General features: G+C 40.8%; 7 protein-coding genes across 20 annotated transcripts in view; 5 read left to right on the top strand and 2 right to left on the bottom strand.

The window, feature by feature from the left end:
* Nucleotides 1–475,352: 475,352 nt before the first annotated feature.
* katnbl1 (katanin p80 subunit B-like 1) lies at nt 475,353–514,548 on the top strand. 2 transcript variants are annotated; one of them, XM_072569077.1, is made up of 11 exons: nt 475,353–475,576; nt 493,651–493,754; nt 493,847–493,983; nt 499,751–499,794; nt 501,064–501,340; nt 505,650–505,765; nt 505,987–506,037; nt 506,120–506,209; nt 510,634–510,738; nt 511,384–511,477; nt 513,880–514,548. In XM_072569077.1, exons 3-11 carry the CDS (start codon nt 493,861–493,863, stop codon nt 513,910–513,912), a joined length of 933 nt encoding a protein of 310 aa, XP_072425178.1. In that variant the 5' UTR covers nt 475,353–475,576; nt 493,651–493,754; nt 493,847–493,860; the 3' UTR covers nt 513,913–514,548. The 2 variants fall into 2 exon arrangements, with proteins under 2 accessions (XP_072425178.1, XP_072425177.1); XM_072569076.1 differs by lacking the exon at nt 493,651–493,754 and having other exon boundaries at nt 475,354–475,576.
* Nucleotides 514,549–521,169: 6,621 nt separating this feature from the next.
* emc7b (ER membrane protein complex subunit 7b) lies at nt 521,170–530,493 on the top strand. Of its 2 annotated transcripts, XM_072569078.1 has the most exons (6): nt 521,170–521,420; nt 524,383–524,502; nt 526,247–526,303; nt 527,645–527,783; nt 528,729–528,809; nt 529,878–530,493. In XM_072569078.1, the coding sequence occupies exons 1-6, from the start codon at nt 521,215–521,217 to the stop codon at nt 530,022–530,024; spliced, it is 750 nt and encodes a 249-aa protein (XP_072425179.1). In that variant the 5' UTR covers nt 521,170–521,214; the 3' UTR covers nt 530,025–530,493. The 2 variants fall into 2 exon arrangements, with proteins under 2 accessions (XP_072425179.1, XP_072425180.1); XM_072569079.1 differs by lacking the exon at nt 526,247–526,303 and having other exon boundaries at nt 521,173–521,420.
* An 11,774-nt stretch (nt 530,494–542,267) lies between these two features.
* LOC140476444 (fibrinogen-like protein 1-like protein) lies at nt 542,268–544,887 on the top strand. Its single transcript, XM_072569063.1, has 3 exons — nt 542,268–542,336; nt 543,063–543,249; nt 544,164–544,887. Exons 2-3 carry the CDS (start codon nt 543,099–543,101, stop codon nt 544,856–544,858), a joined length of 846 nt encoding a protein of 281 aa, XP_072425164.1. The 5' UTR covers nt 542,268–542,336; nt 543,063–543,098; the 3' UTR covers nt 544,859–544,887.
* Nucleotides 544,888–557,724: 12,837 nt separating this feature from the next.
* On the bottom strand, nt 557,725–624,589 carry chrm5b (cholinergic receptor, muscarinic 5b). 2 transcript variants are annotated; one of them, XM_072569074.1, is made up of 2 exons: nt 624,098–624,589; nt 557,725–560,024 (listed from the first exon to the last, which is right to left on the bottom strand). In XM_072569074.1, exon 2 carries the CDS (start codon nt 559,860–559,862, stop codon nt 558,297–558,299), a length of 1,566 nt encoding a protein of 521 aa, XP_072425175.1. In that variant the 5' UTR covers nt 559,863–560,024; nt 624,098–624,589; the 3' UTR covers nt 557,725–558,296. The 2 variants fall into 2 exon arrangements, with proteins under 2 accessions (XP_072425175.1, XP_072425176.1); XM_072569075.1 differs by having other exon boundaries at nt 557,725–560,021.
* aven (apoptosis, caspase activation inhibitor) lies at nt 609,619–697,184 on the top strand. The gene is made up of 6 exons (XM_072569080.1): nt 609,619–609,911; nt 612,498–612,663; nt 683,537–683,607; nt 694,194–694,289; nt 695,860–696,208; nt 696,829–697,184. The coding sequence occupies exons 1-6, from the start codon at nt 609,714–609,716 to the stop codon at nt 696,939–696,941; spliced, it is 993 nt and encodes a 330-aa protein (XP_072425181.1). The 5' UTR covers nt 609,619–609,713; the 3' UTR covers nt 696,942–697,184.
* Nucleotides 697,185–697,396: 212 nt separating this feature from the next.
* Nucleotides 697,397–1,080,216, bottom strand: ryr3 (ryanodine receptor 3). Of its 9 annotated transcripts, XM_072569064.1 has the most exons (106): nt 1,080,057–1,080,216; nt 1,017,568–1,017,687; nt 1,003,141–1,003,248; nt 996,544–996,594; nt 994,769–994,783; nt 987,203–987,277; nt 985,556–985,634; nt 985,083–985,195; nt 984,552–984,651; nt 984,159–984,255; nt 980,266–980,340; nt 978,558–978,714; nt 976,025–976,189; nt 972,063–972,184; nt 969,915–970,089; nt 965,666–965,801; nt 964,045–964,140; nt 956,770–956,888; nt 946,360–946,493; nt 945,196–945,437; nt 940,271–940,463; nt 938,446–938,662; nt 936,903–937,007; nt 930,946–931,049; nt 930,744–930,827; nt 928,331–928,490; nt 920,378–920,525; nt 912,700–912,905; nt 910,120–910,294; nt 907,311–907,519; nt 904,889–905,094; nt 901,630–901,699; nt 898,466–898,626; nt 896,713–896,878; nt 892,668–892,754; nt 890,899–891,125; nt 887,630–888,437; nt 881,488–881,688; nt 874,539–874,641; nt 870,878–871,015; nt 867,058–867,331; nt 864,583–864,697; nt 861,591–861,723; nt 860,696–860,799; nt 858,056–858,191; nt 853,714–853,894; nt 850,497–850,599; nt 850,141–850,261; nt 844,243–844,412; nt 843,245–843,465; nt 840,253–840,343; nt 838,502–838,642; nt 835,725–835,888; nt 832,373–832,451; nt 826,174–826,263; nt 823,818–823,955; nt 822,509–822,574; nt 818,049–818,124; nt 817,108–817,231; nt 813,411–813,526; nt 810,755–810,822; nt 809,080–809,201; nt 807,703–807,752; nt 803,277–803,337; nt 802,927–803,165; nt 799,910–799,991; nt 792,961–793,091; nt 789,120–789,434; nt 787,870–788,110; nt 786,712–786,799; nt 784,916–785,008; nt 782,881–782,904; nt 779,856–780,026; nt 777,646–777,705; nt 773,874–774,005; nt 771,609–771,721; nt 769,818–769,914; nt 766,150–766,256; nt 765,075–765,126; nt 763,247–763,297; nt 761,876–761,975; nt 761,532–761,611; nt 761,134–761,210; nt 759,285–759,358; nt 758,442–758,459; nt 757,639–757,719; nt 750,114–750,202; nt 749,110–749,238; nt 745,650–745,754; nt 740,908–740,989; nt 738,884–740,193; nt 738,731–738,780; nt 738,466–738,634; nt 734,899–734,985; nt 732,783–732,959; nt 731,085–731,215; nt 729,560–729,602; nt 727,980–728,107; nt 725,433–725,493; nt 720,090–720,236; nt 716,430–716,564; nt 713,926–714,082; nt 712,656–712,720; nt 712,147–712,247; nt 702,155–702,206; nt 697,397–698,150 (listed from the first exon to the last, which is right to left on the bottom strand). In XM_072569064.1, exons 1-106 carry the CDS (start codon nt 1,080,102–1,080,104, stop codon nt 698,055–698,057), a joined length of 14,679 nt encoding a protein of 4,892 aa, XP_072425165.1. In that variant the 5' UTR covers nt 1,080,105–1,080,216; the 3' UTR covers nt 697,397–698,054. The 9 variants fall into 9 exon arrangements, with proteins under 9 accessions (XP_072425165.1, XP_072425166.1, XP_072425167.1 ...); XM_072569065.1 differs by lacking the exons at nt 769,818–769,914; nt 782,881–782,904 and adding an exon at nt 770,761–770,860; XM_072569066.1 differs by lacking the exon at nt 782,881–782,904 and having other exon boundaries at nt 1,080,057–1,080,215.
* Nucleotides 1,080,217–1,121,903: 41,687 nt separating this feature from the next.
* Nucleotides 1,121,904–1,153,433, top strand: part of fmn1 (formin 1) — a 373,616-nt gene continuing 342,086 nt past the window's right edge. Inside the window, exons 1-3 of one of the 3 annotated variants that reach the window (XM_072569057.1) lie at nt 1,121,904–1,122,019; nt 1,138,668–1,140,754; nt 1,148,204–1,148,370. In XM_072569057.1, the coding sequence (XP_072425158.1) occupies nt 1,138,789–1,140,754; nt 1,148,204–1,148,370 (2,133 nt within the window). In that variant the 5' untranslated portion in view covers nt 1,121,904–1,122,019; nt 1,138,668–1,138,788. Of the gene's footprint in view, nt 1,122,073–1,138,667; nt 1,140,755–1,148,203; nt 1,148,371–1,153,433 lie in introns of all 3 variants that reach the window. The other 2 variants (XM_072569058.1, XM_072569056.1) reach the window with 2 other exon arrangements.

Genomic DNA, 1,153,433 nt, shown 5'->3' with positions numbered 1-1,153,433 from the left:
AAACTTCTGAAATATTTAGATTAGATTAGATTCCCTACAGTGTGGAAACAGGCCCTTCGGCCCAACCAGTCCACACCAACCCTCCGAAGAGTAACCCACCCAGACCCATTTCACTCTGACTAATGCATCTAACACTATGAGCAATTTAGCATGGCCAATTCACCTGACCTGCAAATCTTTGGGCTGAGGGAGGAAACCGGAGCACCCAGAGGAAACCCACGCAGACACAGGGAGAATCTGCAAACTCCACACAGACAGTCACTCAAGGCTGGAATTGAACCTGGGACCCTGCTGCTGTGAGGCAGCAATGCTAACCACTAAGCTACCGTTGTTGGATATCCATTCATCCAGTCATGAAGAGAATCCCATCACGTTCCTGAATTAGTGGATTATGAATCTGTGGATTGGGATGTTGAGCTAATCTGTCACAGATTGCGTGCCAGATCTGCTGCTGTAGCCTCAGTAATCATGTGGCTGGCCAAGTTACCTGCTGGAAGTTTATAGTGGAAGATTCAATGTTGATCATGGCATCAAGTATCAAGAGGAGATATTTAGATGCCACCAGCCGCAACATGACCTCCCAACTCCTGTACTCAATACTCTGACCAGTAAAGGAAAGCATACCAAACACCTTCTTCACTATCCTATCTACCTGCAACTCCACTTTCAAGGAGCTGTGAACCTGCACTCCAAGGTCTCTTTGTTCAGCAACACTCCCTAGGACCTTACCAATAAGTGTATAAGTCCTGCAAAGATTTGCTTTCCCAAAATGTAGCACCTCACATTTTATCTAAATTAAACTCCATCTGCCACTCCTCAGCCCATTGGCCCAACTGATCAAGATCCCGTTGTAATCTAAGGTAACCTTCTTCGCTGTCCACTACACCTCCAATTTTGGTGTCATCTGCAAACTTACTAACTCTGCCTCTTATGCCCATATCCAAATCATTTATATAAATAATGAAAAGTAGTGGACCCAGCACCGATCCTTGTGGCACTCCACTGGTCACAGGCCTCCAGTCTGAGAAACAACCCTCCACCACCACCCTCTGTCTTCTATCTTTGAGCCAGTTCTGTATCCAAATGGCTAATTCTCACTGTATTCCATGAGATCTAACCTTGCTAACCAATCTTCCATGGGGAACCTTGTCAAATGCCTTACTGAAGTCCATATAAATCATGTCAATCGCTCTGTCCTCATCAATCCTCTTTGTTACTTCTTCAAAAAACTTAATCAAGTTTGTGAGACGTGATTTCCCATGCACAAAGCCGTGTTGACTATCCCTAATCAGTCCTTGCCTTTCGAAATACATGTATATCCTGTCCCTCAGGTTTCCCTCCAACAACTTGCCATCACTGACGTCAGACTCACTGGTCTATAGTTCCCTGGCTTGTCCTTGCCACCCTTCTTAAACAGTGGCACCATGTTAGTCATCCTCCAGTCTTCCGGCACCTCACTGCAACTATCGATGATACAAATATCTCAGCAAGGGGCCCAGCAATCCCTTCCCTAGCTGCCCACAGAGTTCTGGGCTACACCTGATCAGATCCTTTCGGCCACTTCTGGAATATTGCGTGCAATTCTGGTCTCCTTCCTATCAGAGGATGTTGTGAAACATGAAAGGATTCAGAAAAGATTTACAAGGATGTTGCCAGCGTTGGAGAATTTGAGCTACAGGGAGAGACTGAATAGGCTGGGACTGTTTTCCCTGGAGAATTGGAGGCTGAGGGGTGATGTTATAGAGGTTTATAAAATCATGAAGGACATGGATAGGATAAATAGACAAAGTCTTTTCCCTGGGGTGGGGGAGTCCAGAACTAGAGGGCATAGGTTTAGGGCGAGAGGGGAAAGATAGAAAAGAGACCTAACAAGCAACTTTTTCGCCCAGAAGGTGATGCAGGAATTGGTGGAGGCTAGTACAATTGCAACACTTAAAAGGCATCTGGATGGGTAAATGAATAGGAAGGGTTTGGAGGGATATGGATTGGGTGCTGGTTGGTTGGAGTAGATTGGGTTGGGATATCTGGTCGGCATGGATGAATTGAACCTAAGGGTCTGTTTCTGTGCTGTACCTCACTCTGACTCTATGACTATGACCTGGAGATGCTAATTATCTGGCACTTCTGTGATGTGAACATGAATTGCCATTTGTCAGCTCCAGCTTGAATATTTCTGAATATAAATGGAGTTTTAATTGTTCAGACAAAATTTAATCCAAAGGATTTAATGAAATATGTCAAATGCATATCTTTGTTTTAATAGAGTTAGAATACCGTAAACTTGGTTTTAATCCAAATTACCATCAGCTTAATGGAACTCAATGTTTAATCTTTTCTGACATTGGCACATGCTTCCCAGGTAATCTATGCAAAGTGACAGTTTATTGCCAAGATAAAATAGAAGACTAATAGGTCGTGCACCAATGCAAAATGTGAGAAACCTGCTCTCATGCATCTCAATTCATGGATATACCACATAGCAGCACCAGTATCATATGTAGTGGCTTTTAGTAACATGTTCCAAGGCTGTTCACAGAATTATGTTAAACAAAGTTTGACATTGAAATACAGAATGAGGCATATGGGTAGATGAGCAAATGTTGGATTAAAGAGGTATAAACACTGTAAACATGCAGAGAAAGATAGAAATGCTCAGGAAGGGAATTCCAGAGCTCAGGGACCAGACACATAAAGGCATGACCGACAATGGTGGAGAAACTACATGTGAAATTTGCAAGAGGCCAGAATTGGAAGAGCACAGAAATTTCAGAAGGCTGCTGGATCAGAAACAATACAAATCAGTACTGACAAGGACTATGGGTGAATGGGACTTGGATTAAATTAGGATATAGGCAACAGTGTGCTCAGCAAGTTCAAGATTATTGAAGGTGGAAGATGTGAGTATAAGCAAGAGAGAAGTAGAACAGTGAATTCAGAGGTAACATAGGCATGGATCATCACAGGCATCTTCCAGACAGTGTCAAAAATGATTTAAGTACATCCTGTCCTCAAAGCCAGGACAAATCTATTCATCAGTCTGCGAACTGATGCAAAATATTATTGACATCAATCATTGCTACCTGGTGCATTTACTCAACAATGTTGAGTTTGGGTTTTGCCCAGTGTCTTGGCTCCTGACCTCATTACAACCTTGATGCAAAAAAGGATAAAGTAGCTGAACTTCAAAAGTGAGGTTTGAGTTATTGGTCTTCAAATCAAGGCAGTCTTTGATTGAATAAAGCACCATGAAGTTCTAGAAAAACTGAAGGCAGTGGGAGTTGGGGAAAATTCTCTTCTCGGTAAAAACAATGACTGCAGATGCTGGAAACCAGATTCTGGATTAGAGTGGTGCTGGAAAAGCACAGCAGTTCAGGCAGCCTCCTCTCCAGCTTCACTCTAATCCAGAAAATTCTCTTCTGATTTAAGACATAGCTAGGAAGGTTTATGAATATGATGTTGGAGTCCAATCATTATGGTATGAGTTTCTCAGAGTAATATCCTCAGCACATCCATCTGTACGTGCACCATCAATGATCTACCCTCCCCAAGATAAACTCAAACAAGTGAATCTTTATTGACTATTACTGCATTTGTACCATTTGCGACACCTCAGATACTGACACAATCCTCATCCATATGCAATAAACCTGGCTAACATTTCAGCTTCAGATGATGAGTCCTATAACATTTGCACCAACAATTATGAGACAATGATTATCTCCAATAAGACAAAACCTGAGCATTTCCCCTTGAAGTTCAATATGGTATTGCTATTGCTGAATCCCTACTCTCAACATGTGCGGCTTGCCATTGATTCGAAATGAACTAGATGCATATTGTGGCAGCAACAACGGGTAAGTGTTTGGAAATTCTGCAGTGAGTAATTCACCTCTGACTCCTGAAACCTGTCCACTGTTAATAAGGCATAGGTCAGGAGTAACTTCTATGCCTGCACTCTAGGACTTTTCTGCTCGCCAGCCCCAATTAATCTGATTCTCCACATTATATTTGATCTCCCTATTATTCCTATTGAAATTTACTGAAATATTCTTCACTTGCCTGGATGAGTACTCCTCCAACAATTCTCAAGCAGCATGACACAATTCTAGACGCGATTTGCAAACCTCCACCATTGATGTGAGTGCCGTGTATGCTGTCTACAAAATATCTCTGCAGCAACTGGCCAAGGCTCCTTTGACAGCACCTGGACCAGCTTGGCTGGAGACCTGGCCTGTTCTGAAGTACACATCCTCATTAGTTTTGACACCAGGATTTCGTCAAGGCCCACATTCTTAACTGAGCTATAGATACTGACTCTCCTGTTTCTTTTCTTTCCAGTGTCAGATTTTTCATTTAAAAAAGTATTCTACCAAACAGCAACAAGATAAAAATGCATAATATTTATTGTATTTTTTTTCCTGCTCTCTGGTTGATTTTTTCATCAGTACAAATATTGTTAATTCTATGGAATTAATGACATAACTTAAAGTCCCATATGGGGCCTGTTTCATGAATTACCAAACCAGGAAATAAAATGTAAAACTAGTCATTGACCTGAGTGGGGCCACCATTCAAAACCACAACCTTCCTTAAACTCCTTCCCATGTTTTTGGTTTATCCTGGAGGTACAATTCGAGCTTTCTGAAGCATCTGAAAGAAATTCAAAGCTTCATATTTATGCCAAATGGGGCTAGGGAGCACTCTCCTACATATGTTTACATTAAGATAATTTTACTCTGATTAAAATTCCTACCATCAATTGTTCCAGGCAATATCTGATGCGAGGGATTTGACTAAAGGTGCCTAATTGATGCAAATGCTTTAATACTTTAAGAAAATGTTAAATTGGATTTTGATCTGAGTTATTGCTGATACACAGGAGCCTGAGTTAATTCTTTTCATGTTGGCTTTTACATGATGCTTTATCTGTATGTACAAGAGAGCACAGTGGAAGCACGCCAACTGCCTGAACTTGCTATTGATAGATCCTGTCTTCGTGTTCTTGTGCCACATAGATATGCAGAAATGATAAAGCAATTTCTACATCTGCATGGTTATTTACTATGCTTATAAAATGTACACCCTCATACATTTTGTAGCTGCTCCAATCCAATTTCAATCTCCCTCTGATTCTCAGTTTCTAAGTGACCACTATACTCAGGCTTAACTGGGCATGTACAGTGAGCACCCATAACCAAGCAACTGAACATTACAAGTGTGATAATGTAAAGTGGTTGGTAGCGAGTTGACATCCAGCTTTACGACTCTCCAGACTTCCATTTCCAAAGATGCAAATGAGATATTAAATGGACAGCTGACTCCGTATTGCACAATGAGTAAAGGAGTGGCACGCTGTCTCAATGGTTAGCGCTGCTACCTCACAAAGCCAGGGACCTGGGTTTGATTCCATCTTCGGGCGATTGTCTGTCTGTGTGGAGTTTGCACGTCGTCCATGTGTAGGTTTCCTCTGACAATCCTTAGGTTTGCAGATTAGATGAATTGGCCACACTAAATAATGCATAGTGTACAGGGAGATGCAGGCTAGGTAGAATAGCCATGGGAAAGGCAGGGTTGTAGGGTAGGGTGTGGTTCTGCATGGAATACTCTTTGGAGGGTCAATGTGGAATCAATTGGCCAAATGGCCTGCTTCCATACTATAGGGATTCTATGATCCACTCCAGATGTATCAGTGGGCTCCCATTTTCACTGCCAGGTGTTTTTATTCCACTGCTTTAAGAGGGGTTTGTCCCACTTCCTGAAGGAATTCATTGTGCAATTTGTGGCAAACAAATGTGTGTTGCACATTTGCTAAAACTGAATGACATACATCCTTCCTCTCCAATAGGACTATGCACTAAATACAATCATTAAGAATTTTTAATTTTTGACTTGCATACGATTCTTTTTCAATTTTATTAAGTCATGAAATGTGAGCTTTATGCTAACATAAATTAGAAGATTATTGAATCATTCATTAATGTAAGTTGAATAAAACTAGCCCTTGTGCATCTCAATATGTTTAGGTACCACACAACAGCAATAAGGTCTGCAATAAAATATATTTGTGATATGTTAATGAACAAAATATGACATCAAGCTACATCACAATATAATTGCACAAATGACCATATGCCTTGTCCACAAGATAGGCTTTAAAGAATGTCTTAAGGAGGAACACCAAAATACAAGGAATAGGAATAGCTTTGGATTATATAGTCCATCAAACCTGCTCTTTCATTCAATATAATCATTGGCTGATCATGAGCTTCAAACTAGCTTCGCTCCCCTTCACTCTTTATATCCATTCAGCCCCTGAGGAAACAAAGTTTTTCTCAGCCTTCCTATGTTCAATGATGGAACAGTCATAATCCTCACATTCTATCTATAGATTTACACCAAATTAAGTGAAATAAATTCTCCTCATCTCAGTCCTCAATACTTGGCTCCTAAAACTGTGCATCCATGTTTTAGACTTTTTAATCAACTGCAACATTCCCTTTGCTTCTGCCTTATCCAGACCATTCAAAATATTCTGTTTTCATGAGAATGTCTTTCATTGTCCTTCAGAGAATATAGGGCCCATTTACGTAACTTCTCCAGACCCACAGCTTGATGCGCAACTGCCCTCTAAAATGGCCTATCAAGCTATTCAGCTGTGTAAATCTGCTACGAAGCCGAAAAAAAAGCAATGAGTCCAGACAGACTTCTAAAGATTGAGCTAGACACCAGAAATAACAAAAGTGAACCCTACTCTGTCGATCCTGCAAAGACTACCTTACTAACATCTGGGCCCTCGGGCAAAGATTGGGAGAACTGACCCACAGACTAGTCAGACACATCCTGACATAGTTGTATTAATACCTTACACGCAACGCCACACATAGTACCGTCAACAGCCCTAGTTGTATTCTGTCCCATCATCAGGAAACTCACATGTGGCAACTCAGATGTATACAGTCATGAGGGATTGCCCTGGGAGTCCGCAATATTAACTACTGAACCTAATAAGTCTCACAGCATCAGGTCAATCATGGCAGAGTAATCCTCCTTCTGATTACTATTTGCCATGGTCCCTCCTTGCCTCTGCTGGTGAATCCTCTACATTGTTTATTGATTGGAGGAGGCAATGAGGATACCAAAGGCATAGAATGTACTCTGGGTAGGCAACGTCAAATTGATCACCAAGAATAACTTGGTAGCACCTTTACTGATTGAGCCAGCCAAGTTCTAACTACCAAGGCTGCTGGACTGGATGTTGGGCACATAATGAAGGAACAACAAGACAGAGAAACAACGGTTCAGTAGAGAGTGCAGGAGGCCATTTCAGGAGCAGCATCAAGCGTACCTAAAAATGAGGTGTCAGCTTGGTGGAACTAAAGAATGGAACTACATAACAAACAGTGAAAGAAGCATATAATAAGGCTGTGATCCCACCACCTCAACCAAGTGTTGCAGACTGGCACATTCCAAGCTCTAGGACTGAGGAACACACTGAAGCTTGGGCAGCTGCTGCCAAGATGCAGTGGGGGAAAAGACCACCATCTGAGGTGTTTCTGCCCAAGTTAAATGGGGGTCCATTCAGTTATCAGACACCCTGGTGCCTCAACTGCATATAAATATAGTCTTGTACAAGTTAGAAATGCCTTTGGTTTGTTTGCTGGATACAGTCAAACTCCAATGTTTGTTTGTTCCTTCATATGCTACTGTACAGAACTGAACTGCTTTAGTGACTATGTATGTATAAAAATATTTTTATAAATATAGTATATTTTTGAAATTTAAAAAATCCTGCCATCAATGATCAGATTTTAGCTCCGCAATTCTGCCCCATCTGGTCAAGACTGAATGGTAGATACTTAACTAATTTCACAATGTTTTAAAAATATCCTGGTTTTTCGATTCTTGTGACTGACATGAATAACCTCATGTTTCTCAATCCATTTTCTATCATATTTCCTACTCAGGAAATAACCTGTTTTTCTATCTATACAGAGTCTCTGTGTCCTCACTGCAGTTTAGCTTTCCTCCTAGGTTTTATATCATCAGCAACTACAGATAGAGTACTCTACTACTGTCTCTTCATTCAAAGGGTAAGAGTGTCAGGAAGCTGTGGAGGATAAGGCAGGGCAGATATTCTGGATCTCTTAGACTAAACTAACTGACACCCCACCTCCCTCCCCTCCACCAATATGGTTCAGTATCAGACAGTCATTAGGAAGCGCAATGGAGTTAGTTGTTGGGGAATAATGTTCGTGAGAGGGATTGACCTTGGCTCAGTAGCAAGTTCCTTTACTTTGCTTGCTGCAAGTCTTCTTTGAGTGCCAAAATGATATTCACATTGCACATGAGAGCAGGGTAATACAATGGCTCATACTGTTTGCAGTCTTTAAACCAGAAGAGAGGCTGGAATGAGAGGCATGTAGGGAATAATGTTGGGGACAAGGCTGCTAATGCCTTTGGTTTGAGATCCAATGCTGACTCGAGCCACAGCAATGACCCTTCCCATATCATCAGGCACCATTTTCTTCATGGCAGGGGGTAGATGCGCCTCACTCACTCTGATTATGTTTCTCCTCCCTCCCCCTGCTACGTGCCACCTTCCCTTCAAAGAGAGAAGGAAAGATAAAGTGAACGTTTGGTTGATGTGGTTGTTATGGTTGAAATACTGGCAGTACATTGAAGCTGTGAGGTGTTAGAACAATACAGCACAGGAACCGGCCATCCAAGCCTGCCCCACCACATTTTGCCTTTCCATACTAAAACTGTCTTCACTTACAGGATCCCTCTATTCCCTTCTTATTCATGTATTTGTCAAGGACCTTCCTGAATGCTGCTATCGTGTCTGCTTCCACTTGACCGTGTGTTCCAGACACTCACCACCCTTTGTGTGAAAAACATGCTTCGCACATCTCTTTTAAACTTCCCCCATCACACCTTGAACCTGTGTCCCCTAGTAATTGACCCCTTCACCCAGGGAAAAAAGCCTCATACTTTCCACTCAATCCATGTCATTCAGAATCTTATAAACTTCTATTAGGTCATCCGTAAACCTCCTGAGTTCCAGTTAAAACCAATCCAGTCTTCATAGCTGAAAACCCCAAACCAAGCAACATTCTGGTAAACATTTTCTGTACCCTCTCCAAAGAATCTACATCCTTCTGGGAGCATGGTGACCAGAACTAAATGCAATATTCCAATTGTGGCCTAACTAAAGTTCTATAAAGTTGCAGCATAACTCGCTATCCTTATACTCAATGCCCCTTCCAATGAAGGCAAGCGTTTTTTAATACTATATCGACCTGCCACCTTCAATGATCTGTAGACGTGCACACCCAGATTGCTCTGCATATCCATACTCCGAAGGGTTATGCCATTCACTGTACTTGACCTTCCAAAATACATCTTTTCACATTAGTCCAAATTAAACTCAATCTGTCATTTTTCTGCCTAAGCTTCCAATTGATCTACATCCTGATGTATCCTCTGACAATCCTCCTCACTATTTGCAACTCCACCAGTCTTTGTTTCATCTGTAAACTGACTAATTAGACCGGCTATGTTTTCTTCCAAATCATTTATGTCAACCACAAACAGCAGAGATCCCAGCGCTATGATCTCTGAGGAACACCACTAGTAACTACCCTCCATTCTAAAAAAAATCCTTCTACCGTTACTCTCTGCCTCCTATGACTAAAACAGTTATGTATGCATTTTGCTAGCTCACCCCGATACCATGTGACTTCACCTTTCGTACCAGTCTGCCATGAAGGATTTCAACAACATCAATTGTTTTCCCCCCATCAATCATCTTTATCACCTCCTCACAAAACTCAATCAAGTTAGTGAGACACAATCTCCCCTGTACAAAACCATGCTGCCTATCACTAATATTTCTATTTACTTCTAAATGCATATATTGTAGATTTTCCAATAATTTCCCTACCACCAACATGAGACTCAAAGGCCTGTGATTTTCAGGATTATCCCTGCTACCCTTCTTAAACAATGGGACAACATGGACTATTCTCCAATCGTCTGGAACCTCACTTTTGGCCAAAGAGGATGCAAAGATATCTGTCAATACTCCAGCAATTTGTTCTCTTGACTCCTTCAATATTCTGGGATAGTTCCCAAAGGACCCAGGGACTTATCTACCTTAATGAGGGGTGTGCTGAGAATTATGAATGGTGAGCATAAGTCCTGGTTGATGGAAATTATTGGTTTGTGATAATGGGATATGGTCAAAATTGAGCACAATCTGAGCCTTGTGGGCAGTATTGTAAGATATGACATTTGAAGATGCCTACACTGACCTTGACCATTTGAACCAAGTTCTTGAACTTCTTCTAACACCGCATCCAGGTCATAGAGTCATAGAGATGTATAGCATGGAAACAGACCCTTCGGTCCAACCCGTCCATGTGGACATTTATCCCAACCCAATCTAGTCCCACCTGCCAGCATCTGGCCCATATCTCTCCAAACCTTCCTATTCATATACCCACCCAAATGCCTCTTAAATGTTGCAATTGTACCAGCCTCCACCACTTCCTCTGGCAGCTCATTCCATATACGTACCATCCTCTGTGTGAAAACGTTGTCCCTTAGGTCTCTTTTATATCTTTCCCCTCTCACCTTAAACCTATGCCCTCTTGTTCTGGACTCCCTGACCTCATGGAAAAGCCTTTGTCTATTTTTCCTATCCATGCCCCTCATGATTTTGTAAACCTCTATAAGGTCATGCCAACACCTGTTTGTTCCATTCTGGTCCGTGTAACCTTAGCCACAGAATCAATTGCAACACCTACTCTTCCCACTCTCTCAGCCTCCGACGCTCCAGGGAAAACAGCCCCAGCCTGTTCAGCCTCTTCCTATAGCTCAGATCCTCCCGTCCTGGCAACATCCTTGTAACTCTTTTCTGAACCCTTTCAAGTTTCACAACATCTCTCCGATAGGAAGGAGACCAGAATTGCACGCAATATTCCAACAGTGGCATTGACTACCATGTCATCTGCACTCACTGTCGGTTTATTGTGTGATTGTAGGACCTCTGCCTCCAACAGATAAAGGATGTTTATCTTTCTTTCAACTTCTGCAAAGAGTTCCAGTATAGTATCCAAAAACATTTTATAGTCCATCTCTGTCTCTTTCCACTGCCAGCATCTGGTTGTTGACTGCTTAATTCCCAAAGATCTCAGGGCTTCCAGCATTCTCAACGCAAAAGCTTGAATGAATCCTAGCAAGGAAATACATTGGGTCCCTTGTTAATGTGTGTGACCAATGAGCAGCATCGTTAATTGAAATCTCTACAATAGACAGGCAGCTCAAAGCTGAATCATAGCTAGCCTTCCAATTAACCCACAGATAATTATCATAATCTGCCTGGCGGTCTTTTCAGAGGCAATCCAATTTTAGCCTTTAGTGGTGTCAGTCTTCCCAATATTAGAAAATTGTCAATCCAGGACTGAACATCAAACAAGCAGATGATAGATCAGAGGCAGTAGAGGGGTCTAGACGGGCAAATATAGGTGTTGCCAGTGGACATGTGGAAACCAATGTACTTTCCAATAATGTTGCCAAAGGAGGAAAAATATATGTGGAATAGAAAGGGTTCAAGGATCATTCTTTTGGAATACCCAGAATGGGAAGAGAAGGTGTTGCAATTGATTCCATGGCTAAGGTTACACGGACCAGAATGGAACAAACAGGTGTTGGCATGACCAGTTGGAAGATGGATCATGGGTATAGGAGGAAGATACAATGATCAAACATACCAAAAGCTGAAGACTACTTGAAAAGTTGACAAGTTTACCCTTGCTAAATAGGCTTTACCTGCTTAATCTGGCAACCTCCAGACTGGCCCTTTGCCAGACCAGAGAATATGATGTACCATAAAAGGTCGTGTGTCAGGGTCAGCACAGGAGCTTTAAACAGTTTTAAACCTGTCTCTTTCCTCCATTACAGACATTTACATCATACGCTGCATCCGGAAGGCTGAGAGCATTGTGGAAGACCCCACACATCCCTCTCTCAAACTCTTCTCCCTCTTGCCATCTGGCAGAAGATACCGGAACATTCAGTCTCTCATGGCCAGGCTGTGCAACATTTTCTTCCCCCAGCCCATCAGGCTCCTTCACGTTGTATGATCGGACTGTATTCCATCTGAAACTCTTTGCATGACTTTGAGTTGCTGCTAGAACAATGTTTTATTAATTACCATTCTTTCATTACACTGTAATTTGTGCCTATTTTCTTGACATGTCAGGGACTACTGTGCTGTCTTGTGTGTTTTGTACTTCTTATGCACTATATGCCACCCTGTGTATGATCGTCTAGTTTGTTCTGTCCATGTGCCAATGTAGTCTTGGAGGAATGCTGTCTCGTTTTTACTGTATCAGTTGTATATGGTAAAATGACTATTACAGCTACTCTTGACTTTCAAAAGCACCGTGCAATATAGGAGCAGCACGGTAACTCAGTGGTTAGCACTGCTGCCTCACTGTGCCAGGGACCCAGATTTGATTCCAGCCTCGGGCGACTGTCTGTGTGGAGTTTGCTCATTCTCCCTATGTCTGCGTGGCTTTCATCTGGGTGCTCTGGTTTCCTCTCACAGTCCAAAGATGTGCAGGTTTGGTGAATTGACCAAGCTAAATTGCCCATTGTGATCAGGGATGTATAGGTTGGGTGCATTAGTTAGGGGTAAATGTAGAGGTTTGGGTGGGATACTCTTTGTAGGGTAGGTATGGACTTGTTGGGCTGAAGGGCCTGGTTCCATACTGTAAGGATTTTGTTCTATAAAATTAGGTGAAAATCAATTATTTTCGAGAATGTAGATCATCTCTTTACCTGCAGATCCTGCTGTTTTTTAATCAATGTTTTCATGGTTCTTCCATTATTTGTAAGTGCAGACTGGATGAAAGTACTGATGGTGCCAGATGAGAGAGGTACAACTGTACTCACATAGGGTCATAGAGATGTACAGCATGGAAACAGACCCTTCGGTCCAACTCGTCCATGCCGACTGGATTTCCTAACCTAATCTCCTCCCAACTCCTATACTCATGCACTGACCAATAAAGGAAAGCATACCAAACATCTCCTTCACTATCCTTTTGACCTGCAACTCCACTTTGAAGGAACGATGAATCTGACTCTAAGGTCTCTTTGTTCAGCAACACAACCTAGGATCTTATCAGTAAGTGTATAATTCCTGCTCTGATTTGCTTTTCCAAAATGCAGCACCTCACATTTATCTAAATTAAACTCCATGCCACGCCTTGAACCCATTGGCCCATCTGATCAAGATCCCATTGTACTCTGAGGTAACCTTCTTCACTATCAACTACACCAATAATATTGGTGTCATCTGTAAACTTACTAACGATACCTCCTATGTTCACAACCAAATCATTTATATAGATGACAGAAAGCAAGTAGGATGCGATTTTTGACTTTGATGAGACTTACTTTGGAGCCAAGGCGGGGCAGATATCTGATTGGAGGTTTCAAGCATGATATTCTGGAAAAGACAGGTATGGGTTTAAGAAGTAACATCAGACTCAAGAACTTTATAGAAGAAAGGAAAATGCTATTTTGATTTTCCAACTTAACAATGAAGCTTGAAAGAAGGAGTTTAGTTGGGGTGAAGCTTTCTCAGTTATAAACAAGAATGGCTGTCATTGTGCAGTGTGTATGGTTAGTCTATGCCTACATTTTGGAGGGTAGTACTGGTGCACCCTATTATCACATACAAAACCTCAGTGCAATGTGAGAAATGGTATAAGGATGTCTGGTGTTGAAAGATTTATTTCTTCTTTTAAAATGCTGGAAGGTATTTAACTTCTATTTAAGAATGTTTTCATATTACTAATTTGCTGAACCAAGCAGTTGATGCCCAGTTTGCACAAGGAGACAAACAAATATTTGCATTTTTATAGCTCATTTCATGCCTTTGGAATCCCCCTTAGCAGTTTAAAGCCAATGAGGTGCTTTAGTCACTGTGGTATATAGAAATGCAGCAGCTAAGGACCCAGAAATTTCAAAGTTGTAACAACCATAAAATCTAATTTGTGGATGTTGTTTAAGGGATAATCATTGGTCAGGAAATCTAGGTGAGGCCTGCTCCAGTTCAAAATGGCACCATCTTTTAGGTTCCCCTGAGAAGGCTGATGCCTCAGTTTAATATCTTATCCAAATAGTAATCGAGATTTTGTGTTCAGGTCATTCAATTGGGATTTCATCTCACAACAGTTTCACACTCAGGCTACCAACTCAGCAATAACTGACTGACAGGAGCCAAATATGCATCCTTTAAACTACACGTGAATGACATTCCACAGTGGGCTGGTCATTCTTGCAGACTTTCGGTCTCTATTTGTATACATGTGCAGTTTCCTCTAGGCTCCTCCAGCTGCCATGTACTCATAGAATCTTTGTTCACCTTACAGCCGACAAGTCAATGTTGTTGAGAGTGAGAGAGGTTTTAATAGGCAACTGAAAGAAACATTGTGAACAAATGTATGTATTATCTCCAAAAGTGCATACAATTATTTTGCATGACACTGACTTAACTTCCTCCAGCCTTTCATAAACCGGGCCTTAACCAGACTGGGGGAATCAAATAAAACTCGATAAATAAACATCGCTGCTCTGGTAGAGAGAAAAACTAGTTTATTATCTCCCTGCAGATAAGGATTGTTTTACTTTGCCTTCGTAAGTTCAGGAGTGACCTTTTAAAATAAATCAAGTCTGCAAAACATAATTAATTTTAATAGTGCTGTTGTTTTGTGCATGGTAGTGGATAGATAAGGTTCAGTGTAAAACATATTGTTATTCTTTGTGGAGTTGTCAGTGTCACTGTCATGAATACCTCAGACACACATTATTCCCTCACAGTTTACCACAGCCCTTTCAGGAGGTGAAGCTAATAGTTGCAAGCTGCTATGTTTGTGAAGTTAAATCGCAATGTATTATGCTTTTGCAAAAAAAACTAAGAATTTTGAAAAGGATATTATTCTTTAAGCTTCAGATGCATTTGTTTTTAATTTGTTGAGACAGTTAGCTGGATAGCATCCAAAGGCTATGGCAGACTGACCTCAGGAAGTATTTGAGATAATTGAGGACCAGGCTACAATTTACAATCTCTATATTCTGTTTTCCATTTAAAGATAAACTACTTCAAAATGAACCTGATGTATTCAAGAAGATTTCACAAAGTTTTTAAAATGCCCAGTTCTGATATATTGTAAAGGTTTCAGGCAGTCTATGTTGTAGTGCCAAGCAATTTTACTGAGATTTTTATTCTTCTGTCTTTCACAAAACCATGATAGTAATAAAATATGAAACCAAAATACTGAGCATTCTGGAAATCCAAATTATAAAGAAAATAAGCGCAATTCAGAGAGGATTTGTAGAGAACAGCTAATCTACAGGGTTTAACTGCCCAAATGATGAAAAAATTTGGGGATGGGTGAGGCTAGTAAAATAGAGGGCAAACATGGAAACTCAACATCCTTCCACTGTCAGATAACTTGGTATGGGTTGGCAGTGGGTTTGAAAATGTGCAGAATGGTGGCACGAAGATTGTTAAGCAACCAAATAGTTTTGAAATAGTTTGTAAATATCCCCCTCAAAGTGCACAGCTTCCACAGTGTCTCAGCAGCTCACCTGCTCAAAGCAGCCAAATGCTCTGCAGCAGCTGACTGGTGTTTGGAAGCGGGAACTGATGAATACAGTGAAACGCCAGGCTGAGGATCAGTTCAACAAAGGATTGAATCGTTCAAAGGATTCCAGTGATAGACTGTATTGGAAGGGTGTCTCCCAAGACCAATTTCCCATAGTGCAACTAAACGATGTTAGGAGGTTGATTTTCCATCCCCAGCATTGTGCCATTAGAATGTCTGCTGCAAGTGATCACTCTGACTTGTAGGCTTTGAGTGTGAATCAATTCTGTATCTAACTTTGGACACTGATAATACATGATGATTTGCTGTGTTACTATGGCATGAAGAACTGCATGCTTGCTCCAGCATATACTAAGTCATTGAAATATATTGCACAGTACACCCAAGTCTGCATGACTATTCAATGGCTGCTGATCTGCTCACTCAACTTGAACCATTGCACCTTCAGAAGTCTTGTTGAGGTCCATCTCCCATTAACTTGACAGAGCATTTTTTTCATTACCTCATCGGCCACAGACGCATCTGCAGAGAGGCATCACTAAATATTGAGTAACTCACCCAATGATTCCAGTCATCCCTGCAAAGCCTTCTGTATTCAACATCCTTTTCCAAAACTGTCTCTATGAACAGGCTGTGTGAAGGCTGCTGAGTGACATTCCTTCTTTAGCTGAAGTGCAGAAATGAAAAAAACAAATATTGACAACATGCATGTGTTTTTTTTTGACAGGAAAGTACCACTGTAATAACCTCTCCTGCATCTTATAGGGGTAAGAAATTGAGAAACATTTATATTTTGATCTTGGTTTGTATTTATATTCAACGTTGTTAAACATTTGAGTCAACAATTGCTTTCTACATCAAAGATTTGAATAACTTGGCATTACATTGAAAAGTACTTGGACAGATAGGTCTTTAATACAGGATAACAGTCTGTTTGCATATGGTAACTTTATAAGCTATTTGGAGCATTTTTCTGTTTTGGCATTGGTATGGAATAGTTTACATTTTCTGACTATAAGTATCCAGGTCTTGGCTACTGAGCTGCAAATGCAAAATTGAGCAGCTCTTGGACATTGTTCTGCCATAGTCATATTGTTGGCCAGACTGCCAGATTGATTACAGTTCCCATAATTCAATCACAGTGGGAAAGATAAGATTTACCTACGTTGGCTTTAACATTTGGCAAATAAATATAATTTAATGGGTTCAATGCACAAGTCTATGAAGCTAGTGTTTCAATAAGGGTTTTGAGGAAACTTCAATAAGCTTAGAAATTCACTTCAGTATGTTTCCTCAAGAAATCTTAGATTTCTACTGCTGCTTTCTGCATCTAAATCCTGTCTACATGATGGGTTCTCAGTCTTTTCCAAGGCTTCTGCCCTTTTAAGTGGACTGGAAATTGGTAAAGCAAGGTTGGTGTAAACTCTTTTACGTCATGCAGATTTCAGTAGAACAGTCTGCCCTGGATAACCTGTCCTCGAGCTGTTGTTTGCCCGGTCAGAATCACATGTTGTCATTGTATACCTGATGAACAAAGTCAATCTCCAGACTTGGAAAAGTCACTTCATCTGGAAAAGATCAGGCTTGCGTGCAGGCAATTTCTCCATTTCTCATGGGATCCAGTACAAATAGCTGGAGCATGCTATTCTTGTTAGTTTTAGATATATGTTTCTACCTTCATAATGAGCAAACCAGGAGTGCAAATGCTTTGCAAACCTTCTGATTTCAGTTTAAGGTTTAACCATTAATTGAAGTAACTGTGAAATCTATTCTATGAAACTGCTCAATCTTAGGCCCCCAGAATGAGATTCCATGTATCTTCTCCATTGTTAAGGCCTCCTATACCACTCCCAAAACATTGTTTAATTCTACCTCTTCCTCAGCTTATTTGCTGTTGAAACACTCATTTGGTACCTCTGAGTTTGACTGTTCGAATACAATTGGCTAGCTCCTCATTTCTAACTTTCATAAACCTTAGGGTCATCCAAACCTCTGCCACCTTTTGTTGGATAAGGTAACGGTTCTGAATTGTTTAAGGTTACAGACAGTCTTACATTCCACCCAATCTGATGTCATATAGACTTGGGTGGGGAAAAGGTAGAGCAGCTTTTTGAGTGAAGACCTATATCTATATACCTATATACCTATATAGTGGTAGATACAGTACAGTTACAACATTTAAAATATATTTGGATAGGTACGTGAATACAAAAGGTTTGGAGGGATATGGACTAAACATAGGCATATAGGAGTATTTTAGTATGGGAACATAGTCAACCTGGACGAGTTGGACGAAAGGGTCAGTTTCTATGCTGTATGACTCTGCGACTCTCTGAGCTGGTAGTGGTTAGCATCACAGCACATATAATATCAATGTCCAAGATCGCACCAAATCCTGTTCACCCATCATTTCTGTACCTGCTGACCTACATTGACTTCTGGTTAAATGTCTCAACTTTAAAATTCATATCTTTGTTTTCAAGTCTCTCCATTGCCTCACCCCTCCCTTATTCTGTAATGTCCTCCAGTCCCATAACTCTCTGAGATATGAACAATCTTTCAGTTCTAGCCTCTTGAACATCTCTGAGTTTAATCTCTTCACCATTGGTGGCTGTGTCTTCAGCTGCCTAAACCCACAACATTCCTTTCCTAAACCTCTCTGAGACTCTACCTCATTTCTCTCTATTGAGTGTGTTACTTAAACCTTACATGTACAATCCTTTTGATTTTCAGCCCAATATCTCCTTTTGTGGCCAAGTGTGAAATCTAATTTCATAGCAATCCTAGAGTTGCTGTATTACATTAAAGAAGCCACATAAATACAATTGATTTGGTTGATTTTGAATTAGTTTGCATATTTTCTGTGCAATATTGCGACTGAAATAGCTTTTTGTCTTTAGGACTATGTTGGTCAAACCTTACTGAAGTTCATTAAGGCTTTTGCATCATTGACATTATTCAATCAAAATATAATGGTGGAACCTTGAATTCAATTTTGCTTTTCCTTGACATATCAGGCCTCGCTAGTTAAGGCAAGGTAAGAGATTGCAACCAACTTCATTTTCTGAATGAAGAATATTCTTAGAAGAAATGTGAACTGAGAACTGCATGTTGAGTCTTTGCATTTAATAATCTTCAAAGTACTCCTGGTTATTTCAATGATTCCTTTGTGCACATGTTAATAAATGACTTCATAATTCAAATATAGTAAATTTGGTGAAAGAGGGGAGATGTAGGTGATGGCCTAGCGGTATTATTACTGGGCTGCAAATCCAAAGACCCAGGGGTCTGTGTTCAAATCCTATCATCACAGATGGTGGAATTTGAATTAAATAAAAATCTGGAATTAAAAGTCTAAAGATGGTCATGAATCCATGTCAATTGTTCACTGATGTCCTTTAGAGAGGGAAACTGCCATCCTCACCTGGCAGACCCTACATGCCACTCCATACCCACAGCAATGTGGTGGACTCTGATACTGTCTAGTTAACAATGTCCTCATTCCAAGAATGAATAAAACAAAATCAGTCATTTCTATAAAACTGAAATGAAATGCAAACTCATAAGCACAATTTTAGCGACAAAACCTTGATCCAAGACCTCTTTTCTGCCAAATGTCTCTAACTTATCTTCATGTTACTCTCAGAAATTGAAGTTAAAAATCACACAACACCAGGTTATAGTCCAGCGGGTTTATTTGGAAACACTAGCTTTCGGAGCGCCGGTGGTTGTGAACTCCACAATCACTTGATGAACGAGCAGCGCTCTGAAAACTAGTGCTTCCAAATAAACCTGTTGGACTATAACCTGGTGTTGTGTGATTTTTAACTTTGTACACCCAGTCCACCTTTGGTGCCTCCACATCAGCAATTGAAGACAGTAACCCACTGCCTTGCATTTATCCCTCATTCCATTCATACCCCTGGTTATTGAATGGCTTTAGGAGATGTGGTCTGTCTTTTGTTTCTTTACCCACTTCCATCTTGTTTCCATTGTCCCATTTGTCCCTTAAACTCTTTCAGAGACTTCACTATTTGTTGTTCTCTCCTTCCCTGGGCAAGGTTCTCTCGTGCAATAGGTACCATCCCTGGCTCTCAGTCAGCTGTTCCGGATTTCCCATGACTCTAAAACTTAATGACAGACAAAGGAGGGTCCATAATACAGTGAAACAGGGTGATTATCGACCTATAAATTCCAACAAGCCTATGGCAGGCAGTAAGATCAAGAGAATCTTAATCCTGTGCCGACCCTCAGGCTTTAGTCTCTTGCATCAGATTAATGACCTGTTCCAGGAGAAACAAGCTCAGTCACAGCACAGATGAGGCCTTTGTATTTGGAAAGGCAAGGACTGATTTGGGATAGTCAACATGGTTTTGTGCGTGGGAAATCATGTCTCACAAACTTGATTGAGTTTTTTGAAGAAGTAACAAAGAAGATTGATGAGGGCAGAGCAGTAGACGTGATAGACATGGACTTCAGTAAGGCATTCGACAAAGTTTCCCATGGGATACTGATTAGCAAGGTTAGATCTCATGGAATAAAGGGAGAGCTAGCCATTTGGATACAGAATGGGCTCAAAGGTAGAAGACAGAGGGTGGTGGTGGAGGGTTGTTTTTCAGACTGGAGGCCTGTGACAAGTGGTGTGCCACAAGGATCGGTGCTGGGCCCTCTACCTTTTGTCATTTACATAAATGATTTGAATGCGAGCATAAGAGGTACAGTTAGTAAGTTTGCAGATGACACCAAAATTGGAGGTGTAGTGGACAGCGAAGAGGGTTACCTCAGATTACAACCAGATGGGCCAATGGGCTGAGAAATGGCAGATGGAGTTTAATTCAGATAAATGCGAGGTGCTGCATTTTGGGAAAGCAAATCTCAGCAGGACTTATATACTTAATGGTAAGGTCCTAGGGAGTGTTGCTGAACAAAGAGACCATTGAATGCATGTTCATAGCTCCTTGAAAGTGGATTCACAGGTAGATAGGATAGTGAAGAAGGTGTTTGGTATGCTTTCCTTTATTGGTTAGAGTATTGAGTACAGGAGTTGGGAGGTCATGTTGCAGCTGTACAGGACATTGGTTAGGCCACTGTTGGAATATTGCGTGCAATTCTGGTCTCCTTCCTATCGGAAAGATGTTGTGAAACTTGAATGGGTTCAGAAAAGCTTTACAAGGATATTGCCAGGGTTGGAGGATCTGAGCTACAGGGAGTGGCTGAACAGGCTGGGGCTGTTTTCCCTGGAGCGTCAGAGGCTGAGGGGTGACCTTGTAGTTTTACAAAATTATGAGGGGCATGGATAGGATAAATAGACAAAGTCTTTTCCCTGGGGTCGGGGAGCCCAGAACTAGAGGGCATAGGTTTAAGGTGAGAGGGAAAAGATATAAAAGAGACCTAAGGGGCAACGTTTTCATGCAGAGCGTGGTATGTGTATGGAATGAGCTGCCAGAGGATGTGGTGGAGGCTTTAAGAGGCATTTGGGTGGGTTTATAAATAGGAAGGGTTTGGAGGGATATGGGCCGAGTGCTGGCAGGTGGGACTGGATTGGGTTGGGATATCTGGTCGGCGTGGACGGGTTGAACTGAAGGGTCTGTTTCCATGCTGTACGTCACTATGACTCTATGACTCTATATCTATATTGTGTCTCTAAAGGAAAAATGCATCCAGCATCAAAGGAACAATTCATCCAGTATCACTCCTTTACTTTCTCCCCACTGCTCTGCATATTTATCCCTTCCACTAATAATCCAACTTCATACAGAATACCTTGACTGAAGCTCCCTCTTCCATTTTTCCAGGCTGAGTGAAAATGATTTTTTCCATGTCACCATTTTTTTTGCCAATTGCTTTAAACCTGTGCCGTCTTGTTCTTAATCCTACCCCCCAGTGGGAACAGCATTTTTTAATTCAGCTTTCCATCAGATGCACTGCTTTGCTTTTCAACTTATAGTGTTCACCTGTTTTTTTTCTCGAGCTTGTCTGAGTCATTGAACGTTTTGCAAAATTCTTTTGCATGATCCAATTTTCAATGATTCACTGCTGCTATGACTATTAGAAAGCAATGCTAATACCAGAACCAGACACTGAGGTATTACACAAGCATGGGAAACATTGCAGGTTTTCTTTAGGCTACACTCAGAAAATAGGTAGGGTGATATGGATGGGTTATGGAATAGGCAAAAACTTGGCAAATGGAATATAATATGGGAAAATATGAGACTATGTACTTTGACACAAGGAAGAGTGAAACTGAATATTATTTGAATAGGGAAAGACTGCAAAAAGTTACAGAGCAGAGGGAAATTGCAAAAAGGCTACCATACAACTTCAGGTAATAGGGAAGGCAAATGGAATGCTGGCCTTTTTTTCAAAGAGAATGCAATATTAAAATAGGGAGGATGTGCTAAAACTATACAACTCTCGTCAGACCACAACTGAAATAGTGTGAATGCTTTTGGTCTCCTTACCTAAGAAAAGATATTCCGGCATTAGATGTAGTTCAGAGAAGTTTCTCTAGGTTGTTTGTGGATGTGGAGGGATTGTCTTACGACGAGAGGCTAAGTAGATTGGACCCTTTGCCCACTTAAGTTTAGAAGAATAAGAAGTGATCTTATTGAGGATTTGACAAGGTTGATGTGGCAACGTTGTTTCACTTATGAGAGAATCTAGGATCAGAGCACACAATCTCAGAGTAAGGGGATGCTCATTGAAAACAGAGGTGAGGTGGAATAACTTCTCTCAGAGGGTAATGAATCAGTGGAATTCTACTGCAGAGGCTGGGATACTATGTGTATTCAAAACTGAGACAGAGACTTTTAGTCAGTAAGGGAATTAGGACTAATGTGGAAAGGAGTAAAGTGGAGTTGAGTTTATCAGGTCAGTCATGATCTGTGAATGGCAGAGCTGACTCAATGGGCCAAATGGCCTACTTCTGTTCCTATAGCTTATAGCCTTATGGAAATAATTAGAAGAACAGACAGGGATTAAAAACAAAATGCCTGTATTTGGACAATGTGAACTCCCCATCAGTGTGCAAATGCTTCCAAGCATTAACATATGCTGACATGTGGACTCAGACATTGAAATGTAGGGGTACATAATTGCTATATTCCCTTACCATTAAGCTCAAAAGGTTATGGATGATTCTTAAGCAATCAATGATAATAATACAGAAATAACAATACTGCAGTGTTCATGCAATGTAATTTATATTTTTCTGTTTCAACAGGTTGAAGCAATATCTGCCAAAATGAAGGAAGAAGGATCTTGCTGCAGTTGAGCCTTTCGAAAGTACTGAATCAGTGCCAATTGTTGTAACAGACCCCTCATGTGAGGCACAGCTTTGACAACTGTATGCAAAGAGCACATCTTGGATTCTAGAGTTCAGAGCTAACCACTAGCCTATTTAGCAGCAATATTGTAGACTGAAAGCTATTTAATATTATCAACAACTTCCATCGGCCTGTAAAGTAGAAAATATAAGGTATTAGACAGATTTTGATCCTGTACAGGGTATAAATGCACATTACAAATGCATTCAAAGTTTATTGCTAGATGTATTGCAAACCAATACACATAACACAGCAATCCAACAGTACATCTTCCAGTTTGATTAGTTTCTTTTTAAAAAGTAGATAATCCATTAAATCCATTTGAACCAAGAGATCTCAAGGGCATTGATTATTTAAAGATATTATTTAAGGCTCAAATGCTTGCAGTGTTCAATGTACCCTAAATATTAGCATCACCTCTTGCTTTGTATCCTTGATTTTTGGGGAATTGCCGAACCACAGATGAGTGGAGTCACAAGTAGATAGGAAGTGAAGAAGGTGTTTGGTGTGCTTGCTTTATTGGTCAGAGTTTAGGAGTTGGGATGTCATGTTATGTCTGTACAGGATATTGGTTAGACCACCTTTGGAATGTTGTGTGCAATTCTGGTCTGCATGCTATAGAAAGGATGTTGTGGAATTTGAAAAGGTTCAGAAGAGATTTAAAAGGATGTTGCCAAAGTTGGATGGTTTGAGCTATAGGGCGAGACTGAATAGGCTGGGGCTGTTTTCCCTGGAATGTCAGAGGCTGAGGGGTGACATTATAGAGGTTTCTAAAACCAAGAGGGGATTGAATAGGGCAAATAGACAAGGTCTTTTCCACAGCATGGGGGAGTCCAAAACTAGAGGGCATAGGTTTAAGGTGAGAGGGGAAAGATTTAAAAGGGATCAAAGGGGCAACATTTACACACAGAGGGTGGTGAGTGTATGGAGTGAGCTGCCAGAGGAAGTGGTGGAAGCTGGTACAATTCCAACATTTAAAAGGCATCTGGATGCATTTATGAATAGGAAGGGTTTAGAGGGTTATGGATCAAAATGCTGGTAAATGGGACTGGATTAATTTAGAATATCTGATTGGTATGGATGAGTTGGACTGCAGGCTGTTTCAGTGCTGTACCTCTCTATGACTCTATGTCATAAAACAGGGACAGGGTAAGGACATCCCAAGAAGGGAGACTAAACCACTGCTGTTGGCAAACTTATGACCCAAGGCTTAACTACTTAGCCAAGTGAACTAACCAGACACCGTCCTTCACCCTCTCAACACCACTAAGTGAGTGTTAAATTTAGCAGTCAAACTGTGAGCCTTTGTACACTGTACCTTTACTGTATTCTTGAAAGAGGTATGACATTTAGATCTAAAACAATATTGCAGGGTTCTTCAGCTTACCAAAGTTTTAGTAACTCTTTGCTGCTGAGTCTATCTAAAAGCTGATACCAGATCTAGATACTAAGTTCTTACACAGAGTGAAAAATGTGAACAGGCAGCTGGCAGCGCTGTTTTTGTTGGTCAAATCCCCTCCTGTGGGGTGTGCACTGCTAGATACTTCCATAATGGTCCATACATTTCACATTCGTGAGTCAGGTATTCACATTGACAACATCTTGAGAAGGGCACCTGGCATGGACGTCCTCTGCAAGCAGCAGAAACATATCACTATTCCAATCATGACACAGTCTAAGCATCTCATGTGTCTGAGTTAACAAATTTGGATACTCTGGTCCATTCAATGGGATTGTATGTTCCTCACAAAACAGCAATCTTGTTCAGTTGCAAATTACATCCTATGCAAGCATTACTTAAAAGGCTTGGCATCTTTAAATCAATGTAAAGCCAGTACTGTTCCTGTAAAGCATCTGAAAGTACTCCAGAGTGCTTTTGCAGATATTTGATTTTCCTGGATTTTGCAGGAAGCATTGCTGCATTCTCAGCGCTGGGATTTTAGAGATTTATGCTCATAAAGATGATAGCAGATATGGGGTCTGCAATTATTGCACCTCTAATGCAACTTCAGAAACTCTGTGCCATGCAGTTTGGAGTCACACAGATTGGAGTCATGTCACTTTTCATTTAATGTTTTAACCTTCCATTCTGAGGATTTTAATTCTCACCCTTGTCTTTGGAGACAAGATTTTAGATTAAGGTTAACCATGTTACCATAGATATTTTACAGCAATATGAAAGAAGAACTTGCATTTATATAGAGGTTTTCACAACCTGGTTGCCTAAGTGTTTTAGGACCCTGTGATAATGTCAAAGAATTGCTCATCACTGGCTATAAATAGCACAATTGAGGTGGAGTGAAAGGAGAGAGAGGCAGATAAACCCATGTCTAGAAGCTGATTAGTATTAAGTGGTAAATTTAATGGTATAATAATGTAGCAGAAAAGTTAGAAGTTTGTGAGAAGATTTGTAGCTCGGGTGCTCGTTGTTGTGGTTCTGTTCGCCGAGCTGGGAATTTGTGTTGCAGACGTTTCGTCCCCTGTCTAGGTGACATCCTCAGTGCTTGGGAGCCTCCTGTGAAGCGCTTCTGTGATGTTTCCTCCGGCATTTATAGTGATTTCTATTTGCCGCTTCCGGTTGTCAGTTCCAGCTGTCCGCTGCAGTGGCCGGTATATTGGGTTCAGGTCGATGTGCTTATTGATTGAATCTGTGAATGAATGCCATGCCTCTCGGAATTCCCTGGCTGTTCTCTGTTTGGCTTGTCCTATAATAGTAGTGTTGTCCCAGTTGAACTCATGTTGCTTATCATCTGAGTGTGTGGCTACTAAGGATAGCTGGTCATGTCATTTCGTGGCTAGTTGGTGTTCATGGATGCGGATCGTTAGCTGTCTTCCTATTTGTCCTATGTAGTGTTTTGTGCAGGTCTTGCATGGGATTTTGTACACTACATTGGTTTTGCTCACCAGTACAAAAGACCTGATACCCAGCATGAGCTTACACAATGGTGATAACTAGACAATATGTTGAAGGTGTTAGCCCCCTGTGTTCTCTGTCTATGACCTGATGTTAACAGCTAACCCGAGAATGCAACTTTAAAAAAAGGGTTTTGTGATTTACACATGAAAGAAGTGAAACTATTACTGTATTCTAACAGATGAAAGGCTAAACAGACAATCAATTCCTCAATGTATAATTTCAGTTACATCACACTGCAAATTTCTGCTCTAAATTCTGTGTTACGATCGAGCCCTCCACTATCACCTGATGAAGGAGCGTCGCTCCGAAAGCTAGTGTGCTTCCAATTAAACCTGTTGGACTATAACCTAATGTTGTGTGATTTTTAACTTTGTACACCCCAGTCCAACACTGGCATCTCTGAATCTTAATCATCTTGATTTGTCTTCAGCACAATTTTGATTAGAAATCATCAATAGCATATAATGGTCTGTAGAGGTACTGGGGAGAGAAAGTAAGGACTGCAGATACTGGAGATCAGAGTCAAAAAGTGTGGCGCTGGAAAAGCACAGCCAGTCTGCAGCATCTGAGGAGCAGGAGAGGTTATGTTTCGAGCATAAATTCCTCATCAGGAATGTTGGAGGGTTGAGGGGGAGGTGGGGAGTGCAAGAGGGCTGAGAGATAAATGGGAGGGGGATGGGGCTGGAGGGAAGGTAGCTGGGAATGCAATAGGTGAATGAAGGTGGAGGGGTGATGGTGATGGGTCAGAGTGGAGGCAGGAGCAGAGAAGGAAGATGGACAGGTTGTGTAGGCAGGCACTGAGGAAGGAGATGTGGCTGTGGTAGTGAGTTGCTTCAGGACGTGGCTGAAGAGCTTCAGGTCAGAGGAGATGGGGGGGGGTGCAGTGAGCAAGACACTCACTGAGATCCTTTCAGAGGGAGGAGGAAAACTTCTTCAAAGAGGGCATCCTCGCTCTTCTAGGATCTCAGTGAGTCCCTCCCTCACAGCATCCCCCAGGTCATCTCCTTTGTCCTGAAGCTCTTCAGCCACATCCTGAAGCAGACCAGCTACTACAGCCACATCTCCTTCCTCAGTGCCTGCCTATGCAACCTATCCATCTCCCTTCCCACCTATCTGCTCCACCCTCCACTCCGACCTATCACCATCACCCCCCCCACCTTCATCTACCTATCGCATTCCCACCTACCTTCCCCCAAGCCTCGCCCCTCCCATTTATCTCTCAGCCCCCTTGGACACCTCCCAACATTCCTGATGAAGAACTTATGCTCGAAATGTCGACTCTCCTGCTCTTTGGATGCTGCCTGTGCTTTTCTAGTGCCACAAATTTTGACTATAATGGTCTCTACTTCAGCTCTAACATTATATTTTCATTCATGACAGTCATAAACTGTTTTAAAGTGCCCTTATATATGAGGCAATAATAAGGTAACTCATTGTACTATATTTTTGCTGAGTCAGGTAATTTGATTACTGATAAAATATGTCAGTTCTTTGAAGAATTTATCAGAACTTAACAAACAAATAGCAAGAAAAAGAATGCCAAATACTTGGCATTTTAAGTTTTTGGAAATGTTGTTGGAATAACTTATCCTGCAGTCAGTAAAATGTATTTAAAGGAATTACTTTAACAGCATTGTGAAAGTATGTGCACATTTTATTGAGTGTGAATGAATGTAGAGTGAAAAGCCAAATCCAGTAGCAAAGGCAACAGATTCAAAAAAGTTGTTCTGCTTCCAATTAGCATGTTTCTACAGTCATCATGGCCAAACAAACAGTACCATTTCTTTCTCAAATTGTTTTGATCATAAACTGTAACAAGTTATTCTGCTCACAAATCGTTCTTAGAATACTGAATAGGATATGAACATCCCTGACTTTAAGGTGGGAAACTGCAAAGTAATGTGGACAATCCTTTAGGGAAATAAATCTGCCATAAATCTGTATAGGCTGGTGTACATATGTCTCCAGATGCACGGCAACGTGTTTGACATGTAACTGCCTTCTGAAATAGTCTAGCAAGTAATTTAATTTTCGAGCAATTAGGGACAGGCAACCAATGTTTCAATACTACTTACATCCCATCTCTAGACTTTAGTTTAGTTTTAATCATGGTATTATCAAATTGATACTGTGAGAATACAGAGGAACCAGTCTGACCCAATCCAGCCCATGTCTGGAAATGAACATCAAGAGAGGTGGTTAATCTTAAGCTAGGTCAAATCTAAACTAATTTGAAGACCTCCCAATTATGAAGGGCATTGCTTCAGATAATTGGGAGAAGTGGTGACTAGTGGAAGGATGGGGAGGAGGAGGAATGTGCTGAAGTCTTCCAGATAAGTTCAAAGCAGGCACTGATGGTGCTTTTACATTTTCTGTTTTTAAATCCAGGTAGAGTCGGCAGCTAAAGCATATGTCAGCCTCTTTCAGATAAAGGCCAACATTGCATTTTTTAAAATTTGGTTTCAGACTTCTGCAGTAGCTTTTTAATAATTTGTCAATTTAGCTATCAAAATCCCTTTGCTCCTCTACAATTTGCAGCCTGCTCCAGGGAGACATGGTTTAATCAGAATCCTTTGTCTATCCCAGCATTGTCATTCTCACTTCCTTTGGGTTAGGCAGCCAAACACCAGATCCTCTGTCTTTTGCAGATGGAAAAGTACTTCTGCAAGCTAGAGAATGTCAGCTGAATGGTGATTGTTGATGCTAACAGGTATGGACATTGCTCCTATTATGCACTGTTTTACATAGTGTCAAATGAGCAAGGTCTCTTTCCAGTGTTAAGTGTAAATTCATAGATGAGAATTTAATGACTGCTATTTGTTTTACATTTGAGTCATAGAGCTGGCTGTGGCAATGGAGACTGAGATTGAACTGATCACTCAGGTTTCCTGAGTTAATTAGAACCAGAGTTAGTGCAAAGTTCGGAATTCTTTCCACGGTGGAACCAAGTAGAGACTGCCAAAACTCATTCACTCAGCTCTTCCTGAGTGTAATTCAAATGCTGGATTCTCCTGCAAACACTTTAATTGCTAGAGGCTTTGAATAGAGGTACTGCACAGATCTGAGGTAACTAGGATATTGTTCAGAAATCTAAGAGAGAAGAATTTAAATCATTGAAAAATGCTGGGCGGTCACCTTTCAATGGATTCAGGCGAGAAGGCAAAAGACACCAGATTACTAAATTACATCAGTGTTCTGAGATCTTCTGTTTGCTCCCTTTTCCTCTATTTGGATGATTGCCTTTAACTTTCCTAAGCTATGGAAGTAGAATGCTGACTTTGCTCCTAAAGGGAGTGAAATGTAAAACTGGTTGTAGATGGTCCCTTCACATTTTGTGCAAGCCCCAATATGAGAATCAGCTCCAAAGTCGACTTTGAAGTCAGCTGCAGCACACCATCTCCCACAAATATACTGAATGATCCTAAACTTATACCTGTGGCTGGTGTCAAGAGTATGCGCAAAAAAAAAGGAAATTCTTCTTTCAAATTTACCAGACTTGGCAAGGGTCCATTGCCAGGGATCATCATTATCCTGCCACCTTAATTATAACAACTGTTAAATAGTGTGTTCAGTGAACAGTTCACTTGAAATCTGTGATCTAAATTGCCTACCAATGACTGCATCGCAATCTCATTATCTGTGGGCCTTTATAATTGTGGAAATGTGTAAATCCACACTTTCCACACTATAATAAGTGTTTGTGACTATCAGTTCAAACTCTTCATGACAATCCTACAATTATTGCAGGATCCAGAATGCCTACAGTTTTTATAACAGCCCTGAAATTAAATCTTTACTGCTGAGGCAGAAACATCTAAAGTCACACAACCCTTGAAAAGAAAAATAAAATCCATTCATTTCAGTCCTAAAAGTTGAGCCCTAATTTTAAAACATTGTTTCTACCTACTTCCTTAAATAAAGAAACCACAACTGCAGATTTGAGATGTGGTCTCAACAATGCCTTAATTATCGCATAACATCCTTACTTTTATGTCGAATTCCTCTGATAATAAAGGCTAGCATGCCATTAGACTGCTTAATCACTTGCTGTACCACCAGACTGACATTTTGCACGTCATGCAGACAAGCAAGTACAACACTATGTATGTCAGGATTCTGGAGTTATTCACTGGTTAAACAGTGCTCTGTTCATGTTGGCAGGAAGGATTAAAAAATAAGCAATTTTGCATATTCCAAATCATACGTCATCCAAAAGATGTTTGCCCACTCACTTAACTTATCTATATCAGTCTGTATCCTAGTTACATTACCGTTTGAACATACTTCCTTACTTATTTTTACTTACTTCCAAGATTAAAAATTGACCTAAGAAAATAAGAAACTTGTGGTAAATTGAAACAGAGTGATGCTTGGAAAATCAGAAGAGGTTGTACAAAACATTGTAGATCAAGTAAAATCCACAAATTTAGAAAACAGCCAAAAGAAAGAATCAATGGTAGTTGTAAGGGATAACTTAAAAGAAATTAAAGTGATGATGAAAAAGGATTGTGTTACTCTGGAACAAGTAGCTAAATTTGTTCTGTTTGAAATATTTAATAGATGTGATTTGTACAGTATAAGGATAGAGATAATAGAATACTAATATACAATCGTGGAAATGATTTTGCAACAATGAAGGATGCTTCAATGACAAAACCCCAACTTGTAACAAGGAGAAAGCTACTAGGATGCAAATAGAACATAGAACATTACAGTGTAGTACAGGCCCTTTGGTCTTTGATGTTGCGCCGTCCTGTGGAGCCGATCTGAAGCCCATCTATCTTACACTGTTCAATTTTCATTCATATGTTTATCCAATGACCATTTAAGTACGCTTAAAGTTGGTGAGTCTACTATAGATGCAGGCAGTGTGTTCCATGCCCCTACTACTCCCTGAGTAAAGAAATTACCTCTGACCTGTCCTATATCTACCACCATCCACTTCGCTGACTATCTCAAAAACTTGGACAGTAAATAAAGGTCTGTGGAAGGAAATAAAGGCTTTTCAAAAGTGGATGCTAAGACATATATTACAAGTACAAGTACAAACCACAAGACAAATGAAAAGGTGCTTGAAATTGCAAGAAAACAAAGAAATCTACATATGTGACAACCAGAGGGAAAAAAGAATGATGCCAATGTTTCAGTCATTTGTTCAGAGTTTTAAGAAGAAGTTAGAGATCTTCACTAAAGGACAAAATGAAGAACAGCAGAAAGAATGGTCAATCTCGGTGTAGCTGGATGACAGATGTCACGGCATGGTAGTAGATGAGTTACAAAGGATGTGTGAGGATGATACTAGACAGCCAATCATGATAGCAAGTCTCCTTCCTGAAGCAGTTACAAGCCACAGCAGCATTCTGAGAAGTGTAAAATAGTTTATTGATAGATGTTCCAAGGTTAAGACTTGGTTTAGATTTGTGTGCGCACATTTTCTAATGAGGTTTCTGATGAAAGCCATATACTAGGAGTCAAATTACACATCTTCATTTGATTCGCACTGGACTATCGTGTCCTTGAAACATATGTTACAGACCAGACCAAACCAAATCCCATCCGAATATTAAGAAGTTAGTCTGGACTCTAACCTTTTCTTATTTTAATTGTAAGTGTAAGGCTTTGTGTTCCAGATGCAATTCAATTGGTCAAACAAGCTTTAAGCAAAACATACTTTTTTCACACAATATAATGTAAATAAAGACAAAATAAAAATAAAAGAATCGGCTTAACTGCAACTCTACTGAAATGCTTAACAAAATTATATATATATATATATATATATTAACTACCATATATACTCTAGTAATAGTCGATTTTTTGACTACTTTTTAAGGTTAAATTTATGGGATCAACTATTATATGGATACTACTTTTGAGGGGCTGAAATTCATGCCAGTCAAAATTCATACCATACCATTAGCAGAAGTCCAACTGATCTCAAAATGAATAAAGAAAACAAAAATGAATTATGGTAATTCTGAAAACCCAGAGCAGAATGCAACAGCCAGCAGACTGGAAGACCGGGAGTGGAGTGGAAAAACTGGCACACTGGAAAGCTGGAGCATGACGTGATGGTGGCACATTGATTCATAAATGTTGATCTGTTATCTGTAAAGAACTAGGGTCGACTTTGATATGAGATATTTGGAAAATTCCAGGTTATTTGGCCAAAAATAAGGGGTTGACTTTTACATGAGATTGACTACTACTTGAGTATACATGGTACTATTAATCAACTGTTCCAATATAGTAACATCCTTTGAACACAGCCTTGGCAAAGGCAAGTTCAGGAAAATTGATGGTCTTACAGTCAATTCTAGCAGCAGGAAGAGAATCCCAGCTTTTAGCTGTAACAGAGAGGAATAACAGCTTCCACATCCAGCTTAAAAATTCCAGCACTGAAAGCTGAAACTTAAAAAAAATCTTGGTTCTGTCGTTACTTAACCCCACCCTTTCAGGCTGCTTCTTTTGTTCTAATTTAAAAAAAACTTAAGGCCTTACATTGCTGTTTACTTTATTGGCTTTGAGCAGACCACTCATTAACTCTGTTTCAATCTTTCTTTGTGAAGAAGAAAGGACAAAATGCACCTCTTAAAGCTTTATAATCACATATACAAGATTCTTGAGGGATTTGAAACTGTAGATGCACAAAGGTTGATTCTCCTTGTGAAAGAGTTTAGGACCAGGGAGCATAATCTCAGAATATGGGATTGCATTTATGACAGAGATGAAAAGAAATTTCTTCTCTAAGAGAGTAGTCAATCTGTGGAATTAATTCCTGCAGAAAGCTTTTGAGGCTGGGTCATTAAGTATATTCAGTGCTGATATTCAGGCATATTTTTAATTCATAAAATAATTGAGGGTTATAGGGAAAAGACAGGAATGTGGAATTGAGGATTATCAGGTCAACCGTAATCACATTGAATGGCTGAGCAGACACAATGGGCTGAATGGCCTATTTCTGTTCTAATATCTTATGGTCATATCTTACCTGGTTACATTAGATCCACTTTGATCATAAATGTAGAGGGTGACATTACACATTCTGGGACTGATCATGGTTACTGTTAGCACCTGTATTTATTGATCAAAAAATACATATTGTAGTTATAATTAATGCTTTTGGAATACTGTATGTACTTCGGCCTCGATTCTTGACACTTTGCTACATAGCATGATGCATTTTTGTTTCCCTGATTTTCGATGAGGGTGCTTAACAAATCATATGTTTTAATATGAAGACTGATCCTTCCACTTTCACATTGCATTTGAACTGCAGAAAGTTAAAAAGAACCTCAAACCTATTGTTAAATGAGGTTCATTCATTTATTTTGCATGGCACAAGCTGACCAAAGTCGGTTGAAATAATTGAGTGTATGCACAGGATATTATTTTAAATAATCTGATGGGCTGCTTTACATGCTGGTTGTTTTGATGAATTCTTTCATCCCAAAACTGTCCAGCACCTCGCCTTCACAATTTCACAACCCGAAAATTATCAGGACTAAGCATGGTTTGTGCAGCAGCAATTGTCATTTTCCAGCCAAAGAACACACATTGTGGACTGAAGCTTACAAACCAAAACATCAAGTAGTTTGTCTTTTTCGCACGTGAAGAGTTTTCTTTTTAAAAAGTTGCTGATTTCAGGAATGTATGTTGTACCTAACTTATTAATTGAATGAATAAAATGCAACCTATCAAACTGTTTTCTTCAGATATATTGTTGTAGCAGATAAATCTTTCCTTTGAACAAATGTAGCATATTTAAAGAAAGGGTCACATGGTTGTGAAAGGGAGCAACCACAGTTCTATTGTAATCAACTGAGTCAGTATGTTGAGGTTTTGGGCAATTTGGAGTCGATTTTGCTTAAAGAGCAATCAACTGTTCAGGACCTCCTTGAAGAAGAAAATAATATTTGGGAGTTACCAATCAAATGCGGTTTTCTTTAATAACATATAGTTTAAACTGAATAATTTTCCTTGTCGAGGTTGCTGAGACAACAGAAATTATTTTTTTAATTCACTCATGGGATATGGGCATCATTGGCTGGCCAGCCTTTCTTGCCTGACTCTATCTACCCTCGAACTGTATAGCTTGCTAGGCCATTTCAGAGGGTAGGTGAGTGTCAACCACATTGCTGTATGTTCAGAGTCACATGGAGGCCACACCAGATGAGGATGACAAATGTCCATCCCTGAAGGACATTAGTAAGCTAGATGGGTTTTTATGAGAATGAGCAATGGCTTCATGGTCATCAGTGGATGCTTAATTCAGATTTTTTTGTTTCATTGAATTCAAATTCCATTACCTGCCTCGGTGAGAATCAAACTCAGGGCCCCAGAACATTAATTGAGTCTCTAGATTAATAGCTGAAAATGTGTTGCTGGAAAAGCGCAGCAGGTCAGGCAGCATCCAAGGAGCAGGAGAATCGGCGTTTCGGGCATAAGCCCTTCTTCAGGAATGAGGAAAGTGTGTCCAGCAGGCTAAGATAAAAGGTAGGGAGGAGGGACTTGGGGGAGGGGCGTTCGAAATGCGATAGGTGGAAGGAGGTCAAGGTGAGGGTGATAGGCCGGAGTGGGGTGGGGGCGGAGAGGTCAGGAAGAAGATTGCAGGTTAGGAAGGCGGTGCTGAGTTCGAGGGATTTGACTGAGACAAGGTGGAGGGAGGGGAAATGAGGAAACTGGAGAAATCTGAGTTCATCCCTTGTGGTTAGAGGGTTCCTAGGCGGAAGATGAGGTGCTCTTCCTCCAACCGTCGTGTTGCTATGGTCTGGAGATGGAGGAGTCCAAGGACCTGCATGTCCTTGGTGGAGTGGGAGGGTGAGTTGAAGTGTTGAGCCACGGGGTGGTTGCGTTGGTTGGTCCCGGTGTCCCAGAGGTGTTCTCTGAAACGTTCCACAAGTAGGCGGCCTGTCTCCCCAATATAGAGGAGGCCACATCGGGTGCAGCAGATGCAATAGATGATGTGTGTGGAGGTGCAGGTGAATTTGTGGCGGATATGGAAGGATCCCTTGGGGCCTTGGAGGGAAGTAAGGGGGGAGGTGTGGGCGCAAGTTTTGCATTTCTTGCGGTTGCAGGGGAAGGTGAGTGGAGGTTGGGTTAGTGGGGGGTGTGGACCTGATGAGGGAGTCATGGAGGGAGTGGTTGTTTCGGAATGCTGATAAGGGAGGGAAGGGAAATATATCCCTGGTGGTGGTGTCCGTTTGGAGGTGACGGAAATGACGGCGGATGATGTCTGTACATGGAGGTTGGTGGGGTGGTAGGTGAGGACCAGTGGGGTTCTGTCCTGGTGGCAGTTGGAGGGACGGGGCTCAAGGGCGGAGGAGCGGGAAGTGGAAGAGATGCGGTGGAGGGCATTGTCGACCACGTCTGGGGGGAAATTGTGGTCCTTGAAGAAGGAGGCCATCTGGGTTGTACGGTTTTGGAACTGGTCCTCCTGGGAGCAGATGCGGCGGAGACGAAGGAATTGGGAATATGGGATGGCGTTTTTACAGGGGGCAGGGTGGGAGGAGGTATAGTCTAGGTAGCTGCGGGAGTCGGTCGGTTTATAGTTCTCCTCTCTAGATTAATAGTCTAGTGAAAGCATGTTTTCATTTTGTGTTCTTTCCATAGAATCCCTACAGTGTGGAAACAGGCCATTTGGCCCAATGAGTACACACTGACCCTCTGAAGAACATCCCACCCCAATCCATCCCTCTACTCTATTCCTATAACAGTGTGTTTCCTATGGCTAACTCACCTAACCTACATATCCCTGAACATTATGGACAATTTAGCATGGCCAATCCACCTAATTTGCACATCTTTGGAATGAGGGAGGAAACCGGAGCACCGAGAGGAAACCCGTGCAGATTGGGAGAACACGGAAACTCCATAGAGGCGATTGCTTCCCAGGCCCCAGGTGCTGTGAGGCAACAGTGCTAACCACTGAGCTACTGTGTTGCCCATTTTATTTTCACTATCAACTCTGCTTAATTTTCCTGATTCAAGTTTACCCAGTTTGCAGTTTGGTCTTGCCTTACTCCCTCAAAGGCTTTTATTTCCATAATCCAAGCATCTTCTCGTATGTCACCAAGTTGTCATTTTTGATTCATAGGCCTGCAGTGCTGGCAGGCATCTGAAATAGAGGGATTTGGACCACCTTAACTCTATGGATCAAACAGATTTCCCAGGAGCGATTATTAATTCTGACTAGAAGTAAGTCATATACCTGGCTATATTTTGACTTCTATTTCCTAACCAAGCATGATGGTATAATTCATAATTCTCCACCTGGGACTTGACTTGACTGAGGTCATCCATCCAAGAACAGTTTGGAAGTAACTCTGGCATTTAGTGTACCAATGAATTAGTTTTAGTTTAGATAACAGATTACCCAAAATTTGTGAAACTTCTCAATCACCTCCTGGAATTCTAGCCAAATAGTATCCTCAGTGAAGGCTGATGGAGTGTCAGGAAATAGAAACAGCAGGCCTGTTGTTCCTGAGTAACTGAGAAGTGCATACAACTATCATGGGACCGAACAAGAAACAATGTGGGAAGTTTTGCAAGTTTCAGAATCAGGTTGGATTAAAGCAAGGATCAATATTGAACTTTTCCACTCCCTGAATGTCAGGGACGTTTTTAACTGAGTAAGTGAGACAGGAAGTGCCATTGTCAATGACTTTTACAGATTACATTGATCTATGTGGCAGGGGTTGAACATGAGTGAGTACCTGGAGGACTGATGAAAAACCCTGAAGACAGGGATTATGTAGCTCAGTATATCACATATCAAGAAATGGAACTGCAGTTTGAGCAAAGAGAAGTGGATAAGAGTGAAAGTAAAATGATCATGGATGAATGCTTGGAGAAAGTGTGTTACTTCAAGTACTTGGGGTAACTGGTAGAAGAAGATGGAAGCATCAAAATGAAAATGAAACAACAGATTAGCTCTGGATGGAGTAACTGGTGGAGTATTAAGTGATAAAAATGTTTTGCTGAAATTGAAAGGAAGAATTGATAAGACAGTTGTGAGACTGGACTTGCTAAAGAGGGATAATATTTGGATACTAGTGGGACACTGATGCTGAAACGGAAGTTTGGCGCTCTGGCAGAGAACAAAATCAGGAACTGTCACTACAGGTGATCAGTGAAGATTGTGGGAGCATTGAATAAAGTAGCCGAGAAGAGATAGAGTTGGTCGGGCCATTTGTTGCGAGGGAGAGGAAATGTGATGAAGCAACTGATAGAGATGGGATTGAGAAGACAAAAGGGAAAAGGAAGACCCAAGACCAATGGAAAGATGCAGTAGCGAGAGACTGAACTGCAGTGGGATTGGAACAGGAATTGATGACTGACAGGAGGAGATGGAGAACGATGATCAACCAGGCAGCCCAACATACATGTCAAATATACTTCTCAATTTGTATTGCTACCTTCAAAGATTTCTGTCGTAACCCACAGTGTCTATATTGCTGGATCCCTTTTATTAACAGTTAGACAAATGAGGAAATTGCACAATATATTCACTTACCTCAGAAAGAGAATACTTTATATTAAGTTCAATCAACCATGTTAGCTTAACTCAAAGGGCTTGGAAACCAATAAACTTTGTAGCTGAAGGTTAAATATTGGTCAAAATCCTGGGAGGACTTCCATGCTCATTCTGCAAACGTCAATGTATTTCCAACATTGACCTGAAAATACATGGGCTCTCTTTTATGATACCATACAAAAGACAGCATGTTAGAAATGCAGCAGTCCTCTGATACTGAAATGTTGAGATCGATAGTGTGCCTGAATATCTGATTGGGATTAAACCCCAAGGTTTCTGAGTTCGCGTGAAGTGTGACCATTCAATTAAGGTGATTATTTTTCCACTCTGTAAGAAGGGATAAACCCTTTAAATATCATTTTAGTTATACATTTGTAAGTAACTCTGAGGCCATCTTGAGAATGTCTTCTTCAACTCAACAGCTGGTTTCCAAATTGTCACACTGCATTTAGTTTTTATCTGTTCATGGTTTGGAGTGTTGCTTGAAACAACAGCAATTATTGCACATCCCTAATTGCTCAGAGGGCGTTGCTATGGACCTGAAATCATGTATAGGACCAGGTTAGGCTGCCAGATTTCCTTTCTAAAATGTATTAGTAAACTAAAGTGATTTTTACAACAATCAACATTGGTTACACCGTCATCATCAGGCTTGGCTTTTTAAAATTCCATATGTTTTAAAAATTGAATTCAAGTTTCATAATCAGCCATTGAAGGATTTGAACCCAATGGCCTGATAATGTTAGATTCAGTTTCTGGATTATTACCACTGCATCACCACTTAAAAATAGGATTGATGCCTGATTCATTATAATACACTATTTGATACATGGGTTGGTGTAATAAAGTCCTCAAATTAATGTGAATAAAAACATTTTAAAGAAACTCTTTGAACTGATTTTGAAGCTATTTTTATGCTAATTCTATTAATGCATCAGCTGACATATACTACAAAGTCTGGTAAATATCAAAGCGATTTTACAGTTCCGACTTAAATCAGAAGAAAAATCTTAAAGGTGCTTAAGGATTTCTTAGTGGTGATAACTAGGAAAATTTTGGTTGACTGAACTAATTAGAAGATTAAACATCAGACTTTATGATCTGTAAAACCTATAGTACTTTCATGTGACAGTAACATGACTGTTCATTTACAGCAACATTCGTTCTTTGTCCCGAAGCTCAACAGCAGTATCTTGAATTTATTTATTACCTGTTTTCTGGCAAAAATGCACAGCTTTTTTCCTTCATAATGGAGGATTTAGGCACAAGGCAGTTAGTGGAGGGTCAAGCAAGCTGACCAGAGGGATGGTCAAAGAGGAATGTTTGCGATGGTTTTTAACCTGAAGTAGGGACTTAATGCTGCCTTAATGACTTTATTCCTTCTGCCACTAATGGTCAGCTGGTGGTAGATGGGGGAATTGCCGTATGGGAAGCTGAGAATTTAAAGGCACTCTGTAGCTGATCTAGGAACCTGGTACCCGGAAGGCAAGGAGGGTAGTACCTATTTAAATCCTGGAAGGTTTTTGTCAGTCACACATCCGATGCACTTCCTTCAACCCCTGCTGGTTTTATTCCAGCATAATGTATTTTTTTGTGTCAAAGATCATTCTCAGTATGAGTGCCGAGTCTTTCCTTTCTCTGAGGGTTTTTCTATTATCTGAACCCAAGTAACATACACCACCAAGTCTGGGCTTTTGTTAAGATAGATATCTTGAAGTTTATTGACAACACTAACTATCTATGTTGTTATAAGATCTTAGACTCGCGTATAGTCTGGGTCCTGATGTCATAGCTGCATTACTGGAACACTACATATGACTGACTGAAATGAATATACTGTACGCTGATTCCATTGCACCTAACTGGTGTGAAAGTGAGGCAAAGACCTTTAAACAGTGATGTCACATGTCTTGATGTTATGTTACTGCCTTCAAGATACATTCTCTTTCTTGAATCTATGTAATTATACAATAAACCTACAAACCACAAACATTTTTCTTTAAACAATGGGCAAACTTTTCTGATGAACATGTACAAAGATGCACACAGATACATTTTCTCCATGCACTAAGATAACATATTGGCAGATGTATCACATGACCAAATCTAGTCCCAACACAGTTATCATGACTTGACTGTGTATATCTGACATCACAGATGGATATGTATCATTTGTGGTGGTTGCGTGGTTATTGTCTATTATGATATTATAGACAATAATATCATTCAAGTTGTCATCCTGTGTGGCAGGTGGTTGATCGTATACAGTTCCGATATGTTCACAACATTTGTCTCCTGCTCATTACAGTGTCATTTGATCCAGGCTGACTGCAGCAACTTGCTGTCTTTTCACAAGACCACATGTTTAGATGAAAATCTCAAGCTCATATTCTTCAACCTGATACTTCTTGGGATAACTGTCTGCACGCTCATTGATCATGCTAGTACCATTTTCTCCCTTGTTTCTAACAATGCATTGTGCACATGTGGTTGGTGGTGAGACCGTGGGAGGGAAGCACTCATGTCTCCCAAACATGAGAATGGCAGGGAAGAGTACATTGTTGCCTTCAAGAGGAATGTGTAGATTTAATGTAGCTATAGGAAATCTTGGCAAATCACTTAAAACTTCACCATCTTAGATTTCACAGTGTGGACAGTGCCTTCTGTGACACTGTTATTCTGATGGGTGAGAAAGAAAGAGATCATGTGTTAAACACTCATTTTCTGTGTGTTAGAAGGGTGAACTACTGTATTGTACACTGTTTTTGGACACAATTTATTGAGGAACACTGAACGTATAGTTAATCTGTCAACATCCATTCCACTATTGCTTGCTTTGATTTGTCTTATAAAAAGGAATTTATTAAATAGACACCAAATGCAATCATGTCCTTGGATATGGAGGAATATTGTTTGCCAACATAGCTAGTTTCTCTCAGGGGCAGGGCACCATAGATTGCACAGACATTGCATTGTTATATTATAAAGCAACTGATGTCATTAATAGAAAAGGGTTCCATCCTTTCAATGTGCAAGTCATTTGGGCCACATTTTAGAAATTTGTGTCAGATACCCTGGAAGCTGCCATGATACTACATCCTTGAGAACTCCCATGTTCCTGTTTCATTTCAGGAACAGATGATAGGTCTCCTGAATATCAGGTTCCAATCTGGATTAGTCTTGGAGGCATGGTCTAATACAGTCCAGATGAACTGTGCTGCATAACCCTAGCACACTGTGACCTGCACAGTTGGAGCAGGCAAAGAAGGAGATATGATGAATACTACTCAACATGGGAGAGCAGCAGCATCTTCTGAGGAGGAAGGTGAGAACACTGAGCAGGAGCCTTTTCCATGATAGAGCTGTCCACAAAATGTCAGACAGAACTTAATTGACAGCAGTAGCCTCCGTATCTTGATTCTTGCAACTGCAACGACAATGACAATGACTCAGGTGATGATGCAAAGTGGCAATATATTTACGAATGTGGGGTTCTATTTCCAATGAAGTGTTACCCGTGCCACCGATGTATAGTTGAAAGATTTTAGTTATGTTTCCCTCACACTACATGCATTGCACATGCATATGTTTGACCTGGTGCACTCCTAGTCTTTAGTATCGGCAGTGGAAATCCTGAGGAGTCTCAGTAGTGGTGAGTACTTTCTTGGGTTGAATGCCACTGCTAGTGTGATATGAGCAGAGTGTTTTGCTCTGTGTGAGATCAGGTAGCATTTACCACAAAGGTTGGATTCATGCTGATGCGTTGAAGTTTATTAACAACACTAACTAGTTACACTGTTAAAAAACCTCAGGCTTGCACATAGCATGGGTTCCCTGCTGACTATTATTGCAGCTACATTACATGATTGGCACAGGGCACATCTCTATATGCAATGAATATATCTGCACTGACTCTATTGTGTCATAATGCTCATGAAAGTGAGGCAAAGATGAGTTCAGACACAACTTGGGGCAGATCAGAGGAAGCAAGAGACAGGTGAATGGTGAGCCCCTAGCAGGCTAGAACGCCAACCATCAATTACTGAGCCATTGGCTCAATTCTACCGAGAAATGGCAGGCCCTAAACCCTCACCCTTTATTGCCACCCTTGCCCCTCCCTTCCTACTTGTCCTCCATGACCCTATGACCTCTATGCCTGCACATGCTCTCCATACCATCTCTACCTCCGTCCCCATCATACATCAAAACCACACCCACACCTTGCCCACTATGACTTTAAAATTCTTAAAACTACTGCAAGTCCTCAAATCTCCATCTTTTCCCCCAATCCTTTAAATATTAAACTAAATGTCCTCTTTTTTTTGGCTTGGTGTTTACTCTTTTAATAATGCCTTCTTCAATGTTTCAGGACTTTGTCAAAGATGCTACATAAATGTGTCCATTGCTGCCACTGAAATGGTTTAACTTAGTATGTGAAAAAATTGCCTAAGTATCAAGGAACATAACATTTTGTAGTTCAACAGACAACATTGTGCACTACTTGTGTAAACTCCATTTCAGTACCTGATTATTGTTCAACATTTATCTCAGGTAACCTCTTCTACTGTTAAACGTTTAGATTACTCTGCGTGGTTATGTATTGACTGCTTGATTTTAAAAAGAAATCTGTTACGTAAAGTAAAATGAGAAAATTCTCCTTGTTTGATTTGAGAAGAATGAATTCTGGTTAAGGTAAATGTTTCCAGGTGGCACAGCTGACCACGCTGGAGCACTACATAGATTCATAGAGATGTACAATACAGAAACAGATTTTTCAATCCTTGCTGATCTAGTCCCATTTGCCAGCACTTGGTCCATATACTTTCAAACCCTTCCTATTCATATACCCATCCAGATGCCTTTTAAATGTTGTAATTGTACCAGCCTACACCACTTTCTCTCTCAGCTCATTCCATACACACACCACCTTCTGCGTGTAAAGGTCGCTCTTGAGTCCCTTTTAAATCTTTCCCCTCCCACCTTAAAGCTATGCCCTCTAATTTTTGACTCCCCTGCCCTGGGAAAAAAAAACTTGCCTATTCACCCTATCTATGCCCCTCATAATTTTATAAACCTCCCAGTCTCTGACGCTCCAGGGGAAAGAGCCCCAGCCTATTCAGGCTCTCCCTATTGCTCAAACACCCCAGTCCTGGCAACATCCTTGTAAATCTTTTCTGAACTCTTTCAAGTTTCACAACATCTTTCCTATAGCAGCAAGACCAGAATTTCACAATGTATTCCAGAAGTGGCCCAACCAGGTTCCTATACAGCTGCAACATGACCTTCCAACTCCTATACTCAATGCACTGACCAATAAAGGCAAGCATACCAAACACTTCTTCACGATCCTTCACTTCACTTATCTATTCTATTGAAGTTAGAGCTGTAAAAACATGACATAAACTCCTGTATCAACATCTAAGTTGGAGGTTTTAGGATTTGTAAGTTTGAGTTTGTTTACATATGGGTGATTGAATTCTTATGTTTTTGTGTGTGTTTTCTTTTCGTGTGTAGATAAATATATTTAAAATACTGTATTGGAAACATTGAATCCAAATTAAGATGATCTCAGTTAAGGTAAAATATGCTAACTTCCAACAGTTCTAATTTTTAAAAAACTCATTCATAGGTTGTAGATGCACTGGCTAGGCCACCATCCATCCCTAATTGCCCAAAGGACAGTTAAGACACAATCACATTGATGTGGGTTTGGAGTGATTTTGTGGACCAGCCCAAGTAAATATTGTAGTTTCCTTCCCTGAATTAGTGAAACAGATGTTTTATTTCAATAATGGCTTTGTGGCCATCAGTAGACTGATAATTCCAGATCTTTAGGGAATTTAAATTCCACTATACACCTTGGTAGGATTTGAACCAGGTCGAAAACTTTACCTGCATCCCCAGATTCCTAATCTAGGCCATCATCCCCTCTTTAAATATCTATCTTTAGTGTACTTGTAATCTTTAGGTTCAGTTTGCTAATCTTTCTCAAGATCTCCAGAGGGTTCATCCATGATTTATTTCCATGTGGCAAATACCTCAGGTCATGTTTAAAAGCGTTTATGTTAACAATTTTCTGATTTGGCAACAGTCACTGTTCTGCATGTTAGATGGAGAAACCCAAGTGTCTGATCTATTTTATTGCAGGTTTATCTGTATTCCAAGGTGGGATAAAGATCCAGAAGGAAAGAAAAACATTCACTTGTAAATGTGCACAACCTGTCTTTTGGATGAGTGTATCATGTAAATGTTGATACATGAAGCTTCCTTTTATAAGTGTTGGGACAGGGGAAGAGTGAAGTGCCCATGCTGGACAAAGCCCCATGTGTAATGACATCAAAACCATTGGGTAAGTGTGCCCACTATATTAGTGTTGATAGGTGATCTGTCCCACCTGTACTTTCAATACAAGTGATTCTCATTGATAGCTCAGAGTGAAGTCCAGCCCATCTCGATCCTCCTGGCTCAGAGGAGTTCAGCTGAAACATGTTTGAATTAGCTGATTCCTGATATGATGGCATCTTGAGACCAGCGACAGATAAGGCCACCTGTCTCTGTAAGCAGGGCACATTTGTTTTTAATATCTTCCCTCTCCCCCATTTTTCTTGTTCATGCTCTACTCCTCCCCTTCCTCCCTGTCCATCTAATATGTCACCACCTTTAAGATGCACACTTCTCTGAAGCTCCACATGATGGAGAGTGCAGCAGATCATCATGATGATTGAAAACATTGCAGGAGAGTGCTGTAGGACACCAATTGACTGGTCCAAGTACCAGCATTGGGTCTTCAGAAGTCTAATGGCCAACTCGATGGATATCATCATGAGCAGGTGGCTTTGGGTATCACATCTCTCTGCAGTGCCTCTTCAAACAGTCAGTGTCTATCTTCAAGAAATATCCCTTATCCCTGAAAACCCGTGGGAGTGATGGTTGTTGAGGTTTAAGGAATGACAAGCTGAAGTACCTGTCAAGCAGTGGATGAAGGAGTCATGGAAGCTGGCCAAAAAGCAAGGGCAACACATGCAGGAAGGCCTTGTTGTGATCTCAGACCAACTGAATGTTGAGAAAGTAAAAACTCTTCTTGTTGTCACTGGCCACTAATTGAGGGACTTGACCATGTAAATGCAATTAAATAAGATGCCAAACTTGGAGATTCCAAGGTTGGAGGTGAAATCCTCTAACTCTGTGAGATTCCCCACCCCCCTCATCTGATGTTGAATATAAGAGCATCACAAAGAGAGCATCAGTGATCTGTATAGTGCAGTGATGTGTGGCTGTCTGTGAGACATTGGAAGGAACAATTGGTGAGGAATTTCAATGTCACTATCTTTGGCAGCCAACAGCAACACTAGTTTCCAACTAGCGAGCTCCATTCTTGGTCATCAATCTTATGCGGATTGTTTGGCGTCCAATGTTTGCCTGTCTCTCATCCCTCCATACCGCCCCTCCGAGGGAAGATGTCATTAGCACTGGACTCAAAGTCTGAGAGCTGTGCTTGCATTAGAAATTGTTGGCTGCCTTGTGCTCAGGTGAAAACCCCCACCCTCCAAAATGTATTTGGCAGCCTTAGCCCCTCTTCTTATTGGATACCATTCACTGCACCTCCTGAGCACTCACAGACCACATACCTTGCCGATTTGGTGGTATATCCAAGTGGCAATAACTGAATTCCCAATGTACCATTCACTCTTTCTGAGGCTTGGCTCATTACCTGAGACAACCAGTACTGACATCCTGCTGCAAATCCACTGTCAGACCCCAGATTTGACCATGGCCCATCGTATGTTCACATCAAATCCTGAACATTCCCCTCAATGAGGAAGCACCTGTCATAGTTGTTAAAGCCCTCTATTGATATTTGAGTTAACATTTATCAACTTTGTGAGTTTAGAATTGCAGTGATGCCAGATTCAATTAATGCAAAATTTAGATTTAGCACTGTTTAAGCACCGTAATAATACTGAACTTTTGACAATTCATTTCTTTATTTGCCTCTTTTCAAATTCTGGTTACTATATTTCCACTGACAAACAAGATTTTTTTGTTTTTTTCTCTCTCTCCTCCTTTCACTTGCTCTCTTTCTTTCACACTCTGAACTTTCTCTGAATGTTTCACTGCATCATTATTATCCAGCAACCTACAGCTGGAGAGCTTCCTGACACGGCTTAAACATCAGTCAAGTCTTTGATGTGAACACACGCCCCTGTGATTGAGTATCCAATACTCCAACACTTGCTTTTTGATTGCCAAGAATTACAATTTCAGTTTGATTAGCTTGAGTTTACTGAAAAGGAGAGTAATAGGCTTCGTGATATTGGTGACAGATACATTGACAATAACATTTTTTTCAACTGGAATAGCTTTGTTATAAGTGTGGAAAAGTCGGTGGGTATAATTTGGTTTGCAAAGGGGCCAAATGCGGTCAGTTTTCTGGATTCCAACTACATAGGAAAGCAGTGACTTCTCAAAACAGCTTTTAAAATGATCTGTTCTCTCCCATGAGAATGTCAGCGATCAGATGCCCAACATGTTTTGTTAAGTATTATCATTGTCCCTACTGCTCCAACCAGAAATGGAAGCTGCTCATCTAGATAAAGGAAAGGGAACTATTAAATTATTGGTGGATTATATAGAACATACAACAATACAGTGTAGAACAGGCCCTTCAGCCCTCAATGTTGTGCCAACCTGTGAGCTAATCTAAGCCAATCTCCCTACACTATCCCATCGTCATCCATGTGCTTATCCAAGGCTTGTTTAAATCTCCCTAATGTGACTGAGTTGAATACATTAGCAAGTAGTGCATTCCGCATCCTTACCACTCTCTGTGTAAAGAACCTGCCTCTGACATCTGTCTTAAATCTATCACCCCTTACTTAGTAGTTACACCCCCTCGTACAAGCTGATGTCATCATCCTAGGAAAAAGATTTTCACTGTCCACCCTATCTAATCCTCTGATCATCTTGTATGTCTCTATCAAATCCCCCCTTAGCCTTCTTCTCTCCAATGAGAACAGACCCAAGTCTCTCCGCCTTTCCTCCTAAGACCTTCCTTCCAGACCTGGCAACAATCCTGGTAAATCTCCTCTGCACCTTTTCCAATGCTTCCACATCTTTCCTGTAATTGGGCAACCAGAACTGTACACAGTATTCCAAGTGCAGCTGCACTAGCGTTTTGTATAGTTGCAGCATGATATTATGGCTCCGGAACTCAATCCCTCTACCAATAAAACTGAACACACTGTATGCCTTCTTAAAAGCACTATCAATCTGAGTGGCAACTTTCAGGGATCTATGTTCATGGGCTCCAAGATTCCTCTACTCATCCACTACCAAGAATCTTTCCATTGACCCAGTACTCTGCCTTCCTGTTGTTCTTCCCAAAGTGAATCACCTCACATTTATCTTTATTGAACTCCACCTCTCAGCCCAGTTCTGCAGTTTATCCAATTCCCCAGCAACCTGCAACATTCTTCCACACTGTCCACTACTCCACTGACTTTAGTGTCATTTGCAAACTTACTAATCCAGCTACCTATGCCTACGTCCAAGTCATTTATAAAAATGGCAAACAGCAGTGGTCCCAAAACAGATCTGTGTGACACAGATCAATTAAGAACCCATTTGGATCAGGAATATTTCATATGGATATTTACATTATAAGCCTGTCAAAATCCAGCAACCAGACTCCAGGCTGAATATTTTCCATCAACCATTACTCGCTGCCGTCTTACAGAAAGCCAGTTTCTAATCCAAACTGTTAAATCACCCTCAATCCCATGCCTCTGCATTTTCTTCAACAGCCTACCATGTGGAACCTTATCAAAGGCTTTACTGAAGTCCATTTACACCACGTCAACTGCCTTACCCTCATCCACATGCTTTGTCACCTTCTCAAAAAACTCAATGAAGATTGTGAGACATGACCTGCTCTTGACGAAACCATGTTGAGTATCTGCAGTCATTGCTTTATGCTACTATTGCTTTTTCGCACATAGGTCAATCCATACGACTGGACTTTTGTCAATATAAGTTTTCTCTTTTGTGAATTAAATACAATTATTCTGTTTGAGCCACTTGTTTAGAAAACAGTTTTGTATGTCTTTTACTTACCACATACAGAAATATATCTTGACATGGAATATATACCTCACATAGACATCCTCCATGTCAAATTGTAAAGCAGAATCCATGTAAATTTACTTCATAATACATTTGCCTAGCACCGACTATGACATGCACACTGATACTATTATCCAAGACATTACATATTTCATTTTAGATGTCCTCCCAAATTTTTATGCATGTTCTTCGTTCATTATAATATTCAAATTGGGTTCTGTATAGTTTTCAGCTTTAGCTCAGATCTGGAGATTCTTGGGGACGTCCATGGGGTCTCAGCACATATCTTGGGTTGTACATTGGAGAAACCAGACAGTCTTGGCCAAAACCTTGGGGGAAAAAAAAGCAAGCGTTGTGTGAGATGTTGTGACTCTAGTTTATTGGCAGTACAAAACACATTCCTGCGTGATCATCAGGTATGAGGTCAAGCACAATTCTTGTCTCAAGAAGTATGAAGCTGTGGTTAGCCGCAAGTATGAATGTCCTAGAATAAAGGGGAACTGTTTGGGATGTACTACTGAATTCCTTCACCCTGAAACACACAGACCTCTGCCAACTTATTTCGTTTCATTTTTTTTTTGTACTCTGGCTTTCTTTCAAGCTAGAACAAACCACTTCAAACCTTTAGTCCTCCTGTGAAAAAAGGACTGGTGAACAAACATCATGGATAAGTGCTCTATTCTGTGCCTAATATAAATTTTGAACAGCTTGCTGCCAAAGCCAAACCTCTCTGTAGGTTTTCATGCTTTAAAATACAGAAATATAAACAGGAATTCTGCATTTTAATGGCCTGTGCATGACTCCCTCATTCCAAAGACCGTTGATTACTGATACACAGGAAATGTAGCTCCTGTGCAGTAGTATAAGATAACAAACTGAGCATATCTTCCAAACTCTCAGAGGTTGGTTTGATTTGATTTGATTTAGTTTATTATTGTCACATGTACTTAGGTGTAGAGAAAAGTTTTGGTTTGTGTGCAGTCCAGGCAGATCATACCATACAAAGATTATAAGGTGATAGAACAGAGTGCGGAATATAAACTAATGGCTGCAAAGAAGGTGCACAAAAGCCGAGATCAATGTCAGGTTTGAAATTTGAGAGGTCCACTTACAAGTCCAATAATGGCAGGGAAGAAGCTGTTCTTGAACCTGTTGGTACGTGTGTTTCTGCTTTTGTATCTTCTGCCCGATGGAAGAGATTATAACTGGGATGGGATGGGTCTTTGTGATGTTGGCTGCCTTTCTGAGGCAGTGAGAAGTGGAGATGGAGTCGATAAAGTGTGGCGCTGGAGAAAACACAGCAGGTCAGGCAGCATCCGAGGAGCAGGAGAGTCGACATTTCAGGAAGGACCCTTCATCAGGACCTGATTGCGGTATGTGGGTCAGTACGTTGGCGATCCAGATGGGGAGCAGAGCCCTAGGTGGAGTGGACGTAGCTCTCATGGTGCATCAATGAACGCTAAATTCATCTTTTCCACATCCAAATGAGTGAACAGATCCATACACCACAGGTTAAATCATGTTTCAGACAGATAATGAAAAGCATGAAAAGTCTGAATCTTTACAGTTCCTTTCAGCATCTGATCTCCTGGACATCATCCAGTTGTTATTGCTTTTGCTGTGTATAGGTGCTTTATTTAATTGTATGGCCTCTGAAAACATCTAGGTTTGTGTTGAAAAATGGTTAAGTAATAATCATACCACACAAGTGCCAGGCAGAGGCCATCACCAACAAGAGAAAATCATCCCCTCCTTGACATTCAACGGTATCACCATCACTGAAACCTCCGTTATCAACACCCTGGGGCTTACCTTTGAACAGAACCAGCCATACTGTGGCTACAAGGCCAGGTCAGAGATTACGAATTCTGCAGCAATTAACTTAGAAGTGTGATGGAATACTCTGCACTTGTCTGGATATGTGCAGCTGCTAATATCATCCTGTTTGACTGGCATCTGACTCAGTACCTTCAACTTCCACTCCCTTCATCACCTGCACACAGTAGCAGCAGTGTTCACCATTTACAAGCTGGACAGCAGTAATTCACCAAGATGCCTTAGACAGCATCTTCCAAACATGTGACCTCTATCACCTAGGACAGCGCATGCATAGAAGCACCACCACCTGGAAGTAACCCACCAAAGTGTTCACCAGCCTGACTTTGATTACAATCACCACTCCTTTAGAATCACCTGGTTAAAATCCTGCAATTCCTTTCCTAAAAGCATTTTGGGTGTCCCTTAACCCTCATGGTGATAGTGGTTCAAAATAGTGGCTTAATCACCTTGTCTAGGATATTGATATGCTTTCCTTTATTGGTCAGAGCGTTAAGTATAGGAATTGGGATGTTATGCTGTGATTGTACAGGACATTGGTTAGTCCATTTTTGGAATATTGTGTACAATCCTGGTTTTCTTCCTGCAGGAAGGATGTTGTGAAACTTGAAAGGGTTCAGAAAAGACTCACAAGGATGTTGCCAGGGTTGGAGAGTTTGAGCTATAGGGAGAGGCTGAACAGGCTGGGGCTGTTTTCCCTGGAGCGTTGAAAGCTGAGGGGTGACCTTATAGAGGTTTATAAAATCATGAGGGGCCTGGATAGGATAAATTGACAAAGTCTTTTCCTTGGAATAGAGGAGTCCAGAACTAGAGGGCATAGATTTAGGGTGAGAGGGGAAAATTTAAAAGGAACCTAATGGGCAACTTTTTTTACACAGAGAGTGTTATGTGTATGGAATGAACTGCCTGAGGAAGTGGTGGAGGCTGGTACCACTATAACACTTAGTAGGTATCTGGATGGGTATATGAATAGCAAGGGTTTGGAGGCATATGGGCCAGGTGTTGGCAAATGTGTGTGGATTGGTTGGAATATCTGTTCGGCATAGATGAGTTGGACCAATGGTTCTGTTTCTGTGCTGTACATTTCTGTGATTCTATGACTCTAATACATACTGATCCTGCTAGTGGCTACCACATAACATGGATGAATAAAACCAGAAGGAAAAACTGAGTGTGGTATTGGTGCAAAGTGTACACTAGGTCAGGGATTTCAAAATCCACAATCAAACTGTTCCAGTACAGCTATAACACTGGCATCTAAACAGCAATTTTAAAAATTGCCCAGGTATGTTCTGCACACAAAATAAAGGACAAATTCAGTTACGACCGCATTGGTCTGCTTTTAATCATCAGTAAAGAGATGGAAGGTGTCATCTCTCTTCATCTGCTCAGCAACAACGTGGTCAGTGACCCCCGGTCTGGGTTCCACCAGGACCACTCATTACAGCCTTAGGTCAAACATGGACAAACAAAATGATTTTCAGAGTTGAGCTGAGAGTGACAAGACTGTATTTGACTAAGCATGGCACCAAAAAGCCCGAGCAAAGTTGGAGTCAATGGGAATTGCAAATGCCTAGCATATAGGAAGATGGCTGTGGTATTGGAGGTCAGTCATCTCAGCTGCAGGATGTTGCTGCAGGAGTTTCTCAGTATGGTGACCTAGGTCAAACTACCTTTAGCTGCTTCATCAAGGACCTCCTCTCCATCAAAGGTCAGGTATGGGTATGTTCACCGATGATTGCACAATGTCCAGTACCATTTGGAATCCTCAACAGTCTATGTCCAAATGTAACAAGACTTAGAAAATATCCAGGTTTGTGTTGAAAAGTGACAAATAACATTCACGGCACACACATTCCAGGTAATTACCATCTCTAATAAGAGACATTCTAGCCATCACATCTTGACATTTCAATGGTGATACCAACACCAAATGCCCCACTATCAAGATCCTGGTGGTTACTGGATTAGACATTATATGTACAATAGCATAGAGCAGGTCAGAAGCTAGGAATACTGCAATGAGTAACTCACCTCCTAATTCCCCAGAACCTGTCCATTATCAACATGGCACAAGTCTGGTGTGTGGTGGAATACTCTCCACTTCCCTGGACGAATGCAGCTCCAACAACAATCAAGAAGCTTGACACAATCCAGGAAAACGCAACCTGTTTGATTGGCGCCATATCCACAAATATCTATTTCCTCTGTAACCAACACTCAGCGGCAGCAGTGTACAGTGTACACCAGCATCTACAGGGTGTACCACAGCAATCTCCTTCAGCAGCACCTTCCAAAACCCCAACCTATTGCACCTCAACAGACAAGGACAACAGATACAGCAGATGTTCCCAACACATGAGAACATCACCACTTGCAAGATCCCCTCCAAGCCATTCACCAGCCTGACTTGGAAATACATCGTTGTCCCTTCACTGGATCAAATTCCTGGAATTCCCTCTCTAATGCATTGTGGTTCAACCTACAGGATATAGACTGCAGCAGATTGAGAAGGCAGCTCAGCACCACCTTCTCAAGGGCAGCTCAAAACAGGCACTAAATGCTGGCCCAACCAGTGATGCCCATTCACACTGAGTGAATTAAAAAGACATATTTTTACAACATTCATACCGATGGTGATTCAAAGGTACTGACTTATGCACTAAGACCTTCAGCTTGTTGCCCAGTCTCGCTTCCTCACAGTTTAGGAAAACATGAACAGTTTACAGGGAGTTGTTAAGTTGGCAAAATATTCACCAATTGAATATAGTAAGGGAAGATATGACATTGTTCATGTTGGAAGCAAGAACAAAAAAACAGTATTGTTTAAATGGAGAAAAACTGCAGAACACTGCAACACAAAAAGACTTGAGGGGACTTGCACATGAAATGTAGAACACAGGTGCAGCAGATAATCTAAAAGTCTAATGGAATGTTGGCCCATACTTCAAGTATAAGAGTAGGGAAGTCTTACTGCAATTATACAGGTACTGGTATGATCACATCTGGAGTACAGTGGGCAATTTTGTTTCCTTTATTTACAAGCAAAGATTAAACAGGTTTGGAGTCTAGTCACTTGAGTTTAGAAGAATAAGAGGTGATTTGATTGAAACATTTTGGATTCTTAAGGGGTTTGGCAGGGTAAATGCTGAGAGGATGTTTCCCCACATGAGAGAGACTAGATGCAGAAGTCTCAGAATAATGGGGCACAAATTTAAAGCTGAAATGAGGAGAAATTTCTTCTCTCCCTTTAGAACCCCTTGCTACACTGTGGTGTAGAAGCAAAGTCCTTGATTAATTTCAAAGCTGCAACGAATTCTTGTACAGTAAGGGAATCAAGGGTTATGTGGAAAGGGCAGGAAAGTGGACTTGAGGAATGTCAGATCATTCTATTGAATGATATTATCCTATTGAATGGCAGAACAGGCACAAAGAGCTGTACAGCCTACTCCTGTGGCTATTTCTTATGGTCTTATGGGTTAATATATTGACATGTTTGTGAAAGTTAATGCTGTTGATGTTATTTCATCATAAGGTAGTAGATAGACAAAGAAAACAAGAAGAAGAAAGTTCAATACCATTCATTTTTTTTTAAAATTAGAAAGCTTTTCTGAAGTATTTTTATAATTAGTTTTATTGTTGCTCTATTCTGCAGATATCAAGTAAAAACATGCAAGACTAATTCATTTAGTATAGCCCATTGTAACAGATAGCTAAAAATTCAATGATTAATAGATTCTTTTTTGTGGTTTAGTGTACGGTTGGTCCCTGGCATCTGGATTTCACCATGAAGTGGAACTGAGGGAGGCAGATTTATTCATGTTATGTTACCACATTTCAGTGACGCAACAGAGTTTCTTAAATTTTCACTTCCCTGTTTCCCATTTTAGAAACAGCTATGACTCTGTCACTGCTCAGCTGTTGCATTGAGATTGAGATTAGTGATGGTTTCTCTTCATGTCCGTAACCAATGCTTTTCTGATAGAGTTTGCCCAAACTGAGAAGTCTGTGGTAACTATGTAAACAGTCCTTTGAGATTTGTTAATGTTTATTGTGTAAGCTGTCAAGAGCCCCATAATTGTCTTTGAGCAGTTCACACAATTTGCTGTGTGGAGTCTCACATGATAAGACTCAATTGGCAGTGGGGTAAATCTCGAGTCATGAGTTGGCACCATAGCGGGAAGGGTCGATTGCAAAAATGCCGATTAGAGGGAGAACTCCTGGCTCCACATGCTTTCTGAATTTAAAACAATAACATTAGTGGCCACAGGAGTTAAGTAAGAATTTCTGTTACATTTTCTTGTTCTGTTAAGTTAGAAATAGCCATGCTTTAGACTCCAAATGCCAGACCTTCACTGAGATTATTTCTTGCTGTTCTCCATGTGGCCAAACTGATACATTGTTACCCAATGGATGACTTCAGTGCAGCAATGAACATGGATATATTCACATTACAATTAATTCCTACTTCTTTACAAATGAGAACAATATATCCTTTCCTATCCAGTGCCCATATATCGATATGGAGAAAGTGAAGACTGCAGATGCTGTAGCTCAGAGTCGAGAGTGTGGTGCTGGAAAAGCACAGCCAGTCAGGCAGCATCCAAGGAGCAGGAGAGTTGACGTTTCGGGCATAAGCCCTTCATCAGGAATGAGGCTTGTGGGTCAGGGCTGGGAGATAAATGGGAGGAGGTGGGGTTTGGGGGGAAGGTGAGGGAGAGGTGATAGGTCAGACGGAGGAGTGATGGATAAAGCATGGCTATGAACACTTCAACTCTCCCTCACACTCTGTCAAGGACATGTAGGTCCTGGGTCTCCTCCACTGCTAAACCGTTACCACCAACGCTTGGAGGAGGAATGCCTCATATTCCGCCTTGGGACCCTGCAACCACATGGGATAAATGTGGATTTCAACATCTTCCTCATTAGCCCATCCCCCACATTATCCCTGTGCCAAGCCTCCGATTCGGCACAGCCCTCCAGGGCCATCCATCACTCCCCCCTCTGACCGATCACTTTCTCCCTCACCTTCAACCACCTATCGCTTTCTCAGCTACCTTCCCCCCAACCCCACCCCTCCTCCCATTTATCTCTCAGCCCAGACCCACAAGCCTCATTCTTGATGAGGGGCTTATGCCCAAAATGTCAACGCTCCTGCCTGACCTGCTGTGCTTTTCCAGCACTACATTCTTGACTATATTCAATATAACTGTTTTAATTATTGATTTTTTTCCACTCGAAGGACAATTGACAATTGATGTTTATATGTAAACTTAACACTGTTAGAGTCCTTTATAGCTTGTTGTCTTTTCTCAAAATATTGTTTTTAGTTTTAATTTGGTGATAGAATGTGACCCTGCGTTTTTGGTATGTTGTGCAGGCAATGTGCTGCTCCTGCGACAGAAGGCATCATGCTTGAGGTTGCTCGTGTTATACTCCCTACGGTCATATTGATGTTGTATTCTTGTTGGTGATGAGATTGATGTGGTCCCACTGGTTAGTAATCTTGCTGTTGCTGTGGTTGATTGTTTCTGCATTTTTGGCTCGTGTGAAGGTTGAATGTGCTCCTCCTCAACTGCTTTCCAGTCTCAGTGTCAATCATGTGCACTTTGGGAGTCTCAACTTTCCCAATAATGTATGCTGGGTTCCAGGTTTCCATGATTCAATGATGTGCATGTGCAGTTTGTCCTTTCAATTGTAGCTGAATCGAGATTTATCAGATCAGCCATGAGCTCCTTGAATGGTGGATAGGCTGAAAGGTCTACTTCTGCTCCTATGTCTTATGTACCAATTTGACATGCTTTTTGAAGTGTTGATCTCCTAACTGCATATCAGTGAATCACAATCTTACTCCGTACAAGTAACCCAGAGGATGTGCGTTCCTCGGCAGAGTTTTCTAGTACTTTCTTTCTATCCAATAAATATGCAGGTAATTCCATGTCAACCTTGAGAAATATAGATTACAGTGACAATAAGGCAAGGTTTGGGACTTCCTTTCCTCTCTTGACTTTTTCTGAGGGTGCTCGTGACAAGCTGGTCATATGTTTCATTAAACCCTGACCCTTAAGTAAGGTGCTGATGTGGTGATGAGATAATGGTGTGGAACCTATACTCTTCAATGAGTTCCTTAAATCCTCTGGAGGTGAACTAGGTTCCATTATGTCTGCTGTTAGAATGGGAGAAATGTAGAAATACGCACTGTGCCACTACAGGATGATTGGATCTGCATTGCAAGATCCTGATCCCATCCCTGTTGATCAGCAGCAGCACCAGATGCTTTCTAATGCTGGAAGGGATGAAATGAAAAGGAGATCGTGTGACTTAAGGATAGAATTTGCAACAGTTTGAAATAGATTTTTTACCATTCCTTTCATGAATCAAGTGTTAAAGTAATCTAAAGCAAGGAGAATGATGACTTACAATGGCATATGTGTGATATGAGTATGTCACAGTTTGAAAGTGTTAATACTGAGGAATGCATTAAGCATCACCCAAAATGGTGATGTGATATGGATTTAGGTGAAGATACAGTTTTGGACGTCAAAGGACCAAAGCCTAATATTGAGGTCTCCCTTGTTTTCTTATAAAATCCCTATAGTGTGGAGGAAGGCCATTCGACCCATTGAATGCATACCAATGCTCTGAAGAGCATTTCACCTTGACGCAGCACCCCACCCAACCTTACATTTCCCATGGCCAATCCACCTAACCTGCACATCTTTGGACTATGGGAAACTGGAGCATCTGGTGGAAACCCACACAGACACGTGGAGAATGTGCAAACTCCACACAGACAGTCACCCGAGACTGGAACTGAAACTGGGTCACCGACACTGTGAGGCAGCAATGCTAACCACTGAGCCACTGTGCTGCCCCAGTAGCACATTTTCTGAGGAGATGTAAATTGCCACTTGTCCTTTTGTTTTAATGATTTGTTATAGAAATAGTGTATTTTTAACCAATAAGCAAGGCAGTGTTGGGACAATAATACTAGTTTTGGTTTGTTAAAGTACTGGAGACCATTAACGAGGTCCAATTATCTTTGGTCCAAGGATCATTAATCAACTGATATGTGGCCGAACAAACGCAGAAAGACCAGGTTCTCAGCATTTTTTCAGATGTTTTCCAACCCCAGGTTGCAATATAATAATCGTTTATAACGTTAAGATATCTGCGTTTGCTTAATCTTGACCCTCCACTGAAGTGATCGTTTAAGACCGTTGTGACTTGGTACTTTCAGAATGTAGTGAAGAAAGTTTCTTTTAAATACTAAAGAACTATTCAATTTAGAAGTATATCAAAGAATTCTAACTTTCTATTCAATGGACTGTCAAAGAATTTTAGGAAATGCAGTAGACACACTCTTCCTGAAAATTCCGAATGATTTGACATTCAGACAGATAATAAAGTGGTACCTGAAGTAATATCAGTAAGACTACATAAGCCAGACAGTTATGGCAATGAATCACATGCTTCTGAGTCATTAGTGTTGAATGTTGTCTGTTCAGCATCCTTTTGAACCTGTACAGTCCTGTTTCCCTATCTATAGCAATAATTAATTTTCTGGCCATTTTAGAATGCATGACTCAACTGATATTTACCAATAAGTGAAAAGAAATTGATGAAGAACTGAAGGGTGTTAGCATTTGGAGCTTTGCCAGTAAATAAGCTTTTGGATTAGCAAGATCATGCTTTGCTTGCTTGGACATGAAAAGAAAGAATAGAAGATCATTTATTTCCAAACATTAAGCCATTTTCAATTGACTAATTCAGGTTCTGGATGTTAAGAAGCGCTGGTGTTAAAGGAATCAAAGTGTGTGTATCTGTGTATGGGGTGGGGGAAGGAAAGCGGGGAGCACAAGGAGGTGGTGGTTTTTATGCACACATGAGATGATAGAGGTTAATGGACGTTTAACAGCATGGAATGTGCAGCAGTGTTTTATTTCAACATTATCATTACCATTTGGAGTTTTGTATAAATAAGGACATTGTTGTAACCAATGCCAAGACAAGGTTCACTAACTTGCTGTGGTTCCAAACAAGGAAGGAGTGAAGAATTGGCTCCCATTCTTGATTCACTTACTCCTTGCTCCACTGATATCAATTGTTTGCAAGAAGGTTAATTTCAAAAGAATCCCAACTCTTGTGGATACCTTTCTACAAAGGAATTAATTTAGGTTTAGAAGGAATCATTTTAAACAGGTTTTCTTGAGTTAAGGAAAGAATAAGTCGATTAGTTGTGCTGTTTTCCCTGGAGTGATGGAGGCTGAGGGGTGACCTTATATAGGTTTATAAAATCACGAGGGGCATGAATAGGTAAATAGACAAGATTTTTTTTCCCTGGGGTGGGGGAGTCTAGAACTAGAGAGCAAAGGTTAGGGTGAGAAGAGAAAGATTTAAAAGGGACCTAAGGGGCAAATTTTTTACACAAATGGTGGTGCATGTATAGGATGAGCTACCAGAGGAAGTGGTGGAGGCTGGCATAATTACAACATTTAATAGATATCTGGATGGGTATATGAATAGGAAGGGTTTAGAGGGATTTGGGTCAAGTGCTGGCAAATGGGACTAGATTAGGTTGGTGTATCTGCTCAGCATGGACAGGTTGGGCTGAAAGGAGCATTTCCGTGCTGTACATCTCTATGAGACTATGACATACACAAAATTAAAAATAACAAGTGAATTCAAAAAATCTTTTATAAAATTACATATTGAGGTCTAAATCATTCATGAAAAGTTATTTTACAGATGTTACATGGCACCAGTAATGCTGAGGTCAGTAGCTATTGCTCTAATTCGTTTGATGGTGACCAGCTAGCAGCATTCAGAGTGCAAGGTTATTTCCCTTACTTTACCTACAGTGCAGAAGTGTTTAATAGCTTTTCTCAAGCCTTGAACTTCACAGCACATGAGTCAGGACACCAGTATTTCAGTTCACTAATACACACTGACCAGGTGTTGCAATCAGTTTTTAACTGCCTTTTTTACATCAATGGAAGGGTAAAACACAAAAGGCCCAAAGGAGGTAGATTCCTGCGAAGGGAGTTAGTTGGATAGCCAGCCTCTCATTCACTCTTCCTTTTTACGCCATGGGTCCACAGGGCACTCTGTCTAACTGTTAATAAATCTACATTTGCAATCATCTTTCATGCATTCAAATTAAAAGTTCAATGTATCCACAAGTGCTTCAAAGCTTTTTCATCCTAATAGTTCCCCTACAGAATAAATAAATTGAGATTCGATCTTTTCATTATAAAACGTGAAAAAAATTAAATGCATGTAAAACAACAGATGCACTAACATTTTCATTCTCTTAGCTTGGTTAATATCATCTGTTTAGTCCTAACTGGGTTTCTTTAAGTTCTGGACAAGGCATCTGCCATTTGATTTCCTGGCAATATGGGTGATTTTTATGTGGTGCAGGTGTAGGAGCAACTTTCTTCTGAATAACTTAAGGTTCTGAGTCTTAAACCTTGCCACAAAAGTTAATGGATTGTTTTCAGTAAAGACTGCACCTTTACGTACCATTTTCAGACATCTTACCTCCACGTAGTGAAGACAAACTGAAGCTTGCATCTCTGATGCTTATAGAAAGTTTTGTGGAGGTGTTCCGACTTGGCCTATCTCTAATCCAGATTCTCCTGAAGGTGGCAGCCCTTACCCTAAGGTCACTTGCATCAATATCGACTTTAAATGTTTGGTTAAAATTTGAAGTTGCAAGGACAGGCTTGCTTCCTAAATAGCCTTCAGCTTTTCAAAAGCTCCCTGGCATTTCTTAGACAATACTCCCTTTGCATTTTTTCTGTCATAGGTCTGTTAGTTTTCTTTTAACTACTGTGCTGACGAACTTTTGATAGTTTACACACATTCTCGAAACCCTCATGATTTCTTGCTTTGTTGTGGGAATGGGAAACTATATTACTGTGTGTACCTATGCAGTGATGGGCAGTAATCACCCTTGACCCAGAATAGGTCACGCGGATCTTAGTGAACTTGCTCTTTGTGAGATTGACTTCAAGAGCAGCTGACTATGTTTTTTAAAGAGGGTTTCCAGTTACTCTAACAGTGGTTCTCATATCGCACTGTGGAACGGGTAAACAGTCAATCTCTATCTCTTCCTTTTTGGGTCTTTCTGTTTGAAGTTTCCCTGACTTTATACAGCTGTGACTTTCCGTAGGTCTCAGTTAATACATATGCTTCCTTAACCACTTTGTTAACCTCTCTTGCTATCATCAAGGATATACACACCAAGGTCACTCTGACCTTCAATACTTTCTAGGATCCTACTGTTTACAGTGGAATTCCTTTCCTTGTTATCCCTCTTAAAGTTCATCAGCTCACACTTTTCTGGGTTGAATTCCATTTGCCAATGCTCTGTCTGACCAGTCCCTGAGTAAGAAAACCTTCAAATACAATGAGTAGGAAAGACACTGGATACCAGTAGTCATTGTCAGTTCTGTAGAACAAGGAAATCTCGTATACACAAGCAGAGCTGAGATATTACTAAAGAACGCTTTAGCTAAGATACAACGGGTCACTTTCACAAAGCGTACTGAAGCTGGACATGGTCACAGAGTGGCAAGAAGGCAAATGGTTACTTACACAAAGATGTTTAACAACATCTTTCCTATAGGAGAGAGATCAGAATTAAATGCAGTATTCTAAAGGTAGCCTAACCAATATCCTGTACGGCCGCAACATGACCTCCGAAATCTTGTACTCAACGCACTGATGAATAAAGGCAAGTATACCAAATGCCTTCTTCACCATCCTGTCTACCTGTGCTTTCACCTGCAAGGCATAATTAATCTGTATCCCAAGGTCTCTTTGTTTGGCAACACTCACCTTCGTAAAATGCTGTACTTCACATTGGTCTATTGGCCCATCTGATCAAGGTCATGTTGTACTCTGAGATAACCTTCTTCACTGTCCACTATACCACCCATTTTGGTGTAATCTGCAAACTTACTAACCATTCCTCCCATTTTCACATCCAAATCATTTATGTAAAAGTCAAAAAGGCAGTGGACCCAGCACCGATCCTTGAAGCACACCGCTGGTCAAAGGTCTCCAGTCTGAAAAGCTACCCTCTAACCCCACCCTACATCTCCTACCTTCAAGCCATGGAACAACTAATGACAACTTGTAGATGATTTTGTCGGGCTCATTGGATTTTTGGTGAAACCTAAAGCAAGCTAGAATTCATCAAGATTAGAAATGTTGCTACAGGAGCCTGGAACACACTGCCAGGGGAGGTGATAACAGCAGATATCATAGTGACATTTAACAGACATTTAAACAGATTCCTGAACAGGCAGGGAATGGAGGGATGTGGACAATATACAGGCAGATATGATTACTTTAGAATAGCAACCACAGACATTGTGGGCTGAGGGGCCTGTGCTGTACTGTTCTATGTCCTATGTTTAAATTTGTCTCATACTGTCAGCAAGATAGTAAACAGTGACTCAAATGGGTTGATGAAATTTTTATCATTGTTGTTATTACTAAAGAGTGTTTATATTGTATATGTCAACAAGATTTTCAATAACACAAACACTTGGGTAGCCATTTGAGCTCATTGATGAATCTTCAATTGAGCTGACACAGAGTGCTACACAGGTTGGTGACCGAAAAGCAATGACAGATTTGAGTCTGATACTAGATACTGAGGAGGTACGAGTTCGACAGAACATCTTACTTTATTCTCCCGGGAAAAATCCTCAGGACCAATGACCAGCAAGAAGCAATGCTCAAGTGGTATGATTGAGGGAGTGAACAAGTTGACTTCATCAATACACCAATCACTGAGAGCAACCAACTTCAGCACAAACTTACCAGGATGTGGAGAATAAAGATCTGCTGACACAAGTTGGAGATGAGATGCATACACGTCAATGGAAGCCACCAATAAGAAGATTGACCAATGTCCAGATATATGGCATATTATGAAGAACAAGTTGCCTAGTTCAGAGACGCATGATCCAGGACATTGCAAAAACTTAATTGGCTGTATGAACAGGACAGTCATCCTCCACATAGTAAATATGAGAGATTAAATGTTCTTGCAATAGAGCAATTGTATGTTTCAACAGGAAAGATATCCTCCACAAAGAAAATCTAATAGATAAGTGGTCCTCCCACTGAAAGGGACTTTCAAATCCGTCACTGTCGGGCCCAGAGACAAAGTCAATTTCAATTCAGGGACGTACCAATCTTCCAAGAAAATGCATTCTGGGAGAATAGTGAAACCTCCAGAGCATTTGAATTTCTGAACTCAGCAACTTTAGGGGAGATGGGGTTAGGGTAAAAATAATTATATACACAAATGTATAAACATTAATATTGGAAGAAGAGCTTGGGTTGGGGGTAGATGTTGTATAAGTGTCTTAAAGTTTTAATAATAAGGATTTCCCGAAGGGCCTCCCACTACTATGTGATAATGATTTGGAAAGAGGTGCTGAGGATTTTGAAGGAGAGAGACCTACCATCTGGATCTTCATTATAGTATCTGACAATGTGTATATAATTTAGTGTAACATAGTTTACACAGTTCTTCTCATGTAATAAACTGCATCTTGTTTAAGACATGAGTCTCTTCTCATTAGACTATCAAGTAGTTTTCTTCAGCTGCACTGGACCTAGTAGTCACTGTAGTTCCCTCTCAAGAAAGAAGATTGTGGCAGCACGTCTACCATGAAGCTCATACAACATTGTGAGCAATGGCAAGGATTCATCTTCAAAAGGCTCACATCCCATCAAAGATTTTTTAAAACTCTATATCTCTTAAGCAAGCAATGAGAATGAAATATATTATTTACTGGACTGGAATCAGTGGAAGTTTTCTTTGCATGATCAGTCCACGTACTTTTTTGATGACATTGGATACAATCTGTTTTATGAACTTGATCTCTAATTAACTATTCTATATGATAAGCCAATTAAAATTTCTTGTTTTAGATTTCAAAATATCATCAAAAGTGAACAAGTAAGAACAGATATGCATTAACTTGGTCAGGACTACCTTTTAGTATTAAATGAGCACGTTGCAGTTTGCCAGTGATAATTATTTTTACACAACTTGCCCCCTAACCATAAGACATTTGCCTTTTTAACTTGTGCAACTTTGTTTGTTTGTAGAAAAACCTAGAGTTAATGGAGAGTCATGCTCATATCTGACACGTTTCCCGATAAGATTGATTTTGCCGTTCAAATGGTGTACACTACAGTTTATAGTAACTAAATAATTTAAAGCAAAATTCATTAATAGGAAACATAATAGACTCAAAGATGCCAACATTCCTGAGAACTAAATGAATCATTGCCAGTAAAAGTTAATTAATGACGTGCTTTCATTATGGAAAAGTTGAATTTCTATTGTTCATGCTTATGGCTGCACTGGGGCAAGAGAAAACTGTGTTAAAGTGGTTTAAACAGTGCCACTCAACTCTATAGAAACAGTAACATGGATACAGAATTGGATACAGAAGACTGCTTTAAGTAATACATTTTTAAACACGTTTTTGGACTCTTCACACGTTGTGGCTGCACTGCAGATAAATCACTGAAGTTAAAATGCAGAAGCATTGAAAATAATCTCTCTCTGACCAAAACTATTTTATATCAGTAGTAAAGAAGACAACTGGTTTAAATATTTTTCTATATCTACTCAGTGTAAAGTGTCTATTCATTTCGAATGTCATAAACAATTTTCAACATTTTGCCTTCAATGGACATCAGGAGACCAGAAACCTCCAAGAATGTTGGAGATTTTTTTTTAAGAATATTTCTCGCTCTATCTTTGCACGAGTGAATAACAAAGTTACCTGCAAAACCATTTTTGGATGTATTCATAGAATATAGCATGAACCATATGACTGCATCCTATCTACTACCACTGCCCATGACCCCATCCCCATGTTATAGCAGTTCTCTTCTTGTGTGCGCAGGTTATTTATTCAATATTCTCCACCTATTTATCCTTCGTCATAACAATCTTGTTGACACACTCTTTATATAGACTCACCCTGTCAGTGAATATTAGGGCTACCTGTTCACAATTTGAGATTGCGCTTAACTCTAAATACTCCTGAAAGCAGATTTCATTTTGTCTTTTCTCAAGAACCTGCCTCTTTATGCTAGTTGTTCATCTGTTACCTCAGTAGGGCATCCCAGGGATGGCTTTGATATGAAGTCATGCGAACCAAGAATTCCAAAGTTTAACAATCCATCTGGATGTTGCTAAATCATCAGTTTGTTTTCCTTCACCCCTTACTCTCTCTAAAACTGTAATGATATTAATTGTTACAACCATGTTTTCTTAGCTGAACTGGATTTTAAATTGCAGCATCCTGTATTCTTTCACCTCCGTTAATGCACTCCCAGAAGAAATGAAATAAAGTTTGACAGCAAACCACCTGAGAAGATATTGGGAAAGGTGAAGAAAACTTGCTTCTTTCTTTAAAAGTAAAAGTAGGTTTTCAGGAGCATCTTCAAGGAGCAAGGAGGAATAGAGAGACAATGAAGCTTAAGGGAAGAATTCCAGAGCTTAAGGCCTTAGTTTAGGTTCAGTTATATGGCCTGGAATCATGGCATGAAACTACTATTTTGTTTTTACCTTATCCCCATTTGGGGAGAAAATTATTTGTTCCAAATGTTTAGAACTATCCCCACATGCAAACAGTGGTGTTTGTTCTAATAGACTGCTATTATACCATTAAACTAGAGGTGGGAGAAAGTGAGGACTGCAGATGCTGGAGATCAGGATCGAGAGTGTGGTGCTGGAAAAGCACAGCAGGTCCGGCAGCATTTGAGGAGCAGGAGAATCGACGTTTCGGGCATAAGCCCTTCATCAGCTCTTAAGCTAATGCTGAACTTTGCTCGACCTGCAAATCACCACTGTTGTTTTCATAATGCACCCTTCTCATATCAGTTAGCCAAGTGACATATTTTACTTTCCAAGGAGATGTAAATATACAAGACTGATATGATTACAAATTGGTTTGATGCCATTACAATGATTTATGCAGTTTCTCAGTGACCCAAAGTCATTTATAGCACCATGTACTGTCCTCAGAATTACTCTTCTTTCATGGAATGGAAAATTGACATCTTTATAGCCAATACTGAGTGACACAGCGAATAGGAGTCATTTTTGGAAATTACTATATTGCCAAGTCTGTCTACTTAAAATATAAAGAGTAGTGCCAGGAATGTGTTTGTACTCCTTTTGAGCATTTCAAAAAAGTAATCTTTTTACGAAGGACTTTGTTTGAAGATTGCAAGCAACAGTGTTACAAAATGTGTTGTGACTCACTGCTTTTGGCGTTGAATTTGACACTCTGGCTGCTCTAAGTTCTAAGCCTAAATGCCATTTTTCATCTGTTCAAACTCCACCTGATTAAATAACCAATGATTTTCCTCCTGGATCTTCAAGCCTTCTACAGTGTTGCAAAATTACAATGAGGAAAAATGGTTATATGAATCCAATGCCAGACCCTTTGGATGCCAGGTTCTTTGCATGGAAGAGTGAAAGGGTTCTTTGCCATCTGCTGTCAACATGGGGTGAGTTAGTGAGAAATTGGTTTGAAATTACATTTGCTGACACTCTGACCCTTCCACTGAAGTTGAGATTTCCCAACACAGTGCTTACCTCAATCTAATCTGGAGCTGTGCTTATAGAAGATAATCTTCACAAGAATTATTTCTTCGAATCATCATTTGGAAGTAAGACAGGTAAATACATCAATTCAAAAGTACATTCCATTGCATAATTCTTTGGTAACATGTGTCGAATAAAATATGAATGTTTGCACAGATGTTTCAAACAATTTACAGATATATAATATAGATATAATATAAAAATATACATATTATGGTAGTGCATCAAGTTCATAGTTTAGGTTAACTGGGATTCCACAAGTTTAGCTCTCCACTTAGGTGTAAAAAGGCTGACTTTGAAACCAGTGGTTGGATCGGACTTCACCTATGTAATGGGCTTCTGGGTTGGATATTTTCTGACAGGACTTTTTGTTAGCTTTATTTGCAAAACAGCTACTTGAACAGAAAATATGCAGCTATGATATTGTGCCCTGAAATTGGCCAATGAAGCTTTTGCTGATGATTATCGGCAAATTTGCAGTTTAAAGATAGTAAGTTCACCATATTGATTTGCGGTCTCAACAGCTAGACACAAACATCCCAGTGCTGCCGGGGAATATGCATAAATTCTGTGGTGCACTACTGGGAAGAGCTGATATTCATCAGAGCACGTTCTGGACCTTGATGTCACCTGATTCCTCAACCTATCCTGTCTGCTGCCAATCCATCCTCAGTCGATATCTGAATGTCATGATGTGTTTGTGATCAATAGGATATACAGAGTAAGCAGCAATCCAGCTCTCCACATACAGCATTAGAGAAGTGACAGACTCTTACTCCCCCATCCATCATTTTATTACCATAAATTCTATCCTCCTTCTGAAGCAAGACCACATGAGGTCTTGGACTCTCAAGTTTTGGACTCTCTGTCAATCCAGAAAGCTGACATGGAAATGGTAAGGAAGCCTTGAAATTCACTGTTTGTAGATTTCTCTTTCGCTAAGAGTGGAGAAGACTGGTCATTGAACATATGCAAGGTTATGTTAGTAGGATATTTTACTGATGAGAGTTAAAACAAGAACTCTTTATGACTGTATGGAATTGGGGCTACAATCTGATCAGCCATGATCTTACTGAATGGTCAAGGGATTGAATGGTCTATACCTGCACCTATTTAATATGGTATTGTTTTCACTCATTACTAAATTCTTCGCCAGACATGGGAGTCTAGTCTATTTTACATGCAAGTTAATGTGTAGATTTAACTATCCCTACAATTGTCCCCTGAAGTCAAATCTAGGGAGGAACTGACATTATTTAATTTGCCATAATGTGCCGAGGTAATTAATTTGTCATGTCTAACATCAATAAAAATACTGTTTAAGTTTTATAAAGACTTGATTTAGAATTAAGATTAATCTGACTCAATTTCCTGCTTCCTCCTGTACTATGCCCTGTAAATTTAAAACTTGCTGCCTTAGGGTGGCTTTTCTTTTGCTTTCTACAATTCTTGAGAATTTATTATTACTGTTTGTATTTTAGTGCAGTGTGAACCAGCTCAGTTCTTCCTACATAGCGGTCCTAAATTATTGCAAATTATATCAGTCCACACACATCATTGTATGATTCAAGTTACTTTTCAAGTCATTGTCGTGCAGTTTATAATTAGTAGAAATATTCTTCCTGAATGTGTACAATGCAAAAACACCAAGACTGCTTTCCTCTATAAGATACACCTTGACTTGTTGCAGGTTTGCTGGAAGCTACAGTAAAGTCCCAGTGATTGTACTTCCCTGGGCAATGTATTTTCTGTGATAATAACCACATCGCTCCTGGTTTAGGTGGAAGTAGGAAACATCCTGTTGGAAGACCCTTGGTGAATGAGTCATCCTGTTGACAGTCAGAATGGGTGCTGAGGAATTCAATTCTGTGACCATAGAATCTTAAAACATTGACCCTATTCCCATTCTTTGAAGGAGATACTCATGAATACCATGCTTTCGTATTTTTCACATAACTCCACAAATTAATCCTCTTCATAGAGTCACAGAACCATAGAGATATACAGCATGGAAACAAACCGTTCAGTCCAACTCATCCATGCCGACCAGATATCCCACATTAATCTAGTCCCATTTGCCAGCACTCAGACCGTGAACAAATCCAATTTCTGATTCAACCACATGATCTGATTGCATGCTCCAGATTTCATTTGCTCTCACTCTCATCTCTGAGATGTGATTTTCACAATCTACAGTCTTAAGTGTCAATTGATAATCTAATGCTAAATTCTTGCAGTAATCAATACTTGCTCTGATTATCTTTACATTGACATTTGTAGTAAAATGATACATTATCTTGTGAAATTATCTAGTACTATTTAGAGTCTTGCTAGCATAATGCAGGTTGCAACTTTATAAAACCTTTGCTGTGTTTAAGGTTGTAAGTCTGTTGTGAACTGATCACTTTATAGAGTCACAGAGTCATAGAGATGTACAGCTCGGAAACAGACCCTTTGGTCCAACCTGTCCATGCCGACCAGATATCCCAACCCAACCTAGTCCCACCTGCCAGCACCTGGTCCATATCCCTCCAAACCCTTCCTATTCATATATCCATCCAAATGCCTCTTAAATGTTGCAATTGTACCAGCCTCCACCACATCCTCTGGCAGCTCATTCCACACACGTACCACCCTCTGCGTGAAAAAGTTGCCCCTTAGGTCTCTTTTATATCTTTCCCCTCTCATCCTAAACTTACGCCGCCTTGTTCTGGACTTCCCCACCCCAAGAGAATAAATCTTTGTCTGTTTATCCTATCCATGCCCCTCATAATTTTGTAAACCTCTATAAAGTCACCCCTCAGCCTCTGATGCTCCAGGGAAAACATTCCCAGCCTGTTCAGCCTCTCCCTGTAGCTCAAATCCTCCAACCCTGGCAACATCCTTGTAAATATTTTCTGAACCCTTTCAAGTTTCACAACATCTTTCTGATAGGAAGGAGACCAGAATTGCACGCAATATTCCAAAAGTGGCCTAACCAATGTCCTGTACAGCTGCAACATGTAGTTATGCACCATTTTTAAACCTCTGACAGGGTCTGTTTTGTACATGATTATTGGTTGTTTTCTGTGTTTAATTGAAATTCAGTCAGAATCCAATCACATTCACATACATGGGTTGGCGTGGGGTAGGGGGCTAGCGAGGGGGAGCTGCAATATTATTTCTGTTTTCATAACAAGTTTGAAAGACTATCCTCCTAAGGAATGCAACAAGAGAATATGTTTGTTATTATACAATTACAAATTGCATTGAATCAAAATAAAAATTGTGATGGATTTATTCATAGATTTCAGCTGTAGGCTTGGTTGTATAATTGGCATAAACAATTTCAAGAGAGTACATTTTTTTGCACTAAAGAGCTTCAAACTAAATTTATCCATGTTCTATAAACTGTTTCAAAACATATCTTTTCCAAAATATTCCTGGTATTCTTTGCTTCTGTGTTTAAATAGACATTTTAAAGTTACTGACTGCTGCTATCTTTGTTGGAAGCTTTCAAAAAAAAATTGTAAAGGAAGTTATGGATACATGGTCATCATTTGTATGAAGATTTCCATGATTTGTAGTTTCTGAATCCAATACAAAATATCCTTGGATTAACAGCGTTTTATATTAAATCATGAAGCCTGAAGACAGAACTAGGGAGTTTATTTTATGCAACACAGAAGTAGATTCTGTTTGATGTAATTGGCTGTAATTTGCCCACAGCATTCCAGCTGTTTTGAATAAATATGCTTGAGTCATGACCCGCTGCCCATTTAATTATTTTTGAGATTTCTTTTCTTCTTGTTTTGGTGGAATAATTTAGCAAAACTTGTTAGTTACAGAGCATCTTGTTGGAATGCAGTCTCTTGGCTGGATTTAGTTGTTGCTGGTGATAAAACAATGTCTTACATTAAGTAATATACAAAGCAACTTTCCTTCCACTGAATGCTCTTGGGGCAAATCAGGGTTTACCAGTAGCAAGTAACAACAAGTGGATTGCATTACTCCTTCAGAACTCTTTCAGCTAAGCATTGCCACCAAATAGCAGAAGCAATGTTGGTCATTAGCTGCTGAAAGATTTTATTTCATACTTTTTGCCCAATTCTTCCATTGCTGTGTTATTTGGTGTGTGCTCTTTTTCTATAGTGGGTCAATGGGTGTCCATTTCACAGGCATTATAATGTCTAATGGGGGACAAAAATTCCCTGGTACATTCCCCAAAGCATATTCTTAACCATTCAGTTAACTTATCAACAAACCAGCTCCCTTTTTTTTCATGCAGTTTTAAATTATTATTCCTTTTAGAATTTGGCATTCTTGCATCTGAGTAGACAAGTGTAAGATGAAAAGCTTCAAAAGCATGTCTTTTTGTTTATCAGCAATGCTTAATTTCTACATTACCAAGTGACTATTTCTTGGAAATATTGACAGGGTGGACACTGAGAAGATATTTCATGTTGTGGACTAATCTCAAACTAAGGAGTTGAGTTTAAAAGTAAGGTGTCTCCCATTTAAGACAGAGATGAGCAGGGATTTATATTCTTAAAAGGCCATTAATCTTTGGAATAATTTGGTGGAGAGAGCAGTGGAATCTGAGTCATTGGGTATATACAAAGCATAGACAAGGGAATCATTGATTATGGGCACAAGCAGGAGTGTGAAGTTAAGGCCACAATCATTTCAGTCATGATCTTATAGAATGATGGGGGAAGGTTCAATGGGCAGACTGTTGATCCCTAATATCCACGATCTCACAATCTGCTGCTCTAATAGGAATTCCCCTTGGATATGGCAGGATTTGTAAAACAAGCAGAGCCTACTTAGAATCAAAGCAAACAAACTCTGGCATTATCTGTGAAGAGAGAGCAGTGAATACTTGGAGTCCAGTGACGCTACTTCAGAATTAACTTAGTATTATACCTGTTTCTAGATGAGGCAGGAGGAGGAGTGACCACCACCAGAAGACCATTTCCTCCTGTGGAGATTAGTGAGCAATTCTCCAACACAAACACCTGCAAAGAACAGTGTGTCAGATCTCTGTGTTGTATTAAGAACATTCTCACAGAAATCTGCAAGCTCTTGCAACCAGACCTGCAATCTCAGAGCAGGGCAAAGCTGACCATGTCCTTGAATATTGATGCAGCATGCACTTACCAGACAAATGCAAACAAAGTTTGCAGTATATCTCAGTTTACCATCTATTACTATTGCAAAAGGGAGGTTGGGAACATTTCACTGCCTCTTAGCAGAAAGCAGACCAAATACTGCAGGCTTAGCCATGATGTAAAACCCCATCAGATACATGCCAATAGCTTTGAAAGAAGTACCTGTTGACTCTGAGATGAACTGAAAGAGAAATGGCTTCCACTGCTCTGATATCTAGTTTGTATGACCATTCATAAAGAATTGTACCATCAATGCCCAGTTTTATGCCCACGATGCATTCATTTTGTGATGGTCTGCTTTGCACATTTCATATGAGTCACAATTGCAATCCAGAGTTTGGCCATTGTGAGCCAAGGGCTATCACCTGAACACAAGGCTGATAAATCTGCGAGAATTCTTTGAGGAAGTAACGAAGAGGTTAGACCAAGGTGAGCCAATGAATATTATCTACCTGAACTTCAAGAAGGCCTTTGACAAGGTGCTGCACAGGAGGCTATTGAGTAGGATAGGGGCCCATAGTGTCAGAGGCAAGGTGCTAGCATGGATAGAAGCTGACTGTCTAGCAGAAAGCAGAGAGTGGGGATAAATGGGGCATTCTCAGGATGGCAGCCAGTGACAAGTGGTGTTCTACAAAGCTGAGTGTTGGGACCATAACTTTACACTTTATACATTAACAATCTGGATGAAGGAACTGAGAACATTCTGGCTAAGTTTTCAGATGATACAAAGATAGGTAGAGGGACATGTAGCATTGCAGAAGCAGGGAGGCTGCAGAAGGATTTGGACAGGTTAGGAGAGTGAGCAAAAAAGTGGCAGATAGAGAACAATGTGGGAAAGTGTGAGGTCATATACTTTGGTAGGAAGAACAGAGGCATGGACTATTTTCTAAATGGTGAGAAAATACAGAAGTCTGAAGTGCAAAGAGACTTGGGAGTTCTAGTCCAGGATTCTGTCAAGGTAAACTTGCAGGCTAAGTCAATAGTTCGGAAGGCACATGCAATGGTAGCATTTACTTCGACAGGACTTGAATATAAAAACAGGGATGTACTTCTGAGTCTTGTGCACAGTGTTGGCCCCCACATCTCAAAAAGGATGTATTGGCACTGGAGCACGCTCTGAGGAGGTTCATGAGAATTGTCCCAGGAATGAAAAGCTTAACATATGAGGAATGTTTAAGGATGCTGGGTCTATATGGACTTTAGAAGGAAAAGGGGTGATCTAATTGAAACAGAATACTGAATGACCTGGAGAGAGTAGATGTTGGGAGGATGTTTCCGTTAGTAGGATCGACTCGGACCCAAGAGCACAGCCTTAGAGTAAAGGGAAGACCTTTTAGAATGGGGTTAAGGAGAAACTTCTTCAGCCAGAGGGTGGTGAATCTGTTGAATTCACTGCCACAGAAGGCTGTGGAGGCCAGGTCATTTTATATATTTAAGACTGAAATAGATAGATTCTTGATTGTGAAGGGGATTAGGGGTTACGGGGAGAAAGCCACAATTGAATGGCAGGAGAGACAAAAAGTCTGCAGTTGCTAGAATCCAAGGTCGGCCAGCAGGAGGCAGCATCAGGAGATAGAGAAGTTAATATTTCAGGTGCAACCCTTCTTAAGAACTGTTGACTTCTTCACCTCCTGATGCTGCCCATGACTGAACGGCAGAGCAGACTTGATGGGCTGATTGGCCTAATTTCTGTTCCTATGTCTTATGTTCTTATGATCTTACATCTCCTGCATGGCTCCTGTTTCTCACTTCCATTGTGAAAATCTGTCCCGAGGTATCTGCACCTGCTTAATGGTGGAATGAAGTGTCTACATATTTTTCACAGTGGATGACTGGGATTGAGTCTGTCTTGCATACAAGCTCACTGGGTTTCTCGTTAAGTGCAGCCTTAATTTTTTTCCATATAGTGAATGAAGGGTTTGCTGTGGACTTTATTGAATTAGTTAGAATTGATGAACTGGCTAAATGTCAAAGCCAGATCCACTCAACGTAATTATATTTCAGGTCACAGAAGAGATTTTAAACTTTGCTTTCAAAAATTCAGTTTACGGCCAAAGCAGAATTGAATGCAAACGTGAACAAATGTGCACTTACAAACTGTGCAAATGCTCAGAAAGCCATTCACTCTGCCTTGCCACCACCCACTCGACTGGCAGACATTCAGTGAAACTGAACTGTTTGCATGCACTCTCGTGTATATGTCTGTTGACATAAAGTTTGCTGACTTCTTTGTGCAATTGGTGACCTTAATTTCCTGATGAGACTGCAGGAAGAACTCGACTGAAGTCCTCTCATGAAAAAATAAGAAAAAATGTCTTGAGGGTTTTTTCAATCAAAAGACTAAGAGGTCATCAATGGAAAATAAGACAGTACTGAGTCTTCCATCAACTTCACACATCAAACATGTGCCTGTCCTTTTATGGTTGGAAGAGGTTTAAATATTTGGATGTATTGCCCTGTTGTCAGGACAACATTAGTATTCAACTAAAGTCTGGATGCCTTGATTTACATCAGGATGGTTGTGCAGTATGGCCTGCTGTAATTGTTTTGTATTTTATACCCCTGTAGAGTGTAGAAACTACAGAAAGCAGAGAATAAGATGCTGAAATCCATCTGGTCATTTCCAAAGCTTAATCCCTGCAATTAACATTTTCTAGATTATCTATCCAAATCTCCCTTTAAGTGTTTCCAAATTCAGTGCCCCATCAGTGACAGCCCAGTCCAATATGTTGGAGACATAGAGCATAGAGTAGTTAAATCCAAACTGCGCAATTTCCATCTTCTGAGCTTCAGCCCTTGACTCTAGTTCCAGTGTTTGTGTAGTTCATTGTGCTTTTCAACACTGCCTCAATTCTAGCCATACAATGGTGAACGAAATTATAACATGTTCAGCAGGTTTGCTGTTCCAATGCCTTGTGCCAGTATGAACTCAGTTCTGGGCATTTGTATCCCCATTCCCTTGACAATACATCCCAAAGACTAACTTGTTTTCCTTATGCTGACAGCACAGTGCATTACTAATTTCACGGACTACAACAAACCCAGATCCTTTTAAAAACAAAAAGAGCTTTGGATGCTGTAAATAAGAAACAAAAAGAGAAACGGCTGGAAAAGCTCAGCAGGTCTAGCAGCACCTGGGCAGAGAAATCAGAGTTAACGTTTCAGGTTGGGTGACCCTTCCTCAGAACTTCAATTCAATGCAACTTTTTAAAGAAAGGTTTTGTGATTTACACACAAAAGAAGTGAAACTATCACGGCATTCTAACAGATGAAAGGCTCAACAGACAATCAATTTTTCAATGTATAATTTCAGTTACATCACACTGTAAATTTTTGCTATAAATTCTGTGTTAGGATTGAGCCCTCCACTACCACCTGATGAAGGAGCTAAGCTTCAAAAGCTAGTGTGCTTCCAATTAAACCTGTTGGACTATAACCTGGTGTTGTGTGATTTTTAACTTTGTTATTCTTACTTTTTTAAATCTCACTTCTTCAGTTTCAAACTTAACTTTTTAAATTCATATATGAACATTCAAGACCACACTGTGGATAAGATAAGCATTTACAAGGCCTGACAATCTCCTCTAACAGTTATTCTAACTTGTCTTTTGGTTACCCATGCCATTGGAGCATTCTTCATTTCCCCCGAGTGTCTTTAATTTGTTCTGAGTTCTAAACACAGTACACATTCATGGAAGTTGAAATCAAGTTCCACACTATCCAGTGATGGAAGCAACTGACTATCAGCTTTCATGAATAGTCACTGGATATATAACTCAGACCAAAAATAAGGAAGATTGAAAGAGTAGAAATGTGCTGCGATGCTGTCGGTCATGTGATGGAAGCAGCCAATCTCACGGCGAGGAGAATTAGTTACATTCCTAGAGATTAGATTCTTGGAATCGAGTAACAAGTGAATTGCAAGATTGTCCGTCAGCTTTATCTACCATTTTCCTGGTAGTTGCTTGTTGCACCAATAATAGTGATAATTGCAGCAATCAATTACTAACAATTAGTCTGCAATAACCTTGAATACAAGAGACAAGAAGGAGCTGGAGCATGCCATTTGGCACTATGAAGCTGCTCTGTCTTTTGATAAATTCATGACTGATCTGTCTGTACCTCTAAAGCACTTCCCTTAAGCCCATTTTCGACCTGAAAAAAGTTTGCATTTAAATGGATCTGCACCTTCTGCTGCCATTTCTGGTGAAAGACTGGGGATTGAAACTGGCTTTCCCATCAAGTTCTCATCAATTCCTTTAGAAAAAGTACTTGCAGCTTTGCCATATGTATTTGTTAAATTCATAAAGCAATGGGGGTGGCACAGTGGTTAGCACTGCTGCCTCACAGTGCTAGAGACCCCGGTTCAATTCCCGCCTCAGGCGACTCTGTGTGGAGTTTGCACATTCTCTGCGTGGGTTTCCTTCTGGTTTCCTCCTAACAGTCCAAAAATGTGCAGGTTAGGTGAATTGGCCATGCTAAATTGCCCGTAGCGTTAGGGGGTGGGTTGTGGGTCGGTGTGGACTTGTTGGGCTGAAGAGCCTGTTTCCACACTGTAAGTAATCTAATCTTAACAATCTCATTTATTGGTGCTAAATAAGAGTTTGGATACTATGTTATGAATGTTTGTGAGCACCAAATAAGACATATTCTGAAATAACTGTTTCTTTTGAGGTTGTTGATATTTATAAATGTACAAATAATGTACTTTAACCTTACAATTCATTAAATTGTAGAAAGGTGCATAAAAGCTGTAAATTCTCATTGCCGCAGTGGTACTTTATTCTGGTGTTCTCTAATAGATCATCCAGAATCTCGACACACTGATGTGATGAAGAGCAAAGAAGCAGAAGCCAATTCTTGTTATTCTTTTGATGTGGTGTTATTGTGGGTGAAAGATAGGCACTTTTAGCTTAATGTTGTGGTTCTGTTCGCCGAGCTGGGAATTTGTCTTGCAAACGTTTCGTCCCCTGTCTAGGTGACATCCTCAGTGCTTGGGAGCCTCCTGTGAAGCGCTTCTGTGATGTTTCCTCCGGCATTTATAGTGGCCTGTCTCTGCCGCTTCCGGTTGTCAGTTCAAGCTGTCCACTGTAGCGGCCGGTATATTGGGTCCAGGTCGATGTGTTTGTTGATAGAGTCTGTGGATGAGTGCCATGCCTCTAGGAATTCCCTGGCTGTTCTCTGTTTGGCTTGTCCTATAATGGTAGTGTTGTCGGAGGAATAAATGCCAGAGGAAACAGCACAGAAGCGCTTCACAGGAGGCTCCCAAGCACTGAGGATGTCACCTGGACAGGGGATGAAACGTTTGCAAGACAAATTCCCAGCTCGGCGAACAGAACCACAACAACGAGCACCCGAGCCACAAATCTTCTACTAAACTTTGAACTTTTAGCTTAAGACTAGCTACAAGCCACACTAGGTACTTGTATTTTCCGCAAACTTTGCAACATTTGTTAGGGCTATATCAAGTATATGGTATTTAACTACTGGCAGTGCTAAACAGTTGATTCATCATGAAACATCAACCCTCAAACTCCAACTCACTGTGACATTTGTTCTGAATTCACATTGAATGAATTCCGTCTTCCTTCCTTCTTGATGTGTGCTGGTTCCAAGAGGTATCTTTGTTTCAAATCTTTCAGGGTGCCAGTGCCTTCCCCCTCATGACCATATGACGACTCCAGGGCTGACATGATTAGTTAGACTAAAATTAATGAATCTAGTCTGACTGATTTAATCTATTACAATCTTTTGACTTTATGACCTACAGCTTTGCTAGCCACATTATTACATTCTGACAAGATTTAGCACTAACAGTTTGTTTGCTGAATTAACAATCAGATGTCGCTTTTTGGCATTTCATCACTTATTCTGAATATTTAGCTAACATTCAGCTGAACCTACTAACCATGCTTTGCAAACAGTGTTACATATAGAATGCAATGTTATTAGATAGACTTTAATTTTTGGCAACTTGACTTCTCTGACAGTACTCTAACTTTAAGAAGAATTTCTAATCTCACAACATTCTTGCCTTGAGGATGAAGGAACCTGATCCCTCGTAATTAAGATTGGAAATATTATAATTTTTACCATGACAATACGCTACAACCTTTTATCATCATTTACATTCAATCTCAGTACCTCTCATACTCTCAGCAGTAATTTCTCATTTTGGTATCGTTCACAGCTGTTCCCTATTTAAACTCACATATGTGCATATCCCTCTTTAACTTCCCATGTCTAGATAGAAACCTCTCAATGTGCAGTATGAGGTGCATGATTTGAGGTGGTTCTCTCCATCACCTGAGGCCTTTGTACTCTGGGACCCCTCAGGCATCCAGTAAAATTTGAAGGTTTCTCTAGTCCCTTTCTTCCTGGTGTCACTATTGATGTATCTTCCAGGATGAAGACATTGCTGTCATTGTTTCAGTCAAATTTGTTTTGGCTGGCTCCAGGCCTGGATGCATCAGGGTCCCCCTGCAACCACCCCAAACTCTTGTTTGTAATCACAGGTAAAATAGAACACTGACCTCATTCCTGATGAAGGGCTTAGGCCAGAAACATCAATTCTCCTGCTCCTTGGATGCTGCCTGACCTGCTATGCTTTTCCAGCACTACACTCTTGACTCTGATCTCCCGCAGCTGCAGTCCTCACTTCCTCCTAGAACACTGGCTTACCCTTATAACAAAAGTACATCAAGTTTAACATTTGTTCTTTACAGATTTTAACTGATTATTGTGGAACCATATCATCTTTAGTGCTTGCTTATACCCAAAAGGAACCTTTAATAGGTAAATGGCCAAATTCAATTTGTCACAATTGTTTATGGTCCTCTCTACTTCACATCATGCTTTGGGGGTACAGTCTTGCAACATTGTATGATATATTGTATGCAGATGGGTTAATATTTAGCCAGATTATGGCTTCATTTGATTTTGTGACGTGTTCATTTTTCTCACTGCCAATTTGTTTACTTCTGTTATGATCTCAACTGCTGAGCAAGTCAAAGCCGAGAATTAAAATTGACATGAAAGTTAATATTTTTTGAAAAATGTTAATTAACGTGGTGGTTAGTTACTGAAACACAGTTGCAAAGGCTGCAGGCTTCTTTATCAACAGAAATGAAGTTTAGGGCGGCACGGTGGCACGGTGGCACAGTGGTTAGCACTGCTGCCTCACAGCGCCAGAGACCCGGGTTCAATTCCCGTCTCAGGCGACTGACTGTGTGGAGTTTGCACGTTCTCCCCGTGTCTGCGTGGGTTTCCTCCGGGTGCTCCGGTTTCCTCCCACAGTCCAAAGATGTGCAGGTCAGGTGAATTGGCCATGCTAAATTGCCCGTAGTGTTAGGTAAGGGATAAATGTAGATGTAGGGGTATGGGTGGGTTACGCTTCGGCGGGGCGGTGTGGACTTGTTGGGCCGAAGGGCCTGTTTCCACACTGTAAGTAATCTAAAAAAAATCTAAAAAAATCTAAATTACACAGAATATGCAAATAAAAAGCAAACAGAATATCTCAGTATAGAACACAGTTAGAAAATCCTTAAAACACCCAGCAAAACAAAGCTTTGAACGATTTCCCAACACCATCACTAACTCAAATTCAGAAAAAAAATAATATCTCCGCATTAAAATTTTGAATTCAACTTTTATCTTGTGAAATGTAATTTTGTCTTACATGAATAGTCATAAAACTCAGAGCTTCGATGTTTTCTGCTTCTAATAACCTGAAGATTTCTAACCAAGCACTCATGGTCTGGAAGTTGCATATTCTAAAATTTTTTTTACTGAAGTTAGTCATTCCCTTACCACTATGAAAAAGACCTTTATACTAGGAGAAAGAATATATCTGCTTCTGGCCCCCCTCAAGTCCCTTCCAAATGCTCCTAAAAAACATTCAATCTCTGGAATGCCCAAGTTAATATCAATCCTTAGCTATTTAATACTGAAAACAAGCTAATAGACTTCACTATTCACCCTACCTTTCATAATCCTCCACAATGCAGTCAATTATCTATCAACACTCAATGGGTTCCCTGCTCCTGACACATGTGGATAGGTCACTGTTCTGGAAGGACTGTCTGACCTACTTTTTTTTAAAATCGCATCACCAAAGCAACCAACAAACAAATGTCAGTATTTTACTATCCAAATCCAATGTAAGAATTATTATGATATAATTTCCCAGCCTCCTAATTATAGACTTGCACTGTGCATGATCTGCCTCTCAGTGGGGTCACGCTTGTAGCTCCCTAAGAGCGACTGACAGTCTTGTAACTTCTGAGAAACTTGGGAAGTCTGCTGTGTGAGAGTACACCTCAGCCTGTGTGACATGAAGAGCCTCCGTTACACAATGCAGACACTAGTTAATAATATACCACTTCAAGCTGCATTGATTGCAGCTTGACCTGTGCTTTTAAAAATCAACCTGTTCACAATTTTATTGCACACCTCCGAACAGGTGAGACTTAAATTCAGGTCTCCTAGCTCAGTGGTACTCCACACTACCACTGTATCACTGCTTTATCTGTCCTGTTTGAACTATCCTGTGTTTCACCTGGAACTGTGTCACTTGCTCATTGTGCTGCACATCATGATACAGCATTTGTAATTAAATTTAAAGCCCTGTCACTTTTCCAATGTTTAACCAGGTCCTGCATCTGATTAAACTATCCAATTTCTTTAAATGGAATGCATTTATGCTTCAGTATGCACTTTTGAATCAGGGAATACTATATGCATAACATTGGGTGCTTAACTTGCCCCTATGTGTTTTTCCCAGAGACCTTTCTTAAAGCCCCACATAGCTTGTACTTTCAAGAGTGGGTATATAATCTGCTACCATTCAGAAGGAGCTCATAGCCAGCTAAATAAATTCTTACTTATGTAGCTTGCTTCAGCATACTTAATTTGAGTACTAGGCAGGGTCGTGAGCTTTCAACATCAGCTGTAATATCTATGATCATGTGTTTACTTTCTTTTAACTTGTAAGACTTAGGTCAATTACAATCAGATCTGGAGAACTGATCAAAAGAGACTTCTAATTCAGCCTAACTACAAACAATATTGGGTGATTGTGTACTTACAAAGATTTACAAAATTTATTAAGGCTATCACAAGTCCATAAATATAACGCTTAACAAATGGCAGTAGTAAGCATTCACATTTGATACACATTGTGATTTTCTGCATGTTAGTCTGTATAAAATATGGCTCTTGTTGAGACAGATGTCGTGAGGTTTATTAATAACACTAACTATTTACACAGCTACAATATCACAGACTTGCACACTTAGTCTGGGTTCTGTGCTTATTGATTTTACATCACATTACATTGCTGAATGGCTGAAAACATGACATGGATTTTATAACACAGATAGTACCTCTTTACCAGAATGTCACATATTGTGATGTTATGCAATTGTCTTAAAGGTATTGTATCTGTGTGGTCTGGAATCTATACCATAATACAGCATTCTCCCTTCCCCTTTAAAGAATGGAAACTCTTTTTCAATAATGAGTACAAAAATGCACATAGATTTATAATCCCTACACATTCAGATAATGTTGTGTTATCTGATCCTTATGTAGTTATCACACCTTGGCAAGATAGTTTCAGTCTGTAGTGTACTGTATTCCATTATGAATTAATGTATATCATTTGTTTTGGATGTGTGATTGTTGTTAATGTTTTCCAAGTATTCAAGTTATCATCCTATATGAGGGACAGTTGATGATGTGCAGATTAATATTTTGATTATGTCTCTTTCTCTTTGCACAACTTGGTCATTATTCATTACAACATCATATGACCTAGGCTGGATGCAACAACATAGTTTTTTCTCCATGAATCCACGTGTTTGTATAGATCTCTGAAACCTGCATGCTTTGTCCTGGTTGAAACTGGGATAACTGTCTGCATGCTCAATGATTATACTCCTGTACCATTATACTCCTGCACCATGCAGATATGGTTGGGTGGTGAGGGTGTGGGAGGGAAAAATGTGTGTGGATGCCAACATGAGACTAAACTGTTGCCTAGAGGAGTAGCACATAACTTTAAATAGCTATTGGAGAATCTTGGCAAGTCACATTACCTTTAATTATCATGGAGTTTATAATACTTACAATGTTTTGGGAGACCATTTCACTGAGGGTAGTGAGGGGAAGAGATAATACATTAAACACCCTTTTTCCTGCATATATCTTGGAAGGGTGTATTAGTGTACTGCAGACCATCGTTGGACAGGTTTTGTTGAGGTACACCATACATGCTGATGAAGGGATTATGGCTGAAACATTGACTGTCCTGTTCCTTGGATGCTGCCTGACCTGATGTGCTTTTCCAGCACCAAAATGTTTGACTCTGACTCTCCGGCATCTGCCATCCTCACTTCCTCCTAGTTGTTGAAAACCTCACTGTGAAACCTCTTCCAAGGATGCTCACCCTGAAGACGTTCTCCTCCTTCCTCAAAATTCCTGATGGAGGGCTTATGCCTGAAATGTTAACTCTCCTGCTGCTCGTATGCTGCCTGACCTGCTGTACTTTTCCAGCACCATGCTTTTCAGCACTGAGTATGTGTCAAGTATGGGGGCGGGACGGTGGCACAGTGGTTAGCACTGTTGCCTCACAGCACCAGGGCCCCGGGTTCAATTCCAGCCTTGGGTGACCGTCTGTGAGGTGTTTGCGCATTCTCCCTGTGTCTGCGTGGGTTTCTCTGGGTGCTCTGGTTTCCTCCCACAGTCCAAAGATGTGCAGGTTAGGTGAATTGGCCATGCTAAATTGCCCGTAGTGTTAGGTGCATTAGTCAGGGGTGAATGTGGGGGAATGGGTCTGGGTGGGTTTCTCTTCGGAGAGTCGGTGGACTTGTTTCCACACTGTAGGGAATCTAATCTATATGGTCAATGCTTCAAAAGCTGGTGATTCATTACGAAAAAGGGAATTTGGTAAAATAACCAATCACTCTAATATTGTTGGCCATGGAAAATATCAGCATAGAGCTTGCACCATAAAGTGGAAGGAATCCCATGGGGAAGGAAAAGTTCTCTCAATTGTTGATGTTGATTGAATTGATATGTTTCACATGACTTGATGAAATGATATATGCCCTTATTAATGCTGACCATACATATGCATTCTCAAGCCAATCTCTTGGTCTTCTTCTGAGCTTGTAACTGTGGTCCAGCATGCCTTGATGGAGAGCTTGTAGAGTTATGACTTATTTGCCCTTGAAGAGCCCTAGTTCATTTCTGACTGACCAAAAAGATTGTAAAGGTAAAGTTGTTATAGTCTTACCAGACAATAGGGCTGCTCTCTCATTAGAGGGAGAGAGAGAGAGAGAGAGAGAGAGAGAGAGAGAGAGAGAAAGAGAGACGGCTGGTTGTGGTTTAACCTCACTGTGCCTCATGTGAGGAGAAAGGTTGAAAAAGGGATTGCTAATGACCTCAGCCAATGAAGGAATTTCACCCATCCTGTTGGCATCACTTTGTATTGCAAACCAGTCATCCAGCCAATTGCACTAAATCGAGCCCCTGAAAAAAGATGTTCTACCTCAGGGACCTGAAGGATTCATTCAGGTCACCCATTTGAGTCCTGCCGTTGGTCAACATCTAATGTAGCTTCCTAAATCAGCTTTGTTTCACCGTGATCAAAGTCTTTGAGCCTGAGTCTGGTGATTTCTCACCTTGTGAATGATGATTACATAAAGATCTGTGCAAACTGACAGACCAATAATAGTTAGTCTGTTTGTTTTGATGATGAAAATGTTTTCAGGTGCTTCTGTCTGTTACGACATGGGATAAACCCCTCTGCTAATTTAACCCCGACACACAGAGAAGCTCACCTCATGCTTTAATGTGTTAAATTTTGAGAGGCAAATAACCATCCCAGAGGTCACTATTTAAAGTAAAGGTTAACAATTTTATTCTTTAAGTTTAACAGAGAACATTAAAACAACAGCTTTTTACAACTTCCTTCTCTTACACCTATCTTTTACGTGCCATTCTACAATACTAGTCTGATAAATCCTGATTAAGATTCACAAAAAAGACTTATTTCAAAACCCAGTCAGCTTTGTCGATTCTCCTTTGTAGATTTGCCTCTGTGGAATCTCTCTAGATCAGCCTCGATGTTCTGCTGTACAAACTTGTTATAGCCAGGTACCTTTCAGAGAGCTCTTCAGCTAGCAGTCTATATACGTGGATGTCCTTGGCAGTTGTCCCTCGAACTGTTCAAAATGTCCAGTTTAATACCCCAAAACATCAGATTGTTTCATTGGTTTTACTATTGTCAAAGTACTAAATTCAAATTTGATTGGATCTTGGTATCTTGGGGCATAATTTAAATTGATTGGCCAAATTTGAATTTGTTTTTGTTTCATGGCAACACATCTGCAGCTATTTGTTTTGACCAAGTGTTATATTTTTACTTTGTTCAGGACTCTCTGTGCTTTGTCAGTCCTTGCTCGCTTTTCAACTCTCTTAAAGGTACAGTACACCTCTACACCTTTATTACATATCATTCTGTCACTTGGGCAGAACTTTTAACTAAAACACAAGTAAACTTATCTCGTGCTTTGAAAGTTATGTTACATGCAGAATGAAATGTTAATAGATAGACTTCAATTGATGACAATTGGGTCTAACAATCCTACTTTCATAATATGAAAATTTAACTGAACAATTTCTGTACCGTTCAACCCATAAAGCTGTTCCCTGGCCAACATCTATGTTTCAGCTTGCTGCAATGCTGCAGCAAAGCTCAGCGTAAACTGGAAAAAAGCACCCCATTTTCTGTTTGGGAACTCTGCAAACTTCAGGATTCAATATTGAGTTCAATAATTTTAATGTTTTATGTTAACCCTCACATATCAGACCTTGTCATCATATGTGCTGCTACCACAAACAATGGTCCTCATTAGCAGCTATTCATTCTCCCAGGTTGACCTTTATCCATTCTTTTGTCTGCCTAACTGTTCCTCTCTCCAACTATTGTTTACCCTTTCCCCCACTCCAACTTCAACCAAAGCATCAACCTTTTTCTTACTAAAATCAATTCAGAAAAAGGGCCACTGGATCCAAAAGATTAACTCTGCTTTCTCTGGCAGATATTGCCAGACTTGCTGAGTTTCTCCAGCAATTTCTGGGTTTCCTTTCTGATTTCCAGTTCTTTGGGGTTTTTTTCCTCACACCTTTCAATGTGCATCCTTGGACAAGAAAAGTTGTTTGTCTTTCATTACTTAGTGGCTTTAATACCATAGAATATCCCAAGACTCTTCACAAGGCCAATATCAAACAAAGTTTGACATTAAATCACATAAGGAGATAATAAAACAAATTACCAAAATCATGGTCTCCGGTACAGGCTTAATTATCTGGCATACAGTTGAAGCTTCAAAGGTTTATAGAGGCAATTCCAGAGCTTGAGGCCTATGCATAACTACCAATGGTGGAGAAGTTAAAATTGGGAATGGGCAAAATGCCAGAATTTGGGACCACTAAAGGGCTGGAGGATGTTTCAGGCTGATAGGGGGTGGGGCAAGGACATGGATAGATATGTAACAAGTTGAAGCATTGCTGAACTGGGAGACAATGTAGATCAGAGAGCACAGGTGAAATGAATGAATAGGACATGGCGTGAGTTGAGTTAAGAGCTGCAGAGTTTTCAGTGATTTGAAATTATGTAGAGAAGAAGTTGGAGGTTGTTGAAAATTTTCCTATTGTCAGCTAAGTACTAAAACTGTTAATTATTAGAATTAATTTTCTATGGTGAGTTCAATGGGCAATTAATGCACAAATACAACAACTGCATGAAACTCACTGGGAGGTTAATGGCAAGATATGACTTTTGCAGAATTTATTGCAGAGCAATACAAATCATCCAGCAACTTGTAAGCATTCCTGTTTAATTACTTCACAATTGGCAGCCATGTATTCATTGCCACAACTCATATCTTTTGAACTCCCTCCCTAAATAACTCCAATGCCTTACCATTTAAATATACTTATACTTGGAACAGTATTTTTCAAACAGTAAAACAATCTCCACCATTTATTATTTGCAGACTTAGTAGTTCTGTGTTTATTTGGAAGTAATTTTTGTCTGACAGCTATGCATTCCCCAAAGAGAAATCAGACAGTACAGGCTGTAGGTTTGAATTAAGCCCATTTTGTTATCAGCATCTCAAGTGCAACACCATATTTCAGCAAATTAATTCTTTTGTCTTTTATTACAATTTACGATGGGTTTTGTTTATGTGTTCTTGAAAGGCACCAATGCTTATGTTACAGAATCTTTCCACTTCTTATATGTGAGGCAATAAACCCTCACCCTTTGAAATGTAAGCAGATACTGTGGATAACGCTCCTCTTGGCCAACAATGGACTTAGAAAGGCAACTTCTGTTGATTCAGCCTATAGCATTTCTACACCACTCAACCCATAGCCTCTGTCAGTGAGGATCCGAATCAGCAGCTTAATTGTGGTCAGTTTTGTGCTGTCATAACCACTAGAATTAAATCAGAATCTTTAAATATGCCGCATATGGAATCAACAGCATCTACCTACAAAAACAAAAAGACATCTAACCCAATCGTGTGAGCTAGCGTCATGTCTGTTCGTAGGTGTGCTTTAACCTTTCATGATATCAAATCCAAAGTACTTTTCCAATTAAACTTTAAACTTTAAATAGCTCCACACCCATGACATTCAGACTCTCAACAATTGTAACTGGAAGGAAAAGACCACCAATGGAATGTATGTTGAATGGACTGCATTAGCATATTGTGACTGTAAGATTGAGATTGAAAAGTCGTGTATGCAAGCAGGAACTAGTTATTATCCTGTTAGTTTTTTCAACATGACTGTGTTTGAGGTTGCCTGCTAGATAACAGCCTCAAATTGTACAATAACTATTACACTCACAATACCATATGCTCATACATAACCTAAATCCTGAAATTTTCCCTTGTTCTTTTACTTTACATAAAGGTATAATGTTAAATTTAGTCTTGAAAACGTCTAGTTTTTTTATTAGTATGATTTAGCATCCAAATTTTAATTTTAGGAGTTGAGAGTGTAAGCTGTCAGATAAATGAAAAATCTTGATTGAGGAACTGTAATAAATTTGAAGGGAAAGTCATTCAAATAAACCAGGAATTAATTACATTTAAAAGCTATCCTAGAGGGAGAGGTGTAAGCACTTGAATAATGTCTGCCCACTTATGGATGGTCCATCCAGAGCAAAAAGGTGTTAAATGCCTACTCCATTTCATCTATCCTTCCTCCTAAGCCATGGCCCTCAAAAGTCTAGTGATGCAGGCTGCACCCATATCAAATCAAATTGTGGATGATGCAACAGGCTACCACGAAACTGGGCACGTGCTCTGCTGCGTACTGCACTGCTTTATGGACCTAATTTGCTCAGTGAAGGAACTTGGGGAAGTTAAAATCCTCCTGGCAATTTCAAACTGTGAAATGTAATTGAAAGGAGGAGAAAATTGACCACATTGCAGAAAATGAAGCAAATTACAATGAAATATGTATATTGGAAATGTTGGCTCATTTTGATTTTATCAAATAATGTAAGGTAGATGATACCACATCATAACATCTTTCATTCTTGGTCAACAGGAATAAAAATCAGGAGAGGTAAAGAAGAGTTAACATTTTGAGTCCAGTGACTCTACTACAGTCACTGGGCTTGGAACATTTACTCTATTTCACCTCCATAGATGCTGCCAGAACTGTTGAGTTTCTCCAGCAATCTCTGTTTTTAATCATTTCAGACCTTCAGCATCCACAGTTCTTTGTTTTATTGTATAATAGAAGACACTGGTGGCTCAGTATCGTTTATTTTATAGTACTCAAACAAAATCATCTCCTTTAAAAAAAAGTTACTTCAGCGGATGAAACCTGTGGTTGTTGGGGACTTGAGTGAGCATGTATAAAGGAGTATAAAAGATTCTGACTCTAACTTGAATCAGCTGATTAAAACTATAATATGCAAGAGAGAGTCATGTGTGAACAATGCTTATCCCAGCTGCTCAAGGCCACAGTTATTAGTGACAGTATCGCCTACAGAATAAACATCCACCTAATCCAGATAATTACACCTAACAAACAGTTCAGTGGGTTTGCTGCAGGTAAATTGGTTGCACATGCTTGGCTGAGTGCTCAAACAGCTGGAGTTTGTTGGTTTGTGGCTGTGATCTCGTGGGTTATTGTAACAGAGACAGTGCAGAATGCTCCCTGCTGGGTACAAGTGACATTCATTTAATTGAGAGACTACGGGGACGTTCTAATAGGATATTCCTTTTCTGAAAGTGTTTTATCAATTGTTCACAGTTATGACTGAAATTGTAAATAAAGCAATCTTTTGCTTCGTCTCCGTCCTCATGCAATGATAAAAGAATTTTTATGTGCTTTTTCAGGAAGACAGGATTTTACATCATCCCCACCCACATTCTGATTCATTGTCAGTGAGTCTGGGATCCAGGGAGAATCTGCTACTGATACTGCAGACTCCTCTTGCAGTGCTAGATCCTCAAGATTTAAAATGCATCAAGGATAGATTTGGCCACATCAGTTATCCTCTTTGAAATCTACACTGAGTGAACAACATTTGATTAAACAGAAGTACTGCACTAGCTGGATACTTAAAATTTAAAAAAACTGTAGACATTCAGCAGCTCTGGCCAAATATAGAGAGAGAGGAAAACAAAGTTAACATTTTGAGTTCAATATGACTCTCCTAAAGCATAAATCAGACTTTGCCTCCCACAAGGTATTTTTAAAGGCACTAAATTAGGCCAGGCATTAGTTTACACAAATCCAGCCACACTCTCCCCACACCAGAAGTAAGGTCTGGACAGGAAGGCACAGGGTCAACCTTCCCAACTTCCCAGGGTACTTGTGGATCACTTCAGGGCCTCAACCAAAATTAATCTCCATCCATGATTGAAAAGCCGCTGAATGGCTGCCAGAATTTAGTGACCATGCCTTGTTGCCCTTGAGAAAGTATTGGTGTCTGCTTTAGAGTCAGAGAATCATAGAGATGTACAGCTCGGAAACAGACCCTTTGGTCCAACTCATCCATGCTGACCAGATATCCCAACCCAGTCCCACCTGCCAGCACCTAGCCCAAATCCCTCCAAACCCTTCCTATTCATATACCCATCCAGATGTCTTTTAAATGTTGCAGTTGTACCAGCCTCAACCACTACCTCTGGCAGCCCATTCCATACACGTTACACCCTCTGTGCAAAAACGTTGTCCCTTAGGTTTCTTCTATATCTTTCCTCTCTCACCTTAAACCTATGCCCTCTAGTTCAGGACTCCACAACCCCAGGGAAAATATCTTGTCTATTTACCCTATCCATGCCCCTCATGATTTTATAAACCTCTACAAGGTCACCCCTCAGGCTCCGATGCTCTGGGGAAAACACCCCTAGCCTATTCAACCTCTCCCTATAGCTCAAAATCTTCCAACCCTGGCAACATTCTTGTAAATCTTTTCTGAACCCTTTCAAGTTTCACAACATCCTTCCAATAGAAAGGAGACCAGAATTGCACACAATATTCCAAAAGTGATCTAGCCAATGTTCTGACCAGTCACAACATGACCTCCCAACTCCTGTACTCAATACTCTGACCAATAAAGGAAAGCATACCAAAAGCCTTCTTCACTATCCTATCTACCTGTCACTTCACTTTCGAGGAGCTATGAACCTACACACTAAGGTCTCTGTTCAGCAACACTTGTCAGGACCTTACCATTGAGTGTATAAGTCCTGTAATGATTTACTTTCCCAAAATGCATAACCTTGCATTTATCGATATTAAACTCCATCTGCCACTCCTCAGCCCATTGACTCATCTGATTAAGATCCCGTTGTAATCCGAGGTAACCTTCTTCGCTGCCCACTACACCTCCAATTTTGGTGTCATCTGCAAACTTACTAATTATACCTCTTATGCTCACGTCCAAATCATTTATATAAATGATGAAAAGTAGTGGACCCAGCACCGATCCTTGTAGCACTCCATTGGTCACAGGCCTCCACTGTAAAAAACAACCTTCCACTACCACCTTCTGTCTTCTACCTTTGTGCCAGTTCTGTATCTAAAGGACTAGTTCTCCCTGTATTCCATGATATCTAACCTCTTGAACTGCTGCAGTGCATGTGCAGTATGAGGGAGTTTGAGCCAATGACATTGAAGGCATAGCAATATATTTTTAAGCCAGGATGTTGCGTGACGTGGAGGGTAATTTTCAGATGGTGGTTGTGGTGACTGTAACAAGGTCAGCCAGGTGGACCTCATAAGATATTAGTTTGCTGATTGGGGCTGTTTGTCTGGTCCAATCAGGGAGTCCTGGCTGACAGACAGAGGTCAGACATCCTGTTCATTCGGAGAGCTGGCTCTGTGGAGCTGGATCAGTGTCAAGGTCTCCTGTTTGAGGCTGTAATGAGGTCAGGAGCTGAGTGGCCTGGCGGAACCCAAACTGGGTGTTACTGAGCAGGTGCTGCTTGATAGCACTGTTGATGACACCTTCCATAAGTTTACTAATAATAGATTGATGGAGCGATAATTGGCTGGGTTGGATTGGTCCTTCTTTTTGTGTGCATGGCATACCTGGGCAATTTTGCAAATTGTTGGGTAAATGCCAGTGTCTTGGAACAGCTTGGTTAGGGGCATGGTAAGCTTTGGAGCACAGGTCTTCAATAATATTGCAGGATCCTTAGTCTTTGTTGTATTCAGTGCTTCCAACTGTTTTTTGATATCACAGGGAGTGAATTAAATCTGAAGAAGTTTTGCATCTGTGACTGGTGACTTAGGATGAGGCCAAGATAGATCATCCAATTGGTAGTTGTGGTTGAAGATTGCTGGGAATGCTTCAGCATTATCTTTTCTGCTGATGTGTTGGGCTCTTCTATCATTGTGGATAGAGATATTTGTTGAGTTGCCTCCTCCAGTGAGTTGGTTAGTTTTCTACAACCATTCACGACTGGATGTGGCAGGCCTACATATCAGTTGGTTTTGGGATTACCTAGCTCTGTCTATTACTTGAAGCTTATGCTGTTTGACATGCAATTGGGTCTGTTTTACAGCTTCATCAAGTTGACAACTCCTTTTCATGTTTGCCTAGTGCTGTTCCTGGCAAGCCCTGTGTTGAACTAGGATTGATCCCCTCCCCGACTTGGTGGTAATGGTAGAGAACAAGATATGTTGGGCCATGAGGTTACAGATTGTGCTGGAGTAAAATTCTGCTGCTGTTGATGGCCCAAAGCACCTCATGGATGCCCAGTTTTGCTAGATCTGTTTGAAGTTTGTCCATTTAGCATGGTGGTAGTGCCACACAACACGATGGAGGGTATTCTCAATGTAAAGTCAGGACTTCATCTCCCAAGGTCTGTGCAATGATCACTGTTAGCGATACTAAGTGAAAGTGAGGACTGCAGATACTGGAGATTAGAGTCGAGTATGTGGTGTTGAAAAAGCACATCAGGGCTTCCTGATGAAAAGCCTTTGCCTAAAATGTTGATTTTCCTGCTCCTCGGATGCTGCCTGACTTGCTGTGCTTTTCCAGCACCACACTCTCAACTCTTACTGATACTGTTATGGACAGGTGTATCCACAGCAGGCAGATAGATGTGGATGAGGTCAAATATGTTTCCGTCTTGTTTGTTCCCTCACCATCTGCAGCAGACCCAGTCTATCAGCAATGTCCTTTAGGACTCGACCACTTTGATCAGTGGTGTTGCTGCCAAGCTACTCTTGCTGGTGGGCATTGAAATCCCCCAGTCAGAGTACATTCTGCATTCTTGCTATCTTCAGTGTTGTTTAACAAGGAGGACCATAACGCTATTAGCTGAGAGAGAATAATACATGGTAATCAGCTAGTAATCTACCTTTACTATCAGTCCCTGGGATCAACCCTGGATCATTGAAGAGTGCAGGAGGGCACGCCAGGAGAAGCATCAGACATGCATCAAAACGAATGATCAATTTGGTGAAGCTTTCAAACAGGATAACTTGCATGTTTGATCAGGTGCTACAATGCTTCATTGATTCTGGAGTCAATGTTGAGGAGTCCCAGTGAAACTGCCTCCTGACTGTGCTGCCACCTCTACTGGGTATGTCCTGCTGGTGGTAACAGGACACATCCAGCAGGACATATTCAGGGATGGTGATGCTGGTGTCTGGGAAATTGTCAGCTATCATTCTGCATGTTGCTTTACTAGTTTGTGAGGCAGCTCTCCCAGTTTGGCCAATAACTCCAGATGTTAGTAAGGGTGACTTTACAGGGTCAACAGGGCTGTTTCTTACATTGTCGTTTCTGGTGCCTAAGTCGATTTGTGGTCGTCCATTTGGTTTCTTGTTTTTTAAGACTTTCCAGTAATTGTTAAGTGGCTTTTTGAGCCATTTCAGAGGGCAGTTGAGAGTCAGTCACAATGCTGTGGGACTGATGTCTCGCATAGGCCAGAGCAGGTAAGGACAGCAGTCTCCTTCCCTAAAGTGCATTCATGAATCAGATTCCAACAATTCACAATAGTTTCATTGTCATCATCAGACTCTTAATTCCGCTATTTTATTGAATTGAAATTCCTTCTAACGTTGATTCAAATTTGGGTCCCCAGATCACCACCTGCATCTCCAGAATAATAGTTTAGTGATAATGCCACTAAGCCATTGCATTGCTAATATGGGACATTGGAAGAATGCCCCATGAACAGAATGTTATCAATTCAATCTCTTTGTCCAGATACACTGGTGACTTGTGGCTGACTGATGTTAAAAACAAAACATAACACTGATCTGATGTCATAATTGGCCTCTTCCAGTCCTCTCTCCAACCTAGTCTTTGTATCATTTCCACCACAACATTGAGCAAAGGAACACTGCTGCATATTTTGATTTTCCAACAATAAATATGTTTCTGTCCAATAATTATAATAACCTCACAATGAATGAAACCATTCAGTACTTTGAGTACTTTCAAAAGCATTTGCCTCAAAGGAAAAGTAAAAACTGCAGGTATTTAACCAACGCTGGAGCAGAATATGAGCCAAAATATTCCAAATACTCATCCTTTTGCTCTATTCAGTATTTCCTTTAGTCGAATAAATATTTTTGTTTAAAAGGGCTTATTTTTTTCTGAAATGTTCAGAGAAAATCTGATTCAGTAATGGAAAGATATAAGAAAAACAACCTAACTAAAATCAATTTTACAGTAAGAGCAGCCTTGTATAAAATGTGCTTTTTTTCTTATCAAGTTTCATGCATTTGGGTCATGAATAGGAAATCTTTCGTACTTAATAAAAGAGGAATTCAAAAGTTTTTCCTTTAGCTGACACATTGGGTAACTGAGGGGTATGGAGATGAAACAAGGAAGTAGACTTGAGGGCAGCATTGGCACATTCACCTATTTCTTATCTTCTAGCATTGTGTAAAATTATCCAGAAGATAAAAATGTCCTTATCAAAATTATAGTCAATTCTTATATACTTGGGAAGAATTGATTGTACTGATGAGTTGCTATCATATTCCCTGATCTGCCACCACAATTACAGAACATTTTAAAGCATGTAAATCTGCTGCACACTTAGAAACTTGTGAAATTATAAACTTTCCCAATTTCTTTTTTATTAACATTCAACAACGTAATTTTTTATAAAAAACCTGTGTATGGAAGCAGGACAGAACAAAACCAGATGTTTTGTACCTGCTGATACATTCTCTGGAGATTTTGTGTGCAGACACGATTTATTTTCTATCTTTCAGTCCGCATTGCTCTGGGATGTGTAAAATTTTCAAAAATATATAGACTCTCAACAATTAGATCTCTCAGTGGATGCCAGAAAACTGATGATAATGCCGAACTGACCTATGATGAACATTTGCAGTATCTACTGCGTTAAGATGGTTGAAAGCAAAACACAATCGGGGAACATTTTCAAAATACATGGAATCATTTTCAAAGTCTCTATTGATTGAAACTCTTCCTTGACATCACTCAGCACTGTGCTGAAGTTATACCTTTGGCTTTTCACAACTAGTCTTCCCATCCTAATCCTGACTCTTAACATTAGCAATATTCCTACTCCAATGTTTTGCACCAGGATGAAGCTGCCCTTAGTGATTTGTTACAACTGCTAACAGCCATTTTAATTTTTCGTTCATCCTCCATACCTTCTCTGCATGCCAGCAGAAAACATTACGAGATGTTTATGAGATGGGATGGAAGTGAACTTTCTCACTGGTCCTCCTGGACCTAGAATTAACGTGGGCTGGGCTTTGAGGTTCTCACATCCTCCGAGTGATCCAGTCTTGCAGGAGTGACAATTTCTGCTTTGAGGAGAATATGACCCTAACATCATGAATACCATGTATCCACTAAGATGGGAATGGAATTCTGGTCACTAGCAGGCAAACATCCCTCAAAAAACCTTCAAACCATTCCCTCCCTGAAAGAAAAATCTAGTCTCAGAGTTGCATTGAGTTCTCTGGACTGTCAAACAGATCAGCACTTCTTAATTCAGGGCCACAACATTTATTCCTGAACCGCTCGCAAAGATGGGAAGAAGGCTGAGAACACTTACTCAGTTGTCATATTGTCCAGGCTGCCCTGCATTGAGTTGAAGCTGCCCATTTATTGCTCTCCCAGCTATTTTCCAAAACAGAAAACGTGTGATTGAAACTCTGATAACATACTTGTCACTGTTTCTGTCAAGTTCAACTGGCAACATAGTCTCATTGAGTCAGACAGCATAGAAACAGACACTTCGGACCAGGTAATCCATGTCAATCAGATATCCTAACGTAATCGAGTCCCATTTGCCAGCATTTGGCCCATATTCCTCTAAACCCTTCCTATTCATATACTCATCCAGATGCCTTTTAAATGTTATAATTATACCACCCTCCACCACTCCTGCTAGCAGCTCATTCCATACATGCACCACCCTCTGTTTGAAAAAGTAGCCCCTTAAGTCCATTTTATAGCTGGCACCCTCCTCCCCTTAAAACTAAGCCCTCTACTTCTGGACTCATCTACCCTGGGGGAAAGCCCTCGGCTACTCACTGTATCCATGCCTCTTTTGGTTTACAAACATCTATAAGGTCACCCCTCAGTCTCCAATGCTCCAGGGAAAACAGCCCCAGCCTAGTCAGCCTTGCCCTGTAGCTCAAACCCGCCAATCCTGGCAACATCCTTGTAAATCTTTTCTAAACCCTTTCAAGTTTCACAACATCCTTCCTATAGCAGGGAGACCAGAATTGCACACAATATTCCAAAAGTGGCCTAATCAATGCCCTGTACGGCTGCAACATGACCTCTCAGCTCCTATACTCAATCCTCTGACCAATAAAGGAAAACATACCAAATGCCTTCTTCACTATCCTATCTACCCATGACTCCACTGTCAATGAAATATGAACCTGCACTCCAAGGTTTCTTTGTTCAGCAACACTCCCCAGCTTCTTACCGTTAAGTGCATAAGTCCTGCTCTGATTTGCCTTTCCAAAATGCAGAACCTCGCATTTATCTAAGTCAAACTCCATCTGCCACTCCTCAGCCCATCAGCCCATCTGATCAAGATCCCATTGTAACCTGAAGCAATGTTCTTCACTGTCCAATATTGGTGTCATTTGCAAACTTACTAACTATACCTCCTATGTTCACATCCAAATCATTTACATAAATAATGAATAGCAGGGGACCCAGCACAAATCCTTGTGGCACTCCACTGGTCACAGGCCTCCAGTCTGAAAAGCAACCCTCTACCACCACCCTCTGTCTTCTGCCTTCGAGCCAGTTCTGTATCTAAATGCTCTCCCTGTATTCTGTGTGATCTAACCTTGCTAACTAGTGTACCATGAGGAACCTTGTCAAATGCCATTCTGAAGTCCACATAGATCACATCCACCACTCTGGCCTCATCAATCCTTTTTGTCACTTCTTCAAAAAACTCAAGCAAGTTCATGACACATGACTTCCCATGCACAAAGCCATGTTGACTGCCCCAATCGGTCCTTGCCTTTCCAAATACATATAAATCATGTCCCTCAGGATCCCCTCCAACAACTGTCCCTCTACCGATGTCAGGCTCACCAGTCTACAGTTTCCTCGCTTTTCCTTATCACCTTTCTGAAATAGCGGCACCACTTTAGCCAAACTCTAGTCTTCCGGCACCTCACCTATAGCTATCGTTGATACAAATATGTTAGCAAGGGGCCCTGCAATCACTTCCCTAGCTTCCCATGAAATTCTAGGGTACACCTGATCAGGTGCTGGGGATTTAACCACATTTATGCTTTTTAAGACGTCTAGCATCTGTAATATGGACATTTTTCTAGAGGTTGCTATTTATTTCCTGAAGTGCTCTAGTTTTCATATTCCTCTCCACAGTGAGCACTGATGCAAAATACTCGCACATCTGTGGCCTTGCTGATCTTTAAGGGGCCCTAGTCCTTCCCAGGTAGTCTTTAGTCCTTAAATATTTGTAGAATCCCTTTGGATTCTCCTTAACTCCATTTGCCAAAGGTATCTCATGCCCCCTTTTTGCCCTCCTAATTTCCATCTTAAGTATATGCCTATTATCTTTATACTCTTCTAGGGATTCACTCAAGCTCTTTGGTCTATACCTGACATATATTTCCTTCTTTCTCTTGAACAAAACCTCAACTTCTCTAGTCATCGTGCATTCCCTACATCAACCAGCTTTGCCCTTTACCCTTAAAGCAACATACGGTCTCTGGACTTTTGTTACCTCCTTTTTGAAGGCTTCCCATTTTCCAGCCATTCTTTTACTTATGAAAGTCTGCCCCCCAATTAACTTTTGAAAGATCTTACCAAATACTGTCAAAAATTGGCCTTTCTCAAATTTAGAACTTTAACTTTTAGATCCGGTCTATCCTTTCCCATCATTAATTTAAACTAATAGAATTATGTTTGCTTGTCCCAAAGTGCTTCTCCACTGACACCAGTCATGTGCCCTGCCTTATTTGCCAAGAGTAAGTCCAGTTTTGCTCCTTCTGTAGTAGTTACATTGATTGATTGGTTGCTTGATATTTTTTGTCACGTGTACCATTGTACAGGGAAAAGCTTCATTTATGAGCAGTATAAGCACATCATAGTAAGCAAGGATGGACAGATCACAAAGACTTAGACAGAGACATACAGGTTACATTGCACAAGATGTGCCCTGGGTGAGATCAGCGTTCGCAAGATCAGCATTATTTGAGGCTAGAGAGTCCATTTATCTGTCTATTACTGGCAGGGAAGAAGCTGTTTCTGAAGCTGCTGGTGCACGTGTCCAGATGGCTGTATCTTCTGTGTGATGGAAGAGGTTGTACGAGATGATTACTGGGGTACGATGGATCTTTGATGATGTTAGCAGCCTTGCCCAGCAGCGAACTGTGTAAATGGCACACATTAATGGAAGGTTGGCTTCTGTAATAGTCTGGGCTGTGCACATGACCTTCTGCAGTTTCTTACGGTCCTGAACAGAGCAGTTGCTGCACCAGGCCCTTATGTTCCCAGACAGTATGTCTCAATGGTGGATCTGTAGGAGTTGGTGAGGGTCCTTACAGACATGCCAAATTTCCTGATTTGCCTGAGGAAGAAGAGGCATTGTTGTATCTTCTTGACTGACACATCTAGTTAGCAAGTCCAGGATAGATTGTTGATTCTGAGGAGCCACTCTGAGAAGCTAAACGCTCTCCACCCTCTCACCCTCAGTTCTGTTAATGTAAATGGGGGTGTGTTCTTCTTTCTTTCTGAAGTCAATAATCAGTTCTTTCATTTTGCCGACGTTGAGAGAGAGGTTGTTCTCATTGCACCACATCACCAAGCCCTCTATCTCCCTTCTGTATTTTGACTCGTCATTGTTAGATATCCATCCCACTGCAGTGACCTTCAGCGAACTTGTAGATAGCATTCGTTTGGAATTTGGCAACGGAGTCGTGGGTGTGCAGGGAGAACAGTAGGGGGCTGAGCATACATCCTTTGGGGGGGCTCCAGTGTTGAGTGTTATTGTGGAGGAGGTGCAGTTATCTATCTTCACTGATTGCAGTCCATTGGTCAGAAAGTTGAGGATCCAGTTGCAGAGGGCGGAGCCAAGACCAAGGTAATGGAGTTTTGAGATCCATCTGGAGGCGATTATGGTGTTGAAGATGGAGCTGTAGTCAACGAACAGGAGTCTGATGTAGGTGTCCTTTTGTTGTTCAGATGTTCCAGGGATGAGTGTAGGACTAGGGATGTGGCATCTGCTATGGACCTGTTCCATGGGTAAGCAAATTGTCAGGAATCGAGGCAGGCTGGGAGGCTAGAGTTGATGTGGGGCATAACCAGCCTCTCAAAGCATGTCATGATGATCGAGGTCAGAGTCATTAGGCTGTAGACATTAAGACATATTGCATGTGCTTTCTTAGCTATGGGGATGATGTTGGTCTTCTTGAAGCACTTAGGAACTACGGCTTGTAGGTGGGAGAAATTGAAAATGCTGATGAATACCTCCACCAGCTGGTCTACATTGGATCTGAGTGCTCGGCCAGAGACACTGTCCAGGCCCATTACTTTCCTTGGATTGACTCTCAGGAAGAACGATCTGACATCTGCAACGGAGACCAAGGGAACAAGTGTGTCCTGGGCTGTTGGGATAGGGGTCACCTCGCTGCTGGCATTCTGCTCAAACATAGCATCAAAAGCATTCAGCACATCAGGGAGGGATGTGTCTTTGTCCGCTATCTTGCTCTGCTTCATTTTGTATCCCGTTATGTTGTTCAGGTCTTGCCATAGTTGGTGGGAGTGTGTTTGGTAGGTATGGACCTCTAACTTGGTCGGGTACTGCCTTTTGGCATCCCTTCTGGCTTTGCGGAGATCATATCGGAATTTTATTATTGGTCTGGGTCATCCTGCTTGAATGGTGCCCATCTAGTCTTCAGCAGGGAGTGAATTTCCAGGTTCATCCAAGGTATAAAGTTGTGGAACACTCGGATTTACTTCTTTGGTACATAGACCTCCATGCCTTTGCTCATGAAGTACATGATGGTAATGGCGTACTCATCTCAGTTTTCCACTGAGTACTTGAACATGGTTCAGTCCACCAATTCCCAGCAGTTCCAGAGACTGTCTTGGACCAGCATTTTACTTCCTTTTTTGAAGTATCCTTCCGTTTCAGGCTCTGCTTGTAAGCCGGGAGGAAAAATACAGCACTCTGATCAGATTTGCTGATGTGTGGGTGCGGGATGGAGCAGACGGCATCTGTAATGGCTGTATAACAGCAGTCCAGGATGTTCAGTCCTCTGGTGGAGCAGGGGATGCGTTGGTGTTCCTTCAGCAGTGCTCTCTTGAAGTTGGCCTAGTTGAAGAATGAAACAGAAAATTTTCTTGTACACATTTAATTGATTATGCTGCACATTTTTTCTTTCCTCCTCCTCACTGACATAGCATCTACCATGTTCACTCACCCCAACCTCACTCTGGCTTTAATTGGTTGTGAAATTAGTTGATGTTGGGATTTCTGTCGATATCTGCCTCTAACATTTCAGCAGGCACATGCCCTCAAGCTTAGGCCAAGTTGTTGGAGGCTGCATTTTGAAGTCTCAACATCTCGGCTCATAATCTAAAAAATGTTCAAGATATTCAAGATATTGGTGGATTTCCACCATCCATTAAGCTGAAATTTCATAAACAAGAAAAATAAACAAGAAAAGTAAACAAGAGAAGAAAAGGAAATTAAAATGATAGTATTGACCTCACAAGTGCTGAACATTATGTACTAGGTCCTATCTCAGCATTCTGAATATATGTTAATGTTATCTGTTCAGTTGGACTCCACATTGGATGGAATACTATTGGTTTTAATTTGCAAACCATCCACAGGGAAACAGACTGCAAAGTATAATGCTTCAAACCTTGGGCTGAAATAACTCAGTCAAAGAAAGGATATTATAACCAGGAATTTCTCATTCTAAAGCCAAGTGGAAAATAAGGACACATGTTCCTCATAAAATAATACATATTAGAGCAATGGGTGTAACAGTTCAGGTCTGAGGAATTTCAATATATGAAAAGATTACCCCTCACCTTTATTCATTGCAAGGAGAGCTTTGGATGGTGCAGGAAAATGAGATGGTAAGGTGTTTAAGTATTGTAGAGCAAATATGATTAAATCACCAACGTATATTTCTCAACCCAATTTATAAGGTATGTGTTACAGGGTATTAAAATTACAAAGGTACACCACTGAAGCCAAACGCCAACTCGAGGACACCTCTTCCTACTGCTCCCTCGACCATGACCCCACCCCCCATCACCAAACCATCATCTCCCAGACCATACAGAACCTCATCACCTCAGGAGATCTCCCACCCACAGCTTCCAACCTCATAGTCCGGGAACCCCGCACTGCCCGGTTCTACCTCCTTCCCAAGATCCACAAGCCTGACCACCCTGGCCGACACATTGTCTCAGCATGCTCCTGCCCCACTGAACTCATCTCTACCTACCTTGACACTGTCCTATCCCCCCTAGTCCAGGAACTCCCCACATACGTTCGAGACACCACCCACGCCCTCCACCTCCTCCAAGACTTCCGTTTCCCTGGCCCCCAACGCCTTATCTTTACCATGGATATCCAATCCCTCTACACCTCCATTCGCCATGACCAGGGCCTCCAAGCCCTCCGTTTTTTCCTCTCCAGACGTCCCCAACAGTACCCTTCCACTGACACTCTCATTCGTTTGGCCGAACTGGTCCTCACCCTTAACAATTTCTCCTTTGAATCCTCCCACTTCCTCCAGACCAAAGGTGTAGCCATGGGCACACGTATGGGCCCCAGCTATGCCTGTCTCTTTGTTGGCTATGTAGAACAGTTGATCTTCCGTAACTACACCGGCACCACTCCCCACCTCTTCCTCCGCTACATTGATGACTGCATTGGCGCCACCTCGTGCTCCCGTGAGGAGGTTGAGCAATTCATCAACTTCACCAACACATTCCACCCTGACCTTAAATTTACCTGGACTATCTCTGACACCTCGCTCCCCTTCTTGGACCTCTCCATCTCCATTAGTGACGACCGACTTGACACTGACATTTTTTACAAACCCACTGACTCCCATAGCTACCTGGATTACACCTCTTCCCACCCTATCTCTTGCAAAAATGCCATCCCGTATTCCCAATTTCTCCGCCTCCGCCGTATCTGCTCCCAGGAGGACAAGTTCCACCATAGGACACACCAGATGGCCTCCTTCTTTAGAGACCGCAATTTCCCTTCCCACATGGTTAAAGATGCCCTCCAACGCATCTCGTCCACATCCCGCACCTCCGCCCTCAGACCCCACCCCTCCAACCGTAACAAGGACAGAACGCCCCTGGTGCTCACCTTCCACCCTACCAACCTTCGCATCAACCAAATCATCCGTCGGCATTTCCACCACCTCCAAAAAGACCCCACCACCAGGGATATATTTCCCTCCCCACCCCTTTCCGCCTTCCGCAAAGACCGTTCCCTCCGTGACTACCTGGTCAGGTCCACACCCCCCTACGACCCACCCTCCCATTCTGGCACTTTCCCCTGCCACCGCAGGAACTGTAAAACCTGTGCCCACACCTCCTCCCTCACCTCTATCCAAGGCCCTAAAGGAGCCTTCCACATCCATCAAAGTTTCACCTGCACATCCACCAATATCATTTATCGTATCCGTTGCTCCCGATGTGGTCTCCTCTACATTGGGGAGACTGGGCGCCTCCTAGCAGAGCGCTTTAGGGAACATCTCCGAGATACCCGCACCAATCAACCAAACCGCCCCGTGGCCCAACATTTCAACTCCCCCTCCCACTCTGCCGAGGACATGGAGGTCCTGGGCCTCCTTCACCGCCGCTCCCTCACCACCAGACGCCTGGAGGAAGAACGCCTCATCTTCCGCCTCGGAACACTTCAACCCCAGGGCATCAATGTGGACTTCAACAGCTTCCTCATTTCCCCTTCCCCCACCTCATCCTAGTTTCAAACTTGCAGCTCAGTTATTGTCTCCTTGACTTGTCCGACCTGCCTATCTTCTTTTCCACCTATTCACTCCACCCTCTCCTCCTTGACCTATCACCTTCATCTCCTCCCCCACTCACCCATTGTACTCTGTGCTACTCTCTCCCCACCCCCACCTTCCTCTAGCTTATCTCTCCATGCTTCAGACTCACTTCCTTTATTCCTGATGAAGGGCTTTTGCCCGAAACGTTGATTTCGCTGCTCGTTGGATGCTGCCTGAACTGCTGTGCTCTTCCAGCACCACTAATCCAGTATTAAAATTACAAAGCCAGGAAGCGCGTACAATTGGAATGTTTTCAGTCAGCGTCCAGCAGTGGTCAATAACAGGGAAATACTGGATGCCAAAAGACCCACATATTGCAATTCTCAGGTGGACTTTTTAATGGATGTCCATTAGTCCAGTCTGAAACAGGCTTCTTGAATATACATTTCAAACCAAAAGATCAGGGTTCAATGCAGATTGTAGGACCATACCTGCAATATGCAAACAGAAAGAATAATCACAACAGGAGTTGAACAGCTAAGCAGCTGTCCTTAACTGGACCTTTGAAGGCCGTGCCTTAAATAGGCCATAACTCGAACATAGGGGTTTTAGGAGTAAGCGTGCTGGATTTCCTACCTTTGATTCTAAACTGCCTTATCCAGTGGTAATCTAAAGCTGGGCAGCTTACCAACTGTGTTCTGTCCTGGCACTGGATTCATCAGATGTTTGCTGTTCACTGACATTGCTTCTTTATAGGGCAAACGTTTAAGGTCACTGCTTTATCTCTTTCTGTGGTGACAAACTGAAGTAGTGGAATCTCTTAAAAGTCAAAGTGCTTCATTGTAACTGTATCTAAATCATGGACAAATGCCATTGGAAGCATTCAATTTTTTCACCTATTTTGCATATTTGTAGTCTGCTCTCTCTCCAAGGGTAAGGAGGTTATGATGGAACTGCATAAGTCATTAGGCCACAGGTGGAGTACTTTGTGTAGTACAGGTCACCTTATTATAAGAATGATGAAATTGCACTGGAAAGGGTGCAGAGGAGATTAGCCAGGATGTGGCCCAGTTTGGAGTGTTTCAGCTATGATGGGAGATCACTGAGATTGGACCTAACTGAAGTCTACCAAATTATGAAGCACATAGATAGGTTAGATAGGAAGAAATGTTCTCCTTAGGAGAGGGAACAATAACCAGGGGCCACAGGTTTATGCTGAAGGCAAGAAGGTACGAGGGGATTGAAGGAAGATTTTTTTTTCCATACAAAGAACAGGGGTTGATTGGAACTCACTGCCTGAAAGAGTAGTAGAGGTGGGAACCATCACAAAATTTAAGAAGATTTTAGATGAATGATATATGCTGTAGCATATATGGCTTTGAGCCAAATGCTGAAACATGTGACTCAAGTAGATTGGTGTTTGATAACTGGCATGGATATAATGGGCCTCTTTACATGCTGTACAACTCTTTGATTAACCTTTTTTTGGGCATTTGAACAGTGATATCTATCTGTGGAGGGTAGAAACAAGAGAGATTTTGCCATTCAAGTTGATCATAATTGATTTTCTATCTGATCTTGGGACAGATGCAACTTATGTCATCACTGCTTGAGTAAGTCTAAAGTTGGTTACATAATAAATGTTGGTGACAGTGATGAAGCTGTGAATTGTGGGACTAGATTGGGTTGGGATATCTGGTTGGCATGGACAGGTTGGACCGAAGGGTCTATTTCCATGCTGTACATCTCTATGACTCTATAATACTTTGTAGGCCAGAACCATTTCTGGTTCAAATGAATCAAAAAATTGATCCCAATGAATTAGTCAGAAACTTTATTTTCTTGTAATCTAACTTCAGCTCTAAGAAATTTCCAAAGTGGAAAAGCGCACCATGCTTTTCTTGATTTGCAGCTATGCATAAAATATTGTTTTGGTGCCCATAACCACATCAGAACCTCCAATGTGGTTGGCTGTTGTAGAGAGGTTATGATGTTTCTCCAAGCCACATCCCTGCCCAATGACTCATCAATATGTGTGTAAATTGTGTTGCATGCCATAATTCAAATTGTTCCTTGTTGTTTGTGTGAAGTGGCTTTACACAGTAATTCAAAGCATCAACACCATCTTGGTTTTAGTGGGCTTTGGACATGTGCTGGTTGCATGCGAAATAGTTTTTGGATTAGAGATTCCTGAACAATTGCTTAATAACTTCTTACAAATGTTGACAAATTCACTGAATTAACATGAATATTACCATGGTTGCTCTGCACATTGGCTCACTGCCAATAAACAATCATCTATCAGCTTTCTTCCTTCATAAGTTGGGCATGGAATTGACTTTCTGAAAGCCGCAAACACATTGAGCATGACATTCAAAATAACAACTACTTCTCCATGAGTGTGTTTCCTCCAGAATCTGGGGGTGTACAGTGCTTATCCCATTAATAATCGTTCATTATTTAGGAAATCTTTCTCATATTGAGAATCTTCTTTTCACTTTTTGAACGACTTTTCTAAGAGTGCTGCATGCAATGCATATTCGCAGTCATGCCAACATGTAACTCCTTTAAATTCTAAAAACTTGCAGTTCTTTGCACCTGGCACCAGCCTCTTTATGGTGTGAACTTAGACCTATTGACATGACACACAGGGGCTGAGAATGCAGCTCATGTGAGAGAATGAAAAGTACTGGGGACCCTTAGCACCTCTCTTGATAGTCAATTCAGTTTCAAACTCTTAATGATCAAATATAATGTCTGCAAGTTTATATATGATATGCCACTCTTTTAAGATATTTTCTTTGTTAATAATAGATATTAATGAGGCTCTACTCGGTCTTGAAACCAACAAGTATATTTAAAGCTAATTGATAGTCGCTGGTTTACATTAAATGGTTTGAAGAAGTACTTTATCATCAGGAGGTCCTCTGTTGGGAAGTTCAGAAACATAATTAGTTCTGTGTCAGAGGTGGTTGCTTGTCAAATATGTCTGACACTCAGCTGGCACTTGTGGCCTCAGTGTGCAGAAAGGAAATGGGAACAGACAGAATTTCATTATCTTTAGTCTACAAATATTAGGAGCCTGTTGTTGCTACTGAAACAGGATAAAGTAGATATTCTTTACATTTTTCATTAAAATGGCCATTTTTTAACCCTCTCTACAATAAAGTACCTTCAATATTGATTTAAGCAGAATTCTTATGCTGCTATGTAACTTTGAAGGTCAAGTCCATCAGTCATCGAGCCTAACCTCTATTTGGAAAAGTACTGTATCCTAATTCCACTCCCAATCACATCTTCATTCGGTTAGCTAATACCTTTAAATCTGGATGACAAAAGGCTGAGTTCACAGACATTTTAAAAATATTAATGTTTGACACTTATTTTGGATATAGTTATATGCTTGTAGTTACATATCATTCATTTTGAAAAGATATTGGTGTTCTCCTGTGCAACTGTACTTGATAAATATTACAACTTAGGTAAAGCAGCTTTTATACTGTCCTTTCAAACCTCTGATCATAGCTGTTGGTATCAATCCAAGCAGGCAATAATCCAGTTCCATTACCAGTCTGAAATGTTGCTCGAAAACAAGCACATGGATTAAACTCATACATATAACACTCCCAGTTGCTAAAGTGTCGATGTTTATGGAAAGTAGGTGTCAATATCTTCACTGTCAGAACATTTGAGTTAATCCAGGTAAATGAAAAATGTTTTAAAAGGTTCACATTGCACTCAATGAAGTGTTGTATTCAAGCTGTGTGTAACAGCCTCCTTCTGCACATCACATATTATTTAATTCCATGATTAGACCCTGATATGATATTATAAAGGCATTACAAAGCAGAACTTGTAGTGTATACACAGTCATGGGTAACAGAATAATTTGTTTCAATTGAAGATGATATCTGTTCTAATGATGGCTATGTAGATTATTGATAGGAAATTACCGAGTTGCATTACATTTCCACTTCAGGTCCCACATAACTTTTATTACTTTTAAAAGCAAATTTCAACCAAAACAAGCAAAAATGATGGACAGGGAAAGACCATCTGGTTTCAGGCCTACCCCCACATGCTGTTAATGCCTAAAGTATTATTATTGCATATGCAATACACCCCATCACATATGTGGGGAGGCAAAAGAAACCCTGTGTAAAAACCCAAGATGAATTAGGGAATCAAAACTGGAAATAGATTTCTCACTACTTTCGATGATCACATTTAATCCTGCTGTTTTTTTCTATGGAATACACAGTTCTGTTAAAACACTGGCCTGTTAGGATATGCAGCTGGCATTTATCTCACCCCATTAGAAATCCAAGTCTCTACACTGATTGTCAATTGAAGATGCCAGTAAACTTATGAGTGTTAGGTGCTCAACATACGCATATTCATTATGAATCCTTGCAGACATTTTACTCATCATTTCATTCTGGCATTTAGCAGCACTTTTTATAAAAAAATCCATCTTCAATTTTGCAAATTTTATAAAATTGTACTGTGACTGAATAGAAAAGAATCTCTGTGTTTATTTACTGAAAATCTAAAAACACTTTGGAGAGAGAGGCTGATTCTACCACAACTGAAGAAAAACTGCACTGCCTCCAGTTTTCACACTAATGGGTATAGGTCTATACAATGTTAATGTATGTGAATGTGTGCCTTCCCACATTGTTTAACATTTCCAAGTCTCCTCTTTACCTTAATAGAATTCCCACAGAGACCAAGGATATTAAGCAAAAGGTTGAATTCCCAGTGATTGACTGCAAGGACCACACAGCAAGGTTTCAACTTTTAAGACTTCTATTCTAACAAATGACTTAAAAGCAATATTGTCTGAATATTATTTAGTATGCAACTAATACCACTAAACAGCAGAAAAGATATTTGCCTTTTAACTATGAATGTGACCAAAAACCACATGCACAATTCATATTTTACATCCTACTCACAGCTGATTAACAGTTTTCACAGGAACCGTTCTAACTTCACTCTCAACTTCTAATGGGCTCACTGCTTCAACAAGTTGGAACATTGAGTGGGACATTTTCGGAGAAGCTTTGACCTAAACCCAACAAAAAGGCTCACCGAGGCCATTCTTCCCTTTACCAACCCCTCCCACGCTCCATTCCCACCACCCCACCCAACCCACCCACCTTGGCCACACCAAAACATACCTTCCAGGTTCCTCAGATTGTCACATGATGCATTCTTCAAGCAGAGTCCATTCTCTCTCTCACCTCTTTTTTTCTGTAGTTTGGAGAAAATGCCTCTGCTCTTTGCTGACCATACTAGCTCTTGATCGTTGTCCCTGTTAGTGTCTTCTGTTGAAGATGTCTATCCACAGTCAACACAGCTGCTCTGCCTTTGCTCTTCGATGTGAACATTTGATACAGAGTCATAGAGTCACAGAGATGTACAACACAAAAACAGACTCTTTGGTCCAACTTGTCCATGCCGACCAATATCCTGAACTAATCAAGTCCCATTTGTCAGCACTTGGTCCATATCCGTCTAAACCCTTTCTATTCATATACTCATCCTGATGTCGTTTAAACGTTATAATTGTACCAGCCTCCTTGCATGTCATGCCATCCTTGCTCCAAGGCAGTCTCAATCTGGTCCTTCCTTTGCCAATAGTAACCAAGCCACAAAGCTTACTATGGGGAGAACTCATTACGGATCCCTCTTCACTCCTCATTTTACTTTAGTATAAGGAAATAGATTAAAAGGTAGCAATCTTATAAAACTTCATGCTCATCACAACCTCCATTAAAGCCCATGAAGCTGGTATCAGAAGCTTGTTATCCTTCTGTACTTTCCTGTATTAAGTTAGTCTTTTTAAAGGATGTTCCTGATAACAATATGTAAATTTATCATTAATCCGCTGCATGACAGTATTAAGAGCTGAGTATGCTAATGAGCCAAGGATTCCCTTTATTCTAATTTTTCAAGTGGTTGCCAGGCGAAACTTTAGCTGTAGAAGGCCTACAGAAGCATTTTGAAACTTCTAATAGTGATTTTAAACAAATAATTAACGAAGATTTTTTTGAAAACAAACGAAGAAACATTGCATGACTGTAGTAAATGCATGACATTCTCCATTAAGTATAATTTGCATCCATCCGACAAAAGGAAATGCATTGTTTCGATGGCCAGGATACACTCAGTTAATGAAGATGTGGAAAACCTTCGTGACAACAACCTGACAGCGTACAAAAGACCAACACCCATACAAGGCAAGAACAAATAAGTTTGAAGTCCAGATTTTCACAAGATTATATCATCATAAGATGCAGAAGGATCGGCAAAACCCCTATTTATTGTGTATACACTTAGGCTCTTAAACTGGGACATCTTACAAAACTACTTACACAGTAAGAAGAATTGTAACTAACTAACGCACACACATTTTCATTCCTTGCATATGTAATTTTATGTTGGTTAAAAAAAAAGGATGTTGTGTTATTGCTTCAAGACCTGAGTATGCTAATAAGCCAAGGACCAGGGTCACATCACATGAGCAGCATGCTTGACTGAGGATATCCAAACAAGTTGTACTGCAAGTTATCCATTTATCTGTTAAGTAAGCCTGTTTGGGATTTTCAAGTAAATCAACTCTCTAATCCATTATGAGAGGAGTAATCCTGTGTGAAGGAGCACAGCACAAAGCACAAAAAATGTTCGGTTCAAAAGAAGAAAAGGTTCAATCTCACACTCAAAAAATTCCTTTGCAAAAATTCTTAAGATACTCAGACGTTTCCTCTAAGGAATTAAGATTTTGTTTTATGCGGTCCTAAATCAATCAAGTTTACTTTTGACATTTATAACCATGGCAAAGTTTTATGGCCAATTTGTCCAAAGCATCATTATGAATCTTCGTCTGACTTCCAGTTGTGATGTAGATGGCTGAGTGGAGCAGCAGCCAACCCTTGTCACTGCTATTCACAAATAGTTCAGGATGCAATCAAACATCTCCAGGCATTTTACTAATCTGTACTGGGATCTCCTGTGGCAATATGAGGTAGCTGGTGTGATGTCATGTATAAGGAAGAAACTAGTTTATTAAGTTATTTTAACATAATAACTATAACTTTTAATTTCATGTACCATAAACTCACTCTAACCTACTTCAATAGCTTCTTTTGCTCCCAAACGTACTTCTACCCGCGGAAGACTTTTAATTATTTTTCTAAAAAACTTAGTTGATGACTTAAGTTTAGGGAATTTCACTCAATTCCAAATGCTTACAATGTTATTTAAGCCTTGTAAAATTTTACACATTGTAGTTCACAAGTTTATAAAATCAAGGACAAGTTATATTAATTTTCTATCCTGGTTAAAAGTCTTTCCTGTAATGTTACTCAACAGGTCTGTTCCCTTCCTTCTGGGTGTTTCCCTTGATGTCCCCCAATTGTAAACAGAATTCTCATTTTGTCTTCACTTACAGTGTTGGCATGTTGGTTCAATGGTTAGCTCTGCTGCCTCTTAGTGCCAGGGACCTGGGTTCGATTCTAGCCTCTGACAACTGTTTATGTGGAGTTTGCATGTTCTCTCGGTCTCTGGGTGCTCTGGTTAATTCTGCATGTTAAGTGGATTGATCATACTTCATTGTTCTGTAGTGTCCAAGGATTTGTAAGCTAGGTGAATTAGCCATAGTAATTGTGGGGTTGTAGAATATGGGGATTGCTATGGGTGAGATGTTCTTCAGAGAGTTAGGGCTGACTTGATGGGCCGAATGGCCTCATTCCGCACTATAGGGATTCTATATGGTTCATAGAATTTACTGTTCATGAGATTAAGTCCCCTGGATGTTGGTAATTTGTCAGACTTATTCTCAAAGCAACTCCAAGGTAGGCAACTCATGGGAGACCCTGGCTTGTGATTGAGCAAAACAGAGAAGGCAATTCAGATAAATGCCACAATAGAATTAAATTGACCTGCAAGGTGGAACTTCCAAATCTAAATGCATCCCTGATCCCCATCCATTCACTATTACCCAGCACCATAAGAGCCAATTGGCTACAACATACATGGAGTATAGTGCCATTGTTCCCTTAATAGGTTTGCCCAGCTAAATCATTGTCAGAGAAATTTAGTTTCCTCTGCTAGAGGGCATGATTCATAAATCAATTCAACATGAGCATGGGTGCCTCATCAGACAATCAAATGGGCTATCTGTCTTTCATTAGATCATGAAATTGCTCTCCATTTCTAATTTATCACCTTCTCGCAGGTAAGGGGGAGAAGTTTTCTGCAGTTATGAGTTAATGGGTCATGGGTGATGTGACACTCAGAGCCAACGCTGGAGAAATGTTCCCAGATTTGTCTGATTAGAGATATCGGGAAATACAGAGGGAACCTGAAGAGAAATTAAATTTATGTACCCCTTAGAACATAGCAAATATGTTTGAGTTTATCCATGTGAATTCAGAATTCTGGCACAATTTGCGAGTGCAGAGGAGTTTGGAAGATGTAAGTTGTCTCAAAAGACGTCTAGTTCAGTGGAATTATACAAATCTTGACTATCATTTTCCATACTAAATAGCTACTGCACTGTCTATGGTGTATTAACCCACCCTAATGCAACCAGCCTTGAGAATGTATTTGCAAGAATCCAGCAGAATTTCCATTTTCAAATGTCTTCCAGCCCTTTTACAAATTCAATATTACTACAAACGCCTTTCACAGATAAAAACAAAAAACAAATGAAGGTGGAATTGCTATTTTAGGTATTTTAAGTGTTTAATAAATTTTTCACTCACCAAAACTAAATTATACATTTTGACAGTATTCTACCCAAGACACTTTGAAATCTGGTGGCAATATTACAATGAAATACAATCACCTCATCTACCTATTTGCATTCATTTTGTAAATAGTTCAACATGGAATAGAATGGCTTTCCAGATAATATATCTGTTCATTACAAAAAAAACTGTACAATTGCATTTTTAGAAAAATGATGCAATATTGATTTCCAATACTAACATCTGAAATGGAGCAATTTTTTAAAAATCGTACAAAGCATTTTATTTTCTTTTTTGGGTGTCTGTGTTACATAGTGTAACACGATGTTATCCAGTATAACCTGAAAAGCTCCAAATTCTTCTTTAATATTCTCGCATTTTTGTCTACTATTACATTTGCCAGGACATGAGTTGTATCCATTCAGAATGTAAAATCCATGGTACCCAATAAATAAATATATACAAAATCATTTTATTCATATTTAAAGGGTAAGTATGGATTAAATAAACAATTACTAAGAGTTCATCCCAGTCAGTTAATGCTCACATTGAAAAATAAATCAGTAACTTGCATTGATGTAAAGTGAGTTTCATGACTTCAGGATATCATGAAGAATTTCCCGGTTACTTAAACATGTTTGAAATGTAATTACTGTTGCAATGTAGGCAAATAGAGCAGTCAGTTTTTTTTTTCACATCAAACTCTCTTAAACAGCAAAAAGGAAAAAGAACCAAATAATTGATATTTGGTCAAGAGATAAGTCAAAATCCCAGGTGAAATTCCTTATGCTTCCTGGAACTGTGCAGATGGGATCCTTTATATCTGTCGAAGAGGAAAGATTAGGCCTTATTTGTATATTGCATTGAAAAATAAACCAATGCAACAAATTTACAGAGCAACATGAAAACATTTTCTTCATGGGACAGTTGGGAATAGAATCTGCTGGAACTTGTTTGACATTAGTTGATGTTAGTTATAACATCCCCCTGTTCAGCAAAACTGAAAAATATTTGTGTATTGATGGGAGGAGAGAAGAGAATGCACCATCAGTGCAACAGACAGCAGTTCGATAATATGTGTTTGGCTCAGCATGTAGGAAAGACTGTGTAGAGTGAAAGTTCCCTGGTTGCATATACATTCTGTGCGCCTCTCGAATCATTAAAGGTGGCGCCTGAGGTTGGAAATTCGTGACCTAGATTTCTTGGAACGATATGACAATTTATCACATCTATGACAACATTTAAAATAGTTTATTTTTGTTTAGAGTTCTTTTGACAAATTGCAAACCAAATTGCATAGTGTGTTACTGAGCAAAATCCTTTGCAGCTTTTACCAGAAGCAAAACACATTTAGATATATTGATTTTTTTGTGTCATGCCTATTAAAGATAAATGGGTGCTGACAAAATACCTTGGAGGTTATTTGAACTTTGGGCTAATATGAATTGAGTGTCCAGTAGGTTCCTATCTGAATTTTCCCATCAGTTGACTTTAATGGTGAAATATATCAAGTGTGGTGTATAATAGTCTGGCTAATTGGAACTGTTCTTTCTTTTCTATCACTCAAAGTTCAGCTTGTACTTTATAATTGCTATTTGAGACAAGAATTAAGGAAAATAACCAAAAGCTATGCATGCACTGGTGCAACTTGAACTTTACATCGTCTCGTAGAATAGAATAGGTAAAAACAATGACTGTAGATGCTGGAAACCAGATTCTGGACTAGTGGTGCTGGAAGAGCACAGCAGTTCAGGCAGCATCCAAGTAGCTTCGAAATCGACGTTTCGGGCAAAAGCCCTTCATCAGGAATAAAGGCAGAGAGCCTGAAGCATGGAGAGATAAGCTAGAGGAGGGTGGGGGTGAGGAGAAAGTAGCATAGAATACAACAGGTGAGTGGGGGAGGGGATGAAGGTGATAGGTCAGGGAGGAGTTGGGGAATGGATAGGTGGAAAAGGAGATAGGCTGGTAGGACAAGTCCGGACAAGTAAAGGGGACAGTGCTGAGCTGGCAGTTTGGAACTATGGTGAGGTGGGGGAAGGAGAAATGAGGAAACTGTTGAAGTCCACATTGATGCCCTGGGGTTGAAGTGTTCCGAGGCAGAAGATGAGGCATGCTTCCTCCAGGCGTCTGGTGGTGAGGGAGCGGTGGTGAAGGAGGCCCAGGACCTCCATGTCCTCGGCAGAGTGGGAGGAGGAGTTGAAATGTTGGGCCACGGTGCAGTGTGGTTGATTGGTGTGGGTGCCCCGGAGATGTTCCCTAAAGCGCTCTGCTAGGAGGCGCCCAGTCTCCCCAATGTAGAGGAGACTGCATCGGGAGCAACGGATACAATAAATGATATTAGTGGATGTGCAGGTAAAACTTTGATGGATGTGGAAGGCTCCTTTAGGGCCTTGGATACAGGTGAGGGAGGAGGTGTGGGCGCAGGTTTTACAGTTCCTGCGGTGGCAGGGGAAGGTGCCAGGATGGGAGGGTGGGTTGTAGGGGGGCGTGGACCTGACCAGGTAGTCACGGAGGGAACGGTCTTTGCGGAAGGCGGAAAGAGGTGGGGAGGGAAATATATCCCTGGTGGTGGGTTCTTTTTACAGGTGGCGGAAATGTCGGCAGATGATTTGGTTTATGCGAAGGTTGGTAGGGTAGAAGGTGAGCACCACGGGCGTTCTGTCCTTGTTACAGTTGGAGGGGTCGGGTCTGAGGGCGGGGGTGCGGGATGTGGACGAGATGCGTTGGAGGGCATCTTTAACCACGTGGGAAGGGAAATTGTGGTCTCTAAAGAAGGAGGCCATCTGGTGTGTTCTGTGGTGGAACTGGTCCTCCTGGGAGCAGATACAGTGGAGGCAGAGGAATTGGGAATACGGGATGGCATTTTTGCAAGAGGTAGGGTGGGAAGAGGTGTAATCCAGGTAGCTGTGGGAGTCGGTGGGTTTGTAAAAAATGTCAGTGTCAAGTCGGTCATCATTAATGGAGATGGAGAGGTCCAGGAAGGGGAGGGAGGTGTCAGAGATGGTCCAGGTAAATTTAAGGTCAGGGTGGAATGTGTTGGTGAAGTTGATGAATTGCTCTACCTCCTCGCGGGGGCACAAGGTGGCGCCAATGCCGTCATCAATGTAGTGGAGGAAGAGGTGGGGAGTGGTGCTGGTGTAATTACGGAAGATCAACTGTTCTACATAGTCAACAAAGAGACAGGCACAGCTGGGACCCGTACGTGTGCCCATGGCTACCCCTTTGGTCTGGAGGAAGTGGGACGATTTGAAGGAGATCTCCGGGACACCCGCACCCATCAACCACACCGCCCCGTGGCCCAACATTTCAACTCCCCCTCCCACTCTGCCGCAGACATGGAGGTCCTGGGCTTCCTTCACCGCTGCTCCCTCACCACCAGACGCCTGGAGGAAGAATGCCTCATCTTCTGCCTTGGAATACTTCAACCCCAGGGCATCAATGTGGACTTCAACAGTTTCCTCATTTCCCCTGCCCCCACCTCACCCTAATTCCAAACTTCCAGCTCAGCACTGTCCCCATGACTTGTCCGGACTTGTCCGACCTGCCGATCTCCTTTTCCACCTATCCACTCCACCCTCGCCTCCCTGACTTATCACCTTCATCCCCTCCCCCACTCACCTATTGTACTCTATGCTACTTTCTCCCACTCCCACCCTCCTCTAGCTTATCTCTCCATGCTTCAGGCTCTCTGCCTTTATTCCTGATGAAGGGCTTTTGCCCGAAACACCGATTTCGCTGCTTCTTGGATGCTGCCTGAACTGCTGTGCTCTTCCAGCACCACTAGTCCAGAATCTGGTTTCCAGCATCTGCAGTCTTTATTTTTACCTTGTTGATTTTAATCCTACTGCCTGCCTTGAAGAAGTTTTCCTCCTCTCTCTACAAGAATCTCAGGGAGTCCCTCTCCCACTGCAACTCCCAGGTCATTTCCTCTGCCCTGAAGCTCTTCCACCATGTTGTGAAACAAACTCGGTCCCACAGCCACATTTGCTTTCTCAGTGCATGCCTCCGTTACCAACTCATCCCACACGGACTCTGGACCACCTTTAAACCAGCAGAGTTCGGACCCAAACAGGACAAACAGTACAGACTACAGATTCAAAAACACCAGCAACAGTTCTCCTTCAAGATCCTCCGCTCCACGCTTGCAGCAATGCGCCAGCACCTAACCTCTCTCCAGTCAGCCCTGCCTCAGCTGAGGGCCACACTCTCTCAGAATTGTAAAGGACCCACTCTGTACTATATCCTCAGGAGAATTCATACTCTCAACAAACAGTATTTCAATTTCATCTCAAACATCAAAAACTGTAAGTACAACAAACTTTTATCTACCCACCTCCATAACCAGCGCTCCTCAAACATTCCAGAAGATTCCCCTGGCCTCGGAACCTATTCCGCCATTAGCCATGTGGCTGATGCAGCTGCCACCCCCATGCTGATTGATGATGTCACTTCTGCCCCCATCGTGGCCACTCCCACAATCACTTCCACCCCTTACAATTCCTCATGCCTCACAACATCACTTCCGCCCCTCACATCATCGCTGTCGCCACATGCTCAGTGACTTCCGGCACCCCTACTGCTGTGGTCACCACCACTTCCACCCCCACCAGCGCCACTCAACTGCATTCTGCTGACACACCCTCCACAGACCCCACTGTCACTATCCCCACCCCCCAGAACCCCGAGAGGAACACTACCCCTGCTCATGACTCCACCCCCATTCCCCCCACCACCACACCCACTGCAGTTACAGGTTCCGACCCCACTCCCAGCTCTACACCCACACCAGATCCCAGCTCCCAGCCCTGCCGAGTTTTCACCATCCCCCCAGACCTCCCCCTCACTGAGGACAAACGATCAGTCCTCAGTAAAGGACTCACCTTCATCCCCCTCCGTCCACGTATCAATGAATTTAATACACGCCGTGACGTTGAACAATTCTTCCGTCGCCTCCGCCTCTGAGCTTACTTTCACAATCAGGATTCCTGCCCACCTTCCGAGGACCCCTTCGCCCACCTCCAACATACTGCATCCACCTGGACACCCCGTGCTGACCTATTACCTGCCCTCGACCTCTTCATTTCCAACTGCCGCCGGGACATTAACCGCCTCAACCTGTCTACTCCCCTCCCCCACTCCAACCTCTCACCCTCACAATGCGTAGCCCTCCAATCCCTCTGCTCCAATCCCAACCTCACCATCAAGCCAGCAGATAAAGGGGGGGCACTGGTAGTCTGCGCACTGACCTCTATACCGCTGAAGTCGAACGCCAACTCGAGGACACCTCTTCCTACTGCCCCCTTGACCATGACCCCACCCCCCATCACCAAACCATCATCTCCCAGACTACACAGAACCTCATCACCTCAGGAGATCTCCCACCCACAGCTTCCAACCTCATAGTCCGGGAACCCTGCACTGCCCGGTTCTACCTCCTTCCCAAGATCCACAAGCCTGACCACCCTGGCTGACCCATTGTCTCAGCATGCTCCTGCCCCACTGAACTCATCTCTACCTACCTTGACACTGTCCTATCCCCTCTAGTCCAGGAACTCCCCACATATGTTCGAGACACCACCCACACCCTCCACCTCCTCCAAGACTTCCGTTTCCCCGGCCCCCAACGCCTCATCTTCACCATGGATATCCAAACCCTCTACACCTCCACCTGCCATGACCAGGGCCTCTAAGCCCTCCGTTTTTTCCTCTCCAGATTTCTCCAACAGTACCCTTCCACCGACACTCTCATTCGTTTGGCCGAACTGGTCCTCACCCTTAACAATTTCTCCTTCATATCCTCCCACTTCCTCAAGACCAAAAGGGTAGCCATGGGCACACGTATGGGCACCAGCTATGCCTGTCTCTTTGTTGGCTATGTAGAACAGTTGATCTTCCGTAATTACACCGGCACCACTCCCCACCTCTTCCTCTGCTACATTGATGACTGCATTGGCGCCACCTCGTGCTCCCGGGATGAGGTTGAGCAATTCATCAACTTCACCAACACAGTCTACCCTGATCTTAAATTTACCTGGACCATCTCTGACACCTCCCTCCCCTTCCTGAACCTCTCCATCTCCATTAATGATGACCGACTTGACACTGACATTTTTTACAAACCCAACGACTCCCACAGCTACCTGGATTACACCTCCTCCCACCCTACCTCTTGCAAAAATGCCATCCCATATTCCCAATTCCTCCGCCTCCGCCCTATCTGCTCCCAGGAGGACCAGTTCCACCATAGAACACACCAGATGGCCTCCTTCTTTAGAGACCGCAATTTCCCTTCCCTCGTGATTAAAGATGCCCTCCAACTCATCTCGTCCACATCCCGCACCTCCGCCCTCAGACCCCACCCCTCCAACCGTAACAAGGACAGAACGTCCCTGGTGCTCACCTTCCACCCTACCAACCTTCGCATAAACCAAATCATCCGCCACCTCCAAAAAGACGCCACCACCAGGGATATATTTCCCTCCCCACCTCTTTCCACCTTCCGCAAAGACCGTTCCCTCCGTGACTACCTGGTCAGGTCCACGCCCCCCTACAACCCACCCTCGCATCCTGGCACCTTCCCCTGCCACCGCAGGAACTGTAAAATCTGCGCCCACACCTCCTCCCTCACCTCTATCCAAGGCCCTAAAGGAGCCTTCCACATCCATCAAAGTTTTACCTGCACATCCACTAATATCATTTATTGTATCCGTTGCTCCCGATGCAGTCTCCTCTACATTGGGGAGACTGGGCGCCTCCTAGCAGAGCGCTTTAGGGAACATCTCCGGGACACCCACACCAATCAACCACACTACCCCGTGGCCCAACATTTCAACTCCCCCTCCCACTCTGCCGAGGACATGGAGGTCCTGGGCCTCCTTCACCGCCGCTCCCTCACCACCAGACGCCTGGAAGAAGAGCGCCTCATCTTTCGCCTCGGAACACTTCAACCCCAGGGCATCAATGTGGAATTCAACAGCTTCCTCATTTCCCCTTCCCCCACCTCACCCTAGTTCCAAACTTCCAGCTCAGCACTGTCCCCTTGACTTGTCCGGACTTGCCCTACCTGCCTATCTCCTTTTCCACCTATCCACTCCACCCTCTCCTCCCAGACCTATCACCTTCATCCCCTCCCCCACTCACCTATTGTACTCTATGTTACTTTCTCCCACCCCCCACCCTCCTCTAGCTTATCTCTCCACGCTTCAGGCTCACTGCCTTTATTCCTGATGAAGGGCTTTTGCCCGAAACGTCGATTTCGCTGCTCCTTGGATGCTGCCTGAACTGCTGTGCTCTTCCAGCACCACTAATCCAGAATCATAGAATAGAATCCCGACAGTGTGGAAACAGACCATTCAGTTCATCCAACCCACACCAACCCTCTGAAGACCATCCCAGCCAGACCCATCCATCTATCCTCTCTTGCATTTCCCATGGCTACCCCACCCAATCTCCACGTCCCTATGGGCAATTTACCATGGCCAATCCACCTAAGCTGCACATCTTTGGACGGTGGGAGGAAACTGGAGGAAACCCATGTAGACACGAGGAGAAAGTGCAAACTCCACACAGACAATCACCCGAGGCTGGAATCAAACCCAGGTCCCTGGCACCGTGAGGCAGCAGTGATGACTACTGAGCCACCATGCCACCAATGTATTTCATACTGGGGTTCTCTACCCAGGACGCTGTTTTGAGCATCCATCCTCACATACATCCCTGTGCTTAACATTTAGAATGTTGTGGTAGATTGTATTAGCAAGATCAAGGATACAAAGATGAAGAGCATGAATTGGTTAATTAGCTTGAGAACACATAATGAAAGACAGGCAGAACACTGGGGGTTGTTTAAGAAAGAAGTAAATATATGTAATGTGCATTCTGTACATAAACCTAGATGCAAGTACAAAGAAGCTCAGTTTCTGACTTCCCCATCTATTTTTGGATCTACTTAACAGATTGACTTTGTGCACGTGCTATACTCCACATAGTGTCAAGCCCTGATGTGTGTCACTTCTAAAGATTCCACACTATTTCCCTCCCAAGTCAGACGAGGACTGAATTTGAGTAACTGCCTTGTAATGGAACTATAGCTGCAGCACCAATGAGTTGTTAGATATAAGAAGAAATCACATATAAAGGTATAACATGTTAGTGTAGGGGTTACTGCCAATGATAGCATTGGTGCTCCGGTTTCCTACCACAATCCAAAGATGTGCAGGTTAGGTAAACGGGCCATGCTAAATTGTCCATAGTATTTGTGGATGTGTAGGTTAGATATAAAGGATAATAGGGGACAGGAATGGGTCTGGGTGGGTTACTCTTCAGAGGGTTGGTGTGGACTTGTTGGGCCAAAGGGCCTGCTTCCACACTGTGGGGATTCTGTAATTCTATGACTAATTTGAATGTATCTGTGCATCATTTCTATGTTCACTATTTTAACTGAGATTTCCACAACTTATTAAGCTAGAGTAAGTTTTAAGTATTCTCAACTGAGGTTACCAAAATAAGAAATTGCTTATATTTATGTCCACATCCTCAAATTCCAAAACACTTTACAACCAAATAATCACTTTTGAGTGTAGTCATAATGTTTTAGGAGGTCATTGTGGAAGTTAATTTACACAGTGCAATCTTCCCAATATGGAACCAAGGACTAAATCAGGTGTTTTTCAAACATGCCAGGACAATTGCCTACTTTTGTCAAATAATGCAATTAGAATTTTTATTTCCAACAGATCAGACAAAGGATTTAAGTTTCTCGTTTTATCTAAAATACAGCACCTTTTAAAAATGCAGCAGTCCTTCAGTTTTGTACTGAAGTATCAAGTTATAAGAGCTCATCAAATCCACTGCATAGTAAATTATATTTGACTGGTCTACATCTTAAATCCACAATGGAGAAAGACATGAAGACTTGAGAACTTGGGCAAGTCAGTGATGATATCTTGGGGACAGCCCATATTACAGTAGAGGAGGTGTTAGATGTATTACAATGTGTGAAGGTGGATAATTCTCCTGGTCCTGACCAGATATACCCAAGAGCACTGCAAGAGGCTAGAAAAGAAATTGCAGGGGCCCTGGCTGATATTTTTGCATTATCGTTAGCCACAGGTGAGGTCCCAGAAGACTGGAGGGTGGCAAATGTTCTACCATGATTCAAGAAGGGCCACATAGAAAAACCTGGGAACTATAGATCAGTCAGCTTAATATCTGTCATGGGTAAGGTACTTGAGAAGATTCTGAGCGATAAGTTATACGTGCGTTTGGAAAGACAGGGTTTGATTAAGAGTAGTCAGCATAGCTTTATGAGTGGGAGATCATACGTCACAAAGGTCTTTGATGAAGTGACCAATAAGGTTGACGAGGGCAGGGCAGTAGACGTAGTCTATATGGATTTCAATAAGGCCTTTGGTAATGTTCCATATGGTAGGCTGCTCTGGAAGGTTAGATCATATGGAATCCAGGGTAAGCTGGCAAATTGGGTACAAAATAGGCTTGATGATAGGAAGCAGAGGGTAATAATGGAAGTATGCTTGTCAGACTGGAGGCCTGTGACTAGTAGAGTGCCTCAGGGGTCAGTGCTAGGCCCATTGCTGTTTGTACTCTATATCAATGATTTGGATGAGAATGTGCAAGGCATGATTAGTAAGGATTGTGAAGGTTTGTAGCTCAGGTTGAGGTTTAGGGTGTAGCTCAGGTTTGAGGTTTAGAGCTATTTAAATCATGCAGGGAAATGTGGTTAGTGTGGATGGACATTTTGGTTGGCATGAAACATTTTGGGCCAAAGGGCCTGTCATTGTGCTGTAGGACTTTATGACTTACTATTCTTTGCTCCACATTCCTTGATATTGTTATGAAGATGTGGTTGTATCGGCAGCAGAATTACTGGACACAGCACCAAGTGTTCTTAGTAAGGCAACTATGTATGTAACACATGTGTAAATCATTGAACAACTCGAGTAGTTCGTTGCCTGGAGACAAAAACAAATTTGAATTTGGCCAATCAATTTAATTTATACCCTGATAAAAATGCCAATTTCCTATAAAGCTTGAATTGAGTATATTGACAATCTTAAAAGCCAATGGCATGATCCGATGCTTTGGGGGTATAAGACCGGGGAAAATTGAACAGTTAAGAGGAAAACGGCAAAACCTAGCATGTGCCAGACTACTTGAAAAAACATCTCTTTTCCATCTGTAACCTGTATCTCATAAATTCCTAATAAGGAGAAAAGAAGACAGAGGAAGATCAGAAGACAGGAACCTACAGCCGCCTGGTTTTGAGATAAGAAGTGTTGTTTTGTAAATCTTAATTGGGAGTTTTATTGGGCAAGTATTATAGAAGGGAAGGTAAAAGATAGGTTAGAGAAAGAAATTGTAAATAGTGGTTAGCTAATTATTCTCTGTTTTACTTTAAGAAATAAAGCTGTTAATTTTTACTTTAAAGAGTTCTTGGCCACTTGATTTTTACACATTACTGCATGGGATAAATCTTTTCTGCGTTGCTGGTTTTAAATTAAGTAGGAGGGTTTACCCAATGTTGTAACAATATTCTTACTCAACAAATATTTATTAGTTTTCGCACCGAAGGCTACACTTTTCATAACGTGCACAGTGTTATGGGGAAAGAGTTCCAAATTTCAATTATCCTTAGTGTAAGAAAGAGTTCCTGCTTTAACTTCTGAATAGATTAATTAAACATAGTGTCTGCTTGTTTTTAATCTATCTCAATAGAATCACCTGTCAGTAATACAAACTCAAAATCAATACAGACCAAGTTCTTATGAGCTATCTGCTTTCTCTTCTGTTTTGCATAAGAATATAAGAATGCAAGAACCAGGAACAGGAGGAGGGTTTTGAAGCTGCTCAACCATTTAACACAATCATGGCTGACTTTATGTCATCCTCAACTCTACTTTCCTGCCCACTCTCCCTAATTCTTCAACCTGTTACTAATTTAAAAACCTGTCTGTCTTCTCTTTAAATTTACAATGTCCCAGCCTTGACAATATTCTGGAGAAGTGAATTCCACAGGTTCATGATCCTTGGACAGAAGTAAATTTTCTTTATCCCTGTTTTAATCTGCCACTCCTTATCCTAAAAAGTATGATTTCTCATTTTAGATGGCACCACATGAAGAAATGTCCTTTCTGCATCGACTTTGTCAATTCCCCCTTAACATCTTATATAACTTAAGTAGATCTCTTCTCATTCTCTGAAACTCCAGTAGGTAAATGCCTAACCTGCTCAATCTCTTTTCAAAACCCTCACCTCTAGAATTAATCAACTAAATTTCTGCTGAATTACAGCTATATTGCGTCCTCAAATAATGGGTTGAAGACTTTAAGCTGCTGACTGCAGGTTGAGTTACCTCCAGAGTATCTCAGCCTGTAGGCTTCTGTGTGTGAACTATCCCTGAGGCTTCTTCCTCCATTCTCTAAGTAAAGCTCTTCAACTTCTTTTGTGCTTTAACACTCCTTTATTTACTTCTGTACATTGTAGATTATCAAATATTCATTGCCACAGAAGGCTGTGGAGGCCAGGTCATTGAGTGCATTTAAGATTGAGATCGTTAGGTTCTTGAATATCAAGGGAATCAAGAATTACGGCAGGAAATCGGGAGAATATGATTGAGAAACTTATCAGTCATGATTGAATGGTGGAGCAGACCCGATGGGCTGAAGGGCCTAATTTCTGCTCCAAGGTCTAATGGTCTTATGTAGCTCTCTAGCCCAGAGTCTAAGACCTTTCTCTTTGCACATTCATTCCAGACTTTTGACTTCTCTTACTGATGTCAAACGTATGTAATCAGACTTACATTATCATGACTTACATAAATCTCAATATATTACACAGTCATCAATGCCCTGATATTAACGTAGATCATCTTTTGAAGTGAAATAGCAATCATTAATTGAAAAAGAGTTATTTATTCAGTCAAGCTAATCACTAATACAAAATGGGTCAAATTAGGTGTCACAAAGCTTCAACCAGCATGTAGAATTGGTTTTGACGAAGGGTCACTGAACATGAAACATTAACTCTGTTTCTGTCTCCACAGATGCTGCCAGACTTGCTGAGTTTCTTCACCGCTTTGTGTTCTTGTTACATAGCTCCAACATCTGTAGTTCTTTTATAGAGTTATATTACCCTGACATATATTACCCTACCCATATTTACAATGAACAGTTGTTGTTCTTCCAGTACCAGTTTTGTATCAGTAAGTATGAAAAAGAGTTCTGTAACATTTAATCAGTGGTACATGTTGTCCAAAACTAATCACATTTCTCGCAAATCATTGCTAAATCCTTGAGTCATATAAATGAAGTAAAATGGAAATGATTTGCATTTTTGAGGGTAGTGATTACTCATGTATCATTGGTGTTGAACACAATAAGATGTTTCTTCCTATGATACGGCTGTAATAAATCAGACGAACTAATTAAGACTTTTGTTCTATTGCGTCAAAACCATTAATCCATTCCACCTGTTGGTTGTATGTAACAGCTGATGAGAAAGAATGCTGGGAGAGCGCGATGACACTAACTGGGTTCAAGCCAAAAAAGCTTTTAATTGAGGATATCTCAAAATTTTTTACCATAACGGTTCCTCGTTCAAAAATGATGATTTTATTTCCGTGAGAAATTTGTAAAGAATGCAGTAGTACTGCATAATTATTTCATTTATGTTTCTGTTTAGATTTAAATCTTTAAACAAAAGGATAACCAACAGAATGTTGACCAAAGCCTTTTGCTCCCCGTGAAAGGTTCCAAAATTTCACATATCTAACTACAAATTTTGTATTGAAAGAAAGCCACAGGAATGCTTTAGATAACATTCTGTTGCCATGTTGAGAATTTTAAGTATACTCGTTTACAGCAGGAAGTTTAGCTTTAGCTAGCCTATAGCAACTCAATGAGACTTAGCTTGTTGTTTTGTTTACTCTGGTATTATTCTGTTGTTTGTCTTAAGCTATGTGCCCGGCTTCAGTCAGGCTCAGCACACTTGACACATTACTTTGAGCAAGTCATGATTTCGAGGTGCCAGTGTTGGACCGGAGGTGTACAAAGTTAAAAATCGCACAACACCAGCTTATAGTCCAAGAAGTTTATTTGGAAGCACTAGCTTTCAGAGCACTGCTGAACCACCACCTGATGAAAGAACAGAGCTCCAAAAGCTAGTGCTTCCAAATAAACCTGTTGGACTGTAACCTGGTGCTGTGTGATTTTTAACTTTGAGCAAGTTCTTAACGTTCATCAGAAGTGACGTCTTTCAGATACAACGGTAAATGTAAAACAAATTGCTTTTTCCAAGGAAGAGGAAATGATACTTCCAGTTTGTGATCAATATTTGTCTCTTAACCTACATCACAAAAGAAATCAGCATTTATTTGATGTTTGTAGGACCTTGCTTGTGCAAATCATTTTAAAAAACATTCTTTTATTGGATGTGAGCACTATCAAATGCATGCATATTGGCTGCTATGTCTGTTAGCTGTGAGATATTTTGGACTATCCTGAGTACATGAATGATGCCATATCAAAACAAGTTCTTTAATTTGATTTGTTTCCTGAATTGATCCTGTGAAGTGCCTTGGATCGCTTTATTAACTTAAAAGCACAATAGAAATCATGTTGTTGTTTGTCATTAAATGCCTAAATAAATTCCATATTGTCACATAAATGAATAGTGAACGTAGGAACAATATGTTATGGCATACTGGTTCCAAGAACTTCAGGCGAAGAGATTTCGAATCAGGAGATGGAAAGTTCAGGTTATTTCTATTTTTAACTCTCAACTGCTAATTTAATTTTATAGTTTGGATATTTATTTCTTATTTGATCGAACACAATACAGAAACTGGAAGGCTCATGGGAAACAGTTTTGCGTTGACATTAACATTGTCATGAAGATGCGCTTACATTGAATATCAACTTTTAATTCATCAGTTGAAACAGGAATTAAGCTTTTAACAAAGCTGTTGAAACAGAAAATTCAACTCACAGCTCAAAGTGGTTGGATTCTAACTTATAGTACTGTTGGTTTTACATTCCAACCCTACTGAAACTAAGACAGCAAGTCAACAAAATTCCTGCAAGATACCTTAAAGATATTTTAAGTTGATCTATTAATAATACAGCTGTGAGAAAATATTTGGAGTATTCATACATTGAAGATTCACCATTAAATATTAATTGCTTGGACAATGACACCTATGGGTAAGATGAGGAAACTCCCAAATCAGACTTATTCCTATTACAGTCAGAACATGCAATCATTCTTGGATCACTGGATTTTGTAAAGTAAGATGCCATAACAAACCAATGTCTGTTGTGTCTTTTAGGCCTATCAAGTCCTCTGAAGAGCAGTCCACCCAAACCCACTCCCTACCATATCGCCACAACTCTGCATTTCCCATAGCTAAGCACAATATGAGGCAGTTCACCCAACCTGCACAGTTTGGACTGTGGGAGGAAACTACAGCACCTGGAAGAAACCCATACAGAATGGAATGTTCATGTGAACATAAGAATTAGGAGCAGACACAAACCACTCAACTTCTGAAGCCTGTTTCACATTTCAATAGGATTGTGGCTAATCTGGTGAGTCCAAACAAAAACCTAGCCTCCCTCCCCCATCATTTTTCAGATCCTGCTCATGAGGAATCAGTCGAACACTGTTTTAAAAATATTTACACCCCCTCTTTTTAAAAGAGATTTCCAAAGACTCATGTCCATCTGTGACAAAGCATTTCTCTTCATCTTTATTTTAAACAAAGTGGTTCCATATTTTTAAACAAGTGTCCCCTTATTTTTAAAACGTGAACTCTATTTCAGATTTGGCCACAGGAAGAAACATCCTCTCCACTTCCATCCCACTCAGACCCCTTACGATCTTATATGTTTCAATCAAGCCAACTTCTGAACTCCAGAGCATACAAATCCAGTCTGTCCAAATTTTCTTCAGAATACAATCCATACATTCCAGGTTTGTAAACATTCTCTGAACTGTTTCCAATGTGTTTAGATCCTTTCTGAAAAGATGGCCACCAATACTGCAATGTGGTTTCACCAATTCCCTTCATCTCTTCGTTACCTTTAACTTAACCTCTACACATAATAATTGACAACATTCTTTTAGCTTTCCTGTCTACTTGCTATACCTGCAAACTGACCTTTTGTGCTTTATGCACTGGGACACCTACGACCTTCTGCATCCCAGAGATCCACAATTTATTTTATTCTTCCTGCTAAACCAGACAACTATACTTCATTTGTCAGATCTTGGTGCACTTATTTAACCTAGTTATATCCCTTCATAGTTTCCTATGTCATCTCCACAACTTGCTTTCTTTACTGTTTGTGTGTCATCAGTAAACTTGGCAACGATTCCTTCAAGTACTTCAGATGAATTGTGAACAGTCAGGGCTCCAGCACTGATCAATGTGGCACACCACATGCTACATCTTTCCAACCAGAATATTACCATTTATGGTTACTCCCTGTTTCCTGTTAACTAGCCAAGCTTCTATCTATGCCAACATGTTATCCCCTACAGCATGAGCTTTTATTATCCACAATAACCTTTGATGTGGCACTTTATCAAATGCATTCCTCAAGCCTAAGCGCAGTTCATCCACCATTTCTCCTGTATCTACATTCAATGTTACTTCCTCAAAGAAATCAAACACCTTAATTCAAACTGATTTCCCCTTCTCAGAACCATGGATGGCCCTGTGTAATAATCTTAAAATTTTCTCTAAGTGCCCTTCTATAACAACTTAAATAATAGCTTCCAACACTTTCACCATGACAGATGTTAAGCCAACAGTTTCTACTTATTGCCTTCTTTTTTTTTGAGTGCAGGGGTTATCATTTGCCCTTTATAATCTAATGGAAGCTTCCACATATCGAGAGAATATTGTAAAATTAAAACCAATGTAACTATTATTTCACTGCCACTTCTTTTATGAACTAAGGCTCAAGTCCATCAGGTCTCAATGAACTGAAAACCTGCACCTCCAACCATGCAGTCAGTATCATTTCTCTGGTGCTTCTTGAGTTCCTCCAATCATGCCACCTCCTGATTTATCCTCACATGGTGAAGATTGTACAAATTATTTCAATGTTCAAATTATCTGCTATCATTTTCCATTATGAACTCCTCAGATTTACTCTTTATAGAATTAACATTCACTTTGTTAACTCATTTTCTTTTAAAATGTCCATAGGAGTTCTTACTACTCTGTTTTTATATTCTAAGCTCATTTTCTCTCATACTCTAAATTTCCCCTCCTTATTAATCTTGTAGTGATTTTCTGTGTTTTTTTTATATTTTGTCCACTGTTCTGACCTGCCATGAATTTTGCACAACTGTATGCTTTTTCATTACCTCCATTTTTTATATTCTTTGATTAACTACAGATAGTGCATCCTCCTCCTTGATATGTTTTTATTGGAATGCATCTACTCTGTGTGTTTTGAAAAAGACCCTTAGTTATCTACCACTGTGTCTTTACTGATCTGTCCCTTAACCTAATTTGCCACATGCTTTAGCTGGCTCTGTTTTCACTCCTCCTTATTGTCCTTATATAAATTTATTTTTCTCGCCCCTGATCCACTCCTCTCTCCCTCAAATTGCTTATAAAATTCACTTCTGTGATGTTCATTGCTATCTAGGGACAAATTCACTATGAGATTATTAATTAATGATATCTCATTGTGCAAAATGAGGTCTAGTGTAGCGTGCTGTCTGGTTAGCTCCAAACTTTTTCTGTTATAAGAAGTCAGCCAGGTTTCATGATGGGGTCTGACTTATCCAGGATTATCATCAGCTGGTGTACAACAAAGAAGACAACTAAATTCAGCATCTAAATCTTTAAAGTGGAAATTTCAAGACCATTGATTTCGAATTGAAGCCAGTTGACTCAGCCAAACTATGAACTGTATGATCTGTGTGTGTGTGTGTGTGTGAGAGAGAGAGAGGGGGGAGTGTTGGGGGGCAGGTGGTGAGGAGGGATTCGGTTAAATATAATTAACTGCTTTATTATTGTGTTACACTCAAGAAAACCTGAGCAATTGGTTGTTTAAAGCTCGCAGTGCACAAACAGTTAATTCATCACTGAATTAGCAAAACTTTTTTTTAGGAATAAAGCAAAGTGTGTTGCTGTTAAATAAAAGGGAAAAGAGAGGACCCATTTGATCCTCCTCACCTGATCATAATAACATAAAGCTGACTTAATAATATTCCCATTAAATTGAGGGTAATCATCAAACATGCTAAGTAAAAGGTAAAAACTCCCAACAGAACAGCTAACTCAATGATTTGAGTTTGCATTGCCTACAATGTAAGTGAGGTTAAGAATAAGTTGGTATCTTGTCAGCACACTCTTTTTCATAAAGGTTAGCTATCTACAGGATTGTCATTTTGCCAAGTTCAGTGCAGCATATTTTGTTGTGCACTTGCCAGACAGGGTTACACTGCTAAACATGTATCACAATCTGCTACCAGTTGATGACCCTAAGTTGTCTGAATTCCTACCTCTATAACAAAGATATGAGCTGCTTGTTGAGACACTCAAAATACATGTAAACATTACAGATAATGCATGTTTGCCAAGTTCAAGTTTATAACAAATTCACACTGGGGCTCCCTGAAACTGCCAAGGACAGATTGACCCCTGGTTGTCCAGCCATCATTAGGCTGATGCCAAATTCACCACACTGCGTGGTGTCTCACTTAACCATAAAGCTTCTGGAAAGATTTGAGTTTTTGTTCATTCTTAGTCAGGCAGTAATTGCTGCCCCAATCTACTTAGTTCAGTTTTGCAATGCCCTTTTCCTTTCCATGCTCCTCTGTTATTTCTGAAGTAGGTATATCCTGTTTCTACATCAGTACGTATAGGTATGGCAATTATGTATTTCCAATATGATTAACATTATTTGGACCCCTTTACAGTGTTATAGAGCAATGTAAGGTAACTTTTGTTACATCATCCTAATGTAATAAGCAATTATTTTTCATAAAGTAAATGCCTCATTATAGTCATATATGAGTCAGAGAGTCATAGACATGTACAGCATGGAAACAGACCCTTTGGTCCAACTTGCCCATGCTGACCAGGTATCCCAACCCAATCTAGCCCCGCCTGCCAGTACATGGCTCATATCCCTCCAAACCCTTGATATTCATATACTCATCAAAGTGCCTTTTAAATGTCACAATTGTACCAGCCTCCATCACTTCCTCCAGCAGCTCATCCCATACATGTACCACCCTCTATGTGGAAAAGTTGTCCCATCAACAATCATTCTGGAGCTTGCTATTGATAAGAGTAAAAGATAAGTAATTGGGCAAAAATTATAACTGACGAGCATGATTGTTATAAGTTGCTGGATAATAATTATCCGTGAGAAAGCAAAACACTTGATTAAATTGAGGAAACTCCAAGGCATCAAAGAAAGCATTGTTGAAGCAGGTATACAGACCAAATATAATCAGTTACAGTTGTGTTCTTGTTGTGATATGGATCAAACCAGAAGCTATTTAAGAGTCACTGATTACATCTTAATGCAGCACACAAGAGTATTTGATAGATCAACAAAATGAATTTGCAACTGGACAGTGTTTCTGTGATCATTGTGCATGCAAGGTTGAGATTGAAAACTTTTCAACATTTTACAAGATCAGGCTATGACATTGCAAACATCTCAGAGACAATTGAGCTGCAAAGCTAGAAAGGAGGGGTAAGTGAGAGAGGCAACATGGCTGCAAAGAAATAGGAAATCCAATAAATTATTTCCAATGACATGTTTTTGTTAAAGACCAGACAGCTCCTCCGAGGAATAAATTAGTGGAAATGTTGGTGAGCTTCAGGAAATAGCAGATATGCTATTTCTGTCAGACTGTAACAAGTTCCAGCTCCAGTCAGATTGGCCCAAGGATCATTTAACATTTGTACAGGTTAATAAATCACATATTGGGAAGAAACAGCAGCTCTTCACCATCTTAGAATTCCACATGAAATGGGATGGGCTTTGGGCCATATTTTTCAGAACTCAAATGAATCCGGAGCTACACTTTTTTTTGCTGATCATTCATGGGATGTTGGCAACATTGACTAGGGCAGCATTTTATTGCTCACATGGAATTGCCCTTGAGAGCAATTAGATTATTGAAAGGAAACAGTCGGGAAGGCAAATAATATATTGATCTTCATTGCAACAAAGTTCGAATACAGATGCAAAAAAGTTCTTATTGAGCTGTGCAGAGGCTTGGTGAAACCACGTTTGGAGTATTGCAAGCAATTTTGGTTTCCTTCTCTAAGAAAATATATACTTGTCATGGAGAGAGTTCACCGGGTTGACTCCTGGTTTGGTGGATGAGGAGCGATTGGTTCAACAGGGCCTGTTTTCACCAAGTTTATAAGAATGAGAAGGAGTCTCACTGAAATGTTTCAAATTCTGATAGGGTTGTACAGACTGGATGCAGAAATGATGTTTCCCATAGCTGCGGGGCCATCTGTGGATATGCTGTTGACCATTTTGGCTGAGATGGGAAGACATTTCTACATTCAGAGTGTGCTGGACCTTTTAGAGTTTTCTATCACAGATCACTGTGGAGCCAAAGATGCAGAATATATGTTAAAAAAAAATTCTAAAAGCTAAAGGTATCAAAGGGTAAGGGGAGGTGGGGTGGGGGGATAAGGGGAGGGTCAAGTGTGAGTTAGACAGCTCTTGTAATGTCTCTCAATGATCTGCTCAACCAATGTTACTTTCCAATTGGTAGATTTTGACCACTGATGGATTTTTTTTCTTATCATCAGCAAGCACCCCTTATGTCTCTTCCAGTGTCAAGATGCTGAAAAACGGGAGACTGAACTCGTAATGTTTTCAGATTTCAGGTGTCAGCGGAAACAGGGGCAAAAGTGCAGAAAAGATGAAGGATGGATTTAACTGCAAATCCTATATATTCCAGTCGCTCTTTGTAACAAAGGCATCTGGTTCTGAAAGGTTCTACAGCTGCTTTAGGTACAGCAACAACTCTTTAAGAAACCCAGTCACATTCTTAAGTAAATATTTATGCAACTACTTTGAAAAGGAAACCATTATATGTTTCTTGTTCTGTCAGGTAGGGTGCCTTCCTAACTTTTAATTTAATAACCATATTACCCTGCAGTGATTAGACATCTCCTGAGATCCCCACAATCATAAATAGTATACTGCAGCCAATGCAATTCACTCTATTTATAGCAAGAAACGACTGAATGCAATACCTACAGCAAAGGATATGGACACAGGCAATATCCCAGTTGAAATTTGGAATAATTGTGTTCCAGCACCAGCTACAAGCAGTTCCAAGTCAGCTATAACATTGGCATTTACCCAACAAAACAAAAAAGCAGTGTAACGTAAGTTGTAATTGTAGGAACAAAACATTTTTTGAAATTAATTCACAGGATGCAAGTTTCACTTGCTAGGCCAGCATTTAATACCCATTCCTAATTGCCCAGAAGTCAGTTAGGGGTAAACCACTTTGTATGAGCCTGGAGTCATAATACAGGTGTGACCAGGTAAGGAAGTCAGTATTCTTCCTTAAATGGCATTAGTGAATGAGTTTTGTTCCAACAATTGACAATGGTATTATTGCCAATGGACTCTTATTTCCAGATTTCGATTGACTTCAAGTTCCACCATTTACTCCTTCTATTGCAGCTGCTCCTGCTGCTTGTAGTTACTCCAGCTGGGAGACCTGCTGTCATAGTACACCATCCTGGCACACCCACAGTCCATTTTCTGCAAACAGTCTGTGCTTTCCTCATCCAACTTCATGTTGGTTGACATATCCCTCTAAGGTAACATTGAGGGCCGAAGGGCCTGTTCTGTGCTGTATGGTTCTATGTTCTATGTACTAAGGCTTGTCCTCTATAAGAGATTTGATAGAGCGTTGACCAGGAGAAACTGATTCATCTCGTGTCAGAATCCAGAACGAGAGGGTATCATGATAAAGTTAGAGCCAAGTTCCTGTGGGTGCTGACATAAAATACTCCCTCAGAAAAATTGCAGTGAAAATTTGGAACTCTTTCAAAAATGGTGCTCAAGCTGAGGGGCAATTGAAAATTTCCAAATGAAAGTGATACATTTTTGCTAAGGAAAAGCAGAAGAGAACTGAAAATCGAGTAAAGAGGGAGAAGATGAAATATGAAAACAAGTTAGCTAGTAATATAAAAGAAGATTGCAAGAGTTTCTTTAGATATCTGAAAGGAAAGAGAAAGACAAGAATGGACATTGGACAACTGAAAAATGAGGCTGGAGAATGGGGAACAAGGAAATGACAGACTTTGCATTAGTTTCCACAGTGGAAGATACCAGCAGTATACCAGAACTTCAAGAGAAGGGCAGAGGTGAATGCAAGTGGCCATTGCTAAGGAGAAGGTGCTGGGGATGCTGAAAGGTCTGAAGGTGGATAAACCACCCCAACCAGATAGACTACACCAGAGTTCTGAAGGAGAAGCTGACAAGATTGTAGAGATATTGGTGGTGAACTTTTAGGAGTCACTGGAGTCAAGGAGGATGTCTGAAGACTGGAAAATGTAACAGCCCTGTTGAGGAGGGAGTGAGGCAGAAGACCTGATCTTGGTTGCTGATAAGACCTTGCAGTCTATTATTAAGGATGACCTTGCAGAATAGTTGGAAATGCGTGGTAAAATAGGGTTGAGTCAGCATAGCTTCGTCAAGAGGATGTCATGTCTGACAAATCTTTTAGAATTCTTTGAGGAGGTAGGATATACTTAAGAGGGAAATCAGAAGGGCAAAAAGGGGACATGAGATAACTTTGGCAAATAAGGTTAAGGCGACTCCAGAGAAACTCTATAAATACACGAAGGAGAAAGGGGTAAACAGGGAGAGAATAGGGCCCCTCAAAGATCAGCAAGTCAGCCTTTGTGTGGAACTGCAGGAGATGGAGAAGATACTAAACAAATATTTTGCAACAATGTGGGGAAATAGATGGTGACATCTTCAAAAATGTCCATATGACAGAGGAGCAAGTGCTGGATGTCTTAAAACAAGTGGTGGGCAAGTTGTTGGAGGGAATCATGAGAGACAGGATCTACATGTATTTGGAAAGGCAAGGTTTATTGAAGAAGTAACGAAGAGGATTGATGAGGGCAGAGTGATGGGTGTGATCTATATGGACTTCAAGTAAGGCATTTGACAAGGTTCCTCATGGTAGACTGGTTAGCAAGGTTTGATCACATGGAGTACAGGGAGAACTAACCATTTGAGTAGAAGAACTGGCTTGAAGGTAGAAGACAAAAGGTGATGGTGGAGAGTTGCCTTTCAGACTGGAGAACTGTAACCAGTGGTGTGACGAAAGGATCAATGCTGGGTCCACAGTATTTCTGCATTTATATAAATGATTTGGTTGTGAACATAGAAGGTATAGTTAGTAAGTTTTCAGATGACACCAAAATTGGAGGTGTAGTGGACAGCAAAGAAGGTTACCTCAAAGTACAACAGGATCTTGATCAGATGGGTCAATGGGCTGAGGAGTGGCAGGTGGAGTTTAATTTAGATAAATGCAAGGTGCTGCACTTTGGAAAGGCAACTCAAAGCAGGACTTATACACTTAATAGTAAGGTCTTGGGGAGTGTTACTGAACAAAGAGACCTTGGAGTCTTCGGTAGATAGGATAGTGAAGAAGGCACTTAGTATTCTTTCCTTTATTGGTCAGAGCATTGAGTATAGGAGTTGGGAGATCACGTTGTGACTGTATAGGACATTGGTTTGGTCACTTTTGGAATATTGTATGCAATTCTGGTCTCCTTCCTATTGGAAGGATGTTGTGAAATTTGAAAAGGTTCAGAAAAGTTTCAAAAAGATGATGCTAGTGTTGGAGGATTTAACCTATAGGAGAGGCTGAATAGGCTGGGACTGTTTTCCCTGGAGTGTCAGAGTCTGAGGGGTGACCTTACAGTGGTTTATAAAATCATGAGGGGCACAGATAGGATAAATAAGCAAGGTCTGTTCCCTGTTGTGGGAGAGTCAAAAACTAAAGGGCATAGGTTTAGCATGAGAGGGGAAAAGTTTAAAAGGGACCTAACGGGAAACCTTTTCACACAGAGGGTGGTGTGTATTGAATGAGCTGCCAGAGGAAGTGGTGGAGGCTGGTACAATTACAACATTTAAAAGGCACCTGGATGGGTAGATAAATAGGAAGGGTTGAGAGGGATATGGGCCAAGTGCTGACAAATGGGACTAGATTAAGTTAGAATAACTGATCGGCATGGATAATTTGGATTGAAGGATCTGTTTCCATGCTGTACATCTCTTTGACTCTGTAACTCTAGATAACAGTGTCGAAAGCGTGGTGCTGGAAAAGCACAGCAGGTCAGGCAGTATTCGAGGAACAGGAAAATTGACATTACGGGCAAAAGCCCTTCATCAGGGATTCCCTGCTCCTCGGATGTTGCCTGACCTGCTGTACATTTCCAGCACCACACTCTCGATTCTGATCAGCAGCATCTGCAGTCCTCACTTTTGTCTAGTTGATTCTAGGTAACAAGCAACTTAGACAAAGCAGAGCCTGTAGACATGATCTATTTGGATTTACAGAAGGCCTTTGACAAGGTTCCACACAGGAAACTGTGAAATAAAATAAGAGCTCATGGTATTGCGGGTAAGTTACTGGCATGGATAGAGAATTGGCTGACCAGCAGACATCCAAGAATGGGTTAAAGGGGTCTTTTCAGCATGGCGGCCGGTGACTAGTGGACTTCCACAGGGGTCTGTCTTGGGACCGTGACTATTCACATTATACAATAACGATCTGCATGAAGGAATTGAGGGCATTATTGCCAAGTTTCAGAAGGCACAAGGATAGGTGGAGGGACAATTAGTGTTGAGAAAATGAGGAGGGTGCAGTAGGACTTGGACAGGCTAAAAGACAGAGCAAAGAAGTGGCAAATGGAATGCAATGTGAGAACGAATGAGGTAATGCACATTGATAGGAAGAATAGAAATCTGAAGCTCAAAAGGACTTGGGAGTGAATCAGGATTCACTTAAAATTAATATGCAGGTTCGGTTGGCAGTTAGGAAGGTAAATGCAATGTTAGCATTCATTTCAAGAGGGCTATAATGCAAGTGCAGGGAAGCATTGCTAAGGCTGTATAAGGCCCTGGTCAGACTGCATTTGGAATGTTGAGAGCAGTTTCTGGTCTCGTATCTAGGGAAGAATGTGCTAGCGTAGGAGGAAGCCCAGAAGAGATTTAGAAGAATGATCCTGGGATGAAGGGCTTATCATACGAGCAGCTGTTGAAAACACTGGATCCATATTTGATGGAGTTTAGGAGGGGAATCTCATTGAAACTTACAGGATACTGAGAGGTCCAGATAGAGCGGACATAGGAAAAATGTTTCCACTAGGAGGAAAGACTAAAGTTCAAGGGCACAGCCTTAGAATGAAGGCATGACCTTTCAGAACTTAGATGAGAAAGAATTTTCTCAGCCACAGAACGGTGACTCTGTGGAACTCATTGAATGTACTTAAGACAGAGATAGATAGATTCTTGATTGTTAAAGGGATCAAGGATTACACAGATACGGCAGGAGAATGGAGTTGAGAAACAAATCGGCCATGAGCAAATGACAGAGCAGGCTTGACTGGCCATATAGCCTAATTCTGCTCCACAATCTAATAGTCTTATGTATCTACTGTCCATGACCTTCGAGATGGTAGTGCCATGGGTTTGGAAAGTGCTGTCCAAGGAGTCTTGGTGAATTACTCCTATTGCATTTCTGCAACTTCTGCGTCTTCTAGATATTACACACTGCTGCTGCTGAGTCTCGGTGGTGGAGAGATTGGACATTTGAGAATCCAACAACTTGCCCACCACTTGTTTTAAGACATCCAGCACTTGCTCCTCTGTCATATGGACATTTTTGAAGATGTCACCATCTATTTCCCCACATTGATGCAAAATATTTGTTTAGTATCTTCTCCATCTCCTGCAGTTCCACACAAAGACTGACTTGCTGATCTTTGAGGGGCCCTATTCTCTCCCTGTTTACCCCTTTCTCCTTCGTGTATTTATAGAGTTTCTCTGGAGTCGCCTTAACCTTATTTGAAGCCGGCTGCTTTATTCTGGATGGTGTCAAGCATCTTGAGTGTCGTTGGAGCTGCACCCATCCAGGCAAGTACACAACAAAGGATAATGATTACAGCTGCCTCCAAGCAATGCTGACACATACTGTTTAGAGGTTCCAACTGTTCCTGTCTCAGTCCAAAATAATGCTAACACAACATGAGAGATGAAGCTTCACACTTTGTGTCATATTCATGGAATTCTCTTATTAGATAACATCATTACCTTAGTCTATCTTTCTTCTGTGCACAAGTCCAAATGGAAAGTTATCCACTGAAAAAGAAACAGGATTCTAAGCATGAAGTTATCAGAAATCTGTAACTGGCCTGTACGTATCTCAAAATATTTCTGCATTCCCTTGTGAAAATTACATCCAGCTGATCACCTGAAATAAAAAGGGAAAGATCAACTCAAAACACAGTGAAATTCTAGATTTGTCAGGGAAACATTATAAAAAGAAACCCTCGTGGACTAGAAGGCTTGAATTTAAAAGCTGACATGGTTCATTTGCTGAGGCCTGAAACTTAATTTGACACTTTAGAAATCAAAATTTTTCTGGTTCTAATCAAAATTTTTGAGAGGGCTCTTGCACCTGAAGGTAAGGACCTGGATTCAAGATAATTATTTTTTCTCTCTTAATAAAGTACGGTAAGCTTAATTAAACTGATCCTTACCATTTATAAATGAAATAAACATCCAGTCTATCCTTACCTCTCTCTTAGTTTTCTTGTACTTTTGGGATGGTCAATGAGTTGTCCTATTCGATAATCACAGGAATATTAATTCTATATCTCCTTGATTTCTTCTGTCAACTACAAGCACACATTCTTCAGTAAATATTTAATGCTGTTTGGTGCAATGTGACCAGAACATGATAGCTTCTGTTCACATGAGAAGGTTGTCATTGTTCCACCTTCTGACCTTGTGCTGTTTCACATTTCTGAACCAGCAGCTGGATTTCATTTGTCTTATCTTTAGGAGCGGATATTGTCGACTATTGGCCTCCATGAAAGAACTTACTGATATGCAAACATGATGCCAGCTTACATAGACCCTATAGTTAGTGGATTTCCATGAAAAATGCACACAAGAGCACACATATAGAAGCATTAGGTGCAGTGTTTGTAGAGGACCAGACGCACACAGAATAAGCATATAGACCCTTCTAGGATACGATAGCCAAGTAAAGTGTGTTCATAGAACAGGTAAATAGGACGATTATCAATTTGAAAAATCTTTCCAAAATATACCAAAGGGTAGGTGGTAAGAGTGGAGAGTTCCTTGGTCAGCCATGTAATTAATATAAACTTGAGCTGCTCTAATCACAATCCAGGCCACAATAGGCAAGTTTAAGTACATATTGTGCTCATCCCCATCCTTGGAACTGTGTTGGCTGGACACCAGTGTGAAGCAGTTTGGTGCTTTTAGTTCCAGATTTTTATTGAAGTCAAATTTCTCCATCTGCCATGAGCCATGAGGGATTCTGGATGGTTAGTCTAGTGACATGACCACTATGCCACATTCTCTCCTGTGATCAAGTGATCATTTTTTAAGGTCAGTGCATTTCCTTTCTAAAACCATTTCAAGTTAATCAGATGAAGGAAATCAAAAATTGACATTTCCTACTTTACCACAATCATGATAGTTTTCTTAAGCATTTAATGTTTAGTATGAATAGCTAAAGAGAGGAGAATACAGTATAAGAGGTAAAAGGGGAATGCAATTGGAGTGGTTGAATTATTCCAGAGATACTTAACAAATATTTAGCACAAATGATGCTGGAAATGTGAATATATTGTTGGGAAACATGTGAGCCTTCTTCAGAGAATGCAGAAGAGATTTGCTAGAGCAGTTCCAGAAACAGGGAAATTGTTGCTGCAAGATTAGGTTGGAGAAGCTGGTTTTACTCTCCTTTGAGAAATGGTGATTAAGGAAAGCTGGGATAGACACTCATGAGAAGCTGACGGGTTTGGTTAAGGTAGCTAAGAGAAAAACTAACTGATAGTACAAAGGCTAGGGGACACAGATGGAAGATTTTGGACAAGAGATCCAGAGGAGGAATGTGAGGAAGAACTTTTCTCTTAGGCAGAGAGTGGAAATGATCAGGAACTTAACCACCTATGAGATGGTCAAAGACAATCAATTATTTTGAAAGTTTGTCAGATAGGCTTTTGGACAGAATGAAGAGGGAATCCTTTGAAGCAGCAGGAGAGAAAGAATTGATTTGTATAAAAGAGTGATCATAAACCGACAAAGATAACTCAGCAGGCAATAGTCCTTAAATTGTTGGACAAGGTCAGAGAGAATTTCTGATCATTTAATCATTTTTTAGACCAGCAAAGAATTCCAAATTGTGACAGAAACTGTTATGAAACAAAGCTTCATTGATGTTACTTCACGCCACTGGCAATTCACTTGTGAAGAGAGACAGGATTCAATAAGTAGTTTTATCAATTCAATTTTGACAATTAAAAAGCAAATAAACTGCTAGTCACAGCAAAAGGTTCACAGTATGTCCAGGCTTGTGTGACAGGGAGATTCCTTTCTGAAAACACAACTTGGACTAAAGTCATCATCAGGATAACAACATGTAATGCGGTTGCAGCCCCACCTTAGGAAAAATTTGACAAGCGTCTCACTTGAATGAAAGCTCTTCATTAAGTAATTACATATGATTGGTCTATTTTTGTGAGCTTGTTAGGATTGTTAGAGCACTGAAAAAGGAAAGAAGAGCTGACTATATGTTTACATATCAGTGGAAACATTTTGGAAATATCTCTTAAGCTCATGAAGGCTGCTGAATAAACTAACATGCTGGCATGTTACTTAAAAGACCTCACTTTATGTTTTCTCTCTCTGATATTGATGCACATACATGGGATAACAGGAGAACAAAGGCTGCCTCATCTCTTCCCAAACTGAAGTGTACAGATACCAATTCTGTTCTTAGATTTTAGACAGTCCTCAATAATTCAGGATCAGATTACATAAGGAAACAGGGTTTGCAAAACTTTGAACAACTTCCTATTTGGTCACATTCAGAAAGCTTTTGTTAACTCATAACCTGGGTGTTCTAATTTCACTCACTTTTTCAGTCTGAACCTAACCTGCTCTCCAATCACAACGTCAGTGCAGCAATTTAGAACGAGGGACATCTTGACTTCTCATCCAGAAGCAAATATACCCTGTCCCATGAACCATGATTCCTAATGTTGGCACAGACCAAAGAAAGATACCCATGAGACTCTCCTGTTTATGGTTCAGTTACTCATTGAATAACTTTGATTGTTAATAACTAAGCATGGGTAGAGATTGGGGCTGGGTAAACTGAAGAAAATGAAACAAGGTAAAAATAATGACTGCAGATGAAAGTAGACTCAATTTATCTACTTCCTGGTTAAAAATGAGGTTAAGTTGGTTACATGGATGTAAAATGCTCCCTAGACAATCGGAATAATTAGCACTGATGGGTGAACAGGTACCATATCATTTTAATCAATAATCTTACAGAACTGATAAAACCAAATATTCGTGCATGTAGACAACACTATCACTCCTAACAGATTTTGTAAATCACGTTACAATCAATTCAGCACTTTTATGAAGTATATTTTCTTTTGCAATGTAGAAAAAGTGGCAGCATAGGAAGATCCCATAAACAATAGTACCTAGATAGATTGCGTTAATGACATTGATTTTTGGCCAATATTGGTCAAGGCATTATGGATAACTCTCTTGCTTTTTTTTTTCAAATAGTGTTGTCATATTTATCTTTGATAACTCTCTTTGCACTGGACTGTCAGTCTTGTATTCAAGTCCTGAAGTTGGACTTGAATCATAATCCTTGTAACTCAGAGGAGGGTTTCAATTCTTTTTAATATTTCTTTTGAATTTCACACCTTCAGCACAAGTCTTAGGAATATCACCAATGAAAAGGATGTGACACAATTCACAAGGAGTTTTAACTTTCAGATTGGTTAGTCTCAGTGAAGGTTCTTACATTTACTATTTAGGTTTACACCAGCAAATGTATAACAGAGTCTCTTTAATAACATTAATGATGTTTTATGTAGAAGTTTGGAAGCTTTCAAAGGGTCACCAACAGGATTGGAAGCCAATAGAGAATAATGATACCATATTGGAAGAGGAAGATACTCCCACCCATTGCAGAGACAACATGCAGCAAAGCGTAAGAGACAAGACAAATAGAAGAACCATGATCACAGGAGGAATTACACAATTGGCAACAGACGCCTAGATGAGAACCTGCTTCCTGCCATTGCCAGTGGCCAGACAACATCAATTGCAATAGAAGTTGCAATAACACTTGCTCCTTTCATGATGTTATCCAAGAAATATCAAGGGTTTCTCAATCAGTTCCACATAAGTATATAAGGTAAATAATTGATAGATTATTTCATCCAGAGCTGCCACTTGCTTCATGGCACCTTGACAACCCAATGTTTCTTTTCCCTTCACAATCTTGCCAGCCTTTCTGTAGTTATTAATGGGGTGGGAATGTTCTCAACATTATCTCAAGGTATTCCCACCCTGTTAAAGCATAATAATGTCAATGTAAATTGCATCTCCACATGTCTTCATCACATTGCAGTAGGGTCACTATGTTTTCCTTCAATGATGCCTTCATTGAGGAGACAATGAGGTGTTGATAGCAAACAAGCCATCCCTTCCAGCATGAATTGTGATATTATTGCTGGGAACTTTCAATGTCTGTTCCTAGCCATTGTCAAGCATAAAGCAACAAAGCAATCCAGATGACACTTTGAATTCAATTACGTTTAGTAAAGTGTACTGTTGTATGTCAATAACACTGTTAAACCAACTTACAAAAAGGTCTATGGAGCAGTGGGTAGTATCCCTGTCTCTGAGCCAGATACTTAGGATTTGAGTGCCACCACAGGATCTGATGGCATGAAAGGTGAGTTCATAATGTGGTCGAACAGATTGAGTATCAATCTGCAAATATTCCCAACCCAATCAATAACAGCAGGAGACATTCCTGGTCAGTCATGTAATGAAAGGAACATTGGTCATTATTCAAAACTCTAGACTACGTGCTGCAGCAGTTCAGACTCTCTAGGTGAGCTGGAACAATCTCGTGAGTTTATGTTTTGATAATTCAAACGCATAAAGAAAATTAATCATCAGCAGGCACCCTGTCTCCTTATTGTTAATACCTACGATTACCATGGCTCAGTCTTGAGTGATTGAAATTAGCGTATTATCTTACCCAGCAGTAAACTAACCATTATGCGCATAATTTCTTTTAATGATTAGATGAAAATGAGTGCATGCTTTTCTTCACTTCTGTTTTTATAAAAGCAAGGCAATGAAATTGGTGAGCTCAAGGTTTTCTTAATCAACAGTTCAATCTAATGTAAATCTTACTTGACACATTCCTGAAATAGGTGTGCAATTAGGAGAAAAGTAAACTTGCTGTGAAACTTTACAATATTGGCAACACATCTAAGTGAGGTTTCTGAGGGCTCTATTGCTTTGTGTAATGTCATAATTTAAATCTGGACTGAAATTATTAACAAATAAATTATTTGCCAAATTCCATTTCAGACTTTCATCTGTTATTGATGGGAGGAGGATTCTGATTGGGAATCTCTCACTGTCATATTCTGACCACCTTTCTTTGTCCTAGGCTTGTGTTTACTACGATTCTGCTTAACTTTGCACAACGTTTGCAGTACAAAAATAGAGGCTGTGAGCATTTTACTGATGATTAAAAGTGGATTAGTTACGCTTTTCTGCCACTCAAGGAAGTTGAGGCTGTAGATTTAAACAAAAATAGCATTTTAGCCCTCTGTGGTCTCCACTGGGACAAATATTTCTTTGTAGCTCTGTTACCTCCCTGAATAAATGCTCGTAAATCCTTTGCATTCCAGCGAGTGCTGACACAAGTTACTTCTGATGGTTACCTACCTTGAAACCATTTAACCATGTCCAGACAGATGATGTCATCTCCTCTGGTCTATTTTGTTTCAATGATGGGCTTAGGTGATACTGGCCAGCAGCTGGGATTGCCATATATGGTTTCTGCCACTGATTCACGCAAATCATATCAATTCAAAGGGGAATGGAATGTATGGAATCAAAATTGCACAGGTCTCAGAAGGTCTCATTTTCTTAATGGCCATGCCTTGGAATTTCCTGTTGATCCAGCAGGGATCATGTCACAGCAATAATGTTTCACTCTCATTTCCCATCTGCTTTGTCTATCTTTTATTCATCACAAAGGTATCTTTATCTTTCTCTCTAGCTTGTTTCTTTTTTTAATTCATGCCAGCAATTCAGGATGAGTTAATGCTGCCCATCCCCATTCCAACAAAGTTTTTCAGGGATGGTGCTGTCCTTTCAGAATACTGAGTGAAGTTAGCCACATGATGGTAGGAAGGATGTACAAGAGGCTGAAGTATAAAAGCACAAAATCTCTTGGAGAGTCTGGCGGGAGGAAGTCACAGAGATAGGAAGGGACAAGAACCCGGGGTGATTGAAATTTAAAGCACCCCTGATTCTCATTGTCAATGTTCAAAACATGCATCCCTTTACACTTGTGCTATTCTTGGATCTAGATCAATAAACCATCTCCAAGATCTCAGCAAATATCACCTCAATTCCACCATACTTTTCAAATAAACAGTGAAAGCACAAGTGTTGTTTGGTTATGTGTTGGTAACTCATTATTTCAGCTTAGCTTAAACAGGACTGTTGGATAATAAGAAGAATGTGAGGACGGCAGATGCTGGAGATCAGAGTTGAGAGTGTGGTGCAGGAAAAATACAGCAGGTCAGGCAGCATCCGAGGAGCAGGAGAATACACGTTTCAGGCATAAGCCCTTCATCGGGAATATTAAATCACACATTGACAAGTGACAAGTTGTTGTGTGTCACCTGAATGACAAACTCTGCTCTTTTAATGAAAGATAGATGGAGAGGCTGTTAAAGCTACGCTTAAAATTTGAAGCAGGAGTGAATTGGGCAAAATTGTATTGAACTGAAAGCAAAAGCCCTGACTCTAGCATAACTCTTTTTAATGGGGGCAGGGTGATCCATGAGAACTAGAACATTTTCCTTAAGTATAATAATGGTGAACTATGAGTATCTTATTTTCTGTTGTTGAAATTACAGTCGTACAAGTAAAGTTGAGAGTGTGGTATACGATTTATAGAGGATGTGGGATTTTGGTTTTCCTGTCTAACTACAGACAGTTTAAAAAAAGCTCCAAGCAGGGTCAAGGGTCAATGTCATTAAAATAATCTACTGGAGATTGTCACTTGGAATTACTTTGCTCCATTCAGGAAGTTTGTCACAAAAATTTAAGAACGTTTCTCGCCTTCCTTATAGAGGTTTGTAACATCATGAAGGATATGGATAGGGCACATAGACAAGATCTTTTCCCTGGGGTGGGGGAGTCCAGAACTAGAGGGGATAGGTTTAGGGTGAGACAGGAAAAATTTAAAAGGGACCCAAGAGGCAACTTTTTCACACAGAGGGTGATGTGTGTAGGGAATGAGCTGCCAGAGGAGGTGGTGGAGGCTGGTACAATTACAACATTTAAAAGGCATCTTGTTGGGTATATGAGTAGGAAGGGTTTAGAGCGATATGGACCTGCGCTGGCAAATGGGACTAGATCAGGTTAGGATATTTGGTCGATATGGACGAGTTGGACCAAAGGGTCTGTTTCCGTGCTGTGTTTCTCTATGACTCTCTGAATTTATAACTGAAAAAGCAAAATTGTTTCTTTCCTCCCAACTGGATTTGAAACAAAGCACAAAATTATGTTATTGCACTAATCTAAATTTGTGATGATTCTATTGGTATATTAATCAAAATAATCCTGGAGTACAACCCAGGTGGTTCTACGTATATATCCAAAGTGCTACAGCACTCATCACCTCACTATAATCAGAGGACCAAAGCACTATAATGATCCAGCCCACAGGGGATCAGAAAATTTACACTTGATGTAAACTTCCAATAGTTGCGTCTAAGTGTGTGATTACTTTGAACTGCCAGCACCACTGGCCCTTAAAAGTAACCATGTATTGACAACATGTAACTTTGGAAGCTCGAAATGTTTTATCAGCTCACCAAATGCAGGTTGTACTTTGCAATATTTTTATAAGGAAATTCCTTGAACTTGATTTCATATTTTTACATGTGAGGCATCCGAAAATATTTCAAACAGAACTTCTCTAAATTGGCAAAATAGTTGGTAAAATTATTCTGATACTGTTAAGAAGCTTACAACAGAGAAAAATAAGGCATGTAATAACTGAAACAATTCTTAAATCACAGTGACTCCACTTTAATTTCTAAATTAGTGAATCAGCCTTACTTATGAGGAGGTTTATCAAAGCTCTCTCAGAACAGTCACTATCTATGGTGCCTTGTCAGCAACAACAACTATCTTTGCTATAATAAAACAACCCAAGGTAATTTGCAGGGAATGGACCAATCAGAATTTGACACTATATGGAACTCCCCAACCCTGTACAATATGGGCAGTGGGCAGTCAGTTGTTAAAATATGATGAAATCAGAAGAATGAGCTTTTTGATGGTGAACAAAAGTCTGAATTTCCACCAAACGTTTTAACAGCAAGATGAGAATCTCACTAGTGAATGATGAGAGAAATCTTTGCATACATTAACATCTCATAAATACCCTGCCTTGCTTCAGTTAAAGGCGGTTTGCTATTTTACAAGTTAAAAATCGCACAACATCAGGTTATAGCCCAACAAGTTTAATTGAAAGCATTGCTATATTACCAGGCAGTGGAAAGGAACAAGATGGACACAATTCCTAGCAAAGATTTCAGAGCAGGTTGCTGATGGTGCAAGTACATCACTTGTCCATCCAGACCTCCATCTTGGATAGCACTCCCCAATATCTCAGGTTAGAAACCACGGACAGCAACTGCCTCCTTCCTTCATCCACGGAGGATGACACCAGAAACATACTAGCCTCAACATGCTATCATGGCGCATCTCTGATTCATGGTACAGTTCTCCATTTCAGTGCTGCACTTTGGAGTGTCCTGATCACCAGGATTGTAACGCTGCTGCCAGGTCACTTTGCAAGCAGGCGCAAGCACATAGCCTCATTTCAAGCCCTTAGAAGTGTGACTGCTGGGATATAAGGGCTACCGTCAGTGATTACAGCTGATGACTCCAATATGCAACCCCATGGCTGAAGATGAGTACAGGTACAATCCAGACCATTCTTTCATCAGGACCATGGCCATAGATCTCCTGAAGATGAGGTCCCAGTGCTTATAGCAGTCAGGAAAGACCATGAAGTACAGACCAGACAGGATGTGCTGCATAATCCGTGCATGCAGTGCTCTGCACAATTGTAGCAGAAAAGGAGGAGATGTGATGGATACTGAAAAGCTTAGAGAGTGGCACCAGTACTCTGAAGAAGGAGATAAAGGCATTGCACACATTTGTTTCCCTCCAAATACATCAGTGAAGGCTGGTAACATCCCACCTGGTGCGCAGCTGGACTTTCGGTATGGCACCATTGGCATAACCACAGAAGATCAGGGCAGCAGCAAGTACTTCCATTGGGGGTGGGTGTAGCACCACTCAGCACAGGAGGGGAACGGTATATCCACAGTTCACTGAACAGTGGAGAATTGCTTGAGATCATTCTTAAAATTCTCACGGAAAATGTATGGAGAGAAATCTTCCGTGAAACTTTCCAAAATTGACATTTAGCTATTTTTTGGCCAAATTCATCTCAATTTATGAGACGATATTAAGGCAGCTGACCAATACCTTAACCAAAGAGTTAAGTCTCAAGGAGTGTTTTAATTGAGGAGAGGGAAGGCAAAACATATGGAAAAGGATTTTCAGAGATTCAGGACTAAGGACCTGAAACAATAACTACTCGTAACGAAGTGACTAAGAACTGGAAGAATGCAGAATTTTGAAAAGTTTGTTGGGCTGGAGGAAGGTGAAAGGACAGGAAGGGGTGGGACACCTTCCATGGAATAGAAAACGAGGATGCAAATATTCGTGGATCAAATTAAGAGTTAGGACATGGGCAGCTGAACTTCTGATAAATTCAAGTTTATAGAGGATGGGAAGCAAATACTGGAATAATAAAGTCAAGAGGTATTAATAGATTCATAGATTAATAATTAAATGGTAAGGATTGAGTGGAAATTGATCATTCACACCTTGCAATGTTAGATTATGTATGGCATAGTAGATGTGGTGATTGAGCATGTATGACATTGTGGTAGTATCCCTACCTCTGGACCAGTACATCTGGGTTCAACTCCAAGCTACTCGAGAGGTGTGTTACATCTCTGAATGAGTTAATTAGGCAAAATATCTAGAAGTATTTGAAGCAAATGCAAGAGTTCATTTAGTCCAGTTGATGTTTACATTATAATGATAACATTGAAATTAGAGCTACTCATGGTTATTATTTCATTCTAGTTTGCCATATGCTAAAATAGGGGCAATTAAAAGGATATAATTCATTGGAGAGTTACTGAGGAAATCTCTTCTTCAAGTTAAAGGAGTCAATCATAGAATCCCTACAGTATGGAAGCAGGCCACATGTTCTATACTAGTAGAAAGTGAGGACTGCAGATGCTGGAGGTCAGAATCGAGAGTGGGGTGCTGGAAAAGCACAGCAGGTCATGCAGCATCCGAGGAGCAGGAGAATCGATGTATTGACGTTGCCTAACCTGCTGTGCCTTTCCAGCATCCCACTCTCGACACATGTTCTACACTGCCTCTCCAAAGAGGATTAAATCCAGCCCACTGTTCCAACCGATCTCTATAACACTACATTTTCTATGTCTAATCCACCTAGTCTGCAAATCCCTAGGCACTACGGACACGTTAGCATGGTAAATTCACCGACCCTGCACATCTTTGGACTGTGGGAGAGAACCCACACAGACATGGGAGAATATACAAACACCACACAGGCAGTCACCTGAGGGGGAATTGAATCCTGGTGCTATGAGGCAGTGATGTTAACCACTGAGCCATGGTGCCACCCCATAGGCATAGAGTACCAATGACCTTGAAGGGTATGAGTAATCGATTCTGGTCCCAAAGATTGTATGTTGATAATTGTTGCAGTGATATAAAATGTTCTGAAATCTACCTTTGCACTAGTATGGGACACTATTTTAACAAAAATTTATAACTTTTTTTAAAAAGTATTTATTTTATGACTATGACGTTACGATATTAAATATTGAGTGTCTTATGTCTCTGTTTGTTGCCCCTTGAAACATACTGAATAAATGACTGATATATAAAGCATTCTACAGCATGAATTAATAAAAGAAAACAAATGTGTAACTGTTTTGCTTTTGCACAAATTATTTAGTTATAAATAAATTTACTGCAGAACTAGCTGGCTGCATTTTAATGCATGTTATTCCAAAATCATTCAATAAATGTTTCCTATGGAACCAACCCATAACATATGTGTAATAGCGTTAAAAGGTGGCCAGTAAGGATTGTAAAATATTGACTTATTTTAATTCTTTCACGGGTTGTCGGTATCTCTGGCTACGCCAGCAATTGATGGCAACCCTTAATTGACCTTGAACTAAATGGCTTGTTCAATCATTTCAGAGAGCAATTTCAAGTGAACCACATTGCTATGGGTCTGGGGTCACATGAGGTAAAGATGGTAGACTTGGCCTCCTAAAGGACATCAGTGAACTGAATGAGTCTTTATACCAATCAGCAATAGTTTAATGGCCACTCTTAGACTATCTTTTAATCCCAGGTTTATTATTTGAATTCTAATTTCACCTAGGATGTGATGGGGGGCATTGTAAACTCACCCTGAGTCTTGGGTTTACTAAGCCAGTGATATTGGCACAACACCACAGTCCCTCTTTGCTGTCCACTATGCCTCCAATTTTTGGTGTCATCTGCAAACTTACTAACTGTACCTCTTATGCTCGCATCCAAATCATTTATGTAAGTGACAAAAAGTAGAGGACCCAGCACCGATCCTTGTGGCACTCCACTGGTCACAGGCCTCCAGGCTGAAAAACAACCCTCCACCACCACACTCTGTCTTCTACCTTTGAGCCAGTTCCGTATCCAAATGGCTAGTTCTCCCTGTATTCCGTGAGATCTAACTTTGCTAATCAGTCTCCCGTGGGGAACCATGTCGAACGCCTTACTAACGTCCATATAGATCACATCTACCACTCTGCCCTCATCAATCCTCTTTGTTACTTCTTCAAAAAATTCAATCATGTTTGCAAGTCATGATTTCCCACGCACAAAGCCATGCTGACTATCCCTAATCAGTCCTTGCCTTTCCAAATACATATAAATCCTGTCCCTCAGGATTCCGTCCAACAACTTGCCCCCACCAACATCAGGCTCACCGGTCTATAGCTCCCTGGCTTGTCTTTACCGCCCTTCTCAAACAGTGGCATCACATTAGTCATCCTCCAGTCTTCCGGCACCTCACCTGTGACGATCGATGATACAAATGTCTCAGCAAGGGGCCCAGCAATCCCTTCTCTAGCTTCCCACAGAGTTCTCGGGTACACTTGATCAGATCCTGGGGATTTATCCACCTTTATGCATTCCAAGAGATCCAGCACTTCCTCCTCTGTAATATGGACATTTTGCAAGGTGTCACCATCTATTTCCCTACAGTCTATATCTTCCATATCCTTCTCCGTAGTAAATAATGATGCAAAATACTCATTTAGTACCTTCCCCATTTTCTGTGGCTCTACACAAAGGCCGCCTTGCTGATCTTTGAGGGGCCCTATTCTCCCCCTAGTTACCCTTTTGTCCTTGATGTATTTGTAAAAACCCTTTGGATTCTCCTTAATTCTATTTGCCAAAGCTATCTCATGTTCCCTTTTTGCCCTCCTGATTTCCCTCTTCTACTGCCTTTAAAATCTTCCAAGGATTCACTTGAACCTAACCTTACATATGCTTCCTTCGCTTTCTTAACCACACCCTCAATTTCTTTCATCATCCAACATTCCCTATACCTACCAGCCTTGCCTTTCACCCTGACAGGAATATACTTTCTCTGGATTCTCACCATCTCATTTCTGAGGGCTTCCCATTTTCCAGTCGTCCCTTTACGTGCGAATATCTGCCCCCTAGATGCTTTCGAAAGTTCTTGCCTAATATCATCAAAATTTGCCTTTCTCCAATTTAGAACTTCAAATTTCAGATCTGATCTATCCTTTTCCATCACTATTTTAAATCTAATAGAATTATGGTCGCTGGCCCCAAAGTGCTCCCCCACTGACACCTCAGTCACCTGCCCTGCCTTATTTCCCAAGAGTAGGTCAAGTTTTGCACCTTCTCTAGTAAGTCCATCCACATACTGAATCAGAAAATTTTCTTGTACACGCTTAACAAATTCCTCTCCATCTAAACCCTTAACACTATGGCAGTCCCAGTCTATGCTTGGAAAGTTAAAATCCCCTACCATAACTACCCTATTATTGTTACAGATAACTGAGATCTCCTTCCAAGTTTGTTTCTCAATTTCCTCTAACTATTAGGAAGCCTATAATACAATCCCAATAAGGTGATCATCCCTTTCTTATTTCTCAGTTCCACCCGAATAACTTCCCTGGATGTATTTCAAGGAATATCCTCCCTCAGCACAGCTGTAATGCTATCCCTTATCAAGAACACCACTCTCCCTCCTCTCTTGCCTCCCTTTCTATCCTTCCTGTAGAATTTGTATCTTGGAACATTAAGCTGCCAATCCTGCCATCCCTGAGCCATGGTTCTGTAATTGCTATGATATCCCAGTCCCATGTTTCTAATCATGCCCTGAGTTCATCTCCCTTTCCCGTTAGGCCCCTTGCATTGAAATAAATGCAGTTTAATTTATTAGTCCTACCTTGTCCCTGCCTGCCCTGACTGTTTGACTTGCTTCTGTTCTCAACTGCACCAGTCTCAGATTGACCTCTTACCTCACCATCTCCCTGGGTCTGCAACCCCCCCCCCTCCCCCCCCACCCCCCCACCCCCCACCACCTTACTAGTTTAAATCCTCCCCCACCACCTTACTAGTTTAAATCCTCCCGAGCAGCTCCAGCAAATTTCCCTGCCAGTATATTAGTCCTCTTCCAATTTAGGTGCAATCCGCCCGTCTTGTACAGGTCACTTCTACCCCAAAAGAGAATCCAATGATCCAAAAATGTGAATGTTTCTCCCATACACCAGCTCCTCAGCCATGCATTCATCTGCTCTATCCTCATATTCCTGCCCTCCCTCGCTCACTCGTAGCACCAGATATTACTACTCTCAAGGACCTCCTTTTTCAATTCCTGCCTAACTCTCAGTATTTTTCCTTCATAATCTCAACCTTTTCTCTTCCTATGACATTGGTTCCAATGACCTCTTGCTGGCCTCTCTTCCCATGAGCGAAATCTGTTAATGACGAAAGGTAGCACCAGCTCAGTCAAAAATCTGAAAACTGTGCATTGATCAACAATCATGCTTAAATAAATGCAAAATAATAGAGCTTTTTGGCAAAGTCACACTTTTTAAATGGTTACATTCACAAACCCCTGTTTTTCTTCTTTGTGTGTGAACATGAGGGTAATTGCATTCATCGTTTGGCATGTTTCAGAAAACCTGCAGAATTTATGACTGACTAATCTTTCAGTGTCACATTTTTCATTAGATCAATGTTTTAATGATTAGATTGAAGTTGAGCATTAAAGGACTCTGCAATTATATAGTAATACAAAAGAACAGCTCCCAGAGGAAATCTTGCATTTGTTGAGAGATTATTTTTGTCATATTAAAGTATGCTGTTGCTTTGCCTGTAACTTAGGTGGAACAGAAAGATTTCTCAATGTTATTGAGCTGTTTTACATAGCATACTTTGCATGCGTCATAAACTTGCAGATTTCAATTCAATTCTGACTTTACTTACAGGAACAAGATGAAGTAAAAGAAGGTCTATTGAAGTTTCTTGCCAAAGTATTACAATTAGGAATTCTTTTGTCTATTTTTACATACAAAAGACAACATTTCAGTGGCAAGCTTAATTTGGAAATTATTTTGACGTCTTTTAGCCAAACATTTCCCAATCATTGCTTTGGGTGGAGCATAAATCTTCATATTAATTCAATAAAAATGTGAATTATGTCCAGATTTTCTCAGTTTCCACTCAAATGTGCACCACCGGGAAATGTTTCCCTCAACTTGACAATTTTTCATGGTCACCAAGGCAGGAAAGTCAACGTTGTAGGAATTAATCTCTTATAGCAGCCATTATGAAGCCCCTTCTGATGTCTGCTATTCATTCTCGATCCTGGAAATAGGATCATTGGGTATACTAGTACTGCAGTTGTCTATCCCAAAGCTGACATCCCTATGCTCTTTGTAAGACTGCTAACTTGATACCAATCAGAGCTCAATTATGGTAATATGGCTCATGTCGGAAAGGATGAGAGCTGTTATAACATTTATTGTTCTTCAGAGATTACATTGAGAAATTACTAACAAACAATGTTTTGAAATTAAAGCTGGAAAGTGATGGAGAAACTCAGCAAGTCAGGCAGCATCTGTGGAAAGTGAAACAGAGTTAACATTTTGAGCCATACCAGAATTGAAACTTTAACTCTGCTTCTTTCTTCACAGATGCACCGAGACCGGCTGAGCTCTGCTAGACGTTTGGTGGAGAAGCTCAGAAGGTCTGGCAGCATCTGTGACAGCAGTCGATGTTTCAGGTCCAAAACAATTGCCCTTGCTTATTAAGCCTCTGGCTATAGCTCAAACCCTCCAATCCCAGCATCATCCTTGTTAATCGTTTCTGAACCCTCTCAAGTTTCTTATATCTTTCTTATAACAGGGAGGCCAGAACTGAACTCGTATTCTAAAATGTCTTGTACAGCTGCAACATGACCTCCCAAATCCTATGGTAAATGTGCTGACCAATAAAGGCAAGCACCTTGTCTACCTGTGGCTCCACGTTCAAAGAACTATGCACCTCCAGCCCTAGGTCCCTTTGTTTGGCAACACTTCCCAGAACCCTACCATTAACTGCATAAATCCTGCCTGATTTACCTTACCAAAATGCATCACCTCACTTTTACCTAAATTAACTCCATCTACCACTCCTTGCCCCATTGGCCATCTGATCAAGGTCCAGTTGTACTCTGACATAACCTTTTTCACTCTCCACTGCATCACCAATTTTGGTTTCATCTGCAAACTTACCTCCTATGTTCACATCCAAATCATTTATATAAATGATGAAAAGCAATGGGCCCAGCACAGACCCTTGAGGCCCATGACTGGTCACAGGCGTCCAGTCCAAATGGCAACCCTCCACAACCACCCTCCGTCTCCTGCCTTCAAGTCAATTTTGCATCCAACTGGCGAGTTCCCCCTGATTCCATGTGATCTAACTTTGCTAACCAGCCAAATGCCTTGTTGAAGTCCATGTAGACAATGTCTATCACTCTGTCTACATCAATCTTCTTTGTCACCTCTTCAAAAAACTCAATTAGGTCAGTTTGACATGATTTCCCATGCACAAACTCATGTCTGATCCTAATGGTTTAATTGATTGCTCAGTAAGTCCGATACCAGCAAACCTATGTGGGGATTAGTCAGGTGATTTCACCGATATAAGCATTCACCATAGGTTCACTACTTTTCATCATTTATAGTAATGATTTGGATGTAAGCATAAGAGGTATAGTTAGTAAGTTTGCAGATGTCACCAAATTGGAGGTGAAGTGGACAGCGAAGAACATTACCTCAGATGACAACAAAACTTGATCAGATGAGCCAATGGGCTGAGGTATGGTAGATGGAGTTTAATTTAAATAAATGTGAGGTGCTGCATTTTGGGAAAGCAAATCTTAGTTGGACTTATACACTTAATGGTAAGGTCCTCGGGTGTTCTGCTGAACAAAGAGACCTTGGGGTGTAGGTTCATAGCTCCTTGAAAGTAGAGTCATAGGTGGATAGGATAGTGAAGAAAAAAATTGGTATGCTTTCCTTTATTAGTCTGAGTATTGAGTACAGGAGTTGGGAGGTCATATTGCGGCTGTACAGAACATTGGTTAGGCCACTTATGAAATATTGTGCGCAATTCTGGTCTCCTTTCTATCAGAAAGATGTTGTGAAACTTGAAAGGGTTCTGAAAAGATTTACAAGGATATTGCAGGGTTAGAGGATTTGTGCTACAGGGAGAGGTTGAATAGGCTGGGGCGGTTTTCCCTGGAGCGTTGGAGGCTGAGAGGTGACCTTATAGAGGTTTATAAAATCATGAGGGGCATGGATAGGATAAATAGACATGGTCTTTTCCCTGGGAGGGGGAGGGGGGTTTCAGAACTAGAGGGCACAGGTTTCAGGGTGAGAGGGGAAAGATATAAAAGAGACCTAAGGGGCAACTTTCTCATGCAGAGGGTGGTTGCATGGAATGAGCTGCCAGAGGAAGTGGTGGAGGCTGGTACAATTGCAACATTTAAAAGGCATTTGGATGGGTATATGAATAGGAAGGGTTTGGGGGGATATGGGCCAGGTGCTGGCAAGTGGGACTAGATTAGGTTGTGGTATCTAGTCGGCATGGGCGAGTTGGACCGAAGGGTCTGTTTCCATGGTGTACATCTCTATGACTCTATGACCTTTTGCCAGAAATCTGGTCAAGGGATAAGCGATCTTGCTTCATGGTAACTAAGTCAACAAGATTAAAGCAACATTGAGCGGGAAAAGACAATTCAGCTGACAAAGCTATTCTTTCCATAGATCATAAACTCATGTTGCAGAAACTAGTAAAAGAAAGCCAGCCAAGTTTGTCTTAAACATGATTTCATTTCTTTTCAGTGGTACTCTGCCAGATTGGAATCTGGAAACTTTAGGTAGCCTTTCTGGAATGAGGCAGAAAACCAGAGGGCTTATGGAGGCTCAAGAATTCTACTTGTTTCCTTCTTTCCTTGGAACACACTTATTTCCTGAAATCTGGTAGCATTGAAGCATGAGATTCCCGTTATTTGGAATATAGGTTCCATTTGAAATTACTATCTGCCAGACTAAATCTTTCAGTAGGAAGATTCATCCAGCAGAAGAATACATTGCAATTTTTAACCAAATCCATCCTTTTTAATTCAGTGGTAAGTACATGGAGAAACATTCTGAAGTGCAATGGTTGAAAATTGTGTATGATGTGGAGGTGCTGGTTTTGGACTGGAGTGGGCAAAGCCAGAAGTCACATAACACCAGGTTATAGTCCAATAGGTTTATTTGAAATCACAAGCTTTCGGAGCAGAGGCCCTTAGGTAAAGTGAGAGTGAAGGTCATAAAAACTGTGTGAGTGGACTGTTGGATAATAAGTCTCCGCAGGTGATCAAAAGTGTCAGATGGTGTGAGTAAAGTGTCAACAGCTAAATAACATATGAAGGGATGACATGTAATTGGATTAAATGAAGCAGAGAGATAACTATAAAGGAATTGTAAAGCGTCTTGGTTTCATATTATGCTACATTTGACCCCACCACATTGTTCTGTGTCTATAAAATCTTGCTTACTGTCCTGTTTTTACACCATCACCTTGATGAGTTGTTATGATCTCTCTACCTTAATTAGTTTGTACAGTTTGAGATTACTTATTACTTTGGTTAGACCCTCAGCATGCAACTGTTATACCAATCATGTTATTCCAGTCATTCGGTCTTTAAATTTTTTAAATTTTTAAGTCTCTGCCTCAATTAGTCAGATTATAGGTAATTTGTTCTCTTGTTATTTAGCTGTTGACACTTTACTTCCACCATCTTTTGATCACCTGCAGAGCCTTATTATTTGACAGTCCACTCACACAGTTTGAATGATCTTTTGATCTCTCTGGCCTTGATCTCCCTGCCAATAAATACTGTGTCTGTGTGCTTTACTCTCACTTCATCCAACTAAGGGGCTGTGCTCTGAAAGCTTGTGATTTCAAATAAATCTGTTGGACTATAACCTGGTGTCTTGCAAAATTATATAATTTTATAACTATTTGCCTGGGATTAGATGGGTGTTTCTTACTGTATGGTAAACATTTCCGAGAATTATGTCTTTTTTTCTGTCTGAATATTAATGTAATCTGGCCCATAAATCATTAGTTCCTAAAAGTCTCTTTCCTTATGGGTTAGACCATCAGATGTAGGAGCAAAAGCAGGCCATTCAGCCCATCAAGCCTGCTCTGCTATTCAATGAGATTGCTGTGATCTGATCATCCTTAACTTCATTTGCATGCCTTATTATGATAACCCTTGATTCCCTTACTGACTAAAAATCTATCTCAGTCTCGAATATACTTAACAGCCAAGTATTTTGAGCATCTCTTATAGCCCATTTGGAGTGACCCAATAGAGGTTTATAAAATCATGAGGGAGATAGATAAGATGAATACTAAAGGTCTTTCCTGTAGGGTAGGAGAGTTCAAAACTAGAGGGCCTATTTTTACGGTGAAAGAAGAAAGATTCAAAAGGGACCTTAAGGACAACTTTTACACACAGAGGGTGATTCTTGTGTGAAATGAACTTCAAGAGGAAGTGGTGGTTGCAGGTACATTTACAGTGTGGAAAAGTCATTCCAATACGTACGTGAATAAGAAATGTTTGGAGGGATATGGGCCAAGTGCAGGCAGGTGAGACGAGTTTGGTTAAGGATTATGGTCAGCATGGACTGGTTGGACCAAAGTGTATGATTATGTGTCTCTATGACTTGATGATCAAACCCCAATTGCCCTCAGCGTGAAAGAAATCTGAAGTGTCAATACACCACGAGAAGATATTCATCTTCCTCTCCGTCTTAAACCATTTATTCTGACGGGCATTTTATATAGTTTTTGCAGAAGGTTTTCACTCTTATACTCCATTCCTTTTGCAATGAAGGCCACAGACCATATGTATCCCCTATTACTGGCTGAACTTTGTTGCTAGCTTTTTGTTATTCATGTACGTGGACCATCAAATCCCTAAATGCTATTGCTTCTGGTAGTCCTTTCCCATTAAATGATATTCAGCTCTGGAGACTGGTTAGCAATGTTAGATTTCCTGGAATTGGAATTTGGAAACAAAACCGGCTCAAAGGTAGAAGACAGAGGGTGGTGGTAGAGGGTTGTTTTACACTCTGGAGGCTTGTAACCAGTGGAGTGCCACAAGGATCGGTGCTGGGTCCACTAAGTTTTGTCATTTATATAAATGATTTGGATGTGAACATAAGAGGTACAGTTAGTACATTTGCATTGACACCAAAATTGGAGGTGTAGTGGACAGCGAAGAGGGTTACCACAGATTATAACGAGATCTTGATCAGATGGGCCATCAGATGAGTGGCAGATAGAATTTAATTTAGGTAAATGCGAAGTGCTGCATTTTGGGAAAGCAAATCTTATCAGGACTTATACATTTAATGGTAAGGTCTTAGGGAGTGTTGCTGAACAAAGAGACCTTGGAGTGCAGGCTCGTAGCTCTTTGAAAGTAGAGTCACGGGTAAATAAGGTAGTGAAGAAGGTGTTTGGTATGCTTTCCTTCATTGGTCAGAGTATGGAGTACAGGAGTTGGGAGGTCATGGTGCGGCTGTACAGGACATTGGTTAGGCCACTTTTGGAATATTGCATGCAGTTCTGGTCTCTTTCCTATTGGAAAGATGTTCTGAGACTTGAAAGGATTTACAAGGATGTGCCAGGGTTGGTGAATTTGAGCTATAGGGAGAGGCTGAACAGGCTGGGGATGTTTTCCCTTGAGGGTCAGAGGCTGAGAGGTGACCTTATCGTGGTTTGTAAAATCATGAGGGATGTGGATAGATTAAATAGACAAAGTCTTTTCCCTGGGATGGGAGAGTCCAGAACTAGAGGGCACAGATTAGATTCCCGACAGTATGGAAACAGCCCTTCAGCCCAACAAGTCCACACTGACCCTCTGAAGAGTAACGCACTCAGACCCATTCCTCACATTTAACCCTGACTAATGCACCGAACACCATGGACAATTTAGTATGGCCAATTCACTTGACCTGCGCATCTTTGGATTGTGCGAGGAATCCCACACAGACACGAGGAGAACATGCAAACTCCACACAGACAGTCCCCCAAGGTTGGAATCGTACCCGGGTCCCTGGCACTGTGAGGCAGCAGTGCTAACCACTTAGTCACATGCCACCTCACGGCTTAGGGAGAGAGGAGAAAGATATAAAAGAGACCTAAGGGGCAACTTTTTCACGCAGAAGTTGGTGGGTGAATGGAATGGGCTGCCAGAGGATGAGGTGAGGCTAGTACAATTGCAAAATTTAAGAGACATTTGGATGGGTATATGAATAGCAAGAGTTTGGAGGGATATGGGTCAGGTTCTGGCAGGTGGGACTAGATTGGGTTGGGATATCTGGTCGGCATGGATGAGTTGGACCGAAGTGTCTGTTTCTGTGCTGTACATCTCCATAACTCTATGACTATTCTTGCTGCCAAAGTGCATAACCTCACATTTCCCCACATTATATTCTATCTGCTAAGATTTTGTCCAATCAATTAATCAGTCTACATCGCCCTGTTCAATCCTTTTGCTGAATCTTGTATTTTTCATCCAGTACAAGTAGAATTGAGTTTTTTGGAGAGTTTGCCACCACAAGGCCAAGCAAGTTGTCTGAGTAAGTCTGCTTCATTAATCATCAGTCATACCCAATAATATTTCTTATGTGCATTGTCCGCCCCATCTCACTGAATGCCATTTCCAGATCAACTTGCCACTCAGCAGATATCACACTATTCACTGAGATCCATTCCACCCAGACCCTCTTTAAAAACCTGTTGTACACCAGGACAATAGAGGGTGAGTTCATTCAGTGGCTAGATGGCTAGTTGCAATGCAGCATGACACCAAGGACGTGGGTTCAATTCCTGCACTGGCTGAGGATACCATGAAGAAGTCTCCTTCTCAACCTCTTCCCCTCGCCTGACATACGGTGACTCTCAGGTTAGGCCATCGTCAGTTGGCTTCCTTTAACGAGAGAGCAGCCCTATGATCTGGTAAGACTAAGGCGACTTGACCTTACCTGGACGAGCACTGTCAGGCTGGAGCTGCTTGGCACGGTTCCTGTTCTATGCTGCTGGCATAGCAGAGAAAGGCAAGTGGCACCTTGTGTTGAAGTCAGGGACTGGGAAGTCATGGCGGGCATAGCGTTGCAGTGGTGGCAGATTTCTTCCTCCAGGACCAGCAGAGGAAGCCACGATACCAGACCTTGTCATCCAGGTCAGTGCAATCTTAGCATCTAGAGGCATGACCAATATTACATGAAGAAGCTCAATGACCTTCTCCACTGCACCAGCGCAAGTGCCTTTATCTTCTGCCCAATCCCTCACACACACTCTATCCCTGCTCCTATACCCACCTTAAACTGAGGCTCATGCTCCACTGCTATGATTATTGCTGCAACGTCTTCCTTCACTCCCTATCACTCACCCTGACCTCTGACATCATGAGCGCCACATGATCTCTTCACTGCACACTCACTTCATTGGTCCACCTCCTGCCCTGCACAGACACTAATACAGTTGGTTCTGCTATAATGCAGTAGTTCTGTTCTCATGCAATGCCGTGTTAGAAGAAAATCACATAATAACATCACTATTTAAACTAATGGGGCTGGAATCATGTTATAACCAATACACACTTTAAAAGCTTGTGATTTACAAAGTGTCCCCAATTCGTCAATCATGTTATAGTGAATTTGTATTAACGAAATGCTCATTATAACAGAACGACCTGTAGCTGAAACAGCCACTCCTTTCATCTCCTGTGATACCTGCTCCCTCTCATTCTCATTTCATAAGGACAACCGCCTACAATAGAATCAAGTGGTGGGTTGCCCAACATTCGGCTCCTTATATGGACAGGATCCTGTCTCTGAGCAGGGGCTGACTCAATTTGAAGACTGTCCTTGACATCCTGTGTTAGAAACCCTGAGTGAAACTTGTCCCCATATCTGAGGCCTGCAGCAATATGAGCCTGCTATCTCTGGCTGAGACAGCTAAGTGCAAAAGGCCAAGACAATGCAAGGCAAGGTGCTGTGAGGATCCATGTCGGCTTAAAGTCAGTGAGCACTATGTCAGTAAGTGAAGAATCCAGAGATGCAGCCTGGTTCAGTCCATGAACTGGGTGTGTGTCCCAGAGCGCATAGTGTCCTTGCTGTAGCGTTACGATGAGAGTTGCTGCTGCAGCATTGAAGTATAGAAGCATCCTTTACATTGATCAGAGAGGGGTCCCGAAGATTCTTCATGGTTAGCACATGTAAAATTCTAAAGTCCGTGGGTGCAAGGTGCTTGTGGCTGGTGCTCATGGAGTGTGCCCCGAGGTATTAGCACCTGGTTTCCAACATGGAGCTTGCTTGAAGTGAACCATGAGCAGAATCCACCAGGTGCTTGCTCGGGTTTCCTTGAAGAGGTTTCCCATCACAAGTTTGTTTGGTGAAACTGGTTAGGACGGAGACTGGAATACCACATGATAAGGTGAACTGGGTTGTTAACAAGTCATCTTAACAAGCAATAATGACCGTCATGTGACAGCTCACTGCTGGATCGTTAGGATCTTGCCTTGTGGCTTGTGAAAAGGTAAAGTGAGATGACCTCCGTATCAAGATGGGCCTCACCACACATATGCCTGATTCAGCCTCACATCCTGCACTGGCTCCAATCCCCATAGCTCACATTGTTCATACCCTGATCGGATTCCAACCGTTATAGTTGCCTCACCACTTGCCTTCCCATGTAACCAATTATACAGGCTCAGCCCATCACACAGATCTGATTAGTGTGTGTCATGTTGTTTTCTATGTGATGATTTGAGCATTTCATGGCATGCAGCCAATGAGCAGGTGGGGGGGGGGGGGTTGGGCGGGGAGCGGGGGTGCCCATTTTCTATTTGTGAACCTAGCCAATGAACATTTGGAAGGTAAACAACCTGTTCAACATCGGCACTTTTTAATAGAAATCAGGGATAAGAAGTCTGGGGATGCTTTTCCTTCCCTAGTCCGTGGGCTCAGAAGTATATTATACATCATCAACCTCTACGTAGGCAGAAACTTAAATCCTACTTAAAGGTTCAATCTACAGCCTTTGCTCTGTCCTTATCAGTGGGCAGCCAACAGGCCAAAAGGAAGCCTGCCCTAAAGTGATAGACTGTACGTCCTACACCACTCAGTGGGAGCAAGACCCACCCTCTGAACTTGCCCACCAATCAGATTGGCTGTCAACTCCAGCCATCCCTGCTCAAGAGTTCCAAGGTAGACCATCCTGAAGAAGAGTCGGCCTCTCCACCCCCTGATGCTGCCTGGCTTGCTGTGTTCTTCCAGCCTCTTGCTTGTCTACCTTGAATTCCAGCATCTGCAGATTTTTTTGTCTCCAACCAAGTGTTCAGTAGTGGGCATTGCCAGAACTGCAACCAGTCTGAAGAAAGAAATCCCAGTGCACCCCACAGTGAGGTAAGTGGGGGGTAATGGATAGGGCAATTTGACTAATGAGTGTGTGTCCTGGAGCACATAGTGTCCTTGCTGTAGTATTCTGATGAGAGTTGCTGCTGCAGCATGAAGTATAGAAGCGTTCTTTACGTTGATCAGAGATGGGTCCCGAAGATTCTTCATGGTTGGCACATGACTCCAGGGAATGTCTGGATTTGTGTTTTGGAGGGCAAATGGAAAGATGGGGGTACTAGCCTTACGAAGAGGGATGGACGGGTGTGTTGTATATAATGTAGAAAGTTAGTATCCACCTTTCCTTCCCATACTTTTAAAAATATTTTTTTAAAGAAATAGTCTACCTCCGCCATCCACACTATGGCATGGGCAGTATATTCTCAGGGGCCAGCTGTTTGGTAACAAGTTCATTTTACCCTTATATGTGATCTAACTATGATAGTTAGATTGCTGATTTTTGGCACCTACCCATTGAGTATGTTATGAAGGTGAGGCTTGCGGTGGGTGGCAAGATGATGCAGTGAACAGTCATCTTACTTTATATGCTGACCTGTTGAAACCCGAGCCAGTAGAGGTATGTAAAACCCAACTTGTGACAAACAGATATTCCAAGGAAAAACGAATTAGTTTTTGTTGAAAATAGGAATCTGGATCCTGTTTTTTCTTTAAGAAAAGGATCCATTAAGTTTGGAAAATAGAGGGAATTGATTTTTTTTTCTCAAATAGTGGGTTGTTTTATCTAATATGCCATTCATTGTTTTGGATCCTGGTTTCTGGCTAGTTTCTTCTGCTGCTGCTGTGGATTTGTCAAAGCTGTTGAAACGTGAGCAGAATTTTAAATACAAGTTGTTGGATGTGGATTTGTCTATAGTCTCATGAATGACGTTCTTTTTCTCAGCTTTGTAAATACAGAGTATCAGTTAGCTGGGGAATTATTGATTTAACACAGTGTGGCAAACATATGTCACCTACTGAGTGCCCTCTTCACTTGTTTCAAGAGTATTCACCATCAAGGGAAAGTAAAGTTACAATTACAAAGTAAATATAAAACCACAATTCAACTCAGGTCTAGAATTGTCCAAAAGTTAAGGAGGCCTGTAGAAAATATTTCCATTTAGTTATAAATGCCTTGTAGTGAATTAACTTGAAATTTGGAAGGTAATGAGTCAAGCATACATATAGGCTATACTTATAATTTCTTCTACCTTAAAACTACACAAGCATTTCTAGGTGGATAGTTTAGTGCAGGAAAAAAACCCTTCAGGATAATTTCTTTTGCCAGTGCTGTGTGACTTGGAGATTCATAGAGCAGGAGTATCTGTCAAGAATTCAGGATATGCAATGTCCCTGTCCTCAATGATCTACCAAACTTTTAATGCGTGCAAAACCAGGTGGAACATATGCTCAGGTTCCAGTATGTATTCCTGGTGCACTTTGAAAAGCCAGGGTAGACAAATCACCAACATACCTTTACTTAAGGGACTAAGCTTAACATGTGACCCTTACTAAACACCTTTGCTTAATTCTGGTAAAGTCTTTGGAAAATGTGATCAAAAAGTTTCCTTCACAGATGTCTTCCACTTTTCAATATCCAGTTCTTGTAAAAATGCTATGCATCCATTTTTCTGATTCATTTTTATCCTTCAGAGTTGTGCAAATATAAGCTTGTTTTCATCTATTACATCATAAAGTATGTACAAAATTTTTTTTATTTTATATGTGCTTGTGTAACACATAATTGCTGACTATTTCTAAGTTTACCGAAATAGAAAACAATAATTTAGGTTTTAATGTTTGGTCCAGTAATGAAACTATATTTATCAAAGGATTAAATCTGTCCAACAATGCTATTTTTAGCATGATTATTACAGAGGAAATACTGACATGATGTGGGAATGCCATAATTAAAAATTGGATAAATAAACATGAGTTTGGAAACAGATTTAAAGTAGCCATTAAAAAATAGCTGATAATTCTGATATCTGCTGAGTGAATAAACAACAACACAGGCAGAACTTTCATTTGGCTAGTACCTTCAATAACTTCAGAATGCCTCACCACATTTAACAGCCAATGAAATGCAATGGGGGCAAATGTAACAAGCAATTTGGTCACAGTTGACTCAAGCAGCAATGAAAGGTATAACCCAATAACCTGTTTACTATAGGCAGAATCCCTTGATCTTCTTAGAACAGTGCCATAGAATCCTTTATATCTGCAGTCATATGCTTTGGCCTAACTGTGTTATACAATAATGAAACACAATCTACATTATTGTAGTAAATGATACAATGTAATGTCACATAATCCTGCAGCCTTGTGGTAAAATGAAGCCAATATAAATTATTCCTAAAATAAAGTAACTATTTTCCTTAGCTCAACAGACTCGAAATATTCTCTAGCAACGTAAAATGAAAACTACTATAATATCAACTTCAGAGGACTTGAGAGATTTAATATATCTCATTCATAAACATAGCCCTTCTGACAGTGTAGTAGTTTCTTACTGTTGCACTGATATGTCAACCTCAATTATATTCTCAGCTCTGGGCCACAGTTACCATCTTATACCTGTGTGGATTTCTGCAAGACAGTTTTCCACATTGTCTTCATAGAGATTAAGCTTCACATCCTGGAGACTCCCAGGCCAATCCTACAGGATTGACAACCCTAATTGGGGAGCATGAGCCTATGATATTCTGAGTCAAGACACAAGAGTGCTCCCAATGAATCATTGCTGACACCTAAGGTTGAGTCACTGTCTCTGCAACAATTTCACAATCTAGATCAATGACAAATGTAATCTATCATTTTGCAAACTTGTGCTTCTTTAAGGTCTACAGCTAAATCAAAACCGTCTCTTCGAATATAATGAAATGCTCTTGTCGTTATATCTAAAGTACAAGTGACTGTGCCATGCAGTTTTGCGCAGCCATAGATGAACATTGATTGAATCTTTCACATCTGCATTCCTTAGGGAGATAAGCTGCAGGTAATTTCTTGAGCAGTGTTTTTAAGGCCTGCAGCTGTTGTGAGGTCAGAGTCTCCTGTACTTTTCCCAGTTCACTAATCTCACAGGAGAACAAACAGGCGAGACCATTCCATGATGAAGAACTGCTCACTTTCTTTTCTGGACTTTAATGTTGCATTAATTAAGCCAGAAAAACAAGCTGGTTTCAGAATGTATGATTACATTTGATTGGAAAGTCACAAATTCTCCCCTTTTATATTTAGGTGTCCCAGTATGTTTAAAAACAAAAGCTAAATTCACTTCGGTATGCTTGCAATCTGTTTTGTTTTTCATTAAGTCTTGCTGTCAAACAATCGTCTGACCTTGACTATTATGAATTCAGCTCACGTTCAGAACCAGCTCAAGTTACTCCTGGTCTGGAATGGATACAATGTTAATGATAACGATCTTTAACATGAAGTTCTCCTGTATTATTATGTCTTGTGTCCTGGGAGCTGTTTGTCCACTGAAGTGAGAAACCCTTACACAAAGCAAAATATTTGGTAAAATATGCCAGGCAGAATAAGAACGGGGAAAGCCCATGTGTTGGGTTACAAGCAATTATGTGCCCAATGGTTGCAAATACAACATTCTTTTCTCACAAGTGCTGGTTAAATGAAGGATATGTGATCAAGGTTAGATTTATTTTGACCTGCGGTCCACAGCTTACTGAACTCAGAAAAATTCCTGGGGTCGGACTCTCCTGTCCAAATTGCAGTAAACCTGTAAGCATATTCACATTTTTGTCACTGACCCACTTACTAACCATGGCAGAAGTGAGCACTGCAGATGCTGGAGATTCGAGTCAAGATTAGAGTGGTGCTGGAAAAGTACAGCAGGTCAGGCAGCATCCGAGGAGCAGGAAAATCGATGTTGCGGGCAAAAGCCCTTCATTAGGAATGAGGAATCCCCACTTACTAACCATGTCAACGTTTTAGCAACCATTGAAACAGAATGGGTAAACGCCCATTAGACATTCAGTCAAACAGTCCTTGTTTTTTGGAATGGGACATCTATTTACTAATAAACAGGTAGGCAAAGGTATTGTTCATCAAGTTGTTCGGACATGTGCCTTCTGGTCCAGAGATCAGGACATTACCATTGCACCACAAGAATGCCAGAAGAGGAGGGCAAATGCTGATTTCTTGAGCATCTAACATGGGCTTTCGACACTCTGCGTGAGTGAAAGATTTATTTAGGTGCACACTAAAAATAAAACTTACCATTTAGGGCAGCACGGTGTTTAGCACTGGTTTACAGGTTTACTGTTATTTGGATAGGAGAGTCCGACCCCAGGAATTTTTCTGAGTGCAGTAAGCAGTGGTTAGCACTGCTGCCTCACAGCACCAGGGACCTGGGTTCAATTCCAGTCTGGGGCAACTGTGTGGAGTTTGCAAGTTCTCCCTGTGTCTGCATGGGTTTCCTCCAGTGCTCTGGTTTCCTCTCAAAGTCTAACAATGTGCAGGTTAGGTGAGCTGGCTATGCTAAATTGCCCATACTGTTCAGGGATGTGTAGGTTAGGTGCATTAGTCTGGGAAAATGTAGGGGAATAGGTCTGGGTGGGATAGTCTTTGGAGGGTCGGTGTGGACTTGTTGAGCTGAAAGGCCTGTTTCCACACTGTAAGGATTTTATATGTAGCATATGACTCCCAAACCTAGGTAGTTGCTAACCTTAGCTCCCTACTGGTGTTCATACAGGGTGCCAGGACCATCCCTGTGATTGACAGTGAAGCAGAGACAACTGTGAACCTCTCGACCCTACAGCTTGCGATGTGATGCCCATCCTCAGGCTGCCTGAGTTCTAACGGACCCTGTCGTGCTCATGAGGTTCTCATGGATACTCAAGGTTCTGCTATCGCTGGGGCAAAGGCAATTTCCCAGAGTGCTACCCCTGATTTTGAAATGTAAAGTTACCTTAGAACAGTGCAGAGTTGATGCTACTCTAGAAACTAGGTGTGCAACAGGTTTAATGGCATGATTTTTACATTTCTCTGCAATTAAAAAATGTCTGCTCTCCTCCCAGCTTCAGCTTCCAGAGGTTCCAGTGGTATCTTTGCTCTGAATCCACCACAATCATGCAAGGCTGACTATAGGTCAGTGATCTGAGAGGCATAATCAAGCAAAGAAAAACTGGATCATGGAACACAGCCCCTTTTAAAGCTGGTGAATCTGAGAACCAGACTTGAGAAGGACAAAGAACTGATGAAAACTCCAGGCATATCATGTCTCTTTTGCACTATGGCTGCATTAAGCTCATAGTTAAGATGATGATGTGCAGGTCTACACAGATTCCCAACCTCCATTGATTAGTTTGTTGGATTGGTCTCTCTGTTAGTGTTGCCAAAGAAATGTGAAGGACATTGGAAGAAAGATAGAAAATGGTTTTTAAAGAAAATATGAATACAACAGACCAGAATTAAAATGTTTAAAGAACAAATAGGACCAGGTGAATTATGCCATTGGAAGTTAGTTTGACGAAAACATGTTTGTAATGTATGTTACTTTCTAAAGATGCTTACAAGTGCATTGTGAAGGCCTTGAACATTGACTAATAGCACTGGAAATTAGCTGGGGAGAGAGAGAGAGAAAGAGAGGGAAAGAGCAAACAGAGTTAACTTTCCATGTCTAATATGACTTGCCTTCAGAACTTCTTAGAAGAGTTCAGAGTTCTGAAGAAGAGTCATACAGGACTCAAGACATGAATTCTTCATTCTCCCTCCACACATGCTGAGTTTTGTTCAGCATTCTTTGCGTTTGTTTCAGATTTCCAGTATCCACAGTATTTTGATTTTATTCATTAGAATGTTGACACTGCATCCTGCAAGATGCATAGAAGCCTAGCATGGATAAGTTATTCCGGCCATATGAAATTCCCAATACGTGCTTCTGCTGTTGGCATATCTACCTTTTGTTTTATTTAGCTGTGGGATATGAGTTTTATCCAATATAGCAAGTGGTACACTTCCAGAAAGATATTGACATTCTTGTTCTTCCTGACTGGCTTTGGGAGAGCTAGATAGGCTTGTTAATACGTGCTGCACAGTTATATGTCTATGGTAATGATAAAAGTGTGGGCAATAGAAAAAAGACATATGTGTAAATAACAGACAGTAAAAGAAAAATAAAGTGAGATAAGGAAAGAGATTGGAGGTTGTATTAAACCATGATGCCTCTCTTCATGAAGGAACTTAGGTTGTGTCTGATATTATTGGCAATGTCTGATGTAATGTTTGGTAAATTATTCAGTTTAATATGTTTCAAGCAACTCCATCGCTGATATCTTGCATTCTCCTGGAAGGGCACTGCTTTTACACAGCCATGGTCTTGCTCCTGTTCACTTTCAGATTTGCCAAAAATAAAGTAGTTAAACATTAATATTTGAACAATTCGAGCAGAGGTCTTGGAGGTACCTGACATCTGGTCAATATCACAGATGATAAGTTGTTGGAAAGAGAGGCACGCTGCCAAAGCTTTTCATCTTGCACTCAACATGGCAAAAGCAAGAATGCAAAGTTTCAAGCAATCAAAACAATTTGTATTACAGCAGGAAGGCCAAAGTGCTGCTATGGAGAAAGCAATGTGGAATTATAGGCTCCACAAGCTCCAAGGTAATGACTCAAGACTCAAATATATCTCTTATTTACACACAGCGTATCCGGAGTATGGATCTATGTTGCTCCTCGAAAGCCTAAATGAGCCACATGATGGTCTTGCCTGATTATCTGAAAATGACATGTGACAATTCATTTGAAGATGACTGGAGATCTGAGACCAAAGAGGGAAGTAAACACATTGGTGAGGATTCTAAATTACAGCATGGTGTTTCAGTGGTTAGTACTGCTGCCTCATAGTGCAGGGACTTGGGTTCAATTCCAGCCTTGGGCATCTGTCTGTGTGGAGTTTACACATTCTCCCTGTGTCTGCATGGTTTCCTCTGGGTGCTCTTTTTTCCACCCACAGTCCAAAGATGTGCAGCTTAGGTGAATTAGTCATGTTAAATTGCTAGTGTTCAGGGATGTGTAGGTTTGATACATTGGTCAGGATAAATGTAGAGTAATAGGGGAGGGGAATGGGTCTGGATGGGTTACTCTTCGAAAGATTGGTATGGACTTGTTGGGCCAAATGGCCTGTTTCCATTTGTTGAGATTCTATGAAAGAACCAACAGAGATCAGCAAGAGTAGTAAAGTTAGGAGTCTGCAGGGATTGCTGCAGAATCGATACAAAAACAGCAGAGATTTGGATGTGATAAAATTTATAGAGAATGATAGGCCTATCTGCTGCAGAACAAATGTTTGAGATATAATGCTGCCCCCAATGCTCCTTTCTTTATGGGTCCAATGACCTATTTGGTTAACTGGGGTAGAGAGTGAATCATTACTGATTCTTAACAAGAAAAGGTAGCTGTCTTAGCAAGATATAGTTTACTCTATAATAGCACAGGTAGAAGTTAAATTTGCTGGTCAGACATAATATCTAAGCCCTCTCGGCAGACAATGATAGAATTTCTGTCTCTTTCGGGATCTCAAGCTAAACTCCATTCTTCCCCACCCATTTCTGTAAGTGGTGCCAGTGAATTAAAAAATAATGATTAACAGAAGGAAAACTGACATTAATGGTACATTAATTCATATGAATCTGTCGGCAGTTTAATGGATCTGGTCAGCTTTAAAATCAAAAGCATGGATGAAAGATTAAGTGATTGATTTCAGTTGTGCTGATATTAACCCTCCCAACAGCCAGCTGTCTTTTGCCTTGCTGACATAATAGTGATCAGATGTTGTTTATGATTTATATAGGTTCAGGTTAAGGCTAGTATTAGGGTTAAGTTTCAGGCTAAAGAGGGGCTCTTGTAATGCAGTGGTAGTGTCCATACTGTTGGCCTAAGAGACCTGCTTCTAAACAGTGGTGAGAGGAGGATGGAGGTGGAAGATAAATCAGACATTCCTGATTGGAGGAGCATTTCAATTTGTATGGTGCCTGAAAACACAAATTGTATAATGTGGAGGTCAGACAATTAGTTAGACATCAGACCAGACACTTTGACTGTAGTTTGGTTCAGTCTGAAATGGTGGGTTGAAATGGTTGCATCTAGAGTCATTTCCATTTATATAATTTCTGCAACTTGCTTATTGAATCATGAAATCAACTGTCATGCTGTTCCCCAATCATGTATACCAGTTTTGTTGTCCATGTGCCCTATTTATTGGGTAAAAATATCTATATATCTTTTACATTCCAGTTGTACTTTTGTAGAGGTGCCAATATTTCAATAATTCATGGTAAGACTATGGGTGCCTGGAAACCAAGTTGTACTAGTTAGAGTGAGCCAGTAGTTGCAAAGATAAGTTACACAAGACTAGATTTGGATGACAAATATCAGGAGATTGTACTTTTCTTTCCAGAATCAACTTGAGGTTCAAGGGCTGGTTACTAATTGCCTGAATTATTTCAAACAAGATTTAGACCTATTTGTAATAGTTTCTTTTATTCTACCATTAGACTGTGACATCAAAGCAAATGTTTGTTGGTCATCTCTAATTACCTTTGAGAAGGCGGAAGTGAGCTTCTAACTTGAACTGTATCTGTCCATGTGATGGAAGTGCACCCACTATACGGTTGGTAAGGGAATTGCAGTGTGTATAAAAGATATCAGACCTAGAGTAGCTTCCTGGTGAGTTTGATTCTTTAAAGCATCAGAAAGGATTTTCCCAAAATCTTTTTCAAACTGATTTGGGTGTTAGCTGGTTTTATTGCCTTGCCCAAAAGATCAGATGATCTGATTTTGTTTTGGGCAGGGAATCTCTACATTGTGACATGCAATAGAGTGTGGGACACAGCTAAAAGAACCAGAGGGTCTTTTCTAGTCTTCCACTGTTGGTAAAGTTATAGGCAGTTGGCAGTGCTGTATCCTCATGATTCATGCATTTATCATCAGGGCCAAACATAATGGTCAGCAGCCAACACAGATGCATCAGTTTCAAAAAGATTTCACACAGAAGAATGTGCTCTGCCATCCAGGGTTTTGCAATGATTCCAATCAGAGCATTGCTGCTATAGAGTATCACCTTTTTTGCATTCCAGAAATTTAAGAGAGTACAATGCAATTCACAGACTTTTGTACAATAGAGGGTGAGGTTTCACAGAAAAAAAATCTTCAAGCGGTCACCAAGGGACCTGTCCCAGTTTGCAGCTACACAAGAATCAACTGTTTGACATGAGGTCAGGCTGAAGATAGATTGCTAAATGTTACATTCTGTGGAATCTACGTTGAAAATTATACTCCCAACAGTTAGAATGATCCCATTTAAAGGGCTCATGGACAGCATCAGTCCATGAGATTGAAATGAAACCATTAAACAGATGTAGAATTGGAATCTTTGACTGAACAATTCCAAAACCTTTTGTCCATTGGTTTTTTTTTTCATAAATTTTATATATGTTGTGTTTTATTGTACATATTTGTGTGTAAAATTAGGAACTCAAATCACTAGAGTGTTGGAAACATGACATATGTTTCCATATCTTGCATTCTCAGGTGCAGCACATTCAACGACTATATTTCTGGTCTGATACCATTCTAATGTCTCTACATGTCAATGTCAGTCAGTTTTCTTCCTTCTTTCCAATTCACATTATCTCACCTTGTTTTCTCATGTTCTTGGTCCCCTAAGTCTAAGGGCACATTACAGTGACAAGGTGAGATAATGTGAATTGGAAAGAAGGAAGAAAACTGGAGAACATTGATGAATAAATAAAGAGAACTTGCCCCTAAACAGAGACCCTCATAGTCCTCAGAATGCTTCAAAGTGCTCTGTAGCCACACATCTCAATGTAAGGTTTGCAGAGCTCCAAGGCAATGTGGCAGCCAATTTGTATACAGTGAGATCACACTAACAACAATGAGATAACTGACCACATAATCTGTATTGCTGATGTTGGCTAAGGGATAATTGTCGATGAGGATATCAGAAGATCTCCCCTTTTTTCTTCAAATCGCAACCATGTCTCTTACATCCACCCGAGAGGCCAGTTAGAGCATCGGTTCAATATGTCATTTAAAAGATAGGGTTTTGGTTTGAAATGGAGATCTATCAGGATGGTATGGTTAAGTCTTACAATGGACTTGATTCCACAAATTTCTAACTCAGGCTAGAATGCCAGCAGTGTGTCAAAAGTGGTCCCTAAAATCGATGTCCTTCTCCCTTGAAGAGCTGCAATCGCTGAAGGGAAATCTTCTGTATTGGTCAGATATTTCCCAGGGCTTTTTTATCCACTGTATAAGGTTGAGTTGCTCCCTTACACAAGCACTTGATTACATATAAATAACTCCATTATGTAAAAGCTATGAAGTGTTGTGTAGCTCTTCATGCTCTGGAAGATGGTTACTACCTGGTTAAAGGTCTAGCACAACAGCTTGTCAGCTCAATATATCAATCAATTATTGTGTCTGTTGCTGGAAATTTTTAAACAGCCAAGTTCAAATAAAAGGAAAAGTCCCAGTAAGTTTGATGACAGCTCATCTTTGGTGGTTACTGTAATGTTCAAATATTCTGTGTTTGATTATGTAAATCTGTTTACTTTTGATTAGGTGAAAGTAAGTACTGCAGATGCTGGAGATCAGAGTGGTGCTGAAAAAGCACAGTGTGTCAGGCAACTTCCGAGGTGCAGGAAAATTGACGTTTTGGGCAAAAGCACTTCATCGATTTTCCTGCTCCTCGGGTGCTACCTGTCCTGCTGTGCTTTTCCAGCACCACTCTAACCTTGACTCTGTTTACTTTTAATGCTCACTATACTTGATTGGTTAAGCCTAGATGTTGACTCGGAAAAGCTTTTTAAAAAACAATCTGTAGAAAAAGCTGGATGTCAGAAATGACACACAGAGTTGACATTAGCAAATGAAACCTGTTCCACGCAGGTATGTCTCAACGTACATCTGAGATGCATATAATACATAACACTTATCCCAGAAACAGAATAAAGTGAGTGGAGTTTGCAGTGTGAGCTGACATCAGCACCTGATGCATCAACTAGAAAGCAGGGAACACCATTATATTTTCACTTATATTTTAGTTTTGGATGCCAATGTCTAGGACTGACATACTTTCTAATCACAGCACTCCGAGTTAGCATCAGGCTGTTTCTGGGGTAATATCACGGGCTCAAAAAAAAGGGCTCTATTAATTGGTCATACCAGGGTAATTCAATTCTAACCTCCCAATAATATGCACATGAGCTACATTTCAGTTAATGATGCCGGCGATTTCATTACTTCACTCAGCAGGAGTTGTTAAGATGGAGTTGGTAGCATAGAAGATTACTTTATGGCAGTCTCTAATGCAGACAAATATCTAGTGAAGATATAATTAAAACTCAACAAAGTCACTTCATGAAAAGCAGACTTTCATCTTGTTATTTCAGTTAAAAACCTAATTCGAGACAGGGATGGGTAAAGCACAAATGGATTATGCTATGGACTGGAATGCTGAACTTAATACAGTTGTGTTGGGGGAGAGGGTGTCTGGATCCGCGGACCCTGACATAACATTTATGCGAACTTGTCTACATTTGGCTGCCGCATCCCACAGTGGGGTGGGGTGGGGTTGGGGGGGCGGGGGGGTTGGTGGTGCGCTGTTAATTGGCTTGAGCTAGGTCATCTGGCCCATCTGAGGGTACATCTTACCTCCAAGAGTTGTGAACCAATCAAATGCTTGAAACAATGGTGGGACAAAGGTCAACACTGGGAAGGAGGGAAAGCCTCTGATAGCTACAGGGTACCTGTACTCTACACCATTGCCTCCTTCCCCTGGCACCCAACCTGGCCATAATGTTGCCAGGCTTCACCTGGTAGCTTGAACAACTGGTACCCTCCCACATTCAATGCTCCGATTTAATTCCAACATCAGGGTTGGGCAGGCAGAAGGGCATGAGCTTACTGCAAATTAACATCCTGCTAACCCCTTTACCCTGTCCTTGGTTTGGGGAGGATGCTGGTGTCAGAGCATAAAGTTCAATCCATCATGTGGCAACCTTTACTCTTTGGAGACCAGGGATGACTCATTTTTGTGGTGCTTATTTCCCAGAGTCACTAATGGACAGATTCTTTTAGAGAGGGAAAGCACCCACTGTCAGACTCAAAGAAAGTCACCAGTTGTTTGACTTTGTTACATTAGCGGCATGATCACACATGATATTTCATAAGATTTGGTTATTTCATGACCAAATTACAAAGCATTAGGTGACAGATTGCAAACAGATCTGTGGTGTGTCAGAGGTAATGGTAAGCCCAGATACCAAAAATAAAACATAGCATTATTAAGATAGAGAAAAATTCCTGATGAAGGGCTTACGTCCGAAATGTTGATTCTCCAGCTCCTCAGATGCTGCCTGACCTGCTGAGCTTTTCCAGCACCACACTCTCAACTCTGATCTCCAGCATCTGCAGTCCTCACGATTTTTTCCTAGAGAAACCTTAATGTAGAGTAAGGGAGTCTTTTCAAGTTTAAAAGGAAACCCAGCAAAGCTGAAGCATTAGAAAAACTGAAATAAAAGACCGAACAAATATTGACATTAAATACTTCATGGGAAGTTTATTAATGTCACTAAAACTATCCAAGGATTCTCAGCAGTAATGTTTTTTAAAAATTTTACAAAATGGGAAATTGGTGGTTTAGAATTCTCCTGAAAGCAACAAAAAAATTCAGATACAAGAACCAAGTAATTTGTATGAAATGCTGTTGGAATTGTCAAAAGTCTCTTGCTTCCTAGAAATAATGTTAAAATAAATATAGGCAAATGATTTGTGCTTCAAATTAAACAGGTTATAATTTGATTTCAGTGATTTATAAGTTATTTGCAGATTCTACATATTGGGTTGCCAATCTATGCTGAGGTGCTCCTCCTGCAGCTTGGTGAGAAAATAAATGGGAGTTTATCTGAGATCTTAGAACATAAGAAATCAAAGTAGCAGTGGGTCCCAGTCGTTAATGCATTTGTTATTCAAAAGAACATGACTAGAAAGTGAGCTAGAAATATCAAAACAAACACCAAGAATAACTGTAGCTATTTAAAAAGGAAAGGAGTTAATAAAGTGAGAATTAGTCCTACAGAGAGTGAGTCTGGGAAATTAGTAATTCAGAAAGAAAAAATGAAAGATGAACTGAACAAATGTTTTGCATCAGTCTTCACTAGAGATGGTATTAGTAACTTCCCAGAAATAGTGGTAAATCAGGATATTGAGGAGACTGGGGATCTCAAGAAAATTACAATGACCAGCCAAGTAGTACTGAGAAAATTGTTGGAGCTCCAGACTGACAAGTCCCTAGATCCTGATAAGCTTCATCCTCGGCTTTTAAAAGAAGTGACGAATAGAAAATTGGTGTATTATTTTCAATCTTGCAAAACTCTCTAAATTTGGTCAAGATTCCAATAGACTGAAAGTGGAAAATGTAACTCTTATGTTCAACAGAGAGGGAGATTTGAAGTACAGGAAGCTACAGGCTTGTTGTATAACAAATGTTATGTGAATATTTTAGAAGCTATTATTTAAAGGAAGGGCATGACAAAATTTCATGGTAATCAGGCAGAGCCAACATGTTTCATGACAAGAAAGTCATATTTCTCTAATTCTGTTAAATTCTTTTCGGAAATAATATGTACTTCAGATAAAGAGGAGTGTGTAGTTCGGTTACCAGAAGACATTTAATAAGGTGTTCTACCAAAGGTTATCATGAAAAATAAAACTTCTTGTTGCAGTTTGTAACATACTGGTGTGGCTAGAAGATTGATCATCTCACAGGAAATGGAGAGTAGGTATAAATGGGTCTGATCAGCAAGATGAAATAAATGTTGTAGCAAAGGGATCTGTACTGGATCCTCAACCATTTATAAATTATGTAAGTGACGTGCATGAAAAGTATAGTTATTAAATTGTTACGAAAACAGAAATTCCTGGAAGAGCTCAGAAGGTCTGGCAGCACTTGTGAAGAGAAATCAAAGTTATTGTTTCAGCTCCAGTGACCCTTCCTCAGAACTGTTTTAAGGAACGGGCAGTGGACCCAAATGCTTACTCTGATTTCCCTTCACAGTTGCTGCCAGACCTGCAGAGCTTTGCCAACAATTTCTGTTCTTGTTTCTGATTTACAGCATCCACGATTCTTTCAGTTTTTAGTTACTAAATTGTTGGTTACCCAAAGATAGGTAGGAAAATAAATGGTGAAGAAGACATAAAGGCATCTCATTAGATCCAGTGACTGGGCAAAGATATGACAGAGTATAATGTGAGAAAATGTGTGAAGTTGCCAGTTATGGCAGTAAGAATAAAAGAAAAGAAGCATTCTATCAAATTGTGAGTGATTGTAGAGTTCTGACGGGCAGTGGTATCTGTATGTTCAACTGTGTGAATCACAAATAATTAGCAGAAAATTAAAAGTGATGGAATGTTATATTAAATTTAATTTGCAATAAATTATAAAAGTAAAGTGTTTATGTTTCAGTTATCCAGAGCTTTGCTGAGACCACATTTGTGTACAGTATTGGTTTCCTTATTTATAGAAGGATGGAAATATATTGGACGCAGATCCGAGAAGGTTTACTCAACAAATATTCGGCATGGGTGTGTTGGCTTCTGGGGACGGGTTGGACGTGTTGGGTTTGTACCTGCTGAGCTTAGAATGCATTTTTACATTTGTCCTGATCAGTGCAAGATGAGAGAGAAGATATAATGGCCAATGATTAGAAGTGTGTGCAATGAATGACACTGACAGCAGGGGGTTAATGTGAGAGTTACCATAGAATGAAAAGTGATGCTACTCAGTTGAAGGGACTTGATCATCTTAGCACCATCACAGCAGTGGCCCTGGACCTTTCCTGTAAGACCCAAGTTTCTCTGCTTGTAATGGCTGGCACTAATGTCAGGCACTCCTTAAATCATCTGGTCCTATTCTGGTAAAAACAATGACTGCAGATGCTGGAAACCAGATTCTGGATTAGTGGTGCTGGAAGAGCACAGCAGTTCAGGCAGCATCCAAGTAGCTTCTTGGATGCTGCCTGAACTGCTGTGCTCTTCCAGCACCACTAATCCAGAATCTGGTCCTATTCTGCCCTATTATTGGCTGTTTTCTCCTGGAATGAGAGAAAGGAAGGGATTGAGTGAGCTGACACATGTGGCATGACTGACAGTGTTGGTGCAAGAGGGAGAACAGTGGTGGGAGGGTGTGAACTGGCAGTGTAGAGGCCATACAGGATTAATGGTTTGGTGGGGCAGGTGACAGTGAGTCAGGAAAGATGTTGCAGGCAATAGTGAGAGTGCCAGAGAATGAACTTTGGTGGGAGGTGGGTACTGAAGCAATGTGAGGCAGTAGAGAAGAGTGCGCCATTTAACCTTACAGCCAGAGAAGGAGGTTAATCTTGTGGCACTGTTGGCCATTTCTCTATGTTATGGAGATTGCACTGACTTGGGTGGTGGATTTGGACCAGGGTTTCAGGCATGACATCCTCTGCTGGTCTCCCAGAAAGAGGACACCTTTCCTTTGCACAACCCACTTGATTAGGACCTCCAGGTCCCTGTCGGAGAATTGCAATCCCATCTTCCTCTTTCCTGCCTTGTTCAGATTCAGTTTGTCAATGAGCAGGATGGCTTTGGAATGACATTGCTTCTCAGGGTGTACTGCAGCATTTTAAATATGGCAGGCGCTGTTGTTGCTGAGCAACAGGAATCCGTAGGGCCATTACAATCCATTTTGAACAGCCTAACTCCGCGGTGTGGGTGCCATGATTTTATAGAGGTGGCGTAAACACAATTAATGTGCAAGTTCTTGCCTCGTATCACTGCTGATTAATAGATCTAACAACCTCTGATTTGCTGGCTACTCTTCCAGCCCTGAAGTCCTTGACCCCTGAGAAGGCCAGCCAGCGGCCGAGTGGCATTTTATTTGGCAGGTCTTCTGGCCGGTTCCTGTCAGTTGTCCCACTGCGGGGAGTGCGTCCCTGCCATTTGCATTAAATCTAGCACAACACCTCTGGCTCCACAATTTCTGTAATTGCTGTGGAAAGGGGATAAGGAAAGCTTTCTGAAGAGAACATTTGTTTATTTGTGACTTTTCACCTTGCCAAGTTCAAACAATGAAGAACGTGTAAAATAGATCTCCCTTTGTGACTGTAATGGAAGGTGAATTCAAACCAGGCTACGATTATTTTGAAGAAGGGTCACTGGACCTGAAATGTAAACTCCGCCTTCTCTCCACAGCTGGCTGAGTTTTTTTTCCACCAATTTCACTTTTTGTTTTTGACTTCCAATAGTTCTTTGTTTTTTTTCCTATTACTATTGGCATTTGTAAAGAGGTTCATGATACATTTGCTGAACTTTAAGAGTCATTGGCATTTCCACTCCTCTTTGTGTGAAAACGTGTCTCCTGATTTCCATCCTCCGTGACCTGGCTGCAATTTTAAGGTTTTTGTTCACTTGTTCTGGATTCTTCCCTCTCCCAGAGAAAGTAGTTTCTTCATATCTTCCATAATTAGTTCTGTTGCCATTTTGAATGCCTCATTTGGATCACTTTACAACTTGCTAAATTCCAGTAAATACAAGTCACATTATGCAACCCGCCCTCATTTAATTTTCTAAGTCCTCATATAATTCTGGAAATCCGTGTTGAACCGGCTCCAAAGCCAGTCTGAAGTGCAGCATCCAAAACTAAAGGCAATTTCCCAGATCAGCTCCTGGAAAAGAGTTACACAACTGAAGCATCAGTTCCTTACTGTTCTTCTGCTGCCTCCTTGCAATGAAGTCCAACATTCCACTCATCATTTTAAATTGATTTTTGTCCCTGTGCTTTCAATAATTTGGGGCCCAGGTTCCTAGATTCCTGTGCCCTTTCAGGGCTCATAGGATTTTGGGATTGTCAGTACAGAAGGAGACCATTAAAGCCTGTTGTGGTCATACAAGCTGTCAAAAGAAAATCTCATTCAGACTCCTATCCCCTCCTTATTCCTGTAGCCAGGCAAAAACTTGCTATTCAGATAATAAGCACTGAAAATGTGTTGCTGGAAAAGCGCAGCAGGTCAGGCAGCATCCAAAGAGTAGGAGAGTCGACGTTTTGGGCATGAGCCCTTCTTCAGGAACCTTAAAATCGACGTTTCAGGCATGAGCCCTTCCTTGGACTCCTCCATCGAAATGTGGGTCAACACTTCAACTCCCCCTCCCACTCCACCAAGGACATGCAGGTCCTTGGACTCCTCCATCAAAACTTCCTCCCTATTCAGATAATAATCCAATACTCTTGTGCCATGCTTGAAAATACCTCCACCACTCTCCGACAGCACATTCCGAATCCTAACCACATGTTGTGTCAAAAAAGTTTTTGTCTTGCGTAATTTTTTAGTCATTGTAAAAATATTCCAATTATTCTTCCTCAAATCCAAAGCAAATGATTTGACGTCTGCCATTGTTTTGCTTACTCACTTAGTTTAACTATGTCCCTTTTTCATTTCCACCTACACAACTTTCTCAAAATCTTAGCTTAGTATTATCTACAAATTTGGACATACAGCTTTCAATTCCTTCATCTAAGTAATGTTTGCTCATTTTCCCAAGTCCCTTGGAATCAAGGATGACTTACTTTCACTTGGATTCAATGGATTTTGAGATGACTGCATGGCTTTCAGACCAAGTGCAATATGTGATGTGTAGAGCCTGCCTCAACGCAGGAGGGGGGCTTTGAGGGTCTAGATTAAGTGGTTGTTTGAATGTTTATGCATTCTCTCCACAGCTCAAATCTACCTCTACATATACCCAACAGCCATTTGGTTCTTTCCCAAATGAGCCTTCTCCATATTGATTGGTTATCTCCATGACTTGGCGGATATGGGTGTCTTCTTCAGGGATTCTTTGAGGACATTGGTGAAGCGTTTCTGCTGTACTTCTTGAAGTCTCTTATCATGACCGCATTCCAAGTTGCTTCGGGAGCCCGGTGCCTGGCATATGAATGACACATCCTGACTGGTGGAGTTGGTTTTGAGTGTTTAATGCCTCAATGATGCTGATGGACTGTCTTTCTTTCCACTCAAAAGCATGGAGTTTGTATGCAGTGAAATGATGAAGTCCAGTATTGGTCCCTGAGATTCACATGTCAAATTCTGACAATCAGAGCACAATCCCTTTATTACCTGCTTCCTGTCTCTTTTCTCACAAACAATTACCATACAATTTTAATAACCTTGGAAGATCTGCTAACAAAGCGAGTCCAATTTTTTTAAAAATACGCTACCATTCTTCAGGTGTGGCAATGAAATGTTGGAATTTCAAGCATTCTGTGAATGTTTTTTTTTACATAGCAGATATAGATTGATTATAAAATATTAATATATAAAGATTTGTGTGTTTTAAATCATGCAAATTTGAAATATTTCCTACTTCTGTGCACTTTATATTGTTTAGGAATAAAAATGCTTTGAAAATATTTTATTTCCAGGTGCTTACTGAGAGAACATACCAACACCTTTACAATAAAGAGAAGACAGAACTAGAAAACAAGGAATAACTTTGATATTTACTTGTTATTGAACAAATCAAACATTTAATGGGTTTTAATAAAAAACATCAGTAATGTGAATATTTTGAAAGTGATTCTGCCCAGTTCCTTATCCAGTGCAGCTGTGTATTTATGGAAGGTTGACACCTGAATAGGGTTGATTATCTTTTTGAAATTGCTGTAGGGATTGGCTTACAGCTACTAGAACATTCAGTTCTGCTGAAATAATTCTTACTCATCTTTCCAATATGATTGAAAGGATGAGCCTTTTCGAGAGGTAGCACCAATTTAAGCTTTTCTTTCCTTTGGCTGAAGTTCATGATAAGGGACTGCTATTTCATGTAGCTCTTAAACTGGAAAGCCAAACTCGTTCCTTTCTGAGTTACTGTCATTTATTACTCACTGATGAGACAGGATGATTGCTGCTGTACTTTGCCTATTGTGTCAGCATTGGTCCCTTTGAGCCAGAAGGTCATAGGTTGAAACTCCACTCCAGAATGAGAACTTTTTCCATGCTCTTCGAAGTTCAGGTGAAATTTTAAACCAACTGCCCAACTGCCCTCTCACTGAGTCAGAAAAGAGCAAGGGCACTGTCCTCATGGTCCTGGCCAATATTTGTGTAACATCATTAGAATCTATCTTGTCATAAATCTAATTGCAGTTTTCAGGGGTATTTCGGTGTGCAAATTGCCAACTGCATTTCCTTGCTTTACAGCAGAGACTACACTTCTGAAATATTAAGTGGGCTGCAAAGTGCATTAGGTTGCCCTGCAAATGTGAAATGTTCCATCATAATGTATGCTCTTACTTTTGTGAAACGTTTTAATGGACTTACTCATGTTACTGTGCCAGTTTTAATGCTGGATCAACCTAGCATTCAAGTAGCTGACCCACAGTTAAGTTCAAAGGAAAGCAGTTATTATACTTTTTCATGGCCTGGAGTTTTAAAATGCTTTCATTTGTTGGCTCAGGAACAGCAATGCTGGAGAATTCAGGTCCTGAGCAGGGTGCATGAGATTTGATTTATTTCCTGACTCAACTTTCCTCATTGAATAAAATATTTCTCCAGTCTCGACCCATTTGGGGCAGAGGAGAAGTTCACTGATGGTGTTAGTGTTGTTGAGGAGGAGGCTTCCTCTTCTGCAGACACTTGTTGAACTCCCAGTCACTAATGCTTTACGTGAAGCTATCAATGTCCATACTTCACCCTTATTTTTATGGTTGATTTATTATGGTTAGATGCTGGATAAAAATCAAACACAGAGCTTATGTTTTTTATGTCAAAATTTGAAGAGCACTTGAAGTTGTAATGAGTTGATTTTTTTTGATGAGTCACATTGTCTGAATTACACTTGTAGGAACAGAGGCCTGGAAATTATCTGTTGATTCATTTCACAAAGTCCGTGCTCTTCTTACATTCTGCATTTTGTTGAGATGATTCTTCATGGGGAGACAAACATGACAAGGATTATTGTTCTCGCACTCAATATGGTATTGATAAAACCCCGATAAACGTAGTTATACTAACACTTAAATCAAGCAACATGCTTATCCAATATCATAAGCGAATTAAAGATCTTTAAGCAAATGGTTTCTAAAATGTAGGAGGTTCAATTCAGAAATGAGCAAAACTGGTTAAAGCTCTCACAACCTGAGGTTTGTGAATTTCAAGGAAGGTTCAATGATAATGATACCTGCAGGACTTTCCCAATACTCACCTTTTATCCAATGGATTATTTTACAGAATTTTGTTACAACTTCCTTCTTTAAGGCAACTTTGACAGTTTTTGCTTCTCTAGCTAATTCCCCGTTTAATGTCTCAATGACACCATTATTCTCCCAATAGGAGATCTTCTGTTAGGATCCTTAAGCAACTCCATTTTTTCTGGAGTTCCTTTCTTTTACCATGTATCTATCTCAAAGAACCTTTGGGTTGCTCTTCCTTCATATCTTCAAAACACAACTAAAGTAAAGGTATGTAAAGGAAATGTAAAACAATAGTAGAACATATTCAATAGTAGAACATTTCTTTTTCAATAGGAATCAGCTCACTGTTAAAATAGCAAGCTGACAACAAGTTGATAAAAATATTTTTCAAAAATGAAACTCTTTTCAACTGCTGTTAAAATGATTTATTATTTTCACCACATACACTGTAGAATCTTTACAGCACTTTATTTCTGCATTATTTTTATAAATATACAAAGAATATAATACTATATTAAACCAACTACATGGTGTGTGTTTTCCCTCCAACTGGGACTACACACTTTTGCTTAGGCATTTCCTTTCTTATATATTGAAAGAAGCTCTTACTGTCCTTCTTAATATTACTTGCACCATTACCCTCAAAGTTTATTTTTCCCTCTTTATTATTATTTGATCATCTTCTGGTTTTTAAAACTTTTCTCAAAGTTCTGCAATTCTGGCATGTTGTATGTTTTTCTTCCAATTTTCTTTCAATTAAGGATGTTATTCTGAGTTTCTTGGCTAACTATGTTTAGAATTTGACCTTCCTAAAATCCTCCTCCGTAGGGATGTATCTTAGAATGGTAGGAACTAGGGGAAGAAGTGGGCTTGGTATCATCCAAAGAACTGCCCTGCAATGCTGCCATTTCATTTTTGCTTCGTAGACCTACATTTCCATTTTTCCAACACTGCCCCCGACCCTGGCCCCAAAATATTTTAAAGCCCTCTCACATTTCTAGTTATTCATCTCAACAGGATAGCGGTCCCAGCACAGTTCAAGTGAAGGGAAAAACATACTTGAAGTCATCCTCACCAATCTACCTACCACAGACCTTTCTGTCTGTGTCAGTATAGGTAGCAGTGACCACTGCATACAGATGAAGTCCCATCTTCACATTGAGGATCTATTTCATAATGTTATATGGCAATACCAACGTGTTAAAAAAAAGATTTTAAACAGATGCAGCTATGCTAGTCCAGTCATCCTTGAGGCACTGTGAGCCACCAGCAGAAGCACAACTGTATTCAAGCTCAATTTGCAACCCCATGGTCTGGTATGTTCTCAACTTTACAATTACCATTTAAGCTACAGGATCAGGCTTGGTTGAATGAGGATTGCAGGAGTGCATGCCAGGAATAAAAATGAGATGTTGACCTGGTAAAATTATAGACTCCGCTGCTTGTGTGTCAAACAGCCCTATGTAGCAAGTTATAGACAGAGGTGAGTGATTTCACGACTAAGTTATCAGATCTAAGTGCTGTGTACTTACTACATCCAATATTGAGTGGTGGTGGAAGTGAAAATGATTGGGGAAGCCTAGCATGTTCGTATAAAGGAGCATTTATACCATCTTCAGCCAGAGGTGATAAGCTGATGATCCATTTCAGCCTCCTCCAGTGGTCCCCACCATCATAGATGGTAGTCGTCAGCCAACTCCATTTGCTCCATAGTATATCAAGAAGTGGCTGGAGACACTGGATACCGCAAAGATTATGGGCCCTGACAACATTCTGGCAATAAACTTGCTCAAGTTTGTCCTGTACACAAATAGCATGGCAAATTTAACCTGGCAAAATTACAACCCTGCCAGTCTGGTTTCAATCCTTTGTAAGGTGGTGGAAAGGGTTCGTGAAATCCTGTTCCCTGACTCATTTTGGAGTCTGCCAGGGTATCCCAGATTGAGAATTCAATGTTGCCATGGTTCAAACATGGAGAAAAGATCTGAATTCCAGAGCTGAGATGAGAGTGACTACACTTGATATCCAGCCTGCATTTGACGTCTGAATGTGACATTAAGAAGCTCAGCAAAACTGGAGTCAATGTCAATCAGGGAAAACTCTCTGCTGGTTGGAAAAATACCTGGCAAAAAGGAAAATGGTTGTGGTTGTGGGAAATCAGTCATCTCAGTCCCAAGACATCTTTGCAGGAGTTCCTCAGGCTCAATCACCTTCAGCTACTTCATCAATGACCTTCCCTCCACCATAAGGTCAGAAGTGGTGATGTGCAATCATCAGCAGACAATGTTCAGCATCATTTACGTTTCTTCAGATGTTGAAGCAATTTGTGTCCAAATGCCTGGGCGATATCCAAGCTGAACGGATAAGTGGCAAATAGCATACAAATGCTATGCAATGGCAATCTCTGATAGGACAGTAACTTGAACATACTATCATATTCCTGTCACTGAATTCCTCCTGCCATCAATATCCTGGGATTGCCATTGCTGGGAAACTGAATGGGAATTGCCAAATAAATACTATAGGAGAAAGTGAGGACTGCAGATGCTGGAGATCAGAGCTGAAAATGTGTTGCTGGAAAAGCGCAACAGGTCAGGCAGCATCCAAGGAGCAGGGGAATTAACGTTTCAGGTGTGAGCCGTTCCTGAAGAAGGGCTCGTGCTCAAAACATCAATTCTCCTGCTCCTTGAATGCTGCCTGACCCGCTGCGCTTTTCCAGCAACACATTTTCAGCAAATAAATACTATAGTCAATGAATAAAAAAAGTCAGCAATGACAGGAGGCGAATTGTGTTTCATTAACCTAATTGGATTATTAAATTAAATAATGGAGAGTGCTTTAAGGATAACATGGTTAGTGTACATGAAGACTCTCAAAATGTTTAGCATCATATTAGTGACATTAAAGATCGTGAGACTAGAAGGGTAGTAGCAGCATGAATAAAACATTGACTAAGTAGAGTCATAGAGTCACAGATATACAGCATAGAAACAGACCCTTTGGTCCAACTCGTCCACACCGACCAGATATCCTAAATTAATCTAGTCCCATTTGCCAGCAGTTGGCCCATATCTCTCTAAAACCTTCCTATTCATATACCCATCCAGATGCCTTTTAAATGTTGTAATTGTACCAGCCTCCACCACTTCCCCGAGCAGCTCATTCCCTACATGCACCCCACTCTTTGCGTGAAGATGTTGCTTCTTAGCTCCCTTTTAAATCTTTCCCCTCTCCCCTTAAACCTATCTAGTTTTGAACTTTGCTACCCTGGGGAAAAGACTGGATCTATTTACCCTATCCATGCCCCTCAAGATTTTATAGACCTCTTTCAGGTTCCCCCCTCAGTTTGTGATGCTCCGGGGAAAACAGCCCCAGCCTATTCAGCCTGGCCCTATAGCTCCAACCGTGGCAACATCCTTGTCATTCTTTTCTGAACCCTTTCAAGTTTAACATCTTTCCAATAGCAGTGAGACCAGAATTGCACGCACTATTCCAAAACTAGCCCAATCAATGTCCTGCACAGCCATGACATGACCTCCCAATTCCTACACTCAAGGCTGTGACCTTTAAAGATAAGCATACCAAACACCTTCTTTACTATCCTACCTACGTGCAATTTTGCTTTCAAAGAATTATGAACCGGTACTCCAAGGTCTCTTTGTTCAGCAACGCTCCTCAGGACCTTGCCATCAAGTGTATAAGTCCTGCTCTGATTTGCCTTTCAAAATGCAGCACCTCACATTTATCTATATTAAACTCCATCTGCCACTCCTCAGCCCATTGGCCCATCTGATCAAGATCCCATTATACTGTATGGTAACCTTTTTCATTGTCCGCTTCACCTCCAATTTTAGTGTCATCTGCAAGCTTACTAATGATACCTCCTATGTTCACATCCAAATCATTCATATAAACAGAATAACAGTGGGTGAAACTTTTTCAGCTGGAGAGAGATGTACAGTGTCCCAATGGAACAACTTTTGATATATGTTAGTGACCTACTCTTAGGAAACAGGACATAACTTCAAATTTTTCAGATTAAACAAGTCTTAGAAAAAGGTAAACAATAAGATGATTGAGAAGGTGTTTGGCACACTTGCCTTCATAGCTCAGACCTTTTGAGAATAGGAGTTGGGATGTTATGCTGAGGTTGTGCCTCACGTTGGTGAGGCATCTTCTGGAGTACTGTGTCCAGTTCTGGTCTCCCAGTTATAGGAAGAATTAAGCTGGAGAGGGTTCAGAGTGATGTACCAGGATGTTGCCAGGAATGGAGAATTTGAGTTATAAGGAGAGGATGGATAGGCTGGTACGTTATTCACTTGACTGTCGAAGGTTGAGGGGTGATCTAATGAGGTTTTATAAAATCATGAGAGGTATAGATAAGGTGAATGGCAGGTGGCTTTTCCTCAGGGTTGGGCATTCAACACTAGGGGGCATATTTTTAAGGTGAGAGGAGAAAGATTTTTAAAAAGATACAGGGGTAACTTTTTTACACAGAGGTTTGTGTGTGAATGAAACTCCACAAGAAACGGTGGATGTGGGTATCGTTATAATGTTTAAAGGATACTTAGATAGGTACATGAATAAGAAAAAGTTGGAAGGACGAGGGGCAAATTATGGTAGGACTAGTTTAGTTTCAGATTATGGTCAACATGGACAAATTGGAGCGAAGGAGCTGTATGAATCTCTATGATCCTTGTAAAACACTTTAGCTTAGTGAACTGAGTAGACACGTAAATGATGGAATTTGATGAAGGTGAGTTTGAAGAACTGCACTTTAGTAGGAAAATTGAGGAGGGATATTATATGGATTAAATGGTACAATTTTTAAATGTGCGCATTAAATTAAAGACAGCATCCAAACTATCATCGGATAAAAATTGAATTCATAATGTATGATTCTGTGAATAAATTATAGGACATGAAGAGCTTATGCCTTCTGAATTTTACTTTGTATGGCTTAACTTATTAGTGACTCAGCCTCTGGTTTCAGTGCAGACTTTGGCAAACTCTGCAGTCCAATTATTGTCCTATTCTCAGTGCTCAATGGGACAACAAAATGAATAGGGGCAACCTAAGTTTATATGAAGCCCCATCTTCTATTGAGATGAAAGTTTAATTAAGAAAACCCTTTTCATTTTATGATGGAAAGATTTCAAAATGAAAAGCTAGTGTACACTTAGAATTAATGGAGGCCCTATAAAATGATGAATATAGTGCTGCTTAATTCCTGGTGTTGTTTGATTGAGATCAAACCATTAAGTGACGATGAAGTGGAGGTCAGGAAACTCCGCAGTCATCTTGGCTATTTATCTTGGCATTAAATCAGACAGATCCTCTTTGCAGCAGTCACATTACTGAATTTCTCTCGAGTGTCCCCTGCAAGCCTCTCAGCTCATTAGCAGCCTGGAGAAAACATTAACTGCCTTTGAGCCTGCCCAAAGGTTTATTCAGAAATTGCAGTTGTAGCATAAATTTTGCAGTGCTGAACGCAAAGGAAAACTTCTGGTTATTTATTTTCAGACAGCAGTGCAAACCTTCCTGTTCCCACACTGGGAGCCTGCAAGGATTTGCACATGCCTACTTCTTATCTTGATGCCGTCACTCAATGCCTTTGTTCAAAATCATGTCAGCCTTACCATTTAGACCTGGGTTTAACCATGGTTTTGATTAACAGATGGGACATGACATCAAGCTCAATATTCTGAGATATAGTTTCTTCAGGTGAGAAGGGGGTGAGGGGATGCAAAAGGGGAATTGGTGGTCACAATATTAATCAAGAAGTCAATTACTGTAATAAGGATGAATGGTAACTTGGAAGGTGCCTCAAATGAGGCCATATCAGTAGAATTTAAAAACAAAACAGAAGCAATAATTATTTTTGTGGATGAACTACAGACTCTGAATACACAGGGAGTAATAGAAAGACTGATATGTAGGCAAATCTCCAAAGTGCAAACATAATACGTTGCTAATAAGAGGGTATTTCAACTACCTCAATTTTAACTGTGATAGAGAAAGTGTGAAAGGCTTAGAGAGGGCAGATTCTGAAAATGTGTCCAGGAGAGCTTTTTAATCCAGTATGTAGAAAGCCTTATGGAGAGGGGGCAGTGCAGACCTAATTTTAGGCAACAAAGGCAGTTAATGTTTTCTCCAGGCTGCTAATGAGCTGAGAGGCTTGCAGGGGACACTCAAGAGAAATTCAGTAATGTGACTGCTGCAAAGAGGATCTGTCTGATTTAATGCCAAGATAGGCAGGTGGTAATGTGTCAGTGGGGGAGCATTTTGGTAATAGTGACCATAATTCAATAAGATTTAAGGTAATTATTGATTGAGGACAAAGATGGATTGGAACTAAAGGATCTAAATTGGGGGAGGTCAATTTTAAGAAGTTGAGACAGAATCTGACCAAAGTGGGCTGCGAGTGGCTACATGTGGGAAAACCTACAACAGAGCAGTGGGAGACATTCAAAAAGATAATAGTGAGACTGCAGGGCTAACATGTCCCTGTAAAAGTGAAGAATGGGATGAACACTGGATGGCAGGGGAGGTACAAGACTGGATAAGGGGGGGAGAAAGGAAGTTTATGATAGATATTGAGGGGTAAGCCAGAAAAATACAGGTCAGTGAGCCTAATGTCAGTGGTCGGGAAATCATTGGAAAAAGGTTTGAAGGACAGAATTAATCTTTGCTTGGAGAGGCAAGGATTAATCAAGAATATTTATAATTGTGTTATCGGGCAGATCTTGTATTCAAATTTGATTAAACTTTTCAAGGAGGTAACCGAGTGTGTTGATGAGAGTCATACAATTGATGCAGTCTGTATGGACTTCAGTAAGACTTTTGGCAAGGTGTCACATGGCAGAATGGTTAAAGAGCCATCTCATGGGATATGACCTGCAAAGACAATAGGAGACTGTTGACTCCCAGGACCTCTGCTCAATGATACCTCTTTGGCTCCTAATGTTGGCCTGTTCTGGAGACTCTACAACTATTTATGGATTTCCAACCTTAGTTGCAATTTCTTGGCTTCATCTGCTTGGCATTAGAGGCTGCACTGAATTGGGACAAATTGGATTCAAAATTAGTTTAGTGGCAGGAAGCAGACAGTGGTGGGTATTTTTGTGACTGGAAACCTGTGTCCAGTCATATACAATAGGGTTTAGTGTGATACGTGGTGAGGATAAAAAGGCAGAATGATTGGCTCAGTGATTACCACTGCTGCCTCACAGAGCCATGGACCCAGGTTCAATTCTAGCCTTGGGCGACTGTGTGTGAATTTTGCATGTTCTCCCTGTGTCTGATTGGGTTTCCTCCCCCACTCCAAAGATGTGTTAGATGGATTTGCCATTCTGAAATTGTATGTAGTGATCGGGGATGAGAAGATTAGGTAGATTTACCAGGGTAGAAATGGGGTTACAGGATACGGTGGGGAGCCTGGTCTCTGTGGGATGCTCACTGGAGGGTGGGTGTGGACTTGGGCCAAATGGCCTCCTTCCACACTGTAGGGATTCTAAAACTCAGAGTTCTTAGATTACAGGACAATATACACAGGCTGGTCAGGTGGGCTGAACAACAGTAAATGGAATTTAATCCTGAAATCTGTGACATTATATTTTGGGGGACTGACAAGGCAAGGGACCTAGGAGATACAGAGGATCAGAGGAACCTTGATGTGAATGTTCAAGGACAGCAGGACAGATGGATGAGATAGTTAAGTTGCACATGGCATACTTGTCTTTATTAGGCAAGGCATTGAATATGAGAACATAAGAACTAGGAGCAGGAGTAGGCTGTTCAGCCCTTCGAGCCTGCTCCGCCACTCAATAAGATCGTGGCTGAACTTTTTGGGGACTCGGCTTCACTTTCCCATGTTTTCACCATATCCCTTAATTCCTTTATTTTTCAAAGAGTAACAACCTTAACTTTAAAAGCGATTACTGAAATGACATCAACTACTTCCTTGGGCAAGGAATTCCACAGATTAATAACCCTCTGGGTGAAGAAGTTCCTTCTCAGTTCACTTCTAAACCTGCTTCCTCTAATCTTGAGGCCATGCCCTCTTGTCCTAGTCTCACCCACCAGTGGAAACATCCTATCTATTTCTATTTTATAGATTCCCTTCATCATTTTATATGTTTCTATAAGATCCCCTCTCATTCTTCTGAATTCCAATGAATATAATCTCAGTCTACTCAGTCTCTCCTCATAAGCCAACCCTTACAACTTTGGAATCAAACTAGTGAACCTCCTCTGCACCCCCTCCAGTGCCTGAACATCTTTTCTTAAGAAAGGAGACCAAAACTACACACTGTACTCCAGGTGTAGCCTCACCAGCTATAACATGCAGCTGTAACATTATCTCCCTGCTTTTAAACACAACCCCTTTAGCAATGAAGGACACAATTCCATTTGTCTTCTTAATTACTTGTACCTACAGGCCAACCTTCTGTGAATCATTCACAAAGACACCCAGCACCCTCTACACATTACCGCCAGTTCACCTGTTATTTCTCCCATCACCTCTTTTAGTACCCTGGGATGCATTCCATCAGGGCCAGAAGACTTATCTATCCTTAGTTCCATTAGCTTACCCAACACTAACTCTTCTGTAATAATAATTCTTTCCAGGTCCACACTTACCTTCACCTCTTCGTCACTCACTGGCATGTTATTAGTGTCCTCCACTGTGAAGACCGATGCAAAAGTACCTGTTCAATGCCTCAGTCATTTCATCCTATCCCATAACTAACTGTCCCTTCTCATCCGCTAAAGGACAAACATTTAATTTAGCCACTCTTCGTTGTTTTATATACTTATCGAAACATTTGCTATCTGTCTTTATATTCCGTGTTAGTTTTTTTCTCATACTCTATCTACTTTTCTTTATAGCTCTTTTTGTGGTTTTCTGTTGACCTTTAAAGATTTCCCAATCTTCTAGATTTCTGCTGTTTTTGGCCACTTTGTATGCCTTTTCTTCCACATTGATAGCCTGCCTTATTTCCTTAGACACCCAGGGCAGGTTACCCCTCCTCTTACAGTCCTTCCTTCTCACTGGAATATACTTTTGCTGAGCACTTTGAAACATTTCTTTGAAGGTCCTCCGCTGCACCATAAAGTGTCTGTTTCCAGTCTACTTTAGCTCAGTCCTCCCTCATTTTATCATAAGAGCAAAGAAATTATGAGAGAGCTCATTTGTCATTTATATAAATTATTTGGATATGAACATAAGAGGTATAGTTAGTAAGTTTGCAGATCAATCTAAAATTAGAGGTGTAGTGGACAGCAAAGAAGGTTACCTCTGAGTATGATAGGATCTTGATCAGGTGGGCTAATGGCAGATGTAGTTTAATTTAGATAAATGAGAGGTGCTGCATTTTGAAAAGGCAAATCAGGGAAGGACTTATACACTTAATGATAATGTCCTGGGGAGTGTTGCTGAACAAAGAGACTTTGGAGAGCAGGTTCATAGTTCCTTAAAAGTGGAGTAGCAGGTAGACATATAGTGAAGGAGGCATTTTGCATGCTTCCCTTTATTGGTTGGCGCATTGAGCATAGGAGTTGTGAGATCATGTTGCAGCTGTACGGGACATTGGTTCAGCTACTTTTGAAATACTGCATTCAGTTCTGGTTTCCCTGTGGTAGGAAAGGTTTGAAAGATGTTCAGAAAAGATTTTTAAGGATGTTGCCAAGGTTGGAGGGTTTCAGCTACAGAGATCAGCTGAGGCTGGTTTTCCCTGGAGCATTGGAGGCAGAGGGGTGACCTTATAGAGGTTTATAAAATCATGAGGGGCATGGATAGAGTAAATAGATGAGGTCTTTTCACCAGGGTGGGGGACTCCAAAACTAGAGGTCATAGATTTGAGGGGAAAGATTTAAAACAACTTTTTCACGCAGAGGATGGTGCGTGTATGGAATGAGCTGCCAGAAGAGTTGGTGGAGGCTGTTTTTTTTTAAAGGCATCTGTATAGGTTTGTGAATAGGAAGGGTTTAGAGGGATACGGGCCAAATGCCAGCAAATGGGACTAGGTTAATTTAGAATATCTGGTAAGCATAGACGGGTTGGACCAAAAGGTCTGTTTCCATCCTGTATACCTCTATCTCTATGATTCTATGAGCTACATATAACAATTAGTTAGGCAAGCATTGGTGCAATGTGTGCAGTTCTGAGCACTGCACTATAGGAAGGATGTGGTTGCACTACCAAAGGTGCGAAGGGGAAGTGAGGAAAAGTTTTCTCACTTAGAGTATAGTAGGTATCCGGAGCTCACTGCCTAAAAGTGTGATTGATGCAGGAACCCTCAAGACATTTAAGAAATATTTATATGAGCGCATGAAATGTCATGGCATACAAGCTTTAGGTCAAGTGCTGGTAAATAGGATGAGGGTAAGTAGATCTTCACCCTCCTACACTGTTCCATAGTCACCAACTATGTCCACTTTCTGAGACTGAGCTAGATAGTGTTTGTAAACTGTTAAGTGTTCTTTGAACCTGTATTGAGTTCCTGACTCTATTGTTGTAGTATTGGCCATGTTATACACTGCATGAAACTTGAAAGAACTGTGAATTAGAAACAAAACAGAAGTTGCTGGAAAAACTCAGCAGGTCTGGCAGCATCTGTGAAGAGATATTAAGGATTCTGAGGAAGGGTCACCGGACCCGAAACGTTAACTCTGATTTCTCTTTACAGATGTTGCCAGACCTGCTGAGCTCTTTGAGCAACTCCTGTTTTTGTTATACACTGCAGGGGCTCACTTGCTGCTGAAAATACCATCCATGCTTTTGTCAATCCTTTGACTTTGTCATTGCTATCTTTTCTGACCTCATCTTCCACCCATAACCTAACTTTATACCAGGTCCAACTCACCCCTGTACTCACTGACCCTCTAGATTAGATTAGATTCTCTACAGCATGGAAACAGGCCCTTCGGCCCAACCAGTCCACACCGAACTTCCGAAGAGTAACCCACCCTGACCCATTTCCCTCCGACTAATGCACCTAACACTATGGGCAATTTAACATGGTCAATTCACCTGAATTGCACATCTTTGGACTGTGGGAGGAAACCGGAGCATCCGGAAACCCCACGCAGACACGGGGAGAATGTGCAAACTCCACACAGACAGTCACCCGAGGCTGGAATCAAATCTGGGACCTTGGTGCTGTGAGGCAGCAGTGCTAACCACTGAGCCACCTTCACATGTTCTTGGCTTAGAAACACCTTTTGCTATAAAATTCTTATCTTTGTTTTCAAATCTCTCATTGACCTCACCGTATCTCTATAACCTCTTTCACTCCTAAATCTCTGACATATTTGTGCTCTTCCAATTCATGAAAACTCCAATTTACTGCACTCAATCATTGGTGGCAATGCCTTTAATGGTTTTGGCCCTAAGGTCTATAATTCCTTCTCCCAATCTTTTCTGTACCTCCACCTCTCCCTTCTTTTTTTAACATATTCCTTAAAATCTAGTTTTGAAACTAAGCTTTTGGTCACCTAACAAGTTCTAACATCTGCTATATGTGAAATTTTACTAGATAACATTGCTGTGAAGTGCTTAAAGATGTTTTGCTACTTTAAAGCTGCTAAATAAGTGCAAATTACTGTTATTGTACTTCATAGCTATGATAAATCTTCTTTTCATTCTATTTCAGTCAACAAAATGCCAAAAATGTTTAATTTGAAGGATTTTACTATATCTTTGTTTACTAATGATTTGGAGGTGCCAGTGTTGGACTGGGGTGTACAAAGCTAAAAAGCACAGAACATCAGGTATTGTCCCACCGGTTTATTTGGAAGCACTAGCTTTCAGAACGCTGCTCCTTCATCAGGTGGCTGTCAACCTGATGAAGGAGCAGTGTTCTGAAAGCTAGTGCTTCTAAATAAACCTGTTGGACTATAATGTGGTGTTGTGTGATTTTTAACCCTGTTTACTAAGCATTACAACTCTACGTCCAGCAGTTTTTAGCAGAGGACTATTTTCACAAAACAACTGTTCTAAATTGCCACAAAAACAGAAATTGCTGGAGAAATATTGCAGCATATGCAGGGAGAAACAATTAACATTTTGAGTCTAGTGATTCTTTGTCTGAACTGTTTTTGTTTTAGGTCTCCAGCATCCGCATTTGTTTGTTTTATGTTTGTTCCAAATGGACAGTTCTGTCACAAGTAGTAGCACAGATATCATGGGATGTAGTCAGCACAAGAAACACTCTGGGCTTTGCATGTTTAGGGGAATCTAGTGTTGTGCATCATTTGTACCGATATATATCTGATAGTAAATACTGTAATGCTACGTAATTCAAACTCTGGGGAAGAAAATCATACACATTTCCTCAAAGGTTGACAAAGTGATGACTTGATAAGATGAAGACAGGTTAAATATGCAACATGAAACTGATGTATTTCCCAGCAGGTGAACGTGCAATACTAAAATTCGTAACCTCAGTTATTAAAATTACTCTTTGTGTAATAATACAATATTCCTTCTGGATAGCATGTATTTCTAACTTTCAAGATCAGAATCAAAATTAAGTTGGACTTTTTGAAATTGACTTTAAAATGTGGATAATGTTGCAAAGATGGACACCAAAGCATCAGGGGACCTTCTGTGATTTCTGCACAAAGGATCAATTCATATCAGAGCTTTCTTCTGAAGAAGAAATGACCGTGCAGGGAGTGCCCTCTTTCTGAATAGGCATGCTGGGAACCAAACCATTTTTGGAATGTCTGTTCACCAAAGTTCAAGATCAGTGGCTTGATCCCTAACAAAGAGAGGAGCAGTGAAATCAATTTAATACAAGTAGGTGTGAACAGCCAACCTTATTGTGTCACGATGCTTTTAATTTCAATTCATTTTGTGTGATCAATAGAAACATTGAAGAACTGATTACACAATTTGATAATCTAGCTGCATGCTTTGTTCTCTAGAAGCAATCATTACTTGTGTTAATGTGTCTGTGAGGAAATGAGCCTGTGCCTTTTTTTGACTTACCCAAGTATCTCTGCTTCTGGTTAAAGCCAGCCCGAAAGCCCGCACTGAGTCTTATTAAAAGTCACAACACCCACAAAGGGCTTTTAACAACACTCCCTCTAAACCACACTTTGTGGAGACCAACCGAGTGATGAGGACAAAGAAGAAAACTTCTCCCACCTCTACCTCTCCCCGTCTGTAACATGCCAAATAATGAACATGCAATGCTTGCTCTGGAATCCAATCCTTTTGAATATCTTCAAAATGTTCATGACGACATTTGAGTACAGTCATTGTGAAAACAGTTGCAATGTTTCACGAAGCCTCTGGCATTCTGTTGTTTCTTACGAAAAATCTAATGATTGGGTTTTGTAGTTCACCACTGGGAGCTGGCAGGAAGTTCAGATAACACTGGCAATGAAAGAGGTGTGTCCTCTGGGATAGTCCGCCTCCGGTTCCACCTACTCTATCAGACAGAATTAAGAAACTTTAAGTAAGGAGCTGATGTCATTATTTGGTCAATGTCCAACGCAGCTGTAACAACGAGAGAGGACATTTGTCCAGCACAGTGTTTTCTGGCACAGACCTTAAACAGAAATTTGGAGGAATTCTCACAAATCATAACGAAGCAACATAGTGATACCTTGCAATATCGCATGATATACTGAGTTTGCAATATCATTGGCTCAAATGTGTCTGCTTCTTCTTTCAATAGCCAACATTTGAGAGATCCATTCTATGCACAGATTAAAATTTTCATAATTTTGGGTAGGTCAAATTCTGCGCATTCCGCTGCTCACAATGAGGTCTCCAGTACTTTGGGATGACCGAGCACACCACGTGCCCATCTGCAGGCATGACCCTGGTCATTTGGTTTCTTTTCATTTGAACTCTTCATCTTGTTTACATGCTGACCACTCAGTCCATGGCCTACTGCAGTGTTCTGATGAAGCTCAATGCAAGCCCAAGGAAAACACCTTATCTTTCAATTCATCATTCTACAGCCTTCTGCACTCGACATTGACAACAGCCTTACATCATAAATTTTGCCTCCATCTTATTCTACGTGTTTTTGTTCCTTTCCCTTTCTTTTGTTGGATTGTTCATCATTTTGTTTCTTACTTCAGCCTTTATGTCTCTTTCAGATGGTTTGATGTAGCTATCTTAGCTTCTTTTGACAGAACCCTCATTTTTTTTTGCTGTATTCAGATGGCCAGGAAAACAACCCTTTAAGCAATGGGTCATCCTGACTTAACATTGCCATTCTTCACTATTGCTGGTTAAGTGTTGGAATTCTCTTCCTAGCAGCACTGTGGGTGTACTTACATGGCAGGCCCTCCTGAAGGTAGCTCACTGATGCTCTTTCAAGTGTTATTAGGGGAGGCTAACAAATTCTGGCCTGGATTAAATTCCTTACAGTGTGGAAACATGCCCTTCAGCCCAACCAGTCCACACCGACCCTCTGAAGAGTAACCCACCCAGACCCATTTCCCCTCTGACTAATGCACCTCACACTATGGGCAATTTAGCACGGCCAATTCACATGACCTGCACATCTTTGGACTGTGGGAGGAAACCAGAGCAGCCAGAGGAAACCCACACAGACAGTCGCCCGTGGCTGGAATCAAACCTGGGACCCTGCTGCTGTGAGGCAGCAGTGCTAACCACTGAACCACCGTGCCACCTAGCATTGAATCCATGAGACAATAAATATGAATATGAACAAACTTTGTTTGACATTCAGTTGTCAAGTGTAATTCACATTTGACAACTTTGTTCTAAATTCTGTAACTGAGGATTGTAACTAGGTACTCTGTATCTAAGATGTTGCCAGGTGTTGGTAACATTGTTACACAGTAGCTTTTCTTTATTTAAAAAATATACTTTATTCATAAATTTCTTTATGTATACTTGTCACAAACGTAGTTCAGTTTGTACAGTAGCATATCAAGTAAACAAACAAACATTTAAGTTTGACTCTATCCCAACAAACCAAAGGCATCACTTACCATTTCAAAACTATGTTTAAATGGATCGAGACACAGGGAGGGTCCAATAACTCTTATAACTGAAGAAGCTATACCTAGGTACCTTTTTGTACCTAAGATGGCTCCTTAAGTGGCGACTTAAACTTTTCACTATACTCATTAGAGTACATGTGACAATAAAGCTAATTTTAATTCTAGTAGTTTTTTTTTGGAAAAGCTCTTCTGACTTCAGTGCTTCCCACTTTATTCAACAATCTGCACAGAAACTAACTACTCGTTTCACCAAAAATATTCCCCCTTTAGGTTGCTAATTAATCCAGTAACATGGTAACTCTGTGAGGACTGTCTTAAAATGGCACATTTTTTTCAACATGTCCATATTCCTAGAGATTGAAGCATTAAGCCAAATAGATAACCTATTTAACATTATTGGGGTCAGAAGGTTTCAAGTGACAAAAATTGAATTTTAAATGATGAATTAATCGATGAAAATCCACCAAATGACTAATAAATTAAAAAAATCTTATAGATGATGTAAGGAGACGTTTATTTCCTTCAAGACATTAATATGGAATGACTCACGTACATATGCAAGGCACAGATAAGGCAGCTGGAAGTCAAGATTAGAATCAATTGTGTTGTAATACAGCAGGCATTTTGATCATTTTGTCTAAATTTTTAAAATGGCAAAAAGAAATGAGCTGAACCCAGCCATTATTAGACCTTATAATTCGGTGTTATTTCCAGAGGTACATAAATCTAAATGGCTAGTTGTTTGCAAGCGGACAGTTAGAATGAGAAATTGTGGGCTCGAAGGGTGGGCAGGAGTGCAGATTCATCTGTCATCTTCTTGAATGGCAGAGTAGGCTTGAGGGGTCAAATAGTCCTTGTTTGTCTGTAAGGACTGGGACAGATACCATCAAGATAAGATTGGTGAAAGTAATCAGTTTGTATAATTAAAGCTAAATGATTTGGATATAAACCAGAACATACTTTTCTCCAAAAAAGGACAATGAAAAGTCAGAATCTGCTTCTCCAAGACTTCGGATACTGAGGCAATTGAGATTGTCAAGTCTTAGGTCAAAGGATTTTATCTTAGATCGAAGTATTAATGGATGTGAAGCAGAACTGAGGTGCAGATCTATCATGATCCACTGAATAGCCTACGAAGCTGACTGACATACTTTCGCTGTTAAGTTTTATAATGTACAAGAATCAATATTCTTTAACTATCAAGTTTCATTTATACTGAGTTCATAAAAGCATGTGTTATGCTGATTCTCCACTACAGCTTGTCACTGCCAATCAGTCTGACTTCCTTTAATATTTCAGTTTAACTACGCAAAATGAGTGGAATGAAATGCAGCACTATTGTCTGTGAAAGGAAACCAAGAAAATTTAAAAACGGACCAATTTTAACAGTGATGGGGACATGACTAGATGTTGGTGATAACATCGGCATTACTTCCAGAAGGGAATTAAAAGGGCAGCGGTCACTCCTGGAATAATGCAAGTGGATTGAGCAAATGAAACCAGGAAATAAGCTATCATAATGCAATGTTCATGTGTGTCAGTATTCACCTGCTTCACCAAAGCAGAGGTAATAAATGCTGCTGTGCAATGATTGAAGATTGGTTCCTAAATTTCAATCGCGCTGTGTAGAACTCTGAATTTATACATGTATTTAAAAACAATCTCAAGCCATTAGACTAACTCTTTCTACAGACCAACATTTCATCACACCCACTTCAAAACTGTAGCTGTACAGACCTTTGGGATATCCTGAGATTGCAAATGACCCTTTATTAATATATGTCTTTCCTTGTAAATAAAGGGTGCCCCATTATTATACCATAAGGGGTTACAGCTGAACTTGTATGAGACACTTGTTTGACCTCAGTTGGAGTATTGTGTGCAGTTCTAGGCACCACACCAAAGGAAGAATGTGAAAGCATTGGAGGCAGTGCAGAAGTGATCTATAAGAATGGTTCCAGCAATGAGAAACTTTAGTTATGAGGATAGACTGGAGGGATTGGGATTCTCTGCCTTAGAGAGAAGAAGCTGACGGGGATGTCTGAAAGATTTCAAAATTATGGTGCTGTTGGATAGAGTAGATAAGGAGAGAAACTTTTCCCACTCATAAAAGGATCAAGAAACATACAGCAGAGAATTCAAGTGAATTGAAAAGGAAGAAAATGTGATGTGAGGAAAAAAAATGTTCACACAATGGTGGTTTGGATCTGGAACATACCAATGGGGGTGTGTGGTGGAGGCAGGTTTAATTGAGGCATTCAAGAGGGCATTGGATGATTATTAAAGTAGAAACATTATACAAGGGGATGGAGAAAGGCAGGAGAAGGGCACAAACTGTGAGAATTATTTGGAGTGCTAGTGCAGACTTGATGGTCCAAATGGCCTCCTTCTGTGCTGTTGTGCTTTTGCAATTCTGTGGTTCTGTCTGTCTAACATGCTAATGAGAAACAGTCACAGTCTTCCACATACAAGAGGGTAATAAAATACTTTATCCCAAAAAAATACCATTGTCAAATGGGTTACTTTCAATATGTATACCCAGTGACGAGGGGAATTATTCTCAATTTTATCAATGGTCTCTTACAGTTTGTGAGAACAGTGATAGGGCAGTTTGAAAGATGACGTGACAAGGAACACAATTGCTGTTAGAGTCATAGAAATGAATAGCATGGAAACAGACCCTTCGGTCCAACCCGTCCATGCCAAAGAGATAATCTAAGTTAATCTAGTTTCATTTGCCATGATTTGGCCCATATCCCTCTAAACCCATCCTAATCATGTACCCATCCCAATACCTCTCAAATGTTGTAATTGTACCAGCTTCCATCACTTCCTCTGGCAGCTCATTCCATATATGCACCACCATTTGCATGGAAAAGTTGCCCGTTAGGTCCCTTTTAAATTGTTCCCCTCTCACCTTAAACCTATGCCCTCTAGTTTTGCACTCTGCTACCCTGGGGAAAAGAACTTGGCTCTTCACCCTATCTATGCCCCTCCATGATTTTATAAACTTCTATAAGCTCACCCTTCAGCCTCCAACACTCCGGAGAATGTAGCCCGATGAAACAATAACTGACCACCAGCAGTTGAGGACAACATTAACAAAGGCAATTCAACTGAGCAAGCAAGCTGAGGCCAGGAAGCAGATTACAACGGGAGCTTGATCAGATGGGCCAATGGGCTGAGAAGTGGTAGTTGGAGTTTAATTTAGATAAATGTGAGGTGCTGCATTTTGGGAAAGCAAATCATAGCAGGACTTATACACTTAATGGTAAGGTGCTATGAAGTGTTGCTGAACAAAGACTCCTTGGAGTGCAAATTCATAGCTCCTTGAACATGCAGTCGAAGGTAGATAGGATAGTGAAGAAGGCATTTGATATGCTTTCCTTTATTGGTCAGAATATTGAGTACAGGCCTTGGGAGGTCATATTGCAGCTGTACAGGACATTGGTTAGGCCACTGATAGAATATTGCATGCAATTCTGGTCTCCTTCCTTTCAGACAGATGTTGTTGAAACTTGAAAGGGTTCAGAAAAGATTTACAAGGATGTTGCCAGGGTTGGAGGGTTTGAGCTATTGGGAGAGATTGAAAAGGCTGGGGCTGTTTTCCCTGGAGCATCAGAAGCTGAGGGGTGACCTTATAGAGGTTTATAAAATCATGAGGGGCATGGATAGGATAAATAGACAAAGTATTTTCCCTGGGTGGGAATCCAGAATTAGAGGGCATAGGTTTAGGGTGAGAGGGGAAAGATATAAAAGAGACCTAAGGGGCAACCTTTTCAGGCAGAAGGTGGTACGTGTATGAAATGACCTGCCAGCGGAAGTGGTGGAGGCTAGTACAATTGCAACATTTAAAAGGCATCTGGATGGGTATATGAATAGGAAGGGTTTGGAGGGATACGGGCCGGGTGCTGGCAGGTGGGACTAGATTGGGTTGGGATAGCTGGTCGGCATGGATGGGTTGGACCGAAGGGTCTGTTTCCATGCTGTACATCTCTATGACTCTATGACCCTATGTGGGATGCAGGGCGACTCAGTGGAGTATGTTCTTCTAAAGGGAGAAAGGTAAAAAAACAGAGGAGGCAGAACGAATGTGTGTCTGCTGCCCTGGTTCACTCCTTTTCAATATGGTGGGAATAAAACACAGGTGCAAAAGTTTCCCCCCAATGAGGCCAAATGCAAGAGAAAGGATCATTTCCAAGCCATGCATTGCAACAACAAGCTTATATAGAATAAGGCAAAAGAGAAACTTCAAAAGCTAGAAGGATTCATGAAATGGAAGATATCAATGATGTGAAGATACCTTTCCTTAGCAAAATTCAGAAGCCAAGTGGAAAATAATTCTGTTAGTATAGGGAAGAAAGGCATGTATTAAATTAGATCCAAGTTGGGAAGTTTTAGTCTCCCGTGATACTGGATAATGGTTGGGAGAAGAGTATTCTTCAGCCATCATGAACACAATGACTTGGCCCAGCAGGTTCAGAATTCATAGGAAAGTGAAATGCAACCATTCAATATAGAGAGAAAGATCACTGATCTTTTATATGATCGTAAACAAAAGTTGTTCACTCTTGAGCAGCAAAGTCTAAACAATATTTAGTTGGCCATTCCAGTTCAGTTTCTTGTTCATGATGATTACCAAGATGTTAATGAGGAGGTGGTGGTGGTGACGGGCGGTGGGAGGGAGCGGTGAGATAATGGTGATGTCATTGACTGTCATGGGACAATGGTTACATTCTCTCTTGTTGGTGATGATCATAGCTTGGCACTTGTGTGATATGAGTCTTGCTTGTCAATACTTAATACAATTCTAAATATTGTCCCTATCTTACTATATGTGAATGCAGATTTCTTGAGTATCTGAGGAGTTCCAAAGGTCAGTCCTCGTGTTGTTCATAGGAGATTGGGTCTGCTGTTTGCGCAGCATCAAAAATTTAGGTGAAAATCCCTAAGTGACAATGGTTGTTACTGGCTTAGGAATTCAACATTAGAAGTGAGTTTCCAAACCAGAGAAAGTCCCTTCAAATATCACGAAACTAAGTCATACAACCACAAGAATAAAACAACATCAAGGGTTAATTACATTTTTGAAACATTTCATTCTCAGGCCGTGACTCGATTCCGGAAAGGAGTCAAACCTCCCACATTCCAGGAAGGAAATATTCCTGGAGGATTGGAACAGGTGCTTCTCTAATGATTTTAGCCAAAGTTGATGAGAGGTCAATAATCAGCCCTCGACACAGTCCCACCTCTGGATTTTCACCCCTCCAATCATCAGTGAATACATCCATCAGAAAACCGAGTCAGCAATGAAATATTAGCAAGATTTTGCACATTTTTCCGGAAATACTGAATCTTTATTTCATTTTCCGTGAAACCCTTTCCATCTTGAGAACTAATGAATTATCACTGATGACAAATATACCATTTCATATTTCTTCTGCATTGCTTCCAACTTCTGTTGCTGATCTTGGTTTGTCAGCGATCCCTCAGCATGCCAGTATCTTTTGGCAGATGCTTTACAAGGGTCTGAAACTTCAACTGTTCCAGCTTTGACACACGTGAGGGAGGGATGAAGAAAACAGACATCTGCTGGAAAGGCGTGGCAATCCCTCATTCCTGAATTGACAGCAGCTACTTTGGCACTGCCAGATCCAAGGGTAAGACTTATTCTCCTTCCTCTTAAAGAGGAGACTTCAGAGAATATTTTTTGTAAAGTAAAAAGCAATCATTATCAAAATAAAGTTAAAGTTAATTATTTCCATATGTGTGGTGATCTGTTTCCCTTTTTCAAACAAGTACTTCATGATTTAGGAAGTTCTCTCTCCAGATCTTATCAAATCTAGGCCCAAATCATCTGTTCTATGGATCTTTAGAAACCTCCATGGGAATTGCCCAGGAAGTTCCAATAGACAACCCTCCTGCTTCTCCCAGCTAGCCCTGTGATACTTAACTGATTGATTGTTTGTTCGTGAAGTGTTTGATGGAGCAATCTGAGTCTAACTGTACAACTGACCGCCCGATCACTCATATTGAATGCTGCGTCCTCCCTCCAGTCTTCTTTTTTGGCCCCTGGACTGCACTGTCCCTGATTCGCTAACTATCAGACTGACCCCCTGACTTCCCCCAATTTTTTTACTGCTTTCCTGTCCCAATCTGACCAACCCTTCTGAATACATTACCCTGCCACCAATCTGACTTGATTCACACCAGGACCATGTATTGACTTATGTCCTCCATCTGTCTCATCCATCTCACCCTCTTCTCCCATTCCCCATACTTCTTTCTACAACATCAGTCACCTTAAATGCACAGTAATTACTGACCCAGCCTACACATTCATTAACATTCACCCATTCATCGACTTCCCTTATAACAGGTAATGCATTGAAATGGTGTATTTTTGACTGTTTACTCTGTGGGTGCAGAAGCCAGGCCATAAGCAGATAGCAGTGTTGAGAAAGTCACTGCTTGAGAGACATGTCAGAATATTGAAGACTGTGCTTTAGACAATCCAGGCTCATGTAGAATGAAATAATGATGTATCAACACGACTGAGGCTGAATGTGTATTGAAAAACTGCTCCCCGATCTCCTTGTTGAGCAACAAATTATGAACGAGATATACAGGCATCATGTTGTAGACTCCTACAAGCTTTATATTGTAATTCACTTCAGAGTTTATAAGAATAGGTGGAATTGTTATTCACTTAACTTTAGTTCCCAGATTCTCATTTGCATCACAGTGCAAATTTACAACTAATCTAATTCAACTACTCCATTCTTTAAAAAAACCTAAATCTTGCTCACTTAAGAATGCTTTAATATTGCACACCGTGTACAATATGTGCCAAATATTCCAAATATTGTACTTAATCCAATATTCCAAGGGTTAATTCACTTGAACACAGTTTCAGGATGGCTAAATATTTGTTTGGTTACATTTTCACAAAATAGGTTGCCTTGTTTTTCTCAAACAGACATCATGAATGGTCTTAAGCTAACTGCTTTCATGAGAAAGCCCCCAGAAAAATGGTAACCCTTCAGACAAAATCAGACCATAGAGTTCCCTAAAGTGATGAATAATGCATTCACATTAGCTGATCCATGGCCAAGATGCTAATGTGAAACTGTTCCTGAGAAGAATTAGAGCCAATACATGAGTCATGACACATGTTTGGGTGGGCAGTTACTACCTTAATGCTGATGTCACCGGAAGTATCTGCACAAACATGGTGTGTCCTTGTTTCCTGTTCCAGAATACCCTTCCATTCTACAAGTGTCTCTCAAAGAAAGCGGAGTCTCTCGCGGGATAATTTGCAGTATTCCCCTTTAACCTACCATTGCTTTCGCTGCTTTCGGATATACAGACGGAGTGTCACTGCCGAGCCATTTCTGAGTCAGGGAGAGGAATGCCTTTGCACCTTGTGTGACCAGAACTTGTCACAGTGGAAACGTGGCCCCTGGTTCTGCTAGGGAAGTGGCCAGTGGAAATTTTGTTATGTTTCAGAGCAAGTCAAAGAAATAGCCCCCTCACAATGCAAATGATGGTGATAGGACACAACCTTAACTAGCACTTCCATTCCTGATTGCCTTTGTGATTGTGAGACACTACTTAAAAAGTCATTTGGCCCTCAGTGTCCTTACCCCTCAGCTGGAAGGCCCACGTTCAAGTCCTACCTACTCCAGAGGTGGGTAATAACATCTCTGAACAGATTGAGTTTTCCAATTTCAAATAATCTCTCTTCCCATCCCCTAACTCCCTTCCCAGCCCCTCTCCCTCCCTTCCACTCCTCCCTGCCACCAACCGGATTCATTCCTCCCATTGATCAACCGCTCCCTATCTTCACCTATTTTCACTTCACCACTCTGGCTCCACCACCCCTTTTATCTGCAGTTCCCCCTACACTCACTCCCAGTCCTGAAGAAGGGTTATACCCAAGATGTTGACTTCTCCACCTTCTGATGTTGCCTGGTTTGCTGTGTTCTTCCAGCCTCCTGCTTGTCTACTTTAGAATCCAGCACCATCATCTGTGGGATGCTGCACAAAGCACTTCTGTTGATAATGGACACAATACTTCAGTGCTCTCTTTTGTACTGCTGTGCTGGAATTGCCCATGCTGGAAGATAAGGATATTTGTGACACCTCCACTTGCTGTTAGTTGTTCATTGTTCACCACCATTCACAACTAGATGTGACAGTATTGCAGAACCTAAATCTGATGCAGAGGCTGTAGAATCACTTAGCTCTGTCTATTGCATTCTGCTTTTGTTGCTTGGATAACAACCCTGTTGTCACTTAAAAACGTGAAGTAGACTCCTAGACAGCACAGGGGGCTTTATTTTAAGGCCTCATCAGAAAAGCCCATTATCCCATTGTCATCCTGCATCCTATGTTCAATATTAGAGTGTGACATCAATTGCGGAGGCAAGACTAACAGCTAAGTGTCAAATAAAACAATGTCAAAGGTCACGGCAAAACCCTTGGAGAACATTCCATGTGAAAGGTGCTAATTACTTCCAGATTTTAGGACTCTGAAGCACAAATTCAGACTCTAAAATGTTTACCTTTGGTGCAGAATCTAGACAGAGAAACATCCTGTCAAAGAGATTAAAATGTGGATACAGATATATATATGTATGTATGTATGTAAAGTTTTCCGAATTGTAGTACTTTTTATAGAAACTATGTCTGCAACATTCACTTGGTATCCCTGTACAAATAGTACATTTCCATGGAAAACTGTTCTCCCTCGTTTGGAATGCCCTGGCTATAGTCATTATTTAGGTTTAGACTTTTCTACACAGCAGGTTGCTGAAAGTACTGTAAATTCTGGGCCAGTCTTAACGTACTTTCAAAACTGCTCTGCTGTAACCAAATGAAATGCTACTGTGAATCTATGAATTTTAATATTGCGCTTCCAATTTACATTTTTTTAAAAATCAGCGTCGTGGTGATGGTGAACAGCAGTGATTGAAGCACCATTTTCTACAAAACACAGCTTAGCCCCTTCAGAAACAGTATGGGCAATTTTGCATGGCCAATGCCTGACCTGCACATCTTTGGACTGTGGGAGGAAACCTACACAGACACAATGTGCAAACTCCATTCAGACAGTTTCCCGAGGCTGGAATTGAATCTGGGACCCTGTTGCTGTGCAGCAGCAGTGCTAACCATTGAGCCACTATGCCACCCTCCTGGTTCTGCTGCGTATCTCCTGATTCCACCTACTCTGACCTTAGTCCTACAATTATTATTATGTTTCAACACAATGCCTGATCTGAAAGCTTTTGAAAGTATACATATATTATAATCACTGCATTGTCCTCTTTTCAACTTTCTTGGTTAACCACAACAGATATCTAATGATCTATTTGGCAAGCATTGTTTGTTTAGATAAAAAGTGGTTCCGATGTGGAATGAACTTCCTGAAGAAGTGGTGGATGCAGGTACAATTACAATGTTTAAGAGATATTTGGATAACTACATAAATAAGAATTGTTTGGAGAGATATAGGCCAGGCACGGGCGGCTGGGACTGGTTCGGTTTGGGATTATGGTTTGGTTCGGTCTGGAATGGTTGGACCAAAGGGTCTGTTTCTGTGCGCCTGACTCTATGAAGCGCCAATTAAAATTCAGTTAAGTAGTTCACTAGAAACAATTAAGGTATCAATTGCAAGGATTACTTGAGTGAAAATAAGAGCAATTTTATTACTTGCTAAACCTGATAGAAATAATGAAGACATGGCAAGAAACACACATTCAAACACAGGCACTAAGTGTCCATTCCAAAAATTGGAACATTAATTTAAAGTCCTAAGGGCACTCTTGAGGTATTACGTTTTAATCTGATACCACGATTGGTTAGGAATGTGTTAGAACAATAGCATCCATGAACATTGCAGATTTCTTTGAGCCGTCCAGTTATAATTACAAGTCCATTTCATTATCCTGCCAAAAACAAACAGCTCACTGAAACACAGCTGGTTTGTATATTCCAATATTTGAGGTCCTTGTTTCCAAGCTGGTTAATCCCAGGTGATTTATTTTTCCCCCTGTCTCCAACATGTGAACTTTGTAACAACTTGTAAATCAAAGAGAGGGGGATATCAGTTTGTTTGATGGACTTCAGTCCTTTGATAACATGTTAATTTCGCTTCAGACTGAGTTTTGTTTATTCATTTTTTCAAGAAATTTGGATCAAGCTGTGGTCAGGTGATCATTGCAGCTATTTCTAAGTTAGTTTCTTTTTCCTTCTCAAAACTATTTTAATCCATGGTTTCAGATGATAAAATCAGATGATACAAGTCAAAAACCGATAGTCCACATTTTGCCACTGTGTTTATACATTGTGCTATTCTTGAACTGGTGCACTGAGATATATATTCAGCGTGTGAGTACACAGGAAGGCATAACTTGTTTCAGAGTAGACATAATGCCAAATAGCCAAATTCATTCAGCCATAATGCCTATGTTTATGCCACTGCCTATCTTTCCAGACTTGTTGTCTCCTGGGCAAGAAGGAGAGGTGTGAGCAGAGGTGGCTTCACTGAAACAGTGCTGAGCATGTGCAAATGGAGAATTGGATTCTAGTTGTTGAGGATTTTATGTGATCAGGCAGGTGCTTTTTGTTAAACTAGAGCAAATTCCATTGAGTCATGCAATCACGTCAACAGCGCTTTAGGAGGGATTTCAGTTCTTAACCAACCTGACAGCTTGATCTTTCTAACTAACCCTGCAGCTTAGATTGCAACGTGTATCTCTGGATAACATTTCCCCTTTAAAAGCTGATGAATGCAGGAGAAATTACAGCCTTACCTTCTCCCCCTTTTGTGATAGAGGCATGCGAGTGCATCTTAATATTCTCAACTGGATCGTCTCCTTATTTCTCCATACGACAGGAGAAAGAGATGATGTTATTTTACTCAAAGCCTGAGGTCACTTAGGAAATACTTAACCTTTCTTTTCATATCACGGGTCATACATTTTTTGGCTGGCCATTATGTCATGGAATGCATACATTGCAATGTGCAAAATCAGAACCATAAGTTTCCCTGCAGCTGCCAACAGTTTGTAGGATTTATAAGTGTGTGACTGCCCCAGTGGGTCTTGTCTCATTTTGTCTATAAGCATCTATACACTCTGATAGATTAGTGCTTATGTTATTATTCCAAGGTAGCAGTTTGAATTATTGGCCTGAGTTTGCATTAGGGCCTCACTATTGTCAAATAATTTTGTAATGGCTTCCATCTGCACTCCAATGGCTCTTATAATCGGATTTTTTTTAATGACGGTTTTAGATTTATTGGCAGAAGGCTGGACTATTGAAAAAGCTTTTTTTTCAGAGAATATTCACATTTGTACCACATTTTCCACTGCTTCAACTTAGTTTGAACTGCATTGAGTGTTAATGGGTTTGTGCTCAGTCAGTGCAGTCAAGATGTCATTGTTAAAGGAGCCTGGTCTCCGTCCACTTATTTCTGGCTGGCAAGTAATGCCTCTAATCAATAGGTGTCACATTTGACTTATCATCAGAACTGGAGGATGTTACAGATGAACAGCTTACTAAGAAAACCCAGAGTTGCAGAGTAAAGGCAACAGAGTTAAGCTAGAGGGTGGAGGATAAAAGATGATTTTTTTAAAAAGATGGACTTTTAGGAAAGTAGATCTCGCTATAAAGTCAACATTTATTGTCCATCCTGGTTATCCTAGAGGACTTGCTATTGAGCTTCTTCTTAAACCATTGCATTTCAGATCATGAAGGTACTCCCACAGTACTGGTCAGGTAGGCGGTTCCAAGACTTTGACTCAGGGACAATAGAGAAACAATAAGATATGTTCCAGTCAAATGGCTTCTGAATTGGTTGAGAACATACAGGTGAGAATTCCCTCATCAGCCTATAGTTCTTGACCTTATAAATGATAGCAATCAATAAGTGGAGGAGATGGGGAACCCAAAATAATTTTGGAAGTTTAGAGAAGGAATGAGGATAGAGGTGTGGAAAATGGGATGGTCACAGATGAGTATTCTTGCCAGCATACTAGTAGGGATTCCTCAACTAAAGAAAATGAGAGATCATTTGGAAGCTCTGTCATGGAAGCTACCATCATCAAAGGGAATGTGATGGAAGTAGAGAGATAAAAGGAAGTGGAATGGGAAGAATTATAATGAAGGTAGCTTTTGATACCAATGGCATCATTCCAATGAAAATTCAGATAGATTTGAATGCATGACAGGAATAACTGAACATAACTGAAGCTTCACCAAACAGTCAGAGACCAGAGGATGTGGTCAAAAATGGCTATTCCATAAAACAAGAATAAGGAAAGTCTGCATGGAGGAAATCCTTCTGGCCAAATAAGTCGACACAATGCAGCCAGTGGATGATTTCTTTGCTTGGAATGATGTCTGAGAGCTGTTGCAAAAATGTCAGTAGCATTCTTTCCTTTTATAGTTTCCTGGAAGGTTACGGAGCATTCATTGCTTACAACACTGACTCACTCTGCAACTGTGGGATAGAAATGATTTCAAGATTGGGGAACCTTTTTAAAGTGCAACTGGTTGCAGAAATAAAGAGTGATGCATGATCATGGTCGCAAGTGTTTAAAGTTATCACAGCTAGTTGCTTAAAAAATGTTGCAGGGTAAATTAGCTGTATAAATAGAGGCATAGAGTATAATAGAGAAGTCAGCTTAGTTGGCTGGGCAGATAGTCTGCATTGTAGAATGCTGCAAACAGCTTGGGTTCAATTCCCACTCCAGCCACGGTTACTATGAAGGACTTGTCTTCTCAAGCTCTCCCCTCATCTGAGACCTGGTGGTCCTCAGGTTACGCCACCACCAGTTCTCTCTTTCCAAGGAGCCCTACGGTCTGCTGGACTATAGCAACGTCACCTTCTTAGCATATAATAGGGAATAATTTATGCTAAACTATATTGACTGTTATAAAGGATTTTGATAAAGAAATAATTAAAAGTGTCAGGAACCAAGGGAATCAGATTTAATATCATTGGCAAAAGAGCTAGAAGGCCAATGAGGAGCAATTTATTTAGGAAGCAAGTTGTTCTGGAGTGGAATGCATTGATTGAAAGAGTGAGATGTCATGACATCTTTTAAATGAGAATTGCATATGGATCAGAAAAGATAAAAATACTCAACAATGGGGAAAGAAGGACAGAGAATGATTAAGTATCTCCCTAAAGTGATGGACTAAATGGCCTACTTTATTGCAAGATTCTAGAATGCTATAAATTTCAGTTTTTTAATAGAGACAAACTCAAACTCCTAATTTTAAAAGGTTTCATTTTTGCTGTACTTTATTTGTGAATACAGTATATAATGTGTGTAATACATTTTACTTAAAATCTCATCATCATCATGTTTGGCAGTCCCTTGTAGACAAGGATGGTTCTCTTCCACTCTCAGCGTGAGCCTGAAAGCTGTATGGACCAGTGTGGTGAATGGCGGGCTCTGTTACACTTGGGCATGGCAAGGGGTTGGTTGGGCATGGGTGTGGCAGAGTGTTCCTTTTGCCTTCCTTCAAATCGAAGATACATATCGATTGGCCAGACTGTGTTGCTAAATTTTCGTTTTTTTTATGTAACTCTTGACATTCATAATAAGTGTTACATGATCTATATAACCCAACAATTTTACAATTTGCTTAAATTTTCAACAAGTTCAGCTAGAATTTAACATTTTTTTCTAACATTTTAGGATAAAGCATTTTTTCAAAACTTATCGCAACTCCTCATACCGACTTAAAACTATGTGGAATTTGTCAAATATGTACTCACTTATAGTTTCAAACCAGAGAACAGCTTACTAGGACATTATGCAGACCCACAGTACCTAATGTTATTCCTATTTACATTGATGGGCACGCTGGTTTTGGGTTGCAGAGAGAAAGTTGGATTTATGAGTACTTTTGTTCTCCGTCGGGATTGTTGTGGTTTAGCATTATCTGCTGAAACAGTCAAATGAGGTCAAATGCCAAACGGCCCTTCACCATTCATTTCAACAAGTCTGGTGTTTCTTGAACTTTGGCCTGAAAATATTTTCAGGGCCAGTTTGTTCAGTAAAGGTTAGACATTACTTGCTCTGGCCCATCTACTCCAGTAACAACTTCCCGGATCCCAAATATATAGATACCCCATCGATAGCTGGTTGCTAGGAGGTGTGTGTTAGAATTCTGTTCAAATCGTAAGTTCTATCTCCTGCTCCCCGGCTCATCAGTTTTTTGTCCTTTGATATAGACCAGCTTGACATGAATGAAGATAGTAAGAAATAGGAGATCAAATTGCAGGCTCCATCATATCAAAAATATTTACAGCAACCTGAGTGCTGCTTACAATTTGGCCACTTGTCGCATCTGTTTCACTTACCAGCAGGTGTGGGAAAGTTTTGATTTCATGTAGCCCAGGAATACATCAAAGTGGAGGGAATATGATTTGAGCTGTTCCAGAGTTGAGTGAAAACCATTCTTCATTCCACTTTAATGTTCTGCAGCATTTTTGTGGGAGAATTGGCCTGCTGAGCACACAGGAAATTTGAATTCTCATGAACTATAAATTGTTATGTTTGTTTGGAGTTTGGTACTTGTGCATTTATTCTGATGAATGTAAGAAAATATTTAGCAACAGGTCTCGCTTCAGCAGTGTTCAACTTCAATATTATAATTCAGACATTCAGAGAGTGGATAGGGCACACATTACGACACAAAATAATGTTTCAGGGCTGTCTATAAAAGATTATCATTAACTATAATTGTTAACCTATGTGAGCTGTGGGCATCAAATTATTCACAGGATACACAGCAGCTGAGGCCGCAGCAACACAAGTTTACACAATCGTTAGAGTCATCAAGTTCTTGCTTTATCTGCCTTACTGGGAAAATGACTTCTCCATTCAGTTGCTAAATACTTAGCAAAAGAGATAAATATTTATTTTAAATAACCGACAGGAAAACTGATGGCTGGAAGGGCAGATTTAGCAAAACACTCAAAAAAAGAATTTTTGTAAACTTCACCCAAACAAAGTACTGCCTTCCCACAGCACTGCCCACGTAATGATCTCACACAAATATCCACCAATCATTGCTAGTTGGTCAATCTGAGGAAATATGATATCTGAGTGTAGGAATCTGTTGTCAATTCTTCTTGAATACTGTCTCATACAGTGAGGACTGACCTCCCTCTAATGTATCATGTTCTTGGCTTAAAAATTGTAGGTTGCAAAGCAGAAATCATCAGAATATAGCTGCTGACAAATTACACACTTTAAACTTATTTTGTAAAAGAGTTTGAACTGTGTCCTGCCCATTTTACCAATCTGCACATTGTAAAAAACAATCACATAACAGGATTAAAGAACTCTCTTCTGCAAAAAGAAGGAAATGCTTTTTGGTGGTTGGAGGATTTCCAGGATTTTATATCAGTAACAATGAAGTAACAACAATAGATTTCCAAACAGGCTACTGTGTGTCTTGGGAGTGAGCATGTTCCTGTTCCCCTAAGAACTTTGATTCTCAAGATGGTAGAGACTGTGGATGAGAAGATCTTGGTGAGTTGCCACAGTGTGTCTTGTAGATGGCAAAAACTGCTGCAAGTTGGTTGTCAGTTCTTAACATTATAGTTAGGGTGCAAATTCAGTCGGCAGCCTTTTCCCGGATAGTGTCAAATGTTATTGGATTTTACATCCAATCAAGTGAGTATTCCATCATTCTCCTAAGGGGTTTTGCAGTTGGTACAAGAATTTGGGGAGTTAAGAAATAAACTACTGCTCTGCATTGACCTGTGCTGTAGTCACATTGTTTGTGTGGCTTGTCCAGTTAAGTTTCAAGTCCTCAGAATATTGATAATGGTAGATCCAGTGATGGTAATTCCATTGAATGTCAAGGAGAGCTAATTGGTTGGAGATGATCATTTCAAGCATTTGTTTTATGTGGTGTGAAAGTTACTAACCACTTTTCAGCTCAGGCTGAATGTTATCCGGTCTTGCTGTATATGCACAGGGAATGCTTCACTATCTGAGGTGGTGTACCCCAGAACTCTGTGGGAAGCTAGGGACGTGATTGCTGTGCCATTTGCTGAGATATTTGAATTATCAATTACCATAGGTGAGGTGTCAGAAGAATGGTGCTATTATTTAAGAAAGGTGGTAAGGAAAAGCTAGGGAACTATAGACTGGTGAGCCTGACATTGCTGGTGGGCAAGTTGTTGGAGGGTATCCTAAGGGACAGGATGTACATGCACTTGGAAAAGCAAGGACTGATTAGGGATAGTCAACATGGCTTTATACATGGGACATCATGTCTCACTAACTTGATTGAGTTCTTTGAAGAAGTAACGAAGAGAATTGATGATGGAAGATGATAGACATGATCTATATGGACTTCAGTAAGACTTTTAACAAAGTTCCTCCTGGTAGACTGATTAGCAATGTTAGATCACATGGAATACAGGGAGAACTAGCTACTTGGATACAGAACTGGCTCGAAGATAGAAGACGGCGGGTGTTGGTGGAGGGCTGTTTTTCAGACTGGAGACGTGTAACCAGTGGTGTACCACAAGGGTTGGTGCTGGGTCCACTGCTTTTTGTCATTTATATAAATGATTTGGATGTGAACATATGGTTAGTAAGTTTGCCGATGACACCAAAATTGGAGATGTAATAGACAGCGAAGAAGGTTACCTCAGCTTACAACAGGATCTTGATCAGATAGACCAATGGGCAGGTGGAGTTTAATTTAGATAAATTTGAGGTACTGCATTTTTGAAAGGCAAGTCAGGGCAGGACTTACACACTCAATGGCAAGGTCCTAAGGAGTGTTTTTGAACAAAGAGAACTTGGAGTGCAGGTTCATATTTCCTTGAAAGTGGAGTCTCAGGTAAGTACTGATGATGGCACTGTCAATGACACCTTACTCCACTTTGTTGTTGATTGATGGTAGACTGATCAGGTGGGAAGTTGCCAGATTGGTTTGGTCCTACTTTTCATAGATTGGATATATTTGGGCAATTTCACTTTTTTGGGTAAATGCCAATTTGGTGTTGCACTGGAACAGCTGGGATAGGGGTGCTGTGGATGCTGCAAGCACATCTTTTGTAGCCAAGATGTTTCCATGGTCCACAGTCTTTGCAATTTCCAGTGCTTTCAGACATTTTAATATTTCATCGAGTGAGTTGAATTGGGTGAAGAATTGCCAGCTTGATGCTGGGAAATGGAAGGCCAATGTGAATTGACCACTTAGCACTTTGGGCTGAAGGTGATTGAAATTGCTTCAGTCTTGTTTTTTGCTGACAAGCTGTCTTCTAGCACTTCGACCTACAAGGCAGTGGTGACCTTCAGTACACTTGAACCCAGGCTAGTACACGTTGATGGGTTGGATTCTCCCTTCATTGTAGATGAGGATGTTCAAGGAGCCAACATCTCCCATCAGTTGTTTAATCTTCTTTATCACAATTCATGACTGGGAAGAACGTCGAGCTTAGATGTAATCTACTGAGTGTGGGATCGCTTTGTTTTCCAGGTGCTGCTTATTCTATTTGGCATGCATGTGGTCTTGTGTGAAGGCTTCAACAGTTGCACCTCAGGTTTTCGAATGCCTCCTGCTGCCTTGCCACGCCCTCCTACATTCCTAATTGAATCGGGATTGATCCATTTCCTTTATGGTCATGGTGAAAATGTTTAATTTGTGAACAAGGATTCCTCTCTTGAGTATGCCTTTCTTCTGCACCAAAGTGAATTTACGTTTCCAAAGGAAACCGATTTAAGCAGGCTTTCTTGAGTTAATGGAACGGTGAGTCAATAAGACAGCACAGAGAGAATAGAAATAAAAGTGAGTCCAAAAAAAATACCAGTTAAAAGATGTATGTATTTATGGCCATTTGTAAAGAATAGATAGTGGTACAATGCAAGTTGAGGAATCGTTTCTGGAAGCCTCGGTGCTTCATGTTTATTGAAATGCTTTTGTCCTATTGTCTTTTGACTCATTTGCTGACGAGATGGCTTCTAGCAATGAGAGTGAGAGCGACTTTGTAGTGGTGTCTTTCAGTTCACTAACACTTGAACCCAGACTAGTACGGATGAGTGTCTCCATTCACTAGCACACCTTCTTCAACTCGCACACCAAAGCAAAGTTGAATTGGCTTTTAAATCCTGTTCTTATGAATTTTCACAAGAGGAAGACAGAATAATCACGCTTCCAGACTGCCGTCATTTCTCCCGCATGGTCACGATCTGAAGTGACTCCAAGGTGGTTGCCATTCAGTTTGTTTCCCATTTACGTCTATTCTTTTGAAACTTTCTTGACACCTCAATGGTAAGGTCCTAGGGAGTGTTGCTGAACAAAGAGACCTTGGAGTGCAGGTTCATAGTTCCTTGAAAGTAGAGTCACAGGTTGATAAGATAGTGAAGAAGGCACTTGGTATGCTTTCCTTTATTGGTCAGAGTATTGAGTACAGGAGTTGAGGGGTTACGTTGCGGCTGTATAGGACATTGGTTAGGCCACTTTCGGAATATTGTGTGCAATTCTGGTCTCCTTCCTATCAGAAGGATGTTGTGAAACTTGAAAGGTTCAGAAAAGATTTACAAGGATGTTTCCAGGGTTGGAGGATTTGAGCTATGGGGGAGGCTGAACAGGCTGGGGATGTTTTCCCTGGAGCATTGAAGGCTGAGGGGTGACCTTATAGAGGTTTATAAAAACATGAAGGGCATGGATAGGATATTTAGATAAAGTCTTTTCTCTGGGGTGGGGAGTCCAAAACTAGAGGGCAGAGGTTTAGGGTGAGAGGGGATGGATATAAAAGAGACTAAAGGGCAAGAGGGCAGAACACGTATGGATTGAGCTGCCAGAGGAAGTGGTAGAGGCTGATACAACTACAGCATTTAAAAGGCATCTGGTTGGGTATATGAATAGGAAGGGTTTATAGAGATATGGGTCAAGTGCTGGCAAATGGGACTAGATTAGGTTAGGATATCTGGTCGGCATGGACGAGTTGGACCAAAGAGTCTGTTTCCATGGAGTACACTTCTATGACTCTATGTTATATTACAGGATATCTCTCTCTCTGTCTCTCTCTCTCTGTCTCTCTCTCTCTCTAAACAGCTACTGAATTTACATCCCCAGTCAGTTGTTTGGCTGTAGCAGTCCTCTTTCTTTAAAAAAAAACGTATGTTGGAATTAAGGCTTCAATATGCCCATAGGTGGTCTGGGGTTATGATTCAAGCTCATGACAACAGATTTACTTCCTTTGAAGGACATTTGTGAGTCAAATAGTTTTTTTTATGACAATCTGTTTCATGATCTTCATTATGGAAAGTAGCTTTATTTCCAAACTTTATTATTATTGAGTTGATTTTAAATTTCCCAGCATACATGTTGATCATGTGAACACATGTTTCTATCTCAATTGTCCAGTATCAGAAGTACTGGTCCAGTGGGATGACCACTATGTCATCGTACCTGCTCACAGGATATTAGGAGAGAATGGGTAAGGAGATGTTAAAGTTCAAGCTGGCGTTTGTCTGTTGGCAAAGGAAGAAGGAGAGAGTCTGGGTACCTGTCCTGTAGCAGGAGGTGCAGGCAGCACCTGGTGAGAAGGCAGCAGTGGAAGATTGACTCATCCTGTTTAAATATATTGTGTACATTCAATATAACATTTACAGTGTAATATGTGATATATCCGATGTATGCTCAGAAGCAATGATCAAAGAAGTATTTGAAAACACTATATTTGGCATCTAGATTTTTAGCATGAAGCTTGATGATATTTCTCACTGTATCTTACCAAACATGCCTCTTTGACTACATATCCCATTCCAACACATCCCTCACTTCCAGTTCTAACCCCATCTTACCAGGATGACTCAGGTCATATGTCATATCAGTTTGAAGATGGGCTCTGATGAATGCAATGGTATGGTTGAGGTGTCTTGGGCTAGGAAGGGGGTTGGAGCACAGTGTGCATTACTTTTTGGAAGCAACTTGTTGGTCACTCATCTGCTGTAGCATCTTCAAGTTGGAGTGTGCTGAAGATAGCAACCCTTGACCCTGCCCTAGCCCCAGGACAGTTCTCTACTGCCAAGCGTGAGAGTCTGTGTGTCTGCTCAAATGACCAGTACTGCAGTATTGATAGCCTTTGACTCTAACAGATGTACCAACATGATAACAGACATGGTACTTCATGGCAAGACTAAGCGAACCTGTGGATTCCAGAGATTGTGCTTCCTTGACATCTTCCCAAGTGTCCACAACTGACCAAGGAGTAGGAGATCAAAAATTGTAAGTGCAACAAACTTTTATCTACCCACCTCTATAACCAGCGCTCCTCAAACATTCCAGAAGATTCCCCTGGCCTCAGAAACTACTCAAACGCCATTAGCCATGCAGCTGATCCAGCTGCCACCCCCACACTGATTGATGATGTCACTTCCGCCCCCATTACGGCCACTCCCACAGCCAATTCCGCCCCTCACAATTCCTCATGCATCACACTTGATGGTAATTAAGTCCCGCTTCCTATCAAACTAAAGTAATCATTGTAAATCCTGGTACTAAGGAATGCATTATAAGAATTGTCTCTTATTTTACCATAAGTGTTTACCTATATGCAGTATACATTGTCAAAATTTAATAGTAAAGTAATAATGGACTCCTACAAACCTGCTGTAGAATATTGTAACTCTAAGTTATGTTTGGTACAGTCTGGGATAGATGAAGCATAAGAAACGCGCCTTGCCCCCATCTGATGTATTCACTGAGCTATTATATTAACTCATGTAACATGAACACTGGGACAGAACATTCACTGAGAGTATCAGAGGTTTTTATTTTCTCAGAGCAACTAAATACATTGCGAATCTATCACGGATACCTATATGATCTGTGTTCTATCACTTAACAGGCTGGTTGACTAACAGACTTTCTTGATGCATTACAAATTACAACACGGATTGTATATGATTGGTCTGATGTCTTTGCACAAGAATATCATGTTGCATGTTGTCACACCAATGTCATTACTTAACTCTATTAAATGTTCACTTTTGCATGATTGTAGAAGTAATCAATATCACATTTACCCTTTTCCTTAAAGAAAATAGGATTTCTCCCATGAGAAGCACATACAAAGATACACAACAAATATAATGTTAAATTTTTTTAACTTTGTACACCCAGTCCAACACCAGCATCTCCAAACCATGACAACAAATATAATTGAGACTTGTTTCCACACATTATCTTTACACATTGAGATAACATTTTGATGAATGTATAATGTGACTGGATTCAGGTTTTGCAGAGATTTCAGGGTGTGATTGTGTTATTTTGCACCATTGTATGTTATCTACGACTGTAGATTGGTGTGAAATGTTCACTCTGAGGGTTTGCTGTTTGGTGTTAACACAATACTTCCAATATCTGCAAGATTATCTTGGCTTACTTGTGGATTGTCATACACAATTTGAATGTGTATTCTGTTTTTTCTAAGAATGTCATCTAAAATGTCACTAATAGGTGCAGAAAATAATTGAGAAGGCCAGTAGAATGCTGGCCTTTATAACTAGAGGACTAGAGTACAAGGATGCAGATATTATGCTGCAGTTATGTAAAATCTTGGTTAAACCTGACACTGTGAACAGATAAGGGCACCACACCTTAGGAAGGATATATTGCCTTGGAGGGAACATAAGTTTACAAGAATGATACCTGAACTTCAGGGGTAATGTTATGATTGCGAGATTATAAAATTAGGTCTGTTTTCACCTCTCCTCTGGAATTCATTATCCATATTTGAACCAAGGCTGTAATGAGGATAGGAGGTGAGTGGCCCTGGCAGAACCAAACTGGGCACTACTGAGCAGGTTATTACAGAACAGGTGCTGCTTGATAGCACTATTAATGACACCTTTCATCTCTTTACTGATGATCAAGAATAGACTGATGGGGTGGTAATTGGCTGGGTTAAATTTGTCCTGCTTAATGTGTGCAGAACATAGTGGGAAATCTTCCATATTGTCGGGTACATGCCAATGTTGGAAGACCTTGGCTGAGGGAGTGACAAGTTCGGGAGCACAAGTCTTCAGGGAGCACTATTGCATGGCATAAATACAATTCTAACAAGGTGCTGTGTAGTTTACATGCCCTGACCAAATTAGCCTTAAATTTTCCACCAGTGTAGGTTTTCACTTGTACAATGGTTACAACTTGACTGAGGCACTGGGAATTTTGCTGATGCTTGTAGACACATAGCCAAGCATGAGTCAATACCTTCAGGAAAGGATGGAGATGGCTTTGTGAATTTGGTTTCCTCCCTTTAACACACCCAAATGTCTTAATCTGGAGGTGTCCCTAATTTACTTCTGGTATGGTGTTATTACTCATTTTTTTGCTGTAGCCAACCTTCTTTGCTCAGGCAATTCTACATTAAGCCATTGATCTTAGGCTGGTGGCCAACAGCACTAACATTGTTATGAGCCTTTCATTACTTTTCCAACGCTGTCGGAACAAGTACTAGATTGTTTGTTCACTTTAGCTATATTGGATAAGTTTAGGCTTTCTATGGTTATAAAATTTTGTGAGCCACAACGTATTCTCCAAACTAATATCCTTGATTCCCCCTCCAAGCACCAAATAATTTGTTGAGCTGGCCTATTCTCAATCTTCAACCTCATCAGTATCATTTGTTGCATTTCACTCCCTCTTTCACTGCATTATCTTCCATTATAATGTGTTTTTATTATGTTGTAAATCATGTCACATTTCATTGACTTGTTTTCGCTCATATCCTGATAGACTGCATTTTTTTTAAAATTTGACCTCATGTGTGATTTTTCTTTGGTTTGTTTTTGTTAAAGTTCTGTCTGTACATTCTTTCCATCTCCTTTCCAATTTAAAGACCAATTGTGCATTTCTGTTATGTACCAGCCATCTGTCTTATCTTAAACTATTTGCTTTCATCATTGAACCAGTGGAACTCACAAACAAGAGCTCTTCTGCAGCAGTTACATGTGGGTCACAATGTCATGTGGTCAAAAAGCATGTTCTTGGAATGTTTATCCCCAGGGTTATACACCAAGAAAAAATAAACTACTGTCGGACTTCTGGGAAAGACTTTCATAGACATTCTGCTATGTAGGAAGAAACCCAATGCCCACAAGCTTTTGAAGTATGGAGAAATATTTATATGCATGTCTAGTCTCACAATCCCTTCAATGTAAGAGTTGTTCTTATAAACTGAGCCCTTCGTGAGACAGGTTCATTTATTACTGATGTGCTTCTGTTGCTTTTATGTAAAATATTCAGGTACATGTTTGAACCAGTTTTAAGTTGAACAGGAACTTCTGTGTGGTGAATAGCAATTTGCATGTCAAATACTGACATTTGGCAAATTTCATATTCTGCCCACTATCCTCATCTGTTCAACAGTGTTTGGAGAGTTTGGACTGTATCTCTGGGTACAATGTGTACACATTAGATTCTGTTTTGCAAGTTTATCAGGTCATCAGACTTGGAAAAATCATCCGTATGAAGGAAAACTCCAGTCAGTAGTCTTAGGTGAAGTAATGGTTGTATCACATTGATGACTGCAGGATGGGTCATCTTACTGACTAAGATGATACAGAACAGTTTTATATTTGTGCACTGGCTGTTGGTGTTGCTGGCTGGGCCAGCATTTATTGCCCAACCCTACTACCCATTGGTGGATGATGTTGAGCCGCCTTCTTGAACTGCTGCACCCACATTGCTGACATGCAGCAAGTACCAGGATTTTAATCTAGCAACAGTGAATGAACAATGATCGGCTCCAGGTCAGGATAGTGTGTTTAGAGGGGAGCTTGTGGGGAGTGCCATTTATATTCATCTGCTGCCTTTGTCACTTTAAGTGGTGTAGGTCACAGGTTTAGAAGGTGCTTTGGGAGGAATGCTGATATTTTTGTGTTTTTACACGCTTGTTGAGAAATGTAAAGTAATGAAAGAATTTGTAGAATGTAACAACAACAGTCTGTCAAATTGCAACATGGTTAGCTCAGTTGGCTGGATGGCTGGTTTGCAACACAGAGTAATGTCTACAGCATGGGTTACATTACTACATTCTTTCTCAACCTCTCCTTTGTCTGAGGCATGATGACCCTCATTTTTAAACCACCACCAGTAACTTACTCTAATGAGAGAGCAGCCCACTGATTTGGTGGGACTATGGTAAGTTTACCTTTATCCTTTGCATATGACTGCTTTTATGCTGATAGGGTGGATAGTCCAATATGATGGGAGGTTTCTGTGGACTCCCTCAATTTATACAATGAAGACAGGGTCATTGACACTCACTGGATGTGAATTACCTGCTGGATGACAACGCAGTATCCCAACTCAACATGCCAGCATTGTATCTAATGGGACCCAGCTCCCGAATCAGTACGGCTTGTTTGATTAGATTAGATGCCCTACAGTGTGGAAACAGGCCTTTCGGCCCAACAAGTCCACACCGACCCTCTGAAGAGTACCCACCCAGACCCATTCCCTCTGACTAGTGCACTTAATACAATGGGCAATTTAGCATGGCCAATTCACCTGACCCACACATCTTTGGATTGTGGGAGGAAACCAGAACACCCGGAGGGATCCACGCAGACATGAGGAGAATGTGCAAACTCCACACAGACAGCCACCGAGGGAGGAATTGAACCTGGGTTCTTCGTGCTGTGAGGCAGCAGTGCTAACCACTGAGCCACCATGCCGCCCACTGAGGTAAATACATCTACAAGAAAATTTTTAAACTATATGCTATTAACATTTAACATTATAAAACATTGATCTAAATGGAATGTTTCACAGTAAATTCAAGGGAAATGTCACAATAAGAGTAAAATTAGGACAACAAAAGGAATTCTAACATAATCTTTGTAGCCTTTGGACACTTTCACCTTTACAAATAAGCTCTTGTCATCACTTACTACTTCAGATGTTTCCTGACTGTGAACATAATCCATATCCAAATTATTTTTCTCCAACGCAAAGGTTAACCTTGATGAAAACTACTTGAAACTGTCTATTTCTGAAATATTTTGTTCTCCAAGCACTAACATTACTGACTGAATCAGCAACAAATTGCTCAGTACTCACACTGTTCGCTGTGCGGCTCACTGTTTGGCTGGGGCTCGGAAACTGATTGGATTCTGGACGAGAATCAAAGTTTTCCATTTTGTTCCTATCATGTGTCTTCCAGATTATGTTTCTGAAAAATATACTTGACTACCAGCACAAAATCTGATGCCAGGTGGTTCATTTATCCTGTTGGGTTCCTTTACTTTTACCCATATGACTGAGCCAAGGGGTACTGCAGATTTGAATTACTCCCCTATTTGAATGGCAAAATTGTAACTCCTAGTCTTGATCCCCAGAAGTCAAGATGAAGGAAGGTGTAGCATGTGGCATAATGACACTTAAACTTCCAGCGCGATTATGTTACCCTTCCAACTGAAACCAATAGAATTCAACCTTTGTTTTTGCATGAAGAGAAATTTGGCATATATAAAGAATAAAAACAAGAAAATGGGAAGCAAATGGTGGAATGGAACAGCAAAGGTATTGATAGATACTGAGGTGACCCATGTCAGAAAGGGATAACTTGAAGGATGATGCACACCAAGGAAAAGCAGTGAACTTCAAACAGGAAGAGGATATATTTGTGAGGCACATTTGTGCACTAAAACAGTGAGCATTAAATGTGTTCTATGGTTTACAGATGGGGAATTTGACCACCATTACCGTCCAAACAGGAATACAGAGCATAAACAGGTAGTCAACCTGAGGTGAGCAGTGCCAACAACACCAGAACACAATCGTGGCTACTCCTGGGACTGCAAGGAGTCCTGAGAAGGAGGGAGTAGGATATCACATGTCAATGTTGTCTGGGAATTTTTGTTGGGGAAGGGAGCCTTGTAATGAAGGACGAGGTGCAGGCTTCAGGTTTTTGGGGCACAGACACCTCAAATCTCTTTAAAATTATACCATTTATTTTATATTGCTTCTGCTCTTCTTCCTACCCAAAATTGTCCTGAGTTACATTTCATCTTTGTGTTCGTATATTTAACAAATCTAAGTCTTCCTGAAGTCTATTATGCTCGTTGTTCACTGTGTTTTGTTAAATTCTATGTCATCCTTTGTAAGTTTATTTAGATTTTGTGTGAAAGGAAATTTATGAAGAAACAAACCACAAACATAATAAAATGCTTCATAAACAACCAGTTGCTTTCTTGTGCAGGCACATAGGCAAATTGAGCAGCCATGTTGCACAGAAGCTCCCCACAAATGACGATGAAATGAATAATCAATAGACTTGCTTTTGGCAAGGAAGGAATTTAGCCAGAAGAGTAGTTGCACTTACTGTTCCTCTTTGAGTCATGGCATTTAATGTTCGTTTGAAGAGGCATCCAGCAAAACTTATTGCGACACTTGCTTACTGAAAATATTAAGGTGGTCACCTTACACTCTGAGCTTGAATATGGAAATAGAAAAGAAAAACACACTTGCAATTTACAAATTGAAAAATAAATATTCCATACAATATATCTCATTCCACAGCAGAATGCTGAGGGTGGAGATTGCTCACTTTCACAGATTGAAGTGCAAATTCTTTTTGGAATTTTTATCTGATGATTGCTTCCAGACCATTAAACTGAGGAATTTGTGATTTACAGACATTGGAGACATGATTTTTCTAACCTTTTATTGTGACTAACAGTATTTTTAAAATGTACATGTTAAATTTGGCCATGGCTTTTATTTGGAATTAGTCTGCAGCTGTGAAACTGTCTGGATGTTGGAATAACAGCCATACATATGTCCAACTTAATGATGAATGGTCTTTCCATGATAAAAGGAAAGATCTTTTGTGTTGCTTAATTACATGCAAATATAACCATTCTTTGTTTTTATGTTAAAGGAGATTTCAAATACAGATGCCAACCACCACATGTACTTAGAGACAACCTCCAGGTAATTACTAGGATTCTACATCATTGGAAAAACAGGAGGGGGAGTATTATGGATAAGTGGGATTAGACGGGCCAAAGGTTTTATTCTAACTGACCCCATTATGATGTTATTACTTAATTGATATGACAAAGTAAATAAACTTTGCCTTTGTAGTTCCTGAACTCTCTATCTTTTATTTTGGAATGCTGCTTTAAATGAGTTAAAATAACATAAATAAATAAAACAGCATGGGTAGACAAAGAATTAGTCATATTCCCATGGCTCAATTATATTTTGTGTATGTGTAAAATGTTCAGGAAGAATTGTCATAAATGCTCTCTCTATCTTGCTCTCTGTCAGGTCAATCCCTGGCTTTGAGAAAAGACAAGCTAGCTGCTTAACATCTGCCAACCTCCTTTCTAACTCAGCGACTGACAAATGTGGAAAAAGCCAGTGGTGACTCAAGCACTACGTTTTCTTTGCTAATTCCAGAGGTACATTCTTGCTCCTTGAGTTATCAGCTAAGGTCAAAGGTTCACCATGCATAAAATCCTGGGTGTAGGCTTTTGTCTTAATATTTTATATGAATTGCATTTGAAACACTTTTGCCTCAGCTAAACTGGACAGAATTGAAAGAAACAGCATTAAAAAAACTCTCAAAATTTTGAACATGAATTGATTCCATAGTTACTTCATGCCCTAGACTCTGCGAATTTTTATGTTTGTTCAAATGTCCATTTCCCTCAAAGCAGTTCCTGCCCATAAAACTAGCCAGAGGCAAAGAAACTGCAGATGCTGGAGTCCAAAGCAGACAGGCAGGAGGCTGGAAGAACACAGCAAGCCAGGCAGCATCAGGAGGTGCAGAAGTCGATGTTTCGGGTGTAAACTTTTTCAGAACTGAAGGAGGGTTACACCCGAAATGCTGACTTCTCCACTTCCTGATGCTGCCTGGTTTGTTGTGTTCTTCTATAAAACTAGCCAGGCTTTGGTTTGAACTCATGAATTTCTAACTGTTGTGGTTTGTTTGCCACAGCATGGCCAGAAAACTGGGTGCACATATATTTGTTGTGAAATGTCCTGATGGAAAATGAAATGTTTGTAAAAAAGATATTTTTTCTCAGCAATGTTCAACATCTGTATTATTAAGTGACTATTTAATTACCAGGAAGAAGTCATTTGTCTGAAACTTTTGTCAGGCTTTTGTCTGAAACGTCGATTTTCCCGGTCCTTGGATGCTGCCTGACCTGCTGTGCTTTTCCAACACCACTCTATTTACTTACCTGTACCAGTTATGACCAGCTACAGTCAGTTGGAACCTGGGCCTGTAGTGTCTCTGCTGCTGCCAATGTGTGGGCATGATCAAAAAGGATAGCATTGGTATCCTACCCTTAATTACAGTGGAAGTGGTGGCGGTATTATCCAAAGAACTTTGGTGAGTTGTTGCAATGCATCTTTTATACAGTACAGACGGCTATAATGGTACCCATCTGCGGTGGAGGGAGTGAGCGATTATGTTGGTAGATGAGGTGGTAATCTAGTGGATAAAGAGTGGCACTGGAGAACACACAGGCTGCATCTGAGGAGGGGTGTAGGACCATTTGGCACGGCCACTTTGGCGTGAGCGATTTGGCGTGGCCGATTTGGTGCGACCCATTTTAGCGCAGCTCTTATTTGTTCCTTTTCAGGCTTACTTACAAACATTAATGAAAACAATAAAAAGAAAAATAATGTTTATCCTCTTCAGTAAAAATGTTAAAAAGAAAATAAAAATGAAAGAAATAAGGAAAATACAAAATTGTTGATGGCATTTTAACGGGTTTTATTTTATTGTAATAATTTGTATATTGATATGTTTTATTTTAATATATTTTATTTTAATAATAATAGTTTAATAACTACGATTGAATAACTACAAATCAGTTCTGCACCAAATGGGTCTGCACCAAAATATATTTTATTTTAATATAGTTTAATAATTTAAATAATTTTAATAATTTAATAATTTTAATAATAGTAATTTAATAACTACTTCTGAATAATTGCAAAACAAGTCTGCGCCGAAATGGATCTGCGCCAAAATGGGTCGTACCAAACCGGCCGCGCCAAATCGCTTGTACCAAAGTGGCTGTGCCGAATTGTCCCACTCCGTCTGAGGAGCAAGAGAATCGACGTTTTGGACATAACCCTTCATCAGGGCCTGTCCATCAGGACAGTGAGAGAAGCATTCCATCACACCCCTGATACGTGCTTTGAGGCAGGTGGGCAGGCTTTGGAGAGTCAGGAAGTGAAATACCTGCCTCAGACTCTCACCTATTCTTGTAGCCACAGTATTTATGTGGATATTTCAGTTCAGCTGCTGGTGAATAGAAATTTCCAGCAAGTTGATAGTGAGCGATTGAGCGATTGTAATATCAGTGACTGATTCATAGAATTTCTCGTTAGTTACCTGGATTTATTCAGTATGAATGTCACTTACTATATTAGCAGATATTCAAAATTCCACATGTGAAAATGTTTGTAGAGTAGAGTGTTGACTTGGTCATCATGCTGTTCACAAATTATTGACATTCATTAATTAGATATGCAGATGACGAACCTTTGTGTAGAAAGGATGGTGTTAGATGTCCAGAGAATTTTAGCTCAACAGATAAATGGTAATGTGCAGAAAATCAATTGTATTTTTAAAAGCCTCTTGGCAATAATTTACGGAAATCTGAATGAATATATTTAATAACCTTCCACTCAAAATGAAACAGTGATTACATCAAGAATAAATCTACATTGATTTATTAAAAGTAATTTAACAAGAATCCTTTAGTACATTGCCAAGCTATTTACCACACGATCTTACAATGTTGTCAGGTTGGTAGGTGCAGGGGTAAGATGAGAATATCAGGTTCAAAGATATCGTTGATATTGTTTGATTTCTATTTGCTGTCATCAAAGCTTTCACCTGTGTTTGAAGCCGTTGCCGATTCTTGACTAGAATTGTTTGATTGTAACATTTAATAAATTAAAGAGAAGGAAATAATTGGCAGTAAGGTACAAAGCTGTGATTAAATAAACCCCTTTAGTGAAACTTGAGAACTTCACGAGCGTCAGCAAGACTTGGACACTGAATCACTGCCTTATGCTGTTTGACATTATTTCAGACCTTATTAATGTGTAGTCTGTATTTTTTTTATGTTTACCTTTAACTTTTGGGACCGAAAATGTGTTGCCGGAAAAGCGCAGCAGGTCAGGCAGCATCCAAGGAGTAGGAGAATCGATGTTTCGGGCATGAGCCCTTCTTCAGGAATAATTTTCGGCTCTGATCTCTAGCATCTGCAGTCCTCACTTTCTCCTTTAACATTTGTGGTCTATTTCATCAGTGTATAAAGCTTGAGGAGAAAATGTCTTTTCGTAAATCGTTAGTATAAACCCTACAGTTTAGCAATTACATTTCCACAGAATTACGCCCTGATACTTTGGTCTTGAGGACACTAACTGTGACAGTTGATAGAAGGTAAGAAAATAAGAATACAAGAGCTGAATGTCTATGATTATAATTTAAAAGATGCCTCCAGATCAAAATTTAGTGTTAACAGGAAAAGTGCTCCAAGGTTTAATTTTGCTGCAGATGTTATATGAAGTTTGATCATACTGTTTCCAAACATAGTTAAATCAGATAAAAGCAGCAAGACTGAATTATATAATAAACAGCCATTGTATTATACAATTGGAATGGCAATATTTGATTACCAAGAAAAGCAATGATACGAAGGAAGAAGTTTGCCATAGAAAAGATGCTGCTGAGAGCCTGGTGCACGCAATGTTTGTTCTCTGACTGAAAACCACAGAATGCTGGATGAGTGGCAATTACACAAGTGTTTCTTACTGGTGAAATCCACAATGTGTCACAGTTCTGTTCATATGAATAATTAGCAGAAGCTATTTTTATGTAACCGTAAAGGACAAAATGAATTAACAGAAGATTTATACTGTGGTTACACGCAGCATAGTGGATGCTCGATATGGTTAAGTCTGTTGGCTGGAATTCCCAGTGGGGGTGAGGAGGATGTGTGTGGATATGTGTGTGGGTTGCATTGATCGGGTGTGAGAATGTTAAGTAACTGTTTTGTTTGCTTTTCAATAGTCCATTGCAGGACTGTGTCAGGATCTCTGAGGAATGTCATTAAAGTGTAAAAACAAAGCTCTTTGATTGTTATTTTTATTGGCTATATTTAAATGAGAATGCAATTATTTGCAGAAATTTAAGTCAACCTTTCCTTTAATTCGAGAGGAAATTTCTTGACAGCCACTCATGGCTCTTAATTGGTATTTTTCAGGCTCGCATGAGTGGGGACCATAACGTGGAAGGTGAGGGAGCAATAACATTGGGGCAGCACGATGATTCAGTGGTTAGTACTGCTGCCTCATAGTCCCAGGGATCTGCATTTGATTCCCACCTGGGGCGACTGTCTGTGTGGAGTTTGCACATTCTCCCTGTTCCTCCAGGAGCTCCGGTTTCCTCCCACAATCCAAAGATGTGCAGGTTAGGTGAATTGGCCATGCTAAATTGCCCACAGTGCTAGGTGCATTAGCCAGGGGTAAATGTAGAGTAGAAGAATGGATCTGGATGGGTTAATCTTCAGAGGGTCAGTGCGGACTTGTTGGTCCAGAAGGCCTGATTCCATACTATAGGGAATCTAATCTAAACATGAAGAAGTGGGGGTGAGGAGGGTGTGTGTGGATATGTGTGTGGGTTGCATTGATCGGGTGTGAGAATGTTAAGTAACTGTTTTGTTTGCTTTCCAATAGTCCATTACAGGACCGTGTCAGGGTCTCTGAGGAATGTTATTAAAGTGTGAAAACAAAACTCTTTGATCGTTATTTATTATTGGATATATTTAAATGAGAATGCAATTATTTGCAGAAATTTAAGTCAACCTTTCCTTTAATTCGAGAGGAAATTTCTTGACAGCCACTCATGGCTCTTACTGGTAGCGTCTGTAATTGGTATTTCTCAGGCTCGCATGAGTGGGGACCATAACGTGAAAGGTGAGGGAGAATAACATTGGGGCAGCACGATGACTCAGTGGTTAGTATTGCTGCCTCATAGTCCCAGGGACCTGCATTTGATTCCCACCTGGGGCGACTGTCTGTGTGGAGTTTGCACATTCTCCCTATGTCCTCCAGGTGCTCTGGTTTCCTCCCCCAATCCAAAGATGTGCAGGTTAGGTGAATTGGCCATGCTAAATTGCCCACAGTGCAAGGTGCATTAGTCAGGGGTAAATGTAGAGTAGGAGAATGGATCTGGATGGGTTAATCTTCAGAGGGTCAGTGTGGACTTGTTGGTCCAGAAGGCCTGTTTCCATACTATAGGGAATCTAATCTAAACATGAAGAAGGGCTGTGGTATTTTGGCTCTCTGACAGTGTCTCATTCTCAGGGGACTTTACTGACAATGGGACCAGCCTCAGAAAGCCTTCCTGGCGTGAGAAAACGAAAACAAGTTTAACTGTTCCAAATAACCAGTTGATTGCCATTTTACCAGGCTGATTGACACTGTGATCTGGGTGAATCAAGCTGAATACTGATGGCAGCTCTAGGGTGGAAGAACTGTGTTATTTTATTCAAGGAGGTGGATGCAGACCAAGAAGGTATTACCCATGGCTCCAGAGATCACCTCAGAAGGGTTTCACCACCATCAGTTGCATTTTGATAATTTTAAAACGTTTCTTCCTGCTGTCAGCTGCAACAATCTACACTTTCGCAGTAGATGAGCACTCTTCTTGGATGGCGCTGTTGAGCTATAGACCGTCTGGTTGGGACAGCAGCTCTAGAGATGGACGGTGGGTTGCACAAGGCAGGAGCTCCAAGCACCTTCTCCATGGGCTGTCTCCTGTAAAACCACTGATCAGCCCAAGCCACCAACACGCATGTCATCCAGTCATTGTCAGGACTCTGACGTTTTTGGAAAGATTCAGATCCCACCTGAAAAGGCAAGGCCAGTATATGCATGGGAACACTGGCACCATCTGCAAGTTCCCCTCAAAGTCACAAACCATCCTAATTATATCACTATTCCTTTACTGCCAATGACCAAACTCCTGGAGCTCGCTCCTGTATGGCACTGTGGCTGTACTTATACCCTGAAGACTGCAGTTGTTCAAGAATATCAAATATCGCTTACCTGCTCAAGAGTAATACAGAGTGGAAACCAGTACTGGCTAGCTAGTGATGTTTACATGAAAGAAATAAGTAAAAAAGGTCCTCAATCTTTCTTGCCGTGTGGTAGTGTGAAGCATAGAACATAGAACTGTACAGCACAAGAACAGACCCTTCGCTCCATTAAGTTGTGCTGTCCATGACACCAAAGTACACTAATCCCTTCTGCCTGCCCATGGACCATATCCCTCCATTCCTTGCTTATTCATGTGCTTATCTAAAAGCCCCTTAAACACCCCTATTGTATTTGCCTCCACCACTACCCCTACAGTGTGTTCCACTCTCTGTGTAAAAAACTTGCCTCTCATGTCTCCTTTGCACTTTTCCTTTCTTATCTTAAATGTATGATGTCTAGTATTATATATTTCAACTCTGGGAAAAAAAAGATTCTGACTGTCAACCCTATCCATGGCTCTCATAGTTTTATAAACTTCTATCAGGTCTCCCCTCAGCTGCTCCAGAGAAAACAACTCTAGTTTGCCCAGCCTCTCCTTATACCTGCTAATCCAGGCAGCATCCTGGCAAACCACTTCTGCACCCTCTCCAAAGCCTCCACATCCTTCCTGGAATGTGGTGACTAGAATTGAATGCAGTACTCTAAGTGCAGGCTAATCAAAGTTTTATAAAGCCTCAACACCACTTCCAGGTTCTTGTGCTCAATGCCTCTACAATAAAGCAAGCACGCCACAGTCCTCTTTTACCATCCTATCTATTAATGTAACCACTTTCAGGGAGCAAAGGGTTAATCAAGTGGAGCTGCTACTGATCTCTCTTTTATATCAATATACCTGCGATTAGTAATTTCTGAGTTGGGACTGATCTCACTTGTATTTCAATTGTACCTATCATATTGTCAGATGCTGTAACAAGACTATGTTTCATTGTGGAGAAAGTGAGGACTGCAAATGCTGGAGGTCAGAGTCGAAGAGTGTGGTGCTGGAAAAGCACAGCAGGTCAGGTAGCATCTAATGAGAAGGAGAATCAATGTTTCAGGCATAAGTCCTTCATCAGGAAGGAGGCTTGTGGGCCAAGGGGTCGAAGAGATAAATGGGAGGGGGTGGGGCTGGGGGGAAGATAGCCAGGAATGCGATAGGTAGATAGAGTTGGGAGTGAAAGTGATAGGTCGGAGAGGAGGGTGGAGCGGATGGGGGAAAGGAAGATGGACATGCAGGACAGTTCAACAGAGCGATGCCAAGTTGGAAGGTTGGAACTAGGATAAGGTGGGGGGAGGGGAAATTAGGAAACTGGAGATGTCCACATTAATCCTGTGTGGTTGGACGATTCCAAGGCGGAAGATGAGGCATTCTCCCTCCAGGCGTTGGGTAGTTAGGGATTGGCAATGGAGGAGGCCCAAGATCTGCCTGTCTTTGGCGGAGTGAGAGGGGGCGTTAAAGTGTTCGGCCACCGGGCGGTGAGATTGTTTGGTGTGGGTGTTCCAGACATGCACTCTGAAACATTCCACAAGTTGGTGTCCTGTTTTGCCAATATAAAGGAGACCACGTCAGGAGCAACGGAGGTAGTAGATGATGTTTGTGGAAGTACAGGTAAATCTCTGTCGGACATGGAAGGATCCTTTGGGGCCTTGGATGGAGGTGAGAGGGCAGGTGTGGGCAGAGGTTTTGCACTTCTTGCAGTGCCAGAACTGGAGGGTGGGTTGGTGGGGGGGGCGTGAACCTAACAAAGGAATCGCAGAGGGATAGTCTCTCCAGAGCGCACATAGGGGTGGGGAGATAAATATATCCCTGTTGGTGGGGTCCAATTGTTGATGGCAGAAATGGCAGAGGTTGATGCGATGTATCTAGAGGTTGGTGTTGTTTCATTGTGGGTGATTTGAGCAGAATCTCATTCTATGAAATACTTAACTTTCAACTTCACAGCAACATGGCATCCACAACAAATTCAGGATGATGAAGTGCCTGCAAAGGTTAAGAGGTTGGCATTGATACATACACAGCTGTCTGCAAAAGATCACTATGGAAGGTGACATCGACTGAAAGCATTCAGGCCGAGGGGGATGGAAATTGAATCCATTCACAAGAATGTTACAAAGTTTTTGATAGTTGTGTAACTGTCTTTATTCAAAGCATTGAATTCACAGATCCATCAGGATGCATTACACTTTGACAGAGAACATAAAATGAACAGTAAGTTGAACAGAAAACCAAAGCGAAGTATTAAAAGGCTAGCAAATCAGTTACTGACCTAAAGTATTCACTCTATTTCTCTCTGAAGATGCCTCCTGTCTTACTGAGTATTTCCAGTGGACAAAATCTTCCCGGCCCCGGAATGATGTGAGCATTGGTCAGAAAATTGTGAAAATTGTGAAAATTGAGAGATTACAGTGAGAACTTTTTTGGCGATGAAAGAAAGAAGTCCAATTTTCCAATCAAGTGTTGAGTGGCAATTGAAGAATTCTCACTGGTGGGCAGCCAGACCTGTTTGCATGCATTAGCATCTCATTATTGGCTAATTTCACCTCAGGTATGTGCAATAATTAATGACAGAGGCACATAATTCCCAACGGTTCCCTGGTGATTCCAGTTGATGCTTGCTTCTCCAGACATCTAATTTAGACTCCAGGCACCAATACCTCAGGATACGCTCCATGGGGAGTGATCCCTGATGCCAGGATACTTTGCGTACTATGACAGGCACCCACCTCATGGACTGAATTAAAATTATAATCCCTACAGTGTGGAAACAGGCCCTTTGGCCCAACAAGTCCACACCAACCCTCCAAAGTGTATCCCACCCCAACCCTGTATTTACCCCTGACTAATCCCTGAATACTATAGGCAATTTAGCATGGCCAATTCACCTAACTTGCACATCTTTGGATTGTGGGAGGAAACCGGAGCACCTGGAGGAAACCCAGGTTTTTGCCGGAGCACCTGGAAGAAACCCATGCAGACACGGGGAGAACATGCAAACCCCACACAGACAGTTACCTGAGGCTGGAATCGAACCCAGGTCCCTGGTATTGTGATGCAGCAGTGCTAACCACTGAGCCACCGTGCTGCCCTACTGGAGTAGGGTTGCTCACTTTTGTATTGCTCAATCCCTTTGTGTCAACTTTGATGCCCACAGCATCCCTGCCTCACCCTGCCTTGTCTTTTTGCTGGAGCTTAAAGACCTGCAGTACTGTTTTGACTTGCCTTTTAGCACAGATACAAAGCCAAGCAGCTTGTACTAGTTGTCAGCAGTAATCAGTTAATGGTGTAGATTTGTAGCTGCGGTGACTGTGCCACTGCGCTATGCCAGTCCTGGGGTGGATTAAATAAAAGTCAAGAGGGTTTGTCGGGAGCCTCTGCCGCATGAGAGAAGCTGGGGTTATATATACTGCAGTTTGCGTGCTGGGATGCAGAGGAGCTAATCACTGAGTGGGCATGATGGCACAATAGTTAACACTGTTGACTCACAGCACCAGGGACCTGGGTTCGATCCCAGCCTCGGGCGACTGTCTGTGTGGTGTTTGCACATTCTTCCCTTGTCTGTGTGGGTTTCCTCTGGGTCCTCCAGTTACCTCCCACAGTCCAAAGTTGTGTGGGTTGGGTGGATGCGCCATGTTAAATTGTTCGGACTGTTCAGCGATGTGCAGGCTGGGTGGGTTAGCCATGGGAATTGCAGGGTTATGGGGATTGGGTAGGGGTCTGGATACAATATTCTTTGGAGGGTCAGTGAGACTGGCCTATATCTGCGCTGTTGGGATTTTATAATAACAGATGTGAAGGCAGCAACTCCATATGTAAAGTCAGGAGGTAGTAGAATTTGAAGGAGAAAGGGGTAATGCCAAAAAGGTTTTCATCACAGCAACATTCTGGCCTCCATTGAGGAACAGCAGATTACAATATCTGGCATGTTGACTTGATATACCTGGGGCTGCCGAGGTAAACTAGGGAGATAAAGATTTAGACAGACAGGTTGCATGGCATTGAAGGGGACGGCAACCAAGTGCATACGTTTGGACGGCTCACCAATAGTAAGAGGCTGAACCTGAGATTCATGGTGTGAGGAGCAACTGATGTTTCCTTCCATTGTGCAGTAAGTAATAAGTGCACAATGGAGCTGAAAGTGGCTGTGGGCATACCCGGAGTGGGCAGAGCAAGTGCCTCCCTCAAACAGAAGGTTTGTTTTCCTGGGCCAGATAGGATATATCCTAGGTTGCTGCAGGAAGTGAGGGGAGACATTGCTGCGCTTTGGCGATGATTTTTGTGTCCTCACTGTCCACTGGAGTAGTGTCAGATGATTGGAGGGTGGCAAATTGTTATTCCCTTGTTCAAGATAGGAAATAGGGATAACCCTAGGAATTACAGACTAGTCAGTCTTACATCTGTGGTGGACAAATTATTGGAAAAGATTCTGAGAAGCAGGAAAACCATGGCTTGATTAGAGATAGTCAGCATGGCTTTGTGAGGGGCAGGTCATGCCTCACAAGCCTTAATGAATTCTATGAGGATTTGACAAAACATATTGATGAAGGTAGAGTGGTCAAAGTGGTGTACATTGATTTTAGCAAGGTGTTTGATAAGGTTCCCCATGGTAAGATCATTCAGAAAGTAAGAAGGCATGGGATACATGGAGGTTTGGCTGTCTGGATATAAAATTGGCTGGCCCATAGAAGACAGAGGGTGGTGGTGGATAGACAGTATTCAGCCAGGACCTCAGTGACCAATGGTGTTCAGCAGGGTTCGGTTCTGGGACCTCTGCACTTTGTGATTTTTATAAATGACTTGGATGAGGAAGCAGAAGGGTGGGTTAGTAAGTTTACTGATAACACAAAGGTTGGTGGAGTTGTGCATGGTGTGGGTGGCTGTTGTAGGTTGCAACGGGACATTGACAGGATGCAGAGCAGGGCTGAGAAGTGGCAGATGGAGTTCAAACTTGAAAAGTGTGAAATGATTCACCTTGGAAGGTCGAATTTGAATGCAGAGAAAAGGGTTCAAGGCAGAATTCTTGGCAGTGTGGAGAAACAGAGGGATCTCAGGGTCCATGTCAATAGATCCCTCAAAGTTGTCACACAAGTTGATAGGTTTGTTAAGACATATGGTGTGTTAGCTTTCATTAGAAGGGGGATTGAGTTTAAGAGCCATGAGGTTATGCTGCAGCTCTTTAGGACATTTGGAATGTTATATTCAGTTCTGGTCACCGCATTTTAGGAAGAATGTGGAAGCTTTAGAGAGGGTGCAGAGGAGATTTACCAGGATGCTGCCCGGACTGGAGGGCATGTCTTATGGAGAAAGGTTGAGGGAGCTAGGGCTTTTCTCATTGGAGTGAGGAAGGGTGAGAAGTGACTTCATAGAGCTGTACAAGATGATGAGAGGCACAGATAGAGTGGATAGCCAGAGACATTTGCCCAGGGCAGAAATGGCTATCACAAGGGGGCCTAATTTTAAGGTGCTTAGAGGAAGGTTTAAGGGACATGTTAGAGGTAAGTTATTTACACAGAGTGGTGGGTGCGTGGTATGTATTGCCAGCGGTGGTGGTAGAGTCAGATACATTAGGGACATCTAAGTGATGAAAATGTGTTGCTGGAAAAGCGCAGCAGGTCAGGCAGCATCCAAGGAACAGGAGAATCAACATTTCGGGCATAAGCCCTTCTTCAGGAAGGCTTATGCCCAAAACGATGATTCTCCTGCTCCTTGGATGCTGCCTGACCTGCTGCATTTTTCTAGCAACACATTTTCAACTCTGATCTCCAGCATCTGCAGTCCTCACTTTCTCCTCGGACATCTAAGTGACTCTTGGATGGGCACATGGATGGTAGTAAATTGAGATATGTCGGTTAGTTTGATCTTAGAGTAGGATAAAAGGATGGCACAACATCAAGGGCCAAAGGGCCTCTACTGTGCTGTACTGTTCTATGTTCTATGATTTTTCCCTGTGGTGAGCCACGGAGACGAGCTCACCCACTGATGACCCCTATTCTAATCAAGCTAAAATACCTACCGAGGATGGATAGAGAATTGGCTGGCTGGTAGAAGGCAGAGAAGGGAATAAAGGGGTCTTTTTCAGGATGTAAGCATGTGATTAGTGAAGTTCCCCAGGGGTCAGTCTTGGGACCGTAATTATTCATGTTATCATTAACGATCTGGATGAAGGAACTGAAGATATTGTTGCTAAGTTTGGAGATGACGCAAAGATAGGTGGAGAGACAGGTAGTGTTGAGGAAGTGGTGAGACTGCAGAAGGACAGGCTAGAAGAAGGGGCAAGGAGTGGCCGATAGAATACAATGTGGGAAATTGTAAGGTTATGAACTTCAGCAGGAAGAATGGATAATAATTTCTCATGTGGGAAAGGCTTCAGAAGTCTGAAGCACAAAGGGACTTAGAAGTTCTCGTTCAGAATTTTTTAAAGGTTAACATGAAGGTTCATTTGTCATATGCAATGTTAACATTTATTTCAAGAGGGCTAGAATACAAGAGCTGAGGTTGTATAAGGGTCTGGTGCTACCACACATGGAATATTGTGAGCAGTTATGGACATCGTTGGAGGGGGTCCAAAGGAGGTTTATAGGAATGGTCCTGGGGATGAAGGGATTGTCAGATGAGGAGCACTTGAGGACACTGGGTCTGTTGTGGATGGAATTTAGGAGGCAGAGGGGAATCTCATTGAAACTTACGGAATACTGAGAGGGCTGGAACGAGTGGATGTGGAGAAGATGTTTCCATTAGTAAGAGATACTAGGACCTGAAGGCATAGCCTCAGAGTGAAGGGACAACCCTTCAGAACTGAGATGAGCAGGAATTTCTTCTGCCAGAGTGTAGTTAATCTGTGGAATGCATTGCCTCAGAGGGCTATGGAGGTCAAGTTATTGAGTGCGTTTAAGACAGAGGTTCTTGATTAGGAATGTGATCGAGGCTTATAGGGGTTGAAAGGCTGAATTCTACTCCTTTATCATATGGTATTATGATTTCATTGTACTTGCAGGATGCAACATGGCCAAGGTGCATATGTTTGGACATGTAGACAACACATCCAGCGTGGAGGGAAAGGGAGAGTAGCATAGCAATGGATGATACTTCTTACTGGATTTCTAGGGCATTGGAGATTTCAGCATCTCCACAGGAATGATCCCAGTCTTCACCTACCACAGCCAGGATCTTCCCTTCATAGGGGATAAGGAGCCAAATGTTGGGTAGTCTACTATCCTGTATTGACTATCTTTGTCCTGATATGGTTGTTCCTGGATTGAGAGAAAAGGAGACATTGAGTGAGATGAAAGAGGGTGGCAAAGCTGTTAATACTGGTAGGGGAAAGATGATGAAGTGTCCTGAGTGAATGAGTAAGTGTGTAGGGAGTGCAGAGGTCATGCAGGGTCAACGGAGTGGGGTATTGAGAGGTTGGGAAGTGGGATAGAGTGAGGGAAGATGTTGCATGTAATATAGAGAGAATGGTAGACTATGAGCATTGTGGTTAGGTAGGTACAGTAGTTGAACTACACTGAGCATGGGGTTAGACAGAAAAGATGTGGCACTTCCCCTGACAGAGTAGAAAAGGTCCTTGACTTTCTTCATATGCTGCTGGGCATTTTTCCAGACCATGGAGACAGCACTCACCCAGGGGGCAATCTCAGACCAGGCTGGCATGATTTTTGGCCTTCTCTGTCAGCCACAGAAAGAAAAGGCAGCCCAACTCAGCACCACCCTATCCACCAGTAACTCCACCTCCATGCTCGCAAAGCAGAGTGCATATTTCCCCTTATCTGCCATGTCCAGGGAAGTTAAAGCAACCATACAGGACAGATTATAGTCTGACAGCACTTGACCCAGTTATTAAACATAATCAGAGTTACTGGAAAAACTCAGCAGGTCTGTCAGCATTTCTGGACAGAAAGCAGAGTTAATGTTTTGGGTCCACTGTCCCATCAACAGCCTGCATCCAGTAATCAGTTACATTCAAAAAATCACGGTGGTGGAGATTTGAAGGGATTTTGAAAACATTCGTAGAGGTTTGCGTTTCCTTGCCATTGTAGGTGAACCTCTGGTTTATGTTACTCAGTAACTCACTCTGAGCCCTATTGGTCAATTTGTTTCCAACAGATAAGACTAGAGAATGCCTCATTGAACTATATAAGCAATTCACTGTGTGGGTCATAAGTCAACACTCATAGAGTCATAGACCCCTTATTTAATAAAACTAATTTAGAAAGGTTTCTGTGGCTCCGTGGTAGTAGTTCTGCCTCTGAGCCAGGAGGTCTGGTTGAAGTCCCAGCTGCTCCAGAGAAGTGTAATAACACCTCTGAACAGGGTTGACTACAAAGTATCTAAAATTCCTTCAGTTTCTTAATTTGGATTTTCTTCAGTACAATCTTTCGCAGTTTGGTTTTATGTACAAGTGCCTGTGTTGTGGTGAGCATGGTAGGTGCAGTAAGCAAGATCAATACTGGATTTGTTACAGAATATTTATTTCATATGATGAAACATAATGATGGTCATTATTGGCAGGTTAATTATATTGTTCAAATATAGAGGTAAAGTTCATTGTTTAACAAAGATTCAGCAAAATCTATAAAGAGTCACTGCCGAATACACTGCCCATGGTGTCCATCCACATCCTTGAAGGCTTTAAAGAGAGTTGGGCACTGTCAGATGCCAGACTGCATTATCTTACCCTCCAAAACCATTTAGATTTAACCTCTTGCTCTTTCCCTGTCTTTATTTTTTTGCTGTTGTTGCACTTCCCCTGGTGGACACTGCAGGGCTGGAGTGCACTATCAACTCCCAAAATGAAATTTTAATTTAATTTGTTAACCTTCCTTTAAAATTGTGATCTTTGTATTAGTGCTTCTTTAAGGGACTGCCACTTGTTTATTTGGTTTCATTTGGTGTTATCGTGTTTTCAAAAGAGGTTAGCCGGGACACTGGAGTGGTAGGTAGAATATAGACATAAATATATCTGCATTGTATAAATTGAATCTATCAAGTAAACAATGCACCTTGTTTCCTACTTCACCATCTGGCTTGGGATCCAATGAATGCAGGGTTAAACTTATTAAAGACTGGCTTGCTAAATTTGTTGGCTTTTCAGTTATGGCTATTCATTATTACATTTTATTTTGCAAACCAGTATTTTTCTTGTTATAGTGAGCTTGATTGATGCAGTTAGGTTGCTGATAGCATTTTGTATGTTGTGATGAATGTGGTCAACAGTGTATCTTGGCGTGGTTTAGTTCATAACGAAGTTTCTATTTGATATTGCAGTGTGGTGAGTGTGCACGCAGGAACAGGTCTTGTTTTCACAAGAAAGTACTAAGCCTCCAGCATGATGAGCTTGGTGTGTGTGGCGAGTGTGGTAAGCCTCTCCTTCCAATGGGGAAGGATGCAGTTTGGAAGAATGCAGTGAGTTAGAGCTTGCCGCAAACCAAAAAATTGAAAACATGGATTTATGAGCAGATAAATAAAAAAAGTTTCACAACAAATGCATTCCACAACATGAAATCACAAGGGTGAAGGATAGAGCTCAAGTCACACAATCCCATTCTTGCCATTACAAGCCCATTTGAACTCTATAAAATGGAAAAGAACCCTGTCAGCACATTGAGTATCTGTGATTGTGTAAAGTTAAAAATCACACAATGCCAGGTTATAGTCCAACAGGTTTATTTGGAAGCTGGAACCTGCTGTACTATAACCTGGTGTTGTGTGATTATTAATTTTGTCCACCCAGTCCAACACCAGCGCCTCCAAATTATGGTTGTATAAAGGTTGTTAGTGCTATTTTGCTGTGACCTGCCTGCTGAATTGATCTGATCTGAATTCCTTTCTGGTGAAGCAGAGTATTATGTATACTTCTTTCAATTTAGTCCTCTGTATTCGCTGCTCACAATGCAGTTCCTTCTACATGGTGGAAACCAAACACAATTTGGGAGAGCTCTTTGTGGAACATCTCCATTCAGTCCACAAGCATGACCCCAAGCTTTAGATGGCCTGTTATTTGAATTCTCCATTTTGCTCTAATGTTGATATCTTGATTGTTGGACTATTCTGCTGTCCTGGTTAAGCTCAATTTAAATTTGAGGAACAGTACCTCATCTTTCAATTAAACAGTTTAGTCTTTTCCAGGCTGAAAGTTAAGTTCAATAAGTTCAGATTGTAAACTCCACCCATCCTCCATTTGGATAACATGGGCCAAGGAATTCCTTCACCTGTCTGCTCTACCTTCTCACCAGCTCTCTCCTCACCAAACACACTCTTTCTTTGCCAGCGCAAGTCTGTTCAGCTGCCCTTCCACTTCCATCATCATCATCATCACATGCTGCTAGAGGTCTGGTTATACATGGGATGTGAGTATTGCTGGCTGGGTCAGCCTTTATTACCTGGCCCTAGATACCTGTGAGAAGATGATGGTGAGCTGCCTTCATGAACTGCTGCAAATCATTTGGGACCTACGATAATGCTGGGGAAGAAGCTCCCAGATTTTAACCCAGCCACACTGAAGAAACAGTGATATATTAGCAGTCAGGATGGAGAGTGGGTTGGAGGAAAAATTACAAGCAGCGGTATTCCAATGTATCCACTGCCCTTGTCCTTCTAGGTGATAGATGCCAAGTTTCTGGAAGATGCTGTCGAAGGAGCCTTGATGAATTTCTGCAGAGCATCTTGTAGATGGTACATTTTGTTGCTCCTGAGTGTCAGTGGTGGAGGGAGTGGATGTTTGTGCATGTGCTGGCAATCAAATGGGCTGCTTTGTCCTGGAAGGTTGTCAAGATTCTTTAGTGTTGTTGGAGCCATATTCATCCAGACAAGAGGGTAGTATTCCATCACACTCCTGACTTGTGCCTTGTGGACAGGATTTGGGGAGTCAGGAGGTGAGTTACTCGTATTCCTAGCCTCTGATCTGCTCTTGTGACCATAGTATTTCTAAGGATAGTCCAGTTGACTCTGAGGATGTTGATAGTGGAGGATATAGTATTGGCGATGCCAGGGGCAGTAATTCGATTCTCTCTTGTTAGAGATGATCATTACAGGTACTTGTGCAGTGGAAATGCTACTTATCACTTCCAACCAAAGCCTGGATGTTGTCCAGGTCTTGCTGCATTTGAACATGGACTACTTTAGTATCTAACAAGTCACAAATGATGCAGAACTTTGTGCAATCATCGCCGAACATCAACACTTCCAACCTTATAATGAAGAGAAGGTTATTGATGAAACAGATGGAGATGGTTGGGCCTAGAACACCACCCTGAGGAATACTTGCAGAGCTGACCTGGAGCTGAGATGACTGAGCTCCAACAACAACAACCATCTTCCTATGTGTCAGGTGTGACTCCAATCAGTGGAGAGGTTTCCTCCAATATCCATTGAATCTAGTTTTGCTTGGGCTCCTTGATGCCACACCCAGCTGAATGCGACACTGTTGTCACACTCACCTCACCTCCGAAGTTCAACTTTTTTTCCACATTTGATCCAAGTACAGAAGCTGATTGACACAGGCAGAACCAAACTGGCTGTCAGTGAGCAGGTTGTTGCTCAGCAAGTGCTGCTTGATAGCACTGTTGATGACAATTTCCTGATTTTTAAGAATGGGTTGGTGAGGCAGTAATTGACTGGGTTGGACTTGTGCTGATTTTTGCTCACATACTTCGGCAATTTTCTTTATGTTGCAACTATACAGTAACAGCTTAGTGAAGGGCACGGGCTAGGGATCTTTATCCTAACTATCCTTTGCTCAAAACTTATTACATCTCTAATTTTTACTAATTCTGATGAAAGGTCATTGACTTAAAATGCTAGCTTTGTTTCAAAATCCACAGATGCTCACTCACCTGCTGAATATCTCCACCATTTTCTGCTTTCATTTCAGATTTCCTCACTGCATTTTTCAGTGTTTGATATGAACATAGATTCCTTGGTGCTTATTGTGCACATTGAAATATATCTTTTAAAGGTAGAATCAGTAGAATTAGATAAAAAATGAGATGTACACAGATTATATTATAAACAGGGGAGATTCTCATCCATGAGTAAGTTATAGCAGTGAAGAGGAGCTGATATGGGAACAAGACAGATAATGCTGATCAGCAAATCATTGAAAGCAGGATATTTTACCTTAAGTAATGTAACATATTATTTAATACTGCCAAAGTATTCCAAGCGATATAGTGGAGAAATAACAGCAGTTTACATTCCTAATGATATTTGATTAACTAACATATTTTGGAATCATTTTCCACTCTGCTAAAATTCCAAATGCTTAGCATTATTTTCTGATACCTAGCATTATATCATATTGTGTTTAGTTCCACAGGACCTCAGTTATCTTTGTGCTGCATTGTACTCCCTAGTAGAGAGGTTCAGATAAATTATCTGAAGTCTTTCCAAAGTCCCTCATGTCATTGCTAGGGGGCACTAGTGGACAGCTTGCGATGACTTGATCCATAGTTCTTGTTTCTTTGTATCACTATCTCTCAAAACACATTCAATCATGATAAATAAAATGGAGATTCAAAGTTTAAATAGTTCTCCTCTGCTAAAGTGAAACTGCTACTAATGATCTGTAAGAAAATCACAGATTGCTGCGTGAAATGAATTGAAGACAATCATAATCTTGTACAATGTGCTACATACTAGAGGCTTATCTTTGATGAGTGGCACTAGTTGCTTCACTAGTGATCTGCTTCAGCTTAATTGGCCAGGATATGCATGATGCCTTGGCCATAAGCCACTAATTCATAACATTATTCCATATGGGCATCATTCACATTGGTTGTGGTATCGCCCTGCTTAGTGAGAAGTTGCAGAATGATTTAAAATTGCCAGGAAGCTTAGTCTGAAATCAGTTCAAAATGTAAACATTAATTACCTAAACTGTGTTTTATAAGCTATCATATATAGGACAAGTGACACTAATTAATCCACTCTAACCCTTTCAGTGCAAACTTCAGTTTATGTCAAGCATATTATAGTGACTGAGTGTATTATGTGTAAACTAGTACTCAGTTACTGCGTGTTGTGAACTCTACCTTCACCTGCTGGTGGCTTGCAGAGTAGCAGATGGATTATTTCGGTCAGTCCAAAATTTTCTGGAGTTGTCTACTACTGAGTATCACAGATTGGCACATTCCAATGTCCAGGATTAAGTACTGAAGGCTGCATTAAATCTTGGGTCAGCAATTACATTTGCCATCTGAAGCCTGTCAGACATAGTACAGGAAGACCTGGAAAAAGTAAGATAAGATGTTAGTCCTGGCTGTGAGATATGCTGCTGAGAAACAATATATATCATCATAGGAGGTGATGTAATGTCACATGTTCTTGCTTACTCCTGTAGCTTCATAGCAAGAAGAAGCCACAGTAACATGTCTCTGCAATAAAAGTAATGTTTTCCCCATCTCAGCAGACTCCGGCAAGTTTCTTCAGCAGCACACCCAAAGGCAAAAAGCTTTTAAAATCTGTATCTGTGAAATCATGAATTGTGAATTAACCTGTCCACGCCAAACAAAATGCAATATTTCTGACCAAAACTCACATATATATTTTTTTTACCTATCTTTGACTTACTTATAGCTCCGCACACTCAAATTTCATCATTTGCAGGAGTTCTCAGGGATGGAGCCCTCGCAAATACGGAGGAATGATTGGACAGTAATACTTGGAAAGTATCATACTTAGGTGCCATTTTAAGGTTTACAAGTCAGATCAATACGCATCATTCACAAGTTTTACTGTTTTATCCTTCTGGGCACTGGGGTGAACATTATTATAGAAATGGACCAAAACACCTCAAACCCTAAGTAATGACATTGCAAATATCATTTGTCATTGTAAGTGTTGTCAGTAATATATATATATATGTATATATAGGTATGTGTGTGTGTGTGTGTGTGTGTGTGTAACATTTCTGAAAAAATTAATGTGGAAAATGAATTAGTTCCACCCAGGCTCATAATGCCACACACTCTCTAGCTGGAGAAAAGTTAGATTTGTTTGAGTTTGCAATGGCATTGCCATGACATACCTGGCTCCTGGTATTTGAAATTGTGCCCAAATAGTCAATGTGTTGCTGGAAAAGCTTCCAGCAACACATTTTCAGCTCTGACCTCCAGCATCTGCAGTCTTCACTTTCTCCCCAAATAGTCAATGTTAACTATACCTATTGCATTCATGCAATCAGCTATGCCCTGTTATGCAAGACAAGCACCTCTTCTTGTGATGAACTATATTGCATTGATGGTATACAGGTCCTTAGATTAGCAGAAAGGAGAAATGGTTGTAGTGATCTATCGCAATCACTAACCATCAGTGTTTGGTAACCAGAAGATACAAATGTCATGGAACAGGAAGGAGTCAAATCCCACTTGAAACTGAAGAAAAGACAAGTGACATTATCACTTTAAGAACATGCTACTTTAGGAAGAAACAGTCAATCAGCAACTGAAATGTGAAAACCAATAAGCAGTCAGCAGCAGCCATGTGTGTAGCAGCAAAGCTCCAGAAGAAGACCTTTTCCTCAGAGTTGGTAAGAGGAACAGGGAAATCTATCAGGGTTGGAAAAGAGTCAGGGCAATCTACATTCAGAGAAAGCAGAGAGAAGAAAGCTCTACAAGGAGCAATTGAAGGATCTATAAGTAAAGTTAGAGATCCCTGAGGGAAAAGGAAAACGCTTTAACAAAAATAAAGACCAGGTAGAGAAGGAAAGCAAGTAAAAAGAGATTTTTTTTCCTCAATATGAGCATTGCTTCCAGGGTGAATAGGCTTCACCATACGCAGCTGCAAAGGAAAAAGTCAGGGTCTGAAAAACCATTTATGTCAGAGGCTGCATATGTTAGTTTTGGTCACAAAAAGGAAAGTTTAGCTGAATGGATGAGAGAGTCTAAGATAACAATTTTAAGATACTTAGAGAATCAGTTCACTGATTTTGGCAGAAAGACTTATTAAGCTACAGACAGAATTTTAGTTTAAATGTTGTGCAGGGTGTCTGCTTTGTGTGTTAGGTCATGAAAGACTAAAAAGCGATGGTTTTACCTGGGAAGATGCGGGAAAGCCTCCATTTTGGCTACAAAACATAGGAAAGCCATCCTGAAGGTGGAAACCACTATTTTGCCATTTTTAGAAAAAGCAGGAAAGTCACTACCAAACAGTAGAGAGCTATAGTTATGCCATTTTATATCTTTTGTAACTTGAAAGAAGTAATATAACAAATGATTGCTAATTAACAGAATTTAAAGCTATCGGAGAATTACATACTGTATTGCTAAAAATTTGAATGCACTTTATGATAACAGACTTGATTTAATGCGAGAATATAAACCGGAAGCTTAACATTAAGGTACTGCAGATTTAAAAAAGCTTTAGGGCAATAAGCGTAAATAATCACTTGAAGAAGAAATGGAAGCAGAAATGATCATTACTTGGTTCTATTACCAGCGCTCCCACCTGTATTTGTTGATCGTCCAGTTCTGGGAAGAAGTGGACTCTGAATTGAATAATTTCATATCACCATCCCATTATAGATGGTGAGCCCCTGCCTGAGGTCACAGAAAGCACTACCAGCAGTCTCACTAGCAGAGATGGATGCTGCATTTTAGCTGGGGTCTACAAGAATCCCTCTGTCCTGAGATAACTGTGTCCACAACTGCCAGGTCACCATATGGAGGGAGAAGTCCTATGGATCCAATGGGAGAGTTGAGAATAGGAAGCCTTTTGGATGGTATCATGTTCAAAGTCACCCTATGTTCACTAAACTGAAGAATATGTTCTTTTTGAATTAATTTACAACAAAGAAGGAACCAAAGTGCGCAATGGAAAAGGATCAAATCGGATATGCATTTTGCTGGATGAGTTATCCTGTGTGTCTTTGAAAGACACTAAGGTGTGAAAGTTTATTCACCTGGCTTAAAATGCTGTGCTGTGCAAATTGCCCTGATTCTCCATGGTCAGCATCACCATTGTATACACGACCCATAGCATTGTCTACTCCGAGATAATCAATGTTGTTTGTATTGTTCTGCTTGAAGAGGCACTGATAAACAAATATCTCACTCCTTCATCCTGGGGCAGCATGAAATGAATTGATCCATTTGCATGTCATTGAATAGCACATATTCTTCTTACTTCACATTTTTGTTCAAGATTGGACTTGTGATGTGATGCTGTGTAAGCAGATCTGACATCATCCAAAACTATCCAATCAAAGACACTATAACATAAATGATACAAATGCAATTAGTATGTATGAAAAAGCTTCTTTAAAAGTCTTCAGGTACAAGTTATTGAAGCTCAGGTGAATAAATAATTGCTTTAAGATTGTTAATTCCAGCAACATTGACGATGTAGCCTCAGAAATTCCATGAATATCTGCAGATATATTTTCCATAGACAGTTAAGTTGGTCACATGTACAATGCTCCGTGATATTGTATTTATTGATGTGGTGCTGTTTCTTGACTAGACCCTTCAAATGAAACTTTTGAAAGTCTTCGTGATTGGTGTCAATGAGGAAAAGGAATAAAAATGGGTAGGTTTAAAGAGGCGATTTTAGAATATCGTAAATCATGAATAGCTCACCCCTACCTTCCCCAACTCCACAAAACTACCATCTTCTTCCATCCACTACCAATAAAATTACCAGTACCATGACTTCCTCTCCCAAAGGCAGTCAAACTCGAGTTCGAAGTTAATGTGCAAGACTCAAATTGATCTGTTAGTAGCAGATCAAAGGATATAAGCAAGACTAAATAAAGTGGCATGTGGATTAGTTTTCCTAACTTTTCATCCTGACAAAATTAGGTAAAGTATATGAATCTAGTTTGCACTACTTACTTCCTGAATGCACACAAAGCTCAAGTGTTAACTATGAAGAGAGATTGGACTAACTTAGTTTGTTTTCACTTGAATGTCGGAAGCTGAAGAGTGACCTGATAGAAGTTTACAAAATTATGAGAGATATGAATAGGATGGATAGTTGGGATCTTTTTCCCAGTAAATATCAATTACTAGGGAAACATAAGTTTAAGGTAAAAGGGAGAAAGTTTAAAGGAGATGTGAGATGCAATTTCTTTTACATAGAGAGGGTGCCTGGAATGCACTGCCACAGAAGGTGGTAGAAGCATTTGAGATAGTAGTGTATAACAGGCTCCTTGACAGATATATGAATAGACAGGGAAGAGAGTGATATGGACTATGTAGAGGCAAAAGGTTTATAGTTTAGAAAGGCATCATGTGTCAGTGCAGTCTTGGTGGGGCAAAGGGCCTGTTCCTGCGCTATACTAATTTTGTTCTTTGCAAACAATCTCAGATGCTTTATGAGGAGTGTTAGAATGGAAGTGTATAAGATCCTGAATGATTTTGACCAGGTGGGTGTGGAAGGGATGTTTCCTCATGTGTGTCCAGAACTTTGTGACCCTGTTTTAAAATTAGGGCCTTCTCTTTTAGGTCAGAGACAAAGAGGTTTCTCAGAGCGCTGTGTGACATTGGAACTCTCTGCTTCAGAAGGCAGAGGAGATGAGGTCATTGAATACTTTTAAGACAGAGAATGAGAGGTTATCAGGGATAGATGGGAATGTGAAATTTGGAACAAAACCAGATCAGCCATGATCCTATTGAATGGCTTGAAGGGCCAAATGTCTTATGTCTGTACCAGAATTTGTATGTTCATGTTTGTAAAATGACCTTAACAATTTACACGTGATGCTTGCTCTCTCGTGTTTCAAGGTCATCCCAATGAAAGCCACTTGAGTAAGAAGGGGCACCTGATAAAGTCACAATATTGTTGCTAAAATAACAAGGCTTTCCACATGTTTCCAATTACACTGCTGTTTATTCAGATATTGGACACAGTCTTGAAACTAAGAAACTTTGGCAAACTCAGTATGGGAGTAACAGACCAAACTGATTATCTGTGTTAGACCTTAAACTTGTAACAGTTAAGTTAGGAATTGCTTTTCTTGGTGAAATGGTGACAAAAACATATAAAATTCAGAACAACCTTGATAGTTATACAAGGAGAAGTTAGAATATCGACAGACGGCAGTTGAAGTGTGGCACTTTCTGCCATAAACCATTCTGACAGTGCCATATGATCAGGACATACTTCTGTATGTGAGAGGCCTTTCGATTCACCTTAGTCTGTCCACCCAGAAAAAAACCCTGAATATCCTCCCCACTTGTTTTCTAAATGTTTTCTAGATTTTCATTTCCATTCCTTTATCTAGGTCGTTATGTCATGTCTTAAAGACTCTTTGAATGAGCCAAGGAGACAGACATAAAAGATCAATGACCAGAGTAAATATTGATTGGAAAAGAATGTTTGTCATATCAGAAAAAGCAGTAAAAGCGGAAAACAAAATAAAAGAGATGAAACATAGTCTTTGGAAAGTAAATTCTGAAATTAAACATTATTCAATAAGAAAACACAGATTTTATACCATTACACTTTTTAATATAACATGCTTTCTTTTCAGCCAAGTTTACAAAATTATGCTACCAAAGTTGTTGGAATTTGCTTTGATTTTCCAAATGATCCCAACATCTCTATTGGACTGAACTGAACAATTTCAAACTGATAAGCCCTCATGATATTTTTTCCAAAGACTTAATTATAGTCAAATGTAGAGCAGATCTCATGAAAATGTCACACCGGCCTAATGATTTACCAAATCACTGGTGCTATAAATCATACTGGAGACTTTTTAAAAAATCCATTTTATCTACAAATTTTGTGCAACAGGGAGTTATTTATCCTGCAGTGTGTTCTTTAGGTTCATTAGTATTCCTTCCTTTGGCCAATATTTTGGTGCAGACACAAAGGTACATCAATTAAACTTGCTTTTGGGGTCAGAGCCAATGCTTAAATGCCTTTCAGGACATGTCCCGAGGTGGGAAAACTGGAGACTTCAACATAATTTTGGCTGGACTTGAAATTATCATTGGCTCTGGGACCAAAGAGGCGGCTGTGGAATTGGCTGTTATCCACACAATTGACTCTATGGGCCAAACTGAAGCTCAATTTTGAGTTAAGGCTACTTTATAAGTTCATATGTCCCATTCGCATGGCAATCTGTAATCCACTAAAGTGGTGTTTAGGAGTCAGTCTCAGTATCAGTTGGAGTTCCTGGTGTTGAAGGGAGTGATAATCTTTAGACACGAGAAGGAAAGCAGTACAGAATCAAAGAAAAATCATAATGAAGTGGTTGTAAACTACATTTAATTGGCTTGGGTAAAATGCCTCCTATCCTTATTTTTTTATCTCAGAAACAAACTAAATAGACATTTGGTCTCTTGAGCTTGCTCTGCCATTCAATGAGATCATGGTTGATCTGTTCGAGTTTCAAACTCAACATTTCCATTTCGCCCTCAAGTCTTTCCTCCGTTGTCTTAAAAATACTCAATGAAACCTCCTCCGCCTTCTGAGGCAGAGAATTCTGAAGTCACACAGCCCTCTGGGAAAAAAAAATTCTTCCCATCTCAGCCATAAGTTTATTTTGAGTTATTTATGGTTGTGGTGAGTATGGTTTGCTTTTCTCCTGATCACCCTTTTTGCTGTGAATGACTCATATTCTTGGGAGATGTTTAGAACATATCCGTTATGTCAGCGAATGCTCTCCTTTTTCAGTCATTAAGCCATAGACTCAAGGTCCCAATCCGAGATCTAATGTAGACCAACACTCCTGTGCAGCAGTGAGGGAGTGCCTCATGTTTGTAGCTGTTACCTTTTGGATTGGGCATTAAACAGAGGTGCTTCCAGGTAAAAGTAAAGTATTCCAAGGCACAATTTGAAGAGATATGATTAATTTTCCTTGTGCCCTGGTTATCGTTTCTCTCTCAACCAACATCACTAAGACATGTGCTTGTTGTGGCACATACTGATGCTTTGTTCGGTTTGACTGCTGTGTTTCCCTGCACTACTGTGGTGATGACATTGCTGAAGTAATTAATTGGTTGTAAAACATTTAGCACATCCTAGAGGTCAAAATTATTCACTTAGTGGTGCTTCTTGCAGTGCTATAAGGCCTAATTGCGGATGTGTACTGTAGTGCATAAGGTAGCACCAGATGCTTATTACATCACCCACATGTCGCATTGAAATGTTCCATGTCTCATCATGTGATTCTGGTGACCGATCTATGCTCACTCGTGCTTGTTTGGTTGAGCCTGGATGTGGACTCAGAGTTAAGTTGTCAGACTCTGAAGCAACTTAAACCTGAGCTGTAAACATGAGTGCAGACATTTTGTGATTACAGAAATATTTAAAATCTCTTGGAAATAAGCCTGCTGCAGACTTAAAAACTAGTGTCATCTTTGCATTACTCAGAGAGATATAGCACCACACAGTGGAGTCAACTGGAGTGATGGATGTAGACACATCTCCTGTATGTGCTGAAATTTGTTGGAACATATGGCATTATGTTGTCAACAGTCGTTGCCACAACTGGGTAATAACATTATCTAACAGTTCTGCAGTTAAAGCCTCCGTTTATCATTCCCAAAACATTTAAGAATGTTTCATAGAAGGAGCATTAAGAAGCAATTTGGACCCTTTTCTAAGGTTATTTGAAATACAAGTTCAAGTTGTCCCAGTCTGACCAATGGATACAAGAGAGGAGGTAAGCAGTTGAGCAAGAGTTATTCACTGATTAAATAATGTGCCACCATTTGCAACAAGGTACCAAAGATTCCTACAACAATACAATGGCTTCCCAGCATAAACCACATCTTCAGCAAATATAAGGAGAAAGCTGAAACATTAATATTTTCAAATCAATAAGATTCTCCAAAAGCTCTGAGACCTATCGAAATAATTGAACAAAATCTACCGCAGAAGTCAATGTGGCATTATAGTTGCCAATACATTTATTTCATCCTTAAAGTAATCTTGTTTTCTCTCAATTTATTTTGCTTCAACGAAAACAAATCCCATAAATTTGCCAAAGAAGGAGGAAACTCGAGCAGCATCGAATGCAATTTGTCACTTAAAATTCCACAATTGCTTATGCCAATTGCACTAATATCAAGTTTCACCAAGAAACCCAATCTGGCACAGTGGTATCTCCAGATCAACCATTTTAATGGGATTGTTTGGCCCACCAGTTGTGAGTAACATCATGTTAAATAGCTAAAATTAACTTAATGAAGAAATGCGATACAGCGCCATTTGCCAATTGTATTGGTGTACCACAGCCAGTTTGTTTGTTAAGCAAAGAGGAAAGATTATAAAAGTTTAAAATGAGCCTTTTTGTTTCCTTGGATGTGAAAAATTGGCTCAATGTTCAGGGCCCCTGCTAAGGCAAAGGAATAGGGGGGTTTGTTGACAGGGTTAGAAGATGGAGTCAAAGACTGTGGTGCTGGAAAAGCACAGTCAATCAGGCAGCATCTGAGGAGCAGGAGAGTTGACATTTCCAGCATAAGCTCTTCATCAGGAATGGTTAGAAGGTGGCAGATGGGAGAAGTTTTGAGGAGTGTATAAGAATGGCCCAGAAACCTCTAAATGATAGGGACACAGCCAGATTTGTGAGTGGGCTTTCTTCCTGTCCAGTGTTTTACAATTCAAAACAGATCGTCATTTTCCCAATACAAAAGATTATGGAAACTCAAGTGCGAGCAAATGTAATTTATGGCTAAAATCTTGCAATATTTTGCACATGGTTGGACAGGTTTCAGACAAATTCTGCCAAAAAGAAATGAAAGTACAACCTCAGGGATACTCAAGCTGGACTGTTTGAAGCTTAGCAATTCCCTACAATAATGCATAGCCATTGAAGCAAACTTGAAAGGAAGCAGCCTGTGAATTTCCAATAGCTGTTTACGTGTAGGCTAGTTTGGTAAAAGGAGGTGATAAATACCCAGTCCTAGCTCAAGTATGTTACAAATAGCAATATGGTAGCCAAGTAAGATCTTGAGGTTTCTCTGAGTCTAGCTAGAAGGAATTAGGTTTGCCTGTTTCTCAAAATGTTATACAAGTTGGGCAGTTACTGAGTTTTTCTCTCTTCTGATACTGGAAAAATAAACCAAACTCTAGAGGAACGAAGTCTTCTCCCCATCTTTGACTTTTGGATCATCGTCAGCTGCAGGTAGCTAAGAGCTGAACTGTAGATCTCCAAGAAGGTCCAACAATCAGAGTTCCAGGGAAGTTTCCTGCAGGGGAGTGAGAAACCTCAACAAGAAAGTATGGACAGTGAGAGTTAGCACAAACTAGCAGATTCTATTAGGCCAGAGTGTAAGCCAACTGCCAGCGCTGAAGTTGGTGGTAAAGAGGCAAGGTGCAGTGCTCAACACAGATGTAACCTCCTTGAACAAGGAAAGAGACCTTCTGATGTAAAAAACTGCTCTAGCCAGTGGCAGGGTGAGGTCATGTAAATGACAGCTGGAATAAATGAGAACACTTAGTCATTGGGTTTTTTGAACAATCTGGAAAAAATGCAAACGTTTTGATACAATGCCTGTTCTGAAAAGCTACAGATGGTGCACCAGCGAAGAAGAAATGAGATATAGGTGTGGGCGGGCAGGCGGTACAAGGCAAAAATCAACAGTTATCAAATAAATGACCATTTTTACCAAGAAACATTCATCAACGTTTACTGAAATTAAATTCCTCTTTGACTTCTATTATTCTGACGCAGTTTGCCTTTATTTAACTTTTCATGAACACCTCCTGGAGAAATAAATGAAGGCATTTTTTTTAACAGTAATTTTCTTGTGCCTGTCTCATTCTATGGCAGTCTATGACATTATAAGTAGAAAGGGGAGGACTCAATGGTGCAGTTTGATTTTATCATTTTTGTGAGATCTGAGCATCGCTGGCAGAGTCAGCAACAGTGCCCATTTCTGATTGCTCTTGAATTGCTGAGCCATTTCTGAATCAATCACAATGCCGTGGATCGGGAGTCATATGTAGGTCTAATCAGGTGAAGACAGCAGACTTCCTTCCTTAAATGCCGTAAGTGAACAAGATAGCTTTCTATAATAATTTATGGTAGTTGTCATAGTCACCATTACTGAGACCAGATTTCACTTCCGATATTTATTAATTGAATCTAAATTCCACAAGAGGCTGAGATAAGTTTTTAACCTCATGACTCCAACGCATTAGCCCATGTCTCTGAATTAGTAAGCCCAGTGACATTACTACTGTATCACCGTCTTCCCAATGTAGAAGCTCATATTCAGGATTTGGGTTGTCTGGTACTACAGCTGGTATCTTGATTTCAGGTAACCAAATGGAGAATACACCCTCAAAACTTAAAAATGTTACGATATGGACGTCAAGCAAACATTATGGGCACCTCATTTTGTGTCATTTGGGAAGGGGTTGCTTTTATTGTTCACAATCAGAAAGCATAAAGATTCCATAGTTTCTGGAGAAATGTTCCATTAATGCCTGGTGAGTGCTTAAGAATGACAGGTTCTGTTTTTAAAGTGGTGAGAGTGTACAAAGCTCTACTTTTAAAGTGAAGCAGTACTTCATTCTGAAAGTGCTGGCCAGTGTGATAGGACTTGCTGTGGCTGGAAAAAAGATAGTTTGGAGGACTCACGAGAAATGAATTTTAACAGGATCCAGGCCATCATTACAAAGCGTACAAATGTCAAATTACTACCTCCAAGTGAAAAAAAATGTAATTTACATGGAAAATTTAATTAATTCTTTAAACACAAGGACTTTCCCCAACAAAACAAAGCCTTAAAGTCTTGACGGTATTTATTAATAAATTTCACATTTCCTGTTCTTTGAAATCCAGACCAAGTTTTAATCATCAGGATAAGAATTGTACTTCATCATATCCTTTTATTGGAATCATTAACTTGGATAATTACTGTGACGTGACCACAGATGGGCTGCACTAAATGATGAAGAGAAAATGGAGTTTGTTATCTGGACTATGTCAGAGTAATTACTTTTCCATTTGGTGCGTCATTGACCAAACTGACCCGGATGATAAATATTAAAGTGGGAGTAGTTTACCATCATTCCTTGCTGAATTCCATGATGCCAAATTGTGCTTGGCATGGTTAATTAATAAAGTTAAGTACTGGGTAATTATTTAGCAGGCGCCTGGTGATACACAGGGGGAATACAGTAAGTGCAATAGTCTGAAAGTTTTGAAAATAACTGGGCAAGTAGGAAATGCAATTAAAGTAAATTGCAGACAATTGGATATAACCTCCTCATGAAAACCACAATTAAAATAAGTGAATTTGCGAAGTGAATACTGCAGTCTAGTCATTAAGTGCGTAGCATTATTGTTCTAAGGTTTGTTCAGGCGTTCTTTTTGTTCCTTTCTAATTCTTCTGAAGTTGTTTGATGGTTTTCATTTTCCATACTGAGTGTTAGTGACATTGAAAGTTCTCATTCATTCAAGTGGTAAGAGATTACCTCAGGTGGCACAATGATTAGCATACTGCTTCACAAAGCTAGGCACCTGAGTTCGATTCCTGCTGTCCAAAGATGTGCAGGTTAGGTTGGCCACAGTAAATTGTCTTGTGTCCAGGGAGGTGTATGCTAAATTAGCCATGGTTATTGCAGGGTGTAGGGGATAAGGTGGGTTGCTGTTCAGAGTGTCACTGCAGACTTGATTAGCTAGAGACACTGTAGTGATTCTTCATCACAATGTTCTATAGTACAATGTACGTAAAGACACCCTTGGAAATATCAGGATTCAATCTTTAAAGCTCAGTGACAATGTATTCCAAACTACCACATATTTAATGAAGCCAGGCCATTTCATATAAGGCGGGACTAACAACTTTCGATAGTCAGGCAGCATTTGTGGAGAGAGTAGATAAATTTACATTTTGGAAAGGGCCCTTTTTTCAATGCAAGCACTGTGAGAGATTGGACCACACTGCAGAAATAAAAAATAAATTATGAACCCTTTATAACATGGCTGAGAAATCTGGGAGAAGTCAGGCAAGTTCCATCTGGAGGATGTTAGGCCCAACTCATTTAAACAAATTTCTAAGCTTCGAGAATGGGATTCTCACTAGATGTCTCCTGACAGAGATTGCTGCTGGTTGTCAGCCTCATTAGCTGCACATCTTTCCTCATTAATATATGGTTTCTTATCACTTGCTGCAAGGAAAGTAGACTTCGACAGTTCCTGACATGAAAGTCAGAGTTAGTACCTGGTAACTCTGGCTCATTGCCCACCCTTCTGGAGTGCCACCTTGGAAACCCAGCAACAATATCTCAGGACATGGTTCAGGGTATCTGCTGCACTCAACCCATCCATGGGCATTGGCACCTGGCTGCCTATCAGGACAATGATGGGACCTTTCTGATTCACTTCTCGGATATTGCTGCAGTTTACAGCTGCAGCTCTAGGCACACCTAACATTTAACATTGAAGTGCAAATGCAGGGACACTTTGCTTGCAAAGGTGGGCATCCAACTCACAGAAAGGACCAAGCTGTACCTCAGGACCGTTTGCTTGTTCCCTGAGCACTCATTCCCTATGAGCCTACTTGGATGCTTACAGGGTCACTGCCCTGCCTTGCCTTTTTACTGGGCGACATTTGGCTCTTTACCCCCCACGGGGTGACAACCCCGACCCTGACCACCCTGAGTGGCCGACTGACTGTGCCCAAGCCTTTGGTCTCATATTGGAGGCTGCTGTTGGCTTGGCATTTTCCACCCTCCATCAACCAGGGGATCCAGGCTCTTCCATCTTGCCTTGCCATTCAGCACAGATACCAAGCTAGGAAACTTACCATGCTTGTCAGCACACCCCAGACAAATCAAGGGACACAGTCTTCAACCAGGGTATCTCAGCACATCAACTCAACAGCAAAATAGGATACCAGACTAAAGGCTTGGGCACAGTCAGTTGGCCACTTAGGGTGTTCAAGGTCAGGATTCTCTCCTCAAAGGAGTCAAGAGCCAACACATCTGTCTTGACTCTTTCTTTCCTATTGTGAGCTGTTACCTCTGCGAATTAGAAAAAGGGAGGGATTGAGCGAGCTGAAGATGGGTGACACAGCTCATCCCCTCCCCCACTCACCTATTGTACTCTATGCTACTTTCTCCCCACCCCCACCCTCCTCTAGCTTATCTCTCCACCCTTCGGGCTCTCTGCCTTTATTCCTGATGGAGGGCTTTTGCCCGAAACGTCGATTTTACTGCTCCTTGGATGCTGCCTGAACTGCTGTGCTCTTCCAGCACCACTAATCCAGAATCTGGTTTCCAGCATTTGCAGTCATTGTTTTTACCATGGGGAAAAAGATGGTACATTGTTCGAAGTGAATGAGTAGGCAGTGCAGAGGGCATGCTTGGTTAAGAGTATGGGGCTGTTTGGGTGCGTGACAAGGTGGGGGAAGATGTTGTGATGGCGAGAGTGGTAGAGAATAAGCCTTAGTGGGAGGTGAGTGACATTTACATTGGCCAAGCAGAAAAGGTCATTGACCTTCTTCCTTCACTGCTGGGCATTTCTCTCTGAGACTGCAATAATCCAGGTGATAACCGTACCAGGCTGGCAGGGTTTGATGGAGTGACATCCTCTGCTGGGTCCTGGGGCAAATAATCAGCCTGATCTGCACCACCCTATCCACAGAGCCACTAGGTGCCTGACCACAAAGAGAGGTGCCAAGTTCCCCATATCTGCCGAGACTAGGGCGAATGCTATGAGTTGTGCAGGGCGGCTCCAGTCTAACAGTCCTTTGCCACAGCTTTTAAAGATGATGCAGGTGCCAGAGATGCCAGTCTATTCTGCAACATCCCAGCAGTAGCGAGTTCCTTGGATATGGAGAGTGGTGGGATCTAGGTAGCAGCAGGTCTGTAGTGATAGCATAGGTAGCTGTTAAAGCGAGACTGGGACAACTGTGCAAGAAAATGTGCTAGGTCTCACAAAGAGAAACTCTCCATAAAAAACAATGAAACTCACACTTAGCTGAAGTCAGAAATAGATAGGTTCTTGACTAGTAAGGTGATCAAAGATTATGGGGTGAATACAGGAGAATCAGGTTGAGAAACATATCAGCCATGGTCAAATGGCAGATCAGACTCAGTGGGCCAAATGGCCTAATTCTACTCCTATATCTTATGGTCTTCTGGTTTAACATACTATGAAAAATATGGTCTTGCTTACTTCTTGGTATTTATCAGAGATTTCTCTTTGGTTAAGTATCCCCTACCTTGTTCCTACTCTAGGTCTAAAACCGGACTGTTTCACCACATTTGCTGCAAATATGCTGTTTCTTCCTATTATGATTTTCAACATAGTTTTAGTGAGGTGACTCATTTAAATTTTAGTTCTAGAATGACTGAACTACAGTGTTTTAAGTTTCTTAGATAATTCAACAAATAATAAATGTCTCAATTTACTTGGAATGTTTCCTGTGTCTTCTGCATTTGATCATAAATTTATGTTGTCACTGCTAATGCTATTTCTCCAAGGGATTTTAGATGTTCTTTTGTTATGTCAGCTGTGCTTGGAGCTTTTCCTGTATTCATCAATTCCAAAGAATTCTGCACCTCTGATATCATAATATTTAGTCTGAATCTTGACCTCTGAATGTTAGCCTCTGAATCTTGAGTTCTTCCTTGATTTGAGCCATTGTGTATATAAATCATCTATATATTCTATCCACTATTAGATACTGCATCAAACAATATTACTTCTACAAACACTATGATACTACTTCAAACAATATTTCACTACCTTTGTCCTTTACTCAACCACAATTTGTTGATATCGCTTTCTTTAGATTTACGAAAATGTTTATTTTCATTACATGGGTCATCTACACACTTGCATCTTTGCCATAATTTTCCTCTACCACCAACTACACACATCATTACATTTCCTAATCCTGCTTCTGAAGACAATAAGCTCAAAATTATTTCAAAGACATATTTATTCCCAGGTGCATTGCAATCCTGCACATGTATTTGCAGTTGGCTTACAAGTCTAGATATTTAATAAGATAAAGGCCTATAAACCAAATAATCAAGACTACTATAGAATGATAACTGAAATCATTTTGCTTTAACTTCTATGAAAACAGTTGCAGGGATTTTAACAGTATTTTATGAATAACACCTTATTTTCTTTTTCCACCATAACTAGTTCCATTGTTTTATGATATCTGAACGAGTCAAATTTCATTTTTATCACCTTAGATCAAATAATTTTTACCTGTTCTTTGGGAATTCCATTCTATCTGTCCATAACCATTACAAATCAGTGATCTGGCCAATTATCAATTACACATGTAATTGCTCAGCAAGTTTCTAAAGATCCAATCTTAGGGGTGGCCAAAATGATTTATATAATTTTCTGGGTGCAGTTTTATAATTTTTGTGTTCACAAACACATGAGCATTGGTTGAAAACTTGAAGCAAAACTGCAATCCAATCTGGAAATAGCTTGCTCTTATGAAAGCTGCTGTTAGCTGTTATAGTCTGTACATAGTTGTCTTTTCACATTATTCTGTATTAGAACGATGGCAAAGGATTCTCTAAGGTTCATTGTGTTTGTTACATGTAATCCAATCTAAAACAAAAGTAAAACCTAAACGACTGTGAACAACTTTAAATGAGACAGTATTATTTTTGGATGTGTTCATGCATAATGCACAATATCATTCACATATCCCAGGAATCTAGAAGTGTGGCATGTATAATGTAATGTATAAATATATAATATTGATTTGATATTTACAACAAATCCTCCAAAAACTGGGATGTGAATTCAGCATACTTTTGTTAAGTACATGCTTTCTTTCTACCAAAGATGTACAGTGAAGGATGTGAAAACATTAGAGAGGGTGCAACAAAAATCCATAAGAATAGTTCCAGAGTTGAGGAAATTCAGTTGCATTAGAACATAACAAATAGATCTTTGTTATATCTTTACCCTTTTGCTTGCTGCTGCGCCATAAAATATTTTCCATTGGACTTTTAGTCTCATGGACTTCAATACAATTTTCTATTCAGTAAAATAGAGCTCTGCAACCAGTTGATTTCAGAATTGTATGTGTTATTTCAAGCAAGCAGGTCTGATCTGCACTGATCATTAATGTCCTGGTGCAACATTCAAGTCGTGCACTCTTTTGATTCCTCTGCAGTTCTATCTTTTATTCCTGCCATTTTATATTCTGAAGCGTGCATGTTCGGGCTTACATAGTGAATGTGTTGGTGGTTTAATGAGTTGCTGAGAGTCTGCAGCTGGGATTAATTTCTATGACTTGTGTCATAACTCCCAGTAAATACATTTGCAGTCGTAATAACATGCTATGCATAGTGCCGTCAATAATGTTCTTCAGTGATGTTTCCAAATAGTTTGCGGTCAAGTGGTTGATGAACCTACATTATTATAGAATTTTCTTTCACAATAACCAACATCTGTGCATAAGTTATGTATAATTCTCCTGCACTTTAGTTATTTTATAGGAAGTTAGTTTTGTCATTCAGCCTTTCAACCTTGTTCTATTATTCAAATAAATCATGACTGATGCGTATCTCAATTCCATTTGCCTGGCCTTGTTCTGATAGCCTTACCTAAGCCAAATGTAGCCTTGAAATTCTAATGGGTCCAGCATACCAATCCTTTTCAGGAATTAGGGTTTCATATTTCCACCATCCTTTGTATGTCAATGTCCTCTCTTGTTTCCTTTGCAGTGGGATAGTGGTGTGTAGTAATGTCACTAGATTAATAATCCAAGGGCCCTCACAAATGCTAACTCCATGACAAATGGAATTTGAAAACTTGCTGTATATAGCTAGTTTCAACAATAGTCAACCATGGAAACTAGCATTTTCGTTACACAAATCCATATAATTCATTAATATCTTTTAGAGAAGGAAATCTGCCATCGTTGTGATTAAAAAAAAATGGTCAAGGAGAAAATTCAGTCAAAAACAAAGGCATGGAAAGTGATGAAAACTAGTAGTAGGCCACCGGATTGCAGCATTTTATGAAATGAGAAGGGAAGGCTGAAACACTAATAAAAGGGGAGAAAACTGGTGCTGAAAATAAATTGACAAGAAATACGAACACAGTGTATGAAAAGAAACAAAGTAGTAAAAGTAAGTGCAGGACCCTTTGAGTCTGAGCTTGAGACTGAAGAATTAATAGCAAGCAAAAGGGGAAATGGCAGATAATTTAACCCAAAACTTTGCACCAGTCTTTATGGTGGAGGACATGATAAACATCCCAAAGATAACAGATAATTAAGAGATAATTAATAGGAGAAAATGTTTGTAATAGTCCCTACCAAGAGGGACTAAGTACTTGACAAAGAAATGGGAGTGAAGACAGACAAGCTTCAGGATGCGATAAGCTGCATCAAATGGTTTTAAAGGAAATGACTATGGCATAATGGAGGCATCGGTTGAAATATTCCAGAGTTCACTGGATTTCGGGAAGGTTCTAGTGTATTGGAAAATCAATAATGTGACACCCCTGTTCAAGAAGGGAAGGAGAGAGAAAACAGGTAGCTCAGAATAGCTTAACACAACCAACCAGAGTCAACATCATTTTGTGAGAGGGAAACCATGTCTGGAAAATTCGTTAGAGTTCTTCAAGGATATAACAAGCAGAGTTGATAAAAGGAAACCAGTAGATGTAGTGTATTTCAATTTCCAGAATTTGTTCAACAAGCTGTCATGTAAATGATTTTGGCACAAGGTCGGGGCTCATAGCATTAGGGTAAGGTATTGGCATTGACTGAGGATTGGTTAACAAACAGAAGGCAGAGTCAGGATGAATAGGTCTTTCTCAGGTTGAAAAAGCATAGCGAGAAGAGTGCTATAAGGATCAGTCCTTTGGCCTTGATCATTAACCATCTATATTAGTGACTTAGAGGTGGGAGCAGAGTGTAATGTATCTAAATTTGCAAATACAACAAATACTTGGGAGGACAAGATGTGCTGAGGATACAAGGAATCTGCAAGGGTATATAGATTGGTTGAGTGAATGGCAAAATGATAGCATTTAGATTTTAACATAGGTAAGTATGAGGTCATGCATATTTATAGAAAAAAAAGGCAGACTTTTATTTATTTAAATGGAGAGATTCCAAAAGTGCAACATATAGAAATTTGAGTGTATGCAGTTATGGGAAGTTACTTTGACCTTTTATTATTCAGGTGTTGGAGTTTAAAAATAGGGAAACCTTGTTATAATGTTACATGATGTGGGTGAGACCAAATCTGGAGTACTGTGTACAGTTTTGGCTCCTGCATTTAGGAAAAGATATATTAACATTAAAAGATGCTCACAAGCCTGGATCCTGGGATGAAGGGGGTTGACATATCAAGAATGGCTAAAGAGGTTAGGTCTTTATTCAGATAAAAGTAAAATACTGCAGATTCTGGGAAGGTGAAATAAATACAGGATGTGCTGGAAACAAATCAGCAGGTCTGGTAGCATCTGTAGAGGGAGAAATAGATTTATTATTTCGAATCCAGTATGATTTTTCTCTGGACCTTTGAAGAAGAGTCAAATTGCCCTCGAAATGTTATCTCTGTTTCTCTCTCTAGAGATGTGGATTATGGTGCAGAGCTCAGCAAAGCAGACCTGTTAGATTGTCACCATCTTGAATCTCCCCTTGCAGCCCTTCTTGAATAATGGCACAACATTTGCAACCCTCCAGTCCTCCAAGACCTCAGCCGTGGCTAATGAAGACGCAATAATATCTGTTAGGGCCCCCACAATTTCTTCTGTCACCTCTTGCAGTGTTCTGGTCAGAACTAGATTTATCCACCTTATATATTGTAATGCATCCAACGTCTCCTCTACTGTGATATGGACTGTCCCCAAGATATCACCACTAAATTCCCCAAGTTCCCAAGTCTCCATGTCTTTCACCCATCTCTTGCTGTTCTACACATACATGTCCACTTCGGTCATTGAGGACCCTATTCTCTCTCTAGTTTTTTTTTTACCTTTAATGTGCTTATAGTACCTCTTTGGATTCATCATAATCTTCTCAGCCAAGGCTATCTCATGCCCCCTTTCCACCTTCCTGTTTTCCTTCTTCAGTAAACTCCGTATTCCCTGTATACCTCCAGGGATTCCCTTGATCCCAGCTGCCTATACCTGGGCCATGCCTCCTTCCTTTTTTCTGGTCAAAGCCTCAATATCGCTTTGTCATCCAGGGTTCACTATTCCTGTCAACTTTGCCTTTCAGCCTCACAGGAACATACAGATCTTGAACACTAGCTATGTCACTTTTAAAGGCCTCCCACTTGCCAGAGGTCCCTTTGCCTGTAAACAAACTAATCCAACCAACCCCAAACAAGCTCCTGTCAAATTCCATCAAATTTCACCTTGCCCCAGTTTAGAACTTGAAGCCGTGAACTAGCTTTCTCCCTCTCCATAACTATTTTAAAATTCACAGAACTATGGTCACTGGTTATAAAGTGCTCTCCCACTGTCACCTCCATCACCAGTCCTGCCCTATTTCCCAAGAGTAGGTTGAGTTTAGTCCCTTCCTGAGTAGGAACCTTTATATACTGCTTGAGGAAACTTTCCTGAATGAACTTGGCAAGTTCCACCCCATCTAAGTCCTTAACACTCTGACAGTCCCAGTCTATGTTCAGAAAATGAAAATCCCCTACTATGACAACTCTATTGCTTCTGCAAGTCTCCCCAGTCTCCCTGCATATTTGTTTCTCTAATTCCCATTGACTATTTAGGGGCCTCAACAACAATCCCAATAATGTCGCCACTCTTATTTCTTAGCTCTACCCACAAAGCCTCACTGGATGATCCTTCAGTTATTTCATCTCTGACTACTGCTGTGATATTCACTTTAATCAAAAATGCAACACCCCGTTCTCTCCTTCCACCATCTTTATCCTACCTAAAGCACCTGTACCCTGGCATATTAAGCTGCCAGTCCTGTCACCCCCTTAGCCATGTTTCTGTAATGGCTCTAATATCCCAGTCCCACGTACCTATCCACACCCTGAGTTCAGTGGCCTTACGTGTCAGCCTCCTTGCATTGACATAGGTGCAATTTAATCCAAAAGGCATTCTTTGTTCTGTGCCGTGTTCCAGCCTGACCTGTCCCTCAGTGGATAGTGAATGTCTGTGAAGGATAGATCTCTGAAAGTAGTTAAAGTGGAAGTAAAAAGATCATTGAAGTATCACAGAGTTGAAAGTTGTGAGGAGTTGGTACACAAGAGGAATTGAGGCTTGAGGCACATCAACCATGATGTTATAGAATGATGGGGTGGGTTCTAGGAGCAGAATGGGCTATTCCTGCTCCTTTTTCTTCCATTCTTACCTGAACTGGCCTACCTATGACTCCAGATCCATAGCAATGTGGCAGAATCTTAATTGCCCTCTGAAATGGCCTAGCAAAGATTGGAGATGGCCAACAAATGTTGGCCCATGTCCTGTTCGCAGACATGGATAAAATGGCCCCTTTCCTTATATCCTGGAGTCTCTCACAGGAGAAAATAGTGTCTTACTCGACTGAAATCTGTTACCATATAAAGAGTTTGACACCTGCTGAACTTGTTTCAACAAGTAAACACTGATACTCTGGTTAACACTCTAATTTCTGCATGTTTCCAATCTTGAAGCTAAGCTTGCTATGACTCGATTGAGTGACACAACTTCAGAAAGCTGCCCTCCTCCCTTTTACTGTGGTGGCACAGGGATGTTAACAATTCAACATCTGAGTGAAAGACTAGGACAAGTGTTAGCATTTTGTGTCATGGCAGAAAGAACAGAGAGAAATAAATATGTGCAAAAAGCAACTGCCGTTTGTCATTCAGAGTCTATAGTGCAACATAGGAGTGAGAAACGGAAAATAAGGAAAGCTGTGAAGAGATCCTAAGTCATATGGTACTTTGAAAACTCTGCTGACATTGATAACTATCTTTTTGGATGTTATAACCATGTTCTGGGAATGAAGCTCCTTATAATAACCTCAGTTATTTCTTCCCATTGGCAACTCAGATGCTACTGAGAGAGCAGGGATGTCCCTCATCTTGTACACCATCAGAATTAGGACCTCTGAAGTTCCATCAGGGAAGCTGAGAGCCCAAACAACAGATCTTATAGGCTTTGGTCTAATAGGACAGAACAGGACCACACACCGCAAAAAAACGGCACTAAAAGAAAAAATGGCCAAACTAACGCACAACAGAAAGGACACCACAACACATACCTGCGTTAGAAACCTCCCCCACAGACAGCTCACAGACACGGAAGGAATAATACTGGCCAAGGGACTTAACTATAACCACAGGGACGCCAAGAGAGCAGACTTCCTAGCAGCACTAGAATGCACACTCAGAAACAATGGACTGACAGAAGAGACATAACAGTGAGACAAAGGAAAAGACAAACACACAACCTCAACACCAAGGAGAGAGAAGCACTAAAATCATTAAGAAATGATAAGAACATAATCATACTACCAGCAGACAAAGGCAGAATGACGGTCATCCTGGACAAAGTAGAGTACATCCAGAAAGTGCAACAACTACTTGCAGATACCAATACCTACCAAAAGAGGGAGTTTGACCCCACCCCACAGCTCACCAACAGGATAAACAACACACTGAGGAACCTGCAAAAAAATGGACAGATAACCAGGTTTGACCTACAGAGAATGAAACCTGAAAGCAACACCACCCTCAGATTCTATGGACTACCTAAAGTGCACAAACCAGACATCCCACTCAGACCCATCGTATCGCTACCAGGGACACCATCACACAAACTGGCTAAAGAACTACAACAGAAACTGAAACACCTGATCAGCCGATCCAGACAATCTATACTGTCAACACAGGAATTCTTGGACATCATCAGAAATACACATATAGACAAGGAAGAAACTATGGTCTCATTCGATGTAACGGCACTATTCACCTCTATCGACAAAACCCGAGCCAGAGAAACAACAGCCAACCTGCTGGACATACAGAACAGACAACAAGACAGGGAACCTATCAACAAAGACTGCATACTCAAACTACTGGACCTGTGCCTCACAACATACTTCACATTCAACAACCAAATATACGAACAAATCAATGGCACACCCATGGGCTCACCCATCTCTAGACTCATAGCAGAAGCGGTAATGCAAAGATTAGAACAAACAGTCTTACCACAAATTCAACCCAAACTCTGGGTCAGATATGTGGATGACACTTTTGTAATCATTAAAAACACAGAAATAGAAAACATACACTGGATCATCAACGCCACACTCACAGGAATCAGATTCACTAGAGAGGAAGAAAAGGACAACCAACTCCCATTCCTAGACGTGATGGTACAGAGAACACCGAACGGAGAATTCACCACAAAGGTATACAGGAAAGCCACACACACAGACCAAGTGCTGAACTACGAAAGCAACCACCCCAACACACACAAAAGAAGTTGCATCAAGACACTGTTCAAAAGGGCCACAACACACTGTAACACACCAGAACTACAAAAAGAGGAAGAAGAACACCTGTACAATGTATTCACCAAAAACGGATACCCGCGCAATTTCATCAACAGATGCCTAAGGGAAAGACAACGGAATGAGGACATGTCACAACCCAAAGGACTAGCCACACTACCATACATCAAGAACATTTCTGAACTGACAGCCAGACTACTGTGACCACTAGGACTCATAACAGCACACATCCAACAGCCACTCTCAGACAACAACTCACTAGGACAAAGGACCCAATACCCAGCATGAGCAAAACCAACGTAGTGTACAAAATCCCATGCAAAGACTGCACAAAACACTACATAAGACAAACAGGAAGACAGATAACGATCCGCATCCATGAACACCAAATAGCCACAAAGCGACATGACCAGCCATCCTTAGTAGCCACACACGTGGATGACAAGCAGCATGAGTTCGACTGGGACAACACTACTATTATAGGACAAGCCAACAGAGAACATCCAGGGAATTCCTAGAGGCATGGCATTCATCCACAGATTCTATCAACAAACACATCGACCTGGACCCAATATACCGGCCACTGCAGCGGACAGCTGGAACTGACAACCGGAAGCGGCAGAGACAAACCACTATAAATGCCGGAGGAAACATCACAGAAGCGCTTCAGAGGAGGCTCCCAAGCACTGAGGTTGTCACCTAGACAGAGGACGAAACGTCTGCAACACAAATTTCTAGCTCAGCGAACAGAACCACAACAGGCTTTGGTCTGTTCACAAGCAATTCTTTTTGCCTGCACCTACAGTGCATCTCCCATTAAAGGGTGTTGCCTACATATATATGTATACACATAAGTAGTATAAAACATCAGAAGCTTCCAATTTCTCTTATTTCCAAAAACAGCTTGCCCCATGGTAATGAGCTGTAACATAACAAACAAGTACAGCTTGCATTGTCACCTCTGTATATCCATTTTTTTGGCTCAGTCAAGTTTCTAGGCCACAGAGTCACAACTTTAATCCACAACTTGGTTCAATTAATAAGAATTACTTCATAAAATGATAGAAATTAAAAAGCATGCCATGCCTCCTGATATTAGGAAAACATATTTATTTACTTCAAAAAGAATGTGACAAACTGACCTCCAGAATTCTAATTATTTTTTCCTCACAGTTCTCCCTTTAATTAACTTTACTTCCTCACAGTCTTTCTGCTGCTTCACCGCACTATATAGTTTTCCCTTCACACATAGATAGAAGAATTTTGTGATATTGAGTGTGAAATATTCTCTGTTACAGAAGATAACAAATTGCTTAACATTTAGCCCTTGGAACAAAAACAAAAATCTCTGGACACTTTTATATTCGGCTTACGGGAATAGATTTCATGAGAAAGGTGAAATGATGTCTATAGTGGTCAACTTTTCTGTGTTTGAATATGTGAGTCTGTTTACTATTGAGGCTCACTGTATTTGACGGGTTGAACCTGGCTGTGGAGGTCAGTAAATAACTGAAAGAGCTGGAAACCACAGCTGAAGCAGAAATTTGACATTTTAAAACATATTGAATACATAGGTTATATAAGTGTCATCTCTGCATTGATCCATGATATATCAAACATAAAACATAACCCTCCTTTTAAAATTCTCTCTTCCCCAACCCTGACTGTCTCTTATGCACAATTCTCATCTGATTTATTCTAGTTTCATAGCTTTAACTTTGTGAACTTTTGGAACTGAGAACTTCTACTAGTTAAGAAATGGGGTATGGTGCAGTAAGTGTTCCTTCCAGGACATAAGCCAACTCTCAGCTAAAATATTGTGTTCAGTATTGATCACATATTGTGGATGATATTGTACAGGAGGGTCATTAGACTTATTGTCAGTATAAAGTATCTGGTTATCAAAAAAAAGCTGCAAGATTTTGAGCTGTTCGCTTGAGTGTTGTGATATGATAATCTGAATGAAGTTTATAAGAGGAAGAATAAACTAGATTATGTTCTGGGTCACAGCTTGTTTCAGTTAAATAGGTTAATAAGGACCAGGACCACCATGTTAATTTGCATAATTCTAGTGTAAGGGTAGATGTTAGGAGACAATTCGATTGCCAACGAATATTGGTCCTCAGGAAACAGGCTTCCTTAGTGATTGCCGATTTGCTGAATTCTTTCAATAATATCCAGAGGGAAGAAACATTGATGAATGAGGCATATTGGTCCAACTCAGTCTTGTATTCTTCAAAATGGAAATCCAGTAAAAATGGCATGCTCATTTTCAAGTAATTTTGTACCTTTTTCTTCACTTTTTCCTCCTCTGGACCTGGTCTTGGTCAGAGCTGAAATTATTTTTTTACAAAAGTTAGTTATCAAAGGGTGAGTGTGATGTTGTCAAGATCCAATAAGGCTGGAATGACAAAAACAAACTTTTCATATTCTTTCCACCAAATTGTTTTGGATTTTTATCTGAATTTCCAATCCCAGATTTTCTCAGGATAGTAGGTGATTTTTGGATTCACTGAGGACATGTATAAATCATGAAACACAAGTCACCACAATTGTATGGGTTGGGCTGATAAGATTTTTCCTGTCTGTTTATACGTTCTCACTGCCTGCTGTGCTTTGTACCCCAGAAATATGCAGAGAGGATATATAGCACAACAGAAGTGTCATTTACAATGCTTCTAAAATTGCTTCAATAGTTAAAAATCATACAACACCAGGATATAGCCCAACAGGTTTAATTGGAAACGCTAGCTTAAATAGCGCTGCTCCTTCATCAGGTGGTTGTGGAGTACATGATTGTAAGACACAGAATTTATTTTGCTATAAGTTCTGTGTCTTAGAATCATGTACTCCACAACCACCTGATGAAGGGGCAGCGCTCCAAAAGCTAGTGCTTTCAATTAAACCTGTTGGACTATAACCTGGTCTTGTGTGATGTTTAACTTTCTATACCCCAGTCCAACACTGGCATCTCCAAATCTTTGCTTCAATAGACTTCTTTCTCAGTCACTGCATCTGGACTTGGCTAACAGCACATTGAACAGAGAAGAAGAACAGAGATGTACAATCAAACCCATTCGTTGTGATAGGTTGGGAAGGTTCACAATGTCTCCTCTTTCACAGCAGTGATTTGCCATGTTGTCACTCTTCAGAAAGTCAGGCTCATTGTGTTTAGGTGATCTGAATATCATGATTGAAGAGTTGGCCTCATGTACAAGCTGTATATATAAATGTGGAACCTGCATGTGAGGGTGAGATCGAGCTGTGAATGTTAGACATGAATCATAATTGATAACAATTGTTGAATGCAAGGATGTTATGAACTAAACAGTGTCTGAAGCTAATGGTGGAGTTACTGAAAGATGGCATTGATGATCATTCCACTTATATTGACAACAGAGAAGAATCAATAGACACATACAAACAAACACCAAACAATACCACACACACAAAGTTGTATAATATTAAACATAACTTCAAATAATCAGTGAAAGTTAGGCCAGCATTTAATATAGATTATATAATGTAATGACATGTTGACAAACACAAATATATTAAGAGTTGAAAAGATTTTCAAAATTCTGAAAACAACACAAGAATGACAACTGTACACCCAGAGGAATTGTGCTGGCAAATCTTTGATCTTCCTGCTTCACTGAAACTCTTTAATTTACAACATTTACCACATCCCTGTGGCTATTTAGTGTGTTTATAGAGTCATAGGGTATTACAGCATGGAACAAAGCTCATTGGCCCATCGTATCCCTGCCAGTGTCTACCTAATGCCATATTCTAGCAGTTTGCCCATAGTCTTGTATACTACGGTGTTTTGAGTAGTCAGCTAAATAGTTCTCACTCTCAGGCTGCGAGTTCCAGATATCCACCATTCTCCAGGTAAAAAAAACAAGGAACAAAGAAAATTACAGCACAGGAACAGAACCTTTGGCCCTCCAAGCCTGCACCAATCCAGATCCTCTATCTAAACCTATCATCTATTTGCTAAGGGTCGGTATCCCTTTGCTCCCTGCCCATTCATGTATCTCTCTAGATAAATGTTAAGTGACACTATCACACTCGCCTCTACCAAGTCGGCTGGCATTGCATTCCAGCCACCCACCACCCTTTGCGTAAAGAACTTTCCACTCATATCTCCCCTAAACTTTTCCCGTCTCACCTTGAACTTGTGACGCCTAGTAATTGAGTCCCTCACTCTGGGGAAAAGCCTCTTACTATCCACCCTGTTTATACGTATCATGATTGTTTTCCCAATGTCAAAACGGTTTGCTAGCACTCTTCACGGGGGTTTAAACTAATTTGGCAGGGGGATGGGATCCGGACTTGTAGTCCAGCAAGTCGGCTAGCTATTTGTCAGGATGTCCAAGAATGTAGGGAGGCTGTGGAGAAGGTAGCACTGACAGGGAGTACTTGCAGACACAGAGATGGGTTCAAGTGGGTATACTTCAACGCAAGGAGTATCAGAAATAAGGTGGGTGAACTTAAGGCGTGGATCGGTACCTTGGGCTACGATGTTGTGGCCATCACGGAAACGTGGATTGAAGAGGGACAGGAATGATTGTTGGAGGTTCCTGGTTATAGATGTTTCAGTAAGGTTAGGGAGGGTGGTAAAAAAAGGAGGGGGGGGGGGTGGCGTTGCTAATTAGAAATGGTATAACGGCTGCAGAAAGGCAGTTCGAGGGGGATCTGCCTTTGGAGGTAGTATGGGCTGAAGTCAGAAATAGGAAAGGTGCAGTCACCTAGTTGGGTGTTTACTATAGGCCCCCCAATAGCAGCAGAGATGTGGAGAAACAGATTGGGAAACAGATTTTGGAAAGGTGCAGAAGCCACAGGCTAGTAGTCATGGGTGATTTCAACTTCCCAAATATTGATTGGAAGCTCTTTAGATCAAGTAGATTGGACCGGGCGGTGTTTGCGCAGTGTGTCCAGGAAGCTTTTCTAACGTAGTATGTAGATTGCCCGACCAGAGGGGAGGCCATATTGGATTTGGTACTTGGTAACAAACCGGGACAAGTGATGGGCTTGTTAGTGGGTGAACATTTTGGTGATGGTGACCACAATTCTGTGACTTTCACCTTGGTTATGGAGAGAGATAGGTGCGTGCAACAGGGTAGGTTTTACAATTGGGGGAAGGGTAAATATGATGCTGTATGACAGGATCTGAGGAGCATAAGTTGGGGGCATAGGCTGTCAGGGAAGGATGTCGTGGAAATGTGGAATTTTTTCAAGGAACAGATACGACGTGCCCTTGATATGCATGTACCTGTCAGGCAGGAAAGAGGTGGTCATGTGAGGGAACCTTGCTTGACAAGGGAGGTTGAATGTCTTGTAAAGAGGAAGAAGGGGGCTTACATAAGGTTGAGGAAACAAGGTTCAGACAGAGCATTGGAGGGATACAGGATTGCCAGAAGGGAGCTGAAGAAAGGGATTAGGAGAGCGAAGAGAGGGCATGAAAAATCTTTGGCAGATAGGATCAAGGATAACCCCAAGGCATTTTATGCGTATGTGAGAAACATGAGAATGACTAGAACGAGGGTAGGTCCGATCAAGGACAGTAGTGGGAGACAGTGTATTGACTCGGAAGAGGTAGGAGAGGTCTTGAATGAATACTTTTCTTCAGTATTTACAAACTAGAGGGACCGTATTGTTGAAGAGGATAGTGTGAAATGGACTGGTAAGCTAGAGGAGATACTTGTTAGGAAGGAAGATGTGTTGGACATTTTGAATAACTTGAGGATAGACAAGTCCCCCGGCACTGATGGGATATATCCTAGGAATATGTGGGAAGCAAGAGTGGAAATTGCAGAGCCGTTGGAAATGATCTTTTCGTCTTCACTGTCAACAGGGGTGGTACCAGGGGACTGGAGAGTGGTGAATGTTGTGCCCCTGTTCAAAAAAGGGAATAGGGATAATCCCGGGAATTACAGGCCAGTTAGTCTTACTTCAGTGGTAGGCAAAGTAATGGAAAGGGTACTGAGGGATAGGATTTATGAGTATCTGGAAAGACACTGCTTGATTAGGGACAGCCAGCATGGATTTGTGAGGGGTAGGTCTTGCCTTACAAGTCTTATTGAATTCTTTGAGGAGGTGACCAAGCATGTGGATGAGGGTAGAGCAGTGGATGTAGTATACATGGATTTTAGTAAGGCATTTGATAAGTTTCCCCATGGTAGGCTTATGCGGAAAGTCAGGAGGCATGGGATAGAGGGAAATTTGGCCAGTTGGATAGAAAACTGGCTAACCGGTCGAAGTCAGAGAGTGGTGGTAGATGGTAAATATTCAGCCTGGAGCCCAGTTACAAGTGGAGTTCCGCAGGGATCAGTTCTGGGTCCTCTGCTGTTTGTAACTTTTATTAATACTTGAAAGAGGGAGTCAAAGGGTGGGTCAGTAAATTTGCAGATGATACGAAGATTGGTGGAGTTGTGGATAGTGAGGAGGGCTGTTGTTGGCTGCAAAGGGACTTAGATATGATGCAGAGCTGGGCTGAGGAGTGGCAGATGGAGTTCAACCCTGCCAAGTGTGAGGTTGTCCATTTGGAAGGACAAATAAGAATGCGGAATACAGGGTTAACGGTAGGGTTCTTAGTAAGGTGGAGGAGCAGAGGGATCTTGGGGTCTATGTTCATAGATCTTTGAAAGTTGCCACTCAGGTGGCTTGTAAGAAGGCCTATGGTGTTCTAGCGTTCATTAGCAGAGGGATTGAATTCAAAAGTCGTGAAGTGATGTTACAGCTGTACAGGACTTTGGTTAGGCCACATTTGGAGTATTGTGTGCAGTTCTGGTCGCCTCACTTTAGGAAAGATGTGGAAGCTTTAGAAAGGGTGCAGAGAAGATTTACCAGGATGTTGCCTGGAATGGAGAATAGGTCATATGAGGATAGGTTGAGAGTGCTAGGCCTTTTCTCATTGGAACGGAGAAGGATGAGGGGTGACTTGATAGAGGTTTATAAGATGATCAGAGGAATAGATAGAGTAGACAGTCAGAAACTTTTTCCCTGGGTACAGCAGTGTGTTACAAGGGGACATAAATTTAAGGTGAAAGGTGGAAGGTATAGGGGAGATGTCAGGGGTAGGTTCTTTACCCAGAGAGTGGTGGGGGCATGGAATGTGCTGCCCGTGGGAGTGGCAGAGTCAGAATCATTGGCGAACTTTAAGTGGCAATTGGATAGGTGCATGGATGGGTGCTTAAGCTAGGACAAATGTTCGGCACAACATCGTGGGCCGAAGGGCCTGTTCTGTGCTGTATTGTTCTTTGTTCTATGTTCTAAAACTCAAGAACATAAATGTGGAGTTTCAGCCATGCTGATAAGATCAGGACAGAATTCGGATGCAAATAACTTTCAGCTGGAGATTAGAGCCATATCAAGGGAAAGTGTGTGAGTAACTGATTGCATCGAACGGCAGTGATGTGTGCAGAAGTTCATTTGTTACTTCCTCAATGATTCAATCTTTCGCCAAGCTAAATTGGACAGTCCCCAAAAACAGCCACATAGATCTTGATGCAGAATTCATTGCTCGTTGCTGTCGATCACTAATTTTCCTGGTTGTCTACACCCCTCAGCTGAGTGGTTGAGGGGGAGTGGAGGCTCCTGTCCATCAGGCCAGCAGTACGTAAAGCTACCGTGCATCAGTTAGAGTCAATCTGCACCTCTTACATGTGTGGTTCCTTCTGATTGTAAGTGGTCATAGAGTTGTATTAATGTCAAAGGAGACCAGGCACCCCTTTGAATCCATGGGACTGTTTGTGGAAGGGAACATGAGATTATAGTCTAAGTTCTCTTCAATAGCTATTAACTGCAGCAAACATTCCAGAATGTCTGATTTAATGGATATTTCAGAGAGTTCCAGGCAAAGGGAACTCTCATTGCCCATTGAAAACTTCAACTTCCAAGTGGAAAACTCAACTTCCCTCAGATTCTATTCCATCAAAGATTCGACCCTGCACCAACCAATCTCTCTCTGCCCATCTACACTGCAGAAACTACTGTCTGGCCATTGTAAAATCCATGCCATGATATCACACTTTCATCTCTCTGGCTGGACAAAGTACCGCAGCATGGAGGCAGCAGCGGCTAACCGGTGGAGACTGTGTGTTCAGCTGTGTGTTGCAAACCATTGAGCAAGCAAACCTGTGGGAGATGAAGTGTAAAGTGCAAAAATGATCCATTTTACATTTTAATGAGAAGAGGCAGAAAATTATTTGAATGGAAAGACATTGCAAAGTGCAGTAGTGCAGAGGGATCTGTCATCCTTGGATGTAAATTACAGCATCAGCCTATCAGCATATTTTTGCCGGATGTTCCCTGTGCATGTCAGCACCCTCACCAAAGTCGTCTCCAGCATGGCTCACACCAGCAGCACCCAGGTGCCGTAAATGCCATTTTGAAGGTATAATAAGATATTGAAAGAAAAGTTGCAAAGGAAATAGGTTATACAGCTCTAGGTCATTGAACAGCACTATGAGATGGTCGAAGCCAAGGTGTGTAGTTCAGGTAACTCTCACAAAAAGACAAAAGCCATAATACTAAACAATACTTCATCTGAACGCTTGACATGTGTCTAATAGTAAATTCTACTCAGTCTTGAAATACACTGTATTTGTATACCTCCCCACTGTGTCGGAGACTCATGCTTAATGAATAATCTCAACAGAAATTTGTTCTTACTAGCCTCCTTCAGAATGGCAAGTTGCCAATCAAAACTAGTTTGCTGATTGTTTCATTGAACAGGGAAGGATTTTGATATTTAACAAGCTGACGGAAGCCATGATTCAATACGTCAGGTCTCAAATGCGTCTGCCACAGAGTAGGACGGTTTTAAATGTTAACCAGTCAGTGTCTGTATGGCCTGAGAGATTGTTATGATTTAAAGAAACTAAAACAGAACCTCTAAAACTAAACGAAACAAAAATAAATGTCATGTATCTATCTTCACAATCACATCAGTTATGAGATTATCTGGAAATATGCAAAATTATTCGATTCAGGAATCTTGCTGTGTTCATGAACCACATGATACAGATCTGAAACTCTAGGCAAAGGTTTAGTGTCTGAATGACGTGGGTTATGGTGAGATTTGTTGTAGAATGAGGCTAGATAACTCGCCATGATAATCTCAATGTTGGGAGCAGCTCACTTCATCCTTTATGCTTTTGCTGAGTGCCAGACAAGGTAGATATCAAGAAATCTTGACTTGAGAATCAGAGAATCTGCAACTTCAACTAACTATTTGTACCATGTTGGACACTGAGCACCAACATCTCTGGGCACGACCACATGAGCCCATACTAAAGCATCTGTGTCTAATAGTTTTCTGCAAAAGTGATCTGTTTTTTGAGTCTGGTAATTGTAGTACAGCCTGGCATTCATGGAGCCACTTCTATGATAAGTGCAAAATGTTACTGTTCAGAAGTTTCAGACTTCTTCGTCAATGTTCATGTGGGTGTGTCTATATACCGACAAGGAAAGGCAAGTCAGTGACCTCTGGCAAAAGCAATAAACTCAGTAACAGTATAGGCACACAATGCAAAATCTTCTTTGATTTCTGGCTGATCTGTAGCAGAAATTAAAGTGTTTTGTGCCCCTGCCTTGTTATAAACTCTGAGTGATACATTTAATGTCTAGAGAGAAGGAGACAGAGGTAAGTGAAAAGCTAAAGCTAACCCTACCTCAAAGCCAAGTGAATGAAATTCCAAAGCATTAAGTACATTTTCTAACCTTTGCTCATTACCCTGGCTGAATTTACCATCTCAAAGTTCCATGATACCAGCATTGGAATGATATGCTACATAGAATATTTCAAAATTAATTTTTATGTTTCTGTCATTAACATCCACATGGCTCCTAGGTAAATAACACCTTGATATTAAAATCCTCATTCTTGTTTTGAAAACTGCTCCATAGTCTTGTTCCCCTCCATAATTTTCTCCAGTGTCATGGCCCTCCAAGGTGTCTGTATGCCTGGACTGCTGGTCCCTTCCCAGCTTTTTCATATCCTTTAACATATGGAAGATGATGGCCATGCAACAATCAATTCAGTCATGGTGTCTTCATTCTGTGCAGCTTTGCTGATGGCTGTAGAGGCTGATCCTTCACAGAAGGTGTTGTCATTTATTTTTTTATGTCAGCAGCTAGTGATCCCAGGGGTATTAATAAGCTATGGTCTCTATGGCATTCCTGGATTTAATCACTCCACTGTTCCTAACCATGCTTTCAGCTGCCTGCATCCTAAATCCAGGAAGTTTTCCCCCCTTCCCCACCTCCCTCCTCCCTATCTCTCAGTCCATCCATCTTCTTGCCATTCTTCTCTCCCTAGAAAAGCTTCTTAAAACCTGTCACGTTAACTGAGGCTTTTTTTTTGTCATCTTGCCCTAGTATGAGGCCATCACTTTGTCTTTCAATGTACAGTGAAGTGTCTTGAGACATTTCATTCTGTTAAAGGTGCTATATAAATACAAGCTGTGATTGTTGTTTTAAAAATTTTCAGTCACGTTATTTACCTAACGGGGAGGGCAGATGAACTCAAGGCATGGTTAGGAATGTAGGATTGAGATATCATAGCAATTTAGGAGGCATGGCTCAGGGATGGACAGGACTGGCAGCTTAATGTTCCAGGATAAAAATGCTACAGGAAAGATAGAAAGGTAGGGAGGGGGGGGGGGGGGGGTGGTGGTGGTAAGAGAGGAGGGGGAGTGGTGTTTTTGATAAAGCATAGTATTATGGCTGTACTTAGGAAGGATATTCCTGGGAATACATCTAGGGAACTTGTTTGGGTGGAACTGAGAAATAAAAAAGGGATGATCACCTTATCGGGATTGTATTGTAGAGCCCCCCAATAGTCAGCTGGAAATTAAGAAACAAATTTGTAAGGAGATGTCAGTTATCTGGAAGAATAATAAGGTAGTTATGGTTGGAGATTTTAACTTTCCAAACATAGACTGGGACTGCCATAGTGTTATGGGTTTATCTGGAGAGGAATTTGTTAAGAGTGTACAAGACAATTTTCTGATTCAGTATGTGGATGTACCTACTAGAGAAGATGCAAATCTTGACCTACTCTTGAGAAATAAGGCAGAGCAGGTGACTGAGGTGTCAGTGGGGGAGCACTTTGGGACCAGCGACCATAATTCTATTCGTTTTAATATCGTGAAGTTCTAAATTGGAGAAAGGCCAATTTTGATGGTATTAGGCAAGTACTTTCAAAAGTTGATTATAGGCAGAAGTTTGCAGGTAAAGGAAAGGCTAAAAAATGGAAAACCATCAAAAATGAGATAACAAGACTCCAGAGAAAGTATGTTCTTGTGATAGGCAAGGCTGGTAGGTATAGGGAATGCTGGATGACAAGAGAAATTGAGGTTTTGATTAAGAAAAAGAAGGAAGCATATGTCACGTATAGACAGGAGTGATTGAATGAATCCTTACAAGAGTATAAAGGCAGTAGGAATATATTTAAGAGGGAAATCAGGAGGGCAAAACAGGGACATGAGATAGCTTTGGCAATATTGTTAAGGAGAATCCAGAGGGATTCTATATATATATATATTAAGGATAAAAGGATAATGAGGGAGAGAATAGGGCCCCTCAAAGATGAGCAAGGCAACCTATGTGTGTAACTGCATGAGATGGGGAAGATACGAAATGAGTCTTTTGCATCATGGAAGATATAGGAGAGGAAATAGATGGTGACATCTTGAGAAATGTCCATATTACAGAGGAGGAGTTGCTGGATGTCTTAAAATGCATAAAGATAGATAAATCCCCCGGATCTGATCAGGTGTACCATGGAACTCTATGGGAAGATAGGGATATGATTGCTGGGCCTCTTGTTGAGATACTTGTATCATCAATAGTCACAGGTGAGGTGCCAAAAAGAGGTTGGCTAACGTGGTGCCAAAGGTGGTAAGGACAACTGTAGACCGGTGAGCCTGATATTGGTGGAGGGCAAGTTGTTGAAGGGAATCCTGAGGGACAGGATTTGCATGCATTGGAAAGGCAAGGACTGATTAGGAATACTCAACATGGCTTTATATGTGGAAAATCATATCTCACGAGCTTGATTGAGTTTTTTGAAGAAGTATTGAAGAGGATTGATGAGGGCAGAGCAGTGGACATGATCTTAACAGACTTCAGTCAGGCATTCGACAAAGCTCCCTATGGGAGATTGGTTAGCAAGGTTATAGCTCATGGAATACAGAGAGAACTAGCCATTTGGATACAGAACTATCTCAAAGGTAGAAGATAGAGGGTTGTGGTGGAAGGTTGCCTTTCAGACTGGAGGCCTGTGACCAGTGGTGTGCCACAAGGATCGGTGCTGGGTCGATTGCTTTTTGTCATTTATAATGATTTAGATATGAACATAAGAGGTATTGTTAGTAACTTGGCAGATGACACCAAAATTGGAGGTGTAGTGGACAGTGAAGAAGGTTATCTCAGATTACAACGGAATCTTGATCAGATGGGCCAATGGGCTGAGGAGTGGCAGATAGTTAGTTAAGCGTGAGGTACTGTATTTTGGAAAGGAAAATCTTTGTAGGATTTATACACTTAATGGTAAGGTCCTGGGGAGTGTTGCTGAACAAAGAGACCTCGGAGAGCAGGTTCATAGTTCCTTGAAAGTGGAGTCGCAGGTAGATAGGATAGTGAAGGAGGCATTTGGTATGCTTTCCTTTATTGGGCAAAGCATTGAGTACAGGAGTTGGGAGGACATGTTGTGGCTGTACAGGACAATGACTAGTCCACTTTTGGAATATTATGTGCAATTCTGGTCTCCCTCATATTGGAAGTTTGCTGTGAAACTTGAAAGGGTTCAGAAAAGATTTACAAGTATGTTGCTATGGTTGGAGGATTTGAGCTTTATGGCAAGGCTGAATAGGCTAGGACTGTATTCCTTGGAGTGTCAGAGGCTGAGGAGAGACCTTATCGAGGTTTATAAAATCATGAGGGGCATGGATAGGGTAAATAGACACCCTTTTCCCTGGTTTGGGGGAATATAGAATGAGATGACATAGGTTTAGGGTAAAAGGGGAAAAATTTAATAGGGACCTAAGGGCCAACTTTATTCACACAGAGCGTGGTACTTGTATGAAATGAGCTGCCAGAGGAAGTGGTGGAGGTTGGTACAATTGCAACATTTAAAAGGCATCTGAATGGGAATATGAATAGGAAGGGTTTAAAAGAATGTGGGCCAAGTGCTGGCAAATGAGACTTGACTAGGTTAGGATATCTGGTCAGCATGGACAAATTGGACCGAAGGATCTGTTTCCGTGCTGTACATTACTATGATTCCATGACCGGATATATCTCCATCTCTGGCTTTAGTTGCTTTTAATTTTGTTTTTCTCACATCTCCACCAATCTGGAGGAATACTTTATTCTTGTTTGAGCTTCTTAATTTTCACTTCCTGCTGTCAGATTTCAGACACTCTGGCAAATCTATTCCCTGATTCTCAACTGTATTGTGTTCAAACCCAGGTCCTGACCCTGTTCCTTCTCCATCCACGTTCCTTGTAACTCTCACGAACATAACAATGTTGAAGAAAAGCAAAAAAATGTGCTGGAAGTTCCTAACATTTCCCAAAGATGATTACTTGATTAATTGAGAACAGAACAGATCCAGAAGGCAGGTCACAACCAATGTTGCAAAGCAGAACTTGTAAAAGAAGGAAAAAGAGGTACTATTCAAGGTTATAGTCAACTTACGATTAATGTTGACTGAAGTGTGCCTAAATTTAATCAACTTTTGAATCCTTGAGAAAGAGGCCATTCAGCCTATTGTGTCTACACCAACCCTCTAAACAGCATTCCACCCAGACCCACTCCCCCAGCCTATCCGCATAATCCTGCACTTTGCATGGTCAATCGATCTAGCCTGCACATCCCTAGATACTACAGGGCAATTTAGCATGGCCAATCCACCTAACATGCGCATCTTTGGACAGTGGGAGAAAACTGGAGTACCCAGTTGAAACTCACATAGACATCAGAAGAACATACAAACTCCACACAGACAGTCATCAAAGTCTGGAATTGAATCTAGGTCCTGGCCACTGCAAGACAGCAAAACTGACCACTGAGCCGACTGTGTCCGCCTGTGTTTTTGACAGTTACACATGAACACAATAAATAGAATTTTAAACAATGTCAAAGTTAGATTCTTGCTGGAAATTTTAGTTTAATGCAAAATATAGTAGCTAAGAGGTTAAAAATTATGTTTCAATCTATTGGCATTTACAGTCCATGTGTGTTCTCACAGGAGCTGTGGTAAGACATAACCACAATGTATCATCTCCATATGTCTGATCAGACCCCTGTGATTCTCCCACCCTGTGGGAAAAAAAGTCCATCCAGAATGTTTGAAAACAGCTCCAGTTACAAGAATGTCAATCCAAACGTTATTTTCTTGAAATACAAATTTGTAGCCAGAAAAAGTAATCAGAGCCTGTGAAATGCAAGACTTCACCCAGTAATGGCTACTAATTGATCATCAGTCAGGTCTTTTTGTGCAACTCTGTAGATATCCCATGCGTTTGAACAGCATCCTGTATTTATTCCACTATACAACCTGATCACAAACAGTATTCTGTTATAAAGCAGTAACACTTGGTTGTGTTATTGCAGTGTCCACAACAACTCTGCCATTTTTTTTTAATTAAAGAGCAGCAGATGATACTCTCCCATGTAAGGATACATCACTCTCTCGGCGGAGCAGGTAACTCTCTCGGCGGAGCAGGTAAGATTCTCTCGGCGGAGCAGGTAAGACTCTCTCGGCGGAGCAGGTAACTCTCTCGGCTGAGCAGGTAAGACTCCCTCGGCGGAGCAGGTAACTCTCTCGGCGGAGCAGGTAACGGCTGTCTGATGGTGTTTATTTTTTAACGGTTAAAATTTAAAGTTTTTTTTTTAAGCGCCTAGCGGACCCAGAAGCTGGTGTCGCGCTAGCTTACCTGGGAAGGTTTTTTTTTCTCTATAAAAGCGTGCAGCTCCAAGCCTTCAGCCTCACTCTCTCGGCGGAGCAGGTAACAACTGTCTGGTGGTGTTTATTTTTTAACGGTTAAAATTTAAAGATTTTTTTTAAGCGCCTAGCGGACCCGGAAGCTGGTGTCACGCTAGCTTACCTGGGAAGGTCTTTTTCTCTATAAAAGCGTGCAGGCGAGGAACCCGTGGCACTACAAGGGTATAGCCTCCCACCCGCCCTCCTCCTCTAACCTAATAATAAGACCCGTCGTGGTAAGCAGGTAAGTACTGCATTTTGCTTGTTTGTTTCTTTAGATCCGGTTTTCTTTTTAAAGTTTACCTTTTAGAGGGATAGCAGCGAAGGCAGTGCAATGTTCCTCTTGCAAGATGTTTGAGGTGAGGGAAGCCATTAGCGTCTCTGCTGATTACACTTGCGGGAAGTGCACCCATCTCCAGCTCCTCCAAGACCGTGTTAGGGAACTGGAGCTGGAGTTGGATGAACTACGGATCATTCGGGAGGCAGAGGTGGTCATAGATCAGAGCTTTAGGGAAGTAGTTACTCCAAAAGTTATAGACAGATGGGTGACAGTGAGGGGGAGTGGGAGGAAGCAGCCAGCGCAGGCACCCCCTGCGGTCTTTCCCCTCAATAACAAGTATACCGTTTTGGATACTTGTGGGGGGGACGACTTACCAGGGGTAAGCAATGAGATTCAGGCCTCTGGCACGGAGCCTGTCCCTGCTGCTCAGAAGGGAAGGGCGGAGAAAGGTAGAGCGATAGTTATTGGGGACTCAATAGTGAAGGGCACAGATAGGCGGTTTTGCGGGGGCGACAGAGACTCACGTTTGGTATGTTGCCTCCCAGGTGCAATGGTACGTGATGTCTCTGATCGTGTTTTCTGGGTCTTTAAGGGGGAGGGGGAGAAGCCCCAGGTCGTGGTCCACGTTGGCACCAACGACATAGGTAGGAAGAGGAGTGAGGATGTTAGGCAGGCTTTCAGGGAGCTAGGTTGGAAGCTCAGAGCTAGAACGAACAGAGTTGTTGTCTCTGGTCTGTTACCCGTGCCACGTGATAAAGAGTCGAGGAATAGGGAGAGAGAACAGTTAAATGCGTGGCTACAGGGATGGTGCAGGAGGGAGGGATTCCGGTTTCTGGACAACTGGGGTTCTTTCTGGGGAAGGTGGGACCTCTATAAACAGGATGGTCTCCACCTGAACCTGAGGGGCACCAGCATCCTTGGGAGGAGGTTTGCTAGTGCTCTTTGGGAGGGTTTAAACTAGCTCTGCAGGGGCATGGGAACCTGGACTGTAGCTTTAGGATACAGGACCTTGAGTGTAGGGAGGTTAGGAACAAGGCATCGATCTCGAAGGAGGGTGCCTGTAAACAGGAAGGTGGCTTGAAGTGTGTATACTTCAATGCCAGAAGTATAAGAAATAAGGTAGGTGAACTTGCAGCGTGGGTTGGTACCTGGGACTTCGATGTTGTGGCCATTACAGAGACGTGGGTAGAACAGGGACAGGAATGGCTATTGCAGGTTCCAGGGTTTAAATGTTTTAGTAGGGTCAGAGGTGGGGGTAAAAGAGGGGGAGGTGTGGCGTTGCTTGTCAAGGATAGTATTACAGTGCTGGAAAGGACGATGGAGAAAGACTTGCCAACTGAGGTAGTTTGGGCTGAGGTTAGAAATAGGAAAGGTAAGGTCACCCTGTTAGGAGTTTTCTACAGGCCTCCTAATAGTCCGAGAGATGTAGAGGAAAGTATTGCAAGGATGATTCAGGAAAAGAGTGAAAGTAGTAGGGTGGTTGTTATGGGGGACTTTAACTTCCCAGATATTGACTGGGAAAACTATAGCTCGAGTTCGTTAGATGGGTCGGTGTTTGTCCAATGTGTGCATATTCCTGACACAATATGTAGACAGGCCAACAAGAGGTGAGGCCATACTAGATTTGGTTCTGGGTAATGAACCAGGCCAGGTGTTAGACTTGGAGGTAGGTGAGCACTTCGGGGACAGTGACCACAATTCGGTGACTTTTACTCTAGTGATGGAGAGGGATAAGTGTGCACTGCAGGGCAGGAGTTATAGCTGGGGGCAGGGAAATTATGATGCAGTGAGGCATGACTTAGGATGTGTGGATTGGAAAAATAGGCTTCAAGGGAAGGACACAAATGATACGTGGAGCTTGTTCAAGGAGCGGCTATTGGGTGTCCTTGATAAGTATGTACCAGTCAGGCAGGGAGGAAAGGGTCTTGTGAGGGAGCTGTGGTTTAATAAGGAATTGGAATCCCTTGTAAAAGGGAAGAGGGTGGCCTATGTAAAGATGAGGCGTGAAGGTTCAGTTGGGGCGATTGAGAGTTATAATGTAGCCAGGAAGGATCTAAAGAGAGAGCTAAGAGCAGCAAGAAGGGGACATGAAAAGTCCTTGGTTGGTAGGATTAGGGAAAACCCTAAGGCTTTCTATAGGTATGTCAGGAATAAAAGGATGACGAGGGTAGGTATCGGTCCAGTCAAGGATAGTAGTGGGAAGTTGTGCGTGGAGGCAGAGGAGATCGGTGAGACACTAAATCAATACTTTTCGTCAGTATTTACTCAGGAACAAGACGTTGTTGCTGATGTGAATATTGAGTCACAAGTGATTAGAATGGATGGCTTTGAGGTATGTAGGGAAGAGGTCCGGGGAATACTGGAAAGGGTGAAAATAGATAAGTCCCCTGGGCCTGATGGCATTTATCCTAGGATCCTCTGGGAAGCTAGGGAGGAGATAGCAGAGCCATTGGCCTTGATTTTTATGTTGTCGTTGTCTACAGGAATAGTGCCAGAGGACTGGAGGATAACGAATGTGGTCCCCTTGTTCAAGAAGGGGAGTAGGGACAGCCCTAGTAACTATAGGCCAGTGAGTCTCACTTCTGTTGTGGGCAAAGTCTTAGAGAGAATTGTAAGGGATAAGATTTATGAACATCTGGATAGGAATAATGTGATCAAGGTTAGTCAGCATGGTTTTGTGAAGGGCAGGTCGTGCCTCACAAACCTTATTGAGTTCTTCGAGAAGGTGACCAAGGAAGTGGACGAGGGTAAAGCAGTAGATGTGGTGTATATGGATTTTAGCAAGGCATTCGATAAGGTACCCCATGGTAGGCTACTGCAAAAATTACGGAGGTATGGCATTGAGGGTGCATTAGAGGTTTGGATTAGGAATTGGCTGGCTGGAAGGAGACAGAGGGTAGTAGTTGATGGTAAAGGTTCATCTTGGAGTGCAGTTACTAGCGGTGTTCCACAAGGATCTGTTTTGGGACCATTGCTGTTTGTCATTTTTATAAATGACCTGGAGGAGGGGCTTGAAGGCTGGGTGAGCAAGTTTGCGGATGATACGAAAGTCGGTGGAGTGGTGGACAGCGAAGAAGGATGTGGCAGGTTACAGCGGGATATAGATAAGTTGCAGAGCTGGGCAGAAAGGTGGCAAATGGAGTTCAATGTAGCTAAGTGTGAAGTCATTCACTTTGGTAGGAGTAATAAGAAGATGGATTACTGGGCTAATGGTAGGCTACTTGGTAGTGTCGATGAGCAGAGGGATCTTGGTGTCCATGTACACAGATCTCTGAAAGTTGCCACCCAGGTAAATAGTGCTGTGAAGGAGGCATATGGCGTACTGGGCTTTATTGGTAGAGGAATTGAGTTCCGGAGTCCTGAGGTCATGTTGCAGTTGTATAAGACTCTGGTGCGGCCTTATCTGGAGTATTGTGTACAGTTCTGGTTGCCATACTATAGGAAGGATGTGGAGGCACTGGAACAGGTGCAGAGGAGGTTTACCAGGATGTTGCCTGGCATGGTAGGAAGATCGTATGAGGAAAGGCTGAGGCACTTGGGGCTGTTCTCATTGGAGAAAAGAAGGTTTAGGGGAGATTTGATAGAGGTGTACAAGATGATTAGGGGTTTAGATAGGGTTGACAGTGAGAACCTTTTTCCGCGTATGGAGTCAGCTGTTACTAGGGGACACAGCTTTAAATTAAGGGGAGGTTGGTATAGGACAGATGTTAGGGGTAGATTCTTCTCTCAGCGGGTTGTGAGTTCATGGAATGCCCTGCCAGTATCAGTGGTGGACTCTCCCTCTTTATGGTCATTCAAGCGGGCATTGGATAAGCATATGGAGGTTCTTGGGCTAGTGTAGGTTAGGTAGGCTTCAGTCGGCACAACATCGAGGGCCGAAGGGCCTGTACTGCGCTGTATTTTTCTATCTATCTATATTCCAGTGTCTTTTCCTAACAAGAATGATTTTCTATGCAAACATCTCACTTGGAGAAAATGTAAGACCATTGATTGATTCAGCAAATGAATGATATATCTGCCACTTCAGTTCCAAAAACATGTGGTAAAAGAGTTCCCAATGTAAAAAAAGTGCCCCAAACATGCACTCCCCACAACAGAGCATGTTGGAAACTCCAAAGTCTCAAAAGAGTTTTGTCAATGACTTTTTGACCAATCCAACAACATTTTTGCTTGACTTCTGGGTTTCCCACTATATTGGGATCAAGCCACTGTGGTCAATTTCAAAATACAAAGAACAAAGAAAATTTACAGCCTAGGAACAAGCCGTTCGGCCCTCCAAACCTGTGCCGATCCAAATCCACTATCTAAACCTATCACACAATTCCTAAGGATCTGAAACCCTCTGCTCCCCACCTACCACCCTCTGTGTAAAGTACTTTCTATGTAATTACAACTCAATTATTTAATTGATTTAAATGATTGATTCAATTATTAGTTAAATAGGAACTGTGTGAGAATCAGAATTGAAGTGCAATAGAGTTTGTCAGTTGCTGAAAAGTAAAATAAATCTTACACTTATCAGGACAAATGCGAGAATGCCATATTTCAAATGATCACAACATTTCAGCTGTACTGCAAATTACAATCCTTTGAAATTTGGAATTCTTCCATTTGTTTTGATGAGCGTAAGATAAAAAGTGTTGCAACATGCTCCTCTTTTCAGCAGTTTTCAAATTCCATACTATCAGACTTCTTAAAGATTTAAGAGTTTTGAGACTGACCCGAGGTTGCAGAAATGGAAGCTCAATTTTAAGTCAGCATCACACATCAGTGATGCTACAGACAGTAAGTACTATCAGGAAGATTCTGATCCCTGTGGATGGGAGTCAGTGGGTTGCCCCTGTTCAGCAGTAGGTGTCTCAGTCACAGATATAATGCCACCCACCACATGATTGGCAGGACACCGATCCAGAAATGAGTGAAGAACTATAATTCATGCATCCTACTTGAGAGTAATGATTAGCTGTCTTGTGAACTCATTTGTACAATTGAATTCTTTGCCCTTCATTGATAACTTGTTCTTGAAATTTGCCACAATGTTTCACTATGAAACATTGCCGCCAGACTTTCCATTTCATTTGTGACATCCTACGTTTAAATTTTGACCTTTGGTTTTGAAATTCTTTAACACGCCAAGCCTTAAAGTTTATATGTGCAATCCCGTTAAACATACCTTAGTTCGACAGGGATCCTTGCCAGTGGATCATTTACAATTCAATCTCATTCCTTCACAAGTTAAGGAAAAATAAATTTAAAGCAGGCAGCAGTCCAATAATAAAACTATTAAACATTTTCATTATAATTCTGAGGTTAAATGTATGAATCATAATTTGTCTGTCACGCATCCAAGCCTGGCACCTTTGCCAGAAGTTGACCTTTATAGAAATAAAAGCTGAATTTGGTTGTATTGTGCCATCTTACTTTGGAAGAACATTAATATGTATCACCTTATTGTCCAGCTCCAGGTGGAAATTTCACCTTCAGCCAAGGGCTGCTTTCGTTCCCTCAGTAGAACCAGCAGAAGAGGTACTGTCATATAAGGTCAGCTTGCTGTCAAGACAGCTCCCCTCATGGTTGATAACCACCTTGGAAAATGAACTTGCACAAATGGTGTCACAGCTGTCCAATAAGCTGTGCTCCAAAAAATTACAAGGAATGCTGGAGTGTTGAAAGGGGTAGGGGGAATGGCACTGGCTCCATAGAACATGAGCCTAACATCCTCCTATTGAAAGGCAGCACTTGTCCACCCACCACCGTCACTTCATCAGTATAGTTATTACTATCAGGGGAACTCAGACGGCAATGTTTCCATGTTGATCTTTGATACATAAGGAGAGGGGTGTTCAAGTGCAGGGAGCTGCACTAGAGGGAACCCAGATAAAGTGGAGAGATAAATGGAAAGGAAAAAAGTCTTTGAAATTTTAAATAAGCAGGCCATGAGTTTTGTAAGAAATAATCCATGATTCAAAATGACTGATGATAAATATATATTAATTGATCATTATTATATTGTTAACTTCCTAAGTGTGGTAATCCTAAAAGTGGATATCAGTGGATAAGTGAAAGCAGGGATTGAAAGATGGATGACGGGCTTCAGGCGTGAGGTCAGTGCCATCAATGGGGAGTTTCTGAAAGTCAAATTCAAGGAGCTAGGTGATGGAGGAAACATTGACAGTCAAAGGAGGCCATCAGTAATGTAATCAGTAGGAAGACAAAGGAAAGGGAATTATAGCTTTGCTCCAAGAATAGCTACTGACCATGTTTGAAAGTAGACATGCCATAGTAATGTCAAATCACATGGAACTAGAGCCTGGGTTTGTAGAGCTCCAAGGAATTTGTCCTCTCTTACTATCTTCTATGTATATAGTCAAGAAACATATATTCAATAAAACTTGTTACTGTACACTCACTAGAGTGTAGGTCTCTGATAATACTGTAGGATGGGGTGTTTGAATGTATCATGGGTTACAGGAACAAACAAAACATGGAAAAGGATCAGGACCAGAATAGACATTGGGATTGTTATGGGTGTAGACCCAGGAGGGAAATGGCATGTAATAGGACTCTGAGTAATAGAGGGAGGTTCATGGTTAACAGAGCTCAGGAAGAGGAAATATTATGTTGGGACAATGGTAAAGGAAGTTGTGCCATGAAGAGGATTTGACCAAAGAGACAGCGACCTCATCCTCCTTCTTGCAATGTAGAGATCTTCTCTGAGTTCCTTTGTTTATATGATTTTTAAAATTCATTGTTGGGATGTGGGCATCACTGGCAAAATCAGCATATATTGTACCCATCCCTAATTGTCCTGGAGCAGGTAATGGTGAGCCATCTTCTTGAACTGCTGTAGTTTTTGGTGTGTAGGTACATCCACAGTGCTCACAGGAAGAAAATTTCAGGAGTTTGACCACATGACCATGAAGGTGTGGTACTATAGTTCCAAGTCAGGATGGTGTGTGGCTTGGAGGGGAGCTTGCTGATGATATTGTTACCATAGATCTGCTGCCCTTGCCCTTTCCAATTAGTAGAGGCCATGGGTTTGGAAAGTTCATTTGAAAGTTCCTGAGAGATCTGCTGCAGTACATCTTATAGATGGAAACACATCTTTCGCTGTGTGTTGGTGGTAAAGGGAGTGAATGTCGAGGGTGATGGATGGGGTGCCAGTCAGTGTGGGTAGCTTTGTCCTGGGTGGTGTCAGAGTTCTTCATCGCTATTGGAGCTGCACCATCCAGTTTTGTATTACAATCCTGTCTTGAGCTTTATAGGCAGTGGATAGCTTCAATGTGTCAGGTGATGAGTTACTTGCCACAGAATTCTCAGTCCCTGATGTATCCTTTAGCCACAGTATTTATATATATGGACCAGTCCAGGTTCTAGTCAATGATAGTCCCCAGGGTATTGATAATAAGGATTAGGCGAAGCTCATTTCATTGAAAATCAATCGGCAATCGCTAGGTTCTTGTTGGAGATGGCCATTGTCTGGCACATATGTGGCATAATTTTTTATTTATTTCACTCATGAGATTTGGACATTGCTGTTTGGGCCAGCGTTCATTGCCCTTTCTTAGTTGCCCTTGAAGAAGGTGGCGGTGAGCTGCCTTTTGATGTACGTGCACCCATCGTGGTGTAGGGAGGGAGTTCTGGAATTTTGACCCAGTGTTGCTGAAGAAATGGCAATATGTTTCCAAAGTAAAAACAATGACTGCAGATGCTGGAAACCAGATTCTGGATTAGAGTGGTGCTGGATAAGCACAGCAGTTCAGAGAGCATCTGAGGAGCAGTAAAGTCAACGTTTCGGGCAAAAGCCCTTCATCAGGAATACAGGCAGAGAGCCTGAAGGATGGAGAGATAAGTGAGAGGAGGGTGGGGGTGGGGAGAAAGTGGCATAGAGTACAATAGGTGAGTGGGGGAGGGGAGAGTTTCCAAGTGTGGATGATAAGTGGCCTGGAGAAGGGCTTGCAGGGTTGCCAGTTGTCAGCCCAACGCTGGGTAGTGTCCGAATCTGGTTGCATTTGGATATGGACTGCTTCAATGTCTGAGCAGTTGTGATTCTACAACAAACATCCCCACTTCTGACCTAATGATAAAGAGAAGGTGAATACTGATGAACATTGGGTGTGACTCGTAGACTAGTCTATGTGATATCATTAAGGCAACTAATATTAACATTAATATAATTAACAACACAGAGGTTTATTTAAAATTTTCTGCCAGGTCTATCATCTTTTTCTGCTTTGCAAGAAAGGGAATCCAGAAAAAAGGTGATAAAATCAGTATTATCAGTGGTTTTGATTTCTTTGTTTCATTGAAGTTTGAGTTATTCTCAACTGCTGTGGGCATCCAGAAGGTCAGATCAAGACATTCCAGAAGACCTGAATATATTTCATCCAATTACATGTTTGAAATTAATGAGTTCCTAAAATCTAACTGGCACATTATTAAACTCAACCAAACTATAGTTCCTTACAGATATGCAGAACTGTAATGCTTCACATTTCAGGCGTGAACTCCCAAAGTGCGGGCAAATTAAAATAAAAGAAGCTCTGTGCCCCTTTTGCTCGTAAAATGCATGAAAACAGTATTTTTTTTAAAAAAGTCTCTTCTGTTTAAAAAAATGCTTCTTTGGAATTAACTCAGAGATGTGTTCTTGCCTTTCCTGTGTAAGCTGTCACTCTCCTGCATGCCAGTTGTACAAACAGAACCTTGCACATTCCACAATTTATGGAATGGAGGTGACAAAAGCCACAGAACAAGTTTCATTCAGTGCGTTCAATCTTAAATGTCCCATGTGAGGACAAACAGCAGACTGCCATTACCCTTAACCAATCATATATTTACTTTGACATTTTGTTTCTTCAGCTAATGATCTATATCTATCTGCTATTTACTTCACTGCAGGTTATAGTGATACATTTATCATTCCTGATATACATTGCTAAATAGTTTTGCTTTGCATGTGCTGGCTTATTCCAGCCAGTGCCAGGCCAGACTGGTGCACCCAGAGACCCATGCTGCTGCACTGATATGTCATGTCTCAAAAACTTTTGATTCCCTCTGTTGGACAGATAGTGGATGCACACATGCAAACAAAATAAAATCAATCAGAACCAATACTTTCAGCACTTGTGAAATGCAGATCTGGAACAATGTATTAAGGATCAATTAATATACAGTTATCACCAGCCATTTTGAATCATGGGCCATTTCTTACAAAATGTCCCTGCCTGCTTATTTAATATTTAAAGGACTTTTACTTTTACACTTGTCTCTTCCCTTTCTCTGGGATCTAATTTTTTTTGTCTGTAGACTTAATTGTAAGTGCCATATTAAAACACTTTCTCCCAAGTATTTTTCCAAAGGCAAGTTACGCAGGAAAAAAAGGTCAAATTCAACATCAGAAAAAAATTAAGCATAGCAAATGTGAAATGGAAAGTGAAACATTTGAAAAGGAGAAATTTGCCCAAAGTGTGAGCAAAGAGCAGAGTAGCAGGACCACGCTGACAGCTCCTTCAAAGAGCTGGTACAGGTGCAATGGTCTTCTCTGGTCTTGTACGATTTGATAAACTGCTCACTGAAATACAGACCAACTCAACCGCTGTCCTCTGAAGTGACTTTCTAGATGCATTCCTCAGCACACACCAGTCAGGGTCTAATTGTGACTTGCTGTGCTCCAAACAACTTTGTATAGCAGTGAGTTTTAGGTTAGCAGGAGGGACAAGACACAGAGGGCAGCTCATCCATAAATGGTTCAGGTAAGAAGTACAAGGAAGAAAGAAAAAGCTGATGAAGTCACTGAAGCGTTACTGGAATGATGAGCGTTCAAATCCAGGACGCAGTAGGCATCCGATATCAGAAATGCAGCACTACTAACCCCTCCTCCACTCTCCCAGCATCCAATGGCATGGATAGAAAACTCTACTTTTATAAAGCAACCATCCATTGCACATCATCTAATAGTCCCCATCAATTCATGGCTTCCCAAGTAAGTTAAAATGCAACTTGCAATGAGGATAGGCGAGATAGGAAACCAGTGAAATCTAATAAGGTTTTTGTAATTCTACAGAAAAACTGAAACATCACTTCAGAATATTTATGTCTGTGCATGTAAAAACTGCAAAGCTATTCCCTTCCTTTTCCAGCCATTCCCACAGAGTGTTCCCACTCGAGATAGAGGCAGGCTGCTGAGTTCCTTGCTGGAATGCTTTTGAGCAACACTTTGAGTTTTGCAACACTGGAGCCGAAGACTATGCTGAGCCAGGGTCATCATAGTCAGAGAGTCATATAGCATGGAAACAGACTCTTTGGCCCAACCAGTCCATGCTGACCATTTCCCAAACTAAACTAGTCCCACTTGCCTGTGCTTGGCCCATATCCCTCCAAACATTTCTTGTTTGTGTAATTGTCTGAATGTCTTCTAAACATTGTAATCATAGCCACATCCACCACTTCCTCTGGAAGTACATTCAACACATGAACCACTTTCTCCATAAAAAAAATTTGCCCCTTGTGTTTTTTTTAATCTTTAACCTCTCACCTTAAAACTATGATGCCCCCCAGTCTTGTAATCTCCCACTCTCGGGAAAAGACACCTGTCATTCACCTTATCTATACCCCTCATGATTTTATAAACCTCTATAAGGTCACCCCTCAACCTCTCACGTTTCAGTGAACAAAGTCCCAGCCTATCCATCCCCTCGTTGTAATTCAAACCATTTCCAGCAACATCCTGGTAAATCTCTTCTGAAACCTAATGAGCCGAATAATATTCTTCCTAACGCAGGGCGACCAGAACTCAGTACTCCAGAAGAGGCCTCACTGATACTCTGTACAACCTCAACATTACTTCCCAACTCTTATACACCGTACTCAAAGTCTGAGCAATGAAGGCATTACGACATGTGACAGCCACATCGACTATTGGCTTTGGAGGACAGTGGATAGTGCTCAAAGAGTGAGAGGTAGAAACACTTTTACAGAGTCCCAAAACCTATATCTTCAAGTTCCATCACGATTCTCATAGTTCAACCGTACTTCCAGCTGCCATTCTTCTATAGAGCACTATGGTACATTGAAGCATTTAAGGCCAAAGTTAAACTACCTGTCAAGGTATCCTATTATAGACGCTAGTCATATTGGCACCATGTGTGCAAGGTCAAGGCCTCACAGACTCATTTAATTGACATATTCCAAGTTCGCAGAATTGGCCACATTAATAATGTTGCACTTCATTGCAATACAGAAAGATTAATTGGTTTATTAAAAAACTTAGAAGGTGCCAAATCGTAATTATGTTACAAGTGAAACAAGCAATTACATTGCTTACATAATTACACCAAATATTAAAATAAAAGTACAGTATAAAATAATAACAGGACGGAGCAATTATCAGCATTATAATCCACTAATAATTGCTACTCATTGCAAAATGCAAGTCTCCTTAATTGATAGAATAGAAACAGGAAGTCTATGGCATTGTTCATTGTAATGGCATCCATTATATCACATATTGCCAGATTGAGCAACTTAAACTCTTAATCATTTGCATTTTATTTATGAATATTATAAAGTAGGGAATGAGGCTGTCTTATAGTCTTTTCATTGTATAATTTGTTCACGACAAGTTATCTTTTCTCTTTAATTCCACTACACCGTTATATTGTATGGCTGTGGTGAGAGAAAGTAACAAGCAGAGGTGGGATTGCAACATTTTCTGGTGAAGTCCTGACAGAGTGTTTCTGTCTTTCAGAAAGGAAGCACATACTTGTGTCAGAGTAGTTCATGCTTTAACTTGGACCAGTTTCAGTGCTGGACTCTGAACACTTTTGAGCTTGTTCACATACTATTTGATAAGTCAACAGTATCACCATGCTCGTACTTGAGTTGATTTCCTCCATTCTGTCTGCAGTTTGGCCAGTTGCTTTGAAGATCTGTTATTGCATCTGTTATTTGCTGTTCCTCAATGATTCTTCTATTAATCAGTGGCTGTAGGGTACAATATCTGTGTCCAACTGAGACGAGCTTAGTGTTGTACAGAACATTACAACATTTGAGCGACCTTGCAATGATGTAATGGAGATGCAAATTATTGTGAATAAATATCATAGAGTGAACGGAGTTAGAACACTGAAAGAGCACCAGAACACTAGACTACACTTGAACTCTCTTCTCTCTTGACAGCACTTTGGGAGTAAACAGACATGAACATCCAAAGAAGGCAGATTAATCCTTACTGTTACGAAGGTATAGGTGTGTACTGTACCATTAAGAGAGATTGGAAGCTGGCATGGACCTCGAGATGCACAGACCTAGAGAGGCATAGACTGTGCTGAAAATTTAAAAATGTAACATTTGGTTATGAAACAAATAGCTGGAGCTGCATTGCAATGATACACAACAAATTTGAATTTGGTCAATCAATTTAAATTATGCCCCAAGATACCAAAATCAAATCAAATTTGAATTTGGTCATGTTTAGGTGACATCAAACCAATGAGACGGTCCGATGTTTTGGAGTACATAAAATCGGACATTTTGAACAGTTAGTGAGAGTGGCAAAGAACACCAACCAATGAAGATATGGCCTGCAAAGCCTCCCCCTGAAAGGTACCTTTTCATACAAAAGTGGTGAAGCAGAAGACTGAAAAAACGACACAGAAAAGTATAGACAAAGATACCAGGGGAACAGCGACAACTGGCTGGTTTTGAAACTTTTTTTTGTAAATCTTAACTGGGGTTTTTATCAGACCAGTATTGTAGAGTGGAAGATAAAAGTAGCTTAAGAGAAATGAGTTGTAAATAGTTGTTGTCTAATGTTGTCATTTGGACTTAAAGAATAAAATTATTAAATTTTTCTTTAAATAGTAATATTTGGGATAGTTCTTTGCCTCTCAAAATTTAATAGATTACGAGGCCAAGGTGAGTTTTTCTGTGTGTCTGGTTTAAGTTAGAGGGGCTTACCTTGTGTCATACCAGTTTGGGGGCTCGTCCAGGATCTGAACCTGGGACCTCTTGCAATTTTAAGAGCCATTTCTCTCACTTTTAATTTAACCAACCACAAGTAACCAAAATTAACTGTCTCACCTAAGTTTTATTTAAAGATCTAGGACCCTAACCAGCAAGGATTTTAATCTACTGGGCTTTTTTCATACTCCAATCTATTGAGATTTGACCAAATATCAGCCTGGATCTGTCTAAACCCATTCAAATCTCAGGTGAGAGGCCCCAAACTGTTATGACACAGGTTAAACCCTCTGCTAAGGAACTATAGGCTACAATCTTCTCGTATTTTGGCAAAGAGTCATTTCATCCAGATTCAAAAATTACAGCATTTAAAAGGCATCTGGATGGCTATATGAATAGGAAGGGTTTAGACAGACATGGGCTAAATGCTGGCAAATGGGGTTAGATTAGTCTAGGATATCTGGTGTAGTGAGCTTACTCACGCAATTGTCCCAAATACGTCTCCTTCAATACCTACCTCATCCCTCTGGTGCCCATCATGTCCAATGCTAACCCAATTCTCCCACTAATTGTAGCTGGAAGTACTCACCACAGTCAGGAGATCCTAGCATACAGCAGTATCCCTGGCATTAGCACCATATTTAAAAGGATGAAGTACACTCTGTCAAGCACTGGAATTCCCCAGCTGCCCTGCAATGCCTGCAAGAAGTTTCTTAAATACAACGGCACAGAAGGTTACATTGGCACCCCACTTAACAGACAAGAACCTAGAGGTCCTGGTGGACAAGGTGGTAAAGAGGAGGGCTGTTCTCTTTTCTGAGGAGGTTGTGCCAGCCCAGACCAACGTCACCACCTGGATTAGTGCAGACTTCACAGTTCAGAGGAATGTCCAGTAATGCCACCATGTTCTCTCTGCTACCTCACACTCACGTTATCTCAGTTAACATACTCAGCTCTCACCATGGTTCATGTTCTACCACTCGCAATATTGAATGAGGAGATGCAGAGACATCCATGTCCTGGAAACCTATGAACAAGTATTATTTATTGTTGTGTAACTCTGCCATTCCCTGTAATGTGAATGTGTCCCTAACCTGCCACTACTTCTCCTCCACCACACTACACACAAACACACTCTCTGTCTCTCTCATTCACACACAAAAACTCTCTTTCACACACACATTCTTTCTCACACACACACGAGCACACACTCTGTCTCTCTCTCTCTCTCTCTCACTCACACACACACCTCCCTATTTCTCACTCTCACACACGAGCACACACACTCTCAAATGCAAACACACCCATACACTCACACTATCTCTCTCTCTCTAACACACACACATAGACTCTCTCTCACACACACACAAATACACACACACACACAATTATTTCATACAAAATTCTTCTCTGTCAAAAAAGTAAAATCAGACCTCAGCTTAAAATATGGTTTCGTTGCGAGGTGTCATGCTTAAAGTGCATTATCTAACCTAAAATGTCACCTCTTCTACATTGATAAAACCTTTAATTATCTAGGGACAAAGACTTGAAAGGAATCTGGATTTTGCATTTTAATCAGCAATCTATCTCCTAACTGACTAAAGGATTCAACAAGGGCAGCCAGCTTTAAAGTTATAGAGTCATAGAGTCAAAGAGATGTACAGCATGGAAACAGACACTTCGGTCCAACTCATCCACACCGACCAGATATCCCAATCCAATCTAGCCCCACCTACCAGCACCTGGCACATATCCCTCCAAACCCTTCCTATTCATATACCATCCAAATGCCTCTTAAATGTTGCAATTGCATCAACCTCAACCACATCCTCTGACAGCTCATTCCATACACGTACCTCCCTCTGCGTGAAAAGGTTGCCCCTTATGTCTCTTTTATACTTTTCCCCTCTCACCCTAAACCTATGCCCTCTAGCTCTGGACTCCCCAATCCCAGGGAAAAGACTTTGCCTATTTACTCGATCCATGACCCCCATAATTTTGTAAACCTCTATAAGGTCACCCCTCAGCCTTCGATGCTCCAGGGAAAACAGCCCCAACCTGTTCAGCCTCTCCCCATAGCTCAAATCCTCCAACCCTCGAAACATCCTTGTAAATCTTTTCTGAACTCTTTCAAGTTACACACCATCTTTCCGATAGGAAGGAGACCAGAATTGCATGCAATATTCCAACAGTGGCCTAACCAATGTCCTGTACAGCCGCAACATGACCTCTCAACTCCTGTACTCAATCGTCTGACCAATAAAAGAAAGCATACCAAACGCCTTCTTCACTATCCTATTTACCTGCGACTCCACTTTCAAGGAGCTATGAACCTGCACTCCAAGGTCTCTTTGCTCAGCAACACTCCCTAGGACCTTACCATTAAGTGTGTAAGTCCTGCTAAGATTTGCTTTCCCAAAATGCAGCAACTAGCTTTTATCTGAATTAAACTCCATCTGCCACTTCTCAGCCCATTGGCCCATCTGGTCCAGATCCTGTTGTAATCTGAGGTAACCCTCTTCACTGTCCACTACACCTCCAATTTTGGTATTATCTGCAAACTTACTAACTGTACCTCTTATGCTCACATCCAAATCATTTATGTAAATGACAAAATGACAAGGGCCCAGCACCGATCCTTGTGGCACTCCACTGGTCTGAAAAACAACCCTCCACCACCACCCTCTGTCTTTTACCTTTGAGCCAGTTCTGTATCCAATTGGCTAGTTCTCCCTGTATTCCGTGAGATCTAACCTTGCTAATCAGTCTCCCATGGGGAACCTTGTCGAACGCCTTACTGAAGTCCAAATAGATCACATCTACTGCTCTGTCCTCATCAATCTTCTTTGTTACTTCTTCAAAAAACTCAATCAAGTTTGTGAGACATGATTTCCCACACACAAAGCCATGTTGACTATCCCGAATCAGTCCTTGTCTTTCCAAATACATGTACGTCCTGTCCCTCAGGATTCCCTCCTACAACTTACCCACCACCAAGGTCAGGCTCACTGGTCTATAGTTCCCTGGCTTGTCTTTACCACCCTTCTTAAACAGTGGCACCACGTTAGCCAACCTCCAGTCTTCCGGCACCTCACCTGTGACTATTGATGATATAAATATCTGAGCAAGAGGCCCAGCAATCACTTCTCTAGCTTCCCACAGAGTTCTAGGGTACACCTGATCAGGTCCTGGGGATTTATCCACCTTTAACCGTTTCAAGACATCCAGCACTTCCTCCTCTGTAATCTGGACATTTTGCAAGATGTCACCATCTATTTCCCACAAGCTATACCTGCCATATCCTTTTCCACAGTAAATACTGATGCAAAATATTCATTTAGTATCTCCCCTATTTTCTGTGGCTCCACACATAGGCCGCCTTGCTGATCTTATTCTCTCCCTAGTTACCATTTTGTCCTTAATATATTTGTAAGAACCCTTTGGATTCTCCTTAATTCTATTTGCCAACGCTATATCATGTCATCATGTCCCCTTTTGCCCTGCTGATTTCCCTCTTAAGTATACTCCTACTTTCTTTATACCCTAAGGATTCACTCAATCTATCCTGTCTATACCTGACATATGCTTCCTTTGTTTTCTTAACCAAACCCTCAATTCCTTTAGTCATCAGCATTCCCTATACCTACCAGCCTTCCCTTTCACCCCTGACAGGAATATACTTTCTCTGGATTTTCGTTATCTCATTTCTGAAGACTTCCCATTTTCCAGCCGTGCCTTTACCTGCGATCATCTGCCTCCAATCAGCTTTTGAAAGCTCTTGCCTAATGCCTTCAAAATTGGCCTTTCTCCAATTTAGAACTTCAACTTTTGGATCTGGTCTATCCTTTTCCATCGCAATTTTAAAACAAATAGAATTATGGTCGCTGGCCCCAAAATGCTCCCCCACTGACACCTCAGTCACCTGCCCTTCCTTATTTCCCAAGAGTAGGTCAAGGTTTGCACCTTCTCTCGTAGGTACATCCACATACTGAATCAGAAAATTGTCTTGTACGCACTTAAGAAATTCCTTTCCATCTAGACCCTTAACACTGTGGCAATCCCAGTCAATGTTTGGAAAGTTAAAATCCCCTACCATAACTACCCTATTATTCTTACAGATGGCTGAGATCTCCTTACAAATTTGTTTCTCAATTTCCTTCTGACTATTGGGGGGGTCTATAATACAATCCCAATAAGGTGATCATCCCTTTCTTATTTCTCAGTTCCACCCAAATAACTTCCCTGGATGTATTTCCGGGAATATCCTCCCTCAGCACAGCTGTAATGCTATCCCTTATCAAAAATGCCACTCCCTCTACTCTCTTGCTTCCCTTTCTATCCTTCCTGGAGCATTTGTATCCTAGAACATTAAGCTGCCAGTCCTGCCCATCCCTGAGCCATGTTTCTGTAATTGCTATGATATCCCAATCCCACGTTCCTAACCATGCCAAGAGTTCATCTGCCTTCCCTGTTAGGCCCCTTGCATTGAAATAAATGCAGTTTAATTTATAAGTCTTACCTTGTCCCTGCCTGCCCTGACTGTTTGACTCACTTCTGTTCTCAACTGTACCAGTCTCCGATTGATCTCTTTCCTCACTATCTTCCTGGGTCCCACCCCCCCCACCTTACTAGTTTAAATCCTCCCAAGCAGTTCTAGCAAATTTCCCTGCCAGTATATTCATCCCCTTCCAATTTAGGTGCAATCCATCCTTCTTGTACAGGTCATTTCTACCCTAAAAGAGATTCCAATGATCCAAAAATGTGAATCCTTCTCCCATACACCAGCTCCTCAGCCATGCATTCATCTGCTCTATCCTCCTATTCCTGCCCTCACTAGCTCGTAACACTGGGAGTAATCCAGATATTGCTACCCTTGAGGACCTCCTTTTTAAATTTTTGCCTAACTCTCTGTAATCTCCATTCAGAGTCTCAACCTTTTCCCTTCCTATATATCCCTTCCAATGTGGATAATTACCTCCTGCTGGCCCCTCTCCCCCGTGAGAACATTCTGCACCCTCTCTGAGACATCCTTGATCCAGCACCAGGGAAACAATACACTATTCTGCTTTTTCTCTGCTGGCCACAGAAACATTTGTCTGTACCTTGGACTACAGAATCCCATAACACAATTGCTCTCTTGGAAGCCGATGTACCCCTCATTGCATTTGAGCCAGTCTCAATACCAGAAACTTGGCTGTTCACGCTACATTCCCCTGAGAATCCATCACACCCTACATTTTCCAAAACAGCATACCTGTTTGAAATGGATATATCCACAAAAGACTCCTGCCCTAGGTGCCAACCTCTCTTACCCTTCCTGGAGTTAACCCATCTATGTGACGTATCTGAGACATTCCCCCCTTTCTATAACTGCCATCCATCACATACTGTTGCTGTTGCAAATTCTTCATTGCTTCTATCTGTTTCTCCAACCGATCCACTTGATCTGATAAGATTCGCATCCAACAGCATTTATGGCAGATATAATCCGCAGTAACCTTAAACTCTCTTTAAACTCCCACATCTGACGAGAAGTACATCTCACTGCAAAGGCCATTTTTGCTCCTTCACAATCTACAGACCCAGAAAATAACACCATCTTATTCCTCAACAAACACTGCCCCAGGTTAAATTAATAGCTATGGCTTATATTATAAGTTTAATCAAGAGACTTATCTCCAAAATCATATAATCAAGAAAGAACCCACTGTACTCACTAGTACAGCCTTTCTCTTGGACAGATTTAAAACAACAATTAACTTATCTGATTCTGTGTTGTGAACTTTGCCCAAACCAGTTCCTCCAAGATTAGTTGTGAAATTCACTGTTTGTTAATTTTCCCAGATACACTCCGATGTCCAGCGACACATGAATTCAAAAACAGCAAAGGCAGTAACTGTGTAGGTTCTCTCTCTCTCTCCCTCTCTCTCTCCTGCACTGTCCTCACCATGTGCTTCCTTTGTCTGCTCTTCTCCCTTTTAAACTGCTGTTGTTTTAACTTTTTTTTCCAAAGTTCCAAAACAATGCAACAGCATATCAAACAGTAATCGCTGCTCCTGGAATTTGAGGAAATCACCTCCAGCACCTTAAATACCTCAAAAAAAGGAGCAGCTCTTACAGCCAGAAAGTTTTCCTGTCCTCCATCTTGGATTACCCAGAATCAACCCAGTTGTTAGCTTTTTATTTATAAATACTTTGTCTTATACCTCCCCATCATACCACACCTGAGGAAGGAGCAAGCTCCAAAAGTTTGCAATTTCAAATAAACCTGTTGGACTAGAAACTGGTGTTGTTTGATTTCTGACCTTCACCACCCCAGTCCAACTCTGGCATCTCTGTTTTGTGTCTGGGCGTTACAAGCAGCATGCCAACTGGTGCTCTGAAAGATACCCACTCCACCACCTCGGAGGGTGAGAGCACTGATGCCTCCGAGGAAGCACTGACAAGGCTATCCCAGCCAGCTTAGATTCTGGGCATTTTATCTCAATTAAAGGTGGGAAGACATGCTGGGGAGCACATCACTGCCACATCTCTGCAGCTGGTCAAGGAAGAAATGCTACCAGGTCACTGGCACTGGGAGGATTGCTGCAGACAGGTCATTGGCTCAGCCCCAGGAGAGCATGATGTAGGCAATTAATAGTTCCATATAAATGCACCAGCAAATATAGGAGCTGCAGGCAAGTTTGTCATGAACACTGGGCTTGCACAATGTTATTGGGTCCTGTTGCCTCAGGCATGCCTCCACAAGCTGGCAGATTTCCTGAAGGGGCAGGTCCAGCACTCTCTGAGTCTCCACGTCATAGAGACGTACAGCACAGAAACAAGCACTTCGGCCAAACTCCTCCATGCCGACCAATCTGAGGTAACATTCTTCACTGTCCACTATATGTCCAATTTTGGTGTCATCTGCAAACTTACGAACTGTACCTCCTCTGCTCACATACAAATCATTTATATAAATGACAAAAAGCAGTGGACCCAGCATCGATCCTTGTGGCACTCCACTGGTCACAGGCCTCCAGTCTGAAAAGCAACCCTGCACCATCACTCTCTGTCTACTACCTTCCAATCTGCTGAATATGTGAATGACCCTGCACTCAACAGCAGTAACAGCAAGGCAACAGGTGGGCAAAGAACCAGGTAAAGTGCTGTACTCCAATCATCCTATTTCTCCTTCAGTTTACATCATTATCTAAATAAAAACAATGTCTAACTGGGTATTGACACTTAATCAGTTACCTGCGCCAAACTGTTTACAGCTCCCTGTCTTCAGATTGAGAATTTCAGATACTTTCAAATAATATATTCAGATATATTATGAAAAACCTCCAGAGCAGGTGATACTTGAACTTGGATCTCCTGGCTCAGATGTAGGGACCATTGCACCACAAAAATGCTTGTTGAAAATTCCATTCCCACTTTCCGTATCCCATAATCTAGCTCCTCACAGAGCTAGCGGGCCATTACATGGAGACATAGAATTTCATGATTCCTTATAACACACCTTCACTTTGAAAATTGCAGGGTGTCTGAAAGGCATTGGGATTCCGAGATTTCCAAAGTGTGATTTTTAAACTAGGTTCACACTCATTCTTGGCTCCATCAGCAATTGAAGTGCAGGCCTTGTGCTTAACCCTCTGTCATCCCTGCCCCCATCAATTGTTCTTTCTCACTTGGGAAGTCTGAATCACTTATTGAAAACACAACCATCTCTCACATTGTCTTTAGTAAAGTATCTGGTGTATAAATGTGAATCTTGTGACGAATCAGCTCTACCAAAGATTTATTACCCTGGAGATTCTTGGCCAACTGCTTGTGTATAGCCTGGGAGAGAACTAAGAAATAAATGGGTTCTGGCAAAATAAAAGTCATAGAATCATATATATATATATATGATTCAAATATACATCCAGTTCTCTTTTGAAACCCATAGATTCCATCTCCACCACTCTCCCAGGCAGCACACTCCAAATCCTAACAACTGAGTGAAGAAGTTTCTCCTCATCTCAGTCCTAGCTCTTTTGCTGACAGTTTTGAAATTGTGACCCCTAGTTACTGCCATTTCAACTAGCAGAAACAAACTAGCTTGTTGCACCCTGTCAAAATTGTTCATAACTTTGAACACCTCACAAAAGTCACCTCTTAATCTTCTCTGCTCCAAGGAGAATACATCCAATTTCTCCAATCTTTCCTTGTATCTAAAACCCCTCATTCCAGATATCATTCCAGTAAATCTATCCAGGGCTTTAATGTCATTCTTTTAAAAAGGTGGCCAGAACTAAATGCAATAGTCTAAATATGGTCTGACTAACAATTTGTAGACTTCCTTACTTTTATACTGTATGTCTCTTTATAATCCTAAGGATCCTATAAGCCTTCTGAACAACTGTTTCAACTTGCCTGGCCACCTTCAGAGAATTTTGTATTTGAACACCCCAGTCCATCTGCTGCTGTCCTCCCTCAAAGTGGTACTGTTGAGCCTGTATCTTCTTTTTCTTCTACCAAAATACATTACTTCACATTTCTCTGCACTAAACTTCATCTGCCAGGTCTGCACATTTGTCCAACTTGTCAATATCTTTTTGAAGTTGATCAGCATCATCCTTACAATTCACTGTTCTCCCTGGCTAAGTAGCATTTGGAAATGTAGAGATTTTGCCCTCAATGTCCATCTCCAAATTGTTTATGTAGGTCAGAAAAAGCAAGAGTCCCAACACCGACCCCTGGGTAACATTACTTTCAACTCGTCTCCAGTCTGATAAATGTCCATTTATACCTCTCCTTTGTTTCCTATCTTTTAGCCAGCTCCTAATCTATGCTGCTAAGGACCCACCAAATCCAAACATTTCCATCTTGCTAACCAACCTGCCATGTAGTACCATATCAAATACTTTCTGAAGGTATGAATGGTGCCTACTGATTGTAAAAAGAATGGTCCATTCATAGAGTCACAGAATAACAGTCATACAGCACAGAAACAGACCCTTCGGTCCAACTCATCCATGCCAACCAAGTTTATCAAATGAAACTAATCCCATATGCCTGCATTTGGCCTATATCCCTCTAAACCATTCCTATTCATGTACCTATCCAAATGTCTTTTAAATACTGTACCTGTACTTGTATTTGTTTGAAAGAGTTTTCACTTAGGTCTCTTTTAAATCTTTCTCCTCTTACAACTTAAAAAATGCCCCCTAATTTTAAACTCATTTACCCTAAGGAGATCAGCTCTACATGAAAGTGTGAGATGTGGGTCACTGATAATTGACCCTGTCAACTGATAGCTGGATTACCTCCTGTCGTCTCGATGGTGGCTCAGTAGTTAGCATTGCTGCCTTACAGTGCCAAGGGCCCAGGTTCAATTCCGCCCTCAGGTGACTGTCTGTGTGGAGTCTGCACATTCTCCCCTCTGGGTGCTCTGGTTTCCTCCCACAATCCACCTGATGGTAAATTAGGTGGAATGGCCACTTTAAATTGCCCATAGTGTTCAGAGATGTGCAGGCCAGGTGAATTAGCCATGGGAAATGCAGGATTACAGGGATAGGGTATGTGTGGGTGGGATGCTCTTCAGATGGTCAGTGTAGACTCAATGGGCCCAAAGGCCTGGTTCCGCACTATGGGGTTTCTATGATTCTAGGAGATTTCTTCCTCCCCTTGTTAAGGATAGTTAACTCTTTGGGCTCCTCATGACAGGCAGCAGTTCCTCAAGGCAAGCATCACTGACGTGGTCCCAGATTTCCAGCGGATGATGCAGTATTGTTCTGATTTTCTATTCAATGCAAGTCCCATTGTAAAAGTCCACAGAAAGTCTGAAAGCAAGGAAAGTGGAATGAACAACTGGTACTATTCACTCCACAGTGACCACAAAACCCAGGCCGTTTTTTTTAAAAATGTTGCCTCCAAATTAAATTGGAGCTTTATTAAAGCTTGCTGGGAAACCATACAATCAAAAGCAACAAACAGGCTTCTGTTGATGATGTACGTGTGCCTGTTCTGGGAGCTTGACCTTTCATCAACTTTGTCTCTTGTGCAACTGCTGATTAAAATGAAACTGCTGAGTAACAATGTCACAGCAGTGCAACTAACACACTGCGTAACGCCAAATATTTCAAGCTCAGCAACGTCTCATCAATGAATCTGAATCAAGAACTTCATCATAAATATGCAAGAATTCCTCTGCCTACTCTCAGGCAAACCACCCATTGTTCAGTGGTCAAGTTTCATTATGTTTTTGCCTGGATGCAGCACTGTCCTTTATTCCACCTCCCTTTCTGCTTTTCGAAAATTTCACCAGTTACTCCAACTGAATGACACCTCTGACTATTTAATGGGTTTTTTTTGTTGAAATAGGAGTTCATTTTTTCCTTAACAAAAATAGTGTGTGTCTCCGTTAGCGATCAGCAGGAGACTATACTTACATTCTGTCAGAATGGGAAAATTACCTCACTGCCAAGGGTCTCTCAGGTCTTTGCGGAGGCCTGGAAAATATACATTTCTGAATGTGTAGACATTGCTGTATATAGGTGAAATTCTTTCAGGATGTTTATAGTAGAAATTAAACAAAAACACAAATATGGGTTTTAATCATTTCTAATCTGTACAGTAAAGGCTTCATGTACCAAAGGTAAATGAGTCAAATCCATCTCCTGGAGCTGAAAGGAATCTTGGCAGCCCTCAGCAAGACACATTTGAAATTGTTGTTTTGTGAAGGGAGAGAGTGATCCCTCAACATTTCCTTTTCTGCACAAGTGGATCCAGTCTTGACGTTGTGTAGCCCCTGGACCTCCCACATGATGGCAACTTCATAAAACGAAGTAATCTTTGGAAGGGATGTTGGTTGGGCTCTAACATCGAGAAAGGAAATGTTTTGTTTGCAGTTTTATATATGCCGCTGCCGTCACTTTCTCCTCAGAGTCCAAAGACAATTTAAATTGTGGCTTCACCTCACACCAATGGCAGCCTACATTAACCAACCTTGCCTCACTAAAATACAATCACTGCATTTATTACTATCCCTTTCGGAGTATTCACTTTGCATTAATAATCTCTTAAAGTCAAACATTAAGTTTTTTTTTCTGAACTAGCTGAGCAGCTTGGGATCTCACAGAAGTAGGTTCTAAGTTGCAACATGTAATGAATTACATTGTTTTAAGACAAGAACTTCTTCGTCTTGCACTACTAACTTTTCCACTGCATTATTTGTTCAAATAGACTCAGTAGATCTTTACCTTGGTGGCAGCAAATCTTCCCCACAGTGAGCAGTAATATAGTCAGCCTCCCACAACATGATGGTCAGCGATTGCTCATGCAATGCATACAAGAGGGAGAAACTGGAAACAAGGACATTTAAGATGTTGAGAGCAAATTGTTGCGAATATGGGAGCATTGAATGAAAATTCCAAATTCTTCAGTCATCATAGTTTTTTAACCATCTACAGTGTGATATATCAATTAGAAAAATGGAGACTGAAATGATCAATTGTTCAAGTTTTTCAATGTAACATTGCACAACTTGAACGGCAGAGGAACTGCTTTAAGTTAGAGACTGCTTAGTACTCATAGGTGCAGGGATTTATTTTTGGGGATTTTTCCTCTGAATTAGAGTTAGTCTCAGTTTGGAGTTGGGGAGAGGTTAACCAGTGTGATTAAATGCTTCCATATTATTTATGTGACTTATACCGCTGCAGATTTATAATTCAAAGCGACACAATTCTATCACTTGTAATGACAGAGTTTGGTGCTGTGTTCTGGTTTGACTGAAGCTGTTAATGGGGTTAATGGCAAATGGGACAGTTTGGAAATGTGTAAAAACAAGGAAAGCAACAAATCTGGTTTAAGGAAAGGAGATTTGTAAACCCGGGATTGAGGAAAAAGATGGAAGAGATTAGACAATGGTAGTGCAACTTTCTGTCTGCAGACAGCCAAAGATGGGAAAAGGCAGGAATTAATCTGTAGGGGAGGGTGATGGGGGGAGTATGAATTAAACTAGAAAATGCTACAAGAAATTAAGAAAACAAAGTATATGAAGATGTATCTGTTATTGTAAGAAATGGAGAGACTGAGAAATCAGAATCAGGTATCCTTACGAACAATATGGAGTCTGGGACGTGAAAATGACAGCCATTCCTGTTGGCCCCCTGACCTCAGTGAAAAGTTAGTAACTCTGGAACATTACTGTTGATTCCACCTAATCATTTTACACTTACAACTTCCATCAGCTCCACAAGCATTTTCATTCTTTTATTTTTCATAGTTTTTTTTCTCCTTTAGTGAGATAACCTCATTACCAGCTTTAGATATCTTTCTCTCTCTTGCACTGACAAATTCTAATCTTCAACTGTAGACCGTCAGGTCAATAAATGGAAATGTTAATTTTGCTAAATTGACGTGCGACTGTTGGAATCCGAATTCTTAGACTGCAAGTTTGTCATGGTCTTGCCTGCTTTTGCAGTGAAGTCAGGAGGGGTTTGCGCCAGTTAGCAATGTGACAGTGCCAGTAATATTTAAAACTGCAGTCTTGTTCTGTTGGCTAATTACACTGAGCTTCTCTAGTGGAACATCACACATTGGGTTCCACTTGCAATCAGTTTTATGGGCTTACAAACACTAGCAAGGCCCCATGTTATGTTCATTACTCATCAGGAAGGACCTTTGCCTGAAATGTCAATTTTCCTGGTCCTTGGATGCTGCCTGGCCTGCTGTACTTTTCCAGCACCTCTGTAATCTTGGCTCTAGTAACATTACCACTATGCTACCATGTTCCAAAATATTTCAATCCTGTTTTTTAACTATTCTGCTTAAACTAATTAGTGGGGATGAGTGCCAGAGTATAGGAGGTTGCGATGATTCAGAGGATGAGAAAAGAAATGACAAACAAAAGAGTTAATGTGCAAAGTCATAAACAGACAACAGCAAGAAGGTCAGAGAACATGGATCTATGAGCAAATCAGCACAGAAGATAGAGGTTACAACAATAATAAAAGAAGAAAAACTTGAAGTATTGTATTTGAATGCATGTAGTGTTTGAAATAAAGCAGACTAACTAATGGGACAAATTGAGATAAGTAAGTACAGTCTAGTGGCAATGGCTGAGACATGGCTGCAAGATGATCCAGATTGGGATCTGAATATTGAAGGTATTGCGAAGGAAGCAAGGAAAGTACAGAGGAGAGGTTCTGTTAATTAAAGTTATTTACACAATAAAGAGGGAATGACCAGGGTTTAGAAGCAGTCTAGCTAGAGATGTGGAATGATAAAGGCAAGGCGTCACTTGTGGGACCTGTGTGCAGGCCCCCTAACAGCAATCATATGGCAATACAGGCTTTCAAGGAAGAAATAATGGGAACTTGTCAAAGAGATGATTTTAATCTACATATTACCTGGAAAGGTCAAATGGGGAAAAGTGGTCTTGATGATGAATTCATTGAATGTTTTTGAGAAATTTTTGGAACAACACATAATGACATCAACCAACCAGGAGGTTGTCCTAGACCTAGTTTTGTCCAATGGATTAATAGGATTAATTACTGACCACATGGTGAAAATGCCCTGGTCAATAGTGACCATAATATGATCACATTTTACCTGTTGTTTCTGGGAGAAAAGTATGGATCCAAGACTGGTATTCTGAATTTAAACAAGATGGCACTTGCTGACACTGGTGCACGTGTGTGCTAGGAGCATGCACAGAGTTTGGGGGTCATGACCAGTGGAATGGGGAGATTGGGACAGGGAAGGTGAGATGAGGAAGGAGGGGAGAAGCTTAGGTCAAGAAGAAGGGGAAGAGATCTAGACGGGAGATGTGGGGAGATTAGGAGGGGGAGAAATTGTGACTGGGACTGGTGGGGTTACCCAGGAAGTGAGAGGGAAGAAGAAGGGGTTCAGGGCCCAGCAGAGAACTGGGCAGGAGTTGGGTGCAACTCCAAATTTAAGCTAACCCTAATTCAGAGGAAAGATCCCCAAAAAGAAATCTCTGTGATCGAGCCAGGGAGATCATGGAAGAACAGAGACAGATGGGCAAGAGGACCTTCAGGCTCCTGGGCCCTCCTTGTGTACCACTCCACCCCTCAGGAACTAGGCCCTCTTCCATTCTCACTTCTGTCTGGCATCCCCAGTCCCTACCACTGAACCCCAGGTCAAAGTTGCATGCTTCCTTGTAGGTGCACATTGCTGCATTTTATTCATTATGCTATTCATAACATGGTGACGTGTCTACGTGGTGACATTAGTGTTTAGAACCAGGCATATGCACATTCTTAAATTAGTGCACATGATCGTTATCCACAATTGCTGGTGTTAGCAAAGATTATCTTTAAGCAAGAGCAACTTTGAAGGTACGAGACCGGAGCTAGCAAAAGGCAACTGGCTATTTAGGCAAACGTTTAAATCAATAGGGGTGCTCAGGCAAACATTTAAGGGAATATTCTGAAAGTGCAGAATAGATACATTGCAATAAGGAAGAAAACATCTGAAGGACGGACCTGCAATCGATAGTTAACGAAAAGAAGTCAAGCAGGTATCAAACTCAAATGAAAGGCAAAAATAGTGCAAAGATTTGTGGCAGGGCCAAAGATTCGATAAAATAAATGAAAAACAAAGAATTACTAAAAGATTAACAAGGAGGGAAAACTCAGAGTACGGGAGAAAGTTAACCAAAAGTATAAAACAAATAGTTTCTTCAGATATTTAAAAAAAAAGAAAAAGAAATTGCTTGTCTAACAAAAAAAATTAATCTGGGGAATAAATAATGGAGAATTAAATGATGGAGGATGAATTGCATCAGTCTTCATTAGAAAGGATATAAGTAACATCCCAGAAATAGCTGTAAATCAGAAACTGAAACAAAGAGAGAAACTCAACAAAATCATAACTACCAGGGAGATACTACTGAGTCAATTGTTGGAACTGTGATTTGACAAGTAGCTGGCTCCTGATAGATTTCATCTTTGGATCTTAAAAGAAGTAGCTAGTGAGAAAGTTGATGAGTCAGTTTAAATTTTCCAAAACGCATTAGATTTGGGAAAGTTCCTTTAGGTTAAAAAAATAGCTAATGTAACTCCCATATTCAAAAAGGGATGGAGACATAAAACTGGAAACTACAGGTCAGATAGCTCAACATCTGTAATAGGGAAAATGTTAGAGACCATTATTAAAGATGTTATAACAGAGCACTTAGACAAATTCAAGGTAATCAGGCAGAGCCAACATGATTTTGTCAAAGGCAAATCACATTTAGCTAATTTATTGGAGTTTTTTGAAGAAGTAATTTGTATTGTGGATAAAAGGGAATGGGTGAATATACTGCAATTAGCATTCCTAAAGGCATATGTTAAGTTGCCACCTCCAAAAGTTATTGTTGAAATTCAAAACACATGGTGTGGTGGGGGGCGTGGGGGGGCGTGGGAGGGCGTGGGGAGGCGTGGGGGGGCGTGGGGGGGCGTGGGGGGGCGGTGGTGGTGGTGGGTGGGTAACATATTGGCAGGGATAGAAGATTAACAGGAAGCAGAGGGTGGGAATACATGGCTATTTTTCAGGTTGGCAAGATGTCATGAGTGATGTGGCACGGGGATTGTGCTGGACCTTCAACTCTTCACAATGTACATAAATGATTTGAATGAAGGGATCAAAGGTATGGTAGCTAAATTTGCTGATGACATTAAAAATGATGTAAGTGAGTAGTGAAGAGAACACAAGCAATCTATAAAGAGATATGGCTCTGTTAAATGGAGTATAATATGGGAAAATGTGAAAATGTCCTTTTTAAGAATGCAGAAAGAATTTTAAAAATGCATGCTATCCAAATGTTGAGAAATTGAGAGGCTTTGAGATGCAGAGAGATCTGGGTACCCTTGTGCAAGAATTGCAGAAGGTGAGTATGCAGCTACAGTAAGTAATCAGCAAAGCTGACAGAATGTTATGGTTTACTGTGAGGGGAATTGAATGCAAGAGTAGGGAGGTTATGCTTCAGTTATACAAAACACTAGTGAGACCGCATATGGAATACTGTGTACGGCACTGGTCACCATACATATGTAATGCTGTTAATGCACTGGAAGCAGATCAGAGAAAGTTTACTAGACCAGTTTGTGGAATGAATGATAGGCCCACATTTTCTGAAGTTTGAAAGAGTCAGACTTAACTTCAGTTTTACATGTAAAGTCATGAGGGAACTCGACTAAGTGAATGTCAAAATGATGTTTCCTCTTATGAGAGAATCTAGAACTAAGAATCATAGTTTAAAATAAGACATTGCCCATTTAAGACAAGGATGAGAAGAATAATGTCTCTCAGACGCTTATGGATCTTTGGAAATCCCTTCCTCAAAACACAGTGGATGGAGAATTTTTAAAATATTTTTAAGACAGAGGTGGAGAGATTCTTGATTATGAAGGGGATGAAACATTATCAGGGACATATTGGAATGTAGAGTTGATGTTGAAATTAGATCAGCCATGATCTTATTGAATGCTGGAGCAAATTCCAAGGGCAGAGTGGCCTCTCCCACTGCAACTCCCAGGTCATTTCCTCTGCCCTGAAGCTCTTCAACCATGCCGTGAAACAAACTCGGTATCACAGCCACATTTGCTTCCTCAGTGCCTGCCTCCGTAACCAACTCATCCCACACAGACTCCGGACCACCTTTAAACCAGCAGAGTTTGGACCCGAACAGGACAAACAGTACAGACTACAGATTCAAAAACACCAGCAACAGTTCTCCTTCAAGATCCTCCGCTCCACGCTTGAAACAATGCGCCGGCACCTAACCTCTCGACAGTCAACCCTGCCTCAGTTAAGGGACACACTCTCTCAGAATTGTAAAGGACCCACTCTGTACTACATCCTCAGGAGAATTCATACTCTCAACAAACAGTATCTCAATTCCATCTCAAACATCAAAAAACTGTAAGTACAACAAACTTTTATCCACCCACCTCCATAACCAGCGCTCCTCAAACATTCCAGAAGATTCCCCTGGCCTCGGAAATGCCATTAGCCATGCGGCTGACACAGCTATCACCCCCACGCTGAGTGATGATGTCACTTCCACCCCCATCATGGCCATGCCCACAGCCACTTCCGGCCCTCACATCATCACTGATGCCACACGCTCAGTGACTCCCGCCACCCCTACTGCCATGATCACCACCACTTCCGCCCCCACCAGCGCCACTCACCTGCATTCTGCTGACACGCCCCAAAGACCCCACTGTCACTATCCCCACACCCCAGAACCCCGAGGGGAACACTACCCCTGCTCATGCCTCCACCCTCATTCCCCCCACCATCACACCCACTCCAGTACTGGCTCCGATCCCACTCCCAGCTCCACACCCACACCAGATCCCAGCTCCCGGCCCTGCCGAGTTTTCACCGTCCCTCCAGACCTCCCACTCACTGAGGACGAACGATCAGTCCTCAGCAAAGAACTCACCTTCATCCCCCTCCGTCCACGCATCAATGAATTTAATACACGCCGTGACATCGAACACTTCTTCCGTCGCCTCCGCCTCCGAGCTTACTTTCAGAATCAAGACTCCTGCCCACCTTCCGAGGACCCCTTCACCCACCTCCAATACACTGCATCCACCTGGACACCCCGTGCTGGCCTATTACCTGCCCTCGACCTCTTCCTTTCCAATTGCCGCCGGGACATTAGCCGCCTCAACCTGTCGACCCCCCTCCCCCACTCCAACCTCTCACCCTCACAGCGCGTAGCCCTCCAATCCCTCTACTCTAATCCCAATCTCACCATTAAGCCAGCGGATAAAGGGGGCGCAATGGTAGTCTGGCGCACTGACCTCTACACCGCTGAAGCCAAATGCCAACGCGAGGACACCTCTTCCTACTGCCCCCTCGACCATGACCCCACCCCCCATCACCAAACCATCATCTCCCAGACCATACAGAACCTCATCACCTCAGGAGATCTCCCACCCACAGCTTCCAACCTCATAGTCTGGGAACCCCGCACTGCCCGGTTCTACCTCCTTCCCAAGATCCACAAGCCTGACCACCCCCGCCGACCCATTGTCTCAGCATGTTCCTGCCCCACTGAACTCATCTCTACCTACCTTGACACTGTCCTATCCCCCCTAGTCCAGAAACTCCCCACATATGTTCGAGACACCACCCACGCCCTCCACCTCCTCCAAGACTTCCGTTTCACCGGCCCCCAATGTGTCATCTTCACCATGGATATCCAATCACTCTACACCTCCATCCGCCATGACCAGGGCCTCCGAGCCCTCCATTTTTTCCTCTCCAGACGTCCCGAACAGTACCCTTCCACTGACACTCTCATTCGTTTGGCCAAACTGGTCCTCACCCTTAACAATTTCTCCTTTGAATCCTCCCACTTCCTTCAGACCAAAGTGGTAGTCATGGGCACACGTATGGGCCCCAGCTATGCCTGTCTCTTTGTTGGCTACGTAGAACAGTTGTTCTTCCGTAATTACACCAGCACCACTCCCCACCTCTTCCTCTGTTACATTGACGACTGCATTGGCGCCACCTCATGCTCCCGCGAGGTGGTTGAGCAATTCATCAACTTCACCAACACATTCCACCCTGACCTTAAATTTACCTGGACTATCTCTGACACCTCCCTCCCCTTCCTGGACCTCTCCATCTCCATTAGTGATGACCGACTTGACACTGACATTTTTTACAAACCCACCGACTCCCACAGCTACCTGGATTACACCTCTTCCCATCCTATCTCTTGCAAAAATGCCATCCCGTATTCCTAATTTCTCCGCCTCCGCCGTATCTGCTCCCAGGAGGACCAGTTCCACCACAGAACACACCTGATGGCCTCCTTCTTTCGAGACCGCAATTTCCCTTCCCACATGGTTAAAGATGCCCTCCAACGCATCTCGTCCACATCCCGCATCTCCGCCCTCAGACCCCACCCCTCCAACCGTAACAAGGACAGAACGCCCCTGGTGCTCACCTTCCACCCTATAAATCTTCACATAAACCAAATCATCCGCCGACATTTCCGCCACCTCCAAACAGACCCCACCACCAGGGATATATTTCCCTCCCCAACCCTTTCCGCCTTCCGCAAAGACCGTTCCCTCCGTGACTACCTCGTCAGGTCCATGCACCCCCCTACAACCCACCCTCCCATTCTGGCACTTTCCCCTGCCACCGCAGGAACTGTAAAACCTGTGCCCACACCTCCTCCCTCACCTCTATCCAAGGCCCTAAAGGAGCCTTCCACATCCATCAAAGTTTCACCTGCACATCCACCAATATCATTTATTGTATCCGTTGCTCCCGATGTGGTCTCCTCTACATTGAGGAGACTGGGCGCCTCCTAGCAGAGCGCTTTAGGGAACATCTCTGAGACACCCACACCAATCAACCAAACCGCCTCATGGCCCAACATTTCAACTCCCCCTCCCACTCTGCCGAGGACATGGAGGTCCTGGGCCTCCTTCACCGCTGCTCCCTCACCCCCAGATGCCTGGAGGAAGAATGCGTCATCTTCTGCCTCAGAACACTTCAACCCCAGGGCATCAATGTGGACTTCAACAGCTTCCTCATTTCCCCTTCCCCCACCTCATCCTAGTTTCAAATTTCCAGCTCAGCACTGCCCCCTTGACTTGTCCGGACCTGTCCGACCTGCCTAGCTCCTTTTCCACCTATCCACTCCACCCTCCCCTCCTTGACCTATCACCTTCATCTCCTCCCCCACTCACCCATTGTACTCTATGCTACTCTCTCCCCACCCCCACCCTCCTCTAGCTTATCTCTCCACGCTTCAGGCTCACTGCCTTTATTCCTGATGAAGGGCTTTTGCCTGAAACGTTGATTTCGCTGCTCGTTGGATGCTGCCTGAACTGCTGTGCTATTCCAGCACTACTAATCCAGAATACTCCTGTTCTCTATCCATATGTCTGTATATTTCCACTACAATACCTTATTCATCCCTATTGGTTAGTTCCATTTGTTTAGACTTCTTTACTTTACAGCCAGCCTTATATGTGGATGTAGATTTGCTGGCTGAGCTGGAAGGTTCATTTTCAGAAATTTCGTCACCATTCTCAGTAACATCTTCTGTGAGCCTCCGAATGAAGCACTAGTAGTGTAGCCCGCTTTCTATTTATATTTTTGAGTTTCCTTGGGTTGGTGATGTCATTTCCATTGGTGACATCATTTCCTATGGTGATGTCATTTCCTGTTTTTTTCCTCAGGGGTGGTAAATGGGATCCAAGTTGATAGAGTTCAACAAGCATTCTATGCTTCAAGGAATTTGCAGATGTGTCTATTTGGCTTGTCCTAGAATGGATGTGTTGTCCCAGTCAATTGTTGTCGTACAAGCATGGCATTCCAACTGGAACTCTATCAATAAACACCTTGACTTGGATCCCATTTACCATCCTCTGAGAAAAAGAACAAGAAATTGCACCACCACAGGAAATGATGTCACCACTGGAAATGACAACATCAACCCAAGGAAACTTGAAACATATAAATAGAAAGCAGGCTACACCACCAGTGCTTCATTCGGAGGCTCACTGAAGATACTACCTAGTATGGTGATGAAACATCTGAAACGAACCTTCCAGCTCAGGCAGCAAACCTACATCCAGAACCTCAACCTGAGCTGCAAATCTTCTCAAAACCCACTAGCCTTACATGTTCTTGAGCTGAAAAAGTCGTAGAGTCATTGAGGTGTATGGCATGGCAACATGCCTTTCAGCCGACTTGTCCATGTATCCAGTTTTCACAGTTAATCTAGTCTGCATTTGTCTGCATTTGGTCCATATCCCTCCATACCTGCCCCATCCATGTACCTGTCCCAACATTTCTCAAATGTCAAAATTGTACTTTCCTCCACTACTACATCTGGCAGTCCATTCCAAACACTCACCACTCTCTGTGTGAAAGAAATTGCCCCTCTGCACCCTTTTGCATCTCTCCCCTCTCACTTTAAATCTATGCCCTCTAGATTTAGACTCCACTACCATGGAGAAAAGTTGTTGGCGATCCACCTCATCCATGCCTCTCATGGATCTCTATAAATTCACCCCTCAGTCTCCTATGCTCCAGGAAAAAAGGTCCCAGCCTATTCAGCCTTCCCTTTCAAAATCGGGTATCTACATCCTCACAGCATGGAGCAATTCATGTTCAAAGGAAATTGCAAAACCAAACTTAATCTTCATTCTATTTAAGCTGGAACTGTTGACTTGCATCAAGGTTATTCATTTTGCTAATATCTCCTTATCAAATCGATCACAGTAGAAGTAATGCTATGTTTTCAGTGGGTTTGCTTGATGTCTTTATTAGGTCTTCTTAAGTCACGATTTTGGTTCACAAATTTCCACATAATTTTGGCTTCAAACGCAAATAAGTTCCTCAACTCAAGAAATATATTATAAATTAAAGGATGCAATTTAGGTAAATATTGCATGTATATTCATTTCTATTTGCCGAAAGGTAATCTCTTTTCTCCCTTTTCTGGGATTTAAAAGTTCCATTCCCCTTAAGTCTTCTCCTTGTTTATTTGGCCCTTGTCCGAATGGCTGCTCACTTCTCCTCCATACTAGTTAACGCCAAGAGGAAAAGATTTGCGGTTTGATTCAGGAACTAGTGATAAGGATCCAACTGGGAAATTATGAGTATATGCCTGCCAAACATGTTTGCTTTTAATAAGAGAGTGAATAGGAGTTTATTAATTTGCAACAGAGTCATTTACACATGTGAATGTTTAATGTCCCTATTGGGGCAAATGTCATTGAGGAGCAATATTCTGAATCTATTAGACAAAAGAGAAGTAATGGCATCTCTTTCAGTCTGTTACTTCATTCCAAAAATGACAGTAATATTAGGTTTCAGACTAGAAAATTAGGTTGTTTTCTTGTTAATGAAATCAAGTATTGTAAAAAGTAAACTCTATGTACATGATCCAAAATAAATACACATCATGGTACTTCAGTTCTGATCATTCATATTATTGTAGAAGCTAATGGTTCTGAAAAGGTGAATTTTGGAGACTCTGATAAGCTTGAAAATATATACGGGACAATGCACAACATTTCAGGATCTCATGGAGTACAGACCTATACTAACAGGCCTCCTCCTTGTCTTAGTAACAGTGTCGAACAAATTAATATCCTTTGAATCTATCTGTTAGTATGCAATAAGCTATATTGTGATTAAGCTGAAAGCCTCTTCTTGTACACACATTATTTTTCTTCTACCACTGTTTAGTAATTGGCCCTTTGACCCAGTCAAGGGGAATGATAGCAGCATCTGTTTACCCACAAATACCACATGTACAGTATCTTGCACTACTCCAATCTCTCATGAATAAAGTGTGAGAGTTTTCACTGTTTCCACTGAGCATTGCGTATTCAGTATTGGTGTAGTATTAAATACATTAAGTTATGACAGGAAAAGTCTTTAAACCTTGCTAATTCTTTAGCCGAGGTGGCTTCCTTTAGGAAATACTTGGCCACCACATTGGGAATCCCCCTGAGCCATAACTGAAATAATAAATGAGAGGAAAATACAGCCCTCCCAGAACACCACATTTTAACAAATCTGTCAAGGAGCTAGTTTAAATTACCCAACCTGACGCTCCTCGACATTATAAATATTACAAGGTGCAAGAATGTTTCAACATTGCAGCCTTCTCCTCAGTCCACCAGAGAGATTAATGTGCTCCCCTCTGGAGTCACACTTTCAGAGTGCTGAATGGTGAACTGAATTAAGAATGTATTCTCAGTGCCAATAGTGGTGCCATTCATTTGGCTTTGGATCAGCTGTCTGGGTTTTGACAGTACAGTCAATAACTTCACCAGACACCAAGCAGTCAGGGTGTTTGTTTTTCAAATGAAACTGTTTTTTTCAATCCTTCTGTGTCTCATGATGTAAAAATGTTAGTTATTTAGGTTTTTGATTCATTTTAATCAGCAGCAAAAAACAAAGTTATGCCTCAAGTCTATAATTCAGCTCCGCCATAACGTTAGCCCATTCCTTTTGCAATTACCAGGAACATCATTGTGTAAGATCATGAAATCCTTAAAAGTGCACATTTGCAAATTCATTGTGGTTGCCATGTTTATGCTAGAAGGGACTGACTCCTAGATTGCCACAAAACCCTGTGCCAAATTAGAGCCAGAGTCATCTTGATAACGACAACAAGCTCTGTGCTTTGGCTTCCCAATGCACAAACATGTCCATCAGCATCTTCCTTGCTGGCAGTGTGACTGTATTCATTTGAAAAAATGTATTGCCCAAACATAGCCTTTAGCTATTAATGTCCTCAAATCATCCTGAAAGAGGTCAAACATCCCTGTGACTATCCAAAATAGGTTCATTGAGGAGGACGCCAAACACACATTGGTGGGAACACAAGAGATGTCAAGGTGTCAAAGAGAGCACAAACCTCCCAATAACTCAGCTATGTGAACTTCCAAGCACCACCTGTCCCACACGTAACAGAGTCTGTAAATTGGACCTGCTAACCATCTCAGAACCCATTGACCTGCAGTGAAAGCAAGTCATCCTCAATTCTGAGGGTCTGCCTACGAAGCAATGGTATCACCTAAATAAGCAATTACAAAACATTGAGAAGAGGATGGCTTATATTTAAAAAAGCACCTTTTCAGTCAATTAAGTACTTTTTAATGTGTTTAATGGGGAAATATGACAGTCAATTTGCACAACCAACTCCCACAAACGTGATTCTCTATCTGTTAAGAAACATATACAACAAAGATTTGGTTTCTTGTTGAGACAGATTTCTGAAAGTTTATTAACAATGAACCATGTCAAGTAAAACTGTTATCACTGCTGCCTCACAGCGCCAGAGACCCGGGTTCAATTCCCGCCTCAGGCGACTGACTGTGTGGAGTTTGCACATTCTCCCCATGTCTGCGTGGGTTTCCTCCGGGTGCTCCGGTTTCCTCCCACAGTCCAAAGATGTGCAGGAAAGGTGAATTGGCCATGCTAAATTGCCTGTAGTGTTAGTTAAGGGGTAAATGTAGGGATATGGGTGGGTTGCCCTTCGGCGGGTCGGTGTGGACTTGTTGGGCCGAAGGACCTGTTTCCACACTGTAATGTAATCTAAAATCACATCTCAGACTTATATATGGTTTTGGTTCTATGATTACTGATATAGAATCCAAAGGGTATTTACAAATACATTAAGGACAAAAGGGTAACTAGGGAGAAAATAGGGCCCCTCAAAGTTCAGCAAGGTGGCCTTTGTGTGGAGCCACAGAAAATGGGGGAGATACTAAATGAGTATTTTGCATCAGTATATACTGTGGAAAAGGATATGGAAGATATAGAATGTAGCAAAATAGATGGTGACACCTTGCAAAATGTCCATGATACAGAGGTGGAAGTGCTGGATGTCTTGAAATGTATAAAGGTGATTAAATCCCCAGGACCTGATCTGGTGTACCCAAGAACTCTGTGGGAAGCTAGAGAAGTGATTGCTGGGCCTCTCGCTGAGATATTTGTATCATCGATCATCACAGGTGAGGTGCCGGAGACTGGAGGTTGGCTAACGTGGTGCCACTGTTTAAGGAGGGTGGTAAGGACAAGCCAGGGAACTATAGACCAGTGAGCCTGACCTCGGTGGTGGGCAAGTTGTTGGAGGGAATCCTAAGGGACAGGCTGTACATGTATTTGGAAAGGCAAGGACTGATTCGAGATAGTCAACATGGCTTTGTGTGTGGGAAATCATGTCTCACAAATTTGACTGAGTTTTTTGAAGAATTAACAAAGAGGATTGATGAGGGCAGAGCAGTAGATGTGATTTATCTGGACTTCAGTAAGGCATTCGACAAGGTTCCCCATGGGAGACTGGTTAGCAAGGTTAGATCTCATGGAATAAAGAGAGAACTAGCCATTTGGATACAGAACTGGCTCAAAGGTAAAAGACAGAGGGTAGTGGTAGAGGGTTGTTTTTCAGACTCGAGGCCTGTGACCAGTGGAGTGCCACAAGGATCGGTGCTGGGTCCTCTACTTTTTGTCGTTTACATAAATGATTTGGATGCAAGCATAAGAGGTACAGTTAGTAAGTTTGCAGATGACACCAAAATTGGAGGTGTATTGGACAGCGAAGAAGGTTAACTCAGATTACAACAGGATCTTGATCAGATGGGCCAATGGGCTGAGAAGTGGCAGATGGAGTTTAAATCAGATAAATGCGAGGTGCTGCATTTTGGGAAAGCAAATCTTAGCAGGACTTATATACTTAATGATAAGGTCTTAGAGAGTGTTGCTGAACAAAGAGACCTTGGAATGCAGGTTCATAGCTCCTTGAAAGTGGAGTCGCAGGTAGATAGGATATTGAAGAAGGTGTTTGGTATGCTTTCTTTTATTGGTCAGAGTATTGATTACAGAAGTTGGGAGGTCATGTTGCGGCTGTACAGGACATTGGTTAGGACACTGTTGGAATATTGTGTGCAATTCTGGTCTCCTTTCTGTCGGAAAGATGTTGTGAAACTTGAAAGGGTTCAGAAAAGATTTACAAGGATGTTGCCAGGGTTGGAGGATTTGAGCTATGGGGAGAAGCTGAACAGAATGGGGCTGTTTTCCCTGGAGCGTCGGAGGCTGAGGGGTGACTTTTTAGCAGTTTACAAAATTATGAGGGGCATGGATAGGATGAATAGACAAAGTCTTTTCCCTGGGTGGGGGAGTCCAGAACTAGAGGGCATAGGTTTAGGGTGAGAGGGGAAAGATATAAAAGAGACCTAAGGGACAGCTTTTTCACACAGTGGGTGGTACATGTATGGAATAAACTGCCAGAGGAAGTGGTGAAGGCTGGTACAATTGCAACATTTAAGAGGCATTTGGATGGGTATATAAATAGGAAGAGTTTGGAGTGATATGGGCCGGGTGCTGGCAGGTGGGACTAGAATGGGTTGGGATATCTGGTCAGCATGGATGTGTTGGACTGAAAGGTCTGTTTCCATGCTGTACATCTCTATGACTCTATTACATGTTATATATGTAGTCGACTGACCAACTGCATTCTTACCTGACTGACCAACTATACAGAGTAAGATGGAGATATTTTAAACTAGAGCATCATATGTCATGATGTCATCTATCCATCTTTAAGATATCTTGTTCAGAGCCGTACAATAATACAACAATGACAATGACCAGATAATCTGATTTTGAGTTGCTGATTGGCAAAGACACAATGAATAACTTACCTTCCCATTACTATGCTATGGGATCTTTTACTTTCACCTACATAGGCCGATATGCTGTTGGTTTATCATCTCATCCTAAAGACAACATTTCTAACAGGACAGTACGTTCTCAGTACTACTTTGGAATGTCAGCCCTGATATTTCTACTTAAGCCCTGGAGTGGAATTTGACATTGGATCCCTGTGACTCAAAGCTGAAAACAGACTTTATACTCCAGTATATCCTGTTTTAATAATTACACTTCTAATAATATATTGTTTTGTCTCTAGGCTTGTCAGTTAAATGTGAATCATAAAGCTTTCACCTCTTTTCAGATGCTTAATGTTCAGAACCCGGTAAGAAATTCCTCGCAGAGTGAAATATAGCACTGGCGTATTCATCGGTAATTATTAATGATAATAACTGAGATTGTGGTCCAACTTCACATGTTAGTTCACAGAAATCTTTACATCCCAGAAATATTGTGACACTTTGTCCTTTTAGCTTTGATTCAAAATGTCTGTAATGGTAGAGTAGGTCTGTACTGCATGGCATATACAAGCTTGACTGAATCATGGAAGTTTCACATTAGAATTATGAAAGCACAGAATTGTTACAGCACAGGAGGCCTTTCAGCCCATCATGCCTCCCTTTGAATTTCTATGATTTCAGCCTGAAGACTTCAGCAGGTCCTATGAGTATTTTCTACATTGCCAAGCTGGTTACATAACCTTCACTCATCGACCTGCAAATGAAGTGTTGTAAGGTGAAAAGGTGGGTAAATATAACCTGACTAACATTGACCAGTTTGCAGTAAGCCTTCTTAACTCAGATACATTACGCAGTGAGATAGACAAAAGGGCCAAGAGTCAGATGAAGGTCCAACACAATTTGTTGAACACTTTAACAAAAAAAAGTAATATTTATCATACTGTCCTATTGTACTTTCATTATACTTTATCAAACTCTATCAATCCCTTCACAGGATTCCAGTAAATAGTCTTAAATCTCTAAGTAAGCAGTCTGAAATCTACACGAACTATCTACTTCTAACATGTACTTGTGAGGATTTGTTACACCCTATCCATTGTTCCCTATCACTGTATTTGAACTCTTTGACTGAAAAGACTGATACGACTCATTCAATGGGACAGAGTGTTCCTTAGTCTTTGAGTGTTGGCTAATGTTTCAGGATCTGCAGTCTGCGATTGTGGCTTTCCCTGTTGTGTGGGGGCTGGTTCTGGTCTATGGGTTGTCTCACTGAGGTGGTCTTTCTGGAGATGATGTTGATGAGGGCACAAAATGGAGAGAGAGCTCAGGCTCAAAATTGCACTTTTATTCAGCTTCGCACCCTTCTCAAAGATTCTGTGGCCTGTGTCCATCGGGGCAAGGGCAGAAAAATCCAATAAGGTGACTACATCGGAAAATGGTTTTGAACCTTGAACTGTCAAATGCTGTCCTGTCATGCTTTGCCTCTGACCTCCCACTGAGCTCAGTGCCACCAAGTCTGTGTAACATTCTTCTAACAAGGCAAGTTCACTGGAGGTGAAACAACAGGTCATTCTGAAACAAATGTGGCCGTTAGCGCATAGCCAGGCAGTCCGAAGCCTGTCTGGTTTCAAAGGCAAGTTGTTTGTCCAGGGTCTAGCTGCATGAATGCTGTCTGTTCCAATTCTGCAGTTTGCAAATTGCAGAGTCCGGCTAGGTCTAAACTTGGCTTCCACTTTTCAAAATTTTATCCATGCTCATGAAAAAAAAACTCAATGTTTCTACAACAATCCTGGATGTCATGGGTAACCAGACCACAGCAGGAAAGAGACTCCCACCCATTAGTCCCAGGGTAAATATTTAAAAGAGCTATTCAATTTCTCTTTTCCCAGATCTCTGAATCTTTTTTTCCTTTTTACGTTTAAGTCCAATTTGGGATTCTCTTAGCACACTGGGCACTAGGCTCTGCTTCTGAGCCAGAAGCTCTGGGCTCAAGTCATACTCCTTAAGCAACACACCCCCCCACCAACCTCACAAAGGATAGTATGTCCATCATGTGGTTTCAATCTGTAAATCCTTCCAACACACACTAATGTCAAATGGGAAGAGCCTGAGAATTCCTGTTCAGCCATGAAATGAGACAAAAACGACCTTATATCATTATGATCTATATTTATATATATTAGATCTAAGCCACAATATACTGGAAGTGTATGTTGCTACAGTAACGTGAACTCGTTTGGGGGTTGTGGGGTGGTGATTGAGCCTGTTGGATGGACAACTGAGGTGCAATCCTATTTCAGCTAAGATGATTTTGGGACCAGTCTCCTCACCCTCTTCAAGGTGGAGATCACTGTGTTGTAGGTTGGACCTGTCTTTGGGCAGAGAACTCAAGAAAAAGATGAAGATTCAATTTTCACTTCAAAGTACTTGGAGAGAATAGGAAAAACCCACCTGGTTCACTAAAGTCCTTCGGGGAAGAAATCTGCTGTATTTACCTGCTCTGGCCAACATGTGACTCCAGATTCCCAACAATATGTTTGACTCTTCAATATCCTCTGAACTGATCTAGCAAACTTCTGGGTTATACCAAACCATTGGACTCCTACTATTGAATCATATTATAATATAATATAATTGTAATTGCACAATTATGTTCTGGAATCTTTTGTTTTATGTGGAATATCAAAATTTAATGACAACTTGCTGTGTTTCTTTTATTGAGAATTCTTGATGGGGGGGTGGGGGGAGGGGGGGGGCAAAGTTCACAATGCAGAATATCACCAAGGTTGTAAAATAAGAGAAATTGAGGTATAGCTGAGAGCAGTGATGGGATGGTGCAAAGCTTAGATTTTACAACACCAGTGTCCTTTTCACTTCAGAAGGTGATGATTTGCTTTATTGTGTGCTTCAGGCTAATACTGCAACTCATGTAGTTAGGCACCCTCCTCTCATATCCCTGGGTTATGGCTGTCAACACACACACATAGAGTCAGAGAGTGATAGAGTCTTCAGTGCAACCAGTTCATGCCGAGCATAATTCCAAACTAAACTAGTCCCACCTGCCCACTCTTGGCCCATGTCACTCCAAACATTTCCTATTCAAGTACTTATCCAAATGTCTTTAAAGGGCTGTTGCCAGGATTGGAGGGTTTGAGCTATCAGGAGAAGCTGAATAGACCGGGGCTGTTTTCCCTGGAGCGCTAGAGGTCGAGGGGTGACCTTCTAGAGGTTTTTAAAATCATGAGGGGCATGGATAGGATAAAGAGACAAGGTTTTTCTCCCTGGGGTGAGGGAGTCCAGACATAGAGGGCATAGGTTTAGGGTGAGGCAAAAAAATTTAAAAGGGACCTAAGGGGCAACCTTTTCATGCAAAGGGTGGTGCATGTATGGAATGAGCTGCCGGAGGAGGTGATAGAGTTGGGTACAATTACAACAATTAAAAGGCATCTGGATGGGTATATGAACAAGAAGGATTTAGAGAGATATGGGCCAAATACTGGCAAATGTGTCTAGATTAATGTAGAATACCTGGTCGGCATGGATGAGTTAAACTGAAGAGTCTGTTTCTGTGCTGTACATCTCTACAACTCTGTGTTGTAACTGTACCACCCTAAACAGTGTATCATTATAACTCAAACCTGAGTTCCTGGCAGCATGTACTAAATCTTTTCTGAACCCTCTCCAGCTTAATATCCTTCCTACAACAGAGCAACCAGAACTGCACACAATACTCCAGAAGAGGCCTCACCAATGTCCTGTATAACCTCAACAGGACATCCCAACTCCTACATTCAAAAGTCTGACATCGGCTGATAAAGACAAGCATGATAAATGCTTTCTTAACTATCTTGTCTACGTGTGACGCAAACTTGAAAGAATTATGTACCCCCCACATCTCTCTTCTGCAACACTACCCAAGGCCTTAATTTAAATTGTATAAGACCTGCCCTTGTTTCTTTTACCAAAATGCAATACCTCACATTTATTCAAATTAAAGTCCATCAATCATTCCTCACCCATTTACCCAATTGATCACAATCTCTTTGTAATCTTAGATAACCTTCTTCACCATCCAACTATAGCACCAATTTTGGTGCTATCCTCAAACTTACTAACCATGCCTTCTGTATTCTCATCTAAATCATTTATACAAATGACAAACAAAAGTGGACCCAACACAAGCAATAGGCCTCCAGTCCAAAAAAACAATCCTCCACCATCATTCTCTGTCTCCGTCGATAATCCCATTTTGTATCCAATTGGCAAACTCACCCTGAATCCCATGTGATCTAACTTTACTAACTAGTCTACCACGCAGAATCTTGTAAAAGGCTTTACTAAAGTCCAAATCAACAATGTCCACTGCTCTGCTCTCATCAATATTCTTGGTCACTTCCTCAAAAACCTCTATCGAGTTTGCGAGACACAATTTCCCCTGCACAACACCATGCTGACTATCTCTAATCATACCTCTCCAATTGCATCTAAATCCTATCTTTCAGAATCACCTCCAACAGCTTACCCACCACCAAGGTCAGACTCACAGATCTGTTGTTCCCAAGCTTCTCCTGACACCCCTTCTTCAACAAAGTCACATCATTAGCCACCCTTCAGTGCTCAGGTGCCTCATGCATAATACAAATATTTCTGTAAGGGTCCTGCAATTTCCTCCCTAACATCCCACAATATCCTGGGAATCACTAGATCAGGTCCCAGAGATTTATCTACCTTCATACTTTCTAAGACCTCCAGCATTTCCTCTTCTGTAATGTGAACTGGTTTTAAAACAACAGTATTTATTTGCCTGAGTTCTCTAGCCTCCAGTTCTTTCTCCATAGTAAAAACTGATGTGAAATAATTATTTGCTATCTCTCCCATCCCCTGAGGTTCAACACTAAGCTGACCTCTTTGATCTGTAAGGGGCCCTACTCTCTCTAGGTGCTCTCCTGCTCTTAATGTACTTGTAGAGTCTCTTTGGATTATTTTTAACCTTATCTGCCAAGCCTATCTCATGTACCCTCTTTGCCATCCTGATCTCCTCCTAAGAATGACCCTACCCTCTTTATACTATTCAAGACATTCATTTGAATCAGTTGTCTATATCTAATATATGATTCTTTTTTATTCTTGACTAAAACCTCAATATAGGAGAAAGTGAGGACTGTGGATGCTGGAGGTCTGAGTCAAAGAGTGTGGTGCTGGAAAAGCACAGCCAGTCAGGCAGCATCCGAGGAGCAGGAGAGTCCTGATGAAGAGCTTATGCTCGAAACGTCAACTGTCCTGGTCCTCAGATGCTGCCTGACCGGCTGTGCTTTACCAGCACCACACATTCGACTAGAACATCAATATCTTTATTCATCTATTGTTCCTAATATTGCCAGCTTTACCTTTCACTCTGATGGGATCAGAATGGCTCTAAGCTCTTGTTATCACACTTTTGAAAGCCTCCCACTTGTCAGACGTCCTTTTACCTGTGAACAGTCTACTCCAATCAGCTTTTGAAAGCTCTTGTGTTGTACCATTAAAATTTGCCTTACTTCTTTTATGGAACTTTAACTTTTATGGAAGGCTTATCCTTTTCCCATAACTATTTTAAAACTAATAGAATTATGATCACTAGACCAAAAGTATTCCACTACTATCACTTCAGTAACTTGCCCTGCCTTATCACCCAAGAGAAGGTCAAGTTTTGCTCCTTCTCTAGTCGGAACATTTCATCATGTTAAAAAGAATTTTCTTGAACAGATTTAACAAAATCTGCATTATCCAAACTTCCAACACTATGGCAGTCCCAGTAAATGTTTGGAAAAGTAAAATCACCTACAATTACAACCTTATTACTTTTTCATATATCTGAGATCTCTCTACATATTTGTTCCTTGATTTCCCTCTGACTATTGGGATGCCTATAGTACAATCCTATCAAAATCCCATCACAATCCCTTTCTTATTTCTAATTTCAACCCATAATTTTTCAGAAATATCTTGTCTAGTTACAATAGCAAAGTTTTCCTCAATCAAACACACCACATCCCTCCTCTTTTGCCTCCCTTTCTATCGTCTGAGACTTTGAGTGGGACAGTCATAGAGATGTACAGCATGGAAAGAGACACTTTGGTCCAACTCATCCATGCCGGCCAGATTTCCCAAACCAATCTAGTCCCACCTGCCAGTATTTGGCTCAAATCCCTCTAAACCTTTCCTTTTCATATACCCATCCAGATGCCTTTTAAATATTGTAAGAGTACCAGCCTCCACCACTTCCTCTGGCAGCTCTTTCCACACATGCACCACCCTCTGCATGAAAAGGTGGCCCCTTAGCTCACTTTTAAATCTTTCCCCTCTCACCCTAAACCTATGTCCTCTCATTCTGGATTCTCTCTACCCAGGGAAAGTACCTTGTCTATATACCCTATCCATGCCCCTCATGATTTTCTAAACCTCTATAAGGTCACCCCTCAGCCTTCAACGCTCCAGGGAAAACAGCCCCAGCCTATTCAGCCTCTCCTGATAGCTCAAACCCTCCAACCCTGGCAACATCATTGTAAATCTTTTCTGAACCCTTTTATGTTTTGTTAGCTCTTTATTCTTTAGTGAGTCCCTTCCACTTCCGAAACACTGGAGCACTCATTAAATTGCAGGTCACTAAATACGGATCTCTGATGCCATGTCAAAGTCCTTTCTCTTTACAAGCTGCTTCTAGTCCAATGTCATCTCTCTTATTGATGTCAGAACCACAACATCGGTTACATTGTTCTAATTTACATATTCTGTTATATCACGTGATTCAGCAATTTAGAGACGATGGTGTGACGTAACCAGCAGAAGCTTTCTTTGCCCGTTTTTGACTTGAGATTTAATGGTCTCCAGAGTCAGTATTGAGGACTCACAGGGCAACTTGGTCCCGGGGCAAAGCTAACCCTGCTAGTGGGACCGAAATACCCAGGGATGTTAATTGTGATGGCTGGAACTTTGTCTGTAGGGTATGATTCCTTGAGAATGACTATGTCCAGGCTGTTGGTTGGCTTGTCTGTGGAGCATATCTTCTAATGTTGGTATGAGGTTCCTGACGTTATGAAAGGAGGACTTTACAGGGTTAGCAGGGCTGGGTTTCCATTGTCATTTCTGGTGCCTGAGGTTAATGCTGGTCGGCCTGTGAGATTTCAGACCTTTCTCTATGCGCTTGCTACAGCTGAATAGCTTGCTGGACCAGTTCAGAAAAGTCAAACATGTTGTTGTGGAACTGGAGTCACATGTAGGCCAGACTGGGCAAAAACAGCAGACTTCTTCCCCTGAAGGACATTAGTGAACTGGATGGGTTTTTACATCAGCCCGACAGTTTCATGATCACTATTACTGACAGATTAATTTAGTTCAGGTTGGTCAATAATCTCCCAGAATCCCTATTGGAATTTCAATGCATGGGCAGGATTTTTCAGAAGGTGTGTTTTTTATTTTAAAAAGTTCTTTAATAGGTTAAGGGCATCACAGGCAAGGCTGACATATTTAACTCATCAGTAACGGCCCTTGAACATCCCTGACCATTGCAGACAGCAGTTGATCATCAGCTACATGTCTATGGACCTGTTGGCCAGACCAAGAAGAGCAGATTTTCTTCCCTAAAGGAAGAAAATTTGTGATACAGATGTGTTTTTCTGACAATTGAAGGTAATTTGAAGCTGACCATTGCCAAGGTTAGCTTTCAATTCCATCATTATAAATTGCAAATCAAATTTCAACCTCAGCATCTCTGTGAACTACCCCCACAATATACCTCCAACCTGTAAAATTTCAGTCAGGCCAGTGCTGAGTGGGTAGGTGGAGTGAAGGGCACAGTACAACTTTTATTGACTGCAAAACCTGACTGGAAAACTGTCGGCTGAAGGATAAAAATGTATTGTCATATGGTTTTATTTTCTCCATGTCATTACCACATTCCTGTAATCGACAATCAATGATAGAAACTTTTACAAAATACACTTAGTTCAGTAAAATTGGTCTGCAGTCGCAAGCAAGTCACATGTTGTATCGGTCAATAAAACCAGCCAGCAACCAAAACGTTACGCTGCAGTAGGAAAAGAAATAATGCTTTAATCAAACAATCATTTTGTGGCTGCGCCTCCTTCAGCACCATAGTGATTGAGCTTCATCTCGGCCACGCTTTAGTGACATAGATTGTGTTTGTAGAATTGAAGCTGGGCAGGCCAATCCAGCAGGGTTTTGGGTAAAATCCATATGGGTGGTTACTTTACTTTCAACCATCAGTAAGTGGCAACTTTACCTTTTGTTTTCCTTATGATCCTAAAGCAAGTTTCAGGCAAGAAGATATTTAACAGCGCCTCTACTTAGTACAATTAATGCTGAAAAACAGATTTCTGACATTACTGATTTGAAGTGCAGACTGAAAAATCTACAGAATATTTATTTTAAAGAAATTATTGACTCCTTATAATTTTCCTCCTTATATTTCCCTTCAGCATTTGTGATGACCACAATCCACTTCAATGACATTTAATCAACACTCTCAAGTGCTATTTGGAAACATACGCCAACCATTTCAAAGATAAGTACCATTTGGAGACAAATATGCATAAGAAATCATAAAAGCCATTCCCTGAGGAGAAAGGGATTATAGAAGCTGTTGGCCAAACATCTGGTGAATATAAAGATGCAGAGAATTTGGAACCAAATGTAAGTTGAGGCTTGGAAATGCTTTGTAATGTTAAATTTGAGATAGCAGATCACAATGTTATAAAAACAAATAATTAATTTAGAACTATTGGCATAAGTACTGTGAAACTCATACCATCTTTTTCTCAAGCTCTGCATGTCAGGAAAAGATTCTTTTTCAGTTTATTGGTGTTGTCTGAAGGGAAGAGATTGGGCTAGAAAACCAACTTTAAAAATATGAGAAAGAGTTTCTATGCTCAGGCACAAAATCAAACAGTATCATAATCCCTATTCCTCTGCTTTTATTCCTTTATCTCCTTTAAAAGCCTCAGAGACTTGGACTACTGAGACAATTCCCCAGAGCCCACCAAAGGCCAAGTTGGGAGTGGAATGCACTTCAGTTGCCTAGATGTGCGGCACCAACTAGAAGCTCAATGGAATCTAGGACAAGGGAGCCCAGTTGGTCAGCACTCCATCCATTAACTTAAACAATGGGTTTCTCGAAGATCAGCATATAGTCACATAACAGTGTGAGCTGTCTACAGGGTGCACTACAACTTAACAAGCCTCCGCCAATTACCTCAATGAGCTACAAGAACAAAGGCAGTAGGTGCATGGAAATATGACCTCTCCAAGGTACATGTCTTGGAATTATATCTCTTTTCCTTCACTGTCACTAGGTCAAAATCCTAGAATTCCCTCCACAGCAGTGCTGTGGGTGTGAGAACACCATTTGGACTGCACCAGTCAAAATGCAGCTCAGCACCAACTTCTCACGGGCAATTAGGGATGGGCAATAAATGCAAATGTGGTCAACAACACCTACATCACATGGAGGAATGAGGTGTTCACTACACTTGACAATGGTGGGATGCGGGAGACATGTTCTGTGCATTTATCCTTGGTTAAGAAATGGCCATCTCCAAAATGACGTATTGAATCAATAATCAGATCTTTACAAATAGTTAAAAGCTCAACCATTTCAATTTTTCTTATCTAATGAAGCCAATGTTTATAACCAAGTCTTTGCCAAAAGTTGCATCTGACTTGATCCTGGGAGATGGTATTCTGTTCATCAGAAGCCAGGCCAAAGAACAGCAGAAAATATAACTGTACATCTTGTAGAAATCAGATCAATAATTAACACACAGATTCTTAGTTAGGATTCCCTTACACAAGAGATTTGAAAATGAAACTGGAAACATTGTAAAGTTCCTGAGGAGCTTTGTTCTCTACCCAAGTTGGACAAGACTATTCACTCACCAACCCGTTGCAAACAGTAAGCTCGTTCTGAAACATCATTTACTTGTCAGGAATAATTTTGTGTTGCATCCTCATGTTGCTGAGTGGTTTCAGTTCAGCTAAGATTGGTATAGGATTCACTTCTGAAATATATGAACTGGAAGAAGCATCTAGGTTGTATTTACCTTGCATGACCAATCTTGAAAACATTATGTCAATTTCTTAGGTTTGTCAAACTGACAGTTAAGGTGAATTACCTCAATTCACATACATCACCATGTTCATTCCATATACCCAGACTGCTGATTGAAAGACAGCAACTTCTACCAAATTAGGTGAAATATTGTAAAGATAAAGATGCCCACACTGTAACTGTAGCTGCATTTGGCACTCAAAAAACAGTAACTTAACTATGGAGCGAGCAAACACAATGCTGTTTTTGCCACAACAAGAAGACACTCAGCCACTTTTCTGACTCCCAGCGGATATTGCCATTTCTAATATCAGCTCCTAAATAATGTAACACTTCCTGCATGTGCCTCCTGCTGGTGGTAAGTAACAGTCATTTTCAAAATGGATTTGCAGCAAGTAGTTCAGTTTAATTTAACTTTTCATTGAGCAATAAGAGATATTGACTAGTTCTGAAGAGGATAGAAAATGATGCAAACTAAATTGCAAAGCACCAACTTAAAAGTTATTAAAATTGAATACTTAATTCCTAACTTTCATATGGCTAAATTACTTTCTTATGTATTATCTTTTTATCATTGTCTGAGTATACTTATTGAGATTAATAGTAAACAAGTGAGGAGGTTGAGCAGTTCATCAACTTCACCAACACATTCCACCCTGACCTTAAATTTACCTGGACCATCTCTGACACCTCCCTCCCCTTCCTGGACCTCTCCATTTCCATTAATGATGACCGACTCCCACAGCTACCTGGATTACACCTCTTCCCACCCTACCTCTTGCAAAAGTGCCATCCCATATTCCCAATTCCTCCGCCTCCACCATATCTGCTCCCGGGAGGACCAGTTCCACCACAGAACACACCAAATGGCCTCCTTCTTTAGAGACCACAATTTTCATTCCCACGTGGTTGAAGATGCCCTCCAACGCATCTCATCCACATCCCGCACCTCCGCCCTCTGACCCCACCCCTCCAACCATAACAAGGACAGAACGCCCCTGGTGCTCACCTTCCACCCTACCAACCTTCGCATAAACCAAATCATCCGCTGACAATTCTGCCACCTCCAAACGGACCCCACCAACAGGGACATATTTCCCTCCCCACCCTCTCCACCTTCCACAAAGACCATTCCCTCCGTGACTATCTGGTCAGGTCCATGCCCCCCCTACAACACACCCTCCCATTCTGGCACCCTCCCCTGCCACCGCAGGAATTGCAAAACCTGCGCCCACACCTCCTCCCTCACCTCCATCAAAGTTTCACCTGCACATCCAAAAATATCATTTACTGTATCCATTGCTCCCGATGCGATCTCCTCTACACTGGGGAGACTGGACGCCTCCTAGCAGAGCGCTTTAGAGAACATCTCCGGGACACCCGCACCAATCAACCACACAGGCCTGTGGCCAAACATTTCAACTCCTCCTACCACTCTGCCAAGGACATGCAGGTCCTAGGCCTCCTCCACTGCCACTCCCTCACTACCAAATGCCTGGAGGAAGAACGCCTTATCTTCCACCTCGGAAAACTTCAACCCCAGGACATCAATGTGAACTTCACCAGTTTCCTCATTTCCCCTCCCCCCACCTTACCCCAGTTCCAACCTTCCAGCTGAGCACCATCCTCATGACCTGTCCTACCTGCCAATCTCCCTTCCCACGTATCCACTCCACCCTCCTCTCCCATCTATCACCTACATCCCCACCTCCATCCACCCATTTCACTCTTTGCTACCTTCCCCCACCCTCCTCTCTGACCTAACACCTCTATCCCCACCCCCATTCACCTATTGTACTCTTTGCTACCTTCTCCCCAGCACCACCTCCCCCACCACCCCCCCCCCCTTCCAACACCCCATTTATCTCTCCATCCTGGAGGCTTCCTGCCTCCATTCCTGATAAAGGGCTTTTGTCCGAAACTTTAATTTTCCTATTCCTCAGATGCTGTCTGACCTGCTGTGCTTTTCCAGCACCACTCTAATCTAAACCTAATTCTGAAGAAGGGTTACTGGACCCAAAATGTTAACTCTGCTTTCTCTCTGCCAGATCTGTTGAATTTTCTCCAGCAATCTCAGTTTTTGTTTCACATTTCCAGCATCCACAGTTTTATTAAATTCATATCACCTCAGAGTGCTCCAAACTCTCTAAATTCGAAGGTGTGTGTTTGAAGTGTGGCCATCAGCATAATGTTGGAAATACAGAGGTTACATCATTCCACAAACAAAAATAGTGAACATCTGAACCGAAAAATATAATCCCCGTCAGTACAACTCTCCCTTAGGACAACACTGAAAGCAGCCTAGATTCTATGCTGAGATCTCTGGCATGCCACATTCTTCTGACTCGGGATGAGCCATAACTGACATCAAAACATAACTTCGTATTCTTTGCATGTGTTGTTTCTCTGTAGTGATTTTATTATTTCTCATCACTTGTTTGTTTTCTTATTTCTCCATCAACTGATGAGATAAACATGCCAATACCACAGAATTCTCCAGACCTTATACCCTTTATCAACTCAAAACCTGATTTTAGGAAGAAAGCTATTCCCTATTTTGGAATATTTTAGTCTCAGCAGTGTCACTGGGAGGTGTGTTGAATGAGGTTACTTATTGTGCAGTTTTGGGTCTTCATTGCTGCTGGTACAGTCGTGCTTACCTGTGGCTCAGGAAATGGCATTAATGTGTTTCTCAGGGGTCAATGTAACATGGAGAGAATTTTTTTTTTAAATGTCACATCAAGTGAACAGTAATGTCTACAGATTGACATGATCATCATCCTTGTATTAACATAAGTATTTCGGAGTGTTTAGGAATACAGAACCTGTACTGTGCGAAGAAAGGGGAAAATTACATCAGATCATCATTACTTGAGGTGGACACTCCATAAATAAATAGTTTCAGTGTCAATGACAGCATTATATACAAAGTACTTTAACATAATATTGTATTTAGACATTACTTATGTCGGACACCCTGCCAAATCTCACACAATGCATTTCTCTGTATTTTAGGACTTACAAAGGACCTGTATTTAAAAACTGTCAGGTTTCATCTTCATTGGGACACCAGTAGATTTCTGAAATCCTTGTTGACAAAAAATAGATTTGATGGACAGAATGATGGAACTGTCACATAGTTTTCTGGATTTTACTTGACACCTTGGTAATTGACGTCCAGCTGGAAGAGCTTTTATTAATTGAGGCCAGTTGATGTAATCTTTTTGCAAAATCAAATACAATGCTCTGCCAGTCTTCCAAGACTTGATATTACAAGATGATGTATTTATGACCTGAAGGGGACAAATTGTGAAGGATCCTAAACGTGGATATGAGGATACGTGGATACAGGGTCAACCCATGCCTGTGCCTTTTAATGTACACAACGTGTTAACTTTGTGCTACCTGTTCATTTGAATGGTATCCCAATGCTAGCTGTGCATCTCAGTAGGAGCCCATCTTTGTGCAGAGCCTGTACTCCTTAAGGCCAACCTGTGTTTCTTAAAGGGAAGGTGCATAATTACTGCTGCAGGCACTGAAGGTGGTTTGCAAAGACAGTCTGACTTTCTCAGGAGAGAAAGTAATGGTGCAACTGGAGAGAGTATGAGCTGCACTAGATGTCTTGCTGCAGGAGATGAAGAGAAACAAAGATGTCCTCTTTCCACAGTGCTTAAGCAAGCAGTCAGTGCCAGCAGTCTAACTCTGAAAACCTGCCTGCAGTGCCTTAAGAAGCTCAAAGACTTAGCATAAGTAATCAAGAGCAAAGAATACATCTTTGAATGCCATATTCTAAGAGGTGAACCAAGATCATCAATTTGCAGTATCAATTCTGATTCTGTCTACACATCCTTCCTGACCTGCTGGGTACTTCCAGAACAACTTGGTTTCATTCAGACTTACAGCATCTGCAGTACACAGGAACCTCGATTATCCAAATGACACGGGCGGGGAGTAATTTGTTCGGATAATCAAATGCCGGATAACACAGTTTAGCCAAGTATCGGGACCTTGCGATCTTGTTCAGATAATTTGAAATTCAGATAATTGACATTTGTATAATCGAGGTTCCTCTGTATTTGCGTTTGCACCAATCTTCTACCCTGCTCAATTCATCACATCCCCATCCCTCATCTTCTAATAGCCTCGATCACTTTAAATTGTAATCCATCTTGAACACCAATAGCTTCACCTCTTGCAACTGGCACTGTTGTAAGGCCCACAATCACACCTCACAGCTTACATGCACTGCCATGATTCAATCATGATAGCTGTGTTACCCAAATAGTTTGCAAGATACTGACTGTCACAATAGCCTCTTTTCTGCAGGGTGCATAACCAGAGGAAGCAACATTAACTGCCAGGGAACAGGCATGACTACACATAGCTCAGCCCAATGGAGGTGATGGTTGTCATTACCAAAACAATCATGACTGAAGCTTTGGTCAATGGCAGACCTGAAACAGTTGAAGATAACAATATCTTCCCATCTGTCATTCCCCCCTAATTACAAAATCACTTACAACTTACAAAGTGCATATAGTGTGAACATGCACCTCATAACTTCTGACTCACAAGACTTACCTTGGTGCCTTCTTCCTTCTAGAGATCCAAGGATTGCAATCTGACCAGGTACTGGCAAGAGATAGAAGACAAAAAAGACATTGATGAGCATCACTCCTCCTCAAGCTCACAATCTCCGGTTTAGAGAATCATGCTTTCTATTCCTTAGAGGGTAGCTTAGAGACAGGATTTTCACACCATATGCCAGGCACTTGTGGCCTGCAAACAGGCCAAGGGAAGGGTTAGCACATCAATTCTGTTACAGACCACTTAGATAAGGACTTTGAAGAAACAGAGTACAGAAAAAGGCTGTAGGGTGTACATAGTGACGAGCTTGGTGTACTGGCAGGCAGGCCTTCCCAAAAGTCACTGTCAAGGAGCATGGAGGAAACAGGCATCAGCTTTCACCGAGTCTTGGAAACTACCCCTTCGTTATGGAAATGGAAATCAACTTCATGATTTTACCTGTATATGCAGTGTCTGGTCAACTTCTACGTGTCTATGGCAGCACAAACAGAAATTATCTGATGTTTGATGTTACACAAGAATGCCTTGATGCCTTGTGGGCTGTAGCTGAAGATACAAGAATTCACTCAAGAGTGTCACAGCAAGCCAGCAATCTCCCACACATCTCCAAACTGCTGAGATGACGTCCTGAGAAAGTGGCAGTAACATTGGGTAGCACATTGACCTCTTTCAATGTACAGAATTATGTCTCTTACTATTGTCACTCCAACAGTGCCATTGTTCTGAAATTAGGACAGAATTAGCACAGACTGCTGACATCCTGTGAGATGGTGCAGACTAAAGCAGGGTCTCAAAGGACCAGAGCTGCTATAGAGAGGCCTGTAAGGTCATTTGCAATCTTCCTGGGTAAAAGTCAGCAGCCTTCCGTTAACCAAGCTACAATTACTGAGACAGCACTGTGTAGTAGCCCTCGGACAGGCAAAGGCCTATCATATGGAAGACAGGAACAAAAGAAAGAGGGTAATCTGTTCACATTTGAATTGATTACTGATTGAATTGTTTCAATGGTTTCAATTCTGTCATTGATCAATACTTTGATTTATAAATTTGGTTTACTTTTTTTTTACTTTGTGACTAAGAGGACACTGTGAAAATCACAAAAGTGGGAATGTGTGATGCAGGACAATTGGTGAGTGGAAAATTGGGTACCATAATTAGTTGAGTCAATCACAGAGAGTCCAGACAGAAAAGGACTCTATTGGTTGAGATATTAGTTAGTTCTCTCTTTTTCTTCTTTTCCTTATCCCTCTCCTCCTCAGATGGTCATTGAGTTGCTGGTGGCAAGTGTTATACCCTTGTGATAGGGAGATTGCAGAGTGCAATAGACTACTCTAAAGCATGATGCACAATCTGTAGACTGCTGCAAGGATCATTCAGAACTGTCAAAGGAACTGAATCATTGTTTCAGCACCCTACTTGATTGCAATTCTTGTGGTAGCGTGGCTTCAATTATATATATGCTGGCCATACATAATACATGGAGTGCACAACTGAGATCAAGAGCCATGTGGTAACTGGACAGCTCTCATTATCCAGTAACTACTCTCTCATTTAGAGAGAAAAGAGAGCTGGCACAGTGAACTGCCACAGAGACCAAGACATTGTGGTTGTGGCCAGAATATTGGGCACAAGAATGACATGCTACTCTTGAACATACTATGGTGTGGTTCAAGGGACATTTTAATATTGAAACGTGGCTTCTACAAAATGACATTTGTTTAGTCAGTAGCACCCAACACCATGAAACATCCAGCAATCTTCATATGGATATGTGTTGGCCCACCTGGCCAAAGAGAATGAAATGCATTCAACTGTCTTGGAATAGAGACCATCATTCATATCCCTGAGGGAATAGTAGATGGCCAAATGCTCTAGTCCGGAAGGAACCAGATGTATAAACGTTCATGATCGTGGCTACCTTTGTAGTCACTTATGAATGCAGCAGTTGGCAGATTTCTGTGCGGACACCTTTAGTAAAGTGGAGATATTTGACACATTCTCAATCCAGTGCTTTGCCTTTTTGAAGAATATGATCTCCCAATGAAAGGTCTTCCCTCCTTCTCCTCCACCCTCAGTGTGACCTGCTGTGGTCATTCTCCTGCCATGTTGTGCACCTTGAGAGTTTCAAGGAGCAAATGTTTTGTGCACGATCATTAAGGGCAGTACAAAACGTCAGCACCTTCCAAACCACTCTGCAACATTAAAGCTCAGTACAAAACACCAAACACTTCTATAAATTCTGAAATCAATCAGTTGATAGAAATCAATCAGTAACGCACCTGGAGTTAGTTGGAGATCCCTTTAAATAGTATTGGTGGAAGTGGGGAGAAGCAGAACTATTCCCTTTATGCGTGTTTAAAAGAGGCCATGAGCTCCAAAGGGATTCCTTGGTGCACAATCAGTGTTACACAGTAACATACATCATAATCCTACTGATAGGTTTATTTCTGGCCACACTCCCTGTTATTATGCTTGCATCCTTCTCAAAGCAACAGCTGACACTGTCTGCATGAGAAATGTGCCTGTGCAGAATGGATACTATTCGGGAACTAAACCAACAACCATAGTGTCCAAATATCAGGTGCAGAGCGTTCTTGTAGCACATTGGTAATATCCCTACCTCAAGCCAGCAGACCTGGGTTCAAGTCCAACCTTCTCTAGAGGTGTGTGTTTTTTATCTCTGATCAGGTTGGTTAGGAAATGTCTGAGCAGAGCTGTATTTTACTGCCAAGAACCTGGTGAATTATCACAGTCTTTGTGTGATTTCACAATGAATTAATAGTTAAGGCAACAATTACACCATCATCTGTAACTACAGTCTTGAAATCACAAAATTACCTATCTTTCTAGAGTTTTGTCACAAAGTCAACAAATTCCTTTTTTTAGTTAATGGTGGCTATTATAGAAGACATCAAACCACTAATATAATTATTAATTTTGATACAAGTAGATTATCACATTAGATTGTATCAGTTGTTATATAATCAATGGAGTTTTATTGGATTATTCATTCATAGTTAATTAACCTGAAGGTTATATAACCAATAGAGTTTTATTGGATTATTCATTCATAGTTGATTAACCTGTTAGTTAGTAAAGGGTTGGAAAGATTCTACAAATCCAGAAACCCCTGGGTTAAACAAACAGATTGCAAGACACTTGGTTTGGAGAAATTTCAAAATAAATATTGTCCATTGTAACTTGCAAGCTTAGAAATGTTTCTTCAAAGAGAAATGTTTCCACATGAGCAACAATAAATTAGTTTCAGGTCAAGATTCAATGTTTCACTACAATTTTCCTGAAAGCAATATATATCTTCCATCCATCACCTTTTATAGCAGTTTTAAATGGCCATATATTCGACAAGATACAGATGAGTTTTGTGTCCAATCTGAATTACTGCATGCCATTCATCCTGACATGTTCTGTAGATAGGACTTTAATCTAAATATACAACAGCATTCGTTCGTGGCAAATTGCCTTTTGAGTTTAAAAAAAACAAGTTCTGCCAAGGAAGAGTAATACACAGGTTTGGGACAAAACAACAACCAAAAACATCTATATTAATAAATTGATAAATAAATTCACCAATTTGCAAGCTCCAGAGCTGCGTAAGGGGAGAAGAAGTATCAAGTTCGATCAACGTTTCATTCATGAATGAATTGAAGATTTGACTAATTTTAGCCTTGCTACTGCTTACCTCCGAACTATTCAAATGCTTCTCTGTGGAAATTACTTTCATAAGCTTTTGTCTGAAAAGAAAACCAGCCGCAACCTGTGTAATGATTTCTGGCAGTTTGCAAAACCAATGAAATTGAGTGAGGGATCCCTAACCAGAAGCACATGTGCTGAATCAAAAAGAATCCAGAGTTTGCTACATGATCATTGGGCAGGTACCAGCAAGGCATGACGTCCTTTTCAGCAAATGGTAGGTCCTTGTATGTTTGTCTCAATCTCATGTCCACAAAACTCAGGCTGTCAATATGTCCCTACTGTGCTGTGACTATACATGTACCTTTAAGGGTATGTACCTTAAACTGTTTGTCACTACCCCAATGAGACATAATATAATGCACAATCCCATGACTCTAGATTAGAGTGGTGCTGGAAAAGTACAGCAGATCAGGCAGTCTCCGAGGAGCAGGCCTCGGATGCTGCCTGACCTGCTGTGCTTTTCCAGCACCACTCTAATCTAGACTCTGATTTCCAGCATCTGCAGTCCTCACTTTTGCCTAATCCCATGACTCTGCTGACAGAAAAAATCAGCAGTCCTACCAATATCTACAATCCTCCCAAAAATCATGATCCGTTTGTAGTCTTATCTTCAAATGAAGGACCCACACAACTGTTTTACCAATCTTTTGCAACAAATAGAAGTATGAAGCATCCCCTACAGATGACTGAAATAAAATTTGAAAGTTCCTGCATCTAAATTTCAACTGAGGCAATCTGAAGTTTGTGTTATAGCTTCAGCAGGAGAAGGGGCCTTTTTCAAACATTGATGCCATTTCTCCTGGATCCCATTGCTGTTTTGTTAGAAGTTACAGCAGGAATTCTGGGAAAACTCCACCCCAGCCACCCCTCCCCCTCCACCCCTTGAAAATTCAACACTGGTATTCGTCAACTCCTCTGCAGTTTACATAAATGCCAAGCAACTTGATCATCGAGTGTTTCTTCACATGAGATGTTTCAAATACTGGCATGTGTCACCTTGATGAACAGGAAGCAAAGCAAACCTCATGTAAAAAGCAGAGGCCAAACTAAACTACCCAAAGAAATCATTTGTGACTTCCATTGTCAGGATAAGGGGATGCACATGATCAGGAAAAACTGTCACAGAACAGAATGAAAAGCATGGCAGAAAGTTAAAGACAGAGGGTCTGAAAGTGACAAAAAGAAATTCTGCCTGATCCAAAGTGCAGCAACTTAGCCATGCTCTGCATGAACTCTTTCACTTTCAGTGTGCTATGACTTAGAGAAACCCTTGTTTATGAAAAAAACACTCCAATTGCACAACAAATCTTCAATGAGTTCTTCCAAGGAGCTACTCCAGGTATTTCTACATACTTTGGTATAAATCCATTTTCCATAACCCCTTCAAACATTAAGTCCCGCAACCAATGTTAAATATAGATGTTTGTTAACATAAGCAGTAAGAGTGGGAGAGATTCTTTGTCAACCACATAAAGGAAAGAAAATTAGAGCCACTCCCATCATTATCCATAGCTTCAACTACAATATGCGTGTAAACATATATGTGGCCACAGCTACACAGACTCACTGAGTGAACTACAGCAGACTAATGCCACGCTGTAATGTGTGATTTAATTAGAGAAAACTTAGTGATAAAGGGGCCATTGACCTTTCCTACGGATATCAAGAGATAAAAGCTGGCAGCTTCAAAACATGGCGGAGGTGAGTATTGCAGATGCTGGAGATTAGAGTCCAGATTAGAGTGGTGCTGGAAAAGCACAGCAGGTCAGGCAGCATCCGAGGAGGAGGAAAATCAATGTTCCGGTCAAAAGCCCTTCATCAGGATGCTGCCTGACCTGCTGTGTTTTTCCAGCACCACTCTACTCTGGACTTGAGCTTCAAAACATGGTCATGGTAGGAATGACAATGGGTTTTCTAGTAACCATTGCTCTTAGCTTTGCTGAACTTCGCTCTCCAATTTGAAACTGAGTATGTGCATTGAAACTAGTGAGTTCTTATAAGCACTGATGGGAAGTCACTTAAGTTTTAGAATTCACTAATGCGCATGGTCCTAATTAAACTAACTGACAGAAAGTTAAAAGTTTGGTCCAGTCTTTTTTTTGTTGACTCTTTCCCAATTTAAAAGCAACATTTGCAGAGGGTCAAATAGTGCGAAAGACTAAAAGGTGTAGAAGTTCACCATTTGGAACACTGGTTCGACTTCAACTGGGACAGAGGCAAAGGCATTGGAGAAAGTGCAAAAAAGTGAAGAACATGTTTGAGAATGGTTCCCTGTTTGAGGAATTTGGACGGATCAGAGAAGTTGGAATAGTTTTCCTTGAAAAAGGTTGAGGGGAGATTTGGTAGCAATATCTAAAATCAAGAGGGTCAGAAAGACTATCGAGAACCAGAGGGTGCAGTGTTACGATAATGGTAATATGCGGAGCAAGTTTCTTTTTTATGTAGCAAGTATTAAAAGTTAAAAACTAAATGTGCAAGAGTGTAATGAATAAAGGTTCAATCAAGAGTAAGGTAGATGAGGTGGGAAACCTCACAATCTTTAAAGAGTACATTAATAAACACTTGAAGCGATATAATACTCAAGACTATAGGCCTGGTGCAGGAAAGTGAGATCAGTGTCGAACATTTTCGATGATACAGATTTGATGGGCTAAAGACCGTCTTCTGTTATATGAGTCTATGAAAGCATTCAAGAGGGAATTAAATTGAAAGGAAAGAATGGCCAAGGTTATAGGGAGAAAGCGAGGGAATGGCAATAGGCAAAATTCTCCTTTTGCAGAGCTGGCATAAACACAATGGACAAAATAGCCTCCTTTTGTGTTCTAATAATTCTATCAAGTGCATTCATCAATTTGGAGAAAGTGAGGACTGTAGATGCTGGAAATCAGAGTCGAGAGTGTAGTGCTGGAAAAGCACAGCAGTTCAGGCAGCATCCGAGGAGCAGGAGAATTGATGTTTTCAGCATGAGCCTGATGAAGGGCTGATGCCCAAAACATCAATTCTCCTGCTCCTCGTATTCATCAATTTGTAAATGTCAGCCTTGTGTGTGCCTATGAATAAATACATGAACTTGTGGAGTATTCTACACTATACCTGGTCATGGCACTGTGCACTGCTTATGACTTGGCACAGTTTGAAGTGAAACAGCTGCAGGTTACAGTATAAATGGGACTATATAAAACTTACAAATCAAAATAGCTTCAGACACATTCTTATTTACTTAAAAAGTAGTTTTAAGTCATTTTTAAAATTTCAATCCTCTAATGGAACCGTCAGTCATCACCAGAGTGGCTTCCAAAGTCAACAATCAAACTTTGCAAGAATGATCAAACTTACCAAATATATATGCTCTACTCTGAATTATCCAAGCACCTTCTTACAAGAGCACATTTTGCGGATGTGAAGAAGGCTTTTGAAACTATATCTAATAACACACATTTAACAAACTTTTTTACCCCGTGTTTAGATCTAAATTTGATTTCTTTTTAGCTAAGTAACTAAAGGCAAACGTTGCAAAACTCTGAGGCAGTTACAGCAAGATTTCCAACTTAGTTTCTTTGCTGAATTCCCCCTAGTGAAATGCACAGAAATATATTTATGTTTAGCTGAACTCGCACACTCATTCAAGAGATTGAAAAACCCTTTTCTAAACCATTACCTGCATTACAGCAACATGTTGCATCTTTTCTGGAGAACAACTGCCTATCATTTTTCAGATTTATCTTATTCATCATAAAATCCCTACAGTGCAGAAAGAGGCTGTTCAACCCATTAAATCTGCACTGACCCTCTGAAGAGCATTCCACCCAAACCCAGCCCTTTAACCTATCCCAGTAACTCCACATTTTGCCATGGGCTCCTTCACAAATAGCATATTGATTTGATTTGGTATTTTATTATTACATGTACAGAGATACAGCGAAAAGTATTTATTTGCATGCTATCCAGACAAATCATACTTTACACACGTGCATCAGTGTGATTGAACAGAATGCAGAATATAGTGTTACAGCAACAGAGAGGTGCATGGAACAATCAAATCTAATACATGAAAGATCCATTCATAAGTCTGATAATAGTGAAAAAGAAGCTGTTCTTGAATCTGTTGGTGTGTGTTTTCAAACTTTTGTATCTTTTGCTCAATCTAAGAGGGTGGAAGGGAGTATAACCAGAGTGGGAGGGGTTTTTGATTATATTGGCTGCTCTCCCTAGGCAACGGGAAGTACAGAAGGATTCAATGGATGGAAGGCTGGTTTTTGTGATAGACTGGGCTCACAACCTTTACAACTGTTTGTAATTTCTTGCGGTCTTTGGCAGAGCAGTTGCCAAACCAAGTTATGATGCATTGGATAGGATACTTTCTGTGGTGCATCCATAAAACTTAGTAAATCATTTTGGAAATGCTGAATTTCCTTAACCTTCTGAGGAAGTAGAGGAGTTGGTGTGCTTTCTTTGCTATAGCATCGAAATGGATGGACCAGGACTGATTGTTGGTAATATTAACTCCGAGGAACTTTAAGATCTTGACCACCCCTACCTCAGCACCATTGATACAGATGGGGGCATGTCCCCCATTCTGCTTCCTGACGTCGATGACCAGCTTCTTCCTCTTGCTGACATTGAGGGAGAGATCTTTGTCTTTACACCATGGCACCAAGCTCTCTATCTCTTTCCTATACTCTGTCTCATCATTTTTGAGATTCAACCAACTATGGTGATGGTGTCATTAGAAAATTTGTAGGTAGAGTTAGAGTTGATTAAGGCACACTGCCTGATCTTGCTTTGGCACCAGGATGAGAGTGGTCTTCTTGAAGCAGATCAGAGCCTCACATCTTAGTAAGGAGAGGTTAAATATTTCTGCAGATACTCATGCCAGCTGGTCTGTGCAGGACCTGAGCACATAGCCGGGAACGCCATCTGGGCCAGTCACTTGCCATGGGTTCACTGTACAAGTATATTCACATCATGGACTACAGTGGTTCTTCAAGGTGGTCCTTCACCATATTCCCAATGGGTAATTAAGGAAGGCAATAAATTCTGTCCATGACAGCAAGGCCCAAATCCTGTGAATAAAGAAAAAATAATATGTTGAGCAAATAGACAGCAGTATTGCCTTGGAGATGGCTAAAGAAGAACTTGGGAAGAAAAGGAGATGACAAAATGTTGAAACTCTTTATTTGTTTTAAATAATGCAACAAGACAATTAACTTCAATAGGTTTATTCAAATATTCAGATATTATCATCAAGACAAAACCGAAGCAAAAGAATTTCCTTTCATTTTTCACAATTTGAAAGCATATTCATTATTGTGCTTTCTTCTTGTTTCACTTGCAATATCTCATTGGTTTAGTCAATGAATATTTTAATACTGTATTTTACTTTTTACAATAGTAATCAGCCATGCTTGTTTTAAGGTTTAGCCTGGATAATGAAGTGTTAACATAAGTTGTCAAGTTCATTGAAAGGTAATGCTATGAATGGACATTTCACCATCCCAGTGTGATATAGACTAGACGAATTCTTGAATTGTTGATTCGTAGTTTACATGAAGGTTACACAAAGCCCTTTGATGTGAGATATTAAAAACTAAGTAAACGCGACCCCTGGCTTTGACAGGAAGTCAGTTTTCTTAGACAACTACACGGTTGATTTTGGTTAAGAATCCTAAACTTTAAAGTTATCTTTTTGTGGTCACTTAAAATCACTATGCTATATGCCAATAGGGCTCAAAGTTACTTTTTCTCTTTTCTCCAATGAATCATGCCCATTTATTTAGCCAGAAGTTTACAATTTGAAAATAACTCAAGAATTTCTCAACTGAACACAAGAAAGAAAGAACCCAAGCAAGTAATTTCTACCCATCTGGGGCTTTTGAACGTAGCCATAATATTATTATTTACCTTGCCATTTTAGGTATTGATAGAGCAACATCAGGAATGAAGAGGACCTGCATGAGGTGATGGTGACACCAGCAGATGAAGGCAAAATTTGAGGGCTCTTGTGGGGGGCATTCGTAGTGTCCCTATCTGTGAGCCTGGAGGCCCAAGTTCAAAGCTGAAAATGTGTTGCTGGAAAAGCGCAGCAGGTCAGGCAGCATCCAAGGAACAGGAGAATCGACGTTTCGGGCTTGAGCCCTTCTTCAGGAATCTTCGGGCTCATGCCCGAAACGTCGATTCTCCTGCTCCTTGGATGCTGCCTGACCTGCTGCGCTTTTCCAGCAACACATTTTCAGCTCTGAACTCCAGCATCTGCAGTCCTCACTTTCTTCCCGGCCCGGGTTCAAATCCCTCTTGCTCCAGAGATATGTAATAATGTTTCTGAACAGGTTGATTAGAAAATGTCTATAAAGGCACAATGCAAGGGTGGAATTTACAGGAGTTTGGAATTGGATACAACAGAAAGATAGCACAATGTGAATTCAGGTGATCAAAGGCTCCCCTGCTTTTTGAAGATGCCTTCATTAATTGTACTGAAGCTGAAAAGAGATTCCCTTCTCCAGAAATGGATGGAACATATCTGATATTGATACACTGGTGGTTACTGAGGACACCACTCTGTCATGCTTCTGGATTCAGTGCAGGAAGCTCTTTAATACTTTAACTGGACTGGGAAAGAAGAGTACAGTTGCACACTCACAGATTCCCTACTCCATGTTAAGCCTGCTCTATGACATCATTCACACACACATTTACCGAGCAAGCACATCTTCTCTTTCTGTGTCCTTTCTCACATCTGCATCAATCAATCCACCACTGCGATTGACTCTCATTATCACTTCACATCTCTCATTGATCGTCACTCCCATATTTCAAACATACAGCATCCAACAATAAACATATGTTGTTAGTGTCACTATATAGTTCTGTTGTTTCTCATCTTCTCCATGGCATAGCATCCCAAGAGAACAGGCGATAAAGTATCAAGGACAATGAGCTGACTGGTTTGGGTTTCCACAGAACTCCCAGCTCACAACTATAGAGAGATGATGGGGTAAATTAGTGGGATCTCGATTTCCCTGACACTGGAGACTGAGAGGTGAGGAATTCTTGCCACCTGGTGACAAGACAATATTTCGTCAAGTTGACTTGCTGTTTACAACATGTGGAATATGGTCAATGTTCACAATGATCAATTCAAATATTCTTACCTTTCTTTTATCACCTGCAAGGCTATCAGGTGACCAGCTATAGGCTGAGGCTGCTACCATTGACTCCTCAAAGAACCTCACTCCCTCTGAAGGTGAACCGTTACCTGACTTTTTGCAGATGTTGCACTAACTCCGACATTCACACTTTGGTGCACATTAAAAGCTAGCCTTTTGTATAAAAGCAAATACTTTTCTTTATGAACTTTGTGTTGACAGCAGCCTTGCTCTAACAGTTCATGAAAATGCAGAAGATCCCCTTCAACACGAGCTTTTAGAAGATAGCATTAATAAAGATACTCTGTGTTTCATTGTGAACCTACAAAGTGTAGTTTGTGAAATAATACCAAAATTGAACTGAAATACATCTTTTGGTCCAGGGATCAGCTTAATTAATATTTCATTTGTTCACTTTTTCCGTTACTGAGTTTTGTTTTGCTCTACTTTGAGCTTTCTTGGTTTAAATATGCACTACTTTGTGATATGTGTTGACAAAGTGGAAAAGGTGTCTAAGTAATATTTACGTCTATCTCAGGTTGACCTGATAATATTTAGTTTGTTGTGTGAGGCTTGCGCGTTCTTTGTTACAAGGTGAACACCTGTGTTCCTGAGAACTTAAGCTCCAGAAATATTTCTCTTGTGAAGTCTCATCCTGCTGATAGTTACGGGTCCTTTCAGGTATCTCACTGTGTGAGTGATTCAAAGGCTGCATTTTATCATTTCTATTCTCACATTCTTCCTATTTAAAACCAGAGTTTTTATTTGCTAATTATTTGAAACGAAACAAGTCAATTTCCAATTTTTTTTAACGAGGGTGTGTAAGTGACACGGTGTGAATATCAAACTTGTGTGCCAGTTGAATGCTTGAAATAAGTTATCAATACCTTAGAGGCATTGCGTTTTTTTTTGGTTTGAAGAATGGTTGTATCTCTCAGCTTGGCTTTGTGACCTGAACCATTTGTAAACATTGAAAGGGCAGTGTTTACCTGACTCCTGAATTACTCATGCTTAAAGACAATATGGCAAACTGTTAGATATTATACAAAACAGCCCCAAAGTATGCACACAAAAATCCAGCTGAAGAAATTTTCAAACAGACCCAGCAACACGGACCATTGCTCCTAATCGAACAGAAGGGCGGAGTTTTATTTCAATAGTTAAATCTGAGCTCACTTTAGATTCCCCCAGTGCCATTTTCAGGTAGCAATGAGAGCATCTGTCCAGTGTAAGAAGGCACCTTTTGAAGAATGAGAAAGCAGTAGATGGAGATGAATTGGAATAATAGTTAGAAGGACAACTGATGTATTACGTAACGTGCCAGTTACAAAGTTAATTGTCAATGAGAAACAGAATGGAATATAGGAAATCGTTTTGTGTCACAAAAGATACAATGCAAGGATGTATTGTAAATATTAATTATTCTGAAAAAGTTCACATTGGAGTGTATTAATCTCCACCTGATTTGATAAAGTTATGCTGAATTGCATGGTGTTAAGAATATCTTAGGATTTTGTCAATTGAAGGCCCACATCTACAGGTCTCCTTATAGTCTTACTTAAATGTTCAGCTAATGAATGTAAGTAATTGCTATTAGGTGTAATAGTAATGGCCTGGAGGTATTATTGCTAGACTATTAATCCAAAAGCTCAGCTAATGTCTCGGGGACCCGGGTTTGAATCCCGCCATGGCAAATGGTAGAACTTGAATTCAACTTTTAAAATCTGGAATTAAGAATCGACTGATGACCATGAAAACATTGCTGATTGTCCGAAAACCCCTGAAAGGGATAGAAATATGAAAGGGATTGAAATGGATAACAGGCCAGAACAGAAGAAAAGCTGAATAAGTGATAATATGAACTAAGAGTAGGAGAACATGGGTGAGCTGTACTGAATGAAATCCATCTAATGTGATAATGGGCCTAGGGGTATGGGGAAATGGGTGACTGTGATAAAAGTAACCCATGTCATTCCAGGACTGGGTATGGCGTGGGTAAGAAACATGGAAGAAGGATGGATTCAGGCTCAATAGTAAATGAACTCAATGTTGAGTCCTAGAGACTGTGCAGTCCCCGAACAGAAAATGTGATGTAGTTTTTCCAGCTTGTGCTGAGGCTCACTGAAACACTGCAGTGGGCCTGCAACAGAAATGTTGCTGTGGGACCGTGATAGTGTGTTGAAGAGGCAGGTGTGATGATGCTGTCCCTTTAACAAGGTTATGTTGACATTGGTTTTGTTTCAAGAGGGATAGCTTCGTCACACAGGCAACTGGAAGCTCAGGGTCATTTTTACCCACATCAGTGATTTCAATGTACTTCATTCAATATAGTCTATTGTACTCGCTGCTCACAACATGGTCTCTGCTACAATAGAGAGACGATACATCGACTAGGTGACTGCTTTGCAGAACACCTACGTTCAGTCTGCAAAAGATAACCCTGACTGTTTATCCGACAGGTGCCATTAGATGATCGACAAATTACTTACTACATTTATTACACTGTCTGGGAGATTTTGCATCAATAGACAGTCATTCAGGCTTAGCTCAGCCCTGCTTCCAACTGACTATCTCCAATCTGTTATAAGCATGATAATGTGTCATATGGGTAGCATATTGATATGTGAAGAACAGTGAAGAACATGACCAGAGTGTCCTTGCACTTTTAAAATGCTCACAAGCAAAGGACTTAACTTTGACGAAAAGTGAGAATGTTCTAAGAAGTTGATTTAGTTCTTGGAAATACTATTGACAAAGGTGGACAACATAAAAATAATGAAGGAGTTTCCTACTTCAAAATCAGTTTGTGAACTACAAAGATTTTTGGGTATGGTAAACCTGTCAGCAAACATTTTGCCTCACTTGTCAATGACAATCTTCAGGCAGTTCCTCAAGAAAACGCAAGAATAGTGCTCAGACATATATCATTAGGATAGTTTCAGAAAGATTAAGGGCATGCTGTTGTCTTGACATGTTCTGGCTCATTTAAATTGATTCTATACAAACCATAGCGGTGGATGATTCAGCTCATTCAGGAGCAGCATGATGAACATTGGAAGCTGGTGGATTGTACCTCAAGGTATTTTCAGTTACTTGGTTAAAAGGAGGCTTTCTTGGGCACATGGACATTTGAGAGAGCTTCAGAAAAATCCTTTACCTCAAAGTCCTCCTAAATGCAAACTATAACATGTTGATCTCCCAATAAGATGAGACATCGATCGCAAAGATGCTTCCACTTTATAAGGTTTGCCTACAAGACCAAATATGTACCAGGCAAGCTTCAAACAATGGTGGATGCATTGTTGAGAGTGACCATCAACAGTCTTACAATGACTAATGAGGAATTTGATCATATATTTGGATCACAGCAACCCTATGGCCAGCAAGCTGAAACAGACTCAAACAAATTCAACAGGAACAAAAGGAAGACCGAGAATGTGTTATCATTTGCCAATATTTTGCCAAAGGTTGACCAAATCAAAGGCCTGCTAGGCTGACCATGAAAGCCTGTTTTGAGCATTTCAGCAAGACAGATGACTTGTGGATGTTTGATGAAAGGTTGGACTTTGCAGGATGACATCCTGGACATAACACACCAGGAAATCTTGGAGATAATCAAGTGCAGAGCCAAGGTTAGGGTGTTGGTCTGTTTGCCCAGGACTGCAAAGGAGATTGAGGATCTCAGAGCTAACTGTGAAACGTGCTTTCACGGGTCAATGCAGACAGCCACTCATCATCCCAATCTTTTCCCATCAGATTATGGGAAAGGATGGAAAGTGACCCATTTATGTTTGATCAATAGGCTTACCCTATTGCACTTGAATATTTTTCACAGCGGATAGAGGTAAAATAGTTAAATACAACCATGAAAGAAAGCGTTTCCAGATGTGGTCATGCTGGACAATGGACCACAGTTTGCTACAAGGCTGTCAGCCAGTTTGTGGTCATTTCCAGATCTGAACATGTCAAATTCAGCATAGAAAAGAGGATCGGTGGCAGAGAAATACCACAGCTACAAGTCACTGCTGCTTGCTATTCAGAGTCTAATATGATACCAAACTGGTGATGTGGTTTGGGTGGGAATAAAGCATCTTAAGAATGCATATCTTCAGATCTCATGGAGTAAAGGTCTCCTCATCATCATTGTGACATTATCTCATGAATGCAACTTGTTATCTGTCAATAAATAAAATTTTGTTTGAGTTAACAGCCTCACTTTTTAAAGACTCCAGTTGTTGATTCTCCATCACTGTCAACTTATTCAGTCCTTAGACACGGTCAAGGGAAAATGAATTGGTTCCAAAATCCTTCTGCCCACAAATGCCACGGAAAAGGAACAAAAATAAAATGTTCCACAAATATGCAAGTTAAGAATCAAGGTGTTTCGATGGCAATGTAAATAATTGGAGATCTTGTAGAGGCTTACACTCCAAATGTTCTACTGTATAGAATGAAAGAAAATGGAAGAAATTTAAGAGTGATTGGAAGATTAACTTTGAAGAATCCCTTCAATTTGTGCATGTGATTTAACACAGAATCCATTCTTAAATAGGAAACACTTCAATCAAAATTAATTGAGCATAGAAGTGCATTAAAAATTTTTTTTTAGCCATCAACCTGTTTATGGTAACATTTACAGAGCTTGTCGAAAGGAACTTAAACCACTGTCATATGTATCTTTGCTGCAATTTGAGAAACATTCTGCATTTGAGCACAGACTATCTAAGAAAATGCCACTGTACAATTGTTATGGAACAATTCCATGCTAAGTGTTTCCAAAATTGTATTGTGGGGCTCACAAACTGAGAAATCTTCAAAGTTGTAGCCATAAATTACTAACGTTGATCTACATTAATGTAATTAGCCTACATCACAATTTCCTCTTATTGTTTTTAGTTTCAAAGTCAGACTGTAGTCATCTATGCCAACATCTAACAATCAACCTCACTTCCACACAAGGAGCAAGTCGTTATGGAGGTGATGGGGGTCTTAGCTGCCAAATACACAGCTGCCAAGAGCCCTTTTCCTTTTCTTCAGGAATATGCATTTTCTTCCACTTAGGCATTTGAGAAAAGCGCCTTATCCTGAGATCAAGGACCCTAGAAGCAGAGAAACCAAGAGAAACCAGCCAACTGATGCCAGTTCTATCGAATGGCAGTGGTCACTCCAGTACAACACCCATCTGAGGGCTAGGATTGTCCACGAGTCTCAGTGCTGGAAGTGAGTGGTATTGGGAGGCAGATCATTGGGTGTGGTTTGTGAGGGTGTGGAATGGTTTAGAACAAAGATAGACAGCAGCAAGAGCAGGAAATAACTCTCAGTACACCTCTCTTTCTGTTGCCAGGTCTCTCAATTTGACTTTACAAGTCTTTGAATGAGGGAAACCTACTACCTCCTACCTCAGCCTGAAAAAAAATACACTGAGGCCTAAATTGATTGATCAATGGGAAGACCATCCATGAACTCTCCGCATCTTATAATAAGGGACGAAATGGGAATGTGGTAGGATCCTCATGCATCATCCTCCTGCCTGATTTAACACAAGTTCACCACCAATTTCACCCCCAATTAAATAGACAACATGGTTTTGAGAAAGGGAAATCGTGATTACACATATGTTACAGTTCTTTGAGGATATAACTAGCAAAATTGATAAAGGGGAGCTGATAAAAGGGAACTGACAGATGAAGTGTATTTGGAATTCCAGAGGCATTCAATAAGGTGCCATTTTCAAGGTTATCACACAAAATAGGAGCTCATGGTATTAATGGTGTTTCATCAGAATGGTTGCAGGATTGGTAAACACACAGAAGGCAGAGAGTCAAGTATAATGAGTTTTTTTTCAGGTTGTAACTACTGGACAACCACAAGGACCAGCACTAGAGCCACAATTATTTATTATCTATAATATTTACTTGTGGGAGGGCCAGAGTGCAATGTATCCAAGTTTGCTAATGGTGCATGAGTAGGCAGGAGGGCATGTTGCAGTGAGGTTGTAAGGAATCTGCAAGGGGATGTGCATAAGTTGAGTCAGTGGCACAATCACAGTATTTGGAGTTTACTGAAGGAAGAATCAAAAGGCAGACGACAACCTAAATGGAGAGGGACTCCAAAACAAAAGCACAGTGCACTGGGAGCTGCGTGTTCTTGTGCATGAAACACCGCAAGTTAGAATGCAGGCAATTAAGAAAGCAACTGGAATCTTTATTGCTCAGGAATTGGAATTTAAAAAGCAGAGCAGTCTTGTTACAACTGTACAGGGTGTTGGCGGTACTGCATCTGGATACTTCTGTTCAGGTTTGGTCCTTCTATTCAAGAAAAGTTCTACTAACATTGGAAACTGTTCAGAACTGATTGGAATACCTGGGATTGTAGGGTTGACATGTCAAGAGTTGAAAAGTGTGGTGCTGGAAAATCGCAGCAGGCCAGGCAGCATCTGAGGAGCAGGAGAATCGATGTTTTGGGCATAAGCCCTTCTTCAGGAATGACATGTCAAGAATCAAGGTCTTCATTTGTTAGAGTTTAGAGGAATGACTTTTCTTTTGTTAGATTAGATTAAATTCCCTACAGTAGGGAAACAGGCCCTTCTGCCCAACAAGTCCACACCAATCCCCTGAAGAGTAACCAACCAAGACCTATGCCCCTACCCTATATTTACCTCTGACTAATGCACCTAACACTATGGGCAATTTAGCATGGCCAATTCACCTGACCTACACATCTTTGCACTACGGGAGGGAAGCTACACAGACACAGGGAGAATGTGCAAACTCCACACAGACAGTCGCCTGAGGCAGGAATCAACCCTGCATCCCTGGCACTGTGAAGCAGCAATGCTAACCACTGAGCCACCATGCCAGGTGATGTAACTGAAACGTACACGATCCTGAGGGTACTTGATAAAGTAGGTTGAGATGATGCTTCCAAGTCTGAGGGAATCTTGAACAATAGGATATAGTTACAGAACAAGGGAACACATATTTAAAACTGAGATGCAAAGGAATTTTTCTGGACTGTCTAGAAAGTTCCACGCAGAGCTTGTGAAGGCTAGATCATCCAAAGTATTTACAGAGGAGGCAGATAAGTTTTTGAAATACTGGAGAGTTGATGGCTATGACAAGTTTGCATAAAAGGGGCGTTGAGGCCTATGACAGATCAATCATGATCTTGTTGGATGACAGGGCAGGCTCGAGGAGCCGATTAGCCTCCTCCTCCTGTTTCTTATTTCTTATGTTCTTATAGGGAGACACAGCATTCTGTCCATGATTACTATTTCAAACACAACTGTTCTCACTATCCCCTTACACCTTGTCATGATATGTGAAACTGGAGACTGGACCATGCCAGCGTTCTCCATTTGAGAGTGGTATAATAATATCTTTACTGTCTGCATGGTATTATAACTGTATTTTAAAATAATAGCCATGGATAAGTATGATGTTGTTGGCAATTACTCACTAACGAGTGTGATTGTCCACTTAGGAGATTCCATGTGACTGGTCATGGGTTCTAGGATTTCTTACCTGGCTAATGAGCCCTATCCGACAGTCGCATCTCTAACCACATGTTTGACAGGTAATTCTAGGAGGTGGAGTTGGTCCTTGGCCTTGAGATCACTGGCATTCCACTCTCTGGTTCCTTGTTCCTTTTCCGTTCTTCCTATTGTGGATGGGTGTTCTCAAAGAATTGTGTCTCTTAACACAGGAGTTTGTTCCAAATTGGTTTCTCCTGAACCAGGGTCTCCCATGTGTTGACATCTCTGTTGTGTTTCCTAAGGGAAGTCTTTGGAGAGTCTTTGAAATGCGTCCTTTGTCCTCCTCTCATTCAAGTGCTTTCCTTGAGCCAGGTGAGAATGATTTGCTCTGGCAGTCAGACCTCAAGCATCCTAAGTGCATCCCCTCCCCCCCCTCAGCCCAGCATAGCAAAGTTGACTTCAGATAACCAAGGTCTTGATGCTAGTGCTATTAGCACCTTCATGGTCGCTGATGCAGAGAATCTGTCTCAAACAACATCGATGGTAGTTCTCAAGGGTCTTAAGTTTTGAGACATTTGGAAGAGTCAAAGGGATGACTACCTTCTACATAAGTACTTGGTATCAGCAAGGATGGCATGGTCATCAAAGACTCATCTGTAGGCATCCAAAAGTGACACTCACAGTGTGGTGGATCTGAATGCCCATTACTCATGGCCATGCTTGGCCTTGGTTTTATCGAAGGTTCCATTGCCAGTGGGCCTGGTCCATTCCTCCTGGCAGCAGTTTCAGTGGCTATAGCAGTGACGGCATGGTGGTTCTGGTTCATTCTTCATTGCTAGGGTGACAATATGGTGACTTCAGGTGGCGACTGAAGTGGCAATGGCTTCAGTATCAGTGACTTGGTAGGTTTGGTCTGTCTCTCCTTGCTATGGCAGCGAAGCAGTGGACTTGGTATCAGCTTCAATGCTGGCAGCTTCAATGCTGGCTCTGGTCCAGAAATCCTTGCTTTGGCAGCTTTGGCAACAGCATCCTGTAGCCACTTTATAAACCCAGATTGCCATGGAGGGAACAAAGGATGAACTACATCCTAACTTTGTCTCAATTATTGTTTTTTATAATTTCTGTAATTAAAATGATGCCTTTTTCTCATCAATTTACCAGGCAAAGATGCATTTATCCACGAGAGCATTAGCAGGAATCACCATCACCCAGTCCTGGTAAAACATGAAGTCCTACCTTCATACTGAGGATACCTCCCATCATATTATGTGACACCAGGACTGCACTAAACAGGATAGAAACAGAACAGATTGGGCAGTTGTAAAATGGGCATTCAGGAAGCACTATGGGTTTCAGCAGCAACAGAGCTGTATTAAGGCTCAAGCTGCTATTTTCTGCTGCAACTCTACCATGACCATCATATCATAGTTCAACCATGGTTCAAAGAGGAGAGCAGGTCAGATGCAGAACCTGATGAAGGGCTTTTGCCCAAAATGTCAGTTTTCCTGCTCCTTGGATGCTGCCTAACCTGCTGTGCCTTTCCAGCACCACTCTTATCTTGACTCAGATGCAGAAACATGCAGAGCCAACCAGAAGGTACCAACCTGGTGAAGCAATAATATTAGATTTCCACATATTAAATATTGGAAGTAAAATGCAAAGAGATAATTAACAAACTTTGAAACCAATGGATCTGAATGAAGCTGATAAATCCTGAACATCCAGTTGCTTAGCAGTAGGCATTTATATAACTAATGGAAGGAGGAGGCTCTATTTATACTTTATCCTCAGTGATGGAAAAGTCCAGAAGAAGTGTGCAAAAGATATGACTGAAGCATTTTCAGTCAACTTCAGTCAGAAGTGGTACTCCAGTTGGGCCTCCTCCAGTGGTCCCAGCATAACAAACTCAACCTTCAGTCAATTGAATGCACTTCATGCGATAATTGGATGTGTTGAGCACATTAGATGCAGCAAGAACTGTGGGCTCTGACAGCATGCCAACTGTAGTGTTGAAAATTTGTGTTCTAAAACTCACAGTACCTCAATCTTGAGAAACTGTACTTGTACCGTTATGATACTGACATCCACTTGATGAAATGGAAAATTACCTGGTTATGATCTGTCTATAAAAAGTGAATAAATTCAAGCTGACCAGTTACTGTCCCTTCAGTTAACTCCCGATCATCAAAGTGATAGACGATACTGCTAAGCATTATCAAAGACAGCTACTGTTCACCAGTGCTGATTTTATGTTTCACTAGATCCATTCAGCTCTCGACCTCAATACAGATTTGGAGCGAATATGTACAAAAGGACTTCATTTCAATGAGGTGAGATCAAAGTAACTTCCCTTGCTATCAAGGCAGCACTTGACAAATGTGATACCAAGGAACCCTAGTAAAATTGCAGTCACTGGGAATCAGGGGGTTTATTGGAACTACACTCAATCAGTCAAGTTCAGAGTGGTCCATCAGATTCATGATTTGTAGATGGTGGACTGTCTTTGGGGAGTCAGGAAGTGAGTTATTTGGTCAAGAATTCCTAGCTCTGACCGGCTTTCACAATTATAGAGTTTATATTTCAATGATGTCCTTCCCTCAAGCCTCAGAATGCTGATCACGAAGGATTCAGTAGCTCAGATTACATCTCTCATCCTGTTGTGTCACAGGTCCACCAGCTTTCTAGGTCTCAGAAAGCCCTGCAGCCACATGGACATCACGATAACTGCAGAGGTACCATTAGATTCTTATCTAGCATTGCCTATGGGTCAGCAATTTCCTTGCACACACCACTCCCCAGTTCCCATGGCAAACATTTTAATAACGTCACCCCTCAATCTTCTCATGTTCTACAACGTCCTCTTCCCCTACTCCCCTACCACCTTCAAACACCTACATTTTCTACATGTATTCCATGACCTTCTCCACTCCTAGCCCACAAATCGATGTCCTCCACATCCCTCATCTCCCTCACAACTCCATCAATGCTTCTGTTATTCTGCATTACCTTCGCACTCCTAACCAGTATCCTCTCTTCTCCCCAATTTCTCTGCCATTGGTTTTCCCCCTTCAAAAAACCCATGATATCTCCTCCACCCCCCCCCCCCCCCCTCACTTCCCAGCTGTGGCCTGAATGTCAGGAAGACCTGAAGGAAACCCATTCTTTCAGATTTCTGCTCTGCACCCTTGCTTCCCAACCTTTTCATTAATATTGGAATCTTACTCTCCAATGTTTATAGAGGCTTTCTTACTCCCTCCAATAACCTGTACCACCTTATTCTCATCTACAGTGTTGTACATTCAAATTAACGTGTGAGTTATACACCCATTCCACAAATTTTGTAAATTTGTTCTACTTTATTGTAGTGTTCCTCAGCATCAGCTAAATGTTCCAGTTCATTATCTTCTGCAAATTTCAGTATTGTACCTCTGATTCCTAAGTCAAAATCACGTATGTAACAGTAAGCAATCTAGCTCCCAAAAGTGATTCCTGTAGAAGACCACTTCTCAGCTGCTGCTGGTTTGAATAATTATCTTTAACTTCTATTGCAATTTTCTATTTTGTGGAATATTTGCTAACCTATCCCATTAAGTCCACATGTTCCAAACTTAGCTTTAAACAAAAGTCTTTTGAAACTCCAATTGTATCATACCTGCTGCATTATTTTTGAAGAATTCAATAAGATTGTTCAAATGTGAATTCCTACTTTGGAATCTGGACTATTTATTATATGTTCAGCTTTGAGAGTTTCCTTTTCTGTTGCACCTTTGAGGAAAGATTTTCTTATTTTTCCTATTACTAGCATTAAGCTAACTAACTATCATTCCTAGATTTGCTCCATTTCCCTTTTTAAATATACAAATGATATTAGGAATGTAGGCACATTTCTGTGAACCTGATTTGAACACACCTTGAATGATATAGAATGATTTGAAATGAATTGGAAAATAAAGCTAAGCTGCTGCAGCTGATACTTTTCTCTAATTGGTCATTTTTAACATAAATGCAAATTATTTTGCTTATGGCATCATGTTTCTTACCTAACCTTTCAGTTACCAATCCAGTATTAAAGCTTAATGCATTCCATCACTCACTATGATGGGATACAACACATCTACTGCTGAACACTGTATAATACATTTTTAAAGAGAATTACAAGATAATGCTAATTCGTTACATGGTGTTTGAGTTTCTTTTTTCTATTAGCATTCTATTCTTCTGTAAATTATTTTTGCTAATTTAATTTAATAACACATTGCATAATGACTAGTTATTACTGATGTCATAGTCATTCCTAGCTTGAATGGTAAGCATCAAACTTGATGATTTAGACAAAATTAGCTCGATGCCCAAATGTCAATTTGTCAGGTTTAAGGAAGTCAGTGCCTCAACCAAAATGGATGGGCTTTCAATTCATTTTTTTCTGACATGTTATCATATCTCCCACTTACAACATGCATATGGAGAAATTATACAACATTGCCTGTTCCTGAAGCCTGGTCATCTCAGGACAACAACTTGAATCCATAGATGGAGCAGTCTCACTTTTGAATTTAATTACCCATGCTATTTCAAACTACATAAAACCAAAGGAATGACTATTTTTGTCACAGTAACCTTATTATATGTTTTCACTCTACAAGCCTGGATCACATCTGTTTTTCTACGGTCAACTGAAATTAAAAATTATTTCATAGCTTTCAATGGATGGCTGAACACATAGTATAACCAGTTTGTGTAAATGAAAATAAAATCACTATGCCCTGACCACCGCAGTCACTTTCCGATAAGTGCTATTGAATTATGCAGAAAACAAAATAACAAAAATGATGGTAGCTTGTACATCAAAAATGAAAAGCGTTCCCTTTACAGTAACAATTTACTATTGCAATCACTCTAAAAGTTATGACAATCCAGCTGGCAGATGTATCTGTGGACATTTTACTGCTCTTTGGCAGGGTTACTGGGTGCATGTCTAAAGATTGTGTTAAATCCTCTAGCCAGCCAGCTTGCCAACCTCTCAAAGAGTGGGACTCACCCCAGGAGCCCCCTGGAGAGCAGGTATCAGTTGAGACTTTAATTTTTGTTCGATCTCCAAATCAGAGTCCAACAGTCTGGCACTGCAGCAACTGTACCACCCACATGATGTCATGCTGTAATAAATAAACAGTTTCAGAAGCAGCATTCCTCTCAGACTCCATTTAAGTAGTATTATTTGGATTTAGCAGACATGTTCTCTATTCCTCAGTGTACACTTTACAGGGAGCCCCTCTTGCATTGGGCAATAGTGGAGCCTCCTGAAAATTTTAACGGTTCAATTTCAATTCAAGCATCCCTCCCATTGAGGTTTCTGTGTCAGAACAAGAAAATAAAATTGCAGTTGAAAGCAGCAAAGCAGATTTTCCTTAAATTTTCAGATTAGTAAACTGGAATAATCCGGTGGGCATTTTTCTTTGATTAATGGTGTGCTTTTGATAAAAAAATGTGTGGATCTGTGCATCTGCATGCAAATCCCTTTCCTCTCACATACTTTGGCTTTAGTGACTAGGGACTCTTTGCAACATCAGTACAAATAAACAAAGCATTTAAAATGAACATTTTCATTTTTATCTAGCTGTTACTTGTTTAAACTGAATTAACTTCAATGTGTATCTTTCACTGTAAAAACATTTCTGGTTTTGCTCTTAGAGTGTACACTGTGTGTCTGTAGCGCACCCAAGTGGTTACTCATAATTTTTTAAAAAGTATTCTTTTTCCCCTGTAGATAAATTTGATTTTTTTTAAAAGGCCAGGTAACAAGAAAGTGCAAAAATATATCATGCACAATATATTGCAACTTTAGTATATTACCCAGTAGTGGAACAGATATCAACAATAATTTATGTTAGCTCACTGTAATATACTAAATACATATTTATGCTGAAAGCCACTGAGATTAGTGTCTCACAGTATAAAGCAGTACTTATAGAAATTACTGAAGCATACTATCTTAAAAAGACACTCAGAAGTCAGGGAGCATGCTAATTCTATCCACATACACTGAATTCCAGAGACAAGGACAACTACGCTGGCTCAACAAATCACTGAATGAATGATGGCCATGTACCAAAACATCTTGTGGGATCACAACCTTCTGGGCATCATACTGTTGCTAATGAAACTGAAGCCACAAAGGAAATATGAAGATGACAGGTATGATCACTGACAATTGGGGGATGGCCATGACCTCCGGAGGCTAACCGTTTCGGAAGGCATTGGGAAAGGGGAAGCAGAAACAAAGGGCTGGCCAAGAAGGGGCCTTGGGAAAACAGAGGACAGTGAATCTGCACCTTTGCATCCCATCGCGTTCCTCTGCATCAAATGCAGCTACCATAACAGAATTGATCTCTTGAGCCACACTAGTGGCTTATAACAGAGTTGACCAAACCAAGGAGCAAACCATCACCTTAGAAGATGGAAGGTTTCCATATATATTGAGGTCTTAAAGGAAGATGTGTTCATTACTATCCACAAAGAAGAGGAAGAATGATCACTTAATCTTGTAATTGAATGCAGGAGTCTGGGTGTTCTAACTAATCGGGCGTAATACAGGGCTCTTAAGTGCTCCAGGTTTCTCCAAGTAAAGAAAATTGCTCAAGGACCCTGTTTATTTACTGGCCATATGTAGTTATTTCTGAGATTAACTTGAGAGTAACATAGCAGGTCAGCCTGCTATGTGAAGTGTCGTGGTCCTTATGGTGACAATCTTCTTACCGTGTAACAAAGAAAGACTGACAACCTCTGCCCGTGGTCATGATGATGTACGACTTGAAGGCCCACTTGGATATGTTGTGTTCTTTTGCACCCACTGCTGTTATCCTTCCAAATGTTCAAGGTTGCAGGTTTAGGAGATGCGGTCAGAGAAACCACTGTACGCCAATGGTAGGTAAAGTGATGAGCAGATGTTTATGGTGATAAATGCCAATAAAACATACTGTTTTGCCCCTGATAATGTCAAACCTTAAAGTGTTTTTGGAGCTTGACTCATCCAGACAAGTGAAGAGTATTCCATTGTTAAAGTAATTTGTGTTTTTGCCTTAGAAATATCAGAAAGAGAGTCATTTACTACAAAATGCTCAGCCTTACAGCTACCCTTTTTGCCCTGAAGGTTGTTAATTTGAGTTTCTGGACAATCCAACTCTTGAATGTCAAGAGGGATTAGACTTACTCTCATGAAAGTAGATCATTATCTGAGACTCCTGTGGTTGAAGTGTTGCTTGCTACTTAACTATCTAATATTAGTTATTGACCAGATTTTGCTGCATGAAGGCAAAGGCAGTTTAATCTTATGCAAACATTTCAAATGGAGCTGAACACCGCAATCATCAATGAACAGACTTATATCTGTTTTATGATGGAAGAAGGTAATTGTTGAAGCAGTTGGAATTGGAATGGATCCCTAAGGAGTTCCTTCAACAATGTCATGGAGTTGATATGTACAGTTTCCAACAACCACTACCATCGCCCTTTGTGTTAGGTATTTCTCTAGCCAATCAAAACTTTATCCCCAACCACAGCTCTCTGTACCAGACTGTTAAATATTGCCTTGATGTCAAAGTGCAGTTATTCTACTTCATCTCTGGGATTTAGATCCATATTGGACAGAGACTGTAATGAACTCTGGACTGAGTGATTCTGGAAGAACTGAAACAAAGCAGCATTGTGCTAATGTCACTTAAAGCGCTGTTGATGTTTTGTTTTTCATTCCCATCACTTGTCTGATAACTGTGAGTAGACTGTTAGGGTGATAATTGTCCGTCTTTGATTTGCCCTGCTGTTTTGTAAATATACATACTACTCAGGGAATTGTCAGTATTGCAGAAAGAAAGAAAATAACTTTCATTGATATTGCATGTTCACAACCACTGGATGTCTCAAAGTGCTTTATTATTAGTGAAGTCATTGCTGTAATGGAGGAAATACAACAGTCAATTTAATCACAGCAAACTCCTGCAAACAGTAATGTAGTAATAGCCAAATAATGAATTGATTAAGTGTAAACATTGGTCCAGACCCTGGACCTTGTCGATTTTACTTTAAAAAGATACCATATGATCTTTTACATCCAGTAACAAGGGCATGTTGGACCTCGGTTTAACTTTGCAATTGAAAGACCTCTCTTCTGATGGTGCTCTTAGTTTCTCACTCTCTTAGTTTCACACTGGATTGTCTCCCCTTCTTTTTTGTGCACACATTCTGGAGTGGGGTTTGAACCTGGACCTTCTTGCAGTACTATAAAAGCTAGGTTAGATGTCTACTGATGAAGCGGAGATCTTTGTTCTTGCAGTCGGACATTGTTGGGGCCTGTGATCTGCTCGTGCTGGTGAATGTAATTATTATTTGATAACACGTGGAATAAATCAAATTGGCTAAAGCCTGGCATCTGTAATGGAGTGGGGGTGAACAATTGGGGGTTGGGATGACCTCACATGGTAATCCTTAAGGAACATCCAATGTGTATTTTTGTCGGGGTAAAGATGGCTGCAAATGGTTCAGCCTGCTTTTTGCTGTCATGTACTTTCTGAAGAAGGGTTACACCCAAAATGTTGACTACCCCTCCTCTTGATGCTGCCTGGCTTACTGTGTTCTTCCAGCCTCCTGCCTGTCTACTTTGGATTACAGCATCTGCAGTTTTGTTTTTGCCTTTTGTGCTCACGAGCTGGATTTCACATTCACTGAGGGCAAGTAGCTATGTGTTGTTTAATTAACCCACCATTATTTGTGTCCGAATGTGACAAATTATTTGGATCTAATTGTGATCTATTAATTCTTTTGGAATGGAATTGAAAAGTTAGGGACTGATATGTGATGCCATGACATTTTAACAGCCAAATGATATTAAGACTCATGTACCAACAACTCATAGCTGCTCAAGGTACCTCAGTACAATGAGTTACAACAAAAATGCTCTACAATAGAGGCAAAGGAGTTGTTTATTTGTGTACCGAAAATCCATTCCAAAATAGCTCAGAACAAATGCAAATTATAACAAAAGTGAACCATTAATACATTTGTAATTCAGTGAGGTTATTGACATTTTGCAATATTGCAAGCAAATGAAAAACGTAACTTTCCCATTTTTTTTCATAAAAGATTATGCCCCTTAAAGCTTCATAATTCTTGCAGGTCATAAGCAGACAACTATTTATATTTGAAAGAATATCGCTGAAAATAAAGACTTCTTGAATCAAGCCAATATTATTATTTTTAATTCATAAACTGCCAAAGACTCAGAATAATGATTTCTCCTGACTGCACAAATTAAATGAATTCAAGACAAACAGATTGGTGGTTGAAGAATCATATTGAATCTGCCTGAAATATTTCTCTACAAGAGTTAGGGTTCTGAAGGTCTTGTCTTTTATACTCGTTACATCTCCTGAAGGCTAGTTATCTGCCATATGGTTTCAGAAAATAAATGAAAGTTTGACAAAGAGACAATATTATTACATATCACCTTGTGTGGTCCAGATAATCATTAAGTAACATCTTAACCAGAGCTGATTCTTAATGATCCTAATTCAAGTCTCCCACAGATCCATGTACATTCAGCTGTCACAGCTTTGCTCTCAGCTACATAACTTAGCACAAGACCTTGGGCAGGATTTTCTACTGAATGATAATTTGTGTGCCTTGGGGCGAGGAAGAGAAATTTTATCCATTGCTCCATTTGGAGAAAGTCTTGGCCCAGACAACTGATCTTGAATATTTCAGAAATTAACCTCAAACTACAAAATCAAGCCTTCACAGATGCACAAATTTTGCATCCAGTATCTTAAATCAGCCCTTCAACTGCTTGTCAACTTCAGAAAAATATTGAAGTTGCTTTTTTAAATATAGCAGGTGCAGACACTTAAGACAGCAGTTAATGAGCTTTTTGTCCCCCTAAAACCAGATGTACACTTATTCAAATGGGTTTTCTTCAAACATTTCCCCATGTTTTACACAGGCATTCACTTTCTCCTTACTCACTTTACTTGTTCACACTTTCTCACACCAACACTCCACTTTTCACACTTCCCTTCTATTTTCTCACATTCCCCTACTGTTTCCTTGGTCATACCTACTCACTTACTTTCTCACATTCTTTGACTTGCTCAACTTCTCACTTTCACACTTACTCCCGGCTTCCTCACAATCACCCACTCTCCACTTCCTCATACTCAGGGCCCAATTTATCCCTCCCTGGGGGTAGCAAGGAAGATGGGAGGTTGGGGAATTAATGAGGCGAGTAAGCCTTAGGAAGATATTTGTGCCAGTTTTGCCAGTTCAGCAATTAAGTGTTGGGTGAAAAAGTCCACTAGCGACCTTCTCAACTCATCAGAAATGAAAGACTTTAACTGTTTAATTCAAGGCGATAAAGTGCCTCCACACAACAAGGGTCTGATGATTTGCCTTCCCATTAGTGAGAAACCTGCCTGCCAGGTAGGTGAGGCTGCCATTTAACCCTGATATGTGGCCAATCAGGGACATGGATGGGTGGACAACATTCAAAATCACACAACTCCAGGTTATAGTCCAACAGGTTTAATTAGAAGCACTAGCTTTCTGAGCACTGCTCCTTCATCAGATGGTTGTGCAGTAAAAGATCATAAGGCACAGAATTTGTAGCAAAAGTTTACAGCGTGATGTAACTGAAAATTATATATTCAAATTTACCTGGATTGTTTGTTAAGTCTCTCATCTTTTAAAATGAACATGTTGGTTTCAATTCCTTCATATGTAAATCGCAGAACTTTTATAAAGTTATATTCTCAAGTGAACTTTTAACAATTGATGTCATGTTGGCCCAGATAATGCATAGAAGGTGTGAGGTGCCCTGTGTGAGACTGTCTGTGCCACAATGTTCATACTGATTCTAATCTAAGAAATGGATTTAATGATTCTTACATGGATTCATGCAGTTTTTGAGCAAAATAAAATGTAATTCTGTAAGGACAAATTCACCCCACAAACGTGTGTGTGTGTGTGTGTGTGTGTGTGTGTGTGTGTGTGAGATGGTTCATGAGTGTCTGTGAGAGAGAGTGTGTGTGTGTGTGTGTTGGGGGATGGTTCATGAGTGTCTGTGAGAGAGTTTGTGTGTGTGTGTGTGTTGGGGGATGGTTCATGAGTGTGTGTATGTGTGTGAGTGTGAATATAAAGGTGTATAAGTCTGTGAGAGGGTGCATGTGTGCGTGGGAGTGTGGGAATGTATGTGTGAGCATATGAGAGAGAGCTTTTGTATGAGAGAGGGTCTGCATGAGTATATGGGTCTGTAGGAGTGTGTGTGTCTGTAGGAGAGTGTGTGTCTGTCCGTAGGAGTGTGCGTGTCTCTGTCGAGCTGTTTGTCTGTCTGTAGGAGTGTCTGTGTCTATAGGAGTGTCTGTGTGTGTAGGAGTGTCTGTGTGTATGCATCTGTCTGTATCTGTGTGTGTGTGTGTGTGTGTGTGTAGTGCAGTGGGGTCACCTGTAGTGCAACATTAAACCAAGGTGCCGGTTGAGGTCATCTCCATGGGTACCGAACTTGGCTATCAGCTTCTGCTTGGCCACTTTGCGTTGTTACCTGTCCCGAAATCTGCCCTGAAGGACGGTCACCCAAAGGTCCGAGGTTGAATGTCACAGACTGTTGAAGTGCTGTCCAAATGGGAGGGAACATTCCTGCCTATTGATTGTTGTGTGGTGTCCATTCATCTGTTGCCGTAGCTTCTGCTTGGACTTGCCAATGTACATGCCTCAGGGCATCCATGCCTGCAGCGTATGAGATAGACAACATTGGCTGATTCTCATGAGTAGTTTTTTTCCTCTTCCAACGTCCCCAACAGTACCCTTCCACCAACACTCTCATTTGTTTGGCCGAACTGGTCCTCACCCTTAACAATTTCTCCTTCGAATCCTTCCACTTCCTCCAGACCAAAGGGGTAGCCACGGGCACATATATGGGCCCCAGCTATGCCTGTCTCTTTGTTGGCTACGTAGAACAGTTAATCTTCCGTAATTACACCGGCACCACTCCCCATCTCTTCCTCTGCTACATTGACGACTGCATTGGCGCCACCTCGTGCTCCCGCGAGGAGGTTGAGCAATTCATCAACTTCACCAACATATTCCACCCTGACCTTAAATTTACCTGGACCATCTCTGACACCTCCCTCCCCTTCCTGGACCTCTCCATCTCCATTAATGACGACCGACTTGACACTGACATTTTTTACAAACCCACCGACTCCCACAGCTATCTGGATTACACCTCTTCCCACCCTACCTCTTGCAAAAATGCCATCCCGTATTCCCAATTCCTCTGCCTCTGCCGTATCTGCTCCCAGGAGGACCAGTTCCACCACAGAACACACCTGATGGCCTCCTTCTTTAGAGACCGCAATTTCCCTTCCCACGTGGTTAAAGATGCCTTCCAACGCATCTCATCCACATCCCGCACCTCCGCCCTCAGACCCCACCCCTCCAACTGTAACAAGGACAGAATGCCCCTGGAACTCACCTTCCACCCTACCAACCTTCGTATAAACCAAATCATCTGCCGACATTTCCGCCACCTCCAAAAAGACCCCACCACCAGGGATATATTTCCCTCCCCACCCCTTTCCGCCTTCCACAAAGACCGTTCCATCTGTGACTACCTGGTCAGGTCCACACCCCCCTACGACCCACCCTCCCATCCTGGCACCTTCCCCTGTCACTGCAGGAATTGCAATACCTGCGCCCACACCTCCTCCCTCACCTCCATCCAAGGCCCTAAAGGAGCCTTCCACATCCATCAAAGTTTTACCTGCACATCCACCAATATCATTTATTGTATCCGTTGCTCCCGATGCGGTCTCCTCTACATTGGGGAGACTGGACACCTCCTACCAGAGCACTTTAGGGAACATCTCCGGGACACCCACACCAATCAACCACACCACCCTGTGGCCCAACTTTTCAACTCCCCCTCCCACTCTGCCGAGGACATGGAGGTCCTGGGCCTCCTTCACCACCGCTCCCTCACCACCAGACGCCTGGAGGAAGAATGCCTTATCTTCCACCTCGGAACACTTCAACCCCAGGGCATCAATGTGGATTTCAACAGTTTCCTCATTTCCCCTTCCCCCACCTCACCCTAGTTCCAAACTTCCAGCTCAGCACTGTCCCCATGATTTGTCCTACCTGCCTATCTCCTTTTCCACCTATCCACTCCACCCTCCTCCCTGACCTATCACCTTCATCCCCTCCCCCACTCACCTATTGTACTCTATGCTACTTTCTCCCCACTCCCACCCTCCTCTAGCTTATCTCTCCACCCTTCAGTCTCTCTGCCTTTATTCCTGATGAAGGGCTTTTACCCGAAACATCGATTTTACTGCTCCTTGGATGCTGCCTGAACTGCTGTGCTCTTCCAGCACCACTAATCTTGATTCTCATGAGTATCTGCCACGTACACAGTGGGAGGTGTCCCCATGCGTAATGGTGGTATCCATGTCCACACTCTGACACGTCTTGCAGCATCTCTGTGACAGGCTGTAGGGAGTTGCCTTGAAGGCCAGGCAGTTTGCTGCGAACAACAATCTGTTTGAGGTTTGGTGGTTGTTTAAAGGCGAGCAGTGGAGGTGTGGGGAAGGTCTTGGCGAGGTGCTCATCCTCATCGATAATGTGTTGCAGGCTGCAAAGAACTTGGCATAGTCTTTCGGCTCCTGGGAAAGACTGAAAAACGAAGGGTACCATGTCGGTTGCAGCACGTGTCTGTCTCCTGAGGAGGCCATTACGGTTCCTTGCTGCTCTACGATGGAACTGGCGGTCGATGAGTTGAGCATCGTACTCTGCTCTTATGAGGGCATCCCTGAGTACTTCCATGTGCCCGTCATGTTCCTCCTTATCTGAAAAGATCCTATGCAGGCATACGGCTTGTCCATAGGGGATGGCTGTTTTAATATATTTCAGGTGGAAGCTGGAGAAGTGTAGCATTGTGAAGCTATCCGTGGGTTTGTGGTAGAGTGAGGTGCTGTGGTGCCTATCCTTGAAGGAGATGCATGTGTTCAAGAATGAGACAGATTGTAGAGAGTAGTCCATGCTGAGTTTGATGATGGGATGAAACTCATAGATATCACTGTGTAGTTTTTTCAGTGATATCTCGCCATGAGTTCTGAGGAAGAAAATGTCATCAATATACCTGGTGTATACTAAAAATGTTGACGTATTGGGTGCAAATTTGGTCCCCATGGCTGTTCCTTGTGTCTTGATGAAGAACTGGTTTGACTGGTTGTCAAAGGTGAAAATATTGTGGTTGAAGATAAAGCAGATGAGCTGTAGGATGGTGCTCAGAGATTGGCGGTTGGTGGTGTTGAGTACTGAGGCTGTTACCAAAATGCCATCATCGTGGGGGATGCTGGAACGTCCATCATGATGAGGAATGTTCCCGGTTCAACTGATCCATGGGTGCTGAGTTTCTGTAAGAAATCTGTCGTGTCGAGACAGAAGCTGGGGGTTCCCTGTTCAATGTGTTTCAAGGTGCCTTCGACATAGCCAGAGAGATTCTTACATAGGGTCCCATTGCCTAATATGATGGGACATCCTGGTGTGTTGGCATTGTGTATCTTCAGAAGGCAGTAGAAGTTGCCTACGCAAGAAGTACGTGGCATGAGGGTGTGTCGGGAGCTCTAAAGGAACGGATCCAAAGTCCTGATCAATGTGTTTAGTTCGCAGGTGTGCTCTTTGGTCAGTTCGGCTGGTAGTTGCTTGCAGTGTTCCTGGTTGTTCAGTTGTTGGTACACTTATTTGCAGTCATCTGTTCTATTCTGAATGACAATGGCTCCTCCTTTATCTGCTGGTTTAATGACAATGTTGTGATTGGTTTTGAGAGCATGGATGGTGTCGCATTGTGAACGGGTGATGTTTTGCTCTACCTTGTGGGTGTGGCTGATGAATCTGGCATTTATATATTTGCTGACAGTTTGTGCGTACATGTCAAGCCCAGGGCAGCGGCCCTCTGGTGGGGTCTCAACACCAACAGCTGCCAATCTCCGAGCACCATCTTACAACTCATCCGCTGTATCCTCAACCACAACATTTTCACTTTTGACAACCAGTTCTTCATCAAGACACACAGAACAGCCATGGGGACCAAATTTGAACCCCAATATGCCATCATTTTCATGCACAGGTTCAAACAAGACTTCTTCTCTACACAGGATTTCCAACCAACACTATACCCCAGGTACACTGATGACATTTTTTTCCTCTGGATCCATGGTGAGGAGTCACTGAAAAACTACAGTGATATCAACAAGTTTAATCCAGCCATCAAACTCATTGACCATCAGTTCCGACATGCCACAGTGAGAAATCGTAATGACCTCCTCAGGAGACAGACACAAGCTGCAACTGACAAGGTACCCTTCATTGTCCAGTACTTCCCAGGAACCGAAAGACAACACTATGTTCTTCGCAGCCTGCAACACATTATCAATGAGGAATTAAACCTGCTGGTCTATAACCTGGTGGTTGTGTGATTTTTAACTTTGTGCACCTTGGTCCAAAGCTGGAATCTCCAAATCATGGATGAGTGCAGTATGGAAAAAGATTCTAGAGATGTGGATCCTGTATGTCCTTGGCCTTCCCAGTTTCCCACTTGATTATTTCAGTATTAATCTTTCACACACAGCTTTTCACACATGCACTCACTTTTTTTTTATCATGAACCCACTCACGCATACATGGAAAAAGTCAACCTTGGGGTTAAATTTGATTTCTATCCTGTGTACTTTGTATTCACTGCCACACAATCAATGGCCATTCCTTCAACACATCACTGTTCTAGAATTCAGATTGTTGTATGTGGATCTGAAAGGGTTAATACTGAGACATACCATAAGCACCACCCATTATGATGATGTCATTTGGATTTGAGGACAGAGCAGTTTAGCAGAGGATGATAGCAGCAATGTTCATCATGAGCAGCAGCACATTTGGCATTGTGAGCTGACATGCCCATAAAACATCCATTGTCAACCTCTTCAAGCCTTTCTTTAAAGACTCTCACCTTTAACCGTGTTTCTGTTCATTGATTCTCTTCTGAACCATCAGTTCCACTCCCACAGGTTTTACTGTTCATGTGCAATCCAAGTTTCCTGAGATGTCTTATTGTATATGACGAGTTGTGCAGAAATGTGTGAGTTTGTTTTTTTTCTGAAATATGCATCAATGGCAGGATAACCAAGAGTTCTATCTGTTCCATGTTACTTCCTGTTCCCAAGCTGACACTGCAGCAGAGGTTATTAAAAAAAATCCTCAGAAAGATCATATCGTTCAAAAGCTGCAAAGTAAAGTTTCAGAAGCGAACCCAAACAGAAGCTACAGGCAGAGTAGTACAGTATTGCCCTCATCAGAGTATTGGCACTTCTCGTATTTGACAACTGATCCTTAGGCTTCATGTGAAAGCTGTTTAACATTTTACTCTGCGGCTTCACTCTCAGTGTAATCCTTTTGCTAACAGATGCACACGATAAATCTGATTTTAAGGAACTGATGGTTTATATGTTGGACAAATAGTTACCTTTGAAATATATACCACAAAAAGTTGACTGAACTCTCAAATTTAACTCAGTTTTTCAGTGATCAACAAATATTATCGTGTACGAATCTTTCATGTGTTAATTCATTCAAGTCTCCACCTTTAAACCATATTGGAAGTGGATACATTTTTAAAACACCAAATGTGAAATGTGTATAAAATTACTTGAATGCATATTTGGCTGTGCTAGGAATTTGCAAAAACATGCAGAAGAAATATACAATCTTTCAATATCTGGCATCAAGATGGATCTTGTGGCCAGGAAAAGTATATCTGGGAGTATCATATAGCTGTTAACAGACTCGCACACAGTAAGGCATTGTATAAAGAGCTAAGGCATCTCTGACTAAACGAACACTATTCATATTGAATGGAGAAAGTAGAATTTCAGAACAGCTGAAAACGAGTTCATTGTTGATTCAGACACCTTAGAGTTCAAAATATGTCCAAATAGATTGGATTTTAAATATTTCACCAGCATCTGTTTGTTAAATTATTTGTTTCATGATGTGAAAAAAGTTACTCATTGGCATTTGTTTTTAAAAAAACTGAACTGATGGGACAGTAAGCAGTGCAATTATTTATAAAGAGGAAAAGCTATGAGTATATGGACATAATTTGACCAAATGAATCCTTTATTCAATGCTCGCCAAGTTATATTGTTAAGCTTTCTGAATATAATGGATCCAGGATTGTGAATGTCCACTGAGCATGGCACAAAAACTCCCTTCAGTCTGGTCATGTTTTTTCCTGTAATTGAGAGTGTTTAAGATACAAAGCAACTTGCAATATGCAAATCAAGCAGCTGTGAGATTGTACCAGGACAGACAGAACCTGACCCACATTTCAAAGACAATATGCTGCAAGAGAATAACATTTAATGGGAGTGTTAAGTGATTTCATGAATCTGAAACTATATAGAATTATCGGTGGGAAGGTATTCCCAATCTGATACTCATTTTACAGAAATAGGCATTTCTTAGCCCGTCATGATTTTTCTCTTACAGAGAGCTAGCACAGACAAAATGGGAAGAAAGGCCTCTTTCTTTGATTCCCCATATTACTAAGATAAATCGTTTGCAGCTCCCTGTGGATTTGGACATTAATTTCCTGCAAGTTCAATTTGGAGTAAACCATTGAAAGAAGAGTGATTTGACATCATGCAAAATCAGACAAGCAGTTTGTGATTATTTTAATTGGCACGAGAATAGTTTCCTTTGGTCAGCCAGAATCACATGAATGTTCAATATGAGGTGCTCAGGGACTGCACAGGTAGAGACAGTTAGCAAAGGAGGCTGTGTCGATGTAGGAAAAGGAAAGCAGTGGAGCTGAAGGGCCAGGATGAGAAGACATTTTCCAAATATACAAGGAATTGGTTAAATCAACGTAATTTGAATGTACAGCAGGGAAATCTGAGTTAAACAGATTGTTGGTGGAAAGGAGTCAACTATCATGGCAGGCAAGAAAGTAAAGAGCACTATCAATGGCCAGGTAGGCTCAAGAGGCCGAATGGCCTACGTCTGCTACTAGGCAAAAGTGTGTACTGTAGATGCTGAAAACCAGAGTTTAGATCAGAGTGGTGCTGGAAAAGCACAGCAGGTCAAGCAGCATCCGAGGAGCAGGAAAATCGATGTTTCGGGCAAAAGCCCTTCATCAGGAATAGAGGCAGGAAGCTTCCAGGTGGGGCAAAAGCTGCCTGACCTGCTGTGCTTTTCCAGCACCATGCTAATCTAAACACTACTTCTGCTACCGTTTTGTATGATATTACCAACCCAAAATTTCTCGACCTATAAAGAATCCATTTTGATTCCGTCTCCCATTGTTTTCTTTAATTCCAGTTGATTCAAATTATGCGTATCTAGTTTTATTTTGTAACTTCAGGAATAGAATATTAAAGATACTCACTTTCAGATCTAGGTTCAGTACAAATTGCAAGTGACTGTGTCTTCTTTGTAATATAAAGATTAAATAAACATTCAGCATTTCCCAGAGTGCAGGAGTAGAGGCCAGTTTTCCTCCACAAAATTCCTGAGTTGGCTACCTCTGATCTTTTGGGCTTTAGCCTAATGTATTCTGACCTTCATCTCACCAAAAATCTCTGCAGACCGCTGTCAAAAAGAATGCATTGAAGACAAAGTAAACATGAAGCTAATTTATAACACAGTGTGTTAAGCCAATACTGCGAGGTTAGCCACTGAAAAATGTCTTCCTCCACAAAATTTCTTTTCCTTCCTACATTCCCCCTCCCCTCTGTGGTACAACTGTAATGGTAGTTAACGTGGATTAATTAGAGAATACATTATTGAACTAAACATATATATAATTTATACAACAGCGGAAATAGCTTTTATGGAAAGACATCATCTGATGAGTGTGTGATTAATCTCCTGTAAAATGTCTTGGGTAATTTTAAAAACACTATATAAAAGCAGGTTTTTGTTGATTGAAGTAGGGATTTAAAACATCTGGTTTTAAAATAAATGACTGACTCCATTCTTTCTGTTTTGCTACTTCCCTGCTATCAGGATAAATCAGTTCCAAGGATTGGAAAGTACCGGTCAAACGTTGCTTGATAGTTATCATGAGTATCCCATGAGTCACCAAAGAGGTGTGGAAGTGCAGAGTGACCCAGAATCAAACTATGTTGCACCTCAGAAGGAGGCCTCTCAGTCAACTGAGTTCATGATGTCCTGCTCCACAGCTGCCTGATGAAGGAGCAGCGCTCCAAAAGCTAGTGTTTCCAAATAAACTTGTTGGGCTATAACCTGGTGTTGTGTGATTTTTTTTATTGAGTTCATGTCAGCTCTCCATAGAATAACCCAGTCAGTCCCATTGCCTCAACCTCTCTCAAAATCTCTTGCAGCTTTCTCTCCAGACTGTGCCTATACACCTCTTGTTCAAGTGCTATGCTCATGTCCGGAGAAATCTCCAGATTTCACATACTGCATTGTGTTAATGTACAATTTTTGCACTTGTGTTACCTAGTCTTATTACAGGAAATGACAAAAAGTTTTTCAAAAGCCATGTCGGAAAATTCAAGAATATCTTCCTGTTCCTTATTACTGCAACTGTGCAAATGGATTATGGTGGTATTTTTAATGACATACACTATTTCCAGCATTATTTCCCTCTACCGCCTGTTCAAATTCCTTTTGAAATCATTGATCATCTCTGCTTCCACTACTCTCATGGATACCGAGTTTCGCATGACTCCGAACTCACTCATTTAAACCATTCTGCCTCACATTCCTCCTGCAATCTCAGACCCAAACAAAAGGATGAGTCTTTTTATGATCATCCACTGGAAACATACTTTCTTTGTCTACCTTAACTAAACCTGAATCAATTGTAGTCTCCAATGTTCAAAGGACAACAAACTCAGCTTCTGCAATCTAAAAATGTAAATAAAATGCCCATCTCTGGAATCATTCTGGTAAGTCTTTGCACCCTCTCACCATTCCTACGAGTTGGTGACCTGAATTGGATGTAATATTTTGGCTATGGTCTGACCAGAAATTTGTAAAGATTCAGTGTACCTTCCCTGCTTTATGATTCGATGTCTTTATTCATGAAGCCCAAGATGCCAAATTCTTTACAACTACAATCCCAATATTGTGGGCAGCATGGTGGCTCAGTGGTCAGCACTACTACTTCATAACACCAGGGACCTGCGTTCGATCCCAGCCTTGGGTGATTTCTGTGTGAGGTTCGCACATTCTCCCTGTGTCTGTATGGGTTTACTCCCCTAATCCAAAGACGTGCAGGTTAGGTGAACTGGCCAGGCTAAATTGCCCATAGTGTTCAGGGTTGTGTGGGTGCACTTTTAGGGGTAAATGTAGAGTAATGAGTTAGGGGAATGAGAGTGGGTGGGATACTCTTCGGAGGGTCAGTGTGGACTTGTGCAGCCAAATAGCCTGTTTCCACACTGTAAGGATTCTATGAATGTTGTGACCACTTTAAAGATTCAGAAACATGAACCCCCATCCCTTACAGTCACTAGAACTGTGTGGTTATATTCTTATTACCTTTCCTTTTTTCTTTTGCCAAAATGAATCATTTTATATTTCTCTGTATTAAATTTCATCTGCCCCTTGTTAGCCCACTCTGCTCGACTATCTATGTCTTATTGTACTCATTTGTTTTTTTCCTCTCTGCCTGTCACATTTCCAAATTTCATATCATTAACAAATTGCAACATTTTACCCTGTATCCCAGTAACCAAGCGTTTATATATCAAAAAATGTTGTGATGCTTGCAGAAAATCACTACCATCCTTAAGTCTGAAAAGTAACCATTTCATAGAACTCATTACCTCTATTCTCATTCCTTTTTCTTTTAATTCAACCTAAATTCTGCTAGTGGAACAAAGTATCCTTGCTTCATGATTTCTGGGCGTTCCATGTGTCCAACTCTTACATTTCTAAAATAGGATTCCACAGCACAGGCATTAAGGTTTGGTGGGTGAGGTTGAAAGTGGACTGGCCAAAATGTAATGGATTGTGGAGGAGTTGAGGGTGGATGAAGCTGCTCTGAATCTTGGGAAGCTCCAAGTATTGGCTGGAGGAATTGGACCTATCGAGCAAACTGATGCAACAATTCCCGTGTGCATTCCCTTGCTGCTGCGTGGAAGGAAGCAAAACACAGAGTTCGACATTCTATTTACCAAAGACCAGAAACACCAATGACTGAAGACTGACTTGAGGATGCTCAACTGGTTCTGACACCCAGAGGCCTCAATGTGAGCGAGCAGCTGACATTTGTCTTGTAATATCATGTAATAGGCAGCCCATCGGTAAATACTGGGCAGAGGTCCACAATGGGTTGGTGGAATGGACACTGAGCAAGCAAACTTGAGCAGTTGTGCTGGCATGTGTTGAATTCTGGTGCAGGATGGCGGCAGACGAGGATGCTCCACCTGTTCTTTCCCTTACTTTTTCCTTTCTTTTCCTCTCTTGATTCCCTTTTTCTCTCCCCTTAGCACCAGAGGCGAATTCTGGAGCAGTGACAGGCGCTGGCAGCAAGTCTCCAGGGCAGCGCATGGGGAAGCAGCTCTGGAGCAGGCATGCCCCGGAGCACTGCATGGGGAAGCAGACCCAGGTCGAGTCCTGGGCTGGTGTGAGGGCAGCGGGTCCTGAAGCGTCATGCGGGCAGCGAGTTCCGAAGTGGCACACAGGCTATGAGTGCCAGGGCAGTGCACAGACAGCAAGTCCTGGAGTGGCGAGTCCTGGGCCGGATCACAGGCAGCGAGTCCCAGAGTGGCACGCGGGTTATGAGTCCGAGGGCAATGCAAGGCAATGAGTCCAGGAGCAGCACATGGACAGTAGTCCTGGGGCAGTGCGCAGGCAGCGAGTGCCGGGGCGGTGCGTGAGCAGGGGTACGAGGCCAGTGAGTCCCGGGGCAGCACATGGGCAGTGTGTCCTGGGTCAGCACGCAGGTGGCAAGTGCAGGGGTGGTGCGTGAGCAGGGGTACAAGGCCGGCACATGGGCAGCGAGTCCCGGGGCAGCACATGGGCAGTGTGTCCTGGGGCAGTGCGTAGGTAGTGAGTGCCAGGGTGGTGCGTGAGCAGGGGTACAGAGCCAGCACATGGCCAGCGAGTCCCAGAGTGGCGTGCAGGCAGCGAGTCCTGGGGCAGCACATGGGCAGTGTGTCCTGGGGCAGTGCGCAGGTAGCGAGTGCCAGGGTGGTGTGTGAGCAGGAGTATGGGTACGGCACATGGCCAGTGAGTCCCAGAGCGGTACGCAGGCAGTGAGTCCCGGGGCAGCACATGGAGCAGTGTGTCCTGGGGCAGCGCGCAGGTAGCGAGTGCCGGGGTGGTGCATGAGCAGGAGTACGGGTACGGCACATGGCCAGCGAGTCCCAGAGCGGTGCACAGGCAGCGAGTCCCGGGACAGTGCACAGGCAGCGAGTCCTGGAGCAGCACGTGGGCAGCAATTCCTGGGTGGAGTCTGGCATGGGGGAGGCAGTTCTGGAACTTACCTTGGAGCAGCTGAGTGCTGGTACGGAACAATCTGCACGCTTGGAGCGAAGCAGGGATTGCTGTTGGACTGAGGTCTGTACAGGTGGTCAGACCATGTGTGGAGGCCCTGCACTGAGCTACTGCAATGTAATGTTTATTTGAAATTTCCTACCTTGCTGTAATGTCAACCCTTTAATGATTCCTTATTTTTAACTTATTTTTCAACTCTGTAAAGTAATGCCACTACTTTTATTCTTCTGTTGTGTCCAAGAATTGTACCTGGGTACTTGTACCTGAGACATCGCCATAAAAAGACAGACATTGTAAACGATTTTCACTGTACTCCTACAATGGAATACATGTGACAGTAAAATGATATTGTTTTGTATTCTATATTCTAATGGCACCAGTTGGGAAAGATTGCTGGAGCAGTTCAACACACAAATGGATGTCTTTGGAGTAGAATATCTCACAGGACGAAGGAGCAGATAGACAGGATTACTTAACCTATTGTAAACCACAGACTTAATGTCATTTGAATGCAGCAATTACTCCCTTATTTAATTTCAATTTCCCTTCATGTTTGTAACGGGACTGATACTGATATAGAGTCATTAGAGTCGTACAGCACAGAAACAGACCCTTTGGTCCAACCAGTCCATGCTGACCATTGTCCCAAACTAAACTGGTCCCACCTGCTTCCTCCTGGCCCATACCTTTCCAAACCTTTCCTATTCATGTACATATCCAAATATCTTTTATTCATTGTAATTGTACCCATTTCCACTACTTCCTCAGGATGTTCATTCCATCCACGAACCACCATCTGTGTAAAAAAGTTGCCTCTCATGTCTTTTTTAGATCTCTCACCCGTCACCTTAAAAAATGTGTCCCTTAATCTTGAAATCCCCCACCCTAGAGAAAAGCCAGCTACCATTAACCAAATCTACACATCTCATTATTTTATAAACTTTTATCAGGTCTCCTCTCAACTCCTACACTCCGGTGAAAAAATTCCTATCCAGCCTCAATACTTCCATACCCAGCAACAACTTGGTAAATCTCTTCTAAACCCTCTCCAGCTTAATAATATCCTTCCTATAACTGAGTGACCAGACCTGAACACAGTATTCCAGAAGAGGTCTCTTGTGGAATAAAGGACCTTGCTTTATGCTGTTGTACTTTCTATATCTTCAAATCGTTACACTTTGTTGTCCTTGAGTCGGTGATGGTGAGCTGCACTGTTGAACATTTGCAGGTTATTAAGGGAACATAGAAACAGAAGGAGACCATTCAGCCCATCAAGCTTGCCCTGCCATTCATTATGATCGTGGCTGATCAAACACTTCAGTGCCTTTTACATTCTCAAAGATGAAACTTCCACAACACTCTGGGGTAGAGAATGCCAAAGGCTCACAACCCTCAGAGTTAAAAACATTTTCCTCACCTGACACTTGTGTGACATCCTCCTTATTTTAAACTGGTGGCCCCTTGTTCCAGATTCACCAACTATGGGAATAATCTTCCCTGCATGCTACTCTGACTATCCCTTTAAATATTTTGTAAGTTTGCTGTGGGTACGTCCATAATGCTGGTAGGGAAGGTATTCCAGGATTTGGACTCAGTGACAGTGAAGGAATGGTGATATATTTCCAAGTCAGGATGGTGTTTGACTTGGAATGGAACCTGCGGATGGTGGTGTTCCCAGGTATCTGTTGCTTTTGCTCTACTAGAAAGAAGTAGTTGTGGGTTTAGAAGGCACTGACTAAAAATCTTTGTGGAACTTCTGCAGTAAATGGTGCTCACAGTTGCTACCGAACACTGGGTTGTGGAGGGAGTGAATGTTCATGGATGTGATGCCTTAGATGGTGTCAAGTTTCTTGAGCGTTGCAAATCAGAAAAAAAAGCAGAATTTTCTGGAAAAGCTCAGCAAGCCTAGCAGTGTCTGTAGAGAGAAGTCAGAGTTTAATGTTTCAGGTCAAATTCTGAGAAAGGGTCACATAACCTGAAGCATTAACTCTGATTTATTTCCATGGATGTTGCCAGACCTGCTAAGATTTACCAGCAATTTCTTGAGTTTTATTGGGGCTTCACTCATCTAGGCAAGTCGGGATTATTCCATCACACTCCTGACTTGTGGATGCTGGACGGGTTTTGGAAAATCAAGAAGTGGATTCTTCACTGCAGCATTCCCAGCCTTTGACCTGCACTTGGAGAGACTGTATTTATTGTCCAGTTCAGTTCTGGTCAACAGTAACCCTCAAGATATCAATAGTGAGAATTTCAGTGATTATTATTGGGTGGCATGAAAGTTGCTTGCCACTTGTCAGTCTAAGTCTGGTATCATCCAGATCTTGGCTGCATTTGAACACGGACTGCTTCAGTATCTGAGGAGTCACCAACAGTACTGAATATTGTGCAATCATCAACAAATATCACCACTTGTGATCTTGTGATGGAGGGAATTGATGACAGCCCTTTTGGAAGAGTACCAATCATTTTTAACCTCATGCATTGCGGGTATTTGGAACCATTCTCCTCCCTCACCATGAGCACAGGTATAGGCTGGGGTGCAGAAACGGGTTGTTCAATTTAAACCTGAAAAAATGTAAGCCTGAAAATCATTGTGCATGTATAGAGGAACCTCGATTATCCAAAGTACACAGGTGGAGGTTATTTCACTCGGTTAATCGAATTCCGGATAATTGAATGCCAGATAACATAGTTTAGCCAAGCATCAGGACCTTGCAATCTTACCGGATAATCTGATATTCGGATAATCGAAGGCCGGATTATCGAGGTTCCTCTGTATTTCCTGTTTAACCACCTTCCTCTAAAAAAACTTATTTTCAACTCCTGCACTGGGCTCTCCAATCAGGTAGATTCTCAACTCGCCTGGTTTCAATTTGTTAGTCTTATGTAGAGAATATGATACATACAGATATATATTATACGTAGATTGTACAAATATAATCAGAACCAGATTTATTTCCATGCAACTGAGGGGCCAATATTCTGATCGGAATCCCTGGCCAATGTTGATATGTGATTACCATTCAGTGCATTCAAGTGACAAAGTAAGCTGTCCCAGAGAAACAGGATGCAGCCTACACTTAGAATTCCCCGTGAGACATGTTTCAGATTCCAGCCAAGTCCTTGGGATAGGAGACATAGGCAGGGGTGGTTTTCTTTCAATAGAGAGCTGGAAGGAAAATCATAACAGATTGCTGACCTGAAGTTCTTGGAGAGAAGGTTTAGTTTTTCTGGAGAAAGAATCAACATCTACGCACAACATCAATTGCCTAATGTATCTCATGCATCTCAGATCTTTATGATGCATCATTGTCGTATAGGCTACCTACTTAATTGCAACATTCACAGTAATCCACATGGTCTCCTTCTATGCTGTAATAACTCTGTGACTCTCTAACTGGAAAGTTCAGTTTCATCAGATACTTATTCACAAGTTTCGCTGGAAGGTGGTCCTCACATTGATTTGGAATACCCGATCACAGAATCTGCACTCTCTGAAACAATCAACATTCTCAGTCAAAAAAAAACCTAAAGAACTGCGGATGCTGGAAGTCAGAAACAAAATCAGAAATTGCTGGTGAAACTCAGCAGGTCTGGCAGCATCTCTGGAGAGAAAGCATTAGAAGTGAGAGAAAGTGTTAACATGTCAGGTCCAATGATCCTTCTTCAGAACTGATCGTAGCTAGGAAAAGGTTAGTATATATATATGCTGAAGATGGGGGGAGGGGTGCAGAGGAGTAAGCAATTATCAGAAGAGATGGAAAATGGGTTATGGATTTACTTTCAATATTTTATATTAATCCATTAAGTCCAAATCAAATTCAGTAACTATTATATGTACATTGCTTTAAATAAAAATGTCTTTACTCCTCCCACCAAACCCCATCTTCAACATATTTACCAATCTCTTGCTGCCAGACCAGCTGAGGTTTTCCAGCAATTTTCATTTTTGTTTCAATCAAAGTCCTTCCTGATGTCGTACATATCTGCAGAACACATTACTTTACATGGCTTGGCAAACAATTCTCAAAAAAAGGAAGAAACAAATGGTGCGGAAACACCAAGTACTTTCTGACTATGCAAAATACAAAGGCACTGATAGAATCCCTACAGTGCCGAAAGAGGCCATTTGGCCCAATGAGTCTGTACTGAATCTCTGAAAAGTGAACCTGGATCCCTAGCACTGTGAGGCAGCAGTGCTAACCACTAAGCCACCGTGCTGCCTCATAAGCTCCTCATTCATGCCAAGTTCAACTGTTGAAATGAAAAAACTCCTGTTGCTTTATCGCTTTAAAAATCTTTGAAAAGATTTCAAAATAATTTTTAAAGAACAGTATATACGACAGTTACTAAGTTTTGAAGAGTGTGGCGCTGGAAAAGCACAGCTGGTCAGGAAGCATCCGAGGAGTAGGAGAATCAATATTTCGGGCATAAGCATCAATTCTCCTGCTCCTCGGATGCTGCGTGACCAGCTGTGCTTTCCCAGCACCACACTCTTCGGCTCTGATCTCCAACATCTGCAGTCCTCACTTTCTCCTAGTTACCATGTTTGATTTTTATTTATCAATATAATGTTATCCCATTAACATTATCAGTGGTTCGAGAGCTCAGTCATGTGTGGAAGTATGTGCGTTGATCTACTGTAGGATCTTTACAGAAAGACTGAAATATTTACCTTTTTAACTTTTTTTCTTATTTTCTAACTTACACTACATGTAAGGTACTGTAACTTTTCTTTCTTTATTTCTGTATTTTGTATCACTGATTTGTATCTCGATAATTTATATCTAAGGTGGTGCCATGTGGGGTGACATTGTGAAATTTTCATTGTACTCCTGTATATCTGCACTTGAGCAGACATGACAATAAACCTAATTCTAATTCTAATCTTGAAAAAGTAAATCAACAACCCATTTTCCATCTCTTCTGATTTTTATTTCTCCTGGCATAAAGGAGAGCTAGAAAGGGGTCACTGATTTGCCATTACCCTTCTTATGTAATATTGCTCAAACTCAAAATCTACCACACTGCCTTTATCGTATTTTTGGGCATTAATATTACTTTTCATTATTTCAATTTCCAAACAATGAATCGGTATTCAGGTTAAACTGTCTGCATTCATTGAATACAGATGTTGGTCAGACGCCAAACTTTCTCTGACCCAAAGATTGAAAACGCAAGGGGATGAAATTTTTCAGCAGTGCTGAAGCACCATGTTGATCTTTAATCAGATGCAGGTTGCTGATTGTTTCTCCATACAGATGAAAAACAGAATTAAATAAGAGCAACTGCTGTATCCCAGTACTATAGGCTTAAATTATTCCTTCGTTTTCAACAGTAAATGGCTGATATGGCCACAGTGCTTTAAAAATATGGACAGTTAAGGTCACCTTGATTTTACATCCAATTCTATATTTATAACATTTTGACTGTTTCTTCTCCTCATTAAACACACGGTCAATCTTTCGTGTCCTCACTGATTTAAGTATTTGACCTTGGTGTCTTCTTCCTTTTTAAATCATCATTTTCTCCACCTTTAGAATTCACCAATCAAAATTTTCTTCCCATTTCAAACATTTCATCAAAGAAGGTCCACAAATTTGCAATACAAGCAGGAGCTAGCTGATCATATTCCATCACAGTAACATGCTCGAGCATAAAGCTGTTGCCATGATTCCTCATTCCACACACATACCCTTAAAATTGAACTTTATCATAGAAATGTCAGTTCACAAGAACAATCACTACAGTACCAATAAACCTCCCCATGAACACACCCCCCCCCCCACCTCCACCCACCACCCCCCACCCCCCCAACCTATAACTCTACCATCTTTGTCCATTCAATTTTTGTCTCAACTGGGTCTCTGAACATTTTGGAATCAAGTAGACCCAACCCTTTCAGATTATCACTTGGCCAATTGCAATCTTGCACTCAGATGACTTGAAACCTAGTCTTAAGTACTTCCCATTACCACAGCTTAACTAGCCAGTTCTCAATATTTTAATATCTTGGTTGCACATTTAATTGGCAAAACAATGCAATAGTTTCTGGGGAGTGGGGGGGACACAATTCATCAGATGCAGCAACGACTGAGCTGAAGAATGGACTTGTCCCTCATATAAAGACACCAACAATATTTCCAGCCAAAGATTCTCTTAGTCAATATGCTTGCTCTGTCCATGTATGTTCATTGCCATGTATTCCAAGTGTACACACTTTATAGTTTCTTTCATAGAGAATGAAATGCCAATGCTTAAGGTATGGTTATACATTTTTATAATTGAAAGAGTATGACCTGAATTGTAATGGTGGTGCTAAAAAACAAAATAGCTTCCAATTTATAGTAGTCAATTGAAATGTGGGTGGCACAGTGGTTAGCACTGCTGCCTCACAGTGCCTGAGACATGGGTTCAATTCCTGCCTCAGGCGACTGACTGTGTGGAGTTTGCATGTTCTCCCTGTGTCTGCGTGGGTTTCCTCCCACAGTCCAAAGATGTGCAGGTCAGGTGAATTGGCCATGCTAAATTGCCTGTAGTGTTAGGTAAGGGATAAATGTAGGGGTATGGGTGGGTTGTGCTTCGGCGGGTTGGTGTGGACTTGTTGGGCCGAAGGGCCTGTTTCCACACTGTAATGTAATGTAAATGTAATCATGTCAATGCAGGCATATGAACATATACCATCCTCTGTTTTTCTTCAGTTTTGGTGAAGCATTTCCTTGTTTTTAACTTAAGCAGAGCTTATTGGCCTGCATGACACCCTGTTCTAGCCAAAACTAAGTGTTCCTTACAACGTGAATAACAATGAACTACTGCCAGCTATTGTTAATGGAGCCATGAATGCTGGATGGAATCTCATGGCCAAATAGCTTTATGAACATGTATCTTATCTGAAAGCATTTACAAGCTGTCACTCAGTCATTGAAACGATAAATCAGAACACAAAGATTCCAACATACCCCAGTATTCGTGCAAGAAATAAGGCTTTTTATTTCATAGCATCAAGGAATTTGGTCCACAGAGGCTATTAGGCTTTGCCAGCCTCATTCCAATCTCCAGGTTTAGGTTTGTTGCCTTGTAGGTTATAACACTGCGAGCATTGATAGAAGTATTTTTGAAATGTGGTAAACATTTCTGCCTCCACTCAGCAGTGAATACAAGACTCCAGGACATTTGGGTGAAATAAATTCCCTCTTCATCCTCCTATAATCCTTTTATTAAGTAGCTTCAATTGAAGTCCTCCCTCTGGTGACAACATTAGATCTCCCCTATCAAGTCTACCTGGACTGTTCATAATTTTTACACTCCACTTAAATCTCTCTTAGTTTCGTGTGTTCGAAAGAAGACAACCCTTTCAACCTAATTCAACTGCTTTAGTATGAGAGAGAAATATTTACACAAAATCTGTCACTTCAAGTTCGGCATTGGGCTCCACTGTAGAGGGTGCAAGTTACATCTCACAAGTAGCTATAACTCAGGAAATAGAAGGGAATGAGGAGCTCAAGAAGTGATTAAGTAGACACGGTGGGAACCTGATTTAAAACACAGAAGACTCAACACTGTAGAATGTGCAAAGTGAAGGATTGATTAGATTTAAAAAGAACCCAATCACCGCAAAATGCATCAATCAGGAAGCGAGTGTAGTTTTGCAAAGAATGACAGAATTCTGTGATAGGTTTGCATAGTTTGATATTATGTAATGATTTGAATGCTTAAATAACCAACACGATTGCACAGTGTATAAATGTGTAAAATGAACATGCACAGTTGTATAATAAAGCATGATGTCTTGCTCAGACCTTCAACAATCGCAGTCTCTAAGTGATGTGCTCACAGAATGTGCTCCCACATCTAATCTAGCTAACATACCCAACTAGGTTTTCAGTGTCTGAACTGTTGGAGGATACAGGAGGCAGCTTTCATGAATTTTCCTCTGAGGGATCAGTGACTTCTTCCTCAGATAGAGGATGGTGGGCTGCTCTCTGCGGGTGGGAACTGTGTAGATGGTGCAGGTGCCTGTGGAAGATGTGAAAGGAAATTATTTATGAAACAGGGATGGGATTTTGAACAATTTGAGAATACATTCACAGCGTTGTTAATGGGGAAGCACCGTGGAACAATGAATCTTACTTGGTTGCTAGGCATTGGATGCCTCAACATTTCTGCATGACTAGATATTCTCATTTCTGCAAACTCAAGTTATGGGGTGAGAAGACAAATGTCAGCTCCCCGCCACCCCATTCCTGCCACCAACACCCATCTTGGCTCTCACCTTCTTATTGTGGGTTGTTTACTGCTGCAATGAGACAATGAGATTGAGTAAGATCGAAGTGGCTAGTACCATTGTTAGTGCTGGGGCAGAGGTGGTGAGGTATCCCAAGTGAATGAGTCAAAAGCACGGAGGGCTGGAAAGGTTCACAATCTGGGGTGAATTGGATGGATGAGAGCCATTGAAGGAAGGTGCCGCAGATAACAGTGAGAGTGGTAGACTATGAGCTTTAGTGGGAGGTGGATGCAATAGCACAGATAGTGAGAGTGTGAGGTAGCAGAGATAAGACAGTAGCATTTACCCTCACAGAGCACAGAAAGTCATTAGCCTTCTTCCCCCATTGTTGGATGCCCCTCCACACCTGTGAGCTGAGCAGCAATTTTAGACTGTGCTGGTTGAATCTGATGATGTATTCTTCTTTGCTGAGCCTGGGGAAAGAGAACAGTCCTCCTCTGCAGCAAAACCTCTGGGTCTCTGTCAGTAAATCAGGGCACCACCTTGCCTCCATTGATCATCTTTGGGGCTATTCTACCCAAATTATTTTATTTATTACATTTCCTGCTGCCTGTTATACACTATCCATTTGAGTCATGCTTTCTGCCTTGCATTTGAGGGCAGACAGTAAAATTAACTATAGAATCAACTATCGTACAAGAATTTTACTTTCATATACATGTACCTCTTTAATTAGCTAAATTTAATTGCTTGTGCTGTTAGATTCTTCTCAACTGTGAAGGAATAATCCTGGCATGCAGGTCATGAACTGGTGCACAACTGGGGTATAAATATGGTGCTAGTGAGACAAATCACTGAAGGTCTCAGCAGCAATAAGTATTTCAACTGTTGGTGAGTACATGTTAGTGTGAGTTTGATGGATAGAGGCATGACATCATGAAGCATTTGCTAGAGAAACCCTCCATTAAACTCCTTGCTGAAGTTTACTTCAATTCAGCCCGATGGACTTAAAGTCATAGAGTCATAGAGATGTACAGCACAGGAACAGACCCTTTGGTCTAACTCGTCTATACCAACCAGATATCCCAACCAAATCTAGTCCCATTTCCCAGCTCTTAGACCATATCCCTCTAACCATTTCCTATTCATATATCCATCCAGATGCCTTTTAAATGTTGTAATTGTACCAGCTTCCACCACTTCCTCTGGCAGCTCATTCCATACACACGCCACCCTCTGTGAGAAAAGGTTCCCCTTTAGGTCCTTTCTAAATCTTTCCCCTCTCACCTTAAACCTGTGCTCTCCACTTCTGGTCTCCCTCAGGGAAAAGACCTTATCTATTTATCCTATCCATGCCCCTCATGATTTCATTCAGTTGGCTGTGAATCTTTTGAATTCTCTGCCACAGATAAATTGTACTAACTGAGTATGTTACAGCATTTAAAAGGCACTTGTATGGGGATATGAATAGGAAGGGTTTAGAGGAATATGGGTCAAGTGCTGGCAAATAGGACTAGATTAGGTAAGGATATCTGATCAGCATGGACGGGTTGGACTGAAGGGTCTGTTTCCATGCTGTACATCTCATTGGCTCGATGACTCTATGTTGAATACTGAGATTGTGAGATTATTATATAATTAATAATGATTAATATATAAAGAACATCAAAGAACACAAGCATAGTGCAGGAAAGTGCTGTTGAAGCAGATCAGTCACAATTCCATTGAATAGTGGAGCAGGGTGAAGAACTAAATGATCTACTCCTCATATTACTAAAGTCGTTTTGTTCATAAATAGTTAACATTTTTGGTTTATTGGACATTTCAACAATTTACTTCAGGATTGATTGTACCTTATAGATACTAGGACCGTTGGACAAATCTCCTCTATGCCATATGGTAAAGGCATTTTTCCAGACTGAAAGATATAACTCGGGCCTCACAGAGGACTATAGAATGGCATACAGGAATAGTAACTGGTCTAAGTCAATAATGTAAAGGAAACATTTTTATCAGTCAAGTGCCAACTCCAGAAAAGCCCTAGCTTACTGTTTGTTGTGCAAATTTTAATCATGTCTCAATAGAAGTCCTTGTCAAACACCTAGCTGTGAGATTGGTATTTATTACATTTCCTGGTGTGTGTAGTACACTATCCATTTGATGTTTAAGTCGTGCTTTCTTCTTTACATTTGAGTGCAGACAGTAAAACTAATTATAGATTCAACTGTGGTGCAAAAGTTTTATTTTCATGTACATGTACATCTTTAATAACTAGATTCAACCCCTTGTGCTGTTAGATACCATCAATTAGATAGTTACAGAGTCTCTCACTGCAAAGTCTATGGCACTACTTTTGTAAATTCCCTTCCAAGACTTTAAAACACAATTTTATACTAACTTTAGTTCTTACTATCAAATAGATTCAAGTTGTAGCTTTTGCAGGCTTATTAAATGATGCTGGAAAATTTAATGCAGTAACATATTTGTATGTTTTGTATATTGTACTCTCAATGTCCTCAAAATTAACTTCATTTAAATATTTTGATGGAAACTAGAAGCAGAGAATTAAGTTGCAATTATACAGAGTACGATTAGTCAAATGAATACAGGTGAAAAAAGCAGGAGCTTGTATCCATTTACAATTTTAAAACCAAAGGTTTCACTTTATTTTTCATTCTGAAATCTAATAATCTGTCGTCTTTTGATTATTCAGATTATGTAGTATTCCTTGTGAAAAGTTGTACAATTCTTACAACACAGTTCTTCCAATCACTGGAAGATGGTCAGAAATAGTCAAAAATAATTATCCTGCTGATTTGACTGCATTATTTGCAAGCTGCTTTATGTTTTCCCTCCTAGTGTATACAACAATGTTTTCTGTCATCTTAAATTACTTAAATTTGATTAATCAAATGTAACAAAAAATGAGATCTGTGTTAGAAACTTAATAGTTTATGGTGTTGGCTTCGATAGGGATTGGAGCAGGTGAGGGCTGAGTAGCCATTGTACAAATCAAAATGATATTGGCCACTACTCCATGACTTCTAGTGACTATAGGTTTAGTCATTGCTACAGTCTCTGCCATCTACAAGGACAAGGGCAGCTACGTGGAAGCACCACCTGAAAGTTCTCCTCCAAACTGCACACCATCCTGATGTGGAACCGTAACAATATTTCCTCATTGTTACTAGGTCAGTATCCTGGAACTTCCGTTCCTTACCGCACTGTGAGCCTAGCTACAACACGTGGACTGCTGCGTATCAAGAAAGCAACTTAACACTCCCTTCTCAAAGGTAATTAAGGATGATCAATAAATGCTAGCTCAGCCAGTGATGTCTAAGTTCCATGAATGAATCGTGATCATAACAATATCAAAGGAAGCTTATATTCTTTTATTTTAATTGTTTTCAAAGTCACTTATTTCAAGTCCTTATTTCAAACTCTGTTATACTGTTGTTACACTGAGAACTGATAGAGAGATTTATTTTGATCACAGAAGTATACAACACCTTCCCTGAATATCAAATAGTGTCTAACTAACCAGGATAATGCAATCTCTATGATGTCGACATGATTAAATTCTCTTTAAGCTTGGAATCAAGTTTTTTATCCAGCATGTTAAGTTAGTTGATTACTAGGCAAAGCCTTGGTAATGCAGGGATACTTTTCGGATAGAAGATGGGGGGTGTGAGAAAAAGCTTTTCTGTTAATGTTTTTGGCTACACAAGCCGTAGTTGCTGAAATGCAATTAAGGAATTTGTGAGGAGCACTAGCAAAATATTATCTTCATAAATTAAAGTCTTGTGGAAAAAAACTGTGGCTGGCTGTTTAAAAATTTTCTAACCACACTACACTTTACTTCTCAACCTAAATAGCAGAGTGAAAAGCATTGAGCAGAACGATGCTGTTTCCCAGAAGTGGGCATGTTTACAACTGGCAGTTCCTGGTGCCGCTAAGCAGTGAGCTGCAAGTAGCTGGTGAGTTGGCAGAGATTCGAAAGATGCCCAGATACCCATTTATAATTGACCATCACAGCAGCAGTGGTGTTGTTGGCTTAACAGACCGAAGATCTGGGCATAGGTTACTCAAAGACAAGTCACATTTAAAACTACAAGAATATTCCAAATGCCCTTGAAGATTTTGGATTATTTTGCAAACTATTCAAGTAAATTATGTGGGTATTGCCTCCAGCAGGTTATTTTACCTAATGCTTATATTACTCCATTGTTATACAAGGTTTCAACACATGACTGGGCCAAAGATCATGAAGCAGGGATTCTTTATTCCACTGGCATCAAGTCATTACAAGCATGAAAAGAAATTATGCTCAATCTAGCAAATAATTACAATGTTTGCATGTCTATAGTTTACATTGGGTAGAGGAATAATTTGCCTGATTGCCCCTTCTTCTCACAAAGCTTCCTTCCCCAAAGACACCTTTTTTTTCCCCCAGGGATGGTCTGTTGGACTGCTTCAGCATCACCACTCACTGCTGGAGGTTCGAATACACACTCCCCTGCTTGAAACCTGCCAGCCCAGCAACTGCACATAGCACACAGTAGCCACATAAAAAACACGATTAGCAGTTTCAATTGCACCATGATAGCTGGAATGTTTGAAACTATGTTAGTGGTAGCTGTTTCTTCTTGCATCATCAAACTGAGCAAACAGTAAAAGTTGTGGTGATATCCAGCATTTGTTTGAAAACATCGTTTCAGTCTCTTACTGGTCCCTTCCAAGGGATCCAAGCTCTGTGGTGGATCAATCACTTTGAGGTCCAGGTTGTCAGGTCTCCAGGAGCTATAAGCTTGAAAGCACTTGCTGCTTTGTTAGCTCCCTTCCAAAAAGATCTCCAATGCACCATTGTCCAGAGTGGAAATGAGCCCGTCTACACATGATACACTGTCTGGATTCACAACACAGAATCTTCTACAGCATTCCACTTTGTTATCCAAATGTATTTCACTCCAGGCATTATGCACCAAAATTTCGGTTCTGCGACAGTGCTGAGTGAGCTACTGCCCACCACAACATCCACCATTTTTCTGGCCTTGAGTGACTCCATCCTGTTAACTATTTTCCAAGGGCTGACATCAGCTATTAGTTCAACAAAATAGCAGTGACGACCTATTTCCAGCTCCTCTATGATGCTTTGGAGTTCGGGATCCTACACATCCTGCATGTTATTTCAGCCCCAATTTTGGATGAGTACCTTTGTGCCAATGGATGATCTGTCCAGTCAGTCTTGCGATCGTTCAGTGTTATTCTTCTTAGCACTTTTTTCTCAGTCCTCTTCAACACCATCGCATGCTATGACTTGATGCCTGTTCTATAAAATCTTGCTTAACACATCATAAATTAACATAAAATTTGAATATATGGAGGGTCAAAGACTATGAAGCAGCAGCTGTTTATTCCACTGGGATCAGATCATTACAAGCGTGTTGGAAAATTAAGGTTAAAAAATGGAACGTTTACATAAAATGGAGCTATTGGTTTACGCTGGGATGAGGAAACTCTTATCTGTCTGCTCCTTCTTCCTTTGAGGCCTCCTTGCCCAAAGACAGTCAGTTTTCCAGAGTGGGTCCATTTGACCATTCCAGTTGCCCTCCTTCACTATTGCCACCTGCTGCTGGAGGTTCCAGCTCAACAACTTAAGCTCCTTTACTTATTGCTTTTCCTCACCATCACCACCTGCCTCTGGAGGTTCTGTTACTCAGGAACTTAAGGAATTGTGCACATATATCATGGTACTGAAGAATCTAACAGACATTTCTTACAGCTCGGTGCTATATCCAAACATTACATTCACAGGCCCCTAAATGTTTGGGTGAGTATAAAGGTAATGGATTACAATAGACAGCATAGGAGAAAGTGAGGACTGCAGATGCTGGAGACCAGAGTTGAAAAATGTGGTGCTGGAAAAACACAGCAGGCCAGGCAGCATCCGAGGAGCAGGAGAATCGACGTTTCGGGCATAAGCCCTTCTTCACGAATGAGGCTGGTGTGCCAAGCGGGCTGAGATAAAAGGTAGGGGGGAAGGAATTTGGGGGAAGGGCGCTTGGAATACGATAGGTGGAAGGAGGTGAGCGTGAGGGTGATGGCCGAAGAGGGGGTGGGGGCGGAGAGATCAGGAAGAAGATTGCAGATCAAGAGGGCGGTGCTGAATCTGGGGGTTGGGACTGAGATAAGGTGGGGGAAGGGGAAATGAGGAAGCTGGAGAATCTACATTCATCCTGTGTGGTTGGAGGGTTTCTAGGCAGAAGATGAGGCTCTCTTCTCCAGGCGTCGTGTGGTCAGGGTCTGGCGATGGAGGAGGCCAAGGACCTGCATGTCCTTGGCAGAGTGGGAGGGGGAGTTAAAGTGTTCAGCCACGGGGCGGTTGGGTTGATTGGTGCGGGTGTCCCAGAGATGTTCCCAGAAGTGTTCCGCAAGTAGGCGGCCTGTCTCCCCAATGTAGAGGAGACCACATTGGGTGCAGCCCGCTTGGCACACCAGCCCCATTCCTGAAAGAAGGGCTTATGCCCGAAACGTCGATTCTCCTGCTCCTCGGATGCTGCCTGGCCAGCTGTGTTTTTCCAGCACCATATTTTTCAACTACAATAGACAGCAGCATGCTTACAGTAATGTGAAGCCTCAATTGATTCCTGTTGAGGTGGAGTTTGAGATCTTCATACCTTATGGTTACATGCTTTGATACTGTGATGATATCATGAGTATGTCTCTTAGAAGTACACTGGCATACTGACTGAGAAATAAAACACAATTGAAGCCGATGTTGAGTAGAGCTCCTTTTACATCTTTGCACTTAGTAGCCATTTCCATTGCAAACTGCAAGCTGTGTGTAGTTCAAATCTCCCTCAGCACCATCTGAGCAATGCAACTAAAAAAATACTGCTGGTGAGATCGCTCAATTGCCATTTCTTTTTCTGAAATTCCTCGTCCTTTTCAACCGACAGCTCTTGCCCAGCTATTACTGAATTGCATCCTTTATCAATTTAGTTGGCCTGTACTATTTTTACTTAAGTGAGATTTGAATTCAATCCTACCAACATAATCTGGAGTCCATTAACAGAAAATGTACTTGAAGACTTTGCAACACTGAATTAATTTTCTCACCAAAACTTATTCAGTTCCCTATTAAGTTTGCTGATGTTAAAATCTTGGTTGCTGCATCTTTCTGGAACAATTCCAAATATTCAGCACCCTTTCTATGAAATAGCTATAGACATTCTGTTTATTTATCTTCTTGACATGAAGTTGTTCCCATGCTTTTCATTGTTGTGGTAATGGGAAATCATGTTTCGGGTTTAGTTTATTGATTTCCTTAAAGTTCTTTGAGTAAGTCAATAATATGTTCTTTCAGTCTTCTTTAATGCAATCAAAATCAGTTTCTTTCTTTCATAATGATATCTGGCATTTGATGCATGAGCTGACCCATAAGTGTATTTTTTCCTTTCTGTAATATGTTGACCAGGCTTACACTCACAATAGACCTGAGCTGAACCTTATAAAGATTCCAAAGCGCCATTGTCTATTGGCTCTGATGTATCACTTATGGACGTATGAACAATTCAGCAAAAATATGTAGTCTAGAATCTTGCCGTGTGAATCTTATTCAAACCTATTATTATTTTCGATAAGTGTAGTGCTGGAAAAGCAAAGCAGGTCAGGCAGCAGCTGAGGAGCAGGAGAGTTGATGTTTCGGTCATAAGCCCTTCATCAGGATGCTGCCTGACCTGCTGTGCTTTTCCAGTGCCACAATTATCAGCTCTGACTCTCCAGCATCTGCAGTCTTCACTTTCTCCCATTATTATTATGAATAGTCAATATAGAACCAGTGCCATATTTACCGAAATGTATCTGAGATGCCAGAGATACTTGTGTCAGCTTCGACATACAGTAAGTTCAATGGGTCAAATTTTCTGAAGAGTGGCAATCTCATACACATTTTATCTGAAATAAGAGAGTTCCACATTTCTAAGAGAAACCTCCCTCACAAATGCAGAGCCATATTACCATTCTGACAGTTTTGAAAAAAAAACATGCCCCCTTTTCACAGCATGGATCAGCTGCTGAAAGGGCCTACCTTTGGACAGAGTATTCATAAATGAATGAATGAATGAATGAGTGTGGTCCTGAAATTGAAATTGCATTTTCAATTTAACTGAAATGTTAAAAACCTAAATACCTTGGTATGTTATTTTGATTAAGCAAGCTGTTAAAATAGATTAGTTGCTTATGCAGTGTATGACAGGCAGTAAAAGACATTATTGTGGGACATATGTTAAAAAAAAGGCATTTCTACTAAATGTGTTTTTCCAAAATAAACAGGAAAAGGAGTTTAGATATTGGTCTGTGATTATTGCAGGTGCTTCACAAGTTCTTTGAGATTCTTATGTATGCTTCATTTGATTCCTGCTGAAATCTATTAATGTACAGTAAATCCCTTAGAATTATGAAATATCCAGAATTAGTGTGGTACACTTTCATTCCACTTTCACACATTCCAAAGCGTGCAACATGCATATTAAATAATGTCAGGAAAATAAATCAGTGACCACAAGCCTGTGTTTTCTCAATGAGTGTTTCAAACACCAGCTCTCAAAGGCTTGTGTGACTTTGATGGATGTATAGATATGTGCTGCTGTTGATGTGGAGGAATTGAGGTTACAATAACTTTAAAGTGCAAAATGTCCCAGCTGTGTCACTCTATCATCCGCTGACGTGGTATGTGTTCTGCTAAGTTTCAATCTACATTGCATGTATTCAGTACGAATGAAAGTCGGTGCTCTGCAATATAAATACAGGAGCAGCCCCAGGGTGTTTTCTTACTTGTACCAAAGGCATTTACAGTTGCCAAAGCCACCCTTCTAATTGGCAAAAATACTGCAAAGTGCGGAGGAAAAAGCAACAGGAAGATGTTTAAATAATCATAAAAAACATACGCCAAAAATACTGCATCTAATCAAAACCTAATTAGAAAATGTGGCTTCCAAGCATCCCTCTTTCCAATTACCTGCAAAACATCTTAGATCTGCTGCTTAAAGTACTTGCTCAGATGAACAGATTTAAAACAGAATCAGAAGTTGATTTATTATTTTAGAACATTCAAGTGAAAGCCGTAGTGCTACCTTTGAAGTTTAAAGTGGCGACGAAAGTTCATCACACAAATGTGGCCCTGTTCAGACCAAAAAGGCAATGGTCTTTAGTTGGAATTGTATTGGTTGAAACTGCCTCGGATAAGTGTATTGTGTGACCAATTCAGGAAGCGCAGCCTCCACAATGGAAAATCTGCCAGTAAGAGGCATGAGTCCCAGTAAAAACAAAATACCGGATTTTTTTTTCTTTCTCTTTAAAGTACATTTATAACATTTTAAAAAATCCTGACAGGGAGATGGTCCTGATCACTGACACAGTTGGCCAAACATCGCGTGCAAGTAATCATGGGGATGGCTGAATTGCAACTGTAAGCTCATACGTTCATAAGATCTCGGAGCAGAATTAGGCCATTCAGCCCATTGAGTCTGCTCTGCCATTCAATCATGGCTGATATGCTCCTCACCCCTGATTTCCTTCCCTCTCTCCATATCCCTTCAACCCATTGCCATTTAAACATTTGTCTAGCTCCTCCTTAAATTTACTCTCTGTCCCAGCATCCACTATACTTTGGGATAGCAAATACCACAGATTCACAACCCTTTGGGAGAAGTAGTTTCTCCTCAACTCTGTTTTAAATTGCTACCTCTTATCCTAAGACGATAACCTCTCATCCTAGAATGCTCCAAAAGAGGAAGCATCTGCTCCACGTCTATTTTATCCATAAGTCTTATTGTCTTGAATACCTCAATTTAATCTCCCCTCATTCTTCTAAATTTCAAAGAATATAGGCTTAAACTCTTCAGTTTTTCTTCACACAACAACCTCCTCATCTCTGGGATCAATCTAGTGAACCTCCTCTGAACTGCCTCCAATGTCATTATATCTTTCCTCAAATAAGGGGACCAAAACTGGACAAAGTACCCCAGGTGCGGTCTCACCAATACTTTGTATAGTTACAGCAATACTTCCTTACCTTTATATTCTATTCCTTTAACTATAAAAACCAACATTCCATTCACTTTCTTTATTATCTGCTGTACCCACATCTGAGCTTTGTGTGACTCATGAACTAGGACGCCCTGATCCCTCTGCACCGGAGCACTCTGAAGTCTCTCTCCATTCAGATAATAGGTGCCTTCCCATTTTTTTGACCCAAATGCAAGACCTCATACTTATCCATCTCCATCCGCCACATTTAGGCCACATTCCTAACCAACTATACCCATTTATAAGATTCTTATTTCCTCATAGCAATTTACCATCTCGCCTATTTTTGTGTCGTCTGCAAGTTTGGCTATAGGTAGCTCATGTAGAAGTTATAGTTTTCTGCGAAATGATGAATGATGCCTTCTCACTTTGCTGTTCTAGTTTTCCTGTTGATAATTTTTACAGGAGCAATTTTATTTTTCAAGTAACTATAGATCTTTTTGGATGAAAGCCCTCAATCTCATGATCTTATTGAATGAGGGGGAAGGCTCATGCGGTTGAATGGTCTACTCCAGCTCCTAATTCTTGCCTTGTGTGTTCTTGGCTGATTACACGATGGAACAGGCATACATTCACACTTTTTTATTTTCCACTCAAATCATAGGGACTGCCAGTAACCTTGCAATTGTTCCTACGTTTTTGTTTCTCAAAGAATACTTACATCTGCCGTTAATTGTGTTAAACTGCAGATGAAGTTTAAATATCCTATTCTTCCCTGACAACATTACTGGCTTTTGTACAGAGGTGTTTATTGTTGGCTGAAATGGAATATTCTTGGAACAATGCAAGTTTGTTTTTAGCTTTGTGTTAAAGCATTAAGATCTGTAAAAAATATTCAGCTTTATTGCACACTAAAATATTGGCATCAGAAGTCCATAGTAAGTATTCTCATTAACACCAGTTTAGTTACAGCTGGATCATGCCTATTTATCATAGTATCATGAGTTACATATTTGACACATTTATTTTCCTAAAAACCAGATGCTTTTCAAAAATCCGCTAAGTATTACAAGAAAAAGTCCTTGCATTACTGCAGCTATCTAAAATCGCAGCATGTTTTGGTATTATTTTAAGGGTGGTTGATCTGGCATTGCAATTAGTGGAATAAAATGAGGAGGCTTCATTCCGGATTCTCGGTGAAATATAAGTTTTCATACAACAGCTCAATCCCAGCATGAATATTGTTTGAAAGTTACTTGACACAGGATGTTAAATAGCTGTAAATTTAGAACAAGAATTTCCTGCTGTACAATCACTGATCTGTGTTGGTTTACACTGTCTGGATCTGTGGGATGGTCTTGGAGAGTTGCAGGAGACCTGAACACTCAGGGCACACATTAACATCTCAGCTCCTTCCCAAAACCTACCAATGCAAAGCAAACCCTGTTCGAGTCTGCCAACTCTCTGACAGGGTTCACCTTCATACCAGTTTCCTTTTACAATAATGACAAAGGAAAGAAATCAGACTAGCAACAATTTACCTTTGAACCTTTGCTCTGTCTGTGCACTGATATTTATCCAGCATTGTAGTGTGCTTTTGTTTTGAAACAATACTGTAGCTGCCATACTAGAGCAAAGAGGAAAGATTCTTAATCCATACTTTGAGCACGTTGCCTAGCACTGCAATGCAGCACTGAGCAGCTGCTGTCTTTTAGATGAGATATTAAATTGAGAGTCTGTGAGGTCCAAGTGGGCATGAAAAATTCCAGGATAACATTTTGAAGAAAAATAAGTCACCAGTGTCCTGGCCAATTTTAATCTCACAACTATCATGTTATTGATAACTACACTGTCTGTGTAGGCAGTCCATTTTAATTTGGCTAGCATGTTCCACAAATTTCAAAAGAATATAAGCATTTTGGCCGCTGTGTGAGGTGAGGTATAAATGTATGTTTCTATTTCTCTTTTGTGATTGCAAAACTGCCATCATGCTTTGACAGCATTATCCAATCCATTCAGTCCCTTATAAGACAGCACGTCTTAATCATAAAGGTTGGGATCCCAACTAGTGATTCAAAATAGACACTACATTGCCACCAAAGAATGCAGACTTCCTGAAAAATCTGGGAACTCACTACAACATCTCCAGAAATACTCCTTGATATTTCCTGAGAGTTTACAGTAGCAAAGGTAAGTATAAATCAACTTATTGCAAGTTGGATGTTTGGCCCCATTAAATAATGCTGCAGATGAGTAATCTTACAAGTTTACATTGAATGGATCCTTCTGGACCAAGCTGTAAATCATTTGTCAAATCAGTTGGTGGAATTGCAAATTGTTTGTTGTGTTTTGAGAATATATGTTTTGGGTAAAATAGTACAGTGAATGGGATCATGTCTACTTTAAATCCTGTTTGATCTTGAGTCTGCTTGGCTTGGTTGTTATGGAGCCAGTGAGGGCCAGATTGATTTACTGGGAAAGAGATGCAAGAGACTTTCACCTTTAGACAATAGCAAGGGCAGTCTTGATTACTCTGGGTAGACTGTTAATCCCCAAATCTAAAAGCTAAGTGTTTGGAATACCTGGTTTTGTAAAAAGCAAATTGTTTATTTAACTTCTGGGTCTAAATGATAGCTAATTAGCATTTCTACCTGTATACAAGGCCCATGTGATTCATATTGTTATAGGGATGGTCCTTGAGAGGGCAAAAATCCACCTACTATAGCATTAGATTACTAGGCTTATCTTACAATATCCCTTAAACCTCATAGGAGAAAGTGAGGACTGCAGATGCTGGAGATCAGAGTCGAAGAGTGTGATGCTGGAAAAGCACAGCAGGTCAGGCAGCATCCGGGAAGCCCTTCATCAGAAATCAGAGGGTGGCCCAAGGGGGCTGAGAGATAAATGGGAGGCGGCAGGGTTGGGGGGAAGGTAGCTAAGAATGTGTTAGGTTGTTGAAGGTGGGGTGATGGTGATAAATCAGAGAGGAGGGTGGAAAGGAAGATGGACAAGTAGGAAAGTTCAAGAGGGTGGTGCTGAGTTGGGAGGTTGGATCTGGGATATGGTGGGGAGAAGGGAAATGGGGAAACTGATGAAATCCAACAGCCTCCAACCACATAGTCCAGGAATCCTTCCCCACCCAGTTCTACCTCTTACCCAAAATTCACAAACCTGACTGCCTCGGTCGACCCACCATCTCAGTCTGCTCCTGCCCCACTGAACCTATCTCTATATACCTTGATAGTGTCCTGTCCCCCTTGGTCCAGGAACTCCCACCAACATTTGGGACACCACCCACGCCCTCGACCTCCTCCATGACTTTCAGTTCCCCACTCTCCAATGCCTCATCTTCACAATGGACATCCAAGTCCATGTACATATCCATCCACCATGACCAGGACCTCCAAGCCCTCTGTTTCTTCCTTTCCCACTGACCCATCCAGTGCCCCTCCACCAACACACTCATTTGATTGGCTGAACTGATCTTTACCCTCAACAATTTCTACTTCAAATCCTCCCACTTCCTCCTGAACAAAGGGGTAGCCATGGGCACCCACATGGGTCCCAGCTATGTCTGCCTCTTCGTCAGCTACATGGAACAGTTCATCTTCCACAGCTACACCAGCACCATTCCCCACTTTCTCCTCCACTACATTGATGACTGTATCAGCGCCACTGCGTGCTCTCACGAAGAGGTTGAACAGTTCATCAACTTCACAAACACCTTCCACCCCGACCTCAAGTTCACCTGGAATATCACAGACACCTCCCTCCCCTTCCTGGACTTCTCCATCTCCATTTCCAGTGACCAACTCAACACTGACATCTACATCAAACCCACAGCTACCTGGACCACATCTCCCATCCTGCCTCCTGTAAAAACATTATCCATTTTTCCCAATTCCTCCGCCTTCACTGAATCTGCTCTCAGGAGTTCCAATTCCAGCATAGAACATCCCAGATGGCCACATACTTCAAAGAGCCCAATTTGCTGCCCCAGGTGGTCAACGATGCCCATCAGCACGTCTCATTCACTTCCTGCACCTTCGCCCTCAAACCCCACCCCTCCAACTGCAAGTAGATGAAGGCGGGGGGTGAAGGTGATAGATCAGAGAGGAGGTTGGAGCAGGTAGGTGGGAAAGAAGATGGACTGGTAGAACAGTTCAAAAGGACAGAAACCCCCCTTCCACCCCATCAATCTCCGGATACATCAATCATCCTCCACCATTTCCACCACCCACAAAGAGACCCCACCACCAGGGATATATTTTCTTCCCCACCCCTATTTGCATTCCAGAGAGACTGTTCCCTCCACAAATCCCTTCTTAGGTCCACACCACCCCCATCAACCCACCCTCCACTCCTGGCACCTTCCCCTGCCACTGCAAGAGGTGTAAAACCTGCGCCCACAACTCTCACCTCACCTCCATCCAAGGCCCCAAAGGATCCTTCCACATCCATCAGAGATTGTCCTTCACCTCCAAACACCTCACCTATTGTGACCATTGTTCTCGATGTGGTGTCCTCTACACTGGGGACACAGGAAGCCTACATGCGGAATGTTTCGGAGAACATCTCAGATACACCTGCACTAAACAACCCCACCGCTGGTGACCAAATACTTTAACTCCCCCTCCCACTCTACCAAGAACATGCAAGTCCTGGGTCTCCTCCATCGCCAAACCCTTAACACCCGATGCCTAGAGGAAGATTGCCTCATCTTCTGCCTTGGGACCCTACAGCCACATGGGATTAATGTGGATTTCACCTGTTTTCCCATTTCCCCTGCCCCACCTTATCCCAGATCCAGCCTTCCAACTTGGTACCACTCTCTTGAATTGTCCTACCTGTCCATCTTCCTTCCCACCAAGCATTCCCAATTAACTTTGCCCCAGCCCACCCCCCACCCCCCTCCCATTTATCTCTCAGCCCCCTTGGGGCACCCCCAATTCCTGATGAAGAGCTTATGCTCGAAACATGTACTCTCCTGCTCCTCGGATGTTGCCTGACCGGCTGTGCTTTTCCAGCACCATACTCTTTAACCCTGAACTTCATGGGCCATTGATGGTCATGGGTTCATCTCCTTCAGTTCTAAGTCCTGGCACTTCCTCCCTAAACCATTGCACCTTTGCACCTCACTTTCGTCCTTTAAGGAACCACTAAAACCGACCACTTCTAACAAACTTCTGGTCATCTGCCTTAATGTCTTTCTATGCTGTAATTTGCATTATAATTCTCCTTTAAAGTTTCTTTGAAAGTCCCCATAATTTCAGGAAAGGACAGAATGAAACTGGAGTTTGATGAAAGATTTACGGAGCTTCAACTTGTTCCTTATAAAGACTTTTTTTTGTGAATGAAGGTTTTATTCATCTCCTCATTCGATTGGCACTTTTAATAAAGCATTTGATGTGATTTTTTTTCTTTAGTCACTCAACTCATTTGAACTGTAAAATGGAAAAGTACTACAAGTAGTAATGAATTATAATGGCCCAGATTTTGCTGAAGTGAACCAAGTTAGTCAGATTTGTTCCCTTTCACTACAGTTCAAAGTTTTTTTGTCCTGCAGGGTACTGAAAGCACAAGTTAATAACAGCACAGCAAGGCCAATGGGAATTGGAGTGGAGGTGTCAGGGATGTGGGCATTGAATTGTGAATGATGGGGCCAATGTTGTATCCCTTTAATCAATGAAATTTAAGAATTTACAAAAAGCATTGGAATAACCGAATAACGAGATGATTTAGAATCAAATCAGTTTTAGAAAGTGAAATACTGGGAGGGAAATTGGATTAAGAGAGGCCAAAATGAAGACAGTTTACCCTTTTTTTATTTTCTACTTTTCCTTTCTGATTATTTCCTATTGGAACCAACATGCTACACTTCATATGGACCCTTTTCTGGGACAGGATCGTCCATTGACATTTCGGTAATATGAATTGCTAAATGAAGAGGTTCTTCCATTATTAAATTCCATTATTTTATATCCTATTTAATTAGCCATTACCAGGCAAATGCAACAATATCATTCAACCTAGGGATGTCGAGGTCTGGATTTTGTGTGTTTCATGGCACAAGATCATAAATCAACAACAAACTTATACCATTTCACAATTGAGGATGTTGCTTCCTCACGAGTTGCTGTGTAATTGACACATTAATAATGGCAGATTTTATTGTACTTACCCTTTATTTTACCAGAAATATAAGGTAAATATTCTACCAACACACTAGAGCTAAGCTTTGTAGTTCAAAAACAGAATTTGTTGGAAAAGCTCAGCAGGTCTGGCTTCATCTGTGAAGAGAAATCAGGTCCAGCGACCCTTTCTATGATTTACAGCATCTAAAGTTCTTGTGTTTTTTACTTTGTAGTTCAATGTTGCATTACACTTGGGTAATTTATCAGTGTAAGTACAAAAAGCTTGGCTCCACCCTTAAGCTGTGTATAGCCATTTTAATATTACATGGTAGTCCTCATACAATAAGCGCAGATGTACAATAACAGATGCTGCAAATTGTTCAATGTATAGTCAGACATTAGACATATCTTATAATGCATAAAATGTGGTTAGTTTTTCAGGTGTGTTTCTACAAATGATGAACATTTTCAATTCTGTCACATTTTAACACAGTGAGTTTGATCATTATTAACAGCATTGACCTTAAAAAGTCTGCACAGTACCAAAATGATCAAAGGCCTATGCACTAGTTTTAAGAGAGTGAGATCAGTACTGTTCTAGGCTGCTGCATACTAACTATGTAGTATAGCATCAAAGCTATCACTCATGGAATAGCATATTTGAACATGGGGAACGTGTAAATTATATTTGAAGTGACATCAATCACTTAGAACCCCATGCTATTATTATAGGCCCAATGTGTTTCTTTGTTGACCAGACACAACAGGTTTAAGTCCTGTATGCAATGCAGGATTTGTGGTGACAGAGCATGCTGTATGTGACATGGGAAAATTCTTTTGCAGTTCGTTTTAAAATAGGCAAGGGTGTAGAATGAGCACATGGAGCATATAGGTCACAACATTGCTGTGTTCTTTTACCTTAGCTTTAATCTTTTTTCAAAAGTTTGTACAATATACACTCAGTTGCTGTGATTAACTGTGCTTCAAATCTATTTGGCATAATATATTTTGCACTGTAAAACTTTATTGCAAAGGTAAGATGTGTTTTAATCCCTCTATTTTACTCTTTAATACAAATATAACAAAGGAGTAGATGTCACATAAAATACTGAAACGAGGAATGTTTAAAAGCAAATACATCAAGCAGCCATTTACTCACGTTCTTGATTGTTATTACTTAGCCAATGGTTCTGTCCTGTAGGGATAAAGAGCAACATTGCTGGGAGAATTGGCACAATTGTTCAAAAATTATTTCATGTCCCTGGCTAGGCCAACACTTATTGCCACTGCTTAGTTACTCTTGAGAAGGTGGTGATGAGCAGCCTTCTTAAATCACTGCAGTCCATGTTGTGAAAGAAAGTTCATAATGCTGTTAGCAAGAAGTCCCAGGATTGTGATATGTGCCATGATAATGTGGACCATGTCTTGCGCCAGGTGTCTGAGATGGTAGTCCAAAGATGAAGTGTGGTGTGAGCCAAGCAAGAAAAGTGTGAGCATTCATAAGGTCACATACATAAGCAGGGACGGACAGCATTTATGGAGATTGGGCGTATGAGTGTAAGTAGATGAGGGTGAGTATGAATGTTCCAATGGGAATGTGAGCTGCCTGGATACACAGAGAATTGAGTGGAGCTGCAAGCTATGTTGTCCTGAGTTGTGCTATACAGGAGGATGCTGAGCTAGTCAATGCGTTTTGGAACTCACCCTCCCGAGGACCCAGATCCTGTTGATTCTGGTTGCTGCTGCCTTCCTCGGGCACATGCCAGTCCTGTTTCGTGAGAGAGATGAGTTACTTTCTCTCAGTTAAGAGCTAATGTCAGTAGAGCTCCTCAGATCACACAGCAAGAGAGAGCCAGGAGAGCAGCCTCCCAGGATCTCTTCTCTGTTCCTACGGTTGCTGCAATTCAAACATTCACATACAACTGTGTTACTAAAACTAATACTTTAACCTGTTTAATTAGAATTCCTTTCTTTGAAAGAGCAGATGTGTCATCCCTCCTGCCTTTTCTGTTTGGTCAGAGAGCCAAGAAGTGAACATTGGGGAGCATGCATTTATGAGTAGTACCAGGAAATATTTTACATTCACCTGTCAGGGCAAATAGACCCTTGGCTAATTGTCTCATCTGATAAACAACACCTCCCATAGTGCAGCTCTCCCTTAGAGATACACTGGACAGTCAACCTCAAGTAATTGAGTCCTCCACACATAAACAAAAAATATTTAACTAGGATGAATGAAATGAGAAATGATAGAAATCTACATAAAAAGGAGATATTGGAATCTCACCTTCAGTTATTCGGTATCCAAAGAGAACTCACATTTTGAATGCAACATTGCTTTAAAATTGACTCAGAAACAAGCCATTGCTTGAGGTTGGAATAATGCAAAAGGAGTAGGACAGGCATTCTACTCCTATGTCAAAAGTTAAAAATGGAAGGCGCTGGAGAAACTCAGCAAATCTGGCAGCCTCTGGAGAGAGAAAGAGGTTTCATATTTTGAGCCCAGTGTGACTCTTCTTCAGAACTCATTTTGAATCTAAGAGTACAACGGGATCTTGTTCAGATGGACCAATAGGCTGAGAAGTGGCAGGTGGAGTTTAATTTAGATAAATGCGAGGTGCTGCATTTTGGAAAGGCAAACCAGGGCAGGACTTATACACTTAATGGGAATGTCCTGTGGAGTGTTGAACCTTGGAGTGCAGGTTCATAGATCCTTGAAAGTGGAGTCACAGGTAGATAGGATAGTGAAGAAGGCATTTGATATGCTTTCCTTTATTGGATAAAGCATTGTATAGAAGTTGGGAGGTCATGTTGTGGCTGTACAAGACACTGGTTAGGCCACTTTTGGAATACAGGGTACAATTCAATCCCTGCTTTAGGAAAGATGTTGTTTATTTTGAAAGGGTTCATAAAAGATTGACAAGAATGTTGCCAGGGATGGAGGGATTGAGCTACAGGAAGAGGCTGAATAGGCTGGGGCTGTTTTCCATGGAGGGTGACCTTGTAAAGGTATATAAAATCATGAGGGGCATGTATAAGGTAAATAGACAAGGTCTTTCTCCCAGTCCAAAACTAGAGGGCATACGTTTAAAGTAAGAGGGAAAAGATTTAAAAGGGACCTATAGGCAATTTTTTCACACAGAGTGTGTGGAATGAGCTGCGAGAGGAGGTGGCGGAGATTGGGATCATTACAACATTTAAAAGGATGGGTATATAAATAGGAAGGATTTAGAGTGATATGGGCCAAGTGCTGGCAAATGGGACTACATTAGGTTGGGACATCTGATCAGCATGGACAAGTTGAACCGGTCTGTTTCTATGCTGTACATCTCTATGACTTTAATCCAATAGAAGGGCATATCAAGTCTGAAGTATAATAGTGGCCAGTTCAATATCGCATCATTGTACTCTCGTGCTCATGATGAAATTTATTCCCCCCATTATACTCCACAGCTGAATTTGAATAGCATCCTCTGAAGTCACTTCACAAATAGTCCAACAAGACTCTTTAAATAGTTACAAACATTTCTGAGTCTCACTTGTAAGCCTTTCACTTTTGTTGAAAGGTGTTATCCAGCTTTTCTGAATCATGCAAGGATTAAAGTTGAAATGGATGGTCATGTTCCAGTGTTGAAGACAAATGTACATCTCTATGACTATGACTCCATATAACCAGCTGATAAAATAAACTGAAAGCAGAACATGAGATCTTCTGCCTGTAATCACAATCAACACATGCTTTTTTTGTGTACATCTATCCATTTCGACCTCTTTCATCTTCATCCCCATCACTATCGCATCACATTCTTTCTTCTCACTTGCTCCAACTGTGTTCCATCTCGAGTTTCTCATCTTTCACAATACTACTTGCCAATGCAGGACAGTGTTCTCCTTCTTCTCACTCCTGTTTAAAAGGACATCTTTCCCTCCATTTCTCTCATCTTCTGTGTCTCTTCCCTCTCCTTTCTCATACAAAAGCCCAGGCCTTCCAATCACCAGTTGGTCAGAGACCAGATATATCGCCAAAGGTACACATCAGAACCTCGAGAAAATCCCAATATATTTATTCCCCAGGAATTGTGAGGGATTTTGAATCTTCCAATGGAGCAATTCCCCTGTGTTTGGAACCCTCTGAGAAAGTCTCCAACTCTGAGTTAGAGGCAGAGACTTCAGAGAAATTGAGTTCTAAACTAGTTCTAACTCCTCGGTAATGATACAACTGACACCCCCTCCTCTAATTCTCTGATCCTCCAGTGCCTGTTGACCCTTTGACACCCCTCCATATCTTTGATTCTATGTCCAACCTTTCATTTCCCTCCAATCCCGACTCTCCAAACACCCCCCGCCACCAAACCCTCTATCATCCCCAGCACTCTAAATCACTGTATTATTCTCTAAGACATCAACACCATCAGCCCTCCAATACTTCCCTGAACCCGCACCTTCCAGGACCATGCTACCTTATCCACCCTGCCCATCTTGCCTTCCTGCCCATTGGTCTAACCTGCTGCCCTACGCATCTGACCAACAAGGTTTACATTTCCACCTACCCACACTGCCACAAGAGATTAGCATGTAACATTACAGTTCACGAGGTCGAAGGCAGTGTTTGATGTATATAGAGAACTAATTGACAGGCAAGAAAAAAAAGAGTAGAAATAACTGGGTGTTTTTCTGAGTAGCAGGCAATGACTAGTGGGGTACTGCAGGGATCAGTGCCTGGACCCATCTATCTAGAATATGCAGTAATGATTCAGAAACGGGAACTAAATGCATGTGCAGATGACAGAAAGCCAGAAGGGTAAACTATGAGGAGAATGCAAAGTGTCTTCAATGTGATTTGGGAAAGGTTAAGTGATTGGGCAAATCCATGGCAGAATGCAATATCATTGCATAAGTAGGTTATTATCTACTTTGGAAGCAAAAACAGGAAGGCAGGTTATTATCTGAATGGTGATCGATTGGGAAAGAGGGAGGTGCAGCAAGGCCCGGGTGTTCTTGTACACCAGTTGCTGAAAGTAAACATTCAGGTGCAGTGGATGGTGAAGAAGGCAAATGGTATGTTGACCTTTATAGTGGGAGAATTTGAGTACAGAACAGGGATGTCTTGCTCCAATTATACAAGGCCTTGCTGAAACCACGTCTGGAATATTATATGCAAATTTGGTCTCCATAACTGGGGAAGGATGTTCTGGCTACGGAGGGAGTGCAGCTTTACCAAACTGTTTCCAGGGATGGCAGGACTGATGTCTGAAGATGGAGTGAATTGGCTTAGACAATGTTCACTGGAGTTCAGAAGATGAAGAGTAAAGAAAGGTCTCATAGAAACCTATAAAATTCTAACATGATTACACAGAGTAACGCAGAAAGAATGTTCATGATGACTGGGGAATCTAGATTCAGGGGTCACAGTCTAAGAAAATAGAGTAGGCCATTTAAAACTGGGATGAGGTGGGGGTTCTTCACCCATAGAGAGGAGAATATGTAGAATACTTTGCTACAGAAAATAGTTGAGGCCAAAACATTGAATGCTTTCAAGAGGAATTAGATATAGTTTTTAAGCCCAAAGGGATCAATGGGTACGGGGAGAAAGTGACTACAGGCTACGGAGTTGGATGATCAGCCATTATTGTGTTGAATGGCAGAGCAGGCTCAAAAGGCCAAATGTCCTACCCCTCCTTCTACTTCCTATGGTTCTACCTTTAAAATGTTGATATTGGTTCCCATGTCAATTTCAGCTTTTCATGAGTATTGGCTTGCCTTTTCAGGTCATATAATTTTAATGATTGTAAAATCTGCTGATCACCTAATGTGTGGTTCACAACATAGAATGCTTGTGCATCTTTTGAAATATGCTTTTGGCTTGGTTGGCTCTGAACCTCGTGGATATGTTTCTGTTTACACTCACTTTGCTGTCAGGATTGTAGTGATGTATCCTCTTGCTGGTCACCATTGTTTTGTTTGAGGATCTGGGCTTGGCCTTTGGGCCTTGACCAGATGTCCTGCATATGTGTGCCCAATGTCCCTTGGGGCCACATACTTCAAAGGTATCAAGAAAAACAGGACAGCATTTGGAAGGGGCATCAATGCACATCTGTTATAAATTTTATTGTTTTCTATGATTTACAGACTGCAATAAAAGTGTTGGCGGCCCTCATTGTTATTAGCTTGCCAATGTTGCTTCATACTTGTGTTGATGATCATGTAATACATCAACGGTATTGACCTTTCACCTTTGTTATCGACCAAAACAAACCCCCTCAAAACATTTTAAGAAGATAGCCTAGACCTGAAGTTTTATTTTTACTTTAAAGGTAAATGGAAGGCTTTGCATTCCAGATCCAATCCAATTTGTCAAATACCTCAATTTTCAGCAAAGCACACTTTATTTTTACATAACACTTAAAATACAAACAAAATAAATAACTGTAAGTCTTCTGAAATGCTTAACAGAATAATGTTTATATATATATACATATATATTAACTACTACTAATTAACTGTTCCAATATAGTAACATCACATGAACACCCCCTTAGCAAAGCAAATTCAGTAAATCGATTATCTCACATACAATTCTAGCAGCAGGAAGGGAGCCCCAGCTTTTAGCTATAATAGAAAGAGGAGTAAGAGATTCCATATCAAGCTTCAAGATCCACAGAAGAATAAACAAAAAAATCTAATTCTGTGCAAGCTTGACCCCACCCAATCAGGCTGCTTCTATTGTTCCAACTTAAAAAAAGGGCCTCACAAGCTGTTTACTTTGTTGGCTTTGAACAGACTGCTCTGTCTTAACATTCTTTTATGAGAAAAAAAGGACAAAATACATCTTTAAAGTCATAGTATCATCACACCTTCCTCCTTTAAAAAAAGAGCCATTAACATACAAAGATGGCTTTATTTTTAAAATCCTTTAGCTTTACACTATTAGTACTCAACAAACATTCACTACTATAGTCCATTTCAGTCCATTTTTTCCCCGACACATAATGTCTCTGTCTTCATTCAAAATTGCAACAATACATCAGTAATTACATTCTCACATCCTGCCTCGTGTATAATTTTCAAATCGAGTGGCTACAATAATAAGATCCATCTAAACAGTCTGGAATTTTTATCTTCAAATTTTGAGGGATTATGATCAGTATACGCAATTGTCTCACACACATTCCTGTCAATGCAAATGTTGAAATGTTGTAAAGCCAACATTAAACTTGAGGTCCACCTTTCACTTGTTGAATATTTCTGTTGATGATTACTCAATGCTCTGGAAATATACACAATAGATCATTCTATCTTCGTATCATCGTCTTACAAGAGCACAGCACCAACAACCACATCACTTGCATCAATGGCCACCTTGAATGGCTTGGCATAATGAGGTGTGGCTAACAGTGGAGCAGTGGTTAGCTCAGCTTTCAGGCCAACAAATGCCTTCTGACATTACTCTATCCACTGAAAACACTTCTTCAACAAGCCTGTCAGTGGCACAACCACACTGCTAAAACTCAGCATGAAGTTCCAATAAACACCACACAGCCTGAGGAATCATAGTATTTCACTATTCTTCAATGGTTTGGGAAACTCCCCAATAACCTTTGTTTTCACATCCTGTAGGACCATTTGCCCATGTCCAATGACATAGTCCAGGAATGCGACCTGGGCTTTTGCAAATGCTCTCTTACCCAAGTTTGTCAATAAGCCCACCTCCTGAAGTCAATCAAACAATTCTGACAGACGTTCCAAATGTTCCTTCCATGTATGACTAAAAATCACCAGATCGTCGATGTACACCACACAATTCACTAATCCCAAAATGACGCATTTTTCATACCAAATGACATGTCTTTAAACTGGTACAGCCCATTTGGTTTCACAAAAGTCGGAATTTTGTTTGCTCTTTCAGATGAAGATACCTAACAGTATCCTCTGAGTGTCCAATTTGAAATATAAGTTGCTTGTCCCATCTTCACAATACAGTTTTCCAAACATGGAATACGATATGAATCAGAGTTTGTAACTGCAGTATCTTTACAATTGTCCACACATAATCATTGGGTATCACCTGGTTTTGCCACCATTACAATGGGTGAGCTCCATGCATTGCAACTCACTTTGATTTAATTGTCTTTGAGCATGCGTTCAATCTCTTTTTGAACCTGTGTCAACTTTACAGGGTTAACGCTATTAGGATGTTGCCTAATTGGAACATCATTTTCCATATGGACACATCACACATAATTAGATTAGTACTTTGCAGCTTATTCCCACATACCTCCCCATGTGATTGTAATAACTTTTTCAATTTTCCTCTGGAAGGTAACTCAATAATTTATCCCAATTTTTAGTAACTTCCTCATTGTCCAATTTAAATTGAGGAATGTCCAATTCAGAATCATCTGAACTTAGTTTATCGTTGTGTTATGATCATTCTCTTTTTGCTTTCCTTCCCTATCAAAATGCCTTTTAAGCATATTCATTTGACACACTCTGTGAGACCACTTCCTATCTAGCATTCTTATCAATAACTTACATTACTCAATTTCCTTTTGATTTGATAAGGCCCCCTAAACCCTACCTTTAAAAGTTTGCCTACCACTGAGGATAATGCTAACAACTCATCACTAGCAAAATTATGAGTTTTTGATTCCTTCTCCACTTCCTGTTTCATCACAAACTGTGCTACCTTCAAACATTGTCTAGCCAACTTGCTCACTCTATTTAATCTTTCCCTAAAGTTTGACAAAATCCAAATATGTGGTCTCTGAACTCTGAACCACCAATTTCTCCTTAATTTGTTTCAGTGGTCTTCTCACCTCATGCCCAAAAACTAACTAAAATGACTGAATTTAGTTGATTGATTAGGTGCATCCCTAATTGCAAAATGTATAAATGGAATTTCTTTATTCTAATTCTCTGGATAGTCTTGACTATAAGCCCTCAACATGGTCTTTAAAGTTTGATGCCTAACTTCTAATGCTGCCAGCAAGTCTGCATGATACACAGTGGAATTGAATTATTTTAATTATTTTATTCCTAAACTATCCATAATTTCCTTGATTAATTTAGAAGTGAAATTTGACACTTGATCTGATTATATTTCTGTGGGTAATCTGTATTTAGTAAAATCTTGAGAAACTCTTCTGCAATCCTTTTAGCCATGATACCGTATAATAGAATGACTTCAGGAAATCTAGTAGACACATCCATTATGATCAACAAGTACTGATTGCCACTTTTTGTTTAAGGTAGGGGTCCTATGTAATCAATTAAGACTCTTGTAAAAGGTTCCTCAAATGCATGAATAGGTATTAAGCTTGTTGGTTTTATCACTGCCTGAGGTTTTCCACTTATTTGACACATATGATATGTCCAGCAATCATATCCTTATGCCATCCAGGACAAAAATGTTTTTCTATAATCCACTGGTTATATAATTTGATGAACTTCTGCCCACTTCTCATCCACTTGCATATGTGGTGGCCTCCATTTTTTCTTCAAGACTTCATTTTTAAAATCGTAACATTCTGGGGTACACTCAGATTCTTGGTCTGTTTACAATTTTTGACACAACTGCTTTAGTTTTTCATTTTTCTGCTGTAGTTCAGATAATTTCCCTGAACTAAAATTATTCACTTTGTTTTCCATCTGTTCTTGTTTCTTCTCAAACATTTGATCAAATATAGTCACTGATAATTGAACTTCAACTTCCTTACCTGTATTTTTTGACCTCTCCTCCTGTTTCTACCTGTGCCTTTGTGATTTTGTTACAACACAGTCAGGAAAAATCGCAGGATATACTTCCTGTAACATCTCAATTGCATGATTTTCCACAGGCTTTTCAACCACAGTGTTCATCACTCCCACCTGTGAACCAGCTGTATTATCACCAAGGATAAACAATATTTCTGGAACCGAGAATTTCTCTATTACTCCTACCACCACTTCGCCAATTTTCAACAGACTCTCCACCCTCACTTTATATAACAGAACACTGCTCTTCTCACAATGAATTCCACATATTATCACTTCTTTCTGGCAATACTCCTTCTGAATTGGGGACCTCCTTATCTCTCACCATCAAAGGTTGAAGTGTTCCCATTTCTCTTAAAATCGTAATTTCTTTCGTCACTCCTCCTGGCTATATGAACAAACCTCACCCACACAAGAAAGTTATTTAAAGAAATCTGGCCCTTTCTTCTCAACCAATCCCCGACCAGATTGTATATTCTTTTGCAGCTTTTTAGCTTCTACTGTGTTTTACTTTACTACTTCAACAAACTCACTGGCTTATCCTGTTTGCCCACATCCTCCTTCCCAGTGCTTTTTCTAAAGCACCAACACTTCAACTTCACATGGCCTACTTTATTACAGTGAAGATACCTGAGCTTTTTCACTTGTCTTAACCCCACTCACGGATTTCCTTTCGACCCTGTGGTAAAAAAACCTTATTATCTTCAAAGCGATCTCCTTTTCCCTTAACAACTGAGGATTTCTCTTCTCACCAATTTCTATCCCTCACAGATTGAACTTGATGTCTGAAGCCAAATTTTGATTTATGGACCAAGTCAGTCTTCTGCCATTTCAGCTGCTTAGCTTGCAGCTTCAACTTTCTGTTCTTCCACGTGTGTTCTCACTACTTCAGGAAGTGAATGTTTGAACTTTTCCAAAATAACCATCTCTCTAATGTTTGATCTATTTTCAATGCTCTTAACCACATATTAAAATGACTTTGTTTGATCCTTTCAAACACAATGTACATTTGAGCAGGTTCCCTCCTTAAATTCCTAAAAAGTCATCTCTAGGCTTCTGGTACTACCTCATATGCACATAAGATAGCATCTTTTACCTCATTATACTCCCCAATTACCTCCTTTGATAGTGATGCAAATACCTCACTAGCTCTACCTACCAACTTTGTTTAGATCAATCACACCCACATGGTCATCAGCCATTTCATTTGTTTAGCCCCTTTCTCGAATTAAATGTGAAATAATTCTATATCCTTCTTGCCGAACCTTGGCAACACTTGAACATATTTAAACAGATCCCCACCAACTCTTTGGCTACAATGACATTGCATTCCATCACTGTCCTCATCACTACTCCTACCTTTCCCCCTTACCTCCGCCATTTGAGTTTTTAGTTTCAATCTCCAAAGTTTAAAACACTTTCTTTCTCCTTTTCTTCTGCTAGGACCTTCCTTTCCTTTCATTTCTGTTCTGCCCGGGCTATTCTCTCCTTTTCTTTTTCCACTGCTTTCAATCGTAATTTAAGCTGTTTCTTTTCCTTCTCATGTTCAACTGCTTCAGTTGCAATTGATTATTAGCCATTTCCAATGATTCCGATGGCATTTCCGGCAATCGTAAATGTCGAGCTGTTGCTGCAATTACCTCCTTTTGTCACACGGACAAAGGTAACCCCAACTCCGGCTGGTCTACCAATTCCAAACGTTTTGCCTTGCTCACTTTCTGTAAACTCCCAAAATGACTTCTTCCACCTTCAACAAACTCTTAGTGTCTGAAAGAGCAGTTACTACACAAGGCACACCCCATTTACTCCAACCTGACATAAAGAAATCACCAATACTCACTACTCACTGCTTTTGAGTCAAATAATCCTAAACCCAACCTGGAATTAGAGACTTTCATCTCAATGAGACCACCCAATTTGTAATGACCCCAAGGGGTCAAAATGATCCTAGCCTCAAAATATTCCTCTTCACAAAACCAGAAGAGGGCATTTAGGGTCAGGGATTGACTAGAAAATGAACGGGGAGGAAAGAGTTAAAATTGTGGCAGGATGCTGCTCAGAGCCTTAATGCTAACCTCACACCAGGAAGGTGAAGACCTCATTGAAACCCACCAGTCAAGTTCTGAATGTGTTATTTAGATTCCAATGCTGCTTTTATTCCTTGCCAAGAAGCAGTTGGGTTCAGAGGAGAGCTAGCAAGTTAAATCTTGACTTTTTTGAAAGATTTCATTGTGTGCCAACCAGAACAGGAGAATTTGCTAACAAGAAGAACTTGGCCCTCCTCTGGACACCTCTCCTGGCCCACATTCCAAATCATGATTGCTTCTGGAGCCCCTGTTTCATTCCCCCACCCCAATACACTTTTAACACAGCTTCTCACTGTGGATGCACTCCTGATATTCAACAGGGTCAGAGGGTCAAATGGAGGCCAGGCCTTTAAGTGAGGGGTTAAAATGGTCTTAGCCTCACAATATGGTGCCTCATCTGTTGACCTCACATTAACCGCTCAACCAGAGATAAAACTCAGTGTCTCTGTAGCTCTCTTTCATGAAAGCTCTTTGGAGTGTGGGAGACTGGCGCTGGCAATGTAGGACTCACTTTGCCTTCATGTGTTTTAAATGAGCCATGACTTTATTTGTTTTTCATTATACTGGCAAGAAAAGCTGTTTGGTTTAAGATAACGATTTTTGTAATGGTTGCCAGTCTTGCATATGCCTAAATATTGACACGCTACTGTCTCACCTGAAGTGATGCCAAACTGGCAGCATTGCTGTAGATACTCTGTTTCTGTCAGCTGAGCCAAGGAGCTTTGTTAAAATCCATCATCGAGTTTCAGGCAGCATTATCCCAAAACAGAATAAAAATCTTTGGCATGCATCAGACTTCATTTCTTACAGAGGAATGACTAATTACGATAAAGGCGGAATGGTGGAAATACATAACATTATTTTCATTTGAAGAATAAAAGACTGTAAAACACTGAATTATTCCTGAGATTTCCCAAATGGTGTGTTAAAAAGATTGTGGTTAATTAAATCCATATGTACAGCATATTTTTGAGCAACATCCTCCCTGTTATGTTTCATTTGGCTGCCTAGATAGTTTGCATGAATGCAAACTTGCTTTCCTATTAAGTTATTCCACAGGATAATGATCATTACTTTAATACTGTTGCCCTGAATAATTTACATTTTAATGAATTTTTTTGTATGAAGTTACCCTTGTCTCATAGCCATTGAAGAGTTGTAGACTAAACATTTGGTGAAAATGGCCCTGTTGTATAAGTAAGACCTTAATGCATTTCTGTGGTTACCTTGAAGGAGTACCTGCTGGCTGCCAAACTCTCCAGATGTAATTTAAAGGTGAATGACAATTTTCAATATGAAGGGACTGCTTTGCTGAATTAAAAATAAATTCTAGTAGTGAACAGGAACAGATAATATTTTACCTGCATCAATCAAGAACCAAAGACAGATGGAGGGCAGAGCAATGAATTGACACCAGCAATGTGATCAGATTTTTAATTTATGATGGCCGTTTGTCCTTTTAAAACACATTTTCCCTAACAGTTCTGTTCCAACAATTTAATCCAGACATTCATTTTGTCAATTCTAGTAAGAATTAGGTAGGTAACAAAGGACAGGCAGGCACATTGTATAGATTAACTATGCAAAAATAATCTATTGAACATAGAATTACTTTTTCCTCTCACTTTTTATACAATGCTTGCAGAATAGTGGTCACAGAGAATACTAAAATAGTGTTTGTTTAACTTGTTGATTTCTAATTCTGGGAGAGAAATGTAGTTGTGAAGAGCTTTGATTCAGTCATGGATTCATAGAGATGTACAGCACGGAAGCAGACCCTTACGTCCAACTCATCCATGCCGACCTGACATCCTAAATTACTCTAGTTTCATTTGCCAGCATTTGGCTCATATCCCCCTAAACTCTTCCTATTCATGTACCCATCCAGATGAGTATTAAACATTGTAATACGCGTCCACCACGTCCACCACTTCCTCTGGCCACTCATTCCATACACGCACCACCCTCTGTGTGAAAACATTGCCCCTTTGGTCCCTTTTATATCTTTCTCCTCTCAACTTAAACCTATGCCCTCTAGTGTAAGCTTCCCCCACTCTGCAAAAAAGACTTTGACTATTCACCCTATCCATGCCCTTCATGATGTCATAAACTTCCATAAGGTCACCCCTCAGCATCCGACATGGACAGGAGAGAATGTAATTAGGTTGCTTTATGTTAATTAAAATATAGTGATCTCCCTGAAAATCACAGTTCAATATTCACATTTTGCCTTGATGGAAACACCATGTGCTACGTTGATCAGCTAATGTTGTCACTGTCCACATCACTCAGCAAAAAGAAAAGTCCACCACATTTTTGTATCCAGAGATGATGTTAACTTTGTTCACCCCAGTCCAATACCAACACCTCCACATCATGTCCACAGATGGTACCAGGCCTGTTGACTTTCTTCAATATTTACTGTTGTTATTGAATATTTATAAATACAAGATTTACTAAGGAACTAAATGTTGACTGGCATTTTGTGTCTTCCACGGGGGTATGAAGGCATCTCCTATTAGCTGATGCCAAAACAGTTTGAAACACTCCTACTTCTTCCAGTATCCAAATTTGAAAAGGCAGCATGGAGTGGAAGCTATTAAGTATTTCTGATCACGTTGCAAAATATGACAGAGAGACGTAACTACATAGAAATCCAGCATTGAAGTACTTGCAACATCATGCCGTAGCTCCTGAGATTACTTTCCTCCCTGATCAAATAAATAATTGAATTTTAAAAATGATGTTCTATTCACCAAGGTAAAGTAGAGGCTGACTTTACCCAGTGTCTGAATTGCCTCAGATATCACTGACCTCGCATTGCCTGTTGGCTAAAGTGTTCATTTTACTTTTAGCTTCCCTACAAAGGATACTCTTCAAATAGTTTTTGTTTGACCTATGTTTGAACAAATAAATGACAAGAGAACAAGACTGAACTGTAAAATACAACAATCTTTTCATCTCTTTGTATTGTCACAAAAAAAATTAGGCATTTGATTTCACTTTAGCTACTAAAAGAGAAATGTAAATTTATATCTAGCAAAAGCATGCAAGGATTTTCAAAACTTTGGGAGTATTGGTGGAAAGGGAGGTTTTCAGGTAGAATAGGATAGGGGAATGGGTCTGAGTGGAGGGTTGGTGTGGACTTGTTAGGCCAAACGGCCTGTTTCCACACTGTAGGGATTCTATTATTCTATGAATACTGATTATAGTTGGCTACCCACAGGCTCAATGCTACGATTTTGCCGTCTTTTAGAAATGAGGTTAGCTATATCCCAAGATTTTGATATGCGTATGGTTCAACAGCTGAATTATTTCTCTTCATTTGGATAGAATATTCACTGACTATGTTTGTGGTCCCCATAATGGAACAGGTAGAATACAGGACATTCAAATCTTGCCACAGGAGGGAAACTCACTCCCTCTTGTTTAGCACCCGCACTGACTTTCAACAAAAGCAAATACCTTCAGTATAAGCAAAGTTGGATTCCTTGAAGTCATAAGCCCAGTGACCACATCATCACCAGGGCCAAATGTAAGATGAGCCAAAGTAACCTAGAGAAGACTGACGTGCCAAACTCACAAAGATCCAAAGTGTCTTTGAGAAAAGTGAAATGGGGCCACTGGTATCTTCAGTCAGTCATTCTTTCATCGGCAGGTGTACTTTTGGGTGAAGCAAAGTTTAAGTGCCAGGTTGTTTGGTACAAAGTGGAAGCGGAAATCAATAACATTTTAAGTGGAACATTTTGTTGTTCAGCATTTTATTTTTATGTGTTTCTTTGATTTATTATATTGGTTATAATTAAGGAGGGAAACTCAAGGCAAGTTGAGAAGCCTAGCAATGGATTAGCTGAACACAATAACTTGTCCCCGAAAACTGGGAGTTAATGCCTTCCCCTGAATGAAGTTTGAATATGAGGGAGGCATTTGTTTGGGTGGAGAGGGGCTGAGTGTTTCTGGGTAGGGACCTGTTGCCTCCTCCTGGCCTCTGCCCCAATTAGGTGGAGGGCAGAAAGTTCTATAAAAGCCTTCTCATCCCATCACCAACTGAAGGCTTTAAAGTGGGTGATTATTGCACACTTAATGGATTAACAGAGGCAGGTAGTGTCATGTCATGCAGGAAGCTGGAATCAAAGCAAATCTTGATGGGATTTTTTGTTGGCTCATGGCATGCAGGAAGATGTCATTCAGTCAAAGAAACTTAATATCTGGTCAAGAGACCCAGCATTCAGACGAGGATGCCCTCTGACAGCTACCCTCTGCACTTGGCTTCTGACACCCCCTCCCTTCCTCACTGCCCCTAGCCAGCAAATTGCCTTCTGTCCTCATGCTTTCACTCACCTATGACCTGGGTTTCTAGGTGATCCTAGGTTTCTCCCTGGGTGCACTGTTGACAAGCACTTTGGCCAGAGTTTCAGCCCCCGCGGGCCCTTGTTAGCAGGGAACAACTTCTATTGTCCTCTCAAGTGTCCAAGAGACATTTCCCAAAGGCGCTCATGCAGGACTTTCACTGGTTTTCCAGGTGGTGGGCCAGGATTCTGCCACCAGCATTAAATAGCACCCTTCATTTCAGACTCCTAAATTTAATGGTGCTCAGGTTTCTTAAAATGAAAATTAACTTCATAATTTAAGTCACTCTCATTCAAATGAATCTTTGATATAATCCAGAATTTATAACATTATTCAATTAATCATAGAATCCCTTCAGTGTGGAAGCAGGCCATTCAGCCCATTGAGTCCACACTGACCCTCAGAAAAGCATGCCACCCAGATCCTGCCTTTCCTATGGCTAATCCACCTAACCTGCACGTCTCTGGACAAGATGGCCATGCTAAACTGGCCAATCAAACTAACCTGCACAGCTTTGGTCTGCGGCAGGAAACCAGAAATCCCAGAGGGAATCCACACAGACATGTGCAAACTCTACACAGACAGTCACCTCAGGCTGGATTCAAACCCAAGTCCCTGTCACTGTGAGGCAGCATTGCTAACCACTGAGCCACTGTGCCACACTCACTGGAAACAAATTCTTATATTATCAATCACAAAATGCTGAAATTGCTATTTTTGTTACTTTTAACTTAAAGAATGAGAGAATTGAAGCCTATGAATGCTATTAGAAAGGCAGTCACTAATGCCAACTTTTCCTTTGCCAGGTCAGCAACAGCAGCTTGTGCTGTACACAAAGACACTTCTGTGTATGTGTTTACTCTGACTTTCTACGGCAGCACTGACACCGGCAACTTGGAGCACAGAAAGTACTAAGCACACTTCTTTTATTACACAGCATAAACTATCCTTTCAAGCATTTTATAAAGTTATAAAAACATAGAAAGTACAGCACAGAGGGAGGCCATTCTTCTCATCATACATGTTGCAATGCTAGCTGTTTTCCATTGGATATAGCAGCTTTCGTGCATCAACTATCTTACTGAATCATAGTTTAATGTCAAACCAGAAGATAAATGACAGTTCATTGCACTGTTCATGAAACAATGATTCAAAAAATAATATCATTTTGTTTGATTTATACAATTAAATTATTGCAACATCAATATTTTGTAATAATCACTAATTGAGTAGTACTATGACCACATAATTTTAATCTTGGCATTTTCTTTGTTCATTTTCATATGTTTTGGGGATTGCTTCTTATGATGCCGATATAACTCAATTAATGTTAGTACTGTATCTCAACAAGAAGGTTCTGCCTCCAAGTGTCATTATAGATGTTGACTTTATAATCTGGGCTGAAACTCCAAGGCAATACTGAAGGGGTGGGCATTATGAGAGAATAGACTGAAGTTAATGAGTCAATTGTATCTCTCTGAAAGAGGTGCCTACGTTGTCTGAATTTTCTTATGTTTCTATGCCCTAAAAATCTTTTTGATAAGAAGACTTCCTAAACTATTCATGGAATCATTTGGAATCTTAGATTTGTGTTTTATTATTACTGCTTTAATCATCAGATAAAATGATTTTTTTCACCATTAGCCTCAACTTGCGTACTCATGACTTTGAAGACCACTATGAGATTTTGTGTTAAATTAAGTCTGTGAAATACTCCTTGTTTCCATGAATAGTTTTATACTTCATTTATCAAACCAAGGATTGCACATAATTTTAGCAAGCTCCTCAATTTATCCAACACTTTCTGGGAAGAATTTTATTCTCCCCCATAAAGGTGGGCTCAGAGGCAAGGAGCTTTTTAAAATCAGATAACTATGTGCTACATGGAGTCCCTTAGACTTTCCTAACTCCCACTGATTACATTCAGGTTGGTGATGGCTTTCTGTCAAAAAGGGCCTCATCTCGCTGCCACCTGTATTCAGCAGGTCGGCAGTGTCCATGCCATGTGGTGATCCACAAGGTTAAGTCTGGTAGGGCTGTCTGTGGACTAGTGAGGTCGAGGGCCCTCCTACCTGCACAGCCAGTGGAAATCTTGCCAAAGCCATGGTCCGCCAATGAGTGAAAAGTCCCACCTTTCTGAAAAACTAATGCCAACCTTCTCCCCCAAGCCAGTCCCATGCCTCCCCTCACCAGAGTCCCCCATTTGGATCCTCAATTATTTCACCCCAGGCTTCAGTGCTGCTCCTGAAGCCTTATTCACCTGCAGTACAAGCAGGGGGCACCATTCCCAATACTTTTCAACATGTTCCTCCTTTGTTCAGATGTCAATAATACCTGGCTTACTAAGAACACCTTCCATTTCTTGTGAAATTGGCATCATAATTATCTTGCATCAGATTATCAGAAACTAACAGCAGTACATGTTTATATCCTTTGGTAAAATTCACTCTTTTCCAAAATACTAGATGTAAATCAGAGAAGATTGCTTTCCATCCCAATTTATCTCAGGTTCAGTATGTTCCTTATAAATGTACTTTTTAGCTTTTGGCCTTTTCTGCTCCCATCTATCTGGATTTGGACCATTGGTTCTTGACTTCAGTGCTACTATGATCTTTCCTCAGACGTGCTGTTCCAGCTCAAGGGAGGCAGCTCAGCAATTTGCTCTCTAAAATGTGCAGGTTCACCTCTCTGAGTAATAGTTTTTTTAATCAACCTTATTAGAGATGATATAACACGTCTCTGGAGCAAGTGGGACTTTGAACCCAGGCCTCCTCGCTCAGAAGTAGGGACATTACCATGGCACCACAACAGCCTCTCCTTTCTGATTAATAGATTGCCTACATCAACAATTTTCTCATGACTTTCAATCAGCAGCTCAGAAAATTTACCTTCTACTTTTTAAACTGACTTCATCTGTTTTGTTTTTGTAACAGGGCACTGTTCCTATTATCTATCAATTAGCAGGACTTACTGACTTAGTTTACCGGCTTTCCATTCTATTCCTGTTATTTTTTCTTATCATAATTCCTCTTCTCTTGGGTTTCTTCAGCATTGTATATTGTCTTTTTTAGTGTGAATCTTTACCATTTTGGACTGGGTGTCAACTTGGTTCCCACTGAGCTGACCTAGGAATGGTCACATGGTGAGTCTAGTGTGGTCCATTCATCACGCATAAATTACTTGCATTCAGTCGGTGCTTGGGATCTCAGTCCCGATTATTTTCTAAAGTTATTTTGTTTAACAGTTTTTTTGGTAATGATTTAATACAAATGAAAATCAAACGGTGTTGGACAGCAGGTTGATGACGGAATAGAGTGCCAAATGTGCGAGATGGGCGAGGAAGTTGTGATGGTAGGTATATAGATGAGATTGTAGGATGGGTCAAGTGTCTTGGGGCCAGATGGATGTCTGTGGAGCAGTCAGTGTTGGGTTGACTGTCCAGGGTGTTGGGTTGGTGCGTAGGGTGAGAATCAGTGTGGGAGGGAGAATAAGGATTGATCACTGAGGAGTTCAGGATGCCAGTTTAATGTTTAGCCAGGAGCTAGAGCTAGCTTTAATCCCTCTATCTCTTCCTGGCTGACTATTTAGATAAGAATTTACAGCCCTCTGATGTCTCTGATTCTAATCAGAAGTGGGGACCTGTTTGAACATTTCAGACACCTGCTAATTCACCATTCAAAGTTTCACCTTCCCAGGCAATTACCATGCAGTCAGCGAGTCAGGATTTCTGAGAGGTCCCATCACACATCTTTTAAGTTGTGCCCATTCTCGGACTGTAAGATCTGGGTCCATATCTATGGTCTATTTTTTGTTACAATATTGATGACTATCATTGGTACATGAAAGTCGGAATATTTTACCTGTGTTGTGGAAATGAAGTTCTGCACTTGTATCCATAACATCCATTATCTCCATGGTCATAAAGTAGATCAGTTCCCCCAATCCTTTGAAGACAGTGTACTTCATTTTTCTCCTTTTTCTAAAAAAGAATCATCCCACAATACTACAGGCTAGTGAATTTAACATCCATTGGAAGTAGAGCTATGGAAACTTTCAGGAAGAGATAGAGAGGAAATCATTCAAGATGGCGAGTGTGAGTTCAAAAAGAGAATGTTGTGGCAATCCAACCAATTGATTTTCTTTTAGTAAAATAATAAGTAAGGGTAAGACAGTTGTGGTAATGACGGATAGTAAAAAAACAGGAAACAGTGGTAATATTTTACAATGCTATGTAATTGTCAATTTGTAAGGTTGTTGATACAGGGATTTCACAAGAAGGAACAGCAAGGAGCAGGCAAATCAACCCCTTGAGCCTGCTCCACTTTCCTGCTTACTCCCCATAACTCCCCATAACTCTTCAACCCATTGCGAATTTAACGTCTGCCTATCTCCTCCTTAAATTTACTCAATGTCCAAGCATCCACCACACTCTGGGGTGGTGAATTCCACAGATTCACGATCCTTTGACACAAATAATTTCTCCTCATCTCTGTTTTATTTGTTGATCTTCAATCATTATGATCCCACAACTCTCTTTTTGGGACAACATTTGTTTCGTAACTCTATAAATGATCTGAAGCTAGAAGTCACTGACACAGTGATGAAATTTGTAGATAATGTAAAGCCAATGAAATCAGAAAGGCAAACAGGATAAGCAACAGTAGGATTTGAATATGCTTAGGGATGTAATAGAGAGGCAGCAGATGAAATGTGATGGAAATGAAAGTTAAGTGCTTCATTTTGGAGTGAAATGTTCAGGAAGAAATCCTCAATTAAATCAAAAGAAAATAACCTGCATGGAAAATGAAAATGGTATGGAGGCTGCTGATTATGGCAATAGATTCAATCTGTCAATGAGTAAATCACATGAAGACTTATTAAAAGCTCAATGTTATTGAGGTAGCCTTATCAACTTATAAATCATTTGAAGTGACTGCCCTTGAAATGTCTACAGTTCTGTCACCATCATGCTAAAAGAATACTGTACTTGTTGAAAGGATATGGATAGGGAAGAACAGATGGGAGGATTGGATGATAATCAGCAGATTGATATTATTGCTAATTTTATGGTTCAAACTGGACTAGATATTGTGGGCTGTTTTATCTTGGTAATAATCATATAATCCATGGATATGATCTATGCTTCTATCCTACATGATCTACAAAAATATTGGCCTCAAAATTAATTTTCTGCTCATTTTGATGGTCTAGAAAATATTGAAGGAGGCTAAGCCGAAAAATACGTAAGTACCAACTTGCCTGTCTGTTACTGTTTATACAAAAGTAGCTAATATGTTGTACACTTGTCCAAATTTGGAAAGACAGGAGACTATCTTACTTAGCTGTGCAGTGTCCCATTAGCTCAGGTCAGGGACCTCTCAGAGAAAGGAAGACAGGAGCTCCCCAGTCCTGTTGGTAAGTCATTTTACAACAATCTCAGGAAGAGGACGAGTTAGGAAGTCATGTTGAGGTTGAACAGGACATTTATGAGGCCTCTTCTGGAGTGCTGTGTCCAGTTCTGATCACCGTTTTATGGAAAGGATGTAATCAAGCTGGAGCTTTCTTGTCGAGGAAGTCTTAGTCCTCCCTTTTGTTGATTATAACTTCTTTCGAGCTCCAGTTGCAACTGGTGATCACTGCCACACCTCTGACCTGCCACAGCTGAACCACACTGCCGTTTATACAAACCCTCCCCCAACTCCACAGCTCCTCTCTCAAGGCCTGATCTGTACCTTATATAGAGTTTAAGTATCATACAGCACGGAAGCAGACCTTTTGGTCCAACCAGTCCATGCCTACCATAATCCTAAACTAAACTAGTCTCACCTGCCTGCTCTTGGCCCATATCCCTCCAAACCTTTCTCATCGTGTACTTATCCAAATGCATTTTAAATGTTGTAACAGTACCTACATCCATCACTTCCTCTGGAAGTTCTTTTCCCACACAAACCACTCTCTGTGTACAAACATTGTCCCTCATGAACTTTTAAAATCTTTCTCCGCTCACCTTAAAAATATGCCCCCAGTCTTGAAACCTCCCCCCGCCTACCACAGAGAAAAGCCATTTACCTTATCTGTACACCTCATGATCTTAAATATCTCTATAAGGTCACCCCTCAACCTCCTACCCTCCAGTGATAAATGCCCCAGCCTATCCAGACTATCCTTATAACTCAAACCCGTCAGTCCTAGTAACATTTTGGTAAATCTTTTCTGAACCATGTCCACCTTGATAATATCCTTCCTATAAAAGGACGACCAGAACTGGGCACAGTATTTCAGAAGAGGCCTCACCAATGTCCTCCACAATCTCAACATGATTTCCTAACTCTCATACTCAAAGGTCTGAGCAGCAAAGACAAGTGTGCTAAATGCCTTCTTAACCACCCTGTCCATATGTGATTCAAATGTCAAAGAATTATGTACCTGAACCCTTAGGTCTCTCTGTTCTACAGCACTACCCAAAGCACTACTTTTAATGATCTAAGTCCTGCCCTTGTTTGTTTTACTAAAATGCAGCACCTTGTATTTATCCAGATTAAACTCTATCTGCCACTCCTCAGCCGAATTGATCAAGATCTCATTGATAACCTTCTTCATTGTTCACTGTACCACCAATTTTAGTGTCATCTACAAGTTTACTAACCATACCTCCTAAATTCTCATCCAAATTATTTGTATAAATGACTGACAAAAATGTATCTAGCATCACTGTGTATCAGGCCTCCAGCATGAAAACCAACCTTCACCATCACCTTGTGTATCCTACTGAAAAGCCAATTTTGTAACCAGTTGGCAAACTGGGCCCTGAGCAGAGGGTCCAGACCTAACAGCCTTCTGCATTTGGTTTTATCCATTTGACTGGCTGCTGATCGGGAAAAGAATTGCAAAGAATAAGCAAATCCTGCCATTAAATTCAACGGATCTACTGCATCCCCATCTTCGTCAATACTTTTGATCTCTTTCAGTCTCCCCATTCCCTTACACCTTGCCATATATATTTGGGTTACCATAGTAGTGAATTAGTTGTAAATCTGTGGACCAGCCCTCCTAGGGAGACAATGCAAGCAGAGATTCTGGAGTCATTCAATTGCAGAATATATACCTCTCTTTGAGAAAATAATGTTATAGGATACAACATAAGAGTAAGCTGAGACATTGTTTGTGGTGAATAAAGACCTGCAAGGCATTGGTGACTTTGGCCTATGGCTCCCTAGAAATTCCACTACTATTAGAATTTTCCTAAGCCAATTTCTGGATCAAATTGCAGAGTAATTTAAAGAGACTGATATAATTGTTGTGTCATATGACTGCAGGGATGGTAGTGAGTGAGCTAAGTGGTCCTCAGTTTCTTATTACCCAACCATTTTCAAAGTGTGGCAACAGGAGAAATTACAGCCATCGTAGAATTTAACATTATTCTCGGATCAATGCATTGTGCATTTGGTCCACTTAAAGCTACCATATAAAGTACGGAACATAGAACTGTAAAACACAGGAACGGTGGCCTTCAGCCCACGATCTTATGCCAAACATGATGCCAAATTAAATTAATCCTTTCTGTCTGTCCTTGGTCCATATCCCTCCATTCCTTGCATATCCATGTGCTTATCTAAAAGTTTCTTAAATGCCCCTATTGTATCTCCCTCCGCCACCACCACTGGCAGGGGTTCACAGGTTCCTCCTGCTCTCTGTGTAAAATGCTTGCCCCTCACATCATCTTTGAACTTCACCCCTCACCTTACATACATGCCCCTGGTTTTAGGCATTTCAACTGGGGGAGAAAGATTGTGACCATCAACCCTGTATATGGACCTTATAATTTTATAGACTTCTATCGAGTCTCCCCTCAGCCTCCACTGCTCCAGAGAAAACAACCCAAGTTTTCTTGCTTCTCCTTAAGCTCATAAGCTCTAAAGCAGGCAGCATACTGGTAAACCTCTTCTGCATTCTCTCCAAAGCCTCCACATCCTACCAGAATTGAACGCTGTACTCTAAATGTGGCCTAACCAAAGTTTGATATAGCTGCAACATGACATCTTGACTCTTGTACTCAATTCCCCAACCAATTAAGGTAAGCATGCCATTCACCTTCTTTATCACTCTATCTATTTGTGTGGCTACTTTCAGGGAGCTATGGACTTGAACCCCAAATGCTGTCTAGGGTCCTGCCATCAACTGTATACTTTTCCGTAACATTTGTTCTCCCAAAGTACAGCACCTCGCACCTACTCAGATGCAGCTCCGTCTGCCATTTCTTCAACCATAACTGCAATTGATTTATATCGCACTGTGTCCTTTTGACAACCTTCCGCACTATCCACAACTTCACCATCTTTGTATCGTGTGCAAACATACTAACTCAATATACCTAAATATAACTGAATATAAACAGAAGAAGTCTGGAAGGAGTTTAAGGATAACAATGCTTTAACAACATTTTGTAATAGTTTTCTTTCTTACTGAAACTTACACTTCTTTCCAAGAAATTCACATCGCTATATATCAAGCCTGGATTCTCTGCCAAAATGTTCTGTTCCTGCAGCAGCCCCATGGATTATGTTTTTGAGCCAATCTCCTGTTCCATTAAGAATTCAACTCCATCTATCTTCTTTCGAGATACGTGTTTGGATCCAACGAACCAGCAGGATGTGAAAATGCCTCAATCTGGCTCTCAATTCCCTGCCCATTAAATTGCTATTTATTCAGATGTGTCTTTCAGGGATTGAGATTGTGTTCACGTCCAGCTCATCCTGAGTTGAGTTAAAACGCAGCTTTTGCCTGGAAAGGAAAGCCAAATGGGGGAAAATGTCATAAGGAGAGTCAGAAATCCCACCACAGCAGCCCTAAAGCTTCAGAGATTTGAAACTGACTTGATTTTTTAATAAACTTATTCTGAAAAGTCTGCAGATATTTCTAAATATCAGAAGCATACTTTTCCCAGGCATGTGGGAGACTGAACATTTTCAGGTCAACCTTCCCGCAAGCAGCAAGAAACCAACTAAGCCTGGTAAGAAACTAATAACAATGTATTTTCCCTGTGAAGCCCCTGTTTCTTAAGATGGAGCTGTCTCACATTGTGTCCCTGTCCTGACACTGAGAAGGACAGAACCCCATAGGAAGAATTGAGTGCATCAATGAGACAGACAAGCTGAGAAGGATTTGATGAATTGAACTGAACAGTCACAGAGAGGGGAGACAGTGGTACAGGAGGGGGAGGGGAGATATGGAGATAGAATAGAGAGGAAGGAGGACAAAGAAAAGAGAGAGAGAGGAGGGTCAGAAACTTAGAGGAGGACTGAGGGAGAGGAGGGGAGGACAGAGACAGTGGAATGAGAACAGGGAGAGGGAGAGAAGAAAGAGGAATAAATGGGAGAGAGGAGAGCAGAGGAAGATGGAGATGAGAGAGAAGTGAATGAGGAAGGAGGGATGGCTAAAAGAGAAGAGAGAGAAAGGCAGAAAAATGTCAGAGAGAGGGAGGAGTGGCAGGAGAGCAAGGTCAAGAGTGCGGAGAGAGTGGGAGGCGAGGGAGAGAGGAAAGAGAAAGGGGAGTGAGATGAGAGAGTGAGGAAGAGAGAGGGCAAGTGTGGGACAGTGAGAGGGAGAGAGAGAAAAAAATGAGGAGAGAGAATGAGGAAGGAGCATTTTGAGGAAAAGGAGGTGGAGGAGGAGAAAGAGAGATTGGGGTAAGGGAGCAGAGTGAGTATAGAGAAGAGAGAGAGGGCCAGAGTAGCAGGGTGGAGATTGCAAGGGACAGAAAGAACAGAGGGAGACAGGGAGGGGATAGGTGAGAGAGAGGGAGTGGGACAAGGGAGACACACACTGTGAGAGATGGGGAAGAATGATGGGGAAGAATGATGGGAGAGATGAAGAGAAGAGAGGAGAGGGAAGAGACAAAGAGAAGAGAAGGTAGGGAGAGGGAAGAGAGGATCAAATAAGAGAGGAGAGATGGTGGAAGAGAGGAGAGAGAGAGAGAAGGGAAACAATCTGAGAGCTGTGCTTCCCTCAGTGAGCGTTTTTGCTTCTTGGCAGGTGAGTATCAAAGGCATAGGAAGGTTCTTCCCTTGTACAGAGTCTCATCCTACTGCCCCAGCTGTCAGAGTGGCATGAGGGAGCCTAATGGAACACCACCATTCGCCAAGCTGAGCTCTGTACTGTGGGCTTTCTGATACCACAAGCAACACTAACACCAGCACAAGTTGCCTTCTGTCCAGCTGCATGACCATCTATAAGACAGGGGAAATGGCCACTGAGATATAAGGCACATGTAGGCCAGATCTACAAGAGGGCATAAAAGCCATATTGGGCCAGCTTTCCTCAGGTGTGTAATCACCCAAGACTCAGGAGGGTCAGTCTCCATTGGCAGCTTGATATCTTCATGGTGTCAACTTGCCCTCCCAGAGGAGTAGGTTGCCATGCACTTCCATGGCCTGATAATATGTTTATCATTAGGGACCCATTTCCAATGCCAGTTATGTAGGTTTTCAGTGAGGAGTGAGAGGGAATATCGTAAGAATGAGCACAAGTATCAGCTACTTGAATGTTGAAGTGAAGTACCTGAACAGAGGAATAAGCAGGGCTGCAATATATGCTGTCCTTTTATGGGTTCTGTGGTCCCATCTTTAACAACAGCCATCCATGTCTGTCTGGGTGAAGAAATTGTCATCATCCTTCCATTCATAGGAGAGCCCACCTCGTGGCAGCCATGTGGATGTGGGGCAGACATCCATGTGAGAATGAGGCCCTTCACAGTTCACCTCACTGTTCCTGTGATTGCTGCAGTCTGACAAAACCCCAGAGCTGGTGAGCTTCTCTGCAATGTGCCATTGTTTCTGTGATTGCAAGACCTGACAAAATAGTCACAATATTGCTCCTGTCCTTTTTAATATTTCAAGAGCTCCAGTGGTGAGCAGTAAAGTGGTATCCAAGAGTAGGACTGGTCTGAGGATTTTGGCATCCAAAGACTCTGTCTCCTCCAAACCCCTCCAACATCCACTGTAGAGAAAAACTAGAAGTGTAGATTGAAATTTTACTTTCAGCTATTAGGGATTCAAAATGGTGTACTTGGCTAACTTTGACTGGAGAATAACTACCCCTTAAAAAGACTCAGCCTAAAAATGGTCCCAATGTCTGCAGTGAAGTGGAAGTGGAAGTGGAAGTGGCTACATTCAGTCCACGCTTCCAATATTCTGCTTCGGTCACAGAAAATGTCCAGTTAGATTTCCTCACATCAGGCAGTGATTCATATCAGCAGTTAAAATACACCTAGTTCTAGTTGTCATGTCTCAATCAACAGCATTAAAATAAGTGACTCAGTCCATGTCCTCATTGCTGCATATGCAACCTTGCTCTGTATAAACTATTTATTGGATTTAGATTAGATTACTTAGAGTGTGGCCCTTCGGCCCAACAAGTCCACACAGACCCATTCCCCTACACCTAACACTACAGGCAATTTAGCATGGCCAATTCACCTAAACTGCACATTTTTTTTTTGGATTGTGGGAGGAAACCAGAGCAAACCCATGCAGACATGGGGAGAATATGCAAACTCCACACAGAGAGTCGCCTGAGGCAGGAATTGAACCCAGGTCTCAGGTGGTGTGAGGCAGCAGTGCTAACCACTGTGCCACCGTGCCGCACATGGATTTGTCTCCATGACAACTGTGCTACATTAGTTATGGAGCATGGGGAAGCTTCTGGGATCACGAGGGATACGAATCAAAAAAAGAAGTACTTTCTTCATTACATCTACACTAATAGCCCTCAGAACCAGCAATGGTCATGTTTCTTCTGTGATGGAGAGAAAAGGTACACAGCTGTATTTTGAGTTCCATGAGGAGTGCTGTCCAGGATCGGCCTACCAAGTTAGCCCCCACCCTTTAATTTAGACATGTTTCCTCCAGGTGCTAGTGTTATGTCTATGAGAGGATGTAAACAGCGGCATACTGCCAATAATAATATACAGTAATTCTGGACTATTGTTATGAATGTCAAGTTGATTTAATCTGCAATCTGAACTGCACCTTACAAAATAAAAGGTTCAAATACTTTGTGCTTCGAAGACTGCATTGATAATGGTCTCATTCTACAACCATACTTTACTTGCATATTATGATTGACACACCAGAGTTTTTTTTTGTTAACTGATGCTAAATCAGTGGAAAAGATATCTAATCTCAGTCTTATACCAGACATTCACAGGCAGCATGGCCACTCCTACATACATGAGCTGTGCACGGAACAGAGCCAATTCTGCACTAGTGCAAGTTGTTCAAGGAATTCTTCTAGATTGGGTACAAGATAAAAAAAACTTAGGAATGTGAGAACATTTTCCGAGCTACAGCTAAAGAAACAGAGCACTCTCACCCACATAACATATCCCTCATCGATATACACAACATCCTGTTATCCACAGGCTCCATTCCCATACCAATCTCAATTTTGGCATACTATTGCCTGAGGACACAGTTCATAATTTCCTACAAATATTGAAACAAACACATGGCCACTTTGTAAAGTAATGAAAGCCAATCTATCTACCCCCAATCTACCTACCTTTCTCCCTCCCAAGAATCTCCACATTTGGCTATTCTATTTTGGTTGCATCTGGATGATGTACATTATTCTATTTATGTGTTCATATTAACCTTTCGCACTAGCCAGTTTTGAATCCCTGCTGCATGTACAATGTGCCCGAGGAAATGAAATTGCAGATGTATGAACTCACATTTGTTGTTGAGGGGAGGTCTTGCCTACTGTAAACATAATAGGACAGTCCTTAGTCTGTTGTACTGAATCCTATTGATAAGGGTGTCAACTATGAGGCCAATTAGTCTTGTTAATCTTCCAGGATGCCTTTCACCGTCCACAGAAATGGGACAGATGCAGTATCAAAACATGATCAGTTAAAAAGAGTATCTCCAAATGTTTTAATAAAAGTTATAAGTAAGGATTCCACGAGAGCCATTTAGCTCCAGACCTTAGTAACATTTTTATCCAAACTTGGACAAAGGAGCCGAATCCTATGACTGAGAGTGGCATCAAGGAACATGAATATAATTGAAGTCAATGGGAATCAGGTGGAAACTTCTCCCCTGACTACACTAGGACAGAAAAAGAGTGGTACAGTGCTGATGTTCTCTGAACCAGGAGACCTAGATTCAAATCCCAACTGCGTCACTGGTGTATAATAACAAGTGTGACCGGTTTTAAAGGAAATGAGGGTTCTTTGGTAGTGCCCCTACTCCCGGGCCATGAGGACAGAGTTCACATCTCACCTACTCCTGACATGTGTCATGACAGGTTGACTCAAAATACCTAGCACAAGCAATAGAGTTGTCATTGTTAGAATCCAATTATCTCAGTCCTGCATCATCACTGCAGGAGTTCTTTGGGGTAGTATTTGTTGTATATGGATCTGAAAGGGTTAATACTGATGCATACCATAAGTACCATTGATTACAATAATATCATATGGGCTTGTACAAGGACAGCTTAGAATCTTGAAGGAGCGAGACATAATATCTTGATCCTGCAGAAAAAAATAGCCTCTGTAACCATGTCTCTCATAAAAATATAATCTGCACCCAGTTGCTAACATGCAATAAGCTGTACCTTGTTAATGTTAGACAAGACAGTGTTTCTCCTTGATCACACAGGCCTCGTGGCTTGGAATAAAAGTAGAAACTGCTGGAGAAGTTCAACAGGCAACATCTATGCAGAGAGAAACAGCGAGGTTTTGAGTTCAATACGACTCTTCTTCCGAACCCTGTAGTTTCTCCCAGTTAAAAAGGATGGTGACAGCAATCTTTATCATGATCTGTAGCTCATACAGCATAGTGAGTTGGCATTGCCAGCATCTCTGTCCTAGGCTCAACCACATCCAACTGTTTCATTAATGACTTTGCCTCCATCAAAAAAAACAGAAGTGGGAATATTTGGTAATAACAACAAGAGCAGGTCAGACGATTATTCATTCTTGGCAGTAACTCAACTCCTGACACTTGAAAGTGTATCCCCCATCTATAAAGCACAAGTGAAGAGGTTAATGTACAAGACTCCACTTACCTAGTCACACACCATCTTCACTTGGAAATACATCACTGCTACTTCATCGTAACTGGGTAAAAATTCTAAAACCTTCTCCCAAATATCACTGTGTACTTATATCCCAGTTTTTTTACATTATTCATGAGATGTGGGCTTTGCTGGCTAGGTCAGCAGTTATTACCCATCCTTAATTGCCCTTGAGAAGGTAGTGGTGAGCTGCCTTCTTGAATAGTTGCAGTTTTTGGGAGTAGGGAAACCCATAATATTATTAGGAAGGGAGTTCCAGGATTTTAACCAAATAATGATGAAAGAATTGTGCTTCATTTACAAATGAGGATGTTGTGTGACTTAGAAGGGTACTTGAAATTGATGTATCCACATACCCTTGTTCTTCTAGGTGGTAGTAGTCATGGGAGGTTGGAAGGTATTGTCAAAGGATCCTTGATGATTTGTCGGATAAATGGTGCATTCTGCCATCACTGAGCATCAGTGAGGGTAGGAACGAATGTTGAAGGTGGTGGTGAGTGTCCCTTCAGATGGGGGGGGGGGGGGGGTGGGGGGGTGTCATTGTCGAAGCTACTACAGATGGTTGAGCCTAAGACACTATCCCGAAGAAGTCTTGCAGAGATGTCCAGTGTCTGAGATGATTGATCCTCTTCCTTTATGCAACCATCTTCCTTTATGCAACGTATGACTCCAACCAGAGAGTTTTCCCTCAATTCACATTGACTTCAGTTTTGTTATTGCTCCTTGATGGAACACTCTGTCAAATGTGGGCTTACATTTCAAAGGCAGTCGCCTCCATTCCTCTCTTGAGTTCAGCTCTTTCATCCACGTTTGGACCAAAGTTGAAATGAGGGCAGCAGATGAGTGAGCCTGGAGAAACCCAAATATCAGTGAGCAGGATATTGCTGAGAAGGTAGCACTGGCAACAATACTTTTCATGACCTTACTAAGGACTGAAACTAGACTGGTTAGAGGCATTTGCTGGGGATGGATTTCTCCTTCTTACTATGGAAAGGGCATACCTGGACAATTTTCCACATTGCCTGATACATACCAATGTTGTACCCATATTGGAACAGCTTGCTGAGCGCATAGCTAGTTCTGGAGCACAGGTCTTCAGTACTATTGCTAGAACATCATGAGGGCCCTATAGCTTTTACAGTATCCCATATCTGCAGCTGTGTCTTGATAGGACCTGAAGTGAATTGAATTGGCTAAGGCCTGGCAGCAGTGTATTCTAGTTGAAAATGCTTTCAATACTTCAAGCTTGTCTTTGGCATTGATATGCTATAGTCCTCCAACATTGATAAAGGAATATCTATGGAACCTCCTTCTCCAATTAGTTGTTTCATTGCCTACATCCTTTCATGATTGGATATGGTAGGACTGTTTCTGATTATTTGCTTGTGGCATCAAAGAGTATGTTGGCTACACTGATACACAAGTAGTTCTCTGTTGTAATTTCAGCAGATTGGGGCTTTTTTTAAAGACAGCCCTGCTCTTGGCCTGTCTGCACTCCATTGATTGAGTGATCTTCTGGTTTGGTGATAATGGTAAAGTGAACGATATACAAAAAACTCTGCTATTGCTGATGGCCCACACCACCTTGGGGAAACATAGCCTTGAACTGTTAGATCTGATTGAAATCTATTCCATTTGGCATGGTAATCATGCCACAAAGCACAATGGAGAGAATTTTCAATGTGAAGGAGAGATTTCATCTCTGCAAAGACTGTATGGTCACTCCTATCAATACTGACATGGACAGATTCATCAGCAGCTGCTAGGTTGGTGAGGATGAGGTAGGTGCATTTTCCTTCATGTTGTTTACCTCACCTCCTGCCATAGGCCCAATCTAGAAGCTATGTAGTTTAGGAGTCAGCTAACTCAGTTAGCAGTGGTGCTACCAAGCCACTCTGGTGTTAGCAAGTTAAAGGCAGTTGCATCCAGAACATATCCTGTGCCCACGCTGTTTTCAATGCTTTCTTGAAATGGTGATCAACATGGAAGAGAAAAAACAGAAAGCAGTAGGTGCTAATCAGTAGAAGGTTTCCTTTCCCGTATTTGACTTGATACCATGAGACCTCATAGTGTCCAGTCCCTTAGTCAATGCACATGGACTGTCTGATTTTATTCCTTTTGTCAGATGTATTCACAATGGAGCAAAGTACTAGACCATTTCAGAAGGCTTTTATGAGTTAACTAATTGTTATTACTCTAGAGTCACATGCCAGCCAAATAATTTGATGGGCAACTTATCCTGACCTTGACAACAGTGCCCACATTTTATCACGGAATAAAAGGAAATACCCAAAGGCAATGTAATTGGTTAAAAATAGTTTCTATTCCATTAACATAGAGGTAGTCTACAACTGTAGAAAGCTGAAAATTCTTTTGAGGTTTTGTTACTTCCTGCAATTTGTTTATCCTCACGCAATCTCTGCTTGAAAGTCAAGCAAACCACAATGATTTTTTCTCTCAGTGATGAGGATATACCTAAAGCTGTGTCTCAAGGCACCCACATGTGAACTAATTACATAGTCTGAAGAGCTGTCCCCTTCAGATAATTCAAGATTATAGCCAATAAACGTTGTTAAGTTTTTGCTGCAGTGTCATTCCCAAATTTGACCTGCAAAGGAGTGTACAGGTGAAACAGTCTCAAAGAAGAAAGTTTTATACAAGTTGAAGCAAAAGAGATGATCAATTCAGAAAGGGAGAAATTGCCAAAGTGAACTGCACAGACATGCTGTCAACAGACAGGATCTAGTTTCCCATACATTTACCTAATAGGCCTTTCCTGCCAAAATGTCATGATCTTCTCCACATGTATCCATCCATCATGCCAAATAATTTGTTTCCTCCATTAAACATGAATGCACATAAGCATTCAAGAATGTAACCTTATTTCTTTCCAACAGGTTCAATTCTGTTGGTGGAATACCAGCACATTCCAGTTGTCAACCAGGACCACTTCTTTGTTCCTTGCAATGATGGTGCATGTGAAAAAGGAGCAAAAGCAGATCGAACAGCCCTTCCAGCCTTCTCTGGCAACCAACAAATTATAGCTGATCTGTTTATGTTTCAAACTCCACATTGCTAGCCATTCCTGGTAACCTATGTTTCACTTGCCTAATAAGAATCTATCTATATCTTAAAAATGTTTAATGACCCAGCCACCACTGACTTCTGAGTCAGAGAGTTCCAAAGGTGTACAAACGTTGGAGGGTAAAAATTTCTCCTCATCTCTGTCCTAAAAGGGTAAACCTTAATTTTAAAACATTTCCTTCTGAACTTAGTCAAAAGAGGAAACATCCTTTCCTTATCCTTCTTGTCAAGACCATTCTGGATCTTATGTACTTAAATCAAGTCACTCTTCACTCTTCTAAATTTCAGTGGAAAGAAGTTCCATTGGTCCAACCTATCTTCATAAGTCAATCCACTCATTCAGGGTATCAACCTAGTAAACATCCTCTGAACCACCTCCAATGCATTTACATCCTTCGCTAAACAGGGAGAACAAAACTGCACAAAATATTCGAGATGGCATCCCACCAAAGCCCTGTCTAACTGCATTATAACTGGGTTATTCAATTCAATCAATGAAACTATCCCATTAGCTTTCTTGATTACATACTGTATCTGCATCCTAATGTTTTGAGATCCAGTCATTAAAACATCAAAATCTTTCTGCAACTTTGAGTCGTTTTCCAATGAAGTAACATGTTCTTTTTCATTCTTCCTATCCCACCGTCTTGAATATATTTCAGGACAGGACTGCCCTCTGCGGTAAAGAATTTCACCGATTCACAACCCTCTAAGAAATTGAAATTCCACTTCATCTCCATCTTAAATATGCAACCTGTTATTCTGTGATTATACAGAATAGTTTTAGATACTTCCACAACCTTGCAGCGTCTACCCTCTCAAATCCTCTGAGCATCTTGTATGATAAAATACAGTTATCTCTCATTCTTCTGTATTCGAATGAGTACAGACTTAATCTACTCAACTCTCCTCGTAAGACAGTTTCTTCATACCTGGTGTCAGCCTACTGATCCTTGTCTAGACTGTTTTTAAATGCTGGTGCACCTTTCCGGGTCAAAGTCATTCACGGTATTCCAGCTGTGGCATAAATAGTGTCTTGTATAGTTTTAGTTCAATCTCCCTACTTTAATATTCCATTCCCTTTGAAATAAAGGCCAACCTTTCACTTGTCTTCCCTCAAAAATATGTTGCTACCTACCTTAATATTATTTGTGATTTTAGCTAATATGCTTTCATTCCCTTCAGCTAAGTCATCTCAGTCCTGGCACAGATTCCAGCAGGACTCTACTCACTATCTTCTGCCAGTCAGACAAAGATCCAATTATATGTGCTCTCTGCTTACTGTCTGCCCATATTTTATCAAGTGATAGGTTGTCCATGAGCTTTTAATTTCAGCAATAGCCTTGGATCTGGCACCTAATCAAATGCCTTCTGGAAATCAAGTACAGTACATTTACAGGCTTCCCTTTACCATGGAGCATGCTACTCCAAAGAACCCCAAAACATTAGTCACATGATTACACTTTGACAAACCTATTCTGTCACTTCCCAATTACTTATTAGCTTTTCCAAGTTAGCAGCTATGAACTCTATGACAGACGTTAATCTAACTGGTCTTAGTTTTATATTTTTCCCTTACTCTCCTTCTTGAATAGAGGAGTTACATTTGCTACTTTGCAGTCTGACGGAACCTTTTGTGAATTTAAGGAATTTTGGAAAATTAACACCAATACTAGCTCATTAGCCACCTCTTTTGAGATGCTCAGATAAAAACTTGTCAGCCCACTACTCCAACAGTTTGCTGAGCACTGTTTCCCTCATGATAATTATTTCATTAAATTCCCCTCTCTCTTACACCTTCTAAATGATCACTATTACTGGAATGTTTTACATCCTCTGTAGTGAAGACAGCAATAAAATGTTATTCATTTCATCTGCCATTTCATTACTATCTATTAGTAACTCCCCCATTCTCACTCTCTCAAAGACCAAAACTCAATTTACTTCTTTTGCTTTTTAAATACCTGTGAAAACTCTTATTATCTGTTTTTACATTCCTAGCTAACTTTGTCTCATCTCTGATTTCTCATTTCTCGTTAACCTTTTAGTCATTCTCTGCTGTTCTGTACATTCGGACCAATCATCTAACCTACTTATCTTTGTAGTTATATTCTTTTATCCTTAAGTTGGATGCTTTAGCATACAGTCATAGAGATGTACAACATAGAAACAGTCCCTTTGGTCTGACTCGTCCATGCTGACCAGATATCCTAAATTAAATGCCAACATTTGGCCCATATCTCTCCAAAACCTTCCTATTCATTTCCCCATCCAGATGCCTTTTAAATGCTGTAATTCTACCCTCCTCAATCATTTCCTCTAGCAGCTTATTCCACACACACACGACCCTCTGCAAGGAAAAATTCCCCCTTAGGTCCCTTTTAAATATTGCCCTTTCACCTTAAATCTAAGCTCTCTAGTTTTGAATTCCCCTACCCTGGGGAAAAGACCTTTTCTATTTACCCTTTCCATGCTCCTCATGATTTTATAAATCTCTAAGGTCATCCCTTAGCCTCCAATGCTCCAGAGAAAACAGCCCCAGCCTATTCAGCCTCTCCCTATTGCTCAAACCCTTCAGTCTCAGCAACATCCTTGTAATATTTTTCTGAAGCCTTTCAAGTTTAACAACAGCCTTCCTATAGCAGGGTGACAGAAGTGAATGCAGTATTCCAAAAGTGGCCTCACCAAAGTCCTGTACAGCTGCAATATGCCATCCTAATTCCTATACTCAATGCACTGACCAATAAAGGTAAGCATGTTAAACACCGTCTTCACTATTCACTGTGGCTCCACTTTCAAGGAACTATGCACTTGCACCCCTTGTTCTCTCTGTTTGGCAACACTTCCCAGGACCTTACCATTAATGTAGATGTTCTGCCCTGGATTGCCTTATCAAAATGCAACTCCGCACATTTATCTAAATTAAACTCCATCTCCCACTCCTTGGCCCATCGGCCCATTTGATCAAAATCCCATTGTGCTCTGTGATAACCTTCTTCATTGTGAGGTGATGCATTTAGGCAAGACTAATTCTAGAGCGAATTATACAATGAACGGAAGAGCCTTGGAAAAAGTTGATGGGCAGAGAGATCTGGGAGTTCAGGTCCATTGTACCCTGAAGGTTGCTGCACAGGTGGATAGAGTGGTCAAGAAGGCATATAGTATGCTTGCCTTCATTGGATGGGGTATTGAGTATAAGAGCTGGCAAGTCATGTTAACATTGTACAAGACATTGGTTTGTCCGCATTTAGAATTCTGTGTACAGTTCTGGTCACCACATTACCAAAAGGATGTGGACGCTTTGGAGAGGATGCAGAGAAGGTTTACGAGGAAGTTGCCTGGTATGGAAGGTGCTAGCTAAGAAGAGAGGTTGAGTAGGTTCGGTTTATTTTCATTAGAAAAAAGGAGATTGAGGGGGGACCTGATTGAGGTTTACAAAATCATGAAGGGTATAGACAGGGTGGATAGAGACAAGCTTTTCCTAGGATGAAGGATTCAATAATGAAAGGTCATGCTTTCAAGGTGAGAGGTGGAAAGTTTAAGGGGAATACACGCGGCAAGTGCTTCACACAGAGGGTGGTGGGCGCCTGGAACACGTTGCCAGCAGAGGTGGTAAAGGCAGGCACAGTAGATTCATTTAAGATGTGTCTGGACAGATGCATGAGTAGGTGGGGAGCAGAGGGATACAGATGTTTAGAAATTGATTGACAGGTTTAGACAGTACATTTGGATCGTCTCAGGCTTGGAGGGCCGAAGGGCCTGTTCCTGGGCTGTAAAGTTTCTTTGTTCTTTGTTCTATTGTCTGCTCCACCATCAATTTTGGTGTCATCTTCAAATTTACTAACCATTCCTCCTATCTTCACATCCAAATCATTTATATAAATGATGAAAAGCAACGGACTCAGCACCGATCCTTGGGGCACAGCGCTGGTCACAGGCGTCCAGCCTCATATAACCAATAATTTGTACATGTAGCTACAGTTCAATGGTAAATACTTAGAGCTGAAAATCAAACAACAAACTTACAAGCACCCAGTATACTATTAATAGGCTTGAAGTCATTAATGGAGCATTTATACTATAAGGATGCAGGCTGACGTAAGCCTGAGTAAAACAGAAAGCACTGGTTTCTAATGAGTGATGGGTGCCACATTCTCCTTTAAGAATTTCTCAATCACTTTATCCAAAGCGCTCAACATTTCTTCTTGTGTACTTTTTCCCAGATTGTGGTCACTATTAGGGGTTCTGAAGACCATGCCAGTTGATGATTCCTTTCTACACTTATTAGTCATCTCCTCTCATATCAATTGTACACCCTGATAAAAGGTATGTATAATTATTGTACAAGTATCGTCTTTGAGTAGTTAGTGTAAGTAGTAATGGTATCCCTCAACCTTTACTTAACTTCCTAATCTTTTAGCATACCCATTCAATATTCAGCAACCAATCCTTATCATCCAGCAATTATGTCTCCATAATGGACGAATGAGTCACCGGACTCGAAATGTGAACTCTGTTTCTTCCTACAGATGATTCCACAACTACTGAGTTTCTTCAGCAATTTCTGTTTTTGCTCCATAATAGCTATCAGATCATGTTTATTTAGTTCAATGTACATCTTTAATTCATTTGTCTTGTCATAAATGCTTTGTGCATTTAAATACAAAGTCTTTAGTTATGCCTTTTAGTTATCATTATAACATAAACTTCTTTGTTGGTGTATTCTTAGACTTTTTTTCTTTCTCTCCTGCCATTCTCTGGCCCTCATTTCCCTGATTACTATTTTCATCCTATCTGTCTCTACTCTTTGATATACCACACCACTCCATATTTAATTCCTAGCCCCAACTATTTATTGTGAAACCCTAATTTTCTAGTAATGCAGTTCACAAGAACACAGGTCCCAGCATCATTCAGGTGCAGCCCATCCCAATGATATAGCCCTAGTGCCAGTGCTTGGCTCAGTGCTTCTCCTGAGTGAGTCTCGAGCTCTCTTTGTCTGGTGCTCCCACCCCTGTGGAAGAACAAAGTGAATTGAATCAGGGGTGATAGATTCCCCAAAGAACTGAGTTTTGCCAGGTACTGTAGTATTTCTGAATGAGGACCTGCAAGTGATGGTGGCACAGTTGGTTACCCAGACCTATACAATTAGTGCCAATCAATCAGCAGCATTTGAATGCGGTGGGCAGAGAGCTTGGAATATCAGATTGCCCTGGAGATGCCCAGAATTCATGCCAGTTCCTGATGGAGAGCATGCCATCAGTGCAGCTGGCAATCTCTTTGTAAGCAGACCTTCATGCAGTATCACAGCTAACTCATTTACTTTGCCTATTTATTCATAGCAAAGGAGACACACTGCTATAAATTGGATCACAATGATTTCATACCAATTTACCAATCCTCATTTCCTTCTTCCTCTTGAAACTGTGTGATCAATTCCATCTGGACATCCTATCAATCACATTCACTCTCCCAGCTGTTTATTTCAGTTGTGCTTTCCTTTCTATTTTAACTTGACAATTTATTTCGCTTATTGTCTCTTTTTTACACGGAATGTATTGTACATTTTTGTGTGAATTCCCTTGGTTTGGCAATTTTTCATCATTTTCCTTTCCACATCTTGAATTTTTGTTTGCATTCTTTTCTCATTTAACCTCTTTTCACCTTTCTACAACATTACAACAGGACTCCCAGGCTTTCCTAACCTAACACTTAGCACCACCCTCTCATTGCTTCTGTCTTACTTCCATTGCTGACAGCTCTAGTCAAGATGTTTTTCACCAGTCAGTTCAGTGATGTTGTTACATGCCTCTGAAGTAAGTGGGTCTTGAACCCAAGCCTCTTGGTCCAGGGGTAGACACGTTACCAACTGCACCACAAGAGCCCCTTGGCCAGTTCTAGTTAACCTTTCACAAAGATATTGATCCCAGCTGTGACATTAGCTTACTCGAGCATTGTTTTATTTTATTATTCTTTCACGGGATATAGATAGATGTGGGATAGGCATGCCTGTAGCTGGGCCAGCATATGCTGCACATCCCTAATTCCTCTTAACTTGAGTGAGTGGCTGGGTTATTTCAGAGGGCAGTTAGAAGCTAACCATGTTTTTGTGGGGTCTGTAGTCATGTATAAGACAGTATAAGGAGATTATCTTCCCTGAAAGACAGTAATGAACCTGAAGGGTTTTTTTTCACAACATCTACACTAGTTGAGAATAGCTTTTAATTCCAGATTTTACCAAGTGAAATCAAATGATGATATTTTAACCCATGACTCTAGAGTAAATAGCTGGGCCCTCTGGATTTCTAGTCCAGTGATATTATCACTGTGCAACCATGTAGGTGCAGCCTATATGTCTTGGTACATTATCAGATTTGTTGCATCCTCACTTATGTACAGTATTTTGATGACATTGATTGGCTGAGCATGAAGAGATTAATGGAACATTTTCTGCTGCATGATCAGTGGCATAATTCAGAATTTCAGAGTCAAATACAACATAACTCAGAAAATTCCTTTCAGATAGCATATATTTGTTGTTAAAATGAGCAGGATACAAGGAGGTTAAATTTTTAAGTATGATGGACCATTCATTAAAACCAAAATTCCTTTAATCTTTTTTAAAGACATCTATCTAAAGCTTGGATGACCCTTTACTTAGACTTTTCTTTGACAGGGAGGGACAATATAGAGCTATCATGAAGGGGCGATTACTTTTGTGTCCTAAATTTTGAACAAGGGCATAGTAATAATTAATAAAGTACAACAGAAAAACAGATAAGCTACTCATTTTTCTGGGATGACTCAACCCAGTGTTAGCAATCAAAGTTATGTCATTGGAGAAAACTCAGAACTTCTTTTTTAGCACAATGTGCAAAGACTTCTATTTTATGTGAAAAAATAAAACCTAAGGAATTTGAAATAACAGTAGCTCAACTTCAGACCAGGAAGACTCTGGACTATGAATACATTGGCTTAACATTATGTTCCTGGCTTCTCATCAAGTGAGCAAGACAACATTATACACCAGTCTGATGTCCTGGATTTGCTTTTCTTGGATTAGACAGAAAAGAGAAAACCAGCCAAGGTCTATTTTTGATTTCACATATGTAGAAATAATGTGTAAAATGTTATCAGAGAGTTCAAAACAGCAGCAACATAAAACATGCATTCGCATTGGAGACCACCCAGTTACTCTCGTGGAGGACTGCACTACCACTATCCTAAATAGGTCAGACTTCAAACAAATCTAGCAACTCAAAACTGGGCATTGGTGTCACACCTTAGGCCATCAAAACAGCAGAAATGTATTCAATATATAGCCTTGTGACCTGGTATGTCCAACACTATCATTTCCATCAAGCTGAGAGACTCAGGTTCAATGGAGAGTGCATGAGGCATCAATCTGGTGAAGCTATAGCACAGGAGTACTCATGTGACAAACAGTGGAAACAGCATGTCATTGCCAAGTGATCCCGCGCCCAGTAGGTCAGATCCAAGCTCGGCAATCCTGACACAGCCAGTCACAAATGGTTGTGGGCAATTAAACAATATATATTCAAAGGCTTCACAGGAGGCTCCCAAGCACTGAGGATGTCACCTAGACAGGGGACGAAACGTTTGCAAGACAAATTCCCAGCTCGGCGAACAGAACCACAACAAACAATATATATCCATGTCGTCAACAGTGAGGGAGTCTAACAAATAAGTTTTAAAAATGTAGTAGAAGCATTTGCAACAATTTTCACTCAGAAATAATGAGTGGATGATCCATTTCAACCACCTCCAACCAATTCAATTTCCTCCATGTGATGTCAAGAAATAACTAAAAATATTGAATACTGCAAAATCTATAGTCCATGATAACATTCTGGCAATAGTACTGAACACTCGTGCTCCAGACCTCACTGTGCCTTTTTCCAAGCTGTTCCAATACAGCTATAACACTGGTATCTATCCTGTAATGTGAAAATTGCAAATGTATGGCCTGTCCACAAAAACCAGGACAACCCACCCAACCCCATCAGTTTACTCTGATTCATCAGCTAAGATATGGAAGGGGCCAGTCTTATCAAGCAGAACTTGCTCAGTAAAAACCTACTGACTGACTTTCAGTTTGTATTCCATAACACCTACTCAACTCTTGACTTCATTATAATCTTGGTCTAGACATCTACAAAGTAGCTATTTGCTAAGGGTGCAGTGAGAATGACTGCCCCTGACATCAAGGCAGTATTTAAACATGTATTACGTCAAGGAATCCTAACAAAGCTGGAGTCAATGGTAAAGCTCCACTGGTTGAAGTCGTGACTTGAAGTCATGCATTGCACAAAGCAAGATATTTGTGATTGTTGGAGGCCTATCATCTCAGTCCAGGAATATTCCTGTCAGTGCCTCCATGTAGTGCACTAAGCCCAACCATCATCAGCTTTATCAGTAATCTTCCCTCCATTATAAGGTGGAGATGCTCACTAATGATTGCATAATATTCAGTATTACTTGCAATTCCTCAGAGAGTGAACTGTCCAAGTCCATATGCAGCAAGACCTGGAAAATACCCAGATTTCCGCAATAAAGGCAAGGAAAGTTAGCACCATAACAAGTGCAAGTAAATAGTCATCTCAAACAATAGACAATCTAACTGCTGTCTTCTTGAAATTCAATGGCATGACGAACTCTCAGTCTCCCACTAACAGCATCTTGAAAGTTATCATTGGCCAGAAACAGAACTGGAATAGCCATCCAAATATTATGCTACAAAAGCAGGTCAGAGGCTGGAAATTCTAGAGTAAGGAATTCACCATCTGATTTCCGAAAGCCTGTTCACTCTATCTGTAAAGTTCAAGTCAGGAATGTGATAGAATACTTCTCACTTGCCTGGATGAGTCCATTTCCAACAATGTGGGTTAGCACTGAGACCTGTGTTCAATTCCCACCTCAGGCGACTGACTGTATGGAGTTTGCACGTTCTCCCCGAGTCTGCGTGGGTTTCCTCTGGGTGCTCCGGTTTCCTCCCACAGTCCAAAGATGTGCGGGTCAGGTGAATGGCCATGCTAAATTGCCCGTAGTGTTAGGTAAGGGGCAAATGTAGGGGTATGGGTAGGTTGCGCTTCGGCGGGTCGGTGTGGACTTGTTGGACCGAAGGGCCTGTTTCCACACTGTAATCTAATCTAATCTAATCTAATGCTCAAGAAGTTCAACACAAATGAGTACAAAGCAGCTTACCTGATTAGCTGTCTACCACTTCAGCTCTCATTCCATTCACCATCAATGCAATGAGGCAGTAATGTGCACCAAATGCACTGTAGTAACTTGCCATGACTCCATCGACAGCAACTTCCAAATCCCACACCTCTATCATCAAGAAGGACAAGGGCAGCATGTGTCTGGGAACGTTACTAACTGCAAGATCTCTCCATGCCACACACCACCCTGATTTGGAACTATAATGCTGTTCCTTCATTGTCACTGAGTCAATATCCCTCTTAAACATGCTGTTGATGTACCTACACCTCCAGTTCAAGAAGCCAGCTCACCAATTCCTTTCTCTAGAGCAAAAAGGGATGGACAATAAAGGCTGGCTGAATTAGGAACCTCCACATCTCATGAATGAACAGAAAAAAAGAGGCTGTATATTCCATGGTGGACAAATGAGAACTTATACCTTGCACATGCACAATCAAGGTGAACTTCTTGATTTTTTCAGCTATAAGGTGGTATGAATCACATAGACTTGGTAATATAAAAGTAGTGAAGCATTATCATTCTGGCTCTGTGCTTGAAATAGTTGCATTCCAGGGAAATAAAAGAAAGAAGGATTAAAATTTATCAACTCTGCTGATTTACTGCTTCTGATTTTCAATTCTTGATTCTGTTGATGTGCTCTAAATTTTCACAGTTCAAAATTCAAGTGCAAGAGGTCTCTGTTAATCTGGGTTCCATGGCATTGCAATTCAATTGGCCTGCAGTGTAGAAGGGAGCTTATGATTGAATGTCACCATGTGAGGTTTGAAATTGGCTATAGTCTGTTGATGTGTGCCATTGAGCAAATATGTTCAGATTGAAGAGGTGTCACAGAAAGTGGCAGGAGGTAGTTTGTGACCCATCCCTTACTCCCCTAAACTGAGTGACTTGTTCGATGGCTCAGTGGTTAGCACTACTGCCTCACAGGGATCCAGGTTAGATTCCAATCTTGGACAACTGCTTGTGTGGAATTTGCACATTCTCTATTTGTTTGCATGGGATTCCTCCACGTTCTCCAGTTTCCTCCTACAGTCCAAAAATGTGCAGGTTAGGTGGATTCGCCATGCTAAATTGCCGACAGTGTCCAAGAATGTGCAAGTTAGGTGGATTCGCCATGCTAAATTGCCGACAGTGTCCAAGAATGTGCAAGCTAGATGGATCAGCCATGGGAAATGCAGGGTTACAGAGAAGGTTTCAGGGGTTTTGGGTCTGGAAACGATGCTCTTTGGAGAGTCAGTGTGGATTTGATGGGCTGAATGGCCTTCCTCTGGACTGTAGGGATTTTACAACTTCATTGGGCACTTAAGATTCAACTATTTTGCTGTGGGTCTGGAGTCAGGTATAGACCAGACCATGTATGGATGGCTGATTCCCTTCTGTAAAGGACTTTAATGACCCAGATAAGTTTTTCCAACAATTAATAGAATTTCCGCTTTCACTGTTACTGAGATTAGTTTTGAATGATCAGATTTTCCATCAGGTCCCATGGTAGGATTTGAAATCTTATCTCCAGAACTTTAACCAGGAGGCCTGGATTAGTAGCCCAGTGGCATAACCATTACGCTACTGTGATAGTAAGGAGAAGAAATATGCATAACTTTCCTTCAGACAGCATGTTGATATAAGTTGGAGCTGCTTTGGAAGAATACCTCAGTGACCTTGCTTTGGACTGTCAAAGCTATTGCAATGGATTGTATTTCGCCCATAGCTTCAATCTTGTTGTGCCTACATAGTTTCTATCAGGTTCTCTTGAGCATTGAATGCCCTCTTAAAGGGTGTACTATCTGATTAGATTGCCACTGCTCTGAGTCCCTTGCCCTTATCTCGCTTGTCCTTAAATTAGAGTGATTCTTTTAAGTGGCAGCAATAGCACCTACTGTGAGGGAACCTTTTGCTGGTTCAGTTGAAATATCAGCTGAAGACAGGAGGAGAAAACAAATCAGTTCCTGTTGTCCAGTAGCATAGGAATCAAGAGTGTTGGGAGTGCTCAGGTGGTTTTGGGGGCAGTGGTAACAAGAGTGAGAGGCAAGCTATGACTCACAAAGAGACCTGACTAAAAATATTTCTTCTTACCTTGGCTGGGTGTCAAAGATCATTTCTGTTGTCATTGAAGCCATGTCTGGGAGGTGAGATTGACCTGACTGAATTGTTGAAATATTCTTTTCGTCCTACTCCTGTACCTACACCTAACCTTTCTGAAGAGAAGCAAGGTGTCCATTTATCCCATTTCTCCTTTATCAATGTTTGTTTTAGGGGATTAATGTATCATTGCTCAAAACATTTCTATTCTTCAATTTCACCAACCTCACTTTAAGAATTCTGGTGTCCCTGTTTTGGAAAGGTGTTTTTAAACTTGAAATGGTGCAAGAAAGATTTGGAAGGATATTGCCAAGGCTGGAGGATTTGAGCTATAGGGAGAGGCTGAATAGGCTGGGGCTGTTTTCCCTGGAGCGTCAGAGGTTGAGGGTTGACCTTATAGAAGTTTATAAAATCATGAGGGGCATAGAAAAAGTAAAGAGACAAGGTCTTTTCACCAGGGTAGGGGAGTCCAAAACTAGAAGGCATAGATATAAGTTGAGAGGGGAATGATTTAAATGGGACCAAAGGGGAAATCTTTTCATGCAGAGGGTGGAGCATGTTTGGAATGAACTGCCAAAGGGAGTGATGGAAGAGGGTAGCATTACAACATTTAAAAGGCATCTGGATGAGTATATGGATAAGAAGGATTTAAAAGGATATGAGCCAAATGCAGGCAAATGGGACTAATTATGTTGGGAGATCTGGTCGGCATGGACAAGTTGGACCAAAGGGTCTGTTTCTGTGCTGTACAATGCTATAACTATGACTCTAAGAAAGCATGTCTCACTTTAAGAAATCTAACCTCACATAATGCTGTGGCTGGATCCCACTGCTTATTGGCATGCAGCCCAATACTGTGTGAAAACTCTTGGTTGGGTAGCACAAGATAGTGAGGTCCAAGCATTAAAATAGTTCAGGCCTTTCATCTTTTCGACCAGTGAACAAAATTAAAACTAATCTATGTGTTGTTTGGTGGATGATGTTTCAAAGTAAATCATTCTTGTTGCATCCGGGAATCACTTTAGAAGTTCTTTGAATGCTCAGAGACCTGGGTGGGTCTCAGAGACCTGACAAAACATGTTTTCTATCAAATAACAGCAATATTGCCAAGGAAACAATCATTACCAATATGCACCAAACATTGCTTGTGCACTGTTCACATTAGCTTTAGTTTAATTTTTGAATAAGGGTGAGCGTTTCCGAAGGATTATGTGCTCAGTTAATTAGCACCGTGTTTCCCTGTACATCAGTTTCTGGTAGCTGACTCAAGTGCAACATTGGTTGGGTTGTCAGTACATAAGCCTTTGCCAGGCATGGTGGGTGAAGAATGGAATTCACCCCATGTCCAAGTTATAGGCTATGTAGGATTACAAGCCATTGCACGGAATTCTGTTGTGCTATGGAGCAGGAAGGTCACAGTGACATCATCGTCAGATGTTACTACAAACCCTCAACCCAATGGCTTAGGATTTCTTTTCGGCACCTCCGTGACCATAGAACAAGGACCAATTCAATCAGTCAAACAAACTGAGAACCATTCTCCCATTCATCCATAAGGATGCAAGAAGAACTTTATGATGTTTTCCATGCCACATCTAGCCTCTCCTATTGGAAAGAATAGAATTTACTGAAGTTCTCAGTGTGGAGGATTCAACATTTTTCCAAGACTTTGGGGAAACTATACAATTTAAGGCAGTACTAAGATATGATAAGTTATTGAGAGAGGGTGAGAGAGAGAGAGCACCACTGTAACTTCGCTTTGGACTGCTATAACTATATGTATGGATTGATTTTGTGTAGACTCAATGTTACACAATTGTTCCTTCATGGATTTTATCTACCGCTGTTTCTCTTGGACATTGAATGTCCTGCATTATTAGAAGTTGTACTGTCTGGTTAGATAGCTGCTGCTCTTAGTCCTTTGTATCTGTAACTTAGCGTGACTGTACCTTACTACCATAAAATCTTATATATTTGTTATGAAGGTGTGGGTGTACCTTTAAGAGAGTTAAAAGCAGCAGAACTACTGGATACAGCACCAAGTGTTCTCAATAAGGCAACAATGTAACACTGCGTCAAACAACTCAGTTGGTTCATTGCCTGGAGACAAAAACAAATTCGAATTTGGCCAATCAACTTAAATTATACCCTGAAAAAATATCAATTTCCAATTTGAATTGAGTATATTGACAATCTTAAAAGTCGATGTTCTGGGGTACAACGGCTGGGGAGAATTGAACAGTTAAGAGGAGAACTGCCAGGTCCTAGCATGTAACAGACTGTTTGAAAAAAGTATCTCTCTTAAAAGTACCCATTCAATCAATAATCTGTGATGCAGAAGTTCCTAACAAGGGGAAAAGAAGACACAGGAAGATCCGAAGACAGGAACTTACAGCTGCCTGGTTTTGAGATATGAAGTGTTGTTTTGTAAATCTTAATTGGGAGTTTTATTGGATGAGTATTATAGAAGTATTATATGAAGGTAAAAGTTAGGTTACAGAAAGAAATTGTATATGGTGGTTAGTTAATTATTCTCTGTTATACTTTAAGATATAATGTTGTTAATTTTTACTTCGCACAGTTCTTGGCCACTCGAAGTTTTACTGATCACTGCATGGGATAAATCTTTTCTGTGTTGCTTGTTTTAAATTAAGCAGGAGAGTTTATCCCATGTCGTAACATATTCTCTATTTAAATTTTGAAAAGCAGTGCAGTGAATATAGCTCTCTAGTACCGTGATCTTTCCTGATTTGCATCAGGCCCTGACCTCAACTGTTGCTGCAGAAGTAAAAGTCACATCATCCTCTATCATAACCATAAAACCACAAGAAATAGGAACAGGAGTAGGCCATTTGGCACCTCAAGTTGGTCCACCATTCAATAGGATCACAGCTGATCCAATATTCCTCACGGTCTCATTCCTGCATTTTCCCTGTAACCCTTGATTCCATGATTTGTATTATATTGTCTTCTCAAGCAAATTCATTTCCCATTACATGAGGAGCCACTCTGAAGAACTTTATAGATTGATATAGAGAGATCCTGATTTCAGTTTACCCTCAGCCAACAAAACGGATTTCCTTTGTTCAGTGCTTTCAATGTAGCATAACATCCCATAGCTCGTAGCAGCAGCAAAAGAAAAGAAAACTGCATGGAAAAAGAAGGAAATATTAGGGTGGATGACCAAGAGCTTTTCAGGAGGCTTTTAAAAGGTACAGAGGGGAGTGGAGGGACTCAGACCATGGAACCTAAGTGGTTAAATGCTCTATATTAAATGCTCCCTGGACAGAGGGAGAAAGGGAGGATGACCAAAACATAGAGTTTAGTGTCTTTGGCTATGGTGCATCAAAGAGATAGAGAATGTTGAGTGCATGAATTGATTTAAATACGAGGATGCAATTTTGATATCTGGTGCACTGGGGCAGTAAGCAACCCCGTGTTCAGGAGGGCAAGTAATTCAAAGAGCTATAACCTACAAAGCAGCCAAAGCATCACTTTCTATTAGGGGAGACAATTGGTTGATGCACAGCTTTTGAGTAGCCAGTCCACTAGCACAGGGTGAGTGAGGAAGGCATGCCTCCATAAACTCCCATCGCCAGTATAGGGATTGAACTTACATTATTGGCTTTGTTCTGCACCATATTGTAGTCAACTAAGCTAACTGACTACCAGACAACCGCAATAGGTAAACATACAATAGTGCAGCATAAGAAATTAGAGTTAGATTATCAACCTGCTCCTCAGATGCTGCCTGACCTGCTGTGCTTTTCCAGCACCACACTCTCAACTTAAATTATCAACGGTTGCTCCACAAAATAAGTAGAAATGTTGAGAGAACAATCACCTCAAGCTGCCCTTGTCAGCCTGAGAGACCTAAGACCAGAGCACAGCAGAGTTCAAGATGAGCCTGTGAAGGAAATAAACTATCAGTAGAAATCCAGTAAAATGACAGAAAATGCTGGAAATATTCAGTAGGCCTGGCAATATCTGTCAAGACAGAAACAGTTAAGGTGGGAAAATGTAGAAATGTAAATGATTACAGCAAGTGAAAGGGGATTGGGGGGGTTCAGGGATGAGGTGGGAAGAGGTGTCTTTAGCAACTAGAATAAAGGAGAACCCTAAAGCTTTCTATCGGTATGTGAGGAATAAAAGGATGATTAGGGTAGGAATAGGGCCAATCAAAGACAGAAGTGGGAAGTTGAGTGTGGAGATAGGAGAGGTGCTAAATGAACATTTCTCATCGGTTTTCACTCAGGAAAAAGAGAATATTATCGAGGAGATGAATGAGGCACGAGATATTAGACTAGAAAGGATCAAGGTTAGTTATGAGCAGGTGTTATCAATTCTAGAGGGAGTCAAAATAGACAAGTCCCCTGGGCTGGATGGGATTTATCCCAGGATTCTTTGGGAAGCTAGGGAGGAGATAGCAGAGCCTTTGGCTTTGATATTGGAGTCATCTTTGACTACAGGTTTGGTACCAGAGGACAAGAAGATTGCTAATGTTGTGCCCTTGTTCAAGAAGGGCAGCAGAGATGACCCAGGTAATTATAGACCAGTGAACCTTACTTCTGTTGTAGGAAAGGTTTTGGAAAGGATTATAAGAGATGAGATTTATAATCATCTAGAAAACAACAATTTGATTTCAGATAGTCAACATGGTTTCGTCAAGGGCAGGTCATGTCTCACAAACCTCACTGAGTTTTTTAAGAAGGTGACCGAGCATGTAGATGAGGGTAGAGTAGTTGACTTGGTGTACATGGACTTCAGTAAAGCCTTTGATAAGGTTCCACACGGTAGGCTGTTGGAGAAACTGCAGAGGCATGGAATTGAGGGTGATTTAGCAGTTTGGATTAGAAACTGACTTTCTGAAAGAAGGCAGCAAGTGGTGGTTGATGGAAAATATTCAGCCTGAGGTCCGGTTACTAGTGGTGTGCCACAAGGATCTGTTTTAGGGCAACTGCTGTTTGTCATTTTTATAAATGACTGAGACGCAGGCATAGGTGGATGGATTAGTAAATTTGCAGATGGCACTAAAGTCAGTTTAGTAGTGGACAGTGTGGAAGAATATTACAAGTTGCAGGGGGACTTGGATAAACTGCAGAATTGGGCTGAGAGGTGGCAAATGGAGTTCAATGCAGCTAAATGTGAGGTGATGCACTTTGGTAAGAATAATAGGAAGGCAGAGTACTGGCTCGATGGAAAGATTCTTGGTAGTGTGGATGTGCAGAGGGATCTTGGAGTCCATGTACATAGATCCCTCAAAGTTACCACCCAGGTGGATAGTGCTGTTAAGAAGGCATACAGTGTGTTAGGTTTCATTCATAGAGGGATTGAGTTCTGGAACCACAATATCATGCTGCAACTATAGAAAACACTGGTGCGGCCACACTTGGAATATTGTGTACAGTCCTGGTCCCCATATTTTGGGTAGGATGTGGAAGCATTGGAAAAGGTGCAGAGGAGATTTACCAGGATGTTGCCTGGTCTGGAGGGAAGGTCTTATGAGGAAAGTCTGAGAGACTTGAACCTGTTCTCATTGGCAAGAAGAAGGCTAAGAGGAGATTTGATAGAGACGTACAAGATGATCAGAGGATTAGATAGGGTAGGCAGTGGAAGTCTTTTCCCTAGGATGATGACGTCAGCTTGTATAAGAGGGCATAACTACAAATTGAGGGGGGATAGATTTAAGACAGATGTCAGAGGCAGGTTCTTTACGCAGAGAGTGGTAAGGGCGTGGAAGGACTTACCTGCTAATGTAGTCAACTCATCCACATTAGGGAAATTTAAACAATCCTTAGATGAGCACATGGATGATTTTGGGATAGTGTAGGGGGACGAGCTGAGAATAGTTCACAGGTCGGCGCAACATTGAGGGCCGAAGGGCCTGTTCTGCACTGTATTGTTCTATGTTCTATGTTCTAAGAATATGGATATCTGTACAGGATGGGAAGCAGGAGACAATCAATGGTTTTATGATATTAAGAACATTGGTTTGGCACCTAGAAATGCAATCGAAAATGAGTCTTTTAGGCCATCATGGCAAATCGAAGCAGAGATTAAATTATCTGTTTAGAAAACATAATAAGGTGCTAAAGAATGAAATCTGAAGCAGTACTGATCCTTTAAAATTGGCAGCATTCCCAGGCTTTGTGCTTTTTAATTTTATGCATGCTTCCTCAGCAATATTTATATTCTCCCAGTTACATTTCACCTGAGCCAAGCAGATTGTTGTTAATGTTTCTTGGTAAACCTCATCCCAGTTTGAAGTAGGTGTAATCTGCAGTTCATTCCTACAGGGATTTCCTCCACAGCAAAGCTTTGCTTGTAAAAAATGTGTTTTCTCACTCCTTTCAAACAAAAATAGTCTTCCATTACTATTTGCCAACAGTGTCAGATGTCAATGCAAGTTCAACAACATCCTCTCATCGATGTTTAAAAATAACAGCTTTTCATTTGCTTAGTGGACAACCGACCTCACCTGGTGAAGGAGTAAGAAGTCAACCACCAAGTTGTGGTACCATCCTAAACCACAAAGGCATTGCTTTGTCAACAACAGCAGAGCCCTGCAATTGAAGTGCTGTTGGTTCATACCACCGGGCACTTGTTTTTATACACAAGACTAAATATGTTGGGATTTTTGTTTCATTTTTAATCGCATTTACCATGAAGACTGCATGGCAGAGCTGGTGTAACTGAAAGGTGCATTCATAATGTGATCAAAGAGGTTGATTGTCAGCCTGTAAATCCTTCTACAATTTAATGGTAGGAGGTAAGAGCAGGAGAGTTTCATGGTCAACCACACTGCAGTAGGCAGCAGCAAATCACTGCAACACTTTGTCAAAGTGAATCAGGGACAGATCAAATGGAAGTCTATAGCTACCAACATCCTCTTAGGACAGGATATTACAAAGGACTTCATAAAGGACAGGATAAAAGAGGACATGGGATGGAGGAGGGACAGGTAAATGCAATTAATGGAAAATGTCCTTTTTAAAGAGATTTTAGATGAGGGAGCAGAAGTGTTGATGTCTTAGACCTCAGTTTTTTTTTGCAATACTTTTGTATATGTTGTGACGTTCTGTGGCTCTTGTACAGAAAGCAGCAAGGCAACTGGCCTGGCTGTGTGACTATGTTAATTGGCAAGGCAAGCTCAAGCACAAATGCTAGGAGCAAACAGGTAGGCGTGAAGTAAGCAATTGTTCAATTGTTAATAGAGCAAATGAACATCTCTGAGGTGCAGTCTGGTCCAGTCTGTGGATTTAGTGCCTCTTTCTGTCTGCGATGTGTCCCTGCTAACTGCTGGTGTGCCCTGTAATGTAAATATGTGCTTGCAGAGCACACTGCCAGTGAATGGTCAGGTGAAGCGGTAACAAGTAGGTTAGACCAGGGAAACCCAGTGGATGTGGTCTATCTGGACTTTCAAAAGGCCTTTGATAAGGTGCCACACGGGAGGCTGCTGAGCAAGGTGAGGGCCCATGGTGTTCTAGGTGAGCTGCTGGGATGGATTGAGGATTGGCTATCTAACAGAAGGCAGAGAGTTGGGATAAAAGGTCCTTTTTCAGAATGGCAGCCGGTGACGAGCGGTGTCCCGCAGGGTTCGGTGCTGGGGCCACAGCTGTTCGCATTATATATTAATGATTTGGATGAGGGAACCGGGGGCATTCTAGCGAAGTTTGCCGATGATACGAAGTTAGGTGGACAGGCAGGTAGTACTGAGGAAGTGGAGAGGCTACAGAAGGATCTAGACAGGTTGGGAGAGTGGTCCAGGAAATGGCTGATGGAATTTAACGTGAGCAAGTGCGAGGTCTTGCACTTTGGCAAAAAGAATAAAAGCATGGACTACTTTTTAAATGGTGAGAAACTTAATAAAGCCAAAGCACAAAGGGATCTGGGAGTGCTAGTCGAGGATTCTCTAAAGGTAAACATGCAGGTTGAGTCTGTGATTAAGAAAGCGAATGCAATGTTGTCTCTTATCTCAAGAGGGTTGGAATATAAAAGCAGAGATGTACTACTAAGACTTTATAAAGCTCTGGTTAGGCCCCATTTGGAGTACTGTGTCCAGTTTTGGTCCCCACACCTCAGGAAGGACATACTGGCACTGGAACGTGTCCAGCGGAGATTCACACGGATGATCCCTGGAATGACAGGTCTAGCATATGAGGAACGGCTGAGGATACTGGGATTGTATTCGTTGGAGTTTAGAAGATTAAGGGGAGATCTAATAGAGACGTACAAAATAATACATGGCTTTGAAAAGGTGGATGCTAGAAAATTGTTTCTGTTAGGCGAGGAGACTAGGACCCGTGGACACAGCCTTAGAATTAGAGGGGGTCATTTCAGAACGGAAATGCGGAGACATTTCTTCAGCCAGAGAGTGGTGGGCCTGTGGAATTCATTGCCACGGAGTGCAGTGGAAGCTGGGACGCTAAATGTCTTCAAGGCCGAGATTGATAGGTTCTTGTTGTCTAGAGGAATTAAGGGCTACGGGGAGAACGCTGGCAAGTGGAGCTGAAATGCGCATCAGCCATGATTGAATGGCGGAGTGGACTCGATGGGCCGAATGGCCTTACTTCCACTCCTATGTCTTATGGTCTTATGGAAGCTCCAGGATGGTCAAGATGGGTTGACAGATCAGCCATCAGGTGTCCGTGGTTAAAGAGTACATGTAGTTGGTGCACGTGGATCATATCCTGAATTACCATTGACTGGTTTTTGACACAGGTCGCTCGGAGTAAGCTGTACACTGAATCTAATAGATCAGGTTTGTTGTCTAGTTTTCCGAATGTTTAGCTTGTTTGATAAGATGGAAGTCTGAATATTAATACTGGGAGTTGTAGTGTTAAGGCATTTATAAGGTATAATGCACATCAGTTGGTATCTCGCTAGTACATACTGAGAATCTCATAACCCTATAAGCTTCTGCCCTCAATAAATGGTGCTAACTGGCACCACTGCAACAGTCAATCCACAGCTACATTGTGAATTTGGAGTTTGGGTAGTTTAAGCAATGATGTACATTGACATTGAGTAACTTTTTAAAAAGCATTAGTGAAGAGGACATTCTTTTGAGGGCAGCACAGAAAGGGATACATTTATTTCATAGCTGTGCTGGACAAGGACAGAAGTAAAAATCTAAACAGATTTTACTCGAAAAATCCACACATCTCCAACCTAAGTCAAATGATCAGATCCACCAAAATGAAGTTCTAATAACCCAAATGGTTAGCTATTGGTTCAGTGACTGGAAAGGCACAGGCTTGATGAATATTGATCTTCTACATGTATCGTGACTTCATCCGTGTAATGAATGTCAGTGGTGAGATGCCAGTTTTGTGAGGTCAACAGTGGAGTAGTGCAACTCAGACGACAATTTGTGGATATTCACACTTAACTTCTGATATGATCAATTCCCAAGTGAGTGTCCCAAATCCATTTTGATCCCAGATCAGAAGGGAGGAACTGGCTCCCCTCCTTTACCCAACTTATCTCAACACCCCACACATGTCAGTTAGTTGCAATATTACCCTACATAGAACATAGAACATTACAGTGCAGTACAGGCCCTTCGGCCCATGTTGTGCTGACCTGTGAAACCAATCTGAAGCCCATCTAACCTACAGCAAAGGATTCCTTCTGTTATGAGTACTTTTTGCAGTTCCAAAGTATTTAGGTTTTAAAAAGAGCCAGTTTAACTGGACATTCTCAAGTTAAAGGAAATGAAACACACTCTCACAGATTCGAAATATGAAGTGAATAAGAGCAATTTAAAAAGAAATATGAAGCAGTTTTTGGTTTGTCCATGCAGTGTAGATGTTGCAAATAAAGAAGCTGCTTCTGGTCTGGCCATTGAACAGTTGGTCTGGAGATCCTGGATTCTGAAGATTGACTCAGGGAGGGGAAGTGTTTGTTTCACTCTTGAACATCAAGATTTAGTTGCTGACTTGTTCCCAGCAATCAAAGAGCAAGAGAGGGACAGATCATTCTTTTTCTGTTGACCTGAAAGCATCGTAGTGTCCAGTAGATGTTCTTCAATCGTAACCTTTGTAGCACAGACTGACCCAGTAGCACTAAAACACCAGATGAGTGCACAGGCACCAAAAGTATGGCTCAGTGGTTAGTACTGTTACCTCACAATGCCAGGGACTTGGGTTCGATTCCAGCTTTGGGTGACTGTCTGTGTGGAGTTTGCCCATTCTGCTTGGGTTTCCTCCCACAGTCTGAAGATATGCAGGTTAGATGAATTAGCCATGCTAAATTGCCCATTTCGTTCAGGGATGTGTGGGTTGGGTGCATTAGTCAGGGGTAAATATAGTGTAGGGGGGTGGTTTACTCTTCAGAGGGTTGGTGTGGACTTGTTGGGCCAAAGGGCCTGTTTCCACACAGTAGGGATTCTATAAAGAGGTTATAACAAGGTTCAACTCCTTGGCTTCAGTATTGCTGGTAGGGCAAAAACACAGACATGTCTTTCATTCAGAGTGCGTTTACCTTCCTTTGAAGCATTTATTTGAAATTTCTTGACACCTATCCAAGTATGAAACTCCATGATCTCTCTTGAGGCTGGATATAATCCACAAAGGAATTTTCCAGTCAGTTCCAAGTGAGCTGCATCCTCAGGTTTGTATGTCCTTCTTTCTAAAAACAAAACAAAATCAACCTGTCTTGCTTAAAAGTTCAAATTATTGACACATTTATCCAGTGCAGCATTTGTGCAAGAATAATAGGGTAATAATATGATATTTGTATCCTTGTATTCTTGGGATAAAATCTGAATCATTGTTGGTTCACTGTTTATTGACTAACAGAAAAAAAGGTGATATTCCAGATAAACCCAATTGATATAATATCTGTTATACGAGTCACAATAATGTCAAAACTTTGTTTCTGAAACTTATCATTCAAATTTATACTGTGTATATGATTCATCAGATATAGAAATAGACTCCTATAACCTGATAAATTGTGTCCACAGCAATATATGGTAACACACTTCTTAGTTCTGGCTGTGATTGAGAAGCATTCCCTGTATAAGTACTTAATGTTTATTGCATGTTTTGGAATTGGAATTTATTACAAAATTTCCTTTCCCACCCTTGTGTTTCAGAAAATTATACCCTTTTGATCTTTGTTCTTTCTTGTTAAGTTTGAAATCCCGCATTTATATCTCCCATTATCAAATGCACAACACCAGGTTATAGTCCAATAGGTTTATTTGGAAGTACTAGCTTTTGGCATGCTGCTCCTTCATCAGGTAGCTGCCTGATGAAGGAGCAGCGCTCCAAAAGCTAGTACCTCCAACCCAGTGTTAAGTGATTTTTAACTTTGTCCACCTCAGTCCAGCACCTGCACCTCCACATCATTATCAAATGCCTGCAATCAATCATCCCAAAATTTGAACAATAAAGTTATCCTGAAAACAGATACTTTTAACAAGTGTAGACAAAACTGGGATGAAGATCTTGCATATACATTACAGAAGCAATATTTAAGTTAGGTATCTGGTCCAGTAATCACAATTCATTCTCAGTATTCAAAATTCACAATTGCTGATCAAAATATCCTAACTGATTAACTTTTTATTTGTCTTCGAACTGGCCTGCAGCTGCCTAATGCTGTTGATACTCAGAGACTGAGTGAGACGGAGGGGTAAGAAACATACTTGAGGGTTCTCCAATCTGGGAAGAAGTAAGTAACATTTCAGAGATGTTTGTTAAAGCAGCACACATACTGTGAACAATGTTTGATAAGTTTTTCAGTTAAGTGGAAGTTAGAAATAAAATTGGAGCGCTTGAAAATTGTCTGCTTGTGACAAAGTAAGATCCTCTGAATCTTAACCCTCTCAGAAAAAGAAGACCTTGATGAAACTGGAGCATGTACAATGTCCTGACAGAGTTACACTGAGAGGTTGTTTTTACTGGCTAGGTAATCTAGAATTTGAGGAGACAATCTCCAACAAAGGGTCAATTGTTTTAGGTTAATATAAGGAGAAATTCTTTCCCTCAGAATCTTTGGAGTTATCTATTCCAGAGGGATGGATATGTTCCATCCTTCAGTGCATTTAAAGCCAGGCTTGATAGACTTTTGGTCTCTCAATTTTTCAAGAGATATGGTAATTGGACATGAAAACATTTCAGGAGAGGTTCTCCTCTAATAATATTAAAATGCAGAGCAGATTTGAGGACCAATGATCAACTTCTGGTCCGACTTCTTATGTTCTTATGAAGAGGTAGTTTAGACATGAGATATGGTCACTTTTCAACACTACCAGCAACTTGAGTCATTGGCACATCCAAGTGACCATCGTGTCTTCTCCACTGGGACAAGGAAATCAAGCCACACTTTCTTGCTGATTAGCTCCAGCTATCTTGGCCATCATGTCGAGCAAGACATAGAGAAATGTGTCAGCAATGTTCCATAAGGTACTTCACTTTTCATTCCACTTGCCTCCTAAGATCACCTTAATGTGCATTATGTCTACTTTGTATGAAACGTATTTATGGTATGACACAGCCTGTTTATGTGTAGCTTCATATCATTAAATACTGTCCCATTTTCAGCATGCCTTTGAGGTAGTATATACACCAAAAACATGTTATGTCTGAGAGCACAAACAGACCGTAACTTCTGGCACAGGTTCATATCCGTGCGGTTCTTGAGGTTACAGGCATGTAGGTGGTGAAGAGAACAATGAGCAGATCAGAAGCTGTTTCTCCAAGCATCAACGTTCATGTCAGGTTACAAGTTCCATCTTGTGTAGCTATCAGTGGATCAAGACATTCTTTGGCAGAAGCGGACTTTTATTAGAACTTAAGTCTTGGGGACAGTTTAAACATTAAATCCCAGTTCAATATCATTAGATTGTTAAACAGCCTGATTTTAATTTGCTTAAATCTGACCAAGAGTATGGTGCTGGAAAAGTATAGTTGGTCAGGCAGTACCTGAGGAACAGGAGAGTTGATGATTTGAGCATAAGCTCCTCATCAGGATGAAGAGCTTATGCTCGAAATGTCGACTCTCCTGCTCCTCGGATGCTGCCTGACTGGCTGTGCTTTTCCAGCACCACACTCTTCGACTCTGATCACCAGCATCTGCAGTCTTCACTTTCTCCTCCTTAAATCTGACCAAGCATTCCTTCCAAAGGACCAGTCACATGTAGGGGGAGAATGTTTATTCCAATAGGGAGGTGAGCACTGGAGACGGGTAATTTTGGGGGTCAGAATTTTTTGGAATGAGGGAGTTTGCAGGGAGTAATGTGGGCGAGCCTGAAACCCAATTCTTCCTGCACTGAAACTATTGAACACTTTCTGGAAAACTTTTAAGGAAAACTTCCTTCTCCTCAACACCTGGTTTCAATGAATGAAGTGGCCACAACAGTCTTCTGTAGTCAGTATTGAGCCCCTCAGCAGTGTATACAAACAGCATATGGTTATGGTAGTGAGGTGCAGCAATTGTACGGCAATGGAAAATAAATTTTCACTGGCAATTTTAATTATGTGAGCATCCCTTACTAACAGGATAGGTTAACATCACCTTTTTCTTTTGTCATTACACCGCCATAGTAATGGACATGAAAGCAAATTTCCACTTGGACTGATTATATGTGTGCAGCCACTGACTCAAATAAAAGTTGTCCCCTTTATTACATAATGAATCCTTCCAAAGAATGGTGAGAATGTAAAAACCCACAGGGTGTGGTTGAAGAGATTATGGAGGCATTTTAAGAAAAACTAGGCAAACATTTGAAGGAAATAAGGGATAGATTTTATGAGGTTACATTTATCATGAGCCCCAGGAAATAAGTAACCCAGCACATAAGGTGACCCATATTCCTGATCTCAAAGTAATGCTTTTACATTGGCTCAGTGTAGAAGTCAAACCACCATGCTCAGCCCATCCTTTCAGCCACGTTGTGCTATATTTACATTGGTAAGCCCATGTCAGTTTTTCTCTCCATTAATGCTTACTCATAATTGAGCAGAAAGCATTTAGCAGGCAATATGGGTTGTGCTAACAAATGTGCATGGGAGTTTAAGACATGTCTGCTTTTGTATCTGAAGCACATGACATTTCAAAACAGAGAATAGGAACATAGAATCAGGAGAATACCCCAGCATTCAATATGATTGTGATCAAACATTCCAATACTTTTACACAGCACTTCTCAATTACTCTGTCCCACTACTGGTAATCAGAATTTTATCAATTTCTATTTTAAACATACTTATATATCTGCATATAAGTTAAACATTGTTTTTGGAGAGATTTCTTGAGGGTTCACAAATTAACATGTATGTTAACATTTACATTAGACAAAGAATGATTAAAGGAGGTCAAAACACTAGCTTGAACTGATTTCCAGTGCTATGCGTGTTGACGTGTACAAGGGAATAAATATTAGCTCTGAAACATTTATTTTAATTAATGTTGAATTGCTTTTACTAATCAATGTCAATAGCTTGACCAGTATTCAGATCACAAGCTACAGATGGATGGTAATTGGAGAGGTGTTGACATTTTATTATGTGGAGGAGCCAGTGTTGGACTGGGGTGGATAAAGTTAAAAATTACACAACACCAGGTTATAGTCCAACAGGTTTATTTGGATGAGCTGAATTTTATGGAGGGTGAAAAATTTGCAATTAGTCTCAAGGAATGTTATAGGGGTCTAAGTGGACAATGGCAAGATCTGTAGCCGAATTGGATAAGAAGAGACCTAGCTCAACATTGGGAGAATTTCATACCAACTTTTATGGTTTTGACAATCGATGTGGAGAGTTTCTCACTAGGCAAGATTGAGTTGCCATTTCAGAGGGAATATAGCTTGGTAAATGCCTTATGAATGGTTGGACATGCCTCATTAGTACACAGAAACCCATCTTACCAAACAAGGTAGGTGTTGGGAAATCTCAAAATTGAAATCAGTGTATCAATCTGGCAAGTTCAGCTCACTAAGAGAAAGTGGTGGATGCAGGTACAGTTACAACATTTAAAAGACATTTTTTCCCTTTATTCAATCACAGAATGAAGGATCACCGGCTCGGCAGCATTTTCTGCCCAGAAGGAATTAACAGTAAACCACATTTCTGTGGGTCTGGAGTGACATGTAGGCCATGCCAGGTAAGGATGGCAGTTTCCTTCCTTAAAAGACATTAGTGAACCAGATGGAGTATTGCTGACAATTGTCAATGGATTCATGGTCATCATTAATTCCAGACTTTCTTCTTATTGAATTCAAATTCCACCAACTGTTATAGTGGGATTTGAACCTGGGTCCCCAGAACATTATCTAAGTTTCTGGATCAACAGTTCAATGATAATACCACTAGAATAATTTCATGAAAAGGAAAAGTTTGGAGAGATATAGGCCAAGCAGCAGCTGGGACTAGTTTAGGTTGGGAACATGGTCAGTATGGATTATTTGGACCAACAGGTCTGCTTCATGCTGTTTGACTTCGATTCCATAACCAATAAAGCGCTGGTTCAGTTGGGCTGAACATCTCATCTGGTAACACAGTGTAAGCCAGATAGACTTAAATCTATGTCTCTTGGGCTTGATGATGAAAACCATACTAGGAGAAGTTCTGGTGTGGGAGGGAGCAAGCATATTGCTGGGAAAAAGCAATTAAGTAGATTAATAGACAAAGAAATCAATGGAGAGCCAAAGGTTAGGTGATTGGAATTTTGCAAGTGATTTGCAAGGGAAGAGATGTTTTCAGGGTCTATGATAGTAGAGTTGAAAGGGGATAGAGAGTTATGGTGATACAACAAAGTGGTCAATGATAGCACTGTTTTTTGATTGAGATTAAGTGAAAAGTGATGCTACAAAAAGGGGTTGCCAAAAAATATGGGAAGGGAGTTTCAAAGAGGAGCAAGTTATTAACACTAGAAGCCAGATTTTGCATGACTGTCCGACTATCCGTGCAATGTTCTCCAACAGCAGCATGAATTATGAGTAGCTCGTTGTAGGGCCTGAAGTGCAGAAAGGAGTGTGTTTATATGTCTAATGGATTGAGAAAGCTGAACAGGGAGGTCTTTGATGTGGTGACCTGCCTGAATACGTTGGGTGGGAAGGTTGGTGAGAGACATAGAAGATGATGTTATTGTCCATAAGAGTTGGAATCTTCCAGGTGGGTGGAAGTGGGTTTGAAGGTGAGACTGGGAGAAATTTCACAGAAGTTGGAAGGACCTGTGGTGCTCTCTACAAAGATGAATGAACACTTTGTTACGGACTAGGCCAGACCATTCAAAACATTCTTAAGCAAGCAAACCAGACCATAACTTTGCAATTTGTTCCAGTAAGTGTACAGTGAGTAAATTAGCTAGGTTTTAAAACAGACAGAAATTTATTCACAAAATTACACAATGAAACACAAAGAACAGATTAAAGAACCTCTACAGAACTCAATCTATCCAAACTAGACTTAATTACGCTGCTCCGAATGTATACAACAGTCCCAGTCAGTGAACCCGTGGGCGGCACAGTGGCACAGTGGTTAGCACTGCTGTCTCACAGCGCCTGAGACCCGGGTTCAATTCCCGCCTCAGGCGACTGACTGTGTGGAGTTTGCACGTTCTCCCCGTGTCTGCGTGGGTTTCCTCCGGGTGCTCCGGTTTCCTCCCACAGTCCAAAGATGTGCAGGTCAGGTGAATTGGCCATGCTAAATTGCCCGTAGTGTTAGGTAAGGGGTAGATGTAGATGTAGGGGTAGGGGTATGGGTGGGTTATGCTTCGGCGGGGCGGTGTGGACTTGTTGGGCCGAAGGGCCTGTTTCCACACTGTAAGTAATCTAATCTAAAAAAAAACAATACAAAGGGAACAAATGCTGACAGGTTGAAGTTAGAAGGGCAGAAGGAAAGAGAGAGTTTTTTTTAGCAACCTGTTTCCACACAGCTCACTGTTGAACTCTTAAATAGTTCTGGACTGAACTGCTCAGCTAGAGAGCTGACCACTCACTTTCATTACACAGGTCACTTCTAAAACATGGCCACTTTGGCCTGAAGTCTCATCTGTTTACATATAAACAAAAGGCCTCTCAAAATCCTTTTTCATCTCTGTACCAAACTAGTCTAATCAGAAGCGGGAGGTGATTATGACCCCTATGAAAAAAAAACCAAGAACACAGTATCCTTGAGAAAAGGAACAGCTTTTAGAAAAATGGGTCCAGCTCTGTGGCAACTTGTAGAGGCTGCCCTTCAGCACCAGGTAATCAGTCTGTTTTTTAAACAGATTCAAATATTTGGTAGTACAGAATGCAAGTATTACTGGAAGCAAACATATTTTGTCAAAGCTTTTTGTTTTATACTCAATAGGACAATATTTTTGAAAAATCAAAATAAAGGGGAATGAACATTCATACCATACAAGAGAGTACTGATTGGTTAGCTAGTGGACTCTGACTAGGAAAGATGCTGCTATGAAGAGACCACAATTTAATGATGATTGACAGTTAACTGCCAAGCTCTGTTTTAATATTAAAAAAGGCACACTGACTCCAATTGGTGAAAGTTTGCCTGTAAAATGAACCTGGCTGTCACATAATTTGTTGCATTTAAACAGGTGTGTTTTGTGTCTATGTTCATTTTACATACAGGAACAGGGCACTATATATTGCTATATGTAGCTCCCAGTACACACAAGTACATCACACACCGGGCTTCCAACAATATGTCTTTTTTTCAGCAGGACTCGGATTAAAACCTATTCAATGGCCTCAAGATAGAGGTACCTTAATATCACCTTTCCAACAATGAGTGTTGTAGGATTGCATGATTGAGCAATGAGAAATAAAGTACATTCTGTTTAACTGTAATTGTGGTTAGTTGTAAAACACTTTGTGTAAAGATGAATAGCCATATTTGGCCATTGCTGGGACGATCTTGCAGGCAGGAGCCCATTGTCAGTCGGACTGTGGTCAGGTTCCAGAAGTAGTCCTGACCCTTAATGATGTTCTGAAGAAAGGTTCCACCCCAAGGAGGAAGAAGTGGATGCTGCCGTCACTGGCTATTCAGACCATGCTGAGTGGCACCATCTCATTGAATGGCTAATTGTATCTGAAGTGGCAGCATCAGGCCACTGGAGAAGGAAGACAAGTCCTCATCTGACAATTAATCAGAAAGGCAGCACCTTCTGCAGTGTAGTTCTCCCTCATTAAAAACATTGAAAGAACAGCCTACATTATCTGCTCATTTTTCTATCGTGGTGGCTTAACCTACAACCTCGGCCTCATTGGCGAGAATGCTCCAACAGATTAAACACATTTGCATGTATGTCTGTATATGTCTTTGTGTTTTTTTGTGCATCTTCAATAAGAGAAATAACAAATACTGTTATTTAAAGAGAAGTTTTTATTCATTGTACACACAATTACACATAGAGTAGTTAGGTCTCATGATGGTGATCATGGATATATAGGATGTTAGGTTTACGTAAATCATGACAGTTGTACCACATACATTTGTTATTCTTTTTCCACTATTTTCACTTTCTCATTATTTCCATGATGTTCACCAGTCCAGCGCTTAACAGTTTTAAAGGAAAGCTTTCACAATATATTGCAAAAATAGCATGTGATAGTTAAACACCTATTCAATCCTAATGATGTTCACATTTAATTGTACTTAAAATTTACAGTTGCAATTTGTAACTTTGGCAGCACTGCTAGCTTAAATTACTGCCTTTGTAATTTACCCACGCCATTACTTTGCCTAGTTTCACATTTTGTGAACCTGGACAAATTAGAAAACACATATTGATTTGTTGCTACACATTCTGTTCTGATGTCAAAGTGCACAAAGTGTCAAATAATTGGAAAAAATATCATAGTGAGACACATGCTTAAAATCTGGTATTGTTTTCAAAGAGGTTAATTATTACAGGATCATTCATTTCTACATTTGTCCGTGCACTTCTCCTTGGCATGTGACCTTCAAAATGACTCATTGCATCAGCTGCAGCAGTAAAAAATGTGCTGTTTTGTAGGTCATAACCTATATGTTTGGAACAAACAGAATTCCAATCAGTTCAATTCCACACTAAAAATGCTGTCCAACCTTGCTGCATGCACAAACGGATATGTGAATGTAAGTTGGTCTTGTAGTAATTGCATGTGAAGAGGAGACAAACAAAACCATTATCCAAGAAAAACTTCATTTTCCAAAAAGCCAATCAGCAATGTTCACGAGATGCCTTTTGCAGGCATCTGTGCATATATTAACATCTTTTCAATCCAGTTCTGACCGGACCTGAAACATTAACTCCAATTTCTCTTCACAGATGCTGTCAGACCCATTGCGCTTTTCCAGCAATTTCTGCTTTTATTTCTGATTTACAGCATCCGCAGTTCTTTTGCTTTTTATTCTGCAATGTAGATGTTAGAATAACAACATTTATGACATGAAAAATATAGCATTTTCTGAATATTTTAAAAGAAACTTAAATATGTCTAATCGTTAATTCACTTTGAAGCAACACGGTCTTCCTATTTCAATAGGCAGTATCTCTACTCTTGGTGGATCATGAAAAACTATCAAGAGGAAAGAAAATGAGATAGGTTGCTGCAGGTCCTCAAACTCTGGCTGCTTTTTGCGCCTGCCCAGAATGAAATTACTGCTGGTAGTAGCAGTGGCAGAGGAAATAATGTGGTCTGGCTTGGAGGGGAAGTCCAGAGAAATAGGCTGTGAAGCCATGAGAAACAACTTAGGTTCTGCTCAGTACTTCACCATAAGACTTTATGGGGACAAACATGCATCTTGTCATTTTGTGGTACACACCATGGCATTGTGCCAGCCCTCTGTCACCACATTGCAATGCTTTTCTCTCACAGCTACTGTGAATTAAAAGCTATGTTGCAGGTTATTTTTCTTTTGTGTTGATTTATTAAGTGTAATTCCAACCCTCCCCAAGACCTATGGGTATTGGGGACAGGAAGTTCCACCCTTTGAGAATATTTTCTGGCTTTCAGTGCAAGAATGAAAAGCAGCTTTGTGATCGCTCAGCTTGGTGGCACGCTGCAGCATTCCAATCCCCAACCTTTCAGTAGTAGCTTACAGCCACCTTGTGGAATTTAACGGGATTTTCTTTTGTAAAACACATTCCTTGATTTAAGCAAGAAATTTGAATAAAATGTTTTTTGCCAACTTAACCAACAGCTCAAAGGTTGCCAGCAATATTCCTCATATCCAAAGCTGGCCCAATCCTCCCACTCTCCACAGGCGTAACTACTCACCATTGCCGGACATGCTGGTATTCCTGGTGCCAAGGCTGTAGTGCACCCAGTCAAATGCTGTCAGTCCAGAGCTGCCCTGCACATCCACTCCAAACATAGGAGACAAGTGGAAATTAGTGCCCATCTTTGTGGACCTTAAAGTGGCGTTCCAGTAGACAGAGTGGTGAAGAAGGTATTTGACATCATTGGTCAGAGTATTGAGTATAGAAGTTGCGGCATCCTGTTGCAGCTGTACAAGACAGTGGAATACTGCGCACAGTTCTGGACACCCTAATATAGGAAGGATGTTGTTAAACTAAAAAGGGTACAGAAAAAATTTACAAGGATGTCGCCGGGACAGAAGGAGGGTTTGATTTATAAGGAAAGGCTGGATAGGCTGGGACTTTTCTCCCTGGGGCATCACATGCTGAGGGGTGACCTTAAGGAGATTTATAAAATCATGAGTGGGCATAGATAAGGTGAATAGCCAATGTCTTTTTATATTGGTAGGGAAGTCTAAACTAGATGGCATAGATTTAGATGAAAGGGGAAAGATTTAAAAGGGACCTGAGGGATAATTTTTTCATACAGAAGATGGTGAATATATGGAATGTGCTGCCAGAGGAAGTAGTAGATGCAACTTACAACTTTATAAAGTTGTAAAGATACAGTTAGGAAAGGTTTGAATAGGAAAGGTTTAGAGGGATATAAGCGAAATCAGGCAAATGGGACTAGGTGAGTTTAGGATACCTAGTTGGTGTGAACCGAAGGGTCTGTCTTCTATGACCTGGAGATCCTGCTAGATAGGATGGTGCAGTGGAGGGTCACTCTCTTCACTCAGGACCTACAGCATGGTCTGAGCTGGTTATCTGAGTCACTGCAATGTCCACAGTCTGATGATAAGCCCAGTAATGCAGAAAGAAGTTTGATTACCTTCTCTGCTCTGCCAAGGCAATCTGCTCTCTACAACTTCACACTCACTGTCTGCTACCACACCTACATCTCACCAAGGTATGTTACTCTACTACACTCACTAATGCATGCAACACTTTCCCTCACTCATTCTCACACTCCCCCTCCCAAATCCCGTACATGACTAACTCGGCATGTCCTCTGTGCTACCTCCATGTTACTAAGGACAGCTCACCTGCAACAGCACTAAGAGCTGAGCCACCCACTTCCATCTCACTCGATCCTTCCTTATCTCTCATGCCAGGAGTAAATGTCCTCTCAAATACCAAACTATCCAGATGGATATTTATCTCCTCCCCTTCTACAAGATGCTTAGTCCTTGCAGATCATGACTGCACTGTTCCTGTAAAGATGCTGAGAACTTCATGTCCTAGCAACCAAGCATTGTTTCTGGTTATACTACTCTCCCAATAGCCTCACTGTGAAAGTATTATTAATATACCACAACTTCTTCCCCTTGGTCATGGTGCATTCTCTCTTTTGTCTCCTACAGCACCAATGGGAAGACCATGGTGGCTGCAGTCAATAGGGCCATATGCATGACATGTGCTCCTCCACTTCAGATGTCCTTGAGAAAGCACCAGCAAGGTTGCCTCCTGCACTCCTCACAAGCTCAGATACTTAGACCTAGGTGATTATAATACCTATGTTTGAGTGGGGAGCAGCTACTGGTGAGTACTTCATTGCCATGTCACCACACCTGGCTGAGGGAGAAACACCCAGATTGCTGGCAGTCAGATGATGGCCACAGACTTGGTACCTGCTCAGGCCCAAGAAGGAGAGGAGCCCCCTGGTTGTGGCAGTTAAAAAAATCTTCATACATATGCAACCACAGATGCAGGAGCAGCAGATGGGCTTGCGGGGTCACTGGGCAATCTAACATGGCTACAATGTGGTTAGGACACTGAAAGCGCATCCCCTCCCACCAAAGGTCTCCTCTTAGGATACTGCAAAGGTGACTGGACCCTCCACTTCCAGCCAGCCTGTCACCCTCAGGCCTGTGGGAAGTCAAACCGAGAGGGTGGACCTGCCTCTGGGCAGGACATACTCAACACATCTGAGCCCTCAAGACACAATGTCCCTCGGGTCATCCAACTAAACATTCAAGGACAAGGGGCTCTGCTGTAGGGTAGACATCCTCCACCCCAGCTGCAGGGATGCACTGAGACACAGTGGGAGGGAAAGAAAGGAAGAAGAAAACCTTCTGAAAGTACACAGGTGGCACGGTGACATGGCAATGTTTTCACATTTATAAATACATGTTCATATTTCACCATCTGCCTTGTGTGGCAGTCTCTGTCCAGCCACAACTACAGAGCTGAGGGTACAGGGCCCACCTTTCCTCAGCACCGCACAATGTTCCACCGTGCAAGGTGTAAAAGTGAGCAGCTTCAGCACCATGTGCAGGCAGTGGGTAACTGGGCTCCATGTTTGCAGGGAAACAAACACAACTACTGACAAATAGGCGCCAGTGGGATTCATTCACTATTGTGCAGATGTCATCAGGGCTGATTGCGGCAAGGATTTAGATTGCACTCAGTCGGTCAAAATCTAAGGCTCGCAAAGCAGCCATACAGAGCATAGAAAAAAACCTTTTGGCCCATCATGTCTGCACTGGTCAAAAACAACCACCTAATTATTCTAATCCCATTTGTGGGCGGCACGGTGGCACAGTGGTTAGCACTGCAGCCTCACAGCGCCAGAGACCCGGGTTCAATTCCCACCTCAGGCGACTGTGTGGAGTTTGCACATTCTCCCCGTGTCTGCGTGGGTTTCCTCCGGGTGCTCCGGTTTCCTCCCACAGTCCAAAGATGTGCAGGTCAGGTGAATTGCCCGTAGTGTTAGGTAAGGGGTAGATGTAGGGGTGTGGGTGGGTTGCGCTTCGGCGGGGCGGTGTGGACTTGTTGGGCCGAAGGGCCTGTTTCCACACTGTAAGTAATCTAATCTAATCTTACCAGCACGTAGCCCATAGCTTTGTATGTCTTGACATCGTAACTGCACTTCTAAGTACTTCTTCAAAGCTAAGATGGTTTCAGCCTCTGCTGCCCTTACAGGTAATGAGTTCCACAACCCTCTGGGTGAAAAGGCTTTTCTTCATAAAGTCCTCTAAACCTTCTGCCCCTTGCCTTGAATCTATGCCCCCTGTCATTAATCCCTCTGGGTTTCTTCCCGTGTACCCCTTATTACTTTATACTACTCAGTCATGTCCCCTTTGATCTCCTCTGCTCTAAGGAAAAGGACTCCAGTATGGCCAATCGCTCTCTATAGCTGAAACTATGCTTCAATGTATGGGTGTCTGTGTAATGATGTTGCCCTTTGAAGGGTCTCACACTACCCAAATTCAAAGCCCCCTCCCTCACAGAATGAAGCACATACACTTCCTTCTCCTCCTTACAGCCATTTTCAGTTCCATTTCGTACATATTGTTTATAACATGATGAGAGGAAGCACGGTCACCCATAGAAAGTGAGTCTCATGCTCAGGGTCTCTGGTTTAGTGAATCCCCAAAAATAAACATTTCTTTCCTGGTGGTCCTCTCTGTTAACCCCAAAGACTTTGCACATGCCCAAATTCCCACTCAACCTGTCTGTCTGAGCCTTCCATCTGCCCATTTTGCCCTCTCAGCAATACTCCTAGCTGGCAGCCACTGGGAAGCTCAGGACATGCCAATGAATGGATTCCATTTCAGAAAACTGCTGCCGCATGTAAACCTCAGAGGTCTATGCAACAGCAAAGTAAAATACAAGGAAGGTAGCCACACATCCTCAGGCATAACAAACATGCAGCTCTGGTAGTGCACTGTTCACCATGGTAACCTGGATGATACTTACTCAATAAACTCCCCCACGCTGATGGCACCTTTCCCTCTAACATCTCCCTGCCTTATATATTGAGTTGTTCACCCTTCAGTATGGTTAGTTATGTTATATCCCAGCATTCTGACTCAAATCCACAAAATTAATTTCTCCAACCTTATTCCGATAGCAGTAGCCTCTGGTAAGCCCTTTGACTTTAAGACCATCCAACCATAAGAGATAGGAGTGGAAGTAAGGCCATTTGGCCCAGCGAGTCCATTCCGACGTTCAATCATGGCTGATGGGCATTTCAATGCCACTTACCCGCACTCTCCCGTAGCCCTTAATTTCTTGCAAGATTAAGAACTTATCAATCTCTGCCTTGAAAACATTTAATGTCCCAGCCTTCACTGCTCCATGGCAATGAATTCCACAGGCCCACCACTCTCTGGCTGAAGAAATGTCTCCTCATTTCCACTCTAAATTGACCCCCTCTAATTCTAAGGCTGTGCCCACCAGTCCGAGTCTCCTCGCCTAACGGAAACAACTTCCCAGTGTCCACCCTTTCTAAGCCATTTATTATCTTGTTTCTATTAGATATCCCTTCAAACTTCTAAACTCTAATGAATGCAATTCCAGGACCCTCAGCTGTTCATCATATATTAGGCCTATTATTCAAGGGAATCATCCGTGTGAATCTCTGCTGGACATGTTCCAGTGCCAGTATGTCCTTCCTGAGGTGTGGGGCCCAAAACTGGACACAGTATTCTAACTGGGGACTAACCAGAGCTTTATAAAATCTGAATAACGCATCGCTACTTTACATTCCAACCCTCTTGAGATAAATGACAACATTACATTTGCTTTCTTAACCTGAAAGTCAACCTTTAGAGAATCCTGGACTAGCACTCCCAGATCCCTTTGAACTTTGGCTTTATGACCTTTCTCACCATTTAGAAAATCATCCATGCCTGTATTCTTTTTTCCAAAGTGCAAGACCTCACATTTGCTCACATTGAATTTCATCCGCCATTTCTTGGACCATTCTCCTAAACTGTCTAAATCTTTCTGCAGCCTCCCCACATCCTCAGAACTACCTGCCTATCCGCCTAACGTTGTATCATCGGCGAACTTCGCCAGAATGCTCCCAGCCCCATCATCCAGATCATTAATATATAAAGTGAACAGCTGCTGCATCAACACTGAACCCTGTTGGACACCACTTGTCACCAGCTGACATTCCAAAAAAGAACCTTTTATCCCACTCTCTGCCTTCTGTCAGACAGCCAATTCATGCCAGTAGTTTACCTCGAACACCATGGGCTCTCACCTTACTCAGCAGCTCCCCGTGAAGCACTTTATCAAAGACCTTTTGGAAGTCTAGGTGGATAACATCCACTGGGTTTCCCTGATCTAACCTACTTGTTACCTCTTCAAAAAATTCTAACAGGTTTGTCAGGGACGACCTCCCCTCACGAAATCCATGCTGACTTGTTCTAATCCGACCCTGCACTTCCAAGAATTTAGAAATCTCATACTTAATGATGGATTCTAGGATTTTACCTATAACTGAGGTTAGGCTAATGGGTCTATAATTTTCCATCTTTTGTCTCGATTCTTTCTTGAACAAGGGGGTTACAACAGCGAGTTTCCAATCATCTGAGACTTTCCCTGACTCCAGTGATTTTTGAAAGATCACAACCAATGTCTTCGCTATTCCTTCAGCCACCTCCTCAGAACTCTAGAATGTAGCCCATTGGGGCCAGGAGATTTATCAATTTTTAGACCTTTTAGCTTTTCTAGCACTTTCTCTTTCGTAAGGGCTACCATACTCAACTCTGACCCTTGACCCTCCTTAATTGTTGGGATATTACTCATGTCTTCCACTGTGAAGACTGACACAAAGTATTTATTAAGTTCTTCAGCTATTTCCTTATTTCCCAGCACTAGCCTTTTTGTATCAATTTGGAGTGGCCCAATTTCTACTTTTGCCTTTGGTTTGTTTCTTGATGTATTGAAAGCAACTTTTACTATTATTTCTAATATTACTGGCTAGCTTACCTTCATATTTGATCCTCTCCTTCCAGAATTTTCTCTTTGTTACCCTCTGTTTGTGTTTGTAGTCTTCCAATCTTCTGATTTCCCAGTGCTCCAGCCACTTTATTGGCTTTCTCTTTTTCTATGATACATTTCCTGATTTCCTTTGTTAACCACGGCTGTCTAATCCCCACCACCCACCACCACCTCCCACCCCTGGATAATCTTTCTTTGGGATGAACCTCTGTACTGTGTCCTCAATTGTACCCAGAAACTCCTGCCATTGTTGCTCTACTGTCTTCCCACTTGGCTCTGCTTCCAGTCAATTTTCGTCAGTTCCTCTCTCATGCTCCTATAATTACCTTTATTTAACCGTAACACCATTACATCCGCTTTTGCCTTCTCTCTTTCAAACTGCAGACTGAACTGCTTCCTAAGTGTTCCCTTACTTTAAGATCTTTTATAAAGTCTGCCTCATTACGTGGCACTAAATCCAGAATAGCCTACTCCCTTGTGGGCTCCATCACAAGCCATTCCAAAAAGCCATCCTGTAAGCATTCCATGAATTCCCTTTCTTTGGATCCACCAGCAACATTTTTCATCCAGTCAATTTATTGAAGTCCCCCATGATCACCGTGATCTTGCATATCTGACATGCCTTATTTTCTCGACTTTGAGCAGATGAACACCCGGAACTGGTCATGATCCACCTCCTTGAATGACTTAGCCAGGCAGCCCTGAACAATGAGTGACCAGACCTGTTACTGATATCTATCCAACTCCATATCTGTGTTCCCCTGACTCGTGGGTCAGGTCACACTGAACCCACAGGGCTGACCATGGCCCACTCCCTGGATTGCAGAGGTACTCTGACTGGCCAACTGACTGAGCCAAGCCCCTTGACTTACTGTACTAGGACCTATTCCCTGACTCACCCCTACACCCATCTGCCCACCCCCACATACATAAACTGAAGGCTGTCTCTCCTGGACTTGACAGAGAACTATTCCACTGTACCTTAAAAGCCTTCCTACCCATCTGAACAGATATTTTCCAAATCAGTCAGTTCAGTGATGCTAGTACACACTTCTGAAGCAGGTGAGAGTTGGAACAGAGATAGGGTAGTACCACTGTGCCACACCTATTTGCCTTATTACTTTCAATACCAGGTATATAACATTCATCAATCAAAGTTGGTTCATGTGGTGCACTAGACTAGTCTTTGGGCTAGGAGACCTCGAGTCAAGTCCCACCTACTCTGGAAGTGTGTCATAACATGTTTGAACAGGTTGACTCAAAATTATTTCCATCCATAGAACCTATCACTTACTGCCAAGAGGGACTGGGAGAAACTGTAACTCATCCAGTACTGAATGTTGGGTAAGTGATCTAACTGCACAAAGGCAGTAAAGAGCTATCATTTATATACAGCAAACTTTGTTTCAATGATTACTTTGGCAAAAATTATATACCACAAATACTGCGATCTACTGTAATGTCCAAGTATTTATTCAGTAAATAAAGTATAACAGTGATGTGTGTGCCCCCTACATTATATTTGTATTACTTACTGTGTGTTTTTGGATTGAATTTAGGAGGTGTGTCAATATTTTTACATAGATTCTTTTTACATTGAAGGATGTTGATGTCTTGGAAGCTTTGCTTGGTCAGGGTTTGCTGCAGTTATGAAGATTATTTAGAATATTTGATCAACGGGCATAATCCTGATCTCATTGGTGCCAGTTGAATAGAGTTTACTGTACTTCTTAACGTTCATCCTAAATCACTGGATAGTATCATTAAGGCACCCCCATATAGATGAGATATGGAGATGCTGGTGTTAGACTGGGCTGGACAAAGTTAAAAATCACACAACACCAGGTTATAGTCCAATAGGTTTATTTGGAGTTTTCAGAGCACTGCTCCTTTATCAGGTATTAGTCTTCCATGTCGATATGCGCGATCTTCTTGGAGATCCTCTCCACTTCCAGCTGGTAGTTGGTGGTGTCGGTGCTACCCATGATGTGGAGACCTGATGAAGGAGCAACAGTCTGAAAGCTAGTACTTCCAAATAAACCTGTTGGACTATAACCTGGTCTTGTGTGATGTTTGACTTTGTCCATATAGATGAGGTCAGAGGATATGGATCTTTGGAAAGAAATCAGAGGTGACAGCGCTGGGTGGGAAAAAAAATCATTGATGAAGATGCATTGTGCTGAGTGGAACCTGAGCAAATTTTCAGATCATCATGATCTGTCATACTGTCTCAATATCTTGGTGACTGAACGATATGACCTTCATATGGATCAGCTGCAAGAGCTGTCAAAGTATGAGGCTGAGAAATCAGAGCAGAGAGCAGCCAAAACAGCTTCAACTACAGCAACATCTATTTGCCATATGCTTAATCAGCCCTCTTGATCTGGCAGCATCTGTGGAGACAGAAACAGAGTTTGAGCCCAATATGACTTTTCTTCAAAACTGAATTTCTGAGTTTCTTCAGCGTTTCCCTTTTTATTCCATTATATTGTGCTTACAGTCCTACAACGTCGGGCTTATTTTCTGAAGAATAGACATGTTAATTCCATAACCACATGTGGTTAGAAGAATGGGAGATGGCCAGATAAGGAAGGTGTTTTCCCCTTGTCAAGGAGACGAAAACTAGGGAACACAGTTTAAGAAAGAAGGTCTTGCTTTTAAGGCAGAGAAGAGGAGAAATCTTTTCTCTTAGAGGGTTGTTAGAGTGTGGAATTGTCCCACCCCGGAAGCTGTGAGATGTCAAATGTATTCAAGTTTGAGTTTGGTAGAATTTTAATGGATAAGGCAGTCAAGCTTAATGGGGTCAGACAGGAAAGTGGAGCTGACATCACAAATGCGCAGCTGTAATTTTATTGAATGGCAGTAAAGGTTTGAGGGGCCAAAGGGTCCTCTTTTGTTTCTCTGCCTAATGTTCCTACAGTTTCTATTCTTAACTGTATAATCTAATGAAGGGTCTCAGTGCAATCTCTATGGGTAAAGCCTTGTAAGCTGTGGAACAACTGAGAGGTTTCTGGGCAGCACACCTCAGATGCTGTCCTTCAATCTGTTGCATTGGCTCTGGGGGCTGGGGATAACTTGACCTGACCTGACATTTCAGCAGTGGGATTGATCTAGATGATATGTATTTGAGAAATTTTCAGACCCACATGCTATTGACCATTCTCTCATGCTCTTCACATGATTGTCTTCGATATCTTCGAGCCATTTCCAGGCTCCATAAGACAGAATTGGTGCTGAGAGGATGTTTCCCCTCGTGGGGAAATGTACAAAGTGTACACTGAAAGGGTCACTTTACAGTGTGTGGAAGCAAAAGTGATTTTTCTTTTCTCCCAGAGGAGTTGTATTCTTTGGAATTATCTTTGCCAGAGAGCTGTCGAGGCTGGGTCAATGAGTTTGGCTGAGTTACAGGGTTCTTAAAAAATTCATTCGGGGGTTAAGCATACCGCTGGCTAGACCAGCACTTATTTTCCATCCCTAATTGCTCAGCGGGCAGTTAAGTGTGCAGTGGGTCTGAAGTCACATGTAGACCGATGAGGTAAAGATGGCAGTTTCCTTCCCTAAAGGACATGAGTGAATCAAATGGGTTTTCCTAATAATCGACAATGGATTCGTGGTCATCAATAGGCTCTTTAATTCCAGATATTTATTGAATTCACATTCTACATCTGCCAGAGCAGGATTTGAACCCAGGTCCACGGACCATTACCTGGTTTTGATCCACATGGGGGTGACAGGCTGTGAGTGACAGGCAGGAAAGTACAGTTAAGGCCACAAGGGCTTTTGCCCGAAACATCAATTTTCCTGCTCCTCGGATACTGTCTGACCTGCTGTGTTTTTCCAGCACCACTCTAATCCAAAGTCTGGTTTCCAGTATCTGCAGTCCTCACTTTTGCCCAGTTCAGGCCACAGTCAGAGCAGACAGGATCTTATTGATTAGCAGTGCAGGTTTAATCAGCCTAATGGCTGAATCACATCCCAATTCCTTACCCTCGTATAAATATGTAGCCTGATGCAGCAAGATTTCAATACCTTCTCTATCATATAGTTTTAAGTGGGCGGCACGGTGGCACAGTGGTTAGCACTGCTGCCTCACAGCGCCAGAGACCCGGGTTCAATTCCCGCCTCAGGCGACTGACTGTGTGGAGTTTGCACGTTCTCCCCGTGTCTGCGTGGGTTTCCTCCGGGTGCTCCGGTTTCCTCCCACACTCCAAAGATGTGCAGGTCAGGTGAATTGGCCATGCTAAATTGCCCGTAGTGTGAGGTAAGGGGTCGATATGGATGTAGGGGTATGGGTGGGTTACGCTTCGGCGGGGCGGTGTGGACTTGTTGGGCCGAAGGGCCTGTTTCCACACTGTAAGTAATCTAATCTAAAACAAAGTTGCTGTCAACATTAAAGGTCAAAGGGATGCTCGAAGTTCTCTCTCGTTGGTATTTGCATGATTGCATGCATTGGTTTCTGCCAGTAAAATTGGATTCAAATACAGGCAATTCCTGTGTATTTCTGAAATGGTCTGCCTCACTTGCATTGGGGTGAAAGGGAGAGAGAAAATTAGCTACAGGCTCTATTCTTAATGTAGATTTTTAAAAATTCATTCATGGGATGTGTCATTCTTAGGTAAAAACAATGACTGCAGATGCTGAAAATCAAATACTGGATTAGTGGTGCTGGAAGAGCACAGCAGTTCAGGCAGCATCCAACGAGCAGCGAAATCAACGTTTCGGGCAAAAGCCCTTCATCAGGAATAAAGGCAGTGAGCCTGAAGCATGGAGAGATAAGCTAGAGGAGGGTGGGGGTGGGGAGAGAGTAGCACAGAGTACAATGGGTGAGTGGGGGAGGAGATGAAGGTGATAGGTCAAGGAGGAGAGGGTGGAGTGGATAGGTGGAAAAGGAGATAGGCAGGTCGGACAAGTCAAGGAGTTAGTAACTGAGCTGCAAGTTTGAAACTAGGATGAGGTGGGGGAAGGGGAAATGAGGAAGCTGTTGAAGTCCACATTGATGCCCTGGGGTTGAAGTGTTCCGAGGCGGAAGATGAGGCGTTCTTCCTCCAGGCGTCTGGTGGTGAGGGAGCGGCGGTGAAGGAGGCCCAGGACCTCCATGTCCTCGGCAGAGTGGGAGGGGGAGTTGAAATGTTGGGCCACGGGGCGGTTTGGTTGATTGGTGCGGGTGTCTCGGAGATGTTCCCTAAAGCGCTCTGCTAGGAGGCGCCCAGTCTCCCCAATGTAGAGGAGACCGCATCGGGAGCAACGGATGCAATAAATGATATTGGTGGATGTGCAGGTGAAACTTTGATGGATGTGGAAGGCTCCTTTAGGGCCTTGGATAGAGGTGAGGGAGGAGGTGTGGGCACAGGTTTTACAGTTCCTGCGGTGGCAGGGGAAAGTGCCAGAATGGGAGGGTAGGTCGTAGGGGGGTGTGGACCTGACCAGGTAGTCACGGAGGGAACGGTCTTTGCGGAAGGCAGAAAGGGGTGGGGAGGGAAATATATCCCTGGTGGTGGGGTCTTTTTGGAGGTGGCGGAAATGCCGACGGATGATTTGGTTGATGCGAAGGTTGGTAGGGTGGAAGGTGAGCACCAGGGGCGTTCTGTCCTTGTTACGGTTGGAGGGGTGGGGTCTGAGGGCGGAGGTGCGGGATGTGGACGAGATGCGTTGGAGGGCATCTTTAACCACGTGGGAAGGGAAATTGCGGTCTCTAAAGAAGGAGGCCATCTGGTGTGTCCTATGGTGGAACTGGTCCTCCTGGGAACAGATACGGCGGAGGCGGAGAAATTGGGAATACGGGATGGCATTTTTGCAAGAGATAGGGTGGGAAGAGGTGTAATCCAGGTAGCTATGGGAGTCAGTGGGTTTGTAAAAAATGTCAGTGTCAAGTCGGTCGTCACTAATGGAGATGGAGAGGTCCAGGAAGGGGAGCGAGGTGTCAGAGATAGTCCAGGTAAATTTAAGGTCAGGGTGGAATGTGTTGGTGAAGTTGATGAATTGCTCAACCTCCTCACGGGAGCACGAGGTGGCGCCAATGCAGTCATCAATGTAGCGGAGGAAGAGGTGGGGAGTGGTGCCGGTGTAATTACGGAAGATCAACTGTTCTACATAGCCAACAAAGAGACAGGCATAGCTGGGGCCCATACGTGTGCCCATGGCTACACCTTTGGTCATTCTTAGCTGGGTTAGCATATCGGGCCAATTTCCGATTGCCCTTGAAGAGGTGACGGTGAGTTGAACTGTTGCTCTCTTTTTGGAGAGTTGGGCTGTCTCCTGGACTTCTGCAGGGCACTAAATCGCCAATGTGTAGTTGTGGAGCTTGGCCTCAGCACCGAGCCCCGTGGTCACTATCACTGTCACCAAGTGCAGAAATGTGGAATACAGGATGGTATGCACCTCACATTCTTCAGGGACCTTTGGCCACTTTTAGGCAGGTTCGCTGAGGAGCTGGACAGCTACCAAAACAGGTAGATCTAGGATGTGTCTCATGAAGGATAAAGAACACCTTCGTGATCCTGATATGGGGCAGACCCAGGTTTTATTGGGGAACTCCATCACAGTGGTAGGCAGAGTTGCCACATCTCCTGGATTGAAGTCTCCAAGAATTAAAGATTAACTTCCTGAACACTGCCACAGCAGGAAGATATTAGTGTTTTAAGAACTGTCCTTTCCCCTATTTATATTGATATACTTGTGATAGAAATACAGAGGAAACTCGATTATCCAGCATTCAATTAACCAAGTTTTGGATTATCTGAACAAGATTGCAAGTTCCAGATGCTTGGCTAGTTATATTATCTAGCATTCAATTATCAGGCATCCCCACCTCCACCTCCCCCCCCCCCACCCCACCCATTATCTACTTCCCACTCCCACCCCCTGTAAGGACTGCATCACTGCCCTGATCCCTTTGCCATCTTTCTACTTACCCCCTATTTAGTTGGCATACTTAACCATCTGCCACCCAACATTCCGGCAACCTACACACTCGCCATTCTACCCAACTGGATTAGTGGTGCTGGAAGAGCACAGCAGTTCAGGCAGCATCCAAGTAGCTTCGAAATCGACGTTTCGGGCAAAAGCCCTTCATCAGGCTTTATTCCTGATGAAGGGCTTTTGCCCGAAACATCGATTTCGAAACTACTTGGATGCTGCCTGAACTGCTGTGCTCTTCCAGCACCACTAATCCAGAATCTGGTTTCCAGCATCTGCAGTCATTGTTTTTACCTCGTTGATTCTACCCAATGAAGGGCTTTTGCCCGAAACGTCGATTTCGCTGCTCGTTGGATGCTGCCTGAACTGCTGTGCTCTTCCAGCACCACTAATCCAGTAGATTCGACCCAACTGCCAACCTACCCCCTTCCTACTTGGCACTCTACCTCAACCGGCAGCCTACTCCCCCCTTGTCTAATGGTGTTCCACCCCATTGGGCAGTTTACAAACTACCCATTCGCACCATCCTATCCCCTACCCATTGGTACCCTAACCCCACACTGAAAGGACATGCCCTGTTGGCATCAGTGTCAAAGTGGCTGTCTGTGATCGTGCACCTTTCAATGCCAGAATATCACAGCCGACTGCTCTGAAAAGTTTCCTTTCCCTGAGTAAGATGGCCACTCCTTGGAAACTCAGGCCCACGTGTTTTCTAGATGCTGGTCCCGCAATCAAACCAACTTATTCCGCTACACAGCAGGAGCTGGACCGAACACTGAAATTGCCTCTCGCAAGCTCGGTCCTCCGGCTGGGAGGACCCAGCCATCCCGGCATGCCCGCGTGCACGCCCGGTGGGCTCGGTCCTCCGTCTGGGAGGACTCAGCCATCCCGGCATGCCCGCGTGCACGCCTGGCGGGCTCGGTCCTCCGGCTGGGAGGACTCAGCCATCCCGGCATGCCCGCGTGCACGCCCGGCGGGCTCGGTCCTCCGGCTGGGAGGACTCAGCCATCCCGGCAGGCCGTGAGTTCCTTTTGAATGGCGAAGCTTCAGGGAAAGGTAGAGACGAGCGGTGTGGCCCGGTAGCGCCCGAAAGAGAGGAGACGACACGAGGGGAGTGACTGGGAAAGGAAGGACAAATTCTAATCCATCGCACTCCCACTGAAATGTTGTAAAATGTTCTGGTACGTGACCCCCCAATTTAGTATGGGCGGCGGCTTGAGGCCTCGCTCTTGTGTAGTTCCAGTTGGATGGGGTGTTGGGTTGGGGTTGGGGTTGGGGTTGGGGGTGGGATGAATTTGAGTTAATAGAAGGAAAGCTGTTTCTTTATAATTTAAAGTTATTTGCTAAGGAGGTCTTCCAACTATCCACATTATCACAATCAATGTAAGACAACTTGTCGTTAACAATGGAACCTCAAAGCACAATCTTTATGCGATTTTTAAGGTTAAATTAATAAAATCTGAAAACGTTTGGGCTTTAAAAGTCGGGGGCTGGATCCTTCATCTCACTCTTAGTCTGAAAGACGCGACGGATCTTATTGGAAAATCTGTATTCGTTTGGATCCATTTTGTTTGCCTAGCTGGGAGTGACATGAAGGGAAGTCTGTTTAAATGTGGTAAAGTTGTCAAAGCGCATTTTGTAGAATTGGTTGGCAGGCAGATCGTTTACTGTTTGACAACTGGCGATTTATTTATAGCTGCTGAGAATGCCAACTTGCAAAGCGACCTTGCTATTTGAACAAGCAAATCTGTTCACAATTTTTGAACCTGGCCTTTTTGCAAGTATTAAGTTGTCATTTCCCCAGAGTCCTGTTTTATGGGGTGATTCAGAGTTTGAACAATGTGAGTGGACAGTACTGAATGGTTGTTAAATAAATATACTGTATACTTTATACTATAAGGTAGTGAAACCAGTTATATGATTTTCATTAGCTATTCACTACATTTGAAAAAGGAGGATTAGGATTTCTAAACATCACTTGACATCTGTGAATATAACTGGTAGCAAATTATAACATAGTTCAGGTGGATGATACTGATCAGAGCAAGCAATTCCATGAGCTGATCAACACTGTCAAAAGTATTAATCCCATGTAAATGTTTTGGAATACTGTTGCACAATTACACTTGCTTCCTCATTGAGCTTTTTTTGAGTTAACATATTATAGTAGAGAGTTACTAATTCTCCTTGTAACTGTGGAATTTGTAAACATCAGGAAGGCAATATCTGCAAACCAAATGCGAACCAAAACACTACCATTTCTGGTAAAACTCTGGACTTGCAAGAGGCCAGTGTCTGGGAGAAATCATGGCAAGCGATACACTATAACCAGGAAGAAAAATGGAGAGGAAAGGAATGATGGAATGAAAGAAAAACAAAACAAGATTAAATTATACACTTTTTTAAATGTGTAATTTACAACATTTAACACATTAAATAATGAGCCTTAACACTTACAATAACTTATTGTCAGGGAGCCTTTTCAGTCATAGTTAACATTGTTTGTTAACCTGGAATGGACATGGTAAAAGTAGGCAAATTTAACTATAGCAGTAAAGGGTCTTGGTGAAACTGCATCTGGAGTACCGTGTACGGTTTTGGTCTGTTTATTTGGAAAGGAATACAGTTATGTTAGAAGAAGTTCAGAGAAGGTTCACTTGACTCAATTTTGAAAGAAAGGTTGAATAGGTCAGGGCTTTACTTATTCAAGCTTAGAAGGCTGAGAGAGATCTTATTGAAACAAGATGCTGAGGCTATTAGTGAAATAGATGTTGGGAGGATATTTCCTCTTAAGAGTGAGACTAGTACTGGAGGACACAGTTTAAAAATAAGAGGACTCTAAGATGAAGACAGGAACAGTGTTTTTTCTAATGCTCGTTACTCAGTGGAATTCATTTCTGGAGGCTTGCATTGAGGACAGCCAAAGTGGGTTCAACAGATTTTAATTCTACAGTGAAGTTGAGGACCATAGGAACAGGCTAGAAAGTACAGCTTAGACCTCAATCAGACCAACCATAATCTTATTAAAGATCAGGGGATGTACTTGCAATACTGAAGCAATACATGTTCAAATGCAACAAGATTTGGATATATCCAGGTTTGGGCTGAAAAGTGCAAGTAACATTCGTGCCACTCAAATGCCAGGCAATTAGCATCTCCAATTCAAAAAATACAATCTAACTGCCATCCTTTGACAATCAATTATGTTATCATTACTGAAACCCCCCATGATCTATAAGTTGGGGTTACCATTGACCGGAAACTCAAGTAGACTCACCACATAAATACTGTGGCTACACGGTGGGCGGCATGGTGGCACAGTGGTTAGCTGCCTCACAGCGTCAGAGACCCGGGTTCAATTCCCACCTCAGGCGACTCTGTGTGGAGTTTGCACGTTCTCCCTGTGTCTGCGTGGGTTTCCGCCGGGTGCTCCGGTTTCCTCCCACAGTTCAAAGATGTGCAGGCCAGGTGAATTGGCCATGCTAAATTGCCCGTAATATTAGGTAAGGGGTAGATGTAGATGTAGGGGTATGGGTGGGTTGCGCTTCGGCGGGGCAGTGTGGACTTGTTGGGCCGAAGGGCCTGTTTCCACACTGTAAGTAATCTAAGAGCAAAATAGACGTGAGTAGTGCTGCAGCAAATAACTCATCTCCTGACTCCCAAAGTCTGTCCACTATCCACAAGTCAAGAGTGTGATGGAATACTACACTATACATGGATGGGCAGAGCTCCAACAACACTCAAGAGGCTTGATATCATCTAGGACACAGCAGCTGACTTGATAGTCACCACATCCACCCTTCCACTAGCAGCAGTACTATCTACAAGTTGAACTGCAGAATTTTGCCAAAGATACTTAACACCTTTCAAACCCACAGTCACTTCTATCTAGAAGGACAAGATCAGCAAATATTTGGAAATATATCGCCGTCCTTCACTGCTGGATCAAAATCCTAGAATTCCCTCCCGGACAGAATTGTGGATATCTATACAGCATATAGCCTGCAGCATTTCAAGAAGAAAACTGACCAACTTCTCAAGATCAACTAGGAATGGGCAGTAAATGCTGACCCAGCCACTAATGCCCACAAGTCCACAACAAATAGTTCCAGTTCAAAGGGGTGAGTGGTCTACTGTCATGTTCCTATAAGTGAACTTCCTATGGGGAGCTTTAGTTTGTTGAATTTGGCCAAATTCAGCAACTTCTTGCATTCACTGCATTAAAATAGTGAGTCAAATGGCAGGATGCTGTTTTCAGAAGACTTAATGACTTACACGTTGGGACATTTGAGTTAAATATTCAAAAACCTAATTATTCACAGGAAAGTCTGGGTCCTAATTCATTCTCTTTCTAGTACTGTCAGGGATTGCATAGAAACTTTAAATTAATTCTAGTGTGTGATATCTCTCAGATTTTGGTTATACCCTGCAATAATCCTACGTCTTGCATGCAATTTCTTTCCTGTATTGAGTCTCTTTATGATTAAGTGACAGTTTAATAATGCGAGGAATCTCATTGCCATTTAGAACAAAACAGCAAACTTGATCGTAACAGCATCTGCGACCTTAATCATTCACTCCATGTACTGTCAGCTCAACATGGCTGTGCAGTATGTGCCATCTGCAAAATGCACTGTTCCAAATGGTGATCGCCATTGTCTAGTGGGTGTGCCATCACCTGATTTCATATTGTTGAAAAATATATTGTTCCTTCATAGAAACTGGACCAAACTTCAGGAATTTCTACCTTCCTAGCAGCACTGGTTTACCTTCACAACATCTGCTGTAATTCATGAAGACAGCCCCCCACCAACTTTCAATGACACTTTGGCAAGACAATGATTTATTGCCTTTCCTTTGTCTCCTGTAACCTGTAAATGAGTAAAATAAGCTTTTCTGAAACCAATACTATTTAGAAGTATTTAATACATTCATATCACAGTTAAGACGAGTGTTTTACAATAATTGTACATTTTGAATCTACTGAAGAAATATATTTTGGGTATTTTCATACTGTTCTTGGTATTATGGAGGCAGACAATTTGTCTAACTCCATATTCACACCATTATAAGACATAGGAAGAGAATTAGACCATTTTGTCCATCGGTTTGATCATGCCTGATGAAGTAGCAGTGCTCCAAAAACTAGTGTGCTTCCAATTAAACCTGTTGGACTATAACCTGGTATTGTGTGATTTTTAACATACTCTGTAACCTTAATCCTTTTACTAATCAAGAACCTGTCTATGTCTGTCTTAAATACACTCAATATCTTGGCGTCCACATTCCTTCGTGGGCAATGAATTCCACAGATTTGCCACCTTCTGGCTGAAGAAATTCCTCCTTATCTCAATTCTAAAGGCTGTGTCCTCAAGTCCTAGTCTCTCCTACTAGTGGAAACATTGTCTTTGCAACAGCTGTATCCAAGCCTCTCAATATTCTGTAAGTTTCGATGAGATCATCCTCTTCCTTCTAAACTCCGTCGAGTACGCATCCAAAGTCCTTAACCGCGCCTCATATGGCAAGTCTCTCATCCCTGGGGTTTTTCTTGGAAATCTCCTCTGGACCCCGTCCAACACCAGCATTTCCTTTCTTGCATACGGGGTACAGTAAAATTAAAACCTTTGAAGACCTTTAATAGTTACTCCAGTGGTTCCAAGCCAGATTTTTGAATAACGAATCACAGACGTTGCAAATAATTAACTTCCAGATACCAGATTTGTATCTGAAACAAAAGATTTAATAATTTATTAAATACACAATAACCTTAACAGAGGAAAATTAGGTGACAAGATAATCTGATTAATGTCTATTAAACCCAAAACATTTGTTTTCAGCCCCCCATTCACACAAAAGACAGACAAATTAACACAGTTAAGGGATACCTAAAAGAAATCAATAAAATTGTTCAGATTACTTGAATGGTTTTCACATTGCGTTGTTTCACAGACACAAATGTGTACGCTTGGGTTGCTTTTCTGAAACTGAAAGGGGCTGCAGACTTAATCAAGTCACTTGAGTAATCTTTTAAAAACACAGGCTCTGTTGCTTGGCATGCCTAAATTAGCTTTAGGCAAATTTTTTCAGTTAATTGTTCATACAGGATTTGTTTTCATTAATCTGTTTTTCTAATTAACCTGTCAGAGATGTTGTTATACACTTTGGAGCAGGTGGGATTTGAACCATTGACAGGGACATTACCACTGCACCATAAGATTCATACCGTGTTAACCTTTGTTAATATTTAATATATTATTGAATCTACCAGGCTGTTAAGCTTGTTGTCCTGTGACTCCACTGAGTAAAACAAACGGTCCAACATTGTAAGCAGGAATTATTGTGCAAAATAAGATGAGCTATTGATACATTTCTATAGGTCTTCATTTGTGGCTTATATGTATCAATAGTTTCTGAAATAAGACCAATATTGATGATGAAAAAATGTAAGTTAACTAAAAAGGAAATCCCAAGAGACACTGTTCAATCTGAACTTTTTTTTTCCAACATTAGTAATTGGGGAGGAGCTACTTATTCAAGAATAGCGATTGGGTATGAATTTGATTAAAATCATCAATTTTTAAATTCTATATATCTACATGCTAATATTAAAAAAAATTCAGATGCTGGAAATCTAAAGCAAAAGCATTGGAGAAACTCTGGTCTGGCAGCATCTGTAGAGAGAAAACAGAGTTAATGTATCAAGTCCAGTGAACACTTCGTTAGACCTGAAAATAGCTGGCAAAGTGTGGTTGTTATGCTCAACGTTGGGGGGGGTAAATAAAGTAATTGAAGATAGGACTGTGAGACAGAAAAAAGGGATAGACAAACAGAGGTTGCTGATGGTCAGCCGAGAGAGAGAAATTCTGGGTCAGGTGCTGATGAGAAGCGTAAATGGTTGAAAATGGCTGCGCTGGGAGCAACCCATACAGAACAGGATTTGGGATGTGAAGGTAGATAGCGAACATGGAGATGGATAGTTATAAAATTGTTAAATGTTGAGCTCTGAACACTCTAAGGTATCTAAGTGGAAAATGAGGTGTTGTTCTGTGTATCATTGGAGTTGCGAGTATGGTGCTGGAAAAGCACAGCAGTTCAGGCAGCATCCAAGGAGCAGGAGAATCAATATTTTAGGCATAAGCCCTTCACCATTTTCCTGCTCCTTGGAGACTGTCTGACCTACTGTGTTTTTCCAGCACCACACTCTCAACTCTGATCTCCTGTGCTTCATTGGATCATTGAAATCAGCCTGAGACAGAAATTTTGGTATGGGAATACTGTGGTGCATTGAAGTAGCAACAGCAAGCTCAAGCTCATTTTTCCCACCACAGTGGTCACCCATTGTGCATTTCATCTCCTTAGTATAAAGGAGGCCATATTGGAGGAACACCCTTGTGGTTTAGGTTGAATGAAGAGCAGGCAATTCACTGCCTCACCTGGAAAATGTATCTCGGATCATGGTTAATGAGGACTTCAATGCACAAGTGCTGCACCTTTGATTGCATGGGAAGGTGCTGTATGAGTGTGGAGGAGGAGTGGACCAGGGTGCCCCGGTGGGAATGGTTTCTGCAGAATGCTGACAGGGGAGGGAAATATGAGGCTTGTGGTGACATTCCACTGAAATTGGCAGAAATTATGGCTATGATCATTTCAGATATGGAGACTGGTTGCGTAGAAAGTGAGGACCTGAGGGTCCTGATTGTTGTTGCAGGAAGGGAAGAAAGGGAAGTGCAGGAAAGGGGTGAGGCAGAGAATGTAGTGGCAGGGAATCCTTGTTTGAGGAAAAAGGTGGGGGGGTTTTTGAGACTGTACCTTATGAATAATCCAGGACAATGGAGTAGGTGGGAAGTTGGAAATATGAGCATGATATGAGGCTGACTGGAAGTAGGGTTGGAGCTGGTGTCCTGTTACCTTGAGTCGACAAATACTGTAGCAAACAGAGGGACTGGAGAATGCCTGTATGAATCTGTTTTTAAAAAAAGCCTTCAATTTGTACAGTGCTTTTCATAACCAGTAGATGTCTCAGAGCACTTTGAAATATTTGTAGTACTTTTAGTAGTGTGGTTACTGTTTTTAATAGGGGGAACAGCACTGCTTGGTTGATCACGCAGATGACAATATGATATTAACCGACTAGTCTGAGTTTGGCATGTTGATTTGAGGGATAATTAATAGCCAGGACAATAAGAATAATTGCCCTGCTCCTCATCAAAATAGTATCTTGGGATATTTTACATTTTGTGTGAATAGGTCAGGGGACACTGATTTAAAGTCTCAATAAAATGTTGATCTGTTTAATGGTACAGCACTCCCTCAGTAGTGCTCTCAACTTTGATTTTTGTATTTTAGCCTTGGAATGGCACTTGAGCTCACAATCTTGCGGCTCAGGCAAGAGTGTTGCTAACTGAGCTGTTTCTGATATTTATCTGGGAACAGCAAAGAATGTGGCCTGGAAATAGAAATGTTCAGGATATATGCTGAGTAGAAATCTGCAACAAAGTCTGAAAGCATTTTTACAATGAAATTTCATAAAATCTACATCGATAAGTATCACCAGCCCTCAATTTATTCCTGTGAATGTGTATCATCCATTTCTTTCTGGCTCCAAGCTTCACAAGTCAGAAGCATTTATCCAAATCTAGTATCTTTCCTAACTTCTTCATCAAAATTCGGCAACTCCACTTTTATCAGTTCACTTGGCAGAATAAGGAACAATGAATTGCTTTCAATATCTTCACCTTTGTGCTCAGGACCTTTCATCATGAGTTACAGAGATGCTGCAGAGAAACAGACCCTTCGGTCTGACTCGTCCATGCCGACCAGAGATCCTAAATTAATCTAATCTTGTTTGCCAGCACTTGGCCCATAGCCCTCCAAACCCTTCCTATTCATATACCCATCCAGATGTCTTTTAAATGTTGTAATTGAACCATCCTCCACCACTTCTTCTGGCAACTCATTCCATACACTCACCACCCTTTGCGTGAAAAAGTTGCCGATAAGATCCCTTTTAATTCTTTCCCCTCTCGCCCTAGACTTATGCCCTCCAGTTCTGGCTCTCAACAACCAAGGGAAAAGACCTTGACAATTTACCCTATACATGCCCCTCATGATTTTATAAACCTCTATAAGGTCACCCCTCAGCCTCCATCGCTCCAGGGAAAATAGCCTCAGCCTATTCAGCCTCTCTCTGTAGCTCAAACCCTTCTGGCAACATCCTTGTAAATCTTTTCTGAACCATTTCAAGTTTCACAATGTCCTGCCTATCGAAGGGAGACTAGAATTGCATACAATGTTCCAAAAGTGGCCTGACCAATGTCCTCTACAGCTGTAACATGACCTCCGTACTCCTATACTCGATGCTGTGACCAAGAAAGGAAAACTTAGGAAATGCCGCTTTCACTATCCTATCTCCCTGCAGTTCCATGTTCAAGGAACTATGAACTTGCACTCCAAGGTCTCTTTGTTCAGCAACACTCCCCAGGAACTTAACATTAAGTTCAAGCCCTGTCCTGATTTACCTTTCCAAAATGCAGCACCTCACATTTATGTAAGTTAAACTCCATTTGTCATTCCTCAGCCCATTGGCCAATCAGACCAAGATCCCATTGTACTCTGTGGTAACCTTTCCCGCTGTCCGCTATACCTCCAATTTTGGTGTCATCTGCAAACTTATTCATTATACCTTCTGTGTTCACATCCAAATCATTTATATAAAATAACGAAAAGCAGTGGACCCCGTACTGATCCTTGTCACACACTACTGGTCCCAGGCCTCCAGTCTGAAATAAAACCCTCCACCACCAACCTCTGTCTTCTCCCTTCAAGCCAGTTCTGTGTCCAAGTGGCTAGTTGTCATAGAATTCCTATAGTATGGAAACAGGCCAGCTGTACATTTCTATGACTCTAAGTCCACACTAGCCCTTTGAAGAGTAACCCATACCCCTTACATTTACCCCTAACTAATGCACCCAACCTACAAACCCTGAATGCTATGGGCAATTTAGCATGGGCAATTCAGCTAGCCTGCACATCTTTGGACTGTGGGAGGAAACCGGAGCACCCAGCGGAAACCCATACAGACACGGAGAGAATGTGCAAACTCCGCACAAACAGTTGCTCGAGGCTGGAATCGAACCTGGGACCCTGGCGCTGTCAGATTGCAGTGCGAACCAATGAGCCATTGTGCTGCCTCATGTTCTCCCTGTATGTGATCTAACTTTGCTAACCAGTCTACCTTGAGGAACCTTGTAGAACGCCTTTCTGAAGTCCATATAAATCATGTCCACTGCTCTGCCCTCATCAATCCTCTCTTTTACTTCTTCAAAAAAGACGCAATCAAGTTAGTGAGACATGATCATCTTGCCCCATCTCACCATAATCATTTCCTTGACCAATTAATTCACATACAAGACCATACGACTTGAGTGCAGAATCAGGCTATTCAGCCCACCACATCTGCTACACTATTCAGTGAGATCCTGGCTGCTCTGATAATCCTCAACTTAATTTTCCTGCCTTTTCCTATAACCCATGATTCCATTACTGATTAAACCTATTGACTGACATAGATTTTTAATGACCCAGCTTTGACAACTCTATGCAATAATGAATTCCACAGATTCTCAACCCTCCAGGAGAAGAAGGTCTTCCTCATTTCTGTCTTAAATGTTTGATGTGACCATACTGTGGCTTTAAGAGATGTAGTTTTGTCCAGGTTTTTTTTAAATGAAGAAAGTTATGTCATTTTCTTAAGCATTTAGATAGTTATAGTTAAGCCAATTATTTTCTTTTTATTCTGTGTTTATTTTAGCTGTATTTGGCTGAAAAGCGAGTAATTTGACCAATCAGATTGCATCTGGAACGCAGCGCCTCACACTTACCTTTAATATTAGAAAACATTAGGCCGCCTTCTGAATATATTTTGAGGGGCTTTGGTATGGTCCATAACAGCAATCCATATTCTAAAATAATGTTCTCTGGTCTGAGACGCTACAAAGGGAAACAACTTTTCCGCACCTAACCTGTCAAGTTCCTGTTGTCTTGTGAATCTTGTCTGTTTCAATAAGGTCACCTCTCATTCTTAGAAATTCCTATGAGTTAAGCCCAACCTACTCGACCTCTCTACATGATTACCCCTTCCATATCTGGTATCAGCCTAGTGAATTTTCTCTGAACTGCCTCCAATGCCTCTACATATTTCCTTAGATAACTGACCCAAAACCATTCAGATTATTCCAGCTATGGTCTGACTAGCATATTCTAATAAGGTTAAAACAATGACTGCAGATGCTGAAAACCAAATACTGGATTAGTGGTGCTGGAAGAGCACAGCAGTTCAGGCAGCATCCAACGAGCAGCGAAATCAACGTTTCGGGCAAAAGCCCTTCATCAGGAATAAAGGCAATAAGCCTGAAGCATGGAGAGATAAGCTAGAGGAGGGTGGGGGTGGGGAGAGAGTAGCATAGAGTACAATGGGTGAGTGGGGGAGGAGATGAAGGTGATAGGTCAAGGAGGAGAGGGTGGAGTGGATAGGTGGAAAAGAAGATAGGCAGGTCGGAGAAGTCAAGGAGACAGTAACTGAGCTGGAAGTTTGAAACTAGGATGAGGTGGGGTAAGGGGAAATGAGGAAGCTGTTGAAGTCCACATTGATGCCCTGGGGTTGAAGTGTTCCGAGGCGGAAGATGAGGCGTTCTTCCTCCAGGCGTCTGGTGGTGAGGGAGCGGCGGTGAAGGAGGCCCAGGACCTCCATGTCCTCGGCAGAGTGGGAGGGGGAGTTGAAATGTTGGGCCACGGGGCGGTTTGGTTGATTGGTGCGGGTGTCTCGGAGATGTTCCCTAAAGCGCTCTGCTAGGAGGCGCCCAGTCTCCCCAATGTAGAGGAGACCACATCGGGAGCAACGGATACAATAAATGATATTGGTGGATGTGCAGGTGAAACTTTGATGGATGTGGAAGGCTCCTTTAGGACCTTGGATAGAGGTGAGGGAGGAGGTGTGGGCACAGGTTTTACAGTTCCTGCGGTGGCAGGGGAAAGTGCCAGAATGGGAGGGTGGGTCGTAGGGGGGTGTGGACCTGACCATGTAGTCACGGAGGGAACGGTCTTTGCGGAAGGCGGAAAGGGGTGGGGAGGGAAATATATCCCTGGTGGTGGGGTCTTTTTGGAGGTGGCGGAAATGTCGGTGGATGATTTGGTTGATGCGAAGGTTGGTAGGGTGGAAGGTGAGCACCAGGGGCGTTCTGTCCTTGTTACGGTTGGAGGGGTGGGGTCTGAGGGCGGAGGTGCGGGATGTGGACGAGATGCGTTGGAGGGCACCTTTAACCACGTGAGAAGGGAAATTGCAGTCTCTAAAGAAGGAGGCCATCTGGTGTGTCCTATGGTGGAACTGGTCCTCCTGGGAGCAGATACGGCGGAGGCGGAGGAATTGGGAATACGGGATGGCATTTTTGCAAGAGTTAGGGTGGGAGGAGGTGTAATCCAGGTAGCTGTGGGAGTCGGTGGGTTTGTAAAAAATGTCAGTGTCAAGTCGGTCGTCACTAATGGAGATGGAGAGGTCCAGGAAGGGGAGCGAGGTGTCAGAGATAGTCCAGGTAAATTTAAGGTCAGGGTGGAATGTGTTGGTGAAGTTGATGAATTGCTCAACCTCCTCGAGGGAGCACGAGGTGGCGCCAATGCAGTCATCAATGTAGCGGAGGAAGAGGTGGGGAGTGGTGCCGGTGTAATTACGGAAGATCAACTGTTCTGCATAGCCAACAAAGAGACAGGCATAGCTGGGGCCCATACGTGTGCCCATGGCTACGCCTTTGGTCTGGAGGAAGTGGGAGGATTCAAAGGAGAAATTGTTAAGGGTGAGGACCAGTTCGGCCAAACGACATTCGCCATGACCAGGGCCTCCAAGCCCTCCGTTTTTTCCTCTCCAGACGTCCCCAACAGTACCCTTCCACTGACACACTCATTCGTTTGGCCGAAGCGCTTTAGGGAACATCTCCAAGACACCCGCACCAATCAACCAAACCGCCCCGTGGCCCAACATTTCAACTCCCCCTCCCACTCTGCCGAGGACATGGAGGTCCTGGGCCTCCTTCACCGCCGCTCCCTCACCACCAGACGCCTGGAGGAAGAACGCCTCATCTTCCGCCTCGGAACACTTCAACCCCAGGGCATCAATGTGGACTTCAACAGCTTCCTCATTTCCCCTTCCCCCACCTCATCCTAGTTTCAAACTTCCAGCTCAGTTATTGTCTCCTTGACTTGTCCGACCTGCCTATCTTCTTTTCCACCTATCCACTCCACCCTCTCCTCCTTGACCTATCACCTTAATCTCCTACCACACTCACCCATTGTACTCTATGCTACTCTCTCCCCACCCCCACCCTCCTCTAGCTTATCTCTCCATGCTTCAGGCTCACTGCCTTTTTTCCTGATGAAGGGCTTTTGCCCGAAACGTTGATTTCGCTGCTCGTTGGATGCTGCCTGAACTGCTGTGCTCTTCCAGCACCACTAATCTAGCATATTGTAATGTTTTAGCAAAACAAATTGAGAATTCCTAAATTCCTCTTCTGTGATTTTTCTCTACTTAAATAATGTTTCTGTCCATTTAAATAATATTCAGCTTCTCTATTCTTCCTGGCTAAATGCATAACTTCATATATTCCCACATTATATTCCATCTGCAAAGTCTTTTCCCACTCACTTAATGTATCTTATCTGTCTTCAGATTCTTTGTGTCACCAGTATTACTTGCCTTCTCGTTATTTTTGTCATATGCAGACTAGGGCTACAGTACATTCACTTTCCACGTGCAGGATATGAATTAATAATTGTGGTCCTAAAACTGACTTTGTGATACTCCATTAGTTACAGTTTGCCATCCTGAAAATGTCTCCCCTATCCCAACTCTGACTTCTATTAGTTATCCAATCCTCTATCCATGGTAACTACTACCTGCACATCCTGGGCTCTTTTCTAACTAAGTAGTCTAATGTATGGTGCCTTATCAAGCAGCTTCTAAAAATCTATGACTTGAAGGTGCAAGTGTTGGACTGGGATGGACAAAGTACCACATCACACAAAGCCAGGTTATAGTCCAAAAGGTTTATTTGGGAGCACTAGCTTTCAGAGCATCACTGCTTCGTCAGGTGGTAGTGAAGGTTAAGATGATGATCTTAACCTCCACAACCATTTGATGAAGGAGTGGTGCTCCAAAAGCTAGTGCTTCTGAATAAACCTGTTGGGCTATAACCTGGTGTTGTGCGATATGTAACTTTAAAATCCAAATATGTTGGATCCACTGCTTTCCTTTTATCTATCCTGCTTGTTATCTCCACAAAGAATCATAATAAATTTGTCAGTCATGATTTCCACTTCATGAAGTCATGCTAACTCTGCTTGATCATATTATGGTGTAGTATTACAAACTTTAAAGTAGATTCTAACAACAATGCTGAAAGATTTTCTTCATCAAGCATCACCATATTTCAGCAGTAGATGTAACCATGCTTCCTGTCTGTTTGCTTTCATGATAAAGCTGGAAAATAATTGATTTTACAATGAGCTTCCATCTTTCTGAGGAGGCTTCAGACCAGTGCAATCAGGAAGCTGCTCTAAAAGTTCTCACTTTGACTACTGTGGCAAATTTCCACCACTCTATTCAACACAAGTCACAACATTGATAAGGTTCTGCATGGTAGACTGATTAGTAAAGTTAGATGACATGGGATTCAGGGCGAGCTTGCCAATTTGATACAAATTTAACTTTACAGTAAGAGACAGAATTGTTGTGGAGTGTTGCTTTTTGGACTGAAGAGGCCTGTGACCAGCACTGTTCCATAAGGATCGGTATTGTTTGTCATTTATACAAATGATTTGACTGCGAAAATATGAGACATGGTTAAGTAACATTGGTAGTCTAGTAGACAATGAAGACAATGAAAATTACAAAGAGATCTTGAATATAATTTAGGTAAATGTGAGGTGCTGCATTTTGGAGAAACAAATCTTAGCGGGACTTATACACTTAATGGTAAGGTCCTAGGGAGTGTTACTGAACAAAGAGCCCTTGGAGTGTGAGATATGAGAATGTGTATCGGGTATGAGCAGGTAGGGAAGGAGTTAAGTTTTGAGTTTTGTAAAACGTGATTCATCTGAGCATGACTCAGATCAGATAAGAACTTGCATTTAACAATGGGGTGCTGGAGGCAATGATAATGGGTTAACAAGGTAGCAAAGCATTCTTTATGTAAAGCCATTTAACAATATTGGAAACATTCAGTATATAAGGTCAGTTCACAAGGGGAAATGTATCCATTATGTGAAGCCAGTTAAGCAGGTTAAGAACATTCATTGTGTTACAGCAGAAGGCTTAATCTCTACTATTGACACTCGCTGATTGTAACGGTTATCCAATTAATATATATGTTGCCTTATCTGGATGCTCCTCCCTGTAAAATGACTGAATAATTCATTGAGAAGACTGAGAACTCATGTCTCTGTGCACATGTGCAATTGTTTTCTCTCCCTCCAGTGCCCTGAATAAACAGGAAGGAGGTAAAACTGTGTCTCTGAGTATTTTTCTTTGACTGAGTGGGGGAACAGGACAACACACGGTTTCTTGAAAGTAGAGTCACAGGTAGGTAGGATAGTGAAGAAGGCATTTGGTATGCTCTCGTTTATTCGTCAGAGTACAGGGCATTGGAGTTGGGAGGTCATGTTGCAGCTGTACAGGACACTGGTTCGGCCACTTTTGGAATATTGCATGTAATTCTGGTCTCTTTGCTATTGGCAGGGTATTGTGAAACTTGAAAAGTTTAGAAAAGATTTACAAGAATGTTGCCAGAGTTGGAGGATTTGAGCTATAGGGAGAGGGTGAATGGGTTGGGGCTATTTTCCCTGGAGTGACAGAGGCTGAAGGGTGACCTTAGAGAGGCTTATAAAATAGTGATTGGCATGGATAGGATAAATAGACAAGGTCTTTTCCCTCGGGTGGGGAGTCCTGGACCAGAGGGCATAGATTTAGGGTGAGAGGGGAAAGATATAAAAGAGACCTAAGGGGTACACTTTTCACACAGAGGGTGGTGCATGTATGGAGTGAGCTGCCAGAGGAAATGATGGAGGATGGTACAATAACAACATTTAAAAGGCATCTGGATGGATATATGAATAGGTAAGGTTTGGAGAGATATGGGCTAAGTGCTGGCAAATGGGACTCCATGAGGTTAGGATAACTGGTCGGCATGTGCGCGTTCGACCGAAGGGTCTGTTTCACAGCTATACATCTTTAACCCAATTAGAGTCAATGGGCTGAGTAGTAGTAGATGGAGTTTAATTTGGACAAATGTGAGATTTTGCATTTTGGTAAAACAAACAAGCACAGGACTTTTACAATTAATGGTAGGGCCCTAGGTAGTGTTGTAGAATAGAGATGTATGGATTTAGGTACATAATTCTTTGAAATTTGTGTCACACTTAGGCACAGTGGTTAAGAAGGCATTTAGCTTGCCCTTGTTGCTCAGACCTTTGAGTATAGGAGTTGGGACATCATGTTGGGGCTGCCCAGGGCATTGGTGAGGCCTCTTTTAGAGCCTGTTTGTGGTTCTGGTTGCCTGTTATAGGAAGGATATTATTACGCTGGAGGGGGTTCAAAAAAGATTTACAGTATGTTGCCGGGACTTTTTCCAATGGAGCATAGGAAGTTGGGGTGGGGAAGTTTATAAAACAATGAGGGGCATAGATAAGGTGAGTAACAAAGATCTTTTCCCTAAGGTGGGAGAGCTCAAATCTAGGGGGCATTTTTAAAGGTGAAAGGAGAAAGATTTAATAAGGACATGAGGGTAACTTTTTTTTAAATACAGTGGTAACTGTGTAGAATGAACTGCTAGTTGGATTTAGATACAGTTACAATGTTTAAAAGATATTTGGTGTAAGTACATGGATAGGGAAGGTTTGGAGGGATATGGCCAAACACAGGCAGGTGGGTGTAGTTTTGTTTGGGAACATGATTGGCGTGAGCTGAAAATGTGTTGCTAGAAAAGCGCAGCAGGTCAGGCAGCATCCAAGAAACAGGAGAATCGACGTTTCGGGCATAAGCCCTTCTTCAGGAATGAGGAAAGTGTGTCCAGCAGGCTAAGATAAAAGGTAGGGAGGAGACACTTGGGGGAGGGGCGTTGGGAATGCGATAGGTGGAGGGAGGTCAAGGTGAGGGTGATAGGCCGGAGTGGGGTGGGGGCGGAGAGGTCAGGAAGAAGATTGCAGGATAGGAAGGTGGTGCTGAGTTCGAGGGATTTGACTGAGACAAGGTGGGGGAGGGGAAATGAGGAAACTGGAGAAATCTGAGTTCATCCCTTGCGGTTGGAGGGTTCCCAGGCGGAAGATGAGGTGCTCTTCCTCCAACCATCGTGTTGCCATGGTCTGGCGATGGAGGAGTCCAAGGACCTGCATGTCCTTGGTGGAGTGGGAGGGGGAGTTGAAGTGTTGAGCTATGGGGTGGTTGGGTTGGTTGGTCCGGGTGTCCCAGAGGTGTTCTCTGAAACGTTCCACAAGTAGGCGGCCTGTCTCCCCAATGTAGAGGAGGCCACATCGGGTGCAGTGGATGCAGTAAATGATGTGTGTGGAGGTGCAGGTGAATTTGTGGTGGATATGGAAGTGTCCCTTGGGGCCTTGGAGGGAAGTAAGGGGGGGAGGTGTGGGCGCAAGTTTTGCATTTCTTGCGGTTGCAAGGGATGGTGCAGGGAGTGGAGGTTGGGTTGGTGGGGGGTGTGGACCTGACGAGGGAGTCACGGAGGGAGTGGTCTTTTCGGAACACTGATAGGGGAGGGGAGGAAAATATGTCCCTGGTGGTGGGGTCCGTTTGGAGGTGGTATAAATGACGGCGGATGATACGCTGGACATGGAGGTTGGTGGGGTGGTAGGTGAGAACCAGTGGAGTTCTGTCCTGGTGGCGGTTGGAGGGGCGGGGCAGGGACATATTTCCCTCCCCTCCCCTATCAGCGTTCTGAAAAGACCACTCCCTCCATGACTCCCTCGTCAGGTCCACACCCCCCCCACCAACCCAACCTCCACTCCCGGCACCTTTCCCCTGCAACTGCAAGAAATGCAAAACTTGCGCCCACACCTCTCCCCTTACCTCCCTCCAAGGCCCCAAGGGATCCTTCCATATCCACCACAAATTCACCTGCACCTCCACACACATCATCTATTGCATCCGCTGCACCCGACGTGGCCTCCTCTACATTGGGGAGACAGGCCGCCTACTTGCGGAACGTTTCAGAGAACACCTCTGGGACACCCGGACCAACCAACGCAACCATCCCATAGCCCAACACTTCAACTCCCCCTCCCACTCCACCAAGGACATGCAGGCCCTTGGACTCCTCCATCGCCAGACCATGGCAACACGACGGTTGGAGGAAGAGCGCTTCATCGTCCGCCTGGGAACCCTCCAACCACAAGGGATGAACTCAGATTTCTCCAGTTTCCTCATTTCCCCTCCCCCACCTTGTCTCAGTCAAATCCCTCGAACTCAGCACCACCTTCCTGACCTCTCTGTCCCCCACCCCACTCCGGCCTATCACCCTCACCTTGACCTCCCTCCACCTATCGCATTCCCAACGCCCCTCCCCCAAGTCCCTCCTCCCTACCTTTTACCTTAGCCTGCTGGACACACTTTCCTCATTCCTGAAGAAGGGCTGATGCCCGAAGCGTCGATTCTCCTGCTCCTTGGATGCTGCCTGACCTGCGCTTTTCCAGCAACACATTTTCAGCTCTGATCTCCAGCATCTGCAGTCCTCACTTTCTCCACATGATTGGCGTGGACTAGCTTGACTGAAGGCCATGTTTCCATGCTGTATGAGTCTTTTCCCAATGATAGATGTTAAGCTAACTGGTGTATAATTTCTGTTTTCTTTTTGTCTCCTTCATTTTAGTTATGTACCTTCTGCTTCTAATGTTGAAATTGTGTTTTTCATTTATTTCCGTTGGTGGTTTATTCTCCAATTACTTTGGTCTGTTCCCTCAAAAGCCTCTGTAATGTCCCTTTGCCAGTCCTTCTGTAAACTTAATTTTTGCTGACTCCTTCCGCTTAATTTCCAACATTATTCTTTGTCTTTTGTTATGTTCATGCAGTTTTCTTATGTTAGAAATGCTACAGAAATGTAAAGTATATTCACTTCCACATTTATATTGCAATATAAGGAACACAGTTTTCAGATTGTCATTGTTAACTGGGAAGTGGCCATAAGTCTATTTACTATTTGACATCCAGTGGCCTGAAAAATTCAAACTCAAAACCATTTGATGTCTATGGGAAGAAACCATTTCTCTGAATCTGATGCCAAGCAGAAGAAGGGCTGTGGAGAGTTAGTTGAGGTAAACCATGAAAGTTTAGGAGATTGACATCTTTCTGTTGTCTCAAGATCAATTTTTTAAAAATGAATAATTCTCACCTGTTTTGAATCTAGGATTGCAAGTGATTATGGCATCTAGACATCAAAATGTCAAGCAAGGTGTATTATTATTTGGCATGGAAGATGAACCCATTCAAGAAAGGCAACTTGGTAAAAGGATGCATCCTAATTGTAATGAGACTATGAAAAAGGTCAGCAGAAAATATCTGTAGAGTTTCACTGTGATATGCATGCTGTTTCCTCAATGTTCTATATTCAGAATTCTGTTTTTTTTATTGACCCTGCCATAGGTTCCAGACTAAATGCAGGGAAACTGCCCCAAGGTTTCTACAGCTTCAGATTTGTACCAGCCATTTAAGAGTGGTCATAAAGTGACCCAAGATGATTGACACTTTCTATCAGACTTCCCTAGTCTTCAGGCAGTGCAAGTGAGACCCCCATATTGCTATGTGTAGACTTGCATTATTTTGTGCTATCTCCCTTCCCAAATCTACCTTTTCTGTTAGTAGCCTGCAGCTTTTGCAGTTTCCCCCGATGATAAAACCTCACTCTCTACTCTTGCAAGAACTTCATGTTTATGAAGCAAGCTGATTCTGAAATTAATACCTGATTGAGCAGAGGACCTGGAGGATCTACTGGAAATTGAAAATTGGATTTGAGGTTTCATGAGTTAAAACATGTCTTCAAAGTAGAAGTAGGAAATAAAGTACTAGAGTCAACTGAATATTGATGCATCTAATCAGTTCTCCTTCCGGGTAATAAAATTTAAATGAGAAAAGTGAGCATGCCTCAGTCTTGATATTCTAAGACTCTTGATTCAGTATGTCCCTTTCAATTATAAAATAAGAAAAGATGAGAAAAACCATGAAGCTACTGATTCTGAAATTAGGAACGGAGTAACTGAGCTCTTGAACAAATATGAACTGATTGGCAAGAGCCAGCATGAAATTGTGAACGTGAGTCACATTTGTCTGAAGTAATTAATTTTTTTGGATGTTTTTAATATACCAAATGGAGATGTCTACAGCTGTTACTTAATGGATTTCAAAAGATTTGGGGAGACTTGGTTTATGTATAATGGGTCTGCTTTCTATTTGGAAAGCTATGATTAGTGCTATCTCAGGACCTCAGCCTTTTAACATACTTACCTGTACCATGGAGGAATAGAGAGCCAAGTTTGCTGGTGACAGTAATTAGGGTGGTGCAAATGGGAATAGAATGTTGTCAGGAATATTGATAAGTATATGGCCCAGAATGAGAGTTCAGTATGGATAACTGCAAGGTAATCCATTTGATTTAGAAAAGGATTCTTTTTATGTGTACTAACAAATCCCTAATGGTGTTAGAATTTACTACAAAGTATTGCAGTCGCTGGAAATGCTCAGCAAGTCAGGTAGCATTTATGGATAGAGGGACAATGGCTGTTTCAGTTCATTTGACCTTTTATTGAAAGTACGAAAAGTTAGAGGCATGGGCTTTAAGCAACTGAAAAGATTAGGAAAATTGGTAGGGTGGAAGATCTAAGTGACAAAAATGATTAGTGGTGCAAGACCAAAGGGATTGGTATTGGAATAAGTAAAGAAATGTAGGTGTATCTGGAGCAGCTATAAATGATAAAAAAGATGAACCGCTGCCAGCAGAAACCAAAGAGTGAATGAAATACCAACACCAAAAAGGACAAAAAGAAACAATGGGTGCAGAGGTTATGGTCAACTGACAGCGGTTCACAAAGCCTTTGAGATGAAAAATGATGTACTGTCCTTCAAAATTCCATTAAACCTCAGTAGAATACTGCCGGAAGCTGACAGCAAAGATGTCTGCATGGGAGAAAGGTGGAAAATTAAAATGATGGCATACCAGAATTTGCATACAATTTTACTTTCATGAAATATTCCTATCTGTGCTGACAGGCATGTCGCCATCCAGCATAATTCCATTTTCCAACTCTTGTAAGTTACAGTCCTTAAATACGCATTCAAACACTTTTAATTGTAACAAGGGTTCTGTCTATCATATTTTCAGAAATTGAGTTGCTACTAGTTTCTATGCTTCTCTGACTCTGAGCTTGAGAGGAACAAGTTTCCCGTCTCTAGGCCAGCGTGGCACAAATTGATTGCTAAATTGTCCATTGTCTTTCTCTCACCATTCCATAGCATAGGAAAGGCTAGCCTTCAGATACTTTTCCCATTCAGTGATTTGCCAACAAGCCTCTCAATAAATCTGCCACTTCTCCTTATCCTCACACCCAGGAATGCAGGTTCTTAAATAGACTGAGAGATTTGTGACAAACCACAAACTAGCTAATCTGGTTTCAGATCCACAGCACAGGCCAATAATAAACAAACCTTTGTCTAAAGAGCCTATGGCCCTGGCTCTTACAGATCTTTGTGAAATCACTGAAAGCACATCATTTATAAGAATCTAGGAATGAGTAATGTGTAATAATTGTTTAAAGATCTTGAAACATGACTGATTTGAATTGAGCAATTTCGATTTTCAGTGTTTTTTGTCTTAGTAATTACTAGTGATATTAATTATATCCATGCAATATACACATAAAGTTTTAAAAATTATTTTGTCATATTCACTTATATCAGAATCGCAGCAGACATAAAATAAAATGCTGGAAATACTTAACAGATCTACTGGTAGCTGTTGAGGGGAAAACCTGAGTTAATGCTTGAGATAAATGGTCTTTCATGATAATAATTAGAAGAATGCTTTTGTTTCTAGAATTAGTATCTTAACATATAATGCAATATTTTCTGTTATCTAATTCTGGCAATATTTTGAACCACCAAGGTACATGCAAAATGATGAGTACCCATCTTATTTGGAATCATTAAGTGGTTATGGTGTGGAAAAGGCCATTGAGCCCAATGTGAGATCTTGAAGATTTGTAGCTCAGGTTGTGGATCAGGTTGTCGGTTTACTCACTGACCTGGTGGGTTTGTTTTCAGATGTTTTGTAGCCATGCTGGGTAAAATCATCAGTGAGCCTTCGTTGAAGCGTTGGTGGTGTCTCGCTTGCTATTTGTGGTGGTGGGTGATATTATTTCCAGCTCTGTTTCTGAGAGGTTCATAAATCTAGTTACTGTCCAAATCTAGGTGTTTGTTTGAATGCAGGCCTCTAGGTATTCCCGTGCGTGTCTTTGTTTGGCTTGTCCCAGGATAGGTGTAATATCTCATTCGAACTGGTGTCCTCCTTCATCTGTGTGTATGGATACCAGTGATTGTTGGTCATGCCTTTTGGTGCCTAGTTGGTGCTCAAGTATCCTGTTGGCTAGTTTCCTATTTTGTCCAGAGTAATGTTTATTGCAGTCCTTACAGAGTATTTTGTTGTTACATTTGCTCTGCTGGTTGTAAATTCAGGGTCGTTTAAATTCATCCGTAGTTGTTTTAGTGTGGAAGGAGGTTTGTGGGCTATCATGATGCCAAGGGGCCGGAGTAGTCTGGTGGTCATCTCTTTGAAGTATGGTAGGGTGACTAGAGTCTCTGGGCATGTTGTGTCTTCCTGTTTAGGTTGCACACGAATCAGCGGACTATGCTCATCAGGTAACCATTATTCCTGAATGTTGTACAGGTGTTTCTTCTCAGTTTCTCGTAGTTCCAGGGTGCTGCAGTGTGTTGTGGTTCGTTTGAGTAGTGTCCTTATGCAGCTCTGTTTGTGGATGTTAGGATGGTTGCTTCTGTAGTTGAGTATCTGGTCAGTGTGTGTGGCTTTCCTGTGAACGCAGGTCTGCAGTTCTTCATTGGCTTTTTGTTCTATAATGAAGTGCAAGAAAGGGAGTCGTTTATTGTTCTGTTCCTCTTTGGTGAATTTTATACCAATGAGGATGTTGTTTATGTGTTTGTGAGTTTCTTCTAGCTTGTTGCATTTTGTGATGACAAAGTGGACCCAAAGCTTAGACTGATAGTGGGAATGGCTGTTTGTTCTCACATCTGCATAACTGCTTCTGCTATAAGTCCTGCTATTAGTGATCCCATAGGCATTGTGTAATTTGTTTGTATATCTTGTTGAATATGAAGTGGGTTGTGAGGCACAGGTATTGAGGATGCTTTTCTTGCTGGTGAAGTTGGCACTGTCAGGTGTTTGTATCCTTGGTTTGTCCTAAACAGGAAGGCACAATACGCCCAAAGACTCTAGTCATCCTACCATACATCAAAGACATTTCAGAGATGACCACCAGACTACTCCAGCCTCTACACATTATGGTAGCCCATATACCTCCTAGTACATTAAAACAACTACTGGTGAATTTAAAGGATCCTGTGCCTACAGCCAGCAGAACGAACATAACGTACAAAGTACCCTGTAAAGACTGCAACAAATATTACTCTAGACAAACCAGCAGAAACAGCCACCAGGATACATGAGCACCAACTGGGCACCAAAAGACATGACCCACTATCACTAATATCCATATACACAGACGAAGAGGGACACCAGATCGACTGGGACAATACATCCATCCTGGGACAGGCCAAACAAAGAGACACACGGGAAATCCTAGAGGCCTGCCATTCAATCCTGAACTCCAATAACAAGCATCTAGATTTGGACCGCACTTACCAACCTCTCAGAAACAACTGGAAATGACATCATCCACCACCACAAACCAAGGCACATAAATAGCAAGTGGGTCAGAACATACACACTTCACTGGAGGCTCATTGAAGATGTTACCTAGTATGGTGACGAAATGTCTGAGAACAAACCAACAGACAACTTGATTGAGCCCAATGTTTTTAGATTTTTTTTCAAACAACCTGTTCAGCTGTTGGAACCTAAACCCAGACCACCTGATTAGATTAGATTACTTACAGTGTGGCAACAGGCCCTTCGGCCCAACAAGTCCACACCGCCCCGCCGAAGCCCAACCCCTACATCTACCCCTTAGCTAACACTACGGGCAATTTAGCATGCCAATTCACCTGACCTGCACATCTTTGGACTGTGGGAGGAAACCGGAGCACCCGGAGGAAACCCATGCAGACACGGGGAGAATGTGCAAACTCCACACAGACAGTCGTCTGAGGCGGGAATTGAACCCGGGTCTCTAGCGCTGTGAGGCAGCAGTGCTAACCACTGTGCCACCGTGCCACCCACAAAGAAGTATGGACATTACCACTATACTACATAAGCCCTAGCCTAACATTTCTTTGTTCTGTCTTTAAGCTGTGTAGCTAATCCTATTCCCTTGTCTTTATCCCATAGTCCTCCAGTAGGTTTTGCTTCAGCTAATTATTCAATTCCCTTTTGAAAACCAGGATTGAATCATCTGTCTCCACTATACACTCAATTGCACATTTCTTTGTTCGTATGCAGTGTTTTTGTAAGAATGTACTTGTCTAACACCAATCCGATGAATGGATGCAGACAAAAAATTATTTTGTTGATTTTTCATTGATAGTATAATCCAGACAAGCTCTTTGATTATCTTCTTATTAAATATTGGAGTGCTTTTTTTTCAATAAATTATAGACATAGGTGTAAAGATTTATAAATTCTGTAAATTTTCTTTGTATGTGTTAGCTACATATCTTAAACAAAAATGCATGCCTGCACATCTAATTGTGCCACTAATTTATGTATATATTGCCTGCAAAACCCAGTAGTTAAAAAATGCGGTATATTTAAGATTCTAATGGATCACATCCTTTAATGAATTAAATCTACAACAGTAAAAACATTCCTAGTTTCAGGCAAATACTTCTTTGAAATCTCCTAAGCTATTTGATGAACTTCACATTAAGTATTTTGAAAATGTCAGCATCTGGACAACTGATTGTTGGAAGATGCTATATAAAAGTCTTGCTAATTTTATTTCCAGTGATCTGTTGTTATTGCAAAATTATTAGTTTTTTTTCCCAATAAACGAAAAGGCAGTCAGAAAGTTTTTGAGAAAGATATTGCCTGAAATAAAGCAATTTATAATCACTTTTCTTTTCATACCAGGTTAGGCTCCCGGAATGCAAAGAGGCGACTCATAAAATTAAAAGGTGAGATCAGTCCTTGATTTAACTTGTTTGTATGATAACACTTGATTGTTAATCCACATACTGCACTAGACCTGTCTAGGGGTTGAGCCTGTTGTAAACAGTAGAGCAGGGTCTGCTGCAAACTCAATCTATTTTCATAGTTAAACCACACTGTAATAATAGTGAGCTGCTACAGCTGAACAAGTGTGAACAGGTAACTTATCGTCTCAGGGCAGGAGTGGGAAAATGACTGATTCCTCTGCAGAGGGAAGTCAAAGTTGTCATTAAAGTCAGATTATACAAGCATTCCATGCATTCCTGAAATGAGGATGGAGCAAATGAACGTTTTTGAGGGGAATAGGAGAGACCCCTTAAAACCCCTCAAAAAAGAACTCGAAAGGCAGTATTTGTGTTATGTGGTACCCCCACCCACTGCAGCCAGCACCTTATGATGCTTCAGTGGATAAAATGCTCATGTATTTTACCTGATGGGCGATTAAAATTAAATTCTGATGGAACTTAGAATGCTGATCTAAATATTTTGAGGTCCCCACCCCCTTTGAAAGGACTTGCCACTTAATTAGAAGTCAGAAAGCAGTTCCAAAAGCAGAGGTTAGAAGTTTATAAATTTTCAAGTCTGTTTAAACATTTGTTCCACCCCACCCCCATAACCCCCACCGTTTGATGGTAAGAAAAACAGTCAAAAACAAATATTGTTAGAAGCACTTAGCGGATCGGGCAGCATCTATAGTAGAAAGGGTTGACAAACATAATGTCATCTGCTGAACACTTGAATAACCAGTGATGTTGGTCTTACTAAGATTGCACAACTAAAATAATATAAATTAACTTCATTCATAGTGTTGCATATTTAATCACTGATTCTGAACTGGACATCATTGAAGGAGTTCTTTATCTGTCGTTCATAAGTATTTTAGAAACTTCTAGAATCTTCAAATTTTAAGGTATAGAAGAAGGCCATCTGACCCATCATGGCTGTACAGGCTCCTGAAAGAGCGACATAACTAGTCCCATTCTCCAGCCCTAGCTTCATAGCCCTCTAAACTCATCACTCAGCAATACCCTGCAATGTGTTTCTCATGTCCAGTATAGTACTCTGTGTATCTCTTGGTTCATGAGATGGGATAGAGAGTTGTCTACTTCTAAACCCTTCTTTCTAAATAACAAAGAAGCATAATAGAAACAACTGCAATGCAATTTTTTTCTGTTCAGTGAAAATAGATTTGCTGGGAGCAAATATGCCTACGACTGTTGGCTTTATCTCAACAGATTATCTACTGGACAAACGAAGAAAACATTGCACAGAATATCCAAAGCGACGTGTTGTAAAAGGAAGACGAGACGTAGAGTCCAAAGTATCGTGGGCAACGGGAAGCAGCATCCAGATCTTTGGAGCTGTGACATGGCAAATAAAGAAAATGAAGTAGTCTGTTCAGGAACTGTACCTAAATTATGCAATGACAATCGCAGCTCCCAGTTGAACTCGAGTGATTCTCCTGCTTCACAGACTGGTGCTTCTGTCACATATGCAGATTATTTTGCACAGGTAGGGCCTCTTTGTTTTGAATCTTCCTATTGAAATTGAAAATTTCTGATTTGTTGTGAGAGAACCACTTTTATTTCACCTTTGTATTTCTCCCTTTTAAATAATATTGGACTTATTTCTAATACTGTTTTAGACATGCACATTCCAGATCATTATGACCCACTGAGCTAACTAGTTAATTTGCCAGTTACTTAAACATTCATTTCTGTGTACAAACTTTTCTGTGTGGGAAACAACTTCTACTTATACTCAGTCAAATCTTTTTAAGATTTTAATCGACATATTAAGCCTTCTTCCAAGCAGCTCCTCTTTGAGGGCAACAGCTCCAAAATTTCTATTCTCTCCACATGGACCAAAAAGATATTCTGCTGGACTCTTTTTGAATCATGCCCAGGATTTGACGTTGCATTGCAATTGGGACTCGCCCAATGAATTATAAAAGTTTAGCATGAATGCTATATTTATTTTTACAGCCTTTCAAACTTGTCCTGTCACATTGCCACCGTGCCGCCACATCTTTCAATGTGTGGAGTTTGCACATTCTCCCCGTGTCAGTGTGGGTTTCCTCCGGGTGCCCCTGTTTCCTCCCACAGTCCAAAGATGTGCAGGTCAGGTGAATTGGCAATGTTAAATTGCCCGTAGTGTTAGGTGAAGGGGTAAATGTATGGGCGGGTTGCACTTCGGCGGGTCGGTGTGGACTTGTTGGGCCGAAGGGCCTGTTTCCACACTGTAAGTAATCTAATCTGATCTGTGTGCATGTATCCCCAGGTATCTCACTGCACCCAAATTGCTATTTCTTTCACTTATCTCCTGTACTTTTCAATTACCTTTTAAGTTGTTTATTCAAGCAGACTATATAGTTTCACATACACATTGGATTTACTTGGATAAAGTATATAACAGACTTGCATTTATTTTCACCTTTTGACAAAGTTACAAGTTCTCAGACATTTCCTTGGAGGGTTATCAAGTAGAATGTGACATCAAGCCAGATTGAAATTAGGGCAGATGACCAAAAGCTTAATCAAAGAGGTGGATTTCAAGATATATCTTTAAGAATGAGAAAGATAGAAATTTTGAGAGAAAATTTCAGAACTTAAGCTCTAGATACCTGACAGAATAGTTACCAGTGGTGAAGCAATAATAATTTGGATGGTGAGAGATTCTAAATTTGGAGTATGGCTGAGATCTGGGAAGGTTGCAGGATTTTTGAGAGTTTGGGAGAGGGAGAGGTGAAGGGTTGGAGATGGGGTGAGGTCAGGCCATCGTGACGTTAATACAAAGATGTGAAGTTAAAATATGATTGTTTGTTTGTGTAGATCAGCAACCACAGATCAACACAATTTGGGTTGAGGTTAGTGTTTGGGCTGCAAACGTTTGGATTAAATAACCAGGGTTTGACAGAAGCGGCAGTTCCTTTCTGTCTCTGAATTCGCTTAAAGGGGCCTTCTTGTGGCGTAGTGGTAGCATCCCTCCCCCTGGACTGGGAGGCCTGGGTTCAAGTTCCACCTGCTGCAGGTGTGTGTAATAACATTTTTGAACAGGTTAATTAGGCAAATAGGTTAAATAAAACTGATATAATGTTCGAGGTTAACCAAATTCTCCACACGTTGAAATAGTTTAGTCTCAAGATAACAAAGTCATGATTGAGAGTTCAGTAGCAAATCAGTTGAGGTACAGGAAAGAAATCAAGTATTGTGCACTTTGAAATAGAAACTGATGAACACAATTTATATTCAGAAACTTAACTCTGACAAATAAGCTGGTGAAGTTCCATCAGAAGAGGAATTAAGTCAGTAGATAAGGAGGAGTTTGTAGCAAGGCCTAAAGCTATTGTCTTTCTACTACTTAGCACTTCAGATGTCATTGCTCAGGGAGCATACATGTGACTGGAGCGCCTTTTGGATGAGAAGTGAGACTGAAATCCCCATCTGCCTTCCCAGGTTGATGTAACAAACCCTAGAGTCGAGAGTGTAGTGCTGGAAAAGCACAGCAGGTCAGGCTGCATCTGAGGAACAGGAGAATCAATGTTTCAGGCATAAGCCCTTCATCAGAAATTAGGCTTGTGGGTCAGGGCTGAGAGATAAATGAGAGGGGGTGGGGTTTTGTGGACGGTAGAAAGCGATAGGTGGTTGAAGGTGAGGGAGAAGGTGATGGATAGGCGGTGGCGGGGGGGGGGTGAGGTGATGGACAGCTCCAGAGGATGGTGCCGAGTTGGAGGCTTGGGATTGGGGTAATGTGGGGAGTGGGGAAATGAGGAAGCTTTGAAATCCACATTTATCCCGCGTGGTTGAAGGATTCTAAGGCAGAATATGAGGCGTTGTTCCTCCAGACATCAGGTGGTAACGGTTTGCCGAAGCAGGCGACCCAGGACCTGCTTGTCCTTGACAGAATGGGAGGGGGAGTTGAAGTGTTCAGCCATGGGGCACTAAGGTTAGTGGGTGCAGGTGTCCCAAAGATGTTCTCTGAAATGATCCGCAAGAAGCCGTCCTGTCTCCCTGATGTAGAGGAGACTACACTGGTGAAATGGATGCAGTCGATGATATTCGTAGAGATACAGGTAAATTTCTGACAGATGTGGAAGGATCCCTAGGGGCCTTGAACAGAGTTGAGGAGAGTGGTCTGGTCGCAAGTTTTGCACTTCCTGCTGTGGTAGGGGAAGGTGCCAGGAGTGGGGTGTAGGCTGGTGGCATAGACCTGATGAGGGAGTCATAGAGGAAATGGTCTTTTTGGAACGCTGATAGGGGTGGGGAGGGAAGTATATCTCTGGTGGTGGGGTCTGTTTTGAGGTGGTGGAAGTGGCGGAGGATGATATGTAGTATGTGGAGGTTGGTAGGGTGGAAGGTGAGGGCTAGGGAGGGGTTCTGTCCTTGTTGCATTGGGAGGGGTGGGGTTCAAGGGCAGTGGTGCGTGAAGTGGAAGAGATGTGCTGGAGGGCATCTTCAACCATGTGGGAATGGAAGTTGCGATCGTTGAAGAAAGGGGCCATCTGGGACTTAAAGATGGAATTGGTTATCCTGGGATCGCATGCAGCAAAGGCAGAGGAATTGGGAAGAAGGGATGGTATTTTTACAGGAGGTAGAGTGTAAGGAGGTGTAGTCTAAGTAGCTGTGGGAGTCTGTGGGCTTGTAGTATATGTCCGTGGTTAGTCAGTCGCCAGAGACGGTGATGGAATGGTCCAGGAAGGGAGGGAGGTTTCAGAGATGATCCAGGTGAATTTGAGGTCATGGTGGAAAGTGTTGGTAAAGTTGGTGAGCTGTTCAACCGCCTCGTGGGAGCACGAGGCAGCGCCGATGCAATCATCAATGTAGTTGAGGAACAGGTGGAGGTGGTGCCGGTATAACTGTAGAAGATGGACTGTTCCACATTCTTCTGCATTGCAACGGTGGCTACTTCCAAAAATTAGTTAAGCACTTTGAGCAGAATGTGAAATGTGTTGTGTAACTGCAAGGTCATTATTTTAATTAGCCACTTTTGCTGATCCATAACTGGATGTCAAGTGCACATCTGATTTTTTTATACAATCTGCACACAGTATTCTCTGTTCCATATTTTGCCCCTAAAGAACAAATGGTAAGTAGCTCATTTCTCATTTACTAATATGAATTTCTTTGTTTGTGGTTCTGTTTCCACCCCCCACACCCCCAAAAAAGTGATGGGAGCATCTTAGAGTGAACGCTTCTTCCACAAACACTGCAGCTTGGCCAAAGGAGAGGTGTGGACAACTCTGGAGGCAGTGATCAGCATCCTTTTTGGCTGAACTGTTATTATTTTTGTTTGCTTCCATTGGGCATAATAGCATCCAAAAACAGCTGATTCATTTTTAAAAAGAGTTATTTCTGTTTGTATGATGAAGTCTAATTTGTAGCTTCATTAATACTAGCATAAATATTGCAGAGTTGCTTCTTGTAATGTCCTTGCAGTATAAACAAATAGCTGTTTCCAACCGTAATTAATCATCAGTTAATATGTATTGCATGTGTCATGCAGGAAGGAGGAAGTTGCAAAGCTTCAAAACAGCTGAGATTTTTTTTAAAAAAAATGGTATTAATGCCAAATGCTTAACAGTGCTCTTGGGTAACTTAGCACAGGAGTGCTTCAGTGTCTGCATTAATATAGTGATTATAGCAATGCTCTTAAGCCTTTTTAGAATTTTAACATGTATTCCTAACCTTAAAAGGAATGGAAGTACCACAGATTTGAATAGATAATGGGAGCCAAGGAAAGTATTGAAGTGTGGTTAGCAACATAGAAATGAACTATTTTTACTACCTAACTCTCTTCCTGTTTGGTTTTGTTAATACCACAGATTTCTAAGGATCATGCTACAATGACACAAGTACTGTTTGGTAGAAACCTAAGACTGAACGTAGCTCTAACGTTTTGGCAAAAAAGTGCAAGTGAGCTGGTAGCTTATCTGGTCAGGTAATAATCATATTTCCATTGTACTACATCTATTTTATGTAAGTCATTGTTACAAATTCTATCATAAGCTTCTTTATTGCAATATATATAGTTAAATTGAATGCAAACTATTTTGGAAAAGCAGATAGAAAGCTTCCATTTTATTTGTTGCCATGCATCATTGCTTGACAATTTGTCTTAGTTCTTTGTGATATGATGTTGAATCTTTTTGTCATCTGTAGGATACATGACATTGCTGTTACTGCAGATTGTCTACCAGTGCTTACAAAAAGGTAATATTAAAATAACTTTTTTTCCATCTATAGTTAATACTTTTGTCAGATATTCTTTAATGCTCTTTATTTTTGCTTATAGTCTGGAGGAAGAAAAACAAAGCATCTCCATAGGTTGTTGTGTTGACCTCTTACCACTAGTGCAAGAGTTATTAAAAAGCAGATATGAAGAGTAAGTATTATGAGATTACAGTAGCTACTTTACTGTGCTTTAGGAACCTAATATCCTAGATCATAGTGAGTGATTGTATTGAATAGCATACGTGAAATTAAAGGAAAGCTAGACTAGCACATGGGGGAGAAAGTATTGGAAGGTTTCAGTTATGGAATTAGATGAAGGAAGAAAGTCTTGAGTGGGACATAAACTCTGTCAGAATGGCCTGGTTATGTCCTGTGTGGCATTTTTGTGTTGCCCTCGGTAGTTTTGAAAATTATTTTCACTCTATACAGCTTTTTTGTGGTAATTTGAGAAATTTAGTTTGTACTGCTTTAACATTGTGTACAAGTACAGTAAGTTCTCTAACTGCGAATGCATTAAATCAGAAATAGAGACGGATGTTGCTGGAAAAGTTCAATAGGTCTGACAGCATCTATGAAGGGAAATCAAAGTTAATGTTTATGAAATGTTAACTTTAAGTGCTCCCAATGGCCTTTTGAGCATTGCATTGCAAGCTGGGCAATGGGAAAAGCAGCATGAACAAGAAATAGAAAATTCACAATAAAACCATATCTCCAGCTTAATGAAAAGAGTTATTAGGACAGATTTCTTTCCTACAATTTTGTTGATTCTGCTATCACCTAACCTTTGGATGTAAACCATAGATTAATGGAACTGAAATTGGTTTAAAGTTGTTTTTTTTTTAAAAAGGAATACTGGATTTGTTGTCATAGGCTGAGCATGGAACTACAGTGTTAGCGGCCTGAGGGCTGCATTAAATTAAGGTAGTTGCCAGCTTGCATTAAGATGACTCTGGTTGCACCTGAACTGGAAGCGCACTCAATATCCTGGGCAGGAGGTTTGCTTGAGCTATTGGGAGGGTTTAAACTAGATTGGCAGGGAAATGGGAACTGTAGATATGGGTCAGATTATGGAGTTGGTAATGAACAGCCAGACACAGTATGCAGAGAGTCTGTGAAGAGGAATAGGCACTTGATAGGGCAAAGGTTCAGTCAGTGTGATGGGTTGAAGTGTGTCTGTTTTAATGCAAGAAGTATCAGGAATAAGAGTAATGAACTTAGAACATGATTATTATTTGGAACTATGATGTTGTGGCCATTATGAAGACTTGGATATCATTGGCAAGAATGATTGTTGGATGTTCCAGGGTTTAGATGTTTCAAAAGGAATAGTGGGGAGGTAAAAGAGGTGGAGGAGTACATTGCTAATCAGTAATAGTATCACAGCCACAGAAAGGGGGGGTGTCAACGAGGGTTTGTCCACAGAGTCTGTATGAGTGGAAGTCAGAAACCGGAAACAAGCAATCACTTTATTGGGAGTTTTCTACAGACCCTCTAATAGCAACACCGACATGGTGGAGCAGATTGGGAGACAGATTTTGGAAAGGTGCAGAAGTAACAGATTTGTTGTCATGTGTTACTTTAACTTCCCAAATATTGATTGGAACCTCCTTAGTTCAAATACTTTGGATGGAGCAGTTTTTGTCAGGTGTGTCCAGGAATGGTTCCTGACTCCATATGTAGATATGGCCTACTAGTCGGCCTATTGGATTTGGTGCTTGGCAACAAACTAGGCAAGGTGTCAGATCTCTCAGTGGGAGAGCGTTTAGGTGATAGTGATCACAACATACTGACTTTTGCTATACTCCTGGAGAGAAATAGGAGCAGATGTTATGGGGAAGTGTTTAATTGGACAGCGGGAATTACAATGCTATTAGGCAGGAACTCGACTATCTAAATTGGTACAGATGTTCTCGGGGGGGAAATGCACGTCAGAAATGTAGAGGTTGTTTAGGAAGCACTTGCTAATAGTGCTGAACAGGTTTGTACCGCTGGGGCAAGGAAGGGATGGTAGGTTGGGTGACCAGGATAGTGGAACATCTAGTTAAGAGGAAGAAGGAATGTTACTTAAGGTTGAGGAGGCAAGGATCAGACAGGTCTGTAGAGGGTTCCAAGGCAGCCAGGAAGAAACTGAAGAATGGACTTAGGAGAGCTAGAAGGGGGTTGGAAGAGAATAGGATAAAGGAAAGCCCTAAGGCGTTCCACACACATGTGAGGAAAAAGAGGATGGCCAGAGTGAGGGTAGGGCCAATCCAGGATAGTGGAGGGAACTCGCACCTGGAGTCAAATGAGGTAAGGGACATCCTTAATGAATACTTTGCTTCAGTATCCACTACTGAGAGAGGGACCTTGACACACTGAGGGCAACGTGAAACAGACTAATATACTTGAACAAATTGAAAATTTTGAAAGTCAAAAGGATAGATAAATCCCTGGGCCTGAAGGGATATGCCCTGGGTTACTATGGGAAGCGAGGGAAGAGATTGCTGCACCATTGGTGATGATCTTTGTGTCCTCACTGTCCACTGGGGTAGTGCCAGATGATTGGAGGGTGGCAGATGTTATTTCCTTGTTCAAGAAAGAGAATAGGGATAATCCTGGGAATTAAAGACCAGATCAGTCTCCTGACTGTGGTGGGTCAAGTATTGGAGAGGATGATTGGAGGGTGGCAGATGTTATTTCCTTGTTCAAGAAAGAGAATAGGGATAATCCTGGGAATTAAAGACCAGACCAGATCAGTCTCCTGACTGTGGTGGGTCAAGTATTGGAGAGGATTCTGAGAGAAAGGAATTTTGATTACTTGGAAAACCATAGTTGGATTAGAGATAGTCAGCATGGCTTTGTGAGAGGGAAGTCGTGCCTCACAGTCATTACTAAATTCTTTGAGGATGTGACAAATCACATTGAAGGTAGAGCGGTGGATATGGTGTACATGAATTTTAGCAAGACATTTGATAAGGTTCCCCATGGTAGGCTCATTCAGAAAGTAAGAAGGTATGGGATACAGGGAAATTTTGGCTTTCTGGATACAGAATTGCCTGGCCCATAGAAGACAGAGGATGGAAGTAGACGGAAAGTATTCAGCCTGGAGCTTGGTGACCAGTGGTGTCCTGCAGGGGTCAGTTCTGGGATCTCTGCCCTTTGTGATTTTTATAAATTACTTGGATGAAGAAATGCAAAGATGGTTTAATAAGTTTGACGATGACATGAAGATGGTGGAGTGGTGGATAGTATGTCGATTGCAACGGGACATGATGACAGGCTGCAGAACTGGGCTAATAAGTGACAGATGGCGTTCATCCTGGCAAAGAGCGAAGTGATTCCTTTTGGAAGGTTGAATTTGAATGCAGAGTACAGGGTTAAAGGCAAGATTCTTGCAGTGTGGAGGAACAGAGGGATCTTGGAGTCCCATGTTCATAGATCCCTCAGTGTTGCCACCCAAGTTGATAGAATTGTCATGAAGGCATATGGTGTGTTGGCTTTCATTAGCAGAGGGATTGAGTTTAAGAGTTGCGAGGTTATGCTGCAGCTCTGTAGAACCCTGGTTAGACTGCACTTAGAATATTGTGTTCAGTTGTGGTTGCCGCATTATCGGAAGGATGTGGAAGCTTTAGAGAGGATGTAGAGGAGATTTACCAGGATGCTGCCTGGACTCGAGAGTATGTCTTATGAAGAAAGGTCAAGGGTGCTAAGGCTTTTCTCACTGAAGCAAAGAAGGATAAGAGGTGACTAGATAGAAGTGTCCAAGATAATGAGAGGCACAGAGAGAGAGTGGATAGCCAGAGACTTTTTCCCAGGGCCGAAATGGCTATCATGAGGGGGCATAATTTTAAAATTTATGAGAGGAAGGTTTTGGGAAGATTCAGAGGTAGGTTCTTTACCCCGTGAGTGGTGAGTGCGTGGAATTACTGCCAGCCGTGGGGGTAGAGTCAGATACATTAGTGACATTTAAGCGACTCGTGGATAGGCACATGAAAGATAATACAGTGGAGGATATGTAGGTTCGTCTGATCTTAAGAGTAGGAGAAAAGGTTGGCACAACATCAAGGCCACAAGTGTCTGTACTTTGCTGTACTACTGTATGTTCTATGCTCTCTGTTCTATGTACTTGAAATGGCCCCAGCTGCAACTGAGCTCAGATTGTCATGTGACCGATGAGGCCAAATGAACTTGGAGATGGTTTGCGATTTTTGTGCTGATAAAACTGAGTTTCCAAATTAGAGCAGGCTAGATTTTGCATCGATGGTTTAAACCATTTGTTTTTTTTTTAAAACATCTAAATCTCATGGTCCTTCCTAATAGACATGGAACGTTTGCACCAAGATCAAATCTACTAATTGCTGGCACATTCTTGATATGCAAAATGAGAAAGATAATCCCCACAAATTTTTTTCTTATTTTTTGTATCTGCTTGCTAATGCAATGAAACACATTTCACCCAATGTGTCTGATGTATCATAACAATTGGAAAGCTTAGACCCAAAACCTTTATTGAGATCACATCATTAAATTCATTGCATAGATTTGTTTATGACTTGCTGTATTAAACCTTACTTGTAACATTTTCAAATAATGCAGATATCTGATTGTTGGTTTAAACTGGCTCCGAGCTGTCCTTAAGCAATGGTGGCCAGAGCTGTCTGCAAATACTGCAAATAATGATGAAACCCATGTAGAAGATAGGTAAGTGAAATCATATTTTACTAATCAATAAATGTGGAAACTTGTGTTTTAAATATCCCCAAAATGATTGAATGGGATGTTATTGGGTAGGACATAATAGCTTATTTCTTAAGTTGGCCAAGAGAAATTGCTATCTCATAACTCCTTAACGCTACATCAAAAATCTTTCAATTCAGCCTTAAAATTACAATGACCCAGCCTCTCCTTTCTCTTATTGTTCTAATTTCTACTGAATGCCTTATTAGAGGTGTTTTAAAAAAAAATGAACCTCCAGTCATCTGGACTGCAATTATATGTAATCAATTTGTTGTACAGAATAAGGACCGAAATGATTCTATTGATCACTGATAATTTGATGCTTTTCTTTGCTCTGTTGATCTGATCCAGGTTAACATACTCAGGTTATGTCCATCTCAATGACTTTCAACCTACTTTTATTGTGCACTAAAGTAAAGTAGTTAACTCACTGCAAAATGATGAGTACTCCAAAAATAAAAAATAATTCATGTTATTTATTTGAGACATACGGAATTCTGTTGCATTTCATATTTTTAGAGTAGTATTTCCTAAACTCTTGCACCCTGATGAAATTACTTTCTAGGCAGCTTGAAAATTAATATTAATCTTTTGAAATACTTATTCTAGAAACGTAAAGGTTTTGAAAGATCAGCTACGACAACTACGGGAGCAAGGCTTTCAATTATCTTCAGTTCCAGGGTATACTGGAAAAGTAGCTAAGGTAAGAACTGTTTAATCGGTTCTTCTTTTAATCACTCAATTATTCTACCTCCACACTCCTGGGGAAAAAAAATCTGCCTAGATTTTGCAATCAGTGGCAAAAGTTTCTCTTTCCAATTAGTCTTGCTGTTAGCTGCTGACAAGCCTCTGCTGAACTTTTAAGTGGCATATTGCAACTTTTGAGCTCATTTTCTGCACATCAACCTCTCTCATCTGTTTCTGAACTGGGAAAGAAACAGCAAGACTCTTGAACCTTGAGGTATTCCCAGGGGCAGACAGAATCTAAACCAGGCACTTTAAGTGCAATTTAAATTGCATACAAAAAAAAACACAGTGGTGGGGGGAGAAAGGGTGGGGTTAGGAGTGCATGTGTAGCAAGCGATACTACAAAGTAGACAAACATTTTTCTCTTAAATCCCAACACTAAATCCTGAAGGACTAAATCTCTGAACATGTAAAACTTCTATTGCCACCACATGGTTATGACTTACTACATTAAAAATTCACGTAGACTGGAGTGTGCAAGACTTTTTATGGCATTTTAGTTCGCCCAATCACAACTTCAAATTTAAATGGATTTCAGTGCCAAGGATTGTTGCAGCACACGTTTTGAAAGCATCAAGATTTTAGTATTAACTGCATATACAAATACCAGACATTGTTATTATTGAGCAAATTGGACAACAGTGAATAATCATACCCTCATTGTTATTTCTATTGCAAAACCTTGTCCAATATTCTATTGCTTCTGCAGAATTTACTTTTGGTGGTAGAATTAACAAAGTGATGAACCAAACCATTGTTAATATGGTTAACAAACTGCATTCTGTGGCCACATGTGCTGGTGTTTTTGATATTATTCTCACTTCATTTGATTGTTAAAGGGAATTACAACTGGCATGTACTTCCACTGTTTTTAAATGCTATTTTATATGTTCAAGCTTACCTTTCTGAAAATTTAAGTTAGTCTTTAATCCATAAAGAAATAAGGGAAAATGTTATAATTCCCTTTTCATTCCACATACCACTTTCTCATTTCCCTTCAGAATATCAGGCATAAGACATCTAGCTTTTTTTTAGAAAGGTAAGATAAGTCTAAATGAAATCATTTGGCTCTAATTCTGCTAAACTTTCTAGAAAAACTATTTCCATTTTCATCAGCTTAAAATCTTGTCCTGCTCTATACCATTCAGAAAATGGGGGAAAAGAAATTATAAGAACTTTACCTACTTGCATTTGCAATTCAAAGCAACAAGAACTTATAATTTGCTTCCTCTGCATGTAGCGCAGTGGCTCAGTAGTTAACACTGCTGCCTCGTAGTGCCAGGGACCCGGGTGTGATTCCGCCCTCTGACTATATGGAATTTTGCATTCTCCTTGTGTTTGTGTGGGTTTCCTCCGGGTGCTCTAGTTTCCTTCCACAGTGTGAAAACGTGCCGGTTAGGTGGATCAGCCATGGGCAATGAATGCAGGATTCCGGGGGTGTGGAGGGGCGGGGATTGTTGGGTTGGTGAGTGGGTCTGGGAGGAATGCTCTTTGAAGGGTCAATGTAGATTCAATGGGCCGAATAGCTTTCTTCCACACTATATGGATTTTTAAAAAAAATGTCATCATTGTTACAGATTTCCATTCTTTTATTGCCCTAAAATATGTCTGTTAACATATATGATGTGTGCATCTGCTACATGGGTACATGCCAATGACCTTTGTATGTTGACATTACTGTTGCTTCCTTGCAATTGGTATCAGATATATTCACATATATCTTCAGTTGTCCTTTTTTTCTTTCCCCAGTGAAAGTGAAAAGATATTTAACTCCTCAATATGGAGTATCTGATTTAGTACCTTATTTGGTTGCAGCGCCTTGTGTCTTCACACATTTTGATTGGGTTGACACTTTGACAGCTGTCGAGAATAGACATCGAAGGGAAAAAGAAATTTATTTAGCTTTTTATTTCAAATTTTTATAATGCAGTTCTAAAGCTGTAGTGACAGAAGTGATTTTCACAATTTGTCATCAAAACAATTTGTTTTATTTAATGATTGAACCTCCATATGTTGACCATGTAATTATACTTGTCAAGCACATTGCTTGACAGAGCAGTTGTGAATGATGGGTAAGTGAAAGCCTTTTCCGAGCAGACAAGTATTATAAAATAGACAAGTTTCAATTGTTTGGGAGTCCTTTTCACAACTTTGCTATGTTTTGCCAAGATTCCCAGTAATATTTGTCAGTTGCTGATGTAGATAATCAAACTTTGTATTTTGGTGATGTGCAGCAACCTCCAAATCTTTTAATTTTGGATAGAATGTAAGTTTTGTTGGTTTCAATCTAATAGTAAGTCGTCTTGGCTCATGTTAAGGATGTTTTAACGAGCTGAAATTTTAATTTTGTTTCTGCAGAGTGTGGGAACCTACCTGGAGCAATTGTACTAAATATATGCAGTATCCAGGGGACTTCATTTTTTCAAGTACTATCAGCAGTTGAAAGCTGCTTTGCAACATCATTTCAACCTCCTTGTTTGTTAAAATATTCGGGAGACCAACACTGCAGAAAGTGATCAAAGTAGGCTCAGCACAAAGTTGGTTGCAAATTATGTTCGAAACCACTATTGAACCCAATGAAGCTACTTCACATTGAAGTGGTTTATTCGCCAAGAGGCATATCCTCGACTCTGTGAGCTGATGATGTGACACTGTTTTGCGTTCCAGATTCATGTAGCCTAACTTGGACAGGAGAAGGTCTGTGTTCTTCAATATTGTCAGACTGGTGCCAATCAACTGCACTGAAATGCTGCTTCAGTGCTCTTGGACACTATGAATGTATTTTCTGTATATTTGATTCAAGGTTGTAAAATTTGCATATGACTGTGCAACAATAATAAGTTATAATTTCAGTAAAGAAAGCACCATAGTAGAGCATGCAGCTGTTTACTAATATCAGTAAGGTCACCTTAACAAAATGTGCATAGCACTGTATTCTTTTAATTGAAACATTAAAGTAGACATTTCTTGTGACTTTGCACTTAAATAAAAAATGCTATGTCTTTACATAGTGCTCAATTTCTTGTGCATCAATTTCTTTTTAGTGAGTTTATTCAATGAAATGTGGTTTGGATTCCTGTTTTGTTACAGTTTTCTTTCTGCTTTTGCTTTATGTTGAAAGGAAATGCCCAATTATAGGTAAATATTTACAGTACTATTGCAAAAACATGAAGTGATTAACACAGGGTTGATAATAGTGCAAACGTTTTTTTGGGGGTTTTATGGAGATATGGCTAACATTCTAGGACCAGATTGAATCTATTAAAGATGATAAGACAGGTCATAAATAAGAATACTAAAAGAGCGGAAAATAGCTTCTGACAGTACCAAACATCCCAAGTTATGTCATCTCAATCTGAACTCCTCCAACTGTGGAAGCATTTTCTAAGTCTATGCTTATAACACTGTTTATTCTTAAATATTTCAGTTGGTTCACCCTTCATTTCACATTCATGTAGAGAAATGTCTGACATGCCTGTCTAGATGTATATGAGAGTTGAAGGAATAGAAAATGTAGGGCTTATTCAGAATGGATATCAGGATGTTGTTCTGTAGGAGAATAACTTGCATTTATATAGTGCCTTTCTTATGCACTGTTCCTGTGAAGCATATTGATACATTTAATGAAGTGCTTTTGAAGATTGTTGTAATGTAGGGAGTGGGTAGCCAATTTGCACACAGCAAGATCCTACAACAGTAATGTGGTAACCAGATAATTTGTTGGTTGAGGAATAAGACCGAGAGCTTCCTTGCTGCTCTTTGAAATGGTACCACAGAATCTTTTATGTCTCCTTGAGGTTGTAAGCTAAACTTCAATTTAATTATTCATTCAGATGATAGCTCTGTCAGTGTAGTACTCTCTTGTTTTGCACAAAGTGTCAACCTAGGTTATAGATTCTGGAGTGTGATTTGGAACCTCCCCCTTCTGATTCTGTAATCAATAAAGACTCCTGGATATAGTGCTATTGGTGAACATCCTACAATAATTTAAAAACTAAGAGTTCTAAATCTTAATTTATTCATTCAGAATAATTCAAAGGTGGGCCAAATACCATTGCATGGGATTGGGCAACTTGGTGTGTCTGCACGAATTTTTACCCATTAAAAGTAAGAAAACATGGTTATGAATGGAAATAGGACTTTAAGAAATATTTCAAAGGCAAAAAAATCACTGGATCAAAAGAAATGTATGTGCAATTTGAATTTTTGTTGGTTTGTAACATTGGTAGGTACTGAACTGACCCTGAAGGAATTTGATATGTTCTTGGAGGAGGAAGCTGAGTCTTGTTACAAGGAGTTACAAGTTAGTTACTTTTTCCTTATTGATATATATGTCTTGTACTTCTTTATGAGGACTTTGCAGTGGACACATCCTTAACTACTATTATCAAGAGATGGAGCAGATTGATGTCCGTGTCAAGTAGCTTTTTCCCTCCCTCTGGTTTTATCCACACGAGTTATAACTTTGGTCTGGCAGCTACACTATTCAGGACTGAGGTCAACAGTGATGCTATCAAGCCACCCTTGATTTGGCAAACCCAGAGTACATTTTGTAGCCTTCCTATTTTCACTGCTTCCAAATACTGTAAGATTTGCTCTCTGTGGTCACTTGTCAATTCTAAAAGAATTGCATAGTAGAACAAAAAGCTTACTCTCAACAAGTAAGGTGAAAACAACATTGCTTATAACAAAGAACAAAGAAATTTCCAGCACATGAACAGGCCCTTCGGCCCTCCAAGCGTGCACTGATCCCGAATCTCTATCTAAACCTGTCGCCTATTTTCTAAAGATCTGTATTCCTTTGCTCCCTGCCCGTTCATCTATCTGTATAGATACATCTGAAATGACGCTATCGTTCCCGCCTCTACCACCTCCACTGGCAACATGTTCCAGATCCCCACCACCCTCTGCGTAAAGAACTTTCCATGCATATCTCCCCTTAAACCTTTCTCCCCTCACTTTGAATTCATGACCCCGAGTAATTAAGTTCCGCACTCTGGGGAAAAAGCTTCTTGCTATCCACCCTGTCTCTACCCCTCATGATTTTGTTGACCTCAATCAGGTCCCCCCTCAACCTCTGTCTTTCTAATGAAAATAATCCTAATCTATTCAACCTATCTTTATAGCTAGCACCCTCCATACCAGGCAACATCCTGGTGAACCTCCTCTGCATCCTCTCCAAAGAATGTGGCGACCAGAACTGTACACAGTATTCCAAATGCGGCCAAACCAAAGTCCTATACAACTGCCAACTCTTGTACTTAATATCCTATCCAATGAAGGGAAGCATGCCATATGCCTTCTTGACCACTTTACTGACCTGCGTTGCCACCTTCAGGGAGCAATGGACCTGAACACCCAGATATCTCTGTACATCAATTTTCCCCAAAGGTGTTGTTGAGGTGGCTGGCATAGATCAACTGAAATGTGGGCTAAAGGTTATTCTGATACAGCGAGGGGTAATTGGGAAGAGATGCATGAGGAGCATTAACTTTGGAATGGATCAGATGGACTAAAAATGGTCTGTTGACATGGTGTACATTCTGTACTATTTGTACCATTTTTTCCTTCACATTCCAAGCGAACGAGTTTGATAAAATTCGAATCTACTGCAGCATCAGATTTTACTATTTTGTTGGGATCTAACTTGGGTACAATACCACTTAAGTTATTCACTCAGCTAACTTTTGGTGCAAGTGCACTACTGTTTTTCTTTCTGAAAAGCAGGGTGTAATCAAGTAACTTAGTTTGAAATGAGATTTTAGCTGGAGGCATATTTGCCAAACTGAAATTTGATAGTCAGTGGTTACTCTTATGACTTATTCAATAAAGACCGAAACAAATTCTACATAGTTGCATAAGTTATATTCGCAGTCCAGTATTTGAAATTAAGAAAAGATTATTTTTCTTCAAATATACTTGAATTCCTGTATAATTTGATGTAATCACTTTTATAGGTGCACATACTATTGAATATTTTAAAGGTTTTTTTGAAGTGACGAAGTGATTTTATTTTCACCAACCCTGGTAGAAACTAAGAATAAATAGCCCCAGAAGAGATTAGATAACAAACTAGTAGTAGTAATTGACTTTAGGAGAGTGATCAGTCAACATTAGAGTTAGTGAAAATATTAACGGACCTCCCTCATACAGTGAAAGAGTAACATATTTCTCTGCTCGTGAAATAGTGCCTCTGTTCTTCATGTAACATGCTTTGTAATAAATGGGAAGCTGAAAGAGAATTTGGCTACAACTTGATTGTTTAATCATTGGTAAAATACATCATTTTTGATTGTTCCATTAAGTTCTGGTAATATTTATTCTGAAAATGGAATGCTTTGATATGTTAACAATGAAATATTGAGGCCAAAAATGATTTCATAGTTTGGAAAGTTACCAATTGTCATGCTATGAACTGAACTAACAACAAGCTATAAATGTGCTAATATATGTAGAAAAGTTACTTTTGATATTCATAGAGCTATGCAAAGCACCATTGTGAAATGTGGTAATTAGCTGAAAATCCTAATTTGGATAGTGAATAGCAAAGCATTGTAGAGGGAAGTCTACATAAATATTGTTCATATTTATTTTTAGATGTTTTTAGGCAGGCTTTAACTGAAACCCGCTAATCTACAGAAGTAAATACAAATGTTACTGCAGCATCCTAAGAAAGTTCTATGGAGTACAGTTAGTTATCGCTAAATATTCTCATGCAATTTTAAATAAAAAATTCAATATTGAGATTAGTTGTTCCTAATGTTTTACAAAATGAGATATTTCATCAATGATGAAACATAGTACAAAATGTCTGTTGTTCTACTAGATTTGATGTACAAATCCCAGACTCGTCCAAAGAATAGTCATGCAGCATGGAAACATCCTTTGGTCCAATTCATCCATGCCAACCAAGTTTCCCAAAATAAACTCTGCCCACTTGCCTGCGTTTGGTCCGTATCCTTCTAAAACTTTTCTATTCATGTACCTGTCCAAATGTCTTTTTAAATGTTGTAACTGTACCTGCATCTACCACTTCCTCTGGCAGTTCATTCCACATACACATTTCAACCTCTGAGAAAAAGTTGCCCCTCTGGTCCCTTTCAAATCTTTCGCCTTTATTTTTAAAAATATGCCCTCGAGTTTTGAACTCCTCCAACCCAGACTTTTGCTGTTCGCTTTAGCTATGCTCCTCATGATTTTATAAACCTCTATAATGTCACCCCTCAACCTTCTACACTCCAGGGAAAAAGTCCCAGCCTATCCTTACAGCTCAAGTCTTCTTGTCTTGGTAGCATCTTGGTAAATCTTTTCTGAACCCTTTCCAATTTAATCATATCATTCCAATAGCAGGTGGCTTAGAGATATTAGCCAAAACTGAAATCATACAAGTTGCATTATATGCACTTATTTTACAAGTGATAAAAGCAGGATGTATTCATGATTATACCACAATAGTTTGTATAAACAGTTTATGTCCCCTTTATTAACACAAAGCAAATTCTAGTATTCTGTGTGGTAAGGCATCTTCACATGCAATAAATTAGTAATTCAAATTACATTATTAAAAAAAGCTGTTCCAAAAAAAAATGATGATATACGTGGCAATGGTTAATATGCTGCATTCATTGCAAATACATTTGCTGACATTGTTTACAATAAAGACGTCAATGTTATAAATATTTAGAAGACCACAATGTTCTATTCAGTGCCTATAAATAGACTCTAACACCTCTCTTGCATGTATGGGGCAGTTATAAAGCTCCTCCTGAACATAGTCATTGTTCTTTAACTTAACAGCTTTTTTCCAAAAGGATCACCAGAATTTTTGTGTAAAAAAAAAAAATGAATGTGTGCAGAGTAGTTATTTCTAAGGTGCTGTAAATTGATGTTGGAGAACATGAACTAGCTACGCCTTTTGGGGATTCACTTGTATGTAATGTATGTATTCATCAACTTATCTGCCTTAGATCAGGTCATGTGCCGGTGAGTTCCTTGTTGAATTTGAATTATTTGAAACATACAATATAACTCAAGTTTTGTTTTGAAAATAACTTGCATCTGTCAGGTCCTTTGAAAATAGTAAGAATTGTGGTATCTAGCAACCTCTTGTGATTCCTACCTATTACATTTTGAAAATCCAGATGAACAACATCAAGAATCCTTCTGTCGGGCAATCTAAAATGAGAAGTCACAGATTTAGGCAAAGGATGGCAGATTTAAAACTAAGATAATGGTGAATTACTTCTCTCAAAGGTTCGTGAATCTGTGTAATTCACTTATGCAGTGGACTCCACGACACTGAATAAATTTGGGAATATAGATAGCTGTTTAATTAATAATTGGGTAAAAAGTATGAAAGCAGATAGGAAAGTGAAGTTGAGGCTGAGATGAGGTCATCCATGATTGTGTTTTATGATGGAGAAGGTTAGAGGGGCTGAATTGCTTATTCCTGCTCCTAGTTCTTATGAAGTTTACTTCCTTCATTGGCATTCTATCTTCAAATAGTGAAGTTGCTGGGAGTGACCTCTTTAACATGAGCTTCATTGTGGGTTTCTAATAAAAAGCTATCTATATATTTGTACAAATCTAATTTCCCAAGTGATTAGCCTTTGACTTTATTGCTATTCCACAGGAAATCTGTAATTCTTGTAATGTCTTTTATGAACAATCTACAATAATCAAACTGAGATCATATTTAGAAAAATAGTTTTACCAAAATAAAGCAATCAATTCCAATGAAGATATTAAAGTTAAAAACCCCTCAATCATGAAACAGGTAGTAGAATTGACTAGGAAGCTAAGTGACTACAAAAAGCAAGGTTACATTAATATTTCACTGGGCAGACAGTGTCTAGTACGAAAAGTTTAATTTTATTGTTTTATAGGAGGTGTTTTAACAAGGCTAGTAATTGTTCCTTATCCCTAATTGTCCTGGAGATGTCGTAATGATTTGCGCCTCTCAGACCCTAAATGGGTGTAGCTGCAGCTTGACAATAAGCTGTCATCTTGAACCATCACTGTTCTCATCAAACCAGTCACCTCTAATCCGAGGGTCACCACATCTCTTTTGAAGTATGCCCACAATGTTAACGAAGTATGGTATGTTTTTTTTACCTAATGACATTTGGGAGGTGAGCTTTAAGGCACTCGACAGCCTCTCAGATCGTGCGGTTACCAATTCCACAACTCCCTGTACAAATCAGATAATTTGGGGGTGAGTGAGTGTGATCTCATTCAAGCTTTTGGAAGCCTAACTATGGTCTTGCCGTTTAAGTTTTATTGTTGTGTCTGCTCAAGTATAAAGGTAATGGAGTACAGTGAAAAATGTACAAGGTCACCATCTAAGGTACTAAAATAGATTAGGTACAAAAATAGAAAAATGAAGAAAGCTAAAACTTTGCATTACAGTTCTTTTGTAATTAGGAAAAATATAGAAATATAGCGGCGCTATTTTGCTTTATATGGTGTGTATTTCCTGTATGTATCTATCTAAATAAATGCATCCTGTCTGCTGAGGTGCATGATTGCATATATTTGAAAGATGTCACAATGATTTGCATGTCTCGGATCCTCACTGGGGGTAGCTGCAGTTTGGCGATGATTGACAGCTCAGAGTGATTTGGAACCTCGTGCAGGCGGGACCCAGAGGTCACGGTTGAAAGGTGAGGGTTCACACCCTTCAGGCTGAGGAGGATGGCGTTGGCGCTGGAGGTGCTCGTCGTCTCCCGGCTCCTGTGTTTCCTGCTGGTTCTCCGGCTGGGCGCCGGCTCCGAGGCCGAGGGTGTCGGGGAGAAGTTTAAAATCGAGGGCCGGGCGGTGGTGCCCGGCGTCAGGCCGCAGGATTGGATCCACACAGCGCGGGTGTTGGTGGAGGGAGAGGAACATGTCGGCTTCTTCAAGTAAGGAGAGGCTGGGGACTGGGCCTAGAGCTGGGGCCTCACTTCCCTCTGTCACGGTCTTGTCGATCCGAGCAGCTGGAGGGGAGGGAGCACGATCCGGACTGGGGATGCCTGTCCAACTCCTTTCGCCACCTCAGAAAAGGGCCGTCAGTTAGAACTTGCATTTGCATAGCGCCTGCCGCGACCACCCGGCGTTTTAAAGTGCTCGGCAGTCTGTAAACTGCTGTCTTTGAAGTGTGATCTTAGGCAGGAATTGCAGCTGGCAGTTTGGACTCCCGGTGTTCGAGGGACTGATGTTGGCAACAACTTCCCTGCCCTTCCCTAAAATAGTGCTACAGGATCTTTACCATCAACCCGTGCAGTCAGATTTCACCTCCGTTCGATGTATCATATGGAAGGTGGCATGTCTGATGGTGCAGGACTTGTCCTGTGCTGAGCACAAAGCGCCGTCAGCCTTGATTTTTGTTCAAGCTCTGAAGTGGGACTTGTTTTGTCTCAAAAGGGCTGTGTCCTACCCTTGTTCCGAGGCAGTCCCTCAAAACCAAAGATGACTTTATTCCACTTCAGGGTTGTGACTCCTGATATAATGAAACAACCTTGTGCTGGATCTGCAGACTCTGCAGCAGGTGATGTTTAAAAAAGATGGTGGGTGGGGTGTCAAGGTTTTTTACAAACAATTTATGTTGATTGCATTTGGCCTCCAACTGGGCTTGAAGGAGATTTGAGCCACAGCTAATTGATGGGATGAGAACGCAGATCTTGAAATAAGCTATATATCAATCCAGTGCCTTAGATTGCTTGTCTATTAAATTTTAAAAAAAGACTTGGAGCCATTTGTCCAGATCTCAAAATGCCCCAAAAAGCTTTACAACCAATGAATTGGTTTAGAAATTTAGGAACTAGTGTGATTTAGAAAATATTGGTGCACAGCAACTTTCCATAAACAATTGTGTCAAATGATCCAGATAATCTGAGTGAATATTAGCCAAAGCACTGGAGATAACTCTCGTGTGGTCTTCAAAACTGTGGCCATGAGAGATTTTTGTGCTCATCTCCGGGGGATGAATTAGGCCTCAGTCCAATGTCTCATCTGAAAAATGGTGCCCCCAACAATCCACCTCTCTGTGATGAACTGAAATGTCCAGTTTTGGTTTATGGTTCTGGGTTGGGATGTGAATCTGTAGTCGTCTTACTCTGATGAAATACATTTTAAAGTATCCCCACAGTTCAACAAGTGTGACAACAAGGGAGTTTTGTTTCTCTAGTGGCTCAATGGGGAATAGACTTACTAAAAGATCCCCTGGCACTATTTCATAATAATAGCAGGTGAGTCATCTCTGTTGTTCCAGTTGTTATGCATCCTGCTATATCACTAAAATTAATGATCTTGCTGTTATCATGTTGCTGTTTGTGGGGGCTTGCTTGGTGTAAATTGAAAGCAGTGTTGCAACAGTGATTAAACTTTAAAAATAATTCACTGCCTATCAGCACTTTAAGATGTCTGGTGGTCTCTGCTTAAATACCAGTTTTGTGTTGTTGCGAAATGGGCAACACTGTGGGCAACTGCTGAAAAAAGTCTTTTACAGTTCAATAAAACATTGGGCTACTTCTAAATCTGTTTACTCCGGTTATTCTCCTGAGGGTATTAATCCTTGCTGCTAGATATTTCCATTGTTTTGTCAGCTATCTCAGCTGATTTGTGTTGGTTGTGTCAGTTATGCCAACTTCTCACTTGATACCCTCTGTAAACTGAGCTACTTGGGTATCGTATTGAAATTTAGATGTGCTGAAACCAGTTATTGGCTTCCTGTTGTCATTCTGCTTGAAAGTGACAAGTCTTTCTAGACTAAAGATTAACACTGGGACTTTCTTTATAATTCATTACTGCACCAGGTACTGTCAATTAACTATTTATTTTTACAGGGTATCTTTGCTGATAATTTGGCTGTTATTTAAAATGGTAAAACCTAAAATTCAAATATGTTTTTGATGCATAAATTATCTTAAAATTATAATACAATTATGCTATTTGGCCCATTGTCTTTGTTTTAAATGGACCAATTTTAAATTTAATCTATGTCCTTGCCTCTCTCTGTGTCTTTTATTTTTCAAATACTTTAAGTACCTTTTAAGTATTTCATTTCTTAGTTGGCACAAATAGCTAAACAGTTTTGCTTTATTATTGAAAAATAATTCTCAAAAAGCGACAACATACAAGGAAGGTTAGTTTAAGCTGTAAGTGAAGAGGTTATTGGTTCATCTGCATGGTTGGGTTATTCATGAAGTATTAACAAGAGATGGGTTAAAGTTTATGTCTACATTGTATCAACAAATCTTTTGCAAAATGGAAAAGTGGTTTAAAATAACTGATGTAGACTAAAATAATCATGTTGTGAAAAATCTACAAAATCAATTTGGAAGAAAATCATTATTCTTATCTTGGGCAGGTATCATGAACTATAGCCCTTCATTCCATTAAAATATCCACCAGTTTTTTAATTGATTTCCAGAATTTTTGCCTCCATTGTTTTTCCTAAAGGTCAATTTAATGTGGTTGTGCTTTACAAGAAGATTTTGCTTTTTTCTCATTTGAGCATAATGTTCCTTCCATCGCTGCTGTTTAATTGGAAGAAAGGTATTTCTAGTTGCCATTTATTGTCACCGAAGTCGAAGTCTCAGTTGCCTCTTTTTGAAGTGAAAAGGCCTGAATTTCTCCAATCTTTTCTCAAAATCCAGTCTCCTACCGATGCTATTGCTCTCCTCTCCTTATTCTATATCGCCATTGATTTTGTTCCATAGTGACTCGGCATGTTAAGAAATTAATTCACTTCGTTACTTGATCTCTTTCTAGTTTATATTCAGTTATTCTGCTCCACGTTATTGCTGATAGTTACTTTTGGAGTATGCGAATGGTGTTTAACACGGTGATGTTCTGAAGGACCCTATACATTTCACTTTACAGGACAGATGGGACGTTCACTGTAAACGATGTTCCTTCTGGTTCATATGTGGTGGAAATAGTATCACCAGCCTATCGCTTTGAACCTGTGCGAGTGGATATAACATCCAAAGGTAAAATCAGGTAAGACTGAGCTAATCATTGACTAGCATTTTTAATTTCAGTTAATTTGAAATTGCTTTTTGCAAGGCTTGCATTTCTTAATATCCAGTTGTATTAGGTCACACTGCAGTAACTTTTCTTTATTTATATTTTTAAAATATTTGTGAATCCATTACTGAGACAGTCACCAAGATCTAACAAAAGGCTGGGCCATTTTAAAGGGTTCTGATTCTCTTCTTGCGCATGGACTGTCCTCACCCTTTGCCAGAAGTATCTCAACTCAGTGTTCTGTCATGTCTGCCTCATCATTTCACTCTACTCCTTTTCAAAAATCTCCCAAGGTTGAGTACCTCATGTTGTTTGGCAGGATCCTGCCTTCTGCCTAGCCGAGAGTGAGCTGTTACTCAGCTGCTTTATGCTGATTGTGCCCTCAGTCAGATTGCCTGTCCATGATTGGCCTCTGCTGCTCTCAGTCACAATGGGACAGTCAATCCAATTGGTTAAAAATCACACAACACCAGGTTGTAGTCCAACAGATATATTTGGAAGCATTAGCTTTCCGAGCGTTGCTCCTTCATCAGTTAGCTGTACGGCAGGATCATAAGGCAGAATTTATAGCAAAAGATTAGTGTCATGCAACTGAAACAACATATTGAACAAACATAGGCTGCTGTTAGGTCTTTCAACTTTTAGGATGGGTTGCAGGTTTCGGTTCATTAATATATAAATTCCAGAACTGCTTTTAAATCATGTTCTCAAGATAACTTAAGGTGGCATAAGCATGAAGTGATGGCAGATTCAGCAGAGGGGAACTGAATGGCAGTTCCTTTCACTTTCCACCACTGGGCCATCCACTGCCACCTCAATTGAGAGAGTGACTACTGCTGGATAAGCTGGAAGACTAAAGAGGGGGCTAAGGCTGGAGGGAAGACAGCAAGGCGAAATGCCAATCTGTGGCCAGTGTGGGGGCCAGAGCTGTGGACGAAGGCAAGAGAAGAATGAGAGTAAACTATAGAACTGGAGGGAGGCAGAGACTGGGTGCAGCTGAGACAGGAGACAAGAGCCTTGATGATGATTGGTGGGTGGGGCCGGGGGGAGGGTTGTGGTTGCTTGGTGAGGAGACTGACTTGGACGGACTAGGGCCAAAAGCTCTCGGAAGTTTCACAAGTTATTAGACTTTTTGCTCAGGTTGGGTGGGAGGAAATAAATAGAGAAACTTTGCATTGAAATGGGATATTTTAATATTTGTTAATATATGTAAATTTTCCTTTTATGTTGTATCTCATTGCCAACTGAGATTACGTGCAAGTCCTGTTAGCGCTTCCTCTTAAAACTGTTCATGCGTATTCAGTTTCCTCTTTCATGCCAAATACTTTCCCCTCTTAACTTGAATTTGTTCAAAAGCTGAATGCCTTTTCATCTGGAAAATGCAAGAAATGTTTCCAGCAACATTTGGGTGGAATGTGAGCCAAAGTGGGTTTGGATGAAGCCAGAATAACAGCTGTCACACCGCCTATTCAAGTAATGATTTGAAGGATCAGGGTATATCCCAGTTAAGAGTTTGAGTGCTGGCATCCAGATCCTGAAGTCCGAGTCTTAATAGTGCTTCTCCATCGCATCAAACAATATTTTGTCAAATTTTAGCCTTTATGAAATGTGTCCCATTTGTAATTCCACCTACCTATCATAGCTTAGAAATAGCTGTGTTTTTTCTCCGATTATGAAAAGTACTATAATAATCTGAAACTTTGTCAAAAATCTCCAGGGAGAAGAGAGTGGAAGAGGGAATAAGTGGTATGCTGAGTGGGGAAGGAGGCCACAAGTGAGTAGGTTTGTCTGGGGAGGGAAGGCAGGCATAACTGAGTGGAGTATAGAGCGCATGCGCAGGTGTGTGTGTGTGTTTGTTTGTGTGTTTGTTTTGAGAGGGAAGGTTGTGGTGATTTACAGTTGAGTGACAAGGCACAGACTTGATTGAACGTGACAGCATCTTATCACGATCCCTACAAACCCAGGACCCAGTTCTGTTTGATCTGGAATCTTGCTAACATAACTCCTTTTGCACATGCTCAGTTGCTATACTTAGATTGATATTCTAAGATATAATTTCTTTACAAAGTGTGTGTGCATGTGTTGGATCTGTTTAGTGAGTGTGTCTGAGTGATGGGCAAAGACTTCTGAGTCTTCTATTAGTATGGGGTATATGAAGAATTTGGCAGAAATATTACCTGAGCATATTAAATTACATTTTTACAAATTATTTTAAAATTATAGGTCTTGATATTTATATATGCTGTTCTGTTACGCCCCACTAATAATATATAAAATGTTCCTTTGCTTTATTGCCGCTTTGTTTTTCCTGATGTCTGGAGTAGTGTTAATTTGTAAACTCTTTTATATCTTTATATTTGTTCATGGACATGAGTGTAATTGGGTAATCCAGCCTTTTCCATCACTAAGTTACTCTTGAAATTTAAAATGGGATCAAATTGGAAGGTAGTTTGCAAAGCCCTGACAGAGCCCTTTGCTTTGCTTTGCATGTACATAATCTTGCAAGGTCCTATTTTGATGTTATTATGGAATTCATCCTGCATTCATTTGCTGCACTGAGATTGTGTGGGATCACTTTCATGACTTGATGTGAACGAATTGATCCACAGCCTTGACAAGAATAAAAGTGAACAAATTGAGGAATGATGTTTTTACTCGCTTAGTCTGGTAATTCCACCCACCTGAAATAGCTTAGAAGCATTTGCAGTTTTCCTCCGATCATGAAAACCACTACCATAACGTGATACTTTATCAAAAAAATCAGTCCGCTCATCTTTGGCCACTAATTTTCAGACTGTTTTGTCTTTGACCACTCTTGCTCCCAGAAACTCCTTAAAATATACCTCTTTAACAAAGCTTTAGACTTAATACCTCCTCATGTGGCTTAGTGTCATACTTCATTTTCTAATGCTCTTGTGAAGGGCCTCGGGCTGTTTCATTATATGAAAGGCACTTTATAATGTAAAAGTTGTTGCTGCTGCTGTGGTCTGAATAAAGTGATTAGTAATATTTAAAAGTTTTAACGCTTTGGCTTTCTGTTTGGGTAAAGAAAACCTTCTGGCCGTCAAGTTGTTTCACTCTTTTAATAACTTTTCAAAAATTGTTTCCTTACAAGAGCAAGACATGTGAACTACTTAAAAGCATCTGAAGTTATTAGGTTGCCATATCCCATACAAATCAAATCTACTGGCCCTCCGCCATATTTTCTGAAGAGAGAAACATGGGGCTGGACAGATTTCCTCATGAATCCTATGGTAAGTTTTTTTGAATTATGTAACTATGATTTTAGCCCTTTTCTATGAAGTACTTAGTGTAAATTTAGCTATAACTGAAAAAAGAGACTTTGTGAAAGCTTTTCATCTTGCAGTCATTAGGACAATTTACAAGAAATTGTCTCTCCAGAGTCCAGTTGACAACAAATCTGCAGTCTGCATTCATAAATATTGTTTTTCTTTCACATTGATATTTCTTACAAATTGTTCTGATGGGTACAGGATGAAATCCAAGATTCAATCTATCTTTTCCTTCCAGTAACCACACTACCTCATTTGGGACATGGACCCTCCTGTTCACATGCTATCTCTTGTTGTACAATTGTTGTCAGGTTCCACGCATGATAGGACTATTCCATCAGTGGCAAAAATAGCATCAATTCTGCAAAAGCACCTCCCAAATTAGGGCCTTAATCATTTTTATTGGTTGCCCGTTTCTATGGTGTAGTCAGCAGACCTGATTTCCACCCCCGCCCAAGTTGTCTTGGGAAACTCTGATGTTGGAAATTCATTGTGGCGCCGTCCTAAAGAAGCTGCCGAGTATTTTCCTGCCCTCTCCGACTCAACTCCATGTCCAAGACGCTGATAAAACACAACTTTGTTTGTGTTCTCAACTGTTTACATGCTACCCTCCACCACAAAACTTCGATGCATTACAGTGATTCCCCTACACGTAAGGCATGAATATAAATTGTAAATTGCTGAGGCCCCAACACTGAACCTTTGGACACCAAGTCTGAAAACTTAAAAATATACTTTTTGGCTTTTTCATCTACCTATGCTGATGTATTACTCCCAAAACCAAGAACCAAGAAGGTATCTTTGCAGCAAAATATCTGAATAGTCTTCACTCCAAACTATGCTGAATACTCACCTGTAACCTAATTTGAAGAGATTTTTACAATTTGACTGTTGTATTTTGTGCAGGTCATGATGATGATTCTTCCATTGTTAATCATCCTCCTATTGCCTAAAGTGGTCAACACAAATGATCCTGACATGAGACGGGTATGTTTGCTGAGTTGAACTTTAAAAATCAACATTAACAGGAATTTTGTTCCAGTATGTTTTAATGGAAAAAAATTATATCCACTACTTCTATGTTTAAAATCAGTGGGAAATAAATTTCCCTGAGGTAGTGCTAAATCCCAAAATTTACGTACATATCACAAATTAATTTGAGAGAACTAATCTTTTTAACATTTTATTAATGAAGAATGTGCATGCATTGTGAGGGAAGTAATGAAGTGTACTTAGATTATTGGGCACAGAACAAACTTGGTATGAATCATTTTACATTATCTAACTGAAAAAATAACTCATAATTTTGCATAGGTCTTGAGAATTCCACTTGTATCATTGGAGTTGCATAATTATCTGTGTTGCTTAACATAAGGGTGAACTTGAAACAGTTGCTTGGCTTAAAAAAAACTGAAAATGTGTTGCTGGAAAAGAGCCGCAGGTCAGGCAGCATCCAAGGAGCAGGAGAATCGACATTTCGGGCATGAGCCCTTCAGGAAGCCCTTCTTCTGACCTTCTGCGCTTTTCCAGCAACACATTTTCAGCTCTGATCTCCAGCATCTGCAGTTCTCACTTTCTCCTAAAAAAAACAACTGACTTTAATATTGTAGATGGGTCTTCCTATTATAATGTGTTGTGAAAATTGTGCTGCCTGATCCATTCTGTCTTTGATATCGGTTCCAAATGACCAGCGCAGCCTGCCAGTTAATACCCTACTCAACACAGTTTGTCTTACTCAAAGGTAATCATAGGAAAGAGCGTTCATTTCTCCAAGTCAATAGTTGTAGCTAGAATAAAGGAGGGTTACTAGCTGGGTTTTTTTATTTGAAGGCTAAAAAATGCACATGCTTTACCTTTGGAAAATAATGTTTATATTGGTATACTGTAAATATTAGGTGCTGACATACACAGTTTGTGTGTCCCAAACTCAGCTGGCTTTCGTCTGAACTGGTTCTGGTGCACTTAAAAGCACGGTTTTATGATATTGTTATATGAATATAGGAGTGAGACGCGTCCTGCAGTGTCATCACAATATATGTCTGCATTCTATTCCAGGAGATGGAGCAATCCATGAATATGTTGAACCCGAACCATGAGTTGCCGGATGTTTCAGAGTTCATGACTCGCCTATTTTCTTCCAAGTCATCTAAATCTGGGAGTGGTAGCAAGGCTGGCAAAAGTGGTGTTCTGAAAAGGAGGTAGTCTTTCCTTCAACAAGTCGTTCAAGGTTATGACACACACAATGCCTGTTTATGCTCTTTCTGAAAAATAAATCGCCAGTAGAATAAATACTGAGAGCTTCTTACAAAGAAAAGTAAAATCTGAAACAAAGCATACTTGACATCCTGAAGACAAAGGGCTTGGTATTTATGTAAACAGTGAAAATTGTGTGCTTGCAGTGACTAGTATATTCTGGAGAATGTCTTATTTAATTAAGTGTAACTCAGAATAATTTCCCAGTTAATTTACTGCCACTTTTGGTAAGTATTTTTTAATACATTTCAGTGTGTTCAAGAAACTAAAGTAATATAAAACTGATTTTTTTCAAATCTCTGTTCAATTTCTCAAGTATGAGGCAATGGTATGTCTCAAATTAATGAAAATATATTCAAGATAACTTGTTCTGGGCTATGTATATTTCAAGTGCACATAATAAAATAATACAGAAAAATGGTGTCTGTCATTCTTATTACAACCAAAACATCATTGATGAGAACTTTGTGAACAATATTTAGGAGCTTACAATCCTGATTTAGTATGTCATTTTTGTTTTGTAGAAGCTGATTTCAACGGAGCAGAATTATTCAGTTCAGTCTATAAGTCATTTTTACATTAAAATGTACAATTTTCTTTAACAGCATTTCACAGCCTTTCAAACAGTTTTTTTACTAATCACTTCTCGTTGAGGATCATTGCAGAAGAAAAACACATATTGATAGTCCTGAAATTCTTTTTGTTTAAAGCTATTTCCGCCTGTCATGTAGCTGTGGTTTATTTTGTAACAGTGCATTGAATTTTTTCTATTCCATTTGGTATCCTGTACAGCTCTGTATAATGATTTTAATCATTCCTTATTATATTTTATATATTTTTTCTTATCCATTACAGATATGTACTATTTCGACATGATAGAGCAGTTATTTACGTTTACAGGTGACTTGATTACATTTTGTCTATTATAGTTAATGTGAGCAAACTTAATAACTGAAGCCTGCAAATAATTCTCATACAAAGTTTCACTGCAAATGTATTTTATGTTGCCAAAATCGTCACCTAGCATAAACAAATTATGAATGTAGATTTGCTCACTAAGCTGGAAGGTTTGTTTTCAGACATTTCGTCACCATAATAGGTAATATAATCAGTGAGCTTCCAAATGAAGCACTCGTGCTGTAGCCTGTTTTCTATTTATATGTTTGAGTTTCCTTGGGTGGTTGATGTCGTTTCCTGTGGTAGCATTTACTCTGGTGATATCATTTCCTGTTCTTTTTCTCAGGGATGGTAAATGTGATCCAAGTCAATGTGTTGTTGATCGAGTTCCTGTTGGAATGCTATGCTTCGAGGAATTGTTTGTGTCTGTGTTTGGCTTGTCCTAGGGTGGATGTGTTGTACCAGTCGAAGTGGTGACCTTCCTCATCCATACGTAAGGATACCAGTGATAGTGGGTCATGTCTTTTTGTGGCTAGTTGATGTTCATGTATCCTGGTACCCATTTGCCACCCCCTGAGGAAAAGAACAGGAAATGACATCACCATAGGAAATGATATCACCAACCCAAGGAAACTCAAACATATAAATAGAAAGCGGGCTTCATCACCAATGCTTCATTCAGAGGTTCACTGAAGATGTTACCTAGTATGGTGCTGAAACATCTGAAAATGAACCTTCCAGCTCAGCAAGCAAACCTACATCCAGAGCCTCAGCCTGAGCTACAAACTCAAGATGCAATAAACCAATTTTAATACAGGACTTAATTGAAGGAGACCTCTACAAATTTAAATAATTTTTGTGGAGGGTGTATCGGTACATTTTATGAGCAATGCATGTTTTTGAGCACCATTTAAGATCAAGAATGTTTGGTGTAACTATTTGGAAGAAAATGAGTAGCATGTGGATGGTAATGTAGGACCTTTAAACAGCATACCCTGTAAATGGCTAAACTAAATGAAAATTCCTGCAGGTTGAAGGTCAATGCTGCTCGCTTGCTCAGCTTGATGATTTGAACCTGAATGAGCTTATACTTAAGGCTTCTCACATACATACAAAAATTGAACATTTTAAAGAGCATCTAAATGCACAGCATTCTATTCTGTAAGTTAACTTTCTAGTAAAACTTTGTAATTTATTGTTTTTGTCATGTTGCAAGTCAATAAATAAGCTGGAAGTTTAAGCTGGCATTCAACAGCAGTTTGACTGTTTTTGTTTTCTATTGCAGGCCAGTATTAAATCCCCATTGTTCCTTTGCAATTTTTTTTTGAATGGTGGTGTATTTCATTTCCGTTAGCTAGTTTCCTGTGGTGTATCTGTTATTTGTACTTTGCTCAAATCACAGTAAGTATTAAATATCATATTCCAGGAACAGTTTCAAATCAGCTGCAAATGTAACTGGTAACTGCACACAATAAAGTCTGATTTTGCTGGCTACAAGACTTTGATGATATGGAATTGTTCCAGACTCGTGTAACATGGTAACTAATACTTCTGCCATATCAAGCAGTTGTTCTAACTGGAAATGCTTGGACACTTATTTTCAAATATTTGTGAACTGTGCAAATGTTGACACATGCACCTAGCCACCTCCATTCTAATGCTAGGAAGGATAGCACGTGCTATCCAAATGAAAATTTATCATTTGTAGATGCCTTATTAATATGTCAAACAAAAACATTGAACAAGACTATAATGTTAAATTGTGAGACTGTAATCATAGATGATATGTGGCTTTCACTCATTTGAACAGGCATTTTTTGTTTGATTCTGAACCACAGACTATGCTGGACAATAATGGTTTCAAAGACAATTCATGACACGAAGCAATCCTATAGCATTGTAAGCAATGAGAGTGTATTACACGTATTGTGTTTGGGTCAAATTTTGATTTTATGCAATAGTGATAAATGGGTGTCTTTTATTTCTCTGCTATTTGACTGAATTGCAGAATATGTTCAGCACCATATTTTCTACACTTTCCAAAATCTGACACAATCAAATTTCAAATCACTCCATGTAACAATTATGGTGTCTTGGATCACAAAGTGTATACAAGTGGTCCTTCAGATTCAGTTGAATGTAATTAAGAGAAGACAAAACGAATTTACTTAAATATGAACATTTATTAAGTAAATAAAAGGAGAGGAATAAAAAGCCTCATGCCCTCCTGCCTGTTGGGAACCCTTCAATTGATGACTGGTCTACGGGCTTAGGTTTCTGCCTGGCATCAAATGCGATCTTAGTCTGAGATGAAGTCCAACGACTTGGGACGAATCTCTTCTGTCTCCCTATCAGTGTACAAACATGTTGATTGTATGGGCATGTACAGGAATGTTAATGGGACTCATTCAAGGCCATGCAGCTGTCAAATAGCATTATCAATTTTAGCCCATTCTGTACATGTGGTATTTGTTACGTGCCCAGTACTTCTGTTTGAAATTTTGCTTGATTTATCTTCAAAATTGTCAGGTTGTTTTCCTTTGCAGACATAAATTGGCTGGTAACTTTTTTTTTCTGTGTAATTTCCCTGTTATGTTTTCACTTAATTATTTTCAAATAAAATCTATAAATAATCATTCTAATTTGCTCACTGGAAAAGCTAACATTGTCTTGCACATGCAGTCAACATACACATTTATATGATTCTGTTTTCAGACTAGTGTATCTAACCATAATTAAATGTATTACCTTGGGAATTGGTATTTTAAGTGAAACTGCACAATAATTCTAATTCATTCCATCTTATAGATGCGTATATGTATTATAGTATTCCTTTCGAAAGGTTTTTTTGTAAACTTTAGCAAATTGTTAAAGATTCTAAATGTCTTTTGGTACATTATATCTTCTGTGCAATTAAAGTAAATGACTAACTGCAAAAGAGTTGTTTCACATCTGAAATTCATAGCTAAATGAGGTGGGGGATATTTTTCAGATGGATGAGCTGAAATGTGTTAAAAACCACCTTTTTACCTTTACAACCTTTGAAATTTTTAGTTTTGTATTATAATTGCACAAATGCTTATTGTATGTTTATTTAGTGAATAATTCCCCTCCCCTTCAACTTTGTCACCTCTTGACACAAAGGTAGGCTTTGAATATTTTTTAATCTATGATATGGCTTGTAGATGTCACTGGATAAGGCCAGCATTGTGGCTATCCCTAATTGCCCTTGAACTGTGTGACTTGTTTTCTACAAGTTTTTTTTTCCCTAAAGCTTAACTGTTCTAAATTCTTAACTGTTCATGTCCGGGTCAATTCCAAATCTGCAAACTCGCAATAAAATGAGGATAAACAAACTTTCCAATCTTCCATACCACGAACAAAACTCAAAAATGAAACAAAAACTGTCCGTCCGTTCTTAAGACACAATTTAGAAATATGAATCAATCTTAAAGCTATCCATGCATCTCCAACCTTCGAACACAGGTTCCCAAATGATATTAAAGCCAGTTTAGAGTCCAATGATATTACCATGTGATTTAAAATGTATAGCAATGGTGGTAGATTTTAGGGCAGCATGGTGGCTCAGTGGTGAGTGCTGCTGCTGCCTCTCAGTGGCAGAAACTCTGGTTCAATTCTAACCTCGGGTGACTTTGTACAAACTCCACACAAACGTTCTCCTAGTATCTGCATGGGGTTCCACTGAGTGCTCTGGTTTTCTACCGCACCACGAAGATGTGTAAGTTAGGTGAATTGGCCATTGCTAAATTGCTCCATAGTGTCCAGGGATGTGCAGGCTAGGGAGATTAGCCACGGGAAATCCAGGGATTAGGTAGTGATCTGGTTGTGATATTCTTTAGAAGGTCAGTACAGCCGTGATAGGTTGAATGGCCACACTGTAGGAATTCTATGTTTTATGTCTTAGACTTCCTTAAAGGACATTTTTGAACCAGGTCAATTTTTACAACAATTTGTGGTTTTGTGATTAGAGTTAACACTTCATGATTACAATTAACACTGAGACTAGCTTTATATACAACAATTGAATTTGAAGTTCCATTAGCTGCTTCAGTAGGTTTTGAACTTTTGTCGGCAGACAGTGACGTTACCATACCACTGCCTGCCCCAAATTGATGAACACCAATAGCCTTTCATTAGCACAAACAAATGCTGACAATGTATTCAACTAAGCAGTGCCTGCTGATGAGCCATTCAATTAGAAGGTGTCTTATACTAGCTTTGTCATTTAATCACCTCGTGTTAACGTGCATACTTTCAGACTGGACACTGGATAAGAAGTGAAACCAGGAAACTGATTATTCTCTACATAACTGTTGATCAACTGAACACTGAACTTGCGGGATCAAGCTGGGGCTTTTCCAGTCTGTACTGTTCTGTCAGTACTTATGCCTTCACTGGCTGAAGCATTGATGCAGGAGAAAACAAAAATACGTACTCTAGTTATTGCAAAGTTTAAAAATCACAAGACCAGGCTATAGTCCAACAGGTTTATTTGGAAGGACTAGCTTTCGGAGCGCTGCTCCTTCATCAGGTGGTTGTGGAGTATAAGATCATAAGACACAATTTACAGCAAAAGTTTACAGTGTGATGTGTCTGAAATTATACATTGAAAAAGACCTGGATCATTTAAGTCTATCTTTTAGAAACACCATGTTGGTTTCAGTTCCTTTCATATGTAAATTGCAAAATTTTGTTTAAAAGTTACATTCTGTAGTGAACGTTAACAATTGGTGTCATGTCAGCCCAGATAATGCATTGGAGGTGTGAGACAGTCTCTCACAGGACAGCTCATACCTCTAGTGTATTATCTGGGCTGACATGACACCAGTTGTTAACGTTCACTTGAGAATGTAACTCTTGAAAAACGTTTTGTGGTGTACATATGAAAGAACTGGAACCAACATGATTATTCTAAAAGATGCGACTTAACAAACAATCCAGGTCTTTTTCAAATATATAATTTCAGTTACACAACACTGTAAATCTTTGCTATAGATTGTCTTACGATCTTATACTCCACAACCACCTGATGAAGAAGCAGCTCTCCAAAAGCTAGTGCTTCCAAATAAACCTGGTGTTGTGTGATTTTTAACTTTGTACACCCCAGTCCAACACTAGCATTTCCAAATCATGAATAGTTATTGCAGTCATTGTTAAACATTCATGGATTGAAAAGAGGAGAATTTGGTACATGTCTACTATTACTGCCTCCATTCCACTTCTTGATGCATTTGATGCCTTCATGAATGAATGTTCCCCATTTTATTTGCTCACAAGCCAAGGTCTCCCACATGGCAGTGGGAATGTTTGCTTTCTTCAGGCATGTTTTATGGATAACCCTTAAGTGTTTCCACTGCTCCCCCCTGCCGAGTCTCCATTCTTAACTAGGTTCCGAGTGTGTTAGTTGCTTCAGGAGTCGGGATAGGAGTTCAAACAACTTAATCTGCTCATTGCAGCTTTAATGGAGTGATTTGTGCCTTGATGCTGGGCACATTGGTCTAATAGAGCATGCTGCAGTTGGATTGTTTTTCTTGTTACTAGATTTGGAAAATCTCATTAAGGCACCAGTGCTAGTACTTCTCCAGTGCTTTGAAATGTTTGCCTTTACTGTATTAAACACAACAGTAAATCGCTCCCAGATTTCTGCATGTTGCCTCTTATGCCTGTAGGTGGCATTATTGTAGATAATTCCAATAATTATTGTGTAATGATTTAGATTTTCTGATTAAAATGACAGCAAGGCTAACAACATTTATTAGAGTAAAAATGTGTATTATTGAGGCTGTGTAAGGCTCTGGTCAGACTGCAGAGGGGGCAATTGTTCTGAGCAGTTTTGGGCCCCATATCTGAGAAAGGGTCTGTGGCATTGAAGGGGGTTCAGAGGAGGTTTTCAAGATTACTTGCAGAGGTGAAGGGCTTGTCTATGAGGAGCACTTGAAGATGCTGGGTGTGTACTCAATAAGAGTTTAAAAGGATGAAAGGGGATTCTGATTGAAACTTACAGAATATTGAGAAGCCGGGATAGAGTAGACATGGAGAGGATGTTTGCACTAGTGGTAGAACCTAGGATCTGAGGGTATAGCCTCAGACTGGTGACCCTTTAGAACTATGATTTGGAGATGCCGGTGTTGGACTGGGGTGTACAAAGTTAAAAATCACACAACACCTGGTTATAGTCCGACAGGTTTAATTGGAAGCACACTAGCTTTTGGAGTGATGCTCCTTCATCAGGTGATACTTCATCACCTGATGAAGGAGCGTCGCTCTGAAAGCTAGTGTGCTTCCAATTAAACCTGTCTGACTATAACCTGGTGTTGTGTGATTTTTAACTTTAGAACTATAATGAAGAGGAATTTCTTAGCCAGAAGGTGGTGAATCTGTGGAACTCATTGACACAGATGGCTGTGGAGGCCAAGCCATTTGAGTATTTAAGACAGAAGTAGATTTATTCTTGACAGCAAAGGGATCAAAAGTTAAGGAGAGAAGGGGATTGAGAAACAAATCAGCCATGATGAAATGGTGGATGAGATTCAATGGTCCAGAAGGGCTAAATCTGCTCCTATATCTAGTCTTACAGTTTACCTACTTATTGTTTGCCCATTCTTTGTCAAAGATGTTCCAATATTGTTAAAATTTTGATTTGTGGGGCACATATCTTAAGGGTGAGACGTTGCCTACCTCTACTTGTGGGAAGGTCTGTCAGATCAAGTGCCAATCAGGTACTTAAGCAATAGCCTCATGATCCTCTTGGCCAATCAGGTCCTGCAATATGCCAGCCACCTGAAGCTACTGACCAATCAGAAGCCAGCAGCCATCATTTCAAGGGCCAAGGTTGCTGGCTATGTGGCAGTGCAGAAGACTGGGAGCAGCAGGAGAGTATGAGATTTTGGAGGTGGATCTATTACAGGATGGGGTTGTTGGTAGGATAGCTAGAAGCAAAGCAGGTGTAGCCCACCCCAAACTGTTGCTCCAATCTGGGGTCATGGAGGACAATCAAGAGCGTTCACAATGCAATGGCAGGCCACTCCTACAGAGCTGTCATTTCTCTTGCCTATATCGAACAAGATTAGCTAGGCTGATAGTAGGTTCAAACACATAACTGGTTTCTTAAGTATCTTCCTTAAGTATCTGTCTTGTGATGGGTGTGGACTACCAACTATGGAAATCTCACCTTGAACTTAACTAAAAGTAACAGGAAGGAGGGGGCAAGCATCTCCTGATGCCTTCCCTCTACCTGCGCCCCCCCCCCCAATTATTTGTCTTTCAACATTTTCGCTGCCAGTTCAAGAGAGGCAGGATATTCCACCTTTTACTTCATATTTTATACCTGATTTGACATTTAATGAAAAGGGTTTTGGCTGCCATTCCCTGTTTCAGACACTGTGCTACTAATTAACATATCTTTAGCCTGATTTAGCTGGTCTTATTGGTTATTGGTTATTCAGTCATACAGAAATGGAGGGCTGGACCTTTTATAGTAGCTGGCCGGCAGCCAGGAACACATGGAAAGGCAATGATAGAGTGGAACTTGTTTGCTCATCGCATACTGCAAAATCTAGCCTGAAGTTTCAATCCAAAGCATTATCTCTAATTTTGTATCTGACAATTACTTATTGTCAAAGGTGAACTCTAATATAAATATAAACCTACCACAAATGTATCACTTATTACGCAGTGACCTTGTTGAGGGAAACACTCCTAGTAAGGATTATTGAATGCCTGATCTAAATGTTTTTAGCCTGTGTTGAACACGTAGTCCTAGGAGCAGTTTTAACCCTAGTTCTATCCTTCATACTACATAGTCATAAGTCATGCCCTCCTAGAAATTACACCATAAAATATAGGTGCAAAAATCAGGCCATTCAACCCATCGAGTCTGCTCTGCTACTCAATTATGGCTGATAAGTTTCTCAACCCCATTCTCCCACTTTCTCCCCATAACCGTTGATCTCCTTGACAATCAAGAACCCATCTATCATTGTATTAAATGTACTCAATAACTTGGCCTACACAGCCTTCTGTGGCAGTGAATTCCATAGATTTACCAGTCTCTGGCTGAAGAAGTTTCTCCTTATCTCCATTTTAAGAGGTCTTCCTTTTACTCCGATGCTATGCCCTCAGGTCCTAGTCTCTCCTACCAATGGAACCATCTTCCCAACATCTACTCTATCCAGGCCATTCAGTATTCTGTAAGTTTCAATTAGATCCCCTCCCTTGTCCTTCTAAACTCTTCAAGTATAGACCCAGAGTTCTCAAAAATTCCTCATTTGTTAAACTTTTCATTTTAGTTTACTTGTTGAGTGCCACCCATAAAACGTTTTCCTCTGAAGTTGTCAATTTATCTCCTCCGCTTCTCATCCATTAAATATCAGCTTTCTGTAAATTAACCACCGCTCCCTCTCCGCGTATTGAACACTCTAAGTTTGACCAAGTCTTGGGTCCTACCATCTACCAGGGAATGGAAAGTTTCCCCTATGCCTTCAAATAGCTCCACTCTCACACGTCAGCAAGTCCAACATAAAGGTTAAGAATTCTCAATGTGCAAGTCAGAGTAAGTACCTGGAGACTTCAGCTTACATGTAGGTGCAGGAGCCTCATTAGACAATAGCATCTCAGGACATGATCATGGAAACCTGGCCAACCCCTCCTCCAAGAATGCATGTGGATTGGTGTCCAATATGTGTCAGCCTCTAAGAGCTTTAATGGTGCATCTGTGATCCATTTACATGACATTTATGCATTTTATTGCTGCACCTTGGGCTGCACTTGTCATGCTGCAGCAATGTCACTGTGTACTCAGGGATATGCACGCAGCCCCATGGCCTGGACCAAGGACAATATTTCTGGGCTGTTCACTTGCTCCCTTAGTACTCACTCACTTTGGGCCTACCTAGATGCTCACAGCATCTCAGTGTTGCCCTGCCTTTTTGGGCCTTGCCCCTCACCGGGTGTACCTAGCTCAATGTACTGTTATATAGCCATTTAGCACAGCCACATGCTTGTCATGTCATCAACAGTCCTCAGTCAAGTGAAGGGAGATAGCCTTCTGTCAGGGCATACCCAGCACATTGAGAGCATCCTCTGAAACCAGTCCATGGGCTTGGGTATGATCAGTCAGCTGCCCAGGGAGGTCAGAGTTTTCATCCTAAATGAGAATAAAGCAGGAACTAAAAGAGATGAAAGTGGGTGTCCAAAGTTGAGGGTTAGGCAATGCAGAGGGTATGCAGGGTTAGTGCAGGGGTTCAGGTGGGTGACAGCAAGTAGGGAAGATATTGTGGGGCAATGGCAAGAATGGTATAACATGTGCCTTGGTGGGATGTGGGTGCATTAGCAGAGAATGAGTGCAAGATATCAGAAAGAAGATTGTGGCACTTATACCTTCTGAGTGGGGAAGGTGATTTACCTTTTTAGTTTGTTGACACTGCATAGAGCCAGGAGACAACTTCATACCAGACCTCATATGTGGCCTCCATTGCTGGTTCCAGGGGAAGATGATGTCCTACCTCTACACCATCCTGTCCGCCAGGATATCCCAGCAGAGGTCTGTTGTCCCAGGGACAAAGATTGGAAATTGAAGCTACAATCAGAAAAGGGTGACTCCATAGGTGTGGGATAGATAATTAGTGAGACATGATGAGAAAACTCCGGGAAACTCAATGAAACTGACAAAAATAATGCTTCACCCCAAAGATACTGAAGTCCAAGGATTCTCGCTTGCACTAAGTGTAAACGCAAATCTTGCTGCATCCATCAAAGATTATGAACTAATAAAACATAACCATAAATCAACCCCACGCTGGGGAAATTTCCAGGTGGAAGTGAACAGGAAATACCTACCACACACCCAGCCCTGCCTTACCGAGAAAATCCAGCTTCATAGAAAGGAAGGCCTACTCACCATCACCACTGCCTTCCACCTTACTGCGGTAAGCAAGCTTCATTGCTCATGTTCCATATTCCCATCTTCCACCTCCACCTCATTTTTCTTACATCTCCTGCGCACGTTCTCCAAACACATTTCTCCTCTAGTCCCGCCTCCTTGCTCACCCATTTTCAATTACCCTCCTGCCTTGTAAACTGGATCTGAATACTGCACTTGGTTTTGTCTCAGTATTTGCAACACTGTGAAAGATTGATTAGTAGCTGTTAGTACTAAATATGTCAGGAATAGCTAATGACAAATGTTTGAAAATTTTAAAAGATGTTGCTGATAGGCTGTATGTTTCAAACATTCTCGACATTATTTCAATTTAACTAGAATGTCATCTACTTGCGATTACAGACCCTGAATATTATTGAAAAGGGAGATATTTTTCTGAGCACTTCAGCAGAGCAAACACAAGAGTGCCAAATTTTAAACAATCTCAGAAAATTATATCACAGGAGATGGGGATGTTGATTGGTTGATACGTTGACTGTGAAGATGTTACCAATGAGAAAGTAATGGGAACTACAGTAACTTTTCACTTTCTACTCTTACCACTAAGCGGACGGTTGTAAGTTCAAGCCCCGCTTCTAGTATTTCAGCACAAAATTTAGGCCCACACTCCAGTGTCGTACAAAGAGAGCATTGCTCTCGTGGAGGTTCTGTCTCTTGCATGGAGCATTAAACTGGTGTTTCATCTGCCCTCTTGGATGGATTCCATTACACTGCACAAAAACTACAGAAATGTTCTCTATGATAAGTTGGTCAACGTTTAATTTTATCGAGCGGAAATGTTGCAGGATCACATGAGAATTCCAGGGTGAGGCCTATCTTGAATCAGGAACAATTCAGTGTTAGGTTCCGGGTATTGAGTTGAACTTCTCACTAGTCAGCGGAGAGTTCCCTATTAAAGGAATTATTGCTTATTAATGACCTTATTAATATAGATCTTCTTATTAATATGCAGATTTTAATTGTAATTGGACACCAATGTCATCAAATAACGTATTACTCATTCAGTGCTGTTTACTGAGCCACCTAGGGAATCATATGTCACATTTTCCTGTATACAGCAATGAATATATTTCAAAGGTGCTTCATCAGCTGTTAAGTGCTTTGAAACTTCTGAGGTTGTGAAATGTATTATATAAAAGCCAGTTTTTTCTTAAATGTAGTTCAAAGTGTATAGATAAGAGCAATTGTTGAAATCCTGCAAACTGGCAATGTTGGAATTCAGTAACTGATAGCAACTTGGAATCGAGAACTTGTTGCACATTGGACTGGAGGATCAGCACCTGCCAAAGTTCAGAGAGATCGCACGTAAACAGCAAGGACAGCTGTGCTGCTTGAGAAATCTTTTTTCTGCTAACCTGAGATTTGTCTGCATTGTATCAACTTCATTTCCTTAATTTTGAAAGGTAAGACAGAAGCTGCAGTACATTTGTGCAGATTCTCATTGGAATGATTACTTTTTTTAGGAATGAGACAAGAAAGCTGACATATAAAGGTGATCCTTAAAGTAAACAATATCTCTCAAAATGCTCTGGATTATTTAAGTATAGAATATAATTCCAAGCAGGGATATGATTTATAAATTATTTGTATCTGAGATTGTTACATATATTCTGGTCTGGATTCTTCAGTTTAACTGCAATTAATCATTTGTTTCACAGTGTACCAGTTGAAAGCTCAGAATAAAAAGTGAACAATTATGTATTATCATTTATAGCCATTTCTTACCTATTTTTGCCGAATGGATTGTTTCGTTCACATTGTTGATTTCTCAATAATCTGTACCAGAAAATGCTCATTACAAGTTAATGGCTTTTGCAATATATCAGGGGGCAATGTTAATTAGACTTTCTCCTCCCAAAATTAGTATTCCATGAAGCTCTACGTAAAAACTGTAGCCAGAATTGTAGAAACTCATCAGAACTCTAGTAGTTAAATTGGACTGACAGGTAGTTTCTAGACTCCATTTGTAACCATCTGGTGGTGAGGCCAAAGCTGTTGGCAGGAGGCTGTCTGAAAGCTCAAACTCCAAGTGAAAATAAAGATTGTAAAAAGAAACAGCATAAATGGGGAAAATCTTTAATCCAACAACAAGTAAATGTTTGACACAAACTTAATCGTTTTTTGTTCAGTTACAGTTTCCAGACCGATTGAAAGAAATTGTAGCCATGAATCTATGGAGCTTTTTCACCTGCATTCTACTCATGTTGCTGAAGTGCACCATTTTGACAAGTGCTGAACTATCTATAGAACTGAAAAATGCCCAGCTCCTGTCTTCAAAGGATTATGCTGATATCATCAACATAGAACAGGAAGATGGTAAGTTTGAATTAACTTTCAGTTCAAGGTATTGTGAATATCATTGTGCGTCAATAATGAAAGTGAAAGGAGTGGCTGCGCTAACAATTATATCCCCTTGCTCATTCTTACCACAGAAACATACGCTGTCATGACATTATACAGTGTGATTGCAGATCAGGCTTTTATTGGCATGTTATTTTATCATTGAAAAAGTCTGTAAGGATTGACCAATAGAAAAATAAAGTATTTAGAATAAACTACTTATTTGCATGAGCTCATGTTACAGAAATGATATTATTGAGGGTTCAGAAGAGCTTTACCAGGAGCTTGCTGGGAATGGAGGGTTTGAGTTATGAGGTGAGGCTGGATAGGCTGGGACATTTTTTCATTGGAATGTAGGAGAAATAACCTTACAGAGGGTTTATAAAATAATGAGGGATACAGATAAGGTGAATGGCAGGTGCCTTTTCCCTCACATGGGAGATTTCAAGACTAGGGGACATAGTTTTAAGGTGAGAGGAGAAAGATTAAAAAAAAACAGGGCCAAGTTTTTGCACAGAGAGTGGTTTGTGTATAGGATGAACTTCCTGGGGAAGTGGTGCATGTGGGTACAGTTACAACATCTAAAAGACATTTAGGTATGTACATGAATAAGAAATGTTTGGAGGGATATGGGCCAAGTGCAGGCAGATGGGACTATTTAGTTTGGGAAATATTATTGGTTGGACTGAAGGGTCAGTTTCCATGCTGTATGACTCCATGTTGCAAAATAAACTCATTAAAATGAGCTCTAATAGAACTGGAGAATGATACAGCAGAGAATTCTTCACTTACAAGGAGCTTTTGTAAAATAAATACAAGAGATGCCAAAACAATGTGAAATTCTAAAACTGAGCTGTGATGCTGTTTTAACTGATGTCTCTGTTATGTAGGTTTTCCCAATGATTGTTATGACATTTTTCAGCAGTCAGAAGGTAAGGCTAAAGACGGCCTTTATATCATTCAACTAATGAAGGATCTCATAGTTGTGTATTGTGATATGCACAGTGCAGAAGGCGGCTGGACCGTGGTCCAGCACATCACTGCTAATACTTCCTTGGATTTTGACAGAACATGGGAGGACTACAAACAAGGATTTGGATTGGTTAATGGCGATCATTGGCTGGGCAATGAATTCATGCACAGACTTACTAGCAAGCCAAGAGCATACAAGTTGGGAATAAAGCTAATTGATATTAATGGCGAAATGAAATGGGGAGAATATGAGCCATTCCTTATTGAACATGAAAAAGCCAAGTACAAAATTAGGCTTGGTCTTTATCAAGGAACAGCAGCTGATGCTTTGACTCAAAATACAGAAGCATATATCCATGATAACCAAAAATTCACCACAAAAGATAGTGATAATGACAACTACTTTCAGAACTGTGCTAAAATTGAGCTGAATGGGATTTCAGGTGGAGGATGGTGGTACAATGCCTGTGCTGGAGCCAACCTGAACAGAAGAAATATTCTGTACTGGCAGAATGATTGCACTAAAGAAAATCTGTGCAAATATGCGTGGATGATGGTAAAACCTAATAAGAAGGGAGATAAATGTAGCGATAGCTCGCATGATGAACTATAATTTTGGTGTATTACGCAAAACTGCAAATCAATCCAATTCATACTTTAATTTGTCATTTTCCTTAAGTAAATGTTGTACTTAGGAATATTAAAGTATCATTTGTTGCAAGGGTAATAACAAATACATATCCAGCGTAGTTTGAATAAATTTGTTACACCTCTTGGTACAGCATATATGAACTAATTTTTATGGAAAAAAAATGATAAATCCTTTTCAAGACATGATTCAGATTGACTGGTTCAATGGGTCTGAATGTAATTATTTTACTTTTGCAAATTTGATTCAAATCTAGCTCAGATGAAGGGACAGAATTCTTTGTAAGGTGCGTGTAAAGAGCTGAAACTAAATTACATTTGCAGTGTTGCTGAAAAAGCTATTGAAAGCTAAAATGTCAAGAGGAATGAGTTCAGGTTTGGGGGTAAGGCATATTGTTGAGCAGAGTAAACTGTATCTACAAGTTAACAGTGCATATGTGATGTTGATGCTGGTTGAAAAAGAGAATGTGAATACTTTTTAACGAGTACAAAACTTGCAAGCACAAGAAAAAAATATATTTCAGAATCCAAATGAAAATACTGATGGTGAAATCCAGTGTTCATGACAGATATATATAAAAAAAACAAATTAAAGCAACCAAACCAGAGTTTCTTCAAAATGCAATTCAAGCTCTTACAACCAACTTTGCTGTATTTTCTAAACTGGATTCTCCTCAGTTGTAAAATCTGTAGCTCTTACTTTAATTAATAGTTTTGAAGGACAAACTTTTTTTCTCACTGGTGAAGAGTTCGAATTAAAAATCTGTTGGTTTAAGTTTCTTCAAGAAAAATGACAGTGGCTATGATAAATTTATATTTCTTGAATTGACCAAGCACAAAATTATGTTTCAGTTTCTAAATCTGTCCTCAAATGGTAATACTATTAAGATCTCTATCCTGCACTGAATCAATGTCTTCAGTCCATCAATAACATTTCTGAAGGATACCCATTCTACTGTATTATATTTAAGAATGGTGTTGTGAGGATCTTGTTTGATTCATTAAGTACAGTGAGGTGAACTATTGATACATGACACTTCCATCATACAGACAATTTGCAAAGATCTTCTGATCTTCCATTTAGGGGTAATATTGAAGCCACTTGTACAGCTGGCTTTCTGTTCCCTTTTTCCACAGCACATGCCCACCAAGTCAAATATGGCTGCCCTGCTATTGCCCTGAACCCCCTTTGCAGTATCATTTCTCTTTTACTTCCATCCATGCCTTCTCCAAAATAATTTCATCCACCACCTTGACTTCTTTCTCAGTAAACTATCAATCATTCAACTTCCTTGAAAACAACAAATGCTGGAGATCACAGCGGGTCAGACAGCATCCACAGAGAGAGAGAGAGAGCAAGCTAACGTTTTGTGTCTAGTAATTTGCTCCTATATTCAACTTCCTTTCTTAGACACTAAATTAGATGAAATTGTAATTGGTTCCTTCTCCTTAGGTACTGAACCCCTCTCTTTCAATTATTCTTCAAAAGAAAATAAGAGAAGTAGCATCCCTCCTTCTGAACCAGAGATTTAAGTTCCACTTTAGATATTGATGGCCACCAAAGGTTTATCATAATGGGCCCAAACCAATTGATTATGACCATTTATATCCTTGTGATATGCATATGGCAGGTAGCAAGAGTGGGAGAATTTTCTGATCAGCCAGTGCAAAACAGCTACCCACATTAAAAGACTCCACTCTTACTGTGAGCAAGAACCATGCTCATTCCAAGTGACTACCACATAGAGATACAAAGACAATGTAGGAGCAAATTACTGCAGATGCTAGAATCTTACTGAAAACAAAAAGTGCTGGAAATCACAGCGTGCAAGGCAGCATCCAAGGAGAGAGAGCAAGTTAACATTTTGAGTCTAGCTGTCTCTTCAGCAGAACTAACGAAAAGTGTGGAGGATAAACATGCAGGAGGTTGGAAGAACACAGAAGTGGAAGTTCCAGGTGTAACCCTTCTTCAGAACCCTGTAGTGTGGAGGGGACAGAATTTTACACAATAGTGGGGAGGGGGTTTAGAGTGCTGGGAGAGAGAGGATGTTGATAGTTCAGGTTAAGTGATTGAAATGTGAGAATGGTAGAACAATGGTGTGTCTAACTACCAGATTGGAAAGAACAGATAGTCACATCGGGATGAAGGGAGGGGAGAGAAGACATAGTAACTGAAAATGTAACAAGTGAAGCTAAAAGAAAGGGAAAGAATGGGTTCACAAGTGACAAATTTCAATTCTAAGTCTTAACAAGGTATTGCTTTACCTCCAAATTCCAAGTGGGAGGGTATGATTGATGTGTGTATGAATGTTTCTGTGGGCAGTTTCAATATTGTAAGGCAGTAAATTTCAATTATGGAGTGGGCATAATACAGATAGTGACTGGTGTCACGATGTTTGGCTGAATATCTCAAACAGTTCTGTTATAATTATAGGGGAATTATGAACTCTACATATTATTGTTGCCATCTAACCTACATGTGCAATAGAAGAACAGCAATTAGTTTTATTATATTTGCAAGCTAGACCAAAAGAGAAAATAACAGTAAGATTTTGCCTCTATTTGTGAATAACATTCCAGCTGGAAGTGGAATCTGCTGAAAATTGTGGTGCTCTACTGTGATGGTCTAGCAGTTGGATATCCCACGAAGAGTCATTCAGGAGTTCATGTACAATGAGTGCCTAATTGGATGCAAAATCAATGATTCTTAAATTATATCCTGATGAAAGTTATTATCAACAAGAGAAAAGTAAAGCAATTAAATTGTTCTGCTACCTTTTCTAATTGCAAATGCATTCATTTCAAAAACAAATTTATTTGTGGGTTATGCATGTATCACTATGAACCAGGCAGATTGTTAAACTCTGGTTTGTTGGCATCTCTGTGAAGCATTTATGGCAAAATGATTGTTTTAATCAACACAATAATGTGCAAGCATTTACAAACCCACTGAATATTTGTAATGCCAATATTTTATTAATAAAACTTTTTCATTCAATTTGTCAACTTAGTTCAACATTAATAGATAGAAATTGTGAATAAATTACTTAGGTATCCAACAACAAACTTCATATGAGGGCTAAACAATCATTACAACAGTTAGCAGTTAAGCAGACCACTCTCACCATATATATTTGCAGAGTCTTCAAATGAAGCAGGTAAGTGATAAAACGTCCTGAAATTTGGAAGAGTACAGACTTAACACAGATACAATTTCCACTGACCAAATAATTCACAAGTATCCCAGGTTTGACTACATTTTTTAGTTATGTGCATGTGCCTATTCCTTTTGATTATCAAAATTATTAGATGTGCATTGGAGAAGACTGTCATTCTGTAAAAACAAAATCACTCCAGTTTAATATTTGTACAACTCAAGTAAAGTAATAACCTATGCATGTCATGAAATGAGAATGACTATTAAAACCTTTAAAATGTGATAAATCATTGCTAAAATACCTTTAGGTTGACATCTCTAAATGAATATCTCACTTGAACAGAATTCAGTTAAAGTTTTCAGGATTGCAATCATCACAGCATCTTCTGTGACTCAATAAAGTCCATAATGGCAACAACAGAAAGTGCTTTGTATCAAACAACATCATTGATATCAAGGGCAAAAACAGAACATCTGGGAAAGGACCAGCTTGACTGGGGGTAAGATAACACACTTTCAATCAGCAATTTTACAAAGTTATAAAAAGGATGGTCAAGTGCTGTCTAAGTGTTTTATAAACATGTTCTTACTTTAATAACCGTCAATTTTTTTGTGCTCATGAAACTGAAGAATTATCATTCTGCATTTATGGCACCATCACATCAACGAGGTCCTTATGTTGGCCAGATGTTAAGTAAAGCTTGTTCTGTAGCTCAACAATGCTGTTTCAGGAGACCTTCCAGAGGGTATCAATAGGATCTTGTATAGTCTCCACACCAGCCATCCTTATGATTTTTTTTCCCCTGAAAGGCAGTGTTGATTACTAAGTTATACTAAATTAACAAGAACTTTGTCTGTGGACCCAATGCTGAGTCGAAACTGGACTGGAGTTACTCAGTGTAAGCGTCACACAATATCCAACACAATGAGGACAGTGTTGTCAAAAGAGAAAATGCTGGAAAATCTCAGCAGGTCTGGCAGCATCTGTGAGGAGAGAAAAGGGCTGACATGTTGTCCTTTCTCAGAACTGAATTTGAAGATGGATCTCAAAATGAAAAGACATCTGTGATATTTTGGATAGTTTGATTAAGGAATTGAAAAGTAGTTACTTCTGAATATAATTCTTTAAAAGTAAAAACATGGGTTTTATTTATAGAAAAATACACTAAATGTGACTGAAACTTTGTATATTGCTTTCCAATTGATTGTAATGAATATTTAATTCATTGCTTGAAAAAATGAGACACTGGCTGAACAATCCTGGATGTGATAAGCCATTTAAGATTAACAATTGGGCTCACAGTACATCTTACATATGTTCACTAGAAGCTACGCATATTTATATACAGGAATCTGTCCCTGCAGACAAAAAAAATGTCTATACATTGTGCATTTTTAAAAATATAAACAATAGCAACAATAATAACAACAATGCTTCAACCAATAGACTCACAAAACAATCATCAGTATTTTCTTGTGCTGTATAAATTGTTGTTCCCATTGAAATGTGGCATTCTTGTGTTTGTCCTGATGAACACAAGATAAAAAGCTTCAACTGTAAATATTTTTCAGCAAAACTCAAATTCTGTAGGACAAGTTACCATGCTCAGGAATTGGCAAGCATTTTGTATTCATTGTGCTAAGAAATCCCTGAACTTGAATGTTTTCTTAGAGCAATCTAGAAGCTATCCCCCTTGGGTTATGAATAGAACCAAATCTAAGAAGTGGCAGACAGAACACACTAGTAATGAATGCACATTTTGGATATGAGTTAGTTTGTTTAAATCAAGCAAAGTACATTGAGATGGCAAGTGTAGCATATACAGGGTACATTGCTTTTGCATTAATATGCAAAGACAAAATTGACTGAATTAAATAAGTTTGATCAAAACTGCTAAGTAACTTGTTCACTCGCTGTGAAATAAATTTATTTTAACAATTAGTTTCTGGCCACATTTATCTTGAAGTTTCTTCATCTGCCTTCAAAACACTTGGAGGGGTACATGAGGAAATGTGTAAAGCATACAAGTATCTGGTTTCAACCACAAAAGTCTAATATTGTCACACCCTCGCATTATGTATCCTAATGTATTCGGCAATGTGAGACTTCAATGGCATGCAAGAGGCATCACATTCACTGGGGGTGATAACTACCATTAAAGGTGCGAAGGTATCTACAGCAGATGCTCAACTTAAACCAACCTAATTCCAGCACTCTATCCAACCGAATCCTTATACTTCATCACCTAGGTTCAGAAAAAAAAGTCACACCACAAAAGGATACTATTTTTGTACTCTACAAAAATTTCTATCGCTGCACACTGCTAACATTTTTGGAGAATTTTGCTCCTTTTTTTAATTTCTTCTGGTGACACATGTAGAGCATTCTGTAAATGTAGAACTCAGACAGGTAATGGTAGCCTTTTCTTATGCTTCTGTTGGAGCAGAATGAACATCAGTTTCTCATATAGTGATTCACTTCCTCTTTTCTCATCATCCTACTTCTTTCCTAGTGAGTGCTGTCTTTCGCTTCACCATTTATCCCAAAAGGCGTTATTATAATTAGAAAATCCCTAAAAGCCCATGTTGCATTTCTTTGTGATTTGTGTTAATGACCATTCTAATATCAAGAGCAGAAGGCCCTGGGGTTCAATTCCTGGAAGTGATGAGTTTGCTGATTTTGGTCAGAGTGACAATAAAGTTATTGCAATTGACTACAATGCCCCTTGGTTAAAAAGAAAGACTTGTATTTATATTGTAATTTTCATAACATCAGGATGCTCCAACACACTTGTAAAGAAGTAAATTTGAAGTGCAGTCACTGTTAAATATAGGAAACCTGAAAGCCAATTTGACCATAGCAGGCTCCCACAAATATTAATGATCAGACAACTTGCATTTTATATCAATCGAGGTAAACATTGTCCAAGACATTGGAAAAACTGTCTAATCTTTTTCATAAAGTGCCCTCTTTTATATCATGGGAGTGGCCTTCTTGGAATGACTCTGCCAACAGTGCAGCACTGTCTTCAGTCCTGCACTGACATCTCAGCTAGATTATGTGCTCAAGGCTCTGGTGCAGGATAGAATTTCCAAAAGCATTTTGATTAAGAGGTAAGAATGCTCCCACTGAGTTATGGCTGACAGGAAAGGAAAAGTCTCCTCGAGTTTCCATTCCTGATTGTTAATCTGATAACCCCTGCTGGAAAGACCAGTTGTCTGGGCATTTAGTAAAGGGAATATCAGGGTGGCCTTGGATGGCTCCTGTTCCCCTCCTTTCCAAAAGCCTACTGACAGTTACAAATGCAGCTGAAAATAGTCATGATTTGGAGATGCTGGTGTTGGAGATGGGGTGTACAAAGTTGAAAATCACACAACACCAGGTTATAGTCCAACAGGTTTAATTGGAAGCACACTAGCTTTCAGAGTGATGCTCCTTCATCAGGTGATAGTGGAGGGTTCGATCATAACACAGAATTTATAGCGAAAATTTACAGTGTGATGTAACTGAAATTATACATTGAAAAATTAATTGTCTGTTAAGCCTTTCATCTGTTAGAATACAGTGATAGTTTCACTTCTTTCATGTGTAAATCACAAAACCCTTTTTTTAAAAGTTGCATTCTCGGGTTAGCTGTTAGCAATGGTGATAGCTAGACAATATGTTGAGGGTGTTAGCCCCCTGTGTTCTCTGTCTATGACCTGATGGTTAGATTGATTCTAATCTAAAAAGTGAGATAACAGAGTTTTACATAAATTCATGCAGTTTTTGAGCTCAGAGTTCTACATGAATGTATGCAGTTTTTGAGCAAAGTGCAATGTAACTCTGCAAGTACAAATTCACCCCACGAAATATATGTGTGTGCATGTGGGTCTTTGTCTGTGTGTGTGTGTCTGTCTGTCTGGGGTGGGGGTTGTGAGTGAGAATATATATATGTGTGTGTGTGTGTGTGTGTGTAGTGAGTGCAGTGTCTAAAGTCTGTGAGGGGATGCATGTGTGAGTGTGGGAGTGTGTGTGTCTATAAGGGTGTGTGTGGGTGCCTCTGTGCGCATCTGTGTGTACCTGTGTCCGTGTGTATGTGAGAGTGTGTGTGTGTAAGAATATCTGTGTGTGTGTGTAGTGCAATGGTGATCACCTGTAATGTGACATGAACCCAAGGTCCCGGTTGAGGCCCTCCCTATGGGTACCGAACTTAGCTATCAGCCTCTGCTCGGCCACTTTCCTCTGCTGCCTATCCCGAAGTCCACCTTGGAGGATGGTCACCCGAAGGTCCGAGGCTGAATGTCCTGGACCACTGAAGTGCTCCCCAGGTTATAGTCCAACAGGTTTAATTGGAAGCACACTAGCTTTCAGGAGGGAACCCTCCTGTCTGTTGATTGTTGTGTGGTGCCCATTCATCCGTTGTCGTAGTCTTTGCTCGGTTTCCCCAATGTACCATGCCTCAGGGCATCCTTGCCTGCAACGTATAAGATAGACAACGTTGGCTGAGTCACATGAGTACCTGCCATTTACAAGGTGGGAGGTGTTCCCACACGTAATAGTGGTATCTATGTCCACAATCTGACACGTCTTGCAGCGTCCATCGTGACAGGTTTGTATAGAGTTGTCCTGAGAGCCGGGCAGTTTGCTACGAACAATGATCTGTTTGAGGTTTGGTGGTTGTTTAAAGGCAAGTAGTAGAGGTGTGGGGAAGGTCTTGGTGAGGTGCTCATCCTCATTGATAATGTGTTGCAGGTCACGAAGAACATGGTGTAATTTTTCAGCCCCGGGAAGTACTGAACAACGAAGGGTACCCTGTCAGTTGCAGCACGTGTCTGTCTCCTGAAGAGGTCATTACGGTTCCTTGCTGTGGCACGTCAGAACTGGCGGTCGATGAGTTGAGCATCGTACCCTGTTATTGTGAGGGCATCCCTGAATACTTCCAGGTGTCCCTCACGTTCCTCCTCATCTGAGCAGATCCGGTGTATGCGTAGGACTTGTCCATAGGGAATGGCTATTTTAATATATTTTGGGTGGAAGCTGGAGAAGTGTAGCATTGTGAGGTTGTCTGTGGGTTTACGGTAGAGAGTGGTGCTGAGGTGTCCATCCTTGATGGAGACGCACGTGTCCAAGAATGAGACAGACAGTCGAGAGTAGTCCATGGTGAGTTTGATGGTGGGATGAAACTTGTTGATGTCACTGTGTAGTTTTATCAGTGACTCCTCGCCATGGGTCCAGAGGAAGAAAATGTTATCAATGTACCTGGTATATGATGTTGGTTGGAGATCCTGCATAGAGAAGAAATCTTATTCGAACCTGTGCATAAAAATGTTGGCATATTGGGGTGCAAATTTGATCCCCATGACTGTTCCGTGTGTCTGGATGAAGATTTGGTTGTCAAAGGTGAAGATGTTATGATCGAGGATAAAGCGGATGAGTTGTAGGATGGTGTTTGGAGACTGGCAGTTGTTGGTGTTGAGTACTGAGGCTGTTGCCGTGATGCCATCTTTGTGGGGGATGCTGGTGTAGAGTGCGGAAACGTCCATCGTGACAAGGAATGTTCCCAGTTTGACTAGTCCGTGGGTGCTGAGTTTCTGTAAGAAATCCGTAGTGTCGCGACAGAAGCTGGAGATCCCTGTACAACGTCTATCTTATACGTTGCAGGTAAGGATGCCCTGAGGCATGGTACATTGGGGAAACCGAGCAAAGGCTACGACAACGGATGAATGGGCACCGCACAACAATCAACAGACAGGAGGGTTCCCTCCCAGTTGGGGAACACTTCAGTGGTCCAGGACATTCAGCATCGGACCTTCGAGTGACCATCCTCCAAGGTGGACTTCGGGACAGGCAGCAGAGGAAAGTGGCCGAGCAGAGGCTGATAGCTGAGTTCGGTACCCATAGGGAGGGCCTCAACCAGGACCTTGGGTTCATGTCACATTACAGGTGATCACCATTGCACTACACACACACAGATATTCTTACACACACATGCACGGACACAGGTACACACAGACGCGCACACAGGCACCCATACACACCCTAATAGACACACACACTCCCACACTCACACATGCACCCCCTCACAGACTTAAGACACTCGGCACTCACTACACACACACACACACAAACACACACACACACATTCTCACACTCACAACCCCCACCCCAGACAGACACACAGACAGACAAAGACCCACATGCACACATATATTTTGTGGGGTGAATTTGTACTTTCAGGGTAACATTGCACTTTGCTCAAAAACTGCATACATTCATGTAGAACTCTGAGCTCAAAACCTGCATGAATTTATGTAAAACTCTGTTATCTCACTTTTTAGATTAGAATCAATCTAACCATCAGGTCATAGACAGGGAACACAGGGGGCTAACACCTTCAACATATTGTCTAGCTATCACCATTGTTAACAGCTAACCCGAGAAAGCAACTTTTTAAAAAAGGTTTTGTAATTTACACATGAAAGAAGTGAAGCTATCACTGTATTCTAACAGATGAAAGGCTTAACAGACAATCAATTTTTCAATGTATAATTTCAGTTACATCACAATGCAAATTTTTGCTCTAAATTCTGTGTTACGATCGAGCCCTCCGCTATCACCTGATGAAGGAGCGTCGCTCCGAAAGCTAGTGTGCTTCAAATTAAACTGTTGGACTATAACCAGGTGTTGTGTGATTTTTAGCTGAAAGCATTGAGGTCATAGGTGGCTGTGAAAGAATGCCTGATGGGTGTTACTGCTTTTAAGAAAGGAGGACAAATCAAAAGTCCAAAATAAACTAGCTAAAAGCAGGAAGGGCTGTCTAGTAAAGGTGAAGAAGCAATTTCCTGAGTAGTATTGCACTATGATGCAGTATGTAGCAAATAATTTTAGCACTGAGTCTTAGAACATAGAACATAGAAGAATACAGCGCAGTACAGGCCCTTTGGCCCTCGATGTTGCGCCGATCAAAGCCCACCTAACCTACACTAACCCACTATCCTCCATATACCTATCCAATGCCCGCTTAAATACCCATAAAGAGGGAGAGTCCACCACTGCTACTGGCAGGGCATTCCATGAACTTACGACTCGCTGAGTGAAGAACCTACCCCTAACATCAGTCCTATATCTACCCCCCCTTAATTTAAAGCTATGCCCCCTTGTAATAGCTGACTCCATATGTGGAAAAAGGTTCTCACTGTCAACCCTATCTAACCCCCTAATCATCTTGTACACCTCTATCAAGTCACCCCTAAACCTTCTTTTCTCCAATGTAAACAACCCCAAGTGCCTCAGCCTTTCCTCATAGGATCTTCCTACCATACCAGGCAACATCCTGGTAAACTTCCTCTGCACCCGTTCCAGTGCCTCCACATCCTTCCTATAGTATGGCGACCAAAACTGCACACAATATTCCAGATGCGGCCGCACCAGAGTCTTATACAACTGCAGCATGACCTCAGGACTCCGGAACTCAATTCCTCTACCAATAAAAGCCAGTACGCCATATGCCTTCTTCACTGCACTATTTACCTGGGTGGCAACTTTCAGAGATCTGTGTACATGGACACCAAGATCCCTCTGCTCTTCCACACTACCAAGTAGTCTACCATTAGCCCAGTAATCCATCTTTTTATTACTCTTACCAAAGTGAATCACCTCACACTTAGCTACATTGAACTCCATTTGCCACCTTTCTGCCCAGCTCTGCAGCTTCTCTATATCCCGCTGTAACCTGCCATATCCTTCCTCACTGTCTACAACTCCTCCGACTTTCGTATCATCCGCAAACTTGCTCACCCAACCTTCTAACCCTTCCTCCAGGCCATTTATAAAAATGACAAACAGCAATGGTCCCAAAACAGATCCTTGCGGAACACCGCTAGTGACGGCACTCCAAGATGAACCTTTGCCATCAACTACTACCCTCTGTCTTCTTCCAGCCAGCCAATTCCTAATCCAAACCTCCAACTCACCCTCAATGCCATATCTCTGTATTTTCTGCAGTAGCCTACCATGGAGGACCTTATCAAACGCCTTACTAAAATCCATATATACCACATCTACCGCTTTCCCCTCATCTACCTCCTTAGTCACCTTCTCAAAGAATTCAATAAGGTTTGTGAGGCACGACCTGCCCTTCACAAAACCATGCTGACTATCCTTGATCACATCATTCTTATCCAGATGTGCATAAATCCTATCCCTTACAATTCTCTCTTAGACTTTGCCCACAACAGAAGTGAGGCTCACCGGCCTATAGTTACTAGGATTATCCCTACTCCCCTTCTTGAACAAGGGAACCACGTTTGCTAGCCTCCAGTCCTCTGGCACTACTCCTGTAGACAAAGAGGACACAAAAATCAAGGCCAATGGCTCTGCAATCTCCTCCCTTGCTTCCCAGAGAATCCTAGGATAAATGCCATCAGGCCCAGGGGACTTATCTATTTTCACCCTTGCCAGAATTTCCAACACCTCTTCTCTACATACCTCAAAGCCATCCATTCTACTTATTCATGCCTCAGTATTCATATCGACAACAATGTCCTGTTCCTGAGTGAATACTGACGAAAAGTATTCATTCAGTGCCTCCCCAATCTCTTCAGCCTCCACACGCAACTTCCCATTACTATCCTTGATTGGACCTATTCCTTCCCTAGTCATTCTTTTATTTCTAACATACCTATAGAAAGCCTTAGGGTTTTCCCTAATCCTACCAACTAAGGACCTTTCATGTCCCCTCCTTGCTGCTCTTAGCTCTCTCTTCAGGTCCTTCCGGGCTACCTTATAACTCTCAATCGCCCCTATTGAACCTTCACGCCTCATCTTTACAAAGGCCGCCCTCTTCCATTTAACAAGGGATTCCAACTCCTTATTAAACCACGGCTCCCTCACACGACCCTTTCCTCCCTGCCTGATAGGTACGTACTTATCAAGGACACTCAATAGTTGCTCCTTGAACAAGTTCCACATATTAATTACGCTCTTGCCTTGGAATCTACTTTTCCAATCCACACATCCTAAGTCTTGCCTCAACGCATTATAATTTCCCTGCCCCCAGCTATAACTCTTGCCCTGTAGTACACACTTATCCCTCTCCATCACTAGAGTAAAAATCACCGAATTGTGGTCACTGTCCCCAAAGTGCTCACCTACCTCTAGTTCTAATACCTGGCCTGGTTCGTTACCCAGAACCAAATCCAGTATGGCCTCACCTCTTGTTGGCTTATCTACATATTGTGTCAGGAAACTCTCCTGCACACATTGCACAAACACTGACCCATCTAACGAACTTGAGCTATAGCTTTCCCAATCAATATCAGGAAAGTTAAAGTCTCCCATGACAATCACCCTATTACTGTCACTCTTCTCCTGAATCATCTTCGCAATCCTTTCTTCAACGATTCTAGGACTATTAGGAGGCCTGTAAAAGACTTCTAACAGAGTGATCTCACCTCTCCTATTCCTAACCTCAGCCCAAACTACCTCAGATGGCAAATCTTCGTCCATCTTCCTTTCCACCGCTGTAATACTATCTTTGACAAGCAAAGCCACACCCCCCCCTCTTTTACCCCCACCTCTGACCCTACTAAAACATTTAAACCCTGGAACCTGCAACAGCCAATCCTGTCCCTGATCTAGCCATGTCTCCGTAATAGCCACAACATCGAAGTCCCAGGTACCAACCCACGCTGCAAGTTCACCTACCTTATTTCGTATACTTCTGGCATTAAAGTATACACACTTCAAGCCACTCTTCTGTTTACAGGCACCCTCCTTTAAGATTGATGCCATATTCCTAACCTCCCTACACTCCAGGTCCTGCACCCTAAAGCTACAGTCTGGGTTCCCATGCCCCTGCAGAGTTAGTTTAAAACTCTGTGTTTCATTTAACAGCCTTTCACATAGTGAAGTGTTTGCCACTGTGACATGCAAAATGTTTATGAACCTTGAGACCTAGCAATTTGTACAGGTTATCCCTGCCACTTTGACACCTTTTGTTTGAAATAGTGCTACAACAGGAAAATCTGACTCATTTCTTGTGAGATTGGCTGTATTTTTTATTGGTTTTTACGTATGCTGGTCTGTTCTATTTCCATTCCCCACAAAACAATGTCTAGGCTGTTGTCCCAATTCTGCCTCTGACCCACAAACATAAAACCCTGCCATTAATCACAAAGTGCTGTTGGTCACATGTGATGTATAAAATGAATTGCATGATTCAAATTAAATGTTGATTGTACTCTATCACGAACATTGTGTAGTTTACTTGTGGCAGCCTGATTTCTCTTCACTTCTCTTTCCCTTCCATTGAAATAATAACAATAGCTTAAATGTTTTACGAAATGTTTTGTTGCACAGAGCATAACACATTGGGTTGACTGTGCTGTTGACATAGCACAGCCAATACCCAAGATGCCACAGTGACAATGGGATACAATTTGAACAGAATGTTGAGACTAATACCATAATGTTATAAGGTGTCCAGGTGATGATGAAAGCTAGTAAGATAGCACTAAGCGTCTGGGCAGCCTTTTTTTCCTTGACCAGAACCAACCGTTTTCTTTTGGTGATCTGGATGCCAAGATTTTGATCAAGATTTCTAATAGTTCGACCTTCTGAGTCAGCAGATGAACAGAGTGTTACCTTTCCTTCTGTGCTTCCATTACTTGCATCTGAAGCTGATGAGAAACTTCCATTCTTAACAGCCAATTTACTACATTTGTAAGAAACATATTTTTTATCACTCATCTTTTTTAGGGGGGTCATCAAAGTGTTTTGATTTTCATAATCATTTATGGTAGGATGCTTACCAAAGGACATCCTTGCGTCATCCTCACCACCACACGCATTGGCCTGATTTTGCTCTTGAGATCCTGAACTGACAGATGTTGTGGCAAGCTTTTCATCATTGCCTGATGCTGGGCGATTAACAAAAGATCCCATTTTGTTACTGCTTAGCCACTGCTCTGTGACATTTGGTGTAGGCATGGATTTTAGAGTCACTGTTGTGCTCCTGTTTGAAGAAGACCATGAAACTTCGCATCTTTCCTTGTTTGAAAGTTTGTTGCCTTCACAGCCAAAACAGGACTTCAAAAGAGTCTTTTTGGACGGCGCAACTTCATTTTCAGACCCCAGATTTGTTCCTTGAAGCTCTGCCAGATCCTTAGTGCGCCTTTCTGTCTCTTTATAGATACGGCAGTATAATATTGTCATCACCGACACAGGAATATAGAAAGCAGCTATTGCTGTGCTAAAAGTAATAATGGGCTCCGATAAAAATTGTATCTGGCACTCATTTGGGTGCACTGTCCTTTCTCCAACCAGGTACTGCCAGCATACAATGGCTGGGGCCCATAATACAAAAGATATTAACCAAGCGAGTCCAATCATTATGCCAGCCCTTTTAGGTGTACGCTTAGCCCTATATGTCAAAGGGCGTGTAATTGAGAAATACCTGTCAAAGCTAATGAGGAGCAAATTCATGACAGAAGCATTACTAGCTACATAATCTAATGCCAGCCACAAATCACATGTCAGATTTCCCAGCGACCAGTAACCCATTAGAATATAAGAGGTATAGAGGTTCATTGAAAACACTCCAATGATGAGATCAGCACAGGCCAGGCTTAACAAATAATAATTGTTCACAGTCTTAAGTTGGCTGTTCACTTTGAATGAGACAATGACTAAAATGTTACCAATTATAGTTATAAAGCTTACAATTGCAGTAATGGTGGCGATTGATACTATTTTCAAAAGACTGTGTCTCTCCTCTTGATTGGAGATATTGTCATCTAGAGTCGTATTCTTTAAAAAATGTAATCCCATGATTTCAGGAACTGGAGTTTACAGTTAGAGTAAACAATGACCATTCCACTTCAATCTGCTAAACAACTTAGATGAGAAATCTCATACCCATGACATGAACTGGGGATTATAAGGATGTGATTTCTTCTGTAGGTATCTTTTCTCTTTGCCTCTTTGGTTCTACTGAAAAATAAGAAAAAGATTACAAAAATTGTTTCCTTTCTTAACCTATAATTTAAGACTATTAGACCAAAATCATAGAAGCACAAGTAGGCCATTCAGCCCATTGAGTATATTTCATCATTCAATGAGATCACAGCTGATCTGATAAAACACGACTCCACTTTCCTGCCTTTTCCCTATAATCCTTGATTCATTTACTGATAAAAAGTTTGTCTATCTTGAATATACTTAACAACTCAGACAATGGCCCTCTGTGCTAAAGAAGTCCACAATTACACAACCCTATAAGAGAAGAAATTTTTTAAATACATGACCCCTTAGTCTAAGCTTACACCCTCCCGTCCTAGACTCTTGCCCAATGCAGAAGCAACCTTTTCACATCTAACCTGTTAAGTTCTCTATCAGTATGCTTCAATAAGGCTGTCTCTCATTCTTCCATATTCCAAAGAGTACAGGTCCAATCTGTTCAACCTTTCCTCATAAGGCAGTCCACCTGTACTTGCTACCAGCCCTGTAAATCTTCTCCAGGCTGCTTTCAATGCCAGTATATATTTCCTCCAATAAGGGACTCCCACAGTATTCCAGCTGTGGGCTGACTAATGCTTTGTACAGTTTTCACAAAATCTTCCAATTTTATATTTCATTCCCTTTGAGATATAGGCCCATGTTCCATTTGCCTTCCCTATTATGTGGATGCAAGCTGTTTGTGATTCATGGATACAAACTCCAAAATCTCTCCTTTCTATAGTTTTTCTCCATTTAAATAATATTCAGCTCCTCTATTCTTCCTGCCAACATGCATAATCACTCAATTCCCCATATTATATTCCAGCTGTTAAATTTTTGCCCACTCACTTAATCTATCCATGCCCCTCGACAGATTCTTTACTTCATCCTCACCACTTGCCTCCCCACTTATTTTTCTTTAATCATCCAACATAAACTTGGCATTCACTTTCCTTGTCCAACTCATTAATATATATTGGACATAATTGTGGCCCCAGCGTCAATTCCTGTGTCACTCCACAGGTTGACATCCTGAAACTGTCACCTTAATCCAACTTGCTGTCATCTATTAGTTAGACAGTCATTTATCAATGCCAATATACAATCCCAGCACCATCAGCTCTTTTCTTATTAAGTAGCCAAATATGTGTTATCTCATCAAACACTTCCCAAAAATTCAAATATATTATTTCTACTGCTTTGCCTTTATCTATCCTGCTTGTTAATTCCTCAAAGAATTCGAGTAAATTTGTCAGACACAATTTCCCTTTCATGAAGCCATGCTGACTCATATTATGCATTTCTAAATGCTCTATTTCACATCCTTTATAAGACTTGAACATTTTCTCAAAAACTTATTTGTTTTCCAGTATCCAAATGTATCCTAAATAATCAAATGTTGTTCAATTATTTTGAATACTTTGAGCTGGTGGGTGAGCTTATAGACTTTACCTTTAAGTCAGGAGTTCTAATGACCATGACAGGTGTCTTCACAATGTGACCAAACAGTAACAATCAAAGTGTCCTTCTTGCTTTGAGGAACTTCCAGAGAAAGAAAATAAGCTAAAGTAACTAAGACACTTTAAAACATATTTTAGGTCCTTTTTCTTTTTCTAGTCGAGTATTTAACTAGTCCTTGAACTAGTAATTCAAATATCTGGTATTATTGTCAGTGTATGAAGGAATGCAAAATGTTTAATACAACATTAAAACTATTATGTAAAACCATTACTTGGAGTTAAAGGTGTTCCAGAACTATTTCCTTGCCACAGATAGCTCAAGAAAATAGCCCACATCAGAAACAGAAAATGGAATGTGCCCAGACGTTGATCATACTATGACAAAACATTGTATAATAGAGTTTCTACTTTGGATACAATCTTGAATTGCTTAGTTGGAATCACCTCTGATTATGGTATATATGGGTGATAGAAACCAATTGAACCTTCTGATACCATATTAGCCTTGTCTCAACTCTTAAGTAATGGGAGCTAACAGGTATCACCTCATCACATACAAATACCTTGCTGAAGATAAGAAAGCTATCATTGTATCTACAACAGATCATGAGTTCAGAACATATCTGGATAATAATGGTGGGCATGTGCAAAGAAATGACACCTAGACACTACAACATTTCATTTAGCATACTCTTAAGCTTGCGGATTTGCAGACAGAATGGCAAAAGATCTCTGCCTTAGGCCTTCAGCCATGATACACCAAAAGCCTGGAAACTAGAACTCCACAGACTGGAATCTTCATTGTCACAATCAGTAGCATAGAAATTGTATTGAAGCGACTCAGAGACCCTTGGAGGAAAGTTTCTTTCTATTATACTTGCTGCAACTTTCAATTTGAAATGTTGTCCCCTATAATCATAAATATTAAAAGTATTACAATGCTGAACAAAGAGACCTTGGAGTGCAGGCTTATAATTCCTTGAAAGTGGAGTCACAGGTAGATAGGATAGTGAAGAAGACATTTGGTATGCTTTATTTTATTAGTTAGAGCATTGGGTAAAGGAGTTGGGAGGTCATATTGCGGCTGTACAGGACATTGGTTATGCCACTTTTGGAATATTGTGTGCAATTCTGGTCTACCTCCTATAGGAAGGATGTTGTGAACTTTGAAAGGGTTCTGAAAAGATTTACAAGGAGGTTGCCTGGTTTGGAGGGTTTGAGCTATAAGGAGAAACTGAAAAGGCTGGGGTTGCTTTCCCTGGACAATCAGAGGCCAAAGGTGACCTTATAGAAGTTTATAAGATCATGACAGGCATCGATAGATAAATAGACAAAGTCTTTTCCTTGGTTTGGTGAGTCCAGAATTAGGGGGCATAGGTTTAGGGTGAGAGGGGAAAGATTTAGAAGGGACCTAAGGAGCAACTTTTTCATGTAAAAGCTGGTGATGGTCCATATATAGAATGAGCTGCCAGAGGAAGTGGTGGAGGTTGGTACAATTACAACACTTAAAAGGCATCTGGATGGGTATATGAATAGAAAGGGTTGAGAGAGATATGAGCCAAGTGCTGGCAAATGGGACTAGATTAGGTTGGGATATCTGGTTGGCATGGACAGGTTGGAACGAAGGGTCTGTTTCCATGCCGTACATCTCCATGACTCTATAAATTGATGCTCATAAGAATAAACATGCTGTGCAGTAGGAGTTGCGAGTTACTTTAGTTATAACACAGAAACAAAATATCTAAATATACTTCTATTAGGTTTCGGCTTCTGTTGGTAGGGGTTAGCTTTTGAACTATACAACCTATTTAGCTATTCATATACAAATTGAATGTGTAAGAATATTTGAGGATTTCTATCTGCTTACATTACAGACACTTTGTATATATTTTTAAGTATTACTCACTGTGTACATTCTGTATTAGTTTGATATAATTTTGTTGAAAGTTATAACCAACTTTGCAATCTGTTTTTAACAGTAAGTAGCTATTTTAAAATAGCAACAGCCACAGTAAAGCATATTGCCCATCAGGTCTCCAAATAACAGACAGTTATTTAAAAGTGAATGATCCAATAGGACACAGACACAGTCACAGTCACAGTCACAGTCAGATGATTGTCTAATTTAATTAAAAATTCACACAAAATTAGCAAAATGTAAGACAATGAGTTATTCGTGGAACCTAAATGGGCATCAAGAAATGACTGGGCATTGCACATGCCTCACCTAGCCAATCAGAGTCTAAATCATGCACTGATTGGACCAATCAGACTTCAGGGATACTACTGGGTGCTGCTGTGATTGTGGTTCAGAAAGAGTTAATAGGACCTGTGACTCAATAGTACATGTGCAGAACACAGAAAGAAAACAGCAAGAATTTTGGACAAGAAGCACCCTAGCCAACCAAGGATGACTATTCCATTGTGAATAAGATAAATTTATTGCCTTGTTATGGATCATTTTCGCTGTACTTGTTTAATTGCTTAATAAATTTGCAAACCTTGTCCAAACACACTCATAGCTGGAGTGTTTTTGTATTTGGTCAGACACTGAGTCTCAAAATTAACGTTAAATTGGATTTCAAAATTTTATAGTATGGAGTTACGCTGAATTTTCTTTAACTTCCTGTAACAGTACTTTATTTATTTGATGAATAAAAGTACATATCTTGAAAAAAAGAACTTTTAAATAATTCAGGTACCAGTGGCTTCACAGTTAAATCTTGACTGTCTTCTTACACTTTCCAATAGAGATCACTGAAGAAATTACTCCCGAGAACATCACTTCATTGTGGTACATGGCTATTCAGATGATCATATGGCTCAGTGGGTCTGTTTCTGTGTTGAAAATTTTAGGTCAAGCCCCTTCCCAGGACTTGTTATCATGAAAGGATTGTTCATGACATGGTCAAATAAATTGGGCCAGATCTTCTCATGAAATAACAGCACCAGTGAGCTGCAGAAACACTGCTATACACACTAGAAATTCAAATGTGTATGCCTTTTAGTTGTCTAGAAAGTATAACTATCCCCATGCCAATGGACTATTGGGGCTGCTGAGAGGAACATATGAATATTTCTCACACGAAGCATAGCTTTGGAGACTTAGGCTTACTACACAATACCTACCATAGAATTATTATACTGTCTAATCCCTGGTGTGGCTCTGTGATCATCAGCAGAGCTCAGCTCAACTGTCCAGCTTCTGAGTTGAGCTTCTCTCACTCATTTACCCACTTAAAACCTTTGAGTTCTTTAAACACTTCCCTAGATGCAGCAGCTAATGTAGCCACAACAAAGGTGCTTGTTCCAGGTGCTGCTGTGGATGGCTGTATTGAAGCATCACTGTTAAAACCATACAGGAAGATTTGACTAAAATGATACAAAAAGATCTGGGGTGGAGGAGTTGTGGGGATGAGCACAGGAGGGGGCCATTGATCTTCATGGTCAATCACATTTACTCCATAATCGTTGCTGACGAAACATCTAGGCAGGTGCTGTGGGAGGTAATCAACCTGCTAATCCTTCTGATATGACCGTGGAAGCTTCGTTAACCGTATGAGGCAGAGTGATGCCTCTCAAGCTATTACCCTTTGTGTCTCTTTTGTGGAGAGGGGGACAGAATAGAGAGGGGCTCTGAGTGGACTGCAACTGATTGTAAATGGGCACAACTAAGCACTGACAACATTTTGAGTACCCTATGACTACAAATACCACATCACAAGTTACATTTATACATGAGAATTGAATTGTAAAATGAATACATGCTTACATTTTTTCTTTATTTATGGGCTTTAGGTGTCATGCCAGATTATTGCCCATCCCTAATTACCCTTGAGAAGGGGCAATGAGCTCCCAATTTGAACTGCTGCAGTTTTGCAGCAGTTAAATCTAGATGTGGACTACTTCAGTATCTGAGGAGTTGTGAATGGGCTGACCTTTGTGCAATCGTTGGCGAACATCCCCACTTTTGATGGAGGGAGGCTCATTGTTGAAGCAGCTGAACATGGTTGGGCCTAGGACGCTACCCTGAGGAACTGCTGTTGAGATGTCCTGGAGCTGAGTTAACTGACCTCCAAGTATCACGACCATCTTCCTATGCGCCAGGTATGACTCCAACTCACAGAAAGATTTCCCCCATTTACCATCGACTCTAGTTTTGCCTGAGTTCCTTCATGCCATATGGTCACATGCTATGTTGATGTCAAGGGCAATTGCTCTCACTTCACCTCTGGAATTCAGCTCTTTTGTCTATGTTTGAACCAAGGCTATAATGAGGTCAGGAGCTGAGTGGCCCTGGTGTAATCCAAACTGGGCATCACTGAGCAGGATATTGCCGAACAGGAGCTGCTTGATAGCATTATTGATGACACCTTCCATCACCTTACTGATGCTTGAGAGTAGACTGATGGCATGGTAATTGACTAGGTTGGATTTATCCTGCATTTTATGAACAAGACATTTATGAGCAATTCTTTTCATTGTCATATAGATGCCAGTGTTATAACACACTGGAAGAGCTTGGTTAGGAGTGCAGCAAGTTCTGGAGCACAAATCTTCAGTACAATTGCCAGAATTGAATTGAATTGAATTGAATTTATTGTCACACGTACAGAGGCACAGTGAAAAGCTTTGTCTTGCGAGCAATAAGGCAGACTACAGAGTTAAGTAGCATAGATAAGTAAATAATCGGTAAACAGCAGCAAAAACAAAAACACAGGTGCAGGTAAATGTTAAGAGTTTGTGAGTCCATTCAGTATTCTAACAACAGTAGGGTAGAAACTGTTTCAAAACTGGCTGGTGCATGTGTTCAGGCTTCTGTACCTTCTTCTCGATGGTAGAGGTTGTAGAAAAACATTGCCAGGGTGGGATGGATCTTTGAGAATGCTGGCAGCCTTTCCTTGACAGCGGACCTGGTAGATGGATTCTATAGATGGAAGGTTGGCCTTTGTGATTGTCCGGGCCAAGTTCACCACTCTCTGTAACCGTCTCCGATCTTGAATGGTCCAGTTGCCATACCAGGTAGTGATACATTCAGACAGAATGCTCTCGATGGCAAACCTATAAAAGTTGGCAAGGGCCCATTGTTGTCAGGGCCCATTGCCTTTGCACTAGCCAGTGCCTCCAATCTTTTCATCACAAAGAGTGAATCAAATTAACTGAAGACTGATATCACGATGCTGGGGACCACTTGAGGAAGCCAAAATGGATTATCTATTCGGCATTTCTGGATGAAGATTGTTGCGAATGATTCAGCCTTATCTTTTGCACTCCAGTCATAGAGCTATAAAGCACAGAAACAGACCCTTCAGCCCAACTCGTCCATGCTGACCAGGTTTCCTAAACTGAAATGGTCTCATTTGCCTGTGTTTGGTCCATATCCCTCTAAATCTTTCCGACCCACATGCCTATCCAAATGTCTTTGAGGTGTTGCAATGTACTTGCCTCTACCACTTCCTCTGGCAGCTCATTCCATATACTGTACACACCAACCTGTGTGAAAAAGTTGCCTTTCTGGTCTCTTTTAAATCTTTCCCCTCTCACCTTAAACCTATGCCCTCTCACCTAGAGAAAAACACCTTGGCTATTCACCTAATCTATACCCTTCAAGATTTTATGAACCTCTATAAGATGCACTGTAGAAATTCATCAAGGTTCCTTAGAGAGCATCTTCTAAGCACAACTGTGACCATCTAGAATTGGTAATACTAAATTGCCCATAGTGTTCAAGGATGTGTAGGTTAGGTATATTAGTCAGGGGAAATGTAGAGTAATAAGATAAGGGTCTGGGTGGGTTACTCTTTGGAGGGTCAGTGTGGACTTGTTGGACCGAATGGCCTGTTTCTAAAAAAAAGGACAGAGGCAGAAGATGCATGGGAACATTAATAAGTTCCACTCCAGACTCCACACTATCCTGACTTGGAAACGTATTGCTGTTCCTTCACTGTCACAGTCAAAATCCTGGCACTCTCTCCCTATTAGCGCTGTGGGTGTAGCTATAACCCAAGGACTCCAGCAGTACACAAAGCCAGCTCACCACACTTTTTGAACTATAATTAATAACGTGAAATAAATGCAATCCTAACCAAAGAAATCCACATCCCATGAATGAATAACACGAAAACCTTCAGGTGACTTCTATAATTGCAGTTTCATTTTGAGGTCAGTAGCTGAGAAAACTGGACCAGGGTCAAGAGTTGTTGCAATTCTTCTGCCAGGTCAATCAAAATAGTTTTAAAGCAATGTACACAATTACCCTATACACCTCCATCCCCCATCACGAAGGCCTCAAAGCCCTCTGCTTCTTCCTTTCCCACCGAACCAACTTCCACTGACACTCTCCTTCGACTGACTGAACTGGTCCTCACCCTTAACAACTTCTCCTTCCAATCCTCCCACTTCCTCCAAACCAAAGGAGTAGCCATGAGCACCCGCATGGGCCCCAGCTATGCCTGCCTCTTCGTTGGATATGTGGAACAGTCCATCTTCCACAGCTACACTGGCACCACCCCCCACCTTTTCCTCCGCTACATTGATGACTGTATCGGCGCTACCTCATGCTCCCAGGAGGTTGAACAGTTCATCCACTTTATTAACACCTTCCACCCCGACCTCAAATTTACCTGGACCATCTCAGGCTCTGCCCTCCCCTTCCTAGACCTCTCCATCTCTATCTTGGACGACCGACTCAACACGGACGTATACTATAAACTGACTGACTCCCACAGCTACCTAGACTACACCTCCTCCCACCCTGGCCCCTGTAAAAATGCCATCCCATATTCCCTATCCTTTGTCTCCGCTGCATCTGCTCCCAGGAGGACCAATTCCAATACCGAACAACCCAGATGGCCTCCTTCTTCAAAGACCGCAATTTCCCCTCAGATGTGCTTGACGATGCTCTCCACCGCATCTCTTCCACTTCCCACTCCTCCGCCCTTGAACCCTGCCCCTCCAATCGCCACCAGGACTGAACCCCACTAGTCCTCACCTACCACCCCACCAACCTCCAGATACATCGGATCATCCTTCGTCATTTCCACCACCTCCAAACGGACCCCACCACCAAGGATATATTTCCCTCCCCACCCCTATCAGCGTTCCAGAAAGACCACTCTCTCTGCGACTCCCTTCTCAGATCCACACTCCCCACCAACCCAACCTCCGCTCCCGGCACCTTTCCTGGGAGACCATGGGGATGTCATGGCAACCCATGGCCAGACCATGGCAACACGACGCCTGGAGGAAGAGCGACTCATCTTCCACCTAGGAACCCTCCAACCACAGGGGATGAATACAGTTTTCTCCAGCTTTCTCATTTCCCCTCCCCCCACCTTTTCACAGTCCCAACCCTCAGATTCAGCACCGCCTTCTTGACCTGCAATCTTCTTCCCGACCTCTCCGCCCCCACCCCCTCTCCGGCCTATCACCCTCACCTTAACCTCCTTCCACCTATCGCATTCCCAACGCCCCTCCCCCAAGTCCCTCCTCCCTACCTTTTATCTTAGCCTGCTTGGCACACCCTCCTCATTCCTGAAGAAGGGCTTATGCTCGAAACGTCGATTCTCCTGCTCCTTGGATGCTGCCTGACCTGCTGCACTTTTCCAGCAACATATTTTTAAGCTCTGATCTCCAGCATCTGCAGTCCTCACTTTCTCTTACTTACTGTACATTCACAGTCACATCCAGTCAATGGCCTGAGTACTAACAGTTTGAATGTTACAGGTCATTCAAGGCAAGTTTGTGATGCTTCACAAATGTACACATGCTGGCTGAATGCAATTATGAATCTTATGAACTGTAATCATACACATGTTACCTGCCAAAAACACAGAAATCCCTTTTGTTAATTTGCCAACAGAATTTGAAGACAGAAAGTTGGGAAATGACTGTAAACTTAATCAAACTAATTTTCCTCATGGCTAAGGAAACAAGTGTATGATTTACTACAGCACTCTGAGAGATCAGGAAATCGTTGATGCATTCCTTGATTTCTGAGCTTTACCAAATCTTAGTTAGAAAGTAGCAAAGATGCCACGGTTGACTATGGTCACAGGAGGATACAAGAATTATGAGAGTCATTCAGCTCCCTGAGTTTTTTCCACCATTGAATAAAGATTATGACTGATTTGACCATTGCCTCAATTTATCTTTCCTGTCTGAACCACCTCTCTATCCCTCTCACAATGGTCAACTCTCTTGGCTTCTTTGTCAATCAAAGTTTCCACTGCTCTCTGGTGAACAGAATTCTGCAGAATAAAGGTTTTATTCAGTGCCATTTTCTTGCCAGATAACAGGGCTGCTTTCTCATTACAGAGGTGACTGGTAGTGGTTTAACCCAGGGGTCACCACAGCTAAGGTGAGTGGAGAAGTTGAGAAAGACGTTCCTTCAATGGTAGCTTCAACTGGTGTAGGAACTCAATCCTCACTGTTGGCACAAACCAGCCATCCAGCCAACTGAACTAACTGACCTCTTGGCAACATAACAACTTTAATTGAGGTGGGGACATTTGTGGAACCCCCTACCCCAGTAAGTTGTTCAATTGCCCACCACTATTGACAACTGGATGTAGCAGGACTTCAGACCTTAGATCTGACCCATTGGTTGTGAAATCACTTAGCTCTGTCTATCACTTGCTGTTTATGTTGTTTGACATGCAAGTAGTCCTGTTTTGTACCTTCACCTGGTTGACATCTCATTTTCACTTATGCCTTTTGCCATTCCTGATATGCCCTTCTACACTTTTCAACTAACCAGGGTTGAATCATAGAATCCCTACAGTGTGGTAAGAGGCTATTCGTCAATCGAGTCTGCATCCTTCGAAGAGCATGTCACACAGATTCCCCCAGCCTTATCCTGTAATCCCAACATTTAGCATGGCCAATCCACCTAACCTGCACATCTTTGGACTGTAGGAAGCTACCACTCAGTATAAATACACACAGACATGGGGAAGACTCCACACAGTCACCAATGGTGGGAATTGAACCCAGGTCCCTGACACAGTGGGGCAGCAGTGCTGGCTACTGAGCCTACATCCTGCCCGTGGTTTGATCCCATGGCTCAATGGTAATCATTATTGATTAAGTCCATGGGTTAGTTCATTAACATCAGTGAAACACATTACAAGTAATGAGCAAGCATTACTATGAACCAACTGACTTCTGTGGTATGTACAGCTTGCAGATACAAAGCAGACTAACTGCCAGACAGACTTCAACATTGTATATACACAACACATGGAGATCTTGAAGGTGGTCTCTCTTAAAGGCAATATACCCAAAGAATAGAGCTGACCTTGCTGTCTCCAGAAAAGACAAAACAGCCAGGCCCACCCATTCCAGGAAGGTACCCGAGAGTCAACAGTGTGTGCATGCAAAATAACTTCAGCTGCAGAACACCATTTGGGCAATCCATGAATAATCATTTTCTCCTGACTTTAATTATCACTTGGCCGCAATACTTTTAAGATAACATTTGCTGCTTTTTCATATTTCTTTCTTCTCCATGCGTGTGTGTGTGTGTGAGAGAGAGAGAGAGAGAGAGTGTAATGGGGTATATAGATCTGTGAGAGGGTGCATATGTGGCTGTGAGTGTGGGGGGTGTATGTGTGAGCAGATGAGAGAGCTTGTGTATGATAGAGGGTCTGCGTGAGTGTGTATGCTTGTGTGTGTGTGAAAGAGAGATTATCTTTGCGCCTTTGTTTGAGCAAGTTTTAATTGCAATAAACTAGCTAATAAACACAGTCCAATATCAATGTAATGAGCAATATCACTGCACCAATTAAATTAAATCTTTGTTATGACCAATGACGGACTGGGACAGGGGAAGGAATCAGTGTCCCTTCAATCTCAGTTGTAACAGTATACGTAAACTGTGTGAGATGTAGATTAGGACATTCACATCCTGAAAGGATTGAATAGAATTGATTACAACCAAACTTGAACATTCAAAATGCTGCACTTGGTGACAAATTATTGTTAGGCCAAAAATATTCTTTTGAATGATTGGTATGCTGTATTTATTCAATGATAGTTTATTGTGCTCAAAGAATCCTTCAGATTAGACTTAAAATTTTAGGTTTGGCATTTAGGAAGGACCCCTGCTTCAAGTGTCTCTTCAGATCAGCTGGAGTGACAGGCATGATAATTAATTAATTTTAGAAATCATTAAGGGGTATACAACATCGGATTATTTAACAGGTTACATACGGCTAGCAACCTTCGGTGAGAGCCTGCTGAACAGACACGATTTCTGCTCCACTTGTATTTTTTTCAAATAATTCTTTTATTATTTTTCCGTCATAATGTAACAGGTTTCTTGTTGGTGCTATGATTTGTCAGTATGCTATATCTGTATATTCAATACGATAAAAGTTCTTTTCATTTTGATAATAAAAGAGATGAAGGAGCAATATTGTCCCAAGTGAAATAGAGTCATAGAGTCATAGAGATGTACAGCACGGAAACAGACCCTTTGGTCCAACCCGTCCATGCCGACCAGATATCCCAACCTAATCTAGTCCCACCTGCCAGCACCCAGCCCATATCCCTCTAAACCCTTCCTATTCATATACCCATTCAGATGCCTTTTAAATGTTGCAATTGTACCAGCCTTCACCACTGCCTCTGACAGTTCATCTACACACGTATCACCCTCTGCATGAAAACGTTGCCCCTTAGGTCTCTTTTATACCTCTCCCCTCTCACCCTAAACCTATGCCCTTCTAGTTCTGGACTCCCCCACCGTAGGGAAGAGACTTTGTCTATTTGTCATATCCATGCCCCTCAAGATTTTATAAACCTCTGTAAGGTCACCCCTCAGCCTCTGATGTTTCAGGGAAAAAAGCCCCTGCCTATTCAACCTCTCCCTGTAGCTCAAATCCTCCAACCCTGGCAACATCCTTGTAGATTTTTACTGAACCCTTTTAAGTTTCACAACATCATTCTGAAAGGAAGGAGAGCAGGATTGCAGAACTAATGTCCTGTATAGCCACAACATGACCTCCTAACTCCTGTTCCAATACTTTGACCAATAAAGTAAAGCATACCTTCTTCACTATCCTATCCACCTGCGACTCCACTTCCAAGGAGCTATAAACCTGCATTCCAAGGTCTCTTTGTTCAGCAACACTCTCTAGGACCTCCCCATTAAGTGTATAAGTCCTGTTAAGATTTGTTTTCCCAAAGTGCAGCACCTCGCAATTATCTAAATTAAACTCCATTTGCCACTCCTCAGCCCGTTGGCTCATCTGATCAAGAACCCATTGTGACCTGAGGTAACCCTCTTCGCTGTCCGGTGCACCGCCAATTTTGGTGTCATAGAGTCATAGAGTTATAGAGATGTACAGCACAGAAACAGACCCATCGGTCCAACTCGTCCTTGCCGAACAGATATCCGAACCTAATTTCATCCCATTTGCCAGCACTTGGCCCATATCCCTCTAAACCCTTCCTATTCATATACCCATCCAGATGCCTGGAATATGCTGTAATATTGCCAACCTTTACCACTTCCTCTGACAGCTCATCCCATACATGCACCCTTTGCCCCTAACGTCCCTTTTAAATCTTTCTCCTCTCACCTTAAACCTATGCACTCTAGTTCTGAACTCCCCCACCCCAGGGAAAAGGCCTTGTCTATTTATGCTATCCATGCCCCCTCATGATTTTATAAACCTCTATAAGATGATCCCTCAGCCTCCGTCATCTGTAAAATTACTAACTATTTTGCTTTTGCTCATATCCAAATCATTTATATGATCCTTGTGGCTCTCTACTTGTCACAGGCCTCCAGTCTGACAAACAACCCTCTACCACCACCCTCTGTCTTCTACCTTTGAGCCAGTTCTATATCTATAGCTTTCCCAGTATTCTATGAGATCTAACTTTGCTAACCAGTCTCTCGTGAGAAATCTTGTCGAACGCCTTACTGAAGTCATATAGATCAAGTCCACCACTCTGCCTTCATCAATCCTCTTTGTTACTTCTTCAAAAAACTCAATCAAGTTTGTGAGACATGATTTCCCACGCACAAAGCCACGTTGACTATCCTTAATCAGTCCTTGCCTTTCCACTTACATGTACACCCTGTCCCTCAGGATTCCCTGCAACAACTTGCCCACCACCGATGTCAGGCTCACTGGTCTATAGTTCCCTGGCTTGTCCTTACCACCCTTCTTAAACAGTGGCACCACGTTAGCCAACCTCCAGTCTTCCGGCACCTCATCTGTGACTATTGATGATACAAATATCTTAACAAGGGACCCAGCAATCACTTCTCTAGCTTCCCACAGAGTTCTAGGGTACACCAGATCAGGTCATGGGAATTTATCCACTTTTATGTGTTTCAAGACATCTAGCACTTCCTCCTCTGTAATATGGACATCTTCCAAAATGTCACCATCTATTTCCTTGCATTCTATATCTTGCACGTCCTTTTTCACTGTAAACACAGATGCAAAATACTCATTTAGTATCTCCCACATCTCCTGTGGCTCTACACAAAGGCCTCCTTGCTGATCTTTGAAGGTGATCTCAAAATGTACTTGGAGCTCAGCCATTATCCACTTAGAGTCTGCTTTGCCAATCAACTAAATCATGACTGATCTGTATTTCAACTACATTTATTAAGCATATTGCTTAATACCTTCAGCTTTTTAAAATTCCTGAGCAAGGGGTGGATGCAGATACAATTAAACATTTAAAATTAAAAATTAAAAAAATTGGATAAGTTCATGAATAGCAAGGCTTTGGAGGGATATGGGCCAGGAGCAGGCAGGGTGGGGCTAGTTTAATTTGGGTTGAAAAATGTGGTGCTGGAAAAACACAGCAGGCCAGGCAGCATCCGAGGAGCAGGAGAATCGACGATTCGGGCATAAGCTTTTCTTCCTGATGAAAGGCTATGCCCGAAATGTTGATTCTCCTGCTCCTCGGATGCTGCCTGGCCCGCTGTGTTTTACCAGCACCCCATTTTTCAAATCTGGTCTCCAGCATCTGCAGTCCTCACTTTCTCCTAGTTTAATTTGGGATTATGTTCAGCATGGACTGGTTGGACCAAAGGGTCTATTTCCGTGCTGTATGATTCTATAACTTTATGACTTTATAATGGACTATAACTTTTATACAAGAATTTCAGAATTCTCAAATAGATGCACTATATCACCTCTGTATCAAATATTAGATACTCACAGGCTTGATGTACCTTCCTCTGAGCAAAAAATGATTCTAGTTGAATCAGAAAGAATGTCGTTTCCACATTCCAAAATGAATGGGTCTTATATACATGTCTCAAGACTGCACTTATATATATAATAGGTTTGGTTTCGAATGGAGGATTGAACAGAATGTTGCTGATTGAGCAGAACTGCATGTCACTGACATACACGGTGGTTATAGAGCCATAGATCATACAGCCCAAAAACAAACCCTTCAGTCTAACTTGTCCGTCCCGACCAAGTCTTCCAAATTAAACTAACCCCACCTTGCCTGCATTTGTCCCATATTCCTCTAAGCCTTTCCTATTCATGTACCCACCCAAATGTCTTTTCAATGTTGTAACTGTACCTGCATGGTTGGCAGAACTACGATCAGAATTTAACAGGTGTCAACCAAATAAGTGCTTGTTGCCAATGCTACTTTCCTACTGCGGCTTGCTCCAACTCTTTGTACTGTATAACAGTACTCGGCATTGACTTCCTCATGAATTGTCATCGATAGGGATCATTATGTAACAAACTTTTCTGGAGAAGTGACAGCTGAATTGAATCAAAAACTTGAATGAGCTTAAACTAATTCTTCTTGTTAACATGGGAATTATGATCTTATCACTTCCAGTTTAATTTGTGATGCACATCTACAGGTCATTAAAAGTGTTTGTTATATAATTAGTTTGCTGTTACTATTTGGCTGCCACCTGTAATTGAAATCAAAATATTAAAAACGTAAGCAATTATTTTTAGAAAATAACAGGGTAAATCTGGTGGAAATATTTTACCTCTATATCCTGGAGGTTTTTTCTTTTTTTTGTCAAGCAGATTGTTAAAGGGTCCTTTCCTCAATATTGGACCAAATCTGATCCGAGAATGTTAAGTTGATGTTAATGAGTCAGTCTATATATTCAGTGGAGAACTTGGCCAGCAATGGGAGAGGTGTAACTTAGCATAATGTCTGAGCATTATTGATTTGCTCATCGAATTGGGAAGAGATAAGTGCTCATAACTTTTACACAATGATAAAAGCTTAGTCCTGGCTGAACTTTTAACATTTTTAAAAATTCACTCATGGGGTATGGGCATTATTGGCTGATGCAATATTTATTCCTAGTTCCCCGTTAGAGGCTGGTTGTGAACTGCTTTCTTGAACAGTTGCAGTTCATGTATTGTCGGTAGATCCACAATGCCACAAAAGAGAGAATTCCAGAATTTTGACCAATATACTGAAAGAATAGCCATATACTTCCAAAGTCTGAATGGTGAGTGGCTTGGGGGGGGGGGGGGGGGGAGCTTAGAGATGGTGGTGTTTCCATATTTCTGCTGCCTTTGTCCTTCTAGATAGAAGCAGCTATCAATTTGGAAGGAACTGCATAAGGAGGTTTGATGAAATCCTGCAGTCCATCTTATAGATAGTACACAGTGCTATTACTGAGGGTCAGTGGTAGAGGGTGTGAATATTTATGGATGTGATCCTGATCATGTGAGTTGCTTTCCGAAGGATCATGTCAAGCTTCTTGAGTGCTGTTAGAGCTGCACTCATCCAGGATAATGGGAAATATTCCATCTAACTTGTGGAGAGGCTCTAGAGATGAGTTAGTTGCTTTGTTATTTATCTGGATTTAAGATGGCAATACAATAGTGTGATGAAAAACTGTTAGATGTATCATCTGGCTTAAAAATGCCGTATTTGATAGTATATGACCAAATGCATGAGATCAAGTGTTTGTCCTCACTCATTTGAGATGTTATGAGGTGTGGGCCGAAGTGGAGTGGGAATTCAGAAATAATTAGCAAGAGTGTATGTAGAATTAGAGCTTCAACATCACAAACATGAACGTATTTTGTTTTCTTCACAGTTCCAGTCCTATTTGACAGATACCTGACGTGTCGCAAGACACATGACAAGAACGGCCATTGGGCAATTCAGCCCAATAGTTTAACCTCCTACGCTGATGTCATGATTCCACACAGAGCTAGCACAAAATACTCTATTTTGAGAAGCAAATCCTTCTCTATGGTTGAAGTGGAACCTTATCACAAAAATGGACAAAATGCATTTGAGGCATTATTGACGAAAAACACAACATGCTTTTACCATACATACCCTTAATACATGAAATAAAAACTTACACTTCATTGAGGCATTATTAAAACTATGGATGCTGAGACAAGAAGGGTGTTATTAGCACGGTCAAAGGGATGACTTTGAAGGAGGAGAAAGAAATGCAGGAACTGAAGAACAGTGATAGCAACCCTACATCTGGGCCATAATATTTAAAATCAAGTCCTCTGTTCTCCTGGAGATGAACATGTTTGAACTAGTTTGATTTCAAACTAATTATGAGAAATATCAGTGAATCTGCTTTCAGTTGTGGCTTCCAAATTAGGGTGAAAGGATGGAGGATGCACCAAAGTTAATTTTGACAGATAATCCATAGGCTGCAGCTCAAACTTGGGGATATCAGACCATCTGAATTCTTTTCCAATCAATCTATCTTCCCCATTCATTCCTCATTCTATCCAGTCAACAAAACCAAACTATGACTGAAAGGGCGGTGTTGCTGAACAAAGAGACCTTGGGGTGCAAATTCATAGTTCCTTGAAAAGGAAGTCACAGAGAAATAGGATAGTGAAGACGGCATTTGGTATGCTTTCCTTTACTGGACAGAGCATTGAGTACAGGAGTTGGGAACTCATGTTGCAGCTGTACAGGACGTGGTTAGGCCACTTTTGGAATATTGTGTGTAATTCTGGTCTCCTTCCTGTAGGAAGGATGTTATGAAACTTGAAAGGGATTGAAAAGATTTACAAGGATGTCGCCAGGGTTGGAAGAAGTTAAAAATCCCATGACACCAGGTTATAGTCCAACAGGTTTATTTGGAATCACTAGCTTTCAAAGTGTTGATTCTTCATCAGGTGGTTCTGGAGCAGAATCATAAGACACAGACTTTATAACAACAGGATTGCCGTGTCATTGGAATGAAATATTAAACAAATTTATCTTAAGTCTTTCATCTTTTAGAATGAACATGTTTGTTTTGGTTCCTTTACATGTAAATCCCAGAACTTTTTTAAAGTTACATTCTCAAGATAGCTTTAACAACAGGTGTCATCTCAGCTCAGATAATGCATTGATGGTGGATGGGTTAGTAAGTTTGCAGATGATACTAGAACACTGGACAGTGTGGAAGAATGCTGTAAGTTGTAGGGGGACTTGGATAAACTGCAGAATTGGGCTGGGAGGTGGCAAATGGAGTTCAATGTTAATAAATGCGAGACGATTCACTTTGGGAAGAATAACTGAGAGCAGAATACTGGGTCAACGGAAAGATTCTTGGTAGTGTGGATGTGCAGACAGATCTTGGAGTCCATGTACATAGATCCCTGAAAGCTACCACCCAGGTTGATAATGCTGTTAAGAAGCATACAGTGTGTTAGGTTTTATTGGTAGAGGGATTGATTCCAGAGGCATAATGTCATGCTGCAACTATACAAAACGTTAGTGCGGCTGCATTTGAAATATTGTGTACAGTTCAGGTTGTCCCATTACAGAAAGGATATGAAAGCATTGGAAAAGGTGCAGAGGAGATTTATCAGGATGTTGCCTGGTCTGGAGTGAAGTTCTAATGAGGAAAGGCTGAGAGACTTGGATCTGTTCTCATTGGAAAGCAGAAGGCTAAGAGAGGATTTGATAGAGACATACAAGATGATCAGAGGATAAAAAAGGTAGACAATGAAAGTCTTTTTTCTAGGATGATGACATCAGCATGTATGAGGGGGAATTGCTACAAATTGAGGGGGGATAGATTTAAGATAGACATCAGAAGCAGGTACTTCACTCAGAGAGTGGGAAGGGCATGGAATGCCCTGGCTGCCAATGTAGTTATCACAGTCAGATTAGGAAGATTTAAACAATCCTTGGATAAGTGTGTAGGGGAGATCGAGTGAGTGTGGGCATGTGGGTGCATGTGTGGGGGTGTGACTGTCTGTGAGAGTGTGTGTCTGTGTGTGAGTGTAATGGGGTATATATCTGTGAGAGGGTGCGTGTGTGGGTGTGAATGTGGGGTTGTATGTATGAGCATATGAGAGAGAGCTTATGTGTGAGAGAGGGTCTGTGAGAGAGTGTGTGTGTGTGTGTGTGTAATGGGGTATATATCTGTGAGAGGGTGCGTGTGTGGGTGTGAATGTGGGGTTGTATGTATGAGCATATGAGAGAGAGCTTATGTGTGAGAGAGGCTCTGTGAGAGAGTGTGTGAGTGTGTGTGTGTGTGTGTGTTTAGTGCAGTGGGGTCACCTGTAGTGTGACATGAACCCAAGGTCCCGTTGAGGCCATCTCCACGGGTACCAAATTTAGCTATCAGCCTCTGTTCGGCCACTTTGCATTGTTGCCTGTCCTGAAATCTGCCTTGGAGGACATCACCCAAAGATCCGAGCTTGAATGTCCCAGACCGCTGAAGTGTTCTCCAACTGGGAGGGCACACTCCTGTCTGGTGATTGTTGTGTGGTGTCCGTTCATCTGTTGCCGTAGCCTCTGCTTGGTCTCGCTAATGTAACATGCCTCAGGGTATCCTTGCCCGTAGCGTATGAGAGAGACAACGTTGGCAGAATCACATGAGTACCTGCCACATACATGGTGGGAGGTGTCCCCATGTGTAATGGTGGTATCCGTGTCAACACTCTGACACGTCTTGCAGCGTGACAAGGTTGTATGGTATTGTCCTGAAAGCCAGGCAGTTTTGTGAGGAAGGTCTTGACGAGGTACTCATCCTCACCGATAATGTGTTACAGGCTGCAAAGAACATGGCGAAGTTGTTTGGCTCCTGGGAAGTACTGGACCACGAAGGGTACCCTGTCAATTACTGTTCGTGTCTGTCTCCTGAGGAGGTCAATACGGTTTCTCGCTGTGGCACATCGGAACTGACGGTCAATAAGTTGAGCATCATACCCTGTTTTTCTGAGGGCATTCCTGAGTACTTCCAGGTGTCCATCGTGTTCCTCCTCATCTGAACAGATCCAGTGCATGCATGAGGATTGTCCGTAGGGGATGGCTGTTTGAATATGTTTCGGGTGGAAGCTGGAGAAGTGCAGCATTGTGAGGTTATCCATGGGTTTGCAGTAGAGTGAGGTGCCCATCCTTGATAGAGATGCATGTGTCCAAGAATGAGACAGATAGTAGAGAATAGTCCATGATGACTTTGATGGTAGGATGAAACCCATTATCGTCAGTGTGTAGTTTTATCAGTGACTCATCACCATGGGTCCAGAGGAATAAAAAATGTCTTAAATCTACCTGGGGTATAGTGTTGGTTGGAGATCCTGTGTAGAGAAGAAGTCTTGTTCAAACCTATGCATGAAAATGTTGGCATATTGGGGTGCAAATTTAGTCCCCATGGCTGTTCCATGTGTCTGGATGAAGAACCGGTTGTCAAAGGTGAAATTGTTGTGGTTGAGGATAAAGCCGACGAGTTGTAGGATGGTGCTCAGAGATTGGCAGTTGTTGGTGTTGAGTACTGAGGCTGTTGCTGCGATGCTGCCATCATGGGGGATGCTGGTGTAGAGTGCGGAAACATCCATTGTGATGAGGAGGGTTCCTGGTTCGACTGGTCCGTGTATGCTGAGTTTCTGTCTGAGCACCTCACTCTACTGCAAACCCAGGAATAACCTCACACTTCTCCTGCTTCCACCCAAAACATATTAAAACAGCCATCTCCTATGGACAAGCCCTACGCATACACAGGATCTTGTTCAGATGAGGAGGATGTGCTCAAAGGTGCCCTCATTAGAATGGAATATGATGCTCAACTCATCAATGTGCCAATGTGCCAATGTGCCACAGTGAGAAACCGTAATGACCCCCTCAGGAGATAGACATGAGTTGCAACCGACAGGGTACTCTTCATTGTCCAGTACTTCCCAGGAGCCAAAAAACTATGCCGTGTTCTTCACAGCCTGTAACACATTATCAATGAGGATGAGAATCTTGCCAAGACCTTCCCCACCCCTCCACTTCTCGCCTTTAAACAACCATCAAACCTCAAACAGATCATTGTTCACAGCAAACTGCCTGGCCTTCAAGACAACACCATACAACCCTGTCATGGCAGATACTGCAAGACGTGTCAGAGTATCGACATGGATATCTTCATTACACGTGGGGAAACCACCCACCATGTGCGCGACAGATACTCATTGATTCTGCCAATGTTGTCTATCTCATGTACTGCAGGCAAGGATGCCCTGAGGCACATTGGCGAGACCAAGCAGAGGCTACGGCAATGGATGAATAGACACTGCACAACAACCACCAGGCAGGAGTGTTCCCTCCCATTCGGTGAACATTTCAGCAGTCTGGAGCATCTGACTTCAGACCTTTGGGTGACCATCCTCCTTGGAGGACTTCAGATCAGGCAACAATGCAAAGCAGCCGAGCAGAGGCTGATAGCTAAGTTCGGTACATGTGGGGATGGCCTCATCCGGGACGTTGGGTTCATGTCACACTACAGGTGACCCCACTGCACTACACTCTTTCTATCTCTCTCTCTCTCACACACACGCATACACACACAGATGCTCTCTCATACTCAAGCTGTCTCTCATATGCTTGCACTTACACCCTCTCACAGATGTATACCCTATTACACTCACACACAGACACACACTCCCTCACAAACACTCCCACTCCCACACACACCTTCACATGCACACACTCATTCGGTTTCTCCTGCACACACGCACACACATAAGTTTGTGCGGCGAATTTGTACTTTTATTGTATTTTTCTCAAAAGCTGCATAACTCCATGCAAGATTCTGTAACTCCCTCTTTAGAAATAGAATTAGTCTGACCTAACATTGGGCACAGACACACTTTAACTTTACACCTTCAATGCATTATCTGCTATACATAAATGATCTGGAAGAGGGCACTGTCGGTATGATCAGCAAGTTTGCAGATGATACGAAAATTGGTGGAGGAGCAGAAAGCATAAGGGACTGTCAGAGAATACAGGTGGATATTGATAGACTGGAGAATTGGGCAGAAAAGTGGCAGATGGATTTCAATCCAGACAAATGTGAGGTGATGCATTTAGGCAAGGCTAATTCTAGAGCGAATTATACAATGAATGGAAGAGCCTTGGGAAACGTTGATGGGCAGAGAGATCTGGGAGTGCAGGTCCATTGTACTCTGAAGGTTGCTGCACAGGTGGATAGAGTGGTCAAGAAGGTATATAGTATACTTGCCTTCATTGGATGGGGTATTGAGTATCAGAGCTGGCAAGTGATGTTAAAATTGTACAAGACATTGGTTTGGCCGCATTTAGAATACTGTGTACAATTGTGGTCAACACATTACCAAAAGGATGTGGACGCTTTGGAGAGGGTGCAGAGAAGGTTTACGAGGATGTTGCCTGGTATGGAAGGTGCTAGCTATGAAGAGAGATTGAGTAGGTTAGGTTTGTTTTCATTAGAAAAAAGGAGATTGAGGAGGGACTGATTGAGGTTTACAAAATGAAAGGGTATAGACAGGGTGGATAGAGACAAGCTTTTTCCCAGAGTGAGGGATTCAATAACGAGAGATCACACTTTCAAGGTGAGAGGTGGAAAGTTTAAAGGGGATACATGCGACAAGTGCTTCACACAGAGGGTGGCGGGCATTTGGAATGCGTTGCCAGCAGAGATGGTAGAGGCAGGCACAGTAGATTCATTTAAGATGCGTCTGGACAGATGCATGAGTAGGTGGGGAGCAGAGGGATACAGATACTTAGGAGTTGGGCGAGAGGTTTAGACAGTACATTTGGATTGGCTCAGGCTTGGAGGGCCGAAGGGCCTGTTCCTGGACTGTAAATTTTCTTTGTTCTTTGTTGTCTACATGAGCTGAATTGGCACCTTTTGTTAAAAGCTATCTCGAGAATGTAACTTTAAAAAAGTTATGGGATTTACATATGAAGGAACAAAAATAAACATGGTCATTCTAAAAGGTGAAAGACTTAAGCTAAATTTGTTTAATATTACATTCCATGATACTGCAATCCTGTTGCTATAAAGTCTATGTCTTATGATTCTGCTCCACAATCAACTGATGAAGAAGCTACAATTTGAAAGCTAGTGCTTCCAAATAAACCTGTTGGACTATAACCTGGTGTTGTGTGATTTTTAACTGTGTCCACTCCAGTCCAGCACTAGTACCTGCAAATCATGCCAGGGTTGGAGGATGTGAGCTACAGGGAGAGGCTGAATAGGCTGGGGCTGTTTTCCCTGGAGCATCAGAGGCTGAGGGCTGACCTTACAGAGGTTTACAAAATCATGACACACATGGAGAGGGTAAGTAGACAAGGCCTTTTTCCTGGGGTGGGGAAGTTGGGAATTAGAGGGAATAAGGTTTAGGGTGAGGGGGGACAAAATTTAAAGGGACCCAAGGGGCAACGTTTTCAAGCAGAGGGTGGTACGTGTATGGATTGAGCTGCCAGAAGAAGTGGGGGAGGCTGGTACAATTACAACATTTAAAAGGCATCTGGATGGGTATATGAATAGGAAGAGTTTAGAGGGATATGGGCCAAGTGTTGGCAAATGGAACTAGATGAAGTTTGGATGGCATGGATAAGTTGGACCGATGGGTCTGTTTCTGTCCTGTACATTTCTATAACTCTGTGACTCTGTGACTACCTCCACTTGACACTTCCATCTTTCAAACTTTCTGCTGTTGCAGCACCTTTAATTTTCATCAATAGTAAAGGATGACAATTCTATGCTAACCCTAGCTAATAGATGGTGTTTTGCAATGCAACCTACATCCGCACAATGTCGACAACTTAGCTTGAAATATGCTTATTTTTACACTAACCTTTGCCCAAACAAAAGCCAGGACGACTGAATATGCATTTATCTCATTGAATGCACTGCCATACAATACTTAAAGTAATTGTAATAATGCTTTTCAAATATTAATGTTTGTCTTTTTTTCATGCTAATGCTTATAAAAACATGACACAGGCAAAGCAACAAATCTTAAGAGTAAACATTGCTCAGGTTTTGCTTTCAAAATGTATTCTACTCTGTGCTTGCTGTTGTTTTTATGGATAATTAGTCCTCTGACTCTGGATGGTAAACATAAATGCGTTTTGGGTGAAACAGGCTTTACAATATCCTTGATTTATTCTGGAATGCTAGGACTACAGATTTCACAATAGTTGCGGTGTTTATGGTTGATGGTAATTTGGCCAGGACATGTTGATACCTCCTTGCTGTTCCTCCCAGTTTACATGTTGTTCACCAACATCCTCCCAGCTCCCCATTTTATATTTGGATCAGTGATGTTTGGACATTTCTGTTGGTGATATGTGGATCTGTGCGCTGTGAGGACCCCTTTCTTGTGATTGTTCTGCTTACCGATTGCCTGTGGCTTGATCACACCTTCTGGGCTCCACCAGCCCCTTCCCCAACCATAAATCCTTACGGGGTTATTTGTGAGCCATGCTGAATCCTCCCAGTTTCATTATTGCTCCCGAATCTACCTCCACCTTTCTCAGTATCTCAGTGTACTTTGTTGATGTGCCCTTGGGTTTACAGATTGCCATTGTCTCCAGTCTGAATTTTAATGGCATTTTCAGCATTCCTGAGGCATAAGATGAGGGCTGTGTTTTGCGTTACTGGTCAACAGATGCACAATTCCTCAGTATAAATTCATAATCACAATCCGTCTGTTTAAGTTGTCTGCCTGTCTGATTGCATTCCTCCTAATTCACAGATAATGAGGGCCAGAGTCAGGTTACACTCAAGCACAATACAGGGACTAATGGAAAATCAGCTGAGACCTGAGGAAGGCAGTTTTGATCCTTAAGAATACTGCAGCGTTTATCAGCACGGACTAAAGTCAAGAATAATTTTTGGAGCAATTTTCTATTGACCCTGAACAGAGTCTGTCTTACTCTGGGCTGGAGTATCAGGTAGGCAAAAGTGAGGACTGCAGATGCTGGAAACCAGAGTCTAGATTAGAGTGGTGCTGGAAAAGCACAGCAGGTCAGGCAGCATCCGAGGAGCAGGAAAATCAACCTTTCTGGCAAAAGCCCTTCATCAGGAATAGAGGCAGGAAGCCTCCAGGGTGGAGAGATAAATGGGGCGGGGGGGAGGTGGGGCTGGGGAGAAGGTAGGTGATAGGTCAGAGGGGAGGGTGAAGCGGATAGGTGAGAAGGGAGATTGGCAGGTAGGACAGGTCATGAGGACAGTGCTGAGCTGGAAGGTTTGAACTGAGGTAAGGTGGGGGGAGGGGAAATTAGCAAACTGGTGAAGTCCACATTGATGCCCTGGAGTTGAAATGTACACTTTGCTACCTTCCCCTACCCTCCTCTCTGACCTATCACCTCAATCCCCACCTCCATTCACCTATTGTACTCTTTGCTACCTTCTCCCCAACAACCCCCTTTGCCACACCCCCCCCCCACACCCCCACCCCCGCCACCCCATTTATCCCTCCTGGAGGCTTCTTGCCTCTATTCCTGATGAAGGGATTTTGCCCGAAACATCGAATTTCCTGCTCCTTGGATGCTGCCTGACCTGCTGTGTTTTTCCAGCACCACTCTAAACTAAAAACTGGAGTATCAGGTAACTTAGCCCCAACCCACCATGGAAGGCAGACAATGGCTTCCAGATGAACAGGCCCTAGCATGCCACTATCATAGCAATAATGTGGGTAAAACTAGAATACAAAGTCAGGGAGACTGAGATAATAACCATATCCCCAAATATTATACAATCAAAGAGGTCTTTCTAAGAAGCTTCATATTAAAGTATTGACTTTTGTCTGAGGACGATGAAGATCTGTGGTGTAGTGATTGTAGCGAGCTCAGCCAGGTGGACCTGGTAGAATATGTTCTCTGACTGGGGCTGTTTGCCTTGTCCAGTCAAGGAGTCCTGGCTGACAGATACAAACAGGAGTGTCAGAGGTTCTATTGACTCTGAGGGAGCTGGATCAGTGTCAAGAACTCCCCATGTGTAAAAATAGGGTGACTTTGTGATGGGATACCGGCCTCTATGGAGTTATTTCACACGGAAATATTTTCCTACTTAGTCAGCTCTGTCAGTGGCTGTGAAGGGCATAACCACAATCAACATTTATGGCTCTGGAGCACATTTCAGGTAACCATGGCGATCTGTGAAATTACACTCAGGGTGCCATCCAGGCTCACATTTGTCAGGTGACCAATATACTTTTCTACAGAGCCAAAGGACTAATCTCATTTGGCATCACAGCAAGCTAGCAACAAAACTAGATTATCCACTTCTATAACATTGCTGCTTGTCCCAAGGGTATGATTGATGGCATTTGCATTAATCCCTCCTATGTTTAATAATTACTGTACACTTCACTTCTCACCGTATCTCTATAAGGATTCCTTCTGCTATTTAAATAACAGTTCAAGTACTCATATTCCTGACTCAAATGGATCAAAAGGTCATGGGTTCTCATTTATGCCAGATAGTTGACTGCACTGTTGCAAGTGTTATCTTATGGAGGAGACATTAAATTGAGATCTCTTGCAGATAAACAGAAAATATCCCATGGTGTTAATTAAAAAACAGAGGAATTCTTCAGTGACATGGTCAATGTTTATCCTTCAATCAATACCTTAATAAAAACTACTAGTTAGTTATTTATTTCATTGTTATTTCTGGGATCCAAATGTGCATGTGTTGATTGTTACATTTTCTATTCCACAACAGTAACTGCACATCAGAATGGAGGATAATAAAGGGAGAGAGAAGTAACTGATTGGCTGTTGAGTTTTTGGTATGTCCAGTGATCAGAAATAAGACTTTATAAACAGAAGCATTTTTTCTTTCTGTTTTGTTGGAAATTGCTGTTCATTCCAACTGTATCTGTGTTTCTGCATTAATTTTGCCTGTGTTCAGGTTTCTCCAGATCTTAATGTATATGCTTGTTTTGTACAGGTCTTACTGTGCGGTTGGGCTCCTTATTATCTGTATCTCTGTACTGATTCACTTTCTGAATGTGATGGCTGTTAACTCTTGCTCCATCTGTGTCTCTGTACTAAGCCCTCTGTTATTTATTGACTCTAATTCTGTGTTGGTCTAGGTATGGTATTTGGTGGTTGCTTCTAAAGCTATGTTTATCTGCGCTTCTGTAATGATCTCTCTTATAGCTTGTCACTATCTCTAACTGCATCAAAACATTTGAAGTGAGTTTCCAGATTACTGCTGGCTCTATTTCTACCTTTATCTTTGTGTTGTTTTCTTATGTTCGAGGAGTCTCGTTGTCATCAGCACTGTCTTCAGTCTTTGTGGGCTTGCTGTCAGCTTTGTATTTCAATGCTTGTCTTTCCCTTTGTTCGAGGCTGCTGCTGCTTTATTGTTATCTGCGACTCCCTGCTGTTACCCTTCACTGTTCTACCCCTCCATCTGTTTTTATATACAGTCTTGGCTTTGATTATGGATTGCTGCTAGCTGTATCACTATCTGTGGCTCTATTAATCGGTATTGTGTTTTACTAGCTTTCTGTCCCTCCCTTATCATGTACTGATGATGATCTCTTCTGTTGGCTAATCTCCCTCAGATTTAACAATTGCTGGGATGCTGTCTCTATATTTCTGTGTGGTCTACAGTGTTTGGAGTTGCCAATGATTTCTGTGTAAACGTTTTTGCTGATCGTTTGTTGCTCTTTCTATTACTCCCCCTGATTCTGTGCTAATTATTCAATATTTAAAGGGATGCTCAAAGTTAAAAATCACATAGCATCAGGTTATAATCCAACAGGTTTATTTGGAAGCACTAGCTTTCAGAGCACTGCTCCTTCATCAGGTGGTTGTGGAGTACACAATTTTAGGACAGAATTTATAGCAAAAGTTTACAGTGTGATGCAACTGAAATTACACATTGAAAAATACCTTGATTGTTTGTTAATTCTCTCATCTGTTAGAATGACCATGATAGTTTCACTTCTTTCATATGTAAATCACAAAACTATTTTTAAAAGTTACATTCTCAGGTTAACTTTAACAATTGGTGTCAGTCCAGATAATGTGTTGAAGGTGTTAGTACCCTGTGTGGTGTTTTCTGTGCCATAATGTTTAGACTGATTCTAATCTAAAAAAAATGAGTTAACAGAATCTTACATGGATTCATGCAGTTTTTGAGCAAAGCACAATGTAACTCTACAAGTACAAATTCACCCCACAAACACGCGCGTGTGTGTGTGTGTGTGTCTGGGGTAGGGTTTGTGAGTGTCTGTGAGAGACAGTGTATATGTATGTGTGAGTGTAAAGGGGTCTAAGTCTGCAAGAGGGTGCATGTGTGAGTGTGGGAGTACGTGTGTGTGTGTGTGTGTGTGTATAGGAGTGCCTGTATGCGTGTATAGTGCAATGATGGTCACCTGTAATGTGACATGAACCGAAGGACTTCTTTCTCTGTCACAGTGTCCTCTCTCTTTCTCTCTGCAAGTTCTCTCTCTCTCTCTACCTGTGTTCTCTCTCTCAATATATTCTGGCTCTGTCTCACTCTGTTCTCTCTCACTGTTTTCTCTCTCTCATTGTGTTTTTTCCTATCTCACTGTGTTTTCTCTCCCTCTCCTTCACTGTGTTCTCTCTCACTGTGTTCTCTATGTCTGCATTTCTCTCTCTCACTACGTTCTTTTGCACTGTGTTCTCTCTAGCTGTGTACTCTCTTTCTGTGTTCTCTCACTCTCACTGTTCTCTCCCACTTTGTACTCTCTCTCACTGTGTCCTCTGTCTCTCACTGTGTTATTTCTCCCTCTCTCTCTTTCACTGTGATCGCGGTCTCTTTCTCTCTCACTGTGTTCTCTCTCTCTGACAGTGTCCTCTCTCACTGTTCTTTTGCACTGTGTTCTCTTTCGCTGTATACTCTCTTGTGTTCTCCCTCTCTGATTGTTCTCTTTCACTGTGTTCTCTCTCACACTCAATGTGTTCTCTGTCTCTCACTTTGCTACCTCTCTCTCTCACACCGTGTTCTCTCCCCACAAACTGTGTTTTCTCTCTCTTTCTCTCTCACTGTGTTATCTCTCTCTGCATGTTGTCTCTCACTCTCAATGTGTTTTCTCTCTCTCACTGTGTTTTCTCCTACCCTCACAGTGTGGTCTCTCTCTCTCTCTCTCTCACTGTGTTTTCTCTCTCATACTGTTCTCTTTCATTGTCTTCTTTCTCTCTCACTCTCACTGTGTTCTCTCTCTCTGTGTCACTGTGTTCTGACTGTCTTTCTCTCTGTGCTTTTTTTCTCTCTCTTGCTGTGTTTTTTCTCTCTCAGTATTCTATCTCTCTCTCATTGTGTTCTCTCCCTCTCACTATGCTCGCTCTCTCTCTGTCACTGTGTTCTCTCTCTGTGTTCTCTCTCTCCCTCTCTCACTGTGTTCTTTCTCCACCTCTCCATGTTCTCTCTTTCTCTCCCACTCCCAACATGTTCTATCTCTCTCTCACTCAGTGTGTTCTCTGTCACTATGGTCTTCCTTTCAGTGTGCAGTCCCTCTCTCACTGTTTTCTCTCTCTCTCTCTCTCTCTCTCTGCATGCTTCCTCTCTCTAACTGTGTTTTCTCCTGCTCTTTCTCTCACACACAGTATTCTCTCTCTCTCTCTGTGTTTTCTTTCTGTCTCTCACTGTATTCTCCCTCTCTCTCACTGTCCTCTCTCACAATATTCTCTCTCTCATTCACTGATCTCTCTATCTCTCACTGTGTTCTCTCTCTCTCTCTCACTGTGTTCTCTTTCTCTCACTATGCTCACTCTCTCTCTGTCACTGTGTCCTCTCTCTGTGTTCTCTCTCTCCCTCTCTCACTGTGTTCTTTCTCCACCTCTCCATGTTCTCTCTTTCTCTCCCACTCCCACCATGTTCTCTCTCTCTCTCTCACTGTGTTTTCTCTCTCTCTCTCACTCAGTGTGTTCTCTATTTCCCTATGTATTTTTTTTTCTCTCTGTCTCTCACTGTGTTCTCTTTCACTCTTTCTCTCTCACTATGGCCTTCCTTTCAGTGTTCTATCCCTTTCTCACTGTGTTCTCTCGGTCTCTCGCTGTCTGTTCTCTTTCTGTCTCTCTGTGTTCTCTCTCTCTCTCTCATTGTGACCTCTCACTCACTCTGCATGTTCTCTCTTTCCCTCTGCATGTCCTGTCTCTCTGTCTCTCACTGTGTCCTCTCCCTCTGTCTTTCTCACTGAGTTCTCTCTCTTTCTGTGTTATCGCTTTCTCTCTCTCATGCTGGGTTCTCCCACTCTCAGTGCGATCTCTCTCTCTTGCTCTGTGTGTTCTCTCTCTCTTTGTGTGCCCTCACTCTCTCTCTCACTGTGTTATTTCCCCCCTCTCTCACACTGTCTTCTCTCTTTCACCTTTTATCTCTCCCTCTCTCTCACTGTGTTTTCTCTCTTTCACTGTTCTCTCTCACTGTGTTCTATCTCTCACTGTTTTTTCTCTCTCTCTGCATGTTCCCTCTTTCTAACAGTGTTTTCTTCTGCTCTGTCTCTCTCACACACACATTATTCTCTCTCTCTGTTCTCTTTCTGTCTCTCACTGTGATCTCTCCCTCTCTCTTTCTCACTGTGTTCTCTCTCTTTCTATGTTATCTCTATCTCCCTCACTGAGTTCTCCCACTCTCACTGTGATCTCTCTCTTGCTCTGTGTGTTCTCTCTTTCTCTCTGTGTGTCCTCTCTCTCTCACTGTGTTCTCTCTCTATCTCTCACTATATTATTTCCCCCGCTCGCACTGTGTTCTCTTTCACATTGTGTCTCTACCTCTCTCTCTCACTGTGTTTTTTCTCTCTCTCACAATTCTCTCTCTCCGTGTTATCTTCCTCTCCCTCAATGTGTTCTCTCTCACTGTGTTTTCTATGTCTGCCTTTCACTCTCTCCCTCTTACTGTGTTCTTTCCCATTGTCTTCTCTCACTATGTACACTCTCCCTGTGTTCTCCTTCTCTCTCTCTCTCACTGTTCTCTTTCATTGAGTTCTCTCTTTCTCACTGTGTTCTATTTCTCACTGTGCTTTTTTTTTCTCTATCTACCTCTCACTCGCTGTGTTCTCTCCCTCTCTTTCTTTAACTGTCCCTCTCTCTATCTCTCCACCCTCACTGTGTTCTCTCTTTCTCTCTCATTGTTCTGTCTCTGACTGTGTTTTCTCGGTCTCTGCATGTTCTCTCTCTCTCTCATTGTATTATCTCCCTCCCCCTCTGCATGGTATCTCTCTCTCACTGTGTTTTCTCTCTCTCACTGTGTTTTCTCTCTTTCTCACTGTGTTCTATCTCTTACTGTGTTCTGTCTCTCTCTGCATGTTCACTCTCTCTATCTCAGTGTGTTCTCTCTCTCTCTCTTTCTCACTCTCACAGTGTTCTCTTTCACTGTTCTCTCTCACTGTGTTTTCTGTCTCTCTCTGCATGCTTTCTCTCTCACTCTCACTGTGTTCTTTCTCATTGTGTTCTCTCTCACTGTGTACTCTCTCACTGTATTCTCCCTCTTTCTCACTGTTCTCTCTCACAATGTTCTCTCTCTCATTCATTGTTCTGTCTCTCTCTCACTGTGTTCTCTTTCTCTGCATGTTCTCTCTCTCTCTCTCACTGTATTCTCTCTCTCTCACACTGTATGCTCTCTCTCTCATTGTGTTCTCTCCCTCTCTATCTGTGTTCTCTCCCTCTCTTTCACTGTGTTGTCTTTCTCTCTCTGCATGTTCTCTCCCTCTCTCATTATCTCTCTGTGTTCTCTCTTTCTCTCACTGTGCTCTCTTACTGTCTTTGACGGTGTTCTCACTGTGTTCTGTATCACTCTGCATGTTCTCTCTCTCTCACTGTGTTCTCTCTCACTGTGTTTTCTCCCACCCTCTCTGTGTGTTTTGTCTCTCACTGTGTTTTCTCTTTCACTATTCTCTCTCACTGTGTTCTCTCTCTCTCACAGTGTTTTCTGTGCGTGTGTGTTCCCTCTCTCTTTCACTCTCACTGTGTTCTCTCTCTTGTACTGTGATCTCTCTCACTGTGTTCTCTCTCTCTGCGTGTTCTCTCTCTCAACTCACTGTGTTCTCTATCTTTGACGGTGTTCTCTCTCAAAATGTTCTCACTCTGCACGTTCACTCTCTCACTGTGTTCTCTCTCTCTGTGTGGTCTCTCTTTCTCTCTGTGCTCTCTCACTGTGTTTTCTCTCGCCCGGTCTGTGTGGTCCATGTCTCACTGTGTTTTTTCTCTTTCACTGTTCTCTCTCACTGTATTCTCTCTCTCACTGTGTTTTCTTTCTCTCTCATTCTCACTGTGTTCTCTCTCTCTGCATGTTCTCTATCTGTATCTCACTATGTTCTCTCTCTCTTTCACTGTGTTCTCTCTGTCTCTCTCACACTCACTCTCTCACACTTTCTGTCTCATTCTATTCTCACTCACTGTATTCTCTCAATCATTGTGTTGTTTTCTCTATCTCTCTGTGTTCTCTGCCTCTCCCTCACTGTGTTCTCTCTCACTGTGTTCTCTCTGTATGCATTTCTCTCTTTCTCTCCCGCGCACTGTGTTCTTTCCCAGTATGTTCTCTCTCACTATGTACTCTCTCCCTGTGTTCTCCCTCTCTCTCACTGATCTCTCTCATTGTGTTCTCTCTCTCAACGAACTGTGTTCACTGTCTCTCACTGTGTTATCCTCTCTCTCTCACGCACTCACTGTGTTCTCTCCCTGTCTCTCTTTCACTGTGATTTCTCCTTCTATCTTTCTCTCCAACCTCAATGTGTTTTCTCTCTGTGTTCTCTCCCTCTCAGTGTTCTGTTCCTGACTGTATTCTTTCTCACTGTGTTTTCTTTCTCTCTGCATGTTCTCTCTCTCTCACTGTGTTTTCACCCTCCCTCACTGCGTGGTCTCTCTCTCTCTCACTATGTTTTCTCTCACTCAGTGTATTCTCTCTCTTTCTCACTGTGTTCTATCTCTCACTGTGTTCACACTTTCTCTCAGAGTGTTCTCTGTCTCTCTCTTTTTCAATCTCACGATGTTCTCTCTCACTGACTGTGTTCTCTCTCTTTCTCATTGTGTTCTCTTTCTCTTTGCATATTCACTCTCTCTGTCACTGTGTTTTCTCTCTCTCTTTCTCTCTCACTGTGTTCTCTCTCTCTCATTGTGTTGTCTCACTGTCTCACTGTGTTTTCTCTCACTGTGTTCTCTCCCTCGCTGTTTTTTTCTCTATCACTCTGTGTTCTCCCTTACTCTCCCTCAGTGTGTTCACTCTCTCACTGTGTTCTCTATGTCTGCATTTTTTTCTCTCTCTCTCTCACTGTGTTCTTTCCATCTCTGTTCTCTCTTGCTGTATACTCTCTTGCTGTGTTCTGCCTCTCTCACTGTTCTCCTTCACTGTGTTCTCTCTCTCACTCACTGTTCTCTGGTTTTCAGTGTGTTCTCTCTCTCAAACACACTGTTCTCTCTCACTGTGTTCTTTCTCTTTCGCTGTATGTTCTCTCTCACTCACTCGCTGTGTTCTCTCTCTTTGTACTCTCTCACTCTCACTGTGTTCTTTCTCACTGTGTTCTCTCTTACTGCGTACTCTCTCACTGTGTTCTCCCCCTCTCTCACTGTTCTCTCTCACCATGCTGTCTCTCTCATTCACTGTTCTCTTTCTCTCTCATTGTGTTGACTCTCTCTGCATGTTTGCTCTCTCTCACTGTGTTTTCTCCTCTTCGTCTCACTGTGTTCTCTCTCTCTGTCACTGTGTTCTCTCTCTCACTGTCACTGTGTTCTGACTGTCTTTCTCTCTGTGCTTTTTTCTCTCTCTCACTGTGTTCTCTCTCTCTCACTGTTTTTTCTCTCTCTCAGTATTCTATCTCTCTCTCACTGTGTTCTTTCCATCCTTCCCTGTGTTTTCTCTCTCGGTGTTCTCTCTCTCACTGTGTTCTTTCTCCATCTCTCCATGTTCTCTGTCTCCCCCACTCCCACCGTGTTCTCTCTCTCTCTCTCTCTCTCACACACACACACACACAAACTGTGTTTTCTCTCTCTGTCTTTCAGTGTGTTCTCTTTCACTCTTTCTCTCTCACTATGGTCTTCCTTTCAGTGTTCTATCCCTCTTTCACTGTGTTCTCTCTCTCTCTCTCTCTCTCTCTGCATTTTCCCTGTCACTAACTGTGTTTTCTCTCTCACACACACACAGAGTATTCTCTCTCTCTCTCTGTTCTCTTTCTGTCTCTCACTGTGTTCTCTGTCTCACACACACTGTGCTCTCTCACTCTCTTTCTCACACTGTGTTCTCTCCCTCTCTCTCTCTCACTATGTTATCTCGCCCTCTCTCACTGAGATCTCTCTCTCATTCTGCATGTTCTCTTTCCCTCTCTGTGTCCTCTCTCTCTGTCTCTCACTGTATTCTCTCCATCTCTCTCTCTCTCTCACTGTGTTCTCTCCCTCTCTCTTTCTCACTGTGTTCTCTCTCTATGTTATCTCTTTCTCCCTCACTGGGTTCTCCCATGCTCACTGTGGTCTCTTTCTTGCTCTGCGTGTTCTCTCTTTCTCTCTGGGTGTCCTCTCTCTCTCACTGCGTTCTCTCTCTATCTCTCGCTGTGTTATTCCCCTCTCACACTGTGTTCTCTTTCACATTGTGTCTCTACCTCTCTCTCTCATTGTGTTTTGTCTCTCTCACAATTCTCTCTCTGTGTGTTCTCTCCCTCTCCCACGCTGTGTTCTCTCTCACTGTGTTTTCTATGTCTGCATTTCTCCCTCTCCCTCTCACTGTGTTCTTTCCCATTGTCTTCTCTCTCAGTATGTAAACACTCCCTGCATTCTCCCTCTCTCTCTCACTGTTCTCTCTTATTGTGTTCTCTCTCAACCTACTGTGTTCTCTGTCTCTTACTGTGTTATCCTCTCTCTCTAAATATCTCTCACTCACTGTGTTCTCTCCCTCTCTCTCTTTCACTGTGATCTTTCTCTCTCTTACTCTCCACCCTCACTGTGTTTTCTCTCTCTCTCACTGTTCTGTCTCTGAATGTGTTGTCCCTCATTTAGTTTTCTCTCTCTCTGCATGTGTTATTTCCCTCCCTCTCTGCATGGTCTCTCTCTCACTATGTTCACTCTCTCACTGTGTTCTCTATGTCTACATTTCTCTCTCTCTATCACTGTGTTCTTTCCCATTGTGTTCTCTCTTGCCACATATTCTCTTGCTGTGTTCTCCCTCTCTCTCACACTGTGTACTCTCCCTCTGTCATTCTTACTATGTTTTTTGTCTCTCTCATGGTGTTTTCTCTCTCTCTCACTGTATTCTCTCTTTCACACTATGCTTTCTCCCTCTCTCTCTCTGTTCTCTCTTTCTCTCCCTCTAACTGTTCTCTCTCTGTTCTCTTTCTCGCTCACTGTGTTCTCTCTTTCTCTCTGTGTGTGTTCTCTCTCCCTCTCTCACTCTGTTCTCTCTCTCTCTCTCTCTCTGTCTCTCACTGTGTTCTACCTCTCTCTCACTGTGTTCTCTCTTACTCACTGTGTTCTCTCACGGTCTCACTGTGTTGTCTATCACTGCATTCCCTCACCCTCCCCCACTGTGTTCACTCTCTCACTGTGTTCTCTAAGCCTACATTTCTCTCTCTCTCTCTGACTGTGTTCTTTCCCACTGTGTTCTCTCTTGCTGCATACTCTCTCACTGTGTTCTCCCTGTTTCACTGTGCTCTCTCACTGTCTTCTCTCTCTCACACTGTGTTCTGTCTCTTTGTCACTGTGTTCTCTCTCTCACTGTGTTTTCTCCCTCTCTCTGTGCATTCTCTCCCTCTCTCTCTCAATGTGTTCTCTCTCTGTGTTCTCTCTCCCTCTCTTACTGTGTTTTCTCACTGTGCTCTCTGTCTCAGTGTTTTTTCACTCTCTCAGTGTTCTATCTCTCTCTCACACTGTGTTCTCTCTCTGTGTGTTCTCTCTGTTTCTCTCTGTGCTTTTTTTCTCTCTCTCTCACTGTGTTCTCTCTCTCACACACACACACATACATATACACACACACTGTGTTTTCTCTCTTTCACGGTGTTCTCTCTCTCTCCGTGTTCTATCGCTCTCTCGCTGTGTTCTCTCCCTCATTGTACATATTTTCTCTCTCTCTTTCACACACACACACACACATGCACACACACACACATTGTTCTCCATCTCTCTCTGCGTGTTCGCTCTCTCTCCCTCACTGTGTTCTCTCCCTCTCTCACTGCATTCTCTCTCTCACTGTGTTCTCTCACTGTCTGTGTGTTGTCTCTCTTTCTCCCTCACACACACACATACACATGCATTGTTCTCTCCCTCTCTCTCTCTTTCACTCACTGTGTTCTCTCTCTCACTGTGAATTTTTTTCTCTCTTAGTATTCTACCTCTCTCAATGTGTTCTCTCTCTCTGTGTTTTCTCTCTCCCTGTGTGCTCTCTCTCTCTCTCACAGACACTGTGTTCTCTCTCTCACTGTGTACTTTCTCTCTCCTTGTTGTCTCTCTCTCCCACTCCCACTGTGTTCTCTCTGTCTCTCTCTCACACTGTATTCTCTCTCTCAGTGATTTCTCTCTCACCCTTTGTCTCTCAATGTGTTCTCTTTCACTCTTTCTCTCTCACTATGTTCTTCCTTTCAGTGTTCTATCCCTCTCTCACTGTGTTGTCTCACTCACACTGTTCTCTGTCAATGTGTTCTGTCTCCCTCTCTTTCTCATTGTGTTTTCTCCCTCTCTCTGTGTGTTCTCTCCCTCTCTCTCACACTGTGTTCTCTTTCTCTCTCACCGTGTTGTCTCCCTCTCTCTTACTGTGTCCTGACTGTCTTTCCCTCTGTGATTTTTCTCTCCCTCACTTTGTGTTTTTCTCTCTCTCTGTTCTCTCTCTTTCGCTCTGTGCTTTCTCTCTCTCTCTGTTCTCTCTTGCTCACTGTTCTATCTCTCTCTCACTGTGTTCTATCTCAATCACTGTGTTCTTTCTCTCTCTCTCCATGTTCTCTCTCTCTCCTACTCCCATCGTGTTCTTTCTGTCTCTCTCTCTCTCACACACACACACTGTATTCTCTCTCTCAGTGTGTTCTCTCTGTCTCTGTGCGTTTTTTCTCTCTCACTATGATATATTTCACTCTTTCTCTCTCACTATGCTATTCCTCTCAGTGTGCTATCCCTCTCTCACTGTGTTCTCTCTCTTTCTCTGCATGTTTCCTCTCTCTCACTGTGTTCTCTCTCTCTCTTTCACACTGTGTTCTCTATCTCTCTCACTGTGTTCTTTCTCCCTCTCTCCATTTTCTCTCTCTCTCCCACTCCCGCCATGTTCTCTCTGTCTTTCTCACAGACTGTATTCTCTCTCTCTCAGTGTGCTCTCTTTCTCTGTGTTTTCTTTCACTCTTTCTCTCTCTCACTATGTTCTTCCTTTTACTGTTCTATCCCTCTCTCACTGTGTTCTCTCTCTTTCTCTGCATGTTTCCTCTCTCTCACTGTGTTCTCTCTCCCTCTTTCACACTGTGTTCTCTCTCTCACACTGTGTTCTTTCTCCCTCTCTCCATTTTCTCTCTCTCTCTCCCACTCCTGCCATGTTCTCTCTGTCTCTCTCACACACTGTATTCTCTCTCTCTCTCAGTGTGCTCTCTTTCTCTGTGTTTTCTTTCACTCTTTCTCTCTCTCTATGTTCTTCCTTTCACTGTTCTATCCCTCTCTCACTGTGTTCTCTCTCTTTCTCTCTGCATGTTCCCTCTCTCACATTGTATTTTCTCCTGCTCTCTCTCACACACACAGTATTCTCTGTGTGTGTGTGTATTCTCTTTCTGTCTCTCACTGCGTTATCTCCACTCTCTGTCTCTGTCTCTCTCTCTGTCTCTCTCTCTCTCTCTCTTTCACACACACACACACACACACACACACACACACACACACACACACAGGGTTCTCTCACTCTCACACTACGAAATCTCTCTCTCTCACTGTGTTCTCCCACTCTCACTGTGATCTCTCTCTGGCTCTGCATGTTCTCTCTTTCTCTCTGCATGTCCTCTCTCTCTCTCACTGTGTTCTCTCTATGCCCTCTCTAACATTATTCTGTCTCTCTCTGCATGTGCTCTCTCTCTCTTTCACTATTTACCCTATCTCTAACTCTATTCGCTCTCTCATTTTGTTCTTTCTCTGACTGTGTTCTCTCTGTCTCACACTGTTCTCTCTCAGTGTGTTCTCTCTCTCTCTTTCTGTCCTCTCTCATTCTTTCTGTGTTTTCTCTCTCTCTCTCACTGTGTTCTCTCTCTTCCTCACTGTGTTTCTCTCTCACTCACTGTGTTCTCTCTATCGCTCACTGTGTTTTTTTTCTCTCTCTCTTCCCAAGCTTCTCCCTCTCTCACAATGTTCTCTCTCTCTCACTGTGTTCTCTCTGTCTCTCAATCACTGTGTTGACTCCCTCTCACTGTTTTATTTCTCTCTCACTGTGTTTTCTCAATCCCTCGCAATGTGTTTTCTCTCTATGTTTTCTCTTTCTCTCCCACTGTGTTCTCTGTCTCTGTGTTTTCTTGCTCCCTATCAATGTGTTCTCACCCTCTCTCTCTCACTACATTCTCTCTCTCACTGTGTTCACTCCCTCTTTCCATCTGACTGTGTTCTCTCTATCTCTCACTGTGTTTTCTCTCTCTCTCTCTCTTCCCCCGGGTTCTCCCTCTCTCACAATGTTCTCTCTCTCTCACTGTGTTCTCTCTGTCTTTCACTCACTCTGTTGACTCCCCCTCACTGTTTTATTTCTCTCTCACTGTGTTTTCTCAATCTCTCGCAATGTGTTTTCTATGTTTTCTTTCTCTCTCTCCCACTGTGTTCTCTGTCTCTGTGTTTTCTCGCTCCCTCTCATTGTGTTCTCGCTCTCTCTCTCTCGCACTGTGTTATCTCCCTCTCACTGCATTTTCCTCTGCTCGCTCTCTCTCAGACACAGTATTCTCCCTTTCTCTGTGTGTTCTCTTTCTGTCTCTCACTGTGGTATCTCTCCCTCTCTCACTGTGTTCTCTCTCACACACTAACTCTGTTCTCTCCCTCTTTCTCTCACTGTGTTCTCACCCTCTGTCTTTCTTACTGCATTCTCTGTCTCTCTGTATGTGTTTTCTCTCTCTCTCTCTCTCTCTCATTATGTTCTCTCCTTCTCACTATGTTTTCTCCCTCTCTCCGCATGCTCTCTTCCTCTCTCTCTCTCTCACTGTTCTCTCTCTCTGTGTTCACCTTCTCTCTCATTGTGTTCTCTCTTTCTGTGTGTGTGTGTTATCTCTCCCTCTCTCACTGTTCCCTCCCTCTCTCTCTCACTGTGTTCTCTCTCTCTCTCATACACACACAGTATTCTATGTCTCACTCACTGTGTTCTCTCACAGTCTCACTCTGTTGTCTCTCACTGTGTGTTCTTTCCCTCTCTCTCACTGTTTTCTTTCTCTCTCTGTTCTTTTTCTCACTCACTGTGTTCTCTCTGTCTATGTGTGTGTGTTCTCTGTTCCTTTCTTACTGTGTTCTCTTCCTCTCTCTCACTGTGTTCTCTCTCACTCACTGTGCTCTCTCACGGTCTCACTCTGTTGTCTCTCACTGTGTTCTCTCACTCTCCCTCACTGCATTCACTCGCTCACTGTGTCCTCTATGTCTACATTTCTCTCTCTCTCTATATTGTGTTCTTTCCCACTGTGTTCTCTTTTGCTGCATAATCTCTCGCTGTGTTCTCCCTCTCTCCCTGTTCTCTCCCACTGTTTTCTGTTGCACATTGTGTTCTCTCTCACTCTGCATGTTGACTCTCTCTCACTGTGTTCTTTCTCTCTCTCTGTGTTCTCCCTCTCTCACTATGATCTCTCTCGCTCTGCATGTTCTCTCTTTCTCTTTGCATGTCCTCTCTCTCTCACTGTGTTGTCTCTCTGTCTCTCACTGTATTATTTCCCCCCTCTCACTGTGTTTTTTCTCACATTGTGTTCTCTCCCTCTTTCTGTCTCACGCTGTGTTATCTCTCCCTCACCCATTGTGTCTTCTCTTTCACTCTGCATGTTCTATATCTATTTCTCACGGTGTTCTCTCCCTTTGTCTCTCTCTTTGTGATCTCTGTCTCTCTGTGTGTGTTTTCTCTGTCTCCCTCACTGAGTATTTTTTTCTCTCCTACTCCCCACCCCTGCAGGTTCTCCCTCTCTCACAATATTCTCTATCTCACTGTTCACTCTCTCTGTGTTCACCTTCTCTCTCATTGTGTTCTCTCTTTCTGTGTGTGTGTGTGTTATCTCTCCCTCTCTCACTGTTTTCTCCCTCTCTCTCACACTGTGTTCTTTCTCTCTCTCTCTCTCTTTCTCTCTCTCTCTCACATACACACACACACACACACACACACACACACAGTGTTCTATGTCTCACTCACTGTGTTCTCTCAAGGTCTCACTCTGTTGTCTCTCACTGCATGTTCTCTCCCTCTTTCTCTCTCACTGTTTTCTTTCCCTCTCTCTCTGTTCTTTTTCTCTCTCATTGTGTTCCCTCTCTCTGTCTCAGTGTGTTCTATCTCTCTCTCACTGCGTTCTCTCTCACTCGCTGTGCTCTCTCACGGTCTCACTCTGTTGTCTCTCACTGTGTTCACTCTCTCTTCCTCTCTCTCACCGTGTTCTCGCTCCCTTACTGTGTTTTCTCTCTCTCTCTCACTGTGTTCTCTGTCTCAGTGTGTTCTCTCCCTGTCTCACTCTGTTCTCTCTCACTGTGTTCTCTCCCTCATTGTGTTTTCTTCCTTTATCTCTCTGTGTTCTCCCTCACTCTCCCTCCTGGTGATCTCTCTCTCTCATTGTGATCTCTTTATCTGCATTTTCTCTCTCTCTCTCGCTCTCACTGTGTTCTTTCCTTCTGTGTTCTCTCTCACTGTTCTCTCTCACTATTTTCTCTCTTTATTCTCCCACACTCCCCCAACCATGTTTTCTCTGTCACTGTGTTCTCCATGCTCCATTTCTCTCTCTCTCATTGTCTTCTTTCCATCTGTGTTCTCTCTTGCCATGTATTGTCTTGCTGTGTTCTCCCTCTCTCACTGTTCTCTCTCACTGTGTTCTCTCTCTCACTCACTGTATTCTCTGGTTTTCAGCATTCTCTCTCTCTCTTTCTCTCAGTTCTCTCTCACTGTGTACTCTCTCTCTGAGTGTTCTCTCTCTCACACTGTGTTTTCTCTCTCTCACTGTGTTCTCAGTGTGTTTTCTCCCTTCTTCTCTGCATGGTCTCTCTCTCATTGTATTTTCTCTCTCTTATTGTTCTCTCTCACTGTGCTCGCTCTCTTTCTCACTGTATTTTCTCTCTCTCTCTCTCTCCCACTGTGTTCTCTCCCTCTTGCTGTGTTGTCTCTCTCACTCTGTTCTCTCTCACTGTAGAACATAAAAAAAAGAACATAGAACATTACAGCGCAGTACAGGCCCTTCGGCCCTCGATGTTGCGCCACCCTGTCATACTAATCTGAAGCCCATCCCACCTACACTATTCCATGTACGTCCATATGCCTGTCCAATGATGACTTAAATGCACTTAAACTTGGCGAATCTACTACCATTGCAGGCAAAGCATTCCATACCCTTACTACTCTCTGAGTAAAGAAACTACCTCTAACATCTGTCTTATACCTACCTTCCCTCACTTTAAAGTTGTGTCCCCTCGTGTTTGCCGTCCCCATACTTGGGAAGAGGCTCTCCCTCTCCACCCTATCTAACCCTCTGATTATCTTCTGTGTTCTCACCCTCATTGTGCTTTTATCTCTATCTCTCTGTGTTCTCCCACACTCCCCCAACCGTGTTCTCTCTCTCACTGTCTTCTCTATGTTGCATTTGTCTCTCTCTCTCATTGCGTTCTTTCCATCTGTGTTCTCTCTCACAATGTACTATCTTGCTGTGTTCTCCCTCTCTCACTGTTCTCTCTCACTGTGTTTTTTCTCTCTCTCACTCACTGTGTTCTCTAGCCGTCAGTGTGTTCTTTGTCTCTCTCTCTGACTATTCTCTCTCACTTTGTTTTCTCTCTCTGCATGTTTTCTCTCACTCCCCCTCACTGTTCTCTCTCTTTGTTCTCACTCACTCTCACTGTGATCTTTTTCATGTGTTCTCCCTCACTGAGTACTCTCACACTGTGTTCTCCCTTTCCCTCACTGTTCTCTCTCACAGTGTACTCTCTCTCATTCACTATTCTCTCTCTCTCTCTCACTGTGTTCTTGCTGTCTGCATATTCTCTCGCTCTCGGCGTGTTCTCTCTCTCACTGTGTGCTCTCTCTCTCATACTGTGTTCTCTCTCTCTGCCTGTGCTCTCTCTATGTGTTCTGTCTCTCTCTGCATGCTCTCTCTCTGCATGCTCTCTCACTGTTTTTCTCTTTCACTGTTCTCTCTCACTGTGTTCATTCTCTCAATGTGTTATCACACTCTGTTTCACTGTTCTCTCTCACTGTGTTCGCTCTCTCAATGTGTTTTCTCACTCTTTCTCACTCTCACTGTGTTATGTCTCTCACACTGTGTTCTCTCTCTCTTCATGTTCTCTTTCTGTTTCTCACTTTGGTCTCTCCCTCTGTTCTCTCTGTTTCTCACACACACTATGTTCTCTCACACTGTCTGTGTTCTCTCTCTGTCTCACTCTGTTCTCTCTCACTGTAATCTCTCCCTCATCATTTTTTTCTTTATCTCTGTGTTCTCTATCTCCCTCACTGTGTTTTCTCTCTCTCACTATGTTCTCTATGTCTGCATTTCTCTCTCTCTCTCACTGTGTTGTTTCCCACTGTGTTCTCTCTCACAGCATACTCTCTCATTGTGTTCTCCCTCTCTCTCACTGTTCTCTCTCATTTTGCTCTCTCTCTCTCTCTTATTCACTGTGCTCTCTGTCTCTCACTGTGTTATCCTCTCTCTCTCATTGTGTTCTCTCTCTCTTTCTCTCTGTGTTCTCTCTCTGCATGTTCTCTTTCTCTAACTCTGTTTTCTCTCTCTGCGTGTTCTCTCTCACTGTGTTTTCTCGCTCCCTCTCTGCATGGTTTCTCTCTCCCACTGTGTTTTCTCCCTCATATTGTTTTCTCTCACTGTGTTCTCTCTCTTTATCACTGTGACCTATCTCTCACTGTGTTCTCTCTCTTGTGCTGTGTTTTCTCTCTCACTGTTTTTTTTCTCTCTCTGCATGTTCTCTCTCTGTATCTCTGTTATCTCTCCTTCTCTCTCTCTCTCACTGTGTTCTCTCTCTCACTGTATTCACTCTCTCTCTCTGCGTGTTCACTCGTTCTCTCTCTCACTGTGTCCTCTCTCTCTCTTTCTCTCTCTCACGGTGTTCTCTCTTGCTTACTGTGTTCTCTCTTTCTCATTGTCTTTTCTATCTCACTGTGTTCTCTCTGTCTCTCAGACACACTGTGTTCTCTTACACTCACTGTGTTCACTCACTGTCTCACTCTGTTCTCTCTCACTGTAATCTCTCTCTCATTGCGTTTTTTTTCTATCTCTCTGTGTTCTCCCACACTCCCCCAACTGTATTCTCTCCCTCACTGTGTTCTCTATGTTGCATTTCTCTCTCTCGCTCATTGTCTTCTTTCCATCTGTGTTCTCTCTCGCCAAGTACTGTCTTGTTGTATATTCCCTTTCTCACTGTTCTCTCTCACTGTGTTCTCCCTCTACTCACTGTGTTCTCTAGCTCTCAGTGTGTTCTCTCTCTTTGCTCTCTCTCACTCTCACTGTGTTCTTTCTCAGTGTGGTCTCTCTCAATATGTTCTTTCTCATTGTGTTCTCTCTCACTCTGTACTCTCTCACAGTGTTTTCTCTCTCTCATTCACTGTCCTCTCTCTCTCTCATTGTGTTTTCTCTCTCTGTCTCTCACTGAGTGCTCTCTCTCTCTCTCTCACTGTGTTCTCTCCCTCTCTCTCTGTGTTCTCTCCCTCTCTTTCACTGTGTTATCTTTCTCTCTTGGCTTGTTCTCTCCCTCTCTCATTCTATCTTTGTGTTCTCTCTTTCTCTCACTGTGTTCTCGCTCACTGTGTTCTCACTCTGCATGTTCTCTCTCTCTCACTGTGTTCTCTATATTGCATTTTTTTCTCTCTCTCTCACTATGTTGTCTCGCTCCCTCTCTGAATGGTCTCTCTCTCTCACTGTGTTTTCTCCCTCACATTGTTCTCTTTCACTGTGTTCTCTCTCTCACTATGTTTTTTTTCCTCTCTCTGCATGTTCTCTCTCTGTACCTCTCTGTAGTCTCTCCCTCTCTCTAACGTTGTGTTCTCTCTGTCTCTCACACACTGTGTTATCTCACACTCACTGTGTTCTCTCTCTGTCTCACTCTGTTCTCTCTCTCTATTCTTTCCCTCATTGTGTTTTTTCTCTATCTCTGTGTTCTCTTTCTCTCCCTCACTGTGCTCTCTTTCTCACTGTGTTTTTTCTCTCTCTCCATGCATGTTCTCACCCTCTCGCCCACTGTGTTCTCTCTCTCTGCATGTTCTCTCTCTTTCACTGTGTTCTCTCTCACTGTGTTTTCTCCCTTCCTCTCTGCATGGTCTCTCTCTCACTGTGCTGTCTTTCTTTCTCACTGTGTTCTCTCTCTCACTGTGTTTTCTCTCTCTCTCTGTGCATGTTGTCTCTCTCTCACAATATCCTCTCTCTCTCTTTCTCTCTCACACAGTGTTCTCTCTATCTCTCATGCACTGTGTTATCTCACACTCATTGTGTTCTCTCTCTTTCTCACTCTGTTCTCTCTTACTGTATTCTTTCTCTCATTGTATTTTTTCACTATCTCTCTGTGTTCTCTTTCTCTCCCTCATTTGTGCTCTCTTTCTCACTGTTCTCTCTCACGCATTGTGTTCTCTGTCTCTCACTGTGTTTCTCTCTCTCTCTCCATGCATGTTCTCTCCCTCTCAGTGTTCTGTCTCCACTGTGTTCTCTCCCACTGTGTTCTCTCTCTCTGCATGTTCTCTCTCTCTCACTGTGTTTTCTCTCTCTCACACTGCGTTCTCTCTCACTGTGTTTTCTCCTTCCCTCTCTGCATCATCTTTCTCTCACTGTGCTGTCTTTCTTTCTCACTGTGTCCTCTCTCACTGTGTTTTTTCTCTGCCTTTCTCTCTCTCACGGTATTCTTTCTTGCTCACAGTGTTCTCTCCCTCTCACTATGTTTTCTCTCTCTCACTGTGTTCTCTCTCTGTCTCAATCTGTTCTCACTTACTGTGTTCTCTCCCTCATTTTATTTTTTTCTCTATCTCTCTGTGTTCTCCCGTACTCCCCCAACCGTATTCTCTCCCTCACTGTGTTCTCTATGTTGTATTTCTCTCTCTCTCTCTCATTGTTTTCTTTCCATCTGTGTTCTTTCTCGCCAAGTACTGTATTTCTGTATATTCCCTCTCTCACTGTTCTCTCTCATTGAGTTCTTTCTCTCACTCACTGTGTTCTCTGGCTTTCAGTGTGTTCTCTCTCTCTCACTGTTCTCTCTCACTGTGTTCTCTCTCTTTGCATGTTCTCTGTCACTCTCTAACTTGGTTCTCTCTCTTTGTTCTCTCTCACTCTCACTGTGTTCTTTCTCACTGTGTTCTCTCTCTGCATGTTCTCTCTCTCTCTCTCTGTGTCCTCTCTCTCTCTCACTGTGTTCTCTCTCTCTCACTCAGTGTTCTCTGGCTTTCAGTGTGTTGGATCTCTCTCTCACTGTTCTCTTTCACTGTGTTCTCTCTCTTTGCATGTTCTCTGTCACTATCTAGCTGTGTTCTCTCTCACTCTCACTGTGTTCTTTCTCGCTGTGTACTCTCTCGGAGTGTTCTCTCATTCATTGTTCTCTCTATCTCATTGTGTTTTCTTTCTCTGTCTCTCACTGTGTGCTCTCTCTCTCACTGTGCTCTTTCCCTCTCTCTGCGTGTTCTCTCCCTCTCTTTCACTGTGTTATCTTTCTCTCTTGGCGTGTTCTCTCCCTCTTGCATTCTCTCTCTATTTTCTCTCTTTCTCTCATGGTGTTCTCTCTCTGTCTTTGATGGTGTTCTCTCTCACTGTGTTCTCTCGCTGCATGTGTTTTTTCTCTCTCTCTCTCTGTGTCCTCTCTCTCTCACTGTGTTCTCCCTCATTGTGTTTTCTGTCTCCCTCTCCGCATGGTCTCTCCCTCTCACTGTGCTCTCTCTCTTTCTCAATGTGTTTTCTCTCTCTCTCTCTCTCTTTGCATGTTCTCTCTCTGTTTCTCTCTGTGGTCTCTCCCTCTCTCTCACTTTGTTCCCTCCGTCTCTCACACATACTGTGCTCTCTCATGCTTTCTGTGTTCTCTCTCTTTCTCACTCTGTTTTCTCTCACTGTTATCTCTGCCTCATTGCATTTTTTTCTATCTCTCTGTGTTCTCTTTCTCTCCCTCACTGGGTTTTCTTTCTCTCACTGTGTTCTCTATATCTGCATTTTGCTCTCTCTCTCACTATGTTCTTTCCACTGTGTTCTCTCTCACAGTGCACTGTCTCACTGTGTTCTCACTCTCTCTCATTCTTCTATCTCATTGTGTTCCCTCCCTCTCTCTCGTTCTCTGTGATCTCTCTCTCCTTCTCTCTCACTGTGTTTTCTCACTCTCTGCGTGTTTTCTCCCTCTCAGCGTTCTGTCTCTGACTCAGTTCTTTCTTACTGTGTTCTCTCTCTTTGCATGTCCTCTCTCTCTAACTGTGTTTTCTCTCTCCCACTGTGTTCTCTCTCACTGTGTTTTCTCCATCCCTCTCTGAATGGTCTCTCTCTCACTTTGTTTTCTCCCTCTCTTTGTTCTCTCTCACTGTGTTCTCTCTCTTTATCACTGTGTTCTATCTCTCACTGTGTTCTCTCTCTCACACTATGATCTCTCTCTCTCTCTCTCTCTATATATATATATATGTGTGTGTGTGTGTGTGTGTGTGTGTGTGTTCCTCTCTCTGTAACTCTCTGTGGTCTCAGTCTCTCTCTTTCACTGTGTTCGCTCTGTCTATCTCACACACTGTGTTATTTCATCCTCACTGTGTTCTCTCTCCATCTCACTCTGTTCTCTCTCACTGTATTCTTTCCCTCATTGTGTTTTTTCACTATCTGTCCGTGTTCTCTCTCTATCCCTCACCGTGTTCTCTCTCTCACTGTGTTCTCTCTCTCTGTCTCTGTCTCTCTCTCTCTCTGCATGTTCTCTCTCTGTATCTCACTTTGGTCTCTCCCTCTCTTTCACTGTGCTCTCTCTGTCTCTCTCACACACTATGTCCTCTCACACTCACAGCATTTTCTCTCTCTGTCTCAGCCTGTTCTTTCTCACTGTAATCTCTCTCATTGTTTTTCTCTATCTCTCTGTGTTCTCTATGTCTGAATTTATCACTCTCTCTATTTCACTGTGTTCTTTCCCACTGTGTTCGCTCTCACTATGTGCTCTTTCACTGTGTTCTCCCTCTCTCTCACTGTTCTCTCTCATTGTGTTATCTCTGTCACTCACTGTGTTCTCTGTCTTTCAGTGTGTTATCCTCTCTCTGTCTCTCCCTTTCTCTCTTTCACCGTGATCTCTCTCTCTCTCCCTGTGTTTTCTTTCTCTCACTGTGTTCCCTTTCTCACTATGTACTCTATGTCTACGTTTCTCTCCGACTCTCACTGTATTCTTTCCCACTGTGTTCTCTCTCGGAGTGTACTTTTCCACTCTGTGTTCTCCCTCTGTCTGTGTTCTCTCTCTTGCTCACTTTGTTCTCTGTGTGACTCTGTGTTTTCTCTTCCTCTCTCACGGTTCACTCTCACCGTGTTCTCTCTTATCTCTCACTGTGTTCTTTCTTTCTCTCTCTCACTGTGTTCTCTCCCTCTCTCTTAGAGTGTTCTCTCTCTCTCACTGTGTTCTCTCTCTCTCTCACACTGTTCTCTCCCTCTCATGTGTTTCCTCTCTCACATTGTTCAGTCTCTCTCTGCAATTTCTCTCTCTCACACTCATTGTGTTCTGTCTCTCTCTCTCTCTCACTATGTTGTCCCTCTATCACAGTATTGCCTCTCTCTGTCTCACTCTGTCCTCTCTCACTGTGTTCTGTCTCTCACACTGTGTTTTCTCTCTCTTACTGTGTTCTCCCTCTCTGTGTCCTCTCTCTCTTACCATGTTCTCTTTCCCTCACTCTCTCTGTGTTCTCTCTCTTTCATTGTGTTTTCTCTCTCCCTCACTGTGTTTACTCCACCTCTAGCACTGTTTTCTCTTTCTCACGCTCTCTGCATGTTTTTGACTCTCTCAATCCCACTGTGTTCTCTCCCTCTCTCACAGTGTTTTCTCTCTCTCTCTGTGTTCTCCCTCTCTCCCTCTCTCACTGTGTTCTCTTCCTCTCTCTCTCTCTTACTGTGTTCTCTGTCTCCATGTTCTCTCTGTCTCTCACACTGTGCTCTCTCTCTTCCTGTTCTTTCTCTTGCTCTCTGCATTTTTTCTCTCTCTCACTGTGTTCTCTCTCTCTCTGAACATTCTCTCTCAGTCTCTCACTGGTTTCTCTCCTTCTCTCCCTTGCTCTGTTCTCTCACCATCTCTCTCTCTCACTGTGTTCACTTTCTCTCTTACTGTGATCTCTCTCTCTCTCACAGTGTTCACTCTCTCTTTCTAGTTCACTGTGTTTTCTCTGGGTTCTCCTTCTCTCACTGTGTTTTCTGTCTCTCTCTCGCTCTCACTGTATTCTCTCTCTCACACACACTCACTATGTTGTCTCTCTCACTGTGTTCTCTCCCTCTCTCTCTATGTTCTCTATCTCTCTGCGTGTTCTCTCTCACACTGTGTTCTGTCTCTACCTTTGTCTCTCTCACTGTGTTCTCTCCTCTCTCTCACTGTATTATCTCTCCCTGTCTCACTGTGTTCACCCTCTCGCTCAGTGTGTTCTTTCTCTCTGCGTGTTCTCTCTCTCTCTCACTGTGTTCTCTTGCTGTTTCACTGTGTTTTCTCTTATCTCTCAATGTGTTATCTCTCCCTCTGCCAGTGTTCTCTCTCTCTGCATGTTCTCTGTCTTTCTCACTGTGTTTTCTCCCTCTCTCACACAATGTGTTTTCTCTCTATCTTACAGTATTTTCTCTCTGCCTGTTCTCTCTGTCTCTCACTGTGTTCTCTCCCCCCCCCCCCCCCCTCACTTTTGTCTTTCTCTCACACTGTGTTCTCTCTCTTGGTCTGCATGTTCTCTCTCTCTCTCTCTCTCTCTCTGCATGTTCTCTCTCTCTCTATCTCCCACTGTGTTCTCTCTCTCTCTCACTGTGTGCTTTCTCTGTCCCACTCTGTTCTCGCACTGTGTTCTCACTCTCACACAGTGTTTTTCTCTCTCTCACTATGCTATATCTCTCTCTGCCTGTTCTCTCTCTGTCTCTCACTCACTGCGTTCTTTCCCATTCTTTCTCCCTGTGTTCCCCCACTCTCTCCTTCTGTGTTTTCTCTCTCAGAGGGTGTTCTCTCTCTCTCTCTCAGTGCTCTCTTGCGCTCAATATGTTATCTCCTTCTCTCTCACTGTGTTACCTCTTGCTCTCCCACTGTGTTCTCTCTCTTGCTCTGTGTGTTTGCTCTCTCTGCATGTTCTCTCTGTCTCTCACTATGTTCTCATCCTCTCTCTCTCTCTCAGTGTTCTGTCTCTCTCACTGTGTCCTTTCCTTCTCTCTCTCTCACTGTATTATCTCTCCCTGTCTCACTGTGTTCACTCTCTCGCTCAGTGTATTCTTTCTCACTGCGTGTTCTCTCTCTCTCTCTCTGCATGTTCTCTCACTCTTTCACTGTGTTTTCTCTTATGTCTCAATGTGTTATCTCTCCCTCTGCCTGTTTTCTCTCTCTGACATTGTTCTCTCTCACTCTCTTTCACAGTGTTTTTTCTCTCTCTCTCATTGTGTTCTCTCCCTCTCACTGTGTTCTCTCCTCTCTCTCTCACTGTGTTCTCTCTCTCTCTGCATGTTCTCTATCTCTCTCCCTCACTGTGTTCCCTCTCTCATGCTGTGTGTTCTCTGACTCTTCCTACACGTTCTCTCTCTGTCTCTCACTGTATTCTCTCCCTGTCTCATTGAGTCTCTTTCACTGTTCTCTCTGTGTTCTCTCTCACTCTCTCCCACTGTGATATCTCTATCTCTCACTGTGTTCTCTCTCTCTCTCTCACTGTGTTCTCTCTCTCTCTGTTTTCTCTCTCTCACTGTATTCTCTCCCTCCCTCTCTCTGTGTGTTGCCTGTCGGTCTCCCCTCCCCCTCAGTCCCGGGGATGGAGTACCCTGTGCGGGTTGAGCGGGGCCGTGGCGGGCGCCGCGGAGGTCGAGGCCGGGCCCGGGGGCGAGGTCGAGGAGCTCGGGGCCCCGGGGAGCGACAGCCGGAGCGGGGCTGGCGGGGTCCCCGAGGACGGGCCCGGAGCCGGGGCCGAGACGGAGAGCTCCCGCAGCAGCAGCAGCAGGAGGAGGAGCAGGTACAGGCTTCAGGGGAGGGAGCTAGGCCTCGGCCTCGGCCTCGGGTAACCAGGTTTCCCCGGACGTTGGCGGGCAGAAGGGGGGGTCTCTGGGCTCAGGATACTGGTGCGGAGCAACAACCGTTTGTATTTATGTAGCGCCTGTCATGAAATAGAAAAGTCCCAGTCTATTCCACACACACACACACACACTAATGAAACAAAACAAATGATACTTGTCACAAATACACTAAAGTAAATAGCTGTGAATGAATTAAGTAAATGCACTTCCACAAATATGGAATAAATAGACCATGAGACAGATTTACTCCTGTATAAAACTCAAATAGTTAATTATTTTTTCAATTTGATAATGTTCAGACTGCATACAGAATGCAGAGGTCTTTCATTTTTGTTATGATAGTAAAGGGGATCTGCATCTTTCCATGTGTTGTGATTATTGCTGTCCTGAAATGTTTATAATTGTGCAATCCTATTGTTATTTAGTTCCTTTTCAAATGATGATTATTTCTAACTGTGCTATGCATTATGATTATTTGTCTTATTTGAATGGTCATCACTATTGACGATGAGTTTTCAACGTGCTAACTTTATCTCATTAGCAATGATACTAATTCATATAAGATATTATGTTAGATAGAGTTGGTTGAAGAGGTAGGTTTTAAGGGGCATCTTGATGGACAAAAGCAGTAGAGAGATGAAGGAAAAAGAGATAAGAATCAAGCAGCTTGAAAGCATGGCTGAAAAGGAAAGAATGATTAAAATTGTGTTTGTGCAAGAGACCAAAATTTTGACTTAGAAATTAGACCAGAGGGATCTGAATGGCCTTGTACATGAAAAATGATATTGAACAGCAAATAATTAGGAAGACAGTTGAAATGTTGGCCCTTATTGCAAGGGGAATGAAATATAAAAGTACAGCTGTCTTGCTTCAACTATACAATGTTAAAAATCATATAACTCCAGGTTATAGTCCAATAGTTTTACTTGGAGGTACAAGCTTTTGGAGCACTGCTCCTTTGTCAGGAAGCTAACTAGAACTATAACCTGGTGTTGTGTGATTTTTAACTTTGTCCACCCCAAGTCCAACACTGGGACCTCCACATCACAACTATATAATATAAGTGAGACTTCGTCTGGAAACTAATAAAAGCAACATACTCTGGATGCTGGATAACTGAAATAATAACAGATGTACTGGAAATATTACAGTCAGGTAGCAGCTGCAAAGACAGTAGAGTTAAGGTTTTGAGTCAAATATGATTTCTTCAGAGAACTCAAGCATTTGACTTGAAAAGATGGTGACATCTGTGAAGAGAGCAACAAACCTGAATGTTTCCAGAACTTTTTATTTTTATTCCTAAAGTATTACATACAATTTTGATCTTTATTTAAGGCCCATGTAAAAGTCAACCCAATGTAAAAATTGCCCGATGACATTTGGACCTAAAAAGCCTTGTAATTTCATATCTTCAACTCATTTTTTACATACAAAAAGTAACCACATGCAGTTTTTTTTTGGAAAATCAAGGTATTATAATCTACATGATAGCTTACAAGTGCCAATTACCTTCTGGGAGAATGTTTAGTGTGCAGTGTGTTGAACGTCAAATCATGATTTATGATTTAATCTCATTGTTACAATTTTATCTTTTTCTCTATGCACTTCATTTAGAGCTGTTTCCATTAAGAAGTCAGTGATTTTTGAAACTGGACATTTTGTATGAAATTGCTAGCCAAAGGGTGTACAGTGAACCCTTTTTATCATTGACTGAGCTCTGGAAATTGTAAATGTTGTCAACATTCATTCCTGATCTCTTTAGACTGGGAGAATACCATCCTGACAGTTACATAGTCCAAGCAAACCTAATCTGAATTTTTGAAAAAAAATTACAGAAGCACAAATAGCAGGTTATGAAAGGCACATTATTTATATTTCTATGTTTTCCATATGTGGCGTAACAACTGTTTTGAAGTTTTACCTAATTATCCGACCAATCAAATTGTACATGTCTAGTGGTTTCAGAACTGTACAGATGCCAAATACCTTAGATTGTGAAGTTTAAAATGAACATCATGAAATTTTGTGAATCACAGCTATATTTCCGATCCTTCATTCTGCAAGGGCTACTATTTGAAGCTTGTGGATGGCTGTATGTTGGATATGTGTTAGATAAGAATTCACGGTCGAGTTTACAAACAAATTCTTTCTAATTTATTCACAGTAGCAATGATAACAATAGTGTTGAGAGTGTGGTGTTGGAAAAGCACAGCAGGTCAGGTAGCATCCGAGGAGCAGGAGAATCAACGTTTCAGGCATAAGCCCTTCATCGTTCCTGATCTCCAGCATCTGCAGTCCTCACTTTCTCCTAATGATAATAATGGTGTCACTTTATCTGTAAGGGACTGAAATAGCCCATGTGGTTCCATTGTAGTATTGAGCATAGATTACGAAGTTGAACAAGATTACATTTACTTCATAAGCATACTTTTGCTTAGTCAAAGTTGTTGTAACATAAGTTTTTGGTGAGTCTGTTAACACTGTAAGGATTATATATCACAAAATTTATTTCTTTTATTTGAAAGGATGATGGTGCTGTGGGCACAAAAGAAGATTATGATCAACCGAATGAATTTTCTAGAAGACAAATAGTTTCAAATTGGGATAGGTACAAAACTGAAGAAAAGGAACTCGATGATAGTAGTGAATCTTTGCGAGGTACAGATTTCAATGTGCTGCTGAGTTCTGCAGGTAGGACATCATTGTTCTTCAAGTGTGCAAATTAATGCATAAAAAAATTTAAACTTTAAATAGAATATTTTTTTGAGATTAGTTTGAAATGCAGTCTTAAATCTGTTCTTTTAGTGCACAATATTACAAGTGAAAGATTCATTAGTTGAATCAGTGCTTACTCAAATCTAAGGAATGTTAACATATCTGTTACATAAACACATTTAACCATTCTTTACTATATCTGGTTTGACCGCGTCAAGTACACTTCCCTGCACGTTACTCCGGAATGATCATGCTAATAATCCTTGGCTTCTTTATTGCACTGGGCTGGGGTTGGTGAAAATGGCAGAGGATAACACGCTATATCCTGAAGATTTCTGGAGTGGAAAGTGAGGACCAGGGGGGTTCTATCCTTATTGCGGTTGGAGGGATAGAGTTCGAGGGTGGAGGTGCCGGAAGTGAGGGAGATGCGATGGAGGGGCATTGTTGATTAAAGAACACCTCATCTTCCACCTCAGGATCTTACAACCACACAGCATCAACATTGACTTCACCAGTTTCTAAATCTCCCCTCCCCCCACCTGATCCCAGATCCAACCCTCCAAGTTGGCACTGCCCTCTTGACCTGACCTGACCTACATGTCCATCTTCCTTCCCACCTATCCACTCCAAACTCCCCACTGACTTATCACAAACACCTCCTACCTGCATTTACCTATCGCCACCCATCTACCTTCCCCCACAGATCCCACCCCATCCCCCCATTTATCTCTCAGCCCCTTCCCCTTCCACATTCCTGATGAAGGGCTTATGCCCGAAATGTCGACCCCCCCTCTCCTCAGATGGTGGCTGACCTGCTGTGCTTTTTCCAGCGCCAGACTTTCTGACTTTTTTTATTGCACTACCAATCCTCTGATTAAAAAGAACTTTCTTTTTGTTTACTGCACTCTCACCTACACATTGAGGGAGGAGCTCATGGGCCTTTGTTACTAAGATTGAAACCATCCATTCAGCTGCCTGTGTTACAGTCCCTGCTTTCCCATCTGGTGAATCTGGTTATCTACAAGAATTGATTGTACTATTTGAAGAAGAGGCAAGCATTTATTCAGTGTCTTGGCCAACATTCTGACTGTAACTAATACTGGCCAAAGAAAATAGCTGAAGTTATTTGCTTCATTTTATAATTTAACAAATCTTCTCAACCTTAGGCATTTGTAACTCTGTGTCTTTTCATACATTTTCTTTATTCCGCTGTAGACTGAGCAGTTTCCAGGTTATTCAAGCCAGAAAATCTTCCTCTGCCATAGGCATATTGATTGATTGTTTCCATTCTACATCCCACCCTTTTATTCAAAATCCTTGTGTATTTATGTCAAAAAAAATGTCAAGATCTTATTCTCTCTTTTCAGATGCTAATAGAAGTGCTGCAGCATTTTCTATTTTCATTTCACATTTCAAGCATTTGGATTTTTTTCATTCATGATGACTATAATTAAGTATTCAGATGTACATGTAACACTATATGCATAGATTGACAAGAAGGAGACTATTAGATTGTCAGCTTATGTAATTAAGTTAAAGTTAATGACAAATGATGTATGTCACTTCATGAGAAAGAAATTCCATTTACATTCAGTCAAGTAATTTACTCAACGAATGGGTGCCCTTTAGTTGGGGGAAAGGTCTTGGGGTAGGTGTCAGCCAGTTATGAAATGTTCAGCAGCAGTGCGAGATAGCTACAGGAAAAGTAAATAAGACTTCTGGAAATCTTGCTAAGAGCATAAAGTTCAAAACTATGAGCACAATATTTAAGCAAATAAGGATCAGATGCTTTGGCATTTGGAGTATTGTGTTTAGTTTTGATCCACAGTGTTCTCTTAGACTGCCATGACATTTTCTAGCTTGTCTTAAGGAAGTTGGGCAAGGATTTTCTGAAATAGTTTCACTTGTCTGTGTCGAGGTTTAAGACTACCAGCTGTTAGGAATGCTGACACATGATTTTGCACTCTGCTGAGCAGGTCATGTCATACTATATTATGGAGTTTCAGTTAAATACTTATAAAATTAGACACAGGCTATTAAAATGGCCACTTCCTGTGGCACTTTGAGTTTCAAACATTCCTAATTCTCAAGCGGATGCTCAGCTATGTATGCACATCCATCACCAGCTGAGGAATAGATATATTCTTCTGTTTGAGAATGACTCAGCTCAAAATGACTGTAGAGTTCCAGCTGGCTTGTTGCTCTGTTTTCACCTTAGTAAAAGTAAATACCAGAATGCAATCTGTGTAAGGTGAATGCGAAGGGATCCTGTCAGCCTTCTACTGTATTATGATGGTGCACCACCCCCCACGGCTCAATGTGTCAAACAACACATGATGATTGGAATAAACATATGTGCCAGTTTTTCATTTGGAGTAAGGTCTTTGAACTTGGCACACAATGAAGGAATCACCTTGTCATCTGCTTTTGGGTCAGCTAGTTGCTAGTTTACAAACAGAGGTCCACTGAGAGCCAACAAAATAGCTGCAAGTCATCCAAAAAAAAAACAAATCTTGAAACTGGGGAACAAGGAGAAAGATTCTGTCCAATTGTTTCAATTTTGAGTTCATCTGAGAACCAATCTATCAGAAATTCGACTACAAGAACCCTCCAAACCTACTAAGAATCCTCTTTACCAGATATTCACTTCAACAGTAAAGCATCAACTCCATCTAAGAAACTACAGGCCTCTGATAACTAAAAGCTGTAACCATGTTTTACCAACATCTTTATCTAATCTTTGTGGGTGTGAAGACAGTTGAATGAAACATTGTGTTAAATCTGGGGTAAATGTTTGATAATAAATAAATTCTCAAAAAGCTTTTTGCTGGACTTATTGAATTAGTACTCACTCTGAAGGGCAAAGACATATATCTTGTATATCTGAGCAGTAAAAGGGAACAGATACATTCTGACTGTGACAGAAGCCTGTTGCTGTTTTGTTCATGTTTTACTTTTGCATCTGAATTCTTTATGGCCAAACAATGCATAAGGTCATATTTCAGTCTTCTAATAAGCACTTTGCAGCAGGACTTCCATCTGATTTCCTCTGGCCCTTAGTATCGGGTAATAAGACCAATTGATGAGCTCCATTTGCTGCTCCAGCTATGAGCAGCTATCTCTGTAAAATGGAGACTGTAAATATATGAGTTTGATAAAATGTCTAGGCAACCTCATTTAATTAAAGATATATTTTATAGAAGAAATGTCTATCAGCTCTTCCCATGATTTGTAGGCTAACCTGGACAACAATAATATGTATAGCTAAGCATGGATCTCCAGAAGTTCTACTGATGTTTCCATTTCCTCACAACTACACTATGTCACCACCTTGCTGATAGCCTTACATGATTTCAATGCCAAGTCATAGAGATGTACAGCATGGAAACAGACCCTTCGGTCCAACCTGTCCATGCCGACCAGATATCCCAACCCAATCTAGTCCCACCTGCCAGCACCCGGCCCATATCCCTCCAAACCCTTCCTATTCATATACCCATCCAAATGCCTCTTAAATATTGCAATTGTACCAGCCTCCACCACTTCTTCTGGCAGCTCTTTCCATACACTTACCACCCTCTGCATGAAAAAGTTGCCCCTTAGGTCTCTTTTATATCTTTCCCCTCTCACCCTAAACCTATGCCCTCTAGTTCTGGACTCCCCGATCCCAGGGTAAAGACTTTGCCTATTTACTGTATCAATGCCCCTCATAATTTTACAAACCTCTATAAGGTCACCCCTCAGCCTCCGACACTCCAGGGAAAACAGCCCCAGCCCGTTCAGCCTCTCCCTATAGCTCAAATCCTCCAACCCTGGCAACATCCTTGTAAATCTTTTCTGAACCCTTTCAAGTTTCACAACATCTTTCCGATAGGAAGGAGACCAGAATTGCAATGATGGCGATTACATGAGTTTTCCTACAACTCTCAACCATTCCAGAGATTAAGTGGTGCCCTCTGCAGGTTATTTGTCAGCTAAGTCACTAGATTAATCCATCACCACTATCTTGTATAAAATATATCAACGAGTATCTGGTTGTCAAGAAAATAAACTTGCGATTGAACAAAATGAGGAAGGGAAAACAAAAGGGAAGAATCAAATGGAATGAAAAGGTGAAGTAAAGAGATAAAAGAATAAAGTTTAAATTAATTAGTCCTAAAAATCAAAATAAGTCAACAGATATATAAGAATAACTTAGCGTATTTACATGTCAGTAATATTCAGGTGGTGTTACAATTTAAATGCAGAATAAAAGCAGAACTTTGTCTAACATGTTTAAATGATTGAAGCACTGTGTATAGTTAGCTACAAACATCTCTAATGTAATGGTAAGGTTAAAGCAATGTTTTCCTGGGATGTAAGGACATTGTTGAAAAGACCAGTATTCGTTGTCCATCCCTAATTGCCATTGAGCCACCTAATTGATCCATTACAGTCCTTGTTGTAAAGTTTCATGCAGAGAGGTGCTGGAGAGAGAGAGAGAGTGCAAATTTTAACTCTGACAATGAAGGACGGCAGTTAGGTTCAAATGCTAAGATAGTGGTGACTTTGAAGGGAATGCTATACTTGTTGTCTTTGTCCTTCTGGGTGGTAGAAGTTGCAAGTTGAAGGTATTGTCAAGGAAATACCTTGATGAGTTGCATCTTGTATATACTATAGTATGTGCTGCTGCTACTATGTGCTTCTGCTGGAGGAAATGAATGTTTAAGATGGTGAATGGTGTATCAGATAAGTAGACTATGTGTCTTGGTTAGTGTTGAGCTTCTTGAAAGTTTTTGGTTCTTCACATACCTAAGTCAGTGGAAAATATTCTCTCGTATTCCTAAGGCTTTTATTCCATTTAAATTTTAACACCACCTGAATATTACAGACATGTAAATATGCTAATATTATTCTTTTATATCTGTTTAATTATTTGTGGTTTCATGTTTTTGGAGCTTTTGCTTGTTGACAGTGGTTGGCAATTTATGTCAGAAGATTTGGAAATATTTCTGTGTCACATGTGCTCTGCTATCACCACATGACCCATCATCAATTGGTGTTTCGCAAAACAGCATGTAGCTTGTGAAGCGGTCGAGACAAAAGCATTCCCTACTTGACAAGGTGGTGATTCACATATTTCCTCTCAATGCAGGCTAGACAATTTTCTGTTCCTTGACTGAATAGCCCCAGAACAAGTGAAGATGAATCATAATATACCAGATATAAATCCTGTCTTGGTTAGAGAATGCAGTGACAAAACAGTGGAAATTCCTCCTGTAGCTCCAAGTGTAAAGCACAAAAAAAACTCCAGTGTTTGCTGATTTCATTAACTTTATGAAAAAAAATGTTATTTGTCATCACATGCTGATACTTTTCTTAAACACATATTGGTGTTGAAGAAATTCTTTTTTATCATTAAGTTGCTCAAGTGATATCATTAACCGATAAAGCAAAATGAGCCATGGTCTTTAATTAATACTCTTCTATTAATGTCACAGTTTCAACCAGTAGAGTCAATGGTCAGAGTCGCAGTTCAGTGTTGGCATGGTCAGAGATATAGAAATGGCAGAAAATGCCTGGTCAGAAAGAAGGCAGATTGGTTAATTGAAAGTATGTGGAAAAGAAAGAGGTAAAATATTGAAGTGTGAGCCTGCTTCTCATTTGTTGTTATTTTTCGGTTTTTTTGGTTGAAAGAGGCAATCAAGCCAAGTACAATTAAATACTGCATGTTTGAAAATGATATGCAAAACGCAAGATACATACTTGTTAAATTTGAAGTAATCAAAATTTCTTAGTTGGATTTAAAGTAATCTCTCTTTGCAGGGTTAACTTCATGAAGAAATGATATTTTTATTATTTCTTGTCATGCTGATATTACTCAAACAATATTGATCTTGTATGTACTAATTGTAAACCCAATTTATCATTTTTTTAAGCGAGTCTGAGGTACATTGTAAGACTGATCATATTGTGATACTGCTCCCTCTTGTAAGTGAGGTGTGTGACACCGTATGGCCAATGTGGTAGACTATCCTTCAATGTAATACTATTAATTGGCTGGATCTTCTGAAGAGCTGCAATTATCGTTGGATTGCTCAAACATTCCTGAAACCCGGACACGGTTCTGCATTTTCGGGCATGTCTTGCGAGCATGGCTTTTTAGAAATACTTGGTTAGAGACAAAAAACTGGAATCCAGTTGCTGGAATCCAAAATAGACAGGCAGGAGGCTGGAAGAACACAGTGAGCCAGGCAGCATCAGGAGGTGGAGAAGTTGACGTTTTGGATCCCTTAAAAAATAGCTGCAGCTCTATAACATGATGGGGGATGTGATGGCAGACTGGACATGCCATAAGGTAAATTTAATGTCCAGTGTGATATTAGTGATTGGTTGAATGAATGAATACAGCTCTTGGATGATGTATACGGAGTATTTGAAGGGTGGCAGGTGGGTAAAAAGCTTGGGTTGGGAGGGTTAGTTGGATTAGGAGCGTAGTCAGGTGGTAGTGGTGGGGGTGATTATCAGATCTGTCATAGTCCAGTGGTGGGATTAGGGGTCATTGGTTGCATCAGGAGTTAGGGCAGGGAGTTAATCAGGCTGGGTTGGTGGAGTGGGAGTAGTTTGATTATGGTGGGTAAACAGATCTGGTTGGCAGAATAATTAGATTGAGCTGCGATGGCTGTCCTGGGGTTGTGAGGGGTAGTTGGGTCAGCGAAGTTAGTTTGGGGCACTGGAGTTGAGTTGCGGATAGTCTGTGGGGTGGGCCGTTGATGGGTCATGCTGATTAATTGAGAAATTCAGTTCTGTAGTTACCCAGCGGATAAACTAGAATGTTTCAGTTTTAACACTTCTTGACTGACTGTTCAGCTAGGGACATCAAAATTCTCCCACTTCTCTGATTCTAATGCTAACTCGGAATCAGAGACTGTTACAAATGGCTCCAGAGCAAGGAAAGTATGTGCTAGAGGTTCAAAAATCCTCAGCAATTCCCACGGAGGGTGCTGTGTCATGACCTTGCAAGGTCCTAATGTGCATCTACCTTTACAGTAATGAGACTGTGAGGCATGGAAAACAGCTGAATTGCTTCCATCTCTGCTACCTCAGGTGAAGATTGGGATCTCCTAACAAGGCAGTGTGCAGACATTTCAGTAACATACGTTACATCAAGCCTGCTGTCAGCATGAGATGCTGGTTCACTCACGTCGATTTTAAAAGGATGTCTGCAAGTGAAAATTCAAGTTGACTGGGAATGGTGTTAATGAAGGGAAATCCTTGCTACAGATTGGATGGAGCGAAGCAGTCAGGAAGGGTGTGGAAAAAGCGGAGGACAAAAGAAATGACCATATGGCAAAAAAGAGAGATCCCAGGAAGGAGAAAACATAGCAGTCAATCTCAAGCCAATGTTCTTCATCTGTGCCACCTGCAGAGGGAACTGCCGCTTACAAAACAGATTCTAAAACCACACATGATGTTCAGTCCAGAATGGTCTATGTTCTTTGCAACTTATGCAAATTGATGGTTTGTAAGGTTGTAACATTAACAAAATGTTATTTATTGTTAACTTAAGATCAAAAGGCCAAAAGAATTGACTTACAACATGCTAATTACTTTGTACATTATTAAACTTCTCAAAAACATGCCAAATCTATTATCTGTTATAATTTGCTTTGTTCCAGATGCCAATGGGAATTGATTACAGTATCACACACATTCTATCATACAAATAAGCAAAACATTTGTGTAAAGGAATTTGCATTTATATAATGTGTATCACATCCTCATGTTGTCCCAAATTGTTTCACAACATTGGATTACCTAAAAAGCTCCATCTCTGTGTTTAGACTGGTAAATGTGATAGGAGCTTATACACAAGGTCCCTTTTAAAAATAAATGCATAACCAGGCAGTCTATCTTTGGTAATGATGGTTGAGGAAGGAATATTGGCCATGACATATGGGAAGGCTCCCTGCCTCTCCTCAATCTTTTGCCTTGAAGTACTGCCCGCCAAGCGGCCTTCGATTTCAGGTACCAGTCAAAGGACAATCCTTGATAACCCCTGATTATGCTGCACTCACCAATTTTAAGGAACTTTTCCTGGAAATCTGAGGCAGAAATAAACAACAGGCAATGAAGAGTCACTGGACTCAAAACATTAACACTCCTATCATCCCACAGCTGCCACCAGACTGTGTTTCTCTAACAATTTCTGTTTTTGTTTCAAGCCTCCAGCATTCACAGTTCTTTGTTTTATTATAACAGATAAAGAGTACTGTGTGCATTGTGATACATAATGTGGCTCAGATAATTAAGTTATATTGGCCTCAAACCGTAGTGTTTTGATCCTACTTCTGTATGGTAATTCTATTCCAATCTATTTTTCTCAATTGCTTAGAATTCACTGCTAAGTTGGGACATTCATTTATTACGTTAAAAAAAGTGCAGGACCAAGTTCCACATCTTTTACATCAGTCTTACTGCATCATTAGTTCTGTCCTTGTCCCTTTGCTTGCTTTCCTTCCAAATTCTCCTCAGTGATCATTCTGTTCCTGCTCAATCAATCTACTCAGCTTGAAATCCCATGTTTGTTCTTTACCTCTGGTTACTGAGTTGTAAATGTAATTAGGCAGTTCTGATATTCCTTGATTTTATATGTGACTTTTAGATCTTAAGCAAATGCACACTGCGCATGACAAATGAAGAGATTTACAGGATATGTGGCACCGTGTCTTTAGGGTGACTACTGCATGTTATTTCCTGGGTAAGCATTTGCTTTCTGGTTGACAGATTTTAACTGTATAAGTACAGCCTGTGCTCAGACACCATGTATGGAATAGTCTCTTGGTCACAGCAAGAGTCAATACTAGAGTAGTTCATCACCAATTATGATTATTTTAAAATATCAGTGATTTGTGGTGCATGGAAGTTTGAAAACTACAAATAAAACTGCGTGTAGTCTCTAATGCTTCACAAAGAATAATTGTCTGCAAAACCATATGAAAGATTTGAATTTCTGTAGTGTTCTTTGTGCAGTGTTTCAATACACTTTCTGGGAGCTAAGAGAAGGGTCAAAGAGAAGGCTGTTGAAAGTGTCTGGATATCAAGGCAGATAGAATCTTATAACACAAAAAAGTAAATTGCACAGCCTGTAATGCTTAAGTGGTCTTTTTGAAAAATTGTCCAATTTAATACCTCACCCCAAGATTTTTTCCCACAACCGTACAAATTAATCCTATTCCAAATATATTTCTAGTTGCCTTTTGAAAGTACCTATGGAATATGATTGCATCACCCTTTCAGGTAGGGTGTTCCAGATCTTAACAGTCTTCTCAACGAAAACATTTATCCTTATTTTCCCTCTATTACAAAATATTCTAGACCTATAGACTTTGATTCCCCAGTCCACTTCAGGAGCTTACAAAGGGCAAGGGCATAGTAGCAAAAGGAATGAAAAGTAATTCATGTCACAGGGATGCCATGTAGACGTGAATGACTGACATGGGTAACAGAGACAGGCAAGGTAATGGAATGATTTGAATACAAAGGACAGGAATCTCATTGGTTCTTTGAAATATGGAAAGTGAGTGATTAGGGAGAGAGCATTAGGGAGAGAGAGAAAGGTAGCAACTAGCATTGTTTTGCAAGAAAATATTTTATAGAATACCAGCTATAAGCATTCAGCATCATTCAAGTGCTGCATAAAGCTTGCACAGGAAAAGAATCAGTCCCAACAAGATGATGCTAAATGTGTGAAAATTATCTTTCTAATTTCTATGCTATTGCATTGCTGTAATGATTTCTTTCCTGTTACTTTGACAATTGAAGGATTTTAATCCTTTTAACATGCCCAAAATCCTGAGATTTCTCCATCTTCCCCCTTCTCTTTTATTTTCCATTCCTTCTTGAAGCTAATGACTTAGGTTATGTTGTAGTTCAGTACATGTCCACATCCTTCTGGAAGTGTAGATAACTGATCATTCTCCATACATAAACCTGGACAATAATTTCAGGAGCATACTTGAAAATAGAACATTTCCATGTCTGAAAGATGGCTCACTGCAGTCAACTGGAAGAGGTTACTCTGGCCAATTTTGTTTCCTTGTGTTTTCTCAGCATTGCTGTGGTTAAGATCAGTTGTTGCAACACAGAGCAGAGAAAAGCAGAGGTATTCCTGTTGTGTGGAACTCAATGCTGTCCACACAGCACACTTGCCACTGAGCTATTGATTAGATATGCTTTGTAATTTTTTTTTAAGCCATGTCCAGTTTCAGTATGTCAGTGTTTTTCATTGAGCCAAAAATGCAGTAATGTTCAGTTTCCTTTTCTGGAGTTCATTTAATTTAAATTATCCAATTCATTGATGCAATGATTTGTTTTAAGAAACTTTTAGAAACAGTAAGCAAATCTGACTCTTCTCGCTCACTACAATTGGTCAGTTCTGATATCCTTCAATTTTATATGTGCATTTTGGTATTTCATTTCAGGATAAGGTACAAGAAGGACTGTGGAACTGTAGTGGGCAATTTTGAGGGAGTAGGTTAGAATCACATTAACTATTAGAATAGACTCAAGCAAAATCAGCAAGGAAAGGGAAAGTTGTAGGAAAGCATTATGAATATTTTGGGTTTTTTTATTCACTGATATGCATGCAGCAACACACATTTCAGTTTCACCTAGAACTACTGCTTTTCAAACAGTACCTTCCACTATATCTTGGTACATGTGACAATAATAAATCAATTCAAATCTTCTCCCTTCCATCATGAATAATAACAATATGCAGTATTACAAAAGTATTATTGTATTTTAAAAGGATGGCAACGTTGACTTTTATAGGCTGATTATTTCTGAAAACAAGCTTTTTTTACTTACATGTAAAATTTTAAGAACAGTAAGACACTCCTGAAATATTCTAGACTTTTTATGTCCACACTGTAACATGCTGTGTTGTAGTAACAGAGAATAGGTACTTCTAAGAGAGGCTTTCCATACTAAACTAGGTTTTATAACTTGAAAAGTTGTGATAATTATTTTGTAATGGGGTGATCAAATGAGCACAGAATTTTGTTAATTACCTAACATGCTTAGTTATTATGGTTACTTTACAGATTAATTTAAAAGTGCAACAGTATTGCACTAAATGTATATCTTTTGACTTAAATTAATTTTGCCTCAAAAATCTTTTCCAAGCAGTTGACAGTACACTTGTGTGTCTTCCACTTATTTGTCAGAATACAAAATAGTGCAAGATATTAAATAGCAAGAGTTTACTGTGTATTGGCAAAGCAGGGCTGGTAATGCAAATATTTTAAAATACTAACATGCTGGTTAAAAACACTATTATACAGCAAAAACGTGTGCTAAGAATGACATCCTTGCAAGTTTCTTTTATAAAATACACAACAATTTGTATAACAACGAACCTACTTACAAAATAGCAGTATACCTTCATACAGCATCTTCGCCGATCAGCTTTCTTCAACATGAAATGCAGATTCAATAACAGAGTCGGAAGGTAGAGGCTAAGCACAGGGGTGTAGTGGTATACCATCTGTTATCCTTTCTGCACCTCCCAAATATGAAATCCATATATTAGCAGATTCTTTTTACAGACGATTTCCTTCTTTGTAAACTCTTAGCTCCTTTTCTTTCATTTTTTTATTCACAATGTCGGTTCAGACTATTCCTTCAGACCCTGCATTGGATAACAACCTTGGCAGCTAGAAAATGAAAAGCTGTCACTTGTGTTTACACTACAAGGCCAGATCAACTGACCTGAAACAATTCCAAGGTTCATGATTACCTTTTTAAATATCACCTATAACAGCAGCTCGCTTGCTCCGCTTTCCAGTCCCTATTTGCTCTGTTGATTACCATTGTCTTTAGCAATTAAAGTCTGCTGCTCATCAGCACACCACAGGGCTCTGTTGGAAGTTTACAGCTTTGCATTTTCAGTTTGAAGAGACAGAACAGAATGGAGATGCATGGGCACTGTGTTCACTGTTGCAGCTTCCATCAAGTACATTTGTATAACATTGGTCATGTGAAAGATGAGAAAAAGTCTTAAAAGGGCAAGATGTTTCTCAGTCTTGATGCACTGAAAATGGCATCAAGACCCTGCTGATAGTTCAGGCAATGATGGATGCTTTCATACATAATAAACCAATTAATTGCTTTGTCTGAAAGATAGCAATGTCTGCTAATCAGCAAAGCAACGAATATTATAGGTACAGATTTTTTCCCCTTTGTTTGCACTCGATCAAAAAGAATTAATTTAAATTGTATTTGGTAGACCTGACATTCTATAATTTTAAATTTTTATTATAATATTATGACGCTTTAGAGTGTTTCTGCTTCAGTTTTTATAATTGAATCATTATGATTGTGACCATTAGATTATACAAATTTTTGACTGTTATTAAATTCAGGTACTAAGTGAAAATAATCATTTAGGAATGGGACAAGGATTTGTCTCTCTCTCTCTCTGACTTGTCCTGTCTCAGCTAGACGAGCTGCAGCCAGTGCTAAGATGGCTGATTTGAGTCAAGAGTGTAAGGGATGCTTTTCGATGAAATAGTTCTAAAACAGAAGTTAAATTTAAAAATATCTAGTCTTTTCCTTTTGCGTAGAGCTGTGGAGACATATAGCTTAGATTCATTTGGGTGCTGTTACCTGATCATACAGTGCATTAGTACTCAACCACGTGTTATAATAGTCAGAATCACTTCCATGCTTGAGATTCAAATGTGTTGAGTTCTTGCTTTTACACTATTAGAATGCACTTAATGGGAGAAGGATAAGTGTACTTCTATTGGTTGCATCCTGAGTTAATTGACTCCATATTTTAAGAAGCCTTATTTCTGTAAATCTAAACTTGCACTTGTGCACAGAAACTAGTTTCAAGGCATTAAATGTGAGCACCTGTCCCCATTGATGTTATGCCACTGCTGAGCAGACAGCTGTAAATTTGGAAGGGGGAAGCGTGAGACCCAGAGGTTGCTGTACTTAAACAAAAGGCAAACAGCTGAGCAATATTGAGTATTTTTAATTCCTTGTGCCATTTCAGTTCTAAACACTGCCTTCAGCTTTGTTCTAGTGAAGCTCAACAGGAGATAGACAATTAGTGTCTTGTATTTCAGCTCAACACTTTACAGTCATTTGGACTGAGCATTGCTTTCAATAACTTAAATCTGTAACCAATGCCATATCGTTGGACAGCACATTCAGTCAATAATTCAGAATTTTACATACAGTCTTCTGATCTTTTTGCTTCTTTATCTTTCTTGTTTCCACTTCCCTTTGTCTTGCACCACTAACCAGTTTGCTGCTTAGTCATTTCTGCCTTCCAACCTGTGGCATACATTCCTTTTAATTCTCTTTCTCCCCCCATTCCCTTTCTCTGTGTTTATGCTTGTTTAAAAAATTGTACACTTCTTAACTTTGTCCAGTTTTCATGAAAGCTCATTCACCTGAAATGTTAAGTTTGTTTCTCTGAGTACAAGTGCTGCCTGATCTGCTGAGCATTTACTGTTATCATTTCAAACTTGATGCATGCAAAATATTTTGCTTTAGTGGAAGAATGCTTTAGGTTAGAGCTATCTGGAAATGTCAAGTCGATTCTTTAGAGAGAGCTTAGGGAAATTTAGTAGGAATTTTGGTGTGCATTACACATCACAATGAGGAATCCTAGCAGCTATGCCTGTAAATGACTTAACAACTCTATTGAATAGTGTGGTAGAATAATCAAAACAATTGCAGTTAATGTTCACCATAAATATTCAGTTTCCAGTTGGAGAAAAGCACGAGAAAATAAGGGTGTGAAGGTTAGTGGGCCAAAGACTCAATTTATAGACTGTCGGTTTGAGCCTAAGGAAGAGGATCAGAGAGTTAGGGGTGAAGACTTGAAGAAACTGAGTAGCTTCAAATACCTGAGGTTATTGTTGACAGAAGATTGAAGTATGACAATGGAAATTAAGCACTTTATTAGCTAAGATTGGAATAATTGGAAGAAGTGAAATGGAGTGTTATATTTTAGAAAATTCTGACTAAATTCAAAAGTAATAACCTATAAGACTGGTCTTGTTGAACCGAATTGAAAGTGGAGCAATGTCAAGAAGAGAGGAATAATGATTACATACTATTAGGATGCATATACTGAGATGGATATGTGGAATAATGAGAAAGGACAAAATCAGAAACTGGTGCATCAGGGGGTCAGTCAAGATTGTGGGAGTATTGAAGGGAAGTGCCTGAGAAGAGGTTGAAGTGGTATGGTCGCCTGTTGTGTGGTGAGTACTGGAGAGGGGTCTGGTAGGATAAAGGAGAAAAGGAAAGATGCTGGTAAGTGTAAACATCATGGGATTGGGAAAGGACTGGGTGACTGACAGGAGGAAATAGAGAAGGGTGACCAACCAGCATTGTGGCAGCCCCAAGTGAAATGAGAAGAAATTATAAGAAAAAGGAAGATTCGGGTTTGAACTAACATTTGCAAAGTAGAAAAAGTGTGATCTTTTACAATAGATTAATATTTTATTATTATTTATTATTTAAGTTTTTGCTACTGTCTTTTTCCACATCACTTGTTTTTCAGTGTTTGCAGCTGGCTTTCTAGAAACCTTTTAGATTCAGTGTATTTGGAGCAGCGTCTGGTTGATGGCATATGACATAGATAGCTACTTCAGCTTCCAGCAGTAAAGTGCCAGGAAGGTTTAATATCAAACTGAGTACTAGAAAGAAATTTCGGATTTGGCAGAGTTCATTTTTGATTTTAATGCCCTTATACCTCAGGCTGTGGAAAAGTGTTCTGTTTAGTGTACTAGATCGTAGAAATCATACACACCTTTCCTGTCCTCCCACAGGCAGTTCACATCCGTCCTTAGTGATTTTCTTTCTTTACCCATTATGGAATGGAGCAATTGAAAAATGTGTGGACAGATCTTCAAAATAAATTATCCCTCTGTGAAAGGGTGCAAATGGGCAAAACGATTTGTGCTGTGACCTGTGTCATGGTGAATTGAATAGCTAGGACTGTTGAGAGGGCTTTCAACTAATTAAATAGGTGAGGACTTGGGAGTGAGTATATGATCTGATAGAAGTTTATAAAATTAATGAGAGGTATAGATAGAGTTAAAGGCAGTTGTCCTTTTCCTAGGTTGGGGGACTTCAAAACTAGGGGGCACATTTTTAAAGTGAGAAGAGAGAGATTTAAAAAAGACATTGGAGGCAATTTTTTTACACCGAGGTTAATTCACGTGTGGAGTGAACTTCCTGAGAAAGTGGTGGATGCAGGAACAATTACAATGTTTAAAAGACATTTAGATAGGTACATGAATAGAAAGGTCTGGAGGGATACTGGCCAGGAGCAGGCAGATGGGGACGAGTTTAGTTTGGGATTAAAATCAGCATGGACTGGTTGGACCAAAGGGTCTGTTTCTGTGCTGTATGATTCTATGTTGTTAAAAATCACATAACACCAGGTTATAGTCCTATAGGTAATCTGGTGTTTTGTGATTTTTAACTTTGTCCACCCACTTCCAATGTCGGCTCCTTCACATCATGACGCTATGTAGGCCACAAAGCAAAAGAATGTGTTGACATTGCAGGGCAGTTATCTTGCTAATGATGCCCAGAGTTGGACTGAAAGGGGCAGACTGTCCTGGTATAAGAAAACAGCAAAAATAGGGTCATAAGGCTGTAGGGGGAATTGAGCAAGACTTAAAAGCCAACAAAAGATTACTCAAAATGTCAAGGTGGAAATAAACTAAACAAGGGTAAACTGAAAGAGTAATGAAGGGACTGTAAGAGCTTCTTTAAATAAACAAAATGGAAAACAGACTAAAATGAACATAGGCCCCTCGGAGAACATTCGGGAAATGAAGTTAGGTAAATAATAATGGGAACCAGAAAATGGCAGAGCAGTTGAATAAATACTTTGCATCAGTTTTCATGGCATTACAAAAATACAAAATTAAGGAGCACAGTTGTGGCAGGTTGTGGGAGGTAGGGGTTGGGGTAGAAGGGTGTGTGAAGAAAAAGTACATGGGAAACTAATGGAGCTAAAAGCTGTTAAGTCCCCTGAAATTGATGGGTTGCATCCCAGGATTTTAAAAGAGGTAGCTACAGAGATAGTAGATATATTGGTAGTAATGATCTAAGAATTTTTAGATTCTGGAAAAGTCCCAGAGGATTGGAAAACTACAAATGTATTCCCTTTATTCAGAAAAGAAAGGAGACAATAAAAGTAATCTAGCATCTGTCATTGGGAAAATGTTAGGATCTACTGTAAATGTTGTAATATCAGAGCATTTAGAAATGCATAATATAATCAAGTAGAGTCAGCATGGCTACATGAATAAGGAATCGTGCCTGACAAATTTATTACAGTTCTTTGAAGAGGTCACTACAATGATTGTAATGAGGTCAATCAGCTGGATCTCATGGAATATGAGTTTCTTGATTGGGCCTGTTAATCTGGCAGTACTGTAATCAAGAGTGTTCATGTGTAAATAAATCTGTTGCACAAATACCAGTCTCTGTAGAGTTATTTCAGCGACAAGCAGGATAGATAAAGGGGAACACATAGACTTAATATATTTTCATTTCCAAAAAGGATTTGATTCAGGTATTACACATAAGGCAAATTAATAAGATAAGATACTGTTGGGAGGTAGTTTATTAGCATGGATGAAAAATTGGTTAACTAGCAAAAAAGGGAGAGTTGGGATTGAAGGGCTATTTTTAGGGTGAAAACCTTAAGTAATGGAGTGCCAGAGGGATCAGTATTGGCCCCACAATTATTTACAATATATATTCAAGATTTGGATGAGGGACATAATTGTACTATTGTTGAGTTTGCAACTTACACAGAAATAGGTGGGAAGGCAAGCAATGAGGATGACTCACAATCTGCAGACGGACATGCGTAGATTGAGTGAGTAGTCGAAAACTTGACAGTTGGAATATAGTATGGGATAATGTGACAGTTTGTACTTTGGCAGGAAGATGAGCTTAGTTTTATTTAAATGGAGAAGGCTTACAGAAAATTGCAGCACAAGAGGGATGTGGGATTTGTGTGCCTAAAGCACAAAACACTAGCATCAAAGTTCAGCAGGAAGGAAAAGGAACTCTTGGCATTTATATCAATTAAAATAGGGTATACAAATAGGGAGGTCCAGCTGAATCTGTACAAGACACGCATTGGACCACATTTGGAAGACGGTGAACAATTATGGTGTCTTTAACTAAGCAAAGATATCCTGGCGTTGGGAACAGTCCAGTTAAAGATCTCTAGGCTGATTCTGGGTATGGAGCGATTGTTTTATAAAGAGAGAGGTTGAGGAGGTTTGTACTCATTGGAGTTTAGAAGAATGTGAGGTTACGCTATGGAAACAGGTAAAACTCTAAGGGGTCTTGACAGAGTGATGTGGCAAGGTTAGTTTCCACTTATGGGAGAGACCAGGACTAGAGAGCAAAATCACAAAGAAAGTGGTTCGCTAATTCAGACAGAGACGAGGATCTCTGAGAATAATGAATCTATGGAATTCTTTATCCCTTTGTGCTGTTGAAGTTAGCTTATTAGGTATATTCAAGGCTGAGTTTGGAAAGATGTTTAATCAGTAAAGGAATCAAGAGTTATGGGGCTAAGGCAGGAATCTGGAGACAAGGATTATCAGGCAGAGCAGACTCAGTAAGCAGAATGGCTGACCTGTCCTACATCTTCTGGTTTGCATGTTCTGGTTTTATTTTACAAATAAATAAAGCATACCTATAAAGCCCTGTGGAGTGGTTGGAAGCAGGTGGACCTATTTGACTGAGATCTTTAATTGGGATTTTTTACCTCAGCAAATCAGGAAAGCCTTGCCAGACCAATATAACCGGGGAGGCAGGACCCGACCTGGAGTGGCTCCCTCTGTGTTTCTCAGACCAGTTGGCTCTGCTGACAAAACGGTGGCTGGGTTCGTGACCAGCCGAGAGTCCTCTTTCACTGAAGAAAAGAGCAAACTCACCCGCCTGCGTTCGTTCGGGGTGGACTCGGCAAATGGAGATTTGGATCAGATATGACCTGCCCACACAGGTAGGTGCCTGACTGGCAGGGGTCAGGACCATGGCTCCAGGACCTCCTACCTTGCAAGCACACCTGCTGGCCAACTGGTGGAAGATTTGTGTGCAAAGTTTAAGGGGAGGTGGGGGGGCTGTCCTTTACAAAGCTGGATATGAGCCACTCCTACCTGCAAATGCGACTAGGTGAGGAGTCCCAGAAGAGCGGCACAATTAATACCCATAAGGGTTTATACCAATATACGAGACTGACATTTGGGATATCATCAGCCAGTGCCCTTTTCCCAGCAGACCGTGGAGAACATTGTACAAGGGCTACCCCGAATTGCCACTTACAGAGGAACCTCGATTATATGGCATTCGATTATCCAAATATCAGATTATCCGGCAAGATCGTAAAGTCCCAATACTCGGCTCAACTATGTTATCTGGCATTCAATTATCTGGAATTCAATTAACTGAACGGAATAGTCTCCTCCCATGTCCTTCGGATAATCAAGGTTCCTCTGCATCTGGAAGACGTGCTAATAACTGGGAAGACCAATAAGGAGAACTTGGACATAGTGCTTAAATGTTTTTCCCAGATGGGCATGTGCCTCAGATGGGAAATGTGTGTTCACGGCACTTCAAGTGACCTACTTGATCACAGAGTTGACAAAACTGGAATATACCCATTGGAAGATAAAATGAGGGTGATCAAAGAAGTCCCGCCTCCCATGTCTGTAACAGAGCTTAGGTATTTCCTTGGGTTAGTGAATTATTATGGAAAATTTATACATAACCTAGCCTCCACCTTGGCACCTTTACACCTGCTATTGAGAAAGAGTTAGCCTTGAAAATGGTCGCAAAGTACCTTTAGGGAAGTGTAAAAGCAGCTATTGTCATCTAAGGCGTTGGCCCACTATGATCCGAAGTGAGAGGTAGTGCTGACATGTGATGTCTCCCTGTACAGTATCGGGGTAGTGTTGGCTCACCGATGGCCTGATGCAGAGGAACCCCCAATAGTGTAGCTTCCGGACTTTGGTTGATGACCAACAGAAAGATGCCCAGATAGAGAAGGAAGGTTTGGCGGTCATCTTTGATGTGAGGAAATTCGACCAGTATCTTTATGGACAGGAATTTGTCATAGTAACAGATCGCAAACCCATGGTAGGGCTACTGAAGGAAGACAAGTGGTGCCGCCCATACCGTTTTGGTTTTACCCTTCCTCTCACCGTTGATAATATCCAAGTGTGGACACGAAAGGATTCTGTCCTAGAAAAGCTAAAACAGCTGGTGGAAATGGGTGAGACAGAAAAGCCATCGCAACAAGGGTTGAAACCTTTCTGGACACAGTGAGACCAGATCACTATAGAGGATGACATATTACTGTGGGCAGCGAGGGTGATTGTCCCGAATAAAGATCACCACCAGATACTGGCTGAACTCCACCAGGGTCATCCAAGGGTTTCCAAGATGAAGATGCTGGCAAGAAGCTATGCCTGATGGGCAAGGTTGGATGTCGACATAGTGACATTGGTGGCTCAGAGTGCCTACAAGGTCAGAAATTGCTACCAGCAGTGCCACCATATATGTGGGAATGGCCGGGAAAACCATGTAGTTGAATGGTAGTTGAATGTCAACTACCAACGTAGTTGAATGTCGACTACGCTGGTCCATTCATAGGCTCAGTGTTCCTAGTCATTGTGGATGCCCTTTCGGAGTGGTTGGACATGCATAAAGTTTGACCGCCATCTAAGGGATGATGATTGAGAAGCTGCGAGCCTTGGGATGTCATTAACCAGCAAGGAATGCAAATACTTCCTAAAGACGAATGGCGTTTGGCAATAAGGACAGCTCCATACCATCCATCATCCAATGTCTAGTGGAAAGAGTGGTCAAAACTTTGAAGGTAGGCTTAAAGAAGCAGCCTACAGTGTCCCTTAATACCAACTGTCCCGGTTCTTGGTTGATCGTAGAGCCACCCCGCACACAGCAACAGGGATAGTTCCAGCAGAGTTGCTGATAAGGAAATGGCTCAGCACCAGATTAAACCTGATATTCCCAGACCTGGGTGGTGGTGGGAGGCGGGATTGTGAGGAGGGGATGAAATATCTTAGAAAATTCAGGTTGGAGAGGCGGTCCTGAACAAACGCATGGATCACATGAAGGTTGTTACTTTGGGGCAGGGGCCACCCTCAGAACAGCAAGAAGGCCTGTCAGAAACCGTAGATTCTCCCCCTCCCTCTAAGTGTCGAGGAAACCTCCAACTCCAAGATGGATGCAGTCTCAATATTGTTACTGCCAGAAAAAGAGGAGGGAACTGTCCCGAGATACTCTGGACACAAGAGATGAGCTACAGTGTGGTACACGCTGCCCGAGTCAGGTGAACCCGGACCTGGGGTGAAAACATGGCAGGAAAAACTCCAAGAGGCAGACCAGGCCTACATCCCCCGACTTCAGGGGTTGGCGGAGGGATGTAGTGATTGGACTTTGTTGACTATGAAATCCTTGATTGGGGCTGTTAACCCCAGCCAATCAGGAAAGCCCTGGCTGACCAACATAAACAGAAGAGGAGGCCCTTTTGTTGCGCAGAGGGAGTGCCCTTTCCCTTGGACTAGAGGGGCCTGGGTTCTAGTCCCACCTGCCCCACACTTCTGTAATCGCATCTCTGAACAGATTGATTTGAAAAAAAAGTTTAAGAAAATGTAAACAGTGGATTTAGAATCTCCTAAGTTCAGGGGAGTGACTTTGAGCTGGCTGACGACAGCCAGTGTACAGTGTACATGTAATTAATGGGTGACTTGGTGACGGGATCACGCCTTCTGTGCAGTTATTTCGCCCTGCTGTTGCACATTAACTTGATCAAACTCTGAATGGTCAGATTTTTAGTTCAGTTACAGGCTTTTCTGATTATGGATTGGTTGTGCAGGTAGTGACTACAATATTTTGATGTGCTTAGGTCTGCTAGCCATAATGGAGACCTGGAAGAATAGATAACATGCTAAAGCCACCAGGTACTCTCTCTGACTTTCATGCTAGTAATTGTCACTGTCTAGTTCCTGTTGGCCATATGAAACACTAATAAGCTGCAGGTTTTAGACAAGAATAAGTAATACATGCAAGTGGATGTCTCACTGCTGGCGAGCAGAATTCTGGTTTCGCCATTAAAATCTTGGGTTGAAATTTGGATTTCATTTTTTCCTCACGACATTGAGAATCTAATTTTTCGAATTGCTTCATATTTTCCCAATAACTCACCATTCAGGGGCTGGGAGAATTTATCTTTGGGTTTTTCTGTCAGCATTAGAACATAAGGTTATAAAATGCATTAGTAAGAATAAGCCATATGACCTCTCAAGCCTGCTTCAATAAGATTATGGATGATGTTACAGCTAGCTCCACTTTTCCACTGTATACACATACACTTTCATTCTGTTAACATTCAATAGGTGAAACAGATGATCTTTCTTCGCAAAGTATACCTTAATCCGAAAAACTGTTTAAATTTGGAAAAGAAAACTGAGTGCCTGATTTTGGTGGTGGGTAAGCTATTGGAAGTGATTTTGAAAGATAGAATTTATTTGCATTTGGAGAGGCAAGAAATGATTAGGGATAGTCAGCATGGTTGTGTGCAAGGGAAATTATATCTTACAAACTTGATTGAGTATTTTGAGCAAGTAACCAAGAAGATTGAGGAGGACAGAGCAGTGGATATTGTTTACTTGAACTTTACTAAAGCCTTTGATGAGGTTCTGCAGACTAGACTAATTAGTAAAGATATATAGGATTCATTGTGAGCTTGCCAACTGGATATAAAATTTGTGTAACAGCAGGAGACAGAGAGTGAAAGTGGAGGCCTGTTTTTTGAACTGGAGGCCTGTGACCAGCGGTGCTCTGCAGGGTTTGGTGCAGGGTCCACTTTTGTTTGTCATTTATATAAATGGTTTGGATGAGATATACAAGACATGGTTAGGAAGTTTGCAGACGACACCTGGTGGTATGGTGGACAGTGAAGAAGGTTTACTAAGATTACAGAGAGATCTTGATCAGTTGGCTCAATGCAAGGTATTGTATTTTGGTAAACAAACATAGGCAGCACTTATACAATTAAAGGTAGGGCTCTGGGTAGTGTTGTAGACATAAAGACCAAGGGGTTCAGATATGTAATTCTTTCAAGTTTGCATCATATTTCGATAGAGTGGTTAAGAAGGCATTTAGTACGCTTGCCTTCATTGTTCAGACCTTCCAACATAGGAGTTGGAATGTCATGTTGAGGTTGTCCGTGGTGTTGGTGAGGCCTTTTCTTGAGTACTGTGTCCAGTTCTGGTCGCCCTGTGAAAGGAAGGATATTATTAAGCTGGAGAGGGTTCAGAAGAGATCAACCAGGATGTTGGGATTGGAGGGTTTGAGTTATGGGTCGAAGCGGGACAGGCTCGAATATTTTTCACTGGAGGGTAAGAGTTTGAGGGGTCACCTTACAGAGATTCATAAAATTGTGAGGGGTAAAAATAAGGTGAATGATAAGGGTTTTTTCCTTAGGGTAGAGGATTTCAAGATAAATGGGTATATGTTGAAGGTGAGAGGAGAAAAATTTGTATTTGTATTTGTATTTTGTTTTGAGCAGAGTGGTTCGTGTGTGGAATGAACTTCCACAGGAAGTGATAGATGCGGGTACAGTTTCAACACTTAAAAGACATTTAGATAACTACATGAATAAGAAATATCTGAAGGGGTTTGAATGGACAAAGCGCAGGTAGGTGAGACTAGTTCAGTTTGGGATGTCCGGTCAGCATGGACTATTAAGACCAAAAGGTCTGTTTCTTTGCTGTATGACTCTATGACTTTAAAACAGTAAGCTGCTCTCTGAGGTATATCACTACATTTAAAATAATAACACAAGGTAATGTTTTTATAAGGTAGCTATTACTTTGAACAAGTGTAATGGGACTGTTAATCTTATTGAATAAACAGAAACCCCATACAAATGCATGGGGTTACACCCCCTACAAATTTTTTAACATGGACGACTCTTGTGATACTTAGGCAAATAGGAATTATTGAATAAATAATGCATAACAATCAGTTTCTTCAAAAACAAAATTAGATTTTTAAAAAATATCCAAGCGTTGATGTGACCTGGCTTTTATATAGTATTCCTGTTATATGATATCTATAATTTCTATCTGAGTTAAGAAAAGCTTGCATCTGAGCTACCTTCTATCAGTCATTAGAATAACTTGCTAGCTCCAGAGTCTGATGGAACTTTTGATGAGGGTCCAATTGTTTTATTTTTTATCTCAGGGTGCAACTTGCCGATTTGACTTTTCCATATTGTGGGAATAGTGACATGACATTTGCATGGTGTAAGGCTGAAATAGAACTCTCAAAATAAATCTATTCTGGCGTAGTTTAGTATTGAAAATGTGTTGCTGGAAAAGCGCAGCAGGTCAGGCAGCATCCAAGGAACAGGAGAATCGATGTTTCGGGCATCAGCCCTTCTTCAGGAATGAGGAAAGTGTGTCCAGCAGGCTAAGATAAAAGGTAGGGAGGAGGGACTTGGGGGAGGGGCGTATTGCTCATGCCTCTTTGATAATATTGTTTGTTTTGTTAGCGTCTTTAGTTTCAGTCTGCTGGCTGTTTTTTTTCATTATTTGGATGAGTATTGAACTGTTTTTTTGTTTGACCCAAGCTTTTTGAAATGTACTTTACAATTATCAGAACTAAAAGAGTACATATGCTGGACAGGTCCATTTAATAGTATACATTGGATATTTAACATTGTTTTATAAGTTATGATGAAGGTTCATAATTTATTATTTTTTTTGAAATTTGGGTAACAACATGGAGAGAATCACGTATAGCTTGAAGTTTGATTTTATTTCTATGTAGTGTGGGTTAGGAAGGCAAAGATTTGTTGCTCAATAAAGAGACCTTGGACTGCAGGTGCAGAGTTCCTTGAAAGTGGAATCTTAGGTAGGTAGGATAGTGAAGAAGACATTTAGTATGCTTTCCTTTATTGGTCAGAGCATTGAGTACAGGAGTTGGAAGATCATGTTGCAGCTGTATAGGACATTCGTGAGGCCACTTTTGGAATGTTGCATGCAATTCTGGCTTCTCTGCTATAGGAAGGATGTTGTGAAACTTGAAAGGGTTTAGAAAAGATTTACAAGGATATTGCCAGGGTTGGAGGATTTGAGCTATAGGGAGAGCCTGAATAAGCTGGGGCTGTTTTCCCTGGAGCATCTGAGGCGAAGGGGTGACCTTATAGAGGTTTATAAACTCCTGAGGGGCATGGATAGGGTAAAAAGACAAGCTCTTTTATCCAGGATGGGGAGTCCAAAACTGGGGTAGTACAAGTTTAAAATGAGAGGGGAAAAATATAAATGGGACTTAAGGGGCAACTGTTTCATGCGCAGGATGGTTCATGTATGGAATGAGCTGTTAGAGGAACTAGTGGAAGCTGGCATAATTACAACATTTAAAAGGCATCTGGATGGGTTTATGAATAGGAAGGGGGTTAGAGGGATATGGGCCAAATGTTTGCAAACAGGACCAGATTAATTTAGGATATCTGGTCGGCATGGATGAGTTGGACCAAAGGGTCTGTTTTTGTGCTGCACATCTAAGGCTCTATGGCTTAGTTTCATTTTGAGTTCTGTGAGTGAAACTGGAACTGTGTTTATGTGCATCTAAATGAGACTTTATCAGAAACCTCAATGTGAATTGTCACTGCTTTAGAAAAATAAATGTAGAAGAAAGGAAAGAAATTGGGCTGTTGCCTAGTGTTAATGTGACCTATGACACAGGGAGATGGAAATAGAAGTCGAGAATGATCTGGTAGATCAGTGAGCATGCAGATTTCCTTCAGATAGAAACAGATCATGCAGTGGGAAAAGCTTACAAGAGTAGCAGTGCAGTTTCGCAATGTTCAGAAGTCTGAGCAGGAGAAAAGAAGTCCTGACTGGTTTAGTGCCAATAAGAGAGAGCTCCGAAACAGAAGGGTGTGGAAGAGAATTTAAGAAATCAGTGGTAAGAAATAAATCAGCTACGTTGGCGTAATGCTTTGCACACATGCTGCTTCTAAACCAGTGCAGGATTGTCAGTCAGGCTTGTAGTATTGCGTACTTGCATGTATTGAAAGCTGCATGTATTAATTCACAAGCCCCTGTTCTTTGCAGGCAGAAAAATCATGTACAAGCATTGTTCTTGTTCAACTCAACAAAATAGGTGACAGTCATTTGCTGGTTCATTTCCCAGAGCAGTGTGCCTTGACCAACTAGAATCAACCTATATGGTTTGAAATTTAAACAATCCTGGCAGTTAATTATCTTATAGATATTTCTCCAAAATGGAGACAGTAGCTGAGAAAGTGTTTGATCTTCTGAGTCTGTCTTTCTGACTTCCAGGTCTGCCACGTCATTTTTAAAATAGTTTTTTCCATTTATTATTTTTAACATCTTGTCTTCTTTTAGTGACTGTGGTGAAGGAGGGATGTTTTGGGCAGCTGCTGTGACGGCGCGATGGTGATTCCTCGGAACCATTGCTGCCACGTTGGTGGTGACCTTCTTCAGCGTCTTTGGCGGTACGGCCCAGGCTTCCATTGGTTTGGGTCGGCAGCGGTTTTATCCCATTATCTGGCGGCCCAGGATTCCATTGGGCAGCTTCTGCAACTTCATCTGGCCCATGATTGGAAAAGCTTAGAGATTCCAGCTGCTGGCATGGATGGACTGATTCAGCTGCAGTTTTCGGCCCGGTATTCCTGCAGTCAGGCGCGGTGATCTTCTTTGGCGGCAGCGGAATCTTTCTCAGCTTTCTCTGGAAATATCTCTTCCTGAATCCAGGTGCCGTGAATTGAACTAGGATGAACCTTGTCTTAATTTTGGATTTTTTTTTTCTTCTGTATGCCTTCTGTTATTAATACAAGTGGCATTATGTGGTGACTTAATCACTTTCACTTTTTTTTGCAAAACAAAATACAAGTGACAATAAATAACTATTCTATCCTATATAGCATTTACATCTTGCAGGACTTCCAATGATCACAGAGTTGTTGCCAACCGATCTTGTGGTATAGATTTTGGTTTTCTCCTTAAATTGGTAGTCTTGTGAATTATCCTGGTATGTGTAAGACAAAAAGTGCCTTGTTTAGCAGGACTCAAGTTCTGTGCTACCCAACAACAATGAGTATGAATATGTTAGCTGTTGCTTGGCAGATCTGTGAGATTTTTTCAATTGTGAAACAAGTAATGAGGAGATTACCGGATCAACTAGGCTAGATCCTTGAGTCCACATCCACACCTAGATCAATAGTGGGTGGTTGTGTAATGGTTTTATTCGTATTATACTCTGTTACAGAGGTTTTATATAACTGACTGGCTTGCTGACACATTAGTGAACTCGATTGATTTACAGACAGTCAAACATTGGATGGTAACTGTACAAGCTTTTTAGATAGTTTCTAATCAGTCTGTTCAGAGTTGTTATTACATACTCCTGGAGCAGATGAGACTTAAACCCAGGCCTCCTGTCTTAGCGGTAGGGACACTATCACTTCACCACAAGGGCCCAGTACTAGCTTTTAATTCTAGATTTTAATTACCTGAATTTAAATTTCCCAGATGCTGTGATGGTTTTGAACTCATATATCTTAATCACTAATCTAGGCTTCAGGATTACAAGGTCAGTCATATATGAATCACTGTACATATGTCTGATTGATCAACCCTGGTTGCTGTTGAAAAATAGTGGGTCTCCTTGAACTGCAGTTAAAGCACCAAGGAAAAGCAAGTCTGATCCCTCCTTAGAAAAAGTGCATTTAACAAAGGCATAATTCACTGAGTGGTATGAAAGGAGCCATAGATATATTATGAATTGAACTGGAACAATCAGATGTAGCACATGTCAAAATTAATGTCTTTTAGAACACATTTTATTTGCGTTACAGTTCTCTTTCCACAGAAATTCTTTGCATGAGCCTAATTCACATATACTGCATAGGATGAAGGGCAATTAGACTTTTTTGAACACATTCTTCGTAAAATTTACAATCTAATTTGACATGAAGCATTGCACTAATTAATTTTTCAGTCAGTTGTCAGCACTATTTATCTATGGATGCCACTAAATGTCTGCATCATGCAGTCTGTTCTGCCAGCTTAGATATTTTTCTGTACACTATCACTTTTCCTTTCAGATCATTCCATTTCACCTGTGGAATTGCATGTTATTTCACTCCACTCCACAACCCAACAAACTCCAAGTTTGATGTGTGATTCAGTTGGTGGCACTTTTGTTTGAGAATCGCAAGGTTCTGGGTTCAAGTTGGGTTCCAGAGTGTGAGCACAAATATCAAAGCAGACACTCGAGTGCTGTGCTGTCAGAGGTCCTGTCTTTTGGATAACTTAAACTAAGCCCAATTGTCTGCTTGAGTGGATGTTAAAGATTACATGGCTCTATTTCTATTTCGAAGAAGAGAAGAGGAGTTACTCTCAGTGTCTTTACCAACATTTATCTCTCAAACTACAACAAAATGCAAAAACGAATGATCCATTCCTTATTTGATTACTGTTACAATGGGATCTTGATCAGATGAGCCAATGGACTGAGGAGTGGCAAATGGAGTTTGATTTAGATAAATGCGAGGTGCTGCGTTTTGGAAAAGCAAATCAGAGCAGGACTTATACACTTAATGGTAAGGTTCTGAACAAAGAGACCTTGGAGTGCAGGTTCATAGTTCGTTGAAAGTAGAGTCACCTGTAGATAGGATGGTGAGGAAGGCATTTGGTATGCTTTTCTTAATTGGTCAGAGTATTGAGTATAGGAGTTGGGAGATCATGTTGTGGTTAGAAAGGACATTGGTTAGGCCACTTTTGGAATATTGCATACATTTCTGGTCTCCTTCCTATCGGAAAGATGTTGTGAAACTTGAAAGGGTTCAGAAAAGATTTACAAGGATGTTGCCAGGGTGGGAGGATTTGAGTTTTAGGGAGAGGCTGAATAGGCTGGGGCTGTTTTCCCTGGAGCGTCAGAGGCTAAGGGGTGACCTTATAAGAGGTTTATAAAATCATGAGGGGCATGGATAGGATAAATAGACAAAGTCTTTTCCCTGGGGTGGAGGAGTCTAGAACTAGTTGTCATAGGTTTCGGGTCAGAGAGGAAAAATATAAAAGAGACCTAAGGGGCAACGTTTTCATGCAGAGAGTGGGACGTGGATGGAATGAGCTGCCAGAGGAAGTGGTGAAGGCTGGTACAATTGCAACATTTAAAAGGCATGGGTACATGAATAGAAAGGGTTTAGAGGGATAAGGATCAAGTGCTGGAAGGTGGGACGAGGTTGGGTTGGGATATCTGGTCAACAGTTGCCTTGTTGAGAATATATTTGTTTTATTATTGGTTGAACCAAAGGGTCTGTTTCTGTGCTATACATCCCTATGGCTCAATTATTGTTTGTGGGCAGTTCTTTGCACAAGTTCACTGGTGATAATCATACCCTCCAAAAAGTACTTTGTTTACTGTAACACTCTTTGAGACATCTGGTGGCCATGAGAGGACTGTCTTTTCTATCTTCTTTAGGGTGTACCAACCTTGAACTGTAATGCCTGTCCATTGCAACTACCCAGCTGTAACTTGTGCAGTTATCACTCTGAATGTCCTCTTTGTATAACATCTTCTAAAAGCATTCAGCTTTAATTTTGTGGTTAATTATTAGTATTAGTAGTAATTGTAAATTAGTATTCTGTATTAGTAGCAAACTGCATGTTTTGTGACTAGCTAGCAGTTGTAATTAATTTGTTTAACATCCATAAGCTTGACATAATATTTAATGGACTCTTAATTCCTTTACTATTTGTTGTTGAACTAAAAAAAAATCCTCTGGTTCCTGTAATTATTATTTCTGTCATTGCATCATAGGAACCACTCAGTGCATTTAATTAATTGAAAGCCGTACTTTTAGCTGTCACAATTTGGTATGTGCTTAGGTTACTGATGTAGGAGCAGGTTTACTTGATTCATTCCTCCAAAAAATGTATGGTGAAGTTAGGGATAAATAATAGTTAAAATTAGTCATTTGATTTTGTTAACGTTGTAGTCAGAATAGAAGACTTGTACTTCAGAATTAAAAGTTCTATTTATAAGCATCCCTGGATCTTTCTTTTTTAGCACTGTTCTCTGTTAGTTTTGAAAGCACCTGGTCTGCAGATGATGTCTGTATAAAAAATCATTCCAAATGTCGAAATTATGATGTTTCAATTATTGTGCGTTGAGTTTTATTAAAAAAGGTGATAATTTTTTTGAATTAATGGGAAGGCTGCACCGTATCCACTGGAAGTAGACCAGTAGAAATAAGTCTTAAATGTCATCCTTTTTTATGATCTGTGCTCGATTTCAAAGTAGGCTATAAAGCGCTATGATCTGTAAAACTGATTTACGAATATTGCAGTAAAGGTTTATGAAAAGCAATCAAATTAAAACAAGGTTCTCTGGAAGCTGTCTGACATCTGCTTGCATAATTAAACAGATGTCATGGCAAAAGCAAGATAAGTGAAAGAGGTCTCTGTGGTCTAGTCTGGAAATTTGTCAGGTCTGCTTTTGTATACGTACATAACCTGCCGGATACAGGTGTGATCAGTAATATTTATTTGTTCACAATGTATCATTTCCCTGTTCCTAATTGTGTTCATTATGAAAGGCTTTACAGTTTCCTCAGTTGCCTTGTTGAGAATATATTTGTTTTATTGTTGGTTGGAAAAAATTAAATGTAATAGCTGGGAAGTGGTGGAGAAATATTGAAAAACAGAAGAGTGGCTGAGGATTTAACATATTCATCCATGATGGACTGAACTGTGTAATAGTAGTTAAGAGATTATAATGTCTGATGCTATTTGTAAATTTAATCAGCATTTATTATGAGCGCATATAAACTGCATCTTTAAGATTGCCAGTTCTCCTCAGATATATCTGACTCCAGCAAGAAAATTTGCCTGTATTTGGTTCTTTAAACTTTCTCCTGTAAGTGCCACATAGAAATTTGCCTTAGGGCAGTACTTCTCAAACTTTTAGATTAGATTAGATTAGATTACTTACAGTGTGGAAACAGGCCCTTCGGCCCAACAATCCACACCGCCCCGCCGAAGCGCAACCCACCCATACCCTTACATCTACCCCTTACCTAAAACTACGGGCAACTTAGTATGGCCAATTCACCTGACCTGCACATCTTTTATTCTGCTATGATGTATTTTAGTGCTGTACTGTTGGTGCTACGCAGAGTGAAAGTCGTTAAGGATGTAGGTAAGGGGCAAGTCAGTGAACTGGTCGAAGGTTGAAACATCAGGCATGGAAGCTGAAAAAGAAACAATGAAGACGCCTGTAATTTTCAGGCTGTAATGGTGTTAGCAATTGGACTTCAGACTTCATTGAGTCATCATAAAATTATACAGCACAGAAAAGCCCTTTGGCCAAACACAGTCTGCACTGACAAGATGACTCGTTATCTACAATGGTTCCAACCTTTCCAAAACTTGTCTTGAATCCTTGATATCATGATGTTTCAATTGGTCATCAAAATACTTTTTAGAGGTTTCCCACTCCTTGCAGGACACAACCAAGAAAAAAATCTTGTACATTTAAAGGGGTCTTTAAGCCAATACCAGGAATGTCAAATCTCAGTCCCTTCCACGATCCTCTTTGATGCTTTGGAGTTCATGATCCCAACTACTCAACCCCACTGGGGATCACAATTCACGATTTAGGAATTAATTTTGAACATCTGAATTGTAATATTCAGGAGGCACATAGAGTTATGAGTTATTTATGGATTATTTATTTATTGTCACATTTATTTAGAAAGATACAGGGAAAAGCGATTTCTTGCCACAATCCAGTGCTGTTTTGAGTTACAAAAATGAAAAGAAATTGCATAAATTGAGTTCACCTTCTGTATAGTACATCTTCAACCATAGCTCCAGAGCTTCTGCCATGTCTCTGCAAGGTGTACCAGGCCTCCAGGAGTCTCCACAATTCAGGCCAATTGCAGCCACAAGTCCCCGCTTTGGGCAACACCTCCACCAAAGCGACCCACTGCTGCTGGCAAGAGTCACCACCACTGCTGCAGACAATGCCCCTAGGCCTACTGCACCTAAGAGTCCTCGCATGGGCACTGCCGCCATTGCAGCCCACGATTCACCGAGACCATACACTGGGCCTACCATAGCCAGAAGCCAAGCCTCAGTAACCACCACTGCCATAGAAGATGAAGAAAAGAAAAAGATGAGAAAGGAGAGAAAGAGAAAGGTGCGGACAGACTCAGGAACCTGAACACTACCCACCATACTGGTGCCGGCAACTTGGAGGTAGTTGTTATAACAGTTAGCAGATCTGCTGTGTTGCTGTCCACCCATAGCATAGTGATGTGCTGTTTTCAGTAAGGACAGGAGTGTTTTACCATTGAACTTCAGCACCCCTGAAATTACATAATTCAGTGAACTCACCCTCAGCGCTGGGATTGTAGCTGATGGAAATCTCTGACTGATACAGACTGCTGACACTTGAGTGAATAGGGAGGTCTCCCTCAGACAGCATAATATTATATTTCTTTATTTACACTGCTTCTCGTCAAACCATTCACACCACATCTCCTTTATTGTTGTAACTTCTGGCAGAAACAATGAAATGCCGCCATGCATGGCGGTGATATCCAATTGTAATATGTTTTCACAATAGTTTCGGACAATTTGCTCCACAGGTTCAACAGCTGAAAACACTTGCTCAAAATCCATTCGTCTGGGAAGAATAGTCCATCAGAGTAGGCACTTTAAATTGCCCAGTTTTAAGCTATTCCATTTCATTATTGTGAAATTTATCGTGCCAGTATGTGGGTTTGATTAGGGGCTTTGAATTTAACATCAGTTTGCGATGGGTGTGATGTAGGGTCACATGACCTGATTGACACCATTTTGGAGCAAGTGCAAAGAGAGGCATTGGAGCACACTCAAAGCAGTAGCACTTTTTAAAAAAAATACAGAAATTGATTTATTTATTGTTATGTATACTGAAGTATAGTGAAAAATTTTGTTTATGAGCAGTACAGGCAGTACAGTAATGGAGTCGAGAGAATGCAAAGAAATAAACTTTGATGTTTTGAAAACAGTTCACATTATAGAAGAAGTAGTTCAGGAGGTCTTAGAGAATATAAAGGTGGATAAACCTCCAGGACATGATCTAATATATTCCAGAATGTTGAGGGAAGTAAGGAAGAAAATTGCGAGACCCCTTGCAGAAATATTTGTGAGGTGTCTGATAACTGGAGGGTAGCTAATGTTGTATATTTGTTTAAGAAAGGTTGTAAGAAGAAACTAGGGAGCTATAGACACATTAGTCTGACTTCAGTTGTGGGTAAATTGTCAGAGCTGATTATAAAAGATGGGATTTATGGACAATTACAACGGTAAAAATTGATTAGGGATAGTCAGCATGGTTTTGTGTGAGGAAATTGATTGAGTGTGTTGAGGAAGTTACCAAATAGTTTGATGAAGGCAGAGCAGTAGACATTGTTTATTAAGATTTTAGTAAAGTCTTTGACAAGGTGCTGCATGGTAGGCTAATTAGTAACATTAGGACATATGGGATTCAGGATGAGCTTGCCAATTGGATACATAATTGGCTTAATGCCTGGAGACAGAGAGTAATGGTGGAGGGTTACTTTTCAGACTGGAGACCTGTCACCAGCGGTGTTCTGGGGGATCGGTTCTGGGTCCTCTTTTGTTTCTCATTTATATAAATGATTATAGAAGGCAATTATAATGTTAGTAAACACCAAAATTGGTGGCATTGGAGATAGTGAAGAAAGTTTTCTAAGTTTGCAAAGGGATCTTCATCAAATGGATCAATGGGCTGAAAAATGGCAAATGGAGTTCAATCTGAATAAATATGAGGTGTTGCATTTTGGTACAACAAACAAGGTTAGGGCCTATACAATTAATGGTAGGGCCTTGGGTGTTGTTGTAGAACAGAGGGAACTTAGGATGCAGGTACATGATTCTTTGAAGTTTGCTTTACAGAAAGACAAGGTAGTTATAAAGGCATTTGGCACGCTTGCCTTCATTGCTCAGTCTTTTGAGTATAGGAGTTGGGTCCAGTTCTGGTTGCCCAGTTATAGGAAGGATATTGCTAAGCTGAACAGGGTTCAGAAGAGATTTACCGGGATATTGCCAGTTATGGAAGGTTTGAGTTCTAAAGAAAGACTGAATAGGCTGGGACTTTTTTTCACGAGAGCATAGGAAGTTGACAGGTGATCCGATAGAACTTTATAAAATAAGGAGAGGTATAGATAGAGGTAATGGTAAATATCTTTTCCCTAGGATGGGGAATTTCAAGACAAGGGAACACATTTTTAAGATGAGAGGAGAGAGATTTAAAAAAGACATGAGAGACAATTTTTTTATACAGAGGTGTAAAAACAGGTTTGTGTATGGAATGAACTTCCTGAGGAAGTGTTGGATGCGGGTGCAATTATAATGTTTAAAACTCGTTTGGAAGTAGGGATTCAAGATGGCAGCGATCTGAAAGGTCCGCTCTGCTGAGGTCTGCACCACAACTCAGGCGAAGTGGTGCCTTTGCCCTCCCCATTTAAATTATTTCAGAAACGTTCGGTAGTTAAACAGCTGTGGAATCATTATAAATCTTTTTTAGGTAAGTGAAGATGACAAAAGTTAAAGGTCTGACTAAGTTCCAACACATGGGACATTCTTCGGCAGCATTGGACACACCCACAACTGTGACTGCAACGGCAGCTACAGCCTCCTTTGTGACTTTGTTGGAATCACTTACCCAAGAGACCTTGGCTGCAGAGTTTGTGAAGCTCCAGGAAATAGAATTATAGAGATGTACAGCATGGAAACAGACCCTTCGGTCCAACTCGTCCATGCTGACCAAATATCCCAACCCAATCTAGTCCCGGCTGCCAGCACCCAGCCCATATCCCTCCAAACCCTTCTTATTCATATACCCATCCAGATGCCTTTTAAATGTTGCAATTGTACCAGCCTCCACCACTTCCTCTGGCAGCACATTCCATACATGTACCACCATCTGTGTGAAAACGTTGCCCCTTAGGTCTCTTTTACATCTTTCCCTTCTCACCCTAAACTTAAGCCCTCTAGTTCTGGACTCCCCCACCCCAGTGAAAAGACTGTGTCTATTTATCCTATCCATGCCCCTCATGATTTTATAAACCTCTATAAGGTCACCCCTCAGCTTCCAATGTTCCAGGGAAAACGGCCCAGCCTATTCAACCTCTCCCTATAACTCAAACCCTCCAACCCTGGCAACATCCTTGAAAATCTTTTCTGAACCGTTCAAGTTTCACAACATCTCTCCGAGAGGACGGAGACCAGAATTGCATGCAATATTCCAACAGTGGCCTAATCAATGTCCTGTACAGCTGCAACATGACCTCCCAACTCCTGTGCTCAATACTCTGACCAATAAAGGAAAGCATACCAAACGCCGCCTTCACTATCCTATCTACCTGCGACTCCACTTTCAAGAAGCTATGAATCTGCACTCCAAGGTCTCTTTGTTCAGCAACACTCCTGAGGACCTTACTATTAAGTGTATAAGTCCTGCTAAGATTTGCTTTCCCAAAATGCAGCACCTCGCATTTATCTGAATTAAACTCCATCTGCCGATTCTCAGCCCATTGGCCCATCTGGTCCAGATCCTGTTGTAATCTGAGATAACCTTCTTCGCTGTCCACTACACCTCCAATTTTGGTGTCATCTGCAAACTTACTAACTATACGTCTTATACTCCCATCCAAATCATTTATATAAATGACGAAAAGTAGGGGACCCAGCACCAATCCTTGTAGCACTCCACTGGTCACAGGCCTCCAGTCTGAAAAACATCCCTCCACCACCATCCTCTGTCTTCTAACTTTGAGTCAGTTCTGTTTCCAAATGGCTAATTCTCCCTGTATTCCATGAGATGTAATCTTGCTAACCAGTCTCCTATGGGGAACCTTGTTGAATGCCTTACTGCAGTCCATATAGATCACTTCTACCGCTCTGCCCCCATCAATCTTCTTTGTTACTTCTTCAAAAAACTCAATTAAGTTTGTGAGACATGATTTCCCATGCACAAAGCCATGTTGACTATCCCTAATCAGTCCTTGCCTTTCCAAATACATGTACATTCTGTCCCTCAGGATTCCCTCCAACAACTTGCCCACCATGAGTAAAACAACATCAGGCTCACTGGTCTATAGTTCCCTGGCTTGTCCTTACCACCTTTCTTAAACAGTGGCACCACGTTAGCCAACCTCCAGTCTTCCGGCAGCTCACCTGTGACTATCGATGATACAAATATCTCAATAAGTAATGATCGAGTGTCGATAGAGGAGAGTCACATCAGGCTGGAAATGATCTTGGCCATGCTGCACAAACGCGAGCAGAAGCTGGAAGGGCTTGGAAAGTGAATGGAGGAGGTTGATTGGCGGACTGAAGCATCAGAGACCATGGTAGAGTCTGTGATAGACGGATCCAGCCCTCGAGAAGCAGGTCTGAGTATTAACCAAGCAGGTCGATGACCTCGAAAACAGAGGTAAAAGAAAGAATATCCGGGTCATCGGGCTGCCGGAGGGAGTGGAACCCAGTTTTTTTGAAGACCTGCTGATGCGATTTATTAGTTGGGAGGCCGAGGCGGGCTAGGTGTAGGTCAACAGAGTTCACCGGGTTGTGATGCGCAGGCCCAGTTTGGACCAGTGACTCCACCTAGTACTAGTGCAATTCCAATGCAACAGGGACAAACAGAGAGTTATGGAAGCTTCCAGAATGCAGAGGAAGGATCCACAGGCCTTGATTTACAAAGGATCCAGGATAATGTTCTTCCAGGACTTTTCTGCAGCCACGATGCGTAGAGGGATGACCTTTGATGAGGTGAAGAGAAGGTGCGGTACCTCAATATTCAGTGTTCTGTAAGATTCCCAGCTGTGCTTCATTTTACTCATGATGGGTCAGTATGCTGATTTGATTGTACAGAAAAACGAAAAACTTTCTGGACGCTTTAAAATCGACTGGATGGTCTAAAGGATATGGACTAAAGGATGTGTATTAGATTAGATTCCCTACAGTGTGGAAACAGGCCCTTCGGCCCAACCAGTCCACACCAACCCTCCGAAGAGTAACCCACCCAGACCTGTTTCCCTCTGACTAATGCACCTAACACTACGGGCAATTTAGCATGGCCAATTCACCTGACCTGCACATTTTTGGACTGTGGGAAGAAACCGGAGCACCCGGAGGAAACCCACACAGACACGGGGAGAATGTGAAAACTCCACACAGACAGTCACCCAAGGCTGGAATTGAACCTGGGATCCTGGTGCTGTGAGGCTGAGCCACCATGCCACCCAGGTGCTTTGCTCCTCTTCTTGAAGAAAGTATTGTTGGATTTTTTTCCTGATGTTAATTGGGCTTAATATATCGTTGGGGACGGGTAGTGTCAGAGGAATTTGGCCAATAAAATAGAGACCACACAAACCAGATTGGATGAAATTGACATGCTGTTTATTACAAGCGATATAGCTGGAAGAGAAATTGACGAGGCTGACACAGAACTGACAGTCTGTACAGGGAGATCAGAATTTCTCTTCCTCGAGCTGAGGAAGAAGCCAGTTTTTATTATAATCCTGTACAATGAGGCTAATTAGAAATGGGGAAAATACAATGTACCCAGAATCTATCTGGAAATGGAGTAATCTAGTTGCACTGATGCTAATTGGAAAACAGTTATCGGAGGAATGTCCTAATGCTCTACACAAAGAAACATCCTGACAGTATCGATGGGCTCAGAGCTTCCATTCTTCTTTGCAGGTAGCTGCTAATGTCTCCTCTGAAACGGTGAGATGCTTCCACCGTCCTGTCCTGGGAGTAGTGCTCTTGGTGGTGCCTCTCTATCTGACCTGTTCTTTGTGTGCTTTTGATATTGCTGAGTTGTGAAACTGCCCTCGGGGCTTTGAGATCGTTGTGGTGCTCTGCCATTGTTAGTGGGAGCTTGAAGTGTATACCCTTGTCTGCAAGTGCTGTCTAATTTCACTTGTCAGCCTGCTTGGGCCCTGCTGAGGTATTCTGGGTTTTGGTTTGGTACAGTTTGGCCAGGTTTGCTTTTGTGGGCCTATTGTGGGTTGGCAGGGTGGCAGATCTTTTCCCACAGGTAGAGGGTTCACTTTTAACTCCTTTGTTTATTCCGTTTGCTTGAGTTTGGGGTGTGACTCAAGCTGGAAGGAGTTATGGAGGTGTATGGGAGATGTGTAAGCACCCCCTATGGGGAGGGGGTAGAGTCCCCTATTAAGTGCCTTTTTTTGTTTTGTATTTGGTTTAGTCTGATGGGTTTTTTGTAGCTGTTTTTGAAAGTTCTGTTTGTTAGGTGTAATAGTTTTAGTGTGTGTAGTTTTTAGGCTCTCTGAGTCTTATACCATTTATACTCTGCGACTTGTAAGTCGAATTCTTCCTCTCGGGAGTTCAAAGGTTGTTGTAGAGGGTCATGGCTAGTTGTGTTCTCAAATAGTGTACCTGGAACATTAAAGGGAGTCACTCGCCAGTCAAGAGGAAAAAGGTATTTTTCAAGTCTTAAAAAGGAGAGGGTTGATATTGCCCTATGGCAGGAAAGACACCTTGATGATAAGGAACATCTGATTGGGTTTTTTTCGTCCTTCAATATGAAGAACAGGGGAGTGGCCATACTTTTTCACAAGAATCTCCCTTTTAAGTTACTGGGTCATATTAAAGATGAATATGGACGGTTCGTAATCTTTAAAGCCTCAATATACGGTGAAGAGCATGGTATTTTGAATGTTTATTGCACGCCCTTAAATCCCTGATAGATGCGTTATCCAAACTTATCACCCTTGCGTCGCGGCATTTCATTACAGGGAGAGCTTTTAACTGTCTTATGGATCCCACAGTGGGTAGAGTGCCCAAAGGCCCCACAAAGCTTTCTCTGCAATCTAAGCAACTAGTTGGTTTATGTGTGGAGGGGCTGTGGGGTGTTTGGAGATGTCTCCACCCTCCGAGTAGGGACTTAATGTTTTTTGCTAATCTATACAAGCTACTATCTCTACTAGGATTAATCTTTTCCTAGCCCCCACAACTTGTTTTGATTCGGCCATGTCCTGCACAATTGGGAATATCACAATTTCTAATCACGCAGCAGTATACTTAGTGGCCAATATTAAGAGCAATGTAACAGGATCACAGCACTGACAAACGGATCCCTTTATTATCAAGGACAGTAAGTTCATTGAGTGTTTCTCCAATGAGTTTAAAGCATTCTTGACTATCAGTTCGGCTATAATTATCTCTTACTCTGCCAGTCAGAAGCGACAGAAGGGAGAGCAGCAGCGTCTGCTTGAGGCATGACTGAAGACTGCTGAGACAGCATATTTTGATCGGCCATCGGTGGCTAAGTTGCAGCGGATCACAGCTCTTCGGTCCACCTTGAATTCCATGCTCACACAAACAGTGAGGAAGGAACTTTCCGTTATGAAACAAAGTTTGTTTGAGCATGGTGAAAAAGTGATAGGCCACGCACATATCTGGCATATCCAGCCAAGAAAAGGAACATTACCTCACGCCACCCCCCCCCCCCCAATCTATTACCTCAATCAGGGAAGGCACTAGGATTGTTACATGTGATTCTAAAAAGGTCATTTTGAATTACTTTGAATTATACTAGTCAGAAGGCAGTGAGCACAGATGGGCTAAGATTTTTTTAAGAACCTGGGTCTTCCAGGAGTGACCTCCGAATAGTTGTCTCTACTTAATGCCTAATGCCCCTTTAACAGTACAAGAGGTACAGGAGACTGTGAAGCAGCTTCACAGTTGAAAGGCGCCCAGGCCTAATGGTCTTCCAAGTGAACTCTACAAAGAATTTATAAATCTATTGTCAGGGTCAATGCTGGACATATGCAATTACTCGTACAGTCATGATTGCCTCCCACCGTCCATGAGAGAGGCTAATATCTCTCTCATCCTTAAGAAATGGAAGACCCCAGAGGATTGTGGTACTTATAGGCCCATCACACTTCTAAATTCAAATTTTAAAATTTTGTCCAAGACTCTTGCATTAAGCCTGGAAACGGTGTTGTCTTCCATTGTTAAAAAGGTCCAGATGGATTTTATAAAGAGCCATAGATTCTCCAACAATGTTATGAGGTTACTTAATATGGTCGAAGTGTGTCAGCAGCGATTGGCTTAGGAATGAGTGATCTGTTTAGATGCAGAGAAAGCATTTGATTGGGTCGAGTGGCCGTATCTTTTTTTTAATACCCTGGAATGTTTTGGTTTTGGTGAAGTCTTTATTAGGTGGGTAGGGGCCCTTTATAGTGATCCTCTAGCTGCGGTTCTCACCAATGGTGTAAGGTCCAGTAATTTTAGTATCTGTAGGGGCAGTCGGCAAGGTTGACCCCTCTCACCTTTACAATTTACGTTGGTGATTGAGCCGCAGGCAGAGGCTATCCGTAGGGATCCTGACATAGCTGCCCCAGAAGTTGGATCAAAGGCAGGTAAAATCTCACTGTACACAGATGACATTCTTATCTTTTTGTCGAACCCAGTAGTTTCTGTACCCCATTTGATACAACGTATTAATTTATTTGGCTCCTTTTTGGGCTATAAGATTAATATTTCAAAATCGGAGGCTATGCCTATGGGGGGTCTTGGGGAATATCTGATATTGAGGGTGAGTCACAGTTTCCTTTTAAGTGATCATGGGGGAGTTTTGCTTATTTAGGTATTTTTGATACTCCCGTCTTCAATCAATAATTTTATCCACTTACTTGACAAGATTAAGCAAGATCTTCAAAGATGGGAGGCTCTCCAATATCCTGGTTAGGCCGAGTAGCCCTTATTAAAATGAATGTCCTTCCTCCTTTGCTATACCCTATGCGAATGCTTCCCTTGATTTTTCCCAGGCAAATATTTTGGAGACTTAATGGCTGGTTTAGTTCTTTTATCTGCCACCACAGGTGGCCCCTTATTAAACTCGCCAAATTGCAATTGCCCCAAGGGCTGTGGGGAGTGGGCACAACAACACCTCCCTCACCGCCACCACCGGATATTGTAAGATATCAATTAAGCTCCCTTTTATCTTTTGTGAGTGACTGGGCTTGTGAGGACCCGGCGTCAATATGGTTGGATATTGAGACCTCCCAGACAAAGTGTCCTCTTATTAGCCTGTTGTTCTAAGATAAAATGAGGACATTTGCGGAATACTGTCGTAATCCAATAATTATTAATACTGTCAAAGCATGGAGGGCAGTCTGGCAGAGTGAGGGTAGCATGTCTAAAACTTCTTTTCTTGTCCCTATAATTGGTATGCCGGGGTTCTGGCCAGGGATAATGGACCCCACGTTTTAAACCTGAGCAGCTACAGGAGTTTCCTGTTTGGATGACCTATTTGAGGGTGAAACAATGATGTCCTTTGACCAAATAAACCGCAAGTGCGGATTATTTAGCAGAGACCTTTTTCATTTTTTCCAGATTAGGGACTTTATTCAAAAAGGAACTACACTTTTGACTGACTCCTACAGATCCGACACAGAGAAGAAGGTGCTCCATGCCAAGAGTACACCCTTTATCATCTGTTGTGAGGTAGTTCCTGGGATGATATCGAGTGACTATGTGAGGTTTGGGTGAGAGAGATAGGAGTTGAGATCTCCTCTGAGACATGGGAGGGCATTTGTGAAAATGCAAAAAAGATTTTGATCTGTAATAGGACCCATGCCATGCAGTTGAAGATTCTTTATAGGGTCTATCTGGCCCCAGATTGGCTCTTGAAATTTAAGGTGGGAATATCCTCAGTGTGCCCCCAGTGTAAAATAAGTACTGGTACTCTCACTCACTGTCTGTGGACCAGCCACAGGCTTCTTCATACATACTGGAGTACTGTGGCAGGAGTAATAGAAAGGGTCTTGGGGACCAAAGTTAAGATGGACCCGATCTCTCTTCTCCTGGGCCTGCCCAATTTATCTTCTTTAGATACTCATGGGAGAAAACTGTTGTGTGGGGGTAAGCTAGCCATGGAGCATATCCCACTGGACTTTCTCACAAATATGGTGCACCAAAAACTGAAAAATTTTATTCGACATGGCAACCCTTTTTAGAATACCTAGACTCAGATTTTGTCTGCCTTTTAAATAGGGCTTTTGTGTAGCCATGGCGATCTGATTTAGTGAACTTGGTACCCCGAGAGGAAGAAGTTTGAATAAATGTGGGTGTAATATCCAATGGTCTCGAAAGTCAGGAGCTATTGTTTCATTCTGCTGAGCGGTATTATTTATTTATTACTTCTACTGGACTGTTTATCTTGCACATAGTATAATTTTGTTTTGTTTGTATTGTTCTTTATTTCTGTTTTTATCGACTGTTGTTATTGGTTTATTGTTATTGTAATTATGTAATTTTATAAAAAATAATTTTTTTTCTCAAACAAAAATATTTTTTAAAAAAGCCATTTGGATAGGTACGTGAATAGGAAAGGTTTGGAGGAATATGAGCCAGGAGCAGGCAGGTAGGAACTAGTTTAAATTGAGATTATATTCAGCCTGGACTGGTTGGTCCGTAGGGTCTGTTTCCGTGCTGTATGACTCTGTGACAGAAAATACAGGGTTCAACACCTGCGCTTCAGGAACCTGACTCTGCAGTCTTCTGAATACTTTGGTGGAGCCCTAAGTATGACTCTTCTTCATCTTTGAAGCAGATGAGGTATTTTGGAAGCCAGAAATAGAGAGAGAGATTTGCTGAAGGTGAAGCAGAGACATAATTTTAAAATTAATTTAGATTTTTATCAGTCTTGTGATTTGGCACTTTGATCCTATTAATCATTTTTAAACATGTCAAAAACAAAGGGCAAATTATGCTTTTGAGTCTCCTGTGAAAAAGGAAACCCGAAAATCTATCATGTTAGCAATGAAATTGAAGATTTTAAAACATTCAGAAGCAAGTAGATAAGCAATTCCCATTGGCTGAGTGCTTGGTCTACTCTCTATGACATTGAGAATAATCATGGGAATTGTGACAAACTCAGTGTTCTTTTAAGTTCTGGAAGGGTAAGTTGGACTAGAAACAGCATCATGACAGTCTGGATTCAAAACTGGAACCAGTACCATTAAGAATAAACATCTCCAAAGAGGTAAAGATGGTGTCAGGATTTAAATCTCCCAAACATTTCTTGACTGTTTTGCAAGTGAGAATATGACAGGAGATTTCAAATTTTAAGCCCTTAGTAGTATACTAGTAAGAGATACCAAGGCTTTGAGAGGTAAAGCCAAGGAACATCTGCGTGTCATTTGGTGTTTCATTAAGAAAGCCTGGTTGACATTGGAACTCGAGAATGGATCTGTCTGTACGCACTTGCTGCTTGGGCAGAATGTTACATGCATTAATTTTTATGTTATGATAAAAATATTGTAATTATTTCTCCCAGGGTTGTCATATCAACATTGACGACTTGTCTGAAAATGTCACAAAGCTGATCCCTTTTTTCTAAAAGCTGTTCCTTTCTTCAAGGATACTGTGTCCTTGGTTATTTTCAGAGGGGTCGTAAACACTCTGGGTTCTGAAACGGCTGGATTTGGTACAGAGATGAAAGGCCTTTTTGTTTATACGTAAACAGATGAGACTTTAGGCCAAAGCTTTTATGTTTTTTAGAAATAACTTGTATAAGTCAAGGGGGCGTGGATAGCCCTGTCTGAGCAGTTCAGTTCAGAACTTTCGTTAGAAAAGTTCATCTGTGGAGCTGTGTGGAAACAGGTTGCTAAACTCTCTCTCCTTCTGCCCTTCTAGCTTCGACCTGTAAGCCTTTGTTTCATTTTTTGCCCAGTGTTTAAAAGGGCTTGTTTATTGGGACTGTTGTGCATATTTGGAACAATATCATTAAGTTTAGTTTGGATAGACTGAGTTCTGTAGGTTTTCTTTATTCTGTTCTTTGTGTTTTATTCCGTAACTTTGTGAATAAATTTTTGTCTGTTTTAAAACCTAGTAGTCAACCTCGCTAACTTACTTCGGGTAATTTCTACTGTACACTGTTATGGTCTGAGCTGCCTGCTTAAGAATGTTTTGAGTGGTCTGGCCTAGTCCGTAACAAAAATGTAGAGGTAATTTGCTTGTCCCCTAAGATGCCTTAGTTGCTTTGGCACATAGATCAGGAAGTAATATCAACATTCAAGGCAAGCTACTCCACCTTCTCCCAGCTCATCAATGCAACAGATGGTATGAATGCCTCTAGGATTTTTAGTGTCTCTGCAGCATCCTCAAAAGTATCAACGCCATTTCACATTAATGGGTTGAAGATATATCATTGCATTTGATTAGTGTGTGGCAGAAAGAATGGCATAAGTACATTCCTAATGAAGGAGAGTCTCAGGACACTGTTTCCAAAGTCCACTGGGAGATCATCAACATGGCGAGTCAAGTTGACTTTAACAAAGCAGATGAAAACTGAAGTGTTGGAATTGCCTGAGTTTCACCAAGAGGAATTGTCCAATGAACATCTAATGCATTTAATAGTATGTAGTACAAAGGGAGATTTTTTTTAAATGTGCAGATTAGATTTTTTTGGTTGTTTTTGAGGTGTAACATTTAACCTGATGTCAAAGCTGGTTAGTTAGCTGATTTTTATTTTAGATGCAATCAGCAGTAGCAAATGTTGCAAACACAGATTATTGGAGAAACTCAGCAGGTCCGGCGCATCTGTGAAGAGAGAAACAGAGCTGATGTTTCGAGTTCAGTGTTACTTTTAAAATTCTTGGCTCCCTGATAATATACTTTATTCAGTTTTCTTGCACATTGTCACCATTGAGTATATTTGGAGGTGGTGACATAGTGGTAATGTAACTGGACTACTTACCCAGAACCCTAGGCTAATGTTCTGGGGATGTGGGTTCGTATCACACCATGGCAGATGGTGAAATTTGAATTCAGTAACAAAATCTGAAATAATTTCTGTGGGAACAGGATGTCACTTTCATCAGCAAGTGAAGTGGAGACAGTATTTTCACGTTCAGAAATCTACCACAGTTCTCAGAACATTCCTTGAAATACTGGTTCCAGTGTTTACTTCTTTTGTGTGGATCTCTCTGTGACAACAATGGTCTGGTTGTTCAGTACTTCACATTTGTTCGTGTCTTCTTGAGGCTGTAATAGGGTGAGATGGGTAAAGATTGTAAGGAGTCTTTCTTTTTGCATTCCTGCCTTTTCAAGAGAGAATAATTGGTTCTCTGACCACCTTCATAACGTGGCCTTGCAATTATATTTAGTTTGGTTTTTCTCAAGCCAAATTTGCAGCAATCTGAACTATTTGAAGTTTTAAAACTCATATTCTCAAAAATAAAGAATATAAACTTGAAAAGGTGTATAAGGAATAAGCAGGAAGGGAAAATGTTAAGATTTGAGTTTTGTGAAGATAGGGAAAGAGTTAAGTTCTGAGTTTTGTGAAACAAAAGGTTCAGCTGAGCATGACTCAGATCAGATAAGAACTTACAGTTAACAATGGGGTTCTGGAGGCAAGGGTAATGGGTTAACATGGTGGAAAAGCATTCATTATGTGGAACCATTTAACACGATGAGATAGCATTCAGTATGTAACGTCATTTAACAAGGTGGAAAGTATTCATTATGTGAAGTCTGTTATTCATTGTGTAACAGCAGATGGCTCAATCTTTACTATTGACACTCGCTGATTGTAACAGTCACCCAATCAATATGTATGTTGCCTTGTCTGGATGCTCCTCCCTGTAAAATAACTATATAGTTCATTGAGAAACTGCTGTTCCAGAGAAGACCATGAACTCAACTCCTATGCACATGGGCAATTGTTCTCTCTCCCTCTACAACCCGGAATAAAGATGAAGGAGGTAAAACTACATTGTGTCTTTAAGCGTTTTGCTTCGACTGACAGATGGGGGAACAAGATGACAGACTCATGATACTTAACCTTTATTCAATTTTCTTGTGCATGTTGCCATTGAATATGTTATGATGGACAATTAATGCAAACCCAAACAATAATTCCCATATGCCATGAATAATTAAAAAAAAAATTTCCACAACCCATGTAGATCACAATAACTTGCTGACAAAAGGGGCAGCACGCTGGCATAGTGGTTAGCACTGCTGCCTCACAACCCCAAGGCTGTGGGTTCAATTCTAGCCTTGCGTGAGTGTGTTTGTGGGTTTCCACTGGATGATCTGGTTTTCTTCCAAGGTCCAAAGATGTGCAGGTTAGGTTAATTCGCTATGCTAAATTGCCCCACAGTGTCTTGGGATGTGCAGGTTAGGTTGGTTAGTCATGGTGAACGTGGAGTTATGGGGACAAGGTGAGTCTGGATGGGATGCTCTTCGGAGGTTGGTGCAGACTTGATGGACCAAATGGCCTCTTTCTGCACTGTAGGGATTCTATGATTTTATGAAAATATTCTCTCATGTCACATCTTGTGCTTTTGCTACGATTCTGTGATTGCTAGTAATCAATCCTTCTGCTGCTTGAAACAGTACCTCTATTTACCTTAATAAAAACATTCATGATTTCATTAGTTCTATCTAATTTGCTATTATCCGTCTCTAACCTAAAGAGAGCACTCCTGTTTCTACAATCTGTTCGCATTCTGAAAACTTGTGATTGAAATCTGTTCTGTTGTAAAATGCTGGAGAGGATTTACTTTCATCCATAATAGAGATACTGTACTCATGGTGGAACACTGACACAGTCCTTATGCCCCTAAAAGATAATAGTTAGAAGCAACAAATGCTAGTGACTCTGATTTTTTATGAAAAAAAACAAAATACAAAGATCTGATTTATTTTCAAAGAGAAAAGTACAACTTTGGGACATAATCAGAAATCAGTCATGTAACATTTATAGTAAGGAACATTCCCTTGGATATGGTGCCATGTATGGACGCAGATGGTACGTTTCTCAAGAATATGAACCTGCGGGGCAGCCCCAGATCTTGTGCCGCAGCATGGTGAAGTTAAGCATGTGGGTAATTTGCTTGTTGCAACAAGAGATATTTTTGCCTCCTGCTTTTGGCATGGATTGTGTTTGAGCAATGTTGGAGCCTGTAGCTAGTATGCTGCAGATGTCGAGGGATTGTATCTGTGTGGTCTTGGCAACAGTGCAAAATCCTGACCTAAAGGTAGCAAAACACCTTCTTTGTATTTTTGTTGTCAAATACGGACTGTTCTTAAAATTCAATGTACTACAATCTATCCTTGTGGACTGCAATTTGAATCTTATTATTTCTTTATATGTAAACTAAATTGTCAATGAAACCACTTGACAAAGGTGAGTTTAGAAACTAAAGGTGGGTTGTGAAATTGTTATTTTATGACTCAGTATTAAGATCCTATTAAAATCTTATTTGCTTTCAAGTTATTTTATAAAGTGAGCTTTGATAAGTCAAGTTCAGCAAAATTTTAATTTATAAGGCTGGAGGAAGACAAATGCAGGAGCAAGTTAAATTCACAAAAACATTGGCATGTCAGAACATCATGTTTTTTTTATTCATTCATGGGATATAACATTACTGGCTCGGTCAGCATTCATTAACTATCTCTGATTGCCCTTGGGAAGCTTCCTAATTGTGTGTAGTCTGTTGCATTAGGAGGTGAGGGTGGGTGGAGAAGGGAGTAAATGCATCCACACTATTATTAAGAAGAGGGTTCCACTATTTGGATATTCAGCATTTTTAGGGCGCTTGCAGTGGCAAATAGTAAACCTCCCATGGTGATGTAGGCACATTAACTTGAATATGTTAAAAAGTAATGAATTCTGATTTCAATCTGTTGTTCTGATTTTAATAGCTAGTGCATTGTATTCCTGCACTGTGTGCAACTTGCCAGTATCAGAAAGATATGGCTAGATACAAGTTGTATGAATGAGATGGGCATGCGGGTAGATGTGATCAGGCAATCTACTTCTATATCATAAATAGTTAAAGGCCAAATAGCCTTCCATCATAAAAACTCACAAGGTACTTAGCAACCATTTGTGACCTGACTGCCACAATAGGGAGGGCATGTCAGTACTGTAGAAAACACTGGTTAGACAACAGCTAGAGTACATGCATACTGCTTTGGTCACTACGTCATAGGAAGGATGTAGTTATACTTGAAGAGGGCAGAAAGAAGATTATAAGGGGATACTTTGAGGATAGATCGGATGGGATGGAGTTGTTTTATTTGGAAAATGGAGGTTTGAAAGGAGATTTAATTGAGGTGTATAAAATTATGAACATCCAATCAGGAGGATATATTTCCATCACCAGAGAGGAAAGTCATTAGGAGGGGCATTGATTTAAGGTAATTAGAGGGGAGTTAAGGTTGAAACCCACTGCCTGAAAGAGTGATAGAGAGAGTAAGCTTCATCACATCAAAAGGACTTAGAGATACACTCCAAGTGATTTAATCTCCAGGGCTATGGACGAAGTGGGATTAGGCTGGATGGCTATTTTTCAGCCAGAATATAGAAATATTACTCTGAATGACTTCAGTACTATTTGCAAACCTCGACCCAGAATTTGTTTACTGAGTCAAAACTTGTGATGCGCAAGCTTAAGTTGACATTTCCAACCCTACCACCGTATACTATTTAAAAAAGTCTCCTGCACGTCCAAAGTCTTTTTTTGTGTCGCCAAAAGTAGCAGGTGTTCATCAGGTATTCCATCAAAGAACTGGCCTGTTACTGACCTATGCCTGCACCCCCCCCCCTCACTGTAACTCTCTACCCCATCAAATTCGGCTTCCATAAGGACCAACATTCATAAAGGATCTGGCAGATGAGCTGCATCAGGGTTTTTTACTCATTGAATGAGACCCGAGGCAAATTATAATAGTCCTCAGACCTCTCTGTTCCAGTGGCTAGCACTGTGTACTTCATGAGTTATATCTAGCTTTCAGGTTGTGTTGCATTTGGTAAATTTGAACTGCAACAAAGCAAAGGAAGAAAATAAAATTGCGATGCTGTTCCACTCTCAGCGTGACTGTATTGAAAATGTCTCAATGGTTTGTTTGCCCCTCTGTTTGCAAGGAGGCAATGGGATTTCCAGCCATGTCTTGTTTGATAGGTGCATCATATAATTAATGCTTTTTCAAAATATTATAAATATATCAATGGTGTGTAGCCACTCATTCATTTTCATTTCAACAATTGCATTAGGAAATGGTTGCATTTGCAAAGAGCACTGCATGTTTATAGTAACAAAATCTAATTTACAATTCACATCAAATGATCATTGCAATGAACAATACTGAATTAAAATTGTGCTTAGTATTGCAATTTTGACATATGGCATTTGCTGATCAACATAATTAGTTATTAAGGTATTTATGGCATTTAGGGTAATAATTTTTATTTCTTTAAGAAGCAGAGACTGAAATCTAGTTCTTATCTAGAAATGCTTATGTTCATTTTGTTGAGTAGCAAATAATAATGACTGAAACTATTTGTCTTATGTCATGTTTAAAGGATGAACTGGTTTCTGTTAAAATCTCACGCTGTAACAATATAGTTGTGGCCTTTGCATTATCAGTGTTGTGATTGTATTGATTAACCTGTGTAATAAGCAAGACAACAAAATCTGCACATTGAAAACAGGGATTCTAAGCTCGCATTTAGCTGAGAGAATTCTTGCATCCAGAAATAGGAATTACATAATTGGGTAGCATTTAATGTTCTTGCCTGCTAGCTGGAAAGCTGCTAAAGCCTGTGTACTTCGTTTGTGGAAAACCCATTGGTACTGAGTATCTCCCACCTCTCCCCCAGTGCTTGACTATCCAACGCAGGTCTTTCCCAGAGTGAAGACCCTGGGCTAGAAATCCCATTCCCTCCTTGCAAACAGACACGTGTCCACTGTTGCCCAATCAGAGGCTGATAGCTGTCTATTATAGACAGTACTAGGAGAGGTAATAGCTGCACATAATGAATCCAGAGAGGTGTCTCAGGGTCGCCACACCTCAGGACATGAATGAATGGAGAGAGAAGGTGCTTGGCAGCAAGAGCAAAGGTTGGCTTTTAGTTGACTCCCGTTCCCAATGCTGGTCTCTCCATCAAGTGCTGAGTATTTTTGAATGAAGGAGATACATGTGCATCCACCCTGGGAACCAACAAGCAAACACAGCAGGATTTATTTTGCAAACTTCCCATGTGACAACTGTTCTACACAGTACTGGGTTGAATATTAGTGAGGATGAGGCAATTAAGTAGCTATTAATCACTCTCTTAAAGATCATCAATTGACAGCAGGTTCAGAAGGCTTGTGACTTATTCCATGATGGGAAGGTGATAGTGTTCTTCTCTGACACACTCCCACTTGATGAAATGCCACCATGTGGGGGGGGTGGGGGGCATTAAATTTCACACATTATGTCACTTTCAGCAGTCTAAATTCTCTTAGATTGCCTTTATATAAATAATGGAAATGAGAACAACTGAGCATACTGCTTAAAATTGATTAGTTGCAAAGTAAATTATGGTAATGATGATTTCTGTTTTCTATAAACTATCAAATGAGTCATTGCAACATTTCACAATCTATCCATACATTTCCTACTGAGTCAAGAATTGTTATGGCTCAGAAGGAGACTATTCGGCCGATCATGCTTATGCCAGATGTATTATCTTGTGCCAATTTTCTGCCTTTTCCCCATATCCCTGCACAGTATTTCTTCCCAAATACACATCCATATTTCAATTAATCCACAGCCTTTTATGGAAGAGAATTTCATTCTTTTTACCTAAATGTCAACCTTCAAAATCTTTACTATCCTCATTCCTTCCTTATTGCACTGTAAAGTCTTTAAATCCCAACTTAGTAGCAGCATAATTATTTAATTTATCTGCCATCTTTTCAATCCAAATAAAGCTGTTCACCATGAATGCCGAATAATAAAATATAAAAATATAAGGGTTTGATGATTTAAATTTCTAAATTATAAAATTAAATGTAAAATGAAGTTGCTAACTTTTGTAACACCAAAATCTTACCAACTTGTGGTTTATTGAAGGAAGCTGCTTCAAAATACATTGATATCCATTTAGAAACCAAGAAATGAAATCTGCCTTGTAAAAGTGTTTAGTGAAATCCACACGCTAACATTTTGGAACCAGGCTTCCCAATAAGTGTATTTGCAAAGGTGGGACAGATTATAAAAGCAGATCAGCCTACTCCATCATTAACTCAGTCTTTTTCTTTCTCTTGACCAATTGACGAATCTGAAATTTATGTAATCTATGTAACTCAATGGGAATTTGCTGCTTAAAAGTGAGTTAGTGACTGTGAATTGAGTGAGCTTTGTACTGTTCTGAGCCAAAGTATACTCTTTATAATTCTTGTTCAAAGTTATTTGTCTTAAATGCATATAAACATTTTTGAAAAGGTGAAATTTCCCATGTTTGACTTTTGTTGTAATAATTGCATCATTACTGATGTGATTCAAAATATTTATGTAATGCTGAGACAGGTAACAAATGGCATAGCTCTCGATTAAAAGCATTTGCTGTACTGTTTTTCAGATTGATGTACATCACAACTTTAACAGTTATTAATTCCAAATGTTATGTCCCTGCATCATTTGGTAACTGAATATTTCAAGTTCATCCTTTCAGAGAAACTGTTAAGTTGGGTCCATTATGTGGATGTTTAAAAGTAATGTTTGTGAGCATTTGTACAATGGAATTTATTAAAGTGCTTCAGGGTAAACCTGTGGACTGTTTCACTGATAACTTGTGTGCATGCAAGCCTGTTATTCATAAAAAAAGCAGAAAATGCTGTCAACATTCTGAATCATGTGACATCTGTGGCAAGAAAAACAGAGTTAATATTTGAGATCAATGATCTCTAGTGACTCTATCCAATAACTTGCACAAAAATCAAAACTGACATCCCAGTGTTGTACTGATAGAGCGCTGAACTTTCAAAAGTGCTAAGATTTGGCTGAGATGTTAAATCAGGATCCCACTTGCTTTCTCAGGTGGATGTAAAAACAAATTATTTGGCTATAACTTTGAAAAAGAGCAGAGAAGTTATCCTTGATGTACTAGCCAGAACTTTTGTCTCAATCAGACAATGTATCTAGATGTTATCACATTGCTGCTTATGTGAGCTCGATGTGTACAAATTGGCTGCCACATTTTCTTGTACAATAACAATGATTATACTTTAAAACAGTACTTCACTGACTGTAAAGCTTTTTTGGCTGTCTGGTCATTGTGTAACATGATATATAAATCCAGATCTCTCTCTCTCTCTCTCTCTATAAAGGCTGCCTATCCAGATGTATCTCCAGCATTTCTTGTTTATATTTTGATGTTCACCATTCAAAGTACTGTAAGTTGGTCTGGTATTAAGGATTGTTTTTGTATTTAAAATGTCTATACTGCATTGCTAACTATTTGATAACAATGGGCAGGATACATCAAATGTTATCATTTTCAAGATGTTGGGCTAAGTGCTGGAAGGTAGGACCATGGTATGTCAGTGCAGGCTCGATGAGGTGAAGGGCTTCTTCTGTACTATATGATTCTATGATGCTGAACCAAAACCTGAGGTGTGCATTGGATGTACACTGTGCTAGTGCTGGGCAGTGATAGTGCAATAATAAAGGTGGTTTTAGGAAATAGAAGCTATTCAACTTTGAGGTCAGATTTATAGAAGAGACTACACAATATAATGGATATGCAAAATATTTAAAATCTCAAATTCTTGTTTATGTCTTTCCACCTGCTGACACTTGCAACAGCCAAAACGCACATGTTTCCCAACAAATATTTAAACGCCACTTTACTTATACAGTTCCTGCAAATAGCTTCGGTTACATGCCCACATTTATCTCCATTATCACTTGATCAGTCCATTTTTACTACTGTTGACAATCATTGATTTAAACCAATGACAAATTTGCCTCACACAAATTATAATGTATAAATCACCAGCATTCTTCTTATATTTTACATTAAACAGAGCTGTATTGTGCTAGTGGGGTAGAACGGTACTGGTATTTTTACAAAGAATTTATGTCAGGTGCAGTAACTTTTTACTTTGCTGATGTCTGAGATTGTTATAGAGCTCAATGAATCCTACTTCAGGGTTACTTCTCAAACGAAGTTAAAAGAGATTCTTAGGCATTCTGTGTGGACTTGTGGTGGCATCACTCAGTCAGAGTCTGTCTTATTGCACAGAGATATAGCCTGTAGTCTTATTTTAAAGAAGTTCACTGTCAGTTCAAATATATAACATTTGGAAGAGATACAACATCCCTGTTCAAAATAGATAATAAATGCTTGATTTGAATGCATGCTACTTAGTTATTATGGTTGACATCTCTGAATTTCCATGTCTGTCAAGCAGTACCTGGTCAGTTGCAAAGAAAAGCAAGACTTGCATTTATATAGTGCCTTTCAGGACTGCATGAGATCCCAAGACCTCAATTTACAGCCAATTAGGATATTGTTGAATTGTAATAATTTTTGTAAAGTAGGAAATTTGGCAACTATTGCAAATATCAAAGTCCTAGTAGTAGCTATGTGATAATATGTCATTTTTTTTATGCTGGAATCTTGCATCCATCTAGATGAGACATTCAGACATCTAATTTATCTAATTGAGACTTGTAAGATAATCAAAGAGTTAGATGGGTTGAACAGTGAGAGCCTTTTTCCTTGAATGGTGATGGCTAGCACGAGGGGACATAGCTTTAAATTGAGGGGTAATAGATACAGGACAGATGTCAGAGGTAATTTCTTTACTCAGAGTAGTCAGGACGTGGAACGCACTGCCTGCAGTGTAGTAGATTCGCCAACTTTAAGGGCATTTAAATGAGCATTGGATAGACATATGGATAAGAATGGAATAGTGTAGGTTAGCTAGCCTTCAGATTGGTTCCACAAGTCGGCACAATATCGAGGGCCTGTACTGTGCTGTAATGTTTTATGTTCTATAGGAAGGAAGACGGAGTTTCTCTTTAATATCTTAACTAAAAGGTGGCACCTCCAATAATGTAGCACCCAGAGGAACATCAGTCTCTGAACACTCCTGAAAGGGATGCAATTCATAAAATTTTATTTTATGAGGTGAGAGTGCTGCCAATTAAGCCATGGTTGATAATTAGTTGGACAACTAACATCAGCAGAAAAAATGTTTGTTTTGACGTACATGTTTAAAGGAAACTACACAGAAGCTTTGCATGAAAATCTGGACAAAACTGTTAGCCGTTTGGAAGAAAAATTATTTTTGTCCATTATTTGCAGATAAAGCAGAAGTAAGCTATACAATCCATCGAGTTTCGAATCTGCTTTGACATTCCGTGAAACCATGGCTAATCTGATAATTCTCAACCCCGCTTTCCTGCCTTCATGTGACATTTTTTTGTTTGAATCGTATGACACTTTTTGCACAGTGACGTTGTCACTCCTTGAGTTTGTGAAGCACAAGATAAATGCAGATCATCCTCATGGCCACTTTGGCCACTTCCTCAGAAATCTCTGATACTCAACTGGAAGCTTATCCCATTCAATGATCACTTTTCATGTAAGGAAGAATTTATTGACATCACTTTTAAGTTTTGCTAATCTGAACCTATGTTCTCTCGTTCTCTTTCTATAACGTAAGCAAATTTATAGCCAGATATACATTTTCCGTAGATCCCTTAAGATGGCAGGACAAGTTAATAAGATGGTTATGAAGGCATATAGAACACTCGCCTTCATCAGTTTAGGCATAAATTATAAGAGCAGAGAGGTTATGGTGGCGTTGTATGAAACTTTGGTTAGGCTGCACCTGGAGTACTAATTGTCACACTACATGGAAGGATGTGATAGCACCAGAAGTGGTGCAGAGGAGATTCACCAGGATGTTCCCTGTGTTGGAGCATTTTATGAAGAGAGGCTAGGTAGGCTTGGATTGTTTTCTTTAGAGTAGCGAAGGCTGAGGGGATGCTTGGTTGATGTGTATAAGATTATGAGGGATATGGACAGGGTGAGTAGAAAGCAACTGTTCCTCTTGGCTAAAGGGTCAATAACAAAGGGGTGTCATTTTAAGATTAAGGGCTGGAGGTTTTGGGGGGATTTAAGGAAAATCTTTTTCACCCACAAGGGGTTGGGAATCTGGAATGCACTGCCTAGCAGGGCATTGGAGATAGTAAACCACCCAATCTTTAGACGGTACGTGGATAAACACTCAAAATATCATAACATTCAAGTATATGGACCAAATGCTGGAAAGTGGGATCAGTGTATGTAGGTCAGTGCAAATGTAACGGGCCAAAGGACCTCTTCTGTGCTCAATGACAGAAGGTGAATATTTAAAAGTAAGAGATTAGTTTCCTGGTGATGTTGCTTGTATTTTTGGGAGAAGCTCAATTTCCATCCAAAGCTTTCATGTGGTGCTTGATTTTCTATCAAAATTGAATGAGTTTGTATGTCCAAAATGTTCCTAATTTTTATTCCTTCAGTCTTCTCGAAGCTTAAGATATTTGCAGAGATGTGATGGTATGATTTTCCTAAGTTATTCACTGTGTTCCTTTCCTTTCTAATAGTTAATGGTAGTTCCAAATATATTGAGGCTGAATGATACAGACCGCATTTAGGAGATTTAGCCTACATCTTGGAAGGATCTAAAACAAGGTAGGTAGTGAACATGAACATATTGTACACAGAAGGTGTGGCACTGGAGTTCAGTGACCTACTTCTTTGAGGAGGACCATATCCTGCTGCCTTCTCTGTTTGGAGACAGTAAGGACTGCAGATGCTGGAAGCCAGAGTCAGCAGATGCGAAGCTGGTAATGCACAGCAGGTCAGAACAGCATCTGAGGAGCAGGAAAGTCAACATTTTGGGACCTGATGAAGGGTTTTGGCCCAAAACATTGATTTTTATGCTTTTTGGATGCTGTCCGTCCTGCTATGCTTTTCCAGTTTCACATCTATTGACTCTACCTTCTCTGTTTGTACAAGATATCACGTGTCAATGCTAAACCTGTAGTAGGGAGACTGCTAAGGCATAGTGATGAACATCTATCAATAGTAACAGCTAGCAGGCTACTGCAGACCTAAAGTTCACTTGCATAGCTCATCCCACTATAAATTGAAACTGAATTTGGATGGTCACTGCTTTAATTCTTTCACCCTTTTTCACAGAATACCATTGAAATGAACAGCTAGTTAAAAATATCTTTGACATGACTGAATGCACGTCATTGCTGAAGATCTTAACTGTGAACCATGTCTGTAATAGTCATGGCTTTGTCTGGTAAGCTGCCATTTCTTCCAGCATTATAAACTGAAAAATCTATTTAGGGTTGTTAGAACTATCTGTTGGCAGTCATTTGTTCCAAGAGAAATTCCTGTTAGTTATGTTAATATATCTTTTAAAATAATGGCACTGTCTTTATGTGAGTTTAAAAACAAAGTGATTTCCATAACATTAAAACGTCTGCTGCTCAAGCATAAAAATCATAGATTCCCTAGAGTGTGGAAGCAGGCCATCGGCCTATTGAATCGGCACGAACCCTCTGAAGAGAGTTCCTCCCAGACCCACCCATCCCTGTACCCCTGCCTTTCCCATGGCTAATCCACTTAGTCTGTACATCCCTGGACATTAAGGACAATTTAGCATGGGCCAGGAAACCCAGAGGAAAACCACGCAGACCTAGAGAGAACATGCAAATTCTACACAGAGAGTTGCCCGAGGGTGGAATCAAGGAGCCCTGGCAAAACTGGAATCAATGGGTCCCAGGGCAAACTCTCCACTGGCTTAGAGACTTACCAGGCACATAGCAAGATGATTGTGGTTGTTGGAGGTCAGTCAGCGCCAGGATATCTCTGCAGAAGTTCCTTAGCGTAGTGTCCTCGGCCCTACCATCTTCAGCTGCTTCATCAATGATCCACCTTCCATCATAAGGTCAGAAGTGGGGATGTTCAAATGCAACAAGATCTGGACAGTTTCCAAGCTTGAGCTGACGAGTGGTAAGTAACAATCGCACCAGCAAAATGCCTGGCAATGACCATCTCCAATAAGAGAAAATCTAATTACCTTCCCTTGGCATTTAATGGTATTACCATTACTGAATCCTTTACTATCGACATCCTGAGGGTTACCATCAGTCAGAAACTCAACTGGATTCACCAAATAAATACAGTGATTACAAGAGCAGGTCAGAGACTAGAAATACTGCAGTGAATAAGTGACCTCCTGACTCCCCAAAGCCTTCTCTACAATGTACAAAGCAGTAGTGTGATGGCATACTCTGCATTCGCCTGGATCAATGCACTTTCACCAACATGCAAGAAGCTTGACACCATCAAGGACAAAACATTGGCATCACTGTGAAGTAGAAACTCCAGGCTAAGTGTGACAAAGCATTTATCAGTCAATGAGCAGAAATTAATCTTCTTCCACATAGATCAATTGTTCTGCAGCTTGTGACAAGAAAAAGATAACCTACACACCTACACATGGGGCTGGCTCTGTGGTTAGCACTGCAGCCTCACAGCGCCAGGGACCCGGGTTCGATTCCTGCCTTGGGTGACTGTCTGTGTGGAGTTTGCACATTCTCCCCGTATCTGTGTGGGTTTCTTCCGGGTGCTCCAGTTTCCTCCCACAATCCAAAGATGTGCAGGTCAGGTGAATTGGCCATGCTAAATTGCCCATAGTGTTAGGTGTGTTAGTTAGTGGTAAATATAGGGTGGGGGAATGGTTCTGGGTGGGTTAGCTTCTGGAGGGTCAGTGTGGGCTTGTTGGGCCAAAGGGTGTGTTTTCCATACTGTAGGGAATCTAATCTAATCACACTGAGCTAGCAATTTCTGCTACTTCACCACTAACCTTGTAAAAACCCTTAACATCACGCTGTGTTTCATGAAGTTGCTTCATTTGTATTTTCATTACCATTTAAACAGTGCAGAAAAATAAGCTCCCACTTAATGTGGTAAAAACCCTTTTTTGACGTGATTTATACTTCTGCAATTCCAATTAATCTGTCCAACACAGGGGGAAAAAACACATTTTGTAGTTTCATTCCTCTAGTAAATTATTTTTTGAGATTATTAACATTTTAAATATAACATTATAGAATTGTTATTTTCTTTTCTATCAGAGGAATGGTTAGTAAGTTTGCAAATGCCACCAAATTTGGAGGCGCAGTGGACAGCGAAGAGGGTTACTTCTTGACCTTGATCAGCTGGGCCAATGAGCTGAGGAGTGGCAGACAGGGTTTAGTTTTAATAAATGCGAGGTACTGCATTTTGGAAAGGCAAATCAGGACAACACTTATACACTAAATGGTAAGGGCCTGGATAGTGTTGCTGAGCAAAGACACCTTGGAGTGCAGGTTCATAGTTCCTCGAAAGTAGACTCACAGGTAGATAGGATAGTGAAGAAGGCATTTGGTATGCTTGCCTTTATTGGTCAGTGCATTGAGTGTTGGAGTTGGGAGGTCATATTGTGGCTGTCCAGGTCATTGGTTCGGCCACTTTTGGAGTATTGCATGTAATTCTGGTCCCCTCCTGTAGGAAGGGTGTTGTGAAACTTGAAAGGGTTCAGAAAAGATTGACAAGAATGTTGCCAGGGTTGGAGAATTTGAACTTTGCAGCGAGGCTAAATAGGCTGGGGCTGTTTTCCCTGAAGTGTCGGAGGCTGCCGGGCGACCTTTTAAATTTTTAAATCATGCGGGACATGGATAGGATAAATAGACAAGGTCTTTTCTTTGGGTTGGGGGAGTGCAAAACTAGAGGGCATAGGTTTAAGGTGAGAAGGGAAAGATTCAAAAGGCACCTAAGGGGCAACTTTTTCACGCAGAGGATGGTGCGTGTGTGGAATGAGCTGTCCGAGGAAGTGGTGGAGGCTGGTATAATTGCAACATTTAAAAGGCATCTGGATGGCTATATGAATAGGAAGGGTTCGGTCGGAAATGGGCCAATATTTATGATATATGGTCGGCATGGATGAGTTGGACCAAAGGATCTGTTTCCGTGCTGTATATCTCTGTGACTCTACCTGTTTTCTCTTTGTTAACCTAACATATTAAGAGATATGGGCCAAAGGCAGATGTATGGCATTGAGCCTTGAATCAACCATGATCTCATTGAATGGCATAACAGGCTCAAGGAGTTGGATGGCCTACTCCTGTTCCTATGTTCTTTCACTTAATTCAGTCTTTCCTTTCTTTACTTTGTCACATTTAGCTTTATATTCACCAATTTCTTCACCAATCCTCTAGCCTTTTTCTCGTCAATCCTTAAATAATAAGGGGGATATACTGCTGATTGGAGATGTCCCATTGCTCTACAGGTTAAAACATTTTTAACATAATAAGAAAGCATTACTCAGTAAAATCAGGAATGTTATTAAATCTTTTTGCGCTATGCAGTGCAAGTGCTGATGTATTTTTTTAAACTCTGAAGCTGAGCAATCATAACAGGAAATGTGACATGAAATGCCTCATGAAAGCAGTTTTGCTTAATTAAAAAATGAGGCCGGTTGAACCCTTACTTCTTTAAATGAGATCATTCCTCTTGTGTTTTCTTGTTAGTCACATCATAATAGATTATTTTTAAATAGATATTTTAAATACATAGATACCTGCAGAATCGTCCAACAAAAATGATGAAATGTTCCTGTATGCTTAATAAAATTATAAAAAATGTTTGACCTTTCTGTACAATATGGGTCGAAGAACATTTCTTGCTATGATAAATTATTGCGTGTGGTTACCATATGTTAAAAGAGAATTTAGATGGATGGAAATTTTGTACACGAACATTTGTCCTTGGATTTTTTTCAACTGCATTCAATTGCTGTGATTATTCGTTTGAAGAAAAACTAAAGCTTTCATTCTTTGTACAATGGTAACATGGTTACTAAAAACGTAGCATGCAGGAAGAAAAAAGCCTGTAGTGCAACTGATTTACTCCACTCTGTGGATGGGTACACTGCACAGCAGACAGCCAGCTGTCAATGACAGGCATTGTGTTTCTTGAGCATATCATTCTTCTGTGAATGTCCTTGGCATCTCTCAGTATGGAGTAGTGCATAAATAATTAGTACAATGACAGTGTGTTTCAGCATTGCTGTAAATCTGTCCTTGCTCCATTTAAAGTTTAATGTTAAGAAGTATTGCTTGTTCCACATCATCTTTGGAATATGTGAACTGTTTGGATGTGCTCAAGAGCCTTTTAAATGGGTCAGGTCAAATAAAATAATGTTGATTTTTGCTGTAACCCGTGATACTAAATCTGGAACTAATAATTAATAGAGGACAGTACTAACTGATACAGTTCATCTTCATTTCAGAATGTGCATCTGAATTGCATGCTTTTACAAAATCTTTTGGTATGAAACCCATTGTAGTCAACTTTTCTTGATTACTTGGAATTTTGCCTCCCAATTTGCTTGGACTGGTCATCATATCATCTCCAGCCTGATAGTCTACTAAGATTTAGTGGACACATTCCACCAGTAATAACTGCCCAATCAGTTTCTCCTGGTCATCAGCAAAGAGTTAGGAGGGGTTGTATATAATGCTATCAAGCAAAACTTGCAAAGGACTGACCATACTTGTAGGTGGCACGGTGGCTCATTGGTTAGCACTGCTGCGTTACAGCGCCAGGGACCCCGGGTTCAATTCAAGCCTCGGGCAACTGTCTGTGTGGAGTTTGCACATTCTTCCTGTGTCTGCGTGGGTTTCCTTACACAGTCCAAAGATGTCCAGTTTAGATGAAGTGGCCATGCTAAATTGCTCATAGTGTTCAGGGATGTGTAGGTTAGGTGCATTTGTCAGGAGTAAATGTAGAGTGGGTCTGGGTGGGTTACTCTTCGGAGGGCATGTTTCCACACTGTAGGGATTCTGTGATACTATGCTCAGTCAGGGTTTCACCAGGCCCATTCGAATCCTGTCCTTATTTATAGCCTTGGTCCAAGTGTGCAGAAAAGAGCTCAACACGGGCTAAGTCAGATGAGTGGGATTGCCCTTGACATCAAAGCAGGATTTGACCAAGTATGGCATCTATGAGCCTTTGCAAACCTAGAATTAATGGGAATGAGGAAGAAAACTCTTTGAGTTGGAATTGTATCAGGCACAAAGGATTGTGCATAAGTCGATAAAAGTGCAACAGAAAGCTATGTATGACCATAGATTGGGTACTTGACACATCAGTTCATCAGGACAGAAATAATCAAAGTAAATAGCACAGTTAGATCAATTGAAAGTAAGTTGAAAGATCAGTGCTGACTACAGTAACAATGCAGTCTCACTTACTTTCTCAGTTTTCGACAGAAAGACATAAAGGAAACAGGTAAGCAATGGCGCAGTGCAGAATAAATTATCCCTGACTGATTGCTCGGGCCAGAGAATTTAGATAAGTAGAAGCCAAGAAACTGGAACTCTTTAGCCTTAGAAAGAGGTGAGTGAGAGGGAACATTCATTTATACTTTCTTGAGATATGGGCATCGCTGGCAAACCAGCACTTGTTACCCATCCTTTGTTGCCCCTTGAACTGAACTTCTTGGTCAATTTAGAGGATACTTACATTGTTGTGATCTGGAGTCACGTGTAGGTCAGACAGGTTATGATAAGAGATTTCCTTCCTTCGATGGCATTGGTGAATCAGCTGGGTTGTTAATGACAATTGCTGGTCATTTAATGGTCACCATTTCTGAGACCAGCTCTTGATTCCAGATTTTATTAATTGAATTTACATTCCACCAGTTGTCATTGAGAGATTTGAACCTATGTCATCAGAACATTAGACTCAGCCTGTGAATTATCAGCCCAATGATATTGTCACTCTGCCACCATCTCTCCAAAAGGAAATATGAGTTATAAGAGATCTAACTAGATGACGTTATACAAGAATAGTGCTTGCTTTGTTCTTGGATGTTCAAACAAGTAATATAGGTTAAACTGTTAAAAAAAATCTTCAGGTTGATCAGGAAGAAATCCAGATACAGTGATCAATATGGAAGAGCCCCAGATAAAGGAACAGAATTGTAAATAATTTGAGAAACAGTTAGATGATATGGTGAGTTCAGAATTGTTTATTCTAGATGGATAAAGTGGTCACTTATATCTATGAGAAAGTGAGGACTGCAGATGCTGGAGATCAGAGCTAAAAAATGTGTTGCTGGAAAAGCGCAGCAGGTCAGGCAGCATCCAAGGAGCAGGAGAATCGACGTTTCGGGCATAAGCCCTTCTTCAGGAATCTTCTCCTGCTCCTTGGATGCTGCCTGACCTGCTGTGCTTTTCCAGCAACACATTTTTCAGCTCACTTATATCTATGTCAGTTTTATGATATTAAAGTAATTTTCCAATCATTTGCATATTTTAGATTATACATCTGTTGTTTTCATTAAATGTACCATGAAAGTTGATTTCAAGCACATTTGTTTTCACCAAAAGATTCTTCAATATCAGTTCCCAGAACTTTAAGGAAAATTCTAATTTTTTGTCAAATAGTCTGTTGTTTATATTGAATCATGTTGTGTTATGATTCCAGTTTTAACGAGAAGCTTGCTTACAATTAGATGTGCTGATTGCAAGGCACGACCAGTTATTAACTCAGTCTCACTGAAGTAGCAAATTGCATGTCTGGGCCTGGGTAGTGAGTATTACAGTAGAAATGGTGGTGTGATAGTTTAATAGCACTCATAATCCAGAGGCCCTGACTGATGTTGTTAGGGTATGGGTTCAAATCCAGCATAGCAGCTGGTGGCATTTAAATTATTATATCTGGAATTGAAAGCTAGCCATAGTGAAATTTGTAGTTATCATCAATTTGCCCATCAAGATTGTTAAAGACCTTTAAGGATGGACATCTTATTCCCTTGTCTGTGACTTCCCTTTCATGTGACTTCAGACCCAGAGTTGTATAGTTAGTTGAATTGCAGGTGGGTATCAAATGCTGGCCTTGCCAACAACCACCACATACTTTGCATGAATACATTTAAAGAAAATGTACTATGGGCTAACATGACTGTGCTCTTTATTTGTCTGAACACAAAAGATGTGACCAGCGGTGTATCTGAACTGGGCCCACTGCTTTTGTCATTTATATAAATTATTTGGATGTGAACATAGGGAGGTATGGTTAGTAAGTATAGGAGATGGGAGGCCACTTTATCTCTCCACCCTGCAGGCACTCTGCCTCTATTCCTGATGAAGGGCTTTTGCCCGAGGCATTGGTTTTCCTGTTCCTCAGATTCTGCCTGAACTGCTGTGCTTTTCCAGCATCACTCTAATCTGGGCATGTCAGAAAGACAAGGTCACAGTGATCATGGGGGACTTCAGTATGCAGGTGGACTGGGTGAATAATGTTGCCGATGGATCCAAAGAAAGGGAATTCATGGAATGCGTACAGGATGGCTTTTTGGAGCAGCTTGTGACTAGGCTATTCTGGACTTAGTGCTATGTAATGAGCCAGACTTTATAAAAGATCTTAAAGTCAGGGAACACTTAGGAGTCAGCGATCATAATATGGTAGAGTTCAGTCTGCAGTTTGAAAGACAGAAGGCAAAAGCAGATGTAATGGTGTTATAGTTAAATAATGGTAATTACAGGGGCATGAGAGAGGAACGACTGGAAGCAGAGTCCCTAGTGGGGAAGACAGTAGAGCAACAATGGCAGGAGTTTCTAGGTGTAATTGAGGACACAGTAAAGAGGTTTGTCCTAAAGAAAAGAACGATTATCCGGAGGGGGGGATTAGACAGCCATTAGACAAAGGAGGTCAGGAAATGTATCAAAGAAAAAGAGAGAGCCTATAAAGTGGACAAGAGAAGTGGGAAATCAGAAGATTGGGAAGACTACAAAAACAAACAGAAGACAACCAAGAGAGAAATCTGGAAGGAGGGGATCAAATATGAAGGTAGGCTAGTCAGTAATATTAGAAATGATAGTAAAAGTTTCTTTCAATACATAAGAAACAAATGAGAGGAAAAAGTAGACATTAGGCCACTCCAAATTGATGCAGGAAGGCTAGTGCTAGGAGATAAGGAAATGGCTGAAGAACTTAATAAGTGCTTTGAGTCAGTCTTCACAGTGGAAGGCATGAGTAATATACTAACAATTAAGGAGAGTTGGGGGCAGAGTTGAGTATGATAGCCATTACAAAAGAGAAAGTGCTAGAAGAGCTAAAAAGTCTAAAAATTGATAAATCTCCTGGCCCCGATGGGCTACATTCTAGAGTTCTGAGGGAGGTGCCTGAGGAAATAGCGGAGACATTGGTTGTGGTCTTTCAAAAGTCTCTAAAGTCAAGGGAAAGTCCCAGATGATTGGAAAATCTATGTCAATTTAGAATGGAAATGAGGAGACATTTCTTCAGCCAGAGAGTGGTGTGCCTGTAGAATTCATTGCCATGGAGCGCAGTGGAGGCCGATGCGTTAAATGTCTTCAAGGCAGAGATTGACAAATTCTTGATCTCGCAAGGAATTAAGGGCTATGGGGAGAGTGAGGGTAAGTGGAGTTGGAATGCTCATCAGCCATGATTAAATGGCGGAGTGGACTCGATGGGCCGAATGGCCTTATTCCCACTCCTATATTTTATGGTCTTATGGTCTAAAAGTTTGCAATGTAGAAACAGTGCCCCCAATTCGTGTTAGAACATAGAACATAGATTTTGTAACCTCCTTGTTCAAGAAAGAATCAGGACAAAAGATGGAAAATTATAGGTCGATTAGTCTAACCTCGATTGTTGGTAAAATTCTAGAATCCTTTGTTGAGGATGAGATTTTTAAATGCTTGGAAGTGCAGGGTCAGATTAGAACAAGTCAGCATGGATTTAGTAAGGGGAGGTTGTGCCTCACAAACCTGTTAGAATTATTTGAGGAGGTAACAAGTAGGCTAGACCAGGGAAACCCAGTGGATGTTATCTGTTTGGATTTCCAAAAGACCTTTGATAAGGTGCCTCACGGGAGGCTACTGAATAAGATAAAGGCCCATACGAGTTCGAGGTGAACTACTGGCATGGATTGAGGATTGGCTGTCTGACAGGAGGCAGAGAGTTGGATAAAGGTTCTTTTTCGGAATGGCAGCTGGTGATAAGTGGTGTCCCTCAGGGTTTAGTGTTGGGGCTGCAGCTGGTCACCTTATATATTAATGATCTGGATGAAGGGACTAGGAGCATTCTGGCGAAGTTTGCCAATGATGCAAAGTTAGGTGGACAGACAGATAGTACTGAGGAGGTGGGGAGGTTGCAGAAAGATTTAGACAGTTTAGGAGAGTGGTCCAGGAAATGGCTGATGAAATTCAATGTGAGCAAATGTGAGGTCTTGCACTTTGGAAACAACTTCCTAGCATTCACCCTTTCTAAACCAAACTTGTAAGTTTCTATTAGATCTCCCCTCAACTTTCTAAACTCTAATGAATACAATCCTGAGCCATTCATTGAATGTTAGACCTACCATTCCAGGGATCATCCGTGTGAATCTCCGTTGGACATACTCCAGTGCCAGTATGTCCTTCCTGAGGTTTGGGGCCCAAAATTGGACACAGTATTCTAAATGGGCCCTAACTAGAGCTTGATAAAGTCTCAGAAGCACATCGCTGCTTTTATATTCCAATCCTCTTGAGATAAATGACAACATTACATTTGCTTTCCTAACCATGGACTCAACCTGCAAGTTAACCTCTAGAGAATCCTGGATGGGCACTCCCAGATCTCTTTGTCCTTTGGCTTTATGAATTTTTATGAATCTTTATGATGGAGAGACTAGGACCCGTGGGCACAGCCTTAGAATTAGAGGGGTCAATTTAGAATGGAAATGAGGAGACATTTCTTCAGCCAGAGAGTGGTGTGCCTGTAGAATTCATTGCCATGGAGCGCAGTGGAGGCCGATGCGTTAAATGTCTTCAAGGCAGAGATTGACAAATTCTTGATCTTGCAAGGAATTAAGGGCTATGGGGAGAGTGAGGGTAAGTGGAGTTGGAATGCTCATCAGCCATGATTAAATGGCGGAGTGGACTCGATGGGCCGAATGGCCTTATTCCCACTCCTATATTTTATGGTCTTATGGTCTAAAAGTTTGCACTGTAGAAACAGTGCCCCCAATTCGTGTTAGAACATAGAACATAGAACAATACAGCGCAGAACAGGCCCTTCGGCCCTCTATGTTACGGTGACCTATGAACTATTCTCAGCTCATTCCCCTATGCTATCCCAAAATCAACCATGCGCTTATCTAAGGATGGTTTAAATCTCCCTAATGTGGCTGAGTTGACTACCTTAGCAGGTAGGGCATTCCACACCCTTACCACTCTCTGCATAAAGAACCTGCCTCTGACATCTGTCTTAAATCTATCACCCCTCAATTTGTAGTTATGCCCTCTCGTACAAGCTGACGTCATCATCTGAGGAAAAAGTCTTTCTCTGTTTACCCTATCTAATCCTCTGATCATCTTGTATGTCTCTATCAAATCCCCCCTTAACCTTCTTCTTCCCAATGAGAAAAGACCCAAGTCTCTCCGCCTTTCCTCATAAGACCTTCCCTCCAGACCAGGCAACAACCTGGTAAATCTCCTCTGCACCTTTTCCAATGCTTCCACATTCTTTCAGTAATGGGGCAACCAGAACTGTACACAATATTCCAAGTGTGGCCGCACCAGCATTTTGTATAGTTGCAGCATGTTATAGTGATTTGAAATAACGAAATGTGTGTTCTAGCAAAACGATCTGTATGATGCCTAGCTGGCTTAGAAATTTAAGTGCCACATCATTTGTGATTCTATGACCTGAGCTATCAGCATAATAGAGCAACTTGACCTTTGTGAAAGAAAACAGACTGGCAATATTGACTTACGTGTTTGCACATTGTCCACTGTTAAAAATCAGTTTGTATTTTTTTATATATTGGTGTTGTTTAGATTCTTGGATAGTGGTATTTGCAAGCCAGCTTCTGGTATTTAAACTGCTAAATCTGCCTTCCTTGCCCTGGCATTATAGTGGTGGAACCAGCTTATCACCAACCCGCAAAGCTGCTTCTGAGATAAAGAACTGTACTTAGCATTGTAAATGCCAAAAGCTGGTGCACAGACACAGACTCTGAGAATCACTTAAGACAGTGCCAGAAGAAAACTCTGCAGTGAAAACAGGATGTCTGGTTGAAACATTCTGCAAATAACCTATACTCAATAGCAAGAACTTGGAGAACAGAAATCATTTAAATTGTATATCAGGATGCTTGCTGTTTTTTTCATAGAATCCCGACAGTGCAAAAACAGGCTCTTCGGCCCAACAAGCCCATACAACCCTTTGAAGAGTAACCCACCCCTACCCTATTATCCACCCCGACAAATCCACCCAGCCTACACATCCCTGAACACTATCGGCAATTTAGCATGGCCAGTTCATCTGACCTGCACATCGTTGGATTGTGGAAGGAAACCAGAGCACCTGGAGGAAACACACACACACACAAGGGGAGAATGTGCAAACTCCACTCGACGGTTGCCCAAGGCTGGTCCCTGGCTCTGTGAGGCAGCAGTGCTAACCACTGAGCCACTGTGCCGCCCTATCTCTTGTTCGTCCCTCCAAAGGAATTACATCGATGCAGATGAGAAGAATGACTATTAATCACTTTTAAATATACATTCAGTTCGCATTCAAAGTTTGGTAGAAGATTTGTAGCTCGGGTGCTCATTGTTGTGGTTCTGTTCGCCGAGCTGGGTATTTGTCTTGCAAACATTTCGTCCCCTGTCTAGGTGACATCCTCAGTGCTTGGGAGCCTCCTGTGAAGTGCTTCTGTGCTGTTTCCTCCGGCATTTATAGTGGCCTGTCTCTGCCGCTTCCGGTTGTCAGTTCGAGCTGTCCACTGTAGTGGCCGGTATATTGGGTCCAGGTCGATGTGTTTGTTGATAGAGTCTGTGGATGAGTGCCATGCCTCTAGGAATTCCCTGGCTGTTCTCTGTTTGGCTTGCCCTATAATGGTAGTGTTGTCCCAGTCGAATTCATGTTGCTTGTCATCTGTGTGTGTGGCTACTAAGGATAGCTGGTCGTGTCGTTTCGTGGCTAGTTGGTGTTCGTGTATACGGATCGTTAACTGTCTTCCTGTTTGTCCGATGTAGTGTTTCCTGCAGTCCTTGCATGGGATTTTGTACACTACATTAGTTTTGCTCATGTTGGGTATCGGGTCCTTTGTTCTGGTGAGTTGTTATCTGAGCGTGGCTGTTGGTTTGTGTGCTGTTATGAGTCCTAGTGGTCGCAGTAGTCTGGCTGTCAGTTCAGAAATGCTCCTGATGTATGGTAGTGTGGCTAGTCCTTTGGGTTGTGGCATGTCCTTGTTCCGTTGTCTCTCCCTTAGGCATCTGTTGATGAAATTGCGAGGGTATCCGTTTTTGGGGAATACTTTGTATAGGTGTTCCTCTTCCTCTTTTTGTAGTTCTGGTGTGCTGCAGTGTGTTGTGGCCCTTTTGAATAGTGTCCTGATGCAACTTCGTTTGTGTGTTGGGGTGGTTGTTTTCATAGTTTAGGACTTGGTCTGTGTGTGTGGCTTTCCTGTAAACCTTTGTGGTGAATTCTCCGTTCGGTGTTCTCTGTACCATCACGTCTAGGAATGGGAGTTGGTTGTCCTTTTCTTCCTCTCTAGTGAATCGGATTCCTGTGAGTGTGGCGTTGATGATCTGGTGTGTGTTCTCTATTTCTGTGTTTTTAATTATTACAAAGGTGTCATCCACGTATCTGACCCAGAGTTTGGGTTGAAGTTGTGGTAAGACTGTTTGTTCTAACCTTTGCATTACTGCTTCTGCTATGAGTCCAGAGATCGGTGAGCCCATGGGTGTTCCGTTGATTTGTTCGTATATCTGGTTGTTGAATGTGCAGTGTGTTGTGAGGCACAGGTCCAGTAGTTTAAGTATGCCTTCTTTGTTGATAGGTTCAATGTCCTGTTGTCTGTTATGTCTGTCCAGCAGGATGGCTATTGTTTCTTTGGCTAGTGTTTTGTCGATGGAGGTGAATAGTGCCGTTACATCGAATGAGACCATAGTTTCTTCCTTGTCTATGTGTATATTTCTGATGATGTCCAAGAATTCCTGTGTTGATTGTATAGAGTGTCTGGATCCACTGATCAGGTGTTTCAGTTTCTGCTGTAGTTCTTTGGCCAGTTTGTGTGATGGTGTCCCTGGTAGTGATACTATGGGTCTGAGTGGGATGTCTGGTTTGTGCACTTTGGGTAGTCCATAGAATCTGGGGGGGTTGTTGCTTTCAGGTTTCATTCTTTGTAGGTCAGACCTGGTTATCTGTCCGTTTTTTTGTGTATTCCTCAACCCAAACTCTGGGTCAGATACGTGGATGACACCTTTGTAATAATTAAAAACACAGAAATAGAGAACACACACCAGATCATCAACGCCACACTCAGGAATCCGATTCACTAGAGAGGAAGAAAAGGACAACCAACTCCCATTCCTAGACGTGATGGTACAGAGAACACCGAACGGAGAATTCATCACAAAGGTTTACAGGAAAGCCACACACACAGACCAAGTCCTAAACTATGAAAGCAACCACCCCAACACACACAAACGAAGTTGCATCAGGACACTATTCAAAAGGGCCACAACACACTGCAGCACACCAGAACTACAAAAAGAGGAAGAGGAACACCTATACAAAGTATTCCCCAAAAACGGATACCCTCGCAATTTCATCAACAGATGCCTAAGGGAGAGACAACGGAACGAGGACATGCCACAACCCAAAGGACTAGCCACACTACCATACATCAGGAGCATTTCTGAACTGACAGCCAGACTACTGCGACCACTAGGACTCATAACAGCACACAAACCAACAGCCACGCTCAGACAACAACTCACCAGAACGAAGGACCCGATACCCAACATGAGCAAAACTAATGTAGTGTACAAAATCCCATGCAAGGACTGCAGGAAACACTACATCGGACAAACAGGAAGACAGTTAACGATCCATATACACGAACACTAACTAGCCACGAAACGACACGACCAGCTATCCTTAGTAGCCACACACACAGATGACAAGCAACATGAATTCGACTGGGACAACACTACCATTATAGGGCAAGCCAGGGAATTCCTAGAGGCATGGCACTCATCCACAGACTCTATCAACAAACATATCGACCTGGACCCAATATACCGGCCACTACAGTGGACAGCTCGAACTGACAACCGGAAGCGGCAGAGACAGGCCACTATAAATGCCGGAGGAAACAGCACAGAAGCGCTTCACAGGAGGCTCCCAAGCACTGAGGATGTCACCTAGACAGGGGACGAAACGTTTGCAAGACAAATTCCCAGCTCGCGAACAGAACCACAACATTCAGTTCGCATTTCACCTTTGATGTGGTTTCAGTGAAACTTAGACTCTTAAGTAGTGTTAATACTTTCTGCTATTTCATAAGCTCATGTTGATTCTGTTTGTGTTGTTAATATCTCAAACTTTGATGCATGTTTAAACATTACCATCTAGCATATGGAAATAATAAATGGCACAACAAAAAAAAAGTTTAATTCTAATAAACTCACTTGGCAAACACAGATTTAAACTGGTACCCTGCCATTTAATAATGAGTTTAATGATGATTCATTCTACATGGTAATTTAATACTGTTCATATTTTGGCAGAGCACACAGACCAATGAAAGGAATAATTAATATGATCATCTTAATTTTTTAAGCTGAGGACACATATATAGCTGAAAGTGAACTCAACATTATTATCAGTAATTTCGATCATGGGTTCCAGCCAAATTCAAACAACAGACTAGAACACATAAATCTAGGCTGATATTTCAGTTCAATATTGAGAATTCTGCACTATCAGCAGTTTGATGTCTTTTGGAGAGGAATGATAAACCAGGATCCTGCCTGCCCTCTTAAGTGGATATGAAAGGTTCTATCATGCTAATCAAAATGGGTGTTTTCCCAATATCCTGGCTAACATTTACCCCTCATTCAACTGCACTTGATTGACTTTTGTAATCATTCATTGGACCTAAGTATGGATATCTTGGCTCTGTGACTTCTCTATAAACTTAGAACAGTGATTACATTTCAAGAGAACATCATCAGCTGAGAAGCACTTCGGCACATCTTAAGGATGTGAAAAGTGCTGGACAACATGCAGAGTTTTTTTTGTTATATTTCTGCATTTTGAACCTCATCTTGGGAACATTGGCATTCTGTCTGGGCTAAATAAAAACATTTTCTTCCACTGTAAACTTACAATTTGTATTGTTTGTACATTATTGTAGTCAGTTAACTCAGTTACATAGGCAGCTGGTTTGTAATGCAAAGTTACAACAACAGTGTGCATTCAATTCCCCGCACTGGCTGAGATTAACATGAATGCTTTTCCTTCTTAACCTCTCCCTTACCTGTGACATGGTGACCCTCAGGTTAAACCAGCACTCTCTAATAAGAAAGCTGTCTTATGGTGCTCTGGGACTATGGCAATATAACCTTTTTTTTTAATTTCTCATAGTGTTATGTGAGATCAGTAATTCTGTTACTCTTATGCTGAAAAGCAAAAATAGTTGGACAAACTTGTTTAAAGTCAAAGACTTGAATTTCTATAGTGCCTTACACAACCTCAGAATATCTCAAAGTACTTATATCCACTAAGTTATTTCTGAAATGTAGTAATTGTATGAAGGAAACATTCTGCCTAACAAGTTCTCATAAGCAACAATGTGATAATTTTGCACAATGTGGAAATAACTACTTTGCCATTATCGTAATAACGTTTTTACAAATGAAAAGGTAGCTATACATTTGTCCGACTTCAATGCAAATAAATTTAATTTTGTGTTTCAAACCAGGTGATTCATTTGCACAGTTTCGCTTTGCTGAGGAAAAAGAGTGGGAAGTAGAGGGGACTTCCAGTAAACAGGTAGGTTTTTGCAATTTGTCCAGTTGAATTGTTATGGTGTAGATCTTTAGCCTTCTAGACATTGTGACATCATAGACAAATTTTGCAAGTGCGCTGCAATTTAGAAATATCCTGAATACCGTTTCCTGTCAATGTCCATTTGTCTTATACAAATGCAGACAATTTTCATAGAATGTGATATTTATTATCGCTCTACTTGCCTTGACTCAAGTCACAGTTAGGCCTTACTGGGATATTTTCCAGATTAAAATTATGAACTAGTCTTCTAATTTGGCAAAATCAAATTGCAAAACAGAAATTTGAAAATATAAATCTGTTGAGTTGTTACCAAACAAAAAGATAGAAATGCAAAAGTGATTTTTCTCACTTTTCCCAGTATAGTATGTAACTAACTTCTGTAAATTTGACTTAATGTTGTGGCACAAAACAATATGGGTTTGATCTGCACATGCTGTAGTGTAGAAATATTGGTGTAGATGAGTGTTTATGGTACTCCAGTAGCTCAACTGTTCAAATTGTGGACAATTGAAATTTACTTATAGAGTCATAGAGTCGCATAGAATAGCATAGACCCTTTGGACCAACCTCTCTGCACAGACCAGCCATCCAGTCCTGACTTAGTCCATTTTGCCAGCATTTGGCCCATTTCCCTACAAACTATTCCTGTTCATATACCCGTCCCGATGCCTTTTATGTGTTGTAATTGTACCAGCCTCTCCACCATGTCCTCTGGCAGCTTGTTCCATACACGCACCATTTTGTACATGAGAAAGTTACCCCTCAGGTCCTTTTCAAATTTTTCCCCTCTCAATTAAACCTATGCCCTCTCGTTTCGGATTCACCCAACCAAGGAAAAAGACATTGGCTATTTACCCTATCTGTGCCTCTCATGATTTTATAAACCTCAATAAGGTCACCCCTCAGTCTCCAACACGCTAGGGAAAATAGCCCCAACCTATTCTCCCTAAAGTTCAAGCCCTCCAGTCCCGGCAGCATCCTTGTAAATATTTTCTATTTAAGTTAAGTTTAGCAACATCCTTCCTATAGAAGGATGACCAGAATTGTACATAATATTCTAAAAGTGGCATCACCAATGTCCTATATAATGCATATGGCATCACAACTCCTATACTCATTGTTCAGACCAATGAAGACAAGTGTGCCAAATGCACTGTTCACCATTCTGTCTACCTGTGACTCCACTTTCAAGGAACTATGCAGCTGCACCTCTCGGTCTCTTTGTTCAGCAACATTCCCCATTAACTGTATAAGTCCTGCCCTGGTTTGCTTTACCAAAATGCAACACCTCTCATTTACCTAAATTAAACTCCATCTGCCACTCCTAGGCCTATCTGAGCAAGTTATCTCGTTGTACTCTGAGATAATCTTCTTCACTGTCCACTAAACCACCTATTTTCGTGTCATCTGCAGACTAACTAACAATAACTCCTATATCAACATCCAAATCATTTTTATAAATGACGAAAAACAGTGGACCCAGCACCAATCCTTGTGGCACACCGCTAGTCACAGGCCTCCAGTCCGAAAAGCAACCCTCCACCTCCACCTTTTGCCTTCTGCCTTCAAACCAATTTTGTATCCAATTGGTTAGCTTCCCCTGGATCCCATGGGATCTAACCTTACTAACCAGTCTATCATCTGCAACCTTGTCAAATTTTTTGCTGAAGTCCCTATATACAACATCTGCAACTCTGCCTTCATCAGTCTTCTTTGTCACCTCTTCCAAAAAGTTAATCAAGTTAGTGAGATATGATTTCCCATGCAGAAAGCCATACTGACTCTCCGTAATCAGCCCTTGCCTTTCCAAATGCATATAAACTCTGTCCCTCAGAATTCACCCCAACAACTTACCCACTACTCACTTCAGGCTCACTGGTCAGTAGTTCCCTGGTTTTACCTTTCATAAATAATGGCACTATATTAACACCCTTCAGTCTTCTGACACCTCACCCGTTCTGTTGATGATAAAAATATCTCAGCAAGTGGCCCAGCAGTCTCTTCCCATGCTTCGCACAAAGTTCTGGGAAACACCTGATCAGGTCCTGGGGATTTATCTACTTTTATACATTTTAGGACCTCCAGCCCCTCTGCTTCTGTAATATGAATTCTTTGATTTTATTATTTAAGCAATCAGCTGTCAAGAGGCTCTGAAGAGAAGAACGTTTGATGTTTGGAGAAATTTTTCTGTAACAATGGCTCTGTGTACAGCTGTTTCATTAACATGAAGTAATACAGCATTTTTAAAATTAACTTTTCACCATTTTGTCCACCCCCTCTCCTCTCTTTGAAGACTTTGAGCATTCTCTGGCTTCATCAGTATTAGTTATCTCTACCAATCACTTAGCTGTTGCTTGTTTTTAGTCTTGGGAGTGATTGTCATCTGTCTGCTCGAGAGGTATTTCAGCCGAGCTAAATAATGTCTTCATTTCATATCTATTCCCAGTAGGAGTCATTTAGAAATGAGAAATCCATCTGTATTTCATTTGCTAATGCAGCAATACTGTAATCAATGAGAAAATGTTGATGCCATTGGCAGACATTGATTAAGAGAGACCACCAAAATTGAAGCTTTTTTGTGTGCCTGAGCCAACCAGATACTGAGACTCTGAAGAACACAAGTACAATAGTAATACAAGTTACTATTGTCATGATGCAACTCTCTGGCGCCCGAATCATGAAGTGTATCAATACAGATAACTCTAACTTGAGATATCAAGAAGTTTATAGTTGAGGCATCAGGTTTTAATATAGAATGCGGTTATTTTTATATAAAATAAATTGTGGGTCACTTACAAAATTTTGCCTTTTCTTCCCCCTTTTTTCTTCACCATGAGTCAAATTGCATCTCATCATTTAAATCAAAGGCAGGTTTGTTCTTTAGTGTTAAACGTCCCTAGATGGCAAATGCTATTTTTTTAACCAGTAAAGATTACATATGTTTGATTCCAAAAAAGAGAAAAGTTGGCATATCTTTGGCTGAATATGATCCCTCAGGTTTCAAAGTGCAGTGGAGTGATGTTTAATTTCTTGGAAATGAAATGAATTGACATTTGCGCTTGAACAGTTTTCAAAATTATCATTATTTCATTAAAAGAACAAAGTGAATCACCTCATAGAATCCCTAGTGTGGAAGCAGGCCATTTGGCCATTCAGTCCACACCGATCCTCTGACGAGCATCCCACCCAGACCTCCTCCCCCAACCCTATCCCTGTAACCCTGCATTTCCCATGGCTAATCCACTTAGCCTGCACATCCCTGAACACTATGGGCAATTTAGCATGGCCAATCTAGCTGACCTGCACATCTTTGGATTGTGGGAGGAAGCTGTAGCACCCAGAGGAAACCCATGCAACCATGGGGAGAATGCGCAAACTCCACACAGTCACCTGAGGGTACAGTCAAACCAAGGTCCCTGGAGCTGTGAGGCAGCAGTGAATTCTCAGTAACACCTCTACATAGACTTTATTTCAGGTTATCTCTTTATGATAAAAGGTGTGCTTTAGGTTAATGTCACCTGTTAGTATAAAAAGCAATTCATCTGTTTTCTATACCAGGAGGGAAGGTAGTTTTGTGTGTTCCACCACAGCTTTAGCTTGTTTCTACTTATGTTTCCTAGTTAATTTGGTTTAACTCAAATTTTATAATATTTGTTAGAACATCATGACAAAAATAGAAGATTCTTCAGTTTGTTTTTCATTGGTTGTAGGTGTCACGGACGAAGGCAGCATTTGTTTCCCATTCCTAATTACTTGAAAGAATGAAGCCACGGTGCTGTTAGGAGGGAATTTCTAGGAATCTGTCCCAGTGACAGTGAAGGAATGGTGATATTGCTTCAAATAAAGATTTGTGTTATTTGGAGGGGAACTTGTAGGTGTTGGAGTTCCCATGGATCTTCAGCCTTGGTCTTTCTAGGTGGTAGAGGTTGCAGACTTAAAAGGTGCTGTCAAAGGAGGCTTGGTGAGTTACTGCATGTTGTGGATGATATGCACTGCTGCCATTGTGCATCAGTGGTGGATGAGGTGCCTGTCAAGTGGACTGCTATGCCTTGGATGGTGTTGAGCTGCATGCAAGTGGAAAATATTCCATTATATTCCTGGCTTGTGCCTTGTAGCTGTTAGACATGCATTGAAGAGTCAAGAGGTGAATTGCCTACTCCACAGAATTCTTCTCTGAGCTGCTTTTCCAGCCACCGTATTTATCTGATTTAGTTTAATTTCAGGTTAGAAGTAACATCCAGGACATTGATAGTGAGGGATTCCGCAATGGTAATTCCATTTTCTGTCAGTGGGAAATACTTAACTTCTCTCACTTTGGAGATGGTCATTGTATAGCATGTTTGTGGTGTAAATATTACTTGCCCAACTTGAATCTTGTCCGTGTCTTTTTGCATGTGACAGGGACTGCTTCAGTGTCTGAGGAGTTGAGAATGGAGCTGAACATTATGCAGTCATTAGTGAACATTTGCCTTTTGATGTCATGATGGAGGGAAAGCCATTGTTGAAGTCAAAGATGAAGACAATTGGGCGTAGGACACTATGTTGAGGACCTCCTGTGTTGAGGACCTCCTGCAGTGATGTCTTTTGACTAAGATGATTGACCTGCAACAGTTTCACTGATGTTCCTTTGAACCTGGTATGTCATCAGTGAATGGACAGTTTTCCGTTAAATTCCCATTGATTCTTAGGGCTTTTAGTGCCACACTGGATCAAATGCTGCCTTGATGTCAAGGGCACCAAAATTGTAGGTGTCGTGGACAGCAAAGAAGGCTACCTTGGATTACAACGGGATCTTGATCAGATGAGCCAATGGGCTGAAGAGTGGCAGATGGAGTTTAATTTAGATAAATGTGAGGTGGTGCATTTTGGGAAAGCAAATCTTAGCAAGACTTAAACACTTAATGGTAAGGTCCTCGGGAGTGTTTCTGAACAAAGAGACCTTGAAATGCAGGTTTATAACTCCTTGAAAGTAGAGTTGCAGGTAGAAATGATAGTGAAGAAGGCGTTTGGTGTGCTTTCCTTTATTGGTCAGAGTATTGAGTACGGGAGTTGGGAGGTCACATTGTGGCTGTACAGGACATTGGTTAGGCAACTTTTGGAATATTGCGTGCAATTCTGGTCTTCCTATTGGAGGGATGTTGTGAAACTTGAAAGGGTTCAGAAAAGATTTACAAGGATGTTGCCAGGGTTGGAGGATTTGAGCTACAGGAAGAGGTTGATTAGGCTGGGGCTGTTTTCCCTGGAGTGTCAGAGGCTGATGGATGACCTTTATAGAGGATTATAAAATCATGAGGGCCGTGGATAGGATAAATAGACAAGGTCTTTTCTTTGGGGTGGGGGAGTCCTGAACTAGAGTGCATAGGGCTTAAGGTGAGAGGGGAAAGATATGAAAGAGACCTAAGGGACAACTTTTTCACACAAAGGGTGGTGCATGTGTAGAATGGGCTGCCAGAGGAAGTGGTGGAGGCTGGTACAATTGCAACATTTAAAAGGCATTTGGATGGGTATGTGAATAGGAGGGGTTTGGAGGGACATGGACTGGGAGCTGGCAGGTGGGACTAGATTGGGTTCGATATCTGGTTGGCATGGGTGATTTGGACCGAAGGGTCTGTTTCCGTGCTGTATATCTCTATGACTCTGTGGCATTCACTCTCAGCTCACCTCACCCCTAGAGTTCAGCTGTTTTGTTCATGGACTAAAACAGTAATGAGGTCAGGCACTAATTAATCTTACTGCTGAATATGTGCTGTTTGATTGCACTGTCACTGACATCTTTCATCACCTTATTGATGATAGAGAGTACACTGATGGGTACAATTGGACAGGTTGGATTTGTCCTTTTGTTGTGAACAAGCCATAGCTGGGTAATTTTCTACATGACAGGATATATGTTGCAACTGTACTGATGCAGCATGACTAGGGGAATAACTAATTATGGAGTACAAGTTGGCTGTGTCCATAGTCTTTCCGGAGTTTGAATCTGATCCATTGGTTATAAGATCATTTAGGTGGTAAAAACAATGACTGCAGATGCTGGAAACCAGATTCTGGATTAGTGGTGCTGGAAGAGCACAGCAGTTCAGGCAGCATCCAAGGAGCTTCGAAATCGACGTTTCGGGCAAAAGCCCTTCATCAGGAATAAAGGCAGTGAGCCTGAAGCGTGGAGAGATAAGCTTATCTCTCCACGCTTCAGGCTCACTGCCTTTATTCCTGATGAAGGGCTTTTGCCCGAAACATCGATTTCGAAGCTCCTTGGATGCTGCCTGAACTGCTGAGCTCTTCCAGCACCACTAATGCAGATATAAGATCATTTAGCCATTTATACACCATACATTGTTCGGCATACAAGTAGTCCTGTCCTGTGTTATAGCTTCACCGAGATGGCACCTCAGTTTTAGCTACATTCATTGTTGTCCTTACTTGATGGTGAAGTGAGGGCTATCCTGGGCCATGAGTTCCTGAATTGAAGTTGAGTACACTTGTGTTTCTGCTGATGGCCCACTGCCTCTTGTGGATGCCCAGTTTTGAGGTTTTAAATAGACCTAACAACTATCATGTTTAGCATGATGATAGCACTATATAACATGATGTTGGGTATGTGGGGACAGATCTTCATGGCCACTCCTACCAATACTATCATGGATAGCTGTATTCGCACTAGGCAGATTGATGAAGATGAATTGAGTATATTTTCCATTCTGAATGGTTCCTCATCAGCTGTTGCAGAGTCTGCCTGTCAGCTATCTCCTTTAGGACCCAGGCAGCTGAGTCAGTAGTGGTGCTATGCAGCCACTTTTAATTATGGAAAATGTAGTCTCCCATTGAGATTACATTTTGTGCCCTTGCCAACCTCATTGTTGCTTCCAGGTGAAGTTCAACATGGAAGAATATTGATTTATCAGCTTAGAGAGAAGGGTGGTAGGTGATAATCAGCAGGAAGTTTCCTTGCATATGTTTCAACTAAGGCCCATGAGCATAGCCTCTTAAGCTAGTGTTGTGTATTCCTAAGGCACCAATATCCTGAGTCTGTGTTACTTCTGATGGATCTGTCTTATTGTTGAGACAGGACATAGCCAAGAATGGTGATAGTGGTGTCTGGGATGTTTTCTGAAAGGTATGATTTTATAAATATGATTATTGTCAGGCTTATTTTTGACTAGTATGTGGGACAGCTCTCCCAATTTTGGCATATGCCCTAGATATTTGGAGAATCATAACCGAATCAAGTGCAATCAGCATGACTTCATGAAAGGGAAATCATGTCTGACTCTTTTTTAAAAGAGTTTTCTGAGGACATTTCATCCAGACTGGATAAAGGGGAACCAATAGATGTGTTGTATTTGGACTTTCAGAAATTGTTCAACAAGGCATCTCAGAAAAGGCTCTGTCATAAGATAAGAGCCCATGGTGTTGGAGGTCATATATTGACTTGGATAGAAGATTGGCTAGTGGGCAGGAAACAGAGAATGGGGATAAAGACTTTCTTTGTCAGTTTGATGACCTGTTACCACCTGATTCCACAGGAATCCATGCTGGGACCGCAATTGTTTACAACATATAAAAATGACTTGGAGGAAAGAATTGAATGTACTATAGCCAAATTGCAGACAACACAAAGATCGGTGGAAAAACAAGTTGCAAAAAGGGTTATGAACAACCTTGGAAGAAAGAGGTGCCAATTTAGACTCAGATGAAAAAGAATTGGTTCTCTAAGAGGGTTGAGATTCTTTGGGCAGTGAGAAAGGAGCTGTTCAATCTGTACACCTCTTTAGTAAAAACCATCAATCTTCCCGTTAGGTTTCATCATACCCAATTCAGGCCAACAAGATCAGTCCGTTTGGCCACAATCACCATTTTAAAAATTGCTGTGATATTTAAAGGGACTTTGCATCTGTTAGCACTTGTTTGGAGCTCTGTTCCAGCCATTGTTGTTTCAGAGCTTGCCAGCTTAAAATATCGGAAAGGTACACTGGAGGATTAATTTTTTTTTAATCTTATTGTGGAGATCCATATTAAAACTATGAACTGCTGCTGGCAACCTCCTAATTGCCTGCCCTCTTACACTTTTCTGGCGTCCTTCAACTTGTGTCTGAACCAGCCAACCTTGCTAGCACCTGTGTGTGCAGTCTCATGGGCTACAAATGGTGCCCCCGGGTTTCACCATTTTGTCCTCCTGAGGCTAGTGTCTAAGATACCACAGTCCTAATGCAAGTTTCATTAAGCTAAAGATGCATCAGGATCATGCCCCAATTCGGACATGATACACTTGTGGGCCCAAGGGTTTCTTATGCTATTCTTGTTTGATTGCTTGGCATCTCTTTGGTTGTTAGAATTTGAAGAATAACAAATTAAGAAAAAAAGTCAATTTCCTGTCAAACCTTGATGACAAGCAATTAGAGATCCAACCTGCTCCTTTTACCAATAAAGGTAACTATATAAAAAAAGAAATAAAAATTGCGCTGTTTATTCTGAAGCATTAACATAAAGCAAATGTATTCTTTAATTAAAAGCTAATCACTGGACAAACACAACTGACTTTTTTTAAGAATGACAGCTATTCAGGTAAGCTATGTCACTGATGTTCAACTTTTCTGTTAAGGATATACAGGATGCAGATGTTTGCAAATTGATAAACTTTATATTGGGATTAAAAAAAATTAACAAATGTGTGCCTGTACAGAGTGTTGCAGAAATATATATGCCTGCTGCAGACTTGTGCTCAAGTCTTGAAAGCTTGAGTAAATATTAAGGACTTCAGATACTTCCCTGTGTAGCCTAATGTGTCGTGTAAATTAAACCTTTTGAGCTGCAGAGTCATTGTTTACAGAATGATGCCGCAGAATCAAGTCAGTCCCATTCCTCTGATTTGTACGTAGCCTTAAAAGTTTTTAATAAATATTGCAACTGAGAGTCACAAAATGTCAAAATTTACTTTCAAACTGATAAATGTTATGGCAAGTTAAGAACAAGAAGGAAACAGGAGAAAATCCTATTCTATAAACAGACCCTGTAGTGTTATTTACTATTCCATTACCTTCCAGCCTAGTTTGTCTGTTGTCTTCTGAAGATTGATAACCCATGCTGGGATATGTAGGCTTTGTATCAAAAACCATACCTTGAACTAGACAACTCTGGGTTCAGAACTCACTGTCAGTTGATAGCTATGTGTGCATTTCCAAAGAGATCCATTAAATCTTCAGAAATTGGGGTTTGTGCTCCCTGTTTTGCTAAATGGTGAGTTCAGTTATATGGTCCTGAATACTGTTTTAGCTGAGAGCAAACAAAGTCTACATTTCAGTACTTCCTGAGGTGAACAGCTTAGTGCCAAGTCACATGTTGTATGTATCCACAGAATCCTTTTCAGGAACATATTGTTTTGTCGCATACAAGTTGAAAAGGGGTAAACCATCTTCCCTGATTTCAATCTACTCAGTTGGTCATAACAAAGGACTCACTTCCTCTTTGCACGAGTCTATACTTTTTTCTAATAAAATTGGAAGATAGATGTTCTTTTACTATAAAAATAAGGCCTTCTTGAGTGAAAACACTTCCTTAGCTGCTAACCCTAAGATAAATAATAAAGACGTGGCATTAAGCACATGACCTTTGTGTAGTTTTGTGGGCCCACACATACATATTAACATGCGTAAAAGGTAAGAGGGGATAATGTCCCACAGAAAGGGAGAGAAAAAACGAATACAAGTCAGGGTTCTTTGGCTATTTGAACCTGACGCTAGAGATTTGTTGTTTGGAGGTCATCAGCAGTAGTGATTATTTTGGTTATCCTTTAAGTTCTCGATTCCTGATGCTTCTTTCTAGTCAGTAATACCCAATTGGGTGTTCTTTTCTTGAGAAGCCTGTATTCTTGTTTAGCTTGTATTCCATATTACCATTTCCCCCCATCTGCCAAAGAACTCCTTGCGATACATATTAGTTATATTTTCTGAGTGTGCTGAGGTAGTGGTGTTCCAGGCTTGATAATTGCAGGTAATATTCCATCTTCAATATTGAAGATTCTCATAGTAGTGTAAATTAGTGATGAGGATTTTTCATGCATCCCATGAAACCTGACTGATTTCATCGTCCTTGGCAAAAGTGTTAACTTTAGCTCAGACTGTAATACAGTCAGTTTCATCAAACTTGGCCAACGATTTGGATCAGATGGAATGGAGACCTCATGAAGTGGGTATGAGTAAGACTTTTTGAATTTAGCTTTCAATAGACTCTCAAACTGATACACAAGTCATAGAGAATCCGGTCAATAACGGCTATACAGTGTATATGTTCACTACTAGTAACCTTATGTTGTGTCAATGACAATTGGGGGTGCTGGGAATTGCGTCATCCCTGATGTTTTTAAATGGCTGCAGCATCTTTGAGTGAAAAAATGCTGGGCTATGTCTTAATACAATATAATTCAACCATTATTTGTTAATTTTAAATATACTGTATTATACCGCTCTTCTTATAAATTTAATTTCTATTCAGACAATCCATTGGAAATATTGTAATAGATATCTCCTCCCTGTTTAATTCCTTGTGCACCAATGTCCTGTTGTGTTTTTCAGCTATCACCTTTGTTTGTGGACTGTCAATCTCTAGCTCAATCCCTTCAGGAACTCCCCCTCTACCTTAGACTGAATGTGGATGCTGAGTTGGTACAGGTAGGGTTCCTTTATTAAATTCATCTGCAAAACAGAAAGGTTGACTGAGAATTTTGTTTGTAGCCAGATTTCAAATATTTAAGTCAGTTGCTCAGAGATGTTTAAGAGCTGTGATTAATGTCCTCCTCAGAATTTCCTCCCACAGGCAACGAAACTGAAATCAGAGACTCAATTGTATGATAGGTAGAACTTACATTCCATTGTTATGTGGGCTTCAAGAGGTACACATTATATTTAATTGCTTAGTTAGTTTTATGGAACTTTACCACACTCTGCTGAATTACTGTGAATATCCATTTGGCTTACAAAGATCATTCTCTCTGCTGTTGTTTATCAAGTAACCTAAGGTTGAATGGTTTGTACCTTTAGTTTATGGCAGAATTTGTAATGAATTGAACTAAATAACTAGAGAATTGTCAAATGTACCTGCACAGAAAACACTACTAAATTAGTTCTACTTCCTCTGTTCTTTCCCTAAAGCTTACAAAATCCAGTTTCCTGACAGTGATCTAGCGTGGTGGAAACAGTCAGTTGTCACTTTCACATTTTATGATTTTCTTTTCCCTCATATCACCTCTGGTGCTTTTATTGATTTAAAATAATTTGTGTTCACTGGTTACTGACCCTTCTTTGATTGATTGATTACAAACTGTTTTATATGTTTACTCAAATATTATTACTCTGGAACAGACAAGGTTAACAAGGACAGATCTGTTCAAAGAGAATGTTCCAGCCTTTCTGGTTTTTCCACATAACCAAAATCCTACTTCATTGGCATCCTTCCTGAAGTGCGGTGCAAAATTAGCCACATAACTCTAGTTCAAACCTAGACAGTCTCTTATAAAAATCTAGCATAAAATTGCTTTTATATTCTAAGCGTCTATTCAAAATGGTAAGGATCTTGTAAGCCACTACTTGTCATGGTAAATTCAAAAGATATGTGTATGTGCATTCCCCAAGTATCTCTCTCTATCATATTATCCTCACCCTGCATAGTATTATCACTTTACAACTGTCCTGTTACTCCTGGAATGTAGTTATGGTGTACATTAGTCTCAACTTACAGGATGGTTCAATTGTGTATTACCAGCGAAGCCAGTTTATATTTTCTATGATTTGCTTTTAACAAATACGTGTGGACTTTTATTAACCCCTATTTTTTCAAGTGCCAATTAATTTTGTCTCATATTATTATCTCAAAGTCAACCCATGAACAATGCCTATAGTTATGTTTATTCTTGAATGAGGTTGTAAACATTTCCAATACACTACCCATTATGTGAGGAAGATTGGAAGATGGTAGTAACAGCCTCCATATCGCCACCTTTTACTTTTCTCAGTAATCTAGGTTGTCTCCCATCTGGCCCAAGTATTTCTGGGTGCTGCTAAAATTTTAAGTATGTCCTCCTTTATTGATGAAAGAAATTTGTGTATATATAGTCAAAATATTTAAAAGCTTGAGATATTACAGTTATCAAACATCAATTTTTAAAAAGTATTTTCTACAAGCATGTCAAAATTCCTTAAACAAATTCAGTCTCTTATTTTTTTTTGTATCCTTTAAATATAGGTCACTGTTCCTTCTGAGCTACCACAAGTGAGAGTGAAGGGTTTGCAAGATGGCCCAAGTAAATTTAGAGCACCGGCTGCAACTCCATTGGGAGCTGTTAATTCCATGCCACGAAATGCAGTGGCCGAAGATCCAGCCCAAACTACCTTCAATGTCATGCTCAACCCTGCAACACAAATACCTAAGAGTGCTCCTTCTGCATCTCAGCAAGCACCAGATAAGCTAGACGAGGAGCTGGATATTTTACTTCAGTTAGGAACGCCTGCCAGTAAAAGTAATGATGATTTCCTGAACAAAGCTCAAAATGCAGAAGTTCTTTGTGATGCCACATCAGTTACAACTTCAACCAGTAAGTAAAAGCTTTTTTAAAATTAAAATTATGGAAATAATTGATGTCTACCTTTTACTTAAATAGCATGTTTATGTCTAATTCGGCATGTTTTCCATAGCACTCATCAGGATACAAAATTGCATTAGCTAATTGAATATAACAAAGACTAAATATATAATTGCTGTAGATAATTACAGCAATTTCGCATTATCTAAGGGGAATATGAGCACAAACCTTTCGCAGATAGCAAAGAAACATAGATACTGCTCCAGTGTAATGATCACGTGATCAGCCCAGCCAAGTTAGTGGGGACAAAATGAAAACTGGGGTGTGGGGCCAACCTCATGAATCCACAGGTAGTGAATGAGCAGATAACAAGGACTGACTGTAGTCATGGTTACACCTTGTGAAGTTCAAATTAATTCCTCCTGACATAAAAGAGGTTACGTTTAAAATTGGAGAAACAGCATCTACTTTTGTGCATAATTTTACCACTTTACAACTCCTGTTACTCCTGGGATGTACTTCAAGTGTATATTAGTGTCAACTTATAGGTTGGTTCAATTGTGTATTATCAGTGAAGCCAGTTTATATTTTATATGTGGACTTATTGGTACTATTTCTTTGCTGTTAAACAGACTCATCAGGTGCTGAAGTGGTAGACAATACAAATTCACAGCTAACAGAAATGGCTAAGAAACCTGACCCCGAAGAAGAACTGGAAGATTGGTTAGACAGTATGATATCATGATTACAGTTTTGCAAGTAAATGAAAGCAAACTAAAAAGTACATTACCTATAAACATTAATTGGCATGTTTATTCCAACTGCATTCCATTGCTGACAAGTAAAATGTATATTAGTGTTAATGTTTACACTGTGAAATTCCGTTGAATAGCTTAGATTTAGTGAAAGAGTTATAACTAACTGATCGCAGAGTCAAGGTGTAATGAAAACTGTTGAAACCCATGAATAAAGTGGCCTATTGAGATTTTTTTTGTGTAAAAAGTTAATTTGCACATTAATCAAATGACTCATTTTAAGAGCTTTGTTCTGCTGTGGTAAAATAACATATTTTAGTTTATTTTAAAAATCTTTTTTACGTAATCCATTTTCAACAACCTTGAGTTTACTCTCATTTCCAACCCAACCAATGATAGCAGAGGTGCTGTTGGTAATCAGTTTTAGAGAAAAAAAGATATATAATTGAATTTACTTAGCTTTATTTCAAAACTGTGCATCACATTGCAAACAGTCAACACTGACCAATTCATTTCTTAGTGCCAAATGATTTGAAAGTGAAGTTTTAAGGTGTATAGAGAAGCAGACAGCCAATGCACATGTAATATTGTGTTACAGAATTTCTCAAAATTAAATGTCTTATCCAGTAACAACTTTATAAATTATCAGCTCAGCTGCTGCTGTGTAAGCAGAATGAGAACAAGCTTAAGGTCATACAGCACACAATAAGACTCGACATTGTGAACAGGAGAATACATTCTCAGGTAGCCTTTCCGATGAGCATAAACTAAAAAAACAGAACATTCACATCGTTGCATAGCTTTGGCTACAGGTAAGGCACTTTTATTTTCTAGAACTTTCTTGCAATTTTTAACCTTTAGTCAGTTAACCAACAGTCACAACAAAGGTTTATTTAAAGTCTCATTATAACACTTCCAATTCTGGTAAGTGTTTGCACTTTGGGTGCTTAAAGCTGAATATCACTGCATTTTAAGACAGTTGTATTTTCAATACCTTTCACATTTATTCTCATTTTGCCTCAACAGTACTTCATTTTCCATTCACATGTTCAAGTAAAGCTTTATATGATCATTCAGTAGGTAAATTCAAGAAATATTTCCATTTATCCAAGCTGATCCTCGTACTGTTTGCGGAAACAGTCTCCAGCAGGGAAGAAGTCCCAGCAGCGTTCCTGGTACATCTTCCATACAAAAGATTCCTTAAATTGATGGACAGAAATGTATGAACAAAATTATTTGTAATGCATACTTGCAAAGATAAACAGTATTGTAGTGCTTTACCTTGTCGATTGAAGTCTCCTGGGTCTGTGACTGCAATCTAAACAGTGAGTGAGTCAGAGGATCATGCCATTCCAGAATGTGAGATACATTCTAAGCTGATTTTCCTATTCAGTACTGTAATCAGCGGTGTGGCATTGGCTGCCCCCAAGGTACTAAAAAAAGAGGGTGCACCTGCAGTCATGACCACCATTTATCCCTTACTACTTGTTTGTTTTGCTCATGTTCATTATTTGCCACAGTGCTATGTACAAAATGACTAACCCTATTAGCCCACATTTGAAAAGAAGCAGTTCCAAGTATTTTGGGAGACCTTGAGGAAATAGTCGTAATGTTCATACCACGTAAGTGTCAGTCAATTACCGCCTCCAACAACAGAGAAGCTAACCACCTCCTTTGCTGTACAATGGATTTACCATTGCTGAGTCCTGTACTCACCATATCGTGAGAGTTACAATTGACCAGGATTTAAACTGCATCAGCCAGAAAGCTACAAGAAAAGGTTAGAGGCTGGGAATTCTGTGGTCAGTAACTCAACTCCTGACTCTGCCCTCTACGTGACAAGTGAGGCGTCTGATGGAATACTCCACACTTCTCTGGATGAATGCAGCCCCAACACTCAAGAGGCTTGGCACAATTCAAGTCAAAGTAGCCTACTTCATTGCTGCCATATCCATCAACAATGTCAGTGGCAGCGGTTCCATGGGAACACCATCACCTACAAGTTCTTCTCCAAGCCACACTTTATTCTGAAGTAAAACTGCATTAATGTTTCTTCACTGTTAGTGAGTCAAAATCCTGGAACAGTATCCTTAACTGCTACAGCGGTTCAAGAATGCAGCTCACCACCATCTTCTCTTGGGACATTAACGATGACTAAACAGAGACACACATACACACCTACTTTTTTTTAAAACTCCCAAATTATTTTTGAAATAGTGAAGCTTTTCTTTCATAGCATAACAGCATAGTCTGTATTTAGAGTTTATATATTTATAAATATCAGAATTTTCTAAGTACATGTCCATGATATTTGCACTCCACCCAATATGAATTACAGTTATAAAAAGGGCCCTCTATTGTTCAAAAGTAAGTAACAATGGTTAGAAAATTGCATGCTGTTCAACTATCATTATTATAATTGATCTTCACATGATCACATATTGCTCTACAACAGAAATTCTAACAAATTTCCCAATCCCCATGCATTTCAAAATATAAACTGTTAATAGGATCTTTGTACAGGACAGAAAATTCTGAATAAAACTGATGCTGTAGAAGCTGTAATTCAATCTCATAATTCAGAAGATTTAATCTTTCATTATTCTTCCATATCCATAAAATAGGGGAATCACTTAGCTCACCTGGCTGGCTGTTCTGCAACACGGAGTCATGCCAACACTTGGGTTCAATTCCTACAGCAGCTGAGGTTACCAGTGAAAGACTCCTTCTCAAATTCTTTCCTCAGTGGAGGTGTAGTGACCTACACCTTAAACTGCCACCAGCCATCTTTCTCTAATGAAAAAGCAGCCCTAGAACTATGGCGATTTTACCTGAATATCTGAAAGAATTGAATATTCTAATACACTCCTGGTCAGCCTCTCACAACGTAACCTTATTCATCTTAGTCATCCAAAGCTCTGCTGCCCATGTCTTAACTCACACTCTATCCATTCAATGCATCACCTCTTTGCTCACTGAAATACGTTGTGGCTGAGCAACACCTTGATTTACAAAACCTCGCCCTAGTTTCCAAATGGCTTGACACTGCACATTCCCATCCTACACTCCCCTTATGAGAGAGCTATGGTCCCCTTGTATTTAATCAGAACACGACTGGAGGCTCTAAAATTCTTCTTAGGTCTCTCTTCCTCACCAGCTCTCATTCCTCTTTTAAGAAGCTCCATAAAACCAACTTCTTTGATCATGATTGTGCCTATCTGCCCTAAATATTGTCTCAGGTGGTGTAGCTTAATTTGTATTTTTTTTCTTGTGTTTATTATGTGTTCCTATGTAAACTTTCCTGGGATGGTTTTTCTCCAGTAAAACACACAAGGAGTAAGGTAAACTATCTTCTAGTGGTTACATTTTGGTAAATATATCACGGTGGTTCTGGAGAAATGTGGCTGGAGAGAAGTGATGTGACTGCAAGTGAAAAAAGAACTAAGCTGCTTTATTCATCTTGCTCTGAAATAATCTGCATAATCCCTCCTGACTATTTCCTCAAGCTCAAACTGTATTTTGGTACTAAGCTGAGATAAGTTCCGAATTTTAAAAATTGCCCTGAAGGCTTTATACAGGTTAAAGTATAAAAAAAAGCATTAATGTCACAATGTTAAATTTTTGTGAAAATATATTTTCTCAGAATCAATTGCAGTTGATCGATCACAGTATTGTGTAATGCATGCTCATATTTCAAGTTAGACACTACATAATCCAACTCACTCATACAGGCCATAATAACTGATATGGAAAAAGGGTGAGAAAGGAAAGGCACATTTTTGGAACTGATTTTAGGAAGAACATAAGACTTAGAAGCATGAATAGGTCATGCAGCTTCTCATCTCCTGTAATATTCAATAAGAATGTCCAAATTAACTCCACTTTCCCGCCATATCTCTTGATTCCATCAGTGTCCAAAAATATACTAATCTCAGTCTTGAACATCAGCAGAATTTCCAGGGTAGAGAATTTCAATGATTCACCATCCTGAATAGGAAGTCTGCCAATCTCTGTCCTAGATAACTGACCCCTTGTCCTAAAACTATGATCCTCTTGTTCTAGACTCCACGCAGGGACAACCTACCTCAAATAAAATGCTATTTGCTTCAGTGAGAATACCTTTTATTATTATGCACTCTGAAGAATATAGACCCATTTTACTTGACCTCTCCTCACAATACATCATTCTGATCCCAGAAACTAATTTAGTGAAAATGTGTTGCACAACTTTATGGTAAGTGTACCTTTTGTAAAATAAGAAAACCAAAATAACACAGTATTGCAGTTCTGATATTCCAATAGATTAGATTTTTAGATTACTTACAGTGTGGAAACAGGCCCTTCGGCCCAACAAGTCCACACCGCCCCGCCGAAGCGTAACCCACCCATACCCCTACATCTACATTTACCCCTTACCTAACACTATGGGCAATTTAGCATGGCCAATTCACCTGGCCTGCACATCTTTGGACTGTGGGAGGAAACCGGAGCACCCAGAGCACCCAATACCCAGCATAATTGTACTAAATTCCTTGCTCTAACCCGTTCGTACGAAGGGGTTGGCAAATAGCATAGTATTTACCTTTTTAATTGCTTACTGAACCTACATTTTAGACTTTTGATTGGTGTACAAAGACACTCGAACCTCTCTGAATACCAATACTTAGTAGTCTCTCGTCTCTCACCTCTCAAGAAACATTTTGCTTTTCCCGGCTTTGGAAAATTTTGTACTTGCCCATTTTATTCCCCATCTGTCGTGCTATTACATAATCATTTATTTGATCAGTTTGTCATTCCTACGCAACCTGTGTTTGAACAGCTCAATTTCCTGCTAGGTCACTTTATTAACGTTACACATGATCCCCTCTACTAAATAATTGATATAGACTGAAACACATATAGCCAAAGCACTTATCTATGTGGCACTCCATTAGTTGTAACCTCAAAAAATTCAACAGATTTGTCAATAACAAATTTTCTGTCATAAAGCTATTCTGACGGTGCATAATTACTGTGATTTTGTAACAGCTCTGTTAACATCCTTTACAATAAACTCTAGTTTTATATCCTTTGCTGCAGTGTGGGTACTGATGTTGAAAAAGCATTACAGCACTCAAAGATATCATTCCTGTTCTTGACTGAGCAGCAAACAAAAATTGTTACAGTTTTTCTTTGGATTCTTATTCAAGATATTGCTTCATACCTGACCGGTGTGTTCAGTTTCATCTTTGTTTATGAGGTACATCATGAAGAATCTGACAAACAGAAAACACTTGTAAACCTCAGTTAAACCTCTGAAAAGCAAATATTCAATATCATGAAAGGAATCTTCCAAGAGAACCCAAGATGAGATTAAATATCACCATTTAGTACATTGATATTTTATGGTCATAAAATCGCCATCTTTTCGGCAGATGCAAGGTATTGTCAAAACGAGCAATGTCAGATTATAAGATGTTAACCAGTTATATTGTAACTCTATCATGTTTGACATGAGAACTAGGTGCAAGTATTTTTTGCCACCAGCCCCTTGGTAATGTTAGGAAAAAGTGCACGAAAATCAGGGGGACTTCATCTGATCAAATTACACCAGTGCCATCTCTTTTGTCACCAAATTACTCCATGTATGCACAAAGAAGGCATATAAACTTACAGTTGCATGGTAAAGGATGTTTTCCTTCCTGTAGCCACTTGCAAAGCTATCCAATGTTATCAGCCATTTACCCAAACTAGCCAGCTAATCCTGCCCTAACTTCCTCCAAAATTTAAACGTTTTCAATTTCTCCTTGGAAAGTTTGCTACAAGTAGTTATTGGTTGGATATTAAGATGATTTGAAATACCACACAAAATGTCAAAGCATCGTCAGACATTTCTCATTGGTCTCAAAATACTGTCATATACAGTTCAGCTTAGCAAATATGAAATACTATAGGCTCTGTACATCTGTAAGGTAAATACCTCTGCACTCCTTATTCTTTGGAGCAGGTGCTCTAACTGTACAGTTATCTTCCACAGTAATCGATAATAGATTTATAGGAAAATGGATTAAATCAGCAGGACCTTGGGTCAGTGGAGAGGTATCACGACACAAAAGCAGGGCACTATTGTTTTGGACTGCTTATTACAACTACTGTATTCACTTGAATTACATTTTCAAGAAACATTGAAAAGAAACATCACCAAATCCACTTATACCTTCACTATTATCTAATCTTTAACCTTCTGTTCCCACAACATTTTTAGAGCTAAATTTTGCGAAACCATAACCTCAGCTTCACTTTTGACCTCCATAAGAAATACGAGCAGGACTAAACTATTCAGCCCTTCCAACCTGACCTGCCATTCACAGGGTCATAGAGATGTACAGCATGGAAACAGACCCTTCGGTCCAAACCGTCCATGCCGACCAGATATCCCAACCCAATCTAGTCCCACCTGCTAGCAACCAGGCCATAACCCTCCAAGCCCTTCCTATTCATGTATTTTCCAAATGTCTTTTAAATGTTGCAATTGTACCAGCCTCTACCACTTCCTCTGGCAGCTCATTCCATACACGTACCACCCTCTGTGTGAAAAAGTTGCCCCTTAGGTCTCCTTTATATCTTTCCCCTCTCACCCTAAACCCATACCCTCTAGTTCTGGACTCCCCGACCCCAGGGAAAAGACTTTGTCCATTTATCCTATCCATGCCCCTCATGATTTTGTAAACCTCTATAACGTCACCCCTCAACCTCCGATGCTCCAGGGAAAACATCCCCAGCCGGTTCAGCCTCTCCCGATAGCTCCAATCCTGGCAACATCCTTGTAAATCTCTACTGAACCCTTTCAAGTTTGACAACATCTTTCCGAAGGAGACCAGAATTGCACGCAATATTCCAACAGTGGCCTAACCAATGTCCTGTACAGTTGCAACATGACCTCCCAACTCTAGTACTCAATACTCTGACCAATAAAAGAAAGCATACTAAATGCCTTCTCCACTATCCTATCTTCCTGCAACTCCACTTTCAAGGAGCTATGAACCTGCACTCCAAGGTCTCTTTGTTCAGTAACACTCCCAAGGACCTTACCATTAAGTGTATAAGTCATGCAAAGATTTGCTTTCCCAAAATGCAGCATCTCGCATTTATCTAAATTAAACTCCATCTGCCACTTCTCAGCCAATTGGCCCATCTGGTCCAGATCCTGTTGTAATCTGAGGTAACCTTCTTCGCTGTCCACTACACCTCCACTTTTGGTGTCATCTGCAAACTTACTAACTGTCCTTCTTATGCTCACATCCAAATCATTTATGTAAATGCTTAAAAGTGGTGGACCCAGCACCGATCCTTGTGGCACTCCATTGGTCACAGGCCTCCAGTCTGAAAAACCAACCCTCCACCACCACCCTCTGTTTCCTACCTTTGAGCCAGTTCAGTATCCAAATGGCTAGTTCTCCCTGTATTCCATGAGATCGAATTTGCTAACCAGTCTCCCATGGGGAACCTTGTCAAATGCCTTACTGAAGTCCATATAGATCATATCTACCGCTCTGCCCTCATCAATCCTCTTTGTTACTTCTTCAAAAAACTCAATCAATCAGGTTTGTGAGACATGATTTCCCACGCACAAAGCCATGCTGACTATCCCTAATCAGTCCTTGCCTTTCCAGGGTACATCCCGTTCCTTAGGCTTCCCTCCAACAACTTGCCCACCACCGACATCAGGCTCACTGGTCTATAGTTCCCTGGCTTGTCCTTACCACCAAGGATTAGGGATAGTCAACATGGGCTTTGTGCATGGGAAATCATGTCTCACAAACTTGATTGAGTTTTTTGAAGAAGTAACAAAGAGGATTGATGAGGGCAGAGCGATAGATGTGATCTATATGGACTTCAGTAAGGTGTTCAACAAGGTTCCCCATGGGACACTGGTTAGCAAGGTTAGATCTCACGGAATACTGGGAGAACTAGCCGTTCGGATACTGAACTGGCTCAAAAGGTAAAAGACAGAGGGTGGTGGTGGAGGGTTGTTTTTCAGACGAGAGGCCTGTGACCAGTGGAGTGTCACAAGGATCGGTGCTGGGTCCACTACTTTTCATCAATTACATAAATGATTTGGTTGTGAGCAAAAGAGGTACAGTTATTAAGTTTATAGATGACATGAAAATTGGAAAATTGGAGGAGAAAATTGGACAGCGATAAAGGTTACCTCAGATTACAACGGGATCTTGACCAGATGGGCCAATGGGCTGAGAAGTGGCAGATGGAGTTTAATTCAGATAAATGCGAGGTGCTGCATTTTGGGAAAGCAAATCTTCGCAGGACTTATACACTTAATGGTAAGATCCTAGGGAGTGTTGCTGAACAAAGACACCTTGGAGTGTAGGTTCATAGCTCCTTGAAAGTGGAGTCGCAGGTAGATAGGATAGTGAAGAAGGCTTTTGGTATGCTTTCCTTTATTGGTCAAAGTATTGAGTACAGGAATTGGGAGGTCATGTTGCAGCTGTACAGGACATTGGTTAGGCCACGTTTGGAATATTTGCCTCAGGCCTCGAAACTCAGTGTCCATCTCTCTGATATTTCAAAAATCTAACTTCTTCCTCTTTAAATACTTTCAGCAACAGAGAATCTACGATCCTTAAACAGAGAATTCTAGGCATTCACTACCTTCTGAGAGAAGTAATTCCTTTGCATGTCAGTTTTCCCTCAATCTGAAACCATGTCCTCTGGTTCAAAATGCACCAATAGTGGAAATATGTTTTCAACATCTGCTTCTCAAGCCACTCAGAATTCTGTATGCTTCATTTTTTAAACTCTTATTAATGAAGTTGATTAGCTGTCCTACATAAGTGAACCCCTTCAGCTCTGAAATTACTTTAGTGAATATCTTTTCAACTGCCTCTAATATCAGAATGTTTCTTTTTTTAAAATAGAGACCAAAACTGAACAGTTGTCCAGATGCAACCTCACTAAAACCCTGTACAAGACTTCCTTCTTTTTGCCTTTTCAATTATTTGTTGCATCTGTATGATAACCTTTTGTGTTCTATGGAAAATCAAATCCAGGTCCCTGTGTTATACTTTTTTTGGGAGTCCCTCTCCATTTAAATAATAGTCTGCCTTTTGATTCATCTTATCAAAATACATAACCTCACATGTTGCTACAGTAAACTCGATCTCTCATTTTTTTTTCCCATGGCGGGTGTGTTAGAAGTGAGAAAGACCGGGGAGTGGTGGTGGCAGGATCATGGGATTTCAGGGCTTGATTGGAGGAAGAGCTTCCTGTTTCTTGGAATTTACTGCAAATGGAAGATAAAGAATATGGGAAAATAAACAACAACGTTTTAAATGCACAAAAGTGGATATATCCCCGGGACCTGATCAGGTGTACTCTAGAATTCTGTGGAAGCGATTGCTGGGTCCCTTGCTGATATATTTGTGTCCTCGATAGCCACAGGTGAGGTGCCAGAAGACTGGAGGTTGGCTAACATGGTGCCACTGTTTATGAACAGTGATAAGGAAAAGCCAGAGATCGATAGATCAGTGAGCCTGACATTGGTGATGGACAGGTTGATGGAAGAATCCTGAGGGACAGGATTTACGTGTATTTGAAAAGGCAAGGACCAATTAGGGATAGTCACCATGGGGGCTTTGTGCATGAGAAATTATGTCTCACTAATTTGAGATTTTTTGAGAAGTAACAAAGAGGATTGATGAGGGCAGAGCAATGGACATGATCTATATGGACTTCAGTAAGCTGGTTAGCAAGGTTAGATCACATGGAATATAGGGAGAACTACAGAACTACATTTGGCTACAGAACTGGCTCAGAGACTGGTGATGGAGGATTGCCTTTCTGACTGTAGGCCTGTGACCAGTGGTGTGCCACAAAGATTGGTGCTAGTGCCATTGCTTTTCATAATTTATATAAATGATTCATATGTGATCATAGGGAGATATGGTTAGTAAGTTTGTGGATGACAATAACATTGGAGGTGTAGTGGACAGCAATGAAGGTTACCTAAAGAGTAGAATGGGATCTTGATCAGATGGGCCAATGGACCGAAGAGTGGCAGATGGAGTTCATTTTAGATAAATGTAAGGTGCTGCATTTTGGAAAGGCAAATCAGGGCAGGACTTACATATTTCATGACAAAGTCCTGGGGACCTGAACAGAGAGACCTTGGAGTGCAGGTTCGTAGTTACTTGAAAATGGAGTCACAGGTGGATAGGATAGTGAAGACGACATTTGGTATGTTTTCCTTTATTAGTCAGTGCATTGAGTATAGCAGTTGGGAGGTCATGTTGCAGCTGTACAGGACATTGGTTAGGCCACTTTGGAATATTGTGTGTAATTCTGGTCTCCCTCCTGCAGGAAGGATGTTGTGAAACTTGAAAGGGTTCAGAAAAGATTTACAAGGATGTTGCCAGGGTTTGAGCTACAAGAAGAGGCTGAATAGGCTAGAGCTGTTTTCCCTGGAGTGTCGGAGGCTGAGGGGTGACCTTATAGAGGTTTACAAAATTATGAGGGACATGGATAGGATAAATAGACAAAGTCTTTTCCCTGGGTGGGGGAGTCCAGAAATAGAGGGCATAGGTTTAGGATGAGAGGGGAAAGATATGAAAGAGACCTAAGGGGCATCTTTTTCATGCAGAGGGTGGTACGTATACGGAATGAGCTGCCAGAGGATGTGGTGGAGGCTGGTACAATTGCAACATTTAAAAGGCATTTGGATGGCTGTATGAATAGGAAGGGTTTGGAGGGATATGGGCTGAGTGCTGGCAGGTGGGACTAGATTGGTTGGGATAGCTGGTTGGCATGGACGAGTTGGACCAAAGGATCTGTTTCCATGCTGTACATCTCTATGACTCTATTCACGAGGATGTTGTCAGGGTTGCAGGACTTGAGCTATAAGGGAGAGGCTGAATAGGCTGGGGCTATTGTCCCCGGAGTTTTGGAGGCTGAGGGTTGAGCTCATAGAGGTTTACAAAATCATGAGGGGCATGGATAGCATGAATAGCCAAGGTCTTTTCCCAGGGATCAGAGAGTCCAAAACTAGAGATCATAAGTTGAAGAGAGGGGAAAAATTTAAAAGGAACCCGAGGAATAACATTTTCACGCAGAAGACAGTGCGTGTATGGAATGAGCTGCCAGAGGAGTTGGTGGAGGCTGGTTCAATTACAATATTTAAAAGGCATCTGGATAGGTATATAAATAGGAAGGTTATAGTGGACATGGGCAAAATACTGGCAAATGGATCTAGATTTATTTAGGTTGGCATGGACGAGTTGGATCAAAGGATCTGTTTCCGTGTATACAGCTCTATGACTATGTCAGGAAATGGGCATATGGCCCACCAATTACACATACCTCAGAACAGCTCCTGCAAGAATCTCAGACTGACATATGGATGAATATGCGTCAAAGAGAGTGCCTTCATTGGCATTTGCATTAGGGGCCTTCTGTCATTACGTAAATTCAGCAATTCTATGAAAATTTCCATTTAATGAGGTAAGAGTTTTTATAAGAACTGGGAGCTGGGATAGACCAATCATCCCTTCATGCCTGCACCAGGAATATTAGTGCCAAGCTGAATTTAATACAAAGCTCTCCCAAACACTGACTTCATTGCACTTTCTATTACCTCTCAGTTTGGTTACTGTTGGTTGTACTGGCAAGTTTTAATACGTGAAGTCTAAGTACAGATTGACACTGACATAGCTTTCCTATTGTCACCTTTACATAGAATTGGACACCAATTCTAAATTCAATAAGACAGGGAGAGAGATCTGGCATATTCCGTAGTTTTGAGAGGCGACTGTGACCACTTTTCTGAGTGTTACTGATGTTACTATCAATTACTGATGGAGTCAAGTTCCTCTGTCAACTGGTTCCTGACCTTTCATTTCCCCTCATTCTTGCCCTCAATTTCTCATCTTCACCTGCTGACTGATGGCCCTCTCGAAACATCTCCTATAACATTGGCTGGTGTCGAACAGTGAGCAAGAATACTGAACTGCAGGGGATCTAACAGTTTCTCCCAAATCCAGGACCTGCAACACCTAGAAGGACAGGAACAGAAAGTACCTGGAACAACTAAGTGATAAGAAGAAGAAGGAAGGTTACCTAAGGCTGAGGAGGCAAAAATCAGACAAGCTCTAGAGGGTTACAAGGTGGCCAGGAAGGAACTGAAGAACACACTTAGGAGAGCTAGAAAGGGGCATTAAAAAGCTTTAGTAGGGTAGGATTAAGGAAAACTCTAAGGCACTGTACACTTACATGAGGAACAAGAGGATGGCCAGACTGAGGGTAGGGCCAATCAGGGATAGTGAAGGGATCTTGTACCTGGAGTCGGAGGATGTAGGGGAGGTCCTTAATGAATACCTTGCTACAGTATTCACTAGTGAGAGGGACCTTGTCGTTTGTGAGGACAGCGTGAAACTGGCTGATATGTGCTCAAACAGGTTAATGTTAAGAAGCAGGATGTGCTGAAAATTTTGAAAAATATAAGAATAGATAAGTCCTCTGGGCCAGATGAGATATACCCAAGGTTACTAAAGGAAGTGAGGGAAGATTTGTGCCAGATGACTGGAGGGTGGGAAATGTTATTCTCCTGTTTAGGAAAGGAAATAGGGATAACCGTGGGAATTACAGACAAGTCAGTCTTCTGTTTGTGGTGGACAAGTTATTGGAGAGGATTCTGAGAGGCAGCATTTATGATTACTTGGAAAACCATAGTTTGATTAGAGATAGACAGGTGAGGGGCAGGTCATGCCTCACAAACCTTATTGAATTCTTTAAGAATGTGACAAAACACATTGATGAAGGTAGAGCAGTAGATGTGGTGTACATGGATTTAAACAAGGCATATGATAAGGTTTCCCATGGTAGGCTCATTCAGAAAGTAAGGAGACATGGGATACAGGGAAATTTGATTTTATGGATACAGAATTGGCTGGCCCATGGAAGACATAGGATGGGAGGAGATGGAAAGTATTTAGCCTGGAGCTCAGTGACCAGTGGTGTTCTGCAGGGATCTGTTCTGGGACCTCTGTTCTTTGTGATTCTTATAAATGACTTGGATGAGGATGTGGAAGGGAGCTAGGACTTTTCTCAATGAGCGAAGAGGATAAGAGGTGACTTACAGAGATGTACAAGGTGTTGAGGGGCACAGATAGAGTCCTTACAATTAAGTATAAGTCCTGCAAAGATTTGCTTACCCCAAATGCACAGAATCATAGAGATGTACAGAATGGAAACAGACCCTTCTGTCCAACTCGTCCAAGTTGACCAAATATCCCAACCCAATCTAGTCCCACCTGACAGCACCTGGCCCATGTCCCTCTAAACCTTTCCTATTCATATACCCATCCAGATGCCTTTTAAATGTTGCAATTGTACCAGCCTCCACCACTTCCTCTGGCAGCTCATTTCCATACATGTACCACCCCCTGCGTGAAAATGCTGCCCCTTAGGTCTCTTTTAATATCTTTCCCCTCTTACCCTAAACCTATGTGCCCTAGTTCTAGACTCCCCTACCCCAGGGAAAAGACTTTGTCTATTTATCCTATCTATGTCCCTCATGATTTTATAAACCTCTACAAGGTCACCCCTCAGCCTCCGACGCTCCAGGGAAAACAGCCCCAGCCTATTCAATCTCTCCCTATAGCTCAAATCCTCCAACCCTGACAACTTTGTAAATCTTTTCTGAACCCTCTCAGGTTTGACAACATCTTTCCGATAGGAAGGAGACCAGAACTGCATGCAATATTCCAAAAGTGGCCTAACCAATGTCCTGTACAGCCGCAACATGACCTTTCAACTCCTGTACTCAATACTCTGACCAATAAAGGAAACATACCAAACACCTTCTTCACTATCCTATCTACCTGCGACTCCACTTTCAAGGAGCTATGACCCTGCACTCCAAGATCTCTTTGTTCAGCAACACTTCCGAGGACCTTACCATTAAGTATAAGTCCTGCAAAGATTTGCTTTCCCAAAATGCAGCATGTCACATTTATCTAAATTCTATCTGCCACTTCTCAGCTCATTAGCCCATCTGGTCAAGATCCTGTTGTAATCTGAGGTAACCTTCTTTGCTGTCCACTACACCTCCAATTTTGGTGTCATCTGCAAACTTACTAACTATATCTCTTATGGTCACATCCAAATAGTCAGAGACTTTTCCCCAGGGCAGAAATGACTATCACAAGGGGGAATAATTTTAAGGTTATTGGAGGAAGGTTTAGGGGAGATGTTGGTCATAGGTTCTTTACACAGAGAGTGGTGGGTGCGTGGAATGCACTGCCAGAGGTGGCAGTAGAGTCAGACACATTAGGGACATGAAAATGTCACATGGATAATAGTAAAATGAAGGGTACGTAGTTTAATTTGACCTAGGAGTCAGATAAAAGGTCATCACAACATCAAGGGCTGTACTGTTCTATGTTCTTAACTACCATCTACAAATCGTCATTCTCCTGATTCACAGTCCTTTTATTGTCAGTGGATCAAAATCCTGGAATTCCCAACTTAATAATACATTGGCTATTGCAGCTAAAGGAGGAGCTCTTGGAGGCAGCTGTAAATCAGGCAATAATTGCCATCCAAGTCAGTGATTCCAAGATGGAAAGGAATGCAATAATATTTGTAAATATGACACGACCCGAACCCTCAAGAATGTATACATAGTGAGCACCCCCATTCATTAAAAGCAAGCTACAATAGGTACTGCAAATCTGAAACAGAACCAGGGAATGCTGGAATTACACAGTAAGTCTGACAGCATCTGTACAATGTGAAACAGTCAATATTTCAGAACAATGACCTTTCATCATAATTCCTGGCACTCCTATCTCAGAATGACACATTGAGAGGAAGTTGATTTCTGGAAATGCTAAAATCTTTATAGAAAGAAATGTTAGATCCTTACCTAAATTGAATAAAAGTTCCCAGCTTCCAATATTCTACATTGAATCATCAGAATCAACATGTGCTCTTAGTAAAATAAATGTCTTCTTCTCAAGCAATGAGTCACAGCATCTCAAAACAATTCATTTTTAACCCTACATTTTATAATAATCTCATTCCTTAGTTATGTTTATAGTCATGAAAGGAAGACAAAAGCCAACCTTAACCTGATTTTAATTTACAATGATTTTTAAATACATCTCACAATACACAGTTCAGACTTGCAAAATTAATACTCACAAGTAGTTTGCAAGGTTGTGCTCTTGTAAAGTATGTACCTCAAAACCATGTGGTATAGTGTCAAAGTAATCATTGCCGATTCCACAAATAAAGCATTTGGTCTGAAAGTCAAGAAAAAAACAAGCCATTTGAATCATTACCTCAACCTCTTTCCAATGCAAATAGCACTTAGCATTTCTTAAACTTCTGAGGGAACTGTCGTCATTTGGTGGGTATCTAACATGTCAGTAAATACCAACAGTCTTTGTATCAGTACAACACAAGATCATGAGGAATAGCAAGTAAATTTGCCAATGTTCAGCAAACTGCTCCCTTCAGCACAGGAGACACAACAAAAAAATTGGAGCAGAGGGTGGGTGGACAGTCAGAAGCTGGTCACTAATGTGGAAGCCCACTCTGTATAACATTGACATTTGAATCTTTGGATTTAAGATACAGAGAATGGAAGTCAATATCAATTCAATGAAATGGGTACGAACATAAAATATGATTAATAAGAAAAAACAGACCTCCATGTCTTCTCGCACTTGCTCCTGTTGGTCTCTCAGCTCACCAAAAGCATCAATGATCAAACCTAACCAGAGCCAAAACAGGTAGTGTAAGCAATATTTCAACAGTTTGCATTTTCCACTATATTGCCACTAATTGTCACACACATTCTTATATGGGCTGGTACATTAATAATATGTTATGATAAAAAATATTTTTAAACCTTCTTGATGCAATTATGTAATTAATTTTTGAACCATAGTCCTATATCCTTCTAGCCCTTTTAAACAATTTATTTACTTTTCATTATCAAATGCACATGTCAATGAATTATGCAATTCTAGGACAAATGTCAGGAAAGATGTAGCAAGCATTTTAGTTAATATACTCCCTAAATCATGATCACATAAGTAGGATCACTAATTCATTTGGATGTTCACTTACCTATGTACTTGTATCATTTTAACATTTTACGAATTTATTTACATGAATATGGATTTTTGCAGATGTCATCAGACTGGATTCCTTTAGATTCTATATTGTGTATAGTCAATACTAACAAAATTACAACGTATTAGTACTGCAGACAACCTACTCAAAGTATCTATGCTAGTGTTTATGCTCAACCTAACTCTCCTGCCACCCTGCTGCATTGAGCCCCAGGGACATATGCTTGTATTTCTTTCTCCTTCATGTGCTTCCCTAATTTCTCTGTAGATACACCTCTTGATTCACCACAACATATTCTAACCAGGCACTTTTCTGAATTCCCTATTGAGTTTATTTGTGATTATCTTATGTGGAAGTTAGTTCTGGATATGGAAATACTTTCTTCATGTCAACCCTATCAAACCTTTCCATGATGTTAAAAAAAACTTCTATCAGGTCACCCCCATGGTCTCTCTTTTCTGAACAGAACCCAGCTTTTGAATCTTTCCTAATTGGTACAGGATCTCAGTTAGTATTGTTCCAGCAATTTTCTTTATTACATCCTTTGCATCACTACAGACTTGTAGAGTGGTGCTCCTCAAAGTATATAATACCATTTTCTTTCTCTATGGTCCTTTAGCTGATTATGTGTATTCTTGTCATTATATGGAAATATAAACTATACAATGTTGTAAGTGTAGACTAACTAAGAGAATATCTGAAGGGGACTGGAACATAAAATTTGCATTTGACACCTTTCAGTACTTGGCAGAAATTCAAAACTGAAGAGTGAATAGCCCTAAAGTTTTTGTATAAAAGAATGTATTAAAAATAAGATTTCTTTATGGTAAGAAAACATACCCTGAATAATGGCCAGTAGGATGACAATGACGAAGAAGAAGAATGTGATGTCAAAGATAATTCGATACATTTCAGAAGGATCTCCAGCAGGATCTTCAATTTCATCCCCAATGCCACCTCCCGCTCTAACACCCACATACATGTGAAACAAGTAGCACTGAAAATCAAAGACAACAATATGTTACATATTGTCTGAGATTGAAATGTGTTACCAAGGCAGGAAGCATTGAATTATGACTGCAAGGTAGAAAATGAATCATTCACCATTCAATCAGTATACAGCAACAAGGTCCTTTAAACATTTTTGTTAACCAATTAGTTGATGCTGGCTGGCATTCTAAGTTCTCTTTACTGTTTCTGGTTTGGGGATATAGGATCACACCCTGATTGTTATCCGTTGGTCATCTGATGTATACGTTTAGGATCAGGTTGCCTGTGATGTCCCAAATGATTAATGGCATACTGACATTTAATGCTTGGGGGCGTTACATACTCCTTCAGGTCTGTTTCCAGCACTGGAGCATTTAAATAGAATACCCAGAACACCACCTTTCCACCTATCCCAAAGGTTCACCATAACAGAAGGTGTGCAGGTTGAAACATTGGAAATTTATCCATGTATGAGCAATTAATGACTCTCAAGCTTGGTATAAGCTCAGTCAATATTAATAATACTCTGGTATGACATAATATGGTTGGTGTGGGCAAGTAACAGTAGGCAGCCTGTTAAAAATTTTTTTTAAATAGGAAGGAGGGGATAATATCTTCAAAGATATTATCCAGTGCACATCAGGGATATCCCACCATCCCCAGAAGATTGTTCAGTAAACTTCACAGTATTCAGTAATCGGGGTGAGGGGGCTACATGAATGGGCTGGTTGTGGTCAGGACCAATGATAAGGACGATCAATGAGATTTTATCAAAAAGAGAGAGACAGAAATATGACAAAACAATCAGTTCCCAGATTGAGGAAATCTACACCCATCGATTGCATGATAATTTCAGATAACCAGGGGCTTTAACCTGGGTGGAGCCATTTGGTTCTATGGCAGGGAAGGAAACCCTGATTGGAGGGATTCAACTATGGAGTTTTGGGAAGGTTTTAGGGGCAATAACATACTCAAGAACTTTGGAGATGGGTCAGCAGTTTTGCAAGGAGTCATGTGTTGATTTTCTTTCAGGAGAGGAGTGATGCCAGCAGACTTGAAGAGTGGAGTCCAGCAACCAGAGGGAGAGGAACCATTAACACTGTAAGTTAACATGGGGACTAAGAAGGGGCAGGCTGGTGGGTCACCAGGTTAATGGGAGTAAGATTGAGAGAACTGGATGTGGGTTTCTCAGAAAGGTTAAGCATGAAGAGGACTTGAGGGGTAATCAGTAGTTTACAAGATAAAGATATGAAGGATACAAGACAGAGGAGAAGAGTTCAAGAGGAGGGCCTGCAATAAGAAAAAGAAGCTGAAGGTCCTGTTTGCTGTCAAGCCAAATCTGGAAATGGGGAACAGTCTTAGAAGACAAATTCGGGGCCTAGACATAATTTCTGTGATCTGGCAATCGATGCAAAATTACTTGATTGCCAAGTCATTTTAAATTGAACCTAAGTGATCCAGGGAAAAAAAAGTCTTACATGGGGAATGACCAAGGCAAGAGTATGGTTTTAATGGCGACTTGAAAATGGAGTTCAGGGTGCACTTAAGCACTTGCATAGAAGTCAAGCAAAATGGAGGGCCAAAGGGGTGACCTGAACAAGGGGGAGACTGGCAACAAGGAAGTCAGGTTGCTTCTCATAAACAAGCAGCAATGAGTTACCTTGATCAGCCTTTCAGAGAATACAAAACAAGGCTAAGAAAGAATCAGTAAGCTTATCTCAGAGTCAGCAACAGCAGAGGGAGTGTAGGAAGGTTGCGGACTGCTGAAAAGTTGGGGTAAAACTTTGGTACCTAGGAGGGAGACGACTTAAAGGAGACATGACAACAGGGAAAGGGTGTTCGACCTGAGGGAGTATTGTGGAAGAAAAGGAAAAAGAAAATGGAAACGGAACGTTTATATTCAGAACGGCAGTTAAAATGTGCACGTGACTGCAGACAGGTAAATTCAGGTTATGTAGCAATGCAGCTACTGAGCCATACTTTAATTGGAAGCACTCTCATCTCAAAATGTGGTAGTTGAAAACTTCAAACGGTTTTATGATCTGTAAATCTCTTTGGATGTTGTTGTTGTGAAAGGTGCAAGTCTTTCTTTAAATAAAGAGAGGGGCTCAGTCATATTAAACAATAACAATATTCTTTATAATTCAGTAATGAATTGGCAGTCACTTGAGGAAGACCTTCATGAAGTTAGATCTCATAAATAGCAAAGATGGATTATGCTATACTCTGTACGTCACAGATGAGTGAACTCATTAATATCTGTGACTCTTTATTCTGAATACACAGGTTTCACATTCCTGGAACTGAATATCTATGGTATATGCACCATATCCACAAAGTGGACAAATAAATACCGTCATCATATCATCGCATTTCATGTCTGGTTCATCTTCATCCTCACTCTTGTTGTAAAATTTGCGGAAGAAATTGAAAGCAACCACTGTGTATAGATACACCACGACAGCCAGGAGGCCCACAGTCAGCACAAGCTGCCCAAAACAAGAAGCAATGTTTTCAAATGAGGGAATGCCAATATTTAATCAAGAGGAAAGGCTCAACTTGAGCAAGGTCAGAACATGTACATGCAGAAATATACATTCTGTATCAAATATTACACCTTCCCTTCCATGCTTTACATTGGGATGAATATTTATTTTTAAAATGGATCTTTCAAATGTTAGCATCAGTAGTTCACAGTTAGATTCAGCATCATTATGGAAAGGGACAAAAAGAGGCTAGGAGACAGGAGCAGAGATTCACTGACCAGACTGTCTATCCTGAGTGTCGCATCCACTTGGTGTTAATGTACTCACAAAATACCTTTGGATTTTCCTTGATTTTACCGACCAACAGACTTATATATCTCTTTGCTTTCCTAATTGCCCTTATGTACTTTCTATACTCCACTAAGCTTCTTAAAACAATAATGACAATTTTTGTAAAAATACCATCTCTGTCTCTGCATTATCTGGCCACATATACTTCTCTAGATTTCTCTGGGATTCCAGAATTGGCAACACCACTTTTCTGTTTAATGGGGATGTGTCTACATTGTGATCATAGCATCTTGCTGTGGAATGCCAGCCACTGACTTTCCTTCAAATGGCTGTGTCCTGACATCCTTTGCAAATCTATCGGCAGCATTCTAAGGTTTGCCTCCCTCAACCCAGTCAGGATTGGGTCTATTAGGGACATATGCGGTAATTTGTACATGGAGGCAGAACATGTGAGTGGGGTTTTAAATGAGTATTTTGTCTGTGTCATCACAGAAAGGCATGATGCAGACTTTCAATTTAAAGAGGAGGATTGTGAAAATCAGCATAGCCAGGAAGGAGAAACTGAGAGAATCAGCAAACATTTATTCAAAAAGGCTATGAGGAATAGGCCAAATAATGATAGACAAGTCAGTCTGTGGGCCCTCTGCAATACTAGCACAACCTTCCTTAGATATGGGGCCCAAACCTGTTCACGATATTCCAAATGCAGTCTGACCAGAGCTGTACACAGTCTCTGGTCAGTGAATCTCTGCTCCTGTATCCTAGCCTCTTGAAATGAACGCTTTCAGTCCATTTTTCAACTCAACCTGCAGACTAGTCTTCAGAGAATGCTAAACTAGGACTCTTTAAGTGCTTCAGATTTCTGAAGACATTCCCTATTTAGAAAACAGTCTGTGGCTACATTCTTCAAACCAAAGTGTATAACCTCTGCTAGCTTCCCCTAGCACAGAGATCAAATACCACAGGCTCACAGATTTAAGATGATTGCCAAACGGATTTAGAGGGGGCATGAGGAAAATATTTTATCACACAGAGGGTGTTAGGTTTCTGGAAATTGTTACAGTTTGGTAGTTGAGGTGGAAAGCCTCGATGTGTTTGAAAGGAATCTTGAACTGCATCTAAAGCATTGTAACCTGCAAGGCCACGGTTCATGTGTGGGAAAATATATACGACTAAATGCACAGTTAATTTATTCAGCTGGCACAGACACACGAAACTGAATGGCCTCTTTCTGTGCTGTAACCTTTCTACATTTATATGATCTATTAAAGGAACAACAGTTAGGTAGATAAAAACTGTGCTCTCCCAATTGCAACTGTCCCTCCATCAGCATGTCCTTTTTCAACTGGAGAGAAATATGGACCCCTAACACTCAGCATGGAAGCTGTTTTATTCCCGATGTGCATTAAATGACCTGAATTTGAGTACACAGAATACAATTTCAAAGTTCACAGACAGAACAAGACTCACTGGTGTTTAGCATGTGGGATTGTTGCACACTTCAGAAATGACATCAACTAGTGAAATAACCAGTAAAATGCCAAATTATATTTGTTGCAGAGGAGTGACAGATGAAGCTTTTTACAATAAAAAGTGAATTAAAGGCAGCAATGTGAACAAAAGGAAGAAATTAAAAGTGGTGCAGGAACAGAGAGCGCTCAAATTTTACATAGAAAAGCTGTTAAAGTTGTAGAACAAGGCTATAAAATAAATATATTTTGTCTTTGGCTTTATAAACTTAAACAAAAGAGCAGAAGAATAAGGAGGTTATGCTAGAGCTTCATAAATTACTACTTATGCACAAGTTTAAGTATTGTATTCATTCCTGGGATCACAGTTTAGAAAAACATAAAGGCTTTGGAAAAGGTGCAAAGGAAGATTGATTAGAATAATACCAAGATAGGACTATTCAGTTACATGGAGAGACTGAGATTGTTCTTTTTAGAGAAGCTACAGCTCTGGAGATGTAGCTGAGGTGCTCAAAGTCATTAAAGGTTCTGAAAGTATGAACAAGGAGAAATACTTCTGGTGACAGGAGAGTTAGTTGTTATAAAACCATAGGATATTGGGGTAGAAATAGGCCATTCAGCCCAATGCGTCTGCTCTGCCATTGGATTGTGCCTAATACATTTTCAGCTCCATTCTCCTGCCTTCTCCCATAACCTTTGATCTCCTTACTAATCAAGAACTTATCTATCTCTGTCTCAAATACACTCAATGACTTGGCCTCTGCGGCAATGAGATCCACAGATTATTTACTTTCTGGCTGAAGAAATTACTCCTCATCTCAGTTCTAAACGGTTGTCCCTTCACTCTGCGGCTGTGCCGTCATGTCCCTCCTACTGGTGGAAACATCTTCTCCATGTCCACTATATTCAGATCTCTCAGTACTCTGTAAGTTTCAATCAGATTCCCTGTATCCAAACTCCATCGAGTACAGACCCAGACTCCTCAACAACTCCTCATGTGACAAGCCTTTCATCCCAGGATCATTCTTATAACCCTCCTCTGAACCCCCTCATGTTCTTCCTTAGATACATTATAATGATTCCAAGCCAGTTGGTGAAGTATGAAACCAAATTTTTGATAGGTTTATTTGCAGAATATGGCATTACTTCTGTCTGCTTCTTATCAGTGTCTCAATGGTCTCCTTTTGTAAGTGCTCTGAATATTTAGTCTTTGCCTTTCATCTGCTTATTGTAAGAAGATAATAAACATACTAACAATATCAGCACCTGGCACAATGGGCTGAATGGCCTTCTTCAATGATCAAAATATGGAACAGACTCCCAGATGCAGATGTTCAGATGAATAATCATAAAATCCCTACAATGTGGAAGCAGGCCATTTGGCCCATTGAATCAACACTGACCCTCCGAACAGCATCCATTAACCTATATATCCCTTGACACTACAGGGCAATTTAGCACGACCAATCTGCCTAACCTGTACATCTTTAGACAGTGGGAGGAAACCCATGCAGACACGGAGAGAATGAGTAAACTCCACACAGACAATCGCCTGAGGCTGGAATCGAACCTGGGTCCCTGGTGCTATGAGACAGCAGTGTTAAGCACATCATCCCCAAATCTCAAATACCTTTGTAAATATTAGAATCTGCAACAGATGGGAGTTCTGGATGAATGAACTAAATTGGACAGAACGTCTTTCTCGTCTGCAAAGTTCCTCTTGCAATTTGATGTAAGTCAGGCGCTATGATTTTTCTAAAGTGCTCACCTGCTTGCCATTGTGAGTTACAGATGATAATATGGTACGGAGTGTTTTAAATCCCATAGCAATATCCAACAAGTGGGCAGCAAAGAAAAAGTTGTTGTAGTGACCCAAAATGGACATAGTGGTGTACCAAGTTAAGTACAAGAATGACTGTAAAAAGAAAACAGAAATTTAAATATTAGCTACATTAGAAACTTTTACAACCATTAATTGCCACAATTAAAATGTTTCCATTTGTGTAAAATGAAAAAAAAACTTGCAACTTGGATACAAAACACACTTATCAGTTTAATGAAATGCTGACATTAATATTGGTAGCAAATTTCAATCCTTGGGCAATTGCAATGAAATGACACAGTTCCTTGGGTCACAGCTGTATTTTCTTACCAGATATGTGGAATACCCAAGGATCAGTTTCTATATCTTCCTGAAGTCAGGAATTGAAGTGATTAATTGCCAATTCTTTGTTTTTTTTCCCTTCAGTAAATTTAAATTTTTCATCTAGAACTCGATCCACAGAATTTTCCTAACACAGGAAGTGATTGGATTTGGTCATCATTCAGAGCCCTGGGAGAAATTTACTTTCCTGGTGCCCCTGAAGTTTTGTAGAGTGAACTCAATTTTGGAAAGCTTCCAGAAACTTGTTTTGAGACCTTGGAAACATTGGGACACGTCTGCTGAGTGGTTGGGAGCATTGACAATTAGGTTGAATGTTTTGACAGATAAATGTCTTTACTAGATGTAGTTTTATTAGTTAAATATATCTTCTCTGCTTTGGTTGATCAGCTATGTCCTGAAAAGACTAAATTTCAGACCTTTACATTGTACAGCATTGTGTCAGTGTTGAAAACACATCTGTTTTGCTATTGGTAGAGGTGTTATATATCTCAAAAAAATAATGTTAATGTCTGGATATTAATGTCTGGATCTTAAGTAATTTAAACGCCCACAATGCTTTAAGTTTTCAAAATGCATGTTTTACTCAGAAAAATGTACTAGCTCCTAAACAGCTTTCGTTGATAAGTCATCTGCTGTACTTTGGAAAAACATGATACACAAGTGATTTTTCAGTTTTGTAGGCTCCACTGTTTGCAATTGCATGGGTTAATTAAAACATCTGAGCCTGTTGTGAATGTTGAGCTTAGCATCAGATGGCAAGAAGCACATATCTCAGCAAGGGGTTATTTCTATAGTTTGACAGTTTCAATAGATTATTAAAGGATTAATCGTCTTTGAATGATTGCGTTTTTGAATGACAAGTTTATTAGTTTGCTTGAGACATATTTTCCAAAAGACTTTGAATTAATTAATGAGGTACATGATAGATTTGGGTGGATAGCTATGGAGGATATAGTTGAGATATAAGAGGGAGTGAAGGAGGCATAGGTGCTGGTGGGGAGAGAAGGATAAGCATTGAAGGGGAGAGTGTATGAATGATGTTGGAGAGTTGTTCTGAAGTATCAGGGAACCAAGCCAAGCCTTGTAAAAACCCTAAACCTGCACAGCTTCAGTACTACCTCTGTAGTTGAGTAACTGGAATCCTGCCTGCCCACATCTCCAGGAGACAAAATTAAGTTGAGACAGGCACAGCAGACTGGCTTGAGTTTCCAAAGTCAGGAAAAAACAAGACTTGCATTTCTTGAACCTCCTCAAAGAAAGCTAGAATTCTGTTCCGTTCTTCCAAATCAATCAAACTTTGAATGTCACACTTTTAACTGGCTGAAAGAAACTGAGACAAATGATAAGATTTTCTCCTAAAGTACTGTCAATGCTGGTCACCTGTATTACTGAAAATACTCAACAGCTCAAGCAGAATCTGTGGAGAGGAACAGAGCCAATGCTTTACATCGATGAGCTTTCATCATAAATGAGAAAGATAAAACAGTGAGTGGGATGAGGCATAAAGAGCAAAAAGGATGGTTTTGGATAAGGATACAAAACACCTCTCTTGTCATTTAGTCACTCCTGTATTCCATCCAATTATAGTTCTTTCTTTTTGTTTTAATTTTCACTCTCAACCCATTCTCTGCCTCTGTTGTTACTTTAGAGGGAGTTCGTGTGATACAGTGGGTAGCATCCTTACATCTGATCCATATTCAAGTCCAACAAGACCTCATGGCCATGGAATGTGTGTACTTAATATGGCCAAACAAGTATTATAAATGGTGCACCTCAAGTGCACCATTTCCATAACCAGTGAAAAGTCATAGATCTGAACCATTAACTACTCATCTCTCTGTAGATACTGCCTGATTTGCTGAATATTTTCCAGCATTTTCTACTTTGTTCTCTGAAAGAAACAATTTGGAACTGTATTTCAGCCAAAGAGGGGATGGATTTTAACTCATCTGAACTAAAATTGTCACCAAAGGCAAACAAGATCAGTAAAGTTCATTACAATACTTACACCAATAAGAATACCAAAAATTATGTCATAAATTCTGGAAGTCAGAATAAGATGCAAAAAAAAATGGACTAAGATGATAAGGAGAGACAAAGCAGAGGTTTTAGAATTATAAATATTAAAATTTTGAAGTGCTCATTTTATTAACAGTACAGTAATTAAAGTTTCTTGCTACAAAAGTCCTGTAATAGTTAATTTGTAATGCTATCCTGTAAACTGAATTTTAGAAACAATATTAATCATTACAGAGTTTGGTGGCATAAGTCAACTGTAGCAGTCCAAGTGCAAACAGTCTTGCATTTTAGTTTGGAAATTGTTGGATTGCTAAATTGCAACATTAATGTAAAACAATATTTTATTCACATGTGGGTTGTGAGAAATCATGACATGTCCAACATTTCTTGCCCATCTCTAACTGCCCTTGAGGTGGTGACTGTTGCAGTCCAGGTGGTCGAGGTACACCCGTAGGAAAGGAGTGTTAAGGTTTTGACCCAGCTACAGTGAGGCAATGACTAGATAGTTCCACATCAGGATGGTGAGTAATCACATGACACCAGGTTATAATCCAGTGGGTTTATTTGAAAACACTAGCTTTTGGAGTGCTGCTCCTTTATCAGGTGTTAGTGAGAAAGGTTTTTTTTTAGGTCCTCTCTTACTAACACCTGATGAAAGAGCAGTGCTCTGAAAGCTAGTCTTTTTAAATAAACCGACTGGAATATAACCTGGTGTTGTGTGATTTTTGATCTTGTTCAACCCAGTCCAACACCAGCACCTCCATGTCAAGGCTGGTGACTGACTTAGGCCATGAAATGTGTGTTCTTAATATGGCCAAACAAGTATTATAAATGGTGCACCTCAAGTTATAGCCACTGTTTTTAGGCTAGCAATCTGCTCCAGAAAAAAAGTGGAATTTGCTGGTGATGACTTTCGCATGATACTGTTTGTGTTTCAAAGTTATTGAGGCTGTCTATTTAGAAGCTTCTGCTAGAGCCCGAGTGAGTTACAGCAGTGCATCTGTAAATGATACACTCTGCGGTCACCTATCAGTGGTGGCATATGGTTGTGAAAATATAAGTTGGTAGATGCATCAAGCGGGCTGCTTCTCCTGAATGATATTGAGTTTCCAGAGTGTTGTTGGAACTGTACTCATCCAGGCAAGTGGTTTACATTCCACCACTCTTCTGATCTGTGACTCAGAGATGGTAGACTGGCACTGGGGACACAGGAGGGGAGTTACTCACCAAAGAATTCCTAGCCTCTGACTTGCTCTTGTAGCAACAGTTATAGGGCTGGTCCAGTTCAGTTTCAGGTCAATACTAAACTACCAGTATGGAGAAAGTAGGACTGCAGATGCTGAAGATCAGAGTCGAAAAGTGTGGCGCTGGAAAAGCACAGCGAGTCAGGCAGCATCCGAGGAGCAGGAGAATCTACGTTTCAGGCATAAGCCCTTCCTGATGAAGGGCTTATGCCTGAAACATCAATTCTATTGCTCCTTGGATGCTGCCTCATCTGCTATGCTTTTCCAGTGCCACACTTTTCAATGGTAACCACCACCAGTGGGGATTTAGCAATGGTGATGTCATTAAATGTCAAGGGGCAATGGGTTGTTTTTTTCTTGCTGGGCATAGACATTGACACTGTGTGACATGTATGCTACTTACCACTTATCACCCAAGCCTAGGTGTGTTCTGGGTATGTTGCACATGGATATAGATTGCTTTAGTATCTGAGAAGCTGTGAATATGCTGAACATTGTGCAGTCATCAGTAAATCTCTCCACATGACCTTATAATGGAGGAAAGGTAACTGGTGAAGCAGCTGAAGATTTTTGGGCCAAGGACCCTGAGGAACTCCTGGAGTAATGTTCTGGCTCTAAAATGTCTCAAATCACTTTCATCTTCCTTTGTGCCAAGGAAAACTCCAACCAAAGGTTAATTTCTCCCAATTCCCACTGACTCCAGTTTTATTCAGGATTCTTATTGCCACTCACTGTCAAATGCTGCTTTAATGTCAAGGGCTGTCACTTTACCTCACCTCTGGAATTCAACTCTTTTGTCTATGTTTAGACCAAGACTGAAATGAGGACAAGAGCTGATTGCTCCCAGTGGAACCCAAGCAGAGTACCAGTAACAAGTTATTCCTTTGGAAGTGCTGCTTGATAGCACTACTGACAAACCCTTTCATCATATTGTTGGTGATTGAGAGGAAACTGATAAGGCAATTATTGGTCAGGTTAGCTTTGTCTTGCTTTTTGTGGGCAGGCCATATTTAGGCAATTGTCCATATTGCTGAGTCAATACCAGAGTTATAGCTTCAAACCTTTTCTTCCCACTCCCATCACCCCAATCCTCCCATCCCTCCCCCTCACTGTCTTGATTAACTACAATTTTGGAAAGGCTCTTTATGGTTACACATGGTCAAATGATCCCTCAATGTCACTCTCAGCTCACCTCCTGAATTCAACTCCTCTGTTCACATTTGGACTATGATATGATGAGGTCAGGAGCCATGTGGCCCTAGTGGAGCCCAAACTGTTCATTGGTGAGCAGGTTATTGCTGAGCAAGTGACACTTGATAGTACTGCAAATGATATCTTCCATGATTTATCTAATGGGGCAGTATTTGCCGGATCTGACTTGTCCTGCCTATTGTGGAGGGGACTTGCTCCAATGTAATTTTTCACATTATTGCGTAGATTGTCACTGTACTGGATCAGCCTGTTAAGGTTACAACTGGATCTGGAGCACAAGTCATTAGTAATACGGCTGTGATGTCTTCAGGGTCCACAGCCTTTTTTGCATCCAATGTTGCAAAGAGAAATCAAATAAATCATTATACTCAGACTGGCACATAAGTATTCTGACTCACTAAGTGGGAAAGATGAGCATATATGGAAAGAACACATTTACATCAAACGAGTGATTGTATTTCTTTTGACTTACATTGTCAGTGAAGACAACTCCAAGCTTCCAGATATGATATTTTATATCAATAGAACTCAACCTAAAAAAATAAAATAACTATTTTTAATGTTCAAACCTATTTCGAATTTTGATCCACATCCTAGTTTTTCTTTGAAGAGAAGCATTTTCTGTTTTCATTGTGAGTCCAGAAGATACTGGGGATAGCTCTATGGGCACTGGCATCTTTCTGCTTCCTCACACATGAAATCAATCTTGATCATCATTAATCCATGATGCTAACTGTTATAAATGTGATCTATACTGTGGTTGGGCTAAATTTCTGATATAGGACATTTGGCACAAAGTTTCATGCAATGGATGTTCCTAACATCAATTGATCATGGAAGCCAGCACAATCACAGACAGTTTTCAGTCTATTAACATTCACATCTGGTGTTAATATATCAGAACTACTGGCTAGAGGTTGCCTGAGCAGGAACTGAAAGCAGTTTTCCCCAGTCTTGAAGCCACACTGAGCTAGATCTTGCTGTGAAAATAGTAGTGAGACTAATGCTATTAATGCACAAATGAGACAGCTACTTCAGGCTGTAAATGCACGGTTAAACACAATAATCTAAAAGCTGCTGTTGGATATGGAACATTTTGAACAAAAATGACAGCTCACTGACTGGTTTCCTATTTGAATCATACAACTCCAGTACTTATCCACTGAACTCGTCAGAAGCTTAAAGGCTTTCTCAGCCTAAATATCCTTGACATCATTGTCGTGTAGAGGGTAGAGTCATACAGCACGGAAACAGATCCTTTGGTCCAACGTGTCCATGGCAACCAAGTTTCCCAAACTAGACTAGTCCCATCTGCCCTCATTTGGCTCATATCCTTCTAAAACCTTCCTATTCATGTGTCTATCCAAATGTCTTTTAAATGTAGCAATTGTGCTTGCATGTACCACTTTGTCTGGCAGACCATTCCGCATATGAACCACTCTCTGTGTGAAAACGTTGTCCCTTTAAAAGATTTCTCCTCTCACCTTAAATTTATGCTTTTTAGTTTTGAACTTCCCTACCCTAGGGAAAAGACCTTTGCTATTCATCTTACCTATGTACCTCATGACTTTATAAACCTCTATAAGGTAACCTCTTAAACCCTCGCGCTTCACTGCCAAATATCTTCTCTGGTACTGAAAACTGCCTTCCATGCATATTGAGTCCAGTTCCTTTAGCTTTGAATTATTGCACATCTTTAAAAATGGAATGATGTTTTGGGACTTTTTAAATCTAACTTTTGTTAAATCACTCACTCAATTCAACTATAAATATCTCCTTTTCAGGGAATCACAAAATGGTCAAAGCAGAGAAAGAAGCCACATGACTCATCAAGTCTATGTTGGCTCCCTGAAAGTGCTGTTTAACTTATCAACACCCCTGCTTTAATCCTGTAGCTGAGCATTTTTGTTTTTTTTTGGTTCTTATCCAAATCCATAATAGAATGCCATTATTAAAAGCCATAATGGAATACGAGTCCACAGCACTCTCAGACAGTACATTATAGATCCTAAATATTCAGTGCATAATAAAGTTTATCCTTGTGTCACATTTGGCTCCTTTATCAACCATTTAAAATTTGTGTCCTCTAATTCTCAACTTATCACTACTGGAAACAATTTATCTTTATTTACTTTGTCCTGGAACCCTCAACCCTCAACATTGCTGTCAAAGCTCCTCTTTGCCAAGAAAACCAACTCTAAGCTTCTTCAATCCATTCATATAGCTGAAACTCTCTATCCACCAGTCAATTCTCATAAATCTTTTATGGAACCCTTTAAAGTCTTTCTAACATACAATGGCTAACATTGGCACAATTCTCCAACAAGACTGAATCAGTACTTATGAAGTTAATCATAATTCCTTTCTACTGTGTGCTTTTTGTTTTGCTTTGCTTCCAGAGAGTCATACAGCACGTAAACATACTCTTCAGTCCAACCAGTTCATGCCAGTCCCTGCTTTTATCATTACTTCACTATGCAAGCTGACTCTGTCTGGATGACACTGTCTGCTGTTCCTTGATACCTCTTCTGTCTGATTGTAGTTGCTTCTCCTGTTCTTGCAAAGTCCTGGATGTGCTGTGGAGTACATTGCACTGTTTGTACCTCCTGCTGACACAAATTTGCCTTGCAAAACTCATGGGAAGTCTAAAAGTCTAAAAGTGTAAATCTAATAGCACTACCCACCAAAAAAATCTATCCCACAATGATTGATCCCAGGCTTCCTGGATCCAATAGTTCAACATAGTAAGTGGGAGAAGGGAAATGCACTAGTCCGTCTGGCTTCACTTAAAGATAAAATTATAGAATGATAAAAAAAACTCCTTTGACACAGCTGTGTTATGTACTTAAAACAGAGTTCTAAACTGAAATTAAATGCCTTGCTGCATTTATCACATTTGGATAGATTTCCCACATTAGTTAAATTAGAAAAAAGCAGTCTATTTGTTGCTTATGTTAAGCCACCTTTTAGATCTCCTCTCCATGCGTAAGAGCTAACAATAGCAATAAATGTCACTTACCAGGATACCAACGTTGCTTCTTCCTCTGGGGGCTTTTCAATGGGACTAAAATCCAATGCACTCCTGTCCACACCCAAGAGCTCAGCAATACGTTCAACTCCATAAAGATCTCCATATTTATTAATTACCTGATTGAAACAAAAGCCATATTGAAATACAAGTTATATTGAAACCTGCTTATGATAAATTCAACAAACCTGCAGGAACTATTACAATCAAAATGCCCCAGTGTATTCCAAAATGGGGTGAAAGAGATCTGTTGAAAACAAATTCAAAATTGGAGAAGATGAATGATTTCACTGATCAAGAGCAAGGAAAATAAGAATAAAAGAGATCCTAAAATAGAAGAAAGAAGATTAGATTACATGGAATACGGGGGGGGAGCTAGCCATTTGGATACAAAATTGATTTGAAGGTAGGAGACAGATGATAGTGGTGGAGGCTTGCTTTTAGGACTGGAGGTCTATGACCAGTGATATGCCGCAAGAATAGATGCTGAGTCCACTGCTTTTCATCATTTACATAAATGACTTGGACATGAATGTAAGAGTAAGGTTAGTATGTTTGCAGACAACACCATAATTAGTGGTGTAGTGGACAGTGAAAAAAGTGTGCAGTGGGACCTTGACCAGATGGGCAAATGGGCTGAGGAGTGGCAGATGGAATTTAACTTCGATAAATATGACTTACTGTGTTTTGATAAAGCTTAAGTATACACTTAATGGTAGGGCTCTGGGGAGCATTGCAAAACAAAAAGACCTTGGTGTACAGGTTCATAGTTTCTTGAAAGTGGAGTCGCAAGTAGACAGGGTAATGAAGGTGTTCGGTATGCTTGCCATTATTGGTCAGTGCATTGAGTATAGAAGTTGGGAGGTCATGTTGTGGCTGTACAGGACATTGGTTAGGCCACCTTTGGAACACCACATTCAATTCTTGTCTCCCTGCTATTAAAGTTGAAAGGGTTTAGAAAAGATTTACAAGAATGTTGCCAGGGTTGGAGGGTTTGAGCTATAGGGAGAGACTGGATAGCCAATGTCTTTTCCTTAGGCTGGGGAAGTCCAAAACTATGTTCATCTTTATTAAAGTGCAAATTCAACAGTTACTTTGAGCAAGCACCCATATGCAACCTAGAGCGTATATTAGCAAGTTACTATTGCAGTGTCCTGCTCATTCAGAAGCTGCACTATACTAATATCTGACTGAGACAATAGGCACTAAATACATGGGCGAACCGAAGTTGCATACTATTGTGAACATTAAAATAACCAGAAATAGTAGGGGTTGTTCATTCTAATGTAAGTAAATTGTTGATGGACTATTAAATATTAATTACTATCAATAACACACCAACATTAATTTTGTTTTACAACAATGGAGACACATTTCTGCAGAATTTAATTATCATTGGAAATGTCACAAAATTCAGTTATTGCTTCTGAATTTTTTTTCTCATCATTCTCTCATGTCATCTCTCTCTGTTTCTGCTTATTTTGTTTTTGATTTGGTATTGAATTTATTGTTCTCATTGACATTTTCTGATTCAGACTTTGCTTGCCTCAGTTAACTCCATAAATGCTTACCTTTCTTTTAACAAACTTGTCCCAGTAATTGTTAGGGAAGGATCTGCAACAGTTGTAGGAACATTTGTTAAAGAGAGAGATCAAAAATTTGAATATGTAGAGAGTAGTTTAACATACATAATTACAATAGTTCATGACGAATGATAAAGTTTCAACAGTGGCTCACAACAGACAATGTGGAATTGATTACCTATCACACACCCAATGGAGTGTATGTAAGGGGAAAATTGATGGACTGTATGATGGATGACCAACCTGATATCACTAAGAATTACAAATAGTGTCATCATCCAGATCATCATCTATCATAGACTCTACACTCTTATTAGACTCACTATTGCAAATAAGTCAGCTCTTCCAATTCCTCCTGCACCTTTTTTGAATAAAAATCATTCTCTGAACTCACTTTACCAGTCTGAGAACCTTTACCCTCATCAAGGACACTTCTAAGGAAAAGACGTTCCCCCCTTCTCATCGCCATGGAATCTCAGAAGGGAGAAGTAAGGCTAATGCTTTCAGGCTTGCAACTAAAGTGCCATAAAAATTGCATTTAGCTTAGTTTACAGCTCCCAGTTCCTCCCAAAACACATGATTATTCAGAGGAAAAACTGAAGTTTCTGATCTTGCAGTTCACCCCCTTGAGTGGCATTTGCATTAACATTTGAAAAATAATCTTGAGGCAAAGTATGAGACACATACCAGTGAAATTAAAATAGATCCCAGTGTTTCAAAAACTGCCTATTGATATGCAGATAGACATCACAACAAGGCCCATTTTTGGTGGAAATATCATCAGATCTTCAAATATAACTACTATAAAATAATAGTAAAATGGAACTGAGTGCAATGAAAATTGGATACTGTTTTTAGAAGCTAGCTTTGGGGCTTGCTCAGAACTGTGATGATTCACTTTGTCTTAAAGTTATGTAGTTAGTAATAGTAGGAGTTGGATATATTTATCATAGCTGAATGCACAAAACATGAAACTGCACTTAAAACTGACAATGTGGTAATGTGCGTGCTCAACCAACACCAGTCATATTACAGAGTTGCTTCCTGTTCTCACCACTATTGGGAGATGACAAGGAGAGATCAGGAGGGAGGGGAAAGAAATCCAGACAGTGCATCATTCCTTTCCATCTGTTGAGTGCGGTTACAGATGGAGATCAGGCAGCAGGTCACCTTTCTATCCTCATGGATATGTGCAATCCAAAGAGGTCAGAAATTAGACTGAGATAATTTTCAAATAGTGGAAACGACTCTTCTTAATTTAAGCCTTTTGTTGTGCTCCCTGCATGACAGCAGTGACTTCAATAACTAGTTCAATAATTGTAATGCGCTTTGAAGCTATCTGTGATCATCAAAATGTGTCATATAAATGCAAGTCTTCCTTTTTTAAAATGATTGGTGAACTCAAACGGGCAGTGACAAATCAAAACTAACATGCTTTAGAACGGCAGTCTGCGGAACTAAAAGTTGACTGTGTTTTAAGCATTATTTGAGCCAAGTATTTGTTTTTACGTACGGTGTGTTGATGACGAGACGATCCCACTGTCCTTTAATGTCATCGTCAGATGGCTGCTCGGTGATGTACAAACCATCAAATTCCAACTTCCTGGCAATCTCTTTCTCACGCTTGAAGACTACAAGGGGAACCTTTAAACACATTAGCCAAGAAAATCAACTCTAGCATTCTGGCAAATGTAAAAAAATTAATGCAATATCATAACATACAGCTTTTAACACAAGGATTGCTACAGGTATTCTCAGTTGCCAACACAAATTGTTGGTCAGCTTTTAATGGTGCCTGTCCACTGGCAAGAAACATGGCAGCCAGGCCCAATTAATTGTGAAAGGGGCCTCACATTTGTCTCCCCGTGGAGGTAAACCTTGATCAGGTTAGGGGTCAGGCAGATGGCAGCAAGGGTTGAAGTGGGTTACTGAGCTCATCACTGACAAATAAACGCCACAGCTTCACACGGTTTAGTTGTGGGCCATAGGCTTTTCCAAACTCTTGGAAGTCCACCCAGCAACCTCCTGGGCAGGTCACTGAGGAGAGACGGGATGTGTAATTGTTGATGGTCTTTTGTAATCAGGCACTCTGTGTCAATGGGAAGGTCGGGCAGCTGCTGAAAGACAAACCCTGCCCTTGTCCATTAATTCCTGTCACCACTGCTCCACAATCCACATTCCAATTCAACTTACCTTTGGTTTGGGGAGCCATGATGATGTTAATCCTCTGCTGGGTGCATTACTGCTTCCTGCCACTGCTCCTGGGGCACTGGTGGCAATGAGAAGCTCCCAGCCTCTGCTGGACCAACAAGCACTTAGTGAGAGGGACTTGTGCGGCCAAGGACCTCAATTGACAGGAAGGCCTGACTGGAAACATGTTTCTGTCAGGTCTCCCACTATGAAGTGACAGAGATCCCAATCAACCTGACAAATCCTAGCTAACGCTGCTGAACCAACAACTGGTCTTCATATTTAGAGCATTACGCGCCATCAACTGACCCAAGCTACAGAAGAAAGCATGAGAATAAGTGACCAAGAGCTTGAGCAAAGAGAGTGATTGCAAGGAGTATCTTAAAGGAGTAGAGACAAGGAAGACAGAGGTGAAGACATGAAGTGATTTTGGGCAAGAAATCCAGAATTTAGTGTCTTGACAGCTGAAGGAGAGACTATAAATGAGGGAATGAATGAAGTGCAAATAGACAAGAAGCCTGGGTTTGAGCAACATAGCAGTTCGTGGAGCTGAAGAATTTTCCAGCAACAGGGAGCAGTGAGGCCATGAGAGATTTGAATACAACGACTAGACTTTTAATACTGAGGCAGTCAAGGATTGAGAAGCAACATAGGTCAGCAAACACAGGGGTGATGTGTGAATGGGACTGGGGTCAAAGGTTTGGTGGAGATCTGAAATTTCTGTAAGGAGACAGAATGGTGAAACAGAATTGTTAAACCTAGAAGGTTTTCAGCATCAGGTGACCTGAGGAAAGAACAGTGACAGATAATAGCATGGTTGTAGGCAGTTTTGGTATTGAGAGGATATAGTGTAGGTAAGTCGATCCAGGATCAAATAAAATGTTAAGGTTGCAAACAATCTGGTTCAGCTTGCAGATGAGGTTTGGGGTCAATGAAGAAGAAACAGAGCATTTGATGACCATAGATCCATAGTTGTACTAATGCTTAATTGGAGAAATGGGCAAGTTTGTAAGTACTATACCTTCAATATGTAGTACCCTATGATACAAAGCATTGAGATGATGGTATGAATAATGGCAAGAAGCATCAGTGTTGGGGCCATGTATCCAGTTGTCTCCTGTAACACGTAGTAATCTACATTATCGTCATTCCAGAAACTAAAATCACCCTCGTCATCATCCTCAGGAGGCTCAGTGACCTTAAAGGGAAACACAAATAAGAACATGCTTCAGAAACAGTGCAAACTGTGTATTTCATGGAAAAACAAACATTTCAACACATATTTTCAACTTCCTCTTTTTATTCAAGACAAACCATTTCAGAAACAGAAGTATGAACTACTGATCAGAGCAATCAAGAAGAAATGAATATTTTTCTTTTTCCAGCTTTACCCTTAATTGTAAAAACTATCAGAGCTGCAATGCATTTCTAGCAATTTCTGTTTTTTCCTTCAAGTTACTATTTAAACTCAATTCTGAAATTGTTAAGAAGGGTTGATTTTGGATGATGTACAGCAAGCTGGAGTTTTGACATGATGATTTGTACTCACAGCTACACTTCCCTTGGACGGAACTGAATATTCAGTGTGTTACTTTAAGCCTTTTAATTAAGATTATGTACGATTCCTGAGATCAACACTTTCAAATGATGGTGTCAAATGTAAGTTTCAATTCATAAGAACATAAAGTCAATTGTGAGAAAATGGCATCAAATATCCTCATCCAAAGCCCAGTAAATACTTATTCAGTCACAAACTTTTTTCACACCTCTTAAGCAATGCCAAATTCATCTCCCATTGCTCTGGAAATGGGCAAAGAAAGCAAATAAGTCTCCCTATATTTGCAAAATCCTCAATATCTTGTCAATAGTTACCAAACATTTCAAAGTTAAAAATCACACAACACCAGGTTATGAGAGTCAACTGATGAAGGAGCGTCGCTCCGAAAGCTAGTGTACTTCCAACTAAACCTGTTGGACTATAACCTGGTGTTGTGTGGTTTTTAACTTTGTACCAGCCCAGTCCAACACCGGTATCTCCAAACATTTCAAAGTTGCCTCTGAGGCCACGACTAGATCTACCTTTCAGTGAAAGAAACATTTTTTCTCGTGTGTTTAATGCTGCCAAATTTAATATTATTCCATTTTTTTGAGCCAAGGTTCCTTCCTTCCTCCAATCATATCTCATTATTTAAAGACCACCATCATGTCTCCACTCTCTATGCATTGTTTCTGAGTTAATAGCTAAAGACTCTGTATGCACAATTCAATTAGCAGTGAGTCATACAACCATAATGAACTTGAAGGTGAACTAGATGGATTTAGATTTTTTTCAGTGTTTTTCCTCTGAACCAATGATGGGGCCAGATCCAACATGTCATTCACACTCAACATATCATGTCTCAAATTACTCACATGAACATGGAGAAGTAATTAACTCCTGCATAATTCATGAAAAAGTTGTAATTTCTGCTTGTGCTCTGGCAAACATCCAACTTAGGAAACTATCTCCACTTTTCATAATCAACATTTTATTATTTAAAGCTTCAAATATTAGTTATTATTATAAGTAGCAATTTGAAATCCAATATAGACCTTTGAATTAAGCAACATCACATTATGAGGAATAACTTGACTTTAGTTTGCAACAATATTAGATTGGGTTCTGCATGAAACATGGCCCTCACTGGATCTGACCCTTGACCTTCATATACTGCACTTTGCCATTTTCCTGTCATAACTAGAGGTAATATGCACACTTCTGAATTCCAAATTCTGGTCTCCTTTTCTTGGACTGATCCTTTGGAGGCCTGAAGATCTTATGAAGATTTTTTCTTGTAGACACTGTAGACACTTATACAGCTAATCACAGTCATCTCCTTTCACATTGGACATGAATAAGCTTTTTATGTTCTTTTTGTTTGCATTTTCATTGGAATTTGACAAATCTCTCACAAATACCATTTATCTTAACTGATATGAAATGTCTTCCCTGGTATTTATTGCAGAGAAACCTGGAACTGCTGCACTCAGTAAGGCACCATTATCTTTTCCTTCCTCTATACTTGTGTCATTGCTTGTTATGAGTATATTAGCATGTATTACAAAATCACAATATCAAAAGAGGGAGAATAAGGTACCTTGTAGAACAGCAGAATGAAATTGATAGAAAACGCCACAAACAGAGCTAGCAATCTCAGGTTGTAGAAATTCCTGGCTAGATAATTCTGAAACAAGAATGATAAATTTGTGATATACCAATCTTGACACAGCATCTCAGGACAACTTGATATTTTACTTGTTTTATCACATTCTAATATTTATGTTGAAGAAATTCTACCACTGCTGTAGAAACATTTATATTGAAGAGTATATTCTCTGCCAACTATATCCATTTCAAATCATGGTAGTATCTCCAGATTCTGACTGACAGAATAGGATTGGAGGTGGATAGTAAATGGATCCACGTTCTGGAATGAGAAATGCAAGTAAATTCAGTAGCTGTAACCAAAATCAATGTCTAGATTAGAGTGGTGCTGGAAAAGCACAGCAGGTCAGGCAGCATCCGAGGAGCAGGAAAATCGACGTTTCTGGCAGAAGCCCTTCATCAGGAATGAAAGAAGGGAGCCTCCGGGGTGGAGAGATAAATGGGAGCGGGAATGGGGCTGGGGAGAAGGTAGACAAGAGTACAATAGATGGATGGGGTGGAGATGAAGGTGATAGGTCAGAGAGGAGGGTGGAGTGGATAGGTGGGAAGGAAGATTGGCAGGTAGGACAGGTCATGAGGATGGTGCTGAGCTGGAAGGGAGGAGCTGGGGTGAGGTGGGGAGAGGGAAATGAGGAAAGTGGTGAAGTCCACACTGATGCCCTGGGGTTGAAGTATTCCGAGGTGGAAGATCGGGCATTCTTCCTCCAGGTGTTGGGTGGTGAGGGAGTGGTGGTGGAGGAGGCCCAGGACCTGCATGTCCTCAGCAGAGTGGGAGGGGGAGTTGAAATGTTGGCACAGACGGTGGGGTTAATTTGTGCGCGTGTCCCAGAGATGTCCCCTAAAGCACTCTGCGAGAAAGTGTCCAGTCTCCCCAATGTAGAGGAGACCGCATCGGGAGCAACGGATACAATAAATGACATTGGTGTATATGCAGGTGAAACTTTGATGGATGTGGAAGGCTCCTTTGGGGCCTTGGATGGAGGTGAGGGAGGAGGTGTGGGCGCAGGTTTTGCAATTCCTGCAGTAGCAGGGGAGGGTGCCAGGAAGGGAGGGTGGGTTGTTGGGGGGTGAGGCCTGAGCAGGTAGTCACGCAGGGAACAGTCTTTGCAAAAAGCGGAAAGGGGTGGGGATTTTCCTGCTCCTCGGATGCTGCCTGACCTGCTGTGCTTTTCCAGCACCACTCTAATCTAGACTCTGATCTCCAGCATCTGCAGTCCTCACTTATGCCAAAATCAATGTCTGCTAATTTTTACCACTATCATCTGAATAGGAGGAATGTGTAGTGTTGCGGAAAGAGGATGAAAAATGGCAGTAACTCCATTGTTTATTCAGGAAGCTGCCCAGACACAATTAGCTGAATGGATGTCAGGACAAGTTACCTGAATGTGCTGGGAACATGGTTCAGAGAAGGCTGGGAGGGGTGTGTGCAAAAACATGGGAGGAGCATATCACTAAGGGTGAGGCAGAAACTGAGCTTATGGGAGTATTGATCCTTCTCCATTGCAGGTAAAAACCTGCTCATCAGCTGTGAGACTTTCTTAATGTTGTTGTATGTGACACAGGTCTGGCCCATCCCTGAACCAGCACTTGCAGACACCCGACCCACTTTATCTGAAGTTCGAAGATGGACCACGTATGCAGGAACACCACGTACAAAGCTCTGGATAAGTGGGGGAAAGACATACCTAATGTTGCCATCATTCTGATGGCCGCCTTTGTGTATGGCTGTACCAAGCTGCGTGTAGACCATTGGAGAAAGTGAGGACTGCAGGTGCTGAGATCAAAGTTGAGAGTGTGGTGCTGGAAAAGCACAGCAGGTCAGGTAGCATCCGAGGAGCAGGACAGTCGATGTTTTGGGCATAAGCCCTTCATCAGGAAGCAAACACCAATTATCACTATGTACTGAGGATCTACCTGTCCCTGGTGTTACAAAGTGGGGTCTGGCCTCAGCGCCGAGTAGTTGGACTGTTTCCATATTATTTGTTCTTTATGGAAAAATGTGCCAAGAAAAACACCTTTGACCACAAGTCAATTGGGCAGCAGTCAGCCCTGTGGATGCTGCCTGGTGATTTCCTGAGCAGACTGTCAAAATCACTTGGTGGAATGCCTCATCATCAGACGTATACACATGCAACAAGATGTAGCTTGGTAGGTTGTCAGAAGGGCACTGCCCATCAGATTCTATATAAATGTCCAGTCTCTGTGCACCGCTGTGCACTGCCCTCAAAGTGGCTGCAGAGGGGATAGAGACTGTCACACATTTCTCGCTAGAAGGTGCCTTTGTAAAGGAATCCTGGAGGAAGATTCAGTGGTTTTTGTTGAGGCTTGCCTGTGCAACTTTGTGACACGGGACTCTGCGCTGTATGGTCTGTTCCCCAGGACGCATACTGAGACAAATATCAACAGCATCTGGAGGACCATCAACTCAGTGAAAGATGCTCTTTGGTCTACCCGAAACCTGTTGGTCTTTCAGTGCAAGGAGTTGATCATGACCAAGTGTTTGGGAGATAGTGAGGACTGCAGGTACTGGAGACTCAGAGTCAATAAAGTGTGGCGCTGGAAAAAACACAGCAGGTCGGACAGCATCTGAAGAGCAAGAGATCGCCGTTTTAGGCATAACCCTTCATCAGGGCTGGGGATGGGGGTTTGAGGCTGAGAATTAGATAGCAGGAAGGGGTGGGGCTGGGGGAAAGGTAGGTGGGATGGCGATAGGTGGGTGCAGGTGGGTGGTGATTGTGATAGGTCGTGGGAAGAGTGCAGCAGATAGATTGGGAGGAAGATGGACAGGTAGGTTTAAGTCAAGAGGGTGGATCTGAGTCGGAGGGTTGGATCTGGGATGGGGTCAAGGATGGGGAGATTTGGAAGCTGGTGAATTTAATGTTAAGGTTGTGTGGTTGTAGGCTCCTGAAGAGGAAGATGAGGTGTTCCTCCTCCAGTTTGTAGGTGGCCTTATTTAGGTGGTGGAAGAGGCCCAGAATGGACATGTTATCAGGGGAGTGGGAGTGAGAGTTGAAATGGTTGGTCACTGGATGGTGGGGTTGGTTGGTGCTTACGGACCAGAGATGTTCTCTGAACCACTCTGCAAATTTGCACTCAGTCTCCCCAATATAGAGGAGACCATATGGAGAGCAAAGGTTTCCTCCGGGTGCTCTGGTTTCATACCACAATGGAAAGATGTGCAGATTAGCAAGAATAGCCATGCTAAATCATCCATAGTATGCAGGCCAGGTGGATTAGCGAAGGATACACAGGGTTACAGGGAAAGGATAGGGGGTGGGATGCTCTTCAGAGGGTTGGTGTGGTCTCGATGGGCCAAATGCCTACTTCCACACTATAGGGGTTCTATGATTTGTACAACTCCAGTATCACAATGTAGTTTCTTAAGGTTGCTACATTTAATAAAGAGAAATTGACCAAAACTTTAAGCTGGAAGTCATTTTATACGTTGTATAATTGGAGCACTGAATGCTCAATTTAAAAACACAGCCTAGTTAAGTACCAGAATCTTGGTTTGGTAAATTTCCAGCCCCTCCCAGAAGTTTGCCAAGAAGGCCTCAGGCTCCTTCTTTTTCTGCCCACGGCGTTGCTTCTTTTCTGTTTGCTCTTTTCCCTCACTTTCAATCGGCTGTTCCTCTTTGGCTTTGTCCTTCTTCTCGCCATCTTCTGTGCTATCAAGGCAAGAGCACACCAGGAATCACTTACCTGGCAATAACTCAAATGTGAACTGAAATTCTTTGTATCGACATGCTGCGACTGGAACTTACTCAGCCTTCTCGGCCTCTGCTCTGCTCTCAGCTTTGCTCTTTTGTTCAATCTTGAATTTCAACATAAAACACAACAAAAGACATTTAGGTTGTAAACTATCAGAAAGTTGGAATATTTTGAAGTTGAAAGTGGGAAATGCTTTTAAAACTTACCTCTGCTTTCTTCTGTTGCCGCAATGCCTTCTCGATACTAGGAGGGCTGTCCACTCCTATAATTTCTGAGACATCACCAAGACCTCCATGCATATCGCTTGCTGTTTTGCCTGCTTTTTTTGTACCTGTACCAAATATATCCGGCATCATATCTGCTTCATTTTTCTCACCTTGTACTGCAGACTCAAGCTCTGTGACAACACTTGCTTCAGGAATTTCAGCTCTTTCGGGTTCTGCCACATCTCCATGAATTCCAAGTTGTGTTGGATCAGGCATGCTTGCTAAAAGATCTGTGACAGTGATGTTTTTGGCACCTTCAACTAAGCCACCACCAAACATGGCACTCCACACAATCTGGAAAAGTCCTTGAACTACACTGAAAACAAAGAACACAAGGGCAGTCAACAGTATCCAGAAGAAGGAGAAAAATGCCATGAGTAACTCCATGGTTGTCATCCTCTTAATTTTTTTGTACTGCCTTCTGATATTTTTAAATGTGAAAATGCTGAAAAACTTAAACAATCGGGTTTTGAAATCATGATAAGCTGCTGCAAAAGCACTTGAGGATTCGAGAACTTCTTCATCGCTCTCCTCTTCAGTTGAGATAGGCTCATCTTCATCATCATCAGGTCGCTCAGCTGAATCAGGCTCCGAGATTTCAGAAGCGAGTTGCATTTCAAATATGGTGTCCTCGCAAAAATTTACAAAGAGTTCCATTTTTTCTGATTCTCCTCCTTCATTCACAACATCAAAGATAAACTGCCTTTTGGATTCCTTGACTTGAGGTTTCTCCCATTGCGTTCTACTCGATTCGCTGATTTCAAAGTAGACCCTTTCTATGCGCTTTGCAGCGCCCATAATCTCAATGCGTCCTAAATAGGGTTCAAAGTAAGTAAGCACGCTTTGTGCTGGTTGTAAAAGAGTCGCCAGGCGGCTGTCATTAGGCATGTGTTCAGATAAGTTGGTCAGTAATACAGCTACATTAAAACCAATGTCCTTGGCAGGTTCATGGAATCGATCAATAAACTCGATATAGCTAAACATATCATTTTCATCAGCTTCAACACAAGACAGTAGAAATTCTATTTCAGGTTGTGTGTATTTCTTCTGACTCTCTAAAGCTTTCTGAAATTCCTTTTTGGACATTATTCCTTTACCATCTGGGTCATAGACTTTGAAAGTATCGGAATTGGTTATCTCCTTTAATTTCAGAAACATATCAAAGAACTTCAGGATCATTTCCACGTTGCTGGAAGACTCAACCAATGTGTCTACCATCTGTTTGCCTATTGTTCCATTTACAACGTTACCTAAGATTGTAGAGAACAGCACAATGAATTTAAATACACACAGATGCAAAATGTTTGAATGAACTAAGTCCTGAACCCAGATGTTAAAAATTTGAAATAATTACGGCGAATATGAGAAGTTTTCTACCAATGAACAAAAAATGAAAATTGTATTTAACTAGATTAGATTACCTACAGTGTAGAAACAGGCCATCAACCCAACAAGTCCACACCGATCCTCCAAAGAGTAATCCACCCAGACCCATTCACCTACATTTATCCCTGACTAATGCACCTAACACTATGGGCAATTTAGCACATCCAATTCACCTAACCTGTACATCTTTGGACTGTGGAAGGAAACCAGAGTATCCAGAGGAAACCTCACACAGACAAGAGGAGAATATGCAAAGTCCACACAAACAGTCGCCCAAGGCAGGAATCAAACCTGAGTCCCTGGCACTGTGAGGCAACCGTGCTAACCACTGAGCCACTGTGCTGCCCCCAAGAAACAGTGCATTTTTCTGAATATTGTTTTCCAGGTATAGCTCATACATATTCAAACCATTAGTGTAGCATTTTAAAATGCTGTGGAACTGGATATTGCTTTCATATGTAAAAAATAAGTGATTCAAATATTTGGCTATAGGTAGTATTCACAGCAATCGTTAAATATGTTAATAATTATTGGACCAGATGCTAACGAAAACTGTACAATGTGCAAAATATGTTAACCTTCCAGTAGTGACAATAGCATCACTACCATATCCTTCTGGAGATCCAACAATTCCTTCAGCAACTCAATCTGGCTGGAGTCCTACAATCCAAAAACAAACATTTTACTTTTTTATTCATCTATTTATATGTAAAAGGAATAAACCAAGCCTCCAGCTATTTAGTTATCTTTCTTAATGTGGATTGACACTCAAAGGCAAAAAAGAGGATAAAAATTGCTTAGAAGCTAAAATCTATCAAAATATTTCAAGATCATAATATTTTAACATACACACACATTTAAACCCTGGATGAAGATTATGTTAAATGACTGTAAAAGGTTTTCTGCAAGAGGAATTGAAACTATCTTATAAAAATATGAATGCAAATTCCTTCACTTTACAAAAGTATGAAATTAGGTCAAAAGAAATATCAATGCTGTGCCATGAGGATCTCTTGCCTTGTTACCTTAAAACTACCTAGAATTAGAACAATCAATGAAACCCATAGATTCGGAGAACCATGGACCTTCAAAGATTTAACTACAGTGGGGTGGGGAATGGTGATGAGGGGAGAATAGGAAAGGGCTAAGGATAGAGCTAAAACTCCAAATGTTTCCAGAAGGCACATTTTCAGTGATGTTATCTTGTGCTGTCTGGAATGGTAAACTTCTCATGGAGTAATTTTGGTGAATTATTTCACCATGTTACACTTCAAATGTCAACTACTATCCAACGTCATACTTTCTCATTTTACAAAACCCACTTTAAATCTGAATAAAATAGTTAATTTTTCCTTCAGCTTTTGTGACTCTTCTTCATAAGTCAAAGACATTTTACAAGTGAACAAATCATCTTGGCGCCTTTTGCAGCACAGTCAAAGCATTTGGAAGATTTGGATGAGGGAAGCCAGGGAAAAAAAAACCTTGAGATGATGAAGAAGTAACTCAATGCAATTTATGGATAAAGACTACTGCTGTTTCTGATGCCTAGGCCAATAGTGGGCAGTACACCAAGTTTAACTCCTCATTGCCTTTTTTCTATCGCTGTTTGTCCAGCTGAGATACAAACTGAGATTGACACACAGGTGACGCCCCAATCCTACACACTGAGTGGCTTGTTCAGCCATTTCAGAGCCAAGGAGGAAGTGAGGACTGCAGATGTAGGAGATCGGAGTTGAGAGTGTGGTGCTGGAAAAGCACAGCAGGTCAGTCAGTATCTGAGGAGCAGGAGAATTGATGTTTCGGGCATACGCCCTTCATCAGGAAGGAGGCTTGTGGGCCAGGGGGGCTGAAAGATAAATGGGAGGCGGGGGGGAGGGCTGTGGGGAAAGTAACTGTGAATGTGATTGGTAGATGAAGGTCAGAGAGGAAGGTGGAGCAGATAGGTAGGACGGAAGATGACATTGCAGAGCCAAGCTCAAAAAACGCTGCTTCTTTAACCAGAATAATTCCAAAGAAATTATTTGATTAGTGCAACATTAGTGCAACAGGGTTAAATGCAAATGCTATTGATTCAATTAAGGAGAGATATTAAATTTGGCAACAGGAATAAAATGAACAGTGCTACATTGGCCATAGCACCAATTTACCTTTATGCTGGACTGAAAAGATTACGTGTTAATCCTGACAAAATTCACTCGATTAAACAATCCACCTCAAAGAATGTGATTAGATTAGATTCTCTACAGTGTGCCGCCGTGACATTAACCTTCTCCACCCCTCTCACCCACTCCAACCTCTCACCTTCGGAACATGCAGCCCTCCACTCCCTCCGTTCCAATCCCAACCTCACTATCAAACCAGCAGACAAGGGAGGCGCAGTAGTAGTTTGGCAGACCGACCTTTACACCACTGAGGCTAAACGCCAGCTCGCGGACACCTCCTCCTACTGCACCCTTGACCATGACTCCACCTCCCACCACCAAACCATCATCTCCCAGACCATCCATAACCTCATCTCCTCAGGGGATCTCCCATCCACCGCCTCCAACCTCATAGTCCCACAACCCCGCACCGCCCGTTTCTACCTCCTGCCCAAAATCCACAAACCTGACTGCCCCGGCCGACCCATTGTCTCAGCCTGCTCCTGCCCCACCGAACTCATCCCTGCATACCTTGACATGGTCCTGTCCCCCTTAGTCCAAGAACTCCCACCTATGTTCGGGACACCACCCACGCCCTCCATCTCCTCCATGATTTCGCTTCCCCGGTCCCCAACGCCTTATCTTCACCATGGACATCCAGTCCCTGTACACCTCCATCCCTCATCACGAAGGACTCAAAGCCCTCCGCTTCTTCCTTTCCCGCTGTACCAACCAGTACCCTTCCACTGACACCCTCCTTCGACTGACTGAACTGGTCCTCACCCTGAACAACTTCTCTTTCCAATCCTCCAAACCAAAGGAGTAGCCATGGGCACCCGCATGGGCCCCAGCTATGCCTGCCTCTTCGTTGGATATGTGGAACAGTACATCTTCCGCAGCTACACTGGCAACACCCCCCACCTTTTCCTCCGCTACATCGATGACTGTATCGGCGCTGCCTCGTGCTCCCATGAGGAGGGTGAACAGTTCATCCACTTTACCAACACCTTCCACCCCGACCTCAAATTCACCTGGACCATTTCAGACTCCTCCCTCCCCTTCCTAGACCTTTCCATTTCTATCTCTGGCAACCGAATCAACACGGACATTTACTATAAACCGACTGACTCCCACAGCTACCTAGACTACACCTCCTCCCACCCTGCCCCCTGTAAAAACGCCATCCCATATTCCCAATTCCTTTGTCTCCTCCGCATCTGCTCCCAGGAGGACCAGTTCCAAAACCGTACAACCCAGATGGCCTCCTTCTTCAAGGACCGCAATTTCCCCCCAGACGTGGTCAACGATGCTCTCCACTGCATCTCTTCCACTTACCGCTCCTCCGTCCTTGAGCCCCGCCCCTCCAACCGCCACCAGGACAGAACTCCACTGGTCCTCACCTACCACCTCACCAACCTCCATATACATCGTATCATCCGCCGTCATTTCCGCCACCTCCAAACGGACCCCACCACCAGGGATATATTTCCCTTCCCTCCCCTATCAGCGTTCCGAAAAGACCACTCCCTCCGTGACTCCCTCGTCAGGTCCATACCCCCCCACCAACCCAACCTCCACTCCTGGCACCTTCCCCTGCAACTGCGAGAAATGCAAAACTTGCGCCCACACCTCCCCCCTTACTTCCCTCCAAGGCCCCAAGGGATACTTCCATATCTGTCACAAATTCACCTGCACTTCCACACACATCATCTATTGCATCTGCTGCACCCGATGTGGCCTCCTCTATATTGGGGAGACAGGCCGCCTACTTGCGGAGAACACCCCTGGGACACTTACCCAACCAACTAACCCAACCACCCCATAGCCCAACACTTCAACTCCCCCTCACACTCCACCAAGGACATGCAGGTCCTTGGACGACTCCATCGCCAGACCATAGCAACACGATGGTTGGAGGAAGAGCACCTCATCTTCCGCCTAGGAACCCTCCAACCACAAGGGATGAACTCAGATTTCTCCAGTTTCCTCATTTCCCCTCCCTCCACCTTGTCTCAGTCAAATCCCTCGAACACAGCACCGCCTTCCTAACCTGCAATCTTCTTCCTGACCTCTCCGCCCCCACCCCACTCTGGCCTATCACCCTCACCTTGACCTCCTTCCACCTATCGTATTTCCAACGCCCCTCCACCAAGTCCTTCCTCCCTACCTTTTATCTTAGCCTGCTGGACACACTTTCATCATTCCTGAAGAAGGGCTTATGCCTGAAACGTCGATTCTCCTGTTCCTTGGATGCTGCCTGACCTGCTGTGCTTTTCCAGCAAGACATTTTCAGCTATGATCTCCAGCATCTGCAGTCCTCACTTTCTCCTCTCTACAGTGTGGCCCAACAAGTCCACAATGCCCCTCCAAAGAGAAACCCACTCCCACCCTACATTAAACCCTGACTAATGCACCTAACACTGTGGGCAATTTAGCATGGCCAATTCACCTGACCTGCACATCTTTGGATTGTGGGAGGAAACGGAGCACCCGGAGGAAACCCACGCAAACACAGGGAGAATGTGCAAACTCCACACAGACTCCACACAGTCAGGCGGGAATTGAACCCAGGATCCTAGTGCTGTGAGGCAGCAGTGCTAACCACTGTGCCGTTGCTCAACCAGATGTATATTTGTTGCAGTCTTAATTATTGTTAGAAATGATCAAAATGATGAATTTGAAACAATTAATAATGGTCCTTTCCTGATCTAACAACTTTGGTACCATATTAACCAGGAACAACCGAGCCTTGATTTCAGGTCCTTGCTGAAATAATTGATTTCTGCTGGCTGCTTATACCAATAATGCTCACTTGAGGTTCACTGAAATTATAATGCAGCAAGAACTCTGTTTGCATTTTATATTGACGTCAAAAGGTTATAATTAGAAATGTCATGGTCCACATTAGTATTCAGTAATGGAATAGCTTTCAACACTCATCATCATTTTATCTTCCCCAAATTTTAAAACAGAAACACGCTAATTGTGGGTTTTATTTCAGGACTGCTCAGTGTCATATCTTATCTATTTGATACATATGATCTTGAAGATGAAAGTTTGTACATGAAGCATTTTTGCTTATAATTAAGTGGATACCTTGGAGTTAGATGCAACTTTAGGCTATTTTGCAGTATTAGAGCAGATGCCTGTGTTTATCAGCGATGTAGTGGGGAACATACCTGAGAAAGCTTCATTTGCATATTCGCAAAGACATGAAGGAAACCAACCACTGCATCCCAGAGCCTGCTGTGGGCTAGACTCTGCTGGTTACCAATGCAAGGGCCCTACACAAGCAAAATCAGACAGATATGTTTGAGAATAGGATGCTGATGACAAAACTTGATGCATTTTCAGATGTGTTATTTTATTCGTTGCTTTGTTTCTCACTGATTACATTACAGACATGTTAAATATTGAAGAATGCAAAGTAAACATCCAGACTTTGAAAGTTATAGAAGTACAGTGAGCACATGAAAGTAACAACACAAAAGCAGGCCAGTCAACCCAAATAGGACTTGAACCTTCACCTCTGACCCAGAGGCACCCCCCCGTGTCACAAGATCTCCCACCATTTTTTTTTAGATTAGATTCTCTACAGTGTGGAAACAGGCCCTTCAGCCCAACAAGTCCACACCGACCCTCCAAAGAGCAACCCACCCAGACCCATTCCCCTACGTTCACCCCTGTCTAATACACCTAACACTATGAGCAATTTAGCATAGCCAATTCACCTAACCTGCACATCTTTGGACTGTGGGAGGAAACCGGAGCAACCGGAGGAAACCCATGTAAACACAGAGAGAATGTGCAAACTCCACACAGATAGTTGCCCAAGGCAGGAGTTGAACCCTGGTCCCTGGCGCTGTGAGGCAGCAGTGCTAACCACTGAGCCACCATGCTGCCACCCGGTGGCTAATTATTACTTTGTACTTTTCAGAAGTTATTTGCTGGCTAGGAAACATTGCTAAGATATGATAGATGTTATAGAAATGTTTTTTGATTTCTTTCCTTAATTCAAACATAAGCTAGCCTTGAAAAATACTGCTTCACAAACCAACATGTCGGTGTCACTGTATATACATTTGGTGAGTTTGTGTGGTTCACTAGTCAACACTCTTCCCTAGGAGTTCAAAGACTTTGGATTCCTGTCCTATCCAGTCTATTTTGTTTTGCTCAAAAACTGCATGAATCCATGTAAAACTCTGTAAAACTGTACGGAGGGTTTGTCAGTCTGACATAGCATTGGGACACAGACAGACTTCACACCTATTGTTTTAAAAGCTGAGCCATCTTGAGAATGTAATTTAAAAGAAGTTCTGTGATTTACCCCATCAAAGAACAGAAACCAGCATTTCCCATTATAAAAGGTGAAAGTTTTAATCCAAGATCATTTACTGTATCGCATCTCCATGACATTGGACTTGCTTGGCTATAAATTCTGTGAACATGATCTTATCCTCCACATCCACCTGATGAAGGAGCAGTGCTCCGAAAGCTAGTCCTTCCAAATAAACCTGTTGGACTATAACCTGGTGTTGTGTGATTTTTTTTTACTTTGTCCACTCCAGTCCAACACCAGCACCTCCAAATCATGTCCTAACCAGAATTTTGAGCACCAAATTGAGGCCAAGACTTCAGTGCAGAGCTAAGGGAGTGCCACACTGAGTTTTTGGCTTTTGGATAAGATTTTTAACTGAAAGTCATCATCCCTCTTGGGTGGACGTTGAAGATCTCACAACATTCTTTCACCGAAGAGCAAGGAGTTCTCTGCTCAAGAACAACACTCAAGAGGCTTGACAGCATCCAGGACAAAGCAGCCTGCTTGATTGGCACCACATCCACAAGCCTCACCACTAATACTCAGTAGCAGTAGTGTGCACCATCCACAAGATTCACTGCAGAAATTTAATGAAGATCCTTTGATAGCATCTTCCATCTAGAAGGACAAGGGCAGCAGTACATGGGAGCACAACCACTGGCAAGTACCCCTCCAAGCCCCTCACCCTTTTGACTTGAAAACATATCGCTGTTCCTTCACTGTTGCTGGGTCAAAATGCCGGAATTTCCTCCTTTATGGCGTAATGGGTTAACCTACAGCATATGGCAGCAGTTCAAGGTGGCAGCTCACTCCCACCTTCTCAAGAGCAACTAAGGCTGAGAAATAAATACTACCCAGCCAGCGATGTCTGGGTCGCATGTGTAAATAAGTTAAAAAAACACACTCCTTAGCTAAAATCACCAGAAACTGTTTATCTGGTCCTGCTCACATGGCTGATTGTGGTACCTTGCAATGTGCAGATAGACTACAATGCCATGTTTTGTACATTCCAACAATGACTGTCATTTAGAAGTACTTCATCATGTACATGGATGCTTTGAGATCAAGAAAAGTGCCTCTTATCTGCAAGTTTTTCTAATGTCATGTTTCAAATGACTCAAAACATGATTTTCTGAAGAAAATCAATCTAATTTACATTTAAATAAATCAATATTATCTTTTCTCTGCATGAAGAGATTCTCTTGTCTTTTTTTTTAAAGTCTCGCACATCTTTTTTTTAAAATCTACAATCCTTCCTTTCATCTGGGTCCTCCACTACTGTAAACAACCGGATTCTGTCTGCCATAGCCTTTCATAACCTGAAACATTTCTATGACAATCACCTCTGTGAACGGTAATTTTCTAGTTAAAAATACCATGTTACCAAGCCCCTCACCCTCTTGACTTGAAAACATATCGCTGGGTGTAAATACAAAATTCTATCCAATGTACACACATGCGAAGTGTTGAGTAGTCTTGGAGACAAAGGCTCCAATCAGCTGGTGTTCTGTCAAGCCATACAGTCACTAGATGACTGACTGATCAGATGATCCATTTTACCAGGTGTTCCCGAAATAGTGCCATGGGATTAGTTGTATCCACACAATCATTTGTTCATGCCTCTGATTGTTCCAATTATGTACAACTTATCAAGTTTCAGGCATTCCACAACCTACTAACAAATATGGGGTTGAATTTTACGTTTGCAGACAGGGGTAGCATCTGCAAAATGCTGTGGGCTCCAGGTACACTGTCTATCCACTATAATTTTACCAGCAACAAGGTCAGTATGATGGGGTCGGCCTCCTACTTGTCACTAATCAATGTCCACTTGCAGACCTCATTGGTTAAATCACAGTAGTGGTACAATGGGCAGAGATACCAACACCAAACCCCCACCTGACAGATTTCTCTACGCAGGCTGGTGGTAAGCAAGGATGGTGGCCAACAATGGGATTCCCCCAACATCACCAAAACATCTAACATCCATCCCCTCCTTCACAGATGTCCCTCCCTTCTGAGCTTAGCTACCCACATCCCTCGCCATGGACCGCCAGCTGGGCCCTGACAAGACCTCCTGGTGTAGTTCAATTCCAGGCTCCAGATCAGTGCATCTTCCTGCGGGCTTCACTGCAGTATCTGCAGTGGCCACTGTTCTCCTGGTGGCACTGCAGGTATTGGAAATTTGCTGCCTCTGATTTTCTAGCTTGGGTGGCAGTAGCAATGGCACCCTGGTACATACAGCCCATGGAATTTGTCTGATACATAACAAACATTTTTTTTAAAAAAAACAGGACATATGTAAAGAGCTAAAGTTTTACCTGAATATACTCAGTAAGTGAGTTGAAGATTTGTTTGGCTACAGCTAATGCTTTTGAGAAATTGCGCTGGCCTTGTCCATCCATGACATCTTTTCCTGAGTAATACCAGTAGAAATCACTGATTGACTCCTGGAATTTAACAAGAGATGAGTTGAATCAGCTTAATTTCTGGATTACAATTTAATGCAACATTTCTTAATATTGAGTGAGTAGTGAAGAATTATATCCATTCCTGTTCCTTTCTCAGTCAATTCTCCTGGCATTCTCTGGGGTTAAATTGTGTTTTTTGAAAACATTAACATTACATAGGAAAGTGTGCTAAAAATGAAATTTCTCGTCTGAAGAGAATACCGCGCAGTCACAAGAATGGGTGCACAGTTTTCCAATTCTCCTACAGCTCTTGGGAATAGGAAAACAATCAAATACTGAACATCCTAATCAACCAGAAGATAGTGATTTTGCACAAAGAACAACTAAAGACAGCAACAATCCTGAAAATAAGTTCTTCTTTTTTCTACTAGACAGCATTCTTGAATAGTTACTAATTTCCCTTAATAGAGAGATCCATAACATTGTATTGTTTTGTAGGAATTTTTGCAAATATAGTGAAGGCCACTTATCTATAATGACGGAATTTTAAAAAAAATGTTTGTGTATTAGTTATAGTTAGAAGGTCAACAGAGACACAAATAAAAATCAAGAGATTTTTGTCCTTGGTAGGTACAAATAGTTAATAAATATTAATCATTTTCACTTGGTAGAATGGAACTTGAATATTGCCAAAAAAATGTTGGCAAAACATTTTCAGTATTGGCTTGCTAACAAATCAGCACCCTTTTCTCATTTGTGTAAATTATTGGTCCCTTTGAAATTTAGTATTCTTTTCATCTGTTGTGATGAATACGAGACAAAAGTTTTGACAGAACAACTTTTTTTTAGCAATACTCAAATTAACCATTTTGTTCTGAATTTCACAAAAATTCAGTGCATTATTTTGGTATTACCTGAAGGCGCAGCAGGTAGTCAACAGTGCTGATTATGATATTCACTGTTGTCGTGTTTCCTATTTGAGTTCTCAAATAATTCTGGAAATCTACAATTTAAAATAAAAATCTTTAATAGATCAGCGAATATATAATTGTGCTTTGAAAAAATTGTATAGAAAATAGTGATTGAGTTTGCGTCCAATTTCCATGTTGGAGTATGAGAACATGATGATTGTTATGGATTGATTTGCAAAAGAGGACTCAACATGCCCTTCATTAGATTAACAGGCAAGAGAGTTAACATATTACCCTCTTGAATGGAAATTGATTTGATGTAGTTCCCCATTTTCTAACTCAGTATTTGGTTATTTTATGATTAATGGCAGATTTTCTTTTTTTCTCTCTGTGCAGCATTTCCGGGGTGAGCATCAAAACTTTAGAATTTAATAAAAAAAAACAATCCTATTTGAGATCTACACATTTCAATTACTGTTGCATACAGACTCTTTGAGATTGGATAAAACAAAGTGCCTTTTAAGTTTTATTTGCAAAGCTGTTTAGATTATCTCACCAGCAACACTTCCTGATAATGGATTGCTTTGCTCTGGAAACAGCTGCTGAATTTGCACACAGTCCAGGGATTAGTGCATAGCAATTTTGTGTTTCGAATTCAATATGAGATTGATCACTTTATTTGGCTTTACAAGATTAATTTTTTCTGTTTCAAGTTGAGCTTCAAAAGGGATTAAAAAATATATCTTTGGCAACATTCAGGAATTAAATGTGTTCAGGAGAAATGGGAGCTTCTGAATTAATGGGAGTATCTTGACCTACCTAAAGTGAGTAGGTTTGCAAACATGCTAACCCCACCTTTTCATAAGAGGCAAACTCTTAAAATAATCAAGAAGGTATGGTTAAAAATAAGTTCTTTTTCCAAAAACATGCCCCGATATGGATTGGTATTTGGTTTATAAATCTTGCTCGTGCTTATTCAATCTCAGATGTGAACCCATTGTAAAATTTACATTATTGCATCTGAAGATGTTTTTCCTTACTATCTATTTTGCTCACCTGAAGCTGCATGAATTTGGGCCTGAGGTTCCAACAGCAGTGTTGGTCTCTGAAATGGTTTGCATTTTGATCCATTAAAGTTCAATTGTTCTCTAGTTAACCTCAATAGCAATTTTTTATGCTATGGATTAATTGCTGCATTATTTATTAACCTCAATAGCAATGTTAATATATTCTGTGCTTCAATGGGGAATTAATTCCAGCTTTAATCACAGCAATGTCTTGAGAGTTCATATAGTTAACCTTGATGGTATTTCATAATAGCTAGTATGTTGATGAGCTGTAAGCTTACAATTTATGGTGCTGCACGAAACAATTGTGAATTGATTGCTGCTTTAATCACAGTAGCAGTATGTGACTCCCCAATGGAGGCACGACTGTGATTCAGACTCCAGGTTAAGGCACAAGCAGCAGGCAGTTTCAAGCTTGATAGGTTTCACTCTGCAGACTTGGTAAGGCAATGTACTTTGCCACATGCCACCTCTGGTTCACTCTGCAGCAGACGTTTTGGAATCTAGGCCAACTTTGAGCATGAGTGGACTGTACTCAAAGTCCCAGAAGAACATGTGCAGAAGAACAATTGTAATGCGAAGGTTTCAGCCTTCTCTTGCAACATTGTAAATGACATCGAGTTAGACTTAAACATTTCTTCGTTCATGCCAAAACTTTCATGCATGGGTTAGAGTTAGGCTTTGGTTAATGTGGGAAATGACTATTTTAATACATTTTAACTTGGAAAGGAAAATGACATTTGATTTATTTTCATTAATTGAAGTTCTTTGAGAAAATAATAAGCACTGTTGAAAAAGAGGGTAAGATCTCATAGTACAAGATGCAATATATTAACACGGATAGAGGATTAGTTAGCTATCAGGAAACAGAGTACGAACAAATGGGTAATTTTCAGGTAAGCAAGTTGTGACAAGTAGAATGCAACAGGGTTCAGCACTCAGTGGTGGGGGGGGGGGGGTCGGCAATTTACAATTTAGTTCAATGATTTTGGATGAAGGGATAAAAGTTTTGGCACAAAGATTTGCTAATGATACACTGTTAGGTCAGGGATTATATTTTCCCAAGATGGCAACAGGGTGGGACACTTCAGCCATTTCCTTCTTTTTTCTCGTTTGTGTGTTTTTTTTCTCTTCTTTCTTCTCAGTGATATCTTCAACTCCGGGCCTCAGCAGACTCGGACCCTTGGCTTAAGTGCAGACCTGGTGAGACATCCTCTCAGCCTGGTGTGGCATCCGCTTGGTCCAGCACGGTGGTTATTCAATGGCCGGTGTAGCCTCAGTGTGGACATTCAGCCTTGAGATGATTCCAGTGCAGTCTTCCGGCCTCAAGAGCCTTGAAGTGAAGGCTGGTGTAGTCTGGAGTCAAAGCCCGATGCGGGCCACAGGCTAGGTACCAATGTGGACTGGGTTGGAAGGACTGTTGTCCTGAACAGTTTAGTTCCCTATTTTCCAGTTTATTCCTATGATCTGTAATGCTGGAATTATTATTTCTTTATTATTTCTAATTTGATTTTCCTAAGAACTTGTCCTGAAGAATCTGTACCTAGGTACCTTATATCTAAGGTGCATCATAAATGGCAACTTGTAAACCTGTCACTGCACTCATTTGAGTATGTGACAATAAAACTAATTCAATTCATTTTGTTAAGAGGACATAATGAGGCTAGTAAGAGATACGTATATAGGTTTAATAAGTGGGTAAAAGTTTAGCAGATGAAATATTATGTGGGGAAATGTGAAGTTCTCCACATTAGTAGGAGGAATAGAAAAACAACATATCCTATTAGTGGAAAGAGACTGCAGAATCTCTTGCAGAATCTCAGGACAGCTGCTTCACAGCGCCAGGAACCCAGGTTCAATTCCAGCCTTGGGCGACTATCTGTGTGGAGTTTGCACATTCTCCCCATTTCTGCGTGGGTTTCCTCTGGATGCTCCGGTTTCCTCCCACAAACATAAAGATGAGCAGGTCAGGTGAATTGGCCATTCTAAATTGCCCATAGTGTTAGGTGCATGAGTCAGAGGGAAATGGGTTTGGGCGGGTTACTCTTCGGAGGGTCGGTATGGACTTGTTGGGCTGAAGGGCCTGTTTCCACACTGTAGGGAATCTAATCTAATCTAAACTCTGAGGTATATTGAATGACAAAATGTTGGTAATCAGATACAGCAAGAGATTAAAAAAGTAAATAGGATGTAAAAGTAGGAACATTTTTCCAGATTTGTAGAGGGCATTAGTGAAACCACATCTGGAGCACTATGCTTTAGTAACCTTTATTTAAGAGAAGATATAAATTTGTTAGAAATGGATCAGGGAAGGTTCTTTTGACTGATACTCAGGGTGGGGGGGGTATGGTTATCTTTTGAGGAAAAGTGGGGTAGGCTGGACATGTAACTGTTGGAGTTTAGAAAAATGAGAGTCATAGAGTCATAGAGATGTACAGCATGGAAACAGACCCTTTGGTCCAACCCGTCCATGCCGACCAGATATCCCAACCCAATCTAGTCCCACCTGCCAGCACCTGCCCATATCCCTCCAAACCCTTCCTATTCATATACCCATCCAAATGCCTCTTAAATGTTGCAATTGTACCAGCCTCCACCACATCCTCTGGCAGCTCTTCCATACATGTATCACCCTCTGTGTGAAAAAGTTGCCCCTTAGGTCTCTTTTATATCTTTCCCCTCTCACCCTAAACCTATGCCCTCTAGTTCTGGACTCCCCGACCCCAGGGAAAAGACTTTGCCTATTTACCCTATCCATGCCCCTCATAATTTTGTAAACCTCTATAAGGTCACCCCTCAGCCTCTGATGCTCCAGGGAAAACAGCCCTAGCCTGTTCAGCCTCTCCCTATAGCTCAGATCCTCCAACCCTGGCAACATCCTTGTAAATCTTTTCTGAACCCTTTCAAGTTTCACAACATCTTTCCGAGAGGAAGGAGACCAGAATTGCACGCAATATTCCAACAGTGGCCTAACCAATGTCCTGTACGGCCGCAACATGACCTCCCAATTCTGTACTCAATACTCTGACCAATAAAGGAAGCATACCAAATGCCTTCTTTGCTATCCTATCTACGTGCGACTCCACTTTCAAGGAGCTATGAACCTGCACTCCAAGGTCTCTTTGTTCAGCAACACTCCTGAGGACCTTACCATGAAGTGTATAAGTCCTGCTAAGATTTGCTTTCCCAAAATGCAGCACCTTGCATTTATCTGAATTAAACTCCATCTACCACTTCTCAGCCCATTGGCCCATCTGGTCAAGATCCTGTTGTAATCTGAGGTAACCCTCTTCGCTATCCACTATACCTCCAATTTTAGTGTCATCTGCAAACTTACTAACTGTACCTCTTATGCTCGCATCTAAATCATTTATGTAAATGACAAAAAGTAGAGGACCCAGCACCGATCTTTATGGCACTCCACTGGTCACAGACCTCCAGTCTGAAAAACAACCCTCCACCACCACCCTCTGTCTTATACCTTTGAGCCAGTTCTGTATTCAAATGGCTAATTCTCCCTGTATTCCATGAGTTCTAACCTTGCTAATCAGTCTCCCATGGGGAACCTTGTCGAACACCTTACTGAAGTCCATATAGATCACATCTTCATACAAGATCTTGAAGGAGTTTGGCAGGGTGAATATTGAAAGGACATTTCTGCATGTAGGAGAGAGGAGAGCGAGGACATACAGTTAAAAATAATGGATCTCCCTCATTTAAGATTGAGATGAAGAGAAATGTTTCCTTTCGGTGAGTCATGAGTCTGTGGAACATTCTTCACTGGAGAGTGAAGGTGGCAGGATCATTGAGTGTTTTTAAGGTGGAGCTAGGTAGCTTATTGACTATGGAGTCAAAGGGTATCAGAGGGAGGAGGGAGCATGCAGTTGAGACCACAGTCAGATCAGACATGATCTTATTGAATATGGAGCAACTTCAATGGGCCAAATGGACGACTACTGTTCCTAACTTGTACATAACCCAAGAACCCTTGAACCTGTGCTCTTCTGGTTTTACTGGAGTTGGGACAGGTGTCGGACAGGCAATATTTGTGAAGGTGGTAAGACCTTCATGTACAGATGTTAAGGAGGCTGTGTTTTTAAGGTTTTCATCAGAACAAATAAAAGACCATTGACCTCAAACACTAACACCGTTTTTCTACACAGATGTCTGACCTACTGAGTATTCCCAGCATCTTCAGTTTTATTTCATACATTATATTAAATCAGTACAGTTTTAGTTGCTTGGCAGTAGAGACCTTGAGTCCTGCTGAAGAAAAGAGTCATATTGCCTAAGATTTTTGTTTTGCACTTATCATTACAGACATAGTAAAACAAAATTTTTAAAATTGTTAGGAATTACTGTTCCTTTTGAAATTTGGAATTGTATAATTAATTGGTGTTGTTTAATTAATTGACTGAGTTCCCCTCACTTTAGGATTAGTAAAAACTAGATTATAAATACAATGAGAATTCATCATCACTCTGCAAAAATCTTGTTTTAAGGTTAATTAGCAGACAAAGAAAATGGAAGGTCTTTGCTAACCACAGACCCTCCTTGGCTCCTAATGGATGGAATGGGGGTTATGGAAAATCTGGTCATATGGATCTTTTTATAGTTATGCTTTTGGCAGAATAGTGAACTGGCTCTGAATTTCTCAGTCAGAATGGTCACTGATCCAGACAGTCACAAAGGAACATGTGAGTAGAAGAAATGAAAAATGAACCATGCCTCACCTTCCAATGATTTTTCATTTTCTGAGTGTTTATACATTTTTTTTAAAAAAGGAATTCATCAATTAAATAGTTTTAGTGGGAGCCATTTGCACAAATATACCTCAGCGTGGAGGAAATAATCTGGTTTAGCTTTGCGTCAAACTTGTTAACTGTAAATCTGTGCTTGTAATCAATGTTAAAAGACCTGTTCGCAGCTAGAGCATTTATGCATCACATCTCCCTAAGTCTTCTTTCCTTCAATGATACTCAGTTTTTTAGATCTGTGAATTCAAAGTCTCAGATTATTTCTTGTTGGTCCTCTGACAATCTTTAATAAACTACTATGTTCTGAAAACAAAATTTTATATTGCACCAACTGTTCTTGGCCAATGATCCATATCAGATGAGAATAATTTGATACAACTAACTTAAATGCTCAAAATATATGCTAACATTTGAGTATTTTATTTGATAATATTCAATAGAAACTATGTAAAGGATTAATAAACAGACCCGTCTTCTATTTATTTGTTTCAGTAATAATACTTCCAACATTTACATATTTGTGGTTCCATTTTGAATGATTTATCATTTGTCCTTTTCTTTATATATATTCTCCTCTTTATCTGTCCTGACAGCATTGATTCCTTACTGGGTATGTCCCTTGTGAGATGAAGGCCTGTGGGTATTTTCTCAAGTGACTGTGGTTCATGCTCATGCCATGACAGGAAGTATCTGTAGGCTACCCGACTATGTGAGGTGTAACATGATTCCTGTCTGCAGAAGTGCTCCACAGAACAGAGTGTGAGAGAAATATCTGTATGTCCTTGGCTAGAGATTAAAGATAAAAAAATTGCAGATGCTGGATTCCAAAGTAGACAAGCAGGAGGTTGAAAGAAGGGTTACACCTGGAATGTTGACTTCTTCACCTCCTGATGCTGCCTGACTTGCTGTGTTCTTCCAGTCTCCAGCTTGTCTACCTTTACCAGGTATTAGCAGCAGGAACGTATGCTGATTTTGCCTTTCTCTCCAAGAATTCCAGGACCACCCATAGTAATTTACAATACCAACAAGACTGGCATTAACTAATGCAGAGTAATCCCTGGAACTTCCTAATCAATGAAATTTAGCTATTTCATTAATGTTTTTTAGTTTACGTGTTTGGATGTGTTGTGGCAGGGAGCACCTGAACCAGGACCTTCTGGCCCAGAGGCAGGGACACAACCACTGCCCAATAAGAGCCCCTCAGTGACTTTGTTAAATCAATCAAGCGATTAAAAGTGCTCGTCTGACATCATCTTGACATATTGAGTTCCACTGACTATCCCTTACCAGTCAGTTTAGTTAGTCTTTTTGCGCAATAGTCAACAAGTCATAAGGTACGTCAACATTAGCAGATTTTAAGAAATACTTTGCATTAAGTCACTAGTTAATGCTGTGAAGAGCCAATATCTCTCAGAAAGAGGTGTTTCAAGAATGGAGAGAAAACAGATTGTATCACCCTAGTGCAGAATCTTATTGAATGAATATACTGCATTGTAAATCACATTATTCTATAGGTAATTGGAGATAAATACATTGTTAGCAACTTTGGCATGCACTCTGAGAAAGTAAGTTACTTAAAACATTACTGTAATAACTCAAATGTGAACAAATAAAGATAGCATGGAAATTACATCTGTCTTTTTAGTTATCATTTTTTTATTTGCGTCATGGAGGTCCTTCAGCAGATACCAGAACTAAACTCACCATCATTATGGCCCTCACAGAGCAGTTGCAAAAACCGAAACAAATCCCGAGTAAATTCATCATTCTGCAATACTTTGTCACCTGAGAATATTACAGAAAGTGATTGTGCATTGTAAAAGACATTCTAGCATTTGGTATGTCATTACAGAAATCAATTGTAATCAGAATTTAGTAAATCACGGAAGTTAACAATCTCACACAACATTAAACAGGTTCATTCCACATTACATCATTTTAATGTTATGTTCTGCATTGGTCTTTGAATTCAATTTACGTCAGGACATTGTGATCACACAACGTTTTTCACAGCGAAAATTCACATCACAATCAGGTTGCTTGCACATTCTCGCACAAGCTTAACTTATAACCATCTATGTAGTCATTGTTCGGATAACAATAAAAGCACAAATGCAATGTTAATGCAAATATAAAGTTTGAATTTTAATGCTTTTCAAAAAAAAGATGTAAGTGTTCCATAATGCATACAAAAGGATTTAAAATCAAAACCAAAATATTGTTTAAACAACATATAATCATTGTATTCAGCTGCATTTTTACGTGCATTCTTCACTGGCAGACATCAGTAACTTCCATTCCAAGAATTCTAATATATGAACATTTTCAAATGTTATTTTAAATGCAAGCCACACAATAAGCAGTTGTAATGGACCAGAAAAAAACCCCTATATTTGTCCTTCTATTGTCCAATCATGGAATAATTGTATCCATGATCAGTACTTTTTTCTGGCCCACATTTTGTCAGTTGTGCCATCCGAAAATAAATATTCAAACCACGTATTTACCATGTTCACGAACAATGACTGTGGATCAATGGTTTTAGGGTTCAAGGGAGAGGAGAAGAATGTGAGGAAATGGTTTATTAATGAAACATTTAAAGAAAAACAAAACATCAATCTTAAAAATGACAAATTTCTAAGACCACAAATTAAATTAGCAATGAACACATAATATTGAAGTAATCAGAGAATAATAACAAAACATATTTTCAGAAATAATGGGCTGAATTTTAGCTGCATTGTTCTGATCCTAATGGTGAATCCCAGTTTAGAATCCTGAAGCTAACGATGGAGGGACCCTGGAGGAAGTTTCCAAGGTACTTTCCAATAGTTGATTCCACCCAGAAACCCTGGAAGCTCTGACCAGCTGACATTTCCTGCAGAGGTGTACTGTGTTGCTGGAGGTGGGAGATTACACAGTGATAAACTTGCAAATCAATCAGAATGTACCATGACTACAAACACCAGGACATCAATGCAGAGGGGCAACTGCTTTCGCAGGATGGTCTGCTGATGCAGTCCAGGAAACCCAGAGGACTTATACCGGACTGTCACTAAGTGGTCACCATTGTTCCATCTTTGGGCTTCATCTACATGGTGTGTAAAGAATTCCCTCAGCTGGCTGCCCATTGTTGGTGAGCAGTCAGCCAACACCCCCCAGAAGCCATCTCCATGAAAATAGACAGGAGCCAAGAACAGTGGTTGCTAGCTGGGAGCTGGTGGCACATATGCCTCCAAATTTGCCTTAGCCTTGGGAGAAAAATTCCACCCAACAAGTTAAAAACTGTGTATGTGTGCAAAATAACCTTGGCCACTCTTCCGTGAAAAGATAAAAGATGCCAATCTTACGTGTTCCATCTTCAGTGACCATTCCCAAACCTTCTGCTTTGTTTTGCCTCTCAAAAGCATTTAAGTCAAGAACACTGAAATTGCAAGAAGGAAATAAATGAAAATTTTACAAAATTTGTCTCATCCATTACTTATGGACTGGAAATCTGTAAATAAGACTGCTTCATCAATTATATTCAATTTTTCATTCTGAATAAAGGATTTAAAGAATATATATCTTGGGAGATGTATGTGCTGCCAGAAATCTAGCTTCTGTGGCTTGACCCTAGCTGATCTTGGATATGAGTTATAACCTGATTGATTTAGAATAGAAAAGTTCGCCACCCTTTTAAACATTGAGGACATGCCTTTGTATCACTTGAACTCACCTTTACTGGTCTTCATTGCATACGTTGGTACCAGTTGATGTGAACCTGTATATTATTTGTTCTCAGGAAGTAGGCAACAATTTTCCTGTTATATCTCCAATTGCCCTGTGACGGTGCTGAGTCACCTTGGAGCACAGTAACTGGGAGATAGGCTGACAGCAAGTTTCCTTCTCTTGAGGCCATTAACATACCAATTGGATTTTTACATTCATCAAACAGCTTTATAATCAGCTTTAAGACTTTTATATAATTTCTCAATTTTATTAAGTTGAATTCAAACTTTCAAGTGGTAGAATTTGGACTCACCTTTTCTAAATTATCCACCAATATCTCTGGATTATCAGCCCAACAAGATCATAATAGTGACACTTTGTACGTGTTTTAGTGAGAAGTGACTGTGCATCTAATGTAGAATAATGTGTGTCCCTGGGCTGCAGTTCCATGTGTATTCTCCTGCTTTGATCTTGCAATGGAGCAATGGAGACGTCCGAGGAAACTCAACCTCCGATATTTTTATTTTTGAGAGTCTTACAGAAATGCACCTTTATTTAGACTTCATGAAATCTCATCTTTTCAATTTTGCCATATCTCCTAACTTTCTTCACATTGCCCACATCATTCAAATGCTAAGAAAATTCCACCCTTACTTTTTACCTTTATGTTTGATTGGAATGTAGTCCTAATAACTATTTTGAAGGAAGTAGATTCTTTGCTCAGATAAAAAAAAAGCTAATTGGCTTTGTTGTCAGTCATTCAGTTAGTGAGTTCAGGTGAAGCCATTTCAAATCAGGAAAATATTGATTTGGTCTTGAATTCTATTATGAAGCTGTTACATGGTGTACAGTATTATTTAGGTTACCACTTTGTTGATACTTTGGGAGAGATGCAAGCAGATAAATCCTGACAGAAAATTTGAAGTGGAGTCCAAAGGCAAATTAATGCCTTGTCATCTATGTCAAGATGGTTCCAATAATAGTGCCCAGCATTACTTTGGACTCAACCAAGAGGTTAAGAGTACAGTACTCTGAGATTTAGCAGCACAGGTCTATATAAGTTGTGGCGAGGCTTGTGTGCTGGCAAGAACCCTCCAGTTTTGTTGAACATAGCGGTAATCATAAAAGGGTGCACTGCCATTGCATAAGGCGTTTGGTTCCAGCAAGATGTTACTGGACAATTAAAGCAGACAATGAAATTTCAGATTCCATTGGTTTGAACAGTTCAAAGCTGAAACTGAAAAAAAAGTCAATCAGCCTGTTGTTAAACACCAGCCGGTTTACTCATGCTGTTTAGCAGAGCAGACCTGCTATTCTTATCCAGTCTGACCTTCCTGGGACATACTGATGGGTTTAATTCTTAACAGGGGCTTATGAAATGCATAAATGAGCATGATGATACATGGAATAGTACAGCAGTCTACATGTCAAAGGCAGGAGCTTAAAAACATGCCCAACATCATACAGACTTTGTTCATTTTGTTTTACCTGCAAAAGCGCATGAGTCCAGACAGACTTCTGAAAAAACCACTTTCCTTCTTCTCCTTCAAATAGTCCAACATTATCTGACAAACAGAAGACATATTGCATTTGTATTTGCTGGAGTTAAATTTATATAGAAGTATTAGTGATTAAGTAAAATTATCTGTATAGAAGCTGCTCAGTAAATTTCATTAATAATTTTCTACGATTGTTACAAACTCCTACATCACAATATGCTTTAGGATAAGTGTTGTATAATTTAAAATAGTCTTTAAAAATGATATTATCTGCAGAAAAATGTAAGATTACTGCATGCTTGAAAGTGAAAAAAAACTTGTAATGGTTGAATGCATTAGGGAAGTAAAGCTGATGCACATTTTATAATGATAAATAAACCCATTTACCCGCTGGACATCTGCGTTGCCACCATTTAGAATGGCGATACCAAGCTTTAAAGTTGTTGTCACCATCTTGCCTAACACACCTGTTGAACAGTTAAAATATTAATATAAATGTTAAGACCAAGGAATAGTAGGATAAAGTAACACACCAAATCACATTTGGGACAAAGTGCTACTTGTCCACTCTTGGACTTTAGCTATAAAACCTAATCAAAGTACAGTCATAGTCTCAACTGCTTTAGCAAAATCATCAATACAGGAGATAACTGGGCAACATTGCTATTTTTAGCAGTTGATGGGAAGCAGTCTCTCGGGCCCAGTATAGTATGCGGATGGCTGTACAGTACCTTTACTGGCACTGATCACTTGCAAAACCATCTCAGCTGCTGCACGTTGGTGAAGTCTTGCCTGTTGATAAAGAGTCATCTGTTTCTCCATTTCTTTTTCCTTGTGGAAAACAAAATGTAAACAGTTTTAATGGAAGAACCATGCAGTTATTATTTCATGAAATAGGCCCTGCAGCCCAACAAGTCCACAGTGACCATCTGAAGTATAACCCACCTAGACCTATTCCCCTAACCTATTATCATATATTTACCCCTGACTAATGCACCAAACCTACACATCCTTGAACACTATGGCCAATTCACCTAAACTGCACATCTTTTGGATTGTGGGAGAAAACTCCACACAAACAATCACCTGAGGCTGGAATCAAACCCAGGTTCCTGGGACTGTGAGGCAGCAGTGCTAACCACTGAGCCACCATGCTGCCCAATGCATTGTTTATATAGCACATGGAGTACAATTTGTTTTAATGCACAAAATAATAACATAAGAGGCACTCAATTTATAAACATTCAACTTATAGGGGTTCATATTTATGAATACAATCCCATAGGTGTAATCTTAAAGGTCTTACATATAAAAGCTTACTTACAGACCATTACTTTATATTGTTCTGCATTGAGTTCAGACTTCTAAGCAGACTCAAGAATGGAATCTGTTCGCAACCCAGGAACTGTTTCTACTTACATATTTATGCTATGTCAAGCAAAATGGAAGCATTTTATGATTTAGAAATAAAACAAAAATGGAATTTCACAATATCTTTCAGATCGTCCATTTGTCTAAAACAATTGCTAAAGGTAAATATAGAGATATAGAAGCCCTACAGTGTGGAAGCAGGCCATTTGACCCATTGAGTCTACATCAACTCTCCAAAAAACATTTTCTACTGCAGTGTGGGACCACAATGCACATAACTGTATTTAGAGCAGAACTGTACACAAAGACAAGTGGAGTAATTCCAACTACTTTGGTAATAGTATAAATGGGGTGATATCTAATTATCTGAAGTACACACTTCTCAAATTTTCAATTCCCATAACTTCAACATAAACATTAAGAAATGGACAGTCTCCTGGTCAGACCAAATTGTGCGAAAGCTGTAGTACAACTGCCTCGTTGTTAAAAAGGTTCATCCCACTAATATACTCTGTGGCAATGTCCTCGTTTTTGAGGGAATACCAAAGACAGTGTCTAAGAAATTCAGTATCTCATTGGCCAATCAATTAGATTACTTAGTCACAGTCACAGCAATTTCATTTATTTTATGACCATTACTAGCCCCATGAGGAAGGAATGACATTTTATACAATTATTCTTTCCAGAATAAATTAAGCTCCAGTTTTGAAACCTTTCTTCAATCCACTTACTTCAAAGGTTTTTTCCTTTTCTTCATCTTCCTCCTCAGCAACTTGGCAGCTCTAATTACAGAGATGACAATGTTAGGGTCACATGGTCTCTGGATTCACCTAGCATTTGTTGTCAAGTCCTGAAATGTTTTCATAGAACAAAATTTGCAAGGAACGCGAAGTATTTCCATTACCAACTTTATCAATTCTCCCTTTCAGGAGCACCCCATGGTTCACAGAATGCTGCCAACAATTCAATCTTTGGAGGGAAGCAGCTCCTAGTGAGCCAGTGGAGATAGTTTACCTTTTGTCTAAATATGAAAAACAGGGAAATACCACATGGCTCCTATCTCAAATCCTCAACCAAATGCCCCAGTGGAAATGAGCGATTAAGATTGATCAGACAAAGAAGAATCAGTAACAAATAGCCATAAACATCAGATTGGTTATCAATGAGATATTTTCATCACTAATGGAACATGTGAGAAATGCTTGAGCATTCTGGCCCCTGTTTTCCAATCCCCCTCCCTCCCTGTCAACCAGTCACACAACCTTTCATTTCTCACCACTTGGTATTTTATCCCCACACACTTTAGCTCTGCTTTAGCTCCGCCCCCATTTCTATTTTATCCATTGTGGCCAACTCCAAAACTGGTGACTGCCTTAACAATAGGAGGACATGCATGCTTACAGCACCGTGATCTGCCTCTCCCTAATGTTCATAATACATGGGAAGAGGGTGAACTCTCCAAAAAAACCCCCAATCTCTCTGGAAACTTCACTTGAGGACAACCAGTTAGAGAAAAGTCACCCATAAGTACAATGGAAGGAAATGGAAGGAAGCTGCTCCTCCAATCACAGATTGTTTTCCCCTATGCTTGCTGCTGATGAGTCAACTAGTGAGCCAATCAGCAGCAAATGCAGGGGTGAACACTCTGGCAGCTCTGTCAATAGTACTGGCAGAGCAGAGGTCACCAGGGAAATGATGGAGGGCCAGTGAGGTCTGACTGGGAGGGAAAGGGACACCTTAAAGGCAGTGATGCAGGCTGCAAGGGCTGGGAGGTTGCTGCGAGGAGTGATGGTGATAGTGAAGTGAGACACAAGACAGTCTGCCAAAGCAAGGGGAGGGAGGAAGCAGCTGCAAAGAAGTGAGAACAGTTTCAAACCTAACAACAATTTAATACTAGATTGGAATGATAAAAACGTAAAAGCACAGAGGTAACAAAGTACTTTGCAACAAATGCGATACAGCTACCAAAAGGTTGCATTTGATCAGGAGCTATTCTATGGAGAACATTGTAGTTGATATTATTATAGTAAAGATTGCGTCAAGTTTTAAATCTAAATCTGAGATCAGTAAAAGGGTAGTAGCTACCTATTTAAAATATTCTAGTTTGGGAATACAAGCTGTGACCTCACCAGTTTATAGAAGAGGTGTTTAGGATGATTGTTCTTTTTTGTGTGGAGACATACATCAATGTTTTTTGGAAAAACTTGTGCTAACCTGTGTCTGCTTTCTTGAACCAATTTGAATAGTGTAGCATATAGAAAAGTAATGCCTTCTTTGTGTACTGTGGCTTTACATTTAATGGGGTAGACAATTATTGAGGATACTAATGAATTCTTATAATTCTGTCTACTTCAGATACCCTATATAACAACAGATATACAAAAGGCATTGTTACTGTGTGACTGCATCATTTAATAAAAGGGTTAATGAGAATGAAAGATAGCCCCTGAAAACCAAAAGGTAACTGCTGAAATCAAAACATAGCCCTCAAAGGAAGCCCTCGAGAAAGATTAAACAAGTTCTTTGTGCCCTGCCCGCACCACTCTCCATCTCACTTACCTTTGCCATCATGTCTGCATACGCAAGGTACAAAGGATCGTCTTCAATAGCACTGCAAAAGGTGATTTGAAAACATTTAATTCTGGAGAATTGAAGTTTGGTTTTAGTTTGTTTGCCTAAAATTTCTGACAAAAGCAATTCAATTTTATAAAATGCAATTTGGGGGCAACATTTTGTATTTGGTCAACTATGGTTTGCTCCATTCTTTTAATGAGGATAAGCTCTTGAAATGAACGTGAAGACTTAAGATAAAGAATACTTTCAGTACAAGGCACTAACTGCTTTCATCTCCCTCTTGTGAACAGAAACAACAATAGCTGGTGTAAGACTATGAGCATCTCTCCATTTCTACCATCATGATGATTAGATCTGCACTGCTGCTTGTCTTAAAGAACTGTTCCAGTTACATAGGTTTTTGAAGTGGTCTGGGTAAGTCACAAAGCAGGTTCCAAATCTGAAATAAAACCATTAGCAAATGAGCATCACTGCTTATTCAGAGGAATTTCTGGGTCTAGGTGTGTCCAGTCAAACCTTCATATTATCATCTCATGTCATCTGAAGAAATGCCTCAGACCAAATGAAGTCCTTTTGGACAAAGAGATAGATATATTCATTAAGATTTAACTGGTTGGGTGTGCATTAAATAAATATGCGGAGGGTGTAATTTTTTGTAGTGTGGTCAATCGAAATAAAACTGTCAAAGTGTGGATTTGGACCGTTTACTGTTTTCTTCCATTATATACCATTCAAACCTGGAATAAATGCTAGAACGATATTGCTCTGAATAAACTAGGGACTTCCACAAGTAAGCTTAAGCTGTCATGGAACAAGTTGTAAAGGAGTTGAGAGAACAGAAGGTGTTGAACCCTTTACAGTGTGGAATCCTTTACAGGGTGGAACAACAGTTATTTGCCCAACATTATTGATGATTTAGTACATTTCCAAATCAAAGAAATGCTCCCTGTTTATTTCAGTTGCTGGTACTTATTGTTTCTTTCTTACCCAGTGATATACCTAGTATTATTTGATTGGCAGCAACAGCCTAGTCAAAAGTAGAAGAATATGTTTATTTTACCTCCTTTCAGTGAGGGCACTACGGCTGAAGTGAAGTATAAGCTGGTGAAGTGGATCCGGTTTCTTCTCAGACACTTCTTCTTCTTCTTCTGATATTTTAGCAGGTTTCTAAGCACATTTAAAGGTTTGTTTTAAACCAGTGGATACAAGCCCAAGTCCTTAAACTGTGAGCTGTACAGTTTTATAGAATGTGCAAAACAAGAACAATCACATTTTGCATCTGATTATCTCCATAAATCATTAGTTTACAAGTAAGACTATTTATCTAAGATAAATAGATAGTCGTTAATAAATTACAAGACCCGGCATCAGATTTCTTCTAAAAAAAATCACAAATTTTCTCTCCACTCTTAGTTTCAGTTTTGCACATTAAACAAGTTAGATAATTCTCACAGAGGTCCAAAGATATTTTTTATTAGTTTGAACAAACTTGAAAGGCATGCTCATATATTAGATGGCACAGCTGTAGTTTAATTTAAAACATAACATGACGATATTGATGAAAGAGGGTAGTAAGAGAAGGAACAATATTTCAGACCAATTACAGTAATTTCAAATGTAACTTGATCAACTATGACCTTCAAAATGCAGTCAACTTTGGAATCATGGCAGAAGACATCCTTTACCTGAAATTAAACCTTCCACGCCTAATTGCAGATTCTTGGATCTGGGACGAAAATGATCAGTCAGGAGAATATTGATTCTCCCTCCAAAGGGTGGAAACCAAGCCACTAAGCTGAAGAACTTGGCAACACAAGGTGGCTCGGTGGTGTGCACTGCTGCCTTACATGGCCAGGGACCCGGGTTCAATTCCAGTTAGGATGATTATCTGTGTGGAGTTTGCATTTTCTCCCTGTGTCTGCATGGGTTTCCTCCCACAATCCAAAGAGGTGTAGGTTAGGTGAATTAGCTGTGCTAAATTGCCTATAGTGTTCAGGGATGTATAGGCTAGGTGCATTAGTCAGGGCTAAATGTAGGGTTGAAGAATGGATCAGGGTGTGTTACCCTTCAGAGGGTTGGTGTGGACTTGTTGGGCCAAAGGGCTGTAGGAATTGTAATTCAATTATACAGCAAGGTTTAATTTCATGTAAAAATTAAAACTGAATAATCAATGGAACTCTTTAGTGTCAATTCGCAACTAGTTATAGAGGAGCACTGACAAAAGTATAGAAGTTGGATAGTTGTCCAAACTGGTAATTTATTTTATTCTTTCATGGGACGTGGTTTTGCTGGCAAAATCAGCATTTGATGCCAGGGCCTAACTGTCCTTTATGTTAATTTTTTTTTCATTTCACCAAAATGTGCTTGTGCTACTGCCACCTCCCAGCCAAATGTTCCAAATGCTAGGTCCCCCGATCAGCATGCCTTTGAACAATGGGACAAAACCTGCCAGGCTTTACCTGTCATGTTCCTGCTTGATTAAGCGGCTTCTATCCTGGGTTAGTACTAGCTGTGGTGGAATGGGCCTAACCACCATAGATTTAATCAGGGTGGAGGCAGGGAGGGGATGGAGGTTCCCTGGTCACCTTCCTGCCAATTGCATACCTATCTCTCAACAGTGATCACCCTTGTGTGCAAGAATCATTATCTGCAATTAGTAGCAAATATCTGTGAATTCTGTTGCTGCTATGACTTATGCAAAGTACTTGCCTTTGTTTCATTTGATAAATTGCATCAAAATATTTCACCTATGAACAGTCAAGGAGGTAGTCTGATTTGATTTTAGAATGCAATCATCACGAAGCAGCGCATAATGTGAAACAAAAACTGAAGTTGCTGAAAAAGCTCAGAAGGTTTGGCAGCATCTGTGAAGAGAAATCAGAGTTAACGTTTCAGGTCCGGTGACCCTCTCTCTTCACGGATGCTGCCAGACCTGCTGAGCTTTTCCAGCAACTTCTGTTTTTGATTTTGATTTACAGCATTGGCAGTTCTTTCGGTTTTTATTCAGGGCATAATATGAACTGCTCTCTAAAGCCATTGACAAATAAAGTAGCAATCAACCTTACAAAAGATCTGAACAACAAAAAAAACATTTATGTCCTTATTGCTTTCAAAATCAGCAAACCATAGCACAACGTGCAAGCACAGCCTAGCAACACAGGCAAATTCAGTGCATTTCATACAACTTCAGGATTACATAACCCCCAAAAAAACCTGACAAGCTTGTTACAAGGCTCCTCCACAATCTTTGTGAAAGGATATTTGAAAAACTATTTGAGCTTCAGTCATGTTTTGTGACATGACCGTAGCCAGTCAGAGCTTTATAACTCACTTGGGCATTCTTTTACTACATTTTTAACACATGCAACAGCAGTTGTATAATGCATCTCAACATTCAGTGCCATGGATTCTCCCTTGTACAATCCAATCTATCCAGTAGGTGTCTGAGCAAGTAATGAACATTCTGCACCATTGACAGTCACAACAGTTTCAGGCTTTGGTTGCCCTCATGACATTTTTCAGGGGGAAGTGACATGTTTCTACAAGTGAAAAAAAATTAAAACTGTGAAAAATCTATGTAACTCTTCAGTGTCACTTAGCAACTAGTTAAAGAGGAAGGCCGACAAAAATCTAGAAGCTGGTTAGTTGTCCAAACTATCAATTTTCTCACTTTTTCGCAGGAAATGGGCACCAATGGCAAGGCTGGCATTCATTAACCATTCCTAATTGCCCTTCGTGGCCTGCTTGGGCATTTCACTGGCTAGTTAAGAGCCAGCCATGTTGTGGTGAAAGTCACATGCCAGCCACAGCAGATAAGGATGGCAGATTTCAATGAATAAATCTGGAATTGAAAGTAAGTCACAGTAATAGGGACCATGAAACCACAGTCAAATGCTGTAAAAACCCATTTGGTTCACTAATATTCCTTAGGGAAGAGAAAGTGTCATCCTCACCTATTCTGATCTATATTTGACACTCAACCCACAGGAATGTGGCTGGCTTTTAACTGACCTCCAGGCCAATTAGGGAAGGGTGATAAAAGGTATAATTTTTAAAACAGCAGGTCTCTAATAAGTGGAAAGGATGTGGTGATAAATTGCAAAGTAAAAAGTTGCCATTGTCTTAACAGACCTTGGCAGCTCTCTCATGAGAGAGAGAGGGACAATTGATGGTGGCTTAACCTGAGGGTCACCACTCCTCAGCAGAGGGGAGAGGTTGAATATGAGAGTTCTTCATGGTAACCTCAGCCGATGTGGGAATTGAACCCATGCTGTTGGTACGACTCTGCAACGCAAACCAGCCCTCCAGCCAATTGAGCCAACTGGCACCAAATACGAGTAGCACACAGTTTCTGAATTAGGAACAGAGGGAGATCTTTCCATCCATTTACAGTCTTGATACTCCATGCTAAAAAATGTAGCAGTTAAGAATCATCAAATGATCACCTGCGTTATGCATTCTTTTATTCTCTGCACCAAACACAAGCTAAAGCCAGTCCACCTTATTCAAGCTTAAAAGGTACCTGCCATTCACAGGAGCTAAGTCCCATTCCAGTTTCCCATGAAGAGCAGCAGCAACATATTTTCACCCTCAAACCTGCCTAATATAACTCATATTGAGAAAACTTGCACATATTGTATATAGCTTGGCAACAGCACATCTTGCAGAATGCAGCATGGCCACTTGTACATGAACTGGAAACCAGTCACGAAAGAGGCCAGTACTTACAGCTAAATCCTCAATTAGTTTCTCCTCAAATGAGTACTCCTCTGTCTCTATCCATGATTTCTGATAACTCTGAAGGAAGAGGTTAACAGCACGATGCCTAGGAAGCGGGAGGGTATAGTAAAATCAGGAGGAGTAGGAGGTGAGACACAGTTTCTTTTAGTAGATTAAGGGAGATTTTATTAATTTAAATAACAGATAAAAACCATTAGTAGAGCTTTGTACAACTCCCATTTTCTGATTGGTCAATGGTGTGCCATAATCTCAGATGAATTTGAAGTGTGAATTACTTTCTAATGTCCTTTAGGGTTTAATGCTGAATAAAGTATGATTCAAATGAATAAGAAAAAACAGATATATGCTGAAATTTGAATCATCTTAAACTCTCACTTACTATTAAACCTTCATAAATTCTATTTGTTTTAATTATAATTCATATTAAACTGCAACTATCTCAAGCATTGGAATCAGTGAACAAATGAATTATGATGCTTTTAGAGTCTGATTGAACTGGGTATCCCTTAATACATTTCCTTCACAATCTTAGAAATAATTTTGATACTCTTTCACCTTCAGAGATCAAGTGGTCAGCATAATCTGTTTTACTGTTCTCGGTTATGTCTACATCGATAGTCATTGTAGATATACATCTACAATCAACATGGTGTGGCAACAATAGCTTTAATTTATATACTGCCTATATGGTGGCAAAGATGTCCCAAGACAGTGAGCAACTGAGTGCAGTGCAGATTATTTTTACATTTAAACATTTGCACTGCTTTTTGCTTTTGCCATTTGGAAGCAAGGTTTGCAGTGATTTTTAATTAACTGACTGACCAATCAGATTCTGTAAGGTTCATTGTACAAACTGAAGGCAGGAGGTGCGCAAAGGAGAGTGTATGAAAAAACAGGAAGCTGTGCCTATCAAGCAACTATTTTACTTTACCGTCAAATAGACGATAAGACTCTCAAAGTCAGTGTTCTTATATAGCTTTTCCAGCCACAGATGTTGATAGGAGTTCAGGAAGTAAATGTTAATTTTGTGTCTAAAGAAAAGGGATACATTTTTTTTGCATGGATCAATTGAAAGCATAGATATTTTTCCTGAATTTTCTGTGGGATACTGCACTATACTAGGTGAATCAAAACAAAGCAGCTATAAATATTTTCTCTGTTAAGGTTTTACATATTACGGATGTTTTTATTTTAAAGCGGCACATAAATAAATATTTGTCAAAGACCTCACTCTGGTCATTCCATTATTTTAACTACATGTATTAATTACATTTTCATGTACACAGATGTTCTGTGTGACTTATAATTAATAGACAAAGTATCATGACTAGCTTTATGAAATGCCTTTCGACACTAAATATACAGTCTGGACAAATCACATGGTTAAAATGAATACTTAAGGTGTTGGCTTGCATGTGATTTCTCACATGCCAATCTCGGGGTGGTGGTTAAGCTACAAAGGGAAATGAGTCTTCCTACAAAATAGAAGTGCAGAAAGGTACATGTCCTCATCCTAACCACAGAGCAGCAGAACATTTATTTACCCTTTTGACAGAGGAACACAGAATGGAAGCAAGTTTTGAGAAGATGAGATAACAACATGAATAATGGTTGGGCATGACTGTTAACCAGTGTGGGAAAAAGAAGTACTATATCCAATATACTAGCTTTACAAGGTCATAAATGAAAATGAAAATACAAGACCATATGATAAAGGGTAAATTGGAGAAACAATTGCTAATTTGTTTCTGACTACATGAACATGCAGCACACCCCTACCTTGGCAGATTATACAATGGTGCCATCCTGAAGCAGGCAACCACTGCTCTCTTTCGTTGCTTGGATAACAGCCTGTGCCACCCTGTTTTCTTCAAGCGTAATGGCTGCTCCACCTTTAAAAAAATAAACATAATTTACCAAGGATTTACTATTACTATTTTCATACCAAAGCATGATAGAAACCAAATTTCTAAATTAAGATAAACAAGAGATGCACTATTCTCTAGAATTCACTGGTCAACATGCGTCACTCTGCTGTTTGCTTTACATAGAGGCATCGTGCCCATTAATTTATTTTTAAGAATTTGCTGGATTTGAATAATCCGTGCTCACTAAATTTGCCACATCAAGTAAAGGCTGGCAATTAAAAAACAAAAGTATCTCCTAATGACATGATATTTATTAATGTAATGTTAGGGTTTTAAATAAAATACTTCTGCCTCATTTATCTCTCACCCTTAATCCAATTTGAACAATCTTTAATTTGCTTTCTGTCTTCCACCTATTTCTAACCATTATTTGATGTTTAGTGCTCCTTGGTTTAGTTTGTATGTGTCTCAGTGAGGGATTTTTGAATTGATCCATTCAAGAGTTCCACTGCTGTTTGACCCAGTGTGTGTTGTCTCAGTGAGGGTTCTCAATCTGATCAGTGAAGAGTCCCACTGCTGTTTGACCCGCAGATGACACAAATCCATAGTAAAGATTAGATTGGACTCCCTACAGCCATTCAGCTCAACAAGTCCACAGTAAGTCTCCGAAGAGTAACCCACTCAGACCAATTACTGTACCCTATATTTATCACTAACTAATGCACCTAACATTATGGGCAACTTAGCATGGCCAATTCACCTGACCTGCACATCTTTGGATTGTGGGAGGAATCCCACACAGACACGGGGAGAATATGCAAACTCTACACAGACAGTCACTCAAAGCGAGAATTGAACCCCAGTCTCTGGCACTGTGAGACAGCAATGCTAACCACTGAGCCACCATGTCAGCCCACAGTTGTCACAGTAGATCAAATGCAGGATGAGAGTAAGCCTTGATTCTAAAGCCCGCAAGAGCCTGGAGGACAGCTGCCAGAGAGGTAGATGGTATGTGCTTTCCTTCCTCCTGATCACAACATCCTCACCATGGTTTATGTTTGGTTTAAGTACATTTTAATTGAATTTATTTTGCTTTCAAGTTTAAGACGGACCTGTTACCTTAATGTTTTGCCTGTAGTCCTGACACATTATCAGCATTGAATGGACAAGTTAATGAAAAATAGGCATTTGGATATAAATTTCATTATGAGCATTTAAGCACCTAAGGTACCCTTTGTAAAGCCAGAAGGGTACCTCGACACCAGTACTTTCCTCTTTGGCCAGGTAACTATTTAGTAGATTTATGTTCGGAGATCTCTTTATCATCAGTATCTATTAATTTACTTTATCTATCCAACAGGGATTGTCCAATTTTTAAAATATACCATACAATATTACAGAAGACAGAACTATTTGCATTTGGCTTCACAAATTGCAAGGTTTCCAACAGGATTTGCTCTGAATCAAAACAATTCTGAAAATTCCCAGCAAATGGATAAGTCATTTTCCCCAAATCTGTTCAGTAATGAGTAATTTCAAACTTGTCTCGATTTCAATTATTTTGTAAACAGTGCACTAATCTTTTGGAGATGTTACTTGCAGTCCTGTTGCCTGATTGCACATGGAGATTAAAAAAAAACCCACAGCATTTAATGCATCCAGTTACTAAGCTTATCAAAAGCTTATATGAGGTCAACAATGAGTGGACTCTGCATGTAGAGTCAGTATGCCTCCTAGCTGGGATATTTGTACATTTTTATGCAGCAGCAACTGAAAAACCTTTGATTCTGTTCGGTGACGAAAGCACAATCTCATGGATAAAAAGTGAGTACTTTTGAGTTGACTTAATAATTTAAGAATTATAAATATTTCTCATTTTATAATAACTCAGTAATTATCCCAGAGTTCGACATTACGATACAATTAAGTGGCCCATTCTTGTGTTGATGTGGAGGTGCTGACGTATATTGAACAAACCTAGAGATTGTTCTAGCTACTCCAGTAGCTACCGGACGAAGGAGCATTACTCCAAAAGCTAGTACATTAATGTCTTGTGATTGTAGTTACAGGAGCCACTTTCACTTTGGCTAAGGGATTTAACATTTGTGCTCTTACACAGTATTGCTATCTTTGGTAATGAATCCCTTAGTGATTGCAAACACTTTGTCTAAATTACCTGCTCCAAATGGAATATAGCAGCTGAAATCTTTTGCAGACGCTCAACAATCTTCTGAGGATCCATTCTCTCTTCTGGCTTGGCAATATCTTTATATAAGTTAAGTTGCCACCTCACTGCTGGGTCATCAGACTGCATGGGAGAGTGAAGAATCAGTAATACAATGACAATGGAGCAAAACGAGAGAGATGGAAGTAGATTTTCCACCTGAATCAAATAGAACATTATTCTGTCCTTGTTTCATAGGGCTGTTAACTCTACTTGTGTAGGCACATGATGTTTTGAAACCAGTTTCTATCACCTCGGCTGATTGTGAGAAAAAGCAAATTTAATTCCCCCTCTTGAGACATTGAGGATGCCAGCAGACCAGAAAAAAATGCCCTCCTTGCAGCTATAACAAGCTGCGGGTGGGTTATTTCACCAAATTGTGTGACTTGCACCCATCATTGTGGAGGAAGACCTGCTATGATGAATTGCCAGCCAATCCGAAGCAGCAGAGCCAGCAGCGCCACCAACTCAGTAATGGTCACTGCCAGTACTGTCATGAAGAAGACAGCATAGATCTTGGTCTAATGTTGGTCTAGGATATTGCAGGTTAGAGGATTTGGAAGTTTCGGGAGGAGTAGGGTGAGGAGGTCAGGGCTGAGATTTTCATGGTGGGTAGTTGAGAAATAGTGTCTTCAGGAGTTGGGGATGGAGTGCCCCCAAAGCGCAAAGGACAACCCTACTGTATTTTCCTTTCTTTCTGCCATTGCTCACTCACTCCCACTTGGCTGCCCATGCCAGATATAGACTCTTTTGCTGCTCAGATGCTGCCTGACCTGCTGTGCCTTTTCCAGCGCCACACTTTATCAAGCCTGACTCTCCAGCATCTACAGTCCTCACTATCTCCCAGATATGGTTCAGCCTTGTTAAATCTCAATTGGTGCTTAATTTTTTATCTACATACATTAGGCTGGCCTTTCAGTCACTGCACACCTTGCATATTATGGGGTTGAGATTGAGGATGGGTAGAAAGATGGAGGGCTGACAACCCAGCCTCTATGATGTGCCCATGTGCTGAAAACACACCTTGATGGAGGCACAGAAAGTCCAACACATTGCTAAAGAATATTTGATTACCAAGCTGGACACCCCGCGCTGGCCTATTACCTGCCCTCGATCTCTTCATTTCCAACTGCCGCCGGGACATTAACCGCCTCAACCTATCTACCTCCCTCCCCCACTCCAACCTTTCACCCTCACAACACGCAGCCCTCCAATCCCTCTGCTCCAATCCCAATTTCACCATCAAGCCAGCGGATAAAGGGGGCGCAGTGGTAGTCTGGCGCACTGACCTCTACACTACAGAAGCCAAACACCAACTTGAGGACACCTCTTCCTACTGCCCCCTTGACCATGACCCCACCCCCCATCACCAAACCATCATCTCCCAGACCATACAGAACCTCATCACCTCAGGAGATCTCCCACCCACAGCTTCCAACCTCATAGTCCGGGAACCCCGCACTGCCCGCTTCTACCTCCTTCCCAAGATCCACAAGCCTGACCACCCTGGCCGACACATTGTCTCAGCATGCTCCTGCCCCACTGGAATCATCTCTACCTACCTTGATACTGTCCTATCCCCCCTAGTCCAGGAACTCCCCACATACGTTCGAGACACCACCCACACCGTCCACCTCCTCCAAGACTTCTGTTTCCCCGGCCCCCAACGCCTCATCTTCACCATGGATATCCAATCAGTCTACACCTCCATCCGCCATGACCAGGGCCTCCAAGCCCTCCGTTTTTTCCTCTCCAGACGTCCCCAACAGTACCCTTCCACCGACACTCTCATTCGTTTGGCCGAATTGGTCCTCACCCTTAACAATTTCTCCTTTGAATCCTCCCACCTCCTCCAGACTAAAGGGGTAGCCATGGGCACATGTATGGGCCCCAGCTATGCCTGTCTCTTTGTTGGCTATGTAGAACAGTTGATCTTCCGTAATTACACCAGCACCACTCCCCACCTCTTCCTCCACTACATTGATGACTGCATTGGCGCCACCTCATGCTCCCGCGAGGAGGTTGAGCAATTCATCAACTTCACCAATACATTCCACCCTGACCTTAAATTTACCTCGACCATCTCTGACACCTCCCTCCCCTTCCTGGACCTCTCCATCTCCATTAATGATAACCGACTTGACACTGACATTTTTTACAAACCCACTGACTCCCACAGCTACCTGAATTATACCTCTTCCCATCCTATCTCTTGCAAAAATGCCATCCCGTATTCCCAATTTCTCCACCTCCGCCGGATCTGCTCCCAGGAGGACCAGTTCCACCACAGAACACACCAGATGGCCTCCTTCTTTAGAGACGGCAATTTCCCTTCCCACGTGGTTAAAGATGACCCTCCAACGCATCTCGTCCACATCCCGCACCTCCGCCCTCAGACCCCACCCCTCCAACCTTAACAAGGACAGAACACCCCTGGTGCTCACCTTCCACCCTACCAACCTTCGCATAAACCAAAACGTCCGCCGACATTTCCGCCACCTCCAAAAAGACCTCACCACCAGGGATATATTTCCCTCCCCACCCCTTTCCGCCTTCCGCAAAGACCATTCCCTCCGTGACTACCTGGTCAGGTCCATGCCCCCCTACAACCCACCATCCCATCCTGGCACTTTCCCCTGCCACCACAGGAACTGTAAAACCTGTGCCCACACCTCCTCCCTCACCTCTATCCAAGGCCCTAAAGGAGCCTTCCACATCCATCAAAGTTTTACTTGCACATCCACTAATATCATTTATTGTATCCGTTGCTCCCGATGTGGTCTCCTCTACATTGGGGAGACTGGGCGCCTCCTAGCAAAGCGCTTTAGGGAACATCTCCGAGACACCCGCACCAATCAACCAAACCGCCCCGTGGCCCAACATTTCAACTCCCCCTTCCACTCTGCCGAGGACATGGAGGTCTTCGGCCTCCTTAACCGCCGCTCCCTCACCACCAGAGGCCTGGAGGAAGAACGCCTCATCTTCGCCTCGGAACACTTCAACCCCAGGGCATCAATGCGAACTTCAACAGTTTCCTCATTTCCCCTTCCCCCACCTCACCCTAGTTCCAAACTTCCAGCTCAGCACTGTCCCCATGACTTGTCCGGACTTGTCCTACCTGCCTATCTCCTTTTCCACCTATCCACTCCACCCTCTCCTCCCTGACCTATCACCTTCATCCCCTCCCCCACTCACCTATTGTACTCTATGCTACTCTCTCCCCACCCCCACCCTCCTCTAGCTTATCTCTCCATGCTTCAGGCTCACTGCCTTTATTCCTGATGAAGGGCTTTTGCCCGAAACGTCAATTTCGAAGCTCCTTGGATGCTGCCTGAACTGCTGTGCTCTTCCAGCACCACTAATCCAGTACCAAGCAGTCAGTCAGTTGGAGACTGTCTGGGCTAACTCTAACAAAACGAAGATGTAGACTTTGAGCATGAGTCCTGTTTTACTTTTGAAGACACTGACAGTTATGTTTTCAGTAAATGTCAGATCACAACTTCTTTATTATGAAGTGATATAGATTAAGTAACAAAATCAAGGTGAAATAAAAACAGCAAATGCTGTAAAACATAAAAGAGTGTGGATTATCTGAAAGTCAAAACCTGACATTTTATGTGTGATCTTTCAATATAACCAAAAACAAAATAAAGTTACTGACATAAAATAAGGATAGGTATCACCTATAACTTAAGTTAAAAGGATATGCAAACATTAGCATTACCTTAACCTGTAAATGCATGTTATTTGTAAGAAATTCTTTAACTTCTTCATCTGTGTCTTTCTGTTGGTAGATAACACTATGGTCAGAAACATTATACCATAATAATTCCATTACAATACTGCAATACCTAAAGAAAAATCAAGAACCTTAGTACTCTGTGGGAAGCTAGGGAAGTGATTGCTGGGCCTCTTGTTGAGATATTTGTATCATCGACAGTCATAGACGAGGTGCTGGAAGATTGGAGGTTGGCTAACATGGTGCCACTGTTTAAGAAGGGTGGTAAGGACAAGCCAGGGAACTATAGACCAGTGAGCTTGACGTCGGTGGTGGGCAAGTTGTTGGGGGGAATCCTGAGGGACAGGATGTACATGTATTTGGAAAGGCAAGGACCGATTAGGGATAATCGACATGGCTTTATGCATGGGAAATCATGTGTCACAAATTTGATTGAGTTTTTGGAAGAAGTAACAAAGAGGATTGATGAGGGCAGAGCGGCAGATGTGATCTATATGGTCTTCAGTAAGGTGCTCGACAAGGTCCCCCCATGAGAGACTGGTGAGCAAGGTTAGATCTCATGGAATACAGGGAAAACTCGCCATTTGTATACAGAAGTGGCTCAAAGATAGAAGATCGAGAGTGGTGGTGGAAGGTTGTTTTTTAGACTGGAGGCCTGTGCCACAAGGATCGGTGCTGCGTCCACTACTTTTCATCATTTTCATCATGATTTGAATGTGAGCATAAGACGTATAGTTAGTAAGTTTGCAGATGGCACCAAAATTGGGCAGTATAGTGGACAGCGAAGGAGGTTACCTCAGATTACAATGGGATCTTGATCAGATGGGCCAATGGGCTGGGAAGTGGCAGATGGAGTTTAATTTAGAAAAATAAGAGGTGCTGCACTTTGGGAAAGCAAATCTTTGCATGACTTATACACTTAATGGTAAGGTCCTAGGGAGTGTTGCTGAACAAGGACACCTTGGAGTGCAGGTTCATAGCTCCTTGAAAATGGAGTCGCAGGTAGATAGGATAGTGAAGACGACATTTGGTATGCTTTCCTGTATTGGTCAGAGTGTTGAGTACAGGAGTTGGGAGGTCATGTTGCGGCTGTACAGGACATTGGTTAGGCCACTGTTGGAATATTGCGTGCAATTCTGGTCTCCTTCCTATCGGAAAAATGTTGTGAAACTTGAAAGGGTTCAGAAAAGATTTACAAGGATGTTGCCAGGGTTAGAGGATTTGAACTAGAGGGAGAGGCTGAACAGGCTGGGGCTGTTTTCCCTGGAGCGTCGGAGGCTGAGGGGTGACCTTATAGAGGTTTATAAAATCATGAGAGGCATGGATAGGATAAATAGACACAGTCTTTTCCCTAGGTGGGGGAGTCCAGAAATAGAAGGCATAGGTTTAGGGTGAGAGGGGAAAGATATAAAAGAGACCTAAGGGGCAACCTTTTCACTCAGAGGGTGGTAAGTGTATGGAAAGAGCTGCCAGAGGACGTGGTGGTGGCTGGTACAATTGTGACATTTAAAAGGCATTTGGATGGGTATATGAATAGGAAAGGTTTGGAGGGATAAGGGCTAGGTGCTGGCAGGTGGGACTCGATTGGGTTGGGATATCTGGTCAGCTTGGACGAGTTGGACCGAAGATCTGTTTCCGTGCTGTACATCTCTATGTCTCTATGAACTGTTTGCATTATTATATTACATTCTCCTAATTGTGAAATGGCACTAATGTAACAGTACAAACAAAACTTCAATTTAAAAATGGTATGAGTATTGCAACACATTTTGATTTGACTCCAGGAATCAATCTCCATATCTAAGGATACTTCACCACAACAATGAACAATAATAGCTAATCAGTCTCAGCTTCTGCTTTTTTTCTATCAATTTAGAGCAAGACATACTTGGCAAAAGAGTACCACACGAAGTAACAGAGGGAATAATGGTGTAAATTAACGTACTGTAGAGATGAAATGAGATGATAACATGTATTGAATCAATTCTGCCCTAGGAATATTTGACATAGATTTTGAGTACAAAAATAATCAGTATTTAATGTCATGAACATAAACTGAAGCAAACATTGAGAAAAAAACATTACATGCAAGTTTGCTATTCCTTCGAATTTGCTGAGAGTGTTATCTAATTAAGCTTATGATAAGTAAATAAAGTTTGGATGGCATCGAACCAAGAAGAAAAGTGGAACATTACCAGACTGTATCTCTGTTTGGCCAATGAGATTAATTCTTGGTCTCCTGCAGTGCACATATTTAAACCAATCGGAAGCAGTTTTTTAACAGCAGCCACAATCAGGGAGGTCTGTATTGAGTAGTAGTCGCCTCTGCGTTTTATTTTTTTCCTTTCCTGGCCTTGCCCTTCAGCCTAAAATAAATGAAATTGTGCACAGCAATGAGATGTTTTGTATTGGAATTGTTTATCAGTATATCTTTATTCAGAGATTAAGAACTTATATAGAGATAATGTCTTTTCTGGGTAATGTATTAGGAAAACAGGAATATTGTAATGCACAAACTGGTTTAGAGATATTGTGAATTCAAAATATTGGCAGGAAATATAAATTTAACTCATTCACACTATTCCACATGTGGTGGAACCGGGATTGGCTTCTTCAGCCATTGGCAAAGTTATGAGAAATGAAGATCCGAGCTGAAAATGTGTTGCTGGAAAAGCACAGCAGGTCAGGCAGCATCCAAGGAGCAGGAGAATCGACGTTTCGGGCATGAGCCCTTCTTCAGGAATCATTCCTGAAGAAGGGCTCATGTCCAAAACTTCGATTCTCCTGCTCCTTGGATGCTGCCTGACCTGCTGCGCTTTTCCAGCAACACATTTTCAGCTCGGATCTGCACCTGCACCTGCAGTCCTCACTTTCTCCCAGAAATGAAGACCCATCAACTGAAATGGATTGCTAGCTGTGTCTCGCTCAGCTTTCACTGGTGAAAAGATGCCGAAACACCATTGCGTGCAAACATTCCCTTTCTGTTCCTTATGGTGCGTCAAGCTGACACATAGATCTAAAGGCAGGAATTGCTTTTGAGTAATGAGTAGTCAAAGAGTAGCCATTTTCCCCAAGTATATTCAGGCAATGAAAGCTTGCAAAAGGTTTGACTAAAGGGACTTTAACACTGAGCTAATACTTACTGGATATCCACACACCCGAGTCTTACACCAGAGGTCACTGAGACTATGACCATGATTGTCTGGTTTCATCAACTCCCTAACCAGACACTAAGTGTATTGTTCCAAATGTTAGCTAAATCAGTACATGCCATGGATCGAACCTGGAATTTCTGGGACCATAAGGATGAGTTTCATAACATCATGTATTGAGCCATTGGAAGAAACTTAGCATTTAATAAATTGCACAGACTGTCAGTAACATTACTAGGATCATTGCAGAATAATTATACATGTCTTTCGTATGAGTTAAGTAACTCACGCAATGGCTTTCATTAAAAACAAATTAGGCTAAGCTTTTTTCCAGCTAACTTTCATCCAGCTACAATGAAATACAAGGATAGAATTTCATTTATATTATTGTCACATATACATCAAGGCATCATAAATATGATCCATAGAACTGATAGCTCCAGACATGTATAAATGTTACACACCAGCGCAAGTAACACATATATGTTAATACAAATGGAATGGATTGAAAAGCTGCGATTGTGATAGGTTAGCTGCATACTAGCTTTTTTCTTAATATCATTGACTCTCAGTATATCTCAGGCTCTAGCAGCTGTATGCTTATGTTTTATGCCAGTGCTGCTGCAGCTATGAGCACCAATAACACCTTTAGGATCGAGGCGAGGTGTTGAATTTATCAACAAAATAAAAATATATAGCAACACCAGGCTGCCTGAACACAGTTAATTTTGATATAGTAGGTTGCATTTTGGAAAAAGCCACAGAAATGTATAATGCATCATGGAGTGAAACAGCTTAGGAAAAGGCCATTCGGTCCAACGTTCCTGAACAGACTCCTGTAGAGTCAGCCAAATAGTCCACTCTCCTCCTCTTTTGCCCTAGCCTTGACAATTTTTTTAAAATCCAATTTCCTTTTGAAAGTTTCTGTTCAGTTTGCATCCAGCACACAAGCAGATAGTGTATTCCAGCTCACCATAAATGCTGCACGTAGAAAAATCTCTTGTCTTTTGCAAATTGCCTTTAATTTCTGTCTTATGGTTACCAATGAAAGCAGGTTTTCTTTATTTACTCCATCAAAACCGTATCATTTGATTTACATTTCCACTTCTCATTCCTTCTGACAAACTAAAACACTTCACAATTCTCCACGTTAAATGTCTCCTATTCATTTTGTCAATTCTATGACCTTTTTAACTATCTTGACATCACCCTCATAGCTCACACACAAGGCTGCAGGGGCAAAGCAGGAGACTGGAACCAGGTGAATTGCTCTTGCTGAGAGTTGCCACATGGCACTATGAACTGAATGGGCTTTCTTGGTGCTGCAACTCCTCCCATTGTTCCAGAATTTCTGAGTTTTGTATTATCTGAAAATGTCAGATCTTTAATATTTGTCAAAGGGAGCTCAGTCTATTAAACCATGTCCTTGGAAACCCCAGAGTACTCTCCTCTTGGCCCCTCCAGTTCTTGAATCTTTGCTTATAGCTTCAAAAAACAGAAATGAAGACAACATTTATTTTCCTCATGGTGTTCTCCAGTTTTATAATGTTTACTGCACAACATCCAATGTACAATATCTTTTCTGACATAAATGAGTAACTAATATCAGGTGATATTAGATGCCTTCACTCTTACTTTAGTAGAAGTATTACTCTTACATTTTCCGTGGAACTGTTAATAAACTGTAATAAATAAACCAGCGAGTTCTAGGCAGCAATTCAACCTCATGTTTCTGGTCGCATTAATAAACCAACCATTTGATTGAGTTCACTGCCTCGTTACTTATTCTATTAGTTTAGCTATAATTTGCATTGAAGCTTTGCATTGAAAGCTATAATGTCGTTTATGGCACATTCTTCTTGACAATTTATGACAAGCACAGTTAGCCTTCTGCAGAGGTTTTATACAATGAGCATAGTGCAGTATTCAGAGACGTGCAGATGCTCCCCGAATATTGCACTATGCTCATTGTATAAATGAATGTGATCATTTTTTTTAAAAAACACAACTGAAGTTGCCAAGCCAGCTGTGGAGCTATTTGCATGATGACACAATCATGCAGTCTGACCTTTAGGCCAACTTGTTTACACTGCTTTGAAGAGGAAAAATGCAGGGGGAAAAAATAAATACAAGAATGTTAGTAATAAGTTAACATAAAATATAAAGTAATTAAAACAGTTAACAAAAATATATTTCACACATTTTAACTTTATTACTGATCTGTGTTAAAAGTATAAGAAAAGATTAAGAATGTCCACTTGGCAGTTAGTTGTGCATCGATTGATTTTATTACTGCTGTAAATTAATGCAAAACATTAATGGTTGGTTCACAGTATAATTTCTACTCTGATGGGCGGGGGAGTAGCTCAGTAGTTAGCACTGCTGCATCATTGCGCCAGGGTCCCGGGTTTGATTCCAGCCTTGAGTAACTATCTGTGTGGCGTTGGCACATTTTCCCTGTGTCGGTGTGGGTTTCTGCTGAGAGCTCCAGTTTCCTCCCACAATCCAAATATGTGCAGGCTAGCTCAATTGGCCATGGTAAATGTGGGGTTACAGGGATAGCATGTGACTGGCCCTGGGTGGCATGCTCTTTGGAGGGTCGTGCAGACTCAATGGGCTGAAAGGCCTGGAGGGATTCCAGAATTCTATAACGTTTCTGTCTCCAAGAGGTGAGGTGATAGCATTTGGAAATGAAGCTGTTTCTTGCACAATTACCATGACTAAGTCAGCTACAGAACAGTTGTCAGCAGAAAAATAGTCCCAATAATAACATTACTTTACCCCAACATTGGAAATGTGATTGTCTGAGTGGGTGTTAATTTTCTCAATTGTTAAGCCAGACTTCATTAGAGCCTTTCTTCGTAACATTTGCCAAAATTGATTCAAAAGTGGCAATTGGTACAGTAAAGCTTGACATTTGAGGAACTGGATCGAGCGTGTTTAATTAGTTTCCCTGTATAGATTTGATCTTGGATCCAAAGGTATAGGGAAATTTATTTTTATTAATACCTGCTACTGGTGCAACATAAAATCAACTTAAGGCTTTCAATATTTATCAACTCTTAAATTACCAGTCATAGATCCTGATGAAAATCTCATTGGAAACTTCTGTTTGGTTATTACGCATCTTATTTTGTATTAACGCAATTTAATATTTTCATATTAACTATGATAGGGGCAAACTACCTTGGTCATCCAGCAGAATGTCAGTGAACATGCAGGGAAGTACATTGCCCATCACTGAATACGGGAAACATCTCCTTTCTTCAATTCCAAACATTATTTTGAGATTAAGTTATGAACTTTCAGCTCAAGATCTTATTTTGCACACCAATGTAAATAACATTAATTCCTGCTAAGGTTCCAGTAGCTGAACCTGTTCAAAGGCTAAGAGGCTATTTTCCCCATGTGCCATAAATCTGATGGCCATTGAAACATGAAAAGTACTGGAAATCTAATCTTTTACTTGCCTAGGGTTCTCAAATGCACTTTACAAAAAAAAACACTGGTTAACAATTAGAAACCCTGACTAACATTTTTCCCCTTTTCTTTGCTTGAGGGTAATGCTCAACTGCAGTGTCTTCATGATCCAATGAAACTCTGGGTCACACCTTACCATCAGAGACAGATTCCTGATCACCCCAACATCTGGGTTTTCGCTCATTACTTGAGATGTCACCTTTCTTCATTCCATGCAACTTGAATTGGGACAATGATAAATTGATTGCCTGGACTTGGCAGTTCAATAAACATGATGTTCATTTTTCATTGTCTTTATTGTCTCATAATTGTATCAACTTTACTAAGTCTTGACATTGATTTACCTGATGCTATGAGAGAGAACGCATAACTTCAAGTTTTGATGTAATAAATATGGCAATAACAACAGGCCATAATACAGAGTCTGCTATGAGAGAATTTTTAGATTATGGAATTCAACTCCATCACTTCAGCGATGCATTAGTAAATATCGCATAGTTTCTTAAAAGACATTCAGCAATTATATCACAGCATTGTTCAAACTTTATCTCAGAAATATCCCATTCCAGCATTAAATCCAGTAGATATGTCATGCAATTTAAGGATAATTTATTGATATTTACCTTGGACATTTTGCTCTTATTATCTGCAATCAGGAAAGCCATGTTGTTGATTTCATTTTGAACCACAAAGTTTTGTTCCTCTCGCTTGAAATTCTGTAAAACAGTCATTTAGATTGAGAGAAATTAAAGGCAATCAATAAAGTTATGTACAAGCAACATGAGGACACATAACTTGTTTATACTAATAACATTTTTGGAATTTGGATTTCAAAATAGGTAAATGTTGGTTACTTCAGTGAAGAGCTTTCCTCTTTTAAACAAATACAAGGTCAGAGACTTTTTCTGAAACAGTGAATAAATCCAACATTCATCATGAAGCAAGTAAGTGCAGACCCACGTGGTGCTAATAGAAGAGTGTTTACACTATTTGGTTTATGACAGGTAGACTAAACATGCAAGTTAATTACCTTTGATTTTGGCTCAGAACAGTCAAGGATTGAGCAGAAGACACCAAGGTTGAGTTTAGAAGTAGTTAAGAGTTCTGAAGAAAGGTCACTGGACCCAAAACATTAACTCTGCTTTCTCTCCATAGATGCTGCCTTCCCTGCTGAGTTTTTCCAGCAATTTCTGATTGCTTTGAAAAGTAAGTTTAGTTTCTCTCCTATAAGGAGTATAAGGCAGTTCAAAGAACAAGTCACCAGAAGAGCTCAACTGGTTATCTCCAGGTTATTAGAACTGAGAAATATAATGCTCCTTGATTTGGTAAAAGTTCATGTCAGCAGATTTAGAAACGACTCATCAATTGGCTAAGTAATCCATGGCAAAGCAACAGTGAGTAGTCAGTTTAGAAGAAACTTAAGAGTTGAGGTAGGGGTACATTTTCTTTGTTCTCAAGTCTCTGTAATGGATAGCACCAGGAACCAGGTTGAGTCTTTCCTTTGCTGTGTGCTCATCACAACTGTCTCCTATATTTTTAAATTTCTTCTTTTGTAAAGTGAGTTTGTATTCTGTTGTGAAAGTCTCATGTGACTATGTCTCAGTATAAACCACCATATTAATTAACTACACACAAAAAAATCTCTCAAGCCAGATTACATTTTCACATCCAGTCGTGCCATTAGCTAGAATCATAAAATCATTATGCAACTTCACTCTGCTAGCTGTGAACATTTCTGCATTGATAATCTCACAATGTTTACTGTGTGCTGTCAAATAACCTTATTGAAAAACTGCTTCTTAAGCTGTCCTCTGGGCTACCTGTCCCCAGCCATCAAAGCCAACTACCTGCTCACAACAGTTCTTGTGTACAGGGCAGGTTATCAATGAATATGCCTCAAATATCTGAATCTGTTCAGCCTCCTCTTTAAAGAATACATAGCTACAATGCACTTTGGCAAACTGAACATACTCCCAACATACTCTGTGGAACACACAATAAAAGACAAAAACACAATAGCTCATGTACTGTAAACCTAAAATAGAAATTCAAAGTGGTGGTGATACTCAGCAGGTCAGACAGGATCTGCAGCATGAAAGACAGAACTAACATTTCTGGACAATGACATCCATAAGAACTCAAGATCATACGATTTAGAATATCAAGGGACCAATTTCTGGTGTTGACATTGGTGCGAAGTATATGAGGGCAATTTAATAAACCTCAGAAATGGAGTGAACACGGATTACAAGAATTAGAACACACCAAATGATCACAACAAAGATCAAATTAATACACCTCAAGTTTGTTCAATGCTCCAAAACTTGATCATTTTTCCCTATGGTGAATGATTATTTTATCTTAATACACATATGTACTTAAGTCAGTTTGCAGATGAGTTTGTTAATTAGTTCCTTACATGCGATTTGCACCAAATGATGAAAATCTCAGCCACCATGTGGAAGAGTTCATCAGCATCTACATCTGGTTCTTTCAGCCATCTTGCCCTGGAAAAAAAACATATATTGTAGTTGAAACATATTGCTTTCATCTTGATGCAAAAAACAGCTTCAAAATTATTTTTAAAAAAGAAAATTTGCTATGAGAAAATCAATTGTGCTTTAACCATATCATTTACACAGAGTTTGGTGAAGTGCTCTCCATCTCAGAAGTGGCCAAAAGTCATCCTGGCTGGAGTAAGTCCACACCATCACCATATCATATTAGGGTGGATCAGACTAGCTGAGAGTGGGACTTCTGCCCCTCAGTGGGAGGAAGACCCACCCTCAGAAGGTGCCTGACAATTATCACTCTCCACCAGGCCAGAGTTCAGTAGTGAGACTTCAGAAGGATCATGAAGATCATGATTGCCCCAGAAAAATAACTGTTGAGGTTATAGGGCAGGCAGTGATCCTAGCAATGGAGGTAGGGGACTGCATTTTGAAGGACAAGTGGCAGGGAAGAAAGGGAGGAAGGTGTGACCATTTTAGGAATGCTATGTTTTATAAGGGAATGAAACATAGAACAGTACAGCACAGGAACAGACCCTTGGTGCACCATGTCTCTGCTGACCATGATGCCACTCTAAACCAATCCCATCTGTCTGCACATGATCATATCCTCCTTTTCCCTACCTGTTCATGTGTCTGCCTAAATGCCTCTTAAACCTTGCTAAGGTACCAACTTCTACAAACCTCCCCTGGCAGCAATTTCCATGAACCTACTAATCTCTGTGTAAAAAGTTATCCATACATAACCACTGAGCCACCGTGCAAATGTTGCTTATATGCACATTACACCAGTGGTGCTGGAAGCTGCATGCCAGCACTATTGACTAGAAGCAGGCCCAAGCCTAGCTGTGTGAGTCTGTGTTCCAAAACAGCACATACTGTAGAATTAACAATGGGCAGATCTTAATTCCGATGCCTATCCTTGGGCTAGGTGGGAACCAAGGAACAGCGTGCAGGACGTGTACTACAGCTGCAAGCAAAACTGAAGCAAGCCCATACAACATTCCTAGAAAAGTAAACCTTTTTTGCAGGAACATGCAGCATAAGAATCACATTAGTAATCTTGCCTGTTGTAATCCACGTAGCGAATTAAAATAGGATAGAACGAATAGAGATCACGACAGAGAACAGCAAACTCATCCAGAATTAGTAGCTCAGCTTCCTGGGTATCTGACTTGACTTCTGCTTTCATCTGTTCTTCCTCCATGACAACCTTTAATACTTTCTTCTTTAGTTTCTCCAGGGTTGGTAGGAATTGGTTTTTCAGTAATTCAGGTTTAGCTTTGCTTATGATTGGCTGAGCATACACTGGAAAATACAAAACATTGACACAGTTAGTTAACGTAATACATTAACTTGGGGTCGGTGATATAATGATGGGTGTATGTTGGAAGCTGACTCCACATATAATTAGACGCATTAAACCCTCTTCCCACTCGATGTGCCTAACCTGGCTCAGTACAATGAAGCTTTGGGAATCTCCAGTTTGCAATATAGATTAGAGAACTTTCATCGTGGTAATTGGGCATGCTCCTCATTATGTGGTTGGGTCACATGTAGTGAATAATCTTCCACTTACTTAATGCCCATTTACAAAATATTCAGGGAAAAAATGTATAGCTATTTTACCTTTATGGTCCTGCCTTTTGCCACAAGGGAGCAGAATCGTAAAATTAAAGTTAATCTATTCAGGAGTGATATCAGAATGCCTCTCTTCACAAAAGGGGTCATGGAAGTTTGGAATTCTTTCAGTCAAAACTATTGTTAGTTAACATTGCAAGCTGGAGAGAAAACAGATTGTTCTTAGGCAAGGTTATTAAGAGAGGTAGAATAGTGATTGTTAAATGGAGTTGAGGTACAGATTGACCATGATCCAACTGAATGATAGAACAGGTTCAAGGGGATAAATGATTTACTCCATGTTTCTATGTTCCTGATCTATTGGCTGGAAATTGTAGTGGAGTGTGCTGAGATTTTGAAAAATTCAGTTAAAGGCTTTCTTTCTTTCTGGAGTGTTCAAAAGCCAGAACAAGGCACTAACAATTAAGTTTGCAGTTAAGATTTACTTTCAATGTAAAAGTGGAAGTATATCTGTAGTCTTCTACTATTAAGTGATGTTTGATATGAACTACTTAATGTTTAACATCCATCAAATATTAGGTACATGTATGCATGTATTTAATCAAAATAAAGTGGATCTACTATTTAATTGAATTTAGAGCAGAAAGTTCCATAGAAAAAGTGCATAGAGAACTGTAAAAAAACACACAGAAAATTAATATATCAAAAGAGGCTTCAAACTATATTATATTCTTACCTGCAAGTCTCTTCATCCAGGAAGCATCATCAATGCCGAGATTATTGTTCAGAATTTTCAGGATGTTGCCCAAGATCACACTCAGATGTTCAGAAGTGACTACAGTACAGCAGTTGCCAGTAGGTTTATTCTCTGGACCTCTTTCCCACCAGTACGACAGATAATTACATAACATGGGCAAAATAACTTCAATAATATGAGGTATCTCAGTGTATCTGGCTCCAGATTCTGCCATGTCAGTGATATCTTTTATTAGCACATCTAGTTGAGGCATCTCTGGGCATACTTCCTCTACTGTATCTGGCAAACCTAGAACTAGAAAGATAACAAAGTGTTATTCTTGCACTTCACATTATAACTGCCTTTCAGATTTGTAAAGAAAAAAAAAACTTACCTAAATAAAAATTATTCAACAGCAATAATTTGCATTTATATGGCCCTTTATTTAAGCATTTTAAAAATGAAACCTTAACCAAGGTTGAGCTATTAAGTGAGACAAGCAAAAGCTTTGCCAAAGAGGCACTTTTGAGGAAATTTCTCATTGAAGAAAACGGAAGTGAATTTTCCTGGAATCTCAATAATGCTTAGAGCAACTAGTAGAGAAATTATTGATGGAATTTTGTTGGATTCTTCTCTTCGTTCATGAGGAGAACATTGGAATTAGGGGTAAAAAGGCCAGATGACTGAATGGGGCAGTTGGAGGTAGGAACTCATGTTATGAGCACTTTTAGGAATACATCCAGAGTTTGCCAGGTGGTGGAGTTTCAGGAAGGAATTCCAATAGATGGACAGCAGCTGGGGTAGGGAGAAAATAAGGGAACGATGCACAAGAGATCAAAGTTTGAGCAGAAAGCTTCAAATGGGATTCAAGTTTTAGGAAGCTGTAGAGTTAGGAGAAATAAAGGGCTGAAGAAATGTAATGAAGAATGAATGGGAGCTTTTTTATTTGAGGCACTAGGACATCCCAAAGTCACATAATATCAGGAAGGGAAGGTGTGTTAGATAAGTGGGGCTTATTGAGGGATAAGACTAGCAGAGGTTTGAATAAACTCATATATATCAAGCATTCAGTATGGAAACCAGGCCAGGTTTATGAGATGATCGGGGGAATAGATAGAGTAGACAGTCAGAGACTTTTTCCCCGGGTACAACAGAGTGTTACAAGGGGACATAAATTTAAGGTGAAGGGTGAAAGGTATAGGGGGGGGGGATGTCAGGGGTAGGTTCTTTACCCAGAGAGTGGTGGGGGCATGGAATGCGCTGCCTGTGGAAGTGGCAGAGTCAGAATCATTGGTGACCTTTACGCGGCAATTGGATAGGTACATGGATAGGTGCTTAAGCCAGGACAAATGTTCAGCACAACATCACGGGCCAAAAGGGCCTGTTCTGTGCCGTATTGTTCTATGTTCTATGTTCTATGAACTAAACACATACTAGGTCAGGATGTGCCAATAAAGGAACAATTATAATTATGACCAGAAGTTATGATGACTCAACTTAACTAAAATATGATTAATGTAAATAACTCTCCAGACTGTAAAAAAATGAATGGTTTCACATTTTCATACTGTAATATGAGGATTCCTGCCAAAGATCCAACAATTTCCGTGTCATTAGATTAGATTACTTAGATTACTTACAGTGTGGAAACAGGCCCTTCGGCCCAACAAGTCCACACCGCCCCGCCGAAGCACAACCCACCCATACCCCTACATCTAACCCTTACCTCACACTACGGGCAATTTAGCATGGCCAATTCACCTGACCTGCACATCTTCGGACTGTGGGAGGAAACCGGAGCACCTGGAGGAAACCCACGCAGACACAGGAAGAACGTGCAAACTCCACACAGTCAGTCGCCTGAGGTGGGAATTGAACCCGGGTCTCTGGCGCTGTGAGGCAGCAGTGCTAACCACTGTGCCACTGTGCCGCCCACTAATTGCCGCCCAGTCATTGTGCTTGAAATCTAACTAATCTCATGCAACAGTGCAAGTCATGTACAAAATTTTTGATATGTCACATTTTGCAAATTCTGCTGAAGAAATAACTTTGCGTCTATGCTTCGCCTCCTATTTTTCATAAAACGTAAGAAAATGTTAGTTGGCAACAATCCAGCAATGTCAGGCAGGATGAGAGAAAAAGTTCCCACCCATAGTTTTGTGGTAACCGTGAGTGGGATTCTCATGGAGGAATTTTTCTCGTTTGGCCGACAGAGAGGTGGCGTAAGATTGGCACTGCTTTTCTTTGGGAACGACATGCCAATGAGGCGTTCCGGCCCAGAACTTAAAGGAACACTATTAAATGGCCTTCTCACCACCAAGCTCACCATCAGCGAGAGCAGAAAATCCCACCCAAGGACCTTCTCATCGGCTGAGAGGAACAAACATGTTACAATGCAAATGTTTGACATTTAATAATGCACAGCATTCTGTAAACTTATACTGTCACTTGTGGGTTGGGTACCTTTCCTGGCTAACGTAATAGTCTTTCGGAAAGAGAGTCATAACGTGCATCCCGACCACTGGACCAACGTGTTCTGACCTCTGCTGAGGAGGTGTGTCAAAACCTATCCAAGCAGATCGACTATAAAAAAGCTCTCTTTCTAACTGCCAATTGTGGTCCAGGTTCATTTTCTGGCCAATGAAGTTGAAGTGGTCAGAAGACTGGGTACAATTCTACCTACCTTGGAGCTGTGTCATAACATGTCCAAACAGGTTGATTAAAAATAATTTTCTTTGGATTTCCATAAGATTGAATACTTTATGAATTTTAAAATGAGCATAAGAAGTCGGAATAGAGCAGGCCATTTGACTTCTCAATCCTGCCCCTGCCATTCAATGGTTTCATGGCTGATCTGACATTTCCCATTTCCACTTTCCTGTATTTTTCCTGTAATCCTTGATTCTCCTCCTGATCAAAAATCTACCTCAGCCTTAAATATACACAAGTGCTTTGTCCCCACAGGTCTCTGTGGCAAAGAGTTCCAAAGACTCATAACCCTCAGAAAAGAAATTCCTCCTCATCTCAGTCTTAAATTGGCACCTCTTTATTCTGAGATGATGCCCTCTGATCCTAGATTCTCCCAGGAGGGGAAACATCCTCTCAGCATTTACCCTGTCAAGCCCCTTAGGAATCCTGTACATTTCAACAAGATTACCTCTCATGCTTCTAAACTCCAGTGAGTAGAGTACCAACATGTTTAGCTGTTACTCATAAGGCAATCCCTCCATACCAGAGATCACCCTAGTGAACCTTTTCTGAACCGCCTCCAATGAAATGATATCTTTCCCTCAATAAGGGGACAAAAACTGTTCACAGTACTCCAGATGTGGTCTCACTAGCAACTTGTACAGTTGCAGCAAGATTTCCCTACACTTATACTCCTTCGCCTGTTGAAATAAAGGCCAATATTCCATTAGCCTTCCAGATTACCTGCTGCACCTGTGTGCTAGCTTTCTGTGTTTCATGCTCAAGCATACCCAAGTTCTCTGTGTTGCAGCTTTCTGCAGCTTTTCTCCAGCACAGGCAAATTAATAACTAAATGCTGTACAAAATTTAATAATTATTTTCTTTAAGTGTGTAATTGACAGCAAAATGTCTTTTCTTCAAGACATCAAAACATACTGAAACCAAAAGAGAAAATGTTAGAAAATCTCAGCAGGTCTGGCAGCATCTGTAAGGAGAGAAAAGAGCTGACGTTTCGAATCAAACTGACCCTTTGTCAAAGCAAAGCCCTTTTCTCTCCTTACAGATGCTGCCAAACCTGCTGAGATTTTTCAGCATTTTCTCTTTTGGTTTCAGATTCCAGCATCCGCAGTAATTTGCTTTTATCAATACATACTGATTCGTTCTCGAGGTGTTTTTGTATTGAAAACCGACTGTGCATTGTGTATGTTGATGGAAGGTTCCAGAAAAGCTACTGGCATGGCTGCTGCAAGTGTAGCAAGACATTCCCCAAGTACAGGCCGCTGTCTATGACACAAAACAGAAAAAGAAATAGTAAAGCCATCTTAGTGAGAAATGAAGGGAAAATAATTAAAAGAATGCACAGATGTTCTTGCAACTACAGTCATTACAGCTGAACACAAGACAGGCAGATCACAGTTCACAATATAATGACAAAATGTTTGTAACTTGAACTCTAAACTCTGTACAGGAACCTTGTAAAGCAACGGAAATAAGGTAGCATCAGGGATAGGAGAAGCTGCCTTGCGAAGCCATCATTGGACCAGAGAGGTTTCAGCAATGATTTGATATGGCTCATCAAGATTATGAAGACTTATGGTGGATGAATGGTGATACAGTAATTTTTTTCCCCAGTAATAGGTAAGACAGTAGATTAAAGACAATTGTTAAAAAATGAGAAATTAGAAAAACAATTTTTTTTACACAGAAGGTAGTTATCATGAATGAGATAGTTGCTTGAAAGTGAGGAATGTTAACCATTAGCGGGAGCAAACAGGTATCCAGAATTAGACTTGGTTCATGGTGAGTGAAATGCTGGCATGGACCTGACATATGAAAACAATTGTTTGAATGCCATTTTATAAATTAAAGGAAAATATATAATTGGCAAATTACACTCATTACAAACATTAACTCAAGAGTATAGGGTTTGATTGGCAGCTTTCACATTAAGTCTGGTTTTGTAAAGAAAGGTAGTAACTTGCGTGGAGGTATAATTTGGGCAGAAACGTCACAATTCAGTTAATCCCAATGACATTTCTGCCACAGTGGTTCTTATCTCAAATTCATGAGCAGCCACTTTCCTAATGCAAGGACAATCTTTACAGCAAAAAAGACAGCAAAATGTCTCTTTTACAGCTGCTGGGGATATTGTAGCATGAACACAACAGCTAGTTAATGATTACAAGGAAATGGTGAATGGAGATAAAACTGGAGTAAAGATAACATGTTTTGAGACTTAGAGTAAGAATTTTTTTACAGCACAGAAATAGGCCCTTTGGTCCATCATGTCCAAGCCAGCCATCAAACATTCTGCTCTCATTTTCTAGTACTTGGCATGTAGCCTTGGACTCTGTGGTGTTTCAAGTGTTTAAATAAATAGTCTTTAAACGTCTTGGTTTCCCACCTCTATGCCTGCTTTAGGTAGCGAGTGCCAAACACCTACCATCCTCTGGCTTTCCCTCAAATCTTCTCTAAACTTCCTGCTCCTCATTTTGAAACTGTGCCCCCGGTTACTGACCCTTCCTCGAAGGGGAAAGGTTTCTCCCTGTCTACCCTGACTTTGCTCTTCAGAATTTTGTACACCTCAATCAGTTTTGCCCTCAGCCTTCTCTGCTCCAAGGAAAACAACTCCAGCCTATCTTGTCTCTCTCCATCGCTGAATCACTCCAGCCCAGTGTAACATCCTGGTGAATCTTATCTGCATTCTCTCCAGCACTGTCACAACCTTCCCATAGAGTTGTGACCAGAACAGCACATACTAATCCAGCTCTGATCTAACAAATATTATATTCAGCTCCATCATAAGTTCCTTGCTCTTGTTATTTAATGCCTTAGCTAACAAAGGCCATGATATTTAATACTGTCTTAACTCCTCATCTATCTGTCCTGCTGCCTTCAAGGATCTATAGGCATGCACACACAGATCCCTCTGATCCTCAGTGCTTCCTTGGGTTCTATCATTCATTGTGCACTCTCTTGCTGTGTTAGACTTCACAAAACACATCATCTCACAATCTTCAGGTTTAAGTTACATTTGCCACTGTTTAGCCCATCTGACCAGCCCATCTATATCATTCTATAGTCTAAGGCTTTCCTCCTCATGATTTACTGCAACACTAATTTTAGTGTCACCTGCAAATTTATTTATCGTCCCTCCTAGATTATTTGTCACAATGAACTAGGGATCTACTCTGTAATACACCATTAGACATGGGTTTCCAGTCACAAAAACACCCTTCAACCATCACCCTCTGCTTCCTGCCACAAAACCAATTTTGGATCCAACTTGCCAAGTTGCCCTGAATGGTGTATGTTCTTAGCTTCTTACCCTATCTGTCTTGCAGACCTTGTCAAAAGCCTTATTGAATCCCATGTAATCTACATGCAACAGAACCCTAATCGACACATTCAATCACTTGCTCGAAAAATTCCAATTTGTTAGACGTGATCTCCCTCTGACAAAGCTACGCTGACTATCTTTGATAAATCCTTGCCTTTCCAAGTGGAGATTAATTCTGTCCCTCCAAATATTATTTTTCAATAGCTTCCCTCCTGGTTGATCCTGACTACATTAGCTGTCATCCGATCCAGAGCGGATTTGAAAATTAACATCAAATCTCTGAAATCTCCTCCCTTGCTCCCTGTTACAACCTGGGATATTGTAACTGGACCTGGGGAGTTATCCACTTTCAAGCTTTTGAAACCACTCATACATTTTCTCTTTCAATATTTATTCATTCAAGTACACTAACAATCCCCCCTCCCTGATTTCCTTGCAGTACTAATTTAAAACGTCAGCTATGTTTTCCAGCTTGAGACAGATTACCACTTACGTCTTTAAAGGGCCCTACTCTTTCCTTACGTTTTTTGCTCCCAATGTATTTATAAAATGCCTTTGGATTTTCCTTAATGTTACCCACCAGCAGTAATCATGTTCCCTCTTCTTTTGCCTAGTTTTATTTTTAAGCAACCCCTGCACTTTTTGTACTGCTCGATGGCACCTGCTATTTTCAGCCTTTGGTATCCACCATAAGCTTCCTTTCTTTTCTTTAATCAATCTTGCAAATTCCTCAATATCCAGGGTTTTCCAGATTTGTCGGTCCCACCCTTCACCTTTACAGCCTTGCAGTCTCACCATTACTCTCTTGAGTGTCACCCACTGCTCTGATACAGATTTTCCTGTAAGTAGCTGTTCCCAGTTAATTGTAGCCAGACCCTCCCATACCTTCTTAAAATTGGTCTTCTTTAATTCAGAACCTTTATTCCTGGCCCATCGTTGTCCGCACCATTACCTTCATTGTATGGAATTGTGATCACTATCCCTAAAACGCTGTTACTCTCACATATCTACCACTTATCTGACTTCATTTTCTAAAATTAAGAAAAGCACTGCCCTATCTCTTGTTGGACTTTCTACGTACTGGGTATGTCTTGGACATGTTTTAAGCATTCTTCCCCCCCCCCCCCAAGCCTGTTACACCTTGTCTATTCCAGTTATTATTGGGGAAGTTGAAATCCCCAGAATTATTACCTTATTTTCACACTTCTCTGAGATTTGCCTACATTCCTGCCTTTTTTGTCTTATCCTTGACAAAGTAATTGTTGCCTTTGTTTTTAAGTTGTACCCACATGGCCTTATTTGAGGAGCCTATTAAGTAATCATCGCTCCTCACTGCAGTAATTGACACCTTGATCAATACTGCAACACCACTTTTCCTATTTCATTCCATCTCACCTAAAGATTCTACACCCTGAAATATTGAGATGCTAGTCCTGTTCCTCTCTCAACCAACTTTTTCACACAGAGGGTTATGTGTAAATGGAATGATCTGCCAGAGGAGGTGGTGGAGGCTGGGACAGTTACAACTTTTAAAAGGCATTTGGTTGTATATAAATAGCAAGAGTTCAGAGAGATATGGACCAAGTGCTGGCAAATGGGCCTAGACTAATTTAAGATATCTAGTCGGCATCAACGAATTGGACCAAAAGGTCTGTTTCCATGCCATACATCTCTATGACTCTCCTTTAATCAACACCCTCAACTTATTTGCCTTACACTCAAGACTCTCTGCATTAAATTTAATGGCATCCAGCCTTGCCATGCTCCCTTGTGCCTTAACTTGCTCTTCAGAATGTCCTGAAACTGTATAGTGACATCCTTGACCGTGGCCTAAAGGAGGTGACACACCATCGTGCAGTTATGTCTGCAGCTGCAGAAGTGGCTGTCTATGACTCTTACTGCTGCATCTCCCATCACTATTGTTCTTCCCTTGTGCAGTTGGGCACCAGCTACATTCCCAGAGAAAACGCTTTCAAACATCTGTTCTTGAGGGAGATGCATTCTGGGGCTTTCCTGACGACCTGCCTGCCATACTTATTCTGACTCATGGTCACCTCTTCCCTCTCTGGCTGCACTTTAAGCTGATTTACTGATAAAGCCCTTCAAGTGAAAATCCATGAACTGAGACAAAGAATAGGTACACATTTAACAATTCCATGTCTTCTCTGTTTGAAAAGTAAAACAAAAAGATAATGATACAGTAAAGAAATTGACTGAAACTGATAATTTACATAAATGAAAAATCTCTATTAAGAAACAAGATGATATACATGGATGGAGCTCTTTTCTCAGGACAGGAGTAGGTTGAGGGTCACCTAACAGGGGTTTTAAGAATTTTGAAAGAATAGATGTAGGGAAGATTTTTATGAAGGAATTCTAAATGGGTGCTGATAAATCTAAGATAATGACTAATGGATCTATGAAAAATTCAGCAGAATCATCTCCAGTCAGAATATGGAACTTGCTCCAAAGAAGGTGAATAGAGGGGAATGGTGTGGATGTATTGGAGGGGAGTTTCGCTAAATATATGAGGTAGAAGAAATGGAACGATATGCGAAGAGAGTTGGATGAAGTAGCATAAATACAGGCATCGACCAGTTGGCCACTGGCTGTCTTACAGCAGATGGCACAACTTTGCACTTCCTTTGGTGATGTGAGGCAGCAGGACCAGCTTCCTTTTGAGGATAGCTATGCCAATATTGTCAATGGCTTAATGGCAGATGCAAGTTTTTTTTTACTTTACTGCTTGTCAATGTCTTTAATGTCTATCATCAGGTATCATTTGAATTGGGAAATATTGTACTTGCTGTCATTGAAAACAATCTCCATTACTAATTTTGAATGAATGTGGAGGAAATCAGTGGCAGCTTATATTATGGATAAGTTGATGCTTTCCTTTTAATTCCACTCTCCTCATTCTGCCTATGTTATCAATGACATGGTTAGCGGGTTCACTTTGGGCGCTGTTCCCTGGTTTTCATAGGCTGATATGAACATGAGAACAAGCATAGACCAGTTGGACAGAATGGCCTGTTTCTGTGCTATAGATTCTGTGCTTTTGGCATCTGCATGCCCTTACTTAATTAAGCAATAGGTTGATTGCAACGCCTCTCATCAACAGGTTAGGAGTGCAAAGATCTGCCGTGTATTACAAGGTTAACTGGAGCTAACTTGGACCATGTGGTAAGGAGGGTTGAGATCATTTCTTGCTTTTCCAGGCTTCACCTACAGTGTCAACCAGCACACTGTCCATAGGCACCAAATCAATAACCGTTTCTCAGTCTCAGTATTACCAAAAAAATCACCTCTTATCGTGTTATCGTGTCAAAAAATGAGCAGAAAATACTAGCTTGCTGAAAAATGCATTAAGCACACATCTATTTTGTCTCAACACGGTGGCTCAGTGGTTAGCACTGCTGCCTCACCGCACCAGGGATCCAGGTTCGATTCCAACCTCAGGTGACCATCTGTGTGGAGTTTGCACATTCTCCCCGTGTCTGCGTGCGTTTCTCTGGGTGCTCTGTCTTCCTCCCACAATCCAAAGATGTGCAGGTTAGGTGAATTGGCCATGCTAAATGGCCCATAGTGTTCAGGCATGTGTAGTTTAGGTGTATTTGACAGGGGTAAATATAGAATAATAGGTTGGGGAATAAGTCTGGGTGGGTTAATCTTTGGAGGGTCGGTGTGGATTTGTTGGGCCATAGAGCCTGTTTCCACACTGTAAGGATTTTATGAATTAGCAATCAAGCACAGCCGATAGCATATTACCTGGAGACCAGGAGACAGCTGGTGGTCTCCTTACAGTAAGAGGTGTGTATGGACACAGTCAGCAGACAGAACACCTCAATCAAATGATAGGAGGAATAATGGCTAGCTCTGGGACCATCTAACTTCTGTGCTTCATTTGTCTTTCTATCTTTATGTCAAATACTGTGATGGCATTGGTATTAATCTAGTTGGCCTTAATATCCATGACAAACAGCTGAGTTTAGCATGGCTAGAGAGTGGATGTGATAAGTAGCTCAGAGTAATTGCCGACTCCAGATGATGTGCTGATTTTAATAAAATCTTCCTGCTGCACGATAATCTCAAGAACTGCATTGGAGAAAGAAAACTTAAACAGACGTTTGCATGAATGAGGAAAAGGCGAAGATGTAGGATTTCAGAATAGGATATAGTAGATTTGCTCAGAGGAACTTATACTCTCATATAACATCAGTAAACAGGAATAGAGAATATATCTAAAATGGGACCTGTCATAAAATTTAACAAAGTACAACATGGTTTAAAAAAGGGAAAGCTGCTACCTAACAATGGATTGGTAATAAACTAAAACCATTTGTCTATACTGACACTAAAAGAGTTAAACTGCATAATTATTGTAATGGCACTAGTTTGTAATCAACTCTTCATTATAAAGATACAATTAGAAAGGATGAAAAACGCATTACATACAATAAGGACATTGACCCGAATCACTATGTTTCTTCCTGCACTGCTACTCTTTGTAGGTCTTGGAAGGCAATGACAGAACATCCCTCTGACTCAGAGGCTCTGGGTTCAATCCCATTCTGGGATGAGATGACTAAGGAAGGTGACATTGTACCGTTCCTAAAATATGCTTAGAGCCTCTTTAAACTTTAGCATTCCTTTGCTGCCTTCAATGATAAAGAATTGGGAAGATAGTAATGCTAGTAATTGAAGAACAACTTAGATTGAACTTCCTCAATCGGATTTAAACCACATTTGGTGCTGGAGTTACCTTTCAACATAAACATTCTTGCCAGTTCCCAAGGCATACAAGCTGCACAGGATCCGATAACATGACACTTGAACATCATCCACTGCAAACAGAACATAAGATAAGTCTGAGTTTAGATTCTCCAGCAAGCAATCTCCCATCACAGTTAAAATTGAAGCAAATTTTGACCAAATACTAAAACAAGCCATAACTTCAGCAATAATCCAGCCATCCTGACTTCATAGCACATTTCATTCCAGCAACAGCTCTGAAATATTATCCTGGGTTTCAGCTCACGTGGTACAAAGAACAAAGAAAATTTCAGCCCAGGAACAGGCCCTTCGGCCGTCCAAGCCTCAGCCGATCCAAATCTACTGTCTAATCCTGTCGCCCAATTCCTATGCTTTTTTTATCGCTCTGCTCACACCTACTCATGCATCTGTCCAGACGCACCTTAAATGAATCAGGATGGTAACTCATCCTGTTTTGAGTAACTCAGTACGCTCATCATGTCAGGAATGAAAACAAAGAAATGACTGCCTCTGCATTAGTTAATGAATGGAACTCCAAGGTATTTTTGTTTGCTGTCCAAGATGGTGCAGACCACACAGAGTAGCTACAGAACTGCAGCACAAAACATACGGAAGACACTTGTAGCAGGCCAGGCCTTATCCATGGGGATATCTATACAGACATCAGATGGGCAGCCATTTCAGGTTTGGACTCATCATTCCTGCCTGTGGTGCAGTACTAGACAAACCTGGTACTTAAGTTCTTTACTATGTACTTTGTCACATCATATTATTTTCCCTTAGGATCAAAGGGGCATTTTTTAACCAACCAAATGTTCAGCATCACTTGGAGAAAAGAGAACATGGGTGGGGTGGGTGGAGAGTTGGCCATGGGGAGCCATCAAAAAACCTAGTGGATTTTTCTATCAGTGGTGGCAATGGAAGGAAAATCTGACAAGTTCTGTTATGGACATGCAATCCTCGTAACTAGACTTTCCTTTATTTGTGCTCCATTTAGATTTCTAGACAGCAGGCCTATGAAAATGTATCCTATAGATTTGTGGCATTTTATCGTGCAGAAGGGGGTTATCATGATGGTTTGATACTGTAAGTGGTGGGATAGAGGGATGGAGTACTCTTGAAAGACTATCCACTTCCTTTTATTTTCTTGCTGACAGATGAGCCATTTAACAAAGACTTTCATCTACCACTTGTCAGGACTCAAGCAAGAATGCCATAATGGAAAAGGTGCTGATCTGTCTACATCTAGATGAGATTCTGTGGATGGACAGTGCTTGCCGAACAATCCCAAGTTGCACTAAAAGCTACTGTAACAATCATTTTAAGGCAGTTAAACTCATGGCAGGGGTCATTTATACTTGCTAGAAATGGCATACATTTATATGCAGAGGCTCTTTGCCAGCAAACAAAAGGAATACATTCTTGCCTTGTCCCTGTAAAATTATCAGGAAACTTGGGTTGCCTACAGTTCCCTGGTGCCTTCTCTTTGGAAAGCCTTCAGCCAATCACAGTCAACTTACCAACAAATCAACACTCTTTGCTCCTAAAATATACTTTTATGTGACTGTTTAAAATTTGGCATTGTTGGATTTGTCACAATGAATGAGCTTTAGTTTCTCATTCCTCATTTCGGCACTATTCAAGTTCTGTACTGCAAAGTGACCATTTTATTTTGGCCTTTTCACAAAACTACTCGGAAAACTTAATTTCCAAGTGTTTAATCACCTCCCTTCTAGAAGCTGTACTCGGTTCTGCATTTGCCTATCCTTTTGGGAGGGTATTTCATGTTTAGAAACTTAATGCATAAAAATGAATATTCATAAATTTTAATTTATATTTGGTGACTGGCTAATTGGACGTATGTTTTCTCTATTTATGTTATCAAGATTCTTTTTAATTTTGAATATTTACATCAGATCACTTCTGATAACGAAGGAGTTCCAGTTTCTCTAGTTCTTTTTCCCTGGTGATATTTTGGGTCTTTCCATCTGTGGTCTTTGCATCCTTCTGAAAGGCTAAAGTCCAATTCTGAACACACGGAGCCAAAATTTGTTGTAAAACTACATTCATGTGAATGTTTGCTAATTATTCCCATGCAAGTCAGACAGCAACCTCCAGTTTGGAGGGAATAATTTGTCAACTGCAAATCAATCAAATCTTCTGGATAATTCATCCATAGCTTTGCAAAAATAGAATCTTGCCCTTAATCATCTCAGCAGTTTAATTAAACTGCTGCATGAAACTGCAAAGTTCAGTCTAAAAAAAATTGCATAAGTATCCTTTTAACAATATGATGTTAATTATGTTTGTCAATTGATCTCTCTCGTTCTGATAGCAGACAAAATATGGAATCTCATTCTTCCAGTAAGTGATGTTGAAGAAATTTTTAAAATGTCACATTTAAAATGATTTACATTTATGTTTACTTCATTTCTGTTTCCCTCTCTTTTTCATCCAATTGCTTTTTCCTCGGTTTTATTTTTTTTTCAAATACCAGATTAGATTCTAAATTTACCCATCACTTCAGTACTTTCTCAAGTTAATTCTTAATTCTTAAATTTCAAGAAGGAGATGTAATATTCCTCAAGTTCTGATGAAACATCAACTCTTTCTCTTTCCCTTAAAGTTGGCTGACCTGCTCAGTCTGTTCAGCATTTCCTGTTTTTATTTCTGATCTCTAGTAAGTGCAGAACCTTACTATCACCGGGCTGCTGCTGATCATATTATTCACCAAAACTGCAGATAATTGATGGTGCTCATTATGCTACCAACAGCTTCTGGAAACTTACAGAACAATATTTTTGAACTGAAAGGTGAAGGGAAAAGTCTAAGCAACCAGGTATATCTGATTCAGCATATTCTGCTCAATTATTTGAACCATAATCCATTTCAGATTTTGCCCACGACATCTGAAACTTACAAATAAGGTACTCAGTCAGAGTAACGTGCTGAATCAGAGCAAAATGTTCACAGCTCAGACAGCAGCATTCAATTTTGATTACTCACAGATAATGTCAATTCCAAATTGATGTTGACTAATGTGGTCAAAGAGTGAAGTCAGCACAGGCAACAGTGCAACAGTCGTGTAATTGATGTTCTGAGTAACTCCCTTGAGTTGAGATCGTGAATGTGTGAACTTTCCAAGTTTCAGATTTTCTAGTGTTTTTTCCAGATCTTCTGCTGCATTTTCAAAGAAGGAACGGAGGCCTGCTTTCACCAGCTCTGATCCAGACTTCATAACAGTTCTAAAAAGCACAATTGTGGGAAATTGCATAACTCCAGTCAAAAGATTCAACAATTATCATTCAAAAAGATGAATAATGAAATGGCCACATGGAAAAAAGTGACAAAATTACCTTGGGTCCAGTGTCCGTGCCAAGATGTGTAAACAGTTTACCATTGTACCAGAGTCACTGCCTTTAGAGGTAAGAAAATACATGAGAATATTACAATGTTGAGTTATGCAAAGATAATTAATGTTGCTTACTTCAATGATTTAAATCGTATTGTTGTGTTAGATAGCAAAGAGATCTTACATATAAATAAAATGGGCATATAGTTGGGAGAACAGCTGCATATCTCAACCAAAGGAGGCATCAGAAAGGACCAGTCTGTGTTAGGCTTGGGTCTGTTCCAAATGTCACTTGTGAGCTGTATTAGTTTATTATGTCTTAGATTTCTGTCCTCGGTGATCAATGTTGCCTTGGAACAAGGGAAGGATCTCACAACCCCAAATGTTCATCTGGGAGGATCAGAATTTGTGGTTTAGGAACCCGTGAGTTATAGTGCTGCCCTGGTATAGCTTACTGGATGTTACAGCACATGAACTAGATCTGATACTGATCTGGGATTAGTGGTGCTGGAAGAGCACAGCAGTTCAGGCAGCATCCAACGAGCAGCGAAATCAACGTTTCGGGCAAAAGCCCTTCATCAGGAATAAAGGCAGTGAGCTTGAAGCGTGGAGAGATAAGCTAGAGGAGGTTGGGGGTGGGGAGAAAGTAGCATAGAGTACAATGGGCGAGTGGGGGAGGAGATGAAGGTGATAGGTCAAGGAGGAGAGGGTGGAGTGGATAGGTGGAAAAGGAGATAGGCAGGTAGGACAAGTCCGGACAAGTCATGGGGACAGTTACTGAGCTGGAAGTTTGAAACGAGGATGAAGTGGGGGAAGGGGAAGTGAGGAAGCTGTTGAAGTCCACATTGATGCCCTGGGGTTGAAGTGTTCCGAGGCGGAAGATGAGGCGTTCTTCCTCCAGGCGTCTGGTGGTGAGGGAGCGGCGGTGAAGGAGGCCCAGGACCTCCATGTCCTCGGCAGAGTGGGAGGGGGAGTTGAAATGTTGGGCCATGGGGCGGTTTGGTTGATTGGTGCGGGTGTCTCGGAGATGTTCCCTAAAGCGGTCTGCTAGGAGGCGCGCAGTCTTCCCAATGTAGAGGAGACCACATCGGGAGCAACGGATACAATAAATGATATTAGTGGATGTGCAGGTAAAACTTTGATGGATGTGGAAGGTTCCTTTAGGGCCTTGGATAGAGGTGAGGGAGGAGGTATGGGCGCAGGTTTTACAGTTCCTGCGGTGGCAGGGGAAAGTGCCAGAATGGGAGGGTGGGTCGTAGGGAGGTGTGGACCTGACCAGGTAGTCACGGAGGGAACGGTCTTTGCGGAAGGCGGAAAGGGGTGGGGAGGGAAATATATCCCTGGTGGTGGAGTCTTTTTGGAGGTGGCTGAAATGTCGGCGGATGATTTGGTTTATGCGAAGGTTTGTAGGGTGGAAGGTGAGCACCAGGGGCGTTCTGTCCTTGTTATGGTTGGAGGGGTGGGGTTTGAGGGCAGAGGTGCGGGATGTGGACGAGATGCATTGGAGGGCATCTTTAACCACGTGGGAAGGGAAATTGCGGTCTCTAAAGAAGGAGGCCATCTGGTGTGTTCTGTGGTGGAACTGGTCCTCCTGGGAGCAGATACGGCAGAGGCGGAGAAATTGGGAATACGGGATGGCATTTTTGCAAGAGATAGGGTGGGAAGAGGTGTAATCCAGGTAGCTGTGGGAGTCGGTGGGTTTGTAAAAAATGTCAGTGTCAAGTCGGTCGTCACTAATGGAGATGGAGAGGTCCAGGAAGGGGAGCGAGGTGTCAGAGATGGTCCAGGTAAATTTAAGGTCAGGGTGGAATGTGTTGGTGAAGTTGATGAATTGCTCAACCTTCTCGCGGGACTTTTACCTGATACTGATCTGTCCAGTTCATATTGTTCCCAGGCAAATCAGTCTGGAAGGTGCATTGGAGATAATGCTTGTTAGGTAGGTAGAAAGGTTAAATGAGGTGATGGAATACAATGTTGGAAAACATGAAGTTATTCATTTTGGCAGGAAGAATGAAAGAGCAAAACATTATTTAAATGGACGAAAACTGCAGAAAGTTGCAGCAGAAAGGGATTTTGGGGTTCTTCTGCATGGATTACAACAAGCTAACATCCAAGTTCAGTAAGTTAGAGGGAAAGCAAATAGACCGTTGGCATTTATTTTGAAGGGACAGGTACATAAAAATAGAGAGAACTCGCTAAAACTGCACAGGGCACTATTCAGACCACAGTTGACATATTGTGAATAGGTTTGGTCCCCTTGTCTAAGAAAACAACACTTGTATTGGAGGCAATACAATACAAATTTGTGGATGACATAAAACTGAGTGCCAATGCGTATTGTGATAAAGATGTCAAACACCTTTAAAAGGATTTACTCAGACTTGGTGAGTAAGCAAGAACATGGCAGATGAAAATATAATGTGGAAAAAATGTGAACTTATACACTTTGCTGGAGAAGCAGAAGTTCAGAGTACTTCTTATGAGAAGTTGGAAAGTGTAGATGTACAAAGGGTGTCCTTGTCAATAAGCCACTATAGGCTAACATGCTTGTAAAGCAAGTAGGAAGGCTAATAGAATGCAAGTCTTTATTTCAAAAGAGTTTGAATACAGGAGCAGTGAAGTCTTGTTTCAATTGTAGAGGAATTTGGTTAGACCGCACCTGTAGTAGTGAGTGCAATTTTGGTCTCCTTGTCTCGGAAGAGATATTATTGCTGTAGAGTAAGTGTGACAAAAATTCACCAGACTTGTTTCTATGATGGTGGGAATGTCCTTTGAAGAGGACAATTCTGTAGAGTTTCGAAGAATGAGAGATGACCTAATTGAAACTTGCTAAACACTGAAAGGGACAGACAGTATAATTGCAGGTCAGATGTTTCCACTGGAAGGGAAGTCTACAACCAGTAGATACAATTTAAGAATAAGCAGGGATGTCAACTTAAGTCTAAGATGAAGGGATTTTTTTGTTTACTCAGAACGTTGAGAGCTTTTGGAATTCTCAACTACAGAAAGCTGCAGGTCAGTCTTTGAGTTTGTTTAGGGTAGACATTGATAGATTTCTGGATTAGTGGTGCTGGAAGAGCACAGCAGTTCAGGCAGCATCCAACGAGCAGCGAAATCAACGTTTCGGGCAAAAGCCCTTCATCAGGAATAAAGGCAGTGAGCCTGAAACATGGAGAGATAAGCTAGAGGAGGGTGGGGGTGGGGAGAGAGTAGCATAGAGTACAATGGGTGAGTGGGGGAGGAGATGAAGGTGATAGGTCAAGGAGGAGAGGGTGGAGTGGATAGGTGGAAAAGAAGATAGGCAGGTCGGACAAGTCAAGGAGACAGTAACTGAGCTGGAAGTTTGAAACTAGGATGAGGTGGGGGAAGGGGAAATGAGGAAGCTGTTGAAGTCCACATTGATGCCCTGGGGTTGAAGTGTTCTGAGGCGGAAGATGAGGCGTTCTTCCTCCAGGCGTCTGGTGGTGAGGGAGCGGCGGTGAAGGAGGCCCAGGACCTCCATGTCCTCGGCAGAGTGGGAGGGGGAGTTGAAATGTTGGGCCACGGGGCGGTTTGGTTGATTGGTGCGGGTGTCTCGGAGATGTTCCCTAAAGTGCTCTGCTAGGAGGCGCCCAGTCTCCCCAATGTAGAGGAGACCACATCGGGAGCAACGGATACAATAAATGATATTGGTGGATGTGCAGGTGAAACTTTGATGGATGTGGAAGGCTCCTTTAGGGCCTTGGATAGAGGTGAGGGAGGAGGTGTGGGCACAGGTTTTACAGTTCCTGCGGTGGCAGGGGAAAGTGCCAGAATGGGAGGGTGGGTCGTAGGGGGGTGTGGACCTGACCATGTAGTCACGGAGGGAACGGTCTTTGCGGAAGGCGGAAAGGGGTGGGGAGGGAAATATATCCCTGGTGGTGGGGTCTTTTTGGAGGTGGCGGAAATGTCGGTGGATGATTTGGTTGATGCGAAGATTTCTGATTACCAGTGGTACACAGGATTATGGGAACAGGGTGGGTAAAAGACATGGTAGTGTTCAATTTACCTTGGTCATATTGAATGGGTCAGGTTCAACAGACTGAATAGCCTACTCCTGTTTTCTCTGTTAATTCATACAATAGACTGGATTGGATTGACACCTACTATTGTAAGTTTGCTTTAAAATTAAAATCATATTTAATTTGCAATTAATAAATTAATGACGCTGCATCTCTTGTAAGCTTGAGGTGCTAGATTCGGATTCCATGGGCACATGAAGGACAAATTAATATTACTTACAGAATTTACCAATTTTTAATAGCAGTTTTCCTGCCCTTCCAATCATATCTACAGGCATGAAACCCACTGCTAAATTCATGGGCCCCTCTTTCTTTTAGGAATTTTGCACTTGATGCAATTGCCATCCATTCAACAAGTAAAAAGATTAAGGAGGTGAGAAGACTACTTACCGAAGAGAGAGATTCTATGCCTGACAAGAGCTGCAAGTTTGCAGAAAATACTAGAATAGAAGAGCAAAGAAAGAGAAACAGAAAATTATAGCAATATTCCACTACTGAGATATTAACAAAAAACAAGAACAAAAAACAAGAACTTCAGAGAATTACAATCTTAGCCTGGGGTATTTTAGACTTACATTTCCATGAAATTAATTTTGGAGTGATCATATTGAAGAAAGCTTAGAATACATGAAGTTCCTTGAGTCTGCTTCGTTCATATGTCAGTCGACCTTCATTTTCTCCTTCTTACAAATCAATTTTAAATGTAGTCAATATTTTCTACACTTGAAGGCTATTTTATCATCTGACTATTTTTATTATTTGTTCATGGAGTGGCAGCATCACAGGCTAGTCCAAAATTTATTACCCCTTTCTAATTGCTCTTCAGATGGTACGAGTGAACTGCCTTCTTGAACTACTGCACCTTCAGTTCCAAGGCTTTGACCCAGTGAAAGAACAGCAGCATAGTTCCCAGTCACAATAGTGAGGGACTTGGAGGCAAATGTGCAGGTCACTAGGCAAAGGAAAAGTCCAGCTGGCTTACCCTCTTGTTGGTTCTCTCACCGCCTGCCACAGTTTCGGCGTAGCAGCCTTTGGAACTCAATCATCTCAGCCAGTAGTGGCCACACAGAGCTATTCTTGGTGGTGGACTTTGAAGCTTGAGGATTCCCAGGGCAACTGCCTTCTGATTGGATTCTACTGCTCTGCCACCTCTAGTGGATCTGTCCTGCTGATGCGTTGGAACAAATCAAGGCCTGGTGATGATGGTATCTGGGACATTGTACTATTTGATTCGATGGGAATAACTATGTCCGTGAGCCCACCACCATCTTCTCAAGGGCAATTGGCAATAGGCAATATATGGTGGGCTAGCGAACAATGCCTACATCCCATGAGTGAAATTAAAGAATAGTCTGTGGGACAGCTCTCCTAATTTTACTGAGCCTTCCTTCCACAGTTCTGATCCAGCAGTTAGGGACACTTTCATTCTCACCCTTTAAAATCATTTCCAGAGGACACTCTCCTACATAATATAGAGGCATCTATCTCAGATGGTGCGGCTGTCATTTTCTCACGGCTGGAAGACCTGGTATTAGCTCTTGAGCCTTGACAGCACACCAGCCAAACTCAAACTGGGCAGTGAACTGGGCAGTAACCCGGTTACTCATTGGGCACTTGTAAAGAAGCACAATAGGTATCAGGCCTTGATGTGATATCGGTCAAAACCCAGAAATTCAGCCAATAGTGGGGTCCTCACCCTAAATCTAAAATCCAGATGCACAACAGCATTTACTATAAATATAGGTTTCAAACAAAACATTTTCCTACCTTACTATCATTTCCTTTTCCTTGTTGGATGCATACCCACTGCCACTCAGGCTCTTGGTTGGAGAAGATAAGAAGTACATACAGTGGTTCTTAAAATATTCATCAATAGAAGGGAGCAGAATCTGGAATAGAATTTTTTTTGAAGTTTCATTTGCTGAACAATGATTTTAAATTGGATGCATTTTGTTCAAAATGTTTTTGGAACTGTTGGCCAAGTACTCCCTTGAATGTAAATTCAATTCAGATAGTACAAACAAGCCAAATTAAGTAGCACTGAGTCATAGTCGAATTAAATTTACACAATTTTTTCCCGTAGGATACTATGTTCAGAAATTTAGTGTGAAGAATTGCTTTACATGTGAAAACTATAAATTTCATGATTTACTTTTCAAAGTGCGGAATGAGATCTGTTGCCTACATGTTGCAGTGAAACCTTCACATGGTATTTTGACATGATTGAGATTATGATAATAGATTTAATAGTATTCTTCTACATTTACTCTGCTTCATTCTGTTAATTGCATGCCCTGGCACATTTATTTTAACACTCTATGTTTCAGTCTGGTTGTTGCAGCCATAGTCCTTGTCAGCTGGTATCCTACTTATACTGCACTGATGGAAGTATAATCTTCCTGCAGGTTTACAAATGCACATACTCTCGTTGCCCTCAAACTCCTGAGCTCTTAGAAACAAAATGGGACTTTACACAGCACTTACACCCCACACGTGGTCAAACCTAAGCAGCACAGCTTTGCATTTCTCCAGTTAGGCTGGGGCTCTGCCCTGTAGATATACGATAACTTTATCATTGCAGTGAATCTAAAGTTGCATGTTTGACTGGCTTCGGTCCTACCATTTGACACAAGCTCCCTAAATCTGTTCTCTGTTCTTAAATCTTTCCTGTCCAATTTTAAAAGCCTGCATTGGTGATAAATTTCACAACTTCTGCTGCAATCACTCTGCATATTCCATCTTATGTGAATAAACTTGGTCATTTATTACATTAAGACTGCTATACTAGGGATTAACAGTACTTAAACCAGAAATGTACTGATGGGAATAATGTCACCAAAGCAGCAGTTTTTTATACATCCTACACTGCAATGCATTACATTTCAAAGACAATTTTCACAGGATCCGTCCTTTATAATATACTTGCTCGAATCACCACTTCTAATTTAACCATAGTAGTGTCAGAATCAACAAATACAAAAATGGTCTTCAATACCTTCATTAAACTTTACTGTCTCACTTTGATTCTCTTTCATCAATTCCCATTACTTTTCCTCAACTAACTTATCTTGCTTACTGTTTTTGCTTGAAGTTGTATTTTTAGTAAGTGACTAGATTGGCAAGGGCTCATGTCAACAATGTGTTGATTGTATGGGCTTCTATGGTCACTAAGATTACACAATTAAGAAATCATAGGATGGGTACAAACTTCATTTACTCTTGATTTGCAACAAAACCCTTTACATACAGCCCTGAGATTTGTAAAAACAGTAAGAACTTTCTAAGTTACCTTTAGAAGTTAAATATTTGAAAAAAAAGCAGCTACTTTTGTAATTATTCGTAACATTAGTAACTGGATGGTAGATTTTGACAAACCTGCAAGTCAATCAACTTATCTGGAAAAGGAAATCTTCTTTAATAAGGTTTTGGAAATGTCACGCACCTTGGCAAAAAACTTTATCTCCTGCTCATGAGGAGATTTATCCGCTTTACCACTACTGACAATAGCCTCTGTCAATACAAACACAGATTATTGAATCACAGCAAAACATTATGCAGAAATGAAACAGTGGAATAGATACAATTAACCTTTGAAAAGTATAAATGTGTGGTCAAATACTCTCACACTGAAAGAAGCGCTACTGACCAGCTCAAAAACTTTATTTATTTTGAATAAAATGTCTGTGAATTTTAAAGGACTTAAAGACTCTGCAGGCATTAGTGTAGACAAGTGCTCCATTAAGGTATTCCCCAAGTAGTTAGTTTTTGATCCAAGTTCTCCTATGAAGAAACAGGGCCAACTAAAGTGCGAAGGAGAAACAGGCTACACAAATGGTTCAGTACATATCCTTATAGTCAGCTACATAGCAAAATGATCAAGGGGCAGGCAACAGTTTGCCAGCATACACTCACAGCTTCTACAATTGCACTATGGTGAAATGCACCATATGAAGTACTCTAAATGAAAATTGAAAGGAGGCCAATTTTCTTCAACATTTGACAACCCACTAATTAAACTGTATTCTCCGAACACAGTCAGCATGTTGCTGTTTCGTTGGAGAATCACTAATTATGGATGAGAATACATATTTCCTCATCATTTTGATTCAAGGGGAAATTTCATAGAGAAAAAAGTTCCTTTTTAAACAAAAACTTGCAAATCAAATGCTCATTAGCTTAAACAGCAAGCATTTCATACCACAATAAAGACACAGCATTGATGATTTAATAATCCAATCATTAATTTCAGTTCAATTTTATATATTTTGCATCTGAAACCAATTACCAATATTATTATTACTGTATATTTTATATATTTGATTTGCCTTGGAGCAACACAGCAATGACAAGTGTCTAAATGTGTGGTGGTATAAGTTAATGACTGTAAAAGGGTTAATGTTGCAGACTATGCTAAGCGCCACTCAGGGTGATACCACACAGTGAGAGTGAGGAAATCCGGAAATCGATCTGGATCTCAAAAAGGACAAATCTATTATCTATATCCCCCCCAATAGTCTTAGTGAAAAAAAAGGTAAAGGTGCTATAGTCCTGCCAGACCATAGAGAGAAAGAGAGACATGACAAGTCGTGGTTTAACCGCAAGGTGACGACAGCTCAGGCAAGGAGAGAGATTGAGAAAGACAGTCATTCATGATAACCTCAGCTAGAGTGGGAATTGAACATATGTTGCTGGTGTCACTCTGCATCGCAAACCTGCATCCAGCCAACTTAGTCTTAGTAATAATATCTATTTAGTTAATATAACTTGTATTTTATCTCTTACAATTAACGATATCCTGTTAAGGCAAGAGCCTTTTTGTGTTAAGATTCAGTGATCTCAGACATTCATCTTTGACCAACTGAAGGGAAAAACAACACCATTCACCCAGTGTATACTACATGACAACAGCTTTTATTGTATAGCTTTAACCTATCATTGGGTACTAAAATATTCTTCAAAAGTATCACAGTGAAAACAGACTGGGCAATTTTAACCTTCCTACCCAATATAGATTATGTGAATATGCAGTTCAATTCACATCCAAGGTTGTTACCATCAGGGATTTGCCAATCTCACTTTGACCTGCTAAGTTGAGCAGACAATGAGCAGGCTATTTCAGGATGCTCGGGACAATATTATTTTTAAACCAATGCATGCCTGACCCTGCTGACTTCACTGAGAACGCACAGAGAATGGCCTGGGTGGGAGCCTGACGAGTAATGGCAACAGAAATAAGGAACAGGGCCTCAATCTCATTGTGTGATCAAAAGGCATTGCTATCTGGGTCCCTCAAAGAAAGTTCATGCTCCTTATAACAGGTAGGAGGTTAGATATTTTCTAATCGACCTGCTCAGACATGTTATTACACACATTAGGGACAGGCAGGACTTGGTTCAGAGGCAGGGACACTATTATTGCACCAGAAAATCCCTAGGTGGGAGGTTAAATTTTTATTACTTGCAGCCAGAAGTGCTCTTACACACTACTGAACTTTTTTTTTCTTATTACCAAATCACCTGTGGTATTTTTTTCATCTATTAATCGCCACTTAATTATCTGTGTTTTCCAATTGATTAATTTACATGCAAAGGCCATTAAGGGCAATATACCAGTGGAACTTAACAGAGCAACTGCTAAACCTCTCTGAGTTTATCTACAAGAGAAAGGTGTAATGACCTTAATGAGGCTGCTATGGTGCAGTAGTCGTGTCCCTGACTCTGAGCCAGAAGGTCTGAGTTTAAGTTCCAGCTACTCCAGAGGCATGTCATAACATATCTGGACAGGCTGATTCAATAAAAAAAACTGCAATGAGCTTAGTACTTAATAGTTTTCTGCCAGTAACTGACTGGTTTTGTGTGCCGCATGCAAAATACGGAACCAGAGTACAAATTTAGCTCTTCATATCAGTGTAACAAATTTATATTACTAGTTTTCTTGAACACTTTTAATAGTGATATGAGTCATTTGCACAATGAATATTTCTGTTAAGTGTAGAATAGATTAATATTTTGTGTTTTAAAATATAAATATTAGCATTGGAAGTGTTAATGGTTGGGAATTAGTGGTGGCTAAATATGATTTCAAATGTAATCACGTACCTAAATGTGCAATAAACTCCTGCGCTGAGTCGACACATTGAAGCACCTTTACTAAGAATTTATAAGCAAATCGCTTCTCAAAAGAGGAGGAGTCCAATTCCATGTCCTTCAGGCCTCTGTAAACACAAGTTCAAATCAGTGAGCTATGCAACTTCTGATACCAGTGTTCTTTGTCACGTTTTATTGGTTAGAGCTGAAAATACTAAGACTGTCCAACATGGACAATGAAATAGTGTTAATTGGGCTGAATTGTGTCTCAGTGACAGTGGGTGGTGGAGAAGGTGGGGATCAGAGTTCAGAGTCCAAGGGAGGCTGGCACAAGTTGTCCGTACAGCTCTCTGGTGCTGTCCCAGGTCTAGGGACTATTTCCAGGGGTCACCTGCCATTGGATTCTAACAGCCTGCTCCAATAAGGTTAACAGATAATGAAGTAGTTTACTGTAATGCCCTTCTCAAGGGTAATTTTCTCCTCATGTTTCAACTTTTCCACATTGAATGGTCCTGCATCCCACTCCAGGCTGTATCTTATAGAGACAACCTCTTGCCGGGGCATCCTTGGATGAAGTAGTTAGTGACATAACAGACACCATAATTTTAATTATGTTTCAACAGGACCCACAGAAAGGCTTCAGCAGGAGTGATTCATTCACTGTTATGATCCAGTTCCGGGTTAGTGTTTAAAAATACATCAAAGTTGTTTCCATTTTAAAACCAATTGTAGTAAAGCCACAAGATTTTACTTTGTTCAAAGGGAACATAAACTTTCACCTAAAGAAAATAAATAAAACACGCACTATTAACTTAACAATATGCTTTGTAAACATCGATGCTATGCACTTGGGTTTATCTTCTACTTCCCCTAAGAATTCTCTTACAGACACGTTAATCTTAAAAGTGACTAACCTCTGTCGGGGCTACCTATAATTAAAAAACAGCCTTTTGGAGAAACCTTTTCTCAGCTCCTACTATTCTCAGATGTAAAACTCATTTTCCCTCTTTTGATTGTAGACGTTTTAGTTTTTCATTCTCATTACTTTCTCAATAATTTCTTTGAACCTGGTTGTTTTGCAGTCAGATCCTATGAGGTCTATTGCAGATTTTTCCACTAATATCAAATGAGACAATATCCTAGCTTCTGTCCCTGAAGTATTCAAACTAGGCCTCATCCAACTTGCATGACGAAGTTGGTTTCTTATTCTGTTTTATAGCGTAGGTCTGTCTAACTGCCATTCAGTTCTTTCTGTGAGTGGCAAATTACATTTGGACCAAAGTGCAACTCAAACCCTCTCCCAGAGAGACAGAGGAAATAAATCAGTCAAAAGAACAGCTTTCCTAAACTTTTCCCATCTTGACGTTGTAGAGTGCTGCGGGCTATTCTTAAAATGACCTTTAGGTTAATTCCCCTGTCAAAGAATTGACCAAATTTGACACAAAACTGTACAGAAGTAATTTTTGTCACAAAGCAATTTTGCAGCAAGCTTTCTGGCCTGTTAGCTACAGTGCAGTCTGAGACCTAGCTGAGGAATTCTGCTTTGATAAGCCTGACCTTGCAGCTGCAAGATGTCTCTGCTCCTCAGTGCCATTCGTGCTGCTCCAGAGAATGATGTATTGTTTCCCTCTGTCCTTTATTGGAAATTCTAGCCAAGCTAACTCTGGAGTATAAGTTAATATTCAGTTTTGTAGACATTAAGAAATGCAGGTCTGGACAATTTATGGGAACCTCACGACTGACCCTAGGTTGCATAATTAATGGGCAGCGAGCTTATATTTTACTATGTAACTTGTAACATTCTGTATTTCATTGGAATATGTCGGGTTTTGTTTTGAACCAAGATGTATTCCCCACGGCCGTGATAAAGCTAGTTAATTGCTCAAATCTCATCTCCTGACTACTTTGTTTTAAAATGATTTGGCACAAGATTTATTTTTCCCCAACATTCCTCTAATTTACAAATTCTTCTTTGATCTGATGGAATTATATGGGATTTTCACCTTTTCCAGGTTTACTGAGTACTTTTAATTCAATTTAACTCTAACTTCTAAACAACATTTCACTGGATTGCAATTACTGCAAGGTAACACATCTCCAGCTTTTTAGCTAACTAATAATAATATACTTGCTGTTACATAACTTCCTCTCCTCTGTTCAGACCTTTATAACATAAACCTAAAAGTTATATTCCTAAAACTAAAGTTATATTCTTAAACATATAAACCAGTGACTAGATATTCAGAACATCATGTTCAGGTTCCTGACAGACATCTATAACCCAATTACTCAACTAATACCTGGAAAGGTATGGGTGAAGATTTGGAGGTGTTCATTTTATCAGAAATAATTGGCCAGGCTGGACCTCCATCCATTGGAGGTGAGAGGATTGAGAGATGATTTTATTTAAGACGATCCAGAAGGGCTTGACAGGATGGATGCTGCAAGAATCCTTCACCTTATGGAGAAACAGTTTATAAAAAAACAAGATTGAAGTGAGAAAAGAGGAAAAGTATTTCCTCTCAAAGCCATAAGTTTTGGAACTCTTCCCCAGAGAATTGTGAAAGCAGGAATATTCAGTACTTTTACAGCAGAGTCCAATAGATGTTTGAATAACAAAGCAGTGAAAAATTAATGGGGTAGGCAGGAATGTAGACACATCCAGATCAAACATGATCTTATTAAATGACAGAGCAACCTACTCTTGCTTCCTTTGTGTATGCTTGCATGTTTGTTTTTACCATTCAAGATGAAAGCCTTCATGAGCACCTCCATTTTGAGCCCTTCAGATCTCCCTCTTCTCAACTTCTCCTGGTGGGAGAGATGTTGCTATTAGGATATTGCTGCTCCTACCTGGTCTCTTGTTCCCTTGGTCCAGCCACTATCCTCAGGTGGACAAAAAATGCTCAATTGGCCAATTCAGAGACTGCCTCATATAAAGTTACTTGGGCAGGTGCACTGAGAGCACATGTTTCCAAAGTTGTGATTCCAAAGCTTGTAGAAAGATTCAATCTAATGTTTCAGATTGATGGCTCTTTGCCAAGTTCTGACTGATGGTCATCAAACTGAAACATTACTCTGTTTTTCTCCCTTCAGGTGCTGCCAGACCTGCTGAGTATTTCCAAATAATTCAGTTCTTATTCCAGATTTCCACAGTATTTTGTTCACTTTTTAATGTTTTACTGTTGATTAGTAAGTCACAAGTCAGGAATGTGATAGAATGTTCTGCACTAGTGTCGTTAGATACAGCTCCAATAACACTGAAGAACCTCAACACCTTCTACACTAAAGCAGCCTGCTTGATTGGCACACCAGGCTCTTTCAAGAGTATCTTCCAACCTATGACTTTTCCCATCTAGTGTCGCTCTTAGCTTTACATTTTAGATTGCTCAGATTAACAGGGAAGGATGTTGTGAAAGTGGTGGAAGCTAATACAATTAGAGCATTTAAAAGGCATCTGGATGGGTATACGAATAGGAAGGATTAAGGGGAATATGGGCCAAGTGCTGGCAAATGGGATTAGATTAATTTAAGATATCTAGTCAGCATAGACGAGTTGGACCGAAGGGTCTGTTTCCATGCTGTACATCTCTATGACTACGAGTCTATGACTCTATGTCAGCATTGTACTATGAAACAATACAAAAGCAAATTATATTTCCATTTTTATTTGCTCGGTTCTCGCATACAGGAAATATACATCTATTACCTGGAAACTGCATAACCATTCACTTGGAGGAACTTGAAGAGTTCATGAGCCTTGTCACGATCACGAGCTTTCTCCTTGGCAGTCAAAGTATCGTAAGGCATAAGTGAGGTTTGACTGCCACCACCTATTACAAGTTGACAGGTTGAAATACTGTGGTAGTTACTTTGCAGTTATCATCATGGTTTATTCACCAAGTATTCTGCCAGCAAAAACTAAACAAAAGACTGTGTTCTTGACCGCTATTCATACAGACATCAACAAACAAAAAACAAACTGAATGAACTTCAACAAAAGAAAAGAACTTATTAAAAAAACTTTACAGTGAGATCTGCCACACACAAAAACTGCATATTCAGAATTTTACAGTCAGTTGTTTGTACCAAGCCATTAACAAATTTTATTGATTCCAAGGAGGATTGCAATGATAAGTTCAGCAAAAATTGTTGATTATAAAACTGTCATGCACAATTAGACGTTTCTCCTTTTGGCGGAGTCGAAAACTATGGGACACAGTTTTAGAACAAGGGTGTTCCCATTTAACATGGAAATGAGGAATCTATTTTCTCAGTGCGTTGTTAGCTTTTGGAATTCTCTTCTCCAGAAAGCACAAGTGGCTGGGTTTTGAACTTTTTCAAGGGAGAGTTAGATCTACAGATGTGCTAGGGTTATGAAGGAGAGGCAAGAAAGTGGAGGTAAAGTTTAAAGGAGTCAAATTGCCTCCTTCTGTTCTTACTCTCACAGTCTTATCTCAGGTGATGATAATCACATGCAGTTTGGTTCCTCAGAGTTTTAGCATAGAAAGCATAGCAACAAACCTCCTTCAATACAATGCAATTGCTTAACATCCTTGCTTCCTTACCTCATGAAAGGGATCATTTAATATAAAACAATTCAAAAGTAACTTCATGGATAGGTACCCAAATTACTTCAGTACAACTCACCTTTACTTTCTAATTCTGCTTTTCTCTTCTTGGCCCAAATATTATAATAGTTTTCTGCCATAAGCTCAGTCATTACCTAGGTCGTAAATGAACAATAACAAACAATTTCATTGAATAAATTACAAATTTTTGTATAGACTTGGTGTGATAGTTTAAAATAACACTTTATAATGTATTGTGGTCAGAAAGAAAAAAAGACAGATTAATTCAGTGGCTCAGTGGTTAGCACTGCTGCCTCACAGCACCAGGGACCTGGATTCAATCCCAGCCTCCAGGTGACAGTTTGTGTGGAGTTGGCACGTTCTCCCCATGTTTCCTCCCACAGTCCAAAGGTGTGTAGGTTAGGTGAACTGGCCATGTTAAATTGCCCATTGTATTCAGGGATGCCGAGGTTAGGTGCCTTAGGCAAAATAGAGGGGAGGGGGTTGGGTGGGTTACTCTTTGGTGGCTTGGGTGGACTTGTTGAGCTAAAAGGGTCTGTCCCCACAATGGAGGGATTCTAGCTTAAAGTCTGGTTTCTAAAGAATACTGCAACAGTATATAGCTGCTTTAAAAGAAACATTTAGTCAATTTACAAAGAATAGCTCTTTCACAGGGTGTGAGCATCACTGGCTGGGCTGGCATTTACTGAGGATCACTCACTGCCCTCAAGAGGGTAGTGGTGAGCTACCTTGTTGAATCACTGCACTCCATGTGACATAGATATTCCCACGATGTTGATAGAAGGGAGTTCCAGGATTTTGACGTATACAACATTAAAGGAACAACAATATAGTTCCAAGTCATGATGCTGTGGGGCTTGGAGAAGAACTTACAGGCAGTGAAGTTCCCACACATCTGCTGCCTTTGTCTGACTAGATGGGAAAAGTCATAGGTTGGAAGATACTCTTGAAAGAGCCTGGTGTGCCAATCAAGCAGGCTGCTTTGGTGTAGAAGGTGGTGAGGGTCTTCAGTGTTATTGGAGCTGTATCTAACGACACTAGTGCAGAATATTCTATCACATTCCTGACTTGTGACTTGTAGATGATCAACAGGGTTTATGAAGTCAGGACGTCAGATACACACCACAGAATTCAATGGTAAGCAGACAATCACACTGAAGTATTCTCACAGATAGCAACCAAAAGAAATTATAAAAAGTGTGAAGGAAATGACAGAGATATAAAATGTGGAAATGGATTTTTTAAAAAAGTCAGAATACATACATTTGATAGCCCACAAATACAAAATAGGTTGAGCAGGAATATTGAGGTCATTAAGAAATAAGAATGAATTTAGTATTTTTTTAGCAACAGTTACAATTCACTTAACAAGATGGGCTGAATCTTACAGTTGTTCAGCTAAGCACAAGCTAGGTTAAGTTATTTAAAGGATTTCTCACTATGTGGCCTAATGAGATTTCTCAACATAGCTTACCAGAATTCCCTCATTAACTATCTACTCCATCCCCTTATAGCTTCCCTCATCCAGATCCTATCCATACCTTACCACACTCTGTTACCGGAACAATTCACCACTCCATGGATATCTGCCAAAAGGCCAGAATCTCTTGTGTCTGCATCATCTTTTAAAATCTCTTCCATCCATAGGGAAGCACTGCCAGTCCAGTGGTGTTCTGCACAGTTCCTGTTGCAAATGCATTGCCAGTCCAATGCAAATAGAGAATGTTGGTAACCTCATATGAAGGCAGGTACCTGGATGGTGATGGCGGATGAGTTGGTGCTGAGGTACAACTTCCTCTTCCCCCAGGATGAGAAGCGGAGAGCAAAATACCAAACTGTGCCAGCTGGTTCAAGGTTGCCACCCAGGTGAACACAGTCTCAGACATCTGGAGAAATTCCATGTTCTGGAGGAAGAAGGTCAATACTTTCTCCATTCCACCAGGGTAATTGTCACCACCTTCTCTCCAATACCTCACACTCACTCTATTTCTGCTACTGGACCTACACCTTAACAACTATCATGCTCTCCCACTCTCTCTATTGTCTGCAACATTTTCTCCACACACTCTCATCCACCACAGCACCCGACAGCACTAATCTGCATGCTTCCAGTGCTGTCCACCCCCTCGGTTGGGACAGTTCCCCACCTACACTGAAAATACCAACTGTGCCACCATTGTCAGCTTTCATAATATCTGCCGCTCTCTCCCTCTCATTTGAGGAAGAAAGCAGCCCCATACGAGGGCAGAATAATTCAAGATGGATGGTATGCTGCTTGACATTTGGCTCCTCACCCCTTATGTGGAAAGCATCTTGGTTCTGACCACCCCCAAGCAGCTGACTCACTATGGGCTGGTATTGGAGGCTGCACTTGATTTATTGCACCATGGTATTCTGAATGAAAGCTACCTCCCTTGACTCAGCTGAGGACTGCTGGAAACCTTCTTGGCTTTGTGCGTCTGTACTAAATGGTCAGGCAAGACACAAGTAAGATAAGCCTGATATGTCTGCCTGAAGGAGCAAAGTGCAAAAAGGCAAGGCAATGTAAGGCAGGGATGCTGGGAACATCCAGGTAGGTTCAGAATGAGTGAGCACCATGAACAGCAAGTGAACAGGCTGGAAGGTATAGCCTGATGCAGTCCACTGGGACTGGGACTGGGTCTGTGACCTGAGTGCCAGGTCTTTGCAGAAGCATTACAGTGAGAGATACCCATGCAACATCAAAGTGCAGAAGCATCCTGTAAATGGTTCAGAGATGCAGCATGAGGGTTTTTAGAGACTGGCACATGTCAGATGCTAATGTTCATGGATGTGAGTGTGTCTGTATGGCAGGTGCCCATGGACCATGCTTTGAGATGTTGGTGCCCAGTATCCAACATGTATGTTCTTTGGAGCAAGCAGTGAGCTGAGGTCACCAGGCAACCCGTTCTGACTTCATGGCAAGAACTCTCAATGTTTACATGTTCGGCATGTTTGCCAAGGTAGAAAGCTGCACCCTACTGAGGTGAGTTGAACTATTATTGAGGCATTTAACAAACAAAAAAAACACTATTAATTGGCAACTCACCACTGCCTCGGCAAAAACTTAAAAGATTCAGCAAGGTGCTCAGTGTCAAGAAAAATCTCTGCAGATGTCTGGCCTAACTCTGTCATGAATCATGCAAAAGCCCTCATTGTTCAGACCTCTGCATGATTCTGCCCAATGACTTTGGCAAGGGTTTTTACAGTGACTAGGAGATAGTAAGGAATGCAGATGCTGGAGATCAGAGTCGAAAATTGTGACGCTGGAAAAGCACAGCAGATCAGGCAGCATCCGCGGAGCAGAAAAGTGTGAGACTAGCCATGTCAAAAGGCAAATTTTCATCAGTGGAAGATTTCTACTTGTTTATACTCTTGGGCAGTTCAACAGTGCAGCCCAGGGGAAGCACGGCATTAATGATAGAAACTTCTGGATTTCTATAGAAACTGCATATTCTTTCAGGAGTTGCAGTTCAGATTCAAAGGAACAATGATGGTGAATGTGAATAATATCCCCATTATAACTACTGCAAATCCAGGACTTGGTTTCCCTGACAATAGTTTTATTGATCATTGAAATAGCAGAGTTTTACGTTTCTGGTTGTTAAGATCAGTTTTCAAAGAGATTTATTTTAATTTTTAATAAAAAACATCCTTGAAAGACATTTTTCAAAAACAGCCCACTTGTGGAAATACAGATTTCATAATGACATAAGCTTGAGAGTTCCGAGATTTTGATAAGAGCAAATTACTGAAAATGGTGGCATTAGAATCACATAGCACAGAAACAGTCCCTTCCGTCCACCTAGTCCACGCCAACCATAATCCCAAAGGGGAGAGATTGAGAAGGAGAATCCTTCACGTTAACCTCAGACAGTGTAGGAATTGAACCCATGCAGTTGGCATCAAGCTGCATTGTAAACCAACTTTCCAGCCAACTGAGCTAACTGACCCTCTGGTTACTGAGGCTTGACCAGACACCTTGACATCATATTTGATTCCAAATGCATTTCTGATCCCATATCCATGCCAACAGTCAGACTGTCTATCTCTACCTTTAGATTCATGAAAGGTAAGTTGAAGAAGATTGGTCAGGAGCACAAAGCAATAGCTAGGTCTAGACACAGCAAAGAGAGTTCCAGCAGTGAATGACCTAATACAGAGGTGGAATTATAAAGTCACCCAAAGATCCACTGCACCTGTTCTAATTCACTCTGGTGACATTGCATTTTTGCTATGCTTGCTGACCTACATTGGCTCCCGTGACACCACTAACCTTGGCTTTGTGAGGACTCCTCAGTGATGTAAGTACTTCAACGCTGCAATTATATCGCTTTGGACTATCTGCTCTTACACTTGTTCTAAGTCAAAACTGTGAACAGGTCAAGGGCCAGGGTGTCATAGTGAAACACTTATTGAAAACTAGTCAGCAAGTATTAGTTAATACTGAACATTTAATAAGTAACAAGAATGAACTCTGAGAAAACGTGACCAACTAACCTGATTCTCTCTGGACAGCAAAGCATTAGACAAGTCAACAGGAACAGGGGTGTATCCTCCTGAATTCTGCAAGAAATGATACAAGTAATTTGCACCAAAATTCAGAGCCATTTTCATTCTAAATTTGAATGATTTATATCAAAGCACCTGTATAATTACGACTGACAGCATATTTAGCAAACAAGCCTGAGCTATTCATTTTATTTCCGGTACTTGATTGTCACTGGAGTGAAATGCAGGCAATTTCAATGAAGTGAGATTTATTTGGCTCCATGGCCCCTGTGTTTGCAGGGAGATTGGTAAAGCTGAGAGATTGGAAACAGCCAAAGAACTGACTAAGGCTAAGGTTGAGGAATTCCTACTGAAGTTGACAGCAAGACACCATAACCTTTTCATGCCATTTCCAATGAGGTAGTCAGTCAAACTAACTGGCTGGGAGGCTGTGAAGGTAGAAAGACTAGTGATAGGAGGCGAGTGCTGCATAGAGTTACAGGCAATTGAATAGGCCATTGATGTGATAATGGTGTGGAGTCACCATTAGCTGGATGGAAGGAGATGGGGAAAATCAGAGTTTGTTAGGGCTTGGAGAGGAGTGAATGGTGGTGCTGACCATTGATCTTAGCTGCAGAGAAGCCAAGGAAACATAACTGCTTGTCCAGGCTCACAGTTCCTGTAAAAGGTTATTTTCCTTGTGGTGCAAGCATTACCCAATCCTTCCTCCCCACGGATCACATTTGTGTCAGGAAAATTTAAACTGTGCTCCCGATTGCAACATGGGAAGCCAAAGTTTTAAAAAAAATTATTGAAGTCTCGTGCCTCTCCACCCTGAGACTATTATGAAATTTGCTGCCGAACGAAGAACCACTAATGGGTCATAAGAACCAGAAAAGCTAGGAGCAGGAGTAGGCAATTCAGTCCCTTGAGCCTCATGGTCTGATCGCATCTCGGTCTCAACTCTACAAATGTTCATTGTCATGTTCTCAATTTGTTCCAAATCTGCTCGCCCTTCCTCCCTTGCCTGTCATGATAAAGTTCAGGAACAAATTCAGAATAGGCCATGGAAGAGTTTAGGAGAAAGTGAGGACTGCAGATGCGGGAGATCAGAGCTGAAAATGTGTTGCTGGAAAAGCGCAGCAGGTCAGGCAGCATCCAAGGAGCAGGAGAATCGACGTTTCAGGCATGAGGCCTTCAGCCCTTTCCTGAAGAAGGGCTCATGCCTGAAACGTCGATTCTCCTGCTCCTTGGATGCTGCCTGCCCTGCTGTGCTTTTCCAGCAACACATTTTCAGAATAGAAGAGTTTGACAATACCTGAGAAACTTTGCGCAATTTCTCACTTTCCAGGTGCTGGATCATGGCTTCACTTTCTTTTGTTCTTTCAATGTTCCAATTCAAAGCCAGCATGACTCGGAAAGATTCCTTGGCTGGCCAGCGGTAAAATTCTTTTTCCTGTGTTTGAAGAATTATACACATCACCTACTTAAGACCACATTTGCAAATATGCAGAATTAATTCTGAACATTTAACAATTACTCGATAAGTGACAAACTGTATTACATTTTGAAAATTTCAAACATCAAATTGTTTTGATGTCATTATATCATAATAGAAACAGATACAGTATTTTTAATAAGTGAATGTTTTTTCACACAAAATATCAGCATGTTCCAATAATGTATTAAATGTTCTAATAACAACTATTACAACACAGATGACTCAAGGTTAATGCACTGCAGTAAAGAATCATTTCATCTGACCACACTTCCAGCTATTTTGTCTACTATTGAACCAGTGAGGGGGTTTGGTCCAAAAGCCAGTAACACTAAGTCAAAAATTACAGATGTCAAAAGCATTTTTTAAAGATGTATGTGGAAAGGATTGAATAGCATTTAAAAATTTACAAAACTGATGTACAACTGCTACTGTCAAACAATTATCATTTGTGAGTCACTGAAATTGTTTTCATTACACTACCAACAAAGGTGAGTATGAATCTGCAAATCCTTCCAACATATGTGAACGGCAAGCAGGAAGAGTGGGAGGGAAGCCTGTTCATGTATGTGACAGAAGCAAAGTTGGACCCTGCAAAATGTGTTTTTTTCCTGGAAAAAGGTTTAAACAGCTCCCATCCACGTCCTCTCCTTGGCCAAGCTCATCCTCACTTTAAACAACATCTCCTTTAACTCCCCTCACTTTCTTTCAACCAAAGGGGTGGCCATGGATACCCACATGGGCACCAGTTATGCCTGGCTCATTGTAAGGTATGTGGATATTCCTTGTTTCAGTCCTACTTGGGACCCTACCCTCAAACTCTTTTTCCAGTCCATTGATGAAATCGTCAGCGTTGCTTCCCTCTGTCATCTGGAATTGGAAAAATCAATTTTGCTTCTAATTTCTGCTGTGCCCTCACCTTCACTTGGTCCATTGCTGACTCCTCCACTCCCTTCCTTAACTTCTCTGTTTCCATTTCGGAGTATAGGCTGGCCACCAATATCCACCACAAATCCACTGACTCCCACTGATACTTGAACTAAACATCTCACACCCTGCTTCCTGTAAAGAATTCATTCCATTCTTGCAGTTTCTCTGTCTCCATCACATCTGTTCTGACGATGCCAACTTCTACAGGGCACCTCAGAAATGTCCAGCCTTTTCCTCAATTGAGGGATTCCCCATCACCGTGGTTGACAAGGTCCTCAGCTGTGTCTGAGCCATCTCCCTCACTTCTGGCCTCACCCCTTCTCATCCCTCCCACAGCACCAATATGGTCCACCTGATCCTCACTTATCATGCCAGCAGCTCCCCGCCAAAGGATCCTAAGCCTCCATTTCTGCCATCTCCAGTGGGATGCCACCAGCAGACACATATTCTGTTCCCATCAATTGTCAAGATTCCGCAGGGAGCTCCCGGACACCTCGACCCACTCCTCCTTCACTTCCAATATTCCTCCACAACCCAATGATACTTTCCCATGCAATTGCAGGTGGTGTAAAATCTGCCCATTTACTTCCTCCCTCCTCACTATCCAAGTCCCCACAAACACATCCAGGTGAAACAACAATTTACTTTTCCTTCACTCAATCTAGTCTACTGTATTCACAGCTCACAATGTGTTCTCCTCCACACTGGGGAGATGCAATGCAGATTGGACGACTGCTTTGCAGAACACCTACATTCTGTCCACAGAAAAAGGTCCTAGTTTCTAGTTGCCTGCCATGTCGAAAGATATACAATAACCTCATCAGGATGATCTCAGCTGGCAACTCAATTTCAGGGATCAGGGAACTGATGCTCAAAGTCCACTATCATTGATAAAAGTAGCATCGACAATAATGCAAAACAACCAGCTGATGCATTAATAGATATATCAGAAAATTGGTAACATGCAAAAGTTAATTTATTCTTGATGTTTAATTTTGGTTAGCTGGGTATAGAACACAGCACTTCCAAACCAAATTATTGAGAAAGCGATGGAGGTAAGTTTTTTTTCAGTCTGACATGAAATGCACACTTTACTCAAGAGAAATGCCTTTCAATTACTTGAGTATTTAGGTGCAAATTGAGCAGAGTCACAGTGTAATAGCAGTACTGACACAGTTTAACTGTTGAAAACTTCCCTGCAATAACCATCTATTAACAGTACAAAGCTCCCATTAGTATCCCTTACCCTTTCTGTTAATGTTTTATATGGTCTCAGTAATGGATGAGTCTTCATATTTTCATTGATTGAATCACTGTATGTCCACCCATTTTGTATCTGTAGAATAAGAAGCACAATTATAGGTGCTGAGCTGAAACATACTCAGACGTTAACTTGTTGTTGATAATATTCAGTTGTCACAAGCAGTCCAGTTTAGTTATCAACATCCTTTTAAAATATTACTTGTGGATCCCTACTTTACTCCAGACATTATAAATCCTCAAATTTAAATTAGCACTCAATTCTTTTCCAGCAGCATTCTTTTCAACAGCCCTATCTTCAATGTGCATTTGCTTCTTCTGATACAACACCAGCTCTGACAGAACAAACATTCCCCACGCCCTTAAATCCAATATAAAATCCACAAAGACTATCTCAGTACAACACAACCCTCATTAGAATTTGATATTTATTTGGCTTCCAACATCTGTTCAATCGCAGTAAGATAATAGCAAAAATGACAGAAAGGATAATTTTATGACAGAAAAATGACCAGGGGTCTGGGTTTTACAGGAGATGACAAAAAATGCCCCCTTTTGAAGTAAAAGATGAAACAGGCCTGCTTTAGCCAGCAGTGGGACCAGGGGAACATGTTCCCCGTCAGATGGCAATTATCATGGCTATTGTCTGGGTTGCCACCACCTTAAACCACGCCAGCATTCCACTCCTTCCCTCACAACCAAAGAGCTACTAGCTCATTCTGTCTTGTTTTATTTAATCGTTTATGGGATGAGTGAGTTGCTGGCTGAGCCAGTATTCATTACCCTGTAGGGGCATGGGAACCTAGACTGTAGCTTTCGGGTGCAGGACCTGGAGTGTAGGGAGGTAAGGAACATGGCATCAATCTCAAAGGAGGGCGCCTGTAAACAGGAAAGTGGCTTGAAGCGTATATACTTCAATGCAAGAAGTATACGAAATAAGGTAGGTGAACTTGCAGCGTGGGTTGGTACCTGGGATTTCGATGTTGTGGCTATTACGGAAACATGGGTAGAACAGGGACAGGATTGGCTGTTGCAGGTTCCAGGGTTTAAATGTTTTAGTAGGGTCAGAGGTGGGGGTAAAAGAGGGGGAGGTGTGGCATTGCTTGTCAAAGATAGTATTACAGTGGTGGAAAGGACGATGGATGAAGACTCGCCATCTGAGGTAGTTTAGGCTGAGGTTAGGAATAGGAAAGGTGAGGTCACCCTGTTAGGAGTTTTCTACAGGCCTCCTAATAGTCCTAGAGACGTAGAAGAAAGGATTGCGAGGATGATTCAGGAGAAGAGTGAAAGTAATAGGGTGGTTGTTATGGGGGTCTTTAACTTTCCTGATATTGACTGGGAAAGCTATAGCTTGAGTTCCTTAGATGGGTCGGTGTTTGTCCAACGTGTGCAGGAGGGTTTCCTGACACAATATGTAGACAGGCCAACAAGAGGTGAGGCCATACTGGATTTGGTTCTGGGTAACGAACCTGGCCATGTGTTAGAATTAGAGGTAGGTGAGCACTTTGGGGACAGTGACCACAATTTGGTGACTTTTACTCTAGTGGTGGAGAGGGATAAGTATGCATGGCAGGGCAAGAGTTATAGCTGAGGGCAGGAAAATTATGATGCGGTGAGGCACGACTTAGGATGCGTGCCTTGGAAAAGTAGGCTTCAAGGCAAGGGTGCAATTGATATGTGGAGCTTGTTCAAGGAGCAACTATTGAGTGTCCTTGATAAGTATATACCTGTCAGGCAGGGAGGAAAGGGTCGTGTGAGGGAGCCGTGGTTTAATAAGGAATTGGAATCCCTTGTTAAAGGGATTTTGGCGGCCTATGTAAAGATGAGGCGTGAAGGTTCAATTGGGGTGATTGATAGTTATAAGGTAGCCAGGAAGGATCTGAAGAGAGAGCTAAGAGCAGCAAGGAGGGGACATGAAAAGTCCTTAGTTGGTAGGATTAGGGAAAACCCAAAGGCTTTCTATAGGTATGTCAGGAATAAAAGGATGATGAGGGTAGGAATAGGTCCAGTCAAGGATAGTAGTGGGAAGTTGCATGTGGAGGCTGAAGAGATTGGGGAGACACTGAATGAATACTTTTCGTCAGTATTCACTCAGGAACAGGACATTGTTGCCGATGTGAATACTGAGTCACAATTAATTAGAATGGACGGCTTTTAGGTATGTAGGGAAGAGGTGTTGGAAATTCTGGAAAGGGTGAAAATAGATAAGTCCCCTGGGCCTGATGGCATTTATTCTAGGATTCTCTGGGAAGCAAGGAAGGAGATTGCAGAGCCATTGGCCTTGATTTTTAGGTCCTCGTTGTCTACAGGAATAGTGCCAGAAGACTGGAGGATAGCAAATGTGGTCCCCTTGTTCAAGAAGGGGAGTAGGGATAACCCTAGTAACTATAGGCCGGTGAGCCTCACTTCTGTTGTGGGCAAAGTCTTAGAGAGAATTGTAAGGGATAGGATTTATGAACATCTGGATAGGAATAATGTGATCAAGGATAGTCAGCATGGTTTTGTGAAGGGCAGGTCGTGCCTCACAAACCTTATTGAATTCTTTGAGAAGGTGACTAAGGAGGTGGACGAGGGTAAAGCGGTAGATGTGGTGTATTTGGATTTTAGTAAGGGTTTAATATGGTTCCCCATGGTAGGCTACTGCAGAAAATACGGAGGTATGGCATTGAGGGTGAGTTAGAGATTTGGATTAGGAATTGGCTGGCTGGAAGAAGACAGAGGGTAGTAGTTGATGGTAAAGGTTCATCTTGCAGTGCAGTTACTAGCGGTGTTCCGCAAGGATCTGTATTGGGACCATTGCTGTTTGTCATTCTTATAAATGATCTGGAGGAAGGGCTAGATGGTTGGGTGAGCACGTTTGCGGATGATACGAAAGTCAGTGTTGTTGACAGTGAGGAAGGATGTGTCAGGTTACAGCGGGATATAGATAAGCTGCAGAGCTGGGCAGAAAGGTGGCAAATGGAGTTCAATGTGGGTAAGTGTGAGGTGATTCACTTTGGTAAGAATAACAAGAAGATGGGGTACTGGGCTAACGGTCGGATACTTGGTGGTGTGGATGAGCAGAGGGATCTTGGTGTCCATGTACACAGATCTTTGAAAGTTGCCATCCAGGTAAATAGTGCGGTGAAGAAGGCATATGGCGTACTGGCTTTTATTGGTAGAGGAATTCAGTTCCGGAGTCCTGAGGTCATGCTGCAGTTGTATAAGACTCTGGTGCAGCCGCATCTGGAGTATTGTGTGCAGTTTTGGTCGCCATACTATAGGAAGGATGTGGAGGCACTGGAACGGGTGCAGAAGAGGTTTACCAGGATGTTGCCTGGTATGGTAGGAAGATCGTATGAGGAAAGGCTGAGGCACTTGGGGCTGTTCTCATTGGAGAAACGAAGGTTTCGGGGTGACTTGATAGAGGTGTACAAGATGATTAAGGGTTTAGATAGGATTGACCATGAGAACCTTTTTCCACGTATGGAGTCAGCTATTACGAGGGGGCATAGCTTTAAATTAAGGGGTGGTAGGTATAGGACAGATGGTCCTATACTCTTTACTCAGCGAGTCGTGAGTTCATGGAATGCCCTGCCAGTAGCAGTGGTGGACTCTCCCTCTTTATGGGCATTTAAACGGGCATTGGATAGGCATATGGAGGATAGTGGGCTAGTGTAGGTTAGGTGGGCTTGGATTGGCGCAACATCGAGGGCCAAAGGGCCTGCACTGCGCTGTAATTTTCAATGTTCTATGTTCTATTTTCTATGTACCTGTTCCTAATTTGACTCGAGGGCAATAAACAGTCACCCACATTGCTGAGAGTCTCATGTAGGCCAGACCAAGTAAGGATTAGAGACAAAAAAAACTGCAGCTGCTGGAATGCAAAGTAGACAAGCAGGAGGCTGGAAGAACACAGCAAGCCAGGCAACATCAGGAGGTGCAGAAGTCGTGGTTTCGGGTGTAACCCTTCTTCAGGACTTGAAGAGTTACATCCGAAAGGTCAACTTCTCATCCTCCTGATGCTGCCTAGCTTGCTGTGTTCTTCCAGCCTCCTGCCTGTTTACTTTAGACCCGGTAAGGATGACAGTTTCCTTCCCTAAAGAATATTAATGAATCAGATGGGTTTTTCCAATAATTGACAATTATTAGACTCATCATTAGACTCTTAATTCTGGATCTTTTTTATTGAGTTCATAATCCACTATCTGCCATATCAGGATTTGAACCCAGTTTCCCAGAACGTTCCCAGTGATAATACCACAGGGCTGTTGCTTTCCCGCATTCACAATATGACAGTACCTCTAGCTGGGTATCCACAATAAAGGGCTGTTGGTTTGGGAAGGCCAAGAACAGGCAAGAGTATGCTCTATTAATTGACAGGCGTGGGAAGGGTGGCAGGAGTAGGGCCAAGCAGTTGGGAGGCACAGATAGCAAAGATGCAGCTGGGTCAGCCATTGCCAATGTGGGACCCCTCCCTGTGACACAGAGGGGCCAAAATTGAGGGCGACCCTCATCCCCAGAACCTGCTCGGAGGTCGTCAGGTTTCACAGAATTTTCTACCCATACAAGACAGACAGTAGGCATATAATGTCTGGAGAGATAAGTTATAGTCTTTAATTAGTCACTTAAGAGGCTGAATTGGGTTTCTGGCAGGTATTTTCTGGCTTCTGCTTTTCAGCAGTTGGCAAAATAGCATATCGCTAGGTGAATGTTTGGCACACCCTGCCTGCAATAATTTGCCAGCCTTCCCACTTGTCAGCATTACAAAAGAGCCAATTAAATTCCAGCCCAGATTACAAATTTGGAGTTGCTGTAAACATTTTCTCAGGTATAATGGAGCAGCCAATTCCCATTAGCATCTTTCTTCAATGCAAGTTGACTCATGAGGCGTGATACACTATTGGATGATAATATAGTCCAGGGTCACAATACAGCTCCAGTATTAGTGCCACAATGTATATGCTTCTACAATTTCTCCAGAGATAGACTGAGCAAACACCTAGTGAACCACAATGTACTCTGAACTGATAAACTGCTTTTTTTCACAAGAACAGCAATCACGATCAAACTCTCTTAGCGAAACTTGTGAGATCCTGAAAGGTCTTAACATGATGGACAATGAAAGGCTGTTTCCCCTGGACGCAAAGGGGTACCAGGTGACACAGTTTAAAAATAAGATCTATCCTGTTTAATATAAGGATGATTTTTTTATTAACCTCTCAGAGGTTGCGTGTGTATAGAACTCTCTTCCCTAGAGACTAATGGAGAAAGGGTCATTGAATATTCTTAAGGTAGACTAGATTCTTGACTAATAAGGGAGGTAGAAGCTATGAGGGCTAGGCAGGAACATGGAGTTGAGGTGATAATCAGCTCAGTGAGATCTTCTTGAATGGCAGTGCAGACCAAGAGTCTAAATGGCCTACATCTCTTCTTAATTTGTATGGTTGCATGCTCATTCAAAACAGCCCACTCATCCTCATGTAATAATATAAAAATAATGCTCATACCAATCTTTCCAGGTGAACCAATAGTTCAACTTGCTTGACTTTAATCGATAGCTTCTAAATGTCTATTTTATTCTCCACCCTTTCTTAAACACTAACTACCACTACCTTTGTTTCCAGTTTTATTATTATTTCTGTTCACAGCTCAAAAGGAATCAAAGGCTTTGCCACTTAACATTGATTTGTCAATATTTCTCTGACATAACAATTTTTCACTCTCTATGTCTTTTGTTACATGTCATTTTTGTTATGTCATCTCTCCCACATTTTATACACTCTCTTCCTTTCCCTGATGTATTGCTGAGAAAAGACACATTTTGTCAAAATTTTATATCTTGTGCTCATCAGGTCAATTCAGAGTCAGAGTCAATACCCCAGTTTAAAATTTAAAGAAGGTTGGGAATTAACTTCGCATTATTATTAACTGGTGCAATATCCTTGGAAAATGTCCTTCAGAGTCCACTTATCAACCAACCAGCACACTTCTCTCACACAGTATCAAGGGTGTGAGGTATTGATCATTGCTGAGGAAAGTTACTGATTATTTGTTATTTTACATTCTTTAGAGAAAACAACCATTCACAGCGTATGAATCACCTGTCATTTAGGTACCTTTATTGTTAATGATTAAGGAAGCTCCTTTCCAATTCTTTTGACTAATAAAATATGCTTAAAGATAAAAAAAACCTGAATCATTACCTTTTCAAATGCCCACTTCTCATGTAGATGCTCTGCATATTTATTGACAATATACTCCAACTTCTCTGGAATTGAAATACTGGAACAAATCAGAAAAACTATTTCAAAGGGTCCACTTTTAATGTTTAAAAATGTTTCGAAACACTTTATCAACAAATGTCTATCAAAAAGCAGATTTAAAATCATTCAATAACTATTTGCAATTAAAAGAGTGAAAGACTATCAAATTTGGCTAAGAACTATTCTGCTTTGAATATTTTCTGCTTATAACTTTTTTTTGCTAGTGGGCTGCAAATAGAATTATGGAGATGTACAGCACAGAAACCAACCCTTCAGTCCAACTTGCCCATGCCGACTAGATATCCTAAAGTCATGTTAGTCCCATTTGCCAGCCTTTGGCCCATATCCTTCTAGACATTTCCTACTCATATACCCATCCAGATACTTTTTAAATGTTGTAATCGTATCAGCCTCCACCACTATTTGGATATTTGAGACTGACTCAGCTGACTTGAAGAGGTGTTCTGAAGCATCACAGGAGCTGAAACATTAACTCTCCATTTTCTCTCCATGGATGCTGCTGGACCTGCTGAGCTTCTCTGGTAATTTCTGTTTTCATTTCTGAATGCCAGCATTCTCAGTTCTTGGTTCTATTATAGATACATTTTTGTTAAGCAAAGGATTATAGGTATTGCGTTCAGTTCTGGCCTTCCTAATATAAGAAAGATGTTGTCAAATTTGTAAGTGTACAGAAAAGAGTTGCAAGGATGTTGCCAGGGTTGGAGGGTTTGAGTGAAAGAGATAGACTAAATAGGCTGGGGCTATTTTCCATGGAGTATCAGGGGCAGAGGTTTATAAAATCATGAGGGACATGGACTGGGTATATAGTCAAGGTCTTTTTCCCAGGTTAGGGGAGACCAAAACTAGAGGGCATAGATTTAAGGTGAGGGGGGAAAAATTTAAAAGGGACCTAAGGGACAACCTTTTCACACAGAAGGTGTTGCGTGCATGGAATACACTGCCCTCTAGTTTTGGTCTCCTCAAATCTGGGAAAAAGACCTTGACTATTCACCCAATCCACCTAATGATTCTATACACCTCAGCCCCCGATACGCCATGGAAAATAGCCCCAGCCTTATCAATCTATCCCTATCACTCAAACCCTCCAACCCTGGCAACATACTTGTAAATCTTTTCTGAACCCTTCCAAGCTTCACAACATCTTTCTTATAGAAGGAAGGCAGAACTGAACGCAGTACCTGTATACCTTTACTTAACAAAAACTTATCTATAATAAAACCAAGAACTAAGAATGCTGGCATTCAGAAATGAAAACAGAAATTGTCACGGAAACTCAGCCGGTTCAGCAGCATCCATGGAGAGAAAATAGAGTTAATGTTTCAGCTTCAGTGATGCTTCAGAACACCTCTTCAAAGACTGCTGAGCCAGTCTGGAATCTCCAACCAGTGGAGATAGTTTATCTTTATCTACCCTGTCTTTTCCTGTTATTACCTTGAAGACCATGATGTTCATGAAAAAGTTTGAACTTGCTTCCGCAGCTAAGTTTATGTTTGATATATTTTCTGACAAAATCATTGTCTTTAATTAGATACAGAAAGCATTGAACAACTTGACTGATATTATGTGCATTTGAATAATCTTCAAAACTAGTATTTGAAATTCTATAGTGATTGCTTAGCAACTTCAACTGCTGCAATTTTACAGAAAAGTCTGTTAATCTACTTTTACAAATAGACCAATAATAAGTGCCATACAGCATGAAGTCTATTGCCATTGTGACATTTTTTTAAATAAAGAGTTAGTTTGCATCTTGTTTTTATTGCTTTCAGATCGAACTGTTTATTATTATGAAACTAACTTACACTACCAATTTTTCTTTAATATCACCATTACCACTCATTTTGTCTTTCATTACATGCCAGCTTTGTCATCTAATTTCACTCGCACTCTATTTCTGCCTTTTCCTTTGTATTGCTGAGAAAAGATGTATTTTACAGAAGCCTTCATTTTGCACTCATCAGGACACGTCAGAGCCAACATTCCTTGTTTAAAATTTGGCAATTAACTGTCAGTTGTCATTAACTAGTGCACTCACCACAGCAACAACTTTCTATCAATCAGAGTCCACTTGTCAACCAATCATCACTCTTCTCTTAGACTGTATTAATGCTATTTTTCCTTGACATTTTTTTAAAATTTCCCTGTTGAGTGCAAGATGAAAAGTTTTGACAAATCTACCTGTTCAGCAATTTTTTAGATTAGATTAGATTCCTTACATTGTGGAAACAGGCCCTTCGGGCTCACCAGTCCACAGCAACCCCCCCGAATAGTAACTCACACAGAACCATTACCCTCCTAACACGAACACTAGTGGGCAATTTAGCGTAGCCAATTCACCTGACCTGCACATCTTTGGACTGTGGGAGGAAACCGGAGCACCCGGAGGAAACCCACACAGACAGGGTGAGAATGTACAAATTCCACACAGACAGTCACCCGAGGCTAGAATCCAACCTGGGACCGTGGTGCTGTGAGGCCGCAGTGCTAACCACTGAGCCACCGTGCTGCCCTAAATACTTCAATTCCATTCTCCTACACAGCTATTTTTAGTCTTTTATTCTACTTCGTCCTCTCCCTTAACTGTGCAAATCCAACAATTTACCAACCCTCCTCAGTTCCAAGAAACATTTAAATTCAACTCAGAGCATTAAATCTGTTTCTCTCTGCACAAATAGTGTCAGACTTGCTGAGTTTTTCCAGCAGATTTTAGGGGCCAAACGGCCCACTCCTGTTCCTTTTTCTTATGGTCTTTCTGCTTTTTTATTTCAGATTTTAGCATTTATCATGTTTTGCTTTTAATAACTTACACAAACTTCACCATCCAGAGAACATATTTAAAATAAGTTCCAAAATACCTAAACATTGTTTTCTAAATGTTTGGATGGTAACAAATCACTATGTAGTAAATAATAAAATTGTTTCGCCATAAATAGACATTAAGGGTAAAATGTTAAAGTGTGTGTCAGGATGCATAAAGCATTCAAAGTAGATAATTTTTAGCCTTTTGAAACTGTGCACTTTGCAATTTGTTAGAATTTTGTATTTGAAATACAAATAGAAATTTCAAATATGCCTTCTGTACCCTGATAAAAGGTGGATTTTTAAAAATCAGGTTGATGAATTTGAAAATTTACTAATTATCTTCTAACATGATGAAGTAAGTAGCAGCACAAAACAAGAGAAATGAGAAATATTTCTCTAAACCTTTGTTCTGTAAAAGAATAAATGGAACATTTAAAGTAAACCATCTTTATTCATTTCAGTGCCATACTTAGAAGTGTTGATAGGTTTTGGGTCAAAGTTGCCTTCTTCATCCACTGAATTCTGCCTTTCCAGCACAACTGAAAAGCTGGAATCCACATAATCAGGTGACAGAGCCCCTCCTATAGCACTCAGGCATGGCAAAGCCATTTTGAAGAGTTCAGGGTTGTATTTCTGCCGAAAAAATGGTGACTTATTAAAGAAAAACACACTGAATTGTTCACAGTGAACAACATTTTTTTTAATGGAAGTGAAAATATGCTAATACTCTATGCAACTCCAAACAAACTTAAAACAATTAATTTCCATAGCATTTATAGTGGGAATCTAATGGAAGAAGGACTAGGTACTACAAAATAAAGAAAAGTATATTGCAAACCAAAAGTGACTTAGATAAATGGATAAAATGATATTTTTTTCTAAATGAACTGTTCTATACTAATCCTCATGGACCCTTTGTTCCTCAACTTCAATTATTCTAAACAGTCAAGCTGATACTAGAAAGTTAATCAATTACTAAACAATATTTCAAATACATTTAATTTTCCAATGAGTTATTCTATTATGATGAGAATAAATAAGTGGCCAAACTGTGTCCTACATTTGGAAGAATTCAACAGTTTAGTGAAAAACAAACACCATTCTGCTTCAAGGAGTTTCAAACTGCAAATAGAAACTCAGATTACTTTCTTGCAGAAAAGACAATTCAGAAGAGGCACAATTAAAGCTTTAATGCTGTTAAGAAGCATGGACAATATTTAAGTAGCTTTCCAGCTTCCTTTGTGAAAAACTTCTAGAACAAACTGTATCTGTCACACATTTAATACGTTTGAAACACAACTGATTCAAACGCTGAAGTTTAATAAAATAAGAACAAAACTGGTATAAACTTTGGATTTTGCGGCCTGTTACTTCTACAATACAAATATTCATTATTTTACGCAGGATTGGCAAAATTAAATTGAGAAACATAAGTAAAGATGTTGGAAATATAGAAAAGTCAGGAGTAACATTGGATTGAATCTTCACATAATTTGGCTTGGTGTCATTTTAATTGAATTTCATGGAGGGTTTCTCTCCACATGGTCTGGTTAGTGTCTCATAACCATCCCAAACTCCCTCATTAACTACTGAACTCACCCTATCTTTGTGGCCTGCTTGTCCAATGTTAGCCAAATTCTATACTCACCCCAACATAATGTACCTGCTCCTGCCAAAATAGTTCAGGAACTGTCTAGGTTATGGTCAGAGGAGGGTTGACTTTTTCCCTCAGGATGGGTAATGGGGATTATAGCACTAAACCCTGCTTGCCCATTTTGAGATCGCCATCCAAGATGGTATCCACAGTCCAGATGAACACCCGGAAGTGCAGGAAGTAGGTAAACTTTCTTCTCCACTCCTCCCTCTAGGTTAAAAAAAAGCATTCCTCTATCTGCTACCTTGCATTCACTATGTCTCTATCGTTGCATCTAGCTCCCACCAAAGCTCGTGTTCTACCATGCTCAGTGTTTCCTGAAGCATCTTCCATCAATCACTACCTCCCACCCTCCAATCTCTCACAATAGGCATTGCTGCTGCCTACTCATTCACTTGGAACACCACAACTCCTTTCACTTACCTGCACCAACACCAACAGCTGAACCACCCACTATCATCTCACGCAATCCCTTCCCATCTCTTGCTACAGATGAAAATGGCACACAATATTTGATATGCAAAGCGATCTTAAGATCCAAGTCCATAATGCCCTGAAAATGGATAAGGTGGTAACGAAGGCATGTGGCATGCTTGTCTTCATCAGTTGGGACATTGAGTATAAAAGTTGATAAGTGATCTTGCAGCTTTATAAACTTTAGTCAGGCCACATTTCGAGTATTGTATGTTCTGGCTGCCACACTATAGGATTGACCTGAAGGCTTTGGAGAAGGTGCAAAAGAGGTTCACTTGGATGTTGCCTAAATTGGTGTGTATTAGCTATAAGAGGAGGTTGGACAAACTTGGATTTTTTTTATTAGAATATTGGAGGCTGAGGGGCGACTTGACAGAAGTATAAAAAATTATGAGAGGATTTGATGGATAGTTGGCGTCTTTTTCCCAGGGTGGAAACGTTAAATACAAGGGGACATAGGTTTAAGGCGAGGGGATAAGTTTAATGGAGAAGTGCTTGGTACGTGTTTTTTTCCCACGTAGAGGGTGGCAGGTGCCTGGAATGCACTGCCAGAGGAGGTGGTAGAAGCAGATATTATAGCAATGTGGAAGAGGCATTTAGAGAGATACATGAACATGGAAAGAATAGAGAGATACAGACAACATGCAGGCAAACTGAATTAGTTCAGAAGGGCATCATATTCAGGACAGACATGGTGGGGCATGTTCCTCTGCCGTACTGTTCTATGTACATCTGGGACTTGGTTGAAAAATGCGACTTGTTGGATTCAATGTTGAAAAAGGCCTCACTCAGCAACCTACATCATTCAGGGGCTGGGAAAGTTCTGTCCAAGATTCTGAATAATAGGTGAGAACAGCAGACAAGAACGTATTGAGGGGTTTCTGAAAGAAGAAGCAATACAATTTGAACATGCACTGACCTTTATTGAACATTTAAGTTTAGCTTTGCAACAACTTTAAATGTCAAGTTTCACGTTTTTGAGGAACCCAATTAGGAATACCTTTTTATTCAAGTGCAAACATGGCACAGATTTAATTTATAATCTTGAACTTCAATTTACCTCTTTCAACCTGAAAGGTCAACAACTTATAATACAACTTAGGTAAATATACTGTTACCTTTGTAGAGAGTGAATCGAAAATTCCCCAGAACAATTTTTTAGTGAGATGTAGTTCTTCTTCAGATGCACTTCCATAACTGCCCCATCCTGATGCCAAGCAATAGTATTTCCAACACTGCTCATAGTGACTGGCTAGAAGCTGTAGTTGATAAAAGAAAATAATACTAATTAACTAAAACTAACACAGCAGAAGAAAACTATATACAAAATAATCAAATTAATACTTCCAGACTGAATTCATGCAGATAAAATGGAATAATAGAGGGACATGTGATTTAATACAAGTTCTGCTTATGATGAGTCAGAGTATCCTGGTTACCATGGGAACAGAGAGCCAGAATAAGCACTAAAGAAATACACGTGTCAGCACACAAAGAACAAAGTAGCTGGTTTTATCATGAGAAGACTTACAAACTAAAGGCAGTTTGATTCAAATACTCTGAACAGACAGAGAAGACAGAGGGAGGGAGAAGGCTGGTGGAGGGGGCTAGGGTAAAGAGGCAGAGGTAGGAAAACAGCAAACACTTTGTAAACCAGTGGGGGAAAGTGTGTTCCCCGTAAACACTCATGCAGAATGCTGGAGGGAATTTGTGTTCTGGTCAAAGAGATTTAAGGACATATGAAGATTCATCCTGATGGGGCTAGGAGGAGGAATCTCCAAAGTCTTTGCTGCCAGAAGTCAGTTTCAGATTGTCAGAAAACCGATGGAGACTGGATGCTATTGCTTGGCAATACAGGGATGAGATGAAGCTGGGAATATCATTGGATTGATTCCTGTAAAGGCTACACTTATTCTGAGGCTGTGGCTATTATGTGTGTTAAATTAAACTCCAACTTATGAATATGGTCAATAGAAAATCAGTATCCGGTAGATTCTAATCTCACTTTCTGAAGCTCAATATTCAAAAAGTCAATAAAATGAATTATTGACATGTTGATACTGTTTAAAATCTGGGGCTCAGATGTTCTGAATATTTACTGCTTGCTTTCTGGTGTTCTCCGAACAGGACAGTGGGGGAAATGGATTTGGTGCTGTTCTGTTAGCCGCCACCACCTTTTACAGGTTTTCCTGATTGGAAATGAATGGCAAGTGCTGATTACTTGTATCAGTTCATATATATTAAATATTATTAAGGACTAATACAACATCCAGCATTAATGTTTCAGTGAAGTTGTGTGTTATTTCCTCATGTTCAGCATCATAAAGACAGTGAAGTGGGGATTTAAAATTTGAAAAGTGGCACAGCCCTTGATATAAAGATGAAAACCTAATTCGTTTTATTATATTTTGCTCTTAACTGATAGCACAGTTATGCTATAATTAACTATTACTAGTGATTTCACCTTTCCCTCGCCTAAAATGTGTAACCGAGATGTCCAGGAAGACAACAAGCAGGCCATCACAAGCATATAATAATGACTCTGTCATTGGATGGTTTAAATGGGGTTAGGTCAGAGGCTGCATTGTCAGTGATGCATTGAGACTTCTGAGGGACTGGGAAATCTAAACCTGTATATCTTCAGAACACTTGGCAAATGAGTAGGCATCAGTATCAAAATATCAAGATGTATTGGTATTTTTCTTACACTGATGAGCTATTCTAACATTGTTGCTATCAGTTTTGAATGGACATCCTTTAGGTAATACATGGACATGTGATTCAATATGTCTTCCTGTTGCTTTTCAATCAAATATTAACCATATTCACGTTCATGATTTATCAATACAAGATTGCTTTTTGCAAATACCTTTAAAGGCATTTTACAGTATTCATTAAGAATGGGAACATCGAACACGAAGCGTCGCAGGAGTGGTTGCAACATTGAAGGCTGTAGGTGCCTGAGGAACAATGGAAAATTACATAGTTACAGAGAAATAAATATAAATATAGATTCTTTTGATATATCATTCAAATATTAACCTGAATAGACAAGTTGGTATCTCATATGCAAAAGATTTACAAGGGTGTTGCCAGGATTGTGTGGGGAGGGTGAACTAGAGAGAGAGGGTGAATAGACTGGGTCCTTTTTCCCTGGAACATCAGATGTTGAGGGGAGATCTTATAGAGGCTTTTAAAATCATGTGGGGCATGAATAGGGTGAATAGTCAAGGTCTTTCTCCTCAGGTGGTAGGAGTCCAAACTTAGGGGGCATAGTTTTAAGGTGAGAGGGTGAAGATTTACAAAGGATCTAAGGGGTAATATCTTTCATTCAGAGGATGGTGCATCTATAGAAAAAGCTGGTCAAGGCCAGTACAATTACTACAACATTTAAAAGGCAACTGGATGGGTATATGAATAGAAAGGGTTTAGAAGGATATGAGCTACATGTTGGCAAATGGGACTAGATTGGATTGGGAGGTTAAGTTCAGCACGGACAAGTTGGATCTAAGGGTCTGTTTCCATGTTTTATAAATCTATGACTAACTATAGCTTGCAAGTAGTCAAATACATGTCATCACCCCAACATAAATTTAGGCGGGAAGAGAACATTACCAACTCACAATTTCCCAGCATGTAGGTACAGCTCAAGGGATATATGACAGCACTTGTTAGTTTTCTTGACTATGTTGATGCATAGCTTCAAAGACAGAGAGGAGCAAATATTGACAAAGTAAATCCCTAATGGTCTGGTTGCTTTTCATTAACTAATGTTGTCTCTTAGCCCTTCTTCTTTATCTACACAAAAACCATTTGGTATTATCATCTGCAGGCATGGTCTTGGCCTCTTGACTGTCAAAGTGCTTTCCTGACATCCAGGATTGGATAAAATCATAAAAACACACAGCATGGAAGCAACCATGTGACTGTCTACCTTGTGATGACTCTTTAAAAGAACAGTCCTGTGCTTTTTCCCACATCCGAAAACTTAAATGCAACTCAATTCCCTTTTAAAAATAATTATGGAAACAGCTTCCATTAATTTTTCAGGTAGAGCATTCCAGATGATGCTAACTCCTGAGTTAAAAACAAAATTCATATCATGCTTCTAAATCTTTTTAAATTTATGATCTCTCGTTACTGATCCATTTGTCAATGGAATCAGTTTTTTCTGCTTGACAAAATCTTTCATCACCCTGAAAATCAGGTCATTTCTCTCTCTCAAGGTTAGGGACAATAACCTGGTGTTGTGTGATTTTTAACTTTGTACACCCCAGTCCAACACCGGCATCTCCAACCAAGTTTAGAGATGACTTGAAAGAGATTCTCTAGACGGGACTGTGACTTCATGTATGTATTAGAACACATGATATATTCCTTGCTATATCAGAAACTCTGTCAGGTTGCAACAGCTGTAGTCTCCTTCCTAACTCCTAACAGAGGTTGAACCAGACCCTATATATTCTCTTCATCTCCTACCCTGTAACATGACTCAGATTGCATGTTTTAACCCATTTGCAGCTGAAACACTCAACCACGTGTTTGCCACTTCCAGCTAATATGTTCACCTGCCCAACCAATTATTCTCTAACCTCTGTAAGATTTCACTCTACTGCCCATGACCCTTTCTGCTTGCTCATCACCCTTTTACAGTGTCTCTCAGTTTCCCAAAGTTCCATGTTGAAAATTCTGATCTCAGTGTTGAAACGTTGAAAGCCATGTCTTTCATTATGTCTGCAACCGCGTTCAGCCCTAAAAATCACTGCCACTCCTTCATCAAAGTCTCTCTTCCTCCCTTAGTTGAATAGTCTTCAATTCCCTTGGATCCAGGGTCTGAAAATCCTTTACTTAACCTATCTCTCCTCCTTTATCACCTTCAAGTATACCTTGTTTATCAAGCTTCTGATTATTAAAAACTGTCGTGTTTCAGTTTTATTTTAAGACCAATCTGTGTCTAAATGAACCTCCTTGAATCAGTTCAACTCACTTGCTTACATTTTTATTGTTATTAGTGATCAACCAAAAAGAGATGTCACTAAACATTAGTATATTGCATTGGTGTTCCTTTGTCCCATATACAGTCTGAAGATAGAGTCTGTAAGTAAATAGAGGTTCTAGATTTGATATATGTATGTGCATGGTTTCAAATTTGGATGAAGAGTTCTGGTAGGTTATAATAGTCCAATCACGTCACAATAATCTTGACATAATGCATGTTTCTAAATTTGTAAAATCAGCCAGCAGGAAGGAACAGGAAAAAACCTTTTAAGCATTAAAACTTGATTATTTTTTCGACTGAATTCGGGATGCTTTGTAATTTTTTAGTCGTTAGTTTTTACATTGTACAGTAAGTGCATCAAAATATGAAAATAAGGATTAGACACAAACACAGTCATCAGAGGTGGGTATGGAAGTTACCCAGTTCTCCAATCATCAGCCCTTTCATATCCAAAAATGATATCCTTGTGGATGTAAATGCTATTTCCTGTCAGGAGCTGCCAATCAAAAACATCATGGCCTTAGAATTAGTTGATTCATTCAGATAAACTTAATCTGTCTGAAATCACATTAGGCAGGTCACTGTACTGGTCTCGCCTTTTCAGCTTCATTTTGGAATCAAACTTTTGAGGATAATTTTCCTGAGCAGTAACCTAGTGGAATAAAGTGTGACAGAAGTCAACGAAACAAAAATTAAGCTGGCTTTCTAAATGGTGAGGGTTCCGTTCTCCCAGAATATTGTCCAGGCAATTAAGCCGGCAATTCCATAAAATACTTAATTTGTATTCTTCAAAATATGAAAATTCTACAAGATCACTGGCGGTGTTTCTAAAGACTTGAACATAAAAGGAAATGTATTGTACCGGCAGATAGATAACAAACATTCTTCAATTGACTCTCTCTGGGCTTTGGTAAGACCAGGTCCTTTTGATAGTCTGTAAATTGTGTGCAGTGTAGAGTCTATCACTGAAGCAAAGTGCTCAGTTCCAGCAAATAGAGGTGCACATCTGGTGAGGAGTGGAAGGACTGCTGAACAGATGTATCTATTAAGGGCAAGAGCTGTCTCTGAAGTACTCAAAGCAGCCTGTTGGAAAAGACAAACAAGTAGTTAGAGAAAAGTATTAAATATGCTTTTTTAAAATCTATATACATGAACAAGAAGACAAAAATAAATTATAACAAGGAGCACTAGCCTGAATCTTTCACACATACATTCATCACATTATGTCACTGATGATTACAATTTCTTCAAAGATGCATCATGTGACTAGGACTACTGTATTTTAAATTGTAACTAGGTATGCTCTGGGCCATAATCAGTTCAGACTGATCAAAATGTAGACTTTCCTTTCCTTTCCAATTTTATAAGTGTCCCTCATCTAAGAAGACAACATTTGTAAGTGTTGCTGGCTGTAGCTGCTCTTTCATGTACTGAAGAACAAGTGCATATTCATGTGAATAAGGTAAGGTAAAGTCACCATAACCCAGACCCTCAGGGCTCTCATTAGAGAGAGAGAGACAATTAATGGCAAGTTTAACCTGAGAGTCATAATGCCTCAGATGAGGGGTGAGATTGAGAAGATGGGAGCCTCATGATGACCTCAGCCAGTGTAGGAATTGAACCCATGTTGTTTGCATCACTCTGTATCACTAAGCAACTGGCCAGCCAACTGAGCTAACTGACCAAACATCTATCCAACATACACCACCTCGTTTTAAAAAAATAGATTCATATATCCACCACTGGCCACCCTAATGGGCATGAGAAGCTTACAGTCATGCAAAAAAGTATAAACAAATAATAACAGTTCACATAAGAAAATCAAATATGGGCATCTTTGCCACCTTTATGTTGACTTACTGATTCAAGAGAAGCAGATGCTTTTAAATCAGGTAAAAATCCAACTTCCAGCAAATGAAGCAGGAAACTTTGGTCCTCAATACCATAAACACGGTCCAGAAACAATACCATGGGCGCCTTGTGGTCAGGACAGAAACTTGCAGACATAGATGGCTCAGAAATAATTCCATCTGCCAAAGCACCAAAATGTATGTTCAAAATGCTGTTTAATTGCAGCTTAGCAATTGTTGCAAATTGTTCAGGTATTGTGTTAAATATGTTCAAATTACTGACACGAGTCCGACAACAACAGTGTCACCAAGTGCGACTTTGTCTCTTGAAGGTTTGACTCTACCTGGTTGCAGGTTCATGAATGACACTCACTTCCCATCATCTCACCCAAGTGTCAATTTTTCCTGTGTGAGCCCAGTCAAGATGGTTCGCTTACTTACCTATGACTCTTCAGGCATGTCCTCGGTACATAGGAACAGGCGTGGGTCAATCAGCCCCTCAAGTCTATTCCACCATTCAATGAGATCAAGGTTGATCTGTGGCATAACCTCCACATATCTACCTATGGCTCATATCCCTTAGTACTTGTGCTTAACAAAAAATAACCTATCTCTTGAAATTAACAATTGATCCAGCATTCATTGTCATTTGTGGAAGAGAGTGCTTCCCAATGTCTCTCCTGAATGGTCTGGCCCTAATTCTTAGAGTGTGCCACCTAGTTCTAAAATCCCCAGCCAATAGGGATAGTTTATCTTTATCTGCCTTGTTTCTTCCTGTTATTATCTCGAAGACTTCGATCAGATCACCCAGAGAGAAAATGGACCTAATTTGTATAATCTGCCCTCACAACTTAACCCGTCATGTCTAGGTTTCAATTTGTAAACATATGATGGACTCCCTTTAAGGCCAATTTATCCTTTTGAAGATGTGGTACTGAGATCTGCTCACAGTACTGCAAGTAGGGTTGAATCAGGAGTTGGCAGAACTGCAGCATAACTTCTATATCCTTGTTCTCCAGTTCTCTAGATATAAAGGCCAGTATTCCATTAGCTTTCTTCTTCTGAAGGATCCTCCAGAACTCACCAAATCCTTTCAGACAGCATCACAGAGAATCTTTGTGGAAGTCAGCCCACCTTTTTTTTCATAGAACCAAAGAGTCCCTACAATGCAGTTAGAGGCATTTGGCTCATCGAGACTGTACTGATCCTTGGAAGAGCATCCCAGTCACACTAACTCCTGTTCACCTACCACCCCTCCCATCCCTGCAACCTGCATTTACCATGGTCAACCCACCTAACCTGCACATCTTTGGACTCTGGGGTGAAACCAGAACACCCAAAGGAAACCCACAAAGACAGAGGGAGAATGTGCAAACGCCACATGGACAGTTGCCCGAGGCTGGATTGAACCAGCATTCCTGGTGCTGTGAGGCAGCAGTACTAACCACCGAGCAACTGTTCTGCCCTTGGCACTATTTTAGTGGTATGAGTTGCCATACCTCAATAAGAAATTACAATTTAAATGTTTAAAGCCATTTTGAAGGATTAGTGAGGTGTAAGTGGATGAGAAGGTAGGCTGATGAAGGGGACACAGTGGTAGGTGGGTAAGTGATGGGGAATAGCTTTCCAGATGGATGAGGGGAGTTTGCAAGTCCTACAGAGCAAACCTTCAATGATGGCATTCAGCTGCTCATCACTTGGCATAAATAGCACACAGTGGGAGGAGTTAAAGGCGAAAGCAAAGAGAAGCATATGGAGTAGATGATTAGCATTAGGCAGTAGAGTTTACTCAACAATGTGACAGTGGGATTAGAGCGTAGGAGACCTTTGATTACTGCCATGTTGCAGTATTTAAACTTAATACATAATAATAAACGGTATTATAAAGAAGCTTTTAGTCAGTTCCTGACCTTGTCCTCTCCTTGAGCAGACTGTCTTGAAACCAAACCCATGGGTGTGAGCATAAAACCACTCAACAAAAGAAGTGGATAGCATGGCAGGTGAACAGGAGTTAGGGTGGCACATGTGTGAGGGCATTGTAACTGGGTGAAGTGGTAGGCAGATAAAGGACATAAGTCAGACCAGTGGATAATTTGGTCTTGTGGAATGGTAAGATCGGATTGGAGCAATAGTCGGAGGGGTTATGTAGCTAATTAGGTTGAGTTAGAGGAAGTTAGTGCATGAGGGGTGTAGTCAGGTCATGATGGTAATTGGGGATCGGGGTAGTCACATCTGTTTTTAGGCAGCAGTGGATATGATGGAGTCAGAGGGCTGGGAAGTTTAAGGATTAGGAGAGGTGGTCAAACTGATGAGGGATGGGCATTATCCAGTGTTTAAGAATGGAGGGAGACAGAAGATGGAAAATTATAGCCCAGTGAACCTGACCCTGATCGGTGATAAGATTTTATAGATAGTGGGTTGTTTAGTAACATTGGTACAATGTTATGGCCTTGTTCTATGTACTGTTTATTTTTTCTGTATTGATTGGGATTTTTTTATATATAAATGTTTCGTAAAAGATTTTGAAAAGATTTTCAATAAAAATACTTAGATAAAAGATTTTACAGCCCATTATTAACGATGAGGTGGATGAGATGGCAGAGCACTTGGACGTACTCGGTATGTCTGACAAATCTATTTGTATTCTTTGTCGAGGTAACGAGCAATTTAGATAAAGGAGAGCAAGTGGACATGATGTATTTGGATATCCAGAAGAACCTTGACAAGGTGCTGCACTGGAGTCTCCTAAATAATATAACTGTCCATGATGTTTGGGGCAAGGCAGAGATATGGATTGAGGCTTGGCTGACTGGAAGAAGGTAGAGAGTAGGGATGAAAGGCTCTTTTTCAGGATGGCAGCTGGTAACAGGTTGAGCTCCGCAAGGGTTCATGTTGGGACCACAATTGTTAACATTATAACTAATATTCTGGATGATGGAACTGAAGGCATTGTTGCCAAGGTTGCAAATGACACAAAGATAGGTAGAGCGGCTGAGGAAGTGGGGAGACTGCAGAAGGACTTGGGCAGGTGAGGAGAGTGGGCAAAGAAGTGGTAACTGAAAACAGTGTGGGGAAGTGTGACGTTATACATGTTGGTAGGAAGCATAATGGCATAGACATTTTACTAATTAGGGAAAATCTTCAGAAATCTGTGGCACAAAGTAACTTTAGAGTCCTGCTTGAGAATTATCTTAAGATTAACATTCAGGTTCAGCTGGCACTTGGAGGCCTGTGACCAGTGAAGTGCCACAAGGGTCGGTGCTGGGTCCTCTACTTTTTGTCACTTACATAAATGATTTGGATGCGAGCATAAGAGGTACAGTTAGTAAGTTTGCAGATGACACCAAAATTGGAGGCGTAGTGGACAGCGAAGAGGGTTACCTCAGATTACAACAGGATCTGGACCATGTGGGTCAATGGGCTGAGAAGTGGCAGATGGAGTTTAATTCAGATAAATGCGAGGTGCTGCATTTTGGGAAAGCAAATCTTAGCAGGACTTCTACACTTAATGGTAAGGTCCTCGGGAGTGTTGCTGAACAAAGAGACTTTGGATTGCAGGTTTTATAGCTCCTTGAAAGTGGAGTCGCAGGTAGATAGGATAGTGAAGAAGGCTTTTGGTATGCTTTCCTTTATTGGTCAGAGTATTGAGTACAGGAGTTGGGAGGTCATGTTGCGGAGTACAGGATGTTGGTTAGGCCACTGTTGAAATATTGCATGCAATTCTGGTCTCCTTCCTATCGAAAAGATGTTGTGAAACCTGAAAGGGTTCAGAAAAGATTTACCAGGATGTTGGCAGGGTTGGAGGGTCTGAACTACAGGGAGAGGCTGAACAGGCTGGGGCTGTTTTCCCTGGAGCGTTGAAGTCTGAGGGGTGACCTTATAGAGGTTTACAAAATTATGAGGGGCATGGATAGGATAAATAGACAAAGTCTTTTCCCTGGGATCAGGGAGTCCAGAACTAGAGGGTATAGGTTTAGGGTGAGAGGGGAAAGATATAAAAGAGACCTAAGGGGTAACTTTTTCACGCAGAGGGTGGTGCGTGTATGGAATGAGCTGCCAGAGGATGTGGTGGAGGCTGGTACAATTGCAACAATTAAGAGGCATTTGGAAGGGTATATGAATAGGAAGGGTTTGGAAGGATATGGACCAGGTGCTGGCAGGTGGGACTAGATTGGGTTGGGATAGCTGGTCGGCGTGGACACGTTGGACCAAAGGGTCTCTTTCCATGCTGTACATCTCTATGACTCTATGACTCAGGAAGACAAATGCAATGATAACATTCATTTCACGAGGGTTAGAGTACGAGAGCTGAAATGTATTGCTGAGGGTGTATAAGGCTCTGGTCAGATCATATTTGGAATTTTGAGAGTAGTTTCGGGCCCCATATCTAAGGAAGGATGTGCTAACCTTGGAAGGGATCCAGATGAGATTGGAGGGGGTGGGTGTGGAGCATGGCGGCTCAGTGGTTAGCACCGCTGCCTCACAGCGCCAGGGACCCAGGTTCGATTCCAGCCTCGGGCAACTGTCTGTGTGGAGTTTGCATATTCTCCTCATCTCTGCATGGGTTTCCTTCAGGTGTTCTAGTTTCCACCCACAGTCCAAAGATGTGCAGATTAGGTGAATTGGCCATGCTAAGTTGCCCATAATGTTAGGTGCATTAGTCAGGCGTAAACATAGGGTAGGAGAATGGATCTGGGTGGGTTACTCTTTGGAGGGTTGGTGTGGACTTGTTGGGCTGAATGGTCTGTTTCCATACTGTTGGAAACCTAATCTAATCTGATCTAATCTAATAATGAGGTTTACAAGAATGATCCCAGGGGGAAAGGCTTGTCATATGAGGAGCAGTTGAGGACTCAGCGTCTCTGCTCGATGAAGTTTGAAAGAATGAGGAGGAATCTAATTAAAGCATACACAATACTGAGAGGCCTGAATAGAGTGGACAGGGAAGATGTTTCCACTAGTAGGAGAGACTAGAACTTGAGGGCACAGCCTTCGACTGAAGGGACAAACCTTCAGAACTGAAATGAGGAGGAATTTCTTCAGCAGAGGGTAGTTAACCTGTGGCATTCATTGCTGCAGAAGGCTGTGAAGGCCAAGTCATTAAATGTATTTAAGACAGAGATAGATAGGTTCTTGAACAGTAAGGGGTTTAGGGGGAGAAGGCAGTAGAATGGGATCAAATGGTCTAATTCTGCTTCCATACCTTATGATCTTATGAAGCAGGGGGAGATCTGTGTACCGCATTACAGGAGTAAGACATGACTTTTATCTAACACTTTCAAGGTAACTATTCAGCTCAGTGAATTAGAATCCTCTGAAGTCTTGTAAACTTAAATCAAAGTTAGGGACTTTTAAAGAGGGTTCTCGATACTGGGTAACTGCCCACCAGACATTTATACATCCCAGGCAATTCCCCTGTAGTCACTGTGTCCTAGGAGTTCTTGTGGGGCACTCACTATTCTCAAATATCCAGAGACTGGAAGACCTGGACATTAAAGAGTCGAGATGATATTCTAACATGGGCAAAGAGATTTTGGCAACACAGCAACATACCCTATGATGTATGTATACACGTCCAGAATGAATGACAAACAGGAATGGGAAGTCTGGGTGATACCCCTTTGTGAACGAGAGTGCCATACTACAGACACTAAATAGAAAAGATGGAAGACGGAGGAAATGGCACAGAAAATTAAGTCAGAAAAATAAGACAGTTTGAAGGAGATGAGCATTTTCTCTGTAAATAATGTCACAAGCAATCATATGTTCTACACACATAATGTACAACATAATCCACCGACCATCAGAACATAATTTGTCATTTTACTCTAGGGAACAGCATGGAAGACTTCTAGTTTATATTAAAGGTGATGCGGTTTCCAACATTACATTAGGGTTTATAACATACCTTGATTAACAACTGGCAATTTCAGTGGAATACTAATAATGCCCACCAGATCCTCAGTTGGCACCAGGGACCGGAGTATTGCTCGGATTCGAATAGCTTCACCTTTACCTGCTTGGATTAGCTGATACAAGAGTTAAATTGCAGTAGATATGTAACAACAAGGATATGCATTCAAAATCAAAATAAATTTAGAAGTGTTCCTGTTATTGTACTTAAGACTTTAAAATGGATCATTACCACCTTCCATAAATCTTCATGACATTAAATATTTCAGAAATGGATAATTTACCATTGATTCAACACTCCATAATCTTAATGAACTCAATAAACGTATTGTTTTTTAAAAAATTGCTTACATGCATTTCTGGAGCACATCGGCCGAGAAGATCAATCAGAGCAGAATAGAAGGACATGATGGAATAACCCATGTGTACAATTTCCTCATCCTCCTCTTGACTACTGTTAATTAAGAATTCATTTTTTATAGATATGAGATGGTATGCTATCATTTAGATATATTTAGACCATTTAGATACATTTAGACCACAACTTTAACAGTACATTAGCAAGGGAGGACCTGAGATCAGAAGAACAATGTGTCAATACTGTTTGAGCAAATTTCAGAAACAGCAAGGGACAGCAGACATTGGTTGAACTTATTTATCGGCCAAATTTATTTATTTAGGGTAGTGTGGGGCATGATATTAACAGGGAATGGTAGAAGCAAGTAGCATGGGTAACACAGTTATTATGGGTAACTTCAATCTGTGTAAAGACTGGGTAAACTACTCGAGCAATAAGGCTGAGGAGGATGAGTTTCTGGAATGTTTTAGGGATGCCTTTCTAGAACAGGATGCTGAGGAACCAACTTAGATGGCATGCTTTTTGAGCTCTATCACAACATTTAAAATTTGACATTATCTACAAAAGTACAGTTGTTCTTCTGAGGCAAAAATGTTAAATTTCAAAATGGCAAATTATTAAAACATTAGACACAAATTAGTTGAGATGGACTGGGAAAGACATAATTGTGCATAAGTATTGAATAGTTATAAAACACTATTTCATAGAGCCATACAGATGTACAGCACAGAAACACACCCTTCAGGCCAACTTGTCCATGCCTACCAGATATCCTAAATTAATCTGTCTCATTTGCCAGTACTTGGTCCATATCCCTCGAAACCCTCCCAATTCATATACCCATCCATGTATGCTGTAATTGTACCAGCCTCCACCATTTCCTCTGACAGGTCTTTCCATATACGCACCACCTTCTATGTGAAAAATTTGCCCTTCAGCCCTTTTTTAAAACTTTCCCCGCTCACCCTAAACCATGACCCTCAACCGTACATTTCTTCAAGGTGCAAATACTCAAAAAAGGTCAGTTTACCATAGCTAATAACAGAATATCAAGGTTGTGTAAGATCAAGGAAAAGTATAAAGTTGCTCTGAGAATTGCCAAAAATATCAGTTGCTCTGAGAATTGGAAGAATTTTTTGAGGGCATTCAACAAAGGATGACCAAGAAACTGACAAGGAAAAGGAAAATAGAATATGAGTGCAATCTTGCAAAACTTATAAAGGCGGATTGTAAATCTTGTATACATATGTAAAAAGAAAATATTTGGTTAAAAAATGTGGGTCCATTACAGGCTATAAGGAGAATTCATAAGGGAAAAAGATAAACTAAATGATGACTTTACTTTGGTTTTCACAGAGGAAATAGCAATCCAAGTGGTGAGGGAGAATTAGAACTGCAGGAAAATTAGCATTAGTGAGAAGATTGCACTGGAGAAATTAATAGGGCGGAAAGTTTGTAAATTCCCAGGACACAATGGTTGACATTCTAGTGTGCTGAAGGAGGTGGCTACAGAGATAGATAGTGCATTGGAGATTATCTTTCAAAATTCTGTAGATTGGGAATGTTTCTTATGGATTTGAAGGTAGCAAGTATGACTTTACTATTTAAGAAGGAAGTGAGAAAACAGGGAACTACAGACCTGCTGGCCTTATATCAGTAGAAGGGAAAATGCTTGAATCTGCCAAAAAGAATTGGATAAATAGATATTTGGTTGCTAATGGGACACAAATTGGCTGAGATAGATAGCCAATTATGAATTTAATTATGAACAGGCAACATAGATTTGCAAATGGGCAGTTGTGTTTGCTGTACTTATTGGGTTTTTTTTCTCAAACTATTACAAACACAATTATAAATAACATAGTATACTTTGATTTTCAGAATCGTTTTCATTAAGTCCCCCCAGAGGAAGCTGGTTAGAAAAATTAAAGCACATGGGATAGGAGGTAATATACTGACATTGATCAGTGATTGGCTAAGAGACAAAAAACAAAGAGTAGGCCTAACTAGATCATTCTCATTTTGACAGTCTGCAATGAATGGGGTACCACAAGGCTCAGGACTTGCACCCCAGCTGTTCACAATATATGGTAATAATTTGGAGTTAAGGACCAAATGTAATATTCAACATTTACCGATGATACAACGCTAAGTGGGAATGCAAATTGGAAGAAAGTTGCAAACCAGCTTCAGGAAGATTTGTACAGGTTCAGAGAATGAGCAAGAACATGGCTGAGAAATATAATGTGGAAAACTCTGAGGTTATCCAATTTAAGAGGACGTGCAGTGTATTTCTTATGAGCTTCAAGAGTAACAAGGGACTTAGGTGTCTTTGTTGATAAACAAACATACAGGTGCTGCAAGCTCAAATGAAGCCAAATGGGAAGTGACCCTTTGTTTCCTTCAGTTGAAACCTTTGCAGATGCAATCAACATAGAGTCCATGATTTGATCTGAAGTTCAACCTTTTGCATCAGTTTTCCCAAAGGTTTTCCCTACTATGGTTCAGGAAGGAGGTGGGGAGAGAAGAGGAGAAGATCTAGGAGAGCAGGGGTGGGGTGTTGTCAGTAATTGCAACCACGGAAACTGCAATATCAGAATTTCAGCTTTGACCTTCCCTTTGTTACACTTGGCGACGCAACCCTCACTTTGGGAACCTTTGTTTCATATGTTATTTTTATGATGAAAAGCATATAAAGGTGCTAAAAGGTAATTTATCATCCTTGCTTTTTTACTTCCTGTTTTGTTGTTAGTGAAAATGCTTCAATACGACTGCCTTGGTCAGCCTGTCTTGTGGCTCCACTAATATTGAATATGACCAATAGTACCAGATTCAAAGCCATGTAAAAGTAAAGAAAATATTGATGCTGTTGATCCTATTCAAATCTTTCTGGACAATACATTTTAGCTTTTGTCACTGACTGCATAATTTCAGTTAATATGTAAGCAAAAGCTTCGAAATGGATTGAAATTTTATAAATACAAATAAATAAAACTTACATATACAGAGGAACCTCCATTATCCAAATTTTGGATTATCCAAACAAGATCGCAAGGTCCCAGTGCTTGGCTAAACTATGTTATCCAGCGTTTGATTAACTGAATGAAATACTCCCTGCCCATGTCCTTTGAATAAGCGAGGTTCCTCTGTAATCCTTTTAAGCCATCAAATCAAGAACAGCAATGTATTACAAAGGAAATGAAGACTCACCCATCCTCCCTAGCTTCAGTTGGAGGGAGATCACGGCACGGATCTTCTGAGATTTCAATTGCATCTTTCATTGCAGCTAATAAGCCATGTCCTCCTTCACCCCTCAGAGCAGGGCCAAAGCACTCTGGACGACGAATCAATAACTTCACCACAACACTTGCGTTTTCTTCAACACTTTCACCTTGAGGAACAGTAGGATTCAATTTTACACAACAAATTTATGTAAGCATAGAGGAGCAAAAGGGGAAAGGGTTTCAGACCAACTGCAATGCTTGTCTGAATATCTCAGCTTATACTTCAATGGACATTAACTTGCAGAAGTACTAAGGCCTGGATTGAGATGAAAAGTTGTATCCAGAACACAATATCAAAAACAAACTTAAAAGTTCTTTCAATGGCTATTATGGGCTTGGATGCATTACTTAAGAAAAACAGACCTGGAAAGAGTATGTATCTCTCAAATCAGCTGTCTCAAAACAGATTACCAGTTACAGTTACATTGTGGTAGTTGATGCCACTACTTCTTAAATTGAACAGGCCTTGTGATTACAATAACTGCAAGTCAGGCTACAACGGATTCGAATTTGGAAGAGATGGAAGAAGAGCAAAACAACTGTGATACTCTAAAATTCAGTACTTTAATAACTCTTCACAGACGGAAAGAAGCAGAAATGGTCAGCACCATCTCCTCCATTAGGGCGTCTGGATCTGCCTGTGCAGCTCCTGCTGTCTCTGGTTGTGATGGCTTTTATTTATGCATTGTGGTCAAGCAGGTGCATTGATAGAGGAAAGGGACAGTGTGGAGGGTTCAGAAGAGATTTACCAGGATGTTGCTGGGTGTGGAAAGTTTGAGTTATAAAGAAAGGCTGAATAGGCTGGGACTTTTTTCACTGAGCGTAGGAGCTGGAGAGGCATCCTGATAGAAGTTTATAAAATAATAAGGGGGATGGATAGAGTGAATGGTAGTTGTCTTTTCCCGAGGATGAGGATTTCAAGACTAGGGGGCACATTTTAAGGTGAGAGGAGAGAGATTTAAAAAAGACATGAGGGGCAAATTTTATGCAGAGGGTGGTTCACATATGGACTGAACTTCCTGAGGGAATTTAGTGCATGTGGATATAATCATAACATTTAAAAGACATTTGGATGAGTAAATGAACAGGAAAAGTTTGGAGGGATACGTGCCAGCAGCAGGTAGGTGGGACTAGTTTAGTTTGGGATTATGTTCGGCATGGACTGGTTAGACCAAAGGGTCTGTTTTCAAGCTGTATGACTCTAGAATAGAATTATGATGGTGGTTACTGGTATTATGCATGGCTGAGTTCATTACAGAAGATTCAGCTTAATAAAAAGGGTCATTAATGTTGTGTCCCCTCTTCCCTTGCTCCTTTACTACCATTAGCACATCCTTTTCTGTGCTCTGAGCACGCTCACCATTTCACTTGTTCACTCCCTCCTCTCACCCTTTTCTCAATAGATTAAAAACTACCATTTTCCGCTTTCAGTTTCAGCAAGAATTGAAACATTAACTCTGTGTTTCTCTCTCCTCAGATGCTGCCAGACTTGCTGAACTTATCCAGCATTTTCTATTTTTATTTCAGAATTGGAGTATCCACAGCATTTTGATAATGTTCGTGCAGAAGTGCAATGTCATCAAAAAGTTCTCAAACTCCTGCCAAACTGGTTCCTGCAGATTAATGCAACAACTGAAAGCTCCAGTATCTTATAGAATTGCAGCAACTTCCAGAGGAAATCAACAGCAATTAATTTGTAAGTAGACAGTCCCTTTAAAGAGCAATACTGGGGGGGTTATGCATGATTTGGAAATGGCATTAACTGAAACACCAAAATGGTTCAAAGTTTGGTAGAAGATTTGTAGCTCGGGTGCTCGTTGTTGTGGTTCTGTTCGCCGAGCTGGGAATTTGTCTTGCAAACGTTTCATCTCCTGCCCAGGTGACATCCTCAGTGCTTGGGAGCCTCCTGTGAAGCGCTTCTGTGCTGTTTTCTCCGGTATTTATAGTGGTTTGTCTCTGCCGCTTCCGGTTGCCAGTTCGAGCTGTCCATTGTAGTGGCCGGTATATTGGGTCCAGGTCTGTGGCACTCATCCACAGACTCTATCAACAAACACATCGACCTGGACCCAATATACCGGCCACTACAGTGGACAGCTCGAACTGACAACCGGAAGCGGCAGAGACAGGCCACTATAAATGCCGGAGGAAACAGCACAGAAGCGCTTCACAGGAGGCTCCCAAGCACTGAGGATGTCACCTAGACAGGGGACGAAACGTTTGCAAGACAAATTCCCAGCTTGGCGAACAGAACCACAACACCAAAAATGGTAGAGCTAATGGCAAATCAGCAGTTTATTTTGATTGGTATTATGATCTGTCCTTTTTGCCAACTTCCAGTGGGCATTCACTGCCTGCTCACTCATGCCCAGGCCAAAATGGCACCCATTATATCTTGCCTCCAGAAATGTGCTGTGTCTCTCCAATGCTATATGGGATCTTAAATGACTCTTGTGTCAGGCCGCACTAATCAACCATAACTTTCATTCCGGTAGCTGTAGTTTTCTTCAAGAAATCATGTGGCACATCCCCACCTCTGAACCAGAAGCTCTTAGTTCAAGTCCAAGAACAGAACTCAATGGCCAAACAAGTTCCCAATCTAGCAAAAAAAGGATTGGGTATTAATCTCCAACAAGTATCAATGGAGACTGTGAAATGCAGAAGAGCTTCCCGGTCAACCATGTAATATAAAATGTTGGAGCCCATAAATATCTGTGGCTCCAGGCTCTAACATGCATGTAAAAGTGTGTGGTGTCACAGCAACTCAGACTGCTTAGGGACAGAGGGGTTGTGAGACAGTTGGCTGGTGGATCAGATTGTGGCAACAGCACAGGTTTCAAACCCCATTCTAGCTGGGATTGATTCCAGGCATATCTCTCGGGAGGTTGGGGTGCTGTGATTTGGACCTTTTTTTGGGTAGAGAATTCAAGCAGAAGAAGAAGTCACCTTCAAGATCTGGTCTCTGTGGTTGATAGAACTCCCAAGAGTTCTACTCGTTTACTCTGAGAATAGTAGCCCTTCACATGTTTTTCCATTATGATTGCCAATGTGTTATAAAATAACTGCTCCCTCCCCCAAGCAGTGCTATTTCAGAATGAAATCATTCTGAGTTCACATTAAAGTTATGTTAACTATTTGAAGTGATAATTTTATTTTGGTGAAGGGGGAAACAAGCTATTCCAGGATGACTTGCAAAGTAATAGGGTGAATAGAGCAGGGCTACAGTATCACTAAAATTGGGCTTGATTTTTCATTCTGCGCAAATGAATGGGTTTTGAGTGAAACTACATCTGCTTCTTCCCCCTAATCATTGTATTTCAGTGACGTATTTCTGTGACATATTTAATTCTCAACTGTAGTTCACCTGTAATTCATCAGGTGAGTTTCTTCCCCCCTTTTTACTATAGGTAGCAATCTCTTTCAGCCAAACAGAAGGAACAGACAAAAATGTGAAAACATTTTGGACAGGGGAGAGTGGAAATGCAAAGACGTTAGAGTTAAACCAACAAGAAGGGAGCATGGAAAGAGGCAGAGAGAAAAGCAAGAAAAATTGAACTGACAATGGAGAGAGTTTTGCCACAGTGGAATTCTCAGTGCTGTTGCTGCTGGCAACACTAATTTAAAGTTATTGATATCCAAATCTAACATCATCAGCAACCAATCGTTTTGTGCATCCCATAAGTGCCATTACCTCTCCTTCCCTATTCATAATGGAAGTCTCGTACTGTTACATGCAATTTTAAAGGTAGGGCCCCATTGCAAAACATGTTATATCACAGCTAATCAGGTTGAGAGTCAACCTCCAAATCCTTCTAACCCACACCAAAGTGAGTAAGAGAGAGTAACAGTTGGTAACAGAAAGAGATTTCTGATGGAAAGAATGTTTGAGCCTCTGCCATCACCACCCATGGTTCCATGTTATAACTTGCATGTTACCATAGCAACTCCAACACACCACATCATTAATCAATAGTAAATTGTTTTCTGGAGCAGCGTGGCTCAGGGAGACTGGTGACTAGGAGCCACAGTAATTCTGTTCAATGTCAGAGAAAGAGGATTGGGAGAAGGTGCCAGAACAATGAAGAGCAAGGGAAACTGAATGGAAGGAGACTTTTTTTTTGAATGAGAAAAATTAAAAAATTTCTCCAAAATCAAATCCATGCCTTGTCAAGACAGATAATTTCCAAGACTTTGACTTTACCATGATATATCCAGATTTTTTTTTAAGCTTACCATACAACTACAATAAGAAATCAAGGCATCAAACCTACCATTGACAAACACTGCGAATCGTAAGAAAAGCAGGTAACGTTCCCCTTCAATAGGATTCCAACCAATATCAGGATAACCCTTGGCCACTAGCATGGGGCAACTTTGTAAGCCACAACCCGCCAGGTAGGTCACAACCTGTCAAATGTAAATATTAATTTTTGTCACTTGTCTCTTATTTAAATACATAACAATTTTAATTAAATCCTTCAGTCGAGAGGTTTTAAAATCCCCATGTTTCTTTCACCTTATCTTGTCACAATGCAGACCTTCATAAGTCAATATCCAGTCTAAAACAGTAAAATTACTGATGTTTCACATAATCTGTTCATCAAAGACCTGATGAGCATCAACTGTCACAACTTGTAAATCTACATAATTGTGCTGTTCTATTATCTACATTTGAACTTGAACTGATGTAAGTACTGTACTAGCTAAAGTTAATCTATTGGGAATAGATCCAATGATCTGAGTGAAATTTAATCAGTGAACAAATTAAAATATTTCATACTAAATTATAGATAAACAGTTGCACATTCCTGCTAATTTAATCACAAATCACATTAACACTGTACAAAATGTAGAGAAAATGACAGAAAACAAGTGATAATTCTGCACAATTAAAATCTATTCACAAACATCTTAGTAGTTCCTATATTTTCCGATCCTGCAAATAAATATTTGTTCCAAACATCCATTCTCAATATGAGCTTCATTTTCATAAGGTGAAAGCTAGCATAACACTATTGTAGCATTGTAACTCAAATTCATGTAATGCAGGGGAAACTTTTTATTTATTTGTCCTTAAGTAGTACTGCACCTGAACTTCCTCTATAGATGTTTTCATATATACTGCTTTATGAGGAGGCTGCAGCAAAATAAACATCAAATTTCTGATTTTAGAGGCCGTTACATATAGATTATTCAACAATAGAACCTAATACATTTCAGGGCTAACTGCTAGCTCATACTATTGATTTTACAACTGTTGTTTAGATGAAAGTGCAAGTTAAATTCAAGCTAGTTCTGTCAAGATTGGTTGTAATATTTTACCTTGTGAGAAAGAAATATAATTTTACTGAATCTGGGATTACTACAGAATGTTATTAGTGTATGACAGAAGCAGCAGCACTTTCATCTTAAGTTAACTTCAACACTTGCACCCATCATATCCCATCCACAATCTGCCAAGGATTTGTGAAGGCAAAAAGGATACAAAGACATGCATTTAAAAAGCCTTTGTCACTATTTCTGGCTGCCCTGAAGTGTTTACAGCCAGTAAACTACTCTTGAAGTGTAGTCCCTTTGTAAGACAAAAACACAGGGTTATCACAGGTGAACTCATTCACTTGATCTTTCTTGGATAATTGACCATCTCAGTACAGAAAGTTCATCCTGTCACCACCCCACCAACTCACATCCAGCCCGCTGAGAATAGTTAGCTGCTTCACACATCCAGAACCAAAGAGAAATCTTAAGATCAAAATTATTCTTCCTCCACCAGCACCCTGCTATGTTTGCCATTATTGGCCAGTGCATTGAGTGTAGGAGTTGGGATGTCATGTTGCAGCTGTACAGGACATTGGTTAGGCTACTTTTGGAATACTGTACTCAATTCTGGTCTCTCTGCCTTAGGAAATTTGTTGTCAAACTTGAAATAGTTCAGTAAAGATTTATAAGGGTATTGCTGGGGTTAGAGGGTTTGAGCTGAGTATTTTCCCTTGGCCGTCGGAGGCTGTGGGGGGACCTTAAAAGAGGTTTATAATATCATGAGCGGCATGGATAGGATGAATAGCCAAGATCTTTTCCCCAGTGTAGAGAGAATCCAAAAATAGAGGGCGTAGGTTAAGGTGAGAGGAGAAAAACTTAAAAGGGTGCTAAGGGGCAACCTTTTCACACAGAGGGTGAGATGTTTATGGAGGGAGCTGCTATAAGATTACAAACTTTAAAAACCATATAGACAGAGATATGAATAGGAACAGTTTAGAGGGATATGGGCCAAATATTGGCAAATGGAACTAGATTAGTTTCGGATATCTGGTTGGCATGGATAAGTTGACTGAAGGGACTGTTTCTGTGTTGTATAACTCTATGACTCATTATTCTTCATATCCACACTTCACTTGTCTTGTGCTCCATCTACTGACTGACATAATTTTGTCCACTTAACTGTGCTCTCCAACACAGATTGCAGTGGAGTTTAAGAAAGGGCTGACATCTGAGACACCGAATTACAGAATGGATTCTGGCATTGGTAACTGAACGTAGATTGATCAGATGAGTGAACAATGCAGGGAGCTGGGGGGAGAAATTGACTCAACAGAAAAAAAAACCAAATTCAAAGCAACTAAACTGGTTCAGTGGGTAAGAAACTGTAAATAATTCTTGTTGATTTGAGCAGGCTTACTAATCACCAATGGATGGACCAAATTGGCGACAATGGACCAATACTACTCTTTCTTTTGCTGAATTGTCAACGGTGCATCATTTACACTCAGTCTTTGCTTAAATTTTAATGAAGCTCAACAGTAGTTAAATTGTCATTATTATGGGATGTGTACAGTACACTTCAGGCAGGATGCTTTCACACTGTCTCCAAACAAAATCAGAGGAAGAAAAAACCCCCATATTAGGTGCATTACCTTATCCAAGTCAGGCTCCTGCAAGTCCAGAGCAAGCTCATTGTTATCCATGACAGAGGCAGCTGCCACATCCAGAGGAGTAGAACCTCGCATGCTGGGTGACGCTACGTGCAGAAAACAAATAGGTTTAACCTGATGTAAACTCTACCACTTACATCATATAAATCAGCCCTCAGCAGCCAATATGCATGGTGTAAATATATAAGACAGGATACCGTAGCTGACACAGGGAAATGTGTTTGCATTTTGACCATTCATACAACAGAGGGCAGCCTCTCCCAAAGTTACCAATGGAGTATGACTGTACAGCCGATAAAGCATGGCTAGAGAATTCCAGTATTAAATTCACTAAGCAATCAGTCCATCTACCATTCACCTTGTCAGCTGGTCAATTCTTTTTCATTTTCTACTAATAACGTTGTCATGACGTAACTAAATATATTCACATAAGTAAGTGCTCATATCAAATGTTCATGTAGGAGGTTCGGAATGCATATGACACACTCCCATTTCTTGTATTCTGGAAAAATACAATCTGCATTAAAAACTGCATTACATGCAAAACATCAGCGAAAGAAATAAGGGGAGAAAACATCAAGAAAATGTTGCATCTTTTCGAACCAGGCGGCAGAGCTGGATGTTCAATCAAGAACCTTTGCAAAACCTAGTTACCCAGAAAACATTTTTTTTGTTCTAATCTGGGATCTAAAAAGCATTCTCTGCCAGCCTTCCAACTATTTGAACAGGTGAAAAAGAAAAGACCTCGGTGCTTGGCAAACGTGGACCGCAGAAACCAGAGATCTTGTCTCGTCCTGACCTCTGAGCACAAGATCAGTGTTGTGACACCTATCTATTCACATGGAATGACCTCATCGGTTAAAATTAAACTAGGTACCCAGTCCAACACTGCTATTTTCCAGCAAGTAACTGAGATGGTCAAACATGGCCTTCTGGTTCTGACGGCTGATACGACAGAAGTAGCAGAGGAATCGACAGCAGCTAGCTACCATTTCAGGGAAAGCAATCTCCTAAAACAAAGACAAAAAGAAAGATTTTTAAAAAAACATTGCTGAGCACAATGCAATGAAGTAAACACCAAGTTTAAATACTACCCAGTGAAAGTTTTTAACTCGCGGCTGAGCGTAAAATTCATTTTTAAAATCTCCGCATATTGTCAAACATAAATTAGAAGGAATAAATGCCAAATAACCCAGGATACATTATCATTACTAATACATTTTTGATTAAGGTAAACCTCTTTTAAACATTCACCTTGTGAGATAGAATGGCAGTTAAGCCAAGAGTTGCACGAAAGTGGAGGAAGAATCTCTCAATGATGATCTACCTGATCTAACTTATCTTCCCTCCAACAGGTGACTAGCTCAACTGAAACACTTGTCTAAGATTTTGGGATTCAAACAAGTTCCAGAGATGGTCTCATTTCCTTAAAACATTTAAGAGGAAGAAGTTATCCACTTCACTTTATGTGTCAATCTTAATGTTATGCTGTGTTAATGTTGTCCTTCATTTTATAAACAAGTTCAACTTTCACACACAATCACAGTTGACAGGATTCAGCAAGGGTGAATAAAAGAAAATGTTGAAAATATACATGCGGTCTGGCAGTATATTTGGAAAGAGAAAATATTATAGATAGGAAGTTTATAAATCTGTTATATTTTGGCACTGTGTTCAACTTGATCTAAAATAGATTGGTGAAAGGAGTCATGTGGCCTCCTCCAAATCTTGCTGGAAGACAAGCCCAGATGATTTGGTTGCTATACAGACTTTGAGGCCCAGGCTGAGATAAGGAAGTTTGGGGGTGGAGGAGAGGGGGACAGTTTTTCACATGACTAGAGGAGTTGTATTGTCTGTGGATTTTCAGGAGCATGGCATTTCCTGACAAAGCTGACCTACCCCAGGTTAGAGTGACCTGTTGGATCCAATCAAATTACAGGCGGCACACTGAGTGGCAGGGACCCAAGTTCGAATCCAGCCTTGGGTGACTCTCTGTGCAGAGAATGCACATTCTCCCCATATCTACATGGGCTTCTCCGGGTGCTCAGGTTTCCTCCCGCTGTTGGAAGATGTGCAGGTTAGGTGGATGAACCATGCTAAATTGCCCCATAGTCTCCATGAATGTGCAGGTAAGATGGATTAGCCATGGAAAATGGGGGTTATGGGGATGGGGTAGAAGGGGTGTGGTGGATCTGTGATTGGGCTGATCTCCAGAGGGTCAGAGACTCAATGGACTAAACGGCCTGTTTCTGCACTGTAGGGATCCTATGATTCAATCCTTATTCAGAGAAGTGGGAATAGGGTTGAGCAGCCCCAGTGACCCGGGGAGTAGACTCCATGGTAATGCACAAGAAAAGTATTTAGCTGGATGGAAGGCCTACCTCGGTTCTTTGGGACTTTGTTCCAAGTTTCTGAGACAGTTCACCCTAAAACTTCACCTCTCACACCTATTCACATGACCCACTGATTCATATCGCACCAAGGTTGAAATCTGCTCTTTCACAAATTTAGCAACTTGAAACAAACTTGAATAGTTAAAGCCAGGAGCAATTTTTGAGCTTGCTTTAGAATCATTGAATCATCGATTCTAAGCATTCAGAAAAGTGGCAGAGACACTCGAAGGATGTAAATGTTCAGGTCAGCTTTGTCCAGCTCCTTGAATGGGCTTTATTTCCTTCTGTGATTCAGTGCTGAGCAAAAACAGATTTCTGGGTATCTCCCTTAACAGGTAAAATGAAAGTATTAATCAGCATATTGGCCCATAATATTACCACAGTGCAAGTAGTACTGGATCTAATTTCTGGGATGAAGGGATTTTCCTATGAGGCATGGTTCAGCAGGTCAGGTGTCCATTCAGAGTTTAAGAATGGGGACATTATTTTATTGAAACATAAGTTTCTGAGAGGTTCCACAGCAATAGATGCTGAGAGGTTATTCAGCCCTGTTGCAATGGGAAAAGAGCCTTCCTGTCCACTTTATCTATGCCTCTCATGATCTTATATACCTGTGACAGGTCCTTCTCAACTTGCACTGATCCAAGGAAAACAACCCAAGCCTGTTGAATCTTTCCCCACAACTCAGAACCTCCAAACAGGCAGCAATCCAATAAATCTCCTCTGCACCTGCTGTAGTGCAATCACACCCTTCCTGTAATATGGGTGACCAGAACTGCACACAGTACTCCAGTTGTGACTTAATCAGCATTTTATACAGTTCCAGCATAACCTCTTTCTTTGTGTTCTATTCCTTGGCTAAGAGAGGCAAGTATTCCCTAGGCCGCCTTAACCATCCTATCTATCGTCCCTGCTCTCTTCAGGGATCTATGGACACTTGCACCAAAGTCATTCTGATCTTCAGTACATTTATGATTCTACCATTCACACTGGAGTCCCTTTCCTTGTTAGCTCTTCCCTGTTGCATTACTTCACATTTGTCCAGGATGGATTTCATTTGCGACTGTTCGGTTTACTTGACCAGTTCATTGATACCCTCCTGCATTTTATGGATATGCTCCTCACTATTTACAACTTAATGACTTTCCTGTTATCCATGTACCTCTCGAACATACATCCTACATTTAAATTCAAATTTAAATCTGCTAAAAAGGCAAGAAATTAACCCACTTAGAATCCATTTACCTGCAGAGTTAACAATCAGACTGTTAGTCCCAATGCTAGCAGCAGTTACTTTTCTCAAACGCTTATTCATCAAGTGAAATAGTCAAGTGGTTAATATTTAGATTTCCACTATTTGTACTGCATCACTAAGACATTCAAAACAAATTGTGGATAAATACTAAAGTTCCACATCAAATTACTTCAAGAGCATTACAATTCTATAAAGACTTTTATCTGCTCAATGCAAATTACCTGTGATTTATTTCCTCCAAGTACATTCACCATCACGTCCATGACTGTCTCATGCATGCCTAGCACTCTCATCAAATTTGGATGTTGATAGAATACTTTGTTGTTCATGATATCCCTGAAGAATATGTAATAACAAGACTGAAATTAATACACGATTAATTGAACCACAATTGACCTGAAGTAGGAATTCTCTATGCTAAATCTGTTTTTATTTTTAAGGTGAACAATTCTCACATTCCCCCTTTTTCTGATGGCTGCCAGCTTCTACTGGCACTGAAAATTCTTGTATCTCAAATTAGAGTCATTGACACCTGAGCCATTGCTGTCAATGTCGGCAGGTTTTTGATCAAACAGCATTATAGTTAAGTTAGGTTTTATCCTTATTCATCCTCAAACTTCCAGCATGGTGTCCAGGATAGTGATCAGTTGTCTGGTCAGTTTTCACCCCTCCATAAATGACAATTACACCAATTGTACCACTATCCGAATTGACATTGACTAACTTCAACAAACCGGTGTCAATTGTGAGTTCTGTATGACAAAATCTCCTTGCTGATACACTGGAAAGAACTTCATCTTCTGTGATATTTCAGGCCACATGCCTGTCTGCCATGATAGTCATGTTTATATGTTACATCTCTATCTTTTCAGCCTCACATTTCCTCCAAGGAAAATCAGAGCTCATGACACCTGTAAGAAATGTAATCTTACAGAAAATTTTTTTTTTTTATTCACTTGTGGAACATGGTCATTGCTGACTGGCCAGCATTTATTACCCATCGTAGTTACCCTTGAGAAAGTGGTGGTGAGCTGCCTTCTTGAACTGATGCAGTCCATATCTTATAGGTTGACTACAACACCCTTAGAGAGGGAATTCCAGCATTTTTATTCTAGCAATAGTGAAGGAACAGTGATATATTTCCAAGTCAGGATGGTCAGTGGCTTGGAGGGAACTTGAAGGAGGTGATGTTCCCATGTTTCCGTTGCTCTTGTCCTTCTAGATAGAAGTGATCCTGGATTTGGAAGATGCTGTCTGAGGAATTTCTGCAATGCACCTTTTCGATGGTACACACTGCTGCTACTAAGTGTTCATGGTGGAAGGAATGGATGTGGAGCCAATCAAGTTGACTGCTTTGTCCTGAATGGTGTCAAGCTTCTTGAGTGCTGTTGGAGCTGTACTCATCCAGACAAGTGGGGAGTATTCCATCACACTCCTGACTTGTGTCTTGGAGATGATGGTTAGACTTTGGCAAGTCAGGAGGTAAGTTACTAGCCATGGTATTCCTAGCCTCTGATCTGCTCTTGTAGCCACTGTGTTTTTGTGGCAAGTTCAGTTACGTTCTGGTTAATGGTAATGCAAATAATGCTGATAGTGGGGGGTTTCAGTGATGGTAACAACATTGAATATCCAGGGCAATGGTTAGATCATTGGAGACAGTCATTGCCTGCCATTGGTTTGGCACAATTGTCATCTGCCAATTGCCAGCCAAGCCTGGATACTGTCCAGATCTTACTGCATTTGAACATAGACAGCTTCAATATCTGAGGAGTCATGAATGGTGCTGAATATAGTGCCATCATCAGCAAACATTCCCACTTCTGACCTTATGATGGAGGAAAGGTCATTGATGAGGTAGCTTGAAGATAATTGGGCCTACGACAGTACCCTAGGAAATTCCAGCTGAGAGGTCCCAGAGCTGAGGTGCCATAGAGCTGAGATGATTGACATCCCACACCCATAATCACCATCCTATGTGCCAGTTATGCCTCCAATCAGCAGAGAGTTTGCCGTGATACCCATTGATTCAGTTGTGCTCGGACACCAAAATTTCACACTCAGTTGAGTTTGGCCTTGATGTCAAGGGCTGTCACTCTCACATCACCTCTGGAATTTAGCTCTTTTGTCCATGTTTGAACCAAGGCTGTAATGAGGTCAGGAGCTGAGTGGCCCTGGCAGAACCCAAAATGAGCAGATTATTGCTGAGCAGGTGCTGCTTGACAGCACTATTAATGACACCTCCCATCACTTTACTGATGATCAGGAGTAGACCGATGGGGCCGGAATTAGCTGGGGTAGATTTGTCCTGCTTTTTGTGTACAGGGTATATCAGGATCATTTTCCATATTGTCGGGTAGATGCCAGTGTTGTACCTGTACTAGAACAACTTGGCTTGGGGAGAGGCAAGTTCGGGAGCAGAAGTCTTCAATACTATTGCTGGATTGTCATCAGGGACAATAGCCTTTACAGTAACCAGTGTCCGAAACTGTTTCTTGATGTTACATGGAGTGAATCAAATTGACTGAAGACTGGCATCTGGGGACCACTGGAGGAGTCAATGATGGGTCATCCATTTGGCGCTTCTCGATGAAGTTTGCTGCAAATGTTTCAGCACTACGTTATATCATTACATTATTCTAACAACGTGCATCTTTAGCCTATACAAACCAATTAAAACAACCAAAGCACATCCATACCCTAATCCACGAATCATAAGCATTTCTTCTTCCTTCCCCATTCTCACACTGAGGAGGGATCGAATGCGCCCAAGGGAAACCAGTAGACTGACCGTTTCCTGGACCGAGGCAGCACTGATGGTATATGCTTTCCGCATGGCTTGTAGCAGCTCACCAACTGCATCATACTGTCGCCGCAAAAGGCTAAACATGGTTTTAATCAGCTCTGGATCTTGAATGTAGGATTCCTGAGACCAGTGCACTATAGTCTGTGAGATCAGTTGTGTCAAGTTGGCTGAAAGGGAGACAAATTAAGAATAATATTAGACAACAGAAGTCATTTACACTTGGATAGCTCCTTCTGTTGAGTAATGTTCCTGAAAGCACTGTACCCAAAAAAGGGGAACAAACCAGCCTCAAGTATGAAGTAAAAAGAAGAGGTTTACAAGTGGTAACCAAAGGTGTGGTTAAAGAAAAGGTTGTGTTTTCAACAGGCTTTTAAAATTGCAAAGACCCTATCGCTAAATGGAGGGAATTAGGAAGAGAATTCCAAACCATTGAAGTCTTGATGATTGAAAACTAAGAGACAATGAGGCTTTCAACCCACAAGGTGAACTTTCAGCTCTGTGTGCTTTTACTTTAATGCTAATATCTTGTTAAGATCTTTTCAATAGTTTTGGGAAGTCAGCATAGACAATTACATACATAGATACTGAATATGAACTGCACCAGTTGTACAGCTATGAAATGGCACATCACCTTTGGTCTCTGTCTCATTTGTAGTCACAATGTTACATTTTTGTGGGTTTTTTTTATGATATCCCTGATAATTGATCCTAATATTTTCCCAGCCACTACTGTTTAACTGAGCTTATGGAAATATATACTGAGTTCTCTTTGTGGATAAATCAAATGAATCCAAGTGAATACACTGGTATCCAGCACTTCAACTGACAGTCTCAATACATCATTGCATGTCCATCCAAAGCTATCAGAACTGGTAACTTCTCAACAGCCTTTTTGGTATAAGGCTGACAACTTAGTTACTCAACTCAATCTCCTTATTTTCTTAAAGGAAGTCTCCAGGATTAAGAACAGACAAACAATCAAAATGTTCTTTTAGACGAGGATTGTAGGATACCACATTTTATTTTGAAAGCTATTTGAGGAGCTCTGCTATTAATGACCCCATATATTATACTTCCTTGACACTTGATACAACTGAATCAGCTAAGACTTAGGACTTTATCAATGAAAGCAGTCACTTAAGCCAGTACAATGGGGATGGACACCCCCAATCTACTGGTGGAGGTGTAACATTTTAGAACTTCCATGTCCTGTAATGTGAACTGCAAATAGATTAGCAGAACTGGTGGATAAAGAAATGTTATCAGTTAGATACTGTTGGGTCAAGTTCATGTTTCACTCACTTCCCGACTTTGAATTTGGACTGTTGCCCAAGCTGTATTGTGCCATGGAATAAACAGATGCTGTTCACATGCACATTTTTCTAACATCTCCCAGGCCTAGACCAAAATTCAAAGTTTGTGAGAAGATTTGTAGCTCGGGTGCTCGTTGTTATGGTTCTGTTCGCCGAGCCGGGAATTTGTGTTGCAGACGTTTCATCCCCTGTCTAGGTGACATCCTCAGTGCTTGGGAGCCTCCTGTGAAGCGCTTCTGTGATCTTTCCTCCGGTATTTGTAGTGTACAGAGAACCCCCTAATGGAGAATTCACCACAAAGGTTTACAGGAAAGCCACACACACAGACCAAGTCCTAAACTATGAAAGCAACCACTCCAACACACACAAAAGAAGTTGCATCAAGACACTATTCAAAAGGGCCACAACACACTGCAGTACACCAGAACTGCAAAAAGAGGAAGAACACCTATACAATGTGTTCGCCAAAAACGGATACCCGTGCAATTTCATCAACAGATGCCTAAGGGAAAGACAACGGAAGGAGGACATGCCACAACCCAAAGGACTAGCCACACTACCATACATCAAGAGCATTTCCGAACTGACAGCCAGACTACTGCCACCACTAGGACTTATAACAGCACACAAACCAACAGCCACGCTCAGACAACAACTCACCAGAACGAAGGACCCGATACCCAGCATGAGCAAAACCAATGTAGTGTACAAAATCCCATGCAAGGACTGCAGAAAACACTACATAGGACAAACAGGAAGACAGCTAACGATCCGCATCCATGAACACCAACTAGCCACGAAACGACACGACCAGCTATTCTTAGTAGCCACACACGCAGATGACAAGCAACATGAATTCGACTGGGACAACACTACTATTATAGGACAAGCCAAACAGAGAACAGCCAGGGAATTCCTAGAGGCATGGCACTCATCCACAGATTCAATCAATAAGCACATCGACCTGGACCCAATATACCAACCACTGCAACGCACAGCTGGAACTGACAACCGGAAGCGGCAGATTCAAACCACTACAAATGCCGGAGGAAAGATTACAGAAGCGCTTCACAGGAGGCTCCCAAGCACTGAGGATGTCACCTAGACAGGGGACGAAACGTCTGCAACACAAATTCCCAGCTCGGCGAACAGAACCACAACCTTGAAAAAAATCTTGGGCAATGTCTGAGTAATGGATAAATTGTGATTGTGGAAGACATAGAGACAAGAATTGTAGATAATGTTCAGCTGAAATGCCAACCTGATGATCAGATTTCTTTTTCATATCCTTGTGCAAGCATCAAACCAACAATTGAAGAAAACTGGAAAAGCTTGTCACCCAAAACCATTGGTTAGATGATCACTGAGATTCAAAAATGTATACAGCAGAATAAAACCAAACATTATAACCAATGGACCAACTGACAGATCAACTTGAAATCTTTGCAAAGACTTCCAGGAACATTGTTGGACAAGTATTGGCATTTAAAAATAAATAGAATAACTAACTGCTTTACGTGAAAAGCTACTCAAATGTCTTAAGATGAAACTATAAATCAAGAGTTTGCTTAGGTTTGGCAACAGTTCACTCTTTAAAGGGAGCAATTCCTTGATAACAATCTGTCATGATATAGTATAGAAATCTCAGTTTCTTTGCTCAATAAATCCCTTACATTCTGCTGCTCCTAGCCTTCTACCCAGTCTCCAATGAAATCACTATAGATTCAGCTGTATTACTCATTAACACAACACCCTGCAGAATCAGCAGCATATATCCAGTCTCAAAGAGTACATTACACACCGACTTCAGTATCACTCGCTATTGATATCAACATTGATGTGTAAATTGAAATTGACACGAACCACCACAGAATTGACCACACTGTAGCTGAAGTGAAATCAGCAGGAATCGCAGAGACTGGATGCCAGTATGACCACAGTGTTCTGCAATTTACATTCAAAAGTGCACAGTGGAGTGAATTCTGACAATTACATTTTTAAAAAATTAAAGTTATTTAAAAAGTAACTGAGAGATAATGAATAAAACATTTTTTACTTTGCTGACCAAGGTGAGAAATCATATTTTGCATGCACTGTTACATCATTACATACACAATGTTCCTGAAACATTCACAGGCTTCTGCGTAATTTGAAAACCTGGAGCTAAGAATGGGGTTTGAGTCAGCCATTTCAAATTTTTTTTTTAAATCCTAAAGAAAACTGAGGAGCACTTCATGCTCAGTTTATTTGGTGTGATGTAAATACACCCTAATACATAACTTCCATTAAAGGAAATCTTATTGCAATTAGCTTGGCTGCTACTGTCCTGAAGTCAAGGTTTTGAAATGGATTGTCCCTAAAATTCATGTTATTATTTCACTCAACAATGTTGGCACTTACTGGGGGCTTTTTCTTCCTCCTCACTTGGAGTCTCTTCAACTTTCTTTGGCTTTCCTTTGATTTTGTGCACCAGATAAAGTAATTTGCCCATCAGAGATTCATCTTTTTCTTCTTCCTCCACTTCTTCATATGGTATACCTAAAATCAGAACGCACTGTCAGAACACTGCGTATCAGCTCATAAATCCCTTACAGGTATATAAAAAAAAACAAAGCAGTCATCAATTTAGTTATAAAATTCAAAAGACAGCGAGAAGTCAAAAAAAGCTTGAAGAACACGTGACTATTTCAAATTCAAAATATTCTTCATTTATCCCATTTCCACCCACCACATATTCCATAAAAGGGGCTTACTTAAATTTCTGAATGAATTCAAACAAATGTTTGAAGAGATTTGCTGATGAGACTGAGTCACAACAAAAATTAATTCCTCTGAACTGAACTTGAATATCAGTTGAAAATAGGTTATGTTGCTAAAGCTTTTTTGTTAAGATTCCTTACAGTGTGGAAACAGGCCCTTCAGCCCAACAAGTCCATATCGACCCTCCGAAGAGTAACCCATTTCCGTCTGACTAATGCACCTGATACTATGGGTAATTTAGCATGACTAATCCACCTGACCTGCATAGCTTTGGATCATGGGAAGAAACTGGAGCACCCGGAGGAAACCCACGCAGACACGGGAAGAATGTGCAAACTCCACACAGACAGTCACCCAAGGCAGGAATCGAACCCGGGTCCTTGGTGCTGTGAAGCTGCAGCACTAACTGCTGAGCCACTGTGCCACCCATTTTACCTTGCAATCATCAGGACAAATGTAAGAATAAAAAATTTCAAATGATCACAACCACTTGTATTACTACAGTAAAAGCTACTGCTTGTTGGCAATGACTTAAATTAGCTGAAATATTGTCAAGTAGAAAGTTTGGGGAAAATTTACTTTAAAAAGCATTTATTAGGTCAAAGGGGTTGCTTAATGAGAGAGGTCTGGATATATGACATTTTTATTGGACATTGTGTCAAAGTGTGCATATGGGAGAATGGCTCCTCCATGATTGACCCCTCAGTCTGGCCTTCAGATACTTGTTATTCTGCTGTTGTGACTTTCACCATCTCTTGTTTACAGCAAAGCCTTGAATCAACTGGTACAGAGGCATGATTGAACTGTAAACCACCCAGTCATGGAATTGACAGTTTTTCACCAGTAGCTATAAAATGGAGCAGTCTTCATTTTCTGAATAATTTTGCCTTTTCGTTTGGTGATTTTCCTGTATGACAACAAGATTATAAATAAACTAAAGTACAAAATAATCAAAATGTTGGTTACTTCACCAAATTGTGAGTAAATTAGCTAACTATACACTCAAACAAGACTACTATTCCTCAGTAACCTACAAGTGTCCTTCCATAACAGACATTAAAAATGCTTGGCTTAGTAATGGTTGATTACATCCCCAAGAAGGGTATAAATAACTTGCTGGTTCCATTTCACGCGCCTATAATGTTCCTGTTTTAAAATCACTACAACCTGTTAATGGGCTGTTAATGTTTAGCACACCATAGATAAACTAGATTTGGATACGATTATGCTATGTATCCAGCATATTGGTAAACATGCTAACAGTCATCCTAAACATGTCCTGAAAATGGACTCAGAGGTCAGACTGAACAGAAAACAACAGGAAATGTTGCAGTACAGATAGTGAAAGAGAAATCGAGGAATCAACCATAAATGATCATTTCTAACACGTATCATTTCACATAGTATGAGAGCTGTGAGAAGACCCATCCGTGCTGAGGAAGCAGCATTGAGGTCTTGAAGAAACTTGGTCTTAAAGACTTGTTGTTTGAATGGAATACTAAGTGGCAATTTATGCTGGCTGCGTTTCAAGTGAGTGAATTAACTTTGAGCTCTTAGACTGCAAAGACAGTGTTTATTTGCAGGACATGTGGGTAGGATTGGATTTCTGAGGATGGGTCACCGGATTTGATTTCTCTTCACAGATGCTGCCAGAACTACTGAGCTTTTCCAGCAACTTCTGATTTTGTGTTGAATTTCTGATTGGTCTCTTTAGACGACAAGAAACAACCAACAGTCTGCATAGAATGTGTAAGCTGATCCCGTCTGAAGTCGACAATTTGTTTTGCATTGTGTACTTTGGTCCAGTCACTGTCATGCAGGCTTGGAAGCTCACAGCATTAACATTACTGCTTTCAAAGAACAAACAGGCCTCGCTCCTCAGACTGGAACGCTGGCACTATCAAGTTCAGAGGAGCCACAACGATTAGACTCCTGAGTTCCGAGAACATGAGGTACGAGCACCTCCGAGTTCAGAGAATGTGAGGTGTTCAAGTTTGCAATGAGTGCAATGCAGGGTTATTGGATAGGGTAGGGGGCAATGGATGGGATGCTCTTTGGAGGGTCAGTGTCAACATCATGGGCCATACAACTTCTATCTGCACTGTCGGGATAGATTTAACTGGAACTCACTTTTACGAAGACTGACCTTGTTTCTCTCGTCTCATGTAACCAAAATGTTCTAACTACCCATTCCATCACTCAGAGATGATTCAGAGACCATTCATCTTTTGAATGCAAACATACATCCATTTGAAAATTCTCTGTTTTTGCATATTTGAGATTTAAACTTTTTTTATGACTTCATGCAGCAGTACTGGAGAATTTTATACTTCATTTTGCCTTTTGCGTTTCAATTTCTTTGCAAAGACTTTCTAGATTTTCTGATGGCATTTGTCACTGTTTACAACCAACAAAATACTGTGAATATATTGTCATCCTCAGCTAAGTTAAAGAGGTAGTACCACATGGAAAAGCAATTATACCTCTGAAGGCAGTTATGAATCCATCAATATTGATTATGGCTTACCAGATTCCAACTATCACATCTCAGGATTTTAAATGGAATCCATCTACAGTACCATCTGCTTTAGGGACCTTTGGACAATTTAAAGAACTGAAAGAGTTCTCCCATGCTGTGCCACCACTTCTATCAGGCTGATTCCAGAAGGTCAGAAGACACATCTGTTACGTCAGCCAGGTTTCTGTCCATAGATATAAGAAAACTGACAGAAACTATGTTTTGAAGAGAAATACCTGAAAAATTTCCTTTTAGCAAAGAGGCAGTCCCTGAAGAGGACACAGAATATATTTCCTCATGACAAGTTTCCTGAGAGCCGGGAATATAATAGATGATACTAATATAGTCTGTTGTTTCTATCACTGTGCAAGAATATTGCTTTGCAGCAAACATTCTATTTCTATTGGCAATATTACCTCCTTCAACAAGGTGTTTTTATTGACAATTTAATTGAGTAGTCATATCAAAATGGATCACAGAGTAATGTGTAACGTGATGAAAACATTATACATGGTGTCACTGACTTTGATAGTAAATGTAAAAACCAGTGCCCTCAAATGAAATATAAGGCCATATCCTACACTTTATTTTGCTGCTACTTTTTTTTTGTAGTTATTTTCTTTGTCATTTGTTGGACATTCTCACAACACAAATTCATTGGTTCAGTCATTTGGCAAGGAGACAAAGTAATGCCACCTCTCTCTATAAATAACTACCACTATGTGGCTCAACTGCGAGCAATTGAAATGGCATACTCCGGGTCCTCAGTATTTCATTACTCACCGCAATGTGTTTGAAGGTCATCATGGAAGTCACATAGCTCTTCACGCATATCATCAGGGCAAGTGGAATCATCATCATTCCTGAAGTTCAGCAACATGTTAATCTGTAAGAAAATATTCCAATTCAATATTAAAGGAAAGAGGATGCAGAATAAATTTCCACATGGCAAGTTTCCTGAGAGTCCGGATACAATAAATGGTACTAATATGATCTGTTATATCTATCATTGTGTATGGGTATTGCAGTGCAGCAAAAATGCTACTTCTGTTGGCAGTATAAAGGCAAGTAAGAGAATAAGTACAAGCTATTAAAGTACAACTCCTTACCTGTCATTGCGTAATTTGTTTCAGAACACAATTGTTTTCATAAATTGGTTGTCTTTTGTTCACATTCCTCGCAAATACAATTTATTTAGACTATATTGGCCTTACGAAAGTGGAAAACTATTATCCTCTTCATCTTTCATTGATGTGAGATTTGCAATTTTGTTGAAAAATATGGATGAACACTTGGGCCTGGATTTTCCAGGAGACTCTCCCCACTAATCAAAAATTGTGGACATGGCTGAAATCAGAAATCCAAAATCTAAATACAGCATCTACCAAATTCATGAAGATGGGAAGGAGAGCAGGTCACTTTTCAAGTTTATACATCTTACAGAGGCAGTTGCCTACATAATTCAATAGCTGCCTCCACTTGTGAGATTTTGGTCACCAATGAATATAAAACATGAACGGTGTAGATTACACCTGCTGGGATTTTCTTTGAACTTTATAGAACATAGAACATAGAAAGGTACAGCACAGAACGGGCCCTTTGGCCCACGATGTTGTGCCAAGGTTTAATCCTAACATAAAATATAATAACTTAACCGACTCACCCGTCAACTCACTGCTATCCATTGCATGTCCAGCAGTTGCTTAAATGTCCCTAATGACTCTGCTTTCACCACCACCATTGGCAATGCATTCCATGCATTCACAACTGGCTGCGTAAAGAACCTACCTCTGATGTCTCCGCTATACTTTTCTCCTAATATCTTAAAACTATGACTCCTTGTACCAGTCAATCCTGCCCTGCTATTGACTGTATCTATTCCTCTCATTATCTTGTTTACCTCGATCAGGTCTCCTCTCTTCCTCCTTCTCTCCAGACAGAAAAATCCAAGCTTATTCAACCTCTCTTCATAAGGCAAGCTCTCCAGTCCAGGCAGCATCCTGGTAAACCTTCTTTGCACCCTCTCCAAAGCCTCTGCATCTTTCCTATAGTAGGCCGACCAGAACTGGACACAATATTCTAAGTGTGGTTTCGCCAGGGACTTATGCAACTGTAGCAAAACCTTGTGGCTCTTAAACTTGATCCCCTGTTAATGAAAGTCAAAACACCACATGCTTTCTTAACAACCCTATCCACTCGGGTGGCAACTTTGAGGGATCTATGTACTTGCAAACCCAGATCCCTCTGTTCCTCCACACTGCCAAGAATCCTGTCTTTAATCCTATATTCAACATTTGAGTTCAACCTTCCAAATGCATCAACCTCCTCATCCAAGTCATTTATAAAAACTATAAAGAACAAAGGCCCAAGAACAGAGTCCTGCGGGACCCCACTCAACAATGACCTCTAGGCAGAATACTTTCCATCTACAACTACTCTCTGCCTTCTGTCAGCCAACCAATTCTGAATCCAGATAGCCGAATCACCCTGTATCCCATACGTCCTGACTTTATGAATTCATTTGGATAGGTAGAGTGCAATTTTGGAGAGATAAGGTACCCCTTTGAATGTGGTGACCTTTGGGGGAGACCTGATGACTTTTGAGAGCGGTAAGTTGCCCTTGTGAAAGGTCAGGTGATGCTTGGGATTGCTAAAAATGCCATGAATGTGTTAGAACTGAGAGGTTCATTGGAATGCTAGACAGATCTGTGAAGAAGAAATATACAACTGTCAAATGTGTAAAAAAGCCTGTTAAAAGGAACTGCCAAGCTGTCAAGACATTAAAAACAACTGCCATATAATATTTGAAAATTTAAAAAGTATGGACTGTTAAAAACAAAATCACTGCTTGCTAATTCATCCTGTCTGTTGACACAAATCTGAGGATTACCTTCACTGGATTAGTTATGCATACCTGAAAGGAGTCTGCAATTTCACTTCTTCTAGTTTAACTTAACTTCTGTGGTTGTACAATCTTTGAAGGGCGACAATGATTTCAATGTTTGTTTTTTTACCAGACAGTAAGCACCTAAGGGTATTTAAATGCTTTTTTTTTAATAAGAGGTTTTATTTCTAACACAGCAGTCTGCATTAGAGACTTAAAATTTTATTTAATCTCTGAGCATGTCCTGCGGTCTTCCCAAGGCATTTGCTGGGGTTTAATGGCATGGTAGCGTACAGGATAGTATGCACAGTACATGGATTGGCACGAATCAGCAGTTAGTTAGCACAGGGAGCATTAAGACCCTGAAGGGTGAACAGAAAATCACCAATTAGCATGAAACGCACAGCAAATTACTTGGCTTGGGGATAGGGGCATGGATTGGCATGGAAAATATGATGGGCTTGGATATAGGGAATGATATGGCATGAGTGCTTTTGGGGATGAATTTGTGTGAGGGGCAAAGGCTGGACGAGCCCTTATTTTTAAATAGAGACGGCTTAATCTGGATTTTCCAAAAGGGGGAACATCCTCCCCACATCCACCTTGTCAAGACTCCTCAGAATCTTATGTGTTTCAATAAAGTCACCTCTTAACTCTGCTAAACTCTAGTGGACACATGCCTAACCTTCCCAACATTTCCTCAGAAGATAACTCCTCATCTTCCAGGTATTTAACTCGACACCCTTCTCTGAACTGCTTCCAAAGCATTCACATTCCTCCTTAAATAAAGATACCGATGCTGTACACAGTACTCCAGATGTGGTCCCACCAACATTCTTTATAACTGAAGCACACCTTTCTACTTTGAACTGAATTTCCCTCATAGTAAACAACAACATTCTATCAGCATTCATAATGACTTGCTGTACCTGCATACTAACCTTCTTTGGTTCATGGTCTGCAAGTGCTCTGTATTTAGATAACATGTACTTTCGTATTATTCCTGCCAAAACTGCCAATTTCAAATTTCCCCAAAAAGGAGATATATGAAGGCTACAAAAGGATATAGATAAATTAAGCGAGTGGGAAAAGATCTGCCAAATGGAGTATAATTTGGGGAAATTTGAAATTGGCAAAATAATTCAAAACTACTTTGAATTTTTCTAAGTGTCCTGCTATAACATCTTTAGGAATAGCATCTTCCCTTTGGTAGATGTCAAGTTAACCTGCCTGTAAATTCCTGCTCGCTGTTCCATCTTTTTGTTGAATTAGAAGGGTTGTATTCAATATTTCCAATCTAACAGAACTTTCCCTAAGTCAAGGGAATTTTGGAAAATTAAAACCAATATTAAAAACAAACTCACTATCCACTTTTTTAAAAACTTTACAATGAACTCCAATAGCATCTGCACACTTGTCATGCTACAACTCCAATCATTTACTTAGTATCACTTTTCTGGTGATTATAATTTTATTGAGTTCCTCTCTCCCTTCCAATTTCTGATTTACAGCTATTTCTGAGATACTATTTTTAGTCCTTACAATGAATACCTTTCAAAATACCTACTCAAGTCATTTGCTATCTCCACAGTTTTCCTTATTAATTCCCCAGACTCACTTCCTATAGGGGCAATGCTCATTATAACTCATTCCTTTGTATGTATCTATAGAAACCTTTTCTATCATTTTCATATTTCTAGATAGCTTTCTCTCATGTGAATTTCCCGCCCCATGAATCTCATTTATTCTTAGCTTTTTTTTAAATGCTCTGTCTAATATTCTGGCATGCCACCCGTCCTTGTATAATTATATATGTTGTAAATTGATGCACTTGTTAATTTTATTTTTAGACTACCATGGGTTGTGGATCCTCTCCTTAGAATTCTTTTCTTGTTAGTGTACATCTACTCTGTAGATTCTGAAATATTTCCTTAAATGTCTGCTATCACATCTCTGTTGATCAATTCTTAACCTTGCAGTTACCCTTACCAAGACTTAGCTTTATATCCAGACTTATTCATCAAATTCAAATTCTACTTCTACCACAAGTGGGATTTGAACCCATGTCCCACAGCATTAGCCTCAGCTGGGATTCCTAGCCCAGTGGCATCACTGCTAAACTTTTAGCACATATTCACTTCTCTAATGTAATTTGCCATAGGGCAAATAGGATGTTGCTCAGTAAATAATCCAACAATTGTGACCTTTGAAATTTTGCTTCTTAATTTGAATCCTAGTTCCTCATACTCACTATACAGAATATCTTTCCTTAATCTGTATATGCTGTTGCTAGCTTCATTGACAATGTCAACTGGATTCACCCCCTCCCAATGTAGATTCCTCTCCCGCTCTAAGCGGATAACCAGGTCGACAACACAGCCGACTGCTCGATCACTTCTTGCTGCAGAGAAAACTGTCTATTTCCCTTACTATACTGCCCCCGACTACCACTACATTCCTATTTTTGCTTGCCCGCTTGAATGGCTTCTTGTACCATGGTCAGTTAGCTCATCCACTTGTAGCTCTCAATCTCATACAAACAAGTTAAAACAAAACCTCAAATCTGTTGCACAATTGGAAAAGCTGAGGCTCCTGCCCACTGGGTGTCCTTAACTGCCTCACTCACAATCACTTGGCCCCTTCCCTGACCAGTGACCGAATCCAACGCTGTCATCTGCACGTTTGTCTCTAAACCGCACGTTTGCACATTTTCCCTGTATCTGCATGGATTTTCTCCAAGTGCTCCGGTTTCCTCCCACAATCTAAAGACGTGCAGGTTAGGTGAACTGGCAATGCTAAATTGCCCATAGTGTTCAGGGATGTGTAGGTTAGGTGCATTTGTTCGGGGTAAATGTAGAGTAATAGGGTAGGGGAATGAATCTGAGTGGGTTACTCTTCAGAGGGTCGGTGTGGACTTTTTGGGCCAAATGGCCAGTTTCCACACTGTAGGGATTTTATGGATTCTTTGGATAATTCTCACTTAGAACTATCAATGTGTCATCAGTGTCATTGGGTTTAAATCCTGGAACTCCCTCTCTAATACTGTGGGTGCACGAAACCCAACAGAGTGCAAATATTCACCAAGGTGATAACGTATGTATATATTTTCATTTTAAGATTAGGATTTTTTAAGTAGCAGCAGAGAGATTTTAGTTTCAGTTCTGTGAAAGTAGTATGTTTTTTTTTAAAAAAAAGTTGTTTGTTCAGTAACCTGAACATTTAATCTCTGATAAACATGCAATATAGTCAAGTACCTAGCAGGATACCTGTGGGTTAATTGAAAAAGTTTTGTATGGGCGGAGCTTACAACATACAGAAAAGAAAAGGTATTCTCGCGCTACTAATTTAGTCAAAAATTTAGTTCAGTACAATCAGGAATTAGTTCAGAAGAAAAACTTCCTCCTATCAGAACAGCAAAGGTATCATTCAGAACAGTAACTTTAACAGAAGTATTTTAGTTTGTGAAGTCTCTCAAGATTATTTAGTTTTCAAGTTGTCAGAACTAACCAAAGGTTAGAACAGCCTCAGAACTGAAAGGAAGTTCAGGCCAGCAGAATTGGAAAAAAAACATTGCAAAATTGCCTCTGTCTTCCCAGAGGGAAAATTGGACTTAGTCAGTTAAGTAAGGAGTTAGCATTGAAATGTGAGGAATACCCTCTTGGATTTGAGACTTTATACTGAGATTTCTAGGAAGCAGGTTGAAACATTGCTTTATTAATTATATTGAGATCTTTCAAAACTGTCATCGCTATATATGTGTATTTATAGTTTCTGTGGAATAAATCTAAGTTCTTTTTGTTAAAGAATACATTTCATTAACTGACCACCATGATCACCAACTACAAAAAATACATTTATGTCCTATCAAGCCAGATTTCACACTGGGATCTGACTTGTTCAGTATTAGCATCAGCTGAGATTGTAGCAATCTTCTCATAGGAAGTAGAGAGGAGCAACAAATGTTGGCTTTGTCAGTGACACCCACATCCCATGAACAAAAGAAACATCAGAGCTACCCAATTACCATGGACCAGAAACTTAATGGGACCAGCTAAAATACTAACTACAAATGCAGCCCAGTATTTCGACAATTTACATTGGAATGTTCTTTTTGAACTTGTTCCCAGTGCTCTTTCAGATTTTAATATATTGCAAATGGATACTGTCCACCGGGAAAATCTGCAACGCTATGCACATTGAAAGTAGAGTGAGGAGACCTCGTAAAGGGCGGTAGGTGCTCAGTGTTTCAGAGGACAATGCTTGAGCTATCTTTTTTGTATTGATGCATACTCAGAATTAGTTTGCATCGTTGTGGAAGTACACACATTCTAAAAGATTGAATTCAAAATCTCCAGGTTACTAGAACTTGCCTGTTGACAGGTTCTGAGATTCTCGAGAGGAAACAACATTTATCTTATAACACTATTATAATGGGAATACCATGGAGTAAGTGCCAAGGATCCAATCATTTTTATTATTCTTTCTTGGGATGTGGGCACCACTGGCAATGCCAGCATTCAGTGCTCAACCTGAACTGTGCTTGCACCATGTAATTTACTTATTTCGGGGCCAGTTAAAAATCATGACATTGCTATGTGTCTGGAGTCACGTGTTGGCCAGATTGGATAAGAAAATTAGATTTTATTTGTTAAAGGGAACCTAATGAGTTGTTAAGTCAATTCATAGTCACTGTTACTGAGATTAGCTTTCTCAATTCCAGACTTTTCATGAGTTTAATTATTTAAATTCCTGCCACAATAAGGTTGGAAACCAAGCGCCCAGCACGTCAATCTGGATCTCTGGATTACTGACACTACCACTATGCCAACACTTATCCTTTCATGTCACCTGTTCTTGGGGAGGTGAACGGAACTCTTTAGTCTTCTTGGCAGTCAAAGCTGCAGACATGTTGAAGGCCAACATTAGTTCATCATATCGAAACTTCTGGTTCCTTTGTAGCCTTGCAACAAATTTGTCTGCGAAAGAAACAATGGCTTCAACTCGATGTCGCAGTTCACAGTCACAGAAGTAGTGCAGTAGTTCACACATCTGAAAAACAAAACACATGACCTATTTGTCTAAAAGACCAATTGGTGGAAACAACAAATACATTTTTAAAGAAACACACACACACACACACACACACACACACACACACACACACACATCTGTGAGCTTCTCAAATATCTGCTTAATGTTAAACAAAACCAAAAATTTGTTCCGTATCTACTTTTAAGTTTTGCAAAACTAAACACAGTTTGTCCTAGGAGCAGAAAGAATCTGTTGATGTTAAATGGTATATTAAGGTCATCCACATGAAGGACATTCTCTCAGGAGATGATGTATCGAGCAATGCCGCTGGAACCCTTTGCTTCTGCAAGGACAACCTATAGTGTCATAGTTAGAGGGGACCCCAGACAAAGTGTGGTCTAAGTATTTCACAATGGTTCAACATTGAAGGGAGACTGTGTGTCTCATTGACTGCAAGGGGGCAAACAAGAAGTAGCAGCAAGATGGCCTGCCTCATTGGGCTCAAAATGTCACTAAAACCTGACCACCAAACCAACAAGGTTATGTGGACAATGATAGTGTCACAAGGGTCCCACATTCATAAAGTCACACACTTTCTGAAGTCCACTTGCCAAGCCCTGTGATGATAGACAATTGATGACAGGGACAGGACTGTGAACTGAAGGTTTTAGTCAAGAATCTGTACAGAGGTGATAGATAATTGCCTTTATCCCAAGTGAGTCCGTAGGATAGCTAGACAAACAACCCTTTTGTAACAAAGCTCAAACATGCCTGATACAAGTGACGTACATTCACAAAGAGACCAGGACGCAGGCCATACATTCCAAAAATTGGTTGATCAAATCAAACAACATGTTTCTCTGGCTGTTTGAAACAGACAGAACCCAGACTCAACGAACCAGTGACTGCAAAACCCAAAACAAAACATCTAGGGCTTTGGTGCAATTCCTCAATTAGACGGCATTTGCTGAACAATTGTGAATGTTCTAATAACTACACTAATAACCCTTTATGATAATGAATGGGGCTGGTAAGCATTACACAGCATTCACAGGAGCTCATTCTCTGCAAACAAAAGGAACATGTTCTAGCCTTGGACCCTTTGCCAATTTTATGATAAATGCTATTCTTGCCTTTCCCCTATGATTCGCTGTCATAAAAACATAGAAGGTAGGAGAAATAGGCTATTTGGGCTTTCAAGCCAACTCCACCTCATTCATTATACTCATGGCTGATCATCCTACTCAGAACCCTATTCCCACTTTCTGTCCATGTCCCATAAGGACTACATCTAACTCCCTCTTTAATGCATTCAATGTTTTGCTGTACAACTGTTTTTTGTGGCAGAGAATTGCACAGGTTCACCACTCTCTAGGTGACGAGATTTCTCCTCATTCCAGCCCTAAATGGCCGACCCCACATCCTTCGATTGTGAGCCCTGGATCTGAACTGCCTAGTCATCGGGCATATCTTTGCTGCCTCTACATGGTCTAATCTTGATAGTATCTCATAAGTTTCTATGAGAAACCCCCTCATTCTTCTAAACTCCAAAGGGAATACGCTTTTAGCAAATCCAGGCTCTCTTCGAATGCCATCCCAGGAATCAGTCTGGAAAATCGTTGTTGTATTCCTTCCATAGCCAGGACATCATTCCTCAGATAAAGAAACCAAAACTGCACACAATACTCCAGAGGTGGTCTCACCAAGGCCCTGTACAATAGCAGGCGAGACATGCCTGCCCCTGTACTTGAATCCTCTCATGGGAAAGCCAACATACCATTTGCCTTCTTTGCCATCTCCTATATCTACATGCTTATTGTTATTAACTTGTAAATGAGGATACCCAGGTCTCATTGCACCTCTCCCTTTCACAATCTATGACCATTAAGATAATAACCTGCCTACTTGTTTTTGCTATCAAAGTAGATAATCTCACGTTTATCCACATTATACTTCATCTGCCATTCATTTACCCACTCACTCAGTTTACCAAATCACAACTAAGCAACTCTTCATCCTCCTAACAGATCACCTTCCTGCCCAGCTTTGTGTCATTTGAAACTTGGAGATATTATATTCAGTTCCCTCATCATAATCATGAATATATATATTACGAATAGCTAGAGTCCAAACACTGATCTCTGCAACAGCCCAGTAATCACTGTCTGCCACTCAACAATAACCCATTTATTCCCACTCTGTTTCTTATCTGCCAACTAATTCTCTAACCATGTCAGCACACATTTGTAAGGAGATCTCAGTTATCTGTAAGAATAATAGGGTGATAATAGTAGGTGATTTTAACTTTCCAAACATACATGGAGGACTGCCATAGTGTAGAAGGTTTAGATGGAGAGGAATTTGTTAAGTGTGTACAAACATTTTCTGATTCAGTATGTTGATGTGCCTACTAGCAAAGGTGCAAAACTTGACCTACTCTTGGGAAATAAGGCAAGTGACTGAGGTGTCAGTGGGGGAACATATTGGGCCCAGTGAGCATAATTCTATTAGTTTGGAAGGCCAATTTTGACGGCATTAGGCAAGAACTTTCAAAATCTGATTACAGGTAGATGTTTGCAGGTAAAGGGACAGCTCAAAATTGGGAAGCCTTCAAAACTGAGATAACAAGAGTTCAGAGACAGTATGTTCCTGTTAGGGTGAAAGGCAAGGCTGGTAGGTGTAAGTTTCTCTAGTCATCCAGCATTCCTGAGGTTTTGGTTAAGAAAAACAAGGAAGCATGTGTCAGGTACAAACAGCAGGGAATGAGTGAATCCTTAGAAGAGTATAAAGGCAGTAAGAGTGTACTTAACTGGGAAATCAGGAGGGCAATGAAGGGACATGAGATAGCTTTAGCAAATCAAGTGAAGGAGAATCCAAAGGGATTTTATAAATACATTAAGGACAAAAGGGTAATTAGGGAGAGAATAGAACCCCTCAAAGATCAGCAAGGCAACCTATGTATGGATCCACAGGAAATGGGGGAGATACTAAACAAGTATTTTGCATCAGTGTTCATTGTGGAGAAGGGCTAGAACATGCAGATTGTGGGCAAATAGATGGTGACATCTTGAAAATGTCCATATTGTAGAGTTGATGGTGCTGGATGTCTTAAGATGCATAAAGGTGGATAAATCCCCAGGACCTGATCAGGTGTACCCTAGAACTCTGTGGGAAGCTAGGGAAGTGATTGCTCAGCCCATGCTGAGATATTTGTATCATCAATAGTCAACAGGGAGGTTGGCTAACATGGTCCCACTATTTAAGAAAGGTGGTAAGGAAAAGCCATGGAACTGTAGACCGGTGAGCCTGACATTGGTGGTGGGCAAGTTGTTGGAGGGAATCCTGAGGGACAGGATTTACATGTGTTTGGAAAGGCAAGGACTGATTAGGGATACTCAACATGGCTTTGTGCAAGGGAAAGCATGTCTCACTAACTCGATTGAGATTTTTGAAGAAGTAATGCAGAGGATTGATGAGGGCAGAGCGATGCACATGATCTACATGAGCTTCAGCAAGGCATTTGACAAGGTTTTTTTTGGTAGACTGGTTAGCAAAGTTAAATCACATGGAATAAAGGGAAAACTAGGTATTTGGATGCAGAACTGGCTCAAAGTTAGAAGACAGAGGGTGGTAGTGGTGATGGGCTGCTTTTCAGACTGGAGGCCTGTGACCTGTATTATGCCACAAGGATCGGTGCTGGGTCCACTGATTTTCCTCATTCATACAAATGATTTGGATGTGAACATAGGAGGTATAGTTAGTAAGTTCGCTAGTGACACCAAAATTGAAGGTGTAGTGGATAGCGAAGAAAGTTACCTCAGAGTACAATGAGATCTTGATCAGATGGGCCAATAGGCCGAGCAGTGGCAGATGAAGTTTAATTTAGATTAATGTGAGATGCTGCATTTTAGTAAGACAAATCAGGGCAGTACTTATACACTTAATGATAAGGTCCTGGGGAGTGTTGCTGAACAAAGAGACCTTGAGGTGTAGGTTCATAGTTCCTTGAAAGTGGAGTCACAGGTAGATTGGATAGTGAAGAAGGCATTTGGTATGCTTTCCTTTATTGGTCAGAGCATTGAGTATAAGAGTTGGGAGGTCATGTTGTGGCTGTACAGGACAATGGTTAGGCCACTTGGAATAATGTGTGCAGTTCTGGTCTTCCTCCTATAGGAAGGATGTTGTGAAACTTGAAAGGGTTCAGAAAAGATTTACAAGGATGCCAGGGTTGGAGGGTTTGACCTACAGGGAGAGGCAGAATAGGTTGTGGCTGTTTTACCTGGAGTGTCGGAGGCTGAGGGATGAATTTATAGATCTTTATAAAATTATGAGAAGCATGGATAGGGTTAATCGACAAAGTCTTTTCCCTAGGATGGGGGAATCCATAACCGGAGGGCATAGGTTTAAGGGGAGAAGGAAAAGATATAAAAGGAACCCAAGGAGCAACTTTTTCATGCAGAGGGTGGTGTACATATGGAATGCTAGAGGAACTGGTGGAGGCTGCTGCAATAACAGCATTTAAAGACATCTGGATGGGTAAATTAATAGGAAGGGTTTAGAGGGATATGGGGTAAAAACTGGATTAGTGGTGCTGGAAGAGCACAGCAGTTCAGGCAGCATCCAAATGCAGCGAAATCAACGTTTCGGGCAAAAGCCCTTCATCAGGAATAAAGGCAGTGAGCCTGAAGCATGGAGAGATAAGCTAGAGGAGGGTGGGGGTGGGGAGAAAGTAGCATAGAGTACAATGGGTGAGTGGGGGAGGAGATGAAGGTGATAGGTCAAGGAGGAGAGGGTGGAGTGGATAGGTGGAAAAGGAGATAGGCAGGTTCGACAAGTCCGGACAAGTCAAGGAGACAGTGCTGAGCTGGAAGTTTGAAACTAGGATTAGCTGGGGGAAGGGGAAATGAGGAAGCTGTTGAAGTCCACATTGATGCCCTGGGGTTGAAGTGTTCCGAGGCGGGGAATGTTTGAGGAGCGCTGGTTATGGAGGTGGGGGAATGTTTGAGGAGCGCTGGTTATAGAGGTGGGGGCCAAGTGCTGGCAAATAGGACTATATTAATTTAGGATATTTGGTCAGCATGAACAAGTTGGACCAAAGGGTCTGTTTCCGTGCTGTACAGCTCTATGACTCTATGACTGCCAATCCCATATTCTTTAATTTTACATTCCAATCTCTCAGGTAGGTCCTTAACAAAAGCCTTCTGAATAGTCAAATAAATCACATCCGCTAGCTTCCCCTATCAGCTCAACTAGTTAGATCCTTGAAAACTTTCAGTAGATTTACCAAGCACGATTTCCCTTTGAAAATCCACACCTGCCCAATCCTCTCTCTGTTTTCCAAGTGCATTGCACTAATGTGTGCATTCTGCAATGAATTACTTTCTATATTACCTGTCTTCATAAATGATAATTTACTAATTAATTACAGTTGGGTTGTGAATAAATTTTGCACCAAACCTAAACAACTTACAAGACCACCTCCTTTTTTATTTGTATTGGTATGTGATATATTTTTGAAAAGTCCAGTTATATTTTCTGAGTTAATTAATCTTCGGACAATCTTGATCAACTGCCTCTTCTTGTTCAACCAATTTTGGTTGAAGACTAGTTTACCTGCTTATTTAATCAATGTAAGGGAATCTCCACTGCATTAAATGCCACTAAATTTCTAAATTTATTCAAGTAATCCAATTATTATCAAATAACCATTACTTTCACTTAGTTAATAACTTTGGTACCAACAGAGTTCCCTTAAATAGCCATTTTATTTAACTATATTTTTCAGTGAAGGCCACAGCAGCAAGTATAAACATACTTTTATTGTGGACGTATCTCTGTTCCCTAATTTCCCATCAACATGGCAGGATCTGTTCTAATAAATGATTAATTATGCAGTTACATAAAATTTCCACATGGTGGAGAAAATGACATTGAACTGGATCGTTACATGGTTTTGTACCTGAAGTTTCACAGACTCTGGCAAGCTTTTTTCCAATAATCCTTTTAAACAAGACTGAGTGGCTTGTGTTGTTTCTTCACCGGCCTCTACAGCCTTCTCTTCATTTCTGGTGGCCATTTCCTTTTCCGTTTTGTTCTCATCTGTTGTCTTTTCTTGGTGTTCACCAAACAAGTCAGAGTCAATCAGAACCAGGATCCTTTTGACGTCATTGTCGTCAAACATGCCAGTGATCAGCATGGTTTTAACCAACTTGAGGATGGGAACAAGTTGAAACTCGACGCTGCCCCCAACTGGATCTCTAATGTGTGGCCCACCACCTGTGACAGCTTCGGTGAGCATTTCAATTGCTTTCACCTTCAGAATTTCAAATGGTAGCTTTGGACTATATTGTTGCTTATTCTCACTGGTGTTAACGAAACATGCTGCTGAGAAATTTAATCGCGGTCTTAAGCAGGTGCTAAGCCCTACTCCGGGATGTCCGTAGGTCCGACTTTTATCTGGAAACAACGTTATGCTTCTCGTTTCATCAGTTACGGGAATTATGAATTCATTGTTCATAATTAATCTGGCTTGTTTTGCTGACTCTAGGTGAATACTCAAGAGGAGGTCATAGAATCCACCACGCAGAAGTCCCGGTAGATATTTGTTCTCAATTGTGAACAGAAGCTGAGATTGATCAATGTGACTGCAAAGGGCATGGGCGACACGATTATTACCCACAGCACAGAGAGCACAGTACAGTTTGAGAGTGTGGTAATGGAACTTCATGAGTTCTTGATTTTCAGCTAATTCTAGAATATCTATACACCTGTAAAGTTCAAACAAGATAATAAATTAAAATTTCACTGAGATACATTTTCGAAACCTGCCCCGAAGGAATAAAACTAAATTTAACTATCCCAACTGGTTGCAATGGATTCTAGTAATTAATTGCCAAATTACCAAAAATAAGGCATCACAAACTCTTTTGAAGTAAATTGCCATGATAGTTCTTGGAAATATTTATTTATGGTGTTGAGGGCCTGTGATATTGTAGCATGGATATCTCCTAAAATAATACAAAGACCTGCAGATGCTAAAAATCTAGAACAAAAACAGAAATTGCTGGAGATACTCCGTAGGTCTGGCAGCATCTATGGAGAGAAAGCAGAGTAAACATCTCAAGTTTGCTCCAGGTCTGAAGAAGGGTTCGAATCATAGAATCGGTTACTGGACTTGAAACGTTAACTCTGTTTTCTCTCCACAGTTGCTGTCAGACCTGCTGAGTTTCTCCAGGAATTCCTTTTCTCTTGGGAATCACCCTGTTGTACTTAAATCAACTTTCTTCATAGTTGTGGAATTGATGATGCTTCCGGATATGAAATAACCACTTCTGAAACTTATCAATCTTCACTTTCACGGCAAGTCAATAAAGATAATTGTGTTACACTGACAATGATTATTTGAAAAAGTCCTTGGTTAAAAATTCAAAACTATTTTACAGGATATCAGCTCTAACTTACAAGGATATTTCATTAAAACAGCGAAGTTCATTGTTTCAGCAAGTTAGTAAAGATGCTTCAAAATTAATTGAAACTGGTATAGTAGGGGCTAGTCAATAAGAAACAAAGTAATTCAGATTCATTATTTTAAAAGGGTAAAGTTTATTTATAAATTTACATTGAGAATTTCTTTGCTATATTTTTGAACATGGAATTTTTACTTTACGCATATTAAATAAAGATGTGACATCGGTCACGGCTTACTGATAGTATCGCCAGACTATTAATCCAAAGATAAAACAAAGAGCTGCAGATGATGGAGATCTGCAATCAGTTCTGAAGGAGGATCACTGGACTTGAAAAGCTAACTTCTTTGTCTACACAGATGTAGCCAGACCTGTTGAGTTTCTCCAGTAATTTCTGTCTTTGTAGATTAATTTAAGAAATCAGGTTAATTTGCTGGAGACCTGGATGTGAATCCCACCATGGCATATGGTGAAATTTGAATTCAATACAAATCTGGAATTAAGAATTTAACGATGACCGTGAAACTGCTGTCAATTATCAGTAGAACCATTCTGGTACAGTAATATCCTTTCGGCAAGGAAACTCCCGTTCTTACCCAGTCTGGGGCAGCACGATGGCTCAGTGATTAGCACTGCTGCCTCACAGCGCCAGGGACCCAGGTTCGATTCCAGCCTCGGGTGACTGTCTGACATTCTCCCCATGTCTGCATGGGTTTCCTCCCACAATCCAAAGATGTGTGTGCCAGGTGAACTGGCCATGCTAAATTGCCCATAGTGTTAGGTGCATTAGTCATGGTTAAATATAGGGTAAGGGGAATGGGTCTGGGTGGTGTGGACTTGTTGGGCCAAAGGGTCTGTTACTATACTGTAGAAATTCTAATCTGACCTGCATGTGATTCCAGACCAACTGCAAAGTGATTGACTCTTGGGGATGAGCAATAAATATTGGCTAACCAGGAATGTCTGAGGCCCATGAATGAACAAATGTAAATAAATAGAAATGAAAGGATTGGAGTTTGGATGTTTAACTATTAGGAAGTTTATCCCTGTCAGCACTCTTAAAACTGCAATGGTTATAGTAAAATATACTCTATGCTATTTTGAAATATCTTTCTTTGAAATGAACATGTACAGATTGCAACTGATCTTTTAGATATATTGACATAATGTCTTGCTGTTTCTGGAAGCATTTTATTTGAACATTAGCCCAGATTTTGAAAAATGTACTGTAAACCTATGGCACAGTAGCATTTATACAGATGCTCACACACACTGTCCATGAGTTGAATTGGACAGATTTATGTGAAACATCAGTTGCCTGCTATATGCAGTGAATGGCAAAATCAATCTGAAGGAACATGGACTTTAAAGCAGATATTGACCCAATTTCATGCTAAACACGAGTTACCAATTTTCAGACATCTTTTACAGCTGATAATGTGAACAGCTGGCTGACGCTGCTGGAAGTCTCTATCACTGTTCACTTCAACCACAGGAAGGAAATGGAAAGAGGTGACTTTGGAAATATCCAAATAACTGATTGATTAATTGAATTGGAGATCAGATCAAGTTCTTCTCTTGTGTATGTTCTGGCTTCAAATGCAGTACAGAATTGCACAAAATAGTTGTGTGTTTAATATAGCGTTATTTACACCTCTGTAATTGATGCCTCTAGTGGTGTAAAATGGTTTGTGCTGTTTACCCCATACATCTCTCTGTGCGGACAATATATTGGAAATTCAGTAGTACAATATAGACTAACCTATTCTCCTCTGGAATATGCAATGCCATCATCTGCAATGGTTCAAGGCTCTGCACTACCCAGCCATGGTGATCACTAATTCGCGCTGTTTCAACCTTGAGGAAGTCATTAGGCATTCTGCTCCACTGAACAGGAGTGATCATCTGAACATCAAGTCGAGGAGGACATTGTGGAATAGGATTCTTTTCTTCACTTTTAAATATAGCAGCAGACAAAGGCATGGCGTTCTGCATCAGAAGATAAATTGTAACATTAATGCACAGTGACATGAAGGTAACACAGTAGTAGTTCACATTATTTTCTACATTGTAACTTAAGGGTGGAGTTACCTACACTACTGTGATTGGAAACTAATGAACCTTTTAGTACACATTCTCAAAAAGATCAGTGCATTTTTAATCACATTGGCAACATTTAAAATCTGAAAATCATAAAATGGGTCGAATTTGACTTTTATGCAAATGCTGCACCATTCCAGAGGTTCCTTGATATCATAATTTGTATATTAATAGAGTCCTGTGAGATGGAATACAACAGAAGTGCACAATACTATAACCTTTCCTTCTAAATGTTTAGCATCAGCTTCAATTTTGCACTGAGATACTATTTTTAACAAGGATTTCACTAAGCTGGCCGTTTGCTTCTCTGTCAACAAATCACAACGTTTTTACTAATAATAAGCTGCACTGCAGCAACAATAAGGCTTGTTTGACATCATCTTCTAATTTCTACTATCGAGAAAGACATGGGCAGCAGATGCATGGGAATACCTGCAAGATTCCCTCCAAGCTACATGTGTGTGTCGCCACAGTCTTACCAGACCATAAGGGCTACTCTCTCATCAGTGAGAAGCTACTGGTGGTGATTTAACCTATGGGCCACCAGACCTCAGGCAAGGGAAGAGGTTCAGAAGGAAAGTCCTTCATGGTAACCTCAAACCAGTGATGGGAACTGACGCCACTCTGTTGGCATCACACTGCTCTGCAAACCAACAATCCAGCCAACTGAGCTAAACCAATTGCCTATACACTATGCCAACCATAATGAAGTTTCCTCTAATTTGGGAGATCCAGCAAAGCAGTGAAACTGCACTGCAATACGTTGGTTGCATTGCTATCCTGGTAGAAAAGGAGATTAAGTTATCAACTTTTACAACATTCCACTACCTGATGGGTTAGTCTGTCTGTTGACAACAGATTATCTTTTTTCTGCCTCTGTTCTGGGGAATTCAGTGCAGGTGTCCATGCAATAGATGGACAGCTGTTCAAATGGCCCCTTTGAAGGATGTTGTTCTTGATCATTACCAGAGAAGAGTTCCAGGGCCTTCAGATAGCGTTAGTGGCGTAAATCAACGAGGTAAAAACAATGACTGCAGATGCTGGAAACCAGATTCTGGATTAGTGGTGCTGGAAGAGCACAGCAGTTCAGGCAGCATCCAACTGCTGTGCTCTTCCAGCACCACTAATCCAGAACTTAGTGGCGTAAATGACAGTCCAAGTTTTCTGCCAGCTGATCTCGCTGCTAAGTTCTCTGTCATTCTGTCCTACTTCTTTTTCTATTAAGTGAAGCAATTAGGATGTTACAAAAGCTAGCTAATTATTACTTTTGCATTGATCCACCACTGCCTTCTGTAACTTGCAGATGGGTATACTTTAAGTGCCACTTTATTAAAACCCTATTCGTTAGACCCAACTCGTTCTACTGCATTTCAAGAGTAAGAAGCTCACAACCTACTTCTATGTGACAGCAATAGACATGAAAACAAATACCTTTGATTTTCCAAGTTCAAACTGAAATATATTTGAACTTGTCGCCTGCATAAAAACAGCTGGGAATAACTTCGTACTTGGTTCAATCTGAAAAATAGTCACATGTTAAAAAAACACTTTATATATTATCTTTAAAGATTCTCATATTTTTAAAAAGAAGTTGAGAGGGAAGAGGAATGGGGTGGTGGCTCTGTCTAAACAGTGGGTAAATGTTTCCCTTTTAATAGATGCAGAATATAAGCGGAATAATCTTTGACGAACACTACTCTGTACTGAATGAAAACATTTTAAGATTCAATTCTACTTATAATTTAAGCCGCTTGGATCAGAACAAAAAGATTAAGAGCTTTAAGATCATGGATGTGGTTTAGCTAAGCTTCCCCTTCCAAAATTGGGTCTTAAGTGTTCTTTTATGGCAGGTTAAGAGGAGCTAAAGCACATCAGAAGTCTGACTCATAGGTTACAACCAGTATTGAAGGTGATGTACAACTGGAAAACCAGCCATTTAATTTTTAAACTGATAAATAGGGGTAATTAATAGCCTTGCAGTAAATGAGCTTCTGGGGAACAGTGATCGTAATATGATGGAATATTGAGCTGCAGAATGATATAGTTAGGTACTAAACAAGTGTCTAAAATTTATTAAACTGAAAAGTTAAGAATAGTGAATTAGCTACTTTAACTTTGGAAATGAGATTAAATAATATGACAATAATAAGCAACGGCAAACATTTGAAGAAATAATCCAGAAAATGCAACAAATTCGCATTCTCTTAAGGAATGAAAAGTCATGCATAAACTGTTGTCCAACAAGAGCTAACAAGAGCATTTGGAGGTAGTATTGGATGAAAAGAAGAGGCTGATAGTGTTCCAAAATGTGCAACCTCCTTGTTATATTAGAAATCCAAATCTGCTTCCTGGGAACAGATTTATCCACTACCCATCTTCTAGCATTACTTCAAGGTGAGAAGTGAGCATAGAGAATGAAGATTTGTGTCAATCTTTTGACTCTGGCTTTACACTAAAATAAATTCCAGAACTAGTTGAGAAACTAAAGATGTGAGCATGAGGAACTGAAACATTTAATTTTAGACATGTTGAGACAAATTCCTGAGACTAACAACCAACAAATCCCGATGGCCTGCACTCTAAAGTCTTAACAAAGGTGGTACTTAATTGGACATAATGTTTACATTGGCTGGACTGCTATCAAGAATCCCATGTCATATTATACTTCATCCTGGAACAATGGCAGGTGTTTCTGGATATAATGCAGATGTACAAGATTGGTTCATTCCAAAGACGAAGGAAGATCCTCAGGGGAGGCAGGGGTGGCCGTGGCTGACGAGGGAAGTTAAGGACTGTATAAAGATAAAAGAGAAGTATAACATAGCAAAGATGAGCGGGAAGCCGGAGGACTGGGAAACTTTTAAAGAGCAACAGAGGATAACTAAAAAGGCAATACGTGGAGAAAAAAAGAGGTACGAAGGCAAACTGGCCAAAAATACAAAGGAGGATAATAAAAGCTTTTTTAGGTATGTGAAAAGAAAAAAAATGGTTAAGATCAAAATTGGGCCATTGAAGACGGAAATGGGTGAATTTATTATTGGGAGCAAGGAAATGGCAGAAGTGTTGAATAGGTACTTTGGATCTGCCTTCACTGGGGAAGACACAAGCAATCTCCCAGATGTAATAGTGGCTGAAGGACCTAGGGTAATGGATGAACTGAAGGGAATTTATATTAGGCAAGAAATGGTATTGCATAGACTGCTAGGTCTGAAGGCTAATATGTCCCGAGACCTGATGGTCTGCATCCCAGTGTACTTAAGGAGGTGGCTCTAGAAATCATGGACGCATTGGTAATCATTTTCCAATGTTCTATTGATTCAGGATCAGTTACTGCGGATTGGAGGATAGCTAATAGTGTCCTATTTTTCAAGAAGGGAGGGAGAGAGAAAACAGGGAATTATAGACCGGTTAGCTTGACATCAGTGGAGGGAAAGATGTTGGAGTCAATTATAAAAGATGAAATTACGACTCATTTGGATAGCAGTAACAGGATAGGTCAGAGTCAGCATAGATTTATGAAGGGGAAATCATGCTTGACTAATCTTCTGGAATTTTTTGAGGATGTAACTATGAAGATGGACAAGGGAGAGTCAGTGGATGTAATGTACCTGGACTTTCAGAAAGCCTTTGATAAGGTCCCACATAGGAGATTAGTGAGCAAAATTAGGGCACATGGTATTGGGGAAAAGGCACTGACTTAGATTGAAAATTGGCTGGCTGACAGGAAGCATAGAGTAGTGACAGACGGGTCCCTTTCGGAATGGTAGGCGGTGACCAGTGGGGTACCACACGGTTCGGTGCTGGGACTGCAGCTGCTTACAATATACATCAATGATATAGATGAAGGTATTAAAAGTAATATTAGCAAATGTGCTGATGATACAAAGCTGGGTGGCAGTGTGAAATGTGAGGAGGATGTTATGAGAATACAGAGTGACTTGGACAGGCTAGGTGAGTGGACAGATGCATGGTAAATGCAGTTTAGTGTGGATAAATGTGTGGTTACCCACTTTGGTGGCAAGAACAGGAAGGCAGATTACTATCTAAATGGAGTCAAGTTAGGTAAAGGGGAAGTACAATGAGATCTAGGTGTTCTTATACATCAGTCAATGAAAGCAAGCATGCAGGTACAGCAGGCAGTGAAGAAAGCTAATGGCATGCTGGCCTTCATAACAAGAGGGATTGAGTATCAGAGCAAAGAGGTCCTTCTGTAGCTTTACAGGGCCCTGATGAGACCTCATCTGGAGTATTATGTGCAGTTTTGGTCTCCAAATTTGAGGAAGGATATTCTGGCTATTGAGGGAGTACAGCACAGGTTCACGAGGTCAATTCCCGGAATGGCAGGACTATCATATGTTGAAAGATTGGAGCGACTGGGCTTGCATACACTTGAGTTTAGAAGGCTGAGAGGGGAATCTGATTGAGACGTGTAAGATTATTAAAGGATTGGACACTCTGGAGGCAGGAAGCATGTTTCCGCTGATGGGTGAACCAGAGGACACCGTTTAAAAATAAGGGGTAGGCCATTTAGAACAGAGTTGAGGAGAAACTTCTTCATCTAGAGAGTGGTGGCTATGTGGAATGCTCTTTCCCAGAAGGCAGCGGAGGCCAAGTCTCTGGATACTCTCAAGAGATGGAAAGAGCTCTTAAAGACAGTGGAATCAAGGGTTATGGGGATAAGACAGGAACAGGATATTGATTGTGGATGATCATAATGAATGGTGGTGCTAGCTGGAAGGACCAAATGGCCTACTCCTGCGCCTATTGACTATTGTCTAAAAAGAAGAATTCTCATGGTAATTACATAGGGCCTAGGTGAGACCATACCTGGAGCACTGCACGTCATTTTGGTCTCCTAACCAACTAGAGGATATCCTGATATTAGAGAGACTGCAAAAACTTTTTACTTGACTGATTTCTAGGGTGAAGGGACTGTCATAGAAGAGATTGAGCAGTTCCCTAGAGTTAAGAAGAATTAGAACTAATCCCAAACAAGTAAAATTCTTATCGGAGTTTTCCAGGATGGGTACTGAAAATCCTGTTTCTTAGAGCTGATGAGTCTATAATAGATGGCTATGGTCTCAGAATAAGCGATTGAACATTAAAATGGAGATGCAGCGACATGTCTTCACTCAGAGGGTCCTGAAATCTTGGAAAAAGGGCTATGGATGCTCAATTGTTATGTATATTCAAGACAGAGATTGACAGAGCTCTGGATACTGAAGCAATCATGGGATATGGGAATACTGCAAAAAGGCAGAGTTGAAGTCAAAGATCAGCCATGACCTTAGTGAACAGCAGACCAGGTCAAAGGGCCAAATGTCCCACTCCTGCTCCAACTTATGAATTTTAAATATGAGCTTTTATACTCTCATCCTTTTTATTAAATAACTTTAGAGATCCTACAGCCAGTTCTGAGTCTTGTAAAGCAGACAAACAATCTGAAAGTTAATGTTAAACCATACATCCATTTTACCTGGTAGTGAGTACTGAGGTCCTTTCCATTTGCTGTGAATGTTAACTGGCCTGTTGCTAGATCAATGAAGCATCCAATTTCAAGGTCAGTCCCACTGCTGTTTGATCCCTTTGAGCTGCTAACAATATCTCCTCCCCAAATCATGAAACAATTACTTCGCTTGACACTATAAACAACAATATATTTTAGCAATTAATGCAATTTCATTGCAAGATATCTTAGAAAACAGAGATTAAGAATAATTTTTTGCTGAGTCATCACACCTCTTCATGTAAATATTTCACTATCAAAATTAGGATGAAATAATGGGGCTCAACCCAATTCTAAAGAAAAAGGAGTGAGGGGTGTGAGGGGTGATTTGATTCAAGTGCACAGGGGAAGTAGTGGTGTAGTGATTTTATCTACACTGTTAATTCAGACACCAGGTAATGTTTGAGAAACTGGGTTCAGAGCCCACTGTGGCAAATGGCTGTTGAATTCAAGAAAAATCTGGAATTAAGAGTCCAACAATGATTAATGAAGCCACTGGCACTTTACAGAAAATGAGCAATCTGGCTCACTGATATCCTTCAGCTAATGGAACTTCCATCCTTACCTGATCTGGCCTACATGTGAGTTCTGACCCACAGTAATGTGGTTGACTCTTAAATATCCTCTGGGCTATGAGGGATAGGCCACATCTCAGCAATAAATATATAAATAAATACATACAATTCTGAGTAATCTTGACAAGCTAAACAAGGATGTTTCTTCTCCTTGACCAGTCCAGAATTGGGAGAAACTACTTTAAAATTAGGGATCACCTTCCCAGGATTGAGATGAGAATATTTTGTTTTCTCTCAGAGGATTGTGCAACTTTGGAACGCTCTGCCTCCAAAGTGGTGGAAGTGGTATCCCAAATATTTTTAAGACAAAGGTGGATATATTTCTATTGGGCAGGGGAATCATGGATTGTTGGGATAGATGAGAATGTCAAATTCAATGCACAAACAAATCAGCCATGATCTTGCTGAATGTCAGAGCAATTTAGAGTCATAGAGATGTATACCGAAACAGACCCTTAGGTCCAACCTGTCCATGCCAATCAGATATCCTAAATTAATCTAGTCCCATTTGCCAGCACTTGGCTCATATCCCTCTAAACACTTCCTATTGAGAGGCCGAATGGTCTATTTCCATTCCTATTTCACATGTTTGTTTGTTGGCTAGATATGGCCCATATTTGCATTCATGAAATACTAGTTGATAACTCAACAGTCAATGCAATGTAACTTTTGGAGAACATGTCAGATCAGTGATCACATTAGTTAGATTGCATTTGTTATCACAACAGTATTATTGTACTCGAATAGCATTATGATGAAAGCATTTTTGTGTTTAAGTGTTAAACAATTTTTTGTTTGGAAATAGTGGAAATACAGAAACAAATGGTCAAATAGCATGGAATTGTGAGGGGAGCAGCGATTCCTGAATGACAATTTAGATGGTGAAGTCCAGCTCAGGAGTAATTGTACCTGACATTCCACAAGGAGGATATTCTTTCAATCACTACACTTTAATATAGAAAGACAAATCAGATATTTCTGAATTTATAAGATTGATGTTTTCTACAAAGTAGGTTCTGCCATTCAACACACAGCTAAACCAATAACTCACTTTGGATTTATTAGAATGTTTGCATTGGCAACATATTTGACACTAATGGTAATTCATGGTCACTTACTACTGAAAGGTCTCAAATAGTAGAGCCTACCTTTCATGAACTCTGCCTTTTTCATCACCCAGGGTAACAGTGACTGTCCGATTTTTATTCATATCAAATGATTTGCCGTAGTAATGGTAATCAGGAGTTACCCAACCAATCCACACAAGAGATGGATCTTGTCCTGCAAATATTCTCACAGCATAACAGTACTGCATGGCAAAGAGAGAGTAGGAGCACTTTATATCAAATACAATGAATGGCCATTGTCAGAATTACTTACTATGTAGATCAATATATGAGCAGTATTTCAGAGATGGTTCACAAAACTTACAATCTACCAGTATAATTTATGTGACAGAGACCACACACCATTTTAGCTTTATCTTTAAGAGTTGTATATTCCATAACATTTTACAGATTGTGCAATTAGTTTAAAAATATATTTTTAGTGATATAAAACACAACTCTATTTGCTACTCATACATGTGAACATTTCCCTGCACACTTTTGGATCACCACTTGCTGGCATTCATCATCACGTCTGAACACAGCCAAGTCTGAATACTGGTGGAGATGGGACTTGGAAAAAAGAACAGAGTGTTGAATATCTAAGTTTGCAAAATGTACTAAGTAAGGCTGCTCAATAAATTGCATAAAAGCAGAGAGTTTAAAAAAAGGGCATCAATGAATACAACCGTTGCAACAGAGTTTAATGTGGCCAAGTGTGGAGTTACAGAGGTAGAAGCTGGATGGTTATTTCACATCAACACATTAGGATCAAAGTGGAGGATTTGGGTGACCAGATACATAACTCACTAAAAGGTTGTGGTGCATCAATACAAAATAGAACATAGAACATAGAACAGTACAGCACAGTACAGGCCCTTCAGCCCTTGATGTTGTGCCATCCTTTTCTTCTTTTACTTCAACATGACTTATACTTCCTGGAGTATAGAAGATTACATAGGTATACAGTTTCAAAGGACAAAATAATTCAACATAGTGGAAGAGAGTATACCATTTCTTTCTGGCAGATAAATCCTGGACAAGGCAGGGTAATTTTAACATCAGAGCAGGTCAGGCAGCATCCAAGGAGCAGGAGAATTGAGCTTATGCCCACAACATCGATTCTCCTGCTCCTCGAATGCTGCCTGACTTGCTGTGCTTTTCCAGAGCCACACTTTTAGACTCTGATCTCCAGCATCTGCAGTCCTCACTTTCTGCTAGGTCAGCATTCAGGTCAAGCAAATGGAGCTAAAGATCAGTATTGAATGTTGGAATGGACTCAAGAAGATTAATGAGGAGAGGTGAGGACTGCAGATGCTGGAGACCAGAGTTGAAAAATGTGGTGCTGGAAAAACACAGCAGGCCAGGCAGCATGCGAGGAGCAGGAGAATCGACGTTTCGGGCATAACACCTTCTTCAGGAATGAGGCTGGTGTGCCAAGCGGGCTGAGCTAAAAAGTAGGAGGGAGGGAATTTAGGGGATGGGCACTAGGAATACAATTGGTGGAAGGAGGTGTGGGTGAGGGTGATAGGGCGGAGAGGGGGTGGGGGCGGAGAGGTCAGGAAGAAGATTGTAGATCAAGAGGGCAGTGCTGAATCCGGGGGTTGGGACTGAGATAAGGCGGGGGGAGGGGAAATGAGGAAGCTGGAGAAATTGAGTCTGTTTCAGGACGTGGCTGAAGAGCTTCAGGGCAGAGGAGATGACCTGGGGGGTGCAGTGAGAGAGGGACTCACTGAGATCCTTGTAGAGGGAGGAGGAGAACTTCTTCAAGGTAGGCATCCTTGCAAGAGGATTCACAGTAGGTTAAGATCAACTAGGAGAAAGTGAGGACTGCAGATGCTGGAGACCAGAGTTGAAAAGTGTGGTGCTAGAAAATCACAGCAGGCCAAGCAGCATCCAAGGAGCAGGAGAATCGACGTTTTGGGCATAAGCCCTTCCTCAGGAATGAGGCTGTTGTGACAGGGGACTGAGATAAAAGGTAGGGGGTAAGGAATTTGGGGGAGGGGCGCTGGGAATACGATAGGTGGAAGCGCTCACCCTCACCTCCTTCCACCTATTGTATTCCCAGTGCCCCTCCCCCAAATTCCCTCCCCCCTACCTTTTATCTCAGCCCACTTGACACACCAGCCTCATTCCTGAATAAGGCCTTATGCCTGAAACGTTGATTCTCCTGCTCCTTGGATGCTGCCTGGTCTGCTGTGTTTTTCCAGCATCACACTTTTCAACTCAAGAAGATTAATGGCCTACTACATTCCCATGCCACTGTGCCTGCTATTCAGTATTCAAAGACTTAGCAAATGAATTATACCCTAATCCTATTAGTCCACTGAATGTGTTTAATTAGGCAATTAGCAGAATTATGGGAATAGGTTAGTCAGCCCCCATTTATTTATCACAAGTAAACCTCAGGCACCGATCATGACCTAGAAACAGCTTGCCAAGAGGTACCCTTATCAACCTGTTTGGATGCCATTTGAGGGGAATCAGTACTGGAGGAATGGCGAGGCAAGCAATACCGGCAGTGAGTTGCAAACTGAAAATTAAACCGCAAGGAGAACACTTCCATCAGCTCCACAAATCAAACAAAGGAAAAAGATAAAACGCAGCTTTCCAGAGGTAGCCTCCAATAACAATTTTGTAAAGGTGAACTTAATCAGATACAGTCTGATTTGCAAATATGATTTTCCTTTACAAAGACTAACATTTATTTCAGACATAAACACCGGGTAGTTACACGTGAGTTTTTACGTATATGACGGCCAGCATATTGACAGACAGCTGCATGAGCACTTCAGCTACCATATTGGACACAACATTCACAGTTCTTTGGTTTACTATTATCTTGGATACTTCAGTGTCCATTTTACACCTGTAAGACAGGGTTGGTGTCATGGAATGTCTAGGCTCAAGTTTAGACTAAAGATCAATAGAAACCTTCAGGGAAGCACTGGCAGGTCAACACATTGACATCTGAAGATAAACTGAGGTTGTAACTCAAATGCATTCTATGAACTCGGGATCCAAGTCTCTATATTGAGAAAAAAAACTGTACAAGTAAACTTTCTGGGAATGAAGGGGTGGGCTTTCTGAATATTTCTATGTATATATGTTATATGCAATACTCAAGTATTCAATAGGTATTAAGTTCCTATTCTCATGCAAAATGTTCAACAGAAAATGCTGATCTTTAATGATTTGCACATTACCATTGTTGATTTTCTAACAGCCTCTTGACTATCTCTACCTCCAGGAATATCACGACTCAGCTTTGCACCCCTACAAGCAAAGCAACAAGCGTCATCAATAACCTTCAAGAGTTTATTGGAAACCAGAGTGTGTTAAAAAAAAATTACAGTCCAAAAACTTACTAATTGCTTAAGAAGTGGAAGTATACAGATCATATTGTATTCAAATTATTAACGAAACATTAAATAAATTACAGAACTTGGGACTGAAAATATGAATTTTCAATAGAAAAGGTTATAGTTTATTTGAAAGTGCAGAACAACGTGACTGTTAGTTTTGTTCACAGAAAACCTACTTTGAATTCACTTCCCCATGCACTTGATTTTTAAATTATAAAGCACACAGGGCTTGGGAGACAACCATCATTTATTTCGACAAAATGTTTTTTTTGCCACTTTAATGAGCCCCAGTAACTCAATTCAAATAATTTATTAGATTATCATTATCATCTTTTAGTAGATTATCAACAGTTCATTTGGTGAAATTGATTCTGGGTTTGACAACTGTTACGAATATAGATGGCAGCCCTGAATTATAAACAGGTATATTGAACTTTTCAGTAACACATGTTTGGTTTTCAAAGAAACAATATGCACACCAGAGATGGCTAAAAATGCAAATCGATAACTGCAGAAAAACTCCGGCATTAATTACACCCAGCCTCAGGAGGGGTGATGGAATGTTGCACCTGGAAAGTTATCAACGAGTCTTAGAGAAATGGCTCAATCAAAGACATAGAATAGAAAATCCTAAACCATAACCACAGACCCAGAATATGGGCAAAATCTGAAGTAAAGGAAAAGCAGTCTGAGTGAAAGACATGTCTGTGTTTGCCCCTGCTTACAATAGCAAAAAGTAATTAAAAACCAACTTAACCTCTGGTATATGCCCTAATCTGGTTTTCTAGTGCTGTAAAGGTTAAAGTTGAAGAACATCTATTAGATACCTCTCTGCTTTTAGGTAAAGAGAAAAAGAACTGAATGTCCCTCACTCACTCTCTCTCAAGTTGCCAGTCAATAACCACTGTTGACCATGAAAATAGGCAACACCTCCCAGTGATTTTGCAGAACCCAGAATTTCTAAAACATCTACTCAACATCTCTCAAATGCCACTGAAATCACATAACTTAACATTTACGTTTCCCCATCCACTCCCCATAAACAAAAGACTGAGTTGGAAATCTTTTTTGTTCCTTTTTAAATCACTTCTCATCTTTAATCTGTGTGTACATGTGCTTCATTTCTTTAACTCAGGAAAGCCTGGTTAAATTGGTTCCTTTCAAAATATATGCACATTGGAATTGGGAAAGGTATCCATGAGGAAAAGGATCTTTTGTAATAATTTGATCCTGTTGTGACAAATAAAGGGAGATGTTTGAATTAGATTAGATTCCCTACAGCGTGGAAACAGGCCCTTTGGCCCAACAAGTCCACACCAACCCTCTGAAGAGTAACCCACTCAGAACCATTTCCCCCTGACTAATGCACCTAATGCAATGGGCAATTTAGCATGGCCAATTCACCTGATCTGCACATCTTTGAATTGTGGGAGGAAACTGGAGCACCCAGAGCAAATCCACGCAGACACGGGGAGAATGTGCATACTCCACACAGACAGTTGCCAGAGGCTGGAATCAAACCTGGGACCCTGGTGCTGTGAAGGGAATTAAGAAAGGGAGCCAGTATTTCTCTCCTTAGCTAGGAATTAGAGAGTCTTGTATGGGGTCCAGCCATAGCATGACTAGATTGACTTGTTTAGTCACATCAAATAAATTTATCACGCACAATAGTAAATATCTATGGTTGTCAGGTCCATTGATAATGTTTTGCTTCCAGATCAGAAAGGCTTAATTCTCAGTGTTGACTTGAGGCTGAATTTTTGCACCTCGCTAAAGGACAAACATGAAGGTTGACAGACATGGAATTTCACACCCTGACTGAAATGATTTCTTACAACAATCCCAGGTGCAACAAGGCCACCTGCCTGTATGAGGCAGCTAACCAATTAAGGCTATTTAAAGACCTATTAAAACCTAATGTCCGAGTTTGACTGAGATTTCCAAGTTTGCATCTGGGTAACTGGTGCTGTGTTGGTGTGGGTTATTGTCGAACAACCCAACTGCCCAGGGATGGCCTCTGTAGATCCAATGTTCTACTCAAGTTTTGAGGTCTTTCTGAAGAAGGGTCACCAGATTCTGCTTTCTCTCCACTGATGCTGCCAGACCTTCTGAGTTTCTCCAGCAATTTTGGTTTTTGTTTCAGATTTCCAGCATCTGCAGATTTGTATTTGTTTTTTTGTGTCCTTTTTCACTGGCTTGACTTTAGCTGCAGCAACAGGCAGTGACCCCTGTGCTCAGTCTAATTTTTATTCAACACTTTAGAAAACTGGAATGTGGATACACTGTCTCGCTTACTTGTTTGAAAAGGTAGCGCCTGCTATATCAGTGCTGAAGGGGTCCCTACTGACCAGTTTCAAGAGCACTCCTGATGTCCTTAGATGGCAAGCTTGTCCACTCATCAGTCAACTCATGACAAATCACAGCAAATGTCTGCTCTCCAGAGAGCTTGCATTTCTGACTCCAATTTGATTTTGGCGTTGGGGTCCTGAAACTAATAGGGAAAGTCCTGCTGTAGAGCTCAAAATCTAAGCTGACATTCCCATGTAGTACCAAGGGGATTCCATGTTGTTCGTAGGTCTAGGGATGAGATTCAACTTTAGCGTGGACCAACATGGGGAGCAGTGGATCTGCAATGAATGTGGATCACACCAGATTTTCTTTCCACTGACTTAAAATGAGGCAGTGACAGCTCACATGGGTTTATCTCTCATGGAACTACCTGAACAAAAGTAGTGAGTGACCCACAGATGCGAGTCAAGATATCAATTAAATTCGCCAAACATATAACCTACTTGTTTGCTCCAACTGTTATTTGGCAATCTCGCTGTCTGCAAAATTGGCTCATGCATTTATCTGCACAAATTGAACGTAATCCATTAGTTGTACAGTATTTTATGCACTTTGAGAATGCAATGTTAATACAGGCATTTGCCTTTGCGAGGTCGACGACCTATTAAAACTCTGCGGTTAATTGCTATAATGTGAGGAATAGTGCATGCACGTATCTTGCAATCAAATATTTCTGGAAACAAGCCAATACAATCAGATGTGTAAGCTTCTACCCTGCATAAAATACCTTCCTCGATTGAGGAGAGCTCACCTTTGTTTCGGCTTTCCCGATAATGTTTCCGCATTTTGAAGTCCATCATCATGTGGAATGCCTTCATGTTTAGACACTGCATGGAACTCAACAGGCATACTCAAACGGTAGTATGTCATTTCAGTAATGCAGTTTTGAGTGCCAAAGGTTTTGTGATTGACTTTTAAACAGGGTGGACTGTCAACAGTCCCATCAATCCTTGTTACCTGTAATTTGGATTTTAGTTATTAATGTAAGGTCTCTATCAAAAAAATGCAACATTAAAGTTTTATTATAATTTACATAATAAATTAAAATTAGTCACATTTGCACAGGGGCAACCCAATTTAAACATCTTAGAATATTATCCCAGCTCACCGTGAAGAGACATTCAAAAGTCATTAAGGCAATAAGCAGGCACAATGACTTTTTTCTATTATTCATCTATGGGCCAAGACAGAATTTATTGCCCATCTCCAATTTCAATAGAGAGGTGATAGTGTGCTGCCATCTTGAACCACCCATAAAACATTTGGTACAGTGCTGTTAAAGGGAAGGCATTCAGGATTTCAACCTGACAACACTGATGGGATAATGGTGCATTTTCAAGTCGGGTTGGAGTTGTTTTTGTTACTAGTTTTCACATTTTCAACTGCCCTACCCAATCTTCAATGGTAGGTTTAATATTGAGGCGCTAACATCAGCTTAATAACACTAAGCAAAAGATTGTAAGTTAACTTGTATTGTCTAAATGGATCTTCACAATAATCTTGTATTGGTGCGTTACATTTCATTTAGGAAGTTCAAAGTACTGTGGCAATCTACACTTTTACCGTGCATATTGTAGTCATAAACAATGAAGCAGAGAATTCATTGTTTTTTTCCATCTCTTAGCTGACCAGGAAGCTCTTTTGCTTTTCCCACTTGCCAATAGTGTTGGAAGAATTTGCAATTTGACCCGTTAGGCCGCATTATACACTTAACTTCCCCAGTCTTCGAGTCCTGGATTGCATTTAAATGTGGAGCTTCGAGGTAGTGGCAGGGACCCGAGCCATTGCATCACAAAACTATAGCAACTTACATCCATTATAGTTATAATTAACTGTACCAATACAATGCATTAAAGCTTCAGATTAATATTTTTAAAGTCTATTAAATTCCTGATTACCAAACTCTATGCACATGAAAAAAAAGCACAATTCTGTTATTTTCATTAAAGTTAGAAATAATATATGATATAGCCAGAGGCATGCATTCCAAAGGAATTGCAAAAAGTGCACCACAAACATTACAACATGATTCCCAGAAGGTTTCAAATAGCTGAAACTTCAGAAATTAGAAATCTGTTACAATAATGAAAAGAACCAATTGCAAAGATGAAAAGCAATGAATACCCTTCCAACATTTGAACTCCTCTAAATGGCTTGCCCCCCGAGAATAATCTATTTACTAAGAAGGGCACAGCTTAATAAATTTCCACCGTAGGTGTCACAGACATGTTCTGTAATCAAAATCATTGTTTTAAAGTGAGCGACTAATCAGTTACTATCACAATGGATTCTGAACGTTTTAATTTAATTACGTACACAGATTGTACAATTCCTCTGATTTCCCAGGGTTACATAAAAGCCTAAGAAATAGGAGCAGGAGTAGGGTGTAGCCTGCACCACCATTCAGTAAGATTTTTCTGTGGACTCAGTTTCACCTACCTGCCTTCTCATCATTACCCTTTAATTCCTTTACTGTTCAAAAATTAATCTTTGCCTTAATAACATTCGAGAGGTAGCCTCACCTGCTTCACTGGGCAGGGAATTTCACAGATTTACAACCCTTGGGGTGAAGAAGTTCCTCCTCAACTTAGTCCTAAATCTGCTCCCCTTACTTTCGGGCTGTGCCCTCTAATTCTAGTTTCACCCACCAGTGGAAACAACCTCGCTCCTTCTATTTTATCTATTCCCTTCAGAACTGTGTGTGCTTCGAAATGATCTCTCTTTATTCTTCTAAACTCTAATGAATACTGTCTATTCAATCCCTCCTCATAAACCATCGGTCTCTGGAATCAACCCAGTGAACCTCCTCCATACACCTCCAGTGCCAGTACATCATTTCTCAAGTAAGGAGACTAAAACTGCAAGGAGTACTCCAGGTGTGGCCTTAGCAGCACCCTATACAGTTGCAGCATAACCTCCCTGTTTTTAAACTCCATCCCTCTACCAGTGAAGGACAATATTCCAATTGTCTTCTTAATTGCACCTTTAAACAAACCTCTTGTGATTCATGCACAAGGACACCCAGGTCCCACTGTACAGCAGCATGCTGCAGTTTAGAATGGACTTGGGGGTTTATCTTTATTTTCATTCTCCTATGAAAACAACATAGTGTGCGTAAGCCAATACCATTTTCAATGCATGTATGTAGAGTTTGGTCACCATTTCTAACTTACCTCAATATGGTTGTGATCTCTTGGTACAGGAACAAACTGAGGTAATCGCTTACTGAACCACATAGCTACATCACGATTCATGTTTACTGCAAAAGGTTCATAACCTTCTTGTAAACCACACATGGTATAGTACTTGAAAGTGGTGGCATCCTCTCCGAAATTCATGCGGGCTATCTGAGACAGGCCCAGACAACAAATTGGGATGAAACCTAGAGTTATGGGAGGAAACCAAAATCATATTTTATATTGGTTCGTTGAGATAGCTATTAAATAAGAGAATACATGTATCAAAATTTAGATTGTCATGACAGAAGGGTACATGGCATATTACATTGGCCATAATAAAATAAACCTGTGCTGATGATTATTAAGCATGATAACCTAGATCAACATGAAATATTCAGGATTTGATAAAAATGACGAATACCCAGGATATCCCCTCCACATTACATAGAGTGAGAGTTGAAGTGAGTCACATGGTTACAGTTCACTCAGGAACTCTGAGTTGCTGTGGGAACGTGCATTTTCATCAGCGTATTGTAGTCTGGAGTGATGGCTAGACATAGTAGAGACTCCAACTTCCTTTCCATCACAGAGGTGGCCCAAGATCTCGAATGCTCTCATCACCTGCCACTAGCATGTTTTGGAAGGATTTAATTTGATTTGATTTGGTTTATTTATTGTCATGTGTATCTTGTTATAAAATACAATGAAAAGTGTTGTGTATGCAACTCAAAATGTTTGGCCATATTATGAACCAGATTTGTTCATCAAGTACTGAGGTGGGACTCGAACCTGGGAGATGCTGGCTAAGAAGCAGAGGCTCTATCAACTGCACCTCAAGACCTGCTCTAAGTCACGTAGGGTCTATCTAAAACAAATCACAATTTCTTGGTTTGGTTAATTTCTGTACCAACATTGCTTTGGTGAAAGAGAAGGAAACCTCTTTGTGGTCTAATTTAATCCTCATTTATGGGATGTAATTTAATGCGAAATAAAACAGTCAAATACTTGTAAGTGACAAATGAAGCATATATTCTTGGTATTGCATAAAAAACTTCTGATCACAAAGTGGTAATATCAAGACCCTAGATGCACCACACAGCAAAACAGCCAAGTTATTCCTAATTTTATTGCAATGATTTTAAAAGCGAGGGCTCTTAGCCTTAACACAGATGCACAGAAATCAATAAAACAATTTTCTCCCTGATTCGGGTTACTGTGATTTTAATGTGCGATAGATGACCCAAACTCCTTCAACAAACACAGCAAGTCAGCAACTTGTGATAGCAATCAGATTCCAAGGCAATTTTAAAGCAAGCTCCACTCATCACTAGTTATGGTGATGTAGTCAAGAGGTCCTTACTGCAGGCCATTCACAAACATTTTGAGTACAGTACCGTTAAATTGTGACCATTCCTTCCCGTTCTTATTACCTTGTTATTGTATCCTCTCCTCTCCCTATTCCACTTACTATCCTTTCAAGTGTGGCAGGAGATATACCATTGTTCTGCCATTCTCACATTCCGATCACTTAACCTGAACTATCAATATCGGCACCCAACCCCCCGTGCTCCCCCACCGAATATAGCATGAATGCTATCCCCTCCACACTTTACTTCAGCTCTGATGAAGAGTCATCTAGCCTCGAAATGTTAGCTTGCTCTTGCTCCATGGATGCTGCCTGACCCCCGGGATCTCCAGCATTAGTTGTCTTCAGTAAAGCCGCTTCTTGCTTATTCCAGAAGAAACAGCGCACCCAGTTACCAACTGCTGGGGCCCTTCCTTGGGAACGCCTGAACCCCACACTCCCCCTCCTAAACTAAGCCTTCCAGAATTAGCTGGGTTCCACAGAGAAATTCCCAGATTACTGACTCATCAGGGAAAGGAAAGTTACCTGGATTCTTTGTACCAGGAGGCTATTGCATCCCTTAGGACAGGATTTTGTGATTAGCTCAGGGATTGGGGTTGGGGGTATGTGACTGTGAGTGAAGAAGGCAAGGGAATACAGTGGGCAGGATTGCCTGGTCTTGGATGTGGAATGATATTTTCTCTCATGGGCGAGTCCAGAACTAGGATGCTAATTAGGTGTTGTGCTAAGAGGAAGAGAACATTTGTTTAAACTCTCAAAAGTCTGTGTGACCTTGAAACTCTGCCTCAAACTTTACTTGAATGTTTTTAGGACAGAGGTAGATTAAGGTTATTGGGTGCAGATGGGAATGTAATATGCCAAACACAAATAAGATCAGGCATATTACTGAATAGGTAAGCAGGCAGGAGGGGTTGAATGGCCTGCTTCTGCTCCTATTTCACATTGACAATCTTTTTGATCACTGGATTGCTGTGCCCAAACAAGTCACTGATGAAATTCAAATGAGGCCAGATTGTCAAAATGGCATTGGCCACCAAGAGTGGAATTGTGTAGGAGTTGGGTTTACTGTATCTGTCTCCCAGCAGCTGAGTGCTAATGTATCAAAGTCTATTCCAGATTTATGCCAATGCCATAATATTCCGAATGATGAGATGAAATGGACCCAACTGCCTTCATTGTCTAAAGCTATCATAAAGAGCAGTATACACAAGGAAATCTTGTGTATACTGCCCTTTAAATTGATGCTTGTTATATTTTAGCTACAACAGCAATAACTTCACATGTTTACCTGTATCATCCCACGAAACAGTTAAAGTCTCACATTTTTACTTGGTCAGTACTATGCAGTTATGAAAATTACCAAGACTATCAATAATCGAACACATATGTCTAATTAAAATGGTTAATGTTAAAATGAAATAACAAATATTAACCTACCATCTTCAATATGGAAATCTGTAAAGACGAGTTCTGAGCCACTATTCGTAATGAGGAGTTCTCCATTCAGAGTAAATACCATTGATTTATCATGCAGATCAATCATGCAGCCAACTACATCACCAGGCTGCCAGGTGCGGCCAAAGTAAGCTGCACCTTGATGCCAACACTGAGCCTGAAAAAGATCATGACGTCTTATTCTTAGTGCATTAAATGTGCATGAATATTACTAGAAGTCTTCAACAATCAACACAAATTCATGTTGCTAATCCATAATACTTCCAGTGAATTTGTACTAAATTCTAACAAGAATAAATATGAACGATGCACATTAAGTCAAAACAATTTTACTCAATGGGGCAATTATTAGATATTAGAAATAATGGCATTTTAGGGTGTTTCACTAGGGGAAAGATCTCCTTCCAGAGGCAATTCTTAACCAATACATTTTCTATGTGACTTAACAGTTGCTGTCATGGTATTTTGCAAATTGTATGGCACAATTACAAAAAACAAACAGGATATGAAGTTAGCATTACACAGCAGTTTTACCCAATCAATTTCTAAATGGCCATGGCAATGGCTTAACAGGTCTTTGCAACAACAGGTTATTAAATGACTAGTTCATTCCATCGTGCTATTCATTTTTAGGGGTTTGGGAAAATGTGGCCCTAATGTCTGGTGGAAGCAGTGCCATTTTTGGGAACACAGTTTTTAATAGAGTAGGGTGATTCTATCTCCATTATCTTGATTTCATGTTCAGACTGATTCATCCACAAATGCCAAGTATTTCTTCATTCTCTTTGTGCCAGTCACTGGGGCCATTTATTTTCCCACTTGTCTCATTTCAGTAAGCTGCCCTGCCTTTTGCATTGGCACTTTCCTTCTATCTTAACTTCTTACAAGAAAAAAAGCAAGAGGGACTTCAGGTCAGCAATTAACACTTCAGACAAATGGCACCCACAAGCATAGGGAGCCCAAATCTCTGTCTGACCAAGGTACACCTCATATGCCGAGATGTGGTTTTCAAACGTTATGTCATGTTATCAGTCAACATACAGCATCATTTAAATGCATGTTTTCCTTGGCCACAGGCTAATCAGGTCACAACTACCCTTTACACTTATGTGCCACAAGCTATTCCACTCTTCTACTGAAGATAGTACTAACATTTGATGTACCTCAACTGCATGCAGATCCATTAAACACCTCCTATGATGAACTGTGGGAGCAAATTACTGCAATCTGTACTTGAAGCAAAAAATGCTGGATGTCAGGCAGTTCATCCTTGGAGATAGAGCAAGCTAACATTTCGAGTCAAGCTTTCTCTCTCTCCATGGATGCTGCCTGACCTCCTGCGATCTCCAGCATTTTGTTCGTTTCAGTGCTGGATGAACTTTCTTTGAGAGTGAGCAAACTCATCACTTCCTCAGAGACAAATAGCAAAATATGGCAGAGAATTCTCATTTTACACAGTGGCAAAATGTTCCAAGATCTAAAAGAATCACAGATGCACCTCTACGGCTCGACATGTTCTCATGTTTGATTCTTACACTGTACCACTGACTGTCCATATCAGGGATGCTGGTGTCCCATGCCTGAGACACCCTTTCAGTACCTATTAGCAACTTTCACTGATGTGTTGCTCTATTCCAATCTTTCCCCCGAGTTCCCACAGATACATGAATGGAGCTGGGGCCTCTATGGCATACATTTGGGAACATTTGTTTGGAAACCTTTCAGCTCTGTTAAAAAGAACCCATTTGGGTGAATATCTCTCTACTTAAGATGTTGTGGGCCTTTAAATCCTGAAGCAAAGAAAATAAAAAACTAGCCTAACAGCAAACTACCCATCAGCAACACTGAACCTGCCTGTATATTGGGAGTAATTTTATTTTACATATGACAGGTACCTATTGCACACCACTGTCTGTTAATTCAGCATTGGCAACTGAAAATGTATTCTTGTCAACTTGTAATGCTATATTGGGGAAGACATCAAAAGTTATTTTGATTGACTGTAATTAAATAGAATCTGTACTAGATGTCTGACTACCCCAAGTAGCATTTTAGATTAATCAATTGGCAATGATTGAATTTGAAAATTGCTATAAAAAGCAACTTGCTCCTTCATAAAAATTCCAAACAATCCAGCAATATATTCTACAAGAGAAAAAGGTGCTGGCTGATTAGCAAGGCAAGTCTTCTTCCCCAAGGTGTTGCCCTGGGGAAAGCAAAGCAATCAGGTTTTGCCAACCAATCAGTACCCATTTCTCCTGTAAAATAAAACATTGTAAATGTTTTGACATTTGGTTTCCTTGCACTTGTCTTGGTGAGTGCACAACAAAAGATTCTGGCAAAATATTTCTCCTGTCACAACATTTTAAATGATTAATTGTTTGGTTTAAAAATACTTCCATTAAGGGTAAGAAATATTTTTCAAGCATACTTTGCAAAATAAATAAGCATCATTTTTTTTGCTGAGAGTACCCATGTTTTTGAAAATTGCAGCCATCCTCAGATTTTGAGTAAGTTGACTGCCCACACTTCACAGGTTTTCCACAGCAGCACATCACAAACCTTATAGCCATTAAATACAAAGGCATTGCTGTCAGCTCCGAGTTCGACGTCAGGTCTACATGCTGGCCTTGCCCAGCCAACACGCATTTCTCCTGCTGTCACTGCCTCAAACTCAAAATACCACTTTCCAGTCTTGACTGCATAGGTCTCCTCCACTCGGAAGAAACGGATCTTGTCAATGCTAATTTTTTCCACTGTTTCACCGGCTTAAAATACAAAAATGGTAAATTATCACATTTAAGAGGTGACAAAATGCATTTCATGTAAAGAACTTTTCAATGTCAAAACATTGATAGATAAAAATTTTGACATAGAATACTTCCATCATGACAGATAAACTAAATAAATTTCAGTCTCTCGTAACTTGACAAATTTCCATTTCCAATAATATTTTTCTATCTGATAACATGTTTTTGAAATGGAACCAAATTCTGCTGGATTTCCTCATTAAGTTCTGGTGCTAGGATGGGTGTAAACATGGGTAGGTTGAGAATGTTACTAATATCCTCAACACAACACATCAAAGGTATGTCAGGGGAAGTTACTGGGTGACCCAGTATACCCTTTCCTGGCTCCTGAACTCTGGCGAGCTGAAGAATGGTCTGGGCTCTTTTCAGGGCCTGTGTAGATCCCCAAATGTTCAAAGAGAAAGGATCCCAAAACTGTTCCATATTTGCATTTTTTTTTAAAGAAACAAGATTCATTATTTTTATTGACTGCACTTACAGCTTCATTGGATTTTCTTGGCAATCAAAGTTCTGTAGAACAGGAAGGATCATTTTGGTACATCAGGAGAACAGAATGGAATATTCCACATCAGGGTGACAATCTCTGAAGCAGCCCTATTGATCCAAGGCATACCAATGGGTCTGCTTGAAGAATTTAGGAGGCAACAATAAAGTTTGTTCCACCACATTTGCACTGAAGGAATGGACTGTCATAATTCTGGATTATAAAACTCACGTTTCTTCTAAAAACAACTTTATAAATATTATTAATGTGGACATAATTTTTATTGAAGCTGGCAATGTTTTAAATTTTGGATGTGCAATGCACTGCCCCCAAGGCAAACTGAGCATTTGAAGGTGGTGATCTCAGGCAAGATGGTCTGTTATTTGTCTTATTTTTTTTCAAATTTAGATGCAGCCAGCCTCACTAACCCACTGAATGAAGAAATCAATAAAGTGAGCATCACACAAGTGGTGCTAATTATATGGCTTGATCTCAGATTTTCACTGCAATTGGCCAACATCATTTTATTTGTGACTTCAATTCCGTACATAAACACAGCTGCATTTTCATTTTAAGTTTAGTCAAAAAAAATTAGATCTGCTCATAAAGTTGCTCTCTTGGCCATACTATTAATCAGACATACAGATCTGGCACAGTGACTCAGTGGTTAGTACTGCTACCTCTCAGCACCAGGGATCTGGGTTCGCTTCCAGCCTTGGGTCACTATCTGTGTGCAATTTGTACAATCTCCCCGTGTCTGCATGGATTTCCTCAGGTGCTCGGATTTCCTTTCACAGTCCAAAGATATGTAAGGTTAGGTGGATTTGCCATGCTGAATTACTCTATAGTGTCCAAGGATGTTCAGGTTCGAGGGATTAGCCTTGGTAAATTCAGGGATAGGGTGGGGGACCTGAGTTTGGATGGGTTGCTCTTCAGAGGGTCAATGCAGACTCGATGGGCTGAATAGCCTCTTTCTGTGTTGTAAGGATTCTATGATGCATCATGTAAACTGCTTTACTCTTTATTATCTTTACTGCTATTCTTTAAATGTCCCAAGTTTCTTCAAATATGTTTCTATATAGAGTCATAGAGATGTACAGCATGGAAACAGACCCTTCGGTCCATGCCAACCAGATATCCCAACCCAATCGAGTCCCACCTGCCAGCACCGGGCCCATATCCCTCCAAACCTTTCCTATTCATATACCGAAATGCTTCTTAAATGTTGCAATTGTACTAGCCTCCACCACTTCCTCTGGCAACTCATTCCATACACGTACCACCCACTTTGTGAAAAGGTTGCTCCAAAGGTCTCTTTCATATCTTTCCCCTCTCAACCTAAACCTATGCCCTCTAGTTCTAAACTCCCCGACCCCAGGGAAAAGACTTTGCCTATTTACCCTATCCATGCCCCTCATAATTTTGTAAGCCTCTATAAGGTCACCCCCCCAGCCTCCAAAGCTCCAAGGAAAACAGCCCCAGCCTGTTCAGCCTCTCCCTATAGCTCAAATCCTCCAACCCTGGCAACATCCTTGTAAATCTTTTCTGAACCCTTTCAACTTTCACAACATCTTTCCGATAGGAAGGAGACCAGAATTGCATACAAAATTCCAACAGTGGCCTAACCAATGTCCTGTACAGCCGCAAGGTGACTTCCCAACTCTTGTACTCAATACTCTGACCAATAAAGGAGAGCATACCAAACGCCTTCTTCGTTATCCTACCTACCTGAGACTCCACTTTCAAGGAGCTATGAATCTGCACTCCAAGGTCTCTTTGTTCAGCAACACTCCCGAGGACCTTACCATTAAATGTATAAGCCCTGCTAAGATTTGCTTTCCCAAAATGCAGCACCTCACATTTATCTGAATTAAACTCCATCTGCCACTTCTCAGCCCACTGGCCCATCTGGTCAAGATCCTATTGTGATCTCTTCGCTGTCTATTACACCTCCAATTTTGGCGTCATCTGCAAATTTACTAAGTATATCTCTTATGCTCACATCCAAATCATTTGTGTAAATGACAAAAAGTAGAGGACCCAGCACTGATCCTTGTGGCACTCACTGATCACAGGCCTCCAGTCTGAAAAACAACCCTCCACCACCACCCTCTGTCTTTGAGCCAGTTCTGTATCCAAATGGCTAGTTCTCCCTGTATTCCGTGAGATCTAACCTTGCTAATCAGTCTCCCATGGGGAACCTTGTCAAACGCCTTACTGAAGTCCATATAGATCACATCTACCACTCCGCTCTCATCAATCTTCTTAGTTACTTCCTCAAAAAACTCAATCAAGTTTGTGAGACATGATTTCCCACGCACAAAACCATGTTGACTATCCCTAATTAGTCCTTGCCTTTCCAAATACATGTACATCCTGTCCCTCAGGATTCCCTTCAACAACTTGCCCACTACCGATGTCAGGCTCACTGGTTTATAGTCCCCTGGCCTGTCCTTGCCCTCCTTCTTAAACAGTGGCACCACATTAGCCAACCTCCAGTCTTCTGGCACCTCAACTGTGCCTATTGATGATACAAATATCTCATATTAATCGGATAGTTTTCAGTCAGATGATGTTGACAGGGCAGCACTGTCTTCCCTTGGCAGTGAATTTAGTGGCAGGTTCCATTTAATTGAGCAGGACAGTAGTACATGGGGACCCTCCCCACCTGAGTGAGAAGACCATTCTTGACCTCTCGGCCAACTGCTAATTGCTGCCCTTAAGTAAGTAAGCGAGCAAGGAGAGTCACCACATGAAAAACCTGGGCAGCTGCCAGTACCCCATTGCCTGACAGGTAGTAGAAAATGGGGAGGTCGAGAGAGCTGCTTCCTTGTTCTTTTGTGCAACTCCCCCTCTTCCAAAAGCTAGCCAGTCCCTCTCTGTAACCCCCACCCACTCACCCACTGGTGGCCTGCCCCTTTGGCAATCCTCTACTGGGTGCAGCCAGAGTTTCTGGTGGCACCAACAGACTATGGAGAGCTGTCAGCCAATCAGTGGTCAGTAGTTGTCAGGAGCTAGTATTTCCATGCTCAAGTTCCTACTTTCTGGGTAAGGCCAGACTCTGACCAATGAAGTACCTGATGGGCACTTCCTCAATGAAAGTGGCACAGTTCCTCACTAGTTCTTCAACTGGCAGGTGACAGTCCAATTGCCAATGTTAAATCCCACCCTTCATTTCTCAAAGATTAATTATATCCTTCATTCCTCACTATGTGTGCCCAAATATAAACGTTTGGAGAGAAAACTGCTTTTGAATTTCCTAATGATGAATCATAACATGTTATTATTTAAAAGCTTGGGCTTTAAAGTTGTGAAGTTATAAATAACTTGAATGTCTGATTCATATTCATGTATAATGTGTTAAGAACTGAAAGACATGGGGTGGAATCTACTCAAGCTCTTCATGCAACTGACTTCTTCCAAGAATCCACTTGAGATTTTGTGTAGGATCTTTCAATTCCCAACTTGCAAATATATTAAGGCTGTACCCAATGTGATGTGTGTCAGATCACACTGCTTCATCTTTAACTCCATGGTGAGTGGAGTGTTGTAGCCTCGGCCACAGACTTTGCTGATGGCTGACATCCCCCAGGTGCAGGATGCTATAGATTATCCACGTCATGTTCAGAGCACCACATTACAATGCAGCAGACTGCATCAAGAGAAAAAAGGTTCCGGTCCATAGAGTCATTGGTGATCACCAATACCACATATCTGCCAGATACCCTCAGAAATCAGAGATTCCTCTTGCTTGTCAGATTGATCCTCCACTTTGCTCCAATGCTGACTGTTCTACCCATAGTGTGCTGAAATGCTCCAGTGCAGTTCAACATTATTTCAAGGAACAACACATTCCCGCCTCAGGCGACCGACTGTGTGGAGTTTACATGTTCTCCCCGTGTCTGCGTGGGTTTCCTCCGGGTGCTCCGGTTTCCTCCCACAGTCCAAAGATGTGCAGGTCAGGTGAATTGGCCATGCTAAATTGCCCGTAGTGTTAGGTAAGGAGTAGATGTAGATGTAGGGGTATGGGTGGGTTACGCTTCGGCGGGGCGGTGTGGACTTGTTGGGCCGAAGGGCCTGTTTTCACACTGTAAATAATCTAATCTAATCTAATCTAATCTAATCTAATTATATGACTCAGCATTCCACAGCTGTCTGGGCTCAACACTGAGTTCAACTACTTTATATTATAAACTCTTCCTCCATCTTATTCTGTGTACTTTTGTTTTTTTCCCTTTTGTTTTGCTGAATTGATCTTCAAGCTGCTTCTTTCTTTATTCCTTCATGCTGCATTCAGACATCTTGATGTGGTGATTTAAGTTTCGTTTGGATACAACCTTTGTTTCTCCACTATATCTGTTATCACATTCACAGGCTGTTACACCATGAAACCTTTCATCACCCCTGGCCTCCACCCGCTCACAGATCTTCTGCTTTAATCTTCTTCCTCCCACTCATCTTCAAGCAGATGAATGACTCTTTCATGTCTATTTCTCTTCAATTCTGATGAAAGACCATTGACACTAAATATTAATTTTCCTTCTCTCCAAAGTTGCTGTCTGACCTGATGAGACTTTCTCATCCTTACTTTTATTTGTTATTGTAGATTTACAGCATTTGCAAATAGTAAATTTACTATTTAAGACTTGAGCTCCACAGCTTATCCATCCTTTGTCCCATTTCAACTTTCACTGCTGTCTAACTGAGTGCTACCCCAACCCAATGTCCGGTGTGTCCCAACATCCTCTCATTGCTCAATATGGGATCCTAAGTAAACAAGCAGGAGGTTGGGAGAAGATAGCATGCCAGGCAGCATCAGGAGGTGGAAAAATCAATGTTTCAGGCATAAACCTCTCCACCTGTCCAGATGCTGTCTGGATTGCTGTGTTCTTCTAGCCTCCTGCCGGTCTACTTTGGATTCCAGCATCTGCAGTTTCTTTGTCTCTCAATGTGTCCTCACATCCAGAAAAGCCTTCAAATTGTTTAGAATGTTCACTTTTATTTAGTAAGAGCAAAACTGAACAAACAAAAACAAACCAAAGCATTTCACTGTTCATATCTACCGCACCTTGGTGTCAATTAAATCCTTCCTGCTATTCTGTGCCTGATTCTGCTGCGCTTTATCATATAGAAAGTAGTGTTCCTCCTTCTCAATGTTCTCATTATCCACTTTCTTAGCTCTTCAGAATCCATCAAATCACTCCCTTGCCTGCTCCAGTTCTTCAGAGCACAACAAGCAAGTACCATTTCAACACAACAGTTTTAGATTTCCCAGACAGATTCAAACACCAGAACCTCTCCTTCAGTATTCCTATTGTCTGATACACAGGACCATGGTTGAAGAATGGTCTGCATTGTATCTGCAGTCAGTTTCATTCGGGGAAGGTTATGTGACCCAGTCATAAACTATGGTTTGCAGAAGGTAACGCACATCTCGGAGTAACCATCTTGGTAAGGCATCTGGCCCTTGAGAATATGAGCACCCTCAAGGTGACAGACAACATGCAGCTCCAAGGGTACCTGGCACACAATGTTAAGATGCGATACCAATGATCACAGATGACTTGCACGTTGATGGAAGGGAACCCTTTTGTATTGATAAAGTCAACTACATCATGAAATGAGCCTCTCAACACACTTTGTATACAGTCTATAGTGTCTTGAATCTGGGAGAAGCCATCTTTCTTTCCAAAGCCGACTGTCAGGCTGCAGCACCGACCTCTACACAAGGAAGTGAGATGAAGCTCTGTTTCTCTCTCCTCAGATGTTAGCAGACCTGCTGAGTTTCTCCAGCATTCTCCTTGCTTGTTTCGTATTGCCTGTTTGATCACTTGTGCCCAGTTACAAAGAACCAGTAAGTGAAGCATGCGTTCATGGTTTGATGTAAATTTGGCATGCTTTGACTACAAACTAAGGAGTTTACTTGTACACATGACCAAAGAAATTGGGTTGTTTTATAACCATGACAATTTCTATTCCGTGATCTATGGCAATTGCAAATGTTGGCTTATTGGGTACAATGGTATTAAAGAAGGAAGCAATGAAATAAAGTCATTTATAAGTTAGAAATAAAACTGATAGGTTTAGGTTTCATGTTTTTTAACATCTATGGCAAAGAGATAAGAACTTTATTACAGCCCAAAAGAGGAATAAATGCCTGAACCACTCAGTCATAAATTCAATAAGGACAATTTGTCCAATTTCTGAAAATCCTAATTCTCAAATCCTGCTAGCATAAAAAAATCTGAAATGCTATACATATCTTAAAAACCCAGTAGGAGGATAATTTAAAGTGCAGTCTTGGTTTAAATTTTTAAACAGCCAGCAAATAAACTACTGACAGCAATAATCTCTGTTGTTCAAGAAATGCTGCAAAGTCAGCGCTTAAACATTGCAATGTCATCCAAGAAGCTGTTTCTGCTAGTTTTATTTAGGCCAAACATAAGAGACAAAATATGCACCATAATTTTAAAGAATTAGTTTTCGTCAAAAAAAAAACAAGCTTCCCAAAAAGGAATGCCTAAGATCTTACCCTAACTCCTGAAACAGACAGATTAATTGCTTGTTTCATTACAATAGATCTTATTCTGTACTTGACTATGCACTTGACTTTTTCAATTGGGAAGCGAGAGAACTGTGTGTGGGCTTCCACCAAATAAACCTCGTGCACCAAATACAGACACTATCGACAGCAAAATGACCGAAGGTAACAGTTCGCTATGTTTTCAGACAAACGTTAAGCAAGGCACTAATATAATAAAGAGGAAAAGATACATTTTCAGGAAGATTATCCAAGAAAGTCAACTAGTATTAACCTCAGAAGCACCTAATTGCAGGAATGTTATATACATTTTTAGAATAACTCTGATTGTTGTTTCTACACTTCATAAACTTACCATTTTGATATTCTCAATTGAATGATCTGATCTGTAGTAGTTAAACTCACCGGTTTCCTGGTCAGATGGTTCAATATTGTAACCATAGCCAATTAAAGTGCGAATTGCTTCACGTAAACTGTCTCTGTTTGACTTTTTGGTTCGTTCATCAAGGAGGCTATATGGCACCAATCGAGGGTTCCTTTTGTTCTTGATATCCTACAGGAAGTGACAGGCAATATTACCACACCAGATTTTTAATGTATATTTTTATAAATATTTTCAATCATTTAGATTTTAATTTTATGGGGTGCAAACACAAAATAATGTCCTCGTTTATACCCAAAGATTCATGTTAAAACATTTTAAAACTCTCAAGCCTACCTATTAATGACTGTGAAGCAGTGGTTCATGTTAAGTAATGCATTTTACTGCACAATGAAAGCATACCATGTTTGTGCTGATGCTCTAAAACAACTAGGATTCAGGGGAATCCAAGATGGAGGATGGGAAAAACTCTGGCTGTAAGAGCTGCACTTTTTTGAGGTATTTTAGATGCTGGAGGTGATTTCCTCGAATTCCAGGAGCAGCAATTATTGTTTTATATGCGGTTGCATTGTTTTGGAACTTTGGAAAAAAAAAGTCAGAACAACAGTTTTAAAAGGGAGAAGAGCAGACAAAGGAAGCACATGGTGAGGACAGTGCAGGAGAGAGAGAGAGAGAGAGAGAGAGAACCTGCACGGATACTGCCTTTGCAGTTTTTGAATTCATGTGTCGCTGGACATCGGAGTGTATCTGGGAAAATTAACAAACTGTGAATTTCACAACTAATCTTGGAGGAACCAGTTTGGGCGAAGTTCACAACACAGAATCAGATAAGTTAACTGTTGTTTTAAGTCTGTCCAAGAGAAAGGCTGTATCAGTGAGTACAGTGGGTTCTTTCTTGATTATATGATTTTGGAGATAAGTCTCTTGATTAAACTTAAAATATAAGCCATAGCTATTAATTTAACCTGAGGCAGTGTTTTGTAGAGAAATAAGATGGTGTTATTTTCTGGGTCTGTAGATTGTGAAGGAGCAAAAATGGCCTTTGCAGTGATATGTACTTCTTGTCAGATGTGGGAGTTTAAAGAGAGTTTAAGGGTTACTGTGAATTATATGTGCCATAAATGCTGTTGGATGCGAATCTTATCAGATCGAATGGATCGGTTGGACAGACAGATAGAAGCGATGAGGAATTTGCAACAGCCACAGTATGTGATGGATGGCAGTTATAGGAAGGGGGATGGGGGGGGGGAAGTCTCAGATACAGTCACAGCGATGGGTTAACGCCAGGAAGGGTAAGAGAGGTGGGCACCTAGGGCAGGAGTCTTTTGTGGATATACCCATTTCAAACAGGTTTGGAAAACGTAGGGGGTGATGGATTCTCAGGGGAACATAGCACGAACAGCCAAGTTTCTGGTATTGAGACTGGCTCTAATGCAATAAGGGGTACGTCGGCTTCCAAGAGAGCAATTGTGTTAGGGGATTCTGTAGTCCGAGGTACAGACAGACGTTTCTGTGGCCAGCAGAGAAAAAGCAGAATGGTGTGTTGTTTCCCTGTGCCAGGAACAAGGATGTCTCAGAGAGGGTGCAGAATGTTCTCACGGGGGAGAGGGGCTAACAAGACGTCATTGTCCACATTGGAACCAACGGTATAGGAAGGGAAAAGGTTGAGATTCTGAAGGGAGATTACAGAGAGTTAGGCAGGAATTTAAAAGGAGGTCCTCGAGAGTAGTAATATCTGGATTATTCCCAGAGCTACGAGCTAGTGAGGGCAGGAATAGGAGGATACAGCAGATGAATGCATGGCTGAGGAGCTGGTGTATGGGAGAAAGATACACATTTTTGGATCATTGGAATCTCTTTTGGGGTAGAAGTGACCTGTACAAGAAGGACGGATTGCACCTAAATTGGAAGAGGACTAATATACTGGTAGGGAAATTTGCTAGAACTGCTTGGAAGGATTTAAACTAGTAAGGTGGGACCCAGGGAGATAGTGAGGAAAGAGATCAATCTGAGACTGGTACAGTTGAGAACAGAAGTGTATCAAACAGTCAGGGCAGGCAGGGACAAGGTAGGACTAATAAATTAAACTGCATTTATTTCAATGCAAGGGGCCTAACAGGGAAGGCTGATGAACTCAGGGCATGGTTAGGAACATGGGACTGGGATATCATAGCAATTACAGAAACATGGCTCAGGGATGGGTAGGACTGACAGCTTAATGTTCAAGGTTATAAATGCTACAGGAAGGATAGAAAGAGAGGCAAGAGAGGAGGGGGAGTGGCATTTTTGATAAGGGAAAGCATTACAGCTGTACTGAGGGAGGATATTCCTGGAAATACATCCAGGGAAGTTATTTGGGTGGAACTGAGAAATAAGAAAGGGATAATCACCTTTTTGGGATTGTATTATAGACCACCCCAATAGTCAGAGGGAAATTGAGAAACAAACTTGTAAGGAGATCTCAGCTATCTGTAAGAATAATAGGGTGGTTATGGTAGGGGATTTTAACTTTCCAAACATCAACTGGGACTGCCATAATGTTTAAAGTTTAGATGGAGAGGAATTTCTTAAGTGCATACAAGACAATTTTCTGATTCAGTATGTGGATGTACCTACTAGAGAAGGTGCAAAACTTGACCTACCCCTTTGGGAAATAAGGCAGGGCAGGTGACTGAGGTGTCAGTGGGGGAGCACTTTGGGGCCAGCGACCATAATTCTATTTGTTTTAAAATCATGATGGAAAAGGATAGACCAGATCTAAAAGTTGAAGTTCTAAATTGGAGATAGCGGTGAAAGTGTGTTGCTGGAAAAGTGCAGCAGGTCAGGCAGCATCCAAGGAGCAGGAGAATCGACATTTTGGGCATGAGCCCTTCTTCAGGAATGAAGAAGGGCTCATGCCCAAAACGTCGATTCTCCTGCTCCTTGGATGCTGCCTGACCTGCTGCACTTTTCCAGCAACACATTTTCAGCTCTGATCTCCAGCATATGCAGTCCTCACTTTCTCCTAAATTGGACAAAGGCCAATTTTGACGGTATTAGGCAAGAGCTTTCGAAAGCTGATTGGAGGCAGATGTTCGCAGGTAAAGGAACGGCAGGAAAATGGGAAGCCTTCAGAAATGAGATAACAAGAATCCAGAGAAAGTATATTCCTGTCAGGGTGAAAGGGAAGGCTGTTAGGTTTAGGGAATGCTGGATGATGAAAGAAATTGAGGGTTTGGTTAAGAAAAAGAAGGAAGCATATGTCAGATATAGACAAGATAGATCGAGTGAATCCTTAGAAGAGTATAAAGGAAGTAGGAGCATACTTAAGAGGGAAGTCAGGAGGGCAAAGCGCGGACATGAGGTAGCTTTGGCAAATAGAATTAAGGAGAATCCAAAGGGTTTTTACAAATATATTAAGGACAAAAGGGTAACTAGGGAGAGAATAGGGCCCCTCAAAGATCAGCAAGGTGGCTTTGTGTAGAGCCACAGAAAATGGGGGAGATACTAAATGAATATTTTGCATCAGTATTTACTGTGGAAAAGGATATGGAAGATATAGACTATAGGGAAATAGATGATGACACTTGCAAAATGTCCAGATTACAGAGGAGGAAGTGCTGGATGTCTTGAAATGGTTAAAGGTGGATAAATCCCCAGGACCTGATCAGGTGTACCCGAGAACTCTGTGGGAAGTTAGAGAAGTGATTGCTGGGCCTCTTGCTGAGATATTTGTATCATCGACAGGCACAGTTGAGGTGCCGGAAGACTGGAGGTTGGCAAACGTGGTGCCACTGTTTAAGAAGGGCAGAAAAGACAAGCCAGGGAACTATAGACCGGTGAATCTGACATCGGTGGTGGGCATGTTGTTGGAGGGAATCCTGAGGGAAAGCATGTACATGTATTTGGAAAGGCAAGGACTGATTTGGGATAGTCAACATGGCTTTGTGTATGGGAAATCATGTCTCACAAACTTGATTGAGTTTTTTGAAGAAGTAACAAAGAAGATTGTTGAGGGCAGTAGATGTGATCTGTATGGACTTCACTAAGGCGTTCGACAAGGTTCCCCATGGGAGACGGATTAGCAAGGTTAGATCTCATGGAATACAGGGAAAACTAGCCATTTGGATACAGAACTGGCTCAAAGGTAGAAGACAGAGGGTGGTGGTGGAGGGTTGTTTTTCAGACTGGAGGCCTGTGACCAGTGGAGTGCCACAAAGATCAGTGCTGGGTTCTCTACTTTTTGTCATTTACACAAATGATTTGGATGTGAGCATAAGAGATATACTTAGTAAGTTTGCAGATGACGCCAAAATTGGAGGTGTAATAGACAGCAAAGAGATCACAATAGGATCTTGACCAGATGGGCCAATGGGCTGAGAAGTGGCAGATGGAGTTTAATTCAGATAAATGTTTGATGCTGCATTTTGGGAAAGCAAATCTTAGCAGGACTTATACACTTAATGGTAAGGTCCATGGGAGTGTTGCTGAACAAAGAGACCTTGGAGTGCAGGTTCATAGCTCCTTGAAAGTGGAGTCGCAGGTAGATAGGATAGGGAAGAAGGCGTTTGGTATGCTTTCCTTTATTGGTCAGAGTATTGAATACAAGAGTTGGGAAGTCACCTTGCGGCCGTACAGGATTGGTTAGGCCACTGTTGGAATATTGTATGCAATTCTGGTCTCCTTCCTATCGGAAAGATGTTGTGAAAGTTGAAAGGGTTCAGAAAAGATTTACAAGGATGTTGCCAGGGTTGGAGTTTTTGAGCTACAGGGAGCAGCTGAACAGGCTGGGGCTGTTTTCCCAGGAGGGTCGGAGGCTGGGGGGTGACCTTTATAGAGGTTTACAAAATTATGAGGAGCATGGATAGGGTAAATAAGCAAAGTCTTTTCCCTGGGATCGGGGAGTCCAGAACTGGAGGGCATAGGTTTAGGGTGAGAGGGGAAAGATATAAAAGAGACCGAAGGGGCAACTTTTTCACAAAGTGGGTGGTACGTGTATGGAATGAGTTGCCAGAGGAAGTGGTGGAGGCTGGTACAATTGCAACATGTAAGAGGCATTTGGATGGGTATATGAATAGGAAGGGTTTGGAGGGATATGGGCCGGGTGCTGGCAGTTGGAACTAGATTGGGTTTGGGAGATCTGGTTGTCGTGGACAGGTTGGACCGAAGGTTCTGTTTCCATGCTGTACATCTCTATGACACTATGACTCTAACAAGCATTTAGCTTTAATTGCCGATCTTTTGTCCACATACCCTTGTAAAGACATTGCCAGGATTGAAGAGTTTTCATTGTAGGGAGAGGCTGAAGAGACTGGATTTACTTTTCCCCTGGAGAGTCAGAGGTTGAGGGGTGACCTTATACAAGTTTATAAAATCATGAGGGGTATGGATAGGGTGAACAGGCGAAGTCTTTTCTTCAGGATAGGGGAGTCAAAGGTAGAGGGCATAGGTTTAAGTTGAGAGGGGAAAGATTTAAAATTGACCAGAGTGGTAACTGTTTCACGCAGAGAGTGGTGCTTGTTTGGAAAAAGCTGCCAGAGGTGGAGGTGGCTAGTACAATTACATTTAAAAGGCATCTGGAAGCATACATGAATAGGAAGGGTTTGGAGGGGTATTGGCCAAATGCTGACAAATGTTTCCATGCCATATGACTTTGACTCTATTTGACCTTTACGTTTGTTTTTCAAAGCTGTAGTGGATTCAACTTTGACCATTTTTTCTAGTCAGACACTCTGGCTCTGAATAATCTCCTATGAAACCAATTTGATTAATGTTGGATTTTATTACAATAACCCACTTCATTTTGCACCCTTATGGGATTGTCACATGAAGCTAATTGAAACACTTTGTTATATGGTATGAGGCTTGCAGCGAGGCGTGTGTAAAATTAGGTGCAACTGCATCACACTAACACACACAAATACACAACGATGTCACATGCACAACAGCTGCTATATCGGAATTTAATGGTGATGTTAAAATGTTGTTGAGATCTAAGATCAAAGCAGATGATGAGCAATTCACCTCCTGACTCCCCAAATCTTGCACACCATTTACAAGGTACAAGTAAGTGGTGTGATGGAATACTTTCCATTTGCCAGGATGACTGCAGCTCCAACAACACTCTCAATGCTGGGTACATGCTGGACAAAGAAACTCATTTGTTTTGGCGTCACAGATGATGAACAGACACAACAGCTCAAAAAGTTCATTTTTGCCAGGTGGTCTCACCATAACAACAGAGTCTGCACGAGCATGTTCTTTCAGGTCATTCAAATATGAGCTAAGACTCTCTCGGAACATAATCTTTATACTTAAGCAACTAGTAATATCACAAGCCCTATGTCGTAGGCATGCTAGATCATACACATAGGTGATATGGGTACAGAAAAAAATACAAACGATTACAACATGAATTCACGTTTTGGTCCAATTTAATTAAGGACAATCAACCAAGTAATCAAATTGTGTGCAACACGTCAACTCCATCCATCTCAACAAACCAGATATCTTTTCATCCCTCACCAGATTTCTTCCAAGCCCTTACTGCAAGATTGCATTTCCCAAGGTATGTTACATCATCAACTTTGAATGAGACACACACACACACACATACACCACTCCATTTGATATATTCAATGTTCCTCAAAACTTGTCAGCAGTACAATAATGTACCATTCCAACACATGTAAACGAGATGAGGTGTTCCAATATTGTATACCTTCTTCTCAGAACCCTCATGTGGTCTCACAGAATGTACTGTCCTTACTGTAAAATTCATGATAGTCAGATGTAAACTGACTTGCCAAGATTCTCATAGCCATGCTAAATCTATTTGCTATTTCTCAAGACAAAGATCTATTCTCACCAGCAATTCTCATGTTTGGAAGATAGATCCACAGAATTCTCCCCTCACACACTGTCACCATTCAACTATAGTTCCAAGTCAATCGCCATCCTGATGTGGAACGATTTCACCTTTCCTTCAGTATCAGTGGATCATAATTCTTGTACTTATAGCAAATACTGTGGTGGTCCAAGCAGCTCACCACTATTCCCTCAAGGGCATCTAGGGATGGGCAATAAATACTGACCCAGCCAGCAAAGCCTGCATCCCATGAATGAATAGGTAGATATGTACATACTATATTGTTGGAAAGAAGGGAAGACCTGATAGCAGAATACAATTAATGGACAGGTAGGCATTTGTCCCATCTTAAAAGGGGAAAAAGTACAAGAGTTTGAGCCTTTCATATGAACACATGGGTTTGTGGGAAGATAAAACAACTTTGTGGCTAGGCTATATGATGATGCAGTGAACAATGCCCAAGAAATTGGCAACTGTGTACTTTTAATTATCTGTCACACAGGTGAAGACTCAGATTTCAGGCCAGATAACAGCCATACATTTTATGAAAAATGATACTCATCCATTTATAATGACAGGCAGCACACCAGAATAACTATAAAAGGTCATGTTGTATGTCTAAAACGTTAAGTAAACATCTATATGCAGCCTTGTACATGTCATCAAAATAGAGTCCCCTCTCTTTAACAGGAAAAAAGGTTTCACAAAACGCACACTACATGCAAGCCTGTGACACTATAGCAGTGTGAATAGTTAGCGGTACTAATAAATTTCAAGACATCGGCCTGAACAAGAACCCAGCCCTTTGTTCTGTCTGTTATGTGAGCTAATATATAGGAAAGAACTCAGAACATATCATACTGGCATATCACCACTGCAGTGGTGCAGGACTCAAGAAACCATGTCAATGTTTCATGTCCCACCTCCTTTTGTTTGATCTTAGTCAGCTTCTATGCCCCTGGAATTCTTTGCAATCACAGAATCACAGAACATATCTCAACAACGAGATTATAATCCAATCTCAGTGAAACTTGATTATTGTCTCCCTGGCAACATACATTTAATTGCAGGATTGATGCAGTGGAGCTCCACACCATATGCTACTTCAATTACTCTGCATCACAATCACCTGTTGGATGCCATAGGTCCATCCTTGTTTGATTCTGTCTTTTGCCCAGACGTTGTGTGCATTTTCTGCCAACTTGTCAACCAGAACATCCTGAGCAGCGAGTAGTTTAATATCCGAAAGGTCCAGCGGAGCGGGCTTATAGCCATTCGACATCATGTAACTAAAATTAATTAAAAATCGAGATTTGCAAAACTACAAGTATATTTAGTTAATCAACAAAATATTTTATGCAGTCAGATAAAACAGGCAATATTTAATCAAAGAAAGCTAAACGGCTTTAAAAATATTTGATGTTTAGCATAAAGCAGATTTCAGATCATAAGTATCATTGCATTTACTTAACTGGATGTAGTTATGTTTTCTGCACACATTGCTAGAAGGTCAACAGTGTAATGTATCATGCGATGTGGATTTAGTCACAGTTTGTTTTGAGGAAGCTGCTAATTCAAACACATTCGCCAACTGTCACCAACTGCTTGAATCCTTAACAAATAAACCTATGTCTTTTTATGTTAACCAACCCTTTACACATGGTTGACAAAATAACTCCAGAGGCACCATGTCCCCCTCAAATTACAGATGGGAAGTCCTTAACACTGATCCAGCTCCGTCAGAGTCAGCTCTCACAGTGAATAGGATGTCTGACCCATCTGTTTATTTTATTTTTTTTAAACCCCCACACTACCACCTAACTGCGGTAGTGCTTATTTTTCCCCAGCACCCATGGTGTGTGTGTGTGCAGGTGTGAGACACAGTGAGAGACACAAGGTGCCCATCTGTTTATATCTGTCAGCCAGGGGTCCCTGATTGGACAGGGTTAACAGTCCTAATCAAGGAACTCATATTTTATGATCCACCTAACTGACCTCATTATAATCACTAACATTAATGCTTCATTAGTCTTAAAATCAGGAATAAAAGGTTAGTTTAAAGGCAATCATGAAATAAATTATTGTTGATTGTTGTAAACACTGATTTGGTTCATTTAAGTCCTTTGGGGAGGAAATCCGCCATCGTCACCTGGTCTCATTTGACTCCAGATCCACAGTGCAGTAGTTGACTCTTAATTGCTGTTTGTGGAAATAGCAAGGGGCTAATCCAGCAAAACCTACATCCCACGAATGAAGAAAAATAAAACAGGAAAGCACAAGAGAAAGCATGCCAAATTCCTCTTTTGGTTTAATGTGAAAAGAAAGCCTCTGAAGAATTTATTGCTTAAAATCATTCCTTTTGTAGTATTTAATTTTTTTAAAAAAGGATGAATAAACAAAGGTCTTTTATTTTCTGCCCTAAAAGCATCTTCAGAAGTTAAAGCATTTTGACACAAACATTTCACCTGAAGGAAGGTGAGTCAACTGGAGATTTGTACTGCCTCTTATCAGGAAGGTGCACTGGCCAATCAGAGAGTGGGAAGGCCATCAGGAGGACTTCCCTTGGAATTAAGACTCTGTGTGAGGGGGGGGGGGGGGGGGGAAAGGAGGTAGAAATCTCACATACAGGGAGCTAGTGTTCAGTCAGAAGCAGACAGTTCTTCAGCTCAGTAGTGTCAAAGGGGCGACTATTCTCCTGCAGAAAAAAACACCCACCAGAGTTGTAGGATTGTGGGAAGAATAGGCCTCAGGCAAGTCAAATGAAAGTAGGAGTTTTCTCAGGGTTGGCTACACTGGAATAGGGCTGCAACAGGGACATCAGCATGGAAAATGATGGCCTTTAGCAGGATCTGCAGTTTCCTGGTGTCTAGGCCTTTGAACAGGCAATGACTACCTTTGATCAAGGGGTCTACTCCCCCAAGGTGACAAGCTGGCTGCACAGTTTCGGTTGACATGCAGACTGCTTGGTGCCAGGTCCATCTAGGAGCAGCATTAATCGGCAACCTTAGCGAGTTCTCTTATAATTACTGATCTGGTTTAGACTTAGTTAATCAATAAATTATCACAGTTTCTCTCTGGCAGAGAGCTTGTTTAACACTGTCCACACCTGGAAAAAAGTTTAAGCTTAAAAGCAGTAAAATGTCAAATGTTAATCACAAGCAAGCAATACCTTATTTTAAAGAAATAGATTAAACCTTAATATTAAACCTCCTAATTAAACCTCCTAATTAAATGCTCTTTCTTCCTCCATTCTCACCACCAACAACACACAGAAGACTGCATTCAGGTTTTAACCTGATTACTTTGTTTTTGAGCTGTAAATGTGCATCTTGAATAAAATACTAGTACCACAAAAAAAAAGGCATGCATTTAGTCCAATAGGGGCATTGTGAACATAATTTTGCAAAGCTAACAAAAATGGTAACTGACTAAATAATATAACAGGGACTGAGAGCTGCATGATGTTGTAAAAGAAAGCCAAATATATTCATCTATGAAAAGAATACTTCTCAGCAACATTTTCACGACTGCGATAAACTTACTTTTTGGGAAGTTTCAATCTTTGTAAATCTTCTTCAGCTTTTGGTTTAATGTGAACCACATGGCAGCCAAAAGCTAGTAAGGTCCTGTGAAGACATTTCAACAAACCCCATGAACACCACCAACAAAATGGAAATAAATAGCAAAACAAAAGTAACAAATAGATTTTCCTCTTTAAATACTGAACAAGATTTTTGAACCTACTTTAAAGTTTCAAGGGACATTTGTAAATTGTAGTTTCTCTCTTGTTCTGGTAGTTTATCAAAATTCACCAGACAAGGGTGCTGTCTCTTGTTGTCATCGCGTACCTGAAGGGAGGAGAAAGACACTTAAGCTAAATTATATAGTCTTCATCAGTGGGTTGGAAGGAATTGTGGGTGTTACTATGAGCACTCGTCATTATTCAATGGCATGAAGTAGCCTCCAGGAAGTTTGCTGACATTTGAGCTCATTGAGGCCCTTCAGTGGTAAAACACAGCAATTCTGGGATGGATTTTCACAGTTCATTTTAGCGCAAGATACATCTGGTATATTTGTCGCTGCCATCTTATTTCCTGGTTCAGATCTACGGTCGTGGTTGGTCTAGCAGGGCAGGGGAAAACCATTTCATTGTCTCACAAGACGACACTTTTTGTCTTGCACATGGTTATTGCCTGATAACAACGAGGTTCAAGTTCCATTGGTACTGAAGGTATTATTGCACAGAGTTTGAGGGCCTGCAAAAATAATCTCCTCAACATTAACGTTTCTCAATTCCTTATAGAACATCTTCCCCAAGCTTTCTCCCCCACAATGTAAACAAAATATATTTGTTTATGTAAGTAATTAACCATTATCCTTTCCCCTCTCCCACCCCATAAAGAGGTTTTACTATGCTCGCAAAATATATTTTGAGAGCATTGTAAAACCTCCTTATGGGGTGGAGGAGGGAAAATGTACTTACATAAACAAATGTATTTTGGAAGATTGATAAGTCTTTGGGTTGAAGCCTGTTAACTTTGATTCTGTTCTTGACAGTGCGAGATATATGTCAGCCACGTACATTATGATATTCCTCACTAGGTATTTCCCAGTCAAGGATTAGTGGACAACTGGTCCACAGTGGAATGAGGTTCTTCAGCGGTGTGAACAACACATGATCGTGGATTGGCTGCAGCTTCTTGAATGGCGGTACTTCTGGCTGAAGTAAATGCTCTTTGCCTGTGTCATAATTAAAGATTCAATCAAACTTAGCCTTGCCTGAAGCTTTTAATTCTGGCTTCACAACATTCTTCAGTCTGACACCACCTTTTAAATGACGTTTATGGCCTTGACTTCTCTTAACGTAACCACAGCTCATGGTGTCTGCCTGCTATCTCAGTCTTAAATTTGACTTGGGACCTCTTTTACAGATTCTCAGCACTATAGATTTTGCCTCACTATGAGTTTATTTTCTTCAGGGTTCTTGAAGGCCCCATTCTTTCAGCTACTGCCAGTCTGCACAAGCAGCTTCTATAAGATCCTTCAGACATCCTCTGCTAGCTCCCTAGTTGTAAAATGACATAATTCCCATTGGCACACTGGTATAATGGATCTTCACCACAGCTCACATTGATACAAGATACATCTGGCAGACACATTTGCAACCATCCTTCTCTTTCTTGGCAGAACCTACATATTCCAGTTAGTTTGGAGGAAGGCCACTTGCTAATTTCATGAGAAGATGCTCTTTTCTTAAACAAGATGTAGTTTATTGTACAATGGCAACAAGATACATGTTACATGCTTTTGACAGACCTTGTTACAAAGGTTATGAGGGAGACCCCAATGTCTTACTTCTCCAAGATCCAAAGTTGTTGCCCTGCCTGAGGCTCATATGGCATCATCATATTGGGTGATGCTTAAATAATTCCCCTGTGTTAACCCTTTCAGGCCCTTGTACAATGCCAATGGTGGTAGGAACTGGAACATGTCAGTTAGGGAGCATGACAGCTGTGGTTACATGGGTTAATGTTGATCATAGATGGAAGGACCTAATCTGTCAACACCCTTGACTTATTGGAGACAGTGTCACCAACCTCCCCCTCCCTAACAACTCCACATTATATTCCATATGCCAACTTTTTGTCCATTTACTTAACCTATCAATATATCTGTAAACTGTTTGTATTCCTCTCACAACCATCCTTTTCACCTATTTTTGTGTCGTCTGCAAATTTAGCTACATTACATTCACTTTCTTCCGCTGAGTCACTAATATATGTTGTAAACAGTTATGGTCCCAGCAGTGATCCCTGTGGAATGTACTGGTCATAGATTACCAATCTGAAAACAAGCTCCTTATCCCTCACCACTCATTATTTCCTGCCCATGAGCCAATTCTCTAACTGTGCCAAGATACTACTTCCACTACTGTGGGCTCTTACTTTATGATTTCACCTGTTGTGAGGGTCCTTGACAAACACCTTCTGGAAGTCCAAATACAACACATCAACTAGTTCGCCCTTGTCCAGCCTCGGTGAGACTTCCACAGAAAACTCTAATAAATTAGTCAGAAGCAATTTCCCTTTCAATGAAGCCAAGCTGATTCTGCTTGATTTGATTATGATTTTCCAAATGTTCTGCTATTACTTCTTCAATAATTGAGCCAATCAGATTAAAGAATTGTGAAGTAAGTAACACATGACTGAGAAGGGAGTGTAAATTCAAATGGGTGAATTCAATGCCAAATCAGGTGCAGAAAGAGAGACAAAATGATGGGAAGACAAATCCTTTGATGGTATTTTATGCTTGTTCACCAGTGCTTGAAGTTTTATTTAATTGAAAAGTTTTCTACTTTAATGGCCCAAGTCTAGAATTCTGGGAGTCCCTCTGCATTACTAGCAACTCGGTGACCTGGAGTCTGTCCCAAGTTGTGGGGTTGGTGCATTTGTGTGGTCACGGTGGATCATTATCAATGTAAGGCAGAGCAGATCAACAGCTCACCAAGGCTCCTCACCAAGGATGAAGAATAAAGGCAAGGATTTCTTTATCTCCAAAAATAGTCATTCTTCACCTTCCAATAAGTAAGTAAACCCATCTATAAAATTGATTGTCTCAGTCTGACAAAGGTCTCAAGATTTCAAAAATATCTCAATGGTAATTACCACCCATCTGAGGAAATTTAAACACAGGAATCCCTCAGAAGTGGGGTGAAAATCTTTCATTTCACTTCCTCTGTTACCTTGCTGGGAAAAATAAAGGGGCTTGTTTACCTTCTAGACTTTGATTATTTTGGAGAATCTACACTCAAACTCTTGCCCTTTACATTCACAAGTACGGATATGAAAAAAGATGGCGGCACCAGCACAGTAGGTAGTGTTTGGGCTACTGAGCCTATACCCCTATCTCTTTTCCTTCATCTCTTCTTTTTTCTTCTCTTCACCTTCCAAGGGGCTGTTGTAGATATGGCAGTGACTGGAGCAGGGACAGTTTCTGTAGGTCTGCAGCCTGTACTCTCGGCTGTACTCTCTTGGCTGCGCTAAGCTAGAATTCGGGACTCTGGTGGTGGGATCATGTCATCAACTGAGGCAGTGTTGGTGCCCAGAGTGGAGACTCCTGGCTCCAGTAGGCCCAGAGCAGGAAATTTTGGAGGCGGTGACAGGTGATTGATTGCAGGCAGCATCAGTGCTGGAGCAGGGATTCCTGACTTTGGTAGGCCTGGAGTAGGGATTCTTGGTTGTGTCAGTGAGACAACGGAGGCATGACGAGCCGGGATATCCTGGGGCAATGGTGCTGTCATTACTGCAGCCAGAATGGGGACTCCTTGTGGCCAACTTTGTAGAGATATCGCAGAAGCCTGGAGACATGTTTGGGACACTGATTGATTAAGATGAACTCTACTTCAGTTCTTCCTTATTATTCTTTTGTAATGTAAAACAGCACTGGATTGTGGCAACAAAACAGGGGTGGCACAGCAGCTGCCTCATGGTGCCTGGGACCCAGTTCGATTACACCCTCAAGCAACTGTCTGTGTGGAGTTTGCACATTCTCCCATGCCAGTGTGGCTTCCCTCTGGGTGCTCTGGTTTCCTCCCACAATCCAAAGATGTGCAGGTTAGGTGAATTGGCCATGCTAAATTGTCCACTGTGTTCAGGAATGTGTAGGTTAAGTGCATTAGTCAGGGGTAAATATAGGGTAGAGGAATGGGTCTGGGTGGGTTACTCTTCAAAGGGTCGGTATGAACTTGTTGGGCCAAAGGGCCTGTTTCATCGAACATAGAACAATTACAATGTAGTATTGGCCCTTCGGCCCTCGATGTTGCATCAACCTGTGGAACCAATCTGAGGCCCATCTAACCTACACTATTCCATTCTCATCCATATGTTTTTCCAATGACCATTTAAATGTCCTTAAAGTTGGTGAGTCTACTACTGTTGCAGGCACTGTGTTCCATGCTCCCCACCACTCTCTGAGTAAAGAAACTACCTCTGACATGTCTTATATCTATCACCGGTCAATTTAAAGCTATGTCCCCTTGTGCTAGCCATCGCCATCCGAGGTCAAAGGCTGTCACTGTCCAACCTATCTAACCCTCTGATTATCTTATATGTCTCAATCAAGTCACGTTTCAACCTTCTTCTCTAACAAAATCAACCTCAAGTCCCGCAGCCTTTCCTCGTAAGACCCTCCCTCTATACCAGGAAACATCCTAGTAAATCTCCTCAGAATCCTTTCCAAAGCTTCCACATCATTCCTATAATGCGGTGACCAGAACAGTATGCAATACTCCAAGTGTGGCCACACCAGAGTGTTGAACAGCTACCGCATGATCTCATGGTTCTGAAAGTCAATCTCTCTACCAATTAAAATTAACACCCAACATGCCTTCTTAACAACCCTATCAACCTGGCTGGCAGCTTTTAAGGATCTATGTACCTGGACACCAAAATCTCTCTGCTCATCTACACTACCAAGAATCTTACCATTTGCCCAGTACTCTGCATTCCTGTTACCCCTTCCAAAGTGAATTACCTCAAACTTTTCCACACTGTAGGGATTCTAATGCTAATTCTAAAAACACTCTTTACTGTATCTTTCTCAATATATGTGACAATAAAATCATTTGCTCATCCTGACAAGTCTGTTGTGTATTTCTCGCATTTTATGTTATACTACTTTAGACAGAAGTGATTTAATCATTTTGACAAAGGATCTGTTCAATACATGTATTTGTCTCTTCTCTCCATTACTGCTTCTCAATTTTCTAAATTTTATCAGCATTTTTAATTGTTGTTATGATTTAAACCTCTCTCTTCTAGTAATTTGCATTTCTAAATATATTTGACTCAGATTTACTATGGGTATTACACATGATGCCATCATCCCCGTGACAAACACGCAACAAACTAATCAGAGCAAGTGGATAATGACATAAATAAGAACAGATGACACTGTGTAGAAATAATTCAGTGTGATATTACTGGATTCAGCCCACAATTCATGTATCATTTCAGCCTCTATTTAAAATCATTAGGACTGTGTAAATTTTCAAATTGTAACCGTCGCCATTTATGAGTCATCAGATTATTTCCAAGTTGATTGTAAATCTAATACCACAAGCTGCCGTCAAGCATCAGCACAGCCAGACATAGCTGGAACATCTTCCAAATAAATGCTATAGGTGAAGGTCCATAACAATATCAACTATCAAGTATCACAGAAACTACAGAGCAAATCTTGAGTCTATTACTGCACAGAATACTGTTAGAAAATAAAATGAAAGTGACACATTATAACTAGTCTCTGTTACCATAGCCAAGTGTACAATATGGCCATTTTATTTAACACTCACTTATTTTTAAAACAACTTACAGGCAAGTAAACATTTCATTGTAATAAAGTAATGCAATGTGATAGCCAATAGATTATTTTGTTTGACTCGATGCTTTTTTGCAGCTACAGGCTTATATTTTATGCTGATCTAAGAAAGGCAAATTGATACTGCACACTTTACAATGCATACAAGATGCACTAAAAGATTTTAAATTAAATTTTAGACAGTGCAGTAGAAATTGGTCCTTGTTGTAGGATTAGAAATTTGGGTTCACAGTGCAAATCCTTTCTGGTCAGATTCCCATCAAGCAATATTCCCTGCCAGGAGAATGGGTTTCGAACGTTACTTTGGAAAGACACTTTCTTACCTTCCCATATGTCCAGCCAAGCTCAATTTTGTTCATTGCCCAAAGTTCATGAATGTTTTCAGCCAGTTTACTCTGTACTTTCTCAAGATGAGAAGGTAAAACAATCTGAATAAAAGGAATGAATGTAGAGTGAAGTCAAAATCAAATACATGAACTACTGGAAAAGATATTCATTTTTTAGAATTAATGCTCAAATTCAGCCTTCCTGGAAAGTCTACTCTTCTTCACATGGTGTTGTTCTGCTGTGAGAGAGATACAAAATTAGTCGACCACCTCAGCTCCCTGACCATAACTGAACCACCAATGGCCTCCCAACAAATTCCATTTTGCAGGTGCCTTCTGCATGGTCCAAGCTGACAGGGTGATCTAGGTAGCCTCCCCTTCTAGAAATGTGGTCCCTGTAAGAAGGAAGATGCAGTCATGCCTTGAAGATTGCTGAGTAATAATGGTTCAGCATTCAGGGAGATGCAGTGATTAACCAGAGGAAGGAAAGGGCTTTGTGGTACCGTCCTGGGCCCAGGAGACAACATCTGGATAGGGGACAACATCTCCAGTGGGAAGCAGAACGCACTTGGGATATATCCTGCAAAAGGAATGGGAGGAGGTAGCATGGGATATGAAAGTCCATCAAGCAAGAACGCTGCACTAAGTTAATGACATCACTTAGGTGACCAAGATGCATTCATATCTCTTCCACCAGGTCACACACCTCTCACTCTGTTCAACGCACCACTCCCTTATCATTCAACTAGCAACACCATAACACTCAGAGTTTACCCTGAACATTCTGACAATGCACTTCACCCCAATACATTAACCAATGCTGCCAATTGCATATCCACCTCTCAGTGTTTTCTAGATAGTAGACAGGCTTTCAGGACTCAGAAGGTGAGTTACAAACCCCAGAACCTTCAGCATCTGAGCTGATCTTGTAGCCACAATCTGTTTTGGGCCATTTATTAATAGAGGGTTGGAAATGGAACACTGTTTTTCAATTATTAGCACTGATATTCTTGAACTACTAAAATAGCAAAACTAAGATGATGGAAGTAGACAAAAAGAATCATTTTTTAAAAATCAAACAACTTGAGGTTTGCAGTACCTTGCAAATCTTTAGCAACATCAGAAGCTCATCAGTAATGACTGGGTCTACTTACAACTCTTAACCTGAAAATTATATTTGTAATCAAATATGTCCTCATTGTCCTGTCTTACATTCCAAGAATTAATGTGTCACTGGGTTTTTGTTTAGTTGGTCAGTATTTAGCTAATTGAAGAATGATCCGATACCAAGCATCAGACCTGTTTGGAAAGTCTATTCTCACAATCACAAACCTAAAGTGTAAAAGTTACTATCCTTTATAATGGTGTCACATAAATTCATTACAATTTTGTGATTTTTTAGCAGCTAAACAATACAAAAAACAAAATTTATTATTTGTGGTTCAAAAACAAAAATCAATTGTAAATGGAAATTTATAGTAATAAATGATTGTAACCTTGGCATTTTAAGTTTGTGATTTATTTCAGGAGGTTTTCGTACCTGACTGGTATCTACGGGCTTGGGGATGAAGGAGGCCTGGGAAAGATAGGTTGTCGTCCCTAGAAAATCTCGAACACCATTATAATCTCTCTTGTATTCCTTGATTGGCTCCAATCTCAACTTCTCCTTTGGAAGAAGTGCTTCATAGCAAGGTGCATATCCTGGGGGAGGCAAGAACCTAAAATCTCCATGGTGACCACCAATCAAAAATCGTACTCTTGAAGAAAGGACAAGAAAGGTAAAGATGAATCACAAGTCATTCTTTCAAAATAGGCAAGCTGTGTATGGTTCTTTGCATCAACATATGCTTAGAAAATCCTATACTAGTAAATTGAGGGCCTTTCCCCACAATTCCACTCCACACCCCAACAATCCCCCATGTCCACCATGCTCCTCCACCACAATCACCAGCGAACATCCCACCCATCAGCCTGCCCACAAGTTGGCATGGAACATCAACTTGTTCTGGGCAAAGCCTGGGTTCCCTCAGGCCTGTCCTCGGTAGAACTGGGGAAAAAAAACACAAGAGAAGCCTGCAGGTATGTTTCTGATAACAGCATCTTAAACTCTTAGCTGCTGCTCAAGATGATCCAAAGGTGGTACTGGACAGAGGACAATAACTGAATGATCTTGTCCAACCTACTACCATTCTCTTTCTTTGGAGCATCCTATAACTCTCAGAGTTTCCTCTAATCTACACAGAGTCCTGGCACATGCCTCAATGCCAACTTTTCAGGACACATTTCCTTTTAGCTACAGCCAGGCAGAGCTTGCCCCAATAGTTTGTATAAGCAATGCCTTAGAGTCAGGGTGGTGCTATAGAGACCAGGTTCAACTCTTCAACTTTGCACTTCCCAGATGCAACATAGAGAAAAACCAATTGTGCAACTACCCAGTTTTCCTGTTAAACATGGATGTCCCACGGTATTCTTTGCACTACGCTGTGCATAAAAATACTTCAGACCTAAAGTACTACATCACATTTCAATTTTTCTCAGACAAGTACTTTTGAGATTAATGGGAGAAAGATTTATTTTGGCTCCAATATCAAAACACAGTCATTTGGACAGGATTTGCAATGGGGCTGTAATAAACCATTGTCCACAACCATACACATCTCCAATTCCACATGGCGGAATTTGATCCTTAAGTCACATCAGGAAAAGATGCTGTAAATATGGCAGCAATATTACATTCTGCCTCACCCCTCTCACCCCAGCAGCATTCTTGTAGAGAGGGTTGGTGAACATGGTTGGCGTAATGAAATCATGTGAGATTAACCTTCTCACCTCCACTGGCATTTTACTCACAGCCAAGGAGACAGCAAATAGCATGGCTGCCCTTTGGTTAATAATGGCTCTAAAGTGGTCATTAAAAGCCAGTTATGTGCCTCCATTTGTTTATCACCAGCAGATGTTCCATCTTGCCACATGTGAAGGGTACCCATAAAGCCTGGCAGCCTGCCTGTTAGCTTTCGGGCGGCAACATCAGGGTCTGTCACTGCCACTGTGCCTGCGCAATGTCCTAGTGTTCATGTAACATGCACAAATTACTCATTCAAAACCAATTTTTCTCAAACTCGGTGTCCTCTGACATTTTTGTCTCTCACCGAATCTGCTGACTAACATTCCCCCTCCCTGAGTGCTTAGATGCACCTTAAGTGTTCCAGGTCCCACCACTGAAATGATTATGAGGAACACTCCCTGGATGGTGGTATATCAGTGCTGCAGCTTTCTGGCTATCTGAGTCTAAATAGTGGACCGTATCTTTGAAGCTTTTGTCTATAAATATACTTTTGCAATGCAAACAGATAAGATCAACTTACTTGGCGCCTGCAGAAAAACTGACCACAGGGAAGAAGAGGCCATCAGTGTTGAAGCTCTCAAACATCCCTTGCACTGGTTGTCCATTAATGCGGAAAGATATACTAGGAACACCCAAATCCAGGCAACAACTAACTACATCATCAGAGTTCAGTATATGTTGATTAGCTGACGTTACAGCTCTGGCCACTCGACCTGTTATGGGGGGAAAACATACAATGCTAATTGATTATACAACATTGACACCATCATCAAAATTCTTTATTTGATCTACTGTGACAATTTTACTTCCAATAGGAATAAGACGACAGGAAGAGGAAGAATCTTGGGAGTTATTGAATTGTGACTACACATTTTAAAAGTTGAACAAATATAACCTTCAGAAATGAAGCCCAACTATTTGCAGCAAAGTTCCACAGGGTAGCCATTCAAAAACCTCAGCCAAAAGACCATTTAAAAGGAAAAACATATTTTCATGCTTGGACTTGTTTTTTTCAGGTGTTAGGAGGGTTTACAGAGTGTCACAAGCTAAGAGAATCATGATAGCTTTTTGGGTACTTTACACTTCAATGATTGGAGGCCAGATAGACATTAATGGAATAACAGCCTTTCCTATTCATGAATGCTGTTGTCTGCTGCCTGGATGGTTACTTGTGTGCAATCAATGACATTCAAGAAGTGATAGAAGCCAACTATTGCTGTGAATTTCAAATGCTTTTGCATCAGATAGGGCGGCACGGTGGCACAGTGGTTAGCACTGCTGTGTCACAGCGCCAGAGACCCGGGTTCAATTCCCGCCTCAGGCAACTGTCTGTATGGAGTTTGCACATTCTCCCTGTGTCTGCACATTCTCTCCGGGTGCTCCGATTTCCTCCCACAGTCCAAAAATGTGCAGGTTAGGTGAAGCGGCTATGCTAATTGCCCGTAGTGTTAGGTGAAGGGGTAAATATAGAGGAATAGGTTGCGCTTCGGTGGGTTGGTGTGGACTTGTTGGGTCGAAGGGCCTGTTTCCACACTAAGTAATCTAATCTAAAGTCAATGGGAAAGTGGGTATATAGGTTTGCTCTGGTAAGCATGACATTGGTGACCTTCATTGCACACTTGCATTCTACAAAGTTAAAAATTGCAACACCAGGTTATAGTCCAACAGGTTTAATTGGAAGCACACTAGCTTTTGGAGCAACGCTTCTTCATCAGGTGATAGTGGACGGCTCAATCGTAACACCGAATTTATAGCAAAAATTTACAGTGTGATGTAATTGAAATTATACATTGAAAAATTGATTGTCTGTTAAGCCTTTCATCTGTTAGAATGCAGTGATATTTTCACTTCTTTCATGTGTAAATCATAAAACCTTTTTTATAAAAAGTTGCATTCCATAATGCTTAGATTGATTCTAATCTAAAAAATGAGATAACGGAATTTTACATAAATTCATGCAGTTTTTGAGCTCAGAGTTCCTCATGAATGCATACAGTTTTTTAGCAAAATACAATGTAACCCTGCAAGTACAAATCTGCGTGCACACAGACACCCACACACCCTTACAGACACACACACCCCCACACTCACACATGCACCCCCTCACAGACTTAAGACACTCTGCACTCACTACACACACATACACTTTCTCACACTCAATCCCCAACTCAGACAGACACACACACACACACACACACACACACACACACAGACAGACAAAGACCCACATGCACACATATTTTGTGGGGCAGATTTGTACTTGCACAGTTACATTGTACTTTGCTCAAAAACTGCATGCATTCATGTAGAACTCCGTTATCTCACTTTTTAGATTAGAATCAATCTCAGCATCATGGCATAGACAGAGAAGACAGGGGGCCAACACCTTCAACATATTGTCTAGCTATCACCATTGCTAACAGCTAACCCGAGAATACAACTTTTTTAAAAAAAGGTTTTGTGATTTACACATGAAAGAAGTGAAACTATTACTGTATTCTAACAGATGAAAGACTTAATAGACAATCAATTTTTCAATGTATAATTTCAGTTTCATCACACTGCAAATTTTTGCTATAAATTCTGTGTTATGGCTGAGCCCTCCACTATCACCTGATGAAGGAGCGTGGCTCCAAAAACTAGTGTGCTTCCAATTAAACCTGTTGGACTATAACCTGGTGTTGTGTGATTTTTAACTTTGTACACCCCAGTCCAACACCGGCATCTCCAAATCATGATTGGGTTCTCCAAATTGAGAAATGGTAATAAATGTCCACTTTAGCAGGAGAGAGTGCCAAATAAGGTAAAGGCTGTGCTAACTTTGAGAGACACTGGCAAGGCTACTGCTACAAAACAGCAGCCTTCTTTGCTCTGTCCTTCATATGGATCCTAAGAAGTGACCAACGAATGTAGAAAACTGTCGGGTTTGGATCAACTGCCTGGTTAAGTGTCTCACCCGAACTTCCTTTCAATAGAAAGAATTCCTTCCTTTTCAACCTTTTGCTGAAAACATTTCATTATCATTTTCATCGTTCACTAATACATGAATGTACGACTCAAGAGCAGTGGGAGGTCAATCAGCCTGTGGAGTTCTGCTCTGCTGTTCAATAAGACTTTGATTTTAAAAATGTTCAAAACATTTTCACAGGATGTGGGCGTCACTAGCTAGGCCTGCTCATTCATTACCAATCCCTAATTGTCCAGAGGGCAGTTAAGAGTCAACCACATTGCTTTGGGTCTGGAGTCACAAAAATGTAAGATCAATTAAGGATAGCTGTTTCCTTCCCTAGCGGACATTAGTGAATCAGTTGGGTTTTTCCGATAATCGACAACAGTCTCATGGTCATTATTGGACTCTTGATTTCAGATCTGTTACTTAATTCAAAATTCACCATGACATGGTAGGATTGGAACTCAGGTGCCCAGAACATCACCTAGGTCTTTGGATTAATACCATTAGGCTGTTATCTCCCCTGATTATCTTCCCAAATCACAAATCCACCGATCTCTATCACCCCTTTGTTATTCAAGCATCTGTAAACATCTGCTTTAAAAATAACTAGACTCTGTGTCCACTGTGATGCAAGGGAAAGAACTCCAAAGACTAAAACTTCTCACAGAAAAAAAGTTTTCCCTTCTCTCTGTCTTAATTGGGAACCACCTTAATTGTAAACTGTGCAACCTCATTCTAGTCTCTCCCACAAAAGGAAAACATCTGTACTGCATACATTTTTTCAAGATCCCACAAATCTCATATGTTCTAACAAGACCAGCTTTTAATCTTCTAAACTCAGATAGACACAGGCTGAGCTTGTTCACATTACCTCATAAGATAAACTCTTCATCCCACTTGATGTAGTCGAGTGAACTTTCTCTGGGCAGTTTCAAAGGTATTTGTATCCTTTCTCCACAACCCTTTCTCAACAGTTTGTCAATGAGTCTGTCAATTCCAATTGCATTCCTCATGGCAACGCCCTAACAAATCAGAGAACACCTGCCTAGTCTGATGTCAATCAGCCAGCTGAGACTGACAGTTAACAAACGCTGCTGCATCCACATGCCAACCATAATTAAAACAAATCAGACCCTCTCCTTATGTTGTACAAGAACACAAAAGCTTGGAACAGGGGTAAGTAATTCAGATTCTTGAGCCTGCTCCACCATTTAATACAATCATGGCTTGTCTCACCACAGCCTTTCAGCCCACTCTCCATAACACTTCAACTCATTACCAATTAAAAATGTCTACCCTCTCCTTGAATTTACTCAAGTTGGTGTTTGAGCTCTCATGTTTGGGTTCTGAGGAGTACAAGATGAAAACTTTTATTTTTGTGTCAATTTTAAGCAGTCTTTGAGTTTTTACTACTAAGCAATGATTCACAAAAAGCACTGGAACTTTTGACAGTCTTGAATGGGACTCATGCTTCATCTTAGCTGTAATTGTAGGGTCAGGGAAGCTGAGAATATTCCCTCAGCAGGATTCTTTCATGTTGGGGAAGTGGGTGGTAATAATAATGCTAGACAAAGTTAGTAATAATATGTTCACTGACATTCATTTTAGGTTCAAGCAGGGCCATTTGGCTCCTGACATTATCATAACCTTGGTCCAAACATGGATAAAAGAGCTATATACCAGAGGTGAGATGAAACATTGAGGACCGAAGGGCCTGTACTGCGCTGTAATGTTCGATGAAAGTAACTGCTCTTAGCACCAAGAAAAAATTTGACCAAGGAGCCCGGGCAAGGCTGGAGTTAATGACAATGAGCGGGAAAGCACTCCACTGATTGGAGTTGTACGAGCACAAAGGAAAATGGTGTGGTTGTTCAGTGTCAAACATTTCAGTCCCAGGACATCATGGCAAGAACTCCACAGGGTAACTGCATCCATCATAATGACTTTCTTTCCATCATAAGGCTGTACTGTGGATTTCTGCAAATGATTGAACAATGTTTAGCAGTTTCTCCGTATCCTCAGATCCTCATACAGTGTATGTCAACACACACCAAGACCTGAACAACATTCAAGATTGGATTGATGTGGTCAGTATTAGCACCACAGGGTACCAGGCAATTACTATTGCCACCATGAGCGAATCTAACCACTGTCCCTTACCATTACTGAAAATAAGAAATGTTTTTTGACCACATTGACACTGAGAAATCAAGAGCTAAATGGGCATTATTTGTAATCCACAAATTACTTTTCTATAAATTATTCTTACACAAATGGAATTGAATAATGAATATGATATATATATATATATATTATATATATGTAAGATATTGAATAACCATTTGCTTATCTAAGGAAATCTGATTTGAGTGATCATGTTAAATTAGTTATTGAGCATTCCATCAAAACATCAAGTGTAAAAAAATCCTTCTTGTAAATTACCTAAATATTTGCTTTTAACATAGCTAAGGTATATTTGTACAGGTACAAACCTGACCACAAATGAAGTCCATCAAATCCATAGGAATACAGATCATCTCCCACTCCATTGCCTCCCCATCCTTCCCCACCTCCTGGATAGGGAGCATAGCCCTTTGCAGATGCCCATCCAACACGCAAGTGAATAGGATCAGCTGTCAAGAAGTGATTGACCTGATCGACAACAAGCTCATAATACCATTTCTTGTACTGAGCTGATCCTTCACTGGTTCCCAAGAAAATGTTCGGTCTTATGCTAAAGAAAAAAGGCAATATAAAATGATCATCAGTATTGTATCTATTCAATTATCTTCATGAACTGATAGACAAGATACAGAGTTAAATTGCAAATGACACTTTGTATACATTTTCTTTTAGACAGTATATTTAATTTCATCAGCTCACTCACTTTTGAATTATTGTAGGGTGGATATTAACTGTGCCTGGCTAGCATAAAAAGGATAGACATATGGTTAATACTTATGTTGCTCTACTGCTGAGTGACCTTTAAAAGGTATTGCCCAGAAATTTCCCAAGGCTTGGGAGAAGTGATAGGAGGTAAACCTCTCCTTCAACCCCTCTCCTATGAAATGCCTGGCTTGACAAATCACTGACAGAAGACCAATTCCACATCAATGCCTTGACTGGGTCACAATTAACTGTAAAATATTTATTAGTTTGTTCACAGTTTGGTATGGTACGAATTCATCGAAACATTCTGGAGGTGACTAGTCCTGAAAACTGGAGAGTAGAAAAAGAAGTCAGGATGATTTTTAAATGATAAGAAACCGCAATACAGGGCATAGGATTGATTTATTCCCTTTAGCAGATGAGTCAATAATCAGAAGGCATAAGACACAAAGTAACTGTTAGAGGATTAATGGGGAATTACAGAGTATTTCTTTCACTCAGAGGTTGGTGGTGGTCTGGAATTCTGCCTGAAAGAATGATAAAGGAAGAAACTCTAACCAGATAAAAGATATAGATAGATATAGAGATCAGCAGAGAGGTATTTGCATTGCAGTGACTGACAGGACTACAGACCAAGAGCTACTAAGTGGAATCAGGCTGGCTGGATCTTTATGATAAGCACTGAAACAATGGCCCACATAGCCCCCTTTGCACCTTAAAATTCTCAGGTTTTCAATTAAAGAGAAATGAACATAAAGTTGCATTACCTTGTCACATTGTTAACTAAACGGGTTTGCAGCAGTAAATCACGACGAGGTAGCAGATTGTCACAGATCAGGTTTTGATTAGCTCGTATAGCAACTCCATTACAGACACAAAGAGAAGACAGCAGGTTCAACACCTAAAAACAAATAAACAAACATCAGGATCTAAACAATCTGAGATTATAGTTTCCAATCATAAGTTAATTTATCACTAAACTGACATCGGGAAGAAATTGAGGATCCACAGTTATGACTGGGTCACTGTCATTAACATCATTTGAGGCTAAGGTTTGAAAGTAAAAGGTAAAGTCATCATAGTCTTGGCAGACCATAGAGCTACACTCCCATTAGAGGCCGATGACTGTTGCAAGCCACCAATCCTCAGCCAAACGAAGAGGTTGAGAAGAAAAGTCTTTCATCGTAACCCCAGCTGGTGTGGGAATTGAACCCTCACTGTTGGATCACTTTGCATCACAAAGTAACCATTCAGCCAACTGAGCTCACTGAACCCCATTTTTACTGTTCTTTCAAAATTATATTTTATTCCTAAAAATATATTTTTTATATATATTGTCACAAATGCAGTTTGGTTCTGTACAGTAGCATATGAAAGAACATTAGAATTTGACTCAACAAGGCATTTTTTACTTGTGCAGGATTATATTAACATGTACCTGAGGATCCACCCCCCACCGCCCCCGACCCCCTTAACTTCAGCAGGAAGACCTCAGGTGGTAGTATTTCCCCATTGTGTCTTGGCGGCAGATGCCCCAACCTTTAGTGCTTTACTCAACATGTAGATTACTAGATTAGATTACTTATAGTGTGGAAATATGCCCTTCGGCCCAACAAGTCCACACCGACCCTCCGAAGAGCAACCCACCCAGACCCATTCCACTAAATTTACCCCTTTACCTAACACTACGGGAAATTTAGAATGGCCAATTCACCTAACCTGCACATCTTTGGACTGTGGGAGGAAACTGGAGCACCCGGAGGAAACCTACACAGACACGGGGCGAATGTGCAAACGTCACACAGACAGTTGCCTCAAGTGGGAATTGAACCCGGGTCTCTGACGCTGTGAGGCAGCAGTGCTAACCACTGAGCCACTATGCCACCCAGCACGGTGTAGTACTTGACCTTGGAATAGGCTTAATTAAATTGCTTTATTCTGTTTCAGTTTCCTGAATCAGAACACTCACGTGGAAAGAAATATCCTGAGGTCAGTTTTAGCCAGCCCAGATTGGGGGTGGAGATAGGGGATGGGTTGGAAATGGAGAGATTTCAATACAGTGGACTGACCTGCTTCCATTGAAATGTCACAAACCACTTCCCCGCAGTTAGGTGGCAAAGGTTCCAGTCAGAAGGCCCGGAAGCTCCATGAGCTTATGCAAAGCAGGGAGCTGTTTAGACAATGAAACTCTGAAAGGGGGAGAAAGTGAGCACTGCAGATGCTGGAGATCAGAGTCGAAGACTGTTGTGCTTGAAAAGCACGGCTAGTCAGGCAGCATCCGAGGAGCAAGAGAGCTGATTCCTGATTATGCTTGAAATGTCAATTCTCCTGCTCCTTGAATGAAACTCTGAATATGTGTCCCAAGCAGGGAACTTGTTGCAGCTTTCCCACCACGTAAGGGTGGAGCAGCAACTCCCAGAGCAACAGAGGCTGAACTGGCTGCAAGCCTGCAGCTGTTTTCCACCTATCTCGTCCATTCACTGGCAGCTGATAGACCAGGTGTATTTCAGACCTAGCACTTAAAATAAGCCAAGCCTCTAATTTGGGCTAAAAGTAAATTTTGCTCTTGCCCTACCCTCCTGCTCGCTATCAACTCGCAGGGAGTTAAAATTTAACTCCTGTCTCCAAAAAGTAAAATTGATCATATTCCAAAACTTTTCCTATTAGCTGACACAGACAGGCAATAAACTGTCCAAGCCTCCCACCTGAAGGGGAAAAAAAACCCAGAAAACTTCAGAGAAATGGATACAGTGACGCTACTGGGTTAAAAACTGCTCTAAAAACTAATGGGAACTGCGTTCAAAATGAGGCAAGATTAATGGATGAAGAACTCCTGGAGTACAGTCCCTTGTGAATAGTAGTTCATGGGGGTATAAGATTATGGCACAAAACTAAAGCTAATCCCACCTTGGGTGCTAATCTCTGTCAAAGAGACAATAGGACGGTTCTGGTGGAAATAGGTCAAAATAGTACAATAGGGCATTAGCGAGCTGCTCATTTGGCAGTGAACATAGTGCTTTACTCAGAATTTGGCTGTGCCATATTTGACATTAGAATGCTTGAAATGGGATGCATCCCATTTTTCAACATGAACATCCCTCACCTCCATTAGCTGTAAAGTGGACAAACATTGGAATCTGTCAAAGACAGTTATTTCAAAAAGTACATTGAGGAGAAAGAAGAAAATTAAACTCGGTATTGTTACTTGAGCAACCTGCATAGTGAGCAAAATCATGTTAATTTGAGTTACGGTGCCCATTTTCAAAGTATGCAGGACTTTGACCTGCAAAGCTTTGATAAATATAACATAACAGATAATCAATTTATTAATAAAATAGAATGAAATAGAATTGCAACTATAAGGAGATTTGCTTTTAGAATACCTGAAAATATTCCAACCTGGGATATATACAAGACAGTTCAGTCTTGTCAGTTGTTTACAAAGTAATCTTTACTTTAGACCTTAAATGCATAAAAATGTCTGTTGGGGTTGGAGATAATGGAAGTATTAATTTAATACTACCTAGCTAATAAAAATGTAATTCCTTACAGCAAAAGAGTTTGGACTGTTGGCGGGGTTGCAATAGTTTGACTATTTACAGGTCTTTTTTGAAATAGGATGGCATCTCCAAAGTATTCATCTGACACCATGGGATTCTGCTTTAATGCTGATGGAATTCTGCAGGTTTCTTCAAGGTCAATATTGCATGGGCTCTCTCTTCCGATTTAAGTGTTGGAATGTGCCCTTCAATGCCCTCCATACCCAACCCCTCCAAATATTCAGAACTTGATTTGGATTTTAACAGAGTACAGTAAGAGAACTTGGGTTACATCTTGGCTGATCGCCAACAAGAAGTAGAATCATAGAATCCCTACAGTGCAAAAAAAGGCCATTCAGCCCATTCAGTCTGCACCAACCATCCAAAGAGCATCCCATCCAGACTTAGACACTCAGTATATCCCATGGCTAATCCACCTAGCTTTTAGATTCCTGGACACCATAGGCAATTCACCTAAACTGCACATCTTTGGACTGTGGGAGGAAAATGGAGCACCCAGAGGAAACCCAAGCAGACACATGGAGAATGTACCAAACTGTGCACAGTCACCCAAGGGTGGAATCAAACCCAGGTCCCTGGCACCGGGAGACAGCAGAGCTAACCACTGAGCCATCATTGAGTCCATAAGCAGAAACTGACTGTCACAGTGCCCAAATTGTTTCCCAGCATTCAGAATTCTTTCAAAGGTCAAGCCTCTCCCTTTATACTGGAGTCTGATTTCTCCCAATGCCTGTTTCAGTGGAGTTCCTCCAGACTGTGTCTTCAGTCCAACCATCTTTTGCTGGTCTGTCAATTATCCTACTTCCAACGTGATATCAGAATTGGGGATGTTCACTGATGTTCAGCACAGTGCGCTATGTTCAGCACCATTCACAACTCCTAATGTACTGAAGTAGTCCAAGTCTACATGCACTAGGAGAAAGGTGAGAACTGCAAATGCTGGAGAGTCAGATTCAAAAAATGTGGCACTGGAAAAACAGCAGGTCAGGCAGCTTCCGAGGAGCAGGAGAGTCGACATTTCGGGCATAGGCCTTCATCCCATTCCTAATGAAGGGCTTATGCCTGAAACGTCGACTCTTCTGCTCCTTGGATGCTGCCTGACCTGCTGTGCTTTTCCAGCAACACACATTTCGACTACATCTATATGCAGCAAGACAGCAACCACACATTGGCTTTTAAGTAACAAGTAACATTCTCATCACACAAGTGTCCAACAATCACCATTTCAACCAAAAGAAAATCTAACCATCTCCCCTTGACATTCAATTTTATTACTATCATTGGAACACAGCACCTCCCCCCACCCCTCCACCAGTTCCCCTACTACCAACATTCTGGGGTTAATAATAACATTGACTTGACCAGTCTTACAAATACTGTGTCTAAAGAGCAGTTCAGAAATTCTTTGGTGACTAATCCACCTCTTAATGCTGCAAACCCCATTCGCCATCTACAAGACAAATCTTGATACCATCCAAGCCAAAGCAACCTCCTTAATGGAACCTCCTCCAACACTGACGCATAGCGGTAGTTATAGATATCCTCTACATGATGCACTGCACCAACTCTTCAAAGTTCCTTCAAAAGCAACTTCCTAACCCATGACTTTTACCATCTCGAAGGGCAAGAGAAGCAGATTAATTAGAACACCACTATCCGTACTTTTCCCTCCAAGCCACACACTTAGTTAAAAATCACACAACACCAGGTTATAGTCCAACAGGTTTATTTGGAAGCACTAGCTTTTGGAGCCTTGCTCCTTCATCAGGTGGTTGTGGAGAATAAGATTGTAAGACACAGAATTTATAGCTAAAGTTTACAGTGTGATGTAACTGAAATTATATATTTAAAAAGACCCAGATTGTTTGTTAAGTCCCTCATCTTTTAGAATGAACATGTACATTTCAGTTCTTTCATGTGAAAATCACAAAACTTTTTTTGGAAGTTAGATTCTCAAGTGCACTTTAACAATTGGTGTCACGTCGGCCCACATAAGGTATTGAAGATGTTAACTCCCTGTGAGGCTATATATGCCACAATGGTCAGACCGATTCTAATCTAAAAAAAAATTACAGAATCTTACATGGATTCATGCAGTTTTTGAGAAAAGTAAAATGTACTTTGCAAGTACAAATTCACCCCACAAACTTGTATGTGTACGTGTGCATGTAGGTGTGTGCGTTGCGGGTGGTGGGGGTGAGTGTCTGTGAGAGGGTGTGTGTATGTGTGGGAGTGTGAGTGTAAAGGGATTTAAGTCTGTGAGAGGGTGTGTGTGGGAGTGTATGAGAGAGGGTCTGAATGTGTGTGTGTGTGTGTCTCTCTGTCTGTCTGTCCGTCTGAGCAGAGACTGATAGCCAAGTTCGGTACCCATGGGGATGGCCTCAACTGGGACCTTAGCTTCATGTCACACTACAGTTGACTCCATTGCACTACACACACACACACACACACACACACACAAAACACACATATAAGTTTGTGGGGTGAATTTGTACTTGCAGAATTAAAGAAAAAGCATACCAAACGCCTTCTTCACTATCCTATCTACCTGTGACTCCACTTTCAAGGAGCTATGAACCTGCACTCCAAGGTCTCTTTGTTCAGCAACACTGCCTAGGGCCTTACCATTAGGTATACAAGTCCTGTGAAGATTTGCTTTCCCAAGATGCAGCACCTCACATTTAACTGAATTAAACTCCATCTGCCACTTCTCAGCCCATTGACCCATCTGGTCCAGATCCTGTTGTAATCTGAGGTAACCTTCTTCGCTGTCCACTACACTTCCAATTTTGGTGTCATCTGCAAATTTACTAAATGTACCTCTTATGCTCACATCCAAATCATTAATTTAAATGAAGAAAAGTAATGGACCCAGCACTGATCCTTGTGGCACTCCACTGGTCACAGGCCTCCAGTCTGAAAAACAACCCTCCACCACCACCCTCTGTCTTCTACCTTTGAGCCAGTTCTGTATCCAAATGGCTAGTTCTCCCTGTATTCTGTGAGATCTAACCTTGCTAATCAGTCTCCCATGGGGAACCTTGTCAAAAGCCTTTCTGAAGTCCATATAGATCACATCTCCCGCTCTGCCCTCATCAATCTTCTTTGTTACTTCTTCAAAAAACTCAATCAAGTTTGTGAGACATGATTTCCCACGCACAAAGCCAAGTTGACTATCCCTAATCAGTCCTTGCCTTTCCAAATACATGTACACGCTGTCCCTCAGAATTCCCTCCAACAACTTGCCCACCGCCGACATTAAGCTCACTGGTGTATAGTTCCCTAGCTTGTCCTTACCACCCTTCTTAAACACTGGCACCACGTTAGCCAACTTCCAGTCTTCCGGCACCTCACCTGTGACTATCGATGATACAAATATCTCAGCAAGAGGCCCAGCAAACACTTACTTAGCTTCCCCCAGAGTTCTAGGGTACACCTGATCAAGTCCTGGGGATTTATCCACTTTTATGCATTTCAAGACATCCAGCACTTCTGGTGAAATACTGTCTATCTTACTTGTCTGTATTTCTTTTCTCCCTAGCTCTACAGTTGTCTATAGTTGTTCCATAGACTTTTGTTGGATTCACTTTTATCTGTGAATGGTTGCTATTGAATTCTGTCAGATGGTTGGCCATTCAATCACTTCCTTTCTTAAATCCCATCTTCAGGAGTGTTGGAAAGATTTAAAAGCTGGCAATCAACTTGTTTGGCCATATAGCAAACTTTCAATGGCCAACAAGTCCTGATGAGAGACTTGCAGCCAGAACTTCTGACCTAGAAGTAAGGATGATTTGACTGTGGCCAGACTGCCTACATCAGTTTAGAGACTCTGATCAATTCTTCACCATGACAGGGTGATAGGCTGAAATATGCACAGAATCCAAAACATTTGACCAAAACCATCACAATTTGTAAAGTTTGATATCTGTTCAGCATACTGTGAAAGTCTTAAATCTACAGTATTCTTTGCTTATATGTTATATATTATAGGAAAGCCAGCATGGCCTCAAAATGTGCATTCACTCTGGCATTATGCCCATTTTAAAGTCAGGAGCTTGGCCATAACTTAAGCATGTTCTGACCTTGTAGTGAATGTTCTGAGTAGCCTGTCTGGGTGGAACTCAAACTCTGTTAGTAGTTTTAATATGGGCGAGCCAAAGATTGCAGTAAAAAATTCTAAATGTCCCAAGCTTTCATTGTGATCTGATATTTGGGTAGTTGAGACGTTTCCCAAGACTGTGGGTAGACATAAGTCTTATATGGAGGTTCAGGCTTTGAAAAGGTCTCGACCCCCAAACAGGCTACATTTTTATTAAGTTAGTCCTCAATGAGGGAAGCTGCTTCCAAAAACTACAAAGTTAAAAATCACACAACACCAGGTTATAGTCCAACAGGTTTAATTGGAAGCACACTAGCTTTCGGAGCGACGCTCCTTCATCAGGTGATTGTGGAGGGCTCAATCGTAATAGAATTTATAGCAAAAATTTGCAGTGTGATGTAACTGAAATTATACATTGAAGAATTGATTGTCTATTAAGCCTTTCATCTGTTAGAATACAGTGATAGTTTCACTTCTTTCATGTGTAAATCACAAAACCCTTTTTTTTAAAGTTGCAATCTCGGGTTAGCTAACTTTGTACACCCCAGTCCAACACTGCATCTCCGAATCATGTCCAAAAACTACAACATTATCCCCCTAGAACAAGCTTCATTGCCACGTTTTCCAACTTTTTTTTATGGCAAATGCTCAATACAACTATTGGCACACCTTTTTATGAGTCACTAAGTTATCCTCAACACTGATCTTATTTTATTCATCAAAGTACTGTCTAAGCATTAGATTACTTGTGAAATATTCTGGCCATCTTTATATACAGTACACACAGGTTTCAGTATATTTTTCTTCTGACTTTGTGCCTTTCTATTTCATTTAGCCTCTGTGTTGGTGTTGTGGTCAATGTGTTGTTGATATTTTGTGGTCAATGAAGTATAGTTTTCAACATCTTCAACCAACTCCATGTACTCTCAAACAGCCTTTTCAACAGGAATATGTGACAATGTAAGTTTAATGTAATCTGATTTCTTCCTGAACATACTTAAGTGTAGCATCAAATCTAGTAAATCCCCAACAACTCTGCACTCTTGGTCCCATATCTGCTAACTCCTTAGCATTCAAAAGAGTAACCAGTGATTTGTGATCTGTCTCAATTGTGAACTGAAGACCCAAGACATAGTGTGAATACCTTTCACAAGCTCAAGTAGTGACTAATGCTTCATTTTCAACGATTGTATATCGTAGCTCTGTTTTAGTCAAAGACACACCATGCACTGGTCTTCAATCACCACTATTGCGAATCTGAAAAAATGTGTTTCTTGCCTCATTAACCATAGTTTTTGCATTCCAATGCTATTCATTTGATTCTGTCATTTTTCCCAGAAATAGCACTTCATTGTCTTTGACATCTTCAGTCTTTTGAAAGCTACTGGCATTAATAATTTTTGCTTTTGGTTTCTGAATTGGGGCCATTTTGCTGCATCGTAGTTTGAAAATATCCCCTCTTTTTTGGAATAGCACTCTGCATTTCTGGCAGTCTTTGTGCCGATGCTGCCTTTTCCAGTTACAGTGAGAACACTGAGCAATGGATGGCAGCTGCTGCCTTTCTCAAGCTTTCAATGTTCCGGTGGAAGTATGATTCTACTACAATACACCAGAAATTGTCCAGTATCAGTCATTTTTCTCCTCAAAGTTTTCTGTCACATTTAATAAATAAATGATTTTGCTTTCTGATAGCTGCCTGCCTGGTTAACTGCACAAGCATTGGTAACATTAAATTCTCCCTTGACTGCTGAAATTCTGTTAAAAGCATCTATTAAGCCTACTGCAACACTGCGATTCAGAACTAATTCATCTTTCCAGGATCCATTTTCACAGCCTGTCAACATAAATTGTTTAATAAGGGAATCAACACTCTCTCCTTATCATTAATTACATCCATTGAATGTTACTCTTTTGAGAATAGTGTTCCTTCTAAGGCTAATGTATATTTCAAATACTTTCATATCAGCATTTAATGTCACTGACTCTTCATGAGTTCCCGATCTGACAAATATGTCATCTGCAGTGCCACCTATGGCATAATGAAGGGTACTGACCTGTTCCTTACAAGACTGATCTGCTAATTCTAATACAGTCTTGTACCTTATAAGTCTGTAATGCCTGTTCAGCTATTTCTTAGTTTAAATCAGGGCTCTCACATTTTTGAGGCACTCTAGTAAGGGAAGGTCTTCTCCATTTCTTCACTTCACTCAAGCCTTCATTTAAGCTTTGTTACCATTTCCTGCACTGTCCTTCACTTGCAATCATTTTCCTTGTTACTTTTGCTTAACTCTTCATTTCATGGCTGTTTGGCATTTTGGGTCTTAGAATCATAGAGTTATACAACACAGAAACAGACCCTTTAGTCAACTCTTCCATGCCAACCAGACATCCCAATCTGGCCTACTTCCATTTGCCAGCAAATGGCTCATATCTCTCTAAACCCTTCTTATTCATATACCCATCCAGATGTCTTTTATAAATTGTAATTGTACCAGCCTCCACCACTTCCTCTAGCAGCTCGCTCCATACACACACACACACCACCCTCTGCGTGAAAAAGTTGCCCCTCAGGTCTCTTTTAAATCTTTCCCCTCTCACCTTAAACCTATGTCCTCTAGTTTTGGACTCTCCTACCCTGGGAAAAAGACTTTGACTATTCAGCCAATCCTTTATCTCCAGGATTTTATAAACCTGTATAAGTTCACACCTCAGCCTTCAACGCAACAGGGATAATAGCCCCAGCCTATTCAGCATCTCCCTATAACTCAAACCCTCCAAACCTGGCAATATCTTTGTAAATCTTTTCTGCACTCTTTCAAGTTTAACAACATTCTTCCTATAGCAGGGAGTTAGCCTGCTGGTAACATATTGAGTGTACTTATACAACAAAGCGTAACAGTGGATGGCGCGATGGCTCAGTGGTTAGCACTGCTGCCTCATAGTGCCAGGGACCTGGGTTCAATCTCAGCCTCGAGTGACTCATGTCTGTTTGGAGTTTGCACGATCTCCCCGTGTCTTTGTGGGTTTCCTCCAGGTGCTCTGGTTTCCTCCCACAATCCAAAGATGTGCAGCTTAGGTGAATTGGCCATGCTAAATTGCCTGTAGTGTTCAGGCATGTGTAGGTTACGTGCAATAGTCGGGGTAAACATAGAGTAATGGAATGGGTTTGGATGGGTTACTCTTCAGAGGGTCAATGTGGACTTTTTGGGCCGAAGGGCCTGTTTCCACACTGTAGAGATTCTAGCCATGAGGCCTCACAAGGTCCATTCTCAGAGAATTTTGTTATCATGTCCCCTTGTATCACTAACAATATAGACTGTCTATATATATTTATCAATAACCCTTTATACTCAAGTGCCTTACTCTGTTTAAGACATAATTTATATTATCCTCCAATTCTTACACTTTTTTGTCTTCAGAGACAGTTTATGACAGGAAACATTGACAAATTATTTATTTTACATTCTTATATTTGGTCAGGACTTTCAGAATGCATTGTTTTGTGACCATGTATATACCTTATGGTTGCGTCCATGTTTATCCAGTAATGAAATAATAGATTTGATATGCCCTTCTTTGATCACATTGAGCGCCTCAGGACTTTCAATCAAGATACAGTGCAAAACCTCCAGGATACCTGTGTCAAAAATACAAATCAAAATTATCAAAGGATGTCAGATATTTCAAAGTGACATGACAAACCTCTATGTACATGTAACATATAGAATCAGTTCTGAAATGCAGATGTAATCAGTTTACAAAATTATCGTTGCTCATTTTCTTTTCCCCAGAATCAGTTCTCTGGGAAGAAAAAGGCTAAGTTTTATTCTCATGATCTTTCATTTACTGACAAAACCAACCTTTTGCACAGATGAACAAATTGCACTTTTAGTAGAAATTATTTTCTGATTCTCAAATTTCATAACTAGTTTATTTGTTTTTGGTGGTTTCTATGGGAAAGATGGTGGCCAAGAAATCTCCCTGTCCTTCTCAATATTACAGTGCCTTCACTAACCATCTGGGCCATCAGCATTAGGAGACAGAGTCTCCATATAAGATCTCATTGTAAGGACAGCGAGTCCAGGTTTCCTCAAGTCTTGGGCAGGCACTTTAGTCAAGCGTCAGACACATATGGACAAATGTACATTGATAGTTGAGGGAGGTGCATGGTTTAAGCAAGACACTAGGTATTACAATGTCTCCAATTTAAAGATTTGAAAATGAGTCATTCTTGTGTAATATTTCCAGCATTTACTTTAGCTTAACATTGCATTTCTTTGTTTGCATGTCTATGTTAGATATCAAAGAAGAACAGCTTTTTAGCTCAAAAATAATATTCACACTTTGCTTAATACCATCACTAGGATCAGGAAGAGAAATCTGGGACCTAGTGCTTCTGCTGTTTCTGGCACTCTTATTTCACTGATACCTTTAACCCTTCCCCTCACATGTTTCGGAATAGAGAACAGTGTGGAAACAGGCCCTTCGACCCAACAAGTCCACATTGACCCTCTGAAGAGTAACCCATCCAAACCCATTCCATTACTCTATGTTTACCCGACTATTGCACGTAACCTACATATGCCTGAACACTACATGTTTCGGAATCAAAATTCCATCCCAAATAGATTCATAGAGTCATAGAGATGTACAGCATGGAAACAGATCCTTCGGTTCAACCCGTCCATGCCAACCAGATATCTCAACCCAATCTAGTCCCACCTGCCAGCACCCGGCCCATATCCCTCCAAACCCTTCCTATTCATATACCCATCCAAATGCTTCTTAAATGTTGCAATTGTACCAGCCTCCACCACATCCTCTGGCAGCTCATTCCATACATGTACCAGCCTCTGCGTGAAAATGTTGCCCCTTAGGTCTCTTTTATATCTTTCCCCTCTCACCCTAAGCTTATGTCCTCTAGTTCTGGACTCCCTGACCCCAGGGAAAAGACTTGGTCTATTTATCCTATCCATGCCCCTCGTAATTTTGTAAACCTCCATAAGGTCACCCCCCAGTATCCAACGCTCCAGGGAAAACAGCCCCAGCCTGTTCAGCTGCTCCCTGTAGCTCAGATCCTCCAACCCTGGCACCATCCTTGTTAATCTTTTCTGAACCCTTTCAAGTTTCACAACATCTTTCTGATAGGAAGGAGACCAGAATTGCACGCAATATTCCAACAGTGGCCTAACCAATGTCCTGTACAGCCGCAACATGACCTCCCAACTCCTGTACTCAATACTCTGACCAATAAAGGAAAGCATACCAAACGCCTTCTTCACTATCCTATCTCCTGCGACTCCACTTTCAAGGAGCTATGAACCTGCACTCCAAGGTCTCTTTGTTCAGCAACACTCCCTAGGACCTTACCATTAAGTGTATAAGTCCTGCTAAGATTTGCTTTCCCAAAGTGCAGCACCTCGCATTTATCTGAACTAAACTCCATCTGCCACTTCTCAGCCCATTGGCACATCTGGTCCAGATCCTGTTGTAATCGGAGGTAACCCTCTTCACTGAGAAAGTGAGGACTGCAGATGCTGGAGATCCTTGGATGCTCCTTGGATCCTGACCTGCTGCGCTTTTCCAGCAATACATTTTCAACCCTCTTTGCTGTCCACTACACCTCCAATTTTGGTGTCATCTGCAAACTTACTAATTGTACCTCTTATGCTCGCAACCAAATCATTTATCTAAATGACAAAAAGTAAAGGGCCCAGCACCGATCCTTGTGGCACTCCACTGGTCGCAGGCCTCCACTCTGAAAAACAACCCTCCACCACCACCCTCTGTCTTCTACCTTTGAGCCAGTTCTGTATCCAAATGGCTAGTTCTCCCTGTATTCCATGAGATCTAACCTTACTAATCAGTCTCCCATGGGGAACCTTGTCGAACGCCTTACTGAAGTCCATATAGATCACATCTACCGCTCTGCCCTAATCAATCTTCTTTGTTACTTCTTCAAAAAACTCAATCAAGTTTGTGAGACATGATTTCCCACACACAAAGCCATGTTGACTATCCCTAATCAGTCCTTGCCTTTCCAAATACATGTACATACTGTCCCTCAGGATTCCTTCCAACAACATGCCCACCACTGACGTCAAGCTCACTGGTCTATAGTTCCCTGGTTTGTCTTTACCGTCCTTCTTAAATATTGGCACCACGTTTGCCAACCGCCAGGTCTTCCAGCACCTCACCTGTGACTATCAATGATACAAATATCTCAGCAAGAGGCCCAGCAATCACTTCTCTAGCTTCCCACAGAGTTCTCGGGTACACCTGACCAGGTCCTGGGGATTTATCCACCTTTAACAGTTTCAAGACATCCAGCACTTCCTCCTCTGTAATCTGGACATTTTGCAAGGTGTCACCATTTATTTCCCTACAGTCTATATCTTCCATATCCTTTTCCACAGTAAATACTGATGCAAAATATGCATTTAGTATTTGCTTAATAATTGCTTTTGCGTTTTCCTTGATGGCAATATCTTGTTTGAATTTGACTCTTTTTCATTCTAACTAATTTACTGAGTAATGCAGGCACAAAGTCTCAGCACCTAATGTCATACGGGGCATCCGGAGTTGTACATGAACAGAATTAAAAGAATATATCAATATCCTCAATAATTATCAACTCCCTATTAAATATAAAGCCACAATGTACAATGAAGACATTACTGTCTGAGATGCCACAGTATTTAAATTGTCAAAAGGCAGTTGGTGTTAGTAAGCAATTTTTTTTCTAAAATCAATTACACACTACTATATTGAAAAAGCCATCACTTTGAACACACCTTCCTGAGATAGATTAGGTCAAAGCTATCACATTTCAATCACATATGCACAACAACAAGATATATTAACCATGCAGTTACTACACCTTTCACTCTGATTTCAGTCTCAGATGTGAACTTAACAATTCACATGATAGTTCTATTCATATGCAGTCTTAACGTAGCAATTCTACCTTCATTTGTGAGGAATTTATTACCTCAGTGATTTCAATTTTTCTTGGCTCCCACTTAGTTAAGATTTTTTTTTCATTTGTTCACGGGAGGTGGATGTCACTGGTTATGCTAGCATTTACTGCCCATTCTTAATTGCACAGTATTCTTTTATTGACAGGCTTTAAACCATTTACTCTGCTTTTTTTTTTCACCTGCCTCCCACACCAATCTTCATCCAACCTCCCTTTCTACATCTCTCCTCATTTCACAGCCCCTCTCCCTGCGCTGTCTCTCCCCTCACAAGTGCAGCCTCTTTTAAGGTCCCTTTCCTCCAATCCTGCAGCCTCGCCCACTCTCTATTCCACCCTTCCGTCTCTTTCTCTCTTCCACACTCTGTCCCACTCAGCCTCCCATGCTCTCTCCTTCTCAACCCTGCAGCCTATCTTCTCTCTTCTTTCCCTGGCAACATTTGAGCTTCCTCCCTCACTTCCTTCTCAACACAACCCCTCCGTCCTCCACTCTCCCTTGTTTCAAGCGACCATTCCTGCAAGCCTCCCCTCCATCTCTTCCCACCCCCTGAAGTATCCAATCTGTTTCTATCTCTGCCTCAACTGGCAACTAAAACTGATAAACATGGAATAGAACCAACCCATGGTTGGAAGGGGAGCTCCTCAGAAATTCTTTCCCTATGTTTGGGGTGAGTTTGGCCTCTGCTCCCTTGTGTATTGAGTGCTGCTACATGGCCAGTGGCCCAGGTCCCGGTTCAGCATGGTCCCCAGTGATTAGGATCAGGAGCATCCTCCCTCTCCCGGGTTCTGGCCATAGTAGAATGTCGGTACATTGATCTTAATGCCTCAATTACTCATTATAGATTCACTGCTTATAGTGTCAGAGACATTAAACATCTTTAAAGAGATGCAAACGTGAGAAAAAAGGCTGCATCTTATTGCTGCCAGGGAACCACGCAGGAAAAATTAAAACCAGTAGCAGTCTCATAGAGATGAAAGTCAAGGCAAATAGATTGTGTTCCCACAAGAACATTACAATAGCATTAAGCAGGGGATTAGAGATGAACTGCATTGCAATGTTTACATATTGGTTCCTGCATAAATGACATAATATCATCACTGTATAGGTTATGTACAATTCAGCTGTTAAAGTTGTACCTTATTAGCCCACTTATTTAAGTAAATTAATGCAATGGTATAATGACAAAAAAAATTATATACACTTATTCCATGCCACAAGTATTAATATTTCAAAATATTCAATGGGCTAAAATTTCACAGGGTTGCCCTGGTAGTAAATTATGTCCACCAGAACCCAAGTTACCTTTACAAAAGCATACACCCTACTGAGGTCATCTGCAGAATTGGGTTCGGCTCCCGGCAACTGCAAGGGTGTCGTGGCCGCTGACTGTTTTACCTATTGTGCCTTTGCACACTAAAGCTTAAGAGTCTTCAGATCGCATGTGCCTCTTGGCAGGAAGTAATCAGTCCTCTATCAAGTTGAATCAGAACAAATATTTTAAAAAGCTTGAAAAGAACGCACACTTGCTCTGATGTAATGTGCCCAAAACTCATAATTTTGTCTGGAGTTTCCCAAAATCAACAGCTCAGGAGAAACACGTTGTATTGCCAGCCTACACATGAGTGTTGGTACTGCAAATGAACTCAAATAATACCTGAGCTTTCGTCAGTTTCTGTTCCAGAAAATTGCTCAAGGTACCTCCCGTGTAATTCCCCATCTCTTGACTTGCTGTCACTCCTACCACAGTAGAAAGCTGGCACTGATCAGTGGGGTCAGAAACCAATAACAAATCAGGGGACTAGGTGGTGTAAGGGGGAGTGTTCAGAGCAAGATAATTATTAAGGCATGAGATCTCAAGAACAGGTGAAGTGGGTCAGAATGCCACTTAATAGATAAGTCCCCTGGGCCAGACGGGATAAACCCAAGGCTCTATAGGAAGCAAAGGAAGAAATTGTTATGTCTTTGGCAATGATCTTTGCATCTTTACTGCCCACTGGAGTACTGCCAGATGATTGGAAGGTGGAAAATGTTATTCCCTTGTTCAAGAAAGGGAATAGGGATAACCCTGGGAATTACAGACCTGTCAGTCTTACATCAGTGGTGGGCAAATTACTGGAGAGGATTCTGAGAGACAGGATTTATTATTATTTGGGAAAGCATTGCTTGATTAGAGATAGTCAGCATGGCTTTGTGAGGGGCAGGTCATGCCTCACAAGCCTTATTGAATTATTTGAGGATGTAACAAAACACATTGATGAAGGTAGAGTAGTGGATGTGACGGACATGGATTTTAACAAGGCATTTGATAAGGTTCCCCATGGTAGGCTCATTCAGAAAGTAAGGAGGCATGGGATACAGGGAAGTCTGGCTGTAAGGATACAGAATTGGCTGGCCTTAGAAGACAGACGGTGATAGGATATGCAAAGTATTCAGTCTGAGGTTCAGTGACCAGTGATGTTCTGCAGGGATCTGTTCTGGGAATTCTGCTCTTTGCGATTTTTATAAATGACTTGGATGAGGAAGCAGAAAGCTGGTTTAGTAAGTTTGCCAATGACACAAAAGATTGGCAGAGTTGTGGATAGTATGGACAGCTGTTGTAGGTTGTAACAGGACATTGACAGGATGCAGAGCTGGACTGAGAAGTGGCAGCTGGAGTTCAGCCTAGAAAAGTGTGAAGTGATTTATTTTGGAAAGTCGAATTTGAATGCAGATTACAAGGTTAAAACCAGGATTCCTGGCAGTGTAGAGGAACAGAGGGATCTTGGGATCCACATCCACAGATCTCTCCAAGTTGCCATCCAAGTGAATAGAGTTGTTAGGAAGGCGTATGGTTGTTGGCCTTCATTAGTAAGGGGGATTGAGTTTAAGAACCATGAGATTATGCTGTAGCTCTATAAAGCCCTAGCTATATCACACTTAGAATATTGTGTTCAGTTCTGGTCGCCTCATTATAGGAAAGATGTGGAAGCTTTAGAGAGGGTGCAGTCGAGATTTAACAGGATGCTGCATGGACTGGAGTGGTAATGAAGTATGTCTCATGAAGAAAGGTTGAGGAATCTCGGGCTTTTCTCATTAGAGCAAAGAAGACGAGTGGTGACTTCATAGAGATGTACAAGATGAATAGATAGAGTGAATAGTCAGACAGTATTTTTTTCCCAGGGCGGAAATGGCTATCATGAGAAGGAATAATTTTAAGGTAATTGGAGGAAGGTTTAGGGGAGATGTCAGAGGTAGATTCTTTACACAGTAAGTGGTGGGTGCACGGAATACACTGCCAGCAGTGATTGTAGAGCCAGATACATTAGGGACGTTTAAGTGACTCTTGGATATGCACATGGATAGTAGTAAAATGAAGGGCTGACCATTTTGTCTGAGTTAGTATTTCAGCACAAATGTTATTAGACACTCATTTTCTTACTAAATACCGGTTTTAATTTTTAAAAAAATTTACTCATGGGATGTGGGTGGCTTTGGCTAGGTCAGCAGTTATTCCCCATCCCTAATTGCCAATAGGGCAGTTAAGAGCCAATCACATTGCTGTGGGTCTGGCGTCATATGTAGGCCAGGCCAGGCAAGGATAGCAGTTTCCTTCCCTAAAATGAACCAGATTGATTTTTCCTACAATCAACAATGGATTCATGGTCATTATTAAACTCTTAATTACTGATTTTTTTATTGAATTCATATTCCATCATCTGCCCAGATGGGATTTGAACCCAATGTCCCCAGAACGTTCACTATTAGAATATAAGAGCTATTAGAATATAAGAGCTATTAGAATATAAGATTTCATACACAAATAAAACACTCCGTTACCTGAAGAAGATTCCAATCTGTCTAATTTATTGACCAACCAGTCTAAGTTTTTCGAAAACTTGGCACAGTTGCTACGGTTTCCACGTATTAGTGCAGCTAGAGAAAACAGGCAGCATATAACAGATGTGAACTCATGTGAAGCACAGTTTGTCTCAAAATGTAATAACAAAATTATAACAAAATGCACAAAACCATACATAGCATGTAGCACAGTAACAGGCTATTTACCCCCAAATGGTTTTCTCGTATTTATGCCTCATTGAGCCTCAGCCTACTTCATTAAGCCTACTAGCAACTTCCCTTTATTGCTTTCTCCATTGATTGATATATTTATGGGGAGGTAGATAAACAATGCTATTCATTGCAACTTCAGTTTTGTGATTGAGATGTCCACACTCATACAACTCTAGGTGAAGAAAAATTATCTTCTGGATATATGGGTATCTATCTCATTTATGACCTATTGTTTCTGAAGAAAACAACCTTATCCTGCTCTGTCATTCCTAATAGATGCTCAGTTTAGGGATCTTCCTGTACCATCTACAATGCTTCTACATCAGAGTTATAATATGAAGGCCACAACTGTACTGCATTTAAGTATGGCTTGACCAAGGTTTTATGCAGGTTCAACAGAATCTCTGGGCTTTTCATTTGAAAACTAAACTCTGACCTTTGTTTGCTTTTAAAAGAATTCCTTTCTTTTAGTCTTCTAATTATTTTGTGAATCTGCAACCTGAGATCTCCTGCTTAAATTGACCTCTTTTTTTTCCCTCAGAGGCATATGCCCTCATTATTCCTGCGAAAATACATCGCCTCGCACTTGTCATTTTCAAAATTCATCAAGTATGTTATAATTCTGAAAGTTTATTAATGTCTTCTCATAATGTATTGCAGTCTTTGGTTTTAACTATACTTGGATATTTGATATAAATATGTGAAAGAAAAATCTATTCACCAATATAAATTGACTCCTTGAGTTAATTAATTTAAGATTCCAATCATTATACCATTTTGTTTTCAAGTAATTGCTTCCCATTTTTACTTTGTTACTCTCTTGATACTTTAATTTCTCTTAAAAGTTTAGATAGATTATTTGCTGTGGTCCACAAAGGACCATTGGCAGCTGTGTCCATTAGAGAGAGAATCAATTGGATGTGGATATAGATTGAGGAGTAAGACTTCACATTAATCATGGGACAATGTGAAAGGGCACGCTTCCATGAACCATCATAGCTATTATGGAATTGAACTTGCACTGTTGTTGTTATTCTGCTCCACACTCTCGCCATCAAGCTCAATTGAGTTAAGCACCTCATGCCTGTTAATTCGGTGATTTGATTTTTTCTGATCAAGATAAGACAACAAAAAATTAAATCCACCTTGACATTCTATCCTATGTTACGTTTTGCCAAATTCCCCATTCCTGCAAAATAATGCACAACAATTAAAAGCTAATAATTCTGCAGGCACTTGCAAATTAGCCAAGAATACTGTTCACTGCATGCTCTTTTTAATTCTGAGAGCAATTAAAACTGTGCAATTCATAAATACATTTGTCAGCACTTAAGAATTCTTCATTCTTCTGCTGCCTGTATTTTAAAGAGCAATTGTAGGACTTTACCTAGCAGCTCATAAAGCAAATTCAAAATATCTTTCCACGCTGCTCCAGCTTCTTCACCAGCAAATTCTGCAAAATGTGCCGCACTGTGGTAGACATTCAGCCGGTCAATGCAATTCAGGACCAATCTCAGCATTGCCTGACAACATTGAGAGATTGAAGATAAGTCCAAGAAATAAGACAAATGAGTGTGCAGTGTAAGTGTGCAGTATCCTTCCTTTCTACGCTGCTTTTCCATTGTTGGAACAACATTCAACCACAACTACCCTGACTATTTTGTCGTATGTAATTATGTTATGGACAAGAAAAGTAATTCACATTTAAAAGTTGGCACTATGGTGTGCCTATACCAGATAGATTGCAGTGGTTTAAAAAAAAAGCAGCTCACTATTATCTTCCATAGGACTATTAGGGATGGGCCTTGCCAGCAATGCTCACATAGCATAGATGTATCATTAAAAGGCTAAAGCAATTAAAGGATCATTGTACACAGATGATTGACAAGTGAGCAATTTATCAGCGAAGTTCTCCAGTTATTGGTAACCTCGATATTTCGGAATATACTTTTGGTTATTTGGAGTGGGATTATGTTTCCACATATGTTAAGGATACAACAACTGTAGCAATCTGATCCTGAAATGGATAGTGGATTACATATCATCTGCTCAAGTTTCTCAGTTAGAAACCTTGCCAGATATTTCAGAGACTGTGTATGACTTAGAGAACAAAGATCCCACACGAATTGCATTCCAACAGGGGGTTGCTCCAGAAAAAGGGTTTGCCCTGTTGACTTTATGCTCTATTGTTTATGGTTTCTGTGAATCCAGTTGATCAAAAACTACATCAAATTGCAATCAAAAATAAAATCCAACTGTTATGCAAATTTATATTTTAAAGCAAGGATTTAACATAAGAAACATTCTTGATCTCTTCTTTCCTGCAAGTCAAATTTAAGAAAATTTAGGAAATATGTGTGGGCGGTATGGTGGCACAGTGGTTAGCACTGCTGCCTCACAGCGCCAGAGACCCGGGTTCAATTCCCACCTCAGGCGACTGATTGTGTGGAGTTTGCACATTCTCCCCGTGTCTGCGTGGGTTTCCTCCGGGTGCTCCAGTTTCCTCCCACAGTCCAAAGATGTGCAGGTCAGGTGAATCTAATCTAAAAAAACCCATATCTTCACCCTTTGTGCTGTTTTCTTATGCCTGAGTTTGAAAGGAACTTGCATCTTTTTCCAAACAATATGCTTGATAAAAGTTGTTAATAAACATTACTATCAAACATTCTTGTGTCAGACTCTGCTCGGCAAGCTGCAGAAGAAAACACCTCTAGTCTCCCTGGCAATGTCCATTTAAATGTCAATCCACTGCATTAACCTTCACACACCACCCTTCATTTTCTGCACTCTGAATGAGATTGTCAATTAAAACCACATTGAGAGTTGTTTGTGCTGCGAGATTGTCCTGCTAAGAGCTATTAGAGCTATGTGTGGGGAGATATGGTACAGAAGTTAAATTTGCGTTAAGAGCCTTATAACTAACACAGAGAGATTTCAACCCATCAGCAAGTTTAATTCACCATAAAATATGATCCCTTGGAAGGAGGAAATGTTACTGAAAAGATTTTTCTCATTCCAAAAGTGTTGAAATATTTTTGTGTCAAGTCAGTGGTATGATTTTCAGATTTTCCCTTCTTAAAAGGAAAGCATGATGCTTCAATTCGCAACAGTATAAATGTGTTGTATGATTCAGAGTGCATCACATCCATGATGATATCCCACTCAGACAAGTCATCAAGGAAAGTGATAAGTGAGTACACTAAGGATCTTAACAGAGATAGTGAGGGGATATTGGAGGAAAGACACTTTGGGGAAGTCTTGCATATCTTCTGGCAAATGCTCAGGCAGCAGCAATAATAATCCATTGTACTGGGAGATCAGTATGTGTGAAGGGGAAGTAAAGTAAAAGTGATTTAAGGAAAGAGTGACCTTTGTTGATTACAGCACATTTCAATTTAAACAACTTAAATAATTTGTCATGATTTGGAGATGCCAGTATTGGACTGGGGTGTACAAAGTTAAAAATCACACAACACCAGGTTATCGTCCAACAGGTTTAATTGGAAGCACAGTAGCTTTCGGAGCGACTATCACCTGATGAAGGAGCGTCGCTCCGAAAGCTAGTGTGCTTCCCAATTATACCAGTTGGACTATAATCTGGTGTTGTGTGATTTTTAACTAAATAATTTGTGTTGGCATGTGTCAAAGTGACTTTCTGACAAAGTGTCAAACTCTTCAAAGTGACACTTTCAAAGAAAACAGCACTGAAAGCTTCAACCAATGGAGTCAAATTAGCACCAGAATGAAAATTTCCATTGTAATGTTCAAAATCAAGGTGTCAAAGGGCACCAAACTAATTTGCAAAGTAAACTTCAATGGACAAGAGGAGGAGAATATCTTGCTGTCTGCAAGAAAAGTTGAGAATTCTTTTCCCCGGACAGCAGTGGAGGCTGGGTCATCGAACATATTCAAGGTTAACATAGAACATAGAACATTACAGCGCAGTACAGCCCTTCAGCCCTTGATGTTGTGCTGACCTGTAGAATCAATCTGAAGCCCATCTAACCTACATTGTTCCATTCTCATCCATATGCCTATCCAATGACCACTTAAATCCCCTTAAAGTTGGTGAGTCTACTACTGCTGCAAGCAGTGTGTTCCACGCCCTACCACTCTCTGAGTAAAGAAACTACCTCTGACATTTATCCTATATCTATCACCGTTCAATTTAAAGCTATGTCCCCTCGTGCTAGTCACCATCATCTGAGGAAAAAGGTTCTCACTGTCTAAAATATCTAACCCTCTGATTATCTCAATTAAGTCACCTCTTAACCTTCTTCTCTCTAACGAACACAGCCTCAAGTCTCTCAGCCTTTCCTCATAAGACCTTCTCTCCATACCAGGCAACATCCTAGTAAATCTCCTCAGAAACCTTTCCAAAGCTTCCACATCCTTCCTATAATGCAGTGACCAGAACTGTACGCAATACTCCAAGTGTGTACCAGAACTTATTACAGCTGCAACATGATCATGGTTCCGAAACTCAATCCCTCTACCAATAAAAGCTAACACACCATATGCCTTCTTAACAGCCCCAACAACCAGGTGGCAACTTTCAAGGATCTATGTACCTGGATACCAAGATCTCTCTGCTCTTCTACACTACCAAGAATCTTACCATTAGCCCAGTACTCCGCATTCCTGTTGCTCCTTGCAAAGTGAATCACCTCATACTTTTTCACACTAAACTCCATTTGCCACATCTCAGCCCAGCTCTCCTGCTTACCTATGTCCCTCTGTAACCTACAACATCCTTCATCTCTATCCACAACTCTACCGACCTTAGTGTCATCCGCAAATTTACTAACCCATCATTTTATGCCCTCATTCAGATCATTTATACAAATGACAATCAACAGTGGATCCAAAATAGATCCTTGCAGTACACCACTAGTAACTGAACTCCAGCATGAATACTTCCCATTAACCACCACCCTCTATCTTCTTTCAACTAGCCAATTTCTGACCCAAACCGCTAAGTCACCCTCAGTCCCATGCCTCTGTGTTTTGTGCAATAGCCTACCATGGGGAACCTTATCAAATGCTGTACTGAAATCCACATACATCATATCAACCACTTTACCTTCATCCACCTGTTTGTTCACCTTCTCAAAGAACTCAATAAGGTTTGTGAAGCACGACCTATCCTTCACAAAATTGTGTTTACTATCCCTAATCAAATTATTCCTTGACATAAAGATCAAAGCCAAAGGCTCGGCAATCTCCCCCCTGGCTTCCCAAAGGATCCTAGGATAAATCCCATCCAGCCTATGGACTTATCTATTTTTACACTTCCCAGAATTGCTAACACCTCCTCCTTATGAACCTCAATCCCATCTAGTCTAGTAGCCTTTTTCCAGGTGATGCCAGACAGTATTTTGATCAGAAAGGGAGTGAACAGTAATGGGGAGGCAGACAGGGAAGTCACAATCTGATCAGTCATGATTTTATTGAATGGCAGAACAAGCTTGAGGGGCTGAATGGTCTACTCCTGCAACTGATTCTCATGCTCTTATCAAATTTAAAAAGCCAATATTTGTGAAAATAAATATTTTAGATTGATAAACACGATGTCTAAAAATGTAGAGAGAGAAAAGTCTACTCAATAACAAATACACTGCGGTAACACTGCTTACCTCTTCTTTAAATAAGTTCTGCCTATTCCTAAGAGAGCGTAGCTTGTATTGCTTATCTTCATGCTTCAAATCTTCCTCTGGAGGATGGAAGTAAGTGATCAGGTCCACCAAAGCTTCCTTAACTTCTTGAATGGGCAGTTTGACTGCTGAACTTTTACCAAGACAATCAAGACCCCTGTGGAAATGTGTCTATGAGTATTTCTAAAGAAACTTAAGCATTATACAGATAATCATCAGAATAAAAAACAGAAATTGCTAGAGAAGCTCAGAAGGCCTGGCAGCATCCTTGGAAAGTTAATGTTTCGGGTCCGGTGACCCTTCCAGCATCTGTAATTCTTTTGGTTTTTAAACAACTTGCTTTTCTCAATAACATTTAGGTAGCATTTTTAACGTAGTGAAACACCATAAAATATTTTGCAAGAGAAAAGTAAAAATAGGACAGCTGTAAGGGGAAATTTGGGTGGAATTTACAGTTTTTAAATTGCTTTTAAAAGGTTGAGGAAGAATATGATTGGCAGAAGTGTTGAAAAAGGGTAATTTGGAAAGTTGCACAGAGGTAGGTGAAAGCTGTGCCACTGGGATTGAAAGGAAAGGGGATCACAGAATGCCAGAGTCAGAAGAAAAAGATTGTGGCAAAAGTTCTATCATTGAAAGAAATTTGAAAAGGAGCATAGGGTAAGGTCAGAGGTTTGGAGGTAAATACGAGGTGTATAAACCCAATGTGTTTTGAAACAGGAATTATTGAGATGATAACTAAACAGGATTCAGTGAGAAATACTGAGTGCATGACATGCATCGACATAAGAGTGTCACAAGCCAGGCATTTTCTTTAAAAATTAGATTTAGAAATTATGAAAACATGGAAAACGCAGCCCAAAAGGAGCTCAAGGCATGGAACACATTTATTGGAGTGAGTTTGGTGGCAGAGGCTGTTCTACACCCAATTCTAGGAGCATTTCTTCAACTTGGGGAAATGAGCTAATATCTGGCTGCACACACTGCAGGGTTCATTCTGGGACCTGATGTACAGATGAAGAAAACGGGAGATGTTGTAGAGAAAGAACGGTGGAATAAACACTCACTCAACCTGACTGACACTAGAACATTGACTAGAGCACAGAGAACATCAAGAGGTCAAGGGAAGTGTTGGAGAGCCATCGTGAGTAAATGCACTTAAGCCAACCCGTTATCTAAGAATTATGCCACTAAACAGCAGTGAAGAAAAATAGAGACAAATTCATTAACGAAGCAAATCAATAATGACTTGTTAATTCAGCAACATTGATAGAAAAACGTAATATTGCTTCTGTAGTAAAACAACTTGCAGTGAGGTCCAAATCTGCTTTCGAGAAAAAGCCAAGGGAAGGAAAAACCTGTCCTTATTGCCAAACATGTATATCTAGCATTCACTTAAGATTATAGTTAGAATCTTCTTCTGACATACAGTAATAATAGGAGCAGGGAACAATGATTTAAGTAACAGATACAGTATTTACAGTAAGTTTCTACCAAGGTTTGGAGAAGCTGGTGATGGACTAGGATGTACTAAGTTAGAAATCACACAACACCAGGTTATAGTCCAACAGGTTTATTTGGAAGCACTAGCTTTCAGAGCGCTGCTCCTTCATCAGATGGTTGTGGAGTCTAAGATTATAAGACACAGAATTTCTAACAAAAGTTTACAGTGTGATGCAACTGAAATTATGTATTGAAAAAGACCTGGGTTGTTTGTTAAGTGGCATCTGACTGAGCAAATAAGAGAGGCTGGAGGGTTTGGCGAAAATTTGGCTGAGTGGCAAAGCTGTGTGGCCCAACCTGCTAGTGGAGGATGGGGATACTATCAGCTTGTGGCTAACCAGTAGCTCACCATCAAACTTTACATTATTTTACAAAACCTCAGGCAATTGCCAGAGCTGAAAGCTTTGAAACTGACGTTACATTTTTCCTTACTTTTTTTACTGTTAAAACTCATCAACTGCACTGGATCAAAAACTGAATTTGTATCGAGCAGTATTATTTGGGAACAGTTCGCTCATTATAAAATGAAAACATATCTTGAACCATGCTCTATTCTCAATGATGCATTTCTGCCCTTCAACAATATCATCAGTACAAATACTCAAGAATCATCTTCAGTCAGTTAAATACCTGATAAACTGATTAAATAAGTTGGTTGTTTGGCGTATAATTCGAGCTGCCCGAGATTCTTCACTTTGACAACGTTGCAAAATGATACCATCGTCCATGTGTCCTTCTTGATGTAATATGGCCTGGAAGTATGAAACTGTGCTCTCAATACAGATATTTTTCCAACAGTTTATCACATTCAAAAATAAAAACATTAAAAACTAAAATCACTTTAAACATGAATTTGCTTTCATTTTGTTTTTGGAGATATTCTGGTCTTTTTCAGGTAAGGAATACTTTTTTCCCCTCAACATGCTGATTCATGCGTGGGGATAATTCTAATGGTGTCGACAGCTCTCTGGGACCTCAGTCAGCCCATTCTCACTTGCGAAACCAGAGGAAGACAATATGAAATTGATATTTCAATCAACTCTTTCACAGCACAAACAAACCAATATTCATTTCCACTCTTTTCAATGGTGACTGTGACAATATAGCTTTCCTTAGATAATTGGCCCAAAACTGTTCACAGTATTGCAGCTGTGGTCTGACCATTGCCTTGTTATAGCAAAATCTCACTACATTTACGTTTTGTTTCCTTTGAAACAATGGCTGATAGTCCATTTGGTTTCTCTGATATCAACTGAACTTGGATGCTATCTTGTGATTCATGCACATGGAGTCCCAAATCCCTCTGTATTGTAACTTTCTGCAGTCGTTCTCTGTTCAGCTCCTGTATTCTTTCTGCCAAAGTGCATTCGAAGATGCATTACATTTCTCTGTTCAAAACAGATTTTGATGCTTGCATAGATCTCACATTATCCTAGAAGTTGCCTCCTAACAATCATCCTTAACACTTCCTTCTTTGCCATATATTCCCAAGTTTTTTATGGTGATGGACAACCTTTGTGTTAGTAGAGTGAAATCCTTTGTTTCTCACAAAGATCATGTGAGTACATAGAGTGTCCTATCATAAAACTAGATGGAAAGACAAGAAGCGAGAATAACACTAAAAGTCCGCAGAGGGATACAGACAGGTTAAAGGATTGGGCAAAAACTTGACAGATAGAATATAATGTGGGAAATTGTGATGTTATGCACTTTGGCAGAAAGAATAAAGGAGCTGAACAGAGAACGACTGCAGAAAGTTACAATACAGAGGGATTTGGGACTCCATGTGCATGAATCACAAGCTAGCATCCAAGTTCAGTTGATATCAGAGAAACCAAATGGACTATCAGCCATTGTTTCAAAGGAAACAAAACGTAAATGTAGTGAGATTTTGCTATAACAAGGCAATGGTCAGTCCACAGCTGCAATACTGTGAACAGTTTTGGGCCAATTATCTAAGGAAAGCTATATTGTCATTGGAGGTAGTCCAAGGAAGTTTCACTAGGCTGATATCAGGTATGGAAGGACTGTCTTATGCGAAAAGGTGAGTGAATTGGGGCTTGTACTCGCTAGAGTTTGAAGAATGAGATGTGACCTTGTTGAAACATACAAGATTCCTAGGGGAATTGACAGGGTAGATGCAGAGATGTTTCCCCGTGTGGGAGAATTTAGGACCAGAGAGCATAATTTCAGCATAACAGGGTCACATTCCCAAGACAGAGATGAGAAGGAATTTCTTTTCTTGGACGGCTGTAATCTGTGGAATCTTTACTACTGAAGGCAGTTGAGGCTGGGTCATTAAATATGTTCAAGGCCAGAACAGACAGACTTTTAATCAGAAGGCAATCAAGTGTCATGGGAAAAATGCAGGAAAATGGAGGCAAGGATGGTCAGATCAGCCATGATCTCCTTGAATGACTGAGAAGGTTTGGTGGGCTGAATGGCCTACTTCTGTTCCTATGGCAAAAGTGAGGACTGCAGATTAGATTAGATTACTTAGTGTGGAAACAGGCCCTTCAGCCCAACAAGTCCACACCGACCCTCCGAAGAACAACCCATCCAGACCCATTCCCCTACATTAACCCCTTCGCCTAACACTACAGGCAATTTAGCATGGCCAATTCACCTAATCTGCACATTTTTGGACTGTGGGAGGAAACCGGAGCACCCAGCAGAAACCCACGCAGACACGGGGAGAATGTGCAAACTCACACAGACAGTTGCCTAAGGCAGGAATTGAACCCGGGTCTCTGGCGCTGTGAGGCAGCAGTGCTAGCCACTGTGCCACCCTAATAAGTGGGACTTGAACCCAGATCTCCTGGCTCAAAGGTAGGGATTAGAGTCAAGAGTGTGGTGCTGGAAAAGCACAGCAGGCCAGGCAGCATCCGACAACCAGGAGAATCGAAATTTTGGGCAAAAGCCCTTCATCAGCCCTTCTGTTCCTGTTTCATCTTTGGCCATTTATGTCTTATCAATGATAGTATGGACTTTGGTGAAGCAAGCTGCAACCCTCTCTTCCTTCTATTATGTACCCATGGCAAATGGCAAGATTGTTTACCCTGATAAAAAAAAGAATGTCTCTTCCCAGATAGGTTTATGAAATGTATATTACTAATGTTGTCGATAGGTTCTGTTGAGTACTTGGACTGAATGATGTGTATAAAAAGTTCAAACTTATGATAAATTGACAACCAGTACAAATCTCTATTGAAATCTGAAGTCCATCTGACATCGAAGACAGAATACATCTCTGTTACTGATATGCTCCAGGACTTTATCTCATAAACTAGACTGTTACTTGGCAGCAGTATTCTGAGAAGGTTACATTTTTGGGTACGTCTATAAACCATAGGCGGAGAGTCAACATTCAAACAATTCTGGGAAGTTTATTGTGTGTCTGGCTTAATGTTCAACTTCCAACCAAAGGCATTACCCAATACTCATTCATTTGCACTTTGCAATGGGTCACCACATTCATCAATGCAGACTAGTCAATGCAAGACTTCAAATGTAATTAGCTGAATGCAGTGTGCACTGAGACATGTTGGGCTGCTATGTAAACACAAATTCATGCTTAAAAATTGAACACCATTCCAAAAAAGGTGTGCCGCTGGCTGCAGTCATGGCTTTGGGAACTTCAAGCAATCTATCTCTGACTCAATCTGAACTGACTTCAGTTCCTTCTTTCAACATTCTTCCCTCCTTGATAAAAACACAAAAAACAGCAACCCACATTTTCCATACTTTGATAACAGCAGCTAAAAGTCTTTCAGCTAAAATTATTGGCACTAAAGTTTTAAAAAATAAGCAGATAGAAAAAAAGCACTAAAAATAACATCTGGTGCACAGCTGAAGAAAAGGTGCCAATTTCCGTTCTTCTTAATAGGCAACTGGTCTGCTTTTGCAGAATCACAGAATTATTATGGAGCAGAAAGAGGCCATTCAGCCCACTGTTTCCGCACTAACTCTCTGAGTAATGCATCTGGTGCCATTCTCCCACTTTGTCTCCTAACCCTGCACATTCTTCCTTTACAGATGAAATTCCCTCTTGAATGCTCCAATTGAGCTTTCTGTCATCATACTCTCAGGAAGTGCCTTCCAGAACATTACCGCTTCCTGGTTGAAAATGTTTTTCCTCATAACGCTTATGGTTCTTTTACCAAATACTTTAAATCAGTACCTTCTCATTCTCTATCACAGGAGTGGAAACAGTTTCTCCTCATCATGATTATAAATAACTGTCAAATGCAGACTTTCTAACGACCAAGAACATGACTAATCCTACAGTCTATTTACCCTGGGCTCAGCATACAGCACAATTCGATTCAGAATTCCAATGTACCGCACAAGAAGTTGCTTTATAGTACAGAGTTTTAAATGTTAAAGCAGAGTTCTTGAAAAATTAGTTTAGACTTCAATCACTAGGAAGTTCAGCACCATATAGGCAACAATGATAGATTGACTGCTCTGTCCTGAAAGCCCAGTGGCTGCTTGTCTCTAGCACCATGGAAAAGAAACCAAACATCCTTGAATGAACAACCGGTATTTTGCACTATGCTAATCTTATTTATTGTTTTAACTTAAATACCCACCTTCCGTTTCAAAGGTCCTAACCGTGCTGATTTGGCATCTGGAGCCCGATAAGTCAGCCAGAGGCCACTCGCAACATGCTGAAAGATGCAAATCGAATCACCATACTTGACTTCAGGAACACCCATTCCTTCCGTATCTCGCTTTGGTTGTGAATCGAGTTTGTCCTTTGAGATTTCCAAAAACAAAAATCAACAAAGAAACGTTTAGTGCCATTACATTAAGTTTTATCAATAACATGGTAATACATTTTATTTATTGCCATAATATCCACTGTGTCACAAAGGTAAGCAACTCAGAGCACAGTGGTTCAGTGGTCAGCACTGCTGTCTTACAACACCAGGGACCCGAGTTCGATTCTACTCTTGGGCAACTGTCTGTGTGGTGTTTTCACATTCTCCTCACGTCAGTGTGGGTTTGCTCCGGTTTCCTTCCACAGACCAAAGATGTGCAGGTTAGGTGAATTGACCTTGTTAAATAGCATTCAGCGATGTGTAGATTAGGTGCATTAGTCAGGGCAAATGTAAAGTAATAGGTTAGAGGAATAGGTCAAGGTGGGATACCCTTCGGAGGGTCAGTATAGACTTGTTGGACTGAAGGGCCTATTTCCACACTGTAGGGATTCCATACAGGTATTCACCTTGCTTTCCTAGTTCTGCTCATAACTGCTTGTTCTAACCATACCTAAGAATTACATAGGAAGTAGAAATGGTTCCTTCTGCTGTATTTTCAGAACTTCTGGTCAAATATCTCTGTTTATTGGGCATTCGGAATATTAGAGTGATTGTAGCACTATACCCAACAGAAAGTGTATGGATGGACATGTAAAATTGCTCTAATGACATTACTGCCAGAAAGTCAGCTGGCTTCATTAATTTGCATGTTTTACCAAGGCAACTGAACAGAGAGCTGAACAAGTCACCACTGGTCCTTATTGACGTACACGGGTGAGGGCCCAATGGCATCTTGAAGTCACAAATCTAGCCTGAGCTGGAAACCTCTCTGCACTTCTGAAGACAATCAAGATGTTAAGAAGCATCTTTGACGATATGATACCAGAGTATCAAGGATAGTTTTGAGCATTTTACTGAAAGGCAGCATGTATCAATGGATGAAAGAATATCAGGGATATGCAGGAATGTTGAGTTGAGGTTAAAATCAGATCAGTCATGATCTTGCCGAATGGCAGAGCAGGCCAGAAGGGCTGAGGGGCCAACTCACGTTCCTTGTTCATAGGCTGTTGTGTTGAAAACACTTGAGAGAAGGTTCACCAGCTGGTTCTTAGGATGAGGGGTTGTCTTAAGAAGAAGGCGTGAATTCCTATGTAATTCTTAGGTATGGTTAGAACAAGCAGTTATGAGCAGAACTAGGAAAGCAAGGTGAATACCTCTATGGAATCCCTACAGTGTGGAAATAGGCCCTTCAGCCCAACAAGTCTATACCGACCCTCCGAAGGGTATCCCACCTTGACCTATTCCCCTAACCTATTACTTTACATTTGCCCTGACTAATGCACCTAATCTACACATCGCTGAATGCTATTTAACAAGGTCAATTCACCTTGGCTTGTACTCATTGGAGTTTCGAAGAATGAGAAGTGATCATATCCAAGAATATAAGATTTATGGGGGCTTAACAAGGTGGGTGCGTAGATAACTTATCTGCTGGTGGGATAATACCGAAGGTGGGATACACTTTAAGAATATTGACTCTTCCATTTCAGGTGATGAGAAGGATTTCCTTCTCTCAGAAGGCCAGCAGTCTGTAGCATTCTCTTCCCTCGAGAACAGTGCAGACTGGGTGACTGAACGTGGTCCAGGCTGAGTTAAATTAATTTTTGATTTACAAGGGAGTGAGGGGTTCCAGCAGACAGAAAATTGGAGTTAAGGCCACTTTTGAACTTACTGAATAGGGGAGCACAGCCAGCTTGAGGGAAATAAAAAAAGGTAAAACTGGTAAATGAGGCACACTAACTGACTCATCTTATGTACTTCAAAATGAAAGGACCAGTATGAGAGTCCACTTATTTCCAAATACTGCTGGCTTTGCCTTCTGGGCATTGGGTCATATGGCTTACTCCTGCTCCTATTTCTTATATTCTATGTCCCTATCATATCATGGCCTCTCCATGCTCAACATCCAGAGTTCAGACTTCCATAGCCCAGACCTTCCTCCCCTTTTTGTGATTCTTCCCGCTCTTTCCTGCATGGGCAGCCAAAGGCCTCACAACTTCTGCAAAGTTGGCAGCTGTCTCTTGCCTATTTCCTGCACACTCCGGACGGGATGTAAGCAGACCACTTTTATTGAGGCCCAGGAATGACAATACCACCAGATTAGATTCCTGCAGGAGTGCCTGAGTTTCCAAATCATTTCAATACACATTTCTGCAAAACGCTTTTAAAGTGAAAATCAGGAATGGTAACGAAAATAAAAAGTTGAGAACGAAATAATTAACGTATTTGCTAAGTGTATTTCATGCCTGATTTCTCCGTATTGTATACTTGCTCTGCTAGAACACATTAATTATTACAATACCTTGGATGTTCTTAAACAGAACGATGTTGCTTTGATGTCTGATTTGGTTTGATCCAGCAGCACCAGACCTTGATCTTCAACTAACCCCAGATACAGACCTGATGTCAGATGTCGTAGGCGGAAAGACTGGCCCCACTTAATATGACTGCCGCTCCAACTAAACAAGGGGAGAAAGTGCAGAAATGCTGTTGCCATTTACTATGGTTCACCAAAACCACAGAAAAAATGACATACTTTGAAGAAATGAAAAGTCTTCTGCAACAAAATAATGCTTCAGTTCTTGCTATTTTCTAAATGATGAAGTACCAGGAGCTGTCTGGGAGTATATATACAGGAATTAAGCAGAGACTGAGAGCACTGGCAGAAATGCCAATGGAATGATGACCAATATTTCAAAGGAGCTGGCAGACAAAAGTGAGAAAGTGATACTTTTGGTTGTACAGGACTTTAGAATGACCCCATCAGGGATACTCCATCAAGCTTTGGGCACTGATCTTCAAGAAGGATAAATTAGCCATGAAATTAGTTACCAAGAGAGTTAATTTACAAGACCAGACTGTGTAATCTTGGTTTTTAGTTCTTTGAACTTAGAAAATGATCATACTGAGATCTGTAAAGGAATTCAGCAGGGTGACACAGAGGATCTATTTCCTCTGGTGGGATTTTCCAGAATCATGGGGCATGATCTTCATATTGGACCTCAGTCCATAAGGGTGAATTCAGAAATCATTTCTTCAGTTTTCCCATCGGAAAGAGGAATCAGGCAACAGGACTGGGCCTGAGTTATGCTTCTGCCTCCCACTCCGGGCTGCCAGGGAACAAGGGTGGGTTTCCTGGCTTAAGGCCTCAGTTGCTGCCTGACTGATTCAACAGACTTATGGTCAAAATGTCTGCCTGAAACAGGGCCCCCAATAGGCCCACCTCGGTAACTGCTTCTTTTAAGGAATTTTGATGATCCATTATAAGAATCATCAACAGATTTGAACCTAGGCTGTTGTTACTTCAAAATGCAGATATCACCCATTTCAGAGAGAACCCATCACATTCTATGCATTCCTAAAATTTGGCCTTTACATTGAGTCATTCCTCATGAGAGGTCTTGTCAAGACCTCCCTTCCCCTTAGCTTGTTGCCATTACCATGCTTAAGTCTCTAAAAATCCTCAAATTTGTGTGTTAAGTTGGTTTGGGATGTTATCTGATCCCTGTGGCCAATACCAACGTTTCCCACTTGACAGGGTTGCAATGAGTTTCTAAAACTCACCCACCTCACTGAAACTCCTTCAAGGTCTGCCTTTAGGCCTTTGTGGAAGGGTAAGGAGCTTCCTGCCTCCACACACTGCAAAATATTGTCAGTGAAAATTGAGACAGAGGCCATTTCGTCCCTTTTGTCTTATTTGAGAAGGCAAAATCTGACCCCTTCAATTCTGAATAGCAATGTGTTCCTTGTATTGGTCTCACCATTCCATTGTGCTCATAGAACCTCAAAACACCGACAGTATATGCCAAAAACTCTCTCACAATATTCATGTTAACATCTGACCCACTATCAACAGAATGAGTTCCTGGAACTGCTGTGCAAAGCCATTTAAAAAGCTACATAATGAGATTCCCTGGCAGCATTTCAAGACATCCTTCAAAGCTGACATCTCAATGCTAAACACAATTTATTTTAACAGTCCTCAAAAAGCTTGAAGTCTTCTGTTTTACCTTATCCGAAGAGGTTCCACACGCCATAATGACCTAGCATAGGTCCCTGCTTCTCCACTTTCATAGTTAACTGTTCTGCAAACAGATTACAAATGACCACAGTATTTAAACATCCAAATGATTCAGACATTTTCTTGTTATTATAAAAGCTAATTAGGTAATTAATATCTGTCAAGGTCCCAAGCCAATATTTATCAAGATTGAATAGTAGCTTTTGTATTTCAGCCTAGCTGGCTATATTAATCAATGATAATCACCTCTTGAAAGTTCTTTCAATGAATGACTAACTCAATTCAGTGGGATAACATGAACTTATGTTAGATTTCCCTGAATGATGCACTATAATCAGAGCTGAATCACGACAGGGCACACACTGGGAAGAATTTTTCCAATGAAAATTGAATGGTAAAATAGTTAAAATTTACCAGTTTAAACATTATAATTGGGCCATAGTTTTTTTTTATTTTGTTTTTTAATTTCATTTGTTTCCAGCCTGAACAAAGACAATTTCTGTTGTTTTCCAATTTGATGAAAACCTAAAGGAAGAGGATCAGAAGCAGAAGAGGTCATTCAATCTGGAATCCTGACTCCCTGTGGGAATGTTCAGTCTCCATTGCTCTGGACTGTACCTGCCATACCTACATTTCCCTCTACTCCTTCCTGTGAGATCTCCAGAACCCATGTCCCTGCACTAACCCCAGTGAGCAGAGACCACCAGCACTGTGGCCTCATTCAGCTACAGATTGGTAAGCAATCAGCTGACTCCTGCAATAAAATCTGTTGGAATTTCAAATCATTCCCACCTAGTGGAAGCTGTGAGCTGGTTTCCATGGTGCACTATATTGCAGCAAACAATGGCATATTAAATTTTAAATAAATCAAGCAAAAATACAATGGAATTCATGGAAACATTACCCTTCACATCTTTCATTCTAATGCACTGCCAGTTCATGAACTGTAAAGTGTTGCTATAACATGCATTACCTTTAAACAAACAAACCATTTAAATTATGACATTTATAAAATAATACACTATCAATATATCTCAAAAAAGTAAACTAAAATGGCACTTCAACAACTTATGCTGGAAACTGGACTTTGTGTACACTCAGAAATTTGAATTGAATTTCCCTAATTTATATTAATGATGTACATTTACATTATTATGTAATTAAATATACTGTCTTTTTTGCCACACATTTATTTATGTATTGAAATCAAAAGGGTTAGGGGCTACATTTATGCTTATGATTCTCTACACAGAAATATTTTCAATTCTAGGCAACCACTTTCCAAACTACATAAAAGCAAATATTTGAATCAAAGGAGCTATGGGCAGCTTTCCTAAACATCCCAACCGCCAGATGATAGAAGCTCCACTGACATGTGACTTAATGCTTCAGTGGTAGAGACAAACAACCTAACGCTGGGATTTAACACAATTGCAGGGGAGGTCACATATCCAATCCTGCCAATGGGAAGTCCGATGCCATTAAGTCAGTGGGGGGAATGAACTGATGTGGTGAACCTGGATAATTAGGCTTGTTATTGAGCTACTTCAGGGTCATTTATTATTCCAGGGATTTACAGTGCAGTGGTAGTGTCCCTGCCTCTGAGCTAATAGGTCAAGTTCAAGTCCAAGTTCCACCTGTTCCTGGATTGTGCAATAACATCTCTGCCCACGTTGATTAGAAAATATCCATACTTGGGATTTAATTGTGGCTAAGAGGATTCTCTCCAATTCTCGAGTTTCCCGAAAAACCGCCCAGCTTGCCAGCAGCCTTCTAGAGGGATCTCTTTCTCAAAAAGGAATTTAGTGTCCAATTGAGGATCCGTCAATGGTGAGGGGGGCACTGACAGCCATTCACCCTGCTCTTCTTTCTGACCCCCCTTCACAGTGACTCCCTCACTATAACCTGCTAACCTATCCAATTCAAAGGCATCACTGTATTACTGGCAGTGGGAACGGCTCATGGTGGTTCCGGCCAATGGAGAGCTGCTAGCCTCTAGTTAGTTGTCAGTTCTTGCAGACATGATCATAAACCCCAGGGATGACCCAACACTGACCAATTCAATAAATGACAGATAATGGAACTTCCCATTGGAAACAACATGAATTTCCCACCCCCGTGATTGTGATCTGCACACGGAACATTCAATCTAATCCTATGCACCTAATGGGCACATTATCTCATATCACCTGTTTTCACTACTAGGGAATCTTCAAATTATCCCCTTCCCAACTGTCAACTTGTTGGTTTTGACTTTTGCTTCAGTCAGTTCCTGGATATTTGTGTTTGGTGGAGGAGGCAGGGAAGATCCTGTTATGCAGCATCAAACATAATTGTTGAGTGGTATAATTTTGTCAAAAGAAAACTGTGTCCAACATTGTTGCAACATTGTTAAGATAAATGTTAATAGACGCACTGGAGCCCGTCTGTAGATTTATTTTGATATTGCAAAGTTTTGAAGATTAAACTAAAGTTAACTAAACGTAGTGATAAGGAAAAGATTTTATTTTCAGTTAAACCGTAACAGAACTCTAAAACATTCCAAAGTCATGGTGCCTTGGTTTTCATAAAAATACTATGTGGCTATATTTAACAGACTCTAATCTCTAACAATTGCTGTTTTGTGAGCCATCTGTCAAAAGCTGTTTCTGCTATTTTAAATTAGAGATAAAGAATTTCCAATGAAGACCTAAACATGATTGCTATACATGTTAATTATACTGTATTCTCCTATATTATAATTGCATTACCACCAGTAAATTTTAAACAAAGTCTGAATCGCATACTTATATTACAATGGTTTTGTATTCTGCTTAGAGCACAGCCGTAGCAAGATAATGCATAGTTTCAGCTGCAAATGCATGTAACAGTCTAGAGCGTATTACCTATAAATTAATGAAGCAATTTTTGCAAAGATCAGTTATGCACAATGACAGTAGCACTCTTGCCCACAGGGCAGATATTGTTATTCGAGCCTGACTCCTGATGATTGAAAATAAAACCTAGGCTGTTAATCAAACATAGCACCGAGGAGACTCTCTTCTCATGTAGACATAAAGATGACCCATGACATTCTTTTAAAGGAGGCCAGAACAGCTCTCCTCAGTGACCAGGCCAACATTTATGCCTCAATCAGCATTATAAAAAGATAGGTTCTCTGCTCTATCGTATTGCTGTTTGGGGGACCTTGTTATGTGCAAGTTGATGGCCACATTTCCCACCGCCGCGACCACACATCAAAAGTACTTCATTGGCTGTAAAGCACTTTGAGATGCCCTGCAGTTGTGAAAGTTGCTCCATAAATCTAAGTTCTTTCTAGCATCATTTATTTTTTCAACATCCTATTTAAATAGCACCTTCCACAACCTCAGGATGCACCAAACCACTTTATATTCAATGTAGTATTTCTTAATTATTGTCAGCGTCTCAGTGCAGAAAAGGAAACACTGCTCATTTGCATGCCACACTTACACAAAGAATGTGGTAATGAAGCAATGTGATGGTGTTTAAACCAAAAATCTACTTTTTGTGTGTGTGTGTGTGTTGTCCAAGAGATACATACTGGCCATGACATTGGAGCTACCTCTGTTCACATGTCCAAAATCCTGTCAGGTTATCTTTCACTTCCATCTGAGAGGGTGGCCAAAGTCTACTTTTAATGTCCCTGCTAAAGACTGAACATCGATCAGGTCAGCAGTCCCTCAACGCACTAGTGTAAACCTATATTTCTATGATCAAGCCCCAGAGTAGGACATGAACCACAACCTGCTGTCTCACACTGACTCACCAGATCACAAAAACTAAATTTCTGTAAAATGAACAGAAATGGTACCAATGCAAATGCGTTTAACATCATAACACAGAAATTTCGATGTAACTTACACATGCTCCCCTTCATCTTTATGGTCTGTAAAGGGGATGGTCAGGCACTCATCATGGCCGTGAAAAAGACGCAAAACATGTCCACCAATCAGAAATCCTTCAGGAAAACAAGTTGGACACGTGTTAGCACAAGCAACAAATTTCTGTCTTGAGTGGATCAAACTGAGTTTATTCTTGCAAACTAGTAAGTTCTTGACAATAGGATGTCTCTCATATAACTAATTTGAAAGTAGGAAACTAGCATGTATTCTCAATGTGAAATACATGATTTATAAAATTACTGCAAAAATCACAAAGTTACATAAATAGAGAGAACATAAATTATTTAAATAATATATGTGAGCAACACAATCAGACTTCATGTCACAAATGTGAAATAAACAAAGATCCTACCTTCTGCAACACCACTGCCTGAGCTTATGGGGTGTACATTCCATAGTGTCTGGATGAAGGATGCATCTGCTTGTATATTGCCATTGGAAATAGAAAGGTGCTGCCAATAGAACACAGCTATAATCAACTCAGGAGTTTCAAAAACAATATTACAAAAAAAAATCAGCAATGTAGCACTTCACAAAAAAGTAACTGATACAGACATGTATTTCACAGCATTTGGTGAAATGCTAAAATACACAATCTCAAAAGTTACAGTCCTGATTTTTAAAAAATTAACCACAATTCAAAAACAGAGATAATTTTACTTTTATGGAAATAATAAATTCATGTAATAAAACTGAACAGAGAAACAGATCAAAATATTCAGCTGCTGGAAGATGAAAATAAATGTGCTTGAAAGACTCAACAGGTCAGTCAGCATTTCTGTTTTAAATTTAATAAAATAACGTTTATTGTGAAATATAGCAGCCTAATGGAAAATTTAGTTACACTCTCTTGTAAATTTGGAACACATTGAAGTCTACTCACCAGATAGCGCTCTGATGAAACACTGACCAGGATAAGGTCATCACCAATTCGTACCTTCTCTCCTTCAGATCTTTGTTTTGAAGCTGGGTGTATAGTCCACCAACATGCCTCACCTAAACAGTACATCATAAATGAAAGGTTCTATAGATTAGAGTCTTCTCTTTTTTAATACTAAATGGAGAGAAACTTTACTAAGTGTTTGGTTAGAGAGGTACTGGAAAAGCACAGCAGTTCAGGCAGCATCCAAGGAGCAGTAAAATTGATGTTTCGGGCAAAAGCCCTTCATCAGGAATACAGGCAGAGAGCCTGAAGGGTGGAGGGATCTCTTAACTTACCTGGCTTTTTTTCCGTCTTTTACATTAATTCTGTAGCATGGATGTTCAACATTTAGAGCACTTTTTGTCCCTTTGTGAACAGAAATCTGAAGATTTTTATTGTGATTAATGTACAATACAGTCATGATATTGCTTTACCTGTTGAATCTTCTTGCAACCCAACATCAAAAGCAAGTTTGTCCGTTGAAGACCTTGATGTAGTCAAGCAAGTCAAATACTAGGAAAAAAGAATTTTACATATTTTTAAATTAATGTGCATTATCAGTTAATTAAAAATCAAAAGCTGAAACAGCTCTCAGAAACTAGACAGGTAACGAATTTTAGTACCTAAAATATTTATCTCTTTTACTTTGCTTGAATGCAAATACACACCAGCAGAACAGAAAAATATAAATGTGAAAAAACTTATCTGATGTGCTGTTCACTCTAGTGTTGTTTCAGATGTTTTATATGATTTGCAAACTCTGAAGCATTGTTTTTATTCATTCATTTGAGTGGGCATTTACTGCCCATTCCTAATTGCCCAGAGGGCAGTGAAGAGTCAACCACATTGCTGCAGGCCTGGAGTCACATGTAGGCCAGACCAGGTAAGGATGGCAGTTTCTTTCCCTAAAGGACATTAGTGAATCAGATGGGTTTTTCTGACAATTGACAGTTGATTCATGGTCATTAGACTCTTAATTCCAGATTTTTCTTTTGTTAATTCAAAAATTCACCATGGCAGGATTTGAACCTGAGTCCTGGAACCTTATCTGGATTTTGGATTAACAGTCAAACGATAACACCATTAGGCTGTCACTTCCCTGTACTGCATTACATACAGTAGATATATAATACTGCAGATCATAAGTTTACTGTCTTGAAATACTAACTATCCTTTTTCATATTCGGAGATATAGAAACAGGAATAGACTGATCCACCCCTTAATTCTGTTCTGACATTCAATGAGAACATGGTTGATTTGAAATTCAATTCCAGTTATAATCATGGGTGACACCTGCCTAAATATTCTTCCCTAGCGAATCTATTGGACTCAGCTTTGAAATTTGCATTTGACTTAGTGGAAAGGGTTCAAGATTTACACAACTCCTAACATGAGAAAATGTTCTTGACATCACCATCAATTACATTAATCAGCTTTAAGGTTGTGCTGCCTTACTCTCAACTACACCAACAAAGTAAGTATCTTTAGAACAGCAACAGCAAAACAGGATAAAGAGAATGGACATTTACTAGTTACATTTCTCATTGTACCTGCCTCCACCTATTCCCATCTCCAGCTCGTTAATCTTAAAATCCTTGATCTTGTTTAACAATGACTCATTTCATCCCCTTCTGTCATCTCCTCCAGCCCAATTAACTCATATCCGGCATCTTTCAGTGTGTGTGGAATAATGTGTGTTTCCCTCTACTGTATTATTGGTAGCAAAACCAGTTAGGCATCTTACTCCCACAACTTGGATTACTGTTTCTGAACCCTTCACTGTGCTCCAAACATGTATTTGGCCACTTTGTCTAAATCACACACACTTCCTGCGTGGGTTTCAGATCCTTCCTCTCTCAAGTACTTTGGAATATTTGGTTTGTTTGCATAATAAATTATTGAAATCATAAAACAAAAAGAAACATTTACAAAACAGTATTCTAGGGTCAGGTGAGGGAAGAGGGAAATACCTCTGTTCTTCCTGTTGGCTTTGCAAAACATAAACAAAGCATTAGTCTCTGTATAAGTTGCATTTGAATGGAAATATTACAATTAATCCCATTCACGTCTCTATACTTACCATTCCACTGTACGCATGCCGGAGAAGAATAGCATGACCATAAAGAAGAGTTCTGTGGCCACCTCCCTGAGCTGCCTATAAATAAAGAGAATATTAGTTTCCAGCCTATTTACTAAATGCGTGTGATTTAAATCACACAGTGAGGATGATGGCTGCTAGAAAGTGCTCCTGATTCTGCATGAAAATTAGTTCAGTGACAAGATATTAAGAACAATTGATCCAGGTGGGGTAATCTGCTTTAACCAGTGGTATTAAATGGAACTTTGCAAAGTACTATAGTAAATTAGATAGAGTTATTACAATCAGGAACTGGAGAGTACTGTAGTAAAAGAAAACAAAAGAGATTAAAATCAAGTGTTAAAATGACAAACCATTAAAGCTCACAATTGTTAATTTCCAACTAATAATCCAGAAAAAAATACCAGTTTTCAAGATTGAATTGCATCCATTACTAATGAAATTAGATAAGCCAAAAAGCAAGTGGCTTCCTAGCTACTAATTTTTACAGTTATACCAAATATAGAACTATGATGTATGCTCATGGGTAAACCTAGAGATTTAGGCTCGGGCGGCATGGTTTCTCAGTGGTTAGCACTGTTTCCTCACAGCGCCAGGGATCCGGGTTCAATTCCAGCCTCGGGCAACTGTCTGTGTGGAGTTTGTACATTCTCCCAGTGTCTGCGTGGGTTTGCTTCAGTTTCCTCCCACAGTCCAAAGATGTGCAGGTCAGGGGAATTGGCCGTGCTAAACTGCCCACAGTGATAGGTGCATTAGTAGGGAGTAGGGGAAACGGGTCTGGGTGGGTTACACTTCGGAGGGTTGGCATGGACTTGTTGGATGAAAGGGCCTGTTTCCGCACTGTAGGGAATTTAGTCTAACCATTTCTCTGTATTAAACAGTCACTTAACAAGCAATATCAATGAACAGATTTCAGACTTTTGAAAGGGTTAAGGGTTACAGAAGGTAGGCAACAAAGTGCAGTCCGAACACATCCAATCGTGTGATGACATTGATGTGGACTAATGCTTGTCAAAAGCCTGGCTAACGGCATAACTCACCTCATTAAAATTCAATTCACAAAACCTTCTGAACAAGCCAAATGTTAGGAAAATTGACAAGGAAGTCAGAGTGGCAGATTCCATGCTGGAAACCAGACAACAATATCCCAAAGTAGGTTCCATGGACACCAGCCACACACACACCCCTGATCACAGACACTGGCATCCAGTATGTCCCAATCTAATGAACACTCATGGTACATATCTGTTCCAGTTGCAGGACACTTATATACTTCAATGCTGCACCAGCAACTATCATTGTAACGTTGCTGTAAGAATACTGTACACTCAGAGACAAGCACCCAGCTCATGGACTGGACCAAGTTGTATCACTGGACTTTTCAGTCACTGTCATAGCACTCACTCACTCTGACCTTAACTCAATGCTCACAATATCCATGCTTTGCACTGCCTTGCCACATCATTCAGAGATAACAGGCTCATATTTCTGCTCTCTTTACTGAACAAACTGAATCAATTGAAACCTTCGCTCAGGGGTTCTGGCACAATTAGTACAATCACTGATAGCCTTCTAGGCCCCACATGGTGTAGAACAGTTGATCTTCCGTAATTACACCGGCACCACTCCCCACCTCTTCCTCCGCTACATTGATGACTGCATTGGCGCCACCTCGTGCTCCCGCGAGGAGGTTGAGCAATTCATCAACTTCACCAACACATTCCACCCTGACCTTAAATTTACCTGGACTATCTCTGACACCTCGCTCCCCTTCCTGGACATCTCCATCTCCATTAGTGACGACCGACTTGACACTGACATTTTTTACAAACCCACTGACTCCCATAGCTACCTGGATTACACCTCTTCCCACCCTATCTCTTGCAAAAATGCCATCCCGTATTCCCAATTTCTCCGCCTCCACCGTATCTGCTCCCAGGAGGACCAGTTCCACCATAGGACACACCAGATGGCCTCCTTCTTTAGAGACCGCAATTTCCCTTCCCACGTGGTTAAAGATGCCCTCCAATGCATCTCGTCCACATCCCGCACCTCCGCCCTCAGACCCCACCCCTCCAACCGTAACAAGGACAGAACGCCCCTGGTGCTCACCTTCCACCCTACAAACCTTCGCATCAACCAAATCATCCACCGACATTTCCGCCACCTCCAAAAAGACCCCACCACCAGGGATATATTTCCCTCCCCACCCCTTTCCGCCTTCCGCAAAGACCGTTCCCTCCGTGACTACCTGGTCAGGTCCACACCCCCCTACGACCCACCCTCCCATTCTGGCACTTTCCCCTGTCACCGCAGGAACTGTAAAACCTGTGCCCTCACCTCCTCCCTCACCTCTATCCAAGGCCCTAAAGGAGCCTTCCACATCCATCAAAGTTTCACCTGCACATCCACCAATATCATTTATTGCATCCGTTGCTCCCGATGTGGTCTCCTCTACATTGGGGAGACTGGGCGCCTCCTAGCAGAGCGCTTTAGGGAACATCTCAGAGACACCCGCACCAATCAACCAAACCGCCCCGTGGCCCAACATTTCAACTCCCCCTCCCACTCTGCCGAGGACATGGAGGTCCTAGGCCTCCTTCACCGCCGCTCCCTCACCACCAGACGCCTGGAGGAGGAACGCCTCATCTTCCGCCTCGGAACACTCCAACCCCAGGGCATCAATGTGGACTTCAACAGCTTCCTCATTTCCCCTTCCCCCACCTCATCCTCGTTTCAAACTTCCAGCTCAGTTACTGTCTCCTTGACTTGTCTGACCTGCCTATCTTCTTTTCCATCTATCCACTCCACCCTCTCCTCCTTGACCTATCACCTTCATCCCCTCCCCCACTCACCCATTGTACTCTATGCTACTCTCTCCCCACCCCCACCCTCCTCTAGCTTATCTCTCCATGCTTCAGGCTCACTGCCTTTATTCCTGATGAAGGGCTTTTGCCCGAAACGTTGATTTCGCTGCTCGTTGGATGCTGCCTGAACTGCTGTGTTCTTCCAGCACCACTAATCCAGTATTTGATTTTCAGCATCTGCAGTCATTGTTTTTACCCGCATGGTGTAGTCAGTCCTCATAAAGGAGCTGAATGACAGCGGCATACGACCCATCATGACCCTTTCTGCCCTATTGTAGATTGTTTTCCTTATAGAATGCAAGAGTGTCAGTTATTATAGAAGATGAAAGTGGATGACACAGGTATTATGGTGGTGCAGATAGGAAGGTGCCCTGAAGAAGGGCTAGTAGTGTCAGGATTGAATTGGGTGAAAGCAAGTGAGGAAGACGTTGTCAGTAATAATTGAGAGGTTTTTTTTATTCACTCAGGGGATGTGGGGTGTCTCTGGCCAGATTAGCACTTATTGCTCATCCCTAATTGCCCAGAGGGCAGTTAAGAGTAAACCACATTGTTGTAGATCTGCAGTCACAGGTAGGCCAGATATCCTTCCGTAATGGACATTAGTGAACCAGATGAGCTTCTCCTGACAATTGACAGTGATTTCATGGTCATCATTACACCCTTAATTCCAGATTCCTTTATTTTTAAAAAATGCATTCAAATTCACCACCTATCGCAGTAGCATTTGAACTCGGGTCCCCAGACTATCAACAGAGTTTCTGTACTAATAGTCTAGTGATAACACTAGTAGGCCATTGCCTCCACTAGTAGTAGAGTAGTAAAGCATGAGCCTTGGTGGAAACGGAGTACAGAATCCAAGACAGAGTGAGTGTGAATTGTGTGAGAGAAGATAGCAGCATTTATGCTGATAGAGTGAAGAAGGATATTGACCTTCTCCCGACTGTGTTGGTCATTCCTCCAGAGTGCTGACAGTGTTCTAATCCTGGTCGCAACCTCAGACCAAGTGATGCTTCCTTCACTGCCCGGGAAGAGAAAGTCCAGTCTATGCAATATCCTGTCCTAGGATCTCCAAGACCTGCTCGCAAAGCAGAGTGCTGATTTCACTCAGTCTACCAAGTCCAAGGCAAATGCTAGGAACTGCGCAGGCAGCTCCAGTTGATGGCACTTGCTCAGATGCACAATGGCCTTTTCAAGATGCTGCAGGAATAAGAGATGCCAGTTTGGAGATGTTGGGATGTTTGAGCAGCGTGTTGTAACTTGAAACAGCATGTGGTAAGGTGGGGTGAAAATCGGACTTGAGAGACACCATGGGGTGAGGTAGGTAATTAATGAGATGAGTTTAGTAAAATATGAGGAAGCCTCCAAAAAAACTTGGGTGTCACTCAAATTTAACAAAAAATGTAAGATTCAGCCCTACATCTTTGTCCCCTCACTGTCTAAAATTAATTTGATATTCAAAGTTTATAGAATACACTAAACAATTGTATTATTAATGTAGTCTGGTCTTGGTTTTTCTTTCTCGTACACACACAATTATTATTTTCATGTAGAAAGAATGATTAAATCTTTAGAAATTCATCTTGTTTTCCTGATAATAATCTAGAATGAAAGGTAAAATATATTTTATTGAAAATTGTGAGGAATAACATATCATTTGACCATGCTGTCAATGCTCTCTAGGAAGCTGTGTACACTCCCTGTTGCTGAATTTTCACAGTTTTATATTCACGTACTTTATATTATAATTTTTAAAATTCCTACTGTTTTACCGCATCACTCTGCTTCTTTTAGTTTTATTTCAACAGACAATAGACAATAGACAATGGGTGCAGGAGTAGGCCATTGTGCCCTTTGAGCCAGCACCACCATTCATTATGATCATGGCTGATCATCCTCAATCAGTATCCTGTTCCTGCCTTATCTCCATAACCCTTGATTCCACTATCCTTGAGAGCTTTATCCAACACTTTCTTAAACAAATCCAGAGACTGGGCCTCCACTGCCTTCTGGGGCAGAGCATTCCACACTTCCACCACTCTCTGGGTGAAGAAGTTTCTCCTCATCTCTGTCCTAAATGGCCTACCCCGTATTTTTAAGCTGTGTCCTCTGGTTTGGGGCTCACCCATCAGCGGAAACATGTTTCCTGTCTCCAGAGTGTCCAATCCTTTAATAATCTTACACATCTCAATCAGATCCCCTCTCAGTCTTCTAAACTCAAGGGTATACAAGCCCAGTCGCTCCAATCTTTCAACATAAGATAGTCCCGCCATTCCAGGAATTGACCTCGTGAACCTACGCTGCACTCCCTCAATAGCCAGAATGTCTTTCCTCAAATTTGGAGACCAGGACTGCACACAATATTCCAGGTGCAGTCTCACCACGGCCCTGTACAGCTGCAGAAGAACCTCTTTGCTCTACACTCAATCCCTCCAATGAAGGCCAGCATGCTATTAGCCTTCTTCATTACCTGCTGTACCTGCATGCTTGCCTTCATTGACTGGTGTACAAGAACACCCAGATCTCTTTGTATTGCCCCTTTACCTAACTTGACTCCATTTAGGTAGTAGGAGAAAGTGAGGACTGCAGATGCTGAAGACCAGAGCTGAAAATGTGTTGCTGGAAAAGCGCAGCAGGTCAGGCAGCATCCAAGGAGCAGGAGAATCGACGTTTCGGGCATGAGCCTGAAGAAGGGCTCATGCCTGAAACGTTGATTCTCCTGTTCCTTGGATGCTGCCTGACCTGCTGCGCTTTTCCAGCAACACATTTTCAGCTCCATTTAGGTAGTAATCTGCCTTCCTGTTCTTGCCACCAAAGTGGATAACCATACATTTATCCACATTAAACTGCATCTGCCATGCATCTGTCCACTCACCTAACTTGTCCAGGTCACCCTGTAATCTCCTAACATCCTCACCACATTTTACCCTGCCACCCAGCTTTATATCATCAGCAAATTTGCTAATGTTACTACTAATACTATCTTCTATATCATTAATATATATTGTAAAAAGCTGCGGTCCCAGCACTGATCCCTGCAGTACCAGGGTATAGTATCTGGGCATCCCAGCTTTTGTTGCTCATCCCCACTCTGTTTTATCTCAGACTCAAAGTCATACACTCAGTTTGCACTTTGACTTTGTCATCTTGCTGGTTGCTTTCAACTGTCTCCCCTTTGTTTTTGGTCACCTTCAATCCTGGCTCCTTCTTCTGTGCTCGCTCTATGTTCAGTCCCCACTGCTCAGCACTGATCAACGGTGTTTCTCCCATTTGTTTGAGTTGAGAATTGAATCCACCTCTGCCCTCCGAGAGAACATGGCTGCTCCAAGCGGAGAAAATATTCTTATACAACACTCTTGCCTGGGCAATTATCCGTCTCTGCCTCCCAGCTCCCTCAAAACAAAGACCTTCTTCCCCTTTGCCCCCATTCAGCAGGACATGTTCAACACTCATTGGAGAGATGAGATAGGTAATTTGATTTATCATTAAAGATTTCACTCCATTTCACGGGATCAAAGAAAGGAAACACAGCAGACACTTTCGCTGTGTCTGGGAAAATGGAAACACTGGCTGCATTTTGTTTTAAAAATGATCACCCATGGGACATGGACTTCGCTGGCTGGGCCAGCATTTATTGCTCATCCTTAGTTGTCATTGCGAAGGAGGTGGTCTTCTTGAGTTACTTATGTCCGTGTGATTGCATCGAAATGACAAGAAAGGTGACCTATCAAAGGGAGAGCTGTACTGCTGATTATTAATTTCCTGTACAATATAGACCAAGGTCCAAGCAAAATATGAATTAGACTACAGCTTTCTATTCATTTTTGACATCACGCTTCACATCTGACAAGTTGACACGTTTTGCGCACAAAACCCTTTGCCCTGCTTCATATGTAGTATCCCAAAAGGCATGTGCTATGGTTCCAGATATCATGCTTTGCTTCCAGATGCCTTAATGATCAGATACAGAAGGAAAGAAAAGGAAGCAAGTCCTGCATTTTGGATCCCACTTGCTCATGTGATTTCCTGCTCCACATGTTCGAAGAACAGTAGGTTGAGACTCTGCCTCTTACTCTACATTGGAAGCCGTGGCAGAAATACAAATCGCAGAGCAATGTCATCGGTTTAGGAGGAGGGGCTAGAGGCACTGGGATGGAGGAGCCCAGATCCAGGTCCCTGGCTGAGCTAGAAGTGGGAGCTGTTCCAAAAACCACCTAACGTTACTGAAAAGACTATAAGATGAACTTTTTAAAATTTTTCTGGCTTTATATTCTGTGTTTTGGTTATTTTCTGTGCTTTAAGATGGCACTGGAGAATGGTGACATTAAATAACACTTTTCACTGTATTGGTAATAAATACCAGACAGTAAATAATTCAAATCAAATATTCTTCCAGTTGAGGGGCAGCCAACAATGCCAGGCCTAAATTGAAATGTTCATTTTTGTTTTCCAATGAGAATTGCTATTTATCTATTCAAACAGCGAAAGATAGGCTTTGACTTCCACTTTTTCATGCAGAGGTGATGAACTACTCTTGTTAATAGGATATTTATGACTTGTTGGCTGGAATATTTCCATCATTTTGTAGCTGGAAAGGATTGAGAAACTAAGTGCAGATGCAGCTCATAGGTAACTGGTATTGATTTGAAAAGGACTATAAGTTGAAAATGAGAGATTGACTTACCTTTTTCATAAACTTCTAGAAAGCAGGAAAGATCAAAGTAAATAAAATAGATTAATATTAATAATTCAGATTTGCATTTACATCAAGCTGACAATACATGGCAGTCATTTCACCCACTTCAGTCAATCTTTGGATAAAGGTTATTACGCTGAGGTACATATAATCTTTAAAAAGTTAGTTCATATAAAACAAAGTTGCAGTAGTAAAGGTGAGGAGATATAATCTTGATTTTGGATTATATTCTTAAACTTCTATGCAAAATCAAACAATCACTTTGACTGAGTCAAACGAGTTACACCTTAAACCACATAGATAATCAGCTTTCTTGACGCAGAAACATATACTTAAAGTGAAATAATATTCACAGAGTGAGAAAACATAGCAACTCACTGTGGCAACCAATTAATCCCATTTCTGACCTTCTAATAGTTTTTTAATAGCGAGAATTGAGAAGGAAAAAAATCTTCAGCAATTGTCTAATTGTCTCAAGATATGTTGTTTGCCTCTGAGTTAGCACACAAGATTCAAGACCATGATACAAATATGTAATTTATACATTCAACTGTTTTTCTCACACATGCATCAATTTTATATTATTTGGAGCTAATTTGCAAATCTTATGGTAATTAGTTGAGCAGTGAAGTTGGATTGATTGGGGCACACAAGTTTCTTTATGGCTCAGACTGATGAGTTGGGCACTATGTAACTCAGAACATAGCAGCATCACTGATAATAGTAGCATGAAAAGTTTATAAAGGTGGTTTCTACTCTGAATGGAATATAACAGGCAGTATTTGTGCAAAACATTTTATATACGGGAACAGCACTAGAGTGTGTTATGGTAACTAGTAAAAGATTATGCTTCAAATGAGTAATTAAAGTACTCGCCTATTGAGGCTGATGTGAAAGATCCCAATGGTCTGTTCAATCAACAGCAGGGAATGTTCTTGATTAACTTCCTCATGACATGTTCCCTAGCAGACTTTTTTTTATTATTTTAAAATCTTGCAGACTGCCTGCCTTCCTTGCTGGCAAAGAAACTGCACTGGCATTTCAAAAAAACCTTTCACTGGAAATCAGTGCATTGAGATCGCCTCAAGGTGATCAGGAATTATATAAATCCAGATTCCTTCTTCTTTTAATAAGTGGCATTATTATTAATACAGATATTTGTCCTGCAAACCTGCATATAATTAAACATATGTTGAAAAATTAGTTTGATCGTAAGCTATTTGATGAACAATAGAAGCAAATATCTAAAGGAAACAAATATTTCTCCGATAATGCATTTATTTACAGAATGCAGCATATCTGCTTTCTGCCTACCAGCCCTATGTTGCAGCAGTCTCTTGTTGCAAGTACTCTACTGACTTAAACAATGCTCTTCATGTGTGTATCTTATCAATACAATTAATGCAGCAATTACAACCTTAATGGTGGAGGGAGTTATTAGTTCTTTGTCTCACTGATATAATTTGCTCCCACCTGCACCTTGACTTTCTGAGAAGTGGAATACTCCCCTTGCATCTTTCCACAATTAGTGAGTTATATAGGAAATAAAGAGTTTAGTGCATCAATTAGTCAATCACATACTCTTTAGTCAGAAGTGATTTTGTGTAAAGCCACACATTGCCCATGGTTCAGTGGAAAGTTTTGATTCAGTATAGTTATATCTATTTTTCTATTAATTGTGTATGCACAATCGTTCTCATTTTTAGTGCTTCTTATTTGTAGTTAATTCCTCACAATAGAAATATCAGAGCAACAATAGTTACCCTCAGAGATTTTGTCTTCTTGGCATTGATGCAACTTCTTTTGACAGAGCCCTTAATATAATAAGAATAAAAACTATTAAACATCTTTTAGCTGTGTTCATCTGGTCAAAACCAGGAGTGTTATTACTTCAGGGCATAAAGTTGATGTTGAATATAATATCATCCTAACACACTGTATCCAATAATATTAACTGACATTTTTTCATAATGTCTGAGGAGAATTCCAGATATTTGATCTGATGCAAGATGTGGAATAGATATGAGCATTAGTTGTACATGAAAGTGTTTGCTTATCAAAGAATGAAAACAAATTCCCAAATGATGTAGCTTTTTCCTAAAGTATAACCAAACACAAATCTTTAAAAGACAAATGTTTACATATATTATTACAAAGAAAATTACATAGATTCAAGATAATGAGTAGAAAATGGATACCATTTTGTGATAACTTATAAAATGTAAAATCACAGAATTCTTAACATTTCCACAAATAACAATTGCACTTTTCTGATTTTTACTCCTCGAACAATCAGATGATAGGGCTCTCTCTCAGTTAAATTGTGCATGACTTTAAAAATAATTATCCTGCGTCATGATATTCCTTCCAGAAAAATTTAATTCTTTTATTTTCCCTTGTATGTTCCTTTCCAATGCATTGCATTTACTCCTGGGCAGTTCATCATCTTCCTATCTTAGTTCGCAGTTCTGGTCTCCCTCCTATAAGAAGGATGTTGTAAAACTTGAAAGGGTTCAGAAGAGATTTACAGGGATGTTGCCAGGGTTAGAGGATTTGAGCTATAAGGAGAGGCTGAATAGGCTGGGGTTGTTTTCCCTGGAGTGCCGGAGGCTGAGGAGTGACCTTATATAAGTTTATAAAATCATGAGGGGCGTGGATAGGATAAATAGACAAAGTCTTTTCCCTGGGGTCGGGGAGTCCAGAACTAGAGGGCATAGGTTTAGGATGAGAGGGGAAAGATGTAAAAAGGGACCTAAGGGGCAACTTTTTTCACACAGAGGGTGGCACGTGTATGGAATCAACTGCCAGAGATACTGGTGGAGACTGGTACAATTACAACATTTAAAAGGCATCTGGCTGGGTATATGAATAGGAAGGATTTAGAGGGATATGGCCCAAGTGCTGGTAAATGAGACTAGATGAGGTTGGGATATCTGGTCGGCATGGACGAGTTGGACCGAAGGTTCTGTTTCTGTTGTACATCTCTATGATGTTCAGGGAAGTGTAGGCTTGGTGCATTAGTCAGGGGAAATGTAGAGCAATAAGGTAGGGGAATGGGTCTGAGTGGGATACTCTTCAGGTGGTCAGAGTGGACTTGTTGGTTCAAATGGCTTGTTTCCACAGTGTAGGAATTCTTTGATTCTAGTCACTATATCTGCCTCTTTATAAGATCCTCCCAATCTGATACCCAATAGCAAAGATATAGCTTAAACTATAGGGTTTGGTAAAGGGGGAAAGGAATTCCACCTTTCATGTGCTGCTCCCTTCTTTTGGTCTTCTTACATCATGCAATATTTATGGTCAAAATGGCCAGCAAAGACAGCATGCTACAATCTAATGCTGTTGTTACTCTCATTTATGAAGGAATAATTTGATTTAGGATATATCATCCATTTTTTTAAAAGCTTTTGCATGGCCCTTGCATATGGGTCTACAAGAATGTAATTCATCGTGTTTTCTCATATTATTACTTAAAGTAAACTCTTGACAATAATCACAACATGTACAGAATCCTCAAAAACCAGAGTTGATGATATATGAGGTGACACTGTGCAACTAAATTACAAAACATAATTCCAGCTCTTAATTCCAAGAATGGTATCACAGGTGAATTTTTTTCAGAATTCTTTGTGCTCAGCAGTTATATTACACAATGTTTTTGTATAAATATACTATAGAGAATGTATTAAGAAAGCAATTTGCCATTGTGTTTTAAATGATGTTTCTCTTTTTGATTTTTAGAATTCCCAGAAACATTACATCTGAGTTCTTTGAGCAAAAACTGCATGCATTCATGTAGAACTCTGAGCTCAAAAACTGCATGAATTTATGTAAAATTCCGTTATCTCACTTTTTAGATTAGAATCAATCTAAACATCATAGCATAGACAGAGAACACAAGGGGCCAACACCTTCAACATATTGTCTAGCTATCACCATTGTTAACAGCTAACCCAAGAATGCAACTTTTTAAAAAGAAGGTTTTGTGATTTACACATGAAAGAAGTGAAATTATCACTGCATTCTAACAGATGAAAGGCTTAACAGACAATCATTTTTTCAATGTATAATTTCAGTTACATCACACTGTAAATTTTTGCTATAAATTCTGTGTTACGATTCAGCCCTCCACTATCACCTGATGAAGGAGCGTCACTCTGAAAGCTAGTGTGCTTCCAATTAAACCTGTTGGACTATAACCTGGTGTTGTGTGATTTTTAACTTAAAATATTTGAGGATTCTGCACCCAACATATTTTCAACAGGAGTTCCAGAGTCTCATGACTCTCATGAGAACAAGAAAAATAAAAATCACCTAATCTCTGTTTGAAATTGTCAATTTCCTAGTTCTAGATTCTCGCCTAGAGGAACCACCCCCTCCACATCTACCCTGTCAAAACTCCACAGGATTTTACAGGTTTCAAATAATTCACTTGTTATTCTTCAAAACTCCAGTGGATAACACTATAGCCCCTACAATCTTTCTCATAACAACAACCCACCCATTCAGGTATTAGTCAAATAAATCTTCTCTGAACTGCCTCCACTGTACTTACATCCTTTCTTAAATTAGGTGATTAAAATGGTGTACAATACTCTAGACTAGTCTTACTACATCTCTGTATAACTGAAGCATAACCTCCCTACTTTGGTGTTCAATTTCCCCATGATAAATGATAACATTCTATTAGATTTCCTAATTTCCATGCCTTCCTTTTGTGATTCATGTATGAGGATACCAAGTTTCCTTTGCATTACAGAGCTTTAACATTTTTTTAATCTTCTTGACAAATGGACAACTTCCCATTTTCCCATATTAATATCCACTTTTCATATCTTTGCACATTCACTTTACCTATTCATAATCTCTTCTTGCCTTCTTGTGTCCTTTTCACAACTCTCATTCCTATCTATCATTGTAACATCAGCAAATTTGGCAATCATACTCTTTGCCTCTTCATCCAAGTCCTTTACATAAACTACAAACAGTTGATGCCCCAGCACTGATACTGGTGGCACATCATTCTTTAGACCTTGCCAACTTGAAAATGACAAAGTTATATCTATTCTCTGGTTCTTGTTAGCCAGGCAATCTTTTACCTATATCAACATCTTCAGCATGAGCCTTTATTTTCTACGATAACCTTTGATGCGGCCCCTTAACAAATTATTTGGGAAATAGAAGTACATCACCCACCAGTTCCCCTTGTCTAGAGCAAGTGTTGCCCCTCAAAGTCATGCTTCAATTGTACTGAGAATATCGACATTTTGGATTCATTACATTGGTAATCCTGGATGCAAAAGAGGGACAAGAAGACATCATTTTATGGTGCTATACCTATCACTCAATGGGCACTAAGGTATATTCAGTATTAGGCAAAAGTGAGGACTGCAGATTCTGGAAATCAGAGCCTAGATTAGAGTGGTGCTGGAAAAGCACAGCAGGTCAGGCAGCATCAGAGGAGCAGGAAAATCGATGTTTCGGGCAAGAGCCCATCATCAGGACTTGAGTATTATACTGATTCAGTTACTATCAAGCATTCCTCACAAGTATTTGGAATGTGTTTCATGCCTCCTTCATAAACCAATAAGGAACGTAATGCTCGCTTAAGAATCCATCTTTGGAAGTGGCTAGTGATGAGCAAAGCAGCTCGAATTACTGTCCATTTCTACTGGGATAGTGATACAAAGAAAATTAAAATGGAAGCAAGCTAAACCTATGCTGAGCGATTCCTGATTTAAATGGGCCCTAAAGCTGGCTAATAGTCTGGGGTCTTATGGAGATCAGGGCAGCAACCGGAAGTCCTGCTACAACCTATTTCTGGCAGTGAATCTGCATTGAAAGGAAATCCAGACTGCAATCTCTATTCAAATGCATTCTTGCTGCACTCCAAGTGAGGCTAGAAAAATAGCAGAGAAATCCAAAGTGTTATTTTCCATTCTACCAAACCATATTGTCATGTGACATAGACTGGTTCTGCAATGCATTACTTCGTCCAGAAAAACCACAACTTTGAAAAAAATGTTAATGTACCAGCAAAAATGTATACAACTGAAACTTTCCCATAAACAACACCAGATTATTTGACAAACTTGGCTCATATATCAGAATCCTTAAATCTTGAAAGATTATGAATCAACTGAACATAATATCAAGTAGATGTCATGAAAATGCCCCAATATGCACCATTGAAGAGCAAAACAAAAAGTTAGCTCTGCCACTGCTATCACCATATGGATTAAGATAAATAATAATAAACTTTCTTCAAATGATATATTAAAAACTGCTGGCTCATCATTCTGGTCCTGGATGGCATTATTTGCTTCACTTGCTAAATTCAGTCCAGTAGATTATTATTTTCTAATAAAATATGTTCAATAGGACCAAAGAATAATTTAATCAGTAAGGGGTTCAATTTCTTTTCAACAAAAAGCACTAAATGTGGAATTGTCCAAATAAACAACTTTTTTCTCATAATTAAAAAAAAGTTAAACGTCTACACACGTATGCAAAGGAAACATTAGTGACTATTTTCTTACAAAAATATTTTGAGAGTACAACTGTTTGACCACATGCATGCAGGAGTGAAAAAAAAGTCAGATCAATGAACATACATACCCATTTGGTGAACTCTATTGACTAGCATGTTAAAAGGAATAGCAGAGAGAAACAAGAAATTACAACACTACACGTGCACTTCTCTCATTTCTTCTAGTTACTTCCATGATTTAACTTTGAGCTGTTGCCGAGAGATCAATATGGAACAAACAACTGCAGTAGTGATCTGGAATGCAATCCTAGTTTTGTCAAGGAACTGACAAAAAGCACAACTGATCATTACTTCACTTTCCAATGGAATCCTTGAATAGATATCCAGGCTTGGCATATTCTGTGAATAATTAAATGAACTAAACAATCATTTAACAGCCGACTGTTGTCAAGATCTTAGGAGAAAGTGAGAACTGCAGATACTGGAGATCTGAGTTGAGAGTGTGGTGCTGGAAAAGCATCCCAGGAGCAAAAGAATCAATGTTTCAGGCATAAGCTTCATCAGGAATGTTGTTAAGATCATGTCATAGAGTTATAGAGATGTACAGCACGGAAACAAACCCTTCAATACAACTCTGTGAATACGTAATTACTCGAGCTAACAATACACTGGTATACAATACAAAAGATCAATTACATGTCTGTCCTAGTTTCCAAGTATTAAGCATTAGACCTTCTAATGTAGCAGACTACATTTATGGCCAAAGTACTGCAGTTGCTTGCCACTGCAGGAGAGCTGATGAAGAGACTCTCCCATTCTTTGCCCCTGTCGTCAGATGTATGGCAGGGTCTGTAATCAACCTGTCAGGCCAAATCACAACCACATCTTCTATGGCCATAATGTACTAGCATGGAACCTGAACCCAGAACTTCTAACCAAGAGATAGGGATGCAAATACTGCACCACAAAATACCGCACAATTTCATGTTCTACTTAGATTATATTTGAGATATGTTAATTTTTCCTTCTCTCTCTCTTTCGCTCTCTTTCAGGAACAACAACTTATTGGATTCATCCATGAGTATTCTGGGGAAGTACTACAATGGACTGCTATTGCGTAATGTAGCTGACCAGGAAACTCTCCTAGAGTTACCATCTACCCTCAGATAGATTGAAACGAGTTGCACCAAAGACCTGCCCTCTGTGTTAATCTTTTCAATTCTGAAAAAGCAGAAATTACAAACAACTGCATAATGGATAATGCTTACGAGTATAACAGAAGAACACTTGAAGAAAATAATCAGATGAATTAAAAAGAGAAAATTATACATGGAAACAGATGCCAAATCCACTTGACTGAAACAAGAGCTACTCGCAGATAATGAAGTCGACTTACAGAGAATTACATAGAATTCTGAGTACTGGAGTATGTCAGTACATCCACTCTACAAGTTTTCTTATCCAATCCTAATGGCATAACATTGTATTCAGTTTATCTTTTTCATGTTGTTTGCACCTTCCCTAGTGTATCAATATCCTAAGCCTAAATATGGAGACAAGAACTGTTCACTGTGGTCTTACCAAGATGCAAACTTAGTCAATCAATATACACAACATATCCAGTAGTCAGTGAAAATCACTCTGTGCTGTCATTCGCAAATTAAGTAATGACATTATGCGTTTTAGATATCAGTTCACAACTTAACCTGTTGGGCAAAAACTAAAACACCATCTGGACTGTAAGAACAGTAGCAACAAATATAAATAATTCCAAACAATGATATTAAACAGAAAAAAGTAGATAATAAATCAAGTTACTAAAAGAGTGACATGGTGAATTATTTTGATATCTGTTGGTCTCGATACTTACACCTTCATTGCTCTTTTCAGTTGTACTGGTCAACATCTCCTGCAAAGCTCTGACTGACAGTGACTGCTCCAGCACAAAAACACAGATGGAGAGATCAGGAGGGACATACTGTGAACAAAAAGAAAAATATTACAATTATCAAAGTGATTATTTTCACTTTTGTTTGTGGTCAAGCAGCTTTTAAAATTCTGTACAAAGAACAATTTTTACATAAGTTGAGGTCTGGCGAAAGCAGATCATCAAGGGAAAAGAGATGATGTAACCAGTTTAATAAGGATGCTTCATTTTTCCTCATTTAGTTTATCTGGAATAAAATCCAAATCACACCAGAATTGGTTTGGTACCAATAGGATACAAAATATGCTGTTTATTTAAAGGATGATAGAAAATGGCACAAACTTGACTGTCATATTGACATTTCAGCAAACCCTATGTGGTCTGATTATATACACTGTGCAAAGGTCAGTTCTAAGATCTATCTGCTTGTGAAATATACCACTGTGGAGAGTGCTGACTCCCAAAAATATAAGTTGAAATGAACATGAGAAAATGATATTAACAACAGTACAGCTACAGCCATTTCCTATAGGCAGCAGCTTTTTTCCCCCTTTCCCATATTCTTAATTGACAAGCTGTTCAACTCTTAAGGGTGTCACTAAATCAGGAGACTCCAAGCAATCCTGAAATATACACACGGTTTTGAGTCATGGTTTCTGTATATAGTAGATAAGTAGAAGAATAAGGTCTTCCTTCATTTAAGCCAAAGACACTGAGACTAAATGAAGCATACTTCTGGCATTCAGTGGAGATCAGCACAGACCAGAAATCAAACTCAGACAATACTTGTTGCACCTTTAATGTTAGTTGGATCTGTGTAAATAAGAAAAAGCCTTCCTTCTCTATTAAACTGAATGGAACCCTCTTACGATATCACACAAAACCATATTTATTGGAGAACTGCAGAAGTAATAAAAGAATCTTTGATGATTGTAAATTGCAACGGCCAATATTAAACAGAATAGATACAGTGGCATTTTGGCTCCTTCAAATGACCATGCAATTCTCAAAGGAAAATGAACCACCGATAACTCTACCAGAGTTAGTACTTCAAGCATGGAAATAACTCATTTTGAGAACTGAAAGGTGTTGGAAATGTATTCTAATATGCTTTTCAAAGAGGCAGAACCGCAGTGGAAACAACAAACGGGTTATTAATGGTGGAGATAGACAAAGAGAGATTTAAAATGGATGTAACTGAAGGTGAAAAAGGAAGAGAATGGGTACTCTCAACTAACCTGATGAAGGATCTTTGCCCAAAATGTTGATTTTTCCTTCTCCTCGGATGCTGCCTGACCTGATGTACTTTTCCAGCACCATTCTAATCTTGACTCTAATCTCCAGCATCTGCAGTACCCACTTCTGCCTACTCTCAACTAACAGCAAAGTAAGCAAGACACAAACAAGCAAAGCTGTGGAGTGGGGAAGAATGTGAAAAAAATGATCAACAGACATAGTACATTGAGTTTCTGTAGTGAAGAAATTCAATATTGAGATGTCAAGGCTGTAACCTGGCTAAGCTAAAATGAGGTGTTATCATAGAGTCATAGAGATGTACAGCACAGAAACAGATCCTTCAGTCCAACTCGTCCATGCTAACCAGATATCCTAAATAAATCTTGTCCCATTTGCCTTCATTTGGCCTATATCCCTCTAAATCCTTCCTACTCATAATACCCATCCAGATGCCTTTTAAATGTTGTAATTGTGCCAGCCTCCACAACTTCCTCTGCCAGCTCATTCCATACATGTACCACCCTCTGCGTGAAACTGTTGCTCCTTCGATCCCTTTTAAATCTTTCCCCTCTCACCTTAAACCTATGTCCTCTAGTTTTGAACTTTCCCACTCTGGGAAAAAGACCTGTCTATTTACCCTATCCTATTTACCTTCCAACCCTGGCAACATCCTTTTCTGAACCCTTTCAAGTTTCACAACATCCTTCCTGTAGCATAATCAATGTAAAAATACACATTAAATAACAGAAACAAAACGCAGGGGTATACACATCATTTTTTTTAACAGCACAAATAAATTAAATAATAATGCAATTTTGTCTTAAATAAAAGTTACTGGCAGAGAGAATGTAATGTTGGACTTTTAATTTTATTTCTATATTTTCCCACTTTATATTAAGAAGGACTTTAATGTTGAATTTATTTTTTTACTTTGTGCTTAAGATTTTGTACCTGGGTACATTTGAACCTAAGATAGTGTCAGGAGTAACAACATTGTACAATTTTCACAGTACTTTCGTATACCTGTACTTGAGTATACACGACCCTCAAGCTTGCACTGTATTTCATTGGAGCAATGCAGCCAGCCCAGGACAGATGTGTTACCATGACAGCAAGGCAGTTTAGTAAAATGGCAAGGAACTGAAGGTCAGGGTCATTCCTACACAGAGAGTGGATGTGTTCCACAAAGTGTTTACCTAGACTCCATAGAGTCTCACCAGTGTCAAAGAGACTACATTGAGAGTAGCAAGTATCGTAGGCACGTTTGAAGGAGGTACAAGTGAAACACTGTTTGACCTGGAAGGTATGTTTGAGACCTCGGACCGTGAGGAGGGAAAAGATGAATGGCCAAGTTTTACACCATTGTGACTGCATGGGAAGTGAGGAAGCATAAGACTGATGGAGAGGTAGATCAGGGCATCATTGGAGGAAATGTATTAAGTGAAGGGGAGGGGAAGATACGTTTGGTGTTGGAATCTTGCTGGACGTGGCTGTAATGGCAGATGTACAATTGAGTGATGTACAACTGACACGATGCCCTCTCAGTAGGGAAAACCCATTCTCTTCCTTTGTCACCTTAATTTACACCCACTTTACATCTGTTTCTCTTTCTCCACCATTAAAAACCCCTTTGTCTTTCGCACTGGGCTTCTGCCTCTGTTAAACATATATTTGGGGCACACTAATTCCCAACTGTACATTCACCCGTCGAAGTTTCATCCTTACAGTGCTTCACTCCTGATCCCCACTGGATTCAGCTTGCTCCATGAAAATCGAATTACCCTGCAATTCATTAAGCATACATGTGTAAATGTAGCCTTAGAATTGGTGTATTAATCAATGTAATGCAGCATAGTATTAAAAGAAGACAGTGCTTAGTCAAGGGTTTGTGCATCAATTTAATAGCTGTGCTAATCCATCTGAGAGATTTTTAAAAATTTAAATTGCTTGAGTAAGTTTTTAGCACAAGGAAAAATCATTTTGTAAAATTTCACTTTCTGCAAAACTAGCAAGGTGATGCTTAAAATGAATTATGGCCACTTAGATGTTGATCCGAGTCAACTATGTGGTTCAACTTTTAGCTTCATTGAATGCACTTAACACAGACAGAATGTGATCATCAGACAAGATTTATGTCAGGAGTTTTGCCTAGCAAGCGAAAACAGAAGACAAGCTTAGAGTGAAAATTTAAGTATGTATAATCTTTCAACAACCAATTAGAGCAATAGTGCTAAACTAGTTCAGAAATGTTGCAAATACTAGGCTATACTACTGCTTAAAGGGAGTTAGTTAGGGAATATTAATATTGGGGTGGACAAAGTTTTTTAAAAAATCACACAACACCTGTTGGACTATAACCTGGTGTTCTGTGATTTTTAACGCTGCTGAAAAAGGAGACACATTGTGAAAGTTTTTCATCTTGCAACCATCATTACAAATACAAGAATGGCAATTTTGAAATATCTAGGAACTTGGGGAGCCTATAATTCTATATTTCTTTCTCATAGCAACACTTTGACTTGCCAGCTAATAGGCACCTTTTTCTACTGTGATATGAATTACAGTCATTTGAAAGTTGGTGATCTTTCATTTGTCTTAATGTGGCAAGGCAAAAAGCTTTGGCAACGTACCTCACTTTTCAGCATTATTCAAGTTCTGTATGACTAGGTGGCTTATTATAAACTTACTGGTGGTCATTAACACGGAATTATCTTTAGTTGTAGCCAGTGTTAATACTTGGTGCGATGTCAATTCAGGTAGCCACCACTCAATCCTGAGTCTCAAACAATTGGTTATTCTGAGAATCTGCTCTTTGAATTATGCAATGCCTTTTCCAAGTTGGGGACAGTATGATGGGTCTTCTGTCTTGTCCCTGCACTCCATGACTTATCACAAGAGTAAGTCTGGAATTGTTCCTGGATCCCATCACCTCCCATGGGTTTTGCCTGGTCTAATGATTATTAAAAGATTCTTTTGCACTGATCCAAGGTAAGCAAGAAGTTTCTTCTTCAACCCCAACACCAAGAAAGATTATAATTTGCTGCAAAACTTCCCAGCAGTCAGATCAGCTTCTTTGGAAGCAAAATATGTTTGAGATCTGCGACCATTCATCACCGCTTTTCGTCATGAAAGAACATATCAGTGAATTGTACCAAACATGTAATGAAAACTTTCAGATGGTTTTTCTGAGAAATGTAATGAATTTCGAGAACAGGGACTGAGTAAAGTGGTCCTATGGTAGTGGGTGAGATTCTGATCTGGGAATGAATAGCTCACTAACTTTAACCCCCTATAATGCAGAAGAATATACCTTGGACCAATTCCTGGCTTCCAGCCGAGAGTAGAAGTGGGTGAATGGTGGATTGTTTACCCATTGTGACCTAGACCAGATAGGGTTAAGGCACAGAGCTGGCAAGCCTTATCCTGGAAAGAGGTCATGTCCACTGTAATGAAGGGGCACCAGGCATGGGGCTGTGTCAGGTTCAGATGGGGTAGGGGTTTTCTGGAAGAAATAGCAATTCCTTGGATTCCACAAATACTTGGACAACTTGGCAGAAGTGGTTCTTTTTTTCATTTTAGTGGTCCAACATTTTAGATTGCAAGGGGATTTAACTAAAAAAAAGCATCTCAGAAGCTTAACAGAGAAGGCCAATCCACGGAATGCATGAACACTGGGGCAGATAGCTGGTATGTAGGGATAACTAGATTTGTCTCTCTATGGATGACCAAGAAAAGGAATCCAGGCAACGCAGATTTTAACCAAAGCAGCCTGGACAGAAGTTGCAGTGGAGTTCAACAGCCCTGAGATCATTCGAAGATCTTAGATTCAGGATCAGAAATTACTTAGTAACTTACTGAACTCTGCAAGGATAAGGCTCTATTGAGGAGATGGACATGCATGCAAAGGAATGGGAAGGCATCATCTGTGTATGGTTTACATCCTGCACAGAAGTACAAAGTAACATGATGCACAAAGGTCAATTAATGTGTTCCTGAGGTCTACGTAGATATGGTGCTGGTTTTAGAGGGTTCAGGAGACATTGGAGAGAACACTGCTGACTGTCTGCCTCCACAGTTTGCGAAATGATTGGAATGAGTATGCCTGAGAATCTATGTCATGGCTCAATAACACATCATCACAGGAGAAAACGTTTCAGAATGCCAGGGAGAGAGGAGCAGAACTGAAGGAGTGGTGAACCTGACCAATGAGGTTGTGGTTTTGGAGTTATTTGCAAATATGAATGGAGTTACTTCATTGGCACAGGGAAGCCTGTAGGAAACTAACAGAACAATGAGATTGTAAGGGGATTTAACTGCAGTAAACAGTCCTGCCAAAAGGGTTAGGGGAAGGTGTATGATGACAGCACTACTGATATGGAGGATCATTTGATCACTTGTGATTTTAGGGCTTTGTGGATTGCCAATTATAAAGAAATCTTTTTGTTAATGGGGTGTGGGTGTCACTAGCTAAGCTGTATTTACCCAGCACAGGTATGAGTCAACCACATTCCTGTGGATCTAGATTCACAGGTCGAACAGACCACATAAAGATGATGGCATTCCTACCTTAAAGGCCATTAAAGGTGTTTTCTATGACAATTGGCCTAATGGTGACCATATAACCATTATCAATTTCCTCCCACAGTCCAAAGATGTGCAGGCCAGGTGAATTGGCCATGCTAAATTGCCCATAGTGTTAGGTAAGGGGTAAATGTAGATGTAGGGGTATGGGTGGGTTACGCTTCGGTGTTGTGGTGTGGACTTGTTGGGCCGAAGGGCCTGTTTCCACACTGTAAGTAATCTAATCTAATCTAATCTAATCATATGGAGTCTAATGGTGAGATGGTAGATGTGGGGCAACCAACATGAGGTTATGTGCCTTGTAGGTGGAAGATAGGCAGCCAGGAGGAGAGTCATTTGCTTCACAATTCCTAGCCCCCTACTTGGTCTTGCCATCATAGTCCCTGATCCAATTTGGTTTCTGGAGAACATTGACCCCCAGTGGGAGATTCTGCAACGGTTATGCCAGTGCACATCAACAAACTGCTACCGAGATTAGCTACACATTATTTGATGATTTGAATAGGGTGGGTCAGCTCTTGATTGATTGCCACCTGCCCACAGTATTATTGCAGCTCAGCATGATGTGTTTGGTCTATAATCCAACATCATCTCACCAGCTATCACATTGTTGCACGTGCAAAGTAGTCCCTTTTTTAGATTATATCCTGACCATTATAATCGGTTTGATCAGTCTTTTGGTTTGGAGCCCTCTGTCAGAACAGTGCATAGAACAGAGTGGCAAGATTGTTCAATAACTATCTCCCACAAACATCCAATACTCCAGGATTATCCTAGAGAGCAAAGAAAATTCCAAGCTTCATATCTGCATGCTTCAGTTGTGTCAGCATCACAGACTAACATCTATATTTCATCACTGTGTTTAAGAATGTGCCGGACAATGTGATAATGCCACATAATCTGTATTTTTTTTGTGTGTGATGTTAGCCATGTCACCAAGGGTAAGTCGTCTAATCTTGAAAATAGTGCAATGGATTATTTTATATCCCTTCCAAGCAGGCAGACAGGACCTCAATATAGAAGTACTTTCACAGTGCAATACTCCCTCAGTACTACACTGGATTGTTCGTCCTGATTTACATTCAAGCCCTGGAATATGACGCAAACTTCGGATCGTGTGCTTCCAGAACAAGAGAGCCAGCTACTAAACCACAGCATTACACTGCCCATCTTTGCTTTAAATCCCCTTGCCCTGACGTGTTCATTCTCAATCAAATGAGTAAGGACAAACACTGACAGTGATCCCACTAAAAACTGGGATAGATTCTTAATGATCCCAATGCCAGAAAACAGGGTAAGGCCATGGACAATTAAGTGAATCATAAAGAAAAGTAATGAAAAAAGGTTGGATAAATTTTGAAGAAAAACTAAATTGAGGACAAGAAATAGAAAAACAATCTAATAAGAAGCGCAAACATCGATAACAGCAAAGAAAAATCTTCAAATAGTGAAAATGAATCATTGTGTTTATGTACCAATATGGATAAAATGAACATCACTGAGGATACTCAATAGCAAAATAAGGCTGGTTGGTCCAATGAACAAAGGCATTGCACTTTCATCTGTGGGGAGCTTCAACCCAGCTCTTATCAAATGCAAGCATTTCATGCTTCCCATGGAGATCAACAAACCAGAATAGCTAAAATTACCACATGACCATAATAAAGAAGCAATGAACAAAATGTCATTTTTTACAGTATTTTACCTTGGAGATCAAAGCAGAATTAACATATTAAAAAATGAATTAACAGGCAAATTACGCTCAATGCAAAGTACACACCACACAGCAGATACAAAAATGGACATTACAGATTTCCTATCCGGTCCACTCAACATACATGAGCTGAAAATGTGTTGCTGGAAAAACGCAGCAGGTTGGGCAGCATCCAAGGAACAGGAGAATCGACCATTCGGGCATGAGCCCTTCTTCAGGAATGAGGAAAGTGTGCCAAGCAGGCTAAGATAAAAGGTAGGAAGGAGGGACTTGGGGGAGGGGCGTTGGAAATGCAATAGGTGGAAGGAGGTTAAGGTGAGGGTGATAGGCCGGAGCGGGGGTGGGGGCGGAGAGGTCAGGAAGAAGATTGCAGGTTAGGAAGGTGGTGCAGAGTTCGAGGGTTGGGACTGAAACAAGGTGGGGGGAGGGGAAATGAGGAAACTGGAGAAGTCTGAGTTCATCCCTTGTGGTTGGAGGGTTCCTAGGCGGAAGATGAGACGCTCTTCTTCCAGCCATCGTGTTGCTTTGGTCTGGCGATGGAGGAGTCCAAGGACCTGCATGTCCTTGGTGGAGTGGGAGGGGGAGTTGAAGTGTTGAGCCACGGGGTGGTTGGGTTGGTTGGTCCGGGTGTCCCAGGGGTGTTCTCTGAAACGTTCCGCCAGTAGGCGGCCTGTCTCCCCAATATAGAGGAGGCCACATCGGGTGCAGCAGATGCAATAAATGTGGTGTGTGGAGGTGCAGGTGAATTTATGGCAGATATGGAAGGATCCCTTGGGGCCTTGGAGGGAAGTAAGGGGGGAGGTGTGAGCGCAAGTTTTGCATTTCTTGCGGTTGCAGGGGAAGGTGCCGGGAGTGGAGGTTGGGTTGGTGGGGGGTGTGGACCTGACGAGGGAGTCACGGAGGGAGTGGTCTTTTCGGAACGCTGACAGGGGAGGGGAGGGAAATATATCCCTGGTGATGGGGTTCGTTTGGAGGTGGTATAAATGACGACGGATGATACGATGTATATGGAGGTTGGTGGGGTGGTAGGTGAGGACCAGTGGGGTTCTGTCCTGGTGGCGGTTGGAGGGGCGGGGCTCAAGGACAGAGGAGCGGGAAGTGGAGGAGATGCAGTGGAGAGCATCATCGATCACGTCTGGGGGGAAATTGCGGTCCTTGAAGAAGGAGGCCATCTGGGTTGTACGGTTTTGGAACTGGTCCTCCTGGGAGCAGATGCGGCGGAGACGAAGAAATTAGGAATATGGGATGGTGTTTTTACAGGGGGCAGGATGGGAGGAGGTGTGGTCTAGGTAGCTGTGGGAGTCGGTTGGTTTATAGTAAATGTCCGTGTAGATTCAGTCGCCCGAGATAGAAATGGAGAGGTTTGGGAAGGGGAGGGAGGAGTCTGAGACGGTCCAGGTAAATTTGAGGTCGAGGTGGAAGGTGTTAGTAAAGTGGATGAACTGTTCAACCTCCTCATGGGAGCACAAGGCAGCGCCGATACAGTCATCGATGTAGCGGAGGAAAGGGTGGAGGGGTGGTGCCAGTGTAGCTGCAGAAGATGGATTGTTCCACATATCCTACAAAGAGGCAGGCATAGCTGGGGCTCATGCAGGTGCCCATGGCTACTCCTTTGGTTTGGAGGAAGTGGTCACGAAGGACTCAAAGCCCTCCACTTCTTCCTTTCCCGCTGTACCAACCAGTACCCTTCCACTGACACCCTCCTTCGATTGACTGAACTGGTCCTCACCCTGAACAACTTCTCTTTCCAATCCTCCCACTTCCTTCAAACCAAAGGAGTAGCCATGGGCACCTGCATGGGCCCCAGCTATGCCTGCCTCTTCGTAGGATATGTGGAACAGTCCATCTTCCGCAGCTACACTGGCACCACCCCCCACCTTTTCCTCCGCTACATCGATGACTGTATCGGCGCTGCCTCGTGCTCCCACGAGGAGGTTGAACAGTTCATCCACTTTACCAACACCTTCCACGCCGACCTCAAATTTACCTGGACAGTCTCAGACTCCTCCCTCCCCTTCCTTGACCTCTCCATTTCTATCTCGGGCAATCGCATCAACACGGACATTTACTATAAACCAACCAACTCCCACAGCTACCTAGACTACACCTCCTCACACCCTGCCCCCTACAAAAACACCATCCTATATTCCCAATTCCTTCGTCTCCGCTGAATCTGCTCCCAGGAGGACCAGTTCCAACACCGTACAACCCAGATGGCCTCCTTCTTCAAAGACCGCAATTTCCTCCCAGACGTGATCGACGATGCTCTCCACCACATCTCCTCCACTTCCCGCTCCTCCGCCCTTGAACCCCACCCCTCCAATCGCCACCAGGACAGAACCCCACTGGTCCTCACCTACCACCCCACCAACCTCCATATACATCGTATCATCCATCGTCATTTATACCACCTCCAAACGAACCCCACCACCAGGGATATATTTCCCTCCCCTCCCCTATCAGTGTTCCGAAAAGACCACTCCCTCCATGACTCCCTCGTCAGGTCCACACCCCCCACCAACCCAACATCCACTCCTGGCACCTTCCCCTGCAACCGCAAGAAATGCAAAACTTGCGCCCATACCTCCCCCTCACTTCCCTCCAAGGCCCCAAGGGATCCTTCCATATCCGCCATAAATTACCTGCACCTCCACACACCACATTTATTGCATCTGCTGCACCTGATGTGGCCTCCTCTATATTGGGGAGACAGGCCGCCTACTGGCGGAATGTTTCAGAGAACACCCCTGGGACACCCGGACCAACCAACCCAACCACCCCGTGGCTCAACACTTCAACTCCCCCTCCCACTCCACCAAGGACATGCAGGTCCTTGGACTCCTCCATCGCCAGACCATAGCAACACGATGGCTGGAGGAGGAGCACCTCATCTTCTGCCTAGGAACCCTCCAACCACAAGGGATGGACTCAGACTTCTCCAGTTTCCTCATTTCCCCTCCCCCCACCTTGTCTCAGTCCCAACCCTCTAACTCAGCACCACCTTCCTAACCTGCAATCTTCTTCCTGACCTCTCCGCCCCCACCCCCGCTCCGGCCTATCACCCTCACCTTAACCTCCTTCCACCTATTGCATTTCCAACGCCCCTCCCCCAAATCCCTCCTTCCTACCTTTTATCTTAGCCTGCTTGGCACACTTTCCTCATTCCTGAAGAAGGGCTCATGCCCAAAACGTTGATTCTCCTGCTCCTTGGATGCTGCCTGACCTGCTGCACTTTTCCAGCAACACATTTTCAGCTCTGATCTCCAGCATCTGCAGTCCTCACTTCTTCCACTCAACATACATGGCATCAACTTCCACCACAAAGAGGTTCAAGCCTACGATCCTTCTCAGGTAGAATTCCAGATCCTCTTCTCTGTAGATTCAGCCACAGATTCTCACCTGAAACCAGCTCTCAGTCAACCCAAGTTCCAAAGATGCAATCTTCAAAAATAAAGTAGCATACTTCTGCAGTACTTACTCACCACTGCTTATGACAGGCTTGATAGTATGGATTCGTCAAATGTTACTTTTATCCAAATTCACTGTAACTCCAAATTCGAGTAACTAACAGAATTAGCTTCATCAACCTTGTATTTGCTTATTGTTACCCACTGGAACCAACTTTTATTTTCTTCAGCTTATTGAATACAGGAGTTAGGAGGTCATGTTGCAGCTGTACAGGAGATTGGTTAGGCCACTGTTGGAATATTGTATGCAATTCTGGTCTCCTTCCTATCGGAAAGATGTTGTGAAACTTGAAAAGGTTCAGAAAAGATTTACAAGAATGTTGCCAGGGTTGGAGGATTTGAGCTATAGGGAGAGGCTGAACAGGCTGGGGCTGTTTTCCCTGGAGCGTCGGAGGCTGAGGGGTGACCTTATAGAGGTTTACAAAATCATGAGGGGCATGGATAGGATAAATAGGCAAAGTCTTTTCCCTGGGGTCGGGGAGTCCAGAACTAGAGGGCATAGGTTTAGGATGAGAGGGGAAAGATATAAAAGAGACCTAACGGGCAACTTTTTCACACAGAGGGTGGTAAGTGTATGGAACGAGCTGCCAGAGGAAGTGGTGCAGGCTGGTACAATTGCAACATTTAAAAGGCATTTGGATTGGTATATGAATAGGAAGGGTTTGGAGGGATATGGGCCGGGTTCTGGCAGTTGGGACTAGATTGGGTTGGGATATCTGGTCGGCATGGACGGGTTGGACCGAATATTTCCATGCTGTACATCTCTAGGAATCTATGACTCTGTGATGGGAACCTGGATGGCTCTACATCTTTGTCTGGTTTCAACCCAGTTTCAGTTTCCCTCAATTTAAAAGGCGAGACTCAAAAAAAAATACAAACTTTAGGATTTGTGCATCCAGTAAATCATTCAATAAATAATTTCTCACCCAGTTGCCCCCACACACTCCCTCATTGCACCCAAAACCACAAATTCTGGAATATATAACAAGTGATAAGTCAGTATGAATTGTAGATTTTTCACTCAGGGAGATAGTAGCATAATAGCAATTGGTAATTAAGAGGGCCAAGCTAAACCTCTGTGAAACATGGGTTCAAATCCTACCATGGCAGCCAGTAGCAAAAATTCCAATAGTTATTTAAAAAGAGATCTGGAATTTAAAGCCAGTTTAATTAATGTTAATCATAAAACTACTATCAATTACTAAGCAAGCTGGTTCACTGATGTGTTTTAGAGAAGGAGGCAGTGTTGTCATGACAATATCACTGGACTGGTCATTCAGGGACCACGGATAATGCTCTGGGGACAGGGGCTCAAATACCACCACAGTGTAAAGTGAAATTAAAACCTGATACAAAAATAAATTTGAACTAAAAGCTAATCTAATGGTGACTGTACATAGTTGATTATTGTAATTTTGTTTTAACAATGCCCACAAGGGAAGGAAGTCCATCATCCTTACCCAATCTGAACTACACGTGACTCCAGACCCACAACAATGTGGTTGACTCACAGCTGCCCTCTGAATTATGCCACTCAAGGGCAGTTAGGGATGGGCAACAAATTCCAGCTCAGCGAAGCCCACATCTCAGGAACGAGTAACAGAAATGTAAAAGCTACCATTCTTACCTGGCCTAACCTACAGCCTTCAGATCCATAACAATGGAGCTGCCTCTGAAACAGCCCTTAAGCCACTCAATTCAAGGGTAATCAGGAAATGAATAACAATAGATGGCTTTGCCAGTGACACCCATACCCCATGTAAGAATTAAAAACAACTTAAACAGAGCTTCTGAGATTAAGTTACTGAAGATGGCTGTGTTGAGTAAACTTTATATCTGACCCAAGTCACTGCTGGTAACTTAATGCCTTGTCAAATTAGCTTGTTGGAAGCATGACAGCAAGAGAACATCCTTAAAAGGTAACTTGGATGTGGTACAGCAAAGGTCAATTTTATATTTTTCTAATTTTTGAAGGCAAAATCTCTCCACTTGACAGCTATTCAGAAGCGTCCTATTCAAATGTATCTCCAACAAAAGCAACAATAAGTAATTAGATGTACATCTGTTTTGTTTTTACAAATTCTCAATGAGGTGGTATTTGTTAATACGTTTTGTACTGAAGTTAGTATTTCATACAGCATTGATCTGTTTATTTCCAGGAACATGAACTCAACCAGAGAAGCTTTTAATTACATTTAGTGCAAATTGCTGTAAGGAGAATGGTTCCAGGCTCACCATCACAAAATTCATTTAAAAAGAGGAAAGATCCACTCTATTGATCTGCCAGTCGTCAGCACATTAGATTTGATAGCTTCTTCTGGTTATTGACTGATAATCTATGATGCCTTTTCTGTGAACTCATTCACATGCTTGTTCAGCACTCAAACCAATCCAACTCTTCTTTTCTAAAAGTGCACCTCCTTTTTCCCCTACTCATTACTTAAAAATAGTCATTGCAGAATTAAAATGATCTCTTTCTGATGACGTCACATAACAGCCCAACCTATTCGATCGCATTTCAGAAGGGGTTGACCAAGAACTATTCATTGCCCTCATCTCTCTGAAACTGGCTGCAATGTAACGATTCTGACGTGCCTCAATTAGCGTGAAAACTCTGAAGTTGCATTCTGTATTAGGTTCCCTTGCCTCAGAAAAAGCCATAGGGAAATCAGCAAGCATTCCAACTTCCCCATACCATGTTATATCTTGTTCAAGCATTATAACTCATGTTTTAATGTTGACGTGAATAAAAGAACTTAATGAACACAACCACTTGACCTGAAAAAATAGCCTGGGTAATTGCAGAGAATTTTAAAATCCAATAATTTGTCATTTCCAAATATAATAATTTAAAATAATATTTCCCATAACTTTGTTCCACATCAGGCTTTCTACTGAGCCCTTGGAGCCCTTTTTGATATTTTGAACTTTGACTTATGGAAAAATGTGGGGTCAAACTATTCACAAAAGGAAGGAATAAGAAAATTTCATTTAAAAAAATGCAAATTCTGAAATTGGGCAGATATTTTACATGATAAGATCCTTATTCTCCAAATGTTTTCTGTATTTAATGTGGTTTAAGCTTCAGCAATGAATTAAGATAATGTGTGTAAATACTTGGTGCTTGTTTAAATAGGATAAAGAAAGATAATAGAAATAAGACTTGGAATGAATTAATACTAAACTGAAGTTTTATTTGCATGATTTAGCATACTTAATTGCCTGTATAAATTTGGATAATACTGAAATTCAAATTACAGAGTGCATTTTAACACACATAGCTTTTAACAAACTGTACTTTGGAAAACATGTCCTCATTGAAAAGTAACAGATTGAAACATGTGTTTTGAAATTTTGAATTTAAAACAGTACCTTAGCTTCTGAAGTGGGCTCAAGAAAGCACAAACGACTACCAAATCCTTCCGCTGAAAGGCAAAATTTACGTTGTTCCTTTTGGATGGTTGCAGTAGACTGAAGTACAACTTCATCATCCTATGAAAAGAAAACAGAGCCTGGTAAGAACAGCTTTTAATTTAGCTAACAGTTGGATTGACAAATGTTTGAACTACATGCAAGAAATCATTTGCAACGTAGCCCTCAATAACCTTCTGAACAGCCATATAAGATGCCCTCAAATAAACCTTTTTATTGGTTTCGCATCATATGTAACCAAAATAATGAGGCTGGAAAATGATACAAAGTAAGCAATATTCCAATATAGGCTTTTTAGGATACTATCCTACATATTTGAGCATTACAAGTCCAAGCTGATTGCTCTACAGTTCAGGTATAGAATTTCATTTCAGTAATTAAACTAAATATAATGCATCATTAGTGCATCGGGTTTTTTTCTATGAAAATCAATTGCAACTCTAATCTTCAACACCCTCAGTTGTTATCAAGGGATCTCCTCATTTCCTCCTACAGTCATCATCTGAACCATTGCTGAAAGGGAGACTGATTGGGCAATAATCAGTCAGTTAAAAGTACTCCTTAGGTTTTTATACCTGAGTGTTTGAATGCTTCACTAAAGCAAATAACTTTTTTTCTTTTTTTGAGTACTGGCTTCTTCTAAAAAATACGAATTTCAAAAGAATAATAACTGGTGAGATTGTTGCATATTTGCCATATCATTTTGCGCTATATTTACCATCTGCAACATAATCTGATGACCGAACAAAGAACTTTCCCAAAACTTCTACATTTATCTTCTTTATGCCATTTAATATTTTGTATGTCTAAATAATTTACTTTCTGACTCAAAATCTTCAAGTTTTGCAATAGCTCCCCTTGCACTTGGCACTATTTTTGTTCATCTTTGTGTAATATTTTGGGCTGTACTTTAATTGTGAAAACCAAGTCAATGATAATTACAGACTGACTTTTGAGAGAGTCAATATCAAAGATTACTGGTCATTATTAGTTACAAAGACCCCTTCCAATATAAATATGTTTTCATAAGCATTAAAGTTTATCAGAAAGTAAAACAGAAATAATACTTAATAAAAGCAGTGTTTTTTTCAGTTCAGGAATCAGTTCAAGACACTGAATGACTAAGCACAGGTCTCTTGTTCTGTTCTGCAGGCTGAAGTTCTCCTGTATTCAGTCTTCCTATCTTGTGCACTGAACCACTTAAACCTCAGGCCTATTAGTTCTTATTAGTCATTACATCCCAATGTTTAATTGGTCTTAGTAGTGCATGAACAGTGCATGAAAAATCCACAGTTAATTTTAGAATGGCTAATAATATTTGCCCTTTTAGTGATTGATTTCTTTTAAAAAATGGTCATCTTACAGGAATCACTTCCTACTGTCCTGTGATTCTTTTGACAGGCCAATCATTTTGTAAGATCATGCCTTTTGTTAACAGCTGGCTTCTCTTAGCTTACCAACTCTACAGATCTTTACCAAGGTTAGGTGGCACCAGTGAAGCCATTCGCGTGTCTATCTGGAAGTGTGTAGCCTTATCTTCCAGGACTTTAATGTTGTTCCAACTGACACATTTTAAAAAGGTCAGACTAGCTAAACGACTCACAACAGAACCTAATTCCAAAGTAATATGCAGTGTGTACACCAGTAAGCTGTTAAATTCTTTAAATTACAAAGCCGAACCAATTCAAAACATAGCTGTGTCTTTGAGTAAATACAATGACTTCATACTGTGGTGATGAATACTCCAAATGTTAGGGTGTAACTAAGAATAATCTGTGCAGCCCTATGCTCCAGTTTTCTATAACTTCCGCAAATTCTGAGTTGACATCTAGCTTGTTAAACAAGCAATTTAACCATATATGAACAGAAAGAACAAAAACATTTCATTGCAACTGAAATCTTATTTTAAGTGACTGAACAGCAACCTTGTTTTAATTTATGCAATAAACAAGACATTGATATATTTTTGTATTTTTTTTTATAAATAAAGCTTGTGAAATCCATGGATTTGTTTTTGTTACAGAAACTTTTCACAGCACTGCATCTCTATATCAGCCCAAGAGGCATTTTTTAAAAAATTAACACAACAAAATAGGGAATACTTGGACTAATGATGCAGTAAAAGGTTTCACCTATTGAAATGTTTTATTACAGTTGGGTCCTGAAATTTTGAATAGGTACCTAGACCTTTATTGATATTAGAAAACTCTTTTATATGCAAAAAATGATAAAAGTGTGGAATTGTTTCCACATCAGACAATTGATACTCAGACCCAAGGATCAAGAAGTAGTCTAAACATGGTAGCTGTCCTGCCTGATCTACACCAGCTCTTTTTACATCATACGGCTTTATGTTTAATCGTGCCATATTCCCTCTTAAAACTCTGACTGAAATTCAATATCTCATGCAATGAAACCCTGACTGTGTAGTGAGTTTAACTCAATATTTTTCAAAGTGTAAAATTCTCACACACTCCTTACAATCGTCAAGGAGACATCAGTATGCTAAGTAACATCTACCCATCAATAAATTGCTCACTCTCTCTCAGTTTGTCAGAACCATTCAACGCTAGACATCGAAATAGTTTTCACTAAGAAATAGTCAGAAAGACTGCTCGCCAAAGAAGCAAGAGTAAAGCTACTAATATCAATGCAGCTTTTAAAAGAGCTTAGCCCAAAGATCTTGAGAGATTAGGAAGACAGTGGGGGTTAAAAGATAACTTCCCAGTGGCTAAAGTCATAAATAATCCAAAGTATTATTTCTGCAGTTGGTGCCATAAAGATCCAAAAGAATGATCATCCCTAAAGTATTGTTGCAGAAATTCCAGGGAGTATTACCTTTAACAATGTTATCATTGACAATCCTGCTACCGTAATGTCAGGTGTGGATTTATAATTCATACAGCTACAATTGCAAAGTCCTCAATCTTCATTTATATCTCCTTCTTTGATAACAAAATTTATGCCAGCCACCACTGGGCCTAGACACTATCTTGCTTTGCTTTGTAAACGTAGGGAACATTTATGCCACTTGAGTGTTAGGCAATGACCACATAATCGCTGTATCAGACAGCACTCATTAGGGGCTACTTTGCCCATTACGCTCACATCATTTCACTACTCTTCTCTCATAAGTCTCTGAGTACCAAACACTTGCAACTGATAGTTGGGATAGTTTGCCATACAACCTCCTTTCAATGTTGAGTCTAAAAGCTTGTTTAATAATCAATGACAGAGGAACCATCACTGACGAGTCTTAACAAAACATGCACTTGACTTACTAGTGTGACATTTAATACATGATAGCAATAGGTATACTTCACTTTAAGTTACACAACACCAGGTTACAGCCCAATGAAGTTTATTTGAAATCACAAGCTTTCAGAACGTAGCCCCTTCATCACATGTAGTCTACCCCAGTCCAACCACGCACCTCCAAATCATCACTTTAAGTAATTAGATATGATTACAACTATAAAAAGGAACCAGGTCTGCCATAGCTGTCTCCATCAAGACATCATGCAATACTGCTTTTCTATCCAAAGAATGTATGCTGCCAACAGATTGGTGGAGCTAATGCACCTTCAATCTTAACTCTTTCACCACTATTATGCTATATAACAGCACTGTATTATTTTTCTTTTTCAAGCATATACATGACTGAAATGGACTTCCACCATCATGTCAGACTTTACATTCCAGGTAAATCAAAACTTCCCTCTGATTCTTCTGCCGATCCTCTTACCATCTCTAACAAAGGAAGCCACTCATCAACCTTCTAGAGATCACCACTAACCCAAAGTTACAATGGATCAGCCATACCAATCTAGCGACAAAAAATAAAAATCTCAACATTACATAATCAGTGCATCTGACCTCTCAAAACCTCTCCAATAATAAGTTAGTCAAGTAATGGAATGCTCACAACTTGCCTGAATTGATTCAGCCATTACATGTTCATTCAGGATAGAGCATTCTATTAGATTCAGTGCATACCATGAAGCTGAATTTCCTCCCACTTCTATCAGTGCACTATAGTAGCAGTATATAATGCAGCAGTATATTACTACAGCAATTCACCAAATATTTGCTTCAACTATACTTTCCAGCTGGACTTCATTTATCTCATAGAAGGACAAAATTAGCAAGATCATAGAAATACTATTAACTTCAATTTTTCCTTTGGTGTGCTATTTGGACAAATATTACTTTATTTTGTCACTGGATTAAAATCCTGGAATTCCATTGCAAACATCCTCTTGCTGCAAGGGTCAGAACAGTGTCAGCTTCACAGACCAAGTAGAGATGGGCAACAAAAACAGCTTTGTTAGTGTCACAGACAGTCAAAAAACAAAAATAAAAACTTGCAGCCCTTACAGTAGTGGCAAATTGGGAAAGTGAATTTGTGGAATCAAACAACTCCTAGCACCTGAATAGTACGCAGCAGTTCCATTACATATTAAAGGAATAGGTATCCTTCCCTTACATGTGAGTCCACCCTATGTAAGCTCTCACAACTCTGTTCAAATTAAGTTACTTTAATTTAATAATAGGCATCACAGATAATCACAGCTTTTACCCACATACCAATAACAAATAAAACTTGACATGTAATGTTAATTACATCTTAAACATATCACACTGAATTCTAAAGGGATATAAATTCCCAGAAAAGGGAGAAACCTGAACAAGAGATGTACGAAAAAGATTGCCAAACCTATTGCTTTCTTTCAGGAGCACTCCTAGTCCATTTGGTGTGATCAAAGTATCACCTTGGATATCACTGCAGTTACACGAAATAGGATGGACATCGTGCTCAGAAATTAGGGACACTCTCATTGAAATATATACAACGTTTATACAATTTGACAGGGGAGATGCAGAGAGGTTGTTTCCCCAGGTTGGAGAGTTGACCATTAGGAAAATAGTCTCAGAATTCAGGGTTAACTATTTAATATGGAGACGTGCAAAAATTCTTCAGTTAGAGGCTTAAATCTTTTTTTGTTGCTTTTTCATGGGATGTGGGAATTGCTGGTGAGGCCAGCACTTATTGTTTGTTTCCAGTTACTGTCAAGAAGATAGTGAGCTGCTTACTTGAACAGCTACAATTGACTTGATCTTCCAAGTCAGGATACTTAATAGTTTGGAGGCGAACTTGCAGGTGGTGGTGTTCCCATGTATCTGCAGCCCTTTCCTTCTAGTGATAGCAGTTATGGGTTTGACAAGCACTGTCTCTAAGGAGCCTCAGTAAAGTTCTACAGTGCAGATTGTAGGTCGTATATACTGCTGTTACTACATGTGTGCCAGTGGTGGATGGCATGAGTGTGGTGTCAGTCAACATGGATGTTTTCTCACGGATGGTGTCAAGCTTCTTGAGTGTTGTTGGAGCTGCACGCAATCATGCGTGTGGGGGAATATTCCATCACACTCCTGACTTGTGCCTTGCAGATGGTGACAGGTTTTTCAAAGTCAAGAGGAGAGTTGCTCATTGAAGGTTCCTAGCATCTGGCCTACTCTCGTACCCACTGTATTTAGATGGTGAGTCCCATTCAGTTTCTGGTCAAGATGGCAGGTAATGTGAGACCACTCTTGGAATACTGCATACAATTTTAGCCCCTTCCGAGAGAAGGAATTTAATTCCAATGAAGGCGGTTCAGAGTTGGTTCATTAGATTGATTCCAGAGATGAAAGGTTTGTCTTATGAAGACAGATTCACCAGTTTAGGCCTATACTCTCTGGAGTTCAGAAGAATGAGTGAAGATCGAAGGGATGCGTATAAGATGCTAAAGGGGCTTGACAAAGTAGGTTGACACAGGATATTAGAGAGGATGTCCTGCATCTGGATCCCTCTCTCTGGCCGTTTACAGCTGAGGTTTCTCTGCTCCTGTGCACGCCACGCCCTTCCCAACCAGCACCACCAATTCCACCCTCTGTCTTTCTCTGAGCTGACTGCATTCAGAGCTCTCAGATCCAGTCCTTGCTTTGTAACCACATCTACTGACAAGGATGGAACTGCTGTTGTCTGGGAACTGGGCTCTACATTATGGAGGCTGAGCTCCAGCTCTAATACCTCTTCCTGTCCCCTAGACCATGATCGACCATGGCTGTGTCCACAGTGCTCCAGCAAACCTCAGCGCAAGCAGAAAGAACAACATCTCATTTTCCACTTGGGGACCCTGCAGTCTTCTGGACTCAATATTAAGTTGAATAGTTTTAGGGACTGAGCACCTTCTGCCATGTCTTTACCCTAACCCCAAACACCAGGCCTTGTCATCACATAGACTCTTATCACACCTAAGGCATTGTAATTGCCCCAATAGCAGCTATTCAAATTCCCAAGATGACTTTGCCTGTCCAACTGTTTTTCAGTCTCTCTGGATTCCATCTCCACCTATCATTTAGTCCTCCCCAATTCTCTACCCCACCTTCAGCATAAATACTACATTTTCCTAGCAAAGGAAGGATCACTGGACCAGAAACATAACCCTGCCTTCTTTCCATAGATCTCCAATAGTGAGTAGTTTTTTTTATAATTTATATATTGCTATTGATATCTGTCTCTTGATTAAGCTTTAAAAATATAAAAACATAGTTACACAGCTAGCCTGATGCAGTGTTTTTAGAGCAGTAAAGCTTCGCTACTTTCATGTCTGTAGATTTTTAAGGTACAGAGATAGCCTTTAGTAGAGTGGTGTGCTCTTCCCATTGGATGTGGGAGATTAGGGAGAGTTTCAATGTTACTGTTGATTATGTCTATAAGAAGTGTGTTTCATCGCGAATCCTATCGGATCGCAGTTTGAGGAGCGGAGTTGGAGTGGCAGTTCGAGGCAATAAGGAATGTACAGGAACTAGGGTGTGATGGACGGCAGCTGCAGGGAGTGAGATAAAGTGAAGATACAGTCAGGTAGATGGATGGCCACCAGGAAAAGGTAGGAGAGAGAGATAGGTAGTGCAGGAGTCTCCTGTGGCTGTCCCCATCTCAAACAAGTATGCTATTTTGGAAAATGTAGGGGGTGATGGACTCTCAGGGGAATGTAGCACTGACAGCCAGGTTTCTGGTACTGAGACTGGCTCTACACCAGGTACACCAGGTGCCAAACAATCAATTATGGTAAGGGACTCTCTAGTCAGAGGCACAGACAAACATTTCTGCAGCTGACAGTGAGACGTCAGAATGGTGTGTTGTCTCCCTGGAACCAGGATCAAAGATATATCAGAGAGAGTGCAGAATATTGTCAAAGGGGAGAGGGACCATTGGCACTAACAACATAGGAGGAGAAAAGGATGTGGTTCTGAGAAGAGAATATACAAAGTTAGGCAAGAATTTTAAAAGGAAGTCCTCGAGGGTAGTAATATCTGATTACTCCCATTGCCACAAGGAAGTGAGGGTAGGAATAGGAGAATAGAACAGATGAATTCATGGCTGAGGAGCTGGTGCAGGGGAATAGGTTTCACAGTTTTGGATCACTGGAATTTCTTTTGGGGTAGATGTGACCTGTATAAGAAGGAAGGATTGCATCTGCATCAGAAGGGGACTAACATACTGTGGGGAGATTTGCAAGAGGTGCTTGGAAGGATTCAAATTAGTAAGGCATTGGGGGGTGGGACCCAGGGAGATAATCAGGAAAGAGATCAGTCTCAGATGGGAAAAGAAGCAAGTCAAACAGGCAGGGCAGACAGGAGCAAAGTAGAGAAGGCAATAGGACTGATAATTTAAAGAACAATTATTTCAAAACAAGAGGCCGAACAGGTAAGGCTGATTAACTCAGGTCATGGTTAGGAACATGGGACTGGGATATCATAGCAATACAGAGACATGGCTCAGGGATGGACAGGACTGGCAGCTTAATGTTAAAGGGTATACATGCTATAGGAAGGATAGAAAGGGGGGAAAGAGAAGAGGTGGAATGGCATTTTTGATTAAGGATAACATTACAGCTGTATTTAGGGAGGACATCCCTGGGAATACATCCAGGGAAGTCATTTGGGTGGAAATGAGAAATACGAAAGGAATGATCACCTTACTGGGATTGTACGACCACCCAATTGAGAGTCCCCAGCAGTTAGCAGGAAATTGAGAAAAACATTTCTAGGGAGACCTCAGTTATCTGTAAGAATAATAGGGTGATAATGGAAGGGGATTTTAACTTTCCAAACCTACACTGGGGGACTTCCATAGTGTTAAGGGCTTGGATGGAGAGGAATTTGTTAAGTATGTACAAGGAAAATTTCTGATTAAGTATATGGATCTACCTATTGGGAAGGTGCAAAACTTGACCTACTCTTGGGGACAGTGACCATAATTCTATTAATTTTAAAATAGTGATGGAAAAGAATAGATCGAATCTAAAAGTTAAAGTTCTAAATTGGAGGAAGGCCAATTTTCAAGGTATTAGGCAAGAACTTTCAAAAATTGATTGAGGGCAGATTTTCACAGATAAAGAGATGGCTGAAAAATGGGATGCCTTCAAAAATGATATGAGAGTCCAGAGACAGTATGTTCCTGTTAGGGTGAAAGGAAAGGCTGGGTGAAAGGTTAGGGTGAAAGGAAAGGAAAGGTGTAGGGAATGCTGAATGATGAGAGAAATTGAGGTATAGACAGCAGAGATCGAGTGAATCCCAGAAGAGTATAAAGGCAATAGGAGTATACTTGAGAGTGAAATTAGGACAGCAAAAAGGGGACATTAAAAGTTTTGACAAATACTGTTAAGGAGAACCCAAAGGGATTCTATAAATATATTAAGGACAAAAGGGTAACTAGGGAGAGAATAGGGCCCCTCAAAGATCAGCAAGCCAACCTATGTGTGGAACTGCAGGAGATGGGGGAGATACAAAATTAGTATTTTCCATCACTGTAGAGAAGGACATGGAAGAGAGAGAACGTGGGGAAATAAATAGCGACATCTTGATAAATGTCCATATTACAAAAGAGGAAGTGCTGAACATCTTGAAACGCAAAAAGGTGGATAAATCCCCAGGACCTGATCAGGTGCACCCTAGAACTCTGTGGGAAGCTAGGGAAGTAATTGCTATGGACTTTGCGGAGATATTTATATCATCAACAGTCACAGGTGAGGTGCCAGAAGACTGGAGATTGGCTAATGTGGTGCCACTACTTAAGAAGGATGGTAAGGAAAAGCCAGGGAACTATAGACCGGTGAGCCTGACATCAGTGGTGAGCAAGTTTTTGGAGAGAATCCAGAGGGACAGGATTTTCATGTATGTGGAAAGGCAAGGACTGATTAGGAATAGTCAGCATGGCTTTGTGCGTGGGAAATCATGTCTCACAAACTTGATTGAGCTTTTTGAAGAAGTAACAAAGAGGATTGATAAGGGCAGAGCGGTGGATGTGATCTATACGGACTTCAGTAAGGCATTCGACAAGGTTCTTCATGATAGACTGGTTAGCAAGGTTAGATCTTGTGGAATACAGAAAAACTAGCCATTTAGATACAGAAGTGCCTCAAAGGTAGATGGCAGAGGGTGGTGGTGAAGGGTTGCTTTTCAGACTGGAGACCTGTGATTAGTTGTGTGCCAAAAGAATCGGTGCTGGGCTTACTGCTTTTTTGTCATTTATATAAATGGTTTGGATGTGAACATAGAAGGTATAGTTAGTAAGTTGGCAGATGACATCAAAATTGGGGCTGTAGCGGAGAGCGAGGAAGGTTACCTCAGATTACAACGGGATCTTGATCAGATGGGCCAATGGGCTAAGCAGTGGCAGATGGAGTTTAATTTAGATAAATGTGAGGTGCTGCATTTTGGAAAGGCAAATCAGGACAGGACTTATACACTTAAAGGTAAGGTCCTGGCGAGTGTTGCTGAACAATGAGACCTTGGAGGACAAGTTCATGGTTCCCTGAAAGTGAAGTTGGAGGTACATAGGTTAATGAAGAAGATGTTTGGTATGCTTACTTTTATTGGTCAGTGCAATAGGTATAGGAGTTTGAAAGTCATGTCCCTGCTGTACGGGACATTGGTTAGGCCACTTTTGGAGTATTACTTACAGTCCTGGTCCCTCCTACAGGAAGAATGTTGTGAAATTTGAAAGGATTCAGAAAAGATTTACAAGATGTTGCCAGGGTTGGAGGGTTTGAGCTACAAGAAGAGGCTGAATAGGCTGGGGCTGTTTTCCCTGGAGCATTGGAGGCTGGGTTATAGAAGTTTATAAAATCACGAGGTACGTGGATAGGATAAATAGACAAGGTCTTTTCCCTGGGTTGGGGGAGTCCAGAACTAGAGGGCATAGACTTAAGGTGAGAGGGAAAAGATATATTAGGGAGCTAAAGGTCAACATTTTAACTCAAGAGGGTGGTGCATGTATGGAATGAGCTGCCAGAGGAAGTGGTGGAGGCTGGTACAATTACAACATTTAAAAGGCATCTGATTGAGTATATGAATAGGAAGGGTTTAGAGGGATACGGGTCAATGCTGGCAAATGGGACAAGATTTACATATGATAAGTTGTCAGCATGGATGACTTGGACGGAAGGGTCTATTGCTATGTTGCAAACCTCTATGCTCTCAGACCTTCTGATCTTCTCCAGCAATTTCCATTTTTGTTAGAGAGGATGTTTCCTTTTGTTAGAGAGGATGGGGCCCTCTAGAATGAGAGACAATAGCTTTAGAATGACGGGCAGCAGATTTAAAACAGCGATGAAGAGAAATTATTTCTCTCAAAGGATCGTGAGTCTATGGAATTCATTCCCTGAGTGTAGTGGATTTTAGAACATTGAGTAACTTTGAAGGGGGAGATAAAAAATGATTAAGTAGCAATGGGTTCAAGAGTTAGCGTGGGGCACGCAGGGAACTAGAATTGAGGCTGAGATGAGATCACTGGTGATTATATTAAATAGACAGAGCAGACTTGATGAGCTGAATTGTATACTCCTGCTCCTTCTCCTTATGTTGTAACATATATGGAGAGAGAAGCAGGGTGATAATTAAAAGGATATCAAACTGAAATACAAACCGGAAAAAGTTAGAGATGTAACAGGTTGTAAGCATACAGAGGCAGGGCAAGGGCAGGCTGGGGAAGATGTAACCAATGGGAAGGTCTGTGATGAAGTCGAAGGCAGGAGAGATTAAAGCACTAAAGGCACGATGGCACAAAGCGAAAGGTGATTGTGGAGCAAGAAACAACAATATGGGTGTCAAGGTGGTGTCAAGTTTGATAGCTGAGTCAATAGCAGCACAAAAAAATGACAATAGTTACAATCTGTTGGACTTAATACTGAGTCCATAAGGTTGTGATTTCAAATTCAAATTCAAGGATTTCAAATTCCATTGAGTTTCACCAGAACTGTACAGGAGGCAGAGGTCAGAGACAATGGAGAATTAAACAATATTTCCAATTGCAACTGTCCATTTGTACCAGGGCTATTGTGGATTGTTTAAAATATGCAAGTGAAGAAATTTCTCCTCGTCATCATCAGCAGCAGTCCCTCAATTCAAGGACAATGTCTATTCAGGGTTGCAATCATCTGCCGTGAGTCTTCATATGACCAGGTTGAATCCCAGCCGACAGATATTTGGACACACAAGGCAAGATACCCTACAAGATACTGAGATCCAGAATGCAGGAGTTGCTACCGTTACTTTTGTACTCTGTTGCCGCACAAGTAATTACGGCTCAAAGTGTGATGCAGCTTGTTAGACAATTTGCAACACTTTGAATGATTAGTAATGTTACTAATGTAGTTCAAGGGGAGTTTTGGAGAGTCCTTGAGGAGGTCTCTTTGATTTCCCTTAGAAAATTGGCCAGCTGAGAGCTGAAAAATCAGGAGCTCTGGGCATCAACACTATTTGGCCATTTGGAAACAGTGTCCAGTTCTCTGTAACTGATTTTGCAGGAGCTTTGTTTGAAGAGCTGGTTTCAAGGATACTATCATTTGAACAATGGTCCTTCCATTGAATCTAAAACATCTGCCTGCGGCTTGTAAATGGAATTTCTCTACTGTGCTCTGTTTTGCAGATAAAGAGTCAAAGTCTCATGACAGTGCAGGAGTTTGGTGATGACAATTGCTCTGTGCATACAACTTCATTGATTTTCAGAAGTCTGTTGCTTGTCATCCTACAGTTAATTGGCCAAATCATATTCTGATACTTTGATTCTTTATTCTAGCCAAAGCAGAAAAACCTTTCACCATCTAATCGGTTACGCCATTAAGAATCGTACACATTTCAATGATATCACTTCTCAATCTTTTAAATTCCTGGGACTATAGGTCATTCTGCTTATCGCTCCACATATGTCAGTCTTCATGCCAGGTATCAATATACCAAACTTTTATTCTCTCCAAGGCATAAAATAAGGAGACCAAAATTGTATACGGTATTCCTGATGTGCTCTCAGCAAAGTGTTACGTCATGTTAAAATAACTCTTTATTTGTGTATTACAACTCTCTTGCAATAAAGGCTAACATGTCATTTGCTTTGCTGTGATTTGTGTAGAACTTCCTTCTGAATCATAACGTTCACCATTTATAAAGTATTCTGCTTTTCCACCTCTTTCTGAAGTGGATACTTTCACACTTTCCCACATTATCTTGTTACTTTCTCGCTCAATCACTTAACCAGTCCATCTCTCTTTGTAGTTTTTCTTTGTTATTGCCATGACTTACTTTCTCATTTAACATTGCATCATTATCAAATTTGGTCCCTACATCTAAATCATTGATATAGATTGTGGGCGGCACAGTGGCAAGCACTGCTGCCTCACAGCGCCAGAGACCCGGGTTCAATTCCCGACTCAGATGACTCTCTGTGTGGAGTTTGCACATTCTCCTCGTGTCTGCGTGGGTGTCCTCTGGGTGCTCCGGTTTCCTCCCACAGTCCAAAAATGTGCAGATTAGGTGAATTGGCCATGCTAAATTGCCCGTAGTGTTAGGTGAAGGGGTAAATATAGGGGAATTGGTCTGGGTGGGTTGGGCTTCGGTGGGGCGGTGTGGACTTGTTGGGCCTAAGGGCCTGTTTCCACACTGTAGGTAATCTAAAAAAAATCTAAATTGAAGGCCTTTGTACTGATTGTTGAATTATTTAATTGGTTATTTACTGCTATCATGAAAATGACATACTAATTACTATTCTCTGCTTTCCACCATTTTTGAAGCAATCCTTAATCCATGCTAATATAACTCAAACCCACAAGTTCTAATTCTATTACAATATTGTGGACTGCATATCATCAAATGCATAACAGCAATCAAAACATACTTCATCTACTGATGGTCCCGCATCTACCTTACTATTTACACACTTAAGTAGCTAAGATCTTTGTCAAACAACTTTCCTTTTGTAAGGTAGTATTGAATCGCTGTAATTATTTACCAATCTTATAATGTTCGCAGTGCTTGCATTTTCTTCAAAGTTAACATTTTCTGATGGCTGAATTCAGTCCCATGTATTAGTACATCAGCTGTTAGGTCACAATCAGGGCAGCTCTATTTCTATCAATTAAATTTGCTTCAAAGCATCTTGGCCAAAATTTCAGCAGGTTACCAACCTCGGGGAAGGAGGCAGCTTCAAATATAGGGTGCATAAGAGATGAATATAAGCTCAAGCGCTATCACATAAATAACAGCAAAATATTACAGATGCTAGAACTTTGAAATAAAACAGCAATGTTGGAGAAACTCAGCACATCCAACAGCATCTATGGAGAGAGAAACATAGTCTATGTTTCAAGTCCAATATGACTTCTCTCCGGGACTGACAAAGGGAACATTTCAAAAGTGCGCATTCCTTTGATTTTGTTTATGTGACAGATCCCAAGATATAATTAGTTTGCGTTCTGAACTCAGTCAATTTTCTGTAAACTGATCTTGCAAATAATTGGTGCTTATTTTTTGAAACATGAACACCAGCACTTGAGGAGAGGCTATATTTAGAGCAAGGAGCTACATCAACCACATGTTAGGCTAGATCTAAACTGCAGGCTGGGAATGGGTTTTTGACAACTTAAGCAGAGTCTGCTTCACTAATTAGTCATAGAACATAAAACAAACAACCCATTTTATCCCCGGAGGTTTGCAAGCATGTAAATATAAATGTAATTGTTTCTAACTGATTTGAAATAGCCACAGTAAACCTTGTAAGATTATATAAATAAATGAGCAATACTCTTTCCCTTTACTGTAAATACTTCTTGCAGTGACAAATGAGTGGGCACTTAGAAACAGATGCAACGAGATGCCAGTGAGTGCTGGTCAGAGAGTCCCATTAACAGTAACCTGAGAGGACTAAAATATTAACTTTTGTCTTTCATCTTCACATAGTTTCAGATTAGGATTTAACTTCAAAATACCTTCGGCACAATTACCTTCAGGAAATATGAAATTAATTTCATTCATGTCTACTTAAGTAATACACAATAATACCAACCCAGTCCAACACCGGCATCTCCAAATCATTAATTAGGAACAGCTTCTTAAAGAAAAATGCAGCATTCATAAAACTGTCAACTAGGCAACGAACCAAAATTTTAGTACATAAAGTTTTTGTTTGTCTTCTCAGGTGAATCCACTAAGACTTAAACTAATGTGACTGATTCACCTGCTGTCAATTATTTAGAGCACTAAACAAAATGAATAATTAAATGAATGAAAGGGCTATAACCACAATTTCCTAACTTTATCTAGAATCTACCATCACTTTATCCATTGCCAATTGATAATTAGTATAATACATGCTGAGCACAAGCAGCAACAAAGAGACAAATCATTCGTTTTACTAAGCAGTTAAGGCTCGTGACAGAAGTACTTACTGAGTGCATAGGAAGGACTTCATGTAACACAATTCTAAGGTATCTGACACCTCTACGGACAATGTTGATCTAGGGCATTTTACTCATGGTGTTAAAATACAATACAATATGATTTGAGCCTTAGCTCTTTTAGATATTGGCAAATCAACTCAGTGTGCTAAGGATGAAGAAGGTAATTTATGAATTCAAAAGCTGGAAACAAGTTTTCCAGAATCCAAACTTTTTTTTAAAAAGTCTTAATGCAAAATTAGCTTATGATTAACAAGGGAACAGATCAAAAACGTTACGTACATCTCACAATTTTGTTCATATCAATTAGGAATAGGAATAAACCATTTGGCCCTTCAAATCTTCACCATCATTCAAGAAGATCATGACAGATCTGTTTGCATTTTCAATTTGCATTCCCTTCCGTCTCCAATCATTTTGAATTTCTTGCCCATCAACAAAAGTTCTCCCTGTGTCTGTGTGGGTTTCCTCCAGGTGCTCCGGTTTCCTCCCATAATCCAAAGATGTGCATGTTAGGTGGATTGACCATGCTAAATTCCCATAGTAGGTTAGGTGCATTAGTCAGGGGTATACAGGGGGAATGGTTGCCCTTTGGAAGGTCAGTGTGGACTTGTTGAGCTGAAGGGCCTGTTTCCACACTGTAGGGATTCTATTCTATGAAAATAATTCATCTATTGCAATGTTACAGGTATTTAATGATGCCAGCTCCACTGCCTGCTGAGGCACACTGTTCCAAGATTACTGAATCCAACAAAGATAATACTTCACCTCATCTCAGTCTCAGAACCCCTTCTTTTAAAATTCAGTCTCCTGGTTAGGGAATAATCTACAAGAATCAACATCATTTCCACTTTTAGTTTGTCAAGGCCACTGGGATCTGCTAAGCTTTAATTAAAAACACCCTTGTCTCCTCTAAACTGCATAGAGTCATAGAGATGTACAGCATGGAAACAGACCCTTCAGTCCAACTCGTCCATGCCAACCAGATATCCCAAACCAATCTAGTCCCACCTGCCAGTACCTGGCCCATATCCCTCCAAACCCTTCCTATTCATATACCTATCCAGATGCCTCTTAAATGTTGCAATTATACTAGCCTCCACCACTTCCTCTGGCAGTTCATTCCATACACGTACCACCCTCTGCGTGAAAAAGTTGCCCCTTAGTTCTCTTTTATATCTTTCCCCTCTCACCCTAAACCTATGCCCTCCAGTTCTGGACTTCCCCCAGCCCAGGGAAAATACTTTGTCTATTTATCCTATCCATGCCCCTCATGAGTTTATAAACCTCTATAACATCACCCCTCAGCTTCCGACGCTCCAGGGAAAACAGCCCTAACCTGTTCAGTCTCTCCCTACAGCTCAAATCCTCCAACCCTAGCAACATCCTTGTGAATCTTCTCTGAACCCTTTCAAGTTTCACAACATCTTTCGAATAGGAAGGAGACCAGAATTGGACGCAATATTCCAACAGTGACCTAACCAATGTCCTGTACAGCTGCAACATGACCTCTCAACTCCTATACTCAATACTCTGATCAATAAAGGAAAGCATACCAAATACCTTCGTCACTATCCTATCTACCTGTGACACCACTTTCAAGGAGCTATGAACCTGCACTCCAAGGTCTCTTTGTTCAGCAACACTCCCTAGGACCTTACCATTAAGTGTATAAGTCCTCCTAAGATTGGTTTCCCAAAATGCAGCATCCCACATTTATCTAAATTGAACTCCACCTGCCACTTCTCAACCCATTGGTCTATCTGATCAAGACCTTGTTGTAATCTGAGGTAACCCTCTTCACTGTCCACTACACCTCCAATTCTGGTGTCATCTACAAACTTACTAACTGTACCTCTTATGCTTGCATCCAAATCAGTTATGTAAATGACAAAAGGTAGTGGACCCAATACCAATCCTTGTGGCACTCCACTGGTCACAGGCCTCCAGTCTGAAAAACAACCCTCCACCACCACCCTCTGTCTTCTACCTTTGAGCCAGTTCTGTTTCCAAATGGCTAGTTCTCCCTGTATTCCATGAGATCTAACCTTGCTAATCAGTCTCCCATGGGGAACCTTGTCAAATGCCTTACTGAAGTCCATATAGATCACATCTACCACTCTGCCCTCATCAATCTTCTTTATAACTTCTTCAAAAAACTCAATCAAGTTTGTGAGACATGATTTCCCGAGCACAAAGCCATGTTGACTATCCCGAATCAGTCCTTGCCTTTCCAAATACATGTACATCCTGTCCCTCAGGATTCCCTCCAACAACTTGCCCACCACCGAGGTCAGGCTCACCGGTCTATAGTTCCCTGGCTTGTCTTTACCGCCCTTCTTAAATAGTGGCACAACATTTGCCAACCTCCAGTCTTCCGGCACCTCACCTGTGACTATCGATGATACAAGTATCTCAGCGAGAGGCCCAGCAATCACTTCTCTAACTTCCCACAGAGTTCTCGGGTACACCTGATCAGGTCCTGGGGATTTATCCACTTTTAACCATTTCAAGATATCCAGCACTTCCTCCTCTGTAATCTGGACATTTTGCAAGATGTCACCATCTATTTCCCTATAGTCTATATCTTCCACATCCTTTTCCACAGTAAATACTGATGCAAAATATTCATTTAGTATCTCCCCCATTTTCTGTGGCTCCATAAAAAGTCCGCATTGCTGGTCTTTGAGGGGCCCTATTCTCTCCTTAGTTACCCTTTTGTCCTTAATATATTTGTAAAAATCCTTTGGATTCTCCATAATTCTATTTGCCAAAGCTATCTCATGTCCCCGTTTTGCCCTCCTGACTTCCCTCTTAAGTATATCCTACTTACTTTATACTCTTCTAAGAATTCACTCGATCTATCCTGTCTATACCTGACATATGCTTCCTTTGTTTTCTTAACCAAACCCTCAATTTCTTTTGTCATCCAGCATTCCCTATACCTACCAGCCTTCCCTTTCACCCTTACAGGAATATACTTTCTCTGGATTCTTGTTATCTCATTTCTGAGGGCTTCCCATTTTCCAGCCGTCCCTTTACCTGCGAACATCTGTCTCCAATCAGCTTTCAAAAGGTCTTGCCTAATACCGTCAAAATTGGCCTTTCTCCAATTTAGAACTTCAACTTTTAGATCTGGTCTATCCTTTTCCATCACTATTTTAAAACGAATAGAATTATGGTTGCTGGTCCCAAAGTCCCAAAGTGCTCCCCCACTGACACCTCAGTCACCTGCCCTGCCTTATTTCCCAAGAGTAGGTCAAGTTTTGCACCTTCTCTAGTAGGTACATCCACATACTGAATCAGAAAATTGCCTTATACACACTTAAGAAATTCCTTTCCATCTAAACCTTTAACACTATGGCAGTCCCAGTCAATGTTTGGAAAGTTAAAATCCCCTACCATAACTACCCTATTATTCTTACAGATAGCTGAGATCTCCTTACAGGTTTGTTTCTCAATTTCCCTCTGACTATTGGGGGGGTCTATAATACAATCCCAATATGGTGATCATCCCTTTCTTATTTCTCGGTTTCACCCAAATAACTTTCCTGGACGTATTTCCGGGAATATCCTCCCTCAGCACAGCTGGAATGTTATCCTTTATCAACAACGCCACTCCCTTTCTATCCTTCCTGTAGCATTTGTATCCTGGAACATTCAGCTGCCAGTCCTGCCCATCCCCGAGCCATGTTTCTGTAATTGCTATGATATCCCAGTTCCATGTTCCTAACCATGCCCTGAGTTCACCTACCTGCCCTGTAAGGCCCCTTGCATTGAAATAAATGCAAACAACAATTAACTTATCTGATTATGTGCTTTGAACTTAGCCGAACCGTTCCTCCAAGATTAGTTGTGAATTTCAATGTTTGTTAATTTTCCCAGATGCACTCCGATCTCCAGCGATACACGAATTCAAACAGCAAAGGCAGTAACTGTACAGGTTCTCTCTCTCCCTCTCTCTCTCCTGCACTGTCTTCACCATGTGCTTCCTTTGTCTGCTCTTCTCCCTTTTAAACTGCTGTTGTTTTGACTTTTTTTTCCAAAGTTCCAAAACAATGCAACAGCATATAAAACAGTAATTGCTGCTCCTGGAATTCAAGGAAGTCACCTCCAGCACCTAAAATACCTCAAAAAAAAAGGAGCAGCTCTTACAGCCAGAAATTTTTCCCATCCTCCATCTTGGATTACCCAGAATCCTTAGTATAGGAATAGAGCGGAGTTGCAAAGAGAAGGGAAGTTGGAACTGTATAAAATACTGGCTGGGCCACAACTGAAATACTACATGTAGTTCTGGTCACCATATTAGAGGATATGATTGTACTACAGATGGCGCAGAGAAGATTTACTGGACTGGAGGGTCTGAGTGATTAGCAAAGAACAGATAGGCTGGGGGTGTTTCTCTTTGAACAGTGCAGGTTAAGATTGGACCTGATAAATGTGTGTAAGATTATAAGGAGCACAGATAGAATGGATAGAAAGGCACTTCTTCCATTGGTAGAGGGATCTTAGATTTAAGGTAAGAAGTGAAACTTTAAGAAAAGAGTCAAGGAGCATGTTTATTTTCACCCAAAAAATGGTGTGAGTTTGGAACTCTCCTTCTGAAAGTGTGGGGTTAGATACTCTCAATGTTTAAGGAATATTTAGATATTCAGTTGCATTGCCATAGCCTCCATGGGCAATGGACAAGAGCTGGAAAATGAGACAAATATAGTTAGAAATTTGTTGACTAGTATGGACGTGATAGGTTGAATGGCCTCCTTCTTTTCTGTAAATGTCTACAATGTATGGAATACATGTACTGGAGTTGTAATTCTGGCAACATCAAATATTTGAGTGGCCTGCTCATTCCAATCTTGCAGCCAATACTACTCAGTAGCTATTTGCCTGGCAGAGGATGGGCAGAGATGTGGCATCAGGCTCTCTAAAGCCACTTTAAAGTTTAGCCAGCATTTCTTAAAAGTGGAAGTGTACACTAGAGATAATGTGGAAACATGCACTGGGCAGGAGAGCACCAAGCCTCTCGGCTGTTTCTGTTGAGGCTTACGCCAAAAACACAGAGCATTTTCTTCCTTGAAGCCACGGAACCCTCTCAGACATCAACTATGCCCAGAGAAGAATGAGTAATTAAATGCTCGAGCCCCGAACTCTCAGGACGTGGCCACAATGAACCAGAGGTTTAGTCGCCTTGAGTAGTGAAGGCAAGGGTAGTGCTTTTCTACTCTCTCCTCTCATCTGCACCATTTACTCTCAATGTTCTCCTGCTCAGCCATACTTTATTTCATACATTAACCACACTATATCTCATTATACTTCTCCTCAAACTCAGCACTATTAGAATCCTCACGTGCCTACAAATCACATCTCTGACACAGTTATCCATTCTACCACAGGCACAGCTCTCAAATATCTCAAAGACACATCTTTCTCTTTGCTATTGTGAACAAACCAGGAGGATGAAAAATCACCCAGCATGCATTCTACCCCACTCCAAAAATAAACTAAGAGTGCAGATACCTCAGCCAGGGAGAATCCTGGCTGTGACGATTAGTTGACAAGTTGGTGAGAGGTGGCATTGTGCACAGTTTCTTTGTTTAGCTAATCTTCTTTGTCCCTTCCTTCTCATCGTATTTGCACTGCGAGGCAAGTTTTAATTTCTCCCATTTCTCTACTTCTGCTTCCCCTTTACTAACTTTTCATCTTCTTTCTTTGAAAAGCTTATTTAAGTTGTTGCCCACTCTGGCTGTTCTCAAGAAGTGGGTGGTAGCTGCCTTCTTGAACCGCTGCAGTCTGTGTGGTGTTGAGTACATATATACAATGCTGTTCAAAAATAGGTACACATGTGTTCAGTCACTCAAAAAGCAACCACTGTTGTATCAAAGCAGAGTTTAATTTGATTACAAACTTTGCACAGTGCCATATTTCACTGCCTGAAAAGTATCCTTGAGAGTAAAATGTGACAGTGCAATATGGCATGCTGTTGATCAGAAAAGCTATCTCTGGAGCACAAACAAAAATCTAGCTGCCCAGTAAAAATATTTTCTTTATCATGAACAATTAATCCCTACATTTTAGGCCAAGAATGCCAACCACAACAATGTTTTCTAATTCCCAATACCCATTCTCGAAAAGCCCTTTATTTGCGATAATATTGCCACAGTTTGATTTGATTGAATCGTACTCCTCTCATATTCATGTTTGATGCCATTGTCTCTAAGTATGCATTGACTAATGCTCTCAGATTCAATCAACACAGACTTGACGCCTCACTACATTCCTTCACTTTCATACTTCACTGAATATATTGAAGGCAGAAATTGATTGATTTCTACACAGTAAAGCTATCAGGGGATAATGCAAGAGCACATTGTGGTACAGGATCAACTGTGATATATTCAAATACTAGAGAAGGCTCAATGGGACAAAAGGCCTATTTCTGTTTCTACCTCCAATATTCCTATTCTGCCAATTACCAACCTCTTTGCAACTGTTACTTCAGACTGATACAAATAGTTAGCAATCCCAGTATCTTGTTTTTCTTCTTATTTTTCATTGTCTCCATTATATACGCTACCTACTTGCCACCTCCAAAAGATCATCCACTTTGGTGCTTATTTTAGCTGTAGCTCAGTTTCTGTTTGTGAGGAGCAATTGTAAATGTTGTTGTCTGCAAAAATCACAAGGCTGAATCGTGAAGAAGGAAGGTGGTGGGGGGGGGGGGTGTAGGTTAAGCTAGATCTGCTTGTACAAACAGTTATAAGCATCTGTTTCCCACTTCTGCAAAAACAAAAAAAAACACAATCAAGAGGTCATAAGGCTCAGTGTGGATGAAGAATGGGAGGAAATGGTGCTTGAGTAAGCAAGGAAGCAGATGGCAGTGAAGGAAGATATATGCTAACAATAGACCACAGAGGGATGTGGTGAAATGGCCAAGCAAAACTTGTACTTTGTCACGCACAAGGCTGGATAAGGCAAGAGATAAACAAGAGTAATGGGCACCGGGTTTAGAATAGTGGAAGGAGGGAAAGAGAAATGAATTGTATAAAAGTTGTGTACTCGTTAAACTCGGTGTGCCTATCTTGTAGACACCACTCTTGCAAGATGATAATAAACGATACTTCTGCTTCAGATCTTGTCTCAGACTGAAATGATTGAAGTGAGTGGGTTCTATTTCCCACATTTTGAAAAATCTTCGCTCCTCTGTTTTTCACCTGTAAATGTCATTACTCTGATACCTGACTGATTTCCCAATGTTCACCCTCCATAAACTTCAAGACACTACTGCTCACAAGAATCCCACCCAACCATTCCCTGATTTATATTAGTTAACAGGTAACTGATGGCTCCAATGTAAGATTTATCCTTGTTGACTCCAACATTCCCTTTAGGCTACATGGCCATGCATGACAACTGACTCAATGTAGTTTTCAGCATTGACTTCCAATTCTGAAGCTGCAGCTGCACATGAACCTTGGAAGTCTGCACAGATAAAAGCAACATTAATGGGAATGCTAATTGACTCATGTCGCTATATCAGTGTCACCTCCTGAAACCCGAACCTGCCAAATATTTTGTTCGCTGTTCTCTTTATCTAATCCTTACCCCTCCTTCTTGGTCCCATCACTGATTGTTGTGCTGTCAACTGTCTGGATCTTTCACTTTAAGTCCCTTCCACATCCTTCATCTCTTACAAAATCACCCCTGAAACCAACTCTTTTAATAAGTGTTCAGTCAATATTGTCCTTTAGCTTTGGAAGCACTCCCTATTAGTTGCACGTGTGAAATGCCTCAGAATATTTTTCTTCCACTCAAAAGAACTATGCAAACGGGATTTGTTCTTGACGACAGTCACTAATCTTTCTTGTTAGAATTACCTCAGTAGAAAGATCAGTACAGTCAGCAAAAAAGAAGCTGATGCAACCACAGTATTCAGTGCCTTAAAAATGTTATTAGCTGACAAAGCTAAATCATTCTTACATTTTTATGACAAATATTGTGTAGTGAATATTGTGAAACTATTCAGCACTAGAACAAAATATTTTCGGAAAATGATTTTCCAATTACTGAAAAGCAAAGCTTACTAATCATTACTAAAGAGGTAAAGATAAAGATTTTAAAACTCTAATAGTCATCATGTGTATAGAACTCTAGTATTGTTGAAAAAGAAAGCATATTGTTGAAGCTTGTCATCCTGCACTCATCAAGACAAATGCAAAAATTCCAAATTTCAAAGGAAAAATTTATACTGAGAGAAACTAGGACATGGATTGGTTGGTAAATCAACTTTGATTGGACAAGATGTTGCAATGGAGAATGCATCAAGGAACAATACTCTCCATGCTTTTGTTCAACTCTCAAACGCATGGCATGCCAGAAGTTCCTGAACGTGAATATACACCGTTTCTCGCAAACATTAATGAAGTGCACTGTGAGCCCTTCTAATAATTTTAAATTGGTGTTAATGTCTTTCTTAGCGGATGCAGGTTTGTTGAGAAATCATTGTTAGACATTATATTCTGAGCAGATTCAACTTCCAAGCAATTAGCATCTGGTCCACATAACTGTACAAATTGTTCCTCATTTTGAAACTTGTCATCGTAGTGCACAGTAGTTTCATATTACCAATCCAGCAGTAATACTGCTCAGTTCCAAACTAAAGGTACAAAGAGATTGAGTGCTATTCAAATGGCAGCCATGTTCTTTTACCTACTGACTGTAAAACCAGCAAAAGCCCAGCACTGCCACTTTTAGGGAGGTCTTCCGTACCAAGATTCACTTCATTACCAAAGATCACTGCCAAAAGAAGCAACAGAAAATGAACAAAGTAATTTCATGCAGGGAATAGTTAGGATCTGCAATGCACTGACCACATGCCTGGTGGAAGCAGAATCAATCAAATGTTTAGAAAGATTATTGGATAATTAAGAGTAATTCCAAGGGAAGAGATGGAGAGTGAGCCTAGCTGAGATGCCCTTAAGGAAGCTGACACAGACATAATGAGCTGAATGGCCTCCTGTGCAGTAACCACTGTGCAGGAAGTCCCAAGCCAATAAAGTACTGAAGTATAGTCAGTGTAGTAATTTGAGAAAAAAAAATCAGCCAATAACAATATACCATTCATAGCTATGAGACAAATGATCAGATCCAATACTGGGAAGGAGAGAAGGGAAAATTGGTGGACAAAATAAGCTAATATAGGTACTACGACTAGCATTAGAAGTTCAAATGGTATCCAACATATTTGCAAACATTTCTGCTGAGAGTTGGACTTGATGACATTGTGGTTGAGGGTGTTATTTCATACGCTGAGCATTTGACAAAAGTATGCAAAGTAGGCAGATCATGAAGGCATCAACATGCAATACTGATTTAATGCCAGTATAGGCATTTTAGGGTCAAAACTCAAGCTCTCAGTCACATCCAGTTGAACACCATTTTAGCTGAAGGAAGGACCCCCCATACAAATATGATTTAAAAGGACCATCAATTACTTTTGTTGTGATTGTGATAAAAATGGACTATCAATTTTCAACCTTCACCATCTGATGTTAATACCTGGAACTGTTCATACAATAAAACAGTTTTAAAAATGGAAAAAAAAATACAATGGCCACAACAGACTTGAAACTTTAACTCTGTTTCCCTCTCCACAGATTATACTAGACCTGTTGAGTATTTTCAACAATTTCTGTTTTTGGATCATCTGATCATCTAAGCTCATGAAACCATCAATATACAAGTCCCAGTTTCAACTGAAATTAACATACCATCAAAATAACTAAAAACAGGCACTCAGGTCTGTATCTAATGCTTGCTTCACACCTTATCCCAGAAAGATATCACTTGCAGATTATCGAGCTTAAAACCAATGACACTAGACACAGGAAAATACAAATTAACTGTACATCAGGCAACGGCTTTTGGGCAGAGACAAGAAATAGAATTGTTACAGTAGAACTTTCACTTTCTCTCTCTCTCCTTTGCTTCTTGGCTCCTTGCATTCATTTATCAAGAACTCAAGGATATCTACAAATTTTACAACTGCTGAGGATTCAGGAAATCAAATAAATACTTATGGTCTCAGTTTAAAACTTCTACAAAACACCAGGTGGCATGGTGGCTCAGTGGTTAGCACTGCTGCCTCACAGCACCAGGAACTCAAGTTTGATTCCAACATTGGGCGACTGTCTGTGCGGAGTTTTCATATTCTCCCTGTGTCTGTGTTGGTTTGCTCTGGTTTCCCCCCACAATCCAAAGATGTGCAGGTTAGATGAATTAGCCATGCTAAATTGCCGACAGTGTTCAGGCTTGTGTAGGCTAGGTGCATTCGTCAGGGATGAGCGTAGAGTAATAGGGGAATGGATCTGGGTGGGATACTCTTTAGAGGGTCTGTGTGGACTTGCTGGGCCAAAGGGCCTGTTACCACACTGTAGGGATTCTAACTCAAACTGACAATTCTTGATTTTCGTTTTTGTTCTCGACACCCTCCTTTATAAACATCACAAACGTACTGAAATGAAGATGCCTGATACATTATTCATTGCTTAGGATCAGGTCTGAGAATGATTTCTGTCAATTGAGAAGTTTGTGCATTTTAGATCTCTTATTGTTTAATTTCTCTTCAGGTGCAGTAAGTATCAGAATTCCTCCTTCTTTCACCTGAGGGAATCTTAATTGTGGTGAATATTATGTTTAATCGTGGTGAATATTATGCATAATCATGGTTAATATCATGCTCAGATTGAAGTGCAATATAGCTTTGGGATAAAAATGAATTGGAAATCTTGCATACATCCTGGGGAGGGAATAAGAAAAAGATGGGAGTTGATTCACTCCTCCTCTCCAGGTTGTAACACTTTCAAACTAGTTGCTGACTAATTTTTTCTACCAGTTGCAAAATTCTCCCAGTACTTGGTTATTCAAAAGTTAACATTGCTACAAGGCTACAAGGCAGATGCTGAAGAATGTGATCCTGACTTCATGGCTTCTGCAGAAACCAGGTGCTTGCAGCTTTGGGGGCAGTAATAAGTTTCCCAAGGAGAACAAGCAGAGACAACACAGAGCATAGCAAGTTGCTGGAGGAGAAAGGAGGAGGAGCAGAAGAATTGTTCTCATCTAGTAATTCTTCTCTCTGAACCTCTGCCACCTCAGGAAAGCTTGAGGAAATGCACAGTCAGCAGCCTCATGAACTCTCCTATGTCATCCTTCCAGGCTAATGTTGAAAATATTTGCAACATCTCAGTTTGCTACTCCCTGTTGCAAAAGAGAGGTTGCTGCCATTTTCCATTCAAAGACAACACGTTGGCTTTCATTCTCGCTTTCTAGAATGCAGCAAGTGGACCTAACAACGACACAAATTGCTGGCTTCCCCAAAGTCCAGTGACATTCACTATAATGCATGGCACTGTGTGAAGGCTGCATCTCAATTCTAATGCACTACTCCTTCATATGCAGCAAATCCACAAGTCATTGACCAGAAACCTAGCAGTCACAATGCCTCCATTCTGTGGTGCCACTTATATTTGATCCTTGAAGAAAAACAAATGGTACTTACTTCTCAACAATCCCACAGCTTGGCTTCCACTCTCATTATCAACATCCTCTCTTGCAAGAACACAAACAAATGCCAGCACAAACTGAAGATTGCAAACTTAATTTATAAATCAACAGTGAGGAGGAAGGAAATGTTATACCAATTTCCACACTGACCCTTCCTCATATCCTATATCCTGCAAAGGACTGCATTCCATTACAGAGGAAACTCAATTATCCAAATACAAATTATCCAAAAATCGGATTATCTGAAGGAGATCGCCAGGTCCTGATGGAAACATTACATCAAAGGTGTGTTTCCAACAGTGATCGTGTCTTTTGTTTGCAGTAATTAAACAGGCACCGTCTCCAAATGACTGACTGCCCGTCCTCTCTCTCCCCACACTTTCCCTGGAGTTCTACACAGGGGTGTACCTTAAACCCCCCATTTCCCCAGATAATCTGACCAACATTGTCCTGAACAGGGCAACGGTAGAGGGGAAAAGTAGGTTAAAATCTTCGAGGGGAAAATCTTCGAGGGCAACGGTAGAACCTGTCAAAAAGCTGCAGTAAAAAGTTGTGCGTGTGACTGTAGCTGCGCATGTGTGTGTGTGTGCTATTTGGAGACTTACCCCACAAAAGCAGCAGCAGCAGTCTTGATGTTGGTGTACAGTCGAGCTGCCCCGAGGAGGGGGTGGGAGGGTAGGGGGGGGATAGGGGTTGAGGGTGGTGTTGCACAGTATTGGGGGCAGGAGGCGGTTTTGCATAGGGTCGGGGGCAGGGGGATGGTGCTGCACAGGGTCAGGGGCGGGGGACAGTGTTGCACGGGGTTGGGGGTGGGGGGCAGTGTTGCACGGGGCGGGGGGCAGGGGGCAGTGTTGGACAGGGTCGGGGGCGGTGTTGCACGGGGTTGGGGCAGGGGTCGGTGTTGCACAGGGGTGTGGGGCAGGTGGTATTGCTGCATGGGGGTGGGGGGCAGGGAGCGGTTTTGCACAGGGTGGGGGCGGGGCTTCACACACTGTATGCTGCTGCAGTCTCCTGAACAGCGAGCAGACTTCAAAAATTCTGGGCCTCAGAGGAAAGACATTTAATCAATTAACCGAATAATCGATTATCCGATCGAAATAATGCCCGCCCATCACGTTCGGATAATCGAGGTTCCACTGTATTCCAGTTTCCCCATCTCAGTTGCAGGCACTTGCATAATGCTATCTTCAACAACAGTGCTTCAGACAAATCTTCCTTTGTCCTCCCCTCATTGTCATGGACAAGGTGCCTGATAATGACCCACCTATTTCACATACTTCTGTACTCCTTACTTCCCTTCCCTCCCAGAATTGTGACAGGGTTTCTAGTCCTCATCCTCCACCCGACCAGTCTCTGTATGCAGAGGATCATCCTCCATCATTTCCACCAGACCTAGCACAATGCCACCAAACAAATCATGACTTATCTGCTCCTGTTAGCATTCTGAAGGGACTATTCCCACCGGGATACTTTGGTCCACTCCTCTCAAAACCCCTCCGATGGCCTTCTCTCCTGTAATTGCAGGAGATGTCTCAATGTTAGTAAAACTAAAGAACTGATCAGTGACTTCAGAAAGAAAGGAGAACCTGCCTCCATATACATCAACAAAGCAGAGGTTGAAAAGGCGGGGAGCGTCAAGTTCCTCAGAGTGACGATAACCAACAATCCGTCCTGGATGTTCCACATAGATGTGATGGTCAAGAAGACACAACAATCCCACTTTTTCCTCGGGCACTTCACAAAATTTGCCATGTTCTTTAGGACCCTGACCAACTTCTACAGATGCACAATTGAAAGCATACTGTCCAGGGGCATAGCAGCCTGGTACAGCAACTGCTCTGTTTAGGACCATAAGAAACTGCAGAACGTGATGTGAACAGCACAGCCAATCACAAAGGCCAACCTCCCATCCGTGTACTCCATTTATGTATCTCAATGCCATGGAAAGGCTGCCAACATCATCAAAGACCCATCCACCCCAGCAATGCTCTCCTACAACCTCTTCCATCAGGCAGAAGATACAGAAGCTTGAACACACGCACCAGAAGGTACAAGTACAGCTTCTTCGCTGCCATTATCAGACTGATGAATGAACTCTCTAATTTCAAATAATACTCATCTTGTTAATGTAGTTCTTGTGTAGCGCATGCCCTGTGCAGTGTAACCTGCATGCCTTACTCTGTCCAAGTTTTTATTCACCCTGAGATCTGTATGCCCTTGCTTACTATGATCTACCTGTACTGCTCGCAAACAAAGTTTTTCACTGTACTTAGGTACATATGACAACAAATAAATCAAATCAAATCAGTTAAACCAGATGTAACAGCTGCCTCCAAAGTCCAATGCAAATTGAAGGAACAGCATCTCATTTTCCATTTAAGCATGAGTTCAACAACTTCAGACAGTGAACTCTGACCTCCATTTTGTTTCCCTCACCTGTCCACCCAACAAAGTGCCTGGCTTTCTTGGCTTTACTTTCAGCAGAGCCAACCTATATTCTGCAATTAACTCTAGCCCTTGCTTTTATTACAATGAATTTTGCCTTTTGTCTGTGACACTCTAATTTTCTAATTTCTCACATTTCTAATTTTGCACGCCTGCTGACCATTCCCTAACTTTCCATTCTGTGCTACTTATTCCTGCTCACCTATTCAAACATTGTAAAACTCACCATTCCACTTCTCTCTTCAGTTGCAAAATAAGAGTGACAAGACTCGAAGTGTTAACACTGCTTCTCTACTGATAATAACAGCTGTGCTTAGATTCCCCAGCTCTTTCTGTTGTTATTTCCGGAAAGCAAATGCTGTGTACCAAAGAGAACTCGACAGTTCATGTTCCACTGAGCTACTGTTGTTCCACCCCCCCAGCTTAGTGTCATAGCAAATCTAGTGATCTACTGAAGAACAGATTGGTGAACTGCTGGAATACCCTGAGAACCCCTTTTGAAGCTAATACCCACGGTCACGATGACAGATGAATAAGCTTTCATGACAGCAAGCTGAGGTTTCCGAATTACAGTACGAACTTCCACTGAGGCACCATACATCCATAGAAGTTGCTATACTTAGAATGATAATCATGAAAGGTTCTGAAATGAAAATCATCATTGTGATTTGGCAACCAATGTCCCTTCAGTAAGGAACAGTAACTTCTCAAAACAAAATCTCAAAAGAAATAAATTGTCAAATCTTCCTCTAAAGAAATGCAACACTGATCAGTTGTTGTTAATAAAGCAGGGTAACTCATGGAGACGCATTAGTAAGATATTAAATATCAAATATTATGTCTATGTTATCTTAGCTTTGATAAATAGTTCATTTAGAAAATTGGACTTAAGTTCAAAGCATCATTTAAAACATCCAATTTTATTCCCAGGCCATCGCTAAATTAAAAATAAATCAAAGGAATTTTCAGAACAAAAAGACAACTTAGCATTAACAGAAAACTGTAGGAAAACAAAATGAAGATGTAGTTCTCAAAACATAAACAATAAATCTTGAGGAATAATAAAAAAAATGTACACCAGGGATTCAAAACAATGAGTGATGATTGGTAGAAAAGTCTGATTGTGTTTTTCAAGGAAAAATGCACTGTTTGTAATATTTTGCTAACTGACATACTGATTGTAACAGATTACAACTACATCTCATTCAAAATGGCTACAATTATGTTGAATAGTTTGATCACTCAATGTCAAAGAAGCCCACAACTCTCAATGGTCTGCCTCATTGAAAGTATCTAACATCTATTCATGAACATATCAAAGCCTAATGTGCTGGGAATAGCCCCAATATTGAACTCACATTAATGAGCAAGTATCAGGTGAATCTCTTGAAAAATTATTGACCCTTGACCAATCAACATCAGGATCAGAGTGTGGTGAGTGGAGCACTATCTAACCCAGAGTAGTCTAGGACAAGTTAAAAGGAGAGATGCATAACTCAACACCTTACTCCCTAAAGCCTGCCCACCATCTAAAAGATACAAATTAGATGTGTGATGGAGTACACCAATTTAAAGAATATTTCTGGAGCTATACTCAGTCAGAATGCTTGACATTATTATGGATAAAGCAGTCCATTATATTGGCATCACATTCACAAACAGTCATGCTCTCTACCATCGTCACTCAGTAGTAGCAATGCCTACTGTTAGGCCTGCCCAGGACTGAGCAGCACAAAATGGCCGACAGCTGCCCATGGCTAATGCAGCAGAACATGGCTGACATTAGTTTGAGAGCTTGGGAAAATATTTGCTTAATGTAGTCTTCACAAGTAGAACAATAGTAGTTCTGTAGACCCAAAGTAACAGAACTGAAATAGAATATGCAATTGAATAGTTTACGCATAAGATATAGATAAGAACATTTCACACACACAGACTCCTACAGACCCATACACTCATGCAGATCCTCTCTCATACACAAGCTCTCTCTCGCTCACACATACACACCCACACTCACACTCATCCTCTCACAGACTTATACCCCTTTACACTCACACATTTACACACACACTCTCTCACACTCATACACCCCTGTACACACACACCCACATGCACACACAGACACATATAAGTTTGTGGGGTGAATTTGTACTTGCAGAATTGTATTTTATTTTGCTCAAAAACTGCATGAATCCATGTAAGATTCTGTAAATCCTTTTTTTAGAAATAGAATCAGTCTGAACATTGGGGCACAGACAGCAGCCACACAGGACAACTCACACCTACAGTGTACTGTCTGGGTCAACATGGTACCTGTTGTTAAAGTTCACTTGACAATGTAACTTTAAGGAAGTTCTGGAATTTACAAATGAAAGAACTGAAACCAATATGCCCATTCTAAAAGATGAGAGACTTAAACAATCCAGGTCTTTTTCAATATTTAATTTCAATTACATCACACTAAACGTTTGCTATAAATTCTGTGTCCTACAATCTTATACTCCACAACCATCTGATAAAAGAGCAGTGCTCCAAGAGCTAATGCTTCCAAATAAAACTGTTACACTATAACGTGGTGCTGTGTGATTTTTAACATGTCACACTACATTTAATTAGCAAATCTCTCCTGAATTATTTAATCAATCTGTTATAATACGAATAGTCGGTTTTAGTCGCGATCCTTCAAATAATCATAGTTATAGATTCCAAGTAGCTATAGATCCAGCTGTACAAAAAAAGTCACTGAAAGAATGAAAGGGAAAGATTCAAATAAAATTATGAAAGCAAACTAGTCTCAGACAGTTAGAGCAGTTCCTGTGTCATTATAGGAAGAAAAGAATACTAGGTACAGAAACTAGCATTGGAATGTGGGTTGAAAGAACACATTGCAAGGATAAAGATAGGGGTATCTGGTAAACACAGTAAGAAAGAAACTGGTCACAATTTGTTAGCTCAAGAATTCTAACATTCGGTGTAACCACATAACTTTGTTGGAACTGATATAACAATTAGTAAAAATCAATATTCTTTTGTATTTCCTGCCATGAGGTTAATAAGGAATTGAAAAGATCCTTCCAATTACTGTAATTCGCAGCCAATGTGGTGCAGCTGGCAAATGCTTGGGAAGCAATGCACTTGAATACAGTGTACATTGTGAAAAGCCCCGAAAAGGGAAATAAGAGAGTCTGGAAAACATCATGAAACTATGAAGGACTGGGGATTGACCACAAACCTAACCATCTCTAGCTGTTCAGAGATATGATTAGCTTCAATGGAAATGTATGTAATTAATTAATAGTATGATTGGTTTATAAATATTAAAGGCGGTGATTGAAATTGCTGTGTGCGACAGTACTTCCTTCGGGTTAAGGATAAAGTTACTATCAACAGTTCAACTGTGTACAAACAAAACAGTCCAATCAGGACACAGCAGCAAGTAAAGTGCTGAGGTAAACTGCTGATATAAAATGCTGCACCAAACATCCAGTCACAGTTGGATAACTAAGCTCTGCTGACCAATAGTATATAAGGGGGGGGGGTGCACTATGAGTTTGAGGTGCATAAAATAAGCTACTTAGAAACTTTCTGTGTGCCTTTTTTTGCTATAAAGATCTGAAGCTGTAACTGACATGTGTATTGCAATAAAGGTTACCTGAACCTACAACCTGACTCAGACTCTCATTGAAAACTATGGGATCTCTAATCTACCATCTAGAAAGTGCACTGAAAAATTCACCAAGGTTTGTTAGCACTTTCCAAACCTACGCCACGACCAACTAGAAGGATAAAAGCATCAGTTAAACAAGAATACCGTCACCTGCAAGATCCCATTCAAAACACTCACTTGGAAATCTATCTTTGTCCTTTCAGTATCATTGGGTCAAATTTCTCGAACTCTCTCTGTCATGGCATTGTTAGCCTAGCTACACCAAATGGACAATATTTTAAGGCAGCAGATCACCACCACCATCCTCAAACAAAAGCCCCTAGTTTCAAAACAAAGGACTATAGTTTTCCAGTCACCCAGAAAAGGAAGCAATCTTTCCACTTCCTTTTTGCAAGACCATTCAGGATCTTTTACAATTCCCTTAAATCTTCCCTCATTCTGCTAAACCTGAGTGGAATCAAGTCCAGCCTATCCAACCTATCCTATGACAAACTGCTCATTCTAGGTTGAAAATGTGTTGCTGGAAAAGCGCAGCAGGTCAGGCAGCATCCAAGGAACAGGAGAATCGACGTTTCGGGCATGACCCCTTCTTCAGGAATGAAGAAGGGCTTATGCCCGAAACGTCGATTCTCCTGTTCCTTGGATGTTGCCTGACCTGCTGCGCTTTTCCAGCAACACATTTTCAGCTCTGATCTCCAGCATCTGCAGTCCTCACTTCCTGCTCATTCTAGGTATCAATCTTGTCTGAAGCAGCTCCAATGCATTTATCTTCTACCTTAGATAAGGAGACCAAAACTGTACACAGAATGAGAAATGTGGTTTCACCAATGCCCTGTATATCTGAACCAGAATATCTTTATTTTTATTTTCTATTTCTTCATTAATAAAAGAATAACATCCAATCAGCCTTCTTGCCTTACAGTATACTAACATTTTTGGACTTACGCATGGTGGCTCAGTGATTAGCACTGCTGCCTCACAGCACCAGGGTCCTAGGTTTGATTCCAGCCTCGGATAAACTGTCTGTGTGGAGTTTGCACATTCTCCCCGTGTCTGTGTGGGTTTCCTCCGGGTGCTCCGGTTTCCTCCCACAGTCCAAAAATGTGTGGGTCAGGTGAATTGGCCATGCTTAAATTGCCCATAGTGTTAGGTGCATTAGGCAGATTGAAATGAGTCTGGGTGGGTTACTCTTTGGAGGGTTGGTGTGGACTGGTTGGGCTGAAGGGCCTGTTTCCACATTGGAGGGAATCTAATCTAACACCTACATCACCCTGCACCTTGCAATTATGCACGTCATGCTCCATATAAGTAACTCTCTGCTTTCTCATACTTCCTGCCAAAGTGAACAACTTCACTTCTTCTCATTTTATGTTCCACCTGCCCATTTTCCTTCCATTCATACAACTTAACCTGCATCCCTCTGCAAGCTCCACATAGCTTCTTCACAACATATAGTTTCCTATCCATCTTTGGTAAGCTAATGTAAAGCTGTACAGATTCATGGTACCAAGTAAAGATGCAGTGACCATTCCCTGGTCACTTCAATCTGGTAGCCATTTCAACAACAACATTTTGTATTTATATAGCACTTCATGGGATTTGCATACCTAGCCACACAAGGAGATACTGGTCATTGTTATAGGTTTTAAGGAGTGCCTTAAAGCAGGGAGGAAAGGTGGAGAACAGTAGGGAGAGCATTTCAGATCTCAAACCCTTGGCAGCTGTCACCACCAAAAATGGAGTGATAAAATATCAAGCAGTTCTAAGCCTGGAAGACAGAGAGATAGGAAAGTGCAAGACCGTGGATTTGAGAGCAAGGACAAGCATTTTAAAATCGCAGTATTCTTACTTTGGGAGCCAATGTGGCCATTGACATAGTGATGACCTCAAAACGGGACTTGCACTATTGCGTGACATGCGCAATTTTGGAAGAGTTTTGTTTTAGGAAGGGTACAGAGAGGGTTGAGAGATTGGCCAGGAGTGCATTGAAATAAGCAGGTTTGAAAAGGCTTCAGCAGTAGACGAGCTAAGGCAGGTGTGGAGTTAGGTGACAACACAGCTGGAAAAAAGATGCAGATGTGGAGCCAAAAACTCATCTCAGGCTAAAATGTTACAAGGTTACAAACAGTCTGCTCTGGTCTCAGACACCTTTGAAGAGTGAACTTAGAAGATGCTTATCCAGGCAAATAGTGATTGAATGTTGGAACTGGCTTCTTCAGATGGCTAAACGTGTCAGGTCAACTGATAATTAAAATTAACGTTTGAAAGATTTTGGTGCTTAAACATATTGAAGGATGTTAAGCAGGGCCGATAATCTGGACTTAAGTTGCAAGTTAGGCATGATCTCAGTGAAAGTCAGAACAGGTTGAAGGGACCGAACAGCCTACTCCTGCTTCTATGTAACAAGCCAGATGGGCTGAATGGTCTACTCAAGTTCCTGTGTTTCTAAAGTGATTTCAGAATTGATCTTGCTCCAATTTCTAATTTCAGCTCTCATTTAACAAATTTTTAGGACAACAGCCAAAGTCTTCTGAAAGTACGTAAAAGTCACCTTACAAAATGTCAAGCGAAGTAAAAGTGCTCATTGCGTATGAAACTCACTATTATTAGAAGCAGTTACAAAAACAGCCACATTACTCATTTATTAGCATGCACTGATTACATACACCACCACATGGGAATACCCAGCAATTCACAGGGAACAGCAATGTTGCATATGTGCCTTGAAAGCTAACAGTGATGCAACTAATGGAACATGTTTGATGCTACTTTATGATACTACTGTGGCACCTGATCTTTTGTTGCAACTTGTACCATTGAGAAAACATATCATTTAAAAATGCAAACAATGCTGAGTTTTGCTGCAGAAAACATGCAGTGTATAAAATTTACAATAAAATGATCACAACAATACTAGAACATACTTTTTCTCTTGTGGAACATAAAAAGCAGGTCATCATCTCACATTTACCATCCTAAAATCACAGATCTTTGCCAACTGTTTTTCATTGTTCTTGTGATAATTGTTTTGTTGTTAATATAACCATTTCACTACAAAGCACAAAAATGTTGCTGTTTTTCCTGCATTTGTCGATGTATATTTAAATGTAACCCGAGGTAACGTTCTATAAAATCGACGGTTGCACAGAAAAAAAGCTCAAATTGGTTTGTTCCAACAAATAAAAATTAAAGCTTTCATTCATTCAATGTACATAAATAAATGTTGGGAATAAGTGTTCAGACCGATCCCATTTGCAAGGTAGAACTGGAATTTACCCAAAATCTGAGACAGGAATCAGATGCCTCCTTAACCAGAGCTTTCGGAACTATTGTTGACTTTAACTCAACTCCATGCCTTTGGAGTCTTTTCTATTTTAAAATAATATTTTGTGATTACAGTTCAATACTTTGTATTTCTCTCAAAGCTTCCAGCGGAATCACTTTCATTTAAACTTTGCAATTCAAGTTCCTCTGACTTTCTTTCCATCTTCTCATTCTCTCTTCACTCATCAGAAAATGTGTAATCACAATATGACAACATATCTGAATGACGTACGGCTACCCATGTAATCCCTGGTTAGTGTTTAGAAATTTCTCAGTATTACTCACGTGGAAAGAGACAAGAGGTAAATCTTAGATTTAGTGACCTAGAAATTAGATTAACTATACCGACATTTAAGCAAAACACAAGTTCATTAGGTAAAAACAAGGACTGCAGATGCTGGAAACCAGAGTCTAGATTAGAGTGGTGCTGGAAAAGCACAGCAAATCAGGCAGCATCCGAGGAGGGTCCAATACATGCTGCAACATGTGCTGCATAACATATTGGTACGCAGTCACCTAGTTTGTCCACTCAGAATTGTCGCTAAGCCCATTGTATATGCAAACTAGGGCTACGAATCACTTCAGGCTCTTTTAAAAAAAATTATTCCCGACTGACCACAGCAAGCGCCACCACTTCTGCCAAACTAACAACAGTCCCAACATCACAATCTCTCCTGGCCAAATGTAACCTTCTCTGAAGCTAGGTGTCTGCCTCATGGGATATGGCTGACATTCCAAGCATTTCACTTGTACACCATAAGTATTGATTAGCTCAGTCAGCTAAATGAGTAGAGTGGAGCAGGATAATGCAGGGTTCAATCCTTGTACTGGATGTGATGATTCATGGACACCTATTTCCTTACTTCATGCCTTATGAGGATTGATGTTCTGCATAACTGTGTCTCTCTCACCCTCACACACAAATAAGAAGTGATGCCTATAATCTCTTGCGGTTATTATTTTTCACTGTACTTGTATTCTAACAATGCCCAAACAACTTTTCATTGGCATCAGATTTTGCTCAAGAGTCCATAGTTGCTTATCAATTTCTAAGCTGATAAATACTTTTAATATTACAGTCATTTATCCTTTAATAAGTGAAGGGATAAGTTCCAGTATCAAGGAATTAGAGCCAACATAGAACCTGAAAATTTCTTTCGCAGATAAAGTAGAAACAGTTAGAAATGAACTGGAGGTCAGAGAGATGGAATCCCCTCCTATTCATAAGAGTGGATGTAAGAAGAATAAGCTTGAATATTTCAGTGCTATTTGAAGTTAGTAAATTTGGAGTTAGTGGTTTCTATTGGTGTCACAGTTGATTTCAACAGCATCCATATCAGGTACTTTTCTTGCTCAAGTTTCTACGCACTTGTTTCTTGATATTTAACATTTTAAAAACCACTTGTTGAGCATTTTATGACACACCGAGTGTGGGTGAAACTTGAACCTCAACATTCTGCTCCAGAGGTAGAGAGGCAATCACAGTTCCATAAAAATCAAGATTAGAGTGGTGCTGAAAAAGCACAGCAGGTCAGGCAGTGTCCGAGGAGCAGGAAAAAAATCAACATTTTGGGCAAAACCCTCCATCAGTCATTTCTAATGAAGAGCTTTCGCCCGAAACGTCGATTTTTCCTGGTCCTCGGACGCTGCCTGACCTGCTGTGCTTTTCTAGCACCACTCTAATCTTGACTCTGATCTCCAGCATGTGCAGTACCCACTTCTGCCCAATTCCATAAAATCCCAATCATCTATTTCTTTTTAATAAAGTAGTAACTAAACAAGAGATGGGCTGGAGTCTGGCCCTTGTTGATCTCCATACGTATCACGTTGCATTCTTAAGATGCAGCTGTCTCAGACATTACAGCCAGATGCTGGCAATTTCTATGGCTTCTTAAGGCGACTGATATATTAGGATGCATCTCTAGAGTGCTTTGGCTGTAAACTGAAACTAGTTATTTTAACCTTGCACAGATCATTTGCAAGTCCCCATTTGGCTTATTAAGCAGTTCTCTGCATACTATACACCATTGGGCATGATGCATTGGAGAGGTCAATCATGAAATCAACATCAGTTTCAAGCTGCATGCTAACACCCATCTCTACCTTACCTATCTTAACCCTCCGTAACCACAAATTTCTCACTGTTTTTCCACGGAGCAGAGATTTCATCTAACTAAATAACATGGAGGTCAAAATCACTATCATCAGTCATTTCATCCATTCCTCATCCCATTAACATCACCTCTCTTCCTAGCAACTGTCTAAGTTTGAATCACACTTTTGCAGTCATAGTTTCACACATCTCTTCCATACTATAACACTGTTGGCTTCTTCCTTGGCCTCACCCTGATCTGCTACTGACAGCTTCACAAAGTCGGGTATCATTCCTAGCTCAGTTTGCAGATCACACACTGCCTGTAGAGGGATATAGACACGTTAAGTGAGTGTGCAAGAAGTTGGCAGATGGAACATAATGTTGGAAAATTTGGAGGTTATGCCCATTAGAGCTTATTATTTAAAATGGAGAGAGACCACACAAAGCTACAGCACAGAGGGATTGGGGGAGGGATGGGTCCTTGGCCATGAATCACAAGATACTAGCATCCACATTCAGCAGGTATTAGGGAAGACAATAGGACTGTTGGCCTTCGTGTTTTAAAAAAGGGAAGAAAATACAAAAATAGGAAAGTTTTGCTGGAATTCATGAGAGTTATGAATTAGACCACAGAATACAGTGAACAATTTTAGTCCCTTATCTCAGGATGGAATAGTAAGAATTGGAGGCAGTCCAGAGAAGGTTCACTTGGTTGATTCTCGATTGAGGGATTTTACATGGAGCTGTTGCCTAGTTTGAACTTGTATTCAATGGAGTTGAGGGGAAGGAGAAAAGATCTTATGAAAACATTTTTAAAATTCTTCAGGGCTTGATAGAGTCAATGTAGAAGGTTTTTATTTCCTCTCCCTTTTTGAACAATTTGGTACCAGTGAGAATAGCTTCAGAGTAAGGGGTCATTCTTCCCTTCCCTTGCCCTCCCCACCACCCCACACCAAGGAGAAATCAGTGGAATTCCTTGATCGCAGAGAGTTGTAGAAGAGTCATTAAGAATAGTCAAGGCAGAGATATTTTTAAATCAGTAAGAGAATCAAAGGTTGTGGGAATAATGCAGGAAAGTGTCCTTGGAGATTAATAGATCAGAAATGATCTCATTGAGTAGCATGAGTAGCACAGTCTTGAAGGGTTAAGTGGCCTACTTCTGCTCCTACATCATATGCTACTCATGGAACTTGCTGAGCAAGTTGCTTACCAAGTTACTTTTTGAAGTGTAATCCAATTGTAAATCAGTGACTGTGATGCACTTCAAAATGGTCATGAACAGAGCCATGTAAATACAAGTCTTTCTTCCCTGACATCATTTCTATTGTACTTCCACCAAATCTCCCATTTTTCCAAACTACTAAATACAACCTCATTTGAAAGCATAGAAAACAGACTCTACTTCTCCAATTCTAACTTGCATCAAGCCCTTTCCTCCATTTTCCCACTTCTGTTAACACTTCCAGGTTATTCTTACTTTCTTAAATCCAGAACTACTATCACATACGACCAAATGGCTCTTTCCACCACCAAATCACCTGCAGCAAGACACTTCCACTTCTAAATTCTCATTAACAAATGAAACCACTCTGTAGCTTGACCATTCCTTATCCTCACAGCCTCTTTTCACATTACAACCTTCCAATGATATCAATGATATCCTGGGTTTAGATGATTCGTAATTGCTTCAGCTACCAAGGCCTAAAATTCAGCTATAGCCTCGCCTTAAATGTTGCCTTATGTAATTCAAACTCAAATAACAACAACTACTAACAAAAGTCAATTACCACCACCCCCACCAAAAATATCCTTGTTCATCACCAAGGCAAAACAACAACACCAATTATACCTGCTTGACAGTTCTCAGCATGCTGAATCCATATACTAAAGTACATACACATAATCACATGAATTCAGCATTAATCACATGTATCTATATCAATCAATTCAGTTGTGACCTTTTGGATTTCTGACAATGCAATGACCTTTATTTATGTTTAAATTGGTCTAAGTTGAGTCCATTATAGAGGAATACCTGTACAATTTTAATGAACTGCTATGCACTAGTCTTTTGGACCAAGGAAACATCAGTCAATTGAAGCCAATTAAGAGTACTACCAAGAGCGTAATCAGGCAGTCAGTTAAAGATTGGCTCCTTTCCTGGCCTTCCCTCACCATGTGTCATTGGAGGATACCCTGCTCTAGTTCCCAGATGATCAGAATTGATTACCTTGATCAATTATGCTGATTTATGAGAGATGTTACATTCAAGTTCATACAAATTTACATAAGGTTTACACAAAATCATGATTTCATCTTGGCCAAAGTTAAAAATCACACAACACCAGGTTATAGTCCAACAGGTTTATTTGGAAGCATTAGCTTTCAGAGCGCTGCTCCTTCATCAGGTGATGAACCAAATAGTGCTTCCAAATAAACCTGTTGGACTATAAGCTGATGTTGTGTGATTTTTAACTTTGTACGCTCCAGTCCAACATTGGCATTTCCAATTCATCTTGGTCAAACTGACTGTGCCCAGCATATTCTGGGCATACTGCATTTATCTGTCCTGGCAGAAACCCCTCACTGGGGAGTCTACTCACATCGAAAGTAATTAATATGTTTTCTGATAAACAAGCATGAAAAAGAGCTAGGTGGAAGAATTGCAAAAAGCATTTACCCTTTGCCAGAAAAGATTATTCAGCTGAAGAGTCTTTTTCTTTAAAAGATGTTGTATGCTGAGGTGTTTATAAGGCTGAATTTGAGAAACATTTTACAAGACTCTTAATTGTTTATGTAGGATCCTGACATAAAATAAAAATCAGTATTTGTTGACCAGAATGGATGTGTCAATAGATTTCTAGCAGCCATTTCATTACTCATTATTTCATCTGAAAGGACTGTAAAAGAGTTACTCATTTTTTTAAACTAGATATGGACTACTACAGTGACACAATTAGAACAAGTTTTTCAAGGAAGTGATGAACAGCTTAGGAATAAAACAATTCAAATCCACTGTGCACCATCCAGAATTGCACGGAGCTTTAGAATGGTGGCATCAAACTTTAATGACCATGTTGAGGGCTTATTGCCTAGACCATCCAGAAGATTGGGATAAAAGAGTTCCATTTGTACGTTTTGCAATTAGGGATGCACCTAATAAATCAACTAAATTCAGTCCATTTAACTTAATTTTTGGGCATGAGGTGAGAGGACTACTGAAATTAATTAAGGAGAAATTGGTGAGTCAGAGTTCAGAGACCCACATATTTCGAATATATGTCAAATTTTAGTGAAAGAATAAATACAGCAGGTGAGTTGTCTAGACAGCATTTGCAAATAGCACCACAATTGATGAAACAGGAAGCAGATAAGAAATCAAAAAACCTGCTATTTTGCTAGTGGAGGTGAAGTGTGAACTTTATTCCCAGGGATAGATGAACCTTTAAAGGCAAGATTTAGTGGGCCTAATAAAATGAAAAGGAAATTGTGTGAGGTGAATTATTTTATAAGAATGCCAGATGGAAAGAAATCTCACAGCGTGTCATATAACTATGTTCAAAAGGTATTTTAATAGGGGCGGAAAGCAAAAGGTGAATGTGGTACTAGTTACAATAGAGTAGAGAATCAAGTCCAGAGGATTCTGAATTGGACATTTCTCAAATTAAATTGGACAATGAGGAAGTTCTCAAAAATTGGGATAAATTATTGAGTTATTTTCTACAGGAAAATCAAAATGACCTTAAAGAGTTATTACAATCACATGGAGAGATATGTGGGTATAAGCTAGGAAGTACTAATCAGATTAGACATGATGTAGATATAGGAAATGTTCTAGTTAAGCAATATCCTGATAGACTTAACCCTCTAAAGTTGGCACAACTCCAAAATGAGATTGAACGCATGCTCAAAGACAAAATAATTCAACTGAGTTTCAATGAATGCAGCTCACCCATAGTAATGGTGTCAAAGCAAGGTGGTGCCCAACAATTATGTGTAGACTATTGCAAAGTCAATGCAGTTAAGAAAATCTGATTCATATCCTATCCTATGTTTGGAAGACTGTATTGCAAGTACCTTTATCCGATGCAGTAAAGGAAATTTCAGCTTTTGTGACACCAAAATGGATTGAACCAGTTCAAAGTCATGCCATTTGGTATGAAAAATGTGCCAGCCACATTTCAAAGATTAATCAACAGTCATTTTGGGATTACCCAGTTGCGTGGTTTAGGTTAGATTACTTACATCAATGAGGTGTACATTGATGATCTGGTGATTTTTAGTCACACGTGGAAGGAACATTTGCAGCATCTATTGGAATTGTTCGATCAACTTTGGGATGTGGACTTGGTGATAAATCTGGTTAAGAGTGAGTTCGGAAAAGACCAAATCATGTTGGCATTGGACATGGATAAATGGCCCCAAGGGTTGTGAAAACAAAGGCTATTTGTAATTTTCCTATACCGTCAATGAAGAGGAAGTACTATGATTCATGGTACTGAGTGGTTTTTATCAGAAGTGCAACCTGAATTTTAGCAGAGTGGCTGCTCCACAGATTGACATGTCGAAGAAGTGCAGAAAAATTCAGTGGATACAGGAATGTCAGAAAGCATTCATCAGCCTGAAAGCTGTGTTAACCATTGTCCCAGTGTTAGGCACACCTAATTACATAAAATTATTCAAGGCAGCTATTGTTGACAGTGACATAGGTGTCGATGCTGTACTCTTGCAAGAAAACAACAAGAAGATAGGAAGATCAATTTTTTTCAGAAAATTGAATAATCATCAACAGATCTTTTTCAGAATTGAGGAGACCTTGAGTTTGGTGTTGGTGTTGCAACTTTGTAACATTTATATTGCCAGTAATGTGTCTGAGACAATTGTATATTATGATCATAACCTTTTAGAGATGTTTAAAAATTTAAGGATAAAAATTCCAGACTGTTTAGATGGAGCTTATTATTGCAGCCACTCGATTTGAAACTTATACATATGACAGGACAAGAGAACATAACTGCTGATACATTGTTGTGACTTTGATAAAGGAATATGGAGGTATCAACAGTGGGGAAACAAGAAGACAAAAATGGACTGCAATCGTGAATGTTTGCACTGTGTATTGTTGTCCACTAAGAGCATTAGGCTAAAGATTTTTAATAATGAAGCCATCTTTTTATATTGATGATTCTTTTTTTAAGGTGGGGGGTGGAGGTGGTGATGATACTATGGCTCTATGAGTATATTTTGTCCTTTCTTTTAAATGATGAAATGTTGAGACAGAGGTACCGAGCAATCTGCTCAAAGCCATTATAAAATAAACAGCTTGAGAGGCCTTGGTCTTTTTGAAAAATTGGAACAATGCAAGCAGTCTGAATGGGTGGGGTCAAGCACCCACAGATCCAGGGTTTTTAGTTTTAGCTTTCTGCAGTTGCTGGGGTCTTGAAGCTAAAAGCTGGGATTCTCTTCCTGCTGCTAGAATTGCATATGAGACAACCTGCTATAACAAATGTGCATTTACAAAGGGTGCGTTTACGGGATGTACATATATTGGAACAATTAATTAGTTGCAGTTAAAATAAATTATGTTGTTCAGCATTTTGAAAGAGTTACAGTTAAGCCAATTCTTTCATTGTATTTCTATTTGTTTGTATTTTAATTATAATGTATTAAAGTGTGTTTTGTTTCAACCCTGGTAGTTTGACCAATCAAATAACATTTGGAACATAAAACCTTACAGTTACTTTTAAAATAAGAAAAGGTTAAGGTCTAGATTATTCTCTTCGTATATTTTGATGGGCTTTTGTCTGTTCCATAAATAGATTAATTGACTTAATCAACTGATTCAGATGTACCATAACATACTTTAGGTGCAAGTTGGGCTGGAAGTTAGACTTTCTGTCCTAAAGGCAGTGACACTATCACAGTACCACAAAATCCTATAAAAAAATTATACCTTTACTGTGCTGATGTTAGCATGAATTGTAAAGCACTTACTTCACATTTTCTGTCATTTTCCTTCCTTTCAAGCAATTTAGACTGATGGTATTATTGCAGCTCATAATTGAGATATTAGATAACATCTCAAATAAAAGAGCTTGGCTCCTCCACCAAACATAAACTGGTTGAACTAATTTTGTTTGTTGTGTAAAAAAAGCCACTAAATATATCCCCATTAACTCGAAAGTTAAGTGATTGCTATTTCGTATTCTCCTTTTAATAAAATGCTCACTATGTATTATGCACGCCATTTATTCAGAAAAGTACTATATTTCATTCTCCACCAAGTGCTCTCCTGTAAAAGTTGAAATGTTATATCACACCTCTGGAGCAGGTGGAGCTTGAACATGGGCCTCCTGTCTCAGATGTAAGGACACTATCACTGCATCACGAGGGATCTTGCTCACACAGGTCTGCAGCAAGTGAGACTTGACCCCTGACCTTAGGTCCCAGTGCCACAAGAGATCCAAAGGACTCATAGTAATGTGTGATTTTCAAAAATACCCAGCAGATTCTCATGTACATTATGCAAGGGATTGGCAGCAACACTTATCTCTTTTCATCTTCCTGTCCTTTTAGCCAATACTGAAATAATCTGAAATTTAAGACAGCTATTCAAATGCATTTGTTCTAACTGATTATATTTTTTCATACAAAAAGATGTCCATGCTGAGAGAGAGGAAATATAGTTTTGATAACCTTTTTAATCAGATGTTCCTGTTCTGTCCAAGGTTGTAATCTCGTTGTTGCTGGCTATTCAATTCTGCCTCCAGATCCAACTCTGACCTTTCCATCTTTAGCCTTCTCTGATACTGCAGAAGCAGGATCTCATCTTTCTCCTTGGAACATTAACATTGACCTGTTCAACTTTAATTCTCTAGCTCTCTCATTTACCTTCTACTTCACTTTGAAATTGGTGGTACTTTCCTTGATTTTAGCAATCCTTTTTGTCAAAATTACTAAAAAGTTTACTCACCACATTGTCGCAAATGTGAAGTTTAAAAGATTGTTATATATTGGATTGTCTGTTAAATGTTGGATCAAATGGAAGGCCGAACAGAGTTTGTGTGACCTTTCCTGAAATTTATTCAGGCTGGGTTGGGTTGTTTCTTAAGATCAAAGAGGGCCCAAATACTTTACTGAAAAGAAAGTGCAAGATATTGATATTGGTGGAGGATGGCAAGTGTAGCTGTGCAGCTAGTGATAGAATTTTAGTTTACAAGGTTCATATGGACCGGAGAAGAATGCCACATTTTATAAATTATTATACTTCATACTGTCGGTTTAATACCAGGATAGAATGAAGATTGGAATCTAAAAAAGAGTTAATTAAGATTTCTACAAGACCCAAATGATTCGTGTTCCCTTTGGCTTGGACTTTAGGATTAAATTGTCCGTAAGAAGCCATTCCAGCATTAGATTTCAGACTTTCCCAAAATATTCCAGAACCGCACAAAGGGAATCAGTCAGCAAGATTTTGAAAAAAAAAGAGTGATCGAGTCTCCATTGTCCACCATGCAGAATGCTTAGATGGCATGGATCAGGTTCAAGGGAAATTAAATTAAGTTGAAAGATATGCCTCACACTAACTACACAGAGAAATCTCCAGGATAATCTGCACCATGAAATTTAGTTAGAGGATTAGAAGGTATCCGGCTGGGTAAGGATAAGGGAAGCAAGCCTTCTAGAGCTAAGAATAGTTTTGGACTGGTTCCTGGAGAATGAAGTTTCTAATTAAAGGCAGAATAAATTATAACCACAGATAAAGTTTACTTTTTGTTTTTAACAGTAAACTGAGCAATCTTTTCAATAGCTTAGAGTATAAGTTGCCTCCGGAAATATTTGGCTTTTTTAATGATTACAACAAAGGTGTTAAAACTTAATTGTTTCACACAGTCTTTGTAGTCAATCATTTAGAATTCTATATCATCTGCAGAGGCAATAAACTAATAACAGCTTTCATAATTTTTCAGTGCTTAACTAAGGTTGCTTGTATTTCATCCCACAATTTTTAACATTTTTCAATTTGTTCAAAATCGTGTTGACTAGATCCACATTAATTACCTTATTGCAATATTTATTCCCGATTCACTGATTCTGTTTAATCACATGAAGCTGCTTGCTTGTATATTCTGGCATGCCTTGCAATATTGGGTTTTTTTGTTTTACTCAAGAAATGTAGATGTTAAATGGGAGCATTGGTTTCTTTTGGATAGGCCAAAGATTTCTTCCTCATCATATCTCACTAGTCTTTAGAATTTATTGTTACATTTTGTCCCTGATCCAAGGGCAATCAAAAAGCAAAGCATGCAGGGAACTTACAGCTCGCAAACCACCAATTCTCCCTTGTAAATTAAGTTACTGGTTTGGAATAGCAGAAATTGCTGAGGAAATCTGAGTCTGAGCTTTATATTTACATATTAGCTGATCTCTTGGGGGTATATACATGGGAAATCAAGATAAAGTGTGGCTTCAGGTAAAGTGGAGATAATTAGAGAGAGAAAAATAAACAAGTCAGGATGTGCTAGCATGATTCAGTCTCATGTCAAAGTCACACAACTTTATTCTAATTTTTATACCTTCATTGCAAATTCTGTTGTTTGCATGTATGGCAGAAACAACATAGGTGCTTGAACTGCAGTTTAGTAGTTGGACTCTCACCTCCCAGTCAGAAACTTCAGACCCTTGGTCCTAAAGATCTAACTCAATATTCCAGCTTAGTGTGGACAGAGTTCTGTCCTGCTGGAAGTGCCGCCTTTGGATGAGATGTTAAACCAAGCCCCTATCTGCCCTCTCAGATTGTCCTGAAAGTTTCACAGTCAGTGTGAAGTGACTGTGCTTATCATTCACATTGAAGAATGCTGCCTACAAAAACCTAACGATCTTTGTAGTGTGGATTTCCTTTTTCTCAATGTCAGTTTGAACCTGGCGCCACATCATGAAGGTATCTTTGTCCAGCAATGATGATCCCACAAGTGGGTTATACTGTAAAATATATTGAATTATTCTACGACAGTATGTCCTGGTTACAACATGTGTTAAACATTACTAGATTTAGTTAAGAATAAGAAGCCATCAGTAACTTAATTGTACATGATCATTTATCAAACAGTCGTCGTAACATAATCAAGTTTAATGTAGCATTTGAAAGTGAAAAGCATGAACCAGCTATCAGAGTTCAAGATTTAAGGAAGGCCAACCTTAATGAGATGAGACAGAGACTGCCCCACTGCAAACTGGAAAAATCCGCTCATGGTAAAACAACGCAAGAACAATGGAGCTTGTTAGTGGAAAGATTTAAAACAATACAAAGCCTTTTGTACTCCTGAAAGGGAAAAACTCCACTTCACAGAAATAAATTGCCATGGACAACTTAAGAGATAAGGGACTGCATTAAACTGAAAAGAAAGAGCTTACAAAAATGTAAAAACAGTACAGATCCTGCTGCAAGATACAAAAATGAGCCAAGGGCCACAAAGCAACTGACATATGCTACTGAAAAAGATTATGAAAGGGAACTTGCCTGGGTCATCAAAATCAGTAAGAAGAAATGCTGTCGTTACATAAAGGGGAAGCGAGTGGTCAGGAGCAATATTGGCTCACTGAAGACAGACATGTTGAAGAATAACTTTTCCTCAGTACTTACCGCAGAAGGGAGGATATCTTGTCGGCAGTCATGAGGAAATTAATAGTGGATCAGAAATGGAGACTGAATAAAACTAATTAAAGTAAAATATTGGGAATGAGGATTAGAGTTCAAAGATGCAGAATTTATGCTGCAGTTTTACAAAACTCTGATTAGGCCCCATTTGGAGTACTGTGAGCAATCTGGGCACCACACCTTCAGAACGATACATTGGTCTTTGGGAAGTACATCAAAGCCTTACGAGAATGACACATGGACTTCAGGGATTAAAGTATGAGAAGAGATTACACACATTAAGCCTGTTTTTTTCTAGAATTTAGAAGATTAAGGGTGATCTGATTGAGCTCTAAAAGGCATTAACAAGAAAAGAGTGGATAGATATTTCCATTGGTTAGGGATTCTAGAACTAGGGGGCATAAACTGAGAGTTAAAGTCAGACTGTTCAGGAGAGATGTTAAAAAGCACATCTACATACAAAAGATGTTAGATGTTTGGATCTCTCTTCTACAAATGGCAGTGGAGACAGGATAAATTGCTGACTTAAAATCTGAGATAGATTAAGCTTTTGTTAAGCATAATTATTAATGGATATGGGCCAAAGACAATTGTATGGAATTAGGCCACGGATCAGCCAAGATCTCATTAAATGATGGAACAGGTTTGAGGGGCTGAATGGTCAACTGTTCACATGTCAGTAGATTTATTTTCACTTTAAACTAATAGTTTGTTGAGAGTAAAGTGAATGGTTGGGACATAGACAAGGGACTGAGGTAGAAGTTGAAATATGAAACCTTAAGAATGTCTTGAAAACGCAGATTTTATAATATGAGAAAATTTCATATTCCACTACAATAAGTTTAGTTTACAGGCACAGTGAGACTTTTCAGCAGTAGTATAAAATTACTAACAATCTAATTGCACTTTATTCAACAAAATACAAATATTTCAATTTTACAGCAAGAATAATGATGGAAGAGGGCTAGTTTGGTCAGTTCACTGATTTTCAATGGATTAAAATCTGAAGAATCATTTATAGTCCATCCAACATGGAAGTATAGAATCACTGACAGCACTTCTGGATTTCTGCATTCAACTGCATATATGTGGACCAGAGGTTGCCGTTACTTTCAGATTGGTAATGACAGCAGATACTGAAAGTTTCACCAGAATTACCACTGCAAAATTTCAAATCAGGAGGGATGGTCTCCTAATGCCTCAACAAATATTTGTCCTATTACATCAATCAGTAAAAAGATAATCATATTATTATGATGTTGCTTTTGTGGGAGCTTGTTACTTTTTAAAATCACTTCCTTTTCTGCACCAGTGACTACACTTTAAACGTACTTAATTGGATACAAAAATAGACTGTGTTCAGTGAGGTTTGTAATAAATTAGTTATCATCGCACGGCATCGCACGAGGTAAGTCAGAGAATGTGTCCTATCTCTTTTCTCTATGTACCTCTCTTTACATTGCAGTTTCTTTCTCTTTCTAATGCTGTCCATCTCTTTTACTCTCTTGACCAATATGACAATAAAAGGAAAATTCAATAGATTCCATTGCTCCAAATGAACGTTTAGATGAGCATGATGAGCCAAATGGAAATCTCCTAAGCTGTAATGCTTACAGTTCAAGAGAGGTGTTTCACCTCATATTGGTAATACTTCTCAAAATATTCAAATTGGACTGCATGTCACATAAATGAACATCACATAAACTGGTCATACAGTAGATACTGTAAATCTGAGGTAAAAATTGGAAATATTTTGGACACTCAGCAGACTATAACAGCATCAGTGAAGAAAAATCGAGTTGACGCTTAAAGTTGATGACACGACATCAGGTAAAATATTCAATATCAACTGATTTGACAATGTTCACTTTATAAAAGCCATTGTTCTGTACAAAAGAGAACCTTCATAATTTCTAAGCTAGCACAAACTGGTTTCCAACTCTGATATTTTAATAGATTAATTTTTCTTTTCAGGTAATGACACTTCACAAACAAATTATTTAACTAATTTCAGGTAGGAGAAACTAAATCGTTGTATTGCTCAGGAGAAAAGGTAAGAGGTTGTTTCCTGCAATTCATAAAGAAAAATTTTCCATTAAATAAAAATTTATAATTACATAAAATTATATTAAAATATATAATTTAGAGTAACAGCAAGCCACAACAGTAAAATTAAATTCAATTTTATCTGAAGTAATGCCCAACCTTACATCAGCAAAAGTTAAACTTCAAGATGCTGTCCTTACTTAAAGAATATAACAATATAGCAGGAATGATGTAAGAAAAGATCTCAAAATATTTCATAGGGATACTTTAAATCAAGCTATGACACCAAACCACTTTACAAGATGTCATGTCCGATAACCGCCAGCTTTGTGAAAGAACTAAATTTTAAGTTGCATCTAAAAGGGCAGCAGCCTATGAGAGAAATATAAGCTAGAAAGGTTTGAGGAAAGGAATTTTTGTGCTCAGCCAGCTAATGATGCAGCATTAATAGTGGAGTGATTTTAATCAGGGGGGCTCAAGAGGCCAGAATTAGAGGGGTGCATATATCTTGAAGGTTAGTAGAACTACAGAAGATTCTGGGGATGGGGGGGGGGGGTCGAGATATTTAACAACAAACATGAGAAGTTTAATATTGAGTTATTGTTTTATCAGTCTTGAGTTGTTATGAAGTTCTTTAACATATTAAAGTAATAAATGTTTATGTTAAATACCTGTGTAGTTATTTTTAAATAGTTTTTGATGTGAAGAAAATAAATTAACAAAATGCAACTGCTGTTTTGGGGTGCCATATAAAACTATTACATAAAAATTATGAGATAAAAATGATTACTGGTAACTTTTACTCTTTAGTGTTCCAGTATTTTGTTATTTTTTTTAAAAAAGCACTATTTTGTGACAGCCATTAATCATGGTTTCCTCATAGAAATCCTATTTAGCATCTAGTTAGTATATGTCAACACTTTGCTGATGTAGTGGTGCTGGTGCAATGCCCTCAGAAGGCAGATAAATCTTGGCAACATCAGCTTTTCTCATCTAATTTTATAGCAGGGACAACCATGCTGGAATGCCATATTCTCGCAGAAGAAATCAATATCCAAATAAGAGTTGCCAGAACATATTCTTAAAAAATAAATAACCTTAACTTACAACCTTCAAAGAAAAATGAAGTCATCTTTGTCTTCATTAATTTTTTATAGTTATTTTATTTATATATTCAAGAACATGGCATCAAATATTATGCTTCCTCGCAATAATTATTTACTGTTGCCAAATATCTCTTCCTGGATGAAATACATTAAAGACAATTGTCTTCGGTAGAGGGATCATAAAATTGAGTGACATTTGTATCCTAATTAGATTTCAGTGGAGTATCATTGTTTACACTGCCAGATGGCTATGATGGAGAACCAGTTGCTGATGTTATTCTTAATTATTGATACATTGAGAGTGACAATAAAAAAAGTACAATATTTGGAAGCTACTATATTACCTTGTTGGTAAGATAAAGATAAATCAAATTAGAGGTGTCAGTGTTTCAGTGTCAATTGTAGCTCAGTGGGAATCACTCTCACCTCTGGGTCAGAGGGGTTCTGAGTTCAAGCTGCACTCTAGAGACTTGGGCACAGACATTTAGGCTAACACTGATGTGGCATTGAGTAAATCGAGTAGTGACAGCAGTTCTATCCATTGCATGAACTGTTAGACTCAGCTTTTACTACAACAGGTGTATGTGAAATGTCTTATGGTGCCATTTGAAAGTGAGTAGTTTCTCTGACATTCTGGTATTGACCTCTCAATAACATTGCAAAAACAGTATTTTGTAATGTTATTGCAACAGATCAAATTACTGTTTATGGGAGTTTACTTATCGCAAATTTGGCATTGAAATTTCTCTCATTTAAAAATGCCAATAGTAGTTCATTGGCTATGAAGCACTTTGGGACACCTTGAGGTTATGAAAGTGCTATTTAAACACATTTTTTTTCTTTCATAAGGTAGACTTTCCAAGCACTTGAAATCCCAACATGAACACCAGCAGATTGAAATCAATTTTTTTTATACTCAAACAACTAGAAATTTTCCAAACTTCAAATGTGTTAAAAAGTAATAGCATTTCAGATTTGAAATCATTTTTAACAACCACTTAAACTTTACTTATCATTTTAACTCCAACATGTATCATTATCATGAGGCACAAATACCTAGTGAGTTATTCGACAAATATCAATAGGGTATTAATATTTCAATTAATAAAATATTATATGTAATCTAATCTGTAGAACTATTGTCTTTGGTGAACTAAATATTCTCAAACTCTATTTGAAAAATTCATAATCATAAATATAAACACCTCAAGACAATAAATTGTCAATTGTAACCTCATTAATCAAAGTTTCACCAATATTTCAACCCATTTCTGTTTCTAGTTTAGTTAAACATTCAGAGCCAGTAGTCTAAACAACTGACCTATCATAACACTTTAATTAATGTTCACATTACTACACTTGGAATATATTAAACAAATTATTGGTAATTTTTATTTGTGCAGTAGGAGTTTTACAGAAGAAAGGTAACATCTTGTGATGCAGACTTCTAGACTGATCAATCACTATGAAGTGTTTCAATTTCAATTTGTAAAATAGTGACCATTAATTTAAGATTTAAATTCATTTGACAAGTAATACACTTAGTTAATTGTAATTTCTTATTTAATGCCTGCCTTGGGCATCAAATTGGAAAAAGTGAGGACTGCAGATGCTGGAGACCAGAGTTGAAAAGTGTGGTGCTGGATGCTTTTTGGGCATCAAATTGCCAGGTTTCTTGCTTAATTACCAATATCTAAGCCAATCTAAACATATTAACTAAATTAGTCCCAATTTATAAATAATTATGCAATGTCATTGTATAACTATTTATGACTATTCTCATTTTAAATAATCCCACATTGCATCTTTTTTACTGAAAGAAAATACAAGAAACAATACTGGTAATACAAGGTATGACGAGTTATTTTTCACAGCTTATGACTTCTGATAAGATTGTGTTCCCAGGAGGAACAAATCTTAAATCTTTACTTTCCTGCTATTTTGTTGCAGCGACTGTTACAAAAAAGCAATCAGCTACTAACACCTGTATTCTTTCTTTGGTTGCCACACATTTAATTAGCTATTCAAGAAATTTTCATAGGTTCTCCTAGTGCGGAGATAGTGTCCCTACCTCTGGATCAATGGTCCTATGTTCAAGTTCTACCTGCAGAGTTATGTAATACAACTCTGAACAGATTGATTAGAAAATATCTAAAATATTTTCTTAACACAGCTACAAAATAGCTTCCAATCAATCAACAAGACCTCCCATTAATTTGTGTTCATTATGTGTTTTCCATTCAAACACCCCAGTTAAATAATTAAATCTGATTAAGTGCAAATAAAACAATGATCGTTCATCATCCATCTGAAGTATTAACTGTTTCTCTCTCCCCAGATTCTGCATGAATGACTGAATTTTTTTTATTTTTAATTCAGATTTTTACCATCCACAGTATTTTTTATTTGTACATTAACCAACGATTTATTGCACTATTATTTTTATATATTAACCACCAAATTAGTTATGGTTGACAATGTAAAGAGCTTGATAAGACAATCTGTATATTAAAGCACATTTCATGTTCTTGCACAAATCTTTGCCCCACAACGTCAAATTAATGTGGCAACATGTTTGACTTCATTTGCAAGCTATTTCTTTGCTTTTGGTTATAAATAATTGTATCTTGTTTTCCTTCATTAACTTTCAAATATTAAGCTGCACATTCATCATTTTGTTTCCCAGTTTGATCCATCATTGATTCATTGATGTCATCATTATTACATTATTACATAAAATTGCAAATGTTACGCGGATAATATAAGACATTTCAAAATCAATTAGGTTAAATCATTTTAGGAATGTTACTACAGGTATGCCATGGACGTCCCTGCTGATTACACTTGCAGGAAGTGCACCCATCTCCAGCTCCTCCAAGACCGTGTTAGGGAACTGGAGCTGGAGTTGGATGAACTTCGGATCATTCGGGAGGCAGAGGGGGTCATAGATCGGAGCTATAGGGAAGTAGTAACTCCAAAGATGGCAGATAGATGGGTGACAGTGAGGGGGACTGGGAGGAAGCAGCCAGTGCAGGGACCCCCTGTGGTCGTTCCCCTCAAGAACAAGTATACCGTTTTGGATACTTGTGGGGGGGACGACTTACCAGGGGTAAGTAACGGGGCTCAGGCCTCTGGCACGGAGCCTGTCCCTGCTACTCAGAAGGGAAGGGTGGAGAAGAGCAGAGCAATAATAATTAGGGACTCGATAGTTCGGGGCACAGATAGGCGGTTTTGTGGGAATGAGAGAGACTCACGTTTGGTATGTTGCCTCCCAGGTGCAAGGGTACGTGATGTCTCTGATCATGTTTTCCGGGTCCTTAAGGGGGAGGGGGAGCAGCCTGAAGTCGTGGTCCATATTGGCACCAATGACATAGGTAGGAGGAGTGCTGAGGATGTTAGACAGGCTTTTAGGGAGCTAGGTTGGAAGCTCAGAGTTAGAACGAACAGAGTTGTTGTCTCTGGTTTGTTACCCGTGCCACGTGATAGAGAGTCGAGGAATAGGGAGAGAGAAGAGTTAAATGCGTGGCTACAGGGATGGTGCAGGAGGGAGGGATTTCGGTACTTGGATAACTGGGGTTCTTTCTGGGGAAGGTGGGACCTCTATAAACAGGATGGTCTGCACCTGAACCTGAGGGGCACCAGTATCCTTGGGGGGAGGTTTGCTAGTGCTCTTGGGGGGGGTTTAAACTAACTCTGCAGGGGCATGGGAACCCAGACTGTAGCTTTAGGGTGCAGGACCTGGAGTGTAGGGAGGTTAGGAATATGGCATCAATCTTAAAGGAGGGTGCCTGTAAACAGAAGAGTGGCTTGAAGTGTGTGTACTTTAATGCCAGAAGTATACGAAATAAGGTAGGTGAACTCGCAGCGTGGGTTGGTACCTGGGACTTCGATGTTGTGGCTATTACGGAGACATGGCTAGATCCGGGACAGGATTGGCTGTTGCAGGTTCCAGGGTTTAAATGTTTTAGTAGGGTCAGAGGTGGGGGCAAAAGAGGGGGGGTGTGGCTTTGCTTGTCAAAGATAGTATTACAGCGGTGGAAAGGAAGATGGACGAAGATTTGCCATCTGAGGTAGTTTGGGTTGAGGTTAGGAATAGAAGAGGTGAGGTCACCCTGTTAGGAGTCTTTTACAGGCCTCCTAATAGTCCTAGAATCGTTGAAGAAAGGATTGCGAAGATGATTCAGGAGAAGAGTGACAGTAATAGGGTGATTGTTATGGGAGACTTTAACTTTCCTGATATTGATTGGGAAAGCTATAGCTCAAGTTCGTTAGATGGGTCAGTGTTTGTGCAATGTGTGCAGGAGAGTTTCCTGACACAATATGTAGATAAGCCAACAAGAGGTGAGGCCATACTGGATTTGGTTCTGGGTAACGAACCAGGCCAGGTATTAGAACTAGAGGTAGGTGAGCACTTTGGGGACAGTGACCACAATTCGGTGATTTTTACTCTAGTGATGGAGAGGGATAAGTGTGTACTACAGGGCAAGAGTTATAGCTGGGGGCAGGGAAATTATGATGCGTTGAGGCATGACTTAGGATGTGTGGATTGGAAAAGTAGATTCCAAGGCAAGAGCGTAATTGATATGTGGAACTTGTTCAAGGAGCAACTATTGAGTGTCCTTGATAAGTACGTACCGATCAGGCAGGGAGGAAAGGGTCGTGTGAGGGAGCCGTGGTTTAATAAGGAGTTGGAATCCCTGGTTAAATGGAAGAGGGCGGCCTTTGTAAAGATGAGGCGTGAAGGTTCAATAGGGGCAATTGAGAGTTATAAGGTAGCCCGGAAGGACCTGAAGAGAGAGCTAAGAGCAGCAAGGAGGGGACATGAAAGGTCCTTAGTTGGTAGGATTAGGGAAAACCCTAAGGCTTTCTATAGGTATGTTAGGAATAAAAGAATGACTAGGGAAGGAATAGGTCCAATCAAGGATAGTAATGGGAAGTTGCGTGTGGAGGCTGAAGAGATTGGGGAGGCGCTGAATGAATACTTTTCGTCAGTATTCACTCAGGAACAGGACATTGTTGTCGATATAAATACTGAGGCACGAATAAGTAGAATGGATGGCTTTGAGATATGTAGAGAAGAGGTGTTGGAAATTCTGGCAAGGGTGAAAATAGATAAGTCCCCTGGGCCTGATGGCATTTATCCTAGGATTCTCTGGGAAGCAAGGGAGGAGATTGCAGAGCCATTGGCCTTGATTTTTGTGTCCTCTTTGTCGACAGGAGTAGTGCCAGAGGACTGGAGGCTAGCAAACGTGGTTCCCTTGTTCAAGAAGGGGAGTAGGGATAATCCTAGTAACTATAGGCCAGTGAGTCTCACTTCTGTTGTGGGCAAAGTCTTAGAGAGAATTGTAAGGGATAGGATTTGTGAACATCTGGATAGGAATAATGTGATCAAGGATAGTCAGCATGGTTTTGTGAAGGGCAGGTCGTGCCTCACAAACCTTATTGAATTCTTTGAGAAGGTGACTAAGGAGGTAGATGAGGGGAAAGCGGTAGATGTGGTATATATGGATTTTAGTAAGGCGTTTGATAAGGTCCCCCATGGTAGGCTACTGCAGAAAATACAGAGATATGGCATTGAGGGTGAGTTGGAGGTTTGGATTAGGAATTGGCTCTCTGGAAGAAGACAGAGGGTAGTAGTTGATGGCAAAGGTTCATCTTGGAGTGCCGTCACTAGCGGTGTTCCGCAAGGATCTGTTTTGGGACCATTACTGTTTGTCATTTTTATAAATGACCTGGAGGAAGGGTTAGAAGGTTGGGTGAGCAAGTTTGCGGATGATACGAAAGTCGGAGGAGTTGTAGACAGTGAGGAAGGATATGGCAGGTTACAGCGGGATATAGAGAAGCTGCAGAGCTGGGCAGAAAGGTGGCAAATGGAGTTCAATGTAGCTAAGTGTGAAGTGATTCACTTTGGTAAGAGTAATAAAAAGATGGATTACTGGGCTAATGGTAGACTACTTGGTAGTGTGGAAGAGCAGAGGGATCTTGGTGTCCATGTACACAGATCTCTGAAAGTTGCCACCCAGGTAAATAGTGCAGTGAAGAAGGCATATGGCGTACTGGCTTTTATTGGTAGAGGAATTGAGTTCCGGAGTCCTGAGGTTATGCTGCAGTTGTATAAGACTCTGGTGCGGCCGCATCTGGAATATTGTGTGCAGTTTTGGTCGCCATACTATAGGAAGGATGTGGAGGCACTGGAACGGGTGCAGAGGAAGTTTACCAGGATGTTGCCTGGTATGGTAGGAAAATCCTATGAGGAAAGGCTGAGGCACTTGGGGTTGTTTTCATTGGAGAAAAGAAGGTTTAGGGGTGATTTGATAGAGGTGTACAAGATGATTAGGGGGTTAGATCGGGTTGACAGTGAGAACCTTTTTCCACGTATGGAGTCAGCTATTACAAGGGGGCATAGCTTTAAATTAAGGGGGGGTAGATATAGGACTGATGTTAGGGGTAGGTTCTTCACTCAGCGAGTCGTAAGTTCATGGAATGCCCTGCCAGTAGCAGTAGTGGACTCTCCCTCTTTATGGGTATTTAAGCGGGCATTGGATAGGTATATGGAGGATAGTGGGTTAGTGTAGGTTAGGTGGGCTTTGATCGGCACAACATCGAGGGCTGAAGGGCTTGTACTGCGCTGTATTCTTCTATGTTCTATGTTCTATGTTCTATATACAGTATGTATGGTAATATCATTTCCAAGGCATTTATCCATTTCACTTGAGTTAGTTAAATTTCTTTGCGATCTAATTTATTATGAGATAATTAAATTAATTCCACTAATATATCATTGTTCTAAAAAAAGACTATAGATGATTAAATGAAATTAATCTTACATTGATATAAAATGTAATCTGCTACCAATATCTGCCTTGAAGGAAGACAGCTGAATTCTCATGTTTACATCACTTAATAACAACAAATTACCACATCATTTACTTAGCTGTTAGTTGTGGGACCTTGACTACAAATTGGCTATGATACACCACTTCAAAAAAAAATGTGAATCACTTTGCAATTTCATGTGACCATGGCAAGCACTACACAAATGCATGTTCCTTCTTGCCATCATGTTTTCATAATCGTCCTTTTAGGTCCTTTGGGAGAATGAGTCTATAAAGTTAATGTTTTCAAGAATGTGAACTTTGGGACAATGGTAAGAGTTAATACTAAGAATCATATTTCTTTATGACAGCACCTTTAAACAGCATGAAACGCAGCAGTTTGAAAAGTCAGTTTACCATTCCTTACTGAAGGACAATTACAGACATGTAACAAATGCTCATCTGGCTAGTGATACAGGCATTCCATGAACAAATATTCAGAACTAAATAAAGCCTACTTCACTGCTATGGGTGAAACTCATGAGAATAAAAAAAGCTGTGTTTGTTCCACTGTAAATACACCTTCAATGGAATGGCAAGTTTTAACTATTGACATATATCTTCACTGGTTCTGAAAATTTATTTTTATAATTCTAGTGTCCTACTAATTTGGCTTCTAATTATTGTTTGAGATCTATTTCTAAGGATAAATCCTTCTTTCAGTTTTTTTGATCAATCACCTAAATCAATATTCCTTTCTATCTTCTAATTTTGCTTTTGGTGTCTGACATAACTTCTAAGCTACTGCTGACACATCTCAGTTTCCACGTTGTGCAGCTCATTAATGCTTATGTAATCTAATCACTGAAGGAAAGACACTGTAGCTTGCCCATTCACAGATGTCCCATCTGGGGAAGATACCACAGGTTTTCAAAGGTTTACTGACAGGAACTTGCCACGCAAAAAGCTCAGAGGAAGTCATGAACAAGTGAAAGTTTAATAAATTGTTACAGAGCAAATCATGGTCAATGACTTGTAATAGGTAAACCCTTGTTTATAATAGGTTAATTTGATGCACAAACTGTCTATATATCCTTAAGCTTTTTAATACACTCAGTTACTTCTATCTGATTAAATCTCTTGTATATTTTTAGTGCTTGCTTTTGAAAAGCTGCCAATGCACTCATGCATTTAAAAAAACAGTCTCTGATTTAATTGTCTAAGTCCTATGATGATTTGTCAAGAAGAGGTTAATTTATTCATTGTGTAATCCACTGATTCCATGCACCATGAATGCCTAAATTCCAAAAATATTTGGACAAATATAAGTATCATTGATAAATGGGGAAGTGAATTGAACTATCTTATGATCCTCATCCTGCATCTGTAAACTGAAGTGATTTTGATTTTGTCTTTTCTCACCCTTTTGAAATATACAGTGGCTTATTTCACCAAAACCCTTCATCCATGAAGTCAAATCCTGGAGTTATAGCAGATTTAGGATTTCCTGAATGTAATCCATGGGTGATATTGTCTTCTTATATGTATAAATTATAAAAAAAGCTGCAAATGATGTCTGTGATGAGCTTGTACTATATGATTAACACCAACCAATATAAGTGTTTTGTTTGAACTGCACACTGGATAAACCTTCATCACTGTGGCATAGTAACATCTATCCCTTTGTTAAGCTTATTAAAAGTGAATAGTCAAATTCTCTTTCAAATTATGGAGTGTAGCAAACGTTGGAACCTACAAACTGACAAGAAACAAAATATACTTTTCATTCATGATCATTAAGTCATTTTTGAAGTAATAGGCATTCTCAGATGAGCATCTAATTTTCACCTAAATTGTGAAGAACTAAACTAATCACCAGCTTCATACGTTGAATCAGTTTATTTCGGGAAAAGACTGCCTTATCCAAATTGCACACAAAACTCCAATAAATGAACAATTTAACCATATGTTTCTGTTCAATGTTAAGTAAATCTTAACTTCTTGGACTGAGAACACAACCTCACAATCATAAGAACTGCATCTAGTTCAGCTCCTATTAAAGCACAACAAGGTACGAGGTCTAAACTTCAGAAATGAAAAAGATTAATTGTTATATTTAAGAATTATGTAAACTATTCCTTAAATAAAACTTTCAAAAATGAAAGCAAACTCATATTGTGACAATGAGAATTTGAAACTTTAAAAAAAAAGTATCAGAAATATAAGTTATCAGGAACAACAGGAGGCTTGTAAGGCAGTTTGCACCATCTTTGTCCCTGAGCAAGAAGCTCAGCATTTGAATTGCACTCCAGGACTTGCCAGCCAAGGAAGATATGTTCATAATGCAGCAAAACTGTGTCAGTATTAACTTTCCAGGCTTTCCAAGACATGCCAAAGGCAGGCAGTAAGAGTGGAAGAGATCAGCCATGTCATGGGAAGAACACTGCAGCCTTAACTCTAGACTGCAACATGCCTGTAAAAATGTGTGAGACCACAGCAAGGTAGACTTCCCAGGTGAGCTATAATAATCCACCAGAACCCATCAGTAACAGGGATTATGCTGTTGGAATTGGATTAAACATATCACTGTTTTACCCATACCATAAAAAGTAAAAGACCTGAAACATTAACTCTGTTGTCACTCCGCAGATGCTGGCAGAGCTGTTGAGTTTTTCTAGCAATTTCTGTTTTCGTTTATGATTTCTAGAATCCACAGTACATCAGAATTTTTAAACTCTGAATTATCCTCTCCGAGGGCCTAGTAAGCCATACAATATCTACTAGTGACTCCAACCTCTCAATTACATAAAATATTCTGAAAGATTGATTCTGTCTTGTGAACAACCGGGTGAGACTGAAATCTCCAATAAAACTCCCCTGTCCCCTGTTAACCTGTTAAGTTCCACGTCAATTAGGCATAAATCTTTTGTTGCGTCTTATATAAATGTAGCACTCAGTTTAAGAAAGAAAAGTGACTATTTCTCAGGGCATATATCTTTCAGATTTAAATGTTGGTGCTTTTCACTGAGTCATGTTCATGGGGATGGAGGGTAAGGGTTGCAATGCTAATGTCCGATAAAGGAGCATGCAAGTGAACTCAAGCACCCTCTTCCCAATTTTTCTTTATTTGTTGTTGGGATATGGGCATCTCCAAAAACACAGGCATTTATTGCCCATCCCTCATTACCCAATGAACTAAATATCCTGGGCTATTTCAGTACGCTGTTCTGAGTTATCCATATTGCTTTGCAGCTGATGTCACGTATAGACCAGATCGGGTAAAGAAGGCAAAATTCCTTCCCTGAAGGGCACAGCAACCCCCATTTACAAAGATCAGCGATAATTTTACCACACCGTTACTAAGCTTAGCTTTCCTAGATTGTATTAATATGTGCAGCTCTATAAAACTTTAGTTAGGCCACACTCAGAATACTGTGTACAGTTCTGGTCGCAACAGAAAGATGTGGAGGCTTTGGAGAGGGTACAGAAAAGCTTTATCAAGATGTTGCCCAGTTTGGAGGGTATTAGGTATGAGGAAGGATTGGACAAACTTGGTTTGCTCTCACTTAAACGTTGGAGGCTGAGGGTAACCTAATAGAAGCTTACAAAATTATGACAGGCATGGATAGAATGAATAGTCAGATTCTTTTTTTTTCCATGGTGGAAATCTCAACTATATGGGGATATCATGTTTAAGGTAAAAGGGAGAAATTTCAAGGAAATGTGAGAAGCAAGTATTTTGATCACAGAGGGCAGTATGTGCCTGGAATGCTCTGCCAAGTGAGGTAGGTGGTAGAAACAGATACATCAAAGAGGCATCTTGACAGAAACACGAATAGACAGGGAGTAGAGGGATACTGTCTGAGTAGAGGCAACAGGCTTTTAGTTGAGGAAGGCATCGTGTGTCACAGCAGGCCTGGTGGGCCGAAGGGTCTGTTCCTGTGCGGTTCTTTGTGCGAAATTTGAACTGGTCCCTCCATTAGACTGGGCCATTGAATTACTGATCCAAACTGCACCACTGTCTAAGTGAAGTTAGCGTCGACCCCAGCCTTCCTGTTACACGCAACAAGACTAAAGGCTGCTCCTCTTGAACATTTTCTGTCTCTGCCTGTCTGTCTTCATAGTCGCTGAGCAATGCCTGGAGTTACAGTCCCGAGGGAGGGGGGAGAACTCACAGAGTGCACCTGTTGAGCGAGTGTGCTGTGCCAGTCCGGATCACTTACAGACCAACTGTGGGGCAGCACATTCCGCACATAGACCACAGTCACCTCTCTAAAAATAGGCACCGCCGCTCTTGTACTGAACTTCGAGCTCTGAATCGCTCGCTCTTAGCTGGGGAAAGCCCAGTCAGAACCTGAGGAAATCCAGTTTGTCTAAGGGTTAGGCTGAATTAAGTCTTGACAGCTCTGCTTTGGGAAAGCGCTGAATTGCTCGCGGGCCACTCGTTAGCATCTCCTAACTTGATCTGAATTGTGTGTCTGTATTTTTGTTTCTTTAAAAATCACTTTCTCTGCCGTTCAATCAAACCGACAGCGTGACAAACTCCAAGCCGGTGTTAATGTGTTAGTGCGGCGATGAAGGAGTTCTAGCTGAGATCATCTCTCCGAGATAAGACATAGACTGTGAACTTCACAGCACGGGATTGGGCGGAAGGAATGGGGGGGGGGGGGGGGGGGGAATCATTGTTGCAGCGTGAGTGAGACAAGTGGAAATGGGGTTGTGTCTCATCCCACTGGGGTTGGGTGGGGAACTTCACAAAAGGCAACCACAAACAAAATAAAAATGTCCAACACTTTGCTCGCTCCATTTCTGCAGCTCCGGGGGATGTCTGTTTGCCGGACAGCATCAGCCCGAACGGCTTTAGCCGCTCACGGAGCTAGCCTTGCTGCTGCTGCTGCTGCTGCTGCTAAACGAGATTGTGGGGCAGACTGTTTACTCACAGTTCGGAGGAACTGAATCTCATCCTCCCCTTCAGTCCCCTCGGCCATGGCTGTTTGAAGAGCCGGCTCCGCTCTCACGCTGGACCCTTCGTCCCTCTGCTATCAGCACACACGGCTCCTGTTCCAGTGTGAGCCGAGACCGATCCATGTACATCCTTATAGGGGGAGGCTGACCCCCTGTCAATCAGCCCAGTGGCCCTTCCACTGCGCCTGTCCTTCCAAGGCAAATTCCGACAGCAGCAGCAACGCACACTCCGCGTTGACTTTTTTTTAACACATTAAAAGGGGGAAGTTGCCGGTAATCCAAATATAATCCCACAAACCACTCACTGCGGGAGTGAAGGTACCAGTCGGATGGACGCTCACTGATTATGATCCAGGCAACTCCACTCGCGATATGGATCGGTCATCGGCAAACAAGGGCGGGGGGGGGGGGGGGGGTCCACTCTTTCCCTCTCTCTCCTTCATGGGGCTGGCAGTTCCAGCATCATTTCATCGCCCCATGAGGTGGGGTCGAGTTCTTAAACTGCCCAGTCCTGGGGCTGGCAGGGGACACCCACAGCGCTCTCAGGGAGAAAGTCGCGGGGTTTTGGCCCAGCGGAGGATAGGGTTCCCAAGAGTTTGCAGGCTGTTCCAGCGCTGCCCTTATCTTTCTCAGTAATAGCAGTGACAGGTTTGGAGCTAGCTGTCAGAAGAGCCTTGGAGAGTTGCTGCAGTTTGCCTGATACATATTACCAGCGCTGTGTGTATGAGGGGGAGCAGGAGAGGCGAGTGATGGTTTAAGATGCCGGATCAAGGGGGCTGCTTTCCCTTGCATGGTGTCAAGTTTCTTGAGCGTTGTTTGAGCTGCACTCCTCCAAGCAAGTGGGGAGCATCCCATCACATTCCTGACGCGTGCCTTGTAACGGCGGGGGCTCAGGGGGTGACCGATTCACCGCAGAATTCCCAACCTCTTGACCTGCTCTGATAGCCAAGGAGTTTATGATTGATCCAGTCTAATTTCCTCAGTTAAATTGAGACTGTTCTGTTTCAAGTAGGATTGCTTAAACTTACAGATGGAGGGGACAATCAATTCATCATTCTGATCTTGATTTAATGGCCTGTTTGCAACGTACTATCCGTTTTCTCTATTTATCACATTAGTTATCTTCTAGCCTTTTGAGAAAGCTGACTGATTAATGAGAAAGGAAGGTTGATGAAACAGTCCCATGTGTACTTTTAAACAAAAATTAATCAGATCCAGGGAAAAAAAGCACAAAAATAATCCAGTCTTAAGCAAACACTTGTATTTATTCTTTCGGATCTGAGCGCCTTCCTGCAGGTGCCTGGGCAAAAAGGGAAGCCCTGACTCACAGGCAAGTTAGCTCCTGCTGTACAAGTTGAAAGAGAAACCTGGTTTGCTTTTGCTAGCTCATACTTCTAGCTCAGTCCTACTGCAGTCCGTGTGATCCTGCTAGCTGTAAGTTAAGCTTTTTGAGTTCACCAGTGAAACAGATGGTAAGCGATAGGTACTGGTGGTTGATGGGGCTTGGTCGACTCCAGCAGATGCCCATCACAAGTGGAAGATTGGCAGTTTAATAATCCACCAAAGCAAAGTAACTTTCTGAGCAGATCGAAACTGCCTTGCATAATTTAAGTCACGCATATTCCTATTTAGTTACTGGAGAGTTAGTACATAATCTTGATGCATCCCATGGAGTATCCTTCTCCACTGCAAATGATATAAATTGCATTTTTTCTAGCTAAACTTAAATCTTAAACAGGGTTGTAAATAAGCAAAGTTACTGACATTTATTAGGTCAGGTTTGCTGTTCAAAGAACTGAGTATCCATTGCTCCCGATACAGTCTCCTCTACACTAGGGAGACTGGATGCCTTCTCGCAGAGCACTTTAGGGAACATCTCTGGGACACCCGCACCAATCAACCCCACCACCCTGTAGCCAACATTTTAACTCCCCCTCCCACTCAGCCGAGGAGATGCAGCTCCTGGGCCTCCTCCACCACTGCTCCCTCACCATCTGACGCCTGGAGGAAGAACGCCTCATCTTCCACCTCGGAACACTTCAACCCCAGGGCATCAATGTGGACTTCACCAGTTTCCTCATTTCCCCTCCCCCCACCTTACCCCAGCTCCAACCTTCCAGCTCAGCACCATCCTCATGACCTGTCCTACCTGCCTATCTCCCTTCCCACCTATCTGCTCCACCCCCCCTCTCTGACCTATCACTTTCATCCCCACCCCCATCCACCTATTGTATTCTTGGCTACATTCTCCCCAGCCCCACCCCCCTCCCATTTATCCTTCCACTGGGAGGCTCCCTGCCTTCATTCCTGATGAAGGGCTTTTGTCCGAAACATCAATTTTTCTGCTCCTCGGATGCTGCCTGACCTGTTGTGCTTTTCCAGCACCACTCTGATCTAGACTCTGGTTTCCAGCATCTGCAGTCCTCACTTTTGTCTAAAGAACTGAGCAGGTCTGCCAATGGCTATGTAGAGAGAAAACCAGGAGTAGTTCAATATAAATATAATTCTTCTTCCAGGAGACTGAAGGGGGGCCATTTGACTGGCTCTGAATTCTGCCTAACAATAAACTTGATTGTTAAGGGTTAAGACTTGGGCAGGGAGGGGGAGGGGAGGTGCTGGTTAGTGCTAAGTGAAGAAGGTTTGAGATATTCACAGGAGACAGTAAGGACTGCAGATGCTAGAAGTCAAAGTTAATAGCTGTGAAGCTGGAAGAGCACAGCAGGTCAGACAGCATCAGAGGTGCAGGAAAGTCAATGTTTCATCCTGAAACGTTGACTTTTCTGCCCCTTGAGATATTCACACTTGTACTGAGAGAACAGGGCCACTGTGCTGCTGATGCACAGATTGTGAGTTTCCAATTTGCAGAGGAAGGTGATGGAAATGGCCTTTTTGTTTCTAAATGGTTATACTTTAAAATATCTATTCAATTATAAGTCATTAGCATCATAGTGATGTACAGCATGGAAACAGACCCTTTGGTCCAACTCGTCCATGCTGACCAGATATCCCAACCCAATCTAGTCCCACCTGTCAGCACCCACCCTATATCCCTCCAAACCCTTCCTATTCATATACCCATCCAGATGTCTTTTAAATGTTGCAATTGTACCAGCCTCCACCACTTCCTCTGGCAGCCCATTCCATATATGTATCAGCCTCTGAGTGAATTTTATATCTTTCCACTCTCACCCGAAACCTATGCCCTCTAGTTCTGAACTCCCCCACACCAGCGAAAAGACTTTGTCTACTTATCCTATCCATGTCCCTCATGATTTTATAAACCTCTATAAAGGTCACCCCTCAGCCTCCGACGCTCCAGGGAAAACAGCCCTAGTCTGTTCAACCTCTCCCTATAGCTCAAATCCTCCAACCCTGGCAACATCCTTGTACATCTTTTCTGAACTCTTTCAAGTTTCACAACATCTTTCCGATAGGAAGGAGACCAGAATTGCATGCAATATTCCAACAGTGGCCTAACCTATGTCCTGTACTGTCGCAATATGACCTCCCAACTCCTATACTCAATACTCTGACTAATAAAGGAAAGCATACTAAACGCCTTCTTCACTATCCTATCTACCTGCGACTCTACTTTCAAGGAGCTATGAACCTGCACTCCAAGGGCTCTTCGTTCAGCAACATTCCCAGGACCTTACCATTAAATGTATACGTCCTGCTAAGATTTGCTTTCCCAAAATGCAGCACCTCACATTTATCAGGAATAAACTTCATCTGCCACTTCACAGCCCATTGGCCCATCTGATCACGATCCAAAAAAAGGATGGATTTGAGGATCTAAAGAAAAGCGACTTAGAATTTCTACACAACACAATGGCTAGATGGTCGTGTTGCCATAAGAACGGCTTTGAGAGTGCAACAGTCTGAACAAAAACAGCCATTTTAACAAATGGTTATGCAAGGTTTTTCCTAAGAAATTCTTCAGATTCACAGACTGGACCAGTCTGCAAGTATCTGATTGAGAGAGAGGGAGAGAGAAAGTCTGATTCTTTAGTTCAACGCACAAAAACCAGCCCTTCTTCAGGCTCATGCCCGAAACGTCGATTCTCCTGCTCCTTGGATGCTGCCTGACCTGCTGCGCTTTTCCAGCAACACATTTTCAGCTCTGATCTCCAGCATCTGCAGTCCTCACTTTCTCCTAAAGAATCTTCAGAGTAAACCTCACCATGAGGGTCAGTGTGGAGATTAAAGATTTGCAGCACTTTGCATGTCATTTCTATCATACTGATTTTTTTTCAGAATTAAGTTTGTATTTCCCTCGGTCAGGCTTCACATCAGCATGGAAACAGTTTATACTCTAACTTGGACCCTCCAATGTGACACAAATGGAGCGGCACAGCCATTCCATCTCCTCAGCCACCCACTGCTCCATAGGCCAAAGGGGATAAGTACAGAGCTTCCATAATCCTTTGTAGGATGTGGGCTTTGATGGCAAGGTTACCTTTTAATAAGCTACTCTTACTGCTTTGAGAGCATGGTGACAAACAACCTTCTTCAATTACAACAGTTCCTGTTGTATAGGCATACCTGGTGTGCTGTTAGGCCGGTATTCAGTGATGGTGAAGGAATAGTGATATATTTCCAAGCCAGGACGGTGTATGAAGTGGATTGAAACTTGCAAGTGGCATTATTCTCATGCACCTGCTGCCCTGTACTTCCATGTGATAGAGCTAAGAGATTTGGAAGACACTATTGAAGTAGCCTTAGTGAGTTGCTGCAATGTATCTTGTGGCTGGGACACACCGTGCACTGTCATGAAGAGATTGGGCCCAATTCTCTTTCAGAACAGACTGCCTCTTTCTCTGTCTCTCTCTCTCCCCATCATCATCACCATTGTGGCATGCATGTTTCTAGTCATTTGTCATTTCAAGTGGAATGTGTCCAGGCTTTGTTCCATGCAGAGAAGGAATGGGTTGTTACTTGTACTGAATACTGTTCCATCAGCAGCAAATATTTGCACTCCTGACCTCATGACATGATGTGTTACCAGCTAATGTTACTATCTATAATAATTCTTAAACCTTAGTAATACTTCATTTTTCAGGTATTAACACTCAGGTATTTTCTCTCATTCAATTTCGAAAAGCTCTCTCAATTCTATTAAACTTTGTACTTCTATCAAAGCAGTTCGGATAGACATATCAGCCTTATTCTCTTTACCTTCGTTCATTTTAGATTAATCTTTGAAATTTGTATCCAAAAACGAATTCTCAAGGCATATTCCTTTTGTCATAAACTCTTTTCTCTCTTGCCTAATTCTGTGGGCCTAAGACCTAGTCCCTACAGAGTCAGGAAACAATCTGGGATGTTCTTCCTGCAACATATTTTAAAGTTGCTCCAACACCTTTGGTGAGGTCAATATTCAACCTGCCAGATAATTTCCCAAAATAAAATCAAGTACTTCTGTGGGAATTTGTTTCACTCCTCCTACTGCAACTTAGCCAATTACCAAATCACTTTTTCATTGAACTCTGTATAATGAGACTCATTTGTAACTTCACTGTTTGCCTTCAATTAATATTTTCTTTATGCTATTTATCTTCCACAGCAGTGAGCGATAATCAGCCAGAAACAATGACTGATTTGCACCAGTGTCCCTCCTTGATTTGCGATTTAAAGAAATGCCTCCTCTTTTGAGACAAAACCCTCAGAACCTACGGTCGATTCACTTTGTCAATATTCAGAAAAAAACCATCATGATTGTCCTGCACCATCTCTCAGTTCTTAATACATTCGAAGGAATTATGTTCTCTTTGCACTATTGCTCCAGTTTTAATACCTATTTCAAAGGTAGGTTAGCTAAGTTGGCTGGACAGCTCACTTGTAATACAAAGTAACATCGGTGGGTGCCGTAGTGGCACTTGGTGGGTGGGACAATGGCACAGTGGTTAGCACTGCTGCCTCACAGCACGAGGGACCTGGGTTCAATTCCCACCTCAGGCACCTGTCTATGTGGAGTTTGCACATTCTCCCCATGTCTGCGTGGGTTTCCTCCAGGTGCTCCAGTTTCCTCCTACAGTCCAAAAATGTGCAGGTTAGATGAATTGGCCATGCTAAATTGCACATCGTGTTAGGTGGAGGGGAATGGGTCTGGGTGGGTTGCTCTTCGAAGAGTCGGTGTGGACTTGTTGGGGCAAAAGGGCCTGTTTCCACACTGTAAGTAATCTAATCTAAAAAAACCATCAACCACATGGATTCAATTCCCGTATCAGCTCAGGTCACCACTTTCTCAACCTCACCCCTCAGGTTAAGTTCAGGACCAGTCATCCGTCTCTAATGAGAGAACAATCCTATTGTCCTCTTGAAGTATGATGACTTTACCTATTCCTGTTTCCTTCCTGATGCCCACTTTTTGAAGACTCCCTCACATTCCTATTACTGCCATCAGTCTTCCATTTAACTTCCAATAATTGGCTGTGCTACAATTACAATTACTATTAAGATTGTCTGCAAATCCATGCTAATCATTACTCCAGCAAAAAGTGAAGGCGCATACCGGGGCCCTACAGCATTGTTGTTAAAGCACACACCAAAGGAATTACCCCAAAAATAGAATTTTCTGCTGGGGGTAATTCCTCCACATTTGTAACCCCCTGAAAGACTGCATTTAATTAAGAGACTTTTGATGTTTCTGACAAAATAAATTAGTTAACCAGGAAAAGTAAGACTATTAAATACATAGTCCAACTCCTGAGTAACTGTTCAGCAGCCGCCATATCTACCTCGTAATCCCCAAAATACACCTCCCACGAAGGCTCGCAGATCCCAGACTCTGACCCGATACCCTTCTGAGTTCAAAACTCCAGGGACAGCACCCCCACAGGGAACCAATACATCACGGACTTAATATTTCCAACCCTGGGGCACACAATCTATGTAGCAACCCCACTGTCCCAGGACCCTAACATCACACTTATGGGAGTTACCTGTTGACAGTAGTGGTCAAAGCAACTACATAAAAGTTTTAACTTTTTAAAATATGACAGCTGAACGCTATGAAAGGAGGTATGGTTTGCTTGCCTTTGAAAGCTCCGCGCTAAGAGAAAACAATCAGAACAAAAGTATCACCCCACATCTCTGGAGGAGCCCTGAATAGAATCCCCTCTTACAGAAGCAGAGCTCCCTTCTGTCGTGAAGAAACAGGTTAGGAGATTGCCACATCTTGGAAAATCCAGTCCACTATTTTTATTGAATTCAAACTTTAGCATCAGGCTTAGTGGAAATGAACCTGTGACTCTAGGAAATGAGCTTCGTTCTGGATGATTAGTCCAGTGACATTATCATTATACCACTGCCTCAGTAACTACTTAGTTGACAGTAATAAGCAGCAAGTTTAATTGTCTACATTTCATCTGGTACTAGGAGTTTGTCTCCGGAACAGAATCAATGTTAAGGGCTCACAGGGCAATTTCCTATAAAGTGCATAGCATGGCACTAACACCTGAACTGTATTTGTAAATGCAGGAAAGATGAAGGATATTCCAGATGACTAGGATGTCCAGAAAAAAAGAGCCATAGTTTAAGGATACAAGTATACTGTTTAGGACTGAAGTGGAGAGAGATTCCATCACCAAGAGACTGGTGAGCCTATGGAATTCTCTGCCACAGGAAGCAGTAGATGCTAAAACATTGAATGTTTTCACGGAGATAGTTATAGTTCTTAGGGTTAAAGGAATCAAAAGAAATGGGTGCAAGTGGGAATAGGGCACTAAGTTGGATGATCAGCCTGATTATACTGAATGGTGTAGCAGGTTCAATGGGCCAAATGGTCTACTCCTGCTCCTATTTTCTATGTTTCAAGTGTAACTTTGAGGTATGATAGACGGATGAAGCTGAGTCATGCCACTGAGATGGGGATTCTTCAAAGAGAGAAGACTAGACGGAGTTGCAAGTTTTGCTGGTCGGAGGACTGTGCTGAGCAATATGAGGGTTGGTACTGACCTTCCATCCTATTGAGGTCACTGAACCTCCAGTGTCACTGTATCCACGTGCAAGGTGCTGCACTGTTGCTGCTGACCTCCTGAGTCATTTCTAGCCACTTGTTGACTTCATAGGCTGAACCTTTTCTCTTTTGAAATAAAAAGTGTGTTTATTTGTGATGTTATATTCTTGGGGAAGCCATGATAAATACTATTTCACAAACTTCAAGTTCCCAATCCATGGCAACCGGGTCCAAATGTTAAAATTCTACCCAATATGTTAGAAGTACACAACTTTACATTTTGAGTCGTGCTACTCTGGATAATGCCAGAATTATTTAAGGTACCAATTAAAATATTCAAATAAGGTTTCAATTCAGGCACAACTTACAAAAGAATGAGTAGCACATCACATATGACTTCAGAGAGTAATTCTTCTGTATGAACTTGAAGGAGCAAAATCTCAGGCACTATCACTTTCAAAAAATGCTCTCTCCAAAATATGGCACATGCTGAAGTCACTATTTCTGACTTAGACCAGTCAAAGCACTATCTATAGCTGTCAAAGTCATTCCGGCCTTTGGCGTTTATATCCTATTTCAGGAAGTCAGTTGTTACTGGAGGTAACAAAAACAGAAATTGCTGGAAAATCTCAGCAGATCTGGCAGTATCTGTGGAGAGAAATCAGAGTTAACATTTCAGGTCAAATGATGCTTCTTCAGAACTGGAGATAATTTTATCTCTCCCAGTCTTATATTTAATGACAATGAAGTGTTCCATGCAAACATCTCCTAACTCAGCCACCTCTTGGTTTCAATAAGTGCCTCTTTATTTGAGCTCCAGTGATTTTTTTTATTATATAAAAGTGTTCAGATGTTATTACACCTCTGGAGAAAATGAATCAGGGACAGGAACACTACCATTGAACCACCCTTTAGCTTCAGTAAAATACCACTTCATGCCAATTACCACTAACATCTGTTTAAGCACAATTAATGTACACTTAACTAATGCATTTCTCTGTAAATTAGATTAGATTCAGTCCACTTAGCTAAAATTTAAGACAAATCAGATTTAAAAACAACTTCCATGCTCAACATTTCAAAGCACTGACTGCAAAACAATCAGATGGTTGAACATTTGTATCTACCTATTTAATTGTTTTCCCTTTCTCTCCAGCATTTATTTAATTTCTTCTCATTCAAACATTTTGTAGAGGCTGCACTATACAATGAAAGATTAACTGTGTAATATTCAATGGGCATTTTATCTTCAAATCACCATCTGTTTTGAATCATATTTAAAATATTTAATAAATAAAACTCAATTTCCATTTCCATCACAACATGTAGTGTTTGAGCAGCCAAAGTACTTTTAAAACCCCTTTTATTTACTTTCTTAGTTTAGCAAGCTGTAGTTGAAGACTCACAAGGAAGATGGGCATGTGAAGCATTGCTAAAATGATGAGTCTTTAATTATTTGGGTCAGAAAATACTTTCATTCTGTTTTACCCCAGTAGACAAGGCCAAGCCTATATATGTTATTTCCATTTACTTAGGAACTTAACTCTTGAAATTACTCCATAGAGGCCAATATCCTATCACCAAGTCATTTTTTTATTTACATGTGGAAATTCCATGACACTGACCCAGCTCCCTCACAGCCAGCTCTCAGAATGAACAAAACCTCTGACACTCCTGTGTATATATATGTCAGCCAGGGCTCCCTGATTGGTGCTGTTTAAACTAGTCCAATCAGCGAATTCATATCCCATGAGGTTCACCTGGCTGACCTCGTTCTAATCACAACAACCCTCCCCCTCGGAGTCCAAGAACATAGCCTGGTCCTTTCTCTTGTAGCTCCTTCTTGGTCGTTTCAGTACTGGGTCAGGTTTCTCTGACTCTGCGTCAGACATGGGCAGTGTGAAACATACACAGTAGCTTGCCTCTTGTATTCGGAGCATTTCAGAAGAAATTCATTCTCTTCTTCAGGTGGCAAAGGCATCGAGGCAGCCACATCTGTCATGTCCTTCTCAGACTCCAAGGTACCTTCAACACTTGAGACAGAGGGAGAACCTACAGGTTCCAGAACAGTCAGAAAGGCAGTCAAGTAACCAGGCACATTTTGCTCCTGCCATGTGTGTGGGTTTGCAGCTTTTATATGGTCCACATGCTTGTTCAGGACCATCACACCTACCGAAACTGTATACGTCAATGGACCTCACCTTGTATCAACCATCCCCACTACCCATGCAGGGTCATTCCCATGGTTCCTACACCAACCTTGTCCCCTGAGTAAACAGTTTCTCTCGCTTAGCAGAGTCTTGTGTCTGGCATTGGCGTTCTTGATGCTGTTTTAGGAAAATCAGATTTAACCTGGTATGGAGTCTTCTCCACATCAGAAACTCTAATGAAGCCGTCCCTGCAGTTGCATGAAGGGTGATCTTATAATCAAACAGGAACAGGGACAGTTTGGTACCTAGTAAAGCTATAGGCTGTTTCTTTAAACCTGCCTTCAAAGTTTGGATTGTTCTTTCTGTCAGACCATTGGAGATGGATTGCATGGAGCTGTCCTTATACCATTTGACTTTAGGAAGTACTGAAATGCCCTTTTGGTAAACGATGGTTCATTATCCATTTCCAACAGTTCTGGAAGTCTGTGTATTACAAAAGATGAGTACAATTTACCAATTGTCATCCCCGTGTTTGACAAATAAATTATTTTGCATATCCAGCCACTTTGAATGGGCATCCACAATGGCCAAGAACATTCAGTCTATGAAAGGACCTACATAGTCAATGTGTAACTAAGTCATGGGTTTACTTGACCATTCCCAAGAATGTGGGGGAACTGCTAGTGGTAATTTTTGTCCTTGCTGGTATTCTGGGCACTGTCCCACCAACACAGCTATGTCAGCATCCAATCCGAGCCACCTGGCATAGCTTCTTGCCACCATCTTCATTATGGAGACCTCTGGATGACTCTGGTGAGGTTCAGCCAGTATCTGGCAGTGACCTTTGCTCTTGCTCCCCATAATAATATGCCAACCTCTACTGTGATCTGGTCTCTCCAGACACAAAAAAATTTCAATTCTGGTTGCAATGGCCTTTTGGTTTCTCCCATCACCACCTGCTGTTTCTGTTTTGCCAGGACCAGATCTTTCTGCATCTGGTCTGATATTGTCAGCTGTGACTGGAAGTGTGTCCAGAAATTTTAAAACCATTCCAGACTCTTTCAGTGGCAGTACCACCAGTGGTGTATCTGTCAGCGTGAAGCAGCTCAATGCATCTGCATTTGCTACTTGGCCTCCCGGACGGTGTTCCAATCTGTAAGTACATGCACTTAGTATTAGAGCCCACTGCTGAATTTGGCCAGAAACAATGGATGGCACTGCCTTTCCTCTTTAAGTAGACCCTGCATGGGTTTGTGGTCTGTACTTATTACAAATTTACGTCCATAAAAGGTGTTGGTAAAACACCCTGACTCCTGATATGCCCACCAACCTCCCTTCTCTATCTGGGCATATTTATGCTCTGCATTAGCCAAAGTCCTGGATGCAAACGCTGTAGGTGGTTCCTCTGCATTGGGTCACCTATGAACTAAGATTACCCCAAAGAAAAATGGGGAGGGCATTAGATGTGCCAGTGTACCATCACCTTAGAGGGGGATAGCTGTTTCTTCACTTCCCTGAAAATTATGGCTTGGCTATGCGACCATTTCCAAAGGTGAACCTTATTTTAGGAGTTGATGCAAAGGTGCCAGGATAGAGGCCAGGTTAGGCATGAGATTTCTCTAATAACTCACCAGCTCAAGGAAAGATCTAAGATCCATTAAGGACATGACAGCTGGGGCACCTTTGATCACCCTCACTTCATCTTCCAGACTTAACATGGTCTTGTTGGGGTACCTGCAACATATATTTTTACCTTCTTAGGCATATGCCTGCCCAGCAGAATGAGTAAGGACTAAGTTGTCCAAGTGCTTCTTATTACTTTTCCCTGTTATGAACACATCATCCAGATAAATGGCAATCTGGCATACACCCTGTAAAATGCTCCCCATCATCTGCTGAAAAATTGCACAGGCTGAAGGATCCCATATGGCAGTCCCGTATATTGGTAAAAACCCTTATGGGTATTAATTGTCATATACTTCCAGGAATCTTCATCTAATCACAACTGCAAGTACACATGGCTCATTTCCAGCTTTGTGAAGAACAGGCTTCCTGTCAGCTTTGCTTATGATTCCTCTGTGAAATATTGGGTATTTATCCAGCTGTAAGAAGCAGTTTATCTTTTGTTTAAATTCCCCAGAAAGGTGAACTAACCTGTCGGGGCTTCACAGTCGATACAACCAGTGTTGTCCATTTTGCAAATTGGACTGGTTTGATGATTCCTTTGCTTTCCATTTCTGATTTCTGCCTCTACTTTTGCCCGTAAGGGAAATGACATTGAGTGAGTCTTGCAGAATTGTGGAATTGCTTCCTGGTTAACATGCAAAGGTATTCCTGCCTTCTTTGATATTTCCTAGACCTTCCTGAAAAATTTCTGGGTATTTAATTAGGACTTCTCTCTGGCAGCTATTTTCTCATTGAAAAATGTTGAGCCAATCAAGGTGAATCATTCTCAATTAATTTTGCCTAAGCAAACTTGGGACCGAGCCTTTTACTACAATCAGTGTAAAGGTTCCCCGGTATAGGCTGTCAGTCAAGTGGAGGTCTTGCACAAACTTAAGGGTTGGAGTCCAGAGTGAATTTTGTTAAAGACTGAAACAGCCACACTAGTATCCATCTCCATTAGAACTGGGTGGCCATTTTCACCAGACGTTTATTTTGATTGGTTCTGATTTGGATCTTGCTAAACAATTGAACTGTTTCAAACCAGATGTAATTGGAATTTCCAGGGTGTGCACTCTCCTACATACTGCCCTATGAGTTTTCTTCCTCAATTCAGGCCCAGCAGGACTCCATTGCTGTCTCAAGTCCATATTCCAGCAGCAACTACAATGGCTTGCTCGTCCAGATCGTGAAGAAAATTATAACCAATTGACCGCGGCTTGGCTTTGTCTTGGCTGACCTAGAGTCCCTCTGTTCAGGATACATCCTACATGAGGCTATGCAAGTTCAGTCAGAAGGGCGAGGGTGTCCATTTCCATTGGAATACTCTACAACTCATTTTCCACTTGCCACCTATAGCCACATGTAGTGCCTTCGCAGTCAGGTTGAAGTCCAGTTGGGTTTCGGCTAGTAGGTGTTTCTGCTTGGTTATGTCATTAATTCCATATATCAAATGGTCTCTCAGCATCTCATTAAAGGTTAACCCAAAGTCACATTCCTCTGCAAATCTTCTTAACCTTGTCAAAAGTCCCAATATAGATTCCCTTAGCTCTTAAACTGCCAAGTAAAATGAATAGCATCTCAGAATTAGAGAAAGCTTGGAGTAATAATACTCCTTAACTAAACCCTCAACTCTTGAAAGGTTTTAGTATCTGGTGCCTGAGGGAAAGTTAGGCCCCTAGTAACTGAAAAAGCTGCAGGTCCATAAGCTGTCAAAAGGATTACTCATTGCTTTTCACCTGCGCCAATGTCATTTGCCCAGAAAAAAAAACATTCTTCCCACATACTAGGCCCAGACTTTGATGATGGGATCCAGCAAGTCAAACTTCCCAAATAATGGTATGATGCCAGAAATACTTATCCCAGCTCAAAGATGACTGCTTTGAGTGAAGTTTTTCAGGAGCCCACTTTTCTCTCATAGCCAATAAAATAACTCCCCGAGGCTAGTACCCTGTCATCACGTCACCCTTTATTTATGCACGGAAGCTCCTTGACACTGATCCAACTTTCTCAGAGCAAGCTCTGAGACCTCTGTTTTTGACTGTCAGTCAGAATTGGGGTTAACAGTTCCAATTAGGGACCTCATATTCTGAGAGGTCCACCTGGCTGACCTTGTTACAATCACTACAATGCTGTCTACACATCCTTCTCATTCTTGCACTGGTAGCATAGATTAGATTAGATTAGATTACTTACAGTGTGGAAACAGGCCCTTCGGCCCAACAAGTCCACACCGCCCCGCCAAAGCGCAACCCACCCATACCCCTACATCTACCCCTTACCTAACACTACGGGCAATTTAGCATGGCCAATTCACCTGACCTGCACATCTTTGGACTGTGGGAGGAAACCGGAGCACCCGGAGGAAACCCACGCAGACACGGGGAGAATGTGCAAACTCCACACAGTCAGTCGCCTGAGGCAGGAATTGAACTCAGGTCTCTGGCGCTGTGAGGCAGCAGTGCTAACCACCGTTCAGACTCAAACAATATCAGAATGCATTAATATTCCAACAATGTCTTCTGGCTTTCTGCTTTTTCTCACAATGACTATTAGGACTGTAGGCTTGTTTCTGAATTTATCTCCTCGTGTCATCAGCATTGTTCAGCACCTGCTCCCATGATTATTTTTCAAGAAGCTAATTGTCTCCCTATTTTAGCATTCAACCTTCACTTTTTGGCAACTAACAGCTGCTACTATGTTCTATTTTAGAAAGGCAATTGGTGGAGGATAGCAGTGGAGTCAATCCTTACTCAGTCTTACATTTACTAACAGAGTAGGAGATTAATCCAAACCCCACTGTTTAAATAAGTCCCTCTTTATAGCCTTTTAAATAAACAATCACCTTGAACCAAATTAAACAGAAACAGGCCCTTAAAGGTGCATAATCCTCATAACAGTGTTTTGAATAACTCATAATATTAGATCAAACAAACAAATCAACTGGTTAAAGCTCCTTAAAATACTACACTAACACAAATCTAACTTCAATGCAAACTAAATTAAACCATTGTTTTGGAAATGATACACTCAAGCCCTGTGATTCACGGTGTCACAGTTTTACATGAAGATTTTCAAGACAGCTGCAGGTCCCCCCTTAAATAAGGATAGTGATACCAGAAGGTGTAAGACCATCCGCATGAAACCTTGGAAATTATCTGGCTTTACAGTCACATGGTCACAATATTTTCAATCAATCCATTCTCATGTACTGTGACAAGTGAATTCAAGTATGTTGTGACCCAAAGAATTAAAGACTCATAATTTTTAGTGATACTTCACTTACTCATCTTCCTTGTGCAGATTCGAGTGCAGCTTGGTAAACTAAGAAAATAAATAAAAGTGTTTTAAATGTATTTCAAGCTGCTCAAACACTGCTTCTTGTGAAAGAATTCTATTTGTCAAACATTTTAATATTTTAATCAACCAGTTCTGATGTGTGTTGTGACATTTTTGGGGAAGGTGAAACTTAGAACCTAGACTTTCGAGCTTAGAGGTAGAGATACTACCACTGTCCCAATAGAGCCCAAAGTGCATATGCTCAAGTGAACACTCAGTTAATATCCCCTAACTGCAAGTAGTAAGAGTGGCACCTTCGACCAGACTGAGGTAGGTGATGTCAGAAATATTTCTCAGTTTGCAGTTCATTGATGTATCTGGGAGGCCACTGCCCAGGAAAAATCAGTAAAACTAGCAAATGAGACATGTTGACCTAACTGCCGTTATTCTTCAAAATATGGACCAGTACGTCATTTCAAAATTTTACAGAAATTTTCTGTTTGTTTCCTCTGGGTGAGGCTCTCTATATCAGGAGGAATACTGACGCCTTGGCATAGATGGATGGAGTACAGCAGGTCTCAGGGAAGATGGTATCCCATAATTCCAAAGTATCATAAATAACATTAACACTGCTTTGCCTGTTTGTCGTCATCGAGCTGTCTGTTGAATGCTCCATAACTTTAATATCATGAGGGGATCCAACCCTACCACTACCTGAAAAGCTACAAATACAGCAGGAAAAGCAGCATGAACAGGAGGGAGAGCAGGAGTGACATTGATCATTGGTGCCCCTAGCTACCAGAGTTTCCAGAAAGCAACTCAACCAAGAATGCTTCACATGACCCTTTTTTTGCCATTCTCAATGCACCAACACCCCTATCACCATCCAGTCAATGTCTATTTGCTTCCCTTCCTAGCAGCCTTAAGGATCTTGCTTTCACAGTTTTAATCATCAGAACCACAAAAAAATTTGAATTTCAAAAGACTCCAATCCTGGTACTTAATAGTTAATAAAAATAATTATGAACTGCCTTCGTACAAGCTTTTATTAATGTTAGCCTTTGGTAATTATTTACCCATCCCATTGCTCCCATGGTGAATATCCCAGTGTCTGCAGCTGATGAGGTATAAGACTGTTGCGTCTCCAGCGCAGATATACTGAATGGTTATGGTGGATAACTTCAAGCAACTGTGCTGCTGAGATGACAGCACCTTGACAGACCAGGTCAATCTGACTGATCCAACTGACTGGAACAAGGGCAGCGGTGGAATCGGTGGTAAGCTACGTTTCGACACTTCTTACATGGTACATTTGTTGAGTATCAGTGAACATATTATATTTAAAACTTGTGGCTGTTTGTTGGTTTAATATTTCTATTACAGCTGTTGAGCTTTCAAAGTTTGGCCAGTCAATGATATAACGTGGTGCTCCAAATGCTAAAAAAACAGGAAACCATCCAATGGTGCCCTCTAGTGGAAATAATACAAATGGCTACCATTGTGTAGAAACAGTCAAAACCTACATGTCATCTTTCAGGCTATGTCACACATTCTGCCTAAACTGCCTCCAATTTTGATGATGTCTTTCCAGGTGACATGCAGTTTCTGCTTTGAGTTCTTAAGTATCTGAGAGAATCACCTCTGAATACCTGAAAGTAATTACAAATAATTCCTGACTAATATGTAAAACATTGCTGTAACAGTTAAACCAAATTTGATAATAAAATTGTGGGTTCAAAGATAAAGGTGCTATTAAAATAAATACAAATGTTTAATCCTAACAGTGTTTAAACACTATGCAACAAGTAAGCGCTTGCATCTAGTGGACAAAAAAAGAATGACTGTCTCATGCATACAATATAATTAAAATACTTCATAATTGCAAATTAAATGATCAGAAAATTTTATACAGTTTAATGTTGATTGCTAGTCATAGAGATGTACAGCATGGGAACAGACCCTTCGGTCCAACCTGTCCATGCCGACCAGATATCCCAACCCAATCTAGTCCCACCTGCCAGCATATCCCTCCAAACCCTTCCCATTCATATACTCATCCAAACGCCTCTTAAATGTTGCAATTGTACCAGCCTCCACCACATCCCCTAGCAGCTCATTCCATACACGTACCACTCTCTGCGTGAAAAAGTTGCCCCTTTGGTCTCTTTTATATCTTTCCCCTCTCACCCTAAACCTATGTCCTCTAGTTCTGGACTCCCCAACCCCAGGGAAAAGACTTTGCCTATTTACCCTATCCATGCCCCTCATAATTTTGTAAACCTCTATAAAAGGTCACCCCTCAGCCTCCGATGCCCCAGAGAAAACAGCCCCAGCCTATTCAGCCTCTCCCTATAGCTCAAATCCTCCAATCGTGGCAACATCCTTGTCAATCTTTTCTGAACCCTTTCAAGTTTCACAACATCTTTCCAATGTGAAGGAGACCAGAATTGCACGCAATATTCTAACAGTGGCCTAACCAATGTCCTGTACAGCCGCAACATGGTATAAGCAATTAAAAAAAAGGTCAATGATTTGGATCCATGACAGAACTTGGAGATGTTTAAAGGGAGCTTGATGTTAATGAATCTGATGCATATTTGACAGGTGGGTTAACCGGACTATTTAAGATCTGAAAAGGATTGGACAAATTCAGAATTAATTGGAAAGATATTCTACTATGTTATGACACCATTTTGCTTTCAGGTCATTAAAATTATGGAAGTAATACACACCTGAATATTTAAAGAACTAAAATCAGTTTTAGTGGTTCTTATTCTAACCAGTTTCAGCCAACACTGCTCAAATATATATGTAAAATGTGAAGATTTAAATAAGAAACAAACATTGTAAATTTGACAAAGGCGTGTGAATGCATTAATTTCTTACCTGCAGTATTCATAAATTTAACTTAATATCCCACACTGGATTATGGTTCTAATTTAGCTTCTTTTTCTCGATAAAATCACTCTGTTGAGAAGGAAATGCAGGACAGTTGTTAACACACCTACTTGCTGCCCCTTTATTTCTGTTCTGTTATTCAAGTGATGGTTTTGGGTGTTAGTTTAAACATGACCTTTTAAAAATATGGCTAAGCCAAGAAGTTAGCAAAACGCAAAAGTTGGAAAATGAAACTCTGTTGGTGCTGTGTCAACAAACTCTTCCAAATGAGTTTTGTGCTACATTTCATTTGCATTTTCTTAGTAGAGTGCTCTTGCTTGCACTTTATTGCAGAGGGAAGGTTATTCCCTTCACACAGTCCAGCAAGGTATGAGCATAAGAGCAGAAAATGGATCCTCCCAGTAAAACCTTGTCATGCACAAGGTGGAGGTTAGAAAGATGAAGCATTTTGATAAGCCTTTTAACGAGTGAGTTCAGACTGTAGAATATGCAAATTTTCTTTTCTGTCTTTCTCTGACAAATTGAGATTGGAACCGAATTGAAATTATGCCTATATAACAGCATACAATAAAGTGAGAAAGAAAACATCAAAGTTAGACATGATGATTGGACACTGTACATGCTGACAACGTTACTTGTTTCAGATCTTTGCTTAGGATATTGAAATAGGGCTTGGGGCAGAACTGTAGCCAACCTGGAGATGTCAAAAGAGGAAATATTATGATGAGTTGACCCTTAAGAGGAAGCTTTCCTCCTTCTCAGCACCTCAGTAAGTTCTGGGCAAGAAGGACACTGGGTGACCTTCTCAACCAATTACCAATTCAGCCCTTGAGTGTTCAATGAAGAGCCACTTAAGGCCACAACTCACCACTTTCCCCAGTCACTTGTCTTCCTGAGAAAAGCAAGGGAGAAAGGTGGCAATTAGAGGCATGAATACAAGTAGGTGGGTTCTCATACCCACACCCGACACCCCCTCTCCTTGCAACATTTATCCTGAGGGAAGAGTTAAAAACAGCCTTACTTTCCTCATGCTGGATCCCATGAGATTTGTCCATGAGCAGACTTTAGGACGCAGAAGCTTTTGGCCTTTGTTTGACTGGCAGTGTCTGACAACTCAGGGTATCAAAGTGGAGGCCTGTGATTCACTGAGAAACTCCCTACCACTGTTTCTAAGCAGTTAATAAGCTGACTGACTGAGAAACAGTGAGTTTTCTTAGCAGTGGGGGCAGTGTAATAGTTGCTACCTAACATGCATGTCCCATGCTTAAAAAAAAAGGAAAAATATATGACATGGCATAAATTATCAGATTGATCCACCTCTGTGACATTGATCAAATTCCACGACTTGTTTTTGAACTTGTTCAAAAAATTTAAATTGATTTGTGGGGTTCTTCGGTCCATCATTGTAACGTTGCCTAAAACTTTAAAGAAATGACCAATGAGCATTGAGATACTGGGCATGTGACACACCACGTTCTACTCCAAGCAATTCAACATCTAGACTTGGAACTATATACTTGTTCCTTCAGGTCAAAATCCTGGACCTCCCTCCCTAACAGTATTGTGGGTCTACCTACAGCACATGGGCTGCAGTGGCTGAAGAAGCACTGGTTAAAACATCACTTGCAGGGACGGGCAATCGCTCAGCCAGCAACACCCACATCCCATAAGTAAATTATAAACTTGGTAAAACAGTGAGAGAGGAAGAGAAACCTAATTAATTTCAAAAATAAAACTTGGATGCATGTTTGTGATGCTGTAACTTACAGAGCAATGGACGAGAAGTTTAAAAATACAACAAGATTGGATTTTGTCTGGTATGGGACATGAGAGGCTAAATAACTTCTTTCTGTGCTCTAAATATTTCTATCTTTTGCATATGTCTCTGTTCAACCATTTCATCAATTTTTTCTGGAATATTCTATTGGTAGATTAGTGAATGCCCATGGAAATTGAACCTGTTGTATAAATAGTGCCAAAACTGGAACTAAATTAAACTTTTGTTTAGCTCTTTCATGACCCTGTAAACAAACTAATAGCTATTGGTTAGGCCTTGTGATGTCTACAGTCAGGGTGATTCTGATGTTTTGCAGTCTGAGTCAAGGCAGTACTGTGACCCCACCACAAATGGTACCTCTGTATTTATGGAACATCGTTTTACAGCCAACACAATGTTCTATTGCTGGAAGAAATGAAATCACAAAGATTCATTTGATGAAGTGAAATCATATGTGCGTTATGCATAATCATCTGATTTCTTTTCAGCAAAAATACAAAGATAATTGTATGATGTGTTTTTTCCATTATGTATTTAAATCTGTATGTTTCACATTTTTAGAATATCTGCAGAAAGAGGCTATTTGGCCCATCAGGGTCACTGACCCTCTGAGGAGCACCCCAGCCTAGCCCACATTCCCAAGGCTAATCCATCTAACCTGCATATCTTTGGAAACCCATGCAGGCACAGATGTTATGGCAACAGTGCTAACCACTGAGCCACCATGTCATTCTAATGCTTTCATCATTGCAATTTGCTGTAAGTTAACACATTTATTTGTTCTGTTTCACTATCAAACAAACAATCTCAGCAATCACAGTTTGACACATCTGGATATTGCATTTCTTGGAAGTCTATCAATGCCAGCCTGAGAAGGATCATTGGAAAAGCTGTTTTCTCATCCTTTCTTCCTTTCCTTCCACTTTCCAGAGGTATTGAATCCTTTACTGGAGTACATGCTGTTCTAAAAGCTGTGTATCTGACTAGTATTCGAAACCAAATAGGTGAATTGATAACGCAAATAGAAATAAGTAGGTGTATTCTGATAGCCAGTACAGAGGTATGGCTGCAGGATGACATAGGTCGGGGCCTGAATATAGAAAGCTACACGACATTTGGGAAGGTTAGAAACTAAGAAAAACTGTAATGGTTGTTCTGTTAATTAGTGGATGGAATTAGCACAATAGAGATGGATCATCTCAGTCCAGGAGATCAGGATGTATGGCTGACTTTTACCAGAAACTAGCTAAGTGTCAATTACAGCAGGTTTCACGGAGGGTTTCTCTTCATGAGCATACAAGTTTTCTTATGCTATTTCCGCAACTTACCCGATTACCAATGAGCCAGATCTCTAAGGCAACCCCTTCATCCCATCTTCCCTCTCATTAAAGGTAGAGTAACTCACCAATTCCACTACCTTCTGTGATTCCCAGAGCCAGCGCCATCTTCAAGATCCAGCCAGTCAGCACCTAGTCAAGCCCTGCCAGCCAGGAGTTGCCCTTCACTGTGCACATAGTGTGGGGGGGGGGATCCCAAACAGAAACACTTCTCAGGGCACATAGCTGACATCTCATTACATTTACAAATCTGACATCTCATTACATTACATAATCTGACATCTTTTCCCTTTATAATAGGGAATTATTACACACTGGAATGCCTTCAGCCAATTGAAAACATACTTATATTCAGCAAGAACAAAAGCAAAGAAAACCCTGTGGTCTCATTGGCTTCTGAGAACAAACGATGATGCTTGCCTTTTCAGCAGCAACAAATTTATAGCCAATAAGTCATCATTGCACTCAGCTCACAAAGAAATATTGTAAAAACATAGTAAAATAAGAACAGAAATAGGCCATTTGGTTCATTAAGCATGCTCTCCTATTCAATATGATCATAGCCGATCATTTATCTTCAGACAATACTCCCACTTACATCCTTGTAAGTCTTTTCTGAACCTTTCAAGTTTCACAACATCCTTCCGATAGGAAGAAGACCAGAATTGCACGCAATATTCCAACAGTGGCCTAACCAATGTCCTGTACAGCTGCAACATGATCGCGCAATTCCATTTAAATGCCCTTAAAGTTGGTGAGTCTACTACTGTTGCAGGCAATAGCTTTGAGAAATTTATTTATTTTAATACATTAAGTAATTTCACCTCGGCTGCCTTTGATAGCAGAGGATTCCAGAGGGTGGTGAACCTATGGATGAAGGTTTTTCTCCTCATCTCAGTTCAAAAACGGCCTGCTATGAACCCTGACATTGTAATCCCTTGTGCTGACCTCCTGACCAAGGGGAACATCATCACTGCATCCAGTCTGTCCAGCCCTGACACCCCTTTTATACATTTCAGTCAGGTTCCCTCTCATTCCTCTAAATTCCAGTGAATGCAGGCCCTCTGATTCTCTGCAAAACCTGCTGCCCAAGGAATCAGTCTGATGAACCTTTGTTGCACTGTACCTGGCAAGTGCATCTTTTCTTAGGTAAGGAGCCCAAAACTGCACTCAATACCCCAGGCATGGTCTCACCAAGGCTCTGTATAGCTACCATAGGATTTCCTTGATTGTGTACTCAAACCCTATTGCTTTGAAAGCAAACGTAACATTTGCCTGTTTGTTGTACCTACATGCTTGTTTTCATTAGCCAGTCTACAAGGACTCGCAAATCCATTTGTATATCAATCTTTACTAGTCTATTTCCATTTAAACAATCCTCTGCCACTCTGTTTTACTTGCCAAAGAGAAAAATTTCATATTTATCCACATCATATTGCATTTGCCTGGTCAAAGAGTGTGGTGCTGGAAAAGAGACGATGTTTCAAGCATAAACCCTTCATCAGGAATGAGAAAGACTTATGCCCGAAACATCAATTTTCCTGCTCCTCGGATGCTACCTGACCTGCTGTGCTTTTCCAGCGCCACAGTTTTTGACTCAGACTCTCCAGCATCTGCAGTCCTCACTTTGTCCTGCATCTGGCTTGTATTTTTCTGACCATTTGACTTGGTGAAATCAGCAGAAGTCTCTTTACATCCTCTTCACCAATCCCAACTAGTTTTGTGTTCTATTGGAACAGGATATCAATCAAGTCTCATCTGGCTTGCTATCATGCAGAAAGTAATGTTCCTTCTGCTCAATGTCCTCATCTCCCTCCTTTGAAGATTGTTGCTTCTCTGCCAGTTCTTCAGAGTTCATCACATCCCCTCTTTGCCTGTTCCAGTTGTGTCAATACACAATACAGCACAGTATGCTAGGACTATGCAGCACAAACTGTCTAAACTGTACTGCAAGGCCACTTTAGACAAATCCAAGTATCAAAACCTTCTATTCAGTAAGCCTATCATCTGCCCCACATTGGCCTGATGGAAGGACGTACTTCATTGTATCACTCGGCATTAGTCAATGGAAGCTTAATATAGTCATCAGCCATGATTGCAGAGCTTTCTAGTAATTATCTTTGCAAGATATCTGCCACTTGATGGTTCATCTCACTCCTCCATACAGTGGGACATGGAAAACAATAACAGAGGACAATGGAATGGAATGGCTCCACATGGACCTTGCAGCTCAAGCCATATCATACAAACACAGTAGTCACACATCTCTTACTAATACTACCTCTTGATCATGACACCAGACAATCAACTGACCATGCCCAAGCCCTGGATTGACATCAGATGCTGTCCTTGACTTACTGAAACAGGACCCCCTGACTGCAGACTACCTCCCTGAGCCTGACTGAGATCTGCTCCCTTAGAATTTGAAACACGGCCAACGGTTGAAGTATATGTAGTGTGATTGTCACATGCACCGCTGGTATGCAGCAGGTGCAAGATTGACAGAGCACACTTGCGTACAGCAACATATCATCCTGCCGACTGTTCACTGCCAAAAATCACGACAAGCTTGAGTCTGCACTAAACAGCAAGGCAAGACAGAAGTACTGGGAATCTTTTAAGATGAAGCGGAGGAGGCTAAGCATTAAAAAAGCACTGTAAGGCAGGGATACTGTTAGCATCCAAGTAGGCCCAAAATAAGTAAGCAGTAAGAGAAAGTAATCAACCCTGAGATCCAGGAGTTGGGTGCTCACACCTGTGTATATTGAAAGGTGCCTGTGAACTTCAAAGCGCAGTATTGAAATCCAGAACTGTATTAACATGGGTCAAAGTCAGGCCATGAGGATCCAGGCTAAAATATGTCTGATATCAAGATCTGTGCACAGGGGAGAGATTTAAATAGACCTCCTGGCCACTCACTAGCTAGATTCCTGTCTCACAGATGAAAACTTGATTGCCCGTAATGGTGCAGACTTTGATTAGTAAGCTTAAGGTAGAAGAACCCCAAGGGTGCAGCAGCCATAAGATGATAGAATTCACCCTACAGGTTGAAAAGGGAGAAGCTGAAATCAGATGTCACAGTCTTACAATTGAGTAATTACAAAGTCTGAGTTAGAAGCTGATCAGAGTTGATTGGCAGAGGAGCCGAGCAGAAAAGATGGTGGAGCAGCAATGGCAGAACTGTCTTGGGGTAATTCAGAAGACACAGGAGAAATTCATCCCAAGAACAAATACACTAATGGGAGGACAATGTAATCATGGCTCACAAGGGAAGTCAGAGACATCATAAAAACAGAAGAAAAAACATCCAATGTCGTGAAGATTAGTGAGAAGGGGTGTGGAGGAAATGAAATTTGAGGGTAAGCTAGCTAGTAATATAAAGTTTGGGAGAAGATTTGTAGAAGATTTGAAGCTGTCCACTGTAGTGGCCGGTATATTGGGTCCAGGTCGATGTGTTTGTTGATAGAGCCTGTGGATGTGTGCCATGCCTCTAGGAATTCCCTGGCTGTTCTCTGTTTGGCTTGCCCTATAATGGTAGTACACTACAGCGGACAGCTGGAACTGACAACCAGAAGCGGCAGAGACAGGCCACTATAAATGCCGGAGGAAACAGAACAGAAGCGCTTCACAGGAGGCTCCCAAGCACTGAGGATGTCACCTAGACAGGGGACGAAACATTTGCAAGACAAATTCCCAGCTCGGCGAACAGAACCACAACAATAGCTAGTAATATCAAAGAAGACTGCAAGAGTTTTTTTTAAGATATGTAAAAATGAGGAAAGACTGGACATTGAACCACATTGAGTGGAGAAGTAGTAATGGGGACAAGAAATGGTGTAGGGACTGAATAGGTATTTTGCATGTTTCACACTGGAAGGTGTCAACAACACACTAGGACTTCAAAAGAGTAAGAGAGCAGAGGTGAGTGTAGTGGCCATCACTAAGGAGAAGGTGCTGGGGAAGCAGAAATGTCTGAAGGTGGATAAATTACTTGGACCAGATATACTACACCATGGAGTTCTGAAGGAGACAGCAACGGAGAGTGTAGAAGCATTGGTGGTGATCTTTCAGGAATTACATGAGTCAGGAATGGTGGCAGAGGATTTGAAAATGGCTAATGTAATGTGCCTGTTTAAGAAAGGAGGGAGGCAGTAAACAGGAAGTTACAAGCTGGTCAGCCTGACCTCAGTCATTGGTATGATTTTACAGCCTATTATCAAGGATAAGATTGCGTAGTGCTTGGAAGTGCATGGTAAAGTAGGATTGAGTCAGCATGGCTTCGTCGAGAGAGGTTGTGCCTAACCAATCTGTTATAATTCCTTGAGGATTTAATCAGAAAGTGAAGTAAAGAAGAGACAGTGGATATGATCTATTTGGATTTCCAGAAGGCCTCAGACAAGATGCCACACAGGAGGCTGTTAAATAACAGCCCAATATATTACAGACAAGGTACTGGCATGATAGAGGAATGGCTGACTGGCAGAAGGCAAAGACTGGGGATAAAGGAGTCTTTTTCAGACTGGCATCCAGTGACTACTAGTGGAGTTCCACAGGGATTCATTTTGGGACCATAACTATTCACTTTACACGATAACAATCTGGACGAAGGAAGTAAGGGCTTTGCAGATGACAAGATGATTAGTGGAGAGACAGGCAGGGTTGAGGAAGCAGGGAGGCAGCAGAAGGACTTGTACAGGCTAGGAAAGTGGACAAAGAAGTGGCAGATGAAATATAATGTGGCAAACTGTGACGTTGTGCACTTTGGTAGGAGGAATAGAGACATAAACTATTTTCTAAATGGGGAAAGGCTTTAAAAAGCTGAAGCTAAATGGACCACATTTGGAATAGTATGAGCAGCATTGGGCCCCGTTTCTAAGGAAGCATGTGCTGGCATTGGATGGGGTCCAGAGGAGGTGTGCAAGAATAATCCCAGAATTGAAGGACACCTTGTATGAGAAGCGGTTGAGGTCTCTGGGTCTGTACTTGATGGAGGGAGAAAGGCTGGTGGGTGGGTGGTTCTCATTTGCTCAGTGTAAATCATCCAGTAACTTCAGCAAGGAACCATTACTCATAGTGAGGATGATTCTCATCTCAATGTTGCCTATTTAAATTCAAAATTTGACAGTTACAGAGTGGAAATCAAACGGACAAGACAGTTTAGATTAGATAAGATTCATTCCAGTGCGGAAACAGGCCCTTTGGCCCAACAAGTCCACACCGACCCTCCAAAGAGTATCTCGCCCAGACCCATTCCCCTATTAATGTACCTATTACTATGGGCAATTTAGCATGGCCAATTTACCTGACCTGCACATCTTTGAACTGTAGGAGGAAACCGGAGCACCCGGAGGAAACCCACGCAGACACGGAGAGAATGTGCAAACTCCACACTGAGGCTGGAATCGAACCCGGGTCCCTGGTGCTGCAAGGCAGCAGTGCTAACCACTGAGCCACCATGCAACCCCTATTAATTTGTCACTGTTAGCCACTTCAGTTTAGGTAGCTGTGCTTCCTGTAGAAAGTGGTTAGAGTATGTATAACTCAAAACCAAATGACATTACTAAGGTGCTTGATTCCAATTTGGTTTCTGTCTGCATTACTGCCACCAGTGCCTCACTCTGCCCAGTATGTGTTCTGAAAGGGCTTCGGGACAATAATGTCATGGAAAAGGACATTACAAAACATAACACTCTATCCATGTAGTGCTATTTGATGTGACACATGGGGCAGCACAGTCGCTCAGTGGTTAGCACGGCTGCCGCACATCACCGGGAACATGAGTTCCATTCCAGCCTTGGGTGACTGTCTGTGTGGACTGCACATGTTCTCTGCGTGGGTTTCCTCTAGATGATCTGGCTTCCTCCCACAGTTCAAAGATGTGCACCTTAGGTGGATTAGCCAAGGGAAAATGCAGGGTTACAGGCATAGGGTAGGAGGGTGGGTCTGGACAGGATGCTCTTCGGACAGTCAGTGTGGACTCGATGGGCCTGCTTTCACACTGTAGGGATTCTATGATTACAGACACTACAAACACTACCATATCAAATTATACCAGACTAGAACTTAAGAAAATCTTGACAGCATATGGACATGAACAAATGAAAAGGATGGTTTAGTCCTTATTCAATGTAATGAGATCAGAGTCTGAAATATCTGTGATTACCACCTAATGTAGTAATTAATACTGATGTGTAATAAATCATGTTATATTGATGTCTAAGCCTGAAGACAGTACTTCAGTTTGCCTTCTCTTCAACCAGACTGTCTTGAGCCTAAACTCAGTATGGCATCAAGTCGCATGATAAGAAGACTAACCAAATCACAACATGGACATATTCCATTGCAGTTAAAGGGAATTTCTCTGTACGCAGTTAAAAGTGGATCCAATTGAATGGATCTCTGAAATAATTTGCTGGAACTGCATCATTAGGTCATTCCAAATTGTCCATTGCTTTTGCAAAAAATTCCAAATCTTTAAGGATTTATTCATCTGACCCTTGCTGGGAACACAATTTTGTCAAAAGAACAAAGAGTTGGATAGATGAAGCAGCAAACGAAAGCAGACACCAAGAGAACTGCAACTGCAGATGAGCCAAGAACATCAATTTTTTTTTATATTGTGCTCTGAACAACAGCCTAAACCTGTCTAGTGCAACTTAAATCATGTAAAGATACTGCACAGTCCATTGTGGCAGTGTTTCAGAGATTCATTCAATTATTCCAACTCCTTTGCTCTTTCACATAAACATTCACTCCCTTCACCACTGATGTTCAATAGCAGCAGCATGTATCATCTACAAGCACTGCAGAAATACTTGGACAGTACCTTCCAACCCCACAACGCTTCCATCTGGAAGGACAAGGACAGCAGAAACACGGGAACACCAACACCAGCAAGTTCTCCTCTAAGCCACTCACCACCTTGACTGGGAAAAATATGATTCTTTCATTGTCACTGCGTCAAAATACTTGAATTCCCTCCCTAATGGTCAATTTACAGACATAGCCTGCAGGAGGCTTACCATCAGCCCCTGAAGAGCAATAGGGATGGGCAATAAATATTGAGCCAGCCCCACATCTCATGACTGAATTTTAAAAACCTGAAATATTTTCCATTTCAAGTATTTATTCTGTTCACAATTAAAATAATGAATAAATTCACTTACCCCATCCCTTCAAGCAGTATATTTTAGAACATAGCAATCAACAACCATATTTGCTTTCTCTTATTTTGTCAACTACCTTAAATCGGTGTCCTCTGATTAATATTTCTCCTGGTTTAGTCTATGAAAACCTTTATGATTTTGAATGTTGCCCAAACTTTCTCAACTGTAAAGAGAAAAAAAACCCAGTTCCTCTAGCTCCTCCTTGTAACTGGTGCCACCCTAGCTAATCTCTCCTGTCTTAAGGGCTTGCCATCCTTTCTTTGTAGTGTGTGATGCTCAGAATTAGATGCAATGATCCATCTGGCCCCGAACTAGTGATTTTTAAAAAAAAGAATTTTGCTCTGTAGCCTCTACTCACAAAACCAACAATTCTTATGCATTTTATCACCTTGTTTAGAGATCATCAGAGGTGCCTCTGTGGCAGCACAGTTTAAATCCTCTCAAAAATCATTAACAGTTTAAAATGATACAATTTAGTTGATACTGCTTCTCCTCACTCTCCCATCAAAATTGATCAATGCACATTTTATAAAATTCAATCTGACGTGTCCACCCATTTTCACGAGTTTTCTTGAGGTCTGTTGTTGTCCTTGCTGTTTACTCCAGTTCTGAGTTTTGCATCGTGCACCAACTTTGAAATGATGGTCTGTACACCCAGGTCCAAGTCAGTACTTTGGCAGAGGGAGTGGGGAACCTTACTGTATCGTTCCTTCCGGCCTGCAAGGGAACAATTCATGATTGCACTGTGCAGCTGAGAAACCACTGCCCCCATTTAAGTTGTGTCAACCCATGCAACCAGCTGCCATAGCGATGACTGTTGCAGTCATGATTAATGCAAGCCTCAAATCTTTGCTTCTTTTTGAGTCTGGCAGAGGGAATGCTGCTCAAATCAGGCAGTTAATTCCTGATGTTGTGAAACTTGAAAGGGTTTAGAAAAGATGAAAAAGGATGTTGCCAAGGTTGGAGGATTTGAGCTACAGGGAGAGGCTAAACAGGCTGGGGCTGTATTCCCTGGAGTGTCAGAGGCTGAGGGGTGACCTTATAGAAGTTTACAAAATTATGAGGGGTATAGATAGGGTAAACAGGCAAAGTTTTTTCCCTGGGGTCGGGGAGTCCAGAACTAGAGGGCATAGGTTTAGGGTGAGAGGGGAAAGATATAAAAGAGACCTAAGAGGCAACTTTTTTCACACAGAGGGTGGTACATGTTTGGAATGAACTGCCAGAGGAATTGGTGGAGGCTGGTAAAATTGCAACATTTAAGAAGCATTTGGATGGGTATATGAATAGGAAGGGTTGGAGGAAAATGGGCTGGGTGCTGGCAGGTGGGACCAGATTGGCTTGGGATCTCTGGTCGGCATGGACGGGTTGGGCTGAAGGGTCTGTTTCCATGCTGTACATCTCTATGACTCTATGACTCTAAATGAGTGGCTAATAGCATGTTTTCCACTGCAAACATTTTCATCACTTTCCGCATATAAAATTAGGAAGCAGTAGTTTAGGAGTTGAGGCCTGGATAAATTACAGGCTTTCCAAAGCAATTTTGGAAATCACATCACCATGTATACCCCATCTGACAATACAAGCTTTCATCAATTGCAAGAATTTCATTGCTCTAATGGTACTTAATGTATGATAGTCAACAGTACACCATGCAATTCTGTGGCTGCTTTCCTGGCGACTGCCTTGATATTTTTATTCTGCAACAATCTATCTGACTGCAAACCAAATATGACATTGGCTGCTGGTGTTCTTGGGCTATCACTCACATAGCTGTTTCATGTCCACAAAATATAGCAACAGAATTAGGCCGTTCGGTCCATCATCTTGATGGAAAAGAGAGGCAAAAACTACTGGACTTCACCTTCAGTGATCCACCCATTTCAAATGGATCTGTTCAAGATAGTATCAGGAGGAGTGACTATCGTACAGTTCTTGTGGAAATGAAGTCCTGTCTTCACACTGAGGGCACTGTCCTGTAGCATACACAATGTTAAATGTGATTTTGCACAAGATCTAGCAACTCAAAACTGGATGTCTATGGGGTGCTGTGGGCCATCAGTGATGGCAGAATTGCACACAATAACAATCTGTAAACGTCATGGCCTGGTATGTCTTTACCATGGGGATGTGTTGAGGATACAATAATTTTCCCTCTCCTGGTTGGATTTGTTGTAATCCTGTAAATTAAATTTTCGGATGGGTAAATCCTCTATGCCAGGAACACTCCAGAAGTCTCTATTTAATTCAGAGTCTGAAATCAGACAGAGTTCCTATGAAATGAAGTGCTTAACCAGGAAAAAAAAAGACTGTTAAAATACATAATATAACTCCTGAGTGATGAATAAACTGACCCTATACTTAGCTCACACACATGCACAACTGCACTTCTCCCACTCCTCTTATGCCTCCTAGACACAGACCTGACACATTCCCTGACCCAACCAGGCTATGCCCACACCAACCCGAGTTGACCTTAGCCTGATTCAATGGGACCTGACCCCAACATGTCCCAAAACCTGCTGCCAGACACACCTCCCAAACACCCTTACACCAACCATGATCCAATGAGGACCACCCCTGCCCCCAGCCAGACTCCACCTAACCCAACACAACTCCCGTGCCACCAAATCTCCACCCCCTGATCCGGCTGGCTCCACTCCTCCCACACTTCTGCCAAACCTGACATAATTCCTCCCCACTGCCACTAGACTAGAGCAGGCAAAATTCAGCCTGCCGGACCCCTACTCATCGGGTGTAATATCCTTGGCACCCTACCACCTCCCTGGCTGATGCTATGCCTAGCTGGCACCCTACCCCTTCATATCCAGCACCCTAACATCATACTTGCCCTACCTAGTCCACGTCTGTCAAAGTGGTTCTGTCAGGTCCTTTAGCTCTCAGAAGATGAAAGCTGGCTGCTGTGAAAGAGGGCATAGCACACCTTCACTGGCCCTTCTGCACTGGGAAAGATGTGTTGGGATGGAAGTCCAGCTGTGCATTTCTGTAATAAAAAATGCCAGAGTTTCATGAGATTGCCACTCCCCAGAGAATCTGGCTCAACATGTTTGAAGAAAGATTCTGCCAGACATACTGAATACTGTAAATGCCACTACTTCACATTCCAACAATTCAGATCAAAACAAGCAATTAAACCCCTGGAGGCCATGAACTCTCCCATCTCACAGCACCCTGAAAACTTTCAAATGTTCCTCAAATAAATCAAAAGCTCACCGATCGAATTTGAAGCAATAAATGCTGCAGACACGGACTAATAAAACATTTCCCTGGAACATACAAATGAGGAGACTTCTTCAAGAGCCTGAACTAAAAAGGAACAATTAAGGCAATGCTGTATTGAAGACAGCTTGAGGAACTCTCTCTCTATGGAAATTGTATGCCTATCTCTGTAAAAAGAGCGATCAGCCCTGAGAGAAAACTGACCGCAAACCAAGATCTTTTATAACATGTAGATCAGTTCCACACAACTACATCCAAGAGAGCAACTGAATGAGACCAATATTGATCTAACTGCATCAAGACCAGTCAAGGAATCACTAAGCATATACTCCTTTGATCTAAATTATATGGGCTGTAAATCCCTTGTAAGCCTAGCCTCTTACAAAATAACTGCAGACACTGGAATCCAAGATGGACAAACTGAAGGCTGGAAGAACACAGCCTTATGACATGTAGTTAAACCTCCCCCCCCACCCCCCACCAATTTAAACCCACAACACAAAAGAAAATTTAACCCGTGTGGTAATCTGTGAAAATTTGAGAGGCCAAGAACTATCCCAAAGGTCACTACTTAAAGTGAAAAATAACAATTTCTTTCTTAAAAGTCTAACAGAGAATAATTAACTAACAATTACTTACAACTCCTTTCTCTAAACTGTCCTTTACCTTCCCCTTCTACAATACTAGACTGATAAAACTTCCGATTAAGATTTTCCAAAGAATTCAAATTTCAAAACCAGGCAGCTGTTGGATGTTCTTTTTATATCTTCCTCTGTCTGCTTTTCTTCTTAGGAATTATGTTTACAGAGATAGGCATACAATTTCCATAGAGAGAGAGTTCCTCAAGTTGTCTTCAATACAGCATACCTTTATGATAGATAAAGGTACCTTTAAGAGAACTATTTCTGGGGCAGTCTGTACATACTGGTGGCCTGGCAGTTCTCCTCCAACTGTTCGATTTTCCCTGGTCTTATACCTTAAAGCATCTGATCATTTTATTGGTCTTAATACTATCAAAATATCAAATTCAAACTTGATTGGAAGTTGGTATCTTGGGGTATAATTTAAACTGATTGGCCAAATTTGCATTTGTTTTGTCTCATAGCAACCCAGGCACTGCTAGCTGCTGGACCAAATGTTACATTGTAAATTTTCCAGTACTCTGTGTGCCTCTCCTAGTCCTTGCTTGCTTTAAACTCTCTTAAATGTACAGTACCATTACACTTGCATCACAGATATAACCCTTAGGATTGAAAAAGAGTTACACCCAAAACATTGACTTCTCCACCTCCTGATGCTGCCTGACTTGCTGTGTTCTTCCAGCCTCCTGATTTTCTACCTTAGTCTCTTATTCTACCAATTATGTTTGTGCATGTGCATGTGCGTGCAAGTGTGTTTGTATGTGAGCGTGCGTATTTGTGTGTGTGTGTGCATGTACATGTGCGGGCCTAGATGACTGTGTGTTGACCATACAAATGCTGGTGTGTTACTGAGACTCTCAGGTTGGAAAAACTATTTTCAGTAAACTTATTTTGTACATTATTTAATCAAAGTAAACTTGTCTGAGTAAAATCACCTGAAGTCATAAATGGTGAATATATACAGAATTGACAATCACGTAAACTTTAACTTCAACAGCCATAGTCTGTTGTAGTCAAATTAGAAATGGAAAAATTAGGGGATCAAATTCAACCTCCTCACCTGGTTATAGCATTCCTCACTATTATTATCACAGAATCCCTATAGTGTGGAAACAGGCCCTTCGACCCAAAAAGTCCACACCAACCCACTGAAGAGTAACCCACCCAGACCCATTCCCCGAATTTATTACTCTATATTTACCTCTAACTAGTGCACGTAACCTACACATCCCTGAACACTATGGGCAATTTAGCAGGGTCAATTCGCCTAATGTGCACATCTTTGGATTGTGAGAGGAAACTGCAGCACCCGGAGGAAACCCACGCAGACATGGGGAGAATGAGCAAACTCCACACATACAGTCGCCAAGGCTAGAATCAAATCTGAGTCCCTGGCACTGTGAAGCAGCAGTGTTAACCACTGGGCCACCATCTCCTTGTCATAGATGTACCAGCCAAGACAGTTTTGATAAGAGTGAGCACTGCACAAGCGGAGACAAAAGTGTCAATTTCATGTTGAGAATACTACCATTGCGATGGGCTGCCACTATCACATTACTATATGGGATAAATTTTGAACAGATCTAGCAACTGAAAACTGGGCATCCATGAGGCAATAAAGGACCATCAGCAGCAGAATCTTATTCTAACACAAAATGCAGCCTCATAGTTCAACCAATTCCCCAGTCTACAATTACCATCAAGCTGGGAGATCAATGAAAAGTGTAGGAAGATGTGCCAGGAACAGCAGCAGGCGTACATGAAAATCAGGTATCAAGTGGTGAAGGTACAACACAGGGCTACTTGCATGCCAAACATCATAAACAACATGAGAGAGACAGGACCAACTCATTCCCCAACCAATGGATCAAACCAGGGGAATCATCTGATCTGCATTTACCCTCCCTATCTCTGAGTAGTTTGATCCATTGGTTAATTAATTTATAGGTTTCAATGACACCATCTCTCATGTTTCAAAATGCTAGGTAGTACAGGTCCAGTTTGCCTAATCTCTATTCACAGGAGACCATTATGGGATGAAGTCCAGTGAACCGTCATTGCACTACCTCTGTGGTAATAATATCTTTGCTGAGATAAGGAGACCAAAATTGCATGTGTGATCAAACCAAGTTCCTATACAATTGAAGACAACACTATTCCTATACTCAAATCCTTTTGTAACAAAAACTAACATTCCATTAGCCTGTCGCACCTGCATGTTAGCCTTCAGTGACTTGTTGACAAGGACATATAGGTCCATTGTGATATCTCCAATTTTCAACCTCTCACCATTCAAGAAATATAGGTCACCTCAAATTTTCCACATCATTTCACATCTGCCATGTTCTTACCCAATCACTAAGCCTGTCCGAATCCTCTTAAATGTTTTACATCTTCCTCACAGCACACATTACTGCTTAGATTTATATGGTCTGCAAATTTTGAAATATTACTTTTGGCTATACATCCAAATCACCAACATGAATCATGAACAGTTGGAACTAAAGAATTGTTGCAATATCCAACTATTCACAAATGTCCCATTTATTTCTACTGTCTGTTTGTTTACTGTCTGTTGGCCAATCCTTAATCCATGCCAATACTTTACCTCATATATCATGCAATTAATTTTACTAACCAACCCCCTGTGGGACATTTTATCAAAAGCCTTCTGAAAATTTAAATACATTATATCTCTCAACTTCACTTCAATTTTGTTAGTAACATCCTTACAAACGCAAACAAGTTTTTCAAACATGACTTTTTATTCAAACATTCATGCTGACTATGCCCAATCAAATCATTTTTATCCAAATGTCCACCTACATCCTTTATGATGGATTTTCCCTATGACTGATGTAAGGCTAACAGCTCTGGAGTACCCGTTTTTCTCTCCTGTTCTTTTCTTAAATGTGGAGTAACAATTGCAAGCTTCAAATCTGAAGGGATTATTCCAAATCTATAGAACTTTGGAATATGATTACTTTTGCATCAATGATCTCTATAAAAACCTCCTACAACACTCTGGGATGTGGATTTTCAGCTCTCCAGGATTTATCAACTTTCTGCCCCATTAATTTCTCCAGCACAATCTTTACTAACATTAACTTCATAAGCTCTTCTTTCTCCTTCACCACTTAGATCTCTAATTCTGGGAGCTGTCTGCATCTTTCTCAGTGTAATCATTTAGCTTGTCTGTTCTCTGTAAATTTTCCTGACTCTGTTTTAAAAGGACGCACAATTGTCTGAGCACAATGTTTTATTTTTGCGTACCAGTAGAAGCTATTACAGTCCATATTTGTTTTCTTTTGCAAAATTCTTTCTTTTCTCAACAGTTTCTCGGTCCTACCTTGTGGTTATCTAAAAACTTCTCAATCCTCAGATTTATTACAATTTCTGGCTACTTTATAAGCTCTTGCTTTTAATGTTGTACAATCCTTAATTTTCTTTCTCAGCCACTTTCCTTTTTCCTGACCTGTAGAGCTTTATGACTATCAGAAAATGGGATTAGAATATGATTAGAAAATGGGATTAGAAAATGGTTGTTTTTGACCAATGCAGACTCAATGAGCTAAAGGGAGTTTTTCTGTGCTCTAGACGACTATGATATTAACCTTTTTTTGAGACTTTTCACCTTGATTAAATGTATTATTGCTGTAATCCATGCAATTGTTATTTAAAAACTGTCATTGCCTATCTACCTATATGGTCAAGCGTTTTAATGCATTTTCTCAATTCAGCTCAGCCAACTGTGCCAATGTTTTCATCATTTCCTGTATTCAAATTTAACACCCTTGCTTCAGACTGAACTCTCACTTTCAACATAACGTAAAATTTTACCATATTATGGTCAGCCATTCCAAAAGTTTCTTTTACAGTAAGATTATTACATCATACTTTTTAATTACATAATACAAGATCCAAACTAGCATGTCCTCCAGTTGACTCCTCAACATACTGTAGTAGAAAACTATCCCAAAGACATTCCAGAAACTCATTTTCTATTGTTTTGTGCTCATTTGATTTATCCAGTCTACATGCAGATTGAAGTCACCCATGTTTGCTGTGCTGCATGTGCTACATGCGTCTGTTCTGAATTATATGATGTCCAACACAGTTACTGCTATTTGATAGCCTATAAATAATTCCAACTAACGCTGTTGCTTTTGGCTTCATCTTAGTTCCACTCAAACGGATTCTACACATTGTTCTTCTAACCTGAGATCATCCCTTACTATTGTACTAACACCATCCAGCACAAAGCAGCTTTTGTGACTGACACCCTATCTACTACATTTAAAATGCACTCACTTTACCATGGAAACACAGTGGCAGCGGGGCATAGCATTTACAAGATGCAGTGTAGTAATTCATCAAGGTTCTTTCGACAGCACATTCCAAACTCATGACCTTTAACACCTAAAGTGGAGAGGAAAACAGATGCATGGGAACACTACTACCTGCAATTTCCCCTCCAAATCACATACTGCCCTGACTCGGAATCATATCATTATACCTTAACTGTTGCTGGTCAAAATCCTGGAATTCCCTTCTTACAGCTTTGTGGATTTAACCATAAGCCAAAACTTGCAGTGGTTCAAAAAAGCAGCTCATCGCCAACAAGGGGCCTTTCCTGAGGTCCCCCACATCACAGACTTCAGTCTTCAGCCAATTTGGCTTAGTCCATGTAACATCAAGAAGGAGAGGCTCCTCTCAGGCATCAGCAAGTTAATGGAAGGGATTGTCATACAAATTATCAAGCAACACTTGACTATGAATAGCCTGGTCACTGACACTCAGTTTGAATTTCACCAGGACCATTGAACTTATGACTTCATTAAACCCTGATCTAAACAAATCTGAATTCCAGAGATGATGTGAGAATGATGCCCTTAATATCAATACAACATTTGACTAAGTATGGCATTTAGAAACCATAGCAAAACTGGAGTCAACAGGAACCAGGTGGAAAACTGTCCACTGACTGACCTCTTACCTAGCACATAAGAAGATGGTTAGGATTATTGCAGGTCAATCACCTCAGCTCCAGGACATCTCTACAAGAGTTCCTCAGAGCAACTGTCCTTGGCCCAACCATCTTCAGTTGCTTTAACTATGACCTTCCTGCTATCATAATGTCAGCAATAGGGACATTGGCTGATGATTGCATAATTTTCAGCACCATTAACGATTCTACATGCAGTAAAACCTGGACAACACCTGGGCGCGGGCTGATAGAAGGCAAGTTAACATGTGCACCACATAATGTCAGACAATGACTAGCCCAAACAAGAGGGAATTTAACCTTTATTCCTTGACATTCAACTGCATTATGATTAAATGCCCGCTTTCAATATCTTGGAAATTAGTACTGATCAGCCACTGTGTTGACCAGCACAGAAATACAATGGTTATAAGGAGGTGGTCAGGGACTAGAAAATGTATGGAAAGTAACTCCCTTCCTGCCTGCCCAATGTGTGTTCAATATCTATAAGGCAGAAGTCAGGCATTTAACGAAATAGCCTCAGCCAAAGAAATTCGAGAACTGGACGCCATCCTAGACAAAGCAGCCCACTTGATTAGCACCTCAACTACTAACGTAAACATTCACTCCTTCCAGCACCAATGCACGGTTACAATGATGTAATCTACTATAAGCAACAAGATCTACTTAAACTTTTGGCAGATTCTTGCAACCCATTACCTCTACCACTAAGATGATAAAAGGCAACAGGCTCAAGTAACATCACCACCTGCAAATTCCCCTCCAAACCAGACACCAGCCTGACTTGGAACTATTCTTCACTCACTAGGTCACATTCCTGGAACTCTAACAGATACTGGCTACAGCATGGTCATTGAAAGGCAAATTGCAGCAATTCTGTGGTTGGGGGTCACCTGTCATTATCAGATTTCAGGGGTAGCAAGGATCCCAATATTATCTCATCCTGAGATATGGGGCCTTCCCACTGCAACTATTTCATACTAGGTTGAAATCCACTAACTTGGATGAAGACAGACTCTAGGAGTATGATCCAAATGAAATCTTTATCCATTTGGACTTCTAGTCTGTCCCAAGCTGAGGGAATCATTGAGGTCACAGGACACAACTGGTGATAGAAGCTACTGCAGATAGACCAAGCTGTACCATTCATTAAGGTGACTAAATAATAAATAGTTGTCTTTAGGGTTTTGATATTGCCCATCAAAACTCTGCAGAATTTGAAGTAGCTTTCTTCCTGCAAATAGCATGGTTGTAAGCTCCTCTGCCGATGAATAGACCAATTTTTAATGCACATAAGGCGTTGTCTTTACAAGGATTTCTAAAATCTGTATTTCTATTCTCTTTAGCAAAACTACGCCATGAAGTTGTTCTCCACTGAATTATTTCCATGGTTGGACTTCTTTATCTGCACTTATTCATCTCAGTCAGGGTCAGTGTACCACACAGTGTGACACCATTAGTCACATGCAAACAAATGAACTAGGTCATTCAGCCCCTCAAACCTGCTCTACCATTCAATAAGATCTGATTATGGTCTCAAATGTACTGCCCTCCCCTCAGTTATCCCTATACTCTTTGAATCCCTTGTCAACCAAGAATCTAAAACATAAGCACAGTATATCAGCTGATGGAGATATCAAATAAGAACAGAAAGTGCTTCAAATCTGCTCTGCAGATTTGGTAATATCTGTGGAGAAAGAATAGAGTTAATGTTTTCAGCCGATTACGATTTCTTCTAACTCAGCCTTTAAAATCAAATGAAGAAATCACTACAAACTGACAGTGTCTACTCTTACGAATTTTAAATTAACAAAAATTAACAGATGATGATTCTCAAAAAGGTGAGAACAAGTAACAGTGCACTTTAGGAGCATTCTTCCCTTCAGTCTGTGCTTTTTCAAGTTCCAAAGTACGTGTCAGATAATGGTAGATATAAGTCAGTTGTAGATGTGAGACTGCGTGATCCACCATGGGATTTTCATCCTAAATGTCTGATTGCAAGGAGTCATTAAAAAGAGGAAAGAATGGCACTTGCCTAAAACACATGGTTCCCACCTCCAACATTTAACAATGTGAAAGTAGCAATTTATCCAGAAAATTTACCCTATAGGTCAAATAATGACGATACTAAGTGCCTTCATTGTTATATGTGCTTGATCTTTGCAGATATATTTTAATCAATCTGTTCAGTGATGTTGTGACACACATCTGGAGCTGCTAGGACTTGAACCCAGGTCTTCTGTTTTTGGTTGGCCTAATGGAGATCCTCTAAGTAATTTTTTGCACCAATGATGTAGGAAGTGTTATGTGTATGGACAATGTGTTACTGCAAAGGGCTCCTGAAGACAAGTCACTCACCATATTTCAAAGGCAAAGGCCAAAAATGTGTAAGGGAAAAAGAGCATTGGAACAAGATCAATTATATCTGGTGTGAAGAGAATGCGATGATGCTGCCCCTTTAATAAGGTTATGTGTCCTTGATTTTGTTTTCTCAAAGAGGGGTCCCAAAAGCAGAGGTGCAAATTTGTCTGAAAATGGTTACTACAAGAATCTCCCACTGCAACTCCCAGGTCATTTCCTCTGCCCTGAAGCTCTTCAACTCTATGCTACTTTCTCCCCACCCCCACCATCCTCTCATTTGTCTCTCTACCCTGCAGGCACTCTGCCACCTTTCCTGATGAAGAGCTTTTGCCTGAAACGTCGATTTTCCTGCTCCTCGGATGCTGCCTAAACTGCTGTGCTTTTCCATCACCACTCTAATCTAGAATCTGGATTCCAGCATCTGCAGTCCTTGTTTTTACCTACTTTGAACAATGGTAGGGGAATTGCCTGTTCTCCTAGTTCAGGTTTTTTTCTAGTTTGGCTTGTTTTAGCAAGCAGACAGAAAACTGCTGGAGACCTAGAGATACAGCTCCAGTGAAAAGAGGTCTTGCCTGAACTTTCTCTTTGAAATCTCACCTGCCTGTAAGAATCTGTGTTTGAATTTACTTTTTTCTCAGGGATGTGTTTATGTGATGTTGCAGGGATTGGAACAGCTTCGTTAAGTTGCGATATCATGTCAGTTGGGTTATCAAATATGTTGTTATTCTAAATTCTGTTTTCTTCTGTTTGTGTTTCACCCATAATAGAGTCAGAGGTATAAAGCATGGAAACAGACCCTTCGGTCCAACCCATCCATGCTGACCAGATATCCCAACCCAATCTAGTCCCGCCTGCCAGCACCTAGCCCATATCCCTCCAAACCCTTCCTATTCATATACTCATCTAAATGCCTTTTAAATGTTGTAATTGTACCAGCCTCCACCACTTCCTCTGGCAGCTCATTCCATACACGTACCACCCTCTGTGTGAAAAAGTTGCCCGTTAGGTCTCTTTTATATCTTTCCCCTCTCACCCTAAACCTATGCTCTCTAGTTCTGGACTCCCCAACCCCAGAGAAAAAACTTTGCCTGTTTACCCTATCTATGCCCCTCATAATTTTGTAAATCTTTATATGGTCACCCCTCAGCCTCCGAACTCCAGGGAAAACAGCCCCAGCCTGTTCAGCTTCTCTGCTTAAAGTGGAGTGGTTTGACCAGCTGCATCACTCCTGGAATATTCACTTTACATCTGCCTTGACAAAAAAAAGTTAGGATCTGGGCTACCTTCCTAAAATGTTTTGAGGGCTTCTGACCTAGTCCACAACAAGAAATACATTGATACAAATGGCCTCTTTCTGCAAAGTTTCTATCATGTTATTTATCATTACTATAAACTATAAATTCACTTAATTTCATTCTCTGCTTCTTTTAAAAATAAAAGACTGATGTCCCTATTGTTCAGGACGGCACAGATGCCTCATTGACGCCACCGTGACTCTCACTTCCAGCCAAATGCGGCGTTAAGAAAATTTGACTTGCATAGTGCGGAAATTAAACCTAAGTAAGCAGCAAAAAAGCAAAAGCAGTAAATTCTGGGTTGATGAAGTGACATGATTTTTGCACTCATTCCAATCTGTTTTCCTTTAGAAATGTAGGGCACATTGATTGTTTGTCACACACTTCAGTAACAAACTATACCAGTTCGTATCTGCTCAGCTTTGTCAGTCGCTTAAGACAAATATTTTGATAATTGTGTCCATTTGAAAGATGACAGAGAAGTTTAATTATATAACATAAAATTCATGTGATTCGCAAGTAGGCGTTTGAATGTATGCGGTAGTGTTTTGGAAAAGAAGGCATTGCTATGGGCCCTTGCTCCAATTTGCATTACTGTATTTGCCTAGTTGCATCTAAGTAGTAATATGGAACATACATTATCCCACTGATTATACTTTGGAAGTTACATTACTATTGCCGATTAGTTTTCGAATATTATAATTAGAAATATGACTACATATCCTGCTATAGCTAACCTTCGGGTTCGATCATCGATGTTGATCAATGTAAAAAGCTGCCCGCAGGAGGCATTATATAAAATGAAAAGGGACATTTAGAGGCAAGCACTACACTTAAAGAGGTGCAGTGTGATGAGAGAACGAGTCATCAGAGGTGTGTGTGTGTGTGTTTTTCCCCTCTCTCATATTGTCATCGCTTCCCCTCCTCTTTCCTGTTCTATAAATAACACATAAGATTAACTCACGGCTGCTGAATCCTTTCCAAGGCTCGTCACGCCAAGTTCCAGCCCCCAATGCCAAGCTGATACGTCGGACGCTACTGGGAAGGTTGATCTGTTTGGGTGAGTTCGCTGTCACTCTCTCCCTCCTCCCGGTCCAGCTGCTGCCGATGTGAGAAGCGGATTGCTAGGGGAGCTAATGCTGTTGACGAGGTAGCAACATCTCGACCCAGGCAAGTTAAAGCAAATCTCTGCGGTCAGTCGCATCTGTCTCATTAGACAGCAGGTAAACTGTTTAAAAAGAATAACAATTCTCTTTAAATACACATTATAAACAGGTGGACTGCGTAACAGAAAAAAAATCAAACTAATTAAGTTCGTTTTGTTAGAATATTGCCGCAGATAATCTGGGTTAACCCTTTCATGTAACCCTGCAGTACAAATTCTAATTTTTGCCAATTTCTTGTTAATAAATAGACTATAGGACCATGATATATTCCGGGAATAAGTATTAGATTTTAACTTGCATCTTCTTTGCTACTGTTGAGAAAGCTTGGCTCTGTTAACACGTTTTCTTGATAACATTTTTACTTGATTAAAGATGTGGCTGTTCTCTGAAAGTTTTATTCCGGCCATAAATTGAGTTTTGGAAATATAAAAATGTTGTATTACTCGTTTCCCGGGCTGATGCACTTTTTCAATAAGTGAAACAAATGTGCCAACAAATATGCCTGTTCCCCTAATAGCAAGTCTCAAACAATAGATTGTAACCATCAAAGTGCTGTTACTGAATTTGGGTTAGGCATGAAGACAAAAATGTTTGACTCAGATATTTACTGAATATTAACAGGGAACTTGAGACAGTAGATGCTGAAAGAATTCCTGTTGTGAAGGATAGAACGGGGGAACACAATTTAAAAATAAAAGGTCTACCATTCAAGATGAAGATTGGAAGAATTTTTTTTCTCATGGGTCTGTGAAACCTCCTTCCTGAGAGAGTAGTGGAGGAAGGGCCTTTGAATATTTGTAAGGCAGAGAGAGCATCTTGATTGCAAGGGGAGTTAAAAAGGCACAGGGGCTAGGCAGAAAGTAGAGCTGAGGCCATAATCAGATCAGCCAGGTCTTTATGAAAACATTGAAAAGACTCAAGGGGTCAAATGGCTTATTCCTGCTCTTAATTTGTATGCTTCGATGGACATGCCTTTAATGCATTAACGGTTCCTATATGGACAGAAATTTGCTTGTGAAAGATGAATAACAAAGTTAATTGGAAATTTTTGACTCTGGATATGTATCAGCTGATCATTTAACTACTTTAGCCAGAAAGTATTTTCACTTTAGATGTAGTGCAGGTTCATAGTTCCTTGAAAGTACAGTTGCAGGTAAATAGGACAGTGAAGAAGATTTTGGTATGCTTACCTTTATTGATCAAAGCATTGAGTATAGGAGCTGAGAGGTCAATGTTGCAGCTGTATAGGACATTGGTTAGGCCACTTTTTTTGGAATACTGCATGCAATTCTGGTCTCATTGCTATTGGAAGGATGTTGTGAAACTTGAAAGGGTTCAGAAATAATTTACAAGGATGTTGCCAGGGTTGGAGGGTTTGAGCTATAGGGAGCGGCTGAGAAGGCTGGGAATGTTTTCCCTGGAGCGGAGCTGAGGAGTGACCCGATAGAGGTTTATAAAATCATGAGGGCCATGGGTAAGGTAAATAGACAAGGTCTTTTCTCCCAAGGGGAGGAAGCCCAAAACTAGAGGATAAAGGTTTTAAGGTGAGAGGGGAAAGATTTAAAAGAGAGCTATGGGGCAACTTTTTCATGCAAAGAGTGATGCGTTTGTGGAATGAGCTGCCAGAGGAAGTGGTGGAGGCTGGTACAATTACAGCGTTTAAAAGGCATCTGGATGGGTATATGAATAAGGAAGGTTTAGAGGGATATGGGCCAGATGCTGGCAAATAGGTGTAGATTTATTTTGGTCGGCATGGACGAGTTGGACCAAAAGGTCTGTTTCTATGCTGTACAGCTCTGACTCTATATATAGTTAATTGACCATATCTATCTAGAACAGAGACTCCCTTTTATGTTATCCCACTTTAGTTACATTTTACAGGTTTAGTTTTTAATTTTCCTATGTAATTCTTTAGAAGTGAGAGCTGCTTACAGCACTGTGAAGGTAACCAGACATGTAGGGCTTTGATGAAATACTGGATAAACACAGTCTGTCTTTTAATCAATGTGATTAATGGATTGAGAAATACACACAGGAAGATCAGAGAAGGAAGGTACATTAGATAATGAGCTCAACAATAATAACCTATTTATACAGTTCTTTTTAAAATAATAAAACACTCTGACACTTGAGGTAGAATAGTGGCAAAGGAGGAAAGCAAATGAAGGAAATGCATCACTTTGGATTCTGCTACAACCCAGAGCATCAAAGATCTGTGTGTTGATTATCTACACGTTCAGTGACATGAAGAGCCATGTAGAAACTTCATGAGCCTGAGTAGAAATCATCCTTGAATCAACAAGTAGCTGATAAAACATTTACTAAGCACTTAACAGGAGCATTATTAGATAAAATAGAATACCAAACTACATTAAAGGAACTTAATGCCCTCCCGTGATGGTTTTGCAAAGTGGAGCTTTTAAACAGATAGGATAGATGATGGGAGAGCACTTGCTCACTTTTTTGCCACTATCCCAATTAAAGTCCCCATGGCACATCAATAGCCCTTCTGTACCACTGCCCATTAAGGCCTTTAGATAATTGGATGATTAGATTCGATTTCCTACAGTATGGAAACAGGCCCTTCAGCCCATCAAGTGCACACCGACCCTCTCCGAAGAGTAGCCCAACCAGACCCATTTCCTATCCTATATTTACCCCTGATTAATGCACTGAATATTATTGGCAATTTAACATGGCCAATTCACCTGACCATATGGGTACTTAATGCCCACTTAAGTGGCCATCTATGGTATGTAAAGGCTTCAGAACCCTGGAGCACCCTTGCAATGATGTTCTTGGAGCTGTGCATCGCTGAGTATAAATAAGACAGTGTAAATGGAGTTAGAACACACAAGAATAAAAGAAAATTGAAAGCACATGCATATGATCACAAAGGAATAGATTTCTCTATAGAGTCATAGAGATGTACAGCATGGAAACAGGCCCTTTGGTCCAACCCGTCCTTGCTGGCCAGATATCCCAACCCAATCTAGTCCCACCAGTCAGTGCCCGGCCCATATCCTCCCAAACCCTTCCTATTCATACACCCACCCAAATGCCTCCTTAAATGTTGCAATTGTACCAGCCTCCACCATTCCCTCTTGTAACAATGTAACTGTAAAATCAGAGACTGTAATATCTTTGATTATCATGTAAAGCAGTATCCATTATTAATATATAGTCGTACAACTTTTGCGGTCTCAACATGAAGATAGTCCTTAACTTTGCCTTCTTCTTAACCAGTCTATAAAGAAAGCAAATTCTATGGCATCAAATCATATGGTAAAAGGGTGTCCATTGCAGAAGCCTACAAAACAAACTCTGTCAGGTTTTCCTGCAGACACCCATAGGGGTATCTCAATCTATCATTTACACTTTATCCTCTCCCCCCTCCCTATCTTCATGAAAACCAACGTTTTCCTAGTTACCATCAGTTGTGAAGAAGGGTCACTGGATCCAAAACATTAATTCTGATTTCTCTCCTTAGGTGCTGCCAGACCTGCTGAGTTTTACCAGCAATTTGTTTTTGTTGCTGATGTCCAGCATCCATAGTTTTATCTTTATACGTGAGATTAAGGTGGGGGTCCCTTATCCAAAGGCACTCTGTACCTGATCAAAGGATTCAACATCAGGAAGGGGGAGATAGCTGCTGAGAGCCACTTGCTACTGATCCCATCTCCATCTTATGTTCACTCACCTGAGCTTGGCTGATCCTAGGCCTCAAATGGGTGTCATACCTTCATCAGTAATTGTCTCTCCAGCACCTCTCAGCAGGTGGGACCTCAGCATCACCTGTCCAGATATTTGATAGAGTCCCTGGAGGATGTGTGCCACTGGCTAGTTAAGTGCCTGATTGATACTCTTGCCACCTCTTCAGAAGGTAGGGAAGACCTCTATTGCCTCTATTTAATTACTGCCCTAGAGGAAAAGAGGTCATTGGTTTGACGACTGTGTTGAAGGAAGAAAGTGAGGTGCAGAGGTGTAAGATATTCCAGAGTTTAGAATTTGGGCTAAAAGTCCAGAATTTGGTGTCAAATCAAACATTAAAAGTTGGGAACAGGATAGAGGAAAAGTTAAGAAACAAAATTAAATAGGTAATATTTGTCATTTTAAAATTGAGTTGTAAGTTAATAACAGCAAATCCAGTGAAATATCAGTGATATTGACAATAAACATGTTATTTCTCCAATATAATTTTTAAAAGTTTTCAATATTAAAGCAAAGGGATACATATCACTGATATTGCTGTGAAATATCAGTGAAACTTCACAGCAATATCAGTGAAATGCAACCCTTTTGTTTTAATATTGAGAACTTTTAAAAATTATATTGGAGAAATAACATGTTTATTGTCAATACATTTCAGTACATTTAGTAACCTGATGTGTCTCTTTGAAAGCATGCAATAGCTTTGAGGTGAACATTTTAGTGCCTTACTCAATATCTAGACATCTTAAATGCTTTGCACTCAACAAAATACTCTAAGTGCAGTCATAGTAGTTAACTAAGAAACTCATCAGCTGATTTCTGCACAATAACAGCCTCACAATGAAATGAATGGCCAAATATACTAGTTTTCCATCAATTTAAGTAAAGAGTATTGACTAGGACATCAGATAGACACTACTTCTGACAAGAATCCACTGGAGAATTTATACCTAATGCAGGGGACAGATGGACAGAGGTTTAACATCTTCAAAAGCTGGCCCCTTTGATAATGAAATACTTGTTTGACAAAATATTTATGTGGAAATTACCTCTGGCTGAGGCTTGAATTCACAACTTTCCAACTCACCATTGCAGGACATTGTGATTTATAGGTTATAGTCTGGGAGTAGACATGCACAGCCTGATATTTCCAAGATGAAGAAAATGCAAATATATCCAATTCACATGAGCATTCCCAGATCAAATTTAATTAAAATCCATGACTCCTTTCAACAGATCAGATTTGTGCTAGAATTATATATAAACATGGAGGTGCCCAATTTTTTTTATTTAAATGCCTTCAGGAATATAACCTGACATTATCTGAAGTACTGTATTTCACAGTGAGTCTGAAAGTAGCTTGCGGTCATGTACATATGGAAATTTTCAAAAGCAAGTAATGGATGTAAAATGTCATCTATAGAGAAAACCACCCTAATTCATTGTATTTTAAGAATATTATCTTTATTTTCTGTTGAATTATCACATCACCACAAATACTGCTGCTGCTATGAATTTTAATTTCTATAAGCATATACAGTTTTGTGCTAACTGATTTGACATAATTGATTTTCTAAAAAGCATGTCATAAATAATCTGCGAAAACAAAGAGCTAAATCCCATTTGTTAAATTCCATGAACACTTGTATGAAAGAATTCTGCAGAAGGAATTGAACTTTTGCAAGAATATTTTTGACAGTACAGACAGGTTGTGACACTTTACTCATTTATTATTCTTTGTCCATGATGATAACATCATGTTAGTAAAGATTGAAAACAGAGTTTCTGTTGTCAGGATTTCTTCACTGGAACCAGATAGATTCTTGATCTTGCACTATATGACTGCTGCTCCCTTGTGTTCAGATTTAGAAATAATTATCCTACATGAAACTTCGAAGTATGCTATGTTGTTATATTGCTACTTAAAACAAATATTTGAAATTAATGGATGAATGTTATACTCATCCCTCGAATGAACATTGCTCATCTTGATATTTTTCAATTTTGAACTTCCAAAATGAATTAATGCAGGCCAACTGTATAACCAAAGCTTCGTTTAGAGGACATTTCCTCTCCGCACTAAAAACATCTCTATTCAGATAGCAGTTCCTAAAAAGTTCACTTCCTGGATAGACAGTCTTGCTATGTCTTGAATGTATGAAATGATTCCAATAACTTTCTTGTATCTTTTTACATTTTTTGCAACTATTAGCACAAGATGAAAGAGCAAGTGATATTGTATTCTAGAAATTACATGATTCCAAATTGGGAGGAGTATTAGGCGGTGCATGTTGACAAACCTAATGGAAGTGTTGATAACACTGGCAACTTTTGTTGGCTGTTCTATTGGTAAGCTGTAGGTGTGATAACATTATAAAGGCAACTCTGCACACTGAACAACATGATTGGTTGATCAGGATGGCAGCAGGGATCACAGAGAGCTTGGGGTTACAGAGGGGCGGGAAAGTAATTGAAAGGAATGATGGTCTCTCAAAGGTTGATAATCACTAAAGAATGGGAGCCACAGTGGGGAAAGATTGAACAGCAAGGTTCAAACAAAGCTGTAAACTGATGACAACCTCCAGCAATCTCTTTAACGTCCATTAATTTGGCAACCCAACAGTTAAAGGAATTAATGGCATTATATCTTGTTAAGAAGGTTGCAATTTCTTTTGGGATTTTTGTAAAAAAAAATACATAATATGTATTTCAGGGGCCTGAAAGAGTTGCCAGTGGATGGTTCTGCATGACACTGATAATGTTGTTCTCTTGTATGTATATTTTCCACCTATGAAGCTGGACATGCAAACAATATTTAAACCTGTAAACACTGGTAACTGGACATTTCTCCAGCTGCAATGTTTGCTTCCAATTATATAGTGTCATTCAAATATAGTGAGATATTCCAAAAGTTTTATGAAACAAGATCCAACACCAAACCAGACAAAGGAATGCAAAGACCAAAAATGAAGATTCAAAACAGTTTCATATACAATATGTACACAAATTAGCAGCCGGAGTAGACCATTCAGCTTCTTCAACCTGCTCTGCCATTTTATAATATCTTTGCAGGTCTCATTATAACTTCCAATCCACATTTATGCTTACATCTAATTATATTATTAAGCAAGGGGATGAAGACTATCTACCTCTAGACTGAATATATTCAAAGATTGTGTTTCCACCACCTTTTCATGAAGACTTCTGAATTCTCCCAATTGTCTAAGCAAAATAATTTTGCCCAATCTCTGTTTTAAAATGGGTGACCCTGATTCTAAGTAGTGATTCCTCAGTCTGGATTCTCCCAACAGAAACATATCCACCCTGTCAAGATCCCTCAGGGTTTTGTATTGCTCAATCAAATCACCTCTTCTAAGTCTTAGTTTCCAGCAGTTACACGCCTAACTGGTCCAACCTTTGCTCATAAGACCGCTCTCTCAATCCAGGTATTAGTCTAGTAAACCATCTCTGAACTACCTCCAACACATTTGCATCCTTCCTTATATAAGGTGATCAGTGCAATCACTCTCTAGGTGTGGTCTTACCAGAGCTGTGTGCAGCTGAAGTATAACCTCCCTGTTTTTGTATTTGAGTCTTCTCATCACAAAGGATAACATTCCATTAACTTTTCTACTTACTTGCTATACCTGCACACTAGTCTCTTAAGATTTAGAGCCTAGGACACCCAGATATCTTTGCATTTCAGTTCTGCAATTCCTTATCATTTAGATAGTATACTTTTTAAAAAATTCTTCATGCAAAAAGGGACAATTTCACATTTTCCTACATTATACTCCACTGCCATTTTTTGCCTACTCATAATCTATCAATACCTTTTTAAAATGCCTTCTTGTATTCTCTTCACAACTTGCATTCCTACCCATGTCTGTTTCATGAGCAAATTTAGCAATCACACCTCCCATCCCTTCATTGACCTCCTTTCTTAAGTCATTGAGGATTTCTCTGTCTGTCTCTCTGTCTCTCTCTCTCTCTCTCTCTCTCTGTAGAGAGAGCAGGCCAATGGCGAACTTGGCTTTTATTACCCTCTACTTTTTTATTCCCTGCAAAAATGTAGAACTTTATTAAATGGCTTCTGGAAATTTTAAATACAATATATTCACTAGTTCCTTTATCAACAGCACAAGTTACTTTATGGAGTCCCTGCAGTACAGGAACAGGCCATTTGGCTCATTGAGTCCAAACTGTCTCTCCAAAGAGCATTGCACTCAGACCACCCACGCTAACTACCCCCCTCCAACCCCAACTCACCCTATACCTGTAAACCTGCATTTCCAAGGGCTAATCTACCTAGTCTGCACATCCCTGGACACTATGGGCAATTTAACATGGCCAGTCCACCTAAGCTACACATCTTTGGACTACTTCAAACAACGAACCGATAAAAGATGATTTTTGTTTTCCCAAAGCCAGCTTGACTGCCTGATTACCTTGAGCTTATCCAAGTGCTCTGTTACAATTGCTTTAGTTATAGCTTCTAACATATTTTCTATGTTAACTTGATGTTAAGCTAACTGGCCTGTAGCTTTCTGCTATCTCGCTCCCTCTTTTTGTAAATAAAGGAGTTACATTCATTAGCTTTCAATCTAATAGGGTTATCCCTCAGACAAAGGTTTTTAGGAAAATATAAACTAATACAACTGTCTCATTAACCACTTTTTTTAAGACCTTAGAATAAAATGAAGCAGGACCTTAGCACTTGTCAGCAATTTACTTAGTACCACTTCACTGGTGACAGTAATTTTGCTGTTTAATCCTGATTTATCATTGCTTCTGCAATGTTACTTGTATCTTCTGTAGTGAACACCATTGCAAAATTGTCACTCCAATTAATTTGCCATATCCTTATTTCCATCATTAATTTTTCACTCTCTCTATAGGATCACGTTTACTTTGTTAACATTTTTCTTCTTGTTTAAACATTTTATAGAAGATCTCACATACTGCTGATATATTACTAATTGTGTACTTTCTTGTGTACTCTTCTTTTTCCACTATATTATTTTATTTTTTAAAATCCTTCTTTGCAGCTTTTAAAATTATCTTCAATACGAATGCTGATCTTGTAAGGATCGGTGCTTGTTTCGGTATAATTTTCAAATGCAATATTGCATCACCTTCATACTTTCCAATGAATCAAACCAGCCTAGGTAAACATTAGAGGCAAAAATCTGCAGATGCTGGAATCCAAAGTAGACCAGCAGGAGGCTGGAAGAACACAGTAAACCAAGCAACATCAGGAGATAGAGAAGTCAACACTTCAAGTATAACTCTTCAGGAATGGAGGTGGGGTTAGGGGGAGCTGCAGATGAAGGGGGAAGGAGAGTTTTAGGTGGGGAAAGGGGCAGAGTGGTGAGGTAGTGATAGGTGACCTAGTTGGTTGATGGGAGGAATGAATCTGATTGTTAGCTGGAAGGGCTGGTCAGGAGATGGAATGGAAGGGAGGAGGTGGGGCTGAAAAGGGAGTTTTGGGATGAGTGGGGAGATTATTTGAACTTGGACAACTCAATTTTGAATCCTCCTGGCTATAGGCTGGCCAGGCGGAAGATAAGGTGTTGTTCCTACAATTTGTAGTCTGATTCACTGTGGCAAAGGAGGAGAGGGAGTGGGAAGGGGAATTGAAATGGATTGGTGACCAGGCAATCAGGCTGGCCCTTATGGGTGCAGTAAAGATGCTCAGTGAAATGTTCCCTAATTTTGCGAGTGATGAAAGGAATGATCCTTGTGGAAGGTGGGGAGGGGAGGATGTTCTGGGTGGTGGGATCCAATTGGAGTTGGCAGAAGTGTTAGAGATGATACATTGGATGCAGAGACTAGTGGGGTGGAAAGTGAGGACAAGGGGGACCCTGTCTTTTATGTTTGGGGTGGGGGTGGGGGACAGGGTGCAGTGTGGTTAGCCAAGTCTGGTAGAGAGTTTGTTATATAGTCTGAAATCTTCAAAATTTGAACTGATGTATCTGTTATCTCATGGATCACGATATTGTGTAGATCTGTGCATGCTGGTAGAACTTGTGTCCTTCCTCCAACAGTACTTTGATGTATGTTCTCTGAGTTTCTCGAGAAATGTAATTTTGGAAAAATTTGATGGGTGCCGAGTCAATGACCAGTTCCAAAACCTTTTCATCAAAATCACATTCCTTATCTTTTGTATCAAAGTTTTGACAGTAACTTGACCAATATTTTCACCTGGCTGTTGGCATTATCCATGAGCTTAAGTTTATGAATCCTGGAGTTGGCTTGGACCTCAAGCTGATCTTTAAAATTGGACATACTTTTCAGTATCTTGCTGGAAATACAGTATAGAAGGATTGGATTCTTCTCAGTTCTTAATTTTCCAAATCAAAAAGTTTAACTACCTGTCTTTCTTTTTCAGCTGTTGATCTATGAAGTTAAAACAGATTTTTTTTCAGTTACATAAAGAATGTCACTGAAGTGCCACTCTCTTCCCAGTTGTTTACTTGTTCATCCTTTCCTGTTGTTTTTCTGAAGAAGTAGCTGAGTAGTGGGAATATGTGACAATTAGGAAAAAAATGTATTGCAGAGTTGTCACATATGCCATTTCTGTTTCACATTGTTTCAGAAGAAAATAAAATGTCAGAGTTGACCATTAACTGTCTGCAGCCAATGCCTTCATGATATGGAGAGTGTTTGTGTTTTTAAACTGATGTTTTAGCCATACTTCGTTCCAGGGTTGCTTTGACAAATTACAACTACCCTGAGTCTCATGTTAATTCAAAGTTTTGTAATTTGACATATTTTACTTCCTTGAAATTGTACTCACAACTATATCTCTTTACCGTGATTCAGTACACAGTCTGACCTTCAGTCTTGGATGTTATAGTGTGAATTACAGCTTTGAACTCTGATAGTGGGTGACTGTGTTTTAGAGAGGACAACTACCACCAATTTTCAGCCTTCACTACCAAGTACCTGCAATGAGCCATCAGTGCCCAGTTGCGACCATCATGATATGATGTATTCTATCTGTTAGCCCGCAGAGACTCTGGATCTTATTCAGGCAGATATCTGGAAGTTTAATAACAACTACCTGCGTATACTAATAAAACAGCTCAGATTGTAGTCTGGATCTGTAATCCAAGATTATGACGTGACACTCTACTGTAAAAGGTCTTACACTCTGTTCAGTCAGCAATTTTCAGGCATGTAGTTAAGAAAACATGCAATGAGTCGGTCAACTATGAGTATATTTCACCATAAACAAGCATTAGTCATTCAGCTGCCTTTAAAAGTATAGCACCTTTCTGAGATCTGTGCAATAGTTTCAACATTTCTATATAAAACAAAGTGCTGGATTGTGGAGAGAGAAAAACCACTGATAGACGGAATCTCTTGCCCCCCCCCCCCCCCCCCCCCATCAAACTGGCAGTTTTGGTGGTATTGGTCATTTCAGTATTTGAATGACAGATGACCGATTTGCTAGCTGCAAGGCTCTGTCTCGTGCTCCAGCAGACCTCCGAGACCCTTTTCCCCCCTCAAGGTGCTGCCCAGCCTTTCAGGTCAATGCCCTGATGCTGAAAGGTCATTAACCTGAGATATTGGGGGAAAAATCTAATGGGGTCCCGGCTGGCAGGTTTCTAAATCAGGTGCAAGAGGGTCTGCAAAATTATCTGGGTAGCCTTACTGCTGCCTGCCTACATGCCCATTCAGAAGTTTCACAGGATGTGGGGGGAGGGGTGAGGCCTATTGTGACAAACCCACCCTCCTCCTAATTGATGGCTTTAAGTAGCCAATTAATTTTGTGACTGACTTGAAAGTGGGCGGGATGGCCGCCTTGGGTTTTGAGCAGGAAGGGTATGTCCTTCTGTCACTGCCTTCCTTACTGCATCCAAGATGTCCACTCTTGACTCTGCCATGAATTAACTTGGCCTGTGTTCCCAGATCTTGAGATCGATGTACTGCCTGTGAACCCAACAGTCACATCATTCCCTGTGACATTGTTGGAACTATAGAGCTGTCGCTGACTGAGACAGGACTTATTCCTGATCATGAGATGCAAGTTCCACCTCCAGCAAATTTTAAGTGTTGAAATGGCTGTGGACTTACCACTGTCAATGGGAATGAGTTACTTGCATCTGAAGCCTCCTGGCAATTAACCATTTTGCTGTCCAAATGCTGCCAGGCCTTGCTGAATATTTCCAGCATTTTCCATTTCCGTTTCAGTTCCCAGTCTCTACATTGTTGTATTTTTACTTCATCTTTTACATCATTGCAATATTGAAGATCTTGATCAAGTTGCTCATTAACTTTCTTAACTGTAACAAAGGTAAAAGGGCCTTGACTCTGTAGCCTGAGAACAATAGCCCCTCATCCCTGATTTCTGGGAATCACATTTTCCTTGCTTATTATTCGACTTTTACCCCATATTCAGGTGGTCCTTGCATATAAATGCAACTTCTCGTCTTGTGCAAATTCTCCTCACTTGCAGACACAAACTTTGAGCATCCTACTTGTTATTATTTGTCCTGCCACTTTGAATAAGAAGAATTTCACTGAAGTTCCCTGTCACTGATCACAAATTGAATCGTGAATTGTTGCAAAAAAGGAAGTTCTGAACAGGGAAGGAAGTAACTGAGTGAGAAATAAAAAAAATCAGTTTTCCCAACTTGTTTTTTTAAAGTGCATAAGATCTCCCTGAATCACCTGGGGCATTTTTTTCTATGTTTTTAAGGGTGGTCATGCAGTATTGCAGTGTTGTAAGCTCATCAAGTAAAGAGAACTGATAACAGGAAAGTTTAAGTGATTAGATATACAGTTCATTTGTTGGGAAAGACAGCAGTACTTACATAAAACAGCACAATGAGATGTTTACCAACTCTGCTGCTCTAATTGCACAGGAAACAAAATAAGCTGGATTTGTTTACTGAAAGTCATTGACCATTTGCTCTTCAAAATCAATAATAGGCACAGGTGTGTACGAACAGCCAAAAGGCGTCCAGAATTTCTAGATTTCTATTTCCATCTGTGTGGAACAAGTATGACATCTGCCTTAAAACCTTTTGTTGTTTCACTTTTATGTCTTGTATGACTGAATTCATTAACTGCGACTTTTATCAAATGGTTGACTTTTGTTCCAGCCCTTTTAACGTACAATCAATTCTCTCTACATTTGTCTTTCTTTCAGTTAAACCAAGAGTGAGCATAACACAACAGAATAATATTTTCCTCTCCATACACATCATTCTCTATTTGACACTCCAGATCCTCTTATCCTGTCTTGATGCTATGGATGGTTATGCTACTTGGAGCTGTGGTTCTGATCTTAGTTTACTCTCATGTACACTGCTCTCAACTATTCATTTATTAATATGTTTGACTTCCTTAAAGTAATTTTAATTGTTAGTGTAAAACCTTACTACTATAAAATATTGTAATATTTTCTCATCTATTTGGGTTAAATGATACTGAAGATTTTACATCTTTGTGTACAATGTATTCAGTTCTGAAGTAGGGTCTCTGGACCTGAAATGTTAACTCTGATTTCTGTTCACAGATACTGTCAGACTGGCTGAGCTTTTCCAGCAACTTCTGTTTTTTAGATCTCTTGCTTTCGTTGGGCTGCAAAATCCCCACTGAAGTTTAATAAGTGCTGAATGATGTTTCTGTACAGACCTCTCTTTGTGTTATTGTATTTCCTTTGTGTCTAGCTCATTTGCCAAACTCTCAATTGAATTTCTTGGTTTCAGATTCTTTGCCTAATCTCTGTGCTCAACTGTATGCTAACCTCTTTGGCAAATTCTCTAAAATTTTGCATGACTTTCTGTTCGGCATGTGCTTATGGTAGATAAGCTCTGAGTACTTCTGGGGACTCTGGTGGCTTGGTGGTTGGAGAAGTTTATTTCCACCAATCTTCCTTTCTATCTGGATCTCGGGGCCTGTCTAATCCTCAGTGGTAGAGGATAAACCACTCAAGAGTCCTAAACACTCCCCCTGCAAAATATAGTGTGGTTTATAAAGGCACAAATAATATTAAAGATTGAAATATATTTACAACTATATCAAGAGCCAGATAATATAAATCTGTTTTCATGTAAAACCTGCCCAATTTTCTACCGAACGCTGATGTTATGTCATCAGATTGGATGACTAATGCAACTTCAACATTAACTCTGTCAGAATCATTACCTTATACAAGATTTTGTGAATGTTATTTTCCTTATGGTTAGAATAATGTAACAACTTTTCCAAATATGTATTTTGAAAAGGCACATTTTGTCACTGCTTTTCAACTTAGACTCATCATGATATTTCACAATTCCAGGTGAAAGCCAACATTTATACTGCTCATAGGTTGGTAAGTGGAGTCTGGTAAAGGTGTTACCATACAGAATACATCCATAAATGACCGTTGATGGCTAACAATTTGAAATTTAAACCAGGCAGGTTGATTTTTAATTGATGAAGGCATTGCCCTGAAAAATGAACCAGTGAATGGCCGTCACCTATTTTGTTGAATTGAAACAGGGAGTGAGTGCACATCTCCAGGGAGAACCAAGCCCTGATATTCATCTGAACCTTAACCTTAACCATAGTATTAGTCTCTCGAATTTTCTTTGCAGGTAAATGCTTTCCTTGCTAACTCATATGGCTGACTCATAACATTTATCTGGCAGACCTATAATCTCATGAATGCAAACCAGGAAAGATAACCGTTGTTGCAACAAATTCTTCCTTCCATGCAGAATTTTGTACTTCTGAACAAGACAATGTCTTCATTTTAATTATGTCATAAATCTCTGAATATTAATCTAAATTCTGTGGCTTTCTTTGCAGCTCATCTCCATTTTGTTGAAGCAGTTCTTTCCTCTTAATCTGCCTAACCATCTGAATTGTTCAATTTATTTGTTAAGGTGGATGTTTTTGTTCTCTGCAGTTGCCTTTCTGGTGAATAATATATTATCAAAAGCTTAGTTGTTACTGGAGAGGGATTGTTGCTCAACTACCTCCATTTTGGTCACTGACACTAATGCCTCTGTTTTAAGAGACAATAGATTGAAATGTTCTTTAGTGATGATTAAGACTGGTGGAACTGTGTCGCATTCCTGTAAAATCTTAACTTCCTTCCTGTTCTAGATGGTATTCTTGTGACAAATGGATAGGAATAATTATGGGTGATCTTAATCGACATGTAATTTGGAAAATCAGATTGGAGCAAACTTGACAAGTTTTAGATCATCACTCAAAAGCATTCTTAGAGTACCATGTTCTAGAAATCAATCATAGAGCAGGCTCTGTTAGATCTGGTACTTGCTATTGTGTTATGTGATAGGATTTGTTAATTAATCTCCATGAAGATACATCTCAGTGTCAGCAATCAGTTTGAAAGGGAAAATAGTGGGTCTAAGACTAGCATGTTAAAGCTAAGGGCAATGGTGTATGCATGAAAGCTGAGCTAGATGAAGTGAATTCCGCTCGGTGCTTTGGGACAAGCTTGTTGTCGCTTTTAATATCTTGGCAGATGCTTCTCACTGACCTCTTAGCAGACAAAAAAAAAATGCAGATGCTGGAATTCAAGGTAGACTAGCAGGAGGCTGGAAGAACACAACAAGCCAGGCAGCATTAGGAGGCGGAGAAGGGTACACCCAAAACATTGACTTTGCCACCTCCTGATTCTGCCTGGCTTGCTAGGTTCTTCCAGCCTCCTGCTTATCTACCTCCCAAGTATTGTGCTCATGAATTTGAGAAATGACTTGTTCTTGAGACTGACTATTCAAGTGGGCTCATCATTCCTATCATTGCTCCTTGATGGGTTGTCCATCTGGGAGTTTAAACAGGCCTTGTATGCATGTTGTCTTCTCTCAGGATTTCTATATAACCAGTTCAGAATAAAAGTGTGATGAGATTCATACTGTTGGTCTTCCTGCCACAATATAGCTTATACTGACCAAGATGATGTACATTATCTGGGCTTTCATTAAAGCTCCTAAATGTGAAAGGATATCCAAGAGCGACTCAGTCCTTGATCTAACCTATTGTGAAATAGTATGAGCAAAACATCAGTCTGATGCAATATGTGTAAAAATACATTGATGTAGTCATATGAGGAAAAGGCTACAATTTGTCAGCTCACAATCATAATAATTCATGTAAAATGGAAGACGAGGCACTACCTTGCAATAAAAAATATCTGGAGCACACTGACACTCTGTTCCCAGTGTGAGGTACTGACAATTGAATATCAAATGGGAAAGTGAATGTTTTCCAGAACTAACACTCCAACTTTTTTATCCAAGCAAAATTAGGAGGTCATAAGATTGTGTGCCATAGATAGGGTGGATAGGAAGGTATTTGTTCCATTAGTAGAGGGGTCAATAGTCAGTTGTATAGATGTAAGCTGAGGTAGAAGGCTTCATTTGGTGGTGGGAGTGTGGAATGTGCAGTGTTCACACACTGCTTGAAAGGGTAGGTGAGTCATAAACTCTCAACATTTAATTGGTATTCAAATACTCACTTGAGTTGGAATAGTTTCTAGGGAGATGTACCAAATGCTGGAAAATTGGGTTTGTGTAGTCAGATCTTTGTTGACCAGTGCAGACATGATGGGCCAAATGGCATCCTTCTGCACTCTTAAGTGTTCATAGCTAGTATGCACAACATATTGCCACTCTCCACAATTATTGATCTTTTAATCAATAATGATGGCCATTGTTTTAGCTGAAGAAAGGTTGTGGTTATTGTTGCTGTTTTTACTTATATAGCTGTGGCCATTTCATATTGATATTATTATCCTTGGAGATCAGCCTCTGGTTTGCATTTCACTCAGTATCACACCCAAATATGAAATATCATGTAGAAAGTGCAACAAAAATATAAATGTATGGTAATTCAAGCCTGAAACCTATATCCAGCTTTGAATGATTAATGGTGATTACTGCAGTAAAAATGTTATTAAATTCTTTTTCTAGGATCCTGACGCAGCGAGGATGGAAATCAAGTTTTCAATGGAGCCTAATTATCTCTCCACTTGTATTAGTGAGACCTTTCAAACTCTGATCACTTAAATTAAATCAGTAAATAGTCTTGAATATGATGGAAGACACTCACACGACCCAACTATTGCATAAGCCTATCAAAGAACGCTGCTTCATCAGCTTCTATTGCCCTGGGGGAGAAGCCAGATGGACTCCGTACAAGTGCAGTACTCTACTAGATGGCTCAATGAAATGTATTGCAAAGTACAAGCAAGCGAAGGAGGAGCCAGAGATCGGGAAACAGAAAGGCTTACACTCTGACAACACAGGCTACATTCAGAAGCAAACTTCCACAGCTAACACTGTGACAGAACTCTGTGCAGGCTCCTTGTGTCCAGTTGAAAAACTATCATTATTCCCTGATGTGTTAAGTAGGAGGCCAGCTTTCAATCCAACTTTAAATATGGGAAACCAGGATGGAAAATTTGAAGATGTTCCAGAGACCGAAAGTAAGCGGAATGAACGGGAACAAGACTGTGGTGCACTGGATCTACAGCATTCTTGGTCCTCTGAGCGAAAGAAAAGTGATGGCAAAATTAAAAAGCTGAAAAAGATTGGCAGAAGAAAAGAGAACACAGAGGAGTCTGCATGTAAAGCTGTAAAAAGTAAAAAAATTGTGGAATCGGAACCTTCTGTTGTGTGTGCAAAAGAAATATCAGTGCTGGGAGAAGAGATGTGCACAAATAGCTCTGTAAGCAATTCTCCTAATTCAGTTAATTATAGCAAAAGCAAAAATCTCCAGCCAGCCATGGACGATATTGACATACTGTCGGGAATGAAAAGAGCTACGTCAGAGGTACTGAGAGGGAACTCGAATTTTCAGGAAAACACCAGAATAACTGGTTTAAATACTGGTTACGACTTTAACTCAGAGTGCAATGATGAGTTTATTACTGAAGATTTAGTGACCGGTAGGAACAGTTTATTGGATGGCTTACAAGATACCATAAAACTCCTGCAAGAACAGCACGATGATGTCTTGCAAAGCAAGCAGATGGCTGAGAAGATACCAGAGATCTGTGCCGCTATGCCTTCGAGAAGTTTACCTTCGGATCACCAGCATCACTGCAAAGTTGGGGCAACTCCTGAGGAAGCAATAGCCACCGTGGTTACCAAAATACACGACGCAGGAATGGTTGTGCAAAACGTTGCTCCAGCTATTTTAAGATCAGAAGAAAGTATAAGCTATGAACATTTTGCAGATGAACCAGTGCAAAGTTGTGTTGAGGAACAAAACATTTCCACAGTGGTTACTGAAATGCAGAGTGAAAGACCCGCGTTTTGCCAAGTTGTCACAGTACCTGTGATAGACGTGGAATGCAAGACAGCTGTGGTGTGTGGCCAAGAGTCAGACAGCGATAGAAACTTATTTAAATGTGATGGGGGAGAAATGCCAATGGTTGTAGACTCCGAGACATTCACTGGGTGTGTCAACAAACATCTGATCAGTGTTATTGAGAGTGATCAGTTTTATGAAACAGGTGAATGGCACAGAGTGGAAAAGGGCAGATCGCATGCAAGTGGAACTAATTGGACTTGTGACAACAAAAAACTGTTCAGGGATGGTGCACTAGACATAAAAGAAAAACTGTTTTCAAATCCACTTCAGTCTGTAGATGGAATTTCCTTGGATGACACTTTGAAGGAAGACAACAAAACTGTTTCTCTACCATTACTGATAGCAGTTAGTAATGTTTGTAATAGTCCATGCCCTACTAATAATGCTCAGCATCGTGTGTCACCTGTTGCATCTCCTCTGACATCCGGATTACCTTGTCCTCAACACTATCACAGGATACTCCCATTGCCTGTATTGGAAACAGAACAAAAAACCTCACAAGAGGACTGCACAAAGTCGTATACATCCATTCATAACCATACTGCATCGAAAGAAACAGAAGTGGGACAAAACTTGGAAGGAGGTGTTATTTTGCACCGAAATCTCAGCAACACCAATGAAAAGTTTCAGCAGCAAGACTATATGGAACAAGAAGTATTCGGTCAGTATCAGGCAGTACAAGGTTGGTCAAAACATTTTTTGGAAATTTATATAATTTGCTTCATTTTGACTATATTATATACATTTTTGTAAGATTTTATTCTATGTAATTCTGAAAACAAGTGGAAATTGAGAAGATGTATTGTTAAAATTCCATGTAATTTTGTAGTCATCACTGCCAATCCTCATAGATTGCTTTACTGTTTCTATGAATTAAGTAAAATGTAACATTCATAATATGTAAACATCTATGTGCAACCAATACAGATTTCCCCAGTTAACTTCTCTAGGGTGGGTTGCGCATGCTCAGTTTTGGATGGGTCCTTGAGTTGACCACCACAGGTTTTTTACAGTGTGGTAAGTAGATGGTGCTGAAAAGAGGACTTCCCCAACTAGAGTTTCTTAGTTCACATGTCTTATGGGTAATCATCTGAATACTTGGATAAACCAGCCTTCAGGTTCTTGTTAGGAACTAGAGTTCATTGTGACCTTCATGATGGAGAGGTGCCTAGACACTTCTGCAATTGGTTCTCTTTGTCTTCCTACATTCTTGTCTCTCACTCTTTCACTCACGCACTCATGCACACACACACAGGCAGACAGCTCAATCACAAATAGAGCTGCTTTCTTTGGGGTTTGGCTATTTGTGATGTCCCCAGTTCTGGTGCTTTGTTTTCCACTACTGAGACCCACCTGGAGACCTTGCCAAGATGCACTGAAACTCTGGTATTTGTTCAAGTAGATGACTTGACTCCAGATACCCGGTCAGAAGAGGAGGTCAGCTGTTACTGCAGAGGATCCAAAATAATAGTTTTTGTTGTCTGTCGCATTACCCTAACAATTTGCTATGTTCAACAGACTGTAGCATCCCTTGGAAGTGTTGGCATCAGTGAGTGCACATGATTCAGTAGGATGAATGTCTTGTGATGAGTTCTTGCATCTCATTCATATTTGTAATGGGAAAGCTTCACAGAGCAAAACAAAGCTCCCTTTGATCACCATGGATGGGAGAAAATTGAAACTGTCTGTGATTTGATGTGCATTTATATTGAGATACTGTCTGGTACAACACCATTTTTACAAGTGTCAATATTTTAGCTGAAATAACATTTACATGGTACTTTTTTCATTTATAGCCTTCATGAGGCAGCAATTTTTAATTGCTTAGCTGCGCTCACCAAATTCACCCCACAGATACAGATTTATGTTTTCTTAATAAAAAGATATTTTAATTGGTATCCTTTCACAGCATGAAGTGCCTTGAAAGAGTACAGTTATTTAGTTCAGCAACATGTGATTCAGTGGGCATCCATGTGAGGCAAATTGGTATAAAGAAGTAGTAGATTAGCACTTCATGCTGATTTGTTTATTAACTCATTCATGTTTGAAGGGGCTGGAAAGAGTTTAATTTAGAGTCTAATTATTGACTTTGTAGCATTGTACCACACATTTTCTGCTGACAATTTATCTATTCTGTGGCACTGCTCAGTCTCAATCCTGTGGTGTATGCATTACATAAAGTGATTACCCATATATTTTGATTTCTGATTTAACTTTTTGGGAGGACATTAGAGTCTCGAAATATACTTCGAGAGCAAAGCTTACATAGGGTCATAGAGGTGTACGGAAGCAGACCCTTCAGTCCAACTCGTCCACGCCGACCAGATATCCCAACCTAATCTAGTCCCATTTGCCAACACGTAGCCCAGATCACTCTAAACCCTTCCTATTCATATACCCATCCAGATGCCTTTTTAAATGTGGCAATCGTTCCAGCCTCCACCACTTTCCTCTAGCAGCTCATTCCACACACGCACCAGCATCTGTGAAAAAGTTTCCCCTTCCATCCCTTTTTATATCTTTCCCCTCAACCTAAACCTATAGTTCTGGACTCCCCCACCCCAGGGAAGAGACTTTGTCTATTTATCCTATGCATACCCCTCATGATTTTATAAACCTCTATAAGGTCACTCCTCAGCCTCCGATGCTCCAGGGAGAACAGCCCCAGCCTGTTCAGCCTCTCCCTATAGCTCAAATCCTCCAATTCTGGCAACATGCTTGTAAATCTTTTCTGAACCCTTTCAAGTTTCACAATATCCTCCTGATAGGAAGGAGGCCAGAATTGCACACCATATTCTAAAAGTGGCCGAACCAATGTCCTATACAGCCACAAAATGACCACTCAACTCCTATACTTAATATTCTGACCCATAAAGGAAAACATACCAAACACCGCCTTCACTTTCCTTACATGATAGATAATAGAAAATAATAAAATTGAAGAGTAGTGAGTGGATTTCGAATGGCCAAAGTAATTAACTTGATAAATTGAGGGTGTCCTGTGGTCTGTTCTGAATTCTGTTGACTGCAAGACTAGTGGCTTGGTTGTTAAAAATCAAAAAAAAATTGCTGAGATTGTTTTTAGTCAATGTTGCTTTTAATTTTATCACTAAGTGTCTTGAAACCCTGCCCATTAACTTTTTTTAAAAAAGAGTATTTATATTGGAACAGTAAGATGACTCTAATCTAAAGAGACCAATATTAAGAAAACAAAAGCTGGGAGGAAGATAGAGGACTACTAATGAGCTAAACAGAATTCAAGACAGAGTATAAAGTTGAGGATCATACAGTATGAGTATGGGAGGAAATAGTTGGTGTTTGACAATAACTGAGATTGAGGAGTTTGCAAGCATCAGAGTAATATTTGTTGGAAGCTTGAGGTGATCTTTCATCAGACTTGGCAGAGACACTCTGTGATTCAACCTAAAGCTCTGATTAAAATGAAATACATTTTGGCTTCTTTTAAAGAGTTGGATTCGTGATCATTTCCTTGAGGAATTGAATTATTAGCATAAAGTGACCGGTCACATTGAAGCATCTTCTTAAAAATAGATTGAAAAGTGGTGAATGAAAAATCTTGTTTAAAACCTCCCGCCTATTACCTGACAAGTGCAGTGTACCTGACTCTTTAAAAAGTGTTAAAATTTCAGTATTTTGATATTGTATTTGATACAGTAAAACATGGCCCATTGAATTATGTTTTCTTTTTTAAATAAAATTTGCACAAACCAGTCATGAAGCTTAGTGATAATTCAGTTGTAGATTTCATGGATCGCACAAGAGCTTTTTTGTCAAATTTAAAATGAGAATTCAAAAATTAAAATAGTTTAGAACTTTTTTTTGAGCAAGATCTATTTGTAACAGGTGGAGGCTGAATTCAGTTTAAAAATATTTTTAATCAGCTGGTTCAGATATGTTTTGACATGGAGCAGGTGGGACTTGAACCTGGAGCTTGACGAGACCTCCTCAATCTATATTTTATCCGTAATGCTGTGTCTCAAAATAAAAATGGAGCATAGTTTTGCATGTGTTGGTATTATTAATCAAATCAAGCCACATTGTTGTAGAGAGAAGTAAAATGATTGCCTCATGATGTCTACTGTATAAACTGGAAGACGTTTGAGGTGTATCCAGTTTTAGCCAAGTGCAGAGATGGACAAGATGTGGGTGCAGGGAGAGATGTTCTAATTAAGTTGACCATGATTAATACACAGCATCTTTCACTTGGGCACTTGATGTTATTTGTGCTTAGTTGTGTGCAGATGGTGGATATTATCTGGGATTTAAATGCTGCTATATAAGAAAGGTGTTTTTTTTGTGTATATTGGTAGCCAGCAGACCCAGCTTCAAGTCCTACCTTACTGGTTTATTTGAAAATATCTTGTTCCACTGGCAGGAACAGAGCATGAATGTTATTAAAAATACATGCTCTAAAACGAGGGAATTTGTGCTGCAGTGTCCTTACCTCTGAGCCAGGAGGCCTGGGTTCAAGTCCCAGCTGCTCTGGAGGTGTGTAGTAACATCTCTGAACAGGGTAATTAGAAAATATCTGAATAGAGAGGTGCAGCTGTAATATGGAAGAGGTAATTGGACACATAGACATTTAGGGCTCAAAGAGGCATTTCACCTCATTCTCTCTGAGCAGGTTGAAAATAAAGCTATGCTCTTCTAACAGGCCACTGCTAGTTGGTGCCACTGCAAATGACCCTCACCACTCAGTTAGAATGCTAAGAGTTCCATTTTCACCCATCAACTTAAAACCAAAAACACTGCTATAACAGATTGAAACTTGTTGGGTGTATTACCCTGTACCTGGTCTAAAGGTTTCTCCTTACATTCTGAATATTAATGGCAGAGACAAAATTGCATATCGTTCCACTATAACTGCACCTTCTATTAAAGTCTGAGCAATACTACATATTCTTGACAGACTGCTCAGCACCTCTCCTTACAGCCTCTCCTGGGGAAAAAAAAACAGGACAAAAGTACCTCCTTGAAGCCACAGCATGGTCACATCTGGCAGTCCTTTGAACTGGAATTTGTCTCAGGTAATTGATCCCTCAATTGGGCCCTACCACATGCATTACTTTGGGGATATTGATCAAATCTCCCTACACAACAATGCCTTGTTGACTTTGATTTTTATACATTATTACCACAAACTTGATTGATTGTTATTGCCAGTGAGTCCCAAATAGAAGTTACTTTTTTTGTAAATCCCTAACAATGTCAAATGTAATTACCACAATGTTTGCCACATAAAAAAATCTATGCCATTACTTTAATAGTTGATAAATTGTAAAGCTATTACATTATTTAAGTTTTGTTTATATTCCCAGAGAGATGTTTCACAGTTCATAATGCACTGCGCTATATAATTAAACCAATTTGGAATATCATTACTGCTGCCATTGGCAGTATGATCATTGATCTGTGCTCTTTTAAGTGAAGCTATCTGTCCGACATGCTTAAAACAATTACAAATGTGCATTCTAATTTGTAGACAAGAAACCAATGAGAATTAACAAATCATTTAATATTCAGATATAAACACCTCCAGGGTCAAGTGGTGTAAGAACTCCCAAAGCATACCAGTGACTTTTAGCATTTATCATTATTTACTAAAGGTTAACTGCATTTCCCTTTAATTGTTTCTAACTATAGTGTATTTGAGCCCATCACAAATGGAAAAACACCAATGTTTCCAATATTATTTTACGTAGTCTCCCTATAGAGGGCAGCATTTGTTTACTTTTACTCCATTTGATGCAGTACATCCAGGCTGCATTCAGTGATCCAGATCAGTGCCATTATTGTGTGTATCTTTTTAAAACCAGGAGTCATTACAGTGAAGAAAGAGGCTATCCATTCCATCGAGTGCATGCTGGCAATCACACTCATTCCCCTGCTATATCCCTATTTCAAGTGTCCATTCAATTTCCTTTTGAAATCACTCAGTGCCTCTGCTTACACCATCCTTACAGAACTGTTGGTGGCACCACTCTATGTGCAAAAAGGAAGTTCTTCCTCACCCATTCCTGCAACTCTTACACAAACCCATAGGCTTGTCCCTCCGCCTTGACCCTTATGGCATCCATGAGTGGAAACCGATTTTCTTGGCTTACTTTATCTGAACCAATCTCAATTTTGTCCCAGTCTATCAAATCTCCACTTAGATGCCTTTGTTCCAAAAAGAAAATCGTTGGCTTCTCCAATCTAAAATTGTAGGCAAAATCGAGCAGTCTTCAGGACCCAAACATCAGCTTCCTGCTCTCAACTTGTATGTTTGTGTGACAGTGATTGAACAACCATGTCAGAGTAGCTATCAAAGGGCAGCATGGCCATTGTAAATTGTTGGCAATTGTCAGATTAATTGCCCAATGAAATGTTGCTACTGGCAGGATATGTAGAGAGTGATTTGGGACGTGGTAGGACAGTGAAAGTGAATATCAAAACAAACTCCAAATTGGAGAGTCCATTGTTTCAAAGAACCCCATCAGAAATTAGAATTAAGTGTGAAAAAAGTGACAATACTTGATTTTCTAACAATTATTAAAATACTTAAATGTTTAAAAAGAAACTAAGCTCTTCTTAAATTGAAAGAAACTTTATTTTCAAAAAAACATCTTCATTGTATTTGACTGCCTCCTATGCAATTGGCATGCAGCAGATTGAGAATATATTGATCACTGCTGGGTATGTCCTATTAGTCAGGGACTAATGTATATGTGCTTAAAGGAGGTTGGTATTTTAATTATGTGCGAAGTATTGCAGACAGTCCAGAACTAGATGATATAGGTTTAGAGTGAGAGGAAAAATTTAAGAGAACTAAGGGGCAACTTTTTCATGCAGAGGGTAGTGTGACAGGAATGAGCTGCCAAAGGAAGAGGTGGAGGCTGATACAATTACAATATTAAAAAGGCATTTGATGGGTATATGAACAGGAAGGGTTATTAGGATATGGGCCAAGCCCTGGAAAATAGGACTAGATGAGGTTAGGATATCTGGCTAGCAGGGATGAGTTAGGCAGAAAGGTCTGTTTCTGTGCTGTGCATCTCCATGACTCTATGCCAATAAACTGGCTTGGGACCTGCATGAAATGTCCCCACCTCTGAGCGAGAGTTGTATACATCAGATGGTTCCAACTCCTTTTGGAAGTTGAATAGTTAACCAAGAACAGTTTTTTTTTGTAAAATAGATGGCATGGTTTCAGACTAATCTCTCCTCTGCTGGCTTCGATCTGTGAGCTTGTCCCTGCTCCTTTGGCTAGGAAGACTCCTGGCCTAGGTGTCTGCCCAATAAAAAATGCTTTAAAGAGGTATCAAAATCATTTTTGAAGAGTTGCTTTAAATCAACTAATGAATCATTTTACTGCCATGCACAAAATTAAATTACTTATTGAAATAACTGCACAGAGGCTTGTACCTTGTCGCCAAGTCATGTTGCACAGTATGCTGACTGTGTGGCCAGCCAGTTCGGAGTCTGTTCCTGAACTGAGGAGATTCTGAATCTCCGATTTTTGTGCTTATTTTCCCACACGGCACACGTGTTGTGTGTGTAATTTCAGGGACTCCGTGAGGACACCATTGTGCCAGTCATGTTATTCAGTACTTCCACCACCAGAAAAAAACACCCATGTGGCCAGAGAGCCAGTAACAAGCAAAGCCCAGTTGGGAAATGCTTACAATGAAAAAAAGTGAAGGGGAGGCTAGGAATTAAATCAAAATAGAGTTGAAGGGGAAATGAAACAGTGTGCACACCATGCTGCCCACCTCTCCCTGGTAGGAACAGCAAAGCTGAAATTTTCTGCAATTTCCATGATTGTCAACCCTGCTGGGATGGTCTAAACTCCAATTCTATCATAAATTGTGAAATGGAATTTACTAAATCTGATACATTTAGCAGCATCAAAAATTCATCATATGAAACTACTGGATTATCATTACAAAAACCAACTGGTCCATTACTTAATAATATAACCAACTCTCCTCTGACTTCAGGGCAACCAGATAAGAAATACTTGCCAATGCTGTTGCAAGATAGCACCAAGTTTAAAACCAAAGAAATGTGCAAGTTCGGGTTTAGTGTTTTTTGTTTAAAGACTTAAACTGCAAGCTTCTTTGTTTTTCAGAGAAGACTTTTCTAAAGCAGCAATATACTGACCTAGCAGAAAATGGATCACCAGTGGAAAGAGATTGTGCCAACACCAGGCCACAATATTTGGATCTTCAGCTATTCACTATGGATGAAGAAAATATTGATACAAACACTCAAACATTCTGTTACATGGAGGGTTATGTAAGTTACAAATTAGAATTATTTTTAAAAATTTTTTGTGGATGAAGTTTTAAGGATGTCTTTGAATTTAGACGATTGTGAAAGATCAATTTCAAGCCCTGATATTTATAGTAAAGACTGTGTTTGTTTAGGTTGCTGAGAATTGTTTTAAATGTGTTTCAATATTTAATAATTAATATTTGCTTTCTGGTTATAATTAATAGTACTTGTATTTAGTTACAAATGTCTTGCGCACATTTGTAAGTCCAAAAAGTAGTTGTATAATTTACTCCAAGACTACATACTTAGGTAAACATTTTGTGTGGATTAGTGGTGCTGGAAGAGCACAGCAGTTCAGGCAGCATCCAAGTAGCTACGAAGCTACTTGGATGCTGCCTGAACTGCTGTGCTCTTCCAGCACCACTAATCCAGAATCTGGCTTCCAGCATCTGCAGTCATTGGTTTTTACCTCATGAACATTTTGTGTGGGCGACTACATAGTATCGTATTGTTTTCACAATTACTTTGCAAAGTGGTTTTGAATGTTCGTGAGTATCTGTGAAGCCTGTATGTAGGAAGGCAAAAGGGACCTAGGTGTTCTCTCAATGAGAAGCAAAAAGTTAGCATTCAGGTTCAGCAAGTAATTAAGACAATGGAATTTTAGCATTTTGCTGGAAGGCATTGGAGTTTAAAAATAGGCAAGTCTTGTTATCGGCATCTGCAGCATCTGCCCGAAACGTCGATTTCGAAGCTCCTTGGATGCTGCCTGAACTGCTGTGCTCTTCCAGCACCACTAATCCAAGTCTTGTTATAGCTGTACAGGGTGTTGGTGAGGCTGCACCTGGAGTACCATGTACATGTTTGGTCCCCGTATTTAAGAAATGATGTACTGGCATTCAAAAGAGATTCATGAGTCAAATTTTTCAGAGGTAGGCCTATCAGGAATGGCTAAATAATTTAGGCCTTTGTTCACAAGAGTTTAGAAGAATTTGGAGTGATCCAGTTAAAATCTGAGAAGGCTTGACAGGTTGGATTTTAAGATGCTTCCACCTTTAAAACTGGGATGCAAAGGAATCTCATCTCTTTGAGGGTAGCGAATGTCTGGAAGTCTGTACCTTAGGGAATCATGGAGGCCAGATCACTGAAAGTATTTAAAATTTTTGAAATATCAGGGATTTGAGGACTACGATGAGCTGACAAGAAAGAAGAGTTGAAACTCATTTCAGCAATGATATTGTAGAACAGCTGGTCAGGCCTGAGGGACTGAATGGTGCAATCCTGCTTGTATTTCTAATGTAAGTCTGGTGCAAGGTTTGAAATTTTCTCATACCCCACAGAGTCAGAAAGACTGGGTAGCTATGGCATATTAGATACAAACAATGACTGCTGATGCTGGAAACCAGATTCTGGATTAGTGGTGCTGGAAAAGCACAGCAGTTCAGGCAGCATCTGAGGAGCAGTAAAATTAATTCCTGATGAAGGGCTTTTGCCCGAAACGTCAATTTTACTGCTCCTCGGATGCTGCCTGAACTGCTGTGCTTTTCCAGCACCACTAATCCAGAAGCAGTGGCATATTGAAAATTGCATGTTTGCATTTTCTACGGCAGTTTTTCACTTTTTATAAGATGATAGTTTGTGCAATAGTGGTCAGTTTTCTGTGTTGAGCTTTGCCTGGAGCCCCACTCTGACATGATGGTCTCTGTCACATTTGCTGCTGGGGAAGACAGTAGGTTGATACGGTGCATGATTTGGCTGGCCTCTGTTTTCTCTGCCAGCTGTGAATTCAGTCTCTGCTCACCTTCTAACAGTCAGTCTTCACCAAAGTCACAGCCATCAGCGACTGTCTCCCAGTTTTCTGCGGAAATGTCTGCAATGCTCATATCTCACTTCTCCCAGCAGCAGAGGTGTAGATACTCAGGAGGTCGTGACTCAGTAGCCAGTTTACTATGCAGGTCTATGGGTATATTGCTGTTGTTTATCCAATGAATGTGGCTGAGCCAGTGCAGATATTAGTGACTTGGCAATGAGTGATGGCATGCTGATGGGAATAGCTTGCTCTGGGATCTCTGAGGCCGTGATCTCCTCCTGCCAAGAGGTACTGAGTATAAAACTGAGACATCAAAGATGGAAACCTTTCAGCCTTTTCATCACTCTGGTATATGTTGTATAGGCCACTTCACTGGAGAGCAGCGTATTGAGGATACATGCATGGCAAAGTTCCTGTTCAGGTTGCTGTTACTCCACACTCTGATTACACTCTGGGTCTGATTTATGCATTTATTTTTGTTATCAGCCATTAAGAGAGTATTGGATTTCTGCTTTCACCTGGGTCTGTGTCACTAGGCATCAACAATAAGGAGAAGAACAACCAAAAAGAACTGTGGGTGCTGGAAATCAGAAATTACTGGATAATCTCCAGGTCTGGCAGCATCTGTGGAGAGAAAGCAGAGATAATGTTGCAGGTCCAGTGACTTCCTTGTCAGACAGAATAAATGTTCATTCTGAACAAGGGTCACTGAACCCGAAATATTAACTTTTGCTTTCTCTCCACCAAAGCTGCCAGATCTGCTGACTTTTTCTAGCATTTCTGATTTTTGTTTATAAACAATAACACTGCTTTGTTAGAGAGGATTCTCTGACATGCACAGAATCTGGACTGTTTTTCTTTCTCTTCCCTTCTAGGCCAGTTGCATTTCTCTTCCACATTAAAGCTTATCTTCATGGTCAAATATGTCTCTGCAGACCAGCAATTAACTGGGAATAAAATAATAGACAATGCAGTTACTTAATGAGGCTGCACAGCCTGGATGGAGTATTATGGACCCTGACTCCCTGAAAGTGAGCTAACAGGCCTAGCATTAGGTACTATCAAGGTGAAAGTCTCTCCCTGATCTGATTTAGTTCCCTGATGGCTGCGAAATGATGGCAGGCCAATGTGGCCAAGTACTGTCTAACTGGGAGAGCAGTGTCACCACCATCACTTCAAATTCTGGCTCATGTTAGGTAACCTGGATGAGTGATTCAGAATAATTATAGGTAAATTACCTATTCCATTCTAACATGTGTTACATGTACAAATAATACCAGCACGCAAATACCTTCAGAATATTTCCAAAGTGATTAATGCCTAGCTTTCAGTAACTTAATGAAAACAGCAATAACTTAATTATCTGCACATTCATGAACTTTGGAATGCGATGAACTATCATACTCCATCTTCAGGTTCTGTAGGGAAAGAATTTAGTAGAGTTGAATTCACTCACTTTGTGCAATGTTAGTTATTAATTTGATCTGAGTTATTTATTGTCATATGTGTCTTGTTGTAAAATACAGTGGAAAAAATGTTGCATAGTGTTGCCAGTCTCTGGCACTCCCTTAAAGCACAGAAAAATAAACCAAAACATGGAATATAAGGACAGAAAAATGAAGAAAGTGTTGAACTTTGCAGTCCTTATGTGCATGGCCATTGGCCTGGTGGCCAGGCATGTTTCCCCTTCACAGTCCAGTTGCTGCTGCTGGAATGCAAGTCACTGCTGTTCTCCATCTCACCACTGTGTCCTCACTGGATGAGCAGCCCACCATCTGCCTTCATTCCTTCTGCCCTATTGTTGGCCATTTCTCCTGGAATGAGCTGAAGAGTGACTGAATGGGGTCAAAGTGGGTAATACAGCAGGTTGTGCTGGTGAAGATGAGAGAAAAGTTGGAGAGTTACCCAAAGTGAATAAGTAGGCAGCACAGAGGGCATGATGCATTGAGGGTGGGTGAGAATGGAGTGAGAGCAGATGTTGCATTCCATAGTGAGGGTGGTAGAGCAGGAGCCTTGGTGGGAGATGGGTGCAGTAGCAGAGATAGGGTGAGGTAGCAGCAGGAAGATGGTGGCCAATGCAGATGCACTGACCCAATCTCTACTCCATCACTGCCATGAGTCCATTTCGGCTCTGCCTCGCTGACTCAGTCACTGCTGAGTCTTATCCTGGGCCGAAGCCATGAATCTGCACTGGACGCGCTAGCTCCCGGAAACCTGAACTCACCTCCGCCTACATCCAGGAATTCTTACTGCCTGTGTTGCTGTCACCGCAACCCAGTCCCCTTCACCAAAAGGTGAGTAAAAACAAAAGAGAAGAGAGGAAAGAAAACCAACAAGCCCCAGGCTCAGACCACTACTCACCATCTCAACGGTAATGTAAAAGAATTGTCTAGGCACAGGGTTTGTTCCAGATACCTTGTTCATGTAAACCATCTCCTAGCCCTAAGTGCTTGACTACGCCAGCCTATAGAGTCATAGAGATGTACAGCACGGAAACTGACCCTTCGGTCCAACCCGTCCATGCCGACCAGATATCCCAACCCAATCTAGTCTCACCTGCCAGCACCCAGCCCATATCCCTCCAAACCCTATTCATATACCCATCCAAATGCCTCTTAAATGTTGCAATTGTACCAGCCTCCACCATTTCCTCTGGCAGCTCATTCCATACCCATACAGCCCTCTGCATGGAAAAAGTTGTCCCTTCGGTCTCTTTTATATCTTTCCCCTCTCACCCTAAACCTATGCTCTCTAGTTCTGGACTCCCCGACCCCAGGGAAAAGATTTGTCTATTTATCCTGTCCATGCCCCTCATAATTTTGTAAACCTCCTATAAGGTCACCCCTCAGTCTCCGATGCTCTGGGGAAAACAGCCCCAGTCTGTTCAGCCTCACACTGGAAGAAACAGTGCAGCTCAGTAAGAGTTTGGGCTGAATTTTGCATCTTTGAGTCCAAATATTGACTTTGTCAAATTTCAGGTAGATTCTCTTTCTCTTTCCTTGAGGCCCTATAATGGTTCTCAGCATATCGTCACAAACTTGCCTCATTCACAAACCTGCCCAGTGGTATTTCTCTTCACCCATGTTAGCCTGATTCTACGACTTGCCGTATCCAAAATAACTTAAATGTGTTGCTGGAAAAGCTCAGCAGGTCAGGCAGCATCAAAGGAGCAGGAGAATCGACATTTCGGGCATAAGTCCTTCTTCAGGAATCCTTTGCTGCCTGACCTGCTGCGCTTTTCCAGCAACACATTTTTAAGCTCTGATCTTCAGCATCT

Source organism: Chiloscyllium punctatum, chromosome 4, assembly GCF_047496795.1.
Source record: "Chiloscyllium punctatum isolate Juve2018m chromosome 4, sChiPun1.3, whole genome shotgun sequence".
NCBI classification, from domain to species: Eukaryota; Metazoa; Chordata; class Chondrichthyes; order Orectolobiformes; family Hemiscylliidae; genus Chiloscyllium; species Chiloscyllium punctatum.
The sequence above is the reverse complement of the archived record's forward strand: the minus strand, read 5'-3'. Positions and strand labels throughout refer to the sequence as shown.

Coding starts and splice junctions, on each gene's coding strand:
- aven (XM_072569080.1), top strand. CDS start 609,714: ATGGAGTACCCTGTGCGGGTTGAGCGGGGCCGTGGCGGGCGCCGCGGA. Junction 609,912..612,497: donor AGCAGCAGGAGGAGGAGCAG/GTACAGGCTTCA, acceptor TTTATTTGAAAG/GATGATGGTGCTGTGGGCAC. Junction 612,664..683,536: donor TGTGCTGCTGAGTTCTGCAG/GTAGGACATCAT, acceptor GTTTCAAACCAG/GTGATTCATTTGCACAGTTT.
- chrm5b (XM_072569074.1), bottom strand. CDS start 559,862: ATGGGATTACATTTTTTAAAGAATACGACTCTAGATGACAATATCTCC.
- emc7b (XM_072569078.1), top strand. CDS start 521,215: ATGGCGTTGGCGCTGGAGGTGCTCGTCGTCTCCCGGCTCCTGTGTTTC. Junction 524,503..526,246: donor ACATCCAAAGGTAAAATCAG/GTAAGACTGAGC, acceptor AAAAATCTCCAG/GGAGAAGAGAGTGGAAGAGG. Junction 527,784..528,728: donor ATTTCCTCATGAATCCTATG/GTAAGTTTTTTT, acceptor TATTTTGTGCAG/GTCATGATGATGATTCTTCC.
- LOC140476444 (XM_072569063.1), top strand. CDS start 543,099: ATGAATCTATGGAGCTTTTTCACCTGCATTCTACTCATGTTGCTGAAG. Junction 543,250..544,163: donor CAACATAGAACAGGAAGATG/GTAAGTTTGAAT, acceptor TCTGTTATGTAG/GTTTTCCCAATGATTGTTAT.
- ryr3 (XM_072569064.1), bottom strand. CDS start 1,080,104: ATGGCCGAGGGGACTGAAGGGGAGGATGAGATTCAGTTCCTCCGAACT. Junction 871,016..874,538: donor TGACCTTCAAACACATTGCG/GTGAGTAATGAA, acceptor TTCTGATTTTAG/GTATACCATATGAAGAAGTG. Junction 728,108..729,559: donor ACAAGTTTGTTAAAAGAAAG/GTAAGCATTTAT, acceptor TGTTTCAATCAG/GTAATTAATAAATATGGAGA.
- katnbl1 (XM_072569077.1), top strand. CDS start 493,861: ATGGCATCTAGACATCAAAATGTCAAGCAAGGTGTATTATTATTTGGC. Junction 506,038..506,119: donor CTACCAGTGCTTACAAAAAG/GTAATATTAAAA, acceptor TTTTGCTTATAG/TCTGGAGGAAGAAAAACAAA. Junction 511,478..513,879: donor ATACTGGAAAAGTAGCTAAG/GTAAGAACTGTT, acceptor TTGTTTCTGCAG/AGTGTGGGAACCTACCTGGA.